The following is an 870235-nucleotide window of genomic DNA, read 5'->3' as shown; positions in this document are numbered from 1 at the left end:
TCTTGAACTATTTCAAAATTTCTCATTAAAACACACACATCTCCCTATTCCTACTGTCAGCGGAGGACCTTCCTATTTCTCTGAAAAAATGCAGAATTTAAGATATTTTCACAAGCTCCAACCTACCAACTTCTGTTTATATGATCTGCCTTTGCTCCTGTAGCTGTCTCCTTGAAGCCAGTGCTCTATTTGTGAACTAGATGATGTCAACAAAAAAGAGTTCAACTCCGTAAAATATTTGAAGAGATTTATTCTGAGCCAAATATGAGTTACCATGGCCAGTGACACAACCATCAGGAGGTCCTGAGAACGTGCTCAAGGTGAGTAGGGCACAACCTGATTTTATATGGTTTTCGGAGACATGAGACATTAATCAAATACATCCAACATTAGTTTGGTTTAGAAAAGCAGGACAACTTGAAGCAGGGGCTTCCAGGCCACAGGTAAATTTAAAATTTTCTGATTGACAGTTGGTTGAGTTTGTCTAAGGACCTGAGATCAATAGAAAGGAAATGTTTGAGTTAAAGAATTGTAGAGACCAAAGTTTTATTGTGCAGAGGAAGATTTTAGCTAGCAGGCTTCAGAAAGAATAGGCTGCAAAATGTTTTCTTGTCGAACACAAAAGGGTGGCTGACTTTTAGTTGATTATCTCCTGGATCTGGAAATAAAAAATAAAAAAAAAAAAAAAGCAAAAAGAGGATTCTCTACAGAATGTAGATTTTTCCCACAAGAGACCACTTTGCAGGGCAATTTCAAGATATGACAAGAAGGCTGGGTGCGGTGGCTCACACCTGTAATCCCAGGACTTTAGGAGGCCAAGGCAGGCGAATCACGAGATCAGAAGATTGAGACCATTCTGGCCAACATGGTGAAACCCCGTCTCTACTAAATATGTAAAAAATTAACCAGGCATGGCGGTACATGCCTGTAGTGCCAGCTACTCAGGAGGCTGAGACGGGAGAATCACTTGAACCTGGAGGCGGATATTGCAGTAAGCCGAGATCGCACCACTGCACTCCAGTCTGGCCAACAGGGTGAGACTCCATCTCAAAGAAAGAAAAAAGATACGACAAAAAAATATATTTGGGGTTAATACATTTTTACTTCTTTCCTTGTTATGTGATGTGCGAGAGCCAGGTTAGAAAGCAGGCCACCTAATACAGGGTTAAATAAAATCCCTCTGATGAGACTCTACGGCTTGCAGAGTGTGACTCCTGAGGCCCCTTAGGTAGGAATTTGGGCAAGGTAGGAAAAAAATGTCAGTGTTTAGTCCTTAATTTCATTCTTCATTTGACCTCTCTCTGAGGGCACTGCTTCATTTTGTTCTCTCCTGCACCATTTTTTCCCCTCCAAATAGGTCTCTCCCATCAGCATGCTAATATGCTGTTACCAGTATGAACCATTTTGACCCCATTTTCCCCTCCAGTTACTGCCCATTTGTCTGCTTCCATTTTATAGCAGAACTCATCAAAAGAGGTGGCTGCCTTCCCCATCATCGATTTTTACCATTTTTTCTTGAACTCACCCCAGTCAGGACATTGATCTCGCCACACTGAAACTGCCCTTGTCAAGAGCATCAGTGATCTCATGTTACTAAAACCAGTAAGAGTTCTTAGTTCTCATCTTACTTGACCCATCAGCAGCGGTCACGCAGCTGATCATCCCCTTGCTGCAGCACCTTCTTTACTCGGCTTCCAGGACACTGCAGTTTCCCATCTACAACAATGGTGACTCCTTTTTGGTCCCTTGTTCTCATTTCTTTTCAATATTGGACTGCCTCAAGGTTCAATTCTAGAACGTCTACTCTCTATTCACCTACTTCCTATGTTGATTGTTTCTATTTTTATGTCTCTAGTTTCAAGATTTCCTTTTCTGTTTCATTGATCTTTGTATCTTTTTCTTAGCCAATGCTATTTTAATTATTGCATTTAATTGCCTGTTTATATGAATATTCATATATATATAGTTATTACATATATTAAATACATAGTTTTTACATGTATCTGTCATTCTTAGTTGTCTATAACTATACACATATATTTAATAATATATAATCTATAATTATACTATACAATTTATTATTTAAATATTAATGCAAAATATATTAATATATATTTAACTATACATTTAATTATATATTACTATGTAATTATAATTTATAATTTATGTATATAGTATATGTGTAATTATATATAGAATAATTATAGTATATATGTATATGTAATTATATAGTATATATTTAATTATGTATGCTATATATTTCTACATAAATCTTTATATATAGTAATATGTATACAAATATATGTAATATGTATATATAGTATATATTTTATAGTGTATGCATATATGTAATACTTATATATAGTAATAGGTAAATATATAGTATATATTTAATCATTATATTTAATTATATGTTATATATACATATGTGTAATATGTGTAGTACAGTATATATTTTATAGTATGTATGCACATATATGTAATAGGTATATATAGTATACATTGTAATATGTAAATATACATAGTATATAATTACTAGATAATTATGTATAGTAGTACATCAGGTTGGTGCAAACTGAATTGTGTTTTTTGCAATTAAAAGTAATAGTATATATAATTAATTACTATAGATTTAATAATATACAGTAATGTATATATAATATGCATATATGTATACATTGAAAGTAATGGCAAAAACTGCAATTACTTTTAATGGTTCTGCCCTTCTAGAGAAAAAATTAAGTGGACCTCATTATTACTCTGGGCACTGTAAGTTATGAAGTAGTCTCAAATTACCTTTTAGAATATGCAGTCCCAGGCCAGGCATGGTGGCTCACTCTTGTAATTCTAACACTTTGGGAGGCCTAGGCAGGTGGACCATCAGAGGTCAGGAGTTCGAGACCAGCCTGGCCAACATGGTGAAAACCCTACTAAAAATACGAAAAAATTAGCCAGGTGTGGTGGCAGGTGCCTATAATTCCAGCTACTTGGGAGGCTGAGGCAGGAAAAATTGCTTGAACCCAGGGGGCAGAGGTTGCAGTGAGCCGAGATCACACCAATTCACTCTAGCCTGGGCAAAAGAGCGAAATGTCTTAAGGGGGGAAAAAAAAGAATATGCAGTCCCAGATAAAAACTAAACTTTCCATTTCATAATGATTTAGAGCCACATGCTGTTCACAGGTTAAGACCTGAGGCAGATTCAACACCTGGGTGAGTGTGGCTGACATCTTGCTTTTTTGTCCACTCTTTCTCTTCTCGCTTGCTAATTAAAGTTTCAGACACCTCCAGGACCGGAGTAGAAGAAAGGGAAGCAAAGGAAGCAAGAGAATTCTGATTTGACTTGTGTTGTCATAAGATGGTTTTAGGCTCTCTGGGTCTAGCAGACATGTAAAAATGAATTTTTCCTTCATGGATACTCTTGAAGGTTTTCTCGTGAAATCTCTTGCTCAGGTTTTCTCACCTATGTTCCCTTGATATGGACGAAACACTAGTCTCTGGCTTATCGGATATTCTTTACCCAGCTCCAAGGATCCAGTAATACCTCTAGCTTCTTTCTGCTGAGTCCTTATTCCTTCTTCATGCAATCCTATTGGAGAGCACCCAATTTAGCCTCTGCCAAATGGCTCTCGTGTGGTTTATATTTTGTTTCCAGAAAACATGCATTCTTGGCCCACTAACTCTGACAATGCCATCCAATCTCAACATGATAGCAAACCCTTTGTCCATGCCATCAGAGTAGTAAGCAAGCCTGTCTCTCAACTTAAATTTTCTAGGTGGGATTCAGATACCAGTCTCCTGTGTTGCTTTTTCTCCCAACATCAGAAGGCACATATTCCTGGGGGAAGTGATCTTATTCCTAGATTGATGTAAATCTTGGTTAATTTATGTCAATCACTGCAAATCTAGTCTCCTTGCCAGTAACTGTCTTAGGCATGGATTTGTGGTGCAATTCTAGCCAATGAGAAACAGAGAGTTCTGTGGAAAAGGGTGTTTGGAGAAAAGTTTCTTCACTCTTATAAAGCAAGCTGTAGTAAAAGATGGACTGTTTTCCCCTTCCGGATAATTTCTTCTCTCAATGATATGTGTAAATCTCTCACATATAACAGAAGCCTATCTGAGGAACTCTGTCATGGTGAAGATGCAGAGTGGGAAAAGAAGTGCCTATGACATTCCTGAGTCACTGAATGAAGCCGTCCTGGAGCCACTCCACCTTGAGACTCCTTGTTAAATGGGAGAATCGATCCTTATTATGTTTAAGCCATCCCCAGTTGGGTTTTGTGTTTCTTGCAGCCGTGAGCCTCCCATTTGACAGAAGTGGTGCTATGTGCTGAGACAATGATAAAACACTGCATGTGTATTCTCCTATTAACATATATACGTGTGTGTGTGTGTGTGTGTGTGTGTGTATGCGTGTGTGTATGATGTTATTGTATCAGTTTAAAGACAGGTAAACTGAAACATAATGTGGTCATAAAGTTAAGAAGTGAAAGAGGTGGGATTTAAACCCCATTTGTCTGACTTCAATGCCCAAGCCCTCAGCAACCATGCTGTAACACTTCCTGATGGAGATACGGCAGGACACTACCTGAAAATAACTGGGACAGCCCTCTGAGGAATTCAGATTGTGGGATGCTTTGCAGAAACACCAATTTCTGGCATTAAGCCAGTGGAACTTGTCCCATAAAGTCCTTATTTTGTAGTCAGAGCCTGGTGAGACCTAGAACTCAGAAATGCATTAACTTTATACTTTTGATACCTATTTGGGAAGGAACGCTGCACTTAGTATCTGTCCTCTTAGTTTTACTTTTTAAAAAATTAGTCAAGAAGCTCTCAAAGTATATTTTCTAATAGAACTTTGGAAAAAAAATCATAAGGCTCTTTGAACGATTATGGGTACCAAATTCTTAATGGAAACATTATTATCAAAAAACAGATTTAGTCCAGGGAATTAGGAGTCTAAAGGGAGTTCTTTCAGGTAAACTTAAACAGGAATTTTTATTATTATTTTTATTTATTTATTTATTTATTTTTTTATTGCATTTTAGGTTTTGGGGTACATGTGATGAACATGCAAGATTGTTGCATAGGTACACACATGGCAGTGTGCTTTGCTGCCTTCCGTCCCCTCACCTGTATCTGTCATTTCTCCCCATGCTATCTCTTCCCACCTCCCCACCCCCCACCCCTCCCCCATTTCCCCCCAACAGACCCCAGTGTGTAGTGCTCCCCTCCCTGTGTCCATGTGTTCTCATTGTTCAACACCCGCCTATGAGCGAGAATATACGGTGTTTGATTTTCTGCTCTTGTGTCAGTTTGCTGAGAATGATGGTTTCCAGGTTCATCCATGTCCCTATAAAGGACGTGAACTCATCGTTTTTGATGGCTGCATAATATTCCATGGTGTATATGTACCACATTTTCCCTATCCAGTCTATCATCGTTGGGCATTTGGGTTGGTTCCAGGTCTTTGCTATTGTAAACAGTGCTGCAATGAACATTCGTGTGCACGTGTCCTTGTAGTAGAATGATTTATAATCCTTTGGATATATACCCAGTAATGGGATTGCTGGGTCAAATGGGATTTCTATTTTTAGGTCCTTGAGGAATCGCCACACTGTCTTCCACAATGGTTGAATTAATTTACATTCCCACCAACAGTGTAAAAGTGTTCCTATTTCTCCACATCCTCTCCAGCATCTGTTGTTTCCCGATTTTTTAATGATCGCCATTCTAACTGGTGTGAGATGGTATCTCAATGTGGTTTTGATTTGCATTTCTCTGATGACCAGTGATGATGAGCATTTTTTCATATGTTTGTTGGCCTCCTAAACAGGAATTTTTAAGAGAAAATGTCCAACTTGAGGAAAATGTGCTGAGAATACATATAGATGAGGATATAAAAGTTCTTCTTAAAAGAGGTGTTTTGTTCCATGAGGCAAAATAAATACTTTATGAACACTATTGATTAGGCAGGGTCTGCCACAGCTCTCAGCCTTAAGGGGTCAGGAAGTCTCTACATTGTCAAGTTCTAAAGTCTAGGCATCAATCAGTAGAAATGAACAGGATTTATATTCACAGTAAAGAAAAGTCTTTCCTCTCCAGGAGTAGGCAATCAGAATTCTTATTTATTGGGGTTTATGGAACTTTAAAACAGAAAGTACAAAAATGACTCAAAATCCCCACATGAAACAGAATATTGATTTGAGGGAGCATGAAATGCTAATATACATCAGATCAAAGAGACTCGATTTAAAAATAACAACTACGAACACAGCAGAGAACGGAAACTGTGGCTCTCTTCACCCTTAGAATCTCTGATCTCCCCCTAAAACCCCAGAACACCACTCACATGAGCTTTGTTAGCTCAGGTTTGTGTGTTTGGGTCCCAGAGCAACTGGGGTTATCACATTGCTCAGAAATAACTAAAATATTTGCCACAGGGCCACATTGCCTGTTGGAGGCTAGCTGAAGCACATTGTTGTTTGCCTAGTTATAATTATATCAAATGAATAGAACTGGGCAATTTAGGGTGCTGATTTTCTTTTCTATGGTCTAGATCAGTTTAGAGCCATCTCTGCTGACTATTTGTGAACATTTAGTAAACCTCTTTGAGTTTGGTACTTACTAGATGTAGTCAGTCGTATGGAGACTCTGTAAACTGATTCATGGACTGTCAGTTCTGACAGAGATTATCAGTTAATTCATTTTTGAAAAGTGGTCATGAATTTGTATGCAAATGGTCATGAATTCCATTCTGTAATATTTATGGAATGGAAGAGGAGTAACACAAGTAAAGATAATTCTTTAACTAAAATGTAAGAAAATGATTTATTGTCCCCAGAATTTCCACTGAAGAACGTTACAGATGTACAAACTTCCGCTGGTATTTAGGCGAGCTAATTTCTCCCCACGTTTGTAATCTGGTGGCTTTCACTGTGTGTTTTATAGGTCTTGGACTGTCTGTGGGGCCTAGTAACTGCCAATTATTTGCAATTGATTTAGTGCCCCGAGTTCAAAAAAAGGTCTGAAAAAATCTTTTATTGTTTGACCCATTTCAAAACTTTTCCTCAGCAGCTCAACTCAGTCCTTTAAAATCCTCATAGTCCAATAATACATTCTCCCAATACATACCACCCACCCTGAGTTGGGGGTAGGGAAGCAGGAGGCCCAGTTTAGGTCATGCTGGGTTGTGTCAAGCCTTCTCCATTTTCCTTCATGGTGGCCTGAAAAGGGAGAAGGTCAGGCCTACCTGCTCTCCTGCTTTATCTGGGCCTGCTTCCATTCCTTGTGAGTGCTGCTTGGACAAGTCCACATGGACACACACATTTGTGCACACACACACATGCCTTTCAGGAAAAAAAAATCTCATAACTTTTCAGACAAAGACTGTCTAAATACACATTTAGAAAAACGTGTTCTAGCCATCTTCATCACCCCCAAAATGCCTCCATTCTAACATTTAATTGTGCTATCATAATGATCACAATTTGCTTATCTGTCTCTCCTCCTGATTAGAACTGAGAGGTCCCTGAAAAATATAGCCCTTGACTAATGCTAAAAGATATGCATAATTCAGCTAAAAGTCATAATCCATGAATTCTTGGAGATCTCTGTCTGAAATATTAATGTTAGCTTGACGAAAAAGTAATTGCAGTTTTTGCCATTACTTTCAATAGAAAAGCCACAGTTACTTTTACACCAGCCTAATATCTGCATTTGTAGTTATAAAGCTTCACCATGACCAAATGCTAGCACTACAGGCAGAACTGTTTTAGGTGTTATGTGACATGGATAAAACACAGTCCCTAATCTCAAGAACTTCATAATCTAGTGAGGAGGGTGGACCAAGAAATGCAAACAAATAGCCGCTAATATAATATCATGTTTAAATGGTTTAAATGCTCTAGCAGTGATGTGACAATAGGAACAAGTATAATTCTGCCAGGGGAGGGCAGGTTTCACAGAGAAACTGCCTCTTGAGGTATGTCTTGAAAAACAAGCAGAAATTTACCTGGCCACGGAAGCAGTGGTGAGAAACGTCAGGGAAGGGTAGGAGTTAGGAGGGGGCAACAGGAGGACATTTTGTCCAGAAAGAGTCTGTAGGACTCAGAGGGATCAAGGGCAGTGAGCTTCATAGCGACAACTGGTCATTGACCAAATTTCAATTTCTTTTCTAGGGTAGACGTCATCAGATTTTTATATCTCCTGTTGGCTTTCCCTTGGCATATGAAGATGTAATTCCTGAGCCACCATCTTGAGTTTTTCTGCTCATGGGGTTTGGTAGGTATGAGGCTTCTGGTTACTCTCTAAGCTTCCCTGTCTTCATGTTTGAGATGATGGCTCGCTGGCGCGAGGGGAGCAGTCTTGGGCTGTAGTCGTGGATCCTTATGGGATCCTTATTGGTTGTATTCTGGGCTAGTCAACTGAATTAACCTAAAATCCGTGGGTATCCTAGGAATTTTAAATTTCTTTCAGGTAAGAAGTGGACAGAAGTGAGTCACTTCCTCTCTTGCTTCATTGCTTTTCTCTGTAGAGCACATAGAAAAAACTCCAAAGTAAATATGAGAAGATCTTAATTTTAAATAGTATTTAATAATTGACAGGGAGGAAATTAAAGACACAAGTGACCAGGAAGCTTAAGTTCAAAGGTCTGAATCAAGGACAAGATTAATCCTGATAGGTATTTATCTCAGACAATTTCCCTCTTCCATGGTAACTCTCTTACAGAAAAAAGATTTCAGATGAAAGGGGTAGCCCACCCAGGGGAATTATTTTCCTTGAGTAACATGAGACTGAGAACACATGTTGAATCTATTTCTCATTATTCAAAAGGTTTCTCAGATGATGGTGCAAGACCTGTGTTTCAGCGTGGGAGGGGAGTATAGTGTAGGATTTGAACATTACTGCCCAAGGATCTGATGTGCCTCTCAGGACCTAGTCCTGTCCAAAGCTGGTATTGCTCAGTGCACAAAAGCCAGTTGGTCAAGAGACAAGGTGTTGGAGCAAGGAAAGAGACTTTTTTAGGAGACTTAATTTACTTATTAGTTTGGAGAGCCAGCAAGCCAAGAAGATAAGACTAATGTCTTAAAGAGCCATCTTAAAGGCACACATCTCGAGCTTCTTTTTATGCTGGGGAAGAGGGAATGAGGGGATATTAAAGTCAGGAGGTGACCGATGACCACAGACACCGAGCATCAGCAGGAGTTCAAGGAGGTTGCAAAAGTTATTTATCTTTGGTCAGGTGACAGTGTTCCTATAAATCTTGGCATAGCATTGTTACTTGTGCATGCACCCTCCTTATCTCCTCAGGAGCTTAGTGTTGGAAAGGGACTATTATCATCCTTGCTTTGAACTATAAACTAAATTCCTGCCATAGTTAGCTTGGCCGACATACAGGGATGAGCAAAGGTAGTCAGCTTGTGAGGTTAGAAGCAAGATGGAGTCAGTTACATTAGATTTCTCTCACTGTTACAAGGGCCTCTTTGAGAACCACTGGTCTAGAATGGAAGTTCTTAATCTGGGCTTAGCAGAGAGTATCTGAGAAACCTGAAATTATTTGCAGAAATTTCAATTTCCTCTTATTTTTGTAGAAGATTTTTCCAAAAGTTTTATCTTTTTTGGAGTCTTTCATCAATTTAATGAAAGGATCTGTCACTCCCAAACAGGCTTAAAACCTAGTTTAATACAATGTGTTTCAAGATCTTGCTTCTTTTTTTGGTGGGCAGATGGAGGGTGGGAGAAAAAAACTGAAGTCTCCCTTTGATGTTGTATCACATATCCCTAAAGAGAGACCTACAAGACACAGCAAAAATCACACCAGAGCATTTTTTTTTTAATCTGGCTGTTTTTAACAATTCTGGCAATAAATCACAAAGTATCCAATGAGAAAGAAATGGGAAGCCAATATCCTCCTCAGAGGCCCACATTTCTATACTAGCTTAGATACAAACAGAACTTGTCCAGGAGTGGGAGGTTTTATGCAGGAACACAGAAGAGTGGCATTGATATGGACAGGAGGCCGTACTAGGGAAATACTAGGAAGAAAAGGGTAAGATCCCTGGTGGAGCCCCAGCCTCCATCCTGGACCTGCTACTCAATCTGAGAACATGCATTCCCGGTTTCCTGCCTGAACATTGCCTTTTCTAAAACCACTCTGTCCCACCCCACCCCCACCCTATACTCATAAAAACCCCAGGTTCCATTGGCAGAATGGTGGAGTGGCAGGGAGAGAAGAGAAGAAGCAGTCAGACGTTGGAGAGAAGCAGTTTGACTTCAGAGGGACGGCTTGGCAGTGGGACCTTGGAGAAGAGTTTGGCTGGGGATGGCCAAACTCCAGGGGAAGACTACCTTCCCATTCCATCCCCTTGCCATCCCATTGAGAGCCACTTTCACTGGCGATAAATTCCTCCACATTAACCATCTTCAATTAGTTCGTGTGACCTGATTCCTCCTGGATGCCGGACCAGAACCTGGGTGCAGGTATAAGAGGCTGTCACACTGACCCTCCACCAAGCTATCTAACACTTAAGCTATCCACAGATGGCAAAACGAAAAGAGTACACTGTAATACACACCCTCTGGGGCTCCAGGGGTGTTGGGCAACCCTAGATGTTGCTGTGGGTCTGCATGGAGTTCTGCTCCTACTAGTTGTCCATAAGTGCTCATCCTGGCCTCTCCACCTGCTCACCTGTGTGCACCCCTTCCAGTGAAGAGTTGAGAGCTGTGGGCTAAGTAAATGAGCCAACCCCTTCACGAGTCCTATAAAGAGGTCAAGGGAACTATCCCGTTTCAGTATAACCAAGTGTGACTATGATAAGAAAAGCTGAAAGAAAGAGAAAAACATGAGGCAAGGCTTACAAAAATGTCATATCTAAGTATAAGGGCTTCTTTTTTTAATAGAGGAAGATAACTAAGATAGAAGGACATGGGAAAAGTGACATAATTCACTGATAATAGACAGCAGGAAAAATAATGATGTTCCATATCAGCCTGGGAAGGTAAGAAAGACATCACTGTAAGGAACAGAATAACAGCTTTCAAGCTGGTTCAGTGGACAAAATACTTGGAGAATTTCACCAACAGAAAAGATGAGAATAAACTAGGTCACTATTTCTAATTCAAACCTGTGGGAACAAATGTGTTTCAGAGTTTTAAAATGTTTTCATTTTAGAAAGGTAATGTCTAGCTCAGGCTGCTATAAGAAAGTAACATAAACTGGGTGCTTAAACAACATACATTTGCTTCTCACAATTCTGGAGGTTGGAAGTCTGAGACCAGGGTGCCAGCAGGGTCAATTTCTGGTCTATAGATGGCTGGTTTCTTTCGATGACCTCACATGACAGAAAGAGAGCTAGCTAGCTGGCCTCTTCTTTCAAGGACACTAATCCCATTCATGAGGGCTCCAACCTTGTAATCTAATTACCTCCTAAAGGCTCCAGCTCAAATACAATCATACTGGATTTAGGGTTTCAATACACGAATTTAGGGGAGACAAAAACATTTGGTCCATTGCAAATAGCATAGATATACCTTGGATGTAACACCCCAGTCTGGAACAGCTCTCCGTGATCAAACTAACATTTGATCAAAATTCACATTTTGAGTTACATAAATATTTTCACTAGTGGGAAAACATACCCAACATACCTTTGTGGCAGATCGGGTTAAATATTGTCACCAAATGGATTCAATTTAGGTCTTGCTGCCAAATGACTTATGAAAAACTTCATTTTCAGATATTTTGGTCTAAAAGAATTGGAAGAAGGATTGATGATCTATCTATATTATAAATATACATACAGATCTCTACAGCTCAACAAATATTAAAACATTTTATTGAATGTCACAGGTAGCTACTAGCTAGAACACGTGTTGCAGGCAGTAAAGGTATTTCCATGAGTCATAGGTAAAGAACGGCAGATTTATTAGAGAAGGTGTGAAAATATATTGCTAGAATGCAATGGGCACACAGCAGAAAGGGGCTGTTTGCAAAGAGGCAGGGGCTGGAGGGTAGTTTTATAGGGATATACTGGAGGGGGCTACTTGTGGAACAGAGTGAGGTCGTTGTGCCCTTGGGTTGTTTGTGATTAGCCATCTCTTTCTTTTCTTTTCTTTTCTTTTCTTTTTTTTTTTTTCCTCTCCCCTCCCCTCCCCTCCCCTCTCCTCTCCTTTCCTTCCTTCTTTCCTTCTTTTTGAGACAGTCTCACTCTGTTACCAGGCTGGAGTACAGTGCTGCAGTCGCTATAATAATAAATAAAGTAAAATTCTAAGGATGATTGGTTATTTCTGATGACTCACACTTTCTAGTATACATTTTTTGAAAGCTGCTTATTGTCTCTACATTCAGAGCTGCAAGTTTTAAGTATTCTGGAATGAAATTAGTCTGAGCAAGGTGAATGTGATATAATTAAAAATAAATTTTGGTCCTTTCCTACTTCCTGGCACCAGCTCCTATAACTCTTGGAATATCCAGAGTGATAAGAATATCTTTTGTATGCTAATGATGACTGGTGGCTCCGGGACACTAAGGTAGTTTCAGGATGGAGGCTGGTCATGGGAAAGACCAATGCATAGAAGGCTTGAAATTCTAGCCCCACCCCCAGACCTCTGAGTTGGGGAAAGGGACAACAGACTGAGCTAAACACCAGTAGCCTATGATTTAATCAATTATGCCCAAGTACTGAAAAACCACTAAATGACAGAGTTTGTAGAGCTTTTGGGCTGGTAAAAGCATCCACGTGCCAGGATGGTGGTGCACCCCAACTCTATGGAGACAGAAACTCCTGCACTGAGGGCCCTTCTGAACCTCTCTCTATGAACCTCTTTATCTGACTATTCATTAGAATCCTTTGTAATATGATAATAAACTGGCAAACATAAGAAAAGTGTTTCCCTGAGTTTTATAAGCTGTTTGAGCAAATTATGGAATGTGAAGAGGGGATCATAGGAGCCCCCAGTTAACAACCAGTTGGCCAGAAGTACAAGAGGTCTAGGATTTGTGACTGACATCTGAAATAGGGATAGTCTTGTGGCACTGGGCCCTTAAGCTGTGGAGTCTGCACTAACTCTGGGCAGTAGTGTCAGAACGGAGTTGAATTGTTGGACACCCAGTTGGTGTGTGGAGAATCCAGCTATTGGTGTTGGAAAATGCTTCAGAGTGAGGCTTTAATTATGGCATTTCTCAAACTATGTTCTCACGGAACAGTCATGTTTTCTGAGCTGACTGAGGTACTCTCTGGTGTAGTTGAATGATTATAGGGTTTTAATTTAACGAAAAAGCAAGTGCAAGAGTTCTTCAAACTGTGCTTCATGAAAACAAAATTCAGAGATAAACCTAACACAGTCAGAAATGCACGTTTATTTTCTAACATCTAATCTAGTATCAAGGAACTCTGTTCAGCATTATGGAGTCCACAAACTGATCGCTAAGACCGGTTTGAAATCCGAACAGATCTGTGACCTGATCTTGACTCAGCTACTTACAAACTGTGTGATTGTAGACAAATATCTATCATTTCTAAGACTCAGTTTTCTTTCTTTCCTTTTTTTCTTTTTCTTTCTTTCTTCTTTCTTTCTTTCTTTTCTTTCTTCAATTATCTATCATTTATAATTATCTATCATCTCTGTTTATTCACCTATCCACCTAAGATAGATGTTAAACTAGGCCGGGCACAGTGGCTCTTACCTGTAATATCAGCAATTTGGGAGGCTGAGGAGGGTGGATCACCTGAGGTCAGGAGTTCTAGACCAGCCTGACCAACACGGTGAAACCCCATCTCTACTAAAAAAAAATTATCTGGGCATGGTGGCAGGCACTAGTAATCCTAGCTACTTAGGAGGCTGAGGCAGGAGAACTGCTTGAACCCAGGAGGTGGAGGTTTTAGTGAGCTGAGATCACGCCATTGCACTCCAGCCTGGGCAACAGAGTGAGACTCTATCTCAAATAATAATAATAATAAAATGAGGGCCGGGCGTGGTGGCTCAAGCCTGTAATCCCAGCACTTTGGGAGGCCGAGGTGGGTGGATCACGAGGTCAAGAGATCGAGACCATCCTGGTCAACACGGTGAAACCCCGTCTCAACTAAAAATACAAAAAATTAGCTGGGCATGGTGGCGCATGCCTGTAATCCCAGCTACCCAGGAGGCTGAGGCAGGAGAATTGCCTGAACCCAGGAGGCGGAGGTTGCGGTGAGCCAAGATCACGCCATTGCACTCCAGCCTGGGTAACAAGAGCGAAACTCCGTCTCAATAATAATAATAATAATAATAATAAAATTAAAAAGATAGACATTAAGCTATTCATTAATATCTATTTTTTTTTTCACATTTAGGCATTGAGGAATGATCACACCCCCATCCTGCTCTAGCCAATAAAATATGAGCAGAGGTCAAGATTTATGTCCCTTCCAGGAAAAGCATTTAAGAGCTGATGCCAGTTTTCCATCTTTCCTTCTCTCTGCTGCAGTGATTGGCATGTAGATGGTGGAGCCTCAGCTGGTCAGGGTCTGTAAATGAAGGCACTGTTGAGCCCATGCTATATGAACTTGGTATGTACAAAAAATATACTATTGTTATGTTTGTGATGGACAGATCAACCGCAAATAGAGTTTGCAGGAGAAGACACTTCTCTGGTGGGTATGACTTGATATACCAAACTTCAGGAAGGCAGAGAATTGGCTATTTACTTCATTTTGGTGTTTTATACTAAAGATTCTCAAAGCTCCTATCAAACCACAATTTATTAATTTATAACAAAAAATATTTGGCTGGGCACGGTGGCTCACACCTGTAATCCCAGCACTTTGGGAGGCCAAGGTGGGTGGATCACCTGAGGTCAGGAGTTCGAAACCAGCCTGGCCAACATGGCAAAACCCCATCTCTACTAAAAATACAAACATTGGCCAGGTGCAGTGGTGAGTGTCTGTAATCCTAGTTTCTCAGGAGGCTGAGGCAGGAGAATGGCTTGAACCCAGGAGGCGGAGGTTGCAGTCAGCCGAGATTGTGCCATTGCACTCCAGCCTGGGTGACAGAGTAAGACTCTGTCTCAAAAAAAAAAAAAAAAATCATACAGCACAGATTATATATGTCAGGCATATGTTATTGTTATGTTAAACCAATGAGATTATGACATTATTACTTAATTCAGTTTAACTTGATTAATACATTGTTTTTCCTCTTCCAGAGAGAATTTAAAGTTGCTTAAAGAGAAATACAGCATAATAAAATTAAAAAGTGACTGAGTAAATTAAGAATAACATGTAACATTTGCCTTATAGAATCATTGGGAGAAAACATACATATCTATTAACATCGCTGATAATCAGTAGGTATAACACTATGAGGTGCCAGCTCCTTTTTATGTCTGGATCCTTCTATATGCCTAAGTGATGGTCCCTCCCTACCCAGATACCGGTTTCATTTTCCACCATGAGCAAAGAGGACTTCCTTGACTTACAATTACAAGTCAGTCTCCTTCACCTGACACTCATTATCACCCTTATTTATTTATTTTTTAATTGTACTTATGTTGCAGAACTTTGCTACTAGTTCAGCTTAAACCGGGTTCTTGTCACACAACCAGGAAAAGTTAGCCATGCAGACACACTGAAGGGAGAGGAGAACGGAATTTATTGGGCAAAAAGAAAAAAAATAAAAATAAAAATGAAAGACTCTTAGCAAAGCAAGAAGGGTTCTTGCTAACAGGCCCCCATTTCACAGACTGATTCTAGGCCACACACAGGAGCTGAAGAGACCAGGCTCCTCCCCACTGCAGATGACATGAACTTCCTGAGGCCCCACCCTGTTCTCCCAGTGCATAGGCCAGTCAGAGACTCTTCAGGGATCCTCCTCCTTATCTTCCTCCTGCATCTATCACTTATCACCATCTGCCATACTTTCTATTTTACTTATTTATTTGTTTGATAAACATTAGCATGGAAGTTGTATGAAAGCAGGGATCTTTGTTCACTGCTATCCCCAGCACCTAGTATGATGCTTGACATATATAATCAGTGCCATATAAATATTTTTAGTGAGTTACAAATTAATGAATTGTGACCTTATAGGAGCTTCCAGAATGCTTACTACAAAACAACAAAAGGGGTGAAGTAGTCAATTGCCTGGCTCCCTGGGGTCAGGGATATCAAGTCATATCCACCTCACTGAGAACTGCCTTCTGGAAACCCTCCTTGAGGTTGCTGTGCCCATCACCACCTTCCCAGCCTCTTTTCCCCTCTTATTCCTTTTCTGCATGCTGGTTTTGAGAGGTGGTCACTAGGCAAACTTCAATAACAGTAATATTGAGACTTAAACTAAAATGATGATTAACCACTATTGAGCACTTATAATTTATCGATAGTACTTGTTCTAGTTTCACAGCTAAGTGCATTCTATTCATGATCTCATTCATTAATTTCAGAAAACTCTGTGGGCAATGAAATTACGATCCTGACTTGAAAGATGAGGAAATTTAAGCTTAAAATGCTAAGTAATTTGCAGAGGACCACACAATTCATAAATGGTAATGTATTTATTTTTGTTATCTATTGCTATGTAATGATTCACTGAAAAGGAAGTGGTTTAAATCAATTTACTATTATTTATCATGGCTCTGTGGATTGAATGGGCTCAGTTGAGTAATTCTCTCTTGGGATCTCCCATATGATTTCGAATGGTTGCAGGTAGATGGCTTCTGGCCTGGATGTCCAAGGTAAGCTTCCCATCTCTGGCATCTCAGATGGGATGGCTCAAACCCTTGAGGACTGGCAGGGCATCTCACTCTCTTTCTCTGTGTAGTCTGTCCAGATTGTTAGCTTGGACTTCCTCACAGCATGGAGGCCTCTGGATAGTCAGACTTCTTATGTGATATCTCCCTTCTCATGAGCTATCCTTGGAAGTCCCACAATGTCACTTCCCTTGCATTGTGTTAGTTACAAAGAGCAGCTCAGATTCACTGTGAGAGGGCATAAATACCCTGGAAGGAATGACTCATTGTCGGGGGGTTTTTTGGAGACTTATTATCATGGTGGAATTTTCAAACCAGCCATTCTGAACCTAGGCTAGAGGTTGTAAACTCATTGTCTGCATGGAACTGGCAGATCTTTATAAGCAAGGAAGCCTGGTGTAAGACAACTGGGCCTGGGACAGACTGTGCTGGACTGAAGAACACAGGTGTTATTAAGGGGCCCTTTGGCTCACGCCTGTAATCCCAGCACTTTGGGAGGCCGAGGCGGGTGGATCACGAGGTCAAGAGATCGAGACCATCCTGGTCAACATGGTGAAACCCCGTCTCTACTAAAAATACAAACAATTAGCTGGGCATGGTGGCGCGTGCCTGTAATCCCAGCTACTCAGGAGGCTGAGGCAGGAGAATTGCCTGAACCCAGGAGGTGGAGGTTGCAGTGAGCCGAGATTGCACCATTGCACTCCAGCCTGGGTAACAAGAGCGAAACTCTGTCTTAAAAAAAAAAAAAAAAATGGGGGCGGGGGCCTTACTGCTCAGCACCAGCTGACTTTGCCGTGCAGGACTACAGGCCCCTTGTTACTGCATCCTCTGAAATTTTAAAGGAAATTCAGCAACCTGGGTTTTTATATAAAATATCTTAATATGAAAAACATGATATTGGTCAAGCAAAACACTTCTGTGTTTAGCTTGTGGGCTGCTAGCTAGATCTCCACTGTTCTAGATCTCCAAGGCAACATCCACATACAGTAGTAGCACAGCACACAAGGCCTTCATGACCTGTGGGGGTTACCTTGCCTGGCAGTCCAGCCTCATTTCTCACTTTTTTCTTTTCTGAGATGAAGTCTATCTGTCACCCAGGCTGGAGTGCAATGGCACAGTCTTGGCTCATTGCAACATCTGCCTCCCAGGTTCAAGCCTTTCTCCTGCCTCAGCCTCCGAAGTAGCTGGGATTATAGGTGCCTGCCTTCATGCCTGGCTAATTTTTGTATTTTTAGTAGAGACATGTTGGCCAGGCTGGTCTCGAACTCCTGACCTCGCGATCCGCCCGCCTTGACCTCCCAAATTGCTGGGATTACAGGCGTGAACCACTGCACCTGGCTGCATTTCTCATTTTTCTCTAACATTTTTGCATTCACCAAGTATTTATTAATTCCTCCTATGTACCAAGTCTGTTTGATGTTCTGGGGATGTAGCAGAGAATAAAACAAAGTCCCTGCCTTCAAGGGGCTTACATTCTAGTTGGAGACAGACAATAAACAAATAATTGTGTAAAATATCAGATGGCACTAAGTGCCAGAGGGAAAAGTAAAGCCAGGTGAATCCTAGCTGGCAGGTTGCACAACATACCCTGCTCTCTTGTTCTGCTCTTCTGTCTACCTTGAATGGCTCTTTTTCCTTTCACCTTAACTGCCTTCTTCCTATCATATCACTTGGGGGTCTAGCTTGAGGGTCAAACCTCTGACCCCTCTCATCCTGCAAGTGTGAAATTGCTGACATCCCTCCTTGCTTCTAAGGTACTTGTGTCTACTCTTACTATATAGTTATAACTGTTTTTTTTTAAGTTTATAGTTACTTTTCAGTATCCTCCACTAGGTAGTGAGTATTAAAGAAACAGTCTCTATGGAAAGATCTTCAAGGAAGGAGCTGCTTGGTGGGAGAAGAATTCTCCTGCCCTCTGTTTTTTTCTTTCCCTTTTCCAGTAAGAAAGGTTCTTTCCCCTTCTCACAAAGCACAAAACTATGCATGAGGTTATTTGAAAATCAAGTAAAAGGACATGGTTTATGTCCTTTGGTTTGGGGGCTGGATATTCATGGGTGTGAAATGTCTTATGTTTTCAGTGAGTCACAGGAACCCAGACTAACTTTACCTGGTTGTGAGACATCAATACACTCATTCTGTTTGCATATTCATACACACACTTAGGCATGAAAAAAGATGAAACACGTCCTTTATATCTGTAGTCCTGGGACTTAACTCTATGCATTTCACTAGGCAGATAAACAGGATGCACACTTATAATCCACAAAAGTCAAACACTAAAATCTGCTTCTGGCACTGCTCTGTATCTGCCTGGTATCTTTGACTTTCTGTGTGCTGTAGTTCTGTCTGGCTTCTGCTGCCTGGCTTTCCAATGTGTAAAGCCTCCTTTGTCTAACATTCTGAGATCCCTTGTGGGTATGCTTGGAGGCCAGCCTGGTTTTCTAGAAGACCCAAAAGTGATTCTCCCTCTGCCCTGCATGTTGCTGCCCTATGGAACAAGATGACGGCTGAATTTCTGTTGCTTGGTGGAGTACACACATGTTCCACTGCGCTCTGGAACGCTTGAGGTCTTGGGCCCAGACCGCAGAGTGCTGTGGGCAGATCAGCCTCTGATCTGTCTCACCTCTGGAAACCCTGACTTTCAAGTTATGTCAGACCCTCTCCAAAGGAAAGTAACTGGATTAGAAGCCTGTTTGAGGAGAGGAGCAGCCTTGGGTAGCAGGTGACTGCCTGGGAAGCTTGTGCCCTGGAAGTTGGCTGTGGAGAAACGCCCACCCAAGGGCATAGGATGTGTGTGCCTTGCCTTTTAAGGGAGGGCCGCTTGTGGAACAGGATGGTCTGTTTTGGTTGCAGCTGCAGGAGCAGACTGAGCCAGACTGGCAGGAATGCCCAGAGGGGTCTGAGCAAACTTAGTAATGAGAATTCAGGTCACTTACCAGATTGGCCGTTTCTCTTCAACTGGTCATTTGCTTCATATGATGCTTTCAGTAAAATGGGCCCAAAGGTTTTGTTGTTGTTACTTGTTTAAATGTAAAGCTAAAATAAATGGAGATAATTCTTTAAGCCCTGTGTCAAATTTAGCTTTCTCCATGAAATATTTCCTCAGCTTCCAACTCTGTTCTTTCCTCCTCCTCCAGTCTAAATATGCCATCTCTTCTTTAACACAATACTGATTTGGAGTCTTAACGTGTTTCTCACACTTTCTCTTGTCATGTTGTTACTGTTACATGAGAACTTCTCAGCTTCAATGCTGTTTTCCTGACTATGGACCATCAGGGTTCCTAGACTGGCTCATTCCTCTTTGCCTCCCTGAAGCAATTAGTGTAGAGCTTTATGTCACAAGAACTCAATGATCAATAGTAGAACCAAAGAGCTCTTAGCTTTGCACCATTCCCCTGCCCACTCCTGGTGACTTGATGACCTGCACTGGTCACATGCTAGGAGGATTTCCAGGCAGATTGCCTAAACATTTCAAACAAATTGGGTCACGTTGGGAGAACACACAGCATGGCAGGAGCTTGGGAAATGTGATATGCTTAGATCGCCCATGATCTTTATAGCTATTTTACAGTCTGAGAACTACAGACAATCTTTCCACCAATGATAGCTGTGTCACGTCCTTGAGGACAAGAAATATTTTCCATTTCATTATATACCCACAGTGGTACCTGGTGCCTGGTGCTCAGGAAGTGTTGGCGGAATGATTGATTAGGTTGCCTGGCTTTGCAGGGGCTTATCAGTTTATAATTTGCACCGCTGACCTTCCCTCAAACTCCAGGGAGGGAGGAGGGACTGAGGGTTAGCAGAAAATTACCCAGGAGAGACAAGAAATGAATGCTTCTGCTCAAAAAGTAGGATCTCTAGTAAGCCATGAAGGCTTAATGCTGTGTCTTTGTGAAAGGACTGAAGTCCGCCCTGTTTATGCTGGTTGAAGGCAGAGAGGAAGGGCAACCACAGGGAAAGAAGGACTTTGAGATCAAGATGTTCATCATAAATGATGGAAGCTTGGGATTTAGCAAGAGAGAAAATGTAGTGGTGATGAACTCTAATTTCAGGCATTTAGGGGTACCTCTAATTGAAAAATTGTATTCTGGGGACCTGGAAAGCATTGTGGGAGTCAGAGGAGGTGAAACTTCAACAAAAATAGTTTCATATTGTCACACTGAAACTCAGTGGAATGTTAGGTGGGTGGGCAACTAGAGGTCAGCCCGGGATGAGCTCTTATCTCCTGGTAAGCTCTGCTCTGCCACTGAAGCACCCTTCTTAGGGCCAGAACCCCCATTTGGGTGAAGTTAACCTTTCCTCTTCTCAGGGGCTGGGAGGACTCAGGCAGTTTTCATTGCCCTTAACTGAAACTCTTAATCTCTTTAAGCATCTACTCAGTGTCCTTGTTGGAGGTATATTAGGTCTCTTTTGGTTGCAAATGATAGAAACCCAACTCAAAAAAAAAAAAAAAAAGAAAATTCTGGTGTCTACAACTTATAAAATGTAGTAATTATTTCCCAGATTAAGGTCCAGTTGGAATCCTATACTGAGGTGATATCCACAAATCCATCTCTCAGCTCTACCATCTTTAGACATTCTCATGTAGATGACCAGCCAAGCCCAGCAGAACAAAAGCACTTCTTTACCAGTAGCTTCAGCAAAGGTCCCAGAGCTGCTGCTCAGAAACAGTCAGATGCACCATTGGACCATCCATAATCTAGTCACTGGGCTAACGAGACATGGGTTTGATGAAGCAAGCTGGTTTCTGTGCTTATGCCTGGAGCAGTGGGACCAGCGGCAACGGAACCGCCTGAACCGGGGTGTAGGGGGAAAGCACAGGTAGTTACTCAAAGAAAATTGGACTCAGCAAAAATGTGGTGATGGTTGCAGGGCAAATGTACACTACAATGGCCAAGTGCAGTCACTTCACAAGAATTCTGCTGTGTAAGAGTTTACAAGTGTTCTGCTGGGTGCCACGGCTCACGCATGTAATCCCAGCACTTTGAGAGGCTGAGGAGGGAGGATCATTTGAGATCAGGAGTTTGAGACCAACCTGACTAGCATGGTAAAGCCCTATCTCTACTAAAAATACAAAAAAATCAGCTGGAAATGGTGGCACATGCCTGTAGTTCCAGCTACTCAGGAGATTGAGGCAGGAGAATTGCTTGAACCCAGGAGGCAGAGGTTGCAGTGAGCTGAGATCGTGCACTGCACTCCAGCCTGGGCAACAGAGCAAGAGTCCATCTAAAAAAAAAAAAGAAGTTTTAAGAGTGTTGACATAAAAACACTCATTTCTCTCCATCTATGTTTTAAGGCTGGACCCTTGAAATTGGTTCTTCCCCTCCTCAGGACCTTCCTCATACCTTAGAAAAGCAGGTTGTAAAAAGCTGGATGTTTTCTTGAGGTGGGCAAATATCATTTTATCTTTTCTCAGTTCAGAGAATCAAGAAGCATAGTCTCTGCTTCTCAGCTGAGGACAAATATATAGTTTCTAGGATCAGTTATGTAGGGGCGAGATGACATCATAGATTTATCTGGATAGAAGTAAATTTTTACATGGTTTGAGTCCTGTCTCTAGGGCATTCAGGGTTTGTGCATCTGTGTTGAGTGCCTGGCCCTGGCTGATGCTGGGGGAACAGGGCTTTTGACTCTGGCCCTGCCACTCACAACGGGATGAGCCTGGGTGATTCACTGTTTTCCTGGGCCTCAGTTTTCTCATCTTTTGTATTACGGTTTGGACTGAATACTCTCTCTCTAGTGTCATCTCTTTTCTAAAGAGTTTGATTTTTAGCTGACAGTCAAATCCTTCATACTGTGAGTTGCCCACCAAGCATGATCTGATTGTCCTCTGAATGCACGAAGCACAGAGAACATGAAGCAAGGAAGGAGTGACTTCTGTGCACAGGAAATCTCTAAACTGAACACATTTAATATTCAATCTTTTCCTGTTTGCTCTGAGGCATTTCATTATTGGAAATGGCAGGCTGCCATTCACGATGCCTGGCACAGTTTGAGAAGGTCATTCTATCTCAGATTTTCCACCGAACAATGAGGAACATGGCCTCCAAACTGTGAGTCCTCTAAGGAATTGTGCCAGGACCACCATGCCCTCGCACCCTCTGTGGGCACTGTGTATGTATTAGGTGCTCAGGACAAATGTGGGTGGAAATGAACAGAAACAAATGCTTGCTTGTTGTTTTATTTCCGGACGTCTAAGATATGGTGGGGAAGCACTAGGAGACAGGGCAGATTCGAACTCTTCCACATGCTGGCTGTGTGGTCTTAAGGACCTCCTCTCCCCTCCTAATGTCCCCGTCTTTGAAACAAGAGACAGCACAGGATGATCTCCATGTTAGTCTAGTGCTGAGATTCTAGAGCAGGCATCCCCAAACTATGGCCCATGGGCCGCATGCGGCCCCCTGAGCCATTTATCCAGCCCCCTGCTGCACTTCAGGAAGGGGCACCTCTTTCATTGGTGGTCAGTGAGAGGAGCACAGTATGTGGCGGCCCTCCAATGGTCTGAGGGACAGTGAACTGGTCCCCTGTGTAAAAAGTTTGGGGATGCCTGTTCTAGAGTCATCTAAGGATTTAGGTGGGTAAGATGGTTGTTACAAACTGAATATTGTACTCTCCCAAACTCATGCATTGAAACCCTAACCCCTAATGTGACTATATTTGGAGAAACGACTTATATGAGATACTTAAGGTTAAGTGAGGCCAAAAGGGTGGGGTCTGAATGTGCTAGGATTGGTGGCCTTATCAGAAGAGCAAGAATGAGATCACTTGCTGCCATGTGAACTCACAGCGGGGAGGCAATCTGCAAGCCAGGAAGAGACCCCACGCCAGAACCTGACCATGCTGGCACCCTGATCTTGAACTTCCAGCTTACAGAACTGAGAAAATAACTTTCTGTTCTTTAGGCCACCCAGTCTATGGTATTTTATTACAGCACTGTGAGTAGACTAAGATAACAGTACTGCAGCTGGCTGGCAAATAAGGCTCAGGAGAGAGACCTCATTTGTAAAACAGCAAACTGCTACAAGAGCTAGGGATCTTTTCACTACTGGCTGTGGCCATACTTTTCCTATTGTCCCTGGGTCTGTGACAGACAGCAAGCCACACCTCAGACACAGAGCCCATATGCTTATAACTTGCTTCTCATGAATCCTCCAGCATGGAAGGCTCCCAAGGTATCCAGCTGTACACCCCTAACCAATATCTGCTAGGCGCTCAAAGGAAACAGTGGGTGACAAAAGCAACGACTTTGACATTTAAGTCAGCCTTTGGTGCATCTGCTTTCCCACAAACCCACCGTGACACATGTTTTTGCAATAAAGCATTTCAAGTGCAAAAAAAGGCCGCATAAAAGAGCCCACAAGACCCAGGTGTTTCCAGTCTTAATAGATGTTGTTTGAGGTGCGCCTCCCACCTTATCCCTCCTCCTCAGTTTTGTACACTTGGGGGCGCTACTCATGGCATCACCTGGAGCACTGCTTTTTTGTTTCTGTTTTGAGACAGAGTCTCGCTCTGTCACCCAGGCTGGAGTGCAGTGGTGCAATCTCAGCTCACTGCAACCTCTGCCTCCCAGGTTCAAGCGATTCTCCTGACTCAGCCTCCCAAGTAGCTGGGATTACAGGCACCTGCCACCATGCCTGGCTAATTTTTTGTATTTTTAGTACATACAGGTTTTACCATGTTGGCCAGGCTGATCTCCTTACCTCAAGTGATCCGCCCACTTCGGCCTCCCAAAGTGCTGGGATTACAAGTGTGAGCCACCGTGCCCAACCTGGAGAACTGTTTTTTATAAGCACTCCCACAATGGGCCCTCTGAGTTAGAATTTTGCCTCAAACACCAATAGGCAGCATAATCTCATGCCAGTCATTTAACTTATTTGTCAGTTTACTCATCTGTTTTCAAAAAGATATTTATTGAGTACCTCTAATATCAGGCATTAATCTAAGTTTGGAATTCATCATTAGCCATTTCTTTTTGAGAAATTCAGACTATTAGTCGTGACATGATTTAGTAACCCCTGTGCAACCTCTAACACTGTTCTCAGTCATGCACAATGTATCATGCTTGCACATGCAGACTGAGAATACAAGATCAATCTGCAGAGTCACTACCTGAATTTTACTATATCAGGGTTCTCCATGAGGGTTCTAACTGCAAGAGAGCCTGAAGAGCCTCCTGAGAGAAATAGTGAATGCACTGAATGGTATTTAAACCTTTGCACCAGGGAGGAGGACAGTAACGCTTCCTGGCTTCTGGGGATGTGTTTTGGGTGGCAAGAAGGTTATCTGGAGGCAAGAAAGAACAAAAGTTTCCATGAATGGGATCCAATTGGATTATTAACAGGAACAGATACTGTTGGGTGTAAGCCTGTGTAATTTCTCTTAAATACTCTCTCTCTCTCTTTTTTTGCAGTATTTAAGGGTCAAAAATTGGTAAGAAATTGAAAAAGTGAATGAATTGTAACTTGACGGTGCTGTAAAACTACTACTTGAGGAGTCTGTTAGAGTTGTTTCAACAATTATTAATTGAGTGTGTATTAGGTGTCAGGCACTCTGCTAGGCTGGGTCTAACACTCCCTGTATTCATGGTGTTAGAATACAGTGAGGAAGACAGACATTATAAAAAATATGTGTAAATCTGTGTGTGTATATGTGTGTGTGTGTGTGTGTGTGTGTCTAATGGGTAATTGTGATAAGTACTACAAGAGAAAAAAAAACACAGAATATTATGAAAGAGAATACTATCAGGGATTATCTCACCTAGATGGAGTGACCGCCGAAGGCCTCCTTGAGGATGTGATGTTTAGGATGGAAGGATTCTAGGAGCTGGTCATAAAAGAATGGGGCAGAAGTGTGGCAAAGAGGATTCCAGGCAGTGGGAGCTTCTCAAGCCAAGGCCCTGAGGTGGAAATCACTTGCCATGTTTGATGAACTGAAAGGTTGTGCAGACATAATGTGGTGAGAGGGGAATAAAACGAGGTAAGTTGGAGAATTAGAAAGAGTCCAGAAAATGCACATTCTTGGAAGTCATGGAAAAAAGTTCAGATTTTATTCTAAAGTCAATAGAAAGCGACCGAAGTGTTATTTGAAACAGCAGAGTGATGTGGTTGGGTTTACATGTACATCAGTAGCACCTGAGGCAGTGACATGGCCCACGTCAGTGAGAGGTGGGAAACACACCTCTGCTTCTTCTGCAGACAAGTCAGCAGCAGGCCATTAAGGGCTTCAGAGTACCATCAGGGCCTGGAGCACATGGCATCACTGAATGACAGTGCAGAGGAATCTTGATTCCCAGCAAGAAATCCTGTTCCAGAACTGGGACCCTTCTGCATCCATTAATTTAATGAGCATGTATTTGTAAGTTTTTACCAATAGTGGTGAACAAATAGACACAGTGTACCACATATAATTTGTTAGTACTCGTTATCATGTCTGTTATTCTATACTTTTCCCTGTCCTCAGGAGCATAAAGTCTAGAAATTACAATTACAATTTCTATCCTCCATTGCAAACAGGATCCCAAATATATTCCTTCAATAAGAAGAAGTTGCATGAGATTTAGAAGGTAGAAGAGAAGGGGAAGCCATTGTTCTGCATAGCAGCTACTGGGAGAGTAGAAGCAGTGTGGAATTTTCTTACCGCTTTTGGGTATACTCCTAAGAATCACCAAGTCAGTGCTCCCAGCAACTGAAATGATTGGTTATAGAACAAGAACTGCATTTTAAAGTTTCCTAAAAGTGGCCTTCCTGAGCTTTACTTGCCCAGCCTTTAATTCCTACATTAAACCACTTCTTACTCTATGTACTTAGAGTGGCTTCTGTTTTACTGACCAGACCCTGACTGATATAAATGGGACAAGGAAAGAAAGGGCATACTCCTGAGATCACAGTGTTAGTTTTGTATGGTGTCAGAGTTGAATGATCACCTTTGACTGTGTTGCAACTGTTATCCACAGCCTCTGGATTCTCCCCTTCAACCTCCTGCAACTTGGAGAAAACAGAGTTATGTGTGATAGCTTATCCCTCAACTCATTCTTTCACTGTAAAAAAGGACAGCAAAGTTCTTTTTCTCTTAGAAACTAATCTTATGAAATTGAAGCATAAAGCAAGTTTTGGCCATCTACCTATTAAAGTACAAGAAGCCATCTTTAATATCTTGCAAAATTTCCTGAACCAATCAGATCTTGTGAGGTGGGAGTAGAAAAGGCCATATACAAAAAGGGTAATACAGGTTGAGCATTCCTAATCCCAAAGTCTCAAATCCAAAATGCTCCCAAATCCAAAAGTTTTGAGATCCAACCTGATACCACAGATGGAAAATTCCACACATGACCGCACTTGGATCACGGTAAAAACACAAACAAAATTTTGTTTCATGCATAGAATAATTGAAAATATCATATAATATTATCTCCAGACTATGTATACAAGGTGCATGCAAAACATAGATGCATTTTGTGTTAAGAATTGGGTCCCAGCTCCAAGATACCTCATTATGTGTGTGCAAATATTCCAAAATCTTAAAAAAAGTTCAAAATCCAAAACACTTCTGGCCCCAAGCATTTTAGACAAGGGATACTTAACTGCAGAAAGAGTAGGCACCTTTTGGAGATGACAGGCCAGGGTGTGAGCGAATCCTGGTTACACTTGTCACCAGTGTTACTTTTCTTCTCTGAGTTCAATTCTTCATCTATGAAGGTAATATACATACTAATTTTTGTGGGACCATGGTGCATATTACTAATGATGGTGATAAATAATAATTACAGCTAACAGTTGTAGAGCATTTACTATACCCTGGACACTCTACTAAGTGACTCACATGAATTAAGTCATTTAATTAATCCCCACAATAATGTCAGAGGTAACAGAGATAAGGAATGTAGCAGGGCTGACAAGGTGACATAGTAACATGGGTTTCTGACTCCAACCCCTGAACTCAGTCTCAATTCCCAGAAACAAGAAGTATCTTGTTGGGTCTGAGAAACTGACATAGACCTGAGAAACTCTTGAGGGGAGAAGGGTGGTGCTTGGGTTTTGGTGTGCATGTGAGTAGACGCATACAACAGCTCAGAGTGGAAGAGTGTCAGATTCCACAGAGTGATAGGTTTGGTGCCAAGCTATGGTTCTGCACATTTCTCTTTCCCACGTTGCCATAATTAATTACATAATCATAATTGCATGATCATTCCCATAATTAATTACACCAATAATTTCATTAGTGTAATTAATTACAGAAAGTGAACATTCTGAAAGCTTCTGGAGAGAAATGGCAAATCGCCTGAAAAGGAAGGAGAGTTAGATTGACCACTGACTTCTTAATAATAGCCTTGGATACAAGAAGACAAAAAGTTATATTTGCCAATTTTGGGGGAAAAAGTATGTCACATTTGGAAATGTATATTCAAGTAAATCATCATTTAAGTATGAGGGCAAAGGAAACATAAAAACGCAACATAATCCAGAATTTAAATTTTAGATGCTATCAACATGGCATCCCACCAACATACGGAGGTAGTGGCTGGGGATGGAGTGGTTGTATTAAGGTGCTGATGTTGTTCAGGGACCTACATAGATATTTATACATTTAAGGGATTGGTAGAAAAATAGATAAGAGCCCATATTTTGATAAAAGTAACCACCAGAAGAATAAAAATAAGAATATTTACATTTCCTACCAGCAGAAAAACAATTTGGTCTATCTAGTAGAAAGAAGGGGCCATGTGTGGTGGCTCACTCATGTAATCCCAGCACTTTGGGAGGCTGAGGCAGGTGGATCACAAGGTCAGGAGATTGAGACCTTCCTGGCCAACATGGTGAAACCCCGTCTCTACAAAAAATACAAAAATTAGCTGGGCGTGGTGGCAGGTGCCTATAGTCCCAGCTATTTGGCAGGAGAATCTCCTGTGGAGGTTGCAGTGAGCGTAGATTGTGCCACAGCACTCCAGCCTGGTGACAAAGCGAGACAAAAAGAAAAAAAAAAAAAAAAGGAAGGGGGCAGGAGTCTTATAAATACCACAAAATAAGGTGGTGTTAATATATGAGCCCAAGTATAACCACAGTAGCAATTTTAGTATCAGACAGAACAGAATCCAAGGTAAAGAAATATTCTAAAGCTAAAAAGTGAACAAAATACACTCATAGAAATGAAAGTAAAATAATTATGGACATATGTGTATCTAACAATATAGCTCGAAACAAAAGATCAAATGACAAATGTAGAAATAAATAGATATATTATTCATTGCACTTGGAAATTTAACATGTTCATTTTAGAAACTGAGATGTCAAACAAATATACAGCACACTTGAATGATATCATTAAAAAACCCCAACTAAAAAAAAAAACCCAACTAATATATATATGTAAATTGTAACAAATACATGGATTTATAGCAAATCAAAAATAGATTTTTTTTCAAACAAGAGGCACTTTCACAGAAATAGAGTATTAGCTGCAAGGAAAGTCTCAATAAATTTCAGATTGTCAGCATTATACAGACTACATTTTGCTCGCTCTCCTGAGAAGTTAACCTGTACGGACCATGTCAATGGGCTTCCTTGCTCTCTCACCTTCACTAGAGTTTGCCCAATGTGGAGCACCAGCAGAAGGGAAGGACGTGGTAGAACAGGGCACTGATTGCAGCTGTTCCTTGTGTAGTCACCTTAGACTGGCTGCAATTCTTGACTAGAAGTCACAACTTCTGTTCAGGCAGCCTTCTCCACGAAATTTTCTCATCCTGAGGTTCTAGTAACTTCCTTCTCTCCTCACCTAGTGGTCATCACAACACTGGCCCTTCAAGCTCCAGAGCATCATAGGATCCCCTTTGGTTTCCCACCTTTGTGTTTGTAAGCAATCCCTTTTATTAAGTCCTTCTTAAGTTATTCTAATTTGAGTGTTTCATCCGTGTGCAGATGAAATCCTATTAATACAATAGGGAAATTCTCTTAGTGCCAGAGGCAAAATACAAAAAACCAAAGACCTTTGGAAAATATGCTTATACTTATTATGAGAAACTTTAGATGTAGACTCTTCAAGATTGGGATGAAGACAAACGTGTCCAAAATCACAGGTATTGTTTTAAATAGTTCTTGAGGTCTGGGACAATATGAAAAGAAAAAGAATGAGGTATAAGGATTGAAAAAAAGATAAAAATCGATCACCTTTTCCACTGAAAATGTATATCTCTATAAAAAACAGAATCAACAGACACACTATCAAAAGTAAAAAGCAAGATCCACAAGTTCGCAAGAATCAACATTATTATAAAATAACGAGCATTCATCTAAAGCAGCAATAGCCATATGTTATTAATTATCTATTGCTGCATAAAAATTACCCCAAAGTGTAATTGTTTAAAATAACAAATATTTATTATCTCACGGTTTCTGTGGGTCAGGAATTCAAGCTTGGTTTGGCTGGGTGACTTGGGCTAACCCATGAGCTAGGTTGGTCTGCAATCATCTCAAGGCGGAACTGGAGCAGAATCCTCTCAGTGACCCACTCACGTTGCTATTGGAGGCTTTAGGTTCTTGCTGGATGTTGGCCAGAAAAATTACTTCTTTGCCACATGGGCCTTTCCCATTCGTCTGCTCACAATATGGAAGCTTGCTTCCCCTAGAATGGGGGAGGGGAGGTAGAGATAGAAGCTATAGTTCTCTCTGTAGTTTAATCTCAGAGAGGTGAAATCCCATCATTTCTGCTGTATTCTATTAGGTGGAAATGAGTAAGTCTAGCTCACACTCAAGGAGAGGGTATAATGGAAGTGCATACGGAACAGGAAGTGGCAGGTGACCGGCATCATCTTAGACACTACCTACCACAGCATCTGAAAAGACCACAGAAAATAAGACTCCATTTGTAATCACACCAAAACTACAAAGTAAGAAGCAATTCATCTGAGAAAGGGTGTATGAGACTACTCTGGAGAAAAATTTGAAAGGTCATACAAATATGAAAAATTGCTGCAGATAGGGTAAAAATAACAGTTCCTCCAAATAATTGCAATTACAGTTAATAGTTCAGTAGGACGTTTTTAGGAACATGGCAGTTTTTTTCACAGAGATATAAAAAATATGAAATTAAATATGCCCAATAAGTAGATTTTAAAAATAGAAAAAAAGTGGGGGATTTTGCCACACCATCTCTCAAGACATTCCACAAGCTACAATTACAGAAACAATGTGATCCTGGTATTAGAACAGATAAACAGATCAATGAAACAGAAATAAGAGTTCAGAAAAAGACTCAACTATATGCAGAAACTTGACATGTGATAAATATGCCAATTTAGTGGGGGAAAAGATGGGTTGTGTGGGAAAATTAGTTTCATACATGGGGAAAAATAGACTCCTGTCTCATCTCACAAAGGTGGACTCCAGATGGATTAAAGTCTAAATACAACACCTGTGCAGCTGTGGATTAATAACTAGAATATAAAGTACAAGGAGAAATCCAGTTTAAAAATGGGCGTGGCATGTGAACAGGAAATATATACGGAAAGGAAAACTTGAATGCCAACAAGCATATGATCAGATGTTCAACCTCACAAGAGATCAGAAAGAGGAAGATATAGACAATGATTTATAACTTTATAGTCATGATGCTTGGCAAAAATTAAAAGGTGGATAATATCAAGTAGAGCTGAGGACATGGGATAAAATAGTTCTTAAATAATTGGTGGTGGTGTTAAGGCATTCAGCCACTAAGATGAGTGTCGATAAATCACTTAGTGAAATTAAATATGTAGGTGCATGTCTGTGAATGTACTGGGGTCTTTGCTCACCTCTGGGGAAAATCAGAAGATTTGGTTTTCTTAGTCACTTGGCAGATACTCTTGGAATTCTCCTCTAAGTTTGTGAAGGTTCATAGTGGCTGCTTTCCTCATGCATCACTCTCTGTGACTGCCAAGTCACCTCTGGAGCTCCGAGTCACAGTCCACTGAGTCCACTTCCCTGCTACAATACTGCATGGAAGAAAGAAATAGGAACTTTGTTCTCTTTATGACCTTGTCCTTTCAACCTCCATGTGACTAGTGTAGTAGCATAGTTAAATCCTTTTTCTAGATGGTTAAGACAATTCTGAACAAAATTACAAAGCTGGAGGGACCACAATTAAAGGTAACTTGAATATTCATCTAATGAGAAGATATCTTTAAAAACTTATATACAATGGTTTCTCTCATTTGGTCCTCCAAGTAAATTTGCTCCCAAGTGTCACCCAGGTCCTTTTGAATCTCTATGGCTGGTAAGCCTCTCCCTCCTCCTAAAAGAGATTGTCGGCTCTGAATATTTGTTCTCTGTCTATCCTCCAAGGAACCTCTGGTTCCAGAATTAAAGATTCTGCAGGTACAATTGGAGAGAGTAGAGCAAGACTGAGCAAAGCTCTTCAGTTTAAATTCCCAGCCTGTGGGAGCCACCAGCCTTTTATTTGTTTATTAAGTTCATCTCTCAAAGGCAAATATTATTTTCTTTAGCATTCACAGAACTAAGATCTACCTGTAACAATTATTTCTTCTTCTTAGTAAGGTTTGGGAAGTATCCCAAAACGTAATGGGTCCCTGTTATTGTACCTATGGGTGTTTTATTTTTCCATGATTTTGCTAACCTGTGATTGGTGTTATTACCAAAGATCAATACAAGTGTTTAAAATGCTCTCTTTGACTCTATTTCAGTTCGGATTCTCTCTATGCCTGGAGGCATATAGATGAGAAAACTGTGGCACTGAGGAGGGAAAGTGACTTGTCCAGTGCACACAGCTAATGAGCAGAAGAGCTGGGATTGGACGCCACATAGTTTAACAACTCCAGAACCACCCACCTCCAACCATCCTGCAGCACCACCTGCCTATCCTCTCCATCCAGGATATGGTGAATTTTCCCACTTATTTGAATCTTTGGCATTTTCAGTAGAATTTTTATAATTTAAAAAGCATGGTTCTGAACAATTTTTGTTACAGTTATTTTGGGATTTTCAAATAGTTTTTGTTGTTGTTGTTGTATGTATGGTAGAATTCTTAAAATTACAGTTTCTGATTATAATGAAGTTTAAACTTAGTTCATAATGATAAATAAAGGCACAGGTGAGTTCAAAAGCTCGTTAACTCGTGCACAGTCTTGCTAGTCTGATCCGTTGCACTAAGAGTGGCGAGTGGGATGTGAGCAGGAGTGCCTGGCAAGGAGGCGGTGGGAGCTGATGCTAAAGAGCCGTGGGTAATGCTACCTGGAATCAAACCTTTCAACGCAAGGCAGGGAAGTAAGATCATTAGGTTTGCGTTTTTTGTTTTTTTGTTTTTTTTTTTTTGAGACGGAGTTTCGCTCTTGTTACCCAGGCTGGAGTGCAATGGCGCTATCTCGGCTCACCGCAACCTCCGCCTCCTGGGTTCAGGCAATTCTCCTGCCTCAGCCTCCTGAGTAGCTGGGATTACAGGCACGTGCCACCATGCCCAGCTAATTTTTTGTATTTTTAGTAGAGACGGGGTTTCACCTTGTTGACCAGGATGGTCTCGATCTCTCGACCTCATGATCCACCCGCCTCGGCCTCCCAAAGTGCTGGGATTACAGGTTTGAGCCACCGCGCCCGGCCTAGGTTTGCTTTTTAAAAAACATCTTTCTCGTAGCATTTTACTGGTGATTCGGGCTTGGGAAAAATTGGTGGCAGGTCACCTGTTAGGGCATCGTTGCAGTATTTCAGGTGAGAGATAATAAAAATCTGACCCTGGGCAATAGCAGTAAGAAAAATGGGAATGGCAAGGATGGGGGAGGGGGGACAGTATACTGAGGGGAGGGTAAGGAACAGGTCTCAGGTAAAAGCAACAATCCTGGGTGACCAGTTAAATGTTGGGGGAGAGGAAAAGAGAGGAGATGAAGTCGTCTCCAGAAAGAGTGGCCTCAGGAGAAACGGGTTGTTTGGAGATGGGGTTGGAGTGGGGTGGGCAGAATCTATTGGGGAAATAGTACCTTTGATGTTGGTTTGGTACAGGTGAGTGGGCCTGAATGTTAGTCACGGAAATCCCAAAGCATGATATAAAAACTAACAAAATTTGAAAAGTAATAAACATGAAAAAAATGAAAAATCGGGATTTATGGGGGATTTGTATGGCTTATATTGGAGAATAATTAGGACTGAAGCTAACTACTTGGAAGTTATTGGCATATAGGTGGTATTTGAGGCCAGAGGAGAAGGGGTGAGATGAGTCCAAGGAGAGGGGCCAGCTTTAAACAAAACAAAACAAAAAGCAAAGAAATAGGACACAGAGTTAAATTTGAACGTCAGATTATACAATAAATAATTGTTTAGTATATTCCATGTGTGGACACGTTTACGACATACTTGTCCTAAAATTATGTATTATTTATCTGAAATTCAAATTTAATTGGTCACCATGTATTTAATCTGGCAACCATAACAGCAGCTGCACACAGAAATGTCAGCAGAGACCAGGCAGGCCTTTCAGATGGTGAGGTGATGTGTGAGACACAGGGGCGTGGCGGAGGCTGGGTGACCCAGAACACCTGTCCTTCATTCCCAGGGGTAACTGCTACCTAGTTCCCACTGATTGGGTTTGCAGACATGGCCTTGAGGGTGTCTGACATTCTGATATTCAAAACAGAATAGAAACATGTATTTTAATGTATATTTTAAAAGATATAATATTTTAAATATTGATATTAAAAGTGGTCAGTTGGGCTGGCTGAGTGCAGTGGCTCATGCCTGTAATCCCAGCACTTTGGGAGACTGAGGCGGGAGGATCTCTAGAAGTCAGGAGGCTGAGACCAGCTGGGGCACCATAGCAAGTCCCCATCTCTACAAAAAAATAGAATAAATTAGTCAGGTGTAGTGACCTATGCCTCTAATCCCAGATACTTGGGAGGTCAAGGCAAGAGGACTGCTTGAGTCCAGGAGTTTGAGACTGCAGTGAACTATGATAGCACCACTGCACTCCAGCCTGGGTGGCAGAGTGAGACTCCGTCTCTCTTTAAATAAATAAGTAAATAAATAAATAAATAAAGTGGGCAACCAATGAAAAGAAAAACATTGTGAAATACAAAGCAGCTCTGTGGGTTCCACTGGTTTGCAGCCTCTGAGCTAATTTCTAAAGTGGGTGTAGCAGGTTTTTACTCTGTAAATTATGGTGATTTGCTGGTCAAGGTAGATGGTACTTGTGTGTGGGGAAGGGATGATGGCAACAGATGTTTTCTTTTTGCAAAAAGTAAAATGTGGGAGTGACTTCTTTGGCCATGACTTCATGGTCTCTCACCTCAGAGCCATTTGCAGTAGAATTTTTATAGTTTTAAAAATGAGATTCTGAACAATTTTTGTTAGAGTTATTTTGGGATTTTAAAATAGTTTTTTAGTTGTATATATTGTAGAATTCTTAAAATTATACAATGATAATGTATAAAAATGCATACAGTTATAATTTATAAAATTATATCTCCTCTGGCCATTCTCCTGGAGCTGGGAGCAGTTGACACCAGCAGGGCTACATCCCAGTGCTGACCTGCTCTGCAGGACCCAAGGAAGGGGAGCCTAGCCTACTAGCCTTTTTGGGTAGCCCAGCGACAGTACCTGGGGCTTCGAAGGCTTTCATCAGAAAATTGTGGGCGGAAACTTCCAGGGGTTTGCTCTGAGCTTCTTGAGACTGCTCAGTTTCAGATGCAAAGTGAGTGGGTGTTTCTCTGAGAAGCAGAATCAGAGAGAGAGAGACAGAGACAAACAGAGGTGTTTCCCTTAGCTATGGAAACTCTATAAGAGAGATCCAGCTTCTCTTCTCTTGAGCAGTCAGCAACAGGAGTCCCGTCCTTGACATCTCAGCCTCTACAGGATTAGGAAGAAATAAGACCATTTGCTGGGGCTGGCTGGAGTCACCGGCTGCCATGCAGCAGCCCTTCAATTACCCATATCCCCAGATCTACTGGGTGGACAGCAGTGCCAGCTCTCCCTGGGCCCCTCCAGGCACAGTGCTTCCCTGTCCAACCTCTGTGCCCAGAAGGCCTGGTCAAAGGAGACCACCACCACCGCCACCGCCACCGCCACCACTGCCACCTCCACCACCGCCACCACTGCCACCTCCACCACCACCACCACTGCCTCCACTACCACTGCCACCCCTGAAGAAGAGAGGGAACCACAGCACAGGCCTGTGTCTCCTTGTGATGTTCTTCATGGTTCTGGTTGCCTTGGTAGGACTGGGACTGGGGATGTTTCAGCTCTTCAACCTTCAGAAGGAGCTGGCAGAACTCCGAGAGGTAAGCCTGCTGGTGGACTGCCGTGCCGTGGAGGCACCGGGCACAAGGGGGTGCAGGGCCCACTGCCTGGCTTGCCAAGTGCTTTTCAGTTCTTTTTTTTTTTTTTCTCTTAAAAATGGGTTGTTCTAGTTATTCTATTCTATAGGTAGAGAAAGGGAGGCTCATATGAGTGAGGGGAATATTTTTGTTTTGTGAAGAATCAGAACCCAACAGTTATCTTTTCCTCACGTGTCAACTCAGTCTGTTGAACCACTTCCTGCCTCGTACCTAGTGTTTTAAGGAGTAACGAACAAACAAACGAACCAAACTTTTAAGTTTTGCTTGGAAGTAAATTTGTTCAGATGACCAAACTGAATTTGAAAGTACTTAAAATATTGGTACGATTCCAAATCACAAAACTGAGGGACAGTGAAGCAAAATTGCTTGGCCCAAGTCTGAGTTAGCAAAAGTTCTGAGGTATTTGGATTCTCTTTCCAGGGCTTGGTTTATTTGACAATTCTGCCTCTTTTGCTTAAAGAATTTTATTTTTATTATACATCTTTTCTCTTTCTCTTTTACTAGTCTACCAGCCAAAGGCATACAGCATCATCTGTGGAGAAGCAAATAGGTGAGTCCTTTTTCGTGGGCACGTGGAGTTCCCAAAGGTGATCCTCAGCACTGAACTATGTTAATGGAATGCCTTATATTTTGTCCTACACTTAGGCTTATGTGTGCTATGAGAGGAATTCTGGCTAAATCTAAATCTCTGGTCAATATGATTCCTTGAGCTGCTTTAAAAATGTGAAGTGAATTGAATTGCTCACAATCAGTATAGCTGAGCACTGCACACAATTCAAAATCACTTTCACTTGACTTTGGAAAGAGACACACATACACAACCTGGACCTTTGCCCCCTGAGGAATGGCTCCAGGCCTGTCTCCTTCTACAGACGTCTTGGTCCTGGCACACATGCCAGTGGCTTTGACTCCTGGGAAGAGAAGGTGAGGTGAAGGCAGAGATAGATGTTTCTCAGAAACATCCTCTCCTCTTTTAAACTCTCTAAAGAGGTTACAGTGAAGCTTTATTTATAAACTATTTTATAGGATGTATGCTTTTAATAAGGATAATCAATTGCCCACAATAGGATGGTTTTTCTTGAAGTCACTGAGACTTCAGCTTAAGGGAAGACTTCAGCTTAAGGGAAGCTTAAGGGAAGACTTCAGCCATCATTCAAAGGACGTTCAGCCTCACCCTCAGAGACGGTCATGAGGTATCCTTGATCACAAAGGAAAACCCTTTGTTTGGGAGCTAGGACAAGAAGATGACATGCTGAACACTGATCTCATGAAATTTCAGGGCATAGTTTTGCAAGCTCTGTACAGATAGATTTTACGACACACTTCACTAGTATAAGATTCACTGAAATTTTAGATTTAGATTTACAATGAGATTCATTGAATTTTTAGAGTTGGAAGGAAGCTTAGAATATATCTAGTCCAGTCATTCCATCTTTTGGAAGAGAAACAAAATACCAGACAGATTAGGTGAACACGCTCAAGACCACTGGTATGGAGCTGGGGCTGGAAGGAACACAGACTCCTGATGCCTTGTCACCTACAGGGCTTTCCAGTACATGAACCGGTGCCTCATTACGTAGGGAAACTCCCAACTCTCTGTAGTGACCGTGGAATGAGAAATAGATGAAAAGCAGAATACCTCTGCAAAGAGAATAGGTAAATCTCATCCTTAGAAGCTCAGAAGCAAGCAGAAGGCAGCACTGGCCATCTATTAAGTGGAGCAAGTTTCAGTTTCTCTGGATGTGGCTACTGCAGGCGACCCAGTCTCCTGTCTACTATCCCAGATTGTTAAGTTCTTATAGGAGCCGCTGTTGGATGCTCTTGCTCCTGTGTCTGTATCCTAATCCTTAAATGTTAGAACTTCCATATGTACACATGCAGAGTGGAAATATTTGTTAGAAAAAGAAAGCCTCTGGAGGATGTCTTAAATAAGATCATTTTGAAAATCAGTGGAATGTGCCTGGTCCAATAGGTACCCAATTATTCATCTTTCACCCACTCTCTGGAGTCAGTTTAGTGATTAAAAGTCAAATGATCAGATGAGTCAGGTCCATCTACCCTGTAAGCAATTATATTCTCTAGTCTAGATGGACCAGAAATTGGTAAATTATCACATGGAAATCACATTAGTAATTTTACTAATAAGAAAAGAGATGCAAATTAAAATAATGCAAAGTAAAAATAGGAAATTTCAAGTTTTCATCAAACTGGTAAGGATTAAAAAAAAAAAAACCAGATTGACAAAGATTTGAGAGAAACGAGCCTGTTCAAACATTAGTTTCAGCCAGTGTACATGTAAATTGCTATAGCTTTCGCTGAAGAGCACTTTGGAAATACAATCAAAAGCTTGGAGCTAATAGTTTACGTTGTAATCCCATAGCTAAGAATTTATCTTAAGAAAATAATCAGACATGTGCCTGTGCCTGAAGGTTTACATATAAGGATGTTCATTACTTCCTTATGAGCCTATTTATAATAAACAATTCAGAAGAAACTTGAATGCCTCATACTAGGTTAGTCATATATTTTATGATGTATTCAGACGAGTGCTTAATAAGTAGCAACTAAAAATGATGTATCAGAAGGACATTAATGCCTTGGAGATTGTGCACGCTATCGTTAGATAAAAAGACAAGTTACAAAAGGGTATGTTTAGTTTCATACTGACTGTGTAAGCATGTATGCACATTTTTGTATTCTTAGAAAGGAACTAGAAAGTTTTATATACTGACATACTCACAGTGATTTTCTCTGAGAAATACTATTATAGATTATTTACACTCTTTAATTTCCTCCTTTTTACATTTTTCATTTTTTTCCAGTTAACTAATTAAGTATCTTATTCATTCACATCTGTGAGGCTAGATGTTGGGTACTGGATGCTGACTGATGATGAGTGAGCCCAGGGGGCCTGTCCTTAGGGAGCTTTTAGCGTGGTGAAGAAGCCAAAAAAAAGCAAGCAAACAAACCATGTAATTTCAAAGTTGTACTCAGTGCAACCTGAGATGGAATGGTCTGGAGAACCCTCTCTAAGGAGGTATTGTTTACGCTGACACCCGTAGGGGACAGAAGCCGCAGTGGGAAGGGCTGTATGCATGTGCTGTGGAGTGTGGTGGGGCTGGGAGAAAGCATTTCAGTGCTGGGAATGGCACGTGCAAAAGCCCTGGGGCAGGAAGCACTCATCACCAGTGTCTAGGATATATCTGCAGTTTATTTATTCCAGTATTTGTATAGCAGATATTCTTAGTGAGCATCTTCTGTGAGAATAACGTTGTACTAGGCTCTGTGAGAGATATAAAGACATGTGGTTCTCTCTTCCATTTCCTGCCGGTGCATGGCTGAGTGCCAGATTAGTCACTCGGATGGTTTGCGGTGTAGGAATGCAGAGGAAACTCAGTTTTGCCTTTCCTGTTCACTAACACCTCCTTCGTGGTGGGGTGTCTTGGGTGACTACAGAGGTCCTGATTGCTCAGGCAATGTTCTCTGTGGATTGGGCCATTCTCATACCATGTGTGGGTTTTACAGGCTAATCATGAACCTGACGTAGACAAGCATTTTGTGTGAATATTAATTGATGTCTCAGTTAGCTGAATTCATTAGCTAAGTGGCAACTGTCTATCTTGTCTGAAATAGTTGAAGTCAGAGAAATAGTGTCTGTTTTGAGAACTATTGTCTGTCCTTCCATTTAATTTGTCCAGCATTTGCTGGTAACATCCTGTGTTAGAAACTGGGCTACTCTGGTGAATTCAACATATTGTAAGAAACTTGTCATTATTTGAGGGGAATAAGATAAGTTATATAGTTATCCCAGAGAAGAGGAGTCAGAAAGAGCGGAGAAAACAGAGTGATCCTAGATTTCAAAAGAAGGGAAGATCGTATTTGACCAAAAAAGGCCTGAGAGGGTTCCCCAAAGAAAGAGATATATTAGATAGTCCTTATGGGATGTTTAGGAATTTGACACAGAAATCTGTTTGAAAGAACATTATGGGCAGAAGACATGGCATGAACAAAGGCACACAGAAAGGGAACTAGGGGTATGTGTAGGCCACAGAACTCCCGTTGTGTGGCAGTGCTCAGTGGGAGTAAGGAGATGAGGCTGGGCAGAGTGGCTGGGATTGTGTGATGAGGAGACTTGTATACAACTGCGTCTTCAGGAAGGAGCCATTAAAGGTATTTGAAGCCTCAGTGATATGAGGTGATTGTCTGAGTTCTTAATATAATTAATTTGGGGCAGAGTGTAAAATGTCACTGGGGGAAGACCTGGTGACATGCAGACAGATCAGTAGTCCTCAGTGTCTGTCGTGTAAATCTTAGGGACAAGAGAATCAGAGTGGACAGAGGCCTGGAATTGGAGTCAGGAGTCCAGGATGTGGTCTCAGCTCTGATACTGTCTAGCTGGGTCTTCTTGGACTAGTTACCCAACTTTTGAGCTCATTTTGCAGTCGATAAGGTGAGATAATAATACATACCTCAAAGGGTTATGGTGAGTTCTAAATACAGTAATTGACGTGACAGTGCTTTATGAATAAATGTTTATATTAATCGTGTTTTATTGTAACATTATAATTTATGCATGTCAATCATAATTTGTTTTTTTACTTTTTCATTTCTGAAATATAGACTACTGTGAGTCCTATAGTTCAGACTTACAGGATTAGTATATATCAGATTGTTGGCATTTATGGTTTTAAAATCTTTTCTTTTAAATGATGGGATTTAGGCTGGGTGTGGTGGCTCACTCCAGCACTTAGGGAGGCTGAGGCAGGCAGATCACCTGAAGTCGGGAGTTCAAGACCAGCTTGACCAACATGGAGAAACCCTGTCTCTACCAAAAATACAAAATTATCTGGGTGTGGTGGTGCATGCCTGTGATCCCAGCTAACTTGGGAGGCTGAGGCAGGAGAATTGCTTGAATCTGGGAGGTGGAGGTCGCAGTGAGCTGGGATCACGCCATTGCACTTCAGCCTGAGCAACAAGAGCAAAACTCTGTCTCAAAAAAAAAAAAAAAAATGAGATTTAAATTCCCACCAAAATAATCGTTGCTATTTCATTTTAACATGTGTTTTTCTTCTCTCTATCACACAGGCCACCCTAGTCCACCCCCTGAAAGAAAGGAGATGAGGAAAGTGGCCCATTTAACAGGTCTGTGTCTGGAAGGTACAGGTAGGGTTTGGGAAAGCTTTCGGCAACAGGCAGAATGGCTGCTTGGTTTCATTACTGGGCTCTAGAGAGTTGTTACTTCCTGGTAACAGTATTTGAACCCAATAATCCTAACCTCTTTCTTGTCGAGTCAGTCTTACAAACATACTTTGAGCCCCTATTCTCTGGGCAAGGGCCTCTTCTAAATTGGAGACCTGGAGCTGATTATGACATGACCCCTGTCCATGACCTCATTCTTTTCAGTCATTCCCAAGTCCCTTGGGGATTAGGGGCACAGATCCAAAAGGTGAGAGCTGAGAAGGTGAGGAATGAGGACTTATTTTCATCAGTGCTTTCTTGGTTTTCTGGAAGAGCTTTACTCTGCTTTGTCCATGAGTATAAATAAGAGTGAGAAGGGAAACTCAGTCCTGCACTTGTTGACTTTCAGCCTGTGCCTGCAAAGTGGCATGAAATGATATGGTATGGACACTCCCACTGTAACCTTCATAAATAACCGAGAAGTGGATAAATATTGCAGAAAGTGGTAGGCTATTGTCCCTGGTATTGTTTAGGCAGAAATTGTAGGATGATCCAGTCAGATCAGCAGACACTTACTGAGTACCCGCTGTGTGCCAGTTTTGGGATGTGAAAATAAGTAGCACATGGCTCTTGCCCCCAGGGAGCTTGACATCTAATAGGGAAAGACAGGCACTTATGATGATTTTAGCACTGCAGAGATTTAGGTTATGTTCATGATGCTGTGGGGATACAAAGAAAAGGGAACTGTAGCCCAAACTGAGGAGCTGAAAAATTCTTACTGCAGGTGAGAAGATGGACCAGATGGTTCCTAAGATCCTGCCCAACTTTAGAACTTTAGAGTTCCTTGGATTTGGCTATTTCCTTCAGGAAAGAACTTCAAAGCCTAGTAGTTTTGGTGTTAGTTCTGAAAATAATAAAATCTTTGTTCCAGAGAGCTAATATTTTCTAATAATTTTTTTTACTGCAATTGATTGGGGTATATACTATTGTTCTAACTGTGTGGATGACAAAACAGGACAACAATGTTTAAGAAATTCTGTGATGGATCAAGTTCTGGCCCCTCAGCCAGTTCTGTATAGGCTGTCATTCTGGGTAAAACATTTGTTCAAGGAAGGACCCACAGTTTTGCCATAGAAACTTATTTTTTGTTTGTCGGATGCATGACATTCCTGGCTGAAAGCTCCTTTTGAATTTATTTCAGGCAAGCCCAACTCAAGGTCCATGCCTCTGGAATGGGAAGACACCTATGGAATTGTCCTGCTTTCTGGAGTGAAGTATAAGAAGGGTGGCCTTGTGATCAATGAAACTGGGCTGTATTTTGTATATTCCAAAGTATACTTTCGGGGTCAGTCTTGCAACAACCTGCCCCTGAGCCACAAGGTCTACATGAGGAACTCTAAGTATCCCCAGGATCTGGTGATGATGGAGGGGAAGCTGATGAGCTACTGCACTGCTGGGCAGATGTGGGCTCGCAGCAGCTACCTGGGGGCAGTGTTCAATCTTACCAGTGCTGATCGTTTATATGTCAATGTATCTGAGCTCTCTCTGGTCAATTTTGAGGAATCTCAGACATTTTTTGGCTTATATAAGCTCTAAGAAAAGCACTTTGGGATTCTTTCCATTATGATTCTTTGTTACATGCCCTGAGACTGTTGTATTCAATGAGGGTCTTCTGACACCCATTTGAGGTCAAGTAAGAAGACATGAACTAAGTGGACCTTGAGACCACAGGGTTCAAAAGGTCTGTAGCTCCTCACTCACCTATGTTTATGAGCCAGACAAATGGAGGAACATGACTGAAGAACATCTGGGCTGCCATGTGAAGAGGCAGAAGCGTGGAAAAGCAGCTGCTAGGTGTTCTACATTCATCTTCAGTGCCTGAAAGTATTTGGGCACATTGAAAAAGACACCTTTTAACTCACCTCTCAGGGTGGGCCTTGCTACCTCAAGGGTGACTGCCTTTCTGATACATGGTTGTGACATGAGTGTTTAAGGGATGGGAAAGGAGGACTAGAAGCTTGCATAATAAGCTAAAGAGGCTCAAAGAAGCCATGCTCCACTAGCAGCATCTTCACTTATAAACACATAGCCTGAGCCATCGCTGATAGTAACAGAGAAGCAAGAGCGATATTATGGGAACCCATTCCATTCCTAACACAGCATGTGTATTTCCAGTGCAATCGTAGGGGTATGTGTGTGTGTGTGTGTGTGTGTGTGTGTGTGTGTGTGAGTGTGTGAGACTAAAGAGAGAATGTAGAGATTGTGAAATACGTATTAGAAAAATATGGGTTGCATTTGGTGATAGAGTTTGAATGCTTCTTCACAATAAACTCTAATAGTTCTTAAAAATCATTGATTTTCAGCTACTGATGAAGTTTTCCTATAATATAATAAATATTTATATAGATGTACATTTTTGGGAAAAGAAAACGTGTAATATATGTTAGGATACAGATAATTTTTAGCAAATATTTTACTAATATTTGAATTTTTTGCTTATTATTTCTTTCTTTCATGTTTTTTTTTAAATTCATTGTGATGCCAGATCACTTTAAGAAGAATTTGTTGGGATGAGAACTATGAGGCAATCTTTCCACCTTTGCCAGGTCTTCCTTCTCTATATGTATTTTCTTCCCTCTTTGCCTCCCAGAGATTCCATTACCAATGTTATGACCAGTGTTAAGCTTACCCAATTTTCCATAGATCTGATGAGAAATTATCTTTTCCTGAAGGCAGAACCATGGCACATATTTTGGATTAAAAAACTTAGATTTGAATCTTTGTTTTTCCATGTACTACCTATGTAATCACTGGTCAGATCTCTTGACCTTCCTTGAACAAAAAAAGAGCTGATGTGTACATAAAATACAGACACATAGAACATCAAAAAATAGTGTCTACCATGACTAATCAGCCACTCCATTAGAGCCACTTCATTCTCCAGAGGCTACTGATTCTGTGGGACCCATCTAAGCACGTGGTTTCTTGTATTCTCATACTTGTTACTCACAATGGCCTTTTCCTAGTTTCTTCAACTACTCATTGTCATGGGTGCTCCCTAGACTTTGTTATCATTAAAAATTATAGTAACTCCTTTGGCATTTGATTTCAGATGTCTTATTTTCACAACATCATCTCCTATTATTCTAGTGGAATTGGTCCAACATTTTCTTTATGAAAATATTTTTGAAAATATTAGGACTTCTAATTAATGATATATATATATATATATACAATAATATATATATTATTTTCATATATATAAAATATACATATATATTTTCATATATATAAAATATACATATATATTTTCATATATATATATATATCAGCTCCTTCCATCTCTTCATTTCTCTCTATGTCCAGCATATTTCATCGTTTGTCATGACATCCAGTACCTTGGAAAGACTCTGAACTCCAAAATACTCTCTTCCTCCACTATGTTCCCTTTCTAAAAAAATTCTATTTTCTTTAAGCTGTTATCCCAGCAGCTGGATGTTGCTGGACAAAAAATTACCCAAATAGGCTGCCTAGTGTTATTTTATTTTTATCTAACATGAATTTAAATCAATCAATTATTGATCTGTCACTGATTTAGTTTTATTTTTTGATTGATTTGAATAGGTAGTACATGTACATGGTACAAGGACAGAGACAAGGAAAATTGCTGGGTCACCAGAGTTAAAACTATCATTTAGAATATATTCAAATACTTGTTGAATACGTTAACGAACAAAACCAAGGCTTCAGGTTGAAAATTGTTATCTGCTCTCCCTAAAACTCTTGTATTCATTCATCTGCTCTGGAGGGTCAGGTTCCTTAGCAGGTGCCTCCTGGAGAAATTCCAGTAGGTACATTTACCCTTCCTATGGCTGACTGCTAGACTGTATTCCCAGCCCTGAGGGTGAAATCCTCCTCATCCACTCTCTCCCCTTTTGGCTTCAACTATCAAGTATGCCAGTTCCAAAGGGTCATAGGAAGTTGGCTAGACCATGATTCTTTTGCAAATGGACCCTTCTAGATAATGGTACAAGAGCACAGTGTAAGTGGGGAAGGGCCTGAGCATCCTGAGCTGAACTGATGCTGTCAGCTGGTAATGATACTGCTGGTACTTTCATCTCCCTAAGTCTGAGCTGCACTAGGATGCCTTCGGGACTTTCTGAAGGTAGAATTGTAGCTCACTATGCTTTACTGATTCCAGAGAAGAGGTACTGACAGTCCCTTTAGGAACCTTAAATTTTTTTTTAACCTCAGTTGGAACATAAGGAATGTAAAAAATTCAAAGCTTTTTAATATGTTTATTGAAAACTGGATTGGCATTGTTCCTTTATGAAATGCTAAGCCCAAAGTAGAACACACCACAAACACATACATACGTAAAGGGTGCTTCTAGTTCAGTAGTTTGAGGTTTTCTTTTTTTTTCTTTTCAAGCAACCAAAAGCACATGAAACCCACTTCTTTTCTCAGTCCCCCAGTGTGGTGACTTTGTCTTCTCTGAAGTAGGTTTTGACTTACCACAGTTAACAGGAAAAGAGCTCTATTGTGGGGGCATCATTGCGAGTATGACTTAAGTGAAACAGTCGCTCATAGAAAGAGGAGAATTGGAGAGAGAAGCTGCCCGCCACCCCCACTCCCCAAAGTCACTGTATAAACTTTCCTTAGTGGCTTAAGCCCAGGACTTGCCCTGGTCCTTATCTAAGGAAGTATGGAGGCCACATGTTGAATTACCTTTTTCTAAGGGGTCTGGGTAAGTTCTGGTGTTTATAGAGATACATTTTTACATTCTGATTTCTTTTTCTTTTCCAAGGTTTTGGATCATCCAAAGACAGAATGTGGGGATTCTAGAAAAGGAAAATTAGAACCCCATTCCTTAAGGGAGAGGGTTCAGAAATAAATCCTATTTAGAAATAGTAAGTCATTGTTGGTACAAGGACCTTTGGGATTCACTTGGAAACTAATCTGCCTTGGCAATGTAGATAGCTAAGTGGGTACTCTGTCCTTACAGGTTCACCCAGAAGACAGGAAAGAATCATGCCAGTGATGACTTCCTCACTTTTATCAAAGCTTCCCCTTTACTGGGAAACATTTTTCTAGAGTTCTGGCTGGTACATCATCAGAAAAAGGGCAATGCAGATATTCCTCCTCCCCTTCTTGGACATTCCTTTGGCCCTGTGGGATCACCCCTTTCTTTTAATTCTCCATGGAATGACATACGCCTTCATTTCACATTCTGTGGAAAGTATAGTCTTCAAGTTTTCTGAGAATTTCAGGGAAGACCCTCATTCCCTTGAGCAGTCCACATTATCGCAAATTGCCTGGCTTTCGCTGGTTTCTGCAGTGGACTGCTGTCTACAGTCCTGACACGCCCACTGTGGGATGCCTTTGTTGCCAACCAGGCATCACTACACACGTTGCTGTGTATAAAATTAACTGAAGGTTTGAGGCAATGGAGACACATTACCTTATGACAACACAGAATAAACTACACTTGAAAATGAGTATCAGACATCACCACCATTCCCCAGATTTACCACAAATATCTCCTTAAACGTACCATTAAAAATTCTAGTATTTGAAATAGTATAAGGACTTTCATTCATTCATTTATTCACTCAATAAGTGTTTACTGAATGTCTACCATGTACCAGAAACTTCCTTAGGTACTATGGATACAATGATATAAACAAAATCTCTTACAGAGTTGTATTTTAATGGAGAAATGGTAGACAATAAAAATAAGCAAATTAGTAAGTCATGTGGCAGGAAGTGCTATGAAGAAAAACTAAGCAAGGTAATGCAATAGGGAGTGACGGAGGCAGGATGTTTGTGTGATAAGTTGTGAAGGAACAATCCACATGGACATCTAGGGAAGAGCTCACCAATCAGAGAAACTGCAAGTGCAATATCTCAAGACCAAAAGTGTTTTGTGTATTGGAGTGAGCTGGCAGGAAGCAACACTGAAGAGGTATTCAGGGACCACGTGGTGCAGGGTCCTGGAAACTTTGGAAAGCAGTGTGGATTTTCTTCTAAGTGTGATAGAAAGTCACTAGAGGACCAAGAGCAGATATGACCTAATTTACAGCATAAAAGGACTATTCTGGTTGCATATGAAGAATAGACTGTGGTGGGTCAAGACTGAGTTGGGAGACTGGTAAAAAGGCTACTTCAGCAACCTAGATGAGAGGTCATGGTGGCTTGAATCAGGGTGTTGATTATAATAAAGTGGTTAAGAAGTACTTTTGGTACTAGAGTTAAGAAGATTTGCTAATGGACTGGATGTGGGAGTGAATGAAATGAAAATTCTCTGATTTTTGGTCCAATCAGCGTGTGTGTGTAAACACGTATATGTGTGTAAACATAAGTGCATGTGTCAACGTGTGGTCTGGGTGGATATGGTGACACTTTATTGTTTTGGGGTTTCGCTGCTGTCATGTTGGAGGCACAGTCTGTGATATAGGCAGAGAACTCTGTTTCCTGCTACACATTCCTGGGTTTGTACCAAGAGCTAGCTCATCTCCTGAGAGTCAAGTGTACAGAGAAACCAGCCTGTAGGTTCTTCACAAAGTCTGCTTATGGAAATAACTTCTTTATAACAGCCTTGACAAGGAAAGAAAACAGTGTGATTTAAGATTGCCATATATAAACCCAAAGCTGCCACTCCAGTTGCCACATATCACTCATCACAGATCTTGGATTCAGAAGTAATCATTAGAAATAATATCAGGCACCTTCCCTTCTAAGATGGAAGTCCTCTTTGCCACATTTCCAACACATGGCCATATAGCCTCTGTTTGAAAACTTTCTGTAGAAGGAGCTCAGTGAAATGTAAGGGAGCCCATTCTGCACTGGATTATATTATTACACTGTCAGAATTTCTTTCTTAGATTTAATTGAAATCCTCTGCATTATAACTTCCAAACACTTGCCATAGTTTTTTTTTTTGCTGCCTCATACCTCTATAGCATTTAATAGCTTACAGATCTCTCTCCTGTACTTTATCTTGTTCAAATTTCACTACAATCCTGTAAGGTAAATTGTTATCCTCATTTTATACATGAAAACAACTGGAAGCTGACATAGCTAATAAATGGTGGTGCTGTGACTTCATCCTAGTTATCTAGCTCTAAGATTTATCTTTAGAGTTTCCATATGCAAAGAGATTTCTTAGAATTATACTTTATATGATGGTACTCACCATAAGCCTCATTCCATTAATTTTCAGTGGCACCTCTTATTTTTCATTCTTCTCTTTGCTTTTCAATTTCAGTCTCACTTTGCCTGATATCTACAACTCTGTACTATATAATATAAATATGTCACAATATATTAATAAATATGTATTTGAGATCATGACCCAATAGATAGTGGTCTTTTTTGGTCTCTTCTTTAGTTTCTTCCTGACAGTTACAAGTTTCTCTCTCTCTCTCTCTCTCTCTCTCTCTCTCTCTCTTTCTCCCTCCCTTCCTCCCTCCCTCCCCGCCGTGATCTAACTGAATTGCTTCTATTGCCCCAGTGCCACCAGTAGCATCCTAGTTTTAATAAGAGAAGAAGGAAAGAAATTGAGCTTGGGATCAGAGGGCCTGGGATTGAGTTCAGCCCCTGCTACTCAACTAGCGATGTGTGTGACCTTAAGTAAGTCACATGAACATCTTGAGACTCACCCTGTCCCCTCTGTAAAATGAGGAAGCCAATTTATATTCTTATGGCCTTCCTTATAGGAATGTTGTTACTGCCAAATGCAACAAAGCCAGTTTGTGATTGGGAAATGCATTCCTGAAGGTAAGTGAGTGGAATTGTTATATTCCTCAGCAACTTTCCTGATAGAGTCATTGTTAAAAAGAATTCTTACTGTTCAATATTCCCACAAAATTGACCATCTATAATCATGCCACACATAAAATGTCATCGACCATTTAAAAAAAGTAAAACAGGAACAATGGGCAGGTAAATCTCATCCTCTGGGTATAAAACTGAAGAATACTATCTGATATTGGCATAACCTTTAAAAATATCTTCTCATCCCTCTAGTCTTTATTATTTTTTTAAATGTGAGATAATACACAGAAAAGCAGCTGTATGTGTCATATTCTGTATAAATATTAGTTGAATACATTAATATATTTTGTGTCTAGTATATGCACAGATTAATATGATTAGCCTTTTTTTTTTTTAAACAGAGTCTTGCTTTGTTGCCCAGGCTGGAGTGCTATGGCATGATCTCAGCTCATTGCAATCTCTACCTCCTGGGTTCAAGCAATTCTCTTTCTTCAGCCTTCTGAGTAACTGGGAGTATAGGTGCCTGCCACCATGTCCAGCTAATTTTTGCATTTTTAGTAGAGATGGGATTTCACCACGTTGGCCAGGCTGGTCTTGAACTTCTGACCTTAAGTGATCCTCCTGCCTCAGTTTTCCAAAGTGCTGGGATTAGAGGCATGAGCCACCACACACGGCCTGATTAGCCTTTTTGATGTCTATATTTTTATCCTGAAACAAAATTAAATACAGTGATATTTAAATGCTTGACTGGAGTAGCATAATGTTTAAACTCATTGTTATCCTGATACATAGTCAAGGCTTCACTCCACCTGGGTTAACCCAAAGGCTGTGAATTGCTGAGGGAATCCCCCTCCTCTAGTGCTGCTTGCCACAGAGGGAATAAAACTTCTTGGTTCTTATGTTGCAGCCCTGGCTTTTGGTAAGTGAACCACTTCAAAGACAAAGTGAGTTGAAGTAAAAGACATTCTTGATATTATTAAGATTTTTAATGTCCACATGTGTAAAACATTAAATGCAAGAAAAAATTTTTGCGAGAAGAGTAGAGAATTAGATAAGCATCTATTGGCATCTCAAATGTTTCTCTGGGCCTGGATCTTTTTAGTTTTATTTTATTTAGGACTCAATTTTCTCACATACTCCACCCAAACACTACTCCCGCACCACATCTAGTCTGTTGGAACTTCGTACACACTTTCCAGAAGGAAAAGTTTTCGAAGTTGTTCCTGATTGGAAGAAAAGGTTGCTGGAAGATTCAGGAAGCTACAGAGAAGCTTGTCTCTGGTCCTAAATATATGAACTAAGATTCTAGACTTTTCCAACAGAGATTACAGATTGTAGGACTGGGGATTCTGGTAACATGAAATGTGTTTGTTCTCCTCAACCCAACTTCATTGAGAAGAGAAGACAGTTTTGACTAGCTGGTGAGAAAGAGACATAAGGTGTTAAACAGAACTCTAAAGTGTGAACTACAAGGAAAGACTTATCTCAAACCTCAGCATCCTCTTTGCATCATTTTGGTGGTCTGTGTTCTGGCTTCTAAGAAAGTCTGTCTTGGCACGGGTCTGGGAGGGGTGGTGACCAGAAGAAAGCTGTGCAGGGGGCTGGGATTGTTCATACTTCCTTTAGTGCTTTATTCTTGGGTTCCCTAAGGTTGTTGACTAAGCTGGCCAATTAGCTCTTCCTAACTTTCCAAAAGTACAGGAAAAGACTGCTTTTGGAGGGAGTTCTGGAAGGCAGTGTAGTCAGTGGGAGGAGGTGGCCAGAGAGCTGGATTCACTTTTGAAAGAAAGTTGAGTGTGGTCATGATTTTTCCTCCCTACTACCAAGTTCACATTTATGACTCACTAGATGAATAAGAATATCAACTTTTTAATCTAAAAATAATTGGACACAAGATTCGTTCTTGCCCTGAGTCAAATTATGAAGTATACCTAGCACAATAATAGTTTTAATTTATTGACTCCCTTTTTGTAAGGATTATGCAAATCACCCTACATGTAAGTCTACTCATCCTCATCAACCACAAGTCAAGCATTGCTAACTCAATTTTGTAAATTAAAAACTGATTGAGGTTCAGAGAGGGTAAGTCATTTTCCCAAAGTCACAGCAGAACTAGGATTCAAGAGCAGGCTGGTTTGATCCAAGCACTCTTACCCCAAATAGGCTCATATTCTCAGAGGCATGTGAACCAGAGCAACTGCATCTTAAAGAGGAGCTGGGTAAAATGAGGCTGAGACCTACTGGGCTGCATTCCCAGATGGTTAAGGCATTCTAAGTCACAGGAGTCATTCTAAGTCATAGGAAGTCGGCACAAGATACAGGTCATAAAGACCTTGCTGATAAAACAGGTTACAGTAAAGAAGTCAACAAAATCCTACCAAAACCAAGATGGCCATGAAAGTGACCTCTGGTCGTCCTCACTACTACACTCCCATCAGTGCCATGACAGTTTACGAATGCCATGGCAATGTGAGGAAGTTACGCTATATGGTCTAAAAAGGGGAGGCATGAATAATCCACCCCTGGTTTAGCATATCGTCAAGAAGTAGCCATAAAAGTGGGCAACCATCAGCCCTCAGGGCTGCTCTGTCTATGGAGTAGCCGTTCTGTTTTGTGTGTGTGTGTGTGTGTGTGTGTGTGTGTGTGTGTGTGTGTGTGTGTGTGTTTGAGATGGAGTCTCGCTCTGTTGCCAGGCTGGAGTGCAGTGGCATGATCTTGACTCACTGCAACCTCTGCCTCCTGGGTTCAAGTGATTCTCCTGCCTCAGCCTCCTGAGTAACTGGCATTACAGGTGCACGCCACCATGCCTGCCTATTTTTTTTAAATTTTTTAATTTTTTTTGTATTTTTAGTAGAGATGGGGTTTTGCCATGTTGGCCAGGCTAGTCTAAAACTTCTGACCTCAGGTGATCCCCCTACCTTGGCCTCCCAAAGTGCTGGGATTACAGGTGTGAGCCACCACACCCAGCCAGAATAGCTATTCTTTTATTCCTTTACTTTCTTAATAAACTTGCTTTCACTTTTCACTGCAGACTCGCCCTGAATTAGTTCTTGTGTGAGTTCCAAGAACCCTCTCCTGGGGTCTGGATCTGACCCCTTTCCTGTGACATATTTCTGGTGACCAGAGAAGGGACTGTAATGCAGACACCCTGACCCAACGACTACCTTTGGGTAAGTGTTGGGGTCCTGCAACAAGAGTGCCCCATTATAATGCCAATATTCTTTATTTATTCAACAAACATTTGTTAAGCACTAGGTCCCAAGTGTTGTTTAGGGAATAGCTAGTGAACAAGACAGATACATGTTCCTTTCTCCCTTTAAATTTACAGCCCAGTTTGGGGGAATGGGGAATATAAATGGGAAAAGTAAACAGGCAAGTGGAGATAATTAAAATAAAATTATATTTTGAAGGAAAGAGAGACAAGGTAACTACATTAGAAGGGAGTCTCTCTGAGGAAGTATCATTTAAAATGCCAGTGCAATTATTAGGTGAAAGAGCATTTTAGATAGAGAAAACAGCTTTTCACAGGACTGCTTTGGCATTTTGGATAAAACAGTGCATTATTGTGTGGGACTGTAGTATACTTAGCCTTCCTAAGTGCCCAAATGACAGTAGGTCTCCTAGTCAGTGACAACCAAATCTGACCGCTATTCATTTCCAAACTGCCCTCTGGGGGTGCCTTCCTTCTGTTGTTGAAAACCACTGGGCAAGAGCTGTGATCCAAAAATAAGAAAAAGCTTGGCACGTAGCAGGAATAAAATAAAGAACTGTGTGGCTGGGAAGGGGGTGGTGGCAACAAACTATGCTGGAGAGGGAGACAGGGGCCCTGATTCAGCAGGGCTTTGTAAACTGGGGTGAGGAATTTGGGTTATATTGTTAGTACTAAGGGAAGCCACTGAAAAACATAGTTTGTTTTTCAGGGGAATTGGAGAGAAGTGGAAAATTTTGACATATGTTTTGACAGAGTTTCAGTCCCTCTGGGTGTTGGGTGCATGGGAAAGGATGAATCGAGGATTACACCTACTATTTTTTACTCTGTTTCTTTCACAGCACCGATGGTAATTATTTCCTAGACTTTTTTTTTTTTTTCCTGTTTGTCTATTTCTCCAATTAGGTCCACATCTACTTTTATTCTGGTGCTCAATGTAAATTATTTCTCTGCCAAGGATCATTTAGATTATTCCCAAATTTTTGCACTTTGAAAATAAAAAAAAAAAAAAGCTACAGTGTTCACACACATCTTTGTGCATTTCCCTAGGATAAAAAGATAGAATCGAAAGGGCAAGGCATAAGCTATACATTGTAACTTTCTTTTTTGAAACAGAGTCTCACTCTGTTGCCCAGGCTGGAGTGCAATGGTGAGATCTCGGCTCACTGCAACCTCCGTCTCCTGGGTTCAAGTGATTCTCCTGCCTCAGCCTCCCGAGTATCTGGGATTATAGGCATGTGCCACCATGCCTGGCAAATTTTGTATTTTTAGTAGAGATGGGGTTTCGCCATGTTGGCCAGGCTGGTCTCAAACATCTAACCTCATGTGATCCTCCTGCCTCAGCCTTCCAAAGTGCTAGGATTACAGGTATGAGCCACCACATCTGGCTTGTTATAACTTGATGAATATTGTCAAATTTCTCACTATAATTGTACCAATTTACATTCCTATCCATGTCATGTAGGGGTATCTTTTCTCTATACTGTATGTACTAATAGCATCATTTGTAGAAATTTTTATAAGACTGGCAGGCAAAAATGGTATCTTACTAAATTTGCATTTAACAAATATTTGAGAAGTGGATACTTTTATTTTTAGCTTTATTTATTGCCATTTATAATTGTTCTCTAGTGAATTCCCTCATATAATTTACTCACTTAAATGAAGTTGTTGTCTTTTTGTTACTGGTTTTGTTACTAGCGGTGAATCTGTATGAGTCGGCAGCAAACTTGATCCTTGCCTCCTTGGAAGAAAAAATTCAGCTGAGGGACAGAAGTAGATTTAAGGCAGAGGGAGAGACTGAAGCAAGCTTTATTGAGAGTTTATTAAAACGTTTTAGAGAAGGAGCAAAAGAAAGCAAAATCACTTGGAAGAGGGCCAAGGGAATGACTTCAAAGATCCAAGTGGCCGGTTGAAATCTTGGCTTGGGATTTTTATACATTGGCTTGGTTTTGGGGTTTGCATTTTGGGGTTGGCTCTCCATATGTGCAGTGGCCTGCCAATACCTGGGTGGGGCCACATGCAAAGGGCCACATACTGAGGTTGTGTGCATGCTCTCTAGGGTTGATTTTCCTTTACCAGTCAAAATCCCTGAGGAAGGTCATACATCTGCCATTTTGCCTCTTAATGCACATGCTTGAGCCTGCTCACCCTATTCATTAGATCTTACCAAGGAAGCTGCTAATCACCATCTACAGGTGTTTTCTATCTATTGGGAGTCTGTCTTCCTCTGGCTCTGGCTGTAACCAATTCTCATTACAGTCACCTGACATTCCGGGGGGCAGGCCCTCTCCTTTCCTGTTCATGTAAGTCTAAGAGTTTATGGCATCTCTTTATGTGACATGAAAGTAACTCTTTCTTTACCTGTTGCACCTATTACAAATGTTTCCTCCCGTTGTGTATTCTGTTAACTTTTTCCATGCAGAACGTTTAACTTTTTAAAGCAAATCTACTATTTCCCTTATAGCTTCTTGTCACCTCATATTTGTTGAATATACTGTTCTCTGTTTGTTTCTAATATAAAGTTTTTGTGGTGTTTTAGCTTCAGGATGTATTTAAAAATCTATTTTCATTTACTGTGGGGTAGGCAGTAAACTTAATTTTTTCAAAATAGAGAAGTGATAACCAAAAACACCATTTAAAAAATTCTCAAGCCAGGCGCGGTGGCTCACACCTGTAATCCCAACACTTTGGGAGGCTGAGGCTGGTGGATCACGAGGTCAAGAGATCAAGACCATCCTGACCAACATGGTGAAACCCCATCTCTACTAAAAATATAAAAATTAGCTGGGTGTGGTGGTGCGTGCCAGTAGTCCAAGCTCCTTGGGAGGCTGAGGCAGGAGAACTGCTTGAACCTGGGAGGCGGAGGTTGCAGTGAGCAGAGATTGCATGATTGCACTCCAGCCTGGAGCCTGGCAATGAAGCAAGACTCCATCTCAAAAAAAAAAAAAATTCTCATTCATTTGAAATGACAGTACTATTTTAGTCTAAGCTTCCCTTTATGCTTGGGTTTGATTCTGAACTCTCTTCTGTTCTTTTGATCTCATCGTTTATTACTGGACTAATAACTTTATTTTAATAAATATATTATTAAATGTATTTTAATATACATGTCTACTCAAGCATATATGTTAAATATATTTCAATATATTTCAATATGTATTTTTATAACATTTTTCTTCAAAGTGCATTTGGCAAACTTTGTGTTTTTCTTCTTTATAATAGTTTTTTTTGTTGTTTGTTTGTTTTGTTTTGTTTTTGTTGTTGTTGTTTTGTTTTGAGACAGAGTTTCGCTCTTGTTACCCAGGCTGGAGTGCAATGGCACCATCTCGGCTCACCGCAACCTCCGCCTCCTGGGTTCAGGCAATTCTCCTGCCTCAGCCTCCTGAGTAGCTGGGATTACAGGCACGCACCACCATGCCCAGCTAATTTTTTGTATTTTTAGTAGAGACGGGGTTTCACTATGTTGACCGGGATGGTCTCGATCTCTTGACCTCATGATCCACCTGCCTCGGCCTCCCAAAGTGCTGGGATTACAGGCTTGAGCCACCGTGCCCGGCGCTTCTTTATATAGATTTTATAATCAATTTGTCAAATGCTCCTCCCTCCCATTTCTCTGCCATATTCTATTGCATTTATTCGAATTACATGGAATTTATTCTAATTTAACTTGGGAAGGAATTTGAGTGCCTTACACTACAAAGTCTACCTTTCTATGAAAATCTGGTATGAATGTGCTAGAGTTAAAATACTTGGATTTTTTTTTTCTTTTTCATTGATGGTTTCCATCTCCCTGAACTCAAACCATCAAATATTGCTTTCCCAAAGGGTCTTGCTTTCAGATTGCTACCCACAGGTACATAATAAAATGTTAGCTGTTAATGAAGGTGCTGGCTGATAATTGGGAAGTAAGTTAGGGACAGTTCATTTCTTACTGTTTGGCCTCTGAATGAGTCTTTTTGCTTCCCCTGATCTGCCTTGGCCCTGCAGTCTGTGCTTCCCAGACTTCTGGAGGCACTAGTGGGAGATGCGGGGGCAAAGGAGAGGAGGGATCTGGAACTTCTCTCCCTTCCTCCCTGACTCACACAGCAGCTCCACCAACAGCTGCATCCTCCCTGTGGCTCCGCTACTATCTGAGAGGCTGGCTTTGACTCCAGCCTCCGCAAGTGGCCACTGGGTTTATTTTTTGTTTTTGTTTTTTTTTTTTGAGACAGAGTCTCACTCTGCTGCCAGGCGCCAGCCTGGAGTGCAGTGGCGTGATCTTAGCTCACTGCAACCTCCGCCTCCCGGGTTCAAGCAATTCTCCTGCCTCAGCCTCCCGAGTAGCTGGGACTACAGGGGCGTGCCACCACGCCCAGCTAATTTGGTTGAGCCCTCACTGATACACATCTTTTCAAAGGTATTTTGAATTCAAAAAGACATAGGATCAATTTTCATAACAAGTCTATGAAGCACATGGTGTAGTTAGGTCCACTGGGAGAATTTCAGGCGGGACAGCTGTTGTGGGGCTGAGATTCTGCAGTTGGTAGCAAGGAGGAGGAGAAGAAGGAGGTTGGTGAGGAAGACAGAGAGAAAAAAGTAATATAACACCCGATTTATAAAAGTGGCCATTCTAGGTACTTTCAAACAACAGTCTTGCACAGTAGATATTACTTCCATTTCTACGGATGAGAAAACACAGATGCATGCACATACATGAATGTCATACTGTAAGTAGCCAAGCCATGTTCTACCTACACAATTTTGCTTCTGAAATCCAAAGAAACAAATATTTTATAGTATTGCAGTGGTGAAATTCATATTAAATAGACAACTTTTTCCTGGTACTCCTGCTGTCTTGCCCACACTGACCACTTGGGAGGCCCAGAAATGGCTCTTTATGCTGCCTGGGCCTCTGTCTACCTGTTGGCTACAAAGCCTTGGCCACGCCTGTAAAGTCTTGTTTATTACAGCATCTGACTTTGATTATCGGTAGTTTTTTGTCTTTAAAGAACATTATTCACTAATGTTTCTGTCAACTTTTTTTAAAATCTAATTTCATTCTTTCTCAACTCAAACTGAAAATGGGTCACAGTAGGCCCTAGGTGTTTAGACTTGCCCAAGATAATAAAACAGGCAACATTTATACCTGGTGATCTCTTTTCACTTCTAGGAATTTTTCTCTTTGTTTTTGACATCCCTTACCTAAGGTGCTATACTACTTCAGGCCAGGAGGCTCCATTTGTTTCTGTCTTTATCTTTTGCCTTTTATCAAAATTCAGCCTTCCTGAGTTTCATTCTCTGACTTGATAATGGGAGGTGATTGAATGAGTTCAAAATTCACCCTGGAAAAAGTATTAGGCTAAAGTGTAATTTTTCTCAGGTAACTCAGTGCCTTCACAGACTTAAAATGTGTTTTTTTCCCCCAAAAGACCCATCAAAGCCATTGCAGTGGTTGAGATTATACTAATTCCATGGGTGAGGTGGGAGAGCCTTTCAGAGAAAGGGATCTTTGACTTCAGACCCAGGTATGGCATTTAGTTTTATCTGCTCCACTCATGGGTTGTATCTGGATCTTAGTTTTAATACAAAATACGGTTTTTAAGCTACACTTTAACGTAGCCTTCAGTTCCATGAGAGTTTTGTGGGGCGGGGACAGGGATTGATGGAAGAAAAAACACATACAAGTGTGACTTATGAAGTTTTGTCAAACATTGGACTTTTAACAATGAATTTTTTTTTCAGCACTAGCTGAAGTTTTATTTTGGACCAAAAAAAAAAAAGCAATTGAATTGTTTTGTAGTTGGAGGCATGGGCAAGGGGGGTCCCCAGGGAGTAAACTCTCCCCCAGGTGGGCTGAGGGCGAGGGCTGAGCCTCAGGGGGATCTCCTGTTCCCTGTGTTCCCCTGCACAGGGGCCTCCTTCCTTGGCTCTGGAGCAGGCTGGGAGGGGCTGCTGTAGCTGGTCACTTGGTCAGGACATCAGGGGACTTGGACTGCAGCTTCCCATTGCGGGTCTTATCTTCTTCACAGCCATGGCCCTGGTGGAGCCGGTGCGGCTGACAGAGCTGGAGCCCGCGCCAGAGCCAAAGCTGCAGCCGGGGCCGTAGCTGAGGCGGGAGCTTGTGAGGCCCCCATAGGTGGAGCTCAGCCCACCTGCACAGCTGCTGGTAGTCTTCATGTGGATACTCAGGTTCTGCATCCCAGACTCCAGCGGCTCTCCTTGCCTTCCAGCAACTTCCTATAGGTGGCGATCTCCATGTCCAGGGCCAGCTTGACATTCCTCAGCTCCTGGTACTCACGCAGCTGCCGCGCCATGTCCTGCTTGGCCTGCTTCAGGGCGGCCTCCAGCTCAGACAGCTTGACATTGGCATCCGTAATGGCCAGCTCCCTGCGCCGCTTGGCATCTGTGATGGCGGCCTCCAGGGAAGCCCTCTGGCCTTTCAGGCCCTTAGTCTCAGCCTGGAGCCAGCTGATGTTCCGGTTCATCTCAGAGATCTCAGTCTTTGTACCCTGCAGGTCAGTCTCGGGCTTCCCAGCCTGTGTCTGCAGCTCCTCATACTTGATCCGGTATATGCTCTCAGCCTCAGCTGGGCTGTGGTTGGCGATCTCCTCATACTGTGCCTTGACCTCAGCGATGGTGCCGTCCATGTCGGGGGAGCGGCTGTTGTCCATGGACAGCACCACAGACGTGTCTGGGATCTGGGACCGCAGCTCCTGGATCTCCTCTTCCTACAGCTGCCTGAGGAAGCTGATCTCATCAGTCGGCTCTTCCAGGTGAGACTCCAGCTCTACCTTGTTCGTGTAAGCTTCATCCTTCCTGATGAGGACAAATTCATTCTCCATCTCTGTCTGCTTATTGATCTCATCCTCATACTTGTTCTTGAAGCCCTCCATCAACCCCTGCATGCTGCCATGCTCCACCTCTAGCTTCAGCTTCCCCTGGCCCAGAGTCTCTAGCCGCGGTCTCAGGTTGTTGATATAGCTCCCGAACGAGTTGTTGTGTTGCTCTGAGCCATCTTCTGCTGCTACAGGAGGCTCCACTTGGTCTCCAGCACCTTGTTCTGCAGCTCCAGGAACCCTATCTTATCTATGAAGGAGGCAAACTTGTTGAGTGTCTTGATCTGCTCCTTCTCCTGGGTGCACATGGCCTGGATGTTGGGGTCCACCTCTAGGTTAAGGGGGCTCAGCAGGCTCTGGTTGACCGTGACGGCAGTGATGCCTCCCATGCCACTGGCTCCACCATAGCCTCCACCCAGGCCCCCCCAGAGGCTGCTGCTGCCCACTCAAGAGAAGCTCAAGGAGCTGATGTGGGCACTGGGCCCCACTCGTGTAGGAGTGGCTGCTGAAGGCCTGGGGCCAGAGGTGGACACCTTGTAGGACCTCTGGGTCACCGTGATGGACATGGTGGAGGCAGGAGTGGAGGCAGGTGGGCTGAACCAGGCCGAGATTCCAGAAGGACTAGAGAAACTGCTACTTGGTGTACCAATGATTTTATCAAGTGTCAGGGAACTCTTGAGCTTGATGTGTCTCCTAACAGTCCAGCATCTGGGTGCTCATACCTCCTTGCGTCTGAGTTTGAGAGTAGCCATACTGCACACTAGCACATTGCTTAGCAGGGCAGAATTCTCAGCTGGAGTTCCCATGGATTAGCCATGGTGGATTTGGCTTAAGAGAGCTCTTCTGATGGAGAGGCAATAAGTGGGCCAAGGAGTCAGAAGTCTGGTTCCAGTTCTCCTACTATACCAGGCAGGTCCTTTTGCTTGAGTACTCTTCTGTTTTACTTCTCAGTAGATGAAACACTTAGACTTGAAACATTTAGAACCTCGTCTTGGGTTCCTTCCACCATTTGTGGGACTCTGGGGAATAGTTCTGCTTTAACTACTGCTTTATTGTTTTCCCTTTATGCACAAGCTATTCCTCAGCAGCAAAGGGGTCTGAAGAAGGCAGGAACAGCAGATCACTTCTCTTCTGTGGTGCAGCCAGGCATCTCCAGCATTTCAACAAGCCCCCAGCACTCTTCTTCCGCCAGCCAGGGAGTAGTCCCCGCCTAATAAGGTAAAAATCCAGAGAATGCAGGGGATTGAGGAAGGGAGGGGCAGATGTTGTGAAGCGATATCCTCACAGCTCAGTGAGGGGTGGAGTCTGTCTTGCTCACCGTGGCAGTCTTGGTTCCTGCACTGAGATGAGCGTAGAGTGGGTGCTCAGTAAGTACTTGTTGAATGATGCTTTAACTATGGCAGGGAGATTCAGATGTAACTGCACATTCAAGGTTACTTTTATCTCTAGTAGGTTGTAATATAGGTTAAATTTCCCTGGGTATATAAAATAGTATATTTCTGCTTTCAAACAGAATACACTGAGTTCCCAAATCCTCTGGGGTTTACAATCTAGAAGCTTCACTGGCAGTTCTAGAGCAAGGACATCCAACCTTTGATGCAATGATTATTGACTATTTAAATAGCAACTTCAGTAACATCACTGATTGCAAACTCTTCTCATCACTTTTGAGATACTCAATGACAGAGCATTATAAAAGATTTGAATTGACTTAAACCTTCCCCATTCATTTGGAATTAGAATCTCACATTGTTAAAAAAGTCTTCTGACCTTGAAAATTCTTGCATTTTGACATTTCATTTATTTATAAATCCATTTATTAAATCATTTATTCAATACACATGTATATATTTTTTCTTCCAACTTCTATTTTAGGTTCAGGGGTACATGTGCTGGTTGGTCACATGGATAAATTGTATGTTGCTGGGATTTTGTGTACAAATGGTTTTATCACCCAGGTAGCAAGCATAGTACCTAATAAGTAGTTTTCTGATTCTCACCCTCCTCCTACTCTCCACCCTCAAGTAGGCCTTGGTGTCGATTGTTCTCCTCTTTGTATACATGTGTACTCAATATTTAGCTTCCACTTATAAGTGAGAATGTGCAATATTTGGTTTTCTGTCTCTGCATTAATTTGCTTAGAATAATGGCCTCCAGCTCCACCCATGTTGCTGCAAAGGACATAATTTCATTATTTTATGGCTGCATAGTATTCCATGATGTATATGTATCACATTTTCTTTATCCAGTTCATTATTGATGGCATCTAGGTTAATTACATGTTTGTTATTGTGGAAAGTGCTGTGATGAACATATACATGCATGCATCTTTTTGGTGGAATGATTCGTTTTCTTTTGGCTATATATCCAGTAATGGGATTGCTGGGTTGAAGGGTAGTTCTGCTTTAAGTTCTTTGAGAAATCTCCAAGCAGATTTCCACAGTGGCTGAACTAATTCCCATCAGCAGTGTGTAAATGTCTCCTTTTCTCTGCAACCTCACCAACATCTATTATTTTTTGTCTTTTTTATAATAGCCATTCTGACAGGTGTGAGATGGTATCTCACTGGGGTTTTGAGTTCCATTTTTCTAATAATTAGTAATGATGAGCATGTTTTTATATGCTTGTTGGCCACATTTATGTCTTCCTTTGAAAAGTGTCCGATTATGACCTTTGCTCATTTTTTAATGGGGTTGTGTTTTCTGCTTGTTGATTTGTTTAAGTTCCTTATAGATTCTGGATATCAGATCTTTGTTAAGTGCATAGTTTGCAAATATTTTCTCCCATTTTATAGGTTGTCTGTTTACTCTGTTGATTGTTTCTTTTCCTCTGCACAAGCTCCAGTTGAATTAGGCCCCACTTGTCGATTTTTGTTTCTGTTGCAATTGCTTTTAGAATTTCCGTCATGAAATCTTTTCCAAGGTCTATGTCTGGAATATTTCCTAGGTTTCCTTGTAGGTATTTTATAGTTTTAGGTTTTATGTTTAAGTCTTTAGTCCATCTTAAGTTGATTTTTGTATATGATATAAAGAAGGAGTCCGGTTTCAATCTTCTGAATAAGGCTAGCCAGTTATTCCAGCACCGTTTATTGAACAGGGAATCATTCTGCATTGCTTGTTATTGTTGACTTCGTTGAAGATTGGATGGTTGTAGGTGTACAGTTACATAGATTGCACAAAAGATGCAGTCATATTAGTGATGGAGGTTAGCATTTTTTCCATGAAGAATTGGGGTAACATTTCACAACGCCAGAAAATAAGGAGTTTGAAGATGCTAGATTGTGTAATGGTCAGAGACTGGAATGCTAGATTCCTTAGCATGCTAACTTTTAGCTTTTTTGTAAAAAATCTGAGAAATTTTCATTTCTATTTAAGTTGTTCTGTCTCACAAATGATCTTTTTCTTTCATTAATTTATTTTATTCTCATGCATTCACAATTGTGAAAGTTGACCGTAGTGATCATGCTACCAAGAAGTTTTATTACCTATCAGTTAAATTTTCATACCTTTCTTTATGCACATCCACACATCTCTGCTGTTTCAAATCTAAAACAAATTAGTCATTATTAGTACCTTTGCTATATGCTAAACACACAGTCCAAAAGCTGCTCATTATTATAAAACCAAGCCTACTTAATTCCAAGGATATTGTGATCCAATATTCAGAATAATTGAGAGATTTATCTTTAACAAAGGAAATGCCCCTTTTCAAAAAATTAAATGTAAGATAATTGTTTCCTTAGCAAATAATTTCCATGGGTTAAACTCAAGGCACTAACAAATAATATGATCTAGGAATATATTATGAGTCTACAGGTAGTTCCTAAGGCCTAAAAGTAATTTAATTTTCTCACAGTTTTACTTTCATTAGACACGTTATTTTTATTTATTTATTTTTTTTGAGATGGAGTCTTGCTCTGTCACCCAGGCTAGAGTGCAGTGGGCAACCTCGGTTCACTACAAGCTCCACTTCCTGAGTTCAAGTGATTCTTGTGCCTCAGCCTCCCGAGTAGAAGGGATTACAGATATATGCCATCATGCCCAACTAATTTTTGTATTTTTAGTAGAGATGGGATTTCCCCATATTGGCTAGGGTAGACTCAAACTCCTGGCCCCAAATGATCCTCCCACTTCAGCCTCCCAAAGTGCCGGGATCACAGGCACAAACCACCATGCCCAGCTTCATTAACAGACACCTCCTCTTCTGTACCTCTATTTGATTTTATTTCTAAAATCATTCCAATATTTTTTTTCTAATTTCAACCTATGCTAAATAATTTTGAATTTGGAAAATATATACATTTCAAAAGTTACCTATCATTTAACAAATATTATTTGAATATCTATCTGATATGTTAGGCTCTGGGCTAGGGATGAGGATACAGAGATAAGGGAAAACCAATCCTTGTTTTCAAGGAGGCTAATGGTAAGGTGGTAATATCAGACATATAGCAAATTCTGTGAGACAAACACTATAGAACAGGTGTCCCCAAACTACGACCCGCGGGCCGCATGCGGCCCCCTGAGGCCATTTATCCGGCCCCCCGCCACACTTCAGGAAGGGGCACCTCTTTCATTGGTGGTCAGTGAGAGGAGCACAGTATGTGGCGGCCCTCCAACGGTCTGAGGGACAGTGAACTGGCCCCCTGTGTAAAAAGTTTGGGGACGCCTGCTCTAGAAGGAATGAATACACAGTGCTATGACAGCAAAGCAGCAACAGAAGACCACTAACGCAGTCTTAGTGGGGCAGGGAAGGCTTGATAAGGGGAGGTCCAATTGAAGAAGCTCAAAAAGTTTCTTGGAGAAGAAAGGATCAATGAATGAAGGGGTAGGAGAGCACAGCCCATTGTGGCTATTGTCAGCAGTGTGTGTGACTGGAGCATAGACCATTTGTGGGGGAGTATCAGGAGGTAGTTTAGGAGTGGGAAATCTCATGGAAGGTTATCATGCCATAGCGAGTAAACTTTTAGTAAATTAACTGATATATGCCTCTCTTTCTTTTCTTTTCTTTCTTTCTTTCCTTTTTTTTTTGTGACAGGGTTTTGCTCTGTCAATCAGGCTGAAGTGCAGTAGCACAATCATGATTCACTGCAGCCTCACTCTTCTGAGCTCAAGCTAGCCTCCTGCCTCAGCCTCCTGAGTAACTGAAACAACAGGTGTATACTACCATGCCCAACTAATTTTTCTTATTTTTAGTAGAGATGAGGTCTCACCCTGTTGCCCAGACTGGTCTCGAACTCCTGAACTCAAGCGGCGATCCTCCTGCCTCAGCCTCCCAAAGTGTTGAGATTGCAGGTGTGAGTCACCATGCCCACACCCTCTCTCCCTTTTGATTCGCCTAGGAACTGTCCTTCTGTGGCACAATTAGCTAGGACTGTGTATGCGCACTGCTTTAAAGAAGGGCCACTATAAAAACACTCAGGAAAATATGATTCCGTTAGGATGTATGCTCTTTGAGGAGACAACTTATTGGCAGGTGTCCTGTGAATCTGCAACCGATAGTCTACAGTGGTATTCAATGAGTATTTGTTAAATTAATGAAAAATCAGATTCTTGGCTGTTTAGTCTCAAGAGCTCATTTTAAGTTATAAGAACTCATGTTCTGGAGTTTCAGGAGTCCCACTGTCTCAGATAATCAAGTTAAAGACCAATATGATGGATTTGGAAGGGTAGGGGATCAGTCAGAACTAGCTTTTACTACTATAGATTAGGAAACTCTTATTCCTCTGTGGGAAAGATGTGCTCTGGATGGGAAGCAGTGATATGTACTGCAGCAGTAAATGCTGATGTATGTTCCTGAGGAAGGACCTTCTCCATGCCCTCCTTCAGGCTCAGTCTGGAAAAGAAAGGAGCATATTGTACAACTCCAGTGTGTATTTGGGGGATCAGAGAGCAGAAAGTGACTATGCCTTATAATCTCAGTGAAGCCAGAAGTGGTGACAGTTTTGCCAACATTTTTCTCTACCCTGCATGAGGTGAGCGTAGTAGAGCAGAGGGGACTACGTGTGATCTTTAAGTAAAAAGACCCCAATAGAGCATGTAGAACAACCAAATATATTCCAGATGCCCACTGAGAACAGTTTGGAAGACTCTGAGAGAGAGCCCAACCTAAGCAGATTATGAAGAGGGCAAGAAGAATAGAGCTGTGTCTTGTACAGCACAAAAACCATAAACCAAATGGGCGTGACAGTGTCTCAGTTGATGCCAAAGGGGACAGGTGAAGACTGAAGGTCGGGTGTTTGTCCTCCTCCTTCCCTATGCCTTGCTGCATTCTGTCATCTGGGATACTGCTTAGACACAGCCAGGGGGAAGGGTGGAGAAATAAATTCTGAGATAATTGAGAAAACAGAATTAAATTAAGATTTAATATCTAGCAATGGAATGGGTGCACAAAATAAAAGTTAAGATGAGTGGTGATTAGCCAGTGTTCTCTTAGAGGGACAGAACTAATAGGATAGGCTATTATATCAATATATAGATGCAGATATATATATATATATATATATGTGTGTGTGTGTGTGTGTGTGTGTGTATGTTTTATATATATATATAAATTTATTAATTATTAACTTACACAATCACAAGGTCCCACAGTAGGCTGTCTGCAAGCTGAGAAGCAAGGAAAGCTAGTCCAAGTCCCCAAACGGAAGAACTTGGATTCTGATGTTCCAGGGCAGAAAGCACCCAGTACAGGAGGAAGATATAGGCTGGGAGGCTAGGCCCATCTCTCTTTTTCACATTTTTCCACCTGCTTAGATGGAAAGATGGAAGATGATTAGATTGTGCCCACCACATTAAGGGTGGATATGCCTTCCCCATTCCACTGACTCAAATGTTAATATCTTTTGGCAACACCCCTCATGGGCACACTCAGGATTAATACTCTGTATCCTTCAATCCAATCAAGTTGACACTGAGTATTAACCATCACAAGTCGTAGCAAAATAAAGTTGCATTTTGTTCATGCTTGAACTTGTGGGTCGAGATTTTCCTCATTAACATATTATAAAATATGGATTTAATTCTACATGAGATGGTGGCCATCATTTCTTCATTCTTTTGTTCAGCTTCCAGTAGGTACTAGGTTTGAGTTTGGATAGGGGGCAAATGTGAATATGATGGACTCCCTGACCTCAGGGATAGTATGGTAAAGTCAGGGAGAATGGTATAAATACGGTCACAATATAATGGTATCTTGCTATAGCAGAGGAGTGTATAGAGTTCATGGGGACTTTAGATAGATTCAGTGAAAGCTTCTCAGAGGAAAGAGATTTTAGTTAAGATGTAAGAGATGAGGAAGATATGGCAGTTGTATTTTCATATAGAAGACTAGCATATGCAGACATTGAGACATGACAGACCATTTGTTGTTCAGAGGAGCACAAATAAGTTTTTATTGTCTAAATGAAAAATGTAACGGTGATAGTACAGGGTGCAGAGAGTTTAGAGAAAAGATGGAACAGGTCACAAATAACCTTGTTGATCATGCAAAGGAGTTTTATGTGATCAGCTAGTCCATAGGAATCAATGGAAGGGAGCAACACGGCAACATAACCAGATCTACATGTTGAAATAATCGTTTAGGCAAGATAAATTAGAGGCTTGTCATTAAGATTGTGAACTCAGTAAGAAAAGCTTTTGTACTGTGACTACTACCAATTCTGCCCATTGCTGCCATTTATGAACTCATACCTCTATCAGGCACTTTACACATTTGTTTCATTTTATCTTCATGCCAACCTTATGAGGTTGCTATTTATGATATTATTTTAAAAGGGAAGAAACTGAGGCTTAAAGAGGTTAATTCACCTGTCCAAATTCACATAATAGAGAATAAGAAAATGAAGGTTAAACTCAAGTCAACAGACCAACAGGTTTCCAAAATCGGTATTCTTCTCAAATAATGTTTGTTTCCAGTGTCAATCCAGGAAAGGCATGCTTGTGGCCTGAATTAGGGCAAGAGCAGCAGAGAAGACAAGAAGCCAGACTTGAGAAATCTTTAGGACTCAGTGACTAACTGAATGTAGGGGCTAAGGGAGTGATAAGGCCCAGGGAAATGCCCAGATTCCAGGCAGGGCAGTTGAGTGGGTGAAGAAGACATTCATCAGGAGATGTAAAATAGAAGAGGAACAGGGTTTCTGGGGAAGATAATGAGCTCTGTTTTGGATCTCTAGTTTATGGTGCCACTCACGAGATAAAGAATAGGGTGGTTGGAGGTCTGCATGAATTGTGGTGGAAGGATAAAAGGACAAAGGGAGAGAAAGATTCTGGTAAAGGAGTTGTATAAATTATTCCCCAGACAACTGAACCCCTACAATATTGCTTGATGTGACAGGCACCTGAATCCTTCCAACATATATTTTCTACCCTCTGGAGTGCACACATCTTACAAAGGCCTCCAAAGTATTTGCCGCATCTTGCTCATTGGCTGATTAACATGGTGCTATCTATAGAATGTACTAATATGATGTTCTTTGAAATGTTTAGACAGTCCAAGTCCCTTCAGACTATATTATGCCAGAAGAAGAGGGTTAATATAACTCTAAGGCAAGACCAAAAATGTAGACCATTGTCCCTTCCATATGAATGGGAACTGTGTTTGATCTATTGCCTTGAAAGGATGTAAAAGAATTTATTGGCTAGGTCAATGGCACATATAGCTGAGGCCGTGCTAATCTGTTCTAACAAAGACATGGCGTGTGTCACAGCAAGTGCATTTAGAGCCAGTACAGGAGTTTGCAACAGTCCATGGGCACCCTTCAGGATCCATCAAGTTTCTTTATGGGTTAGACTGGTGAATTAAAGGGAAACATGATAAGGACTACCATCCCTGCCATTTCCCTTAGCATGCAAGATTGGTTTGGATTTATTATGTTCCCTGGGGGGTGGTGGTGGAGTTTGGTTTTCCCCACTATGACATATTATGTTGTGAATGAGCCTAGTTATTGGTCAGGTGGCCAGAAGGGAAGGTGGGAGTTAGTTAATTCTGACCTTTGAAAGTATTGCTTTTCAAGACAGTGGCTGGTGTATCATTTTCATGCAAAGGGGAAGGGTTAGCCTTTAATAGGGAGAAGTAGGATAGTTCTGCTCATCCAGAAAAGTCAAAGGAATCTGGCTTTTTAAGGTTTTTGAGTATATTGACCCAAATGTCCTATTTCCAAGTCTCAGGGTTCCATTGTTTTTCAACTAGGGTTCTTCTTCTGGCAAAGCAGACTTGCCAGAGTTGAGGATTTAAATTTCTCTGAAGTCTACTAGCCTGCCATTAAGACCTATAACTGATCCTCAGAATTTTTTTTGCTTTCCTGCTTTAGGAAGTAAGAGCCTCTTGGATGCTGCCAAGAAGGCTTTCTCACTTTGCAATCATCATCTCTATTGACTGAATATTAGGCTGAATAAGTCTTGTGATGGGCTGTCTTGGAGACAGACACAGAATTAAGTTTAAACCTGACCTCACCCAGTGGGTTGCAAATGCTCTTTCTCTCAGCCAGCCCTTGAGAGCAATTTCCTGTTCTCATGAGGAAGAAACCAGAGCAAATTTCTTTATTCAGAAAACCCAGAAAAAAGACAATGTCATTTCCTATGCTGAGATTATAACTTAATATCATTCACTCAGGTCAAACCTCAAAGGAAGAGGGAATTTCTGATAGATGGCTAATTATGGGTGAGAATGAAGTGTCTAACTTTAGAAACAGCGAGTTTCAGTATGTAGTGAGGTCAATATCCAGTTTGGGAGTGAGTGCAATTGGTTTGGTTCTGAGGATGCCAAGTCTGAGGTCCAGGGGTACTTTCACAAGGAGGTGTCCTGTGAAACTGGTAGGAGTGACACACAGGAGAGATTTCGGGGCCAGAGAGGCAGCTGGGGAGTTACTCACATGTCTGAAGGTTTGAGAGCTGATGGAGAAGCATGTGGAATGACAGGAGCAAAAAAGCTTGAGGATAGACAGGACTATACCTGATTGGTGAATGGAAAGAGGGTGTAAAACCAATTAAAAAGATCAATACATGCCATAGGAAAATTGTGACAATATAGGCTCTTGCGTGCCAAGGCAGATTACGTTGTGGAAGGAAAACATGATTATGAGTGCCTGTGGCTGAAGAGAGATAGGAGCATGAGGGTTCTGTGCTGACCAGGAACCACTGGGAACATTGAAGATTGTTTCATTGAGGTGATGTGGGCTGGAACTAAGTGCCTATGTATAGGTAGTGATTCAGTGGTGACGAAACAGGGAGGTGAGGACAGACAACTTTTCAAAAAATGTAGGCAGGAAATGAAAGAGGAGAAGAACTACAGAGGTGATGTCAGAGTTTCATACGTCAGTGAAACAAACTTCAGGCCTCCTCACTTCTTTGGTCCTGGGAGGCTGTGAATTTGGTGATGATACCATAAATGGTATTTACCAGCTTTTTAAAAATGTGTGATTTGTTATGATTTCTCTTCTTATTCTAAAGAAATGCTCACTTTGATACCTAATTTCATATTTGTAATTTGTAATGTATTCTTTTTTCTAAAAGATGCCACCAAAATTGTTTAAGCTTTAGGTTGCCTAAACCTGAGTACTCCCAGGCAAGGCTGTATGTCACAGATTCATCAGTAAGGGAATTTCTTCTCTCCTGTCCTCTCAGGCGCAAGAAAAGTTTGTGTAGAGCTGAATTCCAACACTTCCAGTGAACATGCGAGCATGCTGGTCTTGACCGAGCTGATGCAGCAGTTACGTCACTCTGAAAGGTGAAAGGGTACTGAATTTTGGCGCCCTTCAGTTTAGGCCTTTCCTCCTTTCCTTTGACCTCCCATTAGCACATATTGATTGTTCAGATTAGCAAGTCATACTCTGGAAAATATCTTCAGGGGTGGTATTTGGTGATCCTTTGGGTTCTTTGCCAACTTGAGGTTCTATATTTGTTTCAAAGAGCAGGACTTCAAGGGTGGCAGGAAGGCAGCGGTGACGGGGAAGAGTGAGTAGTTCTGAGGGAAGGTAAGGACAGGGGACAGCATAGGAGGTTTGGTCCAGAGGAAGGATCTGATGTGAGGCGGCTGGGTTTTCTGGGGTGGCCAAGAACACAGGCCCAGACTGATAGAAAAAGGGAAGAGTTAAAGCTGTACCTGGGAGGATACATAAGAGAAAGAGTGTGGAAGGTGAAGTGGTGTCAGGGATCAGCGTGTCTGCCTCAGCGATGCCCCCGGAGCACCTCCCTCACAGGAAGGCTTGTCTGATCACTGACTCATTGTGTGGCTGGCTCTTCCTGTGCTTCAGTTTCCTCTTTGTAGATGAGAAGCACCACAGAGGGCTACAGAGAGGAAAGTCTAAGAAAAACAGAATGCAGCACTGGTGGTATAGAAATCCTTTTATGGTTCCCATGGTAATAATCCTGAGCTGAAGTTAAAAAAGGGTGAGCAAAATACATGTCCACTTTATTAGTAAAATGCAATGAAAATTGAGATTTTTCTCTTCCGGGGGATTGTCACTGAAAGAGATAATTTCCTCAAGAAAACTCCATGTCTCAGGGTCCTCAGTTTGCCATTGACATACGGAAGTTGAATTAGGCACAATTTTTGTAGAAAGGAAAGAAATTTATTCAAAATAATGTGTATTGAGTACTCACTATGTGCCCATGTGCCTACCTTATAATAGCTACTAAGACTACAAATCTGGAAAGGACATATTTGGCCTTAAATGAGTATGGCAGAGGAGAAAGGAATGCAGCTATTTACAGTTGCATGAGCTAGAGGCTCTATCCAGAGGCATTTGCCAGGTGCTCTGAGTGATCCCAAAAAAGAGCCCTGAACAGAGGGGGACAGAAGCCAGAGTTCCACAAAGACAAGCTTCACAAAGAAGATGACATGTGGGCTAGCTCTGGAAGTGTTAAATGAAGAGGGGTCAGCGAAATGAGGGTGGGAGGACATGGGAGGAGAGTTTTCCACTTTCGCAGTAAACCTCAACTCAGACTATTTGAGTAATAATTCCTTGGAAACTGACAGTACGTTGATACATCTTCATATGTCGTGGGAACTTTTTCCAGACTCTGGTCCCCACTGGAACCCCAGCACACATTTCTATTTAACTCACTCCCTTGTCTAAAGGGATTCAGTAGCTTCACATTGATTATGACCCAAACCCCTCTTCTGGACTATGATGCCCTGCCTGATTTGGACCCATCTTGAGCAGCTCTTCTCTTCACCCACTCAATTTTATTGCTCGTTATGTGACTGGCTACTTCTCATTCTCCAGGTTTCCATGTAAATTTCCTCTCCCCAAACGGGACTTGATTGACCTGCTCATCTAAGTAGGCTCCTCATACTCCATCCTGATTCTTCGGTATTATTGCATCCTATAAATAAAATACTTGTTGGATAAATTAAATGTTGAATAATAATAATAATAATAATAATAATGTAACATTTACTGAGTTCTTACCACAGGCAACTCGGTAAACTGTTTGACAACCATATTGTGCCAACATTATGCTTACTTCTTTGTAAACATTGCCTCATTTTGTCCTCATAATAAACTTGTGAAATAAATACTATTGTTATTATTATTATTATACAGAAGAAGAAAATGAAACTTAAGAGAGGCCAAGCAAATTAACCCAGGAAGCACAGCCGTCGATAAGAGTAACAGGCTTAGAAATCAGAAAGTCAAACCTCAGAGTCTACCCTCTTAAACACATTTACTTAAAGAATTTTAAACATTGCCTTATGTGTATGCCAGCACAAAGTCTCAGCAAATGATTATCATGTTTATGTCAGATCAACCTGTGTTCTGTAAATTTTAAGTGATTTAATTAATCTAGAATTTTTACTACAATTCATGTCATCATTCATGGAATCAATTGATATTTTGTCCTTGAGCAAAAGGAAAACATTAATTCACTCCTTTCTAATCTTCAAATTTTTCTTTTTCTTTTTCTTTTTTTTTTTTTTTTTTGAGACAGAGTCTCGCTTTATCGCCAGGTGCCAGGCTGGAGTGCAGTGGCGCAATCTCGGCTCACCAAATTTTTCTTATCACATAATTGATGTAATACCCATGCGAGTACACTCAGTGAAGAATTCCAAGGCAGTGAACCTCAACATGTACGAACATTTTGGTTTATAAGAATCATCTGCAGGTCTTGTTAAATGCAGTTTCTGGTTCAGTTGGCCTAGGATGGGACCTGAGATACCGCACTTCCAGTAAGTCCCCTGTTGAGGCTGATGCTGCTAGTTGGGCACCACACTTTGAGTAGCAAGGTTTTAAAGGATAAGTGTCATGTAGAGCCTGGGTTTTTCCTTCTTTCCCCACCAGGGGAAATAAAATCCTACCAGATTTATTTATCTGAGGACAGACCTTGGTAGAGACTGAGGATGAGGATATGCCGTTATACTAGAATTAAATCTCTAGGAGATTAGGGTCCTTTCCTGCTTGTCAACAGCATTTCCCTCATTCCTGGCAGAGTTAGAGCTTAATAATTATCGAAGGAAGAGAATCGGTTCTTTCTTAGAAAAGGAGACCATAGTTCATAACATCATTCTCTCTAGTATTCCCAGTCCTGTGGTTAGAGTGGCATCCACATAGCAAGGTAAATTCCTTTTCTGCACAGTGATTTGTATGAAGGGGATGGCAGGCAATGCCTATGTGGGAACATAGGCTGGAAACATAGAGGAACATATGTGGAACATAGAAGGAAAACAGCATCATACTTTAATTAATAGTCAAGTCCTTTTTGGATTTGTCTTTTTTAAGTTGGGGCGTATGCAACAGGCAGTTCTCTATTGCTGTGGGATTGAGTGGGTTTCTGAACACACTGACTTATTCCTTCATACATGTGAAAGCACCATTCTAGGGATTTGAGACACGCTGGTGAACAAATACAGACCTCCATCCTCATGAAGCTTTTATTGCTGCTGGTGGAGACGGAAATAAGAAATTAAATAAATAAGTATGTTAGTGTTATAAGGTGATAAGGCTAAGAAAAAAGAGAAGTAAAGCAAGATAGGGGAAGTCTGAGAGTAGGAGGTAGAATGTGGTTGTAGCAGTACATGGAAGGCCAGAGTAGGTCTTGCTGAGAAAATGACATTTGAGTGAAGGCTTAAGGGTGGGTGAGGGAATGATTCCGGTAGATTTCACAAGGATGCATGTTTCCAGGCAGAGGCAACAGTTGGTATAAAGAACCTAAGGAAGGAGAGTTGCTGGCATGTTCCAGGGAGCAGCAAGGAGGTAAATCTGTCTGGAGTGGAGTGGGGTTAGGTAAGGAGAGTCATACGAAGTGAGGTCAGAGAACTAAGGAGCTAGGTGAAGGGCTATTCAGGCAGGTCCTGATTAGACACCTAAGAGCTTTGGTGTTTACTCTGAATGAGGAAGGGAGCCTCTTTAGAGGAGCGATATGATCTGATTTATGTCTTAAGGGGGTCTGACTTCTGTGTTGTGAATAGACTATGGATGGGCAAAGGCAAAGGCAAGGAGTCCAGGATAGAGCTGTGGCAACAATCCAAACAATAAGTGAGGGTGACCAGGGCCAGGATGAGAGGAGTAGAGGTAGCAAAAAGTGGTCAGATACTGGACATATTGTGAAGGCAAGAGGTCACAAGACTTACTGACTAATAGGATGTTAGAGTCAGTTACTGACTAATAGTTGTGAGAGAAAAAGAGGTTAGGCATGCTAGTGGGTTTGATGATACCCAGCTCAGACACACACACGGGCTCTTTTTGACCTGAGTGACTGGAGGGGTGAAGTAACAATTAACCCAGATGAAGACAGGGGAAGACCAGGAGTTCCTGTTTGAGAGAGAAGAGGAAAAGTTCCGTTTCGGACAAGTTGAACTTAAAGGGACTTGTGTTTCCAACACTTTATATTTCAGGACTTTATATTCCAAAATATAAAGCAGGCAGTTGTGGATATGATTCTAAAGTTCAAGAGAAAGGTTTTAGGTGGATGTAGACATTGGAGAGTCATGGACTATAAGACTGTTTAAAGTCATGAGACTGGATAAGTGAATGTTGATTGAGAAGAACAGAGGACCCAGGACTGAGTCTCGGCATACACCAGGATAAAGAGACTGGAGATAAGAGGAGAAACCAGGAAAGAAGAGGGGAGAGAAATGACCCAGAGGGTGGGAGGAAAACCAAAGAGTGAGGGTTCCTAGAAATCAGGTGGAGAACATGGATGAAGGAGTAGGGAATGGTCTGCTGTGTCAAATGATTCTTAAGTCAAGTATGACAAGAGCTTAGAAATGCTGAGAATTGAGTCAACAAAGTAGGGATCATTGGAGACCTTGGTAAGAGCAGGTTTGGTGCAGCTTTGAGGACAAATGTCCGATTTGAAGAAGTTTAAGAAAGAATAAGAGAAGAAAAATTGGAGACGGCAGATACAGATTCACTTGAAAACTTTTATAGTAAAATATAGCATATTTTTAAGGGCAGAAGAGCCAACCACACAAATTCAAAAGAGAAGTGTAAAAGAAATCAGTGCAGAGGCAAAATGAGGAATAATGTGGAGGATGAAAATTAGAAATTTATTTATTAGTGGAAAACTAATACTTCTAAATATTTTCAAAGGCTTTAATTAGGAATGCTCAGTCCTGGGCTGGATGTTACACCCTTCAGTCTTCAAAGAGATTACAGTCAAGTTGGTAGGACAGGCTTTCTATGTAAAGGCTTAGATCAGGAGTCCCTAAACTGCGGCCCCCTGAGGCCATTTATCCGGCCCCCCACCGCACTTCAGGAAGGGGCACCTCTTTCATTGATGGTCAGTGAGAGGAGCACAGTATGTGGCAGCCCTCCAACGGTCTGAGGGACAGTGAACTGGCCCCCTGTGTAAAAAGTCTGGGGATGCCTGGCTTAGATGATCACAAGACGGTTAGGACTGTGGCAGTTCTGGGCTTTACAAATGTCAAGTAAAAGTTCCAGATCAGCTCTGGTCTGAATTACAGGAGCAGGGGATTCATTGTGGAACAAGATAGTAAAACCATTTCTAGACAAGATGTGGGTCAAGAGCTGACCCACATCCCTTGAGAGATGGATAGGAATGACCCAGCAGACAGATGTGAACAAAGGCAAGGATCAGTAATGTTCTTGGGTGTGGGCAAGGCCCAATAAATCACGCCTTCTGTCATCGTGCTGAGCAGATGTTTCATGAATAGGGGAAGAGTAGGAAAAACAACAGATGAGGGCTGTAAATCCTTTTAAGTTCTCCTTCTAGTCAATAGTTGTGACTTCCCAACTTGATGAACCTTTAGTTTTAAGTCACGAAGAAGAAACAAAACTAAGAAATGGTCCATCCTTTAAAGGCAGCCACCCTTACCTCTTCCCTGCTGTGGATGGTACTTACAGACAGGGCACACCCCCAGAGACAGGCAGAGAGAGGAAGAGGAGGTGACACACCACTCAGATAGACAGAGGGGTCAGCAGCCTGCTGTCTGCCATGACTTTTAAGAGAGTGCTCCTTGGTCTTGAGCTGTGTCTTATTGACTTAACCTGTGTGTCGAGGAAAGGAATTTTTATAGGTCAGTCAAATAAATGTATAAATGCCCTTAAAAATTAATATATCAATGACATATTCAATATATACACCTTCTTTCAAATTCTGTAGCCTTTATGCCCTGTATGAAGAGAAGGAACGTTAAAGGAGTTTTCTGGATTATCCAGCTTAGACCCACCCAGGCAATTCATAGGCAACATGCTTGTTTCATCAAAGAGTTTGCAGGAATCAGCTGGTGTGGGGAGAAGGGAGAGGGAAGGAAAGGAAAATGGAAACAATGTATGGAATAAAAATCACAAAAAGAAGGCCCTGGGTTTGTCTCCTTCCGCTGTCACTTCCCCATCTCAATAGCACTCTTAGTGATCCCTTCCTGTCCCTGACTCAGGCCTCTTCCAAGTGCACTCCCAGTTACCTTCCAGGCCTCATGTCAGGAAACCAGCCTCTGCTTATCTACGGTTAGGATGAACCAATTGTCAAAAACAACTCTCTGGTTCCAGACCGCTCATGCTCCTCCTAGGTTACCTTTCTGAGCTCTCCTTCTACATAGCCAAATGTCTCTTTCCTCCTAGAACAAGAGAAGAGAAAACTGCTTTCCTGTGAGCCCCTCTTGTGAAAAGACATTTCCTGGCAGCGTGCTGTGGTCTTGTCTGAAGGTAGGCTTTAGTTGCTTGAGGTTTCAATAATTTTCATAACGAACAAGGGCTACAAGTAGGTAAGCCTTATTTACTTTTGGTAAATAGAAATTTGGGGGGATAGATGATTCATCTTGACATGTTCTGCTGCCATTTTACCGTAATTGCAAGAGATTATACAGGAAAATGAAAGCAGGGAGGAGCCCTGGAGGAATCAACCAAATACACAAGCCCTCTTCATCTTAGAACACTCTAGTGATAGCCAGTGGACAGAGGGAGGTTTTCATTTAGCCATGCCACAATGTGTACATTTAAAATTATTATGTTGTACATGATAAACCCATTAGATTCCCAATTAAAAACCCAGTTAGATTCCAAACAATGTCTGCCATAGATAAAAGATACTCCCAGGAACCTTGTCATACTTTAATATGGTTGACGGTTGTTTAAAATTTATTTCTTTTCAAGAAAAATATAATTCAAGATATTTGCTTGTATAGAACAATACATTTATTTGCTTGTATATAGTGGTAAATAGTTATTAAATATAGATGATAGTGAATATAAGTGAAATAGGGTTTTCCTAGCTGAGCATGTAGACATCTTATTTAATCATGCCATTAAATACTCATGAATCCAAATGTGAAGTATCGACATTATTCTCTGAGACTGTTTTGTTCTCCTCTGTGTGGATCCAAATACTAAGGCCAAGGAAAGGTCATGTGCTGAAATGGCCTATGATGTCCCTTTGAAATAGAACAATGATGGTCCAGGCGGCGTGACTTTCATGAAGACAGCCTGTATTGAGCATGGAAGAGCTTAGACAGGGGGATAGAACCCTTTTTTAAGGTTTTATTTTTTGACCTCATAGAAGATCATCTCTGGTCATCTCAGAAGTACAGAGTGCTTTTTTATGATTCTTTTATTGATCTTCTGGAAAGAGAAGCAAACTGCATCATACTGTGGGCCCCTACCTTAAATGGGAATGTTGGAGAGCTACTCCAGCTAGAAAACCGCAAGGGTCAGGTGTGTGTATCGGTCATGGAGGTTTTGTTGTGTCTATAGCTAAGTACCCAAATTCAGTGTTGAAAATAAGGTCTCCAGATTTTTGAGCCTGCTTTTAAATCTTTGATCAACACATTTCTCTAGAGAGACAGAGAACAAACTTAGCTGTCTCATATGTACCTGAAAATGAACATGCCTTAAACTAAATTATGGTCCTCATCTTCTTCCCTACCACCTGCCCCACCCACCTTCCCTGTTCTGAATCTCAGTAAATGGCACTGTTCTCTACCCACGAGGCCAGGGATCAGCGATCACTTCTGATTATTCTCTCTCCTTCACTCCTCTATCCAACCCATTATCAAGTCTACCACTGCTGCGCATTCCATCCATTCAGACTCTTTCCCATCCTGGTCCTTTCACTTAGTTTCCTGCTCTTCTGGCCCTATGCTTGACCTCCAGGAATCCATTCTTCACCCTGCTATTGGAGTATTCTTTTAAGACCACACATCTAATTCTGTTGTTCACTTCTTTGCTTAAAACTCTTCCAGGGCTTCTCATTGAGGTTAGCCCCAGTGCTTAACTTGGATCACCTACTGATGTGGCCTCTGGCTATTTGCACCACTGCACTGACTCTTACCCCTCCCAGTGTCAGTTGAAGCTGCTCACTTTCTGCCTCTGCTGTGTGGACCTGAGTACTAGGACCAGTTAAAGGTCATGTGCTGAAATGACCCTCATTTCAGCACATGAAATGTCCCTTCATGTGCTGTCCCTTTGCCTGACCCTCCTTCCCCTGAGTCACACATTCTTTGTTTAAATAACTCCCACTTATTGCTCAGTACTAATTGTTCCCATTAAATAAGACTTTCTTCAAGAAGGCCTTCTCTGACTCCCCCAGACTCTGTAAGTTCCCCTAGTTGTACATGTCCAGAGGCCCCAGTATTCTTTGTAGCACTTTTGCACATTAGAAACTTCTTCATTGTGTATATTTACAGTGTATCTTCTCCACTTGATGATAAAGGAGAATTCCCTTTTATGTACTGCTGTGTACCTAGTGCCCAGTCTTGTGCCTGGCACATAAAGGCACCAAAAAACATTCTGTGACTAATGCTGACTCCCTGGATCAGGGTGATCTTGCCAGCAGGTAGCAGAATTCTCAGACTCAAATGTGCCTTTAACATAAGGTTTGCAATTCTTTCACGTGTCAGAAAGTTCAGAGGTAGGGCAGGTTTCAGAGTAAGTATCGATTCAGCAGTCCAAGGAGTTACAGCATTCTGCTTTCTACCATGCCTGCTTCTGTGTCAATTTCTCTGTGTGGTAATCAGAATACTTGCAAAGTCTGCCTAGCTTCTCAGCAAGGGTGAATGGGAAGTGACAGTGGCCATGGATACATCACAGGAAGGCAGGCTTAGGGCTTCCATAAGTGACGAGGCCCCATGGATTGGCCATGGCATATCCTGCCTGCTGGTACTGCTAATTCAGCAGGGGTTTCTAAGACCCCAAAGATTTCATGAAAACTAGCACTTAGGTAGTGTGCTTTATTTATTAAATAAAGTTTTGACCATCACATTCTCAGTTCAGTTATTCTCTGAACTGGCAAAAGAACAAAAGACGGTGAAAGAAAATGAGGGTGAGAGCAAAATTGATGCTCAGATTGTCTTCATTTTCCGAGGGTTCAAATCGAAACACTTGAAAGAAAACTCTTTTCTAGGAGAGCTAGGAGTGGACCTATTTCACCTTTTCTGAAAAGAAACGAAGTCTTCCTGAATGTTTGGCTGTCTTATTGAGTTCTAAAATGCCACCAAATTTTTATTTTGAAATGATACGGAGATGTTTAGATTCTGAATATAAACAAGCAGTACTTAACATTTATTTTCCCCTTTAGAAAATAGGCCTGAATTTATGTATACTGAGTTAAAATCTCATGCTCTAATTAAGAAGAGCCAGGATACTCTTTTTCTATTTTCTAAATACTGTGGGAACCAATAGTTAACCTTCAGACTTTTGCTTAACAAAACATTTAAACCTTTATAAATTACATGTGATGAGCAGAGAGATCTCGACAATAAATAAAACATGAATTGACTTGAGTGGCAAAAGCATGGCAAGTACTGTGGCTAGAGCTTAATTCACAGTGATCGAAGAAGCCTTGGGCATTGACAGATCTAAGTAAATGAAGACCCTTGGGTGGTGGCTTCTGAGAAAAATGTTTTCCTGGCCAGGGGTGTGAGAATCAGGTTCCAATGCGTCTGTAGTTAATTCTCTCTGATGGTTTGTTTTTTTTTTTTTTTTTTTTTTTGGTTTTTTTTTTGCTTATAACTTGATGAGACTGCATTGTTGCTCTTTCTAACCTTTTATTTTATCGTTCTTAAAACAATTTAGTGATGTCAAGATACTGGGGAAATCTGTTCTCAAGTAAAACTTTTGTTTCCAAGTGGGATGTGGGAGGTGGTGGTCACCTTGGGTACCCCCTGCTCTACCTATTTCTGAGTGAGAAGACACCTGCTTCAGTTGGCAGGCTGAAAACAAACTAAACAGTGAGAGCTTCTCCCTTTGATCTCTCCCATAGTGTGGGATTTCCTCACCTCACATTTGCTGAGCATTGATTTCCACTGCAGATAGAAGGTGTCTGAGTTTGTCACTGTTTCCCTCCACTGTTTGTCAACTTTTACTTTTTATTTAATCAGGCATCCCCATGGGGGTGTTTTATTATTCATTGTTCCAAGCAGTGCATAATCACAAACTTGAGGGTGTTTGCGGATCTCGACAATCTCAACAGATCTTTAATGCATGAAATTGTGTCTCTCTCTGGAGACTCCTCAGCTGTAGATCTGATGAGTGTTTTCCATGTTCACTTTGGCAGGCTGAGCTGTCCTACTCTTTATGAGGTTGGGAGATGAGGTATGGGGCTGTGGGGGATGAGAACATTTCTTTTCTCTTTTCTGCTAACCGTTGAGTTTGTTTTTAAGATGCTTGCAGAATACCTAAGAGGATAATCTAGCTTTGAAGTCTGTACCTGACCTTCTCCCCGTACTTATACCCATTGATTCTGGAATGACCCAGTGGGTGGAATGGCTGGTTGGGGGCACCTTCTTCTTTATCCCTTCTCTATGTCCCTCCAGAACCTTCTGTCTCAACAGTAGGGGTTACATTTTATTAATAAACAAGCTCCATTCTGTTGTCAAGAGTATTTAAGTAATTTTCTCTTCAAGTTGAAGAACAAAACAAAATGATCAGAAAAAAGCTAACCAATTTCAATTAGTAGAGGACTATTCTTCTTTTACACATCCCACTCAAACCTTTAAGATCAGTATGATAGAGTAAAATTGCTTTATACAACTGAAAAACTAAATTTCATCTCAAAGAGGTTAATAACTTTGATGACAGAATCTGGTTTACAAAGTGTGTAGGCTCCTCCTGTTCATTTTCATGCCAACAGCCAGAGTAATGTTTTAGAAAACATAAATTAGATTGTGCAACTCCCAGCATTAACCCCTTTATAACTTTCTGTTACTCTAAGGATAAAATCTAAACTCTTGACCATGGCCTATCTGTTCTGTGTGCTCTGGCCCCTTCCTACCTCCCCACCCTCATCTCATCCCACTTTCCCCATTACTCATCGCGCTCCGGCTGCACTGGCCCCTTTGGTTCTGGGAACCACCACACTCTAACCGCAGAGTCTTTGCATGTGCTAGTTCTCCTTCTTGAAATGCTTCTCTTTACTTGTGAACTCCATATGTGGCTTGTTTGCTCTCGGGTAATCTCAGAAAGGCCTTCTGCAATCATGCTCACGAGAGCCCTCCCCACTGTTCTGTATTACTACATTTTGTTCAATTACCTCATACATTGATGAATAACTTTCGATTATCAATGTGTTTATTTGCTGTGTATTTTCTGTCTCTCCCTATTGGACTACAAATGCTATGCTTGTTCTTTATTCTTCTCTTTTTTTTTTTTTTTTCTATTTTCTTTTTTTTTTTTTTTAAGGTGAGCAGGTGAACTAGAAGAAACAATTATTTAAGTTATGGTATAACTTACATAAAACAAAGAAGGAATATTTTAAATTTTCGGTACTCACCATTCATAATAAATGTGAACTTGTTCCACCATCCTTCAAAGTTCCTCATGGTCTTCTCCAGTCAATCCTTCACCAAAGGTAACCAATTTTGGACTTACATCACTATACATCAGTTTTGCCTGTTCTCGGCTTCTTACTTTCATTATGTTGCAATGTATGTAAGATTCATTCATGTTGTTGCGTGTATCAGAAATTCATTTATTTTTATTGCTGAATAGCTTTCCACCGTAAGAGTATATTAAAAATTGTTTCTCTATTCTCTGTTGATGACATCTTGGTCATTTCCATTTCTTTACTTTTATGGATAAAGTTGTTATGAATATTCTTGTACAACAAGTATTTTATGGGCATATGTATTCATTTTGGGGGGACATTTACCTGGAAGTGGAATTGCTGACTCATGGGGTAGATGCATATTTAACCTTATGAAAAATGACCAAAAATGTTACCATGAGCAAGGGCTTAGCTTAATTAAAGTGAATGATTTGCATTCAATTGATGTAGAATACAGTCTTGCAGTCTTTAAAGTTTATTACAGAAATAAAAGTACTTACTAAGGTAAGTAAATTATACTTTTATTCATTGAAATATACCTGATTTTTTATTTTGGGGGCTTGTTTTAATCACTGAAATATATATGATTTTTTACTCTAGGGCTTAACACATGGTGGTTATTTATAATCTCTCTGTTGAATGATTTAATGCTCTTTTTAGCCTTCTGATTTCCTGAGAGGCATCAATCAATTATTCAAGGATGGAATCTGTATTGAAAAATTATGACTCTAAGGTAAAACTTAAGTCATCATTATGATAAACAGACATTAGCAGGAAAAATACACAAGGTAAATTTTGAAATTAGGCCTCAGCTTCTGGATTAGTTTCTCCCTCCCTCCCTCCCTTCCTTCCTTGCTTCTTTCCTTCCTGTTTTCCTTTCTGTCTTTCTTATTTTCCTTCTTTCTTTATCTTTTTCTTTTTCCATGACTACTACTTCCTAAGCAGAAAATCTCTTCTACCCTTTGGTACTGTAAGTTGAGCCTTGTCTGGGTTGTGGTTATAATTTTTCTTCTATGAGGACAGAATACTTTGTAAGGAGGACTAGTCATTTAGCACCCATCGAAAAACTGATGGGTAAAATATGCCTTCGATCTTCCAGCAGGTCAAGGGCAGAGCGAAGTTACATCACTCAGCTCTCCTTGTCCTTGACCATTAATTCACTATGAAAACCCATTGCTTCCTCTCAATATCAGTGAGTCAGGCCGAAATCAACACTTGGTGGCTGGACACATTGGGTATTTCACTCAGAGTGAAGTCTCAAGAAGTCTCATTCCTGATTTGAAATGAAAATGGCAGAATAGGAACAACTCCGGAGAGTAGTTCCCAGCGGGACAGTGATCTCCAGAAGGCGAGTGATCTCCACATTCCCAAATGAGGTACCAGCTTCATTTCAATGGAACCATTTCTCTTTTGGAAACTTTATTCCTTTGTTTTTCCTGGGAAATCTTCAGGAAGCCTCTGGAAGTTCCCTTAGATGAGTGACTCTGGATTGTGGGAAAATGAGTGTGAGGATGGGAAAGGGAAGAAGAGAGTAGGGAGTGGGTGGCAATTACACTGATTTTAAAAAATCAGATGCTGGTTTTGTGAGTAACTCCTTAAAAGCTAAAGTCCTTCCGCTGTTCATGAATATTTGCATAACTGCTTATTAATGCTTGGGAGAACTGAATCACTGGAATGTCTTGGGGGCAGATTATTTCTACTAAGCCTGGTGGAATCTTCTTGTGGTGGGCATGGCCTGCCTGGGCTTCTGCAATACAACAACTTGTAATAGCCAGGTGCAGAAACCCCTACATTTCTAGCAATTGATTAGGCTTGTAGTGCTCATGAACGCTGATGACTCAGAAAGCTTCTAGAACTTAGATGGGGGGAAGTAAAGACCCTTTGATTTTCCTTTCCCAGGATGGGAAAGAGCTCATACAATATATAGATGTAAGGCCTTTATAAAAAGTTCTGCAAAGCCATTAAGAATAATTTGTTCATATTTCTCACCCTTCCTACTTCAAAAATCATCCTGTGTCAAGTTATAATTTTTTTCTAAAGTATAGTATATAGTTGGCTGGGCACGGTGGCTCACTCCTGTAATCCCAGCACTTTGGGAGGCCTCACGTGGTTGATTACAAGGTCAGGAGTTGGAAACCAGCCTGACCAACATGGTAAAACCCCATCTTTACTAAAAATACAAAAAATTAGCCAGGTATGGTGGTGCACACCTGTAATCCCAGCTACTCAGGAGGCTGAGGGAGAAGAATCGTTTGAACCCGGGATGGGGAGGTTGCAGTGAGCTGCGATTGTACCACTGCACTCCAGCCTGGGCAACAGAGCGAGACTCCGTCTCAAAAAAAAAAAAAAAAAAAAAGTATGGTATAGGACAGATAAAACAGTATAACAGAAACTATTTTAAGGGAAAAGAGGCAACTTTACAGCATAACTAAGATGATATTTTCAGTATCACTAGGTACTACATTTGCTCTTTCTCGGCAATCTTTTTTTTTTTTTTGAGACAGAGTCTTGCTCTGTCGCCAGGCACCAGGCTGGAGTGCAGTGGCGCGATCTCGGCTCACTGCAACCTCCACCTCCCGGGTTCAAGCAATTCTGCCTCAGCCTCCCGAGTAGCTGAGAATACAGGTGTGTGACACCACATCCAGCTAATTTTTGTGTTTTTAGTAGAGACGGGGTTTCACCACGTTGGCCAGGATGGGCTCGATCTCTTGACTTTGTGATCCGCCTGCCTCCGCCTCCCACAGTGCTGGAATTACAAGCGTGAGCCACCGCACCCGGCCTTTCTCGGCAATCTTAACAAAACAATGACAACTGAAAGGCAAACAAAAAAGAGACATAATTCCTGTGGTTTGGTAAACAGAACTATAAAAATTTATTTCTAACAGAAATGCACTTAGTTGATTTCCTTATAGTGGATAATAAATACAGAAATTGGCAATGCTTGTGCAGATGCTCTATGGGTAGATGCCTCTTATAATCATTCAAAATTCAAGGGCGTGATATTAAGCTGTGCTCATTGAAGAAATCATATGGGGGGCTAAGCTAATTTTTTTTGTTTAAAAATTATCTAATTTGATATGATATTAGAATTTTGTTGGAGTTGACAATTTATTGCTAGAGTTAACTTTCTTATACTATGAACCTCTTTTAAAATAGTATTTTACATGCATAAAGCAAGGTATATAAGATTACAAGGAAATTAATCATTGAAATACAGTTACTGAGCTATTTGAAAAATGGTAATATATTAATGTATTAACACATTAAATAACAAGATCTATCAGTTTGTCTATAAACTACCATAGATTAAAATAGTGATGAATGTAAGCACCATCTCAACAAATTTGTATAACTTTAATATGATAAGAAAAATACCTGTGGTTTTCATTATCGGTCATATATGCTGCTGATATTACTGGGGTTTGTTTCTTACATTCATATAAAAAGAGAATGTAAAATGTTAGTTAGAAGTAAGCAAAAATAAAGATGTATTTTTTTCTATCTGAGTTATGAACCCCCTTTATTTTATCCATGGGATCCTTGGAATAAATAAACATCAGTTGATAAGCAATAACTTTGAGAAATGAAAGTAGGTAAGATAACCCATCTTTACTTAATTGTATCAGGAACTTGATAAGAGTCAACCCAGTATTGACTGAGTAACGATATAATTGTGAATTATAACAGAGATATTTGAGTTTTAGATAACAAGAAACAAAGTAAGATTGTACTGTAAAATCATTTTCAGTGTTCCATTTGCTTTTCTTTGTTGTCTTAATTTTTAATTATTTCTTGAATAACTAAAACAATGAAAAATATGTTTTATTTTACTTTTATCTCATGCCTTGGCAAAAATGATAGAAATATAGTTGCTGATGTTTGAAGAAATGCAAGAATGAGTGAATGAATTTGTTCTTGATATATTCTTATTCTCTACCTCCAGTTCTTTCAATAAGTCTTTCTCTGAGATGTCAACAAGTAACATACAATTTATCGCATTGAATTTTATTTTCCTTTATCTCTCCAATCTATTGCTTTGTGAAGATTTCAACACTTTTAGTGATAAAAAATCATGTATTTATATTTTAAGGTCATTGTATTATCAGCACCGGATTCATGGAAATTTCTTAAATTGAAGACATCAGTGAATGACTGTCTGATATTCAGAAAGTCCAGACGAGGGAGACCTTTTCTTCTGTTTCCATTTTCCTTTTCCATGATTCATGGCTGACAGTGCAAGACAGAGGGGAAAGAAACAGTGGGAAAGGAGGAAGCGAGAAAGGGTGGTGAGAAGACAGAAAAGTAATAGTGAGACCAAGACAGGGAGGAGAAGAAAAATTAAAGGAATCCTTATTTGTGCCAAAAACGTACTATCATTCCATCATTCACAGGGGTCATTTGTAGCTGCTTTGTGTATACCCACGGGGTGATAAACTTCCTATACAAGGGCGTCTCAAAGTGTGGACTGAAGAACACCTGTGGGGTTTGTTTCTAATGTAGTTTCCTAGACCCGTATCCCAATATACTGAATCAAAATCCCTGTGGGACCCAAGATTGTACATTTTCACAAGCTTTCCAGGCGGTTCCAGTGCTCTTGGAGAATCACTGATGTTGCTAAGAGGGAAAGGCTTGGCTGACTATTGCTAATGGAAAGTGTTTCTAATTCCCATCTCATGCAGGAAAGAAAATCTGCTTTTTCACCCACAGATACCAACATTGGACTATAATTCAGGGATTTTGACATTTGGCCAAATAATAGGTTAAGTGTTTTGTTCATTTTAGCCAATTATTTATTTTTTAATGAATGAATGAATTTTTTTTGAGACGGAATTTCACTCCTGTTACTCAGGCTGGAGTGCAATGGCGTGACCTCGGCTCATTGCAACCTCCGCCTCTTGGGTTCAGGCAATTCTTCTGCCTCAGCCTCCTGAGTAGCTGGGATTACAGGCACGCGCCACCATGTACAGGTAATGTTTTGTATTTTTAGTAGAGACGGGGTTTCACCATGTTGACCAGGATGGTCTCGATCTCTTGACCTCGTGATCCACCCGCCTTGGCCTCCCAAAGTGCTGGGATTATAGGCTTGAGCCACCGCGCCCGGCCTCATTTTAGCCAATTATTAACAAGAAACATGACAGCTGAGTTAATTTGCAGGGGCCTCTTGTTTTCTTTCTCAGTTTGTAAGAAAAGAAGGGAGAGAATCAAGCTCTCCTGCTGATCCTGAGTATGTGAATTTGTTTAGGGGAGATTTTTACCCATGGGGATCTGCCAGTCATTCTTGGATGATAGCTAGTAGAGGCAGAAATCTGTATATTAAAGTACATTTATATTATTCTCCAGAGAGAAAGAGCTATGTAACCAACTCCCAAATAATTTACATTAGCTTTTGAAAGCATGGTCTTCATTATATGGCCTTTTCTTTTAGCATTGGGATTTGTCTTCTTCAGCCTCCTCTAAAATTCATTTTTTTTCCCCTTTTTATGAGAGTACTTTATGAAGCTTGAGTTAAGTATCCAAAATAGCCAGGCTCACCGTAGGAATCATCTACAGCACTTTTCTAAGCTATCTTTAGTCCACAATATTTCCATTTATTCTCCAGAGACACCAAACAACATGAAAAGGATCTCCGACAGTCCAGCCATCTGTCTGGCCATATTCAACACCCCAAGATCAAAAACAAACTTCCTTAAATGTAAATGTAAAAGTAAAACAAAATTAGACAAGAATGACACTATTCTAGTGTGCAAAATTCTGAGAGAAGTAAACCAACAACCTGCCTCTGATAGCAAACAAAATATAATTTAAAAAGACAATACTAGTCTTTTCAAAATCTGTGATTTCTTTTTGAAGAAAATTTTTTGCAAATTTCTTTTGAAACACATGGGACTGGACTTTAACACCAACATGCAAGTTATCCGACTATTAAACACGTGATATGGATCTATCACACAAAAAGCATTTTCACTGATATTTCAGTAATTTCAAAACTGGCTATACAGCCTTTAACTGAGGCACTAACCACTTTCTTGGTTTTCTTGGGACCATGGCCATTTAAAAGACAGAGGCCTAAATCCTGGAAAAATAATCTATTTGAGAATGATGATAATTCCTTTCTACCAATCACCTGAATGATACAGCTTTTCAGGACAAATTCTTTACCCTAAGAATGAGTCAATCTACATTACTCTGCTAACTTTTTTTTATTGTATAGGTTAAATAATACAGTATTACTTCAAAGTTTAGAGTATTTTATAGCATGAATTACAGAATTAACAGTTGTAAATAGGCTGAAAGAGACAGAGAAGTCAACCACATTATCCTTCATCCTTCTGTATACACTGCTTAGTGGTGCTGTGGGTACCACTATGAATATCTGTTCATATTTAATAACTTCTCAGAAGTTGCTAACTTGACTCCTAGTTGCTTCTTTTTTTCATAACGTTTGAGGTTTCTTTGAGAAATTACTTTATCAACTATATTATAGGAACAAATTTTAACCATGCAGGACTGATGAGTCTGTCTTCACTCATTGTGGACTGGCTTCTGTGTCTTTCTTATGACCTCCATACACTCTTGACTGCCAGTTCTGCTTTGCTCATCCGGATTGGGTGCAGAGCTTAGAGCTTGCAGTGAATGCCAAGAATGAAGTACTCAGGCAGTTCCAGCTGAGCAGGGCTAGGGAGTAGCTCTTCTGAGAGAGCCCACCCCAGCATCCATCCACCAAGTATTTATTGAAAGGGCTTGTATTAACTATAGACATCCACTAGATGGTCATTTGAGGTGGGTTGCTGAGGCACATGTGACTTTGCACAACATTCAAGCTGCATTAGCAGGAGGCTTTCAGCATTCCTTATCACACAACACACTCCACTCCCGGTCTTGTTTTCAGGGTCAAGGAGTTTCATTCCCATGCACAAATAACATACACACAGTGCTTTAGTAGTATTTTTCCATATCCCGACCTCAAATGCCACGTATATAAGTTTGAATATGTTGCCATGCGCCCCCTACATCAGGTTGGTCTAGAGTTGTATTATTTGTCCAATGGACTATAAGGTTTAAGTATTTTTACCTGTTTTTGGAGAGAAGACTGCTGATAAGAGGTAGAAAGAACAGTTGTATATTTCTGACTCAAGTGTGGTCCAAGAGGCTGCTCTATGGACCGGAACATAGACGGCCATCTTCCATTGTCTGTGCTCGTTAGACCACACTTGGAATTCTGTGCCTAGTTCAGTGAGCCTCATGTAGAAATGTCCTGGACAAGCTGTGGCATGTTGAGTAGAGAATGATCAAGACACTTGAGGGGATTTTGATCCTTTAGGTAGGCAGAGAGTTCAAAATAACTAGGGTATGTAGCCTGTGGAAAATTAAGATTAACAGGAAAAGAGAACAGGTTTTTGAACTAAATGACTTCCAAGGCCACATACATGGTTAACCTTGCGAGTCTAAGAGAAATCCACCCCAGTCTTGTTCTTTCACTTGAAGTTCATCTCCGTGTTACCACCTCAGCACAGCTCATGTAGGGCCTTCAGGGCTCTGCAGCAGTCACCTCTCCTGATGGGCTCCTGTGTCTGCCTCTAGGGAGATGCCTGAGCAGCATATCTAAAACAAACCAGTTGTTACTTCCTCAGAGTGGGCCACTAGAGAAAGGTTAGGACAGGCGGGAAGGTCATCCAGCAGACACAGTCTATTCCAGTGTTTGTCACAAAAGCTATCGTTCAGGTCGACTGACTTGCCCATAATTCCAGAGCTGAGCTTCTTAACATACTTGAAAATCATTGTTGCTTAACATTCTTTAAAATCATCGTTCAGAGTATCACCCAGTGCATGTGAAGATAAAGTTACTAATTTGTAGACTTTTAGACTTATCCCCTAGAACCATATGTAATCACCCCCACCCCCTCTGCCCAAAGCATGATTTCTCTCCCTCTTGGCCTAGGCTAGGGGGTGTCATTTAGAGTCCTGTCCTTCATCTTCCTCCGCTTGTGCACAGGCGGGGTTTCCTATCCTCGCCTCCTCCTCTCCCTCCTCTGTCATGTGATGGAAACGTGCAGAAGAGACTCATCTTGTTGTGCTGCTCTCTGGGGAGACTTATTCTAAAGTACAAACAGAAGACCAAACAGAATGATTGAAAAAAATAGCTGAGATTATTTTGAATAGTCAATAAGAAAACCATGTTGCAAAACCCACATCAAAAGCCCAGCTGTTGGGGTATACCTTTCAAATTCCACTAACAACTAAGGCCACATACAGGGAGGGGGTCATGGAGGAGGAGGTGTGCTTGCAAAAAGACAGAAAAGGTCAGGGTGATCATGAAAAATAATTGCTTGAATAACAAGCTGGAAGGAATGAGGCAGAAAATTTCTATCACAAAGACTGAAGAGTTTAGCTGCCAAGAGATATAGGTGACCTCTTATTGTCATTTTACTTTGTAAGCAATTATTTTTGAAAGTCTTTCTGATGGATATCACTGGAAAATATTTTGATAAGCTTTCCCCCATTTCTGGGCTTTTTTTTTTTTTTTTTTTTTTTAACATAAAATAAACCCTACAGATCCACCTTAGAAAAGGGTGATTTTGTAGCTTGGCTAAGTGAAAGTGGACAGTGGGCAGTTTGAGGATGGTTGGGGGTGAGGGGTGTTTGGGAGCCTTTTCCCAGATGCAGTCTGAGTGGAGACTGAGCAGTTCAAAATGATATCCTGCATGTGCTTTGGATGATGCTGTGGCTTTGTTTGTGATCCCACCCTCAGCTTCTCGGCAAGCGTGCTACCAGCAATGTGTTTATGAGGCCACGTTGTCGCAGTGATTGCTTTGACTCTGTTTTGCCCGGCAATGCCAGTGACTAGACACATTCTTCTGTGACGTCACCAGAGTTCCAGGAAGGATTGCTTCTGAGCATAAAAAACAAATACTGGAGACACGTAATCAATTGCTGGCCTGGGAATCACATAGAACAATTTTATTTGTTCCCATGAGCCCAGAGCATTCACTAGCAGCATTTTAGTCCTGTGGATGCCTGTGATTAGATAAAAGTTATTTAAAAGAGGTTCCATAGAAAGCCTGAGGGTTAAGGGAGAGAACTAGCAGCAGCTCCCTTGCTAATGCCAGAGGGAAAGAAGCATTTTCCTCTTTTGGGGATATTGAAATAGGAAGGCAGTAATTTGTGGTTAATAGTTAAGGTTTTGGGGCCAGACCATTGTGGGTCAAATCTTACTCTTACAAATGGTATGATCTTGGGCAATTTTCTTATCCACAAAACAGCGATAATGCTAGCAATTACATGTCAGTTAAGATGCCTTTGGTGGTGAGCAACAGAAAATTTAACCCAGGCCAGCTTAAAGGAACTGCATTTGTGAAGTCCTGAAGTGGGCCTCACTTCAGGTGCAGTTTGATTCAGATGCTTACAATCCCCTAAGGTCTCTGGTTTCATTACTCTGCGATTCTCCTCACTATACTTTCCTTCTGCTATTAGCTCTGTGCTTAGGCAGCCTGGCCTCAAGGTAACATCAGTGATTCTGGACCTTACATCCTCACATCGCACCATATGAAAGAGGGGAGTTTCTCTTCTGGTAGTTCCCATGGAAGAAAGAAAAATAGTTTCTGAGAAGTCTTCAGCAAATGTCTCCTTACGTCTCAAGTCCTGCACTGGATCACAAACACAACTCTAAACAATTATTGGGCCAAAGACATCAGATATTAGACTTAAGGCTCTCTCCTAAATGGGAGAGTGGAATCAAATTCACATCAACCATCTTGCAAAAGATATAAGAGAGGCAGTTCCCCAAAGGCAAATATGCATATTGTTCAAGGAAAAAGAGAAAAAAATGGTGCTATCAGGCATCCAATAATAGTAGGGTAGTTGTGAAGGGCTTAGCAAAGTGCCTGACCCTTGGAAGAACTAGATAAAGACAACCAATGATTGTTATGCTAGTGGTTACATGAAACCACTGTTTCAGCCTAGAAGTGACACCTCACCTTTTCTTCTTCTTTCATTGTAATCCCACCTGTCCTTTTACCACGTCTGGAGAACTGGATTCTAGCCTTAGTGCTGTGTCTGAATTGCTGGGTGGCCTTGGCCAAGTCACTCAATTCCTGTCGGTCAAAACAGAAGGGTAAATGAAATATGAGCTGAGGCACATTTCCAGAAATAAAGTATTTTTCTTTCCTTGACTCCCTGGGAAGCCTTACATAAAGTTGGTCATTTGAGGAGCTGTTTTGCAGTTTAGCTTGAGAAAAAGACTTTGAAGTCAGGCATATCTGGACTTGCTTGGCATCCGCTAGTGCTATAATGGTAGGGAATTTAATCACTCTGAGCTTCAGCCTCCTTTATGGTACAAGGAAAGGAGCGATAAATAATATCTAACTTTCAAGGCTGACTTAAATGAACATGATAGAGTTCAAATGAGGCACAAAAAATGTATAAACAGGCAGAACAAATAGAACAGTGACTTGTATTTTAAAAATGTACGTTTGTTATTTCATCTGCTTATTTCATATTTTTCCCCTTCAGGGATATTGAGAGGTTGGAAAGCTAAATCGGAAGGATGCCTGTGGATGTATCATGATGTGAAATCAGAGGGCACATGTCTCCCTGCCCTACCAGGCTGATGATCATCACATATAGGGCTAAATGAAGGATAAATAAATATTAACCAATATTAGTGAATATTCCATCAGTATCCCTCCTTCTCTCCTGTTTTTTTCCCTCCAATCCCTGCATGTACCTTTTGCTCACTGGTGACACCTAGTGGCAATTGTAGGTATTACTTAAGCTTGATGATGGTGTCTGTCTTTAAAGCAGTGCCTGATCCTTAAAGCCTAACAGAGTCCTGAAGTTGAGATCCTGCCCTGTCCCAACTGTGGAGCATCAGCAGTGAGGCTCAATGCTGGGGAAGCTTGGAAGAAACCTGTCCTGATAGTGAGTGCTTGAATTCTTCTGCCACTTGGAAGCTCAGTCAGCAAACCCAGGTTTCAGGAGCTGGAATTTTGTAATACATTAGTGCTTTTTACATTAACAAGCTGAGATGACTTAATTAAGATGAGTGTGAAAATCTGAGGGGAATATAAGTTGGAGAGCAGGGGTAATTGAGCTGGTAAATGAGATTAACAAGACAGCTCCCCAGCTCCTCTAGAATAGGGGCTCTTATTGTTAGGATCCTCAGGTGCAACCACGTGCCCAAACACCTGAGCTAATTCCAGAAGGCCCGGAATTAGCCTGAGGTGTTTCACTAAAGTTTCTGCTCAGCACTACGCTGGTTACTGAATACTAGTGTTGCTCTGAAGAGGTTTGAAGCAGTTTGTACTGGCTCGTGAGATAGAGGTAAGATTGTTGATTTGCACCTGATGTTAATGAGCTTTCTGGAGGGTTCTGCTGTTGCACTGGTTGCATAGCAGGAATATGCGTTTGTTTCTTTGTTTTGAGATAGAGTCTCACTCTGTCACCCAGGCTGGACTGCAGTGACCCTGTCTTGGCTCACTGCAGCCTCTGCATCCTGGGATCCAGCAATTCACCTGCCTCAGCTTCCTGAGTAGCTGAAATTACAGGTACACAGCATCAGGCCCGGCTAATTTTTGTATTTTTATAGAGACAAGATTTCACCATGTTGGCCAGGCTGGTCTCAAACTCCTAACCTCAGGTAATCCACCCACCTCAGCCTCCCAAAGTGCTAGGATTACAAGTGTGAGCCACCGCGCCCGGCCAGGAATATGCGTTTTTGTCAGCAAAATGTATATATAAAAGAACAACCCTCAGTTGAGATTCCAGTTTGGGCTTTCTGGTTCCACATTGTTTCATGAATTTGTCATTGGAGAAAGTGTGTTCAGTCGCAGCTTCACGGAGTGGGGATAGCAGGAGCTTGTACCTGGTCTCTCCAGACACCTACCTGTGAGTAAGGCTTTAGCCATGGTGTATATCCTTATATTAATGCTGTTACGATGGTGTATTTTTTGTGTGAGCCATCGTCATTCTGGATCCTGTAACTCGTCTTTGGCAATCCAGCCTTGTTTAACTGCCACTGTTTGTTAGTGATGTTTGTTTGTTATTTTTCTGTTCTTGCACAAAAACCCTGGATTTTGACACATGAGCAAATCGTAATTAGCTTTGCAACCTTGGGTAGGTTATCTAATTTCTCTAGCTTAAGGTTTTTAGGCTGTGCAATCAAGAAAGGAATATTATCTAACTTCGTCTATTTAACTTCTGTGTGAAAGAGATTAAAGCATCATGTAATAATTTATTGTTATAAAAATTAATATTGTTAATAGTTTTAGTAATAGTAATAATACTTTTAGGTGATTGTAGAATAATTAGCTAGTATAGATAAATCCCTGGAAATGGAATGCAGGGTCAGAAAAAGTTGCCCTTTAAAAAACAAAATAATAAAAATCAATAAATAATTGGTATATTTTGTTTGCCAAGCTGTTCCCAGAACCAAGCTGGGTCTGACGGCATTTTCTTGAGGCCCAGTAATGAGAAGCAGACAAACTAATAAAGAAGGGAATTTATTGCTGCAACCAGTTACAAGAAGGCCAGAGATAATTCTACCAACTCGAAGTGTTGCAATTTTCTTAGTGCTCATATAGGTCAGGGTTCTGTGCCTATGTGCAGTATAACATTCGCTTAAGTCTACTGGTAATTTTGTTTCAACTAGAAGGTCAGAGGCAAAAATGCTTGCTACAGCCGATTAAAAGGGCATTAGTACCTTCAAGGCCTGTCTTCTGTGAAACCAGAGTAATTATTTCTATTATCTCCTTTACAGCTTGGTCTGGAGAGCTGCCTTAGACTCTCCAATGAATCTGTTCAAACAGCTGCCTCTGTTACCTTGACTCGTCTCAGAGTTTGTCAACCCGAGATGGGTCCTGGCACTAGGAATGTAAGACTGTCTCTATTATTTTGGTGTGCTCCAATTTAAAGAGAAGCCCATGCAAGGCTCCTACTGACCACATGTTTTCATTCCTAGTTTTAATGTGTGGGCACTGATTTCCCTAGGTTTGACTATTTGCTCAGTGTTAAGGCAGTACTATGGAAATCTGTCTGTGTAACTTGAGTGCTATGCAGGCCTGTCTGTGTGATTGTGAGGGAAAACTGGCCACACGGTCAATTCGTGAATGATTTCTATCATGCTTGTATATTTATTATGAGAATTGTAGGGAGATGAGACGTTGTAATCTCTCCAGCTACTTCCAGAGCACCAAATGCAGGGCCGGAGTGAAAGAGGTGGATTTCTTTCCAGTGGCACTCTCTGTCTCGGGGGTTAGAGGCAGCTCCAGCTGACATATAAAAGTATGCAACAGTAACACATACAAATGGGTTGCTGCTGTTTTCTTCTGAAGTTTAAGTTGTCTAGTCTTCAGTTCACAGGACTTTAAGAAAGCACAGCTTAGGTTTCAGCGATTTCCAAGGTGAAAAAAAATGGGAAAAAAGGAAAGAAAAAGAAAGAAACTGAAAACATTATTTTGGAGACTTATAGCCAGAAAAATTGCAATTTAATCTAAACTGTAGAAAATAATAAAAATTGAAAACCATGAGGCAGGATTAGGATCTAACACCAGGTATACTACAGTTTTTGAAACGTAATTTTCCTCTCTTCAGTGTCCCGTTTTTATTAAAAGACAAATCATGGTCGGACTGGTTTGTTTTATTTTACTTGGCTTAATTACTTGTATACAGTGCAGCAAGAATAATTAGTTTTTACATAGGCCTTTTAAATGGTCATTAATGGAACTTTGTTCCATGGAAGGAATCTGAGATATGACCTTTTTAAAGCCAAGCCAAGCCATGGATTTGTATCATCAAATACCTATGATTGTGTGAATTCCTCTCCTCTTGAGGTTCCAAGATAACTTGGGGTTTCTGGCCCGTCAGAAAGTGATATTCTTTACTTACCGCAGACCAGAAACCCTGTGCAGGAAGTGTGTACACAAAATCTGAGGCCAGTTTTCCAAGGGCTTTATTGGCTCCAAAAGTCAAGTTTGATTCCTTAAAGGAGAGGACATCATTCCAGTTATAGCCTTGGTAAAATAACCAGGTTTTCCAATTGTGTCCTGTTACAAAAGAAAACAGATTCTCATTGAATTTATGCAAATAACTATATTGCCATAAGCTAAGAATACTCACAAATAGTTTTTAAATTCTGGAGAAATAAAGTAGAGAGAAACAACTATGCCCCAAATTTTGTTCATAGGAGTATCCTGTATTTAATTGTTAAAAGTTGTTAATAGCTATAAACAAAAGTTTCCTTGATTCTGAAAAGTAAAACAAAGGATCAGCGACATTTTAAGCAAAAAGTTGAAAGAAGTCACTTCAGTTTCTTATTATTTCAGTTCGTGCAGTTAATTCTTGTTCTGCTTGGTATCAATGAACATTTTATCTCTCTAAGACCCAAATGTTTTTCCTCTATTCTGATGTTACAGTCTCCAAAGTTATTAGAAACCTGCATTCAAGAGCACCTGTTAGAGCTTTACAGCCGATTGTAAAACCACCTTCTAAAGAGGACCAAAACAAAACAATTGTTTATGGATGACAAAAGTTTTAGGATACTCATAACTAAAGACACAATTGACAAGAAAATCTGTTACCTCTGTGGCACACATCATTTAACTTAACTATAATTATTATGAATAAATGTACACTAAAATATATTAGAATTACAGGAGTTTATTCCATAATTTTGAAACACATACTAGTAACCTATTTATACAAATGTAGCCCAAAGAAAGCCAAGCGCCATTTTATTTTATTTTTAATTAAAAAATTTTTTTTCTTTATTCTGAAAAAAAAAAGCACATAGAATATATGTGCAGAATGTGTAGGTTTGTTATATAGGTATACATGTGCCATGATGGTTTGCTGCGTAAGTGACCCATCCTCTAATTTCCCTCCCCTCACCCCCCACCCCTCAACAGGCCCTGGTATGTGTTTTTCCTCTCTGTGTGTCCCTGTGTTCTCAATGTTCAATTCCCGCATGTGAATGAGAACAGCGGTGTTTGGTTTTCTGTTCCTTTGTTAGTTTGCTGAGAATGATGTCCCTGCAAAGGACGTGATCACATTCCTTTTTATGGCTGCATAGTATTTCATGGTGTATGTGTACCATATTTTCTTTATGCAGTCTATCACTGATGGGCATTTGGGTTGGTTCCATGTCTTTGCTATTGTAAACAGTGCTGCAGTAAACACACCTGTGCATATGTCTTTATAGTAGATGATTTATATTCCTTTGGGTATATACTCAATAATGGAATTGCTAGGTCAAATGGTATTTCTGGTTCTAGATCCTTGAGGAATTGCCATACTGTCTTCCACAATGGTTGAACTAATTTACATCCCCACCAATAGTGTAAAAATATTCCTATTTCTCCATAGCCTTGCCAGCATCTGTTTCCTGAGTTTTTAACAATCACCATTCTGACTGGGATGAGATGGTATCTCAGTGTGGTTTTGATTTGCATTTCTCTGATGATTAGTGATGATGAGCTTTCTTTTCATGGTTGTTGGCTACATAAATGTCTTCTTTTGAGAAGTGTCTGCTTATATCCTTTGCCCACTTTTTGATGGAAACCCCAATTTATACCTGGCAATGTTTCCTGTATGATTTTTGTACTAAATAAGCCAAATTCTACCTTTATATTAGTGTACTATTAATGTTAATTTTATTAATTTTTAATAAAACTTTATAGATATTTAGTCAATTTTAATGTGGACTATATGGTAAGATTTTGATAGACCTTTTGTAACCCTTTATCGTTTTGTTGCCGAGCAGGTTAGTGCTCTAAGAAAAACACATTGTGTTTTTATTTTAATGCTCAATTTACAGAAAAAAATTGAATGATACCCCCTTAGCTTTAGTTAATATGTTTACACATAGAATTTTTACAATCAAATATTTTATAAACTTTCTAAAACTTGCTTAAACCTTTAGCTTTATTTTATTTAACTTAAAACAATTATTTTACCTTTTAATCTAGGCAAAAAACAAAACAAAACAAAACATTCCCATGCTTTCTTGTAGTCTTTTTACCAAAAGGGTATTCTATTTTCCTTGTACACCTTGCACATAAACTGTATTTAATAATCTTAAACATACGTTGCATTGTTAAATCTTAGCAACCTTTACTTTTGAAAATCTTGTTAAGTTTAGGATTTTAATTATGTAGTATGTGTGGAGCCTAGGACCAGACAGAAGTGCAGATAATGTCTGACTTACTCTAGCATATAACTCCATGTGTCCAAGGCCTTATCTAGCTGTAAAGCAGGCAAGTTGTACAGTTAAGAGTCATAGTGGCATTTTATAAGCATTTAGGAGGCCTAATCACCTTTAAATTGTACAATGTTTCTTGCATAAATTCCCTTTCCTAAATTCTTTCACAGCTTACATAGCTGAGCTATGACATGCTTTCACTTTCTGACTTGTTTTAAATATCCCTCTGTTTTAAATAACCAGTTATTTTACTTTAGGACAAGAATTTACCATACAAGATTCAAATCAGAATCATTTGTGCCCTTGATGTAATGACAAAGATTTTGGAAAAACAATTTAGTTTTTAATTCTCTCTCTATTAGAGCCCCTCCTCTCAAAGATTCTGGTATGACATGTGGGGCTTTGTCACCAGATAAAAAGACACACTATTCTCTCTCTCTAATTCTGCCCTTGGACCAAGGTCAGGCACATGGACTCATTCTGCCTTTAAATAACTTCCTTCCCTTGTATTTGAGGCTACTCAGTAGATTCTCTAGATGAATTCAGACAGTACTGACTTTCAGAATGAATACAACTGAGGCTATTAATCTGTGACCTCAGTACACAGGATTTATCATCCCCATTATGTGGATGAGGCAGCTTAGAGACATTGAAAAGCTCACCCCAGTCACCTGCCAAATAAATGGCAAAGCAAAGCTATCTGAAGTGAGATCTACCTGACCCCTAAGCCCATGCTCTCCCCTAGCACCATCTGTGTCATGTCTAATGTACAATTGTCTCGTGCTGTAAGATGGTGGGGCTGTCGTGGTCACCTAGTAGCAAAGCTTGCTGACAAACAAGCACAGGTCATAAGCAGAGAAGACTTTCCTCTTCTTGGAGCCACCTCAGACCGCCTCTGGGAAGGAACTCCCATAGCTACTTGGAGGAGCCTAGGTCCTCAGGGCGTGCGTGAAAACTGGAGTGGACGTAAGCACACAGGTGGTAAGCAGAGAAGACCTCGCTTCGGATGGCTTTGCTTTGCCATTTATTTGGTAGGTGGCTGGGGCAAGCTCTTCAATTTCTATGATCTGCCTTGTTCTCATGATGGGGATGTTAATTCCCATGTACTAAGGTCACAGATAAATAGCCTCAGTTGACTTCATTCTGAAAGTCAGTCTTGTCTGAATTCATTTAGAGACTACAAGGACAGGTGGTAAGTAGAGAAGTAACTTGCTTCCTCTTGAAGCCACCTCAGACTGTCTGTGGGCAGGAAATGCCATGACTACCAGTAGGAGTCTAGGTCCTCAGGGCCTGTATGAAAACTACAGTGGACATCAGGAGAAGAGGGCTAGAGACCTGACACTCAAGCTGTTTGCATTTACAACCAGTGGTCGCCATATTACTGATTTTCAAACTATATCCCAAAGAAGAGTTCAGTGAAAATTTTTTCTGGATTCCATAAAAATTTGACTCAAATTCATTTAAAAAACATATTTGAACTATTTAGAAAAACTTTTAAAACCCCTTTGAAAAATAGACTGTAGAACAAAACTTTGGCCATCTCTGTAGACATATGTGAATACCGTATGACAAGGAAAGATAGCTGTACACCAGCCTTGCTTTGAATTTAGAGCTGAACATGTCTGCTGGTATAAAACTGTATCAGTAGATACGTGTGTATGTTCCCTGGTTGTGTCGAGCATGATCAGACACCCCTCCTCCCCATGCTGTAATACACATTACAAGTGCAATGACAGGTTAAAGTGGAAGAAGATGGGTAACACAAAACCTTGCTTTTGATCATTTTAGTGTTTAAGTTTTGGGTGATTTTGATTTATATTTATGATAATGAATGGAGTCAGCTGTTAAATATTGTTGGTGATTTGACTTTAGAACCAAAAATTAAGGCTAACCATTTTTTAAGTGCCTCGATCAATTCAATTGAAGCTGTCCTAAGATTTCGATGTGAGTTGTTCACAATTATAATTGCTTCTCTGTTTGACTTGATTGTTAAAGTTCTGGCTCCCTCAATGTGTAAGTCTCATGTAAGCTTGGCAAACCAGTAATTTTCCTTTTTAGACTTCAGTTTTCTGGTCTGTACCTTGAAGCATTTGAAACATGATTATCATAATGTGCTTCAGCTCTGTGACTCTCTGAGGATTCTCCTTAGCTCACAGCTCATTTACACAGTTAATAAAGTTCATTTCTGGGAACACCTTTGCATGTCCTCTGAATACTAATGCCAAAACTGCAGAAGTATACTAAATAGTAGCATGGCTTATAATCACAAGCAGATTAAATGCTTACTTGTATCTTATACTAGGTTCTTACTGACATTGTAATTTGTTGAGAGTTATGTAAAAACCAGAAGGACTTAAAGATGACTGTGTAAATGCAGTTGGGATGCACCTCTCCCATGGTGAAAAACCGAAACATTGAGTAAGCCCTCACACTTCAAACAGATCTTTCGAGAGAAAACATTGAAATTGAACAGAGAAGCAACAGAAGATCTTGTGGCTGAAGAAAGAGGCAACAGGGCTGCCTGCATGGCATCAGGACTGACCCTTAGGCCCAGGTCAGACCCAAGAAAGCAGTAAGTGAAGGAACCCTGGGGCACCTCATTCCTGCTGTGGACCTCTGAGCTCCTAGCTGCAAGAGTTCCTGTGACCGCCACAGACAGGCAGGGGGAGCTGCCTAGAGAACACACCAAGGCACTGCTTGAACCTGCATGGAGCCTAAAGGTCGTCAGTGTGCTGGGCAGCTGCAGCAAAATGAAACTCTGGGTGCCCACCCCCAAGGCTTTGCATCCTGCTTTAAGAAGTTGCAGCTCCTGTTGTCTGCTAGGCCGGGAGAGAGTGGAGGCCAGACACTCTCATGCACCCAAGACAAGCCCCATTGCCATTGCCACAGGACCAAGATGCATCCAAACCACATGCCCCTGTGCCTGCTGGTCTCTCCCAAGACTGCCTGCATGACCATTCTCATGAGGAGCTGGAAAGAGACCCACAGTACAGCCTCTGCTGCTCCACCTGAGTGGTTTGTTGGTGGCAGCCTGGAGGAGTTCATTCCGGAGGAGTTCATTCCCCCATCACAGCTGGTGCTTGACCCCAAGGAGACAGAGGATATTTAAGCTGGCCTGGTTCCAACTTTCAAGAACTCAAGCACACCACCCAGAGGTATGGAGATAAGATCTGTGGCCTGATCTCCGGTGGAGGAGACTCCTCCTTTGTCAGAACACAGAGAAGAGTGTGTCAGGTTCATGTGGTAGTGCAGGAACTGGGCACCCCTCTCATCACAAGGCTGTGGGAAGGGTGTGGCTTGATAGTAGCGGTTTCTGCTGCAGGATGTCTTGTGGTCTAGAGTATGTGGAATGACTCGGTGATCCTAGCATGGATGGGTTGAGACTATCCAAACAGGTCAGGCCTGTTGCCGTTTGGGTTGTGGGAGCTGGGTGGTCCCAACAACTCCCTGCTTGGCTTAAGACCCTGGGCACTTCTCTTCCCCTGAGTGTGCTCTGTGGTACAGGCAAAGCACCTCTGCCCCTCCCTGGAGAGTTGTCCCAGAGGCCTGAGAGCTACTCATAGAACCCTACCAAGCTTGGCACTGCTTGCACCCAGCCAGGAGAGGTTGGTTGTGGGCTCACCTAACACAGCCTTGCTCAACTTTCCCTCTTCAGCCACCTTGGCAGCAGAGCATGGAACAGAACTCCTCAGAGCTCCACACTCTGCTGGTCACCAGGGACACTCTGGTACATTCCCCCACTGATAAAGGCTAAGTGAAGATTCCACCGCCATTACTGCAACTGCCTTTTGCCTGCAAGCACCACCTACTGGCCGGTAGATCAAACTGCATGGCCTACCACAGCTACTGCTGACATCATTATGTAGCACTCAACTGGCTCTTACCTGCAAGTGTCACCTACTGGTCCGTAGGATGAACTACACACCCAATATGATTCCTGCGGACACAAGGCCACAGTGCTGGGGAACAAGATAAGCCTCTCAAAACGTCTGCATTCCCATTTCTATACGAGGTAGTGAGCCTGACCACATGCACAGCACACCAATACTACAACCTACAAACAACTAGCATTTGTGAAAACCACTACACTGAGGCTATCTATGATCAAACAATTCATACAGAGCCTTGGCCCTCTAAAAACACATAGAAAAAAAGCCAAAGGACTGTACCTGATATATGCAACAGTCACACCCTCAAAGGGGGAGGAAAAGAAATCTCAATCAAATCAAAGTAAATTCAAAATAAGAAGTGACAGCTTCTATAGATGAGAAGGAACCAGCCCAAGACTCCAGCACCATGAAGAAATGGAATGTTGCGACACTCCCCAAAAAACACACTAGCTCTCTAGGAATGGATCCTGACCAAAATGAAAACTTTAAAGTGACAAATAATTCAAGATATGGATTTTTTATTAGTCCATTTTCATATTGCTATGAGGAAATACCCAAAGACTGAGTAATATATAAAGAAAAAGAGGTTTAGTGGACTCACAGTTCCACATGGCCAGGGAGGCCTCACAGCCATGGTGGAAGGTGAAGGAGGAGCAAAGTCACATCTTACATGGTGGCAGGCAAAAGAACATTTGTAGGGGAAGTGCCCTTTGTAAAACCATCAGATTTCATGAGACTTATTCACTATCATGAGAACAGCACAGGAAAAGCTGTTGCCAAGACCTAATTACCTCCCACCAGGTCCCTCCCATGACACATGGGGATTATGGGAGCTATAATTCAAGATGAGATTTGGGTAGGAACATAGTCAAACGATATCAGAATTGTAGAAAAGCTCAATAATATCCAAAAGAAAGTTGAAAAACAACACAAAGAAACCAGAAAAATAATTTAGGAGATGAAAGACAAGATAGATGTCTTTCTGAAAAACCAAAAAAAAAAAAAAAAAAAAATCTGGAAATGAAAAGTTCACTGAAGGAATTTCAAAACACAGTTGAAAGCTTTTTAACAATAAGACTAAGCAGAAGAAAGAATTTCAGAGCTTGAAGGCTGGTATTTGAATTAACCAGTTAGACAAAATCAAAGAAAAATGAATGCTCGAAAATGAACAAAGTCTTCAAGAGATGAGGAATTAAGTAAAGTGATCAAACCCACAATTTACAGGCATTCCAAAGGAAGAAAAAGAAAAAGTAAGAAGTTTGGAAAACATATTTAAGGAATAATTCAGAACCTCTCAGCTCCGCTTAATCACACGGGTCCAGTATGTGCTTGGCAAAAAGAAAAACAAAAAGGAATAATTCAGGAAAATTTCCCTAATCTTATTAGAGATGTAGACATCTAAGTAGAAGAAATTCAGAGAACACCTGAAAGATACTGTACAAGACAAGGCATCACCAAGGCATATAATCACTATACTATCCAAGGTCAATGTGAAAGAAAGGAAGCTAGAGAGAAATGTCGACTCACTGAAAAAATAAATTCCATCAGACTAACAACAGACTTCTCAGCAGAAATCTTACAAACCAGAAGAGAAAAGTGGGCCTATTTTTTACTTCCTTAAAGAAAATACAAGGCAGCCAAGATTTTTATATCCTGCCAAACTTAGCTTCATAAATGAAGGAGAGATAAACATTTTTCCAGCAATACAGTAGAAGTCAGAAACTTCAAACTCCCCTGACATAACTAGAGAGGTCACTGAGGCAGAAAGTCAACAAACTCTGGACTTAAACTGAACTCTAGACCAAATGGACCTAATAGACATTTACAGAACATCCTACCCAACATCCACAGAATATACAGTTTTCTCATCTGCACATGAAACATTTTTCAAAACTAATTGTATGCTTGGCCACAAAACCAGTCTATAATTTCAAAAAAATTTAAATCATATTAAATGTCTTCTTGGACCACAGGAAATAAAATTAGAAATCAATGCCAAGAGGAACCCTGAAACCTACACAAGTACATGGGAAATAAACAACTTGCTACTGAATGATTTTTGGGTAAACAAAGTTAAGGCCAAAATAAAAAATACAAAAAAAAAAAACAAAAAACTGGCTGGGCATGGTGGCGAGTGCCTGTAGTCTCAGCTGCTTTGGAGGCTAAGGCAGGAGAATCACTTTAACCCAGGAGGCAGAGGTTGCAGTGAGCCAAGATTGCGCCATTGCACTGCAGCATGGGCAGTGAGAGTGAAACTCTGTGTCAAAAAAAAAAAAAATCTCCAAAATTATGAACATCCTAATTTGTTTTTGTTACGGAGGATACTGAATTTTTTCAAATGCTTTTTCTACTATTGAGATGATCATACAATTTTAATCCTTTATTTGTTAATGTAGTGTCACATTTAGTGATTTACATTTGTTGAACCATCCTTGCGTCATAGGGATAAAATTCATTTTATTATAGTGTAGGATCCTTTTAATGTGCTGTTTAATTCAATTTGTAGCTGTTTTGTTAGAGGATTTTTGCATTTATGTTCATCAGAAATATTGCCCTGTGATATTTTCTTCTAGTGTCTGTCTGACTTTGGCATCAAGGTAGTACTAGCCTCATAAAATCCATTTGTAAATTTTCCCTCCTCTTTGATTTTTTTGGGAGAGTTAGAGAATAATTGGTATTCATTCCTCTTTCAATGCTTAATAGAATTCACTAATGAAGTCATCTATTATTGGGCTTTTCTCTGATGGGAGATTTTTGATTCCTGATTCAATCTCATTACTCATTATTGGTATGTTCAGATTTTCTATTTCTTTTTGGTTCAGACCTGATCGATTTATATATATATATATCATATATATATGTATTTATATCATATATATGTATTTATATCACATATATATATATATATATATATATATATATATATATATACACACACATACGTATTTAGGATTTATCCATTTCTTCTAGACTATTCAGTTTGTTGGTGTTCCTTATAGTCTCTTACAATCCTTTGTGTTTCTATGGTATTAGTCAGGGTGTTTCTTCTTTCATAACTGATTTTGAGTTTTCTTTCTTTTCTTAGTCTAGCTGACTTTAAAAAATCTTTCCAGCTGGGTGTGGTGGCTCACGTATGTAATCCCAGCACTATGGGAGACCAAGTCTGGTGGATCACCTAAGGTCAGGAGTTTGAGACCAGCCTTACCAACATGGTGAAACCCTGCCTCTACTAAAAATACAAAAGTAGCCTGTGTGGTGGCACATGCCTGTAATCCCAGCTACTCAGGAGGCTGAGAGAGGAGAATCACTTGAATCCAGGAGGCGGAGGTTGCAGTGAGCCAAGATTATGCCATTGCACTCCAGCCTGGGCAACAAGAGTGAAACTCCATCTCAACAAAAAGAAAAAAATCTTCTCAAAAAAAAAAAAACCTTTTAGTTTCTAGTTTCATTGATCTTTTATATTGCTTTCTAGTATCTATTTCATTTATTTCTGCTGTGATCTTTCTTCTACAAACTTTGGGCTTAGTTTTTTCTTCTCTTTCTGGTTCCTTGAAGTATAACATGAGTTGTTTACCTGAGTTCTTTCTTTTTAGTGTAGGCATTAACTGCCATAAACTTCCCTCTTATAACTGCCTTTGCTGCATCCCGTAAGTTTTAGTATGTTTGTTTCCATTTTTGTTTGTCTCAAGATATTTTAAAATTTCTCCTTTGCTTTCCTTTTTCACCCATTAGTTGTTCAGGAACATATTATTTAATTTCCACATATTTTTGAATTTTCCTGTTATTAATTTCTATTTTCATACCATTATGATCAGAAAAGACACTTGGTATGATTTCAATTTTCTTACATATTTAAATACTTCCCAGAGAATGTTTCATGTGCACTTGAGACAAATGTGAACATGCTTCTGTTGGAGAGAATGATTTGTCTGTTATGTTTATTTGGTCTAAATTGTAGTTTTAGGTCCAATATTTCCTCATTGATTGTATGAATGATCTATTCACTAATGAAAGTGAGGTACTGAAGTCCTCCACTATTATTGTATTACTGTCTAGTCCTCCCTTCAGATCTATTTGTATGTGCTTTATGTATTTAGGCACTCAGATGTTGGGTGCATATGTATTTATAATTGTTGTATCTTCTTAATGTATTGATTCCTTTGTCATTAAAAATTGCCTTCTTTGTTTCTTTTTACGGTTTTGACTTAAAGTGTATTTTAAAATAAGTATAGCTATATCTGATATCTTTGCTTTCCATTTTCCATGGAATAGCTTTTTCCATCCCTTCACTTTCAGTCTATACATGTCCTTAAAGCTGAAGTTTGTATCTTGTAAACAGCATGTAGGTTTTTGGAGCTATGTTTTTAAAAATGTTTTCCCTCTGGATTCTTCAGATTGAATAATTTTTCTTGATCTACACTTGCTTGCTGACTCTTTCCTGTGTTATCTCCCTTGAGTCTATCCAGTGAATTTTATTTTATTTTGAGATGGAGTCTTACTCTGTCACCAGGCTGGAGTGCAATGGTGCAATCTCAGCTCAATGCAACCTCCGCCTCCCGGGGTCAAGTGATTCCCCTGCCTCAGCTTCCTGAGTAGCTGGGACTACAGCATGCACCACCAAGCCCGGCTAACTTTTTAATATTTTAGTAGAGACAGGGTTTCACCATATTGGCCAGGCTGGTCTTGATCTCCTGACTTTTTGATCTGCCCACCTTGGTCTCCTAAAGTGCTGGGAATAGAGGCATGAGCCACCACGCCTGGCCCCAGTAAATTTTATATTTCAGATACTGTATTTTTCAGACTAAAATCACCATTTGGTTCTCTCTTTGTAGCTCCCGCTTCTCTGCTGAGCACTTCTATTTTTATATCTATTTCAAAAGTGGTTCCTTCTAGAAGCACAATTATAGTAGCTGCTCTAAATTCTTTGTCTGATTCCCATATCTGGGTCATTTCAGGATTGACATCTGTTGATTTTATTTTTGTTTTCTCTTACAAGTGAGTACATGCTTTCGGTGCTATGTTTGTCAAGTAATTTTGGACTTTATTGACAATTTGAGTATTATATGAGGAGACTCTAGGTCCTAATAAAGTCCTCTGGAGAAGGTTATTTTTGGTTGCTATTATTTTACTTTTGTAGATACTCAGTTTTGTTAGGTTCAGACTGCAAGTTTTAGCTCACCTTTCGGATGGTGGTTCCAACGTTAGTTACATTTTCAAGGCCTTTGTCATGCTGCTTTGGGTCTGCCTGTGCAAGTGCGTCAGTGAGAGACAGTGGCTAGAGTGGACTGGTTCCATCTGGCTAGCAATGGGGGTTCCCTATATCTATGCATGTTTGTATTGATTCTTCATAGCTCATAGTGTCTGTCACCTAGGTAATGAGCAAAACCTATGTATTGAATGAAAGGATGAATGAATAGACAAAGGATGAAAAAATCAGAATATTAAGAAAAAGGAAGAAAGAGAGAAAAGTAATAGATGGATGGGCAAGGAACCTGTGGTTCCTACAGGTATGTGTCGTTAGGCATGATTCTACTTTACGGTCAGTAGATGGCAGTAGAAGACAATGCCCACTCCGTGCTTTTTAAAAAATGTATTCAATTATTTCCTGACTGTCAACTATGGGCAAGGCACTTTCTTAGGAACTGAGAGGGGTGAAAGTGGGGAGGACGATGGGGTCCAAAGAAAAATAAGAATCAATTTCTGGACTTTAGCAATTCACAAGTTGACAAGTACAAAAAGATTAAGTAGATTATGGGCATTCTTAAATGGCGTGAGGGGCCATAGTCTCTGCAGGTTGAGAACTGGGTGAGTGGGCAGATTTTAGCTATAGTACGCTGTTCTTTGCTGGCAGGGCAGCCTGTACCAGGGCCTCGGGCAGCCACTGCTGGATCAAAAGCCAAAGACTCAATTGCTTCTAAGTTCCCAGAAGAAAACTGATTGACTACTACAGGTTAGGTGGCGCCACACCAGACTTGACCTCTGAAGGGCCTGGATTGACTCAGCTTGTTCTCATGTGGGGATGTGGGCCCAGAGTTATTAGAGCTTCCATTTCTTACGACAAGTCAAAAATACAAACTGATATGAAATTTCCTGGTTTTTAAATGCTGGCACAGATTCACTGTTTAGAAAGCACTGAGTGAGTCAATCAAAACACATCTATGAGCTTGGAGTTGGCTCTTGACTATCATGACTTCATGACCTCTATTCCAGTGAGTCATCTGTGAGTTCCTTTTGTGGCCTCTGCCGTGGATGAGATCCAGACCAAAGTGTCCTTTGAGGGAGTTCCTCCTTTTTCCCCTCTCTGCTCATTCCCCATTCCTGATGTACAAAGATTCCCCTAAGAGGGTGACACTTTCCAGCCTTTCTCCATGCCAGTGAGCCCTGCCTGATCTCTCCTCTAGGAAGGAGCCACCAGGCTGGCTAGTTAGGGCAGGTGGCTAGCCTGCAAGCGCTCCGTTTCTCATGTCCTTCTCCCATCTCAAATACACCAGGATGAGCTTTTTCATGACCTTAAAGATTTATTTGCGTGTAGAAAATATTCAGAAATTATTTTGATTTTAAAAGTTAATTTTCTTTTTAAATCTATTTAAAATTTCCTTCAAACTTCTGGTTACATTAAAAATATTATTTAAGATATTATTCTATTTACATGTCTACATATAGACTTTATTAATTGCTTCTTATTTTTTAATAGTTAGATTTGAAGGAGAATTTGGATTTTGAGTTTCTCTTGCTGATTCCTTATTCTATCTATTTAGGGAAAAGGAAAAGGATGATTAGTATTCCATGTTCCTTGAGGCCATGGAAGCTGGGAATCTGGTACAAGGGCGCTAGGGTGCCTGAGAAACGCAGTGCCAAGAGGCACAGAACGTCAACTCAGGAAGGAGGTAGGAAGTTTCTTTCCCACACTTTCTCTCCTCCAGCGATCAGTACTCCAGGTGGCATAGCAAGAGTCAGAAAAGTACAGCAGTTACAGGTACGTTTCTCTCTGAGGTTCAGCCTCAACTCTTCTCCTAACCAGGGAGGTCACTTTGGACACATATTGCTTAGCCTCTCCATGCCTTAGTTTTCTTTCCTTGAAGTGGGAGTGTTAACGTATCTCTGGGAGGTGTGGGGAGAAGGAAGATGTTGATCAAAGGGTATAAAGATTTGGTTAGATTAGAGGAATATGTTTTATGTTCTTTTGGACTATGTGATGACCACAGTTCATAATACTTTGTTATATATTTCAAAATTGCTAAAATAATAGATTTTTTTTTTTTTTATTTTTTTTAGACGGAGTTTCGCTCTTGTTACCCAGGCTGGAGTGCAATGACACGATCTCGGCTCACCGCAACCTCCGCCTCCTGGGTTCAGGCAATTCTCCTGCCTCAGCCTCCTGAGTAGCTGGGATTACAGGCACGTGCCACCATGCCCAGCTAATTTTTTGTATTTTTAGTAGAGACGGGGTTTCACCAGGTTGACCAGGATGGTCTCGATCTCTCGACCTCGTGATCCACCCGCCTCGGCCTCCCAAAGTGCTGGGATTACAGGCTTGAGCCACTGCGCCCGGCCAATTTTTAATGTTCTCATTACAAAAAAAAAATGATAAGTTGGTGAAGTGATTGATATTTTAATTAGCTTGGTTTAATCTTTTACCATGTATACATAGATGAAAACATCACAGTGTACTCCGTTGATTTACACAATAATATATATTATCTAATAGAGCTATTTGGAAGATTAAGTAAAATGTCTGGCTTAATGTAAACAGAAGGTAAACAAATAGGTATTTATTTCTTGTTTCTTTGATATAAATGTTGACACGGTATTTATTTTTTAAGACCAACTATAGACAGGATGGTGAGAACCAGCAAGACATCCTCAGGAATTCTAGCTTCACTTAGCTCGCAGGGCTGTAGCCCCTTCAGAAGTCCAGATGCTTTTTAATTCTCATTTCCTTTCCAGTCTCAACGTAAACTCTTAGCAAAGAACTGGATCCTTCTCAATCAGCTATTTCTTTCCTAAAGTAGTAGGGCTTCAGAGAGGCGGAAGGGGAAGAAATGGGTGAGGAATTATGCCAGAAATCCTAGTGGCCAGGCCTCTTCTGGGAGTATCAGATGCCTACAAGGTGTTTATGGACTGACATCTGTAGGTGTGTTTGTTTTCTGAGTGTTGGTGTCAGGGTGTGTAGAAGTTGAAAGTGAATGGCAACTCTAGTGTCTTGTTGTGTTACAAACTTTCAGCAGGTGGCGGAAGAGTATTGTGAAGAGAAGTCACACGGCTTCACAATCACTCTCCAAAGTAGTAAGAAGTCAAAGGAAGGATGGCTTTTTCAAAACAGCTGTGTTCATTCTGAAAGCAACTCATTAGGATTGGCAAGTTAAGCTCCATTATGAATTCATTTAAAAACTAGCAAAACAAGATGAGACCAGTCTGTTAGATGAGAGGACATTCGGTGTGAAAGAAGAGACTCCTAGAAGTGTGGATGGCAAACCCTCCCAGAAGCCTGAACAATAGGGTAACATGAATGGGCCTCATTTAGTTGACTACCTAAAAGTTTAGTTGTGAATATGAAATGTAGGATCAGCGCATATAGTGGCGGAGGAGCTAGTTGCCTATATGGTTTAACTGGAGAGTTCCTGAATCGATTCTCTTCCATCATTTACCCCAGCTTCACTGTTATGGTTTACCTGGGGCCAGCTTTTTCTCTGAAAGATCTCTAAATTGTCCCAGGGAGAGAATGGAGAACAGGCTAACCTTGGTGTTGCTAACGCTAGTCTTGCACTCATGTCTAGGCCTGTGTTCTCCTGTTGAATAGAAACAATTTCTTACAATGCCAACATCCAAAAAGGAACTCCATGATCACAATAGAGAAAGAAAAAAAAAATCCGCTCTATAATCATGTCCGAGCTCAGATGAAACCAAGAATGTTGTCTAAAAGTAACCACAAAATGACCAGTGTGCCCCTATCCTTGTTGATATAAGTGATTGCTGCTGTCTTACCAAGGAACGCTTTAGTCAGTCTTGTTTTATTCTTCATACCTTCTAGGTAAGAATTATTAAGATACTCAGTCATGGGATCCTGACAATATCCAACTCAGAGAAAAGTTCTACTTCCTTAAACTCGGTCCAAAATCACTTGACACAAAGTTTAGCAAGAGAGCACCTGATGTTCAGAGAGAAATGAAAACTAGGGGAAGAAAGTGCCGAAGGAAAGGGAAGAGATGATGAGGCCAAAACCTCAGGGCTTTACAGCGGGGTCTTGAGAGGGCCTTTGTTTCAATGCATTCAGTAACCAGAAGCTAGGGACCCTGCTTGCACTGGCCACCACTGACATTTCTCCTGTGATCTAAGTCTCTGCTTAACAAAGCAGCCCATGGATACTCTTACAGGCCCCTCGTCTGGAATGGGGGTGAGTTCGTTCAGCTCACTCCTTCTTCTCCTTCCTGAGCAGCTGACTTATTCTGATGTGGTTTTGTGGTTAGACAGTAAGCAGCACTGCTTATGTGGACATGGTGTACTTTCAGTTTCTGAAAGTGAGTCATGTTGACTTTCCTCTGAGGAGTAAGAGTGACCCTTGCTCAAAAGGACAATATGACTAGAAAGAAGAAACACCAGAGGCCACCAGTACCAGAATGTTTACCAATGTAGGCAGTCACTAGTTTTTAGGAGTAGTTTGTGTCATCTTTTTAAACAAGGTAAACTAAGAAGGATTTGGTTTTGGATCTTTGAGTGTTTGCCAATGTTTGAGGTACTTGCTATTTTTACTCATTATTTAGAGTGATGATGATAGATAAAGAGCTCAAGATCTACAAATAGACTTAAATAAATTTACAAATAGACTTACATTTGGTCATCTGGTACCTGATGGGGAAATTTCCAAGAGGATCACTTGCTAGTATTACATCTTTAATTTTCATGTCTGTTAATGGCTCATGATATTGGACTACTCTTCCAGGCCCTAAGAAATCTCAGCAGGTCTCTTGAGAATCAAAATCGAGGCTCTAAATAGTCAGCCAATAAACAGAATAAGTGGTTTCTTGTACTTTCACTCTCCTTCATGGTCCCATTTGTTTTTTTCACGATAATGTATAGAGCCAAAATGTGCTCTTGTCACCACTTCTGTGCTCTTGACAAGCATTGTTAATTGCCTTATGTTTTTCTTGCTTAGTCAGGATGTAGCCTCAAGATACTTCCCGTCGCCATGCTCCTGACAGTCTCTGCTGTCAGATCACAGTAGATAAGTGAGAAGAAGCCCATTTGCCATGTCTGCCCTAGAATTTCCACTTAACTGTGCTCTTGGGTATCCAAATTATAGGAGTGCCACTGTCCTCCAATCGAGGAGCCTTTCTTTCCTCAATAATTAAATCCCTCTGGGTCCAAGAAAGTACAAATAGAATTATTGTCAAATTCTATGTCACTGAGCCATCATCACTACCTATTGCTTTTCTAAGTCATTTGGGCAATTGGAGAGAATAAGAAAAGCCCAGTAGTGAAGGAGCATGTATTAAATAATTAGTGAGACATTCAAGACAGTTTGTATTTCACAAGCATGTAAAAATTACTATTACTTTATGAGACTGAATTTTCTTTTCTTTCTTTCTTTCTTTTTTTTTTTTTTTTTTTTTTTTTTTTTTTGAGACAGAGTCTTGCTCTGTTGCCCAGGCTGGAGTGATCACAACTCAATGCAACTTCTGCCTCCCAGGCTCAAGCAATCCCCCAACCTCAGCCTCCTGAGTTGAGACTATGGGTATGCACCACCATACCTAGCTAATTTTTGTAGAGATGGAGTCTCACCATGTTGCCCAGGCTAGTCTGTGAACTCCTGAACTCAAGTGAACTGCCTGCCTTGACCCCCCAAAGTGCTGGGATTACAGGGGAATGAATTTTCAAGCCAAGGCAAGTCCCCCTTTCAACTTTTGTTAGGTACTAGGTCTGTCATTTGGTAGTTGCTGTAAAGTAGATGGCAGCATCTGTTAGGGTAGAATAAATTCAGTAGGGAGACTTACTAACCAGCTAATATTTGTGAGATTTAGCATGTGATAGCTATTTATGCTTCTTAATAAAATGTATTTATTCAAATCATAATATACAAGAACTGATTAAATATTGTTTTAGCTGAGAGTCTTGGTTACAGTTAATAGGTATAAACTCTACATTATATAAGCAGAAAAATAGCTTATTGAAAGGTTCTAGAGTCACTCAGAGAAGGAACTAGAAATCTGGAAGACAAGACTTCAATCAAAAGATAGTCACCATTCTTCTGTCAGGCTAGCGCAGGAGCTGTGTCCTTGTTTGATGTCTCTTCAGAGAAGAGAATGGAGATACTTTAAAAAAAAATCTTAAGGACATTTCTATGCATATATACAATATATTTTTAAAATTTTGAGGTTCAGGGGTACATGTGAAGGTTTGTTATACAGGTAAACTTGTGTCTTGGGGTTTGTTGTACAGATGATGTCATCACCCAAGTATTAAGCCTAGTACCCATTAGTTATTTTTCCTGATCCTCTCCCTCCTCCCAACCTCTACTCTCTGATAGGCCCCAGTGTGTGTTGTTCCACTCTATGTGTCTGTGTGTTCTCATCATTTAGCTCCTATTCATAAATGAGAACATGCAGCATTTGGTTTTCTGGAGAATGGGGGTTCTTAATCTTCTGTTACTTAAATCCCCTTGGCCATAGGTTGAAGCCTATGAACCTCTCCTCAGAATAATCTTTTAAAATCTGTAAAGCAAAGTACATGGGATTACAAAGGAAATGAATTCTACTGAAATATAGTTATCAAAATAGCAAAAAAATTCCAAATATATACTGTAGTAATATATGTGCTTCCTTATTAAAGCATTAAATAACATTAACTGGTGGCTCTAATTACTGATATAACTTCAGTAGTGATGAGCATAACTGGATCTTGGTTATCCACAAACTCTGTAGCTTACAATATCTGCAATGAGTGTTAGAAATATTACAATATCTCTAATTTCAACCAGCGACGAGGTCACAATTACTGCTTATACAGCTGTGGTTAGTTTAATGCCTACATTTATAATTAAATTCCAAGTTTTAGTTTGCAGTTAGTAAAAATAAAGTCATATATTTTTTCTACTTATTTTCATGGATTCCTTTGAATTTTATTTATAGGCTCCAGGTTAAGAGCCCCAATTTTAGACTATGAACTTCTTGAAGGGGGAATTTTTTTCTTTATTCAGTTTTGCAGTTATTTTATCTCTATTTATATAAGTGCTTTATGTACTTTTACTATTAATAAGTGACGTATTCCTTCTTCCAAGCAATTATGGAAATATCTGAAAATTGGGGCAAGAAATCCCAAACGTTGTGCAGGTTACCATTTGATACTAAGGATTCTTGGGTTATCTTTGTGTGTAAGAAACCCACTCACCTCCTTCTGCAGCCATACACTTTATTCCTCCTCCCAATCACACTAGTGAAATTCTGTGGAGCAGTCACCCCTGGGGTTCTACCACAGGACCTGGCTGCTCTTCTGGACTACATGGACAGCTATTTCTTTAATATCTTTAATGTTGTCTTCTGGAAAGATGTGGATTTTACAACAGCAATTGTCTACCTAACCTTCTCTGAGGAAAGAAAATTAACCCCTTTTCAGAAAGTCACAATAATTTTGTCATCTCTCTGTCATTTTTATTGCTTTATTGGAGAGTTTCTTTCTGTCATCCACTGGTTCATGTTCAGCTAGTCAGCCTTCCAGCTGACTATAATTTCTTGTTTTACAATCAAGTTAAGTTTGAATTGAGTAATTTGTTTTAATAAATGTTGAAGAAAAGTTATTATGATAACATTATTGAAGAACTTATTGATGAATTAAAGTGTTGTTTATCCCTTTAATAACCCAAATATCTGGTACTTGGATTCTTTTTTTTTTGAGACGGAGTTTCGCTCTTGTTACCCAGGCTGGAGTGCAATGGCGCGATCTCGGCTCACCGCAACCTCCGCCTCCTGGGTTTAGGCAATTCTCCTGCCTCAGCCTCCTGAGTAGCTGGGATTATAGGCACGCACCACCATGCCCAGCTAATTTTTTGTATTTTTAGTAGAGACGGGGTTTCACCATGTTGACCAGGTTGGTCTCGATCTCTCGACCTCGTGATCCACCCGCCTCGGCCTCCCAAAGTTGGTACTTGGATTCTTATATCTGCAGCTGTGATGCATCTCATGCCCGGTTTCACAATTTATTGATTTCATTTAATAGCCGGGAGAAAATGAGGACTGAAAATGATTTATTAGATGGAATATTTCTTTTCTGTTTACTTCTTTCCTGCCATATTTATTAATCTCATCACGAAATATAGAAAAAGAAAATCTCTTTAAACTATATTGTCAATAAAATCAGTGACAACAACAGCAGAAATCTCACAATGACTTGAGCTTTGAAAAGCCATTGGATGTTACTAAACACTTTTCATCGTACTGATCAAAACAGCTTCCTGAAAGAATGCTAAGTTTCTTTGAAATCAGAAAATTAAGCCCGGAAATTCATTCTGTCCCATTCCATTCCACTGCTTTCATGAACACTTCTTTTTTCATTGTCTTGACATAAAAAGCTGCTGTTAGTGGATTCTGAGGAGTTTAAACTGCTGAGAATTTGATCACATTACTGTTTGGAATTACCACAACCCCCGGGGTGTATCAGAGATTGTTACATGTCTTGAAGAGACAAGGAAACTGAGGTACAGAAAAAGAAAATGACTTGTTAAAGTCATCTATCTATTAATCAACTTCCATCCAATTGTCTTTTAAAAGGGCAGGCACAAATCTACATTAGTAGTAAAGTAACTTTTACAGATTGTGCCTCTGTAGTCTCCTTTTCAAAACGTCTTTTTCAGTGTTTCTAAAACCAGTTATTTATTCACTATGAATTCTTTTTTTTTGCCACAGAAAGAACACTAGCCATCAGTTCTAACTTGGAGTGCTGAGCCTAAGCTTGCTCTCTTTGGTTATTCTGGAGCAGTGGGTGCAGATTTTTGTTTTCCTCCAATGAAAATGGAATTCATTTCAGATGAATTATCTATTTCTTCAAGGTATTCCTGTGTAACTTTACTAAATATTTATCGAGCAAGTGCTATATGTAGAGTCTTGTACTTCCAGTTATTTGGAGGACTGGGATATACAACTTAAGCTATTCCTAAGGGCTTTTAGGCTGAACAGACATCCTGTTCTTTTTCCTGGGAAAGGAGCTACAGAGTTTCCAGACATGGTGATCTGAAACACTTCTGAGACATAAGCTGCTTCTGAGAGATGGCTTCGTAGGAAGAAAAGTTGACCTACTGTTTCAACCACATTGTCTGAAAGTCTGTTTTTGTTTTCCTTCCAATCACTTCATGTGAGCAAAGGACGAACTGAATTCTTGTTCTCTAGAAATAATTGTTTGAATAAAGAAGACTTTTTAAAAAACTTTTTTCTTTCCCTCTTCCTTTTTTCCTTCTTTCGTTATTTTATTTTTCCAAAGAATGTTTATTGAGGTTAGAACCAAAGAACAGAGCTATGATATGAATGAAACATGGTTTTTGCGTGAAGGAGATACACATGTCATAAATTACAATGTAATTTTTTTTCTGTAATAAAGGTATCTGTAAAATTTAAGGGCAGCACAAAGCATGAGTGCCTAAGTACTAGGGGTAATTAAGGAGCCTTTATACTGTAGGTGAAATCTAAACAGGGTAATGGAAAACAAGTAAAAGTTCGACAGGTGAGTTATTTATACTTGTCAATTAAAAATCTAATGTACCCCAGGAAATAAATGACAGAAGACACATAGACTAAACTATTTTTCTTATTACCTTAATTAGACTTGGGGAAAAAGAAAACTAAGGTTGAGAACTAGAAAATGATAGAAAAATCCAACTCCAGCTCTAAAATGTGGCCTTGAAGAAATTGGCCAGAGACTCTGAAGTGCCAACGGTTCTACCAAGCATTTCCTGCTTCTAGGTGATCTGAAGTTTCTGGTGGGAGGTCTTTAGAACTAGTGTCTGGCTCTCTATCAAATATCGCTTTCCTAGCTATCAGAGGGGCCCCAACTACTCAAAACTGAAATTGTTAGTTAAACCACAGCTTTGACTACTCAGCCCCCCAAGTCTCCAGTCATACTTTACTTGTTAACTATGTCTACTCCCACACAGAACCTGCCCTTTTTTTTTTTTTTCTGGGTGATGCCAGTAAACTCACCTCTGACTAGGATTAGGTTATATGGGAGGTCAAAGCCCTTTGATTTTTAGAATGTTTAATAGAGTATTATAGCATCCTTTGGGGCTGTCCCTCATAGATATGCCAATGTGACCTATCCCCATCCTAACTCCTCACGTAATGATGGTGGCTTTCTTCTAAAGTTCACTTGCAGTAAATGGTTATGAATAAGTACACAACTAAAATGAACTATTTACTAGCTAATTTTTGGAGACATCTTACTTTTAGGACAAAAAGCCAAACAACAAGATAAAACTTATAAGGGAATCAATCCAGATTTAGTTCAATCTCCCCAATCTTCTATTCTATGTCTGTTTTCCATATATGTAATTATAAATAATCAGGCTGACAACCTAAAAAAAAAAAGATTGTTGACTGTTTTGTACTTGTGAATGCCAAAAGCATTAGAGCAATAAAAACTAAAACAATGTATACCTATGTAACAAATCTGCACGTTCTGCACATGTTCCCAGAACTTAAAGTAAAAAAATATACATCAAAAAGGAAGTGACTGCAGATCAACTATAGAATTAACTTGAAAATTCTCTTCTCTGTGTGTTTGAGTTAATTGATTTCTTTCTGTGAAACTGCATGTACTCTGTTTTCTTTAACTAAAAAGAAGTTTCAAAAGCATTGTTTTACATATCCAAAAAAGAAAATGTAGTCAATGAAAAAAAAACAGGAATCATATTCTAATTTAACTTATTGCTTAATATTCATCAGATAATTTTTGTTTCTTTATACCTGATCACCACACACTTTATTATTTCAAAATGAACAGGAGGAAAACAGTCACAAAAATGAATATTCCAGCTCAGTTACAACTTCTATCTACATTCAGCTGGTGACTTCAGACAAGGTTGAGAATCCAAATCACTTGCGGAGCTTCGTAAAAGTCACACTCTTTTTTCCACTCCCTGACATTTTTATTCACTGGATCTGGGTGCCATCTGGATACATTTATTTTGGAGATGCTTTCTATGTGATGTAATGCTTTTCCATTTTGAGAACTACTAGTTTAAATTATTTGCTTTCTGGTCTTTGTGTCCTCTGTTGTACCTTCTCGAATTTGCTGCTTACTGTTTATTGAGCAATTTTGATTTCCTTACGTGTATTACTTCACACCTCCTTATTCCAAAATGAACATGGAAAATTCAGAGGAGATGACTAGCAATACCTAGATAACTAGTAGTTCCCAGTCAGTTAGTTAGAACTCAGCATAGGCTTCCCTGGAGGAGGCAGACGCCTGAGAAAAATGGAAAGGTCTTGTGTGTTCAGAGACCCGGGTAGGAGGGTATAGGCTGGATGGTAGAAGCTGTGTCAAGGGTGTTTCTGGAAGGCTGGGAAGGGCCAGCTATTTTCTTTTCTTTTTATTTTTTTTCTTTTTATTCTTATTGTACTTTAGGTTCTAGGGTACATGTGCAGAACATGCAGGATTGTTGCATAGGTACCTACAAGGCAATGTGGGTTGCTGCCTCCATCCCCCCCATCACCTATATCTGGCATATCTCCCCATGTTATCACTCCCCAACCTCCCTACCCCCAGCTTTCCCTCCTCTAGTCCCCCACAACAGACCCCTGTGTGTGATGCTCCCCTCCCTGTGTCCCCATGTTCTCATTGTTCAACACTCGCCTATGAGTGAGAACATGCAGTGTTTTATTTTCTGTTCTTGTGTCAGTTTGCTGAGAGTGATGGTTTCCAGATTCATCCAAGTCCCTACAAAGGACATGAACTCATCATTTTTTATAGCTGCATAATATTCCATGGTGTATATGTGCCACATTTTCCTTGTCCAGTCTATCATTGGTGGGCATTTGGGTTGGTTCTAGGTCTTTGCTATTGTAAACGGTGCTGCAATGAACACACATGTGCATGTGTTTTTATAATAGAACAATATATAATCCTTTGGGTATATACCCAGTAATGGGATTGCTGGGCCAGTTATATTCTAGCTACCCCTTTTCTCAGGAAAAAGCAGGAGTTTATAATTCTTAGGGTAGGGGAATTGATATTTTTGCCTAGTTAGCTTCTTGGTTCCGTAAAGGAATTGATGATCTCACTGGGACCTGCTGAATGGACTGGAACTATAGCAGAAGGGATCGACAGTCTCAATTCAAATGGTCTCACAACACTTAAACTCTCACTAGAATGCCGAATCGTAATCCCTCTGTCCTGATACACAACTGAGAAAACCACCATGAATCAGGAAGTAAACATCTATCATTAGTGAAAAATTTTCCAAAGAAGTAAATCTGTCAAAAAGAGGATACTTGAACTCAAATATTCACTCCTGTACCTGTATTCTTTTCTACTTTTAACTTAAACTTCTAATTTGAATACACTCTCAACTTGAAATCCGATGTCTCAGTTTTTTGCTTTCCAGACTTGGAGGAATTTCCCCAACGTCCCAGTGCCCCACTGGGTTTCACTCTGCACTGGGTCTGTAGCTTTCCAGGAGTTCTATTGCTTCCTCTTCTTTCTTTCCCGTTTTTGCAAACATGGTGACACAATGACTATCCCTCCCCTTTTATGAAACCACATAAAGTCATAACAAGCAGATGATCATACTCCAGCATGGACTTTACAGTTATTTTATTATTATATTTTTTATGTGTCTTGTGGGAGTGTGAGATGGAATTCATCTCAAACTTACTGCATTTCTAGTTGAAAGTATGTAATCTCTAGTTACTTTCTCATTTCTCTTTAGGTATTGGTACAACAAAGATAATCAATTCCTGAACCTGAATAAAAGATTTGTTGGATAAGGATGAAAGAAGATGAGGATTTTCAAAAGAGGAATTTCTCTTTCTCTTTTAACCCCTTCAGAGAGATTCATCCCTTTATTCTCACAATTATGAAACAAAATGTCATTTTGTTCTTTGAAAACCTGAAATTAAATTTGAGACAAAAGTTGTTATTAGTAGAGTCACTAGATAGGAAAAAGAAGACATATTCATTGTAAGCAGCATTTTCTAATGACAAATAGCTTCAAAATTTGTTTCAGATGTAAAACACAGCCACCAAAGAGTGCAATTGCTGCATTGCAATTGTATGGTAAGACTATGTTTTGCTTTGTAGGAAATTTTCAAATCCTTCCAAAGCAGCTGTATAATTTTTCCTTCCCACAGGCCATAAAGTAGAGTTCCTGTTGCTCCACACCCTCACCAGAACTTAGTGTTGTCTGTGTTTTGGTTTTGGATTTTTGCCATTCCAGTTGGTGGTATCTTCTTTTAATCTGCAATTCCCTAATGACATATGATGTTGAAGATGTTTTTATGTATTTATCTCCCATCTATATACCATCTTTGGTTTACATATAAGTTTATATCTTTTCCCCGTTTTTACATTGGGTTGTTTGTTTTTTTAACTTGATATATTAAGAGTTTTTGGTATATTTTGGATACAATTCCTCTATCAGATATTTGTTTTGCAAATACTTTCTTCCTGTCTGTGGCTTATCTTTTCATTTTCTAAAGGGATCATACTTTAAAAATGAGATATGTTGTCATGCACATAAGCAGTATTCTTGATTTCATGGGAATGCTCAGTTATAATGTTGGGAAAGAGGAAAAGGAAAACTTAAAAGTTAAATTCTCATAACTATGAGAACTTAAAGAGAATGATCACAGGAGCCAGACAGAGGTTATGTGAATTGTCAAATTTTGTGGAATAAAGTGGACATCATGAGTGTTTGGTTAATTTGTCTCCATTTAAGAGACAGCCCCATCCTGGTGGGGCGTGTATGCCCTTGTTTAGGTCTGGTGCTCGTGATCTTTCCTTCCGAAACTTCTACCTTGCACTTCATTTCATTCTTCTAAGATCATTCTCTCTTGATGTATCTCCTACCATTTATATCACCAAAACCCCACATTTGATGCCCAACGTGCAGTACTGAATCACGGGCTTGGGTTTGAGTGCCAGAGAGATTGGGCCTCAGCACTCAGCGTTGTGGCTTAAGACGGGTATGACTTTAGGGAAGTCGTTAGCCTCCAGCAGCCTGTTTCTTTGTGTGCCTAGCTCACAGTTTTACTGAGAAGACTGTCATATGAAGCATTCAACACTTTGGCTGGCACCGGTGCTCAGCAAATGCAGGTTTTCTTTTCATCCACCTTTCTTTTCCACGATGTTCTCTCTACCTTTATAGCCTACACCCTTTTGTTTGTTAGACTAACAATTTTCCTTGAGTCTGAATATTTCTCTAAAGAACATTGTGAGCATTCCTTCCTCCTCCTGTTGTCTTCCTCTCTTTTAAATGTCCCGTGGTCAGTCCCTGTGTGGTCTTTTCTGGTCTCAAGATGAAGCTCCCACACGACACAATTGAGGGTATTTCTTGGATCTGCACCTTCTTTTTAGCTTTTGGTATTTTTGTTATTTCTAACTTTTCTACTCTTTGTAGGGGCTCTGAATTAAGGAATTCAGTGACGTAAGCAAAGATGAACCACTGTGTCCCTAGTATTGTGACAAACAGAGAATCAAAAGATATAAATTTTCCCTTCAAATTGATGATCTACTCAGGAAGACATGATATGTACACACAAAATAGATTTCAACATTAGACAGTGTGTGTCTAAAGGTAAGGTGCGATCAGAATGTGAGCTGATGGCTTCATGGTTTTCACTGGAATATCAATCACATGGGTAGCATATCTTGGCTAACGGAGTTGAGGGAGATGAAGATGGGGTTGATAGTGAGGGACAACAAAGAGAGAGGATGATTCAGTCTGTGAATAGAGTCGGGAGGAGGAGGCTGGTGATCTTTGGAGGATTCTTGAAAGAAGTTGCTCTAAGGATTACAGGAGAACCTGACCATCAGGCACAGGCTCCTGGAACAGGAGAGCTCCTTTCCTCCCTTCCCACTTTCTCTCTGTAATTTACTTTCCGGTTTTTTTTTTTTTTTGTCATGAACATATGACTAGTGACAACTGTGATATGCAGGACTTAAACCATGTAATTATTAAGTCAATACTTAAAAACATTCTATTTTGTTATAAAGAGGATTTATGAGAGCGTACAAAGCTAAAAAGAAAAGTAAATAAATAGGAAAAATAAGACATTAGGAAAATAAACATGTGGGACATTAGGTGGATTCACGGATGAAGCTAGGGCACAAAATTCATCCTAGAATTCACTACACTTATTGGAGATGGTCCTGTTTAGGAACTGATTAAACAAAAGTGAATATAGTTGTTCACAAAATTTCTAGGATTCATTAGGTAATGACCAGTGGTACAGAAGAAAATATTCATTCCTGATACTAAAGCCATGAGAAGCTTTTTCCCCATGGTATTTACAGATTAAAGATTCAGAATGTAAAAACCTGACTTTGACTTTTATAAGAATTTCATTGTATTATAGGAAGGAAGAAAGAGAATATATGCTAAACAGAAACCATCATACTCAATTTTTTTACATCAAAATTACAAGGTTTATTTTCTACTTGAATACATCAAAGACTCCTCCAGCATTTCTTTATGACTCACAAGGCCAAGGAGGGGATCTCATGTTACTCAGGAAGGGAAGATGGGAGATCTTGACATTCAACTTCAAAAATCATCTTCTCTCCTCTCTCCTCTTCTGCGAGACACTGAATTGCTTCCTCTCAAAATTAGTATGTTGAAGGCCTAAGCCTCAGTACCTCAGAATAAGCTTGTATTTAGAGATAGGGCAGTTAAGTTACATGAGGCTATGAAGGTGAGCCCTACTCTATTGTGACTGGTGTTCTAGTAAGAATAGGAGATGTGGACACACAGCGAGATGCCAGACCCAGGTATGCACAGAGACGACCATGTAAGCACATAGCAGGAGGGCTGGCATCTGCAAGCCAAGGATGGAGCCCTCAGAAGAAACCAAACCTACTGATATCTTGGTCTTGGACTTTCAGTCTCAAGACTGGGAGAAAAGAAATTCCTACTATTTAAGTTACCCAGTCCGTAGTATTTTGTTAGGGCACCCCTAGAAAATTAATACACCTTCCAGTTGCTCTTCTAGGGCACAACAGAATTTCCCTGGCTCAAATTTACTGTGATCATGTTAATATTTTCTTTAAAAACCAAATGTTTCTACTTCTTATTCTGATTTTCACAGTCTTTGAAAATTTAGTCCCAACACGTCTTACCCTATTTAACTAACACTATGTAGAACTCGTCCAGCAAAATTGCTTAATACATCACCCTCCTTCACCCCCAGGTGTCCTTTGGACTTTGTATGTTCATCTCTCCTCTTATTCTACCTGAACTGTTGCAATTTTGATTTTTAATCCATCAGGGTGCATCTCAAATACACACTCATCTACAAAGCCCTTGGTTACTTCAGCACATCCTCCTCTCCTGAATTTTTGTAAGATATTGTCATTATTTATTCATGTCTTATTCTTTTCTTTTGAAGGTAAGATCTTAGAAGGCACAAATCACATTTTTATATCTATGCATAAAGTTCCCAGCACAACACCTTCTGAAGAGAAGGTACCCCATTCCTTCATTTATTCATTCACACATTCTATTAGCCACATATTGTATTAATTTGTAGGGGATGCAACAGAGGACAAACAGATGTGGTCTCTGTCATGTGGAACTTACTTTCCATTTGAGGCACAGATAAATGAGTAATCAAGCAGTCGTGCTGTTGCCAGCACCCCGCTGGGGAAAGATGCTGTGATCTATGATAGGTAGTATGCTTAGAGAAAGCCTTCTGTGGTTGTGCCATTGACGTAAAATCTGAAGAAACCAGCCCCATGGCAAGGGATAAGCAGGGGCTGAGCACCTGGGGCAAGGGTGCATTTGGCATGCTTCACCCTGGCGTACTGAGAGCTCTGTGAATAAGAGGGAGGCTGGAGAGGAAAGCCAGGGCCAGGTCCTGCAGGGCTTAAGTCCTTTTGAAGCCTTCAAAGGATATTAAGCAGGGAAGTATTCATAATGCCATTCTAGCACCGCTGCTGTATGAAGGATGAATTGTCAAAGCAGAAGCATGGAGACACGTTAGGAGGCTATTGTGGTACTCAAGTTACAAGTGGTGGCTCATGAATGGGGGTGGTGATAGGAAAGAAAGAGAGAAGTGGGTGGGCATAGGGTATCCTGAAGGTAGAACTTGTAAATGGATAGGATGTGAGGAAGGAGAGACATCAAGAATGATCCCCAAATTTCTGTCTCCACTAACAGTGTTTTTACATTTTACAATTTTTTTATTGAGAAGTGGGACTTGAGCACTAAAAACAATCTTATCACACACACACACACGCACGCACACACGCGCACACACCCACACGCATGCACCCCCACACATGCACACGCACACACACGCACACACGCACACACACGCACACACGCACACATGCAAATCTCCCAACTTTACTACCATTGGGGATAACTTAATAATTAAGTACATGTTCTTCCAGACCATTTTGGTGCGTGTGTGTGTGTGTGTGTGTGTGTGTGTGTGTGTGTTTGTAGTGAAAATAAAAAGTATGTTACTTAAAAACCAACTATAGCTATTTCTACCTTCCACGGGTATAATATAAATCTGTCTCAGGTAAAGAGTATTTTGCTGAGAAAAATCATCTTTATTGGTGTTTTTGATGAGTGTGACCTGGTGAGAGAGGGGAAGACAAAGGGAGAGATGAATTACTCTGCATGGTAAAGTATGGAGACTAATACATAAGCAGTCTTTCTCACAGGTTCAGAAAAGAAAAATAGGAGGACATACATGCACGGGGCATCAAACATGAGGCCTGAGAAAACTGTTGGCATGTAAGGCATTATCTGCGGTGGAGGCGGTCAAAGACCATTAGGATAGCAATAATTAATATCTCTATAAACTTCTCAGCTCCACTATACTTCTTCCTAAACTGCCATGAAGATTTAATTACACAAAACAGACTGTGTTAGGGAATAAAAAGAAGATTGGCATTCAGGGTGGGAAAGGCGGTGTTAGAAGGGGAGTGAGAGCCAGGTAGTCGTGGAGAGCCAGGCTGCAGCATGAATTGACGGAGGGGCAATCGGCAGTGCTCTGTTTTTCTGTCCTATGACTAAAGAATTCCCTCAGTTTGGAACCTGGTGGTTTGAGAACTGGACTTGGGCCATTTTATTTGGGTAGTTATAGAACATGCTTCAGAAGGCTGGAGTGTTTAGGGATCTAGGCAGTGAAATCTCACCGTGTACATATTGATCATTTGAGAGCCTTCCCATGCATCTCCAATGTATTTCTGTTATAGATAACTCTCTCTGTAGCTGAACATATTTCCTGAACATTCTTGACTAGGTTTCTAGACATAAAATGAAATTCTTATGATATATTTCTGGGCTGTGAGTCATAGTTCCTTCATCACTTAAAAAACATCAGCATCTCTGGAAAGGTATGGCCATGCTGGTAAGGGGCAGGGAATCTCCGAAATTTCAGTCCCAGATGCCCCATAAATAAGAGATGGCAAAATTGTTGCATCACTTTTAAATTAGGTTCGTTTCAATTATGCCAGCTTCTTCATTTAATTATTCTGTAACTGAAAGGTCACTAGAAACCAAGAGAAAAAAGTAGTGTGGAAACTGAAAAAGAAAGGTTTAACCAATTTCCATTCAAACAACGATCCCTTCTTGTGTGTTTTTTTCCCCCCCTTTGGGGAGGTGATAAGGCAGAGAGAGGTTGTGGGGAACAAGGTGGTTATTGTTTTTGTGAAACTCTTTGGTTTTGACTCTGACCTTTATCTTATAGTGGAAGGTAGGGCGTTCTGTATTAAATGGAAGAAACTTGTGGTTAGGGAGTAGAGAAGCAGTTATTGGAGAGCCTGAGATATGGTCTAACAGAGACTCCAGACTGGCTGGGGAGAATCACTTAGCAGCAGTGTGTAAGCTCTAAGTAGGACAATAGGGTGACTTGTCACTGAATTCCAAGGATCAATATTGTTGAGGTATGTCATAAGCCTGAGAAATCTGATTTATTGCCAGCCTTGTTCAATATCACTCTTTCTCCTCCTAGCTACATTTGTAATTCCTCTTGCTTCTCATTCTCCCAGTTCAGGAAAATGCTGGCATCTTCAGATGTCTTCAGAAAAGACAGGTAGGGTTCCTCAAGTCCATACATAGCCACATCCTCCCAAACGTGGCTATTGCCATAAGCTCTCCTATATCCTCAGAAAGCGGGAGGAATAAAGAAAGAGACCTAAACAGTTTTGAGATCAAGTTCACCGTTTAGTATTCCCTAGGTTTTTTGTGTGTGTTAGTAAAAGTGGGGCTCTGTTCTTGTTTCTGTAGTTGACTTTGGGAAACTTCTGAAGAACCTAGGTGTTTTATTTTTGTAATAAAGTACCTGTTGGCATTGTGGGGACTAAACTACTTTGACTGTATTTCTATAATATTAACATAATATATAATTGTTGCTTTCACCCATTATAGTTTATTGTTCTAGGTTCTGTGTTTGCACGCTGACATGATGTAATTGGTTCAGCTTGCTTTTTTGTTTTCGTGAAGATTATGCCTTGTCAGTTAGATCTGTCACTCTATAGGGAGCTATTCAGAAAGCACAGTTGCAATAGGACAGCAAATTATTGATGAAAGTAATGATTCTGGCAACTTGTCAGAAGGGAAAACCAAATAACCAAATGAATAAATCTGTTTTCCCCTTTCCTACAAGTTCAATTCATCTCTCTCCCACAGAATCCACTGTGAGGCTTCAGAAGGTGTTGCCCCTAATCCTAGCTGGGGAATTCCTTGGTTCTTTCCAACAATTATGGTTTACCAGGAACTGTCCTTACTCTGTGCTATGATCTATGTCATCAGTAATACTGTGCTTGCTCAAGAAGTTTCCTGCTTATGGGCTTGTATGCTTACCAAACTTACAGCTCCTTGAAGACCTGGGTAGCATCTTCTTCATCTCTTCATCCTCGAGGCTGATACAATGTAAAGGAAGACTTTGCCTAGAGGTGCCCAGGAGTTTAATTTGCATGCCCACCTCAGGAAACCTGCTATATGAGTGCAGACCAGAGGAACTGTTTGCATTAGGATCTCCTAGGCTAACTGGAGAGAGACATCCTGGAATTGATGATACCAAATAAAGAGTTATTTAGATAGAGAACCATGACTTGCAGGATAGGAAGAGAGACGTCTCGGGAGATGGGCAGGGTGTGCCAGTGGAAAAAAATGCTGTGGTAGCTGGGATGCTGGCTTGTAATCAGGGGGATCAGTTTTGAGTTTATCCTGGTATGGTGTTACTTTAAGCATTGTGGCCTAATCTTTGTGACTATGTCCCGGATTCTTTGATAAAGAACACTGTGAGATAAAACACTAAACCTTCTTTGTGTATGGACTCAGAGCTAGGGCAGAGGAGGTAGGCATCATCTTGGTGAGGCTTGCAACTACTGTGGGCTGGTCTCTCATTTTTGGTGGGAGTAGGGCTCCATAGCCAAGTGGCCATTGTTTTATTCAGAAGAGCACCAGCTATAGGGATAGAACCCACAGTGAGACTGAACAGCATCCATTCAACAAAGCATAGTTCGGAGGCTGGGGCAGCCAAAGATACTGTAGTTGCTACCCAGCATGGGCGAGGGGGCTGGGGTTGCAGCTACCTAATTGCAGTAATCATAGACCCCTTGAGTCAGGGAGTTGACTTTATGAGAACAGATGGAGGAGCTTAGCTTCCTTAACAAGTCTGTCATTCCACCTCTTCAGTGAGAACAAATAATTTGGTAGTTCCCAAGGGAAAATCATGCTCTTGGGCAGAGATGCCATTTTCCCATGAGGGAGGTGTGTTTGACCAAGTCTGTTCTCTGTATAAAAGGTCTCTTCAGATTAGATCAAATGCTCAGTTGGGGTTTGCGTAGGGGCAACCCACAGGTGAGAAGCACCTCACTTGGGTTTGTATTTGAGTGGGTTGAGCCAATAGGGAGGGTTGTGAGGAGCCTAGTGGGCTTCAGAATGTCAGTTTCAGTCCCATGTAACTGGTTGGCTGGCTGCCCCCCTGCTGCTCTGTTTCTAGCAAAGCTCCACATTCAACCTTTGAAAGTGTTCTCACATGTAGATCCTGTTTATGTGAGAAGTTTGATCTAACGCCCACACTCACACAAGTGCTTTAATTATGTACTGGAAGGGTATCCTCTTGCTCCTACCCATTTCTTAATACTGCACAGAGCAAATATGCTGCTGTGTTCTGTACACCCTGAATTTCTAAAGTGGAGTCATCTCACACAAAACTTTCCATCTCTCAGCGGGTACTGTTCTGACCAGCTGACCTATATGGCTTGCATTGTTGCCATGTTGGGAGTTACTGATTAAAAAGAAAATAAAATTAATCAAGGTGAATTGCTTACTTCTCTACATTAGATTTCTTTCATTCTGATGCTTTTCTTCCTCTCCTCTATTATCTTTATACTATATCGCTTTTCGGTAAACCAGAATGAATTACTCAACAAAATATTATGTAAATATGAGACATCTTTTTGTTTAAAAATTGTTTTCCTGAATTGCAACACATTTTCTTTTGAAAATGCTGTGGTAACTAATGACTCCCAAATCCAAGTGGGATACTATTTCTTGCTGAAGATACATGTTCATCACTGACCAGCTGAGGCTGTAGTCAATGTCACCTTCATTGTGGGACCCAGGATGACAGCGTGGCCTCTAACTGGAGTGCTACTGGGCTCATTGGAGAAGGAAGTAGGGCCTAGTGATCACATTGTATCTCTTAAAGTTTCTGCTTGTAAGTGAAAAGAAGCTTTTGAAGCTTCCCTGCTTAAATTCCCCTATGAATTCTTTCCAGGGTTTATTTGACACCAAGAGAGATCATCCCTTTTGTAATGCTAGATATAGGGAGAACTGGGCTTTGAATAGTATGTGACCCATCACTACTTGGGGTTGCTGCTGAAGACAAGTCAGTTACGCCCCTTTAGTGGTGCTTGTCCACTGAAGCAGCATCCCTTGGCCGTCCAAACACCTCCATTTCTGTAGTGGCTACACTCAGTCTCTACGGATATGGCTTTAGCAGAACACTCTTTTGGTTAACATATGCAGACACATCCAGAGGCACAAGCGCATCAATACTGAGGTCTGGTCAAAGAGCCAACATTCACTGTTCTTCCCTGTAAACCATTGTGATGCAAGTGGCAACACAGTCTTTTTAGAGCTTCTCAAAATTCAACATCTTTTATATGTTTTTCCTATAAAAATACTACCTTACTATAGCAGATAACAGGTAACTGTTCATGAAACCATTTTATTTTCTTCCTGGTCACCCAGGAAGATTCCATTTTCCAGTCCTCCTTGCATCTAGGTCGAATCTGTGATGAATTCTGCCTAGAGACTGACTATAGGCCCACATGCCCTACCTTTCCCAGGCCTTGCTATAAACCCTTTCCTGTGAGATCTTCCATGAGCTCTTCACATGTTTGGAAATAAAGGATTCCAAAATTCACATCACAAGTTGGGAACAGCATGAGTCTTAAATCACTAGTTAGAGGAGAGCCATCCAGGAGAGTGGTTAACCTACATTGGAGCTCATCTGCATGAGAAATTTTTATTTTGTGAGTTTCTGAGATTTGGAATCTACCCGTTATTGTGACAGAGCCTATTCTTCTTTAACCAATGTCCGTATTACTCAAGGCATTTAGCCCTCCCTCAATATCACTCAACTTTTCTGCATAACCAAGAGGAGCCTTCCAACTTGAACAGAAATAGTTTGCTTTAGGGGGCCTTGTTTAATGACTCCCATTCATTAAAGAGGTTGGCAAGTTATAGAACCTACATCAGTCAGCTTGGCAAAGTTATACTGTGGTAACTAATGACCCCCAAATCCAAGTGGGATATACAGATTTATTTCCTGCTCAAGTTACATGTCCATCACTGACCTACTGAGGCTCTGGTCCATGCCATGTTCACTGTGGGACCCAGGATGATGGCATGGCCTTTAACTGGGTTGTTGCTGGGCTTATGGGAGAGGGAAATAGAACCTAGTGATCACATGCTGTCTCTTAAAGCTTCTGTTTGTAAGTGAAAAAACATCACTTCTGCTTGCATGTAACAAGCCAAAGCAAATCACATGGCTAAAGCTAATGTCATGGAGGATAATACATAATCCTCCTATAGGGAAGGACATCACAGAAAGGGGAACTGGAATATTTGGAAGAATAGTAAGCCATCTATCACAACCCTCAAAGGATGCTCTTCTTACTTTATGTCTTGAAAGTCACCTTTCGTTTTTATTTATTTATTTATTTATTTATTTATTTATTTATTTATTTATTTATTTACTTATTGAGACATAGTCTTGCTGTGTCACCCCGGCTGAAGAGGAGTAGCACAATCATGGTTCACTGTAGCCCTGATCTCCTGGGCTCAAGTAATGCTCCTGCCTCAGACTCCCTAGTAGCTAGGACATAGGCATGTGCCACCACACCTAGCTAATTTTTAAAATTTTTGCTAGAGAGGAGGTCTCACCATGTTGCTCAGGTTGGTGCTGAACTCCTGAGCTTAAGTGTTTCTCCTGCTTCAGTCCCCATGCTGGCATTACAGGTGAGAGCCACTGCACTCAGCCTATCTGGTTATTTTTAAAAGGTACAGATTAGCTTGCTGGTGAGACCTTGCTTAATTTAAATTCTTTGGAAATATATCCTTCCCAAGCACTGAGTCTAGAGATAAACAACTATATTCATGGAAAGTCAAGAGTGTTAACTTAGTGCTCCTCAAATAACATTGTGACAAAGGCTTGCGTTAGCATCATGATATAACTTTCTTGGGCTGTATTAGTTTTCTATCATTGCTGTATTCTGAAATTTAGCAACTGAAAACATCATACATTTATTATCTGACTGTTCTGTAGCTTAGAGGTTCAGGCAGAGCACCTGAGACTGCTTTGAGTCTCACAAGATTGAAATGAAGATGTCAGCCTCTAGGGATGAGCTGGCTTCTAGGCTTGCTCAAAATTTTGGCCACATTCAATTCCATGCCATTGTAGGACTGAGTGATTTGTTTCCTTGTTAGCTGTTGGTCCAGAGTTGTGCTAGTTTCTGGAGCGCACTTGCATTCTCTGATGCATATCCCTAGCGACAGTAGTTGTAGTTCTTTTCATTCTTTTTCTCTCCATGACCTTCCCTTCTTCCTCACTGCTCCTCTGCCTACCTCCTCTGCCACATCTCTCTGTCTTCTGTCTCGGTTTCTGCCTCTAAGGGTTTTATGTGTTTACACTGGACTCACGCAGATAGTCCAAGATAACCCCCTATTTTGAGGACAGCTGATTAGTAACCCTAATACCATCTCTTCACAGCAGTACCTAGACTAATGCTTGATTGAATAGCCAGAGTGTGGAAATCTTGGTGAGACACAGATGTATCCTTAGAAGTCTGCCTATCTTATTGGTTGTAGGTATATCTGTGTACCAGATCATTACTCAGAAAAATGCCTTAAACCTTTTCATATGGCAGTCAAGTCTGGTAGGTTCTCTGGTATAAAAATTCTACTCCCTAGAAAAGAAAATTTTGTAGGCAAGGATAGTTCCCCTGACCAGATGTTGAAGACAGGGATAGAACTTTATATCTTTCTTCCCTGAGGACCTCATCCAGTTCCCCATGACCAGTAGACAGTCCATGAATGTTTATTGCTGCTGCTGCTGCTGCTGCTGCTGCTGCTGCTGCTGCTATTCTGGCTGCTGATGAACAGAAGAGGCCCAGGTCACCTATGTTTCAAGCAGATTATGAAGCCCTGTGCCATGTGTAGCAGAGTCTTTGTAAATAGCCTGTTTCACTTAATTCACAGAAATGGCCACCACAAGATGGCTCAAAACCTCTTCCCATTCCGTCATTCAGCATCAGCTTTGCTAAGGAATAGGGGTGAAGATATTTGCATGTTATTTATTGGCAGAAAGCCTGAAAGCATAATGTTTTCTAAAATTAATAACAAAAAATTTAGGTGCATTCTAGCGGGAAGACTCTTTTCTTCCCCACCCGTATTTCTCTGAGCCCATATGAAAAGGAAGTTCCACGTATCCTTCCATCCTTTCTGGGAAGTTCCTGAGAGGGGATTTCTGTGTTTCTTTCTATCACTAGCATGGTATTCTCTAAGGGAGGAGGAGTAGTTAACCTGATGGGTAAGAGTCTGTTATCTTCTAGGCCGAGTCCAGTGTCCTAGAAGGTATGATTTGCTTTAAAAGCAGGAACAGACTTCACACTTTCTCTCCTGCACTGACCACAGCATGCAGAGGTAAGAACAGTATACTCTCTGCTCTTCTTCTTTTTGTACAAGAGTTGCAGCTGGGTCAGGCTGGAGCGGATCTGGAGGTGCTTACTCTCCTGGGCTTTCTTGGCCTCTGTGTACAGCTGCTGATAAGCCTGTGGGGCAGCTAGTTGGGTAAAAACCCATGTCATCTTCTTGGTAGGCCATATGCTACCCAGCTCTGGATTTAGGAAAGCCCTGTTTTGGCCTCAGCTATAAGCTGAGTGTTTTAGCTGGGAACTCTGTACTACAGGAATTACTGAGTTTTCATTAATGTATATTTACTCTTCTTTTAGCTCACCGTAGATTTACCCAATAGTTAGTTACAACCCAGAGAGGAGTTGGGGACTGTGATTAGACTCATCTTGATTCCAGCATTATAAATACTCCTATAATCTTAGAGTCACAAGTAGGACATTTTTGGAGTATGGTACTAAATTCAGAATCCATACAGGAAAAGATGACTAGATTTGATTACCATATTAGCTAGACAGTTAATATTCTTAATATTAAAATCATCTTCAAAATGATACAAAAATGATGAAAACCTCAAATCAAAGATGGTCAAAAGATATATATTGTAATTAATTAAAGAAGAAAGAGGTAAAGAAAAACAGCCTCTTCTTTTCACTGTCCTTATGCTATCCCTAGATAATCTCATCTAGTCTTTTTTAATTTTAATTTTTGTGGGTACATAGTAAATATATATATTTATGGAGTACCTGAGATGTTTCTCACCTAGGCTTGTGGCTTACTACAATCTACAGGCTGATTCCCAAATTTTTATCTCCAGTTCTGATCTCTCCTTAGAATTTCAAATTAATGTATCCATCTGTTCATTGACAGTCATTTTAAACTTACCGTGTGTAAAATGAAGCTGTTGATTTCCCAGCCTGTCTGCCCTCCCCTCAAACCTTCCTTCTTTTTCATTGCCCCTATAAATAATCTATCAGCAATTTTGCAGGGTCTACCTTCCATATTTCTTCATTCTGTCCTATTTATTCTTTGGTTTCTGCAACGAACCTAGTCCCTAGTTCAAATGACCTATTCTCTCTGCTTCTACCCTCATTTCTTCCAACCTATTCTTGTTATAGTAGCATTCAGCAAACCTAAGTCCGATATATTTATCCCCCGTTTAAAAGCTTTCAGTACCTTTCCACTTCACATGGAGCAGCGATTTCCAAAACAAAGGCAGTTTTATCTTGAGGTAACATTTAGCCATGTCTAGAAACATTTTTGTTTGTCACCATGGAGTTTGGGGAAGGAGCAAGGTCTCCTACAGGTGTCCAGTGGGTAAAGGCCAGGAACGCCACCAAACACCCTCCTGCAGTGCATAGTATAGCCTCCAACACCACGACATCTTTCAATCTGAAATGTCAATAGTGCTGAGGTTGAGGAACTCTGTTATAGAATCAGGCTCCTTATTTTGGGCTATAAAGCCTTTTGGAATCTGTCCTGCCTCATTCTGAACCTCATCTTCTGTCACCTTTCTCTTCTTTTTCTCTTCCTTCTTCACAAAGGCCTTTCTTCCTTAGAACATGCCAAGCTGGTCTCTGTCTTCGGGCATTTGACTTTGCTATTGCATGTCCCTAATTTTTTTTTAGTTGTGGTTTTTCACCATCATTAACTTTTTTGTTTGTTTGTTTACATGTTGTATTAGTTTGCTGAGGTTGCCATAAAATACAACAAAAATAGTGGCTTAAACAACGGGACTTTGTTTTCTAGCTCTTCTGGATTCCAGAAGTCTGAGATCAAGATGTTGGCAGGATTGGTTTCTTCTAAGGCCTCTCTCCTTGACTTGTCGATGGTTGTCTTCTCCCTGTGTCTTCACACTGTCTTCCTTCTGTACCTGAGTTCCAGTTTTCTCTTCTTATAGGGACATCAGAGATATTGGATCAGAGACCTGCTGGTAGCCTCATTTTAACTTGGTTACATCTATCAAACCTGTCTCCAAATATATCCACCTTTTGAGATATTGGGGATTAGGACTTTGACATATGAATTTGGTGGTGAGGGGGTCACCATTCAGTCCAAGACTCATATATATTGCTTATATTTTCCCTGCTAAAACGTAAATGCCATGGTGGAGAAGACCATCTATCTTGTCTGATACTATATCTAAAACACTTAGATTGATAGCTGGTATAGAGTTAGTACTCAATAAGCTTTTGCTCAATAAATGAATATACTTGACTAGTGAATTGTATGATTTGGCTACTGATAACATGTGAAAGCAAGGCAGAGAAAAAATCTTGGCTGTTTCCCAGGTTTGTAGTTTAGAAGATTGAAAGGCTAGTGGTATCCTTAAACATGATAGGCAGCACAAGAAAAAAATCGGGATTTGGGAGAAAAGCTTTAGACATGCTGAGTGAGAAATACTGGAAATATATTCAGATGGAAAAATCAAGAAGACCTGTAGATATATGGCCTGGAATGGAATGAAGAAATCTTGGTCAAACACGTAGATTTGGGGCTCATCAATTTATGGGGAGTAGTAAAATCTAGATAGCAGATGAGATTATTCAAAAAGAACATGCATAGGAAGAAGCCTAGTACAGAAGCAAGGAAAACACTAATGTTTAAAGGTTGAGTGAGGAAAGCAAAGTTTAGTTGAGAAGTGTTAGGAGGCAGGAAGGAAGGAAGGAAGAAGTGAGGAATCAGAAGCAAAGGGGAAAAGATATTGAATGGAATGATCACCTATGTCAAGGGATAAAGTATTTCTCAGACTCTTTCAAGGAATAAACTTTCCATGATTTACTCTTTGGAAAAAGTGGTCAATTTAGTGAGGTAAATGCTGAAATTTACATACTTCCCTTGTAGAATTTTCTAAAACATTGGCATAATAATGTATCTGAGAAATCTTGCTGTACAGAAACACATACATTTTAATTTCCAAATTAAAGTTTCCAAAGCTCGTGATTTGGGCACATATCTCTCCCTTTCCCCCCTACATAACAGCTATTAATAGTAGTACAAAGAACTGGATCTCCAGGATCGCTCTTGTGAAACAATGTTATCACATAAACAGTTAGGTAAACATTGAGAGGATTCCTTTGCATTTGACAATTAGGGGCCTTGTCTGAGTGGTTTCCATAAAGTGGTTGGGCCTTAAGGGTGAATAGGAAGGGACAGAATTAAAGCAGTGGGCATAATCTGCTCCTTCTATAAGCTTGATCTCAAAGAATAGGAAGAAGATAGGGCAGAATCTTGGGTGGATGGTTGTATAAGGTTATATAATTATTTTTTAATGGAAAGGATATGACTAGGTTTATAGATAGTAGAGAGATTGAGGAATAGTAGCAAGAGGAGTTCAACAAACAATAATCAATAGTAAAAAAGGTCTACAAGGAGAAGGGAGAAACTTAAGATCAAGAGAAGTTTCTTCCCTTTTCTGGAGACTGGAGAAAATAAAAGGAGAGGCTGCAGTGGTAGATGTAGGGTAAGAGGTTGTGGAAGCCCATGACAGACTTCAGTTTCTCAGACAAGAACATGTGCTCAGAATTTGTCTTTAATGCTGAAACAAAGGTGCCCTCCCTTTCTTTCCCCTCCACCCAAAAAAGGTCATGTATGATATCGCTCATGTAAAATCCTTTCTAAATGTCATGATTATTACGCTATGGTCAGGGCATCACCTCTTTTTTGTACTACTATATAGGCATCATTGTTCTGACCTTTAATCATCTAGTTTCCTTCAGGTCTCTGCTTCTGGAGCAGACTTATTTTATGCATTTCTGTTTCCTACTACCTTTTACAGAGTGGAGTGTTATAAACGTTGATTAGTGAGTCACAGTCAGCATCCCAGTCCATCCTCAACTGAGAATCAGTTAATTGCCTTATTATAAATTGAAGAATCCTAGTACCAGGGTATAGGTACACAATTCAGTTCTGTACACTTTCAGTGGTAAATCTTTTCTAGAATTTTGTCCTGATCTTATTTCTCTACATTCAATTTTCATGATTCATGCCCAGCTTAGTTGATTTTTATCCCAAATCACTCTACCTGGTTGCCCCAAAGTATGCTATCTTTGTATATAAAACACTTATCAGAGTGCAAGATACAAAGCAAGTTTAATAAATGGTAGTTGTCCTTATTACCATTATAATGGGATTCAATTCAATGAAGGAGAGCTACATTCCCAAAGTTGCAGTTTTATATTTCTTGATTATCTACAGTCTTCTAGATCTTGCCCTTTCTGTGCACGTTTTCTTTAATATTTTTCCCTTATGAACTATGTAGTCCTTTTCATCCCACTGTTTTAATTGTTAACACCAATTCTTTCATTTGTATTTATTTATTTAATTTACTTAATATACATATTTATACTTCAACATTTTCCCTAGCCAGCATTTATCATCTTTCATTTTTCCATATTTCAGGCACTCTGAAATGTCATTCTTTTATTCATTTCTTCCCCAATTATCAGTTGCCAATAAGCCTGAAAGCCATCATTGTAAAATTTCCATGTACACAGCAATACTTCTTTGTTGGACACTTACTATGTACTACTTACTATTCCTGGTATTGAAGACACAAGCATGGTAAATTAAAAAATAGTCACCTTCTATATGGAGCTCATATTCTAGTGAAAGAGTTACACAATGAACAATTCAGAATTAGGTAACTAATGAACTTGTAAACATTAGTTTCTTAGGTGGGTCACCAGATAGTAGAAAACTAACTTATAAAGAATGTGTGGCTTGGGTAGAAAATATTCCTGGAGCAAAGAAAGTATAGGCAAGCTGTAACTGAAATCCCAGACTAATGAAGTGAAGGAAGATAATTAGGTCATGTGGTACAATAAACCTATCAGGATCTACAATGGAAAGACTTGAAATGTGATTAACCAGGCAACGTGAGGATGATGGTGGGTAGTTATTAGAGTTATGACCATTTTGGTGAATTCCATCACTATTGCCTGAAAGCAACCTTGCTTAAGAGTTGTTGCTGATAACCCGCTAGGGATCAGAGTTTGTTTTGTTGGGATGTCAGTAGAGATGGAAGGCATTTGGAAAGCATACTTTATGACTTGGATCTTCTTTTAGATTTTTAAACAGACAGGCATTTCCCATTTTGCAGAAGAAGGCAGCTCACTTCCTAATGGATTCCAGAACCTCACCCTGTTTCAGTAGAAAAAGTCTATTGGAAAAATTATTACTTCAATTATGAAAATGCTGAGCTTTTGGTGTTTATGGAATCTTCAGTAAGAAATAGCTGCTTAGCACTTTGATATGTAGACCTAGAGTTTCATAGGGGATTGGGAGTTTCAGAGGGGAATCTTGGTTGGAGAAAGAATGTTTGATATTGTCTTACCCAATGGAAATGAATGAGATTGCCCAGAAAAGGTGTGCTGTATTTTACAACGTTTAGAGTAGATTCCAGGTAGGGAAAGAAGTGACAGTGGAAAGGGGCTAACTGTGAGAAAGTTGAGAGGGTCATTGGATTGCCGATCTGGTTAAAATAAAGAGTTGGCATAAGGAGAATAACTGAGTAAGAGAAATTGAAGAGTGAAAAGTAAAAGTTTGTATTCAGAGAGTGGGGTGACTGAATTTAGTCTTTTAAATCTGCAACTATTCTGGGTAAAACAGTTTTGGATATGCCTGGGGATGACTGAAAGTGAGGAGAGGTCCTGTGGAAAGGATTGTTAGGGAGGGCACAAAAGAGTGGAATCAAAGTGCATTGATCGCCATGAAGGTACAAAGAGATTAAGCCAGCGAGGGGCTTAGGTGTCAGAAGGCAAGTGAGGATACCGGAAACGTGACGTATGATGAGCTGTGGAATTGAGAAGACAACTGGCCGCAGCTATTCTCTGCAGAGAAGACAGGCGAGAGGCACTTAAGTTCTTCTAGAGCCAGTCGTAGCCTGGATGGAATTTTGGTTTTTGAGGATGTGGCAATGCAAATATCTGTGGGTCTTCACTGTATTGGTTCTGGGGTCAAAGTTGTTGGTGTTAGACTTTGTACTAGGGCTGCTGCATGAACTCCAGGAGCTGTACACAGTGGAATTTGAAGGAATCCAAATTATCTGTTATCCTTAAGCCCTTTCAAGTGTGTCATCTCATGGGGATTTTTTTTACAAGCTCAGACGGGTTGGGAAGCAGGGCTATATCGATTTCCAGATGCCCTATGGAGGGAATGGAGATAAAGAGTTGAAAATGGAGAATGAGAACTATTTGGTGCATCTTGTGTTGACTTGGAGGATTGAATCAGTGCTAGGAATGAAGTCAGAGCCAGGTGAGGGACCGAAGTCACTTCCAAAATTACTAAAACAAGGGGGTAAAATTAGAGGATTAGAAGATCACATGTATCCCAGATATACAATAGAACGGCTAGATATGGAGTGGGTAAGAAACAAGGTCTAGTTATTAGGGTGAAAGTAAAGGTGGGATTTGGTTATATGGCATATAGTATAGGGTTGGTTGGGTATTAACAGTATGCCTTCTTTTTTGCAGAAGGCATACAATTAAAAAACAAAACAAAACATGGCTACCATGTTTTGGACCAATTAACTCTTGGTACCTTGTGACCAGTAAGGTGACCTTGAATAGTCTGTTAAAATCTATGGCACTCTGTCTTCTCATCTGTAAAAGTTAAGCTTTTGGCTCAGGTGATCTCTGAAGTTTCCAATAGCTCTGTGATACTACATCATTTATTTTGCCTTATTCAGGTTCCATCTCTCCTCCAACAACCCCCAGGATCCCCTCTAGGGCCCCAAACTGCACTGATGAGGTCCACTGCCTTCAGGCAAGACCAGCTCTACTTTCTTCCTAACACTGTGGGGTGAAGTCACTGCAGACTTTTGGGGAGAAGTAATACATATCCTTCTGGAAAGTGAATGACCTAATTTCTCTAGAACAGAATGTGACTGTATTGTTTACATTTGGTTTTATTTTTGTTACCAGGCAATCAGTGTGGAGCCTCTTGGAATGATATATGCCAGCTGGGTTTTGTGCCTCATCACACTGGCAGAGAGAAGAGTATGAAGCCTGCTTGGAGAAGTGGAGGAGGCTGAAAAGGAGACAAAGAGTGAGGACAGAGAGACAAGATGGAAGTGGGGGAGAAAAGCAAGGATGAGAGAATGCCAGGTGGTGCTGAGAAGGAAAGGAGAGACTCTTCTGCTTGTAAAGGGCACATGATGGCAGAATCCAGCTATGCAGTGGCATCTGGCTCCAGAAATAATAGGCCACTTGGCACCTACTCCTTCAAAACGGTGAGCTTCATAAACAATCTTATTTGTGTGATGTGGATATTTCATGCCCAGCAGATGTGTTCCACAGCATTTCTTGTCAAACTCATCAAAGTGATCTGAGAGGAGGGCATTACTTACGTGACAGCGATCGGCTTTTATTTGAGACTCTAAGATGGGAGAATTCAGATTAGGTATTGCCAGTTGCATTCTTTGTCTCTCTTTTGAAATATGAGAGTTGACTCGGACTGTGGAAACTATTTTCTTCTCATTTCTTTATTACCACATATTTAGCATGGATCAACAAGCTGACTCTTAACTGGCTGGCTGAAGTACAGAAACAGTATCCTATGGGAAGGGGAAGCAAAGCCATAAACAAACTTAAACATTTCTTGATGCCATCATGGCTCTCAATGGCTGTCTTATGCTAATGGAGATTTCTCTACATCACACACACACACACACACACACACACACACACACACACACTCACACACACACACACACACACTTAGCACTTTATAAGGTGGCAAAAACCACAATTACTTTTGCACCAACCTGATAGTAATTCACTACATGTAAGGAGATTATGGAGATGCAACCTTCTTTTCCCCTTACCTTACTGGCTTCTTCCTAATAAGCTGAATTTGGGAGCGAGGGTACTCAGAGAGGGGCAAGGTTGACTTTAATTTTCCATTTGAAGGGTATCTGTAGTTGAAAGAGGACAATTCAGATGCTGGCTTTACCCATGTAGCAACAAATAACTTTTACTGTTACTTTTATGGGCTTCAGAGAGGTTACATAATCATCTCAGAAGTCCCTGCTGACTGTGATTTTTAAAGGAATGTTATTTTGCAAGCAAAGTGACTGAGAAGTAACTATAATCTTCAGGCGTAGAGAAAAGATGTGAGGTTGGTATGATAGTCTTGGGAAGATAAAATAAGCCAATGAAGATCTTATAGTTTTAGAGCTGAACTCAGGTTGGATCTTTTATCTGGTAACATTTTAAATATTCAGTGTTATTCTCTATCATTACAAATAGCCAGAATATAATTTTGTTTTCACAAGGAAGTGATGAAAGAAGGAAGAATTCAGGACAAAATTTACAAGAAATGATTCTTAGGATTGGCTACTTGACAGCTGTCAAAATAGGCTTCAGAAAGCTTAACTGTTGTATACCCATCAAAGAATGAGAGGAATTAATGAATTCGAGATGAATTCAGTATGTTCTGCAAACCTAGGAAGATCTAAATTTCATGTTGCATGAATATTTTTTAGTTTAAGAATTGGTACCAGTTACCTCATGATTGGTACACTGGATTAAGAATTAAAAGATCTGAAATTGGGATAAAGAGTGAAAGGAAGTTATGTATCTGGAGGTATGACAAAGAAAGTTTTTTAAACAACTGCTTATTATCTTTAATTCAAGGTAATTACTATTACTGTTCTCCAACCTAAAAAAATCACTTCTGCTATTTTGCTTCCCCTTCTACCCCTTTTCTTCCTTTTCTTGTACTCATATTTAACATGTTTCTGTGACAACTTTAGTAGTTAATCTGCTTATGCCATTCTGGACACAAAGGGATCGTGTCCCCATGTGTGGGAATCAGTCCCAGTGAAGGGGGAATGAAATTAAATTACAATCTCAAATCCTCAGAAGAAGTCCCTGAAGAGTTCAGCTCCTGGTTAAAATCCGTGTGTGAATTTTCAGGCCTGACCATAGGCAATTACAATGGTGTTACCCTGGCTGGCCTCATGGGGAAAGCTGCCTTCCCCATACCAGGCTTTCCAGCCAATGCACGGCAGCCTCGGGAGGGAGGGGCAGTCAAGGACTCAGGTCTCCCAGCCAATCATGTTCTTTCATATGTTTACCTTCCTAACCCAAGAACCTTCATTCCTAGGTCTCTGACACCTCAGACAGAGTTCTTCAGGTTCCTCTGCTGAAACCTTCTTATGCAGGAGGAGGGAAAAACCTTGAGGACACTTTTCTGCATTCTGACTCAATACTCAGGATTTTTCCCATTCCTAGCCTTTCTTCTCTTCCATCCACAGCACTCTTCCCTTCTATGATGACCCATCTGACTCTTAATCGGCGTGCCTTTCCGTGAGGCAAAATGAAGAGGGAGGAGAGTCAGTGCCTCCACCAGTTAACCTCTTGCTTACACCATTGCAGCACGTGATTAAAAGCTGAATCCTGTCATTTTTGACAGGTCGTTTTAATAGGCTGCTCTGATACCTGGTATTCAGCTCTCTCTCTCTGTCTCTGTCTCTCTCTCTCAGCTCAGCTGAGTTCCGGACAGTCCCAGCTTTGCCTCTTACTGGTTATGTGACCTTAGGCAAATCATTTAATATTTCTGAGCTTCAGTTTATCATTTGTAAATTTAAGACAATAATACTCCATGAAGTTCTTATGAGGATTATATGAGATGCTTGTGAAAAATACCTTACCCGGTAGATTGCGACTCAGTTCCTAATCAGAAACAGAAACAGAAACAAGCAGTGGTCACTTATCTAAGGTCCTCTAAGGAGAACTTGCACTTACATATTTTCCTACAAAGCCTTGGATTACATCATATGGCAAAGTCCTTTTATGTGTAAATGGCAGCTGTGGGTGTAATCACTTGTTAGCGTCTGTTTACTTTCTTTTTTTGAGACGGAGTTTCACTCTCATTGACCAGACTGGAGTGCAATGATGCAATCTCATAATCTCAGCTCACTGCAAGCCCTGCCTCCCAGGTTCAAGCAGTTCTCCTGCCTGTGCCGTCGGAGTAGCCAGGATTACAGGCATGTGCCACCATACCTGCCTAATTTTTTTGTATTTTTAGTAGGGACGGGGTTTCACCATGTTGGCCTGGCTGGTCTCAAACTCCTAACCCCAAGTGATCCACCCGCCTAGGCCTCCCAAAGTGCTCGGATTACAGGTGTGAGCCACCATGCCCCGCCTTTTTTTTTTTTTAATTAACATTCGCACCTCAAAAAGAAATACTACGTATATAGGGTAAGAGATTAAATATAAACACAGCAAGTTCCACCCCAGTCCTATTTCTCCAAGGCTGCATGGCCAAATGGAATCTTGAAGAGAACACCTGAACAGCAGAGGACTTATCAGTGACATCTCCGGTCTGGACTTCTGCTGCATCTTTGGCCACCTCTCCTCTTGCCTTTTGGTAAACCCCGGACAAAACACCAGTCCATGCTGAATGGCCATCCCATCAAATCCTGGCCATTGAGTCCCTCCACAGCAGCCTGGACCTCCTTGTATATGTCATACTCACCTAGAGTATACCCCTTGAGATATCCTGTTCGCCTTTTACTTTTATCATGTTTACTTTCTTTGTTACCATTTTCTGGTTAATTCTGGAAGGAATTTTTTATTTTTATTTTTATGTTATTATTATTATTTTTTGGCTTCCTGGAAGCATTTTTCTTTTATTTTGTTGCTTTTTGTCAGATACATTTCCCCCTGCTGATGTTTATGTTGTATGGTGCATATGTTAACATGGCAATAAGATATTGCAGTAAGATTACAGCTTCACAAGGGGTTACATAAATGATAGTCTCCAAACAGAAACCAGTGTAACTGCCAGAAGGGAAACCTTCAAGACTCTCAACTTCATTTTCAGTTATGTTATTAGAAAAAATACATGCTCTAATGGCAGAAGGAACTTCGGCTAAGAATCTATAGGTGATAGAGGATAACACTCAGCTACTCACAGATCTAAACAAGACAGTGTTTCCCAAGATTATAACTTATCTGTGAAAGGTACTAGAAATGACTAAATTTGGTGCCCCATATCATCCCTATGATCTCAGATGTCAGGAAAAAGCCCAGGGTCAGAAACTCAGATTGTGCTTGTGTCTGTCAGGCAGAAGCTCTAGTATGAGCTCACAGGTATCTAGAAAATTTTGCCCAAACTGGGACAGAGAATGCTACTTTCCTTAAAGCCAAACATCACAATGAGACCTTTTGCTAAGTTTATTGTTAAATTGATTCCATTTTGAGTTTATTTTCAAGTGGTATTGTACTTGAGGTTGGTGCTAAGTAGCTCTTAATAATTCTCTGATCTTAATGTTGGCTTACCTCACCATATGAAGATAGAGTCTGAGAATGGGGAGATCTCAGTGCATGGGTCAGAAAATTGGCTTTTTCCATCATATGTGAGATATTTAGATTTTGAGGGAAGAAGTGAACTTTTTCCAGTTCTGGCAATGTTTTATTTAGACTAATGAGCTCATGCTAGAGAGTCTTTCGTGACAAATATGAGCACCATCTGGGTTCCTGATACTAGCTTTGTTCCTCATCTCTGAGATGAACCATCAAAACAAGTTAGTGCTACTCAGAAGTGTTTGTATGTGTGTGCGTGTGTGTGTGTGTGTGTCGGCAAAGGGGGAGTAGGATTCCTGACACATGTTCTGCATGGTTTCTTATAAGATCCCCCAGGAGAGCTCAGCCCCAGTTGCCCACACTGATAACCTGCTTGTTAACACACCCCTTATTGGCTTTTCTCCTTTCCTTGTTTCATTTCTCCTGCTTTCTCACTTGTGTTTCTTAGATCACCTCCCAAAATAAACTACTTGTACCCAAGTGCTTGTTTCAGTGTCTGCATTTGGGTAACTCTAAGACAGAACCATTGAAAAAAAAAACCCTTGAAGGATGAAAATCTAATACAAAAATGTGTTGATACTACATGTACAATCCACATTTTGGTAAGATGAAAAATAATCAGTAAACCACAAACCAAAGAAACAAATTCTACATGGTTATCAGCACACATACCTTAGTTTATTCATTCACTTATAATTCTTTTGCAATTAAATGTCTTTTTTGAAGAGGCTGATGTCAGATTCCCTTTTCTTACAGTAAGCTGCAAACGCAAGCATTTTTCCATCTCAAGATAGCTTAATAAACCAATAGCTTGTATTCCTGAAAATCTGATGAAGTTTTTAGTTAGCCCAAGAGCTCTGAGGAAGGTGTACTGATGATGGCATCTATTTCTCCTAGATTCTTCTAGAAGATCTTCGATAGTAAATTCCTATAATATGCCCAGAATTGTGAAATGTATAATGGACTATGCAATAGAATTATGAAGGAGTTTCTTCCCTCAAAGGACTTAGAGTCTAGCTGAGGGTAGGGAGCAAAAGTACATCTATGCAATTCATAGAAACTAATACAAGTCAGTAGTAATTAGGCACCTATTGAGAATCTTTTATAGGCATACTGTAGGTGTTTTGGAGGAAAAATAATCCAATCGGTCTTTGAATACTACATAATAGTAATTCTGTCAATTCTAGGGGCCAGAACTGGTCATACTATTCAGTGGTATCCTTTCAAATTATTTTACCAATCATCTGGTTGAGTGAGAGGTGAATGTCACAAATAATTCCCCTTCTTCATTCTTCTTTTTCCTACACACCCCAGTGAGGAGAAAACCCCTTTTATCTCTAAAATTCTCATGAAAAACCAGTGAAACAGTCCAGTGATATTGCTAAGATTGGTAACCCAACACCTGCTTGACCGGTACATTTCTAAACCGCATATGTCACAATCAATTTTGCATATAGGTCAGTGTGTGGTTTCCTGCACTGTGGCTATTCTGGGGAGAGAAAGCAGGACTGTTTTCTCATGAAGAAACGTGCTCACTGAAGAAAAAACACTGAGTAGATGATGGCGTGAGAAGACATGGGAAAACCTGAAGGTCATCGTATTCATCCAAAAGTTCTTTCATTTGTTCCCTGTCCCTCCCAGGCCATAGCTCTTGTTTGGAGTGAGCTTTTCCTTTTGTAAATGAACAGGCCCCAGGCCAGAGGAAGGGTGGTGTGACCAGGTGGGGTAAGTGAGGAGATAGTGGTCATCCTGTGTGGGCTGAATGCTGATTTCCTAGTCGTTCTTACATTAATAGGGTCAAGGATTGCTGCTAAGACACCCTTGAGGACTGAGGGAGCAGGAAAGAGATCTTCAAGGGATATCTTCATGGGCTGGTAGAGGAACTTTGGAGAGGAGGGTGGGAGATAAGGCCATGGTGACTGCTAAGGGGAGGATTGTTGATTGGCAGTCCCTGTGTGGTAGATCCCGGGAAATGGCATAGGGGTAGTCTCATATCAGAATATTATACCCGTTCGTCAATTTAAGAGAAGGGCTGATTTTAAAGAAAGAACCTGGTATTTTTTTTTTTTTTCATGCAACTTTACGCTAAGGAGAAAGCTTTCATTATACACTGTTAGGTAATCTCTCCCACACAGAAGCAGTGTAAGGTAATGGTTAAACGTCTGGAGTCGTGAGCTAGATAGCATGATTTAATACAGTATTTCCACCACTTACTAGCTATGCAAACTTGGGAAATTTACTTAAACTCTCTGTGCCTCAGTTTCATCATATATATAATAGAAATAATAGAAGAATCTATCTCACAAAGTATTGAAAAGATTAAGTGAGTTAAAAGATGCAAAATGTTTGACACATAGTAAGCACTCAATAGTTGTTTCCCATGGAAATTATGTGCAAACTGACCCCCAGCCCAGGCTGCGTAGCCTAGCAATGCAACACATGGATTTTGTACTTAGATTAGATCTAAGGTCAGCCCACTTGTGTCTTTTGCTGGCTATGTGATCTAGGTCAAGTTATTTATTTTTATTTTGTTTTAAATGTATTTATTTTCCCAGCTTCTGGTAACTAACCTTCTACTCTCTATCTCCATGAGTTCACTTATTTTGGTTTTTAGCTCCCACAAATAAGTTAGAACATGTAATGTTTGTCTTCCTAAGCCTGGCTTTTTTCACATAGTATAATGATCTGCAGTTCCATCCATGTTGTTGCAAGTGACAGGATCTCATTCTTTTTTTTATGGCTAAATAGTACTATATTGTGTATACGTACCACATTTTAATCCATTCATCTGTTGATGGACACTTACGTCGCTTCCAAAATTTTGCCTATTGTGAACAGTGCCGCAACAAACCTGGGATTGCAGGTATCTTTTCGGTATACTGACTTCCTTTATTTTGGGTATATACCCAGCTGTGGGATTGTTGAATGATATGGTAGTTCTATTTTTAATTTTTGAGGAACTTCTAAACTGTTCTTCATAGTGGTTGTACTAATTTATATTCCCACCAACAGTGTAGGAATCTTCCCTTTTCTCCACATCTTCATCAGCATTTGTAATTGCCTGTCTTTGGATATAAAGCATTTTAACATGGGGTGAGATTATATCTCACTGTAGTTTTGATTTGCACTTCTCTGATAATCAGTGATGTTGGGTAGCTTTCCATATGCCTCTTTGACATTTGTGTTTTCTTTTAGAAATGTCCTTTCAGTGCTTACTTCAGCAGCACATATACTAAAATTGGAACGATACAGAGAAGATTAGCATGGCCCCTGCGCAAGGATGACACACAAATTCGTGAAGTGTTCCATATTTTTAAGAATATAATTTTCTAAGATCTTGTACCAGGCTTGTTATTTCCTAAGCAAATTCCAGAAAATTCAGGACTTTTGTATAAATTCCTCTAAAAACTCAAAAAAAAAAAAAAAAAAAGAAATGTCCTTTCAAATCTTTTGACTGTTTTAAAATCAGATAATTAGATTTTTTTTCCTATAGAGTTGTTTGGGCTCCTTATATATTCTGGCTATAAATCAGATGGGTAGTTTGCAAGTATCTTCTATTCTGTGGGTTGTCTCTTCACTTTGTTTATTGTTTCCTTTGCTGTACAGAGCTTTTTAACTTGATGTGATCCCATTTGTCCATGTTTGCTTTGGTTGCCTATGCTGTGGGATATTACTCAAGGTATTTCCACCTATACAGCGTCCTGGAGAGTTTCTCCAGTGTTTTCTTGTGGTAGTTTCATAGTTTTAGGTCTTCTATTAAATCTAAATTAAAATCTTTTAATCTATTTTGATCTGATTTTTGTACATGGCAAGAGATATGGGTCAAGTTTCATTATTTTTCACATGGATATTTAGTTTTCCCAGCACCTTTTATTGAAGAGACTATCTTTTCTTCAGTGTATATTCGTGGCATGTTTGTCAAAAATGAGTTTACTGTAGGCGTGTGGATTTGTTTTTGAGTTCTCTATTCTGTTCCATTAGTTTATGTGTCTGTTTTAATGCCATTACCATGCTGTTATTATTACTATAGCTCTGTAATATAATTTGAAATCAGATAATGTGATTCCTTCAATTTTGTTCCTTTTGCTTAGGATGGTTTCGGCTATTCTGGGTCTTTTGTAGTTCCATATAAATTTTAGGCGTTTTTTTCTATTTCTGTAAAGAATGTCATTGGTATTTCGATAGAGTTTGCAGTGAATCTGTAGATTACTTTGGATAGTTTGGACATTTTAACAATATTGATTCTTCCAATCCATGAAAGTAGAATATCTTTCCATAATCCTCTTCAATTTCTTTCATCTGTATTTCATAGTTTTTATTATAGCAATCTTTCACTTCTTTGGTTAATTCCTAGGTATTTAATTTTATGTGTGGCTGTTGTAAATAGGATTACTTCTTAAATTTCTTTTTTAGATTGTTCACTGTTTGCATATGGAAATGCTACGGATTTTTGTATGCTGATTTTGTATCCTGCAACTTTACTGAATTCGTTCATCAGTGCTAATAGTTTTTTGGTGGAGTATTTAGGTTTCTCCAAATATAAGATTATATCCTCTGAAGTCAAGGATAATTTTACTTCTTCCTATCTAATTTGAATGTCCTTTATTCATTCACTTGTCTGGTTGTTCTTGCTAGAATTTCCAGTACTATATTGAATAACAGTGGTGAAAATGGACATTCTTCTCATGTTCCATATCTTGGTGGAAAGATTTGTAGTTTTTCCCCATTCAATTTTCATATATGGCTTTTATTAGGTTAAGATATGTTCATTCTATATCCAGTTTTTTGAGAGTTTTTACCATGAAGGGATATTGAATTTTATCAAAAGCTTTTCAGCATCTGTAGAGAGCCAGAGTAGCCCACCCACTCTTGGTGGATAACTTTGGGTGAACTCCAGAGAAGCGAAACCATAATGGGGGAGTATGTATGTCTCAGAGAAGAGCAGAGAGGCCAAGAAAAAGATAACCAGCTCTCACTGACCTTGCTGCAAGATAGTTGTTAGCTGAAGTATGTTAACTGAATTGTGAGAATTACAACCAAAGGCTATTCTAAGTAACTGCACCCTCCCTCTACTACGTGCTTTGTAAACATATAAAATAAAGTACTCTGAGGCAGGTCAGGGCCAAAGAGACTGACATCATCAGCTTTTCGGACTGCCTAGCCCAGCTCTCTATGTTTGTCTGTGTGTCTTTCTTTATCTCTCACCATTACCTCTTGGGTCTTTGAACCCTTGTGCAGCACGGGACACAGCACATGCCAGAAGCATCAATTAAAAAGATAATGTGGTTTTTGTCTTTTATTTTGTTGATATGATGTATCATATTGATTGATTTGTTTATGTTGAGCAATTTTTTTGCATTCCAGGAATAAATCTTGCTTGGTCATGATAAATGATCTCCTTAATGTGTTATTAAATTGAGTTTGCTAGTATTTTGTATAGCATTTTTGTGTTAGTATTTATCAGAGACATTGGCCTGTAGTTTTCTTTTTTTTGATGTGTCTTTGTCTGGTTTTTGTATCATGGTACTATTGGCCTCACAGAATTAGTTTGGAAGTATTCCCTTCTCCTCTATTTTTTTTTGAGGGGGGGTGGAATAGTTTGTGTAAGATTGGTATTCTTTTAATGTTTCATAGAATCATCAGTGAATCCACTGAGTCCAAGGCTTTTCTTTACTGGGAGACCTTTGATTACAGATTTGATTTCATTACTTGTTATTGGTCTGTTCAGACTGTATTTCTTCCTGGTTCAATCATGGTCGATTGTATATGTACAGAAAGTTATCAATTTCTTAGGTTTTCCAATTTATGATATATAGTTGCTCATAGTAGCCTGCCACTAATGATCCTTTGAATTTCTGTGGTATCAGCTGTAATGTTTCCTTTTTTTCTCTGATTTTATTTATTTTGATCTTCTCTCCTTTTTAAATTAGTTTGGCTAAGGGTTTGCCAATTTTGTTTAACTTTTCAAAAAACTAATGGTTGCTTTATCTTATGATCATTGATTGTTTTCATTTTAATTTCATTTCTCTTCTGATCTTTATTATTCCTTCTACTAATTTTGGATTTGCTTTTCTAGTTCTTTAAGATGCATCATTTGGTTGTTTATTTGAAGTTTTTTTTTCTTTTTTGATGCAGGCACTTATAGCTATAAATTTCCCTCTTAGTACCGCATTTGCTGTATTCCATAGGTTTCGATTTGTTGTGTTTCTGTTATCACTTGTTTCAAGAAACTTTTCAATTTCCTTCTTGATTTTTTCATTGATCCACTGGTCATTCAGGAGCATATTGTTTAATTTCCACATGTTCATACAGTTTCCAAAATTCCTTTTGTTACTGACTTCTAGTTTCATTCTTTTGTGGTCAGAAAAGATGTTTGATATTATTTCAATTTTTCAAAATGTTTTAAGATTGTTTTATAACCTAACATATGGTCTATCCTTGAAAATGGTCTATGTGCTGAGGTAAATAATGTGTATTCTTGAGCCATTAGATAAAATGTTCCATAAATATCTATTAGATCCATTTGATCTATAGTATTGATTAAGTTAAAATATTTCTTTCACCACATGTTCCTCCTTTTACATTTTCAAGTGAGTTTAGAGTTAAATTTTCAATGTTTACAGTTTAGCTAGGACTGACTGAATTGTATAACAAAAACAAAATATCCAAGTGGCCTTGGATTTATTTTGTTTCCTGGTTTGGTTTGTTTGACTAGTCAGTCAATTGTGGGTAGAGAAGCATTTTAGCAGTTTTTAAATTTTCTTTTTGGCCCCTGTATGGCAGACACAGTAAAAATTTTGTGCTGGAAAAAGATGCCTTATATTATTGCTCTAAGTTCAGGATTGTGACCTGTTTGGTCTGAAAGTCTTACCTTTATAAACATATTTATCTAGGTATTTCCTTTTAGATGATTAATGTTTCAATTACCTATTTCATCCCTGAAGTGATTGTTGATCAAGATAACCTAAATTTACCTTTCCAAATGGTACCTAGGTTGTTGGTTACCATGAAGCTGTTGCAATTTGTGAAGTCATTAATTTGAAAGCCCTTTAATGACTTAAAAAAAATCTTGGCTAGAATGACATAGATAGTAAGTTTTATCTCAACACCAGTATAAAAGTCAGCAGATTCAGTGTAAGGCAGAAAAAAACAAGAGAAATAGAGAACTCAGTAGGCTCTGCATGTTAACTCTATGGTTGCAGAATTTTTAAAAGAGATTTGAATAATGACCATCTACATTCTACTTTTCCTTGATATAATTTGCCCATCAGTTTATAAATGTTCATGGAAACAGACCATAATATGTAGCTAGCTGGATTCCCAGAAAACCGGGCATGCCTTAATGTTTGAGAAACCCATTCTATGTCTTATTAATTTCTTAAGAGCAAAGAAAATCCTATAAATTCTATCAGAGACTATCAGGAGTTTAGATGATAATGGTTACCCTAGTGGCTTTTAATTAGCCATCTTGCATGTATCATTTAGAATGCTTATTTTGCTCTAGGAAGATTTTTGCAAGTAAGCAATGAAAAGAGACAAATTGTTTACAGACCAAATTAAATCAAACCAAGATAAAAGTGTTCACAAAAATTTAACTCAGGCATGCAGATAAAACAAAATATTTAATTAGGCACATAGGCCAAAACTGAATTCACCAGAAAAGATATGCCTCATAGGCAAAAGGTAGAAACCAGAGTACTCTGTCCTTATACCAGGAAGGATATACAAGATAAGACAAATTTTTATTTTTATTTATTTTTATAATTGCAGGAGGCATGTAAGGTTCTTTATTAAGAGGTCCTTATAATCAAACTACATTTCAAGTAATATCAAAAGCCTCTACCAAAAATAGGAAGGCTTGGCCTCAGAAAAGACTCAACAGGGCAGAAAAGGGAAGCTATGGAAGTGGTAAGCTCAAAGAGCTCTTTTGAGTACTGCATACTGGTTCCAAAAATCAATAATTTCTTGTGATAATGATCTTTCTTCAGATCCCATTTCTGTCATCATTTAAGTTAACCTAAATAATAGAGGCCCTCTAAAAGAAAAATATATTTATTTGGGAATAGGGCATTGCAATTGGAATATGTGTGCCATGGTAATGTGTGCATACTCAGGGAGGCAAAAGAAGACAAAGGTTTTAAAAAGAAATCTGAAGAAAATTACATAATTTTTTTGAAATGATTATCCTCGGCTACAGGGATCAATAAAAAGGGTGATACAAAGTGGTTTCTGGACAGATACCCTCATGAAAGCATTTTTGTAAGGCTATAATGGCCTCTGTGTAAGGCTGTGGTTTTTGCTGTCTTTTGCGATAGTTTTGTTATCAGGCATACAAGTGTGAGAACTCTCTCTTCATGCCCTTTCCCAGCTCTATTTTTCAGTTTTTTGTTTGTTTGTTTTAAACACAAGTGATTCCATTTTGATTCTGATAACTTTCACATAGCAAATGATCAACCCTGAGGAGGGGGTTGTAGGAAACTGATTTATAGCTGGTAAGCCAGAGGTACAGGAGGCCAGGATATGTAATTGATGACTAAAGTATGTGAGTGGCTGAGCCCCTTAAATTATAGGATCTGACGCTAACTCCAGGTAGATAGTGTCAGAATTGAATTGAATTATATGACGTCCAGTCCGTACCCACAGAGAAATGGATAATTATTTGCTGTGGAAATCCACACATTTGTTGTCAGAAGTTCTGTAAGTACAGAAAAACAGCTTTTTTCCCATAGTCACAAAACGAACTTTGTATAATTTCAAACTTTTAACTGTATTGATTTGTGTTATAGTCTGTCTTGTGGTCTATACTGGAGAATGTTGCATGTGCTCTTGGAAAAGATATGTCTTCTGCTCTTGATATGGTGGGGGAGTGGAGAGCAGCAGTGTTCTGTAGATGTCTGTATTAGTTCATTCTAATGCTGCTAATAAAGACATACCTGAGACTGGGCAGTTTATAAAGGAAAGAGATTTAATTCACTTACAGTTCAGCATGGCCTAGGAGGCCTCAAGAAACTTACAATCAGGGCAGAAGGGGAAGCAAACTTGTTCTTCTTCACATGGCAGCACCAAAGGGAAGCATGAGAGCTGAGTGAAGGGGGAGCATCTTATAAAAGCATTAGATCTCATGAGAACTTACCACCATGGGAATAGCGTAGGGGAAACTGCCCCCATGATTTGATTACCTTCCACCGGGCCCCTCCCATGACACACAGAGATTGTAAAAACTACAGTTCAAGATGAGATTTGGGTGGGTACAGAGCCAAACCATATTATTCCACTCCTGGTCCCTCTCAAATCTCATGTCCTCATGTTTCAAAACACAGTCATACCTTTCTAGCAGTCCCTCAAAATTTTAAGTCATTCCAGCATTAACTCAAAAGTTCAAGTCCAAAGTCTCATCTGAGACAAGGCAAGTTCTTTCCACCCATGAGCCTGTAAAATCAAAAGCAAGTTAGTTATTTACTTTTGATATAGGCAATGGGTAAATACACATATTGGGGTACAGGGCATTGGGTAAATACACACATTCCAAATGGAAAAAATTGGCCAAAACAAAGGGGCTACAAACCCCCTGCAAATCCAAAATCCAATAGGGCACTCATAAAAACTTGAAGTTCCAAAATGATCTCGTTTGACTATGTCTCACATCCAGGGCACACCTATGCAAGAGGTGGGTTCCCACAGCCTTGGGCAGCTTTGCCTCTGTGGCTTTTCAGGGTACAGCTCCTGTCCTGGCTGCTTCCATGGGTTAACACTGAGTTTCTTTGGCTTTTCCAGGTACATAGTATGAGCTGTCAGTGTATCTACCATTCTGGGGTCTGGAGGATGCTGGCCCTCTTCTCATAGCTTCATCAGGCAGCGTCACAATGGAACTTTGGGTGGGGGCTCCAACCCCACATTTCCCTTCTGCACTACCCTAGCAGAGGTTCTCCATGAAGGCTCTGCTTCTGCAGCAAACTTCTGCCTAGGCATCCAGGCATTTCCATATATCGTCTGAAATCTAGGTGGACGTTCTCAGATCTCAGTTCTTGACTTCTGTGCACCTACAGAGCCAACACTATGTGTAAAGTGCCAAGGCTTGGGGCTTGCACCCTGTGAAACATTGCCTGAGCTGTACATTGTTCCCTTTTAGCCATGGCTAGAGCTGAAGCAGTTGGGATACAGGGCACCATGTCCTGAGGCTGCATAGAGCAGAAGGCCCTGGGCCCAGCCCATAAAACCATTTTTCCCTTCTACGCCTCTAGGCCTGTGATGGGACCGGCTGCTCTGTCTCTTACATGCCCTGGAGACATTTTCCCCATTGTCTCAATGTTTACGCAAATTTCTGCAGCTGGTTTGAATTTCTCCCCAGAAAATAAGGTTTTCTTTTTTATGACATCATCAGGCTGCAAATTTTCCAAGCTTTTATGCTCTGCTTCCTCTTAAATGCTTTGCTGCTGTGGAATTTCTTTCACCAGATATTCTAAATCATGTCTCTCAAGTTCAAAGTTTTACAGATCTCTAGGGCAGGACCAAAAGATGCTGCCAAACTGTTTGCATAGCAAGAGTGACCTTTATTCCACTTCCTAAAAAGTTCCTTATCTCCATCTGAGACCACTTCATCCTGCATTTCATTGTCCATATCACTATTAGTATTTTGGTCAAAGCCATTCAACAAGTCCCTAGGGAGTTCCAACCAATCCCACATTTACCTTTCTGCTTCTGAGCCCCCAAATGGTTTCAACTTCTGCCCAGATCCAAAGTTGCTTCCACATTTTTGGGTTTCTTTATAGCAGCACCCCACTCTCTGTGATGCCAATTTAATGTATCAGTCTGTTCTCACACTGCTAACAAGACATACTGGAGACTGGGTAATTTGTAAAGGAAAGAGGTTTAATTCACTCACAGTTCAGCATGACTGGAGAGGCTGCAGGAAATTTACAATCATGGTGGAAGGGGAAGCAAACACATCCTTCTTCACATGGTGGCAGCAAGAAGAGGTATGCAAGCCAAGTGAAAGGAGAAGCCCTTATAAAACCAACAGATCTCATGAGAACTTACTCACTGTCATGAGAATAGCATGGGGGGAACTGCCACCATGATTCAATTACTTCCCACTGGGTGCCTCCCATGACATGTGGGGATTATGGGAACTACAATTCAAGATGAGATTTAGGTGAGGACATAGCCAAATAATATAAATGTGTGATAGACATAGTTGGTTTGTACTGTTATTCAAACCTTCCAATTTCTTGTTCTTTTGTCTAGTTGCCATATTCATTGCTGAAAGGGGAGTATTAAAATCTTCAGCTATTACTGTTGAATTATCTATTTCTCCCTTCAATTGAGTTCTTCACACTGTGTTTTTCTTATTGTATTCTGTTATTAAGTGCATCTGTTTATAATTGTTGTATCTCCTTAAAGGATTGACTCTCTTGTTTTTATAACAACTCCATCTTTTTATCTAGTAAAAATTTCTTATTTACTATATTTTGTCTGGCATTAATATATCATTACAGTTATTTTTATGGTTGCTTTTTGCATGCTATGTATTTATTGATTAATTTACATTCAAACTATTTGTGTTTTTAAATCTAAAATGGATTTTTTCTGTCCACCATATGGTTGGGTCATCATGGTTTAAAAAAAATCCATTCTTCTGATAACTTGCCTTTTAATTAGAGTGTTTACTCCATTTACATTCAGCGCGAGTACTGATAAGGTAGGATTTACATCTGTCACTTTTCTATTTGTTTTATATATGTTGTTTTCTAGTATATAATTTTATTTCCTTGTTTCTTTGACTATATACTTACAAGTTATTTTCCTAGAAGTTTCTCTGGGGCTTACAATTAATGTCTTAAAATAATCTAGTTAAAACTTGCTTCACTATAACTGTTTCCTCTACCCTCCATTGTCCTATTATTGTTCTATGAATTACATCTTTATGTATCATAAGCCTACCAGCATAAATCTAGAATGATTGCTTTATGCAGTTTCTTATAAATCAAGTAGGAGAAAAAGAGTTTTTTATAGAAATACATTTATATATTTATACTGTGTATTGGAAAAACAAACTGTTTTCTCTATGCTCTCATTCATAACACTCAATACTTCCAAAACATGTCTGATACCAGCTGTTGTTTTTTTTCCCCCCCCAAACAATTCTATTCTCTTGTGGACACCAATTGGGTGTCCTGTAATTCAGTTCAATCCTGGACCAATGAAGTTAGCTTCAGATTTCATCAGTTCAAGGGCTCAATCTCACAAGACCGTGACCCCTTCAAACACCAGTCACAAGTCCAGCTTGTCACTTCTGCTTCTGATTAACCAGCTATAAATCAGAAGTTCCCACAAACCCCTCCTTGAGTTTGGTCATTTACTAGAACAGCTCACAGAACTCAGGAAAACAATTTGCTTACTAGACTATTGGTTTATTGTAAAATGATACACTTCAGCAACAGCCAGATGGTAGAGATACATATGACAAACTGTGTGGGAAGGGCTTCATCCAGTCATGCTATATCTTCCCAGCATTTTCACGAAGCTCTCTGAACTGTATCCTTTTGGATTTTTATAGAGGCTCCATTATGTATATATACTGGATTAAATCATTGCCTTTGGTCATTAACTCACCCTCCAGCTCCTCTTCTCTCCCCAGAGGTTGAAGGATAGAGATGAAAGTCATCTCCTCCTTAAGTGACAACCAGCCCCCATCCTGAGGCTATTCAGAAGCCCCAGTCATTAATCTTCTCATTAACATGCAGAAAGACACTTCTCACTTCGATGATTCCAAGAGTTTTAAGAGCTGTGTTCCAGGAAATGGGTACAAAGACCAAATCTATGTTTATTATAAATCACAACATAGCATACCATTTTTTATATTTACCCATGTAGTTAACTTAACTTGTGCTCTTTATTTCTTTGTATGGATTGAAGTTACTCTCTGGTGTCATTTAATCCTTTACTATTTCTTGTTAGGGAGATCTGCTAGCAATAAATTTTCTCAGGTTTTGTTTATCTGAGAATGTCTTGAATTCTCCTTCATTTCTGAAGGAAAATTTTGCTAGATAGAGAATTTTTGTGTGAGACTCTTTTTCTTTTAGCATTTTAAATGTATATTCCAACTTTTTTGGCCTTCTTAGTTTCATATCATAAGTCAGGTCTTCATTTCATTGCAGATCCCTTGTATGTGATGAGTCATTTTTGCTGGCTGCCTTTGAGATTCATTTTTGTCTTTGACAGTTTGACTAATTCATGTGTAGGTGTATACCTTTTCAGCTTTTTTTACTTGGAGTTTATTGAGCTTTTTTACATGTAGATTAAGATTTTCATCAGTTTGGGACATTTTCTGCCATTAATTTTTCAAATATTCTTTATGTCCTTTTGTTTCTCTCTCTTCTCCTTCTGGGAGTCCTATTATATGTATTTTGGTCTTCCATAGGATTCTTGGACTGTTTATTTTCCTTCATGCTTTTTTATCCTTTTGGTTCCTCAGACTGGACAATGTCAAACTCAATTTACCCATCTCAAGTTTTCAGATAATTTCTTCTGTAGTTCAAATCTGCTGTTGAGCCCCTCTAGTTAATTTTTCATTTCAGATATTAAGTAATTTTCAACTCATAATTATTTTGTGGTTCTACCTTGCTCCCATCTCCACCAATAATTTCTATAGCTTTATTGATATTTTCTATTTGGTAGTAAATCATTATCATTATCAAACTCATCTTTAATTCTTCAGATATCATTTCTTCTAACATATTTATAATGGCCGATTTAAGACTTTTCCTACTAAGTCCTGTATATGAGCTTTCTCAGGTACATTTTCTACTGACTGCTTGTGTGTGTATGTGTGTGTGCGTATGTGCGTGAGAAAGAGAAGAGAGAGAGAGAGAGAGAGAGTGTGTGTGTGTGTGTGTGTGTGTGTGTGTGTGTGTGTGTTTGGGCCATACTTCCCTATTTCTTTGCGTGTCTTTTAATTTTTTTGGTAAATACTGACCATTTAAAATAATATAAAGTAGGAGTTTTGGAAATCAGACTTCCCCTCTCCTCCAGCTTGTGTTTTTTTGTTGTTATTGTTGTTTGTTGTTGTTGCTGCTATAGCTATTTGTTTATTAACTTTCCTGGATTAATTCTGTAAAGTCTGTATTATTTGTGATAAAAAGTCATAGAATCGCTTTTTGTTTAATGTAATACTCAGCTAAGAATTGGACAGAAATTTTCTTAAATATCTTTTGTCAATAAATTTCCCACCCTTTACTGAGAGGCTGTGTGTAGATGTGTTGGGGCAGGCTTTCAGCACTTTTGAAGTTTACACCTCTGCCTTATCCATTTTTTCGTGTTATGTTCAACTATAATTGCCTGATTTGAGGGCCTTTTTGTATCTTTCTTGGGCATGCACATAGCTCTCTAATGCAAGCATCCTTCTAGATCCCCAGGAATAAGCTGAAGCTTTTCAAAGCCCCCTAGAGATGTCTTATTTTCCAGATTTTTCATGAAGTTTTCTGACAAGATTCTTGCTTGTCTCAATTGATATCAATGCCACAGGTCACTGCAGTGTTAAACAATTAGTGAATTGTTTTCAACAAGTGCTATGGAGTTAGAGCTTTTCTCACTGTGTGAGCTCTGAGTCTGTCAGATACAAACCTTATGAATAGGGCTTTTCCAGGGAGCTGCTAGATGGATAAGATGGTGATGATTCTCCGGGGATGGGGTTTTTGGGGAAGGTTCAAAACGATTCTGCATCTTTCTGTGGCTCCTAGACTGCTGGTTTCACAGCTTTCAAGGTTCCAGGATTGCTGGGATTTCAAGACTGTTGTAGGACCTGAGTAGAGGAAGATGAAAATATGCAAGATCAAATGCCACAAAGCCCATTGGTCTTACTGATATTTAGCTATTTTTCTTGAATAAATGCCCCTCTTATTTTTGCAAACCTTTGGTTAATTACCAGATTTCTGGAAAAGTTTATTTCGACATTTTCTTCCCAGTGTTCTTATTGCTTTTATGGAGGGGCAGATTTTTGGAGGCTATATACACTGCCATTCTGAAAATGTTTCCTTCTCTCATCTTTCAAAGCCTTTTCTCTCCAGACTATAAGAAAAATTCAGAAAGTGTACAAAAGTACACAGAAGTAGAAAAAAGTCACATGTATGCATAAGTTCATCATCACTTAAATATCTTTCCTTCTGGATTTAATTATATGCATTTCCATAACATTTATTGATTTTCATCTGACTGTAGTAGTCATGCAGCATGAAAAGAAGAAAAAATATTTGGGAAGGGGAAGATACTGTGTTTGGTGGCTAAGAAGAAGGTGGAGTTGGGGAATAAGTTCAAGTAGGAAAATATAAATAATGTGAACACAAAAATTAAAACTACTCATAATCCCACCCTTAGGAAATAAATACTGGTGACATAGTGAGGTGGTTTTTTTGTTCCTATGAATATATTAACATAATACATACCCTATATGTATACAGACACACACAAACATATATGAGTATATTTTTTAACAAATTATTATCATGTGGTGGTTTATGCTTTCCCCGCTTAACATTATATAATTAACATTTTCTCATGTATTTAAATATAATTTTTTGAAAACACAATATTCTATCAACTAGATGTATTCTAATAAGGCAGAGTTCCCTCATATTGGGCAGTTTTGCTATTTTCAGTTTTTCAGTATTATTAATAATTTTGCCTCAAATACCCTGTGCATCATTTGTCTGCATCCTGATTAATTCATTAGAATAAATTGCTAAAGATTAAGTATTAAAATCTATAAAACATATTTGTATTTTTTATAAAAGTCATTGCTGTCTTGGAGAACAGGGATGTCCGAACATAGTTTCCCTATTTTATGTAATATTTTTATAGAGCTATATATTAGATGCAGTAAAGTACACAAATCACAGGGTTGTTGAATTCTTACAAAGTGAATACAGATCAAGGTGATGATGATGGTAACACAATACAGCACCATGCCAAGTACAGTGGGAGAAAGAAGGCACACAGAAGAGATCTGCCTTTTGCACACACATGAATAAATTGTTAGATGTATGACTCTCATGGCCGTCCCGACACTTTAAAGTTATGGAATGCTGGGTAAGGAATTTTTAAGTTGGAACCGTTGTATAAGGGAAATAAAAGAGCAGCAGTCTCAAGTGCCAGGGATGGCAGGGATATACTGTGAGAATAGCAGCTAAGATTTGGGGCAAGAATAAAGCCTGAGATGAGAAGAGAGACTTCTTGGCTTGGCTTTATGGCTAGCACCTTAAAAGTCTTTCTTAATGGTGAAGTTAACCATATGTATTCTCTGAGTATCTATTATATGTCTAAAACTGAGGAAGATCCTATGGAAGTAGGAAGACTACAAAAGCAGTGACAGATTAATTCGAGATCAAATTCTGGTTTTCCTACATTCTTTCCAGGTGATCTGGAACAATAGATTTAAGTTTTCTGTAGCTTAAGTTCCCCATTTATAAAATGAGAACAGCAATATGTACTTTGCAGAATTGTTGTCAGTGTACAATGAGTTAAAACATGTCAGTGTCAAATGAGTTAAGGTATGTAGTACCTGACAATAGTAAACAGACGTTAGTTCTTTTTTGCTCTCACATGATACAGATGTTTTTCTCAAGAAATTTGGCCTGGCACAGTGACTCGTGCCTGTAATCCGAGGACTTTGGGAGGCCAACATGGATGATTTGAGGTTAGGGGTTTGAGACAAGTCTGGCCAATATGATGAAACCCCACCTCTACTAAAAATACAAAAAATTAGCCAGGCATGGTGGTGGGGGCCTGTAATCCCAGCTACTTGGGAAGCTAAGGCATGAGAATCACTTGAATCTGGGAGGCAGAGGTTGCAATGAGCCAAGATAGCACCACTAAACTCCATTGTGGGTGACAAAGTAGGAGTTCGTGTAAAAACAACAACAAAAAAGAAATTTATAGTCAACGTTAAAGTGAGAGAACAGTGCAATAAGTAGTGATCCTGTGTAGTTAAGTATGAAACGATGTGGTCAGGTAAGAGAAACAGTAACATAAAGACAGAAAATATAGGTTGTCCTTCATCTGCTGTGCCTCCATTTCTTCTAACAACAATTTATTCATATGTCAGCCCACACACTGTATTTAAACTAATTGTAGATGTCAAGATCTGTGAGGCTACATGCAATTTTACACGTTATGTAACGTTCAGCTTCGATTCATTGAAGAGACAAATGTCAGGTTCTGCTGGATATGAAATGAAAGTGGAAATTGTCTTATTTTGGATACTTTGGCAGCCTGCTTTATATTTTCCCTAGATTCCCAAGAAAATTTTTTACTCTTATAATTTCTAATTTAACTCTGTAGCTTCCTCCAGAGTCAATGTTATATCAATGTCCTATGAATTTTCAATACTATTTCCTGAGTAATACAGTATTAGAAGTGATAGTCTTTTTCTGCCTCTTATTAATCTCTTTTATTCTTCTACTTAATCATTAAGAAATGTAGCCTTTTATAATAGTCACTAATATGTGACTATAATCGATAATGCGAGAATCAATCATATGCAAGGTGATATAATATAGCACAATTTGCCAGGGAGAAGTTATACAGAAGGAGGAAATAAGAGGAAGAGCAAGTTGAGTGTTCTGTGTTTTTGTCAGCTTCGTCCTTTCCAATTTGCTAAAGGTAATGCGTTTTCCTTTACTATAGCGAATAGGCGAGGGAAAGAAGCTTGAAACAAGGAGGTCCTGATGTATGCCAATGCTGGTCTATAAAAACTCCAGAAGAAGCTGAAAAGGTTCTGGGGTATAATCCAAGGACACAAGTAATGACTATTTAAGAATCATTACATTTTCTTTCCATGTGAGAATGTAGAAGTCAAGCTTTGTGTAATTCGAGATGACCAGAAAGGTAAGAATAACCTAGAGAGAAGAGCAAGGAAGTGGAATTCTAGGAAAAAAGGTGTGTTTTGTTGTTGTTGTTGTTTTTAAGGGAAAGAAATTTGACAAAGAGGGAAAAGGGAAAGTAAGGAAAAATATGGGTAACCCCACAAGAAGAGCCAATACAAAGGTCAAATCAGATGAGTAAGAATAAGTGCATGAAATAAAAAGGGATGAACAAACAGGGGATGGGGAATTTTTGGGGTAGGAGAAAAATATGGGAACCCTGAAAAAATGGGAATAAGGGAGAAAAGAGTCATAGTATTGAGCTTTGAAGGAATGGTTGAGGGAATTATAGAAGGTCAAGTGATAGAAATGGGTGCAGCTTGAGAAAAAAAAGTCATTGGGTTAGGATGACAAGAAAGACAAAAAGATGTGGCTTTGCCTTTGACTCTTGCACTCGTTTAGTGAAGCCAAAAGCACAGACTTGTTAGGTCATAAAATGAGGTAAAGTACTATCAAGGGAGACAGACTAAGAGTACATGATATCAGTTCCCATTACAGTTCTACACAAGGATCTCACTCTCTTCCCACCCCATTCTATAATGTAGTAGTATTCTAACACTCACGTACATCAAGGCACTTGTGGGAGAGAATATTCTGTAAGAGTACCATATACAACCTGTAGATTTCTGATTCATAGCACATGAGAAGTTCATTAAAACACACAAAACAATAACAAGACAAAAACTTTGGACCCCCTGAAGCTCATTTATGGGTCCAGTCCCATCCTTTAATCTCACCCATTTACATAAATGTGAAACAGTTGACCAAGTTTTCAAGTAATTTGTCACTCATCTTACCTCCTAAGGAAGACTACTATGTTTTCACTTAACAAGAGTAGACCAGGTGCAGTAATTTATACCGATAATCCTTTTAGGAGACCAAAGTAGGAGGATTGCTTGAGGCCAGAAGTTCGGGACCAACCTAAGCAACATACCAGGACCCTTGATTCCACAAGAGATAAAAAAGCATTAGCTGGGTATGGGGATGCTCACCTGCAGTCCTAGCTACCCAGGATGCTGAGGCAGGAGGATCATTTGAGCAAAGGACTTCAAAGTTACAGTGAGCTGTGATCGCATCACTGCATTCCAGTCTGGGTGCCCGAGCAAGAACCTGTCTCTATGAAACAAATGAACAACTTAACCACAAATACTTAATAACTGATATTTAATTTACTATGTGCCAGATATGTACTCTAGGCACCTGAACAACATGAAAATAGAATTCATTGTTTTCCTCTAACTGTCTATTTGCTCGTGTGCTCAGACAGTTTGGGGACAAGGAGAGGATTGTGGTGATGTTGATGGTGGTGAAGATGGAAGGATTATCCCAGAGATAGCATTATTAATCCCATATCACAATAAGGCCTGAGTTAAAAGACCCCTGACCTGGCACAAGTGTGAATAGTAGCTACAACTTTGCTGTCCCTAGGGCCCAATGTTTGACTGAGGTGTCTGCACTTAGGGTGCATGTGGCCAGAGCTCTACAGTGGCTCGGAGCGGCAGCAGAAGGGGAAACAAGGAAGTGGCACCATCATGGGACATGAAAATTACGATAGAAGAGCCCTAATCACTCATCTGTCATGAGCACATAAACATCCCTTTCTACTGGTACTCAGGCAAGGCTCACTTGCTTGAATGGGCTACTTGCTCTAAAGTTCTTCATTTATGAAATAATAGACCAGGAATGGTGGAAGGGTTGTGTGTGTGTTCATATTTGTGTATAATGTACATCTACCTCTTTTTTGACCCTCTTTGGTTTCCAATGTTTGCATTGTTAACTAAACTGATTGTGACTGCCCTCTACATTTATTTAAATAAGATAGAGTATTTTAAAAAGAAACTTAGCTTAGGCCTTGGAACTTAGGGATGCTCAGTTATAGCACCTGCGTATAAAGACACCCGAGGGGTTTACATGACCAGACTTTTATGACTTTTAATACTATTCTTGGCTGGCCTCCCTCCTCTGAAGCCTCAGCTGAGGAGGGACCCAACTGTAAGAGATTTGTTTTCTGTGACATTTGCTATTTGTTGCTGGCTCACTGTTTCGGTGGGAGAGGTGTCATGCCAAAGTCTGTAGGGGTAGTAGACCATGCACTTTTTGAGACTATTACTCATCTCTCTCATGGAGAATGTCACCCAGTGTCACTTCCCCCATTTTTCGGTGTTTTAGAGTTGGCCAAGTCCTTGTCACTCATGCAGCAAGGAGCAGACTTTAGGGCCTCAGTTAGAGAAAGTGGGGGAGGAGGCATCTTGCTTTCCCTCCCCCTTTCTTTTCAGCATTTCTGCATTTAGGTGAGCCCTTCTGGCTGTGTGTCCCTTGAGGAGTGTGACAGACTTGCTTTGCCCTTTAGCTTTGCGGTGAGGAATCTCTTGCTTATTTTAAATAATATGACAATCTTGCTGGGCTGTAGGGCTCGAGAAGGTGAACTCGAACGTCTGTTGGTTTCAGTTTCTGCCTATTACCCTGTGAAACCAAGGCATGGGGCAAAATTTCTCAGTTTTGTTTTCTCGTATTTCAAGGTCTTCATATTTTTCCCCCAACATTGTAATGCTTAAGAGAGCTTTCTGAACTTTGACTTGCACTTGAGTTTAAACTCAATGTGTTCTCTAGAACCATTGAAGATTTCCCCGTGTTAATTGAGTTGGTTCTTCTCAGCTTTGTCCACTGTCAAGATGAGATTCAGCTTTCTCAAACCTGCTAAGTTTGTTTTCACTTGTCCATTTGCTTCTAGCTAAGAGACCACGTTGTGTTGCTTTGGTCTTTTAAACATTCTTGTGGATTTGTGTCTTTCAAAAGATTGCTTTATTGTAGTTTTTGTTTTAAGAAGATGTAAAAATTGATGCACATATTAAACTTGCCACCTTAAGTAGGAATCTCTGAAAAAAAACAGGTCTTTCTTTTCATCAGAGCTGACTTAATCCTCTTCAGGGGGAGCCATCTGTTGGCTACTAGAGGAAAAAATTTCACAGTGTTCATTTGGATTTAAATTAGTTCAATCTGATAATTAGTTCAATCCATTCTTTTAAGTAATACTCAGGCTCCAGAAAATAACAACAACAACAGCAACTGTGTTTTCTCTGACTGCTCCACTATTCTGTGTTTTTCTCTCAAAGATGGTATCCAGACATCTGGATGAAGAGGTTGAGGGGAGGATTTGGGGTCTTTGGGGCCCATGTTCTCCCGACTCCTGGTGATGTTTGTGTTTACCTATTTGCTGCTGCCCTGCTGGCATTTTGTTGTGAAGTCAGTGGCTGGTCTCCTGTTGCCCAGTTTCTCTCCTGGCTTGCCCAGAACCTCGTAGTATCTCTTTTGCTGACCTGACTTAGCCCTGTCTCCCACTGGCTGCAGGCCCTGGTGGCTTCACTATGTCCTCCTGCTAATTCACTGGCTCCAAGGTCCACGTCAGCCTCTTCAGTAAGACCACTGCCACTGTGGAATCAGCAGCTGGTTGGCTGGATCTTGACTCATCCCTTGATACCTCATGGGAACCAAAGGTTACTTTGGAAAGCTGAAGTTACGATACTCCCTCCACACTGAGCTTCTTGATTGCTCTAGTCATAAACCAGGTTGGTAATTATTCCCCAGATGCCTCAACAGGGAGCAAAGTAATAAGCAACCCCTCTTGCCCTCAGTTTAACTCTAATGCATTCCCTCACCCATGGGCCAAAGCCTGAAATGGGGGCAATCGGGATACATAGGATTAAGAGTCTTGCTCTCCTGCCTTCTAACTTTCTCTGTTTTATTTAAAAAATCAAGGGCAAGTGGCCTTTCCTTTTTTTTCCAGAGTCATATCTTTGAGCAGCAAGCTTCACAGGAGTTTTGCCATCAGAGACCCAGGGATCTATCATCTCCACACTATGAGCCATACCTTGATGTGGGGTAATAAGAGTTTGGAAAAATCCTCTGTCAGAATATTGGCTTCTGAATAATTCTGTTTTGTATATTAGAAACTAAATACTAGTATATTTTTTCTCTTTGCATTTCTTTTGTAAAATATCCTGGCATTTCCCCAGAAATGAACTCCTTAGGCTGACTTAGTCAAGAAAAGCAAAAAAGTGGAGCGGGTATAATTTCACAAAATATTACCCACTGCATGTGTGATGTAATCACACTGATGTAGTTTGAAAAGAATCAGAAACCCTGGGGCTAAGCATTCAGTATCTAGAAAATGTCTTGGCCTATGGGACTCTGATTACTGAGGCTGACACTATTCCAGGCTTTAGGGCAGAGATGAACTATCTGAATATTAGCTGTGTGAAGTAGGTCCATTACCTGACAGTCCTTCGTTTGTAAAGTTGGGTTGTTAAGATGATTAAATGAGAGGTTTGTAAAACATTCATGTTTTAAATGCTTCATAAGCTGCTATCATCATTATTGATAACCACAATAGTTGACCCCTGAACAACACACAGGGGTTAGAGGTACCAACTCCTCTGACCCCATGCATTTGCAAATCTGCATGTAACTTTTGACTCCCCCAGAACTTAACTGTTAATAGCCTACTGTTGACTGGAAGCCTTAACTATAACATAAACAGCCATTTTGTACTCTTTTGAATTTTGTATGTTATTAATATATGTATTATATGTTATATTCTTACAGTAAAGCTAGGGAAGTAGATCAGCATAAAGATCTTCATCTTTATTGTCTTCCTGTTGAGTAGGCTGAGGAAGAGGAGGAAAAGGAGTTGATCTTGCCCAGGGGTGGCAGAGGTAGAAGAATGTCTCTGTGTAAGTGGACCCACACAGTTCAAACCTGTATGGTTCTAGAGCCAACTGTACTGTTCAGAAGAAGTCCATTGTCTTGATTTGAAACATTTCAAAGCTTAGGTTATTCTAATTTTACTGATTTAGAGCACTCCCATTCACCAGAAACATCTTTGGGCCAGCAGATTGAAGAGGCAGGGAGCAGCTAGGGCCTTAAAGATTTTTAGAAATAATTAAGGACAGTGTTCATGAACATGTGAACAGTCTGGCTGAAGATGCCACCTTGCAGAAAGGTGGCCCAAACCTTGTCAACTTTGCTGTATTTTAACGGTCTTACATTTGTGTAAAGTCTTAAGAGTTAGTGACTCTTTTGACTAAGTGAGCTTAATATGAAAAGTGAAATAACTTCTGTAAATTTAAGAAATCATTTTTAAATTCTTAGCTAATTCAGCGGGATCAATTAACTAATGAGCTTGATTTCTTTAACTTAAAGCATTTATAAGGGATTAAAAGTGCCAAAAAATTTTTAAAACTACAGTTGGGTTATGAAATGTTTTAGTGACATTTATGCCTTTTCCCATTGAAACCTTTACATTTTCTTTAATGATATGTTATTTTTATTATCCGAAAAAAAATGATAGAGAAAAGCAAAATGACAAAAATATATTGTAGAACTGGGTTTTATATCTTAAGATAATAAACACATTCCAGTGATCACCTTGGGATTGATCCTTTGTAGTTGTGTTTTCGATTTCACCATTCTGTTTGCACTTGTAGAAATTAAAACTTTGTTTGGAAATGGCTTAAATTTAAACAAAACATCATGTTAGCCTCAAGGCAGATGTCATTGCTAAAGATTAGTTTAGAAACAATGATCTCTTTGTGTTGCTGCATTTCATCAATATTTTTTACTTAAGACAGTCTGACAAGGATGCTATCCTTGGGTTTGAATGAACATGGAAAGATTTTGTATGCGTTTTTTGTGGTCTGCTTCATATATATATATATATATATATATATATATAATCACTCATAATGTATAAAATATCCCTAACAAGTTAAAATAAAAGGAAATTTTGAAAAATTAGGCAAATCATCTTTGCTCTCTTTATCTGCAAAATAAAGAGAGGGTTTCTAAAGCTCTTTGAGCTGTAGAATTCTCCTTGTCTGGGAACTCAACCCAGTAGCTGGCGCTAGGAAGAAATTGAGAAAAATGCTATTCTCAAGAGTAACCACATGGTGGTAGAATGACTCCTCACAAAAAATGATATTCAGCTTCCCTGAAAGCAAAATGATCACACCCCAGACTGAGTTATTCAAAGCTCTCAGGAGACCCTTGACAAAAGGAAGAGAGGAGCCAGCTCTGTGTGCTTCTGGGTGACAACGAAAATAGAAGGGTCATAATGTTCCTGTACATGAAGTGGTTAGAACTCTACCAAAGGCAATTCATGAAACTTTATTTCCCTTCTGATCTTGGATTTGAAAGAGATGTTTGAGATTGAACCGTATGTTTGTAATTAAATAAAGACCCTCGTTTGTTGTGTGCCTCTGCAGTCTTTATTTCTTTAGCCTCAGTCAGGTATTTCTTGGCCCTGCCTCCCTTCTAGCTGTGCCCTAATTTTTCTCCTTTCCTTTTTAGCTAAGTTATACTTAATGACTGTAATTCATTTACACTTCAACACATCACAGTTCGGAGCCCAGACTCACTTCTAAAGGTCACCAGTGAACTTTGTATTGCAAAATGCAATAATGCTTTCTCAGTCCTTACCTTATGCCCTGTCTTAAAAACCTATGGTTTACTTTCTTGACTCCAATCTGTCCTGGCATTCATCCTGCTTCTCTGAGTCATTTCTTTCTGGTCTTTTGGGCTCTTCCTCCTCTGTGTGTCCAGTAATTAATGGTATACCACAGGTTTCTACCATTACCCCAAAGTCTGCATTTCTTTATATACTTTGATTGGGGAATTTCATCCTTATCATTATTTCATTTATCAGGGAATAACAATTAATGTCAAACTTAATCTTTATCCTAGAACTCATACATGATCTTTAGCTTGATATGTCCCACAGGAATCTCAAACTCACCATATCTGAAACTGTCTTCATTGTTATCCTCTGTTCACCACCTCCAGTTCTCACCAGCAATCCTCGACCGACCTATAATGGTTCCTTTATTTCTAGCTTAATTATTGGCATCACCATCTTGTGGCCCAAACCAGAGATTAAAGAGTTATGTAAGACTTCTCATTTTCCTGGACCTTCTACATCTAGGCAATCAGCAGAGTCTAATGGTTTTAGCTCATAACTATTTTTTTCAAGTCTATGATTTCAGCCCCATTCCTGATAAAGATGTCCTTACATAGGTCCTTGTCCTCTGCTTGGATCACTGGAATCTGTAGTTTCCTTTCTCCTAACTGGCTTCCCTTAAATCTGGTCTCTACAATGTACAGAGCATACTTTTTCTAAAAGCAAAACCCAATCATTTAACCTCCTTGCTTAAACATCTTAATGGTTCCTCATCATTTACAGGTTAGAATACAAAGTTCTTAATATAGTTTACAACACCCCAAATCCTGGCTTGGTCTCTTAAGTCACTTCCCATCTCATCTCTTACCAGTTCTTGTTTTAAAGCGTTATACTCTAATGCTACCAGGTTTCTAGCTCCTCGCCTCCTTCCCACTTTTTATGTTTCTGCATTCATTTATTTTGTTCCCTTTGTCTCAAATGTCTTTCCCATCTTTGTCTTGGTAGCTCTTACTCATCTTTAACATTCTCATTGCATGATGTCTCAACCAGGAATCGACTAAATGCACATTCTTTTCATTCTCACAGCATTGTGTTTATCTCCATCTTAGAACTTGACAGTTTTTAATGTACTTATATGTTTATATATTTTGTACCCTCCAATAGGCAAGATTTTCTTGAAAAGAGAGATCACATATATTTATTTTTCTTGTCTTCAGTTCCTAGGCTGGGGCTTAGTGCATAATGAGTGTTCAATAAATTTTTGTTGAATAGAATTTAATATTTTTGAGGCTCAGAGTCCCTGAGGGTGCTCTATGAAGACTACTCTAGTTCTAAGAAAACTAAACAGTGGTTTTAGTGGGGGCCAGCTTCCTGGAAAAGACTTGAGCTGTGCACTAAAGAGTTAGTTTAACAGAGTTTGGACTAATAGCGAGAAGTGAGGAATATAATCAAAGTTGGATGAGCAAAGACACAGAGACTTGTGCAGAGGACAGTGCAGAAACAATGTTAAATGCGTTTCTGAAGTGGAATAGTGAAATATGAGTTAGGATACAGAGAATACAGCTTAGAAGCAATCTCTACTGCAGGACTGGAGAATTAAGGCCTTGTTTCCATAAGCAGAAGGAAGCATTCAAAATTCTTGAAGAGAGGAATGACATTTTCAAAGCCATGCTGCAGGAAGAGTAATTCAGCATAGGGCACAAATGATTTGAAGTGAGAAACAGATAGAAATCAGTGAGGCCAATAGAAAGTGATGGCAGTTAATTAAACAGGTGCCAGATGATGAGGCTTTAGACCAGCATGGCAGCTGTGTGAAAAAAGGAGTTAATTTTTGAGCCATGGGAGGAAAAATTAACAGAAACTGATTGCAATGATGATAACAGAGGGAGAAGAGTCATGACATTTTAAATAAAGTGGCAGAAAGTTCGGGATACAATTCATAGAAAGAGAAATTATAGAGGGTAGGATGGAATGTGGGACAGTAGCTGACTTTGGTTGGAAATTTTTGTATTTGAGAAGATAAAATTTCACAATATTTAATATTTAGTAAGTATGCATAAGGGGTGCTATACAGATTGGAGTGGGGGATGAATGAATGAAATCTTAGAGGATCTGTCCATAAAATGAAACCATAGTACCAGCTTATAGGTGGTTTGAGATAAGGATAGTGATATAGATTTAGAAAGTATCAGCTCAGCCTGGGATCCAAGATGGCCGAATAGGAATAGCTCTGGAGTGAAGTTCCCGGAAAGAACAACACAGAGGATGAGTGTTCACTGCATGTCCAAACAAGTTTTCACTGCCCACAGACCAGGAGATTCCTAGGCCAAAAAGCACCATGAGTTTCCAGCATGGCTGCTTCAGCTGGTGCCAGGGGTTGGTGCACAGAAACTCACACAAATCTGGGTGGCTGTTTCAACTGACACCTGGAAGGCCTGGGAGACAGAGCCGCCCATTCAACTGAAAGGGAGGGGCCTGAGACAGGGAGCCAGGTGATCTGCCTCAGCAGATACCACCCCCATAAAACAAGCAATCTGAAATGCTCTGGATTGAGAGTTTTGCAGCAAGCGCAACTGGACCGGGGACAGTGCAGCTCCATTGGGGGAAGGGCATCCACCACTACCGAGGCAGTTCTAACTGCCTCTAGGAAGTTCACACAGCAGCTGGGCAGAGCCTGCGGCAGCTCAGCAATGCCTCTGCTGGCAGATTGTGACTAGACTAGCTTTGTGCAGGGCAGGGTATCTATGAGAAAAGGCAGCAACACATCAGAAACTTAAAAATAAAGCCCAACCTTCCTAGGACAGCGCACCCGGAAAAGAGGCAGTTATGAGTTCTACTGCAGCATACTTAAACGTACCTGCCCAGCAGCTCTGCATGGAACAACAGAGCTCCCAGCACAGCACTTGAGCTCCTATAAGGGACAGACTGTCTCCTAAAGCAGCTCCCTGACCCCCATATAACCAAAGAGACACCTCATAAAGGAGAGCTCAGACCGATATCTGGAGGGTACCCTTCTGGGACAAAGATAACAGAAGAAGAAACTGGCAGCAACCCTTACTGTTCTGCAGCCGCAGCAGGTGATCTCCAGGCAAGCAGGGTCTGGAGTGGACCTCCAGCAGTCCTACAGCAGAGGGATCTGACTGTTAGAAGGAAAACTAAGAAACAGAAATAGTGTCAACATCAACAAAAAGGACATCTACTCAGAGACCCCCATCTGAAAGTCACCAACTACAAAGACCACAGATAGATAAAGCCATGAAGATGGGAAGAAACCAGCTCAAAAAAGATGAAAACACCAAAAACCAGAGCATTGCTCCTCCTCCAAGGGACCACAACTTCTCACCAGCTGGGGAACAAAGCTGGATAGAGAATGAATCTGATGAACTGACAGAAACAAGCTTCAGAAGGTGGGTAATAACAAACTTCTCAGAACTAAAAGAACATGTGCTAACCCAATGCAAAGAAACAAAGAACCTAATCTACGTTTGATAGGTGTACCTGAATGTGACGGAGAGAATGAATCCAATCTGGAAAACACTCTTCATTTCATTCTCAAGGCTAGGTGAAGCAAGTCTGAGGAGGTGCAAGCTACAGAATGTCTTCTTAGGATCCAGCGTATCTGCGGTTTAACCTGCAAACCCCAGAGGAACATCCTCAGCCACATAGGAGAAAATGTCACCTACTTAGGCTTGAGGCTTTAATGTCTTGGTCATATCAAAAGTTCTAGTTCCTGGCATCTTAGATCTCTTTGTGTTTTTGAACTTAATCTAAAATTGATGTGTGGGGGAAACAGGAAGAGGCCAATGTGTAACAATTACTGGGAGACAAGATGAAGGCTACATAGCATGGTGGTCAAGAGAACAGGCTCTGGTGTGGTACCAAGCTGCCTGGGTTAAAATCCTGTTTCTGTCACTTTATAACTTAGTCAAGTTACTTAATGACTTTGTGCCTCTGTTTCCTCATCTGTGAAATGGGGATTATAATATATAGCTTATGAGAATTACATTATGTAATACAGGCAAAGTACTTCTGGAATATATGAAGTACTAAATAAATGTTTGTTGTTATTATCCAGCAATACCATGTGACAATTCCATCAGAACCTCACACAGTAGTGTTTCTAGGAAGTGGCTACATATGCCAAAAAAAAATTGTATTAGTATATATACAGTTTATTCAAGTAGACTTCTTTGTCCTAACCAAACTCACAATCAGATTTTGTGCATAGACAAAATGTTTGGTTCTCATTGGTCAGTGTCTTCATTTAGAAAAGCTACATGAGATGGGCAGTTAAATTATAATCAAAGTTACATGAACACATAAAATTGGATTAGAAGTAGATTACATGGGACATTCAACTTTGATGGTTAAATGCACTTCTGATCTCTAAAAATAAATATGCAAATTGGTAGATCAGAGGGTCACCTTTACTAAATAGTGAAGAAGAAATAAGGAAAACGTAGCTTTTTGGGTTTTGCTTTTCTGGATTCTAAGCACTCTGTTTCCCTTTCCACTAACAGCTTCTACTTTCAGATAGAATCAGCTAAAGAGGTTACGTTTTCAGGTTTATTCGTTGCAACTGTACTCTAGTCTTGTTTTCCCCGAATCTACATGCTGTTTTCCTGATTCAATTTGTAGGTCCCCAAATCTCAGCTACACAATTACAGATGATCTTCTAGAGCAATGTTTCTCAAATTTTAATGTGTACAAGAAGTACTTGGATATCTTGTTGAAATTCAGAATCTGACTTAGTAGGTCTGGGGTGGGGCCTAAGATTCCATATTTCTAACCTCCAAGTGATGTTGATGCTGCCAGCCCATGCATGCACTGCGAGCGGCAGGTTTATAAATTATCTGTGTGGATCCTAATGGCATCCATTTTCTATAAAACCTTTTTCTGGTTTTGCGTTTGGGAAAAAATATAATCTCTAAGTTCCGGGAGTACATATGGAAAGCGGAAGTGGAAAGGGAGGGTCACTTGCCATTGTACACAGGAAACTCACTTCTCCGTGTACTAACAGCAAGTGGCCTCCCTGTTCACTTCATATGGCTATTAAAATGTTTGTGGATGCTTTATAAACTGTGAAGAGATGCACAAAGTGACCTCCTACATCAACTACCTCTTAATAAATCCTGCGGATTCCTGGCTACATAGATTGTCCATGGGAGAAGAAACTAGAAGCAAAACAATGACTAGACTTTAGAGCATCTGTATGCATCTTTTGATATGGGCTTCCTTTGAAGTCACTACTGTTTACTGTCTGTAATGTCTAGGACAGAGTGCCACTCCCAATGAGTAAGTGTTTGTCCTCGTTTTTAGCTTCTCTGAAGGGTGACTCCCTGTCTCTGAACAAACTGCCAAAGTGTATTATTTTAATACTGAAATTCTTTTTTAAGTCAGAATGTCTCAAACATATCTTCCATATTTGGTGAAAAATCTATTTTGCTTTATCCACCTGATGGGGTAATAGAGAGACAGATTTGCTTTATTTACATTATAGTATTTCTAGAGATTGTTGTTGAATAATAATCATAATAGTAACTACCACTTTTTTTTTTTTTTGGTTCCTACATTGCACTATGAACTGTTATGTACTTTACATACATTTGGTGTTTTTCTTAACCATTAAAATAAGCTTGAAAAGTTAAGATTTTGTATTGGTCAGAACATGTTCAAGTAAGCTGCAGAAACAAAGAACGACTAACATTTCAGTGTTTTAGCAAAAGAAATGTTGAGCACCCTGTCATGCAAAGCCCAATGCTGGTCAGCAAGGATTCTTCATCTTATGAAACCATTATCTTGATTTGGGTCTGTGTCTTAATTTATAAAAGTGACTGAGTCACAATGTGGAATGGTCAATGCCATTGAAAGGAAAGCTTGTAGTTCCTCAGGCCCTCTAGAAATGGTAAGTACAGGGCACCACACAGGATCACCTGGGGAAGCACAGAGACAGTCAGGAGGTAGAAGAAGGCACAAGGGGAAGGCCTGGCCCAGAAGCTTCATCGTGTTTTCTCATGGAAAGGCAAGGCAGGGCAGGCGAAGCAGCTTAGGATTGGATAGTTAGAATAATGCTGGGGTGCTCTGGACTATTAAAGGTAGGTTCTGGGCCTTAGTTTTCTGGCACCCAGCCCTGGGTGATTTAGGGCAGGAGAAATAGTGGCTTGGTATGTGAGAGTTACATAGAGAGAGCAGTAGGAGTATGGACTCAGAATTGTTTTGTTTGTAATTTGATTTTTATGTACTGGTGAAAGCTGGATCTCAGGGGGGATATTAACAGCTTTGGCCATGAGTTGGCCTGTGATTGACAGGTGAAAACACTGAAAACATCTCAACACATGGCCTCTGAGCTTACCATAGCAGAAGGAGAGAGAGTTGGAACTCCCAGTGGGATGTTTTGAGGAGTTATATCTCCCTCTTCACAGCCCAGTTCTCCTGGCTCCAACCTCACTGCAAGGAAGGCTGGGAAATGTAGTCTTTCTCTTGTCCAGGAAAAGGAAACTGGGATTTGGTAAACACATGCTATATTGTCTCTGCCATACTGTAATTACATCCAATTTGTAAAAGAGTAAACTGTGGTTCTGATTGATTGTGATTTATCCAAAGTACTCATTTTTCAAATGGCAGAGCCGAGGCTTGAATCTAGGCATTCCAAAGTGATCTTCTTTCCCTGTGTCACAGGACTTTGAATTGAATATCATAATCCTGACAATGATAGATAAAGCAGGCTGATGTCATATTTTATAGGTTCATAATTGAAAAGGAACTCTGGATTATTGTTAGTGTGAAGGCCATTAGATAGTTGAGCTAAGACCTTAGGACCCAGTGTGTTCAGATTAAGGTCTGACATTCCGAACATTGAATACAAAGCAAAGTGTCTGATTTTTCAGTTGTATTATCAAATGTTGAAGATCAATAGCCAGGGGGATTAAACCAGCTGGGTAAATAACAGTTAACAAAGTCCTTGAATTTTTCTCTTGAAGAGAGGCATAAAGAGCACAGTCTTGTCACTAGCAGGTACTTTTTGGTGGTGAGAGTCTGAACCACCATCCTCAGGGTCACCACCTCACATTCTTGCCAGTGCTACCTTGATAACACAATGGGGAGTCACCTTCAGCTGAGCTGATGGTGAGATCAGAGAAGGTACAGTCCAACACAAGTGGTACAGAAAGTCCCCAGTTTTTACCACAGTGAGTTCCTGGAAACTGTGTTATAAAGCAGACCATTATGAAGTGGATCATATTTTGCCAAATAAATATGCCACACACTGGGTGAGGGATGTGCTACTGATCAAAAACTAATTCTCAATTAAGTCAAACATGTGAGCAGATGATTTTCAAAAACAAGGATATATAAACTATACAATTCTAATTTTAAAACAGTAATGCCAGCCTCTGGGTTTTATTAAATGGACACAAACATAGAGTTCACATTGAATCTGAATAGAATTTCAATAGAGTATGTCTATTGTACACACATCTCTACTGTTTGGTAAATGTGACTGCTATTAATAATTTTATTTGCAACTTTAGAATGTAAAGTTTTATTGAGATTATCCAGACAGCTGATGTCTTTTTCAGAATATGAGAAATGCAGTCTTTCTTTTGTCTTCCTCTGCCTGAAGAGGTCTGAGGTGAAATACACACACACACACACACACACACACACACACACACACACACATATATATATATATATATATATATATATATATGTATATATCTGTGAAGTTCCTAATATTAAGTATGCATTTTCAGAATCATTCAATGGATTTATTGAGTAAAGAAAGAGGCAAGGATTGACTCTGGGCTTAAAGCCAGTTCAAAAAAGATGAATGAATTCCTCCCTTAGGCTTGGCATCAATATATATAAGATGGATCTTGTTTCAATTATTGTGTCTCATTTCCTTCATAATTCAGAAAGAATGTTTCACTAACTCAAATATTTCAACATTAAAACCATCTGCTAATAATTCAGCAATTCCAATCCTAGATACATACATAAGAGAAATGAAAGTTATGTTCTCCAAAAAATCTGTTAGCATTACTCATAACAGCCAAAAAGTGCAAGCAACCCAAATGTCCATCAATGATGAATGAAGAAACAAAAGATACTATATCCATATAATGGAATATTATTTGGCCATAAGAAGAAATGAAGTAATGATGCATGTTCAACACAAATGGGCCATAGAAATATTATATATCAACTGAGAGAAACTAGTCAGAAAGGACCACATATTGTGTGATTCTATTCATATGAAAAGTCCAGAACAGGCAAATCTATAGACCCCGAAAGTAGATGAGTGGCTGCCAAGGGCCAGGAGATAAGGTGGGTTGGAGGTTGAAATTATGGCTATGAGATATGAAGTGATGAAAATGTTCTAAAATTTATTGGAATGATGGTTGCACAAGTTGGTGAGCCACTGAATTTTACACTTTGAATGACCAAACATATGGTATGTGAATTACATGTCAATAAAGCTGTTAAAACAACAATTCCATCCACTAGACAGCTCACCACCCCAAGAAGCAGTAAAAAACTTCTTTTCACATTATATGTCCTGATTTCAGGAGCAAAAATACGGGATTTGTAACAACATTCCTGACACTCTGGTATGAAGGAAGCAAAATATGTAAATGGCATAGCTTCAGCTCATACAGAGTTCAAAATATTGTTGAGAAGGTGAGAATTACATCAAGGAACACTTAGAGAGCACACTACCATTTGCTGTCATCCTTATGGCTTTTTTTAGCTGTGGTTGTTAGGTCAGATTATTATCATTTTTGTCCAAAGTGATCCATTTTTGATACATTATTTCCGTAGATATCTATAAGCAGCTGCTGCATTTCAGACACTATGCTTATAAGGGAGGACTGCTGTTTCATCTTCTATACAAAAGATGATAATAGATTTTATTCCATGATTCCCCTGAACCATGACTTCTACCCAAAATGTCATAGTTCAGGGCAATCATGGAATAAATACCAAGGCCATCTGTTTCAGAAGCATCATGGATGCTGAAAAGGGCTCTGTGATGAGGCTCAGGAGGCCTAGTTTGGGTATGACTATCGTCTGCCTCTGTTTTCTTGGGCAAGTCATTTATTCCTGAATTATAGTTTGCTTTCTTGGTAAAATGAGGGGGCTGGTTTATCTCATGTTCTTTCCAACTCTTTATACTACTTAGGTTGTATAAGATGTTGATATTGGTCATTTTAGAAAGCATTTTCCCCTTTTTGTTGCGTTTAAGGAAAGAAAATGAATACATCTAAAAAGAGAAGCTCTTTCTATAATTTGTTACACGAATAATGTACATTTGCCATGATGATCTGAAACCCCAAAGTTTTATGGAAAGCTGTTATTACCTTACCTCTTACTTGAATATGTGTGAATAAATCGCATGTAGAGTTAAATAGTGTTGCTGGGAAGGCAACTTCTTTCTACTCCCAGAAGGTATTAGGATGGTGTCCTTTGCCTGTTGTGCTACATTTATTTACAATTTTAGGAAGAAGAAAATTAATAATGAAACTTGAATAATCACCCATAATGTTACTGGTTTCCACATACCCCATTATTGAAGACTCATTTATTTATCTCTTGCCATCTGTTGGCATTTGCTCAAAAACCAAAAGATGCAAAAATGAGTCATGGCTTACTCTCTCTCCATACCCTTTACCTCTATGGCTGTGAGTGAGAGAGAAGGTGTGTCATACCCAAACCCACTGGCAACCAGTAACAGAGGAAATGAAGGGAATTCTTCAAAGCCCAAAACAAGAATGTGCATTTGTTGTGGTAACTGCCTTGGAAAATGAAAGTTTGATGTTGTTTTCCTGTGATAACTATTTTGATTCTCTAGCTATACTCTTAAAAAAGGAGAAAAACTAGGAGCAGAGGGCATTTTTATAGGACATATTCCCTGAGATCATAAAAAGTCTACATATTCCACATGCTCTTGGGAATATTGACTTCTGGTGCTACTAGGCAAAGATACCTCTGTGTGTCTTTGAATGTACCTGCTACAAATGGGAAATCAGGCAGCCTTTCCTACTGTAAGGGTGGCTGCATTCCAACCAAGAACAGACAAGGCTTTTCTGCTGGAACTAGACTGAAGTAGCTATTTTAAGTGGGGGAACCCATCCCACAGCAAATGTGAATAGTAACACAAAAGCATTTTTAAAACTTTGAATCACAGATACCCAATCTGGGAGGAAGTGAAATCCTTTTTTTTACAAGCAAAGAGACACAGGAAAGTGAAGTGACTTCTTCAGGGTCCTACAGCCATTTATAGAGATCAGCACCTTGATCTCTTGAAACTAAATTTCATGTTTCTTACAGGGGGTTATTTGGAATAGATCAGATAATAGTTCCACCAAGTAAATGCTGTGCAAAACAGACAAAGGGTCCATCCCGGCCCTGTTCAGATTCCTAAATGACGTGATTGTGAGTTGCAGTAAAAATGCCTTTTGTTTCAGCCACTAATACTGGGGATAGTTAATTATGCTGGACAGACAACCCTAGGAGTTGTTGTAAGAAGTAAATGAGTTGATACCTAAAAGCATTTAGTACAGGACCTAATGAATAATTATTAGCATTTCCTTTGCTTTTCTCTGTCTCTTTCATTCTCCTTCTCCTCTCCTTCCTCCTCTTCCCCCTTCCTCTTGCTCCATCTCCTCCTCCTCTTGTTCTATTCTTTTTTATAGCTTGTAAAATAAGTCAGTTGGGAAATTCTGAAGCCCTAGGTCTCCAACATTCATTTTATGTTTTTGTTTCATGACACTGGGCCACACAGTCTAGAAAGCATAAGTGAGACTGATGTGTTTCTTGGCTTTTTACTTGTTTTTAAAGCATGTTCAGCCCGAGGCAGGCAGGAGCCACGTTGACACATGAGAATTCAATTTGGCATTTTTATTTATACACATATACTCTTCATTCATTATTCAAGAAATATTTATTGAGCAACAACTGTATCCCAGGAACTGTGCTAGCTGCTGAGGAAACAGGAGCAAATAAGGCAGACCCTGTCTTCAGGGAGCTTATAGTTTAGTGGAGACAGTTTATTAATAAGTGAACAATTAAAAATACTTCCAAGCCGGGCGCGGTGGCTCAAGCCTGTAATCCCAGCACTTTGGGAGGCTGAGGCGGGTGGATCACGAGGTCGAGAGATCGAGACCATCCTGGTCAACATGGTGAAACCCCGTCTCTACTAAAAATACAAAAATTAGCTGGGCATGGTGGCGCGTGCCTGTAATCCCAGCTACTCAGGAGGCTGAGGCAGGAGAATTGCCTGAACCCAGGAGGCGGAGGTTGCAGTGAGCCAGGATCACACCATTGCACTCCAGCCTGGGTAACAAGAACAAAACTCCGTCTAAAAAAAAAAAAAAAAAAACAACAACTTCCAAGAAAAGTGCTACAGAGGAAATGAATATGATGTGAGAGCAAACAACAGAGGGATGCATTTCAGATAGGGAGGTCAGTGAAGCTGAGGAGCCTGCCATGGGAGGAGCCTGGGGAATATCATGCCAGGCAGAGAGGAGCAAGTGCGAAGTCCCAGTGGAGGGAAAGAGCTGGAAGAAAAAAAAAAGAAGCCAAAGTGTGTGGAGCCTAGTGTGAGGTGAGGTGGTGGAGCTGGGTAGAGGTCAGGTGATGCAGGATTTTTTGTTCATTGGATCTTGGTAGAAAGCTTGGGTTTTACTCTAGGTGAGATAGGAGATACTGAAGGGATTTAAACGACAAGTGCCATATATTATAGAAAGATCACCCAGGATGACCCAGGGAGAATGGATTAACAAAGGGGGAAGATGGGGAAGTAAGAAGGGCATTTAGGAGGCCATTGCACATGTCCAAGCAGAAGAAGACAGTGTCTTCATCAGGAGTGGAGGGAGTGGGTTTGAAGAAAAGTAGGGGGATGTAACGGAAGGGAGTCGATGGCATAGGCATGGAGATACAGGTTCTGGACTTAGACTCTGTGAGCTCATCCAAGCTCTAATGCTAGTTGTGGGATCTTTAGCAACTTACTTAACTTCATGATGACTCAGTTTGTCTGTCTGTAAGATCAGGTAGATGATATCTCTTAAAGGGACATGGCGAAGACTAAAGTTAATACTCATAAAGCACCTTAAAGAGTCCAAGGCACAGAGTAAGCACTCAGTAAGTGTTCTCTATTGTTAGATGTTGAAGGGCTTGCTGATGAACTGAATTTGTGGGATGAGGGAAAAAATGGAGGGAAAGACTATGTCTTCCTTAAAACTCATTCCGAAAGTTCCAAGTAGAAGTCATTTTTCTTCTCTGTGGAGGATCTTACAACTTTTATTTATTTATTTTAATATGACATCATCTTACATCACACACAGCCTTATAGTGTTGTGTGTGTGTGTGTGTGTGTGCACATGCGTATGTGTGTCTATGTATCTATATCTGACTTGTTGTGAACTTCTTAAGGACTGGGACTGTGTCTGATTTATAATGTTTGAGACAGAGATTCTCAAGTAGGACGGTAGTGGAGAGGGGCAGTGAGAATCATGTGTGGTTATGAGTCCCTTTAGCAATTACAGCCCCCACCTGAGCCCTCCTCTAATGTGGAAGATTCTGAAACAATTGCCAGAGTGAGCCAATATTGGGGATGAGGATGTATTTTACCCCTGTGATGTTTTGGGGCAGGAAAGGTGTTGAGAACCTCAGATTCTAAACAGTTAATAATAAACATCTATGGAATTGAGAATAGTTGTATACTCTATGCTATTTCAAAATTGTAACTATGTAGTATTTTAAATGATAGCAATGTTAACTGTCAACACTTGGAAATAATAAAGAATAATGGAATACTGTGTCAAGTTAAAAATTAAGTATGAAATAATATGTATACGATGACTACAAGTACATAAAATATTAAAGATCAGAGGACAAAATATAAATGTAGTTAGCTTTATTAAAAATTATTTTTTATTATACTTTAAGTTATGGGGTACATGTGTAGATTGTGCAGGTTTGTTCCATAGGTATACATGTGCCGTGATGGTTTGCTGCATCCATCCCCCATCATCTAAGACGGAGCCTTCCTCTGTCACCCAGGCTGGAGTGCAGTGGTGCGTTTTCTGCTCACTACAACCTCTGCCTCCTGGGCTCAAGCAATTCTTGTGCTTTAGCTCCAAGTTTAGGCTCCAGGGAGTCTAAGCCTCCCAAGGAGGAGCTGCGACTACAGACACCCACCACCGCGCCCAGATAATTTCTTTTTTTGTACTTTAGTAGAGACGGGGTTTCACCCTGTTGGCCAGGCTGGTCTCGAACTCCTGAGCTCAGGCGATCCACCTGCCTCGGCCTCTCAAAGTGCTAGGATTACAGGCATAATTAGCATTTGTTTAAAGTTTTACGGAATGTTTTTCTTACAAAGTTAATTAAATACAAATCCCAGGGTTCTCTTAAGTGGCTTCTACCTGACATCAACCCTCCAGATGCTTCTGGCAAACAGGATTCCTTTAACAAATTTGGGAACTGCTTCAGCGCAGATTCCCCTCTTGGGAAGACACAGAACCCCAAATCCTGTGAGAAGCAAACTTTTTTGCTTTGCTTTTCCAAGTTTTCCTCAGATTAGTTTGGCTTCAAAACCCTTTGGGAAGCAAAGGACACTGTGACCGTTTCCAGAAGTATTGTCTGCAGGATGACCTCAGGAAAACGCAGGCCCAGGACATTCCTCACGTCCCCGTGTGCCTACGCCTTGGGGACTCTTTCCAGCTGTTCGTGTTATCATAGGTTGAGGGATCCCTGTGTTGCATGTGACACTGAAGTTTGACTTCCTCTTTATTTTTTCAACCATTTAAGTGGAGTTTGGTTTTTATATCTGATGACATTTTATCAGGTAGTTCTGTAGACCCTTTTCTGTTCCCAGTATCTCTGTCAAATAATTATGCTGAAAATCAGACTTGTAAATGCTAGAGGAGATTTGTCATTTAAATGAGCCAACCTGTAATGAATTTGCTTATAAAGAAAGAACATTTTTGACATGTAGATAGCCACTTCCTATTTTTATTGACTTTTAAAGTAACTATATAATGAGTATATTGAGTTTTACTGGATACTTCCATGAGAAAATGTGTCCTCTGTCTGGAAGATGGGTTAGGGAAGATGAAAGTGAAGATTGGATATTGGCCAGAAGTTCTAGGGAATACCAAGGAAGTCATGGAAATTGCTGGGTCTCTGAAGCTTGTTCAAGTTTTGAAATGACCACAAACAGTGTTATTTCTGATTATTCACCTTTTATTTGTTTGTTCTTAAAATATATGGTCAAAATAAGAGGACTAAATCATAGGGTTTAATGATCCTATGGCTCTTACCCTACCAGATAGCTCTCCAAAGTGGTTGAATTAATTCATTATTTTATATAGAATCATGTTAAGTACATTTATTTAATTCAATCAATATGCAATACTTGCTTTAAACTGTTTTTCTGGTAATTATTACAGAGGCTGAACCTTTCCCACATGTTTTGACACTACATTTACTAATCTACAAACTGCCTGCATCATTTTAATTCTTGTTAAGTGCAGCTATTTTTATGGAAAGTTATTTAATAAACTCAGGAAACAGAAATGAAAGCTGAGTACAAACTGAGCTTCTTCTTACTTGGACCAAGAAAAGCCAAATCAAGGTTATTGAATGGGATAGAGGCAGCCTTGCACCGCCACCAACTCCCACAGCTCCCACCCTCTCACCTCTTACTGGAGAAGCTGCATTTAGGTAATGATCATATCAGTCACGTTCACTTACTACGTGCTTGGCATTCAGTCGGTATTTAGTACATAGTAATGGAGGAAAGAAAGAAGGAAGGAAAGAAGGAAGAGGGAGAAGAGGGAGGGAGGAAGGAAGGGTAAGAGAAGAGAGGAAGGAAGGAGGGAGGGAGGGAAGGAGGGAAGGAGGGAAGGAGGGAGGGAGGGAGGGAGGGAGAGAGGGAAAGAGAGAGCAATAGAGGTCTTATATTTCCCTGAAATTCCCTAATAGTGAACATTATTCTTTAACTTATTTAACATTTAACAACAGAAAATGTATTCTTATTTTCAGACTTCCTTGATCAAGCCATGTAAACTGACTAGTCCCATTTTATGAGGGGCTTATGGAGGTTCTCTGAAATTACATCTAGTTTTAAACTAATGCTGTGATCTGAAAGATGTACTCCATGTAAAACTTCAGTCCAAATTAGGCTAGAAATTTTTTTAAGTATATATTCAGTCCTGTTTCCTTTCATTTCCCAAGACGAATGTATTACAGATGCCCCTGTCAATTCTGCTCACCCGTTGCACATGTGCACGCATGCTCCCCACCCACTAAGCAACAATTCCCACCCTACAGCCTTTGCTCCTGGTGTTTTTCCATCTAAAAGACCCTTTTCTCCCCGCTCCACTCATCTGCATCCTTCCCGCTCTTCAAAACTTAAGTCATATTTGAAGCCGTAGAATCATAAAGCTGTTGCCTGTACTCTCATCTCCGCTATATATTTTTCCTCATTCTGGGGAGCTCCTCCAGCCCCCTGAAACGAAGACAGTGTGCTCCAGCTGTCTGTGCCTGGGACTGTGTCCCTGCTCGCTTCTGATGAAACACTCACACCCTGCACAGGTCCCTGTCTGTCCCTACCCGGGGCAGTCCCCCTGGCCTGGAGCTGATGTGGCTTTGAACTCCTACGCAAAGCTGCTCTTCTGCCCTACTTCTGGATTTTACTGTAACTTGCTTAGCAGCCGGAGGTGCCGAAGTTGCAAAAAGGCCCTGTGGGTTTGCTCTTGATAGTGTTCAAATTGTTTCCAAAACTGTTGAGCATTTCCTGCCTTTAATAGCCTCCTTGAGCTCAGTTTTTGTCATTGTCTGTCCTCCCTGGGCTCCTTTTCCTTATTTTTTAATCCCTATTTTGACTTTCCCTATTCATTTCTCTTCTCTTAGGTCATTGATTTCCTGCAATCACCCAAATATCCCCTGCCTTTCTTCCTTTTTTTTTTTTTTTTTGTCACTGTCACATTTTTCTCCCTGGCATCCAGTGACTGGCATTGTCCCTTATTTCTATTATTGAAGTAATAAGTTTCTTAGAGAAAACAGTTCCAAGCCATTTAACAGAATTTTTGACTTCAGACCGACCTGACTTCAAATCTGACCTCTGACCCTAGTTTGACCTTGGGCGAATTGTTTCCACTGTTTTGAGTCACAGTTTTATCCTCTCTTATACAAGCACCATAAATTCCAACTTTAACAAATTGGGAGGATACATGAGATCATTTATAGTCAGTGCTTGATGTCACAGTAAATAATATTCCTCATCCAAGTCTATTTCCTACCTTCTTATAAAGAAGTGACTCCATTTTGGTGCTGATGGTTAGATTTCCATTTTTTTAATTCATTTTTTTTCAGTCAATATGTGGGCATTTATTGCACAACAGGCACAGAGGTAGCATTGGAAACACAGTGATAAAACATGTTATACCAGGGGTCCCCAAGGCCCGGCCATGGCCCGGCATCAGTCTGTAGCCTTTTAGGAACCAGGCATCTCAGTAGAAGGTGAGCAGTGGTGAGTATTACCTGATTAGATTCTCATAGGAGTGTGAACCCTACCATGACCTGTGCGTGTGAGAGATCTAGGTTGTGCACTCCTTATGAGAATCTAGCAGAAAGGTTTGGGACCGCTGCATGAGACGGTGTTGCCACTCTCACAGATTACAGTCTAGTGGAAGATTTAGCCAAGTCCACCTGCATCTCGATCCCTGTATTTCTCACCTCTTCTTCAGTGAGGAAAGGCTCAGTGAGTACCTGCTTCTGCGTGTCATGTACTGCGTTTCCTGTCACAGGCCCGAGAAAATGCTTCTCACCCTCAAGGAGCTTCAGCCTCATAACTGGTTTATTTGTCAGATAGGATGATAATTCAGTGGAAGAACTGATCATTTCTGCAGAAGACAGGGAAGAGAAGAGAGGGTGTTGTGGGGCTTTAATGAAGAGGTGGGTCCTGAAGGGACTGCTGGTGTTTGTTCAGGGTTGTAGAAGAGTGATCCAGAATGAGTGACAGACCTGGAAAGTGACAATTTGAAATAACGCGGCTCCTTTGGGCAGTTAGCTGCAAGGTATTTAGTTCTGCTGGTGTAAAAGCAGCAAGGGAGAAATGAATGGGAAGGAATGTGCTGCATAGTCCTGAGAGGCCTTGGATGCCACAGCTGGGAGTTTAATTGCTTTCTGAAAGTGCAGGAGAACTGTTGAAGTATATACAGAAATGTGAGGAATCTAACTCCTCTAACTCTATGAAGACAGGGAGGAGAGGGAAGACAGAGCAGGCAGGGGGCCTAGCAACTAGGATGCCATCTCCCTCTAACAAATGAGGAAACTGAGGTGTAAAGAGGCTGAGTAACATGTACAAGGACATAAAGCATCTTTAGGGGGCAGGGCTGGGATTCGGATCTATGTCATCTGTCTCTAGAATCTGTATTCTAGCAATACTTGATTAAGGGAAAATGCAATAGCAAAGATCATGTCAACCAGGCATCTTAAACTTTAGCATCATCGGTATCCCCAGGGCTTGTTAAAGCACGCATTTCTTGTTCGCACCCACAGACTCTGATCAGCAGTCTGAGTGGAGCCTGAGAATGGGCATCTCTAAGGAGGTCTCAGGTGATGCAGAGGCTGAAACCATAGGACTTGAAAAGATAGTGAATTTGCAGAGTATTGGAGTGGTTAAAAAGGAAGAGCAGTGTAGGTAGTAAAAATATGCCTCGAGGCTAAAGATTTCTGTTAATTGGCAGAGGTCACAGAGTGAAAAGCAGCTCAGTTTTTGAAGGCTTGTAAACAGCCATAGGCCACAAGGAAACCCAAGGCAGCTGAGGAACAAGTTCATCAGGAAAGAGTTGTGAAGAGGGAGGAGTCTATTCTATGTAAAGGAGGTGATGATGTGAGCAGGGCATGAGTGTAGGAATGTGATGGGAAATTAAGGACTTCAGACCTACAATAAAACTTGTTTAATCCTAAACGGGTCATGCTAAGAATTCCTTCATTATTTTGTCATGCTTTAAGGCCCAGGAAAGGTCTAGTGAAAACTCTCAGTGGGCTTTTCTTACATCCCAGCCTTTGTATAAAAACACTGGCTTTTGATATTTAACTTAACCACTCAGTCAGTACTGAAACAGTTGTTAGACCTGGCCTGCCACATTCCCACTGTCAATTTGTGCATGATTTCTATCACTAGGGAGATGGGGTGTCGTAATCTTTCTGGCTACTTCCTGCTGAGAGAGGGTCATTGTTATAGGGCACCGAACTCAGTGCTAAAGTAGAAGAGATTGATTTGTTCCTTGTAGCACTCTCTGTTTCAGGAGCTTAGAGGTAATGCCTGCTAAAACATCTAGTCTTTAGTTTACAGAGCTTTAAAAAAGCCCAGCTTAGGTTTTAGTGATTTCCAATCAGGAAAAATTGGGAAAAAGGAAAAGAAAAAGGAAAAAATTGAAAACATTATTTTTTAATTTAATCAAATTGCAGAAAATAATAAAAATCCAAAAAATATCATGCAAGACTGGAATTTAACACCAGGTATGCTATAGTTTTTAAAATACAAGTTTTCTTTCTCCAGTTTACCATTTTTATTAAAAGACAAATCATGATAGGACTGGTTTGCTTTATTATACTTGACCTCATTATTTGTATACAGTGCAGCAAGAATAATTATTTTTTACATAGGCCTTTTAAACTGGCTTTGTGGAATTTTGTTCCATAGAAGGAATCTGAGATATGACCTTTTTAAAGCCAAGCCCAGCCATGAATTTGTACCATCAAATACCTATGATTTGGGTGAATTCCTCTCCTCTTGAGGTTCCAAGATAACTTGGGGTTCCTGGCCTGTCAGAAAGTGACATTCTTTACTTACCACAGGTCATAAACCTGTACAGGGACTACTGTGTACACAAAATATAAGGCCAGTTTTCCAAGGCCTTTATTGGCTCCATACATTTTTTGATTCCTTCAAGGAGAGCACACCATTCCAGTCAAAGCCTTGGTAAAATAACCAGGTTTTCCAATTGTGTCATGTTACAAAAGAAAACAGATTTTTATCGCACTTATGCAAATAAATATATTGTCATAAATTAAGAATACTCACAGATATTTTCCAAATTCTAGAGGAACCAGGCAGAGAGAAACAAATATGCTCCAATTTGGTTTATCGTGATATATTTACTTAATTGTTAAAAGTGTTAATAGCACAAAAGAAAAGTTTCCTTGACTCTGAAAAACAAAACAAAGGATCAGCAACATTTTAAGCAAAAAGTCAGAAAGATTGCTTCAGTCTCCTATTAGTTCAGTTCATACAGTGAATTCCTGTCCTTCTTGATATTCATGAATATTTTAGTTCTTTAAGAGTCCTGAACGTTTTTTTCTCTAATGTCACAATCTCCAAAGTTATTAAAAACCTGCATTCAAGAGCACCTCCTGAAGAGGACCAAAACAAGACAACAATTGACAAGAAAATCTGTTACCTCTGTGGCACCAAATAATTTAACATCACAATTATAATTATAAGACGTATCAGAATGATAGGAGTTTCACATGATTTTGGAACACATACCAATAACCTTTTTTTTACAAATATAGCCCAAAGAAAGCCAAACACCATCTCATATTTGACAATGCTTTCTGTATGATTTTTATACAAAATAAGCCAAATTTCACCTTTACATTAGTGTACTATTAATGTTAAACCCAATTCTTAATAAATCCTACTAGATATGTTTACCTAATTTTAATGTTTGACCATAAAATAAGATTTTTACTGTACAATTTTTGTTAAAGAGCAGGTTAGTGCTCTAAGAGAAACCCATTGTACTTTTATTTTAATGCTCAATTTACAGAAAAACTGATGATACTGCTTTAACTCTAGCCAATATATTTACACACATAATGTCCTTTACAATCAACCCTCCACAACTTGCTTAAACCTTCATCTTTATTTTATCCACTTAAAACAATCCTTTAACCTTTAAAAGGCAAAAATTCACATTCTCATGCTTCCTTATAACCTTTTAACCAAAAGTATATTTTGCTTTCCTTACACACCTTGCATGTAAACTGTTTCTTCAGTAGTCTTAAATAGATGTTACACTGTTAACTCTTAGCAGCCTTTACTTATGGTAAAAACCTTGGTAAGTTTGCGATTTAATTTTGTACTAGGTATGGAGCTTAGGACCTAGACAGAAGTGCACATAAGGTCTGACTTATTCCAGTGTCTAGCTCCATGTGTCCCCAGACTTATCTAGAAGTTAACACTCCAAAATAAATTGAACAATTTAAAAACTTGCTCCGAAAGACAAGGTCCTAGGAGAGAAATTAAAACCAGTACATGAAGTCCTTTTAAATACAAACATGCACACATACATATACACATCTTGGATATTAGGTTTTATTAAGCTGACTTTTAACCAATGAACTCCTAAGAAAAAAATTTTCCTTCCCAGAGGCCTCTCAGCAGGAATGGACCCAATGCCTCCCATTTTCAAGTTTACATGGTATCAAAAGGAGTAAGACAGATACACAAACAAGTGGAGACAAATTTTGAACAACACATGGAGGAGTACACTCAGGCAAACAGACAATTTGACTTTGTTGTTTGGTCTTTTCAGGTGTGTTTTTGCAGTGGCTTATACTGGTTTTTCCTTTCCATATTTGGTGCTTCCTTCAGAAGCTCTTGTAAGGCAGGCCTGGTGGTGATAAAATCCCTCAGCATCTGCTTGTCAGAAAAGGATTTTATTTCTCCTTCACTTATAAAGTTTAGTTTGGCTGGATATGAAATTCTGGGTTGAAAATTCTTTTCTTTAAGAATATTGAGTATCGGCCACCTCTCTCTTCTGGCTTAAAGGGTTTCTGCAGAGAGACTTGCTGTTAGTCTGGTGGGCTTCCCTTTGTAAGTAACCTGACAATTCTCTCTGGCTGCCTTTAACATTTTTCCCTTTGTTTCAACCTTGAAGAATCTGATGCCTATGTGTCTTGGGGTTGCTCTTCTCAACGAGTATCTTAGTGGTGTTCTTTTTATTTCCTAAATTTGAGTGTTGGCTTGTTAGGTTGGGGAACTTCTCCTAGATAATATCCTGAAGTGTGTTTTCCAACTTGGTTCCATTCTCCCCATCACTGTCAGGTAAACCGATCAATCATAGATTTGGTCTTTTTATACAACCCCATATTTCTTGGAGGCTTTATTCATTCCTTTTTATTCTTTTTTTCTCTAATCTTGTCTTCTTGCCTTATTTCAGTAAGTTGATCTTCAGTCTCTGATATTCTTCCTTCTGCTCGATCGAATCAGCTATTGAAACTTGTGTATGTTTTACAAAGTTCTTGTGCTGTAGTTTTCAGCTCCATCAGGTCATTTATGTTTTTCTCTAAACTGGTTATTCTAGTTAGCAGTTCCTATAACATTTTATTAAGGTTCTTATCTTCCTTGCATTGGGTTAGAACATGCTCCTTTAGCTCAGAGAAGTTTGTTATCCACTTTCTGAAGCCTACCTCTGTTAATTTGTCAATCTCACTCTCCATCCAGTTTTGTGTACTTGCTGGAGAGGAGTTATGATCATGTGGAGAAGAGGCATTCTGATTTTTGGAATTTTCAGCATTTTGTGCTGTTTTTTCCTCATCTTTTTGGATTTATCTGCCTTTGATCTTTGAGGTTGATGACCTTTGGATGGGGTTTTTGCATGGGGGTCCTTTATGCTGATGTTGATGTTGTTGCTTTCTGTTTGTTAGTTTTTCTTCTAAAGGTCAGGTCCCTCTTTTGCAGATCTGCTGCTGTTTGCTGGAGGTCTGCTCCAGACCTTGTTCACCTAGGTATCACCAAAGATTGCTGCCTGCTCCTTCCTCTGGAAGCTTCATCCCAGAGGAGCACCAGCCTGATGCCAGGTGGAGCTCTTCTCTCTGAGGTGTCTGTTGACCCCTGTTAAGAAGTCTCTCCCAGTCAGGAAGCTCCGGGGTCAAGGACCCACTTGAAGCTATCTGTCTCTTAGCAGAGCTGGTTCACTATGCTGGGAGAATCCCTCTTATCAGGATCAGCTGTTCTCTTCGGAACCAGCAGGCAGGAATGCTTAAATCTGCTGAAGCTGAGCCCCCAGCTGACCCATCCCCCAGGTGCTGTGTCCCAGGGAGATGGGAGTTTATCTGTAAGCCTCTGACTGGGACTGTTACCTTTCCTCCAGAGATGCCCTGTCCAGTGAGGAGGAATCTAGAGAAGCAGTCTGGTCACAGTCGCTTTGCCACGCTGTGGTCCACACCTCCCAGCCTCCTTAGCACTGTCGAGGAAAAACCACCTACTCAAGCCTCAGTAATGGCAGACACCTCTTCCCGCACCATGCTCGATCATCCCAGGTCAGCTTCAGACTGTTATGCTGGCAGTGAGAATTTCAAGCCAGTGGTTCTAAGCTTGTTGGGCTCTGCAAGAATGGGACCTACTGAGCAAGACGCCTTGGCTCCATGGCTTCAGGCCCCTTTCCAGGGGAGTGAATGAGTCTGTCTCGCTGGAGTTCCAGCAGCCACTGGGGTGTGAAAAAGGCTCTGCAGCTGGTTTGGTGTTTGCCAAAACAGCCACCCAGTTTTGTGCTTGAAACTCAGGGTCCTGGTGCTGTAGGCCCACGAGGGAATCTCCTGACCTGCAGATTGCAAAATCCGTGGGAAAAGCGTAAGTAACCTGGCTGGGTAGCACAGATCCTCATGGCTTCTTTTGGCTGGGGGAGGGAGGTCCCCATCTTCTTGCACTTCCCGGGTGAGGCAATACCCTACCCTGCTTCTGCTCTCTCTCTGTAGGTTGGACCCACTGCCTAGCCATTCCCAATGAGATGAACTGGGTACCTCAGTTGGAAATGCAGAAATCATTTCCACTGGGAGCTGCAGAGCAGAGCTCTTCCTATTCAGCCATCTTGGCCCCTTCCCCCATTTTTTACTTTTAAAATCAACTTAGGAATGATCTTTTGTAGGAAGATTTTCTTTGTGTATGTGGGTACTCTCTTGGAGGTCTAATACTTGCAGCTATTTTTGTTTTTGCATTTTTAAAATTTATTTTGTAGACTTAGGCTTTTATTTTTCACTTTTAATGTTTTGTCTCATTTTAACTTTTAAAAATTTTTGTCAGACTGACATTTCTCTCAATTTTATCCTCATCCATATATTCGTTTTTCTGTTCTCTAATCATCTTTATATGTGTAGATTATCTTTGGTTCCCTGAAAATTGTTCTTTACTGACATTTTACATTGTTCACTCTTTTAATGATTAATTACAGGTCTTAAAAAAAAATCTAAGCCTTCTTATATGCATAGTTATATGTGGTATAGAGAAAACTAAAGTATGAAAACAGGGATAAGTAGAGAGAGGGCCTGCATATAAAGTGACGTTTAAGTAGAGACCTGATGCAACGATGGAATCACCACGTATTTGGTGTAAGAATTTTCAGGAATATTGAGTAGTATATGCCAAGGCTCTGAGGTAGACACATGACTGACAAGTTCAAATAACTGCAAGGAGACAAATTCTGGGGAAAAAAGTAATGAGGAGAGTGGTAGAGGATGAGGTCAGAGAGGAGCCGTGTGGTATAAAAGTTCATTTAGGACCTTGAAGCCATTGTAAGGACTGGATTTTACTTGCGGGAGTTTGAGAAGCTATTAAGAGGTTCTAAGTTAGAGAAAAGATATGCTCCTATTTATATTTGTACAGGGTCATTTTGGCTGTTATATGAAACTAGGCTGCAGATAGGCAAGTGAAGAAGGAGCAAGCTATTAGAATAAAATGAGCTCAACTAAACTAGAGTGGTGACTGTGGAAGTGATGACAAATGTAAGATTCTTCACACATGCAACAGTTTGAGCTTACAGAATTTGATGGTGCACTGAAAGTAGGCTATGCAAAAGAGAGAGAAGTTAAAGATGACTGCAAAGTTTTTGGCCTGAGGAACCAGAAAGGTAAAGTTTCCATATCCTAAGATGAGAAAGACTGCAGGAAGAGCAGGTAGGGCCTGCATGTAGGGACCCAGGTATTCAGAGTTGATCATGCTAATTTGAAACACCTGATGGACATCCAAATTGAGCTATGAACTAAATAGATGGGTACGTGAGTCAAATTTAGCAATTAAGCTCTATTGAAGATGTAAATTTGTATTTACAAATCGTGGCATAGGTGTGGTATGCAAAGCCATGACACTGGGTGAGATCGCCTAACAGTACTTTTTAAACTTTATAAACCACAAGCCACAGAACAAATTCACTCATGTTACCTTACAACATGGTAAACACACGCTCCCACCTTCCCCTGCCTCAACACGCAGATACACATACACACTCTGATTCAAAGTTTCATGAAACAAAGCCAACCTTTACCACATATATTGTACTCTGACATTTTAAATTATATTTTACTTTATTTCATCAAAAATACCAGTTACATCCTTCAGAGTTGACTTCACAACGCACTAATGAGTTGAAAAGCCACATTTTGAAAAGTTGTGGCCTTGCAGATGAATATAATTGTGGAAGAAAAGAGGTTTAGGGTTGATGTTTAAAGTTTAGAAAATGAGGCAGAGCCAGCACAGGTGAGACTGAGAAGAAGCGGCCAGGGAAGTGGGTGGGGAACTTAGTCCACCTGGATACCACAAGGTCTGTATTCCTGCTCCCAGTCCCTGGCTGTTTCACTTTACCTTTCTTGACTGCTCCCCTCTCCCTTCACCCCTTCATCCCATAGATAGTCTTGGGCATATCCCCCTTCCTGTCAAAAGGCTATTGTGTTTAATTGACCTATGTTGTATGTTTGGGAATATCATGGTGATATTACAACACAATGCAGAGACAACCAACAAATTCATTATTAGACATATTATTTTCTTAACATTCCTTCACAATCCACAGTGTAGCAAATTTCTCACTGGTTGCTTTTCTTGTTTAGGCCTTAGGTGACTCCAAACTACCGTATCTCTCAGAACTGCCCACAACATGCTCTTTACTCATTCTAGCCTCCTTTCCCCCCAGTGTCCAGCCAGGAGAGAATGCCAAGATTCTGTTTATTAAACAAAGAAATGTAGCTCTCCCTCTGAACTATCTTTCTCTTTCAGACTAAACACAAGGTCTAATTTTGCGTAAGTAAAGGCTTATTAAAATGTTTCTAAAAACAAAATAAATTATCTCCCCCTAAATAATTCTGAATTCCTCTTTGGGAAATCAGCCTGAATATTTACAGCTTTCGAAAACACTGTTTTCCCCACTCCTGGCTTTATATGTCTATTGCTGTGTATCATGTCATGCTTTTTCAGGCATTGCACCCCAAGAATACATTTTTTTTTAAAGAAAGAGTTCTATCAATTTCAACAATTTGATAGAGTATAACAATTGGTGATTATAAGGCTATTTGTGTTGTACTTGGTAATTTTAAATTTGAAATTACTAATTATACAACTTAGTATCAAAATGAGTATATATAAAAAAGTGTATTTATAACCAAATATTTAAAATGTATTTTTAAAAATGCCAGCCCACTTGAAACTTTAAAAATCTAACATAATAGTTAGCAAGTATATTTAAGGCAGGAAATCTGATATCGCAACAATATTAAATTAAGAAAACATAAGTTTGTTGTCAGAGATAGGGCTCCCAGTACTACAGTAAAAAACTGCTTATAAAAGATGATTATGTGGTTATTGAACTCATGCCAAAGGAATCAGTATGTGCATATTACCTTATGAAATACTGTCATAGATCAGGTCTCCAGTTTGTATGTCTAAGCTAAATTTCACATTGTTTGAATCTAAGGTTGCATCAGCATTTACAAAAAGGGTGACGTGATTATGAAAAATGCTCTTTTTTAGAACAGAGGTCTGTCTGGTCTGCTGCCTATTTCGTAAATTTTCTTTGGAACACAGCCAAACCTATTTGTTTAATATTGCTTCAGGCTGTTTTCATGCTACAACAGTTGGTTTGAGTAGTTAAAAAAGATACTCACCCACGTCCCACTGAGACTAAAATATTTATTATCAGCCTTTTTATAGACAAAGAAATAGTACAAGAAGGAATCTTAGAACATCAAAAAGGAAGAACACAGTAAACAAAAATATGGGTACATATATTAGCTTTTAATACTCCTTAGGTTTTTTCTATTATGTTTGATAGTTGAAGGAAAAATTATATTTTATAATTGGCTTTATATGGCTATATTACTATCAAATAATTTAGATTTAAGAGCAAAGAAAATTGCCACACACACACACACACACACACACACACAGAGATTAGATGTGTAATGACTGGACTCCCTCAGCCATCTTAGCAGATGCCAAAATGGAACTGAGATTACCTAGAGATGCCCAGTTGAGTAGGAGTGTATGCGTCTCTTTTCTAATAGAGTAAATATACATGACATACGCAGGAGACCCACAAGTTTCCAGAGAATTGTATATCTGCAGAAACACTGCCAACTTTGATTTAAATGAACAGATAGAGAACTATTGGACTGTTGGAAAAGACTGCTGGACTCCCAAAATTCTCCAAGCAGGAGGTAGACTAAGGAAATGACTTAGCTGAAAACACAAGCTATTTGTTGAAAAAGGAAGGATGACTGCAACAGCAATATTTCGAGGCCAGAGACTTAAACATAGAGATTGAAGCCATGAACCACAGAGGCTTATTCCAAGGCCTGGAAAACTAATGTTGTTTTACCATCTGTATGAATAAAACCCAGCTCCACCATAAATAGTAATAAGAAAAATAGAAAAATTATAATTCTTTTCAAATGAAATTAGAGCACTAAAAGGAAACTGTAACACTACATGAATAACATATAGAAAAAATATTTTCTTTTTTCATATTATAGAATGTTTATAAAGAGATACAACAAAATAAAAGAACAGAAACAGCAGAGAAAAATCTCTATTAAGTCAGCTGTCAATATAATTTTCTCCAGTTCTAATATCAACTAGTAAATATCCAAGCCAGGTAACCTCACTACTACAGCATAAATTCATGTAGATTTATGAGAAAAATAATCTTTTATTCAAAAATAACTTTAAAGCAATCTGAAGGAAAATAACCCACTGTAAAAGATATTTTAAACATCAGCCTCTGTATAGCTCACTAAAATTTGAAATGGCTTTTAAAGAGTTTTTACAATTAAAATACAATTTTAATGTTGTAAATGACAAAGTTTGAAATTTTCTATTAATATAATTTACATATATCACTGAAAACTGGTTAGCATTTAACAGTTCTGCACATTTTAAAAGGTCTTACTTTTTTGCATAGGTTAGTTAATATCTAAATTCTGGGTACTCTCCAAACAAGTTGGTCATCTATAGACATCAATCTAAATCTTGATATTACACATAGGACTATGTCACCAAAGGCCACACCTTTGAACATTGTTGAATCAAGAGAAAATGCCCCAGAAGTTTCCATCTTCTACTTTCCTGTTGTTCACTTAAAGGAATCGTGAGCTGACCAATTACATAGGCAGATAACTTAGGTGCACTCCCCGTATCTTGGCTTGGTTTCGCTATGGAACAAAGACTGAAGTCCCATTCGCTGTTTTAAGAGCAGCAATGTCTACTGGTGGCTGTGCCAGCTCCAGGTTCATCTGGCAGCCGTGGCGTCCTAGTCTTTGTTAACACAGGACTTGATAACCGAGTCTTCCTCAGCTGCATCCTTAAATTGGAGACCTGCGGGTTCTTCTTTATTCCCCATAGGCTGTACTTCCTCCCTAGACCATCATATATGCACCCATTGCTGACTTCTCTCTAAACTATTTTATGTTTTACAGCACCCTTAGGAACCTCCAAACCATGTGAATAGAGTTCTTCTATCCTTATTCACATTGATGAATGATTTCTCCGCTTGTTTCTTTAACTGGAACTAGAATTGCAACTCTCCTCTCTGACCTGGGCCCTATCTTATGGAGGCTGTTTATTCTTTCATATCTGGCAAGGGCAGCTCTGCTAAATTCTCATTATAGATGCTTCCAGAATAGTCATTCTGAAAGAGTGATCTCTAAACCTGGGAACTTGTTAGAAATGCAGATTTCTTGGCTCAACACCAGACATATTGAATCAAAAACTCTGGGCATAGGGCCCAGCAATGTGTGTTTTAACAAACCTTTTAGGTGATTCTTACACATGCCAAAGTTTGAAAATTACTGTTGGAAACCTTTACTCTTCTACCCCTGTCCTCATTCTCCATTCATGACATTTTGCTACACCGTAGTTTACCTCTCCTGGACTGTGTCATCGACCATTTTCACCATCATGTACCCACATTCAAAAGTTTTAACTCAACTCCCAGATCATAATTATCTTGGCTGACTTCAGTGTTTAAGGGATAATGCATTCAATGCGCTAGCCTCAGATTCCTGGACATTACCTACTCAACAATCTTAATCCACAGTATGCTTTAGCAAATGACACCCAAGATTACACACTAAACTTTATCATCATTTGAAGTTATGAAACCTATGAAATCTTAAAATCTATCACCCAGCCCCAGTTAACATCCTGACCATCTCAATGAACACCCTGACTATCCTCTCAATTCTTTACCTCAATGTTATTTATTCTTTCATCTAAAAATACCTCAGATTTTTCAGCATTTCCTTTTGCGACTATTCCATTATCCTCTCCTAGCCTCACTCCCTTTGCTTTCTGGACTAGAGCTTAAATTTTTCACTTTCAAGCCACTGAATTCTCATTCTTTCCCTATGCCTTCTTTATTAACTTTTAACTTGGATGAGTCCTACATGATAAAATCGTAACTTCTTTCCATGGCATCCACTTTTTCTACTCTTAGATTTCATCTTCTGGGAGAAAACAAAGGAGTGAAGGTTGACACAGCTAATGGTCTCCATCTCACCTGGGCTCTGCCTGCAGTTTCCTCAGTGGCTATGCCAATCCTTTACCACATTTAAAACTTTTACTATCACTCTTCACAGCTGATCATGTCTTCTACATCAAATGTAACAATGAAGTGAGTAGATATCAATGTTCTCAGTTTTTCACCTCTACATCTACAAATCTGTTTTTACCTGAAGTCAACTTCGACTCTTTCAATTCCATCTCATGGCATATAATGTTTCCATCTATCTGCCTCCTGGGGGCCTTGATTCAGCAATTACTTCTTTTCAGTCCTTCCCCTGAAGGTGCATTTTTTTTTTTTCTTTGCTCTTGCCCAGACTGTAGTGCACTGGCCCAATCCCAGCTCACTGCAACCTTCACCTCCTGGGTTCAAGCAATTCTCCTGTCTCAGCCTCCTGAGCATCTGGGACTACAGGCACCTGCTACCATTCCGAGCCTCATTTTTGTATTTTTAGTAGAGATGGTGTTTCACCATATTGGCCAGCCTGGTCTCAAACTCCTGACTTTAAGTGATCCACCTGCCTTGACCTCCCAAAGTGCTGGGATTACAGGTGTGAGCCACTGCTCCTGGCCTCCCCTGAAGTTTAAAAGCAAATTCAAGCCTTTCTCATTTACCAAAACAACAACCACAGTTCCCAAACCTGTAGCATCATCTCTTTCCTTTTATTCATGATAAAGCTTCTTAAAATTATCTATGTTTTCTACAAACACTTCCTTAGTTCCATTATTTTTCAGTAAAGGTAATTTAGTTTTCCTATCTCTTCACTGAAACTGCTTTCTCCAAGGTCACCAAAATTCTTCAAAGTGCTAACTCTAACTGTCAAGAGGAGAGCCGTGGGACCCTTTCTGGATCTTGCTTCTATCTCTCTGGCCACTCTGACTTGATCTTTCATTGGGTTTCATACTTTTCACTTATTCATTTTTTGTTGTTATTCAATAAGAGTTCATCTTTCAGCACCCTCTTTTTTTTTTTTTTTTTTTTTTTTGAGACGGAGTTTCGCTCTTGTTACCCAGGCTGGAGTGCAATGGCGCGATCTCGGCTCACCGCAACCTCCGCCTCCTGGGTTCAGGCAATTCTCCTGCCTCAGCCTCCTGAGTAGCTGGGATTACAGGCACGTGCCACCATGCCCAGCTAATTTTTTGTATTTTTAGTAGAGACGGGGTTTCACCATGTTGACCAGGATGGTCTCGATCTCTCGACCTCATGATCCACCCGCCTCGGCCTCCCAAAGTCAGCACCCTCTTAATCTGCATACTCTCTCTAGGTGATATCATTCCTTCCCATCTCTTTCACTGCTTCTAAGTTAACTTCTGCAGTGCAGATTCTCCTGGAGTCCAGACCTAGAGGTCTTGCTGCCAATGGGTATTCTCATCAAAATGTCTAATGGACGTTGCAGACTCCACAGATCACACCTGGTCTCAGTGTCTTCTCCCCACCTCACCCCACCCTCAAATCTGCTTGCTTTGTTTTTTCTATCTCAATAAATGGGACAAGTTAAATAATGCCAGCAAAAAACCCACATGCCATTCCTCTTCTCCTAAGCCCCTAAAAATCCTACTTACTCTACTCTCTTTACTAACTTTCCTATCTGCCTTTGTTTCATTTCTCTCTCACGTAGTTACTGCAACAGTACCATAACTGCCCTCCTTGTCTTCTTTTCAGTTTGCTTTTAATCTTAGCCTGCCTAGTACTAACATTCAGTTTCTATTCCAGTTAGGCAAATCTTAGTGAGGATCTATGTCGAAGAAGCCCAGATGGAGCTGGGTGGAGTGATCTAAGTAAGGGTGTCTTATCCAGAGTTCCAATGCATCATTCTAACTGGTAGATTTTGATATTGTGTCCAAAAGGGTAAACGGTCTAAAATAATATCAGCAATGTAGGAGCAGAGATGAGTGGTGAATCTCCAAACATGGAACAGAATTCAAATGAGGCAAAGAACCCTGCAGATCTCAGGGGATTTTAGAGTGTGGAGTAGGTATGGATGGCTGAGTTACAATGTGTGTAGTACGTGTGCCCTGTTTATATGGTTTCTGTGATAAATAATATGGGCTAACTGAAAGTCTTTAAAAGGCCAAATTGAACTGAGAGTTGCTCCCCTGTACAATATTAAATACCACATATGAAAGATATAAAGATTGAATTGAATTGTAATTTACTTTGAAAAATGTGGCATTTTGTGGATGTGAACATAAAATGTTAAGTTACATTTTTAAATTTTTTCTCAGAAAAATAAGAAATATGCATGGGCAAAAAAAAAAAAAAAAGAAAAGTCTTCTAGGGAAATACTATTCTTCTGCTATGAGGGAGTAGAATACTGGTTAAAAAAAAATCAGTGTCTTCCAGGATTCCAAATAATGTTTTATAGTCATAATGGAGGGTGTATGAAAGCTAAATGGTAGTTTATATCCTCCATAGGCATAGTTTTTATGTTGTTCCTTCCTTCCACATTACCTTCTCAGTGATAATAGTAGATACCAACACAGCCTTCCAGAACAAAATTAAATAATTCTTATAATAATAGAAATGTTTAATACAAATATTTTTCACTGTTTATCATATAATCTGCTAAGGCTGAGTCTATAGCACATAATATGAATGAACTTTTTAGGCCCAGTATAATTGATTCAGCCTTGATTGAGTTGAATATCCCAAATGTATAACTAGACTCTAATATTCTAACTTGGGGCATTTGGCATAGAAGCATAGAAAAGTGTGATTCATAAAACGATTGCCCAAAATGACCGAAGTTCCTTTACTCTTCTGTAGTCAGTTGATTCAGTCTCCACGTACCAAAGCTACAGAGGCAAAGGAGATTTACCTAGTGTTAAGAGGAAAAGAAAAATAAAGCTGACAACTTTCATCTCTCTGTGAAACCAAAGTACATCTACAAGAAAACCAGGGCTTCCCTTTTTTTTTATCAGTGAGAGAAAATAGGTTGCATTTCTTGTGGGGAGTTCTTAGAGGCCCTGACACATTGCGAGCCACTTTCTGAAATTGCAAACAAGATCAAACAACATCTTGCAAAGACCTGGGTATAATGAAAGAAAAACTCCTACTATTTGTCTCAGGGAGTTCCCCAGGCAGAATGAGAAATCTGGCATGCTTATTTTACTTTTAAAACTAAAAAGAATGTCTTTTGTAGAGGTACTTCAATCTTTCAGCATCATTGGAAATGAAGTATTTCTTTTAGTGAATTTTTCATTTAACTGAAGATTTCTCTTTTAAGCTCCATAGTATGTTTCTTTTATTTTTCTCAATATTAATGAAAAGATTTCTTAAAAAGTATATACTGTTTTGCCTTATTAAACAATATACTGGATTTCACACTGTATATATATTTTAAAACATCATGTTTTACACAATAAGGATATACATTTGTACACAATAAGTATATACATTTTTGTCAAATAAATTTTAAAATGCAGTATAGCCATGGGGTATAATAAAATAAGGTAGTTATTTTCTATGGTGATACTTGAAATTTGGACAGAATATAGAAACTATGTAGCCCGGGATAAAGACTTTACAAACTGCTGGGTGAAGGGCAGGAGGAGGTGAGGCTGCTCCATGCACTGTCCTACTAATGGCTGGAGTGATATGGGGGCAAACAGAGAGAGGTCCTGGTGGGGAAAGGGGTGAGTCATTTGAACATGCTGGCTTTGAGGTGCCATTTGCTAGTGGGCCAATGAGGATTAAATGAACAACTTGAAATGCCCTAATCCTCAGTTTACCATGTGTTAAATGGAGATAGTAACAACTTATATCTCACAGAAATATTTTGTGGAATTCAGAAATTTATAAGGTATATGGCACAGTGCACTGTGATCAAAATTTACATTAAAAAAACAAAAACAATACGCTGGATAGCATTTAACACTCTCTTAATGACTTTGAGTCATCGTGATATTAATTACTAAATTGCACTTACCTGAGTGTATTTCTAAATATGTAAAGGTATTTGTCACCACAGTACGCTGCCTTACGTTGCTCTAAATACTGTGGCCTTTCTAGGTGGACCTTAATTGTCACATAATACTATTGAATCTTCAACAAACACCTTATTCTCAGATACATTAAAGAGACCTGAATAAGCAGGTATACTATGTTTATGGATCAGAAGATTCAATATTTAAAAGATATCAATTATACAAAAATTAATATATTCAATGTTATCTCAATTAAAATCTTAGCAGACGTTTTTGTGGAAATTGACAAGCTGATTCTAAAATTTACATGAAAATGCAAAAGATTGAGAATAGCCAACAAGGTTTAAAAAGAAGAACAAAGTTGGAAGACTCATTATTACCTAATTTAAAAAATTATATAGCCATAAAGCTATAACCATAAAGCTACAGTAATGAAGACAGTAGAGTACTGATCTAAGGAGAGGCTTATAGATACTGGAATAGGCAAGATAATTCAGAAATACACCCACTTTTGTATATAATCAATTGATTTTCAGCAAAAGATGCCAAGGCAATTTAAAAAGAAAATAATTTTTTTAATTTTTTGGGACAGAGTCTTGCTCTGTCACCAGGTGCCAGGCTGGAGTACAGTGGCACAATCTCAGCTCACTGCAACCTCCGCCTCCTGCGTTCAAGCAATTCTCCTGCCTCAGCCACCCGAATAGCTGGGATTACAGGTGCACGCCACCATGCCCAGCTAATTTTTGTATTTTTAGTAGAGATGGGGTTTCACCATGTTGGCCAGGATGGTCTCGATCTCTTGACCTTGTGATCCGCCCACCTCAGCCTCCCAAAGTGCTGGGATTACAGGCTTGAGCCACCGTGCCTAGCCAATAAACTTTTTAAACAAGTAGTCCCAGAACAGTTGGTTATCCTTATGCAATAAGTGAGCTTTGACTTTTTAACCTCACAACGTATACAGTTAACTCTAAATAGATCATGGATCTAAATGGAGGAGTTAAAACTATTCTCAGGGAAAATACGTAATACAAAATCTACATGATTTGGATTTGGCAATAACTTTTATATAAGAAACCAAAAGCATAATTAATAAAAGAAAAAGTAAATTAAACTTTATCTAAATTAAAATTTTTGTTTTGTGAAAAACACTGAAGAACAAATGAAAAGACAACCCATAGACTTGGAGAAAATATTTTCCAATTAAATATCTGAAAAATAATTTATTTCTAGAATATACAAAATAACTTTTAAAATTCAACAAAAGGGAACAAATATCCTAATTTTTAAAATGGTCAAAAGATCTGAACATATACTTCACTAAATAAAATATGTGGATGGCAAATAAACATAGAAATGCATGATATCATTAGTTATGAGAGAACTGCAAATTAAAACCATAATGATATACTACCAAATGCCTATTAAAATGTTTTGAAGAAAACCTGACAATACCAAAGGCTGACAAAGATATAGTACAACAGAAACTTTCATTCACTGCTGGCAGGAATGCAAAATGGTATAGTCCTTTGGTAAAATTTGGCAGTTTTTTTAAAAGTTAAACACACACTTGCCATTGATCTGGTAATCCCAATCTTAATTATTTGCTTAAGAAAATGGAAAAAATACATTCACAAAATCCTATATATAAAATGTTTATATTTTGTGCTTTATTCATAATCACCCAAACTGGAAATAACCAAGATGATGCCCTTCATTGGGTGAATGCATAAATAAACTGGTATATCCATAGATTGGAAAATTATTCAAAATAAATATAAACTATCGATTCATGAAATAACACAAATCTTCAGCACATTTTTCTGAGTGAAAAGAAGCCAGATCCCAAAGGTTATATGTATGATTGTATGTGTGACATTCTTGTAAAGACAAAATTATAGACACAAACAGAAAAACAGATCATTTGATACCAGGGATTTGAGGAAGTGGGAGGAGTTGACTGCAAATGGGCTGCACAGGGAATTTTTGGAGTGACAAAACTAATCTGTGTGGTACCATGGTGGTATCATCACTATGCTCTTGCTAAAACGTGTAGAATTGTACATTACAGAGAATGAACTTCACTGTATGCAAATTAAAAAATCACCCAAGATATTGAGGGATCCCAGGATGGAATGCAGAATGTATCAAATGAATCTCATTGTGTTATGAATGAGATATCTTTCCTCAAAGGGATAAAGGAAAAACATGCTAGCTTAGACAAGAGGAAATATAAAAACAAAATGCAGTAGAGTATTCTGGGTTGGCTCCTGGAACAGCAAAAAGCATGGATAAAGAAACTGAGGAAATCCACACAGAATCTGGAGTTTAGTGATAGTGGTATACCAATGTCAGTTCCTTAGTTTTGGCAAAGGCACTATTGTAATGTAAAATTATAGCATGGAGAAAACTGAAACTAGGTGAGAGATATATGGGAGCTCTGCAACTTTCCCATACTAAAATTATTCCTAGATAAAATGTTTAATAAATATTATGAATTAATAATATATACTACATACTGATTTTATATATTCTGAATTTTTAGATCCTGATATAAATGATTGAATAAACAAAGGAGGGAAAATGAACAAATCTTTCTTACAAATTATTTTCAAATAATAAATGTAGAAGAAATGAGGGGAATACCAAATCACCATCAGAACACCAAAGTAATTGTTGCTGCAGGCAAGGTCCATGATGAACACTAAAGTTAGTGAGTGAATCTTTAAGGAGAAATAATATTCACAAAGCTTCAAAGTAACTCCCCCCAAATGTTAATTGTTATGATGGTTTTAACATATAGCCACAAATTTTTGATACTCCTTCCTCCAGCAGGTGGAGGTAAATTCTCACCCCTTCTGTGGAGATTGGCCTCAATTCTTACTTCTAATAAATAGAGTCTGGACATGGGAAAATAGTAACTTTACAATGGAGAAACCTTGCAGACATTACCTTAGCCAAGTGATCAAAATTAACGTCACCAGTAACCAGTAATGTTGCTATCAGGTACTGATGTAATGTGATGAAAAGGGCATTTCATCTGTGGGTTTTTCTTAGCTCATGAGTAAGTATGGTGAATATTTGCACTTACAGTGAGCACTCTGGGTGGCAGAGCTGGAGAGATTTGATTTGAAAAAGATCACCTTTCTCATGGACATTCGTCTTCTTGCTTCCCTCCCTACCCAGAAACCATGCTACGCCAAATGCCGTTTATCTGTCATGTGACTTAATAACTCATATAGACATTTGTGCCTTGGCATCAAAATTTTATTCCTATAAGTTGCCTCTTTTTTAAGGGAAAATGAAAATACTGCCTAGGAGTATTAGTAATTCAACTGGAGCCCAGGGTTCTTGAAGGCAGGAGCTTCGTCTCATATGTCTTTTGTATTGCTCTACAAGCTCAGTACCTGGTACATAGGGGGAAATTTAGGGGCAAATTGAGCACATACTTTCTTCTGTGGGCTAAGCAATTAGAATTTGCATAAGAGAGATGAAAAAGATACTTCCAGTGGGTCAAGGCAGGGCAGAATAATGGGCTAGTGAGAATGCTAGATTGGAGGTAGGTTCAAAAGGCTACAAGAAGTGGTGAAAAGGACAGAGAAAGAAAACTGAAAACAACTTCACCCATGACTTAATTTTGCCTCCTGTGAGCCCTATGATGGGAAGTAGCCATTATGATAGTAGCATTTACATAGCACACATCAAAGAATTTTCACACATATCTCCACTGATGTTTCATAGTATCCAGAGAGGTAAGGATTCTCAAAGAGACCAAGGTCAAACCAGATCTTAACTTTCCAAACCCAGGGTTATTCCCCAACTCCTACCTCCACCCTACAACTAGAGACTACCCTGCATGGGAATGGGTTTGAGAAGGAAGGGCTTTTAAAAAATCATTTATATTGAAAAGATGAGAGGAAGCTCACTTTACCTGATGACTCGGAACTAGAAAGTGCTGCCCTTCACACACACTAGCGCATCTCTGCTATGAAGACACATAAACACGTCATTTTCTCAGCCTCTGGGTATTATAGCATATGCTGGGAGAATAAAGGGTGAGGACAAAGGTCTACATTTCATTCTGCACAAAAGCCCTGTATCCTTCCCTACTGAGTCACCCAGGAGTGACTTAAGACCTTTGTCAACTCCACTTAAGACCTTTGTCAGACTATCTCAAACTTACCAGAAAGTTGTTGACAGGATGCCCTATTACATCTGAAAGCTTTAGTATGTATTCATAACGAATAAGGAAATTCTCCTGTATAGCCACAAAATGACCATCAAAAATCAAGAAATTAACACTGGGATATTTCTTTTCTTTTTTTCTTTTTTGAGACGGAGTTTTGCTCTGTCGCCCAGGCTGGAGTGAAGTTGTGCAATCTCAGCTCACTGCAACCTTTCCCCTACCCACCCCCACCAACCCTCCCCCCCGGTTCCCAACCCCCCCGGCTCAAGCGATTCCTGCCTCAGCCTCCTGAGTAGCTGGGATTATAGGCACCTGCCACCACCATGCCTGGCTAATTTTTGTGTTTTTGGTAGAGACAGGGTTTTATCATGTTGGCTAGGCTGGTCTTGAACTCCTGACTACAGGTGATCCACCTGCCTTGGCCTCCCAAAGTGCTAGAGTTATAGGTGTGGGCCACTGCACCTGGCCCAACATTGGGATAGTTCTATCATTCTATTCTAACCCTTGCTGAAGTTTCAGCAATTGTCCCAATGATATCTTTTAGAGGAGAAGGATCCAGTTCAGGATTACGTGTTGCGTTTAGTTGTGTCTGTTTAGATTACCTTCATTTTTAATCTTCTTAACTTTCATGACCTTGACACTTCTGAAGATTGCAAGTCTGTTATTTTGTAGAATGTTTTTTTCAATTTGATTTTGTATGATATTTGATTAGATTATATTAGATTCATGAATCTTATCATTGAATCATTTTAAGATTCAGGTTATTCTTCAGCAAATATAGCACTGAAGTGATGCTGTGTTCTTATTTCTTCCTGTCAGATGACATACAATTTTGATTTGTCACATTACTGATTATGTTAATTTGGTCCTTTGATTAAGGTGATATTTTTCAGGCTTGTCAGGGTAAAGTTACTCTTTTTTTCTTTGTAATTCATATGTCTTTTGTGGAACAATGCTTTCAGACTATGTAAATGTTCTATTCTTTGTAAAACTTTCTTTATATCAACATAAGTTCATAGATTTCTATTTTATTCCACAGATTGAATGTATTACATTTAATGCATCCCTCTCTTCCTCTCTTCCTCCCTCCCTCCCTCCCTCCTTCCCTCCCTCCCTTCCTTCTTCCCTTCATTCCTCCCTCACTTCCTCCCTTCTGAGACAAGTCTCACTCTGTTGTCCAGGCTCGAGAATAGTAAAACAATCTTGGCTGACTGCAACCTCTGCCTCCTGGGCTCAAGCCATCCTCCTACCTCAGCCTCCTAAATAGCTGGGACTATAAATGTGCACCACCATGTCTGGCTAATTTATATATATGCAGAGACAGGGTTTTGCCATGTTGCCTGGGCTGGTCTCGAACACCTGGGATCAAGCAATTCACCTGCCTCAGCCTCTCAGAGTGCTGGGATTATAGGAGTGAGCCACCAAGCCTGGCCTGAAATGATATTTAGAAATCATAATCTGGAAGCTAGATGTGTTCACTGTCCTTGAGGTATCCTAGCTCCTAGATGAGACAGAACTAGTTAGAAATATAGATATAGATACAGATCTGTCTATCTATCTATCTCTGTGTTTATACATACACACTTTCATCATATTTATCTTTACATATATCTACATATAAACTACATATATATTTATCTACATGTGTATTAAAATCTATATTTTCATGCCAATATAATTGCATATATATTAAATACATACATTATATATTAAAATCTGTATTTTCATGCCAATACCTTCAATTGTAGTTCAACATTATATGGTTCAGGCTCCTATTATCCTAAATGTTTTTCTTATTTTATCAATCTCTGTTTATAACCAATCTCCTGTTTCCACCACCTCAATCCCTAAACAGATACCTGACTACCACCATCTGAGCTCAGATATTCTGTGCTTGATTGCATCCTCAAGCTGGAACCCTCTGTGGCCTCATAGACTCCAATACTTCCTTGTTCAGGTTACAACACTCAACACTTAGGGTTTCATCCTTCATTCCACTTGGGAGCAGACACCTCATGCACCTATGAATACCCTCATCAACCTGCTTAGACTCTGACATCCATACCAGGCTGCCCTCCCATGCAGACCCCTTCTTCATCCATCACCTGGGCTCCCACATCCCACACTACACTACCCTTGGTGTTGATGTGCTCTACATCTTTCTTGGGCTCTCACACATCATGACCTTCCTTCCAGCTCTCTCTAAGGATGTCCAACTCACACATTCTTGGTGTTACCCTTCTTGGCTGGGCCACCATTGTTGTAGAGGCCTTACTAACACTACTCAGGCCCAGTGCGCACACCAGCCTGGCCTTCTTCGGGGATACCCTTCTCACCTTTCTTTGGCTATGGCTCCTGTGTGGATGCCAGACTCATTACTCATTAACTTCAACTTCTTGCATCAAGATACTCTCCTTTCACTACCACATTTAAATGCCTATCTTATTCAGCCTACTTACTGGCTTTTGGACTACGTTTCTTAGGATGGGAAGGAAAAGGGGAAGAGGATCATTTTATTTTTGAGATTTTATTTTTACTCTTTCTTATTTCAAGATTCCATTGCAAGAGATGTAACCTGGGCTCCACATAGAGAGGCAACTGAGCATAAAGTCAAAGTAAATTTATCATTAAGGTTTTAAAATAATTGGGAAAGAAAGTAGAATCGAGGAAGCCTAACAAAAAAATGACCTTTGAAAAATTCTTAAGAGACTTTAAGTTTCCTTTTGTAAAAAGGAAAAGTTCAGATTTATTAGTCCAAGCTCCTTCTAAGATGTTGATGCCTGTGCTCTGTCACAATTGTTTACCTTTCCAAAGTAAGCTTAGACTCCGGGGTCTTCAGAAAAATGATCTTTATAAATTCTGGCTTTTGTATCTCTTCACCATGACTCTCCAAAGCAAAAATTCTGAATCATTTGATTATAAATGGTCTTTGATAATGAAATGCCCTATGTTATTTTCTTTTTTTTTTTTAAATAATTTTTTTTTTTTTTTGAGACAGAGTGTCGCTCTTGTTACCCAGGCTGGAGTGCAATGGCGCGATCTCGGCTCACCGCAACCTCTGCCTCCTGGGTTCAGGCAATTATCCTGCCTCAGCCTCCTGAGTAGCTGGGATTACAGGCACGCGCCACCATGCCCAGCTAAATTTTTTTTGTATTTTTTAGTAGAGACGGGGTTTCACCGTGTTGACCAGGATGGTCTCGATCTCTTGACCTCGTGATCCACCCGCCTCGGCCTCCCAAAGTGCTGGGATTACAGGTGTGAGCCACCGCGCCCGGCTATGAAATGCCCTATGTTATTTTCTAATTGTTTTCCATGTATAATAATAGACTGCTCCACAAATTTGTAAAATTTTGTGCATAGCCCCCTGCAGGGTCTACAGAAGGTTAAGTTCACAAACGGTGCTCATTAAGCTGGATTCGATGCAAACTGATACTTCAGAGAGAGAAAAACAAGTTGCTGAGCCCAGAGTCAGGAAGGGAACTTCACTTCATATCACCCTTTCTCTCCAACCCCTTTATCCAGGTGTCCCCAAACTATGGCTCACAAGCCGCATGCGGCCCCCTGAGGCCATTTATCCGGCCCCCCGCTGCACTTCAGGAAGGGGCACCTCTTTCATTGGTGGTCAGTGAGAGGAGCACATTATGTGGCGGCCCTCCAACGGTCTGAGGGACAGTGAACTGGCCCCCTGTGTAAAAAGTTTGGGGATGCCTGCTTACCACTCTGACTTCATTCCTATCACCAGCCTCTGTGTTCATCTACAGTCATTTATATTGTTATTATCTGAGGCATAAATGTGGTGAAAGTCCATCTATTAATATTACATGCTGAGCAATACTTGGAGAGACACATGAGTTACTGTCAGTCACTAGGGAACCAGCAAATTGTACCACAACTGATGTGCTCATCTTTGGCCAATGACAGGAGAGCATTGGAATTTCCCTAGGCATCTGAGAGGAATGGTGGAAGTTGAAGACAGGATGAGAGGAGCGAAGTGAATTTTCAGCAGTGCAAACTTAAGACTGTTTTAAGAGGGCCAGAGATATCAGTTGCATTTTTCCTTTTAAATACTATATTATTTATTTGGCTATGAATGCATTGAAAGGAGAGTTGGCTTTTCCTGTATCATTGTTTACCTTGGCCTCATTGACAATATCTTGAAGCTTCAATAGATATACCTTATAATAGATCTTGTGATATGACTTATCTAAAATCAGTAAAAGAAATGCACATTTATTCTGCTGGAACTGATGCTGCCTTCAAAGAAATCATGGCTTCCTTAATAGAATAATAATAGTAATAATATTATTCTCATATATTAAATTATACTTGTTTGGGGTTGGCAATAATGTTATTAAGATATTTAAAGAATTTTGTGATTAAATGACATTTGCATTTTCTATGATCTTTTTTTAAAGAACGCATTATCGAAGTATGATTGATATACAAAAAGTGGTACGTATTTGTTGTATAGAATTTGGTGAGTTCAGAGACACATATACGTGATTAAACTATCGCCTCAGTTAATGCCATAAACATAGCCATCATCCCCAAGAGTTTCCTTCTGCCCTACTTATTTATTATTTTGTGATAAAAAACGTTTAACATAAGGTCTACCCTCTTAGCAAATTTTAAAATATGCGATACAGCCTTGTTAACTATAGGCAGGTCAGTAGATCTCTATGACTCACTCATCTTGCAAACCGAAACTTTGTGCCCTTTGACAATCATATCCTTCTGTCTCCTTCCTCCCGGCTTCTGGCAACTACACTTCCACTCTCTGCTTCTATGAGTTTAACTGTTTTTGATTTCTCATATAAGTAGGATTGTATAGTATTTTTCCTTCTGTATCTTGCTTATTTCATTTAGCAGAATGTTCTCCAAGTTCATCCATGTAATTGCAAATAAAAGAATTTCCTCTTCTTTAAAGCTAAATAATATTTCATTGCATGCATACATCATATTTCCTTAATCCATTCACTCCTCAGTGAAGATTTAGGTTGCCCCCATGTTTTGGCTATTGTGAATAAAGCCTCACTCCATGTGGGAGTGCTGCTACCTCTTTAAGGTCCTGATTTCAATTCTTTTGAACATATATCCAGAAGGGGGATTGCTGGATAATATGATAGTTCTATTTTTAATTTTTTCGAGGCACCTCCATGCTGTCTTCCATAGTGGCTAGACCAATTCATACTTCCATGAGCAATATATAAGGGTTGCCTTTCTCCACATCTTCATTAACCGTTATCTTTCTTTTTTAAAACTCCGTACTAACAGTTGTGAGGTGATATCTCATTGTGGTTTTGATTTTCATTTTCTTGATAATTCGTGCTGTTGAACACCTTTTCATATATCTTTTGGCCACTAGTTTTCTTTGGAAAAAAATTCTATTCAATTCCTTTTTTCCACTTAAAAAAAAATCAACTTTCATTTGAGATACAAGGAGTACCTCTTTGTTACATGAGTATATTGTGCGATGCTGAGGTTTGGGGTTTTGATTCCATCACCCAGGGAATGAGCATAGTATCCAACAGTCTTTCAACCCATACCTACTTCCCTTTTCCTCCCTCATCCACAGTGCCTATTCTTCCCATGTTTATGTCCATGTATGCTAATTGTGTCTCTCACTCATAAGTGAAGACATGCAGTATTTGATTTTCTGTTTCTGCATTAATTTGCTTAGGATTTTGGTCTCTAGTTGCATCCATGTTGCTACAAAGTACATTATTTCATTCTTTTTTTATGGCTGTATAATATTTCATGGTTTATATGTACCACATTTTCTTTATCCAACCTACCATTGATGGGCGCCTAGGTTGGTTCCATGTCTTTGGTATTGTGAATAGCATGGCAGTGAACATGTACATGCATGGATATTTTTGTTAGAATAATTTATTTTCTTTTGGTTATACATCCAATAATAGAATTGCTGGGTTTAATGGTAGTTTCCTTTTAAGTTACTTGAGAAATCTCCAAACGGCTTTCCATAGTGGCTAAACTAATTTACATTCCCGCCAACAGTGCATAAATGTTCCATTTTCTCTGCAGCCTTGCCAGCATCTGTTATTTTTTTGACTTTTTAATAGCCAATCTGACTAGTGTGAGATGGCAGCTCACTGTGGTTTTGATTTGCATTTCTCTGATGATTAGTGATGATAAACATTTTTGTCATATGTCCTTTTGGCTGCTTGCATTTTTTTTTTTTTTTAGAAGTATCTGTTCATGTCCTTTGCCCATTTTTTAATGGGGTTATTTGTTTTTCAGTTGTTGATTTAAGTTTCTTGTAGATTCTAAATGTTAGAAATTTGTTAGATGCATAGTTTGCAAATATTTTCTCCCACTCTATAGGTTGTCTGTTTACTCTGTTGATAGTTTATTTTGCTATGCACAAGCTCTTTCATTTATTCTCACTTGTCAATTTTTGTTTTTATTGCAATTGCTTTTGGGGACTTAGCCAAAAATTTTTTGCCAAGGCCAATGTTAAGAAGGGGTATTTCCCAAGTTTTCTTCAGGATTATTATAGTTTGATGTCTTACATTTAAATCTTTAATCCATCTTAAGTTAATTTTTGTATATGGTGAAAGATAAGGGTCCAGTTTTATTCTTCTGCATGTGGCTAGCCAGTTATTCCAGTACCACTTAATGAATAAGGCATTCTTTTCCCATTGCTTGTTTTTGTTAGCTTTGTCAAACATCAGATAGTTATAGGTATGCAGCTTTATTTCTGAGTTTTCTTTGATGTTCCATTGGTTTATGTGTCTGTTTTTATACCATCACCATGCTATTTTGGTTACTGTAGCCTTATAGCATATTTTAAAGTCAGGTAGTGTGATGCTTCTGGCTTTATTCTTTTTGTGTAATATTGCTTTGACTATTTGTTTTTTTTCTTAATTGAATATTGGAGTTTTTGTCTATTTCTGTGAAAAATGATATTGATAGTTTTATAGGAATAGCACTGAATTTGTAAATTGCTTTGGGTAGTATGACCATTTGAACTATATTGATTCTTCTGATCCATAACCATGAAGTGTTTGTGTTTTTTTTTTTTTTCATTGATTTGTTTCATCTCTGATTTCCTTCCTCAGAGTTTTGTAGTTCCCCTTATAGAAATATTTCACCTCCTTGGTTAGCGGTATTCCTAGGTATTTGATTTTCTTTGCGGCTACTGTGAGTGGGATTGTGTTCTTGATTTGACTTTCAGCCCAGAGTTACTGGTGTGTAGAAATGCTACTAATTTTTGTATACTGAATTTGTGTCTTGAAACTTTACTAAAGTTGCTTATCAGTTCTAGGGTTCTTTTGGCAGAGTTATTAAGGGTTTTCTACGAATAGTGGCATATTTTCAGTGAAGAGAGAGTTTCATGTCTTCTTTTTCTGTTTGGATGGCTTTTCTTTTTCTTGCCTGATAACTCTGGACTTCCAGTACTATGTTGAGTTGTTGTTCCAGTTCTCAAAGAGAATAGTTCCAGCTTTTGCCCATTACGTATGATGTTGGCTGTGGGTTTGTCATAGATGGCTCTTATTATTTTGAGGTATGTTTCTTCTATGCCTGGTTTGTTAAGTGTTTTTATCATGAAGGGATGTTGAATTTTATTAAAAGATTTTTCTGTATCTATTGAAATGATAGTATAATTTTTATTTTTAATTTTGTTTATGTGGGGAATCACATTTATTGATTTGCATATGTTGAAACAACCTTGCTTCCCAGGAATAAAGCCTACTTGATTGTGATGAATTAACTTTTTGTTGTGCTGCTGGATACAGTTTGCTAGTACTTTGTTGAAAATTTTTGTGTCTACATTTATCAGGGATATTGACTTGAACCTTTTTTTCTCATTGTGTTTCTGCAAGATTTTTGTATTGGGCTGATACCAGTTTCATAGAATGAGTTGGAGAGGAGCCTCTTCATTTTAATCTTTTGGACTAGTTTCAGTAAGATTGGTACTAGCTCTTTGTATATATGGTAGAATTTGGCTGTAAATCCATCTGATCCAGGACTTGTTTGCGGGGACGGTTGGTATTTATTGTGTTACTGATTCAAGTTTAGTCTATTCAGGATTTCAGTCTCTTTCTGAATCAATTCTGGGAGATTGTATGTTTCCAGGAATTTATTCATTTTCTCTAGATTTTCTAATATGTGTGCATAGAGTTGTTCATAGCAGTCTCTGAGGATCTTTCGTATTCAGTGGGGTTAATTGTAATGTTATCTTTGTCATTTCTGATTGTACTTACTTGGATATTCTCTTGTTTTTCTTTTTAAACCAGCCAGCAATCTATCTTGTTTATTTTTTTAAAAAACAAAATCTTGGTTCCATTGATTTTTTTTTTGTATTATTTTCCTGCTTTTTAAGTGGCAGCGTGTTTTTGTTTAGTTTGTTGCTTCTGAGTTGTAGAAGTATCTCAAATATTTTGGGTCTTAACTCTTTATCAGATATACAGTTTCTAAATATTTTTCTATTTTTTTAAATTGCATTGCTTAGAATAAATCTTGAGTAGAATATAACATGGAATTTGGGCACATTTTTGCTTTAGGGGCTTCAGATTTTAGACATATATGAAATAAGGTAAAAGTTAACAGTTGAATATATTTAATTAAAAAATAATTATCGATTATCTACTGCATGAAAGTCACTATCTTGTGATTGGGAATAGAAAAGAGTGAGCAGAGAGTAATGAGACAAACTCTCTGTCCTTAAGGACCTTACAATTCAATGGAGGAGGGAGAAATTAAAGAAGAAACCAGCAAAATATAATTTATAGAGAGAGGCATGTTGTATAAGGAATAAATCAGAAGGAGAAATTAATTCTTGCAGAGAGAATAAAGTTCCCCAAATAAGAGTGATTCATGAGTTCTCCTTATATATGAAATAAGGTACAAGTTATCAGTTGAGGTATGTTCCTTCTATGCCTAGTCTGTTGAGGGTTTTTATCAACCCTTTGCCAAGGTCTAAAAGTATCGAAGTGTAAGAATTCAGAGGAGGACGGGCTGAGAGTGCAAGACCCATGAGGTATATGGTAATAAATAACTCTGGAGAGGCAGTTTGGGATCAGATCATGATTTCTTGGGCTCTTGAATAGGAGTTTATACTTCATTCTAATCACAGCACAGAGACTTGTGAGGAAGTGAGTGGCATGCGCCGATTACCAGTTTGGGGACTGAATGATGGAAGGGATGGGAGTTTGTGTTATAAAGTAAATTTAATTAGGGCTTATCCATTTATTTATTCCACAGACATTTATTGAGCACCCAATAGTTGCTGGTGATACTCAATCTAATAAGATGTAGCTTCCACCAGTGAGAAGCTTTTGACCTAGTGAGGGAAATAGTGTCATGTAGTCATTGCCATGATAGTGGTAGCACAGGGTACATTTAAACTGAAGCATAGAAAGGCTAATTTGCCCAAGGTCACACCACTAAGCCAGTTGCATAGGTAAGCCATGGACTCAGCCGTGCACTTCAGGGTCTGTGAGCTTACCTACTCAGGTAAGCTAGATTCAGAGACATACATTTGGATAGGAGATATGGTGAAGTCAATGACTTTACCTAGTCACTCAGACCTCATATCCTGGCCTGAGAAGTATAATTTTATACATGTAACTTCATCTATCCTGTTTATGCAAACCTGGGGGAGCAGGATACATAAGAGCTAACCAAGAGATCAGAATCCCTGGTTCTGAGCCTAGTTTACATCTTTCTGCCTACAACTACTCTCACTCATTAATTCATTCATTCCACAAATACCTTGAGCCCCTAGCGTTCCAGGCACTTTCCCAGGTACTGGGAATGTAGCGGTGGATCAGAAAGATGCAGCCCCTGCCTTTTCCAGACCTTACACTTCAGTGAGGAAAGTGAGACATGACACATACCCACAGAAACAAAGAAGCAAGATCATTTCATAGAGAGCCAAGTGCTGTGAAGGTGATGAAGCAGGGTAATGGGTCAGAGAATGAAAACTGCAGTGGTGGGAGATGCAACTGCAGCTGGGCATTTGAGGAAAGCTTTTCTGCAGTGTGTCGTCAGTGCTGAGGCCACCGGTCGTGGAGGAGCCAAGCTACGCTGAGCTTTAAGGGACAATGAGCACACCATGGCCGAGTGTCTGGATATGTGATTAAACTGCCAAGGCAGAATAGGGTCATGAGAGAAAAGGAATGGGTGGCAAGAATAGGTCACCTTCTGGGGAAGATTTCTTCACTGTCCTGCTAGCCAAAAACTGTGCTTTGACCTTCCTCTCTCACCCTCCCAGCAGGAATTTCTCACCACCAGAGTCAGTGTCTATGAATTGCTATGCCTTAGTGAGCATCAAGTCATCTCTGATTCTCAGCTTTCTGCTTTAGTCACTTGACCCTTTTTCACTAGAATGCCTATGACAGAACATTTTCAAATTGCTCTTTTCTCCCCCAGGGACGGAGGAACAAAATACCAAGAAGGAACCAGATTCTGCCCGTTATAGAGTGTTGACAACACGCTGTCACTCCAAAAAGGCACACTCAACTCCAGAAAAGTGAGTCTGTCCACAGTTTCTAGTTTCAGTTCTGTTATGTCGTCTTACCACTGGCCGATTTTATGCCAATAACGAGTGGATTGACTTTAGTGAATACTTCTACTGTAAATCTAAGAAGATCAGAACTTAAAATATAGAAAAAGGAGACTCTGATATAGCATAGGGGAGTAAATAAATCCAGGGTGGCAGGAGTGTGGGCTTGAACACACTAAGCCGTTAGCTTACTTTCAGTTTTGCAGAAAGTCTGCAGGTGCTGAGAGAAGAGCTGCTGAGCAGCTTCTCAGGGGAACACATCTTCCTGAATGGTTTCCTGCCATTCCTGGGTGGGTCCTGAATGAGCTGGCGGTGGAGACACAGACTGTGTGTGGTTCTTAAAAACCTCAGCGCAATTTTCAAAAGGGAAGGGAGTCCCACCTAGAGTCTTAAATTAATCTTGACTGACATCCAGACATTTTATGGCTTTCTAACACAGGGTCAAAATTCCCTCCTTTTCCCCCAAAGATTTTCAAATGGTCATCTTTAGTGTCTCAATGAAACAGTTGTGCATAGCCCAAGCCAATTGTATAAGTAGCGGCAGCATGGCTCTGTTGGAGCATAACATCCCTGACCATCCACCTGCAGAATTACACACAAGACACAGTGTGGAAAATACTGGATTGTAACCCTCTCTTCCCTGTCTCCATTCCAGCCAACTTAGATCACCTCTTGGTTGCAGCTTGGAACTTTTTGGAGATTAGGGGTGGGGTGGTAGAGAGAGACTTTTATTTATAATGAGATATAAGGTTTAATGTGGAGGAGGAACTCTAACTTCAAACATGTTAGTTAACTATGTAATGTTTTTGATGAGGAACAGGCTTTGAGAGAGGAGGAGGGAGAGAGGGCAGAGGAACTCAATTGGTTAAATAGGCCCTAATAAGCAGGAGGAGATGAGAAGCTGAAGATCCAGAATACACAGCCTTTCCACTTTGCAAACCGGTGGAATTCTGTTTGTTCCACCCCTTCTTGCTAGGCAGAGAGATTCTACTTAGCTTCACTCCCGTATGTTTTTGTGTGGTCAAACCACTGCCTCAAGAATGAAAACCAGTATTTCATTCTAAACTCCCTAGAAACAGTTTTATCTATATAATTCAGCTGTCGAATATTGGGTCAGTAATACTGAGCTTCCTGCTCACACTTCAAGATACCTAATAAATGCTTGTGTGCTACTGAACACCAAGGAGAAGGTTTGACTATAGGTGTTGAGACTATCAAAAACGGATTCAGGGATTTGAGCTAAGTACTTGTTAGAAGAAGTACTATGCCTGTCTTAATAGAATCGTGCCTTTCCTGAGTGATATTTTGATTGTTTTTATTTTGCACCACATTAATTTGTTTGGGTAATACTTAGACGTATTGTGTCATTGGTGAGAAGAATAAAAGATACTTAACCTTTCTGAATTATAAATCAATTAATGAGAATAAAGTAAAGTTGAGATGTTAAAACTTCTTTAGATAAAAGGTCAGGTGCATTTTTTTTTTTTTTTTTTCAAAATATATGCTCTTAGCATGGTGCCTTGATTTAGTGGCCTGATTCCATTCCCCCAGTATCTTATCTTCTCCCTAGTTGGCTGTCCTAGCCCAACCTTTTAGGTCCTGTGTTCTCAGTCCCCTTAAGTTAACAGGGGAGCCCTCAGTCGTCTTTGTCTTATATTTATATTGACAAAAAGTATTTCCCCTGCTAAAGTCTTTCCCATTATTTTTACTGTATTTTAGGAAATAGCAATGTAGCATAGTCAGTGGCATTGGCTACCTTCCTACTGACCTAGAGAATAATGAGTTTCCCAAGGGTGTAATCAAATATAAATGTGCCAGGCTAAGCCAAGATCCTGTACCTACAAGAACTGTTATGTGGCACTAATCATTGCTGAAAGTATACGCAGATCTTTCAACCAGGACAAGTGCCAACTGACCCAAGTGCCAGTACTTTTTGATGGAGTCTATGAAAAGTATCAAAGTTCAAGTGGTCACTGATGAAACTCCAAATAAAGCCAACATGAAAAGTCTTTAGAATTCACCAGTACTTCCTACAGGCAGGAAAAAGAATGTTCAACATGTAAGAAAATACTATTGTATTTTGTTTTTATTTTTTAAGGTACAAGTCACAAATATATTCCCTTATTATTGCTATTAAAGTTTTCTCTAATGTATTTCAGTAACAGAAGGCTGTTATTTTATTTGATTCCACTGTTGGTTATGGTTTGAGTCCTACACACCTTTCCCTTTCACCTCAAAGGGAGCTCCTTGGTATGAAACCAAACACTCATTAATAGTGTAAAGATCAGATTGGCTCTGCTCCCATATCTTCTTCTTATGATTCAGTTTCTTGTTGGGCTCTCCAGGGAAAGCATCAAAAGTAATTCTGTCTCCAAGGACAGACCCATTAGGAGAAGCCAAGATTTCAACTTTCTCTGGTGAACAAGCACATATCACTATTGCTTGAGATAGTACTTGCCTCGCGTTTGCAGGTTTCAGGTTTCAAAGTAACCTCTCCAGATTGGGTGCTGTGGGAAGGAGCTTATGTGTTCTTGTTTGTACATTGCCCAGGACAGAGATTCTATATAGCACAGAGCTGGGGTGAGGAGAGGGGGCAGTAATAGAGTGGAGATTGGCTCAGATGCTTCAGACTTTCACAGTTCTTATCAAGATTTAGTAGAGTTTTTTTTTTTTTCTTGAATGAATATTTTTCCATTTGCAAAATAGTTTTAGGACAATTTCCAGAGATTTTAAGTGATTGTGGGTTTTAAAAAATACTTCTTCACTAGATAGATGCTTTTCTGTTGGGAACAGATTTTCCCTATCATTCTGTACTTGATCCTTGTCATCTTTTTAAATAAATAAATGTGTTATGAATGCTCTGTTATTAATAATGAGTAAGTGACTTCTCTATGCCTCTTTGAACAGCAGTTTTGTTTGCCTTGTAAAGCTGCCTATATTACTTAGGAAAAAGTACAAACTGATCAAATGTGTACTGATTCAACGGTGTGGGAGTAGCAACAAAGAAATGCTAAAATTTTTACTACTCTGAATTTTGTCAAATAGCCCAGCCTCTTGGACTGTATTGTATTTCATTCTTTTAGATGAAGATGATAATCTTGAGCTTCTCAGAATGTTAGTAAGACAAACTAATTGTGAAGTAATTTATATAGGGCCCTTGAAAGATGATAGAGTTCAATTAGAGTGACTTAGTTTCAAAACCTTGGCTTTGTCACTGACTGTGAGCATTTTGTCAAGTTACTTGATCTTTTCAGGCCTCAGTTTCCCTATATATGAGAGTAATAACAGCTATCTCAATCAAATGTTGGTATCATGTGAAATAAGTTATACAAATGCCTAGTATATTGCATTCCACAGAGTAGGGTAAAGGTTGTCAAGCATTACTATGTATATTATTATTATATGTTATTAAGACTAATAAATTATTTAGGCAGTGAATCATACAAATATCCCAGTTCTATTAGTTAGGATGCTTTGGATACAAACAGAAAATTCAACTCAAAGTTTCTTTCTTACAAAAAGCCCAAAGGTGAAGGAGTTTCAGGGTTGGTTATGTTACTGACTCAAAATTGTTATCAAGCACCCCTGTTTACTCAGTCTTTCAGTTATGTTATCCTCAGAGTTTTTCTTATTGTATAGGATAAATTCTTTTGAAGACCAAGATGGCAACTACAGTTCCAGGCATCACAATACGTTGCAATGTCCATGGGCTGAGAAGGAAGGTTCCAAATTGTTATGCTCTGTTTCCCTTTGAAATCTAAGTTCCAACTTTACACCATTCATTTGCTCTTGTATCTGATTGCAGGCTGTTAGAAGTAGTCACAACACTTCTAGAACACTTCGCTGCTTAGAAATTTCTTCCACCATATATTATAGCTCATCACTCTTAAGTTCAACCTTCCACAAAACTATAGGGCATGGATAAAATGCAGTCAAGTTCTTTGTGGGGTGTAACATGGGTGACCTTTGCTCCAGTCCCTGATAACTTCCTTGTTTCAATCTAAGACCTCATCAATCTGGCCTTCATTATCCATATTTCTATCAGCATTTTGTTATAATCACCTAACAAGTCTCTAAGAAGTTTCAAACTTTCTCTCATCTTCCTTTCTTCTTCTGAGTTCTTCCGACTCTTCCAATCTCCACTTGTTACCCAGTTCTAAAGCTGCTTCTACATTTTCAGGTATCTTCATAGCAATGCCCTACTCTTAAGTACCAATGTTTTGTGTTAGTCCATTTGCATTTCTAAAAAAGGAATAGCTGAGACTGGGTAATTTATAAATTACATAGTTTGATTTTGGGTGATGGTTCTGCAGGCTTTACAGGAAGCATGGCACCAGTGTCTGCTCCTAGTGATGGCCTCAGAAAGCTTACAATCATGGCAGAAGGCACAAGGGGAGCCAGTGTGTCACATGGAAAGAGAGGGAGAAAGAGAAAAAGAGAGAGAGAGAGAGAGAAAGAGAAAGAGAGGAGAGAGAGAGGGGTGCTAGTCTCTTTAAAACAACCAGCTCTCATATAAACTCATTACTGCAGGAAGGTCATCAAGCCATTGATAAAGCCCCCCATGACCCAGATACCTCCCACCAGGCTCTACCTCCAAGATTGAGGATTAAATTTGAACACAAGATTTAGAGATAACAAACATCCAAACTATATTATCCATGATAGCTAGTGCATTGCCCTATCAATGTCTTAAAAGCCATGGGTTTAAAAGAAAACGAGACATTAGCCAAGCTTGTTGACTCTCATACGAATTCATCTTGTTTCCCTAATTCAGGCGTCCCCAGACTTTTTACACAGGGGGCCAGTTCACTGTCCTTCAGACTGTTGGAGGGCCGCCACATACTGTGCTCCTCTCACTGACCACCAATGAAAGAGGTGCCCCTTCCTGAAGTGTGGCGGTTGGTGGGGGGGGGGGCGGATAAATGGCCTCAGGGGGCCGCATGTGGCCCATGGGCCGTAGTTTGGGGACGCCTGCCCTAATTTGACCAAGACATTCTGTTTAGCCAGAACTTCTGATCTAACCAATCAAACTAGCTAAAAACAATAAAGAGAAATATGTAAACTGTCCCGTAATGATGGGAAGTTGTTATCAATAACTACAAAAGTTATGTTTATCTTATCTTTAATGAATATAATTCATGTTGATTTGAAGCATTGTTTACTGATATTCTCAACTTTCTGAAGATGCACTCAAGTCTATCTAGTGACTCAGACCTTCCAAATTTCTCTCTACTCTGTGACACCATCTATCAGGTGGGCATCTGAAAGTTTTGCAGAAAAGAATAATGTAGATTTGTTTTTGTTTTGAAGAAACACCTCAGAAAATCTATTCTTGACTAGAGTTGAGGGTAAAACATACAATTTAAAGTGGTTTTAATCTTTGATTTCATCCCCGGTAGTAGGGTAGAGGGAGAAGTACCAAAGTCTGTATCTATTAAGTACGTATTGTTTATTCATATGTCCTATGCTTCTTCATTTAACAAATATACATTTAATAATCTAACATACACTATATGTTTTGGTCAAAAATTATAATCCCACAAAGGAAAAGCTCTTCAAGAACCTTAAAACCAACATATCATTATAATGCAAGAAAGAAGATGATTAAACAATTCCTGCTCTTGGACATCTGCAGAAGGCAAACAAAAGGACAAAAAGACAAGGTTCACAATGAAAGAAAATGCCAGGTCCACACATAATGATACATTAGCAGACACATTCATCAAATATGTATCGGGTCCTTGCTACACATGAGAAACTATGCTGAAAAGATACAAAAGAAAAGAGACATGTTCCTATGGTCAGAAAATTTGTAAGATACTAAGAGAGAGAATTGGCACTCTCAAAGTATTTCAAACTAAAAAGAAAGAGAACTAACAATTTCTAATAATGATAGCAAATACTTATATATAGGTCATTATGTGTCAGAAACTGCCCTAAGCACTTTACAAATATTAACTCATATAAACTTCCCAAGCTTCCACTAAAGTAAGTGATAGTATACCATATTACAGAGGAGGAAACGGAGACACAGAAAAACCTTGCCCGAGGTTGCGTAGCTAGAAAGTGGTAGAGTTGGGGTTCTAACCCAGGAAATGTGGCTCCAGAGTCTGTGCTATACGTGGTGCTGCATGGTTATGCGTAAGGTAACTTCACAGGTTTTATATAGGAGAGAATAAACATAGAATTTGCCATTATCAAAAATATAAAAATATGAGACTTCAGAGAAATGAGATATTATTTCTTGCTTGAGAGATAAAATAATGCCTTTCTGGGTGAGATGATATTTGGAGATTATGGAGGATTTAGGCATGAAGTACTCAGGCAGGGACAGCCTTTGGGAGAGAGTAGGAGAGTTGGAAAGCATCGGATTTATTAGGGAAATGAAGTTTTTTCCAGTTTAGTTGGAATATAGTTGTGAGTAGGAGACAAACTCAAAGATAAAGCTGCAAAGTAGAATTCTAAACTTAGAACTGGCAGATGCCCTAAACATCACATAGTGTTGCTCTTTGTTTTACTGATGAAGAAAAGCCCAGAGATGGAATGACTGTGCATGATTCCAGTGGGGCTTTGGGTGGCAGCTTCAGGACCGAAGCTCTGCTCTTTTGACTCCCAGGCTAAGGGTTTTCATATCACACTCGATTAGATCATGGAGAGCCATATATATCTAAACAATGATAAACTACTAAAGGATTTTGAAATAGGAAGGAGAACCTGGATTTGAATTCCAACTTCTTAACCTGCTAGTTGTGTAACTTTGGGTGGGGGTTAGGAAGATTTTACTTAACTTCTTTAAACTCAGTATTATCATTTGTAAAATGGGTATGATAAAATGCCTAACTTGTAAGATTGCCATGACAAGTCAGTAAGATGCTTTGCACATAGTAGATGCTGAATAAAAAGTAAAAGAAAATTTTTTCTTCTCCCTCCATCTTCCTGTCTATATTTTCCCTTTTCTGGGGGTAAGCTTTCTATTCTTTCCCTTCCTCCTCTTTCTCTTTTTCTTCCTCTTTCAAATGGAAAGGTGAGGAAAGGCAGACATTGGCCCATTCCACCCCCACCTGCAGTATGCTCCTCCTGTCCAGGATCCATGTTTCTGGGCCTGAAGGTTTCTAAGCCTTTGGAAGGATGCTTTACCTAGGTTTGTGTCAGGACAGAAGTACCAGAATGTCTATTCACCCCCGCAGACAGCCCTCAAGCAGTGACGGAGGAAATTTTGTGTATACATTCCTTCCTGGACACACAGTAAGGTTCCTCTGAGGCAGCTCCCAGGCTGGGTCCTGGGGCTTCCCACAGGATTATTCTTCGGTCTCCTCCATTGTAGTAACCCCTGGCTGCTCCCCTTTCCTGTCTCCCTTCTCCAATCCCCTGCCGACCTTCCAAATAAACTGCCAGTGCATGAATCTTTGTCCCAGTGTCATTTGGGGGATCCCATGCTAAGAGGGAATGGGTGCATAAATGATGAAGCCAGGTTCTAGAAAATCAGGGAAGATTGAAAATAGAAGCATAGATGGAGGGACTACTCCAGAGGAAGAGGAAGGATGTTTCACAGAGTTGGAATGAGCAGTCCATTGATGGCCAAGCCGGCTGCCTTACCGATATCATCCTGCCCTCTCTTAAGTTTTTCTTTTGACATTCCAGGCCTAACCAACATAATCTCAGAATTCTCATTATTAGGTCTGCTGGAAAATCCTGTATGGCAAGGCTGTTGGGCTGACCTTTCCTTTCCAAGGCTTATATCTCTGGCTTTCTCGATAGCAGACTGAGGAGGAGGAAGCTACCAATGCAAACATGCGCTGTGATTCTGGGAACAAGGGTATTCCCGACGCACAGAGACACCAATAACTGTCATTTTCAGAATTACTGTGATGGTGCTGGTGGCGAAGGTAGCCCAGAATAGTTGGATGTATATTTAAAGAACAATGAGGTTTCTGGAACCATGGAGATGGGCCTGGGCCGGGAAGAGTCTTTTTCTTGAAACTACGTGAGCTTTGCCAACAAAAGCACAAAGGCCTAGTAGCTTAGCCTTATTCTTGCACCAAGGAGAGTAAGGCTGGTCTTTGGCTCCTTGCCTTTTGATCCTTTATGTGTGCTTCTCCTAATTAGACCTTCTTTATGCTGTAGGATAGAATGTCAGAGAGGAAACTGTCCATGAGGTAGAGGGGGAGAAAGGATTTTAATGGACTCCTTAAAATAGCTTTTAAAAGTCTAGAGAACAAGGAGAGACAAGCTGACTCATATTCAAAGGGACCACCTAGCATTCCAAGTAAGCAGAGGTATCCAGGCTTCAATAAAGACTAAGATGAGACTTTCTGATGAGATTATCATCAAGATCACCTTCATGGCCAGATATTCTTAAGAGTTTAAAAGTCCTCTATAGTGCTTAAGAAATAAAAGTATGTGAGTAATGAGACACTTTAAATTTTTACTAATTTATTTTGGATAATTTAGGCAGGAAAACAATTTTATAATTCCTAAAATTACTACTAATGAATTTTAATTGTATAAATTTAAAAAATAAAAATACTAAAATATGAATTAACATCTACAAAAAACTGCAACCAAATGACCATTAAACAAATACTTTCTGAAGAAAAGATGTAAAATGAATCAAAACATAAAAATTATGAAACAGTCAGCCCGGTGCGGTGGCTTATGCCTATAATCCCAGCACTTTGGGAGGCTGAGGCTGGAGGATCACAAGGTCAAGAGATCGAGACCATCCTGGCCAACATGGCAAAACCCCGTCTCTACCAAAAAATACAAAAATTAGCTGGGTGTGGTGGCATGCACCTGTAGTCCCAGCTACTCAGGAGTCTGAGGCAGAAGAATTACTTGAACCTGGGAAGCAGAGGTTACAGTGAGCCGAGATGCTGCCACTGCACTACAGCCTGGCGCCTGGTGACAGAGCGAGACTCTCTCAAAAAAAAAAAAATTCTCAAAACATACATAAATTCCTCATATGCTTAAAAAATCAGTAACTGGTAAGTTGTTATTTTCAGCCAATTTGTGATTTTAACCAATTTGTTTTGGTTTGTAAATAAAGGTGTGGAAGGCTACATAGGAAATTGATAATATTGTCCATTTCAAGGAAAGGATTAGCAAAGGAAAAAACATTTTATTCACTTATACTGGTTTTCAGCCAATTTTTGATTTTAACCGATGTGAGCGATTCACTTGGATGGAGAAATTTTAACTGTAAAGTCAACACGAGAAAGTAGTTCATTTTCCCAAATGCTGATACAAGATCAAAAGACTTTCACGTGCATGATTTCCAGAATGACTCAGTGAAATACAGAAATAAAGACGGTGGAGCTGATGATTAACTGGTAGAAGGGAGTTTTCATTTTCTTATCTGGTGTAGCATGCCTTTTGATGTCCCTGTGTGTTAGGGCAGTATAAACAGTATTGATAGTGATGACTTGGCTGTTGAACAAAAAGGGCCTGAGATAGGGAGAGTTGTGTGGTGAAGAGGCATTCCTCAAAGACAAGCTCTTCAGGATGATTTCCTGTGAATCCTGTCAGACCTGAATGAGCAATGCAAGGGACGACTGTCTCACAAGCTTCAGCACAAAGTATTTTGGTACCAGTCTGTGGGTTGTTCACCTGAAGGACAGTAGCAAGGTAGTCAAAATAAAGCACTCTAGTGAAAAAAGTAGTGTCCACACAAGCGAAGGAACAGATATGTGGTGTATCAGCAACACTGTAATATGATATGTGTTCCAAATTTCTTTGATGGAAACATAGATGCAAAGATATTGACTGACGCGGGAGAGAGAGAGAGAGAGCGTGAGAGCCAGCTGAAGCATTTTTATAGATCATGTGATACTAGTTCTCCAGGCCCAATACCACCAAAACTAGAAAAGGAAACCTGATCAAATTCTTTGCAAATTCTGAGTCATGAAAAACTTGTGAATAGTACTGTACATTTCAGATTACTAAATTAGAGCTCATAGGAGGTTTTGCATGACTGGTTACTGGTGAAAAGATCAGAGAATGTTCTTTCATCCATCAGTACTAATTGAAAAGGTAGTTGATTTTTTATTAACAAAGGCAACAGGCTGAGCCATGTGTATTTCCTGAGGCGTTGCTTTTACATTTGAAAGTGAAATTCAACATTACAAGCTTAGATGCATCTGGTGAAAAACAATCTGTGAGCTGTGAAACTGCAAAACAATTCTGTGGATCATTCAGTAAAGTCATTTCTTCCTCTGGTTTCCCTTAAAAACAGTGCTATGGGGCTGGGCACGGTGGCTCACACCTGTAATTCCAGCACTTTGGGAGGCCGAAACAAGGTCAAGAGATGGAGACAATCATGGCTAACATGGTGAAACCCCATCTCTACTCAAAATACAAAAATTAGCCGGGCATAGTGGCACGTGCCTGTAGTCCCAGCTACTTCAGAGGCTGAGGCAAAAGAAACACCTTGAACCCAGGAGGTAGAGGTCGCAGTGAGCTGAGATCATGCCACTGCACTCCAGCCTGGTGACAGAGCGCGATTCTGTCTCAACAACAAAAAAAATAGTGCTATGATAATGACAAAATCGCCCTGTTTGCGTGTTTTCATTCTATTTTCTATTCTTTTGAGTGTTAATGAATTAAGGTGTCTGTGAAATTAAACTTTTGGTGATAGAAACATAATTATTATAACTTTTATATTTACTAAAATTCTCTGCTTAATGTAACTTATGAAAGTAATATATGCTTAGTGTAAGTCAAACACAAATGAATAAAATATTGTCTCCCTTGCTGATCCTTCCCCTGAATTGGACAATATTATCGGTTTGCTATGTATCCTTCCACACCTTTCTTTATGTCTATGAAATGTATGTGGATTAATTTGCAAAAATGGCAAAGCATTCTTCTCATCCCTGTAGCGTCTCCTTTTTGTAGTGCAGCTTTATGCTCCTCCCACCAAGGGGCACAGTCTATTGCTTCACTCTTTGAATCTGGGCTTGGGAGGAATTCCTTTGTACCACTGGGACATGACAAACAAAATTATATCAAATGTGGCATTGGGACAAGAAATACGATGTCTTAGGGCTTGTCATAATCACCATGGGAATTCTATCATAGTCATAGTTATGCATACAGCCCTCTAAATTATGAAACACAGAAGTGTGTTAAAAAGGATTTCTGAAGTCATTGGTTTAAAGGAATAGATCTTTTATCAAGTGTTGTGGGACCTTAGGATTTACATGCAATAAAATCTCTGAAATCTCTAGCTATTCGCCTATAAATATATGCTGTGTTTTTAAGAGGGCAAGAATTGTTATATGAGTCATATATGATTCTTTCCTTTAAAGGCCTTTGCATATAGCTGAAAAGATGAAGGTTTACAACACTTACTTTTCATTTTCTTATACTCTGTTCTCCGTTTTAGCCAGTGCTGAAAGGAGCATGGAGTTTTTCCACAAATTTCCAAGGTTGCCATGTTTGCTTGGTCTTCTCATCTTGTAGGGACCATATAGGAGAGTGATCTGATAAATTAGTTTATACTAACATGACAGGATTACTAAAATGACAGGATTTATTTATTTAATTGTCTGATAAATTAGTTTATACTAACATGACAGGATTTTATACTAACATGATAGGTTATTCTTTGATGTTTATAATTCTTTTAAACGAAACCTAGAGAGAGACTAGAGCTTAGTTGAAAAGCATGAAGTGATAACGGTGGAGTTTTAGGCCATAAATATCTGAATGTTGGACGCTTACACACAACTTCTTTCACCTGTCAGCCCTCCCCAATACCTTCTTAGATAAAACAGTATTATTCCTTACTCCAGGATTAAATTATATGTAATTGGAGATAGAATTTTTTTTTATTTTATCAACAGAGGGGATAAAAAAGAAGAAATTGTAGTAATATGTTTATAATCAGAAATAGGATATTAATCACTAATATAGTCAAAATAATTTTTTCATAACTGATGAGAGGGAAAAACCAACAAGTGCCTCAGTGCAAATACTGTATACAAATGGTTTAGTACACTGAAGCACTAGAACCAATCAGATCAGTTTTCAGGATGTATGCAAAATTATGATAGCATCAGCTTATTAGTAACAACATTCACAAGACAGTTACTTCATTGCAACTCACCTTAAGCATGGTCAGCTGTTACACATGCAGAAATGCTTAGGGACCAATAGTGTTATAGCTAGATGACTGATTGATTAATACATAGATAAATAGGACGAGACAGAAATGTGACTTTGTTTTATAAGAAGTATTTTTATGTCATTTATTGGTTTTAGAATTGTTTGCTGCATTTATCTATTGTCTTCCTGTTGCACCTGGCCCACAATCTTCTTCTACACCCCCACCTTGCTGTCGTGTTTAGCGTGCTCAGAGTGTACATGGGAAGATCATTTCATGCTCTGACCTCTCAAGTTCTTGATCTCCTTGATTCCAGTGAGCTTTATGTATATTCCACTTAAGCCACATAGTCCAGTGACGATACACTGGACCTTGATATCACCCACCTGAAATCTCTCCTGAAATCTTTATTTTTAATTTTTGTGGGTACATAGTAGGTGTATATATTTATGCAGTATATGAGGTATTTTGATACAGGAGTAGAATACATATTAACCACATTAGGGTAAGTGGGGTATCCATCAGCTGAAGCATTTCTCCTTTCTTTGTTACAATCAGTCCAATTATACTCTCTCAGTTATTTTTAAATGTACAATAAATTATGGTTGAAAGTAGTCATCCTACTGTGCTATGAAATGCTGGATCTTATTCATTGTATCTAATTACACGTTTGTACTATTAGCCATCCCCACTTCCCCCACCCATGAAATGTTAAATTCAAGCACTCTGCTCTCTGATCACAGACTGTGGTTCTTCAACCCTGTCACTCAGTTACTTCCAGTATTCTCATATCTTCTCAAGACTGCCAGTCTTTTGATCCCTCCTGGTCACCAAGTATTCAGCCTCTTCCTGTGCTTCTCACCTTTCTCTATTCAGCCTAAAGTATATGATTCATCACTCTTAATGTTCTCCTGCTAATTTGATCTACACCCTTGCCAACCGACCTTCCACCATGCCAGTCTGATAAGATTCCAGCTATTTAAAACATATGTTGTTTCAGTCCAACTCTTGTCTGTCTATTCTTATGTTTAGACTGCTGAGCACTAATGTGGTGTCAGGCTAAGGTCTTCAGCCTTAACTTGACCCTCATTGCGGCCCAACAGTTAAATATTTCATCAGTTCTAGCTCCCATTTCTAATAGGGCTATTTCAGAGCTCATAGAATCTCCTCAGCCTCTCACCTGAAAGAATCTCCCACAATCTCAACAAAGAACCTCTCTTGCCTTTTACTTTACTGAAAAAGTAGTCTGCAGGCAGGAACTTCTCATCTTCATGAAACCTCACCTGCAGTCTTACTGTATATATTTTTACCTTCTTCCTTTGGATTCCAATGAAAGACATATTCCTCTGTATTTTCAGCCGTGTTCTCCATTCTATTCTATTCCTGCCTCTTCAGGAAACTTATATCATCTATAATTATACCTCCTTAGCTTTATCTTGCTTCCTATAATGGTTCTTGAAGTACCTCCCAGGAGCTGAGGTCTTTTAAAACATCTTTTTAACATAATGGAATTTTGGAAATGAATGTTTGGATCTATTCTTGTAAAGCTAGGTTGGGTCCAAAAGAGGCCTAAGCCATGCATACAAATCCCATCTATTTCATTAGCTTTATTTATTTTATAGTCAATGCTATATCCTTAAACTCAGGTTTTTATGAATAAAATTGGAACCAAGGTGATAGAACTAGAGGATGCTCAATATAAACCAGTAGTTGTCCGATTATGAGAAACCTCATGTTCTTGGTAGATGGACAGAATATTTCAGCTATTTTAAAATACTTTTTGAGTCCCTAAAATGCTTTAGACTTTAAAGATATCATGATAAAGAGGGAAGATAATGAGTTTTATCTTCTATTCTTCCGGTTACATTACATAAGAAGGCTGTTTTTATAATATGCTTTAATATTATGTCCGAGCACCAAAGTTCCAGTAAGTCTATGTTTTAATCTCATTGATAACACCTACGCTTCAATGTCTACATTTTCCACATTTTCTGTGAATTCTTTATTCACCACTTTTATCAACGACATCACTTCCTTTGAAACCCTCTCAAGTAAAAGCACCCATTCCATCACAGCTCCTTCTCTTGAGTCTGGGAGGTTGGGCCCGCATTTTTTGCCCACACACACATTTCTTTCTGACTCTGCTCTTAGCTTGACAGCCTTTATCTTACAGTCATGCCTTCTAACCTACCAGCCTTTTCTTTCCAGCTTCACACAGCAGTGGTTTCATACCCTATGAGATGTAATATAGGATTATGAGCAATAGAATGTTCTCCATTTTCTCACCCTCTTTTTTTGTCATTTTCCCAAGCAAAGTTTACTCCCCAGAACAGATGTAGAATCTAATTACTGGTCCACAATGGGTCCTCAACATTCCTGTCTTATTCTTTGATGGTTTGTCTAATGCCCTCACAGTTACTTTATCTTTCTGCTACAACTATCCCTTCCTGTCCACTTCAGCAACGCCTTTGTTTTGATACGTGTCCTAGACTAGATCAATACCTGCAAGAGTGTACCCTTTGAAGTCTTTAGCTCGGAAATGTTCCTTTTGGCCACAACTTTTTTATTCTTCTATATTTCTCTCTCCTTGATACCCACTAAATCTTGTGACTGCAATCATTTTGAATTCTAGCTTCCTTGATCTAGTTTATTAGGTTTATTTTCCCAGGTCCCTTGCTGACTCCACTTGCCTTAACTTTCAAATACACTATCTCCATACCCTGCAGTTTTTCTCATCTCTTTATTACTCTGCCAAATGAAAACGTTCAGTTTATAATTTAATATTCTAATTATTCTATTTTTGATTTAGGTTCTTATAGCCTTCTGGAAAAAAGTGCATGATGCTGATGGTAAATTTAATTACAAATGTATTATCTCTAATTTCAGTCCACCTTTCTCAATCTTTCCATCAGTTTCTGTTTCTATTCCCCACAGAGAATATACCAAACTGTTTTTTCTTTTCTTTTCTTTCTTTCTTTCTTTTTTTTTTTGAGATGCAGTTTCACTCTTTTTGCCCAGGCTGGAGTGCAATGGCACAATCTTGGCTTACCACAACCTCTGCGATTCTTCTGCCTCAGCTTCCCGAGTAGCTGAGGTTCAAGCGATTTTTCTGCCTCAGCTTCCCGAGTAGCTGAGGCATGCACCACCATGCCTGGCAATTTTTTTTTATTTATTTATTTATTTATTTATTTATTTATTTATTTTAGTAGAGACGGGGTTTCTCCATGTTGGTCAGGCTGATCTCGAACTCCCGACCTCAAGTGATCTGCCCACCTCGGCCTTCAACAAATGACCCAGTTCTTACTTTATAGAGAAAAGAAACACTATCAGGTAAAACTGCTCTCATATCATACCTATACTATATCTTCACCAATTTTTTTTTCTCCTACCAAAGTGGAAAAAATATTTTTTTCTGAATTGCTAGGTTATATGTTTTTGGACTCATCTCCTTTTGAATCCTCAGGGATTTTTATCTTATTAATCAGTTTCATCCTTTGTTTCTCCATTTTTTTTTTCTTTTTCTGCCTGGGTTCCAAACACTCAGCCACAGACATAATTATTATTTTCCTTTCTGAAAAACTCTGCACTGCCTAACTTCCTTCTCTCCACAATCCCGTGTAATAAAATCACATCTTACCACCTCCACTCCTCTACCCTTTATACATTATTACCCAGTAAATTTAACTTCTGCCTTTTGTGTTCTTACCTCCACAGAGGTCACCAGTGAAAAAAAAATCCTATCTCCCAAATCTAATGACTTCTTTGCTGTTCTTATTTTTCTTATTTCTTTGAAATTTGCATGGTATTTAACAATACTGACTACTTCTTTCTTGAGACTTAACTCCCTCTTCTGCTTCAAGACAGAGTGTGTTTTCTTCTTACTCTTCCTGTCTCCTTTCCCCGTTCTTGCAATTGCTTCTACTTTTAATTGTTGTTTATCAGCATTCTAACTTCTGTTTTCTCCTTGATCCTCACTCTTTTTCTAAGTGTTTGTGCCAATTGTCTCTTCATTTTTCGTCGATGTGCTCTAAAATCTGCCTTTTACCTTTATCCTGGAGTTCTTTTGAGCTATGCATCCATTTTTTTAAATGCTCCTTGACTTCTCTCCCTGTTGTCCTGCTCCTGCAGATAGACACACCCAAGTTCTATTCCTCTCTGCTTCTCCCTACGACTCAACTCCCCAACAAAACCGAAAAAGTCCTGGTGCTTTTTCTTGCATTCTCTTTCTCTATTACTGTTTCCCCCATTTCCTCCATCATCCAAGTTGGACATTTTGGAATCACCTTGATGACCCCTCCTCCTTTAGTTGGGCAGCTCTGCTTAATTCTCCCACCAAAACATTTTTTCATTTGACATGGCTCTCTACTTACCCTCTAATCCTCCTCATCAAGTCATCCCCTGGCTCTCTCAGAGGCTTGTAGGTGGCATCTGTGAGTCCTGGCTCTCTTCACTCTAGAATTTCCTCACTCCTACCCTCAAGTTATACTTCTAAACAGCACAACTCAAACAATGCTCAGTTACTGTATGCTGGAGGAAAATTTTAACTGAATAGGAAGACTTACTTTCTTCCATTAATAAATAAGTTACTGATGTGCAGGTGGCACATGATTTTATTGAAATTACTAACTTTTCAAATATTTTTAGACTTCTGATATTAATGTAGTGTTCATTACTTTGATGTTCACAAGTGTAAAATAAAGATTCTTTAATATGAGTAAATAAATTTCTAACTTAAATTCTAAAATCATCTTCAATACTGATTGATTGTGATCATTTATCAGTCCTTTCTTCCATCAGAATTTTCCCAGTCACTTTTTAAAAAGGAAGAAAAAGCAAGAGAAACATACCAACCACAAACTAGATCAAGGATCAAGAGTTAGCTCTTCTGAATTAACTGTCTTGTAAAGCTTTAAGATATCACCGTATTCTTCTTTGTTCTTCCCTTCTTGGTGTAGAGACTTGAAACTGTGTCTTTGGTTATAAAAACCTTAGAGAGTAAAGTGTAAAATAAATTTTAAAATAAATTCTAGTCAATTTTGCTACTCATTAAAATTCTAATTGAAACAAAGAATTAAGCAGGTGGCTAAATAAGTAAATCAAAGGACTTGGTGTTTCAAGTAGATGGTAATTATATAAGAATCATTCACTATTAGTGTCAATGATTAAAAGTTAACAGTTGTGCTTCTAATTTTTGACTTTGGTAGGCAGTCTGAATAATAAAGCAAAGCACTAGTTATTTTAATGGTGGCAAATTTTTCTAAAAGTGTATTTCAGATATCAAAAAAACCCTGAAGGTTTAACAACAAATCAATTATGGAATCAATAAAATTCAATGTTTTTGACTTTGAATTTTCTACTGAATTAGGTAACAGTCAGCATTCTATACTATTGCCTCACCTTAGATCACAATAAAATTGAGTCAAAGAACATAATGAAAGCTGATTTTTATTTTGAATGAGGATATTTAACATCTAGACTTGGAACTGACTACATCAACTTGATTATGTTCATTAATGCATGTATGTTGATGTATGGATGGATGTATTATAAGATAGGTATATCTGAAATTAGTGAATGTGAAAGTGATATAAAATGGTTTTTAAAATACAAATCAATGTTTCCATAATGACTTGAATTTTTGAATTGGTCCTTTAGGATTTTAATGTAGATAGTTAATATTTTCTCTAAATTATATGTTTGATATTATTCAACTTAGAAGGAAAGTAATTGTGGACAGTCTGTAAATTACTAGCATTACATGAAGCTCAAAAATTATGTTATTCAGTTTCTCTTCTATTAAAAGTAAATGTCATGATACAGTATTGGCCTTATAGAAGACTTGAAAATACTGTCCCTGTGGTAAACTCAAACAAACTTCTGTTGTTACAGCTAAGTTTCAGAATGTACGTTAGCTAGTTTTAAGATCCCATGACCAACACTGTTATTAATATATGTCTATGAGTGACATTGTTAGTCACTGAGTCGTTGAATGTGTAATGAAGAAATACGTACAGCAGCCAAAGAATTTTTATGAAACCAAGTGTGGTAATACCAGTGTGTTGTACAAAGCTTTTTCATGGTTTAACATTTTGTGTGATTCTCCTAATTATTCAGCAGACTCAGCTAGTGCAAATGCCGTGTCATTTTCTGACTGTGTAGCCTGGTTTTTATTAGATAATGGAGCAGAATTACAGAGATTATATTTTATTTGCAAGCAAGATGGCAGCTAAACACTCTAGAAAATGGCTACATTATAGAAGAAATTTTCATGTGATTGATTCTAGAAAAAATGTCTAAAGATCCTTCCTACTCAAGTCTTTTCAGGTCATGTTAATAAGGTCTGATTTTTGGAAATTAATGCAAGTTCTCTGGCTTAGAACATAAATAAATCCAATCCAGACTCAAAAATATGAGATGTTGGAGTGATGTTTTAAATGGGATTTACATTTGATTTGCAGTTTTGTAATATGTTTATCATATATCCTTCCTTCGGGGCTACTACCTTCTCACCCAACTGTGACATTCAGCTGACACTATTAAGTAGTCTAAGCAAGAGAATATACAATAAGTAATGTATGAAGAGAATACAGTATGTATTCTAAGTAGTCTAAGCAAGAGAATATACAATAATGTATGAAGAATATACAGTAATGTGTGAAGAGAATATATAAAAGTCTTAAAGACTACCTAGAATAATTATTATCAGCCCAAAAAATTAGTATTAATATTTTTAATTAAATTTCTGAAGATCTTATCACACACTCCTAGGAAGTGAGAGTTAAGGGCAGGTCAAAGTATATAGCCCCTTTATTAAAGAGAAATGCTTCTTCCCATGGCCATTGATAAATGAAGACATTGTTTTTCTACATGGATGGCTCCAGTTTCACTTCTGTAGTTTTCATTAAAACCCTGGAGGATTATTCTCTTCCTTTCCCAATCCTTTAAGTTTCAATACTTTAATTTCCAATCAGGGAAAATTTATTTATTAAAACTGAAATGGGGAGCAAGAAATCTAGTTACAACAAATATGTCTTTAGTAAAGAAAAATCTGCAGGGAAATTCACCATTAATTTTTAGGCTAGTCAAGTCGTAACTCTTGTAACCCATGGGAATTCCATTACTGCTCTTTAGAAGTTTTTACCCAGCCTAAACACATATTTGCATTCAGAGTTGGTAGTCTTGGTTTTCTTCTTCTTAAATGTCACACCAATTTTAGTCTTTCTAAATGAACCACTGGCTATATCCTTTGTGTTACCCTAAAGCATATTTACTTCTTTTCTTTGTGAAATGTTGGCCAGATGACAAGTGAAACAATGAAGTGTCATTCAAACTTCCTGACCTGGAGTAGGTTTCTCCTTTTTCAGATCCTCAATGTGACCCACATTAAAAGTGAAGTTCATCCTATCCGTAGAGTTTCAGAGCTTAAAGGCCAGCCTACAAATTCAGGACAATCCCGAGCCATTATCCTCAGGAAACAAAGCATGGGTGGCGTGAATTTCTGTTCCCTCAAATGGAATCATTAATGACAGTGTTTCTAGATAATGCAAAGATGGTTCAAGGTGAAATTAAATTATATGTGTGCATAGTTATTTATCTGAATGGCCAATCTGCATATGCCTGGTACGTGAATTATGCAGGATGTAAAATGAATTATCTATTGTGTGTTTTAGTGAAGTTTTGAACCAAAGAATTTGAAATTCTTAAAGAGCCCTAAAATTGATTCCTTTGGAGAGGTTTTCCTGATGCTTGGAAAAAATTAGTCATTTGTCTTAGAGAATGTTTGCTTCCTGCCTTGAGGGTCTTGCTTATGCTGTTCCTTTGTAAAATACTGTATTTTACCTCCATTGTCCAGTTAATCCTTTTGACACTTTAGGTTCAGTTTATACCCTCCTTCTTCAGGGATATCAGCCAATCATCTCTCAGCCTGAGTCTGGCTTCTTGTTATATGCTGTCTTAGATCCTTGCAAACATTATTCAAAGCATTTACCACAAGTACTACATGCCTATTTTTTTGTACGTACAATTAGTTTTTTAATGTGTCTCCTCCAGTAAACTGTGAGCTCTAGTTTGTTCATTGCAAACAGTTCCAAGTGCCTAGCAAAGTGCTTTGGGTATGTAGCAGATACTCAATGCATATTTGTGATTAAAATAAATGAACAAGTATAGGGATAGGATACATTCTCTCAGGAAATAATATACACTTTCCTAATTGTAACCATGACTTTCTAATAGCTACTTTTCTCCGGATCTCTCTATATTCCAATAAAGATTTGTTCTAATCTGTGAGAACCGTATTTCAAGTGTTTCCGGTGATGTATTCACTGCCAGATTCAGGCTAGTTTGTACACCATTTTATCCTTTTTAACTCCATTGTAGTTTCACATCAGTAAACTATCATCATCCTTTGTAATACCGGCTTCTGTTGCTTGACTGTCTGCAGTTGACCTCTCCATTGCTGGTGACCCCTACATTTACACATGCAAGAAGTTACCTTAGGTTGGATTTTTCAGATCTCATAAGGGATTGGGAAAAGTAGGATAGAGAAGAGGAGAAGGTCAAGCAAGGATATAATTTCAGACAAAGTCCTCTAGAGAAGAACTCCAGAAACTGGGCCGTATGTTAGGTAAGGCAGCTGGATTTTCATCCTTCCTCATTGGTTACTGGCTAATGGTGGGTAGGGCAGGGAATATGGTAGGGTAAGTTTTCCAGTACTTTTCTGGCTTTCTACTCTTGTAGGAAAAACAACTCTAGTAGTCAGAGGAGTATCTAAGGGAAGTCTCAGATGTGGACATTAGAAGCAAAAGTGCATAGAAGCTGAGGAGGGTGAATTGAAACATGAGGAAAGAGTGGAGATTGGGGAGAGAATGCCAACAGTGTCTGTTAGATGCTCAACATGAAAGAGCGTCTCTGTCAAGGTTCAAGATCATTGCTGTGCTTGGCATGTGTTCTTCTCCTTTCTGGATCCAGTTACCATCTCTTCACAAAAGAATACAAATCTGGCTGGGTGCGGTGGCTCACGCCTATAATCTCAGCACTTTGGGAGGCCGAGGCGGGTGGATCATGAGGTCAAGAGATAGAGACCATCCTGGTCAACCAGGTGAAATCCCATCTCTACTAAAAATACAAAAATTCGCTGGGCGTGGTGGCACATGCCTGTAATCCCAGCTACTCGGGAGGCTGAGGCAGGAGAATTGCTTGAACCTCGGAGGCGGAGGTTGTGGTGAGCCAAGATTGCGCCATTGCACTCCAGCCTAGGTAACAAGAGTGAAACTCCGTTTCAAAAAAAAAAAAAAAAAAAAGACTACAAATCTACTTGTCCGGCCCTAAATATTACAGATTCCAAAACAGCTCTTCAAATATAAGCTGGAGGTGCCTAACAGGTAATCACCCATAGTGCAAAACATGGAATAAGAAAGAAAGATCAGGAAAAGATCCAGCATCAAAAACAATGGACTAAATTAAATGGCTCAACTGTGCCAGTGCTCTTCTTACCTCACCTAGTCCACCTCTTAAGACATCTGTAGAGTTGTCAGTGATTTTCTGGCCTCTGAGAAAAGGCTGATTTTGAGTGTGTTTGATGGCATCTCAAAAAAAAAAAGAGAGAAAGGCTGAAAAATGCAAGAGTAAATAATGGGCATATGCCTGGTTAAATGGATAAGCCCAATGAATTTTATATTTGGCAAGGAGAAAAGCACTGGACGCAATTACAGAATTTGACCAGCAATGCAGAACAACCCCAAGTCCAGGAAGTAGAGAACTTAGGAGAATCTTGCAAGAAAACATCAGGTGTTAGGGCGTAGGTTGGCTGAATCTTTCTGATTAGGTAACTAATTAGAAAAAGTGTCGAGAACGGATGAGGCAGATGCAAAAAGGAGAATCTGAAATCCTGATTATACTTATCTTGGCTCAGGTATCTTAACTACTATTAAATAAAATTGCCTTTTATAAATCCACATCAATTGTGACACATTAATTAGAAGTAAAGGAAATTTTAAAACCATGTAGAGAACTCTATTTTCATAATTTTTTTTACAAGAGATTGTTTTTGATGTTAAAACATGTTGGGAAATACAAATAGGCAGATAGTGATGGAGGGTGCAAATTTAGCAGTGAGTAAACCATCAGAATATTCTATGGAATGGCATCTCCGTTTACATGAACGAGATGCCATGGCAGTAGAAAATCACTTACGCATTCAATCTTGGAGCCTCGATGCTCTGATGAACAAGCTGGCTTCTCTCCAGTAGCCAGGAGACTCAAATGGGATATTTGAACACTAAGCCCATTAAATGTGCTGAGTTCCTTCTGTCTTAGATCTTGAGCCACTGCTGATCTTCATAGAACTGCACGCCACAGGTGCCTCCCTGCAGAAACTGCAAAGGTTGACTCTGTTTTCCACCTTCGGATGCCTGGTTAAATAAATGGATACGCCCATTTGAATTTTATGTTTGGCAAGGAGAAAAGTCAAGGTTCATTTGTTATCAACATTCAGAAACTGCCATTTCTTTTTCTACCTGCAAAACCTAATAATAACTTTTTAAACCATTGTTTCCTTTGCATATTCACCACACATCCTGCTCTCAGATGTGGAATCTGAAAGCTTGCTAAGAACCTGCCTCCAGTGTTGCTCCCTTAACCTTCACTGTGGAAAACTCTGAAGGAAGTTGGCTGCACCCTTTAATGGAAGCATAAGGAACTAGGTAAAATGCTTGCCCTTAATAAGCCTTCAGATTATTAATAAGCCTTCAGATGAAACTGTTTATTCATCCTTGAAAGATAAAATGCTATCATTAATTTAACAGAGCTCCTTACCATCATGAAGTTTTTTATATATACTGTAGTGACTTTCCTTTAGGTACTTATAAAAATGGCTCCTTTTTGACTCAGCAGATCTCCAGAATTTTCCTGTGTAGTTTCTGTTCTTGCTTTCTTCTGGTGGGAACTGATTGCTACAAGACTGAGGCTTTTTAACTCAAACCCTAATAACAAAATGTATTTAGAGTTGAAAAAGGTGGTAGCATCAGGCTGCGGTCGGGGTGAGGAAGTGATTCATCACCCCAATTGGAATGTGAATTCAATGAGTTTAATCACTAGTGGTATCAAAAAAGGATTTTCACTGATAACAGAATTCTGGGTTTTTTTCTTAACTTTGGGGTACACATGCAGGTTTGTTATATAGGTAAACTTGTGTCATGGGGGTTTGTTGTACAGATTATTTCATTGCCCAGGTACTCAGCCTAGTATCTATTAATTATTTTTCCTGATCCTCTCCCTCTTCCCACCCTCCATTATCTGGTAGGCCCTATGCCTGGTGTTACCCCTGTGTATTCCATCATTTAACTTCCACTTATAATTAAGAATGTGTGGTATTTGGATTTTTGTTCCTACATGAGTTTGATGAGGGTAAAAGCTTCCAGTTCTATCCATGCTCCTGAAAAGGACATATCATTATTTTTTAGGGCTGTATAGCATTCCATGGTGCCACATTTTCTTTATCTAGTCTACCTTTGATGGGCATTTAGGTTGATTCCATGTCTTTGCAATTGTGAACAGTGCGGCAATGGACATCCTCACCCGTGCATGTGTTTTTGTAATAGAATGATTTATATTTCTTTGGGTATATACCCTAGCCAAGGCAATCCTTGGCAAAAAGAACAAAGCTGGAGACATCATGCTACCTAACTTCAAACTACACTACAGGGCTACAGTAAACAAGTAACATGGTACTGGTACAAAAACAGACACGTAGACAAATTGAACAGAATATAGAGAGCCCACAAATAAGGCTGCACACTTACAACCATCTGATCTTCAACAAAGTGACAAAAACAAGTGATGGGAAAAGACTCCCTATTCAATAAATGGCTTGGGATAACTGCCTATCCATATGCAGAAGATTAAAACTGGATCCCTTCCTTAAAACATATACAAAAGTCAACTCAAGATGAATTAAATACCCTCAAATGGAAAACTCGAAACTATAAAAACTCTTAACAATACCATTCTGAACATAGGAATTCGCAAAGATTTCATGACAAAGATGCCAAAAGCAATTGTAACAAAAGCAAAAATTGATGAATGGTATCTAATTCAACTGAGCAGAAGCTACATGTTATGAATTCATATCTAGGTACATATCTCTTCTCTTGCTTCATAGTTAACTGCATCCAAAGAAGGGGCCATTGTCTATTATGCTCTGGAGGAGCAGACATGGTTCCGCCCTCTCAGCTGAAACAAAAGGAAACAAACTAATTAGACTAACACTGTCTACTTGCTTCGTGACGCATATGTCCTTTGTTTCTCCCCATCCGCACTCATTTTATTCATCTTCTTGGCACTATTTATACTGGGTTTGCTTACTTGCCAAACTGCCAATTTCCCTCAGTTTCTGTTACAAATTAATCTGAATCCCATTTATCTTCCATGTGACTCCTATTTTATAATGGAGTTTTGTTTATTTATTTGGCTGTTTTTGCTGAATTTTTAAAACATATATTAATTTTTAATGTGGTCAAACATTGTAATCTTTTTTTTTTTTTTTGAGGTTTCTGGACTTTTTATTTTGTTTAGAAAGGTCATCCATAAAACAAAATTAACCTTTATTTCCTTCTGCATCAGGAATTTATTTTGATATAAGGGGTGAGGTAGCCATCTAGCTTTCTTTGTTCGTTACTTCTCTAAATGGCTACCTAATTATACCAACGCCATTTACTGATTCTAATACCACTTTTTATTTTTTGCTCATTTCCCATGCATATTTGGGTATGTCTACAGCTTTTCAAGGCCAGATTCTCCAGATTCTCAGTAGATCTTTCTGTCTCTACCAGCACCGAATAGTTTTCATTATTCTGGCTTACATTCATTTTTGATGTATTTGTTCAATGCATTTATTGAGTGCCTGCTGTATAGCTGTCATTCCTCGGTGTGCTGGTAATACTGCAGTGACATGGTGTATCGTAGTAGCTAGCAGTCCCACTCATCCAGCCCTCCTCGTGTGGATTCTTCCCGTTGATCACTTTTTTGTGTATTTTTATTTAATTTTCATTATCAGTTTGTCATAGAAAATCCTCCTGGTATGTTTATTGGGATTGCTTTAACATTCTGCCTTAATGTAGAGAGAACTGGCGTCATTTAAATACTGCATATTTCTATCCAAAAAGAAAAGAGTTATTTTTCCATTGTTTCCAGATTTCTTGTAATTTTGGGAGGGGCGGGTAGAATTTAAAGCTTTCTTTAGATAGATCTGCCATATTTTTTGCTAAGTCTGTTTCTATGTATTTGCCTCTTTTATATTTTCATAGATGGTATCTTTTCCCCATTATATTTTGTCATTTATTTTTGTATTGAAAACTGCTTATCTTTTAGTTATTTAATCAGTAACTATGCTAACTTTTCTTGTCATTAGTAATAATTTTTAAATCAGTGGTAAGTTTTATCTGATGTATATATGTATCTATTATCTACAGATAATTGTAATTTTACCTCTTCACTTTTGATTTTTATATCTTTTATTTCTTCCTTTCACCTAGTTACATGAGATAGTAATTTCAGAATAATCTTAAGTAATGCTGCTAGTAATGGTTATTTTTATCTTTATTTACTCTAATTACACTGAGAATACTTTTAGTTCTTCACCCTGATGATGGGTCTACATTTGCGTTATAAAACTTTTTCTCACAAGAGGAACTAAAGCACCAACTTTGATTTTGAATTTTATTACCATGAAGTTGATTTAATTATTGCTGTTTTAACTATAAATATGAATGGAATACATTCATAGATTTCTTATATAAATGACCTTGCATTTCTGGAAGCAAACCTTACTTTGTTTTCTTATCTGCTGAATTTTATTTATAAGTATCTAAATTTGTATTTTTGCACCAATATTCATTCATGTATCATTGCATCGAAATTAATCAGAAAGATTTTCCTTTCTTCTTGAAGTTTAGTATCAATGTTACTATGGCTTTTCAAAAAGAAATGGAAAGTTTTCTTTCTATTTTAAAGTTCTTCCACAGCATTAGAATTGATCCTTCTCTTATCATGGTTTGAAATTCTCATAGTCAGTCTTATATTTTAACAAAAGAAATAAAAATTCCAAGCAAGTCACATTTCAGAATGTATTCTTAAATAAAAATTATTATTACTCTATGACCCGTACAGTGCACTATTACATATAATTTATAATATTCAGTATTAAAAACTATAGCTAGTCTTGTAAAGGAATTTAAGCATTATCTTCCATAGGGTAATGAGACAGAAACATAGACAAGTCTTATGTTCTTATGTCAACTACCCTGTTCTGCAACTTGGGAAAGTCACTCAAACTCTCTAGGCCTCCTTATTTTCATAGGCAGCACAAATATTAGATGATCTCTATGTTCTTTCACAACTGCAGTGTAAGTCTAATTTTAAAAATCATATTTACCACTTTTCAATCACAATGATTTTTTAGGTTAAATCATCATGGGTGAATTAGATAGGTGGTTACTCCTAATCTTATTTATAGTTTTTCAAAAAACTGAGTCTGGGGTCAGGCACAGAGGCCATGCCTGTAATCTCAACACTTTGGGATGCTGAGGCAGGAGGATCTATTGAGTCCAGGAATTTGAGACCATCCTGGGCAACATGACAAAACCCTGCCTCTACCAAAAGTACAAAAATTAGCCAGTCAGGACAGTGTGCTGAGTGTCCAGCTACTCAGGAGACTGAGGTGGGAGAATTGCTTCCAGCCAGGAGGCCAAGGCTGTGGTGAGCTAAGATTGTGCCACTCGACTCCAGCCTGAGTGACAGAGTAATACTCGACCTCAAAAACGTATTAATTTAAAAAAAAAACCTGAATTTGGGATGTTGGCCAGAGAGTGTAATATATTCATACCCCCTTTGGCTGTCTAAATGCCCAGCGTTGGGGAAAGAGAAGTATGGCAGAACAATAAGAGAGCATGTTTAAAAGAGGGAAAAGACTGTATCTATCTATCTCTCTAAGTTGTAATAAAATTAAAAATTAAAAGTCACAGTAAAAGATGTGCCATTCTATGAGCTGGCCAGCTTAAAATATCCCATCAGAGAGAATTCCACAGGCTATCTGGCTTAGATTTTACTCCCCTACAACTGAGACTCAAGAGTTAAACACAGGTGTTCCAAATGTGTTTACTCTCCTTGAACTTTGTTGAAAATAAACTTGGTTTGAATAATTATTTAACAAGTATAAAGACGGGCCATCTGGTTCTGTCCTTGAACCATGCCACTACGTTACACTTAGAAAGAACCATTATCCAATTCTTGAAACCTTGATAATCTCATAAAACTTTACTGATATCTAGAAGGCAGCAGTAGAGAGCATCTATTCAGAACATCATACACTGACACAGGATTTTTTCATAGTCACTTTGTGCCAGCTGGGGATCTCCACTGTTGGCAATGTGGCGCCTTCACTCAGCCCTGAGCCTCCCAAAGGCAAGCTGGGCTGTGCTTGGCTTATGCACTGGCCTGGATCCCATGCAGTGGGATCTGTGCTCAAACTGCAGCTGGGCCAGGTGTACCCTAGCCTTCCTGCATCATAGCTTGTACCGGTGTTTGGTGTGTCCTGAGTTTTTGGTCCATGTCCAAAAAGAATGAGATTATGCCGATAATTGAAGGGTGAGGAGGATGGAGACGAATTTTATTGAAAAGTGGAATAGTTCTCAGTGGAGAGGGGATGTGACGGTGATCCACCACATGAAGTCAGGTGGTCTCCCCACCAGTGTGGCTGGGTCCAGGGCCTTTATGGGCTCAGAATGGGGGAGTGCATGCTGACTGGTTTATGACTATACCAAAAAGGCTAAAACAAAGGCACCACTCAAAGGTGGGCACGATGGTGTAAAAAGCCAATTAGGGAAGGGTAGGTTTATGTAAGATAGGCAAAGTGTGAGGATCAATCAGAGGAAAATGCACCAAGCAGGAAGAAAAGTTTTTAATTCCCTCCTTGATTTATGCGAGACTTGTAGCTTGGCTTTCAGGCTTTAAAGTGTCTTTGGTATGAAGGTCAGGTTTCACTGGAGACCCACTCCTATCTGCCTAGGCGTTTGATGACCTCATTTGACTGCCTCCTGCTGCTATCACAACAAACTCTCTAAAATCTTTGGTTATCTCTGTCTGTTCCCCAAGTTTCACTTATAGTAGTTACTAAAATTCAGCCCTTCTCTCCAGGGTCTTCAGAACCATGCTGTTCTCTGCTGGGCTCCTTTTTGCCAGCCTGACCCACCAGCCCCTTCATTGCCCTTTCTAACAACCTGTCTCAGAAGATGTAAAACTTCCCACCAGTCTCAGAAAAACTGACTTTCTCAAGAAGAGCAACTCCCATCATAATTCTAACAAATAAAGCCTTTCACCACTTTAAATTATTCTGCTCCTATTGCAACCACACTTCTCAGGGGTTAATGATGAAACATGAATTTCTGCCTCATAGGAAGGAGTTATCAAAGAGAAAGAAATGCTGTCAGCTATCAGAAGAAGGAATTTCATTCAAATACCTACTCATGCTTCTTCCTTCCTGGTAACACCAGAAATTTTTTAGAGGTGATGTAATCATGGGTTATTTGCATAGAAGTTATCCTGATCACATAAAAGCACTGCTTCTAAAACTGCTCATTGAGGCAAAGATCCAGCTTTAGAACACAGTATTTTACTTGCTGTTTTTTTAACACATGGGTGAATCTCTTGGCAGTCAATGCTACTTTGACCCAAATGAATATATGTTTGTCTTAACACTTATGCAAAGCCTATTTTGACTAGTAGAGGTCTCTGAATTCTTAATGAAAAATGAAGTTTATAAGACTATTTGAACTTTTGGGCACTTAATTAACTGACTTATTCTCCTATCAAGAATTCTGGAATTCATAATTAAAGATTAAATATTACAGAAGGAAGCCAATTTTGGTTATTTGGATTATGTTATATCCCAGCAGGAAAAAGAAAAAAAAAAAGAATATTTTTTTTCTAAAACTTCTTCAGATGAGGGTGTTCTACTGCAGAGCAGAAAGGATAACTAAACTGGAAAAAAAAAAATGAATTAGTGAAGAGTTGGGCTGGAGGAGATGAACTCGTTTGGATAGTTGAGCTCAACACTTACCTGCCCATCTTAGAGACGCTTTTTCCCTTCTCTCTAGAGTTTGGTTTCTAAGGAACAAAGCTTCCTAAACAAGTATTTCACCCTCTCTTCCCCAATGAGAATGATTTTATTACAGGAAAGGCTTTTAATTTTGTTATACAGGAACCAGCTAAACAAATGACCAACAAATGGTTTATTACTGTAAAACTAAAATGGAAGTGTTCAGACGTGGAGCAGCGGATTCCTGAGGACAAACTTAGCTATTCTCCGAGATACTTAGTTTATTCCCCAGATGAGGAGGCTCGATTGAGGAAGTGAGAATCAGGTTTTACTCTAAATACTGCTTCTTATGTTAGCCAGGTTTAAAAATAGAATTGCAGGCCTTAAAAGGACTTTTTGAGTTTTTTTTTTTTTTTTCCCAGACATTCCCCTAATTCACAGGTGGCCTTTCCTAAACTCTTCCTTACGTACATCCTGTTTCCCAGATTCTGGCAACATATTTCAGAATTCAACACTGTCCAAGTCAGAAAACTGTGTCAATGCCATCCCAAGTGCATTTAGTCCAGTTCTGTGGTTTTTCTACCTCAGTGGCACAATGCGAGAGTTGATAATCTTTAGTCATAAATTATGAGTGTAAATCTTGTCTTCAAATATCATCTAAGCCAGTTATTCCAACCAGAATTATACTCCAGACTGGTAAGATAATGGATTTCTAACACTGAGCCTAGGAATGTAGGGGAAGAAGAAAGGTTTTATGGGAGAGAGCAGATATAATGACAGAAATCGCCCTGTGGTCGGAAAATAGACCTTTAGACCACTGGTTTACATATGCTGGATGGAGTCCTGGTGCCTGGAAAGCTGCACACCACATCGATTATCTGAGCAACTGGTTAAAAATCCAGATTTCCAGTCCCTCCCTTTTCTTCCTTTGATACTAATTCAATAGGTCTGTATGGCTAAAGTGCTCCCCTGATTTCAAATTCTGTGCCAAACTAACATCCCCACCCCAGCCAATGTACAAAGACTTCTTACATATCTGTCCAGCCTCTTCTGATGGTGACAACAGGAGTGGGTGAATTTTCATTACTTAAGAACTCACTCTTTTTCAAGCAATTATTACCAAATTCTTCCATGTAATAAGTTGAAATCTACCTCTCCTTTAACTTACTCATTGGTTCAGTTCTATGTTGTAGAACAACAGACAACACTTGTGTGACATCTCTAAGAGGTCAACTCTTCAAATGTGTGACTATTAGCTATGTCCCTCTCTAAAAAAGCAAACAAAACAAAGGCATTGTCCCTGAAATCTAGGGAAAGGGCCTGGAAGCACTCAACCAAGAATTTTAAGCCCCACCCATTGACACCAGCTCCAGTGAAGTATCAACTCATAGTTCGTTTTGAATTAACACTTCCTTGCTCAGAATGACCTTGAAAATGTGTTCTTTGCCTTTTTTTTTTTTTTTTTTGGATGACTTCAGAGCCAGTTTATAAGGAAATGTTTATGTTGTTATTTCATAAACATTTCTGTTTCCCTTACTATGAAATAAAGATCTGCTGGGAAGTCTCAGACAGTGCGTCCCATCCTCTTCTATGCTATAGTTTGAGGCTTGTCAAAGCTCTTGTGTATTATCAAGAGGAGGCTTCCCCTGAGAGATTTTGCATCTGTTAATGATACAAAATCAACATGACCTATATTCAGCCAGTGTAAGAAACCCAGGCAGAAATCTAAGAAAGGAAAAAGACAGAACTTAGGGTGGGAGTTGGAGAAGGTGAGGTGCCTGTTACATCCCTTACAAAGACAATTCTTTCATAACTCCAAAATTTGGAGTGTACTTTTCAGTGCTATTTCTATCTTCACAAATATTTAATCTACTCTCAGGGGCTATTCTCAGGAGATTAGACATCACTGAGTCCGAACTTTAAAATGCCTTGTCTAAAATTCATGCATCCAACTGAGTGCTGTCACTTTGAGGAAGTCGCCTTTGGAGACCATGTACTTAAGAAACTATTGTTTCTGAGAGCATATTATAGCCTTGTTCTTTGTTTTGTGTTTTTTTGGATGACTTCAGAGCCCATTTATAAGGAAATGTTTATGTTGTTATTTCATAACTTAGATCTTGTTTGGGGCTAAAAGCCACTCAGACTATTTTTCATGTCATTCATCAGTTTGGGTTCCATGACTTTCAGCTACTTTCAGTAATAACCTTCATAAAACAAAGATTTGCCATCTTTGGAGATATTCAAAATAATATTTCACAAATCTGTAGGCACTGCCTAGGCTCGCTTTGTCTTCCCCACCCACTCATTGCCTGTCTTTCTCAGGTCTTCTCTGTACTCTAGCCATAGCACTGTTTCAGCCATGGCATGTGGCATTTGCTATGCTTGGGATGCTCATTTCCATTCTCTTGCTCACCTGACTACTCATTTTTAGATCCTGGGCTAAACATTACTTTCCAGAAGAGTTTTACCTTATGGCTCCATCTTCCATCACCCATCACTTAATAGTTACCTCAGATAAATATTTATTGGAGACATTTACATCACCACACATTTTATTAGCCCTCTAGCCTCATTGCTTTGGGTCTAAGTGGATGTTAGAGCCTCAAGAGGCCCTTTGCTCCAGCAGAGCCCACTGGAGCCCAAGCTGATACAAGCCTGGTCAGTGTAGATTTTACCCAGAAATGAGCAGCACACACTTGTTTTCTACCAATAGTTTCCTTCTCCTCTCTCCTTTGCCTATTCACATTTCAGCATGAATATCACTTCTTTAAAAACACTTACCAGCTCCCCTTTAACCTGCCCTGTGCTGAATGAAGTTCCCCACCCTATCCTGTGTCCCCGAAGCACCTGTGCTAACTCTATCACGACAGCTCTCAGGCAGTATGGAAATTGTCTGTGTGCTTATCTGGTGGCTTGTTGCAACATTACAAATTGGCTCCTCAAAGACTGGAACTGTGTCTTGTTGATATGTGAACCTCAGCTGGACACCTAGTAGCTGCTTGACAGACAAACAAAAATTAAATAGAAAGATGAATGGATGGATGAGTGGATGAGTCTAAAAAGCAGCTTGAAGGAGTCTGGAGGAACCGGATGCCTTGCTCCTTCATCTTTTGGATTGCTTCTTAGCTTTTTCTCAAAATGGTTACATTATGGATCTCTAGTCTAGTTCTGAAGTGGTGTCAATCGATTTTATTTTATTTTTATATTTCCTTCAGGCTGGGAGACTCCCAAGGAAAACTGACTTAAAGTCCCTAAGTGGGGCTGGAAAAAGGACTCTATTGATGTACTTCGTTTCTTCCTATTGATGCATTTAGTTTCTTACCCTTGAGACTGAAAGTTGACCTAATTTTCAGTAGGCAAGTTGGGAAATTTTTAAAGCATATGCAAACTTCACTCTTGGCATTACTGGCCTTGAAGAAATGTTACGAAGATTTCCATCTCTTTGTAAAGTGGGTTTGCTGGAAGTAGCATCACGCTCCTGTGATGCAGGCAGGTATGGAATATTCCTTCACACCTGTATTGCCTTCTCCAGAACTGCATTTTAACAATTCGATATTTTCTCATTGTCAAGCACTGTCTTGTCAGTTGTATTCTTCTCAGGGAGTTACATTTTCCTCTTATGAGTTCAACATTCTTTTGACCATTTTCAGCCAGTGAGTCATAGGGACCCAGTGCATTCCAGGGGAGAACCGTAGACCTGAAGTTGAGCATATGTTCCGAATTCTTGGATCTGGATTTTATGTTGTGACTAAGTGGGCTCAGGGCACGTTGCAGCGGAAGGCACTTTTGCATTTTATTGTGGGCAGGGTTCCACCACCTCCACCCAGAACAACGAATCGAGTTGAGTTTTTCTCATTTATTCATACCTGGTATCTCTCTTCCAAAGTGACATCCACACAATGTTTTCTCATATTTAAACAACAATGGTCACTTAATTACAGTTTAAAGTTAATTTAAGACAAGGGCTACATACTGGTAGAAAAATAAATGATATCTGGATATTATAATTATGAGGCAATTAGTAAGTTCTTGGTGGCTTTTAGGGATCAGTCTTACTACTTCTTATAAGGTCTCACCTTATCAGTATCATTAGTTAATTCAAAAAATAATCAAAGCTTAATATACATTTTCACTTTTACTTCTTTTTTTTCTTTTCCATTTCACCCAAAGTAGAAATCACTTTTACTTCTTAGCTGTCTTTTTGGAGCTAGACAGCTACACTCAAAAGAATGTAGAAGAATTAATACCATAAGCTACCCTGTGTTTACCATGAGTGTATAGATTTAGCCCATACACTATATACTCCCTATGAATTAGTTAAAACCATGAATAAAAATGAGAAAATGAGGCAGTTATGAAATACTTCAGGATTTAGAAATAGTGAAATTAGAATATAAATGTTATGAATAATATTTATTATATTCCATGCAGTGTTAAACACTATGAATATATGATCTCATTTAATATTCAGAATGATCCTATGAGCTAAGCATCATAACATCATCTTTTCCCGTGAAACTGCTAGGTTTAGAGAGGTTAAGTAATTCATCTAAGGACATAGAGCCAGTAAATGGCAGAACTGAGGTTTGACTGAAGAGTCAGTGGAAACCCCAAGGGTTTAAGAGATGGAGACTTGACCCTACGTCTTCTGAAAAACTAGGTCTTTCTTTTAGATTTCCGGTGATGAATTATACCTGAGGCTAATATAGGGAAATGAAGTCAGCCCTAGCAAGCACAGCAGAGACAAAAGATATAGAGAAGAGGTTTGCTATTTAGCATACTTTGAGGAGTACATACAGATGAATATCATACTATGGAGTTTCTTCTAAGAAATTTGGGAACCAGAAATCCTGCCTACTTTTTGTACCTCTGCATGGCATATACTAGTCCTAGATTGGTTACTAATACTTAAAAAGACAGTATGCTTAAATATAGTGATCTCCAGACATTTTGTTCACATCATCCCTGAAATTTTGTAAAATGATCTAAAACTATCTCACGCCTGTCACATTCTTAAGTGCCTTTAGCATAATCTATTTTAGCCCTGAAAGTTTTTCAGTTAATTACCTTATAATTTTTCTTTGTGGCAAACATATATATGTACTAAATACATTGAAATTTCATTAATTAAAAATGTTTCCAGGTTGCACTACTGTACAATGCATTAGTACAAAATGGATCAAACAGGAATATATAATATGTGGGAAGTAATATACAGGCATACCTTGAAGATGTTCATTTGGTTCCAGAACACAATAAAGTAAATATTGCAGTATAGACAGTCACAGAAATTTTTCAGCTTCTCAGTGCATATAAAGGTTATGTTTAGAACCTAGCATGGTGGTGCATGCTTGCAGTCCCAAATCAAGAATGTGAGACCAGCTTGAGCAAAATGGCAAGACCCCATCTTAAAAACAAAGTTATGTTTAAACCATACTGTAGTCTGGTTAAGTATGGAATAGTATTCTACCTAAAAAACAATGTATATACCTTAATTTTAAAATATTTTATTACTTACAAATGCTAATGATCACCTGAGCCCTCAGTGAGTTATAATCTCTTTGCTGTTTGAAGGTATGACCTCAATGGTAATGGCTGCTGATTGATTAGGGTGTTGGTCACTGGAGGTCAGAGCAGCTGTGGCAATTTCTGAAAATAAGGTAACGTGAAGTTTGCCGAATCAATTGACTCATGACATCAATTATTTCATGAAGTATTTTTTTGTAGCATGTTATGCTATCTGATAGCATTTTGCTGACAGTACCACTTCTTTCAAAATTGGAGTCAATCCTCTCGAAGTGTACAAATGCTTTATCAACTAAGTTTATGAAATATTCTAAACACTTTGTTGTCATTTCAACAACATTCACAGTATCTTCACCAGCGGTAGTTTCCATCTCAATAAATCACTTTTTTTGCTCATCTTTAAGAAGTAACTCTGTTCAGGTTTTATCATGAGATGGCAGCAATTCAATCACGTCTTCACAATCTTCTAATTCTCTTCTCTTTCTATTTCTACAGCATTTTCAGTTATGTCCTCCAGTGAATTCTTGAACCCCTCAAATTCTTCTGTGAATGTTGAAATCAACTCTATCCAAATTCCTGTTGTTGTTGGTATTTTGAACTCTACCCATAGATTATGAATGTTCTCAATGGTATCTAAAATGGTGAATCTTTTTGGATGGTTTTCAATTTACTTTGCCCAAATCCATCCGATGAATGTATTTATGGCAGCCATAGCCCCACAAAGTGTATTTCTTGTATAATAAGACTTGGAAGTTGAAATACTTCTTGATCCATGGGCTGAAGAATGGGTTTTGTGTTAGCAGTCTTGAAAACATCGTTAATCTCCTTGTACATCTCTGTTAGAGCTCTTGAGTGGCTAAGTGCATTGTTGATGAGCAGTAATATTTTGAAATAATTTTTATTTCTGAGCAGTAGCCTCAAGAGTGGGCTTAAAAAATTTATTAAACCATGTTATAAACAGATGTTTATAAAAAGCTTTGTTATAAACAACTTTGTTCTATTTCTAGAGCATAGGCAGAATGGATTTCACATAATTATTAAGGTTTTTAGAATATTCAGAATGGAAAATGAACATTGGCTTCAACTTAAAGTCATCAGCACATTATCCCCTAACAGGAGAATCAGCCTGTCCTTTGAAGCTTTGAAGCCAGGCATTGACTAATTTCTAGCTATCAAAGTCCTAGATGGCACCTTTCTGCAATAGAAGACTGTTTTGTCTTATATTGAAAATCTGTTGATGAAGCCACCTTTATGAATGATCTTAACTAGATATTTGATATAACTTGCTTCAGCTTCTACATCAGTGTTTACTGCTTTACTTTGCATTTTATGTGATGGTGACAGCTTATTTCCCTAAACCTCATGAACCAACCTCTGCTAGCTTCAGACTTTTCTTCTACTTCTTCACCTATCTCAGCCTTCATAGAACTGAAGAGAGTTAGGCCCTTGCTCTGGCTTAGGCTTTGGCTTAAGGGAATGTTGTGGCTGGTTTGATCTATCCAGACCACTAAAACTTTATTCGTATCAGCCATAAGGCTCTTTTGCTTTCTTATCATTTATGTGTTCACTGAAGTAACACTCTAATTTCCTTTAAGAACTTTTTATTTACATTTGCAACTTGGCTCTTTGGCACAAGAAGCCTAGCTTTCAGCCTATCTTGGCTTTCAGCATGCCTTTGTCACTGAGCTTCATCATAACTAGTTTTTTATTTCATGTGAGAGACATGAGACTCTTTCTTTCACTTGAACATGTAGAGGCCATTGTAGGGTTATTAATTGGCCTAGTTTCAATATTTTGTGTTTCGGGGAAGAGGGAGGCCCAAGAAGAGTGAAAGACAGATCAGTGCAGCAGTCAGAACACACACAACATTTGTGGTGCCTCAAACAATTACAATAGTAATATTAAAGATCACTGATGACAGATCACCATAGCAGATATAATAATAATGAAAAAGCTTGATATTATGAGAATTACCAAAAGGTGACACAGACATACAGCGAGTACATGCTGTTGGGAAATTGGTGCCGATGGACATGTTTGATGCAGAGTTGCCACAAACCTTCAATTGGTAAAAAAACAAAACAAAACAAAACAAAAACACATTATCTGAGAAGAGCAGCAAAGTGAAGTGCAATAAAATGAAGTATGCCAGTAATTGGATAAAATTTCAAACTTAAAAAGGGCAATAGGACTGTTCTTTATACAAACTATTTCAGGTATGTATCAATGAATATCTCCTTACTAGAATGAGACAGATTCAGCATCAGTATTATTCTTACTTTTTATTTTCATACATATAAAGCACTGAGAAATTTTATTCACATAATTAAGTAGATTGGAGTGGAAATGGAGTATTATAAAAATGTCACTCAACGAATCTCCCTGCTTCTTTGTTAAGTGTCAGCAAGCAGACTAGGGATTGAGCAATGGAGAGCTTATTGAATGATCTGTTGACTGAAAAATTGATTAGATCCGTCTTCAATTTTTTTCATAATCAAAGAGCTAGAAACCACCTGATCTGCAACAAAACTCCAATTATTGTCATTCACTTTCTCAACATTAACATCAGTATTTTAAAATGTCCCTTTGTTTGTCACCCATTGGGTTTTTACACTAGGGAGCAATGAACCAAAGCAACTTTAGGACAGGTGAGGAGGACTTTTTTCTTTTGTGAAGTGGAAGAAAAGTTACTGTGAAGGCATGAGTGGGGGGAAAACCCTGTGCTTCATCTCACACAACTCAGATACTTTGTGGAAGCTGAATACCTGAAAATTAAGTCCCTTAAAACTGTCTATGTATGTGTATCCCCAGAAAGCCTTCTCACACCATCAGGATATATACAGAACTTTGAACACCACTGCTTCAGTGCCCTTGTTTCTATGCATGGACATTATAGTATTTTTGGTTATCTTAATTGCCTTTATTCCTAAGTGACAGCTAAGTACCTAAGTAATGCTGTTTGAAAAAGCATCAGAATATTTTTCTGGATTCTAAATTTCTTCCAAAGCAGAGATTACTGAAATTCTTAGCATTACTCATCTAAATGAAGCCTTTAAAATGTTTTAATTGGTAGTACTGACTGGAGGAAGTAATCCTTAGTGCTTTCTGAGTAGGTATTATATACCAGATACTTTTTAAAGAATTTTACATGAATTTAATACTACAAATGACACTGTAAAATAGATAATATTAGCCTTATTTTACAGATGAAAAAAACTGAAGCACAGAAAAGTTAAATAGCTTGCCTATAAATTAGCTAGTAGGTGGGTAGAGCTGGGATTCAAACCTAGGGGGTTTGGCTCTAAAAGCTGGCACTTTCAACCTCTGTGTGAACAAGCTATCACCATTATTTATATCTGAGCATAATTATAATTCTTACCTTAGTTTTCCAGACATATTTTGAAGTTCTGAGAGTAAGGAGTGTAACATAGATGAGGTTTTGGGGGGAACTGGTAGATAATGCTATAGAATGTACGTCTGAGTTGGATTCTGCAGCAATGGCTGTAGACAGTGGAAAGCATAATGACCAAAGGCATTACCACATTATAATCCCAAGAAGGAACAACTGAGGCTCAGAGACAGGGATGGCCAATTTCTGAGAGAACAAGAGATCTGATCTTATCATGATGACTCTCTGCCTGGCCCCTTCAGGAATTTGGTGGGAAACGTAGAGAATTGGCCCTGGTGGTCAGTGATAGATATTAGACATCCTGTGCATCTAAGCATGTATGGAAGGCCTAGAGGGAGGCCTGTAATACAAGTCACTTCATTCACTGGACATGTGTATTGATTGCAGCCTCTGTGGATGAACGGTACCTTGCTGAAGAGGCGCAGAAGCAATCAGGGCTATAAATGCCTTAGATCATACAGTGTGATATTCACAGTACATACCTAAGTCAGGAATGTTTCAGCTTTAGTTTCACATTATTTTCAACTTTTCTTGCCAATGGCAAATTCAAAGTAAAACAGGAAGGACCTAGATTGATTAGATTATCTAATGCTTTTGGATGAGTATTAATAAACATAAACCTTAGTTGATGCCTCAGAGGTCAGAAAGTCAATGCTTGTCAGAACAAGAGAAGGAGGGAATTCCCAAGGTCTTGGCAGAAAATACAGGAATTCCCAAGGTCCTGGCCATCTGAAACTACAGTTCTGGGGTGTGCAGTGTTTTTTTTCACTGTGCTTTAAAACATGGATGTGGTTAGAAGGAAAGAAAAATAAAAGCAGAATGATTAGCATCCAAACCATGGAGACTTATGAGTTAGCATCTGAGATTGTATCTGAAAAGAAACAAGAAGCTTGAGAAGTTGCTCTCAGTTCGGGGCCATTTGTTTTTGGACATGTCACTCTGAGAGCCAGAAGCTTTGTAAGACAGTTTGTTGATAAAGAACTATCAAAAAAAAAAAAATCAAAGACTCAGAATAAGGCTTAAATATGAAAGTAAAACCTACAATTCACTTAGAAACTCCATCTAGACAGAATAAATTCTTGCGTTTATTGGTAACTATACTGAAAACTTTAAAAACTTGGAGAATCCTAAATTGAACAGTACTAACTGTCCCTCTGTCATCATATACACTCAGATAATATCTGGCAGAGGATTTGGGACATCCCTAAAGTGAGACATTCTTAGTACATAACTTCCAAATGTAAGTCAGCTGTGATGAAGCTGTCACAACATACCTCAGCCTCAGCCTGATAACAGTTCTAAAATACAGGGAATGTGAGATGCAGCATGCCATGAACAGCTGAGCCACCTGTTTTCTGTTGTGTTTATGGAGATTAGGTTTTAAGAGAAACATTGATAAGCTGGAGCATGTACAGAGGAAAGGAATCAGAATGATTACAAGCTTGGAAACAAGTCAAAGAAGAAACAACTAAAGGCAATGAGAAAGCTTGGCCTCAAAAGAGAAAAAGGAAGAAATGATGTGATTCCATGTTTGAAGGAACATTGCGTGGGAAAGGGTACACACTCATTTTGGGTTGCTCTAATAAGGCGGAGGTACAGGGGAGGCTTTAGAGAGCCCAATTTAAACCCACCAGAGGAAAGAGTTATCTAATGATTCCAAATTTTCAAATGTGGAATGGGCTGTCTTATGAGGTAATGGATTGGAAATGATCAAGCAAAAGCTGTTATAGAAGTAACAGAGGGTGGGGTTTTCACAGGGGCAGAAGTTTGGGCTAGGTGATTTGCACAATTCTTCTGCCTCTCTAATTATTATCTTTTCTTTCGAACCACTTAAACCTGGCATAGATTTTTTAAAAGGAAATTGAACTTGGAAATTCCCCTTGTTTTCCTCCTTTTCTTTAAAGATATATCCACCTTATGAGTCAAACAAATCCACCTGCTTGTTGAGTTGCACTTACTCATTAGAAAATATGACCGTGGTTTACAGATAGCTTTCTGTGATGACATTTTTGAAGACAGTGGTCTAAATGCAAATTGTCATGCTACCTTCCAGGCCCCAAAGACTTCCCTGTGGGCAAAACGAAGAGGCTGATGATTTTACTCAAAAAAAAAGAAAAAAAGAAATTAATCTGTTTGATGGTTAGAGAGCATTCTTGCCCTGAGGAAAGGGTATGATGACATAAGTGAAAAAGGAATATTTTTACACTGTTGGTGGGCATATAAACTAGTACAACCACTATGGAAAACAATGGAGATTCCTTAAGGAACTCAAAGTAGATCTACCACTTGATCCAGCAGTCCCACTCCTGGGTGTCTGCCCAGAGGGAAAAAAATCACTATACAAAAAAGACACTTGCACACAAGTTTATAGCAGCACAATTTGCAATTGCAAAAATACAGGATTAGCCCAAAAGTCCATCAATCAACAAGTGGATAAAATGTGACATATATATGTACATGCGCACTGAGGAACACTACTCAGCTATAAAAAGGAATAAAATAATAGCAATCACAAAAACCTGGGTGGAATTAGAGACCATTACTGTAAATGAAGTAACTCAGGAATGGAAAACCAAACATTGTATATTCTCACTGACAAGTGGGAGCTAAGCTATGAGGATGCAAAGGCATAAGAATAATATAGTGAAGGGTGGGGACTCAGCAGAAAGGGTGGGAGCCGAGTGAGGGATAAAAGACTACACATTGGTCCAGGTGCAGTGGCTCATGCCTGTAATCCCAGCACTTTGGGAGGCCAAGGCGGGCAGATCATGAGGTCAAAAGATAGAGACCATCCTGGCCAATATGGTGAAACCCCATCTCTACTAAAAATATAAAAATTAGCTGGGTGTGGTAGCGTGTGCCTGTAGTCCCAGCTACTTGGGAGGCTGAGGCAAGAGAATTGCTGGAACCTGGGAGGCGGAGGTTGTGGTGAGCTGAGATCACACCACTGCACTTATTCATGTACAAAAATAACTGACTAAATAAATACCTTTAATACTCCTCTGAGTGCTAATATTTCTAAACTTTATGCTTACTTTCCCCTAAGCAATTCAGATTTGCATCATGATACTGTATAATAATTCAGGTTTATCTTCCTAGAGTCTTATAAATAATTGATTTATAAATTGATTAAATTTCCTTTTTAAAAGAACTTTATATAAGACATGTAACATGTGCATTCGTTCACATATTTATTCAGAAAAATATGTATTATCCTATTATACCTGGGAGTACAGGTGTGAAAAAGACAGAAAAGGTCTCTGTTTTCATGGAGCTTAGATTCCAAATGAGGGGAGACAGATTTTTTAAAAAGTACTAAACAAACAACACACAGAAAGATGAATGATTAGATAGATAGATAGATAGATAGATAACTTTATTTAGCTGGTTATAACTGTAAAAGAGAGCTTTATTTAACTGTAAAAGGGAGCATGATAGCAACCATACAGGGATTGGCTAATACAGAGTAGGTGCTCATGTTTCCTAGAGAAGAGAGTATTTGACTTGAGACATAAATGCCTAAAGTGAGGCCAGGCATGTGAAAATAGCAGAAGGATCCCTCCAGGCAAAGAGAATAGCAAATGCAAAGGCACTACGGTAAGAATGAGACTGAGTTGTTGAGGAGCGTCAAGGCCATGGTGACCAGAGCCTAGTGAATATGAAAGGGAAGTGTGGCAGCTGGGGAAGTAGGAACCCATTTAGGGACCAGATCATGAAGACTCTTGTAAGTTTTAGAAACACATTTAACTTTTATTTCAAGTGCAATGTGAAGTCATTGGATATTTTTAAGGAAGGAAGTGGTGGGAAGGGATTTTCTTTAAAAAAATCTTTTGGCTTCTGTATAACAAATGGATTGGAAGGAAGGAGGAAAGTGAAACCCAGGAGATGTGATGGTAGACTATTGCTGAACACCAACACATGAAAATAAAATAAACCAAAATACCCTTGTGAACACGTTAGGCCAGTTGTTAACAAGATCTATCATAATACTGAACTCATAGAATAAATAAATATTTTTGATGAATTAAAAGTGTCTAGGACTCAAGCTAAGCTCCTATTCTTTCTGTGAACAGTGCTGTTTTTATTTGGCTCCCAGGTAATGAAATTACAATCTCTGTGTATATGCTCATATTTTGGAAGGTAAGAAAGAGAGCCACTGTCTGTGGAAGGAGTAATGTTCAAATCAGAATGTGTATACTCCCAAGTGCTGATCAACTGAAAGAAAATCCAGGGATACAGAGGACATAAAAGAAGTTAGTAGGAAACCCAACAAAAGGAGACGCAAGGGTCATTGTCACTTCTGCCCTCTGCTGCTTGTGCTGCCCATATTGCTACAGTTGTTTAGCCTAAAAGTAGCTTCGGTGTTTTGCTCCGACATCAGCTCCAGATCCTCTGCCTTTTTCCTAAAGGGCCTGTACTATCTGGTTGGCTTTGAGCTTCACAATAGAAGGCATAAACTGCTATCAATTGGACACCCAGAGCAGAGGTTCTCAAGTGTTAGCATGTGTTAGAATGACCTGAAAGACTTAACTAAGACACAGATTGCTAAACTCCATCCCAGAGTTTTGTCAGGTGGGGCCCAAGAATCTGCGTTTCTACATATTCCAAGATGCTGATGCTGTCACAGGTCTGAGAACTATGCTTTGAAAATCACTGTTCTACAGAAATGGAGTAACAGTGAGAAATGGGAGAGAGAGTGGTCATGATTAAAGCACACTCCTGCTTGCTATACTTGTACAATGCTTACTGTAAATAAAACCAAGTCAACTAGAACATCAAAGGCATCTTAAGTGGGGTACATGTCAAAAGGAGGAGTACAGGGAAAGCAATTCCACTGTCTGCTTGAAAACGGTCTAGGTCAAGGAATGTGGGGGTTAATCCCATGGAATCAAATCTCATATGATTTTGGTTTACAGATGTTAGGAGCTTCTTTCTCTTTCCACTGATCTCTTTCCACAAAGTTGAGACAAGTTCTCAGTCTTGGTTATTCATTGGAACCACCTGAAGAATTTTTAAAAACATCAATTCTTGTGTCCCATACCCGGAGATTCTGATCTATTGACCAACGATGAGGCCTGGGCATCAGAATGTTTAAGTGTTTGCCATTAAAACACAAATTCATTGTTGTTGTGCAGCCAGTGCTCTAAACTCTGCTTCATTTTGATTGCAATCACTATCTTTCTTTACCCTGAGGCTAGTTCTTCAGTTCTCAGTATGCGACACCATGGTCTGAGCGGAAGGAACAAAGGTGAACTTCTCAGGGATACTGTTGATATTCATCACCAGCCTAAGAACAGAAAAACGCAGCCAGGAAGAGAAACTCAGGTGAAACTGGACAGTCAGGGCAGAAGTGGATCCTAGATAGTGGCTCTAGAAAGTAAGATATTTTTAGATATTTTGGGGGATTTATATATTCAAAAAATAGAATTTAAGGTCATTAAATGGGGCTTTGGTCTTGATGTATGTTGCTTAAGGGAAAAAAATATCGGTTTCATTTAGATGCCTGTTTTAGAGATTGGTTCTTACCTTATTGGAATTGAGTAGGAGTCTTGGCCTCTGCGTTCTTGTTTTCCCTGTGATATCATTTTTTCCAGTCACCTATTTGAAACATTTATATTTTTAAACTTATCCTTTTCAGATCTCAGGCTGCCTGGGAGATGGAGGGTAGGGGTAGAAGAGAGATTATAAAAACCTGCAGGCCTCATGGACTCAGGCTATGGGTACACATTAGAAATGCACCAGGGAATGGAAGATGCGTCATAGCCATGCTAAGGCATGTTGGCCGGATAACTATCAGAAGGATTTCCTGTTTGCCTGTGAGGGACACAGATGAGAAATTATTTTTCCTCTTACTTAACCCATTTGTGTTAATAATAACTTCATAGATGGTGTATCCCTTGGTCTATTGTCAGAACTCTCTTAGTCTTCCAAATATAGAAGGAACAATGGGCCACAGGGTCCTGAAGTGAGTCTGTGCCTTAATGTGTAAGTTTGATGCAAGAATCTTTGCCCTTAAGTGCAGCCTTCCCACATGGAATGGGAACAGCTGCTTTGTGTGCTTCCCCTGACACTAGAGCATCCAGATGGCCAGTCATCTGGCAAGAGGAGAGCAGAGTTACAAAGGAGACAGAGTCAATGACAACTTCAGAGGTCTGGGAAAGTTTACTTAACAGTAATTGTCATCACCAAGTGAACAGGCAAAGAACCCACATTAAGTCAGTCTTGCCCAATTTCTAGAAACAGACATGAGTGTACCTGTGGATCTTCTGCCATGCTTGTTATCAAGGCAAATGTCTGCTTCTATGCATAGTCCTGGAATCTGAATTTTTAAAAGACTCCCTTCCTCAGTAATTTTGATCCACTTGCCTTGGATGACATCCTCTTCTGGGCTTAGTCACTGAACATGTTGAAAATTATAACGTCTGCAACACGGAAATGTACAGCTAAAATTTACACTAGAAATGCCTTGTATGTACGGTAGAGGATAAAAGTGTGGATGAGAAGAAAAGGGGAGAGGAGGAGCACATTAGGATCAATAATTTTCAAGGTACTAAAGAATGTGAGCATTCTGTAAGTCACAAATTACCAAACTATGAAGTTTCAAATTGCATGTATGTCACTGGCCAATATATACATTCATCATCTGTACTGCTCTATCATGGAAAGAATGTATAATTTACACTGCTCTTGATTTTTAAATGAGATTTGCATACCATAAAAATCACTATTTTAAAATACACAATTCAACAGTTTTCAGTATATTCATTTAACTGTGCAGATATCACTATCTAATTCCAGAATATTTTCATCACTCTCAAAAGAAATCTATTCTTGAACAATCCATTTCCTTTTCTCCAACCCCTAGCAACCACTAATCTACCTCCTGTCTCTGTGATTTGCCTATTACAAAAACGCTGTATAAATAGTATCATGGAAATGCTATATAAATATGTGTGCTTTTGTGACTGGCTGCTTCCACTTAGTGTAATGTTTTCAAGGATCAGTCATGTTGCAATCTGTGTTAGTACTTCATTCCTTTTCTGAGACTAAGTTATATTCCATTGTATTGTTACGCCACATTTTTATGTATTCGTTAACCAGCTGATGGACACTGAGGTTGTTCCACTTTTTGGCTATTCTAAGTAATGCTGCTATGAATGTTTGTGTCCTCTCCAAAATTCATAGGTTAAAATATAATCCCTAATGTGATAATATAAAGTGGTCGGCCTTTTAAGAGGTAATTAAGTCATGAAGGTGGAGCCTTCATGAATGGGATCAAGGCCCTCATAAAAGGGCTTGAGATTTTGAGATTAAAGAATGTATGTTTGTTCTCTCTCTCTCTCTCTCTCTCTCTCTCTCTCTCTCTCTCTCTCTCTCGTCTCCCCTCCACCCCCCCCACCTTTGACCATGTGAGGACATGTCAGTCCTTCCCTTTAGAGGACATAGCAGGAGGGTTCTCACCAGATGCCAGAAGCTTGATATTGGACTTCTCAGCCTCCAGATCTGTGAAAAATAAATTTCTGTTCATTATAAATTACCCAGTCTTAGGTATTCTGTTATAGCAGCATAAAACAGACTAAGACAAGGAGTATTGCCATATTAACACTAGTGAGTCTTCTGATCTGTGATCATGGGAAGTCTTTCCATTTATTTAGGTCCTCTAAAAATTCAATGACATTTGGCAGTTGTTAGTGTTACACTTATTTTGTTAGATTTATTCCTAAATATTTTATACTCTTTTATGCCATTATAAGTGGAATTGTGTTATTAATTTCACTTTCAGTGTTGGTTGCCAATATATAGAAATAATTTTTATATACTTACCTTGAATTCTGCAATCTTTTACTTCTTTCTTTAGAATGCGTATACCTTTTATTTTGTTTTCTTGTCTTATTTTCCTGGCTAGAACTGCCAATACAATATTGAGTAGAAGTGGTGAGAGGAGAAATCTTTGTCTTGTTTCTCATCTTAATGGAAAGCTTTCAGTCTCATTTTATTTCCTATTGGTCTATTATTTCTTCCTTAATGTTTAAAAGAAGTAAATAACGAACTAAGATTATTTTATTGTTCATATTTTTTATACATAAGGTTTTTCATCTGTATAATTTTTATCAGCTATTGACAAAAATTGTGTATGTCTTTCATGATTTTAGTTCTATAAGTTTTAGTTTTGTCTATTATAAAGCTCTTTTATTGAGTCATTTTAACTATTTTGAAGCTATTTTATTGAACACTTTTAAGTTTGTGTTTTCTGGTTATATGTTATCTAGTTCACAAATCCTATATTCTATATTCAGACTACTATTTAGCCAATCTATTGACTTCTTAATTTTAGACATTATGCATCTCATTGTATTTTCCCCCCAAAACAATCTTTCTCCATTTTGTTATCTATTTCGTTACTGCAACTTTTTATTACACTAATCAAAGTTATTTTGATGTCTATGTCTGCTAACTGTGGCATCTGGATAATATCTAGGTCTGCTTCTACTATTTTGACTATCAATAATATATGTTTGCCTTTTTGTAACTCTAGTAGTTTTTGCTTTATGCTAGATATTATATGTAAAAGAACCATAAATAATCTAAACAATATAGTTCTTCACAGATGACTTCTTTCTCCTCTTTGTTATTCAGTGATTTTTAAGGGGTTGTTAACAGTAATGATTTAAACTGTGTCAATGCTAAATTTCAGCTTCAGCAACCATTGGTTTACCTCTGGGCCCTGTTTCTAAAGCTTGCTCCTACAAGGTTTTAACTAAGAGTTAGAAATGTCTTTGTCTCTCAAACCTACAAGTCTTTAAGAGGTCAGTATTCCACCCCATGTTTCTAGTCTTCCATACCTTACAACTTCAAAATCCAGCAAATGCCTGAGGAGGGAGATCTTCCATGTGTGTAACTCATGCCTCCCACCCCTTAGCAGGGCTTTGTTTTTTAAGTTTCAGGAGACTGCGGAAGCTTAACTGCGTCTTTTAGAAGTTTTAGTCTTAGATCTCCAACTTTTGGTCAGTCAAAGAATTCAACAAATTTCTGTAGGAAAACTCACTGTGCATTTGAAATTCCTTGAAGTTTACAAATTCCCATTCTAGCCCTGTGTGAATAATATTTTCTGGGTTTTTTCCCACAGAAGTAGAGGATCCATGCCTAAACTAAGTCTGATTCTCAGTTCGGCATCCAGAATCAGCAAATGTTCTAAGGAGAAAAAAATGGCTGGTTAACATCATCTCTCCTAGGAATAATTCCTCCCCCATTTTGAAATTTTAATAATTTTTTGCTTGTCCATTTTGCTTCCACACATCGCTGATGATTTTACAATGACATTTTTGTAATATATTCAATCTTTTTTTTTTTTTTTTGACAGTGTCTCATTCTGTTCACTCTATCACCAGGCTGGAATGCAGTGATGTGATCTCAGTTCACTGCAACCTCCACCTCCTGGGGTTCAAGCGATTCTCCTGTCTCAGCCTCCCAAGTAGCTGGGACTACATGGGGGGTGGCCAACACGCCCAGCTAATTTTTTGAATTTTTAACAGAGACAGGGTTTCACTATATTGGCCAGGATGGTCTCAATCTCTTCACCTCATGGTCTGCCTTTCTTAGCCTCCAAAAGTGCTAGGATTACAGGTGTGAGCCACTGTGCCAGGGGTTTTCCTGCCCTGACCTACTACATCCTTCTCAGAAGTAACTCTCAGCTCACTTCTGAATGATACAGTGTCTCTCATGGGCAATGATCTATGGTCTAGGAATGTTTGCATTTTAAATATAAATATATCCTGTATTTAAGTCATATGTCTTTATCTGGGATAGGAAAAATGTAGTTCTTCTTCATTTATCTTATTTAGGCAAGGCTCTTTTACTGCTTTTTCCTAAGAGATTTAGCCTTGACTGACACCTTTGCCCCTCACTTTAAAGACATAATTTAGGAGACAATGAGAGGAGTCCAAGATGGCAGATAGGCGCTCTTGCAGCTCTTGCTTGGACAGACAGAGCAGTGTGTGGACACTCACATCCTGCACTTTTGTTCCAAGAACTACCACAAGAACATGCCAGGAAAGCAGAGATAGTCCACAGACCCTTTGAAAGAACTGGATCACCACTACAGGCTCTTTAAGACACTGAAAAACTGGGAGTCAGCTTGTTTTCTCAGTGGGGTGGCTGGTGGTCTGGAGCAAATTCTCAGCCCTGGTAACAAGCTAACTGCAAATAGACTCAGTGCTATTAGGAGGAGGGCATAGTGTGAGTGAGACTGGCCTTTAGGATTATAGGCTATGTGGGAGCGGGGTGAGGCCTGTGACTGTCAGCTTTCTCCTACCTCACTGGTTACCTGTATGAATCAGAAGAGGCAGCCACAATCCCCCTTGGAACATAACTCCATTGGCCTGAGAACCACATCCCCATGCCCCACAGCAGCCACAGCAAGCCCCACCAAGGAGGGTGTGAGCTCAGACACACCTAACCCTGCCCCCACCTGATGGTCATTCTTTACCTGCCCTGGTTGCCGAAGACAGAGAACATCATCTCTTGGGAGTTCTATGGCCCTGCCCGCAACCTGAGAAACCTTAACACTTAACCAGGCAACCCTAGGGCAAGTTTGCATCCTCCCTATTAGGACCGCAGCTGATACACTTTTGAAGCACGACCTCTTGGCTGGAGGCCAGCCAACACAAAATCAGCACACTAACAAAAATAAAAGCAAGGACCCTCAATGAGTTGCCCTACTACCTCTACCAGAGAAGGTGCTAGTATCAATGGCTGAAAGATCTCAAGATGGATGACATCACAGGACTCATTGTACAGTGCCACTGGGTGGCTAAACCCAGAAGAGCAAAAATAATCATTGCGTTTCAGTTCGCAGGAAGCCCCAATCCCAAGGGGAATGGGGAAAATACCACATCAAGGGAGTACCTCATGGGACACAAGAATCTGAACAGAAGCCCTTGAGTTCCAGACCTTCCCTCTGACATAGTCTACCCAAATGAGAAGGAACCAGGAAACAGTTCTGGTAATATGACAAAACAAGGTTCTTTAACACCCCCAAGAGATCACACCAGCTCACCAGCCATGATGAACTCTCCAAATTGCCAGAAAAAGAATTCAGTAGGTTGAGTATTAAGCTAATTGAGGAGGTACTAAAGAAAGATAAACTCTGACTTAAAGAAATAAAAAATGTGATACAGGATATGAAAGGAAAAAATCTTCAGTGAGATGGTTAGCATAAATAAAAAACAATCACAACTTCTGGAAATCAGACATATTTAGAGAAATGCAAAATGCACTGGAAATTCTCAGCAATAGAATTGAACAAGCAGAAAAAAGAACTACAGAGCTTGGAGACAAGGCATTCAAATTAACCTAATCCATCAAAGACACACACACACAAAATTTTTTTTTTAAATGTTCAAAGCCTCCAAGAAGTTTTGGACTACGTTAAGCATCCAAACATAAGAAAAATTGGTATTCCTGAGGAAAAAGAGAAATACAAAAGTTTGGGAAACATATTTGAGGGAATAATCAAGGAAAACTTCCCTGACCTTGCTAGAGATCTAGACATCCAAAACAAGAAGCTCAAAGAACACCTGGGAAATTCATCACAAAAAGATAATCACCAAGGCACATAGTCATCAGGTTATCTAAAGTCAAGATGAAGGAATCTTAAGAGCTGTGAGGCAAAAACATCAGGTAATCTAGAAAGTAAAACCTATCAGAGTAACAGCAAATTTCCCAGCAGAAACCCTACAAGCTAGAAAGGATTGGGGACCTATTTTTAGCATCCTTAAACAGAGCAATTATCAGCCAAGAATTTTGTATCTAGAAAAACTAAGCTTCCTCAAAGAAGGAAAGATACAGTGTTTTCCAGACAAACAAATGCTGAAAGAATTTGCCACTACCAAGCCAGCACTACAAGAACTGCTAAAAGGAGCTTGAAATCTTGAAACATATTCTTGAAATACACCAAAATAGAACCTCCTTAAAGCATACATCTTACAGGACTTATATAAAAATAACACAATGAAAAACAAAAACAGGGTATTCAGGCAACAAATAGCGTAATGAATAGAATGGTACCTCACATCTCAATACTAACATTGAATGTAAATGGCCTAACTGCTTCACTTAAAAGATACGAAATGGCAGAATGAATAAGAATTCACCAACCAAGTTTCTGCTGTCTTCAGGAGACTCACCTAATATGGATTCACTTAAACTTAAGAGAAAAGGGTAGAAAAAGATATTTCATGCAAATGGACACCAAAAGCAAGCAGGAGTATCTATTCTTATATCAGACAAAACAAACTTTAAAGCAATAGCAGTTAAAAAACACAGAGGGAGGACATTATATAATAATAAAAAGACTAGTCCAGCAGGAAATATTATAATCCTAAATATGTATATATGCCTAACATTGGAGCTCCCAAATTTATAAAACAATTACTACTAGACCTAAGAAGTGAGATAGACAGTTAACAGAAAAATAGTGGGGGAATTTCATCCTTTTTTACCTTGGTCCTGACCACCAAGGAAATACTTTGCCAGCTCCCGTAGCATTTCTTGCCTTGGTCTGTGCACAGAGTTACCTAATGGTTGCCATGGTATGCGAGGATCTTTTCCCCCAGGTTGCTGGCCAATTTCTTTCTGCATTCTGAGAATCTGGGTTTATTCATCACACTGGGTGGGTCTTGATTCCTTACCACTGAGGCCACCGTAACAAGGCAGTGGGGCATGCCTCCTCATGAGAGAGGACTGGAGACTGCACCTAGAGGAGAATGGCTTCCCTGTATGGGCCACCAAATTGTTCAAAGCAAATTTTTGGTGCCACAAAAGAAATAGTACTCAAACATAAAGTTTCTCAGCAAGGCAATTTTTACTTCTGTAGAAGGGTGTGTCTCACAGATGGAGCAATGGCGAGAGCACATCTGAACAGTGAAGGGGAAGGAGTTCTTATCCCTTATGCAGGTTGCCCCTACTGCTGTGTCATTCCCCTATTGGCTAGGGTTGGACCACATAGTCAAAGCTAATTTTGATTGGCTATTTTAAAGAGAGCAGGGGTACGAGCCAGAGAGGTGGGGTGAGTAGTTTTGGTGGGAAAGTTAGTTATGGAACAGGTGACTAAAGGTGACTCAGGTCAGAGCAGGTGACTAGAGATGACTCAAGATGGAGCAGGTGACCAGGTGACTCAGGGTGGAGCAGCTGACCAGGGGTACAGATATGAACTACTGATTTGAGCTGCTGGGAAAGTTGTTTGCTGAAACTGGAGGCAAGGAGAGGAAGAGAACAAGGAAGATAAACTTTAAAATGGAGAACAAATAACACAGAAACTAAACATACTGGCATACTGATTCTTTGAAGAGAAATTTGGAACTCACTGTATTCAACACCAGGGATGTAGGGATGGTTTAACATCCACAAGTCAATAAATGTGATACGCCACATAAGCAGAATTAAAAATAAAAATCATATGATCATCTCAATAGATGCTCAAAAAGCATTTGACAAAATCCAGCATCGTTTTATGATTAAAACCCTCAGCAAAATTGGCATAGAAGTGACGTATAATAAAAGCCATCTATGACAAACCCACAGCCAACATTGTACTGAACAAGGAAAAGTTGAAAGCATTCCCCCTGAGAACTGGAAAAGGACAAGGATGCCCACTTTCTATTCAACTTCTATTCTTTTTAACATAGTACTGGAACTCCTAGCCAGAACAATCAGACAAGAGAAAGAAATCAGAGCTATCCAAATGGATATAAAAGAAGTCAAACTGTCACTGATTGCTGATGATATGATCCTATACCTAGAAAATCCTAAAGACTCATACAAAAAGTTCCTAGAACTGGTAAATGAATTCAGCAAAGTTTCAGGATACAAAATTAATGTGCATAAATCAGTAGCTCTACTATACACGAATAGCAACCAAGCTGAGAATCAAATCAAGAACTCAACCCTTTTTACAATAGCAGCAAAGATAAAATAAAATACTTAGGAATATACCTAACCAAGGAGATGAAAGACCTCTGCAAGGAAAACTATAAAACACTGCTGAAAGAAACTGTAGATGACACAAACAAATGAAAACACATCCCATGCTCATGGATGGGTAGAATCAATATTGTGAAAATGACCATGCTGCCAAAAACAATCTATAAATTCCATGCAATTCCTGTCAAAGAGAGACCTTGAGGCTTCTTGTTCAGTTCAGCATGTACAAAGTGCTATATTTTGGGGCATTTGTTTCTGAACCTCAACAAACTCAGTAAATATTTGTTGAATTAATGCATGTATGTGTTAATGAGTGAATGAATCAATTTGAAAATAATTTAGTAAGTTAGCAACTTTATTGATTACATGTGTATATTTTATATTATTCAGGGAATTATGGGAAAAATGCTTGAACTCACAAGTGAAGCTCAAATAAAAAGAACTTTAGAAAATAGGAGGAGATTATTCCTTTTGTGAAGTTTTGCAAAATTTAGCTTATTTGGCAGTATGTTTGAGAGTGATCAAATAGATGGGAGGACTCATTGGTATCTAGCGTACTATGTACTTTACATACATTGAAATGCACCATGTAAAACTTTTTTCCTTTTTAGACAGAAAGAAAATGCAATTTTAGCATAATATAATGAAGGTCAATGATAGTACAAGATGTTGTAGATCACTGATGAGAGGCAAGAATACTAAGGAGAAGGATAGAACTGTGAGGCAATAGGACATGGAAAAGTAAGTTTTGACAGAAAGCACAGTAATAGAAACAAGACAGAAAAGACCAGGACATGCTTCCAGTTAAAACATAAAGGGAAGCAGATTATATTGTCTTTGGATGTCTGGTGAAGGCCAGGCAATGGAAAAAGGATCACCCATTATTTTGTCACCCACTTCACAAGGTTGTCCCAGACCCATTCGCTGGTCAGCTTTCTCTTTCACTTTGACCAAACTTCCCAATGCAATTACAAATTCTCTGATGAAGCATATTCCTTATCTGTAGCAATCATATCTAGCACATGATTAGCAATCAATTATTATATTCCAAGAGAAAAAAAAAAGTTGAAAGGTGGGAAGCATGAAAGGAATAATAAAGGAAAAATGGAATGAAGGAAGGATGGAAGGAAGGAAGGAGGGAAGGAAGGGAGAGGCAGTAGGGAAGGAAGAAACCAGCCTCTTCTCTTTGCTAAAGCTTTCTAATCTTGCATAGTTGTCCTCGGGGGTTTTAGTTATTCTTCTGCCACTAGAGGGAAATGTCAACATTGTTTTCTTCTTATAACCAAAGGAATTCTTCATAAAGTTGCTGCCCCTATACTGCCAGACTCTATTTCTCTTAGCATTCAACATGAATCAAATTTTCATACTTCTTCCAGCTAGGATCTTGAAAAGGCAACACCTGAATAATATGTGAAATATCATAAAATAACTTACAGATCTGCTGTTGATAATCCTCATTATTGTCTCTCTTTATTCCTTAGAAACCAAATCCTTCACACAGACACACACATGTGTGCACACACACATCACCCACCGGCAAGAAGGTATTTCTTCCTTGCATGCTTTATTCTCTTTTCAAAAAACAATGCTAGTTCTTAAGAATGGAGATTGTATTTCTCAGATATTCTTACGAAAAATGAACAGATTTTAAAATGTATTTCAAAATAGGATAAATTTTGAGAGAGCATGTTACAGTTCTCCAGAGAAAAAGAACAATGTGTGTGTGTATGCACGCATGCACGCATGTGCACATGTAAGTGTGTAGAGAGAGGTTGTAAGAGAGATAAGGAATGTGCAATTATAGAGGCTGTGAAGTCTCAAGATCTTCAGGTGGCAATCTAGAGAACCAAGAGAGACAGCGTTTCAGTTTGAGTTTCCAGCCCAAAGCCCAAAAAAGACCACTGTCCCTGTTCATACCAGTTAAGGAAGTGAAGTTCCCCTCTACTCACGGGAGAGTCAGCCTTCTTATTCTATTAGGCCTTCAAATGATTGGATGAGATCCCCCCACTTCAGGGAAGGCAATCTTCTTTACTCAGTCCACCAATTCAAATGTTAATTTCATCCAAAAACACCCTCAAAGACACACCCAAAAGAATGTTTGACCAAATATCTGGTCATCCCATGACCTCATCAAGTTGACACATAAAATTAATCATCACAGAGAATTCACCTCCTTAAGAATTATACTGTGCTGTATCTGGTGCTGGATTTGCAGGAAGAATAAGAGGAGAAAATGATCTTTCTCAACAAAAGGGATCCCTACTATTTGAGTTCTACTGCCTGGACCCTTTCCCTGTTCCTGCAATGGTCAGGCCTCCCAGGGGCAACAGCAGCCATTGTCCTTTCAATCTAGTGGGTTGTGTCCAGTGAGAGGCCATCACCCAGGCAGAATTGTTGGGTGGCCAGATGTCTCAGGGCCAGGTAAACTTGGAGGACCTAACCCTACAAAATAGAAAGTCCCAAATGTATGTTTTAGAGGTGGTTGTTTTGAAGGCAAACTGTAAAAGATGTCTCCACTCTTTGTGATATCTGCTCTGACTTGAGGAACATCTAGCTACCTTCTAATACTTGGTAACAATAAATAAAACAAATTTAAGAATGGGAAACTTACTTTAATAGAAAATATTAATAGAAATAGAATTTTAAAATAATAGAAATAGAATCTAAGTAGAATAGTGGCTACCAGAGTGGGCAGGGATGGGTTATGCTAGTTATCGTGAGTTAGCCATTCTGCAATGTACATACACTTCAAAACATGTTGTATACCATAAATATATGCACTTTTATTTATCAATAAAATGGATAAATAATAAAATAAGTGGAGACAGACAAAGAGATTATATTAGTGGCAAACCAACATTATACAAGAGACCTGAAGGAAGGAAAATGCCAGATAGGTCATGTTAACAGTTTTCCTACCATCAATGAGTGTTCACTACTTTCTATACACTGCTTTAGATTGATTGATGATTGATTTTATTTTTTGAGATGAATCCTCACTCTGTGGCCCAGGCTCAAGTGCAGTGGTGCAATCCTGGCTCACTGCAACCTCCATCTCCCTGGTTCAAGTGATTCTCCTGCCTCAGTAACTGAGTAACTGGGACTACAGGCCCACATCACCATTCCCAGCTAATTTTTGTATTTTTAGTAGAGACAGGGTTCTGCTATGTTGGCCAGGCTGGTCTTGAACTCTTGACCTCAGGTGATCCGCCTACCTCGGCCTGTCAAAGTTCTGGGATTATAGATGTAAGGCACTGTGGCTGGCCTAGACTTACATGCATTGTCTTAATCTCAACAATCATTCTATGAAGTAGGTGCTACTTTAATCCTTAAGGAATAAGGCTCAGATATTTTAAGGCAGTTTTGGAGTAATGCTCCATAGCTAAATCTTTGGAGGCCTGGAATCTTAAATCAATTTACCTGACCCCCATAGCGATATTCTTATTGCTATGGTGTACTGCCTCCTATTTATAAAGAAAGTTTCTCAACCTAAATTAAAAGGATCTCTGGTTTTACTACCGACATGCTTCCAAATGAATCCCTTTGGTTAGGCATTCTCCTTACTCCAATGGGTAGACATAGAGAATAAGGTCAGGCTAAGCTTCCCCCGTTGGTCTACCTACCGCTTTGTTGCCAAGCCTTTGCCTATGAAATGTGGCAGCAATAAGTTACTTAACTTCTCAACTTCAGTTTTTGAATCCATAGACTGGGCTTGATGCCTACCACTAATTAGATCACAGTTAGGTGCAAATGAGAGAATTTATGTAAAAATTCTACGGAATTTTCTCTACTGCCGTATGTGTCCCCCAATATATACTCCCTCAGCCGGGTGACAGTAGACACCCTCCAAAGAGGTTGTATAGAATTCCCATGGTGGCCAATCAAAACTCATATTTCTGAGAGTACACCAAAGTTCCAAGGGCTCTTAATTTAGGAGAGGACCCTTCAGTAAATAGCATGCTCTAGGAAATGACAGAGGATCTGCCTCTTAAAACATTGTTCTATTCTTCCCTGCTTACCTTGCCTACTGTTGATTGGTGTCTCACAACTGTAAACTTTTTATTTTACTTTCTGGTGGTGATCTTTTAAGAATCTAGTTCTCAAGATGGAAATTCCCAACTTGGAAGGTGTTATTACTATTACTATATTTTATTTTCCAGTGCTCTGAATTTTTACATGTGTCATTTTCAAAAATTGAGGTTTTGAAATAAAAACAACTAAATGAATATTGTCTAAACATGGAATCTTTGAAAACTTATGGCAACCTGCCCCCATTTCTGAAAACCGAAACAATTCTAGTATATTGCAACACCCTTGCAAGCCACTGCTTGAGAGTCTCAACCAAAGAAAGTTTCTCACCACTCAGTGTGGTAAAGTGATAAATAACTTTTAGTCATCAAGAAAAATACATGTCAACAAAACATATTTATCTAGACTTAATCATAGGCTATTTGTGGGATTGCTGATGTTCCAGATGAAGTAGAACTTTCTTTAATAAATAATTACAAAGCTTCTTTGTCTTGTTTTGTCTGTTTATTTGATTCAAAAGTGAGAATCAAACTTTTTAGATTATTTCTGCTAGGAACCTATGGGAAAACATATATTTGGTGGGAGTACGGAAGCAATATATATTTGCTTGACTTGAATGAAGCAGTTCTATCTTGATCTGAGGAGTGTATCTGGTGATGAATTTCTTATGACAGGGGCACAAGTAAGGGGGTGTCCTCGAACGGGGCCCAGGCATAGAGGTGTTAAACTTTCCTGCCTCCCTCAAATTGCAGTGAAGTATTTAAACTAACTGAGTCCTTAGAGTGGGAGCCAGATGGATCTATTCAGGTGAGAGATGTCTTAGGTCAGCTTCCCTCCAGGCAGAGCCTGAGAAAGGAATTTTTGTGAAGGCAATTTATTGAGGAAGTGCTATCAGGTAAAAGAAAGAGGGAAGTGTGGGGTAGGGTAGGGGTGGAAAATAAGGACATGGTCTCAGCTGGGGCTACCTTCAGCCTGTGGCCTGCAAGGAGTTCTAGAGCATGAAGTATGCCACAAGGTTAATCTGACTTGGAGATGAAGGGGCTGGTGTTACATAAGCCCTGTCAGTCAGTCATGGGTGGTTGGCTGCCTTCAGGGAAGTGGCTTCTCTGCAAGGGCAGCTCTCCGAAGAAGCAGAGCCCGTGGACCCTTAGCAGTGACTCTCAAGGCTGTTCAGGGATGGTTGCGTCTACTCAGTGAAGGGAATCTGAGCAGGGTACCAACAGCAGCCACTACAGTAAGAAATTTCTTTCTCCTTTCATCTCAAGAATTTTTAAAAAAGGGAGGAAGGAAGGCAGGAAGGCAAGAAGGAGGGAAGGAAGGAAAGGAGGGAGGGAAGGAGGGAAGGAAAATTAAAAAAAAGAAAAAGTAGAAGAATTTCCTTGCTTTTATTTAAAGAATTTTAATAGGACACATGGAATAAACGTTTTTCTAAGATTTCAGCCAGAAAAAGACTTAGGCTATAATTGCGATTGAAATCTTTTTGGTTTGCTAGTAATTTGTGGTGACATCTTGTAATAATTCCTGAAGCGTAAATTTAATCTGCTTTCCACAAAACCACAATGAAGATTAGTTATATGTAAAACATTATTTCCTTAATTACTCCTCACCCCTGCCAAGGCAAGTTTCTCTGTATAATATGTAACTTTAAGCCTTTAAATCAGAACCTTTCACATGATTATTTGTTTCTCTCGCTTATGACTGGCATATAGTTTCATAAAGGCTTAGTCTGAAGAACCAGTGAGATAGCCAAGGGGTAAAATGGCTGGAGTGAGATGCTGACCAGCAGTGAGTGCTCAGAGAACTATCAGCTGTCTGTCCAACTGCCCCATATAAGGGGAGGCTGCCTTTCAGCTTTAGCCCAATATTGCCATGTGACAATGCAAGCAGTGATGCCAAGTTGTTTTAATTTTTTCAAGAGAAGATGAAAACCCTGTTTTTTTTTTTATACAAATATTGCAACAAACTTAAATTTGTAATACTGTGTAGGCTGACTGTGCAGAGTCCAGATCGCCCCCAATGTCACTGGTTTCCTTTTGGAGGTCTGTGTGTTTGCACATTGCTACTAGACTTGAAGTTACTGGAATGCAAACTATGCATCTCATTTATCTTTGTGTCGTGCACAAAGGGAGCTTTGCATTTCATAGACACTAAATATTTATTACATGATTGGTTGAAAACTTTTGGAAACTACTAGCATTTGTCATTTGCCTATATTTAAGATGTGCAGTTTATCTGGGATTGCTTTGCTAGAGATGCAAGGATAAAAACTAGCATTCTCAGTCTCCAGGAGTTCACAGTATATGACAGAACAAAGAATAATCAAGCCCAGAGGTGGTGGCTCACACCTGTAATCCCAGCACTTTGGGAGACCAAGGTGGGTGGATTGCTTGAGCTCAGGAGCTCAAGACCAGACTGGGCAACGTGGTGAAACCCTGCCACTAAAAAAAAAATTAGCTGGGTATGGTGGTGCCTGCCTGTGGTCCCAGCTACTCAGGAGAATGAGGTGGGAGGATTGCTTGAGTCCAGGAATCTGAGGCTGCAGTCTGCAGTGAGACACTGCACTTCAACCTAGGTGACAGAGCAAGACCTTGTCTCAAAAAAAAAAATAAAGAGAAGAAAGAAGGAAGGAGGAAAGGAAAGGGAAAAGGGGAGGAGAGGAAAGGAGGAAAGGGAAAGGAAAGAGAAAAGGAAAAGGAAAGAAAGAAGAAAAATCAGGGAAATGTACACTCAACTGGCTCCCAGGGTGACAAATGAGAAGAGAAGAGACATTAGAGGAGAAGGAACAGCAAGACTGGTTGAGGAGTGGGGCTCAAACGCCACACTTGGAAACTTGGCTTGTAGCATAGGAGTGATGAAAAGATGAAAAAAAATCAAACAAGGAAGAGGGGGGGCACATTTGGAGGAAGGAGCATGGGCAGCGGCAGTGTGGCCTCAGCCTCCTGCTCAGCTAGGGGCTGCTAAGCTGCAGTGCTCCCTTACCTCCTGTGTGACTGAGGCCATGAAGATGACACATCTGTCTTTGCATCGCCAAGCACTTCCAGATGGCCAGGGCCCATCATGTGGCCCCTGAATGTAGCCAGGGTGTCATCTGTGAATTTCTCACATCCTGAGTCCCTAGAGCCTGGCACAGCATCTCACTCAGTGAGCTGAATGTGTGTTTACTGCAAGCAGGGAGGAAAAAAGGACTGCTGTGAAATTTGCCAGAAGCAACGTTTCCGGCAGCCCAGTAATGACTGGAAATGGCTAGCTAGGAGACTATGGTTGTGAATTAAATAGCTGGAGAATATAGCTAAAAGAAAAGCACTCCTCTCATAAACGAAGATCTCCAGCCACTCGCAAGCTGCAAGCTGGTGGCACAAGGGCCAGAGAAAGATTTAGTTGCCCACAATGTGTGAAAAGCAATTTGTTTGAATTAGTTGTTATTAAAAGACTGGCAAGTTAACGTTAGCGCCTTCACATCTGGTTTATCTTAAACCCCCAAAACCAGCTGACCATATTTAGCCTGTTTTGGTATTTTAATTCATTAACTGACATGCTTCCAACACCACTCAGGTATAAAGCTTAGTGTAGCAATAGAGCATCTTTGGAGAAAAAGATACGGTAATATCACTAGTATGATCATTTGTCATATGCATACCCTGAAATAAATAAAAGTAATACAGTGAACCGTAACAAGACTGAAGTCTTAACCTTCTTGCAGAGTCGCTCACTAGCCTAGAATGTCATTGAGATGAGATGAGATGAGAATATTGGCCTTCCCAAATTCAACTTCCTGTAAATCCTTATATTAATTGTTTCCTGGTAATATAAGCCTTGTTTAGGTTAAAGACCAAACAAAAGAAAACTTCATCCTAGTTTTAAAAAGTAAAAGGTGTTTATATAATTAATGTGTAAAAAATGTGTGCCTGAGACAACAGAATGCAACCTAAAGACAGCAATATGAACACTGTGATCATGAAGGATGAAAAACTTAGTCAACCACAAAGGCATAACTTGTAAACAAGGCTTAATTTATGATTAAATGACAGGGTATTGCAAAATGTATGCGTGTATTAATAAAAAATTTTCCTAGAATTGAAAGTGTTTACAGATGACAATATTGTAAAAGTGTTTGTATTATTTACTTCAGGCTGCTATGTATAACAAAATACCCATAGACCGAGTGGCTTAAAAAATCAGAAATTTATTTCTTATAATTCTGGAGGCTAGAAGTCCAAGATGAGGGTGCCAGCATGGTCAGGTTCTGAGGAGGGCCTTCTTCCAGGTTGGAGACTGCCATCTTCTCACGGTGCCCTCAGGAGAAAGCAAAAAGAGACCTTGTGTCTCCTTCTCTTTATAAGGTCATTGATTTTATCACGAAGGCCCCACCTTCATGACCTCGTCTAACCCTATTACCTCCCAAAGATTTCACCTCCTAAAAGCATCATATTGAGGGTTAAAATGTCAACATAAGAATTTGGGAGAGAGAGAGACTTTTAGACCATAGCAGTGTGTTAGTATACAGTAGAGATGATGAGTAATAATCAGAAATAGCCATTTATGAATGGAAGTCTAACCAGGTATAATGTTGCTCATTTTGAAGACATAGCTGAAAGCCTACAGAACGAGTTTTGTAAAAAATAAAATAAAATTATTTGTGGTGTCTTCTACTGTAATGGGTGGGAGCAGATTTAAATAGTGCCATTATATTTTTATGGTGTTTGATATGGTCCAGCTCTGTGTCCTAACCCAAATCTCATCTTGAATTGTAATCTGAATTGTAGTGTTTGGGAAGGGACCTTGTGGGAGGTGATTGCCTCATGGGACAGTTCCCCCGTACTGTTCTTATGGTAGGGAGTGAGTTGTCATGAGATCTGACGATTTTATAAATGGCTTTCCCCACTTCACTTGGCATTCATTCTTCTTCTGCTGCCCTTTGAAGAGGTTCCTTCTGCCATGATTGTAAGTTTCCTGAGGCTTCCTCAGCCATACAGAACTGAGTGAATTAAACTTCTTTACTTTATAAATTACCCTGTCTTGGGTATTTCTTCATAGCAGTGTGAGAATGGACTAATACAGTGTTAATGAATATCTTACTATTACTAAGTAACATTTGGAAGAGACATAAGAGCTCCAGGAGAGATGCAACCTCAGGAAATTATGTAATGAGAATAGTCTTGAAAATTTTAATTTAGACTAATCAAAAGTACTAAATATGACTTCAAATGGTACTCTTGTGAGTACTGTTGAAATGTGGTGGCAACACGTCTTCATAGCAAAACTTAAATCCAGTGTGGTGTTGTTTTAAAAGACTTGGAACTCAAGTCTGCCCACTGCATCTTCTGTAGAAACCACATTTTGCTAGAAACTTAAATTTTCACTCATGGTGAATATTATAATTAGCTCCATGAACTGGACATGCTTCTGTGTTTGAACCACAGACAGTACAATACTTTCTTAATGAACAATATGGTTGAAACCTAATCTGCTGTAGAACATATGAAGTAGGTGACTCATTCATTCATCATATGGCGCCAAAAACTTTTTGATTTGCTGGTAAAAACTGATTTGTTCTTGTTATTCAAAGGGAAATTATAGAAATAACTTATGGGAGAAGTTGGATCAAACTAAATATTTTAAATTTTTTTTCCTACAGGGGCATTCATTAATAGGTAAAAGGGTACCCAAATATATTATTTAATTTGCTTCCTCCTGACAAAATTATGACTTTGGGAATCTCATTTGTCAAGAAAAACTATGACCCACTCTCATGTACTGAAATTGCCTCTTCCAAACCATGAAAATGATGGCCCAAACCAACATCCCCCATTTTGGGATTAGAAAACTACATTTCAGAAATGGTTTTCTGATTTCAGACTTTTCAAAAATGACCTAAAATTGTCTACGTTATTGTTTACAGTTACTATTATTGGTGTTAGTCCAGAGCAGAGAAACAGTTCCTTGAATATAAAAAAAATTGTGAAAAGTCTGTCTAGAAAAACCTGTATTTGTGACTAGCCGTTACTATAAGGAATAAAACAAAACACACTTCCTGATTTAAAAATATAAGGCTGAATTCTATACCTGATGTGTCACAAAATGCAATACAAGATCTGACATTGCCAGGATTCGGTTCGTAATCTAAGAACTCAATTGCAAAATTTAAAATGCAATAATTTAAAATTTCACACATACACACACACACACAATTTTAAATAGGATGTTCAATACCATAGAACACACACTATAGGTCAGTAATAATAGCTACAGTTTAAACAAGGGATTGGCTGTCTGGTCCCTCTGGGCACTTGACCGTCTGATCCAATTTATGTGTCTATTATGGTAGTACCAAGGTTCTTTGATTAGTCATATATACGCGTAAGTGGGTTTAAGTTCTTGCTAAAAAATTTTGAAGGATGGATAGATGAATAGGTGGAGGATAGATAGCAATAAATAGCAGGAATGTACCTCCATCCACACTTAGATGTGCAGCATATACAAATTGTTTACAATTTTTATATCTCTACTTGATTAGTATCTTGACTCCATGATTCTACCTAGAAAGGGAAACCTAAGTTCAATTTGAGATTTCTTCCTCTTTTCTGCAGAGCTCTGGATCAGTTCTGAAGAGTTTACAGGGAACCAGGCATTGTGTTGCAGGAACACTTCTCATTCTCATATCATTGGTTCCCACAGGATTTTACTGAGACTCCCTGGGTCACCCTGGTCCTCAGATATTAGTCTATTCATGTCATTGCTGAACTGCCTGTGTAAAGGATGGTGGATCTCCTCACAGATTCTGGGCCTCATGTGAATAGTGTGGACCATTTTTCTGCTGCCAGATCATCCTGGGATATGGTCATCTTTTAGCTGATTCATAGCCTTCTCCTGTCTTGGATCACCACACGATTAGTTCTTCTCTCTGGTTCTGCCGCTCCTTCTGCAGGGTGCAGCTTTCTACTCTCCTAAATCTCTTAACGGTCTTGCCACCTCTTTGGGACTCTTGCCAGGAAGCAGGATGTCAGGCCCCTGTGTCTGAGGTTCACCCACCTGTCTGTTCTCATCATACCTATTATTTCTCTACATCTTCCCCATCCTGGAGAAGCTTTTTCTAGCATCAAGGGAATGTTACCCTCCAAGTTTGTTCTTCATATATTTTGGACGAACACAGACCTGCCTCTTTTCCCCCACAGAACTGAGGATTTTAGAACCAAAGCAAAGAAATAACTCTTAGGGTATTTCAACTTTTTACCGGTTCACCTTCCTCCCCCCAGGCAATAAACACAGACAGAATAATTGCTTAAAGGGAGTGCAGAAGTGAGGAGACAGGAATGGGGTGTGAGGTGGCAAGGAGGAGAAGGAAAAAGAAACAGGGAGAGAAATTGAGAGACAGATGTCTGTAATATAAGAAAAACAAAGTTAAAAGTCCTTGTTCTAGGAGACAGTATTTAAAAATCACTCCCAAGAGTTGACATAGTTAATTTGTCAAAGGGAAGACTTGCTGAACATCTGGATGTTAATCCTCATTGCCTTTTCTGGGACATCATTCTATTGTATTGTTTAAAAGAGAAAGGGTGTAAATATCCTAAGTGACTTGCCTTTCTTGAAAATAAATTTCTCTGAAAACTGGTGAGTTTTTTTTTCAGTAGATTGCTCATTTAATTACCAACACACATTCCTTAGTTTACCTGAAATCCCTCATGAAACTTAAGTTTTGAATTAATGTGTTAATTTCCATGAAGCATTGTTAATTTCCTTCCACTTCCACGTTTGAGTTGATTAACTATGGTGAGTGTGATGATTTCTCTCCATCTACCCACCTATACCCACCCACCCACTCAACATCTTATGTGCATCTACTTTGAAGAAAGTAAGAACACAAATGAAAATAAAATGCTCTTATTGCTTCTGAGAATTTAGTCTATTGATAGTGGAAGCCTTGTATATAGACCTTTGCAATACAAAGTGGTAAGAGATCTAATAGAAACTGCCAGAGAAACTATGCCAAACTTTGACTTCCCCACCTTAAAGATACCAGAAGAGCCAAATCGTAGGTTATTCCATTTCTAGCTCCAGTAGGTGCCTACATTCTTTTTCTCAGGCAATCACAGCCATTCTAAAGGGATTTTATTCTTTTAACTATCTAATATCTTTTCTAGTTTAAAAATTTATTTATGAACCAAGAACTGAGTTTATCATGTCCCTTAATTCATGGCTCATTAAGCAGTCAGCTGTCTTGCAATCGACTGTCTGGCCACTTGTGAGGCTAAAAGTGAAAAGCTAACAAGAGCAGGAGTATGCAATGAAAAAGTAGCTATAAATAAGATTAATCTCTTCTATTGCATGTTGATTGCAAAAGATGGGAAGCAGATGAGAGTAAGTTAGACACTTCACTCACCAAACTCAACAGTAATTCTTCCTGGGTTGCCCATTTGCCTTGATTTGAAAAACTGAAAAGATGACATACTTCACAAAGACCAAAGATGTGAAATCTCTTTTGATGGAAACTTACATTTCTAAGAGTCTGGAGTGTTTCTATGAACAAGAAAATTATCAGCTTAATTCAGAACACTGTGAGGCTAAGCAATTCTGCCTTGCCTTTTTTTTTCTAGGTTCATATTCTCTCTCTCTCTCTCTCTCTCTCTCTCTCTCTCTCTGTGTGTGTGTGTGTGTGTGTGTGTGTGTGTGAGATCTTTCACCTCAAGAAATTGCCAGCTCATGCTTTGGACCATATTATGTCACCAATAGTCTTCCTTTTGGAGGAAAAGCCCTCCCATGTTATTTCATTGGGTGACATCAGCTCAGGAAATAAATATTTCTCTAGAAAGCAATGTTGCTTCCTTTTTTGACATGTCCTATAAAGCATAACTAAATGAAATGAAAAGTAATGGAACAGTTTCAATTCATCATAGCTGTTTACATTATGAGCTTTTCCATTAACAACTAAGATCAATATTTTCATTGCTGTTAAATGACAAAAACTTAGACAAGTTTTCTCAGCAGCAGTTTAGGGCCATCTGACTAACACAAGGCCCAAGTTAAAACCTAAGTCTTTTCATTCCTGCTCGCCTCTATCAATAACTTCCTCCAAATCACTCTTAACACTGCAGCCAATGCAGTTTTCTTAATCCTAGCACTTTAACAAAGTCCTGGCCTGATTTAAAATGGTCATCCAAAAACTCAACTTCATTTCAAAGCCCTTTACCAGACCACAAACAACTTACTCACTCCAGCTTTCCATGTGGTCCTACTCTACTACTGTCCTGTACAGTGTTGAAGCATTAGCAAGGAATTCTGAGTGTTCTCTTTGAACCAGCATTCCACAGGGTGCCTAGCCCTAACCTGACTTACAGATAATACTCAACAATGTTTTCTGGGTTGCATTGAAAAGGATAGCATCATTCCATTATTTCCAAATGCATCTATTTATCATCAATGAATGCATCATTTATTTCATTTTTATACTTGACGATCATAGGATGTCTCTAGGTCATTTATATTTTTCTCATGAGGTCTTCATAGCCTGAGTGTAACATTTTTCCCCCAGGATCCTGTTAAGAACATAGCATTCTGCTTTGTATATTTACCAATTGCTGCAAACGCTGTGTCTTTCAGGATAGTCTTTGATTCTAATATTCTGTCCAGAATTTCAATGCATATTTTTATTTGTAACTCACACTTTGAGGTTTGAAAAATATGGTTCTCAGAATCTCATCCCAGCTGTCAAGGAATCTTCATTCTGTTACAGAGGCAGAACCACAAAACAAAACTAGAAGACCAAATAAAAAGTGGTGGGATTGTTAACACAGACAAGAGCATTGTATCATTGCAGAGCAATTTAGGGCCAGAAAGGCAATGAAACCTCACTCCGAAATGAAAGCACAAGCATGGCCTTAGCGAAATATTCTACCCATTCACATTTGGAAAGTAATAATCTTGTTAACGTCTTGAGGGGTATGTAGTCTGGAGTTGAGGGCACTGATGAGCTGACAGGAGGATGTTCTCAGCGCAGTGAGTGTGTCTACCTTCTGAAGACCTGCAAGTTGAGTCCATGCCAATGACTGTGGCTCAGTGTGGCTCATGTGGGGATGCACAGAGCATTATCGGTATGGAGTCACATGCCTCCAGCTCATGATGAGCTGAGTACAGAGCAGGAGCAGTGACAATGGTAAGGCCTTGAAGACAGCTAACTCAAGAGGGTGAAATTCAAAATCAATCCATTCCCATATCCCAACATGCAGAAGCTTGAATGGGTAAAGGACTGGAAAACTTGGTGAAAAGCAAAGAACACTGGAAAGGGGGTTACAAAGCTGACATTCTGCTTCTGCTGCACACTCAGTTTCCTGGGAAATCCATTCATTTTACTGGATCTGTGTTTCGTCCCATGGAATATAAGGTGATTAGAGTAGAAGGGTGGCTCTTCTTAGTTTTTTTTTTTAATGGTAGCCTTTCATTAATAAAATATGGCATAAAGATATGGTATATAAAAGAGACAGAAGCAATGCTATGCTGGTTGAAGTGGGCAGAGAAGTTTCCTGGTTGGCATTCCTCGGCTTTCCCTCCGTAGAGCCCCAAGGCGCTATCTAACAGAACCTGAGACTGCCTGCCTCCACATCTCCAAGTTGCCTTCCAGCTCTCACAGTTCTTTGTTTTCCCAGGGACATATAAATCGCTCTATTTTGATGTGAATAAAATGAAAGGAAGTGCAGACTAAGGCATGGCTGTATGCTGGTTAGCTTCATTTTGTTTTCTGGTGTCATGGAGGGGGCCTGTAAGAGCAAAGGGGAGTTCTGTACCACAAAATGATCATCCTCCACTCCTCCATTAAGTAACTAAACAAAAAAAGAGGAACATAAGAAGATAACAATATAATTCCTGACTACTACCCTCTGCCCACCCATTCCCACCTCCATGAAAGACTCAGGTGAGCCCATGAGCTCCTCTTTCAACCCCATCCCTAAACCCTGGGAGGATTAAGACAGGAGATTGAAGTTTGGTCTAGAGGAAAAAAGAAAGAGAAAACTTTGGAGGAGGAGATGGGCCACTTCCAAGAGAGCAGGTATGGATGTTGACTTAGGAACATCAGCCTCTGTGTCCTTGGCGATTTTTCTCAGGGCCTTGGTGGTAGGTGGCCTACAACAAACCTTTGCAGGGATATTAGAATAAAATTAATCCCTAAGACTATTCAGATTCCGGATTGTTTACTGCCACAAAGTGCATGAGGTCCTGTACATCACTAATTCTTGCAGGCCCATAAATAGGGATTCCTCATAGGAAGTATACTTTTATACTATCGACTTTACAGGAAGTATCTCTTTTTTAAAAAAAAGTTCTCAGTGCTATAAAAATGTAGATATTCTCTCTGGGATGCCCTCCCAACCCAGCCCTGAACTCTCTGCTGCCTCTCACCTTCTTTTATTTATTCTTCTTCCTCTTGTTATCCAGAAACGGGGTAGATCAAAAGGATTATCTGAACTTGTTTCTGGAAAAGAGATAGATAAAGGAGAAGAAGAATAATCATTCTTCTGTTTTAAATGTGCCCATTGCCTTTCCACTCAAGGCATGTCTCTCCAGTTGAAGTGAGTATTAGTATCTTCTCTATTTCTTAGGAGCTACTGAAAAAGAATGTTGCCTAGATATTTCTAAGCATTAAACAATGTATAAAGTATAAAGGTAATTTAGTTCAGAGAAGAGTCAATGTACTCAGTAAAAACACTAAGAAGCCAGAATAGGTTGTGTTTATTCAACTAAATTCCAAAAAGTACATATAGGCCTCCAGACTGAATCCAAATTAAGAAAAAAGAGATGTTGTCTTATCCGATACTGAGTTACTTGTTCAATCTGGGAAGTGCTTCAGAAGGCATTTATTACAATGAGGAAGCTGTTGGAATAATCAGGCCATGATTTATGAACAACTAACAGTGATTTGTTCTCATCTTAAGTCCAGGATATTAGCCCTTCTTTTAAGTGTAGACTCATAAAATTTCAAAAGGAAAGGAACCTTAGTTATATAGCAAACTACATCTAAACTTAGTGGATTAAAATAGCAATCGTTGATGTAGCTGTGAATCTGCAATTTGGGCAGGCCATGGCGGGGAAACCAAGTCTCTGCTCCATGTGATACCAGCTCAGTCTGTTTATGTGGGGCCAGAAGACCCACTTCTAAGATGACTTTGATATTGTGATATAAGAAATATATATTTAGTCTGTGTCCCTGCTTCCTGGCACAGAGCTCCTGAAACTCTTTGAATTCCTTAAGTGGTAGGAGTGAAAGTAGCATCTTTTGTGTCCTCATAAGTAACCCCTTTTTTAACCTTACCTGAGTTAATGCTAATGATGTGATGCTTGGAGGATGGGGGCCATTAGCTATAGAAAATAACCTTGTGATTAGAGGGTTGGAACTTTCATCCCCATCCCTCAATCTCCAAAGAAGAAAGAGGGGTTAGAGATTGAGTTCAGTCGCCAATGGCCAATAATTTGATCAATCATGTATACGTAATGGAACCTCCATAAAACTTTCAATGATGGGATCCAGGCTGGTGAACATATGAAGGTACTGGGAAGATGGCACATCTGGAAAGGTCATAAAAGCTCTATACATCCCCACCCCATACTTCGCTTTATGCATCTTTTCCATTTAGCTGTTCCTGAAATGTATTCTTTATAATAAACTGATAAACATAAGTAGTTATGCCCTACAGTTTCGTGAATGATTATGGCAAATTTTCAAGCCTGAGGAGAGAGTTATGGGAATACCTTATTAGAGCCAATTTGTCAGAATTACAGGTGACAACATGGGACTTGCAATTAATATCTGAAGTAAGGGCAGTCTTGTGGGACTGAGCCCTTACCCTGTGAGAGCTGTACTAATTCTGTGTAGTTAGTGTTGGAACTGAGCTAAATTATTGGGCAGCCAGTTGATGCTCACAGAGATTAGAGAATTGCCTAATATGTGGGAAAACCCCATATAGATCTGAGGTTGGAAGTGAAATGTGTGTGCGAAAAGAAAAACAGGTTTTTCTTTTAACGTCTCACTCAGATCAGTGAAAAGAGGTTTTCATTTAATGTCTCACTGACAAGTTGATGCTGGCTGACGGCTGGGAGCTCAGCTGGGCTGTAGGCTGGACATCTTTGTTTCTTTCCACTTAGGCCAATCTATGTGCTGTGTAATTGACACAAATAATTTAGCTGGGTTCGCAAGCCCATTACTGGGTATATACCCAAAGGATTATAAATTGTTCTGTTATAAAGACACATGTACACGTATGTTCATAGCAGCACTGTTTACAATAGCAAAGGCCTGGAACCAACCCAAATGCCCATCAATGATAGACTAGACAAGGAAAATGTGGCACATATACACCATGGAATACTATGCAGCCATAAAAAATGATTTTGTGTCCTTTGTAGGGACATGGATGAATCTGGAAACCATCATTCTCAGCAAACTGACACAAGAACAGAAAACCAGACACTGCATGTTCTCACTCACAGGCGGGTGCAGAACAATGAGAACACATGGACACGGGGAGGGGAGCATCACACACTGGGGTCTGTTGCAGGGTGCCAAGGGAGGGACAGCGGGGTGGGGTGGGGAGGTCAGGGAGGGATAACATGGGGAGAAATGGCAGATGTAGGTGACAGGGAGATGGAGGTAGCAAACCACATTTCCACATGTGTACCTGTGTAACAGTCCTGCATGATCTGTACATGTTCCCCAGACCTAAAGTACAATAAAAAATAAATAAATAAAAATAAAATTTAGCTGGGTTCAAAAGTCAGAATCTCAAGCGATAAGAAATAGAAGCAGGTGGTTTCATGACATCTAGATCTAGAAACAGCTACAATATCATACAGCTGACTTCAGTCCCAGAAGTCAGATTCAAGGGAAGGGACACAGATGTCCCCACCTCTCAATGATAGAAATATCAAAGACTTTGGGGACCCTATTTTTAAATTACCACACAAAAGACACAGAGGTGGTGGTGGGAGAGAGGGAAGGATTTTAGAAGAGGAGAAATAATCTGAAAGTAGCACTGAGGAAACATGAGCGTACTCCACCTTCATGCCTGGTGGTAGGAAAACTTCAAGGAATAAGATAGCCCCACTGGAGTGGGCTGCAGGGCACGCTATGTCCTAAGGGTGAACCACTTTCCTCTTAGAGCAAGGCGATGAAAGGAGTATTCAGAAAAGAATTTAAGCATAAAAGAATGTTGTTCTTCATGACCATAAATTGCATAGGGTACAATGGAAGGGTTTTGAGAATTAGGAAAGCGCAGGAGAAAAAGATAGAGATGATATGTGGAACCTACTGAGAATTGAAGTACAGGAGATATGGATCTAGGGATCTGGTGTTTGTGTTGGTAAGTCCTAAACAGAAATAAAGACCATAATGAGATGATGCCCATGAATTCAAAGCAAGTGTCAGTGAAAAGGGGTATGATATATGAACACCCCACTTAATAAACATTATCCGTTGACAACGTCACACAGTATATAGAAACTAAAGATAAGCATGTAGAGACTAAGGATTACTAGTCAAAATATGTAAAAGACTCACAAACACCAGTAAAAAAAAAAAAAAGAAAAATTACAGAAGAGGCAAAATCAAAGCATAGTGGAAAATGTCTCAATGGCTAGTAAAGGTAAGGTGCTCAATATCACCAGAAATCAGGAAAACACAAATCTTAAACCACAGGAAGATTGTGTGTGTGGCGTGGGGGTGGGAGGAGGGGTACGGAATCTGAAAGCCTAATAATATTAAGTATTTGTAAAAATATGAAGGAAATAATAACTCTCATATGTTGCTGATAGAAGCGTAAATTGACACAATTTGGCAATAGGCTCTATGACTAAGCAATTTTAATTCTAGGTATATTACACTACAGAAATTCTTGTTACTTGACAACATTGTTTTTCATATTAAAAATTAGAAACCATCCACAGGTCCATGAACAGGAGAATAGATTAAGTATAATGTGGAAAAGTCATATGATTTAATTTTGTGCGGCAATCTAAATGAATGAGAGCTATGCATATTAACGTGGACAAATATCACAAACAGTAATTTACAGAGAAAATTGTGATGACCATTAACGTTACTTTAAAATCAGTCTATATTTTTACAGATTTTGACTGTCCTACTTATGTGACCTTGGGCAAATGACTGAACTCTGAGCTTTGGTTTCCTCATTAATAAAAAGGGAATGACAAAACACCTTCCTTGTAGGGTTTTAGAATCACACAAGTGAATACATAGAAAGAGCTTAGAGTAGTGCTGGGCACATCACAAGCACTATGTATGTTAGTCATTACTACTATGAATGTTATTGTTGTTATGTAGAAAAAATTTCACAGAAATGATAAAAGCCTGTCTCATGATTGTGGCTACAACCGGAGAGAGATACACAGAAGATTTCACCACTATCTATATTTTCTTTAACAAAAATATTTGAATTGACCATGATGAATCCCAGCAGGGGATACATGAATGTTGTACGTTCATGTACTTCCTAGCAGTCCAGTGTTGCAAAAGACGGAAGCCAATCCCAGGACCTGCCCTATTGTCTTAAGAAATGCCTTGAGATGACTCCATGTCCCCTTTCTTACTTTCAAGGAATTTAGAGGAGCAGTTACACCACATGTTTGACTAATCAGTGAATAAGTAACAAGAGACCATTTTAGATGACTGTCTTCCAATTTAGTGGAAATTATAAAGTTGACCTAAAGTAAATAAAATGTAAGATTCATCGTATTAATAATTGGGACTGCAGGGGCATAAGCCTCCCATTTACTAAAGAAACATCCTAAATTCCCCTTCTGGGCCTCATCCCCAGGGACAGGTGTTGAACTCATGGTAGTCTGGGTAGCACTGTGCAGAAGAGAACCTTGCAAGCTGGCAAATTGACACAGACATGCTACCCCACATCTCTGAGGAAGCCTACAGCACTCCTGATACGGATGAAAATTCTTTTGGCTAAGAAAATTGCAGCTCCTCTTGGTTGGGATTAAAACAGTGGATTTTAGAAAGCTCATCATAGAAAAGGTACCCTTTCATGATTTGATGAGTCAAATACTAAGATTCGAACTTAATCCCTCAGCTGCCAAGTCATTAACAGACACACTCCCCATTCTCCTTAGAGCCGTGTAGAACCTGCCTCATTTGTAGAGGAGGGTCTTAGAAATGAAGGGCACGACGTGCTTAGGAGAAGGACATAAGCTTGGGAGGCAGAGAGTTCTGCAGGAACACACATTCTTTTGGTTTTGCTTTTGTGTGTAGGAACCACTCTGTGTCCAGCTCACAGCGTCCTGATCAGCTGACCGGCATCCGCCATTGGTCCGTCCACACCGAGAGGATAAGCGCTGTCTACAGACAAGCTGTCCACTTGACAGCTTGGTTGTCAAGTGGACCAGCCTGTAAGCATTCTCAAGCCCTTTCCAAAGTTCCCACAGATATCCTGCTGTTGTCACAACCCTAGGGACGGTCCGGAACCAAGGTGGAGAAACAGAAAGTTATGCTACAACTTGCTTCCTACGCAGTTTCTCATTCCACCAGCCTTGCTCTCCTCCAGGTAGGATGAATCATTTCCACTGCCTCCCACCTGAGGGATTGGAAGAGGCTCTGCTCATGCAGCTGTTATCCAAAGACATTCCTGCGTCACTTCAGTGAAGGAATCATTACGTTAACTCCAAGCTAGCATGTGGACGCGAGTACTCGATTTCCAGGGCTGCTTTCCCTTCTGCAGCTCTCCCCACCTGTCCTAATTCTCAGCATTCCCAAAAGAACATCATAAAGCTAACCTTTATATGGTAGGTTTCACTGTTATTTCCATGTTACAGATGGGGAATTAAGTCTTAGAGAGATTAAAATTCCAGAGTTATACAGTATGTGGTGGAGTGAGTATTTAAAGTGGAGTCTGTTGGTCTAATTTCAAAATTTGCACCTTTAATGACTGTACTGCCCGATCCTATGAAACATTCCCTAGTTCCTTTGAGTGGTGGGAATTACAAAAAGCGGGAAGAGAGGGATAAACTTCATAAGCACATAATTAGGCACGTTCCTTTTGATATCATGTGGAGAATCTACAGAAAAAAGCGATTATCAGTAGTATATGTCTTGTCAGAGAGGGGTGAATAAAAGAGACATGAATAATGTCAGGAGGAAAAGAAACCTGATGCATACTGTACTGTACTCCCTGATTACAAAGATTTTTTTGTAAGTGTCGTTTCCCAATCTTCTCAACAATGTGTTATTACCACTTGTTTTGCGCTAACTGGCTGTGATAACTGTCAGGATGGGCTTCCAGGCAATGACACTGAGAATTCCTGAACAGCTTAATAGTCTGATGGAGTGGGGAGGGAGGGGCAACAGTAACTAAGAGGAGAAAGCACAACAGTTATACAAAAAAGGAGTTAAGAGACTTTGAGTTGATGATGCCCAAGATGGGTCTTGAAAAATGACTAAGAGCCAGATAAAAAGTGAAGAGTATTCTAGACTTCATGAACAGCATTAACAAAGAAATGAAAGTGCCGTGGTCTGAATGTTTGTTTCCTCAAAACTCATATGCTGAATTCCTAATGCCCAAGATGATGGTTTTAGGTGTTGGGTGTTGAGAAGTGATTAGGTCGTGAAGGTTCTGTCCTCGTAAATGGGATTAGTGCTTTATGAAAGAGGCCCCAGAGAGCTTTCTTGCTTCTTTCACTCTGTGAGGATAAAAGTAGAAGGTGCCAACTATGAACCAGGAAATGGGCCCTCGCCAGACGTTGAATTTGTTGGTGCCTTGTGTCTGTATTTCTGAGCCTGCAGAACTGTTAGAAATAAACTTCTGCTGTTTATAAGCTACCCACTCTGGTATTTTCTTATAGCAGACCAATGGAATAAGACAGAAAGCAGAAAACACTGTGGGATTAAGAACAACTATACATAATTTGGTTTTCCTGCAGGTAGGAAATGAAAAAAAACTGAGGTGGAAGCGATAGAGTCTGGAAAACGGAGCATCTGGGGCACGTGAAGGAGTTTGGGCTTTAGTCTGTGAATGGTGGAAAACCATCAAGTGGTCTTAGGCAGACAAGTGATATATATATATCAAGTTTGCACTTTTAGTGGTAAGACATTCAGTTAGGAAACCAGTAAAGAGTCGATTGCAACTGTTTGGGCGAGAGATGAAGAGGGACAGACTCAAATCCATGGCAGTGAAATTGGATGAGGAGAAAGAGACAAGAGATATTTGAAAGTTAGAATCAGAAAGATTTGATGTCTGACAGGATTTAAGAAGTAAGAAAAAGAGAAAAGTTTGCATCACCCTTTAGGCGTTTAGGACCTTTCGGGGTCCCCACCTTGGCTACTTCAAGGACAGAGAACCATCTTTCCCCTTTGTCTCTCCTAAGGCAGCTGCAGGGCTAGACCACTAAATCTCCTCTGTTCCTATTCATGGAAACTCTTTAGGAAACTTACCACCTTGCTTTTCCATGAGGCCTATGTGAGCATCCATTCTGGGATTGGAGTTATTTCCACTTAGCTTCATGGAAGGGTCCTCAGAAGTCCGTAGGCAAGTTGTCCTATATCCTGTCTTGAGCTCCGCATCTCACCAGGCTGGCAAATTCTAATAAATTAGTGAAAACTTGCATGGCATCTTTCCTTAGGGCAGGAAACTGCCTGCTATATATCTACGTACCCAAGAAGGGACACAAGGTGACCTTTTAACACCACTAGCACAAAAAGTAACTATGCTTTAAGTAGGAAAACAAAACAAAACAACTGCATCAGCTACACCAGCCTCTGGGCAGCAGTTAAAACTGGAAGTGGATCAGATCCTCCAGGGAGCAATATGGAATGAGAAGAATGTCATGAGGATAGATCCTCGGGAGGCACCAACTTTTAGACAGAATCTTTTAATGTAAAAATGCAGGGGCAGAGCATTTTAAGGTAATAGCAATGAACTGTCGAACACATCCAAGTTCTCCTAAGACTCTGTGCAGTTAACAAGAACTGCTTCAGGGGATTCGCTGGGGTAGAAGCCAGATTATAGCAAGTTGAGGTTTTAATGGAAGGTAAAGAATTGTCTTCAAAGAATGTAAATCGGGAGGTAAATAGAGGGAAGTTGCTTATGAGCATGGTTGTAAGATGACCAATGGAGATGGCAGGTTGAAGACAGAGGGAACAAGTGATATATCAAGTCTGCATTTTTAGTGGTAAGACATTTAGTTAGGAAACCAGTAAAGAATAGATTGCAACTGTCCGGGAGAGAGATGAAGAGGGACGGACTCAAATCCGTGACAATGGAATTGGACGGGGAGACAGAGACAAGGAGCTGGGTCCTGAGGCAGACAGGAGGAGCTGGCATCCAAAGTGCAAAGCAAAGTGTTTGCCTTGACCCAGAGAAAGGACAATTCATTTTGCTCCACAAATAAAGAAAAGAAAGGGAAAATATGAATATAGATCATTAGGTAGATAGACAGGAAGTTCAGATATTTCATGCCTAATTAACCTTAAATTTATCAGAGAACTAAGTAGCAAAAGCATCTACTACAATGGACTGGAGAGAGATGGAGCTTTGAGATAGTGTATGCGAATATCAGATTAGACCAGGCCTGGTGGTGCACACCTGCAGTGTTAGCTACCTGAGATGCTGAGGCAGGAGGATCACTGCAGGCAAGGAGACCAAGGTTGCAGTGAAGCATGATTGTGCCACGGTGTTTGGGTGACAGAACAAGATCTTGTCTCAAAAAAAAAAATTCAAATAAAAAATGAATAGTGTTTGATATTAAATCTCCACTAGTACTGTTAATTCTAGTGGCTCCAATCCCCAGGGTTGGGTGTTTATCTCCCCTGGTGCAGGAATAAAGGCAACCTAGAACCTTAATCCAGAGTTCGCTGAGTAGGCATGGCAGCAGATGCATGAGTGCTTAGTGTTATATTAAAGTTGACTGAATATGTACATTAAATAATGTGGTGGCCCACCACTTATATTATTTACCCTACAGTTGCTCCGTATGTCAGTATTTTTGTTTGCATGTAGTTTTCTTCAGCATGGAAAAAGAACCAGGGGTTTCAGGTTCTACTTTTTGTAGTAAAGAAAGGAAGTATAATTCTTTTGGCAAGTTGGCCTTTGTTTTGACAAGCTGATCTGAGATCAGTCTCATATATTTTATTTTTTGATATTTCCTCAGAATCTAAGGTTTTCTAGGTTCATTGCTAAGATATTTAAGAGGGTATATGTCACCATTTTATGACCAATTCAAATAAAATGGATTGTAATCAACTTTAGTAAGTGTAATATATTGATTCAATCCTTTCCCCTTTCAACAGAAGGAAGAGCTTCTATAAACATCAGCAGGAATTTACGATATGGGAAAGTAAAACAAATTACACTTATGGAAAAAACAGCTCATTAGTAAAAAGGCCAAATTAGTTTCTCTTACTGGATAAACCTCTCTTCAGTTCTGCTATCAAGAACCAGTTGGATAAAAGAGAAGGAAGCAGAATGGGAACTAAAACATTATGGAAACCTGGTTCTTGACCTCAAGTAGTTTCATGGAAATTCAGTGGGGGGGGGGGGTGTGTATGCAAAATTCATTCTTCTCCACATGCTGCATAATGTCGGTCAACAAACACGTTTTTTCTGTTTTTGTTTGTTTGTTTTAAATGAAGTCTCCCTCTAGCCCAGGCTAGAGTGCGGTGGCAAGATCTCAGATCTCGGCTTACTGCAACCTCTGCCTCCTGGGTTCAAGCGATTCTTCTGCCTCAGCTTCCCAAGCTGCGATTACAGGTACATCCCGCCATGCCCGGCTAATTTTGTTTTTGTATTTTTAGTAGAGATAGGGTTTTATCATTTTGGCCAGGCTGGTCTCGAACTCCTGACCTCAAGTGATCTGCCTCCCTCAGCTTTCCAATGTGCTGGGATTACAGTTGTAAGCCACCGTGTCCAGCCAACAAACACTTAACAGAATGCCTGATTTGTGCTAAAATGTCAAACAAAGGTTTTTTACAGATTCACAAAGCTAGACTGAGAAAACCATTTAAAGGGGAGTTGGCTTCTGAATAGAAGATTCCTTTGGTCAAATTAATTTCAAGCTAAGTAATTTCTACTGAAGATGAAACAATTCAAATAAAACATTTCATTAAAGCACTAGCCTGGTTACATAATAAAATCTTATGAATTAAATAGTGAGTTTTCATCTTCTTCACATGACATTCAGGTAATAAAATCTATGAATAAAGCCGTGAGTTTTTATATTTTTCAAATGGCATTCAGAGGTACTGTCATGAATTTATATGTGAGGAACTTTAGTTAAATCCAGGCCACAGATAAGCTTTTTGTGCTGAGTTTCATGTGAAATGCAAGAGTTCCATGTGAAAACAAAATAAAGTGGGAAAATATGCAAAGAGGAGGGTGTAAAGGTCTAAACTTATTTTAAACAAGTTCATCCTTGCTACTGAGTTTCATAATACTAATCTAAAACTCTAGGATATTGTAAACACACACTGCTTCTAGAGTATAGGCTCTTTGCAGCCATTTCTAGGTCAAAGACCAACTCATAAGAGAGGGCTGGAAGCCTCTAGGAGGGGGTCTCACGGATGTTGGCCCTTGCCCTTCAGAGGTATTAGAAGAGTGGTAAGACTCAGGAAGGAAAGGGAGATTGTGAGCATGGGGCTTGGTGACTTGTCTAGACAGTTGTTATTTCCAGCCTGGATGGGGGCACAGTCGTCTTGATGGTCTGATGGAGAGCAGAAGGAAGCAGCAGCGCCAGGAAGTGCTGCCAGACGTCAGGGAATAAGCAGCGGATTTGGGGAAGCAGTCCAGATGACATTACTTTCTGTCCCTCATTTCACACACACATCTGTCTAGTTTGGGCTAGATGTTAACCGGTCTGTTGACAGAGCTGAACCACAAACTAGATATCTTGCAAGATCTTTTCTACCTCTGAGATTGGATCCATGGTTTGCTGCCAGGGGAAACCTGAGTAGGAACCCACAGATCACAGATCTAAAGATCATCTCCTGGGCACTAGAGTAAGCAGACCAAGGAGCATACTTGCAGCTACGAGCAATCAGCTAAATGGAATTTGAGGAATGTAGAACTAAAATGTGAAGTGTTCCCTGGGAAAATTAATTTGGCTTCTTCAGAGGAAAAAAAAATGTTTAAATTCTTTACCATTTAGAATATCTAAGAGAGTACGTGCCTAGGTGTCAGGTTAGAGGAAATCAGTTCCAATGAAACTGAAATTAGGTCAGCCTTCTCTAAATGAAGTGGAAAATGGTAAAAGCTTTAATGAGGCTAGGGGCCTGGGTTACGAGTTAGCTTTCTGTCTTTCTGGGGTGAGGATGTCTCTGTGTTCCTCTCCGGAGATGTAACCTGGCAGATCTAGGGAGCACTAAGATAACACAACACTGGGCAAGCAACGCACATGTAAACCTGCTCTACTTCCTGCCCTGTCTGGTACTGCTGTGAAGGTGGCAGCATTTCCTACTCCGCATCCTCCATGCAGCTCCACCTAAACTCATTTCACAGCCCTGACTCGCTCTCCCTCTCTCCAGCTTTCCTCAGGAGAACATTCATTCAAACTACCCCTTCTAGAGCCACTTCCCTTGGGGTCTTTGGAGCATGACTTTCCGAGGAATGGCAAGGAATATTGCCTTGCTGAGAAAATGCCCCTAAACAAATGCTTCATTATAGAAAAATACCGTTTTTAAAAATTCAATTAAAATATTCACACATGAAACTCCTACAGACATTCTTTCCTTCTTCAAGTTTACCGATTTACCTCTTCCTGACTCTCCTTTTACTGTAACGGTGTTGGCAGATTTCCCTTGCCAAGTCACCAAAGCTTGTGCATACAAACATAACTAACTTTGTCTTTCAGTTTATATAATTCCCCTGGCAGACTGGAGAAATTGTGGTAAAAACAAAACAGAGAGAATGATATAATTTCTTTCTAGATGTGTGTGAATCTAAGCAGTCTCTGAATACAGCCAGTAAAAACCTACCTCAAGGATTTTTTTTTTTTAATTTTAATTTAAGTCCTGGGATACATGTGCTAAACATACAGGTTTGTTACATAGGGATACGTGTGCCATGATGGTTTGCTGCATCTGTCAACCTGTCATCTAGGTTTTAAGCTCCACATCCATTAGGTATTTGTCCTAATGCTCTTCTTCCCCTTGCTCCTCACGACAGGCCTCAGTGTGTGATGTTCCCCTCCCTGTGTCCATGTGTTCTCATTGTTCAGCTTCCCCTTAAGAGTGAGAACATATGGTATTTGGCTTTCTGTTCCTATATTAGTTTTCTGAGGATGATAGTTTTCTAGCTTCATCTATGTCCCTGCGAAGGACACGAGCTCGTTCTTTTTTGTGACTGCCTTGTAGTCCATGGTGTATGTGCCACATTTTCTTTCCACCTCCCGGGTTCAAGTAATTCTACTGCCTCGGCCTCCCAAGTGACTGGGATTACAGGCATGTGCCACCACACCCAGCTAATGTTGTATTTTTAGTAGCGACAGCATTTCTCCATGTTGGTCAGGCTGATCTTGAACTCGTGACCTCAGGTAATCACCCACCTTGCCCTCCCAAAGTGCTGTAATTACAGGCATGAACCACTGCACCCAGCCTATGCGCCTCATTTTCTTTATCCAGTCTATCATTGATGGGCATTTGGGTTGGTTCCAAGTCTTTGCTGTTGTAAGTAGTGCTGCAATAAACATATGTGTGCATGTGTCTTTAAAGTAGAATGATTTATACTATGCTTTGGGTATATACCCAGTAAAGCAATTGCTGGGTCAAATGGTATTTCTGGTTCTAGATCCTTGAGGAATTGCCACACTGTCTTCCACAATGGTTTTACTAATTTACACTCCCACCAACAGTGTAAAACGTTCCTATTTCTCCACATCCTCTCCAGCATCTGTTGTTTCCTGACTTTTTAAAGACTGCCATTCTAACTGGCATGAGATGGTATCTCATTGTGGTTTTGATTTGCATTTCTCTAATGACCAGTGATGATGAGCTTTCTTCATGTTTGTTGGCTGCATAAATGTCTTCTTTTGAGACATGTCTGTTCATATGCTTCACCCACTTTTTGATGGGTTTGTTTCTTTTTTCTTGCAAATTTGTTTAAGTTCCTTGTTGATTCTGGATATTAGCCCTTTGTCATATGGGTACATTGCAAAAATTTTCTCCCATTCTGTAGGTTGCTTTTTACTCTGATGATAATTCCTTCTGCTGTGCAGAAGCTCTTTAGTTTACTCTAGCAGAATTAATTAGGATGAGGTGTCGTATGAAAATATGTTCAATATTTTCTAGATTAATTATCTAACAGTATTTACTGAACTAGTCTAATATTTTTTAGATTATGTATCTAACAGTATCTACTGAACTAGTCTAATTTTTCCTGGTATATGTGAAAATATTTCAAAATTATAAAATGGGGTTAAAAGAAAAAAGTTAATAAAATTTGCTAAATAAAGAAATAAAACAAAACCAAAAAACCGGACTGGTAGCCAACATGCAGTCCCCATTAATCCATCAAGTTTAGAGTTCAATAACTCCAGCCAGTTGAAGTTAAAGCCTTTGAGAATCTGTTGATAGTAAATAGAAATGGTAATTTTGTAGTGACAACTAAATTAAGTTCCGTAGAGTTTCACAGAGATAAACTGTGAGGTCTAAATTACAAAGATCATACATCTCCAGTTCTGATTTATGGGAAACGTAAATAGGTTTTGCAGAACAAATTGCTTAGGAGGAACTCTGTAGGCAAGTTAGATTTATACAAACTAAATTTTGAATATATGTGTTATAGAGTATTTTTATTAATTAAACTTGTTAATAAAATTATGTGGAAGAGTTATTATCCTACAACTTAAAAAATCCTGGGAGTCCTGAAAAATTAGAAAGGCAAGATATGCCAGTCAGCAATATTCTCTGAAAACAATTACCTTGAAAAAGTTACAGAAATTTGTTTAATAATTTATGTAACTAAAACCTAAGTGAAATTAAGCACACTTAATGGAAATTAGTAGATTCTAAAATTTCTTTCCTATATATATGTTTTTTGGGGGGGTGTATGTGTGTGTGTGTCCTTTGGAAAGGCTAACTATGCATGCTGGTAAAGATATTCATGAGTCCTTAGGCTGAGAATGAAGAGTCTTGAATATGAACTTCCCATCTCTCCCTGTTGGATGCTAGAATATGTTTCATTCTGGAATGTTCCTCCTGTATTCCAGATGGGGTTGCTAAAATGGATGTTGAAACATCTGCTCCAAAAGATGGTATCTAGGCTTACTTCTAAGTAAACATGTCTTCAAGAACCGAAGATTTTAGGCTGTCCAGATCAGTCAATGCTTCATCATGTTGGGAAGGTGCCTTCCATTTAGAAAGAATCTGAGAAATCACCATGGAAGATTGCCTTCCAGCAGAAATAGCAAAAATGTGGCTTGCCTTTCTATCTTGAGAAAGTAAAAGATCAACACCTTCCTTTGGAACTGGAATGTTCAACCCAGGAAGCTAATTCCTTCCCATGCAAGCTAATTCTCTTTCCATTTTGAATTTACTATCAAAGCCAAGTGCTTGGGGTTCTGTATATGTAGAAAAGTCAAATACCTAAGTTTTCAGTGCTCAGAGCTATTTTGTCTCTTATGGTTCTTTGGGGCCCCAGATTTCGCAACCAGGTGACAAGTATAGTTGTTGCACATTTCAAATTACTCATTTATCCTTGATCCATAGAATAGCAAACAGACAACATGGAGAGACTGTGGGTCCAGCACATTTATACCAATTTTTACACAGTTATCAACCTGGCCTGCCATTTATCTCTGAAGCCAGTGACTCAATTTGAAATTTAAGAGCTGGACAAACTTTCAAGAACTTCCCTGGGGCTCAGGGCAGGGCAAACAAAAACCTTTTTCTTCAGACAAATTACTTTGATTACACAGTGGTTGAGTAAGAACAATGGCCACCATGAAGGCTCCTCAGCTTTGCAATGATCAGAGAGGAAAAGGTGAATAAGTGTGATGAAGTCACCAAGGGTTTGTCCTCTAAATCAAAATGTTTATTTATTCTGTCTCTTCCCCAGGCTACTGCCAAATACCAATGCCCTATCATTAGCAGCCCAGAGAGTTAGTCTTTATTCATTTTTTGTAGCTTCTTTTAGTTCCCTTATTCTATTTTCTGCTTTCCAAAGGACAGATTAAGTTTTCTTCTACTATTTCAAATTACATATTCTATTTTTTCTTATAGAATCAATACTTATGTGCATATACCCCTATTGGTTTCTTAGTGTATCAATTCTTTTATCTTGCCATTAAAAATACTATGTTTTGTCTCCATATTCATTTATTTATGTTATCTAAGTTTTAGTTCTGGATCAAATAGTTCCCTTTTTGCTTTTCTTTGGTTCTAGATTTTTTTTTAAAAAAAAAAGAGAACAGTGAACTTCACCAAGACATTTGATTACCCTTATTTTCTCATTTCTTATCTCATATCTCCTGGATATGTTTCTCTTAGTTAGAACTTTCTCTAAAAGTGTATCATAGAGATACTAAAAGGCAAACCTGAGGCTCTTTAGCCTAAGAGGGATTTTTATAAAGCCCTCTTTTCAAACGAAAATGCTACTGGATATTAAATTTTTAGTCCAAAATTATTTTTCCTCAATATTTTAAAATAGAATTTTATTGTATTTTCGCATCCAGTATTGCTGTGAACAAGTCTGCCGACTCCCACAGAGGGAACTCATGCTCTTCTCTTGGAGCTTGATATATCCAGGGGCCCCCATCCCCTCAAACAAATTTGGCTGCGATCACAACCCATGCCACTAGCTAGTTCAGCCCACGCTTTGCTCACACACAAATCCCTCTACACACATTACATGCCAATTTTGACTTTAGGCACTGTCTTAGGCTCTAGGAATGTGAAAGTTTTAAGCTTGTCAGAACAAGCTCAGGTGAGAAAACTGATGAGCAGAGCCCCCTGATATGATGCCAGGAAGCAGTGTATGGTTTACGTCCAATCCACTGTGGCAAAGCTAGTGTGCATATGCTAATAGAGACAGTCACAGCTAAGAGAAATATTTGACTTCTAGTTTTCAGTTTTCTCCCTCAAGCAAATCTCAGGACTCAGTATGGGGTGATAAGAAACACCAATACTTTCTAGAGTGTCTTGTTTCTCTTCCTTTAAGACTATCTGGACCTTAAACAAGGGAATGCAGATGGTGTAACACAGGTCAGTAACTGTTGTCAACTACTTAAATAATAAGAAGTCCTGTCAGTATTGCCAAACTGTTATTCATTCATTCATTCCTCCATTCATCCATTTATCCATTCATTAAAATTCTCCTTGAGCTCTTGCAGCATGTCAAGTCCTGTGCTGACTGCACACCAGGAATTAAGAGAGCTTGCCTGAAGGGAGTTGACTGAATGGTGGCGGAAATAGAAGTAAAGAATCTCACAGATAAGTGCAAGATTGTACCTAGGAGGAGTGCTCTGAAAGATAAAGTATTGTGCTCTTCAAATATACAAGTGGAGTGTGACCTGGTTCAAGGTTGGGGGAGAAGGTCAGGGAAGGCCACCTTGTAGAGGTGAGGACCGAACTGAGATTTAAAGGATGAGGAGGAATTAAATAGATAAAGACAAAGGGAGAACAGTGTTCTAGGCAGAGGTTAGAGCACATGGAAAGAATCTGTGGCAGGAGAGGTTGTAGGGAGTAAACGGGACAGAGAGAACGCCAATGTGACCAAAGCACAGAACTCACCAGGGAGCATTGTATGAAACAAGCATGGAAAAGTAGGTTGGGGCCAGAATGCGTGGGGCCTCCTAAGCCATGCTGGGAATTTTGGTCTTTAGCCTGTGGGCATGGGAAAACCTGGAGGTTTTGCAAGCCTGGATATAAAGTCATATGACCAATGTTGCATGCGAAAAATTTTCTTTTGGCTTTAACATAGAGGATGTGTTACTGTGGGAAAGGGCCACCAACTAGAGCAGCTGTGTAACATTTACAGGAGTTGAGAACATGTAATCATGTGTTTGTATGGAGCTAAGCTTTCTGGCATGTGCCAGTCTAGCCTGCTTTGGAATATTAGCAGTCTGCCTGTGTGTAGCAGCACAAAGAAAATTTCCTTTCTCTACTTAACATTTTTAAAATTTGTAAGCTTATAATTAATTAATTTTGGGATCAATTTAATTGCATGTCAAGCTCTGAGTAAGCGTTTTTAAAATATGTTGCAAGTGATTGACCATCTGAAAACTGATGGCATTGTTTCTGATGATTCCCTGATTCAGTGTTTCTCAAACTTTAGCCTGCATCAGAATCACCTGGAAGACGTGTCATAAACTCCTGATTCTAGTGTGGGACCCAGTAGTTTGCCTTTTAACAAGTTCACAAGTGATAATGCCTAGCTATAAATAAATTTCAACATAAATAATTTTAGGACGCACATTGTTTTTTTAAAAAATCCGACTTTACCTTTAAAAAACCTAGTAGCTAACATAAATTCGCTTCTCAATCAAAATGTTTAATAAAACCTACAATGTATGGGCATCATTTTGATCTCTAAAAATATCAGTTTGTTCACAAATGAGACAGGTTGGTGTTGAAAGCCATATACCCTTTTAATCATCTCCAGCATCTCCCCATCCTATCTTCTAATAACAAAATGAATGCCTTGATATTTTTTCCCCAAAAATATTATCATCTAGACTTTTTAAAGACTCATGTCCTAGGTGGTAAACAGTATTGGCTTTAATAACCTGGATGCTGATGAAACCTCAATTACGTAATTTCCTACAGCACAGATTGCAATCCGCAGAGCAGGGTTTCCCTGAAATCTCCTCTCCAATTCCTGCCCCAACTTATTCTTACGAAACAAACAGCTTTTTCCCTGCCATGCCAGAAGCTACCACAGACAGTTTCTACCCTCTTTAAATTTGTACCCGCTGAGGAAAGAGAAGCCTTCCCTTCCGACATAACCTTTGGTGTGCTCAAGAGAGACGGCAGGAGAAGTTTCCCTCTGGGCCACTAACGTCCTTTTCCCAATTCATAAGCTCTCATCCATACTGCTGTTGCGACATCACGCTCTTGAGAACTGTGCAAGAAAGGTTCACGTGGCTCAGGGTGCATTCTTTTGCAAGGAAAGGTGTAGCTCTGGAAGTTGGCTTGGCTTCAAGAGAGAGAGGGATTGGTTTGTGCTATGTCATTAGCTATTGCCAAACCAACATACAAGGAAGAGCTCCTCGCCAGGGCCAGCTGAAAATGCAGCCTCAGCACATGTTGAGTGGTTTGGTTGGGTTATGACATTACTTGGACTCATTATTGGGTATGTTATCTTTACAGCAGTTTGCCTAAAAATGTTTAAAAGATGCAATTCAAGCTAAGAAGATTTTTATATTTCTTTCATACATGGAGAAACTCCCAGATTGGTATAATCCAGGATTTATGTTGGCACACCTCATGCCTTCTACTGTAAACATGCCTTCTCAATTCAGAAATGGTGCTTTTTAAAAATAAAATATCAGAGAGGAGTTGGTCGGAATTTCCCATCTCCATATGGAACATATGTTTCAATATCTTTGATACTTAAAGAAATCATGCCTTAAGTTTACCCTCTTTTTGCTGTACTTTTATCTCTTGACTTCCATATCACCATAACTGAAAAAGTCAACCAAACTAATTTATAGAAAAGTGAACAACACCCAAAAAGCCACATATCCAGACTCCATCCACAGGAAAGCAGCATGCTTCATTGACTATTATGGAAGGAGTTTGGACAGGATGATCTTTAAATCCTCTCCCACTCTAACAGTCTGTGTGCTTAGAACTTTAACTCAGCATTAACGGAAAAAGATATGAAAGAGTTATTCCTAGTCCCTGTTCCCAATTCTACTTCTAAAATCTTTGTTAATTTCATTTTTTAAATTCTTTTTATTTATTTTTGCTACTTTAAGTTCCAGGATACATGTGCAGAATGTGCAGGTTTGTTACATAGGTATACGTGTGCCCTGGTGATTTGCTGCACCTATCAACCCATCACCTAGGTTTTAAGCTCTGTATGCATTAGCTAATTGTCCGTATGCTCTCTCTCCTTACTACCCCTCCTGGATTTTGGTCTTTAGCCTGTAGGCCTGGGAAAGCTTGGAGGTTTTTCGAGCCTGGATATAAAGTCATATGACCAAGGTTGCATGTGAAAAATTTCCTCTTGACTTTAACATGGAGAATGTGTTACTGTAGAAAACGACTGCCAATTATAACCCTGGTTTGTGTTATTCCCCTCCCCGTGTCCATGTGTTCTCATTATTCAACTCCCACTTATGAGTGAGAACATGCAGTGTTTGGTTTTCTGTTCCTCTGTTAGTTTGCTGAGGATGATGGCTGCCAGCTTCATCCATGTCACTGCCAAGGACATGATCTCATTCCTTTTTATGGCTGCATAATATTCCATGGGGTGGGGGTGTGTGTGTGTGTGTGTGTGTGTGTGTGTGTGTGTGTGTATTTTTTTAATATTTATGTTTATAGATGTATGACTTGTACCAGTGACATGCACAGAGCTTAAGTGTATAGCAGTTAAGCACTGCTCTGATGAAGATAAGAAGGAATAACACCAGTCCTTGAGAGGCTCCCTCATGCCGCTTCCCAGTCCCTGTCTTCCCAAAGGTGATGTCTAGTTTCTCCTTTATCACCATAGATTAGTTTTATCTATTTTTAAATATTAAAATTTAAAATAACTTAAATATTTGTAAATATGTTGATGGAATTATAACATATACACTCTTATGTCTAGATTTTTTTCGTGCAGTGTACTTCTGTGAGATCCGTCCATGTTGTGGAGTGTAGCAGTAGTTTGTTCTTTTTCATCTCTACTTTATATTCCATTGCACGAGCATATCACAGCATGTCTGACCTTTCTACCGTGAATGGATATTTGGATTGTTTCTCATTTTTGGCTATTGTGAAAAAGCTCTTAAGAACATTCTTGTACGTGTTTGTTTAGTTGGTTGATTTTTTTTTTTTTTTTTTTGGCACATAAGCATTTATTTCTGCTGGGTGCATAGCCAGGAATAGAGTTGTTGGGCCACAGGGTCATATTTAGCTTTAGAAGATATTGTTAAACAGTTTCCCAAAGTGGTGTGGCCTCCAAAACCACACACCTCTTGTTTGCTCCCTACCTCACTGGCCATTCTTTCTCAACGTTTTTTGGCAATCCTTCCTAATATCCCAGTGTTTTAACAAAGAAGTAACCGATTCATATCTACATATCCTTTTGGTCCCATTTTTTAAATCCCTTTTCCCTACTTTATTTTTCTTTATATTGATTATAACCATTTATAATAATGTATAATTTGCCAATGTATTTATTGTCTTTAACCCTGTATATTTTAAGGGATATAAGCTTCATGAGGGCAAAAATTATGTCATTTTTATTCCCTGATGTATTCCCTATATCCAGAACAGTCTCTAGCACATAGCAAGCACTCGATAAATATTTGGTGAATAACTGAGTGATTAACTGAATGGAAGAAATGTTAGAAAAAAATGGTAAGAGGCAGTGGAAAGATATATTCTCCCCCAAAATGTTTAATGAATTACTAGTATGGGCATAGCCCTATTTGAACCTGGACATTCCGAACTTCATATGAATTGCATCATCAGAGTTTAAGTTCCAAAGGCAAGTGTCCTTGAGTTTATGACAGAGTTGAGTGGAGAGGAATCAAATCCTGAAAAACATCTGGCTTTGTTTTTTATGGCAAGTGTCAAGATCCCTCAAAAAAAGCCCTCAAAATAACTTTATAATCACTTTACACTGAAATGTAAACTGAAGAACTGTGCAGTTTGGCAGCCACTGATATCACATCATTTCATCCAGTTCTAACCAGAAGCTTCCCAGGAACACAATAATTGTCGAATCAATAGCTAGGGTATGAAGCTGGAACCAGCTACCAATCTGGCCTAAACCCTGGGATATATAATCAAAGTAGTTGGCAAGCTAGACTGAAATCTCTGTGACCAGAGCAAACAGTTAAACTGAAAATTAGCACAAGGAAAGGCCAAAGTCAACAAGTGTGGTAGTGACTGTCCAAAAAAAAAAGCAGGAAGTGCTTGGCTTTGGCCCAGGGCAGAGCAAGGAAGTAGAGGATAGGTGAGAGGTACAGGCTCACACCAGGTCAAGAACAAGGTAGAGGGCACACAGAATGTTTGGTGGCATTCAGTATTTATTTTGCATTCTGTGTTCTTGGAAAGCCAGGGTGCAGCCTGGGTCTCCCAAAGGCATTTGCAGTGTCAAGCCCCTGATGGCTGAATGCCACCTACAGAAGCAGATTTCTAAAATCTCACTGGAGATCTAAATCAGGAAGACTAGGACCAGAATGAAGTGATGGAGAAGACTTTGTTGGCAGAGCTGAAGACTATTTTCAATTAAGCTGAGTTTATCTCCAAGATTCTTAGCCATTGAGTAGCTTCTTCAAAGGCAATCGTGGTTGGTTGTCCCAAGCTTTCTTCTTAAAGACATTTTGGCCAAAAAAACACCACTACATAAATATTTCTATTCCTAGGTTCCTGACTATATTCTGCCTTATATGACATACTGCTTTTATGCTTCCTTCTAGATTAATTATGAGAAGAGTAGAACCTATTATTTATCCACCTCTAAATCTTCCTCCAAACCACTACCTCCACCTAGTCCAGGGCTTTGAACATTAGAGGAACTCAGTAAACATGGTGGAAATGAATGGAATATCTTTCAAATGTGTGAGGAATTATGCTATACTTAAGGCATATTGAAACTCTGCTGTGGTGTGATTTCTTCCACGCTACGCAGTACAACAGGACCAAACTGGTTTGCCCACACTTCCTGCCCATGTAACTGGAGGTGAAACTTTTGCTCACCTTAAAATATTTGTCATATTGTCTCAATGTCTTTGCCCACAGAATTAATGGAAATGCTTGGATTTATTGATAATAACTATGCTTAAAAATATTTGTGTCATAACATACCCAGATTATGTCCTATATACCCAAAACATCTCTCTGTAATTAAAAGCGTTCTGTTTTGAAAATAAATAAGCATGATGATTCATGCTGGGGCTTGGTAATAATTTGCTACATTTGGTTCAAATTAGCCAGTTTCTTTCAAAGTCATTGAAGAGTGAACTATGAACTGCCATGCAGTAATACTGACCTGGAACTCTCACTTTCCCAAGTCACTTCTTGGCCATAGGTCAGTGGTGACAATTTGGCAGTCTGTTTGAGGAGAAAGCACTGGAAAGAAGTTTTTGTTGTTTATTGTTGTCTTCTTCTCTGCTTTAGCTTTGCCTTTTTCTCTAACACAATTGGCAACTTGTGTGATATCTAGTACTGTCCATTTGAATATAGTCTCCCTTCTGTTTATAATGTTTTCTTCTTTGTAAAGGCATTTCTTTTAGGAGTGCTTACACCTGTATTTCATCAGGAGTATTTGATAAGATGGGAGTGGAGGAGAAGGAGAAATGGGTAGAAAGAAAGCTTGGAGTATTAAGAAAACTCCGAGTTTGTAGAGTCTCACCTTGGTATAAGATGGTTGAGGACACTGAAGAAACTGATGTGGAATGAGTGAGCTTGGCCTGTTTTGGAATTTTAGTAACTGAAGCTTCCTTTCACATGATTGCTGGATGTTTTCGCTTTCAGCTGTATGAAATAAATAGTGCCACCTTTGTTAAACCCCAATAATGAACACTGTGATGGTTAATTTTAGGTGTCAATTTGACTATGCTATAATACTTATATAGTGAGTAAAGTCTAGATTCAAAGTTTAGGTGTTGCTGTGAAGCTGTTTTTAGATGAGATTAATATTTAAATCACACTTTGAATAAAGTAGACTACCCCTCAGAATGTGGGTGGGCCTTGAGCAATCTGTTGAAGGCTTTGAGAGAAAAAGACTGAGGTCTTCCAAATAGGAAGAAATTCTGCTTCCGGGCTGCCTTGGTCTCAAGCTACAGCATCAAGTCCTCTCTCCAGCCTGCTGACCTACCCAGAAATTGGACTTCTTAGCCCCCAAAATCACATGAACCAACTCCTTAAAATTCTCTCTCTCTCTCTCTCCCTTTCCTCTTCTCTCTCTCTCTCACTACACACACACACATTTTATTTGTTGTTCTGTTTCTGTGGAGAATCCTGACTAATACAAAGTTAGTATTGGACTTCTTGAGGCCACCAATGCAGGTATTGCATGCAAGATTAAGATTAAATAAACCTTAGGTTGTTCAGAGCCATTGCCTTAACTCTGAAAGGGTTAAGCCCTTGCCTTAACTCTGAAAGGAAATGTTAATCTATTGAGTATTATTTCTCTGAAATGTCACTTAGACTGAGAAAGTTTTATTTGGAGCCCCTTCATTTCAGAGAAAGTTGCTCAGATTGCCAATATAGTTAGATTTACCTTGACCAGAATGTAATCTACAATAATAGTTACCATACATTGACACCTACTATTCACCAGGTATTTTGCATACATTCTTTCCGATTTTTATAGCAACCCTACAAGATAATATTGTTATACTCATTTTATAGATAAAGAAATTGCCCTAGTAAGTACTTTGCCCAGTGATTTGTCTCAATCACATCAAAAGGTTAGAGAATATAAGTTTAATGAACTGTGAATTAATCACTTAATCACCAACCATTAACTGAAGACATGCTTATATGTGCTGAGTATATACTATGTGTACTATACTATGAAGGATGTATATTTTAGTAAGATTTTCCAAAAGCACAAAAACTATCTGATCAACTCTCAATCCTTCAGAAAAATTAAGCATTACCATAAAGTTATAGTTATTTTTCCAGCTGCTTCCATTAAAGACCTCCAGTCTTTTACAGCGAACTGCCTAGTTGACATCTCCACTTGATTATATGATATATTAAATCTCAGATTTAACTCGTCCCTAGTCTCTTTCCTTTCCCTATATGCCACCTCCAATCAATCAGCCAGTCAGTCCTCCAAAGATGCCTGAGTCAGACCACAACTCATTATTTCTCCTGATAGAATTTTAACCCAAACCACCACCTCACTCATTAAGATTGCCATAAAAGCCTCCTAACTTGTCTTCTTGCTTTCATTGTTATTCTCTGCTTCTAGAAGTCAGAATGATCTCTCAAAACATAAATTAGTTTACGTTTACCCCGCTTCCCACTTCTCTGTCTTACAATTCTGTGCACTTGCAGTAAAAATCTAAACCACCTCTTCTTATAGCCAATAAGGTTTTGTGTAATACAACCCCTGTCTTTCTTTGGATCACCTTTAATTACTCTCCAACTTGTTCACAATACTTGAGCCACACTGCCTTTCTTCCTGTCCCCATACATGGCCATCTCTTTCATGATTCACTTGCTTCCCTCTCCTTAAAACACTCTTTCCTATCTATCAGTCTATCCTTTCCTCATTTGGTTCCATCTAAAATGCCAACTCTCCATAAATGCTTTTTGTAATCACTCTACCTAGACTAGCCACCAGTGTGACCACTATACGCTATCTCTTGCTCTCTCCTCACCTTCTCCTGTTGTTAATGTTTCCTCTTGTTTTCTGCCCTGTTGCTTACTGTTACATGAAATCATGTTTTTTGTCTGTATAATTGCATTAGACTGTAAGGGGCTTTGCTAGTCTTGTCTACAATTCTGAGAACAATGTCTGAAGAATGAGTTATTCTTTGATGTATTTTGAATGAATGAATGAAAGTGCCAGAATGTTTCACCTAAGCAGGCATTGCTTCACTCCAGAGTGGGAACTTGTGTTTTTGGTTGGTTGGTTGGTTTGGTTTCTGATTCTTGCCCCCTATGTTAAATGGACCACAATCTCTTATCTAATGTTTGTCATACTTTTTTTGTTTTTGGTATTTCTCCAATTTGGACATAGTTTCGTGTGATTCACATTTTTTATTCAAGATATTAAACACATACCAAAGAAAAATTTAAGAAATATTTATGTAAGAAGGGTGTTTGTTTTTTACTATTTATAACATTTCCCAAAGGAAACCAATCCATCTGCTGAAGTATTGATGTCTTTCCAGTTATGTCAGAAGCAGCTGCTGTTTTTCTGTAAAATTTATTAGGAAACTATTTATTTGATCTCTCTAGAATCTAAAACTATGGAAAAGTCAGCTTCCTTTGCTTAGCTACCAAAAATGGAAAACCACATACAATTTATATTGAACAGTGTGTAAGATTACATTCTACTAGGATTTTCAAACCTTCTCCAAATGAACTATGAAATGAGAGTACACCACAGACCTTGAGAATCTTCCTGACTGACAAAAAAATATTCCATAGTTCAGTTGAAATATAGTCTGTTGGCTGGGCATGGTGGCTTATGCCTGTAATTTCAGCACTTTGGGAGGTAAAGGTCGGTGGATCACCTGAGGTCAGGAGTTTGAGACCAGCCTGGCCAACACAGTGAAACCATCTCTACTAAATATACAAAAATTAGCTGGGCATGATGATCAATGCCTGTAATCCCAGCTACCCAGGAGGCTGAGGCAAGAGAATCGTTTGAACCCAGGAGGTGGAGTTTGCAGTGAGTGAGATCACACCATTGCACTCCAGCCCAGCAGTAAGAGCAAAACTCTGTCTCAAAAAAAAAAAAAAAAAAAAAGGAAATATAGTCTGTCTTGCTGTTCAGTCTCCATGGTGATCAACAGGAAGCATGGCTGTACTTGTACTGAACTAATCAATTTCCCTGAAAATTGTATTATTTTGTAGACTTGGCAAATGTATTACTTAATCTTGGTTTTATTTTTTCTTACATAACTGAAGTTATCTTAATTAATTGTATTAATAATATTTAAACAATGATTCTTTGAGCCTGTTTGGTTGAATTGTTTTCTTTCTTCCTTTTTTTGTTCTTTTGGATTTCACATGAGCTCTCAGTTAAGTAACTAGGGTTTGAAAAAAACTCTCCTAGATGGTGAGAATATATAAGAGAATATATAAAATTCAATCTTGAACCATATTTTCCAACAAGACATTCTATGATTCCATTTTGTGCTCTTGCCTGGCAGTGGAAATTTCTCTCTCTTTCAATCCCTGTGTATGTGTGTATATTAAAAAATATATATAATGCTTATATATAAATAATTATATTTATTATATATGATATATTATAAGCATATAATATACAAATATATAACTCAGTATTCTATTACATATAATATATAAATATATAATTTTCTATTGTATAATATATCAAATATATAAAAATATTATCTATATAAAACATATGTATAGTCAGCCCTCCATATGCATGCGTTCCTTATTTGTGGATTCAAACAGCCAAGGATGAAAAATATTTTGGAAAAAATGATGGTTGTGTATGTATTACATACAGACTTTTTTTCTTGTCATTCTTTCCTAAACAATACCGTATAATACCTATTTATACAGCATTTACATTGTATTAGATATCATAAGTAATCTAGAGGTGATTTAAAGTGTATGGGAGGATGTGTGTAATTTATATGCAAATACTATGCTATTTTCTATGTGGAACCTGAGAATCCATGGATTTTAATATCCACAGTGCAGGGACTCTGGAACCAACCCTTCGTGGACATGCAAAGAGATGATGTGACATGTAATTATACACATAATGTAGCATATATAATTGTACTATATTATGTAGTATATAAAGTATATATATTCATACGCTATCATATATAATTATATTATATTTGTTATATATTACATAATTATATATAAATATTATTATACATATTTACTCTATAAGCCAGTCATACGCCTCAGAATCATATTATTATCATAGGGCCATGCTGGCCCCTCTCTTAATTTCTTGTATGCATTCATTTCTTTTTATTTCTTTTCCCACTTCTTGCTCCAATCCTCCTCCACAGAATAGGCAAGAATTCTATGTGCTTAATATATATCATTTCGCATGTTTTTACAAAATATGTAAAACTTCGTATTGTTTATTTTACAAAGATGTATTTTATGTGCATGAATTTTAAATTTATGCTAATACAAGTATTTACAGATTCCATTCCTGTTACTTTTTCTTCTATTTAAAAAGTGAGACATAGATTTTTAGCATCCACTCATATACTCTGTCACTGTTTCTACTGTATAGTTCTTTACAGTGGGAATGCTCTATTTTCAATCTTTTTCTTTCCCACCGGAATGGACACTAAGATTATCTCTAATTTCCACCACTAAAAGCAACACTATGATGAGCTTCCTTGAAAATGTGACCTCAGGATACTGTGTGAGAACTTCTTCTTGTGGATTATCCAGAAGTGTAATTGCTGAGTCATAAAGTATGGGGATATTTACTAGGACTAAGCACTGCTAGACTGATCTCTGCAACTGTTTCTACTCTCCCAGGAAGATGTCACAATATTCCCATCATTATTTGGCAATGCCCAGCTTCTCATTTTTTGCCAGTTTAACATGTGTAAAGTAATGTCTCATTATTGATTAATTTACATTTCTGTGACTACTAATGAGTTTGAGAGCAGTTTTTCACATGTTTGCTAGCCTTTTGGATTTTCTCTTTTGTAAATTACCCAATCATACCCTTAGCACATTTTTTGATTGGGGATCTCTGTCTTCTTGTTGTTGTTGATTTGCAAGTGTCACTTATGTTAAATATTGGTCTTTCATGGTTTTAGATATTTAAACATCTCTCAGTCTGTAACCTGTCTATAAACTTTATCCATGACATACTTCATTTAATAGAAAGACCTAATTATGATGTACTCAAGTTCATCAGTTATTTTATTCAGAATTTATTAATTTTAAGTGAAAATACTGTTTAAGACTATTTTCCTTCAATCTTAGGTAACAAGGGCATTCTTTTTTATTTTCTGGTATAAACTTTGTAGTTTTCATTTTAACATTTGGTTCTGAATTCATTTTGCATTTACCGTTAAAAGGGGTCTAGTTTTATTATTTGACACATTGCAAGCCAGTTTTCTTAGCACCATTCACTACATTATTTGTTCTTTCCCCATCAGTTTGCAGGGCTGTCTTTGCTGTTTATACATGGGTCTGTGTCTCAGAGCTCTATGGTCTGGGAAATTATTTTTATTACTATCTTTAGTATGTCTTATAACTGGTAGGGCATTTCTTATGGCACTTATTTCTTAGGGCACTCCGTCTATAGTCCTTTTTTCTGAGATGTTAGAATACAGTGTTTTTTAGTTTCTTCAACGATCCATATAAAGGTTTTACTGGGTTTATATTGAATTTATAAATAAATGTGGATTGATTAGTATCTTTAGACTACTAAGTACTCAAATCGAATATTATAAAATGCCTCTAAATTTGTTCAGGTCATTTTCTAGGAAACTTGCATATTCTTTGGCCTCTTAATGTCTGATAACTTTTTTATTGAGAGAAATATCTTTTTAAATTTTATTTTTGTATTTGATTACCACTAAGGAAAAAAATGCGCTCTTTAATTTTTAAAGTAATCTTTAATCCAGCAAGCACCTTGAACTTTTAATAGTTTCTTTTATGCATCCATTTCTTTTTATTTTAAAAGAACAGAATGTTCTTTAAAAGAACAGTCTGCACTTCTGTTGCTTTTTCTAGGTAGTTGATTATATCACTTGTAAAATGTTAGTTTTCTCTCTTGTCTTCCAGTCCTTGAATTTCTTTTTTTTTTCTTTTCTTTTTTTTCTTTTTTCTTTTCTTTTTTTTTTTTCTTTTGGCTTTCCTAGTTATATTTACCAGCATGTACAGTACTAGGTGAAATAGTAACACTGTTTGAGGTCATCCTTGTCTTATTCCTAGTCTTTAATGGAATACACTAAGATTTTTTTCATTAACTACAATGAAAGAAACCTCAGTGCATTCCGTTGAAGACTAGTAATAGTCTGGTACATATTTTTACAAAGCTCAGGAATTTCCTGGCTGTTCTTTTTTTTTTTTAATAATGATAATAAACTGTTAAAGCATCTTTATTTATTTTGGGGATCAACACTACAATAGGCTTATAAAATAATTTGAGCACCACTACTTCTTTCCTATGATTAGGAACAACATATGTAAGATAGAAGTTAAATGGAAAATCAGGGTTCCTTTCCAATATGGGAAGTTTAGGCTCTCTAGAGAGAAAAATACTGTACTTCATTTCCAGCCAGAAAAAAAAAAAAAAAAAATGTGTCTTGTTCAAATCCAGCATTGGATCTTATCTGGTGTCTTCTACCTTGATAGTAGGGTGCCTGGTTTTTTTCAACCATTGTTTCACATAAACCAGGAAGACTCATGCTAAAAGAAGCATCTGCTATTATAAATTGTTCAAACTCAGTTTGAGTTTTCAGAGTTGAAACGGTAGGAAGGGATTCGAAAGCCATTTCTTGCTGAGGTCACTGTTTTTGCTTCATTGTTGCCTGAACTTAATTACATTAAGGCCAAAGCCAAGAAGTAGAGGTGGGGCATGCAAGGAGAAAGAGTATGGTAAGATATACCTAGTAAAATACCTTCGGGAAATGACGGAGATGGCCGCAATGGTTTCCTTGGCTTGACTCAACTTCAGACAGGCTTCCTCCTAACTCTAGGCCCTGATCTCCATTTTCTTGGAACATTTGCTTTAGATCTTGTAACCGTAAGTTCTTTCTCTGGCTGTAAGCTTTATAATAAAAACTTACAGTTTATTCAACTTGCCTCCCAGACCAACTTGAGATGGCAAAGGGGAGAAGTTGGCGTTTACCATTTTAGTGAAGCTTAGAGGTTTTTAGTGGAGCTTAGGTTTTAAAAATGGCAGGAGGCTTTTTTTTTTTTTTTTTTTTTTTTTTTTTTTTTTTTGAGACAGAGTTCCGCTCTTGTTACTCAGGCGGGAGTGTGATGGCGCGATCTCGGCTCACTGCAACCTCCGCCTCCTGGGTTCAGGCAATTCTCCTGCCTCAGCCTCCTGAGTAGCTGGGATTACAGGCACACGCCACCATGCCCAGCTAATTTTTTGTATTTTTAGTCGAGACGGGTTTTCACCACGTTGACCAGGATGGTCTCGATCTCTTGACCTTGTGATCCACCCGCCTCGACCTCCCAAAGTGCTGGGATTACAGGCTTGAGCCACCGCGGGCAGGCAGGAGGCTTTTTTAAAAGAATTATGTCTCAAACTGAAATGTAATCATCAAGGAAGATATTAGCACATCTCCCCTTCTCTGTGGGAAGGTAGGAGCCTAAGTTCAGTGAATGCCTTGCTCCAAGCTGCAAAACTACCTCCTGTCATAAAGATATGGGAAATGTATTTTTCTGTCAGATAAAGTTAATTAGCAAACACAGATGATCTATGACTTCCCTCAACATCTTCCAATACTTTTCCTCTAGCTCACCACAGAATTTGAAAGCCCTCCCGCCCTTTGTTTCAATAGTGTGGAGCTCAAACTGAGTTCTGGTCTCTCTACTCGATTGCAATAGTCTTGATAAAGTCTTTCTTGACTGCTTAAGTTTGCTCAGTGCAAGTTTTGCTTTGATGGAAGCAAAAATAATTGAATAAATATGTTTGCATGAAAGTGTTTTGGTTAAATCTTATAAATTCCCAGTGCGTCATTAAGAGCAGGAGGATACAGTTAGTAAGGTCTCATGAAAGGCAAGGAACACTTGAATAATGCTAATTGTTATTAACAACGTTTGTTCATAAAAGTAACATGTTTTGAGTTATTGCACCATTAGTGGGGTTGGTTTGACTTAATGGAGGGAATTTATGGAATGAGCAATTGGCTGGAATAAGGTAGAAGTCAAAAGGCAAAGACATTCATTTGTTGGGTGATGTTCTCTTCCTCTGTTGTTTCCCACAGATAAAATCAAGAACTAGATGGTTCAGGTATATTTTAGCATGGCACTAATGAGGCCAAAATCAAAACTTAAGACACTTTAAAAGGTTTTGTTTGTTTCGTGACTACTGCCAACCATTGCCCTATTAGGAATTGTAATTTTCATCAAGTATTTACTAAATTAATACCTACATAAACCAGGTGCTTAATAACACAAAGAACCATATATCATAACCCTGCCCCTGTCAAAGCTGAGAAGTCTGTGAGAAAGACTGAGGAACGTATAGACCGTGCCACTCTGCTTTCAGAGATGGTCTTCCAGATTTGTTTTGATAATACCCAGGATCCAATTTTCCAGTATTTCCAGATTCCACTTTGTGATACTGAGGTTCCAGAAAGAAGCCCAAAGATTGTTAGGATTCCAGTAATTCTGAGGATAAAGCTCAACATTTAGATTCTAGTTTCAAAAGATCATGGTAAGGCATGTTAAATCCCTGTGCTCACCCAAATCTGCACCCTGTACATGACAAAATGAAGTAAAATCTTCTTTCCCATGAGCCTTTTTCAATCAGAGTTTTCTCTCCCTTGTGACAATCTACAGAGGGATGTGTGTTAATTGACAGTGATGTTCAGGTGAATTTGGGGGTGCCCGTCTTCCTTTAAGACTAGGCTGCCATCTGATGTCTTGATATTTTCTCTGCTTAAGTTGATCTCCTCTCCCTTCCTCTGGGTACTCCTATCCTCTAGGTAATTTCATTTACATCACAGTGGAAGTGGGAAAGGCAGGGGTGAGGCCCAAGAAAGAGTTTCTCTAGGTCAGTGCCAGTGCTGCTAAGGCAATAAGTCCAGGAGGGATTTCTCAATACCCAAAGGATTTGATCATGCCCATCGCCCACACTTACGTCAAGTTGCCAGACCTGCAGATGGAACTTGGCATCATTCCTCGAAATGGCTCATAGTGTTCACTAAGCATGAATGAGAAAGGAGATGAGGTGGCGATCAATCCTATTGAAAAGAGGGAAAACAAACAAGTGTGTTTGTTTAAATATTATTCCTATAAAATCTGACAGTCTCTTGTTTCATTGAGCTTCAGTAACAGGTGCACATAAAAGAACTTTGTAAAATATTGGGCTTACATATTGAAGGTAAATGTTTCAGTCTGTTTATGCTGCTATAACAAAATACCAAATATCACAGATTAGGTCATTTGTAAAGAACAGAAGTTTATTTCTTATAGTTCTAGGGGTTAGGGAATCTAAGATCAAATCTGGTGTTTAGTGAGGGCTGATCTCTGCTTCCAAGATGCTATCTTGTTACTGGATTCTTACATGGTAGAAGGCAAAAGGACAAGTGAGCCTGATGTTCTTTTAAAAAGGTCTTAATCTCCTGCACTAGGGCTCCACCCTCACGACTTAATCTCTGCCTCTTAATGCTACCACATTGAACATTAAGTTGCAGCACATAAATTTTGGAGGAGACATAAACATTCAAAACACAGTGGAAAGCTTACTTTTACCTTGTGTTTATTTCACAGCCCTCACTTGTCATTAATTCTCAGCAATTGTCTTTGCTCCACATTGCGGGTGGGAATACAAAGAGAGAAAAGATAAATTTAACAACACTGTAAGGTTCAAGCAAGTGATAATTTTCTTCACGTTCACTACCTCTCATTCAGCTACTTTTGCAACAAATATTTGGTGATTCTTGATTCTGTGTAAAGCACTGCTGTCTTGACAATAGTGTAATATTTATCTGTTGAGTCTGATTTTTTAGTTACATGTTACTTTTGCTTTTCTTTTCCCACTGCCAATCCCCTCAGAAACCTCAACATAGAAGGTTAAGGGATGTCTTCCCATAGTCACACAATAAGTCAGATGCATGCTTGGAATTTGAACTCTGCTCCCATGACTCTTTTTTCTACCAGTTCATGCTGCTGCTAACTGTGATCGTAGATCATCAAAACTCTGTAGCTCTTCGAACACTTCCATCCACACTAACGAATTTGGCTATAGTTTTTTTTCCTTGTTTTCTTTTTCTTTCTCCATCCCATTCTTTCTTCTCTTTTTATTTTTTTTTATTTTTTTTTTAGTGTGAATATTACTTTTTTAAAAAATTATACTTTGGGCTCTGGGGTACATGTGCACATCCTGCATCTTGCAGGATTGTTGCTAGGTACATACATGCCATGCTGGTTTGCTTTCTCCATCCCCCACCCCACCCCTGCCCTCAGCCCCACAGTCGCCTACATCAGGCATTTCTTCCAGTGTTATCCCTCCCCATCCTCCCCACCGCCATGGTCCCTCCCCTCCACCTCCCCACCTATCCTAGTGAGTGTTGTTCCCTTCCCTGTGCCTGAGTGTTCTCATTGTTCATCACCTATGAGTGAAAACATGCAGTGTTTGGTTTTCTGTTTATGTGTCAGTTTGCTGAGAATGATGGTTTCTAGATTCATCTATGTCTCTACAAAGGATATGAACTCGTCATTTTTTATGGCTGCATAGTATTCCATGGTGTGTATGTGCCACATTTTCTTTGTCCAGTCTATCATTGATGGGCATTTGGGTTGGTTCTAAGGCTTTGCTATTGTAAACAGTACTGCAAGGAACATTCATGTACATGTGTCTTTATAACAGAACAACTTATAATCCTTTGGGTATATACCCAGTAATGGGATTGCTGGGTCAAATAGTATTTCTATTTCTAGATCCTTGAGGAATTGCCACACTGTCTTCCGTAGTAGTTGAACAAATTTACACTCCCACCTACAGTGTAAAAGTGTTCCTATTTCTCCACATCCTTTCCAGCATCTGTTGTCTCCAGATTTTTTGATGATTGCCATTCGAACTGGCATGAGATGGTATCTCAATGTGGTTTTGATTTGCATTTCTCTAATGATCAGTGATGATGAGCATTTATTCCATATGTTTGTTAGCTGCATAAATGTCTTCTTTTGAAAAGTGTCTGTACATATATTTTGCCCACTTTTGGATTGGTTTGTCTGTTTTTTTTTTTTTTTCTTGTAAATCTGCTTTAGTTCTTTGTAGATTCTGGATATTAGCCCTTTGTCAGATGGGTAGATTGCAAAAATTTTTTCCCATTCTGTTGGTTGCTGGTTCACTCACATGATTGTTTCTTTTGCTGTGCAGAAACTCTTAAGTTTAATTAGATCCCATTTATCCCTTTTGGCTTTTGTTGCCATTGCTTTTGGTGTTTTAGTCATGAATTCCTTGCCTGTGCTTGCCTATGCCTGAAGAGTGTTGCCTATGTTTTCTTCTAGGGTTTTTATGATGTTAGTTCTTATGTTTAAGTCTTTAATCCATCTGGAGTTAATTTTTGTATAATGTGTCAGGAAGGGGTCCAGTTTCTGCTTTCTGCACATAGCTAGCCAGTTTTCCCAACACCACTTATTAAACAGGGAATCTGTTCCTCATTGCTTGTTTTTGTCCAGTTTGTCAAAGATCAGATGGTTGTAGATCTGTGGCATTGCCTCTGAGGCATCTGTTCTGTTCCATTGGTCTCTATCTCTGCTTTGGTACCAGTACCATGCTGTTTTGATTACTGTAGCCTTGTAGTATAGTTTGAAGTCAGGTAGCATGATGCCTCCATCTTTGTTCTTTTTGCTTTGGATTGTCTTGGCTATGTGGGCTCTCTTTTGGTTCCATATGAAGTTTAAAGTGGTTTTTTCCAGTTCTCTGAAGAAGGTCAGTGATAGCTTGATGGAGATAGCATTGAATCTATAAATTACTTTTGGCAGTTTGGCCATTTTCACAATATTGATTATTCCTAAACATGAGCGTGGAATGTTTTTCTATCTATTTGTGTCCTCTCTGATTTCCTTGAGCAGCGGTTTGTAGTTCTTCTTGAAGATATCTTTTACATCCTGTGTTAGTTGTATTCCTAGGTATTTTATTCTCTTTGTAGCAGTTGTGAATGGGCATTCACTCATGATTTGCCTCTCTGTTTGTCTGTTGTTAATGTAGAGGAATGCTTGTGATTTTTGCGCATTGATTTTGTATCCTGATACTTTGCTGAGGTTGCTTATCAGCTTAAGGAGGTTTTGGGCTGACATGATGGAGTCTTCTAAATATAATATCATGTCGTCTGCAAATAGGGACAGTTTGACTTCTTCTTTTCCTAATTGAATGCCCTTTATTTCTTTTTCTTGCCTAATTGCTCTGGCTAGAACTTCCAATACTATATTGAATAGGAATGGTGAGAGACTGCATCCTTGTCTAGTGCCAGTTTTTAAAGGGAATGCTTCCAGTTTTTGCCCATTCAGTATGATAAGGGCTGTGGGCTTGTCATAAATAGCTTTTATTATTTTGAAATATGTTCCATTGATATCTAGTTTATTGAGAGTTTTTAGTATAAAGGGCTATTGAATTTTGTTGAAGGCTTTCTCTGCATCTATTGGGATAATCCTGTGGATTTTGTCTTTGGTTCTGTTTATGTGGTGGATTAAGTTTACAGATTTGCATATGTTAAACCAGCTTTGCATCCCCAGAATGAAGCCTACTTGATAGTGATGGATAAGCTTTTTGATGTGCTGTTGGATTCGGTTTGCCAGTATTTTACTGTAGATTTTTGTTCATCATGGATATTGGCCTGTAGTTTTCTTTTTAGTTGTGTCTTTGCCAGGTTTTGGTATCAGGATGATGTTGATCTCACAGAAAGAGTTAGGGACGTTTCCTTCTTTTTGTATTGTCTGGAATAGTTCCAATAGGAATGGTACCAGCTCCTTTTTGTACGTCTGGTAGAATTTGTCTGTAAACCCATCTGGACCTGAACTTTTTTGGTTAGTAGGCTATTAATTGCTGCCTTGACTTCAGACCTTGTTGTTGGTCTAGTCAGGGTTACAACTTCTTCCTGGCTTAGTCTTGGGAATGCGCAAGAGTCTGGGAATTTATCATTTCTTCCAGATTTACTGGTTTATGTGCATAGAGCTCTTTGTGTTAATCTCTGATGGTGGTTTGTATTTCTGAGGAATCAGTGGTGATCTCCTCCTTATCATTTTTTATTGCAACTATTCGATTCTTCTCTCTTTTCTTATTAGTCTAGCTATCTATTTTGTTGATCTTTTCAAAAAAACAGCTCTTGGATTTATTGATTTTTTGAATTTTTTTTGTGTCTCTATCTCCTTCAGTTCTGCTCTGATCTTAGTTATTTCTTGTCTTCTGCTTGCTTTTGAGGTTTTTTTTTTTTTTTTTTTTTTTTTTATCGTGCTCCTTTAGCTCTTTGCATTTTGATAATAGTGTGTTGATTTTATTTTTCCTTTACTTGTGAAGCTTAGTTTGGCTGGATATGAAATTCTGGGTTGAAAATTCTTTAAGGATGTCAAATATTGGCCCCCAGTCCCTGCTAGCTTGTAGGGTTTCGGTCAAGAGATCCACTATGAGTTGGATGATCTTTCCTTTGTGGGGGACTCGACCTTTCTCTCTGGCTGCCCTTAGGATTTTTTCCTTCATTTCAACCCTAGTGAATCTGACAATTATGTGCCTTGGGGTTGCTCTTGTTGAGGAGTATGTTTATGGTGTTCTCTGTATTTCCTGGACTTGAATGTTGGCCTTGTTAGGTTTGGGAAGTTCTCTTGGATAATATCCTGAAGGGTGTTTTCCAGCTTGGGTTCATTCTCCCCATCACATTCAGGTATGCGGATCAATCATAGATTGCCTTGCGACGTTCTCATGCTGTGTTTTTCAGCTACATCAAGTCATTCTAGTTAGCATTTCATCTAACTTTTTTTTTCAAGGTTCTTAGTTTCTTTGCATTGGTTTAGAACGTGATCTTTTAACTCAGGGAAGTTTGTTATTACCCACCTTCTGAAGCCTGCTTCTGTCAATTTGTCAAACTCATTCTCTGTCTTGTTTTGTTCCCTTGATGGTGAGGAGTTGTGATCCCTGGGAGGAGAGGAGGTGTTCTGGTCTTTGATGGTTTCATCCTTTTTGAACTGGATTCTTTCTTTCTTCATGGATTTATCTCCCTTTGATCTTTGAAGTCAGTGATTTTAGGAGGAATCTCTGAGTGGATGTCCTTTCTGTTGTAGTTGGAGCTATATCTTTTTTGGCTTGTAGAGGTGTTGCTGGGCTGCCTCAGATTCGGTCAGGTTGCTGGGTGAGTGGTCTTCCCCTGGAGTTTGTTTATGCATGTGAGATTAGCCCTGCCTTCCTGATGGCCTCTCTCCTTCCTCGAGCTCAGTCTTCCCAGTTGGGGGTCAAACTGGTGTATACACTGCAAAGCTCTAGAGCATGGGCTTCAGCCTGAGTTTTGTGGGGATGGAGCCTGCCAGGCTTTATGACCTGTTTCCCTGCTTTCAACTCTGCCTTTTTCTGTGGGATGGGTAGTTCCATCCAGCTTGTGTGATTCCAAACTTCTGCCCAGGTCTGTGCTGACAACTGGCAGCACCAGGCGGGAGCCATAGCTCAGATTTGCATTGACAACCCACTGTGCCCCTCAGTCCGGTGGGGTTCTTATGGACCATGGGTTGCAGGAGGGATGAGGGAAGCACAGGATCTGAATCCAAGCACTGAGGGGGTGAGGTCCACAACCCTCCGAGCCAGCTACACGTTCCAGGTGGGGATGCAACCTGCCCTGTCTCAGTTTGCCCTCCTGGGCTGCTCTAGCCCTGCTTCAGCTCACCCTTCCCTGGGCTATTTTCAATGTCCTACCAGTCCCACTGAAATGAACCTGGCACCTCACTTGGAATTGTGAAGTCCTCTAGCCCTCTATGTCTGATTCACTGGGAGCTGCATTCCAGTGTTGCCTCCTCTTGGCCATCTTGGCACACCTCCTCTTTTTATTTTAGATAAAAATCATTTGTATGTTTTCAGCCAAATTATGAAAAACCATCATATAAAGCAATCTATATGATTCACAAGTTCAGAAAAAAATCGAATCTACTCAGAACCTTATTATGACAATATTCTCTAATAGTCATGATTTATTGCTATACATATTGTGCTTAACATATTACAAAATAGTTTCACACACTTCACTGAGAACCTCACATAGCCCTTTAGCAGCATTAATTCTCTGCATTTTTCAGGACATTAAATAGACAGTTTAGTGACTGAAGATCTAAGATTATACAAGTCATATTTGACAAATCCAAGTCTCATACTATTAATGTATTTCCCAGAACAACCTTCTTTAAAAGAAATTTGAATTTATTAGGCAAAACTAAATTTGTTTATCTATCACACAAAGCTCCCCTCACTGTCCAGATAATAAAGTGCAAATTTGTTAAAATGGTTTTAACATTCATGTAACTTTTGTGCTCAGAGAAGTGAAAATTAATTCAGTGGCTCAAGTAGAAACAAACCATATGACTTGAATGTCCATGGATTCACCAAAAAACTTAGGCACCGGGATCAAGTAGTGTCACCAAGCCTCTACCTTTCCCTTTGTCTTGCTCTCTCTCACTTCATTCTTAAATTCTACTTTCCTCTGTGTGTCTGCCTTACTTGGCCAAAAACTTTAGGCCAGGAAAGGTACTTAAAATGATTCATACAATTCGAGAATCCAGAGGAAGAAAGATCTCGTATCCCAAGGCTCCAGCAGGCCTAGTTTGGGTCATGTGCCTTAAACTAATCACTATAACAAGGAGGCTATAACACTAGATGAGGCAGCTTTAGTCATTACCTTCCCTAAGAGGTTGAAAAAAGAAAAGGCCAACCAAGATTACAAGGAGTTGGGATATGTGGTTTCCCAAAGAAAACCAGGGTTAAATTATCCCTTGAAGAGGGAAGAGATATTGGTGAGATTTTTTTAAAAAGTACACCACCCATGGCATATACATCTTACCATGATTGACTTGACTACTCTTAGTCTCTTGCAGAACTACTCCTTTACTCCATTCACCAGACAACTTGTAGTCTTTGGAATGTGCTTGTTGTTTTCAGGCCTTTGTGCCTTTGCAAGCACTTTTCTCTCTGTTTGAAATGTCTTGTTGACTAAGTTTTATTTCCTTTAAAAATACAACTAAATATCTTTTATGAGAGGCCTTTGCTGACTTGCATTTCATCTCCTTACTTTCTCCTTTGTGCCACTTTATAATATTTAGTATTTACCTAATCTTTTTGCCCAATAACCTGGGGCAGTACTATTGGATCCCAAAATTGTAGGATAGGTGCGAAGTAAGTATTCAAAACATTATGTCATTAATAAATGTTGAGTGAATAAAAAAATGAATTGGTAAGTTTTTCCAAGAATAGTATATAAAGCTTATGATTTTTCCTAGCTGTCAGGATCATCCCTCAACTCATCCCTTCATTCCTTCAACCTTCTCCTCAACATATGCACACAAAAATACATACGTGTAACAGTACTCTTGTTATTAATAACAATAAATAAAACCATAAGCAGTTAAAGTAGTGATATGATTTTGCTGTATTACCACCCGAATCTCATCTTGAGTTGTAGCTACCATAATTCCCATGTGTTGTGAGAGGGACCCATTGGTGATAACTGAATCATGAATCATGGGGGCGGATTCCCCGATACTGTTCTCATGGTAGTGAATAAGTCTCATGAGATCTGATGGTTTTATAAGGTGAAAACACTTTCACTTGACTATCATTCTCTCTCTTGTCTATTGCCATGTAAGACATGCCTTTTGCCTTCCACCATGATTGTGAGGCCTGTCCAGCCATGTAGAACTGTGAGTCCATTACATCTCTTTTTCTTTATAAATTACCCAGTCTCAGGTGTTTCTTTATCAGCAGTATGAGAACAGACTAATACAGTAAATTGGTACCAGTAGAGTGTGGCACTGCTGAAAAGATAACGGGAAAAATGTGGAAGCAACTTTGGAACTGGGTAACAGGCAGAGGTTAGAATAGTTTGGAAGACTCAGAAGAAGACAGGAAAGTGTGGGAAAGTTTGGAACTTCCTAAAGATTTGTTGAAGGGCTTAACCAAAATGCTGATAATGATATGGACAATGAAATCCAGGCAGAGGTGGTCTCAGATGGAGATGAGCAACTGATTGGGAACTAGAGTAAAAGTGACTCTTGCTATGTTTTAACAAAGAGACTAGCAGCATTTTAGCTCTGCCCTCAAGATTTGTGGAACTTTGAACTTGAGGGAGATGATTTAGGGTTTCTGGTGGAAGAAATTTCTAAGCAGCAGAGCATTCAAGAGGTGACATAGGTGCTGTTAAAGGCATTCTGTTTTAAATGGGAAACAAAGCATAAAAGTTTGGAAAATTTGCAACCTGACTATGCAGTCGAAAAGAAAAATCCATTTTCTGAGGAGAAATTCAAGCTGGCTACAGAAATTTGCATAATTAACAAGGAGCCAAATGTTAATTGCTAAGACAATGGGGAAAATATCTCCAGGACATGTCAGAGACTTTTGTGGCAGCCCCTCTCATCAGAGGCCCAGAGGCTTAGAAAGAAAAGATGGTTTCCTGTGCCAGGGCCAGGGCCCCCCTGCTGTGTGCAGCCTAGAAACTTGATGCCCTGCACCCCAGATGCTCTAGCTATGGCTAAAAGGGATGAAGGTGAAGCTAGGGCCATGGTTTCAGAAAGTGCAAGCCACAAGCCTGGCTGCTTGCATGTGGTATTGAGCCTGCCAAGTGAGCAGAAGTCAAGAACTGAGGTTTGGAAATATCTGACTAGATTTCAGAGGTTGTATGGAATCAACTGGATGTCCAGGCAGAAGTTTGAGAACCTCTAAGACCTCTCACGGAGAACCTCCGCTGGAGCAGTGTGAAAGGGAAATGTGGGATTGAAGCCCCAACACAGAGTCCCCACTGGGGCACTTCCTAGTGGAGCTGTGAGAAGACAGCCATTGTCCTCCAGACTCCAGAATGGTAGATTTACTGACAGATTGTGCCATGAAACTAGAAAAGCCACAGACACAATGCCTACCTGTGAAAGTGTCCAGCAGCAGGGGCTGTACCCTTCAAAGCCAAGCCACAGGGGCAGAGCTGCTCAAGACCAGGGGAACCTACCTCTTGTATCAGCATGACCTAATGCAAGACATGGAGTCAAAGGAGATCATTTGGAGTTTTAAGATTTGACTGCCTGCTGGGTTTTGGACTTGCATGGGGCCTGTAGCCCCTTTGTACTGGCCAATTTCTCCCATTTTGAATGGCTATACTTACCCAATGCCTGTATCCCTACTGTAGCTAGAAAGTAACTAACTTACTTTTAATTTTACAGGCTCCTAGGTGGAAGGCACTTGCCATATCTCGGATGAGACTTTGTTAAGAAGGCGTGATTGGTTTTTGAAATGTGAGGACATGAGATTTGGGAGGGGGAAGGGCGGAATGATATGATTTGGCTGTGTCCTCACCCAAATCTTATCTTGAATTATAGTTCTTATAATTTCCACGTGTTGTGGGAGGGAATCAGTGGGAGATAACTGAATTGTGGGGATAGTTTTCCCATACTATTCTCATGGTAGCAAATAAATCTCACAAGATCTAATGGTTTTATATGAGGAAACGCCTTTTGCTTGATTCTCATTCTCTTTCTTGTATGCTGCCATGTAAGTTGTGCCTTTTGCCTTCCACCATTATTGTGAGGCCCTCCTCAGCTATGTGGAACTGTGAGTCTATTAATCCTTAATCCTGTGTAAATTATCCAGTTTGGGGTATTTCTTTATCAATAGCGTGAGAAAGGACCAATACAAGCAGTAGTTATTTTCTTTCATTTCCCAAGAATCCACATTATAAATAACAAGAACATTTTTTCCACAAAGCCACAATCTCAACATTGATATATTTCCCATAAAAAATTACAGTAGCCCTCATTCTCCAGATGTGAACTTTTACTTGGGTGGGTTTTTGCATATTTTTGATTCTTGAGGCAAGAGATAGTTTCATCACAAGAAAGACACTATGATGCATTAACAATGCGAAACTCCTCATTTCCAGTCTTGAGTGGGTCTAGGAATTCCAGTAAGCTCACAAGTATGTGAACTGTGAAGTGTAGAATACATGCTCCCTTCTTATTCATGCTTCACCAATATTTCTGTGAATGAAGCACACTGACCCCATGCACAGTATTTTAGGTAGCAAAACTGACAAAGGCAAAACTGGGATGGACCAGCCAAGGAGCGAGCAGGGAGGTGCTGACCATTTGTTTTGATATTCAGACTTCTCTGACTGAGAACCCTGAAGGTCATCCATGTTCATCCCTCTGTGTCTCTTTGGAGGGTTTCTTTTCTTTAGCAAGCTAATAAAATAGGAATTTCAATAGGACACCTATAAGCAAGCTGTGACATGTACTTAATAGGTAGCAGATGGCTGTCTGACAGTTCCTCCTGTCATTACCCTCATGCTGGTTATCTTTGCATCTTCCTGGGTCTTGAGTCTCTACTGCTCCACCCATTCTAATTGTCTCATGGTATAGATCACCACAGAGTCAATCAAGTAAACATCTATAAGGCCCAGTCATGAGCCCAGCACTATGTACCTTCTGTTGTGGATACAAAATAATTTTGTGACCTAACCCCTTTTTGTGTGCAGTTTGGAAAACAAAGTGAATAAATCCAAAGCAATTAAAGAAGCGTAAGGTATATATAAGATAATGAAAACCTTTATGATGGGATTCCTGAGGAAAGAGTTCAAAGTGTAGTTTATTTATGTGATGGAGAGGACTTATGGAAAAGAAATTTAGCTGAGCCTTGGAGGATTGGAAAATTTAGAGAGGAAGAAACAGAAGTGTATTCCAAACAGTGGGAATTTAAAACGCAAAGGCCAAAGTGTGCAGAGCAGGTATGTGGCCTGGGGAAGGGATGAGAGCAGAAAGTTTAGGAAATTAAATTGCCCTCCTCCCTCAATTCTAGCCATCACCATCCTTCACTGGGAAAGAGGCAACTGATAGTATTGTTCAGGGAGCTGTGTGAAGCCAGAGGGAAACCAGAGTGAGATAAATGCTGTGTTTTTCCTTCTCGTTGTTAGTGAAGGCTGGCACAGAAAGCTCTTGTCTTTCCATACTCCCATCTCTCACTCCCACTCCACACCATCACCACCATTCATCATCACGGAGAGTTGTTCACACCAAGAAGGGCATAGGCAGATGGAGTGTGTGGCTAATGGGAAACAAAGACGTAGGCTCTCAAACAGTTTTGTGCATTAAATTTGTGGTCTCTGTCTTACTGACCTCAGGCCCCAGTGGGAGGCTGGTTTCCAGAGAAGCTTTTGCCAATTGCTTCTTTGCTTTGAGATAATAAAACCAGCATTCAGCCCTTTCAGCTGTAATTTTAATTCTCCTTCAACACTTCCTCCATGAAAGAGGCAAAGGAGAGAATTCCCTTTCCCAGTATTCCCTCTTCTTAGGGAAAAAACAAACAAACAAACAAACAAACACCACATACACACAGGCCTTTTTCTCCTCTGCTACTAGAATTCAGTCCTCATCTGCTTTGGAGTCCTGATACAACGCATAAGTAGAGTTTGTATGTTTATTTCTCTGACTGATGATGAGATCTCATAGGAAAGGACACAACACAGGTGTCACATTCATCTTTGCACTTCAGAGCTTCATTGACTGGCTAATGCCTACTGGGTGTTCAACAAACGAAAAAGAAGGAAAGATCTCAAAAGAGTTTCTAGCCATTGTTCTGAATTTTTTTATAGGACAAAGCAGACCATGTGAGAGGAAAAAATGAAGAAAGGGAGGGAAGAAGGAAGGAAAGAGGAAGATAGGATGAGATAGGAAGGAGACAGAAGGCATACTGGCTTACTCCACTCAACCCACAGCGTTAAACTCTTTAAGCTCCACCCAACCCAGAGCCATTAAACTCTTTAAGCTCAGATTAATGCTTCTTTTAAATTGAAAAGAGTTGGATGTCCCTGTTAAATGGTTAAGTCTATTTCAAAGTAGCACCTAGGTCTTATAGTCATGGTGGGTAATTTTGCTACAGAGGAGAGTGCAGGTTAAAAATAAAATTTAGGGTATGCCTGAGGAAGGTAGAAGATGGAGACGCCTCACAATAAAGGCTCCATGTGCCTCCCATGATGGAGGGAAGAGCCCAAGTTGGAGAAAAGTGTGCTAAAGGGGAGATGAAAGGATACAAAAGACCACATGGGTTCTTTTTCTTTCCAACTGCAGTTAATAAAGTTGCACAATTTGCCATATTCAAGAAAGATAACCTGATTTATTCCTAGAAAGACAGCATCTCCCTCTGAATACAGAATTTAGCATTTTTTGAGGAATTGTACACATCAGGTTGAAGTCATTTTTTTCTCCCATCAAAAATACTTTATATGGAGAAGACAGAACAATGAGCACTCTAAAACCAGATGGGAACAAGAGGAGGAAAAGAAAAAGACAGCACACGGGTTTATTAAGAAAATACGTTATGTGTTATTCTGTTTTCACACTACTAGAAAGAAATATCAGAGATTGGGTAATTTACAGAGGAAGAAGGTTGAATTGACTCACAGTTCTGAATGGCTGGGGAAGCCTCAGGAAACTTACAATCATGTCAGAAGGTGAAAGAGAAGCAAAGGCATGTCTGACATGGCAGCAAGCTAGAGAAGAGCAAGCAGGGGAAATGCCAGATGCTTATAAAACCATCAGCTCTCATGAGAACTCACTCAACAGCGTGGGGAAACTACCCCCATGATCCAATCACCTCCACCTGGTCTCTTCCTTGACATGTGGTGATTATGGGGATTATAGGAATTATAATTAAAGATGAGATTTGGGGAGGGACATAGCCAAACCATATCAACATATCAAGTAAGTTATCAGAAACTGTAGTATTATATTTAAGGAAAACTCACCACCATCCCTTAAAAGTAGCCAGGATAAAGTTGACAAGTCAGTGGCCTTCTCTAGAGACCTACTGTGTAAACACTGAGAGAATACCCCAAGGTATTTGTAAGGCTTTCCTCAAATACCTTAGGATATTTTATTAGTTTTCAGGCTATAACCTCATTTTTATTTATTTTTCTTTGAATCTTAGCACTTTTTATCACCAACTCAGGAGCTAACTAAAAAGAATTTATCTTTTCTAAGCTTGTCTCAGTATTTTAAAAGACACACCATCCAATGCCATCATCTTTAAGTCAATTGGCAATTCTGCCAAGAAAAGAGCAGAGAAGTGGAATGATATAGTCACAGTGACAAAAGAAATTCCCAAAGCTGTAGACCCCAGATGTGTCCTTTGGCTTTTATACAATAGCAGAGCCCTGAGCATCAAACTCCTTAATATGCATGCCCCCCACACTCACCCCAACACACACACAATCACACACAATGCACTTCACCCTCATCTCTACTTCCTTCTTGGAGTTTTCCATGGCTACCCAGCTCTAACCTCTCCTTTCTATCAACACCTATGGATGGCAATTCACATTTTGCATTTTATTGTCACTATCCTATAGTGCTTCATACAAGTACTTTCTGTCCCTTTAACCAAACTACAAAGTCCTTCAGGATCAGGGACTGTGTTATATAGCACCTCTCTTGGGTGCCTCACACAGAGCTTGTATTATGTTGAGTTTGTCCTGAGCATTTACAAAGTAATGGTTGATGGTTTATTCTACGTGGAGCCCCTTATCTTGCAATTCCATTTAGCATCCCCACTTACATGGGGTATTTCAAACATAATGTTTTCTGGAGTTTCTAAAAGAGTTAGTAGATTTTACCATCACTTTTTCTAATGCAGGCAGACAAAATGACAAAACAAATATACACAAGGGAATTTCCCTAGGTTTTATATCAAGTTTTACTTTCCCTCACTAGAATGTATCTCCTGTGTCATAGAAGGACTGTGTCATTGAAACAAAAAAAGGCCAAGCAGTTAAAAAAGGACTTCAGAAAGAAAACAAAACAGAAACCAGATTTTTCTCAAAAACTCTGTTCTTATCTCCATAGAAAAAAGCTTTGATGTCCACATCACCGGGGAACTGTTTCCTGGTGATTACAGACACTCTTCTTCAATGGTAGATTTCCAAAGGATCATTTGTATTGACAGCTACTTCAGGCCAACATCTGATTTCCATTACTTTTTTTCTTTTTTATTATAAAGTCAGTTTTATTAATGAAAATAATGTAAATGTATTTGAATTTTTCACAGACAAATTTTTCCTATCATTCAATAAATACCTATCAGCACTATGAAACACAGACACTATTCTAGGTACTTGGAATGTGCCTTTAAGGGCAGGGCTATGTGGCTCAAGCACTTCCATTTGGCATCAATTTGCAAATAATAAATGTTCAATAGATTTTTTTTTACATTACATATTTATGATTTATTTGTGGTAAGAGCACTTAAAATCCACTCCTTTAGCAATTTTCAAGTATACCATAAATGATTACTAACTAAACTCACCATGTTGACCAATAGATCTCCTGAATTTATTTTCTCCTATCTAAAATTTTGTATTCCTTGACTAACATCTTCCCATTCCCCCTCTCAAACAGGCCCTTGGTAGCCACCATTCTGCTCACTACTTCTGTGAGTTCACCTTTTTAGATTTCACATATAAGTGAGATCATGCAGTATGTGTCTTTCTGTGCCTGGATTATTTCACTTAACCTAATGTCCTCCAGATTCATCTATGTTGTCACAAATGACAAGACTTTCTTCTTTCTTATGGCTGAACATTATTCTATTGTATATATACCACATTTTCGTTATCTATTGATTTGTTCACAGACACTTAGTTTAATTCCAGATATTGAATAATGCTCAAGTGAACATGAGTGCAAATGACTCTGCAAGATAATTATTTTATTTCCTTTGAATATATACCCAATAGTGACTTTCTAGATCATATGGTAGTCCTATTTTCAATTTTTTGAGGGATTTTCATAATATTTTCATAATGGCTGTACTAATTTACAGTCTCAGTAACAATATATAAAGGTTCTCTTTTCTTCACATTTTTGCTAACTTTCTACCTTTTGTCTTTTTGTTAATAGCCATTCTAACAGGTGTGAAGTAATATCTCACTATAGTTTGTAATTTGCCTTTTCCTGATAATTAGTGATGTTGAACATTTTTTTCTTATTTCTCTTGGCCATTTGGATGTCTTCTTCTGAGAAATATCTCAAGTCCTTTGCCCGTTTTTAATCTTTATTGGTTTTTTTGCTATTGAGCTGTTTTAAGTTCCTTATATATTTTGGATGCTATCCCCTTATCAGATGTATGGTTTGCAACCAATTTCTCCCATTCCACGGGCTGTCTTTTCACTCTATTGATTGTTTCCTTTGCTGTGCAGAAGTCTTTTGGTTTGATATAATATCATTTGTCTATTTTTGCTTTGGTTGTCTGGGCAAAAAAACCATTGCCCAGACCAATGTGATGGTACTCTTTCTGTGTTTTCTTTTAGTAGCTCAGAGTTTCAGGCCTTAAATTTAAATCTTTAATCCATGTGGGGTTGATTTTTGTACATGATATGAAATAGAGTCTAGTCTCATTCTTCTGCATGTGGATATTTAGTTTTCCTAACATCCTTTATTGAAGAAACTGTCCTTTCCCCATTTTGTTTCTTGACATCTCTATTGAAAATCAAATGACCATAAATACAAGAATTTATTTTTTGCACTATGAAAAAGGATCTATTTTTAGCACTCCTCCAATATCATGTGGTTTTGATTACTATATCTTTGCAATATAATATGAAATCAGATGTGTGATGCCTGCAGCTTTCTTTTTGCTCAACATTGCTTTGGTTATTCTGGTCTCTTGTGGGTTCATACAAATATTAGAACTGTTTTTACTATTTCTGTGAAAAAATATGTCATTGGGATTTTAATAAAGATCACATTGAATCTGTAGATCACTTTGGGTAATTTAGCCATTTAAAAAATATTAATTCTTCTGAACCATGAACGCTGGTTATTTTTCCATTTATTTATGTCTTCGATTTTTTTCCATCAGTGTTTTATAGTTTTCCATATCCAGATCTTTCACCTCCTTGGTTACATTTTTTCCCAAATATTTTATTTTTTAGGAATGATTATAAATGGAATTGCTTTCTTGATTTCTTTTTTTTTTTTTTTTTTTTTTTTTTTTTTTTTCTGGAGACAGAGTTTTGCTCCGTCACCCAAGCTGGAGTACAATGGTACAATCTCAGCTCACTGCAACCTCTGCCAGATAGGTTCAAGCAATTCTGACTCAGCCTTTCAAATAGCTGAGATTACAGGTGCACACCACCATACCCGGCTATTTTTTGTATTTTTACTACAGACTGTGTTTCACCATATTGGCCAGGCTGGTCTTGAACTCCTGACCTCATGATTTACCTGCCTGAGCCTCCCAAAGTGCTAGGATTACAGGAATGAGCCACTGTACTCAGCCGCTTTCTTGATTTTTTTTTTCAGAGCGTTAGTTGTTAGCATACAGAGATACTACTATTTTATGTATGTTAGTGTTTATTTAAAATTTTTATTTTTTACTATTTTTAGATTTTGGGTGGCTACAACGTAGGTATAGATATATGTATAGGGTACACAAGATATTTTGGTACCGACATGCAATGAGTAATAATGACATCACATAAGATTGGGTATCCCTCCCCTCAAACATTTATTCTTTGTGTTACAGACAATCCAATTATACTCTTAGATATTTTTAACTGTGCAGTTAAATTATTATTGATTATAGTCACCCTGTTGTGCTATCAAGTACTAGGTCTTATTCATTGTTTCTAAACATTTTTGTACCCAATAACCAATCCCACCTACCCCCCACCTCACCTCCATTACCTTTCCTAGCCTCTGATAACTATCCTGCTATTCTCTCCTTTCATGAGTTCAATTGCATTGATTCTTAGATTTTGCAAATGAGTAAGAACTTGTAATAATTGTTTTTCTATGCCTGGTTTTTTTTCACTTCACATGATGATCTTCAGTGCCATCTATGTTGTTGCAAACAATAGGATGCCTTCTTTTTTATGGCTGGATGTATTCCATTGAGTATATGTACTCCATTGCGTATTCTTTTTTTTTTTTTTTTTTTTTTTTTTTTTTTTTTAATAGAGTCTTCTCCTGTCACCCAGGCTGGAGTGCAGTAGCACTGCAACCTCCGCCTCCCAGGTTCAAGTGATTCTCCTGCCTCAGCGTCCCAAGTAGCTGGGACTACAGGCATGCGCCACCACGCCTGGCTAATTTTGTTTTTTGCTGTTCGTTTTGTTTTGTTTTTTTGAGATGGAATCTCTCACTGTCGCCCAGGGTGGAGTGCAATGGTGTGATGTTGGCTGACTGCAATCTCTGCCTCCTGGGTTCAAGCGATTCTCCTGTGTCAGCCTCCTGAGTAGCTGGAATTACAGGTGCCCACCACCACCACACCTGGCTGGTTTTTTATATTTTTAGTAGAGATGGGGTTTCACTATATTGACCAGCCTGGTCTTGAACTCCTGACCTTGTGATCCACCTGCCTCAAACTCCCAAAGTGCTGGGATTACAGGCATGAGCCAACCGAACCCGCCTGCTAATTTTGTATTTTTAGTAGAGACAGGATTTCACTATGTTGGCCAGGCTGGTCTCAAACTCCTGACCTCAGGTTATCCACCCACCTTGGCCTCCCAAAGTGCTGGGATTACAGCATGAGCCACCACACCCGGTATGCACCACATTCTCTTAATCCATTCATCTGTTGATGAACACTTAGGTTGCTTCCAAATGTTGGCTATTGTGAACAGTGCTGCAAAAACATGAGAGTGCAGATACTTTTCAGTATACTGATTTTCTTTCTTTTGGGTATATACCCAGTAGTAGAGTTGCTGGATCATATGGTAGCTCTAGTTTTAGTTTTATAAGGAACATCCAAACTTTTCACCATAGTGGTTTACCGATTTACATTCCCACTAACAGTGTACAAAGGTCCCCTTTTCTCCACATCCCTGCCAGCATTTGATATTGCCCATCTTTTGGATATAAGCCATTTTAACTGAGGTGAGATGATATCTCATTGTACTCATTGTGGTTTTGATTGGCATTTCTCTGATGATTAATAATGTTCAGAACCTTTTCATTTGTCTGTCATTTATACGTCTTCTTTTGAGAAGTGACTATTCAAATCTTTCGCCCATTTTAAAAAATCATTTTATTAAATTTTTTCCCATAGAGTTGTTTGAGCTCCTTATATAGTCTGGTTATTAATCTCTTGTCAAATGAGTAGTTTGCAAGTATTTTCTCCCATTCGGTAGGTGGTCTCTTCACTTTGCTGATTTTTTCCTTTGCTGTGCAGAAGCTTTTTAACTTGATGTGATCCCATTTTTCATGTTTGCTTTGGTTGCCTGTGCTTTTAGGACATTACTCAAGACATTTTTGCCCAGACCAGTGTCCTGGAAAGTTGCCCTAATGTTTTCTTGTAGTAGTTTTATGATTTGAGGTGTTAGATTTAGGTGTCTAATCCATTTTGGTTTTATTTTTGTATGAGATGAGAGATAGGGATCAATTTTCATTATTCTGCATGTGAATACCCAGTTTTGCCAGCACCGTTTACTGAAGAGTCTGTCTTTTCTCCAGTGTATGTTCTTGGCATTTTTGTTGAAAATAAGTTCACTATAGGTGTGTGGATTTGTTTCCAGGTTCTTTATTCTGTTTCATTGGTCTCTACATCTGTTTTTATGCCACTACCATGCAGTTTTGATTACAGTCTCTCACAGTACAATTTGAGGTCGGGTAACATGATTCCTCCAGTTGTATTCTTTGGCTGTTAAGGATCTTTTTTATTCCATATGAATTTTAGAATTTTTTTGCCATCTTATGAATAATGCCGTTTGTATTTGGACAGGGACTGCAATTAATCTGTAGATTATTTAGGGCAATGTCGACATTTTAACAATATTGATTATTTTCAGTCTATGAATATGGAACATTTTTTCATTTTTTGGTGTCCCCTTTATTTCCTTTCATCAGTGTTTTATAGTTTTCATTGTAGAGACTCTTCACTTCTTTGGTTAAATTAATTCCTAAGGATTTAATTTTATCTGTGACTACAGTAAATGAGATCACTTTTTAAATTTCTTTTTTAGATTGTTCACTGTTGGCATATAGAAATACTACTAATTTTGGTATTTCACTTTTGTATCCTGCAACTTTACTGAATTTGTTTATTAGTTCTAATAGTTTTTTGGCTGAGTCTGGGGTTTTCCAAATATAAGATTATATAATCTATAAACCAAGGTAATTTTACTTCATCCTTTCTAGTGTGGATGCCTTTTATTTCTCTTGTTTCATTGCTCCAGTTAAGACTTCCAGAACTATGTTGAATAATGGTGGTAAAAGTTGGCATCCTTTTCATGTTCCAGATCCAGAGGAAAGACTTTCAGTTTTTCCTCATTTAGCATAATACTATCTATGGGTCTATAATATATGGCATTTATGATATTTAGGTATGTTCCTTCTATCTCATTTTTTAGGATTTTTATCATGAAGGGATGTTGAATTTTATCAAATGTTTTTTCAGCATCAGTTGAAATAATTATGTTTTTTGTCCTTCATACTGTTGATAAGACATATCCTACTGAATTGATTTGCATATGTTGAACCATCCTTACATCCCCGGGATAAATTCCACTTGGTTATGATGAGTGATCGTTTTAATGTATTGCTATATTCCATTTATCAGCATTTTTTGTGGATTTTTGCATCAATATTTATCAGACATGTTTCCTTGTAGTTTTTTTGTTTTGTTTGTTTGGGGTGTGTGTGTGTGTGTGTGTGTGTGTGTGTGTGTGTGTGTGTGTGTTTGTGTGTGTGTGTGTCTTTGTTTGGTTTTGGCATTAGGGTAATACTGGACTCCTGGGATTTCTTTGGAAGTATTCCCTCTTCCTCTCTCTTATTTGAAACAGTTTGAGGAGGATTGCTATGACTTCTTCTTTTAAATATTTGGTAAAATTGAGGAAGGAAGTCATTAGGTCCTAGGCTTTTCTTTACTGGGAGATGTTTTATTATGGCCTTGATCTTGTTACTTTTTACTGGTCTGTTCGAGTTTTGAATTTCTTCATGATTGAATCTTCATAGATTACATGTGTATAAAAGTTTAACCATTTCTTCTAGATTTTCCAAATTTGCTCATAGTAACCACTAATTATCCTTTGAATGTCTGTGGTATCAGCTGTAATGTCTCGTTTTTTAAAAAATCTCTGATTGCATTTATTTTTATCTTCTCTCTTTTTTTCTGAGTTTGACTAAAGATCTACCAATTTTGTTTACCTTTTCAGGAAATCAACTTTTTGTTTTATTAATCTCTTGTGTTGTTTTTTTTTTCAATTCAGATTCATTTATTTCTGCTGTGATTTTTACCGTTTCTTTTCTTCTAGTAAATATTTCGTTTGATTTGCTCTTGCTTTTCTAGTTCTTTAAGATGCATTATTTGGTTGCTTATTTGAAGATGTTCTTTTTTGACATAGGCACTTATAGCTATGAACTTCCCTCTTAGTACTGCTTCAGCTGTATCCCATAGGTTTTGGTATGTTGTATTTCCGTTATCATTCGCTTCAGGAAATATTTCAATTTCCTTCTTAATTTCTTCAATAACCCTCTGGTCATTGCAAAGCATATTGCTTAATTTCCATATATTTCTATAGTTTCCAAAATTCCTCTTGTTATTGATTTGTAGTTTTATTCCATTGTGGTCACAGAAGATGATGAATATTATTTCAATTTTTTAAATGATTTGAGACTTGTTTTGTGACCCAACGTGTGGTCTATTCTTGAGAATAATCTATGTGCTGAGGCGAATAATGAGTATTCTGCAGCCACTGGATGAAATGTTCTGTAAATATCTATTAGGTCCATTTGTTCCACAGTGCAGATTAAATACAACTTTTTTGTCGTTGTTGATTTTTTGTCTGGGAGATTTGTTCAATGCTAAAAGTAGAGTGTTGAAGTCTCCCGCTATTATTGTAATAGGGTCTATCTCTTTAGTGCTGATATAATTTGCTTTCTGTTATCTGGAGGCTCCAGTTTTGGGTGCATACACATTTACCTTCATTATATCCTCTTGCTGAATTGACCCCTTTGTCATCATATAATGGCCATCACTGTCTCTTACAGTTTTTTTTTGTTGTTGTTGTTAAATCTATTTGGTCTAATGTACACATAGCTACTCCTGCCACTTTTTGCTTTCAAATGATACACATAAACTGAAAATAAAGGAATGGAAAAATGTATTCCATGCCATCTGTTTCTTATAGACAACAGATCATTGGATCTTTTTTTAAAATTAACTCAGTCACTCTATGTCTTTTGACCACTTACATTTAATGTTATTATTGTTAAGTAAGGACTCATTCCTTCCATTGTGTTATTTGTTTTTGGTTGTTTTGCAGTCTTCTTTTTCTTGTTTTCTTCATTCCTGTCTGCCTTTTGGTCAAGATGATTTGGGGGAACTCGCATTTCAGCTGAACAAGGAATGAGTAAAGAGTTAGCCAAATGAAGAGAAACTGGGATGGGTATTTCTAGGAGAGGGAGCAGCTTGTCCCAAGGACCAGAGTTGAATGAGGACAAACAGCAATTAACAAGAAACCAAAGAATGTTAGCATAAGGAGAGTAAAGTACAAGATAGAAAATGGAAGAGATGAGTCTAAAGAGTTAGACAAAGGACCAAAACTATAAAGGAGCTTATAAGTCATTATGAATAGCTTGAAATTTATCTTAAGGGTAATGGGAAGGCAAAAACTAGAGCAGCATAAAAACTAGAACAATAAAACATTTTGAAAGTCATAGGCCAGGGAGTTTTAAGACTTTAAGAGTCAACCAAATTAATCCTTCAAAGAAGTCAAAGAATAAGAAAACTGAGAATAGGTCATTTGAGACATCATGCATGACCTTAACATTTTCATTTTGGAAGTAGAGAGAGGTTCACAAACCTCTACTACCAAACTGAACCAATTCATGGGTTCAGTTATTCAAAAACTCATGAATAATTGAAAGATAAGGATGTATAAGCAAAGGGGTATAGACTATGGTTTGAAAAGCCCACCTCACCTATTTCTGGAGTTGGTAGCAGGGTCAAAGAAAAATTTTTCAAGATTGAAAAAAATCTAAGCATATTTGAAGACACAGAAGAAAGATTGGCTCTAAAGGCAGAAATTTAAAATGTCACAAAGTCATCGGAGATTAAAGAAGTGAGATGCATAGGAAAAATTAGAACTAAATGCTGAATTGAGCATGAAGACTCAGAGAAAGATCTGTATGAATATTTTTAAAGCCCAAGTACTAAAGCCTATTCAGTGTCTCCTCCCTGGCTGCTTAATCTATGATAACATTCCTGAAACACTTCATCCTTTTATCACTTGGTTTGTCTCTAGTAGGACATTTTCATGTTGGAGCCATGATTAGACTTTTAGTTCCCAAGTTTATTAATCACAGGATAATATCTAGAGTTATAGGTACTTCTATGATGGACACTGTTACAGGAACAAAGCAAATCTAGGCTACTTATCAACATATCAAAATTAAAAGCATTATAATTGTCTTTTTCAGATGAGAAACAGAAGTTCTGAAACATGATCTTGGCTGCTTGCCACTGGGAATTTTTCATCAAGCCACTGTTCTATACTCTATGTAAAGTTAGATTTTATAGTCCCAAAGTTGGAAAGATGTGACTGAAACTTCCTAAAGTTAGTTAGTGTTCCAGAAGATGGAAGAGATTTAAGTGAGTTGTTAAGTTACATGTTCTTGAGGTACAAAAAGACAACTGCTATGGTCTGAATGTGTGCTCCAAAATTCATGTATTAGAAACTCAATCCTCAGTACAACACGGTTAAAAGGTGAGGCCTTTCAGGGATGTGTAGTTTATGAGGGTTCTGTTCTCATGCATGGATGAACACCACTATAAAAAGGACTTACAAGACCAGGCACAATGGAAGGCCAAGGATCTTGAGACCAGGAGTTCAAGACCAGTCTGGTCAACACAGCTAGACCCCATCTCTTTTTTAAAAATAAAGAGAAAAGAAAAGAAAGTTTAAAAATGGGCTTACAGGGGTGAGTGTAATGTCACTTCTACAAGTGAGGATGTAGCAAGAAGACCCACAACAGATACCAGCACCTTAATCTTGGACTTTCCAGATTCCAAGACTGTGAGAAGTAAGTTTCTGCTTTTTATAAGTGACCCAGTCTGTGATATTCTGTCACAGTAGCACGAAAGGACTAAGACAGAAATTGGTACCAAGAGCATTAAATGAACTAAGACAGCAATTGTTTGCTTCAACAAATACCTACAAACATGGAAACAGCTTTAGAATTGAGTAATGGGTAAAAGCTAGAACAGTTTTGAAATAAATACTGTAAAGAGCCTGTATCGTAAATAGAGCATTAATAACAATTCTAGTGAGGGCTCAGAAAAAAAGAGGTGCTTGGGGCCTGGCAGAGGTGCAAAGACATCACAGAGAGTCCCCAGTAGGGTAATGTTTAGTAAAGCCATGGGGGCAGAGCCACCCCAAGGCCCCAGAACTGTAGAGCATGCAGCACTATCCTGTGAAAGCTGCAGCCATGCCAATTCAATGTGTAAGAGCTGAAGCATGGGCTGTGTTCATCAAAGCAATGAAGACACAGAGGCCTGAAATCTTGGGAACCCAATTCCCACCCCAGTGTGTCCAAGAGTTGAGACACAAAGTTAAAGAAGACTATTCTCAGTCCTAAGATTTAGTGTTGCTTGCCCTGTTGAGTTTGGGACTTACTTGAGGCAACTTACCCCTTTCTTCTAGCTTATTTGGAAGGAGAATGTCTATTATATTCCTATTCTTCCATTGGATTTTGGAAACATAACTTATGTGATTTCACACACTCATAGCTGGAGGGGAAATTTGATACTGGACTATGTTAAGATGTTGGAGGCTATTGGGATTGCATGACATTTGAGAAGGATATCAATTTGGGGAGCCAGGAACAGAATGCTATGGTATAAATGTGTCTACAAAAGTTCATGTGTTGGAAACTTAATTCCAAAAGCAACAATATTGGGAAGTGGGGACTTTTGAGAAAATGTTTAAGTCCTGAGGATTCTGCTTTTAGGAATGAATCGACTCCCTCTTGACCTTATGCATTCTGCCACATGAGGTTGCAGCAAGAAGGCTCACATCATACCTATAAACATGGAAACCATGTGAGTCTGATGGGCTTCCCTTTGTGGGTAACCCAACCTTTCTCTCTTGCTGCCCTTAGCATTTTTTCCTTCATTTCAACCCTGGTGAATCGGACCACATGTTCTGGCTCATAGACGGGTGTTGAACAATGAGAATACATGAGCACAGGGAGGGAAGCATCATATACTGGAGTCTGTTGGTGGGGGCTAAGGGAGGTACCGCAGGGAGTGGGGAGGTTGGGGAGGGATAACATGGGGAGAAATGCCAGATGTAGGTGATGGGAGATGGAGGCAGCAAACCACCTTGCCACCTATGTACCTATGCAACAATTCTGCATGATCTGCACTTGTACCCCAGAAAGTACAATAAAAAATTAAAAATATAAAATATACTGAAATAATTATAGTAACAGAGCTGAGCACAAAACCCAGGGGGAATAAAACTTTTAAAATACCCACATCTGCCTGGGATCTAGAGGAGTAAGTATTCACAGAAAGACTGAAATATCTGAGTCAATGAATTGCTGTGAAAACTAGAAAGGGTAATTCAGATAAGAGATACAGATATACTAGGCTTCCTGTGGTTTTTGAATGGGTTTAGCTCGATTTATCTCAGTGAATTCTTTTATATTTCCTGGCAAATTTTAGAGACAGTATAGAATTAGAAAAATTCCAGAGGACTAAAAATTGATAAATGTTATCTGTATTTTCAACTTTGCAGTACAGAATACAATGAAAGAAAATGTTGTGGATTGGTTGAGAGAATAGGAATTTAGACTGGATTTAGACTCCTAAGAAAAACTTCTGCCTTTATTCCTTACCAGTTTTGTGATTTAATCAAGTTATTGGACATCCCTGTTCTTCAGTTTCTTCATCTACAAAATGGGATGATAATAGGATATATTTCAAGAAGTTGTCATGAGGATTGCATAGGAAGTGCTTATGAGAGTACATGGTACACAGTAAGTTCTCAATAAATAAGAACTGTTTCACAATTGTAAACACTAGAGACCAAAGTGTTTGGTCTCAGTAACAAAAATATTCCAAAATAGAATGTTTAAAAGATTCTTAATACAGAAAAGGAAGTGGTGATATTTTAAGACCAGAGTAGGCTCACTAATGACGTGTCCTTTTAGGATCCCACACAGTTCCTGTTTGGGCATCTGTGTTTGCCGACATGTGAAAGGGATTTTGTAGACCTAGCACATATGGATTTTATCAAAAAATTTTGCCATCCTTATTAAAAAGATGGAGAAATGTGTACATAGAAGGCTATGATAATACACACAGATGAAGAACTAAGCTAATCACCAGGGAAACAAAAATAAAAGCATGTTCCTATTCTGAAGAATATTATAGTACATTAGAAGAAATAGATGTTTACACACATACTTAATATAACAACAAATATACGATCTAAAGAGAAACCAGAGTATTTATAATAACAAATATATATCCAGTACCATAGTGGTACAAAGGAGAGTCATCAATTCTGCATAAGTGATTTTGGAGGGCAGAAAGGTCCCAAGGAGGAAGATAAGAACTAGTTTTGAAGGCTAGTTTCTTGTCTTGATTGAATGATTTTTAAAAACATCTTGTTATGTTATCAAAAGCATCAAAATGTCAAAATGCATTTGATTATTTTAGTGAAAATAATTCTATCCATTTGTCACTTTGAAGAAACCACAATATTGAAGCAATTTCTTTAGTTATAATGAGACCGTCATTCTCAAAATCATGCTGGTTGCTCGAGATCCATGTTTCTTACTCCTGCTCCTCTGGCAGAGCTCTCCTCCTCCCCATTGCTTCTACTATGCAGACCATGCTCCTCCTAGCCTATCTCCATAGCTTCTTAGGTGGTCTTGTTCTGTCTTTCCCACTCATCTTTCATCACACCACCAGAGTTACTTTCTTTGAAACAGGTCTAATCAAGCCATAAACTTCTAAAATAACTTAAAAGTTCCTAATAGGAAAGCAGAGATTCCTTGGGCTATCCTTCTAGCAGCTTGGCATGTCATCTTCACCAGGCCGTGGGACCACATACACTCTCTGCCACCTTCTGTGTTCTTGGTCATACTGTATTTTCAACTCCCACTCTTTTTTTTTTTTTTTTTTTAAGATACAGTCTTACTGTGTCACTCAGGCTGGAGTGTAGTGGCGCGATCTTGGCTCATTGCAACCTCCGCCTCCCAGGTTCAAGTGATTCTCCTGACTCAACCTCCCAAGTAGCTGGGATTACAGGTGCCTGCGACCACACCTGGATAATTTTTTTTGTATTTTAGTAAAGACAGGGGTTTCACCATGTTGCCCGGGCTGCTCTCAAACTCCTGAGCTCAGGCAATCTGCCCACCATTGCCTCCCAAAGTGCTGGGATTACAAATGTGGAGCCACCATGCCCGGCCAATCTCCTATTCTTTGATCATACAAAGACTAAAATGCCTCCTCTTTCCCTCATTTGGCTAGAATTTGTTGGATTTATTTACTACAGTCCTCTGCTTATCATAGCACTTGCTTCTTTCTTTCAGTATTGGATGAGCTAGTGGGAAAATAAGTGGGCAAGGATTTGAGCAATGCAGATTCCAATTCCTGCATTCCCTTAACTTCACTGGGTCTCAGCTTCCCCATTGGTAAATGAGAGATTAGGGATTAATTTTTTTGTATAAAAAAAATTTTATGAGTTCTCACTGTGTTGCCCAGTCTGTTCCAAAACTCCTGAACTGAGGTGATCCTCCTGTCTTGTTTTTTAATTTAATGGTGTTGATCTTTTCTGAGCCCAGGAATTCCAGACCAGTGCAACACAGCAAGACCATGTCTGTATTTGTATAAAATACTTTTAACTCCATAGTTCTGATTTGAATCAGTCAGTCTATCCTAGCAGATGTAGCTTATAGAGGAAGTCACAATATCTTAGAAATCTTCACATCATCTTTAGTGCCTATCTGTGCTTTGTACATAGAAAAACCTTAATAAATATTTGTGGAGTGAAAAAAAATCATGAATGAATGAATAAATAATTACATATTTTCTTGATATAAAATAAATCCAAATATTTCACCATTATTTTTGTAGTTTAAATAAAATATAACCTCCAATTCTATACTTCTAGAGACAATTTAAGAAAAGGCAACTATTAATAGAACAAGTATAGAGATGCAAGCTTTTCAAATTGTATCCTTTCAAGCACTATGCAAACATACAAGATGCAAATTCATAGATCGTGAACAAATTAATTATGTACTTGGTTGCTAGAAGGAACTCACTGAAACTAAAAAAGAAGCAAATTTAAGATAAGCAGAGAAAAACTACCTAAAATAGCTAGTTGTAAACTGATAAAAATAGATTGAAAATTGGCATCAATTGACCTCTTTCTCTGTTCCAGACACTGAGCTTTTTTCTATGCATTATTTTACTTTAATCCTTAGACTACTCTGTACAGTAGAAATAATTATCCTCCCTTGACAGATAAGAACATGTATCCCCAGAGAAGGCACACAAATTGCTCAAGCTCACACAAAATATAAATAACAGAATCAAGATTTAAACAAGTCTGCCTAAATCTGTCTAGCTATCCCTGTCTTCTATCTATCTATATCTTGTATCTGTTTAAATCTATCTACTCTACCCTCTATCTACCTCTATATCTATCTCTTATCTTCTATCTATCTATTATCTATCTATCATCTATCTGTCTACCTATCTATCTATCTACCTATCTGTCTATCTATCTCCTACTGGTTCTATTTCTCTGGATAATCTTAACTAATACATACACGAAGAAACTCCACTGAACTGGTCCTGATGCACAAGGCCCACAAACATTTTTGTCCTTGGATTATACAAGAATTATTGTACCCTTATGACAAATTTTTTTTCTCACTCAGCTAGCTTAAGTTGGTTTCAATTCGTTGTAGTCAGAATCTTAACCAATATAGTGATTGATTGAAAGTGAGGGAGAAAGAAAAGGGAAGAAACTTCTTAGACATATTGAGGAAGATGGTGATGTTTTTATGGTGGAAAATATGAAAGGAGGAATTGGAGAAAGTTTAGTATGGATGAGATAATGAGTTTAGTTTTATAAAGGTACAGTTTCAGATGTTTGCAGAATATTCAAGTGGGCTTTACTAGTATGCAGTAGGAACTCAGGAGTTGCATGAAATGGGATGAATATTTAAAAGTCAACAGCCTTCTGGGTGAAGTCACCGATAGGGATGAAATTGCTATGGAGAGTGGGTAGAGTAAAAATGGGGCAAACTGAGACCTGCCTCCATGAGTTATAGTTTTGACCTTAATCAGAAGACACCATAATTTTAAGACATGCCTTGAGGGACTTTCTGTATTCCAGATATCCTCTTTCTTACCTCTATTGTGAAGTAGTAATTCATTTTTTTCTTCATAACTCTAATCAGTCACCTCACCCAACATTGTAACTCACTTCCTGTCATATTGACTGAGAGGCATGAGGAACCCAAAGTGACCAGGTGGGAGTCTTAAGTTCTGGTTTAATGGAATCATAATTGTCTTTTCGTGGGAGCATTTTCTCCTCTGAAACTGAGACTTTTATGCCTTAATTTTGCTAGAGGACCGCTAGGGGTTAATGGTGAGTGATACCACTTCCATTCCACCCTTTGATTCCTGGACCCATGAATCCTGATTCACAGCATATACAGCTTTCTGGAGAACCTTGCTCCAGTCCTACAAGATATTGCCACCTAGTTGGCAATGTAATTGAGTTTTCAAACAGCCATTCAAGAAGGCGGGGAACATGGTAAGACCAGTGAATTCTATGAACATGGTCCCATTGCCACATTTTATTGTTTGTGAAGTAAGTTATTTGATCAGAAAACAATGCTGTGTGGATACTATGACAGTGGACAAGGCATTCTATAAATCCATAGACAGTGTTTCTGGCAGAAATTGCATGCAGGGAAGGCAAATCCGTATCAACATTATGTGTCTCTTCCAGTAAGGGGAAAATGCTGTCCCCATCGTGAAGAAGCAGTCCAATGTAATCAACCTGCTACCAGTTAACTAACTAGATGATCACCTAAGGGGAGCAGTGCTGTATCAGGGGCTCAGTGTTGGTCTCTGCTGCTGACATATTGAGCATTCAGTTGTGGCTGTAGCCAAATCAGCCTTAGTGAGTGGAAGTTCATGTTGCTGAGTCCGGGCATAACCTCCATCCCTGCCACCACAGCCGCTTTGTTCCTAGCCCATTGAGTGATCACAGGGGTAGCTGAAGAAAGACGTTGACAGGTATATGCAAAAAAGGTCATCCTACTCACTTGATTATTAGATTCCTCCTCTGTGGAGGTCATCCTTTGATGAGCATTCACAAGGGACACAAATGTATTCATGTTCATTGCCCATTGAGAGAGGTCTATTCACATATCCCTCCCCACAGTTTCTTTGTCACCAATTTTCCAATCACATTGCTTTCAAGTCCCTGACTATCCAGCCACACCATGGGCTACTCTTCATGAATAGCTATATAATCTCACATCTGGACATTTCTAGACCCAGCAAAGTGAATAACCAGGTGGCAGAGTTTTTCCTCATCATTGTCCTCCAGGGCAATGTCCCAGAGAGGAACATGCAGCTGTCCACTTTCAGGCAGTGCCTACATATCATGCAGAACCATCTCTAAACCAGAACCTAGTCTTTGCTTTCCCTGTCAACTAAAACACCCTACAGACACACACACAGATATGTTTTACCAGGCCACCTGGGAGTCTCTTAGTCCAGCCAAGCTGACACATCAAGTTAACTATCACACCATTTTTTATTTCTGCTCTTCTCTGTATATCACTTTTATCCTTATGTTTTACCCAGACTAGCTCTAACTGTATCTCACTGGATTGGCAGAGAGAAGATGGGCTTTCCCATAGCTCCCAAATGTTTATCTTTTCCAGCCAAGAGACCATTTCAGAATAGTTAATCCTACAAAAGTCACCTCTAACTAAGAGTAGGCTCAGATGGTGAAAAGGAGACTGCTGAGTCCCAGCCCTATAGATAAGCAAGTCCAATAAGGAAATCATTACAAGCTTAGCAGAAATACCAATAGTTTTCATCATAATCATTAAATTCTGATAATTCCATGTCATACGTTCTTTGTTTTTCTTCTTTCTAACTGTATTCAGCTGTTTTCACATTGCTATAAAGAAATATCTGAGCCTGGGTAATTTATAAAGAAAAGAGGTTTAATTGCCTCACAGTTCTTCTGGCCGTATAGGAAGCATAATGCTGTCATCAGCTTGGCTTCAAGGAAGGCCTCAGGAAACTTACAATCATGGTGAAAGGTGAAGGAGAAGCAGGCACATCACATGGCTCAAGCGACAAGCAAGGGGCAGGGGAAGTGCCACACACTTTTAAACAACAAGATCTCTGAGGAACTCATTCACAATCACAAAAACAGCACCAAGAGGATGGTGCTAAACGATTCATGAGAAATCCCCCTCCATGATCCAATCACCTCCCACCAGGCCCCACCTCCAACACTGGGGATTACAATTTGACATGAGATTTGGTAGGGACACAGATCCAAGCCATATCATGAACTTTTAATTTAGCATCATGCTACCTGACTTCAACCTATGCTACAAGGGTACAATAACCAAAACAGCATGGTACTATTATCAAAACAGATATATAGACCAATGGAACAGAACAGAGGCCTCAGAAATAACACCACACATCTACAACCATCTGATCTTTGACAAATCTGACAAAAAGAAGCAATGGGGAAAGGATTTCCTATTTAATAAATGGTGTTGTGAAAACTGGCTAGCTATACACAGGAAACTGAAACTGGACCCCTTCCTTACACCTTATACAAAATTTAATTCAGTATGAATTAGAGACTTAAATGTAAGATCTAAAACCATAAAAACCCTAGAAGAAAATGTAGGCAATACCATTCAATACATAGGCATGGGCAAAGACTTCATGATTAAAACACCAAAAGCAATTGCAACAAAAGCCGAGATTAACAAATAGAATCTAATTAAACTAAAGAGCTTCTGCACAGAAAAAGAAGCTATCATCAGAGTGAACAGGCAAAGTACAGAATGGGAGAAAATGTTTGTAGTCTATCTGACAAAGGGCTAATATCCAGAATCTACAAGAAACTTAAACAAATTTCCAAGAAAAAACCTCATCAAATAGTGGGTAAAGCATATGAACAGACACTTCTCAAAAGAAGACATTTATGCAGCCAATAAACATATAAATAGAAAACTCATTGTCACTAGTCATTAGGGAAGTGCAAATTAAAACCACAGTGAGATACCATCTCACATCAGTTAGAATAACAATCATTAAAAAAATCAGGAAACAACAGATGCTGGAGAGGATGTGGAGAAATAGGAACTCTTTTATACTATTGGTGGGAGTGTAAATTTGTTCAAACATTGTGGAAGACAGTATGGCAATTCTTCAAGGATCTAGAACCATTTTACCCAGCAATCCCATTACTGGGTGTATACCCAAAGGATTATAAATTATTCTGCTATAAAGACACATGCGCACATGTTTATTGCAGCAGTATTCACAGTAGCAAAAACTTGGAACCAACCCAAATGCCCATAAATGATAGACTAGATAAAGAAAATGTGGCAGCCAGGCACGGTGGCTCAAGCCTGTAATCCCAGCACTTTGGGAGGCTGAGGCAGGTGGATCACGAGGTCAAGAGATTGAGACCATCCTGGTCAACTTGGTGAAACCCTGTCTCTACTAAAAATACAAAAAATTAGCTGGGTATGATGGCTCATGCCTGTAATCCCAGCTATTCAGGAGGCTGAGGCAGGAGAATTGCCTGAACCCAGGAGGTGGAGGTTGCGGTGAGCCGAGATAGCACCATTGCACTCCAGCCTGGGTAACAAGAGTGAAACTCCGTCTCAAAAAAAAAAAAAAAAAGAAAGAAAAAGAAAATGTGGCACATATATACCATGGAATACTATGCAGCCATAAAAAGAATGGGTTCATGTACTTGGCAGGGACATGGATGAAGCTGGAAACTATCATTCTCACCAAACTAACACAGAAACAGAAAACCAAACACCACATGTTCTCACTCATAAGTCGGAGTGGAACAATAAGAACACATGGACACAGGGAGGGGAGCATCATACACCAGGGCCTGTTGAGAGTGGGGGTTAGAGGTAAGATAGCATTAGAAGGAAAAAAGAAAAAAGAAAAATTCTGTCACTGATTGTTAAACAAGTTTTTTGTTGTTGTTTTGTTTTGTTTTGTTTTGTTTGCCTTGGGTTATTGTAAAGGCAATTGCTTCTTGGTACATTTGTTCGGCAAGCTTACAACAAGATTTTATCCCGCTTTAGTGACACAAAACAAGGTAGTATATTGGCCACTTTTCCTTAGTGCTAGTGAGTTTATAAGTTTCCTTTCTTTAATTACATTAACAATGTTTCTGAGAACAGATTCCGTGGAGGAAGGAGGAGAACACTTGTGAACAGTAAGTGAGGGGTTAGGAGACAGTGAGAAAATTGAGGCTGAGGGCTTTGCCCCCTGGACTCTGTCATACAAAATGCACACGATAATGCTATTTATACATTCAGATAAACACCCAGATACATTTTTGACTCAGTTTTTTGCAACAGACAATAAGGGCTATGAGCCAGGTACTGTGTCAGATGTGGAAATCTAGGTCATCAGAATCCTCTCATAGTCTAGCCTGTGAGCCAAGAGGTACCATCCAAATGCAGAGAAGGAAGACAAAATGGCTATCTGTGTCTTCCATTCTAAGACACTAAAACCAACCAGTATACCTCAGTCTAATTGAGACTGTTTGTTCAGGCTCTCTGTGAGAGGCATGCCACTCCGATGGTGTCCTTGGATAACACCAAAGCTGGATGGAAATGATCACCTTGAACACTGAAATCTGAGATTCCCGTCGTGATTATGCCTTTGAAGAGATAAGGAAGTTGGTTTAATCTAACAGACGCTATTCATTGAATTTTTGTTTTCCTATTTTCAAACACTACCTAAGTTCTTTAAGGCAGGTCAAATAAACCCTCTGATGTACTTGTTCAAACAACATAATTGGGTTCGTCACTCCTGCTCTGTGTCGTGTTTTGGAGTGATAGCTCAAATAAACTGTTTTGAACTCCTTAAAGTTGTTTACTGCTATCACTAACCAGTAGATTCAAATAAGATAAAGGAAGAGTCTGCATTTTGCTATCTTGCATATTAAATGTGCTTAGAGCTTAGCACTAGGAAAAAGTTTCCTTTTCCCAAGAAACAGTGGGCTTTAAAAAATTAGATAAAATGATTTTATTTCCTTTATAAGTCCCCTCCCTCCACTCACTTGCAAACATTTCATCCAGATCAAGGATCAAATGAGGGCCAGGCGCTATGGTTCATGCCTGTAATCCCAACACTTTGGGAGATCAAGGTGGGTGGATCACTTGAGGTCAGGAATTCAAGACCAGGTTGGCCAACATGATAAAACCTCATCTCTACTAAAAATATATAAATTAGTCAGGTGTGGAGTTGGGAACCTGTAGTCTCAGCTACTCGGGAGGCTGAAGCATGAGAATTACTTGAACCCAGGAGGAGGAAGCTGCCTTGAGCCACTGCACTCCAGCGTGGGCAGCAGAGTGAGACTCTATTAAAAAAATAAAAATAAAATAAAATGAGGCCAGAAGAGGGAGAAGGAAGGATTGATGACAACACTAACAGAGAGCTGTGGCTGTTCTGTGTGTCCTTACCCATTTTCTTTTGCAGTACGTATTGGGGGCAATGAAACTTTCTTGCCTGAAGCCTGGTTAAGGGGACTTCAAGGGAATTTCTAAGGCAGCTTTAAAAAATATTTCCTGCAATTAGGAGATACAAAGAACTGGTGCCTGCCTTCACCTGATAAAGCTAAAGCTGATACTGGGCTAGTCTGATCCCACCCAGGAAATATGACTGGAAAACAACAGCCAACGGCTTGGTATTGGAGACAGGAGAATCTTGCTACATTGAGGTGGGCTCATACTCTCTTAGTTTGTAGGGACAAGGCATGTGTACAAATTTCCTATGCTTAGATGGGAGACTCATGGGAGAGTCATAATCAGTGGAGTAACTGTCCTGGAATTACAAGTAAACCCTAGAATAGGCATGCGTCCTTTTGGATCAAACAGTAAATGTGTCTCAAAGCATCATTTGTAGCTTCTACCTGATGGAAATCTTTAAACTGTTAACTTGTCAGTCAGTCAGATTTTTGCTTCTCCTTCTCTCTAGTAAAGATATGTCCTCCCAAATGAAATTGCCTAATTGGGATACAACTCAAAGGCAGGAATTTCGTTTTCAAGATGTACCGATACACTTCATCTAAGGAGTCTGTTGACTAGATTACATTGCTTTTCCATTAACTGACGCCTTCAGAACAGAGACTTAATCCACAATAATATAGCACGCTCTTGTTTGATTCAGCAAAATGGAAGCCCAAAACAATTAGTGTGAGAAGGGTTGACAGTGGCTTTGATGGTGAGTGTGGGCAGGGTGGAGAAAAGGAGGTAGGTGAAAGTCAGAAAGTGACACTGACTAACTCATCAGAAATGGGAACAGCTATGATGAAAAGTCAGTTGCATCCAGCTCTCACTTCTGCCTGACACTTGCCAAACAGTGTTTAATACGGGCAAAGATTTCTATGATGTACCTTTGTGTTCTCCGGATTGCTAACTCTAGTCTGATAACCCACAGATAAATTAGCTGCAATCCATTTACCAGCATGTTTTACTACAGATTTAAAATGCAGACTATTATGTGGAGAAACAGGAAAACAGTATACAATGAAAACAAAGGCTGAAATTATACATCAGGAAAATTTAAAGGTCACCGGTTGGTAGTCATCCTTCTAGCTGCAGCTGCAGTGACCTCTGCTTGCCCTGAGAAATCACCAGTATGTCAACCTTACAATTTTCTTTTCTCCCTTAGTCTGCCATGATTGTCCCAGAAATGAAGTGGGAACAGAGAGGAGTCATTAAGGAGAGTTTCACAGTGGTGTGCTGGTGAACCAGCTGTCCAAAAGGAAAATGTGTAGTGTTTGCCAATTTATGTGGTATAAATACTTCCACATAGCCAATTTCAAGAGTGGCGATAATTAATAATCAGAGTGCAAAATTCCTGAAAATTTAATAATATGTACGTATGAACTAGCGCCAGCCCACTCCAGCATACATTGCTTGTAACACAACAAAAATCAAGAACACCAAGATTTTATACATGTATATACATGAATATATATAAGACACACTTTAATTTCCTGAGAACATATGCAAATGCAACAGAAACAAGCTCTCCAAGTCTTTGGCCCTGTACTTACTCAGCAGATGTTTTTTAAAAACAACTTAGCCTCAGGCTTAGCATGCTCCTTTGCAATTTTTGTTACATAAAATACAAAAAAAATTTTAAATAGCTTTACATATATTACTTAACATAATGCAGCTTTTCACAAATACCCATAAATACTTTAAATTTCTTTACAGTATAATATTATATACTTTTCAACAAGAACATGTGTGTAAGAGTCCAAACATTTTGAATTAAGTGCTATTTATTATTTTTAGAAGTTAGCACATTTCACTAAGATGGTCTCTGCAAAGTGAAGAAGGGAATTTGGTTGGGATAAGGCCTGAGCACCACCCGGGGTCTCCCTGATCCAGGCAGGAAAAAAAAAAAAAAAAAACTTTGCTGGTAAAGGAAAGATCTGTTGTAGCTTCACTCTGCTCACCTTGGGCTAAGGTGACTTTGCTAAATTTTAGAGTCTTATAACATGATAGCAGAAACAACAATTCTAAAGCTGAGACAGTGTGATGTAGTGGAAAACCCATTGCCTCTCGTAGTCACTTGTCCTATGAGTTGAGCCAAGTTGGCTATGCTATGCTACCGTATTCTCATTGCTAAAATTTTCCCCTAAATGTCTGCCCAATTAACTTCATAGAATTGCTGCCTGATACACGAATTCACTTTGCAAACTATGGAAAGCTAGCAAAAAATACTAAATCATTACCTGACATAATGTAGTAATGATACCATTTCTGGGGTTAAATCTAATGAATACTAATGGTTACTCTTTCTTTACAGTTAGCAGTGTTTAGACACACACTCAAACAGTAAGTTCTCACAAAGCCCTACATGAAGGTTCAGAATGATTCCTTTGACAAAGCTTTTTAAAGCACCCTGCATCCTGAGTAAGACAAAACCAAGGGAAATTTCCAGATAACATACATTCCATTTTATGTCACTTGTACCTCTGTTCCAATAGTTCTCGCAGTGTTCTTTATCTTCTAACATCACATCTGAAGTAGGGTTTGGTAGGCATATCTGTGGCCATCCTATCAGTCTACTTTTTATTGGGAAGGTGTCAGAAGATGGGAGTATGAGAAGAATGAATTAGAGCAGCCCAAGAATATAAGAACAAAGCCAGGCTACTGCCCCAGATCCTTTTTGCATACCAAGTAAAGCTTCCATGGGAATAGAACTCTATTTTTCCACTCATGAATTCAAGAATTAGACAAAGTTTCTTTGCAAAGCACCCGTCCTCTGTCATCCATATTCATTTTATCATGGATTACTGAAGTATCTCTGTAGATTCAATCAAAAGTCTTTGGCTCTTCCTCTGAGTCTTTTTCGGGTAAGCAGGATAGATGAAAATTCACATCCAGAGGAGTTCTGTTTGAGTTGATTTTTGTAGACAGACAAACTCTAGAAATTAAAAATCTTCTCCCTCCAGTCCACCCACTGGCACCTCTGCATGTGCTGAAGAGAATGAGATCAAATCAAGTCTCTATGAAATGAATTGAGGATTTGCTAGTAAAATGATACCCCAGTATGTATTATTTTTTAGAACCTGATGCTCAGAATTGAATATCAAGTTTACGGTATCCCCAATATGCAATTCATAAATCCCTCCTACATTTTGGATGTTAGATTTATTTGTTAGATTTTGTATCATGTCTTTGTTTTTATACAACCGCACCTCAAAAGGAGCTACATCATTGTAGTTTGCATTGGGAGCCACTTGGCCATAAATTAAATATAAGCCATTCTGAAGTATCTCCAGCTTCCAGTCAGACACCTTATTCACACAAGGAGGTTCAGAAGGTGCCATTTGCCATTTTGAGGGTAAAGGTCCTATAAGAAATATACAAGGGAAGAAAAAAAGATGAATGCATAGTTATTTCATTATTTCATTCTTTTCCAGATCGTAGTTAATTCTTTACCACATACATATTATTTCTTTAGCTGATCTAGTTCTCTTCAAGAAGAATTTTCATATTTTAAGTACCTATCTACTCCTTGTTTTAGAGAAATTGCAAATCCAAAGGGTATTTCTCACTTGGAGCACTCTAAGGGAAAGAATTCGGAATAGAAGAGTGAGTTAAGTGACTCAGCATCTTTTGTCAATTAATATTTGTGGGAAAAAGAAAGGAGAAGAAAAGACAAATGGAGAAAGAGAGGAATCACAAGCCAAAATTTTGATAACCAGGGTTGGAGTCCATGCCTTTCATCCACTTTCTGTGTAAATGACTCTGGTTGTTTATCACTTTATCAGGGAGGCCTTCCTTAATCAAACTATATTAAAAAGTATTCTATCTCTCTCTTCTTTTACCTTGCTTGAGTTGTCTTCATAAAGAGTGTCAGTGGCTGGGGTATTATGAATTAAATTGTTTGTTTGTTATCTATCTTGTATCACCTTGAATGTAAAATTTTTGAGGACAAATCTATCTCTATTTTGTTCATTCCTGTATTTTCAGCACCTGAAAAAGTCTCTGGTACCTGGCAGGTGTTCCATAAATATTTATTGCTTGAACGATACTTCCATGTTTCTGAATTAGGTGATTTGTGTCTAAATTATGGCTCTTCTCCTCAGTTTGTAGGTATACATCATTTAAGACCTACTTAGGATTCATTATTTAAACCCCCCCAAAATAGCTAATGATAAATTTATGAGTTTACAAATAGAAGTAGGTGGACTGTTTAAGAATCCCTAGTGCAATACGGGGGACAGTCCCCAAAGGGTGAAGAAAGGGTAAAGACCTAATCATTCATTTTCATTAGCACATATGAAATTTAAATGTTTATCTAACATTACTTGGTTTTGCATAGCAGTGTGATCTCACGGCCCCAAGAGGTAGGTGTTTTACCACCCAGAATGCTTATCTGTTGCACAGTTCTCTGTAATTTTTGTTGTAAGGTACAAAGCCTTTGTCCCATAATTAAAAAGAAAGCTTGATGAGAAAACACCCTGGAAGAGGTAACATTTTTATTTCAGTTCTTATTCGTATAAATGACTGGTGTAAGACTCTAAACGTGGATTCTGGAGGAGAATAAAAAAGAGATGACTAGAGCAACAAAGCCACCCTGTATCACCAGTGAGCTCAGACCCCTGTAAATTTCTTCCTCCTTGACATGCAATAGGCAGGTCACCAGGAAGAAGTGTCATTGGTTTTCCTATTTAATTCTGTGAAAGGGAGGTCACTTAAAGACCACCTTAGCATCACTTGAGTTTCTCAACTTTTACCACATCAAGTTAGAATTTTGCACATACCGTGGATTCCACTTACCGGCAAAACAAAAACAAAACACAGAGGAAGAGACAAGCAAAAGGAAATTGTCTAATTCCCACAAGCCAATGAAACCTACTGGTTTAAATGATACAGAAACACAGCGGTTGCAGAGTTAACTCTAGAAATGGTCTGCTCTCAACTGAAAATGTGTGTTTGGCCTGAAACCTATAAACAACTTTTAAAAATGTATTTATTTGACATTTTGCAGGTATTCTAAGAAATATTATAAGGCTCAGTGTATCTGCAAACTGTAGTGTGTTTTCTAAGCAAATATCAGGTGACTACAAGGGAAAATGACTCAGAAGCTAAGCTTAGAAGAGAAAGGAGTAGAGGAAGTGGCCACTTTCCCAACTCTCATTGCTCTTCTGTACGTTTAGAAACAACAGTTGCACTCTCTCACATACTCCACTGGACATTAGCTATATGTGAAATGTGAGAAAGACTAAGGAAAGGTTGTAGAAATCTGAAACTTGTGATTATCAAAACACAGAATTAAAGGTAGAGTCCAGGATCTCAGATTCATAGGCCAGTAAGAGAGATATGCATTCCTGCCCAGAGAGGCAGCCTTCAGTATGAGATTTTTTCAGGGCATGGGCTTGTTTTGCCTGGTTCACCTCTGGAAGCCTCAGTTCTTGGGCAACTACCCAGTACATAATAAGTAATTCTATATAGTAGCTGAAAAATGAATAAAAGAAAATACAGGTTTTCTTGAGAGTACTGGCACCTGCCTTCTTGCATCAAAAACTAAGAAAAGCAGAACAGAGACATGCAAGATAGGTTACTCACCAAACTTAGCTATACAGGGCTCTTTAGCAGTCTGCTGGGGAAAGAAAAGAGGAATCGATTAGGATGATGACAGTGTCACCAACTTTTTTGATTGATTTATTTAGAGCTTTGAATTCCGGAAGCAAACTACTGTTCTACAGCCATAAAAAAAATCCCTCCCTCCATTATGTCTCGGTCATCTCAGCCTCCCTATAAAGTTGACTAGCTCCATCCTTTACCTTTTATTACCTAGCTTCCCTTTGGGGTTTTTTAGGCAAAGGTCAAGATGTCATTCCACTACCTAAGCTATACCTACAGGACAACTATTTGATCTTGGACCTCCCCTTTCTTGAACTCTAAAAGTTTTTCAACAAAACAGCAATTTCCACACCCCAGTGACGGCACAAAGTGATCTATTGGCATGTGAAAGGAAAATGATAAAGCTTCTATTTATGTTTATTTTTATCTAAAATAATAAATTAAGCCCTAAAAATATTTACAACTCAGATTAATGAAGCCACCCTCGTATAATATTCAGATAACTACATGTCATATACGCTATCTGAGATACCCTGAGAAACAGTTCCAAGTTTCAGACTATTGCAACATACAGCAGTTCACATGCTACCAGATGCCATCAGTGTGTGGTTAGTCTTACAAATAGTAGTAGTTAAATGCTAAATGCTAAAAAATACTTTGTAGTATATTAAGGCATAACCACAAACATTTTTATATCACTCAAAGTTTTTAATGGCAAAGTGCTTAAAAGACTTTTTGAACTTAAAGATGTTGCACAGTTTCCTTTTATAGGATTTCTCTCGCTGCTATGCTAGGAAAAAATTAAACAGAGGCAAGGGCAAATGTAGTGAGACTAGCTAGGAGATTTTTACAGTCATTCCTATGGGCAAGAGAGCATGATGCCTCTGACCAAGGGGCTAACAGTGGAGATGGTGATTCGTGGTTGGAAAATAGAGGCAACAGAATTCTGTTCCCAACATGGATATGGGGTAGGGAATGAGAAGAGACAAAGATGACTCCAATATTTTAGGCCCGAGTAATAGTAAAGATAAAGTTGTTATTCACTAAAATGGATAAGATTTAGGAGGAATAAATGGGGAGGGGAACAATCCTGAATCTGGTTTTGGATATGATAAGTTTGTGATGCTTATTGTTAAATCCAGGCAAGGGTGTCAAGCAGGCAATTGGATACAGCAGGCTGAAATTTAAGGGGCTCTGGTGATGTGAATTTTGGAGCCTTAAGCTCATAGACTATGCTTTAGGCATGAGATTGTATGAGACCATAAAGTCAGTAGGTACAGATGGAGAGGAATACTGGGACATCGTGATGTTTAGAGGTCAGAGAATGAGAAAGAACCAGCAAGGGAGAATAGAAAGAAGCAGCTCAGTCTGAAACTAGGAGAGTGTGATGTTTGGAAGCCACGAAAAGAAAATATTTCATGGAGGACGAGTGATCAACCAATGTCAAATGCTGTTGATAGATCAAGTAAGAAGAGAACAGGAAATTGACTGATAGATTGAGCAGCATGGTCACTGGAGTTCTTGACAAAAGGAGTTTCTATGATGTGAAGAGGGCAGAAGCTTAGTTAGAATAAATTTAAGGGTAAATGGGAAAAGAGAAGTTGGAGGAATTTTGCTGTAGGGAAAGCATAAAAAAATGAGTGGAGTTTGGATGAGGATGAGAGGTCAAAGAAGTTTTTTGTTGTTGTTGTGTTTTAATATGAGATAAATGACAACATGTTTGTCTATTGCCATTTGGTGGAAATGTTCCTGTAAAATGGATGACGCATAATATCTAAGAGCAAAGAGAGAACGGTTGGGACAACGTCCCTGAGTAGGTAAGAGAGGATAAGATTTAGTTCATAGATGGCATAGATAGGTACATGGACAATGTATCCATGGTGACAAGAGAGAATAACAGTATTTCTGGACACAAATGCAGATGAGTGGTACTCATTGGAACTTCTTTGTTCTCTGCTTCTACTTTCTCTTGGAATGTGGAGACAAGGTTATCAGTGGAGAGTAGGAATGGGGAAGCTATTAGATGTTTGAAGACAAGCTAAAGGTGTGAAATTATCCAGTAGAGGAGAGTGAATGGACTGGGAAATGTGGGTTGTTTCCAAAGCAACACGCAAATCCACTTGAAGGCAGTGGCTGTGAATTCAAAGTAAGAGCTTTCAACAAGTTTTATGTTTTTCTTCAGATATATTCAACAGTGAAAGACACAGAGCAGTTGGATTTAATCAGCATTGGAGGTTTTCCATATCTGAGCTTTCGTCATTAGAATACAATGACAACAGAGAGAAGCAAGTGAGTGAATTTATACAAGGGAGGTGTTAAAGCTATAGATCTTGGAATTTAGTTGTGTAAGGAAGGAAAGAGAGGCACCTATCATTGAATGATGGATTGAAAATTGAGACATGTATGCAAAGATGTGTTCTTCCATTTTAATCTACGTTTGTTTGTAGGTAATTTTTCAGCCATGATAATGAAAATCATGAAACAAGGTAAATTGACATTACAAACTTCAAATTCCTATATCACAAAGTGTTAAGCTAAGATTCAAAAATAAAATAAATGCATTTATCAAATTACTAAAATAATATTTTACTTATTTTAGTAATGTTTATATCATATATTTATTATAGAAAATATAACATTTTGGTGAAAGCAAAATGGTTTTGCATTGTGAGAGCTACATTAAACATATTATTTGGCATATCCTTATAAATATATATTTTTGTGTATCTCTGTAGTGTACATATTGTTGGTACTTGTACATAGTATAATATTTAGCATATAATATTGGGAATTATACTGAAATTACATTATTAAGAAGGAGGCATATTCAAAAAGTCTGAAAGCCACTATTCTAGGAAATGCATTTTTTGATTCCCTACACTTGTTTTTGTTCTTACTTTTTTTTTTTTTTTTTTTTTTTTTGAGATAGGGTCTCATTCTGCTGCCCAGGCTGGAGTGCAGTGGTGCACTCTCAGCTGACTGCAGCCTTATCCTCCTGGACTCAAGAGATTCTCCCACATCAGCCCCCTGAGTCGCTGGGACTACAGATGCATGCCACCATGCCCAGCTAATTCTTTGTATTGTTTTGTAGAGACAGGGTTTTGCCATGTTGCCCAGGCTGGTCTCAAACTCTTGGGCTCAAGCCATCTCAGCCTCAGCCTCCCAAAGTGCTGGGATTACAGGCATGAGCCATGCGCCTGCCTCTTGCAATTATTTCATCCTCATTTTGGTGTTTCCTAGAGGAGATGTTGAAATTCAATTTAGTTCAACCCATGATAGGGACGTGACAGAGACTCCCTTAACCCCAATTTCCTCATCTATAAAATGGGAGAAATACTAGGACCTAGCTTGCTGAAGTTGTTGGATTTAAATGAGGTCATTCTTGAGAAGGGCTTTGCCCAGATCTCCTGCCTGGACCTGTTCAATAAATATTAGCTGTTTGGGTGATGATGGTGATTGTAGTGAAGAATTGAACTAAAATTTAGGTGCCTGTATTCCCAACATCCTACAGCATTATAAGCAGGAGAAACAAATGTAATTTTTGGTTGTTACCTCAACAGGTTTATAATCTTTCTAGAAAGACATGATTATACACCTAAAGCAATTTGGTAATAATCTAAATATGAATGAGCGCATGCCACAGATAGTATCTGCACCGTCTAGTAGCACGTATAAGATGTGTTCAGAGAAACTTAAGGCCATGGACAACCTAAGGCCAAACTACTTCCCAGAGCCATAAATTCCGGATGCTATACTGCAGGCTGCTTCATGTCTATAGAGGGCCAAAGAGACCAACACTGTCATACTCTCTAATTATTGCCACTGGTGAAAATTCATCTAACTTTGAAATTATCCATTTGGCTGTGAAATACAGTCTTTGATTGAGAGAGTAATATAAATAGACAAAGAATCATATTGTTAAATGATCTTGTTAAATTTTTGCCCATTATATTCTCATTAATAGTAATGGGGCAAGTATTTATCACTACCATCTACTTGGAACCTACCATGTATCAAATACTCTACTGTCTCATTAATCCTTACCACAACTCTGTAAAAATTAGCTTGCTCATTTAGCAGATGATGAAATGAGGATGAGAGAGATTAAGTAACTAGCCCAAGGTCATGCAGCCAAGGAAAGGCAAGAATGAGATCCACACCCAACCTGTCTGATTCAAAGCTCTCACCCCGACCACTCTGTGGGGGAAGTTTCTATTTATAATTCTGCTGATGTTTGGAAGTAGTAAATACCCACTTATAAAGACACATATGTCTTAGTTATTTTTGCTTAGAAGGATCAGTTTCTTTTGTAACCTCTTGATTTAAGGCTAGATTTACATAGTTGGGCTCAAAATGGCCAAAACAAATCATTCTGTCTCCAAATCAAATCTTCCGTAATCAAATCATCATTGAAAATAAAATCTGCTCTGCTTTTAAGTACAAGTACAACTTCTCCTTCCTTCATTGTATTGAAGCGGGAGACTTGCTGAATATTTGGTTTCGTAGAGATAACTTCTGTGAGGTTATTTTTCACTGAGGGATTGACCAAACTCCTTGGACTCACAGCTATCCTTTTAGTTAAATATCTTCTGAAAGAAGAGAGGAAAAGATGGAAAAACAATGACCGAAGGAGCCAAGCTTCCCATCTAACACTTTTTGAAGTGTTACACTTTTTTTTATATATAAAGTATTATCCAGATAATCTCAAAAGTTGGACTTTGTATATAAAAACTAGAGTGGAGACCAAAATAAAACTTCAAGGTTCATGGGTGTTGTGAGAATGTGGAAGTGGCCACATCATAATGACTCAGTATCTGCCAGCCTCTCAGACCTCTTTTCCAGAGATACTTGTTTGTGGTCAATAGGAAAAGGGAAGTGATAGTAAGTAGAAAATGAAATGCAGGAGCTAATATCATGCGTGGTTGGCCAGGTCAGTGGCTTTTCCCATAGAAACAAATCCTGCAGGCATCCTGTCAGAACAATATTCTAAAAACCTTTTATACTTCCCTAAATTTGAAACAAACTCTGGGTTATCTTTAGGAGGAGAACCTTTCATTGAGAAATTGGATGTTCTCTAGGAGAGAGAAACCAGAATCAGAGCTCAACCCATGGGACTAATCCAGTTTGATTGTGAAGAGAGGTGTCCTAGATGATTCTGGCATTATTAGGCTTTCTCTTTCCCTTTGTAAGAACCACTGCTTGCAAATGGAAAGAGAAGGTCTAATAATGCCAGAAAGGCAGCCAACCACTGGCTGCCTTTGGCAAAGGCATTTTCCTCCTCTTCTGTGCATGCATTACTGAGTTATATATGGGTATTGATGATGCCTATATTCAGTGATCTTCAGGGTTATCTGGCTAATTAATCTTATAGTTTTTAGAAGAAAGAAGCACTTCCAAATTTAAGTTATTGCTATTCTCTCACCCTTCCTCTTCTTCAGAAATCTAGACACTAAGAATTTCTGACAATTCATTTCTTTCTGCTCAAACTTCACTGACCCAGAAAGTTCACACTTCTGCTTGATACATTTCTTGAGAGAGCAGGGTGGTAATCAGAAATGCCTCTGTTGCACATAAGCCTTGTACACAGTTATAGAATACAAATTAATGGGCTACTGTGGAAAAACTGGCCAAAGCTATACCTACTCTAAATTAATATCAATAGGGGACTGCTTCCTCCTTCATCTTTTCTCAATTCCTTTTAAATATCTTAGGTGGTAGAACTATATCTTTGAAATCTTTGCTGGTCAGTTCCCTTAAGAAAAATGTTTCTGCAGTCATATTTCAACCTTTTCTCAGATGGATGTAAACCACTTAATTCTCCACAAAACTCAGAATCTTCAAATTTAACAAGAAATAGGCTAAATCCTTAAATAAATAAAGCATTTCTTATTTGCTTTTTGGTCAGTGCTGTGTAGTCAACTGTGAGGAATGTTTTTTAGTAAAGAACCAAACTTATCTCCATATCCACTGTACCATCCCATTCTCTAGGCCCACAACTTGGCCTGCATCTCAATGGGAAATTCCTGACAAGCATCAGGGGCTTCCCAAATACACATTTGCTTTCTCCTTACTTCACGAAGTCTTCCCTGATCAGCTCAACCTAAAGTCATTTTTTCCCTGTTTTTGAATGTCTTAGGCATTTATTCTTCATACTTCCCTTAAATAAATTATTGATCACTGCATTTTACATCTAGAAGAAACATCATAATAAATCCATTCCCCACCACAATTTTTTTAGATAAAGAAGCTGAAAACTAGAGAGATTAAATGGCTTTCTCAAATGTATGCAGCTGATTATTAGGAGACCTAGAACCAGAATTCAGATCTTCTTACTCCTAGCTCAGTGCTACTTTCCTCCTCAAAGATACACAAGCCACCTGTCATTTACTTAAACCCATTTTTCATTATTTTTTCATGTCTTTTCCACAACTAAGACTATAGCTTACTCTCCATTTCTTGGCATTCATCATATTTTATACCTTTTTTATTCCACCAAGAGTTATAGCACAGAGAGGGAAAAAATACTCCACAGGCACCTGTCCATTGACTTAACCAATTCTCTCTGAGTTCTGCAACTAACATTTAGCATTTTCTGAGATCTGTGTTCTCAAAACCTTTAGATAAACCTCAAAAGCCATGTCATGACAATATCAGAATTATATTTACATTACTTATACACATCTTTCCCTTCCAACTATTGCTAACAATACTGAGTGACAATGATAATAACTAGAAAAACAAATAAATAGAGGATTATAGTAAATAGCAACCTTAGGTATAGTTGCCTCCTTACCTCTAGTTGAAGAAAAATAAAGATTAGCCAACTGAAGGAACAAAGAAATAGCAACACAACTATTGAGCAAAAGAGCCACAGCTTCCAGGATAATCTCTGAGCTCCTTGAGTTCTTGAATGGCTTAAAGGCATATTTTCCAAGAGGCTCAAACACATTTTTGGAGAAATGAGAGCTGTAGAAAACAAAAATTCACAACTGACAGATGAACGATGCAAGGTCGTGTTATGTAGAACTATGGTAATCGGTTGTGGGTGTGGAAGGCGGAGTTTTCCTTCTGTCACTGTTTTAGAAAACGATACTTTATAACCTAAGTGCTGACTCTCATTTGGCACCAGGTCAAATACAACAAAAGGAACAGAAGGCTGTAAGCCAACACAAACTCAGAACATAAAAAAAAAAAGCACAAGGGAAGTTCAGAGAGAAAAAAAAAATTCTTTCCTAAATCAAAAGGCAGTACAGTGCATGAGTAAAGGAGCCTTGGGAGAATAAAGTGGTATATGCCCATCTAAGAAAGTATTCCAAATGATTTCTAGATAAGCAAATTACTTTTTATAAGAAGAAATGAAGTTTGAGATGAAGCCCTATCATACTCCAGATATCATGTAAATGAGAGGCAGAATGCTAGGAAGTTAGAGAGGCTAAGATCTATAGTTTGGGGAAAAAATAGAGTTTCAGTCACATCATCATCTTGTATATCTTAAATATGTAGTTTTTATTTGTCCATTATACCTCAAAAAAGCTGAAAAAATAAAATCTATATTCACAAAAATGTTTTATCATTTCTAGTAGATAGAATGCGTTCATTCGGAGATATTCTCCAGAAAATATCAAGTGTGTTAATCGAATTCAATAAAAATTTGTAAATACAACAAGCTCAATTTTATATTTCACCATTTTAAAACTCTGATAATCTAATTCTGACATAAAAAGCTATTTTACAAAAGAATATTTTCCTGTATCCTGCCTTCAGCCTGAGCTTATATGCTATTCCAAAAACAAACAAACAAACAAACAAAAAACAAACAAAAAAAACCTCAGGGTTTCTTCCTGGGACCAAAATATGAATTTATTACAAAATTGAGGAAGACTCCTGGTTCTATGGACCTCAGTCTCCCCATCTGGTGAAGTGGATTACTTGCCTTTTTTACAGAATGCTAGCATTGCATGCTAGAAAGAACACGGGCTATTAAATCAGACAGACATTAAGAGCAGAGGCTGGCACTGCCCAGTTCCTACTGGCTCTGTGGCCTTAGGCATGTTACTTGAGTTCTCTGATCTTCAGTTTCCTTAATTGTAAAATGGAGAAAAATTTCGCTTTATAATGCTTTTGTGGAGAACAAAATCCATGTGAAAAGTTTGTGTTCTGTAAATGTTAGATTACCTCTTCTCTACCCTCTTTAGAGATGTAGTGAAGGTTAGTTCAAGTATTAAATCCTAGAAAAGAATGAGCATTATTTATCTTTCCCAGAAGATATAATTCACCTAAAGTTTACTTAAACAAAAGGAAGTAGAATGAAAGTATTTTGGAAAACCTATTTTTCAATTAAGAGAGAATTGAAGATTTATAAATTAGAAAATGTCCAGAGATTTAACATCCTTATTTACGAAAAAAGGAAACTAAGGACAATAGAGTGTGAGTAGTGTCTCAAACCACTAACGGCTGGCTCGTGATGGATTGGAAACTCAGGCGCACACACTGCTTTGTAATCCAACCATTTTGCCTTCGTACTATACTATTTGCAATATTAGTAGCAGTATTTCTCTCTGAACTGTCAAAATTTTAATTTGGGCCCTACTTTACCTTAATCAATAAACTATTTCTTAAGAGACCAGCCACACAAAAACGATTTTTCAACACAACAAATGTTTTTGTGGCTCTGTACTAGATGCTGCAATGCAGGGATGAATAATAAACTTACTCTTACTCTTACTCATGTTACGTGAACCTAAATAACACGCCTAAGGCCACAGAGCAGGTAGGGACTGGGCAGTGCCAGCCTCTGCTCTAGAAGAAGACTGATGCCTTGATCCTATAACCTTTGCATTTGCATCAAGTCTGGCATTCATATACACAAGCACGGAACTTCAAATTGGAAGTTAAACTATGTCCTTCTTGTTTTTCTGATCTGCTTCTTTTCCTGTCTCCCCTCCAGATTTTTGAGGGAACTTCCCTGGCTTACTCCCTTAGATAAACATTTATTCACATGAGAAACTGTTCTAAATAAAATCCAGTTCCTCCTCCTGTCCTTAACCACAGTTAGGCTCTGGGATATCCTTATTAATTATTTTAACCTTATGACAGTATCTTAAGAAAGATGACGTACTTATCTCAAGAACACTACATTCTAGGGCCTCTTTTCATGAAACAGGATTTAGAAATGAGGAAACTTCAAGTTGAGACAGGTAACAGTAGGGAAGACTTTATGAAATTCTAGAGCAATGAGTCATAGTTGGCCTGACTTTGGTGAAGCTCAGGATCGCATGTTATATCTCAAGATTTCACAAGAGGTAAACGAGCACCAAACTCAAACTTCATGTTTATGATCTGTCATTGGCTCAGATACTTGAACATAAAGTTTTTGTGTGTTTTGTGTTTTTTTAAGTTAAATCCGACTAGCAAATCCATGTTGAACATTTATTATCTGCCCACTACTGTGCTAGGAGATGGAGGGATATTTTAAAAAGAAACAGCTGCCAAGGAATTGGCCACCCAACCAAATTAAAACCTTGTAGACAGGGAGACAGATGCCCAAATTGATATTGTATGTAAGACAGTGCCTAAGAAAACAGACCTAGATAAACTAAACAGTTGAACTAACAGGTCGGAAATGAACTGTTTAAGAAGAGAGAGGAGGGTACTCTTTCTTGAAGGTATGATAATTTGATAAATAAATATTCAGAGATATAAGCATCTATAAATATTAGAAATTAAAATAACTCAATATTAACAATGACAAAATTCCAAATTTTTTAATGAATCTGGTATTTTTTATTCAAGAGCTGCAAAATGAAGAATTTCAGGAAAAAATGGCAAAGAAAACCTCCGTTCTGTATTTTTCATATTGAAGAAAAAGATCTAAACATGTTTGATTAAGGAATTTGAATGACATTCATGGCTGCTTTGAATTCAGAATTAATTATAGAACAATATGGTTGTAGTTCAGTTACTGACTAAATTACCTTAAAATGCATTAGGCATTTACTATTTCTTCTCTGTGTGCAAATGATTACATTTGAACATCAAACATCCCTGCATTCTCTTTATCTATTATTTTTATTTATTCTCTTTATCTATTCTCTTTATCTATTAAAATGATGAAACTGACATTCAGGAGGATTAATCATTTGTCCATAAAGATAGAATAGGGATTGAATCATCCTACGCTGGGCCCCAAAACTCACATTTTTTTCTACCTGTTTATGCTGAAATAAGTCAAGAACATCCCATGTGCAATCAACAAAGTGGAAGATATATTGAAATCTGTAAGAGAGCATTAGGTGGACATCAGTTTCCTCCAAAATCTGTTAGTACTCAGGTCTGCACTCCTTGCCACATTCCCTTAATACCACTGTTGATCATGACTTTATCCTGAGATAGTGTATGGTGTAGCATAATCAATCAGAATTTTTCAAAAGTCAGAACTCAGTAAGAAATAATACACAACTAATTTTGTCTACTCTGGATATCAGAGTATTTATTGTCATGACAAATAGGGCTTATTTGACTTGAAGACACATAGATTGATATATACAGTAAACTGGTAATGAGAGAAAATAGACATGAGCTATAAATAAGGTTTTAAACTTGGAATTTTTTGAAGGAAACAACAGTATCCGTTAAAATTAATAAATGCCTACCCCATCAAGAGAATTATGTACAGTTCATTATGTATAAGTAGATGTATGTGTATGTATTACATGTACATATTATACACACACATATACACATGTACATGTTATAGATACAATACTAGAAGATATATGATGACTATATCAAGCATCAGATTATCCTGATGATAGAACTAGTAACAATCCTAATCAGGTTGATCTAGGAAGTAGATCAAACTCAAGTAGTGTTTTGATCTCACAACCTGGGGACCCTCCTCCATGCACCACATTGTGTTGCTCTGTGCTGTCTTTTTTTGCATGTCCACTTTTTTGGAGTCTTTATCAAATTGTTTTGTTTGTCTATGTTTTGCTAGCTCAAGTACAACCTTTAAGTTAAAAGTCTAATAGCCAATTACCATTGAAGCCTTTCTATGCTAGCCACTTAACTTACGACTAATCATTTAGAGTGGCTCTGTGATGTTATAGGTTCCTATCTCTTTAGCCTGAGCCCTCTATGTCAGTGGCATGGTGTGTGTGTACCCTTTCTGGACTATTGAGCATTGTGTATCTTGACCATAGAAGGAGCATCTTAAGCACCTTTTGATGGGAAGAATGACTTCCTGCATAGAATCTTGATGAAAACATTGGCCATTGTGCAATATGGCATAATACTTCCTATCTGAAACCATAGAACATCACCCTAGAGGCTATAATGATTGGGCATTGCTGTTAAATCACATCTTGCCCAATATCATATAGGTTGCCATAAAATTATGGATTTTACCTATCAATCTCATTGAAATTAAAGAATCTTAAGACTCCTGAGATTAAGTATTCCCTCCAAATCAGAATTTTGGGGGGCAGCACTGGAAGAGGGAATAGAAGAAAAGCATTTTCCTTTTACTCTTCTATTTGGTTTCCCCCTTTGACAAGCTCTTAAAATTTCCCCCTCCCAACTACTACATGCCAGCTTCAGTGGAGAATACAGCACATCCACTGCTTTCAGCACCTATGACATGTATTCATATGCTCTACTGTCTGACACACTTTCTCATCTGGTTTTCTCTTTCTTACATGATCTTGTGCCATTCACATGATTTTGTAGCCATTTGGTTCATGTCTAGATTTGTTAGTTTTGGAACTAGGAACCTAAATAATTAAAAGCACATTTTTGCTTTTCTATCCAAAATGATTCCTAAATACACAGGACATATTATTTCTCATTTATTAAAAAAATTATGGAGCCTTTTCTACAGCAAGTACAATGTTAAGAGCTTGAATACTGATAGACAAGGGTCAGCCTCTATCTTAAAATTTGTTATTGTTTTGTTCATTTGCTTTGTTTCTTTAAGTAGAATAATTGTGGTAGGAATGACAGATGATTTCAACAATCATTAGGGTTACTATGAAAATGCTGAAAGCACAAAAATTGGTGTGAAGATTCTATTGATTATAACTATCACAGCAATGACTACAACAACTAACACTAACTGAGCACCTTCTCTCAGTGATGTAGGAGTTGATCAGTCCCAAAGACAGACTTGACCATACTGATTTGAAGTCAACCAATGTACAAGACCACTTTAGATTAAAAGCAGGAAATATGCAAATTCACCATCAATTGTATTTACCACAAATGCTTAAAACATAGCATGTGGTTTTCCAGTGAATGGAGGGACAAGAAGAGTAAATGGCATGGGTTTCTGAATTGAATGAGCTAAGGAAAGAAGTTGGTTCTTACTCCATTATTTCCCTTTTCTGAATCTAGCCTGCCTGTTTGCCAGTCTCACATGGTGGCTTGGAGCTAGTGAATATGAGGAGACCAACCCTTCTCAGCTCCTGTTGCCCCTCAGTGTTTTGAGGTAGTGGAAGGAACTCCAGAGCAGCACCTGATGAGGTAAAAAGAGCCCAGACAAGGGAATCAAGCACTCCAAAATCTAGGTCAGGTTCTGTACACTTAGCTGTGTATGATCTTGACCATGTCAAAAAAAATATTTTTGGATGTTAATTTAGTCATTAAATAAATAAATATATGTATATATATAATATATATAAATATATATAGTGTGTGTGTATGTATGTTATATATATATGTATGTATGTTATATGTACATATTTATATATATATATATTTATATGTATATACAATATATGCATTTTAAACTCTAAAGCCATATTCAAATGTGGGATAGTTGTTTTGCTTTTCCACCTTTGTGATTGAACTTACCAGGCCACTTATTTCATATTTGTTACAAATAGCTTGATATGTGTTTCCCTATGAAATCCCTACATACCACACACACACACACACAACACAACACACACACACACACACACGCACACACACATATTACTACGAGATCAAAAATGAACTGTATATCAGCCAAATTTGTTAAGTGTTTATTTAGCTGCTATGTTCACTTATCTGAAGAAATTGACATAGCACAGAACATTTTGGACATTTGTTGAGTCTAAAACTTGAATGTATAGATAGGATCCTTAGTATGTTCATTTGTCATCTTGTAATCGTAAACTGTAAAAGCTGAAGAAGGTTACTTTAACTAATCCTCTCATTTTTCCAATAATGGAATTGTGGACATAGAAAAACTACTCAAGACTCATGATGAAACAAACTAGTACTATTTTGCTAAGTAATTAAATACTTAGAAATTATTGCAATAAAATCACCTTAGTAATTGATAAGGATGAACACATTCAATGTTTACTGACATAAAACAATTTGAAGACTAATTGTCCTCCAATTTTTAAGTTGGTTGTACTACGTACTTGGATAAATGGGGGAAAATGTAGAAGATAAAAACTATACCCTAAAAAGCATGCAAACCATTAAAAGAAGCAAAAATTGAATTCCTACAATAAGTACACTTTCTTCAAAATAACATTTTGACAGTAAAACAGTAGGAATTTTGGAAAATCTAGAAAAGCACAGTAAATCTTTAAAATCATACACCCTATCACTGTGAACTTGCAGGAATTGAGAAAAAGGTAGTATGGGTATGACCTGCTTTCTCTTTCCCTTTCTCAACATAAATGGCAGAGACGGCAAATGCGGAGGTAAGAAAAGAGACTGTGCAGGCAAGTGAAGACCATCAGTGGAGATCTGGAGTCACTTTATTGGGCCATGATCTTTTTGGGTAGCCATTAAGTGGTCTTGGGGTGTGTATTCATTTTATATCGCTGCCATAACAAATTGCCAGAAATTTAATATCTTGGAACGGCACCCATCTCACAGTTCTGTAGGCGTATTCTCAGGTTCAACTGCATATTCTACTTAGGGTCGCACAAGGCTGAAATCAACATGTTGACCAGCCTGGCCTCTTATCCAAAGGTTCTTGAGGAGAATTGGTTTCTAGGCTTCTTCTAGTAGTTGCTAGAATTCAGGTCTTCATCTTCAACCCAACAATACCAGGTCAAGTTCTACTCATGGTTTGAATCTCTCTAAATTCAACCATGAAGTTCTCTGCTTTTAAGCCCCTAGAAATTACATTGGGCCCATCAGATAATCCAGGATAATTTCCCAATTTTAATTTTCCATAATCTTATTACATCTGGAAAGTCTCTTTGGCCAAGGTAATATAGCCAGAGTTTCCAAAATTAAGATGTGGACATCTTTGGGTGGTCCTTCTGCATCTAGGATGCCAGCTACCCCTTTGTTGCCTTCTGACTTTGGGGATTACTTGAGACAGCACTGCTGCACTGTCGCTCCACTCCCAATGGGCTGTTTCCAGGAATCCCTCAATGCGGGTTTATCTTTCCCCTAGACAGTCTTTTGGGATAGGTGGTCTGTTGCCAGTTTCATGATGTGACGTAAGCACCTGTTAAATCAATGTTGTTCCTGCCTCACTCCATGGAGATCCAAGGCTAGAGTGGGGAATGAAGAGGAACCATGCCCTCTCTGCCATGCCACATTGAGCAACTCCACAAGAAGGCTGTTCCTCATAGATGCTCTTCTAATATATTCCCTTGCTGCCATGATCCCTTCTTTCCCACTGTAGCCATTTCTATCAATACAGGAAAAGGGAAGTTGCTAGAGTATTTGATGGAATGCCTCTCTGTGTAAACTAAAACAGAGAGTTTTTTCAACTGCAAGTTGAACTTAGATATGTACGTCACATGTGGCCACATGAGAAGAGAAAAAGACCATGAACCAAATGTCCACGAATACCAACCTTTTGGGAATGAACAAGGAAAGAGGAGCTCACCACAAAGACTAAAGAGGATGGAACAGAGAGGTGGAAAGGAGGACAGAGAAACCAAAGTAAGAGTGTTTAAAGAAGGAAAGAGCAGTAGGTCATACCAAAGCTTCTGGAAATGGTGCTTCTCTGAGTTCTGTTTCTCTAATTTGATTATAAACTTCTTGTGCCACTGTTGAGTTTAAAATTGGTGCTCAGTAAATAATTCGTGGTGACAGAACACATTCTTCCTTTGCTCCCAAATATTTCAAGTCCATGCTCTTCTGAGAGTACAGACATTATTTTCCTTTACAAAGAAAGACTGGTCATTTTCTTAAAAAACTTTAGAAAATCTGAGGCTGAGTTATTTGTACAGATACACATGGCAGCAGTTAATCTGTTGGCATGCTATCTCATTACATGGCAAACACCATACCTTTTAGAAAAAGGCGACTTCTCTCTTAACTTTCTATTTTACTGCCTACTACTTACAGAGGTTTCCTGGGTCAGCCTCAACAATCTTGCATGTTCATCACATGTACCCCAAAACCTAAAATGCAATAAAAAAAAAGAAAAAAAAAAGAAAAGAGATTCACTTACTTAACTCTCAAAAGAAAAAGCCATATGTAACCTTTCTTATTCACATAAAAAAAGCAAATAAATTAACCACACACACACACAAAAAAAAAAACCAATTAAACTTAAATAATTTATTTTCTGTTAACAAGTAAAGGAAATGGGGCTCTGGTGGGTGTGGTAGAGGGTAGATATCTTAGACTATATACTGCAAAGTGGCTGGTGTCACCTATTTGCTAGAGCTGATATTAACGATTCATAAAGTCTTGACTTCGTGGTTCGTTGAGCAGTTCCCATTTGGACTCAGCAGCACCCTGAATCAGCTTACTTTAACAAGTCTTGTCACAATTCTGGAAACTGGGTATCTCATCAGTCACTCAGAAAGAAAAAATTTTGGAAAAATACTTCTTGTAGTTAAAAACAGGAATAAAAACAATTTCACTTCCTGTAATTGGTGTGAAATTTATCTGCTCAGGCTTGTGAGTGCTTGGAAATTGTCTTCACTTCTTTTTTTTTTTTTTTTTTTTTTTTTCTATTTGAGCTAATTTTGATCACAGAAAAACACTTAAAAGCAATTTAAAAATCTGTGGCTTTTGCAGCCATACCTATGCCTCCCCTAAGAGAAAATAGAGCTGAACTGGTTGGGTTCTCTAGAGGGAGTAGCTGTAATAAAACACTGAATTAGCTCAAAGTCTAGCCTCAAAAGAATGTAGCTCATTCACTTTTGATGTGTGCTGAGAAATCCAGCACTGAATAAAAGTTAGAAATGACTACTAGACTGCATTATAAATATATGCTTTTCCCTCTCATTGCCTTTCAGATGGCGAGAGGATAAATAAAAATTCTCCCTCTTTTACATTTCTCACTTACCCATCAGGTAGTGCCTATGGTGAGTAAGAAATGACTTACAACAATTTATTGTCACAGGGGAGGCCTACTAACTGTCTGGCTTGTATGAAAGTGTGTATTCTTTCATTTTTACCCCAAGAATTAAATTGGCCGGGCCCTGTTATTATCAGCTTTTACAAAAATGGCTTTCATCTGACATTTCTATAGATTATTATTCTGTGTTTATATAGGGTCATTTGGTACATTTTGATTTTTAAGTCTTACATGAAGCCATAATAGAGATATTATCAGATACTATTTGCATGTCACTCACAGGTATAGTTCCTGGAAATACTTTTTTTTTTTTTTTTTTTGAGACGGAGTTTCCCTCTTGTTACCCAGGCTGGAGTGCAATGGCGCGATCTCGGCTCACCGCAACCTCCGCCTCCTGGGTTCAGGCAATTCTCCTGCCTCAGCCTCCTGAGTAGCTGGGATTACAGGCACGCACCACCACGCCCAGCTACTTTTTTGTGTTTTTAGTAGAGACGGGGTTTCACCATGTTGACCAGGATGGTCTCGATCTCTCGACCTCGTGATCCACCCGCCTCGGCCTCCCAAAGTGCTGGGATTACAGGCTTGAGCCACCGCGCCCGGCCCCTGGAAATACTTTTTATGCTTTTTTATGAAATTAGAAAATAAACCCCTCTCACCTACCATGTTTGCTTCCTTTTTTCCATGTCTGCCAGAGAATTTAGAGCCAAATATATTGCTCAAATACCATATGCTACTTGGTCCTTCACCCATTAATAACCATCTGTAGTGTAGGGTATCATAGTGGCTTCTGCACCAGAAATAGCATAGCCTTGATTCATAGGTCAGACAAGGGTTCAAATCTCAGCTCTACCTCTTGGCAATTTTGTGAACTTGGCAAGACACTTGATCTCTATGTATCCCAGTTTCCTTTTGTGCAAAATGGACAAACTTACTGTCATTTCAGACTACTGGGGTTTAAATTCTGCTTTGATGCTAGGTAGTGGTTTGACATTGGGAAAACTACTTAATTTCTTTGTGTCCCAGTTTTTTCACCTGTAAAATGAATACATAAGCTCTCTGTGCCTCAGGCCTTTAATCTGCCAGATATGAACGGTAATGATACATACCCTATAAGATTGTTATGAGGGTTCAATGATTTAATACTTGCAAAGCACTTAGAATAGTGCCTTGTATGTAATGAGTTCCCTTACAAGAATATTAAAAATAACTAAGCAGTGTTTTGTAATTTTCATTGTGCAGATCTTTCACCTCCCTGGTTAGCTGTATTCCTAGATAATTTTATTCTTCTTGTGGCAATTGTGAATGGGCTTGCCTCCCTGATTTGGTTCTCAGCTTTCCTGTTGTAAGTGAATAAAAATGCTAGTGATTTTTGTACATCAATTTTGTATCCTGAAACTTTGCTGCAGTTATCAGTGGAAGAAGCCACTGATAACTTTGGGTCTGAGACTATGGGGTTTTCTAGATATAGAATCATGTCATCTGCAAACTGGAATAATTTAACTTCCTCTCTTCCTATTTGGATGTGCTTTATTTTTTTTTCTTGCCTAATTCTTCTGACTGACTCTTCCAATATTATGTTGAATATAAGTAGGAGACAGGGCACTCTTTTCTTGTACTGGTTTTCAAGGGGAATGAATGCTTCCAGGTTTTGTCCATTTACTATGATGTTGGCTGTGGATTAGACATAGATGATTCATAATATTTTGAGGTATGTTTTTTCAATAGCTAGTTTATTGAGAATTTTTAACATGAAAGGATGTTGAATTTTAGTAAAAGGCTTTTCTGCATCTATTGAGATAATCATGTGGCTTTTGTCTTTAGTTTGGTTTATGGGATGAATCATATTTACTGATTTGTGTATGTTAACCAACCTTGTATCCCAGGGATGATGCCTACTTGATTGTGGTAGATTAGCTTTTGATGTGCTGCTGGAATCAGTTTGCCAGTATTTTATTGAGGATTTTTACAAAACACTGCTCAAAGAAATCAGAGAAGACAAAAACAAATGGAAAATCATTCCATGCTCATGGATATTAAGAATCAATGCCATTAAAATGAACATACTGCCCCAAGTGAGTCACAGATTCAATGCTATTCCTACCAAACTATCAATAACGTTCTTCACAGAACTAGAAAAAACTATTTACGATTCACATGGGACCTACTGTTTATTACAAGTCCAGCAAAATAATTCACATGGATTCAAGAAAGAGCCTGAATAGCCAGGGCAGTCCTTGAGTTAATTTTTGTGATTTGTATTTTCAGGGATTTATTGTGCAAATTATTTCCTTCCACCCTCTACCCTCAAGTAGGCCCCAGTGTCTCTTCCCTTTACTGCCATCTGAAAGGCAATGAGAGGGAGAAGCATGTATTTATAATGTAGTCTAGTAGTCATTTCTAACTTATTCAGTACTGGATTTCTCAGCACACATCAAAAGTGAATGAGCTACATTCTTTTGAGGCTAGACTTCGAGCTAATTCAATATTTTATTACAGCTACTCCCTCTAGAGAACCCAACTAGTTAAGCTCTATTTCTTCTTAGGGGAGGCGTAATTATGGCTGCAAAGGCCACCGATTTTCTGATTGTCTTTAAGTGTTTTTCTATGATCAAAATTAGCTCAAATGGACATTCTAGGCAGCCATTAAAAATATTAGTTGATGTTGATGTTGTTGCTATTATGAATAATGTTATTTTTATTAATATTACTTCTTTATTGAGGGGTTGCAGCTAATGATCACAAACTTGTGACTCTAGTCTTTCTTGGGTAGAATCAATTTATTTCACTAGCAATACCCAAGAAATTAATTTCATGAGAAGCCACCAAACAAAGTTTAGATATTCACAGAGTACTTGGCTTCAAGATAATTTTATCTGTGCTAGGGTTTGAATTTGTCTCCCAGAGTTCAAATTGTTGTATTGGAAACTCAATTCACAATACAACAGTGTCAAAAGGTGGGACTTTAAGAGGTGATTATGTCGTGAGGTATGTTGCAAAAAGAACAAAGCTGGAGGCATCAATTTACCTGAGTTCAAACTATACTACAGGGCTACAGTAACCAAAGAAGCATGGTACTGGTACAAAAACAGACACATAGACCAATGGAACAGAATATCTTTATTAATAATAGTATTATTAATAAATAGTATATAAATACTTAATAATAGTATTAATAACATTCATATGCATATTGACTTTGCTAAATACTTTACATGTGACTACACTTGTATTTCATAATAATCATATAGGAGAATCTATTTTTAATTTACTTTTACACACCAAGCAACTTGGGCTGGGATAAAATCATGGATTTCCCAGCTCACGCAGCTAGTAAACAGTCAAGTCTGGATTTGTTCCATTTTCTATTGCTATAAAGGAATACCTGAGACTGGATAATTTAAAAGGAAAGGAGCTTTATTTAGTTTATGGTTTTTCAGGCTGTACTAACATGGTACCAGCATTTGCTCGGCTCTGGTGAGGCATTAGGAAGCTTTTACTTTCTTTGTAAAGGAAAATAATGTCTGTACTCTCAGAAGAGCATGGACTTGAAATATTTGGGAGCAAAGGAAGAATGTGTTCTGTCACCACGAATTATATACTGAGCACCTATTTTAAACTCAGCAGCGGCACAAGAAGTTTATAATCAAATTAGAGAAACAGAACTCAGAGAAGCACCATTTCCAGAAGCTTCGGCATGACCTACTGCTCTTTCCTTCTTTAAACACTCTTACTTTGGTTTCTCTGTCCTCCTTTCCACCTCTCTGTTCCATCCTCTTTAGTCTTTGTGGTGAGCTCCTCTTTCCTTGTTCATTCCCAAAAGGTTGATGTTCGTGGACATTTGGTTCATGGTCTTTTTCTCTTCTCATGTGGCCACACCTGACGTACATATCCAACTTTCTACTGATGATCATTATTTGGAAATTTGATTACTCAGCATGTCCAAACTGGAACTCATTAGACACACATTCAAACTAATTTCTTTTGGATTCCTTATCTTAGCGAATCCATCAATCCACCTGCTAATCAATTCAGTACCCCACTCTTTATGTCTCTTTCTTCCTCATTGTCTTTTCCCTCATCATCTAAATCTTTTTTTTTTTCTTTTTGAGATGGAGTCTTGCTCTATCACCAAGCTGGAGTGCAGTGGCACGATCTTGGCTCACTGTAACTTCTGCCTCCCAGGTTGCCTCAGCCTCCCGTGTAGCTGGGACTACAGGCGTGCACCACCATGCCCAGCTAATTTTTGTATTTTTTAGTAGAGATGGGGTTTCACCATGTTGGCCAGGATGGTCTTGATCTGTTGATTTCATGATCCACCCGCCTTGGCCTCCCAAAGTGCTCGGATTACATACATGAGCCACCGCACCTGGCCATTATCTAAATCTTGAATAACTCTTGAATTCATCCATTTTTCTCTGGTCCCACTGTCATTACCCAAGTTGCAGCATCAGTAACTTCTACTTTTGCTTTCTCCAATTTATTCTCCATTTTTCTGAAAGACGGAGAGGAGAGGAAGAGAGAGAAGATTGAAGAGGAGGAAGGAAGAAGGAAACTGATTACAATAGTCCCCTCATAAAACTCTTTGTATGGATTTTCACTGCCTTTGGATAAATTCTGATTCCTTACTCTGGCTGCAAAGAGAGTTTTGCGTTAGTCTGGCTGCAAAGACTTTTCCTCATCTCTTGCCAATCTCTTTATCTTTAAAAAAGTCTTTTCCCACTCTGCAAAAAGTGTGTTTGGGAAGAGCAAGAGACCAAAACAACTGTCAGCATGCTGGGCTAAGTGCTCACAGAGATATTTGAGATGAGAATGTCAATATTCAGTTGATACATATACTGAGCTGCCCTGCAGTCTCTTCCCATTAACTCCCAAACTTCGAACAAAACTCTGCTGAAAATATATTTTGTAAACAGTCCTGGGACTGAGTGGTGTGAAGGAGATGGCAAGGAACAAAACAAATAGTATTTCATGCCAAACATAATATGAACATAGAAAAAAGACAGGCATAGCCAGAATCAGGTTCAGAGTAGAGAAGTTTGCTGCAGTACTGAATGACCAGGGGAGTATAGATTTGTCCACTTCCCCTCACTCCCAAAGACTTTTTAATCATGGGAACTGTAGCAGACTTCCCATGGCTTGTGGGATAGGGACTGAGCCAGTCTAATCAATTATCAAGCAAAGGGTGAATGACGACAGCTGGAGAACTTGGAGCGTTTGAATTGTGTCGGTACTCATCCCACATGCCGCTGTTGCCTATTTGCAAGCAATTATAAGGTACGATTAAGTCTGTGGGCATGTGGGCTCCAGAGTCATACTGTTGGTATTCAAACTTGCCCTTTGCCACACTGCTTTTGTGGCAGAACCACTCTGCACATAACTTCTATGTGCCTTAACTTTGTCATTATTTAAACCGGGGAAAATAATAGCACACATCTTCATGGGGTTACGGTGAGGACTATAGTCTACATGTCATATGCTTTGGACAGTGACTGGCACTGTTGATTGCTGATGTCTGTCTTATTTACTGTGATATCCTTAATGCCTAGGACACAGTAAATACTCTGTAATTATGGGTTGGGTTCATTAACAAGAGAGTAAACTGTATATCATTTCTTCTGCCTAATCCATTCTTTCATCTCTTTTCCCCACCTAAGAAATTCTTCCCCATGTTTTCCTTCATTTTAGGCTACAGGTACATCATCACTGGTCCACAAAAAGAAGCCCTATTTCTCTCTCTCTCTCTTTTTTTTTAATCTCAATTCCCCATTTCTATCTCCTTTATCCCCTCAAGGACTCCCTGCAATATGTCCATGTCTGTGTGTGTGTATGTGTGTGTGTGTTTGTGTGTGTGTGTGTGTGCCTGGGCTTGTACATCAAAAAGATCTAAATTTTATATTTCTATATTAATATTTTTACTGTAATATATAAATATAAGTATGACAAATATATACATATTTGAAAAATATAGTATTGCTTTGGATATTTATATATTTTAATTTTATTTACATAAATTCCACCTGAATTAATCTCTTGTCTATACCCAGGGGAAAGCACACAATACCTCCCAGATGGGCAAATTTATGAGACTGTGACAGAATGTTAAATTCGCAATTAAGAAGGCAAGAAGAGGTTTTCTGAAAGGTGTTCAAAAGACATAAAGGGTGCACCACAGTGAAGGTGCACTGTGCCAGCCTGTGGGCATATAAGGAATGAAAGCATGCTTAACCAAGGGGCCTGAGGTTCCAAAGAACATGTGGATTTACACTTAGACACAAAATGTTGAGCTGGAACTATTGAACATTGCTCTATTCAGTGCTGGCAAAGGGGAACTAATAGCACAAAGGGCAAACGTTGCTGAGAAAACAAGTCATTCTCCTAGGCTTTGCACTGAAACCCAAAAAGCCTCAGACCAGGGCCTGACCAGATCTACTGGGAGTGGTAGGTTCCTGGCAGAAAAATAACCAGGAAGCTCCCAATTATTATTGCCTAGAGTTTTATGGGCTCAAAATTATTTCAGCTGCACAGAATCTATTTGGAGTAGGATCACCTTGGACAAATTGCTTCTTCATTTTCCTTTCCCTATGGAGCAAAGACTTTTAAGCCCTACTCAACTACTTCCTCTTTTTGTTTCTCAGGAAAACTTTAGGAGTCTACAGGCCCATTTATTCCTCAATTAGAACTTTTTGACAGCCAGGCTTACCTCTTTGGAAAGCTTACATCAGCTCAAAAGATGCTGCTGTGGGTGATCCTTTATGGACTGGCATCCATTTACATCTCAAGTCCAGGGCTGGATTATCACCATTTTCAAAGTTGGCTCTACTAATTTTACTAGCCTCTCCTTAGAGAATGATCTGCCATCAATCTGGGTTTTATAAAATATTGCATTTGGATTTATTGCTCAACATTTGAAGGTAGAAATCAACAATACCATGGGCCTGTGACCTTTTAGAAAAAAATAGCAAACTCACTGGGAGATTTATTAAAGGAAATCACAGGCAAAGGATGAAGGTTTATGCATTAAAATTGAAATGTTGATTACGTGAGTGACAAAATTTTCTGTACACTGAACTCCCATGACTACAATTTAACCATGTAACAAATCTTCACATGTACCCCTTGAACCAAAATAAAAGTTGGAAAGAAAAAACATTGAAATATGTGGCCTTAAATAATTTCAAATATGCTAATATGACTGGGAATTCCTGAAAAGAAATATAATTAACAGGTAGGCCCAGCAAGAGTATGGCTCCAGAGCAGTGCTGTGCCTCAGTGAGAGGCATTTTAGAAACTGGATTTCCTACACTAAGAAAAAGCATGAAGAGAGAAATAAAAATTATTTGAGAGTGGAGGGGCAAAGAGAAGAGGCTTCTAGCAGGCCCCAGAGGTGAGTCAGAAAGAAGAGAAAACAACATTTCTAACGGCAGAGCCAAACCAGCTATGTTGTGTGAGTCACAAGCACTCCTATTATAGGGCACTCCAAGAAAGATGAAACCTGAGAATATCAGGGCCCTCATCTTTTTTTAAATCAGCAGTCTAATGAGGATTCCCTGCTTAAAGCAAGTTGCCAAGTGAAGCTTCCTGGTTTCATCTTTCTTGGAGTGCTCTACGATAGAATAGGCTTTTGACACCTTTTTCTCCCAGGAACTCTGATCTGGCTCCTGGGCTTGCTGTATTCCAATCCCAGAAGAAATGGTTGACAATCTACATAGTTTGTCAGTCAAGGCTATTTTTCTTTTTGGGAATGCCACTGATCAGTGCAATGTCGTTGGCTGCTAGTATCCAGAAGCAAGTTATAAATCAACTCAAGTGAGGTTATGACCTGACCTTGTGAAAATGGTCCTTCCTCTATCCAGTGACCTTTGGTTGCTTTGTTGTTATCATTATTATTATCATCATTTTTTTACAAGTGGAAAGGAAATCCCTCAACACTATATATGTAACTGTATCCTAAACCCACAGAAGCTAAAATGAGGAATTGGAAGGATTGCCAAAGAAGTCCCTGGGTGTGAGAGTGAATCTGACAAAAGTTTGCTCTCCCTGGGCTTTTCCTGTGTTTATTTTCTTGGAGTCTCCGTAACTCTGAATTTAGACCAAGGAGCAGTTATCTTTTCACTTTCAAGTTGGCTATGTTCCCTATGGCACCCTGAGGGCACTCTGCTTTTTCTGTCATGAGTCCACCAATGTCTTTCCAGACCTAGCTCAAATGCAGACCCCAAGAAGCCTCCCCAACCTTTGGCCAGAACCAGCCATTCCCAAACTGTTCATACCATTACAATGCCATTTGCCGTCCTGAATCGGAGCTGTTCTTGCACAAAACTTTCTAACTAAACTGTGAGTGCTTCCAGAGAAAGAGCCTTGTCTCATTCCCTTTTGCTTTTGTTTGTTTCTTTGAGACAGTCTCACTCTGTCGCCAGGCGCCAGGCTGGAGTGTAGTGGCACAATCTCAGCTCACTGCAACCTCTGCCTCCCAGATTCAAGCAATTCTCCTGCCTCAGCCTCCCGAGTAGCTGGGACTACAGGTGCACACCACCACACCCAGCTAATTTTTGTATTTTTAGTAGAGACAGGGTTTGACCATGTTTGCCAGGATGATCTCGATCTCTTGACCTCACGATCCACCCGCCTCGGCCTCCCAAAGTGCTAGGATTACAGGCGTGAGCCACCGCACCTGGCCATTTCATTCTCTTTTGAGAAGCTCCCCGTCTCTGCCCTATGGAATATAACAGAAGTTGGATCTATTTCCTGGAATAAATAAATGAATGAATAATAATATTTTGCTTAGATGACAGTACTTTACAACTTTATTTACTATAATAATAAACATTTGGGTGGTATTTTAAGAGTTAACAGAGTGTATATTATTATATTTAGTTCTCAAAATCCTACAGGGTAAAACCAGTTTAATTAGCACCCCCACTTTTTTACAGATGCCAACATTCAGATGAACAAATTCTGGAAATGGATAATGGGGATGTAACAGTTGCACAATATGTTGAATGTACTTAATGCCCCTGAATTATACATTTAAAATGGATTAAATGATAAATTTCAGGTTACGTAGATGTTACCACAAAATAAACAAATAAATAAATAAATAAAGCCTGGAGAATCCAGTCTTTATCTCTAAGAAGCAAGAAGTGAGGGCCTGATTAAAAGTGAGGATAGGAAAGAAAACACAGGAGAATAGCAGTCTTGGAGGCAAGCTGACTAGGAGGAGGCTGTCGGACAAGGGAAGACTGTTCTTCAGCCGTGACAGAGAGACAGGGGTTAGAAGAAGGAAGCCATGGGCCAGTTGATTGGGAGGAAAGAACTGGACTTTATTAGAGAAAAAGAGTGGGGGTGTAAAGAAGGATTTTTTAATTAAGGATTGATGGGAAAATCATAACCTTTGAGGAAAAATTGTTTATTGTAAAATTTTCTCTGGCATTAATTTTACCCTGCCCAGCTTATTGCTGTGTCTGACCTCCCAGTAGTTTGCTGATACATTTTTAAGAGGGGATTTATAATTACTTTGTAATTCCCCAGTAGCTAAAAGTGAGAGTTTACAATTCCTTCCACCTAGATACCTCAGATGGTATCTAAATTTAGTATTTTTCCCCTGCTTCTCTACAGTACCCTAACTAATTGCATTTGGCTTTTGTCAGTGAGTCCTTAATTGCAAAAATCCCAAAACCTATCACCTAAAATAAGTTTTAACTGCTTGTCTCTTGTGTTTTCTTTCCCATCTTCACTTTTAATCAGGCCATCGTGTCCTGTTCTTTAATGATAAAGGCTCCATTCCCATTGTCTTTCGAGCAATGCCAGTGACTAGAAATACAGTTTGTATGATTCAGGATATTTGCTCATGCTGCTTTTTCTGTCTTTTAGTATGCCCATTAAGAGGTCGATATAGATAAACATAAACCCATATTTCACAAAGCATGTTCTACGAAATGGTAATGGATATTTCTTGAAATTGTTGTTTTGTCATCATGCAAGTTGAGAAATACTTAGTTAAAATAGGTTTATTTGTATAACATTAGAGCACAAGTTCCATCATGTCAAGAATTTAGTCTCTTGTTCTCTACTCTGTCTCCAGGGCCCAGAATAGTGCCTTACACTTAGGAGGTACTGAATAAGTATTTGTTGAGTGAATGAAACTCTTCAGAGCCTTTAATAGTCTCATGTTCCTTAAGAATTTTCAAAGAGAAAAAAAATGCCGTACATAACTTCCCAAACAGTTTTGACTATGGAACTCTATTTTTGTGGTTTTGTTTCCCACCCGAAACATTTAGCAAAGCTGATGTTCCTCGGCACATATTAAGGGAGAACTACTGTTGGAAGGCTTCCTAGATAAATCGTTTGAGCTTTTTGTTATAATTCTTATAAAATACTGTGAGGAAAAGGAAATTCAGAATTACTGAGCCATTAGCGGTATTTTTCTTTCTGTCCAAATGACATATGTAAAACTCCTTTGACGTGTGAAATATCACTTGTAACCCTTGTGATTCAGCTTAAGAGTTTAAAATCAGTGCTTAGAAATATAGAGATCTGAATAAAGAGATATGAGCCAGGGAATACACTATTTCTAGTACATTCTTGACTCTCCAAAAGCAGCTAGTTAACAGAGCCAGTGTAAGCACTGTCTAGGGAACCTAAGAGGTCGTGTGTCCTGCTCGCTAACCTATCACGTTTTTTGTCCTCTCTCCTCTTTTTAACGACTTTATTGATATATAATCCACATACCATAAAATTCACTCATTTAAAGTATGCAGTTCTTCAGTAGTTTCCAGAATTGAATAACCATCACCAAAATTTCAATTTTGAACATTTTCATCCCACCAGGAAGAAACTCCATACCCATTGGAAATCACTCCCTGGACCCCCTGGAAACCACTAATGTACTTTCTGTCAGAATAGGATTTGACTATTCTGGACATTCTGGGTAAATAGCATCATATAATATATGACCTTTGTGATTTTTTTTTTCACTTAGCATGTATTTGAGGTTCATCCTTGAATTATAACATTTATCAAACTTTATTTTTTTATGGATGAATTATATTACATTCTGTGAATATGCCTCTTTCAAAAGGAAAAATATTAAACTGATTAAATTCAACAGCATTTATTTGAGCAATTATAACCAAAACAGAACAAAGCAAAACAAAACAGAAATGATTCAAGAATAAGGCAGCCCTCTGATAGAGCAGCTTTAGAGAACTCCAACTAGTAATATAATCTGACAGCATTTATAGGAAACAGAAATATGGAATATACACAATTTAGTTGGTTATAGAGTCTTCTGCAGTTAACTAAAGCTCAGCTACTGTACTTAAACTCCATGTTGATTTGTTCTCTTAGGCTTAGTGTGGGAGCCCTGATCAAGTCCATAGCCTCCTACAAAATTATATTTAACATCATGTTTATTTATTCATCAGTTGATGGACATTTGAGAGAGAGAGAGGTGGCAGGGTTTTGAAAAAGAGTCAGATCTGACAGTTGACATTTTCGTTCACCTTCTGGGATCCTGGACAAGCCCCCAGTTGAAATAGGAAAAGTTCCCTTATTCCTCTCATAGGGTATGCAACTGGGGGAGCTGCTTGCTTCTTGCTTCTTTGGTGCCTCACTGCTCAAACCCCTAAGGGGAGCATGCAGATGGGCGGGTTGTGGGGCTCCAACTCCACAGCCATGTCCAGGGGTGAATGTTTACAGCCAAACCCCCAATGGGCATGTGTTACAGTGTGCACTTTAAGTTTTGCCATCTGTAGGCAGCTTGTGTTAATTAGCCTGTTTAGACCCTCTGCCTTATCACAAGGACAGAGGGCTTTCAATATCCAGGTTTCCTGCCTTGGTGTACTGGAAGAATTACCTTACACATGGGCTTGGAGAATGAGTGCAAGGTTTTTTATTGAGTGGTGGTAGCTCTTAGCAAGCTGGATGGGGAGGTCAGAAGCGGGATGGAGTGGGAAGATCATGACTTTCCCCTGGAGTTGGGCCACCCAATGGCCAGGCTCTTCTCCAACCACCCCAGCCAAACTCCCCATCATTCCATTGGTCAATGGCCTGCCTGTGTCTGCCAGTGCCTGTTGATGTGTTCTTCTGCCAGTGTATTCCTCTCAAGATCCAGCTGCATTTGCGCTCTTCTGCTAGTGTGTTCTTGATGTCCAGCTGCTTGAGTCTGTGCCTGCCTCTGTCTCAGGATTTTTATAGCCATAGGATGTGGGGCATGGTGGTTTGGGGTGGTCTCGGAAAATGCAACATTTGGACATAAAAACGAGTGCCTGCCCTCACCTAGATCCGTGAGCACAGACCCAAGGGTGGAGCCCTCACCAGGGACCTGCCCTTCTCTACCCAGTACTTCCATGCTTATCCACTTCTTTATCAATAGGGACTGTAATGAATCTATAGATCTCTTTCCATTTATTTAAATCTTTAATTATTTTCAATAATATTTTATAGTTTTTGATGTATAAAGCTTGCACTTCTTCTGTTAAATTTATGCCTAAGTATTTTATTCTTTTTGATGCTAGTGTAAATGAAATTTATCTCATTTTTAGATTGTTGATTGCTAATATAAAGAAATGCATATGAATTTCATATATTGATCTTGTATTTTGCAGCCTTGCTGAACTCATTTATTAGTTCTATTAGGCTTTCTAGTTCTAATGTATTGTTTAGGATTTTCTACATACAAGATCATAGGATCTTTCAGTAGAGATGGTTGTATTTCTTTTCTAATCTGATTGTCTTTAATTTCCTTTATTGGCCTAACTGCCCTGGGTAGGTCTCCAACATAATGTTGCATAAAATTGGTGAAAGGGCCTTTTTTCTGATCTTATGGGGAAGGTCTTTTACATTAAGTATGAATTTAACTGTGGGATTTTAGTAGATGCCTTTCATCAAGTTGAGGAAGTTTCCTTCCACTCCTAGTACGTTGAGTGCTTTTATAATAAGAGTGCTGGATTTTCTCAAATGTTTTTCTGTCTCATTTGAAATAATCACATGGGTTTTTGCTGAAACTGGATTTTTAAGTTAATATAGTGTAATAACTGTACTATCACATCACCCGTCACCACTCTCAAAGTTTGTTGTTGTTGCTATTTTTTTCTTTTTTTTCTTTTTTTGTTATTGTTGCTTTCGCTGCTTTTTAGGCAAGCAGCAAAGAGGAAATGAATTCTGAACTTATTCGACAATATCTGTGGTTACTGAGTTTTCTCTAGGTACTTTTAAAGTTTTTGTGTGACCAAAACACTAGGGGTTTGCTCTAGGTCCTACATCTCACCACACAGAAAGCCAATTACCAAGACAGTAAGTGTCACCAAGGAAGGAGGCTTTAACTGGTGCTGCAGTTGAGATGAGAGCTCAGTCTCAAATCTGCCTCCATAACTGATAAAAACTAAGGATTTATATAGCAGGAAAGAAATTTAACAATGTGTAAGAAAACAAAAACTAAAGAGGGGAAAGGAAGCAATCATGATGAATGAGGGTTTGACATCCAGTGCAGTGATCTGGTGAATTTCAGTTCTTCCATCCTTTTTGAAAGGCCTGAAGGTGTTTTCCTGAGGAAGAAACTCAGATAAAACAAATTTAAGTTTCAAGCTTTAAGACCAGAGGGTCACTTTCTATGTTTATCAAAAAGAACAGTCTATCAGACTATAGGGTTGGTTTTGCTTGTTGTAATTTTAAGCCTATATGCCCAGGGATTATCCTTGGGACAATGTAATTTATTGACCAGCCACTGATCTGTTGAAGCTTTCTTTAAATGGTTTGCCTATATGTTTTTCACCCTTTGCCAAAGGGCTCTGTGTATGAAGGTATTCCTTCAAACTTCAGGCAATTTACAAAACAGACTTAGATTTTACGTCCTGCTTGTAGAGGACCTGAATGTCAGCCAAGCATGAAATGGAGTGACTGGAGACTTCTTTTTTCTCAGGTGCAAGCATGCACACAGACAAAAAGACGCAGATTCAGAAACACACACAGACACACACATACACAGTTTTCGGGATCTCCAGAAGTATGTCAGAGTTCTTTGAAGCTCTCTATATTTGTCTAGATCTCCAGGACTTTCCTTCAAATTTTTGGTCATGCTCTTGTTTTCCTCTACTGAAACCATAGCTTTGGCACAGCAGCAGTGGTGTTACCGGAGAATTACTATTGTTTTAGGTAAAACCTTGGGGATAGGGCCTTTTTATTGTTGCTGAGCTAAGCTCTGAGTCAAATCAAATAACCCCAGTGCCCTAGGAATAGAAATGTTCTCGGTAGCTGCTAATTCAGACAAAATATTGATTTTTTTATTCTATTAATGGGACTTTTAATTGACTTCCAGAAGAAGTCAGTCATCTCTGCCATGAGACTGCTGCCTTTTTACTAGCACACCATTGGGTTGCAGAGAGTGGGTTATGAGAGGGGAATAGCCCCAAGTTAAAATGACAGACTCTTTTTTCTTTTTTTATTTTAAGATGTAGTTTTGCACTTGTCACCCAGGCTGGAGTGCAATGGCGCAATCTTGGCTCACTGCAACCTCTGCCTCCCAGGTTCGAGTGATTCTCTTGCCTCAGCCTCCCAGGTAGCTGAGATTACAGGTGCCTGCCACCACACTCAGTGGATTTTTGTATTGTAAGTATAGAGAAGGGGTTTCATCATGTTGGCCAGGTTAGTCTCAAACTCCTGACCTCAGGTGATCCACCCACCTCAGCCTTCCAAAGTGCCGGGACTACAGGAGTAAGCCACTGTGCCTAGCCAACACAGAATCTTAACTAAACTACCTGTTAATTCCAGGTAGTTTATCTTAAATTGACAATTTTCTTTTTTTTTTCACTTTTTTTTATTGCATTTTAGGTTTGGGGGTACATTTGAAGAACATGCAAAATAGTTGCATAGGTACACACATGGCAGTGTGATTTCCTGCCTTCCTCCCCTTCAACTATATCTGGCATTTCTCCCCATGCTATCTCTCCCCAGCTCCTCACTCCCCACTGTCCCTCCCCTATTTCCCCCCAACAGACCCCAGGGTGTAGTGCTCCCCTCCCTGTGTCCATGTGTTCTCATTGTTCAACACCCACCTATGAGTGAGAACATGCGGTGTTTGATTTTCCGCTCTTGTGTCAGTCTGCTGAGAATGATGGTTTCCAGGTTCATGTCCCTACAAAGGACACGAACTCATTGTTTTTGACGGCTGCATAATATTCCATGGTGTATATATGTGCCACATTTTCCCTGTCCAGTCTATCATCAATGGGCATTTGGGTTGGTTCCAGATCTTTGCTATTGTAAACAGTCCTGCAATGAACATTCCTGTGCATGTGTCCTTATAGTAGAATGATTTATAATCCTTTGGATATATACCAAGTAATGGGATTGCTGGGTCAAATGGAATTTCTCTTTCTAGGTCCTTAAGGAATCACTACACTGACTTCCACAGTGGTTGAACTCATTTACACTCCCACCAACAGTGTAAAAGTGTTCCTATTTCTCCACATCCTCTCCAGCATCTGTTGTCTCTAGATTTTTTAATGATTGCCATTCGAACTGGTGTGAGATGGTATCTCAATGTATTTTTGATTTGCATTTCTCTAATGACCAGTGATGATGAGCATTTTTTCATATGTTTGTTGGCCTCATGTATGTCTTCTTTTGTAAAGTGCCTGTTCATATCCTTTGTCCACTTTTGAATGGGCTTTTTTTTTTCTTGTAAATCTGTTTTAGTTCTTTGTAAATTCTGAATATCAGCCCTTTGTCAGATGGGTAGACTGCAAAATTTTTTTCCCATTCTGTTGGTTGCCAATTCACTCTAATGACTGTTTCTTTTGCTGTGCAGAAGCTGTGGAGTTTGATTAGGTCCCATTTGTCTATTTCGGCTTTTGTTGCCGTTGCTTTTGGTGTTTTGGTCATGAAGTCCTTGCCTATGCCTATGTCCTGAATGGTTTTACCTAGATTTTCTTCTAGGGTTTTTATGGTGTTAGGTCTTATGTTTAAGTCTTTAATTCATCTGGAGTTAATTTTAGTGGAAGGTGTCAATAAGGAATCCAGTTTCTGCTTTCTGCATATGGCTAGCCAGTTTTCCCAACACCATTTATTAAACAGGGAATCCTTTTCCCATTGCTTGTTTTTGCCAGGTTTGTCAAAGATCGAATGGTTGTAGATATGTTGTATTGCCTCTGAGGCCTCTGTTCTGTTCCATTGGTCTATATCTCTGTTTTGGTACCAGTACCACGCTGTTTTGATTACTGTAGGCTTGTAGTATAGTTTGAAGTCTGGTAGTGTGATGCCTCCCGCTTTGTTCTTTTTGCTTAGAATTGACTTGGCTATTCGGGCTCTCTTTTGGTTCCATATGAAGTTTAAGGTGTTTGTTTTCCAGTTCTTTGAAGAAGGTCATTGGTAGCTTGATGGGGATAGCATTAAATCTGTAAATTACTTTGGGCAGTATGGCCATTTTCACGATATTGATTCTTCCTAACCATAAACATGGAATGTTTCTCCATCTGTTTGTGTCCTCTCTTATTTCATTGAGCAGTAGCTTCTAGTTCTCCTTGAAGAAGTCCTTTACTTTCATTGTTAGTTGTATTCTAGGTATTTTATTCTCTTTGTAGCAATTGTGAATGGCAGTTCATTCTTGATTTGGCTCTCTTTAAGTCTGTTATTGGTGTATAGGAATGCTTGTGATTTTTGCACATTGATTTTGTATCCTGAGTTTTTGCTGAAGCTGCTTATCAGTTTCAGGAGATTTTGGGCTGAGACAATGGGGTCTTGTAGATATACAATCATGTCATCAGCAAATAGAGACAATTGGTCTTCCTCCTTTCCTATTTGAATACTCTTTATTTCTTTTTCTTGCTGGATTGCTCTGGCTAGAAATTCCAGTACTATATTGAATAGGAGTGGTGAGAGAGGGCATCCTTGTCTAGTGCCAGATTTCAAAGGGAATGCATCCAGTTTTTGCCCATTCAGTATGATATTGGATGTTGGTTTGTCATAAATAGCTTTTATTATTTTGAGATACGTTCTGTCAATACCTAGTTTATTGAGGGTTTTTAGCAAAAGGGCTGTTGAATTTTGTCAAAGGCCTTTTCTACATCAATTGAGATAATCATGTACTTTTTGTCTTTGGTTCTGTTTATGTGGTGAATTACATTTCTAGACTTGCGTATGTTGAACCAACCTTGCATCCCTGGGATCAAGCCTACTTGATCGTGATGGATAAGCTTTTTGATGTGCTGTTGCAATCAGTTTGCCAGTATTTTAGTGAAGATTTTTGCATCTGTGTTCATCATGGATATTGGCCCGAAGTTTTCTTTTTTTGTTGAGTCTCTGCCGGGTTTGGGTATCAGGACAATGTTGGTCTCATAAAATGATTTGGGAAGGATTCCCTCTTTTTGGATTATTTGGAATAGTTTCAGAAGGAATGGTACCAGCTCCTCTTTGTATGTCTGGTAGAATTCGGCTGTGAACCCATCTGGACTTGGGCTTTTTTGGGGTGGTAGGTTCTTAATTGCTGCCTCAACTTCAGACCTTGTTATTAGTCTATTCAGGGTTTCGACTTCTTCCTGGTTTAGGCTTGGGAGGAGGCAAGTGTCCAGGAATTTATCCATTTCTTCCAGGTTTACTAGCTTATGTGCATAGAGTTGTTTGTAATAATCTCTGATGATGGTTTGAATTTCTGTGGAATCTGTGGTGATATCCCCCTTATCATTTTTTATTGCCTCTATTTGGTTATTCTCTCTTTTCTTTTTTATTAATCTGGCTAGTGGTCTATCTATTTTGATGATCTTTTCGAAAAACCAGCTCCTGGATTTATTGATTGTTTTGAAGGTTTTTTTTTTTTTGCATCTCTATCTTCTTCAGACTGCTCTGATCTTAGTTATTTCTTGTCTTCTGCTAGGTTTTGAGTTTTTTGATCTTGCCCCTCTAGTTCTTTCAATTTTGATGATAGGGCGTCAATTTTCGATCTTTCCTTGCTTCTCATGTGGGCACTTATTGCTATATTTTTTCCTCTAGAGACTGCTTTAAATGTGTCCCAAGAGATTCTGGTATGTTGTGTCTTCATTGTTGTTGGTTTTGAAGAACATCTTTATTTCTGCCTTCATTTCATTGTTTATCCAGTCAACATTCAAGAGCTAGTTGTTCAGTTTCCATGAAGCTGTGCAGTTCTGAGTTAGTTTCTGCATTCTAACTTGATTACACTGTGGTCTGAGAAACTGTTTGTTACGATTTCCATTCTTTTGCATTTGCTGAGGAGTGATTTGCTTCCCATTATGTGGTCAATTTTGGAGTAGGTGAGATGTGGTGCTGAGAAGAATGTGTATTCTGTGGATTTTGGGTAAAGAGTTCTGTGAATGTCTATTAGGTTTGCTTGTTCCAGGTCTGAGTTCAAGTCCTGGGTCTCCTTGTTAATTTTCTGTCTTGTTGATCTGTCTAATATTGACAATGAGGTGTTAAAGTCTCCTACTATTATTGTCTGGGAGTCTAAGTCTCTTTGTAAGTCATTAAGAACTTGCCTTATGTATCTGGGTGCTCCTGTATTGGGTGCGTATATATTTAGGATTGTTAGCTCTTCTTGTTGCATTGATCCTTTTACCATTATGTAATGCCCTTCTTGGGCAATCTTGCCCTTGATTTAAAGTCTATTTTATCAGAGACAAGAATTGCAACTCCTGCTTTTTATTGCTCTCCATTTGCTTGGTAAATCTTCCTCCATCCCTTTATTTTGAGCCTTTGTGTATCCTTGCATGTGAGATGTGTTTCCTGGATACAGCACACCGACGGGTTTTGACTTTTTATCCAATTTGCCAGTCTGTGTCTTTTGACTGGGGCATTTAGACCATTTACATTTCAGGTTAATATTGTTATGTGTGAATTTGATACTGCCATTTTGATTCTAGCTGGTTGTTTTGCCCATTAGTTGATGCAGTTTCTTCATTGTGTTGATGCTGATTACCATTTGGTATGCTTTTGGAGTGGCTGGTACTGCTTGTTCCTTTATATGTGTAGAGCCTCTTTCAGGAGCTCTTGTTAGGCAGGCCTGGTGGTGACAAAATCTCTAGGCAATTGCTTGTTCATAAAGGATTTTATTTCTTCTTTGCTTATGAAGTTTAGTTTGGCTGGATATGAGGTTCTAGGTTGAAAGTTCTTTTCTTTAAGGATGTTGAATATTGGCTCCCACTTTCTTCTTGCTTGCAGGGTTTCTGTTGAGAGATCCGCTGTGAGTCTCATGGGCTTCCCTTTGTGGGTAACCCGACCTTTCTCTGGATGCCCTTAGCATTTTTCTTCATTTCAACCCTGGTGAAATGGACGATTATGTGCCTTGGGGTTGCTCTTCTTGAGGAATATCTTTGTGATGTTTTCTATATGTCCTTGACTTTAATATTGCCTGCCTTATTAGGTTGGGGAAGTTCTCCTGGGTAATATCCTGAAGAATGTTTTCCAGCTTTGATTCATTCTTTCCGTCACATTCAGGTACACCTATCACACGTAGATTAGGTATTTTCACATAATCCCATATTTCTTGGAGGCTTTGTTCATTTCATTTTACTCTTTTTTCTCTAATCTTGCCTTCTCATTTTATTTCATTGAGTTTATCTTCAATCTCTGATATCCTTTCTTCTGCTTGGTCAGTTCGGCTATTGAAACTTGTGTATGCTTCGCAAAGTTCTCATGTTGCATTTTTCAGCTCCATCAATTCATTTATATTCTTCTCTAAGCTGTTTATTCTCATTAGCATTTTGTCAAACCTTTTTTCCAGGTTTTTAGTTTCTTTGTATTGGGTTACAGCATGTTCTTTTAGCTCAGAGAAGTTTGTTATTATCCACTTTCTGAAGCCTGTTTCTGTCAATTCATCAGACTCATTCTCCATCCAACCTTGTTCCCTTGCTGATGAGGAGTTGTGATCCCTTGGAGGAGGAGAGGCATTCTAGTTTGGGGTGTTTTCATCCTTTTTAACTGGTTTCTTCCCATCTTGGTGCATTTATCTACCAGTGATATTTGTAGTTGGTGACTTTCGGATGGGGTCTCGGAGTGGACATCCTTTTTGTTAATGATGAAGTTATTTCTTTCTGTATTTTAGTTTTCCTTCTAACAGTTAGGCCCCTCTGCTGTAGGAGTACTGGAGGTCCACTCCAGACCCTGCTTGCCTGGAGATCACGTGCAGCTGCCTCTGCGTTCTCACTGGGAACTGCACTGCAAAGCTGTTGCTATTCAGCCGTCTTTGATCCAGATCCCAATTCATAATTTAGAGTTTCTTCTCAAATTATTTTTTTGTCCCATGATATGAAAATGATACTCCTTCCCTATTAAGGAGGAAGAAGGAGGCTATGATGTAAGGGAAGTCTATGCTGAGAAAGAAGAACAACTGCTCCTTCTACCCCGATACATTATAAGAAATAAAAGAGAGTTGACTAAATGCTATGGAGAGTTTTTTATGTCTTTATTTACTTCAATCAAGATGAACCCCAAGGGGAAGAGACCAAGTGAAAACATCCAGATACCTATGCCTGTAGATTCTGAGGGAGGATGTTCAGAAAGATTATCCTAAAGTATCTTTACTTATTTCCCTAAGTTGTGTATTGCAGTCAATCATGTGAGTACATACTGAGGTATTGATAGGAGCAGGAGGCTTGCTAAGATCTAGGGTCCAAATAAAGTGGTTGTCACATGTAAACTATCTGGCAAATGCCCTAGACTGTGGATTATAATCATGGCCACTTGCATGTCCTCTAAAAGGTCAAATGAAACCACCTACACCTTGATGGTCAGCAGCCCAGGGAACATATTTGACTAGATGCCCTGAGAAGAGCTCAGAAGAAACTAATGAGATTCCAGAAAATGCTACATGAGGTCTGATCATTTGTCTTCTCTGTTGACATGAGATTCAACCTGAAAAAGAGCAAGGGTAGTTGGCAAGAGGAGAAATGGGGAGTGGAAATCTGTAATTCAGAGAATTGGCCCAAAAGAAACTGAGTCATTCAGAATATACATTCAAACTGGAAAGCCTGTGACGCAGGAAGTAGGAAGCTAACACTCTCTGCCCTTCCCATCCAAGGAGGTATGGAGAAATTTTAAGAAAGATCAGACATATAATAGAAAATAAGGAAACAGCTACTTTTCTCTGTAGACCTAAGTGCAATGTGAGTCAACTTGTGACTGAGATGCATTTTCTTCTCTTTTTCTTAGTCAGATGGAAATAAACTACTCACCTTTCTAGGTGAACATGTGTTTATGCTCTCTCCAGCTATCCTTTTGTGCTCTTCCCTCATTTCCCTTTTCCTCTCTAGTGCACTCAGCAGGTGCTCTGGGGCCACAGCTCCACCTGGCAGAAGCAAATTTCTGTGCTTGTTCTCACCACTGGGAATTTCCACACAAAGTTTTATGATCAAGTTTTATTAAGATATGCCTTCCATGAGGACTTCAGTGCTTCTGTTTCCACCACCTTGATTACCCTCCACCTCTTTCCTTTTGCCACCTGAGCGAATTCTACCTGTCCTTAATGAATCAACTTGAACTTGCCTTTTATTCCACAGTCTGAGTCAGAGGCCAGTCCTATGGGCTCTCAAATCCCCCTACCTATGTCCAGCTTCCTCCCTCTAACCATGCTGCATGTGTTCACACACTTCTGTTTCCCTCACTGGACTGTGAGCTCCTAGATTCTTATTCTGTGTTTCAGTTGCTTTTTCTCAGCACCTAATTAATAGAAGATATTCATTTTGGTACTGAGTGTTTATAACTTGCGATTCTGTCTCATATTTTACTACTTGTAAAACTTGTATGTTTTACTCATTCAGAAACATGTTGAGTACCTAGTACAGGTCTGACGTGAAACAAAACTCAATCCTTTAAGTCAAGGAGATTATAATTCTATAAAGCAGATAAATAAACCTAATGGAAATAGAATATGTTCAGTAGTTTGAGAAAAAAAGTATTGTGGGAGTAGAATAGCCAAAATCCTAACTTTCATAAAGATTAAATCAGCTTCATAGAGAGGATATATTTTATTTGAATCTCCAAAATTGAGCCATGTTCTGCAAGAAAAGTATGCGTAGGGTGGGGAATCATTGAACGGCATACGAAAAGCAAGGAAATACAATTCAAGTTTGTATGTTTAACAGTTATTCAATCCAAGAGTTGAAGGGATAGGTATAGGTTGACTTAACACTTTAGCTGTATGTACTAGCTGAAACCTAGGAGATGTTTGAGTTACAACCTCATGTCCTAGACCTAAGCTTTCTTTGTCAACTTAATATCTAGGTAAAACTATAGACTTAATTATTATTTTTAGACTGCCGATGTCTTTCATTTACCCCTGCCATCGTAGAGTAGAAAAGTGTTTTCAGTGTCATCTCTTCTAATTTCCCTGACAATATGGAATCTTTCCTACAGTATCCATGTCAGGAGGTCATCCTGTAGACTGGCCCCCGTTCTTGCAGTGGTTCCTTTCAAGTAAAACGCTAAGGAAAAACATGTACTGCTTGCTCTCAAAAGCCTTCTTTAATCATATACAATGATGTTAAAACAAAGATTATATCTGAAGCATATCTGGATTTCCTAACACCTGCTTTGGTTTGAGGAATTGAATAATAGGAGAACGGGGAATGAAGGAAATGGTGATTTTTTTTGTGCATGAAACTCTTGAATATTCATGTGCATGACATCAAAACAATGTCCTGCTTCTCTATTTCTCTCTCTCTCTCTCCACCTCTGTGTGCATGTATGTGTGTGTGTGTGTGTGTGTGTGTGTGTGTGTGTGTGTGTGTGTCTGTCTGTCTATCTATTTGCATAAACTATACTATTTCTCTTTCACAGGTTAAGTAAATTTATACCTCTTCTGCGCTTTGATGTAACTGGCATTCACTCATTCATTATGAATGAGTGAATGAATTCAATAAATATTCATTGAGCATCTCTAATGAAATCGTAACTATAAAAGTAAAGAATGGACTATAGGAATACAGAGTATAGACATCAAAAAAATCTATTATCTAAAGATATTTACAGTGAAGGCAAAATAATATAAGTAAGACAAGAAGGATATCATTAATCTACATTTATAAAAAAATTTTTTTTTCAGATACCAAATGAAAGTTAAAGAACCTACGTGTTTCCAAGATAAGAGAGAAAAGGAGACTCCCGAGGGCTATATGAGGTCAAAGGAAAGATCATGGAGGTAAGATGGGGTGGGGGAATGTGTCCTGACCTGAGAACTGATAAAGAGGGGCGGTGAATGTTCACCTCTGCCAGTAAGAGAAGGAGATGTAATTAGTTAAAGGCAAACAAAGAGCTTCCAAGGAACCAACAATGTTCTCGTTTTTTAATAAGGCGTTAGTCACAAGAGTATTCTTTTTAATATCTCAGTAGGCTGTTCATTTGTTTTATTAAATTTTCTGTATATGTTGAGTTTCACAATACTTTTGTTTTGAAAGAGATTAATGTGTGAAATAGACTACGTTCACTAAAAATGCAGTATTTGCTACGCCTCCACTATGATACTGGGAAGTCATAAGTGAGTAAGACATAGTCATGGCTTTCAGGAAGCTCCCATTCTTCACACCAGAGGGAGAAGGGGAGTGACTGGAGATGAGCCCAGAAAGGTAGATGGTGACAGGGTCATGAACACTAAATACACAATGCTAAGGTACTTCAACATTTTCCAATACATAACAGCAAGCCACTGATGGGTTTCGAGCAGATTTTTGACATGAGATTTTCATTTTGGAATGACAACCTTGGTTATTACATAAAATATGGGTTGAGGCAATGAGATAAAACTTGGAGTACAACACCTGATAAAGTATTATGTTATTTTCAGTTTCTGAAATACGTGTTTTCCTTCCCCAGTGAGTTTTAAGTTGTTGAACAGTTGTGTCACAATGTTTTCCAGAAGTGTACACAATTCTTGTCATAGAAACACAGTAAGTACAGTGTAGCCTCTTTAATCCTTTTTGTTAGAATAAGAGTAATAAGTAGAAGGATTCATGGAATGAATTAATGGACTGATGAATTATCTTAACGTCATAAGCTTCATAAAACCTGCTGAGTTGTGCCCAATTTTAACAATATTATGAAGTCGGCTCCTAAATTTTGATTTGCTTCTGAATGCGTCTGTCCCATCTTCATCTTCAGTCTCTTTCACCATACCAGGAAAATGTAAAGAGCTATTTGTAGCAAATAAGCTCTCAATCTGCATATATTGCCATAAAAAATATAACTGCAAGTTTAAGGAAAGGGAGTGGGGACAGCTCTAGAATTTGTCTGTGTGTGGGAGCTTGATTACAAGGTTGCAATCAAGAGTCACTCCCCAGAACATGGCTTTGAGAAAACATTGATGGGAAAGAAGAAAGACAAGAGCCAAGGACCAGAAATGATGATACTGGAGCCAACAGTTCCTGAACTTGGTAATGCTTGCATCATAGCTACAGGGAAATAGGAGAATATGAGCTATTTTTAGAATTTTGTTTTTCACGTTCTGACAAAAACCCTTCCCTTTTTATTTTTCTTAAGGGTGTTTTTTCTATTTCTTTTAAGTCAACAGTTTTGGGTGGAAAATGCACTGGAACAGTTAAGGAGGAAGGAAACACCAGAAAACCTCAGCGGTGAAAACAGGAGTTCCAGTTTTTACAGGAATTTTGTGTGGCTGTGTACAAGTGTGTGCATGTATTTCTGAGGTTGGAGTAGAGAAAAGAGAGGGGTAGTGCAGAGGATTTTAGGTTTCTCTCTTAATTTGCAACACTTCCTGGATAGAGAAAAACTTCAGGAAGGACCTAAGAAAACATGAAAGGTTAAGTGCAAGCTAGAGACCAATTTGAAAAACTCTAAGACCCTTGCTTTTTCAAAACAGTGAGAAAATAAAGGTCAGCCAGTGATCAGGTTTGAAGGAGTTTTATATCCACCTCGAACAGTGAACTTTATGATGGAAATTTCACTGGAACTTTACCTAGAACAAAGAAAAGCAGATTCTATGAGGAAAAAAGAAATCTTTCTAAGCAGTTCTACTCCTAACATTCTCAAGTCTGGTTTTGGAAAAAGAAATGAGGACCCGTGTTCCATACTTTAAATATTTTAAAGTTATAAAGCAAGCTAAGAGGCTGTTAAATAAAATAGTTTGTCATGTTACATTGATTATAATAGTTTAGAAGACAGTAATGAGCCATAAACACATGTGTGTGGGCAAGTCATCCTGCCTATCTAGGCTCTGTCTGTATCCCTCCAAGCAGAAAACCTGTGGCCATCCCTTGGGCCTAAAGGCAGGTCTTCTTTCAGGAACACAGGCCTGGGGAAAAGGCCCATGCAGGCCCTGGAAGATGGACTGGGACCATTTGGACAGAGAGTTCTGTATACCTGGAGAGAGGTCTCCAAGTGGGAGATCCCAGGCTCTGGATAGGCATGCCCCTTAGCCTCCTGTACTCCTCACTCGTGAGTTTATCTATTTATCTATCTATCTGTCTTTCTCCTTCAGTTAAGTTAGTCTAAACCATCTTTTCAAAGACTGGACCTAGACTCACCTGATGTGTGTCATGCCACATTGTACTCACTCCGTTAATGACAGCATGTACTGGTTGCTGAACTGCAAGTTTAAAAGAGCACTTAGCTTCACTTGATAGTGAATTAATAATAACAGTGAATTAAAAATTAACAATAGTGAATTTTTGAGGCTTCTCTGAGACCTAGATTAGTGACTAGTGTATAATCGATTCGATTTTTTTCAAATAAAACCAATAGTCAAGATAGAATAGGCTATGCTACAACAAACAAAATGTCAATCACTTAACATTAGAAAAACTTAAGTATGACTCATCCAGATGCCACTGCAGGTGTTAAACACTCTTCAGGACCACTGTCCTCTATTCCGGGATTCAAGAATCTACGTTGTGTCCTTCTCTGCCATCTTAGAAGGAAGCCTCCATATTTGCTGAGGCAAAGGAAGGGCAGGAGAAAGAACACACACTGGCAGTTGAATGTTGCAGACCAGAAGGTGACATTTGTCATTTCTGTGGCTGCTATAACAGATGATCACAAATTTCGTGGCTTGAAATAATGGGAATTTATTGTCTCACCGTGCTAGAGGTTGGAAATCTGAAACCAAGGCATCAGCCGGGACATGCTCCTCTGAAGGCTGTAGGAAAGAATATTTTCTTGCCTCTCTCTATCTTCCAGTGGCTCTCGGCAATGTTTGGTGATCTTTGACTTATGCACGCATCACTCCAATTTCTACCTCCATCTTCACATTATTTTCTTCTCTGTCTCTGTGTATCTCTTCCTCTTCTAATAAGGACACCAGTCATTGGACTTAGGGTTTACCTGAATCTGAACTAATTGTGTCTTAAAAGGCCCCATTGCCAAATAATGTCACATTCTGAGGTTCAGCTGGATGTGAATCTTAGGGAGATACCATTCAACTCACAATACACACCCAGTGGCCAGAGCTAATCACATAGTCCTACCTAATGCAAGAGGACTGGGTAATACAGAAAGTTCATGGGATATTTGGTGTTATAAACAGAGTGCTCATGTTCCTCCAAAACGTTTATGTTAAAGCCCTAATCCCCAATGTGGTAGTAATCCAAGATAAGCCTTTTGGGAGGTAATTAGGGTTAGATGAGGTCATGAGAGTATGGTTGCCATGATGGGCTTAGTGTCCTTATAAAAGGAGAGAGAGGTTTGTCCCCTTCATGTGAGGGCATCTGCATGCCAGAAAGGGTCCTCACCAGGAGCTAAATCTGCCGGCATCAAGAGTTTAAATCAACAGTAATTGAACCCAGGATGATTTCCTGATAAAGGAAGCAAAATAGCCTGCTCAGTACTCCCCAGACTGTGCACGATTTTCACTTCTGAGAAAATTTTAGAAGTGACACAGATGATCTGGAATTCATCCAGAAGATGACTGTAATAGTGAAGAGATGTGATACCCAGTCACAAGAGATTTGGTTGAGGAACTAGGAATGCTTACCCTGAGAAGAAAGAACTCTGGGAGAAAGGCACAAGGGCCAACTCTGAACATGAGCAGAGATGTCATGTGGCAGAGAGAGGGCCTTATCTGCCTCTAGAATGCAGAGTTAAATATAATGGAAATCACAGAAAGGTAGATTTGACTCACTGTTAGGAATGCTTTCCATGGCTGTTAAAATAGAAATCATTGGCAATATTTGCAAAGTAGGTAGTTGGGACCAATAGGTCCACACACAAAAGTTATGAAGTCATGGTAAGAGTACAAAGGGAGGCCCTCATACCATTCATACACGTGCATAAACATTACAATCAAGTACCAAACTGCTAAACAAAATACATACTTCTGTCTTACTTGGAGATACGGCTGCATAATAATCTGGAAGGCCCACTCTCGCCTCATCCCATCCCTGATGAATACCACTACTCTTCAGCCTCTCTGAAGCATACGGATGCATATACCACAACTGTGGCTTACCCTCTGAAGGATGGACCCAGCTTTGCAAGCCAGAGAAGCAGTAAGTTTAAGAAGCCACTGACTCCAGATAGGCATATCCGTCTGGCCAACTCCTCACCAGGGAATAACGCAGCCAAGGAAAGAATGGTGCCTAGGCTGGCCGCATTGGTCCTGTGGCCATGGATGTGGCCCATGGACTGTCAGCAGTACCTACACATGCACCTCGCCCCAAGAAACCACCTGCTTTTGGCAGACCTCATCGGGCTTCTGGACTGTATAGTTGACTCCAAGGAGAAGAATCTAATGAGATGTTGCTTTGAGAGCCACTGTGACTCAGTCTCCATGGCCCCCTCGCATCCTGAAGACTAGCCCAGTAGGGACAGAAAACTGGGAGCTGAGAAGCCTGGCCAATTGGAACCAGCTTCTGCGGCGGCAGCTCTCAGCCTACATCCTAGATGTAAGAGAACTCCAGGGCTAGAGTTCTCTGAAGCCTTGCCCTCAGGCAAGAAGTTACGTCTGGACCATTTAATAATGAGTGCAGAAGATGAAAGAAAATATTTTCAAGTTTTGATCAGCCAGGCTAGATTAAATATTGAATTATCTTTCTGTTCTTTACGGAGAATATACAACGCATTACCATAGTAAGAGCCAACCAAAGAATATGCTGCCATCAGTGTACAAATAATTATGGTAGAGGAGCTATAGACAGACACTGTTTCAATTTTACTTTTAAAAGATACCCAGGAAGAAAAAAAGGTACAAACCACAACATAGTTGTTGGCCAATCCACTCCCACAGTTTCTGTATAATGATCATTAATATTTGGTGAGCATTTACTGTGTTCCAGGTATCATTCTACTTGCTTTTTATAGATGACTTCATGTAATCCTCATTATCCCCATTTCAGAGATGGGGCATGAAGAAGTTAAATAATGTTCCAGAGGCATGAAGCTAGTACTTATTGGAGCCAAGACGTCAGCCCAGACGTCTGTTTCTCCAGAATCCACACTCTTAACCCCACTGAGCTTCTCTATCTTCTTGGATCCCCACTGGGCATGAAAATGAAAAGCTGCATCCTACTCCCAACTACTGGTCCTACAATCTTAGGTTACCATATTTAAACTCTTTGTTATTGTTTATAAAGTAGGAGCAATAATAATAACTCCCTATTAGGGCTGTTTTAAGGACTAGAAGAAAGCTACAGAGCATGCCTAGTGTAATGACAGCATAATGCTCGTATTCCGTAAATACAGGTCTCTCTCTTCCCTCTTTCCTTCCTTCTTTCATTCTTTGGCTACTTGGCTACTAGGGCTGCTTTCTTTTCACTATTTGAACTGCAATTCACAGCAATAATCTTGGTTTTCCTTTTGGCATATTTACTGATTCAATGTTTCCATCTACCTATCTTACAACTTCCATTTCTACTGTAATCACCAGGTTGCTCATTTTGTTTGTTTTTGCAAGCCACCGCAAATCTTTTCTTTTAGGAGAAGGCAGGGCGTAACTTACAAATTATGTAAATGAAAGCACGAGGCTCTGTGAGGCATCATAACTCTGTCATCACTCCTGAAAATGGTCTTGCAAAGCACATGTCTGTCGAGTCAGCAGTTCCGTTTTGACACAGAAGGACATTTATTTCATCCAGACTGCCTTTTACTTTCTGTAACTACAAACTTCCAAATTTTGTGGGTGGGTCAGAAATATGCTGTGTGAAGTAAATGTGCCAGCACGGATCTGGATGATCAGTTTCCTCTCTTGAAGAGAACAAGCCGTTTTATTCTTTGCTTAAGGTGGCCAAGAGAAAGACCCTCTACAGAGAAAAAGTAAAAATAAAAAATCAACTGCTTTTTATAATCAGACAGATCGAGTGAATCAGAACACAGATTTCACTCTCTGCAGCTGTGTTTCCATTCATTGGGTAGATTCAAGAGAGCAAAAGCCGGAGCTGCTTCCTCTTCCCACTGGGCAAGGATGCAATTTTTCTCCTAACTGTAAGAAAATCCCCTCTGACAGTTCCACGCACTAGAGATTCCTCTGGTGGTGGCCCAAGCTATTTGCATCATCACTGCCCCCTCAGGGCTCCAGTTGCATCACAGAAAAGCAGAAGCCCTGGAGGGATCCTATCTCTGCCAGTTTCTCTAGGTTGTAATTACTAAAAGTGAAACCAACCATCTGCTTCCTTTACTTAGCACATTCCTGGGACACCGCAGCTGTTTGCTAGATGAGCCAAGCAAAGGAGGGAGCCTTGGGCTTGGAAGAGGTAGACAGCTGCCCCCTTTTGGCATTCAGGGAGCCCAGTTCGACTCCCAAACCTTTATTAACCTGCCTTTGAACCGCCTGTTCTTTAGTGGTCCGATGAGCTCCCAGCTCCTTAATATACCCAAATAAGGAGATCAGGGCTGGTTTCTGCTTCAGCGGAGACTGAGAGGCCTAGAGAAGATGGGCTTGGAATTAAATTCTCAGGTGACCCTGGCACCTCTGGACTTAGAATCTGACATATCCCTGCTGGGGAAGGGTGGTCAAGACACTGGAAGATTATCCTCATTCTGAGTCTGTAAACTGAGCATCTGTAACCACGAGTAATGTTTAGAATCGTCAGAGACCTGCTGTTGGCCTCTCTCTCCACCTCTTCCTTCCCAGGAACTCAGAGTACCCTAAAAATGTTTGCTGCTTCTTGGTCCCCAGGATTCCTACTCCCTCACTCATTTCCCTGCCTCCCCCTGGTATCATTCCCTTAAGCAATCCTGACTTCTTTTATTCTGCTGATGCTGCACCCCTTGACACTTAGAACGCTCTGGTGCCTTACACAGTGTGAATTAAATAGAATTTAAGGTATTCGACAGTACTAGAATCTCATTTTCCTGCAATCTCCTAAACCTTTCCCCATATTCCAACATTTTTTCTTCTCCATAAGGAGATCTCAACCTGGCTGCCCTCCTTGGGAAAAACGTAAACATTGCATTGCCAACCCTGACCCTCATGACAGAGTCCATGTCGTTCTGACCCTACAGCACCTCAACCCCTATCAACTTCCCTTCATCTACATTACCTCAAATTCAGCCTGTCCTTCAAGAATATTACCTTGAAGGCCCGTATTACCACCCATATCTTGTATCATATGACATCAGCTCAGTCTACTCTGAGAGCCAATGATTTTTTTTTCTTCCTGTGGATGGAGAGCCTCTACCACAAGATTTACTTTATAACAGAATAATATACCATAATATACCAAATCATCTACAGAGACCTACCTTCTGACCAGACTCCAACATTAACTAACTGTGTGAGATAGAGCAAGTCTTGTTTTCCTAGTTATAAGACAAAAGGGTTTGAATGAAACAGCCTAGCAAATCAAGCATCTCTCTGGGCCACCTGAACTAAATCTTCAATGCCTCCTGCTCTGAAATTCTCCAGTGTTTTTCTTGTTCACTGTTTTCTGTGCCTTGTCTCTCCAGTGAGTTTTACACTCCTGGGAGAGGTTTCTTCCTGGGTTTTACTACAATTTCTGCCATAACACATAGTGCAGATTAGAGCATTTAATAAATGCCTTCAAGATAAATCCAACAAAGTTTTTGGTTTCCTTGTAGACCAGTGGTCCTCAAGCATTTTGCTTCAATGCCCTTTAAAAGAACTGGGAAAAATTTGTAGCAAACTTACTAACAGAAATGAGAAAGTGGTCATGACAAAGAGACTGATGTCCCAAAGGAAATGATGCTGTCAAAAAAAAAAAACTTCACGTGAGAACTCAGAGATATTTCACAGTGTGAAATGCACACAGGATGAGATGTTGGAAACAGATACAAACTTAAAAAGGAGTAGTATGACAATTCACTGTTGACAAATATGTGTGTGTGTGTGTGTGTGTGTGTGTGTGTGTGTAAAAGTAAATAAAACTTATTCTGAGCCAAATTTGAGTGACCAGGACCTGTGACACAGCCCCAGGAGGTCCTGAGAACCAAGGCAGTTGTGTTACAGTTTGGTTTTATACAATTTAAGGGGATAGAAGTTAAGGGCAGAAATCAGCCAATGCATGTAAGGTATACATTGGTTATGTCTGAAAAGGTGGAACAACTCACAGGGCTGGTGGAGAGAGGGAAGCGGAGACAGGGTCCGGAACAGAGGAACAGACACAGACTTAAAGATTGTCTGATTGGCAACTGGCTGAAAGAGTTAAGTTATTATCTAAAGACCTGGAACGGATGGAAAAGAGTGTCTGGGTTAAGATAAGACGTTGTGCAGACCAAGGTTTTATCCTGCAGATGAAGCCTCCAGATAGCAAGCTTCAGAGAGAATAGATGGTAAATGTCTCTAATCAGACTTAAAAAGGTGCCAGACTCTTAGTTAATCTCTCCTGGCTCAGGAAATGACCTGGAAAAGGAAAGTGGAGGTTCTCTGTTCTCTCACTTAAGGGAATGATACTGGGGAAGGCAGGGAAATGCGTGAGGGAGTAGGAATCCTGGGGACCAAGAAGCAGGAAAAAAATTTTAGGGTGCTCTGAGTTCTTGGGAAGGAAGAGGTGGAGAGAGAGGCCAAGAGCCAGTCTCTGACAATTCTCAGGGGAGAATGTAGTTTCCTAAGAGACAGCTTTCCAGGGCCATTTCAAAATATGTCCAAGAGATATATTTTGGGATAAAATACTTTATTTTATTTTAGGGTCTGCTGTTATGTGATGCTATACTAAAATGAGGTAGGAATTTGATGTCTTACTGCTACAAAAAGTCTGTGTTGTCAGTCTTAAGATGTGTTTTAATGTTAATCCTGGTCAGCTGTGCCTGAATTGCAAAGGGAGGAGAGTACAGTGAGGTATGTCTGACTACCCCTTCCCATCTTGACCACAACTGGTTTTTGAGGTTTACTTTGGTTTATTCCCCTTCTAGAGAAGGGATCCATTCAGTCAGTTAGGTATGCTTAAGATTTTATTTATGATTCACAACACCCAGATAAAGAAAAAATGCTCACTGTTTTATAAGAGGGCAAATACTGTTCAAACTACATTTGATAAGTTTTCTACTTCTCAGTGTTTTAAATTATTCATGTTCTAGTGTTTAAGTTGCAGCATGCTAAGTAAATATTAGTTTTATACATTTATAAATGAGAGTAAGAGAGTTTTTAATGTTTTAACCAAAATTTGTAGTGGCCATGGTAATAATTGTTAACATGCATTGATTATTGAGACTGCATGTTTTTCACTTGTGCAGTTATTTTTATGACACCACACTGAGCAAAGTGAGGGCTGTTTGTATTGATCTGCATATTTATAAGTTGACATTTCAATTTTTCATTTCACATTTAAATAGTTGCTGTCTAGGTGAAAGGAAAGTTTCCTCTTCAACCTCAGAAGGTTCACTGAAAAATCAAGTCACAAAAGGCAGATTAATAGGAGGAAAAAACATCCAAATGTATTTGATCATAGCTGTACTTGACAGTAGCCTTCCGAATAAAAACTCAACTTCCAAATGCAGAAGCTTATGTAACCATCTTGGGATTGCAGAAAGAATAGAGGCATGGATCCTGGCAAAATAGGCATGGGACAGGAAGAAGAGGAATTCTGTTGAAGAACAATAATTACGAGGCGGAACTCAGTGTACTCGCAGAACATGCAGTGGTCTAGGAGAAAGTCTATTAGCCCTGCAGAGCAGACGATAATTTGCGACAAAAGTCTGTACAAGTTTGTTAACAACCATTAGTCTTCCTTCCTGCAATATAAATTGAGGACTGAACTTTGACCTTTTTTTCCTTTGCCCAGGTTCCTATCTAAGGGACCTGAGAAGTCACACCCTACAAAACATAAAACCTGGTTTGCTATGAACCTGGTATAATGTGGATTACTTTCCAATCCAACTCTAGTATAGCATCACATGACACACAGCAGACCACCTCTATCTTAACGCAAGCATTTCTTTCTACTGACTTCAAGTATTTAGACAACAGTTTAACTCTGTCTGTTGTTATCTTGAGAATCCCTAAAACCCATCTATGACTTGTAAGCCCCCGTTTCAAGATGTCCTGCCTGTTCAGACCGAACCAATGTATACTTTGTATGTATTCATTTATTACTTTACCTGCAATTTCTGTCTCCCTGAAATGTATAAAAAGCAAACTGTAGCCCGACCACCTCAAGTGCACTGTCTCAGGCCCTCTTGAGATTGTGAAACCATGGGCCGTGGTCATTCATATTGGCTTATAATTAACCTCTGTAAATATATATTCGCAGAATTTGTGTTTCTCATCATCAGGAAAACTCATGGAAAGGACCAAAGGTGATTGTTTTCTTCTTTAGTAGGTCCAGACTTTAAGTCGATAAGGGAATTTAGAGCAACTTCATCCCATATTTTGGGAGAAATGGGGGAAGGCGGGGGTGTCAGAGAGACTATGAGGCTCAAAGTCCCATTCAAAGCACCATATTTTGGGGTATCTGTTTCTGAGCTCTAACATTACTAAGGATATAATTTCCAGCAAATTTCTCCTTGAAGTGGTGCAAAATACACAAGTGAACGTTGACTGGCACCTAGATAAAGGAGGCTTTGTACATATCAGTATTTTAGATCCTCCCACAAAACACACACACCCGTCATAACCACCCCACACCTATCTCTCTGAAGTTCTTTCTCATGTAAAGTGGGAGAAAGATTTTTCCCCCCCTAAACAAAGGTGGAAAAGCACAACCCAGCATGTTCTCAAGGAGAGTTTTATGGAAATTGAGGGTCTGGAACTTGTTTTCCCTAAAACTACTTGTGGCCACATATTTGTGCACCTGCAGTTTAAGTGGTGCCCCAGCTGGAAGATCCTGGATGTCCTATGGCACTGATCTAGAGCCCACATCCCGTCCTCTGCCTTCACCTTCTCTCTCTATGACTTTAGTTTTATTCAACTATTGGCATCTTTCTCAGCTGCAGTTCATGGAGCTATTAATATGTCACGGGCTTTCTGGCTTTGTTTGCTGGCTTTGTACTGCACTCAGCCAGTGCCTACAGAGGGTGAGCTGAGCCAAGTTCTTGTGAATGAAAGGAAAGGAATCATCGCAAGGCACACCCCATTGCATCTTTTCCCAAGCTGCTTCTTAGGTATTGACTTGTGCTAACAATAAAAGGGAAATTTCTCAGGTGTAATTTTCCACACACCAAGTTCAAACAGCACAGGCTTGCTCAACCTGAAGCCCAAAAGGAATGTTTTACAGATAATCGGTATGTTCTAACTTAATTCCTTAGATTTTTTTCATGCATTCCAAACATTGCTAGACTGAATTTGCATGTAAACAGCAGTTCGCAGGAGGAAAAATATTTAACAGCTTGTATTTTTTCTATTGAATGCTCCAAACATATTACCTTTTTCAAATTCAAATTATCAGATATTTCCAGAAAGCTCAAGATCCTATCTTATTGCTGAAAAGAATTAGCCTCAAAAATAGAAACCTTTTTAAAAGTATTAAAGACTTTCTTTGGGATCTTAATGAGTCAGGCACAAAGCTGGAAATAAAGGAATGTCTTTATCCCTCAGGATCATCACATACTATTCCAAGCAGATCAGAGAGAAGGGAGTGCTCTGACACTCTCACTGGAGACCAGAAACTCATTTCTTTATTTCTGTGTAACGTCTCACTCACATCTGTTAAGGAGTTAGCCAAGTCAACTATGTAATGAGACCCAGTTGGAATTGTGAACTCAGTGCTGTACTCTTTCAGTCTCTCAGTCTCTTTTTTTTTCCTGCATATGGGCCTAATGTTCTCTCATTGCTGAGTAGTTTTGTTTGATTATTATTATTATACTTTAAGTTCTGAGATACATGTGCAGAATGTGTAGGTTTGTTACATCGATACACACGTGCCATAGTGGTTACTGCACTCATCAACCTGTCATCTACATTAGGTGTTTCTCCTAATTCCATCCCTTCCCTACCACCCATCCCTGACAGGCCCCAGTGTGTGATGTTCCCCTGTGTCTATGTTCATTGTTCAACTCCCACTGTGTCGTTGTTCAATTCCCACTTATGAGTGAGAACATGTGGTGTTTGGTTTTCTGTTCCTGCATTTGTTGAGAATGATGGTTTCCAGTTTCATCCATGTCCCTGCAAAGGACATGAACTCATCGTTTTTTATGGCTGCATAGTATTCCATGGTGTATTTGTGCCACATATTCTTTATCCAGTCTATCATTAATGGGCATTTGGGTTGGTTCCAAATGTTTGCTATTGTAAATAGTGCTGCAATATGCATACATGTGCATGTGTCTTTATAGTAGAATGATTTATAATCCTTTGGGTATATACCCAGTAATGGGATTGCTGGGTCAAATGGTATTTCTGTTTCTAGATCTTTGAGGAATCTCCACACTGTATTCCACAATGGTGGAACTAATTTACACTCCCACCAACAGTGTAAAAGTGTTTCTATTTCTCCACATTCTCTCTAGCATCTGGTGTTTTCTGACTTGTTAATTATCACCAATTATCCAATTATCTAACTGGAGTGAAATGGTATCTCATTGTGGTTTTGAGTTGCATTTCTCTAATGAACAATGATAATGAGCTTTTTTTCATATATTTGCAGGCCACATGAATGTCTTCTTTTGAGAAGTGTCTGTTTCTGTCCTTCGCCCACTTTTTGATATGGTTGTTTGGTTTTTCTGTGTACATTTGTTTAAGTTCCTTGCAGATTCCGGATATTAGCCCTTTGTCAGATGGAGAGATTGCAAAAATCTATCCATCTGTAATGGTAGTTTGTATTTCTGTGGGATCACTGGTGATATCCCCTTTATCATTTTTTATTGTATCTATTTGATTCTTCTTTCTTTTCTTCTTTATTTGTCTGGCTAGTGGGCTATTTGGTTAATCTGTTCTCCCATTCTGTAGGTTGTCTGTTCATTCTGATGATAGTTTCTTTTGCTGTGCAGAAGCTCTTTAGTTTAATTGGATCTCATTTGTCAGTTTTGGCTTTTGTTGCCACTGCATTGGGTATGTTTCTGCAGTGGCTGGTACCGGTTGTTCCTTTCCATGTTTAGTGCCTCCTTTAGGAGTTCTTGTAAGGAAGTCCTGATGGTGACAAAATCTCTCAGCATTTGCTTATCTGTAAGGGATTTTATTTCTCCTTCACTTATGAAGCTTAGTTTGGCTAGACATGAAATTCTGGATTGAAATTTCTTTTAAGAATGTTGAATATTGACCCCCACTCCCTTCTGGTTTGTAGTGTTTCTGCAGAGATCCACTGTTAGTCTGATAAGCTTACCTTTGTGGATAGCTCAACTTTTCTCTCTAGTTGTCCTTAACATTTTTTTCCTTCATTTCCATGTTGGTGAATCTGACAATTTTGTATCTTGGGGTTACTCTTCTCAAGGAGCATCTTTGTGGTGTTCTCTGTATTTCCTGAATTTGAATGTTGGCCTATCTTGCTAGATTGGGAAAGTGCTCCTGGATAATATCCTCAAGAGCGTTTTCCAACTTGGTTCTATTCTCCCCATCACTTTCAGGTACACCAATCAAATGTAGGTTTTGTCTTTTCACATAGTCCCATATTTCTTGGAGGTTTTGTTCATTCCTTTTCATTCTTTTTTCTCTAATCTTGTCTTCGCACTTTATTTTATTAAGTTGATCTTCAGTCTCTGATATCCTTTCTTCCACTTGATCTATTAGGATATCAATACTTGTATATGCTTCATGAAGTATTTGTGCTGGGTTTTTCAGCTCCATCAGGTCATATATGTTCTTTTCTAGACTGGTTATTCTAGTTAGCAATTCCTCTAATCTTTTTTCAAGGTTCTTAGCTTCCTTGAATTGGGTTAGAACATGCTCCTTGAACTCAGAGGAGTTTGTTATTACCCACCTTCTGAAGCCTATTTCTGTCAATTCATCAAACTCATTCTCCATTCAGTTTTGTTTTCTTGCTGGGGAGGAGTTGTGAGAACCAAGAGAAAGCGGGAACTCAGAGAGGACAAGCAACGTTTGAGTGGATAATGGCTGATTTTCTAGAACTGATAAAAGACATCAATTCTCAGATTCAGGAAGCCCCAAACAAGGTAAATGAAACCGACATCTAAACACATTGTGCTGAATGTAGTCATAAGCACTTAACATCTGTTTCCAAACCTCTTCTGTGGTTTGGTTTTTGTTTTGTTGTTAATGTAGAATGCTACAGACCCCGTGTTTCAGATGTTCTCAGCCCAGTTCCTGGATGTGGCTTGGCTTCTGCCTGTGCTTTCTTGTGAGACTTGGAAGCTAGAAGTGAGACAAGGCCGTCTTCCTGCTGTATTTTTTTTCAGCCAGTCAGTTCCAGAGACATGAATGTTTCAAGGAAGTGGCACAGCTGGACTCTGATCCAGCACCTGACAGGCACTGCATGTGGGACTACAGGCATGTGAGTCAGGTTTTGGCAGCTGGACTCAGCATTCTCCTGTTTAGTAGAGCGTCCTGACTTCTAAACCATTACTGCTGTGGTGAGTCCTGCATGTAGAAGTGGTGACAGCTATTGACAGTCCTCCTCCGTTAAATCTCACCTGCTCTCAGTGTTGCCTCATCCTTCTCACTCATAACCTGAGGATGTTAATGTGGGCTTCCCATGACCCAGACCCTCAAACCAATTAGAGAAGGAATGGAAAAGATACATACAGAAACTCATCACTCTCAAATGCATTGGGCTCACTCTGAGGGGCAGCTGCCCACTCCTTCTCTATCTCTGACTCAGGTGGAGTTCCCTATTCTGGGTTCCTTGCTTAGAAATGTTCATGTCTGGCAAGAAATTCAGCAAGAAAGCCCTGCATTGCTGACCCCAAGATAATAAGACTTCTGTCACTGCACCCTCTGATAAATTTCCTCTGCCTTTGTTCAGGGAACCCTTGTAAACAATCAGTTCTTCTACATTGTTTTTCTTCCTTTTCATGTCAGTTTCTTCTTTGATGAGATTCACAGTCTTCTAAGTGTGATTATAGTTCTCAGGATTGTTAATTCCACTTTAACCTTTTTTTTTGCTTCACAATTTATCTTTTTTGGCTTTCATTTCATTTCCGATAATATTATTAGCAATTTTAATAGATGTGCTTTTTCTTTCTAAATAAGTGAAATACTTTGTCTTATTATTTTTAATATTAATAGTAAAAGCAATTAAGACTATGAAATGACTTCTGAGCATCTCTGTGACTTCATCCCAGAAGTTTACTTTATTAGAGTTCTCATTTTTGTTATTTTCTCCAAATACGTTATTTGCTAATTGGCTTCTATGTTATTTCAGTGGTTATATTGGAGAGTTTCAAGCATTTTTCATATGATTTAGTTGTGATTTATTTAAGTTTTACATCAGTAATAGTTAGAACAATTAATCATTACTTATAATAATCTCTCATTTAATTTAGCTGTGACCAAGCAACATAATCTGAAGAATTTATGCTGTTAACTTATTCAGATTTTATTTCTCATTTTTATGTATGTTTTATAACTATCAGAAAATAAACTATATGTTCTCTAAACTGCTACAATTTCTACTTTTTTAAAAGTACTGTATATTGAGCATATACTTAATGACATCTGTTGTGCTTGGTGCCTTACATATGTGTTCCCAAATATTTGACAGTACTCCTACCAACCTCAACTGTGATAGCTAAAATCTCTCACCCTGACTGTATTTGTTTTTTCTGAATTTTTGATAATTTTTTTCCTATATATTTTGTTTATATCTTAATCTGTGCCTAGAGATTCCCTATGTTTGTCTTTAACGTTAATTATGGCTTTTGCCAATATGAAATTACTTTCTTTATTCTATTGGTTCAGCTTTACTTTAAAACTTTGACACTGAAATGATGACTCTAGGTGGAGGGGATTAAAAGGAGAGGAACGAATTTGCTGGTATAATCCTCCATAATTCCTGTTAATTCCGTTTATTTTAAGTAATTCCATTTATTGTGAGGTCTCTTGCAGAGGCTCTAGACTTGGGGCCACTAGATTATCAGCTTTCCTGTTGACTTATTAAGTAATCTTTTAAAAAGTATTCCTGGCCGGGTGCAGTGGCTCAAGCTTGTAATCCCAGCACTTTGGAAGGCCGAGGCGGGTGAATCACAAGGTCAAGAGATCGAGACCATCCTGGTCAACATGGTGAAACCCCGTCTCTGCTGAAAATTCAAAAAAAATTAGCTGGGCGTGGTGGCGCGTGCCTGTAATCCCAGCTACTCAGGAGGCTGAGGCAGGAGAATTGCCTGAACCCAGAAGGCGGAGGTTGCGGTGAGCCGAGATTGCGCCATTGCACTCCAGCCTGGGTAACGAGAGCGAAACTCCGTCTCAAACAAAAAAAAAAAAAAAAAAAAGGATTCCTGGTCTCTACCTATCTTGCAGGCATGTTGTAAAGAGAAGATAAAATAACAAGTCTTCCTTTTGATTATTTTAAAGACCTATGTAAATTGAGCACAGCATTATTTCTTCACAAGGTTTCCCTGTGGCCTCTCCCTCCACATTCAACCACAGTAGTTTATGATGAAGCCTCTGACCTTGCTAGGGTTAATATAACCTTTAAGTCTCCTGCTTTCTGACCCCAGAATCCTGAAACACTGATCCATGGAAAATAATTATATCCATTAAGGAATTCCTAGTGCTTAGCTTTTGTATTCCCTGAGAGAATGTTAAAGAAGCAAAAGTCTTGTCAATATTCACTGAGGTTCTCAGTCAAAAACTCATATAGATACTTGAAGCCAAACAAAATATGTAGATATCTGAAGTCGTGAGTCTCCCAGATATCACTTGAGGTGTATCCTCAAGACATGATGTCACAATCTAAAACTGCTGTGCAGCAAACTGAAAGGAAACTCCCTCCTCAATAAGCCAAATTTCTCGCACAGTCTCTCTCAATTTCAGAATTTCCCATATTTTCCTGTCAATCTTATTTATCCAGACATTTCCCATTAAGTTAATATGTTTTATTTTCCCTTAAGGATATTGTTACTCACTTTTAAGAATCTTCTCCTCTGGCTAAATCATTCCAGCAGGTGATTTATGCATCCGTTTCTCCCTGACACATGCCATTCTGCATTTGTTTGCAATTACAAATCTGCTATGCAGGGAACAAACATTATGTTTTGTATCCCCAGCAACTAGCTTACTACCCTTGCATATGGGTTTGATAAATTCAGCTTATTGAATTTTCAAAGCACTTTATTTCCAACAAAACATATACCTGTTGTTTATTTCTGTATCAAGATGTTAGAAAGGGATGTCTGCCACTTCATCTCACACGTAGGAGTGTTTTTGGCTTCTGTGGACTGCTGAGAGAGCTTAGTATATGACCACTATAGTTGAAAGACATGAGGGTTTGGTTTGAGATCTTATGAGAATCTGGATACAAATGTGGGCTAATGGTCCTGGTAGCTGGAACAGGGCATGTGATATTATATTGAGATGGAATAACACTACTAGAGTTTGTCAGGGGGAGGGATGGTGATGGGAACCATGTGTAAGAAAGAGCCTTGGGGGCTTATCCGATATGGCCACCTAAAGATGCAGCAGAACCCCAGCAGCAAAAACCTGGTGATGATTACTGTATTACCAGGAGTTACAGGAGGCATAAGTGACCATCTACATTAGAGAAGTGTCTGCTAAGGACAAGGAAGCTGAAGTCTGAGAGATCTGATCATAGCTTCCAAAGACCCAGAAAAGAGCTTTTTGGAAGATTCTGCTTTAAATATCTGCCACATTTAAATTGACTTTATTTACTCAATTCAGTTGCTGCTTTTTCTATCCTTTTTATACTCCCTAGTCAGCAAGTCCTGGGGTAAGAAAGAAGATCAGGAGAATAAGAAGTAAGAAACCACATCCCTCCTCCTGACCAGAGGCTTACAGGCTGAAACAGGGAGAGGAGGAGAAGATATGCCACTAAGTCACATTTTGAGATCTGTTTAGTAATAATTCTAATTGAATGTTCTCACTTATTTGTGGGATCTAAAAATCAAAACAGTTGAACTCATGGAGGTAGAGAGTAGAAGGATGGTTACCAGAGGCTGGGAAGGGTAGTGGAGATTTGAGGAAGAGTTGGAGATGGTTCATGGGTACAAAAAAAAAGAAAGAATAGGCCAGGCACAGTGGCTCACATCTATAATCCCAGCACTTTGGGAGGCTGAGGCAGGTGGATCACTTGAGGTCAGGAGTTCAAGACTAGTCTGACCAACATGGAGAAACCCCGTCTCTACAAAACACACAAAATAAGCCAGGTGTGGTGGTACATGCCTGTAATCTCAGCTACCCGGGAGGCTGAGGCAGGAGGATCACTTGAACCTGGGAGATGGAGGTTGCAGGGAGCTAAGACTGTGCCATTTCACTCCAGCCTGGGCAACAAGAGTGAAACTCTGTCTCAAAAAAAAAAAAAAAAAAAAAATTGAAAGAAAAAATTTCTAGTATTTGATAGCACAACAGGGTGACTATAGTCAATAATAATTTCATTATACATTTTTATATAACTAAAAGAGTCTAATTGGATTGCTTGTAACACAGAGGATAAATGCTTGAGGGAATGGATATCCCACTTTACATGATGTAATTATTACTCACTGCATGCCTGTATTAGAACATCTCATGTACCCCATAAATATATACACCTAATATACATGTAGGAGATCAGTCAGGGTACTAAGCATTTGCTTTATGAATCTGGGTGCTCCTGTGTTGCATACATATATTGTATTTAGGACAGTTAGGTCTTCTTGTTGAGTTGAATGCTTTACCATTGTGTAATGCCCTTCTTTGTCGTTTTCATTCTTTGTTGGTTTGAAATCTGTTTTGTATTAAATGAAGATTGCAACTCTGCTTTTTCCTGTTCTCCATTTGCTTGGTAGATTTTCATCCATCCTTTTATTTTGAGGCAATGCATATCATTACATGTGAGATGGGTCTCTTGAAGACAGCATACCATTGGGTCTTGCTTTTTTTATCCAACTTGCCACTCTGTGCCTTTTAAGTGCAGCATTTAGCCTGCTTACATTCAAGGTTAGTACTGATATGTGTGAATTTGATCCTGTCATTGTGCAGTTAGCTGGTCATTATGTTGGCTTCTTTGGTGGTTGCTGTATAGTGACTAACTGGCCTGTGTGTTTAAGTGTGTTTTTGTATTAGCTGGTAGCTGTTTTTTCTTTCTATGTTAGTGCTCCTTTCAAGAACTCCTGTAAGGCAGATCTAGTGGTAATGAATTCCCTCACATTTGCTTACTGAGAAGGATCTTATTTCTCCTTCATGTAGGAAGTGTAGTTTGACTGGATGTAAAATTCTTGATTGAAGATTTTTTTTTTCTTTTTGAATGTTGAATATAGGCCCCTAATCCTTCTGGATTCTATGGTTTCAACTGAGAAGTCTACTGCTAGCTTGATGGGGTTCCCTTTTTAAGTGAGCTGCCTTTTCCTCTAGCTGCCTTTAATATTCTTTCTTTCAATCCAACCTTGGAGAATATTATAATTATATGCATTGGGGATAATCTTCTTGTGTATAATCTTTCAGGAGTTCTCTGTATTTCCTGAATGTAACCTTTAGCAAGGTTGGGGAAGTTTTCATGGATGATATCCTAAATTGTGTTTTCCAAGTTTTTTGCTTTCTCCCGCTCCCTTTTAGGGATGCCAGTAATTCATAAATGTGACCTCTTTGTATAATTTCATACTTCTCGGAGATTTTGTTCATTCCTTATTCTTTTTTCTTTATTGTTGTCTGACTGCCTTATTTCAGAGAACCAGTCTTCAAGTTCTGAGATTCTTTCCTCAGCTTGGTTTATCTAGGCTGTTGATACCTGTGATTGCATTGTGAAATTCTTGTATTATGTTATTCAGCTCTGTTCAACACATTAGTTTCTTTTTTGTACCTGCTATTTTGTTCTTCAGCTCCTGCATGGCTTTATTGTGATTCTTATTTTCCTTGGATTGGGTTTTGCTTTCCCCCTGAATTTCAATCATCCTTGTTCCTATCCATATTCTGAATTCTATTTGTCATTCCAGCCAGTTCAGCCTGGTTAAGAACTCTTGTTAAAAAACTAGTGTGGTTGTTTGGAGGACATATGACATTCTGGCCATTTGAGTTACTGGGGTTCTTGCTTTGGTTCTTTCTCAACTCTGCATGTGGTTGTTTATTTATCTGCAGTTTACATTGAGTACAGTCAATAGATTTCTTTTCTGGATGTTTTCACCAGGCTGAGGCTTTGTGCAGGGTCTTTATTTGAAGCTGACTTCTTGTCTCTGGTTTCAGAGCAGGTTATATTAATAAGGGATTTTTGGTGTTGAAGCTTTGGGGTGTGATCCAGCAGGTGGCACTTAGACTTATTCCTCAGTTGGTAGATCCTTGCTCAGTCCTTTGGCTCCTCTGTGGTTCCTCACAGTTGCAGCCATGTTCTCTCTCAATGCTCTGAAAGTGTGGGTTCTTCTTCCCCTTGAGTGCTTGATTGCAGCTTGGTACTCCTAGGCTGCCCACTGCTGCTCTGGGGAGATCTCACTGTTTATGTTCTTTCCCCAACTTGGAGGCAGCAGAGGAAGGGATCTTAGTAGTGGTTGTGGCAAAGGATCCTTTACTTATCTCCTGGAGGCTCCATCCCAGAGAGAGGCAGGTCAGCACAATCAGCCCAGAATGGAAGGTCTGTGCTATGGGTCTAAGCTAGGGGTTCCTGTCTGGTGATAAGGAGTTGAGGGGGATGGTGTGGGACCCATGGAAGATGGACTGGTCTCCTTTTCTTGGGTCGAATGCAGCTTGTTAGAGGTATGAATAAGAAAGTTAGGGTCTTTGTTCCTTCATTAGTCCAAGGGGAGAAAGGGCTATGGAAGATGCAGTGACAGAGAGAGGCTTTCAGTTGACCCTGGCAGCTCTGTCCAGGGAGTTGCCAAATTGCTACATACGCGATAGGTCTGGTGGTAGTTGGCTAGAGGTCCAGACCTAGAGTACCTTCCCAGTGAGGAGATAGGGGAATGGACACCCATGTAACAGTCTGGCCACTCTTCTGTAGGATTGCTATGGTATGCTTAGGAGTCCACTACAGTCCCTAGTCACCTCAGGTTTTCCAGTACCCAAAAGTATCACCAGTGAAGGCTACAAAACAGCAAATATGGCAGCCTGCTTCTCACTCCGGGAGCTCCATCCCAGAGAGTTATGGACCTGACGCTGGCCTGAACACACCTGGAGGAGGTGACTGACGACCTTGATTGGGAGGTCCTACCCAGTGAGCAGGAATGGAATCAGGGACCTGTTTTAATGAGCAGTCTAGCCACATTTTTGTAGAGGGGCTGTGCTGTGCTGTGGGTACATTTCAGGCCGCGGTCACCTCAGACACTCCAAAGCCCAAAGGCAGGAACAGTTAAGTCACCAAACAGCAAAGATGGTGGCCTGCCCCTCCCTCCAAGAGTTCTGTTCCAGGGAGGTTTTAAATATTTGCTGGCCAGAGAACGCCAGCAAGGGTGGCTGGAGATCCCGGTTGAAAGGTTCTGCCCAGTGAAGAAGAATGGAATCAGAGACCCACTTAAAAAAAGCAGTCTGACCACATTTTGCAGAGCAGTTGTGCTATGCTGGGGGACTGCCTCCACCTCTGGTCAGCTTGTACTCTCCAAAGCCTGAAAGCTGGAGTGGTTAAGTCAGTCTGGGAGTGCAGTTCCAGGGAGATTTCAAATTTTGGTCAGTTAGAGGAGACCAGTTGGGGTGGCTGGAGGCCCTGGTTGGGAGGTCTCACCCAGTGAGGAAGAATGGGATCAGGGACCTGCTCTAAAAAGCAGTCTGGCCTGGCTTTTCTTTCTAACCATTACTCTTTAGAGTATCTCTTGCCTTTTTTCCAAAGCTTGATGAGGAAAGCCTGAGTTTTGTATCTTTCCTTAACTATGTACCTGTTCAGAATTCACAATGCCTGCAAGTTGCAAGTCTGACTGCCTAGCATTTTCACTTTTTCTGCTATTCAACCATAAATCTTAAAGGTCAATGATGGCTCACCACATTCACAAAACGTCTTCAGGGAACTCCAACTCATAAAGACTTATTTTTAAATACTGTAGCCGTTCATGTATGTACCATTCATTTGCACTTGTAACATCTTATACTATATTGTTGTTTGTTATATTATTTCTAAAGGCAGCTAAAAATAGAGTGAAGAAAACTTTATCAGGGTTATTTTTCACAGATATATATATCTCCCATGCTTACTACTTGATAAATGTTCAGCAAATGCTTGTATAATTGTCACATTTAGAAGTTTGAATACGACTGGGTAGTAAGCATCTGAAAAACAATCTGAAGTCATGTGATCAAAGTTTTGTCACCTTCTTGGCATGCATGCACCCACCCCCCTACCTAGTGCTTTAGTAGAAGCCTGCCCACAGAATATACTCAGCTCAGTGCTGGCTTGCCACCCCCACATCTCACTCTCTCAGCCCACTCCAGTATCAATTCTGGAAGCACTACTCGCTTTCAAGCTTTCACAATTCTCTAAAGGATTCTGCAACACCAGAGCTTGAGTAATGAGGACACGTTATAAGTAGGATGTGCAACTTGCAATGAAGGTTGTGGACCAATGTCAGTGGCTCTTGTGGAGTTTCTGAGGCTTAGGCAAACCCTCACAAACACCAGGATCTGGACTAGCATCAAATGGCTGCCTCCTCTGAAAATCAGTCCCCACTTCCACATATAAGTGTCTTTTAACAGTGTTTCCTAACCAGAGGGAATAGTTCTTCTGCATGTTGGCTTTAGTGCTTCATTTTCATGGTGTGGGTTTTATGTGTTTTCTTGTCTGTTTGTTGAGGCACCTGGCTTGGGGACTGCCTATTCTGGTTTCCTCACCTTCCCCTGGTCATCATGGGAGAGGAGCAGGACACGTAGCTAGACCTCAGCTTTGCCTCTCTGCTTCCGGCCCCAGCACCCATAGCCACTGCTTCCCACTGCTTAGCACAGCCTAGTTACTCCAAACAGAGCAACTCACCTCAATCCGCTGATGAAGGCTCCAGGCTCCCCTTCCACTTCTTGTGCCTGTGGATGTTAGGCTTAGAGGCCCCCACCCACTCCTACCTCCACAATTATTTTCTGTTGCTTGTGACTTAGTTTATAATTTTGGAGGATTGATTACTTTGTAGACTGGCTCTAGTAAGCTTTTTATCCTTCCAGCGTTTCTCAAAATTTCACAACCAGCAATGGTTAAGTCATCAAACAGCAAAAATGGTGGCCTGCCACTCCCTGTAGGAGCTCTGTCCCAGGGAGGTTTCAAATCTCTTGTCGGCCAGAGAACCCCAGCAGGGGCTGGCTGGAGATCATTAGGCTAGTGTTTATTACAAATCAGTAGTAGTCCCCCGATTCTAAGTTTTCATAACATTTTATAATTTACAAAACTCTTTTGATTCTATCGTTTAATTCTTACAAAAAATTTGTCACAAAATTTTATAAAATTTATTTTAAAATTGTATTTTTTAATTTATAAAAATAAATTTTATTTACTTATATGTAAAATTTTACTTGTGTCTGTTTAAAAAATGTATGTTTTAAAACATTAAAATTTTTTTTTTAATTTTTTATTTTTTAAACAGACACAAGTAAAATTTTACATAGAAGTTCCAGAAACGCAGCTACTCTGGTCCTTAGTCCCAAGTCTCCTTTTTAGTATTATAGAATACCATTTGAGTGTCTTACAAGAAGAAAATTTAGGAAGTACTCTGTCCTTTATTCAGGGACAGAACACAATGTCAGGAAAATTAAGAGCTAATTTTTCCAGCTCTTGAAACTTAGCTAGTTTATTTATCAGTCTTTGAGTGTGGACATTTTATTCCTTGGCCAAATCACGAAAATTAATGGAAGATAACTGGGTAAGGTGATGCCTATGTTAATTATCTTGATTGTGGCACTCATTTCACAAAACATCATGATGTATACCTTGAATACATAAAATTGTTATTTGACAATTATAACTCCATAAAACTGGGGAGAAATTCTAGTTAAAAGAGTCATAGAAAACTTATTCTAAATAAACCAAGCAAATGGTTATCTGGGAAAACAAAATTGAATATATTTATGTATATACGTACTTATTATATTTATACATGTATGTAGAGAGTATATATGTGTGTGTATGCATATGATTGTATTGGGTAAACATATGTGTGTGTGTGTATATATATATATATGTGTGTGTGTATATATATATATATATATATATATACACACACACACACACACAAAGCTCCTAAAATGAGGCACTTGAAACTAGACGGACATTAGGGAAAATGTTAAAGCTATTTTGAACTTTTGCGTTTTGTAGTTTGAATGTTATAATTGACAAAATATAAGATAGTATTCTTCTAAGCTACACATTTTCTTATACCACCAATAAATAAATTATATTGCCAATTTTAACAAAACAGAATTAATGAAAATCCCAGGTCCTCAGATTTTAGTAACAATTTTTTATGTTACTTGCCTTAGACTCACAAAATCAGGTAAAGTATAAGTAGTATAACTCACTCTTGGCCAACAATAATTTGAAGCCAAGTTTCAGCCTCTCCGTGGACTTAGACCCTGAGACAAGCTATCTTTTGGCAAATCACTTCTTCAGAAAGCGAACAAAGAACATGAAAGTGTGAGTAACAATAAAAACTGGGGAGAGAGAACTCAAGCTTGTGCAATGCATTGATGGTATCATTATAGCATCTGACACATGGCAACACACTCCTCCAAACTCATTACTCAACCTTAAAAGGGCCTAATTGACTCTCCTTGGGATCTGTTTATTTAAATTGGAGATGTGGTTTTCTCTGAAGAAATACTCATCCTTAATTGAATTTTCCTCTAAGCCGTGGTGTGTGGGAGGTGGCGAGGAGGAGGAGAAAGAGTGAGGACTGCATATTGACAAAGGCTCCCAGACAGAAGTGGAAGCCTGCCATCTTCATTTGTTTCTGTGGAACTGGAGGCTGTGTCACGCAATATCAGGAGAACTAAAAGGACCACCTATTTCTTTCACAGGAGTTATGCTTTGCCCATTTTTTAGGTAAAATGGCCCAATTAGAAGCAGATAGTTAAGATAAATACGTCATTTTCACTTTGGTGTGAATTTATCCAACCATCTATCCATCCATTCATTCATTCTCTAGTCACCAAACATATACAGACTGGCTATAAAGTGCCAGGATTCCTACTAAGTATTAGGGATAAACTGTAGACAGAAGACAGCTCCTGCCTTCACTGAACCTAAGGCCTAGTGAATGAAATATACAAGTGATTCAGCAATTAAAATTGATGCCAGACAAAACACAAAATTCAGGATGTTTTACATACAATAACTATCCTGTCTTGGAGTAAAAAGCTGTCCTGGAATATGTGATCATTGAATCTAGAAAAAAGAATAGACATTATAAAAGGAAGGAAAGAAAATATTTCAAACAGAGAGAATAGTCAGTGCAACAAGTTTAGAAATGGGTGTAATTTATTCTACTTGACATGTAGGTTGTTGAGGGTAGAGGGCAAAAATGGGTAGCCTTTGTAGACGATGAAACTCACGAGAAAGAGAGCAACCAGATCATAAATCTATGAGCAAAATTTAGAAATTTTTTGTCACTGTGAGAAATGGATATCACCAAAACAATTACTTAAATAAGATAGAAGATTATTTTTCTCTCATGTAAAATTTTGAAGCCAAGGAAAAAATTCCCCTTCACCTTCTTAAGGTTCACTGAAAATCACTGACAAGGTGCAGCTTAATGAGATAAAAGTCATACAAATTTATTAATACTCCCCACTCATTAGATCATACTTTATTGGTAAATAATATTTCTACACAGCTGTCTGTCTGGATTCTTCTTGACCTCTCTGAACATGTATTTCTTCCTTCTGGGTATGGGGCAGAGCCCTGTCTGGAATAGGGGTCTTGTGACCTACAGTCGAATAACGTAGGTCAGATACTTCCTTTATGGACAGTTTTTACGAATAAATATGGAGGGAAAGTTAGAGTAATAATTTTAGGTTTTACGGCTGGCTTTGGGATAAGAGAGTTCTAGTTTCTGTGACCCCACCTTGGGGAAAAGGTATTTTACTGTCTCTGTTTATCCTCAGGGAAGATTGGAACTGAGAAGAGTCAAGAGAAGGTCAGAAAACAAAACAAAACAAAACACTTTTGCTTCTGAGGCTGTTTCTGTGGCCTTCATTTTGTGGTATTTTTTCCAAGTTTTTGAGTCCTAACAAAAACAAGTCCAGGAGTAGATAGTCCAAACTACCTCCTTGATGAAAGAACCATCAAAGATCCCAGCTTATTCTAGCTTTCAGCTCTGCCATCTTTAGTGCAGGAGTTCTTCCCGTAAGACCATTTTAAGGTCTTGAGACGGCCACTTCAGCTTTAGGCACTGTTTCTGCTAGGCAGGGAGATAGACTAAGAGAAAAAGAACAGCAGGCTACAGTGCCCCTGAGTTAGTTTTCTTTTTGCAGAGCTTTTGTAGATGCCACACTCTAAACTTTGACTTGTATCCCCTTGGCCAGAATGTAGTCATATAACCATTCCAACTGCAAGGGATGCTAGGAAATAGTTGCTTAGCTGAGCACAATTGCTCTAACAAAATCAGGGTTCTGTTAGTAAGGATGAAAGAAAAAAGATGTCAGGGGTAACTAACAGGCTTTGTTATGCCACACCATGTTAACCTTGTTCAGAGATCCACGCATTGTGATCTAAGTGTTTCAAGCTAAGAAGTGACAGGGTCTGGCCGGGCGCGGTGGCTCAAGCCTGTAATCCCAGCACTTTGGGAGGCCGAGGCGGGTGGATCACGAGGTCGAAAGATCGAGACCATCCTGGTCAACATGGTGAAACCCCGTCTCTACTAAAAATACAATAAAACTAGCTGGGCATGGTGGCGCGTGCCTGTAATCCCGGATACTTAGGAGGCTGAGGCAGGAGAATTGCCTGAGACCAGGAGGCGGAGGTTGCGGTGAGCCGAGATCGTGCCATTGCACTCCAGCTTGGGTAACAAGAGCAAAACTCTGTCTCAAAAAAAAAAAAAAAAAGAAGTGACAGGGTCAAATGTGTATTTTCAAAAGCACCTGATGGATATGGGACAAATACAGGATTGGAGAGGACATGACTGGTGACAAGGGGACCTGTTAGGAGGACATCAAATAAGTCCAGGCAATAGTTGATGGTGGCCAAAAAGTGTAATTTGATAAAGATGGAAGGTGAAATCCAGAGAAATCAGGAGTGTAAAGGAATAAAGAATAGAATCCTGTTGGCACCAAAGACAAATATTACCCACCTTACCATTGTATCTGATATGGCTCGTTTCCATCTCAGTACCATTCTTCTAGGCAAAGCAAATCAACAGGAATTTAACTCTGCTTTTGGGATGTCACTCTGCAATTGCGTTTATCAGGGTGTTCATGCTATGATTTTTTAATGTTACAATTTATTCTTATTAGACGTGCACAACTATTTATAAAAATGTAAATTGATAAGTAGAATTTCCCAAATCCCATCATTTTTATGAAATATTTAATGCAGGCAAAATAATAGCTACTGTGTATGTGAATATTATGGAACATAATAATGAAACTAACACTTATTATCCACTACCCAACCTAAGAATCAGAGTATTAGCAACACTTCCTTATCTGTCACCCCAAGAGAATCAAAGTACCCACACTTTTCTGTTACCTGTCACCAGGCTTTTTATAGACACATAAAGAAAAGTGACAGGAACACGAGACCTCAATGGCCTCATATTTTTCCCAGAGCCATGACTTACCCTAAAACCTTAACAATAATAACTAGTGCATAGTGTTTAGCAGATAGATGTGAGGAACCGTCTAAATGCTTTATGTAAGATCATGCATCACTTAAAGATGGGTATACATTCTGAGAAATGTGTCTTCAGGCAATTTCCTGTGCAGGGCATTTACCATGAATAGAGCTTGCAGGACTGGAAATTGTTCTTGCTGAGTCAGAGAAATGAGTGGTGAGTGAATGTCAAGGCCCAGGACATCATTGTACGCTACTGTAGACTTTATAAACACTGTAAATTAGATTACACTAAATTTATTTTAAACTATTTTTCTTTCTTATATAATAAATTAACTTTAGCTTACTATAACTTTTTTTTACTGGATAAGCATTTTAATTTCTTTATAATTTTTTAAATAACATCTTAAAGCACAGACACATGGCACAGCTGTACAAAAATATTTTCTTTCCTTGCATTCTTGTTCTATATGCTTTTTTCTATTTTTTAAATTTCGTATGTTTTTTTAACTTTTTAAAATTTTTGTTAAAAACTAAGACACACACATTAGCCTAGGCCTGCACAGGGTCAGGATCATCACTAACACTTGTCCTCCTCCTCCACATCTTGCCCACTGGGAGGTATTCAGGGGCGGTAACACACATAGAGCTGTCACAGCGCCTTCTAAAATACCTCCTGAAGGGCCTGCCTGAGGCTGCTTTACAGTTAACTCTTTTTTAAATAAGTAGAAGGAGCATAGTTTAAAATAATAATAAAAATAAATACTATAGTAAATACATAAGCCAGTAACATAGTAGTTTGTTATAATTATCAAATATTACATATTGTACCTAATTGGAGTCATATACATAATTGTCTATGCTGTACTTTTTATACCACTGGCTGCATCCTAGGTTTGTTTATACCAACATCACCTCGACGAGGTGAGTTCTGCTACAATGTTGCAATGGCTATGACTGCACTTGGCAACAAAAATTTTTCAGCTCCTTTATAATCTTATGGACCACTGTGGTACATGCAGTCTGTCATTAACCAAAACATCATTATGCAGTGCATAACTACAGATGAAATAATTTAATCCTCTGAATGATTCTTTGAAGTGAATACTATTATCCTCATCCCTATTTTACAGATGAATGTACTGAGGCATAGAGTGGTTTAGTATCTTCACCCAAAGTATCTTCCGCAGCTAGTGAATGGTCGAACCAAGATTTAAACACAGGTCATACGGCCCCAGAATCTATTCCTAGCCACTATTATATATTATTGCCTTTAGAACTGTGATGATGATGGTGATGTTAGTGTTAACTTTTCCCCTTAAATATGGCTATTTGTCTAGTAGAATATTAGATTCAGGAGAAATATTAGAGATTATACTGACAGATTTGCCTGTTACACAGATTAAGAACTTTTTGAAAACAAGAATTACGACGGCAGACTATAGATCTAAGGCCAAGGGTTGTGAGATGTGTGACACACTTTATTCTGGAACCCAAGGGTCTTGCCTGAAGTACATAGATCATTTCCAGTAAGCCAGGCTGGCTAGGTCTCAAGGGAAACCTTAACTGCTGACTTATTTACTGTATAAAACATATGCAGTAAATTATACCAGACAAGTCAGTGGCAAAGTTTTCATTTCTCTTTTTGGTCATTGCTGCATGGAGATCTAGAGAACCATATGTTTGTAAACAACACAAGTCATTTTATATATTTTGAGTGGAGAAGTAGAGTTCCCAGATCCCTTTTGGATTGTAGTGAATCGGGCTATACCCTAGGCACCTGACAGAGAGCCTGATACAGCATAGGCTCTGTGAGAATCAGTTGCTATCATTGTAACTATTATACTATAATTTTAGAGTAAGGCCACAGGACAATGATTGGCTTGAAGATTATACTGCTTTTTAGATGTAAAGCTTTGTTTCAATTGTTTCATTAAACATTTAGACTTCTGAAGAGCAGTGTGTATAATGCGGCCATATTTTTTGACTTAACTTGTACAATGGTATTAGAAAGTGTAAAGAAGACAGAGAAAAACATAATATCATAATAATATTAAACATAACAGGTCTTACCATTGAGGCAATTCTTACATTTGACTAGTTGTATTTTTGTTGAAAATATAAAAATAATTATCCCCCATTGGTAGGCATCAATCTCAGCAAAGATAGGAGTCAGACTAACGGTTTTATGAGTTTTCAGTCATGTCTGAAAGTGCAGTATGTGAAGAAAAGAAAAAGATAGATTTATGGTCTGATTTTTTGATGATCTGAGATTATAAACTTGGCTCTGTGAGTGGTTCTATACAAATGCAATTTCATATTCTTACCAACTGTACTAGCTAAGCAATCCTAGTGACTATAAAAAAAAAATTCCAAGGTCTCAGTGACTTATAATATTAGAAATTTCTTGCCTATGTAAACCAAACAGGTATTTCTGATTGGCAAGAAAAGAGAAAGAGTGTCTACTGCATGCAGTTGATTAAAGCATCTGCCTCCAGGCAAATGAAGGCTTCCGTTGTCCTAGAAGTCAACTTCCAGCCAGTAGAGAAAACACAGAGGGCAACAAGTGGGTGGGCCTCGACTAACACTGTGTTAATTAGAATTCAGTCAAATATCCATTCCTAACTGCAAGGAAGGCTGGGAGTTCCAGAAAAAAGAAGAAACAATTTGGTGATTAGCTAGTGGTCTCTGATATTGTTAAATCGAGTTTTCTCATCTGCAAAAGTAGGAAGTCCATCTTTTAAATTAATCGTACTTAAGTCTGTAGAATGCTCTTTTTTCTTCTTTTTTAAACTTTATTAAGGTATAATTGACAAATATAAATTGCATACATTCAAGGTGTGCAACATGATGTTTTGATATGCATACACATTATAAAATTGTGGCAGGCCATGTCTCACTAATACAGCCCTCCATAACAACTTTTTCAGTACTAAGTGGTTAAGTTAAATATTAAAAGCTAAAAAAGCCAGTGCCCTTATACAAAGGCTGGATGTAACAAAAGCCCACTGGGAGTTTTCCCTAGGCCTTTCCTGGGACTTAACACATGACAAAATAATGAAGGAATTCTTAACAGGACCCATTTAGGATTAAACAAGTTTTATTGTGCATCTGAAGAAACTCCCCAGGCCTCAGTAATGAAATTGCTGAATCATATGGTAGTTGTGTTTTTAATTATTTGAGGAAACTTTAAACTGTTAACCATAATGGCAGTGCCAATTAAAATTCCCACCAACAGTGTATAAGCCATCTTTTTTCTTCACATCCTTGCCAACACTTCACCCTAACAGGTGTGAGGTGATGTTTCGTTGCAGTTTTGATTTGCATTTCCTTGATGTTTAATGATGTCAAATACTTGTTCATAGACCAGTTAGCTATTTGTATTTATTCCTTAGGAAAATGTTGATTCAGGTCCTTTTCCCATTTTTAATCGGGTTATTTGATTTTTGACTATTGAGTTGTATGAAGTCTTTATATATTTTGGATATTAACCCCCTATCAGATAAGTGATTTACAAATATTTCCCATTCATAGGGTTGCTTTTTAATTTTATTGATGTTTTTCTTTTCTGTGCAGAAACTTTTCAGTTTAATATAGTACCACTCGTTTATTTCACTTCTCTTACCTGTGCTTTTGGTGTCATATACAAAAAAAGATCATTATGAAAAACAATGTCGGAGAAGTTTTTCCCTGCATTTTCTTCTTGTAGTTTTTTCAATTTCAGATCTTATGTTTAAATGTTTAATCCATTTTGAGTCTATTATTGTAAAAACTCAGTTTCCTTTTTTTGCATATGGATATCCAGTTTTCCCAAAGCCATTTATTCAAGAGTTATTCTTTCCTCATTATATATTCTAGGCACACTTCGACAGCTCATCTCTGTCAAAGATTAGTTGACCATGTATGTGTAGATTTATTTCTGGACTTTCTATTCTGTTCCATTGGTTTATGTGTTCATTTTTATGCCGGTACTGAATTGTTTTGAGTAGTAGAGGTGTGTAATACAATTTTAAATTAGAAGACTTGGATGCCTCCAGCTTTGTTCTTTTTGCTTCAGATTGCTTTAGCTATTTGGGGTCTTTTGTGATTCCATATAAATTTTTGGATTTTTTTTATATTTCTGTGAAAATTTTATTGGAATTTTGGTAGGGATTGCATTGAATCTATAGAGTACTTGGGGTAGCATAGATAATTTGACAATATTGATTTCTCGGATCCATAAACATGGGATATCTTTACATTTATTTGTCTTCTTCAGTTTCTTTCATCAGTGCTTTATAGTTTTCAGTGTACAGATCTTTCACCTCCTTGATTAAATGTATTCCTAAGTATTTTTTGATGCTATTATAAACGGGATTGTTTTCTTAATTTCTTTTTCTGATAGTTTCACTTTGGTGTATAGAAACACAACTCATTTTTGTATGTTGGTTTTGCATTCTGCAACTTTACTAAATTCATTTGTTCATTCTAATAGTTTTTTGGTAGTCTTTAGAGTTTTTTATATGTAAGATCATGTTATCTGCAAAAAGAGACAATATCTTCCCCGTTGAATTCCTCTTATTTCCTTTTTGCTTTTGCGTAGTTACTCTAGCTAGAACTTCCAGTACTACATTGAATACAAATGGTGAAAGTGGGCATATGGGTCTAGCTCTTGTCCTTAGGAGAGAATCTTTCAACTCTTCATTGTTCACTATAATGTTAGCAGTGAGCTTGTCATACATGATCTTTATATGTTAAGGTACCTTCGTTGTACACCTCATGTATTGGGGGGTTTTATCATGAAAGGAGGTTGAATTCCGTCAAATGCTTTTCTCCATTTACTAAGATGATTATATGGTTTCTGGCATTCATTCTGTTAGTGTGGTATATCATATTTTTTAATTTGTGCATATTGAACAATCCTTGCATCTCTGGGGTAAACCCCATTTGATCATTGTGTATGATATTTTTGATGTGCTAGTATTTTATTGAGTATTTTTGCATCTGTGTTCATCAGGGTTATTAGCTTGCAATTTCCTTTTCTTGTAGTCTTTGTGTGACTTTATTATTAGGGTAATGCTGGCTTCCTAAGATGAGTTTGGAAGTGTTCTCTCTTCTTCAATTTTTTTGAAAAGCTTGAGAAACACTGATATTTGTTCTTCTTTAAATGTCTGGTAGAATTTAGCATTGATTCCATCTCATTTTGGACTTTTCTTTGACAGAGGACTTTTTTTTTGGGGGGGGGGGGGGGACGGAGTTTCGCTCTTGTTACCCAGGCTGGAGTGCAATGGCGTGATCTCGGCTCACCGCAACCTCTGCCTCCTGGGTTCAGGCAATTCTCCTGCCTCAGCCTCCCCAGTAGCTGGGATTACAGGCACACGCCACCATGCCCAGCTAATTTTTGTATTTTTAGTAGAGACGGGGTTTCACCTTGTTGACCAGGATGGTCTCGATCTCTTGACCTCGTGATCCACCCACCTCGGCCTCCCAAAGTGCTGGGATTACAGGCGTGAGCCACCGCGCCCGGCCCTGACAGAGGACTTTTTTATTATAGATTCAATCTCCTCTCATTATTCTGTTCAGATTTTCTATTTCACTATGATTCTGTCTTTGTAGGCTGTATGTTTCTAGGAATTTATTCATTTCTTCTAAGCTGTCCAATTTGTTGGGGTATAATTGTTCATAGAAATCTCTCATGATCCTTTGTTTTTCTGTGTTATCCATTGTGATGCCTCCCCTTTCATTTCCCATTTTATTTTAGACTTCTCTCATTTTTCTTAGTCTACTAGCCAAATGCTTGTCAATTTTATTTATCTTTTTGAAAAAAACTCAGTTTTTTATTTTGTATTATTTTTCTAGCCTTTAGTTCATTTATTTCTGCTCTGATCTTTGTTATTTTCTTTATTAATTTGGGGCTTAGTTTGTTATTTATCTAGTTCCTTGAGGTATAACATTATATTATTCATTTGAGATCTGTCTTCTTTTTTAAGGTAAGCATTTATTGTTATAAACTTTCTCCTTAGAACTATTTTTGTATGTTGTATTTCCATTTTTTTTTTTGGTCACTAGACTTTTTTTGCTTCACTTTGGATTTTTTCTATGAGCCATTGGTTTTCAATATATACACAATGGAATATTATTTGACCATAAAAAATTAAATTATGTCAGTTTCAGCAGCATGAATGGAACTGAACATCATTATGTTCAATGAAATAAGTCAGGCACAGAAAGACAAATGTCACATGTTCTCAATAATGTGGAAGCCAAAAAAGTTGATCTCATGGAGCTAAAGATTAGGATAATAGATACTAGAGGCTGGCAAAAGTATGAGAGTGGGGATGAAGAGAGGTTGGTTAATGGGTACAAATGTACAGTTAGATAGAAGAATAAGTTCCAGTATTTGAAAGCAGTGTAGAGTGGCTATAGTTAATAAAGTATTATATATTTCAAAAGAGCTTAAAGAGAAGATTAAAAATGTTCCCAACACATTAAAATGATAAATACTTGAGGTAATGAATACTCAATATGCCATGTCTTGATCATTACACATTCTATGCATGTAACAAAATATCACATGTACCCCATAATATACAACAATTGTGTATCAATTTTTAAAAGACTTGTAGACCAGCATATGATCTATCCTAGAAAATGTTCTAGGTTCTTCTGACAAGAATATGTAATCTAGTTCTATTGGATAGAGTTTTTTGTATATCTGTTAGGTCTGTTTGGTTTAAAGTATAGTACAAACCCAATGTCTTTTGACTGGTGAATTTAATCCATTTTTAGTCAAGGTAATTATTGATAGGTGAGGACTTACTATTAACACTTTTTCATTGTTTTCAGCTATGTTATATATCCTTTTTTCTCTTCTTCCTTTCTTTCTGTCTTCTTTCATAATTTGATGATTTTCCATAGTGGTATGCTTTGATTTCTTTCTCTTTCATGTATCTACCATAGGTTTTTACTTTATGGTTACCATGAGGCTTACATATAACATTCCATCTTATAGTTTAAACAGTCTATTTTAAGCTTATAACGTCAATTGCATTAAAAAATCCCTACATTTTTTATTTTATCCCCACCATATTTTATGTTTGACGTCACAATTTACATCTTTTTATATTATTTATCCATTAAAAATTATTGTAGCTATATTTTTAATAGTTTCATTTTTTATACTAGAGATACAAGTAATTTATACACCACCATTATAGTGTTAGAGTATTCTGAATTTGACTATGCACTTTTAACAGTGAGTTTTTTACTTTCATATGCTTGCATGTTACTGATTGGCATCCTTGTGTTTCAGCTTGAAGAACTCTCTAGCATATCTAGTGGTGTTGAACTCCCTCAGATTTTGTTTGTCTGGGAAAACCTTTATCAAAAACCTTTTGAAGGACAGATTTCTCAGCTGAATATTCTTCATTAATAGTTTTATTTTTTCAGCACTTTGAAAATGTCTTTCAACTCTTTTCTAGGCTACAAAGTTTCTTCTGAGAAAGCCACTTACAGATTTTAGGGTATTTCCTTTATGTGAGGAACTTCTAGATCTTTGCTACTTTCAAGATTTTTATCTTTTGGTTTTGAGAGTTTGATTATATTATGCCTCAGTCAAATCTTCTTTGGATTGAACCTAATTGCAGATCTTTAAGCTGCATGTATCTGGATGCTCATTTTTTCCCCCCAGATTTGAGAAGTTTTCTGTTGTACCTTTAAATAAACTTTCTGTCCATTTCTCTCTGTCTGCTTCTTCTACTGTCATGCAAACATTAGCTTTCTTGATGGTATCTCATAAATCCTCTAGGTTTTCTTCATTACTTTCCACTCTTTTTTTCCTCTCAATGTCTATTAAATGTCCTGTCTTAGAGAACACACATTCTTTCTTCTGTTTGATCAAGTCGGCTGTTGATCCTCTCTATTTTTCATTTCATTCCTGTATTTTTCAGCTCCAGAATTTCTGTTTGGTTCTTTTTAAATTATTTATAACTCTCTGTTTGTGTCTTTAGTTCATGTATTGTTTTCCTCAGCTTCGTTGTCTATCTGTGTTCACTTGTAGCTCCCTGAGCCTCATTAAAACAATTATTTGGAATTCTTTTTCAAGTAATTTACACATCTCCATTTCTTTGGAAATAGTTAGTGGAAAATTACTGTGTGCCTTAGGAACTGACTATTTTGTTTTGTTTGTTTCACTTTTTATGTTTCTCGTTGCCTTGCATTAATGTCTGTGTGTTTGATAGAGCAGTCATCTCTTCTAGACTTCACAGCCTGGTTTCAATAGAGAAAGACCTTCACCTACAGGTTGTACAAATGCACTGACTGGATGAAATTGGGGGATTCTGGCTGTGATGAGTACATAGTGATATAATCTCCATGCAGCTCTGTCAGCTGAGGTTGACATTGGTGAATATTACAGGGGTTCTCTGTGGCCAAGGCTGTGGGTGTCTACTCTGGTGACTAAGACTGCTAAAATTCTCCTGATTTATATTTCTTTCACTGAAAAGTTCAAGGCTGAGGGGATCACTTTTAGTGCCATGTCCATTATGTGGGTGCATTTTTGGTGATACGGCACTAGTGTCTGATGTATGGCATCCATGGAGTGACCATGAAGCTAGGGTCTGGAGCACAGTATTGCATGAATGAACCATGGCTTTGGGGTCAGAGGCAGCAGTGCCATCAGTGCCTGGGGTGCAGGAGCCCTTGCTGCTGTATTGGTAATGAGGTGTAAGGCACAGGCATTCATGAAGGGTCTGCTGTGCAGGCATATGCAGGGTTACCACTTCCCCAGGGATCAAGTTGCTGACATGACTACTACAGTGATAGCTCCAGTATTAGAGTGGCCACAGAGGCTGGGTCTGAAACAGGTATGCTTGGAGCAACAGTGGCTCCACCGACCAGGTTGCAGGCTAGCTCATTGTGGTGGTGGTTCTGGTGTCTAGTCTGCAAGCATGGTTAATGGCAACCATAAATCTGGGGTAGGGAGTTTACAGGAAATCAGAGCGAGGGTTGCCTCAGTCCCGGGGCAGCACAACAGTGGCTGCTTTTAGGGCTGACATAGCATTATCTCGCTCTCCAGGGGGTTCACAGTGTTGATTGCTGTTAGTCACCTCAATGGCAAAAGCTACCAGTGTCCTCTGCAGAGCATGCCACTGGGGACCACAGTGGCACCCACTGTGTAACTGTGACTCATCCTGATATCCCCTGTTCTGTGTCCCAGGTTCTAGTCATCTCTATACATCTCACATATGCTGATATCTCCAACAATCATTGTGTGTTTTGCTCCACTGTGTTGCTGCAGGTTCTTAATTAGGCCCTTGAACCCTCTCAAGGCTATTTTCTCATGTGGATTGCTTTTTTTTTTTTTTTTTTTTTTTTTATTTTATTTTATTTTATTTTAGGTTTCAGGGTACATGTGATGAACATGCAAGATTGTTGCATAGGTACACACATGGCAGTGTGGTTTGCTGCCTTCCGTCCCCTCACCTGTATCTGTCATTTCTCCCCATGTTATCTCTTCCCACTTCCTCACCCCCCGCCCCTCCCCCATTTCCCCCCAACAGACCCCAGTGTGTAGTGCTCCCCTCCCTGTGTCCTTGTGTTCTCATTGTTCAACACCCGACTATGAGTGAGAATATACGGTGTTTGATTTTCTGCTCTTGTGTCAGTTTGCTGAGAATGATGGTTTCCAGGTTCATCCATGTCCCTACAAAGGACGTGAACTCATCGTTTTTGATGGCTGCGTAATATTCCATGGTGTATATGTACCACATTTTCCCTATCCAGTCTATCATCGTTGGACATTTGGGTTGGTTCCAGGTCTTTGCTATTGTAAACAGTGCTGCAATGCACATTCGTGTGCACGTGTCCTTGTAGTAGAATGATTTATATTATTAGTCCATTCGCATGCTGCTATAAAGAACTGCCCAAGACTGGGTAATTTATAAATGAAAGAGGTTTAATTGACTCGGTTCTGCAGTGCTCAGAAGGCCTCAGGAAATTTACAATCATGGCAACAAGGGAAACAAACACATCCTTCTTTACATGACAACAGGAAGAAGTGCAGAGGGAAGGAGGAAAAAAACCCTCATAAAACCATCAGATCTCATAAGAACACACTCACTATCATGAGAACAGCTTGGAGGAACTACCTCCGTGATCTAATCACCTCCCATGAGGTCCCTCCCCCAACATGTGGGGATTACAATTTGTATTACAATTCAAGAAGAGATTTGGGTGAGAACACAGAGCCAGACTGTATCATTCCATCCCTGGCCCCTCCCAAATCTCCTCTTTCTTACATTTCAAAACACAATTATGCCTTCCCAACAGTTCCCCAAGTCTTAACACATTCCAGCATTAACCCCAAAGTCCAAATCCATAGTCTCATCTGAGACAAAGCAAGTCCCTTCTGCCTATGAGCCTGTAAAATCAAAAGCAAATTAGTTACTTCCAAGATATAATGGGGGTACAGGCATTGGATAAATGCACACATTCCAAATAGGAGAAATTGTCTAAAACAAAGGGGTTACAGTCCCCATTCAAGAGGAAACCCAATAGAGCAATTATTAAACCTTAAAGTTCCAAAATGAGCTCTCCATGTCTCACATCTGGGTCATGCTAATGCAAGAGGTGGGCTCCCATGGCCTCGGGCATCTCTGCTCCTGTGGCTTTTCAGGGTACCACCCCCTTACTGGCTGCTGCTTTCATAGGCTGATGTTGTGTGTCTGTGGTTTTTCCAGGTGCACAGTGTGAGCTGTCAGTAGATCTACCATACTGGGGTCTAGCAGATGATGTCCCTTTTCTCACAGCTCCACTGTGCCCCAGTACGGACTCTGCATGGGGGCTCCAACCCCACATTTCCCTTCCAAACTGCCCCAACAGAGGTTCTTCATAAGGACCCCACCCCTATAGCAATCTTGTTCCTGAACATCCAGGCATTTCTATACAACCTCTGAAATCTAGGCAAAGGTACCCAAACCTCAATTCTTGACTTCTGTGTACTTGCAGGCCCAACACCACATGTAAACTGCCACGGCTTGGGGCTTGCACCCTCTGAAGCAAGTGTCTGAGCTGTACATTGGCCCCTTGAAGCCATGGCTGGAGTTGAAGCAGCTGGGACATGGGGCACCATATCCAAAGGTTTCATACAGCAGGGGGGACCTGAGCTCTGCCCAGGAAACCATCATTCCCTTTCGGTCCTTGCAGCCTGTGATGGGAGGGGCTTCCATGAAGGTCTCTGACACGTCCTGGAAATATTTTCTCCATTGTCTTGGTGATTAACATTTGGCTTCTCGTTACTTAAGCGATTTCCTGCAGACAGCTTCAATTGCTCCCCAGAAAATGGGTTTTCTTCTATATCACATCATCAGGCTGCAAATTTTTCAAACTTTTATGCTCTGCTTCCTCTTGAATGCTTTACAGCTTAGAAATTTCTTCTGCTAGGCCGGGTGCGGTGGCTCACGCCTGTAATCCCAGCACTTTGGGAGGCCGAGGCGTGTGGATCACGAGGTCAAGAGATCAAGACCATCCTGGTCAACATAGTGAAACCCCGTCTCTACTAAAAATACAAAAAATTAGCTGGGCATGGTGGCGCGTGCCTGTAATCCCAGCTACTCGGGAAGCTGAGGCAGGAGAATTGCCTGAACCCAGGAGGCAGAGGTTGCGGTGAGCCGAGATCGCGCCATTGCACTCCAGCCTGGGTAACAAGAGCGAAACTCCGTCTCAAAAAAAAAAGAAAGAAATTTCTTCTGCCAGATACTCCAAATAACCTCTCTCAAGTTCAAAGTTCCACAGCTCTCTAGGGCAAGGCCAAAATGCTGCCAGTCTCTTTGCATAGCAAGAGTGACTTTTACTCCACGTCCCAGTGAGTTCCTCATCTTCATCTAAGACCACCTTAGTCTAGTCTAGACTTTATTTTCCATATGCCAGAAGAATGGGAAAGGGAGCCTTAGTGTCTTGAGTGTTACCATATTACTATCAGCATTTTGGTCAAATGCATTCAACAAGTCTCGAGGAAATTCCAAACTGTCCCACATTTTCCTGTCTTCTTCTGAGCCTTCCAAACTCTTCCAACCTCTGCCTGTTACCGAGTTCCAAAGTCGCTACCACATTTTCACGTATCTTTACAGCAGTGCCTCGTTTTCTGTGGTAATTTACTGTATTAGTCGGTTCTCATGCTGCTATAAAAAACTGCCCAAGACTGAGTAATTTACAGAGGAAACAAGTTTAACTGGCATACAGTTCTACAGGGCTAGGGAGGCATCAGGAAACTTAGAACTATGGTGGCAAGGGAAGCAAACATGGCCTTCTTCACATGGCAGCAGCAAGAAGTGCAGAGTGAAGGGGGAAAAGCTCCTTATAAATCCATCAGATCTCATGAGAACTCAGTATTGGAACAGCGTGGGGGAACCTTTCCCCTCCCCCATGATCTAATCACTTTCCATGAGATCCCACCCCAACACGTGGTGATTACAAATCAGACTACAAGATGAAATTTGGGTGGGGACGCAGAGCCAGACCATATCAATTGCTGTCTCATTGTTTTCGGTAGGCGAATAAAAGCTGGTATCTCATATACTGCCATATGGCCAATGTCACTTCATAGAGTTTTCAATAGTGAAACAAAAAACTACAGGACTAGCATCTCATACAGATTATACACTCTACACCACTTGCTAATAATGTAAGAAATACCACTTAATAATGTAAGAAATAAGAGTTTCACTCTTGTTACCCAGGCCGGAGTGCAATGGCATGATCTCGGCTTGCCGCAACCTCCGCCTTCTTGGTTCAAGTGATTCTCCTGCCTCAGACTCCCAAGTAGCTGGGACTACAGGCGCATGCCACCACACCCAGCATACCACTTATTTTAATCATCTTTCTTGTAAACCTACAAAGTTTCATCTTTCTTTACTCATTTTAGGGCTCTTGGGTCTTTGTTTTCTGTGAAGTAAGATCCTACAGGCAGGGACTGTGGTTTCTACAAGTGGTAATTACAAATTATTAAATATCTTGAAAATTTCATCATCTGTGACCTGTGGTTGGTGTTTTGTTTAATCCTCAGAACAATACTATGAGATAATTTGTATAATGGTAGAGCAGGGTAGGCAGTGATCAGTAGACCTACAGTTAAGTAATTAACCAGAGGATACAGCTGATAAGTGGTGGTAAAATCTCAACTTGAACACAAGCTTCCATTGACTCTAAATATTGAGTGCTTTATACTAACCATATTACTCTGGTGCCTTTCTATTTCTCTCAGATTCCCCAGAATGCCTAACACAGTGGCAGGTACTTTGTAAAAGAATTTTAAAATTTTTTCTTTAAATAAATTAATTCAATGTTATAGGCCCTCAAATTTAATAAATCTCTGGTATAAATCTATATTCTTGAAAGGCTTTTATAGCATCCCTTCCTTGAATTTTTTCTCTATGCCTACTTTATTTTTGCTTTTTCCTGACTTGTATTCCCTCATCTTTTCTCTAATGCTGTCAAGGACCATCTCGGCACCCCCTGAGAAAGAAGCTTTTGTTTACAAAGTTATAGCACAACTTGTGCTACCATTTAGCCACTTGAGAATTTCTGGCAGAAGTCTTATGAAGAGCATGAATTACTGTAATTTGAGAGAGGTTATTGTTTTATTTATGGGAAAAACAGTTATCAGTTCAGACTAGAACTTCTTGTGTAATGGGGATTTAGACTCAATTGTCTGTACATCTAGTCTAAGCTTGGGCCCTAATCTCCCCCAGGCTCCTTAGCTAGGTTTATTCCTCTTCCAGAAATACTTCTGTTAGAGCATACATGAATTCTGTTTTCAACTGACACTAAAATAGCAAAAGGAAGTCATGGCTTTGTTTTCTGATCTAAGACCAAACTGGCTGATGCTTTACCCTCACAAATGTCTTGTTTTTGTAAGTACATGGCTGGGGCAAAGACACAATGAATTCTACAGCTTTATTATATCCTATACAAGGTAATAGAAGTGTTTTAGGGAGGAGAGGGTCATTAGCACCATCAAAAATAGCACGGGGATCACTGTGGCCATACTATGCCACACAAACCCATTAATAGTTGTGACCTTTTATTGAGACAGCAGATGTAATTACTGCTAAGGAGAGAAGACATAAAAAAATCAGCCAAGGTTAGAAATGAGGTTCTGAGGAAAAGAAAAACAGTGCATGGTAGAACTCTATTTAAATCAGTCTCTTGAACCATGAAGAGGGACTCTAAGAACTTCCAGTGAGCATCTTTCCAAACGCAAAGATGGGCTTTGCCAGCTCAGCCATCCCTCAGATGTGTCTCCGATGGCTAAAACTGGAGGCAAGTAGGAAATGGATAGTCTGCCCCATCCTCCCCTCCTCAGGGGATTAGCTAATCAGAACATGGAGAAGAGAAGGATAAATGAACACTCCAGCACTCTAACCATTAGTGAATTCAGAGATCTTTTATTTCATGTAAACAGCAATATTACTATTAGCTATACTATTAATGTCAATATTAATACTCTCTGAGAGCCAAGAAAACACTAAACACAAAATTATGGCTTAAAATAGGGGACCTGCCCAGTAAACTTAAGAACAAAATATGATTTGGATTAGGATTGGAATCCCGTAAGCATTCTCTAAACAGAAAATCTCTAAGTAACAATTGATAACTGCTCTTAAAGGACTCACCAAGATGGCTAAGGGAAGATGTAAGCTTGTCCAGAGAAAAAGCTAATTCAACATAGAAAAGGAAAGGCCTACACTCCTTGACTCATAGCAACCAGAGCTTAGAGATTTAATATGTGCATTCACAGCTACCACTATAAGCATAAGATTCTAAGCTGTTAGACATTTAACATTCCTCTCATTTAACAAGAAAGAAAAGCAAGACCAGAAATGGGGAATGATTTTCCCAAAGTTACTTGGCTAGTTAGTGGCTGAGTCAAATTTAAAACTCTGATCTCCTGACTTTTCACTCTATTATCTTTCCACAAAACTCTGCCATATATATAAAAGGGTTAATTCTCCCTGTGAAGGACATGACTTAAAAGGACTGAGACACACATACATATTTTTGATGGAAGGAAGGTGGAGTAAGGCTGGTGCATAGCAGAAATATCCCTGTGTGGTTGAAGAAGCCAACATGGGAAGAGCAGGCCAGGTGCACCCAAAGGGAGTGGGCACCTATGAGAGGGGACCATGACATCAAAGACAAACAATGCACACAACAATTATATTTAGGCCTGGCATGTGCACTGCACATCCATGAGAAATATAGACAATTCCAAACTTAAAAAAATGAAACATGCGTTTTCTTAAATATATATTTTTAAAATTTCTTTATTTTACTTTAGGTGCATACTGTATCTGGCATTTCTCCCTCCCTCCCTATGCCCCGCTGTCTCTCCCCTACCTCTGCCAACTACCCCCAGTGTGTGATGCTCCTCTCCCTGAGTCCACGTGTTCTCATTGTTCAACACCCACCTAGGACTGAGAACATAGGGTGTATGGCTTTTTGTTCTTGTGTCAGTTTGCTGAGAATGATGGTTTCCAGATTCATCCAAGTGCCTACAAAGAACACAAACTCATCGTTTTTTATCTGCATAGTATTCCATGGTGTATATGTGCCACATTTTCTTTGTCCAGTCTATCATTGATGGGCATTTGGGTTGGTTCCAGGTCTTTGCTATTGTACACAGGGCTGCAATGAACATACATGTGCATGTGTCTTTATAGTAGAATGATTTGTAGTTCTTTGGGTATATACCCAGGAATCAGATTGCTAGATCAAATGGAATTTCTATTTCTAGATCCTTGAGAAATCACCACACTGTCTTCCATAATGGTTGAACTAATTTACACTCCCATCAACTGTGTAAGAGTGTTCCTATTTCTCCACATCCTCTCCAGCATCTGTTTTCTCCAGATTTTTTAATGATCACCGTTCTAACTGGCGTGAGATAATATCTCAGTGTGGCTTGATTTGCATTTCTCTAATGACCAGTGATGATGAGCATTTTTTCATATGTTTGTTGGCCTCATATATGTCTTCTTTTGAAAAGTGTCTGTTCATAGCCTTCACCCACTTTTGAATGGGGTTGTTTGTTTTTTCTTTTATATCTGTTTTAGTTCTTTGCAGATTCTAGATATTAGCCCTTTGTGAGATGGGTAGATCACAAAAATTTTTTCCCATTCTGCTGGTTGCCAGTTCACTCTAAAGATTGTTTCTTTTGCTGTACAGAAGCTCTGGATTAATTAGATCCCATTTGTCTATCTTGGCTTTTATTGCCATTGCTTTTGGTATTTCAGTCGTGAAGTCCTTGCCTATGCCTATGTCCTGGATGGTTGTGCCTGCGTTTTCTTCTAGTGTTTTTATGGTGTTAAGTTTTATGTTTAAATCTTTAATCCATCTGTAGTTAATTTTATGGTGCAGGTAGGGGTCCAGTTTCTGCTTTCTGCACATGGCTAGCCAGTTTTCCCAACACCATTTATTAAACATGGAGTCCTTTCCCCATTGCTTGTTTTTGCCAGGTTTGTCAAAGATCAGATGGTTGTAGATGTGTGGTGTTTCTTCTGAGATCTCTGTTCTGTTCCATTGGTCTATGTCTCTGTTTTGGTACCAGTACCATGCTGTTTTGATTACTGTAGCCTTGTTGTATCATTTTAAGTCCAGCAGTGTGATGCCTCTGGCTTTGTTCTTTTTGCTTTGGATTGTCTTGGCTATGTGGCTCTCTTTTGGTTCCATATAAAGTTTAAAGTGGTTTTTTCCAGTTCTGTGAAGAAGGTCCTTGGTAGCTTAATGGGGATAGCATTGAATCTATAGATTACTTTGGGCATTATGGCCATTTTCATGATATTGATTCTTCGTAACCGTGAGCATGGAATGTTTCTCCATCTGTTTGTGTCCTCTCTTATTTCCTTGAGCAGTGGTTTGTAGTTCTCCTTGAAGAGGTCCTTTATATCCTTTGTTAATTGTATTCCTAGGTATTTTATTCTCTTTGTAGCAATTGTGAATACGAATTTGCTCTTGATTTGGCTCTCTGTTTGTCTCTTATTTGTATATAGGAATGCTTGTGATTTCTGCACATTGATTTTGTATCCTGACACTTTGCTGAAGTTGCTTATCAGTTTGAGAAGATTTTGGGCTGAGACGATGGGGTCTTTTAGATATACAATCATGTCATCTGCAAATACAGTTTGACTTCCTCCTTTCCTAATTGAATACCCTTTATTTCTTTTTCTTGCCTGACTGCTCTGGCTAGAACTTCCAATACTATGTTGAATAGGAGTGGTGAGAGAGGGCATCCTTGTCTAGTGCCTGATTTCAAAGGTAATGCTTCCAGCTTTTGCCCATTCAGTATGATATTGGCTATAGGTTTCTCATATATAGCTTTTATCATTTTATGATATGTTCCATCAATACCTACTTTATTGAGAGTTTTTAGCATGAAGTGCTGTTGAATTTTATCGAAGGCCTTCTCTGCATCTATCGAGATAATCATGTGGTTTTTGTCTTCGGTTCCATTTCTGTGATAGATTACATTTATGGATTTGCGTATGTTGAATCAGCCTTGCATCCCGGGATGAACCCTACTTGGTCATGATGGATAAGCTCCTTGATGTGCTTTTGCAATCTGTTTGCCAGTATTTTATTGAAGCTTTTTGCGTCCATCATCAGAAGGAATGGAAGCAGCTCCTCTTTGTATGTCTGGTAGAATTTGGCTGTGAACCCATCTGGACCTGGACTTTTTTTGGTTGGTAGGCTATTGAATGCTGCATCTACTTCAGCCCTTGTTACTGGTCTATTCAGGGTTTCAGCTTCCTCCTGGTTTAGTCTCAGTATAGTACAAGTGTCTAGGAATTTACCCATTTCTTCCTGGTTTACTGGTTTATGTGAGTAGAGCTGTTTGTAGTAATCTCTGATGTTTTCTTAAATATTACCTATAGTCATAAACATTTACTTTTCCAGATATCACTCACTGAGTAACTGCAATTATGCAGAACATCATCAGCAACAAAAAGTGAACTATACACACATACACACACAAATCTTCTGAATAGTGAAGACAGGTATCACTGAATATCTGTCTCAGAATGATTCTTGTAACTGTAAGTATTTAGCCCAGTGCCTGGTCCACAGTAGGCCCTCCATAAATGTTTAGCTATGATTATGATTCTGTGAGTGTCTTTGCAGCCACTCAGAAATTGATTACTCTTAGTTTCCATACAATTTCTTCTATTTAGCATTTTTATTTACCTTCCTTCATAACAGATTAAAATGGAGGAATGGGAATATAGTTGAACATAGATACTTAAGAGGAAATAAAAAACTGGTATCAAACACACAGGAAAAAAATCCAACTGAGACCATTTAGTGTAAAGGCAAACAGCCCTCCATCTTTCTGGAGATTCTGGAGATAATTGTAATACAGTACAACTCCTTGATAACACAGAATCATCCAGAAAGTTCCTGTGATATGTTGTGTCCTCTATTTAAAGTGTCAAGGAAACATTTGCTACAATTTTAAAATATATATCTCAAAACTTTTAAGTTTATAAAAGTTTTGACACAGAGAAGTTACAAATCATCTGGAAACTTGACATGAAAAATCATATTATCCACAGTGCCATAAGCATGACACGTTATATCAAGGGGACATTTCAACTAAACTTAAGGGGATCCTATTCCATTGAAGATCCTATTCCATTGGCATTGGCTGATTATAGATCCTTTTAGTTTCAATTATCAGTATGAGACTATATATGATCTATGGTATTTCTAGACAGAGATCATTATTTTTCATAAGGCACAGTAACTTCTTCATGCTATTTGACATCAAATTGAATTTGATAATAGGATTGCCTCATTTCTTGAAACCAGCAATGTGCATGTGTGTACAATACATGGCACTGAGTGTGTACCTCAGCATAGGGAGAAGGATGAGCATGTGTTGCTTTGCCTGTCTGTGGCAAAGAATGTGTTTCCTCCCCAGACTATTAAAATCCTTAATAACTTTTATCCTGAGAGGTCCAGTTCCCTGCTATCCTGTACAGCTAACCATTCACAATAAATTATCTTACTCTCCTTGTATAGGAGAAAATCTTAAGTCACTGATTAAGTGACTTTTCATAGCATCACACCCCCAGATAGCTCTTCGAAGGGAAATTTCTATTAACTATGTTTGGAAGCTGGGAAAGCAAAATAGTAAAGAAAAAAAAGCACATGATATTTCTTAGATGGCTCTCTTCAAGTCCTGATTTTTCACAAGCTGATTCTTCTTTTGAACCCCCACCAAATGAGAAAGTTTATATTTAGGCAGCACGCAAACTGCAACCAATTTAACCTTGGAGAGGCCGCTTTGGCTTCCAGGGGTTGGTTCACACCATCTTTGGCAGATTCATAACCCCGCTCCTTTACTCCTTGCTCCTCTTCATTTTGGTAATGCCCCACACATGTCAAATTTCCAGCAAATGGTAATCAGTTGCCATTTTCAATAAGTTTATTATGACAATTGCCTGACCAATAGAAACAATGCATCTTGAAGAAGAGGCATCTATTTTTTCTTTCTCACAAAGGTGCCTAGTAGGCTCAAGGCAATCTTGGGGTGTGAGGGCTAGGCAATTTAGGAAATATAAGGATAAATAAGATGAAGTGGTATATAAAATAAATTTTAAATATCCCTGAGGGGTAGGGGCAGTAGGGCCAGGATCTGCTTCTTGTCACATCCCACATGGCTGAGCTGGGAGGCTCCTTCACTTGCAATGAAGAATCCGTGTCCTGTCTGCCCCCAACTTGGTGTTCGTGCTGGTGCCTGATTTTAGACGTTGCCATCAGCCCCTCAGGGGACGCAGTATTCACCAGGATTTTGATGGATAAGAATCAGTTCTCCACCATTCACGTAGAAGTCATCCGGGGAGGTATTGTCAGTGGTCACATTCAAGTAGACTTTGTCTTTGTAAGTCAGAGAGGCCACCATCAAGGAGTTGACAGACCTGACCTTTTTCAGTTCAAAGAGGGGCTCCTCATGCTCCTGGTAATGCAGGCTGATGCTGATGTTCTGGGAGAAGTAGCCCTTCAGGGAGATGAGATAAAACCCATCACAGTTGATGACGATTGAGTTGTTTTGCACCTTCATCATTTCATCCTCCTTTTGGGATGTGAGGATGAAACCTTTCTCCTTCTTATATTCTAGGGAGGATAGAGAAAATTTTTTTAAATTAATTCCTAAGCATAGTACTGGGTAACAAACTTTCCAATACATCTGGAATCAGATGAAGAAAAAGTGATAGGGAGAGATTTTGAAAAGAGTAAAAGCAGTGAGCTGAGATCACACCATGGCACTCCAGCATGGGTGACAGAGTGAGACTGTCTCAAAAAAAAAAAAAAAGAAAAATGAAAGAATAAAGGCAAGAGAGCATTGTGTTTCTGCCTGTGGGGTGGAATCTGCCTTACCTGTGGAATGGAAGAAGAGGCTATGCTAACAGTAGTAGCCAAGAGAGTCTCAAATGGGGCTGAGATTCAGGAGCTGAGATATCATAGAAATTATCACAAAACACCTATGCCAGGAAAGGTGGCTTTGGGTTTTCCCAAGTTTTCAGAACAGGGATGGATTGGCAACTTCAGTGCCTCCTTTCTTGCTCAGTGGATAAACTATGAGCAAAGGGTGGCCGTGGTACCCTATGCCTTGGCCCTGCACACTACCCCTGCTTTGAAGCTTGACTCAACGCAGTGGTTTTCAACTCTTTGCTATTCTGTCTCCATCTGACCATGAAATGCAAATTTTCCACATGCCCCAGGCATCAGACCTATCCACAGCAGTTACTAATGGCCTGTACCAGCAGTCGCTTAAGCTTAATAACGCAGCTGTGCACAGCCTATCTGTGGATTCAGGATGGGCTCCCAAAGCTGCAGGTGGAAGAGCTCAAGGGCACAGACTTGCTTCTCGTCTCTACCTCCTATTGCTAGTTTTTCCTGAAAGGTACTTTGAGAAAGTCATTGCCACCGGAGAAAGAAAAGGAGGAAGAGAAGTAGGAGGCAGTGATACGTTTGGTTATTTTGTGCAGGGCCATTCCAAGTGCAAGCTAAAAATCTTGAATTCCTTTTATTTCCATATTAGCACTAATATCATCCTCAATAGCCAAGTAATTGATATGAATCAATTAAACTTTTGACAATACTTACCAGTAAATTGTACTCTGATACTTTGAATTCGAGGATACTGATGTGGTACCTGAGGGAGGAAGAAACATATATTTATAGGAAAAAAAATCATGAACAAATGAAATTCGCAAGACATATTCAATGGAACAGCAAAGCAGAAAAGCAGTAGCCTGTAGAGAAAAAAAACAACAAAAGATTTGACTTTTTTTTCTTGAGTCAGGATCTTACTCTTACACCCAGGATGGAGTACAGTGACACAATCACAACTCACTGCAGCCTCCACCTCCCTGGTCTCAGTGATCCTCCCACCTCAGCCTCCTGTGTGGCTGGGACTATAGGCACGCACCACCACACCTGGTTAATTTTTGTATTTTGGGGTTTTTGGTGGGTAGAGATGGGGTTTTGCCATATTGCCCAGGCTGGTCTCAAACTCCCGACAGCAAGCAATCCTGTCACCTAGCCTCCTGAAGTGCTGGGATTATAGGCATGAGCCACCATGCCTAGCCTTGCCTTTTTATATGAAAATTGGACCTATACTTTAACCTGCCTCTTGCTTTCCCATAACATCTCAAGATAAATTAGGAGTATTGTGCTCTTTTATGCAAGTGTCTGAGATCTGTCCTTATTTCTGCCAGACTCTTCTTTGGTATACTGTTTTGTCTCACTGTGTCCCAATTTCCCATTTTGTATAACATAGCATTATACTCATAATTTGAACTAAGTCAGTACTCAATTGCAAAAAAAAAAAGAAGTAAAACAGTGAAGAAAGGAAACCTGATAGATAAAATGTTTATAGTACTTTTGTGGTTAAAAGAACAAAGAAGTTCAATATGAAGCCAACTCTAAGATCTAGTAAGTAAAAAAAAAAAAGAGGGGGGGGGAATTATACATTAAGTATACTGCCATTTGTGTTAAATAATAATACCTATATGGGCACTAAAAGAATATATATTAATATATCTGAAAGAATACACAAGATATTAGTTGCAAATGTTGTCCCTGGGGGAAAAAAATTGGAAGCCTGAAGTCAGGAGTAAGATTAACCTTTACTTTTCATGGTCTGCTGTGTTTTTGTTTGTTTGTTTGTTTGTTTGTTTGTTTGAGGTGGAGTTTCGCTCTTGCTACCCAGGCTGGAGTGCAATGGCACGATCTCGGCTCACCGCAACCTCCGCCTCCTGGGTTCAGGCAATTCTCCTGCCTCAGCCTCCTGATTAGCTGGGATTACAGGCACGCACCACCATGCCCAGCTAATTTTTTGTATTTTTAGTAGAGACGGGGTTTCACTATGTTGACCAGGATGGTCTCGATCTCTTGACCTCGTGATCCACCCGCCTCGGCCTCCCAAAGTGCTGGGATTACAGGCATGAGCCACTGCGCCCGGCCAAGATCTGCTGTTTAAAAAAAAAAAAAAATTGTGCCATATGTTTGTATTACCTACTAAAAAAGAAAATAGGAAAAAGTGTCTGCTGGGCGCAGTGGCTCAACGCCTGTAATCCCAGCACTTTCGGAGCCCAAGGCCGGTGGATCAGCTGAGGTCAGGAGTTCGAGACCATCCTGGCCAACATGGTGAAACCCTGTCTCTACCAATAACAGAAAATTATCTGGGCATGGTGGTGTATGCCTATAATCCCAGCTGCTTGAGAAGCTGAGGCAAGAGAATCACTGAAACCTAGGAGGCAGAGGTTGTAGTAACTCAAGATCGCACCAATGCACTCCAGCCTGGGCGACAGAGCAAGTGAGGTTCCATCTAAAAAAAAAAAAGTGCCTGTTATGCCTGCCAAGAACAACAATTCTTCCCACAAGGTTATTTTGGCATGATGTTCTAATCAAAGATGTGGAGAGGGATTTGTTTTCATGCCCTGGGTAGTGGAATTCCTACTTCCCACTCTCCTGGCACACTGGTAGCTGCAGTCAAGTATATTCCACTGGTACCTGCCCACACAGACAAGGAATTCCCTATTTCTGTGATAAGTATGATCACAAGCCTTACCAAGCTAAAACCAACAGGCAGCGTAGGAAGAAGGGAGAGCCGTTCTAAGCCCTGCCAGGGACTGCGCTGCAGAAGCAATATGAGTTCAACGTGCTGAGCACATGGAGAGAGGTGCTGACGGGTAGAAGCAAGAGTCTTTAGCTCTCTCCCCTCTGTGTTCATGGTGTGGTGGCTAATTAGTGTTCTTTGTGCTAAAGGGCAAGGCTCTGGAAGAAGACCTGTCAAAAGGCAAATTACCCTACCACCATAGTTCCCTGGGTAAATAAATGTCTCCACTGCTCTCTGGGCTAGTTGCTGCCTGCATGAATTGCCACTTGATAAAGTCATAAAGAAGCCGTCTGTGGAGTAGCACAAACACCACAGGGCTCAGCGTGCAGCAACAGAGTGCTAATGCCAGGAAGGCACTGTGCGAACATACGCAAGTTGCATAATCTCCTTAGCAGCTTCTCATCTTCAAAAGCCACTAGAAGATCAGAGGCATTCCTTTCAGCACTAGCTTTCCATGATTTAGATTTTAAAAGTTGTGGCTTTAAGTCTTTTATTAAAAGAGAAAAAACATAAAGCTTCCTCATTCCCTAATTTACTTTCACTTCCTGATCTAAAAGCCCTTGTGATGTGATTATTTTGACGGACTTTGCAAAGCTCCAAAAATATCCTGCAGATTAAAGAATGTTCCAGCTTTTTGAAGGGCCCTGATGAAGTAAGGGTGTTAGTGACCAGACGTGCTCTGGGACCATGATGCTGACAGGCAGTGAGTGAGCAAAGTGCATGTGACTTCCTCCGGGTTGGAGTCTGGACTTCCAGTAGATCAACCTGGAGGAAGCTGATCTACTGGAACTCCAGACTCAGGCATCCTGTTCCTTCTCCTGAAGGTCACGTAGGGGTAGACGTTTGCACACCCTCAGAAGTCTCTTACTAACATCAATACCATCAAGTTTAAGCAATGTTGTGAAGTAGAAAAAGATGGTTTTTCCTCTTGTTCATTGGCCTTCCAACCATCTTCCCCCTCATCCTCTATACCCAATGACCTCATGCTGAGTACCCCAGTGCCCAGAGATTACCCCCACAGTGCCCAAGTGAAAGTGCTGAACAACCTCATTGTCAAGCTTTATTGCCACATGTATCCTTTCTATGTCTGATGATCTAGCCAACTATTTGTTCTGATCTCCTTGCACTTGCATAGAGAGCCTGGTAGGATGGCACAACGAGCAAAGACTTTGGAGTCAGATTTAGTTCAAACTGTGACTTCTTTGGAAAAGTTAGACCATTTCTTAGCTTTAGCCTTTATACATATGAAAATAAGACATAATTGTGTTATTGGAACATTCCAGAAGAGGAACATCAAGTTTAGATAGGATAACTTAAAGCATCTAACAGTTTGCCAGCACATGGTACATGTTAAGCATTTGAAAAATGTAGGTCGGATGCAGTGGCTCACGTCTGTAATCCCAGCATTTTGGGAGGCCAAGGCGGGCAGGTCACATGAGGTCAGGAGTTCAAGACCAGCCTGGCCAACATGGCAAAATCCCATCTCTACAAAAAATGCAGAAATTGGCGAGATGTGGTGGCATGCACCTGTAGTCTTAGCCACCCAGGAGGTTGAGGCACAAGAATCGCTTGAACACAGGAAACAGAGGTTGCAGTGAGCCAAGATCACACCACTGCCTCTAGCATGTCACCCCATCTGTCTCTGCTCATCAAAATCTTACCACCTTTTAGGCCTAAATCAAATCTTTGAGTTTCAGTTTCTATATTCCCATGCAAGTATTTAAAGTCATTCGTTAATGCAAATGTTTATAGTAGCTTTGTTCATAATTGTCAAAACTTGGAAGCAGCCAAAATGTCCTTCAGTAGGAGAATGGATAAATAAACTGATACAACCACACAATGGAACATTATGCAGCACTAAAACGAAATGAACTATCAAGCTATGAAAAGACATGGAGGAATCTTAAATGCATAATTATATAAGAGAAGCCAATCTGAAAATGGTATATACTGAATGACGTAACTATATGACATTCTGGAAAAAGCAAAACTATGGAGACTAAAAACATCAGTGGGTACCAGGAGTTAGAAAAAGAGGCAGGAGGAATAAATAGGTAGAGAACAGGGTAGTGAAAGTATCCTGTAAGATTCTATAACCATGAATACATGCCATTATACACTTGTCAAAACACTATTACACAGAATGTACAACACTGACAGTTAACCCCAATATTAAAAAAAAATCACTCTATTGACATGAAATGCCAGTGACTAAAAGTCTTATCTCCTCTACTCAAGACTACTTTACTTGGGTAAACTGCATTTAATTGCTGATTTTTAGAGATAGTAAAAATCTGTATATGGTAAAGTTTGAATGAAATAATGTATACCACTAATCAGGACATGGCATGGAATATTGCAAGAAGTTAATAAACATTAGCAATTACTCATGGTTGCCCATGGAAAACAAAAACCATGTTATGTTCGTAATTTATTCTACATAATGCCATATAAACTTTATGTATCACAACAGAATGAAGAATTGAATTAAAGAAAAAAAACAAAGACTAAAGAAGTCATCATATCAGTGCCCTGACTCTCTTTAGCTCAGAGAAACAATAAAAAAGAATTTGGGTTTCATGAGAAAGATTGACAGAAAACAATCAGAAGACATTTGCTCAAACCCCACACACAGACTTAGTGTTCTGTAGATCAAGAAAAGCAAAATACCCAAATCTCCACAAACGCAAAGAAAACAGAAAATATCAAAGGGCCTGGGGGCTTCCATCTAAGAAGAGTCTATAGAATAAAGCTTTTTAAGTCTGGAAGGTCTGAAGAGTCCACACCATATTCAAGGACGAAATGCAAATGCTTATAAGTATCCATGCCAGAATTGAAGTATAGCCCTGAATTTTGAATGAAATGGTCTTAGAAGCATGAAAAAATGCAAAAGAAGTCATATTCTAGTTGAACATTATATTTTGTGGATGAAGAAATTAAAGCCCACAGAAATGAAGAGATTTGATCCATGCCCTTCAGTTTCAGTATAATTTTCATTATACCACACAAGTATCATTTTTTCCCATGCAAATATGAAGGAAACACTTCTATGAAGATTTTATTAATATTCCACTTGTGTCCACTTTAATAACAATCTTAGAGAAAAGAAGAAGTTGCCATGCAGATGATTGGTAATGGCCTCCCCATGAGAAAGAATAGGAAAAGCCCACACTCCAGGCTTCTCTCTTGGGTTTCAGGGCTCCCATAAGTGAAGCAAAAAAAAAAAAAAAAAAAAAAAAAAAAAAAAAAATAGGAACAATCAAGAACCCACATGGCAAATATGGGCTACTTGACCAAATGACTGAATAATGTAATGTACAAGCGTCATCTCTGGGAGCAGCTGATAATGCAACAGGAAGGTTACCAGCCCAGTGGTTCTTAAACCCTAAAAGTGTATTAGAATCTCCACGGAAATATGCTGCTGCTGCTGCTGCTGCTGCTGTTGTTTTAAGTGCAAAGGGTCAGATTATTCACAAAGACTCTAATTCAAAAGGTCTGGGTGGACCCAGGAATCTTCATTTTTACAGATATCCAAGGTTCAGATTTTAAAATCTCTACAGTTAACAATAAACTTCCAAAAGTGTAAATCCAGAGAATTTATCTTCAGCCATGCCCTGTGCAAAAAGTATGCCTGTCCCAAAGCTGGTGCTCAAGAAATTTTTTTCTCTGCTGTGTTATTCAGTAGTTGAATGAATAATATGGTTGTCATATTATTTGACATAATAGTAGTTTGGTTAAAAATGGCATCAACAATTATTAGGTACCTGCTATGCAGCAGTTATTACACTCAACTCTTGGAACGCAAAGAGACAGAACATACAAATCCTTACTTTTGATGAACTTCTCTGGCAGCTGGGAAAATAGTCCCTATACATAAAACTTTTCATAAATACCTACATGCAATGTAAGTCAAAGTTTCAAAGAACAGACAGTCATTGTAGGCTTTGACAGCACTAGTTGGAAAGACCTGGGGTTAGGCCTTGAAAGACAGAGAAAACTCAAATAAGCAAAAGACATTCTATAATTATTAATAGTTGGAGGAAAGGTCTAGAAATGAGGCCAACTTTTGTGCATTCAAGAAAAAGGCCCCGGTCTGGTAGCTCACACCTGTAATCCCAGCACTTTGGGAGGTTAAGGCAGGTTAATCGCTTGCACTCAGGAGTCCAAGACCAGCCTGGACTTGTGAAACCCCACCTCTACAAAAAAATTAAAAATAACTTGGCATACGGGTACACCCCTGTGGTCCCAGCTCAGGAAGCTAAGGTGGGAAGATTGCTTGAGCCCAGGAGATTGAGGCTGCAGAGAGCCATGATCATGCCACTGCATGGCAAAGTGAGACCTTGTCAAAAGATAAAAATAAAAAGGAAAAGAATAAGTAAAACCTTATTGAGCACTTACAATATGCTATGCACTGTTTCAAAGGTATTACCCCATTTGCTGCTCAAAATAACATTATGATGGAGAAATAATAATTACCCATGTTTTACAGACAGGAAAATGAAAATTAGTGATCTTAAGAACTTGCTCAAGAATAAATATGTATTCATTTGAGTTCAGTTGAATTTCAAGTTCATGATAACATCCCTTCTCTTTATCCCACACTATTGTAAAAGTAAAGAACATCCCAAAAAAAAAAAAAAAAAGCCTTTATCTGAGGGTCCTAAATTAAGTTCAATTCTTTTCAACATCTACACTGAATAAGATTAAATATTAATTTTTGAATAGTTGTCAAAATACACAAATATATATCAAAATATTCGGAAATTCTCCTCTGGAAAGAGCTCCTCAACCAAACCTGCCGGGTTGTCTGTGTAGTTCAGGTTGCCAAAATCATTAGTTCGGCTCTGATTAGGTGAAACTGTCCTGGCAAGGAGCTGCAGGCCCATGAACAAGTACAAAGTAGGCACCTTGTGCAGGTGCAGCAAAGAGTCAGAATTCGGTTCTTTCTTGGTCTCCTTTGGCGCTCTTAGCCCTGAGCTGTCCAAGAACACAGGTGAAAAGTGTCCGATATCTGATGTTTATTCAGAGCCTGTGCTGTGTTCCCAAGAAAGTGACACTTGTTTCAAGAGCTCATCTTTGGAGAGTGTGTACCTCTAATTCTGACTCACTAGGATGTGGCATGGGGCTGTCAACCTTAAAGTCATTTGACATTTGTCCTGGTGAAGGGTATCTGTGGCAGGAGCAAATGATACTCGCCAAATATGAAACCAGGAAGTGGGCTCTGCACTCACTATGTGGGCCTTGCCATTCCTCACTTGGTACAAGGCCGCAATGTCAAGGTCTTGGTGGAGGGCAGCAGTGGGACGTGGGCTAGTGGGGAGTGGTGGAAACAGATCTGGGGTGGGGACTCCCCAGTTCACCAAACCACCACCACTGGACATGAACCTCTCCTCCCTGCACCTTGGGCTTCATGCCAGCCAGAAAAGATCTGAGAGATCATGACAGCATGACCTCACAAGCTCTCAGGATGTGTCTCAAGGGGCCTCAGAAGAGGAAGAGATAATTTTTCACACTTAGCCACCGCAGTAGACTGAGAGGATAGAACCTCATCTGACAGACATGGTCTGTGCTCAGTGGAAGCAGCCCTCTTACAAAAAGATGAGCCCCGACTTCTGATCAGGGAGGTTTCGAATGCCACCCAGAGACAGGAGCAGGGAGAATGGGAAAAACTGGTTCTTTGGCCAAGGAGTTTCCCATATTCAGAAAGACTTATCCCAAAAGTTACATTTCTCAGAGACAAAGATGTGTGGCTTTGAAAACCTTGTTGAATAAAGAGTTTATTGGGACTTAATGAACATAAAGAAAAGCCTTTGTAACTGTCATCCAAAGCCTTCTCTTTCTCCATGCCCAACCCTTACCATCTCTGCCAGCATATTTTCCCAGTCATCTCTCTCTTTAACCTCCACCTTCCTCCCCACTATATATCCTGGGTGATACCCTAAGAGCCTCCTCTCTCTCTAACCACTTTTCCCGAAGAGAAGCCTCGCTCCTCTCTGTTTCAGAGAGAGCATGAACTGTGGTTTTATTGTCCCTAATACAATTAGCAATTGACAGATTCCTGAGAGAAATTTCCTATATTTAGGGAAACAATCAAATCAACTAACAGCATCCGTGTGACATGAAAGTATGTGATTGACTGACTGCACCAACTCTTCATATCCTCAGAGGGAAGATTTTCTTATATCTTGGTTCCCCTTCCCACATACAACTGAGGAAGCCCTCAGAGTACACTGACAGGGATTTAATAAAATGTTTCTGAGAACGCCTGTCCCCACCTCAGGGATTGGTAAGTCTCTACCATAATATCCTCACATCAACTTAGTCTCTAAGCAACCGGAGGGTAGGTTTACAAGATACCCACTGCATTACCGTACCTCCTACCACGTCTCAAACATAATGGCACTTAGTAAATAAATGTTTAACTAAGGTGGAACTTAGCCCCTCAGGACATGCCTGGACCTTCATTGGCTACCAGATCACATAATATCTGACACTGGCTCTAGTCAACACTATACATTGCTCAAGGTTTTGGAAATTGGCCTATTTTAGTCAGAATAACACTATTAAAAAGGCGATAAGCAACAGATGCTGGTGAGGTTGCAGAGGAAAAGGAACACTTTTACACTGTTGGTGAGAACTTAAATTAGCTCAACCATTGTGGAAGACAAAGATCTAAAAGCAGAAATACCATTTGATTCAGCAATCCCATTACCGGGTATATATCCAAAGCAATATAAATCATTCTGTTATAAAGATACATGCATGCATATGTTCATTGCAGCACTGTTCACAATAGCATAGACATGGAATCAACCCAAATGCCTATCGATGACAGACTGGAGAAAGAAAATGTGGTATATATACACCATGGAATGGAATACTATGCAGACACAAAAAGGAATGAGATCATGTCCTTTGCAGAGACATGGATAGAGCTAGAAGCCATTATCCTCAGCAAACTAATACAGAAACAGAAAAACAAACACCGCATGTTCTCGCTTACAAGCGGGAGCTGAACAATAACACATGGACACATGTGGGGGAACAACGGTGCCTGTTGCAGGGGCAAGGGGAGGGAGAGCATTAGGAAAAACAGCTGACGGATGCTGGTCTTAATACCTAGGTGACGGGCTTATCTGTGCAGCAAGCCACCGTGGCACACATTTACCTATGTGACAAACCTGCACATCCTGCACCTGTACACTGGAACTTAAAAGTTAAAGAATAAAGAGAAAAGAAAATCAATTTACCACAGATGTGCAGGTTTTGTTTTGGATTCTAATTTCCAAACATTGATCTGTCTATTCTTATGCCAGGACCGAATCAAATTATGTGAGAACTCTTTTCAGTCACGGTGCACATTACCAGTTGTATATTGTCGTAATGAAAGTTTGATGTAGAGAAGAAAAAAAAGAAACTGGCCCATTCATCCTTGAATACAAAGACAGTAGCAGAATTATTACAGTCAGTCTCTTTATTTGAAATCACTTATTCCCCTACCTAATTTGTTATATAATAAGGAGGGAATATTGTCTTGAGAAGGCAACCTGTTGAGTGAACAAGACAGTTCACTGGGATTAGGGACACCTGAGTCCTTCTCTTGGACCAGAAAATGTTCTTTCCCTTCCTTAGTTTCTAATGTTCTCATCTCAGTGTCTAAACTCAATTTAGATTATTGTAATATTCAAAACCAAGATAGATTTCCAAGGTTTGCATGATAAGAAGACCTTCTAAACAGGGGATCACTTTCAACACAATAGACCCTTCTGCTGTCACAAAAGCAGCAGGCCCCTTCTTCCCCAAGTGGCTCCTTCTGATAGTAAATGAGCAATTAAAATTGTCCCTATACTATGCTTATTACCCGAGTGACAAAATAATCTGCACCCCAAACCCAGTGACACACAATTTACCTGTATAACAAACCTGCACATCCACCCCTGAACCTAAAATAAAAGTTTACAAAAAGATGATCCCCTGCATGGTTGTGCCTGCAGTGAAGCTCTTCAACTCATCTGTGAGAGGCTAAATAATCCTCAGCATGTGCTCTGATACAGACTGAGACTGGTGAATGGTAACATCATCACAGAATAGCAGTGGGATGAGGATTACGGTGGTGAGAATGATGACAGTGTCATTTTAAACTAAACCCTTCCCGTTAATTAATGGAAGTGAAACCAAGTACCTAATGCAAAAAAAAAAAAAAAAAAAAAAAAAAAAAATGCTCACTTTATAATCCCAATTGAGAAACTAGACCAGGTATCCCCAAACTTTTTACACAGGGGGCCAGTTCACTGTCCCTCAGACCGTTGGAGGGCCACCACATACTGTGCTCCTCTCACTGACCACCAATGAAAGAGGTACCCCTTCCTGAGGTGCGGCGGGGGGCCGGATAAATGGCCTCAGGGGGTCGCATGTGGCCCACGGGCCGTAGTTTGGGGACACCTGAACTAGACATTCAAGTTGGTAGGTAGCTTTCTGTGAAACTTACTGAAGAACAGTGCCCTCCTTGGTTATCCAGTGCTTATCATGTGCTATTGCTTTTTGCTGCTGTCTTTTTCTATTGGGTTGCAAACTTGGGGAGGGCAGGGAGGATCATGTCTATTTTGCTCACCTTTGTGTCTTCAGTGCCTGACAGGTAACATGCTCCATGAACATTGCTGAATAAGTAAATGAATGTGCTTTACAGTAGTGGTGTGAATAGTGTCTCTCCCAACTTCGGGTGGGTGTGGAACCTTGGAATGTGACTTTATTTGGAAATAGGGTCTTTGTAGATGTAATTAGTTATCATGAGGTCAAGTGGATTACGGTGGGCCTTAAATCTAATGTGACTGGTGTTCTTAAAGAAAAGGAGAAGACACACAAGATACACATTTGAAAGAAAGCCCTGTGAATATAGAGGCAGAGCTTGGAGCAATACAGCTACAAGCCAAAGAACACTGAGGATTGCTGGGAGCCACCAGGAGCTAGAAAGAAGCAAGGAAGGATTCTTCTTCTAGAGCCTTCAGAGGAGCATGGCCTTCCGACACCTAGATTTCACGTTTCTATTTGCCGATACTGTGAGAGACTAAATTTCTGTTGCTATAATTTACCCAGTTTGTAGTAATTTGTTTCTGTAGCCCTAAGAAACTACTTCATGGCTGAATAGGTTTTTTTCACTTTCAACACAATAGACCCCTCTGCTGTCACAAAAGCAGCAGGCCCCTTCTTCCCCAAGTGGCTCCTTCTGATAGTAAATGAGCAACTAAGATTGTCCCTATACTATGCTTACTACCCAAGTGACAAAATTTGTAAAAAGTGTGAAAATGACACTATCACTTAAGTAATTCTTTGCATCAGTCTGATGGAGTTAGAAAGGCCTTGGGAAATCATATAGTCTAATCTCATTATCATTAAAAAAAAACGCTAAAGAAAGTAAGACTCAGAGAGATAAATTACTGAATTAGTACTAGAATTCAGGTCCTCTTCTTCCTGTACAAATATATCATACATGCAATGCTTTGACTATTTTATAAAAATAATCCATAAGGTATTATGTGATTGTTAAAGCTTTGCTGATTATGTTGTCTACATTTGTGCAAGTAGACTTAAAACCTTTTTTAAAAAAAGAGTCTTTCTTCCCTCTGTGATGACATAAATCCTTCCTCCAATTTTTCTTCAAAAAATACTAATGCCAGAAAAGAAAATCAATTTTAAAAATAGCCAGCCAACATTCTAAAAGTTCAGACTTGTGGACTCGTGGTCAGCTATAATAGAAGAAGATAGGACTGGAATTTAGACTGAGTCTTAATTTCTAATCCTGACCTTTCTCTGCAAACCCAGTCAAGTCTCTATGCCTCAAATTTCCTCCATGTAAAACTATAATCTTTCTCCAAGGTCTTAGTGAAGAAATGAGGTCAGAAGAAGTAAAAAGCTCTGCAAAGATGAGAGACTGTTACTGCAAGTAGTACATCAAGTAATACCATTCAACCTCCCTGCTAGCCATCCATCCATGCAAACAGACACAGACAACTCAAAAAAGGTTTGAGTTCAGGCGTTATTGTACCATATACAGGGCCAGATGAATACCCATGGGGGTCTTAGAAGCTAAAAACTGCAATCACCCAACACACAAGTAATTCAAAATACGTTTTACATTACTAAACTATAAAATAAATGTTTTACAACTTATTTTATAACTCATTGAGATCTTTATGTTTTCCCTTGATGCATGTTTTGATGGTTCTTTATAATTTTTATAATACTGTCATTCCTATCCTGATCTTTGATACTGTTTCACTGGCTTTCTAGGATGAAGCTCTGGCTGCCTGCAGGGGAGCCCAGCCCTGAGGGTACACCACTGAAACTCACTGGAGCCCTCACTTCCCTACCTGTACAATATAGTACTTTGGGAATTAGGGCTCTCTAACCACAAGCTGTTATTAAATTAGTACAAGAAGAATTAAAGTTCACGTCTGTTTATCCATCTTTCTGTCAAGGAGCATATGTTCTTAAATAGAATTTGCATGTTATCAAGCTAGGCAAACATAAAAATTAATAACCCAACTAAGTTGCATTTCAGAATGAAAAGTCTACTGAAAAAAAAAAAACTGGTTATGCCAGTAATATTCCCCAATGCTTCCAAAATTGTGAACCAGATGATACGTCTCTTGTAAATCTAATTTCCTGCTTTATTTTGTAGCCAAGTCATTGGAGAATTGGATGAAATATATCAAAATAAGAAATGGAAACAGCCTAAGCCATGTGATCTAGGTATGTAATTTTAGATCTTTGAACGTGTAAACAGACACTGAACCGAATAACACTTCATAACCTCATAAATTCTCTCCTTCATTCTTCCTTTGTTCTAGAATGCACCCATGAGCTCTTAATTAGAAATCTATGTTTAAAAATAATAGAATTCCTCCAAGGTGGATTTTTTTAATCCTAAAAATTACAGTGGGGAAATCAAAAAATGTATGAAGTTATGGTTAACTTTAACTGATATGCTTTCTGAGATTTGAGTTACTGTGCATGTGTATGCATGTGTACACATACTACAAAGTCAACTTTTTGGTAGCAATGTTAATGGAAGCATGTTCGTGAATAATGATAATAATCTTAGCTTTCACAAAGCTGTGTATCAATTGATCCACACCACAACCAAATTCCAGTCTTGGAAATGAGTAAACTGATGCCCAGGGAATTTCAAAGAATTTACTTGGGGTCAAGAGGTAAAAGCCTGGACTGATAAAGTCTGGTTCCTGTCCCACTGCACTCCCTTTGTACTCCAACGACTGCTCCAAAATGAGACGATGTTTTATAATTTTGTGTAAACAAATATTGTAATTCCATTGTTTTAAAAGATTGGTTAGCAAAAGTATGGGTGACCACAAATGAAATATACAAAGCATAGGATGCTGGAAAATTTGCTTTCAATTCAGCTCTACCATGTATTTCATTAGTGACTGGAGACATAAACCTTTCTACTTGTAACTCAGCTGGGTTCGTTTTTCCTCTTTAAATAGTGGTAACAACACGTTGTGTGTAGCTCCTCTAACCCAAATGATGCAAAAGGATTAACTTTCATTTTCCATGAATGGAGAAGCCCTGAAGTTGGGGGAAGCTGCCACTTGAGAGGGAAGTAATTGCTATATGTAAAACAATAAATAAATAAAAAAGAATTGGAAGGCCAAGGTGGCCAGCTCCTAGATGAGGCTGGGTCCCAAGCAGCCGAGGTCAGAGAAGAGGAACGGAGAGATTGTACCCATAGATCTATGCCTAGAGCCTTTCTGCTTGTTTCCCAACTCTCTACTGTGTGTGTATATTTGTGTCTGTATGTACATACATGTGCAATATTTTTCAGTATCATCCCCACCCTAATTATTCTGTCCTATTTTGAGTACCTGGATCAAAACATTTATCTGAATATTTCATTTAGAAAATATCATCACTGTGCAAATAGTGAATAATATTAGCTGCCCCTGATATTGTTCATTCTCTTATATGTGGATAAGCACTTGACTGCCTGAGAATAGTTTTCTAATATTTTTTTCTAATCTTACTTCTTCAGGAAAAGAAGATTCGCTGTCTTCAAAGCACGAGAATGGTTACTTTTACAGTGGTGCCCCCTAGTGCCGATCGGATTAGACTCACTTTCTATATTTGCCAAAATACAGACCACACAAGAGAAGCAAAATTTGGAGAATTTACAATGTTGGTAACTTTTCCTGCATTTTCTTTAGCGTAGGAGAGAATGAAGCATGTTCCTTTACCATGATTCACAAGACCCTTTGTGAAATGCTTTCCACCCCCACCCCCAGCTTTCCAGCTTCACCTCCACCACTTTCCTGCCAGAACACTTAACTTCAGTTATTCGGAACAACTTGCCATTCCTGCTTAGTAAGCTGTCCGCCCCTACCTACCCATTCCCATCCTCCTGTCTGCTTAAAGAATTTATTCTCCTTCTTCTAGTATCAGCTGAGGCATTATCTCTTCCCCTAGGTTTTCCTGACTCCCCAGAAGACTGAGGCAGCCCCTCCCTCCTCCCTGCTCTCCTCCTCCCATTGTCCCTCTAGCATGTCACTCTTTTGTCCCCACCCGGCATCTTGACTGTGAGTGCAAATAGTTCAAAAACCTTCTCTAAGGGACGTTTATATCTCTCATGCCTCAAACAGTGCCTAGCACAAGTAATCACTCAATGTAAAAAAAAATCAGTGTAAGGATGGCTCGCTTGATAATAGGAAGAACTGTAGTGTAGGAATCAGGAGTTTCTGGTGAATTAATCACTAATGGTTCACCTACCCTCTCTGGGTTTCTGTTTTCTTATCTGTAAAGAAACTATGTCTAATACCTGCCCCAAATCCAGTGATTCTTAACCCAAAATGCCTTATGACAAGCCAGGTCAACTTCAGATGTTGTTTTAATTCTCAAAGGTTTGCTTATGAAAAGCAAATACAAATGCCTTTGAAATTATCTTATTTGCAGGTCTATTATTAAAAAAGAAGTTCTAAAAGGTTGCTAAATTACATGGTGACATTGAAATTAAGCTAATATGAAACAAGATTTTTTTTTTTCAGGCAAACTCCTATTTCTCTTATTAAATGATACAAAGAAAGGTCCAACTTGTAGCCCAAAACTTCATTAAGAAACTATGAATTCTAATTCTGGCTCTCACTGATACAGAACTGGTCAACTCACTTTTTTTTTTTTTTTTTTGAGATGGAGTTTCGCTCTTGTAACCCAGGCTGGAGTGCAATGGCGCGATCTCGGCTCATCGCAACCTCCACCTCCTGGGTTCAGGCAATTCTCCTGCCTCAGCCTCCTGAGTAGCTGGGATTACAGGCACACGCCACCATGCCCAGCTAATTTTTTGTATTTTTAGTAGAGACGGGGTTTCACCATGTTGACCAGGATGGTCTCGATCTCTTGACCTCGTGATCCACCCGCCTCGGCCTCCCAAAGTGCTGGGATTACAGGCTTGAGCCACCGCGCCCGGCCCAACTCACTTTTTAAGTGCCTCCACTTCTGTTTTTCTCAGCTGAAAAAGTGTTAAGAATGTAAGCCTGTAACAGTGGGAATTGCTGAAAAAAAGTATCACTAAAAGCCTTCACATCTTTGAGGGTAACAATAAAGGTGATATGAATCTTGGAAGAACCAAGTTTCAATGGCTTCAGTGAGGTTTCTCAGGCCTTATAGGTCAGCTTTTACTGCCTTTGTTCTGTAGCTGAAGTTTCAGGTAAGAGTGGAATCCTGACAATTTAAGTGGATATCTCAATATAATATCCAAACAATGTGTATTGATTTTAGTGGCAGGAGCACAGAATTATATACCTGGTGTCATGAATATTCTTATAGGGCATTCACTGCTTTTCCTTTTCTAAATAGTGTGTTTTGCTAATCTGGAATGGGTCATTTAGATATGTACAGAATATATAATTTAAGTATAGAAAAGTATATATATGCAAATTTGATTCCCCCCAATCCCTTCTCAGGAGCCAAGAAATCCATAAGCTCAAACACAAAAAATCTATTAACTCATATTTTATATTTCTCAAATCCTTATATTCCTTCTATGAATATATAAACTATATACTCACAGGAGATTGAGCTGGAAGACATCTTATTGATCATCTGATCCAACTTTCTCATAATACAGATGATAAAATCAAGGCCCAAAGAGGAAAGTAAATTAGATGAGGAGTGGGTAGGTCTCACTTTTTTTCTGGCATCTTGAAAACAAAATCGTCTGCATTTCATGTATGTAAATAGACCTAACCCAGTGATGAGGAAACAGAGGCTACCAAATAAACGTAATTGACGGGAAAGTTGACTGCTGAATGGAGCTTAGTAGCTATGTCTGTATTTACAGAGTCATTCATGTAGGCAATTATTTTATAAGGCTAAAAAATTCAATCTAAGAAATAAAGGGAAAATCATAATTATTTCCCAAAAACCTTTCTCCTGCAATAAAAAAGATCCAATTTAACTGGGTTAAATGGTGAGCATTCCAGCTCTGTTTCACCTCCAGTACACATCACTGTAACTTTATGTCTTATAAAAGTAGAGGTTTGACTTGCCTCACCACTACCAACACCGCCACCACCACCCCTTCAATCCCTCAATCAAAATTCCAAACAGAATTGTAGATGAGTTTTAAACGGCTACTAGTCTATGCCTCTTCTTCAAGAGCTGCTGTACAATGTTCTCTCTCAATCACTCTGTCTTTGTCTCTCTCAAACACACACACACACATTGCTGCTACCACTGCCACCAACACTATTTGGTAAACCATCAGGTTCTACGGAAAAGACATACAACCCATCTATGCTATCCTTCTCATAATAAAGTGTAAGTAACAAATATAATATTAAATATAAGGACCCATTGTGCTGTCCCATATCCTATAACAATATAAGAAATTACATTAGCTAGAGATTTAAAAAATTTATAATTAACATTAAGTGAAGAATTTCAAATATCTGTGCAAGAAAAAACATCTATATTCAGAGTAGAAAGGAGCATGTTTCTTAAGCAAACAACTCAAATATACCACCTATGTCTTGCTTCCATCTCTGTTCCAGGACTACAGAAGCTAATTCTCCCCTAGAGATCACTCACCATCAGGTTTGGGGTCCTAGAAACGAGCGCCCAGCTTTTCTTCCCACAGCTTTCCTTCTGTCCCAGAGTTGCTGGATGACTTGTCAGAAAGGACCCCCTGTTTTTCTCAACATCTCCTGGGTATTGATAGTCCAAGGTGACCCCAACCACCAGCAAGCTGTACGTCTGTGTTTCACCTTTTGCTCTCTCCTGCTCAGAGCCCTTGTGCAATCAGTTAGCCCTGAATGGAGCCATGTGTCCTGTGTTTTATCATCCCATGGTGTAAGGAAATATGTAACACTGTGGTTGTTTGAAAAAGCACTCTCAGGGCTCCCAGACTTGGTGAATGCACTCAGCTGTTCTATTTTCGGTTACTCTCTTTGTTTTCTTCTCAAAAGAGCCTAATTCCGGTCGATGTCTTAGGCATCCGGTCGATGTCTTGGGCATCCTGCCATGGACACCTTGCTCTTCCCCCACACCCTCTCCTCGAATCGCCTACTTTAATTGCAGCCTAAGAGTTCTGCAAGAAGACCGTAAACGTGTGCTGCGATGAAGAGAGGATAAGTGTACTGTCGTGCTCACTGGTCTGCAGCCCTGAGCGTGACACCGGCAACACTTCTGGAATTTGGAGACACGAGCACTCTCTGTGGTCCGGTGATCACAACCACACACACTCTCACCAGCCTCCGTGCACTGAAAACCCTATTTCCTGTAGGCAGACAAGCCCAGGCATTTGCCAAGACTGCTCACGTCCTTCTGGTTTAATTGGAGGTTCTTAGTCTCAGACAAGACCATCAGAAATCAAAGTTTGTACTGCCTGACCTTTATCAGGGAGAAACATTTCTAACCCAAAACAACCAGCTGGCGAAACAAGATTATCAGACTAGCCCCAGCAAAGGAACATGAGGAGAATATTTTTTCTCCAGCAGCATCCTCTGCAGTGAAGAACATCCTTGAATAAGAAAAAATAATGTAAAAGCGAAAAGTGTGGAACAAGAATAAAGTGAAGGAAAAATGGGAATATTTTAATTAAGTGGGGAAAATACTAGAAAGAATATCCTACTACATGATGTATTTAATAAGGTGGGAAAAAGATGAAATGATGTCTTTAAGTTGTGACAGGCAGAGATAGATTGTGAGAAGCAATATCTGATTAAATCATTGGAGTGAATGAGTGAACACATAGGCGTACACATGCACACACACATTGCTGCCCTATTAATTTGATACTTTCCACATTATTTAAAAACAAACTCACCCTGCAGGTCTATAGAGTTTATGAATATTATGGGAAAGTAAAACTAGTCTCTTTCTTATTTCCTTTTAATATGAATTGCCTGATCAAACACATGACTATCACAATGGATAGACCAGGTAGATCAGTGACTTGAAGCTTCAAAGTGACAGCTTATAAAGGGATAATACCAGGATTCTTGCATTGCAAAGAAAAAGAAAAAAAATCTAGAAGCAGTGACTCTGCCCTACCTCCACTCTGCCCTACCACTGCCACTGCTGAAAAGAAGGAAGGAAAGGAGAGACAGAAGGGCGTTTAACCACACTTTACGATTGCTGTGGGGAGGGGAAAAAAAACTCAACAATTTTAGCATAAAGTTATGTCCAAGTGACTGCACTGTTGAAGCTGCCATCAGCAGGAGCTGGTGGGAAAATAACGCCCAGTGGTGCATCTTACCTGAAGAGCAGAGAAGTGCAGGCAGATGTAGGTGAGGCACAGGAGCAGCCCCAGTCCCTGAATTACAGAGGCCACCAGCAATAGCTTGTTCCTCTCGAATCTTGGCCTGGCTGCATTTCCCGCATTCTCTTCCAGGGGCTGGACCCTTTCCATCTTCACAATCTGAGTAGAGGGAAGATGAAGATATGAAAAAGGGGAACCTGGGATAAAACTGATGTTTTCCCCACAAAGGAGGAGGTAAAGACAAAACAAAGCCTATCAATCAGAAAATAGGCAAAGGTCCCAGGACCAGAGATAAAAGGCGATTGAAAGAGCAAAGCGGACTCTTCTCAGTTTTAACGCTGCAACTTTTGCAGGCAGGCGGGGGAACTTCTTTGTGACTAATCTGAATTTCCCCTTTACTTTCTTTCTTTTTTTTTCCTCTGGGCTAACAGGGAGTTGTTTTTGTGGCATTCCAGTTCTGATTTGAGTGACTGTGAAATGACAGTCATAAAAGTATGCTATTTTCTTAACTTATTGCACCAGTAACAAATTGTGGGTCACTTGGTAAAGATAAAAATCATCATCCGTTGATGTAGGAGCTCATATACCCCTTACCCAAGGTGTCTTAAATCATAGAATAGACTTAGGGGAAATGATGGCCCAAGATTCTTATCTGCACTTTACTATGTAACTAAACATTGAACCCCTCTTACAGATTCAGAAAGAAAGCACACCCAGATCATTCTCAAATGAAAAAGACAAAACAAGAAAATAGGACAGTGGGTCATGTAGAAGTAAAGGAGTGAGATCCTCTGGTTGTAGTCTATTGCATGAAAATAAGCTGCCATTGTTAAAGCATTTACTATGTGTCAGGCACTGCGTTAGATGGCCTCGCAATATTTTTCGCCTTTAATCCTTTGAGGCAAATTCAATAGACAATTATATGACTAATTTTCCGCACACCAGAAAAGACGCAGAAGGGTATCCTTTCTCCCTTCCTTCCAGTTTACATCTTTCCCATCCATAATTTTCCCATGAATGAACAAATGAATAGATGGAAATAAACTTTGAAGATTGTTTCTTTTGGGAGGCCAAGGTGGCGGATCACGAGGTCAGGAGTTAGCGCCTGGCCAACGTGGTGAAACTCCATCTCTACTAAAAAAAATACAAAAATTTAGCCAGGCATGGTGGTGCATGCCTGTAATCCCAGCTACTCGGAAGGCTGAGACAGGAGAATCGCTTGAACCCAGGAGGCGGAGGTTACAGTGAGCCAAGATTGCGCCATTGCACTCCAGCCTGGGTGACACAGCAAGACACTGTCTCGAGAAAAAAAAAAAAAAGTTTCTTTCTTTGAGGTCGTGGCTGGCCTCAGAACTTGGAAAGTAAGAGTTATAAATAGACACCAGGTACCCTTTACCACTAAAATAAACAATACAATGAAATAAATGATAAAACTTACTTATATTGTCAAGTTCAAATTGGCAAATATTTATTGAGTACATTGTATGAGCCTGGAACTGTACAGGACAACATAGGGATGCTGGGGAAGGGCTGTTTAAGACAGAATTGTCTCTCTTCTGTGGCCAAGTATGTGTCTCTGAGCTCCCCATAAGGTGCTCGACAGTTACATAAAGAAAGGAGGGAGAAATATTCTGGATATTGACAGTATGAACTGTTATACGCCACTTGGTTTCACAGAAAAAAAAATGGCAGTGAGGCGTATTTACAAGAAAAAGTTTGTGGAAAATGTGAAGTACAATTTATCACTATGATATTTATTAATCTATTAAAATATGAATTAATACCTTCACTACAATATTTATGCCTTGTGTTTGGAGAATATATTGGTCTTCAGAAATTCAAGTTTCATCTAAAAGACAAGGCAACTAAGGCACAATATCATAGACTCCAAGCCAAAACTAGCAATCAAGTTCTATCCAAACGTATTTGTCATAGTCCTGTGACCAAAGCATCTGTTACACATAGGGTATGGAGAAAAAAGTTGGAGGAAAAATCAGTGCGTAAAGCCCAAATCTTGTGTAATAGTTCATTATAATTGAGCCTTAAAATCAGTAACTATTTACTCATCAATTTTCAAAAAATGACTGGGAGTCACAGCAAAAAAAACCTAGAAACTAGAAATAAACTGAAAAAGAAATAGGAAAAACTATTCATGCTGAAAATCACAGATGATATTTTCAAATAACTGTCAAAAAACGAAAAAACAAACATTTACCACGCACCTACTTGTGCCTTAAGCAGCATTTCTTCTCACTGTTAATATCATGGCTCCAAGGAAGAAAAATCTTTGCACAGAGTCATCTATACCCACATTTAGGCCTACGCTTCAATGGCTCTCCTCTCATCTGCCTTGTCCTGTCCTCCTACTACCATATTTTGCCTAGTTGTAATTTTTGTTGATGTTTAAATGATTTTTATACTTGTTTCTTTTTTTAATTGAACACATTTTCACAGCTTCTTCACATTCTTTGTGGAAAGAGATCACACACACACACTTGGGCTGGAAGTTCCAGGCACGACCTTTTGATAATACTGTCTAGGCATTCCAAAGTTCATCACTGGGCTGTTCCAGCATATGAACCAATGAAACCACTATTAGAGTTATCATTGCTGGCCTTTCAGTCTCAGGCAGATCGGCATCTTCAAAACATTTTGCAAAAAACAGTTTAAATGTTTTTAAAGGGGTCAAATGCATTACTGAATCTATCAGAAATTTTTTTGCATTTGTATTTATTTATTTATTTTGGAGACAGAGTCTCGTTCTGTTGCACTGGAGTACAGTAGGGCAATCGTAGCTCACTGTAATCCAGAACTCCTGGGCTTGAGAGATCCTCCCGCCTCAGCCTCCCAAGAAGCTAGGACTATAGATATGCACCACCAGGTCTGGCAAATTTTTTTTTTTTAATTTCTTGTAGAGACAGGGTCTCGCTATGTTGCCCAGGCTGGTCACAAACTCCTAGCCTTGAGCAATCCTCCTGCCTTAGCCTCCCAAAGCACTGGGTTTATAGGCATGAGACATCAAGGCTGGTGGCAATTTTTCTTAAAGTATCTCACAAATATTAAACACATAAACACACCAGAACAAACCAGCCTTAAAGCCACAGGATGGCTTTATTTAATAACCATTAACCTCCTAAATGAACAGCCATTTCAAGACTACAGAAAATATGGAAAAGAAAAGGGCTTTGACCACTTACAAGTTACCTCATGTTCAGAAAGAAGCAAAAACATTTGGGGGTTTTTTGCTTGGAGGGTTTTGTTGTTGTTTGGATTTTTTGGTGTCTGGGTTTTGGTTTTGGGGTTTTTTTGGTGCTAAAAATCTACGTTTTTCATTTATCTCTAAGTCAGATATTCTGTCAATTCAACAAGACTGACCCAAATACTAGAGGAAAAGACACGAACAAAACACATTTTTAGTCCTCCGGGAGGTCACAGATGGGAAAGCAGAATGTCCACAGCCTGGAAAGTGCGGGGTCCTAAGTGTCAGTTCGGGAGAAAAGAGTGTAGGGGACAGGTGCTAATGTCCACTGGAATTAGGACACGAACAGCTTCCTTGCGATGAATCAAGTCAATCTGGGAGACACGAGAAGCAGAGTGAGGGCAGTGGAGCCTGTTTGTGCAGTGTCAGTTCGGGGAACTGCAGCTGAAGAGGAGGATGGTGAAGGAAAGTGGCGACTGGAGAAGAAGCCGAGAAGAAGCTGTCGTAAATGGACTTTTGTTACAAGTTAAGGACTTGGGATTTCATGCTGCAGCCACCAGGAAACATGGAGAGGTCTGGAGCCAACTGTGATGTGATTACATTTTAGAATTTAAAAAAAAAAAATCACTCTGACAGAGGGAAATAGAAATGGCAGGTACTTCAGGAAATAATTCTAGAGGGGCAAAAAGAGAAATGGCAGGGTGGGATCAAGCTGGTCAACGGGGAGACATTTTCAGGGTGTTCTGTGCCACCTGAGGGAATGAATGAGATCTAAAATCCCACCTCTGCAGTCAGGTCTGTAAGCCCTTCATCTTGGCACAGGAGGTTTCCTCCTGTAGGAAGGGACACATTTATCATCCCACAAAGGTGTACTTTGCTTCCCCAGCCCTGAACAAAGGGCTGTACCCATTTAAATGCAGGCTCCTTTTTAAATTTATAAACCCATAGGGGGTGCCTTGTTCTAAAACACACAAAGACAGTGGTATAAGCTAGAAACCTTGAGTTTGCAATGATTCAAGTGTGAAATAAGGTCCTAAACTAAAGCAGGGAGGATACGAGAAGACATTTACAGTGGCTCTTCATTCACCAGACATTGTGAGAGCATACTCAGTGCCAATCTCTGAGCATACACAGGGAGTCATAGATAAGCTCTATGAGCATACACAGAGAGTCACAGATAAGCTGTGCTCTGGGACAAGTGACGTGGGAGGTGACAGAAAAAATGCATTTTCAAATGTCAAAATCTGATGTGCAATCTGCCTTCTCAACCTACTCTGGATCCTAATATCACTGTCCTGATTAATGTTTTTGTACTCCAGCCCCTCGAAATCCAAGAATCAACTTTGAATCCTTTTTGTTCCCAGTCATCAAACTTTGTAGACTAGCCCTGCAATGTAGTTTATACTTTCCTCTCTTTGCCATTCTTACTGCTTCTAATCCAAATTCTTACTACTCCCTTACCTGAGCTCCTGCAGTCAGCTCTCCAAGCATCCTGGCACAGGAGGTTTCTTCCTGCAGGAGCTCCAAGTTTTTCTTCCAAACTTATCTCCCTCTATTTTCTTGTCATTTCTAATATTCACTCTGCCTCAAACACCCTTACCCTCCGCCTCTGACTATCAAAACCCTGCACATTACACACTTCCCCATGGAGGGCTGCCCTGTGAGGTAGTCAGCTTGCCGTGTTCTAGACGTGCTAAACAAAAATCTTGAAGAGATTCTGTTCAGAGAATTCTAGCATTGAGTAGAGGATTTGTAGGATCCATGGTTCCCAAAGCGTAGCTGATCATCTGAATCACTAGGAGAGCTTTTGAATGATTCTGATTCCTAATTCCTTCACTCTAGAAATTCTGATTCCATGGGTGTCTTAGTCTACTTTGTGTTGCTAGAAAGGAATACATGAGGCTGGGTAAACTGTAAGGAAAAAGGGTTTATTTTGGCTCACAATTCTGATGGCTGCAACATTCAAGGTTGGACAGTTGCATCTCGTGAGGGCCTCACGCTTCTCCTACTCATGGTAGAAGGTAAAAGGGAGCTAGAGTGTACAGATAGCACATGGTAAGAGAGAAAGCAAGAGACAAGAGGGAGATGCCAGGCTCTCTTTAACAACCAGCTCTTGCAGGAACTAATAGAGTGAGACCTCACCGCAAAGGGAGGGCATTAATCCATCCATGAGGTACCTGCTTTCATGACCCAAACACTTCCCATTAGGCCCCACTTCCAACACTGGAGCTCAAATTTCAACATAAGGCTTGGAGGGGACAGACATCAAAACCATAGCAGTGGCCAGGCGCGGTGGCTCAAGCCTGTAATCCCAGCACTTTGGGAGGCTGAGGTGGGTGGATCACGAGGTCGAGAGATCGAGACCATCCTGGTCAACATGGTGAAACCCCGTCTCTACTAAAAATACAAAAAATTAGCTGGGCATGGTGGCGCATGCCTGTAATCTCAGCTACTCAGGAGGCTGAGGCAGGAGAATTGCCTGAACCCAGGAGGCGGAGGTTGCGGTGAGCCGAGATCACGCCATTGCACTCCAGCCTGGGTAACAAGAGCGAAACTCGGCCTAAAAAAAAAGAAGAAAAAAGAAAACCATAGCAGTAGGTTTGAAGTGACGTCTTTTGAAGTCATATTTCTAAAAGAGTCCCTAAGAGCCAAACTTGTGAATCTCCCTAAATGACCACTTACGGTCTCTTTCACCATTACTTTCTATGATAGGAAGCCTCACCCGGATTTCCCAGAAGAATGCAGCTGTTATCACCTCTGTGTTGAGAGTATTTATTATGCTCTGTTTCATCTTGTAATTATTTAAATCTATTTCAAGGTTGAGGGAGGAGGTGGGGATAATTAATAGGTACAAAAAAAAAAGAGAAAAAGAAAGAATCAATAGCCCTACTATTTGGTAGCACAATAGGGTGACTATAGTCAATAATAACAGTATATTTTTAAATAACTAGAAGAATATGATTGGATTGTTTGTGACTCAAAGGATGAATCCTTGAGGGGATGGATATCTCATTCTCCATAATAGACTTATTTCACATTGCATGTCTGCATCAAAATATCTCACATACCCCATAAATACATCACATAGTACATCTACTATGTACCCACAAAATTTTTTAATTAATTTAAATAAAAAATAAAAATGAAATTTCAAAAATATACATACATAAATCTATTTCAGTCTCCCCCATGATCCTGCAAGTTCCTGAGTTTAGGAATCCTCTACTGTACTCTCACAGGGCAAAACTGAATTTGCTGCAATAGTGCTGAAACACACTGTTCACAGGACCAGAAATAACGAGAGTCTAAACAGTACTGAAAACGGCACTATTAAATACAGAAGTCTTCTGGTAGCTGGACTTTGATCTTAGAGGTGAAAGATTAGCAAATCTGAGATGTGTACTTTTCATTGAAACCGGATGCACACCATTAGTTCAAATACAAATGTGAACTTGTGTGATGATATTCCATTTGGGTTTCAGACTCATTAGTCTCTCACTTGTCAACCCCTTTTCCTCTGGTGCCAGTTTTCCCTTTCATTCTTCATATTGCTTAGTTTTTTTTTTTTTAAATCTTGACCACTGTCAGTTATTTTAGAGCATGATGACAGATTCTAAAACTCAGCAGCACAAACAGCCACCAAAATTTTTCTCTGTATGGAACTATTCCCATGATGTACCACACCATTACAGAAAGCATGTATTTAGACTGACTTTTGACACACACAAAATTACATTTTAAATTGTGTACTTGAAATATGTGTGCAACGCCAAGAGCATATAAAAATCTATAAGGGGCTGGGCGCAGTGGCTTAAGCCTGTAATCCCAGCACTTTGGGAGGCCGAGGCGGGTGGATCACGAGGTCAAGAGATCGAGACCATCCTGGTCAACATGGTGAAACCCCATCTCTACTAAAAATACGAAAAATTAGCTGGGCATGGTGGCGTGTGCCTGTAATCCCAGCTACTCAGGAGGCTGAGGCAGGAGAATTGCCTGAACCCAGGAGGCGGAGGTTGCGGTGAGCCGAGATCGCGCCATTGTACTCCAGCCTGGGTAACAAGAGCAAAACTCCGTCTCAAAAAAGAAAAAAAAAAATCTATAAGGGTACATTTTCAACTCACATAGGATATAAGCACTTTTCTTTTTTGAAAAAAATCAACTTTATTAAAATATAATTTTGGACAATAAATTGCATTATTTAAAGTGTACAATTAGATAAGCCTTCACAATTGTACACATTCAGGAAACCACCAACACAATTAAGATAAAGAAACTTAATTCTTCTTCAAAAGATAACTTTCTTTAAATAGAAATCATTCCAAAAGCAAATTTATGCTGAATACATGAGACACTAATCCCCTCATTTTTGCAAAATAAACTTAATGGAGTATAAATTAGAATTAATTAGCATAAACCTATGTTTCTCAGTTGAGGGTAGATTTGCCCCCTGGGGATCATTTGAAAATATCTAGAGACGTTTTTGTTTATCTGGATTGGGGGCAGGGTGCCACTAGTATGGATAGAGGCTGGAGATGTTAATAAACATTCCACTTGGGATAGCTCACCACCATCAACAACAAAGAACTATCAGCCTAAAATGTCAAGAGTGCTGAGGTTGAAAAACCTTGATGTAGATACATCCATCCGCATAACTGATTAGGAATGAGGCGGTGCAATATTCACTCTGAGTTTTTGCATATACTTATTGTAGTCTCTGAAACATCTCCCCATTCCTCAGTAACCACCCTATGAGGAGGGTACTATTTTTCCTCCCCATTTTACAGTTGAGACAAACTGAGGCTTAGAGAGATGAACTGACTTGGCCGAGGTCACACACTGTACACGGCAGAGCTGGTATCTGAATCCAGCTTTGTTTACTCTGGAACCTGTTCTTAAACTGTGTGTGACATTAATCTTTGATCTTTTTAAATAAATATAAGTACTGCGTCCAGCCTGGACGCCCAGTAAACAATCTAAGCAGATATTAATAGGCAAAATACACACAGCTACTAATCCAATAAGAAAAAAAAAACTTTCATGTCAATTCAATCAAGGGTGTTCAATCTTTTGGCTTCTCTGGACAACATTGGAAGAAGAATTGTCTTGGGCCACACATAAAATACACTAACACTATCGATACCTAATGAGCTAAAAAAAGACTTGCAAAGACATCTCATAGTGTTGTAAGAAAGTTTATGAATTTTTGTTGGACTGCACTGAAAGCCATCCTAGGCCACTGCTTGGGCAAACTTAAATTAGATCCTTGCTTTTCAGATCATTGGTGAATGGGAATAGATCTTCATTTAGTGTGTACTTTCTCTGTGTCAGGCACGAAAGCTTTCTTTCATTCAGTCCTCCTGGGAACACTCTGCCTGGTTATTACTAACCACATCTCTAACACAAGGAACCAGAATCTCAGGGTAACCTAACCACAACAGCACTGGGATTTAAACCAAGACCATCTGGGTTTGCCTATCTGCTTAACTGTACCAAACCACTCAATAGCTAGTGTGATGGCCTGAATGTTTGTGTTCCTGCAACCTCCACCCCAAATTGATGTGTTGAAGCCCTACCTCCAATATGATTGTATTTTAAGATGGGGCCTTTGGAAATAATTAAGTCATGAGGGCAGGGCCTTGGTCTGATGGAATTTGGGGACTTTATAAGAAGAGACACCAGACAGCTTGAGCCATCTCTTTCTCCACCAAGTGAGGACACAGCAGGAAGGTGGCCATCTGCAAGCCAAAAAAAGAGCCCTCACCAGAGCTCAGCCATGCTGGCACCCTGACCCAGAGTTCCATCCTCCAGAACTGTGAGAATCTATAAATTGTTGTTTAAGCACCCAGATTATGGTAATGTGTTATGGCAACCCAAGAAGACTAAGACAGCTGGAAATTATAAACATTGTACCAAAAGAACCTTGTTTCTTGAAGTTTCTCTACCTTCTTGTGTGACAAGAATTTTATCCTGTTATCTTCGGTGTCCTTATAAGAATGTCTTTTCTTAAATATCTTTCCTATTTTGGAACTAGAATAAATAATCTACATAATAGGCCAGGCAGCATGTCTAGACAGAGTAGACCCTAAGCAAATATTATGGTGTTGCTTTAAACAAATAAACAAACAAACAAAAACCTGTAAGGCTTTCCAGTGTTTATTCTTTCCCTAGCATACGTTGCATTAAACCTCTTAAAGCTTTCATCAGGTCCAATCCGCCATCAATATCCTTATCCCAATCATAGGATGAGACACTGAACCTCCATAAGCTCTAGTTTTAAAACTGCCTCAAATCCCCTATGGCATTTACCTCTTGGGGTTACTAGAGGGTTTACATGGTACAATGTTTACTCCATTAGCACTGTCTTACAAATAAAGGTGCACAATAATTGCATTAAGAGTGGTCTGTGGTCTGTGTCCACAAATGGCAACATCCGTGTCACTCAGGAGCTTGTTAGAAAAGCAGAATCCCAGGCCCCACCCTAAACCTATCAAATCAAAATCCGTATTTTAAAAATATTTGCATCCACATGAAATTTGAAAAGCTCTTAAGTCATTAACAGAAAGAGAAAGAGAGAGTTGATGAAGACTTAGAAGGCTAAGAGCAGATCCCTGACACAACAGTAGAAATTGCCTTTCAGAACAATTTGTTTTAAGATGTAAGATGTTGTTTGGAAGAAACAAACAACATCTTACACGTTAAAACATACATGAGTTCTGGCTAATCCCCAACTCCACCCTAGGCGTCAGCAGGGTAGGAATCCCCTTACTCCGGCATCTGCCTTCATCTATGCACCCAATTCATCTTCTTACTTCCCTTCTTTTCTCCAGCCCAGGGGATCTTTATATCAACAGTGGCCAGAAAGCTTTCCACTTACTCATCAAACATGTTCTGCTCCTCCTTACGACTAAGCTTTTGAAACTCAGGAGTTTCAAAAGCTTCAAAAAGTTTTAAAAACTCAGGAGAATCTTTTTTCTGCTCTGTGCTACCACATTCCTTCCCCCAAAGATAATGAACATAGACAAGCTAACTAAATGGGACTAGGAAATAAAAGGAAATAGCCAGGAAAAAAAAAATAATTATTTAGTGTCCTACCACATAAAGAACCACATGAGGTGATTCCTTATGATCAGAGACTGAGGAAGGATGGAGAGAAGTACAGCAAGGAGCCATGATTTTTTTCTCTTTCTCTTTTTGAAGGTAGTATTCCCTATCTCCACACTCATTACCACTGCATACAGTTTGTTGGCTCCTTTGTGCCTCCTTAAGCTGTGCTCAGAAGTCTTTGGGGTATGTCCTTTCTGCAGATAACACACACACACACACACACACACACACACACACACACACACACACACCCCTCTGCAGCTTTATATAGATTGGCTCAGGAATTCCTGTAGACCTTTTCTGCCTACTATCTGTCATGTTCCTTGGTGATTTCTGCTGTTCTTACCTTTATTGGCTCAAACTCACCCTGGTTATATTTGGAAGTGATCTCTACTTTCTGCTTCATCACTGACCCAGAAGTCCCAAAGGATGTCCTTATAGGAATTGCCCAAGCTCCAGGTCCCAAAAATCTCTCTCCCCAGGATTCAACCCTATTTCTAACGACACCACCTCCCATCTGCTCCAGAGTCAGTTTGGGGAAGAGCAATTATGCTCTTAGCACAGACCATCGTCTGCCCTGTGTCAGGGTTATGCATGTATGTGCTTGTCTGCCCTAGGTGGAGAAACTCCAAGCCCAATTCATCATCATAGTCCCCTGCTTTTTCCAGCACCATTCCATAGCTATGCTCAATACATGAAGAGAATTAGACTGGATAGTGGGTGAAGCTTTATTCAGAGTTTCCATCCTTCTTTTCTTCTGCCCCTCCAGCTCCCCACTGTTCTCTGATCCTACCTTGATCTTATTCTTGACACTCTGGGCAAAAGTCAGATCTGTATGCAAGTAAAAGCATTACTATTTCTAATTAAGCAAGTTATTTAGTTTCCTATCCTTCATTTAGTCATCTATAAATGACAGATAAATAAATATGGGTAGAAGGCACACACACAAAGAAACCGTGTCTGAAACATATTAGCATTCAATAATTGTTAGTTATCATTATTGTAGCTTAAAATTGACCATGATGAGAGTATTCATACCATGGAAGTTGGTAAACATAAATTTTTTCAGAGAGCTGCTTTATCAGCAAATGACTAGGCTAGGGCCACATGTCTAAATGATAATATCTTGGATTGATTGTGGTAAATAAAACACTATTAAAATTAATTTATCTGTTTCTTTTTACTTTTTTGATATGACTGCTATAAAAAAAATTTCTGAGACAGGGTCTCATTCTGTTGCCCAGGCTGGAGTGGTGTCATCACGGCTCACTGCAGCCTTGAACTCCTGAGCTTAAACATCCTCCTGAGTAGCTGGGACACAGGAACATGCCACCATGTACAGCTAATTTTTTTTATTCTTTGTCGGGACTGGGTCTCCCTATGTTACCCAGGCTGATCTTGAACCCCTGACCTCAAGCAATCCTCCCACCTCAGTCTGCCAAAGTATTGGGATTATAAGCGTGAACCACCACTCCCAGCCGAAATTTTTTATTTGCCTTGTGATATTTGTATTGGACAGTGCTGGACTAGATAGACCGTAACATGGTATGATAATGTTGTCACACCCCTCAGTGCAGTTCCCCAGGGATTTCTGGGAATCCCAGGGAGAGCTCACGTGCTCCACAAATTGGTCCAGGCTGATATTTGTCACCTCTGTCAGCTGTTCTCTCTCTGAACTGTTGTTCTTCCTGAATCTTCAGGTCCCTCCCGTGATCTAATCACTTTGATATTCCAGACTGACCTCTCTATTTGCTTGTTCCTATGTGCTGTGAGTTAGATCCCCTCCACAGTTACTAGAAATGACTACTTTCAGCACCCAAGAACTCAGTACACCATTTCAAGGGCCACCGCCCACTTCCTCACAACTTCCAGACGGCAGTGGGAAAGCCAAATCAGTGCTTCCCGATGAAAAAAAAATCCCAAGGCTTCTTATACTCAGAAGCCCCCTCTCCTTTTACACTCTCTTTTCAGTTTCTATGACCCAACGTTCTATCCCTGCCCCAGATACGAGGGACAAATTCCCCTAAAATTGAAAAGAAAAACCATTCCCCACCTTTAACCCTTACATTACACTGAAGCTCCTCTATAATGTGTAAAATGTGGGATTCGGTTATTGCCAATTTAGCAAATATACATAAATTATTTCTCATTGGTCTCTTAGTTACTGCTTAGAAAAATAAAAGTTTCTTCATTTTCTTTTATTACTTGTGTAGGAGAATTGGTTAATAGTAAAAACTTATAAAAGCCATAAGAAACATAAAACGTATGTGATAGATTACATACTAAACTGAGAAAGTCCCAACTATCACAAAGTTGGCCCTTTCTAACCTCCTCACACCTTCCCATTTTCACCGAAAGAACTTTAGCTGCATCATTTCACTTGGGTTGGGCAGAGGATGGGAGCCAACTGCCAACTGTATTATATTAAAATTCCTTATCACTGCATAAGGGTGATTATCTCAGGGTTTTTATTGACTTAAATATAATCCTTAAGAAACTAGTAAGAAATACTTGCTTGTAGACCATTTCACAACACCTGGGTTTCCCCAGAAATTTGTGGCTATTTACCTTTAAAGATCATCTGTTTTATTGGCATGAATGTGGTTAAAAAAAAAAAAGGTTGGAGGGACACTTTTACAATGCTAGTGAAATGTAAACTAGTACAACCATTATAGAAAACAGTGTGGAGATTCTTTAAAGAACTAAAAGCAGAACTACTATATGATCCAGCAATCTCACTACTGGGTATCTACCCACAGAAAAAGAAGTCATTATATGAAAAAGATACTTGCACACACATGTTTACAACAGTACAATTCACAATTACAAAAATATGGAACCAGCCCAAATGCCCATCAATCAACAAGTGGATAAAGAAATTATATATCTATATATATATATACACACACACACCCCATATATATATATATATATATATATATATACACACACACACACACACACATATATATATCACACCATATATATCACACCAAATACACACATATATATCACACCAAATACACACATATATATCACACCAAATATACACACATACACATATATATATACATCAAATACACACATAAATATGTCACATCAAATACACACACACACACACTATATGTATGTATGTATATATATATATGTAAATTGGCTCCCATCCTCTGCCCAATCCTGTATTATATATATATATATATATATACACACACACACACACACACACACACACACACCCCATGGAATACTACTTAGCAATAAAAAGGAATGAAACAATGGCATTTGCAGTAACCTGAATAGAATTAGAGACCATTATTCTAAGTGAAGCAACTCAGGAATGGGAAACCAAACGTTGTATGTTTTCACTAATAAGTGGGAGCTAAGCTTTGAGGATGCAACCACGTAAGAATGATACAATGGACTTGGGGACTCAGGGGAAATGGTGGGAGGGGCTGAGGGATAAAAGATGAAACATTGGGTACAGTGTACACTGCTTGGGTGATGGATGCACCCAAGTCTCAGAAATTGCCACTAAAAAACTTATCCAAGTCGCCAAACACCATCTGTTCCCCAAAAACCTATTGAAATAAAAAAAATGTTAAAGATTTAAAAAATAATAAAGATCATCTGTTCACCTTCCCAAAACAAAGGGATTTCATTCAAAGTGGTTGTTTGCAGTAGAAACCCAGCAACCTTCAAATATTTGTTCTCTTGGGGAAAAAAAAGATTTTTTTTTTAAAAAAGCAAAATTTCTTCTGCTACTCTAAGCCCCCAGATAAAACTGAATTGGATCTCAGGACTCAGATCATCTCTCTTAGCAAAAACTCTAGGAGGAGTTAAAAGATAAAGGAATTTATCCTGTTTTAAACATAGGTAGGTACTGCACACAAGCTTTGAATTTGGCTTACTTTGCTCATTTATACATTTTTCATTGCTAAAAGCTCTTGATTTAGTTCCTACTAAAGAGCAGATACAGTACCCACGCTCTTGGAGTTTATATTCCTGTTGGAGAAAACAGACAATAAATGTGCACGCCGATAAATTAATATCCTTAGTGTTATGGACTGAATATTTATGTCCCCCCAGAATTCATATGTGGAAGCCTTAGTCCCCAATGTGATATTTGGAACCTTTGGTATGTAACTAGGTCATGAGGGTGGAGCTCCCATGAAATTAGTGCCCTTATCAGAAAAGACACAAGAAAGGTGATCTCTCTGCCATTGTGAGGATGCAGCAAGAAGGCCGTCATCTACAAATCGACTAGGGTCCTTATCAGACACTGAATCTTCTGGCACCTTGATCTTGGACTTCCTAGTTCTCTAGAACTATGAAAAAATAAATGTTTAAGCCACCCAATCTATAGGATTCTGTTATAGTCACCTGAACTGACAAAGACAATTAAGAAGTGATTAAATGCTGTGACCCAAATACTCACACTCACACAAAAAATCAACCCAAAACCCACAGAGCAATTACAAAGACAGTGACAAGAAAGGGCATCACTTTGATTGTACCATCAAAGGCCTCTCTGAGGAGATGATAGTGAAGCCAAGCCTTCACGTGGGTCAGCCAGGGAAAGAGCTAGGGGAAGAACGTTCGAGGCAGTAGGACTGGTACTGGTAAGTCTGAGAGCCCTACAACAAAAACAACTTTGTCACGCTTGAACAAAACAAAGTGGCTACAGCCGAATAAAGCAGGTGTGAAGGGCAAGTGAGTGACAGGCCATAGCATTAACAAGCAGGCAGGGGCTAGACTGAATGGAGCCTTTGGATCATAAATTTTATGGAAAGCCATTGGAAGGTTTCAATTAGTGGAGTGATTTCAGATTCGTGTATTTTTTTTAATTTTTATTTTTTGAGATGGAGTCATGCTCTGTCACCCAGGCTGAAGTGCAGTGACACAATCTTAGCTCACTATAACCTCCACCTCCTGGGTTCAAGCAATTCTCCTGCCTCAGCCTCCCGAGCAGTTGGGACTATAGGCACACACCACCATGCCCGGCTAATTTTTTGTATTTTTAGTAGAGATGGGGTTTCACCATATTGGCCAGGCTGGTCTCGAACTCCTGACCTCGTGATCAGCACTCGGCCTCCCAAAGTGCTTGGATTACAGGCATGAGCCACCATGCCAGCCATGTTTTTAAAAGCCAGTTGGTTTTGTGTGGCAAAACAGACCACAATGGAACAGGATTTAAAGCAAAGAGATAAGACTGTCAGATAAGATGTAAAGTGGCCCAGGTAAGATGTAAAGTGCCTTGACTTCTAAGCCATGGCAAAAGAGAGGGTGACAAATTATCAGATCTGAGATATACTTTGGAGGCAGAGCAGTAAGACTTACTGGATTAGATATGGTAAGTAACAGAAATCAAGGCATCAACAATAACTGGGAGGTCACTGGGCTGAGTAACTGTGTGGTGGCACCATTGACTGAGATTAAGGGGAAGAACAAAGAGGAGCAGATAGGGAGAGACACTTTATAAATGAAGAGCTCAGTGTTGCCCAGCTCCTCATATAAGCACCTCAATAATTATCCAAGAGTCACTTGCTTTTACTCATGTTATAGACAAGGAAAACTGAAGCACAGAGAGGTTATGCAATTTGGCCAAGGTTATGCACTTGACTAACTCATTATATGTGATATTTTTCTTTACACAGTAGCATAGAGGTTAAGGTTGCTGAATCCTAATCCTAGGACCACTATTTACTAGTTGTACGACCCTTGGGCAAGTCACTTAACTTCTCTAAACCTTGATTTTTCTCTCTTAAAGTTGGAAGTTTTCTTGTCAAGTCTTTATGTAAGGGTTAAGTGAGGCAAAACAGGCAACGTGCATGGCATAGAATATAATAGATGTTCAATAAACATTAGCTATTATTATAGTTAGTCATCTCCAAAGCTATAGTAGCCTTATAATCCTGGATTTACTCCAACTAAAAGAACCCATCAAGGAGGTATATTTTCTCCCTCCAGTAGGCCACCAGTGTATGGTCCTTGTCTTACTTCTAGTTGTTTTGACTACAGATCAGAATGAAAACCTTGATCTCCTATGATGGGTACTCTCCCATGGGTGGGTGGGTAGGAAGTGCTAAATGAAACCTAAAATAAAGCCTGACTAAGTAAAGGAAACATACAAGGCAAAAGACAAGATATGAAAACTTCACCAAAAGGGTCAGAAATGACCAAAGGGAAAAAGTCCCAACCTTAATCAGGGAAAGTTAGTTGCATCAGTAAAGAAAAATAACCACACACGATACCATCAGACAACTGAGGTCTTGATACTGGAAGGCCAAAGGTTGGGAGTATTCAAGAGCACTTTCCCCAGACTGACCTCAGAGGAAGGATTGGTTTAAAATTAGCAAGATTTAAAGGTTTTAGGGCCTACAAAATTCTTTCCCTGAGCCCACATAGGTACAGCAGCCTCTTCCATCAAGCAAAGTGCATCCTAACATATCAATGTCTTTGGTGATATGGTTCCTCCCCTGTCATAGTACATACTTTGGCAAGAGTGAATTACAATGAAAAACCAATGCCTACTAAGGTTGAAAGGAGGGTGATCCTTCTGAAAAGTCACCAAAGTGGTGACTTTTGAATAGCTGTTAAAAGTAAAATGAAATCTGATTATTAAAACTAGCACAAAAATCTATCAGAGGAAGTGGGGTAAAAAGCAAGACCACGGTGAGACATGTAGAAATTAATCATCAAATTGTAGTGCCTCTTTTCAGTAATGTAGGGCCACTCCTACCCCAAACCAAGGCCCATCCCCCACAAAGTTTTCTCCATTTCAAGTCTGGCTATATCTCTGGGTGGAGTCTCTGGTTTCTGCAGTCTGGGGAGACAGTCTAATGTCATGGTTAAGAGCAAGAGCTTTGGAGACAGCCTGCCTGAGTCTAAATCCCAGCTTGCCTCAAGCCTTTCAGCCATAATGGAAGAATTATGGAAGTAACTGAGCAAATTATCTAACTTTCTGAAGCCTTGTTTTTCTTATTAATAAATGTGGGAAAGAGTGTAATGACTGTGTCTAGCACCTCAGTTGACAGGGTTGCTGTGAGATTGTGAGATAATGCATGTAAAGTACCTGGCATGCAGCTTTAAACAAACGTTTACACTTGTTGTATTATTACCTAGAGTTTCATTCTGGCTGGACCAGGGTTTCTTTCTTGGTGGGAATGAACATTTCTTTAAAACTCTCAGTTACACAACTTTGCTCCATTTCAATTCATTTCTATTGCTTACCACCATTCTAGAAAAGAATATTTATTGAGTACCTAAGTCCCCCGCCGCCAAAAAAAATAAGCTAAAGAAAATAGTGAGGAAACCATTGCATAAAGTCCCAAGAATAAAAATAGAGAGAAAAGACAATCAGTTAAAGGTGGATTTCAGAAGTTCACTGGAAGAGATACATCAGTGAAGATGGCCAGGAAAGACCAACCCTAGTTCTATTCAAATGTCTATGAAGGTTAGGATAACTTTTAGTATGTCATAAAGAGTTGGAACTTTTCCTTGTGTGTGACTTTGTTGCCCTGTCTTCTTTTTCCTAGACATATCTTAGAAACCTAACAACCAGAAAAAGACTGTATTGTGTTGTACAATACAAACAAGTAGGAAAGCAGGTGGGGGAAACTCTCTTATGTCTGTGTTTTGTTCCAGCAAGAGCTCCAGACAAAGGAGAGAAACCCCAGGGGAAAGAATGGGTGGTGGCTGAAAGCAGAAAGTGGGACAGTTCACCCAGGGGACCCCCAGATGATGAAGAAGACATACATGAGGGGGTTGCCTGGGGGATGCCTGTCAACTCAGCAGTAACTCTGCAAAGACATGCTCTAGCACAAAGCCCCCAGGTGATTTCCTCCTCAGAAAAGGCAGCCTAGGATCACACCAGATCACTAGAGAGTAAAAGGCCCTGAGTAGCACTAGGGTAATTTATTGTCCAAACCTAGGACATTGTCAGAGAGAAAGAGAAGATCATAACAAAACTGTGCCAACAGGTTTCACCAGAACTATCCAGACATCCTAGTAAGTGTCCATTGCCCTACTTCATGCACAAACACACAACTAGAAGACTAGATGTGTGCTCAGCAATTTAGAAATAAACAAGGGTGGATAAGTGATGAGGAAGGAAACATTTTCCAAAAGCACTAACTGGTATACCAGCCCTGTGTGGAACACTGTATATTCATGATCTAATTTAATCCCTGCAGAGTGGGAATTAGAAGGGAAGTGAGGCAGCTGTTGCAGCTGGAATGTGAACACTCACAACTGTCTGAAACTAAAACACTTCACTCTTTTATGCCTTATGCTACCATCCTGGTCCCAGCACTCATCCCCTCACTGGTAGGCCATAATCATGGCAGCTGCTCTTACTGACTGCATGTGGTCACTTATTTAACTGTCAGAAATGTCCAAGGCAATAAGCAAAATCAGGTTCAGAGAGGTTAAGTAACTTATCTGAGGTTAGACACTAGTAAGCAGTGGTTAGACACTGAGTAAGACAGTCAGGTCTGTCTGGCTACACAGCCAGTGCTCCCACTCCCTAAGCTATAGTGAAGAGTAATGCAATTAAACTGGGTGCATGGGAGTAGGTTTGCAATGCTATGCAGCATGAGCAGATGAAGAGAGAGCATGGCTACAGAATCACACTTTCTACCCAAACCTTAGCTCCAGCCAAGCCTGTTCTCCCTGCCACCTAAACCCTCTGTCCACCACGTTTCTTGCCACACCTTTGCAATTAATTGACCACACTGTTCTCCCATCTGACAATCACCTCTGTGAATCCCTTCCTTTCTGCAAATCTGAAAACTAGTCCCTCTCATGGTTTGGCTTTATTTCTGCCACAGTGTTCTTTTATTAGTGCAGTTCTCTTTCCTGCTTGTCCTGGCTATAATTTTTCTTTGCATAGAGACTCTAACCAACTTTTCAGAACTGTGTCTCATACTCCCCTTGTTATCCACAGCAACCAGGAAGTGAAGGTTATGTGGTAAGAGGTTGGTTAAATACTACCGGATTCGTTTGAACGTTTACAGAGGACCTTCTCCAGGCACCCTAACACTAAAAGAGGAATTACCCAGGAGAAAGGGAAGTCACACTTTCTCACTTAAACTCATCTTCTCTACATCTTTCCTGACTTCTAAACATCACCAATTCTCAATTTTCATAGGTTATAAGTGGAATGGAAAAATCATTGAAAATGAAAAATCATAAATAATCCACAAATTTTCATTTTATCATTAACTTCCTTCTCCTCATTTGGGAATAAGCTTTTTAAATGACCCCTTTCTCTACACATGGGCATGCTTGGCTTTGCCCTTGGGCCAGAATTTTTTGCAATGCACCGAAATGTACTAAACACTATCTTCCATAAGAAAAGGGACTGAAGTGTTTCTCTTGACCAACACTATTTTCAGTACCAGGCATATGTAGATGTTTTAAGTATTCTCTGAATGAATGAGGCCCAAATAAATGACTAATGACTGTTTCAGCAAATGCTAGGTTAGACAGATAATGCTGAGGACTAGCTTCCCTTAATAATTCTTGGATGCCATCTAAGGCCCCAGAACTTAGGTGCAACCAGAGTAAAATTAGGAACCACGAATTGAAATTAAATTGCTCTATCTCAGACCAAAATACATAATGGTCAAAAATAGAAATAGAAAGACAAAAATTAGGTTGGTTAAAATTCTTGAACTCAAAGATTGCGGATGGAGAATCATACCATCTATGGATACCGAGGAGAAATAAGAATTTTTCTAATCATCCTACTAGAAAATATAAAAATAAAAAGGGTTATTAAGCACATCATAATCTAGTAAAATCTCACTGTGTTTGATTCATTTTTAAAAATAAAGTTATTTTACCTGAATTTATGAGATGTGTGTATTGATATGTGTGATCTCTTTTAAAGAATGAATCAGGTATTGATTTGGGTAGGCATAATTTATCAGACCTAATTAAATGTACATCATTCTTTTCATGTTTTTTCCAGACTATGATCACACAATTTTTGCATAAGTGTTCATGAAACAGATTATCAGCTTTTGCCCAAAATCCATTCTCCCCTTATTCTTAGGCCCTTTGTTACCCAGCTAGAGACATTTCCCAGATTTACTAGCAGTTGGGCGTGGTCATGTGATTTATATCTCTCCAGTGGAATGTGGGGGGAAGTGATGTATACACACCTTCTATCTTAACTTGTTTAAAAGGAAATTGCTTGCCCTGGACTTTCTCTTTTTTCCTTTTTTTTGTACTAAAACATGGATATGCCATATGATTCAGCTCTGACTATGCAAATAAGCATCACTTCTTAAGAGAAGGAAGAAATTTAGGGAATCTGGACCCATGATTGATCTTAAAAAGCTAGATGGTTACATGAGATACAAACTTCTTTCATCTTTAAATTATGGTAGTTGGGTGTCACTTTTTCAGCTCCTTAGCTTTTTCCATAATTAATACAGTTAGAGAGACAATAAGATTCATCAGTTTTCTCAAGGGCTTTCTTAATGTTTCAAAATCATTCTCCTTTGAACTGTCTAGTCGTGTTATCCTCTCAGTTGATTCACTCTTCTTCAGCTGTTAACCGATCTGACTCTGCCAAATACTCCTTTTTCAAAAGCTTTAAGTGCAATTTAAGTATTTCTCTAATTGTACTTTCACTAAATTTTTGCTATCTTGACTCTGTTACAAGATTTGCAGTTTTACTTAGTACTCAATTTACTTTGCATTCCAATACTTACAATCATGGATGTAGAAAAAAATGGGGAGGGATGCTTACAAGAAGACTAATTTTAGTATTAACTAGTTCATTAATGAATATTTTATATGTGAGAACCTTTGCTTCCCTTTATGACCTAACTGCAAGGACTTGGATAATACAACTTAAGTGCCCATCATACTTGAGAAGAATTCAAGAGGTGTTCAAGAAAGGGAGAGCTCGTTATATCTATTCTTTTAGTGGCACGCCTAATTTTTTTTTATAGACATACTTAACAAGCTCTAAATTTCATAAATATTTTTACCCTTCTCTCAAACACTATAAAGACCTTAAAATATTTAAATCTAATTAATGCCACTCCCTGAACTTGAATATTATAGCTGCATAGTATTTTGGTTCTATCTTGTTTTGATTTTTTCCACCAATTGAGCATTGTAACTGTGGTTGTTACTTTATATCATCAGTGTTTACTTATATTTGATTACATATTTGATCACCATTTCTTCTTGCATCTCAGTCTTTACATTCATCCTCAAATCCCAAAGAAGACTGGTCTAGTTATAAATTGTCAGAATGAATTTTTCTTCTTTCCCTCAATACCAAGGTAAAGCCAAATGAGTTTCGTTGCTTTCCAATTCTACCGGACAGATTTGTTTTTGTTTAATCTTAAACTGAGGACACAGCTCTCTGGTGTCCCAGTTTTATTTGTGGGTCTCTTATTAGATCCACCTTAGACAAACCTTAGGCTTATCCCTTGTCTTCTAAGCCCTGTCCATCCAACAGAACAAAATTTCAAGGTTATCAACGTTTGTCAGATACTCTTAGGTAGAATCTTCTTTGATGCTCATTTGCCTTTGAGATGCCCACTTTCACTTCATTTTTAACCTCTGTGGATGTCTTCCTCTCTTGCTGACATAATGATGGAATTTGAAAAATATTTTTCGTATTCTATCCATTTATTTTGGTTACTTTCGATAAGAGGAAAACCACCAATACCTAACCTCCCTGTCACTGGAACTGGTAATCTGTAATTTCTTGTTTGAAATTATTGATATTTTCCTAAATAAGGAACCTGCCACAGTGTAATAAGAATAATAATAGCTGATTTTAGCCAATAATAATAATAGTTAATATGAACATTATGCTGGGTACTGTGAAATGTATTTTGCTTATGTAAAGTCATCTAATCCTTACAATACCACTGCAAAGTCAAACCCAGATCATCTGACTCTAGAGCCCATGTTATCAACTACTACACATTCTGTCTACAGGGACATGAACAGCATAAAAGCTTCAATCCCGTATGTATAGGAGGAAAATTATGCAAATTTTTCCCAATTTAATGCAACCAGTGAAAACTCCACAGACAGGCCAGGAATTGCCTTTCCGATATGAGGAGTGAGTCACACACAACTTTATGATGGACTCTGTGCTTGTCTGAGATACACCAGCTGCACAGATGGGGTTACATATACAACCTCAAGCCAGAATGGTGATCAGGTTTTATTATCTATGTCATGTCGTTAATGCAGAGGTGCCTATATAGGACCCAGCTTTGAAAAGGACACAGAGGCTGCCTCTGAGCCCAGTGAGAAAGAGGGTTATAACTGATTGTCAGTACCTGCCATGGAGTAAGATGCAGAAGTGCCATCTTTGGGATATTCCTGACCTAAAGATGTGGAGCAGGGCAAACCCCAGTCCTTGAGCTGGATCTTCCTGTCACCTACCCTGGCCAACTGAGCCAACCCTCCCCAGCCCACTAAGTTCTGCCTGAGATCTCCCTTCCTTGTCCTACTTACAGTAAATGAAAGACATACACAAATGGGTCTAAAATAATTCTCCAGAGTTCCTCCCTTTGGGCTGCATTTCTTCTGACTTTCATACAGCTCTGCATATAAACTGACTCATGTCTTCAGAACTGAGAAGAAACTAGGGTCAGTAAAATAAAAAATGAACTTAGAGGATATGACAGAAAGTCTGTTCTAAGTGGAAGCTGTCTTAAGTTTTCTGTGCTTTCTAAATCCTGGGAAGTATTTTGAGTACGGTGGCAGCAAACGTAAGTTCTGAAATCAGTCTGCTGGGGTTTCAATCTTAGTTTTATAATGCACAAGCTATTTGACTTTGGGCAAGTTACTTCATCTTTCTAAGCCTACGTTCCATCACCTATAAGATGGAAATATAATTTTACCTGTATTATAAAGTTGTTTGTAGACCAGCAATTCCCAAACTTTTTTTTAAATCTCAGAACCTCTTTATATGCTTTAAAATTATTGAGAACTTTTAAGAGCTTTTATTTATGTGTGTTGTATCTATTGCTATTTACCACAGCAAAAATTATAACAGAATTTTTAAAATACTTATTTAAAAAATAAATTTTATTACAAGTTAATGTAATAATTTTTTCACGAAAAATAACTATTTTCTAAAAATTTGATAAGTAGAGTTTTGCACTTGGATTTTAAAAAAACATCTAGCTTAATAAAAGACACCTGTATTCCCATGTCTGCTGCAATCAATCTGTTCTGACATTCTGTTTTGACTTATGTGTATGAAAAAAATACTATGATTGACTACAAATGTGTAATTAGAAAAGAGGGAAGTACTCTAATATCCTTTTCAGATAGTTTGGATATTATCATTTAATTATACACTAAAACTCAACAAGTAGTTTCTTTTTTTTTTTTTTTTTTTTTTGAGACGGAGTTTCGCTCTTGTTACCCAGGCTGCAGTGCAATGGCGCGATCTCGGCTCACCGCAATCTCCGCTTCCTGGGTTCAGGCAATTCTCCTGCCTCAGCCTCCTGTAGCTGGGATTACAGGCACGCGCCACCATGCCCAGCTAATTTTTTGTATTTTTAGTAGAGACGGGTTTTCACCATGTTGACCAGGATGGTCTCGATCTCTTGACCTCGTGATCCACCCGCCTCGGCCTCCCAAAGTGCTGGGACCACAGGCTTGAGCCACCGCGCCCGGCCAACAAGTAGTTTCTTAAAGGTTAGTTGCCAGATAGAATCTAAAACCATGTCAATGAACTTACGATACTATCACATTAAGATCTATTAAATATCTTGCATTTTGAAAAAATCTTTTACCCGTGCATAAATTTATAGCATAATACATTGGTCATTTTTAAAATATCGGTTCACTGAGTTATCCAGATCTTGCAAACATGGACCCATTGCATCATACAATACCAAAAATAATAAAAATAATCACATGGTCAAAGCAAAGTTAAAGGGGGTAAGCAGACTTCCATCTAGTTCCACCTTTTCACAGAGTAGAATTTCCCTAAGAATGTGGTTGCAGAGAAAAACCAGGGCCATCAATGCAATATACTATAAGTTATACCTAAGATCTCATCCATCTCTAATAAAAATTACAGTATATTTTAGATTGAAAGGATTACCCATGTGGTTTCCAAAAATATTAAGACTGCTTATTTCTGTGATTTTTTTCAACTTCACTTGCACCAATAAAACGAAAGCAAGAGGAACAAAGAGAGGCAAAGAGAAAATTATGAAAATGAAAAGGAAGAATGCCATGAGGGATGTGAAAAAGAAAGAGGTGGGGAGGAAGGTGGGAAGAGAGATGTGAGAAAGAATGGATGAGTAAGAAAATGAGAAAGGGACATTAGAGGGAAAGGAAAAGAAGAAAGGGAGAAAATGAATGACTGTGTTTGTTCTTGGAGAGCCCCATCAAAATATAACCTGGACCAGCAAGTTATTAGAAGCCCATTAGACAAAAATTCCACTCATTCCTAGGAACTAGGTTTATACAAGAAATCTAATATGATTCTACTCAGAATAAGCTGGATGGGAATGATAGTTTAATACACACTATAATTTTAATCTTTCCATAAAACTGATTAAGTATCAAATATGTTTAATTATTTTAAATCTTGTAAAGTTTTTTATTATAGAACAAACCATGTTTCTTAGAAGATTGGCCATGTCTAAAAATTGAAAGTAAAATTTTAAAGCATACTCTTTAAATTCTTAAACTTATTTTTGACCATACTTTCAGCCATATATAGCACTACCTCATCTTTTCACATTTACTGACTAGTGTTGGCACTTCCAGACTATTAGTCTTTGATTTGATACTAATTTTGACAAGGATATTAAAGTGTTTTTAGCATTTTCTTCTATTTTCATTTTGTATACATTTCCCATATTGGTATACATCATCTTTATTAAATATTTTCTATAGTATAATTTTAGGCCTAGAAACAAAAAAATGTTTGAAGAGATCACCTAATGTATCAAGAAAGAAAAAAAGTCTTCAAATGACTTTATTTTTATTGAAGTGTTATTATGACAAAGATTAAGAGATATTTATAACTAAAGAGTTAGAAAGCGATTTAACCCCCAGAAAACAGCCAAGAAGCTGAAACTAGAATGATTAATACTTTCCATCTGTTGAGCTTGTAAACTCTGAAACTGGTGTGAACCAATTTGTGTTTGGAGGCAAGTGAAGTGTAGGAGGTTAGAGCACACTCAGGCATCTGGGTTCCAGCCCAACTCTGCTACTAATTACTTGGGCAAGTGACCTAATCTCCCTGTCCTTCTCAGGCCTTATCCATAATAGAAACAGATCAGAAAACCATAGACCCCTTAGCTTTTTTCCAGAACTCATGTCTTACAAAATACTCTTTGTCAATTTTCACTGAGCTTTTTTCTTCTTGTTGCCACATAATCCGTTAAAAGTCTTGAGCTTTTTTCATCCTTTGCTATCATCAGACTTAAGCATCTGTCAGTTGTACAAATGCCAAAAGCATCCATTAGATGAACATTGTAAAGAAATCCTTTACTACCAGGGAAAGAAAAATCCAGAAGTTAGGTAGTCACTGTGCTAGATGTGCCATAGATGATACGTTGTTTAATATTTAGGGCAATCCTTTGAGGAAAATTTAATTGTCTTAACAGAAAAAAAACAAAACAAAACCAGACTTAACTAAATTTACTAAGTTGCCCCAAGTCACTGATTCTTTCATTCATTCATCCATTTTAGAAGTATTTATGACTGCTTGCCCTAAGGCAAACATTAGTTAAGGAACAGACTATAAAAGAATACTCAAATAAAAAAAAAAAAGCCAAACAAATATAATGGTTATTGATAAGAAATAGGAAGAAAATGATGTAAGTGGAAGCTAACGAGTGAAGGGAGACCTGCATGATATGAAGGAGATTCAGGCAAATATTTGGAGGAAAGGAACAGCACACACAACAATCTGGAGGCAGAAATACATCCAGCAAGTAGTGGTGCTAGGACGTAAAATCAGGTCTGTTACATGCAAGTTTCTGTGCCTTTCCATCACACCCACAAAATAAAGATGCACTTCATTTATTTCTGTGGAATCAACTGTGAGGATAAAAACCTCAAAATATCTTCATCAAAAACAAATCTGTACTCCATAATTACTGAAGACAGGAGTCTAGAAAAGAAGGCTTCAAGGGTTTCTGGTTAAAAATGAAGACAATTTTTTCAGACTGGGCTATAGAGAAGTGCCTTCTCTCGAAAGGAAGCTCAAAGTACAGACTCACATAAGGTGTTGATGAGTAAGAATGTGTTCCAGTCCTAGTGGCTTTTAGACTCATAATTCAGTGGCAAAATTTATTTTTTCTAGAAACCTTATTATTGAAAAGAATACAAAGAGAGGACTGAGGTATTACTTTTCTTAGAGGGCTTTAATATCTTTACTTGTTTAATAACTTCTACTTTTAGAATTAGAGAATCCTGGCATTTCAGGTTGGAAAATAACTTTTTCCTATATGTTCCATTGGAATACATTGACCATCCATCAATCCTACCACCACCCGTACCGAGACTCACAACACTGCTTAGTGATTTCAGAATCAATATGCTGTAAGTCCATGTCTGCAAATCTGCTAGCCAGTTCACAACGGCTAACACTGATCACCTCCCTCCATGTAAGTCAATCCCCCTTTATATATACAGCTGTCCCCCTTCCAGGTCTACCCTCTCCTCCCTTCAGAGTTGTTCAGCCATGGAACTTTCTATATTGACCCTCCTGCAACTCTTCACCTAGCTTGCCTTGTTCCATAATGTTCTGTCCTCCTGAGAATGGATGATTTGTCTCCTGCCCACACTGTCTTTCCCAGACTGTACTCACATTCCCCGCTACTCAAGAGCAACTTGCACTTCCCAGGAATTTGTATCTAATCTATTTACCATGATTAAACAGCCAAGCAAATTTTTTCACAGTAACTATGATGTCATATCATCCTGAAAGAAAAGACTGAACTTGGGCGGAGTGGAAGGAGGATGGGATGGATAACTTCAGACCTCTTCCAATACAGCAGAGTCTACAGCCTTAAGGCACAGAAAACAGAACAATCAGCCATTGTTTGATAGCACCTTCAAGCTTCTTAAGAGGAAAAAAGATTTACATAAAATATAGAATCATTTGTTGGGACTTATAGGTCCTATTGACGCATATATTTTTCTGCTGAAGAGCAATTCCTTCCTACGTAATTTAAATCCAGATCAGAAACTAATTACAAGCCATTAGAGCCAATAAACTGACTAACCATCCATCCCAGCCCCTATGCGTTTTAGTTACTTTTGAATATTTCTACCAGTAGTCTCCCCATCTCAGTTTCATCACTCTATGGTCAAGGTTCATCACCTTCCTAGAGAATCAATTCTATCTACACGTTACTCTAGGAAACGCCTTCCTTGCAGTGTCTTCAAATCCAGTTTCTGATCCTTGGTTCCCTTATATTTGTAAGTTAAGTGCCTAGGAATTCCAAGGCACAGTGTTTTCTGGGGCTTCCTGTAAAGCAAGCATCAGTTATTTCAAAAAAAGAGGAAATAGTGCAGGGTTTGGTGGTGAAATAAGGAATAGAAGAGCTAGAAAAAAAAGATGTTAAGAAATGCCTTACATCAGTACCCCCATGTTTATTGTTTATTCACAATAGCCAAGATATGGAATCAACCTAGGTATCCAAAAGCAGATGAATGGATGAAGAAAATGTGGTATACATACACACTGGAATATTATCTAGCCATAAAACCAACAAAATCCTGCCATTCACAGCACCATAGATGGAAAAGGAGGATATAATATTAAGTGAAATTAGCCAGGAACAAAAAACTAAACACTACATATTCTTACCCATGAGAAGCTAAAATAAAGCTGATCTCATAGAAGTACAAAATAAAATAAATAGGGAATATTAGAGACTAGGAAGGGTAGGGTAGGAGGAGAAGGGAAGTAGGAAGAGGTTTAGTATCAACTGGATGCAAGGTTCATCCAACATACATAATATGGTTTGGCTGTGCCCCCATCCGAGTCTCACCTTGAATTATAATAATCTCCACATGTCAAGGGTGGAGCCAGATGGAGATAACTGAGTCATGAGGGCAGTTTCCCTATGCTGTTCTTGTAATAGTGAATAAGCCTCATGAGAGCCAATGGTTTTGTAAATGAGAGTTGCCTTGCGCAAGTTCTCTTGCTTGCCATCATGTAAGATGTGCCTTGTTTTTCCTTTGCTTTTCACCATGATTGTGAGACCTCCCCAGCGATGTGGAACTGTGAGTCCATTAAATCTCTTTACTTTATAAATTATCCAGTCTCTGGTATGTCTTCATTAGCAACATGAGAACAGACTAATACAATACGCAAATCAGTAAGTGTGATTCATTACATTAACAGAACTAAAGACAAAAACTACATGATTATCTCAGTAGATGAAGAAAAGACTTTTGATAAAATTCAACATCCAAGGAACATACTTTAAAATAACAGGAGCCATATATGACAAATCTACAGCCAACCTCATACTGAATAGGCAAAAGCTGGAAGCATTTCCCTTGAAAACCAGAACGTGTGTCCACTCTCACCACTTCTACTGAACATAGTGTTGGAATTCCGGGCCAGAGCAATCAGGCAAGAGAAAGAAAAAAAAAAAAAAAAAAAAAAAAGGCATGCAAATAGGAAGAGAGGAAGTCAAACTATCCTTGTTTTCAGATGACATGATTGTATATCTAGAAAATCCCATAGTCTCAGCCCAAAAGTTCCCTAAGCTGAAAAGCAAGTTCAGCAAAGCTTTGGTATTAAAAAAAAAATCAATGTACAAAAATCAGTAGCATTCCTACACACTAACAGCAGCCAAGCTGAGAGCCAAATTAGAAATGCAATCTCATTCAAAAAGAATAAAAAGAATAAAATGCCTAGTAATACAGCTAATCAGGGAAGTGAAAGATCTCTAGAACGAAAAATTACAAAACACTGCTCGAAGAAATCAGAGATGACACAAACAAATGGAAGAATATTTCATGCTCATGGATGGGAAGAACCAATGTCAATAAAATGGCCATACTGCCCAAAGCAATTTACAGATCCAATGCTATTCCTATCAAACTACCAATGACATTCTTTACAGAAGTAGAAAAAAACTATTCTAAAATTCACATGGAACCAAAAATGAGCCAGAATAGCCAACACAATCCTAAGCAAAAAGAACAAAGCTAGAGGAATTACATTGCCCAACTTCAAACTGTACTACAGTAACCAAAACCGCATGTACTGGTATAAAAACAGACACATAGAACAACTGAACAGAACAGAGAGCCCAGAAATAAAGCTATACACCTACAACCATCTGATCTTTGACAAAGTTTACAGAAACAAGCAGTGATAAAAGGACTTTCTGTTCAATAAATGGTGCTGGGATCACAGCCTAGCCATATGCAAAAGATTGAAAATGGACCCCTTCCTTACACCACATACAAAAATCAACTCAAGAAAAGTTAAAGACCTAAATGCAAAACCTAAAAATATAAAAACCCTGGAAGATAACCTAGGTATTATCATTCTGGATGTAGAAACTAGCAAAGATTTCACAGCAAAAATGCCAAAAGCAATTGCAATAAGGCAAAAATTGACAAATGGGATCCTAAAGAAACTCTTGAACTAACTAGCTTCTGCACAACATAAAGAAACTGTCAGAGTAAACAGGCAACCTACAGAATGGGAGTAAATATCTACAAACTCTATATCTGGCAAAAGTCTAATATCCAGAACATACAAGAAACAAACAAATGTGCAAGCAAAAAACAAACAACCCCTTTAAAAGGTGGGCAAAGGACACGAACAGATACTTTTCAAGAGGACATACATGCAGCCAACAAACATATGAAAAATACTCAACATCATAAAAATCAAAAACAATGCAATGCCATCTTACACCAGTCAGAATAGCTATTACTAAAAAGTCAAAAGATAACAGATCCTCACAAGATAGTAGAGAAAAGGGAACACTTATACACTGCTGGTGGTAGTGTAGATTAGTTCGGTCATTGTGGAAGGCAGTGTGGCAATTCCTCAAAGAACTAAAAACAGGATTACCATTTGACCCAGCAATCCCATGACTGGGTATATACTCAAAGGAATATAAATCATTTTGCCATAAAGACACATGCATGCATATGTTCACTGCAGCACTATACATAATAGCAAAGACAGCCTAAATGCCCATCAACCGTAGACTGCAGAAAGAAAATGTGGTGCATATACACCATGGAATATTATGCAGCCATAAAAAGAATGAGATTGATCATGTCATTTGCAGGAACATGGATGGAACTGGACAACATTATCCTTACCAAACTAACAGGAGTCACGAGTTTTCTTATATAACAAACCTGCACACATCCCATGGATCTAAAATAAAAGTTAATTTTTTTTTAATTTTAAGGAATAAGTTCTAGTGTTCTAGAACACTGTAAGGTGACTATCATTAACAATAATACATAGTTTCAAATAGCTAGGAGTATTGAATGTTCCTAACACACACACACACACACACACACACACAAGTAAATGCTTAATATGATAGACACGCTAATTACCGTGATCTGATCACTATACTACATTATATGTGTATAATGTATCACATCAGTACATACCCCACAAATATGTACAATTATGTGTCAATTTAAACTTTTTAAATTTAAAAAAATATTTAAAATGCAGAAATAAAAAAGAAATATCTTAAAGCAAAGAAAAATTACTTGATTTTTATGACCACAAATGGATTATATATAATCTAATTTTGGAACAATGGAAGCATAAAACCAGCAGATTAATGGGATTCAGTGCACTCAGGTTCCAACCACAGTTTTGACGCGGACTATGTATGTGACGTACGACAAAGCAGATCTGAGGGCCTCAGTTTTCTCACCTGAAAATGCAGGGGTGAGTTTTAGAGGCAGAAAAGGGTACTAGATGAACCCTAAGACCTCAGGGGGATATAGAACAAAATAATGGGCTTTAGCAACATTCAAATTCGAACTCCAATTCTGCCCTTTTGTGTGTGTGATGGTCTGTTACTAAGAACATGTTCAGCTTCCCCGAGCCTGTTATCTCCAAGATGTTGATGATGGTTGCCACTTCAATGAGCTACTATATAATTGAATGATGTCTCAAATATCCATTCCTGGCATTCAAGAAATGCAAACTTCCCTTTCTTCCTTCCTTTAGCAATCCACTCTGGTACTTAACATGTCCAGTTCACATCAGAGCCACGCCTGCCCTCCAGAACAGGAACAAAAACCTGTTGGCTCAAGGATGTATTAACAACTGCTGACACCTCCCAAAAAATAGCATTAATTTTGAAGTTTCAGAAGGAAGCAAATAAGCCATCATGGAAAGACAGTTAAGAAAAACTCCCTGAAGATTTGGGTTTTGTCCTCTTAGTCTTTCAGGGTAACCAAGACCCAAATAAATTCAAGGCATAGGAAACTTAGTTCTTCTCTCAACTGAAATCATCTGTCTACCCACAGTGTCACAACAGATACAGAATCTGGTATTTATGAAAAGTTTTCAACATTTTCTGTCACTATTTTTTCCCCTAACTTCATCCTTGCGAAGACCCTGCAAGGCAGGTAAAGCAGATCCCGTTATCCTCAACTAACAGAAGAGGTGTCTGTGATCAAGCAACTTGGAACAGACCTGAAAGAAAGGTATAGGTCCCTTGTCTTCCACTCCAAGTTTCTTTCTAAATCACGATGTCCTCAATGTCTATTTGTCCTCACTGGAAGGAGTCCAAAGTGGCAATAAGAGAATCAGCTCAGTGGGACCAGGCACAGTGGCTCATGCCTATAATCCCAGCATTTTGGAAGGCTGAAGTGGGCAAATCACTTGAGGCCAGGAGTTCAAGACCAGCTTGGCAAAACCTCATCTCTACTAAAACCAAAAAAATTATCCAGAGTTGGTGGCACATGCTTGTTCTCCCCGCTACTCAGAGGGCTGAGGCAGGAGAATCACTTGAACCCAGGAGGAGTAGATTGCTGTGACCTGACATCACGCCACTGCACTCCAGCCTGGGTGACAGAACATGACTCTGTCTCAAAGAAAGAAAAAAAAAAAAAAAGAGAGAGAGAGGATTGGCTCAGTGGTTGGGTCACCCTCTAAAAGTCCATTTCCTATAATCTGGCTCCCACATTCAACAGCTAACTTCCTTCCCTTTTTCTCTCTTTCCTTTCTCATTCCTTCCTCTCTTCTTTACTTCCTTACTTCCTACCTACCTTTTTAATTAAAAAAAAAAAAAGAATAAGTGCACAGAATTGAGTTAAATAAAACCCCCATTTTGTGACACACTATCATTATCAGTAAAGGTAGGGCCTCTCGTTGGTTGTATCTTAGTTTATTATATTTCCATCTTTATTTCCCATCTGCAATCCCCTTCTCCTTTTCCCCTCCATAGACAAACATTGTCTTTCCAATCCACCTTTCATGCATCTATTTAGATATATTTTTAAAATACGTGGTATGTTTCATGTTGGAATTTCAATTTAAATAAAAGTGGTTATATCTAAGTATTATCCTGTTTCTCAAGTTATTTTTATTCAATATTATATTTTTGAGGTCTATCCATGTGGCCAAATTTAAATTTAAATTCTTATTTTTAACTGATACTGAGGCTCTGATTATACAATCACACTTTACGCATTGCTTTTGCAATCAAAGGTCATCTAGTTTGCTCCCAATTCTTTGCTACCACTTAGCTGAATACCCTCATAAACATTTCCTTGATTACTATTGATATAGTGCCTCCTTCGTTTCCCAGGGAATCCAATCCAATATTGTCTCCTCTCCTCCCCTACCAAACCTGGTCTCAGGAAAAGATGGATAAACTCTATCAAAGTTTACATTGGCAATAAAGCTAACTGTGTCCTCCCACTCAGGGATGGGTGCTGTTTTAAGAGGGTCTTCTGACCAATTAGTACTATCTGTATGGGCTGTCTCTGGAGATAAGGAGTTCCCTGACACTGAATATATCTGCAACTGGCACTGGATAACCATTAACATAAAAATGAAAAAGAAAAATTAAAGCATAGAAGGGTGAGTTAGCCTAGATATGGTGTGAGGTTTCTTCCAAACCTGTGATCTAACGACTCCATAGAGAAGCAGAATACAGGGTATGTTTTGAAGGAGGAGGGAGAGAAAGGCTACAGCTAAGATGAGTTTTAGTAAGATTTAAAAAGAAAGATTAATCGGAAAAATTATAAATTCTAGGGGCAACTGGACCTACCCAAGATTCTCAACTGAGGGCATTGAGCAGAAAGGAGAGAAACTTAAACCTCAGCCACTTGACAACAGTGACCACTGAATTCATCTTTTCTCTATTTCACAGTTTTATGTAGAGCTAAACCAACATTTCTGATATCTCTGATCCATTTTGGCATTTTTGTTTTGTTTTGTTTTTTAAAATCATCAAAACAATGAAAATATGATAGAGATTAAAATGCTACGTCTTCAGTAGCATAGGAAAGTATAAGATTATTTAAAAATTTGACCTGCTTAAGTCATTCAAATGATTAATTAATTAAAAAGCTTTTTAATTTGTCCCTACTGTGTGCCAAGCTCAGTGATAACATTTAGGAACACCTGGATATGGTCTCTGTTCCTTCCAACTTTATCAGGCAGCAGAAGCGATAGACTTTTAAACTAGAATTTATAATAAATGAACAAGTGTTATGTTAAAAAAAAAGGTTCAAGGTCCTTATAGACTCATAGCTTACTTAATGAAGAAGAATAGAAAGTCTTCAGGAGAAATGAATATTTAAGCAGATAATCAGGACTTGATGGGCGAGGGTTCTATATAGACAGAACAGCATATGAAAAGTTCCAGGCCAGGCACGGTGGTTCACGCCTGTAATCCCAGCACTTTGGGAGGCCAATGCTGGCGGATCACGAGGTCAGGAGATCAACACCATCCTGGTTAACACAGTGAAACCCCATCTCTACTAAAAATACAAAAAATTACCCAGGCGTGGTAGCACATGCCTGTATTCCCAGCTACTCAGGAGGCTGAGCCAGGAGAATCACTTGAACCTGGGAGGCGGAGGTTGCAGTGAGCTGAGATCACATCACTGGACTGCAGCCTGGGTGACAGAGCAAGATTTCGTCTCAAGAAAAGAAAAGAAAAAGAAGAAAAGGAAAGTTCCACGTGGGAGAGAGACCTTTTCAAGATGCCAGAGAAAATTAATCACAGTGGGACAGTAAGCCAACAGAGATAAGGTAAGAGAGGCAGGCAGGAGCCAGATATATGAAACATCTTGTAAGCCATGTTACAAATTTGGAGGTTATGCTAACACCAATGGAAAGCTGCCAATGGAATTTTAAGTAAGAACATGACATAATAATTTAACTTTTAGAAGTTTTACTTTGACCACAATATGAATAAAAGATGAATGAGTAGCCAGGCGAAGGAAAGAAGGTAAGAAAGGTAAATATGCAGATTGGGGAAACAGTGGATGATCTTTTAGGAATCAAAGTTGACAAGATTTAATTAATTAGATTGGGGGAGGGATAGGGAGAAGACCAGAGTTAAGGATGAGTTTCTGGTTGGGACAACTGTATGCATGACAGGACCATTCTTCAAGGGAAATACTAGAGGGTGAGCAGGTTTGCAGAGGCAGGAAGAGGTAAGTTCGGTTTTAAACATATCAAAATTGAGATATATTTTGAAGCAACAAAAGGACTTGTGAGTGCTGAAAAGTTGACCTAGATACCAGGGAAAAGACCTTTGTTAGTCTCTGAGGATATCTCTCATATTAACAAAATACGAGCTTGAGGGAACTATCCAAAAATTAAATTGTCCATTCAATTTCTACAATATCATAGCAAGGGAAAGCTATGCTCTTAGCATTTCTTAGAAAGCTACACCCTAAAAGAGCTGAGTGTCCTGTTCCTTGTAATGTCAGTCTTTCGGCAGTGCCACACCCAGTACACCACAGGGTGGGAGGACATAAGAAAAGGACAAAACTCAGCTGAGCTGTGAAGTCAGTGGGAGGACCTGGGCAGGGCACTCATGACTTCGGAAAATAGTCTGAGTCTACCTAATTCCCAAGCACAGGGTATGTACAGTTCATGTGCCAGGACACCAAAGCTTCCTGCCTTTAGCAACACCATACTCAGTACCAACACTTAGTATGAAATCTGCCTAAAAGGCTTGGTAAAAATGGAGATTATAACAGTACCTCCTTTACAGATTTAGTGAGCACTAAGATATCATCTGTCATTAACATGAATCATAGTTCTTGACACACTGTCAGCACTCAATAAATATTGGGTGACAGTGGCAGTGTCGATGGTACTCATACTGATAACTCATAAAAATAGTATGTTCTATTTCACCCCATGGCACATGTTTACCGATGTAACAAACCTGCACATTCTGCACATATACCCCTAAACTTAAAATTTAAAAAAAATAAGTTCCTGAATCTCCTAAATCTTCAAATGTGTATTTTTTCAAAGAAAATTTAGTGCTGAGCATACTCCCTGTTCATCAGTGCACCTAAGAAGCCATTCAATAGCTAACTATTCTGTTTATAAGGGATCCACTGGCTAAATCCAGATCTTTTTGAAATCTACTTGATAATTTTTTCTTTGTTCTATGAAAAATTTTAAAGATTTTCATTAATTTGACCATTTTAATACACTCATAAAATGTAGGTGAATTCTTAGTTTAACATAATTTAGCTCATCACCCTGAAACAAGTTTCAGTAAATTTAACAGATTATACTGAAAGAGAATATGGAGATAGAGGTTAAGAGACAAAGTCATCTCTTATATGCACAAAACTTCCAGCCATACTGTCTTATTCATTTCAGTATCTCCAGTTTCTTAACACAAATCTCAATCAATAGTTTTTGGAGGATTGAAGGGAGAGTAGTGTGAGATCTGAGGCTTTTAAGATCAAATGTCTATTGAGAGACTAAACTCATTAGGAATCCCACCAGAAAGAATAATATAACTAACATAATATTAGTTATATTATTACAATTTATTATATATTATAATTATATAAAAATATATAAATATAATTATTTTAATATAACTAATATTGGTTATATTAAGATAATGTAACTAATATATTAGTCTTCCTATTATTGGAAGACTAAAATTATGCATAGATGGCCTGACAATGTCCTCAAAGTGTAGTCCCCACACCAGCACCATCCACATCACCTGGGAACTTGTTCGATATGCAAATTCTGAGGCCCCACCTAAAACCTACTGAATCTGAAACTGGGGGTGGGGCTGAGCAGACAGACTTGTCTTAGCAAGTTAAGACACTTGTCTTAACAAGCCCTACAGGTGATTCTGATGCACACTCAGGTTTGGAAACCTTTGAAAAGGAAGACACAAAGACAGTTCATAGATACTATAAAGCTACCAGGTGCTTAATATGGCAAAAACTAAGCAGATATGTGCATTTGGTCAAAATACAAAGAGCTTTGCTCCCAGAATTCTACACTTGCCTTGCACACTTCAGACCACTTAAGTTAACTGCAGGTTCTGTATAGGCATCTAAATTTTCACTTCCTGTTAATTGCCCCACAAAGGCATCTGAAAAGAAATCTTGTTATAGAACAAATTGAAGGGAAATTGAATTGATCTTTGAGGCCCTTGATAACAAAGACTGATCTTGTTCATTACTGAACCCCCATTTTCTATGAGACTGCCTAGCACATACAAGGTACTCAATACATATTTGGGGAACAAATGAGGCAATCTTGTATGTGGGAAGGGCTGACCAAGGTTAACCCTCAAGATGTCTGAAAGGGGCGGAGGGAGGGTATTCAATGGGTAGTCCCAGTTCCAGTCCTTGCAGCTGTGTGACCTTGCAGAAGTTATTTAATCCAAGTGTTATTTTCTTTATATGTACAATAGGGATGGTAACAGTGTCTATCCCATAGAGTTATTCTAAGGATTAAAAGGGATTAAAAGGGAAAATACATATAAAGAACTTAGCAGAGTACCTGGGAAACTGTCAGTAAGTGTTAGCTCTTATGGTTATTATGGTCATTTTTGTGGTTTTTACAACAATACTACTGTGGAAGGGTTGATGGTTAGGACTAAGGCCCCTGTATTGTTCAATTGCCATATAAGGACTTGTGCCTACCCTATATGGCAATCTATGTTCCCTGGCGGGGAAAAAAACAAAAAAACAAAAAAACACACACACAGGAACCTGTCCTTTATTGAAGTCCTTTCTAGAAGACAGAGAATTATGAATGGAAAATAAGGTAAGTGCCCTGTTATTGTGTGGCTTGAATTGTAGGCAGGTTTTTGTTGGCTAACTAGATCAAATGTTTTATGTTTATAGAGGTAAGTCTGTCAAAATACAGATTCTTCCACTTTTTATGATAGTTTCAGTCCTCAGCTCTCATGATAGAAAGGAAAACAGCAAAGAAAGGAGGGAATGAAAAATAGCCTTCCAGAAACTCTATTTTAAAAGATAAGTCTGGGGTTATAAATCATTCTACTACAAGGACACATGCACACGAATGTTCATTGCAGCACTGTTTACAATAGCAAAGACCTGGAACCAACCCAAATGCCCAACGATGATAGACTGGATAGGGAAAATGTGGTACATATACACCATGGAATATTATGCAGCCATCAAAAACGATGAGTTCACGTCCTTTATAGGGACATGGATGAACCTGGAAACCATCATTCTCAGCAAACTGACACAAGAGCAGAAAATCAAACACCGTATATTCTCGCTCATAGGCGGGTGTTGAACAATGAGAACACATGGACACAGGGAGGGGAGCACTACACACTGGGGTCTGTTGGGGGGAAATGGGGGAGGGGTGGGGGGTGGGGAGGTGGGAAGAGATAGCATGGGGAGAAATGACAGATACAGGTGAGGGGACGGAAGGCAGCAAAGCACACTGCCATGTGTGTACCTATGCAACAATCTTGCATGTTCATCACATGTACCCCAAAACCTAAAATGCAATAAAAAAAAAAAAAAGATAAGTCTGGTTTTTAATAATTATGTTAGAAGAATGCTTCACAGCTTACTTTTAGATATTTTGATATATCTTCATATAATAGTCATACAAATCTAATCAGAGATGTGAAGCTGTGATTGTTAAAATTATTAAAATACATAATTATTAGAGGATTCAAGATGGCCAAATAGGAACAGCTCTGGAGTGCAGTTCCCAGCAGGAACAATGCAGAGGTTAAGTGATCACCACATTTCCAAATAAGTTATTACTACCAACAGACTAGAAGATTCCTGGGCTGGAAAGCACCATGAGTTTCCAGCATGGCTGTTTCCGCCAGCACAGCGGGTCTCCACAGAAAAACTCACACAAATCTGGGTGGCCGTTTCAATTGGCTCCTGGAACACATGAGAGTCAGAGCTGCCCGTTCAACTGGAAAAAAAAGCGGGGGGCGGCTGAAACAGGGCTCCAGGTGATCTGGCTTGGTGGGCCCCGCCCCCACAGAGACCAGCAATTTGAAACTCTCTGGATGGAGAGTTTTGCACCAAGTTCAGCTGGACCTGGGATGGTCCAACTCTGTGGGGAGAAGGCATCTGTCATTACCAAAGCAATCCAGCACTACTGAGGCAATCCACCACTAAGGAGGCAGTCCACCATTACTGAGGCAGACCTCCATTACCAAGGCAGTTCTAACTATACTTCTGTAAACAAAACTGCAAGGAAGTTCACACAGCAGCTGGGCAGAGCCCACGGCAGCTCAGCATTGCCTCTGCTGGCAGACTGCGAGTAGGTTACCTCCTTGCTGGGAAGGCCATCTCTGAAAAAAGGCAGCAGCATGTCAGGAACTTATAAATAAAGTACCACCTTCCCAGAACAGAGCATGTGGGAAAAAAAGGCAGTTATGAGTTCCACTTCAGCAGATGTAAACGTACCTGCCCAGCAGCTATGAATGGAACAACAGAGCTCACAGCTCAGCACTTGAGCTTCTATAAGGGAGAGACTGTTGCCTCAAGCAGCTCCCCGACTCCCATATATCCAGAGAGACACCTAATAAAGGAGAACTCAGGCTGACACGTGGCGGGTATCCTTGCGAGACGAAGATAACAGAAGAAGAAACTGGCAGCAACCCTTACTGTTCTGCAGCCACTGCAGGTGATCCCCAGGCAAGCAGGGTCTAGAGTAGACCTCCAGCAGTCCTAGAGCAGAGGGGCCTGACTGTTAGAAGGAAAACTAAAAAACAGAAAGAAATAACTTCATCATCAACAAAAAGGACATCAACGAAGTGACCCCATCCGAAAGTCACCAACTACAAAGACCACAGGTAGATAAATCCACAAAGATGGGAAGAAAACAGTGCAAAAAAAGATGAAAACACAAATCCAGAACACCTCTTCTCCACCAAGGGATCACAACTCCTCACCAGCAAGGGAAAAAGCTGGATGGAGAATGAGTCTGATGAATTGACAGAAACAGGCTTCAGAAAGTGGGTAATAACAAACTTCTCTGAGCTAAAAGAACATGCTCTAACCCAATGCAAAGAAACTAAGAACCTTGAGAAAAGTTTTGATGAAATGCTAACAAGAATAAACAGCTTAGAGAAGAATATAAATGAATCAATGGAGCTGAAAAACACAACATGAGAACTTCACGAAGTATACACAAGTTTCAATAGCTGAATTGACCAAGAAGAAGAAGGATATCAGAGATTAAAGATCAACTCAATGAAATAAAATGAAAAGGCAAGATTAGAGAAAAAAGAGTGAAAAGAAATGAACAAAGCCTCCAAGAAATATGGGATTATGTGAAAAGACATAATCTACGTTTGATAGCTGTATCCAAAAGTGACAGAGAGAATGAATCCAAGCTGGAAAATTCTCTTCAGAATATTATCCAGGAGAACTTCCCCAACCTAGCAAGGCAGGCCAATATTCAAGTCCAGGAAATACAGAGAACACCACGAAGATATTCCTCAAGAAGAGCAACCCCAAGGCATATAATTGTCAGATTCACCAGGGTTGAAATGAAGGAAGAAATGCTAAGGGCAGCCAGAAAGAAAGATTGGTTTACCCACAAAGGGAAGCCCATCAGACTCACATCAGATCTCTCAGCAGAAACCCTACAAGCCAGAAGAGAGTGGGGGCTAATATTCAACATCCTTAAAGAAAAGAACTTTCAACCCAGAATTTCATATCCAGCCAAACTAAGTTTCATAAGTGAAGAAAAAATAAAATCCTTTGCAAACATGCAAGTACTCAGAGATTTCATCACCACCAGGCCTGTCTTACAAAACTCCTGAAAGAAGCACTAGAAATAGAAAGGAACAACTAGGACCAGCCACTCCAAAAACATACCAAATGGTAAAGAGCATCCACACAATGAAGAAACTACATCAACTAATGGGCAAAACAACTAGCTAGCATCAAAATGACAGGATCAAATGCACACATAACAATATTAACCTTAAATGTAAATGGGCCAAATGCCCCAATCAAAAGACACAGACTGGCAAATTGGATAAAAAGTCAAAACCCATCAGTGTGCTATATCCAGGAAACCGATATCATGTGCAAGGGCGCACATAGGCCCAAAATAAAGGGATGGAAGAAGATTTACCAAGCAAATGGAGAGCAGAAAAGAGCAGGAGTTGCAATCCAAGTCTCTGATAAAATAGACTTTAAACCAACAAAGATCAAAAGAGACAGAGAAGGGCATGACATAATGGTAAAAGGATCAATGCAACAAGAAGAGCTAATGATCCTAAATATATACACACACAATACAGGAGCACCCAGATACATAAAGCAAGTTCTTAATAACCTACAAAGAGACTTAGACTTCCACACAATAATAGTAGGAAGACTTTAACACTCCACTCTCAATATTAGATAGATCAACAAGACAGAAAATTACAAGGTTATCCAAGATTTGAACTCAAATCTGGACCAAGCAAACCTAATAGACATCTGCAGAACTCTCCACCCCAAATCAACAGAATATACATTCTTCTCAGCACCACATTACACCTACTCTAAAACTGGCCACATAATTGGAAGTAAATCACTCCTCAGCAAATGCAAAAGAATAGAAATCATAACAAATGGTCTCTCAGACCACAGTGCAATCAAATTAGAACTCAGGATTAAGAAATTAACTCCGAACCACACAACTTCATGGAAACTAAACAACTGGCTCTTGAATGTTGACTGGATAAACAATAAAATGAAGGCAAGAATAAAGATGTTCTTCAAAACCAATGAGAACAAAGACACAATGTACCAGAATCTCTGGGACACAATTAAAGCAGTGTCTAGAGGAAAATTTATAGCAATAAATGCCCACATAAGAAGCAAGGAAAGATCTAAATCGACACTCTATCAAAATTGAAAGAGCCAGAGCAGCAAGATCCCAAAAACTCAAAAGCTAGCAGAAAACAAGAAACAACTAAGATCAGAGCAGAACTGAAGGAGATAGAGACACAAAAACCCCTTCAAAAAAAAAATCAATAAATCCAGTAGTTAGTTTTGTGAAAAGATCAACAAAATATACTGCTGGCCAGATTAATAAAAAAGAAAAGACCGAAGAATCAAATAGATGTGATAAAAAATGATAAAAGGAATATCACCACCGATTCCACAGAAATACAAACTACCATCAGCGATTACTACAAACAACTCTATGCACATAAACCAGTAAATCTGGAAGAAATAAATAAATTCCTGGACATTTGCACCATCCCAAGCCTAAACCAGGAAGAAGTTGAAACCCTGAATAGACCAATAACAAGGACTGAAGTTCAAACAGCAATTAATATCCTACCAACCAAAAAAAACCCAGGTCCAGGTGGGTTCACAGCCAAATTCTACCAGACACACAAAGAGGAGCTGGTACCACTCCTTCTGAAACTACTCTAAACAATCCAAAAAGAGGGAATCCTTCCCAAATCATTTTATGAGATCAACATCATCCTAATACCCAAACCCGGCAGAGACTCAACAAAAAAAGAAAACTTCGGGCCAATATCCATGATGAACATAGATGCAAAAATCTTCAATAAAATACTGGCAAACTGATTGCAACAGCACATCAAAAAGCTTATCCATCACGATTAAGTAGGCTTGATCCCAGGGATGCAAGGCTGGTTCAACATATGTAAGTCTATAAATGTAATCCATCACATAAACAGAACCAAAGACAAAAACCACATGATTATCTCGGTAGATGCAGAGAAGGCCTTCGACAAAATTCAACAGCCCTTTATGCTGAAACTCTCAATCAACTAGGTATCAATGGAACATAACTCAAAATAATAAGAGCTATTTACAAAAAAACCCACAGCCAATATCATACTGAATGGGCAAAAACTGAAAACATTCCCTTTGAAATATGGCATTAGACAAGGATGCCCTCTCACCACTCCTATTCAATATAGTATTGTAATTTCTAGCCAGATAATCAGGCAAGAAAAAGAAATAAAGAGTATTCAATTAGGCAAGAGGAAAGTCAAATTGTCTCTATTTGCAAATGACATGATTGTATATCTAGAAGACCCCATCATCTTAGCTCAAAATCTCCTGAAACTGATAAACAACTTCAGCAAAGTGTCAGGATATAAAATCAATGTGCAAAAATCACAAGCATTCCTATACACCAGTAACAGACTGAAAGAGAGCCAAATCAAGAATGAACTGCCATTCACAATTGCCACAAAGAGAATAAAATACCTAGAATACAACTAACAAAGGATATAAAGGACCTCTTCAAGGAGAACTACACATCACTGCTCAGGGAAATAAAAGAGAACATAAACAGATGGAAAAACATTCCATGCTTACGGTTAGGAAGAATCAATATTGTGAAAATGGCCATACTGCTCAAAGTAATTTATAGATTCAATGATGTCCTCATCGAGCTACCTGTGACCCTCTTCACAGAACTGGAGAAAATAACCTTAAACTTCATATGGAACCAAAATATTGACCCCACATAACCAAGACAATCCTAAGCAAAAAGAATAAAGCTGGAGGCATCATGCTTCCTGACTTTAAACTATACTACAAGGCTACAGTAATCAAAACAGCATGGTACTCATACCAAATCAGAGATATAGACCAATGGAACAGAACAGAGGCCTTGGAGGCAATGCCACAGATCTACAACCATCTGTTCTTTGACAAACCTGACAAAAACAAGCAATGGGGAAAAGATTCCCTGTTTAATAAATGGTGTTGTGAAAACTGGCTAGCCATGTGTGGAAAGCAGAAACTGGACCCCTTTCTGGCACCTTACACTAAAATTAACTCCAGATGGATTAAGGACCTAAACGTAAGACCTAACACCATAAAAACCCTAGAAGAAAACCTAGGCAAAACCATTCAGGACATGAGAACTTCATGACCAAAACACCAAAAGCATTGGCAACAAAAGCCAAAATAGACAAATGGGATCTAATTAAACTCCAGAGCCTCTGTACAGCAAAAGAAACAATTATTAGAGTGAACCAGCAACCAACAGAATGAGAAAAAAATTTTTACAATCTACCCACCTGACAAAAGGCTAATATCCAGAATCTACGAAGAACTAAAACATATTTATAAGAAAAAAACAAACAAACCCATTTAAAAGTGGGTGAAGGACATGAACAGAAACTGTTCAAAAGAAGACATATATGAGGCCAACAAACATATGAAGAAATGCTCACCATCACTGGCCATTAGAGAAATGCAAATCAAAATTACATTGCGATACCATCTCACGCCAATTAGAATGGCGATCATTAAAAAATCTGGAGACAACAGACGCTGGAGAGGATGTGAAAAAACAGGAACACTTTTACACTGTTTGTGGGAGTGTAAATTAGTTCAACCATTGTGGAAGACAGTGTGGTGATTCCTCAAGGACCTAGAAATAGAAATTCCATCTGACCCAGCAATCCCATTACTTGGCATATATCCAAAGGATTATAAATTTTTCTATTATAAAGACACATGCACACATATGTTCATTGTGACACTGTTTACAATAGCAAAGACTTGGAACCAACCCAAATGTCGATCGATGATAGACTGGACAAGGAAAATATGGCACATATACACCATGGAATACTATGTTGCCATACAAAATGATGAGTTTGTGTCCTTTGTAGGGACATGGATGAATCTGGAAACCATCATTCTCAGCAAACTGACACAGGAACAGAAAATCAAACACTGCATTTTCTCACTCACGGGTGGGTGTTGAACAATGAGAACACACTGACACGGGGAGAGGAGCATCACACACTGGGATCTCTTGGGGGGAATAGGGGAGGGATATCAGGGAGTAGGGAGGTTGGGGAGGGATAACATAGGGAGAAGTGCCAGATATAGGTGATGGGGAGATGGAGGCAGCAAACCACATTGCCATGTATGTATCTATGCAACATTCCTGCATGTTCTGCACATGTACCCCAGAACCTAAATTGCAATAAAACATATATATATAATATAACCTAAATTGCAATCAAACATATATATAATGTTATATATGTATATGTATATATATAATTATGTTATGTTATATATGTATATATAAAAATTATGTTATATACATGTATGTATATATATATATATAACATAATTATTTGCTGAAATTAAATATAGGGAATTTCAGAGCCATGCCACCATTTTTTCTCTTCCTTTGAGATAATTATCTGTGCAATACTAGGTATTAAATGGTTACGTACTCACTGCACTTCTGCCATGAGTCTAAGCTAGAGAACGATTACTTGCCTTGCATAGGAAGCGTCTCAATGTCTGTATTTACTGCAGGTTGGCTTGGACTACAATTACGGAGCAACTGTTCCTACCACAGTAGGATGCATGTATGGTTCATAACTGTGAACAGCCCATCCTGAGCACTGATAGAAAACAGCAACTCAGACATCAGGGGGAGCACCGATCAGGAGTGAGAGCAGGAGAAATTTCCCAAGGTTAACCAAGAACAACAGCAGGCTTGTCACAGAATGCGTTGGTAATAGAAAACTTCCATAGAAATTTCTGATGAAAATTCTATTTACAATGTATTTAAGAGGCTGCAAATGAAACGATTACAAGCTTCCTTCCAGCAGGATAAGTTTCAGAACTTTCTTGAAATCTTTCATGCCTCCCTTCCGTGGCTTTAGCCATGGGCAAACTATAAAAGACTCCCACCCCCTATACTTCCTTGCATTTAGGAATAATTTCAGGTTTCTACTCTTAAATCCATTCACTCTGTCTTACCAGATCCTTCAATTTTGGTCAATGTCTTGTTCTTCCCCCGTTTATCTGGACTTGGTATTTTAGACCTTCTCTCATAGTCAACTCTTCTGCAGTATTCAGCTATCAGGCTTTTTTTTTCCTTCAAGCCCCATACTTGTATACTAGTCATATCCATTCCAATCACAAGAGCTCAGCTCTGGTATCCCCATTTATCTGGAAGGGAGGTCAAAAGCAAGAATCCTCAAATATAAGTGAATGAACTCACTTAGAATAGAATGCGAAAGGCATATGGCAAAGAAAAGAGCCGTCAGCAGCTAGAAGAACAGGATCTATAGTAGATTAGTGACTCTGTCCCTTGCTGTGCTGGCAGAGGATGCTCCAGATACTTGATAAGAGTGTGAGTATTCAAAAAAGTGGTTGGGAGTTGGAGAAGGGGAGTAAAGAGGAAGAAATAGGCCTTGCAATTCAACCTTAATAACACAGACAAATTGAGGCAAAAACATCAGGACCTGGCAATTGTTTTCTCATTTGATTCTTGCCTGGTAACAAAGAGAGAAATGAACTATAAGTTAGAGGGATAAAGCCAAGACATATGAACATCTAGTTTCTGTTCTACTCTAGTGTAGGGATTGTGGTCAGAGAATACTACATAATGCTGCAAAGACAGCTGGACAAGCTTCTCTGGCATTGTGGAGTTTTCCTGCTAAAATTGAACCAAGCATATAAATTAAAGTGAGATGAGTTTTTTTCTACCAGAAACTTCGAAGTTACTCTGTCTTTCTTTAGTCATGGCTAGTTAGTTAGATGCAGGAGGCATATGCAGCAGATAAGAAGTCAATATGGAACCATCAGTCCATCTTCTCAGCTTTTCTGAAAGGTATTCCAGAAGGACAGTTACAGAAGTGGGTAGATGGCGGCACTAGGTCCAGTATTGAATTTAGGGTTATGATTAGATGACTTTCCATATAAGATCTTAAACTCTTGGATGTTCTATTTAAAAATCGATTTCTAAAGGGAGCAATTTGAACAAATTAAAGCAGTGCCAAGGTAGCCATCAGACGAAGTGTGGTGAATGCAGGAAAAGTCTTAAGACTCCAGATTCTTTAGTTGAGCCCTTTGTGCCTGATGGAGATCTTTATCTTTGTCAGATACTAAGTTACAACAAATTTAGTTATAAATCTAGTTGGTATTTATTCACAATTCATTAATCAGGTCAGCCTCCATTCTATAAAATAGTAGGATAGGAGTTCCCACTGGGCAATGGCGTACAGTGGGTTTAGTAAGGTGGAACGAGGAAACAAAATAGTAGGGAAAAAAGGCTAATTATCAATATCGGGCTATTTCAGTTTACTTCTTTTTTCTAAAGGTTAAAGCAGAAGGGCTTTCTTATTCCACTGACTTTGGTGAACTGGATTTTCAGGAAAGATTGGTCTGTTTTGGGTTCTGTCTGCTTCCTTAAAGTTTCAGTTTTGCTATGTGGCATTTAGCATAAGGGACTCCATTTTGGTTTGTCACCTGGTGGGGCTTAGTGTAAAAGTTTAGTCTAAAAAATGACCTCCTCTAATTTTTTTAAATACCTATTTCTCATAAACAAGTTCCAGGCTCCTGGGAGAGTAGAAATCACCGGATCAAGGGTGATGGGATAAGCTTAGAATATCTTAGGCTTATTATTAATTGCAATTTAGAAGCATCTTTTGAACAGAGGCTGAAAGAAAGTGGTGAAGAAAATAAGACTGACAAAATTAAAATATAAAAGAGATTAAAGAACTGCCTGGAAAAAAAATGGAATCATAAAAAATAAAATCCTATTCAAAGAAAAAAAACACAGGTCTCAGAAGGAAGAAGCTAGCTTTGAAGACCACCACTTTTCCCAGAGTCCACTGGTTCTCAAACCTGGCTGCACATTAAAGACATCTGAGACTTTTTTTAAAAAACATTGATGCCTGAGTCCTACCCCCAGAGATTCTGAATTAAGCGGTCTGAGAAGTGGTTGGGGAAAGGGGGTAAAACTAGTCTTTCTCTTTTTCAGTTAACGTGTGTGGTCATGTCTAACTGAAGTGACTAAATGAGATAGGCAAAAACCTCAAGCTCATGCCTCTACCAGGATGCTTGTAACAAGGGTCAAAAAGAATGTGTGTTCAATTACAGTGTGTGTCTTTGTGCCTTTTTTCAGGCTGTGTGCTTTATTTATGCTTTCTTCTTACTTAGTTTAATGCTCCGCAAAGTTCTAAGCAGACTTTGGCAGGATGATTGGTGACGGAAAATTTAATTATATTAAAAAGCAAAAGTCAGTTTATAATAGAAAACCTAATTTATGGGACTGTAATTGCTGACCTCTAGGGGGAGCTCAAGGCTCCTTTTCCCCATCTTTCTTTCCAAACCCATGGAGTATTGTTTAGATTTAAGTTTAGGATTTTATTGGCTATTTGGTATTAAATGTTACCACATTGCCAAGTTAACAATTGGTATAATGTGGGTGGCTTCCCTTCTTCTTAGCAAACAGAGTGGAAAAGAGGATACCATCTGCATGTGAGTTTTTGTCTGTGAAACAAAAACAGTTTATACTGTTGGCTAGTTAGGCACATATTAGCACAGTAAAAGGGAGTTCTTCACAAGATCCACTGAAACTTTTTAGAGTTCTGCATTAGGCTTAGGAGCCAACCTTATAACTAAGGAATAACCATTTCTTTACTTCACATTGTCTTACTTCATCTTCACCATCTGTCAGTTTTTATCTGTGCCCCCACCTCCAAGACTTCAGAGAATCGCTAAAGGAGAGGAGGGTTGGTTTAGACCAGGATTCAGGTAGTGTCTTAACAAGATACCATTGTAATAACATCATCATTTTTACTTGAGTGTTATGCAAAGAAAGAATGGTGAAAGTGGAAAAGAGAGGGTAGTTCTTGCAATTCCTTGAAAAAGACTTAAAAAGATAAAGGAAGTTAAGCCAAAAGCACCAAGGCTTTCTGAACTTCTTGGTTTAAACAGTAGGAAGATAGCAAGGCCTGATTTTTGCCCCAATTGGCTATCAACATGTCAGTGTAGACTGGAAGGAGTTCACAAACAGAAAAATGGTAAAAGATGTTAATAACATAGTCACTAGAGTCTGAGCAAAATTAACATTAACTATTTCAGTCTGCCTGGGCTGCTATAGCAAAATACCATGGCCTATGTGATTTGAACAACAGAAATGCATTCTCACAGTTCTGAGGCTATGAAGTTTAAGATCAAGTATCAGCTGATTTGGTTCCAGGGCCCTCTCCCTGGCCTGCAGATGACTGCCTTCTCGCTGTGACCTCACATGGCAGAGAGAGTTCTGGTGTTTCTTATAAAAGCACTAATCCTTCAGGAAGGCCTCACCCTCATGACATCATCTAAGCCTAATTACTCCAAAAAGTCCCATATCAAAATACCCAAAGAGCAGTCACACTGGGGGCTCGGGTTTTAACACATGAATTTGGGGGAAGGGGACACAATTCAGTCCATACCAACTGTAAAAGACAGAGAGTCAAACTGAGAAACGTTCATAGCCTGATCTAGATTCTGGCCTTGGGGGCAAGAGTAAACTGATAGAATAAAGATAGGATGAGGCTTCCACCCAACTCTGATTTCATTATCCTATTACTTTATCTTAGAAACATGACTTGCAACAACCAAAAACCAGAAACCTCCTTTATCTATTGGGGAACATCCTTTGAAGTGACCAGGCCATGCCTCCTGCTCTATCTTTAACCTCTTACTTGTCCTCTAAAGGGCACTGAAATGTTTGAAAATATTTCTTACTCTTGAGTTCATAGCTCTTCAAACACAAGTTCCAATATGGTTTAAATATAAATGGATTCCGAAGATGAAATTGGATCAAACTGAAGCTTTGGGTAAATGGGCAAAAGGATTAAAATCATCTTCTTGAATGCCTATTCCTTCTTCATCACTTCTCTACTGTTGAACTCATTGCCCATGTGGCTGATGAGATTAGATGAGCCCAGATATCCCTCTCACCTGGGAGAAGGCACTATCCAATGCTTCTACTTCAGAAATCCAAGACAGAAACTATCTCCAAGGGTTAATGCAGTCTAACTGCCTTAAACAACACCTATGCACTGATGACTCCATGTTGGATGATGGGGATTCTGATGTTAAGCTAGTCCCTCTTTATTAGCTCCCATTCCCAGCATCATTGTAGCTTTAGTCATTTAGTGTCTACACTGAGAGGAATATATTCAGATACTACTTTATAAATAGGCTTAGGCAGAATCAGGAGTGGGCATTTCAATGACTTATGACACTTAACTACCCAGAGTTGGACCAAACTTCACAGTTAAGGGTGTAGTCCTTCACAAGACTGCCCTCACTTTATGCACCAGCAGCAAATACAGGGTTCCCCAGGCCACTCTCACTTCCGACCAACTGGCTACAGATTTTAGGGTTTCCACTACCCTCTCAGGTTAGATAACTTATTAGAACAATTTGCAGAACTCAGAAAAGCACTTTATTTGTTTTTACCATTTTATTAAAACAAAAAGATACAAATTAGAACTGGCCAAAGGGAGACATGCAGAGGGCAAGATCTGGGAGGGTTCCAAACAAGAGGCTTCTGTTATCCTTTCCCAGTGGAGTTAGGGTAGATTATCCTCCTGACACACAAGGTAGGACAGTACACAGAGAACTGGCAACTAGAGAAGCTCACCCGTTTTGATGTTCGGAGTTTTATTGGGATTTTATTACATAGTATCTTTGGTGGAATCAACACCTATGTGGTTGAACTCAATTTCCAGCACCATTCTCCAAATGCCAGATTGATATCATAATGACTCAAAGCCTCAACTCTCTGATCTCACGGTTGATCTTTCAGCTATGGCCAGCCCTCCATCCTGAGTCATTCATTAGTATTAACTATTAAGGAGTCAAAGTGAGTCTGCTTATTAAACTATCAGGGCCCACTATTAATAAAGTCACTCTCCTATCACTTGAGAAATTCCAAGGGGTTGGAGATTATCTCCCAGAACCAGGGACAAAGACCAACCAAATTCCATTTGGCTTCCAGCAGGCTTCTAGCAGGCTTCCACTTGATCACCAATAAAAAAGCAGGATTAGGAGAGGGGTCAAGATGGCTGATTAGAAGCAGCTGCAGTTGGAGGCACCCACCGAGAAGAACAAAAATGGTGAGGCAAATCTGTACCTTCAACGGAGGTATCCAGGTTCTCTCATTGGGACTAACTAGGTGGTTAGCACCACCCAAAAAGACGAGGAAAACAGGGTGGAACAATGGCTCACCCAGGAGCGGAGCAGCACAGGGCAAGGGGTGCTTATTCCCAGCCAAAGGAGGCAGTGATTGTGCTACCCCACCCAGGAAACCATTAATTTTCCTTGGATCTATGCAACCTGCAGAACAGGAGATCCCCTTGTGAGCACATGCCACCCAGGCCTTGGGTCCCAAGCACAGAACAGTGCAGACATTCAGCAGCTGTTTGGGTTGTGGCCAGCGGCAGCAAGTTGAAGACTGCCTAAGACGACTGAGTTCTGGGGTGGGGAGGGATGGGGACCTGCTGTCACTGTGGCTTCAGTCTGTCCTGCTGGGGCCAGGGAGTCTGGGTGGTTTGTACTGGGAGGAATTCCCCACAGGGCAGCACACTGGCTGTGGCAGATTGTGACCAGATAGCTTCTTTAGGTGGGACCCAGGTCCATCCCTCCTCACTGGGCAGGATTTCCCTGCAAGAATTTCGGCAACTCCAACCAGGTGTTTACGGAGAGAACTCTGACCTCCCTGGGATGGAGCCCCTTGTGGGAGGGGCAGCCATGATCTCTGCAGTTCCACAGGCCTTAATCTTTGCTGCCTGCCAGCTCTGAAGAGTCCAGTAAATCCCCAGTGCAGTGCACTCAACCCACCAATGGGCAGCCAGAGTGCTTCGTTAAGTAGGTCCCTAATCCCATGCCTCTTAACTGGATAAGACCCCCCAACAGGGATCACCAGACACCTTATTCAGGAGCATTCCCACTGGCCTTCAGACTGGTGCTGCTCTGGGACAGAGCTCCCAGAAGAAGAAGCAGGCTGCCATCGTTGCTGTTCTGTAGCCTCCACTGGTGACACCTCCAGGTGCAGGAGGGACCCAGGTGAATGGGGTCTGGAGTGGACCCCCAGCAAATTGCAGCAACCTTATTGAAGAAGGGCCTGGCTATTAAAAGAAAAACAGAAGCAACAACAACAACATCAACAAAAAAGACCCCAAAAAAACTCCATCCAAAGGTCACCAGCTTTAAAGATCAAAGGTAGATAAGCTCACAACGGTGAGAAAGAATCAATACAAAATGCCAAAAGCTCAAAAAGCCAGAGTGCCTTTTCTCCTCCCAATGATCACAACACCTCTCCAGCAAGTGCACGAACTAGAATGAGACAGAGGTGGATAAACTGACAGAAGTAGGCTTCCGAAGCTAAAGGAGCATGTTCTAACCCAATGCAAAGAAGCTAAGAACCATGATAAAACAACATGGGAGATGATAACCAGAATAACCAATTTAGAGACAAACATAAATGACCTAATGGAACTGAAAAACACAACACGAGAACTTCATAAGACAACCATAAGTATTAATAGCCAAATATACCAAGTGGAGAAAAGAATCTGAGCTTGAAGACTATCTTGCTGAAATAAGACAGGCAGTTAAGATTAAATAAAAAGGAATGAACAAAACCTCTGAGAACTAGGGGATTATATAAAAGACCAAACCTACAACTGGGGCATCTGAAAGAGAAGAGAGAATGGAACCAAGATGAAAAACATACTTCCAGATATCATGCAGGAGAACTTCCCCACCTGGCAAGACAGACCAACATTCAAATTCAGGAAATCCAGAGAATCCCAGTAAGATACTCTATGAAAAGATCAACCTCAAGACACATAATCATCAGATTCTCCAAGGTCAAAACGAAGGAAAAAATGTTAAGGGCAGCCAGAGAGAAAGGACAGGTCACCTACAAAGCGAATCCCATCAGACTAATAGTGGACCTCTCAGTGGAAACTCTATAAGCCAGAAGCTTTAGGGGGCTGATATTCAACATTCTTAAAGAAAAGAAATTCCAGCCAGGCACGGTGGCTCAAGCCTGTAATCCCAGCACTTTGGGAGGCTGAGGCAGGTGGATCACAAGGTCAAGAGATCGAGACCATCCTGGTCATCATGGTGAAACCCCGTCTCTACTAAAAATACAAAAAATTAGGCTGGGCGTGGTGGCACGTGCCTGTAATCCCAGCTACTCAGGAGGCTGAGACAGGAGAATTGCCTGAACCCAGGAGGTTGCAGTGAGCCGAGATCGTGCCATTGCACTCCAGCCTGGGTAACAAGAGTGAAACTCCATCTCGGAAAAAAAAAAAAAAGAAATTCCAATCCAAAATTTCATATCCAGTCAAACTAAGCTTTGTAAGTGAAGGAGAAATAAAATCCTTTTTAGACAAGCAAATGCTGAGGAAATTAGTCACCACAAGGCCTGCCTTGCAAGAGCTCCTGAAGGAAGCACCAAATATAAAAAGGAAAAACCATTATCAGTCCCAGTCACTACAAAAACACACTGAAGTAGACCAATGAACGACACATTAACAAGGCTGAAAACCAGCTAGCATCATGATGATAGTATCAACTTCACACTTAACAATATTAACCTTAAATGTAAATGGGCTATAAGTTCCAATTAAAAGACATAAAATGGCAAGCTGGATAAAGAGTCAAGATCCATCAGTGTACTGTGTTCAAGAGACCCATCTCATGTGCAAAGACACACATAGAATCAAAATAAAGGGATGGAGGAATATTTGCCAATCAAATGGAAAGCAGAAAAAAACAGGGGTCAGAATCCTAATTTCTGACAAAACAGATTTTAAACCAACTAAGATCAAAAAAGACAAAGAAGGGCATTACATAATGGTACAGTATCAATTAAACAAGAGGTGCTAACTATTCTAAATATATGTACATCAAATATAGAAGCACTCAGATTCATAAAACAAGTTCTTAGAGACCTGCAAAGAGACTTAGACTCCCACACAATAATAATGGGCATTGTTAACACCCCACTGTCAATATTAGACAGATCACTGAGACAGAAAATTTACAAAGATATTCAAGACTTGAACTCAGCTCTGAATCAAGTGGACCTGATACATATCTACAGAACTTTCCACCCCAGAACAACGGAATATACATTCTCAGCACCACATGGAACTTACTCTAAAATCAATCATATAATTGGAAGTAAAATACTCCTCAACAAATGCAAAAGAACTGAAATCATAACAGTCTCTCAGAAAATAGGGCAATCAAATTAGTATTCAAGATTTAAAAACTCACTCAAAACCACACAATTACATGGATACTGAACAACCTCCTCCTGAATGACTCCTGGGTAAATAATGAAATTAAGGCAGAAGTCAAAAAGTTATTTGAAACTAATTAATATGAACAAAGAGAAAATGTACCAGAATCTCCGGGACACAGCTAAAGCAGTGTCAAGAGGGAAATTTATAGCACTAAATGCCTACATTAAAAAGCAAGAAAGATCTCAAATTGACATCCTAACATCACAACTAAAAGAATGAGAGAACCAAAAGCAAACAAAACCCAAAGCTAGCAGAAAAAAATAAATAACCAAGATCAGAGTGGAACTGAAGGAGATAGAGACATAAAAAACCCTTCAGAAAAATCAATGAATCCAGCAGCTGGTTTTTTGAAAAAATTAATAAAATAGACTGCTAGCTAGACTAATAAGAAGGAAAACAGAAGAATCAAATAGACATATGAAAATGATAAAGAGGATATCACCACTGACCCCACAGAAAAACAACCATTACTATAAACACCTCTATGCACATAAACTAGAAAATCTAGATGAAATGGATAAATTTCTTGACATATACATCCTCCCAAGACTGAACCAGGAAAAAGCTGAATCCCTGGATAGATCAGTAACAAGTTCTGAATTTGAGGCAGTAATAAATAACCTACCAACCAAAAAAAAAAAGCCCAAGACCAGAAAGACTTACAGCTGAATTCTACCAGAGGTACAAAGAGGAGCTGGTACCATTTCTTCTGAAATTATTCCAAAAAATTGAAAAGGAAGGACTCCTCCCTAACTCATTTTGTAAGGCCAACCTCATCCTGATACGAAAACCTGACAGAGATACAACAAAAAAGGAAAACTTCAGCCCAATATCCCTGATGAAAATTGATGAGAAAATCCTCAGTAAGATACCAGCAAACTGAATCCAGCAGTACATCAAAAAGCTTACCCAACACAATCAAACCAGCTTCATCCCTGGGATGCAATGCTGGTTCAACATACACAAATCAATAAACATAATCCATCACATAGCCAGAACCAATGACAAAAACTACATGATTTTCTTAATAGATGCAGAAAAGGCTTTCAATGAAATTCAACATTGCTTCATGTTAAAAACTCTCAATAAAGTAGGTATTGATAGAACATATCTCAAAATAATAAAAGCTATTTATGACAAACCCACAGCCAATATCATACTGAATGGGGAAAAGCTGGAAACATTCTCCTTGAAAACCAGCACAAGACAAGGCTGCCCTCTCTCACCACTCCTATTCAGCATGGCATTGGAAGTTCTGGCCAGGGCAATCAAGCAAGAGAAAAAAAAAAAAGTATTCAAATAGGAAAAGAGGAAGTCAAATTGTCTCTGTTAGCAGATCACATGATTCTATATCTAGAAATCATCTCAGCCCAAAAGATTCTTGAGTTGATAAACAACTTCAGCAATATCTCAGGATATGAAATCAATGTGTAAAAATCACTAGCCATTCCTATACACCAGGCGTCCCCAAACTAAGGCTCGCAGGCCGCATGCGGCCCCCTGAGGCCATTTATCCAGCCCCCTGCCGCACTTCAGGAAGGGGCACCTCTTTCATAGGTGGTAAGTGAGAGGAGCACAGTATGTGGCGGCCCTCCAACGGTCTGAGGGACAGTAAACTGGCCCCCTATGTAAAAAGTCTGGGGACGCCTGCTATACACAAATAACAGGCAAACTAAGAGCCAAATTATGAACGAGCTCCCACTCACAATTGCTGCAAAAAGAATAAAATACCTAGGAATACAGCTAACAAGAGAAGTGAAAGATCTCTTTAAGGAGAACTATAAACCACTGCTCAAGGAAATAAGAGAGGACACAAACAAATGGAGAAACATTCCATGCTCACGGATAGGAAGAATCAATATGGTGAAAACGGCCATACTGCCCAAAGTAATTTACAGATTTAAGGCTATTACCATTAAACTACCATTGACATTCTTCACAGAATTAGAAAAATACTATTTTAAAATTCATATAGAACCAAAAAAGAGCCCAAATATCCAAGACAATCCTAAGCAAAAAACACAGCTGGAGGCATCACACTACCCTACTTCAATTACTCACTTCACTTTACTCCATTTCTTTGGTCTCTTTCTGAGTTACATCTGGAAATCAGATGATATACTAGTTTTAGAAATTATTTTTAGTATTCATTACTCACAACTCAATTTGATCCTCCTGCAATTTTATTGAAAACAAAAAAAATTGGAAACCACCTAACTTGCTAAAGAATTTGTTACCCAGACATTACAAAATCATTCACTTTCTCAGTTTCTGGGAAGTAAATCCAAAAGGCTCTTACTGACACTTAATAATTAGTAATTGTGGCTGTTACTATCATTGAAAATCACTTCCTTTAGTTTGAGATCTATGTTCCAAATGTAAGTGAAAGGTTTATAGCCTCTGAATGGGATTAACCACTGAGTGTAGGCTGACACCGGGGAGAACCATAGCCTTGGGAAGGGAAGTTTCCTTCAGCAGAGGGCAATTCCCAGATATGACCAGGCTGGGACAGCCACTATCCCAGGCAGCGGAGGAAATCAGACCCTTTATCCTGAAGGGAGGACCTAGGTGACACACCCCAGCCACCACTATGAAATTCTTTAGAAAGGGAACAAAAGACACTGGGGCCTACTTGAGAGTGGAGGGTTGGAGGAGAGAGAGGAGCAGAAAAAATGACTATTGGATACCAGGCTTAGTACCTGGTAACAAAATAATCTGTACAACAAACTCCCATGACACAAATATGCCTCTATAATAAACCCGCACAGGTACCCCTTAACTTAAAATAAAAATTTTTTAAAATCATTTGAATTTTTTTGAGACACGGTCTCACTCTATCACCCAGACTGAAGTGCAGTGGCATTAGCAATCACTGCTCGTGTACCCTTGACCTCCTGTGATCCTCCCACCTCAGCCCCCTAAGTAGCTAGGACCACAGGTGTGTGCCATCACATCTGCTTCTTTTTTTTTTTCTTTTTTTGTAGACACAGTAGTCTCTCTGTGTTACTCAGGCTGGTCTCAAACTCCTGCACTCAAGCAATTCTCCTGGCCTCCCAAAGCATAAACCTTGCATCTTATAGAAATATTTAACTAAATCTTACATTCAAATATATTTTCTTCCAAATCTTGAAACTGCAGACTTGGTAGAGGCTACTTGTGCAAATGGTCTGCCACATAAGGTAATGAACAAAGCAAATCATTGCCAAACCAATCAGTCAAAGCATACATTCTTTCTGACATTATTCGACTGTAACAAAATGTTAACATGCATTCCTGTAACAACCAACTCCCTCTCAATTATAATTCTGAGAAAGAGAAAGAGAGAAAGCAGGTACTGAAACTTATTATAAGTTTGTTGCTGAATGCAGTAAGGCCAACTTTCCTCCCTGCTTCTTTGTAAAATTCTACTGTTCTCAAGAGACTCTCCCTCAGGGTTACTACATTCAGTGACATTAGTTGAGGAATGGAAGAAGGACAAGGTTACTGTATGGTAACCTTGTCACATTTATTTTTATATTCCTCGTGTTTATTACAGTTTCAAACATTTAGGGAGCACTCAAAAATAATACATATCCAAAAAATAATAAAGTGATAACTGCTATTTCTTGTCTTCCATGTGTCAGGTAAGTGTTTACTCAAATTTGGGGGATCCAGGAACTACTTAATGGAAGTTCAAACTACAAGAAAATTATCATTATTACATGAAAATTATCATTATTCCACTGCCCACTGTACAGTAAATTTGAATTCGGACCATCACAACATAAGGCAAAATATCTCATTTCTATGGCATGCTTTGTTTTTGATGGAAATATGGGTAAAGCAAAGAAAATAATACAAACAAAGAACCTTATGGAGCCTTGACCAAAGGGGACTTCTCTAATACCTATATTTCAAATAGTCCCTTCTTTTAGACCTCACAGAAGTTTCTACTGCCCATAGCAATGTAGCATAGTAAGATTCAGAATGAGAGAGAGATGTGTATTCCTTTTGTAAAGAACAAAGAGACTAATTATGAAAGTGGGCTGAGAAAGGAATCCAGAATATTCCTATAGCCAGGTGATGGAATCATGGGTTAATTTTAAGAAATAATATATTTGGAAGTTGAGGACCTGAAAATATGTTTCCTTGAAACTACCTGTGACTACCCCTAGGAAAGGCTTCATTTGTCCTCTGGGGTATGCATACCCAGCTTATAGACTGCTGGTCCAGCAGGAAGGAAAGTTAGCTGAGATATGCAGACTCAATAGAAATTAGCCAGATTAATTCCTGATGAGCTATTTTATGATCATATCTAAAACAGCAGATGGAGAGCCTACATAAACCCACATTGTGTAAATGACTGTATAAGTGGACAGTAACTGTTGGAGAAAAGTTGCTTTTTTAGTCCCTTCAGCAATCATTTCCATATATGCCCATGTTTTCTTCCTCCTGCCTGAATGATTTTGCTCACACTCTCTACCTATCCAAATTCTTTCCACTCTTCAAAGGACAGCTGAACTCTAACCACATGACCCTTCGATCTATTCATTTCAACTCTACTGAGAATAAGATTCTTTCCCACTAAATTTTCTAGTTTGTTTTGTTTATTCCTAATCATTATTTTAATTTGCATTAGTGGCAATAGCCTACTAACTATCCTTTCTGTCTCTAATACTTCCTCCTCTACTCCACCCTCCTTATTGCAAAAGTCATATTTCTAGATGCCAAATCTAATCATAAAACTCTTTTCCTCTAAACTTTAACTCCTCAGTGCTTATAGGGTAATATGTAAGTGCTTAACCTGAGTAGACAAATAACGAAACCATCACAATAGGAAATATGTCCTGTCTTCCAAAAGTTAAAACTCTCCTGGATCACATGTACAAAGATAATCATTAATGAGTATAAAGAGTGTGCAAGAGTAAGAAGGATGGAAAGATAATAATCAATTCAACTTAGAATAATGGGAAATACTTCTAAAGAAAGAATTTAAAGGATGAGTATGTATTTGAAGCATGGGTGTGAATGAGTTCAATGGATGACGAGTAAAGAATATCAAGGAGAGTAGAAACAGCTTTTGCAAACATATGGTTTGAGAAAACAAGGCAAATTATTGCAAGAAGAGTGCACATATATACACTTCACCAGGAAAATACAGCCCAACTTTGTAGAGAAATGAGATAGCCTCCCGCCAAGTGAAAGTCCTGGCTGAATACCTCAAAATAGGGTGATCACCTGCTTGTCTGGCTTCTAAAATATATGGAAATGTTTCATGAATCAACCCTCAACCAATAGCATACTCTAGTGTCACTATTCCCTTAAGATTCTTCTCAAATATCTCCTACAGGAAGCCTTTCTAGCCACCCATCCAAATTGAGCTAGATGCCTTTCTTCATGTTCTCTGTGAATTCTTTCAGCAGGGCAAAGTCTACCTGACATTCACATAATTAGTGTATGTGCCTTTTTCCTTTTCTAGACTCTTTGATGGTCACATTTATTTTTATATTCCTCGTGTTTATTACAGTTTCAAACATTTAGGGAGCACTCAAAAATAATACATATCCAAAAAATAATAAAGTTATAACTGCTATTTCTTGTCTTCCATGTGTCAGGTAAGTGTTTACTCAAATTTGGGGAATCCAGGAACTATTTAATGGAAGTTCAAACTACATGAAATCATTCAAATGGTCATTACCGTCATTCTCAGGACCATAGTGTCATTAAGAAAAGTTTTTAACTCAGTTGATACTGTAAAACTCAAGTGAGCACCTTTCCTCTTAACATTTAGTGTTCTCAATGTGGAAAAGACAGTCTTACTCACATGCTTTCCATTTACTTATACAGCACTGAAAAGATGCATAGCCAGTGACTGTTACCTGACTGTACCACAATTCTTACTCTTTCCTTTAATCATAAATTAACATCAAAAGGTGTCTTATTAATCAACTATTCTCCCTTTAAAAGTACAAGGTGTGTAACAGAACCTGGGCTTAACCTCCTTTAGAAGAGTAACACCCATTCTTGCTGCAAATATAGTGGGTATCCTGAAATTATGAACCCCAGCACACCTTTGCCAGGCTATATTAAAGTTCATTAGATAATCAGCAACTAAACAAAACATATTTTCTCCCATGATGTGGGGTTTCAGTGATGAACAAAAGAAAGGCCATTGTGCACTTTTCCCTCAAATATATGCAGCACGTATTATAAATGCTGATTCCTACTCTGTATACCAGTAGGTCTATCCAATTATAAAAATGAAATATCTGCTCTATTCTGTGTGTGATAGTAATAACCCATTGTGGGACATTGATCTAATTAATGGGATTTTTGCGTTTAGTCATCTTTCCCTGCATAATAAATTACTACAAAACTCAGTGGCTTAAAAAAACAAGAATGTATTAATTTATGGTTTCTGTGGGTCATGAATGACCTAGGTGGTTTTGGCTCAAAGTCTCCTGGGAGATTACAGTCAAGCTGTCAGGCATGGCTACAGTCATTTGAAAGCTTGATGAAGGCTGGAAGATTTGCCTCCAAGATCACTCACTAGTCAGTCCTTCATCAGACTGCCAAGACAACAGAATCTAATTTCCAGACAGGAGGTGGAAGGAAACAAGAAGGAAAAGAAAAAGAAGACAGAGAAAGAGAAAGAGAAGGAACAGGAGAGGAGGTATTCCTGTAAAGAAACACCAAAGCAAATGACAACAGATTTCTCATATGAAATCACGGAGGCCACAAAAAAAAAAAGTGGTGAAAAATTTCTCAAGTGCTTAGACAAAACACTGTGAACTTTGAATCCAGCATCTGCCAAAGCGATCTTTCAAGGACAAAAAAGAAACAAAGGCATCCTCAGATTAAGGGAAATGAACAGAATTTGTTTCTAGTAGACCTGACCTTAAAGGGCTTAAAAACTCTCCAAACAAAGCAAAAATGGTAACAGAAGGCGGCTGGGGCCTTCAGACAGAAGAGAAGGGCAACTGAATGAGCAAAAATAGCAGCAAATATAATAGACCATCTTTCACTTCATGAGGTTCATTAATCATATTTTATAGTTGATGTAAAACTTCTAATGTCATCTGATGTGACGCTCAATGTATATAAAGGAAATAGTTAAGAAAATTATACCTAGAAGGTGAAGAAGCTAGAGAGACCCAAAATGGAAATAGGGTTTCTACACTTAGGTTACCACTATTATTTTTTTTTATTCTTTTTTTAGAGACAGGGTTTCACCATGTTGGCCAGGCTGGTCTTGAATTCCTGACCTTGTGATCCACCTGCCTTGGCCTCCCAAAGTGCTGAGATTACAGGTGTGAGCCACCACACCTGGTCTAGGTTACCACTAAATGTGGTAAAACAGCAACACCAGTAGGCTAAGATAAGTTATGTGTATCCACAGAAATACCTAGAGCAACCACTAAGCAAACTACACAAAGTGATATAATCAAAGATATTATAAATAAATAAAAATGAAACTCTTAAAAAATGTTTAAGTTACCCAAAGGAAGCCAAGAAATGAAGAGAAACAAGAAACAGAGGGAATGAACAGAAAACAAATAATAAAATGGCAGACTTACAAACACTGAAACAGATTGGCAAAGTAGATTTTTAAAACTCAATCCAGCTATATACTGTCTACAAGAAATTCACTTCAAACATGACATAGGTTGGATGAAAGTAAAGGGATGGGGAAAGATATATCATACATAATCAATAAAAGCAGAAATGACTGTATTGATAGTAAAGATAAAATGACATTATTAGGGACAAAAAGAGATATTAGCAAAATGGCATTATCCCCCTACTGTATTTGAAATCTTAAGTGGTGATGATAAAGACCTTGATCTTTCATTTAAAAGAAAGACTTCCCATTCATTTAAAATTCCCATTGAAAGCTCTGCTCTTTTCTGCAGCTGATCTAGGCACAATGATTTTCGTACCCATTGAGTGAAAAGTTGCTCAACTTTAATTTTCAGTCAGAACTCTGTAAGCAAAATCAGTTAAGATATCTGTGATGTTGGCTATTATTTCTGCTGTGAATCATCAGTCCTCCTCAATTAGGATACAAACAAAATGAATTTTTTGCTGGCAAATTGATGTGAATGGTCTACCATAGTGGGCTTCATCTTTAATATCATCTTGTCCTTTCTTAAAATAAATTATCTATTTGTAAACCACTGATTTCTTTGGGGCATGGTCTCTATAAATTTATCCTAAAGCATTGATGGTTTCACCATCCTTTTACCCAGGCTTCACCATAAGTTTGATGTTTGTTCTTGCTTCAATTTTAGCAGAATATGTGTTGCTCTTGATAGGGATTTTCTTCAAACTGTTGTCTTATTCTTCCTAGTGCCTCAAGCTAGATCCTGGTCAGATATTTTATCACAAGTTAGTACATGTTTATTGTTGTGCAAAAATCTTTTGAAATAGTTTTTAATATTCTACATTTTCTATGAACTTTTTGAAGACCCTTTGTATAAGAATTTGGTATATAACACAGGTGGCATTTCTAATCAATGGGTATGGCTATTTGATAAACATAATTAAGATAATAGTTAACTAATTGGGAAAAAAATGTATAGGAGTAGATCTTCATTTAGCACTGTACACCAAAATAAATTTCAGAGGAATTAAACATTTAAATATTTAAAATTAGACCATAATGGACATAGAAGAAAATATTCATAACTATGGACATAATCCTAGGATGAAGATGGACTTTCATCTGTAATATATTCACATGAAAAAGATCAAGATTCAAAGTAATATTAGCATTTTGGATTTTTTGATGTATGTGCATAGAATATAGCAAATTGTTAAAAGGAAATATGTCTGGATGTTCGGGTTGTGGATAATTGCATTTGCTTCATTAGGTTTGACGGGATTTTTGCAAACTTTCTGTAAGAGATATGTATTTTCTTTAGCTTTTCTATAATACTTATTATTTCTAATTACAAAAGTGATATTATAACAAAGGAAATGGTGGAGAGGTGTGTAAAGGTAAAGTTCCTAGTAGTCTCCCCATTCCCCACCCCATCTAACTCTTTCCATTCCTAGCCCACGAGGCAATCTAATTAACAGGTTGATGTCCTTGCTTCTCCATGTTCACACACACACACACACACACACACACACACACACACACGGCATATCCATATAGTTTCTGTATTTTTCTTTTCAAAATAGAATTATACTGTTAAAGACATACTGCTCAACAACTTGCATTTGTCACTGTACAAATCAACAAAGATCTAAGTCATTTATAATAAGAATGCTTTGGATATTTCATAATTTATTGAAGCATTCTCCTTTTGAGGTCATTACAAACAATGCAGAAAACATCTTTGAACTTTTATTCTTATATGTTGCTGCACTTATTTCTATAAAAAGGGAGTTCCAAAAGCTGGGTTGCAGAATCAAAAGATACATGCACGCATAATCACAAAAGTATTCCCAGATTACTTTCCAAGGTTATAGTAATCATGGTAAGCAGCATTCTAAGATGTCCTCCTCTTCCCACTGTGTAGGTACCCTGCACTATCACCAGAACTGTGGATATGATAGATTCCCTGATTCTATTGCCTTACTATAGGGACATCATCCAGGTGGATCTTACCTAACCACTTTTAAAGCAAAGCATTTTCTCCAGCTGAACACAGAAAAAGAATTCAGAGATTCTAATGTTACACAGCAATAGAAAATTAATACAGTAAGAATTCACTCTCTTGAAAGCATTGTATGAGGTAACTATATTCATTTTCTCACCAGCACCAAATGTTACTGTTTTTAAATTCAGTCAATTTGATAACTAAAAGAGTACCTTATTTTTGATATATGTTTAATAAAGAGTATCTTTATTTTCCCTGTCTGAGTAAGTAAAATCAAGAAACTTGCCATACGTTTATAGTTAGATTTCCCCTCTGTGAATTACCTGTTCACATGCAGTACTTTGCTTTGACCAATTTGCTATAGTGTCATTTGGGTAATTCTTGTCAAGCGCTTAAGCAATTTCTAAGCAACAACATAGGTGCTAAGCTGACTTGCTGCCTTTTCAAATTTTAATTGGAAAGGAGACAACAAGCCCAATGTCCCTTTGTCCCTAAGTCCCATCAGGGAAGGGAATGACACAGAACAGTCCTGGGCAGATGCTGCACACACATCCATGTCCCATCCCAGATGAGGAACCCTGAGCTTAGGAAAATTCCCATCTTTTAAGTGGCTGCAAGCAAATCTGCTCAAACTTTGCTCCACAGAGAGAAACTATATTATCCTTTTCAGGAAACAAATCTACTACCTGACTGGAAAGATACCATCTCTAGCTTCCAAGCCTGTGTGCTATACAAACATCCCGGAAAAGACAGTCTGGAACTAAAGCTGTCATAGATGTGTAAAAACACAAAGGTGAATGGCCTCTGAACAGATCCACCTCTCATTTCCACATTTTTATGACTACAGCACTCTGTTGGCCATTCAAAATAATCTGATCAATAGCAGGTAAGACCAGACCACTTCTACTCAATTTGTGAGCACCTGCAGATCTCTTAGGACCAGTATTTTCCAGGACAGAGGCAAGTTAATGCCTGGCTTTCACACAATTGTAATCCCAAGGGAAAAGATGGAAACCCTGGGGAAAAAAAGTGTTTACAATGGTTAGAGTTCCCCCACCATGGACACACATCAGTCACCAACCTAGTTTGACAAAGGCTTTGGGGTTTAATCCCAACAGTGTAAGAATGGGTTATCTGTAATTTATTAAGAAAGCATACACATCATGTATCATAATAATAGCTAACACTATATTAACACTATTGTAGTAGCTTAACATATTTAGCCCTTGAAAAATCTCCCAATAGTGTAGTTGGTATGAGTACCATTATATTAAATAAGAAAAACAACAAAAGCATCTTAACCGGTCGTCATCAAAAAGAAATTCAAATTGAAAACCATTGCTTTAGTTAAATGAACTCTTTAAAAATTTGTAATAGATGTTTCCTTAATGTGATAAAGAATATCAGCATTGACAACCAACATCATACCTAAGAATGAAAAACTGAAGATAATTATGTTAAGCCTATGCAAAAGAGAGACAAACAACAGAGAAGGTCGGTGACGTTGTTTTATGAAACAATTCTCAATACAGATGACACTATTCTAACAGTGTAACATATTTAGCCCTTTAAAACCTCCCAGTAGTGTGGCTGGTATGAGTACAACTGTATTAAACAAGAAAAACAATGAAAGCATCTTAACTGGTCATTGTCGGAAAGAAATTATGGAAAGATTAATCCAGATTAATCCTGTTTCTGTAACGCCACTGCCCAGTGAGTGCAATTTTTCACCAGGAAGACACTCTCTAAGCTATAGGCTTCAGAAGTCTAACTGTCCTCTTCCCTCTCCTCTCCACCTCTCCCACACAGTCTCAGAGTGTACACAGTTGTTCCCAACCTCCCATGATTGGGAAGGACTCAAACACCATGATGGTAGGTCAGCTTTCTGTCATCTCATCCAAAGGAAAAGCACACTAAGCCGGGAGTGAATAAACCTGACCTAAATGGCAGCAGAGAGAATGAGTAGAGAAAAGAGTCCCTGAGTCTGAGACCTTAGGGCCACAGGAAAGGGGCCAATTTCTAGCCCAGTGGCATTGCTGGTTAGCGCTTGTGACCATAATTAATTTGTGGACTCAACTTGGTGGGAGTTTTCTAGTTGACATTTCAAATTTGCGAGAAATTTGACTAAGTACTATTGAGGAGAAAATTACCGTTTGCTTGAATTTTAGAAGGGGAGATTAGAACAGGCCACTGGGCAAATCACAGGTACAACGATGGAGAGAACCTGCCTGTGTCTGTCCTCTTCAACCCAAGAAGCAGGCTCTTCAGCCACCACAGGGGGCTCAACACGCCTTCTTTATTATCTGCAGCTCAGTGTACACATGACCTCTCACTAATTGTGATGCTGTGATAGAACTTTCATTTCTGAGGGCAGTATTTCTCTTCCTTTCACTCAAGTACACAAAATTACACTTTCTAAAACTGAGAAAAGGCTGAGTTCTTCAGAACAAGTCAGCCATAATAATAATGCTTCAGACGTTCCAGGTGTCTGTAACGCCAGCAGTTAGAGTGAAACCTTTTCTTTGAACCCATTCGACCAGGGTGAAACTCTGCCAGGGGTGAAAAAGAAAGCAGCACATGGTTTCATGGTATTCGCCCTACCACCTTCCACAGTGAGGAGACAGAAACCCAGAGGGTGAAGAGCCTGGGAAGTATGTAACAGTTACTATTTGTCATGAAGGTAACTATTCAGGATCTGTTCTGTTCAACCAACTTCTAATGACTTGGTCAGGAAAATAAAGTAAGAGACCTAAATACAGCATTGCAACTTGAGAGTCTGAGAGATTAGAGTTCTGCTGTGACCTGTGTAGCCTTTCTAACCTATTGACTCCAATTTTGGGGGGATGCCCTATTTCTAGGACGTCTTCAGAACTTCAACAGTAAGAACAAAAAAATGACAGAAGGGTGATAAGGAGGAATAAATACTGCCAACTTGTGTCTAAGTTACTTAGCATAAAGCTGGGACATAATAAGTACTTAATAAAAATAGTTATTACCAGGTGTGACTCATAAGGGTGGCTAATACAAAAGCGGATTTATCTTTTATTGCTTCAGTTCTGCATTAGCACTATCTCTGGGGTCACTATTAGATGCCAGGGCAATGCTCATCATGATGGGCACTTACAATGTATCAGGCATATTGGTGCTAAAAGCTTCAGGTACTCATTTCACTTAGTTTCACAGGAGTCCAATGAAGTAAGTATGGTTATACATTGCTCATCAATGACAAACACAACCAGAGCCCTGGTCAGTCTGATTCCAAAACTCTTGTTCTTAACTATTGTGTTTATATGGCCAAGCTCTACAGAAAGGTTTCTGGCAGAAATAGCATGACAGGTATAGGAGGGAGGATCACACTAAGGGAAGAATGACATCACAAGGATCCCAGGGAGTGTAAAACACTACTGTAAGTGCAAATCCTTCTTGTGTCAGGCCTAAATTCAATAACCAATGAGATTTGCTTACCTAAAAAAAATGTTACCCAGATCCTCTCAGATAATTTAAATGGGAGATCCCAAGTCTTATTTTCATGTTCCCAGCCTTTTCTGACAACTTCTAATTCAATTCCAAGTCTTAAAATTAAAAATATACTACATTCTCCCATTTTGTGTGTCCAGAGATCTTGTTTATCTTGTTAACTACTACATGGCCAGCACTTTGCACAATGCTTGGGATACAGTATGTGTTCAATTAATTTTTTAATGAATGAATTTATATATCTTTTACACCCTTCTGATTGTTCCTCCAAAATGATGCATTGCTGGTTATCTCTAGCCTCCCTGAAATAGATGAGAAATATTTTTTCCTTCTTCTCTGAAGCCCGTTCATTTCAGGCATGGATTACTTTAACAACATTTGTCATTGTCTCTAGTAAGTAACCCTACATCAGCATGAAAATCCTTTATAACTAGGAGGCAGAGCTTGATGAACTTTCACTGGAAAGTAAAGTCTTCCAAAAATTGCATTTTACATCTTAACAAATCAAATATGATCTCAGAGCACAGCAAAAACATAGGTGATTATATAAATATGGAATGACCTTCTTTCCACACAAATCATGTTTCAAAATTAAAGGAATGGGAGGCATAGCAAGGGGAGGAGATTTCCAGAGCATATACTACCAGAACCATTCTGGAAATAAATTGATATGATGATATGAGTTAGCCAATTAATCAAGAAGGAAGATAAGGGAAGAATTCCCTCTAAAAACATCCAAAAGCCCTATAAGAATGTGAGATCAGCCACAGTGGCTGTACACAAATAGATCAAATTGCTTCTCAACAAAAATGTCTTGAGGAACAACGTATTTGTAATCCAAACATAAAATTAAAAAATTTTGCTAGTGCACAAAAAAACATAGTAGCTGCCCTACTTGTCCAATGAGCATAAATTGTTGCTGCTGGAAGATCTCATTTCCCCTGGCCACTGACTCCATTATTACTAACAGACTTTTAAAAATTGGTAAGCTAGTTTCCCATAGGACATTGTAGGTCATAATCATAACTCCTATTTTGTATAAAAAGGACTTAATGGTGACTAAGAGCACCCCTACATTTCAAAGTCAAATGAACATCGACATTTCTCACCTTTCTTTTGATCTTTTTGTGACATTAAATGCAGTTCATTTTCCTTTACAAAACTCTCTCTTCCCATGGTTTAAGTCCATACTCTCACCTGGTTCTTCTAGTTCTTTGGACATTCTGAGTTTCATTTAGTTTTTCTCTGCCTAAATGTTAATTTACTCAAGTCTCTGTCCTTAGTCCTCATTCTCATCCGTGGTTTCAATTCTGTCTCTATGTTCTTTAAAAAAAAAAAAAAAAACAGTTTAAATAGGCAACCCAGCCCTCTCTCCCAAACTAGCTTCACACATCCAACTGCCCCTGGTAAGCTCCACTTGAGTAGCCAAACTCAAACATCATGGCCCAAAATTGAACTCATCACGTCTTCCCCATTATCTGCTCCTCTGTGTTTTCTAACAATGGTAGAAAATATAGCACCAGCCAAGTTGTAGCCAAATCAGCAATTTGGCAATCATCTTCCCTTCCTTACCTACACTCCAAAAGATTAACCATGAATCTATATAAATGCTGTAACTTAGTTATTTCTCACATCCATTTCTTCTCTCATTTCCCAGTGCCACTATCTTTTTTCAGGTTCTCCTCAGTCTCCCTTCTTGCACCCTTGATAACAGTGCAATAGCAATAATGTGTAAAAACGAAACACAAATCCATAATAATCTCACTCAAAATCATTGAATTATTCTTTATTATTTTAGAATAATTATAAAATATTCCCCATTGTCTGCGAGGCCCCTCATATACTGCCTTCTGCTAAACTGTGGCCTCGTCTCTTGACAAACTTCTTGATCTTCTCAGAAAATGCCTCACTTCTTCAATCTTCCCTCTGTTTTATACACCGTGCCCCCGCCTAGAATGTCTCTTCTCCCTTTTTCTGCATACCAAACTTCCACACATCCTTCCAAATTTAAACTAGTCGTGTCCTCCCCATCTCCTCCCCGTACACTCTTTTCATAACATCCGTCACTGTAACCTAACCACCACCGATTCCTATCTCTACTCTTCCTATCTTCCTACCTGCTATACCATTCCTTTTTGTACTGTTTTACCAATTAATCATGGTTGATGTGTCTTTCTGGTCTCTTCCCTTTTAGATGATAAATTCCCTGAGTTCGAGGTGTGTGTCTTTCATTTTCATGTGTTTATAATCTAACTAGTGCTTAGCAGATGGTAGAGATTCAAAAATATTTGTCGAATAAATGGGTGGGAGCGTGAGTGGATGAATGGATAGATGGAGAACATGAAGACAAAACACAATAATTAGTCTTAATGGTCCCTCCTCATTCCAATCATTGTTGTGAGTCCTGATAATGAATCACCACCTAACAAGAAGTTAGTTTTCATTCCTTGGATAGGGCTGAATAAACACTTGAATTTTTTCTCTCTGGCCCTCATTTTTAGCTTTCACTATGGAAGTTTGCTTCCAATACCTTACTCTAAAGCAAATAACACAATGAAATTGATTATTTCCACTTACTGTGTTAAAATCACCTTCTAATTCTGTCTCATTGAGATTACATACCCAGATCTCATCAACTGGTCTTTGGGGAATTTCAAAAACCATTAGTCAGAAGTTTAAAGATTATTAATCTCTTATCCTAACTTTAGAGATGGCTCATCTCATCCATTATACATGGATTTTATTATTTCAACTCTCAGGCAATAACGTACTTTCCAATTTTGTAAGGGTACTTCTCAGTTGCTACATTTAACTATTACTAGTTCTTACATAATGTCAAAACTCAAAAGACTGAAAAAGAGGCTTTAAGAGTCAAGAGAGAAAATCTCAACAAATGGGGAAATAATTTTTGCAATCCTGTTGTGGTTCATAAGCATGATAATTGGATTTTCACACTAATACATGAGATGTGCATTGTTACAACAGTTTGAGGGAGGCACATCTCACACAAAGTTTGTTGGCGCATTACCCATCTGATGTGAAAGAAAATAAAAAAGATAAAAAAGGAAATATTTTGACCAGAGTGATTTTAACATGCGGAATAATTCAGATGTAGAGGATTATATTATATGTACACCAAATGGAAAGAGCCCATGCTTAACACACTTAGTAAAGATGTTTCATATAGAATCCCAGTTTTTTAGTTCTTTAGGCAAGTTGTTCCACAAATCTAAGCTTTAATATATTCATCCTCAATATGAGAGCAAGAACATGGGAATCAGGCAGAGTGGTATATGCACTACATATTTCATTTATATGCAATCATCAGAAACTGAATAAGCACTAATGTATGACTGCATTTCTCAGGAACCTATTGAATATCCCTTTAATTGCAAAAATATATACTATTATTGAAATACATTTATATAAGAAAGGTATAATGGCTCTATTTTTTAAGATGCCATTTAGATACTTTTCTAATGGCTCAAGGTAATTGATGTTCTCAAGATCAAGGTTCTCCTCTGTGTTGCCTTGCTTCTACAGCTGGAGGGATGGAGTAATCAAATCTCCAGCCAACATTTATTGAACTCATTATTCATGAGACATATGCTAAATGCTTTAAAAACATTATCTCATTTAATGCAGCAATCCTATGAGGGACATGTGAACATTATCTATTTCAGTGAAAAATGAACTAAAACACAGAGAGAATAATAAGAATTTGCCCAGTCACACATCACTAACTGGCAAAGACAGGTGTGCCCAACCCCCAGTCTTTTCATGCACAACCTCCACACAATCTTCTTATCAAAAACCTGTTTTTCAAAATTGATCTCATGAAGGTAGAGTATGCACTGGGAAATCAACAAATGCATGTGACTCTCTTTTTTGCTGTGGTCTGAAGCTGAACCTGCCATAACTTTGCAGTATGCCTACCGTATGGCCTGCAAACTTGATGATAATGACTCTGACATTTTACAAAACAGTTTGCTGACCACTGCCAATATGAAAAGACACAGAAAAGTTAAAATATTCAGTTTATCTGGAAGTTTTTTAAATTAACTTTTTCATACCTAACAAAGTAGCTTCAGAAAATAACAAGAGAATTAAAGAAAAGTAAAGAGAAGAATATAATATGCTTATGGATTATAAAACCTAAAATTGTTACAATGTCATTTCACCCCGTATGGTTCAATAGACTCAGTTTAATCCCAATTTAAGATCCTAGCTAAGGTTTGTTTTGTTTTGTAAATTGACAAGTGAATTCTAAAATATAAATGGAAATGTAAGAGACCTAGAAAAGCCAAGAGAATCTAACAAAAGAACAAAGCTGGCAGACATACACTGTCCAGCTTCAAACCATTATGAAACAGAAGAAATTAAGACACTGTGTAATATTGCCACAAGAATGGAGCAATGGTACAGAATAGCTATTGAGCAAGAAACATACCTACACATACACAGTCACCTGATTTGTGTCAAAGATGCTAAGTCAGTCAGGAAAGTATAGTCAATTCAATAGATAGTAATGGACTCAGTAGATACCCATTTTTTAATTAAGCTTAACCTCAATCTATGCTTCATGCAAAAACTTATTCCAAATGAACCACAGACCTAAATGTAAAAGCTAAAACAACATATATTCTAATAGAAAAAATAGAGGAATCTCTTTCTGAATTTGGGAAAGACAAAGATTTCTTAAATAGGACACAAAAAGCACTAAACACGAAAAAATATTAATATATTGAATTTTCTTAAAATCAAGCATGTGTTCATCAAAAGGCACTATTAAGATAATGAAAATGCAAGAAACACAAAAATAAGACATTTTTCATACATATACCTAGCAAATAATTATTATTCAGAATATATCTTCAACATTTTATAAATTGGTAAGGAAAAGACAAAAAAAAAATCCAATGGACAAAAAAAGCCAAAATCCAGTATTTTAATAAAAAAGACACTCAAATAACAATTAAATGTGTTAAAATGTGCCCATCATCAGTAGTAATTGGAGAAATGCAAATTTAAAAACCACAAATGAGCTAGGCACAGCAGCTCATGCCTATAATCCCAACACTTTGGGAGGTGGAGGCAGGAGGATTGCTTGAGGCCAGGAGTTAAAGACCAGCCTAGACAATACAGTCAGATGCTTTCTCTACAAAAAAAAAAAAGAATGTTTAATTAGCCAGCCATGGTAGTATGCACTTGCAGTGGCAGCTAATTGGGAGGCTAAGGCAGGAGGATCATTTGAACCCAGGAATTTGAGGCTGCATTGAACAGTAATTGTGCCACTGAACTCCAACCTGGATGACAAAACAAGACCCTGACTCAAAAATAAAATAAAATCCACAATGGGATACCACTACATAGAGTTACCAAAATTAAATACGGACAATGCCAAGTGTTGACAGCATTTGGAGCAACTGGAATTCTCATACAGTAATGATATGAAAGTAAATTGGTGCCATTATTTTACAAAAATGTTCAGTGATATCTACTAAGACAAAACAGATCTTTATTCTATGATTTAGCAATTATACTACTGGGCATTTATCAATAAATATAAATGTTGATGGTCTCCATTGAAGACATGTACAAGAATGTTCTCAGAAAGGTTATTTATTATACCCCTAAACTGGAAACAACTGAAATGATTGTCAAGAATAGAACAGAGAAAAATTCATGCAATGGAATTCTTCAGAACAATAAAAAAAACCTATTGATACAGAAAACAACACAGATAAAACTTAAACCATAATGCTGAGCCAAAAACACATACTGTATGTTTCTAATTATATAAAGTTCAAAACCACACAAAACTTATCAATATTGGTATAGGTTTGAACAGTGGTTTCCTTTGAGTGGATATTTACAGAAAGCAGATACAATGGAGACTTCTGCAGCTCAAGAAATGTTCTACATTTTGATGAGGCAGTTACAAAGTGGGGTGTGTGTATGTACATATGTGTAAAAATTCTTTGAAATAGACATTTAAGATTTGCACATTTTACTGCGTGTAATGTATACTCGATATTTTTAAAGTTTCCTAATACATAAAGCAAAAATTTTTAAATATACAAAGAGAAGTTAAGAACTTCACCATCCCAGTATTTAATGTCAACATGCATCTCTCATTAATAAACAGCGATGCACAGGGTGGCTTGTACCTGTAATCCCAGCACTTGGGAGGCCAAGGTAAGTGGATCGTTTGATCTCAAGAGTTTGAGACCAGCCTGGGCAACATGAAGAAACCTCATCCCTACACTAGGCATGGTGGCATGCACCTGTAGTCCCAGTTACTTGGGAGGCGGAAGTGGGAGGATTGCTTGCGCCTGGGAGGCAGAGGTTGTAGTGAGCCAAAATGGTGCCGCTGTATTCCAGCCTGGGCGACAGAGCCAGACCCCATCTCAAAAATAAATAAATACCCAACTAAACAAAAGATATAAAACAATATGATTGATTTAATGAATATGTATAGAAATGGTTCCCAAGAATTTTTTTTAAAAACCTTTTCTTTCCTATACACATGAAATGTTTGTGAGATAGCAACAAATCAAATCCAACAAATTTCAGTCATTTGTTGTTATGTTAGAATACATTCACAGGGTACAATAAAATTAAGTTCAAAATAAATACAAAAAAAGCTAAAACTCTCATATCTTTTGAAAATTTTAAAACACAATTGTGAATAATTCATGGGTTAAAATAAATCATAATAGAACTTTCAAAATGTGTAAAACTAGACAATAGTAAAAATACCACCAATCAGGGCTGCCACTTGACATAACGGAATACCTGAGGCCATACTTCTCCTTCTTCTTTGTAAAAATAGAAAAATATATAAAACTAGTTTTAAGAAATTGTACATAGCACATAAATGGGATTTTTAAGAGAAAGAAAATAAACCAAGAGACGCCTATGCCTACTTTTGATTTCCACCTGGAAGAATTTCCATACTACAGTGCAGAGAAAGACAGCCCAAGCAGAGACCAATTGTCTCACTGAGTTTAAGAGACAGAAAGAAGCTCTGGTGAGTTGAAGGGAACAGGGAGGTCCAACTGATTAGGTTTTTCAAGGCACAGTGTTGGAGAAAAGGAAACTATGCATAGAAAAGGCTCTAAGCCTCTAAAAATATGCAGACTGGTCTCCTTGAGTCCAATGTAGATGGCAAAACTTGAGGCCAAAAATTACAGGAGAGTTCTCAAATGAAAATTTATATAGAAATGTAAAACATGCAGAGCTCATGTAAGTAAAGGGTCGGGGGGAGGGTGGGGAATTTTTCAGTTGATGAAGGCTACCTTAAATTTTCCCAAAGTTTAAAAACAATTTTAAAATGAATAAACTAATCCACAAGTAATTTAACTGCTTCCAAGAATTTTTCCAACACTCTTTTAAAAAAACAACCAAATGCAGACATTCAGCAATGCAACAATCACAATGTATAGCACATAATAAAAATTACTTTTTAAAATTACTAGATATGCAAATATCAAGGAAGATTCATAGCCAGAAGGGGAGAAAAGTCAGTAAAATCAGCCAGGAAACGACACTAATGGTAAAATTAACAAACAATAAGCTCAAGTGTGTAAATGAACACATGAACACAATAAGACTACAAATAGAATATTTAAAAAATTAATGGGAATTCAACAACTGAAAAATGCAGTGTACCTGAATTGAAAAATTTAGTAAATGGCATTAACAGCAAATAAGAAACTGCAGAAGAATACATCAGTGAGGTTTAAGATACGCAATAGAAACCACCCAAACCTAAGTACAAATACAGAAAAAAAACAAACAAAACTTTGGTGAGCCATAGAGCAACATCAAGAAATCCAACAGAAGTGTAATTGGAGTTCCAGAAGAAGAAGAGAGATATTTGAGGATGAAAAAAAATGTGAAGAAATAATGGTTCAACACTTTCGAAACATTATGAAAAGTATAAGCTTACAGAACCAAGAATCTTAATGAACCACAAGCAGAATAAAAATAAAGAAAACCTGACAAAACACATTATAATCAAACTGCCTTAAAACAAAAACATCATGAAGATATTTGCCACCACAAAAAGACACTTAAGTACATAGCACTATGACACTATATAGCAACTACACAATTAAGTCTACATAACAACCATCTAACAACACAATGACAGGATCAAATTTTCACATATCAATATTAACTGAATGTAAATGGACTAAATGCCTCACTGAAAAGGCATAAAGTGGAAAGTTGGATAAAGAAGCAAGACCAAACAACTGCCTACTGTCTTCAAGAGATCCACCTCACATGTAACACCCATAGGCTTAAAGTGAAGGGATGAAGAAAGGTCTATCATGAAAAAGAAAACAAAAAAGAACAGAGGTTGCTATTCTTTTTTTGTGTGTGTACTTTAGGTTCTGGGATACATGTGCAGATCATGCAGGATTCTCGAATAGGTAAAAACATGGCAAAGTGGTTTGCTGCCTCCATCCCCCATCACCTGTATCTGGCATTTCTCCCCATGATATCCCTCCCCAACATCCCCACCCCACACTGTCCCTCCCCTAGTCCCCACAACAGACTCAGAGTGTGTGATGCTCCCCTCCCTGTGTCCATGTGTTCTCATCATTCAACATCTGCTTATGAGTGAGAACATGCAGTGTTTGATTCTCTGTTCTGTGTCAGTTTGCTGAGAATGATGGTTTCCAGATTCATACATGTCCCTGCAAAGCACACAAACTCATTGTTTTTTATGGCTGCATAGTATTCCATGGTGTATATGTGTCACATTTTCTTTGTCCAGTCTATCATCAATGAGCACTCTGGTTGGTTGCAGGTCTTTGCTATTGTAAACAGTGCCACAATGAACATACATGTGCATGTGTCTTTATAACAGAACTATTTATAATCCTTTGTGTATATACCAAGTAATGGGATTGCTGGATCAAATGGAATTTCTATTTCTAGGTCCTTGAGGAATCACCACACTGTCTTCCACAATGGCTGAACTAATTTACACTCCCACCAACAGTGTAAAGTGTTCCTATTTCTCCACATCCTCTCCAGCATCTGTTGTCTCCTGATTTTTTAATAATCGCCATTCTAACTGGCATGAGATGGTATCTCAATGTGGTTTTGATTTGCATTTCTCTAATGACCAGTGATGATGAACATTTTTTCATGTTTGTTGGCCTCATATATGTCTTCTTTTGAAAAGTGTTTGTTCACGTCCTTTGTCCAATTTTGAATGTGTTTGTTTGTTTTTTGTAAATATGTTTTAGTTCTTTGTAGATTCTGGATATTAGCTTTTTCTCAGATGGGTAGATTGCAAAAAGTTTTTCCCATTCAGTTTGTTGCCAGTTCACTCTAATGATTGTTTCTTTTGCTGTACAGAGGCTCTGAAGTTTAATTAGATCCCATTTGTCTATTTTGGCTTTTGTTGCTGATGTTTTCGGTGTTTTAGTCATGAAGTCCTTGCCTGTGCCTATGTCCTGAATGGTTTTGCCTAAGTTTTCTTCTAGGATTTTTATGGTGTTAGGTCTTATGTTTAAATCTTTAATCCAACTGGAGTTAATTTCAGTGTAAGTTGTTAGGAAGGGGTCCAGTTTCTGCTTTCTGCACTTGGCTAGCCAGTTTTCCCAACACCATTTATTAAACAAGGAATCCTTTCCCCATTGCTTGTTTTTGTCTGGTTTGGCAAAAATAAGATGGTTGTAGATCTGTGGCATTGCCTCTGAGGCCTCTGTTCTATTCCATTGGTCTATATCTCTGTTTTGGTATCAGTACCATGCTCTTTTGATTACAGTACCCTCGTAGTATTGTTTGAAATCAGGAAGCGTGATGCTTCCAGCTTTGTTCTTTTTGCTTAGGATTGTCTTGGCTATGTGGGCTCTCTTTTTATTCCATAAGAAGTTTCAGGTGTTTTTTTCCAGTTCTGTGAAGAGGGTCATTGGTAGCTTGATGAGGATAGCATTGAATCTATAAATTACTTAGGGAAGTGTGGCCATTTTCACAATATTGATTCTTCCTAACCATGAGCATGGAATGTTTTTTCATCGGTTTGTGTCCTCTCATTTCCTTGAGCCATGGTTTGTAGTTCTCCTTGAAAAGGTTCTTTGCATCCTTTGTTGGTTGTATTTCTATTTATTTTATTCTCTTTGTAGCAATTGTGAATGCGAGTTTACTCTTGATTTGGCTCTCTGTTAGTCTGTTACTGGTGTATAGGAATGCTTGTGATTTCTGCACATTGATTTTGTATCCTGAGACTTTGCTTAAGTTGCTTATCAGTTTAAGGAGATTTGGGACTGAGACGATGTAGTCTTCTAAACGTACAATCATGTCATTTGCAAATAGAGACAATTTGACTTCCTCATTTGCAAATAGAGACAATTTGACTTCCTTTATTTCTTTTTCTTGCCTGATTGCTCTAGCTAGAACTTCCAATATTATATTGAATAGGAGTGGTGAGAGACGCCATCATCGTCTAGTGCCACATTTCAAAGGGAATGCTTCCAGTTTTTGCCCATTCAGTATGATATTGGCTGTGGGTTTGCTGTAAATAGCTTTCATTATTTTGAGATACGTTCCATCGATACCTAGTTAATTGAGAGTTTTTAGCATGAAGAGTTGTTGACTTTTTTTGAAGGCCTTCTCTGTATCTATTGATATAATCATGTGGTTTTAATCTTTGGTTTTGTTTATGTGGTGGATTACATTTGTAGACTTGCATATGTTGAACTGGCCTTGCATCCCTAGGATGAAGCCTACTTGATTATGTGGTGCTGAGAAGAATGTATATTCTGTAGATCTGGGGTAGAGATTTCTGTAGATGTCTATTAGATCTGCTTGGTCCAGAACTGAGTTCATGAACTGTCCAATAACCAAAATAGAATAGTATTGGTATTTCTACAAAAAAGGATCCCATAGACCAATGGAATTGAATAGAAAACTTAGAAATAAAGCTGCACACCTACAACTAACTCATCATCATCGACAAAACTGACCAAAAAAAAAAAATGAGGAAAGGACTCTCTATTCAATGAATGGTTCTGGGATTACTGGCTAGCCATATGCAGAAGATTGAAACTGGACCACTACTTTCACATTATACAAAAATCAACTCAAGCTAAATTAGAAACTTAAATGTAAGACCTAAAACTCTAAAAATCCTAAAAGATAATCTAGGAAATATTATTCTGGGCACTCATCTTGGGAAAGAATTTATGACTAAGTCCCCAAAAGCAATTATAATAAAAATAAAAATTGACACGAGACCTAATTAAACTAAAGAGCTTCTGCACAGCAAAACAAATTATCAATAGAGTCAACAGGCAACCTACAGAATGGGAGAAAATATCTACAAACTATGCATCTGACAAAGGTCAATATTCATAATCTATAAGGAACTTGCTGTATCCAGAAAAAAAAAAACCCATTAAAAAATGGGTAAAGGACATGAACAGACACTTCTCAAAAAAGACACACATGCAACCAACAAATATATTTTAAAATGCTCAATTTCACTAATTATCAGAGAAATGAAAATCAAAACCACAATGAGATATCATCTCCCACCAGTCAGAATAGCTGTTACTAAAAAGTCAGATGTTGATAAGGTTGTGGAAAAAAGGGAATGTTTATACACTGCTGGTGGGAATGTAAATTAGTTCAGCCACTGTGGAAAGCAATTTGAAGATTTCTCAAAGAACTAAAAACAGAACTGCTATTCAACCCAGCAATCTCATTACTGGGTATATACTCAAAGAAAAACAAATTATTCTACCAACAATGCACATGCAGTCCTATGTTATTCATGGCACTATTCATCATAGCAGACAGATAGAATAAACCTAAATGCCCATCAACAGTAGACTGAATAAAGAAAATGTGGTATATATACAAATAGAATACTACACAGCCATGAGAAATAACAAAAGCATATTCTTTGCAGCAACATGGACACAGCCAGAGACTATTATCCTAAGTAAACTAGTGCAGGAACAGAAAACCAAATACTGAATTTTCTCACTTATAAGAAGCAGTTAAACACTGAGTACAATCAGACATAGAGATAGGAACAAGAGACACTGAGAACTACTAGAATGGGGAGGGTAAGAAGTAGATGAGAATTCAAAAACGATCAAGTACTATCCTCACTACTTGAGTGATGGGATCATTCATACCCTAAACCCCAGCAACATATAATATATTTGTATAAGAAACCTGCATGTGTTCCCCTGAACCTAAAATAAGTTTTTAAACAGTAAAAAAAAAACAAATCCAAAAATATAAAAAAGGACAGATTTAGCCCTAACTATAAAGGGCCAATATTTATATGTATATATAGGTCTATATGTATAGAAGTCAATAACACAGAAATGAGACAATAGAGAAAAATCCATGAAACCAAAAGTTGGATTTTGAAAAGAAAAATCTACAAATGTGGAACCTGTGAATACAGAGGACAGACTAGGAGAAAAGTCACAAACAGGCAGAAAAATACTTACAGTATATATGACTGAAAAAACTTTCATTCAGAATACATATTTTTAAACTCTTAGCAACTAAATACTGAGAAGACAATCAACCCAATTTTTAATGGGCAAAGTATTAGAATAGTCACATCACGAAAATTATACAAATCTCTGATGAATACATGAAAAGACGCTCAGCATAATTAGTCAACAGAAAACTGCAACAAAACCACAGTCAAATACCACTACACACCCACTAGAATGGCTAAGATTTTAAAAACTGACAATAACAAGTATTGATGAGCAACTCTCGTATATTGCTGCTGGAAGCTGAAAATGATACAACCCTTTTTTAAAATACTTGGATGATTGCTTATAAAGTTAAACATGCATTCACCATATGACCCAAAAATTCCACATCTAAATAATTACCCAAGAGAAATGTAAACACATTTTCACACAAAAATATGTATGTTCACAACAGCTTTATTCGTAATAGCTAAAAGCTGAAAACAACCTAAATTTATCATGAAACAAATGGATAAGAAAACTGTGATGTATCCATCCCATGAAATACTAACCTATAATAAAAAGGAATTAACCACTATTCAAAGAAGTGCCCCAGGATCTTGATCCCACTTGTTTAAAATTTGCTTTCAAAGCTCTTGCTCTTGTCTTTGCAAACTGGACACAAGAGTACTGGCATCCATCAAGTGGGAAATTAGCTCAACTTTAATTTTTCAGTCAAAATTGTGTAAGCAGAACCAGTTGAGATGTCTGTGGCATTAGTTATTGTTTCTGCTGTTAATCATCAGGCCTGAAGAGGACTGACATAAACAAGATGAATTTTTTCCTCGCAAATTGATGTGGATGGTCTGTCACTGTGAGCTTCATCTTCAATGTCATCTTGTCCCTTCCTAAAAAGAGCTATCCATTTGTAAAGTGCTGATTTATTTGGGGCATTGTCCCCATAAACTTTTCATAAAGCATCACTGATTTCATCATTCTTCCACCCAAACTTCACCATAAATTTGATGTTTGTTCTTGCTTCAATTTTAGCAGAATTTTTATTGTTCTGATACGGTCTTTTTTCAAACTGATATCTTATCCTTCTAAGTATCTCAAACTAGCTCCTGTTCAGACATGTTATAGCAAGTTAGTACAAGTTTATTGGGTGAAAAACAAATTGAAACCTATGCATAGTTTTTTCATAATACATATTTTCCATGAACGTTTTTAAGAACCCTAGTACACTCCTATCAAATGGAGAAGTAAAAGATGCTATGAAACCACATAGAAGGAATGCCTAACCCAGATTTGTGTCATCCTAGAGGGTTTCTCAGAGGAAGCGATTTTTGAGACAACTATGGGTTACCCAAAGAGTTAGGAAGAGAATGTGCTTGGTTAGAAACCCTGACCCCTTGGAAACCAAGGGTGATGTCACTGTGCGCACCTACCCATTGCAAATGAGATGTCTCATTATGTGAATTTCAATTCTACCCAACAAATATTTATTAAAATCCTAATATATAGAAGGCATTCTATGCTACATATTGGAGTCAAAAAAAAAAAAAAAAGAGTGTGAGGATGAGCCATACCTTCAAGGAGTTTATAATATGTTGAAGAGATAGAGCTTAAACACAAAAAATATACTTACAGAGTTTTCATAGTAATCTAAATCAGCTTTAAAAGCCACCTACACCACACACAAGCGGTCATTTACTCTAAGTAATATAAGGTGTGGTGGCTTTTTTAAGCGGCAGGAGAGAAGGCCACAAAAGGGATTGTGGGGGGTAGGGAGACAGAAGAAGGAAAGAATACAGGCTTGGGAAAGGATCTGGACAGCCATAGATACACTGCTGAGCACAGACTTCCTGCTGTGTTAGTGGACATGGGTAGGCAGGAAAAATAGAGCGTGCTTCTTCCAGCTATTTTTCTTCTGATCATCTTTAGCCATCACCAGTCACACTTCCCCTATAGCAGAAGATTGTGCCTAATGTGTTCTGGCAAGGAAAATGGTATGGGTGGACAGACATAATGGAGAAGCAAAATTACACATAAGAACCCAACATCCAACTTATCCTCAGCACAACCTCTCAATAGGCCTTGGAGTCCCAGGTAGATGGTTCCCAGAAAAGTAGATGTTACTACTACTTCCCTTCCTTCTCAGGAAACTGGAAGAAAGCCCACACATTCCAAAGTTCAGTTAATCAGTGAACAAACATACACTGACATTTCTGTGTTCCAGACTGAAGATACAATAATGAGCAAGAGAGTTTTTGTCCTCATGGTGTCTAGCAGGAGAGAAAGATACAGAAAATACAGGGAAGAGTACATGGTGCCATTGTAGTACAGAAAAAGGTAGCCAGTCTTTCCTTAGGGAGACAAGACAGACTTCCATGAGAAAAATGATTTCATTATAATTATACACCATCTAATGATATGTTAGACCTTATTTCCTTTAAGAAACCTTGGGGGGCAGGAAGAAAGAAGTTATCTGGCAACACATGAAAAAAAGATCACTGGTATGAAAAACAGATTTGTCACAGTCCAAGTAAAGTCAGGTTTCACAGTCAGTAGTATTTGCTCTATGGATAAAACAAATGTGCTGTTGGCAAAGCCAGGGCTGAGTGCCAGATTCAACAGCCCATAAATCCTGAAGTAACAGAAAGCACAAAGCAGACCTGGCCCCAGTCTGCACTGCTACTTTGTTAAAATTATCTCGGCCACTCATCAGCTTCGAGAGATGGAGGCCAAACTGAAAAAAGTAGGGGCTAGGAGGAAGGAGTTGAAGGAGTTCATCCGTATCTGGCCCATGTGAGGAGGCTGCAGGAGAGAATATGAAACATGCAATGCAGCCCACACTGGTTCTTGACCAGAAGAGAGGGAAATAGATGAATCAATTAATGAATGAATGAGAAGATGGATAGATGGATTGTTGGAAGGAAGAATATGGGGAGGGGAGCAGAATATGCTACAGAAAACCTCTGGGGTAGAAGGGAAAACTAGTTTCAATGTGGCCAACCAACTGGGAAATGCCTCTGGTTAGAAATCATTCAACTACGCCTCCCTGAAATTGACCACATGACATTTTTCTCCAGTTTTTTAAACCAAAATCAAGGCTGTACCATCAATGTTGAAAAAGCTGAAAATTCAAAGGAAACATTTCCGATGCTGTGGGTACAGTCTGGGGAAGTCCATGCTAACTCTACCCTAACCTAAAGTCTGATCACTTACTTTCAGGACAGGGACTGAGAGAGAACTGTCACGAGAAAGACTAAAAATGAGACCAAAGCAACCATGACCACAACAAAAAGAGAGAGCAATAAAGAGAGACTTAGAAATGAACACCCACTTGCATTCAGATGAAAAGGTTGAGTCAAAGTGGTGTTAAGGAGGTGACAGATCCTATATTATAGCCAAGAACCCCCAGAACTAAACAAATACAGTAGTTTTTTTTCTTTCCTCTCAGTAATGTGATTGCTGTTTACCTGGTGTGGGAAACAGGGTGAGAATGGGAAAAAGAGACATGTCCTAAGATGCATAATGGTTTAGTTAACATACGTAATTCAGTCAGCTGACTTGTCTATTTTGTGTTTTGTTTTGTTCTGTTTTGTTTTCTACTTGCTTTAGTAGAGCTGGCCTCAGTTGCAGTGGTGAAGTAGGAAAAGATGATCATTGGTACCTGAGGAAAATTCTACCTTTCTTCCTCACCCCTTCTTTTTGCAATCTCCTGCCCCATTCCCTCTGTGTGTACCATCCACACTTCACTCTGCACTACTCTCAAATTCCAGGGTCTCCTCATGCTAACTGAGACTCTTTAGCCAGATCAGGACTCCCACAGCTATAGCTTCTCTGAGCTCTTCTTTAGCAGCAGTTTACAAAGGGCCTGTGCAAGCACTCTGTTTGTCATTGCGCACAACAGCCCTGTGAAAGAGTCAGCCAAGATATCATCATCACTAATTTACAGATGAGAAAATAAAATGACTCGTCCTATAGTAACTGGCAGATATTGGTAAGGACCCAGGTCTTTTAACTCAGAGATAAAAGAGTCTCAGAGTTCCTTTAAGCAAATCACACTGGATAAATTAAAGAACATATATAAAATAAAATTCATATAGAAATTTAGTAGCTATAAAACAATGAGTACTTAATGTGATGCCTCTAAATTAACAGCTACGAGTGATATAACCTATTTGTTAACATTTTCCAATTACACATTTGAAATAAAAAATACCAGTCACTTGACAAATGATTGGACTATGATGTCCTTTACTTAACAACATTGTTTAATATTGTGATGGATGCTGTGATATGCCACTCAGTGCCAGATTCAATAGCCCATAAATCCTGAAGTCCAATCTGCATCCAGAATAAAGCACACTCCTTTTCCCCCAAGCTTTTGGGAGTATTGACAGCAGCTGACAGTTCTCAACTGTATCATTCTCTGGAAACGGCCCAGCTTATGAAAGCTGTCTTGCCCAAGACGATGAGTCACTCCCAGGGCCAGCCTGCATCCAATCACTGGTGGATGACAACTAAAGACCTAGTTCCCTTGCCTCAAGGTGGTAGGATTCTGAGGAGCTATCTAAACCCACCAGGGCATCTATGAGGATTGCATGAGGATTTGTGACTGTTTTGCATTTCAGTACTTCCTTCTGCCTAATCCTACTCTCTTTCTTCTCCCACAGGTTATTCAAACAAATCTTGAAATACTTTTCTACTAGTTTAGGATAATTAACTCCCAAATTGCATTGTGTTTTAGCAAAAGATCCACAGGAGGTAACTCATAAGTGCTTTTTGTATTGACTATTTGATTTATGAGCCTGGAATTAAGGCTTTATATGGGATGATGCATGACAGTTATTTTTGCAGAAACAATCTAAATTTGTAATCATTATTGCAGAGCTCATCTGTTTCTCAGAACGTGGTAACTATATAAATTAGGATTCCACCACGCCCCCAATATGTAAGGTTGGGAGGGGGAACATAAGAAGGAATAGGAAATGTGAGAAGACATGCATTAACTGTAAGTAGTTTCCTTGTAGTGTCAGGGTAGGCTGAGGCGCTCCTCGACTAAAGATTAAGTGGCATTTAAACTCATTGTCAACTGCTCACTTTGCCAAAAAAATTACTTTTAGGCTAATTTCTCTCAATCTCTGAAAGGTATATTTTACTGATTTTTTTATGGGCTCAATAAATCCCCAGGTTATATTGGTCATTTGATTACTGCTCATTGTAATTCCCTACTTCCCCAAAATAGATGATAGATAGGTGATGGATGGATGGATGGATAGATGGATAGACGGATAGATAGATAGATAGATAGATAGATAGATAGATGGATGGATGGATGGATGGATGGATGGATGGATGGATGGATGGAAGGTAAAAGCAGAAATTGGTCTTTAAAGTCCCCAAGAAAGAACAAGCAGCCCCAGAGTCCTTCCTCTTTGGCCCACTCATATTAGGAGTTTCTCCAGCCAGGAACTTCCTATGAGGAAGAAGAGAAGAGAAGGCAGAAATCTGTCATTCAGAGAAGACATAAAACACTATCTGCCACTTGGATTGACATTTTACTTTATCAGCCCTTAGTAGAATCTTAAAGGTCCCTGGGACCTTTTGCTGTTGAGGAGGGATTTTGCTGTTGGACACTCCGCTGTTGAGGAAGGATTTTCTTAGGTTAGGGATTTCCCCAAGAGTCTGTAAGTTCTTCTCTCCATAGTTGTTGAGAGCCACTACCTCACTGCCCAAATGGTACTGGATTTTGTTGATCATTGGATTTGTGATGCTACAGGTATTAATGGAAACACAAGTAATGGAATTTTTTCTACCTTTTTCTTTCAAGTGGAGTGCTCCACCTTCACCCCCCAAAATAAATAAAATCAACATAATGTACAGTGTTGTAGAATGCATAAACATTCAATCCAAACTACTGTAACTGCTATGATTAATTTCTAAAAGATTTTTATTATGAGTTGATCTTATTTTGAATATCTGACTTCAAATATCTGATTTTAAATCCTTGGTTTATCATTTAGTGTCAATGCGACCTTGAGTTTACTTAAAGGTACCTGTATCAGGAAAATGGAAATTGTAAAGTCATTGTAGTTTTCATGAAGAACAAATGTACTGTTTGAGAAACATGTAATTTATGTGTTTAGCGAATAATGGCCATTCTTACAGTTTTATTCATTCCAAATGCTCACTACAAAAATCCAGCTTTTTTAAAAAAGATTCATTTAATTTATTTATGCCTAAGTCTCTTTATAAAACGGTACTGTTGGACTAGCTGAATTTCAAGGTTGCTTTCCATTCTGACTTCCTGTGATCTAATTATAACACGTGAACAGAACAGATAAAGAAGCTATTATTTTTATACAGAACTTTAACAAATCTATTTTGATAGAAAATTAGGTGAATGAGACAGAACACCACCTTTTAAATAACCAAATGTTGTTCTTTAAGTGCTTGAGATTTAAAGGAGTAATAAGAACGTTAAAGATTTTTAAATATGAAGTTCCATATTTTTTTTACCACAAATGTAAGTACAACTCTTATCTAAAAATTGAGTTATTCTAATTAGTTAATTCTTTTAGTTGTTGTGAAGATTCAACTTTTAGGTAAATGTAAATAATTAAGCATAGTGCCTGCCACATAATAAGAGCAAATCAAAAGCAGATGCTGCTATTAACCATTATAGCAAAAGCATTTCCATCACTCTCTCTCCCATTGCTCCTAATCTTTGCATGAATGGCTCATTCATTCATTAATTTATCCAGCAAATATCTGTTGAACACCATAGGTTATCTCCTCTCAAAGCCCTTTTCTGATTACTCAGTCTAGGCCACACCTCTTCATCCAACACCACCCACTGTCACTCCTTCATATAACTATGCTTCATTTGATTCAGAAATGGTTATCACCACCTACAACTATCTCGTTCATTTGTTTACTCACTTATTTTCTGCTACCACCCACACACCCCACTCCCACCCTACAGAACATACATTCCATAAAAGCGGGAATCATGTCTTCCCATTTACCGATGTATTCCCTACACAGTGCCTGGCTATACACACTCAGTGCTCACATAAATCAATCCAACTTTAATAGCAAAATTCCATATACAAATAATTAAACAATTCATTTGCTTTTCTTTGTCAGTTATTTTGATATGTGGAATTTATGGGGGAAAAAATCTCAAAGAATTGAGGTCATTTAATTTACAGAAGAGAAATAAACATTTTAAATGGCCTTTAGTAGTCTGGAAGCCTGGGTTCTAGTCCTATGATACCCTGTTCAGGTCCTCTCAAACCATATCCTTCTCTATAAAATAACAAGGATGATATCCACTAGGACAAATGATTTCATAGGGCTAACATATGGCAAAGCACAAATACAGCTAGCATTAGTGTAAGACCCTATTCTTTAAAACACCCCTTTGACATGCATTTATCCAAATGACTCTTACAAAAGTGACTCTCTAAAGTACAGAGGAAATGATTTATTTTCTTTTTTTGTTTTACAGAAGATACTGATTATAGAGAGTTCTGACATCCCTAAGAAGCAAGGAGGAGAAAGAGGGCAGGAGAAAGAGAAGGGTAAACAATATATGTGCAAGATGTGGTTTTTCATCACACTCTCACTTCATCTCCTACAATCCTCTCAGACACTATCATTCTTATTTTATAGATAAGAAAACCAAAGTTCAGACAGTTTAAGGTAATAACTAACCTGCTGGTAGGCTACTGGTATGTGAAGATAGCAGGGTATGATGTCAGTTCCTCCAACTTCCAATCCCATACTCTTTGTTTTTATCATGTGGCTTCCAAGAAGTGATCAAGGGCAAGATATCTAAAAAAAAAGATAAACATACTATGAAAATGAAACTAATAATCACGTAATCATTTAAACAAAGAAAGTCATCAATTCTTTCTTTTTTTCCATTTTTAACTGAGCTCCAGAGGAACATCCTATGGAAGAATAACATGAGGATTGGCTAAGAGGAAGAATTTAATACTGATGAAGTTACCCAAAGATACCTTTGGAAAACAGTTTTAAGATGTGATTAAACCCTGACATCAAACCATTCATCATTCCAAGAGGATTTAAATGAGAGTCTTCATGACAACAGAGGTACAGATATTAATGTAGGATTCCTAGTGTAAGAATTAAAGAAAGAGGAAAGAAACATGAAAGGAGGTGTGACAGTCAAGACAGATTTATTTTAGAGATAACAAATCTGAGAGGTGTTTTCTGGCCAAGTTAGGTCAGAGGTATCCTCTCTTACAAACTAAGAGTTTTTAAGGATTCAGGGTGGGAGAGTTTATCAGAGGTTTGGACTGCTTCTTCATTGTGATTATCTGGGAGGGAGAGTGTGTGTTTTTTCTCATACATCTTTCTGTAGCTGCAGGCTTATTTCCCAAGTCTGCTTTTAGCTTTTCTACCTTAGTGCACCTGATGGGAAAGGAATGTGCTTATTAAGGCCCACCGTTTTAGTGGGGCTCCTTGTATGAGGGTGAAGTTTGGCAGTTACCCAAGAGACTTTCCTCCCACCTCCCTCTATGCCCGAGGTGTCTTATCTGAGTTTTCCTGCCTGCTCTTTCTGCCTCCTTGTAGTTAGTAAGTGATTTCCTTGACATGCATGAGGCTGGAAAGGGAGCTGGGATTTAAAGTGGTGGCATTTGTCCAAGATGATGGTGCTCCTGCTCTATCACCCAGTTTATGAGATCCTTGATCTTTATAAAATGGAACTATCTTTTTAAATTATAAAAGATGTTTTTATACATTTTTTAAAATTCAGGAGTGAATAAAGAACCATCCCACAAACTCCTCTTATAAACCTCTCCCCAGAGATAATCATCATTAACAACTTGATATAGAGCCTTCTATACTATTTGTGTATGCATACGTAACTGAATGTTATTCTCTACATATGATTATGTGATTATTCTAAATGTGATTATTCCCTAATATTGTTTCTAACCATTTTTTTACTCTATATGATAAATAACATTCCAGGTCAATAATATATAATTTTTCTTTTCAATGGCTACACAGTGAATATATCATATTTATTTTTATTCTTTAAGAATTTAATGTAACAGGATTTTCAGAAGAAAGATACTTTGCTTTAGTTCTTTGTAAATTCTGGATATCAGCCCCTTGTCAGATGGGTAGACTGCAAACCTATGCAACAATCTTACATGTTCATCACATGTACCCCAGAACCTAAAATGCAATAAAAAAAAAAGAAAGATACTTTGCTTCAACAATATCTTTTTATTCTCTTGTCCAGTTTTAACTGCCCACAGTTTTCATTATTTCTGCTATAAAGTTGTGAAAACAGTAATTTCTTTCTTTCTCAGAAGCTCTGGTCACTTGGTCCACTAATTCTGTGTATGTAAAAAATTGAAATGAGGATTCATTTCTAGAACAAAAAGTCTGTAAGTAACGGTTTGGGCATCTTTTGTTTCTATAGAAATGGTGAAAAGTAAGACCTTTATTGCATGAGATTCAAAAATAAATATCCCATGGCCAGAGAAGTGACCACAATCTCGCATCATGGCAGTGCTAAGAGTTCTTATAAACAAAGTACAGGTATTGATCGACTTACGACCTATGCAACTTACAACCATTCGACTTTACAACCACAATCGCTAGCCACGACTGCTCCACGTCTGGCCCAGCTGGGCATACGGCAGTGCGGACCAGCTTCCAGCAGCACTACCATCTCCACGTGCACCACTTCAACTGTTATCCCAGACTCGGTACAGCAATTTGTGTTTTGTAGATGTTTATATATTTTGATATGTTTTGCAATTGGGAAAATGTTTCCTATGGTATTTTTTACACCCGTATTTTGTATTTTTGTATGCACCTGTATTTTGTAATTTTGTATGTTTTGCAAATATTAAACCAGTTGTACTGGTAATGCAGTGTTTTACTTAAACCTGACGAATGTAAAAATAAGAAACAAAATGGTGTAGAGATGATACAAATGGCATAAAATGAACAAAGAAAATTATGATATATAACAATAATGAAAGAAAATTATGATAAAATATGACTTAAAGATTTTTATAACATCATTTCACAGTACTGTACATATAGCCTACTCAACTTACGACCAAATCGTGTTATGACGGGTCTGTTGGACCCAATCATGGTTGTAAATCGAGCACTATCTGTAGAAGAATTTGGATTTTATCCTGAAGGCAAACAGACTGGGTTGGGCATGGATGCACTTCTTAACCAGGGGATAGATAAATGACATAGGAAAATCTCACTGGCTAAAGAGAATGGTTTAGAAAGGGGAAAATCCAGGATAAGGAGAAGCAATTGCTCTTGAGAAAAAGTCCTTTAGGTGTTCAATATTGTTAAGGCAAAATTATTCTGGGCCTTAATATAATCACAGCTGACAGAAGCACAAACACAAACTCTGGCCCTTCCTTCTAAAATGTTACTTACTCTCAAAAAATTGCCAAAGAAACCAACTTCCACTTCCAAGCTGGCTTAATTACAAAGCTGTTGGCTGGAGGCCTCGATCCCTCACTCTATGGACCTCTCTCTCCATAGGACTGCTTAAGTGTCCTCATGGCATGGAATCTGGCTTCCCTCAGAGCAAGCAATCTAGGAGAGGGGACAAAGAGGAAGCCACATGCCTCATAACCTAGTCTCAGAAGCCACACATTGTCGCTTCCACCGTATTATTTTCATTAGAACTAAGTCATTCAGCCCATCTCACAGTCAAGGGAAGAGGAATTAAGTGCTATCTCTTGCAGAGAAAAGTGTCAACAAATTTTTGGACAATTTTTGAAACCACCACCAGGGTCTAGTTTCAAACCCAGATTGATGCACTTAAGAGCCAGAGGCTGAGGGACCATAAGATGTAATTCCCAAGGAATTCACAAAAATGAACAGAAATTTTTCAGACTTCCATAGGCCATAGAATTGGGAGGATTCCATTTAATTTATCTAGACACCTAAGTGGCAGGGAGACTAGATGGTATTTTAGTGATACAATTCCCCATGTTTCGAAACATGCCAAAAGGGCGTGAGATCTGCAATTTGCAAAATGAGTCACAATTTTAGAAAAAAATCTTTCCTGTTATTTCCCATAAATTATAGGAACACTCCAAGTGTTTTTTCAGTATTCCATGTATCCCAAGTTTTAATTCCTACCAAGAAAATCTAGGACCTAAAATAATATTCAGGGAATGTATTCAACTCTTTCTGGGCAGGACAAAATGTGCTTAAGTGGAAGAGGCTGAACCTTCAAATGAACCTTTAAGCACCGGATCCCTTTTTCTGTTCAAGCATTTGTGAAAGGCAGGCTCGTGTCATGTATAGTCATTTGCCTGAAATTAGACTGGGAAATTACATCATTCCACCAGTTTCCTGAACCAGTTGAACAATGTAGAGAACAAGCAGGAGTCACTTTTACTTTTTGGCCCCACTGCCTCCACCACTTAAAACCTCTATATTAATTCACTTACCCTTGTGTTAGTCTGTTTTCACACTGCTATTAAGATATTACTAGAGACACAGTAATTTATAAACAAAGGAGGTTTAATTGACTTGCAGTTTCACGTGGCTGGGGAGGCCTCAGGAAACTTACAATCATAGTGGAAGGGAAAACAGGCACCTTCTTCACAAGGCAGCAGAAGAGAATGTGAGCATGTGAAGGAAGAAATGCTAAACATTCATAAAACCATTAGATCTCATGAGAGCTCACTATCACGAGAATGGCATGGGGGAACTGCCCTCATGATCCAATAATCTCCTTCCACATGTGGGGATTAAAGGTTCCTCCCTCAACACATTGGAATTACAATTCAAGATTAGATTTGGATGGGGACACAGTGCCAAACCACATCACCCTTCCCTGGATGAAATCTTACATGGATCTCATAGCTTTTCCAAATTACTCTCAGATAACAAAATATGTTAATCTACTCCAAAATGAACATATTTTTCCACTTTAACAACTCATCTCTGAAATCCAAATCTCAGTGGCATCTTATAATCATAATTGGGAGTAGATATTTCCCCCTTTTCAGTGGTATATTAAAATAATGAAGCATCTTAGAATTAATAGCATCTTAGACTCAATGAAATTTGGTAACAGGAATTTTTCAGACTTCCATAGGCCATAGAATTGGGAGGATTCCATTTAATTTATCTAGACATCCTTTTCTAAGTATTGAAAATTCTAATCAAGTATAGTAATCCTCATCAACTTTAAAACGTCTCCCTTCTCTGAGCTCTGACCTACTTCAGGCTTGGAAGCCTATAACGGAAAAGATCAGGGTGATCACATTAATCTCTAGCCCTTACTCCACCTTCTCCCTCATTCCCTGGCAGATACTCTGGGGCCCTTCAGGGACAGAAGCACGACAGGTGGGAAGAGGCATGGATAAGTAAAGGTAATACTTCACAGGACAGTTATAGTCTAGTGTAGGTATTCTCGCTGCAAAGGATATTCTAAGTCAGTTGTTCCTTTCCGGAAGTGGTTTTGTGGCTTTTTCACAGATGACCTCCATCACTAGGGACCTCTTGCCTACACTTCCTTTCACATACACTATGCTTCCTCCAGATGGCCACTTATACATTCTCATTAGCCACTGGTTTCTTGTGGCCCAACTATCGACAGGGCTCAGTCCTCTTTCGTGGAGCCCCATTCAAGATAACTCAATATGACTCCCTCCTGTGGGCCTCATAAGCTCAAGGGAAATTCAGGCTTCCTTGTCATACCAGGTAATAGAAATCATGCTGGATTTCAACTTCCCTAACTCTGCCCCAAGTCAGCAGAGCTCAGACCACCAACTCTCACCTTTAGACTTGGTGGCTATGAGTCAGATACCAGTCCCTGCACCCCTCCAACTCCAGGGAACACATAAAAAAATTCTCCAAATGGTTCTCTTGAAGCATCCTCATTGAATCTGAGAATACTACTTATTAATTGATTCTTGGAATGATCAGTTTTAGGCAACCTCACTTCTGCTTTAGGTTTTATCACAAAACTGTCAGATAAATACATTCACACATAAAATGCTTTATAATATTTTAATTCATTCTCTACTTTTTCCCAAAAATGCTGAGAAATTGCTCACAATAAAAAAAATAACAATCTACTTATGCGAAGTCCTTTAAGTTACATACTGTTGATATATTGAGAAGAACAAAATATTGCTAATGTACTATACTGGCTGATAATGTGAAATCTAAATCTAATCATGAATAAATAGCAGTCAAACTCAAATTCAAACATAATGTACAAAACAATTGTCTTATATTTTTCAAATGTGTCAATGTCATGAGTGACAGAGGCTGAGGAACTGTTACAGATTAAAGAAAATGACAGAAACATCAACTAAATACAGTGCATGATCCTGGAATGGATTCTGGACTGGGGAAAAACTTTTTCTATTAAGACAATTGGAAAAAAATGAAATATTAACTCTATATGAGATAATAGTGGCAAATCCATGTTAAATTTTCTAAACTTGATCAATGTTTAAATGACCATACTGTGGTAATTTAAAGAATTTCTTTTGTTCTCATAAAATACTGAAGTATTTAAAGTATTTAGGTACAAGGAGACATAATATATTAATATAAAACCCTCAAATGGTTCAAAAAAGTGGGTACACACACACTCTCTCTCTCTCTTTTTCTCTTTCTCTCTCTTTCTCTCTCTCTCTCTCACACACACACACACGTGAGTCTGGATCTGGAAAGGGATACAGAATATGATGAAATGGTAACACTTGGTTAATCTGAGCAAAATATATATGAGAGTTCTTGCAATTCCTCTGTAAGGGTGAATTATTTCAAAATAAAAGTTTAAAAATTATCTCTTGTTTTTCACAACCCTCAAAATTATGCATGATAATGCTCATAATACAGAAAATGAAAGGTCCCTTATTATGAATGAGGTTGGACACCTGTTTAGCATCACTGGACTTTGAATATCCTCTTTAGTTAAGTGCATGTTGAATTGGGTTGTCTGTCTTTTTCCTGTTGGTTATACAAGTTACTTATCCTAAACACGATCCCTTTGTCAGCAATATGTGTTGCAAGTATCTTCTCCTACTCTGTGACTAGACTTTAACTCTTATGATGGCATCTTTTGATAAACAGAAGTTTTCAATTTGACTGTAATCAACTTTATTAACTGTTCTCTTCCTGTCTCTCCCTCCATCCTACTCTGCGTGTGTGTGTATGAGTGTGTGTGTGTGTGTGTTTTATTGAGACCTTTTCCCCTATGTCAAGGTCTTGAATACATTATTCTATTTTGTCTTCTAGAATATTTATTTTTTTGCCTTTCATATGTAGATTTATAATCTACCTGGAATTGTTATTTGTATATGGTGGGAGATAATAATTTTTATATTTCTATATGGATACATAGCATTATTTTTTTTAAAACTCATTTTATTGTTTCTGTTTTATAAAATGCATTGATTTTTATATTGATCTGTATTAGTTATCTATTGCTGCTAAAACTACTCCAAAACTTAAAGTCACTTAAAACAATAATGATTTTTTTATGTCAAGATGTCTATTGGTTAATTACTCAGACAAGACATGGTGAGAGCAGCTTATCCCTTCTCCATATCTGGGTGCTCAGCTGAAAGAATCAAAGGCTAGGAAGGAATTATCCAAAGGCCAGCCCATTCACATGTTCAGTTATTCATGCCACCTAGCAGCTTGGAGCCTAGCTGGGACTATGGGTTGACTTATGACGACCTAATGAGACCTGAGTCTCAAAATCAAGCACACTGAGAGAGAGCTAAGAAGAAGCTGTATTGTTGTTTATAAAATAGCCTCAAAAGTCACACAGCATCACTTCCACTACATTCCAGTGACTGAGGCAATTGCCAAGGTTCACTTAGGTTCAAGGGGAAGGACCATAGATTCCACCAAATGGAGAAATATCAATGTCAAATGGTAGAAAATCTTATGGCTGGGAAATATATTGGTGCGAATTAAACTATTTTATTTGATCTTTATAAAATGGAACTATCTTTTTAACTATTTTATTCATTTTAATAATTTATAGATTCTTTTAGATGTTCTACATATACAATTATAGCCTTTGTAAAAAAAAAATTACCATTCATTTTCTCTTTTTAACCCTCATGCCCTTCCTTTAACATTTTTATTATTCATTTTCTCCATTTAATCTTCAGGCCCTTCATTTGCATTTTTTGTCATATTACACTAGCTAGGACCTCCTGTAAAATGTTGAATAGTAATGGTAACATTTCACTATTAAGAATGATCTTTGGAGGCTTTTGATCCAAGATGGCTAAATAGGGACAGGTCTGGAGTGCAGTTCCCAGTGAGAACAATGCAGAGGGTGAGTGATCACCACATTCCCTAATGAGTTTTTACTGGCCACAGACCAGGAGATTCCCAAGCTGAAAAGTGCCATGGGTTTCCAGCATGGCTGTTTCAGCTGGTGACATTGGTTTCCACACAAAAACTCACACAAATCTGGGTAGCCATTTTAACTGGCACCTGAAATGCTGGGGAGAAAAAGCCACCCATTCAACTGAAAAAGAGGGGGCTGAAACACGAAGCCAGATGATCTGGCTCAGTGGGTCTCACCCTCACAAAGAACAGCAATCTGAAATGCTCTGGATTGAGAGTTTCAAAGCAAGTGCAGCTGGACCTGGGATGCTCCTGCTGGATGAGGAGAAGGGCATCCACCATGACCAAGGCACTCCACCACTTCCAAGGCAGTCCAGCATTACAGAGGCAGTCTACCATTACTGAGGCAGTCCAGCATTACCGAGGCAGTTTGTATTACTGAGGCAGACCACCATTACTGAGGCCGTTCTAACTGTACCTCTAAGCAAAACTGCAAGCAAGTTTACATAACAGCTGGGCAGAGCCCATGGCACCTCAGCAATGCCTCTGCTGGCACACTGTGACTACCCCTTTGCTGGGCAGTTCATCTCTGAAAAAAGGCAGCAGCACATCAGGAACTTATAAATAAAGCCCTACCTTCCCAGGACAGAGCACCTGGGAAAAGAGGCAGTTATGAATTTCACTGCAGCAGAATTAAACGTACCTACCCAGCAGCTCTGAATGGAACAATGGAGCTGCCAGCACAGCACTTGAGGTCCTATAAGGGACAGACTGTCACCTCAAGCAGGTCCCCGACCCTGTATATCCAAAGAGACATCTCATAAAGGAAAGTTCAGGCTGACATCTGGTGGTTGCCCTTCTGGGATGAAGAAAACAGAAGAAACTGGCAGCAACCCTTACTGTTCTGAAGCTGCCGTGAGTGATCCCCAGGCAAGCAGGGTCTGGAGTGGACCTACAGCAGTCCTGCAGCAAGGGGCCTGACTATTAGAAGGAAAATTCAAAAACAAAAAGAAATAGCGTCAACATCAACAAAAAGGACATCCACTCAGAGATCCCATTCCAAAGTTACCAACTATAAAGACCACAGGTAGATAAATCCATGAAGATGGGAAGAAATCTACACAAAAAGGATGAAAACACCAAAAATCAGAACGCCTCTCCTCCAAGGGATCACAACTCCTCACCAGCAAGGGAACAAAGCTGGATGGAGAATGAGTCTGATGAATTGACAGAAACAGGCTTTAGAAGATGGGTAATAACAAACTTCTCTGAGCCAAAGGAACATGTTTTAACCCAACGCAAATAAACTAAGAACCTTGAAAAAAGGTTAGATGAAATGCTAACTAGAATAAGCAGCTTAGAGAAAAACATAAATGACTTAATGGAGCTGAAAAACACAGCACAGTCAGTTCTGTACTGATGTCACCTTTTTCCTTCCAATACTGATAATTTGTGTTATCCCTCTTTTTGTCTTTATCAGTTTCACCAAAATTTATTAATCACAAAAACATATTTTATTTTTGTTGATCCTTTCTATTTGCTTTGTTTCATTAGTTTCTGTTTCTTTATTGTTTTCTTCTTTCTACTTTCTTTAGCTTAAATTTGTTGTTGTTTCTTTAAACTCTTGAGATAGATGATATGTTTATTTATTCTGAAACTGTCTTCTTTTCTAACGTATGTATTTAAGGGCAAAAATTTTCTCCAAACACTGCTTTAGCAGGCTCCCACATGTTTTGATATGTAACATTTTATTTATCATTTATTTCAGAACATTTGTTAATTTGATTTTTAAAAATTTGACCCAGGGATATTCAGAAACATATTTCTTAATTTACAACCATACAAGGATTTTTCAAGTAAACATTTTGCAATTCGTTTTTTGCTTTAATTGCACTATCATTATAGAACATCTTATTTTAATCTTTGAGTCTTGCCCAAAATACAGTCAATTTTTAAAAGTGTAGGTTTCCAAATAATGTATAATGTTATATAGCTATCCTTTAGACAAATTTTCCTAATATGTTTTTCAATTTTTCTGTAATGTTATTGTACTTTTTCTTTTTGTCTCCTATTATAGCAGTCACTGAGAAATATATGTTAAAAACCTTTGATGAAGACTGTAGATTTATTCTCCTTGCAGTTTTGTTAACTCTATCTTATATTTTAATATTTAATGTTGCTAGGTGCATACACATTTAAAATTATTTCTTCATGGTAAATTGAAACTTACTGAGCCTGCCTCTTTTTATCACTAATAATGTTTTGACTTAAAGTTCACTTTTGCTCATAAAGCTGCATCAGGTTTTTTTGGTTGTTTACATGGTAGGATATTTTCCATCATTTAATTTTAGTCTTTCCACACTCTCATATTTTATATTTTAATATTTTATATTATCTCATGTAAACATTACATAAGTTTTTAATCCAAACTAATAATTTCTGTGTATATTAAAGCATTTAGTCCATTTACATTTAATGTTTTAGTGATCAATTTGGTCTTAATACTTGCTATCTAATTGTCATGCCTCTTCTGGATTCTTTTAGTGCTCCTTTTTTGCCATCCTTTGGATTGACCATTTTTTATTATTTGCCTTTCTTTCCTGTATATCCATCAAGGTCCAATCAGAAAATAGAAATCATACAGCCATTTGAACTGGCAAAGTTTAATATAAAGATGTATTAAATATGACAGGAGATTGAAGTAATACGGGATTTGCTAATAAGTTAAGAGAATGCTAAAGAATACAGGTGTCAGATACAGATACAAGATAAAATACAGTACCAATAAAAGGGAGGAGCCACTACCCCAAGGCTGTGAGAATAAACAATAAAGGAATAAACCTGAAGGACCTCTCTCCTTTACCAAGCTGAGATTCAAACCTCATTGGAGAGGGCATGACCATAGCCCACTAGACAGTGGAGATATCACTGAGGACTCACTGGTGTAACTGGGAATCCACCCTCTGGGGTGCAGGTGAAGCAATTCAGTGTGTGCAACACCACACACTGGGGTGGTAGGGTAAGGTGTCCATGAGGAAGTGCTGTGGGATACAAGAGTCAGCCAGGTAGAGCATACCAGAACGAGGAAGAGCCCCTTCCTCCTCTAGCCTCTCCCACACCTTCTGCTGATGACGCTTACCATCATGCCAACTGGCAAGGGAGAAATAATCAGTACCTCAAGCAGGGCAAGAAAATGCGGATTTAGAGATGAGGGGCAACAAATTGGTAATACAGAAACAACTTCTGAGAGCTTTTTATCATTTTACTCCGTTTTGGTGGTTAGTTTAGAAATTACAATAGCCATCCTTAAATTATCAATGTCTAATATTTCTTGTTGCTTTTAACCTCTTCTGGCACAGAGCAAGGATTTTAATACAGCTTAATTCCATTTACTTGATTACCTGATAGCATGTAATTCCATTTACATGCTACTTTTGTCACACGTATTATCTGGTAAGTATACATTTGTGCATATCCATGATGATTTTCTCAGGATAAGTCTTAGAAGTGAAGTAGCTGTGTTGAAGTGTCTAAAAAAAATCTAAGGTTTTTAATGTCTAGTACCATCCCTGCCTTCAGAAATATACAAATTTATAACCCACTAGCAACTGTGAGAGCCTCTTCTTTTCCAGTGATTTATTAGTCATACATTCTATGTATCTTACTGTCATCTTTACATAATAAAAATAATAAATGCACTTAAACCCAAATTTCTAAATTAAAATATATAATGATTTCCATCTGTGAAATATGGCAACCTTCCCTTTGCCTGTCTCACAAACTTCTAATTGCATTTTCTGATCCAAGTGATTATCCTATTACTTCTTACATTACATATCTTGTCTTCTAAGGACTATTGCATACATTTTGTTGTTTTATAATCATGGTAAAAATTCTAAAATTTACTGCTTATGATTTATATTTGACACCATTCTTCCCATTCTTGAGTTCTTAATTTTGATTTATCTCTCAGCCTATGAAACCATGAGAATACTTGCTAGCCCTCAAGCAAGCTATGTATGCTATTGCCTCTGCTCACACTATTCTCTGAGCCTTCAGTGCCCTCCATTTGATGACGTCCAGCTTCCTTCTCTGCGTTTCCATAGCACATTCATTTTGCATATTTCTGTTATCTAACATATTTCATTCTGTGCATGCATCACTGGAATTTGAGTTCCTTGAAAGCAATTACTTTTTCTGTAATCTCTGTTTTCTTTCTAGTGTGTGGCACAGAACTGGAATGCAAAAAATAGAGACCCAGTCACTGTTGAAAAACAAAAATAATTACCTAAATTATTGAATACTTGATAATTAGTAAATTCCAGTATTTCTTTGCATCATGTGTAATGCTGAACTTGTAGACAGAGACACAGAGAAAGGAGTACTGAATGGCATCAGAGCTGGAGATACCAACCCTCTCAAAGAGCCATTCATCTGATAGTCAAAGCCACACTCTCCCAAGTAAGTACAATAGGTATAATGTTTAGCCATAGCACCATACATTAGTTACGGCCATAGTTAAATGGTAGGAGAATTAGGGTAAGGAAAATAGGCAGCAGGGTGAGTCAACACAGTGGAAACTCAAAGGACAGAGAGTTCAAGGTAGTGGAAGATTTCAACAGTATCTAATACCAAGGAAAGATCAGGAAGGATGAGAGATGAAAACAGAAAACAAGGTCATTAGAGATTAATAATTTTGTTTTTCACTTTTTACATGTGGCCTCAGTCTTCTCTGTGCTCTTCATCTATGATTTAAAATTACAAAGATTTAGATGAATAAAATACTCTGGCCAGCCTGAGTACTTGCCGAGACAGGTCAATTAAGATATCAAATTCACTACAGTCACATGCATGAAATGGATAGTAAGAGGATTTTTAAAATTAATCTGCTATTTCAATACCTCCCTATTTCAACCCCCATAAAAGTTGTTTCAATAAATTAGATATTCCATTTATTTTCTTGTAAGAAATAAATGGAATTTCTTATCATCTTTTTTTTTTTCTTTGAGGCGGAGTTTCGCTCTTGTTACCCAGGCTGGTGTGCAATGGCGCGATCTCGGCTCACCACAACCTCCGCCTCCTGGGTTCAGGCAATTCTCCTGCCTCAGCCTCCTGAGTAGCTGGGATTACAGGCACAAGCCACCATGCCCAGCTAATTTTTTGTATTTTTAGTAGAGACGGGGTTTCACCATGTTGACCAGGATGGTCTCGATCTCTCGACCTCGTGATCCACCCGCCTCGGTCTCCCAAAGTGCTGGGATTACAGGCTTGAACTACCGCGCCCGGCCATCATCTTTAAGGGTAAAGTCTAGACATCAAAGAAAAAAGAATATCAGATAAAAAAAATCACAAGGGAATTCTTTGTCTATTTGTGTTAACCACGCCTGCTACTTCAATAAAAGACTACTGAAGATTTAGAAAACCCCATGAAATCATATTGCAACCATATGTGGAGGCAAAAAATGCATCATTTAAGTATACCCTTAAAGTATTATTTCCTTATAGGAAATAAATGGAATGTCTTATAATCTTTAAGGGTAAAGTCTAGACATCAAAGAAAAAAAGAATATCAGATAAAAAAATTACAAGGGAGCTCTTTGTCTATTTGTGTTAACCACAGCCTGCTACTTCAATAAAAGACTACTGAAGATTTAGAAAACCCATGAAATCATATTGCAACCATATGTGGAGGCAAAAAAAAAAAATGTATCATTTAAGTATACCCTAAATTATAAGGACACATGATTAAAGTGAGGCTACTTTGGGTGAGAAAACTGAATCTTTGACAATTTTCTAAGAGCAGGAAAGACACTTCGAACTGTCTAAAATAAACATATGTAAACTTAGAGTTTGATCACTGAACAGCTTATCAAGATTGTGTCAGATGGTTTTGTTGCTGTTGAGTTATTTGAATTCCTTAAATATTTTGGATATTAGCCCCTTAACAGATACATGGTTTGCAAATATTTTCTTCCTGTCTATAGGTTGCCTTATCATTTTGTTGACTTTTTCCTTTACTATGCAGAAGCTTTTTAGTTGGATGTAGTCCCACTTGCTTATTTTTGCTTTTGCAGCCTGAGTCTTTGATTTCATATTGAAAGACTCACCATCAAGGCCAATGTCAAGCTTTTTTCTTGTTTTATTCCAGTAGTTTTGTGGTTTTAGGTCTTGCATTTAAGTCTTTAATCCATTTTGAGTCAACTGTTTCTGATGTAGGATAAAAGTCCAATTTCATTCTTTTGTATGTGAATATCCAGTTTACTCAACATGTGGATATCCAGTTTACTCAACACGGCTTATGGAAAAGACTATCCTTTCCTCATTGTGTATGCTTAGCAACTTTGTCAAAAATACATTGGCCATATAAGCTTGAGATAAGTATATTAATTTGTTTAACTCTAGTAATCATCTCACTGTAGATATGTATGTCAAAACATCGTTTTTACCTTAAATATATATAACCTGTATTTAAATAAATTAATTTATAATAAAGGGTTAAACTTGGCTAGATGGGATGAAAAGATTGTATCAATTTTCTCTAAAATGCTTTGTATTCAGAAGAAGTTCCTCATAACACAGAATATACAGAGATATTTCAGAACAAAGACTTTTTCCTAATAAGAAAACTTTAGATCTAGAAAAAAACCTGTGAAGTAACTTCCTACCAAACCACATCATGATTAGTTTATTTGTTAAAATAAACATCTATCAAGGATTTATTATACTTCAATGTGGTATTCATCAACCAATGTTTCTCAAACCATCTGTGGTAAAAGGCCATTTTCCTCCAATTCATTATTATTTGCAAAATATAATGGAAATAAATTACTAGACCAAAAAAATGTGATTGGCTTAGTTTTTATTTTAAAATTTTTATTTATTTCTTAAAATTGACATGTAATTATTGTACTAGACAAAAGAAATTTTTACAAGGTCATGGAGATTTTCTCCCATGTTTTCTTCTAAAAGCTTTGGTTTACCTTTAACATTTAGGGCTACTATCCATTTGTAATAATAGATAACTCAGATTCTTTGCTACAGCTCTCATTGAGAGTCTCATCTCTGTGAATCTAGGCTAGTTTCAGTGACTTACATGACCAATAGTATGTCATTCTGGGACTTCTGAAACCAGTCATAAAAAACTTTGCACTTTCTGGGCCTCTTAGAACACTGTTGGAATACATTCTGGTTAACTGTTCAAATGAGCCTTAACTTTAGCTATCTCCACCAAGGAGCCAGATACATGACTATCCCATCCACCAGCTGAATACCATTATCAATACCAAGTTAAATATGTTCTATAAATATATTATATAAATCCATAGGAAATAGCATGATGATACCTGTGTAGTAATCTGTATGGTCATTTGATTACTCAACACACTTCTTACCCTTTTGGCTAAGATCAAGTGTGATTACTATGCATACCTCTGGTGATGGAGCTAGGATTAATGACGGAGAGTCAAAGGTGTAACCTTATGTGTAATAATGGTCCCTCACCCATCCAGAAATGTTTTTAATTATTTCATGTGTAATTAAACTGCAATATTTAAAAGAAACTAGATTTGAAAAAGGGATTCAATGCATAACAGTAACAAAAGATAACACTTAAGAAATAGTTTGAATAAAAAATCCACATGAAGAAACTATAAAATCACAAAACCATAAATTAAAAAAATAAAAAAATAAAAAAAAACTGCCATGAATGAAAATAAATATATTGTTCCTGGATAGGAAAACCAAATTCTATTTTTAAAGTTCAATTCTGATACAAACTGTAGATTTTGACAAAATCCCAATTAAAGTATCAATAGGATTTTTCAATGAGAGAGGACAATTTTTAAAATATTCCAATGTCCATCCCAAAGAATAAATAGGCAATTATAGTGTTTTGAAAAGTTATCTCTGAAAAGTAAGAAATGTAAAGGAAAACTAACACCATCATTAATACAAATTATAAATATCATGACAATTAAGAATACTGGTAAATGTCATTAGGATAGAACAAATGACTCAAAAATATACAGCACACAAACTTAATAAAGGAAGGATCTCAAATCACTTAGAAAGAAAAAGAGCACTTCAACAAATAGTAGCCAGAAAATTGGTTGGCTATTCGTAAATACATACATTTTGAGTCTTCATATTAGGCAAATAAAATTATTACAAACTATTTAAAGAATAATTATAAAAAGTGTCAATCACCAATATTAGAGACACAACTACAAAATCTCTAAATGAGGTCTATATCTCATTTTTAAGAGAATAGAAAGCTCGTTCTCTCCTTCTTCCCTTTCCTTCCTCCCTGAACAATTCACTCCTAAAGCCATTAGTTCACTAATGAAGCAGAGCAAGGTAGGCATTCTTAAGTTCAAGGAAATGGGGGAAAAGAATGGAAACTTCACGAAGGAAATTCAAATGATCAACAAAATACACTTTTCAAATTTCAATTTCATCAAAATTTAATAATATGCATACTAAAATATTGGAATATATTTCTACATACCAGAAAAACTTTAATAGGAATACCTGGTTCTGGTAAGGGCAAGAAAGCAAGAATTTATATGAACAGCTGTTAAATCCTTTCAGAAAGCAATTTGGCTATATGTGTCAAAAGACTTAAAAACGTTTTATACTGGAGAAGGGTCCAAGATGGTCTATTTGGAACAGCCCCGGTCTGCAGCTCCCAGCAAGAACAATGCAGAAGACAAGTTATTTCTGTAATTCCAACTGAGATCAGGAGATTCCCTCACGTGCCTACACCACCAGGGTCCTGGGTCTCAAATACAAAACTTGGCAGCTGTTTGGGCAGACACTGAGCTAGCTGCAGGAGTTTTTTTTTTTTGTGCCCCAGTGGCAGCTGCAACCCCAATGAGACAGAACTGTTTATTGTCCTGGAAAGGAAGCTGAAGCCAGGCAGCCAAGTGGTCTCGCTCAGTGGGTCCCAATCCTATAAGCCCAGCAAGCTAAAAGTACTGGCTTGAAATTCTCACTGCCAGCACAGCAGTCTTAAATCGAGCCGGGACAATCAAGTTTAGTGGGGTTATTGGCATCTGCCATTACTTAGGCTTTTGTGGGCAGTTTTCCCCTGACAGTGCCACGGGAGCTGGGAGGCTTGGTCTGGGCAGAATTCACGATAACGTGGCAAAGAGGCTATGACCATACTGCTTCTCTAGATTCCTCCTCAGTGGGCAGGGCACTTCTGAAGGAAAGGCAGCAGCCCCAGTACAGGGCTTATAGATAATCCTCTTATCTCCCTGGGACAGAGAACCTGGGGAAAGGAGTGGCTGTGGACACAGCTTCAGCAGATTTAATCTTTCCTGCTTGCTGACTCTGAAGACAGCAGTTGATCCTGACAAGGGTGATTCTCCCAGTACAGCACACCAGCTTTGCTAAGGGACAGACTGCCTCCTCAGATGGGTCCCTGACCCCTGTGCCTCCTGACTTGGAGAGATCTCACAACAGGGGTCAACAGACACCTCATACAGGAGAGCTCCAGCTGGCATCAGGCTGGTGCCCTTCTGAGATAAAGTTTCCAGAGGAAGGAGCAGGCAGCAATGTTTGCTGTTCTGCAGGCTCCACTAGTGATACCCAGGCAAACAAGGTCAGGAGTGGACCTCCAGCAAACACCAACAGACCAGCAGAATAGGGGCCTGCCTGATAGAAGGAAAAATAACAAACAGAAAGCAAGAAGAACATCATCAACAAAAAAGACCCCCACACAAAAACCCCATCCAAAGGTCATCAGCCTCAAAGATCAAAGGTAGATAAACCCACAAAGATGAGGAAAAACCAGCACCAAAATGCTGAAAATTCCAAAAACCAAAATGCCTCTTCTCCAAATAATCCTAACTCCTTTCCTGCAAGGGCACAAAACTGAATGGAGATACCAAAACATGGCAGCGACACGATAAAAAGAGAAAATTACAGGCCAATATCGCTGATGAACATGGATATGAAAATACTCAATAAAACAGTGGCAAACCAAATCCAGCAGGGCATCGAAGAACTTAACCACCATGATCAAGGCAGCTTCACCTCTGGGATGTAAGGCTGATTTAACATACACAAATCAATAAACATAATCCATCACATAAACACAACCAATGACAAAAACCGATTATCTCAATAGATACAGAAAAGTCCTTCAATAAAATTCAACATCCCTTCATGCTAAAAGCTCTCAATAAACTAGGTATTGATGAAACATATCTCAAAATAACAAGAGCTATTTATGACAAACCAACAGCCAATATCATACTGAATGTGCAAAACTTGGAAGCATTCCCTTTGAAAACAAGCACAAGATGAGGATGCCCTCTCTAACCACTCCCATTCAACATAGTATTGGAAGTTCTGGCCAGGGCAATCGGGCAACACAAAGAAATAAAGAGTATTCAAATAGGAAGACAGAAAGTCAAATTGTCTCTGTTTGTAGATAACATATTTGGAAAACCCCATCGTCTCAGTCCAAAAACTCGTTAAGCTGATAAGCAACTTCAGCAAAGTCTCTGGATACAAAATCAATGTGCAAAAATTACAAGCATTCCTACACACCAATAATAGACAAGCAGAAAGCCAAATCATGAGTGAACTCCCATTCACAATTGCTACAAAGAGAATAAAATACCTAGAAATACCACTTACAAGGGATGTGAAGAACGTCTTCAAGGAGAACTACTAACCACTGCTCAAGGAAATAAGAGAGGACACAAACAAACAGAAAACATTCCATGCTCATGGATAGGAAGAATCAATATCATGAAAATGACCATACTGTCTAAAGTAATTTATAGATTCAATGCTATTCCCAATAAGCTACCAGTGACTTTCTTCACAGAATTAGAATAAACTACTTTAAATTTCACATGGAACCAAAAAAGAGCCCATATAGCCATGACTGTCCTAAGCAAAAAGAACAAAGCTGGAGGCATCACACGACCTGACTTCAAACTATACTACAAGGCTACAGTAATGAAAACAGTAAGGTACTGGCACCAAAACAGATAAATAGACCAATGGAACAGAACAATGTCCTCAGAAATAACATCACACACCTACAACAATCTGATCTTTGACAAATCTGACAAAAATAGGCAATGGGGGAAGGATTCCCTATTTAATAAATGGTGCTGGGAAAACTGGCTAGCCATATGCAGAAAACTGAAATTTGACCCCTTTCTTACACCTTATGCAAAAATTAACTCCAGATGGATTAAAGACTTAAATGTAAAACCCAAAATCATAAAAACCCTAGAAGAAAACCTAGGCAATACCATTTAGGGCATAGGCATGGGCAAAGACTTCATGACTAAACACCAAAAGCAACTGCAACAAAAGCCAAAATTGACAAATGGGATCTAATTAAACTAAAGAACTTCTGCACAGCAAAAGAAACTATTATCAGAGTGAACACAAATTTTCTCCCATTTTGAAAACCTGCAAAATGGAAGAAAATTTTTGCAAGCTACCCATCTGACAAACGTCTAATACCCAGAAACTACAAGGAACTTAAACAAATTTACAAGAAAAAAAAAAAAAAAAAAACAAGCAACCCCATCAAAAAGTGGGGGAAGTATAAGAACAGACACTTCTCAAAAGAAGATATTTATGCAGCCAACAAATATAAAAAGGCTCATCATCACTTGTCATTAGAAAAATGCAAATCAAAACTACAATAAGATACCATCTCATGCCAGTCAGCATGGCGATTATTAAAAGGTCAAGAAGCAACAGATGCTGATGAGGCTGTGGAGAAATAGAAATGCTTTTACACTGTTGGTAGGAGTGTAAATTAGTTCATCTATGTGGAAGACAGTGTGGGGATTCCTCAAGGATCTAGAACCAGTAATACCATTTGACCCAGCAATCCCATTACTGAGTATGTACCCAAAGTATTATAAATCATTCTACTATAAAGACACATGCACACTTATGCTTACTGCAGCACTATTTACAATAGCAAAGACTTGGAACCAGTCCATATGCCCATCAATGATAGACTGGATAAAGAAAATATGGCACATATATACCCATGCAATACTATGCAGCCATAAAAAGGAATGAGTTTATGTCCTTTGCAGGGATGTGGATGAAGCTGGAAGCCGTCATTCTCAGCAAACACAGGAATAGAAAACCAAACACCACCAATTCTCACTCACAAGTGGGAGCTGAACAATGAAAATACATGGACACAAGGTGAGGAACATCACACACGAGGGCCTGTCATGGAGTTAGGGGCAAGGGGAGGGAGAGCATTAGAACAAATACCTAATGCAAGTGGGCTTAAAATCTTGATGACGAGTTGATAGGTGCAGCAAACCACCATGGCACATGTCTATCTATGTAACAAACCTGCACATTCTGCACATGCATCCCAGAGCTTAAAGTAAAATAAAAAATTTGAAATTTAAAAATAAAAATAAATTAATAAATAAAACTCTTACAAGAAAACCTAGCTGTATTTTGTCATGACTTTGGATTAGTCTATTTTTCTCTGTGTTATGATACCAAAAGCCCAAACAGCTAAAGAAAAAATTAGATAAATGGAACTTCAATTTAATTAAAATTTAAAAACTTCTATGTTTCAGAAAAAAAAAAATTATACCTTAAAAATATCTTGTGCCCTCTGGCCCAGTAATTCCACACATGGAAAGCCATTTTAAGTAAAGATTATGAAACACTAATGAAAATTGCCTTCTATGTAAATATGTTCACTAGCTTTTTTTGAAACATTAAAATATTGGCAGCAACACAAGTGCTCAGTAACAGATAAACAATTATAGAAAGTACAGGCTTCTAGTAAATAAACTATTAAGCATCGTTTTTAAATTATACCTGAAAGAACAACAAAAATACTTATGTTGTAATATTAAAGTAGAGTTGTCCCTCTGTATTCTTTGGGGATTTGTTCCAGGACCTCCCACTGATACCAGAATTTGCAGATGCTCATGTCCTTGGTATAAAATGGCATGATTTAAAGTATAGGAGAGGATGTGCATACATTTTTAATACTAAATATTAATTAATAATTGACAATGTTAGTGATATATTGTATAATACATTGTTATACATATTTTTGTTAATAAATTATTAATATTAATACTAAGTTAATATCTAACATATGCACATCCTGTCATATACTTTAAATCATGTCTAGACTACCTATACTACCTAATACAATGGAAATGTTATATAAATAGTGGTCATACTGTATTGTCTAGGAAATGATGACAAGGAAAAATAGCCTGTACATGTTTAGTGCAGATGCAATTTTTTAAAACTTTTCATCTACAGTTGGTTGAATCAACAGACACAAAACCCACGGTTAAGGAGGGCCAGCTGCAAAAGCAGAGTGAATGCAGAGAATATACTGTGGTTATAATAATGCATAAAATATCAAAAAAAGAAAAGCAATACAAAATTAGATATAGATGTCTATTAGAGCAGGGCTTTAGGGGATTTTTTTCCCTTCATATACAAGTGGAAAACAAACTTAACAACTGTAACGAAGAACTTCATGTAAGATGAGCAACTTCTTAAGTTCAATAGGCAATTATTGAGACCCAATAAGTGTCAGGCAGTATGATAGGTTCTGTTATCTGTAAACAGATTTCTGTGTTACTGCTAAGAAATTTCAAGAAGAAACATGTGGTTTAACCATGAGACATTTGAGTCCTGATCAAATAAAAAAAAAAAAAAAGCAGGAACACTTTCTGAGACATACCAGACTCAACAATTTAGTTACGTACTTCCTTAAAAATGCCAGCGTCATCACCTGTAGTCTTAAAGTTTTTTCCAAAATAAGTGTAATTAGTGATGCACAAACTACCATTTCTCCAATCCTATTTGTGTAATGCATACAGATCAGCTCCTGTCCATAGGATTTGTTTAGGCCATAGGAGAGTAACAAAGGTACTTTCAAACCCACAAGTTAAAAACATTAAAAAAATAAATAAATCCGATTTGGAGAAAAATAGGGAAATCCTCAAATACCAATCCACCTTGTTGATCAGTAATGCTTATAACTGTTCAAAAGCAATTAACCATACTCAAAAAGTGATTACTATTAATGTTAATTAATATTGATATTAATAATGCCTTCACTAGTTTTTATTTTATTTCATATCACTTAATTGTAATGCTAAATATTAATTAATAATTGACAATATTAGTGATATGTTGTATAATATATTGTTATATATGGTTTAATAAATTATTAATATTAATGCTGTTTTTTGTCTGTTTGTTTTCCAGTATTTTATTGAAGATTTTTGCATCTATGTTCATCATGGATATTGGCCTGAAGTTTTCTTTCCTTGTTGAGTCTCTGCCAAGTTTTGGTATCAGGATGATGTTTGTCTCATAAAATGATTTAGGAAGGATTCCCTCTTTTTGGATTATTTGGAATAGTTTCAGAAGGAATGGTACCAGCTCCTCTTTGTATGTCTGGTAGAATTCGGCTGTGAACCCATCTGGACCTGGGCTTTTTTGGGGTGGTAGGCTCTTAATTGCTATCTCAACTTCAGACCTTGTTATTGGTCTATTCAGGGTTTCAACTTCTTCCTGGTTTAGGTTTGGGAGGATGCAAGTGTCCAGGAATTTATCCATTTCTTCCAGATTTACTAGTTTATGTGCATAGAGTTGTTTGTAATAATCTCTGATGATGGTTTGAATTTCTGTGGAATCTGTGGTGATATCCCCTTTATCGCTTTTTATTGCATCTATTTGATTATTCTCTCTTTTCTTTTTTATTAATCTGGCTAGCAGTGTGTCTATTTTGTTGATCTTTTCAAAAAACCAGCTCCTGGATTTATTGATTTTTTTTTTTTTTTTTTTTTTTTGAGACGGAGTTTCACTCTTGTTACCCAGGCTGGAGTGCAATGGCGCGATCTCGGCTCACCGCAACCTCCGCCTCCTGGGTTCAGGCAACTCTCCTGCCTCAGCCTCCTGAGTAGCTGGGATTACAGGCACGCACCACCATGCCCAGCTAATTTTTTGTATTTTTAGTAGAGACGGGGTTTCACCATGTTGACCAGGATGGTCTCGATCTCTCGACCTCGTGATCCACCCGCCTCGGCCTCCCAAAGTGCTGGGATTACAGGCTTGAGCCACCGCGCCCGGCGGATTTATTGATTTTTTTGAAGGGTTTATTGTGTCTCTATCTCCTTCAGTTCTGCTCTGATCTTAGTTATTTCTTGTCTTCTGCTAGGTTTTGAGTTTTTTTGATCTTGCCCCTCTAGCTCTTTCAATATTGATGATAGGGTGTCAATTTTAGATCTCTCCTTGCTTCTCATGTGGGCATTTATTGCTATATATTTTCCTCTAGAGATTGCTTTAAATGTGTCCCAGAGATTCTGGTATGTTGTGTCTTCGTTCTTGTTGGTTTTGAAGAATATCTTTATTTCTGCCTTCATTTCATTGTTTATCCAGTCAACATTCAAGAGCCAGTTGTTCAGTTTCCATGAAGCTGTGCAGTTCTGAGTTTGTTTCTGGATTCTGAGTTCTAAACTTGATTGCACTGTGGTCTGATAGACTGTTTGTTATGATATCCATTCTTTTGCATTTGCTGAGGAGTGGTTTACTTCCAATTATTTGGTCAATTTTAGAGTAGGTATGATGTGGTGCTGAGAAGAATGTATATTCTGTGGATTTGGGGTGGAGAGTTCTGTAAATGTCTATTAGGTTTGCTTGTTCCAGGTCTGAGTTCAAGTCCTGGATATCCTTGTTAATTTTCTGTCTCGTTGATCTGTCTAATATTGACAATGGGGTGTTAAAGTCTCCCACTACTATTGTGTGGAAGTCAAAGTCTCTTTGTAAGTCATTAAGAATTTGCCTTATGTATCTGGGTGCTCCTGTATTGTGTGTGTATATATTTAGGATCGTTAGGTCTTGTTGCATTGAACCTTTTACCATTATATAGTGTCCTTTTTTGTCTCTTTTGATCTTTGTTGTTTTAAAGCCTATTTTATCAGAGATGAGAATTGCAACTCCTGCTTTTTTTTTTTTTTTTTTTTTTTTGCTCTCCATTTGCTTGGTAAATCTTCCTCCATTCCTTTATTTTGAGCCTTTGTGTATCCTTGCGTGTAAGATGGGTTTCCTGGATACAGTACACCAATGGGTTTTGGCTTTTTATCCAATTTGTCAGTCAGTGTCTTTCAATTGGGGCATTTAACCCATTTACATTTAGGGTTAATATTGTTATGTGTGAATTTGATCCTGCCATTTTGATGCTAGCTGGCTGTTTTGCCGATTAGTTGATGCAGTTTCTTCATTGTGTTGGTGCTCTTTACCATTTGGTATGTTTTTGGAGTGGCTGATACTGGTTGTTCCTTTCTATGTTTAGTGCCTCTTTCAGGAGCTCTTGTAAAGCAGGCCTGGTGGTGATGAAATCTCTAAGTACTTGTTGTTTGCAAAGGATTTTATTTTTCCTTCACTTATGAAACTTAGTTTGGCTGGATATGAAATTCTGGGTTGAAACTTCTTTTCTTTAAGGATGTTGAATATTGGCCCCCACTCTCTTCTGGCTTGTAGGGTTTCTGCTGAGAGATCTGATGTGAGTCTGATGGGCTTCCCTTTGTGGGTAACCCAACCTTTCTCTCTAGCTGCCCTTAGCATTTTCTCCTTCATTTCAAACCTAGTGAATCTCACAATTATGTGCCTTGGGGTTGCTCTTTTTGAGGAATATCTTTATGGGGTTCTCTGTATTTCCTGGACTTGAATATTGGCCTGCCTTTCTAGGTTGGGGAAGTTTTCCTGGATGATATCCTGAAGAGTATTTTCCAGCTTGGATTCATTCTCTCTATCACATTCAGGTACGCCTATCAAACGTAGATTAGGTCTTTTCACATAGTCCCATATTTCTTGGAGACTTTGATCATTCCCTTTTACCCTTTTTTCTCTAACCTTGCCTTCTCATTTTAATTCATTGAGTTGATCTTCGACCTCTGATACCCTTTCTTCTGCTTGGTCAATTTGGCTGTTGAAACTTGTGCATGCCTCGCGAAGTTCTCATGTTGTGTTTTTCAACTCCATCAGCTCACTTATATTCCTCTCTAAGTTGTCCATTCTCATTAGTATTTCCTCAAATCTTTTTTCAAGGTTCTTAGTTTATTTGCATTGAGTTGGAACACGTTCTTTTAGCTCACAGAAGTTTCTTATAACCCACCTTCTGAAGCCTGATCCTGGCAATTCATCACACTCGTTCTCCATCCAGCCTTGTTCCATTGCTGGTGAGGAGTTCTGATCCCTTGTAAGATGAGAGGTGTTCTGGTTTTGGGTGCTTTCATCCTTTTTGCATGGTTTCTTCCCATCTGTATGGATTTATCCACCTGTCATCTTTGAAGTTGTTGACTTTCAGATTGGGTCTCTGAGTGGATGTCCAGTTTGTTGACGATGAAGTTATTTCCTTCTGTTTCTTAGTTTTCCTTCTAACAGTCTTGCCCCGCTGCTGTAGGACTGCTGAGATCCACTCCAGGCCCTGCTTGCCTGGGGATCACCTGCAGTGGCTTCAGGACAGTAAGGGTTGCTGCCAGTTTCTTCTTCTGCTATCTTTGTCCCAGAAGGATATCCACCAAATGTCAGTCTGAGCTCTCCTTTATGAGGTGACTCTTTGGATATATGGGGGTCAGGGAGCTGCTTGAGGAGACAGTCTGTCCTTTATAGGAACTCAAGTGCTGAGCTGTGATCTCTGTTGTTCATTTAGAGCTGCTGGGCAGGTACGTTTAAGTCTGCTGCAGCAAAAATCATAAAACCTTTTTTTTTTTTTCCAGGTACTCTGTGCAGGATAGTTAGGGCTTTATTTATGAGTTTCCATTGTGCTGCTGCCTTTTTATCATGGCTGCCCTGCCCAGTGAGGAGGCAGCCTAGTCACTGTCTGCCTGCAGAGGCTTTGCTGAGCTGCTGTGGGCTCCACCCAGCTGCCATGTGAACTTCCCTACAGTCCTGTTTCTATGGGTGTAGTTAGAACTGCCTCAGCAAAGCCGGCCCACCTCTGTAATGGTGGACTCTCTCTGTAGTGACGGGTTGCCTTGGCAATGGTGGGCTGCCTCAGCAATGGCGGACTACCTCCGTAGTGATGGAGAGCCTCGGTAATGGTGGACGGACCTCCCCCACAGAGCTGTACCTTCCCAGGTTCAGCTGTGCTTGCTGTCAAACTCTCAACCCAGAGCGTTTCCAATTGCTGTTTTTTTGTTGGGATGGGACCAGCCAAGCCTGATCACTTGGCTCCCTGCCTCAGAGCTTTTTTTTTTTTTTTAGTTGAACAGTAGACTCTCTCTCGGGTATTCCAGTCACCTGTTGAAAAGGCTCTGGGATCTGTGTGATTTCCCATGCTGCGACCCACTGCACCAGCTGAAACAGCGGCACTGAGATTCACAGTTTTTTGCCCGGGAACCTCTTGGCCTGGTTCCCTGTTTCAGTCCTCTTTTTAATCAGATGAATGGGTGACTCTGCCTTCCCAGAGCTCCAATCACCAGCTAAAAGGGTACCCAGAACCATGTATTTTGTACAGAGAACCACCTCACCAGGGTGCCACCAAGGCAGCCACGCTGGCAACCCATGGGGCTCCTCCATCTGGGAATCTCCTGGTCTGTGGGCAATAAAAATCCGTCTGGAAATGCAGCGTCCACTCACCCTCTGTGCTTTCACTGGGAGCTGCAATCCTGAGCTGCTGCTAATCAGCCATCTTGGATCCTCCCTCAATGCTAAGTTAATATTAATATTGTTACCCAGAAGTTTTTTCATTTAATCTTCACAAAATAATTATTACCTAATTTTACAAATGACAAAACTGAGGTTCAAAGAGGCTAAATAATTTGCAAAATGTCCAGAATCTGGAAAAGGTCAAAGCATTTTCTAATAGAAAAAGCAGATGTTGCCAACTTGCTAACTCATGTCCTGTGCTTCAGCACTCTGCCTCCTTGTAAAACTGAACCTCCTGGACTACAGTAGGGAACAAAGTAGGTCCTAACTGGACATTCATAATTATTAATTATGACTAACAGTGTGGTTCCAAAATTATCAATTTTAAATTGGTATCTGAAGGTAAAGAACTAAAATTTGCTAAGTAGGGGTAAGAATATACTGAAGTTTGACATTTTAGCTACATTAAAATACATTTCTTTCTTTTTTCCAAAACACAGAAAGTAAAAGATTTATAGTCTCAGAAATGTTGTTTTTCAAGCTCTTATTTCAGTACTTCCAGTTTTCAGATCAAGTCTCAATAACAATTACTGCAAACTTCTGTTTTTAAAAACAGTATTGTATTTTGGTTTTCTTGGAAAACACCATTGGGAAGGTACATACACATTGCTATCACAATGACGTATCTTCAAGAGGAAGTGAACATGTTTAATTAGTACATGAAAGATTTGGAAATCCTAGTAGTTAAAAATAAAACTAGGCATTTCAGAAAGGAAATCTAAACTACTTCCCTTTCAAAAGGGCTAAATGAAAGTTCATCAAAACAAAGTTAGGAGCCAACATATGAAAATAGCAAAGTAGTTAATGGTGTCCCTTTGTCAAAACTGTTGGAATTTAACAAAGATTTTTGTTCTTCAACTCAAAATTAGCATCTCCTTGGAGAACAAGTTATTATCATTTTTACTTGCTTATCTCTAGGAACATTAAGATAAAGAGGAAAAGTTTGCAGTCAGAGACATGAGTTCTATTTCTTTTCCTGCCATTTGACCAGCTGTGTAAAATAGAGAAAAGAATAGATTTCTTCCTGATTTATAGAGCTATGATGCCTTTCAGTCATGACAACATAGCTGAAACTGCTTTCCAAACAACGAAGCTCAAGATCAGTGGTTCTCAAATGCTTTTGCTCCCATGGCATATTGACCATTGTCTGGAGACATTTTTGGTTGTCATAGCTCAGAGTGCAGGTGCTACTTGGCATTGAGTAACTGGTCCAGGCCGAGGGTGCTGCTAAACATCCTACAGTCTACAGCTTCTTACAACAAAGAAATTACCCAGCCCAAATGCTAATAGTGATAAGGTTAAGAAACCCTGCCTTAGACAAATGTAAGCTACTCCCAGCTTCTCAAGCAATGTCTGGGGCCTAGAGAAATCTCCTAGGTATGCCTGAATGACTGGAATCCTGAGCAGAAGTTCACTGTCCTCTGATCCATCTCCTCTCACTCAGCAAGAGTGAGAAAGTAAAGTAGTCCTCCCCTTTCTGTCCCAGCCCACAGCCCCAGGAATGAGTTGCTGCAAAAGGGCTGAGGGGAGGACTAAGAAATCCTTCTGTGACTCAAACTTACTAACACTCACCTTCCCTAGCTGCCTTCCTGGAAACCAACTGGTTGAAAATATACTCTCCAGATAAACTTAATGTGTAGCACTTAAAATAAATATTTGTTGGGCCAGGAATGGTGGCCCATGCCTGTTATCCCAGCACTTTGGGAGGCGAGGCGGGCAGATCACGAAGTCAGGAGTGTAAGGCCAGCCTGACCAATATGGTGAAATCCCATCGCTACTAAACAAAAATTAGCCAAGTGAGGTGGCATGCACTTGTAGTCCCAGCTACTTAGGAAGCTGAGGAAGGAGAATCGCTTGAACCCAGGAGGCAGAGGTTGTAGTAAGCCAAGATCATGCCACTGCACTTCAGCCTGGATGACAGAGTGACACTCCATCTCAAAAAATAAATAAGTAAACATTTGTTGCACATGTACCTGGTTTCCATTGAGGATAATACAGAAAATATGCATCTCATGTTTAGTAAATAGGATCTCTGCCATCACCATCTACAAATTTAGAATTTAGTAAATAACACAACACAAATAACCAGTAAAGAATCCCAGAGGATTGCTGGCAAGATGGCTAAACAGGAACAGCTCCAGTATGCAGCTCGCAGCAAGAGTGATACAGAAGGCAGGTGATCTCTCCATTTCCAATTGAGGTACCTGGTTCATCTCATTGAGAATGGTTAGGCGGTGGGTACAACCCAAGGAGGGTGAGCCACAGCAGGGTGGGGTGTTGTCTTACCCAGGAAGTGCAAGGGGCCAGGGAACTCCCTCTCCCAGCCAAGGGAAGCCATTAGGGACTTTTCCCAGCACTCTGGCACTCTGGCTCAGATACTGTACCTTTCCCATGGTCTTCACAACTGCAGACCAGAAGATTTCCTCCGATGCCTACAGCACCAGCACCCGGGGTTTCCAGCACAAAACTGGGCGGCCATTTAGGAAGACACCAAGCTGGTCACAGCAGTTTTTTTTTTCCCTCAAACCCTAGTGATGCCAGGAATGCCAGCAAGACAGAATTGCTCACTCCCCTGAAAAGGGGGACTGAAGCCAGGGAGCTGAGTGATCTGGCTTGGCAGTTCCCATTTCCATGAAGACCAGCAAGCTAAGATCCACTGGCTTGAAATTCTCACGGACGACACAGCAGTCTGTGGGCCCTGTCCCAGGTTGAGCTACAGCGGGGAGGGGCATCTGCCATTGCTGAGGCTCGAGTAGGCAGTTTTAACCTTGCCTGTTTAAACACAGTTTCCCAGAGGTTTACACAGTGACTAAGTAGAGCCCGTGGCAGCTCAGAAAGGCCTCTGCAGGCAGACTGTGTCACTAGACTCCCTCTTCACTGGGCAGGGCATCTCTGAAAAGAGGCAGCAGCTCATCAGGGACTTATAAATAAAGCCCCAACATTCCTTGGACAGAGCACCTGGGAAAAGGGGTGGTTATGGGTACAGCTTCAGCAGACTTAAATGTCCCTGCCTGGCAGCTCTGAAGGGAGCAGCAGATCTCCCAGCACAGTGTTCAAGCTCTGATAAGGGACAGACTGCCTCCTTAAATGGCTTCCTAAGCCCCGTGTATCCTGACTGGAAGACATCTCACAGCAGGAGCTGACAGATACTTCATACAGGAGAGCTCTGGCTGGCATCTGACAGGTACCCTTCTGGGATGAAGCTACCAGAGGAAACAACAGGCAGCAATCTTTGCTCTTCTGCAGCCTCTGCTAGTGATTCCCAGGTAAGCAGGGTCTAGAGTGGACCTCCAGCAAACTCCAGCAGACTTGCAGCAGAGGGGCCTGACTGTTAGAAGGAAAACTACCAAACAGAAAGAAATAGTTTCAACATCAATAGAAAGGACATCCACTCAGAGATCCCATCCATAGGTCACAAACTTCAAAGACCAAAGGTAGATAAATCCATGGAGATGGGAAGAAACCAGGGCAAAAAGACTGAAAACTCCAAAAACCAGAGCACCTCTTCTCCTCCAAGGGATCACAACTCCTCAACAGCAAGGGAACAAAACTGGACAGAGAATGAGTTTGATGAATTGACAGCAGCAAGCTTCAGAAGGTGGGTAATAACAAACTTCTCCAAGCTAAAGGAATATGTTCTAACCCAATGCAAGGAAGCAAAGAATCTTGAAAAAATGTCAGACAAAATGCTAACTGAATAACCAGTGTAGAGAAGAACATAAACAGCCTGATGAAGCTGAAAAACACAGCACAACAACTTAGTGAAGCATATACAAGTTTAAATAACTGAATTGATCAATTGGAAGAAAGGATATCAGAGATGAAAGATAAATTCAATGAAATAAAGTGAAAAGACAAGATTAGAGAAAAAAGAGTGAAAAGAGATGAACAAAGCCTCCAAGAAATATGGGATTATGTGAAAAGACCTGATCTACGTTTGATTGGTGTACCTGAAAGTAATGGGGAGAATGAAACCAAGTTGGAAAACACTCTTCAGGATATTATCCATGAGAACTTCCCCAACCTAGCAAGGCACGCCAACATTCAAATTCAGTAAATACAAAGAACACCACAAAGATACTCCTCAAGAAGAGAAACTCCAAGACACATAATCATCATATTTACCAGGGTTGAAATGAAGGAAAAAATGCCAAGGGCAGCCAGAGAGAAAGGTCAGGTTACCCACAAAGGGAAGCCCATCAGACTCATAGCGGATCTCTCAGCAAAAACCCTACAACCTAGAATAGAGTGGGGGTCAATATTCAACATCCTTAAAGAAAAGAACTTGCAACCCAGAATTTCATATCCAGCCAAACTAATCTTCATAAGCAAAGGAAAATAAAATCCTTTGTGGACAAGCAACTGCTGAGAAATTTTGTCACCACCAGGTTTGCCTTACAAGAGCTCCTGAAAGAAGCACTAAACATGGAAAGGAACGATCAGTACCAGCTACTGCAAAAACATACCAAATTGTAAAGACCATTGACACCATGAAGAAACCGCATCAACTAATGGGCAAAACAACTAGCTAGCATCAAAATGGCAGGATCAAATTCACACATAACAATATTAACCTTAAATGTAAATGGTGAGCTAAATGCCCCAATTAAAAGACACAGACTGGCAATAGACAGAGTCAAGACCCATTGGTGTGCTGTATTCAAGAGACCCATCTCCATGCAAAGACAAAAATAGGTTCAAAATAAAGGGATGGAGGAAGATTTACCAAGCAAATAAAGAGCAAAAGAAAGCAGGAATCACAGTCCTAGTCTCTGATAAACCAGACTGTAAACCAACAACAATTAAAAGAGACAAAGAAGGGCATTTTACAAATGATAAAGGGATCAATTCAACAAGAAGGGCTAATGATCCTAAAATATATACCCCCAATACGGGAGCACCCAGATACATAAAGCAAATTCTTAAAGACCTACAAAGACATGTAGACTCCCATATAATAAGAGTGGGAGACTTTAACACCCCACTGTCAATATTAGACAGATAAAGAAGACAGAAAATTATCAAGAATATCCAGGACTTGAACTCAGATCTAGACCAAGCAGACCTAATAGACATCTACAGAACTGTTCACCCCAAATCCAAAGAATATACACGTTTTCAGCACCACATTGCACTTATTCTAAAATTGACCACATAATTGGAAGTAAAACACTCCTGAGCAAATGCAAAAGAACTGAAATCATAACAAACAACCTCTCAGACTACAGTGCAATCAAATTAGAACTCAGAATTAAGAAACTAACTCAAAGCCACACAACTACATGGAAACTGAACAACCTGCTCCTGAATGACTACTGGATAAATAATAAAATGAAGACAGAAATAAAGATGTTATTTGAAACCAGTAAGAATGAAGACACAATGTACCAGAATCTCTGGGACACAGTTAAAGCAGTGTGTACAGGGAAATTTATAGCAATAAATGCCCACCAGAGAAATGAGGAAAAATCCAAAATTGACACCCTAATGTCACAACTAAAAGAATGAGAGGAGCAAGATCAAACAAATTCAAAAGCTAGCAGAAGACAAGATATAACTAAGATCAGAGTAGAACTGAAGGAGATAGAGACATGAAAAACTTTTCAAAATATCAGTGAATCCAGGAGCTGGTTTTTTTAAAAAGATTAATAAAATTGATAGACTGCTAGCCAGACTAATAAAGAAGAAAAGAGAGAAGAATCAAATAGATACAATAAAAATGATAAAGAGAAAATCACCACCAATTCCACAGAAATACAAACTACCATCAGAGAATACCATAAAAACCTCTATGCAAAGAAACCAGAAAATCTAGAAGAAATGGATAAATTCAAGGACACTTACACCCTCCTAAGACTAAGCCAGTAAGAAGTTGAATCCCTGAATAGACCAATAACAAGGTCAGAAATTGAGGCAGCAATTAATACCTACCAACCAAAAAAAAGCCCAGGACCAGACAGATTCAGAGCCAAATTCTACCAGATGTACAAAGAGGAGCTGGTACCACTCCTTCTGAAACTATGCCAAACCATAGAAAGAGAGAAAATCCTCCTAATTTTATGAGACCAACGTCATGCTGATACCAAAATTTGGCAGAGACACAGTTACAAAAAAAAATTTCAGGCCAATATCCGTGATAAACATTGATTGGAAAATCCTCAATAAAATACTGACAAACTGAACCCAACAGCACACCAAAAAGCTTATCCATCACAATCAAGTCAGCTTCATCCCTGGGATGCAAGGCTGGTTCAACATATGCAAATCAATAAACATAATCCATCACATAAACAGAACCAAAGACAAAAACCACATGATTATCTCAATAGATGCAGAGAAGGCCTTTGACAAAATTCAACAGCCTTTCAATAAACTAGGTATTGATGGAACGTATCTCAAAATAATAAAAGCTATTTATGACAAACCCACAGCCAATAGCATACCGAATGGGCAAAACATTTACCTTTAAAACCTGGTACAAGACAAGGATGCCCTCTCTTATCACTTCTATTCAACACAGTATTGCAAGTTCTGGCCAGGGCAATCAGGCAAGAAAAATAAATAAATGATACCCAATTAGGGAAAGAGGAAGCCAAATTGTCTCTCTTTGCAGACAACATGATTGTATACTTAGAAGATTTCATCATCTTAGCCCAAAATCTCCTTAAGCTGCTAAGGAACTTCAGCAAAGTCTCAGGATATGAATTAAATGTGGAAAAATTACAAGCATTCCCATACACCAATAACAGACTAACAGAGAGGCAAATCATAAGTGAACTTCCATTCACAATTGCTACAAAGAGAATAAAATACATAGGAATACAACTAGCAAGGGATGTGAAGGACCTCTTCAAAGAGAACTACTAACCACTGCTCAAAGAAATAAGAGAGGACACAAACAGATGGAAAAACATTCCATGCTCGTGGTTAGGAAGAATCAATATTGTGAAAATGGCCATACTGCCCAAAGTAATTTTTAGATTCAATGGTATCCCCATCAAGCTACCATTGACTTTCTTCACAGAATTGGAAAAAAAAATCTTAAATTTCATATGGAACCAAAAAAGACTCTGTGTAGCCAAGACAATCATAAGCAAAAGGAAAAAAAAAAAAAGCTGGAGGCATCACGCTACCTGACTTCAAACTATACTATAAGGCTACAGTGATCAAACAGCATGGTACTGGTACCAAAACTGATATAGAGACCAATGGAACAGAGGCCTCAGAAGTAATGCCACACATCTACAACCATCTAATCTTTGACAAACCTGAAAAAAACAAGCAATGGGGAAAGGATTTCCTGTTTAATAAATGGTGTTGGAAAAACTGGCTAGCCATATGCAGAAAGCTGAAGCTGGATCCCTTCCTTATATCTTATTTAAAAAAAATAACTCAAGATGGGTTAAAGATTTAAACATAAAACCTAGCATCACAAAAGCCCTAAAAGAAAACCTAGGCAATACCATTCAGGACACAGGCATGGGCAAGGACTTCATGACTAAAACACCAAAAGCAATGACAACAAAAGCCAAAATAGACAAATGGGATCTAATTAAACTTAAGAGCTTCTGCACAGAAAAGAAAGTATTTTTAGAGTGAACTGGCAACCAACAGAATGGGAAAAAAATTTCTGCAATCTACCCATCTGAAAAAGGGCTAATATCCAGAAACTACAAAGAACTTAAACAAATTTACAAGAAAAACAACCCCATCAAAAAGTGGACAAAGGATATGAACAGATACTTCTCAAAAGAAGACATTTATGCAGCCAACAAACATATGAAAATAAGCTCATCATCACTGATCATTAGAGACATGCAAATCAAAACCTCATTGAGATACCATCTCATGCCAGTTAGAATGGCGATCATTAAAAAATCTGGAGACAACAGATGCTGGAGAGGATGTGGAGAAATAGGAATGCTTTTACACTGTTAGTTGGAGTATAAATTTGTTCAAACATTGTGGAAGACAGGGTGGTGATTCCTCAAGGATCTAGAAATAGAAATACCATTTGACCCAGCAATCCCATTACTGGATATATACCCAAATGATTATAAATCGTTCTGTTATAAAGACATGTGCACACTTGTGTTTATTGTGGCAATATTCACAATAGCAAAGACTTGGAACCAGCCCAAATGCCCATCAATGATAGACTAAAGAAAATGTGGCACATAAACACCATGGAATACTATCAGCCATAAAAAAGGATGTGTTCAAGCCCTTTGTAGGGACATGGATGAAGCTGGAAACCATTGTCAGCAAACGGACACAAGAACAGAAAACCAAACACTGCTTGTTCCCACTCATAAGTGGGTGTCGAACAATGAGAACACATGGACACAGGGAGAGGAACATCACACACCAGGGCCTATCAAGGGTGGGGGCTATGGATACAGCAAACCACCCTGGCATATGTATACCTATGTAACAAGCCTGCATATTCTGCACATGTACCCTAGAATTTAAAGTATAATTTTAAAAAAAGAAGCAGCCACCATGAAGGAAACCATGTTCAACTAGCTACTCCACCATGCTGCCCAAACCCTTGGCAAACAAACCCTTGGCAAACACTGCTCAGGCACCTCAGAGGTTGAAATCTGAGAGTACCTAGAAGCAAATCTTCAATATAGTTCTTGGCAGGGTCCTGTGCACTCCCATGCAGGGTGGCAGCAAGGGGGCGGTGGGGAGCCTCCTCCAAGCAGCTGCATAGACAGTGTCCATAGACACATGATACCAAGCAACAGAAAAAAGGTTTGAATCACACCTTTGGGTGTCTTCCTGAAATAACTGAGATCACTGATGGGGCTAGGAGGCAGGTTGAGGTATAACTACTAATTAGCAGGGCCTTTCAACCTAGCAGACATCTGGGCTGTACATAGAAAGCACTTAGCATTGATATGACATTTATCAGACTTTCCTTAGTCTAACCTAAGTTTCCCTGAACTCACAAGGAAGTTCTATGTCCTCGATCACCAAATCCTATTTCTGGCCTAACTCTATATTCCTTTCTAATTTGAGCAATAAATCATGTCTACCTACTAAAAAAAAGAATTCTAGACAATTTTGTTCATTCCAAATTACATGCGATATCATGCAATGGGCAGGATAAAGATATGGATCAGAAGAAATGGAAAGGCCTTCAGGACACAAAGGGCAACAGAGGAAAGGTGGCTAGAGTAGGCGTAGTTAATTTTATATTTCAATATGACTGGGCACAGAGTACACAGACATTTGCGCAAGCCTCATTCTGGGTGTGTCTGTGAGAGTGTTTTTGGATAAACTAACATTAAAGTTAGTAGCCTGAGTAAAGCAAATTGCCCTCCCTAATGTGGATGGGCCTCATCCAATCAACTGACGGCCCGAAAAGAGCATAAAAGCTGACCCTCCTGCAAATCAGAAGGAATTCCTCCTACCTGCTGCCTTCACATTGAGACATCAGTTTTTCCTGTTTCCAGACTGCTATAGACTGAATGTTGGTGTCCCCCCAAAACTCATATGCTGAAGCCTTGCCCATAATGTGATGATCTTGGGAGGTGGGGCCTTTGAGAGGTTATTAAATGAGATCATGAGGATGGGGCCCCCATAATGGGAATAGTGTTCTATTCCTATCACAAAAAGGAGATAAGAAGAGAAGAAACCAGAACTCCCTCTCCCTCCAACTCGTGAGGACACAGCCAGAAGGCAACTTTCTGCCAGCCAAGAAGAAGGCTTTTAGCAGAACTCTACCATTCAGTCACCCAGACCTTCAGCCACCAGAACAGTGAGAAAAAAAATCTGTTGTCTGAACCACCCAGTCTATGGTATTTTGTTATGACAGCATGAGCTGACTAAGATAGTCTCAAACTGAAACATGGGCTTTTCCTGTGTCTCAAGTCTGCTGGCCATTGGGCTCCAGCTACATCAGCTCTCCTGGTTCTCTGACCTTCAGACTCAGATTGGAACTATGCCATCAGTGTTCAGGGTTTCAGGGTGCTCCAGGGTCTTCAGCTTGCCAGCTCACCCACCTTGCAGATCTTGGGACTTATTAGCCTCCATAATCATGTGAGCAAATTATTATTAATTAATTAATTAATCCTACTAGTTCTGTTTCTCTGATGAACCCTGAGAAATGAATTCTGGTACTGAGATTGGTTCTAATGAAACAGAGTACTAAGGATTAATTTTCTTAATTGGTTCTGGGGTTTCTGGAACTGGTTCTCTAATTTGATTAGATTTAAAGATGCTAGTGACTATTTTTAGTGATAAAGAGAAGACTGATAGTTCATAGCATAATCTGGCAATACAGACACAGAAAATATCTGCATTAAATACTCCCAAATAACCACTTATAAGAAGCAAGGATATGGGTGGCTACATATTTCAAGTATTGTTCTCAAATTAAAGAATATAGGCCAGGCATCGTTGGCTCAGGCCTGTAATCCCAGCACTGTGGGAGGCCGAGGTGGGTGGATCACAAGGTCAGGAGTTCAAGGCCAGCCTGGCCAAGATGGTGAAACCCCATCTCTACTAAAAATACAATTAGCCAGGCATGGTGGCAAGCGCCTGTAATCCCAACTATTCAGGAGGCTGAGGCAGAGAATTATATGAACCCAGGAGGCAAAGCTTGCAGTGGGCCAAGATTACGCCACTGCACTCCAGCCTGGGCAATAGAGTGAGACTCCATCTCAGAAAAATAAAAAAATATATATATATAATGACATTGACCAGTTGATCCTACCAAGGTAAGAGAAAATGATGAGCTTTGTGTCAGTATGCTGAGAATGATGGTTTCCAGCTTTACGCATGTCCCTGCAAAGGACATGAACTCATCCTTTTTATGGCTGATAGTATTCCATGGTATATATGTGACACATTTTCTTTAACCAGTCTATCACTGTTGGGCATTTGGGTTGGTTCCAAGTCTTTGCTATTGTGAACAGTGCTGCAATAAACATACATGTGCATGCGTCTTTATAATAGAGTGATTTATAATCCTTTAAGTATATACCCAGTAATGAGATTGCTGGGCCAAATGGCATTTCTAGTTTTAGATCCTTGAGGAATCACCACACTATCTTCCACAATTACACACCAGGAACTAAGGGAGGGATAGCAGGGGTTGGGGGGCTAAGGAAGGGATAGCATTAGGAGAAATACCTAATGTAGATGACAGGGTGGTGGATGCAACAAACCACTGTGGCACGTGTATAACTATGTAATAAACCTGCACATTACATTCTGCACATGCACCCCAGAACTTAAGTATAATTTTTAAAAAGAAAGAAAAAGAAAATTTTTTATTTAAAAAAAGAAAAGAAAATGACAAGCCTAAGTTCTCTGCTTAAACTGTGTAAATAATGCAAAAGCTTCCATATTTGCCCTAACAAAGTTCCTTATCTTCTGTAGCCACAGGCTGAGATTAATTAAAGTTAAACATAGAATCTCACCCTACAACTGGCTGAATTACAACACAAGTTGAACTTCCAGGCCTATGGGGTGTCTACTGTTAAAATGATTGGGAGGTAATGAAATGCTGAAAGTTGGGATGGGGATGTTCTGATGAAGCTGGGGACACTTGGCCCCTAAACTGATGAGTCTGTTTTGGCAGTGGAAAAGATGTCTCCACCCCAGTAAGAAAGAATTAACCTTGCATTGCCTAGAAAATTATAATGGTCTCCCCTGAGTCAGTTGCTTTTAAGAAATGCTGGTTCCCCTCAGGGAAACCACTTCCACCACCTCGTTGCTTCTAGACTTGTTACTAGACTCAAGTCCCAGCACGCTCCTAAAGGTGAAGTACAAAGTGTGATCCAAGAGGAGGTGCTCGAGAACTACTAGAGTTTTCTCATTTATACAAGCAGGAGTCAGAGGACCATGTGTAGGAATGAATATTGAGGTTGTGGGATAATGGTGGAGGAAACATAAAATTGAATCAAGCCAAATTTATTGGTATGAGCTCACTAAGCAGAGATTCTTCATTTAATGTCACAGCTCAGGAAGTTAAGAAACTCCCTGACACTATCTGCTTGCTTAGTTGGTTAGATAAAACATGGACCAAACAGTGGCTGATAGCAAGTTGAAAATGCCAAAACTGCCTTCTTTCAATGTAGAGAAAGATTTAAAAGGTTTAAGGAGATTGGAATGTTAGAGTGGATATGACACTTAAGATCTATTTACCCATAATGAGAGGCTCCAGAACACACATCTTTCACTACAACTGTGATAAATAAATTTGTGAGAGGAACCCTGGCATCCTTGAAGAGCTCTGTGATCACTCTTCTCTGTAGGCCAGACATTACAGTAGAAACAGCCCCCACTGGATTAGAAAACCTAAATGCAATGAGGTTAATGGATACTGGGGTGGCAGTCAACCAAAGGCAAGGGGGATGTGATTACTGTAATAAACAGCAGAGTCAAGGAAGCAGTCAGGCACACTTAAGGCACCAGCTGTTCCTAGAAATGAAATAGATAGGAAACATACTAAATTTGAGTAAATTTTTACTTGATCTATATAAGCAGAAATGTTCTAAGTCAAGTAAACAAAAGTCTAATCTAAATCAGAAAAACAGAGAGTTGTGGCCCCCTCCATCGTTTTTAGTTTTAAGTCAGTTAAGAGACCAGAATTCTGAGGTCTTCCTGAGGAAGGACCCTGGTACACTGCTTAAAATATATACTGTTACTATTTCTACCAGACTTCCCTAAAGTATTCTATAGCATTTAGGCAAGGTAACTACAGATTGGGGGAATATAAATAATCAGACATTTCCAGGACTACTGAACACTGGCTCTGAACCATCAATAATTTTCCAGGAGACCCAAAACATGACTTTGAACCTTCAGCCACAGTAGGGGCTTATGAAGATCAGGTAATCAATGGTGTTTTAGCTCAGGTCCATCTCACAGTAGACACAGTGGGTCCTGACCCCATCATGTGGTTATTTTCCCAGTTCTATAATGCATAAGTAGGACAGACATACTCAGTAGCTTGCCTAACCTGTGGAGTGAGGCTATTAAGGTGGGAAGGGCCAAGTGGAAGCCACTAGAACTACCCTACCTAGGAAAACAGTAAACCAGAAGCAATACCACATTCCTGAAGGACTGCAGAGATTACTACCACTATTAAAGATTTGAAAGACACAGGGATGGTGATTTCCACCACAATCCCATTCAACTTGCCTATTTTGGCTGTGCAAAAGACAGGCGGATCTCAGAGAATTACAGTGGATTATTTTAAGTTTATGCAGATAGTGACTCCAACTGGAGTTGCTATACTAGATGTGGTTTCATTGCTTGAGAAAAACATCACATTCCCTGGTACCTGGTATGCAGCTATTGATCAGGCAAATGCCTTTTTCTCCATGTCTATTATCTAGGACCACCAGAAGCAGTTTGAAGCAGTTTGAGCCCACAAGGCCAGAAATACACCTTCACTGTCTACCTCAGGGGCATAACAACTCTCTCTGGCCCAGTGTCACAACTTAGTTTGCAGGGATCTTAATTGCTTTTCCCTTCCACAAGATATCACATTGGTCCATTACATTGATGACATTATGCCAATTAGAACTAGTGAGCAAGAAATAGCAATACTCTAGACTGTTGGTAAGACATTTGCACAACAGAGGGTGGGAAATAAATCCAGTAAGACATTTGCACATCAAAAGGTGGGAAATAAATACCACTGTGGGGATACAGTGGTACAAGGCATGTGGGAGACAACCCTTCAAAAAGTGAAGTTCAGTTATGGCATCCAGCTGCTTCTACAACCAAAAAAGAGGCACAATGTCTATTAGGCCTTTAGAGTCTAGAGGCAACATGTTACTCCCACCTGTTTACCAAGTGACTTAAAAAGCTGCTAGTTTTGAGTGGGGTTCCAAAAAAGAAAAGGCTCTGCAATAGACCCAGGCCAATGTAGAAACTAATCTGCAATTGAGCCAGGTGATTAAGCAGATCCAACCATACTTAACATGACAGTGACAGATAGGAATCCTGCCTGGAGATTTGGCTGGCTCTTATAGGTAAATTGCAGTGCAGGCCCCTAGGATTTTATAGCAAAGCCCTGCAATACTCCACAGATAACCCCTCTTATTGAGAAACAACTCTTGGCCTGCTACAGTCCTTAGTAGAGACTGGATGGGCCACCAAGTTACCATGCTACCAAAGCTCCCCATCATGAATTGGCTGTTATCTGACCTACCAAGCCATAAAGTTGGGTGTGCACAGCAGCACTCCATCATCAGAGAGAAGTGGTACATACGAGGTCAGGCCCAAGCAGGTCCTGAAGGCACAAACACAAGTATGCCCGCTGTCCCCATTTCTGCTATACTACCTTCCCTCTTCTAGTCTGAACCTATGGCTTCACGAGGAGTTCCCAATGACCAGTTGACAGGGCAAAGGAAAACTCAGCCTTGGTTTACAGACAGTTCTAGATGATGTTCAGGCACCAACCAAAAGTGAAGAGCTGCAGCCCTAGAGCCCTTTTCCAGAGTGCTGCTGAAGGGTGGTGGTGAAGGGAAATCCTCCCAGTGGACAGAACTTTGAGCAGTGCACCTGATTGTTCATTTTGTTTGAATGAAGAAATGGCCAGATATGTGATTATATATATGAATTCATGGATTAAGGGTTATATAGGGATTCATTCAATAGTTTGGCTGATGGTCAGCAACTTGGAAAAAACATGATTAGAAAATTGATGACAAGGAAATTTAGAGAGGAAGTGGACCTCTCTGAATGGGCCAAATACATGAAGATATTTGTGTCCCGTGTGAATGCTCACCAAAAGGTGACCTCAGAGAGAAGGATGTTAATAATCAGTTGGATAGGATCACTTATTCTGTGGATAACAGTCAGCCTTTCTCTCCAGCCACTCCTGTCATTGCCCAATGGGATCATGAAAAACGGGGCCATAGCTGCAGGGATGGAAGTTATGCATGCACTCAACAAGATGGACTTCTGCTCACCAAGACCTAGCTGAAGACAGCCACTGCCAACTTCCCAATCTGCCAACTGCAGAGATCAACATCTAGTCCCCAGTATGGTACAATTCCCCCAGAGGGATCAGTTACCTAGTGGTAGGCTGATTACACTGAATGGCTTCCAGCATGGAAGGGGCAGCTTTCTATCCTTACTGAAATAGACATTTACTCTGGAAATGGATCTGCCTTCCCTGAACACAATGCTTCTGCCAAAACTATCATCTAGATTTACAGAATGCCTTGTCAGCTGTCATAGTATTGCACACAGCATTATTTCTGATAAAAGAACTCACTTCGCAGAAAATGAAGTGTGTCAATGGGCCCAAGCTCATGAAATTCACTGATCTTACTATGTACCTCGCCATCCTGAAACAGCTGGTTTGACAGAATGGTAGAATAACTTTTTGAAGACTCGGCTATAGCACCAGCTAGTTATTAATATCTTGCAGGTCTAGAGCAAGGTTCTTCAGAACACTGTGTATACTCCACATCAGTGTCCAATGTACAGTGCTGTTTCTCCCATAGCTAGGGTCCAAGATTCATGGGTCCAGAAATCAAGAATGCAAATAAGAATGGCACCACTCACACTTAGTGTCAGTGACCCACCAGCAAAATTTGTGCTTCCTGTTCCCACAACTTTGTGCCCTCCTGGTCCAGAGGTCTTAGTTGCAGAAGGTGGAATGATACAATGACTCCATTGAATTGCAAGTTAATACTGCTTCCCAGCCACTCTGGGACCCTCTTGCCTCAAATCAGCAGGTGAAGAAGGAAGGTACTGTGCTGGCTAGGGTGACTAAACCTGGCTACCAAAAGAAAATTGAACCACTACTCCACAATGGAGGTAAAATCTGGAATATAAGAGATTCCTTAGGCATTCTTAGTATTACTATGCCCTGTGATTAGGTCAGTGGAAAACTATAGCAATACAATCCAGCCAGGACTACTAATGACCCAGACCCCTCTGGAATGATGGTTTGGGTCACCACATGAGGTAAAAAACCACCATCAGGCCAGATGCAGTGGCTCGCACCTGTAATCCCAACACTTTAGGAGGATTGCTTGAGCCCAAGAGTTTGATACCACCTTGAGCAACAAAGTGAGACCTCATCTCTACAAAAAAAAAATCCATTTTTAATTAGCCAGGCATGGTGGGGCATGCTTGTAGTTTCACCTACTCAGGAGGCTAAGGTGGGAGGATCACTTGAGCCTGGGAAGTAGAGGATGCAGTGAGCTGTGATTACACCACCGCACTGCAGCCTAGGTACCAGAAGGAGACCTTGTCTCAAAATTTAGAAAAAAACAGCTAAAGGCAAAGAGAGTGTAGAAGGTGTTGTGAAAGAAGGTGATAATTACAAATACCAGCTATGACAATGTGGCAAATTACAGAATTCAGTACTGTAATTGACATGAGTATTTCATCCTTATGTTTTTATGAATATGATTATGTGCATAGCAAAAATTATGTATATATAATCTTTATTTTCTTTCATCTCTTATTCTCTTCTCATGCAACATAAGATAAAGTAACTTTATTTCATAGTATTTAACTATTGTTAATTCTACAACATAGTAGTTAATTTAAGGGATATAAAGGAGAAGAATAAACATCACACAAGAATCTTACCTGCTTTTCTGGGGATATGGTTAGTGTGGTTTTTGTTGTGCATAGGATAGTTGTATCATGTTAGGGCAAAATATGATGCTGTTTATGTCTTTATTTGGACATTAAGTATGTTTTAAGGAGATGCAGATATGTGCCGTTGATCAGGAGTAGACCTGTGATAGCTTAATGTGTCATCTCGATTAGACAACAGTGTGCCTGGATATTTGCTCAAATATTATTCTGGGTGTGTCTGTACAGGTGTTTCTGGATGAGCTTAACATTTGAATTAGTAGACATAGTAAAGGTTGCCCTCCCTCATGTGAGTGGGCCCCAATCTAACAGCTGAAGACCTGAATAGAACAAAAAGGCTAAATACCCTGCAAGTAAAAGGGAATTTCTTCTGTATAAATGTCTTTGAACTGAGACATCAGTCTTTTCCTGTCTTTGGACTCAATCTGAAACATCAGTTTTTCCCAGGTCTCAAGCCTAGTAGCCTCAGGAATTATACTACACCATCAGCTCTCCTGGATCTCCAGCTTGCCAGCTGCAGGCTTTGGGACTTGTCAGCCTCCATAATTGTGTAAGCCAATTCCTTATGTATCTAATATCTTTACACACACACACACACACACACACACACACACACATTTTATTGGTTCTGTTTCTCTGGAGAACCCTGACTACTACAGTAAAGAAGGAGAAATTATATAGCAGGAATGAAATGCAGGAAGCAGCACTAACAATGGCCCATTTGAGGTAGTGAGCCTGACCCTCTAAAACGAAGTTAATGGGTGAGAAAGTTTGTTTTTAGAAGCCTATAGCCCTAAGCAGGTCCCCAGGGCAGACAGATTTGTAAGGAGAAAAGAAGGAAGATTGGCAGACCTCAAGTAATCTAGATATTCTTTAGGTAACAAACAAGGAAGCAGGCACAGGTGAATGCTTTGGTGTCCATGGAGGTCTCTCTTTCCAGCCATGGCCTGAGAGTGATAAAGAGGGTTTTAGCATGGGAATGGGGGGAAAAGAGATAAAATAGATGGGTAGGCTTTCCCTCTCCATTTCCTTCTTTGTCCATTCTCCAGGTTTACTAGCAATAAGATGCCATGTCTGTGAATGCTGCATTGTCTTGGTGAAATGGTTTGGCTGTGTTTTCACCCAAATTGCATCTTCAATTGTACTTCCCATAATCCCCACGTGTTGTGGGAGGAACTTGATGGGAGATAATTGAATTATCGGGGCAGCTACCTCCATGCTGTTCTCGTGATAGTGAGTTCTCATGAGATCTGATGGTTTTATAAGGGGCTTTTCTCTGACTTCACTCTTCATTTCTCCTTGCTGCCGCCATGTGAAAGATGTGTTTGCTTTCCTTTCTGCCATGATTGTAAGTTTCCTGTGGCCTCTCTAGCCATGCTGAACTGTGAGTCAATTAAACCTCTTTCTGTATAAATTACCCAGTCTCAGGTATTTCTTCATAGCAGAGTGAGAACGGACCAATATACTTGGAAAACAGAAGAAATACCTTTCCTTCTTATCTGCTTGAGACAAACAGAGCCCACAGCAGTGTAGAAGATCAAACCATGAGCAGCCAATGAGCGATGAAAGAAGACACGGGAGGCTCAGAGTAAGGAGTGTAACTCCAAAATTTGAAGGGACAGCAGGTCTTTGTATTCATTAATCAATAGACATTTAACAAGTATTTTATAGCACAGGCCCCTTGCCAGAATATGATTAAGGCCTGGTCACCCAGTGACTTGGCTGCAACAACCTCCTCCCCAAGTAGAGTAGCTAATAAGAACTCTGGAGTGGAGTCAGGAAACAGAATTAAATCTCAGTTTGGCCACTTACTAGCTTCTGCCCCTAAGAAAGTTCCTGAGCATTTCTAGGCCTCAATTTTGTCACTTGCAGACTGGAGACATTACAATATCTTCACAGAACTGCAATGAGATATAAGTAACATGTTGATGGTATGTAATAAGCCTTAGACAAATACTAGACGAAGTCAGTGCCTCATAAGTGCTTTGTTTTCCTTCCTTTTCTGTTGATATGGGCTCTGATTTTTCCTTTCTGGTGAAAGATTGCTCTGTGCTCCATTGCAGAAGTGACTTTACCATTCCCTACCCTAAAATCCCTGTCCCAGGCACCAAGTCCAACACCCTGAAGATGCCTTCTCATCCCTTCTGAAAGTCTCAATGGCTCCAGGAACCCCTCTAGAATTCCTGCTCCTCCCCTTATCTGATTCCTTTTGTTTTTATTCTGCTTCTCTAGCGTATGGTCATAGCACAGTGTTGGACTTTCTGCTAAGTCCTAGTTATTTATCTGAAAAACAAATCTCAATATTAAACTTGAGGGTAATCTGATAAAGGTAAGAGCAAGGTCATTTGGTCACCAACAGCCAGTCCTACGGCCAGGGGGAGGGGACTTGAATGATCTTATGAGCTTGGATGTCCCTTCAAGAGGCTTTGACCAGTAACGGGCACAGATCCCACAAGGAATCCTTGGTAAATCATAGCCTCGGCTTAACAGTTAATCTCTCTGGGACTAGAAAATAACCATGTAATCTGCCTCTGGAAGGCCCATTGTTCCTACAGAGCTATCCTTTCCCCATACACCTGCTGGATGTGTGATTATTTTATATATGCTGATGATTAGCCTGTCCAGTGGATTTTTCCAACTTAAACAGCTCATATAAGTTGAGGATAACAAGGATTCCCCATAAGCAAATCACAGTGTGCTATTACATCTTGCTTGTTTTTTCCCAACAGTGGAAATAAATTTTCATTCTTCCTTTTTAACAAAACCACAACACTAATGATGTATTATGCAAAAAAAAAAAAAAACTTATGGACACATTACCCATTTCTCAAACATTTCATTCTGTTCAACAACTCTATTCTCTTGTCAGCTGCCTGTCCTGATCCCAAATTTCATCTTCCCTCCTCCCTCTTAACAGATGACCTAACCTCCTACACACTAAGGAAGCTGAAGCCATTAACCAAAAATTCCAACTTCCCTCTCCTCCACTCCTAATGTCTATAATGTGACAATAAACGGGAACCAGGAAGTCCACAGCTCTGCAGAAGAGCCCTGTGTCTTGGTCAAAGAGAAAAGCCCTTCTGAGAAATCCAGAAGTGATCATTTGGTAGTGGTGAAGGCACAGAGCAACATTATCTGGAAGGGAGAAGGAAAGTTAGTCCTTACCACCATTAACAAGGCATGCTTCTTTCCCCTCAGTAGAGTCAGCACTCAGCAAGAGTCTAAGGAAGAAGGTGTCACAATGTTCTGTGGTGGTTCAATAAGAGATCTCAGAAGGAATCAGGCCAAATTAGTTTTAAGAGAAAAAGAAACTCTTAAAGGATAACCTTCTTTGGAATATTTCTTAGGCCATGTCTGATTTATTCATCCATTTTAACACTCCTTTATTGAATTTTTCCTAAATTTAATTTCCTGTGCTAAGTGCTGGCAAGGCAAAGCTAAGTAAGTCACAATCTCTGCCCTCAAAGCAATGTAGAATACAGGTACGAGACCATACAAAGCAAGTACACAATACTACTGTGCTGAAGGATGTAGGGCTCTACAGTACAACGGTAAATAGTACCTGCAGAACTTCTGACTCCTGAAGTTGGCAGTATGGCATGGGAAAAAGTGTAAGAGCTTCTAAGTCAAGTAATCTTAGATTCCAGCTCTGCACCTGAATATCTGGGACCTTGAGAAATACATTTAAATTCTCTAAGCTTGGCTCTTCTCACTTGCAAACAATGAGACAATAAAACATACTTTGTATATTTGGTAATAAAATGTAAAGAAATAGCATATGGGTAAACACCTAGCAAGATGCCTTAGAATACTTGGAGCTTCAGCAGTATCATTTGGCTTCCTTCTCTCTTGGTCCAAAGTTCAGCAAGTGGCAAGGTTGCATCCTGAGTACCAGGGAATTCAAAAACTGTATCAGTCTCACTTTCAGTAGAGGGATTTGAGGTAGAAAGGATTTAAGGAGAGGACTGAAGAAAGGGAATGAGTAGGACTGGAAGAAGTTCATGCATGTGGCTCACCTTCCTGACAACCTAAGATGAGGCCTGATCCACTCCTTCCCACCCACTGTGAGGGAGTTAGCTCAAAGTCACCCCTGAGATTACCGGTATATGCCACCATGCCCAGAAATTCTGCATTTTTTAGTAGAGACTGGGTTTCTTCATGTTGGTCAGTCTGGTCTCAAACTCCTGACCTCAGGTGATCTGCCCACCTCGGCCTCCCAAAGTGCTGGGATTACAGGTGTGAGCCACTGCGCCCAGCCAGGCTTTTGAAGAACTCTCAACTCCTTCCTGGAATATTCATTTAACATTGAATAAAAAGTTCCTGTGTAAACTAGTTTGAATGTAATCTCCAAAATAGAAATAAGTAGAACATTATATAGCACAAAATATAATTATTGTAGAAAATAAATGGTATATATTTACCTCAGTTATAAATGAACTGTGTGAATCAAACCCATCACAGTATAAACCATGTAGCTTCTCTCTTAATTAAAAAAACCCTCCATCCCTGCATCAAGTTCCTCTATCTGAAGTCTGCATAAAATAAAAGTGCTTTATTAGAGCTTGGTTTTGCTTACATTTCTAAAATATACTGTTATCTCAAAGAATGTCTTAGGATTCTCAAGACAACTGACATTATTAAAATTGTTTTTGTTTAAGTAACATATGATGTACACAAGGCAGACCAGCACAATTCAACTTGCATTCCTGGTTATTGCAGTCCTGGCTAAGACAGAGCGTACAATCAGTACTTTCTCCATATCAAACGAATCAATAAGTCCCCTGGCTTCACCTAAGGCCTATATCAGAACAAGGCAGGTGAGTGTCCAACATCCTCTATGTTTAAACTATTCCCCAGTTTCATTCTGATGATCAGGAAGCTACTGTATTAGATGACTGAATAAGCTAGAAAAAGCCAAGCTATGCAGTAATGCCACCAAAAAGCAAAAGCTTAACAGAACAAATTACTCTGTCACAACAGTTCTCACACATCTAACAGGTCAACTATTATTTACAAACATTTACTTAACATTAACACTCAAGGTAGAAATCAAGAAGTTCTTTGAAACTGATGAGAACAACGATACAATGTACCAGAACCTCTGAGACACAGCTAAGGCAGTATTAAGAGGAAAATTTATAGCAGTAAATGCCCATATCAAAAAGCTAGAAAGATCTCAAGTTAACAACCTAACACCACCACTGGAAGAACTAGACTCTTGTGTTTTGTCCTGTTTGGTGGTAATGCAGGAGGGAACCCATTTGGTAAGTGGTAGATACAGATGCAGCAATACTAGTAACATTTGGACCTTCCTTCAGCGTAGCTTACCAAGAGTGAAAGGTACCTTGTTACTTGAGTCTTCAGGTGCTGGTCTTAGGAGCTTCAGATCTAAATCATCCAGAATGATTCTGAAATAACTGACAGCCTGGGGCCTAAGAGTAACCAATAGTGACGTAATATGGATCTCAGATGGCTAAGGGACAAACAGCAAATACTTCAGAGTCATTTTGTTTTTAAAGATCAAAAATGTGTTTTTGTCTGACATGTTTTCCTGACTGCACTGTTTTGAAACTGAGTCAGCCTGGTCCCTGGTTTCAGCTCCAGCTGTCCTGAGTGAATTTGCCTGATGGAGTGCTGTAGTGTCCAGACGTTTCTGGGGCCTTGATTTTTCTCATAGAAAGCAGTCTGATTGCCAGAGCCCTCCCTTCACTGCACACGCAAAGGCCTGATCCCAGCAAAGTTTCCAGGGACCACTGCACAGACCACCTGCTTGGGCTCCTCGTGGTTTCATTCGAAAGTCTAAGCATCTTAGAATGATGGATAGGAGCATTGGAAAATGGCTGCAAATAGCTAAATCAAGCTTAAGAACCAGATCTCTGCCAGATTAAAAAATATTGAAGGTTTAAAAAAATCTAGACCAAAGCAGGAGTGGCCAAAATGAAGTTCAATCCCTTTGTGACTTCCGAACAAAGCAAGAACCACCAGACATTTCAATGAACCTTTCACATTCACAGGAAGGTTATGTCTTCCCCTCTTTCCAAAGAGCTCAGACAGAACTACAACATTCAATCCATGCCTAACCGAAAGGATGATGGAGTTCAGGTTGCATGAGGACACTATAAAGGTCAGCAAATTGGCAACGTAGTCAGGTTTACCGGAAGAAATACGTCATCTACACTGAACAGGCACAGAGGGAAAAGGCTAATGGCACAACTGTTCATGTAGGCATTCACTCCAGCAAGGTGGTTATCAGTAGGCTAAAACTTGACAAAGACCGCAAAAAGATCCTTGAATGGAAAGCCAATTTCACCAAGTAGGAAAGGAAAAGGGCAAATATGAGGAAGAAACAATTGAGAAAAGACGCAGGAATAAAGTAAACTTACATACAAGCTTTGACTAAAATTTGAAATGAAGGAAAAAAATCTATATTCATGGTGGTCATTGAGTTCTAGGCACACTGGTGACCATCACTGCCATAGCTGCTCACTTTTTCTGGCAAACCAGAGGGACCTCAGACACTGGGTTCCTCACTCACATCCACAGGCATGCAGCCCTGCCAGTGCTCAGGCAGAGTCCTCAGGAGCAGGGACACCTTACTGTTAACTTATGTGTCATCTTCTAATGTGATCTCATCCACTGCTGCTGCAGCTGTGTTAATCAGGAGTCACAGAGAAGATTGGGGATGGTATGTGTACGTGTGTGTGTGTATGTGTGTGTGTGTGTGTGTGTGTGTGTGTGTGTGTGTGTGTGCATGCTCCTGTGCATGTGTGTGCATGTGTGTACGGCTAAAATTAAGTCATACTGTCAGCCACATGTGATTTTTCAAACATGTCATTTGAAATCGTGTTTGAAAACGGCAACGGTTTTGTCCTGCATGCTGATGTGTCCAGAATTACACTTAATAATAAAAGGAAAATGTGTGATTACTGAAAAATGCATATTGATACAGAATTTCATAAGAGCCATGTTAGACAAAGCAACTCTCTTTTTCAACCACAGCTCATCTGTTTTTGTAGGATTAAAAATTTTGCACATATTTTGGGATTTGGAGAATCCTACATAAATCCTTTGTTACTGAAATCTGTGAAAAACATATTTCTTTGGAGGAAAATACATGCATTTATAAGCATTCTGTGGAATAAGCTTTTATTGTATTAGTGTCTTTGTCTCTAAGTGTTCAGTATCTTCACAGCAATAAAAAATGTATTAAAATGTCCATGTTTCATGCTTTCTGTAAGCATCAGAATATATAAAACATAGTGATTTGACCATGAATTTTAAATCCACATTTTAACATTAGTGGGATATTGCAAAGACATCCCTTCTAAAGTTTTAATATTTCTTTTATTAAGGGTCTCAGGGAGGGTAAATTAGTCAGCCATATTTATTTTCCAAAGGTTTAAGGAATTGCTGTTTTTAAATTAACTTTTTAAAAAACACTTAAATGCCACCAAACTCATGTAGGTTGCACTGCTTTTTGAACCAATAAGTGTTGGTATGCACTTTCTTCAGACACACTGTGTACTTTTTCAAAAACTAGTTTCATGTAAAGTGATTGGACCCCATAGATTAGTGGAAAAAGCTGATTAACCAGCTACTCATAGGCTGCTAATTCATTCATGCCAATGTTTTGGTTTTTCAGTTTTGCTTCCATGATAAAGGATAGGGAGAGGTGAAGGAAGGGGAAGATTGCTTTAGAACAGGTGGCATGAAATTGCCATGTTTGTAGAAACCGCAGCTAACAGTGGGAGTTATCTAAGCAATCAGATATTACAGGGCCAGCCCTTTAGCTGCTGTGGGATATTCTGCTGGGGTAGTGAGGTAGCAGGTACTTGAGACTTTTAATTTTGGAAATGCATGACATCCCTCAGGCATGCATTCTGGAAATGGAATTCCTGTAACATGCATCTGCAGTTTGCCCTACAATTAGTAGGCAGCATGTAAAACACTACTGTAGATTATAAAGATATATATTAAAAGAGGACCAGAAATACTTGGTATTCAGTGGCACAGAAAGCAGGTTAAACAAACAAAAAGCACAGTTTTATGCTTGCAAGTTTCCATTTGTATTAACCACGCCATCTCATACTCGTGTGTGTGCGCGCACAGAGCTTACCTGACTTGCTCTGCTTGAGTCACGCAGTTAAAGACATCTTGACACCCACAAAATATTCTAATCAAAACCTTTCAGTTTCAATCTGGATATTTAAAAACATTGGCAGAAGCTTCTGTGGGTTTAGTTCCACTAAGATGTTTCACCTGCCTTATCAAGACCATTCTCAGTCTACTTTTTTAAGCTACTATATCTTAAATTATCGAAAATTTATTAATTGCTGAATATATAATAATCTTTGCTTGTATGTAACTGAAAATGGTTTAAGAGCCAGCATTTAGAGTGTGACAGTGGAGCTGAACAGTTTTTAATTCGCAAGCAGTTCTGTTCTTGTATATGACTTGTAACCTTAATTTACTGTGTAAAGATGGTTACATTATTTTCTTAGCTTTGTTTGTTGGAGAAAAATAAAGAATGCTTGTGAAGTATGTCAAAACAATCTTGTGAATTTTTGTTAATGTATTATACGAGCTATATTTTTCATTTACCCAGAAAGACAGCTTGTGTAACGCTTTTGGAAGTTTCTGCTCTGTAATGTCTTTAGAGCTGACGGTCTGTCAGGTTTGTTTTTTACTTCATGCTAAAGTATCAGTTGGTGGTTTTGTGAACTGGTCAAAAATTCACAGGTCTGAAATGTTTCGCAGGAAATTTATATTGGACACTGCTCTTTGTCCAGCAAATAAAAGATGTTAATATATACCTGTTACTGGCACATGCACAACTATGTTATTAGAAGCCACTTTATCATTTTCTGCTTTAAATAGAAATGTCTACTTATGAATTCTGCTTGTAGTTTTTTCACAAATAGTAAAATTTTAAAAAAAAAAAGAATTACAGAAACAAGAGCAAACAAATCCCAAAACTAGAAGAAGACAAGAAGTAGCCAAAATCAGAGCTGAATCGAAGGACATACAGACACAAAAAGTATTCAAAAGATCAACAAATCTAGGAAGTGGTTTTTTGAATAAATGAATAAAATAGACCACTAGCTAGACTAATAAAGTAGGAAAGATAGAAGATTCAAATAAACACAATCAGAAATGATAATGAGAATATTACCACTGACCCACAGAAATACAACCATCAGAGAATATTTTAAATATCTCTATGCATATAAACTAGAAAATCTAGAAGAAACAGATAAATTCCTGACACATAGACCCTCCCAAAACTGAACCAGGAAGAAATTGAATACCTGAACAGACCAATAAAGAGTTCTGAAATTGAAGCAGTAATAAATAGCCTACCAATCAAAAAAAGCCCTGGACCAGATGGATTCACAGCTGAATTCTACCAGATATACAAAGAAGAGCTGGTATCATTCCTACTGAAACTATTCCAAACAATTAAACAGGAGGGACTCCTCCTTAATTCATTTTATGACGCCAGCGTCTTCCTGATACCAAAACCTGGCAGAGATACAACAAAAAAAAGAAAATCTCAGGCCAATATACTTGATGAACATTGATCCAAAAATCTTCAACAAAATACTGGAAAACTGAATCCAGCAGCACATCAAAAAGCTTATTCATTACGATCAAGTGGATGTCATCCCTGAGATGCAAGGTTGGTTGAACATATGCAAAGCAATCAATGTGACTCATTACATAAACAGAACTAAAGAAAAAAACCACATGATGAGCTCAATAGATGCAGAAAAGGCCTTCAATAAAATTCAACATTCTTCATGGTAAAAACTGGCAATAAATTAGGTATTGAAAGAACATGCTTCAAAATAATAAGAGCCATATATGACAAACCCACAGCCAATATATTGAATGGCAAAAGCTGGACACATTGCCCTTGAAAACCAGCACAAAACAAGGATGTCCTCTCTCACTCCTCCTATTCAACCTAGTATTGGAAGTTCTAGCCAGGGCAATCAGGAAAGAGAAAGAAATAAAGGGTATTCAAATAGAAAGAGAGAAAGTCAAACTATTCCTGTTTGCAGATGACATAATCCTATGTCTAACAAACCCCCTCATCTCAGCCCAAAAGCTTCTTAAGCTGATAAGCAATGTCAGCAAAGTCTCAGAATACAAAATCAATGTGCAAAAAATCACTAGCATTCCTATACACCAACAATAGCCAAGCCGAGAGCCAAATCACTAACAAACTCCCATTCACAATTACCACAAAAAGAATAAAACACCTAGGAATACAGCTAACCATGGAAGTGAAAGATCTCTACAAGGAGAACTACAAACCACTGCTCAAATAAATCACAGATGGAAGCAGGAGAACATTTAGGAAATAATTTCATACAACAAATAGGAAAACATTTCATGCTTATGGATTGGAAGAATCAATATCATGAAAATGGCCATACTGCCAAAGCAACTTATAGATTCAATGTTATTACCATTAAACTATAATTGACATTCTTCACTGAACAAGAAAGAACTATTATAAAATTTATATGGAACCAAAAATGACCCCAAAAGCCAAGACAATCCTAATCAAAAAGAACAAAGCTAGAGGCATCATTCTACCTGATTGAAAACTATATTACAGGGACACAGTAACCAAAACAGCATGGTACTGGTATAAGAACAGACACATAGATCAATGGAACAGAAAAAAGAACCCAGAACTAAGACTACACACTTACCACTATCCGATCTTCAACAAACCTGACAAAAATAAGCAATGGGGAAAGTATTTCCTCTTCAATAAATGGAGTTGGGATAGCTGGCTAGCCATATGCAGAAAATGGAAACTGGACCCCTTTCTTATACTATATACAAAAATTAACTCAAGATGGATTAAGGACTTAAATGTAAAAGCCAAAACTGTAAAAACCCTGGCAATAATATTCAGGACACAGGAATGGGCAAAGATTTTATGATGAAGATACTAAAAGCAATTGCAATGAAAGCAAAAATTGACAAATGGAATCTAATTAAGCTTCTGCACAGTAAAAGAAACTATTAACAGGGTAAATAACCTACAGAATGGAAGAAAAATTTTGCAGATTATGCATGTAACAAAGGTCTAATAACCAGCGTTTATAGAGAACTTAAATGTATAAGAAAAAACAACCCCATTAAAAAGTGGGCAAAGGACATGAACAGATCCTTCTCAGAAGAAGTCATACATGTGACCAAAAGAATATCTTAAGAAGCTCAACATCACTGATCATTAGAGAAATGCAAATCAAAACCACAATGAGATACCACCTCACACCAGTCAGAATGACTATTACTAAAATGTCAAAAAATAACAGATGCTCGAGAGGTTGTGGAGAAAAAAGAATGCTAAACACTGTTGATGGGAGTGTAAGTTAGTTCAACCACTGTGGAAGACAATGTAGTGATTCCTAAAGACAGAAATACCATTCAACCCAGCAATCCCATTACTGAGTATATAGTCACAGGAATATAAATCATTCTGTTATAAAGATACACGCACTTGCATGTTCATTGCAGCACTATTCACAATAGCAAAGACATGGAATCAGCCCAAATGCCCATCAGTGATAGACTGGTTAGAAAAAGTGTAGTACATATACCCCATGGAATACTATGCTGCCATAAAAATGAATGAGATCATGGCTTTGCAGGGACATGGTTAGAACTGGAGGCCATTATCCTTAGCAAACTAGCACAGAATCAGAAAACCAAGTACCACATGTTCTCACTTATAAGAGGGAGCTAAATGATGAGAACATGTGAGCACATACAGGGAAACAACACACACTGGGGCCTATTGGAGGGTAGAGGGTGGAAGGAGGGGGAGGATCAGGAAAAATAACAGATACTAGGCTTAATACCTGGGTGATGAAATCATCTGTACAACAAACCCCCATGACATGTTTACCTATGTAACAAACCTGCATATCCTGCACATGTACCCCTGAACTTAAAAGATTAGAAAAATAGAAAGTAAAAAAATGTTTAAAAGGTTACCCTCCCTACAAAATTATGTTTGAAGACCATATCTATCTTTTATCCTGAGAACATTGTGCAGTTCCTGGCTTACAACTGATGCTCAACAAATACTAACTTATTGTATTAGCTTCCTGTTGCTGCTGTAATAAATTGCCACAAACTTAATGCCTTATATCAGCACTAATTTATTATCTTATGGTTTTGAAGGTCAGAAGTCCCACACAGGTCTTGCTGGGCCAAAACTTTTGCGTAGGTGGAGTCACATTCCTGCTGGCAGCTCTGGGAGATAGTCTGTTCCCGGTCTTTTCCAGCTTCTAGCAGCCACCCACATCCCTTAGCTCATGCTCCCCTACCAGCAGTGGGATAATTCTTACCTCTGCTTTTGCCACCACATGACTCTTTCTGACTCAGACTCTCCTGCCTTCCTCCTTTCCTTATAAGGATCCCTGTGATGATATTGGGCCAACCTGGATGGATAATCTAGAATAATCTCCCCATCTCAAGGACTCTAATTTAATCACATCTTTGAAGTCCCTTTTGCCATATAAGGTAACAAAGTCACAGGTTTGGGGGATTTGCATGCGGACATCTCTGGGGGGTGGGGGAGCATTATCGTGTCCACCATACTGGCTGACTCGTCATTATCTCATTTCTCACAGAGAGGAGACTTACAACAGTAAGACTTGTGAACCTTTGTTCCCTGTCTAAGGAAGCAGCTCAGTTCTTTGCAAAAGCCTGGCTAGACGAGAGTTTCACATTGTCTGGAGAGTGCTGACTCTGGAGCAGTGTCTCCAAAAGAATTTTAACAGGGCCTCCAGCAATTTCCCTCTCAATTCCATATACATTGCACCACTCAAACCTCCCACAGATGAGAAAGTGAAAGTACAAAAAGAGCAGAAGGCCCCCTCTTTGACCTACAATAAGTTAGAATAAGCCAGAAATAAAACCTCTCATTTTATGCCCCAGTGAACACATACTTGTTGAATCTCTTCCATCATACCTGCTGGGGTACAGATGAGGTCCCACTGCCGTACAGTTATATTCAAGGGCAGGAGACCTGCTACAGGGAAGCCACAGTTCCCATAATCAAATGCTTTACTGGGCTATGCAGAAAACTCACATGTGCTAAGTAGTCAAGGGGGAGAATACAGGGAGTAGTGATTACGCTGAGCAGGAGGGTTTCTGGTTGTTTAAAAACATTCAATTCAAAACTGATATATGGCCATTATGCTGGCCAAAGAAAACAAGCGTGCAACTTCGATCAGGACCCCCAATTCATCACCTACAGGGTTGCCATTCCCAAGGTAAACAGGTCAATAAAATAATTTCAGATATTGACACATTTTATGAGGAAAATAAGGCAGGCTTATGTGAGGGCAAACACTTAATGTAGGGGAGGGATGCTCTGGCTGTTCAGGGAAGGCAACCCATTCCAGGATACCACACATCATTGTCTCTACCAAGAATTTCCAGTGAGGAACTCAGATCTCGGAAGAGGCATCTTCTCTGTCCTGTGGTTATAAAATGAAGCCACTCAAAATTCCACTTTGTGGAGAAGAAATATTAGAGTACGAAGAAAAATTGTCTCTTTGGAAAATCTTACAAACCACAAATAGAGTTGAAAGAATCCAGTTACAGCAAGCCTGGGTAGAATCTGATAAGAGACAATTGTCTTAATAGAAAATTGCTCTTTCATTTCTCATAATGCATTCCAGAAACCACATATCACAGACAGTGTGACCATTTGACTATTCTGGTTTTTTGGTCTAGTACCTGACTTTGATTCTTGTGCTCAACTTAAGTCCAGCTGAGCATTCTTTGCATTATACTCCTTCCAGTAGAAGTGAGTTCACATCCTTTATTCATGATCCAAGCTACATGTCTTTAATGTTAATGTTTCACATTCACCCTCAGAGATATGTTTCACATGCCTGGTCATACCTTGTTGCCAATTGCTTTTGAGAGAGTTCTTTCTAGCTCATAAGTCTGACAATCAACAGTACAACTTGTTGCTGTGCTCTCTTTATATTAGGAAGAGGCAAGTTCTACATTGTGTAGAAAAATGACATGGGCTTTTAAACGTAAGTGTATGTACACATGTAAGTATAAGTACATCCACTGCCATGAGTGTGTTGGTAGAGCAGGGTTTCTTTGTAGACAACTCTTATTTATACCTGATTGATGATAAGACAGCTGGGGACCTATCAGACCTGTTATTTCTCTTTTTGTTCCTAACTGCTCCCTTCAGAGGAGAAGCAAAGACATGAAATACTGAGTAACCAAGTTAATAGGTTAGAGAAAAAATATGTAGAAAAGAAAGGAAGTCAATTGACTTTGGGCATTCGATGATCCATGATAAGGTCAGTTGAGTTTTAGGAGTCTATGTTGTTTTAACAGCTTAAGGTGTAGGCCTCAGAGATTATCTTTTTTGAGGAGAGAAAGTAGATTTCATGTCAGTATTATCTCTGGCCATCTGGCAGTGGCTGTTTGGAAGATTAGGCTGGGACAAGATCACAAGAGAAAGCCTTGAACAAGTCGTAATCTCTGCCGTGGGTGCAGGAGGGGAGGTTGACGGTATGCTCAGCAGGAATTTGCCATCTCTGACCCAGTCCAATATCCTCACTTCACAAACTAGAAAGTGAGAACCAGGAGAATTTAAGTGATTTGTCCAAGGCCTCACAGCTCTGAAGCAGCTCTGGGACTCCCTGGTGTGCTAACTCCATACCAGCACTTCTTCCATCACACACTCTGCTTTGCACCTGGCCCACATAATTAAGAATATCACACACTATAGTATAGATAAGGTGAGGCTATAACATGACTATGGTAGACTGAGAAAGGGTCCCTAAAAGATGTTCATGTCCTAATCCCCAGAATCTGTTACTGTGTGACTTGCATGATAAAGGAATCTGCGGACGGGATTAAGTTAAGGAATTTGAGATGGGGGATTGTCGTGGGTTAGCCAGGTGGACCCAGTGTAATCACAGGGGTCCTGACAAGAGAGAAGTAGAAGAGTCGGAGTCAGAGAAGGGGACAGGATGATGGAAGGAAGTTGGGGTGATGTAGGGCCAGGAACCAAGGAATGTGGGCATCCTCTTGAAACTACAAAAACTACAAAAACACAAGGAAAAAATGGTTTGCAAGGACGTGGAGCAACCAGAACCCTCATAGACTGCTGCTGGGTAGTCTATGAATTAGTACAATCACTTTGGAACACTATTTGGAAGTATCGATAAAGCTTAATATACCATAAGAACAAAGAATTGCACTGCTGGGCATATATTCAACAAAAATACATATATATGTTCATTAAATCACGTGTACTAGAATTTCGTAACAGGACTATTTGTAACAGTCAAAGACTAAAAATATCCATCAAACAGTAGGTAGATAAATGGAGGAATGAATGAAAGCATATTCTGACAATGGAATATCATACAATGAGACTGAATGATCTTTACTCATATCCAGTAATATAGACGAATGTCACAGACATAATGTTTGTTAAAAGAAGACAGACAAAAAAGTAAATATATTGTGTTATTCCTGTTATACAAAGCATTAGTTGTAGTCATCACTACCATATGCTGTTTAAAGTCAGATAGATATTACTTTTGGTGGATAGTAACTAGGAGGAAAAACGAGGGATCTTTCTAGGCACCTGGCTTACATGGTGTGTTCAATTTGTCGATTTTTATTAAGCTGTATGTTTACTACACGTGTATATTACATTTCAATCAACCTTAAAAATAAACTCAATTAAAGCATTCCTCTGGTTTCCTAACCACTCTCCAGGATAAAATTGATTATCCCTTCTTGGTGTTTAACTTTATCTTGTGCAGCCTCTCTTATGCCATCTGTAATAATGTATTATCAATATGTCTTCTCTTCCAAACTATGAATTCCTTGAAAACTATGGCATTTCTAACTCATTTGAATGTCCTAGCTCATATTAGTAACTAGAAAATGTTTGTTGAGTTGAATGAATGAATAAGTTTCTTCTTTTGCAATTACTTCATGCCTGGTCACTTCAACAAATATTTGATCAATAAATATTTATATGTGATAGGCCTTGTGTTAGGTGTTTGGAATAAAAAGATTTTAAAACACAGTCCTTAGACAAGCATAAACAAATGCCAGTCAGAGTCTAAGAGTTGTATTTAAAAAAAAAAAAAAAAAAAAAAGAAAGAAAGAAAATTCAAGGACTTTCTTTTTACCATTTGGGAAAAAAAAAAAAAAGCGACATCTGCTGGCTTCTTTAGCCATCTAATGGCATTCTCCTTCCTCTCCTTATTATTTTCACATTAATATATTGCATTACACTTTTCTGGGATTATTTTCCTTCATGTTTCCTTCTTAGGATGCTGTAGCTGACCTAAACCTTATACTTTCTTAAACCACTGGCCTTTAAGGGCAGGTCTGCTAAGATAGTGTTTCCAATCTTTCCATTTCAGGACACAGGGAGAAAATGATGTTATTTGTACTGCACACTCGGTCGAATAGGAGAGGCTACTTGAGGTCAGAGGTGAGCAGCCCATATGCTCCCTGATGCTTCAGGTCCTGCCTGGGCTCAGAGGGTTAAGAAGTCAACATCTCATTCTCTATGCACCAGTATTTTACACAACACTTAGTGAGAAGCTTGTTGATATAAGGACATTGATCAGACCATATGACCATAAGGTCAGTATCTATTATCATATTGTCCACTCTGTTGATGATGGCCACAGATACCAGCAGCCATACTTCCAACCATTACCCTTGGCCTCTCTCCGTTCCAGCCAGCTGGCTGATAACACAGACTCAGTTCAGATTCTAGCCTTGTAAAGAGATCTATGCCTATCTCTTTCATTTGGAGGCCTTTTTACCAGTGTCTATTGACAGGTAAATGGCATATGCCCATGAAACAGATACCTTTTCTCTGAAGTCTCCTGGCTTCCCATTCTCCTGGCCTGTGCCTTATTGAATGAGAGCTGTCAGGACTAAAGTTGCACCTCAGAAGTTGTGTGTCTGACAAGTCACTGCTGACTGTGGCAGAAACGCCTTTCAAGCACTTAAAACTTAAACATTTCCTCCCACTACGTGTGGGCTGCAATAGTTAAGCATGTTGTTAAAATAAATATGACAATTTTGAAGATCAAAGATTGCCTTCAAAAGGGATATGGTTAATTCCACTTACCATGCTTGATCTATATCAAAGAAAGCCAGAAATTCTGAGACTGGTTGTAAAGATCCAACTTGTTGCTTTTATAACCGTGGCTTTTACCATTGAATTACAAAAGGTGGATAGCTGGGGATAGCAGACTCAGCTATGGTACTGCCAGTGACAGAAACAGGAAGAGGTCCGAAGAAATAGAAAAGAACTTAAGAAGCTATGCTAAGGGGCCCCTTGTAGAAAAGAAACTTCAGAGCAGGACTCACTGGGCGGGCAAGGAACCCATTTGTGAGAAATTAGGGGGTGGAAGGGAAGTAATAACCCACATAAATTATTAAAGTCATCACGTGAGCAGGAACAAGGCTGCAAGAATAGCTGCGAGGCAACACTTGCCTCCGCTCTGCATTGCTGATAGGCAAAGGGGGCATTTCACAAGGCCGCTGAGATGAGGTGCCTGAACAGCCCTATAACGGAAAATTGGCAGGGAAAGTGAAGGGGCTAGCCAAACTAACCATGGGGCAACAGTCCTGGAAAGACAGAGAGATAAAGAAAATGATGTGTACTAGAACTCATCTCAGACAGCTTACTGAATGTGGTTACAAGGAATAATTTGATAACTTCTTGTGAAGGAGGAAATGGAAGGTGAAATCCCCTTAAAAGCATGCTTGAATAACACCAGATGTTTGTAAGACTGCCTTATAAGATAGGTGGGTCAAGATGACTGCAGGGCTTTTGATCTGCTGAGTGGATCTACAAATTTGGACCAGAGCAGAATTGCTCGGAATGACAGAGAAGCAGCAGACCTCTGCTGTAGAGACCCTGCCTTTCTGCCCGTCTTCAACACATCACTGAGCCACTCTTCAAGAGTATGACCAACAGCTTATAGGTGGGAGGATAACCTGAGGTCAGGAGTTCAAGACCAGCCGAAACCCCATCTCTACTACAATAGAAAAATTAGCTAAACGTGGTGGTGCATGCCTGTAATCCCAGCTACTCAGGGGGCTGAGGCAGGAGAATCACCTGAACCAGGAAGGCAGAGGTTGCAGTGAGCTAACACCAGTGCACTCTAGTCTGGGTGACAAAACAAGACACCATCTTGAAAAAAAAAAAAGAATAGGTACCACTTTCTTTTTTTTTTTTCAAACAAAGAGATAACAGAAGTTTAATTGTTGAAAGGATGGTTGAGACATATATTTACCATGTCACCAGAGCACTGATTCTCACTTTCCTTGGGTCTGTGGACTCACTGTTGTGAATATGGTCAAGCTACAAACCTACTTATCAGAAAGGTGTCCCCAAAAGCAAAAGTTTACATATAATTTCAGGAGATTCACAAATACTCCAAAGGAGTATTAAGGATCCTAAATTAAAGGCTCTAACTGTAGAAAAGTTTCACATGCCTAGTGCCTAGGGAGCCATGACAATTCATGCTGGATGTCTGGATACAATCCTAGAACTTAGTCTCGATCAATTCTAAGAGGGCCATACAAAGGAATGCCTCTGACAGGTGGCTAACACGTCCATTTGCACTCTTGGAGTATTTTATCACATGCCATGAGGAAATTCAGTCTTCTTTGGCTTAATTTCTGTGTAAGGATGAGAATGGCAGATAAGTTAAATACCTAAATACTAGTTTTTTTCTCATCATCAATACATTCAAGTCCTATTTAGAAATGCAATTTTAAGAGTTTATAACAAAGAAAGCCTTTGTTAATAGGCTGTTAAGGAAAGTTTCAGTGTTTTCTTGTTTTAAAAAGTGCTTTATTGACCTCAGTGACAAACACGGCTTCATCTAGCTGAAATTATGATTCACATCAACATGATGACAGTTGTGTGTACAATTCATATTGCATTCATACTGTATACCTTCTTATTTGTAGTCCGGAAGAATGGCTGTTGCTGTTTCCGTCTTTATCCAGAGTCTTTTTGGTAGCTTTTAATTCTTCTGCTTTTCTACCTTCTGTTTCTCTGGCTAGGCTTGGTATTTTCAAACTTTAGTTATTTAGTTGGCTTTTGCCTCCACCCTTCCCACTAATGCCTCCAATTCACGCTCTAAGTCATCTTTCAGTTCAATAGTTGGCAACTCCTGCATAAGTTTTGCAAACTACTGGTGATCAAACCTCCTATGTCCAAATCCATCCTGTAAAGTCTGTAAGACTTCTCACAACCCCTTATTAGTTCTGTCACAGGTGGGAGGCTTTGCTGATTTCTTGCTTTTAACACGTCGTGAAGATGCTTGCTTTGCCAAAGGAACACTACTGACAACTGCACAAAGCTTCACTGTGTTGCTTCATTAGGTGCAATGCAAGACAAGCTGAATGTTGGCAGCCAGCATGGCCAGGACTTGTGGACTTCAGCTACAAATGGCATATCACTCAAACTTAATCTACTGGTGTACCAAAATCGTTCCTAAAACTTAATTTTTCTGGTGGTTTTGACCTTTTTAAAAATCCTTCTTGCACTGGGAGCATATGGACTTGCCTTATCTTTAAAGGTAAGCCTATTTGTTTCTAGACCATTCTGTAACTCAGCTGCCTTAGTTTGTATGTGTTTCCTTTCCTGTTCTTCTTCAAAGAGTTTTGCTTCCAACTCTTGCATTTTTTTTTTCTGCAAGGGTAAGTTTGTTATACTCCTATTCAAGAAGATCCAGGTTTTCATGTTGGCTCCAAACATGTCTTTGATCGTGTTGTCGTTCTCTTTCTAGGGAAACCTGTTTCTCTAAGACACATGTCCTCTCCATCACACATGCTTTATCATATTTCACATGTATTCCCATTGTTTTTCTAAAAGATTACATTTATTTTCTGCAGCTAAAAACTGAGATGTCAGTTCTTGATTGTGCTTTGATGCCTCATTCTTTGAATTCTCCCTTTCCTCTATCTCTTCATTCTGTACTTTCTTGGATTGAGTTGTTTCTCTGGACAAGGTTTTCACACTTTCTTCTGCTGAATCCTCAAGTTCTAAGCATCAAATCTTACCTTGAAGATTCTTAAGAGCAGAAAATATAGCTCTGCCTCTGCTGTTGCTTTCTGGATAGGCAAGTGTAGGCTTATTTGGGGAGTGTCATAAATCATTATTAAGGAAAGGCTTATCAGATGGATATACTACATCTGATAAGATGAAGAATGGTGAACCATACTTCCTTGAGGCCTTGATGATTCGGCTAAGATGTTCAAGAACTGAGAACCAGAAGCAGCATTGACCAACGCCACCCAGGGAGCCTCTACAGGTCCGAGAAGATCTGAGTTCTCATATTCTCCTTCACAACTCAGGAGCTGCCCACCAGGGGGTACTCTAAGCTGAAACCCTCATGGAAAGGGGGAAAATGCTAGTGCTGGGTTTAGAAACCCCTGCCACACACCCATGCCACTTTTAAGTCTGTTGGGGACAACCATATAACTCAATCTGGCCTTAATCATAAATTTTGTGACCATGTGAAAGCCAACCATTTTTTGAAGGACAATTTGGTAATAAATAGAAATGTTTAAGCCCCAAACCTTTGATCCAGAAATTTAATTCCTAGGACTCTGATCTCCAGAAACACTCATGAATGTGTACAAAGATGTTTTTGGGCCGGGTGCGGTGGCTCAAGCCTGTAATCCCAGCACTTTGGGAGGCCGAGGCGGGTGGATCACGAGGTCGAGATCAAGACCATCCTGGTCAACATGGTGAAACCCCGTCTCTACTAAAAATACAAAAAATTAGCTGGGCATGGTGGCGAGTGTCTGTAATCCCAGCTACTCAGGAGGCTGAGGCAGGAGAATTGCATGAACCCAGGAGGTGGAGGTTGTGGTGAGCCAAGATCGCGCCATTGCAATCCAGCCTGGGTAACAAGAGCGAAACTCCGTCTCAGAAAAAGAAAAAAAAAAAAAAAAAATATATATATATATATATATATATATGTATATATATATATATATACATATATATATATATACATATATATATATATACATATATATTTTTTTTGAGGATTTCAGCTTAGCATTGTTGATAATAAGGAAAGAGTAAAAATATTCTAAATGTCTACAGGGGATTCACTTAATTATACTAGATCTACATTTTGCATTTCTCAAGAAGAATAGGTATATATATGTATTGATGTGGAATAGGGTTCATAACATATTGTTCAAAGAAATAAAAAGATTAAAAAATTGTATTTTATCATCTTGTTTTTGTTATAAGTTTATTTTTTAACTTTAAATAGACATGCATACATATATGTTGGGATATATGTATATAGATACACACATATATATTCACAGATATAAATTTGTATATGCATAGAAAATGTGTGGTGGAAAAACTCACACCAAATAATAAGCAATGGTTTCCTCTGGGGAACTGGGTGGTATTTTCACTATGTCACTTCTGTATTATTTCAATGTTTTAATAGTTTGCACTATCTTTGTAATTAAAAAAAAATCAACAAAAATACTTAAGAGAGTTGAAACTATGTTGCATGTATTTTGTTATTCAATCAGGATTGCATTACAATTAGACTAATCATATTGCTTTAAAGTGTGAAAAAACAGTGTTCAGTATTCTTTGGTCTCTCCCACTCTACAACAAATAGAGGGAAATGGCAACATCACATCACTATTATACCACTAACTGTTCAAGGGGATCTAAATGTCATATCAGGCAGGGCGGGAGTCAAGTTTATATAAGCTGTGATTTTAATTACACAATTTTAAGGAAAAAAATGTAAAATTAAGAATATAAAATTAAATATTTAGAAAAAGAAATTACAAAAAAAAAATAAGTTCAAGAAAGCTAACAAGCAGGGCACAGCGGCTCATGCCTCTAACCCCAGCTACTCAGGAGGCTGAGCCCAGGAATGGAGGCTGTAGTGAGCTATGATGGCGCCACTGCACTCCAGCCTGGAAAACAGAGTGAGACACTGTCTCAGAAAAAAAGAAAATAGAATGCCTCATTCTCAGGTGAGAAGTGACTTGGCAAAAAAGAAAACAACACAAGCTGACAAACACAACAATGACATAATCCAGAAAAATAACAACTTTAATAAAAGTTATTTTCAGAGCAGAAAATATAGCTCTGCTGTTGCTTTTCTTAAGACTTTTTGGCTGGATGCTCTTGAACAAGAATTTGTAGTATCATTTTCTGCAGAGGAAACATTATTTGGTGTTTCCTCTAGCAGCATATATGGAAATACGTTTTTTATTATTGACTGCGTCAAAAGTTTTTTTTTTCTTCAAAATTCATTATTGGTAATGACATGCAAAATGTTTACGATCATTGTCCTATAATGAGGAAAAATTCTATCAAGTGTCTTTCATATGTGAACTGTAAAATTTCAGGGCACTTCAAGTTTCTTGTAGAGTGAGTAATCTTAAACCATCATTCATTAAGATCATTCATTAACTGATTTGTCGTAAGTGTCTTTATTGTAGCAGCATTTTGTGAGTTTTAAATTATTTTCTGTTTCTATTTTGTGTCAAATCAGTAAGAAATTTATTTTCTAGTTATGTTTGACTAATTAATTCTTAATTAATTTAATCATCAAACATGCTAAGAGTTGATCATTACTTCTGATGAAATTTACCTCTCTCTATTAATGACATAACTAGGTCTTGGGTTAAATGTTTTGGGGTATGATCTGCATGATCTCTCATATGGAACCACCAAACTTCGTCAGGACAAGGTTCATCAAATACACTAAGATCTTGCATAGTATATTGGTATGCATAAGATATGCAAGTTTATACATATGTAGATGCCTTATTTGTAATACTGCTTATGACTTACATCTTATACAGGCAATAGCAAATGCTGGCAAGGATGTGAAGAAAAGAGAACCCTCATACACTATTGGTGGGAATGTAATTTAGTAAAACCATTATGGAAGACAGTTTAGAGGTTCCTCAAAACACTAAAAATTGAGCTACAATATGATCCAGCAATGCAACTCCTAGTATACACCCAGAATAAATAAAATGAGTATATAGAAGAGATATCTGCATCCCCGTGTTTGTTGCAGCACCATTCACAATAGTCAAGATTTAGAAGCCACCTAATGTCTATCAACAGATGAATGGATAAAGAAGATGTGGTATTAATACATATCCACAATGGAGTACTATTTGGCCATTAAAAAAGAATGAAATCCTGTCATTTGCAACAACACAGATGGAAGTGAAATAAGCCAGGCACAGAAGGACAAACATTGCATGTTCTCACTTATCTGTGGGAGCTAAAAATTAAAATAATTGAATTCATGGAGATAGAGTGGAAGGATGGTTACCAGAGGCTGGGGAGGGAAGCCCAGGGGGCAAAGGTTGAAGGAGAAAGGGGGATGGCTAATGGGTACAAAAAAAGAGTTAGAAAAAAACAAATAAGACCCAGTATTTGATAGCACCACAGGGAAAATACAGTAAAAAATAATTTAATTGTTCAGTCTAAAATAACCAAAGGAGTATAATTGAATTATGTGAAATAAAAAGGATGAATACTCGAGGTCATGGATACCCTATTTACCCAGATGTGATTACCATGCACTGTATGCCTGTATCAAAATATCTCATGCAACCGACAAATAGATACACTGTGTATGCACAAAAATTAAAACTTAAAATACATATAGTCCTATAAACACAAGAATTCTCATCAATTTGATTTTACACAATTTTCTTTGAAAACGATATGATGCAGTATAACTATATAGGCTTCCTAACAAACAAATTCCCAACATAAGAGAATTGCCATTTTCAAGATCTCTGTATTGTGGGCCCTCGCTTTACAGAGGCTACTTCTAAGCCCCTGGGAGGGGCCACAGCATGAGTACACATGATTATCCCTGTATCCAATTTGGAAAAGTAAGATAATTTTACCACAAACGTTTAACAACACTGTGTCTTTCCATACTGACTTCTCCATCACACTTCCCTTCATGTTAGGATAATGTTAACAGTGGGCATTTCTGAGACCTGAATCATTCCAAGAACTAAACCCTTTGCTACAATTCCACACTCTCACAACTGCAAAGACTTTCCACAGACTAGCTTCCGGCTAGTTCATTTCCTGTTCCCTTCCATGGATCAACATTTGTATATTTTACCATAGCATACATTCATCTGACAGTACAGCCTCCAAACCAATCTCTTTGTGTTACTGTGCCAGATGAATCAGCACAGAGGATTCCATTTTCTAGAAACGATTCCTATGCAAGAACATGCAGTAATAATTCAGTACACATGGAAATGACAGTAAAATACATAAACACCTCCCACTAAACCTAAATTAAATGAATCCTCAACTTAACCTCCCAAAAATGCCCACTTCCAACCCCACCAACAGAAAGGACTTTTGACAGAGGAGACGTTGTGGTGTTAAGAGTCATGGATCTTATAGAGCAAAAATATCTTCTTTTTGCACATTTTGCAAAAACATAAGATCATGTGAACCCACTGCCAGTGTCCCTCTAAGGAGCTCACGCCATGAAGGACCCTGAAGTTCAAGCTTCTTTAACTTCATGGAAAATCTGCATCTGAACATAAGACCCTGCTTAGGAGGAGACTCAGGGAAAAGGATCATCAGAACTGTCCCACAATTCCCCAATGAAACAAAACCCTAATGTGGCCTATGAGGGTCTGCCTCGTTGACCTCCACCTGTCTCTTCAGCATCTCAGATGACGGAAGCCAACCCTCTCTGTGCTTGGTCCCTCTGGCTTTCTGTTTCTCCTGCATGCACTCCTCCCTCAATGAGTACTTTCCTACATGGTGGTTCTCAACACTGACTATCCAATAGAACCTTCTAGGGATGTTTTATGAATACCTATGCCTGGGCCCCAAGCCTACTAAATCAGAATCCCTGGGACCCCAGGCATGCATATTGAAAAGTCTCCCCCAGGGGATTCCAGTGTGCAGCTAGGGCTAGGACTTTTAACCTACAGTGTTCCTTTTCAAATACCTGACCGATTCTTGTTCGTTTTTACATCCCGCAGTGATCAGCATCTCCTGAGGTGGACCCTTCCCTGCCCACCTGGACTATGTCATATCTACCATATCACCTACCCTCAGAGCCACCACGCACCACTCCTTCATGATTGTAATAGCTAGCACTTATCAAGGCCTTAATATGTGTGGGGCACCATTCTAAGGGATTTACTGTTTTCACAAGAGGAAAAAAAAGTGTCTCCAAACTAAGAAGTGAGCAACTGCAGATTCCGCATCTTTTCAGAGGCAATTATCTTTTTAAAATACAAACTTAAGGTCTGGTATGCTGCTTGGGATCCCTATGTGACACTGTTTCATGCTTTCATCTTAGTTATCCCTAACATAGGTTGGGGGATGAAATCTCGTCATTCCAATTACTAGGTGCAGGAGGTCAGGAGAGGGGGGATCTAATTAGCTGCTAGTGAGGAGAAGCCAAGGACGTAACTAAACATCTTACAGTGTTGCCAAACATCTTATACACGCTGACACAACAAAGAATTCTCTGCCCAAAACAGCAATAGGGTGCTGAGGCTAAAAAAACTCTATCTACATAAATAAAGGTGCATTGTTCAGTACAGAGAAATAGGACTTTACATCAGTAATGTTTATTGAGTAGAGGTAGGAGACCCACCAAGTTTCATGAATAGCTTCTTCAGTGAGGAATCGTTTAAACCCAGATTAATTAACATTTTTAAAGTTTTACATTTTCATACTAACAAACAAAAAGGAGAGCAAAAACAAAAAATCTGATTTGTCTGTCTTTGGTTTGTATAGCTTGGGCTTCATTCATTCACAATGGTGACGTTACGTCACTCCCTTTTCAAATTCTGGTAAGAGACAGTGTGGTTTTTGGAATAACTGTTCGAACATTAAACCAGTTATTTTCAGGAAGAATGGAACAATGCTCTGAATAGGAAAATCTTGAATTCCGACATCGAACCAAGCAATTTAATCATACTGTAGATCAATTTTTTTCCAGATCAACAGCGTTAAAACAGATGCTTCAAAGAGGCAACTGTGGAGAAAACCAGGGACCGGGACCACAGGGTCAGAAACTCAAGTCCTCGTTCAATCACTTCCCAGCTATGTCGTCATAAGCAAGTTATTTGCCCCTTCAGAACTGCGTTTCCAATTGTATAAAATGAGGATCAAAATGCCTACCACTCAGGACTAATTTAAGCATTTAATGAGGTGATATTAAATCAACTGGCACATAGTAGAAAGATTGCAGATGACAAGTTATGTTGTTATCATAATCATGACCATTATCATCAACCTCTTTACCCCCCATTTTCTGGTAGGAGTGGGGATACTAGCTACTTAATGTACATCAAAGGGAGAAGAAACGAGTTGATGCATTTGGCACTGCTTACACATAACTGGCTTTCAGTGCATTCATTCATTCACTGAATAAATATTTACTGCATGCTAAAGGGTGTGAGGAACTGCTCCATCATGTCAACTCTAAAAGTGCACGGAGTGCAAGAGCTGTGGAGGCATAGCTACCTCCACCAAGATTTAAAAGGATGCCTCAGAAAGCCTCATACCCAGGCAGAGAATGGCTACCACAGCAATCCCCCATCAAGGCAATGCCCAGTAAAGTTGTGGGGTCAGAGCCACTGCAGAGAGCCCTTATTAAGGCCATGCCTAGTTGAGTCATGGGAGTGGGGCCACAGCAGAGTCCCATTAGGTCAATGTCCAGAGAACCATGGGGTTGGGGCCACTACAGAGAGCCCCCAATGAGGCAATGCTTAGTGGGATCAGGCCTGCCCCTGAGACCCACAGAGCCATCAGCATTGCAACATCAGCCTGAGAGAGCTGCAGGCACCTGACTCCAAATCCTGAGAGCAGCTGTGTGGGCTGCACCCTGTGAAGTTATGGGATGGAGCTGCCTGAAGCCTTGGGAGCCCAACCCCCACCCTAGTGTGTCCAGAAGGCAGGATATGGAGTCAATGACTATTCTCAAGCCTCAAGATTTAAAGTTTGTCTCATTGGGTTTTCAACTTATTTGGGATCTATTACTCTTCCCTTCTCTCCTATCTCTTTCCTTGGAAATGGAAATGTCTGTCCTACTTGTATTTTGGAAACACGTAACTTGTTTGATTTCACAGGTTTACAACTGGAAAGAAATTTGCCTCAGAATGAAACACACCTTTGATTCTCAGCCTTGTTTGATATTGATGATACTTAGATGAGAATCTGGACTTTAGACTTTTGTATTGGTGCTGGAATGAGTTAAGACATTTGAGCTATTGGGAAGGAATGAAGGTATTTTGTATGTAAGATGGCAATGAATTTTGGAGAACCAGCAATGAAATGCTATGACTTACATGTTTGTATTCCCTTCAAAATTCATGTTGAAACTGAATCTCCAATGCAACAGTATTAAAAGATGGAACCTTTAGGAGGTGATTAGGCAATGAGGGCTCTACCATCTTGGATGGGACTAATACCTTATAAAAAGGCTGGAGGGAATGGACAGCCTGTCCTCCATGTGAGGACACAGCATTCAAGGTACCAAATTTCTATTATTTATAAGCTACCCAGTAGTAGGTTTCGTTATAGAAGCACAGGTGGACTAAGACGGGGGAATACACTCATGTTTTTTAAAGACAGGTTGAGTTAAGAGATTCCTTCCTGAAACTGATCATGTTAAGTGAGATCATTGCCAGTAGAAGAGGCTCCCCCACCCCACAGCAGCACAGCCTTCCCACCTGCAGTACAAGTGGCCTCCCAACAACCAGTGGCAGCACTTACTCACCCCAGTGGGAGTGGCCTCTCCACCCTATCCAAAGGGATTAACCCTGAATTTCCTACGAAGTTGTTATGTCCCCACCCCAGGCAACTGCTTTGAAGACTGCTGATTCACCTCAGGACCTACCTTTACCACCTCTCTTTGCTTGTACACTTATAACTAGATTTGTCCCAGCAGGCCCTGAAAGGTGAGGTACAAAGATGTGTGACCCAAGAGGAGGTGTGCTACACTCCAAAACAACTATGTGAGTTTTCTCATTTATACAGTCATAAATCTGGGGAACAGAGTGGAAATGCAAATTAAAGGTTTGAAGCCAAGCACGGTGGCTAACGCCTGTAATCCCAGCACTCCGGGAGGCTGATGCAGAAGGATCACTAGATCCCAGGAATGTGAGACCAGGCTGGGCAACAAAGTGAGACCCCATCCCTATGAAAAAATTTTAAAAATTAGCCAGCATGATGACACCTATCTGTGGTCCCAGCTACTCAGGAGGCTGAGGCAGGAGAGTCATCAGAGCCTGGGAGGTCAAGGCTGCAGGAAGCTATGTTCATGCCACTGCACTCCAGCCTGGGCAACAGAGTAAGACCCTGCCTCAATACAAAAAAATAAGGTTTGGGGAAATGGACACAGGAACATAAAGTTTAATCCAATCAAGTTTATTGATATGGGCTCACTAAGCATAAATTCTGCATTAAGTGTTGAGTTCAAGGAGTCAGAAAGGGCTCTACATTTTTGTTGATCGGCTGAAACATGGACCAAAAGTTGGCCCACAGTGAATTAATTTCTATATCACATCTGCATTGGTTTAATGTAGAGGAAGAGATTCAAGGGTTTAGGGAAATTGAAAACTTAGAGTGGATTTGTCATCTAAGGGCAGCTCATTCATATGGGGAGGGTCCAGAAGATAGACCTTTCACCAGTATTATGAGAAATGAATTTGTGAGAGGAGCCCTAGCATCCCAAGAGCCTTGTGATTGCTCTTCTCTGCAGGCCACACCTCACAATGGAAAGTGCAGTCACAGAGTTGAAAGTTATATGCAATGAGAGGAACTGGATCCTGGATGGCAGAGGCCAAGCAGCAACACTTAACTGTCAAAGACAAGGTGGGCGTGGTTGCCACCATGGACAGCAGAGTCACAGCCGCATGCTGAATAGTCTGACTCATAAACCTACAGCAATGGCTGGCTGATCACAGTGTTTCTAGAAGTAAAATAGGTAATAAACCTAGTAAATTCTTAGCTGATTTGGAGAAGCAGAAAAGTTCTCGGTTAAGTGAAAAAAATCTAACTTGTATCATAAAAACAGAGAGCCAAAGCCTCCCAATCAATTTCCAGACAAGATCATTTACAATTCCTTGATTGAAGGGGAGGTCAGGTCCCTTTGAAGAAGAATCGTATTCACTACTTAAAAGTTGAGTTAATACACCTCCCTGCCTTACCCAAAGGGACCTATGACTTTATACCAGAGTAACTCTACAATGGGGAAAAGGAAATAATCAGACCTTTTCAGAACTACTAGACCCTGGCTCTGAACTGACACTAATTCCAGGAGACCCAAATGTCACTGTGGCCCTCCAACCAGAGTAGCGGATTATGAAAGTCAGGTGATCAGTAGAGTTTAGCTCACATTCATCTCATAGTGGGCCCTGAACTATTTCAGTGGGTCCTTGAACCCATTCTGTGGTTATGTCCCCAGTTTTGGAACTTCAAGCAATGCAACTCACTGTCCACTTTGCTTGGGAGGAGAAATGGCCAGACATAGAAGTATGCATTTGTTCATGAGCTATGGCCAGTGGTTTAGCTGAAAGGTCAGTGACTTGAAAAACGATGTTAGAAAATTGATGACAAAGATGTTTAAAGAAGCAGTCTATTAACAGACTTCTCTGTATGGACAAAAAAATGTGAACATATTTGTGTCCATGTGAATGTTCACCAAAGGGTGACCATAGCAGAGTAGTATTTTAATAATCAAATGGATAAGGTGACCTGTTCTGTGGATACCAGTCAGCCTCTTTCCCCAGCGACCCCTGTCATCACCCAGTGGGCTTATAAACAAGGTGGCTATGGTGGCAGGCATAGAGGTTATGCAAAGACTCAGCAACATAGACTTCGACTCATCAACACTGACCTGGCTACAGCTACCACTGAGTGTCCATACTAATACAAATAGTTGATTAATAAGGAAGAAAGCTTTTCCTTAGAATGCCAACTAATTAAATGCAGAATTGATAATTAAATTAAAAAATCGCTACTTGGCAACCACCATAATAATATCATTTCAGACAAGAAATATCAGTGGATACTAAAACTAATGGGTGAATTTAATGCAAAATGGTATAATTTTTTTTTTTGAGACAGGGTCTCACTCCTCTCACCTAGGCTGAAGTGCAGTAGCTGGATCACTGTGGCCTCAACTTCTCATGCCCAAGTGATTCTTCCACCTCAGCCTCCTGAACAGCTGGGACTATAGGCATGCACCACTACACCCAGCTAAACTTTGTATTTTTAGTAGAGATGGAGGGGTTCACCATGTTGCCCAGGTTGGTCTCAAACTCCTGGCCTCAAATGATCCACCCTCCTCGGCCTCAGAAAGAGCTGGGATTACAGGGATGAGCCATTGTGCCCAGCCAGAATGGGATATTTAAATAGTCTCAAACTACCTTCCATAAAATACTTACTAATTATAAAAAATAATAATAATTTTACAGTAAGGAAGACTGGCAGACACCTCTTAAGAGATCAAAGTGAACATCATCATCAATAAGACAAACTGAAATTGTCTTATTGACAATTTCAAAAACAAAAAGCATTATCTGACTCTAATTCTGAGGAAATATGAGACAAACTCAAATTAAGGGCCATTCCACAAAATAACGGTAATTGAATACAGTGTGAAGGTCATAGAATGAAGGAGAGCCTGAGAACTCCCCCACTCTGAAAAGGATTAAAGAGGCACAACAACCAAATGCAGAGCTCAATCCTAGACCTCTGTGATAATCACATTCATTGCAACAGGTGGGGAAACTTGAATGGCGTCTACAAGTTTGATGTTAGTAATGTATTCATGTTATTAAGACTTTTCTGATTTGGGTAGTTGTATCATTGTTATATAGAAGAATGTCCTTGGGTGCAGGAATGATACACTCCAATATTAAAGTGATGTGGCATCATGCCAATAATTTCCTCTCCAACAGTTGGGGGAAACAAAGTCATTATTATACTATTCTTGCCAGTTTTCTTTAAGACTGAAATTATTTCAAAGTAAGAAGGAAAAATTAAAGTTATCAATAAGATAAATTGAAGTCATCCAACTTTTTTAGGTAAAACTCAAGACTACAGAATTTAAAACTGAACTATTGTGTACTCTCTGAAGGACAATTTGCTTTTAGCAATTCATAAGATTTAAAAATCAAGTATTACTTCTGGCATACAAATATGACTCCCAGACGCAAAGCTAATCTACAGTGTGAGAAGTGCAGACGCTGGTTACGCCGGTAGGAGGATGAGGAGAAGTGGCGGCTGGAGATAAGCCCTGGGGAGTTCCTGCCACTCTCCATGCTTCCTGATCTAGGCCCTGGGTGCGGTGGGTGGAGGGTGGGGGGTGTCCTTTATGTACATGCACACCCTCCTGCTGCACTAAGGGTTTGCACTCTTTTCTGGATACATATTACAGTTCAATAAAATGTAAACTTAAATTTTAAAAAATAAATTTAAAAACAAGTGCAGTGACTCATGCCTGTAATCCCAGCACTTTAGAAGGCCAGGGTGGATGGATTGCTTGTGCCCAGGAGTTCGAGACCAGCCTGGGCAACATAGTGAGACCTCATCTCCACAAAAAAAATCAAAACATGAGGTGGGAGGATCACTTGAGCCTTGGAAGTTGAGGCCACAGTGAGCCATGATTGCACCACTGCACTCCAGCCTGAGTTACAGAGTGGGACACTGCCTCAATTTAAAAAAAATTAAAAAAAAAAAAAAGGCATAGGCCTCAGTCTTAAGAAATCCACAATCCATCATAAACACAAGATGATGACAGCTTGTCACAGCTGTATGTCTGACACCCAGGAACCAACAGCGAATCACCAGACTAACCTACATAGCAGCTCTAAATTTGCAGTTCAGCAGGAATCCAAGTGAGAAGGTTATGGGGCCCAGAAAAGTTATATATATATATATATATATATATATATATATATATACACACACACACACACACACACTCACTCACTGGCTCTCCAAACGCTCACTCATCAACTTCCCATTTCTTCTTCTCACATAAAAGTTGTAAATCTATCAAGATTATCAAGATTCTATTTTACTACCATCTTATTACTGCCTTCCTCTCATAATGGGAGGGAACATTTGAAAGATGTTTATTTAAAGGCATTCGGTCAGTAGGAAGCCCCCAGTGGTACCTTAACAGTGGTGAGCGTGTCTAAGTGAGCCCACGTGGGGCTGATGCAGTGTCAGATTTGGGAAATGAGGGAGTCAGAAGTGGTCTCGCCATGTCGCTGGCCTCCAGGTTATCAGCCAACATCTATCACTTCCTACCTGCCGCCAGTGAGAGGACCCTGGTGCTCGTTGGACTGAACCTTGGCCTAGGACTTGCTTGAAGCTGTGAGCACAGCTTTGAACCCCAACTTTCTAGTACTGACCAGACAGGACAGAACCCAGTGTTCTGGGGTAAAACCCAAGGGGCAGCAGCCACACCAGTGAGACAGGTACCCAGTCTGGACTAGTCCCTACTGTTGTTTTCACCCTCATAGAGGTCTCTCATGCTTCTTTCTTTGACAGGAAGGACTTGGGGGAAGTCCCTCTGATTTCCCCCTCAGCTGACACTGGTCTGCTTTGGCCACTTGACGTGTGTGGGCTTCCTGAAGTCTCTGTTGCTGCAGAGCATGGCATATCACTTTGCCCAAGGTCAAAGGAAGAAAGGAAAATCTCCGCCCACCTGAGATAGACTTCTACCTTTAGCCTGAGGCAGAGCGGCCATCAGTCATCACCAGTACCCCTCAGGTCTTTCTTTGCTGGACTTGTGTCATGGGTAGGGGCTGGGGAAGGTTCAGTCCAGGAGACCTAGGTTTCAGCTGTGGTTTTGGTTTAGCTGTGCTTCTGCGCTAGCTCTGTGATGACAAGCAAATTATTTGTCATGTCTTCCCCTTGGTTTCCTAATCTGGACTATAAAAAGAAAGTATTTTAAAATAATCTCTAAAATCCTCTAGAATATGAATTCCATGAGGATGTCATCTTGCAGAATAACAGCTCAGTGAAATATTTGATCAGAAATAGGCTGGGTGCAGTGGCTCACTCCTGTATTCCCAGAACTTTGGGAGGCTGAGGTGGGTGGATCATTTGAGGCCAGGAGTCTGAGACAAGCCTGGCCAACATGACACACCTCCATCTCTACTAAAAATACCAACAATTAGCTGGGTGTCATGGCACACACCTGCAATCCCAGCTACTCAGGAGGCTGAAACATGAGAATTGCTTGAACCCAGGAAGCAGAGGTTGCAGTGAGCCAAGATGGTACCACTGTCCTCCAGCCTGGGCAACAGACTGAGACTCTCTCAAAAAGTAAAAATTAAAAAATGTTTTAGGCCGGGCATGGTGGCTCACGCCTGTAATCCCAGCACTTAGGGAGGCCGAGGCGGGTGGATCACGAGGTCAAGAGATCGAGACCATCCTGGTCAACATGGTGAAACCCCGTCTCTAATGAAATATGAAAATTAGCTGGGCATGGTGGCGTACGTCTGTAGTCCCAGCTACTCGGGAGGCTGAGGCAGGAGAATTGCCTGAACCTAGGAGGCGGAGGTTGCCGTGAGCCAAGATTGTGCCACTGTACTCCAGCCTGGCACCTGGCGACAGAGTGAGACTCTGTCTCAAAAAAAAAAAAAAAAAAAAAAAAAAGTTTTAAAAGGAAATAGTTAGCCGGGCATGGTGACTCAGGACTATAATCCCAGCATTCATGCCAAGGCAGGTGGATCATGAGGTCAGGAGTTTGAGATCAGCCTGGCCAACATGATAAAACCCCATCTCTACTAAAGATACAAAAAGTTAGCCAGGCATGGTGGCGCACGCCTGTAATCCCAGCTACTCAGGAGGCTGAGGCAGGAGAATCATTTGAATCCAGGAGGCGGAGGTTGCAGTGAGCTGAGATTATGCCATTGCACTCCAGCCCTGGTGACAAGGCGAGACTCTATTTCAAAAAAAAAAAAAAAAAGGGAAATAGTTAAATGAATCTCTTCTGAGGTCAACTGCCCCAAGTCTCACCCGCTTGGCCTGCCTCTGATTTCAGCCACAATTATAATGAACAGTCAGTTCCTGTGAAGCTCAGACCCCCCTTGTGACAGTGCCCCCCTCTCAAGGCCAGCCCGTAAGTCTTTCTGCTTTCTGTGTCCGTTTCTGGCTCAGCCTTACTGCCTCACAATCTCAAATGCAACAAAAACATTTTACTTCTTCGTTCCTCAAAGTCATTAACTTGCACATGATCTAAGAGTGAGCAAAGATTTTCTACACAGAACAAATGAAAACCATTAATCACAGAAAAGACCAACAAATCGGACTGACAGTCCTAAAAAGACATCCTTAAGGGAGTCAAAATACAAACTATGGGCTAAGAAAACATATGTATTTAGTGAAGGACTCAAATCCAGAATAAAGGATTGCTGCGAGTCAGTAAGAGAAAGACGAAAGATTACGTATTATTCCATTCATATAGACCTCAAAAAAAAAGGGTAAAATTTCCACTGATGGTAACAGAAGTCGGAATAGTGATTGTCTCTGAGTGGAGGATTACAGAGAAGGACTGCCAGGGAGGGTACTGGGCTGGTGGAAATGGTCAGTATCTCGATCTCAGTGGTGATTCCACATGTGTGTACAACACATTTTTTGTATAATTAATTGAGGTGTACACTTTGTGCACTTAGCAACAGGTAAGCTAGAGTTCAATAAAAAAGAAGGGAAAAAGTTTCCAGGCTATTTTTGGTTGCATACTCACTCCTGCAGCCAAGGGAACACAGTGTGCTGACTGGCTGGGGACTGGGTCCCACGGCCCATCCCAAGGGCTGAGGATGGAGTCTATTCACTCAGACCAAAACTGGACAGAGGGGAGAAAGATGTTCTAACGAAGACAACTAATTCCTATTGGTCAGGACAGAGGTGGGCCTTACCTTTAGCAAGTGGAGCTGGAAAACACAGGCGAGAGAGAAAGACAGAGACACAGAGACGGAGAGATGGAGAAACAGGGACAGAGAGAGGCAGAGTAACCGGCCGTCAGCTTTCCAATTCTTTGTTCTCCTCCTGTGAGTGAAGCTGCGCTTCCTATTTGGGGGCTCTCTAAGAGTTCCCTGTATCTGTGGGGGAACTTGGTATTCTTTTTGGCCATCTGGCATTTTGAGCCTGCTTTTTAATTGTCTGGGGAAGTTCCCCACCTTATGAATCTTGACAGGAGGCAGAGCTGCCTCCCACTCTCAGTGCTGAAAATGCCAGTGCTCGTCATCGAGGCTCAGCCAAGAAGACAGCAGAGCTCCAGAACCACAGGGACCACAAGGGTCATCGGTGTGGAGGACTTCATCATAGAAGAGTCCAGTGGGCGCAGGCCAGCGTTCACGGGGTCAGAGGAGCGAGCAGCAGTCCTCAGGCCCCATTCTAAGGTATGATGTTTGGCCCTTTTGCCAGCTGGGAGACCCAAATCTGATCCTCCATCCTTCCTGCCAATCCTCTACCCCATTCTATATCCTTTCAGAAATTCCTTTTTGGCCAAAACCAGCCAATTCATGTACACTGTGTGAAACCAGGAACGCTAATTGATCATAACATCAGAAAATCCCCCCTTTCGGTTTATACTAATTTGTGAAGGCTCTGTTACTTGCAACCCAGAGAAGCAACACCTGAGTCCAAAAGAACGCTTCTACTAAGGGAATTTTCCACACCATCACGTGGTCACAAGGAAGCTATCTGGTGGCAAAAGACCCTTAACACCCCACAAATCACACGACAGGAGGAAATGGAGCTAAGCCAACATGTGTGAATTGCAGTTAGGTCCTCACCTTATATCCACAAAATAGGTATTGTACTAGTGTGCTCAGGCTGCCGTCACCACGTACCAAGGTTGGAGGGCTTAAACCACAGACAGTTTTGTTTTCTCACAGCTCTGGAGGCAGGATTCTAAGGTCAACATGCCAGAAAATTCTGTTTCTGGTAAAACCTCCCTTCCTAGCTTGCAGACGGCCGCCTTCTCACTGCGTCTTTGCATGGCCCTTCCTCTGTGTGTGCACAGACAAAAAGATCTCTAGTCTCTCTTCCTCTTCTTAGAAGGAAGGACACCAGTTCTATCAGATTAGGGCCCCACCTTACATGACCTCACTTAACCGTTACCTTCTTAGAGGCCCTATTTCCAAATACAGTCACACTGCAGGTTAAGTCAATAAATGAATTCTTGGGGCACACAATTCAGTCTGTAACAAGTATTTTCCCAGTATTGCAAACAAGAAACATGAGGTTAGCGTTCCTGTCCGAGGTCTAGACACAGCCTTGGCACTTTTTCGTCTTGCTTATGATTTTCAGTCTTTCTTATCAAATCCTGGAAATCAAGCCTCAAAGTATGAAGCAGAAGAAAAGTGTGGTACATCACAGAGCAGTAAGAAATAAACGAACCTGAGATGAAACCGGCGTGGCTGTCCTCCGGCCGGCCCTGGAGTCAGAGGCTGGAATAACGCAGATATACCCACTGGCTCCTCTCCTAGCTCCAGCCATGCCCGTAGCTGGCGCACCACAACCTCGTAGCGCCTCGGGTCCTGCGTTTGGGTCCTGACTCTCGCGGGACTTTGTGAGTGCCGACAAAGACTCCTTCCTTGACCAAACCTTAGTCAGGCTCCTTTAAGCCCTCTTCTCATTTAGGCCTTGATCTCGGCCTGCTGAGCCCAGTTTTGACAATCGATCTTGTTAAGTCCATCTGCTGAGAGTCTCCCACCCTCAACAGCCAATCAAGGCTGTTCTGCCTCCTCCTAATCAAGTTCCCCTGAGTAGTTTTCCATCCACTCTGCTCATTGGCTGTGAATCCCCCCTTATCTCTGATGTATCTGGGGTTTAACTCAATCCTTGACCCTTATTGCAATAGTCTTGAATAAAAAATTCGTTGCTGTTTTTCACAGATATCAGGATAATTTTTCTTTGACAGTTTATGAGGGGCCAGACCACATCTCCCTTTTCTCCTTACATAGCTCCCCAGCCCGTAGTTGGGCTTCAGCTGGTGCTCTCTCAAGAGGCAAGTGAGTGCGTGGGTGGGTCGGCGAAACCTAAAAGTCCCGTGGCCTCGCTACAGAGAAAATCAAAGAGCCCCCTGAAGACTATGAACCATGGGATGAGCCTTAGAAACAGGAAGATGGAAGAGAATAAAGGGAAGAAAACAGAGGATTCCTAGCGGCATGTCAGATTCAATCGAAACCACCCTTATGCTATCACTTTGGGACCCTCCAGAAGCAAAGGGCCCCAGCCTTGATGGCCTGAGGGTCCCAGGTCCAAGGGGCAGCACTTGGCAGAGGGACAAACACTGGATAATGATTCTGGCCCTGGCTTCGGTGCTGTCAGTTCTGCAAGGTCAGGCAAATCCGCTCACCTCTGCAATCCTCAGCCTTTCCGTGTATGAAGTGGCCGTAACAATGGCTCCCTCACAGGTGCAAGTGAGCACGTCAGTGAAATAATTTGTTTTCTTTGTTAGTATGCGTGATATTTACTGAGAAGAATTCAAATGCTCTTTCTAGGTGGTATTCTGGAGCTGGGTTGAGGACCTGTCTTTGTCTGTTTTGGTCATCGTTTTTTTGTTTGTTTGTTTGTTTGTTTGTTTGTTTTTGAAACGGAGTTTCGCTCTTGTTACCCAGGCTGTAGTGCGATGGTGCGATCTCGGCTCACCGCAACCTCCGCCTCCTGGGTTCAGGCAATTCTCCTGCCTCAGCCTCCTGAGTAGCTGGGATTATAGGCATGTGCCACCATGCCCAGCTGATTTTTTGTATTTTTAGTAGAGATGGGGTTTCACCATGTTGACCAGGTTGGTCTTGATCTCTCGACCTTGTGATCCACCCGCCTCGGCCTCCCAAAGTGCTGGGATTACAGGCTTGAGCCACTGGGCCCGGCCTGATCATCGTATTTTTGCCCAAATGTGTACATCGGTGGGACTGATAAAATTTTGAAAGAAAAATGACAGCTGTGCAAAACTGGCAGGTGGAAGAAAAGGAAAGTCATGATTTGGGACTGCCAAGTCCTCCAGGCCCTGGCAGCAAACCGATGGGGCAGGCCTTTGTTGAGAGCTAACCAGGATGAGAGATTGGCTCCTTTGGGAGTTGGCGAGCTGTCCAAATCAATGTCCAGGGAGGTGGAGCCAACTCAGACTCTCCTGGGTTGGTCCTTGTCTCTGAAGGCAGGGTCTGTCAGTGAGATGTGGTGGGTGGCGACAGCGTAGCTCTCTGGGCAGATGTAGGCCGGGCAGTGCCAGCAGCTGGCTGTGAGTGGTGTGCCCAATATGTCACAGAGGACTGGCCTACAGCTGGGGCTCAGGACACAGTCCAAATTTGCAGAGGAGATATCCTGGGCTGGCCTGAGTAGGCAGCAGCGTGCTTTACAGCAAGGACCCTGCCCAGAGGCAGGCAACTGGAGCATCATCCAAACAAAGACAAGCACTACAGAGGGATGACGGAGAGAACCAGAGGAGAGAGGAGGGAAGGGGACCAAAGGGGCGTCTGTGGAGGCAGGGCAGTGGCAGTGTACAGGGCCCTCCCCCACAGGGTCCAAGGGTCTCCCAACCCAGTTAACAATTACCTTCATTAACATCCTAGCCAAAACACTGCTTCCTTTCACTGAGGAAAAGTTATTTTTTATTTTAATTTTCTTTTGAGAAAGAGAGAAGGTCTCACTCTGTTGCCCAAGCTGGCGTTCAGTGGTACCACCTTGGCTCACAACAATCTCCACCTCCCAGACCCTAACGATCCTCCCACCTCAGCCTCCTGAATAGCTGAGACCACAGACATGCTACACCATGCCCGGCTAATTTTTGTATTTTTAGTAGAGACAAGGTTTCAGCAGGTTGCCCAGGCTGGTCTCAAACTCCTGGACTCAAGTGATCTACCCGCCTCGGCCTCCCAAAGTGCTGGGATCACAGGTGTGAGCCACTGTGCCTGGCCACAAATGTTATTTTTTAAAGCACATACACATTCCTGGTGGAAGGTAAGTATCCTCAGCACCCATTTCCTGAAATGTCTTTTAGTCATCACAATGCAGAGACTGTATTATTATCTCTATTTACAGACAGGGCAGTATTTTTCTAGGGCAGCTTTTCCCAAATCGTGCCCCAGAGACTGCTAATGGCAGTACGAAGAGATAAGTGGTGCTCACTTTATCAAAACGCTCCTGTAGCCAAATACGTGTGAGAAATAAGGCAGAGGGACGGTGCGTCCATGAGCACAGACCTAGGAATCAGAGAGACCTGGGATTGGGGCCAACCCCGCCAATTATCAGCTATCATGGCTGCAGCAAGTAATAATCCTAGCTTCCTTATCTGGGACGTAGGAATAGTGAGGTACCCTCTTCATAAGGTTGGTGTGAGGATTGATGTTACGAAGTAACAAATGTAAAGCTCTTAGCACATAGCTGGTGCGAAGAAAGTCTTCAATAAATGAGAACTCTTATTGGCATTGTAGCAGGTTAAATATTGTTAACATCTTATAGCTAGGCCTATAAATCTTTTTTAGGGAGAGAACAATTTTGTTAGGAAAAACATCTTAATAAACCACTTGAAATATGGCCAGCAATGAGACTCTGAAGTTATAAGACATCAATAACCAAGACCAAAACCTAGAAAACCAAGTTGTAAAAAGCCAGAGTCCCATAGAGGGTGAGTACTGATTTCTCTCCTTGCCTGACATTATCACAAAGTGGTTCTGGGTACGAAGATGAGATCTCACCTCCGCCTGCACCTCCCTCTTTTCAGTTACCACTGCATCCTTTACAGATTCATCTACACACAGTCACCTACACACACTCACACATGCACACACACCACTCCCTTTTCAGGAAGAAAGCTACAGGCTCCGATTGATTAGAAATTCTACTATTTGAGCTTTATTACTTCCTCTTTACTCTCTGAACTTTAAAGGAACACATTTCCGTAAAGTTTAAATCATTTCAATGAGGTGCATTACCTTTCTAACTGGAAGTGTGGGCCGGCGGGGGTGGGGGGGGCTTTTTTTTTTAATGCTGAAGACTCCACTCAGTCATTTAAGCTCCAGGAAGCCTTCCCTGGCCACCTATAAGTTAAGGGCCCCTCTTCTGAGCTCCCAGAACACCCACTTCGCACCTATGCTACAGAACACACAGCCAAGGATGGAAATTATCCAAGGGTTTGTGTTCATTGCCATAGCAGGCTTCCAACTCTGCTCAGGCACGCAGGGCCCCTGACTTCCTCATCTAGGTATTCTCAACACCTCCACCAGAAGTTGGCAGACAGCAGGGCTATTGTTACTGCGCTGCCCATGGCACCAATGGCTCTATGACTGAATCTGAACATCTTCCCTGGAGAAAAGCACTTGCTTGTTGAGGGAGGAACGGGGGTCTGAAATGCTAACCCCTGCCCTACAGTATGGGCGTGTATACAGTACACCTTCCAAAGCCCAGAGCGGCATTCTTATTACATCCCGGAAACCCCCTGGTCAGGGGCTTTTGGGGTGACATCCAATATGTAAATACCAGGGTCAGGTCCTGCTGAGTGGCACAACAGTGCCACATATGAAAGTTCCACCAACAGCAGAAGGCTCTTTCATTAGTCATTTCACGGCATGCAGCTGTAAGGAATCTGGTGAAGCTTGATTTGGCTGGGAGGAGTGCATTTTCCACTTGTAGGCGTCTTGAAAACTTTCATACTAAAAGAAAAAAAATTAACATCAAGAAAATCATCATAGTCCAAAATGAGAAGCCAGAAATTGAAGGTAGAGAGCCAGGGTAGCAAACAATGGAGAGACGCCAAGACTTCCAGGCTTCCACCAGGACCCTACACTGACTCACAGATGTGTAACGGCTGTGGCAAGCCTTGCGTGTAAACAGTGACCCTCACATGTCCCAGAGGTAGTGGCTGTCAGAGCCTGGGCAAATGCCAGGCAGTATTCTAAGGTTAAGCACTGCTGTGGTTTGAATATGTCTCCCAAATTTCATGTGCTGGAAACTTATAATATTTGAAAGCAGGACCTTTGGAAGGTAATTAGGATTAAGTCAGGTCGTGAGTGTGTGGCCCCACTGTGGGACCGGTGGCTTTATAAGAAGAGTTAGAGTGACCTGAGCAGGCATGCCTGCTCTTGCCCCCTCGCCATGTGATGCCCTCTGCCATCTGAGGATGAGCAAGAAGGCCTTCACCAACCATCAGTGCCATGTCCTTGGACTTCCCAGCCTCCAGAACTTCAAGCAATAAATTTCTTGCCTTTATAAATTATCTAGTCGGTAGTATTCTGTTACAGCAATAGATGATGGATGGTGCAGTATTCTGCTACAGCCACAGACAGGCATGATTTGGGGTACAGAGAAGGAAAACTGAGAGGTCACAGAAGAGAGAGGGGCGTGGAAGCTGGGGAAGAGGCACTGATGGAACTAGCTTCCGCCCTTCCCTGCAGGGCTTGGGGAGACCCAGGAGGACACAGGGGAGAATAAAACGAAGTGGCCCTGCTTGCCACGGCTGGGCCAGGGTCAGGAGGCCAGGACAGCTTTATGTCCCGGCTATAATGGACCTATGAGTTTTTAAAGATTTTTTTGAAATAGATTTACTATGAATCCTAGAGCTAACTCGACCGATAACTTGACCCTGGACTCCATCCTGAATTTGACCTTAGTTTGCGTGTGTGTGTGTGTGTGTGTGTGTGTGTGTGTGTGTGTGTGTGTGAGATGAGAGGCTGCGGCCCAAATGGAACACAGTTTGCCTGTCCTCTCTCGGCATCACTGCGCTGCCTTTCCCCCGATTTTTACTTCATGATATATTTATGCATTTAAAACATGTTTATTGAGTGAACTGCATGCAGCAGAATGCAGTAAAAAGTACAGTTTTTTTTCTTTTTTGTCTTTTCATCTCTACTCTCTGGATTTGCCTTGTCCCTGCACTTGAGATGAAAGCTAAGCAATAGCACGGATTTTCTAGCCACTCTGAGCCATTAAATAAAGAGGCTCTTTACAAAAACAAAAACAAAAACAAAAACAAAAACAAAAAAACAGTGAAAAACAGGCCACTGTGTAATAATCAGTACTCAACGTGAAGCTTCTCCCCTCTCAGGCTCCTTCGCTTCAGGTTTGGAAACTGGGTACCAAGGAGGAAGGCATGGACTTCGCCATCTTCTCTCCTCCGCCTCTCGTAGCCAGTTGCTAACTCTCAAGCCTCAAGCTGTGGGAGAGAGGGAAGTGAGGGGAAGACACAGTGGTTCACGACTATTTCTGTCATGACATAGCCTTGGCGCCTTCCGGATTTAGTACATTTTCCAACGCTTTCCTCTACAGCCGCACTTAGGCACATTGCAGTTAAAGCATATGGCCACCAGGTGGCAGTAAAGGCCTTGTTTCCTTGCCATTATACTCCATCATCCGGTTTTACGTTTCTTTGAAGTTATGGCTGGGCGGGATGGCTCATGCCTGTAATCCCAGCACTTTGGGAGGCCAAGGCAGGTGGATCACGAGGTCAGGAGTTCAACACCAGCCTGGCCAAGATGGCGAACCCCCCCCCCCCACCCCGCTACTGAAAATACAAAAATTAGCCGGGCGTGGTGGCACTCTCCTGTAATCCCAGCTACTCAGGAGGCTAAGGCAGAGAACCGCTTAAACCTAGAAGGTGGAGGCTACTGTGAGCCGAGTTCAGGCCGCTGCACTCCAGCCTGGGTGACAGAGTGAGACTCCCACTCAAAAAAAAAAAAAAAAAAAAAAGATAAATTTAAATATGCAGTCTCTCTCTTCCCCAAATTATGACTAAGTCTAAATATTATTCCCAGATCCTGATCATATTACCTTCCCTTAGTTTAGAGTCAGAAACTTTTCCCCAAAGGCTCCCTGTATGGCCGGTTGCCATTTAAAGACCTTTATTAATAATAACTATTATACTAATAATATCCATTTGTTTTTGACTATACACCAGTTACAGTCACTACTTAAGTGTCGACTACACACAGACTACACACTGTGATAAAACCTACCTGTGTTATTATTTTATCCTCACACCACCTCTACTAGATAATTACTCATGCCACCACCACTGCCTAGGTGGTGGTTGCCTGATCTCCTCTTAGTTGCAATGAAATGAGAGTTTTTAGGGTTTTCAGATAAAATATAGGACAAACAGTTAAATTTGAATTTCAGATAAACAACAAATAATGTTTTAGTATATGTCCCATGCACCATTAGTGACATATTTATTGCATGAGGCATAAATACTTTATGGAACATATTTATACTTAAAAATTTATTTATCTGAAATACTACTTTAACTGGGCATCCTAGATTTTTATTTGCTAAATTTGGCAATGCGACCCCCATTTTATGGATGAGGAAACTGCACCTCCAGGAATGGTAAGCAATTTAATGCAGGCTAAGAGCTGGTAAGCAGCATTGTCTGAACCCCAGACCTTCCATACCATCCTGCCCCTCCTTGCTGTCCAGGGAGTTCTCATCTGCCAGCTGCTGGTAAGATAACCTGCCATCCTCAGGTAAAATAATCCTTGCCACTGCTCCCAACTAAACAGAAGAAAAGCTTTTCTTCCCAGCCAAGAAGGATTCACTGAAAGACGAATTCCCATGACTGACTTTCCCAAATCTGTCTTCCTTTCCAATTTATCGTTTTTGAAAAAAAAAAAAAAAAAAACTGAAAACCTCCCTTATTTTTTTCCACACTGATATTAACATTTGTATAGCTCTTTCAAGGCTCCCTTTAGTAAACGGAAATGTAAATACAACCGTTCATCCCAATTTGTTTTTCTGGCCTAAGTACCTGAAACATAGTACGGTAATTTAAAACTACGCATAAAGAAAAAACAAAACAAAATAAAACTCTCATTTCATCGCCACTAAGAGGAGATCAACTGTCGAGTACTTTTTGTTGTTGGTTTTTTCCCAGCCATGTCTTCCAGTATTTGATGATGACAGACTTAGTCAATTTGTATTCCACTGCAGGACTTACTGCCCTGCATCATAGGACAATAAAGTCATGTTACAGTCCCACGGCTCTGTCAGAACACTGCTCCCTCACAATGTCAAGGTTAGTCCCTAGCAGGAATAAAGTGGCAAAAAAAGAACGTTCAAAGGAGTTTATACACGAAAAGTGCTTAGAACACTTTTACTATTTGGCAGCCAAATAGTAAGTGCTCAGCAGATGTGAGCTGGTGTTATTATTAACACCTAGAGACATTACTAATGGCCAGACCAGGAAATGGCTTTGTATTAATAATTAACAAGCCATAAACAATGCAGAATGAGAGAGAAGGAATGGGGGTGCCCGGAGGGGGAAAAATTAGGACTGGGAAGGAATGGAGAAAGGCCATTCATTCATTCATTCACAACCATGTCATGAGTGAGCGCTATGTGCCCGTCTTGAAGGACCAGGGAGCCCAGTGAGAGAGGCAGGTCTTTGTAGCATGGTGTGATAACTGTGCACTGAAGAGAGCAATGCCCAGTACAGCATGGGAGCACAGAAAAGGGGAAGCTCAGCCAGTCTAGGAGGTCAAAATGAGGTCAGGGAAAGTTCGCAGAGTGAAACCTCAGCTGACTCTTACTGACCCAGTGACTGCTGACCAGCTGAGGCTGAGAAGATGGCACACTCCAAGCAGTGGAGGCAACAGCAAGTAAAGGTGCAGACTTAAAACCACAAAGCGTATGCAGAGGATGGGGAGACAGTTCAGTTCCCTTCTCCCTTGAAAGCCAGCCAGTGACTGGGCAATTTGTAGTTACCAGAATGACACAGCACCCATCTATGGTCCCCTGCACAAGGACGTACAAATGCAAGACTTCTCCCATCTTCAACCAACGGAAGCAAGACAGAAGACACCACCAGATGAGAGCTGATGTCGTGGGGAAAGGAGGTTTGTCAGCTCCATGTATTAACCACTGAAGAGATGTTACATGTTGTATCTTTTTTTTTTTTTTTTTTTTTTTTTTTTTGAGACGGAGTCTCGCTCTGTCATCTAGGCTGGAGGGCAGTGGTGCGATCTCGACTCACTGAAACCTCCACCTCCCGGGTTCAAGCGATTCTTCTGCCTCAGCCTCCTTACATGTTATATCTTAATTAAGTTATTAATACCACTTGCAAAGAAATTCATTCTCACCAATACATGGGGCTTTCCCATTAATCCTCATACGTGCCCTCCAACATAGATTCATCATTACAATCTTACATATAAGAAAATGGATTTCCAAAGGGATTAAAGGATTTTTCTCAAAATTATATAGCCAATAACAAGAGTAGAAGCTGATCTTCAACGTTGCGTATAATTTCATTCTCCTTCTTTTCCACCTCTTTAATTAAAACACAGCCTTCAAGAACCTGCTTGAATCCCACCTCCTCTGCGAAGCTCTCCCTGCCTCCCCCACAGCCTATGACATGGAGCCTTTCCTATACCAAGTATGCAATAACAGTTTGATGACTAACAATGATGACCAAGTGGCAATTGTAAGCCTGTGCGGGTGCCTTGTGACCACTGGGTGAAGGGGTGACTGCAGTGGTTTGGACTCAGAAAAGAGTCCTCTAGGAAGGACTAGGCTTTGAGCCAGGTCTTAAAGAAAGTGGGAGCTGTGAACTGGTGGGAGCAGGTGGGGTGGGAAGGAGAACATCCCACAGGTGATGGAGAACTAACAATTTGTACGAAGACACAGAAGCAAAGTGAAACAAAACTATGCCTATCTTCTACGTCTCTGGCTTTAATATTTTCCTTGGCAAATCCTTTATAATTAGAGAGTGTCTTCATCTGTTTACGCACTATAACAAAATACCTGAGACTGGGTAATTTGTAAACAATAAAAAATGTCTCACAGTTCTGGAAGCTGGGAAGTCTAAGATCAAGATGCTGGCAAGTTTGGTGGCTGAAAAGGGCCCGGTCTCCCCTTCCAAGGAGGTACCTTGAACACCGTCCTGACACGGTGGGAGGGACAGAAGGGCAGAAAGGGGGATGAGAGCTATGTCCTCATGGCAGAAAAGCAGAAGAGAACAAACCTACTCCCTCAAGCTCTTTTATAAGGACCCCAATTCCCTTCAGGATGGCTCTGCCCTCAGGATTTAATCACCTTCTAAACGCCTGTGGTCTTAATACTATCACATTGTGATTAGGTTTTAACATATGAACTCATGAATTTTTTTCTTTAGTGGTTACTTTTTAAAAAGGAATTACTATCTACAGAACTACATATTGAAATATTTACAGATGAAATAACGTATCAGCTGGGCACTGTGGCTCATGCCTGTAATCCCAGCACTTTGGGAGGCTGAGGTGGGCAGATCATAAGGTCAGGAGTTTGAGACTAGCCTGGCCAACATGGTGAAACCTCGTATCTACTAAAAATAGAAAACTTAGCTGGGCATGGTGGCACACACCTGTAATGCCAGCTACTCGGGAAGCTGAGGCAGGAAAACAGTTTGAACGCAGGAGGCGAAGGTTGCAGTGAGCCAAGATTGTGCCACTGCACTCCAGCCTGGGTGACACAGCAAGACTCTATCTCAAGAAAATAATAATAATAATAATAATAATAATAATATCAAGTTTGCTCCAAAATAATACAGGGGAGAGGATGTGTGTAAAACAAGATCAGGCCACATGCCGCAAATCGTTAAAGCCTAACAAAATGTACATGGGGATTTATTACACTACTGTAACTACTTTTATGTACCTATGACTTTTTTCATGTTAAAACTTTTTTTAAAAAAAGAGTCTTATGAAAATATCAGGTTTCTAAGAAAAATGCTTACTTTTCCAAAAGAGGGAAAAGAGACTGGCCTCCCACTTTCCAGTATTTCCTCACCTCTCCAAATCTGCTCACATTTGTCACAGGCATGTCCTCCCCACCCAAACAGAAAAGAAAATGTGCCCAGAATTCTTGCACCATCTGTTAGGTGCTAAATACGTCGAAAGAGTTCTAGTTTAAAATGTGTGGCACTCACTCATGAAGACAGAGAAGCTGAGAAGGCACCCCGTCCATTGTCAGATGCTGCTCTGCTCATTCTCCATGGCCAAAGAGGAACTGGTCCTCAAGAGACAGAGCCAGGACTGAGCACAGGCTACGCCACAACCTCCACCAGCTCTGAGGGAAAAGACCCTGTGGGGTCTGCACCTGTGAATGGCAGCACCCAGCACTGTGCCTGCCACGTGGTGGCGCTCTATACATGTTTGAGAAGGGAGAGAGGAAGTCGATTTAGTGGGTTTAGTTTTTAAGTGGGTATGAATAAAAGGTGACCTTTTGCAGTATCTTCTAATCCTCGGTATATATCATTGTTGCAGAAGGAAAACTTAAGTGAGAATGTAACTGCCAAGACCTCTTAAAGTGACATTGGTCATAGCAAATGTAGGAGCTTCCTGTCTTAGAACTTTTGGGACGTGCTCGGCTGACACTGACAGCTGCTGCTTTGTAAAAATAAGCCCTAGAATTAGATAGCTACTCCTTATGACGCCCACTCAAGTGCTATCTTTTATTTTTAACCTTTATCACAGTCCTCAAGATAGAGTGTGCAGGGTCTCACCCACAGCTGCTGAGTCAAACCCCAGCCTGCTCCACCCTTCCTGCTCCCAGCTGCATTCAGCTAAAAAGGGGCTGCGAGCTCCCTACGCAAAGGAACGCAGGGTCTGAGGCCACAGATGGTTGCAGGGAATCTAATACCCACACAGCACTGAGAAAGAACAGCTGCACCTGATTTGAATCTTCTTTATTTACTCGGCCAGGCACTTAACACACACAAATAACATCTTGTTCCATCTTATATGCACAGAATTCACAACTGCTTTCTTAGCTCACTCCTGTTGCTCAACAATCTTTTCTTATGCTTGCATGTTTAATGTAAATAAGTTTCACAGAGTCTTCCACTTTCTCCGTATCGAGTGATATTATGAACCTGTTGACATAGTTAGTTGCGACAACAAACATTTAATAATCGTGTGAGTCAGGAGTGGGAATGCCAGAGAAATGCTTATAGCAAAATCAAGGGAAAGTATTATAGGGAAAAGGGATGTAATGGGGATTTCTTTATATTTTGTTGCTTATAACTTGATATTCACATTCACTAATAGATTCTTTGAAAAAAGAGTGTGCACGACAAATAGGGCTTCGTTGAAATGGACACATTAGGATGAAGGGCCTATAGAGTTGTTCACTGCAGGAATTAATGTCACACTCTGTGTGTACAAATAATTGTATTAGGTCACAGGCAATCCCAACGTTTATATAATTTGTGCTATATATATCAGATATAACTCAGAGGCCCTGTACTTAACTCCAAGAAAAATCTCAAGACATTCTTCCCCCAGTGCCCACAGATCCCACAAACCCCTTGCATTCTAATTAAAGCTCCGCTGGGGTTAAGGCTAATCGGTAGTCAAATCCACGCCTGTGAGAAAGCCTTTCTGTAAAACAAATAATCCATCTGTCATGCAAATAAGCAACCTCCAAAGTGGTAAATTTGAATTTTGAATGTTCACCTGTTATCTTAACATTTCTTAGAATGTGGTTCAGCCAGTAACTGCTAGATCATTATTTTTCAGTTTTCCTCATTGCCATCCTTCAAAGACCTAAAGAGCATGCTGTTTGTGTTGCTAAATTACTGTTTTGTTGTTGTGGACTTAAAGTAAATGAATCACTGTAGTTAATTAAGTCTTTGGTTTTCTTTGGAGAATGCTTTTACAGTCTGAATATTTTCTAATACAACAATGTCTTTGAAAAAATATGTCGGTTTCCTTAAATAATAAGCTTCAGGTTAGGCTTGAAATTCAAGTTCCTTCTGGTGAAGGTCCTTAAAGGTCTTTACACTCCATTGTTGAGGAAGTTGCTGGGCACTAGAGGGCGCTCTCAGCACACTGAGATGGGATTTGTTAGTTGCCCAGAATTAAGAGACAGGTGCTGATTGCTGGGCTTTGGGCCCTGTTGGGGGCCCCAAATCAGTCTGCAGAGAGAAGCCACCTCCGTGAGCCTGCATTGGCCCTGAGCTGCAAAGTGCCAATTCATCTGCCTTTAGTGAACCAATTGAGCAAACCAACTGCTGAGCTTTCTCCCCTAAGGGAAAGGGTGGCTGCTAAAAAGATTTTTTTTGCCATTACTACTCCTTTCTGAATAAAGTATTTCATGGTCATCAATTGTTCTCATATGTACTACCTTGTCTGCTGTCCTTCGCTGATAACATTCCAAGGTCTCAGGAGGAATGGAATACAATGCATGTTCAGGAATGCAACTTGATGGTGATGTGTGATGAAGTTTAGAGTTGGATTTCAATCTTGCCCAAATTCCTGCTCCTTGGTGACAGGTCATGTGCTTCCTTCCTCAGCAGACGACTTCTCCTCCAGCCTCACTTGTGACCAATGATGTATGGTGAATACAGGGCTGGTGTTGAAGCTATTATGAAGCCCCCTTGTCCAGAATATGTATTTGATGACAGCAGCAAAGAGAAATCAGCAGTGTGTAGCAATGCCCTGAGAGGACCTACAAGAACTGGGTAAAGGAGGCCATAAGGATTGACAACGAATAACTAATGACTAAGGCCTAAGACAGCGAAGGAAGAACAGGTCCTCCACAATTAGCACTTGGCACATAACAATGTGAAGCAGGATTAAAGATTTAAACATAAGACCTAACACCATAAAAACCCTAGAGAAAACCTAGGCAATACCATTCAGGACACAAGTATGGGCAAGGACTTCATGACAATAACACCAAAAGTAATGGCAACAAAAGCCAAAATAGACAAATGGGATCTAATTAAACTTAAGAGCTTCTGCACAGCAAAAGAAACTATCATTAGAGTGAACTGGCAACCAACAGAATGGGAAAACATTTTTGCAATCTACCCATCTGACAAAGGGCTAATAACCAGAATCTATGAAGAACTTAAACAAATTTCCAAGAAAAAACAAACAACCCCATTAAAAAGTGGGTGAAGGATATGAACAGACACTTTTCAAAAGAAGACATTTATGCAGCCAACAAATATATGGAAAAAAGCTCATCGCCACTGGTCGTTAGAGAAATGCAAATCAAAACCACATTGAGATACCATCTTATGCCAGTTAGAATGGCAATCATTAAAAAACTCAGGAGAGAACAGATGCTGGAGAGGATGTGGAGAAATAGGAACACTCTACACTGTTGGTGGGAGTGTAAATTAGTTCAAACACTGTGGAAGACACTGTGGTGATACATCAAGGATATGGAAATACAAATACCATTTGACCCAGCAATCCCATTACTGAGTATATACCCAAAGGATAATAAAACATTCAATTATAAAGACACATGCACACATATGTTTATTGTAGCACTGTTCACAATAGCAAACACTTGGAACCAACCCAAATGCCCATCAAAGATAGACTGGATAAAGAAAATATGACACATATACACCATGGAATACTATGCAGCCATAAAAAGGATAAGTTTGTGTCCTTTGCAGGAACATGGATGAATCTGGAAACCATCATTCTCAGCAAAGTGACACAAGAATTCAACATATGAATTTGAAGAGGGGAGGTACACAGTTCATTTCATAGCACTCTGATTTGGATGGCAATTGTCTAAAAAGATCTAGTTGTTTTGGACTCAGCTGGTTGGCTATGAGCTGGTCTGTGGGTTTGGACTGGATTCCTCACTGGAGAATAACCCCTCACTCTTTATCACCTATTTATAGCATAATACTAGGAAGTGATGTGTCTTGCTTCACATTGTTTGTTTGTTTTTTAATGTGGGTAGGACTTTTTTTTTAAATTTATTTGTATTATACTCTAAGTTCTGGGGTACATGTGCAGAACGTGCAGTTTGTTACATAGGTATACGCATGCCATGGTGGTTTGCTGCATCCATCCCCCTGCCATCTACATTACGTATTTCTCCTAATGTTAGCCCTCTCCAAGCCCCCACTCCCTGCTATCACTCCCCTAATGCCCTTACCCCCCGCCCCGACAGGCCCCAGTGTGTGATGTTCCCCTCCCTGTGTCCATGTGTTCTCATTGTTCAACACTCACTTATGAGTGAGAACATGCGGTGTTTGATATTCTGTTCTTGTGTCAGTTTGCTGAGAGGAATGAGAATAAATAAATAAGTAAGCAAACATCTAAGAAATTGACTCTTGGCCAGGTGAAGTGGTTCAAGTCTGTAATCCCAGCACTTTGGGAAGTTGAGGTGGATGCAACACTTGAGTCCAGGAGTTCCAGACCAACCTGGACAACATGCCAAAACCCCATCTGTACAAAAAAAAACACAAAAAAAAATAATAATAATAGCTGGATATGGTGGAACGCACCTGTAGTCCAAGCTACTAGGAAAGGCTGAGGTGGGAGGATCACCTGAGCCCAGGAAGCTCAAGGCTGCAGTGAGCTATGATCATGCCTCTGCACCTCAGCCTGGGCAACAAAGTGAGACTTCATCTCAAAAAATAAAATAAACTGACTCAGATTCAACTTTTGATTCACGACAAAGACTTCCAAGTTGTTATAGGTTGAATTTTGTCCCCCAAAAAATCATATATTGAAGTCCTATCTCCCCAGTACCTCTGAATATGGCCTGTTTGGAAATAGGGTTGTTACAGACATAGTCAGTTAAGATGAGATCGTATTTGAGTAAAATAGCCCCTAATTCATTATGACTGGTGTCATTGTAAGAAGGGGAAATTTGGATACAGGCATACGTAGAAGGAGAATGCCATGTGAATACTGGAATTATGTTGCCACAAGTTACAGAACGCAAAAGATTGCCAGCAAGCTACCCAAAGCTAAGGGAGAGACTCCTCACAGCCCTCAGAAGGAGCCAACCCAGCTGACACTTTGCTGGTAAACAGAATAAGCCGAGTCTTTTGGACAATGGCATCAAATACCCCTATGGCGATGGACCCAGAAAGTGATGGGAGACAGACTTTTCCTACTAGAGATATTCATCAACAGATTATGACCCAGAGAGCTGAAAAAGAACGAAAGGAGCAAATAAGAACGTTCTAAAACTTACTAAATAACAGCTGTTTATTAATGTGTGCTATGGACTGAATTGTGTCCTCCCAAAGTTCATACGTTGCACTCCTCACCTCCAGTGTGGCTGTATTTGGTGTAAGGATGTAACCGATGTTAAATGGGATCACGAAGGTGGACCCCAATGCAGTAGGATTAGTGTCCTTGGAAGAGGAGACATCAGCGGGCTTACTGTCTCTCCCCGCCTAGTGAGCACACATCTGCAAGGCAGGAAGGAACCCTCACTAGGAACTGAACTGAACCTTGATCTTGAATCCCTCGGCCTCCAACCCCGTGAAAAAATAAATTTCTATTTCTGTTGTTTAGAACACCTTGTCTATCGTAGTTTGTTATGGCAGCCCAAGCAGGCTAATACAGTATGCAAACAATTTTAAAATGTCTTATTAACAGCTATATTCAATAAAAGTTCATCTATATCTGAGGAAAGTTTTTTAAAGGTTAATAGTTGCTTATGAAAGGAAAGCTGTAGTGCATTATTTGTTGCATCGTACCTTTAATACATGAGACATAAAACTTGACCTACGAAGTTATTTAGTGTCCTTTTCCTTGTTTTCAAAGTAGTTTATTGTTTAGAAACAGAAAAGAAAGCCTAGTACACATCCCTAGCTATTTCTCAGGAAACATTCTCAGAAGTAGAATTACTAAGTTGAAGACTATGCATATTTTAAAGCTAATTGATAAACATTTCCCAAGTAGCCACCAAAAAAGGTTGAACCAATTTACACTCCACAAAGTGGAGCAAAGGAGAACATCTACTTCCAGGTACACACGCCACCTCTGCAGTCCGTTGTTAGATTTGATGCCTGAGTTTGTTATCCTCCAGAAGCCGACCCCGAGACAAGGATTCAAGTGCAGGAAGTTTATCTGAGCAATACAGAAATAAGGACGGACATGGGTAAGTGGTAACCAAAAGCAAAGGCAGCCAATAAAGGGTGCACTACTAAGACACCTATCACAGTGGGCAACCGGAACTTAATCTTGCAGAGAAAGTCTGGGAAATGGTGCAGAATGCCCCAACATTATCCCACCTAAAGGGCTAAGGTCTTACATGACAACTCCAAGAGTCACTAAGTGAGGGCTACTCAAGGAAAAGGGCAGGAGGCCTTCAGCAGTGTTGTTTTGTTTTGTTTTCTGTTTTGTTTTTTAAGGCCCTCAGGCATGGAGTTGCAAATATTGCCCTTAGAAGTCTCCTGGGGAACACTGAAATGTCCAGGGATGTGCCCCAGCGCTGATGGCATCTGCTACACTTTGTCGACTTGACAGGGATAAAATGATAGGTTTTTGTGTAATGAAGAATTCACTTAGGGCTTTGGCTACTGGAAGGGGAGCTCTAGTCCCCAGGAATGCCCAGCATGTTATGAGTGTCTTTGCTGGCCTGAGAGCTTTGGCCACCAGAGAGTCCGGAGATGTGATTGATAGTGGGGGCTTTGACCCTCTGGACATCAAAGGGTCAGGTGAGCACACTGGTTGGCAGTACTCTGTATGTATTGTCACACATGTGGCCAGGAGGTAACACAATCCGTGACTCTGTAGAGAGAGGAAGATGGGAAGCCCTGTGCCTGGCCCCCTCCAGACTCCACCCTGTGTCTCTTCCCTCTCCTGATTTTATTATCTGTGTTCTTTCCCTATAATAAAATTGCAAGCATAATAAAATTGCTTTCCTGAGTTCTGTATGTCATTCTAGTGAATTATCCAACCTGAGGGTGGCCACAAACAAGATCTCTTGGCTTTTTCTAAGTGTTTTAACTTTGTTAATTTTTTTGTAGTAAATCGCTTATTATTAATGATTTGCTTATTAATTTAGTTTGTGGTAGCTTTAAGTTACTGTATAATCAGTTCTATCCGTCTTTTTCTTCGTAAGCTTTTTTTTTGTTTACTTACAAAGTTTGTTCTTTCTCACTACAGAATTATACAGGCACTCATCGTTATTTCCAAGTTCGTCACAGTGTCCTTCTCCCGCATTTAACTCATTCCACTTGGAACTCGTTTTCTCGTACTTTTAGGTAAAAATCTATTGTGACTTTCCCCCAAACTATTTCTCAATCGGCCCAATACCATCTTTTGCCTCACTGTAATTTTCTTCCTTTTTGTCACATGCTAAATTCCCACATATACTAGGGTTCATGTGTGGTCACTTTATTCTGTTACATCTATATATATATTTCATCACTCTTGTCTTCAGTTTCTGTGGGCTTGTAATACATATTAATATCACATTGCATACATTTTTCCTACTTATTGTTCCTATTCAAACTATTTGCTATTTCCTTATTTATTCTTCCACCATACAATTTTCTGTACCCCAAGAAAATGTTTTACTCAGAACACAAAAGAAAAATTAGAATCACATCAATTCCCATCACATCTGCCCCTCCCCAATAAAATCTTACTAAAGTTTTTTAATTGGAATTTCACTAAGCTTAAATATTAATTTTAGGAAAATTTGCATATTTACAAAACTGAATCTTTCCATGCAGGAACATGGTATGTCCCCCAGTAAAAATAAATACATTTTCCTAGCAATTATATTTCTTTAATTAAATCCTGACTCAATTAGAGGATATCTAAGTAGAAGACCCAAATTGTCCACCAAAGTCTACTATGGGTTAATTCTGTTTCAAAAACATTAAGACCTATACATCATGAAAAAAATAAATACATTTTATAAATTATTTTATGTTGGCATCCTTCATACAGGTCTAGCAAGCTTCTTGTTAACTTCAAGGAGAAAAGCATTTTTATGGCTCTTAAAGTACACACTACCCCAGAAAATTTCCACTTCCACCAGCATTATATAATTGAATGGGTTCCCCTGCAAATTTGAGCAGATTAAAAAGTATCTCACTGGAGAGCTAAAGTGCCCTTCTTTGACCACATATATTTATCAGCTGGTTGCATCTTTTTCTTTGTGAACTGTATCTGTTACCTATTTTCTACACTTTGACTTACCAGCTAGAAGCATTTTTTTTTCTGTAGTATGTCATTTGCCTTTTAATTTTATTACATTTTCTGTTATGTAGAATTAAAAAGCTTTCCATACTTGCAAATCTATTGTTTGTTATTTTTTTCAGTGGCATTTATGCTTAGTGATTCTTTCAATTCAAGGAGCATATTATATTTGTGCATATTTTTTTCTATTTATTTATATGTTCTACTTGTTTTATATCTCATGTTTAAGGTCTGAAGAAAGCTGAAAGATCAGAGTCTTGTCCAAGCTCATGTGTAACAAGTATAGATGGAATAAAAGTCCAAGGTCATCTGCCTCCAACTTCAGAGCTCTTTGCATAATTTTCATTTAGCACGTATCTTCATGCACCCACCATGTAGCAAATAAATGAGGCTTCAAGAGTAACATAAAACACAACCCTGAATGAAAGAAGTTAAATAATTGCATCTATAAAACAATCTGAGACTGCCCCACCCCGTTAGAACAAGCTGAGTGAGTGACAGGCTGCATACAGAGAGAGAGGAGAGCTCTGTACACCAACAGCCAGGAGCTGTCCGTGAAGGTAGATCTGAATTCTGCAGATCCAGTCCTGGAGGGGTAGACTGAGTTCACTTTATCCCAGCTGAGCTCATCTCTTCAACTTTCACGGAAGACGACATTTTAGAACAAAGAGCTTCTTTCCTAATCAACCACATAATGTACATGCAAATGTCTTACATTGTTACAGTGTGTTACAGAACTCCTCGCTCCAATTATTTCATGATCAGTCTTGTACCCTCTTGTTTCTTTCTTCTGTTCTGCTATTTACTACCTATAATGGTCAATTCCTAATGACTCGGCAGCACACAAAATTTCTCCTCCAGAATCCTCAAAATCTCAAGATTAAACTCTGCCGTTGTGAGTACGCTACTGTCCTTTGGATACCACACCAGCAGCCCAGCCTCTGCCCCGCTACAGCAGGGATTAAAGGGGCCCAGGGGCTCCACCTTACTAACTCCTACCCATCTCCTCAGAGAATGAATGCCCCGAGTGGCAGCCTGTGGCCTCAATCCTACTATCCCTCAGAGAAGTCAGCAGGGAAGGGACAAAGGAAAGAAGAGAAGAAAGTTGTATGTGACAAGAAGCTAACTAACATCAAGCATTGCTAGAGGTGCCAGTCAATGACACCAGGGACATAGGCTGTCTAAGTCAACTGGAAAGGCCACTGAATCATTCTGTAGGTTTGCTTAAATATTTTTGGTGTTCTTATTTATTCTTCCATCATAAAATTTTCTGTACCCCAAGAAAATGTTTTACTCAGAAGATAAAAGAAAATGTCACATCATCAATTCCCATCACACATATGATCCCTCCCCTGCTGTCACTACCAAAGATTAAATTTTTAAACAGTTCATCAAACCTACCCTCCTCCTGGGTAAGAAACACATTTCTGTCCATGCTTAATCCCACCTTGCTTAAAGATGATGCTATTCTTCCACACTATAGAAAACTATATTATCTGACAGCAGAAGCTTCAAACCAGAATATAATTTTCATTCTGGTGGACAACTCGTACCCTTTCTTGTTCATATAAGAACCAAACACTTTGGTCAAAGCAATTAAATAAACAGTAAATCAGTGACGCCTCTTGTTCAATCATCTTTTCTCATTTTATTTGCCTGAATTGTATGCTCCTTATACCAACTCCCACATAGACTAAAAATGGGTTTATTTTTTAATAAGATGCAATATCTAGACATTGTGAAATGAGACATTCTCAATCTTTTTTTTTTTTTTTTTAATAGAGACAGGGTTTCACCATGTTGGCCAGGATGGTCTCGATCTCTTGACTTCGTGATCCGCCTGCCCACCTGGGCCTCCCAAAGTGCTGGGATTACAGGCGTGAGCCACCGGGCCCGGCCATTTTTCTTAAAAAGAATTAATGCAATCTTTAAGGTTTAAAATCCATCAAAGCAAAATACAGGCTATGCATATTAACACAATCTAATATTAATTACTAAATTTCTAAATCTTTAGTTCCAAGCAATTTTGTCACAAGGTGAAGACATTCAAAATCCCAGTAGAAAAATTCCGATTGTCAAAAATAAACAATAAAGATGGAAACAAAAATAAAAGCTTAAGATATGATTGTTGCTAAACCTCTGAGTGCAGTCAGAGCAGGGGTAACCTCTTCTCAGGGCCTGTGCCCAAGGAAACCAAAACAGCTGAACTCCAACCACCACACTCACCCCAACGCCCACAGCTCCTCAGCTTCCATTCCACAGTCCACTTTTTTCTCCTCTCCACCCTCTCCAAACTCTTCCTCCCTACTTGCTGCTTTTACTTCTCACCCTTTTCCTCTTTTTCATCCTTTTTCCTCTCCCCTCTCTTTGCTTTTCCAGTTTTCTACCTCAATCTCATTTCTTCCCCTTCCTTATAGCTCCCGCCCTTACCATTAAAATTAAGTCCAGGCCGGGCTCAGTGGCTCATGCCTATAATCCCAGCACTGTGGGAGGCCGAGGTGGATGGATTGCCTGAGTTTAGGAGTTTGAGACCAGCCTGGTCAACATGGTGAAATACCATCTCTACTAAAAATACAAGATTAGCTGGGCATGGTGGTGTGTGCCTGTAGTCCCAGCTATCAGGGAGGCTGAGGCATGAGAATTGCTTGAACCCGGGAGGCAGAAGTTGCAGTGAGTCAAGATTGTGTACTCCAGTGTAGGTGAGAGCACAACTCCGTTTCAAAAACAAATTAAGTCCAAGGAATCAGTTGTTATTACTTGTTTTCAGAACTCTTAGTTTTCATTTTTAAAGTGGGCGCTTTAAACAATTTCTGGTTTTCACTCTAAGAGGAATGTATTTATTTGTGTGGGGGTGAGCAAGAATGTGTGTTTGAGCACACTTGTGTTCCTGATGTTCCCCCTGGTGTAGACAGAGTAGTCACATTTTACCTCCACCTGAAGAACATCTGCTTAACTCTCCAGGGTGAAGGGCAAGGCAAAAACTGACACTCTACTCTCATGACAGGACTGGTGAGTTCTTGCCATGTTTGCTGATATAGTGACCTGTATCAGACCACTCCAAAAAGGTAGATCAAAATGCTGAAGTTCCCAATTGCTCCAAAGCAGGTCTGAAGAGTGAATTTTGTCTAACACCCTGGTAAATCGAGGAATAAGAAGCCAATGTTGTGCTGGTAATGTTTAACAACTGGGTCTGGGTTGGGAGAAAAGTAAAGAAAAACCTCTGAGTTGTAGTATTTTCTGCTTTCTATGGTGTAAATGCTCTTACTCTGACCAATGTCCTATTTTTGAAGAAAGATACATGTAGATATAGATAAAGGTCAACGTAGATATAAATACACGCACACGTATACATATGTATACACACATACCCCTCAGGCTCTTGACCCTAGGACCTCTCTCCCCAGTAAAATCACCCCGAATTCTTTATTGGCATCTCCATGGGTTACTTCTAATAATTTGCTCATTATTTTCCCTTCATGCTCCTCCACTTTGGTCCTCTCTTCACCTTTGCCCCGTCAATATCGTGGTTCCTGGGAGAATGCTAGTTCCCAACACAAGGCATTGTTTTCTAGAACTCCCTGACGCTACAAAACTGTTGCAATACAAAATTGAGTTCACTTCCGTGATGACCGTACGGCAGTCCTGCTTTGTTCTGATTGAAATGCAGAGAAAGGCCCTTGCCAACTCTTTTCTTTGTCCTCTAATGCCTATAGTCTCTGTTGCTATAGAGGCCTAACATTTAATCTACAGAACAGAGTAAGCTCTTTGGGAAATCAGAAGAAAAGGTACAGGAAAACACAAAACACAACACTACCAAATTCTTTCCATTCCCTAATTTTGTTCACTGGGAGATTCCACCTCAAGCCTTGTCCAAATACCAAAATCAAAACTATTTATTTAAACCAACCTTTGCATATCGACACCCACTCCACCCAACCACTTTCTCCAACACAGCAAAGCTGTGATCCCAGATCAGGCTCAACCACTCCCTACCCTAACTGACCAAGCAGCCTGCAAACACACACAGACACACTCACACACGTGTGTGCACACGTACTCTGAACTAAAACCAGTATTGATTTCTAGACAGTAGGATTATGGTGGTTGTTGGTTTTTTTTTTTTTTTTTCTGATTGATTACTTACATTTTCTGTTTTCTTCCTACAAAAAGTTTGGATAATTTATAAAATATCCTAACTTAAATTTTAAATTTTCACTCAAGATCACACACATAACATTAAGTGTTTCTCTCTGGATAGTCAGGCTTTGGGGAATTCTGGTTTTGGGGTTTTTTTTTTTTTCATTTTTTGAAAACTTTCAAATTTTTTGTAATGATTATAATCCCTTAAAGGGGAAACATATACCTTCCTTCTTCAAAGAAATAAAACTGTGGCTCTTTCAGGGAAAAGAAAATTAAGAAGAGGAGATAGGAGATCTACATGGGACTGGTTCTTAGAGGTAATAACTGAACTTCTGGTAAAGGGTAAGATCCTGTCAGAGAGAATAAGTACGGGTAGGCTGGCTGGTAAAAGAGAATGGGGTAGGAGAAGAGAAGAATGAATCAGGGGCTGAATAACTGAACTGGGAAGGAAGAGGAAGATTGCTAGTGAAGAGCACAGAAAAGACAGATGACAGGAGTGGCTGCACACCTGCATTCTAGAGGTAAACGAGGTTTGCTACGGTCAGCTTTGAAGTGAGGCGCTTCAATTATATTCCCCTCAAACAGGCTTTACCTGCTCAGCCAGCAAGTGAAAGCCACAAGTAAAAACACCCGAGGTGACAGATGTGGTCTTTAAAAGGACAGTCATGGATTTTACTTCAAATAATAAAAGGACAGCATAGGTGTCCGTCATTGCATTTTGAGAGAGGTCGCAGAGACAGAAGTGAAAAAGAATATCAAGGAAAGTACAGTCAAAAGCGGATTTCGGACGGGCCCGGGGTCCCGGGAGCGGCAGGCACAGGGAGGCCAGCGGCCGGGGTGACCGTTGGCGACGTTGACGTGCGGAAGGCTGGCCCCAAGCCGAGGAGGGCCTCGCAACGACCGGCCACGATCACGGAGACACCAAAGAGGAGGCCGTCCTCTCGGCCGAGGCCCAGCAGCCCGAAGAGGAGTCCCGGGAGCGGCAGGCACAGGGAGGCCAGGCGGCCGGGCGACCGTTGGCGACGTTGACGTGCGGAAGGCTGGCCCCAAGCCGAGGGCGGAGACCACGGAGACACGAAAGAGGAAGCCGATCTCTCAGCCGAGGCCCAGCAGCCCGAAGAAGACTCTCAACGCGTGGAAGAAAGGAAAAGCGGCTCGTGGAGACAGAGAGACAGAGAGAGGCGCAGGAAGACACGTGCGGCTGCGAAAAAGATGGCGGCCGTAGCAGCCCCTGAGGCCGGCGCGCGCCGGCACCGCCCGGGCAGAGCGAGCAGCGGGGCGGCAGCTTCCTCCGCGAGGAGCCGCAGAGCGAGCCCGACCCACTGAGTCAGGAGATCCGGCTGGAGGAGGGGATCAGCACCTCCACAGCTCCCTGAGCAGCGACTAAGTTCAGGCCCAGCCGCCAGGAGACCTCAGAGATCTCACCAGCGCGGGCGCCCCATGGCGATGACAATAAATCAAATGTGCTGCAAAAAAAAAAAGAGAGAGAGAGAGAGAATTTAATAAAGCCCACCTCTTCTGCTGATTACAACTAAAAACTCCTGACAAAATACAAAAAAACAACTCACTGCCTAGGGGCCCTGAACGGTAAAGAAAGGCAGTCAGTTTACGAAGAGAAGTCAAAAACTGAAACAGCGTTTTGCACAGGATTGTCTCATTTTACTTCGTCTTTCTTGTCACAGCCTTGGGCTGAGAGCAGTCACACAAATGAGTTGTGATGGGGCTGCTGCACACAGCTAATACCTTCAGATAAATCCCTTCTGTCTAAAAAGAAGGTTGGCATCCTTTAAGCTGAAGAACATAGATAGGAATCCTCGCGTTCTCACTCCCTCCCCCCAACTTTCACAGCTCACCTAGCAGAGCCAGGGTGGCAAGGGGCATGGTCAGCTAAAATCCCAATAGAAATTCTGTTTTTCTAGTTAAACAAATAGAAAAGGGCTCCTGTGGTCCAGAGAGTACTGGAGTAAGTCATTAGGCAAATTTTTTTTTTTCCATCTCCACATAGTGTGAAGTTTATTCTCTGTAGGTTTATTGCCGAGTCAAAAACGAGGAAACAGACCAGCATAAGAATATTAGATGCCAATTTATGCAGGTCCCACGGTACCCGAGAGAGGAGCCAGGGAAGTCGTGCTGATTCGGCTCAGGACTGGGGTTTTATAAGGAGTGAAGGCCTACGATTGGGTTTGGAGAAACAGGATGTGGACAGGGTGAGCTGCTATTGGTAGGTAGGTGGGACTTCCGGTGAGCGGGCTAAGTGCTTAGTGCAGACGGGATTTCCAAGGGTGAGGTTAGGTGCTGAGTGCAGAGGGGATTTCCAAGGCAGGCTAGGTACCCAGTGCAGAGGGGATTTCCAAGGCGGAGCTAGATGATGGACATATTCTGATAATGTAATTTTCAAGCGGGGAGGGAGATGGGCCTGTTCAAACTCCCAGGGAGGCAACCAGCCTTACACATAGCACCCAAAATGGTCCTGGTCACAGGACCTGCTAGCAAAACAAGCAGCCAAAACTCCAAAAGAGCTCCTATCTATTGGGCCAGAGGATAAGGAATAGGAAACTATATAGGTGGGTGACTATGGAGAATCCTGGAGAGAAAAGATTAGAGAAATGGATCTCCTAACTTTGTGTATTAGCTAGCACCGGCCCAGGCTTAACCCTGAGCTATGTATGCATGGAACATAATCAAAGCCACCTAGTAGAGGTTCCAAAAACTGAGATAACATTGGAACTATCACTCACAAAATACAGTCTGAACAAAACCAGTATAATCGCCTGCTCAAATAATCAAACAATATTCCAAATCTCTGGAGGATTTTAATGAAAACTATCCAAATTAAATACTCAAAATGTCCAGGATACAATCTAAAATTACTCAGCATTACTCAGACTTGCTGGGTCTTCTGGCCTTCATCTTTCTCCCCTGCTGGATGCTTCCTGCCCTCGAACATCAAATTCTAAGTTCTTCAGCTTTTAGACTCTTGGACTTACATCAGTGATTTGCCAGGGGCTCTCAGGCCTTCGGCCAAAGACTGAAGGCTGTGGTATATAATAAAAGGATACTAATTTGCATGAAAAATACAGTCAATAAATGCTACCACTGAGAAGACCAATATGGTAGAATAATCAGGCGCAGATTTTTTTTTTTTTTGGTGCTGTGACTTGGATATGAACCAAGGTTGCTGTGGCCACAACGCGGAGTACTAACCACTATAAGATCACAGCCCAGGCACAGATTTTAAAGTAACTATTGTAACTATGCTCCACCAAGTAAAAACAAACACTCTTGAACAAAGGAAAGAAACAGAAATTATCCGCAGAATAATACAAACTATATATTAAAAAAAAAGAACCATCTTACAAAACTAAGCATAATTTTAACATACAATCCAGCAATCACATCCCTTGGCATTCATTCAAATGAGTTAAAAACATATATCCACACAAAAACCTGCATATGCATGTACACAGTGACTTTATTCATAACTGCCAAAACTTTGAAGTAGCCAAGATTGTCTCTCAGTAAGTGAATTAATAAATAAACTGTGTGTGAGGTTAATACTGTTAACTTGATTGAATTGAAGGATGCAAAGTATTGTTCCTGGGTGTGTCCGTGAGGGTGTTGCCAAAGAAGATTAACATTTGAGTCAGTAGACTGGGAGAGACAGACCCACCCTCAATCTGGGTGGGTATGATCTAATCAGCTGCAGCGCAGCTATAAAGCAGGCAGGAGAAGATGGAAGAGCAGACTTGCTGGGTCTTCTGGTCTTCATCTTTCTCCCCTGCTGGATGCTTCCTGCCCTCAAACATCAAATTCTAAGTTCAGCTTTTAGACTCTTGGACTTACATCAGTGATTTGCCAGGAGCTCTCAGGCCTTTAGCCAAAGACTGAAGGCTACACTGTCAGCTTCCCTACTTTTGAGGTTTTGGGACTCAGACTGGCTTCCTTGCTCCTCAGCTTGCTGATGGCCTATTGTGGGACCTCACTTTGTGATCATGTGAGTCAATACTCCTTAATAAATTCCCCTTCATATATACATCTATCCTATTAGTTCTTTCTCTCCAGGGAACCCTAATACACTGTGGTATATATAGCCATACAATGGAACATTATTGAGCCCTAAAAGGAAATGAGCTATCAAGCCATGAAAATGCATGGAAGAAACTTAAATACATGTTATTAAGTGAAATAAGCCAATCTGAAAGGGTTATATACTGTATGATTCCTACTATGTAATATTCTGGAAAAGGCAAAACTATAGAAACAGTAAAAAGGTCAGTGATTGCCAGAGTTTAGCAAGGAGGGAGAGATGAATAGGCAGAACATAGAGAATTTTTAGAGCAGTGAAACTATTCTCTATGATACTATAATGGTGGATATATGCCATTACAGATTTGTTCAAACCCATAGAATCTGCAACACCAAGAATAAAACCCTTAGGTAAATTATGGACTTTGGGTGATAGTAATGTTTCGGTGTAGGCTCATCAGCAGTAACAAAGGTACCACTCTGGTACCAGATGTTGACAGTATGGGAGGTTGTGCGCATGTAGGAGTAGGGGTTATATGGGAACTCTCTGTACTTTTCACTCAATTTGTCTGTGAACGTACAACTGCTCTAAAAATAAAGTCTGTTTTTAAAGGTTTTTTTTTAAGAATTAAATGGAAATTTTAGAAGTGAAAGAAATACACTGTGTGAAGTTAAGAATTCAATTGATGGGCCGGGCCTGGTGGCTTACGCCTGTAATCCAAGCACTTTGGAGGCCTAGGCAGGCAGATCAACTGAGGTCGGGAGTTCAAGACCAGCCTGACCAACATGGTGAAACCCCGTCTTTAAAAAAAAAAAAAAGCTGGGCGCGGTGGCTCAAGCCTGTAATCCCAGCACTTTGGGAGGCCGAGGCGGGTGGATCACGAGGTCGAGAGATCGACACCATCCTGGTCAACATGGTGAAACCCCGTCTCTACTAAAAACACAAAAAATTAGCTGGGCATGATGGTGCATGCCTGTAATCCCAGCTACTCAGGAGGCTGAGGCAGGAGAATTGCCTGAACCCAGGAGACGGAGGTTGCGGTGAGCCGAGATCGCGCCATTGCACTCCAGCCTGGGTAACAAGAGCGAAACTCCATCTCAAAAAAAATACAAATAAAAAATAAGACATAGATGGGAATAGAAGTAATAGGATGATAGAAGAAATGGCATACAAACGCTAATCAAAAGAAAAAATGTAGTGGCTATCTTAATATCAAAGTAGACTTCAAAACAAGAAATACTACTAAGGATAAACGGAGATATTGCATAATGGGATAAGGTTCAATTAATCAAGAAAACATAATAATCTTAAATGTACAGACATTCTTCTATTAAGAGAAGTTCCAAAAACTTGAAACAGAAACAGAAATGAGAACTAGATAAATCCACAAGCATGGTTAGAGACTTCGACATTCCTCTCACAGTAATTCATAGTAGACAGAAAATCAGTACCAATAGATGAGACCCAAACAACGTTGCATCCAGTTGACATAATTTGCCTTTGTAAAATACTCTACCTAAGAAAAGCAGAACATTTTTTCAAGCACACATGGAATATTCACCATGGTACACCATATTCCAGACCATAAAACAAACCTTAGCAAATTTGGAATAACTGAAGTTATACAAAGAATACAAAGAATCTTCTTGAACCACAATGGAACTAAGTTAAAAATTAATAAAAAGAAAGGTATCCAGGAAATCTCTAAATATTTGGAAACTAACTGATTAGTTTGGATGTGTGTCTCCACCCGAATCTCATACTGAAATGTAATCCCCAATGCTGGAGGTAGAGCCTGGTGGGAGGTGACTCGATCATGGGGGTGGATTTTTCATGAATGATTTACCATCATCCTCTTGGTACTGTCCTCAAGACAGTGAGTGAGTTCTTGTGAGATCTGCTCATTGAAAAGTGTGTGGCACCTACCCACTCGCTCCCGCTCCTGCTCTCACCATGTGGTGTCCCTGCTCCTGGCTTCACCTTCTACCATGATCGTAAGCTTCCTGAGGCCTCTTCCAAAGTGGATGCCAGAGCTATGCTTCCTGTACAGCCTACAGAACCATGAGTCAATTAAACCTCTTTTCTTTATAAATTACCCTGTCTCAGGTATATATATCTTTGTGTGTGTGTGTGTGTGTGTGTGAGACAGAGTCTTGCTCTATTACCCAGGCTGGAGTGCAGTCTCGGCTCATTGCAACCTCCACCTTCCTGGCTCAAAGAATCCTCCCACCTCAGTCTCCAGAGTATCTGGAACTACAAGCATGTGCCACCACAAACAGCTAATTTTTTTTATTTTTTGTAGAGATGGGGTTTTGCCATGTGGCCCAGGCTAGTCTCAAACTCCTGAGTTCAAGTATCCTCCTACCTCAACCTCTCAAAGTGCTAGGATTACAGGCATGAGCCACCGAGCCCGGCCTCAGGTATTTCTTATAACAATAAGAACATGGACTAATACAAAACATACTGCTAAATTACCCATGGGTCAAAAGGAAAGTCACAGAGAAATTTAGAAAAATAAATAAATGAAAGAGAAAATGCAACATATCAAAATTTGTGGAAGGCATTTAAAGCAGTAATTTAGAGAAATTTATAGGACTAAATGCTTATATTGGAAAAGAACAACATCTCAAATCAGTGATCTACGCTTGCAACTGACAAAACTAGAAAAACAACAGAATAAACCCAAAGTAAGTAGAAGGAAGGAAAGTATTATTAGAAGAGCAGAAATCAGAGCAATTGGAAATAGAAAAACAAGAGAGAAAAATAATAAAACTAAAAGCTGAGTCTTTGAAAAGTTCAGCACAACTGATAAGCCTGTAGCCAGGATGACCTAGAAAAATAGGACGCAAATGAGAAACATCAGAAGTGAGAGAAGAAACATCACTATTAACCCCACAGACCTTAAAAGGATAACAAGGGAACAGTACTATGAAAAACTGTTTGTAAATTTGACAATGTAGATAAATGAAATAATTTTTTAAATTAAAAAAAAAACTACCAAATTCATTCAGGAAGAAAAAAGTTTATGTTAAAGCAATGATTTATTTCATATATACGTATGTATAATTTTTAAATTGAATTTGTAGTTTAAGCCTTCCAAAAAGAATTTTCTAGGCCCCAATGGTTTCACCAATGAAGTTTACCATGGGTGGAAGAAATAACAATTTTACATAATCTCTTCCAGACAAAGAAGAGGAAGGAACACTTCTCAATTCATTTTAGGAGATTAACATTTCCCAATAAAACCTAAGACATTACAATTAAGAAAATGTCAAACCAATATCCTTCAAGAACACAGAAATCTTATAAAATATTAGCAAACTGAGGGCTGGGCGCAGTGGCTCACGCCTGTAATCCCAGCACTTTGGGAGGCCGAGGCGGGTGGATCACGAGGTCAAGAGATCGAGACCATCCTGGTCAACATGGTGAAACCCTGTCTCTACTAAAAATACAAAAAATTAGCTGGGCATGGTGGCGTGTGCCTGTAATCCCAGCTACTCAGGAGGCTGAGGCAGGAGAATTGCCTGAACCCAGGAGGCGGAGGTTGTGGTGAGCCGAGATTGCGCCATTGCACTCCAGCCTGGGTAACAAGAGCGAAACTCCATCTCAAAAAAATAAAAAATAAAAAATAAAAAAATTAGCAAACTGAATCCAACAATATATTTAAAAGATATTAATACTACAGCATGACCAAGTGGAGTTTATCCCCAGAATGCAAGGCCCACTCAACATCTGAAAAGAAATCAATGTAAGTCACAACATCAACAGTCTAAAAAAACAGTAATCACATGAATATATTATTGGATGCAGAAAAATCTTTAAAATAAATTCAGTAATCACTTCATGATTAAAAAACATATATTCTAGCAAACAAGAATTAGTAGTGAACTTCCTTAAACTAATAAAACACATCTATGAAAACCCTACATCTAACTTCATACTTAAGGATGAAAGACTAATGCTTTCCCCGTAAGTCTGGGAACAAGAAAATGTTGTCCTCTCTTTAACATTCCTGTTCAACAGTGTACTGAAAAGTACTAGCCAGTGTAATAAGGCAATAAAAAGAAGTAAAGGATACAAATATTGGAAGGGAAAAAGCAATAGTATATTTATTCATACATAGATAACATGTTTACCTATGTAGAACATTTCATTGAACCTACAAAAAGCTTTTAAACTAGTAAGTGAGTTAGCAAGGTGGCAGCATACGTACAAGGCAATATATAAAAGTTAATTATATTCCCATATACCAGCAATGAATAATTGAAATCTGAATTTTTTGGAAAGATAACACAGTAATACCAAAAATAAGGAAAGTATTTAGATATAAACAATAAAATATGTGCACAATTGATCTGCTGAATACAAAAGATTGATGAAAAAGTCAAAGAAGATCTAAATAAATATGGAGATACAGTATTCATGGATAAGGAAGATTCAATATTGTTAAAATGTATCTCCTAATCTACAGAGTCAATGTAATTCCAATTGAAAGTCCAAAGGATTTTACAGGTTTTTTTGTAGATTTAGATAATTAAAATATTATATGGAGGCCAGGGGCAGTGGCTCATGCCTGTAATCCTAGCACTTTGGGAGGCCGAGGTGGGTGGATCACTTGAGGTCAGGAGTTCAAGACCAACCTGGCCATCATGGTGAAACCCCATCTTGAAAAAAAAAAAAATCTTGTATAGAAAACCAAAATAACCAGATTAGCCAAAAGAAAAAAGAAAACAAAACACACGAACAATGAGAACACATGGACACAGGGAGGGGAGCATCACACACTGGGGTCTGTGGTGGGGAACTAGAGGAGGGACAGCAGGGGGTGGGGAGTTGGGGAGGGATAACCTGGGGAGAAATGCCACATACAGGTGATGGGGAGGAAGGCAGCAAACCACACTGCCATGTGTGTACCTATGCAACAATCTTGCATGTTCTTCACATGTACCCCAAAACCTAAAACGCAATAAAATATATATTTTTAAAAATCACAACATTAGAAGTGTCATACTACCCAATTTCAAGACTTTATAGTAGTCAAGATCGTGTAGTACTGGCAAAGGAAAAGATATATCAATGAAATAGAATTGACAGTCCAGAAATAAACTTTGTATTTATGGTCAATTGATTTTTTTAAAGGAGCAAAAGAAATTCAGTGGATAAATTATGGTATTTTTAACAAATGATACTGGAACATTTGAACATTCAAATGCACATAAATTCACACATACATATACACACAAATCCATGCATACATATATACATACATATGAAGAATAAGCCTGACTTATACTCACACCATATACAAAAGGAGCTCAAAATGGTTCATAGACTATAAAGTCTAAAGCTAATAAGCTTCTAGAAAAAGAAAGTATCTTGCCCTTCTGTATCTATTTTTTTTTTTTTTTTTTTTTTTTTTGAGACGGAGTTTCGCTCTTGTTACCCAGGCTGGAGTGCAATGGCGCGATCTCGGCTCACCGCAACCTCCACCTCCCGGGTTCAGGCAATTCTCCTGCCTCAGCCTCCTGAATAGCTGGGATTACAGGCACGTGCCACCATGCCCAGCTAATTTTTTTGTATTTTTAGTAGAGACGGGGTTTCACCATGTTGACCAGGATGGTCTCGATCTCTCGACCTCATGATCCACCCGCCTCGGCCTCCCAAAGTGCTGGGATTACAGGCTTGAGCCACCGCGCCCGGTCCCTTCTGTATCTTTAAGAAGTCTTTTCTTTTTTTTACCCCCTTGAAAACTCTGTAATTGCCTCACCTGGAGCAGATGCCTCACAAAACAGAGGATGCCCATTCTCCTCAAAACCTACCCCAAACACTTCTTATTGCCACTAGACCCATAACTAGAGTCCAATTTCAACTTGTTCCAGCAGCCTGGAAGTGGCAGCAGGTCTCGGAGCATAACTGTGGCACTGAGCCCAGGTTTCCAGATTTGTCTCATTCCACTTGCTTTGAAGAGTGAGTATGGGCCAAAATAAACTAAAAGTAATCTCTTTACTAAACACCTGCTATGAAACAGCCTGAGGTGTACGTGTCTCTCATCTCTGGCCTTGTTTTCAGCATTTTTCCACCTTGGATCCATAGTGTCTTACTCCAGTTTAGGTTACAAGGCTGGAATAAGAAAATAAACCCTGGCTTGGGAAGGAAGGTGAAAAAGGAAGTCACTCTTACTTGTTTGTCCCAATTTGTTCACCTGACTGTTGAAACACCCAGCCTAGCTTCTTAGTTTTTATTCATTGCTGTCGGTAAATATTTATTAAACAAACACAACAGACTTATTGGGCAAGTAAGACATCATGTGCTAGGCAGCCACAAGAAAATACACAGCAGGAGTCCCCATCTCCCAAGTGTTCATTCTAGACTAATTGTAAACACATGGTTTTATGTTTTCAGATTATGCTTAATGGAGCCGTTCCACACTGTTTTTTTCCAAGTGGCATACCTCCGTGTAACCAAATTTTCTAGACTTCATATGGGCAAGGTAGCTAGGTGGAGATAATGACCTAAAACTAAAATTGTTTCAGAGAGAAGTAAGAATTGTACTAATTAATGCTGCAGCAATAGAAGGGTAGACTTTGAAAGCTCGGATGGCTACAGCTTAGTGTCCAACATTATGGAATTGAACTCAGTAGGGTACCTAGCTTTGCTTCTACTACTCCCATGCCTCTGATTGTCCCATAAACAGGTGCTGTTAGTGGCAAAGGCAAAATGCAGGCATGCAGCCCACTACAGCTAAAAGAACTATTCAAAATCCATATCTTCCTAATTTGGGATAGCTGAATCTTGATAGACAACAATTTTTTTAAAAAATATTCACCTGGGTGCAGGTGGGCTAAGGCCAAAAAGGGCATTAGCCAATAACGATTATTTTTATAACACACTTAAATAGTGTAAGAGAAAAAATAGGAAAGAAGAACTGTTCAGAGAAAATGGAATGACAAATAAATGAGCAAATATAGGAAAAGATGTCAGGGAAAAGAACATCACAGTATAAACTCATCAAGGCTTTATACCAGCACGTTGCACAAAGACTGGCAAAATGCTTATTGAATAGATGAATGAATGAATAAGTGTGGGAAAATGTGATATATAAAACATTTAACTTTGTAAATTGTTTTAAATATTAAATAACTAACTTTATATAAAAAGGCAACACCAATATCATTCATAATCTAAATTTATATAAAAAGACAACACCAATATCATTTCTTCTCAGTGCCTCCAAACATAATTATGTACTTTTATTTTATTTTATTTTTTGAGACAGAGTTTCGCTCTTGTTGCCCAGGCTGAAGGACAACGGTGGAATCTTGGCTCACTACAACCTCCTCCACCCTGGTTCAAGCAATTCTCCTGCCACAGCTTCCCGAGTAGCTGGGATTACAGGGGCCCACCACCACGCTTGGCTAATTTTTGTTTTTCTTTTTTTAGTAGAAACAAGTTTTCACCATGCTGGCCAGGCTGGTCTCAAACCCCTGACCTCAGGTGATCCACCCACCTCGGCCTCCCAAAGTGCTGGGATTACAGTCATGAGCCACCTCACCCAGCCAGAATTACATACTTTCTATTGTTTATCCTCCACTAGAGATGCTTCTCTGTAAATTAGTCACACATCCTACTCTACCTTCAGAAAGCTAGAATTATTTATTTTATAACTGCAAAGCAAGAAAACAATGCTGAGAGGTCCAGAATTGAACAATAATCACCATAGATATGTTTCTTTGGGGAGAATTCTTTTGTGTAAGAGCCTTAAAATTACCTCTCAAATTTACTTTTCGAAATCGTGGTTTTGAAAGAGACTGCTTGAGAATCTGGAACCTGGTGTTTGGTTAGGTTATCTTGGCCCGTACTTCCTCTTTTTAGCAATCAGGGACTCCCTGGAATAAGAGGCAAACTTGGGAATCTGGGCTCAGTGCCAGAGTTATAGACAGAGACCTGCTGCCACTTCCCAGCCACTGGAATATGATGACAACTGACCCTGGTTATGGGTCTAGTGGCAATAAAGGGTGTTTGAGGTAGGTTCCAAGGAGAGTGGGCATCCTCTTGTTTGGGAAGTATTTGCTCCAGGTGAACCAATTACAGGGCTTTTGAGGGGGAAAAAACCCTACAGATACACAAGGGCAAGCTACTCCCTCTGGCAAGGGAGACTCAGAGCAACTCAGGGGTTCAAGATTCTCACTCTCATTTGAGACCAACCGGATGTCCCCATTTCAAATTTTGGGGTCTCCTTCCTTCCCAATCAATGACCTAACTTTCACATGAGAAACCTGGCATTCATTTCCCAACAAAATTACTGATATTGTAGTTCTGCAACCTATAAAATTAAATTTTGTGTTTAATTTTTAACAATCTCAACCCTGTGGCTACAAGAAATAAAAGATTATTTTAGGGCTGCCATGGAAATTCTCCAGTTCTCAGACCAAGAACTGAATCAAGAGCTTCAGAACCAGAGCTTTTCACCTTCTGTCTCTAAGCATCCACTACACTCAGAAATATCCATTCTACACCACAGTCCTTGCAGTGATCACTACTGCCATGAGTCCAGTGTCTGGTCAAGAGACAAAAACCACACAGTCATTCAAATAAGGAAAGTATAATCATAAGGAACTGTTAACTTGGTAAAAAGGTGGTTAACCACTAAAAATGATAAAAGAGAATGGTATGGTGTAATAGAGGTGGCAACCTCAGACTGCAGCATTCACTGTTAAGATGAAAGGAAAAATAAACAAGGAGGAAACTTAGAAATGTAGAAAGGACTGCAGCAGGCTAAGATTTGGGCCTCTAAGGAGATGGTTCAGCTGCTGCAGAAACATCTCACCCACTGCTGAGGTGAAGAAGAAATCTCCAGGGGACATTCACTTGCTGGAACCATGGGAGCAATTCACCACCAGAAGGAATACTACCAGGGCCAGGTGTGAGCTGATCCATTCACTGTCATGTGGAGAAGGCAAAAATAGCAGAAGATGAGTCCCTTTTCCCCTCTCCAACCTTGAGAATCCCTTCAGCATACCCTTAGCCCCTAATTGACCAAACCTAATATAAAGCCATGTATCCTAGAGAAAAACGTAGTTTGCAGGTACATCTCCAGTATCATGAAGTAGGACAAAGAGAAGTAGTTTGGAACTAAGAGGAAAGAAATTAATATTAAGCACACTTGAATATAGAGGCTAGGAGTAAAGATGGAGAATGGCGAACAGTTACAAGATATGCTTTGGAAACAGAATCAGTTGGACTTAGTGTTAAGACTCCTGTGGGAGGGGAGTAAAAGGAGGAATCAAGATGATCCTTCTAAAGAGAAAGGGAAAAGAGTATATTCATTTGTGGATTGAATGAGTTTGTTAGAAGAAAGGGAATTAAGAATTATGTTTTGAATATATATCAAATGTCTATGACACATTCAGATCAAGGTGTCAAATTGGCAGATAGATGGCTATACAAATCTTGAGCTTGTTTGAAGATAAAAATTAGCATCATCAGCATAGAGATGTTATTTAAGCCTGCTGGACTTGATATCATCTCCAGAGACACTGTAGATACAGAAAAAAGCCAGAAAATGTTCCTGAGAAGCATCAACACTAAGAAGTAAGAGAAGAGGTGAAACTCCCTCATCCCATTGGTACAGGGATTTTTACCTAGCTCTGGTAAGAGTCATGCATCGTGTAACGATGGGAATATGAGAAATGCATCATTAGGCAATTTTGTCACTGTGTGAACATCATGGAGTGCACTTACACAAAACCAGAAGTCCACTACATACACACGCTGTATGGTGCACCTTATTGCTCCTAGGCCTCAAACCTGCACAGCATATTACTGTACTGAAAACTGTAGGCAATGATAACACCATGGAGAATATGGCTCAAACCTGTAATCCTGCCCTTTGGGAGGCCAAGGTGGGAGGATTGCTTGAGCCCAGGAGTGTGAAACCAGCCTGGGCAACATAGATTAGAAAGACTCCAGCTCTACCAAAAATAAAACAATTGGCCAGGTATGGTGGCATGTGCCTGTAGTCCCAGCTACTCAGAAGGCTGAAGTGGGAGGATTGCTTGAGTCCAGGAAATCAAGGCTGCAGTGAGCTATGATCACACCACTGCACTCTAGCCTGGGTAACAGAGTGAGGCCCTGGCTCAAAAAGAAAAAAAAAAAAGGATAAAAAAAAATGGTACACCTATATGGGGCATTTACCATGAATGTAGCTTGCAGTACTGGAAGTGGCTGTGAGTGAGTCAGTGAGTGAGTAGTGAGTAAATGTACTGTAGATTTTATAAACACCATACACTTATGCTACACTAAATTCATATTTAAAAAGGTCTTTCTGCCGGGCGCGGTGGCTCACGCCTGTAATCCCAGCACTTTGGGAGGCCGAGGTGGGTGGATCACAAGGTCAGGAGATCGAGACCATCCTGGTCAACATGGTGAAACCCCATCTCTACTAAAAATACAAAAAATTAGCTGGGCATGATGGCGCATGCCTGTAATCCCAGCTACTCAGGAGGCTGAGGCAGGAGAATTGCCTGAACCCAGGAGGCGGAGGTTGTGGTGAGCCGAGATCGCGCCAGCCTGGGTAACAAGAGCAAAACTCTGTCTCAAAAAAAAAAAAAAAAGGTCTTTCTTCGGCCAGGTGCAGTGGCTCATGCCTATAATCCCAGCACTTTGGGTGGCCAAGGCGGGTGGATCACCTGAGTTCAGGAGTTCAAGACTAGCCTGGCCAACATGGTAGAAACCTGTCTCTATAAAAAAAAAAAAAAAAAGAAAGAAAATTGTCTTTCTTCAATGACAAATTAACCTTACCTTACTATGACTTTTTTACTTTATAAACTTTAAAACTGTTTTAATGTTTTGACTCTTTTGGCTTAAACACAAACACATTAAAACACAAACACATTGTATAGCTATACACAAACTTAGCTTAAAATAAACACAAACACATATAGCTATACAAAATACTGTATTTTCTTTTTTAATATTCTTATTCTATAAGCTTTTTAAAATTTCTAAAAGGTCTTTTTTTTCTTTTTCCTTTTTTTTTTTTTGAGAACGGGGTCTCGCTATATTGCCCAGGCAGGTCTCGAACACCTGGGCTTAAGCTATCCTCCAGCCTCTGCCTCCCTAAGAGCTGGGATTACAGGCTTGAGCCACTGTGCCCAGCCTTCTAAAAGGTTAAAAAAAAATCATTAAAAATTAAAAACAAAGACATAAATGCACGCATTAGCCTGGGGCTTCACAGGGTCAGGACCATCAAGACGTCACTAGGCGACAGGAATTTTTCAGCGCCATTATTATGGGACCACTGTAGTATATGTGGTCCACTGTTGTATCACGTAACTGTGTAACTAGAGATATTTGCTCACTTACTCCCAGCTGTAGACAAACAAGAAACTTTGCTATGTGGCTGCAGGAAGCCTATCAAATGTTTCTTTAATACTTTGTGCCACAGAGTCCTCCTGCCCGCTATGTCTAACAGGTCACAAATATTCATTAACAAAATACAGTCAAACTTTTAGGAGTTCACAATCTAGTAAGAGAGATAGGCATCATAGTGCACCACTGTTTTTCCAAATCACCGTTGCCAATCTGTTCATCTTTTCCTTTAATCTGGTCAAAGCAGTAAGGACAGAAGAGAAGATGTGAGTCATCTCAGTCACAGCCACCTGGAAATCCCTGCAATCCCTTCCTTCCTGTCCCTCAGATCACTGTAAGGACTTCAAGGTTCTCTCTAACCCTTACAGCTGTCTGAAAACATTTTTTCTGATACGAGAGCCTCCACCCTCTCTCAAAGGAAAGTAAATCCTTTCCTTAGTCAAGATCTCCTTTTTCCACATTCTAGTCTTTCCCTGGAATGCCTCCTCTACCCTTCCTCCCTTCCTCCTCTCCCATTATACTTCTCACTGATCCTCAGAAAAATAGCTTTAAAATCTCCTCTCTGGAATGGGGCCCAGTCCACAGAGCACCCACCTTCGGCATAAGTCAGATGTTAAACTCAATTACCTACGAAGGCCAGGCAGAACCGTGTTCTTCTGACTTTGTTTGCATATTAAGTTCATGGAACATTCTCTCCTTTCACAAAGAAACATGCTGTTTTTTCCTTGAAATATATGGTCCTTAGTTAACCTTTCATTTGCACAGTATCGAAAGACAGGGATGCAAGAACTATTTCTTTGTCCTCCCAATCCTGCTCTAATGTCAGTAATTGAACAGAGTAACAGAACATATACCCTCTAAGAAGGCTACTCAGCAGCCATGTTTGCCAAGTGGAACACGGGCCTGGTGTTGCTGTGTTGCTAGATCTTCTGACTTTTCAGGAGACAAAAATCCAGATACTTTCATGAAAAAAATCATGTTTTCAATATGCTGGCAGAGAATTCAAAGGAATTTAAAACGTTCCAAAGTCTAAAGCAAACAAGTTCACAGAATGCAGGAACACTGCCAATGTACAGCTTCTGGCACCATAAACTTGAGTGAGTATTTTATTATATTTGCTTACTTTACAATAGACAATTATATGATTATGCCTTTGACAGACATCAATAATCTGTTTCTGTATTCATGTTCCATGTTTATGGAGTACTGTGTTTTCTAGCTTATTTCCACAACACATTGTTAACAGTGTCTTAGGCCAAACTACTCTTCTTTCCCAATTACTCTCTTTTCCCCCTACAAAGGGAGTTAAAACAAGGAGCTGTTAAAGCTTCAAGCCGCGGGGCGCGGTGGCGCATGCCTGCAGTTCCAGCTACTCCAGAGGCTGAGGTAGGAGGATCGCTTGAGCCCAGGAGTTCTGGGCTGTAGTGCGCTATGCCGGGTGTCCGCACGAAGTTCGGCATCAATATGGTGACCTCCCGGGAGTAGGGGAACACCAGGTTGCCTAAGGAGGGGTGAACCGGCCCAGGTCGGAAGTGGAGCAAGTCAAAACTCCCGTGCTGATCAGTAATGGGATCGCGCCTGTGAATAGCCACTGCACTCCAGCCTGGGCAACATGGCGAGACCCCGTCTCAAAAAAACAAAAAAGCTTCAAGCCAAATTAGAAATTAAATTATATTCGCTTTACATGGTTTTCTAGAAGGTCTAGAAATTTTACCAGTAATTTTACTACACCTCCCGGTTCAGTGAAGAACTGGGTAAATATGATTAGCATGCACACACAAACACATAACTATGATGAAACCACAAATCACAGTATGTGAGTCACTACTCTCAACACTGCTGGGCCCCTGCCTTAAGCCTGCCAGTCTCATCCAGAGGATTTTTCTCATCTCTGAACTCCAGTCATTTACACCTTCCACCTTCCACCTTCCACCTTCCCCCATCAGCATTTACCCTTTTTTTGTTTGTTTTTCCAAGACAGAGTCTTGCTCTGTCGCCCAGGCTGCAGTCCAGTGGCTCAGTCTCGGCTCACTAAAAACTCCACCTCCCAGATCCAAGAGATTCTCCTGCCTCAGCCTCCCAAGCTGGGACTACAAGCACGAGCCACCACGCCCAGCTAATTTTTTTTTTTTTTTTTTTTTATTCTTAATAGAGACGGGGTTTCACCATGTTGGCCAGGCTAGTCTCGAACTCTTGACCCCGTGATACAGCTTGCATCGGCCTCCCAAAGTGCTGGAATTACAGGCGTGAGCCACCGGGCCCAGCCACTACCCTACGTTTTATTATAATTGCATATAAATATGCCTTCCCTTTAAGAGCAGGGACTCTCTCTCCATTGCATGGCCTGGCACAGTGTCCAGCACACAGTAGACAAAGCAAGAGTTATTGCGTGAACCAGTATCATCATCCAAACAATAGCTACTGTTTCCAGAGTACCTACCATGAGCTATTTTACCTACATTACCCAGCAGGCTTTCCCACACCAGACCACCCGATCCAAAGCAGCCCACCCCAATCACCCTCTAGGCACATAACCCTATTTTAGTTGTCTGAATAGGACATATTTTGGTTTCTGTGCTTATTGTCTGTCATCGGTTTCCCCTCACAAGAAGGTAAGCTCCAAGAGAACAGACATCTTAGCTACCTTGTGCTTGGCTCATAGGAAAGAAATGAATCTAAGCCTCCCACTTCCCTCCGTAACAGAGTTGACCTGCACACAGCAGGTCTCAATAAGTATATTTTAAATTTTGTATTTAGATTTCGAAATAATTGTGTCGAATATTTTATGGCTCATAACAAATGGAAAGGGGGTGCAGAATAAAAAATAAAGTTTGGTTACAGTACCCTAGCACTGACATTGGTACGGGAATTTTTGCTGCAATAAGAAAGCCACTTCCTCTGACATAAGGTCACCCACACTTCCTCTTAGTTTGTCGTGGCTGGGCTGCCACATCCTCTTAGCTCATCATGGCTGGGCTGGCTGGGGCGGTCGGGACTCCAGACGCTCGCACTAAAAGAGGGGTAGAGTCCAGGAGTCACTCCACTCCTCTGTAGGGAGTTGACCGCAAGTGGGTGCGCAGGAAGGTGTGCCCGCATCCGTGCAGAGCCTAGGGCCGCTGTGCGAAGCCGCCGCAGCGTGCGCGCCCGGGCGACTCTCCCGGTTGGGGCTCTCCTTCCTGCGGCGTTCCTCTTACTTCCACTCCCAAAGCGCACACGCCCTGCAGAGTCAAACCTGGCGCACCCTCAAGCCTCCAGGGGGCGACGTGACCGAGCCCCGCATCACGTGTGCAGAGACGGCCTATAGTGCCCGAATGATGTCACCAGGACGAAGGCCCGGCTGCGCCACGGACAGTAGCCGCATTTGTCCAGCTCTTGCTCCGCCCTGGCCCGCCCTCGCGCCCGCCCTCGCGCCCGCCCTCGCGCCCGCCCTCGCGCCCGCCCCGCCCCCGAGGCCGCCCCGCCCCCGCCCCTCGCGCCTGCTCTTACTGCTCCGCGCGCGGGAAAGCGGCTCCTTCTTCGGGAGAACCACTCGGTTGCTTGCTGTCCGAGCGGCGCCTGCTCATCACCGCCGCCGCCATGCCTGGAGGTCTGCTTCTCGGGGACGTGGCTCCCAACTTTGAGGCCAATACCACCGTCGGCCCCATCCGTTTCCACGACTTTCTGGGAGACTCGTAAGTGGCCACCGCGTAGCCCTGCCCTGGCGTCGATTGCGCCCGGACTCGGATGCCTTCCCTATTTCTTCTCCCTTCCGTCCTTCCAGCTGCTCAGCCCCTTGCGCCGCCCGCCCCCTCCTCCGCACCGGTTCTCGCGCGCGCCAGGCCATGTGGCTCCTGCTCAGCGTCGGCGGCGCTGCTAGGGGCTGGCACCCACCCCTTCGGCCTGCCCTGCGCAGGCTACTAGATCCCTGCTGGTCTCCCCGCCTCCGGCGTGGCTGGGCAAGGCCACGCCAAGGTGGGGGGTGGGGAGGACAAAATTGGGTTTTGCAGGTCTTAGAAATTCACTGCTCAAGGGAGAGTTTGTTGTCCGTTTAACCCGGTTTAGTAAACTCTGCGAGTAGTCTGGCCGAGGGCGGAGGGGCGGGGCGGCAATGGCGGTCACTTACCGGGAATATTGCCCAGGGTCACACCGCCTTCCCTCCCACCCTCCGTTCTGGAATTTGCTCCCTGGGGAGGATGGGTGTCTAAAGCCAAAGGTGGAGGACACAGCTGCTGGCTCTAGTTGGCAGTAGTATTTGCAGGCTTCTGGGCACATAATATAAAATTTAAAACCACTAACTGCCAAGTAAGTGGCCGAAAGACTTTTTGTCCATAGCCTCCTCCATTGGCCAAGATACGATCTGATAACAACTTTGGGAAGAGCCAAGAACACTGTGTGTAGATGTGCCTTCAGAGATTCCAAAACTTGCAATACTTGGAGGGAAGGACTCTCTGAAGCTGATTAGCTGCAGTAACCTATTCTCGCTAGTGATGGCTGTTCCAGGCTCCAGGACACGTGTACTCCCTCACTTTGAGACTCTTTTGTTTCCCAGTGGTGTGCCCCTCACTGTCCCCTCTACTTTCTGCCTTGCTTCTAGCACATCATAGCCAAATTGATGACCTGTGATCTGACTTGGCAGTTTTACCATTTTGAATAGGAGTAGTTAATCGGTGTTGCCCCCCCCCCCGCCCCCCCCCGCTTTTTTTTAAACAGTTCCTGAATCAGCAAACTGGAAATTGCTTAGTTTTCATCAGAAGCATTTCAGGCATGTCCGGTTATATTATGGTTCTGGGGTTATAGTGGTCCCACTACACTATGGGTCTCCGAGGCTTGACAATGACAATTCTTCCCCAGTTTATGTCCTTTTTATATACAGTATCCAGGGAGATAAAGAGAGGCTTATGAAATTAATCAATGATTGGACAGGGCTGTGCGGAGAACCAGGAAGAGATTCTTACCCAGCCCCTTACAACCTCTTAAGTCCCTTTTCTAGCCACTGAATAGGGAAAAATTAAGCTTTCTGAAAGATGGGATTAGGCTAAAAAAAAAAAAAAAAAAAGTTGAGAAATGGAATATTCAAACCTTGAATATAGAAAAATACTTTAGAAATACAGCTTATGGCCAGTCTCATACTTAGGTAATATTTCTCCAGCAATCCTTGGGATTTTTAGAGTTGTGTTTCTACCTGCAGCCCTCAACTCCATGAAACATAAAATATTTCCAGAACTCTTAGCGTGTATAGATTAACTATTAGCATAAAACATATTTACTGTGCCAACAGTTATAAATGCTGTCACTTTTTAAACTAACCATACTTTTTTGGGTTTTTGTTAATGTTTATTGGCCTCTAGAGCCATCCAGATTTGATCAAAAGTGGTACTTTATCAGGGAGCCATAGTTAGGAACACGACTGCATTTATTAACTAATATACAAGTCTCCCTAGGATCAGGCACAGTATTCCCTACCTTACCAGGAAGAGAAGTTTGAGTATTTTATATGTTTATGACACATGGATTTTTGCCTGATTTTTCCAAATTCTGTTCTGTATATGATCCCAAGTCAGACTGTCAATTTTTGGTCCAGGTATTTTTGAGGTGAAAAAATTAAAATATATCTCTTTACCTTACCTCTGATCATTGGAAACAACTAAAGAGGTTGGGTGCTGCATTGGGTGAGTTTATTGAATCTTACCACTGTTTCTGTAGGTGGTAGAAGCAGCTTCTTAGCACATCTTCACTAAACAAAATATGTGTTTTCCGTGGGTATTCTGGGGCTTAGTAAATGGGGACCATTTCCTTGAAGGAGGAAACCTTTTGTCTTTTGAAAATGAGTAAGAAAGGAAATGGGAGAATGTCACTGAATTCCTCTTAAGTGCAGCAGTAGGAAGACTTAGAGGGGAAGGAAGTCCAAGGTAAGACATTCTTGGAGTTTATCCTATCTGTAGCCATTTGGAAAACTGGACTTTGGCTTCTGAGGGAGGGAAGGACAGTGCACTGGTTTAAAACCAGTTCCTTTCTCATGATTCAGCAGAACTGTCTCTATTGACTCACAATGGAAAAAGAACTAACTTTTCTAATTCATCCTCCCTTTAACAATACAGGAGGAAATGCCTGTTCCATTTCTTCTCAACTTCTGGAGACCTTCTGTTAAGTCTCATCTAACTATTAAATAGATCGTTTTCCATAGACTCTAAGGCCTAGATTTTACTCATAGGGATATTAATTACTTCAAAAGATATGCTCTATCTTCTTCTTTTTGACCTTCATAGTAAAATGAACATAGTGCACACCTCCACAGTCTTACAAAAAAATATGTCAACTTTCTTCCCAGTCTTGTCATAGGGCCCTCCATCCTTTTTGTCTTGAACTCCCAACCTCAGGTGATCCGCCCACCTTGGCCTCCAAAGTGCTTGGATTACAGGCTTGAGCCACCACGCCCAGCCTCCCCTCCATCCTTTTTGTAAGAAGGTCTTTTCCTTCCTGAAACCTTGGGAATTGAGTGGCAGCCGTAGGTGGGAAGGAGGTGCCCTTGTCTTTGCTTGTTCTCTGTGCTCAGAGAAACTTTGAAAAGGTCAGCTTGGCATCTAGGCTAGATTTAGATATTTACTAGTTTAGGATTCTGCCTAAATCATCTGGTTTAGGATGGTTTAAGTTGATGGGGATGCGGAGAACTGAGTGTTAAATTTTCCTTTTCAGTTAAAAACTCCAGCTTTCCTGGTGACACCTTGAAATGTGTTCACAATCTATAAAATCTTAGACAATGATGACTTAGATGTTAGTATTTACCTGAGAATTTGCCGCTGTAAAAATCTACATTGTAGGCTATTAGTCTTCTACCTGCTTGGTCCAAAGACAGAAGAAAAAGAAACTGCAAATGAAGAGATATGTAAAACTGTTAAGATGCTATTGTTTTGTCAGGGTGTAAATATTGGGTATCCTGTTTGGCAGGTTAGATTAGTAAAGTGGTTTTACAAAAGATTTTATATCCACTTGCTTCAAAGAAACCAAACGTCAACTTTTTTACATATAAATAGAGGATAGAAACCTATTTATTTCAGATTACATAATCTGTTTATTATTGCAATCAGGCATTTGTTTGGGTGTCCCAGGATGTTCAGGGCATTCTGGGACATCCATTATTGGAGCTGAATGTCAGGGTCTATGCTAGGAAAACAAATGTAGAAAAGGATAAGAAGCAATAATTAAGTTTTTTCAGTAAGCTGCTTGGCTTGAATAGCACAGATTTTATTAGCCAAAAAAGAGTCAGGGTGGCACCACAATTATTAAAGGAGGCAACACCTTAAAATTAGTCTTTTTAAATATGTGTCATCTTGAATTTTAAATCTTTGATTGAACTGGGCTATAAGCATAGGCTTCTCTGGAGGTAAGTAGATTGAAAAGCATTACTCAACAGAAAAGTTTAAAAGTAAATATCATCATAAGCATTCATTGAAAAAAAGAAAGCCTGTTTTTGATCCAGAAGTTATGACTTTTTATTTTATGCAATGTTGGTGATAAATAACTCTTCATTCAATTGTGACCGTGTTTTTTTCTTCCTTTCAGATGGGGCATTCTCTTCTCCCACCCTCGGGACTTTACCCCAGTGTGCACCACAGAGCTTGGCAGAGCTGCAAAGTTGGCACCAGAATTTGCCAAGAGGAATGTTAAGTTGATTGCCCTTTCAATAGACAGTGTCGAGGACCATCTTGCCTGGAGCAAGGTATAGTATCAATTGGGGTGTGCGTCAAGCCTGAGATTATAGATCAAGTTATAAATTGTAGAGTACTTGGTTTTTGAGGTTAAGATACAAGTAAGTTTCAGGTTTAAAGTTCACTGATGATTTGAAAATTTCAGTTGAACTGCATAGTATCACAATGCTAAATCCATTGGTCAGTCAGTTCTCAGCCCTCATCTTGGCCTACCAGCAGCATTCAACCCAGGTGAGCATGTGCCCCCTGAAACTTCTTCCTTTTTTGGCTTCCAGACACCACATCCTAGCTGTTCCTATTCACTAATTCTTCATGTCCCAACTCCTAATGTATGCTGAAGTTATCGTGAAACTTTTTCTTAGACCTCTTCTCTTTTCTGTCTATACTCTTTATCTTGGTGAGCTTATCCACTCACATCTTTAAATACCATCTATATGCTGTGATTCTCAAATTTTCATCTCTAGGCCAGACTCTTCCAGGTTTGTATAGCCACTGCCTACTCAGCATCTCTCCAGGGATGTCCAGTCATTTCAAACCTAGCATGTCTAACTAGGCCTCATTCTTAAATCCAGAGTTTTACTCATCTCAGGTAATGGCAACTACATTTTTATAGTTGTTCACGCCCTAAATCCAGGAGCCATTCTTAATTCTTCATGTTTTTTCACATTATACATCTGATTTATCCTCAAATTTGTCAGCTCTACCTTCAAAATATGTCCTGTATCATATATGGAAGACTCACTCCCCAGGGATCTGTGCAACTTACCCTCACCTCTTTTGGGTCTTAACTCACAGGACATTTCATCAATGCCTTTCTTGTCCTCATTATATAAAATTATAACTCCTTTTCACATTCACTGTCCGCTTCTCAGCACGTGTCACCATCTCAAATACTCTGCACATTATTTAGTTTGTTTCTCCCTAGTAGAGTGTAGACTCAGCAGGAACAGAGACTTCTGTTTTGTGCACTGCTGGAACAATGCTCACTACTCAGTACACCTTAGGTGATCAGTCAATATTCGTTGAATGAATTAATTGAAGGAATTACCTGCTTTTAGCAAAAGAATTTACTTAAAATTGATGGTCTAAATTTACCTTGAAAACATGTTAAGGACTTAGCTACAATGTATTGTTAAGTAACAATGATAACTGCTTATTGAGGGATGCTTACTGTTTACTAATCACTATCTCAAGCACATGCAATTGGTACATTGACTTGTAAGTTAGGGAAAATGGCTTTAGTCCATGGTTTCAACCCAAGTACTGTACTCTGCTGTTAATCCTGGCAATAATTGGGATGAAGAGTATTCATTTATTCATTTTTTAAAATTAAAATTACTTTAAAGACAATTACTGTGATATGGTCCTCTTTGCTGTCTTGCAAGGTGATGGGTGTTAACTGGATGAAACTCAGAGGATGTGTTAGGTTTAGATTCCCCTTACCCTTTTACTATGTTTCAGGATATCAATGCTTACAATGGTGAAGAGCCCACAGAAAAATTACCTTTTCCCATCATTGATGATAAGAATCGGGACCTTGCCATTCTGTTGGGCATGCTGGATCCAGCAGAGAAGGATGAAAAGGGCATGCCTGTGACAGCTCGTGTGGTAGGTCATACAAATTCATTCTGTAGTCAGCATAACTGATCAGACTGTATGTCCTATGTAAGTGCTTATACCAGCTAGAGGAGATAGGGAAATAGCTACAATTATGAAATAACTGTGTATTGGTGACAATATCACTGATTATCGTAATGCTGATGTGAAGTGGCTGAAGTTTTCAGCTAAATTTTTCAACTTAATTCATAGCTCATGGAAATCTACAAAAAAATAAGTTGTTTATACCAAAATGTCCTCCAGAATTGAGAAACCTTTTTATAGTTCTCCTGACCGACCTGTCTTTAAAGTGATGGGCCCTATTCTTCTTCATAAGGCAGCTGTTTTTAAATTTTCTCTGCCCACTAGAGGACAAACTCAATCCCTCATCTGAATAAACATACAACTATTCAAGGAACAATATCTACTCCCATTAGTATTATTTTTATGGTAGTCATCCCCTATTGACACAGCCTTTCCTGGATTAAATTTGCATATCAGCTTTCCTTACTGGATTGCCAGAACCAAATAGAATTCCCTTCTAAATTTAGGAAAATAAGAGGGAAAAGTGAATTATCTGTATTCCAACCATCCACTTTAGCAGATTGGTGTATCCTTCCAGGTTTTTGTCTTGCTTTTATACCCCTCAACAGTACTTTTTTTTTTTTTTTTGAGACGGAGTTTTGCTGTTGTTACCCAGGCTGGAATGCAATGGTGCGATCTCAGCTCACCGCAACCTCCACCTCCTGGGTTCAGGCAATTCACCTGCCTCAGCCTCTTGAGTAGCTGGGATTACAGGTTTTTTTGTATTTTTTTTTTTTTTTTAGTAGAGACGGGGTTTCACCATGTTGACCAGGATGGTCTCAATCTCTTGACCTCGTGATCCACCCGCCTCGGCCTCCCAAAGTGCTGGGATTACAGGCTTGAGCCACCGCGCCCAGCCACCTGAACAGTATTAATGACTGCAGAGCTTTCTAAGTGGCTTTAATATCAGAAACATTCGAAGAACTCTTCCTATTTATGCCTTTCTGTGCTTTGCAGGTGTTTGTTTTTGGTCCTGATAAGAAGCTGAAGCTGTCTATCCTCTACCCAGCTACCACTGGCAGGAACTTTGATGAGATTCTCAGGGTAGTCATCTCTCTCCAGCTGACAGCAGAAAAGAGGGTTGCCACCCCAGTTGATTGGAAGGTAAAAATGTTTAAAAAAGCATTTTCTCAACTTGCCTGGAAGGCATGAAGGGCCAGTCTCTAAAGGCCAACTACAAGGTCTGTGTTACCTGGGGCTCTGTTTCTGGCACGCAGGTATACTGGGAGGATTTTTCCTCACGGCTGAGTTCAAGATTTGCTGGTAGGCCCTTTTCAAGGTCTTTGTAACACCTTTTGTATACAACACTAACTTCCTATATATTGCTTGCCAACTTTTAGACAATTTGGAAGAATTATTGGTCAGAATGATTCCTTTTCCTGGTGGAAGATTTTTTTAAAAAAGTTTTTATCTAACCCTTCCCTGATGGCAAAATATTTATCACACAATCTTGATTAGCCATTTCTGTTAAGTCATGGATGTATTAATGTCATTAAGTATTTCATTTCTTTTAAGCTTCATTCTTTTAAATCTGTGCTAGAATTCTCCAAAATTTGTTCATAAACTTTTAATCTTTAGGACATGGATAACACCATATCACAAGAGTATCTTAACATTGCTACATTTTTTAAATAATGCTAACCTGAATACCAGGTTTTGTTATTTTTTGCTGACAGACAAATCACTTAAATTCTGTATCCACTAGTTAATGTATTATTACTTATATACTTACTGAGCCCAGATAGCAGTGAACAATAGAAAGTCCTTCCCCTCATAAAACTTCCATTCCAGTGAGTGGAAACAAACAGTAAACAAGTTTATTAAGTGCTACAGGAAGAATCAAACACAGATGGTGAGAATAACAGCACAGGATGGGATCGGAATGTGACTGTTGAGGAATGCCTGTCTATGAAGGGACCTTTGGGAAGAAAGACATGGAGAAGATGTGTATTTGTGAGGGACGAGCCCTGCAGGCAGAAGGAGCAGTTAGTGCAAGAAGCTGGGCCTACAGGTGAGCCGGGCATGTTGGAGGAATACAAAGACAGCTAGCATGCCTGGAGAAGAAGCTGCAGAAGGTGGGGTGAGGGACTGGAGACAGAGGAGGCAGGATTCCATCACACAGGGCCTATATAGGCCATGATACTCACTTAGAATTAAATTTAAAATGTGGTGGTCAGCTGTTACTGGGTTTAAAACAGTGCTGTTTCTTGTTAAGATGAGGGAACTACTTTTCTTCCAAAAACGCCAAAGATCAACTTGGAAAACAAAATCCTCAGAGAGGAGAGAACACTTGATCAGTCTCATTAGTACCTGTAGCTACTTTTCTGAAGTTAATTCTTGAAGGCCTTGAAGCTTCACTGAGATTGAATTTCACCATTCTCAATGTCTTTCAATAGGATGGGGATAGTGTGATGGTCCTTCCAACCATCCCTGAAGAAGAAGCCAAAAAACTTTTCCCGAAAGGAGTCTTCACCAAAGAGCTCCCATCTGGCAAGAAATACCTCCGCTACACACCCCAGCCTTAAGACTCTTGGAGAAGTTGGTGCTGTGAGCCAGAGGATGTCAGCTGCTAATCATGTTTTCCTGCAGCACTTCCATAAAAACATCCTGTTGTCATCACAGCCAGGGTTTTTAGGTTGCTATTCTATTGGCTTATTAAATGAAAATGGCACTAAAAGTTTCTTGGGATTCTTTACGCTCTGCCTTCACCAGCACTCAATTCTGTTCATACATCAGCACTCTCTCTTGGTTATCTTTGAAATACATTCTGTATTTAAAACTCAAATCTTGGATCTCTGCGGGGCTTGTGATCAATGAGGTCACTTTGGTTGATGGTTAAGAAAGCTTGCTTCGCTCAATCAGAGAATAACTACCAATTTTTTTTAACTGTCCCTATCACATCCTCTTGTTTGTTACCCATTTTGAAGAGTGGCAGAAGTTGAGGCTGTAAATATCCAAGTATGTAACCCAGATGCTCTTTAGTATTCTGTGTTTTTATCACAGCTGGGTGAAAAAAGCTTTTTAATTCTGTACCTTTCCAGCAGATAAGAGCAGGGGAAGAGACCTTTAAATATTTTCCTCTAAAAAAAATTGTGATCAGTTTCTATCAAAATGGGGAGACTGCAGAAAAGCCTTCCCTTGGCTTCCAAGGAGGTGTAGCAGGTGTGAGCAATACTAGTGCCGTGTGCCTTTCACACAGGGTTTGCATTTATCAGTCTGCTTTCTGATGATGTGTATGTGAAAGAGGACACCATGTGAAGAGAAGAGAGAATGATTGAAAATGTTTTCTTATAGAACTCTTGCAGTGGGTTGCTATTTTCTGGATTTTACTTTTTAGGGGACAACAAATAAAATCCTTTGTTAAAACTGGGTTGGAGAATTCTGTTGTCACATTTTATACTCTACTAAGTGCTAAGTTTAGAAAAGGGCATCCCGTTTGTGATCTCTTGGTCTGCTTGGGCTGCTATAGCAAAAATACTGTAGACTGGGTGGCTTAAACAAACATACCTCACAGTTCTGGAGACTAGAAGTCCAAGATCAAGGCACTGTTGAATCCTGTCTGTCAAGGACCTGTTTCCTGCCTTGCAGTTAGCTGCCTTCTTGTATCCTCACATGACCAAGCAAGAGAGGGATCATCTCTCATGTCTTTTTTTTTTTTTTTTTTTTTTTTGAGACAGAGTTTCGCTCCTGTTACCCAGGCTGGAGTGCAATGGCGCGATCTCGGCTCACCGCAACCTCCGCCTCCTGGGTTCAGGCAATTCTCCTGCCTCAGCCTCCTGAGTAGCTGGGATTACAGGCACGCACCACCATGCCCAGCTATTTTTTTTTTGTATTTTTAGTACAGACAGGGTTTCACCATGTTGACCAAGATGGTCTCGATCTCTTGACCTTGTGATCCACCCGCCTCGGCCTCCCAAAGTGCTGGGATTACAGGCTTGAGCCACCGCGCCCGCTCTCATGTCTCTTATAAGTCATTAATCCCATTCACAAGGGCTCCACCTTCATGACCTATTACCTCCCAAAGGCCGTACATCCAAATGCCATCACACTGGGGATTGATTAGGCTTTAACATAAGGTTGGGGAGACACATTCAGTCCATAGTACTGGGTATAGTCCTTTGCATGAAATCCCTGTTTTTATTGAGTAGAACAATGCAAAACAAGCCCTAATGCCATATGTCAAGTAATTAAGCATTTAGTTTCCTTGATTTCACCACATGTAAAATCTGAGTAACACTAAGGTCAAGAATGTAGGTAAGAAATACCAATTATTCTGGAATACTGGTTTGAAAGAGACAAGAGAGCTAGCTAGCTTCCTGCTCTCATTCTTTCCCAATTGCACATATTTTGCCCTGAGCTAATACTGCTGAACATGGTGGACAAACATCTGTAGTTCCAGCTACTTGGGAGGCTGAGAGCAGGAGGATTCCTGGAGCACAGGAGTTCGAGTCTAACCTGGGCAACATAGATGCAGTCTCTTAAATAAGAACAAATGCTGTCTGTCCTCTTACAGCAGTTATGACTGTCCCCAGCTCCTGTTGTTTCCCTAGCTATCAGGATCCTCACTGCTCTCTTCACTTTGATATTTGCCTTCTTTTATTCTTATCTTTCTCATGGAGAGTCTGGCTTCACCTTTTCATGGTGATAGGTCAGAGTCTCCAACATTAGCTACTCAGATGTGAATCTTGTTTACAGATGGATGGAACATTTGCTCTTTAATTTACAAATTCTAAATTGGATTCGTCAACTTTTTCTCCAACCTCAAACCTATCATCCCTCTTTTATTCAGCCTTGCTATGTGTTTGGCTGTATATACTATTCTACCTGTATAGATAATGTCAGTATAAAAATGCTGAAAGAGAGCTCAAAGAAAATGGGTCATACACCCTCAAACTGAATTCTGGTTCTTTCACTAAACAGCCATGAAGCCATGAGACCTTGTGCAAGTATTAATTTCAAAACATAAAATGAATATGCATTTCCAGGGTAGAAGTGATCCTAAGTACATTTTTAAATACAGTCATATGATGCTTAACGACAAGGATATGTTCTAAGAAAAGCACCATTAGCCAATTTCTTTGTTGTGTGAACATCATGGAGTATATTATACAAACCTAGGAGGTATATATTTTTATTTTCTATATATTTTATCATATTTAAAACCAAATGTCCCAGCATCATCGCTGAATATCAGTCATTTCCTGTACTTGATCTGCAAGGCTAACATCAAGTCCAATAGATTAGGTTTCTATAAATGCTCCATTAAAGACTTACGGGACCGCTATCATATTTGATCCATCATTTGTCTGAAACACTGTTAGGTGACACATGACTATAACACTATTAGGCAAGGAGAATGGTTCCCTTATTGAGAATTGCCCTCAATTTTCATAAAGAATAAATTTCATTATATATCCAATGATTTATTTATAGAAAGTGAATTAATATATGGCTACTGCAGCTATGAAAGAAATACAACTTAAGAGCAAGTCTATGCGACCTCAGAGTTAAGAGATGCTTTGGCCAGTCTTCTAAGGTGACCAAAGTGATAGATTTGTAACTCTGTGGTCTTCTTGTCTAAAGTCTGATCTCACCCCCCTAACCTCCACCCAAAGGATAGGGATCTGCAGTGAGAAGCTCAGCAAAGGGCTGAGAAGCCAGAATGGCTGTGCCTAAGTGGCCAAGTCAGGATGCTGATTATCAGGTGCAGTGAACTGGCATAGAGATTTACTCCCTCAAACACCCATTTGACCTTACCTCTTTGAAACAAATGCAAGTTGAGGAAATGCTGACAACTTTTATTCTAGCTGAAAGGGCATAGCATTAACTGGTTAAAAGGCCATTGCTACCCTTTAGTCATTCAGAAATGGCCATGTAATTCACTTCTTGCTGATGAGACAGGAAGAGAGGATTGTTGGAGGTTTCTAGAATTGTTTCTCACTCTGGAGAGCAATTGTAAGCATTTGTTTGCTCCCATTGGATATGAACAAGAAAACATGAAGCATTAATTGCTGCTGGTAGCTGTCTTACAACCTAGGAGTAGTGAATCAGCCATAGAATGAGGCTGGAAAGGTGAACAGCAGAGTGGAGAGACAGAAAAACTTATATTGATTTTCACTGAGTCTACCAATCACAAACGTCCTCCCTCTCAACATGCATGGCATAAAATTTAAAATTTCTTTAGAATTTAAGTCTGATTTGGGTTTTCTGGTACCTACAGCCCATAGTATCCTAACAGACACATGAGATGAAGTATTGTTCTCTAGGAGTCTCAAATATACAGTGATGTACCACCTCCTAAACAAACAGACATGTTTTCTTGTATTGCTGTATCACCTATGCTTGTGAAATTCGGGCTTCAATCTGCACGAAACCACCTGAAGAGCACATTAAAATGCAGAGCCCAGAGGCCTACCCCCAGGGATTGATTCGATAGGTAGCTATAAATCCATTTTCTTTAACTTCAAAACAATATTTTAGACACAGGGACTCACTATGTTGCCCGGGCTAGTCTTCAACTCCTGAGCTTAAGGGATTCTTCTGCCTCAGCCTCCTGAGTAGCTGGGATTACAGGCACGTACCACCACACCCAGCTCATGAATTCACTTTTAACAACCCAGGCGACAGAGTACAACAAACACTGCTGTTTTTCAACCGATACCCGTTTCCCTCTTAAGCCTTACTAAGAACACCAGGATTGCATTATGGGTAGCAAGGTGAGGTGCTGGTTCATCTCAAGGTGAATTTTGAAATAGATGTGATGTGACAGTTCTGGCATAGGGTCAGGTCCCTTCCTAACTGAAAAGGCAAAGCCTCATTAGGAGAAAGCCCTCAGCCCTACTCCTGAAAAACAAATGGGATGCCTGGTGTTAACAGGTAAACGTTTTGCCACCATGAGGATAAATGTTACAAGCCAAGGATAAAGGAGAAGTAGGCCACCGGGACGCTGGGTCCATAATAACATCCTCAAGCAGCTGCACCAGTCCTGTCTGCCTATTTCCAGACACCCTGTTAAACTGGAAAGAGGAACCCCTATGTGGTTATGCCACTGGGGTCAGACTTCCGTAACGTGCAGAAACACTTCATATTTGTTGACACACAGGTGCTCTGAAGACCATGCTGAGAAATACTGCCTTATTAAGCTAGGTATCCAGAAGGTTCTTAATAGTTTGAACTTCTTCTCTTGTATTCTCTTCTATTCTTACCTCTGTCAAAGGCGCGTGAACCAGAGCAACTCCATCTTAAATAGGAACTGGGTAAAATGAAGCTGAAACCTACTGGTCTGCATTCCCAGATGGTTCAGGCATCCTGAGTCACAGAATGAGATAGGAAGTCAGCACAAAATACAGGTCATAAAGAACTTGCTGATAAAACAGGCTGCAGTAAGGGAACCCAGCCAAAACCCACCAAAATCAAAATGGTGATGAAAATGACCCCTGGTCGTCCTGACTGATACACTCCCACCAGCGCCATGGCAATATCAGGAAGTCACACTATTTGGTCTAAAAAGGAGATCCACCCCTTGTTTAGCATATTATCAAGAAATAACCATAAAAATGGGCAAACTGCTGCCCTCGGGGCTGCTCTTGTCTATGAAGTAGCCATTCTTTTATTCCTTTAATTTCTTAATAAACTTGCTTTCACTTTGCACTGCAGACTTGCCCTAAATTCTTTCTTCCACGAGCTACAAGAACCCTCTCTTGGGGTCTGGATCTGACCCCTTTCCTGTAACACCTCTATTATGGTTTTCTTCTAAAGTATTATGTATTTCTTTCAGTCTTGTTGAGATAAAATGGAATAATGGGTTCTAACAATAAACATACCGTAAAACTCAACTTTATTTTATTTTTAAAAATAAAATGAAAGGTGACATCAAACAGCACTATGCAATATGAGAATATTGTTTTCTCATAAATTTTACTGAAAGCAAAAATTACTTACTTACTGAAAGTTACTAAGATTGTGGAATATAATTCCGTTTTTCAATATTTACCAAATTGGGAAGGGGAGAATAGCTATACTCTGGAAAATATTAATGAGGCACTAATTATACCAATTTCACAAATGAAAATTACAGGTTCTATGCTTTAAACAGTAATATATCAGTTGTACAACACTTTTTATAATGCACTATGTTAAAATTTGCTCTTAGCTGGAAACAGGGTTTCATTTGGTAGGACATATGTTTCAGTGTATCATATTATCTTGAAGAATTTTTTAATATCTCAAATATAATGCAGCTACTTAAGAGTTTTTACAGCAGTTCATCCATAGCTTATAAAATAAATGCAGCAACCTGTTTCAGTAGCTTCTAAGTAAACTCGTTGCAGACAATACTTTAGCATTTGAGCGAGGAAAGTAGCTTGGTCTTTAACCTGACTCCACACATAGTATTTGTATCATTAATACCCTCTTCTAAAGTGGTATCCAGTTTTCAACTATAAAAGAAAGTCAAAAGTTAAATATTAGACTATAAGCATTTTAGGAAAAACTTCTTACCTGTTAAATTGAGCCACAAAACTCATTTAAGCATTTCTATTTTATTATCTGAAACATTTCTCCTAAAAGATCTTCATGTGACGGGTTTCAAGTGATGCATATAATTAATCACATGTGCATCTCTACACTGTCATCTTGTGAAGAGATACTACATTAATTCAATGACAGTAGTTTAACAAAGGTGTCTTTAAGAAGAAGAGAAATGTTTTGCAAGTTGAATTCTAATTAACTTTATGACTGATTGCAGGGCTACTGGAAACTTTTTTTGTAAATTGGAATGAGCCTCTTTTTAAGTAATGGGACCTGGACAAGATAGTAACAAATGAGGAGCTGAATTATTTGACTCTTAATTTCCATTTGTGAAATAGGGCCCCTTTAAGAAAGAGGAAAGGAAAGCCCTAGAAGAGCTGCCTGGAAAGAACCAAGTTACCTTGTTTAAAGGAACTATTGACCATAAATTTCATGAAGGCAACTTTCCTTCCCCCAACAAATATACTGCAAACCACCTTGATTATCATAAATAACAGTGGCAGTATCAACAATGCCATTAGAAGGGTCTCAGGGTGGCTGTCTGGTTGGGGATGAGGTGGGCCAAGGGACTTCTCTCAAAGCTGTTTACTTGGGATGACTTAGCACCTGGCTGGGAGAAGGGAGAGTGCTAAAGGCCCCTGAAGCCTGTGCTCAGCACCATAACTGCTACCTGGCCCACTTCTGCATTTGCCTAGCATCCTATTACCCTGTCAGAACCATCTGCTCCTCCAGTCCACCCAGCAGTCTGCTCCGGCCCAAACAGGAGTCCTAATACAGACATCTGGAGCCACAAGCCTTGCAGGCTACCCCCACCCCCAACACCAACACCAAACTTGTCTCTATTCTGTCCTGGTCCAATATGGCAGACCCACGTTCCTTTTCAGCTCTAAGCACGACTTCCAGCCTTCTCAAACTTCTCTAAATTTGTCCTGGTCACTAAGGAAAGTGTGGGGGCAAGAATCTATGTGCCTCTCCATAGCAAAATGTTTTGAAGTCTCTTGTTTTATCTTAAAAATGCATGCAAATTTGTCATCCTACTCAATAGTATGTTTTTTAATATAAAATGATTTAAATAACCTACCAGTTAAATGAGTTAACCTTTTTCTTTAAAAGATGCTCGAGTAAAATTGGTACTCTAGGAAGATGCCTATGATCAGCCTGTGACTCCCCATACTGCAAGCATAGCAATCCATACATCCAGGAATCCATATTCCAAAGGCAGAAACATGGATATTTAGACTCTAGTGTCTAAACGTGTGCATGATCTATGTCCCTCTTTACCCCAAATTCCATAGATACCTACTCTTTGGCCTAAATATCAGTGACGGGGGTGGAAATGGGGTGGGGCAAAATTACATCTTTCGAAAATATTCTGTAACTTTAATTTTTAAGTAATTCAGATTGGCTTTATTCTAATGTGTCCAAATTAATTACTTGTAGCTTGGAGTGTCTTTTCTCACCACCTATATTTTGCTATTTTACCTTACTTTATTTTAGCTGTGTAGTTCAATATTTGCAATAAAAAAAATCTAATCAAAGCATCAAGTTTATTATCTCATCTTTTGTCTTCCAGTTATATACTCTCCTGGTTGTTTGAAGACTTGGGTCGACTGAGACTAAGCAAATCCAAGCATTAAACAGAAAAAGTAAACTAGGAATTAAGACAAAAGGGGCAACAAGGAAATATTCGGAAAAATCTATTTGCTTTCTCCCTATAAGTTTCCCTTTTCCATTCCCCCTCGCAAATGTCCCTTTATTTTCTTCCCTCAGAGGTTTGTAGTAGGCTCCCTAAAGTCCAATACAAGAGCTGCCAAACTCATATGAGAATAGGCCGATCATGCAAACAGTTGAAGTGGGCTGGGTAAAGGCGAGAGGGAGCAGTGCAGACCGTGGCAAGCTGCAGAGTGCTCTCTCTGTAGAGGCAACTGATACTCAGCCCTAGCTCACCGTTGCCATTAACAGGAATGAGGGCTTGAGTGCTGGCAGACCTCATTTTTTCATGAAAACTTCAAAATCTGCATTTTTAAAGTGCAAAACATTTGTTTCTACTTGGCAACTAATTTCGAAATTTTTTTTTAAAAAAAGAGGGGGCCAAATTCAATGTGCTGGCTTGCTCCAGTCCATGGGCCTTCCATTTGTGACTTTTGTCTCAAACCCATGGGAATACAAAGTGATGTGTTTCCCTCTGTCTGAAAATGATTACAGAGGACCTCATGAAGAAAAGAAGCCTGTGGGCACAAAAACAACAGGAACCTGTGCCCTGCTCCCTGACAGTGCTTAAGATCTCTGGCTCAATAGCCCTTCTTAGGGTGCCCCAAGGGGGCTGACACTGGGCCCTGAGTTCCCAGCCTTGCCATAGACTCCTGTGCCCCAAGGGTGATTTGGAAGCAGTAGAGTGGCAGACCTTAAGAGACTGCATGGGCTGGGGAAATGGTTATCTCAGTGCTAGCCAACTTGAACAGGTGACCCAGGAGCAGAGGGAGCTCTCTAAATCACAGAGCTGCATATGACCCTAGAAGAGGGGATGGAGGGTGAGCCACGGGAACCTCTGAGGTTCAAATTGCTGCCAAGGGAAAAGCATAATTATTTATAGAATATCTGTCTCTCCTCCCCGTGAAGGCAAATACCTCATCTGGCTCACTCACCAACTAGCACTTGGTACAGTACCCAGCATACACTGGGGCTGCATTTTATAAAAAGTGTGCAATTGAGAAATAGTGACATATAAGAGAAAATATCACTCTTTGCACTGTTATTTGAAATCATGTAAATCCTCTCCCCAAAGTAACAATCCATTAAGAATTGCATAATATTTAAACTGGTGGATCCCATGAATTGTAAATACTGGGATGGTACAAATTAGAGTTACAAACCTGGAGTGTGTATTCAAGCTGGGGCAGCTGGGAGAATATTGACATTGGGCTTGGGAGGGCAGGGATGCTGAGCATAAGATAGATGAAAGATCTTCAGTGTGTTTTTTCTAGACCAATCTATTCCTGTCAAGGCTTCTCTGTATAATGCTTAGCACCATGATGCATGAAGGTGGGTGCTAATCAACAGAACTACAACTACTCAGTGACTATCAAAGCGTACTCAAGGCAAGTCATTTGACTTGTAGTTGTGGTCCCGGTTTGGAATACTCACTGAGCATGGTTCCTATTCCCTTCAGTTGCTGGAAGCAAACCAGTTCTTTGTACCTGGGCCCCTGTGAAAGAGTCTGTTCCCTCCCCATTCCTGCACTGCCAGCACCACGTGGCTCCAGCCTACCAGGGCAGCAATAGAGTACACCAAAGAAGCTGCTCTCCCCTGACTAGTGTATGGACGGAGGGACATGGCAGAGGAAGGAACCACCTGGATTTTATAGTCTGGAAGTCTCTCATGAGTGACTTCCCAGAGCAATGTGGCAGCCAGGGTGGGCCCGAGGATGGGGAATAATGATAAACCCACATCGTGCCCTCTCAGATCAGTTTCTTAGAGTTAAGGGAATTTCACATGTATTGAAGTTCCTTCTCAATAGTTTTCCTACCAGTAAAGGTGTATCCCTTACCCATCACATTGGTTTTACTATTGCTGCGGTCAGGCTTCGATGCTTGGACTATCAGCAGCTTGCTTAAATCAGAAGTTCCCTGAACCTAGAAGAGAAAAGTCAAAATTAGTCAAAAGGGCACTCTTTGATCTCTAACCTGGCTGCTTCCTAACCTTTCCAAAGAATATGAAAAATAAGCCAAAGCCTAGAGCTGGGTCTTCAGTCTTGGCTCTATCTTCTAAATTTCAAATCCTCTTTGATGTTGAGAAGCAACCAGAAAATTGTCTTTGCCTATCTGGACACCAGAAAGGAAATGTCTACACCTTACTTGTAACTAGATTGGAAATTCTCAGTTTAGAAAGCAGGGAATCCCCAGCATCCAGGGAGCTACTTTTACTCCTGCACTGATGCTCAAGGGCTCAAGGCCCAGCATTCCCAGGATGGCCAGACTATCTTCTGTTCTTAGACCATTCATCCCATGTGCCATAAAATCTGCCTCCCAGAATGCCAGCAGCACACTAGTAATCATAAGAACTGTCATTTTTAGCTTACCACATATTATCTCATTTAATCCTCACAATAACCCGATAAGATGGCTGCTGACCTTATCCCCAACTTACTAAGAAGGAAATTGAGGTTTAGAAACATTTAGCAGCTTATCTAAGCTCAAGTATAAGTAGGCACAGGGGTCAAGCTTTAAGTCCAAGTGTGCCTGACTCCAAACCCTGGTCTCTTAACAAACTAAGCTGTAGGCATTATTCCTGTTGCCCCCTGGCCTCTTACCCCCACCCTTTGTTTCAAATCTAAAAAGATTTTAATTTTCTATTAAAAACATGTAAATTACCTTCATCCTCTGAATTGTTAAAAGATACAAAATAAGAATGTTTTGAAAGGGGAAAAGTCACTTTTTAGGTTTACCAACTTTTCTAGGACAAATTTTCCTAATGACTTTTCCCAGTCTGAACTGGCAGAAAAGGTCCCTCCCAAAGGGGAGAAACTTACCCCCAGATTTTAAGAGATGTCAGCTCTTGCCATGGCCTCTTGGTCCTTCCCATTCCTTTGTCCAGTGGCAGGCAGCTTGGGCCATTAGACACTTTGCTTCTACCCTTCCCATGCCCTGTTATGTCCTAGGTGGTCACACTTCCTTTGTCTTTACAGAGGCATGGAATGCTGAGGCCCAGGGCCCAGGACCTACTATCAAGTTGTGTCCACAGCCCCTAACATGGCCACAAAGTGCCATGGCTCCTACTTTACTCCTTTCTTGTGAACCAGTGCAGATACTTTCAGAGCTATGCTAGAACACGGCATCGTTGCCTTGATGTAAACTAGGAAAAACTCACTGCATCTCATCCTCTGGCACGGTCCCACGCCAGGGCAAAAGGCATGACAAGCAGACAGCAGGCAGATTCCAGCTCCCTGTCCCTTGGGCACACCCATGTGTAGGACACCTGTACTACAGTACACAGAAGCCCTCACTACCTTTTTCCTGTTTGTAAAAGGCAGGTAAGAACTGCAGGGTCGGCCAGGTGCGGTGGCTCAAGCCTGTAATCCCAGCACTTTGGGAGGCCGAGGCGGGTGGATCACGAGGTCAAGAGATCGAGACCATCCTGGTCAACATGGTGAAACCCCGTCTCTACTAAAAATACTAAAAATTAGCTGGGCATGGTGGCGTGTGCCTGTAATCCCAGCTACTCAGGAGGCTGAGGCAGGAGAATTGCCTGAACCCAGGAGGCAGAGGTTGCGGTGAGCCGAGATCGCGCCATTGCACTCCAGCCTGGGTAACAAGAGCGAAACTCCGTCTCAAAAAAAAAAAAAAAAAAAAAAAGAACTGCAGGGTCATTCCAGGTTACATATCTTTTTAAGGTGGTCAGTTGAGTTTTAAAGTCACTTTAGGGGCACCATGAAAATCAAGTGACTCTTTAGAAACGATACTCCTTACCTGCTCACAGGTTTTAGGTATAATGCAAGGTGCAAAATATGGTTCCTCCGTCTTAGTATCAATTACACTGCCATACACAATGATAACAAATTTCATGGTCATATTATCAATAGTCATTTCATTATAGCTTGATAAAGTTTCCACATATGCATGATTGTACATCACACACTTCTGAAACCTTAAGTCCTACAATAAAATTGCATTTTAAAAAATAAATCATACAAATTGACAGATGGTATCAAGAAGAAAACAGATTCACTGATCTATCTGAATTCTTTGTGGGTGTCAGAAGGCACACGGCCGCTGGCACCAACAGACAAAATTTATTTAGTATTCAAAACGGCTTCTGACAAGTTTCTGAATTCCAAGTGTTTATGCTGTTAATGGTCCCTGGATACTGTTGCCCAGCCCTAATTTGTGAGCTCTCCACCACAGCAGGGTGGTTGGCTATGACTCAGGAGATTTCTTTTTTTTTTTTTTTTTTTTTTGAGACGGAGTTTTCACTCTTGTTACTCTTGTGCACATGCACACACACACACACACACACACACACACACACACACTACCTCCCACCCAATTCTTATGCTGAAGTCCTAACTCAGTATCCTGGAATGTGGCCTTACGGAAATCGGGTCATTGCAGATGCAATTAGTTAAGATGGGATCATACTGGAATAGGGTGGGCCTCTAATTTGAAAAAGTAGTGTCCTTATAAAAAGGGGAGATTTGGACACAGACTTGAATCTACTTTTTTTTTTTTTTAGAAATGATTCCAAGTACCTTGGGAAAATTAACTGTGACAAAATGATTGACAACCTACAGGAACTCAGGATAAGAGAGCAGTTAAAATTCTAGCAATCTCATTTTAGAAAATCAGACACGGGGCCAGGCACAGTGGCTCATCCCTATAATCCCGGCACTTTGGGAGGCTGAGGTGGGCAGATCACCTGAGGTCAGGAGTTCGAGATCAGCCTGGCCAACATGGTGAAACCCTGTCTCTACTAATAATACAAAAATTAGCCAAGGATGGTGGCAAGCGCCTGTTATCTCAGCTATTTGTGAGGCTGAGGCAGAAGAATTGCTCAAATCTAGAAGGCAGAAGTTGCAATGAGCTGAGATTATGCCATTGCAGTCCAGCCTGGGCAATAGAGTGAGATTCTGTCTCAAAAACAAAAAAATCAAACACATATTTTCTTTTTATTTTTGTCTCAAAAATATGAAATGCATTCTGTAAAAATTACAGTGCACAAAAATTTATTAATATTAGTATCATGTAACTTACCTCATCAATAAGAGTTGATTCAAAATGCTGATAGGCAGTATTGAGAGCAAGCTTTAGCCATATTTTGTATTCCAGAGATGGCCAGAAGACATCAAAGCCTTCATATAAATCCTCTAGGGAGATAAAGCAGGCCTGAAACAAAAAGGCACCAAGCCATAGCAGCTTAATTTGGAACTAAATTATAAGACCATCAAAAAACAAGATACTTGTGGATTTCATCTTCATCCTACCTCTCAGAAAAACTATCAAGTCTAGCATAATTTTGCTACCCTTGTCATTTAGAAGCATTTGTACTGTGAAAATGGTTGTTTGCTAAGTATAAGATGATAACATGTATGGTCTGATTAAAGCTATAGACTTTAATAAGAGACCAGAAAAATTCATATCAATCAATAGATACAATGAAGGATATGGCTCATGAGCCCAAAGCACAGGATTCCGGAACTAAGTCATGTGAACTTAATCTATTTTTATTGTCGTGGTAGATAAAGTGAGCTCTTCCAAGGTTTTTGTTTCCAGAGACAAACAGCTTAGCTGAATAAAAAGGATACACTTTCAGATTCAAGTTACACGAACTTCAGTGAGCTCAGTTCAGCCTTGTGACTAAACTCATGCCTCTCTCCTCTTCCAAAATGAAATGGTATGAAATCGCTAAAACATTTCCTTCCTCTCCACACACCCCTAAGACTCAATCCTGCTCTGCTGCATCAGATAGTCTCCAAAGATTGAGAATTCTTTGGCTCATTTATTTATTTTTTATTTTAAAAATTATCTTATTTTACTTCAAGTTCCGGGATACAAATACAGAATGTGCAGGTTTGTAACATGGGTCTATGTGTACCATAGTAGTTTGCTGCACCTATCAACACATTATCTAGGTTTTAAGCCCCACATACATTAGCTATTTGTCCTAATGTTCTCCCTCCCCTAGCACCCCACCCCTAAGACCCAAATGGCTCTGTTGTGTGTTGTTCGCCTCCCTGTGTCCATGTCTTCCCATTGTTCAATTCCCACTTATGAGTGAGAACGTGCAGTGTTTGGTTTTCTGTTCCTGTGTTAGTTTGCTGAGGATGATGGCTTGCAGTTTCATCTATGTCCCTGCAAAGGACATGTTCTCATTCCATTTTATGGCTGCACAGTATTCCATGGAGTATATGTACCACATTTTCTTTATCTAATCTATCATTGATGGGCATTTGGGTTGGTTCCATGTCTTTGCTACTGTAAATAGTGCTGCAATAAACATATGTGTACGTGTGTCTTTATAGGAGAATGACTTATATTCTTTTGGGTATCTACCCAGTAATGGGATTGCTTGGTCAAATGGTATTTCTGGTTCTAGATCCTTGAGGAATCGTCACACTGTCTTCCACAATGGTTGAACAAATTTACATTCCCACTAACAGTGTAAAAGCTTTCCTAGTTCCCCACAGCCTCGCCAGCAACTATTATTTCCTGACTTTTTAATAATCACAATTCTGACTGACATGAGATGGTATCTCACTGCAGTTTTGATTTGCATTTTTCTAATGATCAGTGATGTTAAGCTTTTTTTCATGTTTGTTGGCCACATAAATGCCTTCTTGTGAAAGTTGTCTGTTTATATCCTTTGCCCACTTTTTGATGGGATTGTTTTTGTAAATTTGTTTAAATTCCTTGTAGATTCTTGATATTACACCTTTGACAGATGGGTAGATTGCAAAGCTTTTCTCCCATTCTGTAGGTTGCCTGTCCACTCTGATGATAGTTTCTTTGGCTGTGCAGAAGCTCTTTAGTTTAATTAGATCCCATTTGTCAATTTAGGTTTTTGTTACAATTGTTTTTGGCATTTTTGTGATGATGTCTTTGCCCATGCCTATGTATTGAATGATATTGCCTAGGTTTTCTTCTAGGGTTTTTACGGTTTGGGTTTTTTTGTTTTTTGTTTTTTGTTTTTTTTTTTTGAGATGGAGTTTCGCTCTTGTTACCCAGGCTGGAGTGCAATGGCGCGATCTCGGCTCACCGCAACCTCCGCCTCCTGGGTTCAGGCAATTCTCCTGCCTCAGCCTCCTGAGTAGCTGGGATTTCAGGCACGCGCCACCATGCCCAGCTAATTTTTAGTATTTTTAGTAGAGACGGGGTTTCACTATGTTGACCGGGATGGTCTCGATCTCTTGACCTCGTGATCCACCCACCTCGGCCTCCCAAAGTGCTGGGATTACAGGCTTGAGCCACCGCGCCCGGCGATGTTTTTCAAATCCTTATAACATCAAAAGGTAGGTATTCTCTCTACTTCATAAACAAGGACATTGAGACTTAAGGAGGTTAAATAACTACTCCCTCAGGCAGGGTGCAGTGGAGTTTGGCAGAGCCTGGCATGTGCAACACTAAATCTGCCTTCTCATCTTCCAGTAGCTGGTTGGGTGACTAAGATGTCAAAACCCAAAGAAAGAAAAGATGCTGGGTTATTTACTTGAGGAATAACTAATAACTCATGACAGAACCATTTCTTACCTGTAAAATAGTTTCACAGATGACGGTATACTCAATTTCACGCTTAAGCAGACAGCTTAGCTCTCCAATTACATCCCCACTGGTACAGAACTCTGTAAACATGGCTCTGGACTCTCTATCAGGCCTTTGGCCACTCCCTATTCCAAAGGTAGGAGATACATCACGCAACTGCAAAGGGAAAATGTGTGCAAAGCGAAAGAACAAATTAAAAACCCTTTGATCAAACCATAGGAGCTTCCACTATTTCTCACAATTTTTCCAGTGGAAAGTAAAGATCTCCTGTCAGGCGTGAAGGAATTAGGCTTCATACAAAAAATCATTATCTCTTTCACATTTCAACTCCCCAGGGCAAGGATTTTTTTCTAATCATTGGCTTTACAGACGACCCCTGTTTACAACTTGCTACTTATGCCTGTCTTATATAAAAATCCCACCAAAAATGGTAATTATAATATGCAACTAATGCAGTCACTCACTGAGTCCATTAGATATTCTTACCACAATGGGCTAATGCATCAGGTGGAAATAACTTTTGATTGCTTGGACATATAAATCAGATATCATGAATTAATATGCCTCCAAACCAAGCCATGAGGTTAACAAAAGCCTTGTCTGTTTTTTGAATGCTTACAAATAATTAGCATGCAACATCAACAGGTAAAGGTTTTAGGATAAATATAGGATGGTTGAGTTACTTCAAGAAAATAACTGGTAGGCATAACTGGAGAAAGAAGAGAGGTATCAGATTTTAGGTGGAAGCTGCAAGAATTGAGATGAGAAGGATTGTGGAATTTTTCAGAAAGTTTAGCTATAAACATCAAAGAAGAAGGGTATTGTTCAAGACACAGGAAACGGAGCAAAAGCAATTAGCATTCAGACTTTTAAAGGCATTTATGCTTCCAGAGGAGTTTGAATTTTTTTTTAATGGCTGTAATTTTGAATGCAATTCAAAGGATTTTTGAGCAATGAAGAATGCCTCTGCTTATTGCAAACCAAGCAAAGATGATGACGTTTGAGGTAGGCAGCATTCTAAAGGAGGCACCTCTGCAAGATTCCTGTCTGTTGTTCAAATACTAATCTAGGGATTGCAATGAAGGGACTTTGTAGTTGAATTAAGGTTGCTTATCAGCCTACCTTAAAAAGATGATTTATGGAATTAAAGCTACTAATCAGCTGACCTTAGAAAAATATACAAAGCCCCTTCACAGCCATACCAGATTAGTATTTGATTGAACAAAACACGGGAATACTGGGGGGACTGTAATCACGTGAGCCCTTGCAAGCAGAAGGGAGTCCATCAGAGAGAGATGCGTGAAAGATTCCACATGTCTTTGCTTGCTCTGAGATGTGAGAGCCTGCATTCAAGGACGAAAGGGAAGTTCTGGGAGCTCAAAGTGGGCTCCAGCTGACAGCCTTTGAAGAAGCAGGGACTTCTGTTCTATAGCTAAAGAGTAACTAGATCTGCCAACAACCTCAGCGAGCTTGGAAACAGATTCTGCCCCTAGAGCTTGCAGAAGGAAATGCAGTCCTACTGACATGTTGATTTCAGCTTCATGAAATCCAAGCAGAGAAATCAGCAGAACCCATTGGATTTCTGACCTACAGGACCATAAGACGATATATTTAAGCCACTAAATTGTGGTAATTTGTTATGGTATCTAAAGAGTATTCATATAAACTCTTCAGACCAAGCATCATTGGACTATAGTTTAAGAAGGCTTAGCTAGTCTAGTCATTGCAGGAAAACTCCCAAAGAAACATGTTACAGCAAGTTGCAGCTTTTAAGTACTGAACTTGCCATATTTCATAAACACTGGCAGCAGTGTGTTTTTCCCAGAATTCTTATGGAAGTATAGTATAATGGCTAAGCACACGGATACTGGAGACAGACTACATGGGTTCTAAGTAATCTTTGACCTCTGAGTATGTGTAGTTGGAGCCAAGTGAATTTTTTTTTTTTTTTTCTGTGCATCAGTTTTCTGTAAAATATAGGGTTGATGGCTGGGTTCGATGGCTCACACCTGTAATCCCAGCACTTTGGGAAGCCAAGGCAGGCAGATCACTTGGGGTCAGGAGTTCAACATCAGCCTAGTCAACATGGTGAAACACCGTCTCTACCAAAAACACAAAAATTAACTGGGCCTGCTGGTACATGCCTGTAATCCCAGCTACTCGGGAGCTGAGACAGGAGAATTACTTGAACCCAAGATGCAGAGGTTGCAGTGAACCGAGGTGACAGAGCGAGACTGTTGTCCCGGCTGGAGAGCAGTGGCACAATCTGGAATTCTCGTGCCTCAGCCTCCCAAGTAGCTAGGATTATAGACGTGTGCCACCATGCCCAGCAAATTTTTGTATTTTTAGTAGAGACAGGGTTTTCCCATGTTGGCCAGACTGGTCTCAAACTCCAGATCTCATGTGATCTGTCCACCTAGCCCTCTCTAAGTGCTGGAATTACAGCTGTGAGCCACCGTGCCCAGCCCATATTGCCTTTCTTGACTACCTTTTAAAAAATCACGATTAATCTCTTGATATCTCCATCATCTCTAACATACTGTAAACTTAATTGTTTTGTTCATTGTCCCATCTCCTTTTATCCCTCTACGAGTAATTAAGCTCCAAGAAGGCAGGAATTTGTCCGTTTTGTCAATCCCATGCCTAGAATTAACAGTGCCTGACACATGGTGGTAATGAAGCAAATATTTTATGGAATAAATGAGTGAATGGATACATGAAAAGTGCTTAGAATAGTGCCAAATAGTAAATAAGTGTTATATTGTGTTGTTATTCTATTTATTATAGTAGTTCGTTTCCATGATATTTTAAGGTTTGATATACCCATTTCAGAACCAGAAAGCCAAATATATTCTTTTTCCCATATTAAGGATTTGTCATTTTATGACCATCATCTAGGATCTAGGAATTATTTGGCTCATAAACTGGGGCTCACCCATGAATTCAGCTACTAAACTGTATTATGCAAATACAAAGGATTCTTGTCCCCATCACTGTAGTGACCTCTCTCTCTCTCTCTCTCTCTCTCTTTCTTGGCAACAAAAGCCTCCCACTGGACAGATTAAAAGTTGTATTTCTGATCCTCATCCAATTTCCTTGGCATGGCATGAGTAATTCAAGCCATATCAAGTATTGATTTCCTTGTCTGAACATTCTGAAAATCCTGCATCCTCCCAGGACTGTTGCAAGAAATAAGTAAAGACTATGATAGCATTTTGTATGACAGCATTTCAGATGTTGACTATCTCTCAGCTGTCAGAGTAGAAATGGTTTCATTACATTAAAAATTTAAACTTTTTCAGTACCTAAATTTCTTCTTATTCTACAATTACATGTTTCAAAATACACTTTAAGTAAAAAAAAAAAAAAAAAAAAATCAATAGACCCTTACAATTGCCATTCCTGAAATAATTAAGTAAATTCCTTGTGGCATTTCACCTTTTTTACAAATGATATCGCCATAGTCAAAATAGGCAAGTTTGGCTCTTTCCTGAATGAGAAAAAAAAGGAAAAGGAAAAGAAAAAAAGACAGTCAACACAAAAACTTCCTAGTCTACTTTTCTAAATATTATATATATATATATGATTTTAAAGCTAACAATAGTTTCCAAGTAGCATAAAAACACAAACTATATTCTTGGTTTATTACTGAACTGTAATGTGCTATTACCTCATCACCTTTTAGAAAGAAAGGAACAGGCAGACAAACTTTGACTTTGTGATTAGTACCTAGCATGGTAACTTGTATAACTATGGAATGAATATGCAAATTAATGAATGAAAACTTTTTTTCAGCCCCTGTTTGGAGCTTGGGTTATAATGGTAAGCTAAGCAATTTCCCTGACTTCAGAAAAAAACTTTCAGTTATGTTGGGTAGATATTTACACAATCAAGTGGGATAATTACGACAAAGAAGACAACAGGGACAGGGCACTATGCAAAAAAATGCAGAAAAGCCACAGGATCCTATCTCGGTTGTTCTGTGAGGCCTTTACAGCAGACAGGACAGCTAAGCTGAGACTTGAAAGAGGATAGCCCGGATAACATGAGTTGAAGACCTCCAGGGCAGAAGATTCATATATGCACGATCCAGAAGCAAATGAATGTCTGCAGTTAGGGTGATAGCAAAGATGGCATATGTCTCAGGCAGGGAGGGATGGCGACAAGGGGTTGAGCCATCCACTAGGCATCAGCAGGTGCAGCGCCTGCATCTACAATACTTTTAGACATTTACAACAATGTTTTAATGTTTTTTAGAATCAGAAGGAGGAAAACTAGTTGTATAAGAGAAAAATGTTTTAATATGTAATACTAATATATTCACTGTTATACTAACACAATCATAAAGTCTAATTTTTAATGCTTTTTGTGGAGGAAGAGGTCCACTAAGGCAGAAGTGCCCAGGGCTCCTGAGAGTCATTATGTTCTTCGGGCTCTCTGCAGCTGACTTCACGTGGTCCCTCCAGCACTGCTCCTGCCAGGGGCCTCTGTGCTGCTCCTGGAACACATCAGACACATCCTGCCTCGGGGCCTCCTTGCACCCACTACTCCCTTTGCCTGGAGTGCTCTTCGCTAAGACATCTACCTGGCTTGCTCCCTCACTTCTTTCACATCTCTCTCCAAATGTCACCTTATTAGAGCAGCCTTCCATGGCCTCTCCATATTACCTTTTCTCACCTTATGTTCCTCTAGCACTTACAACCATCTGATAGGCCTGATAGGCTATGTATTTATGTGTTTGGTGTGTTTATTGTCCATCTCCGTCCAAATAATATAAGCTTTATGAAAGTAGGGACTTCGGCCAGGCACGGTGGCTCACACCTGTAATACCAGCACTTTGGGAGGCCAAAGCGGCAGATCACTTGAGGTCAGGAGTTCGAGACCAGCCTGGCCAACATGGTAAAACCTTGTCTCTACTAAAAATATAAAAATTAGTTGAGCGTGGTGGTGCCTGCCTGTAATCCCAGATACTTTGGAGGCTAAGGCAGGAGGATGACTTGAAACCGGGAGGTGGAAATTTCAGTGAGCTGAGATGGCACCACTGCACTCTAGCCTGGGCGGCAGAGTGATACTCCATCTAAAAATAAAAATAAAAATAAAAAAAAGAAAGTAGTTGACTTCATCTGTTTGTTTACTGCCATATCCCAAAACCTAGAACGGTCTCCAGCTGGTAGAGGATATTCAATAGGTATTTGTTGAAAGAGTCCAAAGGTCTGTGACAACCCTCAGCTGACAGAGCAGGAACTTGAATACTCCTCACTTCTCACTGTTCCCTATTATACTATGCCCAATCGACTTTACTTTTATACTATCTGCCTGGTCTGTGCAGTAACTTAAATTTGAGATCTTTGCTCCAAAAAATGTCTCTCCCAGTGTGTACATCAAGAAGTCTACAACACAAAATAGAATAGGATTGGCAATAGACACCTAGAGCTACTCCTAATCAGATAAGCCATTGCGCAAAACTAACTTTGCCCTTTAGGCTCAAAAAGAGATCGATTCTTCCTCTAGGCTTTCCTGGGCCTCCATTTTGTCTTTCCCTGAATTGGCCAGTATGGAATATGCTTTTCCGTAAATCTTTCATTAGGGAGTGGGAAAGATGGATAATTCTCAAACCTGAACCAAAACAGAAAACAGAATCTTTACCTTGAAGAACTGAATGAGAACATCTTTACCTTCCAGCCAAATGATATTATGAAGGTATTTCTCAGGAGTTGGGGGTGGGATTGCCATTGGAAAGTTATTTAGTGCTTTTATTTTTTTAAGAAGTACCTAAAAATAATCACAATAATGGGGATCAGATGCTATAACAGAAAATAGACATGAGGCAAAAACTAAGGAAATCTAAATAAGCTACTGTTAGGCAAGTTGAACTTTGATGTTTGACTCACAGCTTCTCTCATCCTATCTAAATTCCTCTAATCATTTTTGTCCCTTGTCTTCCTTTATTACTATTTTCACTGATTTATTAACTCAGATTGAACCTATCATCTTCATAATTCAGTTGACACAGTGGATGGAGAAGCGGAAAAGTCTAGTAAGTCTATAGAGGGAGCCAAAGGAAAATGCCATAGATGGAAACCCTGATAGGAAAATCTAGAAAGCTTTCTAGATCCGTGTTCAAATCCTTTCCTTAAGCCTTGTCACATAGCCTAGCTGTTCTGGGTTCTATAAAGCACTCTGTGTCCTTTTAATACATCCCCCAATCATTTTTTTTCTAAACTTAGTTCAAGTTGGTTTCTGTTACTTGCAATCAAGTAGTTTTGACAAATGTAGCGCACCGGGTAGCATTGGCATTGGTTGTCCTTTGCATTATCAAAGGCTACAGGTGATTATAGAGTTAACACCTGCAGTTAAACACATTTTTTCAATCTTCATCCTCATTACACACTGCTAAAGTAACCATGAAGGCTAGGGTGTTATGCAGATAGAATCAAGTAAAATTACCTTATTCATCTCAATGCCCTCATGTTTATCAATAATGCCTCTTGACCAAAGGAAGGTGAGATTTTTTAGAGCTTCAGCAATCACGTTTCGGATTGCCTGCTTAGTCTTCAAAGCAATGACAACATCACGACACTCATGCTCTATGAGTCCTACAGCAAAGAAAATAAAATTCAGTAAGTGGCCTGTGTGATAACCACAATAACTAATATTAGTATAATACTGTATAATTTCCAAAGCATCTACACAAAATTCTTTCATTCTAGTTTCACGCAGAACTTGTGAGGTCAGTAACAAGACCTCATAAAATAGTTATTTTCAACTCTATTTCATGGATGAGAACATTGGAAACTTGTTTCTCCCCCACGCTCCCTCCCCACTCCCTGCCCCACAGCTAAGAGAAAATCACTCTCTCAGTCTCAACCCCACAGCGTCTCCTCCACATCTCTATTATGGAACTCATTACATTATCATGTTACTATTTTTACTTCTCTGTCTCATCCTCCATATTGTATAATTTTTGTTGGTTAGATGAATAAATGACTGAATGAAAGAATGAAAGTACTCCTGGACTTTGGCTGGTGGGTATTTCTGAGATCAAGGCGCATATTCTTTCCTCTTTAGTAAACATGAGAAGACATGAACTGGACTGTGAGTCAAGGTTAAAACTGCATCTGTTTCATCTTCATATTCAACATGGAGCACAATGCTTGCCATATCGAAGGTACTCACTCTTTTTTTTTTTTTTTTTTTTTTTTGAGATGGAGTTTCGCTCTTGTTACCCAGGCTGGAGTGCAATGGCGCGATCTCGGTTCACCACAACCTCCGCCTCCTGAGTTCAAGCAATTCTCCTGCCTCAGCCTCCTGAGCAGCTGGGATTACAGGCAAGCGCCACCATGCCCAGCTACTTTTTTTTCATTTTTTTAACTAAAATGAATTGACCACTAAAGTGAAAGGTAGCAATGATCAAAAGCATAGGTTTTAGTGTCAAACACACCTGGGCTAGAGACCTGGCTCACTATTTACTCAGGCAAGTTAACCTCCCTAATAGTAGTATTTGCCTCACAGAGTAATTGTAAGGATTAAATGAGTTAATATACATAAAGCAGTTAGCAGTTCCTGCCATGATAAGCATTCAGTAATCAGTTCCTGTAACCACATGGAAAAAAGCACTGCCTTTTAGAGTAGTGAAGTGAGAAAACTCTGTAATATTCCATACTGATCTAAAACATCATATAAAGCAGCTCTCCTAATCCCTTAATTTTTAAAAGCACAGAAATAAAAACCTGTCGGCCGGGTGCGGTGGCTCAAGCCTGTAATCCCAGCACTTTGGGAGGCCGAGGTGGGTGGATCACGAGGTTGAGAGATCGAGACCATCCTGGTCAACATGGTGAAACCCCGTCTCTACTAAAAATACTAAAAATTAGCTGGGCATGGTGGCTCGTGCCTGTAATCCCAGCTACTCAGGAGGCTGAGGCAGGAGAATTGCCTGAACCCAGGAGGTGGAGGTTGCAGTGAGCCAAGATTGCGCCATTGCACTCCAGCCTGGGTAACAAGAGCGAAACTCCGTCTCAAAAAAAAAAAAAAAAAAAAAAAAAAAAAAAAAAAAAAAACCTGTCAACGCATAAATGGCAACAATGGGTCATGGGTTTTCTGAGACAATGCCAAAATATTCTAACCTATTGTCTCTAAACTTACACTTTCATTCATCAGACTATATTCTTTCCATTTTGATTTGGAAAGTGTAATCCCCATATGGTGTCTTACAGTGTAGTCACGAATACGAAATGGTTTTACTTTATTTACTTTACTTCTTTTCTAATAACTTCCATTTATTAAGGGCCTTACATATACCAGACCCTCTACCAGCAGCTTTTGCACACACTGAAAGCCTGCTCCACAGCCCCACATGAGGAAGGCTGACCCAGAAAACCTAGTATAAAATCCCTGGGCTCCTGCTCCATGCTTCAAGTAAAGTGGAGTGACTATAGATACTCGAGAAGTGACATTCCTTGCAGCCCTACATTCCAGAGTATCTTTGCAAAAGACAAAACAAAACAAAACCATCTTTTCACAGGCAACCTTCATGTGTCTTTTTTTTCTAATCTTGAGGACTCTGATCTTGCCACCTTAATACACTTTCCACACTCCTCTCATTCTTTACTCTACACTCCGGTAACAACTAATAGGACTCCGCTAACTCTGTGCAATTATCTATTGATATGCTCATACACTTCTGTTTAAGGGTTAGGGTTTCCCATCTCTGCTTTCCCACACCTGGCCCATTAGCTGTGTTTAATAAATGCATAAATGAATGGGTAAGTGCATAAATGAATGGGTAAGTAAATGAAAGCATAAATTTTTCTTTTTATTAAATTATGGAATAATAAGGTATGACTTTAAGAATTCAGATACTTGAACTACCTACCTAATTCTTTGACAGCATCCTGTTTGTTGGTTTCCAAAATTTCATATAGTTTCTGTAAGATATTAAGAAAAACATGCATATCTTATTATACCAAGTATACTTCCGAGAAGTATACTTATTCCACCAAGTATACTTCTGGCTTTCCTTTTATTTTTATTTTTTGAGATGGAGTCTCGCTTTGTCACCTAGGTTGGAGTTCAGCGGAGCAATCTCAGCTCACTGCAACCTCCACCTCCCAGGTTCAAGTGATTCTCGTGCCTCAGCCTCCCAAGCAGCTGGGATTACAAGCGTGAGCTACAATGCCCAGCTAATTTTTGTATTTTAAGTAGAGATGGGGTTTCTTCATGTTGGCTAGGCTGGTCTCACACTCCTGACCTCCAGTAATCCACCACCTCAGCCTCCCAAAGTGCTAAGATTACAGGCATGAGCCACCACACCCAGATGGCTTTCCTTTTAAATTCTGACAAAAGGAAGTATGGTAGAAGAAATTTCACTTAGTTAAATCTAGAAAAGCTATTGACTCAGTTCTTCCCTCTGGGTCAATTCTGCTTCTTTGCTCATGCTCAGACATCAGTCTCAATCAATGAGTGTAGTACAGTCAGTAGCAGTCAGTAGCTTGCATAACTACTGTGCCTAATAGTTCTCAGGAAAGATTAGTATGCACTCCACTGTGCCCTGAGGAGAATTCTCACTGACAGACCCTGATCTGGGAGTGAGCCAACTGAGCAGCTAGTTGGGAAGCCAGCCTATCAGGAGCACAAAAAGAAATGGAAAAATGAGAAAATGTGATATAGATTAGTTCATATTTCTTAAAAATAACTCCTTGGATAACTGAATAAATGCCTGCACTCCAGGGCTAACCAATCTCTGTTTAATCAATCATACAACAGATATTTGCTGGATACCCACTATGTCTCAGGCACTTCTCATGAAGTTTACCCTCTAGCTTTGAGTCACTGGGGAGTTTGCACTTGGCTATACCAGCAGTCCTGGAATCAAACAACTGACAGTTCTTTAGAGTTGTCAGGTACAGATGTCTGAAACTCTGCCAAATAATGCACGGCATAGTGCTATTTATAGGGAACAACTGGCTTGTTATCTAAAGTTTAAACAAAGTTAAGTTTTTGTGGGTTTTTTGGTTATTTTTGTGTTTGCTTTGGTTTAGAAAAAAATCACATGTAATGAATCCCTCATTTTGAATATAAGAATAAGTTATGTAATTTTTATTAATTTATTTCTTCTTACTCGGTAACACTACACCAATATTGGGAAGGTGCCAAATTAGTAGCCTGTCCATGGCACCAACACACCCTAGTCCAGCCCTGCTTGCATAGGTACAAAAACAGCAGCTAGGCCCCTTTCCCATCAAACTAGACTTACAGCAACCCTGTAAGACTGCTCTAGAAAGCCTTTGCACAAGAGTAAATGGGAACTGACTTCTGCCTACAAAGAGAATGTAATTATGAAGGCATGAACATACATTTATTTTTCTTAGGTGAACTGCCACAGGCCAATTTCCAGAACAAAGTCAGTTCCAGAATAAACACATCTCAAAAGACCATTTAAATCTTTACTGGTGTCTCTTTAAAAATGCCACAGGGGATTCACTTCACCTGTGACACATTAAGGAAACTATTGTCAACTCTGTATCTTCTCCCAAATTCCTAAAAACACATCCTTAACTTCCCCCAACTGCCTGTTTTTCTTCTCTCTTCCTCTGCTTCTGAAATCTTTTCTCCTATGAATAGCTCTATGTTCTTTCTAATGCAGATCAATCTAGCCTTTGAGTAGTTCCTCAATTTTCTTCTCCATTCTTCAAAGTAAATCAACAGGACAGAATTCTGTTACACACTAATTTTCAATCCAATAAAGGTAGGTATCTTCACAGTCTCTTTTCCTCTTCTGATTTCAATAAGAGCCTCTCTTGACTAAGAGTCTGAGGTAACATAACAACCACCACAAAAAATAGGCACTCTAACCAGAAGAGATGACCTCTCGGCCACTCATGGTTTTATGTATCCACACAATCATTGTATCTAGGGCTTTAGTAATCAGTATTTAAATCCATCCCTGGTTAGAAATCAAGAAGGTCACTTGGGCTAAGAAAACACCTTTCAGCTGTTGATATTGTTCCCTGTAGACCCTCAATAACACACGTGAAAATATAACCAAAATCACCCAACACGGGGGGTAAAAACAGAATGAAATATAGAAACCAAACAAACAAATATGAGAATGAACCCCAAGGAAGCAGAATTAACACAGGAAGAAAAAAAAAAAACTTTTAAGATAAAAAGAAGACTCAAGATAATATTAATTTTTTTAAAAAGTAAACAGTTGTTATGAAAAGGAAGCAACCACAGTTTTTTGAGATCAAAAAGTAATTGTCAAAAAATTTAAAAAGTTTAATATATGGGCTGAACAGCACAACGAACACAACCAGAGATTTAAAAATTTGTAACTTGGAAAATCAATTCAAAGAGTCTCACTGCAAAGAGTGAGAGTTGACAGTTACGAGTGAAAAATAAGGAAGTTTTTTTTATCTGAAGAATGCGAGTCACCTCTACATTATCAGGCCCAAAGAAGCATGAGAATCACACAGGAGTCACGTTCCACTTTTCCCACTCTTTTGCGAGCGGCTGGTAGTAGACAGACTGGTTTGAGGGAGCTTTGTTAGAAGGGGCTTCACTCTAACCGCTAGGCTTTTATCTGGTGCTGACTGGATAGTGGCTGGAAATAAGGAGGGTCTTAAATGATAAACAATAAATACTTCTACTCACCTGCCCCACAGTACAAGGATTTCAAGTTTTCACTGTCAAATCTTGGTTCGCTTTCCCTCTCTTCCTCTCCACTCAAGATTGACCCTTTCTTTGAAGCTTCATTCAAGTCTCAAGTCCTGCTTAACACCTTTTCAAGTGCCCCGTCTTTCAGAGAATGCTACAGAGACATACTGGATCTCTTCTCTATCCTCTGCACTCAGAAAATAGATCATATGGGCCGGGAGTGGTGGCTCAATCCCAGCACTTTGGGAGGCCGAAGCAGGTGAATCATGAGCTCAGGAGATCAAGACCATCCTGATCAACACGATGAAACCCCGTCTCTACTAAAACACCAAAAATTAGCCAGGTGTGGTGGTGCGTGCCTGTAGTCCCAGCTACTTGGGAGGCTGAGGCAGGAGAATCGCTTGAACCCAGGAGTGGAGATTGCAGTAGCTGAGATTGTGCCACTGCACTGCAGCCTGGTGAAAGAGTGAGACTCTGTCTCAAAAAAGAAGAAGAAGATACATCATATATTTTCTGCTCTGAAGATAATGAGTTTGATGATAACAGCTGAAATGTAATGATCAGAGACTGTTCTCTGCAGGACCTCATATGCTATAATAAGCAATTAAATCCCTTTCAACTTTTGGAATTTGTCTGTTTGATCAAACCTATATAGAAGTAGTCTTAAAAGAAGTTAATACGCTCCAGAAGTTTTTCTCCGTAAATGACCAGTGCTTATTTCTTACCTTATATATTGATTCACGGCCAGATATTTGTTTTATTAGAAGTTTGGCATCTTCTTGACTTTTGACATAGCCTTTTGTAATACTGTACATCAAGCTGAGACGTTTTTTGATCTGCACATTTACAATACTTAACAGTATTGGTATTGTTATCTGGAATAATGAGGAGAAGAAAAAACTGTAAATTTGATGAGGATAAGCACCCTTGGAGGCAGAAGTTCTTAAAGTGTCATCTCCAGACCAGCAACAGCAGAGCCCAGCAACCTGCTAAAAATGCACATTCTCAGGTCACACTGGAGACCTGCAGAATCAGACACTCTGGAGTGGGGCCCAGCAGTCGGTGTCTTAGCAAGTCTTCCAGGTGATTCTGTGCATACAAAAGTCTAAAACCCATCCTCTCAAGAAGGTGAAGCTTAGTGAAAAAAGCCTCCAGCACTGCCTTTTCCCTCATTCTCTCTACCCCTAGATTTCAGGAGACCCCTATTTGGTCTCCTAAGCTGGGTAATAGATACTCACTGAACAAATCATCACTCTGTGCCTCGGTTTCTTCACTTGGAAAATAAGGAACTTAGGATATCTAAGATGCTGCTTAGCTCCATATTTCTCCAACCATAAGCTAAGGCAGGCTAGTGTCACGGCTTAAGAGAATGGAATTTTAAATATACTCCTCCCTAAATTCAAATGCCAGCTCTCCTATTCACCAGCTCTATGACCTTGAGCAGGTTACTTAGTGACTTTGAGGACTCAGTTTCCTCATGTGTAAAATGAGGAAATAATATCTAAGTACCAGAATTTCAATAGAGCTGCTCCTCAAAACTCACGTAGTCAATTACACAGATGGGGGCTTCCCAAAGGGTTAAAGTCATGTCAGAGCACAGGGGCAGATGGTGAGCGGCTGGGTAACAAGGGAGAAAAAAAACTAACTGGAAGATGGCATCATAGTGAAGAAATTACAAGGGCAGAGAAGGGAATTTTTTTTTAAGCTACTATTTTGCCTGTGAAACTTTGGGCACAGAGATGAATGTTTAAGGAGATTTTTTTTTTAATTATACTTTGTTCTGGGGTACATGTGCAGATTGTGCAGGTTTGTTACATAGGTATACACATGCCATGGTGGTTGGCTGCATCCATCCCCCATCATCTACATTAGGTATTTCTCCCAATGCTATCCCCCGCCGGCCCCCAACCCCTGCTATCCCTCCCCTAGCACCCCATCCACAGTCCCCGGTGTGATGTTCCCCTCCCTGTGACCATGTGTTCTCATTGTTCAACTCCCACTTATGAGTGAGAACATGCTGTGCTTGGTTTTCTGTTCTTGGGTCAGTTTGCTGAAAATGATGGTTTCCAGCTTCATCCATGTCCCCGCAAAGGATATGAACTCATCCTTTTTTATGGCTGCGTAGTACTCCATGGTGTATATGTGCCACATTTTCTTTATCCAGTCTATCATTGATGGGGCATTTGGGTTGGTTCCAAGTCTTTGCTATTGTGAACAGCGACACAATATACATATGCGTGCATGTGTCTTTATCATAGATCGATTTATAATCCTTTGGGTAAATACCCAGTAATGGGATTGCTGAGTCAAATGGTATTTCTAGTTCTAGATTATTGAGTAATCACCACACTGTCTTCCACAATGGTTGAACTAATTTACACTCCTACCAACAGTGTAAAAGCGTTCCTATTTCTCCACATCCTACAGAGGATTTTTTTCAAAGTTATACTCCACAGTGCACTGACACTCCACGAGCTTTCTTTAAGGGCACCTAAAGCTCGCCAATATTCTTTCAAGTTTTCCAATGCAAGTTTGTCTCTTTTGAAAACCACATTATGCTGAGACTGGCTATCAGCCACCTAACTTTACATAGTGGTGACATCTACCTCACAGGGCTGTTCTAATAATTAAACTAGACAATTTATGTAAAGTGCTTTACACAATTCCTGGAAAATAGGGAGTGTTCAATTAAAAACCATGGTAATATACTTCACTGAGATTTGTCGGAGCATGCTAGACAGAAGGGACAACTGGTTCGGAACATTGCTGCCCACACTCTAAATAGATTTGGTTTCTGTGAAGTCCCTAATTAGGCAAAAGGAGTCAGCCTGGTGGGAGCAGGGGAAAGCAAAAAGCAGCAGCAGGTAAGCTGCAAGTCTGCCTTTCTTCATGGTCCAGGACGCATTGCCCTCCTGCACAAATAGCTCAAGATCTTCTTGTGCCCAACTACCACCAGACACCTGCAAGTTAGCTCACTGTGACTGTGGCATTCACAGCACAAAGCCCTTTCAACAGGCAGTAGATGCACTATCCTATAAAAGCTCCAGCAAGCCTTGGTTTCTTTGCAGTCAGCTTCTTTCTTGCAGGCTGCCCATTGTTTCCCTGGCAATGTGTTTTCCTATTTTCTCTAATAAATCTGCCTTTCTTTATCTACAACTATCTTGGTAAATTATTTTACTACCGGGCCACCAGCCCAGATAGCTGTTGCTCCCCGTGACCATTTCCACAATAATACATTTTAAAATCTTTGTTTCATTTTAAATACTTTTCACAAAGTATTATTTCAAAAATAATTATTTTACATTTACCTGCATATACAACCTCTACATAAATACTGATTACCTAAAGAAACTTCTATCTTCCATCCTAAATCTTAGCCTCACACAACACATCCTGATTTCTAGGATAGTTTCCTTGATGGTGGAGTTATGCCTTAAATGAGCCCTTTGCTCCAAACTCAGCTCATAAGGCAAAAAGCACATCAAATCAAAATTACCCTTTAAACCAGGTACAGTAACTCTAAACTGTAATTATTCTGAACACTAAAGTTTGGTTACACCAATGTTGAATAAATGAAGGAACAAAAAAGAAAGTCTGGGCCGGGCGCGGTGGCTCAAGCCTGTAATCCCAGCACTTTGGGAGGCCGAGGCGGGTGGATCACAAGGTCAAGAGATCGAGACCATCCTGGTCAACATGGTGAAACCCCGTCTCTACTAAAAATACAAAAAATTAGCTGGGCGTGGTGGCGCGTGCCTGTAATCCCAGCTACTCAGGAGGCTGAGGCAGGAGAATTGCCTGAACCCAGGAGGCGGAGGTTGCGGTGAGCCGAGATCGCGCCATTGCACTCCAGCCTGGGCAACAAGAGCGAAACTCCGTCTCAAAAAAAAAAAGAAGAAAGTCTGTAAGCACATAGTCAAACAATTCTGCCTTAAAGGTAACTATTAAATGTGGAGAATGGGGACTAAGTGGAGGAGTATAATACCTACAATTTACCATCAGGGCTTACAGCAATTTTTTCAAATGTTAAGTCTCTGTATATAACTTCAATAAATACTAATATAAGAGATTTGCTTGATGTAATAAGAATTAAACACCAACAAACATGGCATGGCAAGTGAAATCATTAAAGCCCCCAAGTTAAAACCTTATATAATGCCACTCCACTGGAAAGAGAGAAAGGAGGCATAAGAGTAGAAACTGAAAGTATAAAAATCTGCCTTCAGAATCAAAACCAGAGTCAGGGAAAGAAGGCATAGCAATTGTGAAGGCAATTGAAGGCCACAGCATAATTAAATTCCATAGGTAGTATGCTATGTGACTGTGGAGCTGTGGAGAAAATATTTTTTGTTTCTGCACAGTTTGGGAGACATGAACAAATTTTGCTGAAACTTGAAGAACTGGTCTTTGGGTTACCCTGCTTTGAGCAGCACCAAGATTTTCATTAATTCACTCAACAAATATTTATTAAGTACTTACTATATGCCAAGCACTGTTCTGGAGGCAGAGGTTACATCAGTGACCAAAACAGGAGTACAGTGGCTCATGCCTGTAATCCCAGCACTTTGGGAGGCTGAAACAGGAGGACTGCCAGAGCCCAGGAGTTTGAGACCAGCCTGGGCAATACAGTGAGATCCCATTTCTATTCAAAATGGAAAAAGAAAGACCAAAACAAAGATCTCTACCTCATGGAGAGTATACACAATTACAGCTGATAAGTACTGTGGGGAAAAATCAAAGTTAAGCAGGTAGAGGGGAATCAGAAGGATGAGGTAGAATTGAGGGTGTGAAGGATGAGTTGCCAGTTGACATAGGCTGGTCAGGGGAGGCCTCTGTGACAAGGTGAGATTTGAGCAATGGCTTGAAGGTAGTGAGGGAGGGAACCACGCAGATACCTATTAAGAGGGTGTTCCAGAAGGGACAACTTCTGTTTCATTTCTTTCAGGACAATGGGGTTTCTTTCTTTCTTTCTTTCTTTTTTTAATATATGAAACACTTCAAGAATTTGTGTGTCATCCTTGCGCAGGGGCCATGCTAATCTTCTCTGTATCATTCCAATTTTAGTATATGTGCTGCCAAAGCGAGCACAACAATGGTGCTTCTTAACTCAACACACAGTGTAGGAAAAGAATCTTAATATTTTATTGTATTATTTATTACTTTTTTTGAGACAGGGTCTGCCTCTGTCACCAGAGCCATCATCGCATTCCGTCTGCTGGAGTGCAATGGCACAATCTTGGCTCACTACAGCCTCAACCTCTTGGGCTCAAGCAATCCTCCCACCTCAGCCTCCCAAGTAGCTGGGACCACAGGTGCACACCATCACGCTCAGGTAATTTCTTAATTTTTTGTAGAGATGGGGTCTTGCTATGTCGCCCAAGTTGTCTCAAACTTCTGGACTCATGCAATCTGCCCACCTAGGCCTCCCAAAGTGCTGGGATTATAGGCATGAGCTACCACTCCTGGCAAATCTTAATATTTTAAAATGTGAAATTTTACCTTGAAGAGAGAAAGAAACCTAATTAGTCTTAAATATTCTGTTACTACTGTAAACTGAATAAGAGTCAAGCTGTTTGGTATCCATTTCACAAGGTATATAAAAAAGATATCAATTATTCCAGTGACCAGGATAGAAAATTCCAAAATATTCCAAAACTGTTGAAAATATTTCCTTTTCAGAATTATTATCTGTATAGAAAACAAATAGAAACAAATGTCATTTAATGGCACCTATACAGTAATGTTGGGGGGGAAATATATAAAATTAACGATTGAATTCTTAACTACAAATGAGTTATATTCCAAAAGTTGAGCTTTAAGTTATTGATATGGAATCCCCCCAAAATTCTTTTAAATCTTCAATATCAAAATTATAATTTGATTAAAAATATATACTCTATAATAAAGTTGGATTGCCAAAAACAAGCATTAAAAATACCAATAAACAGGTTCATTGCAATACTATTATAATAAAATGTGAAAATAGTAATGCTGATAAATCACCTTTTACACATTTATACTAATAAACTCACATTTTATGACAAGGGCCTAGCAAACCAATTCTTATTCACTTATTTATTTCTTGCATCATTTCACAAAATATTTGAGGAAAACATCCCTGTCTGGATTTTCAATTCTTCTTTACCTGATCCTTGGGAATCTGTCTCCTTTTTTTTTTTTTTTTTTAAGAATATTAGTTTTATTTATGTAATTCAGAAAAATTGATTGTAGTGTTAGAGTTTGTCAAATGTTTTCACTCTGAACAATTTACAATAGTATTTATATACAAACATAATAAAATAGAGTGTATCGCATTGCTTTTGCTTCGAAGTGTTTTCTCAATTCTGACCTGCCTCTATCACGTCAGTTTGTAATTATTAACAGGGAAATACTCTTTATGACATAGTGCTTGATTCACACAGTATAACATGGAAGAGAAGGAGAATCAATGATCATGAACAGAGTTAAAATATATTTTTCAACCAATATGACTTTATCATTAATCTTTTTTCTTTTTTTTTTTTTTTCCGAGACAGAGTCTTGCTCTGTCACCCAGGTTGGAGTGCAGTGGCGCAATCTTGGCCCACTGCAACCTCCCCCTCTTGGGTTCAAGCAATTCTCCTGCCTCAGCCTCCTGAGTAGCTGGGACTACAGGCGCCTGCCACCACACCCAGCAATTTTTTAAAATATTTTTAGTAGAGAAAGGGTTTCACCACATTGGCCAGGCTGGTTGTGAACTCCTGAACTCAGGTGGTCCACCCACCTCGGCCTCCCAAAGTTTTGGGATTACAGGTATGAGACACTGTGCCTGGCCTCATTAATCTTTTTTCTATAATAAAATATGTTTCATGTTAAAAAGAAAATACTTGTATTCACTGATGATCTAAATCTGTTGTACTAAATTTGGCGTTTATATAAACCCATAGTTGATTTAAATACAATACAGATATGAACTTATATTAAAACTCATTGATATGTTTGCTACAAATAAAAATGAACAAAATTGCCAAGAACAGAGGTAACATAAAAATCCCTTTGAAAAATAGTGGAGATGCCTTATTCTATTTAAGGTGAGTAAAACTTCCATTTTCTGAAGCCAATATAAACTAAACCAAAAGATGGTGAAAAACTGTGATAAATATAGATACCAAATCTTACGTCACACTGTAAAGCTATAATTTGTACTATTTTTTTTTTTTTTTTTTTTTTTTTTAGAGATGGAGTCTCACTCTGTCACCCAAGCTGGAGTGCAGTGGCACAATCTCGGCCCATTGCAACCTCCACCTCCCAGACTCAAGTGGAGAATCTCTCTACTTTTATGATACTTAGCTGATGTCCAATACCATGACTTTTATACTAATTTCACTATAAAACTTGGAAAATTCAAAAAGGTTAGTAAATTTCCAGGATCTCATTAATTATCATAGCAAATGGCTCTTGGATCAAGTTCCTTCAATAATATGACAAAAATAGATTTAAAATACCTGAATTGCTCTTTTTATAGATTATATTTCTATTTTAAACAGTACCTTCAATGTTGATTCTAATACATACAAAAATATAAAATAGTAGTTTATTGCTATCAGTGCTGACCCATTTAACTCTCTTGCCATTGGCCACAGTTGTATTATCAGAGGATAAATATATATCAGATGTATAATGTGTCCTGCATATTCAAATTCTTCAGAAAATACTATGTGAAATACAGAAGTCAGAAATATATTACTCCTGAAAAGAGATCAAATAAAATGTTAGATCACTTAAAAGTATAATTAGCAGCTGAAGTTCAACATTTGTTTAAACAAATCATTAAAATTAATTTGAAGACTACACACAATATAAAATAATAATAAAAATCGAAACCATATTTCCTGTACATAAAAATTATAATGGGACAAAAAATATGATTAAAAAAATCCGTATCAGGGATGGGGGAAGCATTTTTAAAAATCAAGTCTACAGTATCTTGGAAACAATGCAAAGGTTCATAAATAAAAGCAAGAAACAAATAAATTTGGAAGAAAATGAATTATACATTGGATTGTTTAAAATCAAGAGAAAAAAAGTCTTATTAAATAATTACTGTACCATATATTTCTTAAAACTTTTCAATTCGCCTAATGTAGAGCATGACAAAAAGAGATTCTTTGGATATATGTGAAGATTCTACACTTTTGATTTTTTATATCTCTTTAAACTTATTAAATAGAAAAAAGTAAAAAAAATATTAGAATTTGTTATAAAAGGTTAATGCTCATTTAAAATTTAGCAGCATTAATGCTCTTGATATGATCTTGTTTTGACATCTTCTATTGGTAGAAAAGTTATGTCTCTGCACTCTAAAGTATGTAAGCTCACAATTTATATAATGAAGTAAAAAATCCACCCCAGTTAAGTAAAATCTGTGTTTTGTGATATTTTGGAAAATTGGTTACAGGTATTATGAAGGCCATGTTGTGTTTTACCTAATTACAGATCAACAGAATCACGTGATAGCACAGGTGAAATTAAAAAGAGCTAGATCTAGTCACCAGTTAGATATTTCTCACCCTTGCTCTATGTTATACCCAGGAGAATATTAAGCAGCCGACAACACACTATAACCCGCAGACACAGCAATTAAAACTTGCAGTATTCAAATATGACCATCCTTTTTTCCTCCCTGACTACTCTCTAATAGAGACGTCAATGAAGTTGCTGAAACAGAATGGAGGAAGAGAAGCAAGCACCACGCAATCAGTGAGAATCAACCATAACATAGTTTTTTTTTTTAATAAGGAAAATTGAGATAAGCTGTTCTGACAATGTAGAAATGGTAATATTTTTAAGTATGTTTCTATTAAAGGTTCACAATACTTACTCAGGTGGAATAAAAAGTATCTTTTCTTTAGGATAGTCCAAGAAAGTTAAAACGTTTTTAAACTTTATAAGCCAACTTCTAGCACTTACATAAGATGAAACATCGTAAATACTCATGAATCTAACAGAGAAAAATATACATTTGTGTTATAATAAAAAGCAAGTGCTATACTTTGGGTTAATATGAAAGGGGGAGGTGTACTAAGTATAAATTTAATATGGACCCACCAAATATGCTCAGTCACAAGCCTCTGAATCCATCCACCTCTCCACCCCATGGTCATGGTACAGGAGTATTTTTAGTATGAGACTCCTGTTGCCTCTGTTCCTGACCAGAGATCAAACATAAGTAAAGCTCCTCTAGACCAATTCTTCAGAGTTTGGAATCAAGCTTTCCTTTGTCATGCTGCTCCGGCACAACCCTCTCCAAGGTCCTGAAGGCTCTTCCCTTCCCAAACGTTATTCCTGGGACTGATAATAGATCTTCCAAATAGATTACCTGGCCGCTGAAATGTATGTATCACCCAGCCAGGATCTCCTATCATTATTGCCCTACAGTTTTGTGTTGGATCATCTATTATCTAATGTTTTCCAGGACTGTAACAAGATATCAATGTATCTTTAAGATACTGAGCTTTTCCCACCAGACTTAATTGCACTTGTCAGCATCAGCAGTTGGGCCAATTCTTCCACAGCTTGCTCCACCCCACAGAGCAGTCTAATGGCAGCCTCCAGGCTTCTGTACCTTATCTGTCTGGTAATTTAAAATGAAGATAATATAAAGGCAAAATAATTATAATAATAATTGAGGCTATATAGGTTCCTTTTCATGGATTCCCTAGTTTTATCTAATTACATGACAGTTCAATCTTTCTCCAGAATCCCCTAATGTCACCAAGGTTATAAAACTTTAGGGGGAAAAATGTAAACAAATAAAATTAAAAGTAGATGAATAGATGTATGGAAGGACAAGACAGATGGACAGACAGAAGATGGCTAGATAGATATGTGAAATAATGGATTGATCCATCTGGACATTTAATTCTCAGTTTATTCATTCTTCATCATATAACCATTCGATTTTGGAAATATCAGTTAAAGAAGTGTTACACTTACTTTCCTTGGATGAGGCAATAGCTTTTTGCTGCACCAATTAATATCTGGGCTGCCTCTATTTCAAGAATTCCATCGTTATGCTGTTGCTCAAAGCTACTCTAAACATACAATTTTAAATGAAGATTACAAAAGATCAAAACATGAATGTATTCTTCATAACCCTTACATAGTCTCACTATTATTATTGAACTCAATATATCAAAATATGCTATTACAAAAAGTTATATAGTAGGAAATAAATTTCATTAAATGCAAATGTTTACTGAATACTCATTTTTATAAAGTACAGTCCTGAATGTTATGAGAGATAAACAGAGTCTTAGCTTTCTAGAAAATCAAAATGTATACCACTCAGCCAGGCATGGTGGCTCACTTTGGGAGGCTGAGGCAGATGTATTGCTTGAGTCCAGGAGTTCAAGCCCAGCCTGGGCAACCTGGTAAAACCCTGTCTCTACTAAAAATACAAAATTAGCCAGGCATGGTGGCGCATGCCTATAATCTTAGCTACTCGGGAGGCTGAGGCAGGAGAATCGCTTGAACCCAGCAGGCAGAGGCTGCAGTGAGCCAAGATCATGCCACTGCACTCTAGCCTGAGAGACAGAGACTCTCTCTCAAAAAAAAAAAAAAAAGAAAGAAAGAAAGACAGAAAGACAGAAAGAAAGAAAGAAAAAAGATTAATGATAAAGTCATCTTGGTTGAAAAGCATTTTTAAAATCTGTTCATGATCATTGATTCTCCTTCTAGTCAGTGTTATACTGTGTGAATCAAGCACTATGGATCACTTGAGCCCAGGAGGCAGAGGTCATGGTGAGCCAATTGCACCACTGCACTCTAGCCTGGGCAACAAGAGCAAAACTCCATCTCAAAAGAAAGAAAGAGGCTGGGCGCGATGGCTCATGCCTATAATCCCAGCACTTTGGGAGGCCGAGGCGGGTGGATCACGAGGTCAAGAGATCGAGACCATCCTGGTCAACATGGTTAAATCTCGTCTCTACTAAAAATACAAAAATTAGCTGGGCATGGTGGCGCACGCCTGTAATCCCAGCTACTCAGGAGCCTGAGGGAGGAGAATTGCTTGAACCCAGGAGGCAGAGGTTGTGGTGAACCAAGATCGCGCCATTGCACTCCAGCCTGGGTAACAAGAGCCAAACTCCGTCTCAAAAAAAAAAAAAAAAAAAATATATATATATACACACACACACACACACACACACACACACAACTCAAAGAGTTTGCTTCAGTAATATAAATAGCATCAGTAGCATCAGCTTTCTACAGCAGAATCGAGCGTGCAAAGTATTAATTCTAAGTAATCATTTCAGTTCCACAAAGAACTATCAAAGGAAAAAGGCTGTATGGTTATGTCAATCCTCCCCCTAAAATAGCAGAAAAATTACAGCTTCTACATGATACTGACATTAAATTCAGAAAAACTATTCAGGGCAGGGGAAAGGGTAAGGAAATGTTGCATTCAATAGTCCCTCTTGGAGAATCTCAGTGTACATCAGCATATTAAAACCTCTGAGAAGTTCTACAAGAAGTTCCAAAAGAAACTCATTTAACTTTATTTAAGCCAGCATTTCCCAGTGTTACCTCCTGGAACTGCTGCCTAAATTTCCTCACATACTGACCATGTACTTTGCCTATCCATTGTTTAGAAATGTTGACTCCAACCACTACTGCATTTAACATATTTTCTCAAGTCTTAAAATTTAAGGGATGATAGTCATTTCAGGAAAGGAGGGAATTTCATGCCACTTATATCTCAATATGATTCTTATTAATTCATTGGCTCCTTTTTTAGAAGATAGAAAAATGATTCACCAGTAACAGCTTTGATAAAGGCTATGCAAATTCTGAAGCTGCCTTTCCAAATGTACAGGGCAATGGCCAGGAAAGGAAGGGAAAGGAAAGGGAAATATCATCTTCAACAGAAAAAAATGAAAGAGAAAAGAAAGAATTTATATGTTAATAGAGATTTGAAGGGCGTATCAGTTCATTGCAATGTGTGGACTTTATCGGAGTTCAATTTCAAACTATAAACTGTAAAAATAAACATGTATAACATTTCTGAGACAATTGGAAATCTTACACTGACTCAATATTTGATATTATTAAGGAATTATTATTCATTTTAAGTATAATATTAGCAATTTATTATGTTTTTTTAAATACTTTAAAATTTAGAGACAGATACTAAAATATTTACAGGTGAAATGATACATCATGTATGATTTTTTTCAAACTAATACATAAGATGCGGGTTAGGATACAGCAGGTATTGGTCATGTGTGGATGTTTTTTAAGGTTGGGCGATGGCTGCGTGAGGGTTTATTACACAAGTCTATCTGCTTCTGCATATGTTAGGAATTCTTTTTTTTTTTTTTTTGAGATGGAGTTTCACTCTTGTTACCCAGGCTGGAGTGCAATGGCATGATCTCAGCTCACCGCAACCTCCACCTCCTGAGTTCAAGCAATTCTCCTACCTCAGCCTCCCGAGTAGCTAGGACTACAGGCACGCGCCACCATGCCCAGCTAATTTTTGTATTTTTAGTAGAGACGGGTTTCACCTTGTTGACCAGGATGGTCTCGATCTCTTGACCTCGTGATCCACCCGCCTTGGCCTCCCAAAGTGCTGGGATTATAGGCGTGAGCCACCGTGCCCGGCCCAAGAATTCTTAATATTGACAATAAGTTTTAAAAGTAGACTAAAAAAATTCTGGGCATAATTAGTATTTTATATACATTTTATATTGAATAAATTTGTTCTATTAGATCATAACTCCAGTTTACAATATACAATTTAATAAGCTGGTTTAAGCTTGATTTTACCAGGTAATCTCCTATGTTTATATGAGAACATTTAAATATTAGTATTATAACATTTCAAGAGAATTTTTGATTCATCAGATTTATTTTAGCTTATTACATCTCTAATAGTTAAATAAGCACTTGAGAAAATGTTGTATAAAAGGAACTCAGATATGTTAAATTTATAAAAGCAATTTTAAATATTTTAAAATGTTTAATTATCTAGTATGCAAATAACACCAAACATTATTCTAAAGGCCCTCAAAAGTGATTGCTAAAATTTGCCAGACATAGAAACAGGATAATAAGGTTTGTGACTGAAAACCTCAGGAAGGAGATTTTTTTTGTTTTTTTTAACTTTAAAAATCACACATTAATTTTAACAATCAACAGACTTTTAGAAGGTGAAGAAAAGTTTTCAAGTCATCTGAAAACCATAGGCAAAGATTAAAGACATTGCAAGAAAAGAAATTTCAAAACATTATGTGAACAGCACCAACCATTTGTATTATAGCAACATGCAATCTGGCTTCTTCTATTAAAACTTCATCTGTTGGGGATTCCTTCTTCATTGCCTTAGGTGAAACACGGGAAAACTGAACGATATCAGACGACATTTTAAAACATAAAGAGATAAAGTTAAAAATAAGTAAAAATGATTAAGAGCTGGCAAATGCTACATTTAACAAAGATTCCAATAATTCAAAAGAGAATTGCTAGAATGAAGAGCTATGTATAACTTGGGTAATGTTTTTTTCACATAACAAGTGTTGCCTTCAATTGTGCTAAAGTAAATATTCATTTGGGGAAATTTATATCTCGAATTCGTTTCTAAACCTATCTATATGCTTGACTGCTCTCTAAATCAGCCTGTGTTTTCTGCTTTTTATAACACTTCTACCAGGAGAGAATTCTCAGTATCTTAAGCCATTGAAAACATCATCTTGGCAGAGGCCATTGATTTGTACTCAACCAGCCAGATTGCAAAAACATTCATTCTGCTGGTATTTGACAAATAAAGCTGGATAACCAAGACTTTGTCTTTAGAGACAGAATTCAAAGTCATTTCTCCAAAATAGCAAAGCTAGTAACTATCTCCCCGATTTAATTAGCAGAATCAGGTCTTTAACAATAGACTAAAGCAAGCGAGGTAGACCCAGGGAAGGAAAAGAAGACTACTTCTTGCCAGGCTTCAACTCACAGAAACGTATTCCATTGTTGTTTTATCTTCTACTAAAGTCCAATTAACATTTGTTAAAATTTTTTCTGTTTTAAATAAAGTTATTGTGTTCTGTATTATTTCCTGGATGTGCTGAGTGGCATTTTGCAAAGCCATTTGTCTTGGGAGGGAAAGAACAAACAAACCTGTGAGAAAGAAGAAAGCAAGGGCTTAATAGAGTACAGAGAAGGCAATGGAAAGCAAAAACATGTTGCACGATTCTGTAGTGATATCTTGAGATTGCCTGCAAACCAAAGTGATTACAGCAAGGACAATTTTTCCTACAAAACTTTCTAGAAAATGGTCCAACTATTTGTTTCTTTTCGGCTATATAGCTCCACTTTATCTGACTCAACTGCTAAAAAATGTTTGTTGGTTTCCTTGCTTTCCCTACAGCAAAAGACACGACTGACTACTTCAACACAACCCATTTATAGTTCTCAAAGTGGAACAGATCCAGTGGAAGGGCTGCCTATTAAACTATGCAAATTCCTTGTTCCACCCCATAGCTACAGAATCAGATTGGCCTGAAAATTTGCATTTTAACAAGTTCTCCAGTTGTTTCTTATGCTGTACATAGTAACATTTAAAAGCCAGTGCAATAGAGATCCCTCAAATTTAACATCTCTGTTTTCTGGCCAGTGAATCGATATGTTCAAAATTTGTAGCATTTTGTATTTTCTTGAGGTATGAGCTATAAGACTCACCAAAGAGAAAAAATTAACAGTAAATGAGCTTAGACTACTTACACACAATTCCATCTCAATAAGGCTGTTCTCGCCTCATAATTGCATGTGAAATGTGTCTTCAAGGGTTAAATGGCTTCTAAGTATTTCAGTTTAACTTTAGCTCACTCTCTATGGGACACTGTGTACAATGGAGTGATCTGAAATTTGGGGATTCAGAAAGGTCTGTAGGGATATCCCTCTCAAGCATCAGGATCAGTTCACTATAACCCAGAGCAAAGATGCATCTGACCACCTGCTGCTTTGGATTTAAAATTCCCATGGCTACGACCACACAAGGAGAAAACGTATTCATTTGGCCAACTAGATTCCACCCATATGATGGGCAACAGCCGCTTTCCAGTTTCTCAGGGGAAGCATGAAGGCATACGGGCCACTTGGTGGCACCAGCCCATCTGAATGTACTCCCAGTGTTTAAGATGATCCTGGAAGAGTGAGGAGGGACCACTTAAAAGCATTAGGCCAGGTGGAAGAAGTTGGTTTGAAATTCTGACTAATAAAACTAAAATCCATTAAGTACCTGTTAAATGTGCATCACACAATATTTCTAGAGAGGATGAATATTGACTCTGAAAAGATAAAGTACTTGCTATATAATCTTTATTCCACAGTGAGTTAAAGAAATCTGAAGCTTGGTTAATACAATCAAAAATTTATGGGGGGGGGGAGAATAAAGAAGAAAAAAAAAAGCATTGCCATAACAGTAAAATCCCTCACTGATCTCACTTTTGAGCAGGAGGAATCAGAAGAAAGGAAGCCTGAGAGAAATCTACATATTTTGTCTTAAACAAAGAGAGTCAACTGGGTCAGAACTCTGGGAGCCAAAGGAATTTGGTTACAAGGAAAGTGTGAGCAAGACTTCGGGCATCAAATTAACTTCACTCACCGCTGCCTTATGGCTTTTACCAATCCAAGCATACCTTTTCACTGCAAACAAGAATAAACCAAGAAAAGGTGCAGTGGCTCACACCTATAATCTCAACATTTTGGGAGGCTAGGGCAGGGGGATTCCCTGAGCCCAGGAATGCAAGACCAACCTGGACACTATAGCAAGATCCTGTTTCTACCAAAAAAAAAAAAAAAAAAAGAGCTGGGTGTGGTGGTGCAAACCTATAGTCCCAGCTTTTTGGGAGGCTGAGGCAAGAGAATCACTTGAGTTCAGAAGGTCAAGGCTGCAGTGAGCCATAATCACGCCACTACATTGCAGCCTGGGTGACAGAGTGAGAACCTATATCCTTTTGTTCTTTTTTAAGTAAAGAAGAATAAACACAGCCTGGTGGGGTGGTGAGCACCTGTAGTCCCAGCTATTCAGGAGGCTATGCCCAGGAATTTGAGACTAGCCTGAGCAAGAGAGAGAGAGAGAGAGAGAGAGAGAGAGAGAGAGACAGAGAGAGAGAGAGAGAGAAGGGAAGAGAGAGAAAGAAAAAGAAAGGAAAGAAAAGAAAGAGAGAGAAAGAAAGAAAGAAAGAAAGAGAGAAGGAGGGAGGGAAGGGAAGAGAGAAAAAGAAAAAGGAAAGGAAAGAAAGGAAGGAAGGAAGAAAGAAAGGGCAAGTCCATAACTTGGGGAAAAGGAGAGCTGCCTAAAATCTGCCCCGTGTACTAGCCTCACTCAAACACTGTAGCCCTTTGCTTTGAGGTGGGCTGTCACAGAAAGTTCTGTAATAATGTTTACAGGGCATAGTTCTGCAAATGTGCAGGACTTTCTGAAAACACTCAAGCAGAGCAGCAGTGTCTTTTATGAGTAGGACAGGATGAATATATCAGGCTATTTCCATATTTAGAATAACTCTCCTTCAACATTATCCTTTTGTTTGCCCTCATTAGTTCCATAATCTACAAGAAACCTTTTGATTACCAATTTGGTTTATCAAGAAAATTGGTATCAGAGGTGAATACTCTGATAATGGTCACAATAACTTCATACATAGAAATCATCCTCATTATAAATTAGTAAATTAGCCTTCTGGTTTATTGATGAATCTGTGAGTGTGGTGCAGGCATACCTTGCTTCATAGCGCTTCACCTTATTGTGCTTTGCAGATATTGCAGTTTTTACAAATTGCAGGTCTGTGGCAACCCCACACTGGCAAGTCTATCAGCGCCTTGTTTTCTACAGCATGTCTTCACTTCATGTCTCTGTGTCTACATTTTGGTAATTCTCACAATATTTCAAACTTTTTCATTATTATTATATCCATGATAGTAATATGTGATCAGTAATCTGTGCCCCAACACAATTACATTACTAATGTGTTGTCAGGTGTGCTCTTAATGGCACCTAGAATTTACTAACATAATTGTGTTGGGGCACCACAAACCGCACCCACATATGACAACAATCAGTAAGTTTTGACTGCCCCACTGACTGGCCATTTCTGCATCTCTCTCACTCCCTCCTTGGGACTCCCTATTTCCTGGGACACGACAATATTGAAATTGGGCCAGTTAACAACCGTACAATGACTTCTAATTATTCAAGTGAAAGGAAGAGTCATACATCTCTTACTTTCAATTAGAAACTAGAAATGATTAAACTTAGTGAGAAAGGCAGGTTGAAAGCCGAGATAAGCCAAGCACTAGGCCTTTTGCACCGGTTAGCCAAGTTGTTAGTGCAAAGAAAAATCTCTTGAAGGAAATTAAAAGTGCTACTCCAGTGAACACACAAATGATAAGAAGGCAAAACAGCCTTATTGATAATATGGAGAAAGATTGAATGGTCTGAATAGAAAATCAAACCAAACACAATGTTCCCTTTAGCCAAAACCTAATCCAGAGCGGGGCCCTAACTCTCTTCAGTTCTATGAAGGCTGAGAGAGGTGAGGAAGCTGCAGAGGAAAAGTTAGAAGCTAGCAGAGATTGGTTCATGAGGTTAAAGGAAAGAAGTCATCTCATTACATCAAAGTGCAAAGTGAAGCAGCAAGTGCTGATGGAGAAGTTGCAGCGAGTTATTCAGAAGGTCTAAGATCACTGATGAAGGTGGCTACACTAAACAGCAGATTTTCAATGCAGATAAACAGCCTTATATTGGAAGAGGATGCTATAGATGACTTTCATTACTAAAAGCCAATGCCTAGCTTCAAAGTTTCAAAGGACAGACTAACTCTTGTTAGGGGCTAATACAGCTGATGACTGTAAGTTGAAGCCAATGTTTACTTATCATTCTGAAAATCCTAGAATTAAATTAAATGTATTCTGTCTGAGCTCTACAAATGGAAAAACAAATCCTGGATGACAGCACATCTCTTTACAGCATGGTTTACTAAATAGTTTAAGCTCACTATTGATATCTACTGCTCAGAAAAAAAAAAAAAGATTCCTTTCAAAATATTACTGCTCATTCACAATACACTTAGTCACACAGAGCTCTGATGGAGATGGACAAGGAGATGAATGTTGTTTCCCTGCCTGCTAACACAATGTCCATTCTGCAGCCCGAGTATCAAGGACTCATTTTGACTTTCAAGTCTTATTATTTAATAAATACATTTTGGAAAAATAATTTTTTTTTTGTGAACAAGCAAGTACTCAAGAGATTTCATCACCACCAGGCCTGCTTTATAAGAGCTTCTGAAAGACGCACTACACATAGAAAGGAACAACCAGTATCAGTCATTCCAAAAACATACCAAAAAGTAAAGAGCATCAACATAATGAAGAATCTGCATCAACTAATGGGCAAAACAGCCAGCTAGCATTAAATGGCAGTATTAAACTCACACAAATCAATATTAATCCTAAAGGTAAATGGTCTAAATGCCCCAATTAAAAGACACAGACAGGCAAATTGGATAACAAGCTAAAACCCATCGGTATGCTGCATCCAGACCCATCTCACATGCAAGGATACACAAAAGCTCAAAACGAAGGGATGGAGGAAGATTTACCAACCAAATGGAGAGCAAAAAAAAGCAGGAGTTGCAATTCTCATCTCTGATAAAATAGACTTTAAAGCAACAAAGATCAAAAGAGACAAAGAAGGACATTATATAATGGTAAAAGGATCAATGCAACAAGAAGAGCTAATGATCCTAAATATATACGCACCCAATACAGCAGCACACAGATACATAAGGCAAGTTCTTAATGATTTACAAAGAGACTTAGACTCCCACACAATAATAGTGGGAGACTTTAACACCCCACTGTCAATATTAGACAGATCAACAAGACGGAAAATTAACAAGGATATCCAGGACTTGAACTCAGACCCGGAACAAGTAAACTTAATAAACATTACAGAACTCTCCATCCCAAATCCACAAAACATACATTCTTCTCAGTACCACATCACACCTACTCTAAAAGTAACCACATAATTGGAAGTAAATCACTCCTCAGCAAATGCATAGCATTTCACAGGTTTAAAAATAAATAAATAAATAAATGCATTTTGTAAGGCTATAGCTGTCATAGATAGTGTGTTCTCTGATGGATCTGGGGAAAATCAGTAGAAAACCTCATGGAAAGAAGTCAGTATTCAAAGTGCCATTAAGAGCACTCATAATTCATAGCAGGAGGTCAAAATATCAACATTAATAGGAGTCAGGAAGCAGCTGATTTTAACATTCACAGATGACTTTGAGGGCTTCAAGACCTCAGTGGCGGAAGTAACTGCAGATGTGGTGGAAATAGGAAGGGAACTAGAATTAGAAGTAGATCCTGAAGATGTGACTGAATTGCTGCAATCTCAGAATAAAACTTGCATGGATGAGGAGTTGCTTCTTATGGGCGAGTAAGCAAAGTGCTTTTTTGATATGGCATCTATTCCTGGTGAAGATGCTGTGAACATGGCTGAAATGACAGCAAAGGATTTAGAATATTTTATAAATTTAGTCCCTAAAGCAGTGACAACAGGTTTTGAGAGGACTGACTCCAATTTTGAAAGTTCTACTCTATGTAAAATGCTACCAATCAGCACCACATGCTACAGAGAACTCTTTCACGAAAGCAAGAGTCGATGTGCCAAACTTAATTGCTTTCTTAAAGAAACTGCCACAGCCACCCAATCTTCAGCAGCCACCACCCTGATAAGTCAGCAGCTGTCAACCCTGCACCAGCAAAAAGATTATGACTTGCTGAAGGTTCAGATGATAGTTAGCATTTTTCTGCAAAAAAGCATTTTTTCATTAAGGTATGTAAATAGTTGTCTTAGACACTGTGCTTTTGCATTACAGTAGACTACAGCATAGTGTAAACACAACTTTTATATGCACTGGGAAACCATAGACTTGCTTTATTGTGATATTTATTGCATTATTTGCTTTCTCATATGGTTCGGAATTGAACCTGCAATATCTCCAAGTTATGCCTTATATGTAAATCTCCAATAGTCTGATTAATTTTAAATTCCTGGAAAAAATCTGTTCTCTGTAGCAGCAGAGCTGAGGATCAAGCCATGGCATACTCAACTACACTAAGGCTCTACTATAAGACCTTGCCTAGTCTCATCCCAGTTTTCCCCTCTCTTTGACTCTACTGCCATCAAGTATCTTAACCTGGATTTCTCTACTGAATGTGTCTATTTGTTATTTTATTATATTTATGCATTTTATTGTAAACAACCTGAGATTCCTTTTAGAAATAACCAACTGTGGCAGAGCCTCCCAAAACCCATTTTCTTCTTCTTCCTTCTGCCAATAGAATCTCTAAGTTTTGACTGATCATATTGTCAACCAGAAAAGATATCTCCCAGCTTGCCTTGCCCATAGTGCCCACATGACTAAGTTCTGGCCAATAGAATGTGAGTGATAATGATATATTAGAAGGGGCTGCTTACCCTCCATTGCCACACACCTCTCCCCCACCATTTCTAGTTCGTTGGATTGTAGACATGCTGGTAGTGAGCAGGTTTCTACCCTGTAGACAAGAGCAGCTCCTTAGGGCATGGAAGAGCAATCAAAGGGAAGGAACTTGGATCTCTACACAATCTTGTAGAGCAGAACCATCTCACAGTTCTAGACTTTTTGGTGAAGGCAAAGAAAAACCCTTCTGTCTTGTTTAAGCCTTTGTTCATTTGGTTTTTGTTAAACTGGATGAACCAATATCCCAAGTAATACAGCATCTGTTACTTGGGATATGAATAATGAAAAATGAATAATTTCTAAACCAATTTCTCGAGCTTCATAAGAAATGTCCCTATGACACCCAACAATAACCTATTTGTGTTTTTCTCCCCAGCTAATTCATGAATGAGACATATACTTTACCTAACTTCTTGGCTGACTGAGTCATCATGTATGAATTTATTCCCATCGTCAATAATGATATTACTTGTACATAGAGTATAAACTAAAAACAAAGCACATAGTTAGAAGCAAAATATTAAGTACTCCAAAAGCAATCATTGTTTAATTAGCCACCAACAAAATTCTATTAATATCTTAATCCACATTTTAAAATCCTGTCCCTAATAAGTCAGTTAAGGCAAACAGGGTGTTTTGTGAACATTGTCTGAACATACTACCCTGGAGCAGACATTAATTTCCAGTTGCAATGAGGAAAACAATAGACTGCAGATTATGTGCTAAAGCCACTGTGCGGGGAGCTCTCCACAGTTGCCACTCCTGGCAGCAAAGTGGTAGCCATCCCAGACGTGGCTGTGGAACCTGCAGGGTGGGGAGAAAGCCCAGCAACCGCAGGTGGGGTGGTGACCATGGGCAGCAGAGGGGTGTGTGCCTGCCACCAGCATTTACTATGGTTGTACCAGAGGCTCTGAAGGAGAAGGCAGGAGCTGTGGTGGGGTCTGGAGAGGTGCTGTGCGGAAGCAGAAAGATAACCACATTTGTAGGCCATGACATTGACATTTCTTAGCCATGTGATTGGGGGCCAGTTAATTTAACCCCTCTGAGCCACAGCATTCTTCACTTAAAAGAAGAGTTAATAGTAATTTCTCCTCCAGTGTCTCTCATGCTTGACTAATAACAACAATCACCTGAAGTGCTTGTTAGACGTACTGACTCCCGCTGTGGGTTGTGATTCTGTAGGTCTAGGGCAGAAGCAATGGGATTCCTAACACCAGACAGAATTAAGAAAAGCTGTAAAATGATGCCCAGGTGCTAGTTAACTTCTCATTGACTTGGTTTTAGGCCAATTCCTTGCATAAAAGAAAATCGAAGGAGCGGTAATGTTGATTATTTCACTTTTCTTTAGGAGCACGGAAAGAACCAAAGTCTTTGCAAAACCACTGGTTATTTGAACTCAAAATTAATGCTCAGAGCAGGCCCACAGATATAAATCCTCAGGAAAAAAATGTGGTGAGGAATATGAAGATGATACCCCATCAAAAACAGTACTTCCTGTTTTGGGAGTTAGGGCACCTGAGGTCTTTCCCTCTCATGCTACATACAGAAGACTCCTCTCTTGGATTCGATTTCTCCACATGCAAGATGGAAAGGTCAATAGTAGCTCCCAAAAAGAAGATATTAAATAAATACTGTACTCCTTGGGCCCTCAGGACAGCAGCAAAATAGTAAAGAGGAGAAATTCTGGGCTGGAAATTAGACAATATAGACAAACTCCATACATCTACCTCCAGATTCCTTGGTAGGTAAGTCAGTGTTCTTGAGCTCATAATATTCAAGTGGTTTTCCCCCTCCCAAAAACAAGATTTGGGGTTTATCTGACTAGGAAGTAATGAGGGGCTGATCCTGGAGATTTGTAGCAGCTTCTGGAAACTTCTCTAGCTAGCTCACAGTGCTATTACAGACGACAAGGTGCACTGCCAGCAGATGCACTGGGCTCTTTGGATTTGTGGGGACTGTAAGATGCAGCCACCACCAGACTGCCCAGAAATCCACCAGCTAATCTATGGGGAAAGGCTTTGAGAAAGAGTGGAAAGGAAACCAAGTTTTTTTGTGCGTGTGTTTTTGTTTGTTTTGCTACAGATAATGGAGTCTTTGCCTAGAATTTTTCAAGAAATAAATTTTTTTAAATTAGCCCTAAAGACATAAATATAACTAGATCCTTAATTTCAAAATGTATAAAATCCTTCTTATCTTGGTATGCTTAACAAGTTTCAGTTTTTGTTCCAAAACCTTTCAGCTTTTGTTCTAAGAACTATAAGGAGTAGATGTTCTTGACAAAAGTATTGTTTTTTCGTGCTTTCTGGCAGCCATTGAAAAATAGCATTTGTACCTGGGCATGGTGGCTCATGCCTATAATCCCAACACTTTGAGTGGAGGCCTAGGTGGGCAGATCACCTGTGGCCAGGAGTTCAAGACCAGCCTGGCCAACATGGTAAAACCTACTAAAAATACAAAAAAAAAAAAAATTAGCCAGGTGTGGTGGTGCACACCTGTAATTCCAGCTACTTGGGAGGCTGAGGCATGAGAACTGCTTGAACCCAGGAGGCGGAGATTGCAGTGAGCCAAGATTGCACCACTGCACTCCAGCCTGGACGACAGAGAGAGACATTGTCTCAAAAAAAAAAAAAAAAAGAAAAGAAAAGAAAGAAAAAGAAAACAAAATAGCATTTGTGTGTTCAATAACATTTATTGAGCATGTATTAAGTGTCAGGTATTCTACTGAGCATCATCTCAACCCTCAACTGAAAGTTGAGGCTCAGCATGGCTGGGGAACCTCCTCGAAATCATCTATCGTGTGAATGGCAGAGTTTCAGACCAGAGCCCAAGTTCGTCTAATACCATATCCATAACTACTCCATAATTACTGGTCCCTTTCACATTCTCAGCATAAATAAGGTTCTGCTCTGTCCCTTTCTACTTAAAAGAATGCATTTTAAAAATCTAATTCAAAACTGGTTAACTTTATTACTGGGTTTTCTGACGTATAAAATAAGTAAAAATGATAATATGAATAATCATGAGACATGATCTTTCCTACCATTTCTGGCACTTCTACTTTTTTTTCAGTGAGATTATAAACATCAGGAGCAAGGAGTAAACTAAAAATTCCTTTAATTCCAGACCATGTCATAACAACTCCCCATCGCCAATTATATTCATAATTCGAACGCATAAAAATAAGGCTCACTAACAAAATAGTGAGCAACCTGTGGAGACAGAAACATTAAAAATAAATCACACCTTGTTTATTAATGTTATTCATGGTTGAAAGCATGTACTAAATACTAAATTTAATATACTTTTTTTCAGAAAAAAGAAAACAATGCAATTTATTGTTAAATCCTTCCAATTTTCTGGGACTAACCAAATCTACTATTTAAATTTTGCACATAATACTCAAGTCTTGAAAAATAATGCTGAAAGTTTTAAACAAATATAAGGAATTATCATCAACACTACTGTATATTGTTTGGATTTTGGGTAGTAAATTCTCACAGGGAAACCTCTTCTAAGAATGCTGACAAGCTCATCTACTCCCTGAAAAGCCATACATGACTGGATTCAAAAATTATAATGGGGGCATGTGCAGATCATGACCCAAATGCAAGATTATTTTAGACACATTAATAAACTTGACCCAACCAAATGTTTACTGAGCTCCTGCAAGAATCATATGCTAAATGTCACACAAATAATTTTAATTTGCGCCTTCTTGCTCTCCAGATTACATTTAAAAGTAACCTGTGCCAAAATTTAAAATCTATCATTAAGGGACCAGCACTGAGAGAATATCATTACTGTCCTTCAACTGATTTAAAACAAATGAAATTTCCGCAAAAGTAAAATCAGATGTGTTCTTAGCCTCAAAAAGTATATTGTGCATCAGTTGATGAGCTATAAATTGTACAAGTCAATTTAGAGAATTCCTGTCAATGAGAAACAGAAAATCTACAATTACCATCTATAATGTATATAATTAATTTGGGCAAACTCGTCTGCCTTGCATTCAAGCCTTTTGCAGCGTGACTCTTACTAACCTTTTCAGCCTTACTAAATAACCTTTCCCTAAAATATCAGAGTCCAACGAAAATAGTACCAACTTATGTCATTTCCTGATATCAAAAACAGGGAGGCAGAATAGCAAAAGACTCTGAAGTCAGCCTACCTGTGTTAAATTTAGGCTTGCCTTTTGCTAACTGAGTAACTACATTTGAAAGCTATTTAATCTCTCTGTACCTCAGCTCCTCCATCTGTAAAATGAAGATGATAATAACAATTATACTTGCCTCAAAGGATTATTGTGGTAATTCAATTAAATGCAGCCATACTCAGGGCTTAGAATGATGCTTTGCATGTGGTCAGCACTCAATACATAATCAATACATAATTATAACTATATATGATACATATGTATCCATACAAAATATTCAATCAGCAATGCTTATTATGTTCATGTACGTATTCCCATTTCTTTATCTTGGCTCATCCTCTCTGAAATGTTTTTCTCAAGTCTTTACAAGAAAACCCACCCACACTTCTAGGGCCAACTTAAGGATAATGCCCTTGATTAAAGCCTTTCCTCTAGCGCGTGGAACCATCAGTTCGGCAAGATCTCTGCCATTCACTAGCCATTTGACCTTGGACAAGGTCCTTTGCTTTTCTGGGGGCTGATTTCTTCAAAGTGTAGAAAATAACAGAGATAAATAATTGGAGATGATAATTCTTATCTCCTAGTGTTGTTATGCAGATGAAATTAGATAATGGATGTATACCTGAGTCAAACAGTGTGCTAAAGCCACGTTTCTTCCTTTATGACCGATCTCAGCTTACATATGAGCTCTCATGGCAGAGCATATTTCCTGGCTCTCATACTTAGAGATTCAATTTAGTAGGTTGAAATAGGCCCATGATTTTGCATTTCTGTCTAGCTTACAGGTGATGCCAATCCCTCTCATTTTATGGATAAAATCTTGAAAACTACACACACTTATCCCAAGTTGCACAGCAAGCTACTGTCAAAGCCTTGACAAAAAGGCAGGTTTCCTGGCTCCATGTTCAGGTCCCATTTTGCGATATGCCACTGCTTCCTAATTCTAATTCTGAGCTTGAGAATCTAAGCTTAGTAAACAAACCTTAAAATATTATTCTTACCTTACTAAATTCACTGTTGCAAATAAGATGAGTATGAAAATTATGGTGTGAAATTCATAATGGTTGCTTTCTCCGCATCCAATCACAATGCCAGAGAAAGCATATATTAAATGTTCATATACAGATGAAAACATTCTTAAGAACCTAGGATGAATGAAAAGGAAATGACATTTTAAGCAATACATCTTAAATAAATTTTTTTTTTCACATGAAAGCATGTATCTTATACCTTTCACTGTCTTAGCAGAGGCCCTTGCCTTCATCTCTGTTACAGTCAACATTTAAAAGAATTTTGTTGGATCTAAAAACACCCAGTTCCATATTTTTCATTACCCACATCACACCAATACCCATGGGCTGCTTCTCACAGTAGAATAATAACAGCAAGGCAGAAAAATGAGGACCTCTCCCAGCTGATGATTTATCAGTTTCTCTGGGATTTTCTGGCAGCATATCAACTGTTGCATCTGCTAAACCCAGAGTTATATTGCTACTAGGAGGTACCTCAGTAACTTTGACTTTGCAATAGCTAACCAGATCATCTTAATGCTCTCTGCACAACTTCTGCCTCTGTGACTCACATGTGCTCTTCTATTTACTTTGAAAGTCTACCCTGTCTGCTTTCCTGCCTCCTGAATTCCTAAAAGTCTTGTAAGTCTAACTCTAGCCCCACATTGTCCATGAAAGCCTCTTAAGCACCCTAGGTGGTAGCGGTCCTGCTCTGAATTCCTACAGTGCCGACTCTGCACTACTATAGTTTTTAAGCAGAAGCAAGCATTAGAATCACCCAGATTGAATTCTAAAAATTGACAGAACCACCCACAGAGATTCTGAGTAGACCAGAGCACATGGGTTAGGACATGGGACTGAGGACTCAGTAGAGTACATGTTCTGTATAGTTCCACGTCATAGCACACCTGGGTCAGGGCCAAGTGTGATTTCCACAAGCAGATCTCAAGACCTGCCTCCTCTAGATTCTCTCTTAGGACTTTCTCTTTCAGCTGACTGGGTAAGTGTGTTTGCCCCACCAACCAGCCTCCTTACAGGTGGATCTCAAAATTTACGCTCAGAAAGAAGCATAAGGAAGCTTCATTTTAGCTACAGATATAAACCATGTTCTTTGATACATACGGCATTACCCCAATTAAGGAAATAGTTTGGTTCTCCAAGTGATTTCTATCTCTTGATTCAACTGATTTCAAATCCCTACAGGGAAAGAGTAGGGGGACCTCAAACTCTACTGCATAGTTTTCAAAAAATTCAGAAGTCATGGAATAACTGACTGAATTAAATACTTTTTCAAAAACCTCAGCTGGGCATGGTGGCTCATGCATGTAGTACCAACACTTTGGGAGGCTGAGGAGGGAAGATTGCTCGAGCCCAGGGGTTTGAGACCAGCCTGAGAAACATGGTGAAACCTCATCTCTACAAAAAATACAAAAAACTAGCCAGGTATCATGGAGCATGACTGTAGTCCCAGCTACTTGAGAGGCTGAGGTGGGATGATCGCTTGAGCCCTGGAGGTGGAGGCCATAGTGTGCTCTGATAGTGCCATTGCCCTTCAGCCTGGGAGGCAAAGCAAGATCCTGTCTCAAAAAACTTTTTTTTAAAATCTCTCCACAAGACCTAAAAAATGCATTACGTAAATGCAGAACTTGAATAAATACATGCTTATTCACACATATTGTTACTTTCTTATATAAACACGTCTGCCGCTTAACAATAAGCACCTCTGAAAAGGGACTTATTTTTGCAGCCCCAGACCTAAGATGCAATATCCAAACCACAGCAGATGTTAAGAAAGGATTGGGTTGAATGGGTGAAAAAATAAATAATTGAGTGAATAGAAAGTAATTTATAACGATGTCAACAGACAGCACTACTCAGGAAACTGTCTAAATTCAGGCATTATGCCAAATAGATGTTCTATGACTAGTTATTCCCAAGCTTCTGGATTTAAAAAACACAGTAAAGTTTCGTTTACATACATACAAATATGGAATAGTTTTAGGTGCTCATGTTTTTTTTTCTTTTGCCAAGTAGGCAAGAAAATACTATCTTCTGTCATTGAAATGTCATAAAAGAAAGGATAGTATAAACAACAAAAAAGGTAGGATGAACATAATTTTACAGTAATGCATAGTCCATACATTAAATAAATTAATTTTCATGGGAAAACTCAAGATTATGGCTTATTTTTCTCAGTTCGACATTTGTTTTCATCTGATGTGGAAATTTCTACATTAGACGCTGATCTGGTATCCAATAATTCTTAACCAATTCTCTAATTTATCATAGTCTCTAAGAGAAAGGCTAATTTATTTTTTGCATGCACAGACAGGCAAATGATTTTCCCTCTGTCCAGAAATGTCCACGTGGCATTTATTACCAGGAGTAAAGGGCAGGTGAGAGTTTTGTTGATGTTACATGTTTCTGCTACTCTTCTTTTCCAGCTCTTCCCATATTGATATACTGTTATTTAGGTATATTATGAAGGAAACAAAGAAATAATATATTTTTAAAAATCTCCACAGTTCAAAGTAAATTTTTATCAGGTTATATACAAAAAACACCATGGTCTCTGAGCCACTGATACTTATTCATAACCGGAGTATCCATTAATGCTGATAATTGTTGGCACCTTAAATTCTTTTCAAATATAACGGATAGCAAAAATAAAATTTTTAAGGATTAAAAAAAAAGCTATGGAAAAAGAATTTTATTAGTGTACATGAAGATGAGATCCCTTAGGCACTAAACTGCTATGAGATCTATCCAAGTGCACGATAGGAAACTTACCTAGTAATTACAAATTCGATCCTCGGTCTAAAGGTTAAAGAGTCTAAATTCAGTCCTACAGTGGCTAAGGCAAGAACCCCTGACATTCCTAAATATTCCACTGGGGAGAAAAAATAAACAAATGAATCAAACGAAATGCATTCAGATCTGTACACTGAGATACTTTATCTTGAATGAATTGGTGGGAATCTTAAGAGGAGTAGTAGTTCTTAGAAAGTTGCTTCAAGGGATTGACCTAATCCAGTAAACTGGGGGCTGGCTAACTTTTTCTGTAAAGGGCCAGATAGTAAATATTAATGTTTGTGAACCATACAGCCTCTGTTACAATGGCTCAATTCAGCTACTGTAGTGCAAAAGCAGCCATAGATAATAGGTAAATGGGTGTGTCCAGTAAAACTCGGTTATTAGACACTGAAGTCCAAATTTCACATAATTTTCATATGCCATAAAATATTCTTTTGTGCCATTTTAAAATGTAAAATCTATTTTCAGCTAACAGGCAGATTTGGCCCAAGAGTTGCAGTTTGCCAACTCGTTGGAGACCATCATTGAGGATAGGGCTCATGGAAAAATAAGTTCAACAGCCCTCAAGGTGTCCTTCAAGCATCTCAGGAATACTGCACTACATGTGCCAGGAGTTGTGAGCCAAGCTCAGTGCTTGTAATGACCCCAGTTCCTTACACCTGCTTTTCTTTTGCTGATATTGACCTTCCTATTTAAACTTGTAATTTGCTGGGCTCTAAACAAGTGTATAAATGTATTAATAGTCTGAGGCAGGAAAACCAACCTGAAGGATGTTTGAATATCAAAAATACTGATAGTCTTAGACCACAGAGTCTTCAAATAGCACATTAAAACCATCAGACAGAAAGGAAGACAAAGAACATGAGAGGTAGGAATGGAAGTGCTTTGGAGCAAAGCAGAGCTGGTTGCTCTTGGAATGTGGCCTCACCTTCCTCCATTAATGGCCCTGCAACTATAAAACAGGCATAAAATAGTTATGACTCATATGCTTGGCACACTTTTAAAGCAATGAAAAAGTGATAATACTATCATGCTGTTGTTTGTATCTACTTTATTCCTTAGTAAATTAATATTTATTAATTTAAAGAGGCGTTTACTATTCTTTCAGTTTATCTAATCACTTAAGTTCACTTTAGACTTCTTTATATCTACCTATTTAACTGAATTTACCTTAAATAACCAATGACAATAAAACCAGGAGTGCTGCAAACTGTGATGACAGGGAAACTATTTTTCAATAATTAGGGTTTAAAAAGAAGGGACAGTGTAAGTAATAAGCCCCAGTTACAGGCAACAAGGGGGATGCATTGTTTGTAGACTTTTAAAACAATTATAAAGATAATAAAAAGTCCTTCCACTTTTTATTATCTCCATTGCCCCCAAAATTCTAAACATCATCACTTAATAAAATATTCCTCCTTGCTAGGAGGAATGCATCTAGCCTACACTTTTAGAGAACCCATGTTCTTTCATGAATTATACATCAGCATTCCAAGAGGTGACTCTCCAACCTCAATCAGATGCTCTCTGGACTTAAGCTTAAGTGAGGGGGGAAAAAAAAATTAAACAACGTGAAAGAAATGTTAACATTAGAGAATGTATAAGTGAGAATTTTATCTACATTATAGCTCTTTGGTTATGGAACATCTCCTTATGACACTACCTATTTTTGACTTTGCCGTCAGGAACTTACTAAGTATGAGTAAAGGACTGCCTGACATTGTTTTTTAATTCCTGAAGCAGAGGAAAGTGTAATTATGGGAGGTGTATTGGTTTCCAGGGGAGGCCAAATGGAATAGCACAAACTGGGGGGCTTAAACAGCAGAAATGTATTGTCTCTCAGTTCTGGAGCTATAAGTCCAAGATCAACAGGGTTGGTTCCTTCTGAGGGCTGTGAGGGAGATTCTGTCCCAGGCCTCTCTCCTAGCTTCTGGTAGTTTCAAGCATCCTTTGGCTTATAGCTGGTATTCTCTCTGCATCTTCATGTAATCTTCCCTCTATGTGTGTCTGTTTCTGTGTCCAAATTTCCCTTTTTATAAGGATACAGTCATACTGGATTAGGACCCACTGTAATGAACTCATCTTAACTTAGTTATCTGCAAAGGACCTATTTCCAAATAAAGTCACATTTACAGGTACTGGAATGCAGGACTTCAACATCCTTTGGGGGAATGCAATTCAACCTAAAACAAGAGGCTACCTAGCAAGCTTTCTTTCTGAGCAGTGGCACAGTGCTGCCTTGAAGCACCAAAGAATCATTGGCTGAAATCAGTATATATAGCACACATAAGTGCTGACTCTGGTATGTATTTAAGCCTGAATGGTTAGTGTAAAATCCCTACCTTCTATAGTTCATTCATACTCTGCAGTAAGTCTTCCTGAACAAATGCAACCAACTGTCCCTTACCTCCGCTCTCCTTCATCTCCCCCCAACTGGCCCTGTGAGTGTTGTTCCCTTCCCTGCGCCCAAGTGTTCTCATTATTCATCTCCCACCTATGAGTGAGAACATGCAGTGTTTGGTTTCTGTTCTTGTGTCAGTTTGCTGAGAACGATGGTTTCTAGATTAATCTATGTCTCTAAAAAGGACACAAACTTGTCATTTTTTATGGCTGCATGGTATTCCATGGTGTAGATGTGCCACATTTTCCTTGTCCAATCTATCATTGATGGGCATTTGGGTTGGTTCCAGGTCTTTGCTATCATAAACAGTGCCACAATGAACATACGTGTGCAGTGTCTTTATAATAGAATGATTTATAATCCTTTGGGTATATACCCAGTAATGGGATTGCTGGGTCCAGTGGAATTTCTAATTCTAGCTCCTTGAGGAATCACCACACTGTCTTCCATAATGGTTGAACTAATTTATACTTTTTTTTTTTGAGACAGAGTCCTGCTCCACTGCCCAGGCTGGAGTGCAATGGCGTGATCTTGGCCCACTGCAAACTCTGCCTCCGAGGTAGAAGGGATTCTTGTGCCTCAGCCTCCCAAGTAGCTGGGATTACAGGCATGAGCCACCACACCTGGCTAAATTTTTTCCTTTTAGTAGAGACAGGGTTTCACTATATTGGCCAGGCTGGTCTCAAACTCCTGGCCTCAAGTGATCCACTCACCTCAGCCTCCCAAAGTGCTGGATTAAAGGCATGAGCCACTGCACCCGGCCTGTCATACTACTTTTAAAGATAAGGAAAGTGAACCATAGACCGGTTAAGTAATTTTCCAGGGTTACCAAGCTAATAAATTGCAGAGCTGAGATTTGAACTCAAGTCTGCCCAACTCCAAAGCTCTTCAAGGACTAGTAGTAGTTTACTCAACCAACATGTGTTAAATTACTATCAGGCATATGGCAAGCTGCAAACATAGAAAAGAGAACAAATAGGAAGATGACTAAGAGACAGTCTTCACCTCAAGGAACTCACAGTGAAGTAGATAGACTAAATTTTTTTTCTTCAAACATTTAAGGCATCTATAAAACGCAGCACAGGAGAAGAAAAAAAGATGAAGACATTTGAAGGAAAGGAAACTTCAGTGAATGTTTTCTATGATTTTATTGACTCAGGGCAGTGAGCAACCCTCAGGAATCTGTAAAAGATGCAGCGCTTTAGGTAACTGTAGGTGAAAGAGAAACAATTAATCTCTTGATACCTGAGGTCTTTCAAGAACAGAAGTTGCTTCACTGTGTGAGATGAGAGCAAAAGTGGAATCTGACAGTTTGGCCACAGTTACTATGTCTTTTAGGGACTGGGCACCTCAGTCAGGCCAGTAAACACTTAAATCTCTGTTTCACTGGACTAAACTAGCCGAAGGTCAGCCAGTGCTGGACACTCTTACTCATGTGATTATTTCACTCTCCTGCTTCTCTTTCAACAATAAATATACCTCTCCTTTCCTGACTCCTAGCCTAAGTAAAGGCTGCCATTTCTACAGTCTTCTCAATTTGGCAACCATTGTATTAAAGGCTGTTGATCTAGAAAGGCCTCAGGAGCATCTCTCCCAGCCTTCTCAGTTTGCAGATGGTTTGTTCAGGGTTAGAGCAGAGTTCAGTGTTGATTCCTCTGCCCAGTGAATGCTGGTGATTATATACAAGGTCAAAGGAAGAGTTCAAAAAGAATAGGCGAATAACCACAGAGAACAGTGCAAGGAAATGGGACGTAGAGTTAAAATAAAGAGGATATTAAGAAAGACCAGGAAAGGGCTAGAGGTAACAGTAAGATAGTATGACAAGACACACAGTGGGGCCACAAAAAGAAGATGTTGGAAAGAAGAACTGGATTCAAGATCAGGAAAAAAATAAAGGTGCATAAAGCTTACTTTGAGGACAGTACTTTTTGTATTTATTTCTGCCTTACCAATATAGAAAGTCATGTACACCATTGAAAAGCAGAGAATGATATCAGTCAGCATATTGATAAAAAGGTCAGCCAATATAAACTGAATGATTCTTGCACACCAATATCCAAATACTATGCTTCCAAAAATGTCCAAAATGATTCCAATGGCTGCATGTAACACTGTAAATAAATAAGAAATAAGAAATAAAAAGTTGAGCCATAACTTTCATTTCTTTCATTGATGGCATTTAGGTCTTTGCACTTTGATTTGCTGGTGTGATTTTTGAGTGGGGACCTAATCTTTCAGCAAATAGAAGTGTCCCGTGAAAGTCTGGTGAAAGAGGCTCTCTTAGAATATCCTTCCTTTATGGTCTGTAGTTTAAGATTTGTTTATCTAGGGAAAGAAGATTCAAATGTCCTCAGAAGAAAGGTGAGGAGAATAAATGTGAAAAACTGTGACAAACTGGTTTAGAGTGAATATCTAAACAAACAAACAAAAAAATCCAAATTAAAAATTTTTAGATAAACTATGTCAAGACCAAGCTAGTCAGGCCCGGGGTCACTGCCAACCTGCAGTTAGTTGATGACCTTGCCCCCAGCCCAGGAGACATTGGAAAATGAAGAGGAAAAATGTCCATTAGTCACCATAACTGTGGGCACTAGTGGCAGTTAATGGGTAGCTATCAGGATAGTCCTCAATGACAGAAATTGTCCCATCCCAATGCCCGATAGCTCCCTCACTGAGAAGCACTGCAAACCCCACTTTATTCATCAATATTTCTTTCTCCTTTTAGTATCTTCCTCATTTTGTGACTATCTCAAAAGTATATCAGGAAAACACATTTTTCCCCTTCATACTGTGATTTTTTTTTCCTTTTCGCCTCTACTAGTACCACATCTGGAAACCTAGCAAGGCAACATGCTTCATGTCCCAGTGGTCTTCAGCTGCAGGAGTCTGGCTCTTGTCACTTCTAGGACTGGACTCTCCAGTCCTGCATAGAGCATTCTGCTTTTACTCTCAGACCCAAATCCAGAACCAATCCAATTCTTAGCACTCATTCATTGAGATCCAGATTGATCCAGGCAAGAAGTAAGTCTGAGTCAGCTGATATAATTATCTATGTGTGGACACATACATTTATGCATATTGAGAAAAACTAAAACATTTTAAATGTTCTTTCCCCCTTAATGTCCAGGAACACACATGCAGTCCTCCCTCGGGTATCCATGGGTCATTGGTTCCAGGAACCCCTTTGGATATCAAAATCTGCAGATCCTCAAAACCCTGATATAAAATAGCATAATATTTGCATATAACCTACAGCACATACTCCGGTGTACTTTAAATCATCTCTAGGTTACTTGTAATACTTAATACGATGTAAATACTATATAAATAGTTGTTATACTATATATATTTTTTAATTTGCATGTTTATTGTTGTATTATATTGTTTTATTTTGTTTTGTTTTTTTGAGATGGAGTTTTGCTCTTGTTACTCAGGCTGGAGTGCAATGGTGCGATCTCGGCTCACCGCAACCTCCACCTCCTGGGTTCAGGCAATTCTCCTGCCTCAGGCTTCTGAGTAGCTGGGATTACAGGCACGCGCCACCAAGCCCAGCTAATTTTTTGTACTTTTAGTGGAGACGGGGTTTCACCATGTTGACCAGGATGGTCTCGATCTCTTGACCTCATGATCCACCCGCCTCAGCCTCCCAAAGTGCTGGGATTACAGGCGTGAGCCACCGCGCCCGGCCCATATTGTTATTTTCATTGAGTTTTTCCAAATATTTTTGTTCTGCAGTTGGTTGCATTCATGGATACAAATAACCAACTATGATTTTTTTCTTGTTAATCAATATATCATTGTAATCAGCACAAGAATAAAGTATAGAGAAAGCAGTACATTAAAACATCTTGAATGTATCTTAATTTTAATTAGAATGGTTTGAGAAAATATACAGACCAAAAAAATGCTCCTACCTCTAAAAATAGAAAGGTGAATTATCTTGTTCCGAAAAATTCCAAAAAAAATTGATGTGATGCTACAAATGATCACTGATTCTCCTCTAATGAGATCAATATATATTTTAGAAATGCCTGAAAAAGTAAATACAAAATATAACTTAATATGCTACATGAAAGTAATGTTCTTGCACAGGAAGCAAAAACAGAAGAAAAAGAACAGAAAAAGAAAAAAGGAAAAAAACAAGGCAACTATGACTGGGATGAGTCTGTAAGACAATCACAATCACCATTTTTAAACTTCTCTATTGTGCCTCCTGTATTTGCAATGGCAAAGAAACATGGCGAGAGCACTGCCTGTATTGCTCATTGTCTCAATCATACTTGAGTTGCAGAATGAGACAAATACTTCTCCAGATAACACGTTTAGTTTGAATAAACCTGAATCAGATTCCAAAATAATCTCATTTTAGAAATAAGGACAAATTACGACCCCAGCAATTCTACTTCTAGGTATGTACCCAAGATAATTGAAAATGTATGACCACTTGAAGATTTGTACATATTTATAATAGTATTATTCGTAAGAGCCACAAGGTAGAAACAACTCAATGTCTGTCAGCTGACAAATGGATAAATACATGTATATATTCCTACAATGGAATATTATTGCTCCACAAAAAGGAATGAAGTACTTACTGATACACACTACAACCTGAACCTTGAAAACATTATACTAAGTGAAAGAAGCCAGACACAAAAGCCACATATTATCTGATTTGATTTATATGAAATGTCCGTGATAGACAACTACATAGAGAACAAAAATAAATTGGCTGTGATTTCCAGAGGCTTGAGTAGATAAAATTCCACATCCAACTTTCCATCTAACATCATTTTCTTTCTGCCTAGAAGAGTTTTAACAATTTTGTAGTACAGGCCTGCTGATGATAAATTCTTCCAGCTTTTGTACGTTTAAGAAAGTCTTCATTTTACTCTTTTAAAAGATATTTTCACTGAGTATAGAATTCTAAGTCTGTTGTCATTATTTTTGTTCCTCTGAATACAAAGTGTCTTTTGTTTCTGGCTGCTTTGAAAATTTTCTCTTTATCGTTGGTTCTAAGGAATTTGCTTTTTATGTGCTTTGGTGTAGTCTTCTTCATATTTCTTGGGCCTGCAGTTTATTGAGCTTGTTGAATTTGTAGCATTCATTATTATCAAAATTCAGAAATTTTTCCTCCAGGATTTCTTCAAATTTTTTGTTCCTCCCTCTCTATTCTTTCGGGGACTTATATATTAGGTCATTTGAAATTGTCCACAGCTCACTAATGTTCAGTTCATGTTTTCTAGTCTTTTTCTCTCTGTGTTTCATTCTAGATAGTTTCTATCGCTACATCCTCAAGTTTTCTCATCCTTTCCTCTGCAGTGTCTAATCCGCTGTTATTAACAGTCACAATCATCTCATTTTACTACTTGTTACTAACTTACTACCATAATCATGGCAGAAGGCATAAAAATACTGGTTAAACAGGTTGAGAGACTATTAGCACATTTGATTTATCTGGTGAAGAAATCCTTTAATTCTTCTCTCACATTTGTGAGCTAATCAGAACAAGTAAAGTATAAGGCTTGGTGTATAAAGCCATTTATACCTTTTGGATTCGATTTATAGTTATTTTTAACAGTAAGACACAGTAAGAATTACTCTCCACCTTCTTTTTTGGCTTAATGTGGACCTAATTTATATTGATTCATTGTAAAATTTGGAAAAGGAAAGAATTTTTAAAATTTTTTGTAATTATGTGATGACCCACATGTAACCATTTTTAAATTGAAGTCATTTTCTGAGTAAATGGTTCTTTTCACTCAATTGAGATCATACTAAAACTCTGTATTTTATTTCTTCACAAGATCGTCTTCCAGATTTGCTTTAAAATAAAAGTTATTTAAGCCCTTGCACTCTTTTAAAAACAGGTAATGAATAGACAATTTCCTTTTAACTTACATATAAATGTCCACTACGTTTTTGACTAGGCCAGTCCACCTTAGATTTAGGTTGTACAGGTTTACAATGCAGGCAGGCACCTCATCAAAAGAAATGCTATTAACATTGTAGAAATTGTAGTTCTGTATATTATGATAATTTTAGGCATATGGCCAAAAATAGCTTTTCCTTAAAAAAATTAATATCTTATGACTATTAAATAGAAGAAAACTGTTTTGAAGAAAGAATTATTTTTCTAATTCACACAAAGGGACAACATGATGGCCCTGCCAACACCCAAAACAAGTGAGAGTGACTTTCCCCGTAAAAATAAGTCAAATTTGTCTTATCAGGAGACAATGCTACTGGATCCAGAATCCATCTAACCTCCTGAGTGTTGCTGACATTAAAAAAAAAAATGTGAATTAAGAGTCAACAAAATACCTTCACTTAAAATTTTGTCTTAAAGAAATAGAAGACTGTCAACTGGGTGAGGTGGCTCATCCCTGAAGTCCCAGCACTTCAGGAGGCCAAAGTGGGCGGATCACTTGAGGTCAGGAGTTCCAGACCAGCCTGGCCAACATGGAGAAACTTCATCTGTACTAAAAATAGAAAAATTAGCCAGCTATAATGGTACACACCTATAATCCCAGATACTCAGGAGGCTGAGGCAGGAGAATTGCTTGAACCCAGGGGGCAGAGGTTGCCGTAAGCCAAGATTACGCCATTGCACTCCACCCTGGGGGATATAGCAAATCTCCATCTCAAAAAAAAAAAAAAAAAAAAAAAAGAAGCCTTTCTACTGTACTCCTTTAAAAAAAATATGAATGTTGCAACTGCAATAAATAACATTATAGTTTATTATAACCATTTACAGTCAATAGAGTATGGGAAGAGAATGAGGTAATAAAACAAGAGGTAAATACAAATGGTTGAAAGAAAAAGACAGGTAAGGAAAGAGAGAAATAAAATTGTACTTAGGGGTGCAAAGAGAAAAAAGAGAACAGGATCAGAATCTTTGAGAAATATATCAACCGTGTAACAATTTAGAACAGAACCACCAAAAGTGCCTAAAACCCTGTGTTTTCCCACGGGTATGAAAATAAGAATATCGTATGCTGGAAAGGTTGGAGGTTTCTCACTCCAATCATAAGGTAATATATTTTCACTAAATACAACTGATGCTTTAAAATTGGTTAGGAAAATATTTCTGTGTCAAAACAGAAACCAAAGCATCTAGCCATTCATGTTGATATTGCTGTGTTAATAAAACCTGACCATTTGACCCAGCCATCCCATTACTGGGTATATTCCCAAAGGAATGTAAATCATTCTACTATAAAGACACATGAACATGTATGTTTATTGCAGCACTATTTACAATAGCAAAGACATGGAACCAACCCAAATGCCCATCCATGATAGACTAGATAAAAAATATATATATATATATGGTGCATATATACCATGGAATACTACGCAGCCATAAAAAGAAATGAGATCATGTCCCTTGCAGGGATATGGCTGAAGCTTGAAGCCATCATCTTCAGAAAACTAACACAGGAACAGAGAACCAAACACCACATGTTCTCACTCATAAGTGAGAACAATGAGAACCCATGGACACCGGGGCCTGTTAGCGGGTGGGAGTGAGGGGAGGGAGCTTAGAGTACAAGTCAATAGGTGCAGCAAACCACCATGGCACACATATACCTATGTAATAAACCTGCACATTCTGTATATGTATCCTGTTTTGGTGTGGTTTTTTTTTTTGAAGAAATAAAGGAAAAAACCTGACAATAGGGGGATATTTCAGAATGAAATCATCTTCCACCTTGCCAAATAATATGGGAAATAGTGCAGGACTCCAAACTTCTTGGGAACAAGTTTTTATTGAGTAATAACATATCTGAGTGCCAGACTATATCCTCACCCCTTTTCTTGAACATACACCATAACCCCCTCTCCACCACTTGCCAAACCTTAGAACTCCAAATGGAGGCAGTTCTAACAAGAGGTACCAAGGCCTTGAAAAAGTCTCAATAGGGATCTTAGTGTTTCCCCTGATTGGTAAACAAACTCACCAACTTAGAATATCGACCTTGTGGCTAACTCACTGGAGCAGAACAAGAATGCCAATTTTTATCACCTTCTAGAAAGGTTACATTCTCTTTGAAAAAAAAAACTGAAAATCTTCCTTGGAGATTATAATTGATGCTATGTATCTCATCTCCTCAGTGGCTGTCTTATTTGCACTGTCTTCTTCAATCATTGCTCTACCCCCCAAGGTTAAAAGCAAAAGCAGATTCTTATTATTCTGAGTGCACAATTCATGCAAGAACAATATAATAAAAAGAAAATGATGTACCCTTATATTTTCAAGATGAGAGAGATAAATAAATGTGACATACCAATAGTTCTCAGCGAATTCACAGAATGAAGAGGATCAGTAATGCTAAGGGTGATGCTAAAGAATAGGCAAGATTGCAAATCCCATGACTCTTTATTGAATATTATAACCACACATCCAATTATGATGCACGCTGCAGAAAAGCTGATTAATCCAGTTAACAAGACCTGCGAACCAATTCATAACACTGTATTAGACTTAACATCTAATGGTGACATGATGGCATTTACTTACATCCTAAGAGTCACATCTTGGTTATAAATGTTATACAATTACCTTGGAAGATAATTTTAAAAGGTATTCTAGTTTAACCACCTGCCACAAAGAAACTGTCCCTTTCAAATAAACAAGATTCTACCTTATTATTAAAAAGACTGACAACTGTCTTTCTTGTTATTACTCTAGATTGATAGCTCTCAATATTGAAAGGTTCTTAAAACACAATGCAAATTTCTCCTGCTTCTATATAGAATGTATCCTGATTAGTTTGGAAAATAAATTGTTACCAACATATTGTGTCTAGTACATGACACAAATTTATATACCAAGACTCTAAAATATTCACAGAAGATCCCCCCCTTTACCGTTTACTAGTTGTAAAACAAGTAGTTCTGCAATAGAGAAAGGGGAGGCCATGAAATGCTTGAGATTAAGTGATTAATAGAGTTCTGGAATTTCTATGCACACATTGTTTATGCCTAAGTATAAGAAAATATTTATTTTCCAAAATTATCTTCAGAAAAAAAACAGTTGTGTTATTCAATCCTTTTCGTATTTTCCATCTGTCTTTTGTTTTAAAAACTTTATTTTCAATTTTATAAACAGTAAACTCTACTCTTTTGGTGTACAGTTATTTGAGTTTTGATCAATGCATGCAGTTATGTAATCACACCACAACTAAGAAACAAAACACATAAATCACTCCCAAAATTTCCTCAGGCTACATCTTTGTAGTCAACTCTTTTCCCCAACTGCAACCCCTAGCAACCAAAGATGTTCTCCAGAACTAAAATTTTGCCTTTTTTTTTTTTTTTTTTTTTTTTTTTGAGACGGAGTTTCGCTCTTATTACCCAGGCTGGAGTGCAATGGCGCGATCTCGGCTCACCGCAACCTCCGCCTCCTGGGTTCAGGCAATTCTCCTGCCTCAGCCGCCTGAGTAGCTGGGATTACAGGCATGCTCCACCATGCCCAGCTAATTTTTTTGTATTTTTAGTAGAGACGGGGTTTCACCATGTTGACCAAGATGGTCTCGATCTCTTGACCTCATGATCCACCCGCCTCGGCCTCCCAAAGTGCTGGGATTACAGGCTTGAACCACCGTGCCCGGCCTAAATTTTGCCACTTTTAGAAGGTCTAGGAATGTAATTATATAATTTATATGTATCCCTTGGAGGCTGGCTTATTTCTCTTAGCATAATGCATTTTAAATTATTCCTTGTTGTGCCTATCAATACTCCATTCCTTTTCTATTGCTGAGTAATATTTCATTATAAGATGTTCCACAATTTGTTTATCCATTCATCATTTGAAGAGTGTTTGAGTTGTTTCCAGACATTTGATATTATAAACAAAGCTGCTATAGAGATTCATATAGAGGTTTTTTAAACATAAGTTTTCATTTCTTTTGAAATAAAACATAGGAGTGAAATTGGTGAGTCATGTGGCAATTGTATGTTTAAATTTATAAGAAGCTCCCAAACTGTTTTCCAAAGTGGTTTTACCATTTTACATTCTCAGCCACAATGTATGCAAGTTTAATTGTCTTCATATCTTTGCTAGCACTTGGCATTAACAGGTTTGTTGTCGCTATTCCAACAGGTGGATGGTGGTATCTCATTGTGGTTTTAATGTGTGTTTTTCTAATGACTTATGATGTTGAGTGTCTTTCCAAGTGCCTTTATTCCATTCATATGTCTTCCTTGGTGTCTCAAATCTGTTAGAATGTTTTCTCTTCTAAATCTATTTTTAATTTTAATAAATACTAATGGACTAAAACTACTTTATAAAAAGCAGCAGAAATTGTCAACCTGGATAAAATAACAAAATCCATCATGACACCAAAATCTTGAAAATAAAAGGATGAAAAAATTGTAGCAGGCAAATAGCAAAAAAAGCTGACGTAACTATAGTAATACCAGATAAAACTGATTTAAGGCAAAAAGCATTATTTGCGATAAAAGGGAAACTAAATAATAAGAAAAAAAAATTAACTGGGAAAATAGCAATACTTACAGATACTTAATGACAACCTCTATTTGTATAAAGTAAAAACTGACAGAATTGCAAGGAGAAAATGAAAAATCTACAGTGATAGTGGAAACTTGTTAGATTTAGCTGAAAAACAATATTGGGAAAAATATAGAAGATTGAACTTCATAATTAACAAAACAATCTGCTGAACAAATTTAGACCCCTGCATCCAACAATTAGAGAATATGCATTTTTATAAAGCAAACACAACATTTGGAAAAACCAATCATGTACAAGGCTACAAAGCCAATCTTCACAAATCAAAGAACTGACATACAAGACACATTCTCTGATCACAGTGTGATAAGATAAATAATAAAACATCATATTTGGAAAATTCAAAACAATTTATAAATAATTAATGGGTCAAAAAGTATAAGAAACTGTAGAACTGGATCATGATGAATACACTAAAAACCAAAACATGTGGGATGCCACTGAAAAGAAAATTTTAAACTTTAACTGCACACAGAAAACAAAAAGAAGCTAAAAATCAATCAACTATTGATTTAAGATATTAAAAAGAACAGAATAAAACCAAAATAAAATGTTCTCTGAAAAAAGAAATAAAACAGTCCAACGTGGTGATTTAGAAAAAAAGAGAGAAGGTACAAGTAAAAATCTTTGCAGGAAAAATGGGCAAATCTACAGACACAGTTGAGATTATGTTAGATGTGGGACTAGAATCCAAATTCTGCCATTTATTATCCTTGTTTGTGACCTCTAAGCTTCAGTTTGCTTACATGCAAAATGGAGATGATATTTACTCTGATATTTACACTGAGAATGCCTAATCATAATGCTCACTCAGCAAATACTAATTTCTTTCATCTCCCTTCAATTTCTTTTGGTTAGTAGTTCTGTAGAATGAAGAGGGCAAAACAAATAAAATGTGAGATTTTGTGAATTATTAATCATCTATATATGCAGCCATTTTCTCTATCAATATGCATAAGCAAAAATTGATCATACTTTGTTTTAAAAGTGTTCTTACCTGCCAAAACACATTTTTGAGTACATAAAAGTCTACATCCAAAGCAGCCATAAATGTAATTAAAGGTGAAAAGTAAGAAAAAAGTGAGAAACTTGATGTTTTTATAAGAGGGTAGATAATTTGGTGCACCTAAAGTAACAAAGACAAACAACAAATTAGTTTGCTACCAATTCCAAGTATTAGAAATTAGTTTGATGCTATGTCAATCAACACACATTTTAGAATCTCTCAGTTTACAGCTAATGAGAGAGTATTTACAAGGGCAATCCTAAGGGTCCTGTGGTAGATTTCTTGATGTAGCTATCCATATGGGTTATATATGTAGTCCTCTATTCAATGAATTGTATGGTTTGCGGCTACACAAACACTGTTTATGGTATGCAATCAGTATTTTCAAAAGTGGTATCCCTGCATTGGTAATACCAGAAAATATATTAGGTGATTCACAGGTAAGTATTTTTTAATTTAACTGTTAGATGTTTATTTCCATTTGCTTTAGTTGAGGAAAGGAATCCTGAACAGGTACTCGTTTCACAGACATGGGCTTAGGATTTTTAAACCTTTAAGTGGGACAGTAGAGAAAAATAATTCATAGAAAACAGTAGATTATATACATAAGACATAAATCATGAAGGTTGTACACAGATTAATGGAAAACTCAACAACAATGCTTGAAGCGCTATAACTATTCCATCCTAAAAAGTTTATTTTGGCCCCATAGTTCAACTTTTTTTTTTTTTTTTTTTTTTTTTTTTTTGAGACGGAGTTTCGCTCTTGTTACCCAGGCTGGAGTGCAATGGCACGATCTCGGCTCACCGCAACCTCCGCCTCCTGGGTTCAGGCAATTCTCCTGCCTCATCCTCCCGAGTGGCTGGGATTATAGGCACGTGCCACCATGCCCAGCTAATTTTTTGTATTTTTAGTAGAGACGGGGTTTCACCATGTTGACCAGGTCGGTCTCGATCTCTCGACCTTGTGATCTACCCGCCTCGGCCTCCCAAAGTGCTGGGATTACAGGCTTGAGCCACTGCGCCCGGCCAGTTCAACTTTCATTACATCACCTCCCTATAACTCACTTTGCTCATCTGTAAAATGGAAATAGAATATCTGCTTTCAGTGGGTTGCTGTGAGACTGAATAAATTAACTCAAAAGTTACTAAGCTCGTAAATTAATAAATACAAAGCACTTAAAAGAGAGCCTGGCACATAGTAAACATTCTAAAGATGTCAGCTAGTAGTAGCGGTGGTATTTCAGAAGATTAGGAAGAGGTATTTAGAATCCTAGTTGGGTACAAGCATCATCTCCATTTTTTAAAAATAAAGGAATGAGTGGAGGCAAATTGTTATTGATCATACTGCTATACAGCTGAAATCAGAAGTTAATACTAGGTTAATAAATAAATGAATGTTTTTATCTATAGTACATATTATGTGAAGCATGTTTTACATTTAATCTGACAGTGCCCATGCCTCGTGATGAACATAACTGGTGCCATTTATAAGCAGGTCTTTTATAAGGCAACAGTAGGGAAGAAGCCACTGTATGTGAAGGGGAAGGAAGAGCAAGGCTCCAGAAGCAGATGATAAACCCAAAAACGCAAACCAATTTTCCTTGCTTTCTTTGTTTTGTTTTGTTTTGTTTTTGTGTGTGTGTGTTTGTTTTTTGACAATCTTGTGCTGCTGCCCAGGCTGGAATGCAGTGGAGTAATGTTGGCTCACTGCAACCTCCGTCTATTGGGTTCAAGTGATTCTTGTGCCTCAGTCTCCCAGGTCACAGGGATTATAGGCATGGGCCACCCCTCCTGGCTAATTTTTGTATTATTATTAGAGACAGGGTTTTGCCATGTTGGCCAGGCTGGTCTCAAACTCCTGGCCTCAAGTGATCCACCCGCCTCGGCCTCCCAAAGTGCTGTGATAACAGGTGTGAACCACCACACCCAGCCACATTTTTCTCTTATTACTACTTTTGTAAAACTTCCCTAATTGATGTGTCCTTTACTGTGTAGTTTTTTAATTATCTAATTTTTTAATACCAGATAGAATTTTTTGAGTAGCTGTTCCCATAAGAGACAATATTCCATGCATTCAGGGATAAGATGGGAGTAGACTTTATTTTTGGCCTTTTTCCTCTAATTTTTTCTCTAATTTATAGTACATACCTCAACAGAATTGTAGGCCATTCGTCCTATCACAAATCCTGTTAGAGAAAGAATTGTCAAAACAATGACTTCAGAATTCTTTAAACACGTCTTCAAAAACCCTAAAGAAATGTATATCTGTGTTATTTAAACATAATTTGTTTCAAAACAATTTAATTAATATTTCTTTTCTCTAGTTGTTTAATTTTAAACTTCCAAGTGTCATATTCTTGTGGATGAATAGCTGACAGCTGTTATAAATGCTGTCTCTTAAGTATATAACATATAATAAGGCATCTCTCACAGGTGAATCTGGAAAATATTAATGTTTCAACAACTTCCCATTTGCCCACCCCGTGACACATCAGAATAATGTTTGGGTTTCTTACCAATAGATCTGACAGTGAGAAATTATGGAAAGCCCAGTTTTATATCTACATAGCACACCTTACATTAATGATTCCTCATCCTAAGCTATAGCGACATATTTCTATAATTTTCCCAAAAGCCAGAAAGACATTTAACGGAGTTCTATACAGAAACTGCTTTTATGATACTAGTAACAAAAGCCAGTCATTATTCTCTATCTGCATTTTCTTGCCTTGAAACTCTACTCTGTCTAAAGTTATTTATTTCATATCCTCCAGAGACAATAAATAAACTATAATTCAATTAAGATTCATTGGCATCCCAGATTCTGCATTTCCTGACTTCCAGTTATAAGTCAAGCCACATCATTAAATATAATGCAGAAGGTCTTGACTTACTTCAGGATGGTGCAAAAGTGATACAAATTTGGAAGAAACTATACTTCGAGTACTCATACAACCATTCTGTTTTTCATGTTTAGTACAATATTTACTAAATTACCTGAGATAGTCAATACTTTATTATAAAATAGACTTTGTGTTAGATGATTTTGTCTAACTGTAGGCTGATGTGTTATGAAAGCTTTTAACGTAGGCTAGTCCTAGTTACCATGTTCAGTAGGTTAGTTGTATTAAATGCATTTCAACTTACAATATTTTAAATTTATGATGGGTTTATTATAATCTGATAATCAAAGAGCATTATTACATATTACAACCTGATAATCAAAGAGCATCTGCACTTCTTACAGGTAAGACCAGATTAAGAAATGTTTTTTACACTATCTCTGCAATGCTCTTTATTACTGGAGCATTCGTCTCTATAAAGGTTATAGAGCTAGTTCATGGTCGTCAGCACCTTGTGATATCAAAAGGGACCAAGATCATTAGTGAGTACATTAAAGATTCCCAAAGAAAGCAATTTGACTCCTTGATACAATGGGTTAAATTGAAGGAGTTCTTTATGCATATTTGCTTCATTATTTGTTTCTATATAGTATTCCTAGTTCCAAAAAGGATTTTAAAGCAGCTATTTTTCCCAAATAAATTTTATTTTACAGGAGTCTAGAAACTTTTCCCTAATCTCTAGCATTGAATTGCAGACTAAAGCATCTGTGTATTGAATACGTTACTTGATCTATCATTTACTGTACCTGCTGAATTCTTAATCATTAAGAGGTCCTTATTTGTGAAGCCTTTCCTAATTTTCTTCTTGGGGTTGGGATGGGTTATTTATCTCCCCTGAAGAAAGATTACATCAAAAGCCATAGTAAAATGGACAAAAGTAATGCTGTCAATTATGTAAATCATGAATTGTATGCCTGGGCTCTATTTGTGTGTTTGCTCCCATTGTCCTCCCCTCTCTCAGATATTTTGGTTAGGTTAGGTCTGTCCAGGCAGGCAGTGTACAGCTCTTCCTCCTTCTTGCGAGCAGAGAATCTTGGCCACACCTTTATAGTTATACTTAACACATTGCACAGTAATTATGTGTTTGCCAATCTCCCTCATGAGAGGACTCCTTGAAGTTAAGTTATTCTTCTTACATGTCTACCACACTACCAAGCTCAGCAAATGTTACTGAATACAGAAATATAGAATAGACACTACTTATAATTAAATGAAGTGAGATTGACAGTATTCACTCATGTCTTTATCTTTTCATTGGGCCTTTTCTTTTGAGGTATGTAGTTGTGATGGCTTTCTGCATTGACAAAAGGTTCACAGAACAGAAGAAAGATGAATTTCAAAAACAATCACCTACCTCCCAAAACAACAATGAAACATACAAGCATTATGAAATGTTTGTCTTCAACAAGGTAGTCAGCTGGATGCCCGCAGAGTAAATCAGGTCTGGTACTTTTGTTTTGTGACCAGAAGTAACCCATTTTTGCTGCTGCTTTTCCCCAGACCTAACTTGATGGAGTCGTTTCGGTTATTATTGACACTTTCACTTCTGCACACTAACCTGTATAGCATGCAAAAAGAACATAAGACCCACCAAGACCCAGTTCATTCATACTCTTTCTACCTAAGATTGTGCCACACTCAGATCTGAGTATGTCTCTTCTTGTCACAGAGCACACATTAATACCTTTTGTCCTATCTCTTGCTCCAAGAACATTTTATAGGAACACTAACAGCAGTATTAGTATTTACTCCTTGTACTGTTACATGCATATGGAAGAGGGGGGTGCATTGATTGGCGCACTTACCACTGTACCAATATGGTAATGTGCTTGCTTTACCCATTGGACAGGGAGTTTCTCAAAGGCCAGTGCCCAAACTTTCCTTAAGGCTGTGCACATGGTATGTGGCACAAGATAGGCTCTCCAAAAATATCTGATGGGCTGAACTCTTTGAGGGGGAAGATGCAAGGATAAATGTTATACCCTCCTTCTCTGCGGGTATAAATCATTCTGGAATTCCATTTTACCACTCCAGCCCAAATATCTTTTTCTTCTCTCTGCACCCTTCAAATAAAAGATGGTGAATGGGAAACAAAATCAAGTTGAGTAGCACCAGTTAAGGTTTTGGAGTGAGGATAAGGGTGAATAACCTAAAAATAAAGGAAAAGACCAAGATTGAGCTTTGATCACATGATGCCTTTGAGTGAATTAGAGAAAGGCCCCCTTCCTCAATGCAATGAAGCCTGACAACAGGGCACATGGCTTGAGATGTGACCACCAGGCTGGATTTCAGCTCCAGTCCCTCACCTCAACTGGTGCTCTGTTAGGATGTACCCTGTGCAAATCTATGCAGTGGTCTTGAGAATGATTTGTTCTGTTTTATTTTTCCTTGCAGCTAGCTTTAACCTAAAAATCCTAGAGCATCTCCAATAATATTTAAGGCTTATCTTTGGTCCCTTGTTTTGCACTTGTTGGGTCTACAGGTCACAGTGATTCTATGTGAAGCAGAGGATGGACCAGAAAGAGATTCAAAATGCTACATCTTCAAATGCCTTCACTTGTCCCTCCAGTAGCCCTTCAGGTCCTTAGCGTCTTCAACCCCTGCTAGCCTCACATGTTAATGACCCTCAAGTTAAGTTCTTCTCCAAATTACCCAGATCAGAGATATGTTCCTCCAAGATTAAGCTACTTCAAAGTTGAAATTGAGATGAAGGCTCTCAAAATCCCAAAGAACAATACACAGGTCTGCGTCTGTTTGCCAGGGACAGTACTACTAACTGATATCACACCAAAATCTATTTCCATGCCTAGTTCCCATTGGCTTCTTGCCAACCTGCTTTCATTCTGATTGGCTGCCTACATTGTCCCAACCCCCAATCCAGAAGAAGCCAGGTGATCTGGTTCTGGGGATGCTTTCATATCTTAGCACTCAAGCTAGGTAGGCACCCACAACTGTTTTAACTGACTTTTTTTTTTTTTTTGGCTGATATAATGGCTGAAATGGTCGAAGATATTAATGTAGACAGAATCGTCTTCTATATTTTTAATATATACTCTATATTTCTTATGCCAACATTATCTGGCTCAACCCCCTCTTCAACACAGTCTTGTCTCCTCTCTAGTTATATTTTAGTCATCCTGTTTCATTTTCTTTTTCTACCTTTCATTTTCTTTTTCTACCTTCCTTTTCAGTGTTGCTTACTCTCATTTTCCTAACTCCTATTTATCATTGATTTCTGGTCCTTCATTTGAAGAAACAATGTCACCCATTCTTCATGGGACGACAAATGCATCCCAAATTCCATGATGCCTAACTTAACATACTTCTTGCCTCAAATCTAATCACTAAAAACAAATACAGTATGAATATTAAACAAATGAATAATAATTATCAATTTGTGTGTTACCTTCAAGGAAGGGTTGTTTGGTGACAAATTCTCTCTGATTCCTGTGCCACATTCATCAAGGTTGCTGCACATCATCTTCCAGAGGGCACCAAAGCGAACATCATAGCAGTAAGATTACTCCTTCACTATGTATCAAGAAACCTCTGACAAGTGAGTATCAATTCCTACTTGAGACTAAACAGAATTCGAGTCAAGTGACAAGCAACATTGGTGCCCACATACTAGCTCCTAAAATATTCTTTATGAATTCCTTTTTTGTACAAACTGATGTGGTTCTTTTAAGCCACTGGGCCCAGCCCTACTATAATGCCAAGTACCATGTTTAGAAAAATTGTCTCATTCACAGGCCCTCTCCTAAGAGACCCATTCCTTACTCTTACCTCTTCTGCCTTTATTTAACTTACCTCATTACCAAGTTCACTACCCTCCCACTCTCATCTTCAATACTGGCTGTCATCTTGATTCCTCTCAGAATTAAGTTTGACTCTTTCCTTAGTCAAACTGATCTCAGCACTGCCTCAGATCAATTTGAGTAATGCCAGGTACCATTTAGTTCCTATCCTAAATGCTGTCCCCTCAGGCTCATTTGGTTCACCTAACCCAAGCAGCTAAGACTCCTTGAAGTTCAGATTTCCCATGGCCTTTAGAAAAATCCTTATACTTCAGGAAAACTTGGGGGAAATCCATAAACTCAGCTAGCTTACACATAGTTCTGAAAGCTAAAGAAAGCACATAACTAAAATATAGAGATGACCAAATTTCTCTACATTACAACCTTTCCCATAGAGCTTTTAAAAAAAATTATAATAATAAAAAAGTAATACTTTACCATTTTTTAATAAATCCAACTGGAGGAGATGCTGGTAAATTTGGGGAGTTGAGTGCTGAGAGGCTGCCCAGTGTATTTTCTCCCAACTCCATCTTCTGATAAGAGATAATACTATTTAACTTAGAGAGACACATAACATAGGAGGGTTAGTCAGTTTCCCACCCCCTAACATTATGATTGGTTCAGGAGTGGTCATGGACTCAGACAGCACCAATTAGATGGTTCCCTAGGTTGGTAGATTCCATTATTGGGAAACAGCTCTTCTCTCACCACTTGGGTTTAATTGTGATGATGACTGCCCAGAGCAGCTAGAGGCCACCTTCCTAGCTGTATGGAGAAAGCCCACCTAAAGTCTGGAAGGTTCTATGAGGAACCACTTTAGATGTTTCCGAGTTCTTAACAAATGACTTTATAATTCTACCACGGATTTCATCTTTTCCCAGAAACCATTTCTTAGATGGAGAACTTTTTGCCCTCTAGAAGGGATAGGATTGAAAAGCAATTTTATTTTGAAAGCCAGTGAGCACTGGCTCTTTTACATATCTTCTAAATTTTATTTGAAAGCTGAAATGTTCCTTCTCAGTTTCTCTCTTTTAGTAGAAGCCAGGTGGTATTTGAACACTCAGTCTGGAAATATCCTTAGCAGGGTCACTGAAGTTCATTAAATAGACAAAATGTGGCCAAACTTGCCCACTATCCCCTAACAAGGGCCCCTTTTCTCCAGCTTCTGGTAACATTTTCCTCTCTTTACTATAAATTCACCAATAGCCTCCTAGAGGGCCCTAAGGCTTCTGCTAGCTCTGTACTAGCGGAGGAGCTCTGTACCCCAGGAGCGGCCGTGGGAAATCTCTAGAACACCAAATGGAGAAGGAAGTAGCCTGAGCGATAATTTGTCCAAAGCTCAGCTCATCTAACAAAGGAAGGTTCTGCCTTTATATAGGCTTATACTTTAGATATTACATGTGGAAGAATCTTGGGTTTACAGCCTTAGAAATCACATATGAAAAGGGTTCCAGTTTACAGCTTCAGGAATCACATATGAAAGGGTTCCGGTTTACAGCTTTAGGAATCACATATGAAAGGGTTCCGGTTTACAGCTTCAGGAATCACATATGAAAGGGTTCCGGTTTACAGCTTTAGGAATCACATATGAAAGGGTTCCGGTTTACAGCTTCAGGAATCACATATGAAAGGGTTCCAGTTTACAGCTTCAGGAATCGCATATGAAAGGGTTCCGGTTTACAGCTTTAGGAATCACATATGAAAGGGTTCCGGTTGACAGCTTTAGGACTCATATGTGAAAAGGTTTCGGGTTTGATCTTGTTTTAAGTAAAAGCAGTGTCTTCCGGAGAGGTTCCCCAAGACCAAGCCTGCCACCTACAGGAAGGTGAAACAGGAGGCGCCAGTCAGTCAGCCTTTTCTTCTATTGAAATGCAGTGTGACAGTCAAAGGGGAAGTTGATCTCAGACGCCTGGGTCTCCTTCCTCACTTGAAGGCCTGTAGCTTTCACCCAGAGCCTCTTTCAGGCCTTTCTGGCCTCTGCCTATCCAGTCCAATAGACAATGCCACATACTTTAGGTTTTGTTATGTCAATTTCTTACATCCAAGTTGTAAAATTTGTGAATATTGCAGAGTAACAAACAAACACGAAACTGAGTAGCTTAAAACAACAACAATCATTTATTTCATTCACAAATCTGCAATTTTTTGCAGGGCTCAGCACAGAAGGCTTGTCTCCACTACATACAGCATCAGCTGGGCGGGCTTGACAGGAGGATCTGTTCTAAGATGGCTCACTCATACGGCTGGCAAGTTGGGGATGACTGCAGGCTGGAGCTCAGCCAAGGCTGTGGGCTCGAGTCTCAGTTCCTCCCCATGGATCTCTCTACAGGCTGGTTTCCAAGAGTGAGCATCTCAAGAGAAAGCATTTCCCCTAGTTAGGCTGAGAACTCATCACCTTTTATGATCTAGCCTCATAGAATCATTTCCACTGTAGTGGCAAGCCTGCCCAGATTCAAGAGGAAAGAACAGAGACACACCTCTCTATGTGAGGAATGTCATGACCATATTGTAAGAAGAGCATGTGAAAAGGGAGATGTGGCCATTCCTTTTTTTCTGGTCAATTAAATACAAAAGTCTAAAGAACTACTGTCTAAAAGTTAACATAACATTGAATTGAGCCTTTGATTGACTACTTCCCAAATAATGTGGAGGCTTTATTGATTTCTTAGTATGCGCTTTGGATAGTAATTACTTTGTGGATGTTCAGAAAAAGCCATGCAGCTACTATTGTATGCAGCTACCTATGCTCAAAACTCAAAGCAAAAGGACATTTAAACTCTCCTGTGAATATAATTCAATGCAACAGTATGTGACAAGAGATACTACATCTCTCAAAATGGACTAAAACTGCAAATCTATAGATGTAAGTAAATGTTCAGATTCTCACATCAAAGGAATCTTTGACATGAGATCCAGGAATCTGTTGGTAATCACTAGGTTCACATGCTAAAAAGTAAAGTGACATTCAAGGTGAAGGCTTAGAAAATAGAAGGTCAGAGGAGAAATAAGGCATAGAATTACAATGTTGGATGTATATGTGGCTTATCTGCTGGAGGAGGAGTTAAAATGGGGCAAGATGTGGAGATAAGTGGGGGAAGTCATTTTTATAAAGGTAAACAAGCTCTATAAATTAATGAAGAGGCGATGAGTTCTATGTATAAGGTATTACTAAAAGATAATTCATTCAATGATTTACTAACTTACTATCTTACGAACTTTTTAGGTATAAGAAAGAACAAGACAAAGTCCCTACACTCAAAAAGCTTACAATTCACATGGAAAGACAAACTTGTGAACAATTAAGTAGGATACAGTATGAGGCTATTAGCACTACGGGTGCCCTAAAGAGGGAAGGACTCATTCTTCATAATACTCGTGACAGGAAAGGTCATGGAATAGAGAATTACAAATTGCTTTGCTAAGGGTTAGGATTGAATTTTGAGAAATTCCCACAACTTCTTGAGGGCAAGACGTCTTGAGGGCAAGACGAAGAAGAGTAACTGATGAAGGAGTTAGAAAAGCAGTTTTAAGAGAGTAGAGGAATCATAATTGGTATAAAGGTGCCAACTCAAGGAGTTTAAAAATAGTATCAGCAAATGTATCAAAAGCTATAAAACATTTAAGGATAAGGATTCAAAGATGAATAAAGAGGGAAAATAGATTTATTTTATATTAAGGGGTCTCCAGAAATGCCTTGGTCTAATTTAGGAATCTTTGAAGTAAGACCCAGGAACTGCTCCCTAATCAGGAACACACACCTGGAAAGTAACGTTGTATTCAAAATCCAAGCTCAGAAATTGTGGAGTTAGAGTAAAAATGACAGAAGTGGTACCTGGACTTTTTCTAAATTATCACAGTGCTTAAGAACACTGGTCTTCTCATAATATACTGTATTAAGAAAATGGGCAAGGCATAGTGATTCACATCTGTAATCCCAGGACTTTGGGAGGCCAAGTCAAAAGGAGTGTTTCAAGCCAGGAGCTCAAAGACTAGCCTGAGAAATGTAGCAAGACTCTATCTCTGCAAATGTTTATTGATTTATTTATTTTTATTTATTTATTTATTTTGACATGGCATTTTGCTCTGTCACCCAGGCTGTAGTACAGTGATGTGATCTCAGCTCACTGCAACCTTTGCCTCCTGGGCTCAAGTGATTCTCCTGCCTTAGCCTCCCGAGTCACTGGGATTACAGGCACATGCCACCATATTCATCTAATTTTTGTATTTTTAGTAGAGATAGGGTTTCACCATGTTGGCCAAGCTGGTCTCGAACCCCTGACCCCAGGAGATCTGCCTGCCTCAGCCTCCCAAAGTGCTAGGATTACAGGTATGAGCCAGGACCCAGCTTTCAAATGTTTTATTATTTAATTAGTCAGGCATGGTGGGAAGATCACTTGAGTGCAGGAGTTAGAGGTTACAGTGAGCTATGATCATGACAGCTCCTGGGCAACAAAGGAAGACCCTGTCAAGAAAGGGGGTGGGTGAGAGAGAGACAGAAAGAGGAAGAAAGAGGAGGAGGAGGAGGAGACGGAAGGGATGGGAGGGGAGGGGAAGGGAAAAAGGAAGGGGAGGGGGAAGAGGGAAGGGAGAAGGGAGAAGGGAGAAGGGTGAAGGAAGGAAAAAAAGAAAAAAGGGCAAACACAGATCTTCTTTGTACTGCTCCATAAATACCCACTGGGTTGGCCAAAAAAGGTGTGTGAGAGTTATTACAGTGTTCTTTTGCTTTGAAAAATTAAAACTGAATTGTTCACACATTAAAAAGATTAAAAACTTTAAAATTTGGGAGGTATTTAAAACAGGGTTATCTTAAAACCATGGTTAAGTAAATGTCAACTGACAAAATATTACTGAATTACTCATTTCTTTTCCTTCTCCCCATAAAGGAAAACTAGCTTTCAGAACAAGACAAAGAGGAGAAGTCATAAGAACAAAGAATAAGTGCTTTTTAAAAATGATTTTCTTTTCTATAAAATTTTTCCATAAAGTTACATGTAAGAGAAGGTTGAGGTGCTTGATTAAATAAACTAGAAAAAAGGCTTTCCAAACCACCAATGTGAAACCGACTATAGTATTTAAAACCTAGGAAATATAAAACAGAATGGGAGGGGAAACGGCCTTCAGTCCAGTTACAAGATCTGTATTGCCAGCCTTATAGAATAGGAGAACTCTTCTAAATATAAAACTATACAGATTTGTGTTTATTAATTTATAGATGGAGGTCAAAGATAAAGAGGGGGTTTACTCAGAGGTAAAGTCCCACCTCATAGGTAAATTTTATTTTGGACATAAAAAGTGATTGTTGTACCCAGAGGCTCCTAATCCAACCCAGTCTTAATTATTTCCTTGCTCCAAGTGTCATTCCATAAGATTTCCTTTTTAGAGAGGGAGAACAAATTTTTTTCTCTGGAAACAGCCAAATATGTCCTTTTATATGGAATGCCTCAATTACACAGTAAATTATTAGATTCTCTGAGTAGTTATTAAAACCTCCACATGGTCTTTGTGAGTGATTTATGCCCAAGTGCTTTCCTGAAGGAGCACGTGAAACTCACATGGGGCTGTGCTTGGAGGAGCAGAGGCAAGGCCAGAGAGTCCAGACGTAAGCATGCTGAACAGGTCAAACAAAACAAGGGTGATATAATGTTGTACTTAAATACCTAAAGAAACCCACATATGTTATGTAGGTTAGAAATGGCATGAATAGTTTGTTTTTCAGATACTAGAAGAAAATGTGACCTTTTACAAAGCATATGTTCAGTGGAAGGTATCATCTTGATTTCTCTTCTGATCATGGCTTGTTATAGATTTGGCACTTTTCACTTGACCTAAAAGGAAACAGATTTTAAAATTACATATAATTATTTGTAATATGAAACAAAATGAAGCCAGTTTTTAAGACAATAGGCATGGAATAAATCAGATTGTCCCAGTCTGAATCAGCTACTAATTCAACCCTAGTATTGTTGGTATGTCATGCAAATATTCTCTCCTTTTCATCATATTTAAAGCTGTGAGGTCACATTTCCCAGATAATCAGTATTATTGTCCCTAGTTCTGCCATTGATGAGAATAACTCATCATTGAGTTGATGAGTTAAACCTCTCTTGTCTTCACCTTCTTAACTGCAAAGGCAGGGGTCATTTCAGAGGTTCCATCAAGATCTAACATTCTATGATATGAAAGTACTTAGAGAACATGTGATATAGGGGGTTCAGGGAGACAGGCAAATCTTCACAGGTGAGAAGGGAAGGAAGGAGGATTGCTGGGCCAGGTTAATGGTAGTGGTGGAGAGGTAGGAATAACTGTATATCCAGTAGTCCCAGCTACTTAGGAGGCTGAGGCCAGAGGACTGTTTGAACCAGGAGTTCAAGTTCAGCCTGGGTAACACAGCAAGACCTCAACCCTAAAAAAAGTTTTTTTTAATTGAAAAAAAGTTAAGCAAAACACAAAATCTTAAAAAATAAAAATAATTCAGGTCTTAATTATCTCACTCCTAAACTATACTCATCTCACTTTCTCCAGACTCCTCTCCCTCCAATCCATTTTACAAAGAAGGCCAGTTTATTTTCCCCTACTTAATCCCTCTTCTCTCCTACCCTAAAGCCTTTAAATGACATCCCACTGCCCAAAAAATAAAGCCCAAACTTCTACATTTATAATTTAGTAGTTTTAATAAAATAATCAAATGTTAACTTTGCAACTAACTGTATTTTCTACATTACTACCATACCTTGACACAAACCCAACTATAATCAGCCAGATGGTTATTGGCCATTTCCTTATTCCCACATTTGAACATTTCATCAGCATATTGTGCTTTCATTCTGGAATTTCCTTCATACTCCACACTGGCTATCCATCCTCTCAGGTAACTCTTCTTTCTTCATGATGCTTTCTCTTTATACTTAGGCTTCTCTGATCATATAGAGCACTTAGATTATCTTTTTAGGTATGTTCTACTCACAAACTAAGTAGTAGACTCCTAGGAGAGTGCTATGTGTATGCTCAACAGATCATGTAATTCATGTTAGTTCCAGATGGTAAGAAACATTCTGTCATATTGTAATACCTGGACTAGGGTAAGTGTCTTAACTGTTAAAAATACACAACATTTGATAAACATAAAAATCTTAGGTACTAGATATCCACATTCAAAAGAATTAAATTGGACCCCTATCTCATACTCTATATATACTATACATATATATGTGAGATATATATATGTGTGTGTGCGTTTGTATAGATATATATGTACATACTATATATATGTATAGTATATATATATAAACACACACACATATATATAAGTATCAAAAAAGATCACAGAACTAAACATTAGTGCTAACACTACAAAACTCTTTGAAGAAAACATAGAATTAAATCTTGGTGACCTTGGACTGGCAATGGTTTTCTTAGATATGACACAGAAAGCAGAAGCAACAAAGGAAAAATAGATAAATTGAACTCAATCCAAATACAGCTTTTTGTGTTTCAAAACATAATTAAGAAAATGAAAAGACAATCCAGAGAATGGAAGGAAACAGAATCATATTTCTAATGAGAGACTTGTATTCAGAATATATAAAGAACTCATACAACTAAAAAATGAAAAGACAACCCAATTTAAAGATGGCAAGGCCAGGTATGGTGGCTCCCACCTGCAATCCCAGCCCTTTGGGAGGCTGAGGCAAGCAGATCACTGGAGCCCAGGAGTTTGATATCAGCCTGGGCAATATGACAAAACTCTGTCTCTACAAAATGTAGAAAAATTAGCCACATGTGGTGGCATACCCCTGTACTCCCAGCTACTTGGGAGGCTGAGGTGGGACGATTGCTTGGGGCCCATAAGGTTGAGGCTGCAGTGAGCCATAACTGTGCCACTGCATTGCAGCCTGGGCAACAGAGTGAGAGCCTGTCTCAAAATGAAAGAAAGAAAAGAAAGAGAGAGAGAGGAAGTAAAAAAAGAATGAAGGAAGGAAGGAAGATAGGAAGGTAGGAAGGGAAGGAGGGAGGGAGGGAAGAAACAAGGGAGGAAGTGGGGAGGGAGGAAGGGAAGAGGAGGGGAGGGGAGGGGAGGGGAGGGGAGGGGAGGGATTCTTCCCATTAATGACCAGGCAAAGAAAAAAAAATGGGCAAACAATTCAAATACATATTTCTCTAGAGAAAATATACAAATGGCCAGTAAACATGAGAAGATGCTTAAAATTATTAGCAATTCAGGAAATGCAAATCAGAACATATTAAGATACCACTTCATACCCACTAGGATGGCTATTTAAAAAAAAAAAAAACAAGACAGTGACAGGTCCTCAAAAGGTTATACATAGAGTTATCATATAACTCATTAATATACCAAAGAAAAAGGAAAACATGTGGCCACACAAATATTTTCATACAGCAGTTCATTGCAGCATTATTTATAATAGCCAAAAGAGTGGAAACCCAAATGTCTACCAATTGATAAACAGATTAAATTTGTACTCACAAAATGGAATATTATTCAGCCATAAAGCAGAACAAAGTACTGATACACGTTACCGTATGGATGAACCTTGAAAATATACTGAGAGAAGCCACCACAAAAGGCAACACATATTATTTCGTGTATAAAATGTTCGGGGCAGGTCCAGAGGGCAGACATCCTAACCCGACCTGCCCTACCCCCAGAAAAAAAAAGTTAAAAAAAAAATGTTCAGAGAAGGCAAATCCATAGAGACAGAAAGTAGATTAGTGGTTTCCAGGGCTTGAGGGAGGGAAGAATAGGAAGTGACTGCTAATAGCTATAGGGTTTCTCTTCAGAGAGGTAAAATTCTAAAGTTAGATGATGGTGATAATTACACAACTTTGTGAATATACTGAAAACCACTGAATTGTACTCTTTAAAATGGTTAACTTTATGGTGTGAGAATTAGATCTTAATAAAGTTATTATTTTTTTAAAAAATTTTAGGGGTGTGTCTACCACCAAGATTCTGATACATTCACCTTCTGATTCTTAGGATAGTATTCCCACAGTAGGTTTTTCACCAAATATAGAATTATAATACTTAAACTGCTTTTTAAAATGCTGCAAGGAGGAACTATGATGGCCAATTAAAGTAGCTGCAGTCCACAGATCTCATGGAAAATAGTAAAAACAGTGGGTGAATTCAGCACCTTCAAACGAAATACCCAGGTTATTGCATTGGGACTGACTAGGCAAATGGCTCGACCCACAAAGAATGAAGAAAAGCAGAGTGGGGCAGCGGCCCACCTGAGAGTTGCACAAAGCCAAAGGAACCCCTACTGCCAGCCAAGGGAAGCAATGAGTGACTGTGCAACCATGCCTAAGAAATCACACTTCTCCCACCGATCTTTGTAACCCACCAATCAGGAAATCCTCTCATGAGCCCATGCCACCAGAGCCTTGGGGCCGATACACAGACCTGTGTGGAGTCTTGGCAGAGCAGACACTCAGGCTCACACAGAGATTCAGGAGTTTTACGTACTCTGACCCCAGGAATCCCAGCAAGGCAGAAGATCCATTCATATTCTCCCCTAGGAATGGGGCTAAATACAGAGAGCCAAGCAGTGTCATTCTGTGGGCCCCACCTCCACAGCATTTCACAAGACCCACCACCTTGGAATTCCTGCCAGAGAGTGTAACAGGCTGGAGACTGAGACGGATGAGTCCCCAGGGATAGAAGCAGCTGCCATCCATTTCTGCAATTTGTTCAGTTCAGCCCTTCTAGCCTCCCAGCTCTGGGGAGTTGAAGAAATCCTGATGAGGAGGGTCCTGCACAATGAAGCACAGCTGCTGTGCCAGATCTTGGCCAGATTGCCTCTTTAAATGGGACCCCAATCCATGAGCCCTCCCTGGGTGGGGCCTCTCTGTAGGAATTACAGCAACTCCAGCCTGGGTTATACAGACATAAATCTGATCTCTTTTAAGATGGAGCCCCTGGGGGAAGGGATGACCGATGTCTCTGCAGTTCAGTTACCAGCCTTTCCAGCCTGCTGGCTCTGGAAAGTCTGGATGAGGAAGTGCTATCCCTAATGCAGCACACCTGCTCTACCAGAAAGCAGCCAGACTGCTTCTTTAAGAAGGTGTGTTACCCCATCCCTCCTGACTGAGTGAGACCTCCCAACACAGGTCTTCAGATACCTCCTATAGGAGTGTCCAGGCTGGCAACAGGTCAATACCTCACTGGGACAAAGTTCCCAGAGAAACGATCAGGCTGCCATTTTGGCTGTTTCAAAGCCTTCACTTGCTGATACCTCCAGGTAAAAGAAACACTGAGGCAACTCCCAGTTTGCTGAAGCCATCCCCCAGCAAACTATAGCAGCCCTGCAGAAAAATGCCCTTACTCTTAAAAACAAACAAAAAGCAACAACAGCAGCAACATCAACAAAAAAGACCCCACAAAAACTGCATTCAAAGGTCAATCTCAAAAATCAAAGATAGATAAGCCCACAAAGATGAGAGAGAATCAATGCAAAAATGCCGAAAATTCAAAAAGCCAGAGTACCTCTTCTTCTACAAGTGACTGCAACACCTCTCCAGCAAGGGCACAGAACTGGGCTGAGGCTGAGATGGCTGAAATGACAGAAGTAGGCTTTAGAAGGTGGGTAATAATGAACTTCACTGAGCTAAAGGAACACATTGTAACCCAATGCAAAGAAGCTAAAAATCATGATAAAACAATAACAGGAGCTAATAACCAGAGTAGCCAGTTTAGAAAAGAGCATAACTGACCTGACGGAGCTGAAAACCACGATACAAGAAATTCACAATTCAATCACAAGTATCAGTAGAAGAATAGATGAAGAGGAGGAAAAAATGTCAGAGCTTGAAGGATATCTTTTGAAATAAGACAGGCAGAGAAGAATGGAGAAAAAAAAGAATGAAAAGGAATGAGCAAAACCTCTGAGAAATATGGGACTATGTAAAAAGACCAAACCTATGACTGACTGGGGTACCTGAAAGAGACAGGGAGAACAAAACCAAGTTGGAAAACATACTTCAGGATATTATCCAGGAGAACTTTCCCAACCTAGCAAGATTGGCCAACATTCAACTTCAGGAAATCCAGGAAACCTCAGTAAGATACTCCATGACAAGATCAACCCCAAGACACAAAATCATCAGATTCTCCAAAGTCATTTAAATGAAAGAAAAACTGTTAAGGGCAGCCAGAGAGAAAGGTCAGGTCCTAGTTTCTGTCAAAACAGATTTCAAACCAACAAAGATCAAAAAAGACAAAGAAGGGGCCAGGTGCAGTGGCTAATGCCTGTAATCCCAATATTTTGAGAGGCTAAGGTGGGTGGAGTTCAGGACAGGCCTGGCCAACATGGTGAAATCCAGTCTCTACTAAAAGTACAAAAATTAGCCAGGTATGGAAGTGGGCACCTGTAATCTCACCCACTCAGGAGGCTGAGGCAGGAGAATCACTTGAACCCAGGAGGTGAAGTTTGCAGTGAGCCAAGATCGTGTCCTTGCCCTCCAGCCTGGATGACAGAGCGAGACTCCATCTCAAAACAAAACAAAACAAAACAAAACAAAACAAAACAAAACAAAACAAAAAGGCAAAGAAGCAAAGAAGGACATTACATAACAGTAAAGGGATCAATGAAACAAGAAGAGCTAACTGTCCTAAATATATATTCACACAATACACCCTATCTCCCAGGAAGAGATGCCTTCCTAGATGAGAATCATAATCAAAGACGGGCCCAGCGTGGTGGCTCACACCTGTAATCCCAACACTTCAGGAGGCTGAGGCAGGAGGATTATATGAAGCCAGTAGTTCAGGACCAGCCTGAGCAACATAGCAAGACCCTATCTCCATAAAAAATTTTAAAACTGGCCAGGCATGGTGATGCCTGCCTGTGGTCCCAGCTACTCAGGGGACAGGAGGATCACTTGGGCCCAAGAGTTGGAGGCTGTGGTAAGCTATGATCATACCACTGCGCTCCGGCCTGGGTGACAGAGCAAGACTCTACCTAAAAAAAACAAAACAAAGGCACAGTCATCACATAAAATTTAATGACTAATGATGGTAATATTAAAATTAGTATTAGACATTTCCTACAGGAAGAATTCAGTTATTAGTTGTTGCTAATATTGAAAATAAATAATGAAACTAGGGAACTATATCACGGATTAGTGCCTGTAACAATGTTAATGACTACTTAATGAAGATTGTTAAAATTAGAATATCTCAGAAATAACAATTTTGAATTTAATTTTCATCCCTTCTGACATTCAAACCACCTTTTATCCAAAACTTACGTGGTGTAGACATTTTTGCGAGGATAGGAGTCACAATTTCTTCCAGTTGTTGTCTCTGCTCAAAAAGCTCATTAATGGAAGCCTCTGCGTGGGTTTCCAACCAATCGTTTTTGGCACGGCATGCACTGAGGATGGTATTCTAGGGACAGAAATACAGAGTTCACGTTCCACTTATTTATTGAAAAATAAAACTCAACAGTATCTCTAAACCAGCACTGTCCAACAGAACTTTCTGTGACAATAGAAATATTCTATACCTGCATTGTCCAATACAGTAGCCATTAGATACAAATAGCTATTTTGGCACTAGAAATGTGGCTAGGGTGACTAAGGAACAACATTTTCAATTTCATTTAATTTTAATAATTGGAAATTTGAATAGTCACATGTGGCTAGTGTCTATTATATTGGACAGTGCAGCTCTAACATTAGTGGAATATGAGCACAATAAAACTCATCATCAGGAGTCATGAAGCCTGGCACCAGTCTATACTTTATTTTCATTAAGCCCTTTGACTAAAAGAAGTACTTGCAAAGGCCGGAAAAGAATGGGTGGATGGTATGAGTTGCATGCAACTCAAAAGACAATGCTGATATTTTATTCCCTCTCAAATGATTCACAGAAGTTCAAGAAATACAAGAAAAGCTCCACCTTACTGAAAACCTCTCAGTTTGCATTGTAAAATCATCTCATTGTACATATACAGCAAATTTCTGATGTCTGATTTAAGATGTTTGTTGTACTATGATTTGTAATAATAAAGATAAATAAATACATTTGTGGTATGTCCTGTCCACACTGTTAAATAATAAGCAGTAGTATATGCAGAAGTATGTAGAAGGAAGTAGACTTAGAGGGGCGTCCATATCTTATTAAGAAGAAAAAATAAAGTTATACAATAACATATATAAGTGTGATCCCACTTTTATAAAAACAAAATCTTTCATAAAATTCCTATTATGTGTATAGATACATATGATTATATAAGTGAAAGAGAAAACATGGTACAATTAACACAAAATCGTTATCAGAACCACAGAGTAGGTAACACGATTAGAAACAGAAAAGGAAAAACTATTATGTTTGCTTTAGATATTTCAATTTTTTCTAATTATTACTATGCATACATAATAATTTCTAGTTCAAATAATTTTGAACTAGAATTTTAATTTTGAACTAAAATTTTATTTTAATTTAAAAAAATTTTTTTTAAATTTTTTAAAATTAAAATAAAAATTTTTAGTAACTAATTTGACAAAGCATTATTTCTTTGTGCCAGAAAAGTTTTGTTTTACAGATCTGATAGCTTCAAAGGCTATTCTAATAGAATTTTGCCTGCATTTTGTTTGTTTCACAAGAGATTCTGTAGAGTACTCTACAAGACACAAGTGTAATGTGTAACTTATCAAGTGCTCAGATTTGGCGATATCTTACACTTTTAGCAATACCTATTCTTTTTAATCTGAATAACAAGTCACAGGAAATTCACAGAGCATCCTGCATGAGAATATAGGAAATAATTTAAAATCAAAACACATTTCTGATACCTTGAGTATATTTGTTAAATGTATATTCAGAGCAATAAAACTATTCCACAGGGAATGCTTAGATCTAGTACTTAGATATGTGGCAAGTAGGCTTTAAAATTACTATGTTTATAGCTGTGTATCTTTTTTCTCATTCTGGAAAATTTGATACATCAAAGAATATGCAATGTATTTGTATATATACATATATACTAAAATATATAATGTATATCTCAGTTCTGAAGCAAAATAATGAAATGAATATTTCCATTTTATTATTTTGGACCCTACTACTCAACAAAAGAACCAGAATGCTACCAGTACTATTAATGCAGCTTCTGTCCCTCCCCGTCGCACCTTCTTGCCTGACTTCAAGAAATAACTATCATCTGTGCTTACCCCTTTGCTCGGCTTCTTAAACAGTTTTACTCCTAAATGTAGGAGTAAATATAGTTTTATATTGCTAGTTTTTGAGCATGATAAAAATCTATGTAGTCTTTGACTAGTTGCTTTTCTTTTTTTTTACTCAATATTACATTTCTAAGATTCAGACATGTGCTGGGTATGATACTATATCTCTATGTCACTCTCTTAATACTATTTCTTTTCATTTTGATCAGACTATCCTCTATCAGTAGTTTATAAAAAAAAAAGAAGGGAAGGTAGGAGGGCAGAAGGAAAGAGGGAGGAGAAAGGAAGTAAGGACCACAATCTGCCTTTAAAACAAAACATCAGTGTAGAAATTAAACTGTAAGACAAAAGTCTCAAAACACTTCAGAACAAGCAATAATCACAGTACAGTACCTTGTCTTCCTTAAGGAGCTTTCCTGATCCCTTTTCAGTGTCAGTAACGGCTAAAGAGACTTTTGCAACATATTTTTTCAGAGTCAGCCTTGCATCTGAAAGAATGGACAGAAACACACACAATGACAAGACAAAGACAAGAGGCAGAGCAAGACAGTCAAATGGAAGCCTCCAGTGTCCACCCCATCCAGCAGAAACACCAAACTGAACAACTGCCCATACAAAAAAGCACCATTATGAGAACCAAAGATCAGATAAGCCATCACAGGACCTCATTTTAACATCATACTAAGGAAAGAGGCACTGAAGAAGGTAGGAAAGACAGTCTCAAACTGCCTTTACCACACTTTCTCCGTACCGTTGGCAATAGTCACATGGTGCAGACAGAGAATCTGTACGCTTCAGGGAGGCAGAGCACAGTGCTTGTGGGACTTTGCACTATAGTTCAATGATTCCCTGTCATATTGAGAAGCAACATGGGGCAGAATTCAGCTAGCACCCATGAAGGAAACATTTAGACCAGCCCTAGCCAGGGGGGAAGCACACATCCCAGCAGTTGGAACCTGAGTTCCAGCAGACCCCACCACTATAGGCTAAAGTGCTATGGGGTTCTAAATAAACTTGAAAAGTCATATAGGTCATGAGGGCTGCAATTCCTGGGCAAGTCCTAGTGCTGTGCTGAGATCAGAGCCAGTAGACTTGGGATGCCCAGGACCTAGTGAGACACTAGCCTGAGTGGCCATGAGAGTGCTTGCCACCACCCCCTGCCCATCCTAGGAAGCACAGCTTACAGCTCTGGGAGAGACTCCTTCCTTCTGCTTGAGGAGAAGAGAAGGAAAAGAGAATAAGACTTTGTCTTGCAACTTGGATACCAGCTCAGCCACAGTAGAACAGGACACAAAGCAGAGTCCTGAGGTCCCCTTTCTAGGTCCTAACTCCAAGGTAACATTTCTAGACATACCCTGGGCAAGAGGAAAAAAACCAGCTGCCTTGAAGGGAAGGACCCAGTTCTGGCAGGATTCATCATCTGCTGACTGAAGAGCCCTTGGGTCCTGAATAAGCAGCAGTGATACCCAGACAGTGCTCACCATGGACTTTGGGTGAGACTCAGAGCCATGCTGGCTTCAGGGGTGACCCAGAACATTCCCCAGCTGTAGTAACTATGGGGAGAGACACCTTCCACTTGACAAAAGGAGAGGAAAGAGTAAATGGGACTTTGCCTTGCAACTTGGGTACCAGCTCAGCCACAGTGGGGTAGCACACCAAGCAGGATCCTGGGGTCCCTGATTACAAGCCTTGGCTCCTGGAGGGCATTTCTGGGCCGAGCCTGGACCAGAGGAGAGCCTGCTGACCTGAAGGGAGGGGCCCATGCTTGACAGCATTCACCACAGGCTGACTGTAGAGCCCTTGGGCCTTCAGTGAGTATCAGCAGTATCCAGGTGGTACTTGCTGTGGGCCTGGGCAGTGGTAGCCACAGGGAGAGACTACTATGCTGGAAAAAAGGGAGGGGAAGAGTAGGAAGGACTTTGTCTTATGGCTTGGGTGCCAGCTCAGCTGCAGTAGAACAGAGCACCAGGTAGATTCCTAAGGTTCTTGACTACAGGACTTGACTCCCAGATGGCATCTCCAGACTCACCCAGAGCCTGGGAGACCTTGCTGCCATGAAGGGAAGAACACAAGCCTGGCTATATTTGCCAACTGTTTACTGTAGACCATTAAGCCTTAAGTGAATATAAGCAATAACCAGGCAGTGGTCACCATAGATCTTGGGTAAGATCCAGTGCTGTGCTGGCTTCAGATCTGACCCAGGGCAGTCCCAGTAGTGGTAGCCACATGGGTGCTTGTGCCACCTTTCCCCCAGCTCTAAGCAGCTCAGCGCAGAGAAAGAGAGACTCCCTTTGTTTAGGGGAAAGTAAGAAAAGAAGAGTTGCTGCCTGATAATCCAGGGCATTTTCCCTAGTCTTACCCAAGACCACCAAGACGGTATCTCTACAAGTCTGCAAGAGCCACAATGTTACTGAGCCTCAGGTGCCTCCTAATGCAGATATGACTAGAGTAACCAAAAACTTAGATCATAATAAGTCCTTTCAAATATGTAAGAAAGCCTTCCCCCGAAGGACAGGTACAAACAAGCCCAGACTGCAATAACTACAATAAATACCTAACTCTTGAATACCCAGATGCTGATGAACATCCACAAGCAAGAAGATCAGTCAGAAAAACAGGACCTCATCAAACAAACTAAATAATGCCCCAGTGACTGATCCCAGAGTGAAAGAGATATGTGATCTTTCAGACAGAGAATTCAAAATAACTATTTTGAGGAAACTCAAAGAAATTCAAGGTAACACAGAGAAAGAAATCAGAATCCTATCAGATAAAATTAACAAAGAGTTTGGAACAACTTAAAAGAATTAAGCAGTAATTCTGGAGCTGAAAAATGCAACTGACATACCAAACAATGCATGACAGTCTCTTAACAGTAGAAGCAGAAGAAAGAACTTGTAAGCCTGAAGACAGGTATTTGAAAATGCAGTCAGAGGAGACAAAAGAAAAAAATATATAAAACAATGAGGCACTCCTATAAGATCTAGAAAATAGCCTAAAAAGAGCAAATCTAAAAGTTACTGGCCTTAAAGAGGAGGTAGAGAGAGATCAGGGTAGAAAATTTATTCAAATAAATAATATTAATTAAAAAAGAACTTTCCAACCCTAGAGAAATATATCAATATTTAAGTACTAGAAGATTATAGAACACCAAGCAGTTTTAGCCCAAAGAGACTACCTCAAGGCATTTAATAATCAAACTCCCAAAAATCAAGGATAAAGATCCTAAAAGTAGCAAGAGAAAAGAAACAAATAACATATAATGGAGTTCCAATACCTCTGGCAACAGGTTTTCTGTGGAAACCATATAGGCCAGGAGAGAGTAGCATAACATATTTAACGTGCTGAAGGAAAATAACTTTTACCCTAGAACAGTATATCCATGAAAATATCCTTCAAACATATCAGAGAAATAAAGACTTTCCCAGGCAAACAACAGCTGAGGAATTTAATCAACACTAGACCAGTCCTAGAGGAAATGCTAAAGGGAGTTTTTCAATCTGAAAGGATGTTAATGAGCAATAAGAAATCATCAGAAGATATAAAACTCACTGGTAATAATAGGTACACAGAAAACCACAAAATACTACAACACTGTAATTCTGGTGGGTAAACTACTTATATTTTGAATAGAAAGACTAAAAGATGAACCTATCAAACATAATAATTTTCAAGACATAGTACAATAGGATATAAATAAAAACAACAAAAAGGTTAAAAGTTGGGGGGAAATTAAGTGTAGTTTTTATTTCTTTTATCTTCGCTTGTTTGTTTATATGATCTATGTTAATCTAAGTTGTAATCAGCCTAAAATAATGAAATATAAGATACTATTTGAAAATCTTATGGTAATCTCAAATCAAAAAACATACAACAAATCTGGGCAGGGTGGCTAACATCTATAATCCCAGCACTTTGAGAGATCAAGGCAGGCAGATCACTTGAGGTCAGGAGTTTGAGACCAGCTACTAACAATACAAAAATTAGCCAGGTGTGGTGGCACATGCCTGTAATCCCAACTCTAGGGAGGCTGAGGCGGGAGAATCACTTGAAGCCAGGAAGCAGAGGTTGCAGTGGGCCAAGATTGCACCACTGCACTCCAACCTGGGCAACACAGTGAGACTCTATCTCAATTAAAAACAAAAAACAAAAAACAAAAAAAAAAACAGAGACACAAAAAATAAAAAGTAAGAAATTAAAACATATTACCAGAGAAAATAACCTTCACTAAAAGGAAGACCACAAAACAACCAGAAAACAAATAACAAAATGGCAGGAGTAAGTCCTTATTTGTCAATAATAACACTGAATGTAAATGGACTAAATTCTCCAACCAAAAGACATAGAGTGGTTGAAGAGATAAAAGTCAAAGATCCAATTATCTGTTACGTATAAGAAACACATTTCACCTATAAAGATACACATAGATGGAAAATAAAAGGATAACAAAAGATAGTCCATGCCTATAGAAACTAAAAAGAACAGGAGTAGTACACTTACATCAGACAAAATCGATTTCAAGAAAAAAAACATGAAAGAGACAAAGAAGGTCATATATAACAATAGAGGGGTCACTTCAGAAAGAGGATATAACAGCTGGGAATATACATGCACCCAACACTGATGCACTCAGATATTTAATGCAAGTATTATTAGAGCTAAAGAGATAGACTCCAATACAATAATAGGTGGAGACTTCAACACCCCTCTTTCAGCATTGGACAGATCATCCAGTCAGAATATCAAAAAAGAAATATCGGACTAATCTGCACTATAGATCAAATGGATCTACTAGATATTTACAGATCATTTCATTCAATGACTGCACAATGCACATTTTTTTCTCCTCAGCATATGGGTAATTCTCAAAGACCGACCATATGTTAGGCCACAAAACAAGTTTCAAAAAAATTATAAGTATAATTATATCAATTAATAATTTATTTAATTAAAATTAATATTATATGAAGTATTTTCTCTGACCACAATGGAATAAAGCTAGAAATCAATAACAAGAGGAATTTTGGAAACTGTACAGCACATAGAAATTAAATAATATGCTTCTGAATGAATAGTATGTCAATGAAGAAATTACTCACAAGGAGGAAATTTTTTAAATTCTTGAAACAAATGAAAATAAAAACACAGTATACCAAAACTATGAGTACAGTGAAAGCAGTACTTAGAGGAAAGTTTATAGCAATAAGTGCCTATATTCAAAAAAATACAAAAACTTCAAATAAACACCTTAACAATACGTCTTAAAGAATTAGAAAAGCAAGAGCAAAGCAAACCCAAAATTAGTAGGAAAAAAGAAATAAAAAAAGATCAGAGCAAAAATTAATGAAATTGAAATAAAAAAATAATTCAAAAGATCATTGAAATGAAAAGTTGTTTTTTTGGAAAAGATAAACAAAATTGGCAAATCATTAGCCAGACTAAGAGAAAAAGAAAGACCCAAATTTTTAAAATCAGAAATGAAAAAGAAGACATTACAACCAATTCCACAGAAATTCAAAAGATCATTAGAGGCTACTATAAGTAAATATATGCCAATAAATTGGAAAACTTAAGATAAATGGATAAAGTTCTAGACATATACAACCTACAAGATTAAACCACAAAGAAATCCAAAACCTGAATAGCCAAGTATAAACTAAGAATAAACAAATAATGAGATCAAAGCTATAATAAAAAGTCTCCCAAGCAAAGGAAAGCTCAAGACCTAATAGCTTCATGCCAAATTTTATCAAATACTTAAAGAAGAACTAATACCATTCCTACTCAAACTATTCTGAAAAATAGAGGAGGAACAAATACTTCCAAATACATTTTACAGAGCCATTATTACCCTGATATCAAAACCAGATAAAGACACATCAAAAGAAAAAAAAAAAAAACTACAAGCCAATCTCCCTGATGAACATTGATGCAAAAATCCTCGACAAAATGCTATCAAACTGAATTCAACAACAAATTTAAAAGATCATTCATCATGACTATCATCATGACCACGTGAGATTTATCCCAAGGATGCAACGATGTTTCAACAAATACAAATCAATTCATGTTATACAGCATATCAACAGAATGGACACAAATCATAGGATCATTTTAATTGAGGCTAAAATTTAATATCCCTTCATGTAAAAACCCTCAAAAACTGGGGAGAGTAGGAACATACATCAACACAACAAAAGCATACATGGCAGACCCATAGCTGGTGTCATGTAGCCAAAACTGAAAGCCTTTCCTCTAAGATCTGGAATAAGACGAGAATGCCCACTTTCACCACTGTTATTCAACATAGTGTTGGAAGTCTTACCTAGAGTAATCAGATAAGAAAAATAAAATACAATGAAGAGCATCCAAATTGGAAAAGAAGTAAAATTATCCTTGATTCCAGCTGATATAATTTTATATTTGGAAAAATGTAAAGAATCCACCAAAAAATGATCAAAACTGATATACAAATTCAGTAAAATTGCAGGATATAAAATCAACATGCAAAAATCAGTAATATTTCTATAGGCCAACACTGAACAATCTGAAAAAGAAATCAAGAAAGTCATCGAATTTACAATACATACAAAGAAAATAAAATACTTAGGTTTAAAGTTCACCCAAAAAGTGAAAAACATCCATAACAAAAACTATAGAAGACTGATATAAGAAACTGAAGAGGACACAAAAAATGGAAAGACATTCCATGTTCATAGATGGAAAGAATCAATATTGTTAAAATGTTCATACTACCCAAAGCAATGCACAGATTCAATGCAACCCGCATCAAAATACCAATGACATGCTTCACAGAAATAGAATAAACAATCCTAAAATGCATATGGAACCACAAAAGACCCAGAATAGCCAAAGACATCCTGAGCAAAACAAAAACATAAAAACTGAAGGAATCACATTACTTGACTTCAAATTATACTATAGAGCTATTGTAACCAAAACAGCATAGGACTGGCCTAAAAACAGACACAAAGACCAATGGAACAGAATGGAAAACTCAGAAATAAATCCATACATCTACAGTGAACTCACTTTTGATAAAGGTGCCAAGAATACATTGGGGAAAGGATAGTCCCTTCAATAAACGGTGCTGGGAAAACTAGAACTCCATATGCAGACGAATGAATCTAGACCCCATCTCTCACTATATACAAAAATTAAATCAAACTGAATTAAAGACTTAAATATAAGACCTCAAACTATGAAACTACTGTGAGAAAACATCTGGGCAACTCTCCAGGATATTGGTCTGGGCAAAGATTTTTTTTTCTGTAATACTCTATAAGCAAAGGCAACCAAAGAAAAAATGGACAAATGAAATTATCATGTTAAAAAGCTCCTGCACACAAAGGAAACAATCAACAAAGTGAAGAGACAACCCACAGATTGGGAGAAAACTACCCATCTGACAAGAGATTAATAACCAGAATATATAAGGAGTTCTAACAACTCAGGAAAAAATCTAATAATCCTATTTTTATAATAGGCAAAAGATGTGAATAGACATTTCTCAAAAGACATACAAAATGGCAAACCAGTATATGAAAAGGTGCTCAACATCATTGATCATTCAGAGAATGCAAATCAAAACTGCAATATCTCATATCACCCCAATTAAAATGGCTTTTATCCAAAAGACAGGCAATAGTAATTGCTGGCAAGGATGCAGAGAAAAGGGAACCTTTCCACATTGTTGGTGAGAATGTAAATTAGCACAACCACTATGAAAAACAGTTTGGAAGTTCCTCAGAAAAACTAAAACTGTTTAACTACCATACAATCCATCAACCTTACTGCTAGTTATTAACATATACTCCAAAGAAAGGAAATTAGTGTATCGAAGAGATGTCTGCACTGGCATGTTTTTTTACAACACTATTCACAATAGCCAAGATTTGTAAGCAATCTAAGGGTCCATCAACAGATGAATGGTAAAGAAAACATGGCACATATACACAATGGGGTACCATTAAGCCATAAAAAAGAATAAAAGCCAGTTATTTGCAACAAAATGGATGGAACTAGAGATCACTATGTTAAGTGAAATAAGCCAGCCACAGAAAGACAAACCTTGCATGTTCTCACTTGTTTGTGGGAACTAAAAATTATAACATTTTGCTGAGAGAAATAAAACTCAAATAAATTCAACAGCTTACTGTATTCCTAGATGGGACAACTGAATGTTGTAAATTGTACATTAGCCCCAAATTAAGTTAAAGGTTGATATACCGGTTTCCTGTAGTTGCTATATCATATTACCACAAATTTGGTAGCTTAAAACAACACACATTTATCCTCTGACAGTTCTAGAGGCCAGAAGTCTGAAACTGGTTTCACTGTGCTAAAGTCAAAGTGTTGGTAGGACTGATTCCTTTTGGAGGCTCTGAGAGAAGAATCTGTTCTTTGCCTTTTTTCAAATGGCTTCAATTTCTAGTATTCCTTGGCTATAGTCCCTTCCTCCATCTTCAAATACATCACTCCAATCTCTGCCTCCATCACCAAATCATCTTCTCTTCTGTATCAAATTTCCCTCTGCTTCCCACTTATCAGGAGACTGTCGTTACATTTAGGTCCCACCAGGATAATCCAGGCTAATCTCCCCATCTCAAGATCCTTAAGGATCTGCAAAGTCCCTTCTGTCATGAGGTAACATTCACAGCTTCCAGGAATTAGGACCTGAATACCTGTGATAGCCATTATTCAGCTAACCACAATCTGCCCTCTGTCCTACTTCCTAAAATTCACATCTATCCCACATGCAAAATATATTTATTCACCCATCTTCAAATCTCCCAAATTCCAGACCTGTTACAATATCAACTCATGTCTAAATTCTCATCAAATGTCATCATTTCAGAAGTCTCAAATCTTATAATCTAAATCATCTAAACAAGGGATGAGTGAGACTCTGGGTATGACCCCTCCTGAGGCAAAATTCACTCCGTCTATGGATCTGTGCAGCTAGAAAACAAGTTATCTTCTGAAATACAATAGTGGTACAGGTATAGAATAACTATTACAGACATTGTCCTTCAAAAAGGGAGACAAGAAGAAGAAGAAAAGAAGAATCACTGCTCCCAAGGAATTCTGATATTCAGCAGGGCAAATTCTATTAGATGTCAAGGCCTGGGAATAATACTCTGGCTCAAGACTCTGCCCTCCGGTCCTGAGGCTTTACCTCTGGGCCTGAGGTTCTTCATGAGTCATCCTTCCTTGTTCATGAAAGATATCATGTGTTTGCAGCTGAATAGTTTTATCAGTCTATTTCCTGCCTTTAGAATTTTGGGAGTCCAGTGTCCTCTTTTTCATTTTGTCCTCTGTCTGCCTCTTTATCCAAGCTGGCATTTCTGCTGATATACCATTCTCAAACACCTTCTGAGTCTTCCTGCATGCCACAGAGATTCACTCCCTTAGACAAGAGGCTCCTTCACAGATCTTTTGGGAATAATCTCATTTCTCCTACTGACTTCTGCTGAGATGGTTAAGGGGATCCATTTATCACATACCTAATCTCTTCAGCCACCTTCTTGGCTTTCTCTCCAGAGCACACTTTCTTGACAGTCAATCTCTTCATTTTAGTCCCTTTTATAACCTGGATAGGCTGAGAATTACCCAAGTCATCAAAACCTGTTCCCCTTTTGCTTAAAATATTCTTCCCTCAACTTATCTCTCTCCTCTCACAGTCTACTATAAGCAGTAAGAAGAAACTGGGTCATACGTTCAACATTGCTTGGAAATCTCTTCAGCTAAATATTCAAGTTCATCCTTGAAAGTTCTATTTTCCACATAATGACAGGACACAATTCAGCTAAGTTTCTGTCACTATGTAGCAAGACTGCCTTACCTTCAGTTTCCAATAACACGTTCCTCCTTTCCTTCTGCATCTTCACCAGCAGCACCTTTATCACTTATATTTCTACCATTATTCTGTTAATGATCATTTACATATTCTTTAACACAATATAGGTGTTCTCAACTGTGCTCTTCATTTCCTTCTGAGCCCTCAACAGAGGCAGCTTTAATGTCCACATTTCTGCCAACAGACTGTTCAAGGCAATCTAAACTTTTTTCTATCATGCAGCTCAAAATTCTTCCAGCCATTTATCCATTATCAAATTCCAAAGCCACTTCTACATTTTTAGGTATTTGTTATAGCAGCAACCCATTTCCAGGTACCAAAATCTGTACTAGTTTCCTATATCTGTTGTAAGATAAAAAAATAAAAAATACCACAACCTTAGTGGGTTAAAACAACAATTTATTCTTTTACAGTTCTGGAGGCCAGAAGTCCTAAGTCAGTTTCACTAAACTAAAGTCAAGGGATAAATGGATCCCCTTAACCATCTCAGCAATTATTCCCAAGGTGTTGTCAAGGCTGATTCCTTCTGGAGGTTCTGAGAAGATGATCTGTTCCTTGCCGTTTCAGTTTCTGGTCACTATTTATATATTCCTTGGCTTATGGCCCCCTCCTTCTATCTTCAAAGCACATCATCCCAATCTCTTCTTCCATCATCACATCACTTTCTTCTCCTCTCTATCAAATATCCCTCTCCTTCCCTTTTACAAGGGGCAGTTATGGTTACAGTTAGGACCTACCTGGATAATCTCCCCATCTCAAGATCCTTAACTTAATCATATCTGTAAGTCCTTTTTTGAGATATAATATTCAAAGGTTCTATGGATTCTGACCTGAGTATCTTTAGGGTTATTATCCAGCCTACCACAGTTGGTACATACAATCTCATAAAATTCCAAAAAATAATATTTGAGAGACTTGATGAAATCACTCTAAAGTTCAATTGTGTTCTCTCTAATACCTAACAATCTCTTTAAGCCTCATTTGCTATCCATAAAGTGGACATAAAAATACCTTCCACAGTTGAATCCAGACCCATATCTGGAATAGTATTAAAAATTATGGACAAGATAACTGGTCATCTTGCTTCTAACTCCTCACAGCTTTAAATATGTCATTCAACTTGCAAGCAGAAATAATTCCCTAAGCTTGAATCCAAGGTTTCGGTTTTGGCTCCACTAGTTGGGTAGACTAGAGTCAGTGGTGGTTCCAGAATTTCAATAAAAGATGGAGTTTAGGAGAGAAATCAGTTGGAAAATGGGACTAAGAAACTTGTCATGAACTGCTTTTACATAATAAGTATACTGTTTTTACTGAGAGCACACATTTATTTTGGGCAACTTAGTAGAGCAAGAAGCTTATCACAAGCACTCCCTTAATGCCACCATACCTTAACCACACTAACCTTAGTTTCCTCATCTATACAACTAAAGTATTTTAGTACAATCCTCATAGTTGAGGATTACAGTATATGGTATAAACCACATACTATAGTACATAGTATAATGCATAATGTAATTTAAGATACCATATAGTATATGGAGTATATTGCAAAATATAGTATAATGCATGCAAATGTCTTGGCACAGTGCCTGGAACACAGTAAAGCATTCAATAAATTTCTTATTATGTCATTCCTGTTCTCAAAACTCTATAACTGACTTCCTATTGCCTGCTGAATAAAATACAGACCCTCCAAAATCTCTCTAGCCACAAACTAGATTTCCAGCTTCATCCCTTCAACATTCGTTCAGTGATCCTATCCACTATTCACTTCCGGTTCCTTCTGCCTCCAGATATCAACATGGTTCCCTCCCTCTGCCAGCTCCTTCTGGTCTCTGCTCAAGCATCACATTATCAAAGAGTCCTCTCCTAATTTCCCTCTACAAAATAGCACACACACTCACTCACTTGCTAGCAACTTCCTAAACACTTTCCCACTCTATTGTTCTCCATAGCGCTCCACAGATACAGACATGCAGATTTAGATAGATACAATTATTTTCTACATCCCCCTACTAGAAAGTAGGCTCCATGAAGGTAATGATTCTGTTTTGGGCTATGTTGTGTATGTATTCTCAGCTCCTAGAACAGTGTTTAAAACCACCAGCACTCAACAAATATTTGTTATATGAATGCTTACACAAAATGTCTTTGTTTACTATGTTTCCCCAATCTTAGATGCCCTCTCTACACTGACACCTACCAAAATTCTACTCATTCTTCAAAGCCCACTCACATATATCTTTTTCTGTGAAATTTCCTAATTCCCCCAAGTGGAACTCATTGCCCTCTCAACAGTTACCCGTTTATAATTTTATTTAGATCTCATTTTGCTGAATGAGAACTATTTATTTTTTATAATAAAATAAGAATCATTTTAATTATTATCTTGGTTTTTGCTTTTATTTCTAGATTGCACACTCTTTAAAGGCAAGGTCTATGTCCCGTCTTTTTATCATATATCACAGCACCTTCCTCACCCCTTACCTACTACCTGATAGCACATCACCACCACAGGAATATATTATAAGAGACAGGCACTCAATATTTGTGGAACTATTTGAAGGGAAGGACATTCCCAAACAAAAAAAATAGAAGCAGATGCTAGGTTATGTGAAGTGGTATACTGTTTTTTAAGTAAATGTAAAATTGAAGTCCTTCAGAAGAAGGGTTAGAAGTGATATAAGTAAGTTGTTTCCATGAGATTCTATTAATGTGACTGTAGTTTAATTAATTAGCTAGGAAAATATTAGTAAAGTCTTCATTTTTAGGAAAACTGAAGAAGCTCAAACCATTCTGGTGAAACAACAACAACAAAAAAGTATCTTTAAGAAACTCAGTGTGATTGGTCAGGTAACACCTTTTAGGTCCAGTGTGGTTCTTTATGAAGTCACTGAACTTACTCCTGAGTCACTATGACTGATGATGTCACAATGATCATCAGTGTATATTTTGCTGGGCATATTTTGCTGACAGGCAAGGTTATATGAAGTGCTTTCTATTGAAGCACCACATTAACCAATAACTCCTGGCATTTTCTGCTATCTCTGTTTTAGCTATTTTTAAATAGCTAAATTTTAGCTAGATATTTTTTTTCTCATTGAGAAAGAAAGATGTCTAATCAAGGACTATCGCTGATTTTTTCTCTGTTGTTTATCTGCTTCATCAGAGAGACTTTCGGCATTTGTGATGGAACTATCTGGGCAAAGGTTGGATGGGAGATTCTTCCAGAAGAAGTACATTACTGGAAAGTTAAGCGTCCTCCATCTTACTGTCTGCCATATCCTCTGAATAATCTATGCTGCAACTTGGCTAACATGGATATATTTCAGAGTTGTTTATATTTTATTTATATTTCATTACAAGCTCTCTTTTTCATCTTATCTGTTTTGTCTGTGCATTATCTGTGGATGAAATGGAAGAAACACCGAATAAAGGTGAATTAATGATATAAGTAGTAATAGTTACAAAATCTCTGAGGGTTTAGAACATAAGATAATTAGTTACTGTGTTTTATTCCTTATTATAACCTTCCCCTACCTTCCCATTCATCCCCAGCATCTAGCACAATGTCTTGCTCATACTAGGTGTTCAACAAATGTGTATTGAATTATAATGTCCTTAAAATCATCTAGTTCCCTCTACTTAAAGTTAAAAAAACATACGGAAAAAAGTAATGTACTAACATGAGGAGAATGTATGGGAAATCAAGTTATCTGTCTGGGTCCTGAGGTACGTCATTTGCTCTTTCTCAGTTGTCTCATCCATAAAAGGATCTGGAACAAGAGATCTCTTAGAACCCTTCCAGATGTATCTAAGAAATCTAAGTACAAAGGTTGGCATGTAATTTTTATATGGGTTATAACCTAATTTCTAATATTAGAACAACTTTCTGAGAAATAGAGCTTTTAAACTATTACATAATTTCCCACTTTACCAATAGATGACGCCATAGTTTGAGAGGCAATCTTAAAAGCTCATTGATCAAAAAAAAACAAACAAAACCTCACTGACCTTCAGAACAATTAGATATTTATAAATGTTTTCTTATTTTTAAAATGACTGTACTTTATGGTATTATACCTTCAGGTTCTTTAGTAAAGGAATATATTTTGCCAATCAAAAAATTTATCCCAGCAAAGTACTCTAACCATAGAACACACTAATTGTTTGCTGATGGTGATAATGATCATATATATGGCATATAGATAACATTTCCTCTGCATTTACACCTTTCTTCTATAGTGACCATCCTTTTGCATAAACAATTGATGTGTGCTGTTTTGATCAAGTTTAAGTTTATACATTTAGAACACAAATTTAATTTGAACCATATTATTAACTATACTAGAGTATTGAACTATACTATTTTATGTAGATAAAATCTATATTGTTTTTCTCCTTTTAGCTGAACCAATCATCCTCAGAAAAATCTGGTAATGATCTAGAAAGCCCATCCATCCAAGACATTGACCAAATACTCTACAGACTGGCAACCGCGACATCAATGATATCCAAGATCTTGGAGCACAGGTCTTACCATCCTTCCTCTAATAAAATTAAGCACTGCAAGTTAAAGAAAAAGAAGAAGACTAAAGAAGCAGGAGCCAAAAGATACTAAATATATGCATACGCAAATGCAGCTTAGTCAAATATAGAGACTACAAAAGAAATCTATTGAGAGGACTCATCTAAGGATAAAAATAGTTCTTTGGAAACCTTCATAAATTTTTTGCCACAATCCTTACTGAGATTTTCCAAAGAAGTCTGGGTTTAAATGCTATTTCCATTCAATTAAAAAAGAACCCAGACTTACTAAAGTACTAGAGAAGAAGTTATATACTATCACTGCTAAATGTTTAAGTATTTTGTTCTTTTTAATGTGTTAGATTTCTAATCATTAAGCAATATATGTAATACTAGCTTAATTTGGTGTTTCAATAAATCTCTAATAAATAATATCTGTGATATATCTTATTTTCCTGAGAAAATTTCATAACCACAGGAAGACTTTTAATTTCCTACTTCAGATTGCTAAAATAGCATGGAAATATTAAAGAATAGATTAATATTTTTAAGTATAAATGTTTTCATTTTCAGTATAACAAATGAATTACAGATTAACATTTTTTAAATTTCAGACTTTTGTTGATAAGACAATTCAATTTTTTAAACTATGGTTACCATATTTTTCAAAGAACAACTAGGAAATAGGACTGAGACTGGGACAGAAGATTTCACTTAAAATATCTTGGAAAAATCCCACAAAAATATATCTATATCTATCATCATTATAAGAGAGGAAAAAACTTTTCAAAAATAATCCTTGAAACAGTAATAAACTGTACAGTTTTATACGTAAGGGAAAAGAATAGTACTTGCCTTGGGCTATGATGGATTATAAAGGTCTATTTTGTTCCACTTTCCAGACTCTCTTTACCTCCATTCTTCCTTAGCACAACCCCACCCTCACATTTCTATGTTTGTTTCATACCTTCAGAGTTCTGAAAAGTTAGATAATTCCCTCTGAGAGAACATTAATATATATTTATTTTAATGGTGAACTATTGAAGACTTTAAAAATCCCCAAACCTCTAAAACCCAAAGAAATTTATCTCTAATAATGGAATTTTCAGTAGAATGGAGATGACTATTTGGGGTAGAGATTTCTCAATCCTTTAAGTCTCCCCGGGTAACTCCTACTCTAATCACCAGAAGAAATAGAAGCGATGTACACTCTTGATAAGACTGAATTAAATAAATGTTAAATTTTATGTTGAGTTATTTATGTTTCTGACATTTCACAGCTACATTACTATGAAACTCCACTCTGAATAAGACTGAATTAAATAAATAGTAAGGCTGAATTAAATAAATGTTAAATTTTATGTCGAGTTATGTTTCTGACATTAAACAGCCATATTACTATGTAACTCCAATATTAATTTCATCATTGATCTGGAAACACAATACTAGTTTGCTTTTTATAGTTTTCGTATCTTTTCACCAATAAGACATATTAGGTATGATTTCTCCAAGAACCTAAAGACCCAAATTAAACACATGGATATTACAGGAAAGGAAACCAATAATACCTCACACCCATAAGTCCCAAAAATATTTTCAGAAAAGTTACTGCAAAATTTGCCCTTGAATTGTGATTTTTAAATACTATGTGGCACATATATACCACAGAATACTATGCAGCCATAAAAAAGGATGAGTTCATGTCCTTTGCAGAGACATGGATGAAGCTGGAAACCATCATTCTCAGCAAACTGACACAAAGAGCAGAAAATCAAACACACATGTCCTCATTCATAAGTGGGTGTTGAACAATGAGAACACATGGACAAAGGGAGGGGAACATCACATACTGGGGCCTGCTGGGGGAGGGGTGGGGAGATTAGGGGTTGGGGGATTGGGGAGGGATAACATTAGGAGACACACCTAATGTAGATGACGGGGGGATGGATGCAGCAAACCACCATGGCACATATATACCTATGTAACAAACTGCACATTCTGCACATGTACCCCAGAACTTAAAAGTATAATAAAAAAATTTTTTTTTAATATCATGGGCCATTTTTCAAAAATGGATTTTAAATTATGGAATGTGGGCTGGGCATGGTGGCTCACATCTGTAATCCCAGCACTTTGGGAGACCACGAAGGGCAGATCATGAGGTCAGGAGTTCGAGACCAGCCTGACCAATATGGTGAAACCCCATCCCTACTAAAAATACAAAAGTAGCCAGGCATAGTGGCACATGCCTGTCACCCCAGCTACTTGGGAGGCTGAGGCAGGAGAATCGTTTGAGCCTCGGAGGTGCAGGTTACAGTGAGTCAAGATCATGCCACTGCACTCTAGCCTGCGTGACAAGAACGAAACTCTGCCTCAAAAAATATATCTATATATCTATATATCTATATACACACACACACACACACACACATACACACACACATACACACACACACATACACACACACACATAGAATGTGAATTTCATCTAAAATTACTAATCATGGGAGGAGTCAATTGAATTGTTTGCTATTTGTGTTTTCCTTTACTTACAGATCTAATCATAAAAACAGAAGATTTGACATAAGATCGCTCACAGAAAACATTTAGTTCAAGTGGACAGCACAAAAATAATCTACAAAGCACAACTCATCTCTTTCTTCCCAAATGTGTTTCCTTCCTTTAATTTCCTCATTTCTATCAAATCTTCTAGTCCCTTTCTTATTTTATTGATGAACATGTACCTTACCACTACCAGCTGAATCTTCCTCAAGATCACTTTCATCCTCCTCCTCTTGTACATAAAAACTTCCCATGACTCCCAGAATAAAATAAAAATACCTTAGCCTGGCATTTAAGGGTAAGATGTAATAAAGGCAGTAGCATTGTTCAAGTGCTGACCACATGCCAGGTATTGTGCTAACTGCTTTATATCATCTCATTTAATTTTCACAGCAATCCCTAAAAAATAGGAACTGTATTGTTGGCCCCTTTTACAGAGAAAGAAGCTGAAGTATAGAGAATTTAAGCAACTTATCATAATTGAAGCACCAAGGTCACAGAGATTTCAAGTAGGGGCACCAGTATTTAAACTCAATCTCAAGAGGACATCTACCCCTTTGTTATTCTACTTATGTTATAGCCTACCTGTGGAAACTATGACCACTGCTCAACAAGGCAATCTTGTCACTGTCCTCCAACATGCCACTTTCACTTACAGCTCTCAGATTTTGCTCATGCCCTTTCCCCTTCTATTGCATATTCAAATCCCATCCATTCTTCAAGGCCCAGCTCAAGCCCGACATGCTGTGACTTCCTATTCTTTCACTACCCTGCAGCACTGAATGCCTGTTCTGCCAATTTTAACCTTTCATCACAGTCTTTCCGATATTTTTATATAATTGTTTAATGTGTCCATAACTTATCATCTCCCACCTAACAAGTATCCAGAGGGCAGGAACAAGCAATTGTATCTACAGCAATACTATGCTCACAATGGGAATTTAATAAATGCTTGTACAAAAGTACATCGTCCTGAAATCTCTTTAAGCTATATTTTACAGCGCTGTCGGAAATATATGTGTAAAATATTAGCAAAAGGCAAAATAGTACTGTTTTTTGAACTTTTAATTGAAGTATAACTTACAAACAGAAAAGTGCAAAAATTATGTGTACAGCTCAATGAATTTTCAAAGAAACATACCTTTGTACCAGCAACCAGGTTAAGAAGAAGAACATTACATCCCAGAAGTTTCCCCATGCCTAAGGGTAGCTATTATTCTATTAGCACTATAAATTAATTTAGCCTAAATAAATCTTTCTAAAATTACTGTTACAACCTTTTTATATTTGAGAAATCAAATCTATTACTCAAATTATGCCATTTTAAAAAAATTTAGGGAACAATCCACTTTGCCCGAGTCTCTCAGAAAATGGCTTTGAATATATATGTTGAACATTGAATAATCTTCTTACAGCAATTATTTTCTCACAGAAAATTATTGGTGAGAAATTTCTTATAGAAATTATTGGTGAGACAGAAGTTGGTAAATCAACAAGCTTCCAATATGTACAGTTCCCAATAAATACAATGTTTAGGGCCAATAGCAAAATAAAGAAAAAAAGGGAAAATTTTCATTTATTATTGCCAACTGTGACTGTGGTTTTATCTACAAATAAAATACTGTGAAAAAAGGTGACATAGCCTATAACTCATAGGAGAAAAACTCATCACATCAGTCAGTTTGCTAACCCCTTGTGAGCTTCCTTACCTGCCCAGTCCAGGAATTCAACACACTCAGTCTGGGAATATTTAGCAGCCACATCTCGGGCCCTTTCTTCCCGGAAGTTTAAAGCTTCTATATCAACATCCAGTTCTACTAGTGCTTTCAAAGTTTCCAAACGACCCCAGGCTGCAGCACAGTGTAAGAGTGTGTACCCTAACAAACGAAATGAAGATGGTGAGATCAAACAGATTACATTGTTTTAGGCTAATTTACGTAGTGGAAGATATTAATGGCCAGATGCAGTGGCTCATGCCTATAATGCCAGGACTTTGGGAGGCCAAGGTGGGAGAATTACCTGGGATCAGGAGTTCAAGACCAGCCTGGCCAACATGACAAAACCCCCTCTCTACTAAAAAATACAAAACATAGCCAGGCATGGTGGTGCATGCCTATAATACCAGCTACTCGGGAGGCTAAACCCAGGAGGTAGAGGCTGCAGTGAGCCAACATTGTTCCACTGGGTGACAGAACAAGACTCTGTCTCAAAAAAAAAAACCAACAACAAAACAACTATATATAAATAGATATTACATATATATATAAAATCAAATGTTTTTCAACTGTCATTTTCACTGAACCCAATCTTGTATTATCAATCCTTTCCATCTATTCTCTTTTTTCTTTCCTTTTTTTTTTTTTTCCCAGAAACAGGGTCTTAGTATGTTACCCAGGCTGGTCTTGATCTTCTGACCTCAAGCAATCCTCCTACCTTGGCCTCCCAAAGTGCTGAGATTATAGGTATAAGCCTCTGCACCTGGCCTCCAGCAGCCTATTCCTTTACTTTCAATGTCATTAATTTATTCCACTATTTTTCTTTTACTTCCTTTTTTTTTTGGAGACAGAGTCTCACTCTGTCAGCCAGGCTGGAGTACAGTGTGGTACAATCACAGCTCATTGCAACCTCTGTCTCCTGGGTTCCAGGAATTCTGCCACAGCCTCCCAAGTAGCTTGGATTATAGGCATGTGCCACCATGCCCGGGTAATTTTTGTATTTTCTAGTACAGACAGGGTTTCACCATGTTGTCCAGGCTGGCCTCAAACTCCTGACTGCAGATAATGCGCCCACCTCGGCCTCCCAAAGTGCTTGGATTACAGGTGTGAGCCACTGCGCCTGGTCTTTCCTTTTACTTTCTTTGGTTACTCAGTTGTTCTTTTTCTAACTTGTTTAGTCAAATGCTTTGCTTACTAATTTTTTATGTTTCTTATATTCTAACCTATGCATTATACTAGAATTTTAATTTTAGTTGTATCCCATAGATTCAAACATACAGTGATGCTGTTGTCACTTAAACATTTCATCATTTTCATCATATCTTCTGTGACCAATAGATGATTTAAAGTGTATTCTTAGCCAGGCATGGTGGCTCATGCCTGTAATCCCAGCACTTAGGGAGGCCACTCCCAGTGGGAGGTCAGGAGTTCAAGACCATCCTGGCCAACATGGCAAACCCCATCTCTACCAAAAAATACAAAAATTAGCCAGGCGTGGAGAACCACACCATAGTCCCAGCCACCAGGGAGACTAAGGTGTAAGAATCGCTTGAACCTGGGAGGTGGAGGTTGCAGTGAGCCGATATCATGCCACTGCACTCCAGACTGGGCAACAGAGTGAGACACTGTCTCAAAAAATGAAAATAAAAATAAAAAATAAAGTGTGTTCTTGCTTTCGGTTTTGTTATCGTTTTATTACTATTTTCTAATTTTATTTTGTTGTAGTCACTGATCAAAGACTATATGCTACAGATTCTTCAATACTTCTTAGAACTTCATGACTCAACATATACCAATATTTTTAAATGTTCCATGTGAGCATGAATAGAATGTATATCCTGTCTTTGCTGAAGATCATGCCGACGATCTTTTTTTTTTAATTGTCTACCATGACCATGTATTATATTTGCAATCTGAAAAAAAATTCCTGAATTTAAATTGCTAATTAGATGATTGCTAAAAATTAATACCACTTCAATGGAAAGAGATAACAGCAAATTATTACACATTTACTATATACCAATTTACTATATACCAAGCACTAAAATATTTATTTTATCCTATTTAATCATCATTATACCCTACATGAAAAATACAGTTATTATCCCTATTTTGCAGATGGAAAAACAGATACACAAAAAGATCAGGTAACTTACCAAATCACACAACTAATAAATAGTGAAGTCTATTGTCTAAAATATTATACTATGTAATATCAACACTGATACATTTACATGTATACACATACTGGGTTGAGTATGTATGTGTATACATGTAAATGTGTATACATGTAATTTGAGTTGGATGCTCACCCATATAGATGTATACATACATATATGTAAAGTATAAAACAAGAACATCAAATATATCTAACCGTAAAGACACTACATGGCATCTTTAGGTAGTCATAAGCAATACTGATGAGAGAAAAAAGACAAAATACCTCTGGTGGTTTTTTCATTCAGATTCACACCGTATTTTGCCAAAGCTCTAATCACGTCACTTTGCCCAGCCATGCAAGCTGCATACAACAAGTTTCTCCCAACAATGTCTTCTTCTAAGAGAAGCTGCATGGCCTGTTCATGATGAGGATTCTCTGGATCCTCAAAAATCTTCTGCAAACCCTCTACATCCCCTGTGAGAGCAGGCTGTAAAAGGGGGTTCCTGGGGCTTGTTTCCTCTGGTTCTTGGGCTTCTTCTTCATCTTCTTGTTGCGAGGAAAATTCTGAGCTCTCTGACTCAGGAGGTCCTTCTGACTCCATTAACTTCAAAAATACCTACGACCAAAAAAAAAAAAAAGTGATAAAAACCTACTCAAGAATCCGACTTTCAAGATGGCCGCCTAAGAACAGCTCAGGACTTCAGCTCCCAGTGAAAGTGCAGAGGGTGAGTGGACGCCGCATTTCCAGACGAACTCTTATTGCCCACAGACCAGGAGATACCCAGGCAGAGGGGTCGCCAGCGTCGCAGTCCCAGCCGGTGCGGCTGTTTTGGCCCCCGCGGGGCTGATTCCGCCCGCGCGGCTGCTGTGACCACTCCCTGTTGCTGCGGTTCTCCGTACAAAAGCCACTGGTCTGGGAGCCCTCTTAGCTGGCGAGCAGAGCCTTGAGACGGCAGAATAGCCCATTCATCTGAAACAGCGAGCCAGGCCAGGAGATTCCTAGGCAAAAAATCCGCCAGGAGCCGGCGCCGCGGTTCGAGCCGACTCCGTGAGTCGCAGCACGGGAGATCCCGGCGCCTTTTCAACAAGCGACCGGAACGCGGGGTCGTTCAACTTAAAAGAAAAGACTCTGAGTCAGGGAGCCAGGTGATCAGGCTCGGTTGGTCCCACCCCTCCACCCCCAACAACAACGAAAACAAAAACAGTAATTGGAAACCCTCTGGGTTGAGCCCTTCAAACCAAGCACAGCTGAACCGGGACGGTCCGGCTCCGTGGGGGAGGGGCTTCCGCCATTACTGAGACTCTCCACCGCTATGGAGGCAGGCTGCCGTTGCCGAGGCAACCCGCCATTGCCGAGGCAACCTGCCACAACAGAGAGAGTCCGCCATAACAGAGGCGGGGCCACCATTGCCCAGACAGTTCTAACTATGCCCATATAAAAAGGACTACAGGGAAGAGCTCAGGGCAGCTGGGCGGAGCCCACAGCAGCTCAGCAAAACCCCTGCAGGCAGGCAGAGGCTAGGCGTGCTGCTAGCTGGGCGGGTCCGACCTGAAAAAAAAAAAAAAATCAAAAAAGGCAGTAGTGCAACGGAAACTCATAAAGCTCCAACTCCCTGGGACAGAGACAGACAACAGGTGGATAAACCCACAAAAATGGGTAGAAACCAGCGTAAAAAGGATGAAAACTCCCGAAACCAGAACACCTCTCCTCCTAAAAGTGATCACAACTCCTCACCAGCAAGGGAACCAGACCGGATGGAGAAGGAGGGTGATGAAATGACAGAATCAGACTTCAGAAGGTGGGTAGTAAGAAACTACAATGAGCTAAAAGAACATGTTCTAACCCATCGCAAAGAAAATAGGAACCTTGAAAAAAGATTGGACGAACTGCTGACGAGAATGGACAGCATAAAGAGAGGAGAATAAGTGAATTGATGGAGCTGAAAAACGCAACACGAGAACTTCGTGAAGCATGCACAAGCTTCAACAGCCGAATTGACCAAGCAGAAGAAAGGATATCAGAGGTCGAAGACCAACTCAATGAAATAAAAAGAGGAGGCAAGAACAGAGAAAAAAGCGCAAAAAGGAATGAACAAAATCTTCAAGAAATGTGGGACTATGTGAAAAGACCTAATCTACGTCTGATAGGTGTACCTGAATGTGATGAAGAGAATGAATCCAAGCTGGAAAATACTCTTCAGGATATTATCCAGGAAAACTTCCCCAACCTAGCAAGGCAGACCAATATTCAAATCCAGGAAATACAGAGAACACCACAGAGATATTCCTCAAGAAGAGCAACCCCAAGGCACATAATCGTCAGATTCACCAGGGTTGAAATGAAAGAGAAAATGCTAAGGGCAGCCAGAGAGAAAGGTCAGGTTACCCACAAAGGGAAGCCCATTAGACTCACAGCAGATCTCTCAGCAGAAACCCTACAAGCCAGAAGAGACTGGGGGCCAATATTCAACATCCTTAAAGAAAAGAACTTTCAACCCAGAATCTCCTATCCAGCCAAACTCAGCTTCATAAGTGAAGGAAAAATAAAATCCTTTGTGAACAAGCAAGCACTCAGAGATTTCATCACCACCAAACCTGCTCTACAAGAACTCCTGAAAGAGGCTCTACACACATAAAGGAAAAACCAGTACCAGCCACTCCAAAAACACACCAAATGGTAAAAAAGCAGCAACACAATCAAGAATCTGCATCAACTAACCAACAAAACAGCCAGGTAGCATCAAAATGACAGCATCAAATTCACACATAACAATACTATCCCTAAATGTCAATGGACTAAATGCCCCAATCAAAAGACACAGACTGGCAAATTGGATAAAAAGCCAAAACCCATCAGTGTGCTGTATCCAGGAAACCCATCTTACATGCAAGGATACACAAAGGCTCAAAATAAAGGGATGGAGGAAGATCTACCAAGCAAATGGAGAGCAAAAAAAGGCAGGAGTTGCAATTCTCATCTCTGATAAAATAGACTTTAAAGCAACAAAGATCAAAAGAGACAAAGAAGGACATTACATAATGGTAAAAGGATCACTGCAACAAGAAGAGCTAACGATTCTAAATATATATGCACCCAATACAGGAGCACCCAGATACATAAGGCAAGTTCTTAATGACTTACAAAGAGACTTAGACTCCCACACAATAATAGTGGGAGACTTTAACACCCCATTGTCAATATTAGACAGATCAACCAGACAGAAAATCAACAAGGATATCCAGGACCTGAACACAGACCTGGAACGAGCAAACCTAATAGACATTTACAGAACTCTCCACCCCAAATCCACAGAATATACATTCTTCTCAGCACCACATCACACCTACTCTAAAACTGACCACATAATTGGCAATAAATCACTCCTCAGCAAATGCAAAAGAACAGAAATCATAACAAACAGTCTCTCAGACCACAGTGCAATCGAGTTAGAACTCAGAATGCAGAAACTAACTCAGAACCGCACAGCTTCATGGAAACTGAACAACTTGCTCTTGAATGTTGACTGGATAAACAATGAAATGAAGGCAGAAATAAAGATGTTCTTCGAAACCAATGAGAACGAAGACACAACATACCAGAATCTCTGGGACACATTTAAAGCAGTCTCTAGAGGAAAATATATAGCAATGAGTGCCCACATGAGAAGAAAGGAGAGATCTAAAATTGACACCCTATCATCAAAATTGAAAGAGCTAGAGGAGCAAGATCAAAAAAACTCAAAACCTAGCAGAAGACAGGAAATAACTAAGATCAGAGCAGAACTGAAGGAAATAGAGACACAAAAAACTCTTCAAAAAATCAATATATCCAGGAGCTGGTTTTTTGAAAAGATCAACAAAATAGACAGACCACTAGCCAGATTAATAAAAAAGAAAAGAGAGAATAACCAAATTGATGCAATAAAAAACGATAAAGGGGATATCACCACAGATTCCACAGAAATCCAAACCATCATCAGAGATTATTACAAACAACTCTATGCACATAAACTAGTAAACCTGGAAGAAATGGATAAATTCCTGGACACCTGCAACCTCCCAAGCCTAAACCTGGAAGAAGCCGAAACCCTGAATAGACCAATAACATGGTCTGAAGTCGAGGCAGCAATAAAGAGCCTACCACCCAAAAAAAGCCCAGGTCCAGATGGGTTCACAGCGGAATTCTACCAGACATACAAGGAGGAGCTGATACCATTCCTTCTGAAACTATTCCAGACAATCCAAAAAGAGGGAATCCTTCCCAAATCATTTTACGAGACAAACATCATCCTGATACCAAAACCCGGCAGAGACTCAACAAGAAAAGAAAATTTCAGGCCAATATCCATGATGAACATAGATGCAAAAATCTTCAATAAAATACTGGCAAACCGATTGCAACAGCATATCAAAAAGCTCATCCACCATGATCAAGTAGGATTCATCCCGGGGATGCAAGGCTGGTTCAACATACGCAAGTCCATAAACGTAATTCACCACATAAACAGAACCAAAGACAAAAACCACATGATTATCTCGATTGATGCAGAGAAGGCTTTTGACAAAATTCAACAACCCTTTATGCTAAAAACCCTCAATAAACTAGGTATTGACGGAACGTATCTCAAAACAATAAAAGCTATTTACGACAAACCAACAGCCAATATCATACTGAATGGGCAAAAACTGGAAGCATTCCCTTTGAAATCTGGCACTAGACAAGGATGCCCTCTCTCACCACTCCTATTCAATATAGTACTGGAAGTTCTAGCCAGAGCAATCAGGCAAGAAAAAGAAATAAAGGGTATCCAAATTGGAAAGGAGGAAATCAAATTGTCTCTATTTGCAGATGACATGATTGTATATCTGGAAGACCCCATCATCTCAGCCCAAAATCTCCTGAAACTGATAAACAACTTCAGCAAAGTCTCAGGATACAAAATCAACGTGCAAAAATCACAAGCATTCCTATACACCAGTAATAGACTTCAAGAGAGCCAAATCAAGAACGAACTGCCATTCACAATTGCTACAAAGAGAATAAAGTACCTAGGAATACAACTAACAAGGAACGTAAAGGACCTCTTCAAGGAGAACTACAAGCCATTGCTCAACGAAATAAGAGAGGATACAAACAGATGGAGAAACATTCCATGTTCATGGTTAGGAAGAATCAACATCGTGAAAATGGCCATACTGCCCAAAGTAATTTACAGATTCAATGCTATTCCCATCAAGCTACCAATGACCTTCTTCACAGAACTGGAAAAAAACACCTTAAACTTCATATGGAACCAAAAGAGAGCCCGCATAGCCAAGTCAATTCTAAGCAAAAAGAACAAAGCGGGAGGCATCACACTACCGGACTTCAAACTATACTACAAGGCTACAGTAATCAAAACAGCATGGTACTGGTACCAAAACAGAGATATAGACCAATGGAACAGAACAGAGGCCTCACAGGAAATACAACATACCCACAACCATCTGATCTTCGACAAACCTGACAAAAACAAGCAATGGGGAAAGGACTCCCTGTTTAATAAATGGTGTTGGGAAAACTGGCTAGCCATGTGCAGAAAGCAGAAACAGGACCCCTTCCTGACACCTTACACCAAAATTAACTCCAGATGGATTAAAGACTTAAACATCAGACCTAATACCATAAAAACCTTAGAAGAAAATCTAGGCAAAACCATTCAGGACATAGGTGTAGGCAAGGACTTCATGACCAAAACGCCAAAAGCAATGGCAACAAAAGCCAAAATAGACAAATGGGACCTAATCAAACTCCACAGCTTCTGCACGGCAAAAGAAACAGTCAGTAGAGTGAATCGGCAACCAACAGAATGGGAAAAAATTTTTGCAGTCTACCCATCTGACAAGGGGCTGATATCCAGAATTTACAAAGAACTAAAGCAGATCTACAAGAAAAAAACAAACAAGCCCATTCAAAAATGGGCGAAGGATATGAACAGATACTTTACAAAAGAAGACATACAGGAGGCCAACAAACATATGAAAAAATGCTCATCATCACTGGTCATCAGAGAAATGCAAATCAAAACCACATTGAGCCGGGCGCGGTGGCTCAAGCCTGTAATCCCAGCACTTTGGGAGGCTGAGGCGGGTGGATCACGAGGTCAAGAGATCGAGACCAGCCTGGTCAACATGGTGAAACCCCGTCTCTACTAAAAATACAAAAAATTAGCTGGGCATGGTGGCGTGTGCCTGTAATCCCAGCTACTCGGGAGGCTGAGGCAGGAGAATTGCCTGAACCCAGGAGGCAGAGGTTGCGGTGAGCCGAGATCGTGCCATTGCACTCCAGCCTGGGTTAACAAGAGCGAAACTCCGTCTCAAAAAAAAAAAAACCACATTGAGATACCATCTCACACCAGTTAGAATGGCGATCATTAAAAAATCGGGAAACAACAGATGCTGGAGAGGATGTGGAGAAACAGGAACACTTTTACACTGTTGGTGGGAATGTAAATTAATTCAACCATTGTGGAAGACAGTGTGGCGATTCCTCAAGGACCTAAAAATAGAAATCCCATTTGACCCAGCAATCCCATTACTGGGTATATATCCAAAGGATTATAAATCATTCTACTACAAGGACACGTGCACACGAATGTTCATTGCAGCACTGTTTACAATAGCAAAGACCTGGAACCAACCCAAATGCCCAACGATGATAGACTGGATAGGGAAAATGTGGTACATATACACCATGGAATATTATGCAGCCATCAAAAACGATGAGTTCACGTCCTTTATAGGGACATGGATGAACCTGGAAACCATCATTCTCAGCAAACTGACACAAGAGCAGAAAATCAAACACCGTATATTCTCGCTCATAGGCGGGTGTTGAACAATGAGAACACATGGACACAGGGAGGGGAGCACTACACACTGGGGTCTGTTGGGGGGAAATGGGGGAGGGGCGGGGAGTGGGGAGGTGGGAAGAGATAGCATGGGGAGAAATGACAGATACAGGTGAGGGGACGGAAGGCAGCAAAGCACACTGCCATGTGTGTACCTATGCAACAATCTTGCATGTTCATCACATGTACCCCAAAACCTAAAATGCAATAAAAAAAAAAAAAGAAAAAAAAAAAAAAACCTACTCAAATACATCAGTGTTGGTTTATTTATTTGCTCAGTCAACTGACAATATAGATGGTATAAAAATACTTAACTAATTGAAAATAACTATAAAATAAGATACTTCAGCAATTCCATCAATAAAGTTTATTGTGTACCTATTATGAGTAGGTACACATAACACAGCCTAAGTCTATACTAAAATGCTAAATGTGTGAAATAAATAGTAAATTCAATAGAAACAAGAGAAGAAAGAGATCAATGTGATCTAAATTTATTAGGAAAAGATTGTAAAAGAATGTCTAAGAGACCTACCTGCCTAAATAAGGGTCATTGTATGAGAGAAGTGAGAAATATAATTAGGTTATTGGAGCCAGATTATGAAGACTTTAAAAATTAGGCACCAATATTTAAACAGAATTCATTCACTCAGTAACATATATTGAAATCACTGTGTAAACTACAAAAACCAGAATCAAATTTATTTCCTACTCTCAGTAAGTTACTATTTCAAGAAAAAAAATATGACATGCACAGAATAAGCGTAGAAAGAGGTGACAAGCAGTAAATACCATAACAAAAGAAATGCTGTGGGAGTTTAGAAGGGAGAAGATTAATTCCAGATAAAATTATTCAAGGATGTCTTTTTTTTTTTTTCACATCAGACAGGTAATGTGCCCATGTTGAAACAAGGTTTAAAGGAGGTACACAATGAGCACAAAAACCCAATAATCACACCTATGAACTACAAAAGGATCTAACTAAGGATGTCTTGATAGTGCTTCAGTATGTCAAAACACAGTATTAAACTGGGAAAGAGGCAGAGAAGAGTACCACAGTCCCTTCATATGTACAATAATATGTGTGGCATCACCGTTCACAACAGCAAAAAACCCAGAAGGGAAAACTTAAGTCCAAGAAGAGAGGAGCATAACTGGTATAACCGCATAAAATGGTATATAACTGTTATAAGAAATAAATTACAGTGCTATACCAAATAGTAGGCAGCTTCTGACAAGGCTCCCAATGTCCCACCCCTGCCTCTTGGTATTCATACCTTTGTGTAATTTCCTCACCTTGAGAGGGGGCTGGACCCAGTGACTGGCTTCTAATGAAGCGAATACAGCAAGAGTGATGGGATGTAAATTCTGCAATTCAGTTATAATGTAGACTGTGATTTTTGTCTTGCTGATATTCTCTCCCTGGCTCTTCTCATGTGCTGTGATGGAGAAGGCTACCTTTCAAGGAGCTGAGGGTGATCTCTGTACAACAGCCAGTAAGAATCAAGGCCCTTAATCCAATTCCATGAGGAACTTAATTCTGCCAGCCACCACTGAGTGAGCTTGGAAGTAGATCTGGCCCAGTTAACCTTGAGGTGACTATGGCCTCAGGCAACACCTTCATTATAGTCTCATGAGAAATCCTGAAATAGAGAATCCAGCTAACTTGTGCCTGGATTCCTGACCACAGAAACTGTGAGATAATGAATGAGTGTTGTTTTTAACCTACCAAGCTTGGGGCTAATTTGTCACACAGCAATAATATGACACAGAACAATATAAATGAATCTTACCAATATATTATATGAAAAATGTAAACCCAAAAGATTGTGTGTGTGTATATATATATATATCTCTCTCAAGATATATTTTTGTGAACTGAAAAGCAATTAAACAGACTTTTTAGGAATACAAGTAGATGCAATAACACTGTACAGGAAAAAAAAAAAAAAAGACAAAAAGCAAGATTGAACACAAGATTCAAGATAATATTTACCGGGGTGGAGGGTAGTGGGAGAAGAAAAGATGCAGAAAATGTAACAAAGGGAATTATATTTTTAGTAAAGAATATTAACATTTAAGTTGAGCCATCAAGAATGGGCAAGACTTTGTCATTCAGAAGTCAGAGGGAAGGAAATTCCAGATGGAATAACTAAGTTAAAGCACCAAAGCAAAGATCACAGGTATTTTTGGGAATGAGTATGTCGGCCAATTTGGTTAACATAGGCCATTCAAAATAAGCAAGAAGTCTGCTCCTAAAAAAAGGCTGGGATTGCTTCAGTAAGTCTGAACTTGATTCTGTAGTAACTAGTGGAGTGGGGAGCAATTAAGGACAGTTAGCTGAAGGTTTTAGTGCTAGGAACTATGTAGGTTTCAAGGAGATTGATCTGACAAGCCTGGGTGACATAGATTAGAGGAATAAGAAACTCGAGGCAAAAAACAAAAATCAATGAGACAGTTATTTCAGAAGTCTGAATTAGCATAAATTAGTGCTTTAATTATTCACTCATATAATTCAGTGTTTACTGGATTCTTTCCTCTATGCCAGGCATTATGCTAAGTCCTGAGGATTCAACAAGGTAGAAAAGATCCTTCCTATCCTGAAGCTTATATTCTGGTTGGGCATAGGCAATAAAAAAGAAAATGAATGTGATGATTTTAGATTGTTATAAGTGTTTCAAAGGAAATAAACATGGTGAAGTGCTAAGAACAGGGAAGTGAAAAAAACCTTAAAAAGAAAAATCAAGGTGATGCTGAAGTAGGACTGCAGAGAATGACAAAGACTACGAAGGCCACAGGAAGATGGAACAGCATTCCAAAGCAGGGGTAAAAGGTCAGACAGCAAATATTTTAGGCTTGTGGGCCCTACTGTCTTTATTCTAACTAGTCAGCTTTGCAGTTGTTGCATGAAAGTAATCATAGACAATACACAAATGAATTGGCGTGGCTGTGTTTCAAGAAAACATTATTTACAAAACAGATGGTGGTGTACAGGCCATAGTTTTCTGATCCTGATCTTAATAAACAGTCCCCGGTGGCTCACGCCTATAGTCCCAGCACTTTGGGAGGCCGAGGCAGGTGGATCACAAGGTCAAGAGATCGAGATCATCCTGGTCAACATGGTGAAACCCCATCTCTACTGAAAATACAAAAATTAGCTGGGCATGGTGGTGGGCGCCTATAATCCCAGCTACTCAGTAGGCTGAGGCAGGAGAATTGCTTGAACTCAGGAGGTAGAGGTTGCAGTGAGCCAAGATCATGCCATTGCACTCCAGGCTGGGTAACAAGAGTGAAACTCCATCTCAAAAAGAAGAAAGGAGAGGAGAGGAGGGGAGGGGAGGGGAGGGGAGGGGAGGGGAGGGGAGGGGAGGGGAGGGGAGGGGAGGGGAGGGGAGGGGAGGGGAGGGGAGGAGAAGAGAAGAGAGAAGAGAAGAGAAGAGAAGAGAAGAGAAGAGAAGAGAAGAGAAGAGAAGAGAAGAAAGAAGGAAGGAAGGAAGGAAAGAAAGAAGAAAGAAAGAAAGAAAGAAGGAAGGAAGGAAGGAAGGAAGGAAAGAAAGAAAGAAAGAAACAACAGTCCCTGCAGATGCAGTTATTGATGAAAAAAAAAAGAAAGAAGAAACAACAGTCCTAAAGAGTGCTGAAAGAAAACCGTCATTTAGCTCTACAGTGAAGTAAAGAAAATAAATAGGATAAGAGTGGAAAGATAATTTTGAAATGCATTTTAATTTGGTAGAATATCAGAATCTTCTCTATTATAAGCTGTTAGGGATTCTTTGACACAGAAATAATAGAAAAGCCAAATAAGACTATTTAAAAGCAAGAGATTCTTTTCACATGTGAGAAATTTAAAAATGGAGATGGTTCAGCAGCTCAAAAATATAGATCCAATCTCTTTCTATCACTCTATTCCAGCATACTCAGTGTGTAAGAGACTTTCATTTTCACAACTCTTACCTCATGTTATAACTCCTGGAATCTCATCTTAATTGATGGCAGGAAGAATGGAGAATCCCCTAGAGGATGCCAGTGATATCAATCCCTCCAATCCCTCTTAAGGGGAAAGCAAAACAAAAATCTTTCCTAACAAGTCCCAGCAAACTTCCAGCTGTACCTCAAAGGCCAGACTGTGCAATGTCGTATGGCTACCCCTTCTTTAAGAGGAGAGAAAATTCCAGGCACAGTGGCTCATCCCTGTAATCCCAGGACTTTGGGAGGCTGAGGTGGGTGGATCACCTGAGGTCAGGAGTTTGAGACCAGCCTGGCCAACATGGTGAAATCCTGTCTCTACTAAAAAACCAAAAATTAGCCAGACGTGGTGGCATGTGCCTGTAATCCCAGCTACCAGGAGACTGAGGCAGAAGAATCACTAGAACACAGCGGGCAGAGGCTGCAGTGAGCGGAGATTGCAACACTGCACTCCAGCCTGGACGACAGAGCAAGACTCCATGTCAAAAAAAAAGATAGAAGAGGAAAAAAAAAGAAAGTTTCTCGATTTTTCCAGCCTCTATGATAGAGGCAAGCAAGGTAGACAGGGGTTGGAAATGGGAGTTGAGTTATCTAATTAACCATGACTCAACTGTAAGATTGATTCCATGTCTTATATTTGAGATTGTTTAGTTCAACTCTTTCATTTTACACAATGAAAATGAAAACTTATAGTGGAAACTTAATTCTTCAGTGTCTGACATAGAACTCCTCACCCTTCCAACACAAACACACACACACAAACACAAACACAAACATACACACACATGACTTCTTTAAAGCACTCCTATCTCAGTTTCAGAGAATTCTAATAAAAGATATAGCTAACTTCCTACAACAGAAGACAAAGAAGCAAGATTCTTCTTTTTTCCCTCTCAGCGCAAGCCTGGGGGCAGGCACATTATTTAAGCTCAACCAACCAGGGGCTCCATCCCATGAGTCTGACTCTTTAACAAGGGACACAAGGAAATGAAGCTAGTTGAAGGGCATTCATCTAAGTACAGAAACAGTATGCCGATCAAACCTCCTGCTATGAGAACATGCTGTGGTTCTTGTGGTCTGAACCTCCACAGTTCCTTGGTTTCCTCATTTTCAGTCTCCTAATGATCACTAGTCGTCTTCCCCAAAATCTCAACTCCTTTTCTTTTGGAATAGAACCCTACCCTCTTTTCTTTTAACAAGTCTTTTTTTTTTTTTAACTAATCTTTATGGTGGAATAAGACTATTTTCCAGTCTCTCTTATAATATGGTGTGGCCACATGTCCAAATACTAAGCAATATGATGTAAGGAGATGTACAGATTACAAATTCCAGGAATATTTAATTCTTTCTCACTGGATTTCAAATATAATGGCTGCAGCTTGCAAGGATAATTTAGACCATGAGGTGGTTGTTCTCTTCAAATACATACATATTACTTTATTATCTTGTATAAATTATTGCTGTTATAATACATATTAGTTTATGACATTTCATTTTAATTTTATATGTAAGAGAGTAATTACATAATTATTGATTGGTAATAATGGACAATTTTATGCTGATACATTGCATATATGGCTATATTTGTACATATATATGTCTTTTTAAACAAAGCAATATTTCTTTTTACTACAGGTAACATATCACTGTTTTTGTCCCATTCTATTTTTTTAGGACTGGGTGCCACCTACTAAATTGACTACATGACCCACTAAATGGGATGCAACCCACAGTGTGTAAAAGCATAAGTCTCAAATAAGCGCTATGGAGACTATACCAGGAAATCAAGAAGGACTCTAACAGAAGTTAAACAGCTTGTGTTTATAGTTAATAGCTTGGGTGACATATGTCCCAATGTACACAGGACAGTTCCTGTTATATCTGTTTTGGTGGTATAATTTTTAATAGCATCTACTTTCACTCTCAAAAGTGTCCACTATTATTAGACAATAATTTTGACACTCTATTAATAGTAGTTGTGATCTTTTGGAACACTTCTTCTAAAGATATCCATATTCAAACCTTGGAGAATAGAGGCCAGATGTGTTTGGAATGCCTTTCACTGGCACAGCAGGGACCCAGCCATGAGACCTTGGAGATACTGAGAAAGTATTATTTTTGTTTCATAGGTATTCCTGCTATGAGACTAGCATAGTTTTACATCTCCTACATTTCAACTACCCAAATTCTATTTAGACCAAGCTATAAACCCACTTCCTTCCTAAAACTTTTCTTATTCCTTTCGAGTGTACACTGCCCTCTCAATATTCTGAACTCCAAAGGCCATTATGTATAGTCTATACAACACAACCTATCAAATATCATATTATTTTCTGATTGCTTCAAGTATCCAAGACATCTATCCAATTAGGTTGTAAACTTGCTGGGGGCAGGAATCAAGCTTTACATTTCTTTGTGTTACTTTCAGACTTACCACAATTCTTAACAAGTTGTATATATTCAGTAACTCTTAAAGTCAAGCTTGCAATTCCCAGTGCTTTCTTTTGTAGCCAAAAGCAATGGGTTTTAGAGTCAGAGAGACTTGGGTTCACAATCCAATTCTGCAATTTATTAGCCGCATAATACTGGGCAATTTACTTACTCTCTTGTAGGAATGACACTAGAGCCTAGTCTATGATCGTTCTAAGAGTTAAAATAAATTAGATGATGTACATGCCAAGCACATGGGGAACACTTAATAAATAGAGCTACCATCATCATTATTAGATGATCATCAATCCTCACACAAAATCAACCAACCACGAAGCAAGGAAAAGATGATACTACTACTATTTATTTTCTTCCGTTTAAAAAAAAAAAAAAAAAAAAAAAAAAACCCAAGGTCTTGCTATATGGCATAGGCTGGTCTAGAACTCCTGGATTCAAGCTATTCTCCTGTCCTGGATCCCAAGTAGCTGGGCTCACAATCCTCCTGCCTCTACCTCCCAACTAGCTAGGACTACAGGCCCATGACACCAGGCCCAGCTCTTCTTTTTTTCTTTTTTGAACATTCCATAGTTTATTCCTATGCAGGGTATGAATAAATAATTTTCTACCCTACTACCACGAGACACTTGATTACCAACACATTATTATTACACATCTAGAGATCAGTCTGATTCCAGATTAATCCAGAGATTTAGAGACAAACTAGATAAAATCTTGAACTATAATTTGGGCCAGAATACTCATAGCTATTCTTGCTATACCCTTGAATGGAGCTTAATTTCCAACATCAACCCAGAACCAACATAATGAGGACAGAGGTTCTCAAATTCTTTTATTTCAGGGCTCTTTACAGTCTTAAAAATTGAGAACCCCAAATAATTTTTGTTTATGTGGGTTATATCTACTAATATTTATATTAGAAATTAAAACTGAGGCTGGGTACAGTGGCTCACACCTGTAATCCCAGTATTTTGGAGGACTGAGGTGAGTGGATCATTTGAGTTCAGGAGTTCAAGACCAGCCTGGGCAACATGCTGAAATCCCATCTCGACAAAAAATACAAAAAAAAAAAAAAATTAGCTGAGCATGGTGGCACATGCCTGTGGTCCCAGCTACTTGGAAGGTTAAGGTGAGAGAACTGCCTGAGCCCAGGAGGCAGAGTCTGCAGTGAGCCATGATCATGCCACTGCACTCCAGCCTGGGTGAGCAAGACCCCATATCCAAAACAAAAAAACAAAAAAACCCAGAAATAAAGTATGTATTAATTCATTTTAAACACATTATGTGCTAACAAAAAGAGGAAAAAAAACATAGTTTACGAAAAATAACTAGGCCTGAATACAACAAAAGATTGAGTAAGGGAGAATTCACTCTCTCTGCCTGTTTTCAAGCTGGGCATCTGCCTTCAGGCGCGGGCTGGGACTAGAACTTATACTATCAGCTTTCCTGTTTCTCAGCCCCTCAGACTTGGATTGAAACTATACCAATGGCTCTCCTGGATCACCAGCTTGCTGAAGGCAGATCTTGAAATTTCTCAGCCTCCATAATCACATGAGCCAATTCCTTATAATAAATTATTCTATATTTATTCATATATACAGGTATCCCTCAGTATCCATGGGGGGATTGATTCTGGAACTCTCTACCCCCATAGATATCAAAATCCATGGATGCTCAACTGCCTTGTATAAAATGGTGTAGTATTTGCATAACTACACACATCATCCCATATATGTCAAATCTAGATTAGTTATAATACCAACTGCAATGTAAATAGCTGTTATACTGTATTGCTTAGGGAATAATGACAAGAAAAAAAGTCTATATATGTTAAGTACAGACACAACCCCCCATGTTTTTTCCAAATATTTTAGATCCAGGATTAGTTTAAATCCACAGATACAGAGGACTATATATATTATATTGATTCTGTTTCTCTGAAGAACTCTAATGTAATTAGCATTTTAATTTTTTTTTTTTTTTCAGACACAGTCTCACTCTGTCACTCAAGCTGAAGTACAGTGGTGCCATCACGGCTCACTACAGCCTGAGCTCCCAGACTCAAGCAATCCTCCCAACTCAGCTTTCTGAGTAGCTTGACTATAGATGCGTGCCATCACATCAGGCTAATTTTTTAATTTTTTTGTAGAGACAGCGGGGTCTAGCTATGTTGCCCACAGTGGTCTCAAACTCCTAACCTTTAGCAATCCTCCCACCTCAGGCTCCGAAAATGCTGAGGTTACAAGTGTGAGCCACCATGCCCAGCTACAATTTGCATTTTAGAAAACTCATATTGGTTATGTGTTAGCCAACAGCTTCCCAATACTTTTATGATAAGATCCAAGGTGACATTAATGACAGTAGGCTTTTAAAAATATTACAGCATGAAACATAAATGAACCAACATTTTGCTAATGACTGCTTTTCTCCTTTACAAAATCAGCTTCACTTCTCCGCCATTTTCCATTATCAAACATGGGTAAAAGATCCAAAGATAAGACAAATAGATTTTAATGTAACACAGTATGAAAATTTCATTGACATGGCTTCAAATCCCACATTGCAATTAGCCTTTAAGAAACTACCACTTGTAGGCCAGGCACAGTGACTCATGCCAGTGATCCCAGCACTTTGGGAGGCAAAGTGGGTGGATCACCTGAGGTCAGGAGTTTGAGACCAGCCTGGCCAATATGGTGAAACCCTGTCTCTACTAAAAATACAAAAATAAGCCAGGCATGGTGGCAGGCACCTATAATCCTAGCTATTCGGGAGACATAGACAGGAGAATCAATTAAATCTGAGCGGCAGAGGTTGCAGTGAGCTGATAGCACGTCACTGCACTTCAGCCTGGGCAACAGAGTAAGATTTTGCCTCAAAAAAAAAAAAAAAAAAAAAAAAAAAGGCCGGGCGCGGTGGCTCAAGCCTGTAATCCCAGCACTTTGGGTGGATCACAAGGTCGAGAGATCGAGACCAACCTGGTCAACATGGTGAAACCCCGTCTCTACTAAAAATACAAAAAATTAGCTGGGCATGGTGGCGCGTGCCTATAATCCCAGCTACTCAGGAGGCTGAGGCAGGAGAATTGCCTGAACCCAGAAGGTGGAGGTTGCGGTGAGCCAAGATCGCGCCATTGTACTCCAGCCTGGGTAACAAGAGCGAAACTCCGTCTCAAAAAAAAAAAAAGAAACTACCACTTGTAGAGTTCTGGTACAATCACAAAAATATGCACAATTATCTGAAAAAGCAATTAAAATACTCCTCCCTTTTCCAATTATATATCTATGTAAGGAGGAATTTTCTTTACATATTTCAAAACAACATATTGCAACAGACTGACTGTAGAAGCAGACATAAGAAACTGTCTCCCATTAAGCCAGAAATTAAAGACATTTGCAGAAATGTAAAACAATGTCACTTTCTCACTAATTCTTTTTAGAAAATAATTATTTTTATGAAAAATATATAATTTATGTCAACATGGGAGTTCGTTATTTTTTCTTTTCTTTTCTTTTTTTCTTTTTTTTTTTTTTTTGAGACGGAGTTTCGCTCTTGTTGCCCAGGCTGGAGTGCAATGGCGCGATCTCGGCTCACCGCAACCTCTGCCTCCTGGGTTCAGGCAATTCTCCTGCCTCAGCCTCCTGAGTAGCTGGGATTACAGGCACACACCACCATGCCCAGCTAATTTTTTGTATTTTTAGTAGAGACGGGGTTTCACCATGTTGACCAGGATGGTCTCGATCTCTTGACCTTGTGATCCACCTGCCTTGGCCTCCCAAAGTGCTGGGATTACAGGCTTGAGCCACCGCGCCCGGCCTGAGTTTGTTATTTTTTAAAGAATTAATAAACATTTTCAAAATCCTCAGTTTAATTTCTAATTCTTACAACTATATTGATAGATACAACTCACACAAAGGCAAGCTGTTCAGGATCATTTTTTAGGAGTGAAATGGAGTCCTGAGACAACAAAGTTTGAGGGCACTGCCTTAGGATATCCATGAGACCTAGAAACAGGGAAGGCTTGCTGGGGGCTTGTCCCTACTACTCGCCTTCTACTACCACAGAAGCAGAAGAAACTTGGAGACTATATCCCTCTTGATTCAGAAATTCAAGATGCAAAACACAACTTTAAAAAGAGGGGGAAGCGATGGAGGTGGAGAGACAAGGGGCTTGAAAGAAAACAGCAGGGAAGGGCCAGGCACACCTAGTAATTATATAAATGTTCACGTGCATCACACAGTGAAGATAGGGAATCATACAGTGAAGACAGTTGCTATAGCAGGGAAAGGAGGCTTTGCAGGGAGGGACAGCTGTAGAGCATATCACTCCAGTCAGGGCTGAAGGGAAGTCACAGCAGGAACTCTGTGCAACTGAGTGAGCTGGGAGCTCTACTGAGTCCTGATCAAACCAGGAAAAACCTGTTCACAAGGTATATAAACCAAAGGTTAGAACCAAAAGCACCTGGTATACCAGAACATCACCCCACAGCCAAGGGAAAGCAAAGGGACCCTGACTCATCCCCATAACTGATTCCATGAGCCATCCACATGCATCCACATAGCCAGGGCACCATCTCAAGGAAAGAATCCAAGAGGATACCTGAGAACCGAAACATTTGTATTTAAGAGAAACACTAGCCAAAGAAATCAATTCTAGATCAAGCTAAACTTTAAAATCAATTGGGCATTTAGATTCTTTCCTAATAACCAGTAAATGAATGCTCATGAAAGGAACTAGGTCAGTCACATACAAAAATAAATTACATTTTCTTTTCCCACAAAAGTAGTAACATACATCAAAATTATAACCCTGCTACATATAACTAAAGTTTCACAGAGAATATGAGCATGGAAGGGAAGAGGGAACTATGGAAGGGCTGGAACTATGAAGGCAGAATGGCATTGCCTTAGCCTTGATTCTGTTACTAATTGACTTTTCTGAAATGAGGACAGCACCTGGTCTGCCTTACTAAATAAGTGTAGAAAAATAAATCTATAAACTTTTCTTTTTAACTATAGAATGCGAATGCTTTTGAGGCACAATAGAAAATCACATAGATCACAGCCCCTATCCCATAGGCTCTCACAGTTTAGTAAGGAAGACACAAGTAAATCAGCAATGACAGGGCGAGAGCAAGGATACAATGGAGGCAGGCAAAGAGTGCTTTGAGAGTAAAGACAGTGGACATCTACTTTCAATTCCGGGAGGCGGTCTCAGAAAGGTTTCCAAGAAAAGGTGAAACCTCCATATTGAAAAGTAGGAGTCTTAAATGAGAGAAAAAAGGACAGTCCAGGTAACGGGAAGAGCATAAACAAAGGGCAAGGAGGCAGGCGAAGCAGCCTGAAGTTGTGATAGAGGAGTAGATCCTTACGTGCCTTTTAAGCCATCTGATTTTTTTCTTTAAAAAAAAAAAAAATGTAGTCCTTTAAGGATTTCTAAATCCCAGCTCAAAGAGAAAGACCCCAAGGGCAGCCCTGGGCACACAGGGTTAAACAAAGGAAAGGCCTGAGAAACAGGATGCAGAAAGTGGCAGCGCCGCCAGGTGATTCATGAGGTCCCTCGAGAGGGCAACGGACACTTCAGGACACCAGAGTTTGCTCTTCGGACTGAATTCCCTGGGGACCTTCTGCCATCCCTCGCGGCCGCCCGCGGGGTAGGGGACCGGTGCACAAAGCTCTGGCTGGACAGAAGCAGAGTCTGAGGACGCTGTGATTGAAGCCCACTCTCCTCCAGCCCTGCCCGAGCAGCCTGGAGGGAAGATGCCCGTCTACCCCCTCGCACCCCTACCCGAGTGCCCACCCCAGTCCAAGGCGCCAGGACCCTAGACTCACCACACCCGGGTCCCAGCCTCCGCAGCTACCATGGCAACGGCGCACCGCGCGCGAGGCAGCGCCTCCCCCTGCGCCGCGGTTCCGGCAGCGCGCGAAGGTTGTTCTTGGTGGCAAAGGCGCGGGAAGAGAGAAGGGAAAAACAGCCAGGAATTAATCTAGATCATTTCAGTCTCTGGGTGGCGTGTCGGTTTTTTCTTTGTTTCGTAAATTTTCTGTAATGCGGTCTGTATTTGTTGTACAGTTTAAAAATAAGTTGTGCATATGGGCTGTTGGCTTGTTTTGTCTTTGACGTTTAAACGAAAGAATTTTTTGGAAATACGAGGTTGCATTCTAAAAACTACAAAAGATTGTATTAATAACCCCTTACTTAATGTTCTAGTTATTGAATATATTTCTCCCATGGTTTATGGTCATTGTCACCGACAAGAAGCGTTTCAGGCGACCTCCTCACAAGTGCCAACTACTATAGGAGCAGAAGCAGCTTGGAGACTATATCCCTTTTGATTCAGAAATTCAAGATGCAAAACACAATTTTAAAAGGGGGGAAGCGATGGAGTTGGAAGTACAAGGGGTTGGAAAGAAACCAGCAGAGCAGGGCCAGGCATACCTAGTAATTATATAAATGTTCATATGCATCACACAGTGAAGACAAGAAATTTTTTGTGCTGAAGGCAAGTGAAAGGAAAATATTCATTTCTTTACTGTTTCTACCAGCAATCCATTAAGGAGTAGGTAAATGATTTAGAGGGCTCTCAACATTTGTGCTGAAGTTTGAATAGCCTAGTTTTGAAATGAGTATTTGACCTAAGGCCCAAGCAAAACTTCTCCATTGTTACAGTAGGTAGCTAGCCCAGGCATGAGCAGAGCAGGCTCCCCTCTCCCCCACCAGGAATGTCAGGCAACCATCAGGTGATAAACAGTTGTTAACTGTCTCTCTAAAGTAATAATTGGTTGCAGCCAGTGCCACGAAGAGGCACGCTCCCAATAGATAGAAAACACCTGAAACTGGTTAGCAGCTGCTTCCCCCTCAGATCTCGGGAGTTACGTGATGTGAGAAACACACTCACCTGTCCAAACCCAAAGAATGGACCTAGAGGCATGAAGGACAGCAAAAGTGAGACTTTTTAATAATGGTCTTGGGAGATCAGGTGTCTGATGAGCAGGCACACCCAGTGCAGTTTCAACAAGCAGTTTGTCACCTAGTGTGCCAGTCTCTGCCCTGGTTCCTTATAGGCTGAGTACTATGGAGTTACAATCTTCCTCAATGTTGCCTAAGTTTTATTATCCCCTTTTAAGGTTACATCTTGTCCCCTTTCCCACTTTAAGTTTTGATTTCCCAATGGCGAAACTTTCTTTCCATTTATCAATTAGCCACCCCACTCCCTCCCTTTTTTCTCCCTCCCCTCTGACTTCTGTGAGTCTTATCACTCTTCCCAGAAGTCTGTAGTGTGCGGCTTGTCTCGTCTGTAAGGGAGCTGCCCGAATTTGCCCCCCTTTTCTTTTTTAAAATCTTTTGGACAAAGCATATTAAAAGAAAATGAGTCTCTGGTTTCAGGTTTTGTCTGATCTCTCATGGCTAGGATGGTTTATTCCTAGATGGGTAAAACCCAAGTTATTAGGAAAGTTCATTTTTAGAAGGCTGTGGAGTCTTATGTCCTACGAAGAGAAAATGGGCAGGGAGGAAGAAAAGCAACAACAAACAAAAGACCAATCCTGGAAAATCAATATAGGCCATGTTGCTGTGAAGTCCATATATTAGTAGGCAAGTAAGAAACTGGCTTATGTATGTAAATAGGTTGCTATTATTTTCCTCTGAAGTTTAAGTTGGTTAGCTTCAGTTTGCAGGGCTTTACAAAGGTATAGCTTAGTTTTCAGTGACTTTAAATTAGGAAAAATGGGGAAAAAAGAAGGAAAAATATTGAAAACATTATTTTGCAGGCTTGTAGCCAAGAAAAATTAGAATTCAGGCCGGGCACAGTGGCTCATGTCTGTAATCCCAGCACTTTGGGAAGCCAAAGCATGTGGATCACCTTTAGCAGGGCTTTGTGTCCATTTTTGACCCAGGAGTCAAAGCCCTGTAACTTAATGTTACAAGTACTTTAAAAGCACATACAGAAAGATACACAGATGTAATAACCTTAATTCTTTTTTTAAAAAGGCCTGGCACGGTGGCTCACGCCTGTAATCCCAGCACTTTTAGAGGCTGAGGAGGGCAGATCACGAGGTCAAGAGATGGAGACCATCCTGGCCAACACAGTGAAACTCCGTCTCTACTAAAAGTACAAAAAATTAGCTGGGCGTGGTGGTGCGTGCCTGTAGTCCCAACTACTCGGGAGGCTGAAGCAGGAGAATTTCTTGAAACCAGAAAACAGGAGTTGCAGTGAGCCGGGATAGCACCACTGCATGCCAGCCTGACAATACAGCGAGACTCTGTCTAAAAAAAAAAAAAATTAGTAGCAGTTTTTTTCCTAAGCAAACCAAAACTTAATAACAATGGCACAGGAATTTTTTTATTAAACATAAAATCTACTAAGCCAGTTACCAAAAGGCAAAAGAAGAGACCTTCTGCAGTGTACAGAATATTATGCTGGCATCAGCAGTGAAAGTTTTAACAATTGCACTTTAATTGTCCCAAAGACTATCTTTCTACCGCAAGTGTTGATATTCTCATCGCTAACCTGGAAGCAACTGATCCCACACCAAATTCCCATTATTGTGACTGCTTTCTTGAACCACTCCTGACACCAATTGTTGCAGTTGGACTCCTCAGAAAGCATAGTCTGAGAAGTTTAGTATGCAGGAAATTTATTAAAGAGTGTTTAATTTTATTAAAATAAAAATAATATTAAGTAATACAATTTTATTTAAATAAAAATAGAGGGCCAGGTGTGGGGCTCACACCTGTTAATTCCAGTACTTTGGGAGCCTAAGCGGGTGGATCACTTGAGCTCACAAATTCGAAACCAGCCTGGGAAACTTGGTAAAACTGTCTCTACAGAAAAAAAAAAAAAATACAAAAATTGGGCAGGTGTGGTGGCATGACCTGTATTCCCAGCTATTTGTGGGGCAAAAGCAGGAGACTCAGTTGACCCCAGGAGATTGAGGTTGCAGTGAGCCATGTTTGCACCACTGCACTTTAGCCTAGGTGACAAAGTGAGATAGAAAGAAGGAAAGAAGGAAGGAAGGAAGGAAGGAAGGAAGGAAGGAGAAAGAAAGATTTTGCTTAAGCGATTTTTTTTAATCATGAAGAACATTTAATAAATAAAAATATAAAGCTCAAAGTTTACAAAATCTGGCTGCCACCCCTAACCTTTCTACCCTCATCTCTCCTTTTCCCTATAGAAAACTATTTTTATTAACTCTCCATTTATTGTTCAATTTATTTATAAATGTATATATGTAAAATTTTAAACTACAAATAAATATACACTTATATACACTCACATTGTATTTCTGCCTCTTTCTTAATCAAAATTAGCATGCTATAAACACTACAATATGCCTGAAGAGTATGCCATTAAGAGATCTTCCTTGTTCCTTTTTTCTTTTTGTTTTTTGAGATCAAGTCTTGGTCATCCAGGCTGGAGCACAGTGGAGCAATCTCAGCTCACTGCAGGTTCAAGTAATTCTCATGCCTCAGCCTCCTGAGTAGCTTGGATTACAGGCACCTGCCACCACGCACAGCTAATTTTTGTGTTTTTAATAGAGATAGGGGTTTCACAATGTTGGCCAGGCTGGTCTCAAACTCCTGACCTCAGGTGATCTGCTCATCTTGGCCTCCCAAAGTGCTGGGATTACATGAACCACCATGCCCAACCTCTCCACTTTAAAGAAATTCACCCATATTTTATTATATTATTTTCACACTTTCATTATTACTTTAAGATTTCAAATACATTTGATTGGTGTGGGGTATAAAGAACCAGACTTCTTACTCCAACTTGTAGCAAATACAAAGGACCATCCCAGGCTCAGTAGGGTCTTCAGAGGACTTTGTTGAGACTGCAGTGAAGTCTAACTGATTATATAAAGAAATCCAATTTCATATGTTTCCATGGTTGTATCAGCATCATTTATTAAACAGTCCCTATTGCCCCGCTGATCTGAGATCACATATTAAATTTCCATATGTTCTAAGGTCTATTTCTGGATTTCTTACCCTGCTGCATTTATCTGTTTATATGCCCAAACCCCAGTTTTAATTATAGAGGTTTTAGAACATATTTTAAGGATGTCTCTTAGGGTTAACCCTCCTCTCAGCTGTTTCTATTTTTAGTGTATTTCCGGTTATTCTCATTTGTCTTTTCTTCCATATTAACTTTATAATCAACGTATCCAGTTCTGTAAAACCTCTGATGTTGATTTTACTTGGTGCTATGGTTTGACTAATGGATGGTATCCTCTACAAATTTCATGTTGAAATGTATTCCTAAATGTGACATTAATACGTATGGCTTTGGGGAGGTAATTAAGTCATGAAGGCTCCACCCTCACAAATGCGATTAGCTCCCTTATGGCTCAGGTTTGAAGGAACATTCTCTTACTTTTCTGCCATGTGTGGAAACAGCATTCATCTCCTCCACAGGAGGCAGCAGCAGGACAACATCTTGGAAGCACAGAGCAGCCTTTGTCAGACACTGACAAAGCTAGTGCCTTGATCTGGGGCCTCCCAGCCTCCAGAACTATAGGAAAATAAATTCTGTACTTGGTAAATTACCTATTCTAAGGTATTTTGCTATAGAAGCACAAACAAACAAAGACACTGGATTGCATTAAATTTATATATTATGGGGTACTGTTATCTTTATGAAACTGAGTCAACTTATCCAATAACATGGAATGACTTTCTATCTGCTCAAATCTACTTTTGCTTATTTCAGGAATGTTTTATAGTTTTCCCCCTATAGGTTTCATATAACTAATAACGCTCGACTGAGATATTGTAAAGGATTTAGATTCCATCTAATAGATGAGAAAACTGAGAACCACAATGACCAAGTGATGGCTTGAGATCACAGGGTTAGCACTGGGACCCTGGTCTTCTGGGTCCCATCATAGTGCTCTCTGCTGTACCACCATGTAACACCTAGAATTCTGTAGCAGCATCAAGAAAACTAGGAAAATTCTTGGTCATTGTCTTATTTGTGCTCATTCTTCTTGCTCTATTCCTGAACTTTCCAAAATGCTTTCCAATTTCACCAACTTTGTGTCATGCCACTCTCCCCAGTGCACCCTGACCAACCTGTCCTTGCCTCTCTGGGTTTAGTGTCTTTCCCTGGAACATTCCTCCTTCCCTTCCAATTCATGAGGTTTTATTCAGGCTGTCCACAGTTTTATCTAGAGGCTCAATGGGAGAAGATTCACTCCCAAGCTCACTCACGTTGCTAATGGCAGGATTCAGCTCTTTGTGGGCTCTTGGACTGAGACCTTCAGTTCCTTGCTGATGGCCAGAAGCCTCTCAGTTCCTTGACCAAAGCTCACCACAGGGCAGTTGACTTCCCTCAAAGAAAGCCAGGGAGAGATGACATCTGAGACAGAAACCACAGTCCTTTTGTAACCTAATCTTAGAAATACCATTCCATCACTTTTGCCATATGCCATTTGTTAGTCACTAGGTTCAGCTCACACTCAAAGGAGGGGATTACATGAGGGCATGAACACCAAGAGGCAGAGAAGATTTCAGGCCACCTTAAAGGCTGCACACCACACTTTTTGTTACACTCTAGACCATCTGTGGGCACCCTACTAGATGTTTTCTTTCCTTTTTTCTTTTTTTTTCCTTTCAGACAGGCTCTCACTCTGTTGCCCAGACTGAAGTGTAATGGCACAATCACAGCCACTGCAGCTTCAAACTCCGGGCTCAAGAGATCCTCCCATCTCAGCCTCCCAAGTAGCTGGGACTACAGGTGTGTGACACCATGCTCAGCTAATTTTTAATTTTTTTGTAGAGACAAAGTCTCCCTATGTTGCCCAAGCTGGTTTTAAATTACTGGGCTCAAGCAATCCTTCTTCCTCAGTCTCCCAAAGAGCTGAGATTACAGGCATAAGCCACTCTACTAGATGTTTTCTTAGCACCCAGTAGATCACTTTCAATTACCCCAATTGTAATTGAACAACTAATTGTGTAATTCATGGTTCAATTTTATACTGTCTCCTCAAGAATAAAAATTCACTGAGTGTGGTGGCTCATGTCTCTAATCCCAGCACTTTGAGAGGCCAAGGTAAGAGGATCACTTGAGCCCAAGAGTTCAAGACCAGCCTGGGCTACACGGTGAGACCTCATCTCTACAAAAAAAAAAAAAAAAAAAAAAAAAAAAAAAAAAAAAAAATAGCTGGGCATGGTAGAACATGCCTGTGGTCACAGTGTTTGACCTTTTGACTTAGTGTTTTATTTGCTGGCATACTTCTGGGGTCTTGCATTCCTTCTCCCCTGATTCTTCCCTTGGGGTGGGTTGTGAGCACGTGCAATTGCCTGCTAGTGCTTGGGAGGGAAGCATGCAGAGTGGTTTTACTGGAGTTGTACACATGCTCACTTGAGGCATTCTTCCCATTCTGGTGGAATGTCCCTGGAAGGTTATACCAGTTAAACACTGCCATTTTGCCCTTTAATGCACATGCTGGACCCCACTCACTCCATTCCTGAGATCTTATTGAGAAGCTGCCACCAGTTTAAGGTGTTTTATCTATTGGAAAACTGCCTTTCCCTAGTGTTTGTTGCAACCAATTATTATATTAGAGAGAGAGCATGACAACTGTCTGACCATCACCCGATGGTTGCCTGACATTCCTGGTAAGGTGCAGGGGAAGCCCTCTCCTGCCTCACGCATGCCTGGCTAGGTACCTACTGTAGCAAGGTGAGAGGATCACTTGAGCCCAGGAGGTGAAGGCAACAGTGAGCTGTGATTGTGCTACTGCACTCCAGCCTGGGTAACAGATTGAGACCCTGCTTCAAAAAAAGAAAAAAAAAAAAAAGTAATTTCCACAAACAATGGGCCTGTGGTCTTGCCTACCACTAAACCTTAGGTCCAACCACTGTATTTTATACATGGAAAACAAGATATAATTTTTGATTGAACTATAAGTTAAGCTCAGCAACCCCTGAAGAATTATTTGGCTGTTGTCACTACCTCACACCTGTGAACCCCGAAAATCTAAGATAGGTCTCAGTTAATTTAGAAAGTTTATTTTGCCAAGGTTGAGGACACACACTGTGACACAGCCTCAGGAGGTCCTGATGGCATATGCCCAAGGTGGTCAGAGCACAGTTTGGGTTTACACATTTTAGGGAGATATGAGATATCAATCAACATATATGTAAGATGAACATTGGTTCGGTCTGGAAAGGTGGGACAACTTGAAGCAGGGAGGGGGTTTCCAGGTCATAGGTAGATAAGAGACAAATTGTTGCATTATTTTAAGTTTCTGATTGGTCTCTCCACAGGAGGCAATCAGATATACATTGATCTCAATGAGTAGAGAGGGGTGACTTTGAAAAGAATGGGAGGCAGGTTTGCCCTAAGCAGTTCCCAGCTTGACTTTTCCCTTTAGCTTAGTGACTTGGGGGCCCAAGATATTTTCCTTTCACATACCCAGTCTAGGTAAAATCTATTTTATGTGTCTTTTCAACAATAAATTCAGGCTCCCAAAGGGCAAAGTCTTACTCAGGTGACAGAAAAACTGTAATTACTGCAAATGCCAAGTTTACCACATACACATTTCTTTTTTTTTTTTTTTTAAGAGATTTATTAAAAACATTTAGTGACTGCAGAAACCTCCAATTTTCTCTAGGTCTTGACATAAATAAAAAGGATTGATTCACACTGAACTTCACGTTTAAAAGAAACAGAGTAGCAGAAGCACAGACCAGATTGCAGTGGGCTGGGGAGTGAATCACAGAATTACAAAAATAGGAGGGACTGCTCTTATCCTCCACAGGAGTTTTAAAATCAGTATTTGGTTAGCAGCATTTTTAGTAACATTTTTATACCATATAGTAACATTTTCATACCTATACTATGAATTATAAATATAGTATAATTCATATTACGGAAGAAAGTAAAAGTCACTGTCAAGATACCTTTTACAAAAAAGCAATTCATAAAAGGGAAATCTGAATGCCACTTTCACGTATGAAAAATATTTGAACAGTAATGAGAGAAATAAACATCTAAACCAAAATGAATTATCATTTTATACCCATCCAATTGGCAAAAACAAATTTAAAGTTGGAAAACACCAACTGTGATGATAAATAGACCAACAAAACCCCTCAAACACTTGTAATAGAGAGATAACACAGCACTGTAGCTGAAAGCACAGACTCTAGAGCCATTGTGTATGGTTTCAAGTTCTTGCTCTATTTCATAACTAGCTATGTGACTTTGGGCAACTTACGTTAACATCTTGGTGCCATCTGTGAAATTGGAATGATGATAATAGATCCTACCTTGAGAGGACTAATGTATTGATGACTTAATATAACATGCTACGTATTTGCTCGTATATTATTATTGAAATAGAATAATGACTTTAGAGAGCAATTTGTCTAGTGCTAATACAGTTGAAGCTATGCATAGCATACAACCCAGCAATTTTACTTCTAGGTACATACCCCAAAGAAACACTTACATATGTACATTTTTTTTAAATCTATGGTATATTCATATAATGGAATACTAATTAGCAGTGAAAATAAATAAAGTAGTGCAGTAGTTCTCAAACTTTAACATGCACTATAATCATCTGAAGAAATTGTTAGAACACAAATTACTGGGTCCTACCTTCAGTTTTCAATTCAATAGGTCTGTAATGGGGCTCAAGGGTTGGCATTTCCCAAACGATGCTGATACCGCTGTTCCAGGACCACACTTTGAGAATCACAGAATTGGACCTGCATTGATCAACATGGACAAATGTTACAAACAGAATGCTGAGTGGAAAATGCAAGTTGCAAAAGAATACATATGCTTTGATGCCACTTATGTAAAGTTTTTAATATGAAAAATAATTTTACTACATGTGTATATATATCACTTATACACATGCAGTAAAAATTTTGAATAAGATTACAAAGCTAGTCGGTTATTGGTCTAGGATGTGTACCTATGTGTATCTGTGAAATCAGCTTTGCAAACTGAAACCGCCTTTGCAAAAATTCTATCAGTGAAAAAATTATGGCAGTGGGGGAGATCTGATCTGGCCAAACCCCATCTTGTCTTTAGCTTTCAGTCTGCCCTTAATTATTCCTGGGCTTAAGCCAAGATAACTTTGAGAGACATTTAGTTTAATGGTTTAATAATTATAGTTCTTCCCCAAAACTCAACTGCCTTTGTAAAGCTACTGAGAAACTACCAGACAAGGGGGATAAATGAGCCTGAATTCTGTTAAGGTGTAGACATAAATGATTGCCAGTCATTATTCCAGAAGTCACAAGATAAGCAACTTCTCCCAATTACTCCTGCAGATAACAACACTATTGTAGATTCTAAGATTGGCCTTTTGAGGTATCTTTTTAAGTTTCTTGTATGTTTAACTACCCCGATGGCTCCACCTGGACCCACCAACTGTTCCCGTGGCTCCACCCAGAAACAACTCAGTAGGCAGGAGGACCATCTCCTATACCCGCAATCAGTCAGCAGCAAGCACCCATTGCCTAGCCACCCCTACCTCTTTCCCCAAACTACCTTTGAAAAAAACCCTAGCCCCCAAATGTTCCAGGAAGCCAATCTGAATACTAATAAAACTGATATTCGTAATAATAAAACGTCTTCCATTTTTCTACTCAGTGTTGTGTAAAACTCTTTCTCTATCGCAATTCCTATACCTGGAAAAATCAGCTGTATCCGGGAAGCAGGCAAGAATAATCTATCGGGCCATTACATCTGGATATAAAGGCCATGCGTTTTCCACTACAAACTAATTAACAAGAGGTATCCTTTCCCCTCAGAAACAACTGGACAAACCTCTATGTAAAGAACAGTTAAATAAAATCTGGTTATTACTTAGCCTAGTATACTTATCAGGAAATCAGCAACAGTCTTTCTCTGACGTTCCTGAAATTGTAATCCCCACCTTACACTTCTATCACTTGTTTTCTAAACATTAACTATACAGTAAAAATCAAGTGGCTGTGTGCTATGGGAAAATCTGGAGGAAAAGATAACTTGAAAAATACACTTTTTTGACTCTGCTTGCTACTGAAAAAAAATTTTTTTAAAGAAAATATACTCTTCCCTCCCTAAAGTGAATCCACAGAAGATGTGTTTGGTGAAGTGTCTGGTGCTGAATACAAAGTAGAAAGGGCAAACTGACACAGCCTTAGAGCCTGGATAAAACCCTGGTGTCTTGAAAGCTCAATTGTGGGAAATCTGGAGGGTCAGGTTTATCTCTGATCTGTCTATGTATCTTCTGCACCTTGCACATAGTAGGGGCCTGACAGATAAATTATGCCAACCCATGTGTGCATGCAATAATCCAATCCACAATTAGGAACATTGTGCCAAAAGGAGACCCACCGACTACAAAGAAAAAATTCCTAGCTTTCTGTGACTACTCCAGTCTTTCTACCGCCTTCGCTGACGAAAACAAAGAAGAGGGGGCTTCAGTATTCAAATGCTGCCAGTTCCTCAGTGAACTCAAAAAATGGTTACTCTCGAAATACAAGGAACCCCCGTGAGGATAAACAACCTGTGAGGTTACCTGAATTCCCCAGCACAGAGCCCGACTACTTCCGGAGCCGTACCGGAACCCCTTGGCGGACTATGTGGGTTCCTGCGGGAACGATTTAGGAATAGGACTACTTCCTGCTTCTGGACATGGGCGGGTGAAGGGAAAGGAAATAGCTTTAAGAGCGGCATTTTGCCTGCGCTAACAGCAGTAGAAGAGGAGGCAGAGAGGAGTGGAGGGCGGAGTAGACAGTGGAGGCTGCGGCAGAGAACAAAGTGTCAAAGCCGGTAAGTGAGCCAGCCGCCTTAGAGCGAGGAACAGCGCGCAGCGCTCCAGGGCTCGCTTTGCAAATATGTGGTCCCAAGTTGCTGAGCTGCCCCATGGGGTCAGGGCCGTGCTTCGTCGGTCGCTTGTCAGACGGCTCCGGGAAGAGGCTGTTGGGGCGCCGGGGCCGGGCCTCGCGGAGCTCCGGAGTGCGCTCTCTCGGGCTGACAGCCTGTCTCGTAGCCAGAGGAGGCCCTGGGCAGTGTCCTGCCTGGTAGTGCTGGGGTTCCGCTCCCTGGACAGCTTCTCCAGACAGTGTTTGGAATTCAGGGAAGGAAGAAAGTAGTGTGCGCCCCCATTTAGCCCTTGGAACCTGGCGAAATCTGCTACGTGGGTAGTGAACATTGTTTCGGGGACTGAAGGAAATGCTTATAAGTAGTGTTAGTCTGGAGCCATACTTTCCCTGCCCTGTTCAAGCTCCCTGGGCTGTTGGAATCGGAGTTGTTTGTAAAGGCGAATGCTGACGCCTCCTTTTCCTGTCACTGCCGGACAAGTTAACAACCTTCAGATCCGTTGTTAAAGCAGCGTGTTCCATATGTGATCTATCAGGTTAGTACTGCTGTGGGTATCTGGTGATTGCTCTGTAAATTTACTTGATGGCGAGATCACAGTTAAATATGTCCAAGCACTTTTTGAAGAGAAGCAAGACTGATCTAACAGTCGGGACTATTTAGCATACTTTCCCTTACCTTTACATTAATCGTTTTAGCATGCACAGTAAGGATAGTAATCCTAAATTTATTATTTTAAGTTACTGTGCAATCTGCAAAAGGCCTGTGGTATAATAAGATAGGAAACTTTTGATAACTGACGAAATGAGTGAAATGATTCTATAAAGATTGTTGCTGTAAAGATCAGAAATCACTTTTATTAATTTCCTGCTTTTCTGTTGTCTTAGGTTTGGCTTTAAAGTGTGGTGAAGGGTACTTTTCATGGTGCATGGAAGGAAAGCCAATGCGCAGGTAGGCATTTAGGAAGAAAATCTTTGGTTTCACTCATTAAAATTCATCATGTAATAATTTAAATTTTTAAAAAAGAGTTTCAATTGTAATAAATTCTGCTCGCAACTAATGAGTCTTGTTCTAAAATAAATCAAAAGTAATATTAAGAATTAATAGCTTTTTAATAGAGTAAAATATAGAAGTTAAATTTCTGAAAAGTGCTGTGGATTGTATACACTGTTAAACACTTAATTTTCCTTTTTTCAAGGTCTTTTTTTACAGTAAATCATTAAGTTCACTATGATACTATGTGAATTTATTATAATCTTCAGTCCCCTATAAAATGTAGAGAATTCTGTTGCCATATAAGAATCATAATTATTTATAATACAGTGTACTGCATGCCTAATTATGGTTTTGGTTATTTCCTTAATGTTCAATAATAATAAAGCCTACTCATATTTGTTCTGTTAATTAAAATAGCTGCATTGCAGGGGAGATTGTATAAGAACTAAAAAAGGTATTAGACATAATTTAGTCCATAGAAAAATAGAAACAATGTCTGGGAATATATAGACAATTAAATAGGCCCTTCCAACCCTGGAATTTAATAATGCCCTTTCTCAATATGTTCTATCAAATGAGACTAGACTCTTTATTGATACAAGATCAGCCCAGTTCTTTTTTTGTTGTTTTTAAATTTGTTTTCTATTTATTGAACTCTATTTAATCATTTCTTATTTAACAACTTTTGCAGTTCTTTTAAGAGAAGAAACATTTTATAATGGGAATATGACTTATAACTCAGAAATTGGAGCAAGAATCAGAATGTATATCTTTTTCCAAATCTGTTATTTATCAGTTGACATTGAACCGTTCATCTTCTCTGTACCCCAGTTTACCTCTTTAGTGTATCTTGACCAGGATATTGGAGATGAATGAACATTTGCAAATGCTTTAAGATCTCTAGATGAAAAGATGTTATCAAGATGAAAAATACATTATCTTGTTGATGTTTTACTCTATAATAGGAATATTTTACCACAATGTACATGAAAAAATTAACAACATATATTAAATGCTTCATCAATTCAATTCTAATATTATTGCAAAAGATGAGATTGTGTCTCCAGCTACCATAAAATGTCATCTCTTATGTAATTGCTAAAATAAGAGCTTATTATTTTTTAAAAGAATGGCAGTGTGGGAATGTTTTTGGTTTATCAGTAGTTTCTATATAAAATATTTGCTTAATCATTCATACCTGCTCTTTTTTTCTTCCTTTATTACATAATACTGTCAGCTATTCAAAATCATATTGGATAATTCTAATGCTGTTAATTGTTAAGTTACAGCTCTTTCTTCATCACCATCAGTTGGCCAGAGCCTAGCCTACTCACATTGGTCTCTGATCTTTCACCTGCTTCCTACATTCAATTGTGGTCATACCTTTCTATCCTTTTCTTACTGGGCTGTCATTTTTGCTGATGCAACCCAGAAGGCAGTCTCTGTAATATTGGGTTTATACTCAGCTGCTACTAAAGAAGCTTTGAGTGAGAAGTAATTTTTTCTATCGAGATTATTTGAATACATGTTCATTCTGCCTACTAGATTGTGAGCTCTTTGAGTCTGATGTCTTCATATATTTGTATCACTAGCACCTAATGATTCCTGAATAATTGTTTGAATAGGACTGAACAATCTCTACAGACTTTACCAATCAAAAAAAAAAAAAAAACTATGAACAAGAAAAGACTGAAAATTATTGTTAAAGGTTTTCTAATTTCTTGATTATAAAGTTTCATGAAATCAATTGGCATTTTATTAGTAAAGTTTCATTACATCATTTATTTACTTCATTTGCATATACAATGCAAAATTTAAAAGATAAAATGGATATTCAGTAAAAAGTTAAGTCTCCCAGTGCTGTCCCCAGCTCCCAGTTCTCTCCAAAGGCAACCACTGTAAGCAGGTTATTATGTATTCTTTCAGAGCCATTGTAGTTCCTACACAAATATATATATATATATATATATATATATATATATATATATATATATTTGATGTCTTCTCTTTTTATTTTTTTAATTTTTATTTTATAGAGATAGGGTTTTGCCGTGTTACCCAGGCTGGTCTCAAACTCCTGGGCTCAAGCAGTCCGCCTGCCTTGCCCTCCCAAAGTGCTGGGATTACGGGCATGAGCCACTATACCTGGGCAACGTTAGTGGCTTTTAAAAAGAAAAGATGAGGCCAGGCACAGTGGCTCAAGCCTGTAATCCCAGCACTTTGGGAGGCCGAGGCGGGTGGATCACGAGGTCGAGAGATCGAGACCATCCTGGTCAACATGGTGAAACCCCGTCTCTACTAAAAATACAAAAAATTAGCTGGGCATGGTGGCACGTGCCTGTAATCCCAGCTACTCAGGAGGCTGAGGCAGGAGAATTGCCTGAACCCAGGAGGCGGAGGTTGCGGTGAGCCGAGATCGTGCCATTGCACTCCAGCCTGGGTAACAAGAGCAAAACTCCATCTCAAAAAAAAAAAAAGAAAAGAAAAGAAAAGAAAAGAAAAGATGGCTGAGCACATGTCTTAAGTTATCAGACATAATAACTTAGTCCATAGAAAAATAGAAACAATGTCTGAGAAAATATAGACAATTAAACAGGCCCTTCCAACCCTAGAATTTTATAATGCTCTTTCTCAATATGTTATAATCCCAGCACTTTGGGAGGCTAAGATGGACAGATCCCTTGAGCCCAGGAGTTCAAGACCAGGCCAGCCTGGGCAACATGACAAAACCCCATCTCTACAAAAAGGAAACAAACAAAAAAATTTAGCCAAGTATCGTGGCAGGTGCCTAAAGTTCTAGCTACTCAGGAGGCTGAGGTGAGAGGATCACTTGAGTCTGTGAGGCAGAGGTTGCAGTGAGCCGTGATCACACCACTACATTTCAACCTGGGCAACAGAGTGAGACACTGTCTCAAAAAAAAAAAAAAAAAAAAAAAAAAAAGACACTAATATTGCAGGGCACAGTGGTTCACACTTGTAATCCCAGCTACTCAGGAGGCTGAAGCAGGAGGATTGCTTGAGCCCAGCAGTATGAGACTGTGGTGATCATGCCACTGCACTCCTGCTTGGGTAACAGAGACCCAATCTCTTAAAATAAATAAAAATAAGAAAATAAAATGCATTTAAAAAGACACTAATGTCAGCATATTGTGCACATTCTTCTGTATCTTTATTCACTTGACAAATTATTTTGTAAATTTTAACAAATGCACATAAACTCACCTTATTCCTTTTAATAGTTATATAGTATTCCACTGTCTATGTGCACCTTAGTTAACCAGTCCCATTTGAGCAACATTGATTTTAACTGTTTTGCTGTTACAACCAGTTCTGTCTGCAGTGAATATCCTTGTAGGTGGCTTTTGCCCAAATGTGTGCGTATAGAATACGGTTTTAGATTTAGAATTGCCTAAAGAGTATGTACATTTTTAAATTTTGGTAGACATTGACAAATTTTTGTCCTTAGAGTTACACCAATCCATAGTTTTTACCAACAACATAACTCCCAAGATGTTATTTTTAATCATTTTATTTAGAGATAAAAAAATATTTTGTAATGTAATTCTTCCAACTTTCCTTAAATATATAAATAGAAAACAGAGTCTGATTGTAGAAATTTGTTCATTCATACATAAAACCTTTTTATAATACCACTTTATTCCTCTTTATTGTGTGAAACAGATCAAATGATGAAAACAGATATCATGATACAACATTAGCCTGGTGCAGTGGCTCATGCCTGTAATCCCAGCACTTTGGGAGATGGAGGCAGGAGGACCACTTGAGCCTAGGTATTTAAGGATGCAGTGAGCTGTGATTGCACCAATGTACTCCAGCCCGGAAGACAGGGCAAGACTTCATCTCTGACATATAATTAATTAATTGGCTGGGCGCTGTGGCTCATGTCTGTAATCCCAGCACTTTGGGAGGCCGAGGCGGGTGGATCACGAAGTCAGGAGTTGGAGACCACCCTGCCCAATATGGTGAAACCCCATCTCTACTAAATATACAAAAAAAAAATTAGCCAGGCATGAAGGTAGGTGCCTGTTTAATCCCAGCTACTTGGGAGGCTGAGGCAGGAGAATTGCTTGAACCTGTGTGGCGGAGGTTGCAGTGAGCCAAGACCACACTACAACTCCAGCCTGGGCAACAGAGTGAGACTCTGTTAAAAAAAAAAAAATACATATACATATATATATATATATATATATATATATATATATATATATATATGTATATGTATTTTTTTTTAAACAACATTAACAGAATTTTAATAGAGATGTAAACTTAGAGGAGGAAACTGCTCTGTGGAGATGAGAAAGCATCACAGAAATGGTAATATTTGAGCTGGATCTTCTAGAAAGAATAAGAATTTACTTCTAAAGAAGGTAGTTAATTAAGGATACCATAAAAGGAAGGAACAGCTTGTGCAAAAAAAGAAAAGAGAGAGCACCAAGACCTAGAATTGTCTGACATGCATGGAACAATGAGTATATCTGGTGTACAGGGTATGTTGGGGAAGAAGGGGAAGTAGAAAACATCATGGAAAATGAGGCTACAACCATGGGAAACAATTTGAACTTTATCCTTTAGGTATTTCAGAGCCAGTTCACATTATTATACATTATTATACAGATCGTTTTTTCTTTGAGCTGATTTCTAGGCATATAGGGATGAATTGGAAAGAAGGAAGAAATTATGGCAAGGAAATGAACTGAAAGTAGTTGTGGTAGTTTAGATGAAAGATGGTAAGAACCTGAAGTAGATCTATGGCAGTAAGGTTGAGAGAAGAGGATGGAATTGAGAGCTTATATTATAGTAAAACCAAAAGGATTTGGTGAACATGGAATGAGGAAAAGGTGATATTATAAATGACTCCAAACTTAGGAAACTAAGGGCTGTCATGATAAGATGTAAACACACACACACACACGCGCGCGCGCGCGAAGAGAAACAGGTTTCAGTGAGCCAAGAATATATTCTGTTTCCTATACTTTAAGATTATTGTGTTTAGGAAACAGCCAGGTTGGAGATATCCAGCATGTGATTGGAATATGAGTCTGGAGCAGAAGAGGGATTTGGGCTAGAAATTAAAAAAAAATTAAAAAAAAGTGAGTCACCAGTGCTAAGAAGTTTGTTTAAGCTGTAGGCATAAGTGATGGCAGAACAGAAAGGAGAATGCTGAGGGCAGAACCTCAGGGAGTACCAAGGGTGTTTAAGGCAGGCCTCGCAGGAAGACCCAATAAAGCCTCTAAAATAAGTAAGAAGCTTTACATGCTTTGGGTCTTATTTTATTTAATAATATCTAGAGTTTTTATTGATAATTTTTTACTCACATTGAAAGATAATTGAAATACCCCTTCAGTTCAATTTCAGAAGACAAATTTCCAATCTCATATCTTTGAAATTTTCAGTTTGTTCTAGTCAGTCTGAAGGGTATGCTTAAAAATAGTGGTAAAACATATACTTGCTTGATTTGACTATTTCCTAGTGTGGCATGCACTGTAGGTAGCTTGCACATCTCTTTTTCCTTTTTCCATCTACTATAGACACTAGAAAATTAAATACTCTGCTTGATTTCTTAGTTATCTCTGCATATGGGAAGGGCTGTGTGACACAGTGCTACCAATGAGATGTAAGCAGTAGTTGTTGAGGGATATTCTAGGAAGGCTTTTGCTATCCTCACATAAAGGGAAACTGGCACGCTTGCATGGGGATTTGCCCTTCTTCCTCCATCTTGGTTGATGGACCAAGGCACCCAAGGCTTATGCTCATTTTATCCAATAAGCAGTGATGAGATGCCTTGGTACTAAAACATTCTCAACTAATTTTTAAATAAAGATGTTAATAGCTTGGCTTTCTGGTGTGGAATCAGGTATGGAATATAGTGCCTAGTGGGACCTCTTCTAGTAAGCAGAACTGGCACTGTGAGATTTTATTTCTGTTTTGAGGGTTTGTATGCTCAAATCTCTAGCTCTCTCTATTCAAGTATATTTAGGACTATAAATGAGGGTCAGTGCCACTGAGTCTTTTTAAAGGTCAAGTTGTTAATTTCCAAAGTAAAACAAAATTTTTTAAGTAGAAAAGGTGAAGTGTTTATTTAGATAGTGTATTAGCCCATTTTGCGTTGCAATAAAGAAGTACCTGAAACTGGATAATTTATAAAGCAAAGAGGTTTATCTTGGCTCATGGTTCTGCAGGCTGTACAAGAAGTGCCTGCTTCTAGTGAGGGCCTCAGGAAGCTTCCAGTCATGGTGAAAGGCATAGCAAGACAAGGACTGAGAGAGACGGGAAGAGGTGCCAGGCTCTTTTAAACAACCAGCTCTCCCTTGAACAGATAGAATGAGAACTCATTCATTAAGAGAGGATAGCACCAAGCCATTATTTAGGGATCTGCTCCTATAACCCAGACACCTCCCACCAGGCCCCACTTCCAACATTGGGGATCACATTTCAACATGAGATTTGGAGGGGACAAACATCCAAACTCTAACAGCTAGGAAGCGCAATTCCAGACTAAGAAAAGATCTGCAGGTCTTTGGACTAAAAGACAAAATTTGATTATAAGTGCCTTACAATCAAAGAGTGTATTTTCTAAACATTTTATTTTGCTTGATTTTCAAATTATCATAGCTACTTACCAAAAATTACTCTTGCCTCAAAACTATTACATTTGGAATAGTAGATATGGGGAGTGTGTGACTTGATAACTGAAATTTGATGTTGACTCATTTTGGGTGGGTAGAATTATTATTTAGGGAGATAGCAAAACTTGTAACATTCCTTTGGTAAACATGAAGCATATTTAAGATATGTGATTTGTTTTTTAGTTTGTGCTTCCTATATGCATGTGATTTGATTATTCTTTTCACTGTCATTTTAGGAGATAACTGTTTATGGGAATGACCATTCATTTACTTAGTGTATATTTCCTTGGCTTTCTAAACTCCTTTGACTCACCTTCACTCATTTCAGCATTTTTTTTTTTTAGAGGAAATTAAAGGAAGGAAACACATTTAGGAAGAAATATGAAATTTATTTTATAGGCTTCTTTTACCAAATTATTTGACTCTTCTTTTTGATATTTCACTGATGAAGTTTTTCATGATGGCTGAATCTAAAAAAAAATCTGTATTTGGTGTAGTTTCTTGGGCTTTTAAAAATAGTTGTACAGAAATTTGGATAATCTATAAGAAAAAACAAAACCATATTTTGAGTTGCTAAATTATCCTAGAAACTGCCCTCCCCTTGCTTCCCAGCACTCATATGAATTACAGTTATTAAATATTCATAGTACCTCAGGAGATAGCTGTGGTTTACCCCAAAGCATCCAGAGACCTGCTCTGCTACTGAAAGCTTCATGATTTTGAGTAAGTCACCTAACCAAACTAGTTTCTTTCTCTGTAAAATGAGGGCATTATACTGGATGATCTGATGATCCATTCTATTCCAAATGTAGATCTCCACACAAGCAAGAGGGGGCAGTTTTCATATTTGAAGACTTGTGAGGAACACCAGCTTGTAAAATTTATAGACACATACATATATACCCTGATCCTGTAAAGCAGTGTTCATCAAATTTGAGCAATTTACAGCACCTACTTTTTGTCCAAAACCCATTTTAAAGGAAAATAATTATTGCAGCCTCTAAAGAGTATGTTCTTTAACACAAGTTTGGACAACACATACTTAAATGTACAGGAAATGCCCAACGTACAGACTTCTACAGTCTGTATGTACTAGCGGCAGCCATCAAGCTTCTCTAAAGCCTCTGTTTAAAAACCAGAAATAACCCAGTGTGATGTCATGTGCCTTTAATCCCAGCTACTCAGGAGGATTGCTTGAGCCTAGGAGTTCAAGACCAGCCTGGGCAACATAGACCTTCATTTCAAAATTTTAAAAAAATTAAAAATTAAAAAATAAAAAACAGCAACAAGAAGTTGTAGAATAATCTGAAAAAGAGATTCTTTTCCTTCTCCCTTCGTGTACCTATTGGTCCTTGTGTCTTGGTACTTCAAAACTCAGGCGAGTGGCGTTTAAACTTTTTTGATATAACCTGCAGTTGACAAAGGGAACCAAGTATGCATATCTATACAAATGTGTGTGTACATACACACAATTGAACATACTTGACTAAATGGAATGTATGCTGTTACTTTCTATTCCATTATTTTATTTTATTTATTTCTATTTCACTATTTTTTTAATGCTTTTTACGATGCACTGAATTTTACAACTAAACCTAGTCCGCATTTATAGCACTTATTTATTTGGAGGTTTATGGAAAAATACAAATAAAATTCCAAATAAATAAACTTTTAGAAACAGCTTTTACATACTACTTATTTATAAATTGAAGAATGTCTGTCTATGAATGTATTCACTTCTTTTGTAATCATATTGAAACCTTAGTGATTCAGACCAATTTGTCAGGAGCAATTTGACATATGTAGTACTTTAAAATAAGGCTTATTATCATACTTAATATCTCTAGATATTAAAGAAGACCCAAATTAGTCTAAGAAAATCTTGGTCTGGAGGCTCTTTGCAGTCCTGCTAAATCATCATTTAGCTTGCCATTTTCTTTACTATTTTAATTTTAATAAACTTTGAAGAAAAGATTTCTAAGTAAAGATAAACTTCAATCCAGACCTTCCCCCCCGCCCCCCACCGAGACAGTCTCTCTCTGTTGCCCAGACTGGAGTGCAAGGGCACAATCTCAGCTTACTGCAGCCTCTGCCTCCTGGGTTCAAGTGATTCTCATGCTTCAGCCACCCGAGCAGCTGGGATTACAGATGTGTACCACCACACATAGCTAATTTTTCTGTAATTTTTATAGAGACAGGGTTTTGCCACATTGGCCAGGCTGGTCTTGAACTCCTGGCCTCAAGTGATCAGCTTACCTCAGTATCTCCTAGGGATTATAGACATGAGCCACCACACCTGGCCATCAAACCAATCTTTTTAGATTATCTTTAATTCAAAATTTACCTATTAATTGAAGCATGTTAACTTGGGCTTAATTTTTAAAATGGATAACTATAATCACCTTACCCAAAAGTTTTATTACTATAGTAGCTGCAATTTAAATGGTTTATATAGACAAGGTATGTTGGCTTATGCCTATAATCCCAACACTTTGGGAAGTGGAGGCAACAGGATCACTTGAGCCCAGGAGTTTGAGACCAATCTGGGCAACACAGTGAGACATCATCTCTACCAAAAAAAAAATTTTTTTTAATCAAGCCAATTACAAGTTTCCTTATTGCTTGAATTACAAACATTTAAGAGGGGGGAGTGAGCTTATAATAATACTGTTATCTTCTCTCTCTCCCCCATCATTCCTATAGGTGTACCAACATTCGACCAGGAGAGACTGGAATGGATGTAACAAGCCGCTGCACCCTTGGAGACCCCAACAAACTGCCAGAAGGGGTTCCCCAACCCGCCCGCATGCCCTACATCTCAGACAAGCACCCTCGACAAACCCTGGAAGTGATTAACCTTCTGAGAAAGCACCGGGAGCTATGTGATGTGGTGCTAGTTGTGGGCGCCAAGAAGATATATGCCCATCGAGTCATTTTGTCAGCCTGTAGTCCCTACTTTCGAGCTATGTTTACAGGAGAATTGGCAGAGAGCCGTCAGACAGAAGTAGTTATCCGAGACATTGACGAGAGGGCTATGGAATTATTGATTGACTTTGCATATACCTCCCAGATAACTGTAGAAGAGGGCAATGTTCAGACTCTTCTGCCAGCTGCTTGCCTTCTCCAGCTGGCAGAAATACAGGAAGCCTGCTGTGAATTCTTAAAGAGACAATTAGATCCTTCTAACTGCCTGGGCATTCGGGCTTTTGCTGACACACATTCATGTCGTGAGTTGCTAAGGATAGCAGACAAGTTCACTCAGCATAACTTTCAAGAGGTGAGTTGTACTTGTTGTTTCAATGCATTTATGACCTATTTGTTGGAGAGCAATATGGGTTCTCATTCTGGGTATGTCCTGCTGATTCTAACTCATAATAGCAAAGAAATAAATTATCATAAATCCTAAACCTAGCTTCTATTTTAGAGGCCAATTTTATGTTCTACCAGCAAAAGTTAAGATTTAGGGATTGATTCTCCCTAACTGTATTCATAAAAGGTTACTTTATAAGCCAAAATAGAGTTTAATTCCTAAGAAGATCTATGCCTGATAGGATACCTGATATCATCATGTATATATTCCCTTCCTGATTATGTGGATTATTCAGAATAGATTATTGATTATTTGGTAAACTAATAATCTGAAAAGATGAGTTTAGATGTTATCAGAAGAATTTTCATTCTCTGCAGTCACAAAAAAAAAAAAAAAAAAGAATTTTCATTAAACCTGTTATCTTTCCCTTATTCATTTAACAAATATTTGTAAAGCTACTATGTTCCAGCTACTGTGCTTGGGAACATAGAGTACAATAGTGAACAAGAAATCTAGAGTCTCTGTATTCGTGGAGTTTATAATCTAGCAGGGAAGATAATCATTAAACATTTAAACATACAAATAACTACAGTTAATGGGTGTTACAAAGAAGTAGTACTGGATGATTTAAGAGTGTATTACAGAGAAATTTAACTTTGTTTCTGGAACAACTTGTGCAAAATCCTGAGACATTAAAAAGCATGTAACTAGTTTGAAGATCTGAAAAAAACCCAGTAAGACCCAGAGACCAAGGCAGTGGAGGATGTTACATAGTGATTACACAGAAAGAAGGCGGCTAAATCACACTGAAGTTGATAGACCGTGTTAAGAATTTGAGATTGGCCAGGCACAGTGGTGCATGCCTGTAATCCCAGCACTTTGGGAAGCGGAGGTGAGGAGATTGCTTGAGCTCAAGAGTTCAAGACCAGCCTGGGAAATGTGGTGAAACTGTGTCTCTACAAAAAATACAAAAATTAGTTGAGCATGATGGCATGTGCCCTTAGTCCCAGCTACTTAGGAGACTGAGGTGGGAGTATGGCTTGAGCCCAGGAGGTAGAGGTTGCAGTGAGCCAAGATCGTACCACTGCACTACAGCCTGGGTAACAGAGCCAGACACTGTCTCAAAAAAAAAAAAATTTTAGATTGATCCTAAGAGTGCTGGAAAACCATTAAAGGATTGTAAGCAAGGGAAGAACATAGTCTATTTTATAACATTTTTTAAATTCGTATTTTGTTTTATTTTATTTTGCAGTAGCGTGGTCAGCTCAGGACCCTAATGTTTTTTTTCCCCCAACAGTTTTTGGAGAACAGGTAGTGTTTAATTATATGAGTAAGTTCTTTCTTGGTGATTTCCAAGATTTTGGTGCACCCGTTACCCGAGCAGTGTACACTGTACCCAGTGTGTAGTCTTTTATCCCTCACCCACCTCCCACACTTCCCCCTGAATCTAAAAGTTATCCTGCCTCAGCCTCCTAAAGTGTTTGGATTACAGGCACAAGCCATTGCACGTGGCTAAGGAAAACATTCTTAATCAAATGTTTAAATTATTTTTATAGCCTATTGCATATTCTGCTAGATATTTTGACTTTTTGATGATGAGTATAACCCTGTCCCAAGAGAATCCATCAGCTTCATTAGAGGTACTGCCTGCACTAATAGACATCACATGTAGTATAATCTCCTGAGTAATAATATAACAAACCACATGAAGGGTAGCAGTGACTGTTTCTTTCCTCTGCATTGCACCCTGTCCCTTTTACTCTACATCCTGATGAATGGAATTACAAGGCCTTGGAATAGGTGGCTGGCCTGCACAACAAGGTAATATTCTTATTGCTGTTTCGTCTCCATTCTGACAGTTCCCTAGCCTTGGAGAAGAGAATAAAGAGAATTATTGGTGTTTGTAGTTTCTCACTAGCATATATATCAGAATGTTTCGGTCCTCAGAGTTTTCCATTGGTCTAATACTCTCCTCATTATATTCATTTTTGCTTACAGAATTGCTGATATTCTTTTTTTTAACTGACCTCTTGGTTTTTCTGCCCTAAACACTGTCCATTCAGCAATTTATCTTCTTCTGAAAGCTTTTCCTGACTTTTTATATGCCTCATATATCTGGGGTTATAGTTTGATATAGTTAATTCGGCTTATTTTGAATATAAATTTTTATTTTTATCTTTTTTAAGTCATTTTTCTTAAATTGCTTGAATCACAAATGATTATTTTTACTAAATTTTAATCTTTTTTTTTTTTTTGTCTTTGAGACAGAGTTTCGCTCTTGTTACCCAGGCTGGAGTGCAATGGTGCGATCTCGGCTCACCGCAACCTCCGCCTCCTGGGTTCAGGCAATTCTCCTGCCTCAGCCTCCTGAGTAGCTGGGATTACAGGCACGCGCCACCATGCCCAGCTAATTTTTTAGATTTTTAGTAGAGACGGGGTTTCACCGTGTTGACCAGGATGGTCTCGATCTCTCGACCTCGTGATCCACCCGCCTTGGCCTCCCAAAGTGCTGGGATTACAGGCTTGAGCCACCGCACCCAGCGTATCTTTTTTTTTTTAAAGATGGGGTTTCACCTCATTGGTCAGGCTGGTCTCGAACTCCAGACCGCAGGTGATCCACCCGCCTTAGCCTCCCAAAGTGCTGGGATTACAGGTGGGAACCACCACGCCCAGCTATTTTTACTAAATTTTAATGGTATCTTCTGTACTTTCCCTTGTTCTCTTTTAAAATTTTTCTTTTCCTCTGGTATCGTTTTAAACTTCACCTCTGTTGTGGTATACAGCTTTGCCCTATAACCCTGAAGAAAAACATCAAGACAATAAATGTGATCACAGGATTTTTTCTTCTTACCTAACTTTGAACAGGTAATGGAGAGTGAAGAGTTCATGTTGCTTCCAGCCAATCAACTCATTGATATAATATCTAGTGATGAGCTAAACGTTCGCAGTGAAGAACAAGTGTTCAATGCAGTGATGGCCTGGGTCAAATACAGTATTCAGGAAAGACGTCCTCAGTTACCCCAGGTAATGATAGAAATGCTTCTCTAAGAAACTGATTAGTACTAGATGAAATAATATGTATTTGTCTTGCGAACATGGAACAGTTATCACTCTACATTCATCTGTAAGAAAGTCCATCTGTTTCCAAATAAGGAAATAAGTATTTGAAGCGTTTTGGTTGCTTATTAATGTGGGCTTTTTGCTCCTGTGCTTTCCCCATATTTTGGATCAATTCTACTTTTGAGTGATAGCACAATTCAAAACTTAAATTGTATAAAATGAACAAGAGAAAGCAAGGATGCTTCTTTTCCTATAGCTTGGAAATTCTACCACAGTTTCCCTTCAATATAACTTGGAAATACTACGACACTTTCAAGAGTAATGAGATGATGCATCAGAAGTCACTGAGTGATCCATAGTTTACTTAAGACCCATTCTTCTTGTTATGACTATAGCAGTTTAACAAGATATTCTTTGGGATTGTGAATTAATTTGAGTCCAGTTATAGAGGAACTTATAATGTATTACTGAAAGTTTTTAGTAGGTATGCCTTCCTTCCTTCCTTATTTATGGTATTCAGTTAGATCCCAAAACAATTGGAAGCACAGTAGGGTAGCATGGGTTATGTATTCTCTCAAATATCTTGCAGATGAGAGGTCATGCCCTTAATAGTGTATACTGGCTGGGTGCAGTGGTGCAAGTCCATAATTCCAGCACTTGGGAGGATAAGGCAGGCAGATAGCTTGAGCTCAGGTGTTTGAGACCAGGCTGGGCAACATGGTGATTCCCCTTTTCTACAAAAAAAAATACAAATTAGTTGGGTATGATGGCATGCACCTGTAGTTGCAGCTACTCTGGAGGCTGAGGTAAACAGATCACTTGAGCCCAGGAGGTTGACGCTGCAGTGACCTGCAATCATGCCACTGCACTCCAGCCTGGGCAACAGAGTAAGACCTGTCTCAAAATTGATTAGTTAATTAAAATAATGGTGTTTATTATGTCATAGGTGCTGCAACATGTTCGTTTGCCTTTGCTTAGTCCCAAGTTCCTGGTGGGCACAGTAGGCTCTGATCCTCTCATCAAAAGTGATGAAGAATGCAGGTATGAGTGACCCTAGATGGGAAAAAATCAACAACTAAGCATTCCTATTTTTTCCTAATTTCCTTATTTATATTTCTTCCTAAATACTGTATTTTGTGGAGCTGAAACCAGGGCATTAATTTAACAAGTTTTTCTTCTAGGCTAGGGTCAAGAGGAGGAAGAGGAATTGAGAACTGAACTTCCAGTATTCCATTCTATTAGTTTTTTTTTTATGTGTGATGCTTATTGGTGTAGAAGTGGCAATAAAGAGGTAGATTTCCAAGATTGTAATGCAAGCTTGAATTTAGGAGCCAATTCTCTGCTAGTATTTTTTTTTCCCTGAGGTAATTGAATAATGCTGTTGACTCTGTCAGTGAACATTTTTTCCTTCCATCACATATGTCTGGTTGGGGAATAGAACCAGCTTTGCTTTTTTTTTTTTTTTTTTTTTTTTTTTTTTTTGAGACAGAGTTTCACTTTTGTTACCCAGGCTGGAGTGCAATGGCGCGATCTCAGCTCACCGCAACCTCCGCCTCCTGGGTTCAGACAATTTCTCCTGCCTCAGCCTCCTGAGTAGCTGGGATTACAGGCACGCGCCACCATGCCCAGCTAATGTTTTGTATTTTTAGTAGAGACGAGGTTTCACCATGTTGACCAGGATGGTCTCGATCTCTTGACCTCGTGATCCGCCCGCTTCGGCCTCCCATAGTGCTGGGATTACAGGTTTGAGCCACCGCACCCGGCCTCAGCCTTGCTTTCTAATTGTGGACAGAGTTAACGATCTACAGCTATTTGCTATGGAAAGATTTTCACTAGAGCTAGGTGAAGCAGTTTCCAGAGGTTTTTTGACAAAGGAAACTCCAACTACTTTTACAAAGCAGAGGAAGAATAGTAACCTATTTTACTAGTTTGTCTCTAAAGTATGTACAAAATGTAATAAATTACATTTCCAATTTGACGGATTTTAAGATTTAGGTTCCAATCTGAAATCTTCTGGGATTTTTAACCATTTTTCACCAGCATATCCCAAATATAAAAGTGAAAGAGCAAATCTATACTCAGAACTTTCTAACCTTTGGACCTCCCTTGGTGATTAAAGAAATTTAGAATGATCCCTGATTCCAGAACAGTGGTAGGACATGTAGATTCACTTGCATTTCTACTATAAGCTAAAGCCTGTTCCTTTATTATTATTATTATTTTAGACGGAGTCTCACTCTGTCACCAGGCTAGAGTGCAGTGGCGTGATCTCAGCTCACTACAATCTCTGCCTCCCAGGTTCAAGCGGTTCTCCTGCCACAGCCTCCCGAGTAGCTGGGACTACAGGTGCACGCCACCATGCCCAGCTAATTTTTCTATTTTATAGTAGAGACAGGGTTTCACCATGTTGGCCAGGATGATCTCAATCTCTTGACCTCATGATCTGCCTGCCTCAGCCTCCCAAAGTGCTAGGATTATAGGCGTGAGCCACTATGCCCAGCCTAAAGCCTGTTCCTTTAACAGGAGAGGCTGGAGGGGATTTTAGATGTTTCTATTTTATTTTAGTGTATCTTTTTTATATTAGTTATTCATTTTTCTCTTTGCCATGGACTAGAGTTAAACTAAATAGATGTTTGTCTTTTACATTTAAAACACAGACAAATGGTAATTAATTCTCCTAAATATTGCAAAAAGGAGAACCATATACATTATACATGCTGAAATCTGAAGAAATAATACATAGATGCCTTCCTCCATTAAATATAGATCAGACTGTACTGATTTGATGCAGAAAGGAAAGGTTATGAAGTCACATTTGAAAGAAGACCCTTCCTGATATCCTAACTTCTTTGTGCTGCAGTTTCTTCCTCTATGAAGTGAGGATGATAATAGTGCCTATTCCATAAGGCTGTTGTGAAGATTAAATGAGTTTATATATATTAAGCACTTAAAAACCAGGACAGCACAAAGCTGTAAGTGTTGTTACTACCATTAATTTTGTATTGGTTTGTTCAGTATAATAACTCTATAGTATTCTTTCTAGGAACTCTTGAATGACCTAATGAACTATTAGAAGGTCAAAGTCTTTATGGGAAACTAGAAAAAGTTCTTGGTCATTGGCTTGGGTTTTTGGGGTTGGTTTTTGTTTTTGTTTTTAGGATAGATACATTCAGAAAGGGCCTTAGTAAAGCCTTGTATTGGAAAGTACATTATTGGGTAATGCTTGGCACTGGTCCAGCAGGAATACATTACTCTTTGTAGCATAAATAACAAGAATGAAAATAGAGGATAATTTAGGAAACAGTTTCAGAGTTGGTGCAGAACAGAGTAACAGATTGAATTTGTACTAATCAGGTACTGAGTCACTTAAAAGTACTCAAGTGAAGTAAGTACATACACAAATAGTTTGTGTTAGAATTATTGTATTTAACAAGTGTAATTACCAGATTCTTCTCTTAAAGTATCTTAACAAGACAGAAAATCTGTCTTAGTAGACTTGTTGAGAGTAAACCATTCATATGTTACCAGATAGCAAATTTGTGACAATACAGTATTTCTTTTTAGCAACCCAATTTTTGACCCAGTTACACATTTATCTAGCAAATAACTAGTACCCTGGCTGATATGTTACCTTGCTAATATCTTGCAGAATCTAATAAAATATATTAGAAAGTGGTAACTCTGCAGTGTGGTAATTGAATTGTAATTTTTACTTTTTCGTAAGTTATCTTGGCTATAAGCATGTTGAGCATTAGGCTAAATTTGCAGTAAGATATGAGTCATGATAGAAATACTAATCAATTCACAACTCAGTTTGACTGGCATTATTGCTTTCATGTTCATACCAATTTTAATATTGGCTGGCATTCATGATTTGGTTTGATTTATGCTTGCTTCTCTTTGCCAACCTATATATTCCAAAACTACACTGATACTTAACTAACAATGTAATTTAGATATTTGAAATAAAGGCAGAAATTTTTTCTACAGAGACTTGGTAGATGAGGCTAAAAACTACCTCCTATTGCCACAAGAACGACCACTAATGCAAGGACCAAGGACGAGACCACGGAAACCTATCCGATGTGGGGAAGTACTCTTTGCAGGTTTGGATCTTAATATACTGTTACCAAACTGAATATTTTCCCATATGAGAAATTGTCATTTGAATAATCCTTTGGACAACTGTGATATCTACTATCATAAGAAACAAATAACAAGTCAGCACGTAGCTTGACTCTTAACCCATGATTCAAAACTAGTATACTCCAAAAGAGTGCTCTATTTTCTTTTTCTCATTCAATACCTTTGATATCCATTTTTATATAAATCCAGAAATGTTGGCTGGACACAGTGGCTCGTGTCTATAATACCAGCACTTTGGGAGGCCAAGGCAGAGGCCAGGAGTTTGAGACCAGCCTGGGCAATATAGGGAGGCCTCATCTTTACACAAAATAAGAAAAACAATTAGTTTGGTGTGCAAGTGCATGCCTGTAGTCCCAGCTACTTGGGAGGCTGAGACAGGAAGATGGCTTGAGTCTAGGAGGTCAAGGCTGCAGTGAGCCGTGATTGCACCACTGTACTCCAGCCTGGGCAACAGGACAAGATCCTTTCTCAAAAACTAAAAATGTCAAGCAGTAGATATTTTGTTGAAATGAGTCACATGCATTAATTTATATATCAATGTGCAAGTCATCCCATAATTACATGGAATTGTGAAAAAACATTGTATTAAACAGTTATAATTTATTTCTTCATTCTGTGCATATCTATCTATAATTTCTCCATTCTGTGCATATAGCCATATTATCTCATAATCTTATTTGAATCAATATCATTTCTTTGTAAAATATATGTAATACTGACTTATTTACAAAATTAATTAAAGATTATAGCAGTCCCAGTGGAATGGGTTAAAGTCATAACTTGCATTTTGACCCACTACTAGAGACATGTGGTTAGCTAAGCATTAGGGCACAGTGAAGTTAGTGGTGAGTGTTACATGCTATACTTTAGGATAGGATTCTCTTGACCGTTTCTGTTACATCCCCAGTTGGTGGTTGGTGCAGTGGAGATGCCATTTCCAGTGTTGAACGATATGACCCACAGACCAATGAATGGAGAATGGTGGCTTCAATGAGCAAAAGGAGATGCGGAGTTGGAGTCAGTGTTCTTGATGATCTGTTATATGCAGTAGGAGGCCATGATGGATCCTCTTATCTCAATAGTGTTGAAAGGTGGGTAAAGTCAATCTGTAATTTTCTCTCTACTATTCATATAGTTTTGAGATGTTAATTAGGAAACAAATGTGATTTAATGCATTTTAGTATTGCATTTGTGGCACAGTTGGCAACCTAAACAAGTTAGCATGATACACAAATTCTTTGTGATCTGGTCTCCACCTGTGTCTCCTGTGACACACTACCACTCCCTAAGCATGCTACTGTAGACACATCAATTGCCTGCAGTTCCTTGGACATGTTGTCTTCCTTCATACCTCTCTCCAGTGCAGCTGGGGGAAAAAATCTTAAAAAGCAGAGGGATCAGTCCCATAGAAGCATGTAACATGGAGAAAGCTCATCTCTACAAAAAATACAAAAATTAACCACTTGTGGTACACGCCTGTAGTCCTAGCTACTCAGGAGACTAAGGCAGGAGGCCTGCTTGAACCTGGGAGATAAAGGTTGTCGTGAGATGAGATTGCACCATTGCACTCTAGTCTAGGTGACAGAGCAAGACTGTGTCTAAAAAAAAAGGAAATAACAATGAACACACTTAAAAATAAATTGATGGGAGCCCAGAAGGGATCATGGCGGATGGGAGGCAGGACTAGATTGAAGCTCCAGACCAAACAGCACGTGGAGGCTTGATTGTGAGTTTTAGCTCCAGAGTGACTGCAAGAACAACCCAGCAATCCCAAGAAGACCTGTAGACCCTCTGAAGGAAACGTATTGCTCCTCGAGGACCCAGGAGACACCCCAAATACTGTGAGTGCCCCAACTCGCTAACCGAATCCAACATCATATCAAAAAGATAATCCACCATGATCAAGTGGGTTTCATACTAGGGATGAAGGGATGGTTTAACATATGCAACTCAATAAGTGTGATACACCACATAAACAATTAAAAACAAAAATCACCTGATCATCTCAATAGATTTGGGAAAAAACATTCAACAAAATCCAGCATTCTTTTATGATTACAACTCTCAGCAAAATTGGCATACAAGGGACATACTTTAATGTAATAAAAGCCATTTGTGACAAACCCACAGTCAACATACTGAATGGGGAAAAGTGTAAAGCATTCCCTCTGAGTATGGGAAAAAGACAAGGATGCCTACTCTCACTACTCCTCTTCAACACAGTACTGGAAGTCCTAGCCAGAGCAATCAGACAAGAGAAAAAAATATATAAAGCATCCAAATCAGTAAAGAGAAGTCAGACTGTCACTGTTCGCTGATGTGATCATTTATCTTGAAAATCCCAAGGTCTTCTCTAGAAAACTCCTAGAATGGATAAAATAATTCAGCAAAATTTCTGGATACAAGATTAATGTATACAAATCAGTAGCTCTTCCATTCAGTAACAGCAGCCAAGCAGAGAATCAAATCAAGAACTCAACCTTTTTAAAAATAACTGCAGAAAATAAAATACTTAGGAATATACCTAACAAAAGAGTTGAAAGACCTCTGCAAGGAAAACAACAAAACACCACAGAAAGAAATCACAGATGCCACAAACAAATGGAAACACATCCCATGCTCATGGATGGAGAGAATCAATATTGTGAAGATGACCATACTGCCAAATCAATCTATAAATTCAGTGCAATCACCATCAGAGTACCACCATCATTCTTCACAGAATTAGAAAAAACAATTATAAAGTTCACATAAAACCAAAAAAGAGCCTGAATAGCCAAAGCAATACTAAGCAAAAAGAACAAATCTGGAGGCATCACACTACCTGATTTCGAACTATACTATAAAGCCATAGTCACCAAAACAGTGTGGTACTGGTATAAAAATAGGCACATAGACCAATGGAACAGAATAGAGAACCTAGAAATAAACCCAAATGCTTTCAGCCAACTTATCTTCAACAAAGCAAACAAAAACATAAAGTGAGGCAAGGACACTCTTTTCAACAAACGGTGCTAGGATAATTGGCTAGCCACACGTAGGAGAATGAAACTGGATCCTCATCTCTCACCTTACACAACAATCAGCTCAAGATGGATTAAGGACTTAAACCTAAGACCTGAAAATATAAAAAGTCTAGAAGATAACATAGGAAAAACCCTTTTCGACATTGGCTTAGGCAAGGATTTCATGACCAGAACCCCAATGCAAATGCAGTAAACACAAAGATAAATAGTTAGGGCCTAATTAAGAGCTTTTGCATGGCAAAAGGAACAGTCAGCAGAGCAAACAGACAACCCACAGAATGTGAGAAAATCGCAATCTATACATCTGACAAAGGACTAATATCGAGAACCCACAATGAACTCAAATCAGTGAGAAAAAAAAAAAACAATCCTATCAAAAACAGAGCTAAAGACGTGAATAAACAATTCTCAAAAGAGATACACAAATTGCCAACGAATGTGAAAAAATGCTCAACATCACTAATGATCAGGGAAATGCAAATCAGAACCACAATGCAGTACCACCTTAATCCTGCAAGAATGGCCATAATCAAAAAATCAACCAGTAGATGTTGTCGTGGATGCGGTGAACAAGGAACACTTCTACCCTGCTGGTGGCAATGTAAACTAGTACAGCTCCTATGGAGAACAGTGCAGAGATTCCTTAAACAACTAAAAGTAGAACTGCTGTTTGATCCAGCAATCCCACTACTGGGTATCTACCCAGAAGAAAAGAAGTCATTAATTGAAAAAGATACTTGCACACACGTTTCTGGCAACACAACTCACAATTGCAAAATCGTGGAAGCAACCCAAATGTCCATCACCCAATGAATGGATAAAGAAACTGTGATATATATATATAATGGAATAATACACAGCTATAAAATGAAATGCATTAACAGCATTTGCAGTGACCTGGATGAGATTGGAGACTATTATTCTAAGAGTGTAACTCAGGAATGGAAAACCAAACATCATATGTTCTCAATGTTATATGGGAGCTAAGCTAAGAGGACACAAAGGCATAAGAATGATACAGGGGACTTTGGGGACTTGGCGGGGAAGAGTCGGAGGCGGGTGAGGGATAAAAGACTACACGTAATGGTGCATTGCATACTGCTTGGGTGGTGGGTGCACCAAAATCACAAATCACCACTAAAGAACTAACTCATGTAACCAAGTATTATCTGTACCCTAATACCCCAACAACTTACGGAAAAAAAAGATCACATTCAAGTTTTAAAAAAAAATCATGAGTTAAGTAAGAGTAAAAATAGTTAAATATTTATACCTTAACAATTTAGCCTATATATATCAAAATGGATAGAATGCAACTAAGGTGGTACCCAAAGGCAAATTTACACGAATTTTAGCTTACATACATTTATATAAATTATATGCATTTGGAAGTAAGAAAGATGCAAAATAAATGAATCATGCTTTTAAATCAAGTCACTAAAAAAGCAACAAAACTCAATAAACAAAAAAAATGAAATTGAAAAAAAAAACTGTCTACAAAAAGAGCAATTTGATAGTATTGTTTTTTAATTAAGCATATTCTTTGCCACAGTAATTCCACCTATCATCCATTTGCACAAAGAGAAATGTACAAGGATAATAGTATAGAAAAATTTAGAGCTATATTAGCATAAACAGGTCTTAAAAAATGTGGAGGGAAAAAGCAGTGCCTACTGTGTGGTATTATTTATGTAAAGAAAACATGCAAGGCCGGGCGCGGTGGCTCAAGCCTGTAATCCCAGCACTTTGGGAGGCCGAGGCGGGTGGATCACGAGGTCAGCAGATTAAGACCATCCTGGTCAACATGGTGAAACCCCACCTCTACTAAAAATATTAAAAAATTAACTGGGCATAGTGACGCGTGCCTGTGATCCCAGCTACTCAGGAGGCTGAGGCAGGAGAATTGCCTGAACCCAGGAGGCGGAGGTTGCGGTGAGCCGAGATCGCACCATTGCACTCCAGCCTGGGTAACGAGTGAAACTACATCTCAGAAAAAAAAAAAAGAAAACATGCTTGCATATAAACAAATGCATATGTGGATACATATATACCTATATAAAAGTATTTTACTAAAAAGTATTGAAGGATATATGCCAAATCAAAATGGGAAGAGACCAGAATTCAGCTGGAACTCAAAAGAGGGCTTTAGCTTTATCAATAATATTCTGATTTTTTTTAAAGAAAATATATTCATACATAAATTTCAAAAAAAATACAAACTAGATTTTCAAATGTTTTAGTTATTATTAATCAACCCATACTTAGGGAAAAGAATATATATCATATAAATCCATGAATTTAGAATATGTAAACCTAGCCAAGCTTCCTTTGTGTAATACAAACTCTCCTCTTGGTGTGTTCTTCTCAGGTATGACCCCAAAACAAACCAGTGGAGCAGTGATGTAGCCCCTACAAGCACCTGCAGGACAAGTGTTGGTGTGGCAGTACTTGGAGGCTTTCTCTATGCTGTGGGTGGCCAAGATGGTGTGTCTTGCCTGAACATTGTTGAGAGGTGATTTTTTAAAGTCATTTTTCATATTTTTATTTTAAAGAACATAGGGCTCTTTAAAAGAAACAAGTTCAGGCCGGATATGGTGGCTCACACCTGTAATCCTAGCACTTTGGAAGGCCAAGGCAGGTGGATTGCTTGAGCTCAGGAGTTCAAGACCAGCCCGGGCAACATGGTGAGATAAAAAAATATTTTAAAAAATTAGCCGGCCATGTTAGTACACACCTGTAGTCCCAGATGTTTTGGGGCTGAGGCGGGAGGATCGCTTGAGCCCAGGAGGTCGAGGCTGCAGAGAGCCGAGATCACACCGCTGTACTCTAGCCTGGGCGCAAAGTGAGATCCTGTCTCAAGGAAAAAAAAAAAGAAACAAATAAAGCTGAGTTTAAGACACTGGAGGATCCACTATTCAGTGGATTTCCCATACATAGGCTTTCAGGAAAAAGTCTTCAGTTGATCTTAAAGTCTAGCAAAATGAAAGATCTAAAAAAAAGGGTTTTTTTTCTTAATTAACAAAAATTGTATATATTCATAGGGTACAGCATGATGTTTTGAAATATATATAGCTTGTAGAATAGCTAAATGAAGCTAATTAACATATTTATTACCTCACATACTTATGATTTATTTGTGGTGATAACACTTAAAATCTACTCGTATACAATTTGTTGTTAATAACTGTAGTTACTATGTTGTACATTAGAGCTCTTGAATTTATTCCTCCTCTCTAACTGAAATTTTGTATTCATTTACCAAGATTTCCTTACCAAGATTTCCTCACTGCCCCTCACCTTGCCATCCCCTGGTAACCACCATTCTACTCTCTACTTCTATGAGTTCAACTTTTTTAGCGTCCTCATATAGGTGAGATCATGCAATATTTGTCTTTCTATGTTTAGCTTATTTCACTTATTGTCCTGCAGGTTTATCTGTGCTGTCACAAATGCCAGGGTTTCCTTCTTTTGTAAGGAAATCTGTAAGGAAGAGTATTCTGTTCATATGTGCTACATTTTCTGTATCCATTCATTTGCTGAGGTACATTTAGGCTAGCTTCATATCTTATCTATTGTAAATAATGCTGCAATGAATATGAGAGTACAGGTATCTCTTCACCATACTAATTTCATTTCCATTGGATATATATGTAGTAGTGGGATTACTGAATCATATGATAGTTCTACTTTTAATTTTTTGAGGAACCTCCATACAGTTTTAATGGCTGTACTAATTTACATTTTCATCAATAGTGTGCAAGGGTTTCCTTTTCTCCATATTCTTGCTAACACTTGTTTTTTTTATATAGTAGCCATTCTAACAGGTGTTACATGATGTTTCGTTGTGATTTTAATTTGCATTTCCCCGATAATTAGTGATATTGAGCATTTTCTCATATACTTAGCCATTTGTATTTATTCTTTGAGAAGTATCTATTCAGGTCCTTTGCCCATTTTTTAATCAGATTATTTGTTTTCTTGCTGTTGACTCCATAGATTTTCTCTTCACTCTGTTGATTGTTACCTTGACTGTGCAGAAGCTGTTTAGGTTGATGTAATCTTATCTTTTTTGCTTTTGTTGCCTATGCTTTGGGGGACATAACCTGAGTTTTTCAACTGTCACACTGATTGTACCTAACATTGAAATGTTAGAAATGTATTTCAGATTACATTCTATATATGATATCAAGCATATCACTTGTTAAATCTGTTCTGATTTTTTTTTTTTCTAAATCTACCTGGAATGTACTTAATGCATGACTCTATCCAGACTTCCCCGAGAGAAATGATTAAATAATAATACTTTGTATAGAACATCTTATAAAAAGCCCGAAGTATTTTGTATATAGACTCTCATTAACCATTGAAGTATGCTTAGGGAAATCTGGGTGGGCTGCCATAGTCACTTTATACTGGTGTACAAATAGTTAAATTTGGTGGAACAGATTCTGTTCTTAATTTCTTTTGTCAGCTTTTTGTCATTAGATTTTAGAGTCTTGTGTTGTGATTACTGATAAGAACATATCATATTTCATCCTCACTTAAAAAGAAATGAGTCATGACTCTATAAAAATGTTTGAGGTAGCATTCACTGGTTTACCATGTGTATGTTGAAAAGTTTAACTGTCAGAAGTAGAAAGAAAATTGAAGGTAACTCTTGAAAGCTATGCCAGTTGCCTTTTATCTCTCTGTCAAGAAATCTGTTTTTTCACTTTCAAAACTCAGTACAGGAGGATAGCAGCAGTGATGGCATAGCTTTTTAATATCTCCAAATACCCACATGAAAACAGACAGTATAGTAATAGATAGCAAAGCTAAAAACCTGTGTTAGTTCTGGAGATTGGAGCTGCACAACAATGTGAATATAGTTAACACTACCAAACAGTTAAAACATGGTTAATATGGTAAATTTTATGTTATGTGTATTTAACCACAATTTTAAAAACAAAAATCTGTGAACAAAATTTAAGACAAAACTAAGGGAAAGGATATTCTCACAAACTCCAAAACACAAATGGGCAAAGAGAAACTACCACTAGCCACAAGACCTGCATGTATCTTCAGGAGAAATCAGAAAGAAGCAATTGGATGTCTGACAGATCTAAGAACAAAAGAAAAATTTTTAAGACTCTAATTGTTTGCCTTTGGAAGATGATAGGGATCAAATTTATTATCTGAAAACATGTAAATAAAGCGAAAGAAGTGAGCATATGTCCTGCCTTTCTTATATGAACTGTGTCATATGATTGAATAACCAAATAGTAGATAAAAGGATTGTTTCTTTATAAAATTATCCCAATAAAAGAAAATAAGTGGTAGAATATTATCATTTTGCAACACTTAGTACTAAAATTATTTTATCTAGACATTGATAAACAGCTGCTAACACACCACCCTCTGTAGTCTTGTCAAAGGAACCAAACTTCTGGATCCAGCTACCAATTTGCAGAACATACAAAGGACAGAGGAACAGATTGCACTGCATTATGAATGTATAGTCAACCAAATCCATATTATGGGGAAATTTGTCATACACTCTGGGTTCTAAAACAGATGAATTGCAGGGAGGAAAAGGAATGGAGCGAAGCCCTGTAGATAATAATAAACTTTTTAATTTTCTTTTTTAATTTTTTTTAAAAATATGGAACGCTTCATGAATTTGCATGTCATCCTTGCACAGGGGCCATGCTAATCTTCTCGGTATTGTTCCAATTTTAGTATATGTGCTGCTGAAGCGAGCACTAATTTTATTTTTTTTAGAGACAGGGTCTCACTCTGTCGCCCAGGCTGGAGTGCAGTGGTACAGTCGTAGCTCACAACTGTCTGAAGCAGTCCCCTGCCTCAGCCTCCCAAGTAGCTGGGAATGCAGGTGAACACCACCATGCTTGGCTAATTTTTTTTCCAAAATTTTTTTATAGAGATAAGGTCTCTCTGTGTTGACCAGGCTGGTCTTAAACTTGAACTCCTGGTCTCAAGCAGTCCTCTAGCCTTAGCCTTCCAAAGTGCTGGGATTACAGGTGTGAGCCACTGCACTTAGCCTTTTTTTTTTTGTCTCAGCCAGGCACAGTGGCTCACCTGTAATCCCAGCACTTTTGGGGGGCCAAGGTGAGAGGATTGCTTGAGGCCAGGGGTTTGAGATTAGCCTGGTCAACACAGCAAGACTCCTATTTTTAAATAAATATTAATTTAAAATTTTAAAAATTAAATGTTAATAAGTAAGACTGAAGTGTCTAGGGCTGACACTTGAGTCATAAAACTATAAGCACAAGGAAGTGATAACTGTTAAAAGTCAGGATAATGGTTACTTTGTGGGAAAGAGAAGATTGAGATTGGAAAGGGACACATTGCAGGACTTCCAGAGTGGCATGCAAAGTTCTTTTTCTTGGCTTGGGTGGTGTTTTCTAGGGGGTTTTCCTGTTTATAACTCTAAACTATATATTTTTGTGTATGTGGCTTTCTGTATTTTTATTTTACAGTTTTATTTTATAATAAAAATGTTGTTTTAAAGAACCATGCAAAAGACTTCTACTTGCAAATAGGATGTAGTAGAGAATAACAGCCATCACTCTTAACTACAACAACTAGGAAAATAAGACAAATTACAAAAATCATATTTTAAAAAGGTATCAGAGGCATGTCAAAATGAACTAAAATTTCATTAAAGAAAGAGCCTGTGTATGTGAGCTGTCAAAGGTTGTTTTCTTTCCTGGGGACATTTTCCAAGTCTGAGTAGAAAATAGTTTAATAACTGGCACAGACATGAATTCTGTGACTTTTTTCTAATGACTATTAGTGCGATTTCAGATTGTATGGAAAAGGCTCCACTTAATAAGAACAAGCATACAGTCTGGTTTCCCTCACTGCAGGTATGATCCGAAGGAGAACAAGTGGACTCGGGTAGCTTCTATGAGTACCAGAAGACTAGGTGTGGCTGTGGCTGTGTTAGGAGGGTTCTTATATGCTGTAGGCGGCTCTGACGGGACATCTCCACTCAACACAGGTTAGTCCCTTCCAAAGGCAATTAGGTTCCCCAAAAGCAGAACATTTTCCTGGAGAGTCCTCCTACAAAAAGTATAAAAACTCCGGGTTATCCTATAATTTACTAGGAAAATGCTTTATTTTCCCTCCAGGAGAGTGCAGCTCTCAGCTCTTCCTCAGCTCCTACTGTAGTCGTAGTCTGAGTACATTTCCCAGATATTTCTTTCTTCCCATTTTACAAGCTGCTGGAAATTTATAATGAATTTTAAAAACTACTTTCTTATATAATTAGTTCCTTTTACCATCACAACTTCTTCTAAAAAAAAAAATGTACTCTATGTTATAATCTAAGAATAAATAAAAATTTAGAACTACAAATTGTTTTATTTTATTTTATTATGACAGGGTCTTACTCTGTCACCCAGGCTGGAGTGCAGTGGCACAACCTTGGCTCACTGCAACCTCTACCTCCGAGGCTCAAGCGATCCTCCCACCTCAGCCTCCCCAGTAGCTGGGATTACAGGTGTGTGCCACCACGCCTGGCTGATTTTTGTATTTTTAGTGGAGACGGGGTTTTGCCATGTTGCCCAGGCTGGACTTGAACTCCTGAGCTCAAGCAGTCTGCCCACCTCATCCTCCCAAAGTGCTGGAATTATAAGCATGAGCCACTGCACCTGGCCTGGTTTGTTATCCCTTTCTATTTAGATATTATGGGTCTTTTTGCCTAAGGATATTGTCAGTGTGACAGTCATGCCAGATTAATTGTCACACGTCTTCAGAGGCTTAAAATGCACTATGCTAGAGGGAAGGGAATACAGGATACAGAAGTTTTCTGATTATGATATGAATTATTAGTATTTATTGGTCTTGTAGTCAATCTCCCCATTTAAAGACAAGGAGAGTGAGGCCGAGAGTCATGTAGGTTAATTAGTCATTTAGTTAAAACTAGAACCTGGAGTATCTGAACCCCAACACGTGCCCTTTCCACTGTACTATACCTAGAAGGAACCAGCCCCTGATGAGAGTGTATGTCATACTGTCCAGAGGTATACAAATCCTTCTCAGAAGCAAAAATCAGATCATGTCTTGAAAATATGTGTTATCACAAAGTATCAATGGCTATAAAGAAAACTGGAGGTGAGAGGAAATGGTTGAATGCTCACTTACTGGTTTTTCTTTTCCCTGCAGTGGAGCGTTACAATCCTCAGGAGAACAGATGGCACACTATAGCCCCTATGGGGACCCGGAGGAAACACCTCGGCTGTGCAGTGTATCAGGACATGATCTATGCTGTAGGAGGTAGAGATGACACTACAGAGCTGAGCAGTGCTGAGAGATACAACCCCAGAACCAACCAGTGGTCTCCGGTGGTGGCCATGACATCACGCCGTAGTGGCGTAAGTGGAGTTGATGGACACTTAATCTGCTTTCAAATCTTGGCTATTAATAGTGCTTCAGTAAACATGGGGGTGCAGATACCTCTTCAGTATACTGATTTCCTTTCTTTGGAGTGTATACCTAGCGGTAAGATTGCTGGGTCATATGATAGTTCTATTTTTGGTTTTTTGAGGAACTTCGAAACTGTTGGACTAATTTACATTTGCACCAGCAGTGTAGGAGGGTTCGCTTTTCTCTGCATCCTTGTCAGCAATCATTATGGTCTGTTTTTTGGATAAAAGCCATTTTAACAGGGGTGAGATGACATCTTATTGTCATTTTCATCTGCATTTCTCTAACGATCAGATGTTGACATATTTTCATATACCTATTTTCTGTTTGTATATCTTCTTCGGAGAAAGGTCTATTCAGATCTTTTGCCTACTTTCGAATTGGATTATTAGACTTTTTCTATTGAGTTGTTTGAGCCCCTATATATTTGAGTTATGAATCCCTTGTCAGATGGGTAGTTTTCTGTCATTCTGTGGGTTGTCTCTTCACTTTGTTAATTGTTTCCTTTGCTATGCAGAAGCTTTTTGACTTAATGTGATCCCATTTGTCCATTTTTTCCTTGGTTACCTGTGCTTGTGGAGTATTACTGAAAAAAATCTTTGTGCAGACCAATGTCCTAGAAAGTTTCCCAATGTTTTCTTTTAGCAGTTTCATAGTTTGAGGCTTAGATTTTTAATTCATTTTAATTTCATTTTTATATATGGGGAAAGATAGGGTCTAGTTTCATTCTTCTGCATGTAGATATCTAGTTTTCCCAGCACCATTAATTGAAGAAATTGTTCTTTCCCTAGTGTATGTTACTGGCACCTTTGTCAAAAAAACCAGTTTGGTGGAGATGTATAGGTTTATTTCTGGGTTCACCATTCTGTTCCATTGGTCTATGTGTCTGTTTTTATGCTAGTCTCATAACTGTTTTGGTTACTGTAGCTCTTTAGTATAATTTGAAGTCAGATAATGTGATTCCTCTAGTTTTGGTCTTATTGCTCAAGATAGCTTTAGCTATTCTGGGTCTTTGTGGTTGCATATAAATTTTAGGATCATATTTTCTATTTCTGTGAAGACTGTCATTGTTATTTTGGTAGGGATTGCACTGAATCTGTAGATTGTTTTGGATAGTATGGACATTTTAACAATATTGATTATTCCAATCCATGAACATGGTGGACTGTCTTTTCATTTTTGTGTCCTCTTCGGTTTCTTGCATCAATGTTTTCTAGTTTTCATCATAGAGATTTTTCACTTCTTTGGTTCAGTTTATTCCTAGGTATTTTATTTTATTTGTAGTGTTTGTAAATAGGATAACTTTCTTGATTTCTTTTTCAGATTATTTGCTGTTGGCAATATAGAAATGCTACTGATTTTTGTATGTTGATTTTGCATCCTGCAGCTTTATTGAATTTATCAGTTCTAATAGTTTTTTGGTGGAGTCTTTAGGTTTTTCCAAACACAAGATCATATTATCTGCAAAGAAGGATAATTTGACTTCTTCCTAATTTGAATGCCCTTTATTTCTTTCTCTTGCCCTATCACTCTGGCTAGGACTTCCAGTACTATATCGAATAACATGATGATGCTATCTGTGGGTCTGTTATATATGGCTTTTATTGTATTGAGGTATGTTCCCTCTATACCTAGCTTTTTAAGTTTTTATCATAAAGTGATGCTTACTTCTATCAAATGCTTTTTCAGCATCAATTGAAATGATGATTTGGTTTTTGTCCTTCATTCTGTTGATATGATGTACCACAGTGATTGATTTGCCTATGTTGAACCATACATCCCTGGGATAATTTCTACCTGATCATGATGAAAAATCTTTCTAATGTGTCACTGAATTCAGTTTGCTGGGATTTTGTTGAAGATTTTTGCATCATTGTTCATTGAGGATATTGGACCGTAGTTTCCATTTTTTGGTGTGTCTTTGGTGTTCATATCAGGGTAATACTGGCCTCCTAAAATGAATTTGAAAGTGTTCCCTCTTCCTCTATGTTTGGAGTAGTTTGAGAGGATTGGTATTAATCCTTCTTTGAGTGTTTGATAAGATTCAGCAGTGAGGCCACTGGGTCCTGGGCTTTTCTTTGCCAGGAGATTTTTTATTACAGCTTTGATCCTATTGTTTTATTTTGAGACAGGGTCTGGCTCTGTCCCAAGGTTGGAGTACAATGATACAATCTTGGCTTACTGCAACCTCCACCTCCCAGTCTCAAACCATCCTTCCACATCAGTCTCCCCATTTGCTGGGACTACAGGTGCACACCACCACACCCAGCTAATATTTGTATTTTTTTGGTAGAGATGGGGTTTTGCCATGTTGCCCAGGCTGGTCTCAAACTCCTGGGCTCAAGCAATCTACTCACCTCGGCCTCCCAAAGTGCTAAGATTACAGGCAGGAGTCACCACACTCAGCCTCATTACTTGTTATTGGTCTATTCAAGTTTTGGATTTCTTCATGGGTCAATCTTGGTAGGTTGTATATATGTCTAGGAATTTATCTGTTTCTTCTAGACTTTCCAATTTATTTGTTCATAATAGGCATATATTTGTTCATTATAGCCTCTAATGATCCTTTGAATTTCTTTGGTATCAGTTGTACTATCTCCTTTTTCATTCTGATTTTATTTATTTGGGTCTTCTTTTTTCTTAGTCTGTCTAAAGGTTTATTGATTTTGTTTATCCTTTCAAAAGCCAACTTTTCATTTAATTGATCTTTTGTCGGTTTTTCCACTTAAATTTGATTAATTTGTGCTCTGCTCTTTACTGTATCTTCTCTTCTTAGAGAGTTGATTTTTTTAAATGATTTCTCCTTTGTTTTGTTTTGTTTGTTTGTATTTTTGAGATGGAGCCTCACTCTGTTGCCCAGACTGGAGTCCAGTGGTGCAATCCCAGCTCACTGCAACTTCCACTTCCCAGGTTCAAGCGATTCTCCTGCCTCAGCCTCCCATGTAGCTGGGACTACAGGCACATGCCACCATGCCCAGCTAAATTTTTGTATTTTTAGTAGAGATGGAGCTTTGCCATGCTGGCCAGGCTAGTCTTGAACTCCTGACCTCAGGTGATCCACCCACCTCAGCCTCCCAAAGTGCTGGGATTACAGGCATGAGCTACTGCACCCGGCTTTTATAATTTATCCTGGATCCATTGCTTTTTTGAAAGAATCTCCTCATATCATCTACTACATTATCTAAATTAATATTAGAGCTATATATTACAACCTAATGTTTTCAGCTAATAGTCTAAGTAGTTGCCATACTAATACAAATGTTTAGGCAAAAATACATCTGGCCCCATCCCCAGTCTCTACAAACCAGGTTTTGTTTGTTTGTTTGTTTTTGAGACGTAGTCTCACACTGTCGCCCAGGCTGGAGTGCAATGGCATGATCTTGGTTCGTTACAACCTCCGCCTCCCGGGTTCAAGCAGTTCTCCTGCCTCAGCCTCTCGAGTAGCTGGGACTACAGGTGCGCACCACCATGCCTGGCTAATTTTTGTATTATTAGTAGAGATGGGGTTTCACCATATTGGCCAGGCTGGTCTCGAACTTCTGACGTTGTGATCTGCCTATCTTGGCCTCCCAAAGTGCTAGGATTACAGGCATGAGCCACCACACCTGGCCCACAGACCAGTTTGAGTCTATCGTATCTATAGTATAGACCAGATCAGACTGACCTATGACATGTTCTAGACCATGGGTGGCCTGTGACTACTTCTGGATAAAGTATAGAATTCATCCATCTTGGGATGTTTGCTCAGAGTGAAAGGTAACCCATTAACCACTGTCAGGAGTTCATCAGGATATCCACAACAGGAAGAAGAAGCAAGCAGTAGCTCAACACTCCACAGTCTGAGGATAAAAGAGAGTGAATTCCGGTTTGCATAAATCAAGGAACACACTGGAAGGTGTCAGCAAGTCAAGCATTCACATGTCTATGGCTTTTTATTACTGACAACTAACAGCATCTTAGTCACATTCCTGTTAAGTGTTCACTGTGTGTTAGGAAAGCAAAAGTGAGTATGACATGATTCCTGTCCTTAAGTAGCTCCAAATTTAGTGAAGGAAATTGAAATGTTTACAGGCAACTATAATAAGTAAACCCTACCGTAGTGGTATGTGTGTTATAGAAGAACACAGGAGAATGTGCTTACTGCTTTGGGGAAGTAAGAGTGAGTTGGGGCAGTGAAGAGACTACCAAAGACAGTCATATGTAAGCTAGCTCATGAAGGAAGAATAAGCTTTTCTAAAAGATCAACAGAAAACAGTAGCCAGGCAAGGTGCAGTGGCTCATGCCTGCAGTCCCAACACTTTGAAAGGCAAAGGCAGGAGGATTACTTGAGCCCAGGAGTTCGAGACCTGCCTGGGTAACATGTGAGATCCCAGCTATACAAAAAATTAAAGCATTAGCCAGGTATAGTGGTGCATCACGGTAGTCCCAACAACTTGGGAAGCTGAGGTGGGAGGATCACTTGAGCCTAGGAGGTGGAGGAGGCTACAGTGAACTGTTTTTTTTTTTGGTTTGTTTTTTTTTTTTGGTTTTTTTTTTGTTTTTTTTTGTTTTTGAGAGACAGAGTCTCACTCCATCACCAGGCACCAGCCTGGAGTGCAGTGGCGCGATCTCAGCTCACTGCAACCTCCCAGGCTCAAGCGATTCTCCTGCCTCAGCCTCCTGAGTAGCTGGGACTATAGATGCGTGCCACCATGCCTGGCTAATTTTTTTGTATTTTTAGTAGAGATGGAGCTTTGCCATGCTGGCCAGGCTAGTCTTGAACTCCTGACCTCAGGTGATCCACCCACCTCAGCCTCCCAAAGTGGGAGGGTTTCACTATGTGAACTGTAATTGCACCACTGCACTGTAGCCTGAGTGACAGAATGAGACCCTGTCTCAAAAAGAAAAAAGAAAACACCAGCCAGGGAACATGTCCAGAAGTGTGGAGGTGTGAAAAATGTATGTTATCTTCAGGGACTAGCAGATAATCCAGTTTTACTGCAGCATAGGATGCATTATTAGGAGTAAAGGGAAAATATAGGAGGTGAGGCTCAAATAGTGGGCTCAGATAGATTTCTGGAGGGCCGGAGTAACATAACAAGGACTTTAAACTTATCCTTAAGTAGTAGGGAGGCTTAGAAAGTTTTTTGGTTTTAGAGGATTTTTTTAAGACAGGTCTCACTCTGTCTTCCAGGCCAGAGTGCAGTGGCACAATGTCAGCTCACTACAACCTCGACCTTTTGGGCTCAAGCAGTCCTCCTGCCTCACCCTTCGAAGTAGCTGGGACTACAGGTGTGCACCACCACACCCAGCTAATTTTTGTATTTTTTGTAGAGACACAGTCTCACTATGTTGCCCAGGCTGGTCTTGAACTCCTGGGCTCAAGCGATCCATCCACCTCCGCCTCCCAAAGTGCAAAAGGTTTTAAAGAGGAAAGTGACAATATGGTTAGATTTTTCTATTTTGCTTTATGGAGATGTGGGTCTCACTGTCTTGCTCAAACAGGTCTTGAACTCCAGGCTTCAAGTAATGCTCCCAGCTAGGCCTTCCCAAAGTGCTGGGATTACAGGTATGAGGCCTGGCCTAGATTTGTATTTTTAAAAGAGAATTTTAATAGCAATTTAGAAAGATCAGAACAGGCAAATGCCAGAGGAAGTGAGAGCAGTTTGGAGGTTGTTTGCTCACTCCTAGTGAACAGTTTTTCTAAAATTTAATAAATGTATGTTTTGGATTCTGTGTGAATATTCTAATTGAATATATAATTTTATAGTTCCCATAATTTGATAGACTTTTGTTGTTACATTTTCCCTTTGTGTTTCAGTAAACCAGAATGTAAGGCCATAAAGAATTATCTTTTGTTAAACAGATTTACCTAGAAACCAGTCTATAATTTCCTTATGATTGTCTCATTTCTTCAGTACCTTACTGTATTTTGTTTGTGTAGGTTGGCCTGGCAGTGGTCAATGGACAGCTCATGGCAGTAGGAGGTTTTGATGGCACAACATACTTGAAGACCATAGAAGTTTTTGATCCTGATGCCAATACCTGGAGGTAACTTTTAAGTTGTGTAGCAAATCACCTCACTACTGACTTGGAAATCATGGCTTGAGATAGCCCATGACCATCAGAACTGGGATGGTCAGTATATTGAAGTACTTTGAAGAGGGCTGAAGTTACCCATATTTATGGTTCATTTTGACTTGATTGCTCTAAAGTGGCTGAAATATTACAAAATTCACCTTTTTGGTAACAGTCCAGTTTTATAATTAGAGATGGGGAAAATAATCTCCTTCCTAGCCCTTTCATGTTCAGCTGAGGAAACTGAAGCACTGAGAAATAAAATTATTTGCCTCAAGTGAGTTAGTGACAGAGTTAGAATTGGAACCTAGGTCTTTGGCTCCATATCTGTCCATGCCATGGTGTTCTTGTGGGGAGCCTATGCCCAGGAAAGACAAATTACAATTACTTTCGAACAATTAATATTTTTTTAAAATATTATTTCATTTTTAAACTTTTTTAACTTTTAGAGAAGCTACATCTTATTTAAGAGAGTTTAACTTAAACTTCATTTCTAGGTTTAATTTTACTTTGCTTTTAAATCCTTAATGGTCTAATAAAGCTTTCCTAAGTAGTTGTTTTTGTAATTTCACATAAATTAGGTGACTTGCATTTATTTTAAATATTCAAGAACCTTTAAAACTTAGCAAAATTCTCTTAAACCTTTAAACTTAAAATAATTAAGTCTAAATCTTACCTCAATCACATTTTAAACCAGAATCACAAGACTAATCTTATAGATGCTCTAAAAAGCCAAATTCTCTTAAACACTATAAGAACTTAAAATGCCAAATATATAATTTCAGACTTTAAAAATAATACTATGGGTTTGATATACTTCATAGCTATAGTTAATTCTAAATACTAGACTTCTAAGAAAACAGTTTTGCCTTCCAATCAATTTGGGATTTCCTTCTTAATAAAATGGGCTTACTTGCCTAAGCAAATTTAGGGTTACCATCTCAGTGGTTAAGGTTGCACATCAACCAGAAATATGAGGCTGGTTATGTGAGCTGAGACAACAGACGTTCTGGGAAATTTTTCTTGTGACCATGAATGATAAGCTGAGCTCTATTTTATTGTTACTATTCTAAAAGAGGCAGTCTTGTAGTCCATTCTTGCTGTATTCTAATACATTTCCTAATTTTAAGGCTGCAACTATACACCCAGATTTTAGTCACCCTATTATATTCAACTATAGTCTATCTCTAGAGGAAAGCCACCACTCTCACAGAGATTTAAGTGACATGCTTTGGATCCTGCATATTTCTCCCAGCTCCATATAGCTCAGTGGTCACAAAACTAAAGTCAGGCTAATGATAGCGTAGTACTTTTTGCTCCTACATCACATTTTTACAGTACTGTTCATTAAGTAAAGATCTACTGACAGCCAGGTCCAGTGACTCATGCCTGTAACCCCAGCACTTTGGGAGGCTGAGGCAGGCGGATCAACTGAGGTCAAGAATTTGAGACCAGCCTGGCCAACATGGTGAAACCTCATCTCTACTAAACATACAAAACTTAGCCAGGCATGGTATTGGCACCTGTAATCCCAGCTACTTGGGAGACTGAGGCAGGAGAATTACTTGAACCTGGGAGACAGAGGTTGCAGTGAGCGGAGATTGCATCACTGCACTCCAGTTCTGGGTGACAGAACGAGACTCCATCTCAAAAAATAAATAAATAAAAATAAAAATAAGATTTACTTAGTGCTCCAAGCCCTGGGGATACAAAAGTGAATGACAACAAAAACTCCAGCGAGCACACACCTGTAATCCCAGCTACTAGGGAGGCTGAGGCACAACAATCTCTTGAACCCAGGAGGTGGAGGTTGCAGTGAGCTGAGATCACACCACTGCACCCCAGCCTGGGTGGCAGAGCAAGCCTCTGTTTCAAAAACAAAAATTCCTTGCCCTCCTGGAGCTAGCACTGTATTGAGGGAGACAAACAGTACCATACCAGGAGATGAAAGTGCTATGGCAAATATCAAAGCAGGGGAGGGGGCTAGGGAGTACAAAGAGGGGAATCTGTTTTCAAAGGTGGCCAGGGAAGGCCTCGTTGGAGAAGTAGCATTTTAGCAGAACCCAGTAACAGTAAAGGATAGGTAATGGCAAGACTTGGGCCTCTCACTTGCAGGATATTTTCTTCTACACACCGCTTTCTATTTTTACTGGAAATTTTGAATAAGCATAATTTCTGAAGACAGCCAAATTTACTGTCACTTAATCACTATAATCTTATCTGAGGACTTGTTTCTTAGTAACTGTCACTAAATCGAATCAGTAATATATGACAAAGTAATAGTCATGAAATTCTTAAGGATGATCTGTTGAGAGATTAATAACTAAATACTTACAGTTACATATCCCAGACTTCAAAACCAACTCTACCTCATAGCTGATAAGGGTCTAGTATTCTTATCCATGGAAGTTCTTAATTTTGAAGATGATCTTGTCACAAACTAGATGCTGACTTTACTCAAATCTGGTTTTATTCTATAAAGGACTTGAGAAGGCTTACAGAGTACCTATTAGCAAAGGGATAAAAATAAAGCATTTTAGGCAAAGGGAAAATGTATGTAGGACAATAATATAGCCAGGGCAATTACAAAAATGTAGAATATATAATTCTGTGTAATTGTTAGAAGTGAGGTATAAAGTTGTGAAGTTCTGATGAAAAAACGTGATTATGGTGCTCTCTCATTCTTCACACAGCCTCCTGTGAGAGCATGTCTGAAACAGACCTGCTACTCACCAGTGCTCAATTGCAGCTTCTGATCTTATGAAGACAGTATTTGTGTGAAGCTGAAAATATTAGTTGTAATATAAAACACAGAAATGTGTTAATAACATCTTATAGAAGAAATGGTGTTTTTTTTTCCAGTTAGAAAATCTCATTATGTTTCTTTCTTTGCAGGTTATATGGCGGGATGAATTACCGTCGGCTAGGGGGTGGCGTAGGAGTTATTAAAATGACACATTGTGAATCCCATATATGGTAAACACGTAGAAGACAGAGACTTGTATATATTCCTCTGTATTCTCGGGAGCTTTGACTTTGGAGCTTTGTACAGCTTGAGAGAACATTAGAACAAATTTTATTCTTTGCTGGTGCCTCAACATATGGAAATACAAATCTGATGAAAGTACTTCTTCACCTGCAAGATGCACAATAATTTTCAACTCTGTGCAGAAGAATATTTATTTTTTGTTTTAATTTATCATGGTTTTTTGTTGTTTTTGTTTTGAATTTATCCTTTCTTTAAAAAAAAAAAAAAAAAAAGAAGGAAATTCCAAGCAGCAAAACTTACTTTGTAAGATATTGATTTAGGTTTGAAAATACTATTTAATACGGGCAGAAGGGCTAATATGATTTGGTTATTATTTCTAGACACTCCGTCCACATGATTCCACTGCTTATAAGGATCACCAGGAATAAAGGTAGATATGCAAAATGTATGAGCTACCCATTCTTGCACTAAGCACCAGAAGACTTGAAAATCTAAAAAACAAGAAAAGGCAACATCTCATTTTAAATAGTACAATTCAGAAGGAATACTAAATCAATAAAAACCAGGACTCAGACACTACAGTTTTCATCAGTGTAATTTTATGTCTTGTTTCTTTCTATATGAACTTGTTTGTTTAGTCTTTTTTCATAATATTCTCATAGTTTCTGCTAGATCTAGAGCTCTGCTCAGTGCCTCATATAAAAACAATATGAGTCTCATATGCTCTCTTGAGAATCCAAGAGAAGCACATGCAGCTCTACAAGAGTTTTTGCTCAAAAATGTTACCAACTAAAGCAACTGTCTTTCCTGTTTCCTTATTGCTACCAAGGACCAGCAGGGAGAAATGTCTTCTCCCAGCAGTGAATTCTGTTATGCAATTTATTCTTGATGCTCAGGCCTGGTTAAGCTGAGGCTTACCTTTAATAACAGCCTCCAAGGGAATGAATTCTTCAGTTCATGTAATAGCATACATTAAAGAATGCAAAATCAAGAGGCATTTTATTAATATCTTGGTTCTTTTATACAAACAATGTTATCATTATCTTCATTCTATAAGGCCAGTGTTACTACTACTCTCAAATTGCACTTTCTGATAAAAAGTTTAAAATTTTTAAGGAAAATATAATTTCAATAGTTAAAGTTTTTTTTCTCATTGTATTCATAGGCAAATTTTTTTCAATATATTTTGCAAGAAAACCTTTGAATAAAACTGACTGCATTTAAAAGGAATAACCTCCTCCCCGCTCCCCCATTACAAAGATGTTTGGCAACTTTGTGTTTACATTTAAAGACCATTTGCACCTTTTCAAGAAAAAAAAATAAGTATTTAGTAAAAAATTGTTTACATGTATCATTTTTGCTTTTTTCTAGCATGTATAACTTTTTTAAATAAAGGTAGTATTTATCATTAAAAAATTTTTAGCTAATGCTTTTTATGCTTGTACTTTTGCTATTTAATTTGGAATTTGTTTCTATATCATTTATATTACCTGTATATAAAGTTACAAGTGCTTTCAACTTGAAGGAATAAAAGGATTGCCAGCTAGAATTATTACTAGGAATTTTCATTATATATATTTTATACATTATATTACCTAACCTATAAACTTATTTTCTAGTTAGGACTTAGAATCATACAATTTTGACCTGGAAGGACTCTTTAATAATCATCTAATCCCAATCTATTACACTGATCCAAGTCTGAAAACCACAGAAGTCTGCCTAAGAATAAATAGTCAATTAATGACAGAACCAACATTAGAAATCAGTTTCCACGCCGGGCGCGGTGGCTCAAGCCTGTAATCCCAGCACTTTGGGAGGCCGAGGCGGGTGGATCACGAGGTCGAGAGATCGAGACCATCCTGGTCAACATGGTGAAACCCCGTCTCTACTAAAAGTGCAAAAAATTAGCTGGGCATGGTGGCGCGTGCCTGTAATCCCAGCTACTCAGGAGGCTGAGGCAGGAGAACTGCCTGAACCCAGGAGGCGGAGGTTGCGGTGAGCCGAGATTGCGCCATTGCACTCCAGCCTGGGTAACAAGAGTGAAACTCCGTCTCAAAAAAAAAAAAAAAAAAAAGAAATCAGTTTCCACAATTCCCAGTCCATTCCTTTCTATACCACACTGCCACTACAGGTTTATATGAAACCAAATCTACTATTTCATACATCTGAGGAAAAAGAGAGTAATGATGGCAAGAACAATGCTAGGGATTAGACTTTGCATTAGTCAGGAAGTCTCCAGTGGGAGCAATTCATAGGGCATTGATTCAAGAGTAGAGACCCAGGAATTACAGCACTGGCCAGAGTCTTCATTGGAGCCTGTTAGAGGTTTGTTTTTCCCCTTCCACTGAAGGCACTCCAGTTTTATTAGATTATTTAATAGAAATTTATTCTATTAAAGGTGTTGCTGTAAAATAGAATGTTTATTAACTTGTATGCATAGTTTTTTCCACAACTCAGTTAAGCTTGGGATGGAGGTTGGGTTGGCAGTCATTTTCATTTCATAAATAAGTCCACTGAAGCTTAGAAAGGTTAAAATGACATGGCAGGAGCTGAACCTTAAATCTGTGACCCCTGATTGCAAATCCTTTGTGCTCTGTACACATTCCCATATTCCTGTTTTTGTTTCCCGGTTTTGTTCCATAATGTTTTACCTGCAGATAACCCACATTGCAGTGCAGATAAACCAGTGTAAAAGAGGTCTTTCCTGAAGATGTGAGGGAGTAGGGGACGAGCCTTTCAAACTTTATGTTAACTGAGGAAACAGATAGGCAAACCAAAAAATTCAAGAAGAAAAGAAATATAGGAGAGAGAGAAGCAACAAGAGGCAAAAATGGCCCATTAAACCTGAGTATGTCTGCCCAGTTGTGAGAAATAGCTCTGTAAATTGCTTTGAGGGCCTTGCTGGAAATGATTGAAAAGAATGGTCCCAAGAAATGATAAAACTCTTCAACTAAGTCGTTGTACGTGTCCCCAGTGATCTTTCAATTATTTAGCTTGTAAGGTTAGGAACTTAAATTATTTTAAATGTAAAAAAGGAAGGATGGGTATTCACTGAACTATCAAATGTTTGGGGTTATTCCAATACAGTAACCTACTACTATCCCTATCCTGAAAGACTTTAAGCCTGAATGCCTAAGAAGACACATGATCTTCAGTGTGAATTTAGATCAATGAACCCTTGGGCTTCTAAACAGGAACAGCCTCTGCTTTCAAAAAGCTTAGTTTTAAACCTGTTTCATCAAGCCTCTAGATCAGTGGTTCTCAGAGTATGGTCTGTGGACTCCTGAAGTCCCCAGTATCTTTCAAAGTATCCATGAGTCGAAACTATTTTCTTAGTAAAACAATTTTCTGCCTTTTTTTAGTGTAGAGGCATTTGCGCTAATGGTGCACAAGCTGTGGTGAGTAAAACTGCTGGTGTCTTAGCATAAATCAAGGCAGTGGCACCAAACTGTACAACTAGCATAGTATTCACCACCACAGACTTGCAAGATTTTTTTTTTACTTGTTTTTTTTGTTTTGTTTTTGTTTGACACAGAGTGTCACTCTGTCACACAGGCTTGAGTGCAGTGGTGAGATCTTGGCTCACTGCACCCTCCACCTCCTGGGGTTCAAGCAGTTCTCCTGCCTCCGCCTCCCAAGTAGCTAGGACTGACTAGAGGTGCCCACTACCATGCCTGTCTAACTTTTGTATTTTTCGTAGAAACAAGGTTTCACCATGCTGGCCAGGCTGGTCTCAAACTCCTCCTGACCTCAAGTGATCTGCCCACCTCAGCCTCTCAAAGGTGCTGGGATTACAGGTATGAGCCACCATGCCTCGCCTGGATTTTTTTTTTTTTTTTTTAATTTGCTTAAGAATGTCCTTGAGGAAGCAACAAAAATTATTAACTTACTAAATCTCAACCTATGGACATAATATGTCTTTTTTCAATATTTTATTTGACAAAATGGGAAGTATGCATAAAACACTGCTGCAAACCAAAAATACAATGGTTGTCCCAAGAAAATCTTTTGAGACTGTTTTAAGATGCAAGCTGAAATACCTACTTTTTGGAAGAAAGACTGATACACAAGTTAAGGTCATTCAGACTTGGGAGCTGGGCAGACATTTTCTCTAAAATAAACAAAGTGAGGCTATCATTTCAAGGAACTCAACCGACTACTTACTGTTAACCATATTCAAGAGAAAATTACAATTTTGAGAAAGTCGTATCAACTGTGAACTTGACAGCTACTTAAAAACTTTTATGATGAAATTGGTGATGACATTAATGAATGCCTTTTTTTTTTTTCTTGAGGTGGAGTTTCGCTCGTTACCCAGGCTGGAGTGCAATGGCGCGATCTCGGCTCACCGCAACCTCCGCCTCCTGGGTTCAGGCAATTCTCCTGCCTCAGCCTCCTGAGTAGCTGGGATCACAGGCACGCGCCACCATGCCCAGCTAATTTTTTGTATTTTTTAGTAGAGACGGGGTTTCACCTTGTTGACCAGGATGGTCTCGATCTCTTGACCTCGTGATCCACCCGCCTCGGCCTCCCAAAGTGCTAGGATTACAGGCTTGAGCCACCGCGCCTGGCCAATGAATGCCTTTTTAATTGCATAGTGAAGTGTGTCAACATGTGGAAGATCTGCATAACTCATGGCATCAGTTTTTATTTATTTATTTTTTTTGAGACGGAGTTTCACTCGTTACCCAGGCTGGAGTGCAATGGCGCGATCTCGGCTCACCACAACCTCCGCCTCCTGGGTTCAAGCAATTCTCCTGCCTCAACCTCCTGAGTAGCTGGGATTACAGGCACGTGCCACCATGCCCAGCTAATTTTTGTATTTTTAGTAGGGACGGGGTTTCACCATGTTGACCAGGATGGTCTCGATCTCTCGACCTCGTGATCCACCCGCCTCGGCCTCCTAAAGTGCTGGGATTACAGGCTTGAGCCACCGCGCCCGGCCGGCATCAGTTTTTCTAAATGATTAATGCACAGGTTAAGATGTATCCAAAACACAAGATAGATCAACAGATCTTATGGGAACAATATGAAAGGTGCATTGATATGGTTTTAGATCCAGCAATCACTTGTCAAGTTTTGATGTAATATCAAGAAAAATATCCATAATTATCAGAAAGGCTATTAAAATCCTCCTGCCCCTTCCAATTTCATATTTGTGTAAGCTGCATTTTCTTGACATACTTCAACCAAAATATATTGCAAAAGATTGCAGAAGCAGATAAGAACGCAATTGCCTTCTAAGCCAGAAATTAAAGAGTTGTACATAAAATGTTTTTAAAAACACTATTAAATTTTTTGCTTGTGAAAAAAAAATTTGTTTTAAAAATGATAGCCTGGGACAGGCACAGTGGCTCATGACTGTAATCCCACCACCTTGGGAGGCTGAGGCAGGCAGATCACTTGAGGTCAGGAGTTTTGAGACCAGCCTGGCCAGCATGGTGAAACCCTATCTCTACTAAATATACAAAAATTAGCTGGGCATGGTGGTGCATACCCATAATCTCAGCTACTTGGGAGGCTAAGGCAGGAGAATCACTTGAACCTGTTGTGCAGTGAACCAAAAAGCATGTAAATAGGTTTATTTTTGATGTACTAATTTTTTTAATTTCTCCAATTTTTATTTCTAATATGGTAAATCACTAGATAGAATGCATGCAAACAGAAGCTCTCTGCGTCCTCAAGTTTATGAGACTTTAAAGGGATCTCAAGGCAAAAATGTTTGAGAACTGCTGCTCTAAATCTTCAGTTTATAGGAAATACAAAGGAACAGAGGAATATGTTAACTTCATAGCAATTCATTGAGCAAAGTCCAAAAGTGCAAAACTTTACAAGACAAGTAACTCAGCTTCTCCAAAAACTGAATTGCAAGGAAAGAAAGTGGAGAGGGAGAAACAGAATAAAAGGAATTTAAAACTCATATCATCAGCCTAGAGCGGTGACTCATACCTATTAATATAATCCCCCAGCACTTTGAGGGCCAGGCAGGAGAATTGCTTTAACCCAGGAATTCAAGACCAATTTAGACACATAGAGACCCTGTCTCTACAGGAAAAAAAACAAACAAAAAAAAAAACGTGTGCGTGTGTGTGTGTGTGTGTGTGTGTGTGTGTAAAAATTAGCTGGGTATTTGGGATTCCTTGGCCCAGGAAGGTCCAGGCTGCAGTGAGCCATGATCACACCACTGCACTACAGCTTCATTGACAGAGTGAGACCCTGTCTCAAAAGCCAACCAGATAATAAGGGTGACCTGCAGCATCTGTCACCCTATTGATCACCAGGGTTGATTCAGCGGATCTGGCTAGCTAGGCAGGTGTCCCCTTCTTCACCACTCCATGTGCATCCCTCTTAAAGCTATGCGCTTGGTGGAAGAGGACACCTATCCCCAATAGAGGAATACCGGTCTTCAGTCAAGGGTATACCAGTAGCTGCACTCCCCTGCTAGAACCTCCAAACAAGCTCTCAAGGTCCATTTTTAAGAGAACATATGGTAGTCATGCCTCCAAGACTCCAGACACTCCAAATGAGTTGCTGCATGTGGCAGTCTACCTTTCTTTAAAAACAAAAACAAAAACAAAACCACCAAATTTCAGGTAATAAGGCAGATAATGTTTCACATAATGCATTGCAGTATAAAACATGCAATGATCTAATTATTTACATAGCCCGACAGAAGTGATTCAATAGTCTGTCCTGATGCGGATTTTAAGAATGATTAGAAGAGAAGTTATTGCCTGAGAAAGGTTTGAAAGAGTCATAGTTTTGCTAAGTAGACAAGAGTAGAAAGGATATTCCAGGCAGAGCAGCATGTGCAAGATATACAAAAGGAAGGCAGTGAGACAGTTGGGCTGTTCAGGGAAATCAAAGCAGTCTACTTTCAGGAGAATAAAGTACAAAAAAGCCAATGTCCAGAAATAAGACTGGAGAAGCAGGTATCATCATAAGGATCTCATATGCCAGTCGTTTTCTCTCTCAGCTTTCTTTTCTGATGCTTAATTCTAATTAAGTTCTGTGAAGGTGTGGAAGAGGCCCCCAGTGATCCCTGCATTCTGGTATTCACATCCTTATGTAACCCTCTCCCAAAATGCACCAGGGTTGGTCTGGTCTGTGTGCCTAATAGCGATGCTAGGAACTCTGGTGGGGAAGGTTGATAATGGGTGAGACTATGCATGTGTAGAGAAAAATGGTACAGTATATAGGAAATCTCCATAACATTCCACTGAATTTTGTTGTGAACCTAAAACTGCTCTAATAAATAAACTATTAAAAAGTGAAGGGGGAATGGTATGTCACTTCCAAAATTAGGCTTAAAAGGACTCTAGCTTTTGTCTTGGGTGTTTTTCTCTCATCTTTCACACTCTAGGAAATGCAAATACATAAAAGAATGTAAGAACCCCCTGAACCTCCATGTATCGACCATCCAGCTTCAAAAATTATCAGATTTTGCAAATCCTGTTTTATCTATCTCTTCCCACTCTTGCTTCTCCTCTCTATCATCCCTGGAGTATTTTAAAGCAGATCCCAGGCATCACCTTAAAGTCATGCACTTCATTCATAACGTTTTGGTCACTGGCAGACCACATATATGAGAGTGGTCTCATAAGATTATAATACTGTTTTTTTACAGTACCTTTTCTGTTTAGATTTGTCTAGATACACAAATCCTTACCATTGTATTGCCTATAGTATTCAGTACAGTAAGTAATATGCTGTACAAGTTCGTCGCCTCGGAGCAACAGGCTGTACCATATAGCTTAGGTATGTTGTAGGCTATACCATCTAGATTTATGTAAGTACACTCCATGATGTTTATAAAAAGATGAAATCACCTAAGAACATATTTCTCAGAACATACCCCTATTGTTAAGTGACGCATGACTGTATTTCACCCATATTTGAATATTTACCAGATAAGGTCTAACTATAACATTATCCACAATTGATAAAATTAACATTTCTAAACATCATCTAATACCCAATGTTAAAATTCCCCTAGTTGCCACTTAATTTTTTACTATTATACTTCGAGGTTTTCTTTTTTCCTGTCCTTTCTTTTGCTCATTTGGTCAAATTTCTATTTGGTTCCTTGGCTTTCATTTTAGAAATTCTTCTATGGTTTCTATTCTACTTGTATGTGTGTATATGCACTAAGAGGCTGTTAGAAATACTTCATAGTTGCTCTATAGCATCAGTCATAACATACGTGATACCAAGACAATCCATGTTTAGAGATACTAAAAGTGGGCAGTGGCTTCAGGTGTTATCAGCTAGCTCCATTATAAAATACTCCATCAATCTTTCACCTAAGGGTTTTAGCAGACACTGATGTTTTAGCAGACATCAGATGTAACTGATGCTTACATCTATTATTTCATTGAGAGTTATGAATTATGCCTTCTCTATCATTCCTTTGCATTTATCAGCTGAAATATATCTTTAAAAACTTGCCCTGATTAGCTGCTTATCTTGAAATATAATTTAAACTAGAAAGTAGAAAATGTTTGCTTCTCCCCTTTACCAGTTTTTAGAACTTGATTCTGCAGCAACCTCCAAAGGTAACTCACCAGTTTCTAAAATTCTGTTTAGTATTAGTATGAGCTCATAAATTATTTTTTACTTCAATATTTTGATGTAAATAAATTTTTATATATTTAATCAATTGCACTTTTTCCTTTTGATATTTGAATTGTCTCACCTTCGGCAAGTAGGGTCCCCCTACATTTTGGCTCCTATCCTTTTGACACACTTTTGATAAGTTATCTTGCTTTCTGATATATGAAACATATTTTTATACATTTCCCAAACCTGAGCCCTTCCTCAAGAAGTTCTAGCTCCTTTTAGTGGGAAATACTTACAGAACATAATCTGTATATTAATAATGTTCATTGTTAATGGCTTTTTACTACTTCCAGGCATCTCCAGTAAACAAAGCTATGTGTTTTTTAGCAAAAGAAAACTAAATCATGAATAACCTCAATAGATACAGAAAAAAAATTCTGACAAAGTATGCCTATTATAATAAAACCCCTCAACAAACTAGGAATAGAAAGGATCATTCTTGATAAAAGACATCTATGAAAAAACCTACAGCCAACATATTTAATGGTAAAAGCTATGATGCTTTCCCACTAAAAACAAGACTAAAATGTACATTCTTACCACTTCTGTTCACCATTGTACTGGAGATTCTAGCCAAGGCAATTTGGAAAAAAAAAAAAAAGAAAGAAACAAAAGATTAAAAATTAAGAAAATTGTCTTTATTCACAGATATTAATCTTATATGTAGAAAATCCTCAAGAATTCAGTGAAAAAAACTACTAAAATAAACAAGTTCAGCAAAGTCACAGGATACAAGAGCAATACACAAAATCACTTGTATTTCTATATGCTAGCAACAATTTGAAAATGAAATTAGGAAAATGATTCCATTCTCAATAGATCTAAAAGAATAAAATATTTAAAGAAGATTAAATAATGTAAAAACATCCTGCTCATAGATTAGAAGGTGACGGCAACACTCCCCAAATTGCTCTATGGATTCAAGACAATCATTATCAAAATCCCAGCTAGTTTTTTTGTTTTTTTTTTTTTTTTGCAAAGATTGACAAGCTGATCCTAAAATTCTTATGGAAATGCAAAAGACTCAGCCAAACAACCTTGGAAAAAAGCACAAAGTTGAAGGTCTCACACTTCCTGATTTCAAAACTCACTACAAAGCTATAGTAATTGAGATAGTGTCATACTGGCATAAGAAGTGACAAGTAAATCAATGAAATAAAGTCCAGAAATAAACCCAAACATTCGTGAAATATTGATTTTTGAAAAAAGTGACAAGTCAATAGGAAAAAAAGTCAGTTCAACAAATGGTGCTGAAGCAAATTAATATCCACATGCAAAAAGATGAATTTGGACCCCCTACCTCACACCATACATAAAATTTAACTTAAAACAGCAGACCTAAATTTAAGAGCTAAAATTAGAAAATCCTAAGGAGAAAAGAGTAAACCTTTAGGACCTCAGGTTAAGCAATGGCTTCTTATCAACACCAAAAGTACAAGCAATAAAAGAAAAAAAAATTGATCGACTACACTTCATGAAAAAACTTTTGCACTTAACGAGTTATTTCTGAGGCCAGGCGTGGTGGCTCAAGCCTGTAATCCCAGCACTTTGGGAGGCCGAGGCGGGTGGATCACGAGGTCAAGAGATCGAGACCATCCTGGTCAACATGGTGAAACCCCGTCTCTACTACAAATACAAAAAATTAGCTGGGCATAGTGGTGCGTGCCTGTAATCCCAGCTACTCAGGTGGCTGAGGCAGGAGAATTGCCTGAACCCAGGAGGCGGAGGTTGCGGTGAGCCAAGATTGCGCCATTGCACTCCAGCCTGGGTAACAAGAGCAAAACTCCATCTCAAAAAAAAAAAAAAAAAAGAGTTAATTCTGATATTCCCAATTAAATATTACAGTTTTTACTCACTTGATTTTATAATTGTGTATTTTTTATGCTGAAAATTTTTTTTTAGTGTCACCCAGGCTGGAGTGCAGTGGCACAATCTTGATTCACTGCAACCTCCACCTCCCAGGCTCAAGTGATTCTACCACCTCAGCCTCCCAAGTAGCTGGGACTACAGGCACGTGGCACCATGCCTGGCTAATTATTTGCAGATACAGGGTTTTGCCATGTTGCCCAGGGTGGTCTCAAACTTCTGACCTCAGATGATCCACCCACCTCAACCTCCCAAAGTGCTAGAATTACAGGCATGAGCCACCATGCCTGGCCTACACTGAAAACCTGAATAATTACATACACTTTATCTTATTATAAATAGTGCCAAAATAATAATAGACAACTGAATGTGATTTAAAATTTATTTACTGCTCTTCTTTTTCTAGGATGGAGCCTGCTAGAATAAACAACCAAAATACCACAAATTTAAAGATACTCCAGGCCAGTGCAGTGGCTCATGCCTGCAATCCCAGCACTCTGGGAGGCCAAGAGGGGAAGATCACTTGAGCCAAGGAGTTCAAGACTAGCCTGGGCAACACAAGAAGGCCCTGACTCTAAAAAAAAAATTAAAATTATTAAATTAAAAAAAAAGGCCAGATGTGGTGGCATATGCCTGTAGTCCCAACTACTCAGGAAGCTGAGGTGAGAGGATCACTTGAGCCAAGAGTTCGAGACCAACCTAAGCAATACAGCAAGATCCCATCACTAAAATAAAATAAAATAAAGGTGAGGTGTGGTGGCTCAAACCTATAATCCTAGCATTTGGGGAGGCCAAGGAAGGAGGATTGTTTGAGCCTCAGCTGAGATGGGAGCAGTTCAAGACCAGCCTGGACAATATAGTGAAACCCCATCTCTATCAAAAATAGAAAAAATTAGCTGGGCGTGGTGGCAGGTACCTGTAGTCCCAGCTACTTAGGAAGCTGAGGAGGGAGGATGGATTGAGCCCAGGAAGCGGAAGCTGCAGTGAGATAAGATTGTGCCACTACACTCCAGCCTGGGCCACAGAGCTAGACCCTGTCTCAAAAAATAAATTTATTAAATTTAATTTAAAAGATATGGAAAAAATTTTGTGTGGGCTGACTGCAGTGGTTCATGCCTGTAATCCCTGCACTTTGGGAGGCCAAGGCAGGAGGACTGTTTGAGCCCAGGAGTTTGCAACCAACCTGAACAACATAGGGAGACCCCATCTCTAAAAAAATTAAAAAATTAGCCAGGCATGGTGGCAATATGCCTGTAGTCTCAGCTACTTGGAAGGCTGAGGTTGGAGGATGCTTGAGCCAGGGAGGTCAAGGCTGCAGTGAACTGTGATTGTGCCACTGCACTCCAGCCTGGGGGACAGAGCAAGATCCTGTCTCAAAAAAGAACAAAAAAAATTTGTGTGATTATGAACTTAATATAGTTAGGCTCATTTGTTTTAGTTGCTAAGGATTGCTTTGTTTTTTCCTTTTCTTCTAATTTTGTTTCATAATTAATATAAAACACTTACATGGTTCTAAACTATCAAAAAAGAACATTCAGGTAAATTAACTTTCATTCCTGTCTCCTCTACCCTGTTCCTTCCTTCTCCCTATAAGTAAATACATTTATAAGATTGTGGTTTATCCTTACATTGCTTTTTGAAAGCATAAGGAAATACACACTCATATCTCTCTCATTCCTTACATAAAAAGTGGCATACTCTACACTCTGTCCACATATATTGCTCTTTCACATAACAACATATCCTGGAGATCATACCATGAGAGTAAAGAGATATCTTCCCCAATCCTTTTTATAGTTGCATAGTAGTAATTCATTTTGCAGCTATACTAGGCCTGATGAGCATTTGAGTTGTTTTTAGTCTTTCTATTACAAATACTGTTGTAATAAGTAAGCTTATATGTGCTTCGTTTTGTATTTTTTTGCCAGTGAATTTTTAAGACAGAATCCTAGAAGATGAATTGCTAATCAAAAGGTGACTGCACACATAATTTTGTTCAATATTGCTAACTTCTTCTCCATTAGGGTTACATTATTTGCAATAACCTTTTAACTGTTTCCCTTCTTCCACTCTTATCTACCTATACCCATTCTCCCTCATATCTTATAAAATCCTATAGAATACTAATTGAATCATATTACTCTCTTAAGTGGCTTCCCATTGCATTTAGAGTAAAATCCAGTCTCTTCACACTCTAAAAACAGATGATGTAGCTCCTGCCTCCGTATAAAGTTAGGATTAGGTTTGACTATGACCAAGAAAGACCCAAAATGACAACAGCTAAAACAGGATAGAGGTTTGTTTCTCTGACAAGTAAGTCTAGAGGAAGACTGTCTCTGGAGTTTACCTTCAAGAAAACCCCAGGGCACAAGCTCCTCCCAAGCCATGCTCTGTCATCTCTAGGACTTGCTCCTCATCCCCATGACCTAAGAGAATAGCTGTAGTACTAGTCATAATATCAATATTCCAGGCAGCAAAGTTGGAAGAAGGGAAAAGTAAGAAAAGGAGTAAGGGGTACATGCCAGCTGTTTTTCATTATAGGTAAGATTCCTGGAAGCTCTACTTCAATTTGTATCCCATGGATCAGAACTTATTCATATGACTATACCTACCTACTAGGAAGGCTGGAAAATATCATCTTTATTCTGGCCAGCTAGGTGCCCTGGCCAAAAACTGGGAGATATTATGCCATGGAAGAAGTCTTTGCCACACAGCCTATTCAGTTTCATCTCATACCATGCGATACACTCTTACTATGCTCTGGCCAAAAAACTTCCTTTATTCCTCAGAGCAGCCAAACTCTTACCTATCTCAAGGTTTCTCCTGCCTAGCACACTGTTCCTCAGATCTTCACATGGCTAGTTCCATCTCATCATTCAGGACTCAGTTCAAAGGTCACTTCCTCAGACAGACCTTCTTTGACTACTGTATGGAAGTAGTTATACTGCATATGCCTTTCATACTGCACTGCCTTACTTTCTTCATAGCATTTGTCTC

The 870235-nt window shown here is 39.2% G+C and overlaps 9 protein-coding genes, 3 long non-coding RNA genes, 3 other non-coding genes and 3 pseudogenes across 29 annotated transcripts; 8 read left to right on the top strand and 10 right to left on the bottom strand.

Moving 5' to 3' along the window:
- Positions 1–7272: 7272 nt before the first annotated feature.
- Positions 7273–33164, top strand: LOC141582307 (uncharacterized). Its single transcript, XR_012515161.1, has 4 exons — positions 7273–8280; positions 14331–14546; positions 16418–16519; positions 32397–33164. It is a non-coding gene; the product is annotated as an uncharacterized LOC141582307 (long non-coding RNA).
- Positions 33165–33521: 357 nt separating this feature from the next.
- Positions 33522–44400, top strand: FASLG (Fas ligand). Its single transcript, XM_003925358.4, has 4 exons — positions 33522–35972; positions 36534–36579; positions 41115–41171; positions 42409–44400. Exons 1-4 carry the CDS (start codon positions 35601–35603, stop codon positions 42801–42803), a joined length of 870 nt encoding a protein of 289 aa, XP_003925407.1. The 5' UTR covers positions 33522–35600; the 3' UTR covers positions 42804–44400.
- Positions 44401–55740: 11340 nt separating this feature from the next.
- Positions 55741–469636, top strand: LOC104650944 (uncharacterized). 6 transcript variants are annotated; one of them, XM_074389849.1, is made up of 10 exons: positions 55741–58946; positions 60084–60227; positions 69632–69734; positions 76033–76116; positions 81085–81253; positions 138593–138900; positions 214702–214801; positions 392375–392470; positions 454208–454278; positions 455579–469636. In XM_074389849.1, the coding sequence occupies exons 1-3, from the start codon at positions 58429–58431 to the stop codon at positions 69675–69677; spliced, it is 708 nt and encodes a 235-aa protein (XP_074245950.1). In that variant the 5' UTR covers positions 55741–58428; the 3' UTR covers positions 69678–69734; positions 76033–76116; positions 81085–81253; positions 138593–138900; positions 214702–214801; positions 392375–392470; positions 454208–454278; positions 455579–469636. The 6 variants fall into 6 exon arrangements, with proteins under 6 accessions (XP_074245950.1, XP_074245949.1, XP_074245951.1 ...); XM_074389848.1 differs by having other exon boundaries at positions 69632–72179; XM_074389850.1 differs by having other exon boundaries at positions 69632–76116; positions 455579–455721; positions 458589–469636.
- On the top strand, positions 146190–146296 carry LOC120360310 (U6 spliceosomal RNA). The gene has a single exon (XR_005576863.1). It is a non-coding gene; the product is annotated as a U6 spliceosomal RNA (small nuclear RNA).
- LOC141582222 (uncharacterized) lies at positions 256993–268991 on the bottom strand. Of its 2 annotated transcripts, XR_012515029.1 has the most exons (5): positions 268891–268991; positions 262008–262153; positions 260423–260464; positions 258488–258559; positions 256993–258248 (listed from the first exon to the last, which is right to left on the bottom strand). It is a non-coding gene; the product is annotated as an uncharacterized LOC141582222 (long non-coding RNA). The 2 variants fall into 2 exon arrangements; XR_012515028.1 differs by lacking the exon at positions 262008–262153.
- Positions 275138–289418, bottom strand: LOC141582223 (uncharacterized). Of its 2 annotated transcripts, XR_012515031.1 has the most exons (5): positions 289404–289418; positions 284632–284672; positions 282359–282431; positions 280537–280688; positions 275138–275263 (listed from the first exon to the last, which is right to left on the bottom strand). It is a non-coding gene; the product is annotated as an uncharacterized LOC141582223 (long non-coding RNA). The 2 variants fall into 2 exon arrangements; XR_012515030.1 differs by lacking the exon at positions 284632–284672.
- On the bottom strand, positions 348801–360106 carry TNFSF18 (TNF superfamily member 18). Its single transcript, XM_003925357.4, has 3 exons — positions 359854–360106; positions 353043–353073; positions 348801–350820 (listed from the first exon to the last, which is right to left on the bottom strand). Exons 1-3 carry the CDS (start codon positions 360007–360009, stop codon positions 350474–350476), a joined length of 534 nt encoding a protein of 177 aa, XP_003925406.3. The 5' UTR covers positions 360010–360106; the 3' UTR covers positions 348801–350473.
- Positions 436429–547551, bottom strand: TNFSF4 (TNF superfamily member 4). 2 transcript variants are annotated; one of them, XM_003925356.4, is made up of 4 exons: positions 547443–547551; positions 460295–460456; positions 441513–441561; positions 436429–440519 (listed from the first exon to the last, which is right to left on the bottom strand). In XM_003925356.4, exons 1-4 carry the CDS (start codon positions 547527–547529, stop codon positions 440170–440172), a joined length of 648 nt encoding a protein of 215 aa, XP_003925405.3. In that variant the 5' UTR covers positions 547530–547551; the 3' UTR covers positions 436429–440169. The 2 variants fall into 2 exon arrangements, with proteins under 2 accessions (XP_003925405.3, XP_010334416.3); XM_010336114.3 differs by lacking the exons at positions 460295–460456; positions 547443–547551 and adding an exon at positions 458626–458706.
- On the top strand, positions 530161–530285 carry LOC120360268 (small nucleolar RNA U13; annotated as a pseudogene).
- A 61835-nt stretch (positions 547552–609386) lies between the features above and the next one.
- LOC101054042 (centrosomal protein of 57 kDa-like) lies at positions 609387–621800 on the bottom strand (annotated as a pseudogene).
- Positions 621801–668387: 46587 nt separating this feature from the next.
- Positions 668388–677670, top strand: PRDX6 (peroxiredoxin 6). 2 transcript variants are annotated; one of them, XM_039459961.2, is made up of 5 exons: positions 668391–668606; positions 672475–672631; positions 674082–674228; positions 675258–675404; positions 676697–677670. In XM_039459961.2, exons 1-5 carry the CDS (start codon positions 668512–668514, stop codon positions 676823–676825), a joined length of 675 nt encoding a protein of 224 aa, XP_039315895.1. In that variant the 5' UTR covers positions 668391–668511; the 3' UTR covers positions 676826–677670. The 2 variants fall into 2 exon arrangements, with proteins under 2 accessions (XP_074246128.1, XP_039315895.1); XM_074390027.1 differs by lacking the exon at positions 675258–675404 and having other exon boundaries at positions 668388–668606.
- A 7850-nt stretch (positions 677671–685520) lies between these two features.
- SLC9C2 (solute carrier family 9 member C2 (putative)) lies at positions 685521–752504 on the bottom strand. The gene is made up of 25 exons (XM_003925439.3): positions 750465–752504; positions 748356–748456; positions 746197–746325; positions 742954–743119; positions 738577–738693; positions 736612–736773; positions 732238–732337; positions 729439–729582; positions 727325–727493; positions 724690–724771; positions 717720–717883; positions 717019–717114; positions 713708–713805; positions 712593–712712; positions 711262–711460; positions 709232–709420; positions 704461–704610; positions 700953–701004; positions 698528–698676; positions 697727–697852; positions 695472–695570; positions 692069–692236; positions 689576–689707; positions 688295–688480; positions 685521–686461 (listed from the first exon to the last, which is right to left on the bottom strand). The coding sequence occupies exons 1-25, from the start codon at positions 750586–750588 to the stop codon at positions 686318–686320; spliced, it is 3366 nt and encodes a 1121-aa protein (XP_003925488.3). The 5' UTR covers positions 750589–752504; the 3' UTR covers positions 685521–686317.
- On the bottom strand, positions 708714–708820 carry LOC120360206 (U6 spliceosomal RNA). The gene has a single exon (XR_005576784.1). It is a non-coding gene; the product is annotated as a U6 spliceosomal RNA (small nuclear RNA).
- Positions 752505–755002: 2498 nt separating the features above from the next.
- ANKRD45 (ankyrin repeat domain 45) lies at positions 755003–817843 on the bottom strand. Of its 3 annotated transcripts, none has more exons than XM_074390025.1 (8): positions 817791–817843; positions 815873–815982; positions 807093–807195; positions 788243–788576; positions 785794–785961; positions 767509–767603; positions 765178–765316; positions 755003–758732 (listed from the first exon to the last, which is right to left on the bottom strand). In XM_074390025.1, the coding sequence occupies exons 4-8, from the start codon at positions 788559–788561 to the stop codon at positions 758662–758664; spliced, it is 792 nt and encodes a 263-aa protein (XP_074246126.1). In that variant the 5' UTR covers positions 788562–788576; positions 807093–807195; positions 815873–815982; positions 817791–817843; the 3' UTR covers positions 755003–758661. The 3 variants fall into 3 exon arrangements, with proteins under 3 accessions (XP_074246126.1, XP_074246127.1, XP_039315924.2); XM_074390026.1 differs by lacking the exon at positions 817791–817843 and adding an exon at positions 817607–817768; XM_039459990.2 differs by lacking the exon at positions 807093–807195.
- TEX50 (testis expressed 50) lies at positions 780109–781616 on the top strand. Its single transcript, XM_003925355.2, has 2 exons — positions 780109–780432; positions 781404–781616. Exons 1-2 carry the CDS (start codon positions 780109–780111, stop codon positions 781614–781616), a joined length of 537 nt encoding a protein of 178 aa, XP_003925404.1.
- On the bottom strand, positions 795730–795827 carry LOC120360266 (small nucleolar RNA U13; annotated as a pseudogene).
- Positions 817844–817884: 41 nt separating the features above from the next.
- Positions 817885–857033, top strand: KLHL20 (kelch like family member 20). 4 transcript variants are annotated; one of them, XM_003925353.4, is made up of 12 exons: positions 817885–818044; positions 818980–819043; positions 828439–829012; positions 831911–832069; positions 833052–833146; positions 836096–836211; positions 837159–837342; positions 841646–841789; positions 846144–846277; positions 847444–847652; positions 853628–853734; positions 856657–857033. In XM_003925353.4, the coding sequence occupies exons 2-12, from the start codon at positions 819021–819023 to the stop codon at positions 856739–856741; spliced, it is 1830 nt and encodes a 609-aa protein (XP_003925402.1). In that variant the 5' UTR covers positions 817885–818044; positions 818980–819020; the 3' UTR covers positions 856742–857033. The 4 variants fall into 4 exon arrangements, with proteins under 4 accessions (XP_003925402.1, XP_074246221.1, XP_074246220.1 ...); XM_074390120.1 differs by lacking the exons at positions 853628–853734; positions 856657–857033 and adding an exon at positions 818499–818630 and having other exon boundaries at positions 847444–848969; XM_074390119.1 differs by lacking the exons at positions 853628–853734; positions 856657–857033 and having other exon boundaries at positions 847444–848969.
- Positions 844913–845019, bottom strand: LOC120360207 (U6 spliceosomal RNA). The gene has a single exon (XR_005576785.1). It is a non-coding gene; the product is annotated as a U6 spliceosomal RNA (small nuclear RNA).
- Positions 857034–870235: the final 13202 nt, after the last annotated feature.

This window comes from Saimiri boliviensis, chromosome 19 (assembly GCF_048565385.1).
Source record: "Saimiri boliviensis isolate mSaiBol1 chromosome 19, mSaiBol1.pri, whole genome shotgun sequence".
In the NCBI taxonomy this organism is placed as follows: Eukaryota; Metazoa; Chordata; class Mammalia; order Primates; family Cebidae; genus Saimiri; species Saimiri boliviensis.
Note: the sequence above shows the minus strand (reverse complement) of the source record. Positions and strands in the feature narration are given on the sequence as shown.

Bases quoted from the DNA above. Each gene is read 5' to 3' on its own strand.
- SLC9C2 (XM_003925439.3), bottom strand. From the start codon at position 750,588: ATGGGTTACTTCTGGTCACAAAACAAAAGTACCAGACCTGATTTACTC. The intron at 732,338-736,611 runs GTAAGGCAGAAA...TTTTCTCCCCAG, and splicing joins GTACATGACTTTCTATATTG to TGGAATATTTAGGAATGTCA. The intron at 713,806-717,018 runs GTTGGTGCTGTT...TTGTATGTTTAG, and splicing joins ATGTTGCTATAATACAAATG to AGTAGCTTTGAGCAACAGCA.
- ANKRD45 (XM_074390025.1), bottom strand. From the start codon at position 788,561: ATGGAGTCAGAAGGACCTCCTGAGTCAGAGAGCTCAGAATTTTCCTCG. The intron at 767,604-785,793 runs GTAAGGAAGCTC...CCATTCTTTCAG, and splicing joins TGAATTCCTGGACTGGGCAG to ATGCAAGGCTGACTCTGAAA. The intron at 758,733-765,177 runs GTAAGTTTTGGA...GTTTCCTTTTAG, and splicing joins CGCAAAAATGTCTACACCAC to GTCAAGTGAAAAGTGCCAAA.
- KLHL20 (XM_074390119.1), top strand. From the start codon at position 819,021: ATGGAAGGAAAGCCAATGCGCAG. The intron at 819,044-828,438 runs GTAGGCATTTAG...TCATTCCTATAG, and splicing joins GAAGGAAAGCCAATGCGCAG to GTGTACCAACATTCGACCAG. The intron at 829,013-831,910 runs GTGAGTTGTACT...AACTTTGAACAG, and splicing joins CTCAGCATAACTTTCAAGAG to GTAATGGAGAGTGAAGAGTT.
- PRDX6 (XM_039459961.2), top strand. From the start codon at position 668,512: ATGCCTGGAGGTCTGCTTCTCGGGGACGTGGCTCCCAACTTTGAGGCC. The intron at 672,632-674,081 runs GTATAGTATCAA...ACTATGTTTCAG, and splicing joins ACCATCTTGCCTGGAGCAAG to GATATCAATGCTTACAATGG. The intron at 675,405-676,696 runs GTAAAAATGTTT...GTCTTTCAATAG, and splicing joins CCACCCCAGTTGATTGGAAG to GATGGGGATAGTGTGATGGT.
- LOC104650944 (XM_074389849.1), top strand. From the start codon at position 58,429: ATGTCCAGGGCCAGCTTGACATTCCTCAGCTCCTGGTACTCACGCAGC. The intron at 58,947-60,083 runs GTGAGACTCCAG...TTTATGCACAAG, and splicing joins TCATCAGTCGGCTCTTCCAG to CTATTCCTCAGCAGCAAAGG. The intron at 60,228-69,631 runs GTAAAAATCCAG...CTGTCCTCTCAG, and splicing joins AGTAGTCCCCGCCTAATAAG to GCGCAAGAAAAGTTTGTGTA.
- FASLG (XM_003925358.4), top strand. From the start codon at position 35,601: ATGCAGCAGCCCTTCAATTACCCATATCCCCAGATCTACTGGGTGGAC. The intron at 35,973-36,533 runs GTAAGCCTGCTG...CTCTTTTACTAG, and splicing joins AGCTGGCAGAACTCCGAGAG to TCTACCAGCCAAAGGCATAC. The intron at 36,580-41,114 runs GTGAGTCCTTTT...TCTATCACACAG, and splicing joins ATCTGTGGAGAAGCAAATAG to GCCACCCTAGTCCACCCCCT.
- TEX50 (XM_003925355.2), top strand. From the start codon at position 780,109: ATGTCTAATCAAGGACTATCGCTGATTTTTTCTCTGTTGTTTATCTGC. The intron at 780,433-781,403 runs GTGAATTAATGA...TTCTCCTTTTAG, and splicing joins GGAAGAAACACCGAATAAAG to CTGAACCAATCATCCTCAGA.
- TNFSF18 (XM_003925357.4), bottom strand. From the start codon at position 360,009: ATGTGTTTGAGCCTCTTGGAAAATATGCCTTTAAGCCATTCAAGAACT. The intron at 353,074-359,853 runs GTAAGGAGGCAA...TTTCCCCAGCAG, and splicing joins TTATTTTTCTTCAACTAGAG to ACTGCTAAAGAGCCCTGTAT. The intron at 350,821-353,042 runs GTGAGTAACCTA...TATTTCTTATAG, and splicing joins GCCCTGTATAGCTAAGTTTG to GACCTTTACCCTCAAAATGG.
- TNFSF4 (XM_003925356.4), bottom strand. From the start codon at position 547,529: ATGATAAAAACAAAGAGTATGGGATTGGAAGTTGGAGGAACTGACATC. The intron at 460,457-547,442 runs GTTAGTTATTAC...CCCTCTACTCAG, and splicing joins TACCAGTAGCCTACCAGCAG to ATTGTGAAGATGGAAAGGGT. The intron at 441,562-460,294 runs GTAAGATGCACC...TTCCTCCCTCAG, and splicing joins TGCACTTCTCTGCTCTTCAG to GTACCACATCAGTATCCTCG.